Source organism: Musca autumnalis, unplaced genomic scaffold (assembly GCF_047663935.1).
Source record: "Musca autumnalis isolate F117 unplaced genomic scaffold, ASM4766393v1 scaffold_2, whole genome shotgun sequence".
NCBI classification, from domain to species: Eukaryota; Metazoa; Arthropoda; class Insecta; order Diptera; family Muscidae; genus Musca; species Musca autumnalis.
In genome coordinates this window covers 144,110,735-145,097,691 of record NW_027411755.1, presented here as the reverse complement: position 1 = coordinate 145,097,691, position 986,957 = coordinate 144,110,735, and the positions used below count along the sequence as shown (strand labels likewise).

The window sequence follows — 986,957 nt, the reverse complement described above, 5'->3', positions numbered from 1 at the left end:
TACATTTTGATTCAAATTTGTTCTATTTTAGAGGATTTTCAAAATGTATTTATGTTTTTCCTGAGAAAATTTTAAGAACGATCCTATTATTCAATGTTTTCTTTGACATTTAATTTTCGACAACAACAATGTTACTTTTGTAAATTTGTTAGTTGTTGCAATACCTTCTATAAATTTGCCTTGGGTTCTACTGAAAAAATATTTATATGCAAATAAGGGCGGCCCAAAAAAAAACAAAATTTTTTAGTCACAACAATGAACTGTAAAGTTTTTTCATCGATTGGACCATAAATGCGGCCTTAGAGCATTTTCGTGAAAATTCATTTTTAGTCCCATACAAATTACTATGAAAACAAAGATCGCTCCGGTGACACGGGTTAACTTTACCCGATCGCCATAAAATTTAGTATATAAAGTTTTTGGATCAAATGGAAAAAATTTAGGGTAGGCCCTTTTTTGTCGTTTCTTGGGCAGCCCTAATGTACATTAGTGCAACTAGAATAATAATAATTGTTCCACAAACATCCAAGACGGGACTTCTCTTATATCAATGAGTGCACACCGATTCATATTAGCTCAGTGATATGGGGCCTACAGTTTTGTTGCGAATGCCATCACCAACGCTAAATCATTCTAAGCGTTGGGCCCTTGTGCAATCTCCATGGTAGTGCTTAAATAGCTTGATGAGCCGTGATTCGAGTATCTCACCAAAATGGGCAGCAAGGGTGAATCAATCGTACAGACCTATTTCACTTTTGTCGTCCGTAGCAAAGATCCTTGAGGCTTTACTCCTCCCCAGTGTCAGAAATAGCTATCCAGTTGCCGATCGATTGAACCACATAGCGTGAAAAAGAGTGTCCTTCAAGGTGCACTGTGGTTCCGCCGGTGGACCAAAATCGATAAATTTATGGCAACAAATTTGATTGCGATTGAAATAAATATTCTCTAAACACATCAAATTATTAATATCCAGTACAATTTTTGCCAATTTACAGCGATAATATGTCAAGTTATGTTAAAAACGTTGAATTTTGTATGTGGTGCCATAAAAACGTAAAATACATCCGCAGAGCATTCGCAGTTTATGAGTGAAATTATGAAAAATTAAAGAGGTAAATGTACAATTCTCGGAATGAAAGTTATAGTTGATGGCATTGACAATGTTTTTACGAAAAAGCATATTTATAAATAGTATTCAGTTTTTTTTTTAGCCGCGTAGAGATGCGGCAACTCTACGCGGCTGAATGTGTGCTGAAACACGATTTTCGTATGCTTTGACTTTTGACATAAAGCCGGAAAAACATGCAACTTAACCCAGCAAAATGTTCGATGCCAAAGATGCCATTCAATCATGGGTGCAAGTGATCTGGCATGTCATCTTTTTAGCATCTTCCTCGATGAATTGTATATGAGCTTGGACCCCAAAAGACGCTATTCATTTCTGGATCCAAAGCATGTAATTTACACCAATGCTTTGACATGCCACTTTCACCAATGCTTTGGCATGTCATTTCCACCAATGCTTTGGCATGTCATTTTCACCAACCCTTTGCAATGACATTATCATTACGATGAGAGTTTTAACAATGTTGGTTGTGATTTCAAGTCTCTCACAACATCAAGCCTATTGCAAATAATTAATCTTATATATTTAGAAAAATGTGTATAAATTAAAACACTAAATTCATCTCTATTGGATCAATGGAATGGGTTTAAATGCTGATGAAAAGATCGAATCTTTCACGACTTCCTTTGCATGGGTTCAAATGCTAATGAAAAGATCGGATCTTTCACGACTTCCTTTGCATGGGTTTAAATGCTAATAAAAAGATCGGATCTAAATATAAATTCTTTGTAAATGACTTTTTTTTGGTATTTTTAATATCAGAACTATAAATTAATGTTGAGTTTTACTAATGTTGGGATTATTTGAGAGACTCCATATTTTTTATACCCTACACCACTATGTGGTAAGGGGTATTATGTGTTAGTGCATTTGTATGTAACATACAAAAGGAAGCGAGATAGACCCATAGTTCCTTCTAGGGATATACATAGCATCACTTTCTGAGTCGATTTATGCATGCCCGTCCGTTCGCAACATACAGGTCGCATTTGTTGACCGATTTCGCTGAAAATTGGGGAATACCATTTCGGAAGATCAAGTTCGAAGATGAGCTATATCGGTCCAAGTTCTGGTATAGCCCCCATATAACGGTACCTCCCGATTTAAGGTATTTTAAGGATCTTAGCCGCATTTGTTGCCCAAACCAGCTGAAATTTTACATTTGAGGTTCCCAATGGCCGCGAAATTGCTCCACTGAAAATTGTCAAGATAGGTCCACGGTTCGGTATAGTCCCCATATAACGATACCTCCCGATTTAAGGTATTTTATGGATCTTAGCCACATTTTTGCCCAAACTAGCTGAAATTTTACATTTAAGGTTCTCAATGGCCGCCACTAAAAATTGTCAAGATAGGTCCACGGTTCGGTATAACGATACCTCCCGATTTAAGGTATTTTAGGGATCTTAGCCACATTTTTTGCTTGAACTAGCTGAAATTTTACATATGTGGTTCCCAGTAGCCACGAAATTTCGCCACTTAAAATTGTTAAGATAGGTCCATGTTTTTTTGTAGCCCCCATATAACGGTACCTCCCGTTTTTAGGTATTTTAACGATTTTCCCCAAATATGGCTCTAATTTGCCATTTGGAGTTTAATGAGTTCAAAAAATTTACTTTAATGTTTGTTTTGGGTTATTAAAAAACTTCTCCACCAAGAATTATGGACATACATATGTCCACGTTTTGATATAGCCCCGAATTTTGGTATAGCTTCCATATTAAAGTACCGCTAGATTTTAGGCACTCTGCAGTTTTTATATACTTTTTATACCCTACACCACTATGTGATAAGGGGTATTATGTGTTAGTGCATTTGTATGTAACATACAAAAGGAAGCGAGATAGACCCATAGTTCCTTCTAGGGATATACATAAAATCACTTTCTGAGTCGATTTATGCATGTCCGTCCGTCCGTTCGCAACGTACAGGTCGCATTTGTTGTCCGATTTTGCTGATAATTGGGGAATATCGTTTTTTTAGCCGTCGGAAGAACGCTATTTATTTTGGTGAGAATCGGTTCAGATTTGAATATAGCTCCCATATATATTTTCTGCCGATTTCGCGTATTTGCTGCACCAAACACTCTATATAAGTCCGATTTCAATGATATTTGGAGTGTGTGACTGAATTCGGTCTTGAAATAAATGTGCCAAATTATATCGAAATCGGTTAAGATCTGGATATAGATCCGATTTATATTTTACATATTCACAGTGGTGTAGGGTATCATATAGTCGGCCCCGCCCGACTTTGATCCTTTCCTTACTGGTTTAAATACAGGGGAAAGTCTCTTGTTTACGATAAGAAAAAAATCCAGCTGCTCCCATCTGCCCCCCGGTATGTTATTCCCTTTATACCACGCCTGTAAAATCGTTAAAATTCCGAAAATCGGAAGGTACGTTTATATGGGAGCTATATCTAAACTTGGAGCTATATTCAAGATTTTTTGCAAGGAGGTATATTATGTATTGAGAACTCAAAATCCAAAATTACAGCCAAAACGGTTGGAAAATTTGCAAAAACAGTTCCAAATTCCGAAAATCGGGAGGTAAGTTTATATGGGGACTATATCTAAACGTAAACTTATATTAAACATTTTTTGCAAGGAGGTATTTTGTTCACTCAGAACTCAAAATGCAAAATTACAATTAAATCAGTTGGAAAATTTGGCTAAAATCGTCAAAATACTGAAAATTGGACGGTACCTATAAGGGCTATACCTACATATATTGAACATTTTTTGCGAGGATGTATTTTGTTCACTCAGAACTCAAAATGCAAAATATTTCTAAGTTCGTCAAAATACCAAAAATCGTTATACAACTGTATTTAAAATTTCGAGGCGGTACGCTGTGGGCGAAATTCAAATCTAGTGGGGAAACATTAATAACTCCTAAACTAATTGAGGTAAGCGGCTATAATTTCATACAGACGTTACTTATATGTATAGGCATAGACTAATGAACGTATAGACTACAAATGTTTCTCAGTACAAAAACGAATAAATTGTTTTCGATGTTGAGTCTTTTTACTGGCCCCAGATAGCTGTGAGTCAGTCGACTAGCCCCAACACCACTTTGTGCGACATCTGTTAAGAACAGAAAATGAAAGCATTTGGGGTCTATACGTTCATTAGTCTATGGTATATGTATGATTACACTGAGTATGGCGAATATATGTATGTCACCGTTCGTAACGGTACCTCCGCATATAAGGTATTTTGGTTATGTGGACCACATTTCACTGTTAATTTTGCTGTATTTTGGTATTTAGGGTCTTCAGGGGGTATATAACATTATTTTCAGTTATGGAGGCCAAAGGTTTACGTTTTGGTCTACCCCGAAATTTTAGTTATTTTGAAGGTATTCTTCGCATTTCCAACCAAATTGGCTGTACTTCCGTATTTTGGGTTCTATGTGCACACAAAACCTCCGTACCAAAAATGTTCGACATAGATCCACGTTTTGATGTAGTGCCCATATATAGGTATCTCCCAATTTCCAGAATTAAGAAGGCTTTAGCAACATTTTCCAACGGAAATGGCTATAAATTTGGTTTTGGGGGTTTTAATGGAAAAAACATTTACACACTTGCAAAAAACTCCTAGTAATTGTACCGTTATAACCGTCAAGAACCATTTAATGCAATACAGATTTTTATTTTTAGGTCTACCAGTATATTTGGAAAAATACTGCATTAATGATTTTTACTTAGCTCTTGGACAGTTTTCGGACTTTTTCCCTGCTAGATTTGAATTTCGCCCACAGTGCGGTAGCTCGATTAGAACTATTGTTGGCACTCCTTTCCATATAAGTGAGACCACTGTGAGGTGGGGTGATATCTCCGGAACTGTTTAACCTCTACCTATCTTGTATTCCACACCCTCCACACGGTATTGAGACCGTAGCCACACCTGACTTAGCATCATGTACCTTCCCTAATGTAATTTGTGAAAGACGGATGCCCTATTTGGCTGATCTTACCACCATTTTCCACCCGAGGAATATGCCACTAAATCTGCGGTCACCATCACAGGGACTGCACACGTAAGCACTGTGTTGAATGTCATGCTCGATGGTAGCAGAATTCTGACCACAAACTACCCCGAAATTCTAGGCGTCACATTCGACAGCATGTTCAATGAACAATGTTAAAGTCGTCCGCGCATGCCACAGCTATCAGCGAATCTCATGTCTCCCATAGTCGAGTTGATGCGGGTCCCACAGAGGACGAGGCCTATTATGTTTGATGATGGTTGGATAATATTTATGAGTCGGAATAAGCAAAAAGCTTATGTGGAGAAAAGTCAACGTGGTTTTCTTCTGCGAATATCGCCGCTTCTCGCTTCTGGAGTATTCCAAAAAGAAAGCCCGTCAATGGAAGAAGAAAAGATCTCCTCTATATTGATGCAAAGTATGTTGGCGTAAGTGGGCAAAATACCCATATATCACAAAAGTCAGTAATATATCCAATTTTTTAATTTTTTGTAATCACGCTACAGGTTGAAATTTTTATCGGATATTCACGAAATTTGGTATAAAAGCCAGATAGGTGAAAACTTTAGTATCTGCCTTTAAGAAATGTTTACGAGTGAAAAGCTTATGCACAGGTGTAATGGTGTAGGGTATCACATAGTCGGCCCCGTTACGACTATAGCCTTGGCTCACTTGTTTTTATTTATAAAGACTTTGAAGGTTTAAATTATATATTCCAACCAGCCAAGATGTAATTGATGCTCACCGCAGTTGCATCTTATTAGTTACTTCTCATGTTACATTCTTCCAACAAACCTTTAAGATATTTATAAAATTATTACAATAAAGTATTGCTTTACTCCCTCATCTGGTGAAATTAATGAATCCATCATATGGTGTCCTAATTTTGTGTTACATGTAATTATTTGGGTCATATAATTAATTTCCCTTGAGTTTTAGTGTTTTATGTGGCAATTACTAAAGGCATGGTATCTGGCATTTGGCAATTTGTTAATTATTTATATTATTATAGCGAGATGTTTGTCGGAAGTTTTGAATTTTAAGATGGTATTTAGAATAACTAAAGACATGCGGCAACACAAAGTAATTTACAATTGACCTTGTCATGGGGAACATTTTAATGTCAGCTTTCAACTTAAGCTTGTGCCTCTATACATAATTTACTTAAAGTTAACAGCCCCCACACTTGAAACTCTTTTTTTCGTTTTCCGTGTCGTCATCTTTAATCAAGAAGTAAAATCAAGGGATACATAAAGAGGGCTGCAAGAAAACCATTTCTTGTAACGAAGTACCGCCATACTTGTAGTTTTCTGTTGTTATCAAGGAAAAATAATCAAAATAACTATTGTTTTACGACGTAAGGGTGGCAATGTGTGTGTATGTATAAGGACTATGAATATTCGATGTTTATTACAGAACCCTTATTTCTTGTGGCACAGTTAAATGTTATCCCTAAACTCCTTTGCAACACTTCAAACATACCCATCATCTTCAACAGCGTCTTCATTATGTTGGCCATAACCATTTCCGTCTCCTTTATACTAAACACTAATAAAGTTGTTGTGGGCTGGCTGTGCGATTAACTTTTTGAAAGTATGTATGTTAGGGTTATGACTTTTTGTCATTTTTCCTCAAAAATGATTTCCTGAAGCAGGGATGAATGAACTTTTGCCTATTAATCACTATGCTATCGTTTATTCCATTGAAATACAAAAAAAGTACACGCACAAATCGATTTTAAAAAATAATTTTTTGAAAAAATATATGAAATGAAAAGAATTTTTTTTTTTCAAAAAATTATTTTTTGTTGCACAAATGAATAAATATAAGCCTACTAATAACTATAATACGTTTATTTCATTCAAATATTAAAAAAGTCGCGAAAAAAGTCACTTTGAAAAAATTTTAAATTTGTTGTTTTTTGTTAAAAAATTATATTTTTGAATAAAAGCGTTTAAGACATTTTTACGATTCTCAGAAATGAAGAAAAATAGTGAGAAATAAATTTTATGTCATTTTAATTATCTCATGTGGCTCTAAAGTTTATTTTCAATTATATATCTGTTTTCAGTGACTTCAAGAAATTGTCCATAATTTTGATAAATTCAAATTTTAAAATCATTTTATGGGTGAGGTTTTTTCACCGAATCACCTTATAAATAAGATTTTATGTAATCTTATGGCAAAACTCATCACGCTATGATACAGGGTATGAGGTTGTAAAAAAGTCATAACGCTAATGTATGTATGTGTATGGCTATGTTTAGCACAACTACAGTCATCTGCCGAGATTAGTTGTGCAGAATATGTGGTTTGTTGTAGTATCTATTAATGGCTTCCTCATATCAATCATTTGATAATCCTAAATAGAAGAATAATTTGTAAAGGTTTTATGCTACTGACAAAATTGTCCTTTCATAAATATTAATATATTTTTATCTTTATTATCGGCATAGGATATTACATTTACGGTTGAGTTTCTTCTATGAACTATTTGAGCTAATCTATCAGATGTGCGAGAGTCGAGCGCACGAATAAATAATACAAAGCCGAAATTCATAAAGAAGGTGACTACCCTGAGACTCGAACCCACGTAGCCAATAACTATATTAACAAGTTAATTTAAAGGGGAATACACATTATCATTCAAAACTAATAGTCAACGTACATTTAGGACAATTTTCTGGCAAAAAAAAAACTTTTGTTTAGCTAAAAATGTTTGTTTTGTAGCCATTTTGGACATCTAAACTTGCAGACAAAAATGTGGATTAGGATTAAATTTCAAAAGTGTTGCGATGGAGGTACTTGATGGAATGGACCGACATAGTCCATTGGAAGTGCATCTTATTTTGGGAGTCATATCTTTTTTATAGATATCGCGCCAACTAGTCATTGGGCCATCGTATAACTTTTGGACCAGTATGCCAGGAAGCATGGACTTTTCCACGGAAAACATACTATCGCTGTTAACAGGACCATAACGAACAGCTTCCGTCTACATTTCCAAAGGATCTTCGAACAGACTCTAACCTGCACTTAGAGACAAATTCTGAACTGTTGTAGGGGAGGTACCCTAACGAGAGGACCGATATTGGCCATTTTAGAAGTTTTACTAAATTTGGACAAAATAATAGAAGATCTAAAGTTTGAACCAACTTGTTTGCCCCGTTCAAGAGATATCGTGCATACCATTTTAGTGGCATTTTTTAAATATTGGGGGGAAGTACCGTAAGTTGTGTACCTGTATTGCCCATCTTCGAACTGAAATTAAGTTTGAACAAAATATGACGAAAGCAAAATTTTGGACCAAATCGGTTAATCAGTTTGAGAGTTATCGTGCTCTCCTGCCACTACATATGGTGTGATAGTGGTTTTCACACCTTTCGATCTGTTTCTCAAAAAGTATGGACTTGCCCCTGAAAAAAACGTTTACCGTCGTAATTGAGGCAGCGAATGGAAGTTGCTTCAACAGAAATCAAAGTGAGTGAGAGCAGGTCTTAAAGTGAACTTATCCGAAATTTTGTGTGGGAGGTACCCGAAAGAGAGGACAACTATAGTCCATATTCGAACCTAATCTATATTGGATGTGTAAAATATGGACCAAATCGGTCACTCCCTTCAAGAGTTATCGTGCGCACATTTTTTCCGAACACTTTTGAGGGGAGGTACCTGAAGGGGTGGACCGATATGGCTTATCTTCGAAATCAAACTTAGTTTGGACAAAATATTACCAATGCCAAATTTTGGATCGAATCGGCAGATCCGTTCGAGAGCTGTCTTGCGCTCCAACCACTACACACGGTGTCATAGAGGTTTTTTGCACATTTCAGGCTATTTTCTCTGGAAGTATGCAAGATATGGCTTTTGTACCATACTAGCCTACGAAAAGCATAATATGGGGCCACTCGGGAAATCTTCAGTAAAAATGTCCAAATGATCCTCGAACAGACCCTCAACTACAAAAATGTGTTGAACATTTGTATGAGTGGTACCCCAAGCATTGGTCCGATAGGGCCCAAATTTGAACATAAACTAAGCTTGGACAAAAGATTTCGAGATCGAAAATTTGGACCAAATCGGTTGCTACGTTTGTGAGATATTGCGCTTATCATTTTAGCAAATATTTTCAAACATTTGTGGGAGAGGTACCGGAAGCAGTAGACCTATAAGCACTAAAATCGAATTTCATCTAATACTTGAAGAAATATTACGATATCCAAAGTGTGGACGAACGCAGTGTTCGGTTCGAGCTCTACAGCCACTACATATGGTGCCATAGGGTTTTTTTACAACTTTCGGGCTGTTTATACCCTATACCACACTGTGGAAAAGGGTATTATAAGTTTGTTTTGGTAAAAATTCATGTAACACCGCGAAATATTCGTCGGAGACCCCCAATGTGGTATACCAATCTTCATGTCTCGACGAGATAAAGCGATTTTGAGATGTGTGTCCGTCCGTCAGTCCGTCCGTCTGTCCATTATAAATTGTAAACATGCTCCAGGCCGCAATTATGGACCGATCGTCACGAAATTTTGTATGGAGGTCGGGTTCAGATCAGAATAGATCCCTATTCTTATTGGTTATGATCGTGAAATATTAGTGGGTGAAATGGACCAAAAACATAATATTTATCCAATTTTGTAGCGGCTATGTAGGTCTCAATAATAGTCTGATCAACGCGTAATTTTAAATGAGGTAAGAGTATATCACAAAGGAGAAGCTTGCAATTTGAGATGGCGATCGGATAATATTTAGAGGGTTAAATGGACCAAAACTTTTGTGGGAAAATTGTGAAAATTTTTTATATACAGCTTATATCTTAATTCCTGGAAGCGACATTCCGGACAAGTGAGATATACTTGAAAGTGGAACGCTTGACCTTTCAATTGATGCCAATTATGTTGGTGTGCATGATCAGATAACAGAGTTACAGCCTAATATATTCCGTTATTTGTTTGTAGTGTAATAATAAACTCGCTAGAAGTCGCAATTATACATCAATAGTCACGAAATTTTGCACCGGGTAAGAGTGTAGGTCGAAAAAGATGCGTACAATTTTGAATGATGATCTGATATTTTTTAGCGGGCGAAATGGACCATTACTTTTGTATGAAAAATATAAAAATTTTATTTTTGGTCGATATTTTAATTCCTTGAGGACATATATATTTCGCAAAGTAGCCTACATATGGAAAAAAAACTGCTGACCTTTCCTCTGATGTAAATTGCAATAAAGTGTTTGCTAGATAACGGGCCTACTGCCTAATATATAATGTGTAGAGAACCACATTTTTATCCCATGCTACATATTGTCTCTCCAAAAGTTTATCTAACACCACGAAATATTCGTCCTAGACCCCTTATTTGGTATGCCAAAATCCATATCTCGACGAGATAAAGCGATTTAGCGATGTGTGTCAGTCCATTAAAAATTGTAAACAAGCTTAAGGCCGCAATTATGGACCGATTGTAACGAATTTTTTAAGGAGGTTGGGTTCGGGCCAGTATAGAAATGATTAGTTTTTGGTGATGATGGTGAAATGTTCAGGGGATGAAATGGACCAAAAACATTATTTGAACCAATTTTGTAGCGGCTCTGTAGGTCAAAGTTGAGTTTATGATGAAGAAGAAGCGTACAAACCAACGTGAAGATCAGATAATGCTTAGCGGGTTAAATGGACTGAAACTTTTGTGTGAAATTGGTAAAAATTTCAATAACGTAGCGGTTAAACAACGGAAGTAGTAGTACTACATAAGTGGGTTTCATTACATTTTAGTTTGTGTGAACTAAATTTTCCTTTCCTGCTACAAAAATGTCTTTGTCATGCTAGATAACTTTTTGGTTTTGGTCATAAGTATTATACATTACATGATATTTGATAATTAAATTTTCACAGTCATTGAAAAAAAGTTCCGTTGAAAACGATTGTCCAGGGATAGTGGTATAGGGTATCCCATGGTCGGCTCCGTCCGACTATAGACTGTTCTTACTTGTTTCTCAATAAGTATGGACTTGCCCTGAAAAACGTTTACTGTCGTAATTTTTGGGGGAGGTAGCTGAAGGAGTGGACCGATATGGCTTATCTTCGAACTTAAACTAAGTTTGCACAAAATATTACGAAGGCCATATTTTGGACCGACTCAGTAGATCCGTTCAAGAGTTATCTTGCGCTCCTGCGCACACTGTGTCATAGGGGTTTTTTGCACCTTTAAGGCTAGTTTCGCAGGAAGTGTGGACTTGCCCCTGATGAAACGTGTACCGTCGTATGGGGGCACTGAATACAAGTTTCTACAACAAAAATCAAAGCGATTCGAGACCATGTCCAAAACTGAACTTTTCCAAAATTTGTGTGGGAGGTACCCGAAGCAGTGGACAGATTGAGTCCATATTGGAACCCAATCTAAGTCCGATAGAAATTTGATGATGTGCAAAGTATGGATCAAATCGGTTACTCCCTTAAAGAGTTATCGTGTCCACAAAATTTCCGCACATTTTCGAAGTTTTGTGGGGGAGGTACCGGAAAGAGTGGACCGATATAATCCATCTTCGAATTTAAACTAAGTTTGGACAAAATATTAAGAAAGCCAAATTTTGGTTCGAATCAGTTGATCCGTTCGAGAGTTATCGTGCGCTCCAGCCAGCCAGACAGACATACGGACGGACATGGATAAATCAACTCCAAATTGTCTGAAACGGATTTCGTCCAAACATACTTGTATATACCCTCGTTAGCATAAATGCTGAGGGTATAAAAATAGAAAAAATCTAAAATTCCCAAAGGTAACTTGAAAAATTGATGTTAATTTTTTACACACCCTTTCATACGATCAAAAATTTGACAGTATTTTCGTACAGTTTTGTTAGGAAGCAAGTTCATACTTCCTAAGATAATGCTCTGAAAACTCTATCGGCACCAACTAAAATGACTGATGAACACGATGACTTCCGAATTGGGCATTCGGCCGAAACTTTACACATAATTAAATGTCTACCCTCGCAAACGTTTTAAGGACCATAATCTCCCAATCTGTCAATGGAATGTCCGGACTCTCTACAGATTAGGTGCAGTTTGCGCACTGGCGGATGTACATAGTAAGTACAAAGCTGATATTATCGCCTCACAGGAAATGCGATGGAATCGGACAGACGTAAAGATCACAAACGATTATGCACTGTATTAAAGCTGCTTTGAAATGAAACATTAGTTAGGTGTTGGATTTATACTAAATCGGAGGCTTAAACATCTAGGCCACACATTGCCACAATCCGTATAAAAGCAAAGTTTTTTTTGAAATATCAGTCTCATCTGCTCCCGTGCTCCTACCGAGGTGAAAGATGAACAGACAAAGGATATATTCTACAAGCGCCTAGAGAGAGCATATGACCGCTGACCTGGCATGACGTGAAGATTGTTCCAGGATATTTTAATGCTAACATTGGGAGGGAAAATATCTTTGGTTCCACAGTTGGCAAGTTCAGCCTTCATGAGGTAACATCCAACAACGGAATGGGCTGATCGATTTTGCAGCGGCAATAAGCGGTAGTGAGCAGCTCCAGGTTCAAACACCTCGACATACACAAGGCCACGTGCATATCCACAAATGGGAAAACATCGATTCGGACCATTTCCTTTTAGCAGCCAAGGTACGCAGTCGTCTTAATGTTGCGGCAAAAGTACGATCTAACACAGGGTGGGAGCTGAATGTAGAGAAGCGGCAAACAAAACAGATATCGCAAGTCTACTCCGCTCAACTGACCTACATGCTGGATGAAGGCACTCCCTGTCCCGATAATTTAGAAACGCAGTGACGAAGAATAGCCCACTCTCTTTAAACTGCCGTAAAATCGATACTTCTGTACCAAAAACAACCACATAAAAATCCATGGTGTCGTAAGGCTACTGAAGAGAAGAACGCGGTATACAGAGCAACCCTGCATTCAGTAGCAACACGAAGCGCCAATGAAAAATATCGGACGAAGATAGTAGAGTGGAGACGTATATTCAGGATAACGAAGAAAGTGCAAGAAAAATGTGAGTGTGAGAAAATCGAGATGTTCAGTAGTGAAATTCCGTAACTCATTTTTCGGGTTACCGAGAAAAATCGCTAAAATTAAAACGTAAAATTATGAATGAAAAGTATCAATAAAAGTTGCCAACACTGTTGCTATCGGTAGAAATTAGCGACAACTTTATTTTGGTTGTAAACTTACCTACAAATTTCGTTAATTACCAAAATTATAAGCATTTTAATTTTACTGATTTTTGTCGGTAACTAGTAAAATGAGTTACAAAATTCCGCTACAGGAGAAGTCAGAATGAAATCCGAAAATTTTACCAAAGTGTAAAACGCCAGACTGATGTCTATGGTGCAGGCATATACTGCTGCAAAGATGATGAATGGATCCTGGAATCTAATACAGATAGCGTAAAGAGGATCTACAAGGAGCATTTCATCAAGATTTTTGGTAAGCCTATGGGCTGCGATGAAGATACGCCAGAACCAATTCCAAATGTTTGCCACCTAGCCAAAGTGAGGTCAAAAGAGCAATTAATCGGCTGAAGAATAATAAGGCAGCAGGAGCAGATGGGCTGCCTGCCGAACTGTTCAAGACCGGTGGCGACATACTGATAAGGAGTATGCATTGCTTGATTAGTTGATAATCGGAATTGGTATGACCCAATGCGGTTTTAAACCTACGCCAAATCTTAAGGAACACTCATGAAAAACTGATCGACACGTAGCACATATTCGTCGACTTTAAGCAGCCCAATAAGGTAAAAGGTGTTCCAAGCAATGTTAGAGTTTGGCACTCTTCCAAAATTTATAAGATGATTCCGAACAACATAAACTGACACGAAAACAGCAGCTAAAGTAGGAAAGCGCCACTTCGAGCCTTTCAATAGTAAATTAGGTTTCAGACAAGGTGACAGTCTATCGTGTGATTAAGTGAAAAAGAGTCTGCTTAAGAGAGTCAGGTAGTAATCGGCAATATGACCAAGTCATGGTATCAACACGCAAGACGTCCAGTAGACTCGGGCCAATTGTGGACGTCGAAAACTCCAAAACTGAAGTAGTTAATAAGTTTTTTACCTCGGTACCGTCATGAATAAAACTAGCAACATCAGCTTCAAAATAAAGAGAAGAATACTATTGGCCAACAGATGCTACTTTGGTCTAAATAAACAATTTAAAAAAACACCTCTCGTCAAACAAATATTACACTCTACCAGATGCTGATACTACCCGTACTTATGTATATATGGATCCAAAGTATGGGTACTTGCAAAAGTAGATGAGGCAGAGCTTGATGTGTTTGAGAAAAAAATTCTTCTAAAGATTTATGGACCTACATTATTTCGTATTGCAACTGGGCTATATCAGTCGACGTTTTGATATAGCCCCCTTATAACGGTACCTCCCGATTTTCGGTATTTTGAAGGTTTTAGCTTCATTATCAGACTGAAATTACTGAAATTTGGTACGTAGTCTTTACTGGAGGTAAAAACCTTCCTGACTGAAATTCGTCGATATAGATATAGCTCCCATAGAACGGTACCTCCCGATTTTCGTAATTCACCGAAAGACTGAAATTTGTTATTTAGTCTTCCATACCACAAAATACACTACGAAGACATTTTTCTTCTTTTTTGCTCTATAAATTTGTGAAATAATGATGCCTTTATGCTCTCGAGGAACAAAATTTAACACTTTTCACTTGAAATTTGAATAGTTTTAAATATTGCGTATACCTCCAATTATTATTCATAAAGAAGGCTAATCCACTGGATTTTATTTATCACTTCTATTGCGTATACGTCAAATGAATCTTCGCCAATAAATCCAGTGGATTTTATTTGACGTAATTTCAAATACAGGCTAGGGAAAACTAACCATAGTATCGATACTATCGATATTTTATAAGAAATATGGGAACTATCGAATGGTTCGACTATCGGTAGTTTGCCAGCTCTAGTACTACTGAAGACGGAAATTTTTTCCCATCTTTTCCCATTATCTAATTTTTGCAAGAAAGAAACAGCTTTTTGTCGGAATCTATAACAGATATTGCGTTCATTGGCTTTTACACTCTCAGCATTTATGCTAACAAGGATTTATACACTTTCATACGGGCAAAATGTGCCTCATCGAAATAATGGTTTTAGACCCCAAGTATGTTTGGACGAAATCCGTTTCAGACAATTTGGAGTTGATTTAGCCATGCCACTCCGTCTGTCTGGCTGCCTGGAGCACACAATAACTCTCGAACGTATCAACCGATTCGGTCAAAAATGTGGCTATCGTAATATTTTGTCCAAACTTAATTTAAGTTGGAAGATGGGTCATATCGGTCCACTCCTACGGGTACCTCCCACACAAAATTTCGGAAGAGTTTAGTTTAAGATCGCTTTAATTTTTGCTGTAGCAACTTGTATTCACTGCCCGCATTACAACGGTACACCTTTCATCAGGGGCAAGTCCATATTTCCTGAGAAAATAGCCTGAAAGGTGCAAAAAAACCCCAATGACACCGTGTTTAGTGGTTGGAGCGCAAGATGACTCTCGAACGGATCTGCCGAGTCGGTCCAAAATTAGGCCTTCGTAATATTTTGTCCAAACATAGTTTAAGTTCGAAGATATGTCATATCGGTCTATTCCTTGTGAACCTCCCCCACAAAATTTCAAAAATGTTCGGAAAATTTGTAGGCACTATTGAAGGGAGTGAACGATTTGCTCCATACTTTATACATCCTTATATATCTACCAGATATAGATCAGGTTCGAATATGGACTATATTTGTTAACTCCTTCAAAATGTTGTATAAGTTCCCTTTAAGAACTCCTCTTGAATCATTTTGATTTTTGTTGAAGCAACATGCAATCTCTGCCTCAATTACGACGGTAAAAGTTTTTTAGGGACATGCCCATACTTCTTGATAAAACAGACCGAAAAGTGTAAAACTCCAATGGCATAATATGTAGTGGCTGAAAAGTAGAGTTGGAAAATTGAACGACTAGTTCACTGTCCTAGTTCTAAAACGTATGAGTAACATCATACAAACTAATGGTCCACTGAAATTAATAGTGAGCGCGATATCTATCGAAAAAATATGACTCACAAAATAAGATCCACTTCCATAATGGACTATGTCGGTCCTATCCTTTAAGTACTTCCTCCGCAACATTTTTGAACTTTAATCCTAATACACATTTTTATCGGCAAAAATCGTTCAAAAAGGGCCACAAAATTCTGAAAAGACCCTAAATACATTCGATCAGCCCGTAGATGAAAGTTTCAATTCACATAGGCTGAGGGTATATTTCTGTCGTAAAACCGACTGATACTTTTTTACTTGTTGTGTTCATTGTTTATATTTTGCCTTTAATCAACCGTTTAAAAAAATACTAAAACGTTTCACGCAGTCATCTATTTTATTTTTTCTCAGGTACTAAATTTTAGTGAATTTCCAATATTAGTGAAGTAGAACTTTAAGGGAACAACATGGAACAAGGTTTGGTGTCCGCAGAAAGATTCCCAGAGTGTCCTCTTTGAGTCCATATACATTTGTACCCGTTACTTAGGTAAAAACCGGTGTTTTTTACACGCCGTTTCCCATATTAATTACAGTTTTTTTTACACATATGGTTATTTTTTAGATATATGTATATCAGGAAAAATATCTAAAATTGTCTTTTTCATTTCAAAAAAATCAAAAAAAAATTTTGATACTACATCAATGATTTTTGGTACATAGATTAAGAAAAAATTTTCATTCCAAATCTGTTTTCGTTACTAACTTTGATCGTTGCGCGCAAAAGATATGACCGTTTTAATTATGATAATTAGAAAAAATTTTAAAAAAATCGCGGCTTAATATAGTTAGCTGTTATATCCTATTATCATTAACTGAATTCGTAACCATTGCGATGATGCAAACAATAATCGCAAAGTCTCAATGGATTCGCGAAAAATCAAATTTGTTAAATAATTTCACGTATTTACAAACATATTTTTGAAACAATAGCGCTCATACTTACGAAAAATATATAAAAAAAATATTACAGCATCCAGACATTTTGAGGAATAAAATGAAACCTAAGTTGTGAAGGTTGGAGCTATAGTATTCATGTTATTTGCAAAAATACGAAGAAAATATTAGGAAAAAATTAAAATCATATTATTCTAATTTTATTATACCCTATACCACAATGTGGAAAAGGGTATTATAAGTTTGTTTTGGTAAAAATTCATGTAACACCGCGAAATATTCGTCGGAGACCCCCAATGTGGTATACCAATCTTCATATCTCGACGAGATAAAGCGATTTTGAGATGTGTGTCTGTCCGTCCGTCCGTCTGTCCATTATAAATTGTAAACACGCTCCAGGCCGCAATTATGGACCGATCGTCACAAAATTTTGTATGGAGGTCGGGTTCAGATCAGAATAGATCCCTATTCTTATTGGTGATGATCGTGAAATATTTAGGGGGTGAAATGGACCAAAAACATAATATTTATCCAATTTTCTAGCGGCTCTGTAGGTCTCAATAATAGTCCGATCAACGCGTAATTTTAAATAAGGTAAGAGTATATCACAAAGGAGAAGCTTGCAATTTGAAATGGCGATCGGATAATATTTAGAGGGTTAAATGGACCAAAACTTTTGTGTGAAAATTGTGAAATTTTTTAGTATACAGCTTATATCTTAATCCCTGGGAGTGACATTCCGGACAAGTGAGATATACTTGAAAGTGGAACGCTTGACCTTTCAATTGGTGCCAATTATGTTGGTGTGCATGATCAGATAACAGAGTTACAGCCTAATATATTCCGTTATTTGTTTGTAGTGTAATAATAAACTCGCTAGAAGTCGCAATTATACATCAATAGTCACGAAATTTTGCACCGGGTAAGAGTATAGGTCGAAAAAGATGCCTACAATTTTGAATGATGATCTGATATTCGTTAGCGGCTGAAAAATATAAAAATTTTATTTTTGGTCGATATTTTAATTCCTTGAGGACATATATATTTCGCAAAGTAGCCTACATATGGAAAAAACTACTGACCTTTCCTCTGATGTAAATTGCAATAAGGTGTTTGCTAGATAACGGGCCTACTGCCTAATATATAATGGGTTATGTGTAGAGAACTACATTTTTATCCCATACTATATATTGTCTCTCCAAAAGTTTATGTAACACCACGAAATATTCGTCCTAGACCCCTTATTTGGTGTGCCAAAATTCATATCTCGACGAGATAATGCGATTTAGCGCTGTGTGTCCGTCCATTAAAAATTGTAAACAAGCTAAATTATGGACCGATTTTAACGAATTTTTTAAGGAGGTTGGGTTCGGGCCAGTGTAGAAATGATTAGTTTTTGGTGATGATCGTGAAATGTTCAGGGGATGAAATGGACCAAAACCAAAATTTTAACCAACTTTGTAGCGGCTCTGTAAGTCAAAATAATAACCCGCAAAATTTTAAACAAAGTTTGAGTTTATGATGAAGAAGAAGCGTACAAACCAACGTTTGTGTGAACTAAATTTTCCTTTCCTGCAACAAAAATGTCTTTGTCATGCTGGATAACTTTTTGTTTTTGGTCATAAGTATTATACATTACATCTCTGATATTTGATAATTAAATTTTCACAATCATTGAAAAGAAGTTCCGTGGAGAGCGATTGTCCAGGGATAGTGGTATAGGGTATCCCATGGTCGGCTCCGTCCGACTATAGACTTTTCTTACTTGTTTTTTATGGTTTTATAGGAAAAGTTGGAGAAAAAATGTTTGATTTCTTCGGCATTTTCGTGAAAATTTCACGCAATAATGATGATATTCCGTTGTAACAAATTTTTCGCTTATAGTTTTCCTATTGGATAATATTATTAGAACCTTATATTAAATCACAAGGAATTCCAATTGTGGCATAACGTTAAAATAATGTTATATTGAATATTATAACATTTAAGACGCATATAAACCGCGTAATTATGAAAATGACATGATGCGCATCCGATTTTCCAACACAGCGAATCAATCCCTCTTATTTGATGTACAGTTCGTCAAATTCTATTTGGCGGCCACGATGTAGCATCTGCTGCATATTAGGGTGCAAAATGCTGTAAAATGGTCATAATTTCCGCGAAGTTCATTTACATTTTATGCGCATCCGATTTCAATAATCACCATTAAAAAATACATCATTCTATGCCGTTTCAATGCGATCCATCAAGAACCGTGGATGTAGCATCGCACTAAATTTTTAGAAAAAATCTGTTATATCTCTGGATGTTTTCGCACAGTTTAAACACGCGTATCGGTCTATTTATTTAAGTAAAACTGATACATCCAAAACGCGTTTTAATATGCGATATTTTCAAAATAATTTTTTGCAAATTTTCGAAATTTGAAGGGTATCATATCCGCCGATCTAGTGGGTGGATTTTTACGCGTCGTGGCTTGTTAGATTCAGAACGTAAAAAAACTAAATTTACGCGGGTTTCCACGGAAATCGAATGACGTTTGTAAATTTTAAACCAAAAAAATAGGTTTTTGAGAAAAATTTACGCACAAAAATTTCGTGTTTGGGCGCATATTACTGTGATCCTGTGAGGGCTACACCCTCATGTTATACATTAAAAAATGCGAAATCGCGAGTACTACAATCAAATAATAAGCTTTTAAGGAAATCCAGCTGCGCGTCCCGATTAGAGCAAAAATTCAAAAAACCCCATTTTTCAGGTTTCAAAATGTCAGCATCCGTTTGAGGTAGATACAGTGGTTATATTAAAAAATCATACATTAGAAACTTCAACTCTGAAGTGTACTCTTTAACTTCTCCGTTGAGCATTAAGCTCTACATTGTGTTGTAAAACCACTAATTGGAAAATAACATAAACGAGTTTCAGTTTAATTCAACGTTTTTTTCCGATTTTTTTACATTAGTACGACCACAGCTTCCGCTCAAATTATTATTTTAAGAAACCCCTCGGTGAATCGGGCTAAAACAGTTTATTTTACCGAAATGCGGTCAAAAGTTATGGTATAGTAAAACTGATCGCGAGTTACAATACCCCATACCTCAGTTTCAACATAAGTTAATTTTCTACAAAAAGCTTGATATGTGTTATTTGAGTTTTATGAAAACCCAAGGAGTATTTTTGTAATATTTAAGGAAATTTTAAATATAATGAAAATTGTTGGCGTTTTTTATTGTTGGACTGCAGAATTTTACATCTTTGTGATTATTTTAGCTTGAGTCCATATTTTGTTGTATTCAAGTATTTGAATAAGAACAAAATGTTTTACAGTGGATATGAAATTGATTAGTTCCGGGCGGACTAATCAATTTCATATCCACTGTAAAACATGTTATTCAAATACTTGAATACAACAAAATATGGACTCAAGCTGAAATAAACACAAAGATGTATAATGAATTTTTTTATAGTTTATTTATTAGGGTGTGACAATTTGTAATATATGGGAAGTCTTAAAAAAAAAAACACAAAAACACTCACATTTTGATGAAGAATGAATTATGAAAATATCTCTATCCGTTCAAAAGTTACAGAATTTTGACCAGGAAAAAATGATTCTTAAAAAATGCGCTCTGGTGAAATTTTCAAAGAAGTCCCTTTAACTGAAAAAAGTAAAAAATTTGATTTTTTTCACGCATTGCAACAAAATATGAGTGTCTTTGAGTTTTTCAAATGTTGTAACTATTTAAAACAGGCCAAAGACCAATAAAACAATGAAAATACAAAAAATAGCCCCCATAGAAGGGTACATCCCGATTTTAGGTATTTTGAGGATTTTAGCTACAAGTTTTAACCGTACTAGCTGAATTTGACATTTGAAGTTCTCAGTGGCCACGAAAGTTCTCCACTAATGGTCGCTAATAGATCCATGTTCTGGTATAGCCCCCATATTTTTATTTAGCCCCCATATTTATTTTAGCTACAATTTTTAACCGTACTAACGGTACTTTGACATTTGAAGTTCTCTGTGGTCACGAAACTTCACCACCAAAAATCGTCAACATAGGTATATATTTTGGGAGGTACCGTTATATGGGAGCTTATAACAGTATCTCCCAATTTTCGGTATTTTTAGGCTAATGATGCACTAGAGCACTTCAAATCATGCTTGATCTAGCTCAGAAATTTAGCACTAATATCTGTACCTCTTTACAAAAGATGGTCGATGAAGTTATTTTATTTTTTGTGTAAGTAAAATTTCAAAAGGGATCATTTTTGTCGAAACTGATTTTTTTGAGGTGTGACACTCTTTATTTAAATGAGCGATAAGTACTTTATAGGGTCTCCGACAAATATTTCGATGTGTTACACACGGAATGACAAGTTAATTACTTCCTCCATATTATGGTGGAGGGTATAAAAATGCTTTATCCATTTCTCCATAGCGTACACAGGGATATCAACTACGTATATTCCTTTAAACGAACAAATTTAAATTCCTTCGTTATGTAAATACCTTTCAATATTTAATGTTGATTAAGTTATCCTCTTAAAAACTGTGCTGTCACTTCATGCCACTGCCATTTATTTCCTAACACCAAAGTGTTCATATTTGTTTAGGCAAAGAACATTATTTGATATCAGCACACAGTCCGTCCGCTTTGAGTTTATAAATTTCACAATAATATCCATTTAAGAACAATTTGTTTAAACGTTTGGAAAATTGACTAAATTTGTGATAAGAACAAGAAAAAAGATTGTCATTCAATTTTAATCGTGTTTGGCTAAGCGCATTTTCTTGGTTCTTAATGCTTCCATGAAATTAAATCCGTTTGCAAAAAACTGTTCCAATGAAGAAACCAACCAAGTAAACCAACAATTTATCCGTCATCTATCTATTCATACAATGAGCAATCATCCAAACAAACTCCTAATCGATAATTTCCTTTTAAAAACCAATCTTACAAGAAAATTCACTTTTATCAACCAACTGTCACAGTAACATTTCCACGCACATATACTACGGCGACAGTTCTTTTCCAGAATGGAATGCCGTAATCAAGGAATTGAAATCAAATAAACTCCAACAACAGCAACGACATCAAAAGTGATGAGAAGAGAGGATGTTTCTGTGTGTTTTTGTTACTTAAACAAGAGTTAACATCGACTTTAACGTCCTTTTCAAGGAAACGGAAACCGCCATAAGTTAAACTTAATTGTGTCAGGAAATAAGTACGGAGGAATTGCTGAAGTGCATAAAGAAAAGAAATATTAGAAAAATATTCAGATAACACAAAATACTGAGTATTCTAGGATGGTAGTAAAATGTCAATTTAGATTCATTTATAAAATTAATGTGGGGAGGTTTTTAGAAAAATTGTGTTTTTAGGGTACGAAGAGTACCAAGTGCTACCACTGCACATTGGATCTGCCTAACGACGAAAATCAAAAAATCGTGTCTTTACTTTAAGAATATAATAATATATAATTTTTTCTGGCATATATAAAATCAGAACTGAACCTAGCAAGACAAAGCCCAACTAGTAGTTTTGTAGACTCAACACGTACTTTCAAAAAATGCCTACTAGAAGTTGTTTGCATTTTCAGTGTTGCAGAGTGCTATTTAAAGAGGGGAAAAATCTTCTGGTGAAATTAGAAACAGGATTTGGAGATTTTTTCAACAGTTCGATGTTTTCAAGTTTAAGTTTCAATATTTCTGAGTTTATAATATTAAAATTATACACCTTGTTGTATTACCAGCAATTACACAGAGCTTCATAGACACTGTTATGTTTCGGCAGCATTAACTGCGCATTGAAAGTACCAATTAAATAAAAGAGACAATCTAAAGCAAATTGAAATTCTTTTTGCCACACGCAGAAAAATTTATGTTAGAAATATGTTTGGATCCAAACAAATATATGTTTTGGACCGGTTGCAAACAAATATATGTTTGGATCCAAATATAATATGTTTGGTTCCAAGCAAATATATGTTTGCAACATTTTGTAACATATCTCAATTTGATATGTAAGGGTAAAACATATTTTTTATGTTAGAACATTTTTCAACGAGAGTAATAACAGTGCTCTCGCGGCTGTGGAATGCTGTTTTATAATAAAGAGTTGTGTGTATATTGTATAATAGAAGAAGTAGAAGCGAAGAAGGGGGCTTTGGTGGCATGTATGCGTCAAACTCTTGTGTTTCTTGTTTTGTTGTTGTTAACCAACTTAGCTGGCGAAGAAGAAAAGAAGAAATGATATGAATTATATTTTTTTTCTTTCTTCAGTGGTTTAGTTGCCTTTGTAGAGTCAAGACGGTAAAGTGAGTGAATAAATCAGTGTTTTATGTTTTCTTAAAGAAATTGTGCTTTTTAGTAAATTAAATGCCCAATACATTTTATAATTGGAAATTTTATAATTGAATCAATAAGGTGAATGGAAATATTTTATTGGACAAGGAAGAAATCGCATTTAATATTGGTAATTACATACATACTTATGTATATTTGAAATATGGCATATCCATATTTATTTATTACATTACATAATCATTTGATTCTAGATGCCGATTCCCCGCTGATGATTTCAACTATGAGGACAATTTGTTTTATTTCACATCTAAGGAGAAGCGTTCAAATACGTTTCTATATATTTTTCCTTTTTAAAAGTGTGACTATTTACAAATTATTTCAATCAGTTTTTCTTTTATTAAAGAGTGTTATGTATTTCTTTGGAATTTTGTATGTACCCATGTGTGTGTTGTTCTTTTGCCTTTCAATAAAAAACCACAACATTTGTGTGTTACTATAGAGCAGGGGCGAGCTTCTTTGCTTTTTTGTATAGTGAGGGCGCCCACTGAGTTGTTTTTGCATTTGCTTCTCTCCCTCACGTACAGTGTAAGTGTACATAAACAAACGATGAATACCATTTGGTTGTTGTTTTTTTCACCCATGCATAGGCATATGCTTTAGTATTGATGGAAATATTGTGGTCGACACTGCTATAGAGCAAACCCGTTCGTGGGTATTGATTTGGTTACGAAGTTTTTCGGCAAATCACACACACGCGACCCGAACGCAAAGTAAGAGAGCAAATGTTTTGATTTTTTTACTTCAGTCTTGTACTGAATTTCATGCAAGCAGGTTGATGCCGCTTTATTTGTATTTTTATACCCTCCACCATAGGATGGGGGTATATTAAGTTTGTCACTACGTTTGTAACTACTCGAAATAATCATTGTAGACCCCACAAAGTATATATATTCTTGATCAGCGTGCAATTCTACATCGATATAGCCATGTCCGTCCGTCTGTCCGTCTGTGGAAATCACTCTAGCGTCCGAACGGATTGACGTAGGTTGATGCAATTTTGGGAAAATATGTTATATTTACGTAGGACTTTTGGTATTGAAAGCGGGCTATGTAGGTCCACGCTTTCGTATAGCCCCCATACAAAATGACGCGTGACGCGTCGTCGTTTTAAGGATTTTTTAAGATATTTGGCCCATTTTACCACCGAATTGGTTGTAATTTGGTACTTTGTGTCTCCAGAGGCCAAAAAATATTCCTACCAAAGTTGGGTTATATAGGTCCACGTTTTGGTATAGCTCCCATATAAGGCCCCATATAAAGTACGCGTCATTTTAATATATTTTGAATGTATTAGACCCATTTGACCACAGAATTGGTTGTAAATTGGTATTTTGTGTCTTCAGAGGCCAGAAAACATTCCTACCAAAGTTGGGTTATATAGGTCCACGTTTTGGTATAGCTCCCATATAAGGCCCCATATAAAGTACGCGTCATTTTAATATATTTTGAATGTATTAGACCCATTTGACCAAAGAATCGGTTGTAACTTTGTATTTTGTGTTTCCAGAGGCTAAGAAACATTTTTACCATAAAATGTTTATATAGGTCCACGTGTTGATATAGCCCCCATAATACAAGAACTCCCGATTTTCGATATTTTGAACGTTTTAGCCTCATTATCACACCGAGATGGCTGAAATTTGGTATTTAGTCTTCTTTAGGCGTATAAAACTTTCCCCCAGAAATTTGTAGGTATAGGTCCACGCCATCATATAGCCCCCATAGAACGGTACCTTCCGAATTTCGGTATTTTGAAGGTTGTGGCCACATTAATCCACCGAAATGGCTGAAATTTGTGGTGGAGGGTATAAAAAGTTCGGCCCGACCGAACTTAACGCTTTTCTTACTTGTTTTTTTTTTTTGGGGTACACTGAAAAGATTTTGCAGTTGTACAGCAAATATGTGGAGGGAAGAATTAGAAAATGATTTTTTGTTTTGTATTAATATTTTTAATGACGCAGAATGTCTCGTCTGCAATGCAACAATAAAAAATGTATATCCATCTTACCTTAGGCGTCATTATAATACGCATACAAAATATCATTTAATGACCGGAAATGTGCGAAAAAAATAATATGCCAGCTTAAAGATAATTTAACAAATAAAAATAATAGATGTCTTAATATTATAAAAGACAAAGGCAATTATGATAATGCCACAATCAAGGCTTCATATAAAATTGCTTTGGATTTGGCCAAGAAATGTAGACCTTTTGAAGATGGGTTTTTTTTAAAGAAGTTTTTATGTCAGTATTACCTTTTTTTGGAGATACTGGTAGAAAAATGGAAGACATTTTCAAAGAGGTGCCTTTATCTCGGTCCACAATAGTCCGCCGCACCGAGTCAATAGAGAAATTCATAGAACATGAAACAAGGAAGAGGATTCGAAATGCGGTATATGTATCTGTTTTCTTTGAAAAAAAAAAGCCATTAACTCTTAGCAATCGCAGTTTTAATAACAGAAACTGAAGTGGATACTTTTGACTGTGATTCACTGTATATTATTTTTAATTTTAGTCATACAAAGCGAACGCGCCAGCAATATATTTTTTTCTATTTAAAAATGTTGCCTTTTTAGGCGAAGATCATTTTTAGTATTAATTTTTTTTTTTTTATTTATTAATCGAGCTTTTTTATGATCTATAATGCAAATGAAAAAGTAAAGCCGGTGATTCGAACCCACACACCCACCACTATGTTTGGCTCTGAACGCTAACACGCCGTGACAACCTTTTTCCTGTGTTTTTCATTTCATACTCATCACCCTGTTCTGTCAGTGTAATTTTACCAACGCATAAACAATTTAAGCGTTTGCTCTTCTTGGTCGGCTATGCTATAGAGCAGCCATGCACGCGTCTTTACGAAAAAGTTAACTACAACCCTCTTTCCCATACAAAAACCCAAAATAGCATTCTCTTCTTGTGCACCATTGCTATAGAGATAGCCAGCAGTGTGACCAGATCTAAAAAAGTTTTGCAGCTAAATCAGCTTTAAAATAATGCTAAAAAATGCTAAAATAAATATTAAAATGCCAAAAAATAATGCTAAATTTAAAAACGACATTTTTTAAGAAAATTTGCCCTCCATCATAGTATGAAGGGTATATTAAGTTTGTGTTTACGTTTGTTACGCATTGAAATAATCATTCGCGACCCTATAAAGTATATATAGGGATAAAATTCTTAGTCGATTTATGCATGTACGTCCGCCTGTGGTAATCACTCTAGCATCCAAAAAATTGAGAGAGGACACTGACATTTTAGACAGATTCGTCTTTATATCGTCTATATCGGTCCATGTTTTGGTATAGCCCCCCTTCAAAGATACCGGCGATTGCTATTTTTGGCTTCATGTCCAGACCGAATTAGCTATGATTTGGGATTTAAGGTTCCAAAAGCTTCACCTCCAAAAATTATGGACATAGGGTCCACGTTTTGGAATATTTCCCTCGGAATTTTCCGCACGTAAAATAATTTTAAAATCAATATTTTAAAACATTGGAAACTACTGAAGTCACTTAATTATGCAATATATTCTCACTGAATCGACAAAAAAATATTCTCCTGTTAGACATAAATATGGAAATAAAAATGCTGAAATTGAGGAGATTGAACTTTTCGTTCATAATTTTGCGCTTTTATTTTACCGATTTTTGTCGGTAACTCAAAAAATGAGTTAGAGAATCGCACTACAGCCCTTTATTATGACATAGAACTCGTTGTTTTCTGTTCTATTTATGTGTAAATGTGTTGTCAATTAAAAATTATAAAATTTTTTTATAAAAAAAAGTACTGACATACTTGAGATTTTGTGGATAGAATAATGCTAAATTAATAATTGAAAAATGCTAAAAAAAATGCTAAATGCTAAATGGAAATTTTGCGGCTAAATACAAAAAAATAATGCTAAATTTAGCTGTCAAAATGCTAAAATGGCCACACTGATAGCCAGTGAGTTCTTACTGAGAGCAAGTGAGCGCACATTTCAAAGTGTTTTACATTGAATTTTACGCTCCCTTGCTCTCAGTAAGCGCCCACTGGTGCATGTGAAAAACTGGTTTAATGAATTCAATCGTGGTCGGCACTCGTGAGGGTCGCCCAAAATCGGTCGTTGTGCCACAAAAAATATGCCGTGCATGAACGGATAATGCGATATCGCCATGTTAAATACCGTGAGATAGAGGCAGCCATGGGCATTTCTTCCACCAACTAACATTTGATATTGCATAAACACCTGGCCGCAAAAATTGATTTTTTTTTTTGGTAAATCCAGCAATCGCTCAAAAAAGACTCCTGTGAATTGGTTCAAAGAAATTGTGAATAAAATCGAAAAAATGGATTTTTCCGGTAAATCCAGCAAAATTGGACAATCAAACAAAAAACTGTGAATTGGTTCAAGCGAGCCAAATCAAACGAAATTTATTCATGTTAGAAAAACTTCGAAGCAAACAAAATTCAGCAAACATACAATGTGTTTGGATGCAAACATAAAATATATTTGGATCCTAACATATTTTATGTTATGACATATATGTATTTCTATGTTAGAACAATATGTTAGAGACGCAGGCAAAAATGGATTTTTCCGGTAAATCCAGCAAAATTGGAAAATCGCTCTAAAAAGCTCCTGTGAATTGGTTCAAAGAAATTGAGAATAAAATCAAAAGAAAAAATGATTTTTTTCCGGTAAATCCAGCAAAATTGGACAATCGCTCAAAAAACTGTGAATTGGTTCAAATGAATTGAGCATAAAATCGATCGCGGTGATTCAAATGACGTTTATAAGATCGTCACAGACAACGAATCTAGGATATATGCTTAGGAGCCTGAAACAAAGCAGGAATGGGCCGTTTGGGTCTTCGAAAACGAGCCAAATCAAACAAAAGTTATTCATGTTAGAAAAACTTCGAAGCAAAACAAAAATTCAGCAAACATATGTGTTTGGATGCAAACATAAAATATATTTGAATCCAAACATATTATATGTTTGCAACAGTGCCTAACATAGCATATTTTTGGGTCCAAACATATTTTATGTTATAACATATACATATGTATTTTTATGTTATAACATATACATGTTTGCTGCAAAATATGTTAGAGAGGCAGTTTTTTTCCTCCGTGTAGGCCAGAAAGTTATCGAGCAGCCCTCGAAGAAGTTTTCATACCTTTGGGAACCCCAAATGTCAAATAACATGTGGTTCGGTAAACAAATTTAGATCGAATTCTCAAAATACCGAAAATCGGTATGTGGAGAAGTGTTGCACAGAGGTCCCACTTGTATGGGAAGGTGCGACAAAAATATTTATAATCGTCGGATCAATCTGATTATTTTCAGTATATGCTAAAAATAAGTAAAACATACTTTAGCCCAAAAATCATCAATATGGGTCCAGTTTTTCCTATATTCCCCATCTAGCGGTACCACCCGATTTAAGGTATTTTGAAACTTGTATCTATATTTTCGGCTCTAATTGGCTGTACTTTGGTATTTGGGGTTCTCAATGGTGAAGAACCTTCTGCGCCAAATATTGTGGTTTTAGATCCAGGTTTCGGTATAGACTTCATATTACGGTACCTCCCGGTTTTCAGGTATTTTTAAGATTTTATCAACATTTTCGGCTCGAATTGGTTGTAATTTGCCATTTGAAGTTCTCAATGATCAAAAACCTTCTGCGCAAAAAATTGTGGTCTCAGGTCCAGGTTTCGGTATAGCCCTCATATTACGGTATCTCCCTAATTCAGGTATTTTGAAGTTTTTATCTACATTTTCTGTTCGAATTGGTTGTAAGTTGCTATTTGGAGTTCATAGTGATCAAAAAACGTCTCCGGCTGGAATCATGAACAGGAATGGAAACAAATTATTCCATTTGAGGTTAGAATATTTTATGGTAGGGAATATATAAAAGCTCCGTGCGACCGAACTTAACATTTTTACTTGTATTTCATATTATATTTAGCATCATACATATATCAAAAATATACAAAAGTAAAAAAAATACACTCATAAGTAGATCCCAAAACAAAAATTTCTAAATCTTTAAAGACAAAAAGGAAACCAAACCAAACAATTAAAACACAAAACTAATAAGAAACTGAGAACACAGTAATACGGCATATTCACTGAAACGACGAGAGGTATCGTCAGTACTTTTAATGTCACGCGCGAAAATGGAAATATATGCAGCTGGAACCAAGTTTTTTTGTAAACTTGAGACTATTTCGAACATTTTTCAAAAAATTTGGAGAGTGGCGAAGGATGGCGAAGTTAGTAAAACTCAATTTTTAGAACTTGGAAAAAATCCACAAAAAAAGTATTATAAAAATTGTAATTTCCAGCAAATTTTATGAGAATAATGTGTACAAATTTGTATGTAAAAGTAATTAGAAAAACTTGTACTAAAACTTCCATTTCGAAAAAAATAATTTTATTCTTTAAGTTTTGAGTTACTTGCCTTGTAAGAAGTAACAACCTTACTGACGTTTTTTAAATTTTTAAGAGATACTTAAATGTCAACTTCTTCCGTTTTGTTAAATGCCGTTATAAAATTCAAAAACAGTGCTGGAATATTAAAATGTGATATGTTTAGACACAATTTGCTGAATTGTCGCAGAGATTTGCTGATATCGATTTTTGTCGCAGGTTGGGACCAGTGTGTGTTGTGACCACGGTCCGTCCGTTGTAATAAGTCTGTCGTCTATATATGTATATTTTTGCACCCGAGTGTCTTTATCCATAGGCAGGTCCAGGGGACATCATTGTGGACATCGGTCCATGTTTCAATGTAGGCCTTATATAACGGTAGCTCCCGATTTACGATATTTTTGAATTTCACCTACATTTTTGCTGAACTACCCGTTATTTTATTCTTGAGGTTCCTTGTAGTCACAACACTTGCCCACCAAAAATTGTCAACATAGGTCTATGTTTGGTGTCGACCCATATAACGGTACCATCCGATTTTCGGTATTTTGAGAATTTTAGCTAATTTTTTTTACCGAAATATGTATATGTAATTTGATAAAAATTGTCAACATAGGCATTTTGAGGATTTTATCTACAATTTTTAAATGAACCATCTGTAATATTACATTTGAAGTTCCATGTAGTGTACATATTTCCATCCTATACAAGAGCCCACGTATAACTGTACCCCCCGATTTTCGATATTTTGAGGTTTTTAGCTATTTTTTAAACTAACCGCAGTTTGACATTTGAGTTTATCTGCAGCCATGAAGCTTTCCCACCAAAAATTGTCAACATAGGTCCATGTTTTTAACCCCATATAACGGTACCTCCCGGTTTCAAGTATTTTACGGATTTTAGCTACATATATTATTTTTACCGATGTTCTTAGTGGTCACAACTATTCTCCACCAAAAGTTGTCAATATAGTTAGATGTTTTGACATTTGACATAACGGTATCTCCCGACTTTCTGTATTTTGAGAATTTTAGCTACATTTTGAGATTCGCATAAAACTTCTTCACTAAAAATTGTCAACATAGGTCCATGTTTTGTTATAACTGTAATCTAATTTTGACATTTAAGATTCTTAGTGGTCAAAACATACCTCCACCAGAAATTGTGGATATATTTGCATATTTTGGAATGGCCCCATACATCGGTTCCGCCCAACTTCTGGTATATTGAATTTATTATCGATTTTTTCAGTGGCTCCAATTTGGGTTTCTCAGCTAGAGAGCTAATTGCTAGTTTACCAGCTAGGGCTCAGCTAGTTTGCCAGCTAGGGCTCCCAGTGATCCAAAAATAATATTTTCATGTTGGAGGGTATAAAAAGTTTGTGGCCCGGCCAAACCTAACACTTTTTAAATTGGTTTAGAATCATATGGCCATGTCTTCCGCGCAAATTATTATTTTAAGAAATTATTAGGTGAATCAGGTCTAAAACAGTTGATTTTACCAAAATGGGTTTAAAAGTTATGGTATAGTTCAACTGTTCATGTGTGTTGTAATACTCAATTCCTAAACAACATACATATGTACATACATACATATGTTAATTTTCTACTATAAGGCGTTACAAACGAAAAAACGAACTTAATATATTCTCCATACTATGGTGGACGGTACAATAATGATGAATGGAATGATGAATAAAAGTTGACATCACAGTTGCTATCGGTAGAGCTTAGGAAAAACAATGAGTTACAAAATCGCACTACTGAAAACCTTCTACTCTCTCTGTGAACGCAAAACAAACTGCGTGTTTCCAACAATGGTTATGTGTTTAGGATTCACCAAATTTATATCAACGAATTGGAAATTATTAACTTCCAACGAATTTAAGATCGTTAGGTGGCCAGATCTGGATTGTGCTAGGATGTTCCTTACACTTCTGATCATTATTACCTCTATATCCACAACCGCTGAATTGTATTCGATTCAGCGAACCAGTCAGATGGTCTTTAATACTGATATCGCAACTGTTACTGAGGAAGTCCTTGTGGATATTATGAGTTTAATATTCAGTGACTTCAAATATACGCTTGCGCTATATCGTGCTTTTGTCTGCATATAAATTGAACTTAAATCCAGACATAAAGTGAATCCATCCAACGGTAGACTATGGCTTTTCCCCCTAAAATTTAAAGCGTACGAATATCGCAGATCCTTGTGCATATATTGGCTTTGTGAATGGCTACTATAACCATAGTTTCCTAACGAAACTGTTGGGTATGCAGATATTTGGATGGTTTGGTTTCGCTAATGGCTGTGGTTTCCGTAATTGAGGATATACATACATATGTACTCAAAATGCTAAAATGTACTATTCAGGAAATGCCACAAACAATCACAGAAGTGGTGTTGGAGTAATATTGAAACAAAATATAGCAAAATATGTTAAATGGGGATTCATCCCAAAATCTGACAGAGCTATGCTTATAAAGCTGGAAACAAAACCAATTAAAATCATACAGGTATATGCTCCAACTGCCGACAAAAGCAAAGAAAGAAAAAAAATAGAAACTTTTTATAAAGACATTGAAGATTTGATGAAATTAACAAAGCCCCATGAAATTACTATAGTACAACGTGATTTTAATTCAAAAAATTGGACATATGGACTAGGAGAACGAAATGAAAGAGGGGACCCTTTGATTCAGTTCTGCCAAGAATTCAACCTCAAAGTGAGAAACACGATGTTCAGCCTTCAAGCGAGAAGATTATACACCTGGAAATCGCCGCAAGATAGACCAGGAAAGATGTTTCAATCAAATAGATTACATACTAATAAATCGGCGCTTTAGCTCGTCAGTAGTAAAAACCTCAACATATTCTGGGGCAGATGTCCCATCAGACCATAGTCTTCTAAATTTGCACAAACTTTTACAAAATGCTGTTCGATAACAAACTTGCAAAGTAAAAGAGAGAGAATTTGGAGACAATTGTCTGAGAATATTGGAGAGTTTTGTTTACAAGTTTTTGCAAGGAAAGTTTTTCTTGTAAGAATTTGCAAGCTTGATCAGCTGATTTAAATTCGAATGTTTTGGCGGACATCTTGGCAAAAATATAAACAAACGCTATTAAAATAAATAGATATACAGTCTGTCACAAAATTTAGTATACACCGTTGAAACCAAAATGTATTAGGGATAAATATCACTATAACTTATTGAAAACAACAAACCATTAGTTTTATTTGATAGACAAGAAGGTTGTCTTCCGTAATAACAATTAAAAGTGCGCAATATTTGCATTCATTAGCAAATGTACGGTTCGAATCCCAAAAAGACCAACATTTATGTCGAAAAAGTTAGTATACAACGGAGAATCCTCGTGGAACTGTGTAAAATATTCTTGATATTTTTGAACAAAATGAAACTAAATCTGTACTAAAGATCATAAACAGCATATTAATTGGTTTTAATGGCAGTTATAGTACTTATAGTGACAAGTCCAACATACACTGGATCGTAAAATCCACAAAAATTGATCATCTACAAATACAACAACTGTAGCGACAAATTTTGAAGAAACGGGAATTTCTTGAAGGAAATCCATACTTTTGAGGCCATTGTCCTTTTGAAACATGTAATAATCATTAATCCTTACACATAAGGACTTTCCTTTTCAGTTAATTTTCTCACAAATTATGTCCCTGTTCACATCCCCACCAAAAATAAATAGTGGGAGAACCTCAAGTTCTGGTGTAAGCCCTACAGTGATACTCCACCACCACAGAAGGATATGATACCTAATTTAAAATTTTAATACAGAGCTTTCTCTGCTGTTGTATCGCATGGATTGTGTAAAAGCTGTGCTTGCTTCACTTAGGACCAAAATACAACTAAATGGATCAGTTAGAAGTAGTTCATTACACATTAGTAGTACATCAGACACTAGGCCACGAGAAGCATGTCCGGTACTCCTAAAAGGACGGTAGTACAGTATAACTGTAGGGCTTACAACGGACCTTGAGGTTCTCCTTCTATTTACTTTTGGTGGGAATATGAAAAGGGGCAACATTTGTGAGAAAATTAACTCAAAAAGAAAGTCCTTATGCGTAAGAATTAAGAATTATTACATGTTTCATAAGGACAATGGCCTCAAAAGTATGGGTTTCCTTCAAGAAATTCCCGAAATTCGAAACTCGATCAAGATCACCCCATATTGAAACATTTCATGACTTTAGAATTCATAAACAGGACATAACACCCGGAATTTTGTCGCTACAGTTGCTGTATTTTTAGATGACCAATTTTTGGGGATTTACGATCCAGTGTATGTTGGACTTGTCACTATAAGTACTATAACTGCCATTAAAACCAATTAATATGCTGTTTATGATCTTTAGTACAGATTTAGTTTCATTTTGTTCAAAAATATCAAGAATTTTTTACACAGTTCCACGAGGATTCTCCGTTGTATACTAACTTTTACGACATAAATTTTGGTCTTTTTGGGATTCGAACCGTACATTTGCTAATGTATGCAAACATTGCGCACTTTTAATTGTTATTACGGAAAACAACTTTCTTCTCTATCAAATAAAACTAATGGTTTGTTGTTTTCAATAAGTTATAGTGATATTTATCCCTAATACATTTTGGTTTCAACGGTGTATACTAACTTTTGCTACAGACTGTACATAAAAAAGGGAAAGAATTATTAAATAAATTATGGAAAACGATGTTTGTGGTGATAAAGGGAAATTAAAACAAAATGATAGAAACCTTCAATTGTTAAATTTAATCTTTTCCGCCAACTTCTTGTTTATCAAATCAGCTGACTTCTTGCAAGTTTTTGCAAATTGCTGTTCGATAACAATCTGCAAAATTTTTACTTCGAGAGAGTAAAATTGATGGAGAGAGGTTACTGAGAACTTGCTGAGTGCTTGCAAGTACTTTTCACTTGCGAAGTTATCGTACACACCTATTGTGGTGCATCCTTTTAAATGCTCACATTAAAAATGCTCATTTTTTGTTTTCCGGTAAAATTTTAGTATAACGGTACTGTAAACGGAATATTTTTGTATGCCATCTTAGAGCAATGGTGAGCAAAATAGGAAAAGAGAAAATTTAAGGGAGAATTAATATTTAATTTTTCTTGTTGTTTCATTACATATTTAAACATTTTTAAGCACTAATGTTACCTAAAATCGTGCTACAAATGAATTATTAAAGAATTATTACAAAAAATACTTAAACGCCCAAGTGCTGTTAAATTAATTAAATTAAGAGTATTTTACAGTGGATGGCCGTGCAAACCATTGTCTTAAAGACAACTCCTCAGCCTACAAAAGTGTTTTTTGAACTGTTAAAAGATCTCAACTCGTTTCCAAGTTATCAACGTTTACATTTTTTATTTCAGTTTGCATCATTTTCAGTGTCAGCCACTGTACATTAGAGCTGGCAAAAAAAAAATCGATGGCACTATCGATAATATCGATTGTTATTTAAAAATTCAATACCGATAGCTAGTTTTGCCTATCGATATTATCGGAATAAAACCCCTAACCTGAAATCCATTGAAATAAATAGAAATTTCATTGCTTTTCGGTTATGTGTGTGTAAAGCGGGGTACACACGATCAGTTTTGACTGTCGATTTTTCGGAATTATCGATAACTGTCCAACCGACCAGCAACCACAAAATATTTTGTGGTTGCCTGATGACTGACAAAAGTGAACGGTCACACTGGCAAGCAACCGATTATTTGAGCAAAACTGACAGTCAAAACTGATCGTGTGTACCCCACTTAAAGTATAGTACACATTGACAAGCAGAACTGACAGTCATCGAGGTTTATTTCGTGAATAGCAAAGCCTAATTGAAAAATTTCTTTTATAATCCCTAAATAATACCGTAAATATTGTATTTCAAACGTTTTTAGCTAAATAAAAGTTGTTATTTGCCGGAAAATTGTCCTTAAAGTACGTTGACTGTCAGTTTTGACTGTTAGTGTGTACTCCCCTTAAGAAAGTAAGTCCGTAGTCACACGTACACATTTTTCAGTAAAATAAAATGTATTTTTTAAATTTTTTATAAAATAAAAGCATTTGTTTATTCCCCTTTACATTTCTGTGAACTACTTTTGCATAATTTCAAGAAAATCATTGACATTTCCGCCATTTTTATCTCCAAATTAATGGCGATGACAACTTAACGATAATATCGATAGCAATCGATATTTTAAAACATTATATCGAATAACTCTAATGTTGGGAATATCGATGGTTTGCCAGCTCTACTGTACATCAATACATTTTTCATATACACATCGGTATCTGGAATCAAATGATTATGTAATGTAATAAATATGTACATACGTATGTACATAAATATGGATGTACCATATTTCAACAGTCAAAAGTATCCATTTCAGCTTCTTTCATTAAAACTGCTATTGCTAGGAGTAGATTAATGAAAATCATTTTGTTCTTTTTTATATTTTTACATTAGTGCCATAACTTAAAATTAATAAAATAAACTTAGCAAAATCCAGGTAAATTTAGATAAAAAAATAAAAATTTTAAATAACATCGATTTTTACCTCACAGTGAAAAGTATCCACCTATAAGCTTTATTAAACAAAAATGATTTCTGGGGTGTTTAGCACTTGGTTGTTATGCTTTACAGAATTTAGCCTTTTTGGCGTAAATTTAACTAAATGTTCTGTGCAAGAAATCTGAATTTTTCCCATTCTTCTTGCAAGCAAAATCATTTTCATTAATCTACTCTTAGCAATCGCAGTTGTAATGGAAAAAACTGAAGTGGATACTTTTGACTGTGACTCACTCTTGAAATATCCCAGCAAACACAGAGTCGGACGTCCGACGCTTCTGCTCAAAGTCGGAAGTTTTTTCCGACGCGTCTGACCGACTTCGGTCCGAACTCTGTCCGACTAGTTTGACGAACTTTTTCCCGTCCTCTCTCTCCCTCTCTGAAGGGAATTTTTCTATTTTCCCTTGTGCTGCTTTGGCAAAATTAAGTGTAAATAAACAGAGAGAAAAGAATTGTACATGTTTCGCTCGCACATTGTAAATGTGTAATTGTTGATGTGCCGACGTTGATGCAGTACGAACGAAAAATTGAGTGCTCGGGTTCTAATTTCTGTATCCGAGAACAAATTTGGTTTATTTTTGTTATGCGTGTTGATGCATGATAGTGTTTAAATGTTATTCATAGTGATCGGTTGCATACATATTTCTTTATTTTTATGAAGTTAATGAAAGTAAAGATGTTCTTCGTCAAACTTCAGCACTATTCCGTGGAAAGTCATATGTTTTATATTTGTATATGGCCAAAGTTAAGTTTCTTAACACTTTTATGCGTATCAATTTTTTTTTTTGCATGCGAAGACATGTAATTTTTCATATATTAATAACAATTGTTATACATATTTCACAGATCGTGTTGACTTTATAGGATTTGGATATTTCATGAACTAACTGTGTATTTTCAACATCTTTTAATAATAAAAACAAATTCTGGTCGAATGCTATACGATAGTTCATCTGACTTCAGTCCGAAAGTCGGCGAACACTTTCGAATTTCATAAGATTTTACTTCCGAATTCAGACCGATATCTGTCCGAAAGTCGGTAAAAAAATCAGAAATTTATACGATAGCTCATCAGAGTTCGGACCGAATTCGGTCCGAAAGTCGGCTAAAACATCCGATTTTCATCCGAATTTCGGTCAGAGAACACGTCAACCACGCCATATGACTTTCGGTCAGAGTTCGGACCGAATTCGGATCCGAACTCGGACGTTTCATCCGACTTTCGGACCGAATTCGGTCCGAACTCTGATGTTTCTTCCGATTTTGGTTTGCTGGGATGGTACATCCATATTTACATATGTACATACATATTTACTACATTACCAGATACCGATTCCCCGCTGATGATTTCAACTTTAAGGAAAATGTGTTTTATTTCATAACTAAGGAGAAGCGTTCTACGATGTTTCTGCATACAGTGAGTGTCAAAAATATTCGGTTTTCAATTTCATCAATAATAACATCACCGTATTTTAGAAGCCCATGCCCAATATCCAAAAAACCAAAGACTTAAAAAAAATGTTGGTCCTGTGGCAATTAAAAAGTGTATGTAACATGGATCCATGGCAACCCTATAAGCGAGAATAACAAAGAAAACGTTGTTAACCCTTTTTTCTATGCGTCAAAAATATTCGGTTTTTGTAAAATTTGTTAAATACTTTGCCAAAAAACAGGTCATTATCGAAACTTTTCTACAATATTAGTATTCATTTTAATAATTGCGAACAGAATCATTGTTCCTGTGTGCAAAAATATTATATTTTATAGCAAATTATTAAAATTTAGCTCTAAGGAAAAACGCTGTCCCAGAAAAGAGAAAACTGGTCATATTTCATTATAAGTCCCAATTTACATTGGGCGAGTTTACTTGCGGCAATTGTCAGTTTGTAGGTGAGAGAGGGTGCTGAGAGGCAAAGGGTTACCATATGCCTCACCTCTCTCTCCTACAAAATGACAATTGCCGCAAGTAAACTCGCCCAATGTAAATTGGGACCAAAATAGAGATGCACAAAACAGTACTCTAGCGTAAATTTCATTTCGTTACATACATACAGTTAGTCAACTGTATTATTGCAAACGATGAATTTTTAAAATTTTAGATGTTGATTTAGGAATTACTACAAGAAATTCTTTCAATAATGTTGGGCTTTTTGTAAATATCTGTTGATTTACCTGTTAATGACAACATCAAGCCAATAAATCCAGAAATCGGTTGGAAATAACAAAAACAGCGGGCAAAAAGGATAGGCACCTGGTTTTTGTGGTGTCAACTAAATAATTGCAAAATGAATTAACGTGCAATAAAATCGTGTGAGTTCGCCGGCGATTTTTTGCATTTAAGGATTTTTAAGACTTTTATGGTATGGGGACATGTAAAAGCATAATTTTTGATCATAAATTAATTTTTGTGTGTGTAACATATACAGTATAAGCAGAAAAAGAGAAAGTCACGTAAACGGTTTCGGAAAATTTGCTACATTTGGTCTATTCCAATTATAATAATGGTAAATCCGAAAAAAAGAACCCCTAAAATCACTTCTCGTAAGCTGAGAAGTGTATACAACATCATATACCGCACCGAGAAAGAAGCCAGGCTCAAACTGAGAGAGTTACATGGCAGGTCCAAAATAGTAACCACACGAATTGACTGTAGAATGATTAAAGAAATTAACGAAATAGCCCAAAGCAGCATCAGAAAATAGCTTTTTCTAATTAAAAATGATTTTGGAGTAAGTGTGTCACATGCAAAAGTCAGAAAAGTGCTACATAATAACAAGCACTCATCACGAGTGACTAGGTAAAAACCGTTGCCCTCCCATCACAATATATAGAAACTATTCAGACTTTTTATAGACAACTTTTCACGCCATCTTTAGTATTGGGATGACGTTATATTTTCTGATGAGACTAAAATTATGTTGTACTATCATAATGGACCTCAAAAAGTATTGGGAAAACCCTTGAAAGCCATGGAAAATAAAAATTTAATACATACCGTAAAGTTCGGAAAACCGTCACTTATGGTATGGGGTTGTATACCAAGCAGTGACGTTGGTAAAATCCTGATTTTGGAAGAAACAATGACATAGGAGGTTTATTTAGATGTTTAAAGAAAAGATTTAATCAAAAGCGTCAAGAAATTTGGGCCTGTTGGCCCTGAAAATTAAAAAAAAAATTCAATTTAAGTACTACCAAGACAATGACCCTAAGCGTAAATCTAATTTATGTAGGACTTGGTTGTTATACAACTGTACCAACATCATTTACATCCCGTTCCAGTGTCTAGATGTTAACCCCATCGAAAATTCATAGGTACACCTGAAGGAAAATGTCGGGAATAGGTCGCTCACTAACCTGGGGCACTAAATAAAATGCAATAAACAAGAATGGCTAAAAAAACTATTGGAATATGACATTCCGAAACTTATTTATTAAATTCAGATACGTTTACAAGCTGTTTTTGATGCCAAAGGTGGGCATACGAAATATTAGAACCAACTTTTCGAAAAATACCGTGAAAGACTGAAAAGTTATGAATTTTGCAATTTTTTAGTTGACAGTGCAAATAATGAGTTGTACTCATTTTAGTTCATTTTAAGAAAATGTATAGTGAAATTTAGCTACATTTTATTTTATTATATTAATAAACATGTGTAAGAATTGTATTGTTAACAAAAATTTTAATAATGATATTTATTTATACCAATGAAATGATGTTTTATTTAAAATTTTGTAATAATTTTGGTTTTGCAATAATTAAGTTGACTAACTGTATATTGTAACATATGTACAGTGAGTGTCAAAAATATTCGGTTTTCAATTTCACAAATAATAACACCTCAGTATTTTCGAACCTCATAACCAATATTCAAAAAACCAAATACTTAAAAAAATGTTGGTCCTGTGGCAATTAAAAAATGTATGTAACATAGATCCATGGCAACCCTATAAGCGAGAATAACAAAGAAGAAGTTGTTAACCCTGTTTTCTATGCGTCAAAAATATTCGGTTTTTGTAAATTTTGTTAAGTATTTTGGCAAAAAACCGGTCAATATCGAACTTTTTCTGCAATATTAGTATAAATTTCAATAATTGCGAACAGAATCTTTGTTCGTATGTGCAAAAATATCATATTTCTTAGCAAATTATTAAAATTTAGGGCTAAGGAAAAACGGTTTCCTAGAAAAGAGAAAACTGTTCATATTTCTTTATAAAAACGGCAGGAATAAAGGGAATTTTTGCTTATTTTTGAACTTTTAGTCGAATACATTTGAAATAATGTGCAAAAGTCACGAAAATATAGAAATAATTGATTTCGTGAAACACATAACCCAGTCAAACCAAGGACTGGGAGGGAAGGTAGAGGAATCTCCTGAAAAATTACGGCTAAACCGCCCTTAATTTTCCCGAAATTGGTCACCGAGTCCTAAATGACTTTCAAAAGATAGAAAATATGCACTTACATTCCAAAAAAATCGAAAGGATAAAGCCTTTCATGGCCTTGTAACACATCACACACCATCGGCTTATTTACATAACCAAAAATCTAGTTCAAATTTCGCCTTCATGTACCTTCAAAACTTGATGTACATCAGAAAACTGGAGAAATGGAGTTAGATTTGAATGTCTAAGCAGGAAAATCAGTATACCACCAAGTTTCCGGCCTTTCTGTGTACTCCAACACAAAAAGTACGAAGGAGCTTATAGGAGACATGTATTTATCAATGACTTATGATGTGTTACAAGGCCATGAAAGGCTTTATCCTTACGATTTTTTTGGAAAGTAAGTGCATATTTTTTATCTTCTGAAAGTCATTTAGGGCTCGGTGACCAATTTCAAGAAAATTAAGGGCGGTTTAGCCGTAATTTTTCAGGATATTCCTCTACCTTCCCTCCCAGGCCTTGGTTTGGCTGGCTTATGTGTTTCACGAAATCGATTATTTCTATATTTTCGTGACTTTTGCACATTATTTCAAATGTATTCGACTAAATATTCAAAAATAAGCAAAAATTCCCTTTATTTCTGCCGTTTTTATAAAGAAATATGAACAGTTTTCTCTTTTCTAGGAAAGCGTTTTTCCTTAGCCCTAAATTTTAATAATTTGCTATGAAATATGATATTTTTGCACATAGGAACAAAGATTCTGTTCGCAATTATTGGAATTTATACCAATATTGCAGAAAAAGTTCGATATTGACCGGTTTTTTGCCAAAATATTTAACAAAATTTACAAAAACCGAATATTTTTGACGCATAGAAAACAGGGTTAACAACTTCTTCTTTGTTATTCTCGCTTATAGGGTTGCCATGGATCCATGCTACATACATTTTTTAATAGCCACAGGACCAACATTTTTTTAAGTATTTGGTTTTTTGAATATTGGTTATGGGGTTCTAAAATACTGAGGTGTTATTATTGGTGAAATTGAAAACCGAATATTTTTGACACTCACTGTATATTGTTTTGTGCATCCCTATTATAAAAACAGCAGAAATAAAGAAAATTTTGCTTATTTTTGAATATTTAGTCGAATATAGTTGAAATAATGTGCAAAAGTCACGAAAATATTGAAATAATCGATATTGATCACATAAGCCAGCCAAAGGTAGAGGTAGAGGGAAGGTAGAGGAATCTCCTAAAAAATTACGGCTAAACCTCCCTTAATTTTCTTCAAATTGGTCACCGAGTCCTAAATGACTTTCAGAAGATAGAAGATATGCACGTACATTCCAAAAAAATCGTCTTATTTACGTCTTATTTACATACAGTGAGTGTCGAAAATATTCGGTTTTCAATTTCACCAATAATAACACCTCCGTATTTTACAAAAAACCAAATACCTAAAAAAATGTTGGTCCTGTGGCAATTAAAAAGTGTATGTAACATGGATCCATGGCAACCCTATAAGCGAGAATAACAAAGAAAACGTTGTTAACCCTGTTTTCTATGCGTCAAAAATATTCGGTTTTTGTAACTTTTGTTAAATATTTTGCCAAAAACCGGCCATTACCGAACTTTTTCTGCAATATTAGTATATATTTTAATAAATGGAAACAGAATCTTTGTTCCTGTGTGCAAAAATATTATATTTTATAACAAATTATTAAAATTTAGGGCTAAGGAAAAACGCTATCCCAGAAATGGGAATAGTCATGGTATAAGTAAAGAGGTAGATTTAAATGGAAAAAATCTGTAGAACCCTTGTTTTTCCTGAATTCCTAAAACATCAAAATTAGTAAACACAAAAGCAACACGTGGGTTCGTTTACAATACCAATGTTAAACATTTTATAAAAAACACGAAAAATGAATGAAAGGCCAAGGTTTTTCCACATAATCGAGTTGTGGATATGATAAAATGTTTGTTTCAATGAAAAGCTGACAAATTTCTTCCATACAAACATTCTAAAAACTATTTTAAAAACCATTGAATTCAATTGCTTTTAAAATTGTTTGGCATATTATTCAAACAGCACACAGACATACAAAAATTGTGTATATTGTGTTGACGTTTTAGGAACAGTCGAAAGAAAAAAATTAAATCACGAAAATATAGAAATAATCGATTTCGTGAAACACATAAGCTAGCCAAAACCAAGATCTGGGAGGGAAGGCAGAGGAATCTCCTGAAAAATTATGGCCTAACCGCCCTTAATTTTCTTAAAATTGGTCACTGAGTCCTAAATACAGTCAACTAAAAAAGTCTACATACACCCTATAAATCTCGAAGCATTTTTATGAAAATCCAAGTTCATAGATCTATTTCATATCCCTAATAAACAATATTACATACAACAAAAATATATTCCATAATACGAATAACGGAAAATTCTATAAAATTTAAAAAAATAGTAGGGAGAAAGTGTACATACACCCAATGAAATATTAAGATTATCGTAAAATTTATGGAATAAGTAATACAAATTTTACATTTTATTGCTTTATCGAATGTCTCTGGTTGTTTATTATCCATAAGAACAACTTCAAAGCGCTCTGGGATCTCAAAATAATTAGCCCCACAGTATTTCCTGGGGTTTCATAAACTACCAGACTGAAAAACTCAAAGAAATCTGCAAGAGTCAGCCTTAACGAGCTATACGCGAAGTCTGACATTAAATAACCGCAATTAATCCACAAATACAGTTAGTCAACTTAATTATTGCAAAACCAAAATTATTACAAAATTTTAAATAAATCATCATTTTATTGGTATAAATGAATATCATTATTAATATTTTTGTTAACAATACAATTCTTACGCATGTTTATTAATATAATAAAATAAAAAGTAGCTAAATTTCGCTAAACATTTTCTTAAAATTAACAAAAATGAGTACAACTCATTATTTGCACTGTCAACTAAAGAATTGCAAAATTCACAACTTTTCAGTCTTTCACGGTATTTTTCGAAAAGTCGGTTCTAATATTTCGTATGCCCACATTTGGCATCAAAAACAGCTTGTAAACGTATCTGAATTTAATAAATAAGTTTCGGAATGTCATATTCCAATGTTATTTTTTAGCCATTCTTCTTTATTGCATTTTATTTAGTCCCCCAGGTTAGCGGGAGACCTATTCCCGACTTTCTCCCTCAGGTGTACCTTAGGGATAGGTAAGTCGACTTTCGATTAGTCGACTTTTTGCAGTTAAAAGTCTAAAAATCGTAGTCGACTTTTGGCTGGAGGGAAAATCGCATAATCGATTATCTTGTGATCGATTTCGAGTTTGCCCATTGATTGCTTACTTGGCGGTTTTACATTTTCAAAAGAAAACTCGAAAATCGACGAATAATCGATCATAATCGATTTTCTGCGGTTATGAAAATGTCGAAAGTCGAGTTTTATGACAAGTGAAATAATCGCCAGACCGAAAAATCGCATTTTTAGTTTTAGACCAAAATCGAAAAGTCGAAAAATCGATTATTGCTTTCCATTACATATTCCTAGTGTACCTATGAATTTTCGATGGGGTTAATATCTAGACACTGGAACGGGATGTAAATGACATTGGTACAGTTGTGTAATAACCAAGTTATATTGCAATTTGTTTGAATTTTCAGGGCCAACAGGACCAAATTTCTTGATGCTTTTGGTTAAATCTTTTCTTAAAACATCTAAATAAACCTCCTATGTCATTGTTTCTTCCAAAATCAGGATTTTACCAACGTCACTGCTTGGTATACAACCCCATACCATAACTGACAGTATTCCGAACTTTACGTTATGTATTAAATTTTTGTTTTCCATTGCTTTCAAGGGTTTTCCCAATACTTTTTGAGGTCCATTGTGATAGTACAACATAATTTTAGTCTCATCAGAAAATATAACGCCATACCAATACTAAAGATGGCGTGAAAAGTTGTATATAACAAGTCTGAATAGTTTCTATATATTATGATGGGAGGGCAATGGTTTTTACCTAGTCACTCGTGATGAGTGCTTGTTATTATGTAGCACTCTTCTGTCTTTTCCATGTGACACACTTACTCCAAAATCATTTTTAATTAGAAAAAGCTATTTTCTGGTGCTACCTTGGGTTATTTCGTTAATTTCTGTAATCATTCTACAGTCAATTTGTGTAACGCCCTCAGTTTGAGCCTGGCTTCTTTCTCGGTGCGGTATATGATGTTTTATACATTTCTACAGCTTACGAGAGGCGATTTTAGGGATTTCTCTTTCAGATTTACCATTATTATAATTGGAATAGACCAAATGTAGCATATTTTCCGAAACCGTTTACCTGACTCCCTCTTTTTCTGAATATACCGTCTATGTTACACACACAACAATTAATTTATGATCAAAACTTATGGATCTACATGTCCACATACCATAAAAGTCTTAAAAATCCTTAAATGAAAAAAATCGCGGGGAACCCCCAGGATTTTATTGTCCATTAATTCATTTTGCAATTATTTAGTTGACACCACAAAAACCAGGTACCTATCCTTTTTGCCCGTTGTTTTTGTTATTTCCAACCGATTTCTGGATTTATTGTTTGATGTTGTCATTAACAGGTAAATCAACAGATATTTACAAAAAGCCCAACAGTATTGAAAGAATTTCTTGTAGTAATTCCTAATTAAACTTCTAAATTTTTAAAAATTCATCGTTTGCAATAATATAGTTGACTAACTGTATGTATGTATGTTCCTATTTCGTCTAAAATATATCATAGACAACCAGAGACATTCGATAAAGCAATAACATGTACAATTTGTATTGCTTATTCCATAAATTTACGGCAAACTTAATGTGGGTTATCATGAATGACATTTTCCCGTGAGTTTCGTCTTTTCGCCGTTGCAACTTAAGGGAGAAAGTGAAAAAATTCAAGGGGAATTGCCGTTCATGATAACCCCCAATATTTCATAGGGTGTATGTACACTTTTTCCCTATTAATTTTTTTATTTTTATAGAATTTACCGTTATTCGTAGTATGGAATATATTTTTGTTGTATGTAATATTGTTTATTAGGGATATGAGATAGAACTATGTACTTGGATTTTCATAAAAATGCTTCCTTACCCTTAATACCCGAGATTTATAGGGTGTATGTAGACTTCTTTGGTTGACTGTAACTTTCAGAAGATAGAAAATATGTACTTTCCAAAAAAATCATAAGGATAAAGCCGTTCATGGCCTTGTAACACATCACAAACCATCGGCTTATTTACGTAACCAAAAATCTAGTTCCGACCTTTCTGTGTACTCCAACACAAAAAGTACGAAGTACCTTCCAGGAGACATGTATTTATCAATGACTTATGATATGTTACAAGGCCATGAAAGGCTTTATCCTTACGATTTTTTGGAAAGTAAGTGCATATTTTCTATATTCTGAAAGTTATTTAGGTCTCAGTGACCAATTTTAAGAAAATTAAGGGCGGCTTAGCCTTAATTTTTCAGGAGATTCCTCTGCCTTTCCTCCCAGACCTTTGTTTTGGCTAGCTTATGTGTTTCACGAATTTGATTATTTCTATATTTTCCTGACTTTTGCACATTATTTCAACTATATTCGAATAAATATTCAAAAATAAGCAAAATTTCTTTTTATTTCTGCTATTTTTATAATGAAATATGACCAGTTTTCCCATTTCTGGGATAGCGTTTTTCCTTAGCCCTAAATTTTAATAATTTGCTATAAAATATAATATTTTTGCACACAGGAACAAAGATTCTGTTCGCAATTATTAAAATGTATACTAATATTGCAGAAAAAGTTCGATAATGACCGGTTTTTTGGCAAAATATTTAACAAAAGTTACAAAAACCGAATGTTTTTGACACATAGAAAACGACGTTTTCTTTGTTATTCTCGCTTATAGGGTTGCCATGGATCCGTGTAACATACACCTTTTAATTGCCACAGGACCAAATACTGAGGTGTTATTATTGGTGAAATTGAAAAACGAATATTTTCGACACTCACTGTATCTTGGACACCCATAGACGTTCGCTGAAACAATAAAAAGAAATAAATTTTGCTGCTAAGTCCATAAATTCTACGGTAATACACATATTTCCTTGGGGTGTATGTAAACTTTTGTCCCAATCACTTTTTGGTTTTTGTAAAATTTACCGTTATTTGTATTATACATTATCAGATGAACACGAAGAGAGCATTTGTATGGTGAATCGTACGAAAACGTAAAGGCGAATGCTCATCTTGTTCATCTATGACATTATACTTTTGTTCTTTCAAATATTGTTTATTAGTGAGAAGAAATAAAACTGCGTACTTAGAATTTCATAAAAATCATTACTTATCCTAAAACCCGAGATTTATGGGGTGTATGTAAACTTTTGTCCCTGAATGTATGTATGTATTTAATGCGGAAATTTCTAAAATGTATCGCCAAATTTGGGTTAACCCATTGTATTCCAAGTATCAGAGTATTTTGTTTCGAACTTGTCCGGAAGAGGAAGTTTCTGACTATCAATTGAAGACGGTAAAGTTTGGCGGCAATTGCGCTCCTTATTTGGCTCTCAGGACGCTTTTGCAATTGGCGGATGATGAAGAGAAGCGCTTTTCCATTGGTTCCAAAATATTGAGGAATAATATTTATGTTGATGATGCATTAGTAGGTTTAAGGTCGAGGGAAGAATTAGTGAGGATTTTGGAATCAGCTGGTTTTGCTCGTCGGAAGTGGGCATCTAACTCTAAAGATATGTTGAAAGGTCTGCCTCGTGAGCATCTTTTGAATGAAGACTTTCTGCTAAGACGCTAGGCATTCGGTGGAATGCCTGTACAGATTGTTTCTACTTTGTTATGGAAAAAAAAATCCCAAAAAGAAGTTCATGTGCCAAGGGACAGTTTTTGTCTATAATAGCCAAGATTTTGCACATCAAAACATTTTCATTGGTGTCCAAAATAAATGAGAAAGAATTGATGGGAGAGCAATGTCCCATTGTTTAACAACGGCTCTCATTTGAATTCATCATTCTCTGTTGTTACGACAACGTTTTTCATATACAGTGAGTCGCAGTCAAAAGTATCCACTTAAGTTTCTTTCATTAAAACTGTTATTGCTAAGAGTAGATTGATGAAAATCATTTTATTCTTTTTTATATTTTTACATTAATGTCATAACATAAAATTAATAAAATAAAATCAGTGAAATCCAGGTAAATTTAGAAAGAAAAAAAAAATACAAATTGTTAAATAACATAGATTTTTACCTCACAGTGAAAAGTATCCACACTATAAGTTTTATTAAACAAAAATGATTTCTTGGGTGTATAGCACTTGGCATGATATCCGTTGTTATCCTTTACAGATTTTAGCCTTTTTGGCGTAGATTTAACTAAAATTTCTGTGCAAGAAATCTGAATTTTTCTCATTCTTCTTGCAAGCAAAAACATTTTCATTAAGAAACTGAAGTGGAAACTTTTGACTGTGACTCACTGTATATGAAAAATGTGTTGATGTGCGCAATTATTAGCTTTGTTCCTTTACTTTTTTAATGGTAAGGGTGGTAAAAGAGAAAAGTGTCAAAATTGCTCAAAATTGCTATTAAAATGTATACTAATATTGCAGAAAATGTTCGATAATGACGTGTTTTTTTTTTTTTTTTTTTTTTTTGGCAAAATATTTAATAAAAATTATAAAAACCTAATATTTTTGACACATAGAAAACATGGTTAACAACGTTTTCTGTGTTATTCTCGCTTATAGGGTTGCCATGGATCTATGTTACATTAATTTTTTAATTGCCACGGGACCAAAATTTTTTTAAGTATTTGGTTTTGTGGATATTGGTCACGGGCTTCTAAAATACTGAGGTGTTATTATTGGTGAAATTGAAAACCGAGTCCATGTTACATTAATTTTTTAATTGCCACAGGACTAACATTTTTTAAGTATTTGTTTTTTTGGATATTGGTCACGGGCTTTTAAAATACTGAGGTATTATTATTGGTGAAATTGAAAACCGAATATTTTGGACACTTACTGTATATCAAATAAGAAGCACAGCTCTGTTGAAAAGCTATACCACTTGCTCCAGAAGGCAAGTGGTGAGGCAAAGGAGATAATTAAACATATCCCCTTAACGGTGGATAGGTTCACAATTGCTTGGGCGATTTGAGAGACCAATATGAGAACAAGAGAATACTTATAAATACGAAGTTGAGGAATTTATTTGGGGTGGCTTTCCCCGATCGTGATAACTGCGAAAATCTTCATGCAGCAACTGTGGCTCGATGAGATTGGATGGGATGATCCGTTAAATCCGCTTACTCTGTCTAGCTGGAAGAATTTAGTTTCGAATTCCGCAGGAATTGAAAGTATTACCATTCCTCGATGGGTGAATTACCGTGTCAACTGAAAATTGAGTTGCACGGCTTCTGTGACTCGTCGGAGTCGGCTTATGCAGAGCCGTTGTACCTGAGGGTAGAAGTAGGAGAGGAGGTCTTTTCGAACTTGTTCGTTGCGAAGCCTAAGGTCGCTCCATTAAAGAAAATTTCTTTACCCCGTTTGGAGCTCTGTGTTGCTGTGCTTCTGGCAGAGTTAGTCGATTCGGTTTTGCCTCAGTTGGATATTCCGAAGGCATCTTTATTCGTTGGTCCGATTCGACTATCGTTTTATCTTGGCTCAAGAAACCGCCTTACACTTGGACAACTTTTGTGGCGAACAGGGTGTCCATTATTCAGCAGAAAGTGGGAAATGACTGGCGACATGTTCCCACAGAGGACAAAACAGTAGATATGGCAACCCGGGGCGGACTCCTTTGGAATTGATGGACTGTAATCTGTGGTGGCACGGGCCCAACTGGCTCAAGGTTTGTAGAGTTGACTGGCCCTCAGGCATTAGGATAGCGGAAACAAAAGTGGAAACCAGACGTTTTGAAACGATTTTCTTGTCTCTCCACTGCAATTTATGATGTAGCGTACATATTTCGTTTCCTCCGTAGGACGCATTCTGTAACCAAAAGGGGCTTTCACTATGAAAGAACAAAATTGTCTGCAGAGGAGGTTAGCTTTGCTCGACACCGATTGATGTCCGCGGAGGCTGGAGTCGGGTAGTCCACTACTGTCTCTAAAACCCTTCTTGGACAAAGATAATCTTATCCGCGCTAATGGACGTTTAAGTTCCACACTTTCCCTGCCGTATGACGAAAGGTACCCCATTACTCCGGCTCATCGGAGCAGATTCGCTGCACTTTATATTGACCAAGTCCCCCGGTTGACCAACCATGGCGGCACCCAGCTAACTCTGGCTACGACACGCCTCGAATGCTGGATCATACGCGGTAGAAACTTAGTGAAATCATATTATCGGAAGTGTACGAAATGTGTCCTTGCTCTGAAGAGGCGGCAGACGCAGCAGATGGGGGTGTGTAGCAGCTCCTGGAGTGGGCCAACTTGTATTTATTGAATCGACAATGGACAAGTATGGTTTACCTAAACATCATGAAGCGCAATTTTAACCAAAATGCAGAAGAACTTGGCTTAGCTACGAAATTTTGGTTGCAACAACATAACGTTCCAAAGCATACTGCTGAGATTGTAAGGTTTAGGTTCCTATATAATGCCCAGATCTGGGTTTTGACGTAAAAATTGCAGTTTGTTTATAGTTCTCACTCTATGTATAGACTAATATGTTCTACCTACAGTTTCGCCAATATTTCGATAGCTTTTTCCAAAATTCACCTAGAATTTTCCTTTTATCGATGCCAATTTCTTTGCCCTTTTTTCCCATTCTTGAAATAACTTAGTTTTTAAGTTAAGTGTGCAAGCGATCTCACAGAATGACCAGTTGTGACAATATTGATTAAAAATGGGAGAAAACTTCAAAAAATTAAAAAAACTAACGGTATTTTTGCAACATACAAAGTGAACGCAGACTTTTTGGGGCTCTAATTTAGCAGTTGTAACACTTTTTTACCGTTATCTTCGTAATAATATTATATTTTCTGGAATTTTTCTTTTCATTCTGGTAGTAAAGAGTGCCAATAACATATTTATGAAAGAAAAACTGATCTCGTTTACATATTTATTAACGTATTAGCATCATTTTTCAAAAGTAATAAGTTGAACGCAGACTTTCTGGGCTATGTGTACATATGTTTGTTCGTCTGCTTCGTCACCCAGACTATACATCTCGAGCCTGTGAGTGACCTCTACTCCCCTGCCTTCATCTCCGCTCTGTCACGTTTCGTGGCCAGGCGTGATTGCCCCAGCCAAATCTATTCAGACAATGGCAAGAACTTCGTGGGAGCTGAAGTCCGGAACAATCTGGCGAACTAAAAGACAATTCTCTTACTCAGTACGGGTTCCAAAAATTGAAGTGGCACTTCATCCCTGCCGCAGCTCCGCATATGGGTGGGCTGTGGGAGGCGGGGGTGAAGAGCTGCAAAAGTCATCTGAAGAAGATCGCAGGGCAGATAAGGCACACTTTTGAGGAGTTCGCTACTATTCTGGCCCACGTAGAAGCATGCCTGAATACCAGGCCTCTTACTCCCCTCGCCGATAGCGTAGACGACCCCGGCGTCCTTACTCCTGGCCACTTCCTAATTGGCAGCCCGCTGCGATCACCTACTGAACCTCAGGAGGTTGAGACCAAGACGTCATTATTGAACCGTTGGAGACGGCTGAAGTTGATTGCTGAGGAATTCTGCAGACGATGGTAGTCGGAGTATTTGAAGGAGCTCCACAAGCGACCAAATGGAAGGTGGCTCAAAATGATCTTCGAATGGATGACATGCTGCGATCACCTACTGAACCTCAGGAGGTTGAGACCAAGACGTCATTATTGAACCGTTGGAGACGGCTGAAGTTGATTGCTGAGGAATTCTGCAGACGATGGTAGTCGGAGTATTTGAAGGAGCTCCACAAGCGACCAAATGGAAGGTGGCTCAAAATGATCTTCGAATGGATGACATTGTGGTGCTGCCTAGTGGCAATCATGGTCCAAACAAGTGACGTTTGGGCCGCGTGATAAAATTGCATTTAGGTCAGGATGACAGGGTTCGAGTTGTGGACTTAAAGACTCTCAATGGCGTGATTACGTGGCCTGTACACAAATTGGTTCTACTTCCTCGTTCCGAATAAATCTTTCTCTATCAGCCAGCTCGCGTCGATGTCTTACCCGATGAACATACAGTGAATCACAGTCAAAAGTATCCACTTCAGTTTCTTTTATTAAAACTGCGATTGCTAAGAATTGGTTAATGATGGCGATTTCATTCCATTTTATATTTTTACATTAGTGTCTTAACTTAAATATAATAAAATTAACGAAATTCAGGTAAATTTAGATAAAAAAAAATAAAAATGTTTAAACAACATCGATTTCTACCTCACAATGAAAAAAGATTTTTCAGGGTTTCAGCCCTTGGTGTGACATCCTTTGTTATCCTTTACAGCTTTTAGCCTTTTTGGCAAAGATTTAACTAAATTTTCGGGGCAAGATATCGGAATTTTCCCCCATTTTTCTTGCAAGGCATATTTCAGGGTTCCTATACTTTAGATGTTACGGTTTTTTATATTTGTCTCCAAAATACTAAATAAATTTCCTATAGGATTCAAATGCAGGGATCCGGGAGGTGTTTGGAAAAATATGTGATTTGTGCTCGGGCTCATATATTGATAAAATTGGAATGTTGTCCCAAATCCCATTTTTTCAGCGGCTACATTTCAAATTATCCTTTCAGAATGTTAAAATAATACTTCTTATCCTTAATTCCTTCGATAAAGACACGATTTCCTACACCGGAAGCACTCATACAACGCCATACCACAACAGAGTCTCCTCTGTGCTTTACTGTTGAAATTGTGTGTTTAGGGTTCAAGGCGGTATTTGCCCTATGACATACCTTAATTGGTCCATATGACCAAAACAGGTTAAAGTTGTCTTCATTGCTTTCATAGGCAGCCTGTTTTTAAATCGGACAGCACTACAACCCAACTGAGAGTTGTTTTCAATGGTTCCAGTGTGTCGTCTAATGGTAAGAGTTTGAATGACAACTTGTATATTGGCCCTACCCTACAACAGGATTTAGTCGCTCCCATCATTAGATGGAGGTTTTATGAATATATGTTCAGTGCGGATATAACCAAAATGTACAGACAGATTTTGGTGAATCCGAAGCAAACTGACTATCAAAGAATAATATTTCGTGGCACAGAAAATGAGGAGATTAAGGACTACAAATTAAAAACTGTGACGTTTGGTATAAATTTTGCTCCATATTTGGCTTTGAGGACACTCTTACAGTTAGCTTCTGATGAAGAAAGTAGTTTTCCCATAGGTGCAAAAATATTACGAGAAGACATTATGTTGACGACGCGCTAGTAGGTTCCTATTCGATTGAAGACGCGATTGTAGCTCGAAATGAACTAATAGGAATTTTAGGAACAGCCAAATTTCAACTGAGGAAATGGACCTCGAACTCAAAAGCGATCCTGGCCGGTTTGCGGCGGGAAAATTTGTTGAGTAGCGCATGTTTGTGTCTAGAAGAAGATAGTAGAGCAAAGATGTTGGGCGTTCGATGGAACGCGGCTTCCGACTGTTTCTATTGTGTGCCTGAGGGAGTTCCGAATAAGTCGTCTTATACTATAAGAGAGGTATTATCAATGATAGCGCGGATATTTGATCCCGCGGGGTGGTTATCTCCAATAATAATAACTGCGAAGGTTTTAATACACACAAATATGGCTCGATCAAGTAGGATGGGATGAACAGATAAAACCATTAGCTCTTCAGAAATGGATCAACTTCATTTCGAATTTTAATAAGATTGATTTAATTTCCATACCTAGATGGATCAAATTTATTCCCAGCTCTGAAGTAGAAATTCACGGATTTTGTGACTCTTCAGAGCTTGCTTATGCGGCAAATGTTTATATACGAATTAAAAATGGGGATAATGTGTTTTCAAACTTATTAGTGTCGAAAACAAAGGTAGCTCCGATAAAAAAAGGCATCTTTGTCTAGGTTGGAATTGTGTAGTGCTGCTCTATTAGCTAAGTTGGTTGAGAATGTCAGGTCGAATTTCGATAAAGGTAAAAATGAGTTGTTTTTGTGGTCTGATTCCACTATTGTTCTTGCGTGGCTCAGGAAACCACCAAATTATTGGAAGACATTTGTCGCAAATAGGGTCTCAATGATCCTGGACAAAGTTGGTAATATAGAGTGGAAACACGTAGTATCAATGTGTAATCCCGATGATTTGGCAACCCGGGGGCTGACTCCTGTAGACCTCCAAAATAATAAGTTGTGGTGGCACGGACCTGGTTGGCTCCTTTTAGATATATGTGAATGGCCATCTGGTCCAAACGATTTCCAAACTGCTGTTGAAGAAAAAAGGGCTCAAGTTATGTTTGCCAAATCATCGGAAGTGGCCGATGACTCAGATGATGTTGACAATTCAGGAGAGGAGATGAAAAGCAATTCGAAGGGAGAGGATTTTCTGGAAGATTTATCGACTTTCCAAAAGGCAGTTCATGTTGTAGGAAGGATGTTTCGCTTTGTGGCCCTTGCAAGGGGATCTGATTCTAACCCTGATAAGTTGTCCCTGAGGGAAGTTTCGCTAGTTAGGAATGGTATATATATATGGTCCCAAAGATTGTACTTTCCCAAGGAATGTGCCTGTCTGTCCTCCAACATCAAACTAAGTCCCAAAAGTCCGTTGCTCAGTCTCACGCCTTTTCTGGACTCTAACGGAATCATGAGGGCTAATGGGCGCTTGGGATCAACCTCCTGTTTAACGTACAACGAACGTCATCCAGTGATCCTGGCGTATAGAAGTAGAATAGCCAGGCTTTATGTTGAGTTCATCCACCTAGTCACATGTCATGGTGGACTAAGGTTGGTGATGACAACGGTGCGTCTCGAATGTTGGATTCTAAGACTGAAGAGTCTGGTGAAAAATGTAATACGCAACTGTAAGACCTGTGTTGTTCATAGGAAGAAGCTTCAGAGCCAAATAATGAGCGTTCTACCCCCCGAAAGAACCTTATTGAGTCGTCCTTTTACCAACACTGGGGTAGACTTCGCGGGGCCGTTTGAAATAAAAAGTTTCACGGGCCGTTACTGTAGGGTTACGTCTGTCTCTTCATCTGTTTCGCAACCAAGGCCATACATTTGGAGGCTGTTAGCGATTTATCTACTTCAGCATTCTTGGCAGCATTCGCTAGATTTGTCGCTCGGAGAGGTTGTCCCCACGCTATGTACTCGGATAATGGCAGGAATTTTGTTGGGGCCGCTCGAAAAATCGACGATAACTTTGCTCAGTTAGTAGAGGCATTACAAGAGGAGACTGTCTCTAAGTATAGATGTCAAAGGATCTCCTGGCATTTTATTCCTGCAGCAGCCCCACATATGGGCGGCCTCTGGGAATCCGGAGAATCACTTCAGGAAGCTTTGCGGTCAGCTCAAATACACGTTCGAGGAGTTTTCAACTCTATTAGCGACGATTGAAGCGTGCCTTAATTCACGTCCCCTCGGCGCTCTTCCGGATGCTGTAGATGATTTGCAGGCGTTGACTCCTGCGCACTTCTTGATTGGCTCCTCCATGTTGTCCCCTGCAGAACCTGAGGAGATCGGGTGTGTGGAAAGCATTATAAACCGGTGGAGAAAGTTAAAGGCAATGCACCACGAGATTTGTCGTAGATGGAAGGAAGAGTACTTAGTAGAGCTTCATAAGCGTAGTAAATGGAAGAATCCTCAAATCGACTTTCTTGAGGGGGATTTAGTGGTTCTTAAGGGCGATACAAGTGGTTCCACTGATTGGCGTCTAGGGCGCGTTGTTAAAACTTATATTGGTTCAGATAGTCGGGTTCGGGTAGTCGACGTAAGGACTAAGAATGGCACTATTACAAGACCTATCCATAAATTGGTTCTTCTACCACGAAACCCGTCAAAATAGATAATAACTCCTATATCAATCCAATATTCTAATCTTCTTGATCTTTTCAGAGAGCAAAATGGGTGGCGGTTTATTTAATAAGGATTTCCATGTCCGGTTTGTAAGCGTCCACATGCACTACGGCAGTGTACTGCTTTTTCGGGATGGATTATATTCAGAGAAGGCATATAGTGAAAGAGAAAATCCTTTGTAAAAATTGCCTCGCACAAACCCATGACCGGTGGCACTGTCCCTGCCCAGACCATTGTAAACGCTGCGGAGGTTTCCATCATAGCTTACTCCACAAGATGCCAGCTGATCACCTCTTCTTCCCAATGTCATCACTGGTTCGAGTTTACACTTGTCAGGGAAGACGGTCTCAGACTTCACGCGCTGTTCTTGACCCAAACCTGAAGCAGTCCTTTATCACAGCAGAAGAAGCTATAGCACTGCACTGCATCGTTGACGAAATGCGCACGGTGCTGCTCCTGAGACACTTCTCTGATTCAAAGGAACCAGTACGAGTAGAGTGTTTGGTCCAGAATTGTGGTTCAGGTGTCAGTCCTCAGGCATGGATAGACAGGGGCTTCAACGTGCCTGCTAAGCTGTCGGAGGAGACGTTTGACGCAGACAGGTGGTGGTATAAGCCATGCCCGTATGGAATTGTGCTGGGCGCGGATGCTTGCCGCGACATTTTTGTCGGTCCGACCGTGGCTCGTCCGGGTATGATTTTTGTGCAGGATTCCATGTTCGGATGTCTCTACTTTGGCGAAGGGAAGAGGATGTTAATTGCAGACCGCCTCAATTAAGCTGTAAGGATGGTGGTTAGTGCCTATCTCGTCACCCGTAAGACTGTTAAATACCATAGAAGTATTACCTCCATTATTATAAGTCTTCTTTTGTTATAGTTTGGATTTACCGAACAGATTTATAGCGTTCCGGTTAACTGAAAGTTAAAAGTGATGATTGAATTTCAAGGAGGAGCTTCTTAACATTAACTTTCAATGTAAAAATTATATTTTTAATACCACAAAATTGGTTTATTTTGCGTTTTGAAATTCATCCGATAGTAAAAGAACACATATAATAATGACCCTTAATGTATTCTTTCTGAATTACTGGATTATATGGATATTAATTAATTTCATTTTATTAATACCACACAAAGATTTCCACTTAAAATTTTTATATATATGTATATATAATATGTATAAGTAGTTTTCTTTGTAAGAGAACCTTGAATTACCGATTTAATTTAAAAAAGAACTAATTATTTTTATTTTTCTCTTCTATATAGAATGTTGGTTGATGGTTGCTGTGGCTCTGGGTGTCTTGGTTGCACATTCTGTGCAAGGCCGGGTATATGGTTGCGTTGTAGCAACCTTCTTTACCTATCACTTTTGAGGACAAGCCGATGAGGTAAATTGATGAATAAATTGCCCACAGCTAGAGCGGGGAAATTCATTGACCTCGTTCATTTGGCATGTTTCCTGAAGGCTTATGCCGTGTGAATCAGGTTAATGTATTTTCTTGCCTATGTGTAAATGTCCTAAAGGGTTTGGCCAATGCTGCCAAAGTTGTGAACTTGCTATGCAACATGGTACAATAATACAGGTAGCATTATCATGCCAGCTGATGGTAACATAATGTGTCAATTGCATTGAATTGATGTCAAATTTTGACATCTTATGTTGCCAACAATTGCCGATGCGGCTACCTGTGTATTTGTACCATGCTATCGTATTGTAAAATGAGAGAGAGAAATAGAGACCGACAAGAGACCACCGCAACCAACTTCATTCTACTTGCTTTAGTCTTTTACTTTTTCATTATTCCTTGATTTTCTTGTCAAATATAAGACACATTGAAGAGCTACGTTTTGTAAATTAAAATAAGAAATAAATTAAATTAATATCGAATACGAAGGAAAACCCATCAATTGTTTCCTTTTTTGACTATATCGGATCTGTTTGTTAAGAGCACTGAGGTATTGTGCGAACAAAATCATCCTGCGCATTTGAGAAAAGCGTACAAGCGACCAGTTGCTGCTGCGTAATCCGGCTAACACAATAGCTGGAAACTTAAACCGTCAAGCTTGTTCCAGTTGGAGACAAACCGATCACTAGCGGTGGTCATAGCTTGTGCCTCGTTGCATCCTGTGGGTACAGACGTAGTCAGTTGGCGGCCACAACGTTGACGGTTGACGTGGTTGTTCCTGCCACGAACCATCAATCCTGTTTGCAGACTGGACAACACCGCGCTGTACCAGCAGGAAATCCCGTGGACGTGAACTGGCGGAAACAGTAACAATATTCAAGGTCTAATATGAAAATACAGTGGCACAGGAAAGTATACATACACCCTACAAAAATGCAGTTTAGGCTAAATCGTTAGGTTTTTTACAGCAACAACCTCCTTGGTGACAAAATAACCATAATTACACTAATTTATTTTAATCTAGTACGTATATTTAATACAATTCAATAAATTCAATTTTCACAACACAGAAAAGTATACATACACCCCAAGGAAATACGAGTATTATCGTGAAATGTATGGAATTAGTAGCAAAATTTATACATTTCTTAGTTTTGGCGAATGTCTCTGGGTGTGTGGGATATATTTTAGAGAAAAGACAATAATTTTTGGGGGTCAAATGCCGTTACTTAGGGTCAAATGTCATATATGCCTCGTTAAAGCTGACCCTTGCTTAATTTTTTGCGTTTTTAGGTATTGTACTTTATAAAAAGCACAAAATTAGTTTCAGATTGCAAATCTTGAGACCCAAGAAAGCTTTGGAGTTGTTATTGAGCAAAATATTCCTTCCTGGAAGTCGATTAATGCACGTTTTTCCTCAAATTTCTCAGGAAGTTAATATATTCCGCGGAATTCCTGACGCAAATTACATACAAAATGCATTGAATTGCTTTGCAATATGGTCTGATACAATCCTTGGGTATTAATTGAATCAGAAATGTGACACATTTTGTTACAAACCTGTTCCCAAAGCTTCTAAAGCAACAAAATATAAGCACTACCAAAAAACCATGAAATTTGTACTGTGAGCAACGTCGTTTTCGTATTATGATCATTACCGTTACTATAGGCGCGAAACGTTTCGTATAATTGTACATTTCTGAGTCAATTGATGCCCAAGCATTGTATCCGACAATATTACAAAGCAATTCAAGGCCATCTATATGTCATTTGCACCAAGAATTCCGCGGAATCTATTCACTTTCTGAGAAATCTGAGGGAAAACGTGCATTTATCGACGTTCAGGAAGGTATATTATGCACAAAAACAACTTCAAAGCTTTCTAGGGTCTCAAGATTAGCTATCTGTGCTTTTTATAAAGTACAATACCTAAAAACGCCCAAAATTAAGCAAGAATCAGCTTTAACGAGGTATATATGAAATTTGACCCTAAGTAACGGCATTTGACCCCCACAAATTATTGTCTTTTCTCTAAAATATATCTCAGACACCCAGAAACATTCGCCAAAACTAAAAAATGTATAAATTTTGGTACTAATTCCATAAATTTTACGATAATAATCGTATTTCCTTGGGGTGTATGTATACTTTTCTGTGTTGTGAAAATTGAATTTCTTTAATTGTATTAAATATACGTATTAGATTAAAATAAATTAGTGTAATTATGGTTATTTTGTCACCAAGGAGCCACACAGTGCAGTTGTTGCTGTAAAAAACCCAACGATTTAGCCAAAACTGCATTTTTGTAGGGTGTATGCATACTTTTCTGTGTCACTGTAAATGTGGTCAGTGTTTGGAAATGGAAAGAAACGTAATCCGGGCTTAGGTAAAGTAAACACATTTTTGTTTTTTACTTGGTAAAAATCGCAAGTTTCGTTTTATATTTGACATAAAATGTATTGAAGTTTTAGAATACGGTTTCGAAAAACATTTTATGTCGAAGAATGTGAGAAATTATGAAGAAAAATGAAACTGTACAAGTTTTCATACTGTCTGCGTACGACTGAAATTCTACGCTTACTAAGAACGAGGGTGATAGCTGCCAAATTACGAAAATAATGGTTCTTACTTCTTGAAAATTATTTTTCTTTACCGAAGGATCCAAAATGAGTACAAAAATGTCAAAAGAATGAAGTAAATTGTCCAGGAAAGAACGTGGGGTAACCTTTTGAAGAAATTAACTATTTTCGGGGAAATTTTCTTCCTTAAAAATTTATTACTCCTCGTAATTTCCGATATGTCTTGTCATAAAATGATTTTCGAAACCGTATTCTAAAACTTCAATACACTTAATGTCAAATATAAAACGAAACTTGCTATTTTCACCAAGTAAAAACCAAAAATGTGTTTACTTTACCTAAGCCCGGATTACGTTTCTTTGCATTTCCAAACGCTGACCACATTTATTTTCATATTAGACCTCGAATATAGTTACAGAAGGACTGCTATTAGCTATTTTCGTGAACAAATTGCAATAGTTAATCATATCTAGCACATTTTTCTTAAGTATTTCAAATATTCGTCCGACTTTTTATTCATGCAAATTCTTTAATAAAATTACCGTTATTTTTACATATTTCTGTAGCAGTGGCATTCCAAAAGAAGAAAAGAACAAAAATTTGCAATATTTTGCTTTGAAAATCCTTAAAAACTCCAAATATATATATTGCTTGTAGGTGTACGAATACGAACTTTGCCACCACACAGGCGCCATCTATACCTAAATGACGGAATAACTTAAAAATCTGTTTTGTTATTCTTAAATCTTTCTTCCTTACGGTAATTCCTATGAATTATTTCATATTTGCACATAAAATATGGAAATAAAGATTTTATTCATTTTTAGGGGTGTACGAATATGAACTTTGCATACTGTATGACCCCGAACACAAACTGTGTGATTCAAACACCTCCCCGATCCCCGGATTTGAATCCTATAGATAATTTATGGAGTATTTTGGAGACAAATATAAGAATTTATAACATCTAAGGTATAGGAACCCTGAAAAATGTCTTGCAGAAAGGATGGGGAGAAATTCCGATACTTGCCCCGAAAACTTGGTTAAATTTTTGCCAAAAAGGCTAAAAGCTGTAAAGGATAACAAAGGATGTCATACCAAGGACTGAAACCCTAAAAATTCCTTTTTGTTTCATGAAACTTTTAGAGTGGATACTTTTCACTGTGAGGTAGAAATCGATGTTTAACCCACTTAGCGCCGAGAATTTTTTTGCGAGAAAACTTAAAATTTTTAATGAAATTTATAATTTTGAGACTTTTTAAGCATTTTTTAAAAAATAACTTTTTTCTCTAAAACTTACAATTTTCCTGCAATCTGGCCTTCTTTTAAAAGTTCCAAAAACTTTGGAGCGTAATATAGGTGTGTCCTTACATGCCAATCCCTTGGTTTTTGATTGAGAAAATACTCTTACTATATTCCTAACAAATCCCTGACTTTATATGATTCTAACATTTTTGATTAAATTTTTATCGCATATTTAAATTTTTCATCAAAAGTCGAAAATTACAAAAAAGTCGATTTTTTTGAATAGCTTGGGTTTTTGGCCAATTGCGTGGAAATGCGTAGGTCAAATGAAGCATTATCAGCGTGAACTTACAAATAACAGACGATACTATAACAAAATGCAAAAAACCCCACAAAAATATTCGAAACCAGTAAGGAAAGGATCAAAGTCGGGCGGGGCCGACTATATGATACCCTACACCACTGTGAATATGTAAAATATAAATCGGAGCTATATCCAGATCTAAACCGATTTTGATATAATTTGGCACATTTATTTCCAGACCGAATTCAGTCACACATTCCAAATATCATTGAAATCCGACTTATATAGCGTGTTTGGAGCAGCAACTACGCGAAATCGGCCGAAAATATGTATGGGTGCTATATCCAAATCTGAACCGATTTCGATATAATTTGGCACATTTATTTCTAGACTGAATTCAGTCACACATTCCAAATTTCATCGAAATCGGAAATATATAGCGTGTTTGGTACAGAAAATACGTGAAATCGGCCGAAAATATATATGGGAGCTATATCCAAATCTGAACCGATTTCTATATAATTTGGCACACTTATTTCTAGACCGAATTCAGTCAAACATTCCAAATTTCATCAAAATCGGACGTATATAGCGTGTTTGGTGCAGCAAATTCGTGAAATCGGGCGAACATATGTATGGGAGCTATATCCAAATTTGAACCGATTTCGAAATAATTTGGCACATTTATTTCTAGACCGAATTCAGTCACACATTTCAAATTTCATTGAAATCGGACATATTTAGCGTGTGTGTTACAGAAAATACGTGAAATCGGCCGAAAATATATATGGGGGCTATACCAAAACTTGGACCGATATAGCCCATCTTCGAACTTGATCTTCCGACGGCTAAAAAAATGGTATTGCCCAATTTTCAGCGAAATCGGTCAACAAATGCGACCTGTATGTTGCGAACGGACGGACGGACATGCATAAATCGACTCAGAAAGTGATTCTATGTATATCCCTAGAAGGAACTATGGGTCTATCTCGCTTCCTTTTGTATGTTACATACAAATGCACTAACACATAATACCCCTTACCACATAGTGGTGTAGGGTATAAAAACCAGAGTTTTACGTCAATTTTTGCAACCATTTTTTGTGGCGTTTAAACGACCAGTGGCTTTATCTGGGTTAACCATTTTTATTTTTTATCTAAATTTTCCTGAATTTCGTTAATTTTAGTTTCTTATATTTAAGACATTAATGTAAAAATATAAAAAGGAATGAAATCGCTATCATTAACCAATTCTTAGCAATCGCAGTTTTAATGAAAGAAAGGGAAGTGGTGGATACTTTTGACTGTGATTCACTGTATCTGCAAAACAATGTCAATAAAAGGGTAATTGACATTTCGACTATTGATTCCACTGCAACTACTGAACAGGAAACTACAGTAACGGAATATTTACCTGATTCAACTTTAGAAAATAGAAGTTTAAATGTCAGTTCCTTCACAGAGGTCATCCCTGAAGCAGCTAAAATTGATGAGATGAGAGTTCCAGTGCCAAAAGAAAAGTCGAAACAGTATTATTGTATGTTCTGCAAAACATTGCAATGTAAAATCGCCAGGCACTTTTTTCTAAAGCATAAGGCTGAGAAGCGCGTGAAAATGGCTAAGGCGCTGCTTAACAAGAGCAACGAGCGTATGCAAATCATTGACAAACTAAGGAAAGAGGGAGATTTTATACATAACACGTCCAAAGAGGTATTTATCTCTGGAACACTAAAGGGGTGAGTACATAAGCTGCCTTTGCATACCTTGCTTGTTTCTGATAAAAAAAGAAAAGGGCAACCCAGTGCGAAATTTGCTCGGCCTTCTTTATTCTTTTATTTTTATTATGTCAGATATGAAGCAGGAAAGCAAGGCAATCAGGCAAGGCAGCTTATGTACGGAGGCCTTTATAGTACCGAGGCGACAACAACGTTACTCGATGCACAAACCTGACGACTACGTATGCTGCGCATCTTGCAAAGTGTACTATACCAAATACGCAGCACGAGCTCACTTCAACAATTGATTGAAAACCAAAAATAGTCGTAACAATTTTATTAAGGGCGGGAAATGCACACAGTATGTGCACCCCGTTGCAAATACAGACATAAAACTACGATATTTCCTGTGTTGAGGAACGATCGAGTTACACAGGCCGCACGGTACGATGAACTAATTATAAGATATGCAAATAGACTCTCTGAAAAGCTGACCAAATTAGGGCGAATATAAGGCTATTGGGTAGATTCAAATTGGAAGTCATGAAACTAGTACCGGATATTACTGAGCTTAAGGAAATATTTAACCCAGATAAAGCCACTGGTCGTTTAAACGCCACAAAAAATGGTTGCAAAAATTGGCATAAAACTATGGTTTTTTCGAATATTTTTGTGGGTTTTTTGCATTTTGTTATAGTATTGTCTGTTATCTGTCATTTCACGCTTATAAAGCTTCATTTGACCTATGCGTTTCCACGCAATCGGACTAAAACCCAAGCTGTTCAAAAAAATCGACTTTTTTGTAATTTTCGACTTTTGATGAAAAATTTATATGTGCGATAAAAATTTAATCAGAAATGTTGGAATCATATAAACTTAAGGATTTGTTAGGAATATAGCAAGGGTATTTTCTCAACAAAAAACCAAGGGTTTGGCATGTTAGGATACACCTATATTACCCTCCAAATTTTTTGGCACTTTTAAAAGAAGGCCCGATTGCAAGAAAACTGCACGTTTTACAGAAAAAAGTTATTTTTTAAAAAATGCTTAGAAAGTCTGAAAAATATAATTTTCATAAAAAATTTTAAGTTTTCTCGCAAAAAAAATTCTCGGCGCTAAGTGGGTTAAACCAAATTTGTTTGATCAATGTGTTGCAGTGCTCCGTATAACGGCAAAATGGAACCAACGAAAAGGCTCATTCGATACGCCAGCAGTGGCATCTAATTTAACCGGCCTGGTAAAAAAATGCGTCAAAATCCAAGGTAATGATTTTATAAAAAGTCAAGATGATGACAAAAAAAAAAACTCAAATCAACAAGAAAGCTATAGAAGACCGCGAAAATCTAAGACGAAATAAAAGAGTAGAATTACCAAGTCAGGACGACATAAAAAAACTTTACAATTATCTTAGGTCAAAAATGTTGCATGGCATAGAAAAGTTGTCACAAAAATTTAGCTTCCATGAATGGAAAGATCTTCTAGAGGCTACGCTTATATGCATTGAGGTGTTCAACCGGAGAAGACCAGGCGAAATTGAGCGCATCACAATTGCTAACTTCAAAAAACAAGAACAAATTACGGAAAATCTAGAAGCTGGCCTTTTAGAAAATATGTCAAAGGAATCTATTGAATTCGCAAAACAGTACGTTCGAGTATCATTACGCGGAAAATTGGGAAGGACAGTCAGCGTGCTTCTGGATCCTTTAAGTGTTCGATCAATAAATATTTTATTGCAACACCGACAAAGCGCAGAGATAAAGAAGACCAACCCATATACAGTGAATCACAATCAAAAGTATCCACTTCAGTTTCTTTCATTAAAACTGCGATTGCTAAGAATTGGTTAATGATAGCGATTTCATTCCTTTTTATATTTTTACATTAGTGTCTTAACTTAAATACAATAAAATAAAATTAACGAAATTCATGTAAATTTAGATAAAAAAATAAAAATGGTTAAACTACATCGATTTCTACCTCACAGTGAAAAGTATGCACTCTAAAAGTTTTATGAAACCAAAAGGATTTCTTAGGAGTTTAGCACTTGGTATGACATCTTTTGTTATCCTTTACAGCTTTTAGCCTTTTTGGCAAAGATTTAACTAAATTTTCGGGGCAAGATATCGGAATTTTCCCCCATTTTTCTTGCAAGGCATATTTCAGGGTTCCTATACTGTATATGTTACGATTTTTTATATTTGTCTCCAAAATACTCCATAAATTATCTATAGGACTCAAATCCGGGGATCGGGGAGGTGTTTGAATCACTTTTGGACAGTTACATAGCATCCATTTTGGAAAAATATGTGACTTGTGCTCGGGCTCAAATATTGATAAAATTGGAATGTTGTCCCAAATCCCATTTCTTCAGCGCCTAAATTTCAAATTATCCTTTCAGAATGTTTAGATAATACATCTGGACACGCCAGAAATGAACAAAAAACGCTAAAAAGCGACATTTGTCGGTCCATCGTCTGCCCCTCCACCACAGTGCAGAATTAATATATTTGTTTACGTGTTCTTTTAAGTTTCGTTGGCCCTTCTTATTATAACTGAGTCTCTCTATTTTAGTTTTAGTTGGCGCGCACTACTTTCTTCTTCCAATTTGGTGACGAAGGTGCAGGTGGACTGAGCTGGCCAGGGACGAATACCTCCGTGGTGGCCAGCTTTAAGAAGGTTGGGTAAGTGGCCCAAACATTGGTCCTTCGAAGCCGTTTAAGGAGTGAATAGAAAAAAAGGCAAATTGGAACAACAGTAAGTACACGAATTTTTGTTATAAAAACTGTGTATTATTGGGAAAATTGGCTCGGCTGTTGGGACCTTTTTATGAGGGAGATTTTGCGAGTTGATGATTGCAAAATTGTGAAGAAATTTGGATAGGTGATTGACAACTAAGGTACCGTTGGTACGGTTTTTTTGGCTCCCTATCGTTGTTGTGTGCTGAACCGGCAATTTGTTGTTTGCCTGCATTGCTTATTTGTCTCGTTGGATATTTTATGTTCTGGTCAACATTGTTCTTGTTGGCTCGCTGCGTGTGCGCTGGCGTTGCTGCTCTTGTTGCTCTGCCTCTGTTGCGGTGATAGTGGCCTGTCGTTTGACTCGGCGCGAATGGATGTTTGCTCTGGCTGAGTGCGTTTGTTGATATTTTTGTAAGCTCTCAAAAATTGCGTGTGGGGTTTGCTTGGCCTGCGTTTGACTATGCGCGAATGTATGCTGGCTCTGGCTGAGTGCCTTTGTTATTGTTTCTATTAGCTCTTACATATTGTGTACAAGGTTTGCCTTATTGTTGGCCCTTTTCGTGTCAAATAGCTCGTTAGAAAAGAAACGCAAATATATGAAGCAAAGGCAAAGTTGAGGTTTGTTGAATTTGTTTTTGTTTTGGCTATGACCACTAGTTAATAAAGTGGTGAATGCGAACAAATTCATTTTGAGACGTCTGGCTCTTGGTCTCTTTGGATAAATATTGGGTTTTGGCTCTGTGTCGCAGCGTTAAGAATTTTGGCTTTTTGTTTGTGAACGCTGTGGACGACCATATGTTAGTCAGTGAATGCATATTTAATGGAAATTGCTTTACACTGTAAATTGAAAAATATTTGATATTTGCGAAGGTGAGAACTTTGGTCTTCGAGGAGAACAACGAATATTGTCCCAATAAAACGAATTATTTGGCTCAATTCTAATTGGATGTTTTTAAATAAAAAACGATGTTTATATGAAATGCATTGGCCTGGCTTTCAATAATCTAACTGGTGTAACAAAATAAAAGGGATTTATTAGAGAACGACGTCTTTTGTTAAATACTTTGGCTCAGCCTGAAAGAAAAAATCACAATCGACAAGAGGATATTTGATTGCTTCATAATTGAGTGAGAATTAAAAATATTTGGAGTTTTTTGTCGATAATTTTGAATTGATATTGGGAAACTGTTTGTAATTATTTGGCTCTTGGAGTGGATGATGTTGTATGCAATAATTTGAGATTGGTGTACATCGTTGTGGCCATTGTTGGATATTCCCATTGATTCTGACTCATTGGTTCTTTTGGCTCGCTGGGCATAAATTGTTGATTCGTTCCGTTGGGCATTCATTGGTTCTTTTGGCTCGTTGGGCATAATTGGTGGATTCGATCTCGTTGGCTCATTGTGGGGTTGAGATTGCTTGTTGCGTTACCATATTAATTTGAGGCATTTGTGGACAGAATTGCGTGTCGTTTTGGGAAGCTGTTGCTGCACAGTGGGCTCAAAATAATTTTGTCTCGTATATTGGTACATAGTTGCGTTTTAATTTTTGGCTCGATTGCGATTTGTGTCATTGGCTTGCGGTGTGGTCGTGAAAGAGTTGAGTGTTGGACTTTCTACGCTAATACTTGAGGTTTGGTTGTTTATTTTGACTCTCGTACGGGTTAATATTTTAATTTAAAATAACTATGGAGGATTTTTTGCTACAATGTGATGAAATCACATCCTTTGAGGAGGATCTAGTGGCGTCGGATGTAACAATTTATAATGAGGCTGCAGTGGAGGCCGAGAAGGAGGAGCTACAAAGGATATGGGCTGAATGGAGACATGCTTATAAAAAGTGTACAGAAGATCCCGAATGTGCCAAGAAAAATAAGGAAGTTCTCAAGACGAAGAAGAAGGCGGCTCATCAGAGCTATATAAAGTGTACAAGTATCCTAGGAGAGAGGATGGAAAAGGTTAAAGTTGTCCCGAGCACTGTTAGTCACAGACCTTCGTCTTCCGTAGTGGTCCCTCCGTGTGATACGGAGGTATTTGAGGGAGATTATCTTTCGTGGCCCAGCTTTCGCGATTTATTCACGGCTGTTTACGCGAACAACAAGAAACTTAGCCCTGTGGAAAAGCTCTTCCATCTTTTCCAAAAGACAAGCGGAGAAGCGAGAGAAATAAATCGCCATATTCCCTTAACGGCGGAAGGGTTCACGATTGCCTGGGACAACCTACGCAATCAGTATGAGAACAAGAGAATTTTAGTTAATTCGCAGCTGAGGATTTTGTTTAATTTGGCCCATTGTGGACAAGAGTCTGCTAGTTGTCTCAAGAAGTTACAGCGGGACGTAACCAATTGTATTTCTGTCTTGGAACTCTATAAAATTGACGTCAGGTCGTGGGATCCAATTTTCGTCTACCAATGCTCTTCGAGGATGCCCAAACTTACGTTGTCTCTATGGGAGCAGTCTTTAGCAAATAAGACTGAGTTTCCCCGATGGCATGAATTGAATAAATTCCTAACGGATAGATTTCAGGCCTTGGAGAGTATCGCGGACATATCTTCGGCGAATTGTGCGCAGCCAAGTCAGGGGTCTCGGCCGAAATCAAACCAGTTTGACAGGTCAAAACAATTTAAAGTCCATCACACGAAGGTGAGCGATCCAAAATGTCGTTTGTGTAAAGGGACGCATACGTTGAAATCTTGTCCAAAGTTCCTGAGCATGGACTTCAGGGGTAGATTGAACGTGGTGAAGAGAGAAAATAAATGCTTGAATTGTTTGACTCATGGTCATAGATCGTCGGAATGTAAAGCTCAGTGTTGCCACAGATGTAAAGGAAAACACCACGTTCTTTTACATAAAGACAAAGGCCCTCAGAATGTTGGCACGAATGTGAATGATTATCCCAATATGTCTCAAGTTGCCATATCAAGTCAAAATGTTGCCTCGGGTACGACAAATTCCGCAAGCGGTAGAAATTTTCACACATCCGTGTCAAAAAAAACAATGCTTGCCACGGCGTGGATAGAAATTTTGAAGGATGGGGCCTCATACAGGTTCCGTGCATTGGTTGACCCGTGTTCGGATGACACATTTGTGTCTTCTCGGGTTCAGAGAAGGCTTAAGCTGCCGACTGCTTCGGTCTCTGCAGACATTTCCGGCTTAGGTGGTGAACATCTGACCAAATGCTCAAAGGTTGTCTCAATGACGATTGGCTCTTGTAAAAATTCGTCGTTCGCTCTTGATTTGGAAGCCTACGTTGTCCCAGATATCACTGGAAACATTCCGACTCAGCCGCTGGATGAGATTTCGTTGACTCGACTACCTGAGTTGGATTTGGCGGATCCAAATTTTTATGAAAGTGGCCCAGTTGATGTCTTGCTGGGAGGGAATGTCTATCCCATTATTTTGCTCAATGGGGTTAAAAAGGATATTCTTGGCTCGCTATTAGCTCAGGAGACGGTGTTTGGGTGGATTTTGACTGGCCCAGCGACAAATTTGGCCGATCGTAAAAGGGTCAGTGTCTCATATTGCACCAGGGTTGAGGTCAAAGATGAGTTGACCAAATTCTGGGAGATTGAGGAAGTTCCCAGAGTACCTGTTGTCTCAGTGGATGACCGTAGGTGTGAGGAGATGTTCCTATCGACTACAATTAGATGCCCTGATGGAAGGTATATGGTGGATTTGCCATTTCGGACAGAGTTGCCTTTCTCAATCTCGTCCAAATCAAGTCGATATGTGGCCCTATCGCAATTTTTGCGAAACGAATTGTCGTTGGCCCGAAATCCCGAGCGGAAAGGGAATTACGATGAGGTGATTCTGGAATATTTGGCTCTAGGTCATATGGAGAAGGTCCAAGGTTTAGTGGATTACCAGGACTGTTATTATTTGCCTCATCATGGCTTTTTTAAGCCCGAAAGTGCAACGACGAAGCTGAGAGTGGTATTTAATGCTTCTTGTCCTTCGGTGGGAGGAAGGAGTTTAAATGATGCGCTGTATGTTGGCCCTACTTTGCAGAAGAACATTGTTTCTTTGGTCCTAAATTGGAGGATATATAAATACGTCTTCAATGCGGATATCACAAAAATGTATCGTCAGATATGGGTGAATCCTGAGTATAGGAACTATCAGCGTATATTGTTTAGGTCCACTCCAGAGGATGAAATTGCAGATTACCAGCTAAAAACAGTGACGTTTGGCGTCAATTGCGCTCCTTATTTGGCCCTTAGGACGCTTCTAAAGCTTGCGGATGATGAGGAATATCGTTTTCCTGTTGGCTCGAAAATTTTGCGAAACAACATGTATGTTGATGACGCTTTGGTAGGCGTACATACTGTCCCGGAGGGTATAAAGGCACGAAATTCATTAATTAACATTCTAAGGTCCGCTGGCTTCGAGTTGAGAAAGTGGACGTCGAATTCCAGGGAAACCTTGAAAGGTTTGGCTCGTTCTGATCTCCTAAGTGATGAATTTTTGGAACTAGGGGATAAAAGTTCTGCGAAAACGTTGGGCATTCGCTGGAACGCTTCTACAGATTCTTTCTATTTCGTAATGGACAAAATAGAGGAAAGGAGCTTTTACACCAAGAGACAGGTGCTTTCAATTATTGCCAAAATTTTTGACCCGTTGGGATGGCTCTCGCCGATAGTTGTCACTGCTAAAATTCTGATGCAACAGTTGTGGCTGGATGATATTGGATGGGACGATCCTTTGAAGCCCCTTTCACTACTAAATTGGAAAGCTTTTGTCTCAAGTTGGGAAGGAATAGGGCAGATCAGTATTCCTCGATGGGTGAGATATTTCCCAAATAGCAAGATTGAATTGCATGGTTTTTGTGACTCATCTGAGTCGGCGTATGCGGCAACTTTATACCTGAGGGTAGAAGATGGAGGTTCTGTTGTCTCTAACTTATTGGTTGCTAAGTCCAAGGTTGCCCCGTTGAAAAGAACTTCGTTGCCTCGTTTGGAGCTTTGCGGCGCTCTCCTCCTCGCAGAGTTAGTTGATTCAGTTGTCCCACAGTTGGATCTCCCAAAGGCCACTTTGACGGCCTGGTCGGATTCGACCATAGTGTTGTCTTGGCTCAAGAAACCTTCATATAGTTGGACAACGTTTGTTGCCAACAGGGTTGCTGTTATCCAAGAGAAGATTGGTAATGATTGGCGTCATGTGCCAACTAATGATAACCCGGCAGATTTGGCAACCCGGGGGCGGACTCCTTCTGAGCTGAAGGAATCTTTTTTGTGGTGGCACGGACCAGGTTGGCTCACACTGGACAAAAATAAATGGCCCACTTGCATGTCAGTACCCGAAACCACCTTGGAGGCCAAACCGGCGAAGGTACACCTTGCTCAATCTGCCGTCCCAGATGAAGTTTTAGAAAGGTTTTCTCGTTTGTCTACCGCGATTCACGCTGTCGCATATTTGTTCCGCTTCCTCCGCCGGACGCATCCGTCTACAAAGAAGTTGGCCCGCTTTGATACTGTCCGTCTGTCGGCAGAAGAGATAGCTTTCGCTCGGTCCCGGTTGATGTCGATGTCCCAAAGAATTCATTTCCCCCAAGAGTATGATTGTCTCAGCAAAAAGCTGCCGCTCGATTCGGGCAGCCCTCTTTTGTCCCTGAACCTGTTCCTTGACCGCCATCAGCTTATCCGTGCAAACGGGCGCTTGGGAAATACGTTGTCTCTGTCGTACGATGAGCGGCATCCGATTATCCTGGCCTACAGCAGCAGGTTCGCGGAGCTCTATGTGGACCACATCCACCTGCTGACCAATCACGGCGGCATTCAGTTGACTCTAGCCACGACGAGGCTCGAGTGTTGGATCATCCGAGGGAAGAATCTCGTGAAAAATCGCTACCGCAGGTGCGTCAAGTGCGTTATGGCTCAGAAGAAGCGTCAAGCTCAACTAATGGCGGCTCTGCCTCCTGAGAGGACAACCTTTAGCAGGCCATTTGCCACCTCAGGTGTTGATTTCGCTGGCCCGTTCGAGATCAAAACGTTTAATGGTCGTGGTTGTCGATTGTCAAAAGGTTACATATGCCTATTCGTGTGCTTCGTCACGAAGGCTATCCACCTTGAGCCCGTAAGCGAACTCTCCACCCCCGCTTTCTTAGCTGCGCTGTCCCGATTTGTCTCTCGACGTGGGTGTCCTCTCCACATCTACTCGGATAATGGCGGCGCCGATCGAGAGATCCGAGCTAATTTTGGGAAGGTTGTCTCAGAGCTGAAGGACAAAGCTGTCGTGAAGTACGGGTTTCAGAAGCTGGACTGGCACTTCATCCCCGCCGCAGCGCCTCACATGGGTGGGCTTTGGGAGGCGGGGGTGAAAAGCTGTAAAACCCACCTGAAACCCAATTCGCGGCCCCTTAGTCCTTTGTCCCACAACGTCGATGATCTCGGTGCATTAACTCCGGGACATTTCCTCATCGGAGGACCGCTTCTTGTCCCAGCAGAGCCAGAGCAGACCGAGAAGACGTCTCTGCAAAACCGCTGGCGCCGGCTGCAGTTGTTGACCCAGGAGTTCTGCGGGCGTTGGAAGTCAGAATACCTCAAGGAGCTACACAAGAGGACGAAGTGGAAAAGGTCTCAGAGCGATCTACAACTAGATGATCTGGTGGTGCTCCACACCGATTCTATGGCTTCAAACGAGTGGCGGCTAGGCCGCGTCATAAAGTTGTATCGCGGGCCTGATGGTCGTGTCCGGGTCGTGGACTTACGGACGCAGAACGGGGTTATCTCTCGTCCCGTTCATAAGCTTGTTTTGCTTCCTCGCCCAGAATAGGCGTAAAAGGTCTCAGCCCAGCCGATGTTGTCCCATAACTCTCCAATCCAAGTTGACTCGGGAGTTGTCCCACCTAACTGCTTTCATTCTCTCTATTACAGATGGCCTACAACGAGGAGTATTTGTGTCCTTTCTGTCATGCCCGCCACGGCTTGAGGAAGTACCGCACCTTTCTGCAGATGACGCCCGATCAGAAGGCTGTGTGCGTAACGGTCCAGCAGTATTGTGCCAACTGCTTGGGCATGTCCCATCAGGCGACAGACTGCCCATTGCTCGAGGGGTGCAGAAAGTGCCGACAGCACCACCACACCATGCTACACGCTATAATAGAGGACACCCATGCCTGGATGAAGATGACGGCGGAAATGTTGGTCCATATACCCGGCATCCTCGATGTTCCAACCAAGGTCCGGGCGTACATAAATCCCGTACGAACCAGAAGTTCCATTCGCTTTGGTGGTCCCCTGCCGGAGTATCGCCCGGAGTTTGGGGCCTCGGTTCGGGTGGTCATGACGTCAGTCCGGAACCGAGTCTTTACGTACACGGCCTCCTTGAGAACAGACCGACGGGCTCCCAGTACAATTCCCCGCCGTTCCCTCGATTTGCGATGCCTTAAGGGGCTGTACCATAAGGCAGAGGTGGCCGACCAATCCCTGTTTCGGCCTGGGCCCATCCATATAATTCTGGGCAACGATGCCGCAGAGGGCATCTTTATGGGATTGCCGATCTTTCGGCCTGATTTGCCACACGCCCAAAAGACCATCTTCGGATGGGCCTTTTTCGGGGAGGTGCCCCTCAAACGTACTTAAAGCAGCACCTCGATGTATCTACCCCATTTGGCCCGAGGATCCTACCATTCTAAACTTCATCATATTTTGGTATCTCAACATAGGCTGGATCGCTGGACGATGGAGCTATTTCAAATGAATTACCACTATTTGTTATTTTAGTTGCCCTAAGCAATTAATAATTATTATTATTATTACATTTTTTTTGTTTTTTCATATTGTCTCTTAAAGTCACCAATACGTGCATACGTTATTTAAGTTGGGAATTCGTCCCAAGGGGTGGAGGATGGACACGCCAGAAATGAACAAAAAACGCTAAAAAGCGACATTTGTCGGTCCATCGTCTGCCCCTCCACCACAGTGCAGAATTAATATATTTGTTTACGTGTTCTTTTAAGTTTCGTTGGCCCTTCTTATTATAACTGAGTCTCTCTATTTTAGTTTTAGTTGGCGCGCACTACTTTCTTCTTCCAATTTGATGAATTTGTTTTGTTTTGGCTCTGGTTCTCCCTCCTTCTGTCTCTCCTCGCGACGTACATACATACGACTTGTTGTGAGCATAAGACACACACGGCTACATGTCGACCGGTTCTGAGAGCGCACCGTGTAAAGGACAGAGTGTGAAACAGAAGGAGGGAGAACTTTACCACCGTGAAGGAAGAGGTTGGTGTTTTTAATTTTATGCGTTTTCCTACTGTCATCCAGTAAATTTGTGCGTGAGCCAACGATCATTTGTGTAAACATTAAAAAGTTCAAGCTTGTAATAATCGACAGTATTTTGATAGCACTTGTAACTAATATTGATTTTCCCAAGCCATAGCAAATAATTGAAATTTGGATTAATAATAATTACCACAAACATTGAATTGTCCCCTTTAAGTTGTAAAATAAACTAAATCAGTGAAATAAACGAAAATAAGACACGGAAAGTGTTGGCTCGAGGAGCTTGTGTTTTTTGCTATTTCTTTTTGGTGGACAAACGCTGTGCGTTTAACAACGATTATTACCTGTCGCTCCCCCTTTCACATTAGCTCGCAGGGGAATCTGTTGCGGCACGCCTACGCTTGAATATCGCGTCGACGGTGACGAAGGTGCAGGTGGACTGAGCTGGCCAGGGACGAATACCTCCGTGGTGGCCAGCTTTAGGAAGGTTGGGTAAGTGGCCCAAACAACATCTAATCCTTAGTTCCTCCGATAAAGACACGATTTCCTACACCGGAAGCACTCATACAACACCATACCACAACAGAGTCTCCCCTGTGCTTTACTTTTGAAATTGTGTGTTTGGGGTCCAAGGCGGTATTTGCCCTACGACATACCGTTATTGGTCCATATGACCAAAACAGGTTAAAGTTGTCTTCATTGCTTTCATTGGCAGACTGTTTTGGTCATATGGACCAATTATCAATATATGAGCCCGAGCACAAATCACATATTTTTCCAAAATGGATGCTATGTATGTAACTGTCCAAAAGTGATTCAAACACCTCCCCGATCCCCGGATTTGCATCCTATAGATAATTTATGGAGTATTTTGGAGACAAATATCAAAAATCGTAACATCTAAAGTATAGGAACCCTGAAATATGCCTTGCAAGAAGAATGGGGAAAAATTCCGATATCTTGCCCCGAAAACTTAGTTAAATCTAAACAAAGGATGTCATACCAAGGGATGAAGCACTAAAAAATCCTTTTTGTTTCATGCAACTTTTAGAGTGCATACTTTTCACTGTGAGGTAGAAATCGATGTTGTTTAACCATTTTTATTCTTTTTATCTAATTTTACCTGAATTTCGTTAATTTTATTTTATTATATTTAAGTTAAGAAACTTATGTAAAAATATTAAAAGGAATGAAATCGCTATTATTAACCAATTCTTAGCAATCGCAGTTTTAATGAAAGAAACTGAAGTGGACACTTTTGACTGTGATTCACTGTATATTCAGCTCCGTTGGCAAATCAAAAGGGTAAAGTGGACAGACCCGGCCACTTATACGGAAATTTGCATCTGAACGTGGTTCTTCAATTCCCAATACATTACGATGTACGAATTTGTGGAAACATATTGCAACGTCCACCTCATTGCTCAATGTAGAGGAATCAACAGTTGATCGACTTGCTAATTTTATGGGACATCATAAAGATATTCATAAAGCAATATATGTACACTTCACCCCGGTTATTTACCTCTCTGCTTAACTGCCTTTCCAGTTTAATTGCCTCACAATCTAAATCCCCAAAATGTGTTATAAATGAGTTCAATCTGTCCCGGTTAATTACTTTTCTATAAGTACCCAATTCGGATATTTACCTGTCAAATATTTTCCCAAAAAGAACATTTATTAATACTTTTCTCGGTTTATTACCCGCAATGGTAAATTTCTAAGACAATCGATTTCGATGACTACGTGAATTGTGATGAAGATGTCTAGTGTTATATTATGGTGTTATGATCACAGATGAATAAATTTCTTATTGATTAAATAATATAACTTACATTATACTCTTAGACTTGGTCTTATTTTTTGACTTATTGTTTTCTAATTGTTGTCATTTTTGTAAGGTTGAGATGAGATTTTTGTAACTACCCACATGAGGTAGATATGGAGATTTTCGTAACTGCCTTTCCCGCATAACTACCCCAATTTTTTGGAATTTTATGAAAGGTAGTTAACCGGGGTGAAGTGTATAGAGTCTCGGTGCCGGTACCCGAAATAACCTCAGTTTCAAAACTTTTATTGTCGGCTACAGAGGGGTCCAGATATACAGAAAACAAGAAAATTAGCAAATATGGTGCCATTCTAAACAATATTAACGCTAACCTTCAAGAAATTTCTGATATCGATGAATCCGAATCTGATATGTCAACAACAACGCAACATTCTATCGACGATAAGCGGAAGAAAAAAGTCGAAAGTTCAATATTTATCATAAAATGTACATAAAAATTTTAAGTTGCTGACAAAAATCGATAAAATTAAAAACCAAAATCATGAATGAAAGTTTTAATTAAAGTTGACAGCACTCTTCGTATCGGTAAACGACTTCTTCACTACTTCTTTCTGTAGTGCGATTCTCTATTTTTTTTTTATTTGCCGACAAAAATCGGTATAATTAAAACGCTATAATTTCGGTAGTTATATTTTTCGGTAAGTTAGCGACGCATAAAAGGTAGTTGTAAAGTTCTACTGATAGCAAGAGTGCTGTCAACTTTTAATTAAAATTTTCATTCAAAATGTTACAGTTTAATTTTAAAGATTTTTGTTGGTAACTGAACAAATGGTTTGGAGAATCGCTGGTCACTAACAAAAGATAACGATAAATTTAATTAATTACAGCAAGTATCATTTTTATTTTACGGAGTTTTGTTGGTAACCAAAAAAAAGGAAACTTAGTGAAAACGTTCAAAAAGACATCAATTTTATTTTCTTCAAAAACTGACCGACTTCATAAATGCAACATTATAAGTCTAGGACTATAATGATGTTTGGAATAATAAGTCGTGTAAAGACATTTTCCAGCTATAATAACACCACTATACCCGATTTATTGTTCAAGCTTGGACTACAGTCTAGAGAGCCAAATACTGAGCTTTTCTGATCGAAGTCAGCGTTTTGGAATAAAGAACAATGAACAGTTGACTTCATGTATTGATTGTCAAAATACCACAACTTGCCTGCGTGACGTAGGCGTCCAGACAACTGCGAAAACAGTTGTAAAATTATGAATGAAAATCACCGATTTCTTTTTGTTTTCCGTTCACATATTTTGTTTTGTACATATTCTTTTGTTTTCAGCACATTTGAATTATCATCTCACTTCTTTTTCACAAAAATGTCAAATGTAAAAAACTGATGGACAGCTGAGAGACAAACGACAAATGTATGCATGTGTTAGTAAATCAGAGTTGTATTTGAAGACAAAATGTCTGGTGTAAACGCATAGTAACACAAAAGCATGGTACAATTACCAAGGTAGATGCATCAGCAAACGACTACAAAAAAAAACAGTTCAGTACTGTGAAATGTCAAAAATATTTTCCAAAAATAAAACTATTCACACCAAACGCAATATTACAAATATTAATCAAACATACACAATTTTTCAAATAAAGTTTTGTTTTTTAGTATTGCGTTTTCAATTACAACCACTTTTTTGACAGCTTGCAGTACATCAGCTGTTATAATACGGGGTATCTGTATGATTGTCCATGCACACAAGTCCAGCAAAAGAGAGCGATTTGAGGGAGACACTTTGCCAGGTCTTTTTCTGAGAGTTTGCAAATTCTTGCTGGACAAACTTCTTCTAGCAAGCACTTCTTCTTCCTTCAAACAATAAATCAGCTGTTTTAAATTATTCAGTGATTTATGTTTGTGATAGGGATCGATTTTTTGGCTTTCGATTTTGATCTAAAACTAAGAATGTGATTTTTCGGTCTGACGATTATTTCATTTGACCTAAAACTCCACTTTCGACTTTTTCATAACCAGAGTTTTTTATAAAGCGATTCGCTGAATGTTGATTTAACATCTAGGAATTGAAAAGAATAAACATGTATAACTAAACATAAACAAACAAAATGTCCTTAAATTTTCTTACCTATTGCAGCTGTATAAACATTGAAAAAATCTCGCTATCGATTTTTGCCAAATAATCCTTCAACATTTGGTCTGTTCCGGAACTGCAAGAATCTACTAATTTTTACTATTTTCTTCGATAGCATATAAGGAAAATTGTTATCGTAGTAAAAATTAGTAGATTCTGGCAGGTTCTGGAACAGAGCATTTGTAATTCATTATTATGTCGTGTTCTAATATCAGATGTATGTTACATGCAGCATTTCCAGCTAGCCGGTACAGTATATTCGTCATGCTCCACAATCTTCTTTACAAAATGTCATGCTCCACAAAATGTCTAATTGTCGAAGTTTAACCACAAATGTTGTCAGCCTCCTCAAAATTCGTATTTTGATATGGAATTGTCTATTTTTCACATGTCTTTTATACTTTCTTTTGCTCATGCTTGTTGTTATTAAAATTATATGACTTTGGTCTAATTACTCGTTAAATTTACGATATTTTATTGATTTTTCACAAAAACACTTTTTTCACGAATCGCAAAAATTATTTTACACCAAACAATAAGAGAAAATGAAAAAACTATGAAGATGCTTCGTTGGGCTATCAGTTGTCAATAGTTTATGCTCCTTCTTATTAAGGTAAAATTATTAATTGTTGACAACCTGTTGACAAAGTGTTGACTTTGTCACCATAATAGTAGACAAAGTGGTGACATGTCGACACATGTCCCCATGCTTCCTACAGGGTAGTACCAATTGATTTCGTCTATCTAGTCGATCTAAGGACCCACGAACCTTAGTGATGCACGAGTGCTTACAACTTCAGTATTTATACCCTCCACCATGATATTGAGGGTATATGTAATTAAATTTATCATTTCGTTTATAACACATCGAAATGTTCGACCCTATAAAGTATACATATTCTTGATCAGCATACAATTCTACGTCGATATAACCATGTCCGTCTGCCCGTGTGCCCGTCCGTCTCTCTAGTGCAATCAAGATAAAATGTTTAAGTTAGAGCTTTGTAATTTGGTATATAAGTTTCTATTACACCTAGGATGTTTTGTATTGAAATGTATTACACCAGAAATTTGTCGGTATAAATCCACTTCTTCATATAGACCACATACAACGGTACATCCGGATTTTCGGTATTTTGAAGGTTGCGCCACAATATCCTACCGAAACGGCTGAAATTTCACACATATCAATAGTTGACATGTTGACAAAGTGTTGACTTAGTCACCATAATAGTAGACAAAGTGGTGATATGTCGACACATTACCCCATGCTTCCTACAGGGTTGTTCAATTTAAATTACTCTCCGAACGGCGATAAAATAGTATGTCGCATCTCCCAACTCTAAAACCCTAGGCACTTAAGAAGCCTCGCCTGCTTGTCTTGCTTGCTTCTGATAAAAGAATAAAAAAGAAAAGGGCAATCTAGTTCGAAATTTGCTCGATCTTCTTTATTCTTTTATTTTTGTTACGTCCATGGCACAATTAACAGGTAGATGCATCAGCCAACAACTACAACAAAAACCAGTTCAGTACTGTGAAATGTCAAAAATGTTTTCCAAAAATAAAGCGATTCACACAATTTTTTCAACAAAATGTTGTTAGGCAGGTATTAATAAACGCATTATTACAAAAATCCATCAAAAATTCGCAATTTTTCTTCTAAATTTTTGTTTTTTTTTTTTATTTTGTGTTTTCAATTACAACAACTGTTTTGGCAGCTTGCAGTACATCAGCTGGGCTGAAGCGGGTACCTGTATGATTGTGCCATGGTTACGTCAGAAATGAAAGAAGCGAGGCAGCTTATGTACCCAGGCCCAAGGCATATTTATATAGTCGATGTTTAGACGTTCAAAGTTAATGGGAAAGAAAATTGAGTTTATGGGCGAGGCGGTTGAGACGAATAATAGGGGGTACACACACCCCTGTAGCCGCAAATTCTGTTTTGTTTCTTTATTCTTTGCAGATTTCTTTTGTATTTTCTCTCTTTTTATTTTCTCCGTCGGCAAATAAACAGGAACGCATACATTTGAATTAAAACTTTTGTGATGAAAAATAAATTGAACAAAAAATTATCTGTAAAAATCATGGCAGAACTACCAGGTAGTGGTATAACACCAGCTGATCGAATATGAAAAGTCAAATCGCTTTATAAAAAAAATATTTTTGTTGTAATTTCCCCAACAACATATAGAAAGTTTTGACATAACATATTCAAAATTTTACGATGCCACTACCTGGGTAATTGTGCCATGGTAAAAATTAATACATAGTAAACATATACAAATGTATTTATTTAATTTTTAATGATCTTTAATTAAATTGTGTAAGCAATATCGCTAAAGTATCAAACGAGAAAATGAGTGTGAAGACGAATCAGAAAATTGACACAAACATTATTTGCGTGTCTAAACTGCAAGGAAAATTTAAAAGAAAGAGAAGAAGAAAGTATGCCTTTCCAGTTTGAACGTCTAAACACGGACATAAGGTAGATGCATGAATTAGAACAACTAAGTCCATTTTATTTATTTTATTTAAATATATTTATTATAATTATAAATTATAATAAAGAAAAATTACAAAAATCACTAGCAATAAAAGCTATCGGCTAGTCCATATTTACATTCGGCAATTTTCCTTGCCGCAATTGTCAGTTTCTCGGTTAGAGAGGGTGTTGAGAGGCAAAGGGTTACCATATGCCTCACCTCTCTCTCCTTCAAACTGACAATTGACGCAAGGAAAATTGCTTAAGTCCATATTTATATTAGGCAATTTTCCTTGCGGCAATTGTCAGATTAATATAGAGAGAGGCGCGGTATATGGTAATCCTTTGCCTCTCAACACCATCTCTCTCCTTCAAACTGACAATTGACGCAAGGAAAATTGCTTAAGTCCATATTTACATTAGGCAATTTTCCTTGCGGCAATTGTCAGTTTGAAGGAGAGAGAGGTGAGGCATGTGGTAACCATTTGCTTCTCAACACCTTCTCTCACCGACAAACTGACAATTGCCGCAAGGAAAATTGCCTAATGTAAATATGGAATAATGGTCTGTGTCCATATTTAGATTAGGCGATTTTCCTTGCGGCAATTGTCAGTTTGTAGGTGAGAGATGGTGTTGAGGCGCAAAGGATAGATGATAGAGAGAGAGGTGAGGCATATGGTAACCCTTTACCTCTCAACACCCTCTCTCGCCTACAAACTGACAATTGCCGCAAGGAAAATCGCCTAATGTAAATATGGACTAATATAAATATGGACTAACCAATTTACAAAAACAACATTTCCTCTGTTCCACAACCTGCAAGAATTTTTACTACGATAGATTTTTTTCCTTTATGTTATCGAAAAAAAATAGTAAAAACTAGTAGATTCCTGCAGTACTGGAACAGTCCATATTTATATTAGCCATGAATTAGAACAACTAAGTCCAATTGTCAGTTTCTCGGTGAGAGAGGGTGTTGAGAGGCAAAGGGTTACCATATGCCTCACCTCTCTCTCCTTCAAACTGACAATTGACGCAAGGAAAATTGCTTAAGTCCATATTTATACTAGGCAATTTTCTTTGCGGCAATTGTCAGTTTAATAGAGAGAGGCGCGGTATATGGTAATCCTTTGCCTCTCAACACCATCTCTCACCTACAAACTGACAATTGCCGCAAGGAAAATCGCCTAATGTAAATATGGACACAGACCATTATTCCATATCTACATTAGGCAATTTTCCTTGCGGCAATTGTCAGTTTGTCGGTGAGAGAAGGTGTTGAGAAGCAAATGGTTACCACATGCCTCACCTCTCTCTCCTTCAAACTGACAATTGCCGCAAGGAAAATTGCCTAATGTAAATATGGACTTACCCCCTGTTTTTGTAACTATTTTTTGTTCGTTCGTCCATATTCGTAATAATTTGGGCATCCATATATATATAGTTAAGAATTCCTCATTCAAATTTCAGCGTTCCACATTTGTGCTAAGGCGAGTAAATCGATCTACAAAATTTGACAATTCGTGTGAGAACATAAAAGTTTTTTACAAAAACAGGGGGTAAGTTACTGAAAATTAAATGTCAAAGATAATATTGAATAATAGGGTCGTTCTAAAAACTTTCTCAGGGAAAACACAAATACATACATTTAGAAAATCCTCTGAAATAGAAAAAATTGGAATCAAAATGTAAATATAAAACAAACAGAACTGTCGTCGGTCATTTTTATTACATGTTTAGGAAGAAGAGAAGTATTTTTTGGTAGCAAATTTCGAAGTTCCAAATTTCATGAGAGAAGACCACCGTATTAGATTTTGAAAACCAAATTTACAAAAAGTAAAAATACAGCTGATTGTCACTTCTACCTTATATACATATGTAAACTAGCAAAGTGCCCGCTACGTTCTATGCGGAAAGGCATGGCAGAACTACCAGGTAGTGGCATCACACCAGCTGATCGAATATGAAAAGTCAAATCCCTTTATAAAAAAATATTTTTGTTGTAATTTCCCCAACAACATAAAGAAAGTTTTGACATAACATATTCAAAATTTTACGATGCCACTACCTGGTTAATTGTGCCATGGCGGAAAGGAAATAAAATACATTAAAACAATAGCTATGTTCTAGAACTAAAAAGTTTTTACAATTTTTACTATTTTTACACATTTTGCGTTCCCGTACACAAAATTTATATGAAAATTGTTTACGACTTTTACAAGTTTTACGACTTTTACTACTTTATAAAGTACGGGAACGGGCCAAATATTTAATAGAGAAATGGTGAACAAAAACTCTATGTTCCGGGTTTATCCGTTTATTCGCAGCTCTAACTGTTTCCCCAAAACTAATAAGTACTTTTTAGTAATCTACATATATATGTATATAAAGTAGAAAAATGTTTGTATGTTTGTTTGTTTGAAATTTATGGAATCAAAAACCGCTGAACCGATCTTGCTGAAGTTTTCAGGGTATATTACTACATCGCCTGAAAGTAACGTAGGCTATAAAAAGTTTTGAAATTCCGCTCTGATCCGGAGACATAGCATCAGAATTGGAGGTACCTCCAAGAAAGGTAAACTTTGTAAGGTGTTATCTATAGAACGCTTACAGATACAGTCTCCAAATTTGGCATGTGTGACGGAATTTGGCCTACCAATTAATGGGCCAATATATATGGAACTCGGTTCAGATTTGGATATAGCTCCCATATATATTTTTGTCCGATTTCAAGTATTTGATGTACGAAACACGCTATATATGTCCGATTTCAATGAAATTTGGAATCTGTGACTGAATTTGGCCTACAAGTAAATGTATCAAAATACATCGAAATCGGTTCAGATTTGAATATAGCTGTCATCTATATTTTCGTCCGATTTCAAGTATTTGATGCACCAAACAGGTTATATATGCCCGATTTCAATGACATTTGGAATCTGTGACTGAATTTGTCCTACAAGTAAATGTATCAAAATATATATATATATATATATATATATATATATATATATATATATATATATATATATATATATATATATATATATAGTATGTTATTATTTCATATGTACAGTGTTGGTCACACAATTAGCACACCCCACTACCAACATTTATTTTGCCTAAAAATACCTTCAAAAGTAGTTGTATTTAATAAAGTATTTGTACTAATATATTCTCAGTAGTATGCTTAAAGAATACAACGCAATACAGAAACTGAATCATAACTGTCAATTTGAATAACCTCCAAAAATGTAAAAAATGTCCTAAATTCACTGGACACGTAATTAGCACACCTTAAAAGAATCACTAATATTGTGAATAGTTTCAATATTTTAATCCGTATTCAGTTTTAAATCCCTTTCGTTTGGGAATAAGTTCCAGTCTGCTAGTTATACTCTCCACCAGTTTCCGAAATTTCAGTGTCAGAAGGGAGTTATATGGGGTACACCTTGGGTCCCAAGGACTGATGGAAATTTCATTTTTTTTAGTGCTTTTTATCGATTTTCTCACATGTAAACAAGCTCATTGGGGCAAGTAGTTCATAGACACATCAAATAAAACATCATATTCTTGTTCATCTTTGTAAATTTTGCGAATAGTGGGATGTACCCACCAGCAGTTTGCATCTGCAAAGTCCGTTTGACACAAAAATTTTCATAAAAAAACTGGAATATGATGCTTTGAGCTATTGATTTTATAAATATCCATCCATCTGGACTGAATTTTACCGATATGTTGTGGTGTATGCCACGATAAACCTATGTTCATCTCAATGGTACCTACACAAATTTCAATAATTTTCTAAACAAAAGGCAAATGGGAGATAGTCTAGTGAGACCGCAAGAAAATATGTTTCCCGGAGCTTAAACCGATTAAATTTAAAATCAATAATCCAGAAAACATTTATCTTGAATAGTATATGCCTAATTTCAGGGATTTTAACCAATTTCAGCAAACCTCAAAATCCTTTATGGTCAGAAAGGGGTTATACCAATAAACATACCCATGTGCTACGTGTTCATCTAGTGCTTGGTTGGCTGTTTTGTAATGATAGGTCCTTGGTGTTATTCAGACGTGTAATTTTGAATTACAAATTGTGTTATAAGTCGATCCTTCATCACATAAGGGTGCATTTTATTGATCTTTTTTTCTTGAATGAATCATCGACCTTAAACACTTTTTGAAAAGTTTTTGTACTTTATATTTAAATTTCGGTAATCGGTTAACAATTCCAATAATTTCAGATCCAATTGTACATTTGTTTTTAAAGTTTCGGCGACTTTCTGACGTTTAAGTGTTCATTACGAAAAATCGTCCGCTATTGGGATATATTTTGAGATTCCGGGATGATAAATTATTTTTTCTTTCAAAAAAAGATTTGTTCAATACGTTTTGAATAAGAATTAACTTCAATATAAATTAATTTTTGTATATTAATTGAATTACATTAAAAATCGTAGGGTGTGCTGATTATATTGTTACGGAATTAGATTTAACTAATCTCCGAGTAGACGTTGTTTTATTCCCCGATACGATTTGTACCAAATAAAACAGGGTTCGTTTTAGATTACGTTTCTACCATGCTTTATTTACTTTATTACACTTATTCAGAACCGACTTTAATTACAAAGCACACAGCAAGTCTCTAGTTAGCACGCAGCAATTCTTTAACCGATCTGTTCAGTTCAACGCTTAAAACACAACTACTACGTCATTGCCATTTCCCCGGTGTTTTATACCCCAGGGTCTCCCTGTTCGAGAAATATCTAGAGCATATGGCAACACCTCGAATCTTTGCAGCGAACACACAGACGCACATTCGCACTAAGCGAACAACCATACTCACATACATACATGGGGAGGCACAGTAATGACGTAACAACAACAAACAAGTGCAAAGAAATAGAGAGGTGACAAACTAAACAATAATTACATGACTATGGCAAAGCAAAACAAAAACACATTAATGAAAGGTAAAGAACATCTAGAATAATGAAGATAATTCTACATGATAATTGTTGTTGCTTAAATAAAGTAACTGCGTAATAAAACTTTACGTTACAATTCAAATTTTTAAATTAACGGAAATTAAACTAAACTAACTTAAACCTATCAGTTACATTCGTAACATTGCCTCCCGCTTAAGCCTGTTCGTCCCGAATAGGCACAGTTCCCTCTCGGTGGTATGGGCATTGGTAACACTGCCTCCCGCTTAAGCCTGTTCCTCATGACCTGGCACAGTTCTCGTTCCGTAGTTGTAGCAACCAATTTAGTTGTACCCTCTACGCCATTAGCTTTGGACTTTCGCTCTTTTCTCTCCAGGTATCATGACGTTATATCTTCTTTCTCGGTCACCCTCCTAAGTGCTACCTGGTCTTCCTCGGACTTGCCCTTCCTTGTTGTACGGCCGCTTTTCGATAGACCTTTCCTCGACGTACATCTTCTCTTTTTCCTCCTCGTCGCGAGATTTTTCCACTTTCCTACGGGCCAATTGTCAGCGGCTTCCACCTTCAGCGTACGGACATCTACAGCGATCTCGTCGGATTCTGCACTTTGGCGATGCTTGCTTTTCTCGTTGTAGCCCACATTTATCGGTATTTCCACATTGGACCAAGTCATCACACGGTGCTTTATGTCCAGGTTGATGTCGAAGGCAATCATGAAGTCCACGCCAAGTATAACTTCGTCCACAATATCGGCCACTATAAAATCGAAATTTACAGATTTTCTACCCATGCTCAGCCTTTGTTAGGCCTTTCCATGCACCGTTGTAGTCTCGCCTGTGGCCGTCCGCAATTTGACTCCATTTAAGGGCAATACCTTCCCTTTTACCAAATCCGGTCTAATAATGGACTTTGTTGCACCGGTGTCCAATGTCAAGGTACGCAATACACCATTGACGAAGCCTTTCACCGTTAAGTTGTGGTTCTTCTGCTGGACTATGGCTATAGAAATTGTGGGACCATCGTTTTCATCCCCTGCCAGCGGCGCCTCGTGATTGACGGAATTCATTTTATTCGATTCACCTGATGTCTCTCTTTCCAGATTCTTGGCCACCGGTTGGTCGTCGCTTTTTGAAGACGGTGAGGTGGATCTGAGCCTTGGTCGTTGCAATATGCATTCTCGTGCAATGTGTCCAGCTTTACGACAGTTGTAGCAAGTCTTTCTCGTTTTACCACCCCTTCGTTTCACACGCATTAGTGCATCCTTTAGCGGATCGACAACGGTCTGGGAATTGTTGTCCTCAACTTGCAGCCTCCTCACGTTGTAAGCTTTAGGTTTCACCAGCATCTTCGCGGTTTCTTGGGCCAGGGCAAATGACACGGTTTCTGCAAATGTTCCTATCGGTGCCGCATACGTCGCAAATTTTATCTCTGGATCGCGAATACCACTTGCAAATGTCTCAATCTTTATGCGGTCCACCAATGGATGTGTCTCTCCTGGATATGCCAACTGCGCCAACCGCTGTATATCAGCCGCAAAGTCTTGTAAAGTCTCATTTGGCTTCTGGACTCTTCCCCTCAGTTCCATTCGGTAGATCTCTTGCTTGTGTTCACTACCGTACCTACGTTCAAGAGCAGCCATTATATCTCCATAGTTGTTCCTAGAAGCGGCGGGAATACTCTGTAATACGTCAGCAGCATCACCCTTCAATGCCATCAGGAGTGATACCGCTTTGTCGTTGTCGTTCCAAGAATCTATAGCAGCCATTGTCTCGAACTGTAATTTGAACACATTGAAAGAGGTAGAGCCGTCGAACACAGGAGTCTTGATTTTTAAGGTGTTATGAGTAGCTCTCACTGGACCGCCTTTAATTTCCAGTTCCGACATTTTCTTTTCTATGCCCAGAATCTTCTCATCTTGAGCCAGAAATTTCTCGTCAACAGACAAAATCTTTTTATCCAACTCTTTAATTTGTACCTCCATGTTTTCTACTCTCTTTTCAATCACCATCGTGATGTTTTCGAGTTTCTCGTTAATTGTTCTAGAATTTACCTCTAATTTCTCTTCCATGCCCTTAGCGATTTTTCTAGAGTTCTCTTCTAACTTTTCCTCCAATTTTCTGGAATATTCTTCACTCTTTCTGGAATTTTCTTCAACCATTCTGCAATTTTCTGCTTTCATTTCCATCATAAGTCTAGAAGTTTCTTCATTCTTTCTAGACATCTCTTCTATCAATTTACTGGAATTTTCTTCAACCATTCTACAATTTTCCGCTTTCATTTCCATCACAAGTCTGGAAGTTTCTTCATTCTTTCTAGACATCTCTTCTAACATCTTACAGTTGTCAGATTTCATTTCCAGCATCATCATAGCCAGCATTGATTTCAAATCGTCACCCCTGGCAGCTACCGACGAAACTTCCTCAACGCTGGATTCGTCCTTTGCCGATAACTCGACTTCCTCCTTACCGTCGAACTCATATTCATCGATGTTCATTCCACGGCGCTCGAACTCTTCCAACAAGCGTTTTTGTAGTTCGGCCTTGTTGCCAGTAGAACACAACTCCAACTTACTTAGCTCCTTCTTCAAGTCTTCCACTCGTAGATCCTTAAACTTCATTGTAGGATGATCGTAATCTCACTGCTGACACCAATTGTTACGGAATTAGATTTAACTAATCTCCGTGTAGACGTTGTTTTATTCCCCGATACGATTTGTACCAAATAAAACAGGGTTCGTTTTAGATTACGTTTCTACAATGCTTTATTTACTTTATTACACTTATTCAGAACCGACTTTAATTACAAAGCACACAGCAAGTCTCTAGTTAGCACGCAGCAATTCTTTAACCGATCTGTTCAGTTCAACGCTTAAAACACAACTACTACGTCATTGCCATTTCCCCGGTGTTTTATACCCCAGGGTCTCCCTGTTCGAGAAATATCTAGAGCATATGGCAACACCTCGAATCTTTGCAGCGAACACACAGACGCACATTCGCACTAAGCGAACAACCATACTCACATACATACATGGGGAGGCACAGTAATGACGTAACAACAACAAACAAGTGCAAAGAAATAGAGAGGTGACAAACTAAACAATAATTACATGACTATGGCAAAGCAAAACAAAAACACATTAATGAAAGGTAAAGAACATCTAGAATAATGAAGATAATTCTACATGATAATTGTTGTTGCTTAAATAAAGTAACTGCGTAATAAAACTTTACGTTACAATTCAAATTTTTAAATTAACGGAAATTAAACTAAACTAACTTAAACCTATCAGTTACATTCGTAACAATATGTCCCCTTGATAATTTGGGCGTCTTCACAAAACTTTTATTTTCAAAAAACCACTGATAATACTATCCACTTATATCATTAAATATGTTAAATACTTTATAGAAAAGGATTTTGTTTACGAAAATATTTCAATTTGCCCTATCAAAACTAGCCGACTGAAATCATTTTGCCCCAATGGGGTGTGCTAATTCTGTGACCAACACTGTATGTATATGGTGATCCTTGTGCATTAATAATAATAGCCAACAAAATATGTTACATTAGCATATTTTTGTAGCATTGGGTGTCAAAAATTAAAAAAAAATTATAATTTAGCTGCGGAAGTTTTCGGATGAATGTGACGTAACCATTTTTGTAACCAAGCCTCTAAATGAAGAAGTCAACATGTAACGAGCGATATCTCATAAAGGATATCCCTATAAGCTCGGGCATGCTCAAAATGTGTGATTATTCTTCTGTAGGAATAAATACACAATCCCAATAATTTCAAGGTGATAGACCAATATTTACTATTTTTATACCCTCAGCCTTTAGGCTAAGGAGGGTATATACACTTTGATACGGTGAAAATGTGCCTTATCGAAATAATGGCTTTAGACCCCAAGTATGTTTGGACGATATGTGTTTCAGACAATTTGGAGTCGATCTAGCCATGTCCGTCTGTCTGTCTGTCCTGCTGGCTGGAGCGCACGATAACTCTCGAACGGATGAACCGATTCGGTTCAAATTTTGGATTTCGTAATATTTTGCCCAAACTTAGTTTAAGTTCGAAGATGAGCTACATCGGTCCACTCCTTCCGGTACCTCCCCCACAGAAGTTCGAAAATGTTCGGAAAGTTTGTGCGCACGATAACTGTTGAAGGGAGTGACCGATTTGGTCCATACTTTGTATAGCGTAAACTTTCTACCAGAGAAATATGAGGTTTTAATATGGTCTCAATAGGTCCACTCCTTCGGGTACCTCCCACACAAAATTTCGGAAAAGTTCAGTTTAGGGCCATCTCTCGAATCGCTTTGATTTTTGTTTTAGCAACTTGTATTCACTGCCCTCCATACGACGGTACAAGTTTCATCAGGGGCAAGTCCATACTTTCTGAGAAAATAGCATGAAAGTTACAAAAACCCCTATGACACCGTGTGAGGTGGTTGGGGCGCAAGAGAACTCTCAAACGGATCCGCCGATTCGGTCCAAAATATGACCTTAGTAATATTTTGTCCAAACATAGTTTAAGTTTGAAGATAAGCCATATCGGTCCACTCCTTCAGGTACCTCCCCCACAAAAGTACAAAATTTTTCGGAAAAATTGTTCATACGGTAACTCTTGAAGGGAGTGGCCGAATTGGTCTATACTTTACACGTCTTAATATATCTAGCAGATATAGATCAGGTTCAAATATGGACTATACTTGTCCACTCCATCCGGTACGTCCCACACACTATTTCGGATAAGTTCACTTTAAGACCTGATATCGAATCACTTTGTTTTTTGTTGAAGCAACTTGTATTCGCTGCCTCATTTACGATGGTAAAAGTTTTTTTAGGGGCAAGTCCATACTTCTTGAGCAAACAGCCCGAAGAGTGTAAAAACCCCCTATGGCACAATATGTTGTGGCTGGAGATCCACTTCCATAACGGTAAATGTCGGTCCATTCCTTTTAGTACCTCCTCCGCAAAACTTTTGATCTTTAATCCTAATCTACATTTTTGTCTGTTCAAACGCCCCGTAAATATATACGTATTTTGGAAAAAAATTGTTTCAATATACACAGGCTGAGGGTATACATATCTCTGTCGGCAAAGCCGACTGATACTTTTTTACTTGTTGTCTCTTTGTCCTAAAGAAATGCATTCACTGTGCAGTGGCACGTGTTAACATATTCTGATTGTGCTTAAATTTTGGCAATCATAAAATCTAACAAAACTAACCCCTTTGGGGGTTGCCGCAACTGACATCGATTTTTTCCCTTTGAGTTAAAACCAGTCTAGTGAGAGTGTTCCTTTGTTCGCTAGAACAAAACGCATCGTTGTCAGATCTTTTCTTACTCCTTAAGACTGTTATTTTCTACTGTTCTGCTTAGTTTTGTGTTGTATGATATGAGTCCCCAATCGGTATGGATAGTATGAAGCGCCTGTAGTGGGATTCTGTAACTCATTTTTGCTGTTACCGACAAAAATCGGTAAATTGGTAAATTTAAATCGCAAAATTATGACTAAAAACATAAAGAAAAGTTGGCATCACTTTTTGTGTCGGTAGAGGCTAGCGACTACTTTTTATTCGTCGTTAACTTACCGAAAAATTTCGTTAATTATCGAAATTATAAGCATTTTAATTTTACCGACAATTATAGATAACAGCAAAAATGAGTTACAGAATCCCACTACTGGTCGCTTGGATACGTGATACATGACGTTAAACGAAGGAGTTGTCAATATCGTTAATTATATAACATCAGTTTGAAAGGCGCTTCAAAGCTTCACGAAGTCGGTTCGCCCGTTCGAGAACAGCTAAAGCGTCACATGGTCAATACCTAATGTCAGGGAAGTTGGTGCCGTTTTCCGCGGTTCTGGTAAGGAAGTATTCGTTTATTGGTAACAATTCCGACGAGTCATTGGGTAGTTAGGCCAACCACAGTTCTAACTCACCATCGTATGTCTGTTGTTAATTTGATTAGCATTTAATTTATTATTTACAACGTTAGTGAACTGAGTTTGCTGAAGACTTTATTATGACAAGAATGAAAATGAATTTGTGTGCACACAAAGACTTAGAAAATATTTAAAAAAAAAATATTTCATTTTAGTTAAATTGGAATAATTTCAAAACCGATTTAATGGCGATTAAAGTAAACCTTCTGTTTTCAATATAGAACTCATGTCGAACTGTAACAATACAATCAAATATGAAGTGGCGGCGCTGACAGTCTGCAAAGAGTAGAGAAAACATTAAAATAATTCAACAAATAAACTTTCAATATCCGGCTTACCGAAAATATAAAAGTATAATCCAAGGTGAACAAACCGATACCATTGAATTGAAAGTAACCTTCCCAGTGGAGAAATTGCAACGTAAAGGATTTCATTTTGTTGTAATACAGGTCATTGCCCAACATAAAGGCAGGTTTCTTTTGCATTATTTCATGGACAATCATGGCCGATTGCTTGGAAAATCCATTAGCATTACAGCATAAACGCAACACCAAATATGCCACAACCATTGTAGAAAGACTCCACACTAAGAACAATATGATGACATAATCCAGCAAACGACTCTTGCCACCCACCACAAAGAACACTTTGGTCATTAAGAAGATGCCAAAAATCGTAATAACAAAACACACAGCCATATATGGGACACTCTGTGGACCATATTCGGCATTGGTGATAACGCTGAGTGAAAGAATTTTATCATGAAGCTTAAACAAGTCGGGAAGATTACTTTCCGAGGAGGTTCTAAAATAAATAAAATTAAAGTTTATTTATAAATATTATTTAATTACACGATAGTTGTCCCTAACGTGATGAACTTTGTTATAGGCCCAACAATTTGTTAGTGTTTTGCTATTATGACATTGTAGATGTGTTTGTTTCACAAAGTACATGACCTTTGATCACGCGTCTTGCTTGATCGTGTTTATCAATATAGTACATTGTAACTTACCCTTCCTCCATAATTGTTTCAGTATCATAGAAATAATCCATATCATCATTAAGCTCATTATTTTCTTCATTAGATGCTACAAAATGTCTTTGTCGCAGTTGCTGATTTGGAGGCAAATCCTTTTTGGCATCTGTCTCTATATCAAAGATCATCAACGGCACATGTTTGCGATCACTCTCCTTGCTGATTTTCTCAAGTAGTTCATTTAATCTTTCGAAACGTTGCGATATCTCCGATACAAAGTATATAAATTGGCCCAACATAACACTTGCAGCAGAATAGGGGAAATTTGATACCATCAAGTTGATGAAGAAATATTTGTTATAATAACTGAAATAATAAAAGTATGGCATTTTTTATTTGAAATCAAAAAAGTTAATTATAAGATATGTATGTATGTATGAAAATATTTAGATAATGAAACATAAATGTTCCAACGAATCACTCAAATACCAGATTAAAGTGAAGCCAGTTGCAAAAATGTACAGCCTGTCCGAACTTTTCACACCCTACACCACGAAATATATTCCTCATTTACTACTTACATTGCTGGCACATTACAGAACATTTGTTCCAAAAGCCGAAAAAATATCTCCACTTCTATCTGTTTGTTGCATCGCTTTTTGGAATACCGCGTCTTTCCATCTCTCTTTCCACTTGTTTGTTTCCTATTTCTACGCCTTTTTAGAGCTTTCATCATCGCTCATTCTTATGATATGGCCTAGTCATCGAAGTCGTTGCACCTCGATACGTTTATCTGTATTGATGTCGTTGTATAGCGGATATAGCTCGTGGTTCACATGATGTCGTTATTCACCGTCAGAGCTGATTGGCTTGTAGATCTTTCGAAGAATTTTTCTCTCAAACACACCAAGCACTGCCTTATCTGCTTGCTAGAGTTTCTGGTCGGGAATTCCCGGCCCGGGATTTCCCGGGAATTCCCGAAATTGTTTGAACGGGATTTCCCGGGAATTTTTTTTGAAATTCCCGGGAATACGGGTATTTGTATTTTCATGTATAAGCCAAATATTATTTGTCTTACCCCCATTATTATAAGTCTTCTTTTGTTATAGTTTGGATTTACCGAACCGATTTATAGCGTTCCGGTTAACTTAAAGTTAAAAGTGATGATTGAATTTCAAGGAGGAGCTTCAAGTCATTAACTTTTAGGGCCTGTTTATGTATGTCGATTAATGGCGATAATTCGATGGCCCCGATTATTAGTAATTGCGGGCCCATTGGAAAAGTCGCCATAATTCGTATAAAATATGTATGTATTGGTCCTGTCGATAATTGGTTTTAGTTTTTTTTCTGGAATTCGAAGTCTGTATAACCTCACATAATTCTTGATTTATAGTTTATCACGGCAGTTCTAGTCTAATTTTTTATTGGTGGCATTCTTGAAGGATATTAATTTGCTAAGATATAAAAGCTGTGATCCATTCGAATTGTTGTTTTCTCCAAAATTATTGTTTGCAATATAAAACACTGTATAATATGTAAGTGGCAAATAGAGCATATTAGGATTGGAAACCAGTAATAACAATGGTATGTATGTTCATATAAGTACGACTCTATATCATTGGTGCCAACATGTTGCCATTGTGAAGCCGTGTACTCAAAAGGTCAGCCGTGTAAAAATTCGTTATAAACGGATTTGTTATATGATCAACACGCATTTCGAACCATAAGAACATACGATATTGACGTTGACTTTAAAAATAGAATCGGGCAGCACTCTTCGATATCAAGGAAGCTTTGCTAGGATGGTAGTTGGAAAAAGATATTTTATATAACCTCCGCTAATTAGTCAGGCGTAATTGGATTTTGACCGCATACATAAGATATTCTTGAACAGCTGCCATATGTCATATATGATTTATTGGTTCTTTCAAGATTTTGGAACAACGTCGTTTAAGGTGTTTGCTATTGCTTTTTGACCCTATTGCTATTTTTCCCTTTATATTGTTCGAAAGAGATAACTAATGACACAACTACACATAAAGGGAGTAGGTATTTCATGTTTGCTTACTCTCTGTCACATCTATGCACAACGAGTTCGATTTACCATAGTCCCGGGAATTCCCGGGTTCCCGGGAATGAGAAATTTTCATTCCCGATTTCCCGGGAATGGGAAAAAGTCGGGAATTCCCAAACTCTACTGCTTGCGCAAGTACCTAGGCTTCGGAATCATACATTAGCACGGGTAGTATCAGTGTTTTGTAAAGCCTTGTTTTTCTTCTTTTTATTTCACAAGTGATGTTGTTTGTTGTGTTTATGGCGGTGTCGAGGTAAACGAAGTCATTTACTACCTCAAAATTATAGGAACCAACTTCCACTGTTGGTCCGAGCTCTATGGACGCATTGCGCGTCGACACCATCAACTTTGTCTTTTCGCCGTTTACCGCCAGACCCACTTTTGTTGATTCTCCTTCGGCCTTCTTAAAGGTATCAGTTATTTCATTTACAGATCAAGCAAGCAACATGTGGCTGTTGCTGTAGATTGTACCATTCCTTTTGACATTTGCATCTCGTGTAACCTTTTCCAGCAGGATGCTGCAGAAGTTATAATCGACAAAAAGGTGGTTGGTGTCGATCTGCATCTCTTGTGTCTTCTCCAGGATTTGCCGCAGGGTAAATATCTGGTCACCGATGGACTTGCCAGGTCTAAAGCCACGTTGGTATGATCCAATTATTTTATTGACTATAGGCCTTAGTCATTCGCATAATATCCCTGAAAGTATCTATAGTTAGAGCATACAGTCTTACCTCCTTTCTTGTGGACGGGACACAGGCTACTCAGGTTCCAATCGTCGGGTACGCGTTCTTCCTGCTAGATTGGTTTTGAACAGCTCGGCTGATAAGCCATCGGCTTCTGCTGCCTTATTATTCTTCAACCGGTTTATTGCTGTCTTTACCTCATCCTGGCTGGGCGGTATGCATTCAATACCATCTTTTGGAATTGAATATGTGGTATCTTCGTTGTCTTCGCTACTATTGGATACCAACAGTTTGGAAAAAAATGTCCTTTCCATATCCTGAGCACACTATCTGCATCAGTTGTCAAATTACCTTGCTGGTCTCTAGATGCTGGTCTCTGGATGTACCAAAGTCATCTGTTTGATGTTTCACTCTTTGGCAGAACTTTTGGACTTCATTCTCGCTCCTGTACAACCCGATTTTTTCACATTCCGTTTTTCCATTTCTCTTTTTTCCTGCGGAAAAGACGTTTCTCCTCTTTCCTTTTCTCCCGATAACTCTCTCATGCGCTACGCGTTGCTACTTATTGTAGATTAGCCCTGTATGCCGCAGTTTTCTCTTCGGTATCTCTGCTGTGATTGCAACTTGTCGATGTCTAACTTTCGTGTTGTGTCTGTTTGTACTTTATTCACTGTGTTTAAACGGGTACGTACATTTGCTGCAACAAGGTAGTGGTCCGAGTATATGTTTGCTCCTCGGAACGAACATCAATCCGAACGTGATCAACTTGATTTCTTATTTTCTGATCCAGAGACAGTCAGGCTCTTATGTATTTCGAGTTGCTTAAATTTGGTGCTGCTAACTACCATGTTTTTGCCGCTGTAAAGTCTATCAATCCCATACCGTTGCTTTCGAAAGTTATAGTGCGCACCATTTTAGCGAAAAGTTTTGAACTTTTGTGGAGGAGGTACCCGAAGGAGTGGACCAATATGGTCCATATTCGAACTTAAACTAAGTTTTGACAAAATAATGCAAAAGATAAATTTTTTACCAAATCGGTTAATCCGTTCGAGAGTTATTGTGCTCTCCAGACAGCCAGACGGGCATGGCTGAATCAACTCCAGATTGTCTGAAACGGATTTCGTCCAAACAGACTTGGGGTTTAACAGCATTATTTCGATGAGGCACATTTCGCCCGTATGAAAGTGTATATACCCTCGTTAGCATAAATTCTGAGGGTATAACAAGCTAGCACAGGCTATAGTCGGGACTGGCCGACTATGTGATACCCTACACCACTACCCCTCTACATAAGCTTTTCTTTTTGGGAGATACTAAAGTTTCAGTCACTCTGTGTTTTGTACCAAATGACTTATATCTAACTGAACCAAATTAATTAATAATTAACATTAAATTTGACTACTGTTAACAATCTAATTTGCTAATCTTCTTGATTGACATTTTGCATGTTTTGGAAACACCAAATAGAAACAGAGTAATTTGCCATTAAAATAAAAACTTCAACGTGTTGGGATAACTTATCGCATTTTGCAATGATATTTTACTATTAATGCCAATTTAAAGCTATGATGGTCAAGTTTCATTATCAAGTTCCCCTCTAGGAATATACCTAAAAAGCAGAGATATCCGGCATGAAAATAAAATTCCACAAATTGGAAATAAGGACACTTGAGCGTCTTTTCTATATTTCTTGTAGTTTACCACCTGAATGTCTTCATTAATATAAGTCACTTTTGTTGAAATGCAGTACAATTGTCAGTACAATTGAAACAAATTGAAACAATTCGTCAGTACAATCGAAACAAAACAACAAAAAAAAAGAACGGCGTTAAGTTATACCCTCCACCACAAGTTGTATTGAAGTAAAATGGAATAATTTGTTTCCTTTCGAGTATGAAGAAGACTTAATACTAAATTTCAGCAATTTCGGTAAAACACCGTTCTATGGGGGATATTTCAAAACATCGATCTATACCGACAAATTTCTGACGGAAAGTTTTTAGACTCAAAGAAGACTAAATACCAAATGTCCTATATTTCGGTAAGAGAATGTGGCTAAAACTTAAAAAAATACTGAAAATCAAGAAGTACGCTTCTATTGGGATATAGGAATACGTGAACATATACTGATAACACTCTTCTGGAATATTTTATAAATCTTGGAAGACTATATAACGAATTTCAGCCATTTCGGTGGGATATTGACGTCACAATTTTCAGTATTACGAAAATCGGGAAGTACCATTCTAAGGGGGCTATATCGAAACGTGGACCTATACCTACGATTTTTTTTGCATCATTGAAAAGGTGACCTTTTTTCATCCATTGGCGAGCTTTCCTTTTGAAACACCCCTATTAGAAGCGTAAGTATTCGCATAAGAATAAATCAATTTCCGACCCCTGAATATTATCCGTCCATCAACAAACCCAATACGTTTCTTCCTCTCTGGAACCCCCATAATATATCAAAACTTCGATGACGTTCCGATCATAATTGCGACCCGCAGCGTGATTACAAAAGTGGAAAAATGGGATGCATTACCGACTATTGCGATATCTCGGTTGTTTGACCACCTACCCCCAACAACCCACCAACTTTGCATCAATGTAAAGGAGATATTTTCGTCTTTCATTGACAAACTTTCCTTTTAAAATAGGCCCATATTAATAAACTTTGAAGTTTTCTCCACATAAGTTCTTCCGATTCCTGAATATTATCCGATCATCACCAAAATTAAGAGGCTTCTTCCTCTTCCTCATCAACCCAAAACTTCGTGACGATTCAATCAAAATTCCGACCTGTAGCGTGATTATTACAATGGGATGTGTTATCGACTATCGCGACATCTCCATTTTTAGACAACCCACTCCAAACTACTTGGATTTTTTTTAATTTTTCTCCACATACGTTTTTTTGCCCATTGTAACCCTCAATATTATCCGGCCATCACCAATAGGCTTCTTCCTCTCTGCGCCCCCAATCCCTCTAAACCCAATCCAAACCATTCCATTTTAAACTTCGATTTTAGATACAAATCACAATGAATTTTCTCTTTCTAACGCTCAAATATCAGATACTTTTTGTCCGATTGGCTGTACTTTAAAGCAACGATTTTGTCTTTTATTGCTGAATTACTTTTACCAAAATTTTCAAAGAAAAAAAATCTTTTTCTAGATGTTATTCATAAGCCATAGTGTTGCAATAGAATCGAAGAAAAAAGTGTAAAAATTTAATATTATCAAATGCTTTTTGCTATTTTCACCTTTAAGAACCGTTCCTAGACATTTCGCATGGTCCAGAAAGTTGTTCATTGATGTCTTTGCTACATTACTGCAGTAGGATGTTTGCTTGAATATTGAACGGTTTAGTATCTGTGGATCAGATCCAGAGGAAACAGTATAAAAATCCAATTTGCTTTGTTATTTCGACCTTTAAGAACCGTCTATACAGAGTTCATATGTTCTAGAAAGATGTTTATTGGGATCTGATGTACATTTTTGTAGTTGGTTGTTTGCTTCAAATTTGATCGGTTCGGTAGCTGCAGACCAAAACACGAGAAAAAATTTAAAAAAAAAATTACCTTGGCGAATATACTCGTATGTGTTCACAATTTTTGTTCCTTAATACAAGATCTACAACTTTGCCTGTGAGATAAATTCAAAATCCCTAACGGTTTGGAAGATATAGTCTTGAAAAATGTATATATGTTATGTGTGGTTTGTTGATTAAGTCCCAATGTGATGGTGAGACGATGGTGGGGGTTGTGTTGTGGTTTGTTGATACAATGTGTCAATGTGATGGTGAGACGATGAGACTGATGAGAATGTAGGGAATAACAAGAAAGTGATTTTGCATCACATGAAAATCTTACATAGTTCTGAAAAAATAGTGGCTTTCGTTTGGATATAAGAAACTGCACATGTGTCTTATGTGTGGTACCTGTACAGTATGAAAAAGCTACATCATGAACGAAAATATGTAAAAATTCTTGAAATATTTTTTTCTGTATACATATATGTAGCCAAAACTGTCCGTCTGTCCATTATAAAATCAGAAAAATGTCTTACGTTTCCAGTAATGGCAGTGTATGTATGTTCTATATATCTGGTATGTTATCGTGTATATCAACGTATTTATGTATGACCTGTAGTGCGATCCTCGAACTCATTTCTTGAATTAGCGACAAATGTCGGTAAAATTAAAAGGCAACATTATGCATGAAAAGTTCAAATAAAAGTTGACAGCACGGTTGCTGTCGGTAGAACTTAACAACTATTTTCTCTTTGTTGCTAACCCATCAAAATTTGAAGGGTTCCATGCGATGACGTGATTTCATGGCATCTTTTGCATTGGTTCAAACGAAGTCGTGAAATATCCGATCTTTTCATTAGCATTTATACCAATGCAATGGAAGTCATGAAAGATCCGATCTTTTCATCATGCAAAGGAAGTCGTAAACGATCAGATCTTTTCATCAACATTTGAACCCATTCCATCGATCCAATAGAGATGAATTTTGTGTTTTTATTTATACACATTTTCTAAATATATAAGATTAAATATTTGCAATAGGAGACTCGAAAGCACAACCAACGCTGTTAAAACTCTCGTCGTAATGATAATGTCATTGCAAAGGGTTGGTAAAAATGACATGCCAAAGCATTGGTGGAAATGACATGATTTGGATCCAAAAATGAATAGCATGGTCGGCACCGTTCGACTATAGCCCTCACTTACTTGTTGGTTCAAATTTCAGTTATATGTTATTGAGTAAGTAAGGCAGAATGGTGGCATTCCTACCTACTATTTCTTCTGGAACATTCAGTAGTGCGATTCTCTAACTCATTTTTTGAGTTGCCGACAATTGTCGGTAAAATTAAAATGCTTATATTTCGGTAATTACCGACATTTTTCGGTAAGTTTGCGACGAATAAAAAGCAGTCGCAAAGTTCTACCGATATCAAGAGTGTTGTCAACTTTTATTTGAACTTTTCATTCATAATTTTGCGTTTTAATTTTACAGATTTTTGTCCGTAAATCAAAAAATTAGTTAGAGAATCGCAATACAGATCCCTTAATTAGTCATAATTTAATTATAGATAGCTAAAGGTAAAAATATAAGGCTAACCAATACTACAATTGCTATTTCCCACGAACACTCTTCTTTTCTAAATATATCATCACTTTTTATAGAGTACCTAAGTATATTCATGATTACAGCAATAACTGAGGAATCTTATATGTATACAATGCAAGTATATACATTTAACATCTTATTACTTACTAAACCAACTCCCTGATATCGTAGCAAAATGACGCTGTAAATGCCAATATAACCACAATCCATGTCCCATAAAATAAGTATTTTCGTTTCTTCTTTGTTTCGAAATCATCACCACATAAGGCTTGACAACGTTTCAAATTTTCATCGATATCATCGAGTAAATGTTGAAAGACAATAAAAAATTTCTTTCTGCGCCATAAATTCAAAGCATGCATTGAGAGGTAGAGGAAACAGCCTAAATGTATTATCAATGCATTTCCCAAACCGCAGACACTGTCACAACTTGGATTTTGTGAAATACCAAAGGATCCGAAATTTATTAGGCCATAACAAATTAAATAGAATATTGGAATGATGTACATTTGTATGTAGTCGAATAGATTTGAACGTGGATTCAGGCGATCGAATGGCATGATTCCATAGAGCTGAAAAAAAGAGATGAGATATGATTAGGTGATTTTTTAAATGCGGTAACATATTGGGAGAAAAATACATATGATTTGTGTATGGCCAGTACTTTATGCCAATTCCTAGTATTCAATTCAATTTGAGGCCCATACCTATATTCATACGTCCGTATACCCAGGGCGTGTGTGGTGAAAAAAGTAGAACACATGTATTCTTAAGGCCCCCACTCATTTATCAGTCTGTGCCGTCAGTCCGATGAACTCTTTCTGTATGTGTGACTGACAAGTGTGTAGCACGAACCTTCAGTCAAGTCTAAAAATCTTGAATTTCTCCTCCAAAAATGAATGAATTCTACGTTTTTTGTGTTCCAACACCAACATTATTTTCTGTTTTTCAAAATTATTTATTGACAACTAGCGGGCCCGGCGAACTTCGTCTCGCTATTAAGGAATAAAATTTCATACAAAAACTCAATTTTCGATCTTTCCAATTTTCGGACTTTTCCAGAGAGATTTTCCAAAATTTTCTCCCGTAAAGACCTTCTCCTCGAAAATACGAATAACTGACAAAAAATTTACAGAAATCGGCCTAGCCGTTCTCATTTTATGAATTACTATACATTTTTTACACCATTTTTATATATATAGATTTGAAAATAAACACAATTCACTCAGACTGATGGGGGTTCATTTTGAAATCAAAACTATTTTGATGTTCATCAGTCTTGGAAAACTCACACATACATTCTCAAAATTTCAAAAATTTACGCATACTACCATAAATGCTGGCAGTCAGACTGACTAATGAGTGGGGGCCTTTATGAGAACTACCGAAATACGTCGAAGGTATACTTTTTGTAAGTTGAACAAATTCAACTATGACAGAACGTTTTGTATGTATGTATGTGTGTGTTTTGTATTTGGAAAACAAAAGCCCAACAAAACCTGAAATCCAATTAATTGCAAAGGAAAATTATTTATTTTACGAATGAAAACATTTAATAAGTTTTGGTCGCGGATTTGGTGTTTTAAATGGGATTTTGTTCTCAACGTATTTGGCTAATATGGACGCTCAGAGAGCGTTGTTGTGGTAGAAAGGTGAAATATGTGTGTAATAGTATGTTTATATATAACCGGATTTAACAAACCCACTGGGTTTCAAATGTCAATTCCTTTGCCTATACGTCAAATAAATCCTCATTAAGAAGGTTAACCCTGCAAAAGGCTATAATATAAACATGGCTTATGTCCCGCCGTTATTTAGGTTTAGCAGTGAAATACATTTATTTGGGTTTATTTTTATTTATTTATTATTTTTTTTTTAACGCACACGCAATTAATATGGTAATGACCTCAATTCGATGACTTTCATTTCATTTCCCAGTAATCAAAAAACAATTTTTGTCGTTTGGGAGAACATAAAATTAAAGAAAAAACTTCAATTAACCCCCAGTTTTTGTAACTTATTTTTGTTCGTTCGTCTATATTCGTAATAATTTAGGCATTCATAGCTCAGCCCCCAGATGACATACACATCTAATTTTTCGTATACCCGTTCCATATATCATTAAGAATTCCTCATTTAAAAATCAGCGCTCTACATTTGCGCTAAAGCGAGTAAATCGATGTACAAAATTTGACAATTCGTGTGAGAAGAATAAAAATTTTTACAAAAACTGGGGGTAAAAGTCGGATTTTGGATCAGAAAATGGTTTGAAGTTTAACGTTATAGTGAGGGCCGCACATCCATTCGAAGGTTGAATTATCAGATAGACTATAAATCGTATCCCCTGCAAATATGGCAAAGACTTAATAAAGAGTCCAGGATAAAAAAAAAAAAATGAAAAAACCACGAAATGACATTCCTATGCCGCAAACTCAGTTCTGTATTTGGACTCAAATTTAATTGCAAACATTTTCTATATAGGTTATATGTATGAATATTGGTCAATTATTCGGTATTCTTCGCGTTTCCGAAAATCAAAAACTTTAAGGCCAAGGATTTCATTATTTTCTTCTTACAACAAATAACTTATCAAAATGAAACTGGTAAGTACAGACATTACACGGCTTTAAATTATTAACACATTAAAAATATTCGCATTTTTAGCTATTTACCAGTGAAAATGTTAAAACAAACACATTCATTATTTTGTTATTATTTTTTTAATTCCACTGTATATTATTTTTTTAACACAAAACTTCAGACGGTTGCGTTTGTTTTGTTCCGACTTAGTGCTTCCGTCACCAAAATACTTTGAGCGTTTAACTCGTAAAAAGGGTTGTTCGTACCTAAATGGTCGCCATTATGTCCGAATGCTTTTATGGCTAACAATCGCATTGTCCGTATCGTTTGATAACAATCGCATAGAAGAGCTCTTGACCACTTCATTTCATATTTGTTTTTATTTGCCCAGATCAATTAGTTTATTAAAATAGCATTTGTTACCCTATAATGGCAAATTTGTAATTACGGTAAAGTAGCTTGAAAATATGTACGAAAAGGGACTATTCGAATACAAAACTAAACAAGTAAAACAACGTTAAATTCGGCCGGGACGAGCTATTACAGTTTTCGGCCAAAACTAAATCACCCTTCAGTACATTTTTTTAAATGATAATTTTTTTGAGAAAGCGACATTTGTTTATTTTTTTTTATTTTTTAATATCTCTTAGGCCATGTAAATATTATGGACTTTTGCAGGGTTAACCTTCTTTATGAAGATTTATTTGAAATATAAGCAATGAAATTGACTGAAATTGACCTAGTGGGTTTGTTAAATCCGGTTATATATAAACGTACTATTATTAAAAAACACAAACTTAAACAATTCTGAATTTAATAAAAAACGAGTAAAAAAGCGTTAAGTTCGGCGGGCCGAACTCCACCATAAGATATTCTGAACTAAAAGGGAATAATTAGTTTTCATTCCTGTCCACTACTTTAAGGAGGTACATAAAAATGTCAGAAAATGTCTTCATTCGGACGACAATTTTATAAGGTGCCTATTTTTGGAGGAGCCTATGGTAGAAGCTTTGTGACAACTGGGAACCGCAAATGACAAATTACATCTGGTTCAGGTAAAAATTGTGGCTAAAACCCTCAAAACACCAAAAATCCGGAGGTGCCGTTATTTAGGGGTTATAACAAAATATGGACCTATGTTGAAAGTTGTTGATGGAGAATTTTTGCGACTACTGGGAATCACAAATATCAAATTACTGGTAGTTTCGTTGAAAAATGTAGCTAAGATCCTCAAAATACCGAAAATCGGTACCTAACGTTATATGGAGGCTGTACCAAAACTTAGACCTATGATGAATATTTCTAGTGGATTGTGGTCAATGGGAACTTCAAATGTCATATAACAGCTAGTTTGATTAAAAATTGTGGCTAGAATCCTCACAATACCGAAAATCGGGAGGTACTGCTATATCTGGGCTATACCAAAAAATGGACCAAAATAAAAATTCTTGTTGTAGAATTTTGTAGACATTTCGGCCAACAAATGAAGCTAAAATCCTCAAAATACTGCAAATCGGGAGGTTTAGTAAAAAATGTAGATACAATTCTCGAAATACCGAAAATAAGGAGTTATCGTTTTATGGGGGCTATACCGAAATATGGACCTATGTCGACAATTTTTGGTAGAGAAGTTTCGTGACTGCAGGGAACCTTAGCGCGATAGTTCAGTAAAAAAATTAAGCTAAAACCATTAAAATACCGAAAATCGGGAGTTACCGTTATATGGGGCCATACCTAAATATGGTATGGGTCCAATCCAATACATGGGCGTATGTTGAAGAAGTTTTGATACTGTAGAAAACCTCAAATGTCTAATTACGGGTAGTTCAGTCAAAATGTGTAGCCAAAACCCTCAAAATACCGAATATCGGTAGGCACCGTTATATGGGGGCTATACCAAAATATGGACCTTTGTTTTGTGATGGGAAGTTTCGTGGCTGCAGGGAACCTCATATGTAAAATTACGGGTAGTTCAGAACAAAAAATTTAGCTCAAATACTAAAATACCGAAAATCGTTATATGGGGCTATAGCCAAACATAGACCTATGTTGACAATTTTTGGTGGAGAAGTGTGCTGACCACTAAGAACTTTAAGTGTCAAATTACAGCTAGTGCGGTTAAAAATTGTAGCAAAAATCCTCAAAATACCGAAAATCGGGGGTACTGGTTCATGGAGGGCTATATCCAAACATGGACCTATGTTGACAATTTTTAGATAGGTGTGGAGACCACTAAGAACTTCAAATGTCAAATTACAGACAATTTGGTTAAACATTTAGCTAAAAGTCATCAAAATACCGAAAATCGGGATGTTCCTTTTTTGCAGCTAATATCCACAAATTACTGAAAATCGGGAGGTACAATTATAGGGGGCTATATTCAAACATGCAACTAAGTTAATAATTATTGGTGGAGGGGTATGTTGCCCACTGAGTACTTCAAATGTCAAATTACAGCTAGTTCGGTTAAAAATTGTACTAAAATCCTCAAAATACCGAAAATCGGGGGTACTGGTTCATGGAGGGCTATATCCAAACATGGACCTATGTTGACAATTTTTAGATAGGTGTGGAGACCACTAAGAACTTCAAATGTCAAATTACAGACAATTTGGTTAAACATTTAGCTAAAAGTCATCAAAATACCGAAAATCATGATGTTCCTTTTTTGCAGCTAATATCCACAAATTACTGAAAATCGGGAGGTACAATTATAGGGGGCTATATTCAAACATGCAACTAAGTTAATAATTATTGGTGGAGGGGTATGTTGCCCACTGTGGTCAATGGGAACTTCAAATGTCATATAACAGCTAGTTTGATTAAAAATTGTACTAAAATCCTCATAATACCGAAAATCGGGAGGTACCGTTATATGGAGTCTATACCAAAATATGGACCTAAGTCTAAAATTATATATAAATTGTCAAATATGTCAAATTATAGCTAATTCGGTATAAAAATGTGATTAAAAACGTCAAAATAACTGAAATCGGCCGGTACCGTTATATAGGGGCAATTTCAAAACACGGACCTATGTCCACAATTTTTGTTATATAAGTTTCTTGACACTTAAGAACCCTACGTGTCAAATTATAGCTAATTCGGTCCGAAAATGTATTTAAAAACATCAAAATACCGGAAATCAGCGGGTACCGTTGCATGGGGGCTATACCAAAACGTGGACCGATATAGCCCATCATAAAAATTGACCTGCCTGTAAATAAAAGACCCACTTTCCTATCAGCGTCCTATCTCCATTTGTGTGGCTAAGTGATTTCTACAGACGGACGGACGGACATGCAGGGATCGACTCAGAATTTTACCCTGATCAAGAATATAGGGTGGTAAATGAGTATTTCAATGCGTTACTTACTTACTTACTTAGTTGGCCCATTACAGAACATTTGTTCCATAGACCGAACTAAGAAAAGATCTCCATTCCTCTCTGTTTTTCGCTTGACTTTTTGGAATACCGCGCCTTTCCATTTCTTCATCCACTTGTTTGCTCCATCGAAGCTTAGGCCTGCCGATTCTGCGTGCACCGCCATGGGGCATGTATTCATACGCCTTTTTAGCGGGTTCATCATCGCTCATTCTCATGATATGGCCTAGCCAACGCAATCGTTGCATCTCGATACGTTTAACTATATTCATGTCTTTGTATAGCTTATATAGCTCGTGGTTCATACGACGTCGATATTCACCGTCAACGCAAATCGGCCCGTAGATCTTTCGAAGAATTTTCCTCTCAAACACACCAAGCACTGCCTTATCTGCTTGTGCAAGTACCCATGCTTCGGAGCCATACAATAGCACGGGTAGTATCAGCGTTTTGTATAGCGTTATTTTTGTTTCACGAGATGTGGCTTTGTTTTTAAATTGCTTACTTAAACCATAGTAGCATCTGTTGGCCAATACAATTCTTCTTCTTATTTCACAACTGATGTTGTTTGTTGTGTTTATGGCAGTGTCGAGGTAGACGAAGTCTTTAACTACCTCAAAATTGTAGGTACCAACTTCCACAGTTGGTCCGAGCTCTATGGACGCTTTGCGCGTCGACACCATCAATTTGGTCTTTTCGCCGTTTACCGCCAGATCCACTTTCGCAGATTCTGCTTCGACCTTCCTAAAGGTATCAGTTACTGCCTTTACTGATCGTCCCATGATGTCTATGTCATCAGCATAGGCAAGTAACATGTGGCTATTGGTGTAAATTGTGGCATTTCTTTTGACATTTGCATCTCGTATTACCTTTTCCAGCAAAATGTTGAATAGGTCACACGAAAGGCTGTCTCCTTGTCTGAAACCTCTTTTGGTACAAAATTCTTCGGAGAGGTTCTTTCCAATTTTAACTGAGGACCTAGTATCAGTTAAAGTCATCTTACAAAGCCTTTGAGCTTTGCTCGGCTGGTAAGCCATCCGCTCCTGCTGCTTTATTATTCTTCAGCCGGTTGATTGCTGTTTTTACCTCATCTTGGCCTTCCATATCCTGAGCACGCTATCTGTATCTGTTACCAGATTACTTTGCTGGTCTCTACAGGAGGATGTGCCCGTACCAAAGCCATCTGTTTGATGTTTCACTCTTTGGTAGAATTTTCGGACATCATTCTGGCTCCTGTACATCTCGATTTTTTCACACTCCCGCTTTTCCATTTCTCCCGCTTTTCCATTTCTCTTCTCTGCGGAAAAGACGTTTCTCTTCTCTCCTTTTCTCCCGATATCTCTCTCGCGCGCTACGCGTTGCTACTGATTGCAAAGTAGCTCTATATGCAGCATTTTTCTCTTCGGTAGCAGCACGACACTCCTGGTCATACCATGAATTCCTTTGTGGAAGTCTCTGGAATCCAAGTATGGATTTTGCGGCTGTTTGCATGGAGTGGGCAATATGTTGCCATTGTGTTGTTATGTTATCGGGACAAGGAGTGCTCGCGTTAAGCAATTGGGCTAGTTGAGTGGAATATGCTGTGGCTATCTGTTGTGTTTGCAGCCTATCGAGGTCCAACTTCCGCGTTGAGTCTGTTCGTGCTTTATTTGCAACGTTTAGACGGGTACGTACCTTTGCTGCAACAAGGTAGTGGTCCGAATCAATGTTTGCGCCTCGGAACGATCCATCCATCTATCCAAAACGATCGATAAATGTCTTCCATCTATCACAACATGATCAATTTGATTATTTGTTTTTTGATCTGGAAACAGACAGCCAGGTGTCCTTATGAGATGTTTAAATCTGGTACTGCTAATTACCATGTTTTTACATCTGCAAAGTCTACCAGCCTCATACCATTGTCAGACGTTTCACTGTGGAGACGGAATTTCCCGACTGTTGGGCCAAAGATATTATCCTTTCCAATTTTGGCATTAAAATCGCCTAGAATAATTTTAATGTCATGGGCAGGGCAACGGTCCTAATTTTCTTCTAAGCGCTCGTAAAATATATCTTTGGTCTGTTCGTCCTTGTCTTCAGTGGGAGCATGAGCGCAAATAAAGCTGATGTTGAAGAATTTAGCTTTTAATCGAATTGTAGCGAGCCTTTCATTCACTGGGCTGAATTTGGAGACCAGATGTTTTAATCTCCGACGAACTACAAATCCGCAACCAAACTCATGCTTTGTGTCATGCCAGCTATAATACTGTGCGTCACCTTTAGGTGTTGTTGTGACGCCTTTCCCAATCCATATTATTTCCTGTATGACAGTAATGTCGGCCTTGTACTGTTCAAGTACATCTGCCAATGCGTAAACTGCACCTTCTCTGTAGAGAGTGCGAACATTCCAGGTGCAGATTCGCAGATCATGGTCCTTAAAACGTTTGTGGAGTTCGTCAACTTGAGAGGGGTTTGTTTTTCTTTTCTTTCGTTTTTTCATAGTAGATGAACGCGCGGCACATGTTAGCTCACTAACTTTAACGGGTGTTAAAGGCAGTTCCCCAGGTGACACCACGGGGAGGTCAGTGTCAACTTGAGATGAAAGAGTGACCAAGATAAATCCTGGGCTTTGCCATGTTAAAGCCGATCAGGACCGTTCCTTGGTATCTCCCTCCCCTACGTCACCCAAAATTATATCTAGTTCAGCTAAAAATTGTAGCTAAAACCCCCAAAACACCAAAAATCGGGGTTATAACAAAACATAACAAAACATGGGCCTATGTTGAAAGCTTTTGATGGAGAAGTTTTGTGACTACTAGGAATCTCAAATGTCAAATTACTGGTAGTTTCGTTGAAAAATGTAGCTAAGATCCGCAAAATACCGAAAATCGATACGTAACGTTATATGGAGGCTATACCAAAAATAAGACCTATGATGAATATTTCTAGTGGATTGTGATCAATAGGAACTTCAAATGTCATATATTAGCTAGTTTGGTTAAAAATTGTGGCTAGAATCCTTACAATACCGAAAATCGGGAGGTCCTGCCATATCTGGGCTATACGAAAATATGCACCAAAATAACAATTATTGTTGTAGAATTTTATAGACATTTCGGCCAACAAATGAAGCTAAAATCCTCAAAATACCCCAGCAAAATATTTGTAGCCAAAAAAGTAGTTGAATCATGAGTGCAAGTGATTCCGGACTACATCTTTTTACGTGAAAGAAGTCATGATTTTTACAAGGGCATGGTACAGTGAGGATTCTGTCTAATTTACTTCTTAAGCACACATTTTGCATTAGTTCTTTGTAGTGAATAAATCACAACAACATATGATTCAACTACTTCTTTGGCTACAAACAAAGATGTAGTTCGAAATCACTTTTATTATTTTTTGTATACAAATTACTTTTTATGGATGCAAACATATTGCTGTTATTATAATTAACAAGAAACAAATTAAGTTCTTTGTCTTTTTAAGTTTTTTTTGCAAAATTTTGAAATTTCTAAAATGTGAAAAATTTATGAAATGGATTCAAATCGGACATTGTCAAAATGTGAAGAACGGACTGCATTTTTCATGACTCTGCGTGGACTGCTTCAAAAAAAGCTATTCAATCACTACTTCACAAGGAACAACTTCAAATAAATTTTGCTGGGACTGCAAAGCGGGAAGTTTGGTAAAAATGTAGATACAATCCTCGAAATACCGAAAATAGGGAGTTATCGTTTTATGGAGGTTTGGTAAAAAATGTAGATACAATTCTCGAAATACCGAAAATAGGGAGTTATCATTTTATGGGGGCTATACGGAAATATGACCTATTTTGACAATTTGTTACAAAGATAATTGAGGCTACCGACACATGACCTATGTCCACAATTTTTGGTAGAGAAGTTTCGTGACTGCAGGGAACCTTATCGCGATAGTTCAGTAAAAAATTTAGCTAAAACCATTAAAATACCGAAAATCGGGAGGTACCGTTATATGGGACCATAACTAAACTAGGCCCATGTTGTAGACGTTTCGATACTGTAGGGAACCTCAAAACCTTCAAAATACCGAATATTAGTACGCATCATTATATGGGGGCTATACCAAGACATGGACCTTTGTTTATTATTTTTTGATGGAGAAGTTTCGTGGCTGCAGGGAATCTCAAATGTCAAATTACGGGTAGTTCAAAAAAAAAATTAGCTTAAATCCTAAAAATAATGAAAATCGTTATATGGGGCTATAGCCAAACATAGACCTATGTTGACAATTATTGGTGGAGGTGTGTGGTGACCACTACGAACTTCAAGTGTCATATTACAGCTAGTGCGGTCAAAACTTGTAGCTAAAATCCTCAAAATACCGAAAATCGGGGGTACTGTTATATGTGGGGCTATATCCAAACATGGACCTATGTTGACAATTTTTAATGAATAGGTGTGGAGGCCACTATGAACTTCAAATGTCAAATTACAGCTATTCCGATTAACATTTGCAGCTAAAATCCTCAAATTACTGAAAATCGGGAGTTACCATTATATGGGAGCTATATTCAAACATGGACATTGACAATTTTTGGAGGAGGGGTATGTTGACCACTGAGTACATCAAATGTTAAATTACAGCTATTCCGATTAAAAATTGTAGCTAAAATCCTCAAAATACCGAAAATCGGGAGGTACTGTTATATGGAGTCTATACCAAAATATGGACCTATGTACGTCCAAAATTATATATAAATTGTCAAATATGTCAAATTATAGCTAATTCGGTATAAAAATGTGACTATACTACTTACTTACTTAGCTGGCCTTTTACAGAACATTTGTTCCATAAGCCCAACTAAGAAAAAATCTCCAATCCTCTCTGTTTGCTGCTATATTTTCCCAATCTGGGATATGTAACTTTCTGATATCTCGTTTCACTTGTTCGCACCAACGAAGCTTTGGCCTTCCAGATCTGCGAGAACCTCCATGCGGCCCGTATTTATACGCCTTTTTTGCGGGTTCATCATCACTCATTCTTATAACATGGCCTAGCCATCGCAGTCGTTGTATCTCGATTCGTTCAACTACATTGATGTCATTGTATAGTTGATACAGCTCGTTGTTCATACGACGCCGATATTCGCCGTCAACACAGATTGGCCCGTAGATCTTTCGAAGAATTTTTCTCTCGAACACACCAAGCACTGCCTTATCTGCTTGAGCAAGTACCCTTGCTTCGGAACCATACATTAGCACGGGTAGTATCAGTGTTTTGTAAAGTGTTACTTTTGTTTGACGAGAGGTGGCTTTATTCCTAAACTGCTTACTCAGCCCAAAGTAGCATCTGTTAGCCAACACTATTCTTCTTCGTATTTCACAACTGATGTTATTTGTTGTGTTTATGGCGGTGCCGAGGTAGACGAAGTCCTTTACTACCTCAAAATTGTAGGTACCAACATTCACAGATGGTGCGGGGTTTGTGGACATATTACGCGTTGATACCATCAACTTGGTTTTTTCGCCGTTTACTGCCAGACCAACTTTAGCAGATTCTCTTTCGACTTTTGCAAAGGTGTCAGTTACTTTCTTTTCCGATCGACCCATGATGTCAATGTCATCGGCATAAGCCAGTAACATATGGCTGTTCGTGTATATCGTTCCATTTCTTTTGACCTTCGCGTCTCGTATGACCTTTTCCAGCAGGATGTTGAATAGATCACACGACAGGCCGTCTCCTTGTCTGAAACCTCATTTGGTAATAAACTCTTCGGAGAGGTTCTTTCCTATTTTAACTGAGGATCTCGTCTCAGTTATTGTCATTCTACAAAGCCGAATGAGCTTTGCAGGAATACCAAAATCAGACATGGCTTGGAACACCTTTGAACATATAGGGCTGTCGAATGCTGCTTTATAATCGACGAAAAGATGGAAGGTGTCGATCTGCATTTCTTGGGTCTTTTCCAGGATTTGTCTCAAAGTAAATATCTGGTCAATGGTGGATTTGCCAGGTCTAAAGCCGCACTGGTAGAGTCCAATAATTTCATTGACCATAGGCTTTAGTCTCTCACACAATATGCCAGATATTATCTTATATGCAATAGGGAGCAGACTTATGCCCCTGTAATTGGAGCACACAGTCTTATCACCCTTCTTGTGGACTGGACATAGGATGCTCACGTTCCAATCGTCGGGTACGCGTTCTTCCTGCCAGATGGTGCTAACTAGCTGATGCATACACCTTATCAGCGTGTCGCCTCCGGTTTTAAACAGCTCGGCTGGTAGGCCATCTGCTCCTGCCGCCTTATTATTCTTCAGCCGGTTTATTGCTGTCCTTACCTCATCTTGGCTGGGCGGTATACATTCAATACCATCTTCTGGGATTGGATCTGTGGTATCTTCGCCGTCTTCACTGCTATCGGATACCAACAGTTTGGAAAAATGTTCTTTCCATATCCTGAGCACACTATCTGTATCAGTTACCAAATTTCCTTGTTGGTCTCTATAGGAGGACATGCCTGTACCAAAGCCATCAGTTTGATGCTTCACTCTTTGGTAGAATTTTCGAACTTCGTTCTATCTCCTGTACATCTCTATTTGTTCACACTCCCTCTTCTCCATCTCTCTCTTTTTCCTGCGGAAAAGACGTTTCTCCTCTTTCCTTTTCTCCCGATACCTCTCTCGTGCGCTACGCGTTGCTACTGATTGTAAAGTAGCCCTATATGCCGCATTTTTTTTCTTCGGTAGCAGCACGGCACTCCTGGTCATACCATGGATTCTTTGGTGGAGATCTCTGGTATCCAAGTACTGATTTTGCGGCTGTTTGCATGGAATGGGCAATGTTTTGCCATTGTGCTGATATGTTATCGGGACGAGAAGCGCTTTCATTAAGCATGTGGGTCAGTTGAGTGGAATATGCTGTGGCTATCTGTTGTGTTTGCAGCTTAGCGATGTCCAACTTTCGTGTTGTGTCCGTCCGTGCTTTTTTTGCAACGTTTAGACGGGTACGTACCTTTGCTGCAACGAGGTAATGGTCCGAATCTATGTTTGCTCCTCGGAACGATCGTACATCCAACACGCTCGATGAGTGTCTTCCATCTATCACAACATGATCAATTTGATTTATTTTTCTTTGGTCTGGAGACAGCCAAGTGCCCTTATGAATATCGAGATGCTTAAATCTGGTACTGATAACTACCATGTTTTTTTGCCGCTGCGAAGTCTATCAGCCTCATTCCATTGTCTGATGTTTCACTATGTAGACTGAATTTCCCGACTGTTTGTCCAAAGATATTCTCCTTTCCAATTTTGGCATTAAAATCGCCTAGAACAATTTTAATGTCATGGGCAGGACAACGGTCATATGTTTCTTCTAAGCGCTCGTAGAATATATCTTTGGTCGGTTCGTCCTTATCTTCGGTTGGAGCATGAGCGCAGATTAAGCTGATGTTGAAGAATTTTGCTTTTAATCGAATTGTAGCAAGTCTTTCATTCACTGGAGTGAAGCTGGATACCAGATGTTTTAGTCTCCGACTAACTACAAATCCGCAACCAAACTCATGCTTTGTGTCATGGCAGCTATAATACAGTGCGTCACCTTTAGGTGTTGTTGTGACATCTTTGCCAGTCCATCGTATTTCCTGTATGGCAGTAATGTCGGCCTTGTACTTTTCAAGTACATCTGCCAGCGCGTAAACTGCACCTTCTCTATAAAGAGTGCGAACATTCCAGGTGCAGATTCGCAGATCATGGTCCTTAAAACGTTTGCGGGGTTCGTCAACTTTAGAGGGGTTTGTTTTTCTTTTCTTTCGTTTTTTCATAGTAGGTTACTAACCCGACGCCCAAACCCAAGTTTTTAACGTTCTTATGGGTGAACGCGCGGCACATGTTAGCTCACTAACTTTAACGAGTGTTAAAGCAGCTCCCCATGTGACACCATGGGGAGGTCAGTGCCCACTAGAGACGAAAGAGGGACCAATATAAATCCTGGGTTTTGCCATGTTAAAGCCGGTCAGGACCGTTTCTTGGTATCTTCCATCCCCTACGTCACCCAATATTACATCTGGTTCAGCTAAAAATTGTAGCTAAAACCCCCAAAACACCAAAAATCGGGAGATACCGGTTATAACAAAACATGAACCTATGTTGAAAGTTTTTGATGGAGAAGTTTTGTGACTACTGGGAACCTCAAATGTCAAATTACTGGTAGTTTCGTTGAAAAATGCAGCTAAGATCCTCAAAATACCGAAAATCGGTACGTAACGTTATATGGAAGCTATACCAAAACTTAGACTTAAGATGAATATTTATTGTGGATTGTGATCAGTGGGAACTTCAAATGTCATATAACAGCTAGTTTGGTTAAATATTTTGGCTAGAATCACAATACCGAAAATCAGGAGGTACCGCTATATGTGGGCTATACGGAAATATGGACCAAAATAACAATTTTTGTTTAGAATTTTATAGACATTTCGGCCAACAAATGAAATTAAAATCCTCAAAATACTGAAAATCGGGAGGTTTGTATGGGGCTATACCAAAACATGGACCTACGTTGAAAATTTTTGGTGTAGCATTTTGCGACCACTGGGGACCTCAAATATCAAATTACCCCTATTTAGGTAAAAAATGTAGATACAATTCTCAAAATACAGAAAATAGGGAGTTATCGTTTTATGGTTGCTATACCGAAATATGGACCTATTTTGACAATTGTTTACAAAGATAATTGAGGCTACCGACATATAGACCTATGTCGACAATTTTTGGTAGAGAAGTTTCGTGACTGCAGGAAACCTTAGCGCGATAGTTCAGTCAAAAAATTTAGCTAAAACGGTTGTTTAAGTCTGGAGTATTCCCCCATTGGCTTAACTTCATCACTTTCCTCTTTGCAGAGAAAAAATGTTTACAAAACGCAATGACAGCTTGCAAAATTTACTGATCGCTACCAATATCATGAATTATCAATTGGCTTTTCAGTTTTTGAAATGATGATTTTTTAGTGAAAACCTGAACTCTTTAAGCATCGAGTATTCTCATGTTAATGAGAATGAAGCTCACTTTTCGGCTTTCCCAAAAAAACACCAGAACAAAATATTTGACAGCACGATTCAACTAAGAAATCATCGATTTCTGTTAAGTTGAAATAACATCAGCACAGTTACCTATGAGTATGTTGTTGGAATTTTATTTACAAATTCCGTTTTGCGCGTGCCTTCGCTGTTTTTGTTTGTTCTGTTTTAGTTGAAGATTCAATCATATGATTGTTTAAATCTGGAGTATTCCCCCATTGGCTTAACTTCATCACTTTCCTCTTTGCAATCCAATTTTGGCTCGTTATCTTCCTGGAATGTCCATCTAAGAGCATTTTTCTTCTTCAGCATGAGGCAACAGAATACGTTACGATACTTGAAACGATTCATAATTTCATTAATTTTATAAATTGGCCCAATCCCTTGCTCCGAGAAAAAACCCCAGAACATTATGTTCCGCCTCCATGTTTTACAGTGCCTTTGCAATATTTAGAATTTTTGGGTTGCCCCTTTGGTACACGCATTATCCCATCTAAATCATTTAAATGATACTTAGATTCATCAGAAAACAGTACAGTTCTTCATTTTTGGACACTAGAGTTAGATGGGTCTTGTCGAGTTTAAGAATTATAAAAAAAAAACAATTTATAACTTAGTTTTCTTAAAAAATTATCATTAAAAAATGTACTGATAGTGTGCTTTATTTTTTGTCGATACTGTATACCCTGCACCATGAACTATTATGAACTAAAATTAAACAATTCCACAATTTTTTGTGGGGGAAGTTTTTCTGAACACTGAGGTGCATAATTATATTCAATTTGCGCGGGAACTGTAGATAAAAACTTCAAAATACATATTTCTATATTTTACTCACAAATCATCAAACTTCTGTACATACCAAATAATAAAGCTCTATCTTAAGTATTGCGAGCTGTATCTTGATCACAACTAACGAAATGAGAATGTTAATTATACCTTTTGACCTTTATAACCTTTCGGAAAAAAAACTAAACTAGTAACAAGTAAGAACGGCGTTAAGATCGTCCTGGCTAAAACTTTTTATACCTTTTATTAAAGTATATATCGTCACCATAAATGCCCGAAGACGTAACCCACATGAAAATCGAAATTCGTTTTTTGACGTAATCTGATACATAAACCTGAAATACATGCTTTGGCAAATTTCCAAGCTTCTACGTTCAAAAACAACGATGCTATTCAAGAAATGGCATTTCGAAAAATGGGATAATATTGCAGATTTTGTTGTAATGGAGGATCTTAAAACAAAGCACTTAAGCGGTTTTGGTTTAACTACTTATTCCCCTTCGTATATGATCGATAATATTCCATATACTCGCCTTCATAAGATTAGTATTCCATAAAACAGTTTTTAATTTTATAACGTTTTTTGCTTCTCCTGTAAAGTTTTGGTTTTGTAGGTTACGATTTCGGGCATTTATGGTGACGATATGTATGAACAATTAGTAACAACTAAGTTCTTTCCCGACGTTAAGTATAATTCCTTGGAGGAGAATTATGTCTTAAATGATGATCACTTTATACTGATAATTTTCTGCGTGGAGGTTTTCTACCCACCGTGAGTGCGGTTTTATGGGGGCTACATGGAGACCTATACCCACAAATTTCTGGTAGAAAGATTTATACCACCAAGGAAGACTAAACACAAAATTTCAGCTATTTCCTTGGGATATTGAGACCACAGTCTTCAAAATACCGGAAATTGGAAGGTACCATTCTATGGGGGCTATATGAAGACGTGGACCTTTAGAGACAAATTTCAGGTGGAAATTTGTATACCAGCAAAGAGGATATTAAGGCCACGACGTGGATCTATACCGACAAATTTCAGATGGAAAGTTTTGTATCCCCAATGAAGACTAAATACTAAATTTCATCGATTTCGGTGGGATATTGAGGCCACAACCTTCAAAATACCGAAAATCTCGAGGTACCGTTCTTTGAGGACTATATAAAGACGTGGACCTATTCCAACCAAATTTTAGGTTGAAGTAGTATACCTCCAAAGAAGACTAAATATTTAATGTCGGGTATTTAGGTGTGATAATGAGGCTAAAATATTAAAAATACCGAAAATCGTGAAGTAGAGTTCTTTGGGGGCTATATCAAACAGTGGACCGATATACCTCATTTCCAGTACCAAATATTCTAGGAGTAATAGCTACTTCAATGCCAAATTATAAAAATTTCGAGCTGTATCTTGATTTCAACAGACAGACGAACGGACATACCCACCAATGCCATTGCTATCGAATACGATATCGTTTTCGAATGTTTCTCGATAGTTTTGCTGATATTTTGTTCGAGAACGACAAACGTTAATGAATTGAAAACGATTCATTCGTCGCTCAGTTTGTTGATTTCGAATATCGGCAATAATATTATTAGCGAATGAATGACGATAGTTTCTACGATAGTGTTTCTGTTATGTACCTTTTCCGTTTTTATTTCTTTGTTCCCACCATACCATTGCTATCGAAAACGATATCGTTTTCGAATGTTTCTCGATAGTTTTGCGGATATTTTTTTTCGAGAACGACACATGAGTATGAATTGAAAACGATTTACTCGTCGCTCAGTTTGTGGCAGGAAATCCTTCGATTTCGAATATCATTAATAATAACACTGTACAACACAAAAAATAATTACAAGATAATTCGGCCAGATTATGAAAGAGGACCGAAAAAAAGAAGACACGTGTATCGGCGTTTTGAAAGTTTACGTCGGGAAGTAACCTAAATAGGCGTGGCAAGTTCCCCCATTTCTACAGGTTTTGAATATTCGACATCAGATTCCTTGGAATCCTTGCATTTTAGGTATGAAGTGTCTTTGGCAATATTACTGACAACAATACGGGGTATCTTTTTATGTAAAAAATTAACCCTCATGCGAGTCACTAAAGGGGTCTTTTTGGACCATTTTTTTTCAAAAAAGTTTAAAAACTCCTTTAAAATGAGATCGTATCAAATCAAAATATTCCACAAAATTATTTGTCATAAAATTTTACTATAGGTCCCCGAATACACCAAAACTCTAAATCGTACCTAACGCCAGGAATCTGCCAAAAGTAAAATCGCGTTTTAGGGTTAATGTTGTACTTTATCTGAGTTTATTATGTTTTGTCCCACAAAACTTCATTCTAGATAGAAGATGTCAAAGACAAAAATATCCTTTATCAAATTTCAATATAAGTCGCCAAATAAATGAAATATGTATTTACAATATATATCAAGAAAATATATACATCAAATTTGCCAACATAATAATAATATAATAATTGTTCCAAAAACATCCCATACGGGACAAGGTCCATAATTGCCAACAAAACACCCAAATATTTATACCCTATACCACAATGTGGAAAAGGCTATTATAAGTTTGTTTTGGTAAAAATTCATGTAACACCAATTTTGTTAGAGCAGGAGTAGCTGCCATCATTATAGTATTTAGGGCCATGTCAATATTACCACATTTATTGTCCAATCGATGAAAACAGTTTACCAGTTCTTTGTAGTTGCTAAACAAGTAATCCTACAAAAATTTTTGAAAATCGGGTCAGATTTTAATATTAGCTATATAAAGGGCACATGAAAACTATGAGGCCCCAGTGGCACGTGTTAACATATTCCGATTGAGCTCAAACTTTGGCAATCTTAATTTTTAACAAAACTAAACACTTCAGGAGGTTGCCGCATAAAAAATCCGACATAGATTTTTTCCCTTTGAGTTAAAACCAGTCTAGTGTACACACAAAAAACGTTTGCCAAACATTCCACAGTGATTGTCGTTTTCGAAAGTTGTGCCGAACATTCGAATAATATGTGTGTTCGTTTACTCAAAATTCGTACAAATTGTTACTGGATGTTGTTCGTTTACTCTCCAGTACAATGCAAAAGACCTTATTCGTTTACAAGAAGTTACTGGACTTGTACAAATTTGTACAAATTATTGAGTAATCGAACGAACACACCTAATATCAGCAAATGTTATGGGGGTATCGACTTAGAATGTTATGCTGATCAAGAATATGCATACGTCATAGAGACTCCGACGAATATTTCGATGTCTTACAAAACGTAATGACAAATATAATTATACTCTCCATATTATGGTGGAGGGTATAAAAATGAAAACTTGGGTTGGATTTGCGCCTATTAAGATATCTTCGTTGTTTGACAACCTACGCTAACCTAAACTGCTTTTGTGTAAAAGTGAAGTTTTCCACTTTTATTATCAGGCTTTGCTTTTGGAAATCCTCCCACAAAAGTTGTGATATTCGTCATTACAATTCAAATTCCAACTATGAAAAATTGGGTTATTATGACGACTATTGCAATATCTCCATTTTTGACCACCTACGCCAACCTACTTTGTGAAGGTGATCTCTTCTTTTTTTTCATCTACTGGTTTTGCCGTTGGAATACATCTTATAGAAGAGGAGATATTCGATTTAGAAAATACACAAGTCTACACCAAGTCTTCTTTACCACAACTAATTTTTTTAATACGACCATAATTTAACTTTGTACGTGTTTTATTATTGTCTCATAGTGCTATGGTTGAGGGTCTAATAGATGTATTTTCTTGAGTAAAAACTTTTTATTTTTGCTATGCACACTACTTCAAAAGTTATCAAATTTCATTATTAGAATGGGGAATTCTGAGTTAAATCGGACACTTTTCAAAAAGCGGGGTTTGATTTCCTTAATTCTTTTTTTGTGTGCTTATGCTGCTGTAAAAACTATATGCAAGGAAATACTCATAACTTCTTTAATATCCATAAAGAAAAAATCTATTTTGTATTTTTTGTTTCTTTTATCAGCCACCTAATAAAACATAAAAAATATACAGTTGGCTTGGATGCAATTTTCGCGACTTTTTATTTAAAATCAATTTTTATCAATGATTTTCTTGAAAATTTTTGTATTAAAAACTACGCTCAATTACAACAATTTTAAGTCCATTTTTTTACAAAATACGACTTTTTCAGGGAGCGATATCTCTGGAACCGTTATTAAAAAATCTGAAAATGTAGTGAAATGTTTTAATGATGAGCGAGCGACACCGAAACAGGAAAATATAAAATAAAACAAAAACCACTTTTTAAAAAGTGTCCGATTTCGTAGCAAATCGAATTACTTATTTAACGTACCGCCCATTTTGTGATGTAGTGTGTGTAGTAAGTGACAGTATATTTCAGCGAAGTAAACACATGCTCAAATTAATTTATTAATTACGGTGATTACATATGTACATAGATATTTATTTTAATTAAACATTTTGGAATTGCGTCCAGTTCTAGTGATAACAATATTTACTTAGTGTTTTGTGTAGGGATTTCAAAGACTTTCAATGTGCCTGACAATTGAATTTTTCACATTTTAACTTCAAAAGTTATGTTCGGAACTTCCATGTAAATTAAATAAATTATGTACTTTAAAATAATAATAATAATAATAATAATAATAATAATAATAATAATAATAATAATAATAATAATAATAATAATAATAATAATAATAATAACACTGTACATTTCTTTTTAAGGATGAAAGCCCTTGGTTAGTAAACGAGTATTAATAATACAGTAGGTAATTTTGTTCATTTTTATACCCTCCACCATATGAAGGGTATAATTAAATTTGTCATTCCGTTGTAACACATCGAAATATTCGTCGCAGACCCTATAAAGTATATATATTATTGATCAGCATAAAATTCTATGTCGATTTGACCATGTCCGTCAGTCCGTCCGTCTGTTGAAATCAAGATACAGCTCGCAATTTTAAAGATAGAGAGACAAAATTTGGTACAGAAGTTTTTATTACTTGCAGATGGTTGCTATTGAAAATGGGATATATTGGTCCAGGTTTTGATATAGCTCCCATAGAACGGTACCTCCCGATTTTCGGTATTTTTAAGGTTTTAGCTTCATTGTCCTACCAAAATGGCTAAAATTTGGTACGTAGTCTTCTTTAAGGGTATAAAACTTTCCCCAATTTTCCCAATTTGCCGGTATAGGTCCACGCCTTCATATAGCCCCCATGGAAAGGTACCACCCAATTTTCCGTATTTTGAAGGTGGTGGCTTCAATATTCCACCAAAATGGCTGAAATTTTGTATTTAGTATTCAGTGTGATATAAAACTGTTCGCCAGAAGCTTGTCTGTACAGGTCCACGCTTTCATATTGCCGCATTTCTGACTAAATTCGTCGGTATATATCCACGTGTCGATATAGCCCCCTCAGAACAGTAACTCCCGATTTTCGTAATACTGAAGATTGTGACGTCAATATCCAACCGAAATGGCTGAAATTCGTTATTTTGTCTTCCAAGAGTTATAAAATATTCCAGAAGAGTATTACCAGTATAGGTCCACGTATTCCTATATCCCCATAGAAGCGTAATTCCTGATATTTGGTATTTTTAAGTTTTAGCCACATTCTCTTACCGAAATATAGGAAATTTTGTATTTAGTCTTCTTTGAGTCTAAAAACTTTCCGTCAGAAATTTGTCGGTATAGTTCGACCTTTTAAATAGCCCACATAGAATGGTGCCTCACATTGTTTTACCGAAATTGCTGAATATAGTATTAAGACTTCTTCATTCACGAAAGGAAACTAATTACGAGGGCAGTTCGGAAACTTCTTAGCCTAGCACAAAAAGCGCGGTATAAACAGTAAAAAGTTAAGGTGTTTTGGAAACTTCCATCTCTGTTATGATTACATGTTAAATTTTGTTTCGATCTGGCAACTCCTTCATTTAGAAACAGGTGTTCAAAAAAGACGCATTCGCAATTTTTTTACAATGGAAAAATTAGAAATGCGTGCTGTCATTAAATATTTACATAAAAAAGGTTTATCGGGACAAGAAATTCATAATGATATGGTGAATGTGTTAGGTGAAAGTGCTCCTTCATATGCAACAGTAAAAAATTGGGTTGCTGAATTTAAACGTGGTCGTACAAGCATTGAAGATGAACCACGTAAGATGTGTGCCGCATTTGTTAACAGTCGATCAAAAACGCATAAGAACGAACATTTCTCAAGCTTGTTTGTATCGTTTTAAGCGAAATAAAATGGATTTTAAGCGTCGTTTCATAACTGTTGATGAGACATGGATCCACCACTATACTCCAGAGACAAAAGAACAATCCAAACAATGGACTGAAGCTGGAGGAAGTGCCCCAAAGAAGGCAAAAACAATTCATTCGGCTGGTAAGGTTATGGCAACGGTTTTTTGGGACTTCAAAGGTATTTTATTGATTGACTATCTGCAAAAGGGTAAAACAATAAATTCAGAGTACTATTGCAACTTTTGGATCAATTAAATGTACAAATTCGAGAAAAACGTCCTGGCTTACAACACAAAAAAATAATTTTTCATCAAGACAACGCACCAGCGCACAAGAGTGTTTTAACAATGGCTAAAATCAACGAATTAAAGTACGAGTTGCTTGACCACCCACCTTATTCTCCTGATTTAGCTCCCAGTGAATTTTACTTGTTCCCAAATCTAAAAAATCCTTGCTGGCAAGCGTTTTACCTCAAATGAAGATGCAATTACAGTTGTAAACCACTATTTTGAAGACCTTGGGGAAAACTATTTTAATCAAGGGATAGAATTGCTAGAAAAGCGTTGGACTAAGTGTATTGAAGTTTCAGGAGATTATATTGAAAAATAAAAATATTTTTGAAAAACTAACTATTCTCTTTCATTGATAGGCTAAGAAGTTTCCGAACCGCCCTCGTATTCCATTTTACTTCAATACAACTTGTGGTGGAGGGTATAACAAGTTCGGCCCGACCGAACCTTACGCCGTTCTTATTTTTTAATTAACAAAAACTCGCGTGCCGACGGTGAGCGTTGAACACACAACCATAGAATTTATAGTCGGACATACACACACTGCACCACCGTCCTCATTTCTTAGTGAGGTTTAAAGTAAGTAGGTTTGCCTTGTGAATTTTTTAAGAAGTAACCCATTACTTTTCAGATTACTTGTAATGCGAGAAGAAGCTTGTTTCCATTACTTTGTAATGGGTTACGTAATGACTGACGGATCCGAATTTTTGCTGGGTAGCATCAAAAAATTTTTGGATTTTTTAAAATGGAAAACTCAAGCCCATATACCCTCTCTAAATCCATTTTTACATTAGGCAATTTTCCTTGCGGCAATTTTCAGTTTATCGGTGAGAGAGGGTATTGAGAAGCAAAGGGTTACCATATAGTTGGCCCTATACTAAACATTTGTCCTATTTTTTTTGTTTTGCCTTATTAAGGCGAAGGTCATTTTTAGAGTGATATTTGAATTAATTCTCTTTCGAGTTGAGCTATTTAGACCTGGGATTCGAACCTGGGACACCAACAACCAAGTGACACGGTTGCAGGCGTCTTAGCGTTCTAAGCCACCATCAACTTGTCATTCCGATGACAAATATTGATGATCAAAATCTTCTGATACAGAAGAACAAATAAAATAAAGGTGGAAAAAAGCTGCCTTAGTATTTGTAATAAAGCATTGAAAAATAGGGTTACCAGCCAAGTCGGACTATAGGAAAGGTTTGGAATTAAATGACTAACATTAAAATAAATAAATAATTCGAATATACAAATTTCGAATGATTTGTGATATAAATGCTAGTCTCCAAGCTTAGCCTTCGTCCACCCACTAAAAAACACCATTCAATATGCCTGATGATCGGTCTAACCACCCGTGAAACGTAGCATAGTGGTTGAATGTGTGGCACTTCGGTGGATTCCTAATTTTTCAATGTACCTATTAGGTCTAAATAGCTCAACTCGAAAGAGAATTGTCCTATTAGCCTAACTAGGAAAAGTTTATTTGCTTCATCGAACCCTTGCACACTGGTCCCAACCTGCGACAAAAATCGAAAAATCGATATCATCTAATGTCAGCGGCAATTCAGCAAATTATCTCTAAACATATCATAGTTTAATATTCCAACACTGTTTTTGTACTTTATAACGGTATTTAACAAAGCAAAGAAGAAGAAGGTGACATTTACGTATGATCTTTCAAAAACTTTAAAATCATCAGTAAGGTTGTGACTTTTTACAAGGCAAATAACTCAAAATTGAAAAGATAAATATTTTGTGTTTGAAATGGAAGTTTTAGTTCAAGGTAGTCTAATTACTTTTACATAAAAATTTTTACATATTGCTCGAATAAAACGTGCTGGAAATTAAATTTTTTATAATACTTTTTTTATGAAATTTTTTCCAAGTCTTAAAATTTCAAGTTGAGGTTTACTAACTTCGCCATCCTTCGCCACTCTCAATTTTTTTTGGAGAATGTTCGAAATAGTGTCAAGTTTACAACAAAATTGATTCCAGCTGCATATATTTGCGCTTCCGTGCGTGGCATCAAAAATACTGATGGTGCCTCTGGTCGTTTCAGTGAATATGCCGTATTACTGTACTCTCAGTTTCGTCTTTGTTTTGTGTGTTAATCGTTTGTTTGTTTGTTTTTTTTTCTTTAAAGATTTAGACATTTTTGTTTTGGAATCTACCTATGAGTGTATTTTTTACATTATATTATATAATATATTTTTGATATATGTATGATGCTACATATAATATGAAAAAAAGTAGGAATGTAAAGTTCGGCCGCACCGAACTTTATTATATCCCCTACCTAGAAATATTCTGACCTCAAATGGAATAATTTGTTTCTTTTCCTGTCCACGATACCAGTCGGAGATGTTTTTTGACCACTAAGGACTCCAAATAGCAAATTACAACCAATTCGAACCGAAAATGTAGATAAAAACCTCAAAATAACAGAAATAGGGAGGTACCGTAATATGAGGGCTATACCGAGACCTGGACCTAAGACCACAATTTTTGGCGCAGAAGGTTTTTGATCATTGAGAACTCCAAATCGCAAATTACAACCAATTCGGGTCGAAAATGATGATAAAATCTTCAAACTACCTGAAATCGGGAGGTACCGTAATATGAGGGCTATGCCGAAACCTGGACCTAAGACCACAATTTTTGGCGCAGACGATTTTTGATCATTGAGAACTCCAAATGGCAAATTACAACCAATTCGGGCCAAAAATATTGATAAAAGCTTCAAAATACCTGAAATCGGGTGGTACCGCTACATGGGGGTTATAGGAAAAACTGGACCCATATTGCTGATTTTTTGGCTAAAGATTTTTTTCTTATTTTTAGCATATACTGAAAAAATCAGATCGATCCGACGATTATAAATATTTTTGTCGCACCTTCCCATACAAGTGGGACCACTGTGCCTTGGTCTTCCAGCAATGCGGGTACCACCATGTACCTCGTATTCATACGCATTCTTGTCGATATGTTCAACTATACCGATGTCGTTGATGCCAATACAGCTTGTGGTTCATACGATTGCGCATGTACCCGAGCTTCGGAACCATACATTAGCACGGGTAGTATCAGTGTCTGGTAGAGTGTAACGTTTGTTCGACGAGTTGTGGTTTTGTTTCTAAATTGCCTACATAAGCCAAAGTAGCATTATATCACATTATGCCTTATACCACAACTGATATTTATTGTTGTGTTTATGACGGTGCCGAGGAAGACGAAATCTTTAACTACCTGAAAAGTAGCCAACTTCCACAGTTGATTTGAGTTTTATGGATGGATTGCACGTCGACACCATCAACTTGGTATTGTCGCCGTTTACCGCCAGACCCACTTTAGCAGATTCTTCTTCGACCTTCTTAAAGGTATCAGTCATTTCTTTTACTGATCGACACATGATGTCTATATCGTCAGCATAAGCAATTATCATTTGGCTATTGTTGTACATTGTACTATTTTTTTAACATCTACATCTCATATAACCTTTTCCGGCAGAATGTTGAATAGGCCACACGAAAGACCGTCTCCTTGTCCGAAACCTCTTTTGGTATTGACCTTAGGGGTTCTTTCCTATTTTAACAGAGGACCGGATATCACTTAAAGTCATTTTACAAAGCCGAATGAGCTTGACGGGGATACCAAATTCAGACAAAAAGTTGTTAGGTGTTGATGTGTATCTCTTGTGTCTTCTCCAGGATCTGCCGGGTAAATATCTGGTCAATGGCAGATTTGTCAGGTTTAAAGTAATGCCGTTCTTTGGTATTGTTGAAGTTACGAAGTTTTTCGGGAATTCTCACACACACGTCCCGAACCCAACGAAAGAGCACACAAAAGAGAGTAAATGTTTTCATTTGTTTTTGTTTTGCAGCATGCGTGTCACACTTTCAAAAATTGTCAATATTCAACATTTTGTGTGCCCTCTTTTTGGTCGGCAGTGGTTTAAAGATGCATTGGTATGGACCAATTATTTCGTTGACTATAGGCTTAAGTCGTTCGCACAATATCTCTGACACTATTTTGTAGGCAATGGGGAAAGGATTTGTGACCCTATATTTAGAGCATACATTCTTATTAATCATTCAATACCTAATCAGCGTGTCGATTCCGGTTTTGAACTACTAGGTTTGTAAGCCATCAGCTCCTGCTGACTTGTTATTCTTCAGCCAGTATATTGCTGTCTTTACCTCATCTTGCCCGAGCGGTATACATTCAATACCATCTTCTGTGATTGTATCTGTGGTATCTTCGTTACTATTGGATACCAACAGTTTAAAAGAATGCTCTTTCCATATTCTGAGTGCAATGTAGAGTAACCCTATATTCCGCATTTTACTCTTCGATAGCAGCACGACTCTCCTGATCATACAATATGTTGCTTAGTGGAGGTCTCTGGTATCCAATTTTGAGGCTGCTAACATATAGCGGGAAATACTCTGCCATTTTGCTGATATGGTATCGCGACGAGGAGTGCTTTGAGTAAGCAATTGGACTAGTTGTACTTTATTTGCTACGTTTAATTGGGTAAGCACCGTATCGAGTTGCAACGATTGCGTTGGCTAGGCCATATCATAAGAATGAGCGATGATGGATCCGTTAAAAAGGTGTATAAGTACGAGCCGCTTGGCGGTGCACGAAGAACTGGCAGGCCAAGGAATAGATGGCGCAAACAAGTGGATGAGGAGACGAGAAAGCGCGATATTCCAGAAAGCGAAGCAATAAACAGAGAGAAATGGAGATCTTTTCTTAGTTCGACCTATGGAACAATTGTTCTGTAATGGGCTAGCTAAGTACGTAAGTTGAAGTGAAGGAGTTTTGGAAAATCGTACTTATGAGTACGAGGAATACTAAATGGTACAATTTGGTGTTAGACGACCGGATAAAGCTGGAATCCTGAGTTTTAGAATTCATATTATTATTTGGTATTAATGTGGTTGTCGAAATTCGTACCATAAGTATACTAAAATTACTTAGTAACACTCAATTTTTTTATTTCGTATAGGGGCAGAGCTGGAGTCTGTCTTTTTTGTGGTTAGGGTGAGTGTTGGTGTGTAGCGTTGGTCTATGTATGTGGTTTAAGAAATACGTACCATAAAGATACGAAAAGTACTAAATCGATCTAAATTTGGTATCGGGTGTAGGAACAGAGCTGGAATTCTAAAATTTGTTCTTAGAATCACTGTTGATGTGTGGGGTTAAGATATGGAGATGACTGTGGAAATACATACTATGAAAAATACTATAATTGGTTTTGGGGGAACAGGTAGAGCTGGAAATGAGAATCGCGGTTGATATAAAGAGGAAATTTGTTGAAGTTTATACCCAGGTGTATGAAAAGTACCAAATTTGGTACCATTTTGTTATTGCATAATCGATAACATAAGGCGTATTTTGATAGTGTTTTAGATGTACTAAAGAGTTCCAGATATTGAAGCACTGATATTGAATTAACTGGTAAATACAGCGCTCTGAAATTTGTTGTACGGATCACTGTTGGTATTAGATCAGAATGGTTATGAAAATTACCTCTTAAAATTAATGACATGTTTATATATGTAATATAAAGCTGCAAATTTTCAAATAACGTCCTGGTATTGCACCATTGGTTTTAAGTGAACGCGAACTGAAATTGAACTGAAGTGGTACGAACAGCATTTAAATAAAAATAAATATCAATAAAACAAGTAAGCAAAGGCTATAGTCGGACGGGGCCAATCATGTGATACGCTACACCACAATTTCTAGGAATTAGCTATGTTCATCCAAAATTGTAGGCATCTTCTTCGACCTAAACCCTTATCTCGTGCAAAATTCCCTGACTATTGAGCTATAATTGCGACCTCTAGTGTGCTTATGATTACACTTCAAGCGAAAAACTGGATATATTAGGCTGTAACTCTGTTATATGACCGCGTAAATCAATATAATTGGCATCAATGGAAAGTGCAAGAGTTGGTCTTCCAAATATTATTTACGTGGGCGGAATGTGTCTTCCAGGAATAAAGATATAACCGGTATATAAAAAATTTTCACAATTTTCACACAAAAGTTATGGTCCATTTAACCCTGTAAACATCATCCGATCACCATCTCATATTGCAAGCATCTTCTTTGTCATATACTGTTACCTTGTTCGAATTTTCGTGGCTATCGGGCTATTATTGCGACCTACAGAGCAGCTACAAAATCGGATAAAAATTATGGTTTTGGTCCATTTCACCCGCTAAATATTTTACGATCATCACCAATTAAAATAGCGATCTATTCTGATATGAAACCGACCTCCATACCAAATTTCGACGATTTGACGATCGGTCCATAATTGCGGCCTGGAGTTTGATTACAATTTATAATGGACAGACGGACACACGGACGGACGGACGGACACACATCTCAAAATCGCTTTATCTCGCCGAGATATGAAGATTGGTATACCACATTGGGGGTCTCCAACTAATATTTCGCGGTGTTACATGAATTTTTTCCAAAACAAACTTATAATACCCTTTCCACATAGTGGTGTAGGGTATAAATAGGTATGAGTACAACAAAATTGTAAGTGTTCCCCATTTCCATATTAAATATTGTTTGTTTTTTATATCATTTCCGCATACGAAGTAGCTGGTACTTTCCCAATTTAATATAGTTTGCTTTATACTAAGAATACAATCGAGCCAATTTTCATTACTAAGCTTCCTTAAGAACGTTTTATCTTCCTCTCAATATTAATATTACCTAGAGTCCTTTAAAATTCGTTAAATTTTAGACACATTGATTTCCAAACAATGGCAACCCTCTTTCTGCTAATGCCGCAAAAGCTTTCGATATGACTACAGGTGTTTGTTTATATGCTATTCCAATAGAGAAAGAAGTTCACATTTTAACTCAGTGAGACATAGTGAGAGAGAGAGCACTCTAGCAATAAAGTGTGGTGAATTTCATGGATACACCCCCGAGTTACATAAACAAACAAATACTTCTTTAATATATAATTGGAAACAACTTGTACGAGTCTGCCAATCTGTCCTGTTGATGTTATACAAACACAGCGCAACATATGATAAAGGATATGTATTGATAATATGTTGTTTTTGTTTTCATTATTGTTGACAATATATAAATGTGACTGAGGTAAAGAGCGATTGTTTGGCTTTTGGTAGAGATGGCACAACAGTTAAACACTGTAAGTGGATGTACGTTAAAACACTTTTAATTGCATATGTATATTGGTTCTAAAGCTCGCACTAATATAAATTGTGTAATAACATGAACTTCATATAACATCGCGTGTTATTCCTTTTGTGTTTACAATTTATTTTGTTTTTTTTCTTTTTTTTGGAATCAATATGCTGTTTCTTTCGTTCAAGATATGGTGTTTAATTATATTTGTTTTTTAGGTCATACCTACGACAATTACAATTTTATGACTGTCGCAAACCATAAAGACATGGTTATTGACTTTTCCTGATTATGCCAAAGCTTATCACCACTGGTAGACATAAACAATGAACGGCTATTAAACGAGGGTAATTCAATTGATAACATTTCTCTTGCACATAAAATCAGTGATGGAAAATTTATGTTTGCAACATTTCTTCGTTCTTTCCGACAGATTATTTACCAAAATATAGTTGTATATTACACTTTGATACAAAAGTTCACAAAATTATACAGGGGTTCAGTAGTGGAATTCTGTAATACATTTTTTGAGTTACTAACAAATGTCGGTAAAATTAAAACGCAAAATTATAAATGCAAAGTATCAATAAAAGTTGACAACTCTATTGCTATCGGTAGGACTTAGCGACAGCTTTATTTTGGTTGTTAACTTACCGACAAATTTCTTTAATTACCGAAATTATAAGAATTTTTATTATGCCGATTTTTGTCTGTAAGTCAAAAAATGAGTTAAAGAATTCTGCTACTGATGCACCAATTCGATTTTGTGGGAGTCCATAGAAGAAGAGAATACTTTTGCTTTCACTTAATAAAGTGATTTTATAACGGTAAATGTGAAAAAACGGAGTTTTTTAGATTACCAACAATAAACGGGCATAACTTTGTTTTTATACCCTCCACCATAGTATGGAGGGTATATTAAGTTTGTTTTTCCGTTTGTAACGCATTGAAATACTCATTTGCGACCCTATAAAGTATATATATTCTTGATCAGGGTAAAATTCTAAGTCGATCTGAGCACGTCCGTCCGTCCGTCCGTCCGTCCGTCCGTCCGTCTGTGGTAATCACTCTAGCATCCACAAAAATGGAGATAGGACGCTGAAATTTTGGGAAAATGCGTCTTTTGTTTGCAGGCAGGTCAAGTTCGATGATGGGCTATATCGGTCCACGTTTTGGTATAGCCCCCATACAACGGTACCCCCCGATTTACGGTATTTTGAAGTTTTTAGCTACATTTTCAGACCGATTTGGCTATAATTTCACATTTAGGGTTCCTAAGTGTCAATAAACATATATAACAAAACTTGTGGACATAGGTCCACGTTTTGGTATAGCCCCCATATAACGGTACCCCCCGATTTGCGGTATTTTGACGTTTTTAGCTACATTTTTAGACCGATTTGGCTATAATTTGACATTCAGGGTTCTTAAGTATCAATAAACTTATATAACAAAAGTTGTGGACATAGGTCCACGTTTTGGTATAGCCCCCATATAACGGTACCCCCGATATACGATATTTTGACGTTTTTAGCTACATTATCAGACCGATGTAGCTATAATTTGACATTTAGGGTTCTTAAGTGTTAACAAACTTATATAACAAAAGTTGTGGACATAGGTCCACGTTTTGGTATAGCCCCCATATAACGGTACCCCCCGATTTACGGTATTTTGACGTTTTTAGCTACATTTTCAGACCGATTTGGCTATAATTTGACATTTAGGGTTCCTAAGTGTCAATAAATATATATAACAAAACTTGTGGACATAGGTCCACGTTTTGGTATAGCCCCCATATAACGGTACCCCCGATTTGCGGTATTTTGACGTTTTTAGCTACATTTTTAGACCGATTTGGCTATAATTTGACATTCAGGGTTCTTAAGTATCAATAAACGTATATAACAAAAGTTGTGGACATAGGTCCACGTTTTGGTATAGCCCCCATATAACTGTACCCCCGATTTGCGGTATTTTGACGTTTTTAGCTACATTTTTAGACCGATTTGGCTATAATTTGACATTCAGGGTTCTTAAGTATCAGTAAACTTATATAACAAAAGTTGTGGACATAGGTCCACGTTTTGGTATAGCCCCCATATAACGGTACCCCCCGATTTACGGTATTTTGACGGTTTTAGCTACATTTTCAGACCGACTTAGCTATATTTTGACATTTTAGGTTCTTAAGTGTCATTAAACTTATATAACAAAAGTTGTGGACATAGGTCCACGTTTTGGTATAGCCCCCATATAAAGGTACCCCCGATTTACGGCATTTTGACGTTTTTATATACATTTTCAGATCGGTTAAGCTATCAATTGACATTTAGGGTTCTTAAATGTCAATAAACTTATATAACTAGTGGACATAGGTCCATGTTTTGGAATAGCCCCCATATAACGTTACCGCCCGATTTCAGGTATTTTAAGAATTTTACCAACAAGTGGTCACCACACCTCTCCACCAAAAATTGTCAAGAAAGCCCCCATATAACAGTACCCCCCGATTTTCAGTAATTTGATGATTTTAGCTACAATATTAAACCGAACTAGCAGTAATTTGACATTTGAAGTTCTTAGTGGTCACAACACCTCTCCATCAAAAATTGTCAACATAGGTCCATGTTCGGATATAGCTCCCATGTAACGGTAGCTCCCAATTTTCAGTAATTTGCAATTTTAGCTACAATTTTTAACAGAACTAACTGTAATTTGACATTTGAAGGTTGTAGTGGTCACCACATATCTACATCAACAATATTGCTACGTAGCCCCAATATAACGATACCTCCCGATTTTCGGTACTTTGAGGATTTTACTTAAAATGTTTAACCGACCTACGTTCGTTTTTGTATAGCCCCAAAACAAACATCCCGATTTTTCGTACCTTAGCTTTATTTTTTGGACGTACTTTCTGTAATTTGAAATTTAAAAGTCAACAAAAATTCTGCAACAAAAATTGTTCATTGAAGTTCATATTTTCGTATAGCCCAGATACCTCCGAACTAGTTGTTAATGACATTTGAAGTTCCCACGTTATGTACCGATTTTCGATATATTGAGGATTCTAGCTAAATTTTTTTAACCGAATTAGGAGTTATTTGACATTAAAGACTCCCATCAAAAACTGTCAACATAGGCCCATGTTTTATTATAACCCCTATATAACAGTACCTCCCAATTTCTAGCCCACCCAAAATTGTCAACAGTTAGATATAGGCACCATAAAAAAGGGCCTCCCGAATGAAGCATTGTATGTACATTATCTGACATTTTAACATACTCACTTAAAGTTGGGGACAGGAATGAATATTATATGGTGGAGGGTATGAAAAGTTCGGCCCGGCCGAACTTAATACTTTTTTACTTGTTTTTTTCACAACGGATTTCTAATAAGTTTTTTCTTCTTTTATACCCTCCACCATATTTTTGTAACAACGCATTGAAATAACCATTTGCGAATCAGGACAACATTCTGAGTCGATATACCCTTGTCCGTATGTTATAATTACGCTAGCGTCCGCTATAATTTAGCTAGAACGTTATATTTTGTTACCCAAGTTTCTTTTTTTCTATAGGTAAGTCAAGTTCGATGATGGGCTATATCGGCCCATGTTTGGTATTGCCCCCATATAGCGGTACCTCCCGATTTTCGGTATTTTGAGGGGTTTAGCAGAACTATCCGAAATTTGACATTAATGGTTCCCTCCAGTCACGAATCTTACTAACCAAAATTGCCAACATGGTCCCAAAAATAGGGCAACTCTCGATTTTCGATGGTTTTGATGGTTTTAGCTATATTTTTTGACTGAACTACCCGTAAGGTTTTTATGAGTTCCAACACTTCTTCACACAAATTTATCAACATAGGTCCAGGTTTAGGTATAGCCCTAATATAGCAGTTCCTCTCGAAGTTCTGAGGATTTTACCTACAGTTTTTAACCATTACGGCTCACAAAACTTCTTCACTAAAAATTGTCTATTTATTTATTTAAAATTTTTATTAAAATTTACAATAAAATTATATAAAAAACTAGCACTAGCATCTAAGGCTATTGGCTAAAAATTTGTCAATGCAGGTCAAGGCTTGGAATAGACTTTATATAACGGTACATCCCGACATTTTTTGGCTGAACTATCCGTAATTTAACATTTTAGGTTCCCTGCAGTCACGAAACTCAACCGAAATAACTATAACTTGACATTTGGTGTTCCCAGTCGTCACAAATTATCTCCACCAAAAATTTTACACATAGGTTTATTATTTGGTACAGCCCCCATATAATGGCACTTCCCGATTTTCGATATTTTTAGGATTGTAGCTACAATTTTGATCAAACTATCTGCAACTTTACATTAAAAGTTCCCATCGCACATTGGATCAACTTGTATCTAGAAAGTGGCCAAAAATATTTAGAGTGTAAAAATCAAACCAATGCGCCGGTTACAGTTTTGTGCTGCTGCGAAGAGTGTTTTAAGAAACCACGAGCGTAACATTCTCCCCCCTTTCCCCTCTGGAGGGGGTATACGGTAAGAATTGTTTTATGCTATTAATACAAAATGAAATGAACAAAGGTCCCGATTATCTTATGATGCAAAAATAGGCTTGAGGAAACAAAACAATATCCAAAACAACATAAAATCCAACCAATTTAGCGGATTAAAAAAATCAATATTTATTTCTGAAAATTGTAAAATTTTTAATATAGATCTTATAGCGTTATAATTTGGAAGACGATTTCTTCATCTTGTAACTGATGCCAATTATGTTAATGTACGTGATCTGATAACAGAGTTATACGCTAATACGAGTATATCCATAGAAACCCTATTCTAGGGCAGTTTTAGTCAGCGACCCACCATTTATAGTCTGGCACTAGATGGCAGCTGATTTTAATACTGAATAATCTTAAACCCCTGACCTACTTTGGAAAATTATTCCCGAGGTGGGCATCATGACTAAAACCTTAGGTCAAATTTAAGTATATGGCATCACATAATACACTAAGAAAATATGCAGCTAACTAGAATTCCACAACACGTTAAAACACTCCTTTTCCGGTATTTTAAGGAGTTTTGCTCCAGTTTTTGACAGGTCACTTAGGCACTTGTGGTATCCGTGGTTATAAAATATCTCCACCTAAAATTGTGAACAAGAAAAGACCTAATTATTCCATTTAAAGTTGTAATAAGAACAGTGAGTACTACCCGAAATAAAGTGTAAAATTTATCTGCGAACAGGTTTGAATATGTTCCTAACCATTAATGTTTGCACTTTTGTGGTGCAAGTACCGGTAGAAGTGGACCGATATAGTCCATTTTCGAGTTTGACGTAAGTTTGGAAAAACGATTAGGAAGTGCAAAGATTAGACCAAATCGAGGACTCCAGTTAAAACACATAGTTGATAGCCGTAGGATTCTTTTAACTTAAGGCTAATTATCTCAGTCAGTATGGATAAAATATTATATTGTTGCGGGGACTACTACGAGGGTTGCACAATAGCTTTCTAACCCAAAAATGAAAACTCGAATATTTACCATAAAAAAATGTTTTGTTTTCTTAAATAGTTTCCAGCATGAATTAACCGTCCTATGTTGCTCAAGCCGTATAGTCGCCACATGGTCGACCATTAGCTTCGAAGTCGACCATTTGCTTCGAAAAGCTTCTTCCATGAACAACTTTAATTGATTTAGCTGGCCTTCGAAGAACCTCACATTCGGTTGCTGTTTTGTTTCGGGCTCATATGCATAGTTCCAAGATTCGTCGTCTGTGACGATCTTATAAACGCCGTTTGAAGCATCAAAGCAAGTTCTTTGTACCAATCGACAACAGCCTTTCTCTGAACGATAGTCAAATTGTGCTGGATCTAACGAGGGAAACCCCATGTTTGTGGAAAGGTGTTCATTCAATATCAAATTTTAGTTGGTAGAAGATATGATGCCACTGATTCTTCTATCTCACGGTATATAACATGGCGATCTTGCATTATTCGTTCACGCACAGCTTAATTTTTTTCTGGCACAACGACCGTTTCTGGACCACCTTCGTTTTTTAGCTAGTGTCGGTCATTATTGAATTCATTAAACCATAGTGATATAGCATGGTCCTTTATCGACATAGAAAGATTTAATTTAATCGAGGCCGTGATTATCCACTTCAAAAGTTGTAAAAAATTATCGGACGAAAATGTTCACAAGCAAATTGAATTTTTTTTTGAAAGTGATTTTTTTAAAGCACTGTAAGCAACACCACACATGGTCGAATGTCAAACTGTCCTGAGCACGTTTAGGCTAAAAACTATCAAACTTTCCAATGAAAATGTGAAATGGCGCTTGGCTACATCCAGTGTTTCCTAGGCCAGGATGTTATAGTGCAGCCCACATATAACGACATCAGTATAACCAAACGTATCGAGATACAACGATTGCATTGGCTAGGCCATGTCATAACAATGATCGATGATGAACCTGCTAAAAATGCCTAAGGCTTCGATGGAGTAAACAAGTGGATATTCCAAATTTGAGAAAAAAGCAAAAAAAAAAAAATAGAGAGGAATATAATCTCTTCTTAGTTCGGCTTATAGGAAAAATGTCCTGTAGAGGGCCAATTAGGTAAGTAGTAAGAGACTTTCAATTGCAAATAGTTCGGCCAACAAAGGTTTCTAAACGCCTCAAAACACCTAAAATCGGGAGGTACCATTATATGGGGTTTATATCAAAATATGTATAGTTCGGTTTAAGATTGAATCAAAACTGTTAAAAATACTGAAAATCCGAAGGTACTGTTATACGGGGGCTAGACCAAAACGTAGACCGATATAGCCCATCTCAGCCGATTTCTGTCTGCCTATAAAGAAAAGATGCTCGGGTGCACAAAAATAGCGTTCTAGTTCAATTATTGTGAACGCTAAAATGATTACAACACCAATGGCTAGATCGACGCAAAACCTGAGTTTGGAAGTTAAAACATCTGGTCTCCAGCTTCACTCCAGTGAATGAGAGACTTGCTACAATACGGATAAAAGCAAAATTCTTCAGCATTAACTTTATCTGCACTCATGCTCCAACCAAAGACAAGGACAAACAGATCAATGATATATTCTACGAGCGCTTAGAAGAAACATACGACAGTTGTTCTGCCATTCTTGGTGATTTTAATTCCAAAATTGGAAAGTAGAATACCTTTGGCTCAACAATCGCGAAATTCAGTCTCCACAGTGAAACATCTGACAACGGTGTGAGGCTGATAGATTTTGCAGCGGCAAAAAACATGGTAGTTAGCAGCACCAGATTTAAGCATCTCGACATTCATAAGGGCACCAGATCAAAGAAGAAGAAATAAAATTGATCACGTTGAGATAAATGGAAGACATTTGTCGAGCGTGTAGGATGTACGATCGTTCCGAGGAGCAAACAAAGACTCTGACCACCACCTTGTTGCAGCGAAGTTGCGTACCCGGTTAAACGTAGCGAATAAAATACGAACGGACACAGCGCGAAAGGTAGACATCGGTAGGCTGCAATCACAACAGATAGCCACAGCTTATTCCACTCAACTGGCTCAATTGCTTAATCAAAGCACTCCTCGTCCCGATAACATATCAGCACAATGACAAAATCTTGCCCACTCCATGCAAACAGCAGCAAAATCCATACCAGAGACCTCCACCAAGGAATCCATGGTTTGACCAGGAGTGCCGTGCTGGTACCGAAGAGAAAAATGCGGCATATAGGGCTACTTTACAATCAGTAGCAACGCGTAGCGCACAAGAAAGATATCGGGAGAAAAGGAGAGAGGAGAAACGTCTTTTGCGCAGGAAAAAGAGGGAGATGGAAAAGCGGGAGTCTAAAAAAATCGAGATGTACAGGAACCAGAATGAAGTCCGAAAATTCTACCAAAGAGTGAAACATCAAACTGATGGCATTGGTACAGGTACATCCTCCTGTAGAGACCAGCAAGGGAATTTGGTAACTGATACAGATAGTGTGATCAGGATATGGAAACAGCATTTTTCCAAACTGTTGGTATCCAATAGTAGCAAAGACGACCAATATACCACAGATCTAATCCCAGAAAATGGTATTGAATGTATACCGCCCAGCCAAGATGAGGTAAAGTCAGCAATAAACTGGCTAAAGAATAATAAGGCAGCCAGAGCCGATGGCCTACCAGCTTTTTGTCGATTATTAGGCAGCCTTCGACAGCCCAAATGTACTCGAAGCCATGTCTGAATTTGGTATCTCTGCAAAATTCATTCGTCTTTGTAAAATGACTTTTACTGATACTAGGTCCTAAGTTAAAATAGGAAAGAACATCTCCGAATAATTCAGTACCGAAAGAGGTTTCAGACAAGGAGACAGCCTTTGAAAAGAAATGGCACAATTTACACCAATAGCCACATGTTACTTGCCTATGCTGATGACATAGACATCATGGGACGATCAGAAAGGAAGTAACTGATACCTTTAAGAAGGTCGAAGGAGAATCAGCAAAAGTGAGTCTGGCGGTAAACGGCGAAAGGACAAAATGTATGGTGTCGACGCACAATGCGTCCATACAGCTCGGAACAACAGTGGAAGTTGGTTCCTATAATTGTTAGGTAGTAAAAGACTTCGTCTACCTCGGCACCGCCATAAACACAACAAATAAAGACAATAATTGTATTGGTGAACAGATGCTAAGCAGTTAAAAAACAAAGCCACATCTCGTCAATCAAAAAGAACGCTTTACCAAACACTGATACTACCCGTGCTAATGTATAGTTCCAAAGCATGATTACTTGCACAAGCAGATAAAAGCAGTGCTTGGTGTGTTTGAGAGAAAAATTCTTCAAAAGATCTACGGGCTAATCTGCGTTGACCGTGAATATCGACGTCGTATGAACTACGAGCTGTATCTGCTATACAACGTCATCAGTATAGATAAACGTATCGAGATACAACGATTGCGTTGGCTAGGCCATATCGAAAGAATGAGCGATGATGAAAAACCACTTTTTGGAAAAGTGTTCGAATTCACTCAGAAATCCCCACTAGCCGGTCAAAACAGACATTGAAATAGCAAAAATTCCCATAAAGCTGAATTTTGGTGGATAGCTAGGGTTTGCAATAGTAGCAACGTCCTAAAAGTCCCCATCGATCCCATGTGTGCAAATAGAGTTATTCTTGGTCAATGGTCAAATCTTAAGGGTTTTTTAGGTTTTCGGATTATTTTTTCAAAACTGTTGATCTAATCAAAAAGTGACTAAAGTAAATATCGTAGACAGAAAAATTACTTACAAGTTTTGTGTTTATAATTTTTTCCTCGAAGGAACCATTCTTGAAATATAGCTGTTCTAAAAAAACACATAATTTGTATGCACATATAAAGGAAATATGCACATATTCAGACAAATAGGCTAAAATAACCGAAGTAACCGGGTCTGTCGCCAAATATATGTTTCCTAGAAGAACGAAATTATATGTATATTAAAAAAAATCCAACAAAATCGGAGTGTGTTTAGAAGAGTTATTCCCTGTTAGAGTCATTTTATGCAAAAATAGCCCAGTTAACCCATATGTGTAATCGAGAGCCCATCGGGAACGACCAGAACGAAAACTCTCAGAAACCCGGTTAGACCCGGTTTACTGAACCGATTACTGTAAAGTGGATATCGTTTGAAAGCTTATGGAAATACCTAACACATAGTGTGCGTATTTTAATCGGTTCGCCTCCTAATGTACTCACGCGGCTAATTTTTAAATTGACCTTTGATCATAAAGACCATTCTTGTAGACAATTGCTAAATCTACAACTTTTACTTTAGCAGGTTTTTGCTGTCTTACCATTTTTTGAGAAAAATTAAAAAAAAACGGAGAAATGCCTCCAAAAATGACCTTTGACCCCGAATAACTTTTTTTGTGTACGTATATTAAAAAAAAATTTTCTAATGGTAAATCCTAGCTCTCCACCAAATTCAGCTTTGTGGATATTTTTGCTATTTCCCCCATTATATGCATGTCTATTTTGACTGGGCTACATATACTTTATAGGGTCGCAAATGATTATTTCAATGAGTCACAAACGGAAAAACAAACTAAAAATATACCCTCCATACTATGATGGATGGTATACAAAATCACTTTTACAACATTTATTTTCCATCACTGTCTAAAAGTTATCGCAAATACATACGTATCATTCAAATTTCAATGTAAACCGAAAGCCAGTCTGTATGCTTGTGAAGAGTGAGAGAGAGAGCAAGCAAGCTAACTAACGAATGAGCAACAAAAATAAACTTTTTTTGTATCACAATGTAAAAAAGGACTTGTGATAGAATTTTCATCTTCAGTTCGTGGTGGAGTTTTGAGCGTTACGGTCGTGCATAGAAACGGTAGCGTATAAAGAAATTCCTTCAAACGGTAGTTATGTCTCCATAGAGACATTTATGGGATTTTGTGAAGGAATTCTAACAGTGGCTGCAGAAATAAAAACAACGGCAACAACAACAAGATAGCATAAAAGCCTAAAATTAAAGTGCGTTGGTGTATTGGTTGTTATACAGTAATTTTTTAAAAGATATTTTGTTGTTATATTTTTTAGCTCATATCTTCGGTATTGTGTGTTTTGGTTGTGTATACTTACATATGTATCTGTGTGGAATTTATGTGTAACAATTTATTGTCTATTTTTTTATAACAATGGTGTTGATGATTGCTGTCTAAGTGATGATGACGATTTCAAATAAATAATATATTATCCACCAAAAAAAGGAAAAGCCAAATATTTACTTTGAAGTAATAGGAAAAGTTCTAGTGGAAAGCCTTAACAACAAGGAGAACAACAACAACAGCCATAAAGGAAAAGTAAAGCTAAATCAAGACGTAAAAGAAAGTAAAAGTGTCCAGTTGAGTGAGTGTGTGGGGTGTGTATTTATGTGTTCGATATTGGTTTTATGCAAGTCCTGTGAGGTTGTGAGTTTGTATTGTTTGTAAAAACCATCATCACACATACACATTGACCCCCGTAGACCAAAGAAAAAGCGCTATGCTTTTTCCCATTGATAAGCAAATTCATTGATACATGCACATATGCGTGAGTGTGTGCGTGTGTGTCGCTGGCCCACCAATACAATGCTATTAATCGAAAGTGATTTTGTGCTCTTTAAAGACCTTGAGAGATGAAAATGAAAATTGCAAGAAATATAAACAAACAAAGAAAATTGATACTTAGACAAGAAATACAAGAAGAGCAAATAACAAAGGCAAACTTGATGGAACTTCCACAACCACCCCAATGCCAAACAAAACTTCAACTTCTGCTTTTATGGGACTTACGTAAATATACAAATAAAGAAAATAAAACACAGTATTTAATTAATATTTACCTTTATTACAAAAAAATCATGGAAATTCTTTTAGTTAGAAAAAATGTTAATGCCAATTTTTAAACTCCTTCCCAATTAGTTTACATTAAATGACTTTTGAACTTTAGCGCCATATTTTATTTGGAATGTCCATTTAATAATGAAGCAGAAGGACACTTGTTTAAAGTGTCCTTCCATAAAAGCAAAAACAACAACACTTCGAAACGTGCATTGCAATGCACATAAATTGTCTGGATATTGAAATAAATACATTTAAATACCAGCAACAATAATAAATTAGAATAAAAACCCCCACAAGAATTTATATTCCCCAACTAGCTGCTAGCTCTTGCTTTTCTGTTAGACAATTGTTGGTTCTCTTTCTTTCTCTCTCTCATTCTCGTCATTGCTCTTGACATTTGCATTTTTGTTACAGGTTATTTTTTTGTTTTCTATTGCCTGTTGGTAATGAAAATTTCCGCTTGCTCCATTTCCTGTGATAGATAACAATGTATGTGTTAGTGCAAATGTTTATATTCGTGTGTCTCATAACAAAACTGTATGCTCCAATGTTGCCTTAGAACAAATTTCCAAGCAGAAACTCCACGTAAAATGAATAAAAGGAAGTGGCGTGTGCAGAACAGAAGTAGGAGAGTGTGTGTTTGTGCCTTTAGTTTTATCTGCTCGATTGGGCATTTCACACACAGAACATCATTTGGACTCTACAATAAGCAGCATTATTGACCTATACGCAGAACCTAGTAACATTGTTTGGTATCAGGGAAATCTCCCTTGGGTTAATAGGACTTTCCCAGGAAAAAATTAAAATTATTACTCTAAACTGAATAATTCGTAGTTGGTCAAAACATTGTATAGCTAGAATGGAAGTTCGAATATTATGGTTACATTCCATACCGAACACGGTGTGTCTTAATTAAATTTAAATGAAAAGTGCTTACACCTGGGAAGTTTTTGTGGATTCTGAAATTACGATGTTTATAGATGAGAAAAATCAAAAAACAAAAAAAAAAATCGCCGGAGGGATTTTCAAATAAATGCGGTCAAAGTTCACATTTTTAGGACTTTTATAGGTTTTCGCGATTTTGCTTGAAAACCACAAGACATATCCGAATGGGATTAGAGAAAATGATGTAGCAGTGAAAATGTTCTACAAGATTGACCTTTATGACTTTTTCGTAGGTTTTACCATTTTTGAGATATAGATGTTCAAATTGGGACAATACACTGACTGTATCGCCTCCTTATAAAACACTGTCATGAAGGGTGCACCTTTACTAACTTTAAATGAAACCCGCTTACACCTGGGAAATTTTTGCAGGTTCTGAAACAGCAATGTTCAAAGATGAGAAAAATCCTAAAACAAGAAGAAAATTTAAAATAAATCGCGTTCAAAGTTCACATTTTTAGGGTTTTGTTTGGTTTTCACGATTTTGCTTGAGTCCTATCGAAATGGGTCTAAAGAAAATATTGTAACTGTGACAATTGTCTAGAGAATTGATCTTTATGATTTGTTCGTAGGTTTTACCATTTTTGAGATATAGAAGTTTAGTTCACAGTTTTAGGTTTTTTTGTTAGGTTTTCACGTTTTTGCTTGAGAACGGAAAGTCCTATCGACATGGGACGAAATGGGAAATGGGAGAAAATCATATAGCTGTAAAAATTCTCTACAAGATTGACTTTCATAAAGTTTTCCTAGGTTGTACCATTTTTGAGATATATAAGTTTAATTTGGGAAATTGTAGTCATGGCATGGTTTTATATGGAGGTGATACAGTCAGTGCATTGTCCAAATTTGAACGTCTATATCTCAAAAACGGTAAAACCTTCGAAAATATCATAAATGCCAGTCTTGTAGAGAATTTTCACTGCTACAACATTTTCTTTAGTCCCATTTGCATAGAGCGGATTTGTGGTTTTCAAGCAAAATCGTGAAATCCTAAAATAAACCCTAAAAGTGTGAATTTTGACCGCGATTTGTTTAAAAAGCTCTCCGCCGATTTTTTTTAGTGTTTTGATTTTTCTCATCTATGGATAAACATCGCACTTTCAGAATCCGCAATAACTTCCCAGGTGTAAGCTCCTTCCATTTAAATTTGGTTAAGGCGCACCGTGAGCATTCATTTATAGGTTCCTATAATTTTCGACAATATTGATACACATTATTGTCTACTTGTTATGTCCATTGGCTGGCTTTGATTTGGAAATATTATGTATATCTGAATAGGCAATCTTTATGTTCCAGCTTTGCCTTACAAATAAAAGCGACCCAGCAGAAATTTCAAGTATAGTGGCTAGAAAAATAGAATTTACAGAACAAACAAGTAGGAAAAGTTTTAAGTTCGGTCGGGCCGAACTTTTTATACCCTCCACCACAAATTTCAGCCATTTCGGTGGATTAATGTGGCCACAACCTTCAAAATACCGAAATTCGGAAGGTACCGTTCTCTGGGGGCTATATGATGGCGTGGACCTATACCTACAAATTTCTGGGGAAAGTTTTATACACGTAAAGAAGACTAAATACCAAATTTCAGTCATCTCGGTGGGATAATGAGGCTAAAACCTTCAAAATATCGAAAATCGGGAGATATCGTATTATGGGGGCTATATCAACACGTGGACCTATGTAAGCATTTTATGGTAGAAATGTTTCTTAGCCTCTGGAAACACAAAATACAATGTTACAACCGATTCCTTGGTCAAATGGGTCTAATACATTCAAAATATATTAAAATGACGCGTACTTTATAAAGGGCCTTATGTGGGGGCTAAACCAAAACGTCGACCTATATAACCCAACTTTGGTAGCAATGTTTTCTGGCCTCTGAAGACACAAAATACCAAATTACAAACAATTCTGTGGTCAAATGGGTCTAATACACTCAAAATATATTAAAATGACGCGTACTTTATATGGGGCGTTATATGGGGGCTATACCAAAACGTGGACCTATATAAACCAACTTTGGTAGGAATGTTTTTTGGCCTCTGGAGACACAAAATACAAAGTTACAACCAATTCGGTGGTAAAATAGGAGAACTATCTTAAACATTCCTTAAAACGACGACGCGTTACTCGTCATTTTGTATGGGGGCTATACAAAAGCGTGGACCTACATAGCCCGCTTTCAATACCAAAAGTCCTACGTACAAATAATAGATTTTCCCAAAATTTCCACCTACGTCAATCCGTTCGGACGCTAGAGTGATTTCCACATACGGACAGACGGACAGACAGACAGACAGACGGACGGACATGGCTATATCGATGTAGAATTGCACGCGGATCAAGAATATATATAGTCTGTGGGGTCTACAATGATTATTTCGAGTAGTTACAAACGTAGTGACAAACTTAATATACCCCCATCCTATGGTGGAGGGTATAAAAATTATAGGGAGCGTACAAGTGCCGTCAATGCTTATACGCATTCTTGTCCACTTTGAGTTCCTACCCACCCTAAGATGAATGGTTTATTGTAGAGTTGTGTTAATCCAGTTCAATTGAAAGACCTAGCTCACTATAAAGTTCAATGAACTCCGGTCGTTTGTATGAAAAACTCCGTATACGTAATTTCACACGTTAATTTTTATAACATTGCTCATATGTTTTTTTTTTGTTTTTTTTTTTTTTTTTTGAACTAGGACAATGAACTATGAACTAGATTGTCCAACTCTAGTTAATTAACTTTGTCGTTCCGTTTCACAGTGGGTGCGCCCAACAAAAAAATCAATCAATCAATTTTGAAAGAGAAAAAGGGTTACAAACATGACCAAGGTAATTTATAGAAGGTATGTGCATGAATTACAACAACTAACAAATTTACAAAAACAACATTGTTGGTATTGAAAATTAATTGTCAAAGAAAATATTGAATAATAGGGTCGTTCCAAAAATTTTCTCAGGAAAAACATAAATACATTTTGAAAATCCTCCAAAATAGAACAAATTTGAATGACAATGTAAATATAAAGCATTCAGAACTGCCGTAGGTCATTTTTATACCCTCCACCATAGGATGGGGGTATATTAAGTTTGTCACTACGTTTGTAACTACTCGAAATAATCATTGTAGACCCCACAAAGTATATATATTCTTGATCAGCGTGCAATTCTACATCGATATAGCCATGTCCGTCCGTCCGTCCGTCTGTCCGTCTGTCCGTCTGTGGAAATCACTCTAGCGTCCGAACGGATTGACGTAGGTTGATGAAATTTTGGGAAAATATGTTATATTTACGTAGGACTTTTGGTATTGAAAGCGGGCTATGTAAGTCCACGCTTTCGTATAGCCCCCATACAAAAGTGACGCGTGACGCGTCGTCGTTTTAAGGAATTTTTAAGATATTTGGCCCATTTTACCACCGAATTGGTTGTAATTTGGTACTTTGTGTCTCCAGAGGCCAAAAAATATTCCTACCAAAGTTGGGTTATATAGGTCCACGTTTTGGTATAGCCCCCATATAAGGCCCCATATAAAGTACGCGTCATTTTAATATATTTTGAATGTATTAGACTCATTTGACAACAGAATTGGTTGTAATTTGGTATTTTGTGTCTCCAGAGGCCAGAAAACATTCCTACCAAAATTGCGTTATATAGGTCCACGTTTTGGTATAGCCCCCATATAAGACCCCTTATAAAGTACGCGTCATTTTAATAGATTTTGAATGTATTAGACCCATTTGACCAAAGAATCGGTTGTAACTTTGTATTTTGTGTTTCCAGAGGCTAAGAAACATTTCTACCATAAAATGTTTACATAGATCCACGTGTTGATATAGCCCCCATAATACAATATCTCCCGATTTTCGATATTTTGAACGTTTTAGCCTCATTATCACACCGATATGGCTGAAATTTGGTATTTAGTCTTCTTTAGGCGTATAAAACTTTCCCCCAGAAATTTTTAGGTATAGCTCCACGCCATCATATAGCCCTTTTCTTACTTGTTATTACACGTTTAGGAAGAAAAACAGTATTTTATGGTAGCAAATTTCGAAGTTTCAAATTTCATGAGTAGACCCTATTAAATTTTGAAAACTAAATTTACAAAAAAAGTAAGAATACAGCTGATTGTCACTTCTACCTTCTATAAATATGCCTTGAACATGACTAATTTTGGAGAGAAAAAATATTTTAAAATGAAAAAAAAATGGTTGCATTATAACCGATTTTCTGCAACAAAGGACTATTAATCACGCCTTAACTTAAGTTGAATGATTTAGTAAATTTTAGAGTTGGGCAATCTCGTTCAATTGAACGATCCGGATCACTGTCCTCATTCAAAGACGAATGAGTAACATCATAAAAACCAACGTGTGAAAATAAGTATACGCAGTTTTGTCAAAGAAATTACCGGTGTCCTTTGAACGAGATAGTGATCCGGATCGTTCAATTGAACGAGATTGCCCAACTCTAGTAAATTTCCCAAGCTTCGCTTTTCTGCATATAAAAATTCCTCTAATTTGCAGGGGTTACCAAATATTTTAGTTAAAATGTTGGTCAATATGAAAATATTTAATATAGATGTATGGATTTCCTTAAAGTTTTAATTACTTTCCAAGCATTTGCAAGAATCGCCAATATTACCAAAATGAAGCCAATGGTCAGTTGATCTCAAAACTGTTTAGGCTTTTTGCGGACATTTGCAGTTTGGGCAGTTATGACCAAAATTTTTACTCGGTTTTAAGGTGCCGAATTTATTTATTTTTTTGAATATTTTTAAGTAATTTTAATATCCATGGATATTAAAATAATGCATTCCTATATGTATGTTCAATATAATATTATTTGTGATATTAGCGATTTCTGGTGCCATGGTAACTTGGAGCCGCACTGAAAATTGGTGAAAGTAAAAGAAAACGGTAATAAATAAATAAATAAAGAAACGGGAAATACTTCACTTTAATAATTGTTTTATTTTATTTTTTGGGGCACCATAATATTGAACCACGTCAAAACGTGAGAGCCAAAAATACATTATTACAGGTAATTCTGCAGAAAAATTTCATAAAATCTTATAAAGTACCGAAAAATGGATGGTAACTCTATACGGAGGCTGTGGTTAAAAGTAGACCGACATCACATTTCTGTATAAAGTGGTGTTCTGAACTCTGAATTCATTATTAAAACCTGTTTGGTTTGAATATTTGTTTAGCATCTGCCGAAAGACCGTTGAACCTCACGATTTAAGGAAATTTGTAAATATATCCTTTTTCTTGGTCGGAGTCGCAACCATCGCTGTCTCGAAAATTTATTTGCAAGCCGATGCACTCATAAGTGGGAAAATATAGCGATTATAAAACAATAAGCCCCGGAAATTCGTCTATAAATAAAGGGGATTTTGGACCACGGGACATTCCTGAACATTGTCTGCAAATTGCATAAAATTAGGTTCAGTAGTTTTCAAAAAATAATGCATTGAAAAAGAGTGAGCGTAGTAATTACTTTTCAATATATAACATATTTAAAAAGTGGGCGTGGTACGGTAGGTTTGTTCCAAATATGTACCTAGTATACACACAACCTCATTGTATCCCAAAATGTATGTGGAAACTGATATAATCATAGTTTTGGCTTACGGAAAACCATGAGGTTTTGCTGCAAATTATATGGAAAGTGGTTCAATGGTATTGGAGATATAACATAACAGGCGTGGTCATGTCGGGCCCCAAAGAAGTACCTGCTTTGTAGATTAGTTCGTAAATTTATAAACCGATACATTCGTAATATTTGCAAATATAGCGTTTTTTTAATAGCATAGGAGAGGTACCGCTCCCCTCTGGTATTCAATAAAATATGTAGCCTGTTTCAGGGCCATCCCTGTACATTCCCTGACAATTTCAAGAAAATCGGTTCAGTACTTTTGTAGATGTAATATATTTTAAAAAGTGGTCGCGATAAAGTTTTTGGCTCCCAAATTAGTAGGTAAGGTCGGAGAAACAACCACAATTGTCTCGCAAATTAATTTCCAAACCGATACATTTGTAATTATTGTAAATATAGAATTTTAAAAGAAATAGGGTATAAGGGAAATTCAACAAAATTTGTAGCCCATTTTCACCCTATACATTCCCTGATAATTTCAGCAAAATCAGTTCAGTAGTTTTTGTAGAAAATATAAAAATTGAAAATTGAGTGGGCGTCACAAAAAGAATTATCTAAATCGGTCCAGCCGTTCTCAACTGATGCCATTACCAACGAACGACATTTGTTTTTTATTTATAAAGATATACATTTATGGGGATTTCTGAGTGAAATTGGACAATTTTTCAAAATTAGATTTATGATTTCCTTTATTATTTGCTGTGGTGATGCTGTTCATCAGTCAAACATTTCAGTAAATTTTAAGCTTTTTTTTTTTTTTTTTTTTTGACTAACAGTGATTGTAACAATGATTGTACTTTTCGATTTTCTTGAAATTTTTTTGTATTAATCTGCAATTAATTGCAAAAAAATTAAGTCCTACTTGGTATTGGTATTCGAATAATTACTATTTTTCTAATTTTTTAACATTTGTCAATACATTTTTCTTTTATATCAGTATGTAACATTTGTTATTTTACAAAAAAAAATAAAAAAGTAATTTTTTTAAGAATTTATCTTAAACATCTTAAAAACTGCGTCTTTTTGCGATTTTAGGAATGGTTTAGCAATTAGTGTACCAGCATTACTGGGTATTACTGAATTAAGTTTTTTTGTGCCCGCGATACGTTCAACCATTGCATATTTTAATTTCAAATCCTCTTTCGTATTGAAAAAAATCATCTTCTAAAAAATATATCACTTTAATATTTGGTAGATTATTCGGCTCGGATGCCCTGTCATATAATTCCCGACATTTATTTATTGGATCATCAATTTACCAGCCGAGCACTAAACTAAGTTCGGCTGGTACAATAATTGCTAATTCATTTTCAAAATCGAATAATGACGTAGTTTTTAAGATGTTTAAGATAAATTTCTAAATAAAACAACAAAACAAGTGTTAAAAATGTAAATTTTTATAAAGAAATTTTCTATTGACAAATTTTAAAATATTAAAAAAATAGTAATCATTCGAATCCCACTACCAAATAGGACTTAAAATTTTTGTAATTGATCACAGTTTAATACAAAAAAATAAATCGAGAAAATCGAAACATACAATCATTTTTTAAAATTGATTTTAAATATAAAATCGCGAATATTGCATCCATGACCACTGTGCAATTTTTTTTCTATTTTGTGTTTGGACCAATATTAAAGAAGTTATGAGTATTTCGTTGCGTTTAGTAAAAAAAAAAAATCTGAAAATATACTAAAATGTTTTGCTGATGAGCAGGATCACTACAGCAAAAAATCAAGGAAATAAAAAACCTCATTTTAAAAAAGATTTCTCTCAGAAATCCCCACATATAGTTTATAGGGTATCCGATGAATATTTCGATTTATTACAAACGGAATGACAAATTTAATTATATCCTCCATATTATGGTGGAGGATATAAAAATGAAGGGATGGCTAAATTGATTTCAAAAAAGATCAATGCACATAAATAAAATCATGGATAAAATGATTTGAAATAAATAATTTTAAATTCAAAAACTAAAGTACGGTTTCACCATACCGACAGTGATATCAGAATATCGATTCATTCGTTTTCGAGCTGGAGATCGATTTATGAAATGCCTTCTTGTTCATTCGTGTCTTGTATATACATATACAGGCGGTTGTGGCAAAAACACCTCTACAAAATGTGAAAATGTCTCATTTCTAGAAACGGATGCTTATAAAAAGGACATTTTTTAAAAATTACGTAAAATGTCAAAAGTTCTTAATTTAAATCGGCACAAAATTAAAATACCAAATTCTTTCAGTTTGGACTAAATAAACTTAAATAAACAAGAATTCTGATTACTTATGGCCTGTTTCTCTAAGACGAATCGAATCCAAATCCGTTCGAATTACTACCATACTTCTGTTGTTGTAGGAAATGTTTGTTTAAATGAAAATAAAAACAATTCAAATATTTTTCAAAAAAAACTGAAGTTTTGTAGTATTTCGAACGAATTTGTATTCGAATCGTCTTAGTGAAACAGACCATTAGAGTGCGAGCAATAAAGCCAAAAAATTATAAACAAAATATGTTTCTAATACAAAACCGAAACAACAGCCCTGTTCACCTCATACACGCACAATTCCTTATTCATCTATCACAAAAAAACTTATTGCTCATAGTTCTCTCGCACGGATGAGATGAATTTCCTTCCTTATCCATATGTATGTATATACATGTGTATGTGTGAATGTACATTGTTTTCATTATTTATTTCGTTTACATTTTGTCAATAAAAAATAATTTGTTTGCACAACTTTACGTAGTAGGTATGTATGTTTGTATGTATTTTATGTGCCCGCCTATATGTGAGTATATGTTGTTGGGTGTTGTTAATACAATTTTATGCTATTAAATATCAACTCCCATTGGACTCTTAAACCGAATAACCGTATAAACAATATTAAACTAATTTGCTATTTCTTATATTCGTCTATGGAACACAAAGAAGGTGATTTTGTTTCTATGAATGATTCCACAAAAGAAAAAAAAAAAAAAACAAATAGTGAAATGAAATGTCTCAATGTCTGTTCTACCAGCATCATTGAGTGTGACATCATTTGTTGAATATGGTCTCACGTTTGTCGGTAAATATCTTAGGCAATAGGAGAACAAAATAGCTTGGGGCATACATTTAATTTAATGGTTTATCTTTGTAATGAAATAAAATTTCAGCTCTTTCTGTTGGATGATGTGTGTAAACCTTTAAAATTTGAAAAAAAAATATGGGGTACCGATCAATGAGGGACAATTCGCTGAAAAAATTGTTTATACCCCAATCAGCACTACATCCCAAAGTGTACCCATTTCGGTAGGAAAATCTGCTAAAACCTTGAAAATGCGAAAATCGTTCTATGGGGCTATATGAAAAAAGTAATACCTAAATTCTGGACAAAGTGAGTGAGATGATGATGCCAAAACCATAAAAATACCAACAACTAAGAAAGTATCAGTCAGTTGTGCTGACTGAGATAAACCCTCAGCCACTGACCGTAAAAAATATATTGATTTTGTATGACGAGTTTCCTTTAAATCTGTACGTACCGTAATATTGGGCTATACCAAATCATTCGGGTATGTCTGAGACACACTTCAGCTCTCACTTCACGCCTCAAGCATTTTGATCATCCCATTTACTCCATTTTTTTCCGAATTTCTTGGGACTAAGATTCACTAGGGTATTTAAAAAGAAGAATGCGCCCTAGTCCATTCATAAAATACTCGAAAAATCAGAGTAAATGGGGTGAACAAAATGCTTGATGCGTGAAGTGAGAGGTGAAGTGTGTCTCAGAACATACCCGAACACCAAACTTCTTCATAAAAGACTCGAAATATTAAATTACCCGAAGGTGTGGACCATATTCGAACCCAAACTATATCTGGAAGGAATAATACGATATGCAAAGTTTGAACCAAATAAATTACTCCCTTCGAGAGTTATCGTTTGCACCATTTAACAGGAAAATTTTGAACATATGTGGGGGAAGTACCCGAAGGAGTGGACCGATATGGCCCATCTTCGAACTTAAATCAAGTTTGCATAAAATAGTACCAAACCCAAAATTTGGTTAAAATCGGTCGATCCGTTCGAGAGTTATCGTGCGCACCAGCCAGACAGACAGACAGACGGACGAATGGACATGGCTAAATCGAAAATTGTCTGAAACGGTCTACAACCGTTATTTCGATCAGGCACATTTTTGGTCGTATCAAAGTGTATATACCTTTCTAGCCTAAAGGCTGAAGGTATAAAAATCCGGAGAAACCATTCTATGGGGACTATATCAAACGTGAACCTGTTACACATATTTCTCAGGTTAATAAAGTTAAAACCTTAAAAATAGTGAACAACGCCAGGTTCCTTTCTATGGAGACATATCAAATTACAACTATTTCGATAATATGGCTAAACCCTTAAAAATTCCCCAAACGGGGAGGTATCATTCTATTATCTGCAGGATTATTTTATACCTCCACTCCATTTAGTTTGGATAATGTGGATGAACTCTTCTAAATATCGAAAATCGGGAGATAGTACCCAAACGAAGACCAAATACTAAATTCCAACCATGTCGGTGGGATAATGAAGCTTAAAACTTTACTATAGGGAAAGTCGGGAGGTGCGTTTCAAATAGGGCAATAGTAACCTATCCCAGCAAAAAGTTTGCCTCCAAAGAGGCAGTTAAATGATATGTACAAGTGATCTGGAAGTGCATCAAATTATGCATTTTCGCTCATGATTTTTACAAGAGCGTGACTACTGAAAGAGGCACTCCATTGCACTGCATTTTAACTGACCCTTTGGCACTGCATTTTAACTGACCCTCTGGCACTGCATTTTAACTGACCCTTTGGCATTGCATTTTAACTAACCCTTTGGGGTAGAATAGGAGGCAGTCCAAAGCACGTGTTTTGATACAGGCATTCTGCGGAAATTGTGCAAGCGATTACAAAATATCCCAAAACAAATAAAATGCATTTATTCTTTGTGTAAAACAAAAATATTAAGAACTTTATTACATTAACACAAATTATGAAAATTCTCCATTGAATTCAATCGCAAACATGCGTGTTTTCCTCCTCTCCAAGCTGAACTGTTTTTGCTTCATCTGCTAAAAGGGTTGTCTTCCCATCACCAGTTAAGATTTCGACATGTACTCCAACAGCACTCCATTCGGAAATTTTCGTGAGTTACCGGAAAAATGTTCACAAATTAAATTTTATTTAGTTTGTATTAACAAATGTTTGGAAATGTTAACACGCTTATCTCTTTTTGGAAAATGTATGCCGCTGCCTGTAGAGATGTACAAACTGATTTATGTACATGTAGGGATCTCTAACAACTGCTAATAAAATGTAGCGAACGGAGTGCCCTTTTCACGACTCCGTTTGAACTGCATCCGGATGCTGTTAAATTGTGGGGAATTGGAGTGCCTTTTTGTGATTCTTTGGATTGCATCCAAATGCGCCTAAAATGTGAGGACTGGAGTGCCTTTCTCACGACTCCGTTTGAACTGCATCAAAACATGCCGTGACAGAACTAGTCCATATTGCACTACTTCCAATTTATTTTGCTGGGATTGTACTCACTCTTGTACTTTACGAAAATTGACCAACTGTTTATTCTACCAAACCGGTCCTTCACAGGCTCATAGAAAGTTAGGAGGTTATTGGTTAGGGAATCCACAGCTTCTTCGACCTCCTGGATTGTCTGAAACGATTGTATCCACAGAAGTCGTCAGGACAATGAAATTATTCCTTTCGTTTCTCCTGGAATTTTAATGGGGACTCTGTATTACTCCAAGTGTAGACATTTGGAAAAGTATCATCCTGTTATCAGAGAAGGAACACTTTTCAGATACACTACATACTAAATTCCAACCATGTCGTTGGGATAATGAGACTGAAATCTTTACTATAGGAAAAATCGGGAGGTATCCCAATCCGTACTGAGTTTCATCTTAGGGTTCTCTCTCCTATCTACTTTATGAAGATGGAGCAACTGTTTATTCTACCAAACCGTTTAGGATGTCTTCAGAGGGTAGATGATTGGACGACAGGAGTGCTCATTAGGGTTATGAATTTTTTTACAACCTCATATCCCTGTATCATAGCGTGATGAGACTCTACACGAGATTACATAAAATCTTAATTAAAAGGTGATTCGGTTAAAAACCTTTTTTTTTGTGTATGATCTTTTGCAATATTTAAATAAAATAAACGTTATTTTAGTTATTAGTAAACTTAACTTTATTAATTCGTGCAACAGGAAATGATTTTGAGAATTTTTTTTTATTTCATACATTTTTTCAAAAAAAATATCGATTTGTTCGTGAACCTTTATATATTTTAATGGAAAAAGCGTTATTTTGGTGATTAATAAGCAAACGTTCATTCATCCGTACTACAGAAAATCATTTTTGAGAATGGTTAGGGAATCCACAGCTCTTTCGACCTTCTCGATTGTCTGAAAACGATTGTATCAACAGAAGTCGTCAGGGCATTGAAATTATGTCTGTAGTTTCTCCTGGAATTTAAATGGGTACTATGTATTACTCAAAGTATAGGCATTTGGAAAAGTAACATCCTGTTATCCGAGAAGGAACAACTTTCAGATACCTTCCAACTCGTTATATCAGAGTAAGTTGGTGAGGGTTGCCTAGTTGTTGCCTGCGCAAAGATAAGCTCTTGCCGCTTCCGTCCTATTGGTCCTTGTGCTAAATTGAGCACCCTACTTCGATTTTTCAAGTAGTCTTTTCCAGACTTGTTGGTGGCAAACATGATGACAAGACTGTCGTTCTTCTAAAAGAAGTTTAGAATTCTTCACATTCCCACCTGAAGACAGACGTTCTGTTTCACAATTTACTTATACATAACCCATACTGAAGTTATACAGCTGCCTGAATAAAAAAATGCTCTGATTCCTTATTCTCCCAGCTAATTACCTTGATTTCATTGTGATGACAATGGCCCGACCTCCCAACAGCAACCTTATCCGAACAAGGGAATCAAATGAAGTCAATGGGTTTCAAGTCAGGGCTGTAAGGCGGATGACCAATCAATTCCAAAAAGGCGCAGGTCTGAAGCGATGTGTGAGAGCTCTCATTGTCATGGTGCACAATGATTCGTCTTCTCTTGTTCGTGTTTCGAATTTCTACATTCTTCAAGCCGTATAGTAGCCACATGGTCAGTTTAGCCGAAGAAACAGGCGACCATTTTCTTCAAAGTGCTTCTTCCATGAAACCCTTTAGTAGGATTTGGCTTGCCTTCAAAGACCCTCTCGGCCGATAGCTGTTTTGTTTCGGGCTCATACGCATAGATCCAATATTCGAGGTTCTGATAAACGTAGTTTGAAGCACCGCGATCGTATTTATTGACAATTTCTTTGCACAAATTGACAAGAGCGTTTTTTGAGCGATTGTCAAATTGCACTGGATCTAAAGAAAACCCCATTTTCGCGGCCAGGTGTTCATGCAATATCAAATGTTAGTTGGTGAAATATATGCTTATGGATGCCTCTATTTCACGTTATATAACATGGCGATCTTGCATTATCCGTCCACGCACGCTTCATTATTTTCCTGGCACAATTGCCGTTTTTGGACGACCATGATTGATTAATTAAACTAGTTTTTCATAGTTCTATGGGATGGTGCTTTATCAACATACAGAGATTTACTTTGATCGATGCACTCCTGCCGCGATTAACCACGCCGAAAGTTGTGAAAAATGAACGGACGGAAATGTTCAGAAGCAAATTCCACTGTCACTGTAAACAACACAACACATGATCGTATCTCAAACTGTCTATAGTACGTTAAGGCTAAAAACTGTCAATCTTTCCAAAAAAATGGTTTGTCGGATTTGTTCGACGCTAAAACGTCCGGTTTGTTTCTGAAACTAGGATTACGATTGGAGACATGGTTCACTGTCGTGTCCATTACTTTATCCTCTTCTGTCAGTGATAAATTATCCCAAATGTCGTCCGGCAGTGGGACGTTTTCCTAAAATTTTTAACCAAACTAGCTATTATTTGACATTCGATGTAGTGAGGGGTGGAGTGGTCCTAAAACTTATACACCAAAAATTTTAAAAATAGGTTTATGTTTTGTATAGGCCCCCTATAACGGTAACTCCCAGTTTTCGGTATTTCTCAAAACTTCCTCACTAAAAATTGCCAACATAGGTCCACGTTTCGGTATAGGCCCTATATAACGGTATTTTGAGGATTTTAGCTAAATTTTTTGACCGATCTGTTCTTTCACTCTTGGCGACGCTGCCTGCAGTCACGAAACTTCTACACCAAGAATTGTCAACATAGGTCCCTGTTTTGTTATAGCCCAAACATATTTGTACCTAATGATTTGATGTATTTGGTCCGAACTACCGAACCGAAATGTTTTTAACTTTTGACTCTCTCTGCAGTCACAAAACTTCTCCACTAAAACTTATCATCATAGTTCCACGATTGAGGATTTTAGATACATTTTTATCGACCTTCCTGTAATTTGACGCTTTATCAACATAACTGCATTATTTAGTATAGCCACCATAAAACGTTACCTCCACATTTTAGGTATTCTGAGGATTTAATCTACATTTGTTGGCCGAACAACCAATTATTTGACACTTGTGTTCTCGCAAAACTTCTTCACCAAAAATTGTCAACATAACTACATGATTTGGTATAGCTCGCATATAACGACACATTCCAATTTTAGTTATCTTGAGGATTTTATCCACATTTTTTTACGGAATTTCCTGTTATATGACATTAGAGATTTCCTGTGTTCGCAATAACTCTCCAATGAAAAATTTCAATATGGGTCCATGTTTTGATATAGCTCCCATATAACGGCACCGCTCGATTTCGGTTATTTTCAAGTTTTTATCTGAACGAATTAGACAAAATTTGGCATTTGTGGTTCTCAGTGGATCACCTAAAGTTGTGGATAAACAAATTATTCCATATAAAATCTGAATACTTGAAGTTGGAAGGTATAAAAAGTTCGGTCCGCTTGAAAAAAAAAACTGTTTGGCAAAAAGTGAACGTATGCTGTCTGATTTTTTGCAAGGAATGTTTGTACCTTTTATAATATTTTTTAGGTAATTTGGCCTGTTTTTGAGGCAAAAACTAATAGCGGTGGACTTATGGGCTTTTTATACATTTTTAATTCTTTATATGCAAAAGTAAGCTAAAACAAAGAATTAAACAGTAGAATTCTGATATAGCGAAAATCGGTTATAAGAAATGGCGTTTATAACGAACAAAGTTTTGTGTTCCCAAAATTGTTTTCTTAACATTTGTACAGACATTTAACTTCTTAAAATGACCACGATTATAACGAACAAAAATTTTCAACTCGCGAGTAGAAATTCTTACAATTTGCTAGGAGTTACATGCCCGTTTTTAAGTACAAGCGGATAGCGATGAATTTAAGCACTGTTTTAAATATTTTAATATATAATATTTAAAAGTAAGCTTTAATAAGAATATTACAGACGAACACGGTTTTAACGAACGGCGGATTTAACGAATAAAATTTGTTGTTCCTACCAGCTATTTTTATTTTAACTATTTTATTCATTTCAACCCAATGAACGCGGTAAAAACCTTAAAAAGTTTATAATGAACTGGAATATTGATCCGCCAAAACATTTTTATAAACATTGATATGTTTAAAATATTGATTCGCGGTGAGATCTTTATAAATATTATTTTTTTTTTTTTTTAAATGACCAGATAAACTGCGCAATCATCACCTCTAGGTAGAACGTATTTCAGATATAATTAACTAACATGTTGACCACGAAATCTCTGAACATCTTTACAACACATGGTGATGTCTTAAAAGAAAATGTATTTTTAGTTCAAATCTGATACTTCTTTCTTCACCAAATCAAAAATCAAAAAAAAAAATATTTTTTATGCAAGGAGGGCACCTTCAAAAATGTCATATAACTCAAAAAAGCGTAAAATCGCACCTTGGTATATTATGTAGTTTATTCAGTACCCTTTTCTGAAGATATTCCCTGTGTCAGAATTTCAGACAAAGCTGGACAATTTTGTAAAAGTCTATAACAAAAAACTATAATTTTGTTTTCTTAAGTTGTATCCTATATGACGTTTTTTTCCGCTGTAACAAACAATTTGAAAAAAATTATTTTATAAACCAGAAAGTACACATCACCACCATTCCACTGAATATCATATCTATGTATTTGATTATTACCAAAGTTTTTATATTTTTTATTTTGTTTTCGAAATTTTGATTTTAACTTCGAATCATACCGCGACGTTTGAATATTTTTGAAAACAAATTGCACATCCATATAATTTGACATGTTCTTTCTTCGAATCAAATTAGAAAACTCGCGTTGTTAAAAGTGTAAAAATCGACGTTTTTGCCTAAAAACCAGTCCAAATTACCCGTACTGCACTGGCTAAAACTTTTAAAATATCGAAAATTTGTTAGTCAATTTCAGGCATTCAGTGACATTTTGAGACCACACCCTTCAAAAGTGCGAAAATCTGAAGGTACGGTTATGTGAGGACTATACGAAGACGTGGACCTATACCGTCAATTTTCAGGTGGAAAGTTTTATACCTCCAACGAAGACTAAATACCAAATTTCAGTCATTCCGGGGGGATATTGAGGCCGCAGAATTCAAAATACCGAAACCGGAAGATAGCGTTATATGGGGACTATACGAAGATGTGGAGCTATACCAACAAATTTCGGGTGGAAATTTTTATACCCCAAACCAAGACTAAATGCCAAATTTCAGTTATTCGGGGGGATATTGGGGCCACAACCTTCAAAATGCCGAAAGTCGGGTGGTACCGTTCTATGGGGGCTATATGACGACGTTAACCTATACCGACAAATTTCAGGTGGAAAGTGGTATGCCTCAAACGAAGACTAAATACCAAATTCCAGCCATGTCAATGGTATATTGAGGCTAAAACCTTGAAAGTAGCGAAAATCGGGAGGTACGGTTCTATGGGGACTATATGAAAACGTTGACCAATACCGACAACTTTCAGGTGGACAGTTTTATAACCCCAACGGAGGCTAAATACCAAATTTCACCTATTTCAGTGGTATATTCCAAAATAGCGAAAATCGGCAGGTACCATTCTATGGGGGCTATACGAAAACATGGGCATATACATACCTACAAATCTCAAGTAGAAAGTTTTATACCCCCAACGAAGACTAAATCCCAAAGTTTAGCCATTTTGGTGGGATACTGTGTCCAAATCCTTCAAAATACCGAAAATCGGAAGGTACCGTTCTATGAGGGTTATATGAAGAGTGAACATATTCCGACAAATTTTGGGTGTACAGTTTTGTACTTCAAAGAATACTAAATACCACATTTCAGCAATTTCGGTTGGATATTGAGGCTAAAACCTTAAAAGTACCGAAAATCGGGAGGTACCATTCTATGGGGCTATGTGATGACGTGGACCTATACCGACCCGATTTCGGGTGGAAAGTTTAATACCACCAACGAAGTCTAAGTACTAAATTTCAGCCACTTTGGTGGGATATTGAGGCTAAAACCTTAAAAATATCGAAAATCGGGAGGTATATCAAAACGTCGACCGATATAGCCCATTTTAAATACCAAACATTCAAACATTCTATACTAAACTTTAAAGCTCTATCTTAAAAAATACGAGCTGAATCTTGATTTCAACAGACGGACGGATATGGCTATTTCGACTTAGAATTGTATGTTGATCAAGAATATCTGGGGATTTCTGAGTGAAATCGGACACTTTTTCAAGATGAGGTTTTCGATTTCCTTTATTTTGTGCTGCGGTGATGCTGCACGTCAGCAAAACATTCAGGTATAATTTCAGAATTTTTTTGACTAAGGGTTCCAGAGGTATCGCGCCTTGGAAAAGTCAAATTCTGTAAAAACTATGTGCAAAGAAATACTCATAACTTCTTTAATATTTGTCTAATTTGAAAAGTTCTTTTTTTTGTATTTTTGTTGTTTTATCAGCTGTCTAATAAAAAATAGAAAATCAAATTTTATCAATGATTGTACTTTTCGATTATCTTGAAATTTTTTGTATTAAACTACGATTAATTACAAAGATTCTAAGTCCTATTTCCTAATTTTTTAAAATTTGTTAAAACAATTTTTCCTTTATACCATAGTGAGTTATTTGGTTTTTTACCAAAAAAAAATTGAATTTTTCAACATTTGTTTCGTACTTTTTTTGGAATTTATCTTAAAAATCTTAAAAAAATCGTCATTTTTCGATTTGGAAATGGGTAAGCTGTTGTTGTACCAGCCGGGCAATAAACTAAATAAATTGATGATCAAAAATATACAGCTTGGCAATTACATGAATGGGCCTCCGAAAAGAATAATCTACCAAATATTTAAATGATATTTTCACCCGAAGATAAATATTTAAATTAGAAGGAGGACTTGAATTTTAGCTAAACCATTCCTAAAATCGCAAAATGAAGAAGTTTTTAAGATTAATTCCTAAATAAAACATCAAAGCAAATGTTTATAAATGAAACATGCTTGTTTTTTCTGGTAAAATAACAAATGTTTCACACTGCTATAAAGTAAAAATTGTATTGACAAATTTTAAAAAATTAAGAAAAAATAGTAATCATTCGAATCCCACTACCAAATAGGACAACATTTTTGCAATTATTCGAAGTTAAATACAAAAAATTTCAAGAAAATCGAAGAGTACAATTTTAAATTTTAGATCGCAAAAATTGCATCCAAGACCTTATTAGATAGCTGATAAACCAACAAAAAATCAAAAAAGTTTAAATTGGACCATATTATAGAAGTTACGAGTATTTCTTTGCATATAGTTCTTACAGAATTTGCCTTTTTTAAGGCGCGAAATCTCCGGAACCTTTAGTAAAAAAATCCGAAAATATAATATAGTGTTTTGCTGATGAGCAGCATCACAACAGCAAATAATAAAGAAAACCAAAAACCTCATCTTGAAAGAGTGTCCGATTTCACTCAGAAATCCCCATATATATACTTCATAAGGTCTCTAACGAATATTTCGATGTGTTACAAACCGAGTCATAAATTTAATTAAACGCTTCATATTATGGTGGAGAGTATAATGAATATCACAATTGTCCCATACACACTGGATGACTTGTCGAAGGGTGCACAACTCATGATGAATGAAAGCCAAATTAATGATGCCGAACAATTCTACGATTTGCAAATGATAATGACATCCTTTATTCCAATAATTTCTTTTGAATCTTATCAATTATATTTTTGGCTTTCAGTGAAAGCCTTAACACAATTACATGAGACATAAGAAACAATTTAATTGAGTTATTAAAGTTTATAGTGAAATGGAAAAAAGAAAAACGTGGAAAACGCGGCACAAAGCACATACACGTGTTGTTCATCTAACAGGAGTAGAATTTTTTTAACGGAAAACTTTGGCATTTCTTTACGAACAAACGGCAACATAAGAACAAAAACGGAAACTGAAATCGATGTAAGAGACAAGACAAGAAGAAGACACCCAAGCAGAACACGATGATTGTGATGATGATTTTTATGAATTGTCATAAATTTATTCATCTGAAAATCATAAACAATTTCGGATTTTCCATTGCTCTCCCGTGAATTATTTATGGCTGATGCCAGTTCTAATTGACATTGATAATGAATTAAAATCTTTTTGTTGTTAAAACACATTAAACTTGATAGGTCATAACGGAAGAGAAAAACTTTGTCATTACTAAGGGCTCTTTGGAGAATTTTAGATTGTGCGGAAGTGCATGGAGGGAGATTTTATTACAAGTTTATTTTGGCATTACTTTTTATACACAATAATTGAAATGTGGGTGGTATTAGTTCTGGTTTAAAGATACATACCTGCTGCAATCAATACCCCACGTCGTATAAGTTTTTTATGGCAACATGAATTGTAATAAATCATGCGCCACCATGGTCCATAGATTGAATACGTATCTGAGAATTTCATTAAAGCCACACAAACTAAAACACTAAAATTTAACAACAATACCAACAGTTTGAAGGAAGAAAAAAACATTCAAGGACAAATAAAATGTGGGTGTTTTGTTGGTTAACCAACGACACATATCCGCCCCCAATCACATTCACATGCACGCAATAAACGGTTAGGCCATTATTTTGTCTGCATATGGTCGCAATTATGAAATATTTGTATATATGGCTAAACACAGGGAAAAACAAACATGAATCAAACAAAGTGTAAGAGGACGGAAGGTTGAGAATGAAAAATATTGTACAAAATATACCGCAATGTGGTATAGGGGCGATATACCGAATGCAGATAAACACAATGCAGTTTTAGAATGATTAAAAATTATACAATATTTAGTTTTTTGTTTTGCCATGGTGTTATGGTTTTATCTGTTATGAAAACGTTAACACATATGTGCAATTTGTATTAAAATATAAATTTATATTCAACTAATGATAGTGTCAAATACAATGTTACTTTTTTAAATTTCAATAGCAATAGAAATGTCTTGTTTGTTCAGGTGTCAATTGGGAAACTTTACTTTTATTAGCCGAATGACTTCCGGGATATTACTCAAATTTGGGGCTGACATCAAGTTTCGCGATGTACTTACTTGATCTGACAATCCTCTTCGACTTGAAACCCTTTCACTAAGTTCGTACTTAATTAAAAATCTATATTGACACTTTGTAAGCCTTGGACGGTCTATGTATAATGAACTTCAAACACGTTGATACTTGAACGAAACATATTATAGGTAGTAAACTTCATCCACTTTTAATAAATGTGTCTAAGCAGTGAAATCCTTGGCACAGGAAAATAAAAAAATATGGACAACAATAACAAGTAAAAAAGTATTATGTTTTATACCCTTCACCATAAAATAAATATTAGTTAGTTTTCTTCCCTGTTCACACTTTTAAGTGGAGATAGTTTGTGACCAGTGAAACTAAAATGTCAAAATAAGGTCTGAAAATGTATCAAAACATTTCTTCACTCGGGCGGCACTTTTATATGGGGACTATATCAAAGTGTGGAGCTATGTTGACAATTTCAACTGACATAATTTTGCATATGTTCCCAAGCTTTGCCTTCGTCTGCCACAAAAACAACATTCAATACGCCTGAAGGTCGGCTTAACCACCCGTGAAACGTAGCGTAATGGTTGAATGCGTGGGACTTCGGTAGACTCCTAATTTTTCAATGTATATAATAGGTCTAATAAGCTCAACTCGAAAGAGAATTAATTAAATCTATATATAACAGAGCTTAGTGAGTGAGTGAGTGAACCGCTGAAGCTAGAAAGCTGAAATTTTGACTGTGTGTTGCTGTCGGTGTGTAGCGGTGAGATAAGGCTGGGTTTTTAGAAATTCGACCTAGAAGGGTACGAAAAGTACTAAAATGTACTAAATATGGTACCCTTTGTATTAGGCAAACGGGAAGAGCTAGAATTCTGAAATATGGAATGAGGGTAACTGACGAAGAGATAGAAAAATATACCAAAGGGTTTTTGGAACTTCCACCTCTAAGTGTACGAAAAGTACTATATTTAGTACCAATTGTATATTTTGAACGGATTTAGCTATAAAGTTGGAATTTGGTATGGAAATTAAGGTTGGAAAGTGGTGTTTATAAAAGGAAATAATTTGTGAAATTCGTACTCATGTTTACGAAAAGTACTAAATGGTACTAAAATTAGTACAATTTGGGTTTGGGTTAGAGCTGGAAACCAAAAATTTGGAATTAAGATTACTGACTGAGTATAGGATTGAGATATGGGAGTAATTTTCGAAATTTGTACTTATGGGTACGGAAAGTACTATATGGTACTAAATTTGGTAAAATTTGGATTTGGGTGAACGGATAGGACTGGAATCCTGAAATTTGGAATTAAGATTACTGTTGGAGTGTAGGATTGATGTAGTTTTGGATGTTCGTATTTTTGAGAACGAAAAGTACTAAGTGGTACTAAATTTGGTACATAAAATATATAATAAATATTTGAAATTAAGATTACTGTTGGGCTGTAGGATTGAGGTAGTTTTACAAATTCTTACTTTTGTGTGCGAAAAGTACTAAATAGTACTAAATTTGTTACAATTTAGTTTTGGGTGAACGGGTAGAGCTGGAATCCTGAAATGTGGAATAAAGTTTACTGTTGGAGTGTAGAATGGAAGTAGTTATGAAAATTCATACTTATGGGTACGAAAAGTACTAAATTTGGTACAATTTGGATTTGGGTCAACGGATAGAGCTGCAATCCTGAAATTTGGAATTAAGGTCACTGTTCGAATGTAGAATGGAAAAGTGCCAAATGGTACTAATCTTGGTACAATTTGGATTTGGGTGAACGGATAGAGCTGGAAACCTTAAATTGAAGTTAATTTTGCAGTGCAGGATTGAGGTTGTTTTGGAAATTCGTACTTATGGGTACAAAAAGTACTAAATTTGGTACAATATGGATTGGGTGAATGGATAGAGATGAAATCCTGAAATTTGGAATAAAGATTGCTGTTGGAGTATAGGATTGAGGAAGTTTTGGAAATTCGTACTTATGGGTACGAAAAGTACTTAATGATACTAAATTTGGTATATTTTGAATTTGGGCGAACGGGTAGAATCCTGAAATTTGAAATTAAGATTGCTGTTGAAATGTAGAATTGAGGTAGTTTTGGAAATTCAATACAATTTGGATTTTGGTGGACGGATAGAGCTAGAAACCAGATATTTGAGATTAGATAGTGTGGGATTGACATAAGGAGGTAGTTTTGGAAATTCGTACTCATATGTACGAGAAGTGTTAAATGAAACTAAATTTTGGTAATTTTCAAAATATAGAACTAAATGGAGATAAAAAAGAAATCTCGGAAATTAATGCCAACGTTGTAATAAAATTTAAATTGTGTGAAGGAATAGAAGGGGAATTCGGAAATTTGGTGTTAACTTCGGTGTTTGTATACAGGGTAAAAATATGGATGTGGTTGTTAAAATACGTACCTTAAGTATACGAAAAGTACTAAATTGTTCTAAATTAGGTATTTGATGTAGAAGCAGAGCTAAAATTAGAGCCTCTGGTCTTGTGCCGAGTTATATGTATATAGGATTGATATAGGGAGTAATTTTTGAAGTTTTTACCCAGGTGTACGAAAAGTGCTAACTTTGGTACCTTTGGTTTTGGGTGTAGTATTAATGCTGAAGATATATAATTTTGAATAATACTACTAGTTTACGCAAGGTTCTAAAGGGTAATACACCATAAATGTTTTAGAATTACTAAATTGTACTAGAATTGTATCACTGATATGAATGAACTGGTAAATCCAACGCTATGGAATTTGTTATGAGAGTCACTGTTGGGATTAAATCACAATGGTTATGAAAATTCGCACTTAAAAGGTATGACATGTTTCTACATGTGCTGCCATAGGCATTGGGCGAACAAATAGGGATAAAACTGTGCAATTTTAGATAAGGTCCTGGGTTTGAAAAATGATATTCAATATTGTACCATTGGTTTTATGTGAACGCGGCTTTTATTTTTCAACAAAATTATGTTTTTAGTCTAAACGCTTAGAAAGTCCATGTGGAAATGTAGATCTATACGACATATTTTGTTTTGCATCCAGTGGACAGAAAGCCATCAATTGAAACACCTCGCTGCTGATTTGTAGGGGTGAAATACATCAGATGTTTTTGAAAAATATAACAAAAGTGTTACAAATAGTACTTAAATTGAATTACATATCAATTAAAATAGGTAGAAGTACAACAACATTTTCAGAGTTTACCATTTCCGTATTAAATACTATTTATTGTTGTATTTTATTTCCTTTCCGCACTTTGCTAGTATCACTATAAATGACCTTCGCCTTAATAATTTTTATGGTTAAGATTTTAAGTGAAGATATTTTTATACCGAAAATCGGGACGTATTGTTATATGGGAGTTATACCGAAACATAGACCTTGGCTGATCACTAGAAACCTCAAACGCCAAATTACAGGTACTTCCCTCAAAAAACGTAGCTAAAATCCTCAAAATACCGAAAATAGGGAGGCACCGTTAAATAGGGGCTATATGAAAACATGGACTATGTTGACAATTTTTGGTGGAGTAGTTTTGTGACCACTGGGAACCTTAAATGGCAAATTACAGGTAGTTCGGTCAAAACATGTAGCTAAAATTTTCACAATACCGAAAATCGTGAGGCACCATTTTAAGAGGGCTATACCATACTATGGTATGCTGACAATTTTTAGGTGGAGATATTTTGTGACCACTGGGAACCTCAAATGTTACATTACATATAGTTCGGCCCAAAAATGTAGCAAAATTCCTCAAAACACCGAAAATCGGGAGATACCGTTATATGGGGGCTATACCAAAACGTAAACATAGGCTGACAATATTCAGTGGAGATGTTTTGTGACAACAGGAAACCTCAAACGTCAAGTTACAGGTATTTCGACCAAATAGAGGATAGCTAAAATGGTACTTCCGTCATTCCGGCATAAATTTCTTTAGACACATTAAGATTAACTCAGGAGTACCATTATCTTGATTTCCTTTTGAATTTACCGAAATCAGTGTTTATAATTATTTCATTGTACTTTACGAAAGAGCCACCTCCTTGGTTCTTCGGGGATATCAGGAAACTTGTGACATACACAGCCTCCTCAACATGCATGGTGGTCCAACGAAGAACACTTTTCGGTTAAGCCAAGGTTGGTAACGTGGAAGACGTCCGTATAATTAAATTTTTATACCATCAGCATTTATGCTACGAGGGTATATACACTTTCATACGGGCAAAATGTGCCTCATCGAAATAATGGTTTTAGACCAGGCCTGCTCAAGGTGCGCACCTGAGCTGTCGGTGTGTGTCAATTTTCTCACACACAATTTAAAAAGAGAGCTTTTGTTTTTGTTTTGAATATTTTCAAAATTAAAAATCAGTCTCTATTGAACATTCAATGAGGAAGGTTCTGTTTTCGAATTTGTCTATGAATTTATATGCGTACACTGAAAAAATGAATGAAGATACTGAATACGAATTTTTATTTGCCTAAAATTTTTACGGCAAATTAGAGTGTTTGGTTTGTCAACGCACTTTGGTTTGTCACGAACTTGATTTGCAACAAATTATAACATCAACAGTCACATTTGGTCAAAATAAAATAATTATTCTACTCTATATTTTGAAATATAAAATAAAAAAAAACTGTTACGATATTTCTCACAGTATACAGAGAGACAAAGGAAAATTGAAATTTGTGTATTTCAAAACCAACACAATTACAAAATGTGTTTGTATGTGTCTGAGCAGGCCTGTTTTAGACACCACGTATGTTTGGACGAAATGTGTTTCAGACAATTTGGAGTTGATTAAGCCATGTTCGTCCGTCTGTCTGGTTGGCTGGTGCGCTCGATAACTCTCGAACGGAGCAACCGATTCGGTTCAAAATTTGGCTTTCGTAATATTTTGCCCAAACTTAGTTTAAGTTCGAAGATGGGTTATATCGGTCTACTCCTTCAGGTACCTCCCCCACAAAAGTTCGAAAATGTTCAGATAACTTGTGCGCACGATAACTCTTGAAGGGAGTAACCGATTTGGCCCACACTTTGTACATCGTGAAATTTCTACCAGACGTAGGTGAGGTTCCAATATGGACTCAATCGGCCCACTCCTTCGGGTACCTCCCACACAAAAATTAGGAAAAGTTCAGTTTAGGACCTGCTCTTTGATCGCTTTGATTTTTGCTGCAACAACTTGTATTCACTGTCCCACATACGACGGTACAAGTTTCATCAAGGGCAAGTTCATACTTCCGGAGAAAATAGCCTGAAAGGTGCAAAAAACCTATGATACCGTGTGTAGTGGTTGGAGCGCAAGATAAATCTCGAACGGATCTGTCAATGCGGTCCAAAATTTGGCGTTCGTAATATTTTGTCCAAACATAGTTTAAGTTCGAAGATAAACCATATCGGTCCACTCCTTAAGGTACCTCCCTCACAAAAGTTCAAAAATGTTCGGAAAAATTTTGGGCTCGATAACTCTTGAAGGCAGTGACCGATGAAATCCATACTTTGTAAATCCTAATATATCTGCCAGATATAGATCAGGTTCGAATATGGACTATATTTGTCTACTTCTTCTGGTATCTCCCACACAAAATTTCGAATAAGTTCACTTTAAGACCTGCTGTCGAATCACTTTGATTTTTGTTGAAGCGATTTGCATTCGCTACCTCCATTACGACGGTAAAAGTTTTTTCAGGGGCAATTCCATATTTCTTCTGAAAACAGCCTGTAAAATGTAAAAACCCTTATGTAGCGGCCACGATAACTCTCGAACTGTTCTACCGATTGGTCCAACATTTGATATTCGTCGTTATATGTGAGGGTACCTCCCTCACAAAAGTTCAGCAATTGTGTCCTTGTGCAGTTAATTCCTAATCCACATTTTTGTCGGCAAGTTCGATCTGTCTGTAGATGAAAGTTTCACTTCACATTGGCTGAGGGTATATCTCTGTCGGCAAAGCCGACTGACACTTTTTTACTAGTTTTCTTAAGGCGACTGGCAGTGTGCGCTTACTGAGTGAAAGTGAGCGTAAATAATGAATTGAAATTTATGCTCACTTTGTCTCAAATATTTGCCTAATGTGACCTTACCTTCATTAAAAATTATTCTAGGCTTCTTGGTGTTGTGGGTGTTAGATGGTTGCACTGCTTTAATATGTGGTCGGACATGACAAACTCTTCACGGCCAATTTTCACATTTTGAGCAACACAATTTTTATGACCACTCTGATTTATATTTTTACCTATATATGAAAGTATCCACATCTTAATTATACTGCCATTTTTCCCATAAACAAATACCTACCTACGTACGTTTCAATTAAATCAAACTCATTGTCAAGTTCAAAATTTCTTCAGTGTTCCCTGTAAAAAAAACATAAAATCACTTCACGAACATGCCACTTAAACTTGAATAACTTTCATTCGAATAGAATTCATGGCCTTTCATCGTCACGATATGTTCATTTTGGATGGTGAGTGAACTAACATTGACTTTGAACAAAGTTCTTCATTAAATATTTAAAACTCAATGGCAGTAGCCAGCTAGGTTAAAAAGGGTAGTTTAAAATGTTCACATGTGCAAAACATTTCAATTGCCTTTTAAACAGTATTATGCAAGTTTTTATCATAATAAAAAAATCTTGTTTGAAGAAAATTTCATTATACATATGTATTTCTATATTTAAAGGATGCATTTAAACAAAAACTATGTGGATAGTGTACAATGTTCATCCAATTCTAGTGACCTTTCTAAAACATGTAATAAAAATACAATGTATCTACTATTTCTTTTAGGGTTCTAAGTAAAAATGACACAAATTGGCCAAAATTATTATTCTTTTATCAAAGATTACGTTTGATTATGAATATATGTCAAAAAGATTATTCAAATGAGCTGACAGATCAGCAGTGGAATTCTCTAATTCATTTTTTTTTCTGTAATATTCATATGCTTGTAATTTCGAAAATGAGTGAAATTCGTTGTTAAGTTACAAACCAAAATAAATTTGTCGTCAAGTCCCACCGATAGCAGCAGTGTTGTCAACTTTTATTAGTACTTTTCATTTATAATTTTCCGTTTTAATTTTACTGATTTTTGTAGTTAACCAAAAAATGAGTTACAGAATTCCATTGGACAATTTGTCATTTGAAATAACTGCATCAAATTTTGCAAATCAGTCAACGTAAAATTGCCAAACGTGACTATGGTGTTTATTTTTGTCTTATTAGGACGAAGGTCATTATTTACGAAAGTTTTTTTAATTAATTGAATTAATCGAGCTAACATGACCTACGGAGTTTCGCATTGAAAAAGTAAATCATTACGCAGGTTTGATAATTTGCAGATATGCAGTATCTTTGAAGCCTTTTTATCAAGTCCACCAAGAGCCTTGTCTAGAACCATTTCTCAATACATACACATGCAGGGACGTACGCAGGGGGGGGGGGTGGGCAAGGGGGGCCCGGGCCCCCCCCGAAATGGTTTGGTCGAACAAAATTTATTAAGCTACTGTAACCAATTATTAAATTTTTTCTTTGTCATAAACATTTTTTATGTTAGGAGATTTCAAATGAAAACTTATATGGTAAATAACAAAATTCCTTTGCAATTCCATTTGAAAAAAATTAAAAAAATTTTTCGCGAGCACATCTACGATTTTTGGTATATAGTTAAAGGAAAAAAATCTGGTTTCAAATCTGCTCGCGTTCGCGAAATTGGCCGATGCGCGCAAAAGTTATAGCGGTTTTTATCCTCTTATATAGAAAAAATATTTTAAAATTTCTTATTTTTTGTATTGAGAAAATGTAAGCATATATCAGTAACAGCATTTGATATCCATCCGTAGATGCACCAAAATGTCCAAAATATGTTTTTATTTTCGCGGAAAATCAAAAAAATTAAAAAATCTGGCAATAAATTTAAATTATACTAACTCAGTGTCCATATAAACCTCTAAAAACTAAATTAAAAATACGTACAGAAACTAGACAACGCGTAAAAAAATGTGAAACCAAAATTATAAACATTGGCTTTATAAATTGCATATTATAACAACAACAAAAGAGAAACAACTCATTGTTGGAAAATATTGTTACAAATATATTTTTTGGTTTGTTTCGAAAAATTAGAAAAATATTTGAGAGTTGTCCAACTATTTCGCTAAAATCTAATACATAAATTAAAGTATTCTGCTAAAACTTTATCAAATTATATGGTTTACCATCGTGAAAGCTTAACTGCTTACTGTGATAACTTATAAGGATAGGAAATTAAGAGTAATATTGAAATTACTACCATTTAAAAGATATGAAAATTAAAAAGCCTGTAATTCGCGAATTAATTAAAGTCGGTTGATGCGCATCCGATTTTGGATAAAGCGGATCAATCTCTTTCATAATTTATGCATATTTCGATGTTTCTCTCAGTGGCCATTGCGTGCCGCCAGTTGCATCATGCACTGCAAAAAACCTTAAAGTTGGTAAAAGTCGCGCAATGTGCATACGATTTTGATGCGCATCCGGTTTCATCAGCGCCCATCAAAAATACGTCAATATACACCTATTTCAAAAAGATTCGTCAAAAAACGCGGATGTGCCTCCACATTCAATTTTTTTGGCGAAATACCGATATTACTCGCGTATCTCTGTTTTTTTATGACACGTGTTTTCACAAATATTATAATCGCGAGTAAAGGATTTGTCAAAATATATTTTTGCTGATTTACCGATTTTCAAGGTATCTATATCCGCGGTTTTAGTAGATGAATTCGATCGCGAAAGGCTTCATTACAACCGTCGCGTAAAAAAACTAAATTCACGCGGGTTTCAAAGGAAATTGATTGACAGTTGTAAATTTTACACGCAAAAAATATGTTTTGTAAGAAAATTCACGCATGAAATTTTGGCCTTTCGACTCCAATTACTAGGATGCTGTAAGGAGCACACTTATGAGATATGCACCAAACGACGTAAAATCATGAGTTCTATAATCGTGTTATGAGTTTGGAATATTATATTCTTGCGCGTCCGGATTATTAAAAATTTTCAAAAAACCCCGAAATTCCGGCTTCAAAATTTCAGCATCAATTTTAGTTGGATGCAGTGGATATATCGAAAAATCATACACTGCTATCTTATTGCCCATGGAGTATTCTGTGAGTCATTCTTTGGGAATAGGTCTATAAAATGTAAGGTTAAGCCAGTAATCGCATGGGAACATAAAAAAACTTGTTGGCTTCAACCCATTTTTACCCATTTTTCTACATTGATGCCAACACAGCTTCCACGAAAATTAATTTTAATGGTCGACATTATGGGATCCCTCCTAAAACACATCATTTTAAAGAATCGTAGTCATACTTTATATAATATGTTATCAGTTCGCGAATTCTGAAAGGGTGAAACTCGGATTCATCGATTGCAAAACATTTTTGTTATTTACCATATATCTATCTTATATATATGAAGTTTCTGTACAGAAAATGTACATCAAGTCAAGAAATGTAAGATTTTTTTCAAATTTTTTGTTTGTGTACTTCTTTTGGGAGAAACTTCCAATGAAATCTGAATTACATCTTCATACCACATCATTCCACTATTAAATACGAATTCCGTAATGAATATATTCCATATTTGTTATGTCTTATTCAAGCTCTATTGAGGTCTCGAGGCTTTACACTCATCCTGAATCCCAAAAAATTCAGTATTGTGGGAATGGAAGTGCATGAAAAATGTCTATTGGACAAAATGTATGAAGCGTTCTTCGTGGACTATATATTGAAAGCCAATTAGGCATTTGTTTCGCTGCCTTCACCAACATTTTTCTACTTGTTGCTAAACAAGAGACATTTTTTCCATATAATTGCACATATCGCTCATTTATATTTCAAAAAATCAAGTTTCGAGAAAAACGCGTTTTAAGTTGCGGAATGAAATTTGACTTCCCAACTTAAAAAGGTTAATACACAAAAAATAAAATAACTATTGGGATCATCTTTTGTACAGATCATGCCAGATATTCGTGCTAAATTTCTGTGCAAGATCAATAATGATTCGAATTGTTTTAGTGCTTTATAACCTCAAAAAAACCTTTTTGTTGATTTATACCAAACTCCTAGAAAACAAGCTGTAACTCGTTGATTTTTAGAGATATCAACATGAAAATTTGACACAAGATAAAATAGAAGTCGTAGAAAAAATAGAAATTGCTAACTCAAAAACCCGTTTTTTGAGTTATGCCACTCTTTGAGTAAATGAGCGATATGTTTGGACGCACAGCCCGTCCGTCTGTATCTCAGTTGTCTGGCAGGCTGGAGCGCATGATAACTTTCGAACGGATCAACCGATTTGGTCAAAATTTTGGATCTCGTAAAGAAAAAAATTTCGCTAAAATGGTAGTAATCGATTTGATCTGAACTTTGCACATCGCAGTATTTTTTCAAGAAATATATCGAACCCAAAATTGATTATATCGGTCCAGTTCTTCAAATAATTTTTTTTTCTTTTAGAAATGATTTTTTCCAAATGCACAGCAAGTTCCAAGAGAATATGTGTGGCCAACATCTTCATGTACGTCCCTCTCAAAATTCAACATTAGTGCAGCTTAAGACTGATCCTTTGGACTTTTTTGACATTTGTAGTCTTGTTTACTGCGATATCAAATTTTGAGGGGGAAAGTCCATGCTTCAAAGCTCTAAATACTAAGGAGACCAAATAAAATGGCTTGTGGGTGCAGTAACTATTCATAGATGAGAAAAAAAAAACAAACAAAAATCGCCGGAGGAATTTTCAAATAAATCGCGATCAAAGTTCACATTTTTTGGGTTATTTTATGTTTTCACGATTTTGCGAGGGAACGACAAGTCCTATCGAAATGGGACTAAAGAAAATGTTAAAGAGGATTTTCACTGCTACAACATTTTCCTTAGTTGCCTTTCGATAGGATTGCCGCTTCCAGCAAATCTAAAAAGAACCTAAAAATTTTAACTTTGACCGCGATTTATTTAAAAATCCCTCCATCTATTTTCCCAGGTGTAAGCCGTTTTCAACTAAAGTTAGTTAAGGACACCATACTTGACATTGTTTTATAAGGAGGCGATACAGTCAGTGCATTGTCTCAATTTGAACTTCTATATCTCAAAAATGGTAAAACTTAGGAAAAAGTAGTAAAGGCCAATCTTGTAGAGAATTTTTACACCTACAACTTTTTTAGTCCCATTACGATAGGACTTGCAATTTCCAAGCAAAACCGTGAAAACCTAAGAGACACCTAAAGATGTGAACTTTGACCGCGATTTATTTAAAAATCCATCCAGCGTTTTTTTTCTTGTTTTTGGATTTTTCTCATCTATGAACATTGTAGTTTCAGAAACTGCAAAAACTTCCCAAGTGTAAGCACCTTTCAATTAAAGTTAGTTAAGGCGTTCTTTAACATTATACCAAAAGTAAAGAATGCAGCCGGAACAACAATCATGAAAATTTTCGACTTATATTATTTTGTCACGACTTAGCTAGAGTTTGCCAATTGGTTTCTGAGATATTTGATCGACCATGCTGTGGCTTAGTCCAAACATGAGTTTTGTAGTCTCAAACAGTACTCTGAGAAGGATTTGGAGTCTATGAATCGTAGTCTGTATCGTCCGTTTTTAAGTTTCTTAAGTTTTTAATTAATCAAATTTGGCGTTTTTATGGCATTAAAGAATATTTTATTCTTAGGTTATCGACACAATAGCTACATATAGAAGTTCAATCTGTGCTCGCAGATTCGTGTTATTCTTCTTTTTAAAGGTAATTAATTTATAGAAGTCGTATGGGAATTTCGATATGTAATTAAAAAAATGAGGCGTTATGTTCGGGTCGAACTATACCCCTATACCCTATAACTCCTGTATAACTCAATTCGTCCTGCTCGCGAATATAGTTAAGTAGGGATTGGATTAAAACGTGGATATATTTTAACCACTTTCTGCATGGAGGCTCTTTCACAAAAAGGAATCCCAAAATCTGTATTACAGCTGATATTCTAAAAATTAGATTAAGAGCTTTGAAATACTGAAAATCTTGCGAAAGCAGAAATAATGGCAATTATCTGTACTTTTAAAATTCTGGGATATACCATAACGTTGACCTATATTTTTTAATCATATAGGTCCAAAATACTGAAAACGGGGCGCAACTTTTATATGGCGAATATACCAAACGTGGTTTCAATTTCAATTCTAAATATCTTATATTTAACTTATATTTAATACTCTGTAAAAAGTTTAAATTGTATCCTAAATATTGTGATCTTTCTCTACTGAATTTTTATACTTTATGTCAACATTTCATATAAAATCAACAGCAAAACCTTAAAAAAGGTTTACGTAACCCTACACACCATTTTCAATTTTCATGATTTTTGGTCAAGGTTTTGGTATTTTGAAGGTTGTGGCCACAATAACTCATCGAAATGGCTAAAATTTGCTATTGAGTCTTCGTTGGGGGTATTCAACTTCCCCTCTAAATTCGTCGGTATAAGCCCACGTTTTCATATAGCCCTCGTAGAACGGTACCTCCCGATATTCGTAATTCTGAAGTTTGTGGTGTTGGTGTCCCACCGAAATTATTGAAATTTATTTATTTAGTTTTCCATGGGGTTATAAAATATTTCAGAAGAGAATTATCAGTATAGGTTCACGTCTTTCTATGTCCTCTTAATTTTCGATATTTTGAAGGTTTTAGCCACATTATCTTACCAAAATGTCGGAAATTTGGTATTTAGTCTTTTTGGAACCTAAAAGCTTTTCGCCAGAAATTTTCATATACCACCATAGAACGGTACCTCCCGAATTTCGGTATTTTGAAGGTTTGCCACATTGTTCTATCGAAATTGATAAAATTTGGTATTTAGTCTTCTTCATAAACGAAAGGAAACTAATTATTCAATTTTAATTCAATACAACTTGTCGTGGAGGGTATAACAAGTTCTTACTTGGTTTCCTTGTTTTGCCTAAAAAATGTTATTGTTTTGAAATTTTTAATGAAGTCTTCGCAGTTCTCAAATCAACAATATAAATAATTTCATGTGGATGTTTGTAGCTGATGAGATAGTGGCCTTAAAAACCACAGATCTACTCTTTAAAATGACAGGTAAGCATGACAACTCTCGAATAGAGTTCGCGATTTTATCCAAGCAGTACACATCTTAATACTTATTTCAAGCCTACATCAAGCATTTCGGTCACATCCAACCTTCCCACAAAAATTAAAAATTGTTTGCCTTAAGGGCGCTTTGAGCATAGTTTTGAATATATTAACAATGGATCTTTATCCAGGTCTATTATTCCAACCAACCAACCGACGAGACCTCTTTTCATCATTCACATTTTTCTCATGGCTAAAGGCAATGGCATTTTTAAACATTCCACCTCAATATGGTTTATTTAGTCTTGTTGGAATTTCTTCTATATTTTCTTAAAATAAAATTTTTTACTCTCAACCTACAAAATGGAAAACAAAATATTAATAAGATTCATTGTTAATATTAGTGATGTTAGCAATTGCAAAACTTTCAATGGTCTGAAGAATTCTGTTAAAATGTAATTAAATATATTTAAGTGACCTTTAGTTATCACTTCTAAGAATCACTCCCTTATCTATGTTGCCAACCTTACTTAGTTTATCATCTAAACCTCACTAACGAACTCTCAGGCTTATGATTAATGCAAACCCTGTATACACAACTTGATTTTTCCTCCCCCTTGTCGAGGCCAAGAGAAAACCATTTTCAATAATTGAAGCTAACAAAGATACATATTACCGTCCATTAAAGTGTTTTTGTTCGGCCAAGTCTAACCACCTACCTATCAACCTTTGGATAGTCTGTATCAGTGTTGCTAAGTTTCTTCTTAACATTCTTCTGTTGCTGTGGAAATTCTTAAAAAAAAAGTAAATTCCATTAAAAAAGCATACAATGACCTCTTACATGGTAGTGTGGAGACAGTGAACGTCTGTCTACCAACCCACGCTTATCGCTTTCAATGACCTCAGGCAATAGGTTTACAATGTAATAGGAAAAGAAACTATGGTGGACAGGATAGATGATAATTCAATACCTATAGGGGTTGTAACTAATTTAAGGTTAATTGATTCCATTTGTTTTACGACAAGAAGCATGTACGCCTTCGTGTTGTTGTTGTTTATTTTAGCTTTTTTTAAACCTCCACCATAGTATGGAGGGTGTAAAGTTGGGTTTTTACGTTTGTAACGCATTACAATAACTATTTGCGACCCTATAAAGTTTGTATATTCTTCACCATTATAAAATTCTGAGTAGACCTAGCCATGTTCGTCTGCTGTAATCACATCCGCAATAATTGATCTAGAACGATATATTTTTGCACCCGATTATCTTTTCCATATGCAGTTCAAGTTCGAAGATGGGCTACATCGGCCCATGTTTTGGTACTTCCCGATTTTCGGTATTTTAAGGGTTTTGGCCACAATTTTTAACCGAACTAGATGTAGTTTGACATTAAAGATTCTTTGGAGTCATAACACTACTTCACCATATAACGGCACCTCCCGAATTTCGGTATTGTGCGGGTTTTAGCTATTCGGTATTTTCAGGATTTTGGCAACTTGTTTTGACTGAATTACCAGTATTTTGGCGTTTGAACTTCCCAGAGGTCACAAAGCTACACTAACAAAAGTTTTGAACATAGGTCCATGTTTTGGTATAGCCCCCATATAACTGTACCTCCCGATTTTCGGTATTTTGAGGATTTTAGCTACATTTTTTGATTGAATTACCTGTCATTTGACGTTTGAGGCTTCCAGAGGTCACAAATCTTATCCAGCAAAAATTGTCAAAATAGGTCCATGTTTTTGTATAGCCATCATTCCGATTTTCGGTATTTTGAGGATTTTAGCTTCATTTTTTGACCAAACTACTTGTTAACATTTGAGGTTCCAGTGGTCACAACACTTTTCCACCAAAAATTGTCAACATAGGTCCTTGTTTTGGTATAGGCCCTTTATAACGGTACCTCCCGATTTTCGGTATTTTGAGGATTTAAGCAAAAATCTTTCCGAACTATCTGTAATTTAACATTTGAGGTTCCCAGAGGTCACAAAATATCTCCACCAAAAAATATCAAAACGGTTCCATGTTTTGGTATTGCCCCATATAACGGTACCTCCGCCCCATATAGTGGTACCTCCCATTTTCAATATTTTGAGGATTTTAGCTAATTTTTTTAACTGCACTACCTTAAATATAACAATTGAGGTTCTCAGAGATGACAAAACTACTTTACCAAAAATTGTCAGCATAGATCCATCTATTTCTTGGCCTGCCAATTCTGCGTGTACCGCTAAGCAGTCCGTATTTATACGCCTTTTTAGCGGGTTCATCATCGCTCATTCTTATGATATGGCCTAGCCAACGCAATCGCTGCATCTCGATACGTTTAACAACACAATTCTTCTTTTTATTTCACAGCTGATGTCGTTTGTTGTGTTTACGGAGGTGCCGAGGTAGACGAAGTCTTTTACTACCTCAATATTATAGGAACCAATTTCCACAGTCGGTCCGACCTCAACGGACGCATTGCGCGTCGACACCATCAACTTGGTCTTCTTACCGTTTACCGCCAGACCCACTTTAGCATATTCTCCTTCGACCTTCATAAAGGTATCAGTTTACTTCTTTTACTGATCGGCCCATGATGTCTATATCATCAGCATAAGCAAGTAACATGTGACTATTGGTGGGTAGTGGTCAGTGTTTGCGCCTCGGAACGATCGTACATCCAACACGCTCGATGAATGTCTTCCATCTATCACAACATGATCAATTTGATTTCTTGTTCTGGAGACAGCCAGGTGCCCTTATGAATATCGAGATGATTAAATCTGGTACCGCTAACTACCATGTTTTTGCAGCTGCAAAGTCTATCAGCCTCATACCATTGTCAGATGTTTCACTGTGGAGACTGAATTTTCCGACTGTTGGGCCAAAAATATTCTCCTTTCCAATTTTGGCAATAAAATCGCCTACAATGATTTTAATGTCATAGGCAGGGCAACGGTCATATGTTTCTTCTAAGCGCTCGTAAAATATATCTTTGGTCTGTTCGTCCTTTTCTTCAGTGGGAGCATGAGCGCAAATAAAGTTGATGTTGAAGAATTTATTTTATTCACTGGAGTGAAGCTTGATACCTGATGTTTTAATATCCGACTAACTACGAATCCGCAACCAAACTCATGCTTTACGTCATGGCAGCCATAATACAGTGCGTCACCTTTAGGTGTTGTTGTGACGCCATTCCTAATCCATCGTATTTAATGTATGGCAGTAATATCGGCCTTGTACTTTTCAAGTACGTCTGCCAATGCGAAGACTGCACCTTCTCTATAAAGAGTGCGAACATTCCAGGTGCAGATTCGCAGATCATGGTCCTTAAAACGTTTGCGGGGTTTGTTTTTCTTTTCATTCGTTTTTTCATAGTAGGCTGTTTTTTCCATCCCCTACGTCACCCACAAAGGTCACAAAGCTACTCTAATAAAAATTGCCAACGTAGTTTAATGTCTTGGTATAGCCCCCGTATAAAGGTACCTCCCGAGTTTAGGGTTTTTGAAGTATTTTGAGCATTTTAGCTACATGTTTTGACCGAACTACCGGTAATTTGATGTTTGAGATTCCCAGAGGTCACAAAGCTACTCCACCAAAATTGCTCAACATAGGTCCATGTTTTGTTAAACCACCATATAACGATACCGGCCGACTTTCGCTATTTTGAGAATTTTAGCAATATTTGTTGACCGAACTACCAGAAATTTGACCTTTGAGGTCACAAAGCAGAGGTCAAAGAGCAACTTCACCAAAAACTGTCAACATAGATCCATGTTTTGGTATAGTCCCCATATAATGGTACCTCCCGAAAATAGGTATTTTGAGGATAATTTGACGTTTGAAGTTCCAGAGGTCACAAAGCTACTCCACCCAAAATTCGTAACATAGGTCCACGTTTTGATATAGCCCCTGTATAACGGAACCTCCCGATTTTAGGTATTTTGAGGATTTTATCACAATTTGTTAGCGAACTACCTGCGATTTCACGTTTGAGTTTCCTGTAGGTCACAAAGCTACTCCACCAAAAATCGTTACCATAGGTCCATGTTTTTTTTTAACCACCATATAACGGTATGGTGCCACCGTGGTGCAATGGTATGCACACCCGCCTTCCACACTAAAGGTCGTGGGTTCGATTCCCCGGCCAGGCAACATCAGAGATTTTCAACGGTGGCAAAACACCCCTCAGTAATGTTGGCGACATTTCCTGAGTATTTCAGCCATGTAAAACTTCTCTACAAGTGGTGTCTTAGGACACGCCGTTCGGACTCGGCAATAAACAGTAGGTCCCTTATCATTGAGCTAATATGAATCGGGGTGCACTCATTGGTATGAGATAAGTCTCCTTTGTCCCGTATGGGCTGTTTGTGGAACAATTATATATATATATATATATATATATATATATATATATATATATATATATATATATATATATATATTAACGGTACCTCCCGATTTTCGGTATTATGAGAATTTTAGCAACATTTTAGATTCACGGAGGTCACGAAGCTACTCCACCAAAAATTTTCAATATAGGTCCATGTTTAGGTATAGCCATATAACGGTACCTCCCGATTTTCGGTATTTTGAAGTGGACGTTTTGGGTTCCCAGAGGCCACAAATCTACTCCACCCACAATTTTCAATATAGGTCCATGGTTTGGTATAGCCCCCATATGACGGTACCTCCCGATTTTAGGGTTTTTGAGGAGTTTAGTTGACATTTGAGGTTCCCAGCTGTCACAAAACTTCTCCACCAAAAATTGTCAACACAGATCCATGTTTTCGTGTAGTCCCCGTACCACGGTACCTCGCGAATATCGGTATTTTGTGGATTTTAGCTACATTTTTACCGAACTACCTGTCTTGAAAAATTCAAAGAGTTTTCAATCATTTCCTAGAAGAGTCATATTATTTGTTCAATATCTATGTAGACGAGGTTAGGGTATAAGCAACTATAAGTCGCTTGCTCCCTTTTCCCACTTTGATTATACAATTTCCGCAATCGTATTTAATCAAATCCATTATCCATGGTGGTACATTCAAGCGAAACATACCGCAAAATATTAATTGATTAGATAATGAACTAACTAGAGTAGATGTCCCCATTTACATTACACTGGACTTCTTTCTATGTTTTCCTTACAAAAAATAATCTCCCAGAAATTCTTTCTCACATAAACGTGCTGTTGCTGACATTCATGTAGTTTTGTATTATCCTTTTCCAAACATGCAAAGTAATTCAAAATTGCCCGAGGTGTGAAAAGGAAAAAAATGTAATTTTTATCTTATTTTCATGTGGCGAGTGCGGAAAGTGCAGAATGAAAAGAGTGGGAGAACACGAGTGATAACAAACCAACCACAAGACTTTAATTAACTGGCAAGTAAGCAGCAAAAAAAATCTTTGCTTTATAAATGTTTCTTTAAAAAAAATATTTAAATCAAATATTCTATAGGTGTTTCAGGGATATTTTCTTTCATTCAGTTCGGGGGTGTCCCATGTTTGCTTATAAAAAAAATCTCCCTCAACAAAGTTAATAAAGAGAAGGGCGAAGGCAAAAGAGATTTGCAGACAACCCAATTTTCTAAGAGTTGAAAATATTGTTTGATTAAATGATATTGATATCCGACAGTAGGATGGTTGCGATTTTTTCCCCGTGGCAATATTTACAATTTCATGCAATAACACGTACAACATTTTAAGCCTGAAGAAACTTGGAGCACTTTTAAATGCAAATAAGAACGGTGATGGGCTGATTTAAGCTCGTCACTGAGTTCATGTCAATGACAGTAGCCTTTTGGGAAGAAAACATAACATGAATTGTTTATAACAGATTTCTAAGTTATACAGAAGGTCACGAGGAGCATAGGATATCTACACAATCATTTCACTGTTGTGCATCATTTGGTAAGAGTTTGTGAGTTTCGTTTGCGCTAGTTTGCCTTTCCTTAAATTCTTCAACCTGATATTCCACTTTGTACATTTTACATGTTTTCAATCGAGTGGGCTGTTAGGAAATAAACAAATTGAAAATAGACTTTTTCAAAAGAAAAAATATTGTCGAACATTCGATTTTTGGCTTTTGCCCTGACAAGAACACATAAAATAAATATTAAATAAAAATATTATATTCCTCTAAAGGAAATTGTGAAAATCCCTTGAGAAGGAAATCCTTGTATATTCAAATTGTGTTCTAAGGATTGGCAATTTTAATATCCTTTGAATAGGACTCCTGCTTATTAATTTGTAAATGGAAATCGGAACAACTCATTTAAAACGCTCATAGAACGGTTTCTTCAGTCACTCAAAATTTGGAGAAGATTTTTCAAGAAATTATATACGAATTTTGCAATTTATCAGTGAAGGCAGGACGAATCCTTGAAAATAAGTTAAAGATTTGGAATTTTGTGTGAATTTGCGATTTTTCAATGTTGGCTACCATACAATTGTTGAAATATTAATATTCCTAATATCCTGAAGATCGAACATTTCAAGAACATCCTGTTTCAGGACTATACCAAACCAAAAGCTCTATAACAACAACAATTTAATTTAATTTGGATATCAGATCATAACATCCTTTCTGTACTGGTCATATCATCCTCTGCCCTTCGAGGCATAATTTTGGAACCCATGAATTAAATCTTTGTATGGAGAACGCAGTTTTTTATTACACGTTAAGAATCAACACACAGTTTTATATTTGTTTTATCCCAATTACTTGAATTTCATCAAAACGGGCGATGCAATTTGAATATTAATTAACTTTTCCATCCAACAATTTCGACCAAAGAACCATTATCCTCAGGCCTGATGACAACGGTGATCTTTATTGGTAAGTCGACAATATAAATCAATATATATTCTCATTGTATTTGCTCGTTCACCCTGCAAGACACTTTATTACATACATTATTTATTTTTTTTTATGACCACCGGTCAGAATAATCACTAATACCCATACTCATATTCTTTTTGTCACACAATTAATATAAGTTTTACACTTAATATTAACTGTACAATCATTTTGTTTTCTTTTAACTCTATATATATTAACTCCGTATTAAATCTATACCATCGAACGAATGGTTTTCGTTTTGTTTTCAATCAACATTGCATTTGCTAATCATATTATTTTCGCGATCAGAAATACTTGTTAACACCATTGCAATTTACATTTTGTTATTTTCATTGTTAAAAATATAATTGATTATGAATTTTAACTAAACTAATTCGCTTTTTTCGCACGAAAGAATGAAAGGGAATTCATAAGGGATTACTATATCTGGGTCTAAAGAGTTATGAACTTCTTTAGAATGGATGGGTGGGCGGTGGAACCGCTAGTGGCTGACTGATACCTTTGGCCACGTCTTTTCTTACGTCACTCCTCTTACTCCTTTTCTTACTCTTCCCCAACTTCATTTATTTCAAGGGAAATGCTCCCTTAAAAAGAGCTACCTTATTTGAATTTTACTTTATGTAAGCGGACCCGAATGCTATTATCCGAGGAAAACAACCCCCCCATGACTGAGCACGGCTGGGGCGAGAAGGTAGCCACTTCCTCCGGAAATAGGACCAGGTAGGGTGGGTCGTTACAAGTTTTGGTTGCTTAGGCCTGTTTGTCCTGACTAGACACAGTCCTCTTTTCATGAGGTTGGCCACAGGTGTACCCCCTTTATCTCTAACTTCGGACTGTCGCTCCTTTGACGTACTAGGCCACATCTTTGAAATTTTTGTCCCGATTTACAAAACACATAATTCGACGCCAGTGACGATCTTTTAAACTTGTTTAAACTGCTTTGCACCAATCGACACGAACCTTTTTTGAGCGATTGTCAAATTGTGGTGGATCAAACGAGATCAAACCTTTTTACGGACAGGTATTCACTAGGGTTATGACTGTTTGTCATTTTTTCTCAAAAATCATTTTCTGAAGTGAGAATGAATGAACTTTTACCATTTATCCCTAAAATAATATTCATTCCATTTTATTATAAAAAAAGTTTCCGCACAAACCACTTGGAAAACATTTTTTTTTTTGAAAAATTCTATGAAATAAAGAAACAAAAATTAAAAAATATTTCCTCTTGCATGAATGAATGCTCTTTTGCCTATTATTGTCTAAAGTAACTTTTATTCCATTTAAATTTTAAGAAAGGTCCCGCACAAACCACTTTTAGTTTGTATGATATATGAAATAAAGTTATATATAATATGAAATGATATATATGTTAAAATACGATAATAAATTTAGTGAGAAACAAACGGTTATGTCATTTTGGTTATGTCGTGTGTCCCTTGTTTTCAGTTAAATATCTGCTTAAAGTGACTTCAAAAATTGCCAAAAGTTCTGAAAAATAAAAACATTATAAGCTTTTTGTGCGGAAGCTTGTTTCATCGAATCACTTTATAATTAAGATTTTATGCAATCTTAGGTAAAAACTCATCAAAATATCATACACGGATACGAGGTTGTAAAAAAGTCATAACCCTAGTGTTCATGCAATATCGAATGTATGCTGGTGGGTTACCGTATGTCACATGACGATCTTGCATTATCAGTTCACGCACGGCATCGATGTTTTCTGACACAACGTCCGTCTTTGGACAACCTTCATGTCCTTCGTCTTTGAGAGAGCATTTTCACAATGCTATAGGATTGTGCTTCATCGCCATACAACTATTTAAATTTATCGATGCACTCTTTCCTGATAATCCACGTCGAATGTTGTGGAAAACGATCGCAAGGAAATGTTCACAAGTTCGTATTCTGGTTCACAAATTAATCAGCGCTTTCTGAAAACGTTGAACCGGATTTGAGCCTTTATTGGCGTGACTCACATTCGTTTGCAATATGCCCAATAGGGTTATGGCTTTTTTACATAAGACTACATAAAATCTTAATTATAAAGAGATTCGATAAAAAAAGCTTCCGTACAAAAAGCTTTTAAAGTTTTTATTTTTCAGAGCTTTTGACCATATTTGAAGTCACTAAAAGCAGATATTTAATTGAAAACAAGGTATAGGGGCACTCGACATAACAGAAATGACATAACCGTTAGTTTCTTACTATTTTATCGTCGTATTATTATATATAAATAATTTTATATTATATACTAGCAGACCTCCGCTGGCCCGTCGTAATGAGTTTTAATGACAACTTTTTATCGACTTTATGCTTGACAATTCGAAAACAGTTATTTTCTACCTCACTTCTTCGGTCCATTGTCAAACCGAGAAGGGGTTTAAATTTATCAACAGATTTGGTCTGTAACCTTTCTTTTCTCTTACGGGCTTTGTCGGATTTTTGCCAATTTATGCTTTTTAGAATTTATTATCGTCCATGTCCCTGTCTTTATCCTAAAGCGATCTAATTATTGAGACTTATATGTTTTAGCTTTTCATGGCTGATGGACCGTTGAACCTCACCATTTAAGGAAATTCGTAAATATATAGTTTTTCTTGATAGTTGTCTCGAAAATTAATTTGCAGCCCGATGCACCCATAAATTTAGCAAATATAGGGATTATAAAATAATAGGCCCCGAAATTCGTCTACAAATATACAGCATTTTGGACCACGGGATATTCCTGAACATTTTCTGAAAATTAGATTCAGTAGTTTTGGAAAAATAATGTTTTGAAAAGAGTGGGCGTGGTCATCAGTTTTCAAGATATAACATATTAATAAAAGTGGTACGGTATTTTGGATCCAAATATGTACATACCTAGGGTGCACACAACTTCATTGCCTACCAAAATGAATGCTGAAACCGATATAATTATAAGTTTGGCTTATACATAAAGCGTTTAAAAGAAAGGCATGGGGAAAGTACCCCACCTCCTCCGAAATTCATAACAACGGCAAACCCTGAGCTTTTGCTGAAAATTTTATGGAAACCCCTTTGGTAGTACATATTTAAAAAAAACATATTTAAAACAAGTAAAATAGTATCAGTCGGATTTGCCGGCAGAGATATACCCTTAGCCTGTGTATATTGAACCGACAAAAATGTTGATTAGGATTAACCCCCTGTTTTTGTAAAAATTTTTATTCTTCTCACACGAACTGTCAAATTTTGTAGATCGATTTTCACGCCTTAGCGCAAATATAGAGCGCTGATTTTTAAATGAGGAATTCTTAACAATATATGTAACCCATATACGAAGAATTAAGTCTGTATGTCATCTGTAGGCTGAGCTATGGATGCCTAAATTATTACGAATATAGACGAACGAACAAAAATAAGTTACAAAAACAGGGGGTAAATATCAAAAGTTTTGCGGAGGAGATACTAAAAGGAATGGATCGACATTGACCGTTATGGAAGTGGATCTCCAGCCACAACATATGGTGCCGTAGGGGGTTTCTACACTCTGCGGGCTGTTTGCTCAAGAAGTATGGACTTGCCCCTAAAAAAAACTTTTACCGTCGTAAAGGAGGCAGCGAATGCAAGTTGCTTCAACAAATATCAAAGTGATTCGATATTAGGTCTTAAAGTGAACTTATCCGAAATTTTGTGTGGGATGTACCGGATGGAGTGGACAAATATAGTCCATATTTGAACCTGATCTGGTATATATATTAGGATGTGTAAAGTATATACCAATTCGGCCACTCCCTTCAAGAGTTACCGTACGAACAATTTTTCCGAACATTTTTGACCTTTTGTGGGGGAGGTACCTGAACGAGTGGACCGATATGGCTTATCTTCAAACTTAAACTATGTTTAGACAAAATATTACTAAGGCCATATTTTGGACCGAATCGGCAGATCCGTTCGAGAGTTATCTTGTGCTCTAACCACCTTACACGGTGTCATAGGGTTTTTTTGCAACTTTCATGCTATTTTCTCAGGAAGTATGGACTTGCCCCTGATGAAACTTGTACCGTCGTATGGAGGGCAGTGAATACATGTTGCGGAAACAAAAATCAAAGCGATTCGAGAGATGGCCCTGAACTGAACTTTTCCGAAATTTTGTGTGGGAGGTACCCGAAAGAGTGGACCTATTGAGACCATATTGAAACCGCATATTACTCTGGCAGAAAGTTTACGCTATACAAAGTATGGACCAAATCGGTCACTCCCTTCAAGAGTTATCGTGCGCACAAACTTTCCGACCATTTTCGAACTTTTGTGGGGGAGGTACCGGAAGGAGTGGACCGATGTAGCTCATCTTCGAACTTAAACTAAGCTTGGGCAAAATATTACGAAAGCCAAAATTTGAACCGAATTGGTTCATCCGTTCGAGAGTTATCGTGCGCTCCAGCCAGCAGGACAGACAGACGGACGGACATGTCCAGATCGAATCCAAATTGTCTGAAACACATTTCGTCCAAACATACTTGGGGTCTAAAACCATTATTTCGATGAGGCACATTTTCATCGTATCAAAGTGTATATACCCTCCTTAGCCTAAAGGCTGAGGGTATAAAAACAGGCGTGATTGGGTCTTTAGGCTCTAAAGAAGTACCTAGATTGTAGATTAATCTGTAAATTTTTAAACCGATGCATGCATAATTTTTGCAAATATAACGTTTTTTTAAAAATATCGCATGGGTGAGGTACCCCGCCCCCTCTGGAATTCAATAAAATATGTAGCCTGTTTTCGGGGGCCATCCCTGTATATTCCCTGACAATTTCAATAGTTTTTGCAGAAAAGATTTAAATTGAAAATTGGAAAAAGTGGGCTTGGTAAACTTTTCTTTCCACAAAAACCTAAGTTGGGTTATGACAGAACACGGTGAGCCTTAACTAATTTTAAATGGAAGGTGCTTACACCTGGAAAGTTTTTGCAGATTCTGAAACTACAATGCTCATAGATGAGAAATATCTAGAAAAAATCGCCGGAGGGATTTTCAAATAAATCGCGATTTAAGTTCACATTTTTAGGGGTTCTTTAGGTTTTCACGAATTTGAATTTGAATTTTTCTTGGGTTTTACCATTTTTGAGATATAGAGGTTCAGTTCAAATTTTTAGGTTTTTATCTTAAGTCTTCAAGATTTAGCTTGGAAACCGCAAGTCATATCAAAATGGGACTAAAGAAAATGTTGTAGCTATGAAATTTCTCTTATGATACTATCGTAAGTTTCGCCGTTTTTGAGATATAGAAGTTCAAATTGAGACAATGCACTGACTGTATCGCCTCCTTATAAAACAATGTCATTACTGCAATTTCCCAAATAAAACTTATATATCTTGAAAATGGTACAACCTAGAAAAAAATAAATCATCCAGTCGTGTAGAGAATTTTCACAGCTTCAACATTTTCTTTAGTCCCATTTTGATATGACTTGCGGTTTCCAAGCTAAATCTTGAAGACTTAAGATAAAAACCTAAAAATTTGAACTGAACCTCTATATCTCAAAAATGGTAAAACCCAAGAAAAAACCTAAAGGTAAGTCTTGTAGAGAATTTTTACAGCTACAACATTTTCTTTTCATTTCATTTCGATACGACTTGCGGTTTCCAAGCAAAATCGTGAAAACCTAAAAAAAACCTGAAATTGTGAATTTTGATCGCGATTTATTTAAAAATCCCTCTGGCGATTTTTTCTGTTTTCTTTATTTTTCTTATCTATGAACATTGCTGTTTCAGAATCAGTGAAATCTTCCCATGTGTAAGCGGTTTTCATCAAAAGTTGGTTAAGGCGCACTGAGCATGATATTGTTTTATAAGGAGGCGATACATGAACTTCTATATCTCAAAACGGTAAAACCTACAAAAATATCATAAAGGGCAATCTTGTGGAGAATTTTCATAGCTACAACATTTTCTATAGGCCCATTTACATAGGATACGTGGTTTCCAAGCAAAATCGTGAAAACCTAAAGAACCCCTAAAAATGTTAACTTAAATCGCGATTTATTTGAAAATCCCTCCGGCGATTTTGTTTTTGTTTCTTGATATTTCTCATCTCTGAGCATTGTAGTTTCAGAATCTGGGCATGCAGGACAGCATTTGTAATAGTATTAGTAAATTTTGAAGTTTTTGTCAATGTATTTGGGAGTAGTTTTGGCAGGATAGAAATCAAAATAGTTTTGATTTTGTAAATAACCCCTTTCAATCCGTTGAATTTTGTTTATTTTCCAAGTAACAAACAAATAATTTTTGAAAACAACAAATATTATTTGTGAGGAAAATAAAAATTTGGAAAACTTCAACCCAAAATCGAGTTCTGGAGGAAAATTCATAATTTTTGCAATATGGATTGAAGGAATGCCACACACTATTCAATCACACACTTACACAAGGGTTCATCGGTTGCTGTCCTGCATGCCCACAGTGTATGCCCGGCATAAGCACCTTCCATTCAAATTTGGTTAAGGAACACCGTGACAATTTGATTTTTATTCATAAAGATAAGGCGTTTTTTTTAATATGCCACCTTCAAAATTCAAGAAAATATGCATAATATTTTCACCGGGGGCCATCCCTGTACATTCCCTGGCAATTTCAGGAAAATCGGTTCAGTAGTTCTTGTAGAAATGGTCAAATTTTCTTTGCATAAAAAGTCGGGTTTTGGCGCACATTTTACAGAAAAATGATCGCAATCGGTCCAGCCGTTCTCAACTGATGCCATTACCAACGAACGACATTTGATTTTTATTTATATAGACTAGTTAACCCGGCGAACCTCGTCTCGCAGACGTGGATTAAAATTGATAATTTGAGTTCAAATATTCTTTGAGATGACGTTGTAGAGGTCAGTAGCACTTGGCAATTGAATCTTTGATTTTAAATATTTAAGACGATGTAGAATGTACACTAAGCGATATTTCAAGTAAACTGGGCAGTATGAATTTATCTCATATGTTTAAGATCTTTCATCTTAAACTCAAGTAATCCTAGCTACTGTGAGTAGCAATTATGTTCGGAACTCCGTTGATGTAAAATTTTTAGTTGAAATTAAATTATTAACACTTTTCGGGGCCGAAATTTGTACATTTGTTGTGTCTAAAGAAAATATTTTTTATTTAATACCCACGTGCGTCCTTTGAAATGAAAATAAAGCTCGCAACATTTATAATTTAAGACCTATTGATGAACTCCTAGGGTGTATGGTATTGATCCATTATAACGGTCTACGTTTTAATATAGACGCCATATGGGAACACAAATTATCTTGGACAAATTGTCGGTTAGAAAAGTCGGCAAAGAAAGGTACATACCGTAATTTTTTAGGTATTTTAATTATTATAATTAACTTTGTCGTTCTGTTTGTAACACATCGAAATATTTTTCGGAAGCCATATAAAGTACAATAAAGTACAATTTATTTCGGTAATCTGGCTTATGGGTGGAATAACCGACTAACCGGAACCGCCGCCCATGAAAATTATACATTTACGTAACCAGCGCAAAAAAATACGTTGATTCTCATGACAAACCCTAGATTTTAATCAAAGTTCAGCTTTGTAGGAATTTTTGCTATTTCAATGTCTAATTTAACTGGGTTAATACAGGAACAAGTAGTTTCCTTTCGTTTATGAAGGTATTAGGCTCTTGCTTTTAATCCTTGCAGGAGCAGAATATCTGAACTGATAACAGTCCCTTTAAAATAGTTTACATGGGGCGTCATCGTTATTCTTTCCAAAACATGGACCAATAGCGACAAACAATACGTAATTACAGCAATCTTGGTTCGAATATTTGACAAAAAACATCGAAATACATAAAATTGCGCTATACCGGCTAGACTTAACGCGCAAATATATGCATAGATGTTATGCGAGTAATTTTTAAATTTTCTGGGAGCACAAAATTCCAGTTAACAATCCATTTAGTAGACAAATCTGGCTATACCAAAACGTTGACCTATACTCTCTGACTTTTAGCACAGGATATTTTGTACCTGTAAAAATATTTTATACCTTTAGCGAAGACAAACTACAAAATTTCAGGATAAAACTGTAAAAATAAGGACAATCGGGATTACAGTTCTATGGAGTCGGTATAAAATTTCTGGAAGTTTTGTAACTCCAACGAAGTCTAAGTACAAAATTTCGGTTGTTCCAGATGAATAATGTGGCTAAAACTTTCAAAATAAAGAAAATCGGGAGTACCGTTCTAAGGCACGGTGCACCTTAACTAATTTGAAGTGAAAGGTGTTTACACCTGGAAAGTTTTTACGGATTCTACAACTACAACCTTCATAGATGAGAAAAATCAAAAAAGCAACAAATCTCCGGAGGGATTTTTAAATAAGTCGCGGTCAAAGCTTACAATTTTAGGGCTTTATTATGTGTTTACGATTTTGCTTAAAAACCGCAAGCTCTTTCAAAAAAAGATTAGAGAAAATGTTGTAGTGAAAATTTTGTACAATATTGACCTTAATGGTATTTTCGTACGTTTTACCATTTTTATACCCTCAGCATGTATGCTAACGAGGGTACATACACTTTCATACGGGCAAAATGTGCCTCATCGAAATAATGGTTTGGACGAAATGTGTTTCAGACAATTTGGAGTCGATTGAGCAATGTCCGTCTGGCTGGTTGGAAAGCACGATAACTCTCGAACGGATGAACCGATTCGGTTCAAATTTTGGCTTTCGTAATATTTTGCCCAAACTTAGTTTAGGTTGGAAGATGGGCTATATCGGTCCACTCCTTCCGGTCCCTCCCACACAAAAGTTCGAAAATGTTCGGAACATTTGTGTGCACGATAACTCTTGAAGGGAGTAACCGATTTGGTCCATACTTTGCACATACTGAAATGTGCAATCGGTCCACTCCTTCGGGAACCTCCCACACAAAATTACGGAAAAGTTCAGTTTAGGGCCATCTCTCGAATCGCTTTGATTTTTATTTTAGCAACTTGTATTCACTGCCCCCCATACGACGGTACAAGTTTCATTAGGGGCAAGTTCATACTTCCTGATAAAATAGTATGAAAGTTGCAAAAAAAACCCCTATGACACCGTGTGAGGTGGTTGGAGCGCAAGACAACTCGGTTCAGCCGATTCGGTCCAACATTTGGCCTTAGTAATATTTTGTCCAAATATAGTTTAAGTTCGAAGATAAGCCATGTCGGTCCACTCCTTCGGAAAATTGTTCGTACGGTAACACTTGAAGGGAGTGGCCGAATTGGTCCATACTCATCCTAATATATCTACCAGATATAGATCGGGTTCAAATATGGTCTATAATTGTCTACTCCATCCGGTACCTCCCACACAAAAATTTATAAGTTACTGTAAGACCTGATATCAAATCACTTCGATTTTTCTTGAAGCAACTTGCATTCGCTGCCTCAATTACGATGGTAAAAGTTTTTTCAGAGGAAAGTCCATACTTCTTGACCAAACAGCCCGAAGGGTGTAAAAACCTCATAGGCACCATATGTAGTGGCTGGAGATCCACTTTCATAATGGTCAATGTCGATCCATTCCTTTTAATATCTCTTCCGCAAAATTTTTTATCTTTAATCCTAATCAACATTTTTGTTGGTTCAAACGCCCAAAATTTTTAAAACCACCTAAATATATACGTTTTTTGGGAAAAAAATTGTTTCAATATACACTGGCTGAGGGTATATCTCTGTCGGCAAAGCCGACTGATACTTTTTTACTTGTTGAGATATAGAAGTTCAAATTGGGACAATGCGAAAGAAAATGTTGTAGCAGTGAAAGTCCTCTACTACATTTTCTTTAGTCAAATTTCGATAGGACTTGCCGTTTCCAAGCAAAATCCTGAAAACCTAAAATAAACCTAAAAATTTGAACTTTTACCGCCATTTATTTAAAAATCCCTCCAGCGATTTTTTCTTGTTTTTCGATTTTTTTTCATCTACGAACATTGCTGTTTGAGAATCCACAAAACTTCCCCTGTGTACGCGGTTTTCATTTAAAGTTAGTTAAGGTGCACCCTTGATGACGATACAGTCAGTGCATTGTCCCAATTTGAACTTCTATATCCCAAAAATGGTAAAACCTACGGAAATACCATTAAGGTCAATCTTGTAGAGAATTTTCACTGCTACATTTTCTCTAATCCATTTTTGATAGGGCTTGCGGTTTTCAAGCAAAATCGTGAAAACATAATAAGGGCCTAAAAATTTGAACTTTGTTCGCGATTTATTTGAAAATCCCTCCGGCGATTTTTTTTGTTTTTTTCTCATCTATGAACATTGTAGTTTCAGAATACGAAAAAACTTTCCAGGTGTAAGCACCTTTCGTTTAAAATTAGTTAAGGCGCACCGTGAAGGGAATCTATCAAAACATGGACCTGTACCGAGAAATTTCTGGAGGAAAGTTTTGAAACACCAACGAAGACTAAATGCCAAATTTCAGACATTTCGGTGCAATATTCAAAATATTGAACACTTGAAGGGATATCCTATGAGGCCATATGAAGACGTAGAGCCATACCGAAAAATTTCAGGTGGAAAGTTGTATACCCTCAACGAAGACTAAATACCAAATTTCAGCCGTTTCGTGGGATATTGAAGTCACAACCCTCAAAATACCGAAAATCGGCAGGTACCCTTCAGTGAGGGCTATATGAAGACGTGAACCTATACTGAAAATTCTCTTCCAGATTTTTTATACCCCCATGGAAGAATAAATAACAAATTTTAATCATATCGGTGGGATATTGAGCACACAACCTTAAAAATACCGAAAATCGGGAGGTACCACCTTATGGGGGCTGTATGAAAGCGTGGACCTATAACGACAAATTGTGGAAAGTTTTATACCTCCAGCAAATACTAAACACATAATTTTAGCTATTTATGTGGGACGTTGAAGTCACAACCTTCAAAATACCGAAAATGAAGACATGGACCTATACCGACAAATTTCGGGTGGACAGTTGTATACTCTCAACGAAGACTAAATATCAAATTTCAGCAGTGGGATATTGAGGTCACAGCCCTCAAAATACTTAAAACCGCGAGGTACGCTTCAGTGGGGGCTATGTAAAGACGTGGACTTATGCTGATAATTCTCTTCCGTATTATTTTATACCCCCATGGAAGAATAAATACACAAATTTTTAGTCACATCGGTGAGATATTGACCCCACAACCTTTAAAATATCGAAAATCGGGAGGTACCGTTCTATGGGGCTATATGAAGGCATGAACCTATACCGACAAATTTCGGGTGGAAAGTTTTATACCTCAAACTATATACATAATTTCAACCATTCCTGTGGGATATTGAGGTCACAACCTTCAAAATACCGAAAATCGGGTGGTACCGCTCTATGGGGGCTATATGAAGACATAGACATATATCGTCAATTTGAGGTAGAATGTTTTATACCCCAATCGAAAACTAAATACTAAATTTCAAAAAGACTAAGCTTACAAACCATTTAACTCTGACTTGAGTGCTATTAAATTGTGCAAATCACCATTAAATTTCATTTTATGACATTTTTATCACATTATGTCCGAATCAATTAAATATTAATGTGGAAAATGAAATTCAATTAAAACAAACTGTCTAAATACCTTATCAACAGCAAAAACAACAAAAATAATATTATTAAAAGCTAACATTTCATTTGTGTATGTATTGTTTGCAGGTGAACGAACAACTGGCAAAGTGTCACAGAACAAAACAAAATCCAACAAACTTCCTTGTTTCGAAAAGAATATGAAAATCATAAGACAAAGTTAAAGAAATCGAAATAAAACTTTTTTGTTAAAAGATATAAAATAAAGAATTTAATTATATTACGACATACACCTGGTCTGGTCTGACATGGCTCTTGTGTCAACAGTGCCAAAACAATAGCTCTCAAACACGAATCTACATCAACACCGAGAAACACATAAATCGAGGCGAGGAGAGATAGATAGTTGAATGTGATGTTGACATAACAACACAGTCACAGACCCAGGCATCGACAACAATTTGCAATCAACTCAAACCAGGGTGACGAACCAACGAACGAACAGCTTGAATTGAATGTGCGGTATATTTGAACTCCAACTCCTTCTCCTCCCCACTGTTACAAGTCATTTCAATCGGATAACATTTGCAAGGGGGTTACGGATTTACGGCAGCGTCAAGAAAACTTAAAGGTTCCCTTTTGCGAGCGATGATGAATTGATTTTGAAGCCAACAACAAGAAAGGTAAGTCCCTTTACGCATAAACGTTAAAGTTGCCTAGTTGAGCAGAAAAGGAATAGAAAGGACATTGTGTCACCTTTAGATTGAAGTTGTTGTTTTTCTGTTAACGAATATGTTTATAATTCAGTTAAGGGTTCAATTTGCTTTACTTTGAAAGAGGCACTTTCATAGCATTTTTTCCAATTAAATCAAATATCGCCTTTTGGTGAAGAGAGTTGGGATCCAAGTGCTGGCATCCTGCACAAAAGTTTCCAGGTAATTAAGGTATGTTTGGTTAGAATGAAAGAAAGAGGTCATAATTGAAAGTATTTCCACAAGGCGAGAATTTTAAACAATTGAATTTCCCTTTTATGTTTGGTATATCGGCAATTTGTTAATAAAACTTCTTTTGTTTTAAAGTAAAGAATGAAAAATAATTAATCGCTTCTCATTGTTGTTGGGTGACATTGTCAACAAATCAAAGGATACGAACAGGCTCATTAAAGGTCTCCTCAAAGAAAAGGAGATAACATGGATGGCTATTATTTAATATTTAAAGATCGACCAGAACAAAAAGTTCTCATTCAAGATACGCCATGTGATTTTTTTTGGTTGAAAATAAACGGAAATTGAAACAATGACATTAATATTTTTGCCTTATAAATGTTACCAAAATTAAAATTTTGTCTTGAAAGACTAGAAAACAATTTTGTATGTGTTTGATGAGGGACATTAGAGACTTTAAATCGCAAACTAATATAAATAAGTAAATCCGTTTAAGAATAAGATTAAAAAGTAAGCAACTATAATCGGGACTAGCCGACCATGTGATACCCTGAACCACTACCACTGTGCATAAGCTTCTCACGAATAAAATTTGCTTCTTTAAAAGAATTTTCAATGCTTTCAGCCTAATGGGTTTCGATAGTAAACATATTGAATCTAAGGAAAGCAAAAAATAGGTCAAAATATAGGACGGTTTGGGCGCGACGTTCTCCCTTTTTGTCAATTTCCTCAGGTACTAAATTTTAGTGAAATCCCAACACGGTTCTCTTGAACCAACTTTAAATGGAAGGTGCTTCTAAAATTGCAATATTCATATATAAGAAAAATCAATAAACTAAAAAAATCGACGGAGCGCTTTTTAAATATATCGCGTTTCAATATGTAATTTTTAGGGGTTTTTTAGGTTTTCACGATTTTTGCTTGGTAACCGCAAGTCCTACCGAATTGGTTTAGAGAAAATATTTTAACTGTGAAAATGCTCTTTAAGACTGACCTTTATGATACTTCCGTAGGTTTTACCATTTTTGAGATATATAAGTTCAAATTGGGATAAAGTATTTGCTGCACCAAACACGCTACATATGTCCGATGTCGATGAAATTTAGAACGTGTGACTGTATTCGGTATAGAAATAAATGTGCCAAATTTTATCGAAATCGGTTCAGATTTGGATATATGTCCCATATATATTTTCGGCTGCACCAAAAACGCTATATACATATGTCCGATTTCAATGAAATTTGGAATGTGTGATTAAATTCGGTCTAGAAATAAATGTGCCAAATTATATCAAAATCGGTTCAGATTTAGATATAGCTCCCATATATATTTTCGGCCGATTTCACGTATTTGCTGCATCAATCAAGCTATATGTGTCCTACTTCGTTGAAATTTGGAATGTGTGAATACATTCGGTCTAGAAATAAATGTGGCAAATTACAGTCGAAATCACTTATAACGTCGTCGTTTATAACGTCATATCGCTTATAACGACGAAATTGGAAAGTCCAGAATTTCGACCCTATATATTCCACACAAATAAATATCGTTTATGACGTTATCGCTTACATCGTCATATCGGTTGTTTGAATTTTGCTATCGGTTATAACGTCGAACTATACGAAGAAGAAAAATGTTTCTCAATATTTTGTTGCATGTATTTGTTTTAACTCAAACAACAACAAACCACCAAACATATGCACAACATGTGCGAAGATGGGGTTAGACAAGTGAATTACGACTGTCATGTAAGTCAATTAAACTTGACTTTTTGCCACCCAATGTCACTTGGTGCCGTGACATAACTCCCACGGACATAAATCCCAAAACTCCCAATGGGAGTTATGTACGTTTTTTTAAATTTAATTTTTTTTAAATACAATTTTTATTTCGAATCTAGAAGAAAATTACAAAATAAATTTTATTTCGAAGTTATATTTTCTTTCATAAAACAATTTATAATTGATTCAAAATTTTTAAGAAAATTAAGTAGTAGCCAATACAAATCAACATTTCAACAAAACTTTGCCAGCCGGATGTGTATATATTTTTTGTTTTTTAGTAGCCATTACGATGAATGGAGGCTTACGAAGCTAATTGGTAATGTGTCAGAAGTGGAAAAGCGCCGAAGAATATATTAAAAAGAAAATCGTGTGATTTTTACAAAAATATATTTAAAAAATTTAAAATTTGTATTTAATTCAATTACCCTTTTTTAAATTAAAACAGTGGCGCAGGCGAAATTTTTTGAAAAAAAAAATCGCTCGATTTTTTGTAAAGATATTTTCACTATTTAAGAAAATTAAAAATTGTTTGTAAAAACATGCAAATACTTTCTGAAAAACCAAAAACGCCGCAGCGGAAAATGTTTTTGAAAAAATTGCGCGATTTTTTACAAAAATATTTTCACTATTTAAACAAAAAGTTTTTGAATTTTTTTTTTTTTTTTTTTGGTTTTTTTATTCGACCTTTATAATTGTTTGAAATGAAATAAATTGATCAAGCTCGAGGTCTAAAGTTTTTGTAAAAATATGCACATACCTTCTGGAAAACAGGAAGCGTCGCAAGCGAAAATGTTTTTGAAAAAATCGCGCGATTTTTACAAATTTTTTTTCACTTTTTAAAAAAATCAAATTTTTTTTAATGTATGCAAATACTTTCTGAAAAACGAAAAAAGGCCGCGGGCGAAAATATTTTTGAAAAAAATCGCGCGATTTTTTACAAAAATATTTTCACTATGTAAGAAATAAAACCGTTTTTGTAAAAATATGCAAATATTTTCCTGAAAACAGAAAGCGCCGCATGCGAAAATATTTTTGAAAAAAATCGCGCAATTTTTTACAAAAATATTTTCACTATTTAAGAAAATACAATATTTTTGTAAAAACATGACATTTTTTTACTACTACGAATTAAGAAAAAATTTAATTACATGTCTATAATAAAAAAATTAATAATGAATATGAATACGAAATGTCTTCGTCGAATGGTCCTTAATTTCATAAATTAAGCGTGAAATATTTTTGTAAATAAAAAAATCGTTGGGAGTTATGTCCGCGTTTTTTGCGGGAGTTATGTCCGCTTTGCTTCACGGGCATAACTGCCAAAGGGGACATAACGCCCAAAATCATTTTGGGAGTTATGTCCGTGGGAGTTATGTCCGGGCACCATGTCAGAAGAGTAATAATAGGTAAGGATGGAAGTACGATATTAAATGTGTTCGATGCAGTGTTATTGGTAGATGAAGCCTGGAAAAGTTTAGCGTCTTATGTCATTGCTAATTATTTTCATTATGCGGTATTAATGGTCCTTTGAACGATTTTGAAGACATCTCTATTCTCATTTCTCCCAACAAGTAAAAGATATTAATAAATTAGTTGCCATCGATGCCATGTATGATGACGACTACATAATATTGGAAGTTTTTGATGGGCGCAATGAAGAAATTGAGGATACTACAGAACCAGAATTTCAATAACCGCCAGGGTCAGTAGCATGCCTAATAGTGGAAACTCTTTAAAAATTTATTTACTCAGAAGATGTTACAACAAAGAATGTATTTTGGAAACCCATTCAAAACTCAAAAAGCTTCGTGGGGTTTACCATTTAATAAATTGGAAAACTGATATTTTTGAATCAATAAAAAAAAAGATAATTATCCAAACAATTTGTAGGATTGTAGAACTCGTGATTCCACGTCGTTTGATGTATATCTCATGACTGTGCTCTGTACAGCTTCCTAGTAATAAGAGTCCAAAGTTTAAAACATAGATAAATGCATACATATTGATAGAGATGCACTCGCTGTATCCGAAAGTCGCGTGCGAATGATTTTAACGAATGATTTTAAAGGATTCGCGAATTACACGTTCTTTAAATTTTGTGTTTTTTTCTTTGGTTGTAATTTCATTATTACTCTCTACTTCTTATTTATATTGATTATCACAGAAAGCAAATATACTTTCACGATGACAAACTATTTTCCTTGTAGAAGTTTTAGCAAACTACTTTAGGTTTTGTATGGAAAATTAGCGAAATAGTAGAATTACTCCCAAAAACGTTTTTCCAATTTTTCGTATTAAACCAAAAAATATATTTTTGAAATAATTTCCAACAGTACGTTTTCGTCTTTTATTGTTGCTGTAATATGCAAGTTATAAACCCAATCTTTGTAATTTTGGTCTCACATTTCTCTACTCGTTGTCTAGATTCTGTACGTATTTTTAAGTTATTTTTTAGAGATTTTTATGGACTGTGAGTTAGAATAAATAAAATGTACTCCAAGATTTCTTCATTATTTTTTGATTTTCCGCGAAAATAAAAACCGATTTAGCAAATATTTTAGCATCTACGGATAGATATCAAATTCTGTTAACGATTTATATATACATTTTCTTATTACATCACAAAGGGAATTTTTAAATATTATTTCTTTATAATAGAATAAAGCAACCCATAACTTTTGAGCGCAGCATCCAATTTTGTGAACAAACCAAAAACAGCCGACGTGCTCGCAAAAAAAATTTTAAATTTTTTCCAATGGAATTGTAAAGGATATTTGAAATTTACCGTATAGGCCCATACCTATATACGGACGTATACCCAGGGTGTGTGTGGAGTAAAAAGTAGAAGACATGTATTCTTATGAGAACTACCGAAATATGTCGAGCGAATACTTTTTGTAAGTTGAAAAAGTTTAACTTTGACAGAACGTTATTGTTTGTATGTGTGTGTGTTTTGTATTTTAAAAACAAAAGCCCAACAAAACATGAAATACAATTCATTGCAAAGGCAAATTATTTGTTTTACGGGACGTACACAAATATTTCACCTTTCTACCACAACAACTCTCTCTGAGCGTCCGTATTACCAAAATACGTTGAGTACAAAATCACATTTAAAACACCAAATCAGCGACCAAAACTTATTTAATCTTATTCTGTCATAGTCGAATTTGCTCAACTTACAAAAAGTATACGCGCGACGTATTTCGGTAGTTCTCATAAGAATACATGTGTTCTACTTTTTTCAGCACACACGCCCTGGGTATACGGACGTATATAGGTATAGGCCTTAAATGTGATTTGGGACTCAACGTATTTGGGTAATACGGACGCTCAGAGAGCGTTGTTTTGGTAGGTTGGTGAAATATCTGTGTACGTCCCGTCGTTATTTAGGTTTAGCAGATAGAATGAAAAAGTACAAAAATTGAATTGAATTTATTGATTTACTTAATAAAACAGTTTATAACCAAAAGTCATATAATATAATTTGACCTCTTAATATTAATAACCTTTATAACGACTATCACTTATAGCGTCCGAATTTTTACGGTCTATGGACCGATGTTATAAGCGATTTCGACTGTATATCGAAATCTTGTTTAGATATAGCTCACATATATTTTTTCGGCCGATTTCACGTATTTGCTGCACAAAACACGCTATATATGTTCGATTCCGATGAAATTTGGAATGAGTGACTGAATTCGGTCAAGAAATAAATGTGTCTAATTATATCGGAATCGGTTCTGATTTGGATATAGCCCCCGTCCTCCCAAATCCAAATTGTAGCAAATTTGGTACCATTTAGTACATATAAGTACGAAAGAAGGCCCGGTTGCAGGAAAACTATAGGTTTTAGAGAAAAACGTTATTGAAAAAAATTTAAAGTTTTCTCACAAAAAAATTCTCGGTGCTAAGAGGGTTAAAAATAAATCGGGTTAAAAATAAAGTTAACATTTGTAGGGATTTTTTAGGTTTTCACGATTTTGCTTGAAAAAGGCAAGTCTTATTGAAATGAGATTACAGAAAATGTTATAGCAGTGAAAATTCTCTACAAGACTGTCTTTAATGGAAAGTTTTATCATTTTTGAGATATTGATTGGGACAATTCACTGAATGTATCGTCTCTTTACAAAACAATGTCAAGACTGCAATTTCCCAACTTAAACTTATGTATCTCAAAAATGGTGCAACCAAGGAAAAAATTACGAACAGATGGACATCATTATATCGACATAGAACTGAAAAGCCATTACAGTACTACATATATACTCTTGATCAGCATAAAAATCTAATTTGAAATAACGGTGACCATCCGATTGTCCATCAAGATACATTTTGCAATATTTTGACTAGCCGCCATAAAACCGTCCCGCCAGATTTTCTTTACTTTCAAGGTTTTAGTCGCATTATCCCACATTATAGTCTTCGTTGGAGGATCAAAACATTTCTGTAGAAAAGTGTAGGTTTAGGTCCATGTTTCGTTATAGCTACTAGAGAACGGTACCTCCCAACTTTAGGAATTTTGAATATTTCAGCCATAGAGGGTATATACCAGTGTTCGAAAATAAACACTATTGTATCGTACCGTACCGTTCTGTACCGTACCAAGGTGGATAGGTACACTACGATAGTGTACCGTGCCGGAACACAAACACTAAAAAATATTTTAGTGATACTGTACCGGAACACAACGATAATCGTAGTGTACCGCATGCCGGAGAATTAAAAATCGTAGTGCTCCGATTGCGGAGCACTAAAGATCGTAGTGTTCCCACTGCGGATCACTAAAAATCGTACTGTTTTTTTAGGAAAATTAAATACTTGGTTAAATTTGATGAAATAAAAATTAAGATAAACTGTTACACCCATGTATGTTTAAATTAGTTAAACACGTTGCGAAATTTGGTCAAAAATATGAAAAAACAATATTTAGTTCTTGTGGAATGAAGCAAAAAAATCATCGTTTTCCGACTGCCGGAGCACTAAAGATTATTTTGTACCACGTTTTGAAACCATACATGAATGCACCATACATGAATTTATTATGATTTCTGAGGAAATTAAATATTTTATATATATTTTTTAATAAATAAAAACGAGCCGAAACGCTAAAAATATGTTAAGGTACTCGTCTGTTTATTATGATTTGTGGGGAAAATTAAAGATTTTATGTTTTTAGGATAAATAAATACATATTAATAAATAAAAATTAGAAGAAAATGTGTAAAACATCTGATTTGATTTTTGGACACTGGATCACTAAAAGTCGTAGTGTTCGACTGTGGAGCACTAAAAATCGTAGTGTTCCGACTGCCGGATAACTAAAAATCGTAGTGTACCATGTGAAAAACACTAAGGTAATGTACCACACATGAGTTTATTATGGTTTGTGAGGAAAATTTAATATTGTATGTTTATTTTAAATACAAATTAAGAAATAAAAATTAGTATAAAATGTGAGAAACGCAACAATTTAAATACTTGTGGAAAATCCGCGTATTTCATTGATGAATATTGTTTCTTGTACAAATATCAACAGGTACAATTTCCCCAAAATAATAAGTGTGTGGTTATATTTATCCCGAAATCATAAAGCTGACTTTAAATGTACAATCCTACTTGCGGAAAATCTGCACATTCTCATTGAGTGATATTGTTTGTTGTACAAATATCAACAGGTACAATTTCCCTAAAATAATAAGTGACTTTTAACGTACAAGTCTACTTGGGAAAATCCACATACTTTATTCAACTGCATTCATTGAGGAATATTGTTTTTGATACAAAAAGTTACAGGTACAATTTCGGCAAACATTGTGTTATCAATATTTTCCGTTCATTATTTGTTTTGTTTCACATTAAAAAAAATAAATAATTCATGAAGATTAAGAAGACAATTTTTTTACGCAAATGTACATCTTTATGACAGTAAGTATTGTTATTCTGATACATACATACTGAGCGTCTAAATGTGCAACCACAGTAACGTGTAATATTTTTGATTATATGTAACAGAAAATGTAATAAATAGGGTTTTATAAAAGTTTTTACCAAATATATTTTGTCATATTTTCTACTCGTATTCTACTCGTATAGTTCGGAGGCTCGTGGTATACTACGATTTTAAGTGCTCCGCAGTCGAACAATAAAATTTGACTACTCCATTGTCCAAAAACCACTTAGATGTTTTTCAAATTTCCTACTAATTTTTGTTTCTTAATTTGTATTTATTAAAAAAAAAGCATGAAATATTAAATTTTCCTCACAAATCATATTAAACTAATTGTGTGGTACATTACCTTAGTGATTTGAAAGTGGTACACTACGATTTTTAGTTATCCGGCAGTCGGAACACTACGATTTTTAGTGTCCCATTGTCCAAAACCTAGTCAGATGTTTTTCATATTTCCTACTAATTTTTATTTCTTAAATTGTATTTATTAAAAAAACATAAAATATTAAATTTTCCTCACAAATCATAATAAACTCATTGTGTGATACAATACCTTAGGGTTTTGTTCGTGGTACACTACGATTTTTAGTTATCCGACAGTCGGAACATTGCGATTTTTAGTGCTCCGCAGTCGAACAGTACAATTTTTAATGCTCCATTGTCCAAAAACCAGTCAGATGTTTTTCACATTTCTTACTAATTTTTATTTCTTAAATTGTAGGTATTAAAAAAACATAAAATATTAAATTTTCCTCACAAATCATAATAAACTCATTGTGTGGTAGATTACCTTACCACTACCACTACGATTTTAGTGCTCCGCTGCCGAACACTACGATTTTTATTGCTCCATTGTCCAAAAATCAAATCAGGGGTTTTTTACGTGTTCTATTAATTTGTTTTTATTAAAAAGATCATAAAATATTTAATTTTCCTCACAAATCATAATAAACTCATGTGTGGTATTTTTTATGTATTCACAGTCAGAACACTATAATTTTTAGTGCACTGCTGTACAACAACCAAATCAATGTTTTTCATATTTTGTACTTAAGTTCCCAACGATATTAATTAATATTTATATATACATGGATTTAACAGGTATATCTGTATTTTTCTGTCCTAATTTGTACTTATCTCAAAAATCATAAAATATTTAATTTTTCTCACAAATCATAATAAACTCGTGTGTGGTACATTGTCATTACGTTATTTTTGAGTGCTCCGACTGCGGAGCACTACGATTTTTAGTGTTCCGACTGCGGTACCCAACGTTTTTAGTGTACCAAAATGTGGTACACTACGTTTATCGTTGTGCTCCGGAACAGTATCACTAGTATATTTTTTTGGTCCAAACTTTTCTATTAGTAAAAATGGGTCCAATCTTAGACACAGGTCGTAAATATCGATTCAATCCTTCGGGTATCTCAGAAAGAAAGCTTTATTTTTTTCGCGAAAATGAAGGGTTCAATAACTCTCGAGGTTAATAACTTCCAAATTTTGCCACTTGTTATATTTCTTCGGTCCACCTCTTTGTGTACCACCCACACACAATTCCAAAATTTTCACACAAGTTCAGTTTAAGCCCATCTCTCGAATTGTTTCGAAATTTTTTTCTGAGAATATGTCCGTCACCAACTAAAATGACGATAACATACGAATTGAGTATCCGATTTGACTGGAATTTTACACATTGTAAAACATCTTCCAAACGACAACTTCTTCCGGACAACACCTTCGGGTACTTCCTTCACAAAAGTTAAGTAAAGTTTAATCCAATTCCTGGGGTGGTGCATATGGTACCATTTGTAAAGCTTGTAGTCGTTTACTCTATAGAATGACAAATCCACAAGTTGAACATATTTATAATTTTAGTATTTTTCGAACTGTAAATGAATACCGCTGTCGATTTGTTCTTATGTTTCGGTTATTCGAGTTCTGCTCCATGCGCTAAAAGCACGATAAAGTGAAAACTTTTACCAATTTTTTTTACCAAAATCTCCATATATTTAGATTTTCCTGAAATACATAGGCTAGATGATCTGTCTATGCCGTTTCCAGAAAAAAATATCCCGTCGACCAACCCCTTACCGTTGCCCTAAAATAGTTACCCTTTAGCAGCCTTGGTAGTGGGTATACAAAATAATTTTTTACCAAAATCAGAATATATCTGGAGCTTTCAGAAATATGTACATAGGCTGGATAGACATTCGATGCCCTTTCCAGAAAAAAATATTCCGACGACCCAGTCCTCACCGTTGCTGGGCGGGGCCCCAAAGTAGTTACCCTTTAGCAGCCTTGGGTATATAAAATCTGAATATATCTAGAGTTTCTTTAAACATATAGGCTAGATGGTCTGTCGATCCTCTTTCCAGAAAAATATCCCGTCGAACCACCCCCCTCACCGGTGCTGGGCGGGGGCGTCCAAAGTAGTTACCTTTAGCAGCCTTGGTAGTGGGTATATAATTTTTTACCAAAATCTGAATATATCTGGAGCTTCCTGAAATTCAGAGGCTAGATGGACATTCGATGCCCTTTCCAGAAAAAAATATCCCGTGACCCAGCCCTTACCGTTGCTGGGCGGGGGCCCCAAAGTAGTTACCCTTTAGCAGCCCATTAGCAGCTTTGGTCGGGGCACTTTTGTTAGAAATTTACACGTGTATAAATATTTAAACTTTTAAATTGTATAATAAATAAATATTTACACTTTCCCTGAATTCAGTTAAATATTTCTAACATATTATAACGAATTTAATATTTTCATTCTTAAATTAAATTTTGTCATTAAATTCCGATTTCAATTTAGCCTCAGCAGTGCTCTGTTAAGTGGTTATCCCTACTTGTCAATTTCAAAAAATCGAAAAAAAATTATTGGCTTATTTTGAAGTACAGTTTGGAGTGTGCCTCAAAAAATTTCAAGTCGCTCGGAGCAAAATTGGCTGAAATATGGCCTTTCAAATTGGAGAACCCGTATGGTTTGTGTGTTTAGGCGTACTTTATTGGTTTATTATACCACTTCTTTTTGCATAATTTTAATGTACCTCACAATGGCTACCTGTTGGGAATTCCCTGAAATAAATTTTATTAAATTCTAATCCATATGGCGAGGTAGAAGTCATAAAGAAGGAATGTATCGGACACGTTCAAAAGCGTATGGGGTCCCGCCTTCGAAGTTTAGTAAAAAGTAACAAAAAGCTTGGAGGCAAAGGAATGTTGACAGGAAAATTTATTGGCAAGCTCACTGTCTACTATGGACTTGCAATTCGACGCCATTCGAATTCAATTCATGAGGCAATATGGGCGACATTTGATCATTTACAGTTCAAGCGATACAAATCCACGTCACGAGAGATGTCCAACCGGTGAAGAAAGAGGCTGTCACACACGATTACAGACCACTTCCATCAAATGTTTTGGATGTTATTAGACCTATATACAACGATCTAAGTAAAGAGCCTTTACTCGAAAGATGCGTCGGCGGCTTCAATCAAAGTAGCAACGAAAGCTTCAATCAACTTATTTGGAAAACTTGTCCCAAAAACGTTTCAAGTGAAGCACTCGTTTTAATTTAGCAGCTTACATTGGTCCTTTTACGAAGGTACAAAACCATTGTTATTTTATTTGAGCTCGATTGGAGTGAGTTGTGGACAAAACGCATCGACCAAGCACGAATTGCACTGGCAGAGAGACGTGCGGCCAAATTTCCATTTTACAAGCTGTATGGACCAGGAATAGATGACTCCTTGTAATTTTACCAAAAATACATTTTTTATTCATGTAAACCGAAATAAAAACTTAAAACGCATATTTCTCGAAATGCCATTTTTGAAGTCGGTGCCAACGATAGTTCGAAAACGGATAGACCGATCTTCGTATATTGTGGTGAGCTTATTAAATACATAAAGACCTTGCCTCTAAGCGAGACAGGTTTTTTTCTAATTTTTTTTGGCCGATTTTTGGGTAAAAAATCGGTCAATTTTTTTCGTTAAAATCGAAATTTTCACTTTTACAGGTCACTTTTTTCGTTAAAATAGATTTTTGAAAATTCTGTCTCGCTTAAAGACAGGATTATTAGGTTCTTAAAACTCGCACCCAAAACATATGAAGATCGGGCAAGCGTTGGCACCGCAAAACGCTTTTACAAAAAATGGGTTTCGCAGGTAGCCATTTACAAGAAAACTGTGCAATATTTTCCAACAACAAAAATTCCAAAGTTATTTTAAGATGTACACTTTCACTGGAATAAAAGGTTTACCTAAAAATATTGGTAGTTGTTTCAGAAAAAATTATAAAAATTGAGTTTTTTTTTTGGCCAGCACAACTAGGGATAACCCCTTAAGTCTTTAACAGAGATCTCTTAATTCCTTAACAGCACTCAGTTGAGGGTTCGCGTCTTTGCTAAAATTACATTTTCCAATTTGAAATCCAATTTATCTTCACACACATAATCTTCCGCAGGGATTGGGTAAAGGACTGTTCGAGGATTGTTTTGATATTTGTATCGCAATAGCGCATGTGATTCTGATTCCGGCGATATAATTTTGAAATTGGTGACATACATAGGACAGTGTTTTGGTATAGCCCCCATATAACGGTACCTGCATATTCCCTGTATTTTCAGCGTTTTAGTCATGTTATTCAACAAATTATGTTGAACATTGACATTTGAGTTGCCTATGGACAGGAAACATCTGCACCAAATGTTGTTAATAAAGACACTATTTTGATGTGGCTCCCAAACAGTATATTTAAGAGATGTGTATGTATGTATGTGTTTTTATACCCTCAGCATTTATGCTAACGAGGGTATATACATTTTCATACGGGCAAAATGTGCCTCATCGAAATAATGGTTTTAGACCCCAAGTATGTTTGGACGAAATGTGTTTTAGACAATTTGGAGTTGATTTAGCCATGTCCGTCCGTCTGTCTGTCTGGCTGGCTGGAGCGCACGATAACTCTCGAACTGATCAACCGATTCGGTCAAAAATTTGGCTCTCGTAATATTTTGTCCAAACTTAGTTTAATTTCGAAGATGGGTTCGGAAATGTTAGGAAAATTTGTGCGCACGATTACTCTTGAAGGAAGTAACCGATTTGGTCTATACTTTGCACATCGTGAAATTTCTACCAGACTTAGATGGGGTTCCCATATGTACTCAATCGGTCCACTCCTTCGGGTACCTCCCACACAAAATTTTGGAAAAGTTCAGTTTAGGACCTGTTCTCGAATCGCTTTGATTTTTGTTGTAGCAACCTGTGATCACGGCCCCCCATACGACGGTATAAGTTTCATCAAGGGCATGTGCATACTTCCTGAGAAAACAGCCTGAAGGTACAAAAAAGCCCCTATGACACCGTGTGTAGTAGTTGGAGCGCAATATAACTCTCGAACGGATCTGCCGATTCGGTCCAAAATGTGGCCTTCGTAATATTTTGTGCAAACTTAGTTTAAGTTGGAAGATAAGCCATATCGGTCCACTCCTTCAGGTACCTCCCCCACAAAAGCTCAATGTTCGGAAAAAATTGTGCGCACTATAACTCTTAATGGGAGTCACCGATTTGGTCCATACTTTACACATCCTAATATATCTACCAGCTATAGATCAGGTTCTAATTCCACTTCCACTTCTTCGGGTACCTCCCACACAAAATTTTGGATAAATTCACTTTAAGACCTGTTCTCGAATCACTTTGATTTTTGTTTAAGCAACTTGCATTCGCTGCTTCAATTACGACAGTAAAAGTTTTTTCAGGGGCAAGTCCATACTTCTTGAGAAAATAGCTCGAAAGCGGCACCTATGGCACCCTATGTAGTGGCTGGAGAGCTCGAATCGAATACTGCGTTCGTCCACAATTTGGATATTATAATATTTCTGCGAATATTAGATGAAATTCGAAGGTGGTGCTTATTTGCCCACTCATTCCGGTACCTCCCCCACAAAAGTTCGAAAATATTCGCTAAAATGGTACGCGCGATTTCTCATAGACGTAGCAACCGATTTGGTCCAAACATTGGATCTATAAATATTGTCGAAACTTAGTTCATGTTCAAATTTGGGCCCTATCTGTCCAATCCTTGTGGTACCACCCACACAAATGTTCAACATTTTTGTGTGGTTAAGGGTCTGTTCCAGGATCCTTTGGACATTTTTACCGAAGGTTTTCCTAGTGGCCCTTTTTACAGCGATATTATGTTTTTCGTAGGCTAGCATGATAAAAAAGCCCTATCTGTCGTTATCCTCGCAAATTTTTGAGCTTTAATACTATCTATACTTTTGTCGGTTCATACGACCAAAATTGTGAAAATCCCCTGAATACATTTTTATACCCTCCACCATAGTATGGAGGATATATTAAGTTTGTCATTCCGTTTGTAACACATCGAACTAATCATTTGCGACCCTATAAAGTATATATATTCTTGATCAGGATAAAATTCTAAGACGATCTAGCCATGTCAGTCTGTCCGTCCGTCTGTCCGTCTGTTGTAATCACTCTAGCGTCCGCAATAATTGAGACAGAGTGCTGAAATTTTGCACCCGAGGGTCTTTTTTCCATAGGCAGGTCAAGTTCGAAGATGGGCTATATCGGTCCACTCTTTGGTATAGCCCCCATATAACGGTACCTCCGGATTTGAGGTATTTTGACGTTCGTCGCCACATTTGCAGACCGAATTAGCTATAATTTGGCACTTAGGGTTCCTAGTGATCAACAAACTTATATCCCAAAGGATATGGGCATAGGTCCATGTTTTGGTATAGTCCCCATATAACGGTACCTCCCGATTTTCGTTATTTTGAGAATTTTAGCCACAATTTTTAACCGAACTACCTGCAATTTGACATTTGAGGTTCTCAGTGGTCATGAAACATCTCCAGGAAACATCGTTAACATAGGTCCATGTTTTGGTATAGCCCCCATACATCGGTACCTCCCGATTTGCGGTATTTTGAGAATTTTAGCTATAATTTTTAACCGAACTAGCTGTAATTTGCCATTTGAGGTTCTCAGTGGTCATTAAATATCTCCACCAAACATCGTCAACATAGGTCCAAGTTTTGGTATAGCCCCCATATAACGGTACCTCCCGATTTTCGGTATTTTGAGAATTTTAGCCACAATTTGTAACCGAATTATCTGCAATTTGACATTTGAGGTTATCAGTGGTCATGAAACATCTCCACCAAACATCGTCAACATAGGTCCATGTTTTGGTATGGCCCCCTTATAATCGTACCTCCCGATTTTCGGTATTTTGAGCATTTTAGTTACAATTTTTAATCGAACTAGCTGTAATTTGACATTTGAGGTTCTTAGTGGTCATGAAACATCTCCACGAAACATCGTCAATATAGGTCCATGTTTTGGTATAGCCCCATATATCGGTACCTCCCGATTTTCAGTATTTTGAGAATTTTAGCTACAATTTTTAACCGAACTAGCTGTAATTTGCTATTTAAGGTTCTCAGTGGTCATAAAACATCTCCAGCGATACATCATCAACATAGGTCCATGTTTGGTATAGCCCCCATATAACGGTACCTCCCGATTTTCGGTATTTTGAGAATTTTAGCTACAGTTTTTAACCGAAATAGCTGTATTTTGACATTTAAAGTTCTCAGTGGACATAAAACATCTCCAACGAAACATCGTCAACATAGGTCCATGTTTTGGTATAGCCCCCATATAACGGTATCTCCCGATTTTCGGTATTTTGAGAATTTTAGCTGCAATTTTTAACCGAACTATCTGTAATGATCGGTATTTTGAGAATTTTAGCTACAATTTTGTCTATTCAAAAATAATCGTCAATATAGGTCCATGTTTTGGTATATCCCCCCATATAACTTTACCTCCCGATTTTCGGGAATTTTCAGTGGTCACGAAATTTCTTCACTAAAATTCGTCAACATGGGTCCATTTTTGAGGGTCTACATTGTTTTGATGAAACTACCCTCGATTTGACTCTTGAAGTTCCCTGCAGCTATAAAACTTTTCCGCCAAAAAATGTAAAGATAGGTTGACTCTTTGATATAGCCCCGTAGGTGGTACCTTTCACCTAGCTGAACACATTTTTTAGATTAGATAACACTGTGCAACGAAATGGAGGTGAAAGTCTGGGGCACGAAAAATTCCTCTTGGGGAAGAAAGGCCTTGGTGAGTATATTATGAACCTCGAAGGACAGATCCGCCGTGAGTCGAACTTCCGCGTTATGGCGTGATGAAATTTTTGTTAGAGACCCTGAGGGCCATCAGGAATTAGCGTTATATATTTGTTTAAGTGCTCTACAAAAACAACAAACAAAGATATAATGCTAATTAATGATGGCTTACAGGGTCTCTGGCAAAAACTTCATCACGCCATAACGCGGAAGTTCGACTCACGGCGCATCTGTCCTTCGGGGTTTTTAATATACTCACCATTGTCCAAAAGGTGTTACACCTAAAATTGTGAAAGGACCCTAATTATTCCATTTTAATTAAGACTTTTTTATGGTGGAGGGTATTTGTGGAAAAATAGTATTTCAATCCACACAGGCTGAAGGTATGTATATCTCTGTCGGCAAAGCCGACTGATACTTTTTTACTTGTTAGATAATAATTAAAATTCATTAAATATTTACACTTGAATGTGGTGTGTGTGCGGTTAAGATAACATTATTTAAAATAAATTAAATCCACATATTTTTGTCAGACACATTTCCATTGCATCTCAAGTTTCATTTGCTTTGTTTCATCTTGAAATACTTGGAATTGACTTTCGTTTATTAAACTTTTTACATAGTTGAAGAAAAACGAAACAGAGCGTAATTTTATTATGGCAATGCATAATGAAATTCTAACAAGTAGCGGCTGAAGTGGGGGCCTTGTCAAGGCAGGTGTGGAAATTATGGGAAGCCTTTTTTGCCCATTGTAATGTATATTTATTATTGAGAAAATTCTTAAGCAAAAATTAAAGTTACGTGTGACTAATTCTTTCCCATATTAATTTTAATTCAATTGATAAGTAACATTTTGCCAACCCAATTTTTTTGAAAGCTTTGAATTGCAATTTTTATGTTTTGCAAAAATATTTCTTACAATCTGTTGTATTCTCCTTGGATCCATAAAACATAAGGCCACCGATGAGGCCTTGTTGTTCCCATTTTACACCACCAAACTATGTGTGCGCTCAATTATTTAATTGTTTTATTCGGAATGAGTTATAATAACGCTAAAGGCATGCGTCTGTGTGCAAATGCTTTTGTATACTTTATAATTATATATATTGAGATTTAGTGATATTAAACAAAGTAAATAGCAACGACTATAAATTAAGATGATTATAAGGAATTTTAGCAATTACTTTATGAAGAATAATAAACACATTTTAATTTAAATACTCTGTGTTCTGCTTAAATGTTATTTAATTGCTGCGTATGCTGTGCACAAAAGCATTATATGTAGCAACTTCAAACAACATTTCGTTAAATTTCATTCTACCAATATTGAGATTGCAGTGAACCATAGAAGACAATTAAGGGAGTGATTTTGAATTATTATTACTACTTTATGTATTTTAGATGTTTCTATACCATCAACCATAGTATGAAGGATATATTTAATTTGTTTTCCCGTTTGTAACCATTGAACTAATCAGTTGCGACTCTATAAACATTTTAGCATATTTTCAGTTTTTTTTTTTTTTTTTTTTTTTTGACTATAAAGAAATATGGCGCTTTAAAAAAGTCGAATTCTGTAAAAAATATATGCACAGAAATACGCATAACTTTTTTTAATATTGGTCCAAATAGAAAAAAATTTTATTTAATTGTTGTCTTATTAGGACGAAGGCAATTTATTTGTGAGAGTTATTATTTTAATTAAATTAATTGAGCTATCATGACCTAAAAAGTTTTGTATTGAAAAAGTGATATCTAGCGAAGTCCACACACATCCAACCAATATACTAGATCGTTTCGCTGGTGGTTTAATTCAGCTTATCAGGCATATTTATAGATGGGATTCTACCCGGTATTTACCCAAAACTTGGGTAAATACCTGGTAAATTCCCGATAAATACCTTTTTCGGGTGTTTATTTGGGTATTTAAAAATTTATTTTGAAATGAAAATTTTGTTTTTCTGTCAGACAGAAAATCAAAAAGAAAACAAACAAGTAAAAAAGCGTTAAGTTCGGCCGGGCCGAACTTTTCATACAATCCACCATTAAATATTCTGAACTAAAATGGAATAATTAGTTTTCATTTCTGTCCCCAACTCTAAGTGGGTACGTTGAAATGTCAGATAATGTACGTAAAATGCTTCATTCGGAGGCCCTTTTTATGGTGCCTATATCTAACTATGTATGTTGACAATTTTTGGTGGGCGAGAAATTGGGAGGTACCGTTATATAGGGGTTTTAATAAAACATGGACCTATGTTGACAGTTTTTGATGGGAGCCTTTAATGTCAAATAACTCCTAATTCGGTTAAAAATTTTAGCTAGAATCCTCAAAATACCGAAAATCGGTACATAACGTGGGAACTTCAAATGTCATTAACAGCTAGTTCGGAGGTATGTGGACTATACGAAAATGTCAATTTAAATGAAAAATTGTTGTTGCAGAATTTTTGTTGGATTTTAAATTTCAAATTACAGAAAGTTCGTCCAAAAAATAAAGCTAAGTCGGGAAGTTTTTTTGGGGCTATACCAAAACATGGACCTACGTGGTTAAACATTTTAAGTAAAATCCTCAAAGTATCGAAAATCGGGAAGTATCGTTATATTGGGGCTATGTTGAAAATTGTTGATGCAGATGTGTGGTGACCACTACAACCTTCAAATGTCAAATTACAGTTAGTTCGGCTAAAAATTGTAGCTAAAATTGCCAATTACTGAAAATTGGGAGGTACCGTTCTATGGGAGCTATATCCGAACATAGACCTATGTTGACAATTTTTTATGGAGAGGTGTTGTGACCACTAAGAACTTCAAATGTCAAATTACTGCTAGTTTGGTTTAATATTGTAGCTAAAATCATCAAATTACTGAAAATCGGGAGGTACTTTTATATGGGAGCTTTATCAATACATCGACCTTTCTTGACAATTTTTGGTGGAGAGGTGTGGTGACCACTAAGAATTTCAAATGTCAAATTACAAATAATTCGGTTAAAACTTGTAGGTAAAATTCTCAAAATACCGAAAATCCGTTATATGGGGATACCGAAATCCGTTATACCGAGGTACCGTTATAGGGGGCTATACCAAAACATGGACCTACGTTAATAATTATTTCGAATATAAGTTTTTTGGTCACTAAGAACCCTAAATATCAAATTATAGCTAATTCGGTCTAGAAATGTGAATTAAAACGTCAAAATACCTGAAATCGGGCGGTAACGTTATATGAGGTTATTCCAAAACATGGACCTATGTCCACTAGTTATATAAGTTTATTGACATTTAAGAACCCTAAATGTCAATTTATAGCTAAATCGGTCTGAAAATGTAACTAAAAACGTCAAAATGCCATAAATCGGGGGTACCGTTATATGTGGGCTATATCAAAACGTGGACCTATGTCCACAACTTTTGTTATATAAGTTTATTTACACTTATGAACCCTAAATGTCAAATTATAGCTTAATCGACCAGAAAATGTAGCTAAAAACGTCAAAATACCGTAAATCAGGGGGCACCGTTATATGGGGGCTATACCAAAACGTGAAAACGTGGACCGATATAGCTCATCATCGAACTTGACCTGCCTGCAAACAAAAGACGCATTTTCCCAAAATTTCAGACAATTTTGGTGGAGAGGTGTGGTGACCACTAAGAACTTCAAATGTCAAATGTTCAAATTACAGCTAATTCGGTTAAAACTTGTAGGTAAAAATCTCAAAATACCGAAAATCAGGAGGTACCGTTATATGGGGCTATACCAAAACATGTACCTATGTTCATCATTTTTTCGAATATAAGTTTTTTGGTCACTAAGAACCCTAAATATCAAATTATAGCTAATTCGGTCTAGAAATGCGACTTAAATCGTCAAAATACCTGAAATCGGGCGGTAACGTTATATGGGGGCTATTCCAAAACATTGATCTACGTCCACTAGTTTTGTTATATAAGTTTATTGACACTTAAGAACCCTAAATGTCAATTTATAGCTACATCGGTCTGAAAATGTAGCTAAAAACGTCAAAATACCGTAAATCGGGGGGTACCGTTATATGAGGGCTATACCAAAACGTGTACTTATGTCCACAACTTTTGTTATATACGTTCATTGACACTTAAGAACACTAAATGTCAAATTATAGCTAAATCGGTCTGAAAATGTAGCTAAAAACGGCAAAATACCGTAAATCGGGGGTACCGTTATATGGGGGCTATACCAAAACGTGGACCTATGTCCACAACTTTTGTTACATAAGTTTATTGACACTTAAGAACCCTAAATGTCAAATTATAGCTAAATCGGTCTGAAAATGTAGCTAAAAACGGCAAAATACCGTAAATCGGGGGGTACCGTTATATGGGGGCTATACCAAAACGTGGACCGATATAGCCCATCATCGAACTTGACCTGCCTGCAAACAAAAGACGCATTTTCCGAAAATTTCAGCGTTCTATCTCCATTTTTGTGGATGCTGGAGTGATTACCACAGACGGACGGAAAATCATACAAATAATTAAGGCGATGTACAGCAACACAACCCTGCAAGTAAAACATTGCGGAACGTAGAGCGAACCATTCACAGTGAACGCGGGGGTGAAACAAGGATGTCCCCTGTCTCCACTGTTATTTGCAATTGTACTAGACGTGGCAATGGATAAAATATGAACTTTCCACCGCCACCTGAAATATCTTGAACTCGTGTTCACGCTAAAGAAGTTGGTCTAGAAATTAATATAAAAAATACATAAGCAATGCGTATTAATAACACATCGGACAACCAACTAAAATACATATATAATCAGCCATTAGAGTTTGTCAATTCATTTTGTTATCTTGGGTTTTTTTATAAATACGGAAGCAATAATAGAAGACGATGTAAACTATAGGCTGAACAAGGCTAGATCCGCATTTGGTCGACTGAATAAAACATGGAAATCGTCCCAAATATCACATCGAACAAACAATATTACTATACGAAAGTGACACTTGGCTACTTTCAAACGCAGTAACACAGTTTTCATAAATAAATATCTGCGCATAATCTGCCATGTATTCAGGCTGAATAAAATATCAAATACAGAGCTGTGGAATAAAACAAATGAAGAATCCATTCGGCGTCAAATCACCAGGAGAAAATGGAAATGGATCGGACAAACGCTACGAAAAGGTCCAGAACGCATTGTCAAAATCTGCCTAGATTGGAATCCTCAAGGCTCCAGAAGACCGGGCCGTCCAGAAATATGTGGCGCAGAACGGTATCCCAAGAAATAAGACATATCAATAAGTCATGAGAAGAGATTAAAACTATTTGTCATAATAGAGTAGAATGGAATTTTCTTGTAAATGCCCTATGTTCCCAAGTGGAATAAATACAGGAAAAAAATCACGAAAGTTGCATCCTAACCCACTATCTCTGGAACCGTTAGTCAAAAAAAAAATCTGAAAATATACTTAAATGTTTTGCTGATTAGCAGTAAAAACTAAAGAAAAACAAAAACCACTTTTTTGAAAAATTGTCTGATTTTACTCAGAAATCCCCATTATTCTTCATCAAGATAAAATTCTGAGTCGATACAACCATACTGCCGTATGTTGTTATCACTTTACGGTAGCACGCCATATTTTTGCACCCGAGTATCTTTTTTTCTATTTAAAAATGGGTTATATCGGTCCACGTTTTGGTGTAGCCCCCATATAATCCGATTTTCGGTGTTATGAGGATTTTAGCTACGATCTTTAACAGAACTAGCTGTAATTTGATACTCGTGGTTCTTAGGGGTTTCAAAACTTCTCCAACAAAAATCGTCAACATGGGCACATGTTTAGGTATAGCCCTCATTTAACAGTACCTCTCGATTTTCGGTATTTTGAGAATTTTAGCTAAAATTTTCAACCAAACTAGCTGTAGTTTGACACTTGAAGTTCGTAAGGGTCACAACACTTCTCCACCAAAAATTGTCAAAATAGCTCCATTTTAGGTGCCTCCATATAACAGCACCTCCCGATTTTCAGTATTTTGAAAATTTTAGCTACATTTTTTAACCAAACTAGCTGTAGTTTGTTGTAGGGGTTAGAATACTTCTTCGGCTACTATATCAACATAGCTCCACGTTCAGTTATAAACCCCATACAACGGTTCCTTCCGATTTTCGGTATTTTGAGGTTTCTTAAGGGTCACAACACTTCTTTACCAAAAATTGTCAACATAAGCCCTTGTTCAGGTATAGCCCCCATATAACGGTTCCTTCCGATTTTCGGTACTTGGAACATTTCACTTATTTTATTGTAATTTGACAGTTGAGATTCTTAGGGGTCACAACATGTTTCCCTAAAAAATTTCAACACAGGCCAATGTTTCGGTATTTATTTATTTATTTTCTGTATTTTGTAAATTTATTAAATTTTTTGACCGAACTAGTAGTTTGACATTTGAGTTTCCCAATGGTCACAAAACATCTTCAACAAAAATGGTCAATATATGTAGGTTAACGATTTAGTATGGGCTCAAGAAATGATTTACGGTTTTTTTTTTTTTAATTTTCGGGCAAGATTTTATTTTATGGTTCCCAGTGGTTAAACACTTCTCAATCAAAAATTGTGGCCCACGTAGTGGTATTGCCTCATACAACGGTACCGCCGTTTCTAGTTGACTGAATTGACTAAAATTAGCTATTTTGAGTTCCCAGATAAAAATTTAATTATTCAGACTATTTCATGGGTATAAAAATTTCGGCCCGACTGAACTTAAGCGTTTTGTTTGTTAGTTCTGTTATTAACACATTCATACATAGTCGAACTAAGAATCGAATAACTTGACCGAAAATTTGAAAAATCTAAAACATTGTGTTGATGGGTTTGACCACCCTTGACAACATATATTGTTGGAGACTTAAGGCAACGAACTTCAATGGGCACGCTAACAGTTGCAGATCGGTGTTCATAAATCTCTATTTGCATTAAAAGTGAACTGCATTCTCAAAAAACACATTACACAACATTTAATATAACACTGTGCAACACGGGAAATGCAAACAACTTCTGGGTATTTTCTGAAATTACATATTGAGACTACAAAAACCTTAATTGGGTCTTGTGTTCATAGATCGGGTTTAGATTTTATGGCCTCATCTAAACCGACCTAAAATGAGCCTTTTTCCAGTGATCGGACCTTTATCTCCGAAACTAATAAGAATTTTGCTTTGTAGTCTTCAGCAATATTGTAGCCCTAAAGTAGTAGAACTTGTGTTTCAAACAGATGAACTAGGAAAAGCTGCATCTAGCGCATCAAACTCGTTAAAATATAGATAAGTTTACATAATTTCTGAAATTCTGGTCAGTAACAACTAAACGGTTGGGAGTTGAAACAAGTAACCATTCTAAAAATTTTCCAAATAATGTGACCATCAATTCTTCAGAACATACTGAAACTCTAAAGCGGTTATTTCACTTGTTTAAGGGGTATTTCATAACATACTAGAGTTGTATAGTTCATTAACGAACTAGTTCAATTGAACGATTCATTGAAAATAGCGTATGAACTAGATCAGTCGATATAGTTCATTATAGTTCACTGAACTATAATCAGTCGGTGACCGTACGATCAACGAACGATTCCCAATCTAGTTCAACATGTCGTTCACAAATACATAAAGTGACGGCGTCGTCTATGTTAAGGGATGCCTTCGTAATGTGATCAGTTTGTTTATGTTTTGGATCAAGGTACATGGAATAGCTGTCCGAAAATGAAGATTTCTACAAAAACATAGAGACAGAACATATTACAATATGTCGAATCGATTACCTAATGAATCTGCCTTTTTGGATAGAAAAAAGTGGTCTGTTCCCGTACTACACATTTCTACACATTTTTACTCCGATAACCGATTTTTCCTTTATGTTATCGAAAAAATATTAAAAATGTGTAGAAATGTGCAGTACTGGAACAGACCAAGGAAAACATAAAAAGAAACACACACGCACAAAGCTTTTTCGCAATGACAATTTCTACACACATACACACACAACATACGATTTTTTTGCCAGCCACCTAAATGAAGGATGTTTTTTCTAAAATTAATTAATCTTTCTTTAAGAATGCAATAAAACTATGTAAATGTAATATTTTTTTTTTTGTGAAGTAGTCAAATTATTTTAGTCTTTTGTTTGTTTGTATTTGGTGTATGTGTACGTTTTCATCTAACGACCGATTAGGAGCCGGTGAACGATTTTTATCCGAATGATTGAACTGGACAGTGAACTATGAACTAGATTACTGACCTAGTTCAGTTTAAAGAGCAGAGCTATTGAACTAGATCTTTCAAATGAACTAGATTGTACAACTCTATAACATACCTTTTACAAAACTTATTTCAAACAATGTTCACACAGGCTGTTTATTCTAATGTTGGGGATTTAAATGAATTGTTGAAATATTTACCAAATTGTTTTTGAAAAATTTGCTATTAACAAGGCGATAGAGGCATTTAACAACTATATAGTGTTCTGAAGAGTTGTGTATTACATTCCAGAGAATATTTTCCCAAAAGGTTACATTAAGAAGAATTTAACATTTTGGGAGATACGCTGCGAAATATACACAAATTATAGAATTTTTAGATATATTATAAAATTTGAGGCAATAAATGCAGTTTTTCGAGTTCACTATTCCTCCAAATATTTTCTTCTTGCTCTTATCTACAAGTTTGCTGCAGATGTCAAAACAAGATTCGTATTGGTTTCAGAGATACAGCCCCAATTTGTTTTAAAAATTCTATCTTTAACCATGTTTAGATGACGCCATAAAAACCGAACCCGATCTAAGAAAACAAAACCCAAATATAGTTTTTGCCTATTGGTCCTCTACTTTCATAAAATTTGGGACTGGTCATATTTTTGGCTTCCGATTAAATTGCAATCGAAACATATGACATATGAAAAATTATGCAAAATGCATATATTTTTGCATACTATGGAGGCTATATGAAGACGTGGAGCTATACCGACAAATTTCAGGTGGCAAGTTTAATACTCCCAAGCAAGACTTAATATCAGATTTCACCCATTTTGGAGGGATATTGAAGCCACAACGTTCAAAAAACGGGAAATCGGGAGGTACCGTACTATGGGGGCTATATGAAGACGTGGACCTATACCGACAAATTTTAGGTGGAATGTTTTATACCCCCAAGGAAGACTTAATACCAAATTTGACAAATTTCGGTGGGATATTGAGGCTACAACTTTCAAAATACCTAAAATCGGGAGGTACCGCTCTATGGGGGCTATATGAAGACATTGACCTAAACTGACAAATTTCAGGTGGAAAGTTTTATACTCCCAACGAAGATTTTATACAAAATGTCAGCCATTTAAGTGTGATGCTAAGGTCACAACCTTAAAAATATTGGAAATCGTTTCATACCCCTAACGAAGACTTAATACCACATTTCAGTCATTTCGGTGGGATTTGTAGACCACAAATCCTTGTATATATTTTTGCATATGGTTTTACATATGCTCATTTTATGCAAACATGTCAAAATATGCAAAAATTTCTGGGCCTAATTCGTATTTTTTTTTTTTTTTTTTGTTTCCGTCTAATCAGATTTTCTCTACGACCATCTTAACCATATAGGAATTTGCCTAGGATTCCGCTGTCTACTAATAACAAAATGAAACGAAGTGACACAAACGAATTAAATGTATTGTCGTTGTCCATGGATCCCAACACTATATAATTTTGCATCAGAACGCCTGAATATTTTTCTGGTCAACTTTTGTAGCACAGTGCTATTTATCGACATTTTTCGAAAAGCTTGCACCTTCTCAAGGCCAAAACTGCGTGAAAAAGCGTTCCAATGCTTTTGCGATGTATTAGAGAGTTCGTAACTACTGTCTTGGCTACAATTGTTGTCCTTGTGTTCGATCGAAAAGCTCAATGGTTTGGCTGTTATATGCCAAAATGTCCAAAAAACGTGGATAAAAAACTTAAAGTCAAAATCGGGAGGCTCGATTTTCACGATAGACCTATGGCCTAGTAGACTTTTTTGCTCAGTTCAATCCCAGGAATAAGAAAATTTGTATATATTGGTGATGTTGTCATAAGAAGCGATTTTTAGCATATCCGCTCGTCGGTGAAAAACATATCGCTCGTAAATTTTGAAGTGACGGGCAATCAAGGACTAAATGATAGGTTGATAAATTACAGCGTTTGCAGTAATCGCATATAGGTTGGGATTCCTTTTTGAGAAGATAGGAGCGTGTTAGGTTATAGTCTGAAAGCCTGAGCCGGTTATAACATTTATTTTGATATATGTTTGTGGTTGTAGGTAATATTATTGGCTTATTGTCAGGATTACTACTTTTGTAAATATGATTGTATTCTGTCCAAATTCTTTCAACTTCCTTATTTGTAAAACTGTTTGCAGCTTTTATTATATTCTGTTTTGTAGAGACTTTTACTTTTTCAATACTGAACATTTACTTTTTCCAATACCTTACTATGTTCGACTCCCCACTCGTACTCGGCAATAAATGAAAGTGTCATACCTCTGAGCTAAAATAAAGTCAATGTTCGTAAAAAATCGTTTCTTTTCTATCCATAGTGGGAAGTGTAAAAAATTGGGCATTGTTCTGCTTCAATTCTTACTTCCTTCTCATATTATGAAAGTTCTTTTGTCACGGTTCTTTTTGACTTTTAACGATTATGTACTAGAGATGTGATAGAATTGTCCATAAAGAAAGTCCCTTCATATTAAAATGCTATCCCATTCATTATCGTCGGTTTTATGGCATTCCATGTTAATCCCTTACACTTTTACATCAGTGACAACAAAAATATGATAAACCGCTCCATATGTTACGAATCATCCATATCCTAGGACGGACGAACTATTTAATATTACACACATACATACACACAATCTATATTACAACTTAATCAGGCATTAAACGACAATGCATATACCAAACTGCAATCAGAGATAAGTTTCTATACATCTCCTTCATAGTCCGGTCAAAATAGACATTGAAATAGCAAAAATTCCCACAAAGCTGAATTTTGGTGGAGAGCAAGGGTTTGCCATTAGAAGCAACGTCCTAAAAGTCCCCATCGATCCCATGTGTGCAAAAAAAAATATTCGGGGTCAAAGGTCAAAATTTAAGGGTTTTTAGGTTTTCGGATTTATTTTTTGAAAACGGTTGATCTAATCAAAAAGTGATTAAAGTAAATATTGTAGACAGATAAATTATCTACAAGTTTGCCCCTTATAATTTTTTTCTTAGAAGGAACCATTCTTGAGATATAGCTGTTCTAAAAAACACATGATTTTTATGCACTTATAAGGGAAATATGCACATATTCAGGTGAAACGGCTAAAATAAGCGAAGTAATCGGGTTCTGTCCCCCAAAAAAATATATATTTTTTTGAAGAGCGAAATTATAGCTGTCTTCAAAAAAAAATTCCAACAAAATCGGAGTGTGTTTAGTAGAGTTATTCAATGTTAGAGTCATTTTATGCAAAAATAGCCCATTTAACCCACATGTATAATCGAAAGCCAAACGGGAACGATCCCAACGAAAACTCTCCGATTTTTTTCAAGTTTTGTCCGAAGATAGGGTTTGTTGCGCTGATTACGGAAATGTATAATTTTCAACGGTTGCGGATCCGGTTCGCCGGTTATTAGGCCCGAAAAGCCAAATTTAAAAACCGGGTTAGACCCGGTTACTGCAAAGTGGATATCGTTTGAAAGCTTACGGAAGTATCTAACACATAGTGTCGTTACTTTAACGGGTTAGCCTCATAATGTACTTACGCGGCTAATTTTTTATTTGACCTTTAGATCGAGATATCTCGAAAATGGTAAGTCTTTTTTAAGAATCATAAAGACCAATCTTGTAGACAATTATTGAATCTACAACTTTTACTTTAGCGGGCTTTTGCTAAGTATTACCGTTTTTGAGAAAAATTAAAAAAACGGAGTAATGCCTCCAAAAATGACCTTTGACCCCGAATAACTTGTTTTGCACACATGGGATCGATGGGGACTTTTAGGACGTTGCTTCTAATGGCCAAACCTAGCTCTCCACCAAAATTCAGCTTTGTGGGAATTTTTGCTATTTCCCCCTTATACGCATGTCTATTTTGACCGGACTATCAGTGAACGTAGTACGGTTCTACTGACAAGGCAAATAGCCAGCATTCAGGCAAAGGAGACAAAAGTAAAAGAAATCTGTTTTTTTGTCAACGATTGCATTCCAAGTCTTTTATTACGATTAATCTTAAAGTTCTCTTCTACATATTTTTTTTGTCATCGGTACGTACGTAAAAGGCACGTATCTTTTCAATTTTGTGTGTTTCGTTTTGTTAGCACTTATTCATCTTCTATCCAGTGCTGCAGCTGCATGGTCCACATGACATTAAATCAAAAACCATTCTTATTCGACCATTCATAATAAATGTCTTTGTTGTGATAATATTGTTTTTGTTTTGTTTTTTTTTTTTTCTTTTGTGACGAAGCAACGAAGCACAATTTGCCCCCGGAGAGTCAATCAACCAACCATCCAATATATGTATGTATGAACCAATGGAATGGTGTACGTTTTATAGTTTGGTTTTGCGAAATATGTACTTAATATTATCTTGTGGAACATTTTGATAAAGCGAATAATTGCAGACATCAGCACAACAATTGTTTATTTTCGGGTAGTTATTATCCTGCAGTTAGTTATCTACCATTATTTGCTGTAAAATTGTGGGGACTGTTATAATAACGAATGTATGCATACGTGTAAAGCAACTTGGACATATTTTAGGGGTATAGGAATACAGTCTTTTGTTTCTTAACAAGTAAAAAAAAGTATCACTCGGCTTTGATATACAGAAACAGATACAGTAGAACCTGGATAATTCGTAATTCAAGGAAGTGGCAATTTTATGCGAATTATCGAGGATTTCGAATTATCGAGGTTAAAATGCGAAGGAAATGGCTTCTAGGGACCGGCAGCTTATACGAATTATCAAAGATTAAGAATTATCGAGGTACGAATTATTGCGACTCTACTGTATATACCCTCAGCCTATGTGAATTTAAACTTTCATCTACGGACAGATCGAATGTATTTAGGATTTCATTCAGAATTGTTTGGCTTTTTTTGGACATTTCAACTTGCGGACAAAAATGTGGATTAGGATTAAAGTTCGAAAGTGTTGCGGGGGAGGAATGGACCGACATAGTCTATTATGGAAGTGGATCTTATGGCGCCCACTAGTCAGTGGGCTCAGTGGCTCATCGTATAACTTTTGGACCAGTATACCAGGAACCAGGGACTTGTCCACGGAGAACATAATATCGCTGTAAACTGGACCACAGCGAACAACATCGGTATACATTTCCAAAGGATTTTCGAACAGACCCTAAACTTTACTTAGACACATAGGTTGAGGATCGATATGGGACAATTTAGAAGCCAAACTATGTTTGGACAAAATATTAGGAGGTCCAAAGTTTGGACCAACTGGATTTCCCCGTTCTAGAGATATCGTGCATATAATTTTAGTGAATTTTTTTTTACATTTTGGACCGGTATTGCCCATCCTCGAACTGAAACTAAGTTTGGACAAAATATGGAGAAGGCCAAATTTTGGATCAAATCGGTTGATCATTTCCAGAGCTATGGTGCCTTCCAGCCATTACATATCGACGCCTCCAAACAATAGTATGCTAAGCCGACTTAGCACGTTTTTAAGTTCTTTACATTTTTATATTTAACGTTCTTTAACTTAAATTCTGTCAAATTTTGGTAATGATCGGACAATCCGAACAGAAGTTATAAACAAATATTTACTTAGCATAGTACGGAAGGTCAAAGAAATTTCCAAACTTTTAGAGCTTGTCCTGCAAAATTCGCTTTTCAGAATTAGCAAACTATTATTTGGAGGTGTCGAACGTCCTTTAACTTAAATTCTGTCAAATTTTGGTAATGATCGGACAATCCGAACAGAAGTTATAAACAAATATTTACTTAGCATAGTACTGAAGTTCAAAAAAATTTCCAAACTTTGAGAGCTTCTCCTGCAAAACTCACTTTTTAGACTTAGCATACTATTATTTGGAGGTGTCGATATGGTGCCATAGGGGCCTTTTACACCTTTCGGGCTATTTTCTCAAGAAGTATAGATTTGCTCCTGAAAAAACTTTTACCGTTGTAACTGAGGCAGCGAATGCAAGTTGCTTCAACAAAAATCATAGTGATTCGAGAGCAGGTCTTAAAGTGAACTTATCCGAAATTTTGTGTGGGAGGTACCCGAAGAAGTGGACAAATATAGACCATATTCGAACCTGATCTATATCTGGTAGATATATTTGTGAAAAGTATGGACCAAATCGGTCACTCCCTTCAAGAGTTATAGTGCGCACAATTTTTCCGAACATTTTTTAACTTTTGTGGGGGAGGTACCTGATGGAGTGGACCGATATGGCTTATCTTCGAACTTAAACTAAGTGTGGACAAAATATTACGAAGGACAACTTTTGGACGGAATCGGCAGATGCGTTCGAGAGTTATCTTGTGCTCCAACTTTCTGGCTATTACCTCAAGAAGTATGGACCTGATAAAACTTCTCCCGCCGTATGGGGCAGTGAAAACAAGTTCCTACAACGAAAATCATAGCGATTTGAGAACAGGTCCTAAAATGAACTTTTCCGAAATTTTGTGTGGGAGATAGCCGAAGGAGTAGACGGATTCACCGACGTAGCCAGGGGGGGGCCGGGGGGCCCGGACGAAATGATTTTCGTTCCTATAGGGCATTAGCTTATGTTAAACATTTTTTAAATTTTGAGTAAAATTTTAAACTGTTTCAATTTTTTCAAGAAATATGTAAAGTATTTGGAGGAAGAGTTACAGAGAATTATTTAACTACATTGGTATATTAATTGTCCAACATATTTCAAAATATAAAAATAATGAAAAAGTTAGGCTTTTTGAGCAATTTTTTGCATAGCTGTTGTTCAGTTTTAAGGCGTTGTTTAAGCGTTTAAGCGTAATTTTAGGCTGACTGTGAGTGTTACTGAGTTCAGAACAATACGTTCATTTGTATTAATTTAACGTTTGTAGCATATTACGTCATAAACAACAACATCTAAAAAACATTTTTGCGATCTTTCATTTTTTAAATTTTTGATAAGAGCAATTCAATAATAAAATATAAAATCGTTGCTTAATCTTTGTGGTTTTAAATTTTTGTATATAGTCTCTAGCACGTTTTTGCAATGAACTATTTTGAACATCATAACAATTACAAATTCACGAAAAAAAACTATATCAACCATTTTTTATACCCTCAGCATTTATGCTAACGAGGGTATATACACTTTCACAGGGCAAAATGTGCCTCATCGAAATAATGGTTTTAGACCCCAAGTATGTTTGGGCGAAATGTGTTTCAGACAATTTGGAGTCGATTGAGCAATGTCCGTCCGTCTGTCTGTATGGCTGGCTGGAGCTCACGATAACTCTCGAACGGATGAACCGATTCGGTTCAAATTTTGGCTTTCGTACTATTTTGCCCAAACTTAGTTCCGGTACCAAAGTTCGAAAATGTTCGGAAAATTTGTGCGCACGATAACTCCTGAATGGAGAAACCGATTTGGTCCATCATTTGCACATCGTGAAATTTGTACCAGAGTTGGATAAGGTTATAATGCGGTCCACTCCTTCGGGTACCTCCCATACAAAATTTCCGAAAACTTCAGTTTAGGGCCATCTCTCGAATCGCTTTGATTTTTGTTTTAGCAACTTGTATTCACTGCCCCCATACGACGGTATACGTTTCATCAGGGGCAAGTCCATACTTCCTGAGAAAATAGCCTGAAAGTTGCAAAAAAAACCCCCTATGACACCATGTGAGGTGGTTGGAGCGCAAGAAAACCCTCGAACGGGTCTGCCGATTCAGTCCAAAATTTGGCCTTAGTAATATTTTGTCCAAACATAGTTTAAGTTCGAAGATAAGCCATATCGGCCCACTCCTTCAGGTGCCTTTCCCACAAAAGTTCAAAAATGTTCGGAAAAATTGTTCGTACGGTAACTCTTGAAGGGAGTGGCCGAACTGATTCATACTTTACACATCCTAATATATCTACCAGATATAGATCAGGTTCAAATATGGACTATATTTGTCCACTCCATCCGGTACCTCCCACACAAGATTTCAGATAAGTTAACTTTAAGGCCTGACATGGAATCACTTTGATTTTTGTTGAAGCAACTTGCATTCGCTGCCTCAATTGCGATGGTAAAAGTTTTTTCAGTGGCAAGTCTATACTTCTTGAGCAAACGGCCCGAAGGGTGTAAAAACCCCCTATCGTACCATATGTAGTACCTGGAGATCCATTATTTTTAGTATCTCCTCCGCAAAACTTTTGATCTTTAATCCTAATCAACATTTCTGTCGGCTCAAACGCCCAACATTTTTATAACCCCCTAAATACATGCGTTTTTTGGGAATTTTTTTTTTTTTTCAATATACTCAGGCTGATGGTATATCTCTGTGGGCAAAGCCGACTGATACTTTTTTACTTTAAATGTCTATTGGACAAAAAAAATTTGCCGTATTTTTATGTTTTGCTCGACCTTTTCGAATGTTAATAAAATCAAGATTATTGAGGTCAATGTTTATATTTTATTTATTGAAATTACATTGAAATTCATCTTCAAGGATTTTTCTGTCGATTAATCTTTGAATTTTATTTTAGGAAGTACATTCAATGGATGCACATTTCTAAAATGATAATCTTTCCTTCTTCGGCAAATGACTTTGTGACGACAAACGAAATCAAAAAAACTGATCGGAAACAGATTCTTCTTCGTCAAAATCTCAACAAGTATCAGTCGGCTTTGCGGACAGGAACTGAAATTTCATCTATGGACAGATCGAATAGCGGCTACACAACCAAAATACTTCAACCCAAATCTATGTATTAGGAGATTTTCAGAATTGTGTAGCCATTTTCGGACGTATACAAAATATGAATTTTTGCATGGATCAGAAGTGTTGCGGAGGAGGTACCTGAAGAAATTTACCCCACCGACATAGTTCATTTTGGAAGTAGATCTTAGTTTGGGAGTCATTCCTTCTAAAAATATTGCGCCCACCAGTCATTTCATTATAATTATTTCGATGAGGCACATTTTGACTAAAGGCTGAGAGTATAAAAAATGTAGATTGGGAAAAATTGTGTTTATGGATTTTTGCTAAAATAATGTATGCCTATGAATACATTGGATTGGACGCAAGAATTTCATTTTAAACGAATTCAAGACTGGTTGCCAGAGTTTTCCTTGTTCCTGATCAATTTATGAGAAGATCCACTATAGGAAACCAGAATTTCTATAAGTGAAATCGACGACTGGACGCCAGAATTTGTCATTTAAATACCCGCTAGCATTTCATAATGGATAGACTCACTATTGCTTAGCATTAGTTCTCTATCGAGATAACCACTATTGGCCTTCAGAATTTTTTTGTGATAAAATCTACGATTGGGCGCCAAAATATCTTTAGGCAAGTAACTACAATTGGCTTCTTTATGACAATAACAACGATTGGACACCTGAATTTCTAAAATTGAAAAATTGACCATATTCTCACATCGCAGCGTGATAAAAGATCAAAAAAGAAGACACGTTTTTGGAGTTTTTTGTTAAGATATTTCTAAGGGTTTCCGATTGTATACTCTTTCTTTGGTCTTACCGAAGTGATATATCTGAATTACATAACATTCACTGTGGTTGTGAGTTATTTGATAAATGGTACACTCAAAAATATATGCGCTTATTAATATATGCATTATTTTGAACATACAGTTAGGCAAGAAATGTATTGCAAAAACCAAAATGGTAGAAAATTTCATATTTATTGATCGTTTATGGCAACAAATTATGTAAAAATTATACGGTTTTTTGTGCAAATCTCTTGCTATAGGCCCTTACAACAATATTCCATCAAAATATGCAAAGGTTATTTGCGATTTATAACAAATACGGTCAAAAATAAGAATTAACTACTAATTGGGGGTGACAATAAAAGTATTGCAAAAATTATCAAATCGATGGTTTCTTCGAGAATTACCAAAGGTGTGTTCCTTAATGAGTTGTCTATCCACTTTGGACATTCATTGGAGCATTAATGAGCTTAGTTAAACCAAAAATTAAGGCTCGGTATGTTCCACTCTAAGGATACTGGTCGCCCAATTTTTTATAAATCTTGATCCTTCGTTGGAGGATGCTTTTGGAGTTTTTTGTTAAATTGGACCCAAACATTTTATGAGGGTTCATATCAGGATGTTGGCCCGATGTATTTAAGAGTTTCGTGTTGTTATATTACATCGGCAATTTACACAAATAAGGTTAACATGTCATTATCTGGTCTTTGGAATGGTAGTAGTTGACTTTGTTTGAGCTTTCGGGATCGATTTTTCTGACTTTCAGACTAATGCTTATAAAAATTTCTTAATGATGTCAGTGGGGATGTCTTCCCAACCATTATTATGTCCGTGAACCCAATTTCGCATACTATTTTCCGTGGTAAAGAATATAGTACCCAAATATTCGGTATTCCAGCTTCTCCAGTAGCGGTTCAGTTTCCATATTTGATGGGTTTTATTGGATTTGGCGCAATTTTTTGGATTTATTATGATAGCAGAGGATAATATCTATCCACTTAGTAAAAATTAAATCATATCAATACCATTTAGAGACGAAATAGTGCTCTGTCGTAGGTCGTTTCAAAATACTACACTGGTGTCAATTTTTTCCATATACTTTCCAAAGGTATTTCGATGTTCTCAAATCCAAAATTGGACTGTTTTGCATTGTTCCATTATCCTACAATACATACTGAGTCAAATATTCATTCTTGACATACTTGCCTGTGGCCGATTCGTCATTGTTTATTGTTAATATGGTCCCATGCGTTTTTTACCTGTCTGAAGACCCTCCATGACCGCATTTTTTATTACTGAACTTTATTACATTCAATACTGTTAGTCTATTATTAGTCGCAAAAGTCATAAAAATGCATAATGACCGCAAAAAATTGCAAACATTTTATAGTTTTATAGTACTGATTTTCCCGTTGCAATACTTTTATTGTCACCCCCAAGTTGTAGTTAATTCTAATTTTTGATCGTATTTGTTATAAATCGCAAATAACCTTTGCATATTTTGACGGAATATTGTTGTAAGGGCCTATAGCAAGAGATTTGCACAAAAAACCGTATAGTTTTTACATAATTTGTTGCCATAAACGAACAATTAATATGAAATTTTCTACAATTTTGGTTTTTGCAATACATTTCTTGCCTAACTGTATATCAACTCTGATATTTTGTCAAAAAAAAATCTGAAAACAAGCGGAAATTGGCCAAGAAGACTTAAGTCATTTTAATTAAAAATAGTAATAAAAATTATTTAGTAATATTAGTCTAAAATAAGGTTTACATCATTGTTAAATAAAAAAAATTTCGCTAACATGAACTTTCAAAATTTTGGTCAGGTGGTGCATAGGTCGGTTTAGAAATTTACCCTGATCAAGAATATGTACACTTTATAGGATCTCAAATGATTATTTCAATTCGCTACAAAAGGAAAAAACAAACCTAATATAGCCTCCATACTATGATGTAAAGTATAAAACTGTGAAATTACGTAATCCTCTATTGTTCCGTTAGTTTCGATTCATAATACAAAACCACTTCAAAAACCGTATTAACTTTGCATTCCAGTATCCTCGTAATAATCCAAAAAATCTTCAATCTGATTAAAAGAAATTTAATGAAACAGAAAATGAGGGTGTGCCAAATTTAGTTCAGCCCTTAGGTGTTCAATAAAAAGAAGAGTGGCAGCAAATGGGATATTAACCATAAAATCTCGTCACCCCCTCCAGTGCATAAAAATACAAACAAATATTAAACTTTCACATAATGCCAAAGGCTCTTATGTCAATTATAACGACATCAACATTCGCATGGTGTTAAAAGGTTCGACAGAACAAAATAAAACTGATGAAGGAATATACAGAGAGAATGAAACTGAAACTGTTTTAGTTCACATAACTACTCGTCATACATTATTTAAAATGAAAATTCTAATCTGAGATGTGTTTCCGTCAAGAGAGTTGCCAAATTATTAAATTCCATTGAAACTTTTTTAATGGATAAGCAATGATATAGCTCAGATTTTAAGGCGAATGATGTTGGTAGAAATATAGCGGCTCGCATTTAAATTTAAATCATTAGAATATTACGGAACACCCCGACTTGTTGAACATTGGTGCTTGGACTACTAGAATATCAAAATGTGGATAAAAAATATTTTTGTCGAACGACCAAATTTTATATCAAAAAGAAAATTCTACAAAATGGCAACACTGTTTTCCATACAATGCCGCACCGCAATCAAGAGACTCATTCAATGGGTTTCTTTGTATTTATTTTTTTTTTACTCACCCAACTTGTAGACGAAAAATATTTGCATAGACACGGCCAGTAGCCATTCAACTTTCTTCGCATACGAGATGTTTTTTTCTGAGCCTAGTTAGTTGGCTTCAACACTTTTGTCGTTTCCCTATTAATGTCAGCTCGTAAATATTTTATGACGAAAGTCGTTTACCAAAACAAAAAAAAAAACAAACTAAAAAAGAAGAAAATATTTGCTTAGGAGTGTGTGAATGTATTCATACTACAGCCAATATGTGTGAAGAGTGGTTGTTACATTTCCGTGCCTAGAGGTTATTGAGTTATTAGTCTTACGCCAAACTTTGAATGGTCACAATGATATAAAAAAGTTGATAGATACGGTATAAATTAGTCAATATTATTATACTAACCCCCCTTAGGCATTTTACGGCCCTAAATTGAAATTGCAATTGCAGACTAATTATAGTTGCTGTTGAAATTTGCAGGAAAATACAACAGAAATATACATATATTCAAATCTTGCAACATCTTTCTTTCATTTCAGGTAAATGCCTAAAAATGGTGTTAAATATCGGTATGTACAAAGTTCAAATATGTTACGAAAGTAACTGGTAGATTTAAGCTAATTTAGACGAATTTCTGTTAATTTACTTACTTAAATAACTGGTCATTTCTTCCAAAAGCCGAACTAAGAAAAAAATCTCCATTTCGCTCAGTTTTTCCACTTGTTTGCTCCATCGAAGCCTTGGCCTGCCAGTTCTGCGTGTACAACCATGTGGCCCGTATTTATACGCCTTTTTAGCGGGTTCATCATCGCTCTTTCTTATGATATGGCCTAGCCAACGCTATCGTTGCATCTCGATACGTTCATCTATACTGATGTCGTTGTATAGCAGATACAGCTCGTGGTTCCTACGACACAGTGGTTCAGAATGTTTTTTTTTTCTGGCCAAAATTCTGTAACTTTTGAACGGATAGAGATATCTTCATAATTCTTTTTCTTTCTTTTTTTTTTTTTGTTAAGGAGATAACACAATCAGCTTTCAGATAAATTATAAGCGGCCATATTCGGTCAGGTTGTTGAAGAGAAACACAAGGTCAAAATTAAAATCAATTAGTGTCAAACACCAATAACTAAACTATAAAAATACCAAAAAAAAAAAAACGAAAAGAAAACTCGAAAACAATTTTTCACGAATTTAAAAAAATACAATAATTTTTAATTTTCTATTTAGCGTTCTAAGCCACCATCAACTTGTCAAAACTTTAGTAGACAATAATTGATGATCAAAAAATAAAATCTTCTGATATAGAAGAGAAATTACTAATGATGTAGGAATAAAACTTACCATAGTATTTGTGAACATTGAAAAATGGGATTACCAAAGCAGGACTATAGGAAAAGTTTGGAGTTTCAATTAACTGACATAATTTCGCATATACATTTATCTAATGAAGTTCGATATATATACCAGTTACCAAGCTTTGCCTTCGTCTGCCACAAAAACAACATCCTAATACACCTGAAGATCGGATTTACCACCCGTGAAACGTAGTGTAATGGTTGGATGCGTGGGACTTCGGTAGACTCCTAATTTTTCAATGTATCTCTAAAGGCCTAACAGCTCAACTCGAAAGAGAATTAATTAAAATGAAGGAAGTATTCCTATAAATTTTTACAATATTTTCTACTACATAATGCATGTGAAAACAAGTAAGCAAAGGCTATAGTCGGACGGAGCCGACCATGTGATACCCTACACCACAACCTGTAGGAATTAGCAATGTGCAACCGCATTGCAAGCTGAATGTCCGGGTATGATTCCCAGGCCTGGTCACATCAAATTTTCAACGGTGGCATAATACCCCTTTGTAATGCTGCCGATATTTCCTGATTATTTCAGCCATAAAAAACTTCTCTACAAGTGGCAACTTGTACACGCCTTTCGGATTCAGCGATAAAAATACGTCAAATATCAATGACAATGAATTCATTGGTATACGATAAGCCTCCCTTGTCCCTACTGGGATTTTGTGGAACAATTTTTTAAATTATACATTTCTAAACAATATCCAAAATTGGAAAATTCACATTGATTTCCGCTAACGGTGATATACCCTCAGCATCTGACCAAAAAAGAAGCAAACACAATAATTATGCCGTATAAAAAATATATATTTTGTAGGTATCGTAATGTAAGGCTTTACCAAATCTAACTTCTGATTTTTGAAAAAGTTTGAGAATTATTTTTTGGAAATTTTGGACCATTATCTCAGGAAGTATGGACTTACTCCGGAAAAATTGTACCGCTGCAATAGGTACCGTGAAAAGAACCTTCTTCAAAAAATTCAAATAGATCCGAAACTGCTCTTTAAACTGCACTTTTCCCAAATTTTGTGTAGGAGGTACTCGAAGAACGGGACCGATATAGTCCATATTCCAACCTGATACATGACTGGATGAAATAATAGGATGTGCAAAGTTTGGACCAATCAGAAAATCCCCTTGAGAGTTATCTTGCGGATTTGCCATTTTAGTAAGGTTTCTTGCTTGTTTTTCAGGGTTTCTTGGACCTTTTCGGCCATAATCTCTGGAGGTATGGACTTGCCACTGCAATTGTACCATCGCAAAGGGGTCCGCAAGGACAATCTGCTGAAGAAAATCAAAACGATTCTATAGTACTCTTAAATTTCACCTTTCCAAATTTTGTGTGGGAGATACTTGAAGTTGTGGAATGATATAGTCTTACCGGATCTATATCTGGAAGGTATACTAATATATGGAAAGTTTGGACCAAATCGATTTCGCACTTCGACAATTATCGGTCACACAATTTTTTAGACAAATTTTGAACTTTTGTGGGGGGAAGGGGGTGGGTTTTAAGGAGTGAACCGATGTGGCCCATATTCGAAATTAAACTAAGTTTGGGCAAAAATTACGAAGTGCAAAATTTGGTTCCAATCGGTAGATCTGTTCGGGAGTTATCGCGCGCACCAGCCAGCTAGACAGTAAGAGAGACAGATGAACGGAACTGAAAATTTCTCTGTCATGATATAAGACAATTGGTAGCATGGGAGGAAATTATGGTTCTCTACAGAAACCCCATTACATATTAGGCAGTATTCCCGTTATCTGGCGGACACATTATTGCAATTTGCATCAGGGGAAAGGTCAATAGTTATTATTCCATATGTAGGCTACTTTGCCGGTATATGCCCTTCCAGAAATTAAAACATGGACCCAAAATAAAATTTGAATATTTTTCATACAAAATTAATGATCAATGTCACCCGCTAAATAATATGAGATCGTCATTCAAAATTATAGGCATTTTCTTCTACCTAAACTCTTACCACGTGCAAAATTTCGTGACTATTGAACTATAATTGCGACCTCTAGCGGGTTTATAATTACACTACAAACAAAAAACTGGATATATTAGGATGTAACTATGTTATCTGATTACGTACATCAACATAATTGACATCAATTGAAAGGTCAAGAGATCGTCTTCCAAATGTAACTCACGAGGGGGGAATGTGTCTTTTAGGAATAAAGATATGAGCTGTTTATAAAAAAATTTCACAATTTTCACACAAAAGTTCTGGTCCATTTAACCCTCTAAATATCATCTAATCGCCATCTCAAATTGCAAGCTTCTTCCTTGTCATATACTCTTACCTTATTTAAAATTTCGAGGCGATCGGACTATTATTGCGACCTACAGAGCAGCTACAAAATCGGATAAAAATTATGTTTTTGATCCATTTCACCCGCTAAATATTTCACGATCATCACCAATTAAAATAGCGATCTTTTCTGATGTGAAAGCGACCTCCATACCAAATTTCGTGACGATCGGTCCATAATTGCGGCCTGGAGTTTGAGTACAATTTATAATGGACAGACGGACACACGGACGGACGGACACACATCTCAAAATCGCTTTATCTCGCCGGGATATGAAGATTGGTATACCACATTGGGGGTCTCCGACGAATATTTCGCGGTGTTACATGAATTTTTCCCAAAACAAACTTATAATACCCTTTCTACATAGTAGTGTAGGGTATAATGAATGATCAATGTCACCCGCTAAATAATATCAGATCATCATTCAAAATTATAGGCATTTTCTTCTACCTAAACTCTTACCACGTGCAAAATTTCGTGACTATTGAACTATAATTGCGACCTCTAGCGGGTTTATAATTATACTACAAACAAAAAACTGGATATATTAGGCTGTAACTCTGTTATCTGATCACGTACATCAACATAATTGACATCAATTGAAAGGTCAAGAGATCGTCTTCCAAATGTAACTCACGAGGGGGGAATGTGTCTTTCAGGAATAAAGATATAAGCTGTTTATAAAAAAATTTCACAATTTTCACACAAAAGTTGTGGTCCATTTAACCCTCTAAATATCATCTGATCGCCATCTCAAGTCGCAAGCTTCTTCTTTGCCATATACTCTTATCTTATTTAAAATTTCGAGGCTATCGGACTATTATTGCGACCTACAGAGCAACTACAAAATCGGATAAAAATTATGTTTTTGGTCCATTTCACCCGCTAAATATTTCACGATCATCACCAATTAAAATAGCGATCTATTCTGATGTGAAACCGACCTCCATACCAAATTTCGTGACGATCGGTCCATAATTGCGGCCTGGAGTTTGATTACAATTTATAATGGACAGACGGACACACGGACGGACGGACGGACGGACGGACACACATCTCAAAATCGCTTTATCTCGCCGAGATATGAAGATTGGTATACCACATTGGGGGTCTCCGACGAATATTTCGCGGTGTTACATGAATTTTTCCCAAAACAAACTTATAATACCCTTTCTACATAGTAGTGTAGGGTATAAAAATATTTTTTCAAACAAAAACAAGTAAGAAAAGCGTTAAGTTCGGTCGGGCCGAACTTTTTATACCCTCCACCACAAATTTCAGCCATTTCGGTGGATTAATGTAGCCATAACCTTCAAAATACCGAAGTTCGGAAGGTACCGTTCTATGGGGGCTATATGATGGCGTGGACCTATACCTACAAATTTCTGGGGGAAAGTTTTATACGCCTAAAGAAGACTAAATACCAAATTTCAGCCATATCGGTGTGATAATGAGGCTAAAACGTTCAAAATATCGAAAATCGGAAGATATTGTATTATGGGGGCTATGTCAACACGTAGGCCTATATAAACGTTTTATGGTAGAAATATTTCTTAGCCTCTGGAAATACAATATACAAAGTTACAACCGATTCTTTGGTCAAATGGGTCTAATACATTCAAAATATATTAAAATGACGGGTACTTTATAAGGGGACTTATGTGGTGACTATACCAAAACGTGGACCTATATAACCCAACTTTGGTAGGAATGTTTTCTGGCCTCTGAAGACTCAAAATACCAAATTACAACCAATTCTGTGGTCAAATGGGTCTAATACATTCAAAATATATTAAAATGACGCGTACTTTATATGGGGCCTTATATGGGGGCTATACCAAAACGTGGACCTATATAACCCAACTTTGGTAGGAACATTTTTTGGCCTCTGGAGACACAAAATACCAAATTACAACCAATTCTGTGGTCAAATGGGTCTAATACATTCAAAATATATTAAAATGACGCGTACTTTATATGGGACCTTATATGGGGGCTAGACCAAAACGTTTACCTATGTAACCCAACTTTGGTAGGAACATTTTTTGGCCTCTGGAGACACAAAGTACCAAATTACAACCAATTCGGTGGTAAAATGGGCCAAATATCTTAAAAATTCCTTAAAACGACGACGCGTCACGCGTCATTTTGTATGGGGGCTATACGAAAGCGTGGACCTACATAGCCCGCTTTCAATACCAAAAGTCCTACCTAAATATAACATATTTTCCCAAAATTTCATCAACCTACGTCAATCCGTTCGGACGCTAGAGTGATTTCCACAGACGGACAGACGGACGGACATGGCTATATCGATGTAGAATTGCACGCTGATCAAGAATATATATACTTTGTCGGGTCTACCATGATTATTTCGAGTAGTTACAAACGTAGTGACAAACTTAATATACCCCCATCCTATGGTGGAGGGTATAAAAAAATTTTTTTTTGACCAAAATATGTGCTTATTTTGACTGTAACATCCAAACTATAACACCAATCTGTATGATTGTAGTCTCATTTGATACGCCGTGAAGTTTGGATCCACAACAATTTTTTATGTAATTATATGACCACTAAATGGGCTTTAATTTTGAAAAAAAGTACACTTATATTCAATAATTTAGCAATTTTATGTACATTCCGCGAATTCTGTGTAACATTTTGCAGGTATTATGCAATCTACTCGCTGAAGGCACTTCGAGAGAACTTTTTTGTAACAATTGTGCTCATTAAAATAATTAGCGTTTTTATAATATTTTCTTTCTTAAAAAGCGAAATAAAAGCACCATAACTTTTGTCCGCAACAACCAAAAATTGGCTCGCGACCAGATTCGTACTGGGAATCTTTTTCTTAACCTACATATCAAAAATCGTTGATGTAGCGCGAAAAAAATTTATCCTTTTTTTCTGAAATCGAATATGAAATAATTGACAATATTCCTGATATAACTCGTATAAAAACTCATATAAAAAAAAATATGTAATTCATATTGGAAACGGTATGAAAAAAGCACACATTTTTACCCATATAATTCATATAATTTCAATAATTTGTAGAGATACACTTGCCATCAAATGTTGTAGATTTTTTTCCGGAAACTAATTTAAGTAGGGAAATTGCAGGCAGCGCCATCTACATTTGATTTTTGTCCCAGTTAATCGATTAACACTCTAAGTTAGTACCATCATTAGCTCTGCATTTTTGTTTTTATAACACGAATTGACTGGAAATTCGCTGGTTTTCATCAGCGAGAGATGGGTCGAGCCTTCATGACTTCTTAGCCTCTGCCATTTTGCTACTTACTTCATCCCGGTAAAGTTTCACTTCAATGGTTTGTTTAACCTAATTTTTGTTCTGAGGAAATCAATATTCAAAAGTTGTTCGACATTTTTTGCTAAGTTTTTATTGCGTATCAAGCTGATTCAGTGCGAAACATTGCAAAACTTTGTGATTAGAGAAGGCCTATTCGAATGATCTTTATGACTAATTGGGAATTATGTCGTAATCATCCTCTTTTGTTGTCACTAACTTTAATTATTAATTGAAGTGCCATCTCGTTTAATCGGATTGGCACCCAGCGCTAAATCAAATGTCATGTCGATGTGTGTGCGCAACAACCAAAAGGGGCCATAAAAATACTGTGTTTTTTTTTTTTTTTTTGTTCACCGAAATCGAGCCAGTGAGATCAGCCAGCCTATCGATCATTTAGTTTGCCTATAGAACTGCGAAAACAGACAGCACATGTGTTTAAAAGTAGAATGCGAAAGAATATAAAACGGTAAAGAAGACCTGGAAATTCTAAGTTGTTCCCCAAACCGTGGTGGTACAAAAGTTACAGTCATATCAACAATTATCTTTATGATAAGTTGCAGATTGATGCTTAAATAACAAAATCATAGCTGAAACCCTCTTCGCCGCAAAAAAATTGATAATCATCTTGTGAGCATAATTGAAATGTACATATTTGTAAGTTAGTTTGGCATTGACGGAAAAAAACTTAGTAATTGCTTTTTACCAGCGCGTCTAGTGAACTTTGTAACTCTTAATCGTGGTGCGGAGACACTTAAAACTATTCAAATTTGTTCAGCATTACAAGCTTCTTTGTAGCCCATCGATCGGCCTCAATCGATTTCCGATCGTGTCAAATGTTAGTGATCATGCGATTAATTCTACGTCATATTTGAGTTATATTATAAATGCGCTTAACTCCTTTTACTTCAACTAATGAATGCGGTCATATTCCAAGAGTGCAAACACAATTTAAGTTCTAAATTTTTGAGAACTAGAAATTTCTCGAGTAATTTATCTTTGCTTGTTTAACTACGCAATTATTTAAGTTCCATGTGATTCATCATAATCTGAAGTAAGGTCTAAAATATTAAGAATTTAAATCTGAATAGTTTTAAGCACCACTGGAAGGAAATCTCTTGGTACCTTATTCTTTATTGCGCCTTTGCCTCAATCCATTAACCGCTAGAAAACCTGACAAACGCACATTCATACCTGGGTATCAGTTTCATACATAATTATTAAAGAAGGAGGAATAAAACATAAAGTACAGATTTTGTTGTTATGGGCTATCCCACCACTTTTCTGGTATGTGCATTTTGTCATGTTCTGCTGCTGCTAACAGAGCTGAGAGATCAGTACAAGCACTCTGTAATCATTGTCACATTTCAGATTTGTCTAGCTCAGCGAAATCAAATCTAAAGGAAAAGTAAATCAATTTTTTTTTGTAATTTCCCTGTAGGAAATGTCAATAGTGAATCTATACTGACTTACTACTGACATTGTCAACAGTACTACTGACAAACTGTAGACAACTAATGTAATTTCCTATAGACATTTTATATGAACGTGTCATTCGAAAGTCAGTACTGACAATGGAACTAGTATGTCAATAGTAAGTCAGTAGTTCCTGAGGAACCATGTGTTGACATTGGAGGTAGTGAGTCAGTATAGACATTGGAAGTAGTAAGTCAGTATAGACAATGGAGGTAGTGAGTCAGTATAGACATTGGAGGTAGTGAGTCAATAGTACCAGATTTTCAATACTAAATTTTTTAGCTTATTTGGATCTTTTCATAGATAAAACAGCTATATAGTACGTTTAATAAGAAGATGAAGCTACACATTTATTTAAATACTATATTTCATTAAAGAATAAAACAAATAATATTGAAAATGCAAAAAATGTACAAATTGCGTATTACAGTATTTTTGTCTTTTTAAATGGCTAAGCCAAAGATTCCACATAAGTAAAAATTAGTAAATAAAGACAATGTTTTCAAGGCTTCTTAAACATTTTAACATATAAATAATAAAAAAACGTTTTCGATTTATTTTCTTGGCCAAGTCGCACCAATGACTAGTCTGCTTAATATAGTTCTTCTTCTGTTGCACTTAACGTTTTATCAGGCGATTCGCTGAATGTTGATATAACATCTAGGAATTGAAAAGAATAAACCTGTATAAATAAACATAAATAAAAAATATGTCCTTAAATTTGCTTGCCTATTACAGCTGTATAACATTGGAAAAATCTCACAATCGATTTTTGCCAAATAATTCTTCAACATTGTAATTAATTATTATGTTTAGTTGCATTCAGCATTTCCAACGAGAAGGGACAATATATACATCAGGCTCCACAATCTTCTCTAAAGGTTCCCCATAATGTCTAATTGTCAAAATTTCACCACAAATGTTGTTAGTCGCCTCAGAATTCGTACTTTGCTATAGAATTGTTTATTTTTAACATGTCTTTTATATTTTTGCTCATACTTGTTTTTGAAATTATATGCTTTAAGTTTTCACGATATTTTATTGATTTTTACAAAAACACTTTTTCACCATCCGCAAAAATTATTTTACGCCAAACAATTAAGAAAATTAAAAAATTATGCTTCGTTGGGCTATCATCTGTCAATATACACAATGCTTCTTCTTATTAAAGTAAAGGTATCAATAGTTGACAACCTGGTGACAAAGTGTTGACTTTGTCACCATATTAGTAGACAAAGTGGCGACATGTCAACACATGACCCCACACTTCCTACAGGGTTGTGTATGGCGATCTCCCAACATCATCTTCAACTACAGAAAGGCCATTCATCGTTGGAGCTGCGTGCCGGAGTAATAATGAGTAAGTGAGTACATGTTTTTACTCTCTTTTTACCTCTTTTCCGTTATTTGTATCTTTACGTTGATTTTTTGCCCCGATGGCAGATTAATCTGTTTGCTAAGCGAGGAAAACATTAGAGTGGGTACCACAGGTTTTCTACATTGTAATATAATAATCATTTCAGGTGACTTATTTTGAGTCATAGCTAGTTGTTTTCTTTAGTGTGTAATATCATTTGCTAAGAATTAATACAGTAAAAGTATAGCACATTTAATGCAGATGCAGGTTCTTAAGTATATTATTAAGCGAATTTTTATTGTAAAACTTACTATTAAGGCATCATGAATTTTGAAATAAATCACGACAAATCTAATATGGATTCTGAATAAGCTCCTGTTTGATTTTCCGATAATATAGATAGAGAAGTCACCCTCGTTTTAGGAGTCATGGGGTGTTTTTTTTTTAGGTGACTGTGACTATGACCTGGCTGGGTGGGCAACATGGACTAACACCACCTCAAAGTCCATGAATAAATAAGCATGCATACCTTTCTTCTTTCCCCTTCATTGATTGATCTTTAGCACGTATAACTAAAATGATTTTTTTTTTGTAGCAAGAACATAGCTAGTGTGACATCGAACCTACCCTCCGACGAGCTAGTAGGCCGGAACCATATACGTGCGCTAGCCTCTAGTATACTATTCCTCAGAAATGTTGGTTGCATGCTACAAATTTAAAAAAGTGTTAAACGGATGGAACGGTGCGTGTACCAAAGTACTTGGGTCTTTTCCAGGCAAATATCTGGTCAGTGGTGGACTTGACCATAGGCTTTAGTCGTTCGCAGTATCTGACATTATCTTGTAGGTAATAGGGGGAAGAGGTGTGCCCCTGTAGTTAGAGAATACAGTCTTATCTCCTTTCTTGTGGACGTTACACAGGATACTCAGGTTCCAATCGTCGGGTATGCGTTCTGCCAGATGGTGCTAACTAGCTGATGAATACACCTTATCAGCGTGTCGCCTCTTGATTTGAACAGCTCGGCTGGTAAACCATCGGCTCCTGCTACCTTATTATTTTTTAGTCCGTTTCTTGCTGACTTTACCTCATCTTCGCTGGGCGGTATACATTCAATACCATCTTCTGGGATTGGATCTATGGTATCTTCGTCTTCGCTACTATTGCATACCAACAGTTTGGAAAAAATGTTCTTTCCATATCCTGAGCACACTATCTGTACCAGTTACCAAAATACTCTGGTCTCTTTTTCTCTTCGGTAGCAGCACGACACTCCTGGTTATACCATGGATTCCTCGGTGGAGGTCTATGGTATCCAAGTATGGATTTTGCGGCTGTTTGCATAGAGTGGGCAATATTTGCAATTGTGCTGATATGTTATCGGGACGAGGAGTGATTTTATTAAGCAATTGTGCCAGTTGAGTGGAATACGCTGTGGTTATCTGTTGTGATTGCAGCTTACCGATGTATAATTTTCGTGTTGTGTCTGTTCGTACTTTGTTTGTTTCGTTTAACCGGGTACGTACCTTTGCTGCAACAAGGTGGTGGTCCGATTCTGTGTTTGCTCCTCGGAACGAACGTACATCCAACACGCTCGATGTATGTCTCCCATCTATCACAACGTGATCAATTTGATATCTTGTTTTCTGATCCGGAGGTGCCTTTATGAATAACGAGATGCTTAAATCTGGTGCTGCTAACTACCATGTGTTTTGCCGCTACAGAGTCTATCAGCCTCATACCATTGTCAGATGTTTCACTGTGGAGACTGAATTTCCTGACCGTTGGGCCAAAGATATTCTCTTTTCCAATTTTAGCATTACAATCGCCTAGAATAATTTTAATGTCATGGGGAGGACAACGGTCGTATTTATACCCTACACCACACAGTGGTAAGGGGTATTATGTCTTTGTGCATTTGTATGTAACATACAAAAGGAAACGAAATAGACCCATAGTTCCTTTTGGGGATATACATATAATCACTTTCTGAGTCGATTTATACATGTCCGTCCGTCTGTCCATGTATTTTTGTTCGCAACGTACAGGTCGCATTTTTTGTCCGATTCAGCTGAAAATTGGGGACTACAACTTTTTTAGCCATATATATTTTCGCCCGATTTCATGTATTTGCTGCACCAAACACGCTATATACGTCCAATTTTGATGAAATTTGGAATGTGTGACTGAATTCGGTCTACAAATAAGTGTGCCAAATTATATAGTCAGATTTGGATATAGCTCCCATATATATTTTCGGCCGATTTCAGGTATTTTCTGTACCACACACGCTATATATGTCCGATTTCGATGAAATTTGGAATGTGTGACTGAATTTGGTCTAAAAACAAATGTGCAAAATTATATCGAAATCGGTTCAGACTTGGATATAGCTCCCATATATATATGTTCGCCCGATTTCACGTATGTGCTGCACCAATCACGCTATATACGTCCGATTTTAATGAAATTTGGAATGTTTGACTGAATTCGGTCTAGAAATAAGTGTGCCAAATTATGTAGAAATCGGTTTAGATTTGGATATAGCTCCCATATATATTTTCGGCCGATTTCACGTATTTTCTGTACCAAACACGCTATATATTTCCGATTTCGATGAAATTTGGAATGTGTGACTGAATTTGGTCTAAAAATAAATGTGCCAAATTATATCGAAATCGGTTTAGATTTGGATATAGCACCCATATATATTTTCGGCCGATTTCGCGTATTTGCTGCTCCAAACACGCTATATAAGTCCGATTTCAATGATATTTGGAATGTGTGACTTAATTTAGTCTGGAAATAAATGTGGCAAATTATATCAAAATCGGTTTAGATCTGGATATAGCTCCGATTTATATTTTACATATTCACAGTGGTGTAGGTATCATATAGTCGGCCCCGCCCGACTTTGATCCTTTCCTTACTGGTTTTCATCTAGGCGCTCGTAGAATATATCATAGGTCTGTTCGCCCTTGTCTTCATGATCGCATATAAAGCTAATTTCAAAGAAATTTTGCTTTTATCCGTTTTGTAGCAAGACTTTCATTCACTGGAGTGATACTGAAGAACAGATGTTTTAACTTTCGACCAACTACAAATCCGCAGCCAAACTCATACTTTGTGTCATGGCAGCTAAAATACAGTTCGTTATCTTTAGGTGTTGTTGTGACGCTTTTCCCAATCCATCGTATTTCCTGTATGGCAGTAATGTCGGCCTTGTACTTTTCAAGTTCATCTGCCAATGCATGAACAGCACCTTCTCTATAAAGAGTGCGAACATTCCAGGTTTGCGGGGTTCGTCAAATTTAGAGGGGTTTGTTTTTCATTTCCTTCGTTTTTTCATAGTAGGCTTTTTTTCTAGGGTGGCTTACTAACCCGGCGCCCAAACCCACATTTTGAACGTTCTTATGGGTGAACGCGCGGCACATGTTAGCTCACTACCTGAAACAGGAAAGAGGGACCACGATAAATCCTGGGCTTTCCATGTTAAAGCCGGTCAGGACCGGCTATCTGAGTTTTAAATTAATACCAAATGTGTTGGCATTGATGGCAAAATGTCAGAGTTATTGAAAAATTCGCAAACCTATGCTAATTTTAATAATCGGAAGTATTTATTTTAATGGTGAAATGACATGTTAAATCATTGGTGTAAATGACATGTCAAAGCATTGGTGGAAACGACTTGTAAAATCATTGGTGAAAATGTCATGTTATAGCGTTGGTCAAAATGACATGCTTTGGATCCAAACATGAATAGCATCTTTTGGGGTCCACGCTCATATAAAAGTCATCGGTGAAGATGCTAAAAAGATGACATGCCAGATCACTTGCGCCCATGATTGAATAGCATATTTGGCATCGAACATTTTGCTGGGATTTGTGTAAATTCTTAGGGTGGTTCTATCCGGGTGAACCATTAAAATATGCTAATATTTTGATATTTTTTCATAAAGCGAGTAAATAGTACCGTTATAACGCATATGTGAAACATGTTAGGTATTGAAAATATTGGACACTGTATACCCTACAATTTATCTCCTATATTTAGATATTACGGTATTTGTAGGCATAATTTGTTGGTTCTATTCGGATGAACCGGATTGTATATCCATAACATTTATCATTCTCATAGAAAAACGTGGCATTAGGGACGCCAGCGAATTCAAACATCTACTCACAGAAAACCCTCATTTAAACCACTGTATCCTGTGTACACAACATGTTTCCTTTTGTATTTCAAATCTCTTTTCTTTTATATAATTTCAAATATAAATGCCATACATCTATGTTTGTAAATATCCATATAAACGGTTGTGTCTGCTTCTATGTTTCACTCATAAATCAAGAAAAAAGTTTATGGTAGACAAAAGTTTTGTTTCTTTTTCTATTCTAAATATTATCCAAGCAAATGGTTCAGACCCAGCCGACAACAGTTTGTACCAAACATTTTCTATGAACAAAGTTTTCTGGGAAGTTTAGATGTGTGTGTGTATTTTTAACAGCCACCATGTAAACATTTGAATGTACGTCCAACAACTCTTCTCCCATTTTCCTTAAATGTTTACTTTTGTTAACCAACACGGAAGTGATACGACCCATATTCTATTGTGAATAAAAGCAATATTATAGGGAACACCATTCTCATCATCGTCATCAACACCATGAGCAGCAGTAAGCATCCTTCATTTAGAGTTTTCAGTTACATTTCCCGTAACAAAAGCCGGTTCCTTTGCATTTACATTGGATGCTGTTTATGCTGGTCCTGGCTGCTTCCTTTTTGCAGTTCCACACAGACATTATGAAAGAAAAAGTTTCTATAGTTGTAAATTTGCCTGAGATGATAGCCTAAAATTAAATGCTATATGTAAATACATGTATAGATATACATATGCATGTATGTGTATATAAGTGACTGTGTTATTTGTTTGGTTTGTTACATATCTCCATACACCATGTGTTGGATGCCTGACGAAAACTGCCAAAGGACAACAAATGCTGTTATCCTTGTATCAGAGTCCGTTCTCTGAGCAGTTGTGGGTGTCCATATTAAATACTAATTTGAATATTGTCGTAAAAAACATAAAGTTAAAATAGGTCTTATGAATGGAAAGTGTTTTTTGGTTACATCCTCTTCCATTTTTATAAGGATAAAAGCGCCAAACTGTCCTCTTTTTCGTAATGAAACATAAACACATGCCCAGCAGCATTGCTATGATGAAAATGAATTCCATATTCATATCATAACAAAAATTTAAGGTGGGTAAGTGATATTCTAATAAAGAGGATCAAATTTTTTGCCACAATTAGCTTGTGCTACAAATTGGCTTCAGAAAGAGTAGATATAATGAACATGCAGCCTTTTCATGACATTAAACACATGCATAACACAAATAAGGAAATCTGAATAATTTCATATCAATCGTAATAGATTTCATTTGTGTCGAATGGTATTCCACTATTCTACAGATTTCTACGCCAGTCGCACTCACTTCACAATTTTCTTGTCGCTATTAAATATTCACAGACGTTTATCCGAAGGCACGTATTTTTGAAAAGTTTTCCTTTTCCATGATGATTATTATTTGTCTTCACTTTTCTGTTCTCCAAGAGAATTTTCCTTTTAAAAGTAAACAACATAAATAATTATTTAAATTTTCTCCATAGCCTTGATACCAACAAAAGTAAACAAGATGCATTGTCGTTGACATAAAGAAGGAAAAAAACATTTTAAAATTTCTCCTTCTTGACTGCAGGTGTTTACGTGGACCAACAAAGCAACTGCCGTGAGGGCTGTCCATTGAAAATGCAGTTTAAACGCAGGAAATGTACAATTGATTACCTATTTTCATTTGGATACCGGAAATCTATATTAATAAAAGAGTAAAGTGATTGACTGACTGACTGACTGACTTAATGATTCATCAACGCTCAGACCAAACGGCTGAAGCTAGAATCTTGAAATTTTGGGTGAGGGTCAGTCTTGGTCCGAAGGTGTCAGATAAGGCTGGGTTTTTGAAAATTCGTACTTATGGGTACGAAAAGTACTAAATGGTACAATGACGATTTGGGCGAACGGATAGAGCTGGAATCCTGAAAATTTAATTAAGGCTGCTAATAGAGAGTGGAATGGACGCAGTTTTGAAAATTCGTACATATGGGTACGACAAGTACTAAATGGTACCAAATTTTATACAATTAGGATTTAGATTGAACGGATAGAGCTGGAATCCTGAAATTTTGAATTAAGATTGATGTTGTAGTATGGGATGGAGATAGTTTCGAAATTCGTACTTATGGGTTACGAAAGGTAATAAATTTGGTACAATTAAGATTTGGGTCATCGGATAGAGCTGAATTTCTGAAATTTGAAATAGAAATTGCTGCTGGATTATAAGATTGGCTAATGTTGGATTGTAGAATGGAAGTTGTTTAGAAAATTCGTACTTAAGGCTACGTAAAGTACTAAGTAATACTAAATTTGGTACAATTTAGATTTAGTGTGAACGGATAGAGCTGCAGCCCTGAAATTTCGAATTAACATTGATGTTAGAGTATGGGATTGAGATAATTTGGAAATTCGTACTTCGTAGGCTACATTTGGAGTGTAAAAGGCAAGTAGTTTTGAAAATTCGTACTTTTGGGTACAAAAAGTACCAAATTTGGATTTGGGTGAAAGAACAGAGCTGGAATAACGAAATTTAGAATTAAGCTTGCTGTTGGGATGTAAGATGGAGTTAGTTTTACAAATTCTTACTTATGGGTAAGAAAAGTACTAAATTTGGTACCATTTGAATTTGGGTGAACGAATAGAACTGGAAACCTTATATTTGTATCTGAGAATAATGGATTGAGGTAGTTTGGAAATTCGTACTTATGGATACGAAAAGCACTTAATCTTTATATATAAAACTCAATTGTCGTTTGTTGGTAATTGAATCAGTTGAAAACGGCTGGAGCGAATTGGATAATTTTTTGTGGAAATGTTAGTCATAGTCCAGTTTAGGTTTTTATGCAAAAAAAAAATGGCCACACCCTCTTTTCCGCCAACTTTTATAAATATGTTATATCTACGAAACTACTCAACAGATTTTCCTGAAATTTTCAGGGAACGTAGAGTGATGGCCCCCTGTTGAAATAGGCTACACATTTGAATTTCGGATCGGGTGGGGTACCTCCCCTGTGCCCTATTTTTGTAAAAATGAAATATTTGCAACAATTACAAATGTATCGCTTTGAAAATTAATTTCCGAGTCAATGGCGATTGTGTCTCCAACCTTACGTACTTATTTTGGGACTTAAGATTCGACCACGCTCGCTTTCTAATTAGGTTATATCTACAAAACTACTGAAGGGATTTTCAAGGAAATCGCGATTTGTCTAAACTTTTAAATCTTTAAAAATAAAAATCAAATGTCGTTCGTTGGTCATGGCATCAGTTGAGAACGGCTGGACCGATTCCGATATTTTTTATGCAAAAAAATGTACGCCCACTTTTTTCAATTTTTATAATTTCTACAAAAACTACTGAACCGATTTTCTTGAAATTGCCAGGGAATGTACCAGGATGGCCCCCGCTTAAAATAGACTACAAATTCAGTTGAAGGGGCGGGGTACTTCCCCTATACTCTACTTTATTAAAAATGTTATATTTACAATAATTACGAATGTATCTATTTCGGAAGATCTTACCCACTTTCTTAGGATCCAATGACTTGACCACATTTAAAATATGTTACATCTACATAACTACTGAACCGATTTTCCTGAAAATGTCAGGGAATGTACGGGCATATTTTCTTGAATTTTGAAGGGGGTCAAATATGCCCCCTTATAAATAAAAATCAAATTCTGTCATAACCCAACTTAGGATTTCTGGAAAGAAAAGTTTACCACGCCCCCCGAAAACAGGTTACATATTTTATTGAATTCGAGAGGGAGCGGGGTACCTCCCTATGCGATATTTTTAAAAAACGTTATATTTGCAAAAATTATGCATGTATCGGATTAAAAATTTACGGATTAATCTACAATCTAGGTACTTCTTTATGGCCTATAGGTCCGACCACGCCTTTTTTTATTAATATGTCATAACTCCAATACTACTGAACGGATTTCCATAAAATTTGCGACAAAAGCTCACTGTTTGCCGTTGTTATATATATATTATGAATCTCGGAATAGGTGGAGTACCTTCCCCATGTCTTTCTGTTAAACACTATATAAGCCAAATAAATGTATGATTATATCGGTTTCAGCATACATTTTGGTAGGCAATGAAATTGTGTGCACCCTAGGTACATATTTGGAGCCAAAATACCGGACCAGGCCTACTTTTTTTAATATGTTATATCTTGAAAACTGATGACCATGCCCACTCTTTTCAAAAAATTATTTTTCCAAAACTACTGAACCTAATATTCAGAAAATGTTCAGGAATGTCTCGTGGTCCAAAATGATATATATTTGTAGACGAATTTCGGGGCCTATTATTTTATAATCGCTATATTTGCTAAACTTATGAGTGCATCGGGTTGCAAATTAGTTTTCGAGACAACGGTGGTTGCGCCCCCTATCAAGAAAAACTTCATATTTACAAATTTACTTGAATGGTGAGGTTCAACGGTCCATCAGCCATGAAAAGTCTCAATAAGTGGAAGAATTCGATTTAACCACTTTTTAACCTTTAAAATTAGATCGATTTAGGATAAAGACAGGGACATGGACGATAATAAATCCTAAAAAGCATAAATTGGCGAAAAAATCCGACAAAGTCCGTAAGAGAAAAGAAAGGTTACAGACAAAAAATCCTTCTCGGTTTGACAATAGACCGATGAAGTGAGGTAGAAAATACCTATTTTTGAATTTTCAAGCATAAAGTGGATAAAACGTTGTCATTAAAACTCATTACGACGGACCAGCAACGCGGACCGGGGTCTGCTAGTTTGGTATAATTTGGATTTGGGTCAACGGATACACTTAGAATCCTGTAATGTGGAATTGAGATTTCTGTTGGAGTGTAGGGTTGTGGTAGTTTTGGAAATTCGTACTTATGGGAACGAAAAGTATTAAATTTGGTACAATTGAGGTTTGGAATCTGGAATCCTGAAATTTGGAATTGAGATTATTGTTGAAGTATAGGATTGAGGTAGTTTTGGAAATTCGTACTGATGGGTACGAAAAGTACCAAATGGTACTAAATTTGGTACAATTTGGATTTGAGTGAACGATTAGACCTGGAATCCTTAAATGTGGAATTGAGATTACTGTTGGAGTATAGGATTAAGGTAGTTTTGGAAATTCGTACGTATGGGTACGAAAAGTACTAAATTGTACTAAATTTCGTACAGTGGGTGTTTTGGGGAACTTATAGAGCTGGAATCCTGGAATTTGGTAAGACTACGATTGGAGTGTAGGATTGAGACATGGACGTAGTTTTTGAAATTCGAGTGCACCGATAGCGCTGGAATCCTGTTTTTTGGAATTAAGGTTACTGGTGAAGTGAAGAATTGAGGTAGTTTTGGCAAATCGTACTATTGGGTGTAGCGACAGTGCTGGAATCTGTATTTTTTAAATTTAGTGTTATTATTGGTGTACAATGTTGGTCTAGCTGTTAACATGTAAGGGTGAAATACGGCTGATCTTTTTGAAAATCGAACTAAATCGGTACGAACAGTACTAAAAGTAAGTAATAATGTCGTACAACGCTTAAGGGGTTAACACTGCCACTTATTGACCACAAAAAAGCAATTTTTTAATGTATTTTTTGCAAGAAAAATTTGGAAAGGACACACCTTGAGATACATTTGGATTTTTTATACCCTACGCATTTATGCTAACGAGGCTACATACACTTCATAGGGCAAAATGTGCCTCATCGAAATAATGGTTTTAGACCCCAAGTCTGTTTGGACGAAATCCGTTTCAGACAATCTGGAGTTGATTCAGCCATCCGTCTGTCTGGCTGGAGCGCACTATAACTCTAGAACGGATCAACCGATTCGGTCCAAAACATTTTGTCCAAACTCAGTTTAAGTTCGAAGATGGTACCGGTCCACAAATTCCGGTCCACAACTTCCTTAAATACTTACCCTAAATATTTAAAAAATGTCACTGAACGGGGCAACCAATTTGGTCCAAACATTGGATCTCCTATAATGTTGTCAAAGTTTTGATTTACTTCTAAAATGGCCCATATCGGGCCTCTCCTTACGGTATCTCCCCCCAAAATTTTAAAGCGATATTATGTTTTCCGTTGACATGCCCATGCTTTCTGGCATACTAGTCCAAAAGTTATACGATGACCCACTGAAATGACTAGTGGGCGCGATATCTATCGAAAAGATATGACTCCCAAAATAAGATCCACTTCCATAATGGACCAAGTTGGTCCATTCCTTTAAGGACCTCCTCAGGAAAACCTTTGGACTTTAATTGAAATCCACATTTTTGTCGGTATGTTTAAATGTCCAAGAAGGGCCACAAAGTTTTGAAAAGACCCCAAAATACATTCCATCTGTCCGTAGATGAAACTTTAAATTCACATATGCTGAGGGTATATCTCTGTCGGCAAAGCCGACTTTGTATATTTTATTTATTTACCGGACGGCGTTGCTGGCCCATCGTAATTAATTTTTATGTCAACTCGCGGTGCTCTTGAAGCAACTTTAAGTTGAAGGTGCTTACACCTGGGAAGTTTTTGCGTATTTTGAAACTACAATGTTAATAGAGGAGAAAAATAAAAAAAAAAAAAATCGCCGGAACGCTTTTTAAATAAATCGCGACTCAAGTTGACATGTTTAGCGTTTTTTTTTTTTTTTGGTTTTCAAGTCTTTGCTTGGAAACCGCAAGTCCTATCGAAATAGAAGTAAAGAAAATGTTGTAGATATGAAAATTCTCTACAAGATTGACCTTTATGATAGTTTCTTAGGTTTTACCATTATTGAAATATAGAAGTTCAAATTGGGACAATGCATTGACTGTATCGCTACCTTATAAAAGCAATGTCATACATTGTGTGCCTTAACTAACTTTAAGTGAAAAGCGCTTACATCTGGGAAGTTTTTGCGGATTTTGAAGCAGCAATGTTCATAGATGAGAAAAATCCAAAAACAAGAAAAAAATCGCAGGAGGGATTATATATAAGATTAAGAAGTATATAAGATTAAGTTGGGAAATTGCAGTGATGACACTGTTTTATAAGGAGTCAACGATACAGTCAGTGCAATGTCCCAAGCAAAACCGTGAAAACCCAAAAACCCCTAAAAACGTCTTCTTGAATCGCTATTTAGTTAAAAAGCGCTCCGGCGTTTTTTTTTTTTTTTTTTTTTGTTTTTTTGATTTTTCTCATCTATGAACATAGTAGTTTCAGAATCCGCAAAAACTTCTCAGGTGTAAGCACTTCCATTTAAAGTTGCTTTAAGATCACCGTGAACTTTTAATGGAGTCCATTTCAAACCGAGGAGGATTTTAAATTTATCAACAAATTTTGTCTGTATTCTTTCTTTTCTCTTACGGACTGTTTCGGATTTTTTTGACCAGTGATGCTGTTTATGATTATTATCGTCCATGTCCCTGTCTTTATCCTAAAGCGATCTATTTATAAAAGTTAAAGAAAATGGTTAAGTCGAATTCTCCCGCTCATTGAGACTTATCAGTTTTAGTTTTTCATGGTTGAACCTCACCATTTAAGCAAATTTGTAAATACATATATCGTTTCTCTTGATCGGTGGCGCAACAACCGTTGTCTCGAAGATTAATTTGCAAGCCGATGCACTCATAAGTTTAGCATTAGACTCCCGAAACATTAGACTCCCGAAATTCGTTTACAATATACCACGGGATATTCCTGAACATTTTCTGAAAATTGCTTGAAATTAGGTTCAGTAGTTTTGGAAAAATAATGTATTGAAAAGAGTGGGCATTGTTATCAGTTTTCAAGATGTAACATATTAAAAAGGGGGCGAGGTCCGATATTTTGGCTCCAAATATGTACCCAGGGTACACACAACCCCATTGCCTCCCAAAATTTATCATAACCCAGCAAAATGTTCGATGCCAAAGATGCCATCCAATCATGGGTGCAAGTGATCTGGCATGTCATCTTTTTAGCATCTTCATCCATGAATTTTATATGAGTGTGGACCCCAAAAGATGCTACTAATTTTTGGATCCAAAGCATGTCATTTACACCAATGCTTCGACATGTCGTTTTTCATCAATGCTTTGGCATGTCATTTCCACCAATGCTTTAGCATGTCATATTCACCAACCGTTCGCAATGACATTATCATTACGACGAGAGTTTTAACAACGTTGGTTGTGATTTCGAGTCTCCGACAACATCAAGTCTAATGTAAATAACTAATCTTATATATTTAGAAAAATGTGTGTAAATAAAAACACAAAATTCATCTCTATTGGATGGATGGAATGGTTTCAAATGCTGATGAAAAGATCGGATCTTTCACGACTTCCTTTGCATGGGTTGAAATGCTGATGAAAAGATCGGATCTTTCACGACTTCGTTTGAACCAATGCAAAAGCTGCCATGAAACCACGTCACCGCATGGAACCAGTTCCTTTAAATTTTGCTGGGAAGTTTAGCATAGCATTTAAAGGAGAAGGTACCCCACCTCCTCCGAAATTAATAAAATATACATAATAACAGCTCAATGTTTGCCGCAATTTTTTGCTGCAAATTTGATGAAATCGGTTTCAGTATTATTGGAAATATAACACTTAAAAAACAGGTGTGGCCGTGTTTTTAGGCCCCAAAGAAGTACTACATTGTAGATTAATCCGTAATTTTTAAACCGATACTTGTGCAGTGTTTGCAAATATATCGTTTTTTAATATCGCATAGGGGAGGTACCCCGCCCCCTCTGGAATTCAATAAAATATGTAGCCTGTTTTCGGGGGCCATCCCTGTATATTCCCTGACAATTTTATGAAAATTCGGTTCAGTAGTTTTTGCAGAAAAACTTTAAATTGAAAATTTAAATTGAAATGAAAATGAAAAAGTGGGCGCGGTAAAAATTTCTTTCCGTAAAAACGGACGGTATTTGATTTTTATTCATTTTTATTATTTTAATATGGCAAAGGAAAGTACCCCTTCCCCTTTCGAAATTCAAGAAAATATGCTTCCTATTTCCAACGGAGGTCACCGGTTGAGTTCTACAAAAGCAGGTAAAGTCGGAGACACAACCACAATTGTCTCGCAAATTAATTCCGATCCGGTACATTCGTAAATATTTTTAATATAGCATTTTTAAAAAAATAGGGTGGGAAGTGGGCGTGGTCAAAATTTCCTTTGCATACTTGTGCAGTGTTTGCAAATATATCGTTTTTTTAATATCGCATAGGGGAGGTACCCCGCCCCCTCTGGAATTCAATAAAATATGTAGCCTGTTTTCGGGGGCCATCCCTGTATATTCCCTGACAATTTTATGAAAATTCGGTTCAGTAGTTTTTGCAGAAAAACTTTAAATTGAAAATTTAAATTGAAATGAAAATGGAAAAAGTGGGCGCGGTAAAAATTTCTTTCCGTGAAAACGGACGGTATTTGATTTTAATTCATTTTTATTATTTTAATATGGCAAAGGAAAGTACCCCTTCCCCTTTCGAAATTCAAGAAAATATGCTTCCTATTTCCAACGGAGGTCACCGGTTGAGTTCTACAAAAGCAGGTAAAGTCGGAGACACAACCACAATTGTCTCGCAAATTAATTCCGATCCGGTACATTCGTAATTATTTTTAATATAGCATTTTTAAAAAATAGGGTGGGAAGTGGGCGTGGTCAAAATTTCCTTTGCATAAAAACATAAGTTGGGTTATAACGCACATTTTACAGAAATAATTATCGAAATCGGTACAGAGTTCTCAACTGATACCATTACCAACATTTGATTCTTATGATATAGGATTTTTTAAAGAAATAGGGTATAGGGGAAGTAACCCGCCCCATCCGAAATTCAACCGTTGCTCTCAGTAAGCGCCCACTTTTGCATGTGTTTGTTTTTATGTAGCTTTCGGTTTGTATTTATATTATATCTAAACAAATATTTGTTTGCACCCAAACATATATTATGTTTAGGACTGATTGCAAACAAATATATGTTTGCAAAGATATTTTTATCTTCCAACAAAACCGAATTGGTTCATCAGAACCCCTGAATGATTTTATTGTACATATGTATAACAAATGTATTAATATATTGGCTCTATCATTAACTTATTTAATTTGGTATATTCCTCTTAAATGTTTTATTATCACTGTGTGTAATTTTTTGAGTCATGTTTTATTAACCATATTCTGACTCCACAGTGTGATAGAACATCAAAAATGAGAAGACACGTGTCTCGCCGTTTATCCCTATCTCATCAACTTTCGCGGTTATAGGCCTCCAAAAGTTTGATGCTCTGATGTAAAAAGGGTTATTTAGTCAGGACTCTATCTTCCAAACCGTTGGGAAATTTGAATTTTTCTCAGAGGCAAAGTTGTAGCTCTTGTCTTAAAGAACAAAAATTGTGAACACATATAATCCATCAAGCTTCATCTGCAAAGTCAAAATCGCCATGGCCAAATTTCTTTTAAAATTTTTTCTCAAGTTTATTATACAGCTTTCAAACCGATCAAAATTGAAGCAAACAACCAACTAGAAAAATGAACCTTAGATCTTAGTAAACAAATTTCTAGAACATACGAACTCTGTAGAAACGAATCTTAATGGTCAAAATAGCAAAACAATTGCGATTTTTATAATCTTTTCTAGGATTCTGCTCCATAGATATCAAACCGTTCAAAATTCAAGAAAACAATCAACCACAATAGCGTCGCAAAGGCATCAATAAACAACTTTCTGGAATATGCGAAATGTCTATGAACGGTTCTTAATGGTAAAAATAGCAAAAATCTTTTGAAAATATCCAATTTTTATACTTTTTTCTCCGACTCTGGTCCAAAGATACCCAACCGCCCAAAAAATAAGGATACAGTCAACCACAAAAATGTACCTAAGATTTCAGTAAACAACTTTCTAGAACATATGAAGATTCTAGGAATAATTCTCAGGGCTGAAATTCACGAACAATTAAATTATTTTTAACATTCCCCCTGCTCAGGTTTGGAAATAACAAACTGTTAAAAACTCAAGGAAATTTGAAAGGTTTGTTATTTACTGACATGAACAGGAAAGAATGATCTAAAATAATCGAATTTTGAGCTTGAAGAATCGTTCCTATAATCTTCATATGTTCTAGAAAGTTGTTTACTGAAATCTTAGGTACATTTTTGTGGTTGACTGTATCCTTATTTTTTTTGGGCGGTTGGTATCTTTGGACCAGAGTCGGAGAAAAAAGTATAAAAATTGGATATTTTCAAAAGATTTTTGCTATTTTTACCATTAAGAACCGTTCATAGACATTTCACATATTCCAGAAAGTTGTTTATTGATGCCTTTGCTACGCTATTTTGGTGGATTGTTTTGTTGAATTTTGAACGGTTTGATATCTATGGAGCAAAATCCTAGAAAAGATTATAAAAATCGCAATTGTTTTGCTATTTTGACCATTAAGATCCGTTTCTACAGATTTCGTATGTTCTAGAAAGTTGGTTGTTTGCTTCAATTTTGATTCTAGTTGGTAGTTTGCTTCAATTTTGATCGGTTTGAAAGCTGTATAACAAAACTTGAGAAAAATTTTAAAAGAAATTTGACCATGGCGATTTTGACCTTGCAGACGAAGCTTGATGGATTATATGTGTTCACAATTTTTGTTCTTTAAGACAAAAGCTACAACTTTGCCTCTGAGATGAATTCAAATTTCCTAACGGTTTGGAAGATATAGTCCTGACTAAATGACCCTTTATACATCAAAGCCTCAAACATTTGGAGGCCTATAACCGCGAAAGTTGATGAGATGGGGAAAAACGGCGAGACACGTGTCTTCTCATTTTTGGTGTTCTATCACACTGCGGTGTCAGAATATGGTTAATAATGTTCGTGTTGCACAGTGTATACTATTAGATATTATATTATTAGATCTATATTTTTAAAACTTCTGATAAACCTCAGTGGGACAATTTATAATAACCTCCTCACATAGAGGTGTTGGGTATAAAATCTGTGTATAAAACGTATTCTCCAAACATGCAAATTTCAATTACAAACAAATTCTACCGGTGCTAAATAACACGTAATGTGTAATCCCTGAATTTCAATTAAGAGTTCAACCTAAAATTAAAAATATATGTAAATGAGCTTATGTTTACTTACCCCTTTTGGTGGATTTTTTTTCGCAAAAAAATGGTGTATTAAAAAAGTTTAAGGATTAATTATTGCTTCCTTAATACATGTTTGTTTGTTTGTTTGACAATACAAAGGACAAAGTTAGCAATAATGATATGGGATAGCATAATTAGCTCATCACAATTTTACTGACACCTGTCATTTTGGGTAAATATATTGCATGCTTCGAATGAACGGACTTAATTAATTTAAATAAAGTACGTATGGAAGCTATCAGAGGATAAAGTAAATACTCACATAGCACAGCATGAATATTATGTATCAAGCTGATGAGGCCAGCGGTTGTTGGTGTGTTCGAGAGTGAGAAAAAATTATTTGAAAATGTTGACGATAATGTTATTTAATAAATATATAAAACAACAACAATTACGCTGACCAGGTCATGATGTGAGAAGGGTTGAAGTGTTCTATCTGAAATGAAATTTGCACAACAACAAACCAAACGCTGACATTATTAAAGTTAAAAAATTAAGTGAGCTTTTAAAAAAGGGCAAAAAAACATACAAAAAAAATACTAATTATTTATAAAAAACAAAAAATGTCATAACTCATCTTTTTTGTTGTTTGGTATCTTCTAACCAGATTAGAGTCCGAGCAAAAACATTTTTTAATGTCTTTGTTTTCACATTTGAAACCTAATTCTTAGTAATTTGTTAACCGATTCGAATGATGATATTCGACTCTTCTGAAGAAAAGAAAAATGATAGATTCCGTTGTAAAGAAAGCAGTTACCCCGTTTTTAAGGTCTAAAAACTCGGCTTTTCCCTACATTTACCGTTAACCCGATATATTTTCATCTTCCGCGGATTTCAAAAAAAAAACGAAATAGTACATTAGAACCTCTGCATAACTTTGGTATGGAACAGTGTCGGAATTTTGTACTGCTTTTGGAAATTGACATTTCCTATAATTTATGTAAGAGATTTTGAAACACGAAACGTCTTTATACGCATTGAAATATTCACTTGCGACCCTATAAAATCTATATATATATAAAATTCTTCGAGTCTGCCATGATGTTCGAAATTAAACTCCTCCGAAACGGCTAGACCGAATTCCACGAAATGTTGACCGAAGTTCCAAAAAAATCGATTGAGAAATCAGGCATAAAAAAACTCATTTTAAAGATGGTTAAATAACTATAACGTCTAAAAAATTAGCATTGGTCACTAAAACGACGGTTCAACAATGCGGTGTATCTATAATCTATCTAAATGTATGTCAAGTTCTTTAAGACTGACATGATGTTCTAAATTAAACTTCCGAATCAGCTGGAGAATACCGAAAATGGTGTGGGTGGGGGACCTCCCCCACATCCCCCACATACATCAGCAATGGTGTCCTCTGCCATTAATGGGTGTTTTGGAAGCAGAATGCCTCGATTACGTCCAATTTTTGAAAACTTTATTCTTACTGCAAACACGCCATGAACGTTGACTTCAGTGCTTGGAATAACTCGATCAAGATCACGTTTTTATACAGCAAAGTCAAGATAAATTCAAATTCAGCATATTGAATTCATTTTCCATGAATCACTGACGTTTTCATGTTTAGGAGCTTAAAATAATAACGTATTCAGTGAATCAGCACTTTGTTAACAAGAAGTAAAAACGGCGTTAAGTTCGATCGCGCCGAACTTTTTTACCATTCACCACAATTTATATTGAAACCAGATTTTAGCCATTTCGGTTGGATAATGTGGCTGAAACCTCCAAGGGCGACTAAATACCAAGTATAGCCATATAGGTTGAATAATTTGGCTAAAACCTGCAAATCGGGAGATACCGTTCTATGTAGTCTATATAAAAACCTAACCATGTACCGAATAGTCTATGTGGGAATGTCTTCTACCCACAACGAAGACTAAATACCAAATTGCAGCCATGACGGTGGGAAAACTCCAAACTGTTCTACGGTACCTATATCAGAACATGGACTTATACCGACAAGTCTCTTCAGGTATGTTTACGACCCCCGACGGAGACCAACAACAACCATTTCGGTGGGAAAATTAGGCAAAATCTCTTTACTATAGAAAATCATGAGGTACCGTTCTATGGGAGCTTTATCAAAAAGTGGACCTATAGCGACAATACTCTGCAGGAGTATTTACGACCCCCAACGGACACCAACAAACCAAATTATAGTCATTTCAGTTTAATAATTTGGCTAAAATCTTGAAAATACCCAACATCAGGTGCTTTATCAAAAACTGGACACAGAATTGGGATGCTTATACCCCAAGGAAGACTAAATCCCATTTAATGGCGAATACCGAAAATCGGATGGTACAGTTCCATGGGGTTTATATCAAAACGCGAACCGGTATAACCCATTTCCAATACCAAACATCCTAGGAGAAATTCATTACAAAGTTCAATGTTAAATATTGCGGGCTGTATCTTGATTTCAGCTGAAGAACATCACTACATTACCTCATTTTTATTCTTCGAAGTGTTACAAACGGAAACAAAAAGTTATCTTATGGTGGAGGGTATAATTAAAAGAATTTTCTATTTGAAATCTGGAGATACAATTACATGAGAATTTTGCTAAAAAATTTATTATATGAAGTTTCAAGAAGAATGCATAGTTACGTCAATTCGGTTCGAAAATCGCAACATTTCATTGGTAATTCGATTATTCTATTTGTAATTCAAATTATTCCATTTGTAATTCGACTTTTCTATTTGTAATTCAAATTATTCCATTTGTAATTCGAATTATTCCATTTTTAAAATTATTCCATTTATAAAAAGGAAAGGAACAAATGGAATATTTCGGATTACAAATAAAATAGTTCGTTGATTTTTCAGTTTTTTAATTTAGCTTGTTGACCTTTTGTACTGTTGGCAAATAAAACACAAGATTTTATTGCATTGCTTCCCGACGTTTCGTCACTTTTTTGGCGACTTCTTCAGGGGAGGTTCGTCTATTTAAATAAAACATAATATTCTTAAAATCAATCACAATTATGAGCATATTAATTACTTTCCTTCAGTAACCGTTTTCTCTCTGTTCGAATTACAAGTAAAATATGTCGAACTACAAATGGAATAATTCGTATTAAAATTGAAATGTTTCGAATTACAAATGCCATTCTCGAATTACAAATAAAATGATAGGAATTAAAAATGGAACTCTCGAATTACAACTTAAAAGATTTCGAATTGCATCTGAAAAGGTGTAGATATATAAATATGTAGATGAGTTATAAATGTTTACACGGAAAACTAAAAACGGGCCAGCAACGCGGACCGGGTCAGCTAGTTTATATATAAATATGTCATACTTGGGAATTAAAAAACATAGAAAAAATAGTAACTACTCGAATCCCATTACCAAATAGGACTAAACATCGTAGTTTAATAGAAAATCATAGAGTACCATCACTGATGAAAATCGATTTTAAATATTAAATTTTTCTATTTTTTTATTAAATTAAATTAAAAAAATATACAAAAACGATTTTTTCTATTTGGATATAAATTTTAGGGGGCCACCGTGGTGCAATGGTTAGCACGTCCGCCTTGCACTCAGAAGGTCTGCGGTTCGAATCCCAGGTCAAGCAACATCAACATTTTCAACGGTGGCAAAATTCCCCCTCAGTAATGCTGGCGACATTTCCTGAGTATTTAAGCCATGAAAAACTTCTCTACAAGTGGTGTCGTAAGACACGCCGTTCGGACTCGGCAATAAAAAGTAGGTCCCATATCATTGAGCCAATATGAATCGGCGTGCACTCATTGATATGAGAGAAGTCCCCCTTGTCCCTTCGGGAATGTTGTGGGAACATATGTATGTATGTATATAAATTTTAGTGAATTCTACTTTTTCAAGGCGGGATATCTCTTGAACCGTTAGTCAAAAACTCTGAAAATATACTGAAATATTTTGCTAAGAAGCAGCATCATTACAGCAAAACATAAAGGAAATCAAAAAAGCTTTTTTTTTTAATTGTCAGATTTCACTCAGTAATCCCCATACATTATTGATACAATTCTACGTCGATCTAGCATATCCGTCGGACTGACGGTTGTAAACACTCTAGCGTTCCCAATAAAATGTGCTGCGCGTTCACCCATAGGAACGTTAAAAACTTGGGTTTGGGAGTTATTAACCCTCCCCTAGAAAAAACAGCCTACTATGAAAAAAACAAAAGAAAAACAAACCCCTCTAAAGTTGACGAACCCCGCAAACGTTTTAAGGACCATGATATGCGAATCTGCATCTGGAATGTTCGCACTCTTTATAGAGAAGGTGCAGTTTACGCACTGGCAGATATACATACATACCACGATGGGGCCAATGGCAGGTTTTCGAGGCAACAAATCACTGGGGCAAGCTAGACCTTCCAAATTTTGTACAGATGTTTATAATGGGATTAGAAACTAATATGCAAAATTTGGTTCATATCGGTTCATATATACATATAGCTCCCGTATATATGTTCGCCCGATTTCAAGCAATTGATGAACCAAACATGGAAATTCTGCCCAATTTTTATGCGATTTGGAAAATACCACGGAATTAGGACTACAAATAAGTTTGCCAAGTTATATTGAAATCGGTTCAGATTTTGATATTGCTCCCATATATATTTTCGCCCGATTTTATGTATTTGGTGCACCCATCCCGCTATGTATGTCCAATCTTGATGAAATTTGAAATGTGTGACGGATTTTGGTCTAGAAACATTTTTGGCAAATCATATAGAAATCGGTTCAGAATTGGATATAGCTCCCATTATATGTTCGCCCGATTTCAGGCAAATGATTGACCAATCATGCAAACTCCATCAAATTACAATAAAATTTGAAAAATGTTACGGAATTCGGACTACAAATAAGTTTGTCAAGTTATATTGAAATCGGTTCAGATATAGATATAGCTCCCCTATATACATATGTTCAAATTTCATGGTTTTGCCTGTGGTTTGTTATAAGTTAATAAAAAGAGGTTCCAAATTTTGTAAGAATCGGCTAAGATTCCGCCACAAAAGCCAACTATTACTATATATATATATATATATATATATACGTCTGTTAAATTTTTCCGAAATCCAAATGATAACATTAATGGGCTTCCGATTATTCTCCAACCAAAATATACAAATGTCCATATTTTTAAGTATTACGACATCTGAAATCAGATTTTTATGAAAAGGCGCAGATAGGCGCAGCTAATTTTTTCACAAAATGATAGTACACATTAATACCTTTCACTACATATATAATATCCTAGATCTACCTAGATCTCAAAAGTTATACTCCAGAGAACACATGGATAACAAAGCAAAATACTCCAAAAAAGACATAACATCTTAACTCAAAAATACATTTACCACACATAACATTTTTATTATTTGTTAACACTATCTTATTTTAAATAACCATTGAAGAGCTTTCCATGTTTAAAAAATTTAAAAATGTTGAAATGTTCTTTTTGGCGCCAAAAATGATTTCACTACTTATTTATAATGATGCATAAGAAAATATGTCACCATTGTCAGATCAGTATGTCGCTATGTGGTGTTACCAGATTGATTTATTTTCTTATTTTTAGTGATTCAGAGTGTTGGCAATCGAAATCCGTTATTATTTTTTTCAAATTGTTCACTTCAAAAATTGACTTTTTGCCTCGAAAACCTGCTATTGGCCCCATCGTGCATACTTGAAAAGTACAAGGCCGAAATTACTACCATACAGGAAATACGATGGAACGGGAAGGGCGTCACAACAACACCTAAAGGAGACGCACTGTATTATAGTTGCCATGACACAAAGCATGAGTTTGGTTGTGGATTTGTAGTTGGTCGGAGTTTAAAACATCTGGTCTTCAGCTTCACCCCAGTGAATGAAAGACTCGCCGCAATTCGATTAAAAGCTAAATTCTTCAACATCAGCTTTATTTGCGCTCATGCACCCAATGAAGACAAGGACGAACAGACCAAAGATATATTTTACGAGTGCTTAGAATAATCGTATGACCGTTGCCCTGCCCATAACATTAAAATTATACTGGCTGTCGCCAGATCAAAAAACAAGACATCAAATTGATTACGCTGTGATCCGGATAACATGTCAGGACAATGGCAAAACATTGCCCACTCCATGCAAACAGCCGCAAAATCAGTACTTGAATACCAGACACCTCCACCAAGGAATCCATGGTATGATCAGGAGTGTCGTGCTGCTACCGAAGAGAAAAATGCAGCATGTAGGGCTTTACAATCAGCAGCAACTCGTAGCGCACGAGAGAGGTATCGGGAGAAAAAGAGAGTGGAGAAACGTATTTTCCGCAGGAAAAGAGAGAGATGGAAAAGCGGGAGTGTGAACAAATCGAGATGTACAGGAGGCAGAATGAAGTCCGGAAATTCTACCAAAGAGTGAAACATCAAACTGATGGCTTTGGCACTGACACATCCTCCTGCAGAGACCAGCAAGGTAATCTGGTAACTGATACAGATAGTGTGCTAAGGATATGGAAAGAGCATTTTTCCAAACTGTTGGTCTCCAATAGTAGTGAAGTCGACGAAGATACCACAGATCCAATCCCAGAAGATTCTATGGAGTGTATACCACCCGGCCCAGATGCGGTAATGACAGCAATAAACCGGCTGAAGAATAGTAAGGCAGCAGGAGCTCATGGCCTACCAGCCGAGCTGTTTTAAAACGGAGGCGACACGTTGATAAGTTGCATGCTAGTTAGCTCCATCAGGCAGGAAGAACGCATACCCGACGATTGGAACCTGAGCACCCTGTGTTCCGTCCATAAGAAAGGAGATAAGACTTTATATTCTAACTATAGGGGCATAAGTCTGCTCCCTATCGCCTACAAGATAGTGTCAGGGATATTGTGGGAACGACTAAAGCCAATGGTCAACGTAATAATTGAACCACACCAATGCGGCTTTAGACCTGGCAAGCCCACCATTGACCAGATATTTACCTTGCGGAAAATCCTGGAGAAGACCCAAGAGATGCAGATCGACACCTACCACCTTTTTGTCGATTATAAAGCAGCCTTCGAGAGCCCGCTACATTCAAAGGTATTCCAAGCCATGTCTGAATTTGGTATCCCCGCAAAGCTCATTCGGCTTTGTAAAATGACTCTAACTGACACAAGATCTTCAGTTAAAACAGGAAAGGACCTCTCCGATGAGTTTTGTACCAAAAGAGGTTTCAGGGAAGGAGACATCCTTTCGTGTGATCCACATCCTGCGAGAAAAGGTTATACGAGAGGCAAACGTCAAAAGAAGTGGCACAATATACATCAATAGCCACAAGTTACTTGCTTATGCTGATGATATAGACATCATGGGACGATCAGTAAAAGAAGTAACCGATACCTTTATGAAGGTCGAAGGAGAATCTGCTAAAGTGGGTCTGGCGGTAAACGGCGAGAAGACCAAGCTGATGGTGTGGACGCGTAATGCGTCCATACAGATCGCACCAACTGTTGATACACCACCATAAACACATCAAACAATATCAGTTGTGAAATAAAATGAATAATTGTATTGGCCAACAGATGCTACTTTGGCTTAAGTAAGCAGTTAAAAAACAAAGCCACATATCGTTAAACAAAAACAACGCTTTACAAAACACTGATACTACCCGTGCTAATGTATGCTTCCGGAGCCTGAATAATTGCGCAAGCAGATAAGGCAGTGCTTGGTGTGTTTGAGAGAAAAATTCTTCGAAATATCTACGGACCAATCTGCGTTGACGGTGAATATCGACGTCGTATGAACCACGAGCTGTATCTGCTATACAACGACATCAATATAGTTAAACGTATCGAGATGCAGCGATTGAGTTGGGTAGGCCATATAATAAGAATGAGCGATGATGAACCCGCTAAAAAGGCTTATAAATTCGAGCCACATGGCGGTGCACGCAGAATTGGCAGGCCAAAGAATAGATGGCGCAAACAAGTGGATGAAGAGATGACAAGGGGCGTTATTCCAGAAAGCGAAGCACTAAGCAGAGAGAATTGGAGATCTTTTCTTAGTTCGGTCTATGGAACAAATGTTCTGTAAAGGGCCAGCTAAGTAAAATATGTGTCTTTTTCCATAACATGGTCAAGTTCGAAGATGGGCTATGTCGATCCAGTTTTTCGTACATTCGTATCCATTTTGTCGTACCCATATAACGGTACCGCCCGATTTGTGATATTTTGAGGTTTTTAGCTACAATTTTTAACTGAACTACCTGTAATTTGACATTTAAGATTACCAGTGGTCACAAAACTTCTCCATCAATAATTGTCAACATAGGTCCATGTTTTGGTATAGCCCCCATATAAATGTACCTCCCAATTTTTGGTATTTTGAGGAGTTTAGCCACCTTTGTTGATCGAACTACATGTAATTTGACATTTGAGGCTCCCAGTGGTCACAAAACTTCTCCATCAAAAATTGTCAGCGTAGGTCTATAAACAAACATATTATAGTCCCCATATAATCGTACCTCCCGATTTTCGGTATTTTGAGGATATTTTTGCTACATTTTTAGACTGAAGTACCCGTAATGTGGCATTTGATTTAACCTGTAGTCACAAAATTTTTCCACCAAAAATTGTCAACATAGGTCCACATTTTAGTATAGCCCCCATACAGCGGAACCTCCGGATTTGATGTATTTTGAGAAGTGCAGTAACGTTTGTTGACCGAACTAGCTGTAATTTGACATTTGAGGTTTCCAGTGGTCACAAAACTTCTCCACCAAAAATGTGAACATAGGTACCTCCGTATTTTAGGTATTTGGAGGATTTTATCTACAATTGTTGACCGAACGATCTGTTATTTGAATTTTGAGATTACCGGTGGTCACAAAATTGCTCTAACAAAAATTTTCAACATAGTCCATGTTTTAGTATAGCCTCTATATAACGGGACCTCCCGATTTTAGGTGTTTTGAGGATTTGCTCACACAACTTCTCCAGCAAAAATTGTCAGCACATATCCATACGTCAAAAGAAGTGGCACAATATACATCAATAGCCACAAGTTACTTGCTTATGCTGATGATATAGACATCATGGGACGATCAGTAAAAGAAGTAACCGATACCTTTATGAAGGTCGAAGGAGAATCTGCTAAAGTGGGTCTGGCGGTAAACGGCGAGAAGACCAAGCTGATGGTGTGGACGCGTAATGCGTCCATACAGATCGCACCAACTGTTGATACACCACCATAAACACATCAAACAATATCAGTTGTGAAATAAAATGAATAATTGTATTGGCCAACAGATGCTACTTTGGCTTAAGTAAGCAGTTAAAAAACAAAGCCACATATCGTTAAACAAAAACAACGCTTTACAAAACACTGATACTACCCGTGCTAATGTATGCTTCCGGAGCCTGAATAATTGCGCAAGCAGATAAGGCAGTGCTTGGTGTGTTTGAGAGAAAAATTCTTCGAAATATCTACGGACCAATCTGCGTTGACGGTGAATATCGACGTCGTATGAACCACGAGCTGTATCTGCTATACAACGACATCAATATAGTTAAACGTATCGAGATGCAGCGATTGAGTTGGGTAGGCCATATAATAAGAATGAGCGATGATGAACCCGCTAAAAAGGCTTATAAATTCGAGCCACATGGCGGTGCACGCAGAATTGGCAGGCCAAAGAATAGATGGCGCAAACAAGTGGATGAAGAGATGACAAGGGGCGTTATTCCAGAAAGCGAAGCACTAAGCAGAGAGAATTGGAGATCTTTTCTTAGTTCGGTCTATGGAACAAATGTTCTGTAAAGGGCCAGCTAAGTAAAATATGTGTCTTTTTCCATAACATGGTCAAGTTCGAAGATGGGCTATGTCGATCCAGTTTTTCGTACATTCGTATCCATTTTGTCGTACCCATATAACGGTACCGCCCGATTTGTGATATTTTGAGGTTTTTAGCTACAATTTTTAACTGAACTACCTGTAATTTGACATTTAAGATTACCAGTGGTCACAAAACTTCTCCATCAATAATTGTCAACATAGGTCCATGTTTTGGTATAGCCCCCATATAAATGTACCTCCCAATTTTTGGTATTTTGAGGAGTTTAGCCACCTTTGTTGATCGAACTACATGTAATTTGACATTTGAGGCTCCCAGTGGTCACAAAACTTCTCCATCAAAAATTGTCAGCGTAGGTCTATAAACAAACATATTATAGTCCCCATATAATCGTACCTCCCGATTTTCGGTATTTTGAGGATATTTTTGCTACATTTTTAGACTGAAGTACCCGTAATGTGGCATTTGATTTAACCTGTAGTCACAAAATTTTTCCACCAAAAATTGTCAACATAGGTCCACATTTTAGTATAGCCCCCATACAGCGGAACCTCCGGATTTGATGTATTTTGAGAAGTGCAGTAACGTTTGTTGACCGAACTAGCTGTAATTTGACATTTGAGGTTTCCAGTGGTCACAAAACTTCTCCACCAAAAATGTGAACATAGGTACCTCCGTATTTTAGGTATTTGGAGGATTTTATCTACAATTGTTGACCGAACGATCTGTTATTTGAATTTTGAGATTACCGGTGGTCACAAAATTGCTCTAACAAAAATTTTCAACATAGTCCATGTTTTAGTATAGCCTCTATATAACGGGACCTCCCGATTTTAGGTGTTTTGAGGATTTGCTCACACAACTTCTCCAGCAAAAATTGTCAGCACATATCCATATTTTTTATAGCCGCTATATAACGGTACCTAACGATTTTTGGTATTTTGAAAATTTTAGCTAAAGGTTTTGATCGAAATATGTGTAATTTGACATTTTAGGTTTCCACGGGACACAAAACTTCTCCACCAAATATTGTCAACATAAGTCCATGTTTTTCTATAGCACACATATAACGGTTTAAGATTCGCACCATATAAAGCTGCCGCCCGATTGAAAATATTTTTAGATACACTTTCTGGTCTATATAGGCATTTGGAGTATCAGTGGTCACAAAATATCTCCACCTACAATTATGGATAGGAAAGCAAAACAATTAGTCCATTTTAAGTCAGAATTTTATGGTGGAGGGTACGCGAAACTTAACACTTTTTACTTGTTTTTGGTTTTTTTCTAAAGTCGAAGGCCGTCGTCTAACCATACATATACTCCCTGCTTGTCTTTTAAACACTTTACCCTTTCATATATGTATGTGCACATAAAACCATTTATAACATCATATGTAATAAAAAAAACTATTCTATTACTCCAGTATCGGTGTGAAATGATCAATGCCATCATCATAAAATATGTACTTATGGCTATACAGTCAATAATTGGCCACATCAACACTTTATTATTGCACAAAAACAAGAAAGGCTAACAAAAAAATACCACCCAAGTCTATGATTTATTTCCGTTCTCTTCATAAATAAAAAATTGTCATTGGAGTAGAGCAGAGTTGAGAGTTGAGTACACATATCAAACAATACGATTATGACATTATTGATTAATTGCATTTTGAGTGGTGGGTATTCGATTTGATTGAACAAAAAAACATCAACCTACAACTGATGGCTGTTATGGACAATAAAAATTATATATATTAATATAAATACTCATAGAATGTGTATGTATATTTGTATATGTGATATACGGATTTATGGTCATATGATCATAATTTAATCAATTATTTTTGATGGCAATTTAAGAGCATTACAGTGTCAAATGTCAATAAAGAAATATTTATTTTTTTATCTATAAAATGCTAATTTTTTAATTTATTGCTATACATATATGTGCATCCATATATGTTTAGTGGCATAAAGTATTATTATAACCCACACTACTTTGTGGGGTGGGCATTATAAGTTGGTTTGTAAAAGTTTGTAACACATCGAAACAATGGTCGTACACCTATACTTATATATACCAAAATTCATGTTTCGACGAGCTGAATCGATCGTGTCCGTCTGTCTATCTAAACATTGTTATCACGCTACATGTCGCAATCTTTATGGGGGTCCCGGAGGGCTAGAAGCCTATTGATTTTGTTTGTTGTTTTGTTGATATCTCCACTTCTGTAAGGTGTATATACCAAAAACAAAGCCTGACAATGAAATTAGAAAACTTCACCTTGGAATATCAATTGTAATGACGAACATCACAGCTCCGGTTGGTGACCCTCCAAAAGCAAAGCCTGACAATGAAAGTAGAATATCCCAGCTTGTTCAAACAACGAAGATATCGCAATAGTCGGTAATGCATCCCAGTTTTCCACTTTTTTTGTAATCACTCTAAAGGTCGAAATTTTAATCGGAATATTTTGGTGGAAATATTCAAGGGTCGGATTGGGTGAAAAACTAATGTTGAGATAAATTGAACATGGCGTCCTTATGGAAATATCTCGGCTTCTAGTAGGGGTATTCCGAAAGCAAAGCCTGTCAATGGTGCAAAAGTAGGTTGTCGCACAATTTTTTTCTTGAATTGCAATAGAATATCCCAGCTTGGTTGGGCGCATTAAAACAAAAGTGACCTATAACAATCAAGACATTCGGAGCTTTAAATTGATCCCAATTACGTTACCGAAAGTGGACAAATACTCAGATGTAGAAAAAGACTTAGAACGTTTTCACACGATAAGGTTTGACTGCTCAAAAACGTGGTTTCCGTTTTGACTCTCATTCGTAATTTTCACATCTAGTGTTGCGTTTTTGAAGTCATTTTATACAAGCGTACTTTTTGAACAAAAAGAAGTACGGTTTTACATAAATGTACCAAAAAGGTTTATGTGTGTATTGTATTTGAAAATTAAAAAAGTAATTCTTGTGAATCCCACAAAATTGGGTAAAATGTATGCGTTGTTAAAATTGTTGCCTCATGCGCGCATGACATGTAAAAAATAATGTAATAATTCTTACCACCTGAAGGTAAGATGATACCTGCGTTACCAGCGTAAATTTTTCAAGAAAGATTTCTATGAAATAGGGAAATGCCTTTGTTATTAACAGGTACATAGAAGTCATGTTTTGAAGAACACCTTTATTTGTAAAAAATATGATGAAACAGGTAGATATTGGGTCTCATGCATAAAACGTGAGCTTGAGCTCGAACTCGATTTTTTGAGTAAAAGATGCTTGTCGTATGCATAATAAAATTTGATGTATTTGCTTTTACTCACTGCTCACGTTTGATCTCTTCTTGCTCAGTTTGAACTTAGAAGTTGAAGTTAGATGAGATTGTTCTCACTTTCATATGCATAAAAACAAGGTTTTGCTTACTTTTGTGAGCTCTTGCTTAAATTTTGTGGAGCATGCCCTTTAGTTGACTCGCGCGCACTAAAAGGGAATCATGGCTGAATATTTTGTACCACAAATAAATAAAAAATGTTATCAAAAGCGTAAGACAAATTTAGCAAGTGAGGATAAAAAATTATACAGGTTTGTAATCTTAATTATTATTTTTTATATAACTAATAATAAAATGATAAATACATAGATTTCATGGTAGTAGCATTTGCTGGTTAGCGAATTATTTTTTTGAGGAGTCAGAAGAAAGTCGTGGTGGTACCTGCAGCAACATTGATAAAATTCGACTCTATTTAAGATTCTGTGCAGATCCTGGATTCCAAAATGGTATAGCCACAGATATTGGGGCCCATCAATCAACTGTGTCGCGAACAATTGCGGAAGTTGCAAAACTTATATCTGCCAAAGCAAGCGAATGGATAAAATTCCCGAAAGATGCAGATCAAATAAAAGATTGTCAAAGGAAATGGCAGGCAAATTATTGCTTTCCATTTGCAATTGGAGTTATTGATTGTACTCACATAAAAATTAAAAAAAAAAACACAAATCTTTCATTTTTGGACTAAAAATTTAGATATATCGTCAGTTTCTATTTTATTATTATTTTCTTCTACTTCACTTCCACTTGACGACTTGTTTGTACTTCAATAACAATTAGAGGTTTGATCTCAATTTACTCAAGTAATTGCAATTGGTTTGAACTCATTTTTATGCATACGAAATTGAGCAAAAGCTGTTGCTGTTCGATCTAACTCAACTTACGAGCAATTGCTTACTTGACTCAACTCATCGCTTTTACTCGTTTTTATGCATGAGACCCAATGGGTCTCATGCATAAAACGTGAGCTTGAGCTCGAACTCATAATAAAATTTTATGTATTTGCTTTTACTCACTGCTCACGTTTGATCTCTTCTTGCTCAGTTTGAACTTAGAAGTTGAAGTTAGATGAGATTGTTCTCATTTTCATATGCATAAAAACAAGGTTTTGCTTACTTTTGTGAGCTCTTGCTTAAATTTTGTGGAGCATGCCTTTTAGGTGACTCGCGTGCACTAAAAAGGAATCATGGCTGAATATTTTGTACCACAAATAAATAAAAAATTTTATCAAAAGCGTAAGACAAATTTAGCAAGTGAGGATAAAAAATTATACAGGTTTGTAATCTTATTTTATTATTTTTTATATAACTAATAATAAAATGATAAATACATAGATTTGGTGGTAGTAGCATTTGCTGGTTAGCGAATATTTTTTTGAGGAGTCAGAAGAAAGACGTGGTGGTGCCCTCAGCAACGTTGATAAAATTCGACTCTATTTAAGATTCTGTGCAGATCCTGGATTCCAAAATGGTATAGCCACAGATATTGGGGTCCATCAATCAACTGTGTCGCGAACAATTGCGGAAGTTGCAAAACTTATATCTGCCAAAGCAAGCGAATGGATAAAATTCCCGAAAGATGCAGATCAAATAAAAGATTGTCAAAGGAAATGGCAGGCAAATTATTGCTTTCCATTTGCAATTGGAGTTATTGATTGTACTCACATAAAAATGAAAAAAAACCCACAAATCAAACCCACAAATCTTTCATTTTTGTACAAAAAAATTAGGTATATCGTCAGTTTCTATTTTATTATTACTTCTACTTCACTTCCACTTGACGACTTGTTTGTACTTCAATAACAATTAGAGGTTTGATCTCAATTTACTCAAGTAATTGCAATTGGTTTGAACTCATTTTTATGCATACGAAATTGAGCAAAAGCTGTTGCTGTTCGATCTAACTCAACTTACGAGCAATTGCTTACTTGACTCAACTCATCGCTTTTACTCGTTTTTATGCATGAGACCCAATATCTTACATGCTAGTGTTGTATGTATGGTACTTTATGTACGTTTTCGTTCACTTACTTCCACATTTTGTTTCAACACTGACACAATTTACGAATGAGAACCAAAACGGACAACGCATTTTTGAGCTGGCAAACCTTATCGTGTGAAAACGTTCTTACAGATATCCCAATTTTCAATTTGTGGAATTTTATTTCCAAAGGGAGAGCTTGTTAATGACCAAAAAGAGAACGGAGAAAATGTGAATGTATTCAAAATATTGGCAACTTATGACAGTGTGTTAGTAAGTTTGTATTCACTCATGCTATAAAACAGGAGGAGGCATTGTGACTCACAAGAGAGCCCATGTGCTCTAAGTGAGCGTAAATTTGTTATCGCTCACAGCCTGTGTAGATGCTAACACGTTGTGAACAACAACAAATTTACGCTCATTGAGAGCACAAGAGAGACCCAAAAATGTTCTCTGCCTCACTCTGCTATAAAACACTGATGGGCAGAGATGCTCTGCCTCACACACAAAAGTGTAAAAAATACATGAGTCTCTCGCAATTTGCCCACCATTGCTATAAAACAATAACAAATCAAAACATTTGTTCTCTTTTGTACGCTCTTTTTGTGCATTCGGGTAGTGTGCGTGTAAATTGCCGAAAATCATCGGCACCGCCGTGCCAAATGTGACCATGCTTGAACTAGAGCAGTCTCACGCATACAACACTGAGAGCGCAAATTTCGCTCTCTTCTCAAACATGGTGTGCGTTAATGCATTGCTAAAATAATAATCATTGAAACAAGCGACAGCACAACCATCTTCATTGAATGTTAAGCGAAGACTGAATGGTGGTTGTTCGGTTGTTACTCTCATCAAGGGTACCTAGTAATTAATTACGTTGGTTCAGTCAGCCCCAAGTGATTTGGTATAAAAGTCAGGGCGGGTGAACATTTTAGTCTCTCCTTGAAAATCAAAAGTCGTAGCCTCGTTTTTGATTTCAATAATTATTTTATTTATTTAGTATTTTCATTGAAATAATAACTGGTTCCCTAGGCGAGAGAAAGACAGCAATCAGTAACCCTGGCGGCCATTAGATGAACTAAACCAGGAGGAGGCATTGTGACTCACAAGAGAGCCCATATGCTCTAAGAGAGCGTAAATTTGTTATCGCTCACAGCCTGTGTAGATGCTAATACGTTGTGAACAACAACACATTTACGCTCATTGAGAGCACAAGAGAGACCCAAAAATGTTCTCTGCCTCACTCTGAACTAAACAGTGCCATTATACAATAAAATAAACAGCGTCAGCAGACAATCAGCTGTGTTGGTGTGATGGCCACCGCCACCAGCGGCTATAAAAGGAGCTTGCGATCAGACAATCGGGGCAGTCGTCTGTCTGTTGATGACTTCTGTGCTAAGTGGGATTTATAACGTTCCCTTGGCAAAGCTCTGTTGAGTTGAGTGGGGGTTTTAACGTTGCGCTCGACTAAGCAGAAAATAAATCCCTTGGTTTTAGGCATATTGTTTGTGTTGTGTTAAGAGTCAAGTGGAGTTTATAGCGCTCCCTTGGCTTTATCCCAAAGTTAAGAGTTACATTTCTAAAGAATTTGTTTCCATTAAAAAAATATCGTCACTTTGATGACACCACAAAAATAGAGAAACATCATGAAGAGGGATTCGAAATTCTTCGAATGATTGAGACCCCAATAAACAATTTGATACTGCACAAAAAACATCAGCAACAAAAATGTTGATAAAATGTCGGCAATATATGCCCGCAAAGCCCCTCATGTCCTTTGTGGTTCTGATGATTTTTATACTTCCCAGCCTTTAGGATAAAAAGGGTATAGGTATACACTTTGATACGATAAAACTGTGCCTCCTCGAAAAAATGATTTGGACAAAATCCGTTTCAGACAATTTGGAGTCGATTCAGCCATGTCCTCTGCCTAGCTGCTCGATAAATTTCGAACGAATCAACCTATTTGGTTCAAACTTTGATTCGAGTAATATTTTGTCCAAACTTAGATCAAATTCCACTCTTTCGGCTACCTAGCCTACTAAAGTTCAACATTTTTGCTTAAATGAAGTTTAGCAGTTAGCAGTTTTTTTCCAAAAGTACTTTTTATGGTTTTGTGTGCAGCGATATAAAGTTTTTCATGGACAAGTCCATGCTTCCTGACAAAATGGTAGAAAACCTCTAAAACAAAAACCACGCTGACCGACTAAAATGTCTGATTGGCACGATAACTGTCGAAATAAGTAACTGACATTGGTCCAACTAATGCGCAATATTTCTTTCACAATTAAATGACGGACAATATTGGTCCACTTCTTCCTGTAACTTTCCTCAAGTGCAGTGTTGCCGAATTTGACGATTTATCGTCATTTTGATGATTTTTTTGTCCCAAAATTGAAAAATTACGATTTGACGATTTTATGGTCCAAAATGACGATTTTTCACGTAATCCAGAATAGCATGAAAAAAGACGATACCTATATTTCGACCAAATATCACGAACGACTTTAAGGAAAGCAATGTTCCAAACTCGATTTTATGAGCTTTTTAACATTTTATAGCAATTTCCAGACGGATTGGCTACATTTAAGCACATTTCTGGAATACAAGTTTTTGCCTCATCTTCGATTTACATCAGCTGAAAATTTTCATTTAGGATTGTTAATGGATGAAAATCTTCCTTGAAAAGTTTTCGAGATAAAATACTTTCTACCGATACCCTCTTTAATTACAGTTTTTTCGATTTCCGGGTGCCCATCAAACAAAATGTGAGCGTACCGACAAATATGGACGATCACACTGTCAAGCAACCGATATTTGAGATAATCTGTCATTCAAAACTGGCAATGTGTACCCAGCTTTACCTGGCTGCATTACTGTAAACTCGATAACCAAAAACTTCTGAAAGCTGTTTTTATAGAGGTATATAAGTGAGATTGGGTTAGTTTTATTGTTGTGGGTTGTATATTTTATGTTGACAAAACTACCTGCGAAAAAAATGCACTAAACGGTAACCAAAGCTAGTTTTGGACCATTTTGAAGATTTTTGACGAGTTTTAAAATTTTGTTGCCGATTTGACGATTTTCGACGGTACAATTTTTTCGGGGGCATACATCCTGAGATAGTGGCTTAAAAGCTCCAAGAAACCTTGACAGTACCAACTAAAATGGCAAATCCGCAAGATAACTCTCACCGAGAGTCCAAACTTTGACATTGTATTACACTGTGTGTAATTTTTTGAGTCACACATATCTTCTAAACCGCTTGGAATTTGTAGCTCTCGTCCTAAAGAATAATAATTGTGAACACATAAAATCCATTCGACTTCATCTTCAAAGTCAAAATCGTCAAGGTCAAATTTCCATTATATTTTTTCTCGGATTTAAGTCTGCAGATATCAAACCGATGAAAATTGAAGCAAACAACCAAATAGAAAAATGTACCTTAGATCTCAATAAACAACTTTCTAGAACATAGAAACTCTAAGCATCATTTCTGCTTAATGGCCAAAATTGCTAAACAAATGTGATTTTTATCCCCTTTTCTCGGTTTCCGCTCCATAGATACTAAACCGTTCAAAATTCAAGAAAGCAATCAACTACAATAATTTCTGGAACATACGAGATGTCTATGAGCGGTTCTTAAATGCGAAAATAGCCAAAAACTTTCGAAAATATTAGGTTTTTATAATTTTTATACCCTACACCACTATGTGGGGAGGGTATCAAATGTTGGTTTTGGCCAAAAAGTTTGTAACGCATCGAAATAATGGTCGTAGACCCATACATACATATATCTACCAAAATGAATGTCTCGACGAGCTGAGTCGATCTGGCTATGTGTGTCCGTCCGTCCGTCTGTTCATCTAAACCTTGTAATCACGCTACACTTCGCAATTTTGACTGGATCGTCACGAAATTTTGGGGTCCACAGAGGAAAAAACCTATTGATTTTGGCTATGTTCGGATATTATTCAGGGGTCGGAATGTGAAACAACTTATTTGGAGATAAAACCAACGTTTTATTTCAAAGCCAATAGCTCTGCTTCTTTAAGAAGTATATCAAAAGCAAAACCTGGCAAAGAAAGTAGAAAATATCACATTTACAACAATGTAAAGTAGGCTGTCGTAGGTGGTCAAACAACAGAGATATCGCATTAGTCGGTAAGGCATCCCATTTTCCGATTTTTTTATAATCACGCTACAGGTCGCAATTTTGATCGGATCGTCATGATTTTTGATTCGGAGTTGATGCGGGCCCCACAGAGGAAGAAGCCTATTAAGTTTGGTGATGGTCGGACAATATTCAGGAGTCGGAATAAGCAAAAAGCTTATGTGGAGAAAAGTCAACGTTTTTTCTTATGCGAATATCTCCGCTTCTGGTAGGAGTATTCCAAAAAGAAAGCCCACCAATGGAAGAAGAAAAGGTTTCCTTATTACACTATGCAACACTGAAAATGCAAAAAACTTCTAGTATGTATTTTTTGAAAGTACATATTTAGACTAGAAAAACCCTAGTAAGGTTTTGTCCTGCCAGATCCAGTTCGGATTTTATGGCCTCATCTTAACCGGGCTAAATTTAAACTTTTTTGCTTTTATCAGGCCTTTATCTCAGAAAGGAATAGGAATTTGGCCTTGCTGTCCTTAGCAATATTGTAGCCCTAAACTAGTAGAACTTATCTTTTGAAAAAACCACATGAGAAAAACTCCAACTAGGGCATCAAAATCTATCAAATATAGAAAATTTTACATAATTGCTGAAATTCTGGTCAGTATCGGCTAAACTATTGGGAGTTGAACCAAGTAACCTTTTGCAAAAATCTTCCAAATAAAGTTCTCAACAATTCTTTAGAACATTATGAAACTCTAAAATGCTTACTTCGTGTTGTTTCAGCGGTATTTTGCATCATATTTTGATCGGATAGTCACGAAATTTTGGGGGTTGATGGGGGCCCCACAGAGGAAGAAGCCTATTGATTTTTGGGAATAGGAAAAAAACTCATGTGGAGACAAATTCAACGTTTTATTCTTTGTGAATATATCGGTTTCTAGTAGGGGTATTTCAACGGCAAAGCCTGTCAATGGAGAAGAAAATATTACCTGTACATTGGTGTAAAGTAGGTTGGCGAACGTGGTCAAACAAGGGAGATACCACAATAGTTGATAATGCATCCAATTCTTTCATTTTTTGCAATTACGCTACAGGTCGAAATTTTGATAGGATGGTCACGAAATGTTGGTTGCTTATGGGGATCCCAGAGAGAAAGAGGCATATCATGTTATGTCGGATTATATTCCCTAAAAGAACTATTTACCAGTGAAAAGCTTATACAAAGGGGTAGTGGTGAAGGGTATCACATGGTCGGCCCCGTCCCGACTATAGCCTTTGCTCACTTGCTTTTTTATTAAATTTAATTATTTATTTTCTACTTTTTCGTCTTTTCACGCTTGTTTTGTTGTTAATCGTTTGCTTGAGAAAATAAAACGAAAGAAACCGGAATAAAATACCAGCAACGAATAACAAGAAGAGGCAACACAACAAACACAGAAATCCATGTACATGGGTTTCACTACTTCATACCCCTCGCCTCAATGAAACTAAAACATCTGAACTTTAAATTAATACAAAATCTGGCATTTATGGTTAACTATCAGAGGGGTTGCAAAAGGCGCTAAGCTATTAAAATTTTGGAATTTTGAAGTTTTTACTTTAATGCCAAATACCTATGCTTCTATTTGGTGTATTAAAGACATTAAAAATGCGAAATGTAGATGTCAACACTATTCTTTATATATAAAACTCAATTGTCGTTTGTTGGTAATTGAATCAGTTGAAAACGGCTGGAGCGATTTGGATAATTTTTTGTGGAAATGTTAGTCATAGTCCAGTTTAGGTTTTTATGCAAAGAAAAATTGGCCACGCCCACTTTTCCGCCCACTTTTATAAATATGGTATATCTACGAAACTACTCAACAGATGGTGAATTTTGTAGAAGACTCTTTTCTGTGTAAATAGAGTCAGGTAGATTTCTTTGTAAGCATGTCGTCTAAGAATCTATGTCTAAAAATAATCAACTGTCGGCCATAAATAATGGAACAAATGTCGTACCCAAAATAGTAAAGATAGCGAAGGGTCGATAATAAAATATGTATTTTCCATTATCGGCGCAACGTGTGTGTGCACGGCGTCATAATGTATTTATAGATGCAGCGTGCATTTATAATGTGCGTCCAAACGGAATGTATGTGTATGTGTGTTATTGTTAGATTATAAGAGTTAGTTTTAAGGTAGAATGTAAATAAAGAAGAGTCTCTCTAAAGCAACGAAACGAACAACATCGTTCGCGCGCGTTTTCCTTTCTTCGGTTTCCTTAGGTTAAATTTAGTGATGAGATTAGGAGTCGGTCTCATCATTTGGTGACCCCGACGTGATAGTTCACTTAGTGTAAAAAAATACTGCTGTGATAGGCGACGTGATAGGCTCGCGGTTTCGAAAAAAAAAAGAAATTTGTGTAGTTTATTCGTGTTAAGTGTAGTGACGTGGTAGGCTCACATTTTTAAGAAAGAAAAGTGTGTTAGTTTACGCGTAGTGTTATAACGTAGTAGACGCGTAGTCGAAAGTGACTACGTTAGGTTTGTTCGTTAGGTTATAGAAGGCACACAGTCGAAGCAAAGATTGTGTTAGGCCAATTTTATAGCTACTAATAAAAAATAAATAAAGTGACAAAAAGTGTATTTCGTGAAAATGAATTTTCAAGATTTCATCCAACATCAAAGGGTGTTGGGCGAATACATTGTTTCGCTTTATTTCGAACTGAGCAAAATTGCTCAGAAAAGTGTAACCAGGGAAACAAGGGAAAAGTTGTTTAAAGTTGGTAGTTCCTTCACGGAAGCAAGAAGGGATTTTTTAGACAATGATAGGGAGCTCCGCGATATGGGAAAATTTCCATATGAAATGCATAGCATATTTGCCTCAGGTGTGCGGTATGCAATAAAAAAGTTCGACTTCTTAAATCGTCAAGTAAGGATAGATTTTGGGATCGAATCAAAGAAGGATTCGTTAGATACACGAATTCTTTCTAGATATAAATATATAGCTGAGATGGACAGCTTAAGTCCATTGGAACAGTATGAAAAAAGAAACATACTGCGCCATTCAAAAACATTAAGAGGAGGTTTAATTAGAGAGTTTGAATATTCATTAAATGCGCTGAAGACTGAGATAAGGAATGAGTTTCTAAGTGTAGAAGATGTCAAAGACAGATATGATATTGCGTCATCAGTACTGATGCAATATTTGAATGAGTTTCCTAAAGAGGATAATCTCGTAGAGAATTTCAATTTTTTACAAATTTGTTACCGCATGGTGAGATTTGGGAAATTTTCTAGAGTAGCACCTAAAGAGGTGAAGGTAAAAGATTATGAAGAAATCAATGGGAAATAAGTTCCCAAGATAAATACTAGACAGGTAGATAGTAGTTCAATTAGAAAAATTGAGCAGAGTTTTCCAGGTAGTATAGACTCTCAACAGGGGAGTGTCGAAGAAACTTCGGAAACTCAGAATGAAAACGTTCACGTTGATGTTGATGTTTCGCGGAAATTAAATATCGAAGTCAACCAACTGCGTGAGAAAAATGAGCAGTTGAAGGTCAGATTGGAGCAAACAACCAAGGACCGGCAAATTGCTGAGAAGAAGGCTCGTATGTACGAGTCACGAGCTGCTGATCTTAACGCCAAATACGATGCTGCGACTGCTTATACGAAGGAAGCCGGTGTTGAACTCTGTGAGGTGCATGCAGAATTGGAGCTTCTACGCAAACAAATTAAAGAGGATGCACAGGCACGTATTGAGTTGGAAGGCAACATACAACATCTGCGTAACGAACTGACCTTCAAGGAAAAATTTCACTCAGAAGAAATTAATGAATTACGCACTTGTCTCTCTAAACAATATGAGACCATATTACAACAGTCGTTGCAAGAGTTGCGTGAACAACACGAAGGAAAAATGCGTAAAATGAAAATGCTGTACGAGCAAAAGATTAAGGATCTCCAAGCAGAAGCCAATCGTGAGTCCGTTGCAGCTTCACGTGCTATCGAAGAATTAGATGTCTCTCATCAAAATATTGAAAGCCTGTATATTCGCATTAGTAAGTTGGAATCTACAAATGCTGCATGGAATGGCCGAAATTGTGATTTGGAAAAATTGCTCGCCAATGAAAGAAGACGCCACGCTTCTGAGATTGCCAAAGTGGACGCTGAATTACAACAGCTACAAGAAAGTGTTGTCTACGAAAAACTATTGTATGACGAAGAAGTTAGTAGCCAAACGGAATGGGCTGTAAATTGCAGAGAATATGACATCGAAATTTACAAAGGTGATCCTAAAGCAAGGGTACAACAGAAAGGTACCAATGAAGTGCAAATCGATGGCGGTGCTACCCTATCTCAAAGGTTTGTAACGGATACAGCACAAGAACCACCAACAAAAATAATGATGAAGCCACGAAAATGGAAAAGTGGAGAAAACATAAAGACAACACTATATAATTCCAATGAAGAAGTTGCCGGTGCAGATCGTGTCAAGCGTAGAATTATACGTCATGTGTCCAATCATAGTATAATTAATGAAGAAAGTTCTAGTGCCGAGAAGAATCCTCCAAGAAGAAAATGGATTTATCACGTCTTTCATCGAGGGAAAAAAAGTCATCATCCATACTGGTTGCTGAAGGTGTTGGGTGCCATCACCTAGAATTAAGTTATTATAAGTCTTTATATGTTGTTTATTATTAACTTAGAAAATAAGTAATGAAAAATATTACATTATGATAAGGATTATGATAATATTCCTCTTTAGTAAAAAATAACATACATACATTTTAGTTAAAGAATTAGATTGCTTTAAGACCAGAAACTGTTTAGTTCTGTATCTAAATTAGTCTATGTAAATGGAGTCAGATAGCAAGCAAGAAAATATTCAATGTCCTGTCCTAACAGTTAAAAGATTAGGATCTTTTAAGGCGGGGAGAATGGTGAATTTTGTAGAAGACTCTTTTCTGTGTAAATAGAGTCAGGTAGATTTCTTTGTAAGCATGTCGTCTAAGAATCTATGTCTAAAAATAATCAACTGTCGGCCATAAATAATGGAACAAATGTCGTACCCAAAATAGTAAAGATAGCGAAGGGTCGATAATAAAATATGTATTTTCCATTATCGGCGCAACGTGTGTGTGCACGGCGTCATAATGTATTTATAGATGCAGCGTGCATTTATAATGTGCGTCCAAACGGAATGTATGTGTATGTGTGTTATTGTTAGATTATAAGATTTAGTTTTAAGGTAGAATGTAAATAAAGAAGAGTCTCTCTAAAGCAACGAAACGAACAACATCGTTCGCGCGCGTTTTCCTTTCTTCGGTTTCCTTAGGTTAAATTTAGTGATGAGATTAGGAGTCGGTCTCATCAACAGATTTTCCTGAAATTTTCAGAGAACGTAGAGTGATGTCCGCCTGCTGAAATAGGCTACACATTTAGTTGAATTTCGGATTGGGCGGGGTACCTCCCCTATGCCCTATTTTTGTAAAAATGCAATATTTGCAACAATTACAAATGTATCGCTTTGAAAATAAATTTCCGAGTCAATGGCCCACGGCTGTTTTTTTTTAATATGTCATAACTCCAATACTACTGAAGGGATTTCCATAAAATTTGCGACAAAAGCTCAATGTTTGCCAAGTGTTTCAATGTTTGCCAAATGTTTCGGTTTCAGCATACATTCTGGTAGGCAATGAAGTTGTGTGCACACTAGGTACATATTTGGAGCCAAGATACCGGATCAGGCCTACCTTTTTTTAATATGTTACATCTTGAAAACTGATGACCACGCCCACTCTTTTCAAAACATTATTTTTCCAAAACTACTAAACCTAATATTCAGTAAATGTTCAGGAATGTCCCGTGGTCCAAAATGCTATATATTTGTAGACGAATTTCGGGGCCTATTATTTTATAATCGCTATATTTGCTAAACTTATGAGTGCATCGGGTTGCAAATTAGTTTTCGAGACAACGGTGGTTGCGCCCCCGATCAAGAAAAACTAAATATTTACAAATGAATGGTGAGGTTCAACGGTCCATCAGCCATGAGAAGCTAAAACATTTAAGTCTCAATAAGCGGGAGAATTCGATTTAACCACTTTTTAACCTTTAAAATTAGATCGCTTTAGGATAAAGACAGGGACATGGACGATAATAAATCCTAAAAAGCATAAATTGGCGAAAAAATCCGACAAAGAGAGAGAAAAGAAAGGTTACAGACAAACAAATTCTTCCCGGTTTGACAATAGACTGAAGAAGTGAGGTAGAAAATACCTATTTTTGAATTTTCAAGCATAAAGTCGATAAAAAGTTGTCATTAAAATTCATTACGACGGGCCAGCAACGCGGACCGGGGTCTGCTAGTCAAATATAAAATTAAATATCAATTATTTTGGTTCATTTAGACTTAAGTAATTTGGTATAAAATCCAGATAGGTGATAACTTTAGTATCTCCCTAAATGAAATGTTTACGAGCGAAAAACTTATGCACAGGGGTAGTGGTGCAGGTTATCACATAGTCATCCCCGTCCCGACTATAGCCTTTGCTCACTTTTTTCTATTTCCTTCAATCCATTATTAATGAAGCAATTGGTAAATAATCATTATTTCCTCCAATAACAACAACAATGAAAAAGAACAACAAAGGAAGCCACTAGGCTGTTTATTTTTCACAGCTTTTTGTGTACTTTTGTTTGTGTAATCATTTTGAAGAAAAGGCGAGCACATGTGTTCACAGGACACTTGTTCACACACTGCCCAAACACGCGCCGCACACGCACACACATATCCCAAATGTATCCATCCCCTCATTGAACCTTCAAAGCATTTAACCATATTGTTGTACAATATATCGAAAATTCCATAAGTCATAACTAAATACCAATTATAGTCCCTTCCTTTCCACCAAATGAATGTGTGTACGTTAGTACGAAGATTTCTTGGAGATAACTATATTTGGCAGAGAAAACTGGGAACCTCATAAAAAATGACTTAAATGTTGCTATATTTCATGTTTCTGTTAACTTGTCATATATTTATGAACAACAAAAGCGAGGACATGTTTTTTGTTGAAATGTGTTCTGTGTAGAACCAATAATTCCATGGCTGAATAAATTCATAAACAAGCTACCGACGCAATTGTGGTAAATCCCTTACTAAAAGTGAACTTCTATTAAGTTGGCAACATTGGCGTAGTAAAACATAAATTGTCTCTCTCTCTCTGATTGTTCCATTAACTTTAGCTTATGAGGTAACCCTAAAATTCAGTCTTTACAAGGGGACCGACCTCAGCCATAACATGTGTCCTTTTCTACGACTTTGTGCTAAACAACGAAAAGCACATCTGTTACCCAAAAGCAGAGCAAAAAAAACAAATAAAAATACGAAATTGAATGTTATCCCACCAACAAAATGTTCAAAACGGTCGTGTATTGGTCAACAGTTTTTTATGTCAAATCCACTCAGCCATTGACAAACATAACAAAATAAACAACAACAAGAACTTAATGAAAAGGACACACATGCCCATCGAAAAGGAATTACATACAAGCATGCTCTGAGTATTACAATGTGACCTCAAGCCGTAAGACTCGCATGGCGCCCATTTAAAATCTTCGTCTGGAAAATATACTAGGCAGACAAAAAATAATTTCTCATATCAACGAGTATAGCTCCGAATTCATATTGTAAACCATAGATGATTAAAATAACTCATAAACAGTAAAAACTGCAATAAGTTCGGCTGGACCACACTTTTTATACCTTCTACCACGAACTGTATTAAGGTAAATAGGAAAAATTAGTTTCCTTTCGTTTATAAAAGAACTAAGCTCTTCTTCTATATTAAGAGGTTTCCTACCCATTGAGATTTCAAAATACCAATTTACATCCACTTCACATGGATAGTGTAGCAAATCTCTTTAAAAGAGCGCACTTGCGGCGTCATCGTTTTTCTTTCCAAAACATGGACCGATATTTACAGTTTTCTGATTTGACCTTTTGTATCCTCTAACAACACACAACACGGAGCTCTTGAATCAAATTTAAATGGAAGGTGCTTACACCTGGGAGGTTTTTGCGGATTCAGAAACTACAATGTTCAAAGATGAGAAAAATCAAAAAACAAAAAAAAAGCGCCGCTGCGCTTTTTAAATAAATCGCGATTCAAGTTGACATTTTTATGGGTTGTTTAGGTTTTTGCGATTATGCTTGGAAACCGCCAGTCCTATCAAAATGGGAATAAAGAAAATGTTGTAGCTATCAAAATTCTCTACAATATTGGCCTTAATGATATTTTCGTAGGTTTTACAACTTTTGAGATATAGAAGTTGAAATTGGTACAATTAAAATTCAATTCAATTCTGCATCGTCTCCTTATAAAACAATATCATGACTGCAATTTCCCTACTTAAACTTATATATCTAAAAAAAATGGTACAACCTAGGAAAAATTACATAATCCAGTCTTGTAAAGAATTTCCACAGCTATTAGATTTTCTCAGGTCCAAGGCCGATAAGACTTGCCGTATTCCAGCAAAATCGCGAAACCCTAACAAAAAACCTAAATATGTAAACTGATCTTCTTTATCTAAAAAATGGGAACAAATCATTAACGTCAATCCTTTAGAGAATTATCACAGCTACAACATTTTCTTTAGCTCCATTTCGGTTGGACTTGCGGTGAATTTTGACCGCGATTTATTTAAAAATCCGTACTGCGATTTTTTCTTGTTTTTGGATTTTTCTTATCTATGAACAATGCTGTTTCAGAATTCACAAAAACTTCCCCTGTGTAAGCGGTTTTCATTAAAAGTTAGTTAAGGCGCACCCTTCATGACATGGTTTTATAAGGGGGCGATACAGTCAGTGCATTGTCCCAATTTGAACTTCAATATATCAAAAACGGTAAAACCTACGAAAATACCATGATTATCAGTCTTGTAGAGAATTTTCATAGCTACAACATTTTCTTCAGTCTCATTTTGATAGGACTTGCGGTTTCTAAGCAAAATCGTGAAAACCTGAACAACCCCTAAAAATGTCAACTTAAATCGCGATTTATTTAAAAAGCGCTCCGGTGATTTTTTCGTTTTTTGATTTTTCTCATCTATAAACATTGTAGTTTTAGAATCCGCAAAAACTTCCCAGGTGTAAGCACCTTCCATTTAAATTTGATTCAAGAGCACCGTGACAATATTTAATTAAAGCAAACTCTGGGAACACAAACAATTTCTATTAATACACAAACGTGACTAAAATCTGTACTGTTTTGTACACCCAGCGAAGACTTAATACCAAATTTCAGCCGTTTCGATGGGATATTTAAGCCACAAGTTTCAAAATACCGAAAATCGGGAGGTACCATTCAATGGGGGCTGTATGAAGACGTTTACCTATACCGACAAGTTTCAGTGGAAACTGGAAATTTCAGCCATTTCGGTTGGATGTTGAGGCCACAAGTTTTAAAATACCGAAAATCGGGAGGTACCATTCAATGGGGGCTGTATGAAGACGTTTACCTATACCGACAAGTTTCATGTGGAAAGTTGTATACCTCCAACGAACACCAAATACCAAATTTCAGCCATTTCGGTTGGATGTTGAGGCCACAACTTTCAAAATAATGAAAATTGGGGGGTACCGTTCAATGGGGGGCTATATGAAAGCATGGACCTATACAGACAAATTTCGAGTGAAAAGTTGTATGCCCCCAACGAACACTAAATACCAAATTTCAGCCATTTCGTTGGGATATTGAGGCTAAAGCCTTGAAAATACCGAAAATCGGGGGGTACCGTTCTATTGGGGCTATATGCAGGCATGGACCTATACCGAAAAATTTCTTATGGAAACAAAGACTAAATACCAATTTTTAGCCGTTTCGGTTGGATATTGAGGCCAGAACTTTCAAAATACCGAAAATCGGGAGATACACTTCTACGGGGGCTATATGAAGGCGTGGACCTATACCGACATATTTAGAGGGGAAGGTTGAATACCCCCAACCGAGACTAAGCACCATTTCGGTGTGATAATGAAGCTAAAACCTTCAAAATACCGAAAATCGGGTGGTACCGTTCTAAACGTGGACTGATATAGCCCATTTGCAATACCAAACATCCTAGGTGTAATAGAAACTTCTATACCAAATTACAATGCTCTATCATAAAAACCGCGAGCTGTATCTTGACTTCAACAGACGGACGGACGGACGGACAGATGGACATGGTTATATCGACTTAGAATTTTAACCTGATCAAGAATATATATACTTTATAGAGTCTCCGATGAATATTTCGATATGTTACAAACAGAATGACATATTTAAGTATATTATATTATGGTTAAGGGTATAATAAATATGAAGGTTAGGTTAGATTTAAGGCGATGTATAACACCTTCACCCTTAGAGTAGGCGTTGTTATTATCTTTCTAAGAAGATCAGTTGATGGTAATAAAGCATTAGGTAAGAAGGCTTTAACTATTGAAGGGTAAGCTACCACAATGATTTTAAAATTTGGTGATGATTATAGGACGTACCTTGGAATATAAATTCAGATATTGTAGAGAGTGTACTCCTAAGATGTTGTATCTTTTGTGAGCAGCCGCATAATAGGTGTTCATCCTCACAAAGTTTACAGTTGTCAGTACTATCGCTGTTCCATTTGCAGTTCCTGTCTTAGTACGAAGAGCTATCAGGGATTTTATCCCTTTTGTTGATAAAAACAACCAAAGAGTTTTTTTCATACTTTGTACCTTGGTTCATTGGGCAAAATTTCCTTGCCTATTTCATCGAAAAACATCTCTATCACTCATATGTTTTGACATAAAAAGGGATTGATATCGTTAGTGGTAGCTATTCTTCTTGACAGAGAATCAAATCAGCTTTCCTAAGGCCAATCTACACTCCCAGACAGCTTCAGATCAAACCATCTCCACATAAGCGCACTGCCCGATTTCATCATCTGTGAACGTCGCGCTTTCGTCAATCATGGGAAAGCAAATTGGCCGAGTTTCAGAGAGGTCACTAATCACCGCTTCAGAGATTTTCCCAAACCTTCTGATGGGTGGGTTGCATAACGGACGTTCCGAATCGTCATGACAGCTGTAGCCGCTCGCCATATACCTGCTGATCGGATACCTGACGTGAAACCAAACTTCCCAGCAAAGGAGACGGGTTTAGCAACTGATCATGATGAGATTTGTCAAGCCAACCCCACTGACCCCAGCATCAGGGAGCTGACACTGGAAGTTAACATGTTGGTCGGTTAGCATAAACTGAATAAATAGTTAAATCATCTGAAAGTTGCACCATTGGTGCCGGAATAAGTGAATTGTGGTTAACGGTTAAGTCACTCTCGAACACTAGAAAAAAACGTTTTGCGACGTTATGCTGACATATCTGGAAAAGCCAGCGCGAAGAGTACTACGTCGCATTAGATCTCTTCCTGACGAGCATATGTTGCAAATGTCATAAGGAACGCTAAGCCATACAAAGCATGGTAATGCTGAAACAGCTGGATGAGCCGGGGGTCGAGTATCACCCACATTGTTCCCGAAGTCTGGAAAATGGGCAGGGTGGTCCCGCTACTGAAGCCGGGTAAGGATACCAGCAAAGGTGAATCGTATAGACCGTTTCGCTTTTGTCGAACGTAGCATGGACTTTTAAGGCTTTAGTCCTTCCAAGCGTTAGAAATAGCTATACAGTTGCGGATCATCTGCATGGGTTCCGTAAGCAGCACATCACGACAGCAGCGTTGCACGCCATCCCCCAAAATATTAATCGAGACTCAACTAGAGCAAGCCATGTGGTAGAACAGTGATAGTGGCGCTTGACTTATCAAAAGATTTTGATACTGTCAAGCCCTCCACATCGGACAACCCTCCGGACAAGTTTGAAACGTTGATCGATATTACTAGCTTTTTCCACGCGAAGAATATGCAAATATCCGCCACTCTGTTCACCACATGGACGGCAGAGGTGAGAGCAGAGTTGAATGTGATGGTTGATGATAGCAGAATTCCGACCACAAACTACCCCAAAATTCTAGGAGTCACATTCGACAGCATTTTCATGTCGTCCGCATAGGCCGCAGCAATCTACGACAACGCTATAGGTCGGTCTGTGGTAAGCTATGCGCGCCAGTATGGTCCGCTAATATAAATGCAACGCGATGGAAAAATATTCAAACCTGTCAGATTGCCGCACTGAGAACTGCGACAGGGTTCCTCCTAATGTCTTTAGTGGACCATCTACATGAGGAGACAGAGATTCTTATGGTACAGATTCTTCCGGGTTTTCGTTGCAGTACTTGCTCGAGTGTTACAGTGTGAGCCATCCTAATCATCATATGATGGATAGAACCCCCACCCGGGCAGATCTGAAGGGATATTTAGTTTCTAGAAAGGGAGGTCCAACATTACAAGAGAGAACCCCTAGATCAACAAGGTTATCAAGCAGGTTTAAATAACATTCACCCGGATGTAGTCTCCGATGCCATAAAGAACTATCTTTTGAATGCGGTGCTCGGAGAACATCCACCATCAGCTGCATCATGACAAACAAGAGTAGTCTAGGCTCAACTACGCTCGGGAAGGTGCAGCCGTCTGAATTCCTATAGGGCAAGGAAAACATCCGCCCAGCATGTGGCACTGGCCTGCGCGACATTAGACCTGTGGTTATATCCCATCCATTCCTAGAACTGGGGATAAATAGACCCAGTGCCAGATTAAGCAAAAAATAAACGTACAAACATAAAATAAAACAAGTGAGCCAAGGCTATAGTCGGGTCGGGGCCGACTATGTGATACCCTACACCACTACCCCTGTGCATAAGCTTTTGACTGGTAAAATTCAAAATATTGAAATTGGTATAGTTTAGCGCCTTTGCTCTGAATGTCATCATTAATACAGGTCAATTTTGTTGAAACGCATTTAAGTGCATCGTCAGTACAACTCAAATAAAAAATGGAAAAGTTGGGTGTATGCCAACCCTCAATAGGCTTCTTTCTCTGTGAGACCCCCATCAGCCCCCAAAATTTCGTGAGGATCCGGTCAAAATTCCGACCTGTAGTGTGATTGCACAACTGCGATATCTCCGTTGTTAGACGAACACCTGACAACCTACTCCACATTGTTGGAAATGTGATATTTTCTACTTTCCTTATCAGGTTTTGCTTTCGACGTACCTCTTACAGAAGAGAGATATTCGCTTTCAAATAAAACGTTTTCTCCACATAAGTTTTTTTCAAATTCCGACCCCTGAATAATATCCGACCATTACCAAAATCAATAGGTTTTTTCCTCTGTGGGACCCCCATTAACACCCAAAATTTCGTGACGATCCAATCAAAATTGCGACGTGTAGCGTGATTACAAGGTTTAGATGGACAGACGGACGGACGTCGAGACATTCATTTTGGTATATATATGTATGGGTCTACGACCATTATTTCGATGTGTGACAAACTTTTTGGCCAAAACCAACTTATAATATACCCTCCCCACATAGTGGTGTAGGGTATAAACAATGTTACAACAGCAACAACCCACTTTGTACAATATCTGCTGCCTTCTTGAAAAAAAAAGATTTCTGCTTAGAAAACATTGCAGTCGTTATCCAAATTGTATAAGTATTTTGTATTTGTTTGTATAGAAAGTCATCCCTTCTAAAGGTCAGTAAATTCGACTCAAGTCATCTCTCATCAATATATTCGAATCATATGACCACTATATTCCCTGTGATAGTTTACTTTTACATTTAGCCATATTTATGTATATATGATAATAATTACAATAACAATAATAATGCCTTAATGAAATACATATATACGTCATGAATGTCAACTTACATTTTTACCAACAAAATATCATATATAAATTAGAAAATTTTAACTATTTTATATCAAATACTGTAGCCACAAAACGTCCTTATTCGAAAGCATCTCTTTAACGAAGTGTTATAATTTGTAATTTGTAGCTTTCCAAGACAACAATATGTAACAACATCGCTTCTTTCTTTCTCCTACATAATAATTCCACACTTTATTCGAGTATCATATCTTAGAATCTCAATTGTTTTTCAAGTGCAATTTCCGTAAACTTGCCGATAAGTAATAATTGAGAAAGTATTTTGTCGTATAAATTGAATACATACAGACATACATAGGCAAACAGATATTCTCATGAATTCAAGACTTACATATTTATATCATAAAATAATTTAAATTTAATACAAAATCTTGGTAATATTTAGTGCGGGGAATTTCCAAATGTTGCTTGGCTTGACATTCTGCTGATAGAGAAGGGTACAAGAGTGTCCCAAATTTGGTCACAACATTAAACCACATTATAATAAATCTTATGATTGGATTTTTCGAAAAGATTTTTAGATTTTTCCAGTTAACTTAAAATTAAAAGGGATCATTGAATTTGAAGGAGGGCCTTCAACTTAATTTTAACTTAACTTAAAATGTGGAAATTATACCTGGAAGTCCTTCAAATTGGTTTATTTTGAGAATTGAAATCCATCCAATAAAACATATGCTTACGGTAGATTTAAGTTAATTTAGTTGAATTTCTTGTAATTTATGAATTTTGATAGTAATATAATTGTTTATTAAGAATTTAGTAATTTAGTTTATTTGTATCTCTTTTACTAACTACATTGCCATGGTTTTTTGTTATACTCTCTCTCTCTCTCTCTGAGCACCAAAACGGTGTAAGGTTAAAAAAAAATCTATATTGATAGTAACTGAGGGTTAGGCCATTTCGTCTCAATTTTTTAAAACATGCAAAATTTCTTCACATATATAATAAAAATATTTTTAAAGTTTTAAATAATACAAACTAATAATAATTATTGGTCTTTTAACTGAATATCTTCATCTTCGGCTCTCAAACTTGTTTTTAAATTAATATAAAAGGACTGTTCTATAGGAGATATAGGATATACATATGAATATCAAATTCTTAAAATAAAATATCTATGTTATTTGAATATTTGTAGTGAATTATAAATGACCATACATTTTGGAATCGAATCCACTGAATCCTAAGCCATTCAACTTTTGAAGAGTTGTCTGGAAGATGTTTCTGTTTGTCACTAGTTTCTCCATTAAAGACATGCTTTTAATACAAGGTACCATTATCTTTCCCATTTGAAATTGTTCGCTTTTTGTCGTGATGACTTCACGATTCCAATCATAAGGCGAAAAATATCATTATAATATTTTTTTCCTTTTCAATGATACCAAAATATTGATCGCATCGTTGGAATGACTGACAATATACCAAACATGTTTTCCTATCCCTTTCACTGGGAAGGCCGAATTATTGACTATGTATGTGACATTGGCTTTCACGTGATACATAATGAATGCTAGACCATATTTCCTGTGGGCCACGTGAAGCTTTTAGCTCATTCTAGGTATACATGAATGACTTCATAGTGATAAGGACATGAATACCAAGACAAAAGGCCCATTTCTGCCTTTTGTAGTAAGTTACCACTGTAGAAATGCCTGGTGTCGGCAGAGATTTCATAAAATCTAATGTTATAACTGCATATAATTTCTTGTCCAATTGCATCCCAGTTCTAATGATTGAACTGTTCGCTTCGGTAAAATTCAAAAATTTTAACATCCATAGTTATCTTGAATTATTTTTGAAGTATACACTTGATTTAAACGTAACATGCGTTTTTGGCCTAAGCGGCTTAGGTCATTATGGCATCCACATTTTTTTGAACTTTCCATAGAGTTTTCAGCAGGTAGTATAACCTAGGGTTATCAAACAAATGTTCAGGTTCCATTAGCATAGTTAGTTTGATTTTTTCGAAAACAAGTGAAAAAGTATCAGTATCAGCTTTGTCGACAGAGATATACCCTCAGCCTATGTGAATTGAAACTTTCATCTACGGACAGATCGATTGTTTTTATAGTCTTTTCGGAAAACCTGTACCGTCGTATGGAGGGCAGTGAATACAAGTTGTTACAACAAAAATCAAAGCGATTCGAGAACATGTCCTAACCTGAACTTTTCTGAAATTTTGCCACCTCATCTAAGTCTGGTAGAAATTTCACGATGTGCAAATGGACCAAATCGATTGCTCCCTTTGAGAGTTATCGTTCACACCATTTTACAGAAAAAAAAAATGAAACTTTTGTGGGGGAGGTTCCCAAAGGGGTGTACCGATATAGGCCATCTTCGAACTTAAACTAGGTTTGGACAAAATATGACCAAAAATTTGGTTCCAATCGGATTATCCGTTCGAGAGTTATCGTGCGCACCAACCAGCCAGACAGAGAGACGGATGGACATTGCTAAATAGACTCCAATTTTTCTAAAACAAATTTCGTCCAAACATACTTGGGGTCTAAAATCGTTATTTCGATGAGGCACATTTTTGGTCGTATCAAAGTGTATATACCTTCGTTAGCCTAAATGCTGAGGATATAATGAGGGTTAAGGTGTTTTGGCCCTGGGTGCCTCATTTGTTTTCATCATTTAGTTTTAGTCTTATAATCTTTTTACATTGTGACGTCATACATTGTAACCCCCACTATTCTCTCTTATTTATGTATCACCTCTGCCCCATTTGTTGTTTACATTCATCCGTCTGTTTGTATGTGTATTTACGAATTAGCTAGCATGTCTCGTAATCATTGCGGAACTTTCTACATTAATGATACTAGAGCACTCTACGCATCTGCGAGCGAGTATAAATACGGGAGAGTAGCAGATGGGCGAGAGAGTTGTATATTATACCGCGAAATAAAAACGTCAGTGATGTAAAGAGTAACTTGAATAGAGTAAAGCTGTGTGCTTAGTAGTAAATAAAGTATTGTGTGAATATGTCAATAACGTAAACATAGCATTGTAGAATCGCAATCTAAAACGAAAACAACGTCTACATTGGATTAAGTTAAAACCTAATTCCAAAACAATATAATAATAGTCCTTAGTTTTATTATGTACTAACCGAAACAGTTCCAGATGATAACTTTTATTTAATATTGCATGTGTGCCCTTCATTCAAATGAATGTCCAGTGGCAACTTAAGGGCCGACTGTGTCCTCCTTCCACATTCTTATAATGTATATCTTATATACCTTATGAAGCTATAGCTATCGATATGTCTGTTGCCTTCTAATTTAAACACTTGCTTTCCAATAAGATCAAGGCTTCGTTTTTCATAAAATCTTGTATTTCCATTGATTTGTAACATATTTAACAATGTGGGAGTGGTCGTGTCTTATGGCTAAAATATGTACCCAGGGTCGGGGAAACGGACACGTTCGTAAGTTTTACATATACAGCGCATTTAAAAAATAGGTCACAGGGGATAACCCTTACTTACTTACTTAGCTGGCCTTTTACAGAACATTTGTTCCATAAGAAAAAATCTCCAATCCTCTCTGTTTGCTGCTGTATTTTCCCAATCTGTGATATGTAGCTTACAGATATCTCGTTTCACTTGTTCGCTCCAACGGAGCTTTGGCCTTCCAGATCTGCGAGAACCTCCATGCGGCCCGTATTTATACGCCTTTTTAGCGGGTTCATCATCACTCATTCTTATAACATGGCCTAGCCATCGCAATCGTTGTATCTCGATTTGTTCAACTACATTGATGCATTGTATAGTTGGCACACAGATTGGCCCGTAGATCTTTCGAAGAATTTTTCTCTCGAACACACCAAGCACTGCCTTATCTGCTTGAGCAAGTACCCATGCTTCGGAACCATACATTAGCACGGGTAGTATCAGTGTTTTGTAAAGTGTTACTTTTGTTTGACGAGAGGTGGCTTTATTCCTAAACTGCTTACTCAGCCCAAAGTAGCATCTGTTTGCCAACACTATTCTTCTTCGTATTTCACAACTGATGTTATTTGTTGTGTTTATGGCGGTGCCGAGGTAGACGAAGTCCTTTACTACCTCTAAATTGTAGGTACCAACATTCACAAATGGTGCGGGGTTTGTGGTAATATTACGCGTCGATACCATCAACTTGGTTTTTTCACCGTTTACTGCCAGACCAACTTTAGCAGATTCTCTTTCGACTTTTGTAAAGGTGTCAGTTACTTCCTTTACCGATCGACTCATGATGTCAATGTCGTTCCATTTCTTTTGACAGGGGATAACCCGCTCCTCCGAAATTCATTAGGTATATAATGAAACTGTAGCTATCGATACGTTGCCTTTTAATCTAAACTCTTGCTCTCCAATAAGACCAAAGCTTCGTTATGCATAACATCTTGTATTTCCATTGATTTGTAACATAATTGAGACCACTCCGATCTTATGGATAAAATATGTATCCAGGGTCGAGGAAAAGGACACGTTCGTAAGTTTTACATACATAGCTTATTTAAAAAATAGGACACAGGGGTAACCCTCTCCTCCGAAATTCAACAAAATGTAAAGCTTATTACCACCAGGGGTCATCCCCGTACATCATCTGAAAATGTCAAGGAAATCGATTCAGAAGTTTTGGAGATATTACATATTTTAAAAAAAAATCATTTTCAAACCGTTAAGATCGCAAGATTTACAAAAATAGCGTTTTTAAAAAATAGGGCCTAGGAAAGGCACCCCGGCTCCCTCCGAAATTCAACAAAATAGTTATCCTATTTTCAGCAGGGGTCACCCCTGTACATTCTCTGATATTTTCAGGAAAATAGGTTCAGCAGTTTCAGAGATATAACATATTTAAAAAATTGGGCGTGGTAGGATCTTTAGGCCCTAAATGAGTACCTAGGGTCGGAGATTCGACCACAACTACCTCGCAAATTAATTTTCTTACTGATACGTTTGCAAGTTTTCCTAAAATATCGTTTTTTATATATAGGGTAAAAAAATGTAAAACTTATGTCCACCACTGGTCATCCCTATACATTCTCTGAACTTTTGAAGAAAATCGGTTCAGTAGTTTTGGATATATATCAAATTTAAAAAAAAGTGGGCGCGGTCGGGTCTTTTGGTCCCAAATGAGTATCAGGGGTCGGAGACACAACCACAACTACCTCGCAAATCAATTTTCATACCGATACGTTTGCCAGTTTGCGTTTTTAAAATAGGGAAGAGGGGAGTTACCCCACCCCTCCGAAATTCAACAAAATATATAGCTCCCTTTACATTCTCTGAAATTTTCAGCGGCTTTTGAGCCTATTGTCTTTTATATAAGAAGATTTGTATGTTTCCATACCAAGTCCGAACGCCGTGTCTTAAACCCCATAGGAAGGTTTTAGCCTCATATATCCCACAGAAATAGCTGGAATTTGTTATTTAGCCTTTGCTAAGGTACAAACATGTTTTACAGGGTATTGTCGCTGTAGGTCCAAGTATTGATATAGCCTCCATAGGACGGTACTGCACGATTTTCGGTATTTTTAAGTTTTTGTTTTTTTTTTTCAACCGAAGTAAATGAAATTTTGTATTTAGTTTCCAAATGAGTTGGTTTGTAACTGATTACACATACTATATAAATACTCGTATGTCGTTATGGGATTTTGCTGGCTACACAACACTTACATAAACACCATCCTATTAAATTTAGCACAAACACAAACGATTATTAAAAGAACACCATCAGTCTTGTTACTAATTTATCTTATGTTCGTACTCGTATTATTCCTGACCCTAATGAGTTACATTCTTTGAAATGTGTCACTTTATAAAACAGGAATGTTTACTTATCTACCTGTCATGTCATCTCATATTCTATGTTTATTCAACCTCAAAATACATGGATACGGAAATTTGCTTACTCTTTACACATTATTATTACATACATATGTATGCATGTATGTACATTGGAAAGTGAAGAAATTACTGATAGATACTATGTAAATATGTATGTATATCTCAATATAAACATATATATACATTAGGGTTATGACTTTTTTACAACCTCGTAGTCACTATAAGCACATACATAACTGAAAATAAGCTATGGAGCCACGAGGCATAAACAATATGGCATAACCCTTTGTTTCTCAATAAATTTATCATCACATCATTATATATACATATATGTATGTATATCATTTTATATTACAGATCATTTTATTTCATATGTACCTCATATCAATTAAAAGTGGTTTGTGCGGCATTTTATAGCCAATAATTGGCAAAAGATCATTCATTCGTGCAACAAGAAATATTTTGTAAGATTTTTTTTTAATTTCATAGTACTTTTTTCAAAAAAATAATCAAAGGGGTTTGCGCGTGGCCTTTTTATACCCTCCACCATAGTATGGAGGGTATATTACGTTTGTTTTTCCATCTGTAACGCATTGAAGTAGTAATTTGCGACCCTATAAAGTATATGTACATTCCCGCTCATATGAATAGGTTTGAAAATTTTTCTTTTTATACGTTAAGGTTTCTTCATCTGTGTTTTGATTACACTGTGACACTAAATGGAACTCAAAGTCTAGGGGGGTGGAAAATTTCTTTTGAATATGAAAGCCCTTGATGAGTATACTAAGAACCCAAAAGGAAATTTTCGCCATAGGTCGATGAAGTTTTTGATTTTTTTCCTATAATACTTGGTAAAATGGCTCCATATCTCTGTTTGGCGTTGTTTTGAGGTGACATGTCTTCAGTCAAATCGATTGGTGAATCTTTTTGTAGAACATTTCATTCTTCTAACTCAATGCCTTTCATGTCCTTTTCGTCCTTTATTTCTTGAACCGTAGTGAAAGTACCACCAGATGAGATTTTTCAGCATCCAAATATTCTACAAAAATGTTGCTCAGAAGATTCTAGGTACGGTTCTCTTTGACAGCTAATCGATTTTGTCCCGTTTTCATTGTCCTTTTTGACATTTAATCGGTTTTGGTTCAGAAATAAACTATGTTTTGTTTTTCTGTATATTCGTCATTGGTTATTTATGGGTATGTTGGCCTAAGACCTTAGATGTCATGGCCTTATTTCCTTATATTTAGTTTGTAATTTTTTTAGTTATAAGCTAAATTTATAATAAACTAGCAAAGTGCCCGCTACTTCGTATGCGTTAAATATACAAAACAAATAAATAATATATAATATAGAATGGTGAACATGGAAACATTTTGTGTACTAATACGTACCACTTTAGTTCGATTTTCGTCACGCCTACACATCAAGATAAATCCACATTTTTTGAGATATGGCCTAACCCAACAACCGCCATCCTCATTTCCAGCTCTATCTGTTCCCCCAAAACCAATTATAGAACTATTTAGTACTTTCATGTAAATACATAAATACGAACCTCCTCCCATTATTTCAAAATTCCCTTTACACAATAACAAATTGTACCATTTAGAACTTTTCGTATATTTATGGCTCATATTTCTTAAATCTCACGTTATAAGCAAATGATAACAGTAATCTTAATTCCAAATCTCACGAATCCAGATCTATCCGTTCATCCAATACAAAATTGTACCATACATGGAACCATTTTGTACCTCTTCTTCTTCTTTATTTGCTAATTCGTTTTCCGAATGTTAGCGACCAATATAATACAAATGTTTTTTTCTTATTTTTTTTTTTTAAGTCGCTCAAATCCAAGTTGTACCAAATTTAGTACCGTTTAGTACTTTTCGTACATATAAGTACGAATTTCCAAAACTTCCTCAATCCTACACCCCAACAGTAATCTTAATTCCAAACTTCAAGATTCCAGCTCTAGCCATACTTCCATATCTCAATCCTACACTCCAACAGTAATCTTAATTCCAAATTTCTTGATTCCAGCTCTATCCGTTCGCTCAAATCCAAATTGTACCAAATTTAGTACTATTTAGTACTTTTCCTACCCATAACTAAAAATTTCCAAAACTTTATCAATCCTACAATTCAACAGGTATTAATTCCAAACTGTACCCATAAATACCAATTTTCAAAACTACCTCAGTGCTATGTTCAAACAATTAGCTTAATTCCGAATTTCAGGATTCCGATATATCCGATCACTCAAATCCAAATTTGGTACCATTTAGTACTATTCGTATCCAAAGTACGAATTTCTAAACCTATCTCTATCAACACTCCAACATCAATTTTAATTCCGAATTTCACGATTCCAAATGTGTCCTATCACTGATATCCAAATTGTATCAAATTTAGTACTTTTCCTACCCATAACTACAAATTTCCAAAACTTTATTAATCCTACACTCCAACAGTACTCCTTATTCCAAATCTCGGGATTCCAGCTCCCCAAATGCAAACTGTACCAAATTTGGTACCATTTAGTACTTTCGTACCCATGAGTACGAATTTCTACAACTACCTCAATCTTACACGCCAACAGTAATCTTAATTCCAAATTTCTGGTTTTCAGCTGCATCCGATCACCGTAATCCAAATTGTACCAAATTTGATACCATTTAGTACTTTTCGTATCCAAAGTACGAATTTCCAAACCTACCTCTTTCAACACTCCTACAGTAATCGTAATTCCGAATTTCAGGATTCCAAATGTATCCGATCACATAAATTAAAATTTGGTACCATTTAGTACTTTTCGTATCCATAACTAAAAATATCAAAAACTTCATCAATCCTACACACCAACAGTAATCCTTATTCCGAATCTCGGGATTCCAGCTATATCCGTTCACCCAAATCCAAATTGTACCAGATTTGGTACCATTTAGTACTTTTCGTACACATAAGTACAAATTTTCAAAACTACCTCAGTGCTATGTTCAAACAATAAGCTTAATTCCGAATTTCAGGATTCCAGATACATCCGATAACTCAAATCCAAATTTGGTACCATTTAGTACTTTTCGTATCCAAAGTACGAATTTCCAAACCTACCTCTATTAACACACCAACAGCAATTTTAATTCTGAATATCACGATTCCAAATGTATCCTATCATTGAAATCTAAACTGTACCAAATTTAGTACTATTTAGTACTTATCCTACCCATAACTAAAAATTTCCAAAACTTTATCAATCCTACACTCCAATAGTACTCCTTATTCCAAATATCGGAATTTCAGCTATATCCGTTCACCCAAATCCAAATTGTACCAAATTTGGTACTATTTAATACTATTCGTACCCACGAGTACGAATATCCACAACTACCTCAATCCTACACGCCAACAGTAATCTTAATTCCAAATTTCAGAATTACAGCTGCATCCGGTCACCGTAATCCAAATTGTACCAAATTTAGTACCATTTAGTACCTTTTGTTCCCATAGGTCCGAATTTCCAAACCTACCTCTATCCAACTCTCCAAAAGTAATCTTAATTCCGAATTTCAGGATTCCAAATGTATCCGATCACCCAAATCCAAATTGTACCAAATGTGGTACCATTTAGTACTTTTCGTTGCCATAAGTACGAATTTCCAAAAGTATCCCAATCCCACACTCCAATAGTAATCATAATTCCAAATTTCACTATTCCAGCTCTATCCGATCACTTAAATTCATATTGTACCAAATTTGGTACCATTTAGTACTTTTCGTACCCAAAAGTACGAATTTCCAAAAGACCTCTATCCTACACTCCGACATTAATCCTAATTCTAAATTTCAGGATTCCAGTTCCATCCATTCCATTCCATTTGGTACTATTTAGTACATTTCGTAACCATATGTACTAATTTCGAAAACTACCTTCATATCTCAAACCTACGCTCCAACAGTAACAGTAATTCTAAATTTCAGAATTCCAACTTTATCGGTTCGCCCAAATTCAAATTGTACCAAATTTAGTACCATTTAGTACTATTCGTACAAATGAGTACAAATTTTCAAAACCACCTCCTTATATCAACTCATCCTCTTAACCTTGATTTTCATTCCAAATTTCAAGATTTTAGTTCTATCCGTTCACGTAATACCAAATAGTACTAAATTTAGTAACTTTTAGTACTTTTCGTACACTTATAGTTCGAATTTCCAAAAACCCTTTGGTACACCTTTCTAACTCTCCATCAGTGAACTTCATTCCAAATTTCAAAGTTCTAGCTCTACCGGTTCGCCAAATACAAACGGTACCATATTTAGTACCTTTTAGTACTTTTAGTACCCTTCCAGTTCGAATTTCCAAAAACCCAGCCTTATCTGACCCCTTCGGACCAAGAGTGATCTACACCCAAAATTTCAGGATTCTAGCTTCAGCCGTTTCGTCTGGGCGTTGATGAATCAATCAGTCAGTCAGTCAGTCAGTGAATCAGTCACTCTACTCTTTTATTAATATAGATAAATAAATATTTATGGGTATGTAGACATAACAATTGGTTATTGCTTATGTGGACATTTGAGGTGCTTCTGAAATATCTACCACAAATAGCTCTTGTAATGGTGAACACGTTAATAACAAATTTTCTTGGAGGATAGATCCGGTTACCTTAATTTTTGATCCGGATATTCCGATATTAAAACGGATTTTTGAACCGGTTTTAAGTAACCCATTAAACTTATATGTATACCATTAAAAAGCATATAGAGTTGTCACTCAAATTAAATTAATTCGCTTCTGAAAACTTTGTTAGTTGCAGTTCTAGAACAAAAAAAAACCGATTTCTTAAACCGTTTTTAAGGAAAAATATCAGTACGCGCAAATATGGAGATCAAAGTCTGGGGGCGAAAAATTCTTTTTGGCGATGAAAGTCGATGAAGATAATATTACGAACCTGGAAGGACAGTCATGCCGTAGGTCAAACTTCTGAGTTATGGCTCGATCAAATTTCGTTAGGTTTTTTGTCATGTAGGTACATACCAATAAATAACCAATGACGAATATACAGAAAAACAAAACATAGTTTATTTATTATTGTCTTTTTTAGGACGAAGGCCATTATTTATGAAAGTTTTTAATTAATTAATTGGATTAATCGAGCTAACATGGCCTAAGGAGTTTTGTATTGAAAAATGAATTCTAGCGAAATACCACACACTCAACCATTACGCTACGATCGTTTCGCCTGGTGGTTTAAGCCAGGCTCATCAGGCGTATTTGAATGCTAATGGCTAGAAGACAAAGGCTGATTTTGATAACTTCTATTTATACAAACATTTTTACAAATTTGTAATTATGAAGTATTTATTGAAGTCTTTTTCTTTATCAAGTCACCCTAGTGTCTTGTCTAGGAATCATTTTCTCAATACATACACATATACAATCGAAGGGGGGTTTCCTTCATGAATTGTAATGCTTTCAGTTTATTTCTGAACCAAAACCGATTAAATGTCAAAAAGGACAATGAAAACGGGACAAAATCGATTAGCTGTCAAAGAGAACCGTACCTAAAATCTTCTGAGCAACATTCTTGTAGAATATTTGGATGCTGAAAAATCTCACCTTGTGTTACTTTCTCTACGGTTCAAGAAAAAAAGGACGAAAAGGACTTGAAAGGCATTGAGTTAGAAGAATGAAATGTTCTACAAAAAGATTCGCCAATCGATTTGACTGAAGACATGTCACCTTTGAAATGAAGCTACAACAACTCCAAACAGAGATATGGAGCCATTTTACCAAGTATTATAGGGAAAAAATCAAAAACTTCATCGCGCGATATCTCAGAAACTTGACCTATGGCGAAAATTTCCTTTTGGGTTCTTAGTATACCCATCAAGGGCTTTCATCTCCAAAAGAAATTTTCCACCCCCCAAAAATGCTGCTGCACAGTGTTATTTGTTATAGCCAATTTTAACCCGAACTAGCTGTAATTTGACATTTGAGGTTCTCAGTTGGCACGAAATTTCTTCACTAAAAATCGCCAACATAGGTCCATGTTTTGGTATAGCCCCCATATAACGGGACTTCCCGATTTTCAGTATATTAAGGATTTTAGCTAAAATTTTTAACTGAACTAGCTGTATATTTGAAGTTCTCATTGGGCACGAAACTTCTCCACCAAAAATCTCAATATAGGTCCATGTTTTGATATAGGCCCCATATATCCGTACCTCCCGATTTTCGATATTTTAAGTGTTTAAGCTAAAATTCTTAACCAAACTCGCTGTAATTTGACAATTGACGTTCTTAGTTGTCACAGCACTTCTCCACCTAAAATTGTTTATGTAGGTCCATGCGTTGGTATAGCACCAATATAACCGTACCTTCCGATTCTCGGAATTTTAAGAGTCTCAGCTCCAATTTTTACCCAAACTAGCTGTAGTTTGACATTTGAAGTTCTCTGTGGTCACGAAACTTCTCCTCCATAAATCGTCAACATAGGTCCATATTTGGTATAGCCCCCCATATAACGGTACCTCCCGATTTTCGGTATTTTGAGAATTTTAGCTTAAATGTTTAACTGAACTAGCTGTAATTTGTCATTTGAAGTTCTCAGTGGGCACGAAACTTCGGCAAGTCAACATAGATCCATGTTGAGGTATAGCTCCCATATAACGTTACCTCCCGATTTTCGGTATTTTCAGAACTTTATCTACAAATTTTAACCAAACTTGCTGTTGTTTGACATGAGATTCTTAATGGTCACAGCACATCTCCACTTAAGATTATTTATATATTTCCATGTGTTGGTATATCCCCCCATATAGCGGTACCTCCCGATATCGGTATTTTGAGGATTTTAGCTACAATTTTTAAACAAACTTGCTGTTATTTGACATTTGAGGTTCTCTGTGGTCACGAAACGTCTCCACCCAAAATCTCAACATAGGTCCATTTTGTACATAACCCCCGTATAACGTACCTCCCGATTTTCGGTATTTTGAGGATTTTAGCTACAATTTTTAACCGATAGATTAGATAAGATTTGGGGTATCCCTGGTAGAAAAATTTTGCACCTAGAATTGTGAACAGAAAAGGAAACTTATTATTAATTTTTTTTAAGAATATTTTATGGTGTAGCGTTAATAATTACTTATTAATTATAATAGGCAAAATAATAATATTCGTGCAACAGGTAATAATTTTATAGAAGAAAAAAAGTATTTTTCCAAAAAAAAAAACATTTTTTCAAAGTGGTTTGTACGTGACTTTTTTTAAATGTTTATTCATTCTTGCTACAGGAAATCATTTTTGTGAAAAAAGGTCAAAAAGTCGTTACCCTATTGTTTCATTTCAATAGCACATTTCAAATTTTTATTTGTTGCATCATTTTAGTTGACATTAATCGAATATCTTGGGATGTGTTTGTATATCTTGTTATGAAGTATCTTTCCACAAAAAGTGTTGCTTCGATAAAGTCCCGTTATATTGTTTGTTTTGTTTATTGTTGAAGTTCAATCTCATTTTCGATTGTTTGAGTGGAGTATTCCCCCATTGGCTCAACTTCATTTATTACCCTCTATTACAGAGAGTAATGTTTTTCAAAACGAACTGACAGTGTTGCAAAATTTTACTGATCGCTAACAAAATCATGATTTCATCCCGGCGAAGGGAATTATCAATTGGCTTCTCAGTTTTTGAGATGATGCCTTTTTAGCGAAAAACCGAACTCTTTAAGTGTCTAGTATTCTCATATGAATGAGAATCACACTCACTTTTCGGCTTTTCCAAAGAAACACCAAAATCAAAATATTTTGCTACATGCCAGCACGTTATATTTTTTTATAATTTTCTTTCAAAAAGCCCAAAATTTGTACGGTTTGAAGTGTTTCACCGAAATAGCACATTCTTTAATAATTTGAGTACGACTGCAAATTTTGAATGCTACTGTTACGATTCTTTAAAATTGGAATGAATAGAAGAAATTTCAAGTTTAAAACGCTAACATTAGTCAAACGATATCTTTAATACTGGGGAAATAAGACGTTTTGAAGGCTTTGGCATTTAATTGTCTAAATAACGTTAAAAAATTAGCATAAGTTTAAGTTTCTTGTTAGATTTATAAAGAACTAATGAAAAACTAATGATAGAAGAGAGATGGTGCAAAATAAACTTGAACTTCAACTGAAATTTGGGTACAGCTCTTCGTAAATCTTCAAATTCCTATGACTCCTATTTCATAATGGGGTCCAATGTTGACATTAAGATAAGTTGATCGTTAAAATGTCAGGTGATTTTTATTGCTATTTTATTGCAACATACTATAAAGAAAAAAAACACATCATTTCTATACACAGGAAGAAAATAGTTTGAATTTATGGAGCAGGCATAAACTGGAAATATTCGTAAATTTAGTACAACAATATTTTGTACCTTTCAATTCCATGAGGCGACCAACTCCGCAATATTGATGGTCTATTTAGTTCTTCACTTTCCGGAGAAGCAAGTACTAATATGTTTTGCTATCCGAAACCTGCAAATAATGATTGTTTGCTTCTGTAAACGACTACTTGCTTTTCTTTATAATAATCATTATAGTTGCCTCAGAAAATCCAACCTCGTTTTTTCTTTATAGTATAATGGCTCAGACACATTGCAATAAAAATCGCCCAATATTTTAACGGTTATTTTATCTTAAGGCCAACATTGGACCCTTTTATGGAATAGGATTCATAGGACTTTGAAGTTTCAGGAAGAAATATACCCAAATTTCGGTAGAAGCTTGAGTTTTTTTTTGCACCATTTGTCTTCTATCATTCGTTTTCATTAAATCTTTATAAATCTAACAAGAAACTGTCAACTTTTGCCAATTTTTTAATGTTTTGTAGACAATTAAAGGCCACAGCCTTCAAATCGTCTTATTTCCCCAGTATTAAAGACATCCTTTAACTAATTTTAGGGTTTTTAAAGTTGAAGTGGCTTTTATTCGTTCCAATTTTAAAGCATCGTAACAATAACATTCAAAATTTGCAGGCGTACTCAAATTTGTTACGAATATGATATTTCGGTGAAACACTTCAAACCGTACAAATTTTGGGCTTCTTGAAAGAAAATTATAAAAAAAATATAACGGGACTTTATCGAAGCAACACTTTTTTTGGAAAGATACTTCATAAGTGTACAAAACAAGATATGCACACATATTCCAGGATATTCGATTAATGTCAACTAAAATGAAGTAACAAATAAAAAATTGAAATGTGCTATTGAAATGACACTTTATATGGTTAATTTCACATACATATTACGTCGCAAGCAACAAATATCCAATTTGTTTAACTCTTTCGCTGATAAATACTTAAAAATATTAATATGGCTATTGTCAACGCATAACTTAGGCCACATCTACATTAGGCAATTTTCCTTGCGGCAATTGTCAGTTTATCGGTGAGAGAGGGTGTTAAGAGGCAAAGGGTTACCATATGCCTCGCCTCTTTCGCCATCAAACTGACAATTGCTGCAAGGAAAACTGCCTAATATTGATATGGACTTAGGGAAGAAATACACAAAATAAATCTTCAATGACAACGAAGTTCTAAATTACATTGTGGTTGGAAAATATAGCATTAAATATCCCATATCCCACCGACGTAGCCAGGCCCCCCGGGCCCCCCCCCCCCCATTTTATGATTTTCGATCCCATAGGATATTAGCTTATGCTATACATTTTTTTAATTTTTGAATAAAATTTTAAAATGTTTTAAATTTTTCAAGAAATATGTAAATTATTTGGAGGAAGTATTAGAGAATTATTGAACTACATTGGTATACTTATTGTCAAAAATATTTGAAAGTATAAAGACTAATGAACACGTTAGGCTTTTTTAGCAATTTTCCGCATAGTTGTTGTTAAGTTTTAAGGTGTTATGGCTTATGGCTTATAAACAACATCTAGAAAAAAAATATTTACGCTCTTTCTATTTTTGACATTTTTGATAAGAGCAATTCAACAATAAAAGATACAATCGTTGCTTAATTTTGTGGTTTTTAATTTTGCATATATTTTCTAACTCGTTTTTGTAATGAACTATTTTGAACTATCTGTTCCACCGCAGTGTCGCCCGTTGAGATTATTTGAAACTGGTCTCTTGCTACAAATTAGTAAATGCCTATTTTACAAAAAAAAAGGATTTTTCTGTCGTATTTTTATGTTTTGTTCGACCTTTCGAATGATTAATTAAATCAAGATTATTGAGGTTAAAGTTTATATTTTATTTATTGAATATTATTTCCAATATTTCGAAATTACATTGAATTTCATCTTCAGGGATTTTTCTGTCGATTGCTCATTGAATTGTATTTTGGGAAGTACCTTTCAATGGATACACATTTCTAGAAATGTTCCTTTTTCCTTCTTCGGCAAATGACTTTTTGACGACAAACAAAATAAAAAAAAACTGATCGGAAACAGATTCTTCTTCGTCAAAATCGCAACAAGTATCAGTCGGCTTTGCGGACAGGAATATACCCTGAGCCTGTGTGAACTGAAACTTTCATCTATGGGCAGATCGAACAACGGCTACACAACCAAAATCCCTTAACCCAAAGCTATGTATTAGGAGATTTTCAGAATTGTGCCATTTGCGGACGTATGAACTTGCCAACAAAATATAGATTTTATCATTGATCACAAGTTTTGCGGAGAAGGTACCTGAAGAAATGGACCGGACCAACATAGTTTATTTTAGAAGTAGATATAATTTTGGGGGTCATTCCTTTTAAAAGATTTTGCGCCCACCAATGTTGTTAATTTTCGAGCTTAAACTAAGTTTCGACAAAATATTACTAAATCCAAAGTTTGGTCCAAATCTGTGGCTCCATTCAAGAAAATCGCACATACCGCTTTAGCTAAAATTCTTGTATTTGAGGGAAAATACCAGAAGGAGTAGACCGAAAATCACCATCTTCGAACTTTATCTAAGGCTCGCAGAAATATCGCGATAAAGTTGTCGTGCACACCAACCACTACACATGATTTCCGTAGGTGTTCTTTACAGCTATTGGGCCATTTTCTCTGGAAGTATGGACTTGCCCCTGAAAAAACATGTACTGTAGTAATAGGGGACCCGAGAACGCTTGTTGCAAAATAACAAAGCGTTTCCCGAGAGGTCTTTTTGTTTATTAATTTATTTATTTCATATTTATACCTACACCACTATGTGGGGAGGGTATTATAAGTTGGTTTTGGCCAAAAAGTTTGTAACGCATCGAAATAATGGTCGTAGACCCATACTTATATATACCAAAATGAATGTCTCGACGAGCTGAGTCGATCTGGCTATGTGTGTCCGTCCGTCAGTCCGTCCGTCTGTCCATCTAAACCTTGTAATCACGCTACAGGTCGCAATTTTGATCGGATCATCACGAAATTTTGAGGGTTAATGGAGGTCTCACAGAGGAGATGGTTATTGACTTTGGTGAAGGTCGGATAATATTTAGGGTCGGAATGAGCAAAAAATGTATTTGGAGAAAAAGTCAACATTTTATTCCAAAGCAAATATCTCAGCGTCTATAAGGGGTATACAAAAGGCAAAACAATGAAAGTAGAAAATATCACCTTTACAACGATGTAACGTAGGTTGTCGTAGGTGGTCAAACAACGAAGATATCGCAATAGTCGCTAATAGAACCAACTTTTCATTTTTGCGATTTTAATAATAATGACGAATATCACACCTTTGGTTGGGGACCTTCTAAAAGCAAAGCCTGACTAAGAAAGTAGAAAATCAAATAATAGAGATATCGCAATAGTCGGTAATGCATCCCTTTTTTCTGCAATCACACTGCAGGTCGGAATTTTAATCAGATCATCACGAAATTTTCTCACAGAGATAGAAGCCATTTGATGTTGGTGATGTCGATAGTAGTCAAATATAAAATTAAATATTTATTATTTTATTCAGTTCGCCTTAAGTCATCTGGTATAAAAGCCAGATACGTTAAAACTTTTGTATCTCCCTAAAAGAAATGTTTTCGAGTGAAAAGATTTTGCACAGAGGTAGTGGTGTAGGGTATCACATAGTCGGCCCCGTACCGACTATAGCCTTTTCTCACTTGTTTTACTTATAACTAAATTATTAGCGTACAGGAAGTGAAGCAATATTTACTAATTATCCAGAGAGGTCTTAAACTGCACTTCTCTGAAAATTTTAGAAAATACTCTGTGGAAGGATATCGAAAGAGTGGATCGATATTGTCCATATTCGAAGTTGATCGAAATTTGGACAAAATATCACTAAGGCCAAATTTTAGACAGAATCGGTTGATCTGTTCGAGAATTATCGTGTTCTCCAGGCAGCCACCCAGATGGACGAACATAGCTAAGTGGACTCCAAATTTTCTGAAACACATTTCTTGCCCTTAAAACCATTATTTCGATGAGGCACATTTTGACTAAAGGCTGAGAGTATAAAAAATGAAGATTGGGAAAAATTGTGTTTATGGATTTTTGCTAAAAGAATGCATACATGTATAGACCTTGGATTGGCGCCAGAATTTCATTTTAAAAGAATTCAGGACTGGTTGCCAGAGTTTTCCTAGTTCCTGATCAAATTATGAGAAGATCCACGATAGGAAACCAGAATTTCTGTAAGAGAAGTCCGACGATTGTCCCGCGATTGGGTGCTAGAATTTCATCATGGATAGACTCACTATTGCTCAGCATTAGTTCTCTATCACGAAAACCACTATCAGCCTTCAGAAATTCTTTGCGATAAAATCTACGATTGGACACCAAAATATACTTAGGGAAATAACTACAATTGGTTTCTTTATGACAATAACAACGATTGAATTTCCGAAATTTACCATATTCTGGCACGGCAGCGTGATAAAGAGAAAAAATAAGTCACGTGTCTCGGCGATTTTTTCCTTTAATTTTATAACTCCTGTAAATATAAAAAAATACTACTGGATAACGCCATGATATCCGAACGTTCCCTCTGCATAAATCATTCTCTACTAATCCCATTTTCCTTCCATAAATAGCTCAATAGAATTCGAGTGGAAAATTGAAGCCGTGATTTTGAACTTTTGTGAAGTAGGAAACAAAGGAAAGGTCCTCAACATTCCATGTAAACAACAAAATAAAATGTTAAGATATTTCTAAGGTTTTCCGATTGTATACTCTTTCTTTCTTTCTTACCGAAGTGATATCACTGAATTACATAACATTCACTGTAGTTGTGAGTTATTTGATAAATGATATACCCAAAAATATATGCGATTATTAAAATATCCATTGTTTTGAACATATATTAACTCTGATATATTGTCAAAAAGACAAGGGACATTGGCCAAGAAGTCTTACGTCATTTTAATTAAAATATAGTAATGAACATTATTTCATCAGTAATATAAGTCTAAAATAAGGTTTACGTCTTTGCTAAATTAGAAATTTTCGCTAACATGAAATTTCAAAATTTTGGTCAGCAGGTGCCCCCCCCCCCCCCCCCCCCGAAATGAAATCCTGGCTACGTCCCTGCCATATTCAAATATATACTTATGTTTTCAATATATACACAAATACAAAATTTTTGTGTGTGTGTATATTTGAAATGTTTGTTTATATTTAAATTAATATATGTATACATACAGTGCTATGTTAGGATATTTAACCACCAAAATGCTAAAGTAATCCTGACCATGAAAACACAATTGTCGACAGATAGTGACAGAAGCAATTAAAAATGGGTTGTTATTTTTTTTTTCTTTTGCACATATCCTTGAGGTTCTGGCTGTCTTTATTTGGTAAGTAACTTGTAATTATGCTAATTGTATTTTTATAATTACGTTAGTTATTAATTTTATGTACACACTTATTGGTAATGAATATTTATGTATGTATATAAAGAGAGGGGGGGACATGAAACATAAACACACTTTTATTGTTGAACATATGTATATGGTTCCATACCATATACATATGTACATTGTTCATACATACACTATACACCATATTAGCTGGATAATATCGATGAAAATTTACGGCTAGATATGATAAACTTACAAAAGGATATGTATTAGTTAATATAAGGCAATATTGTTAAAGCAAGCGAGCAAAACTAGTATAAGAAGAGGAAATCAAGAAAATTATGACTATAACCGTCCATAACCAAAATAAATAGGTTTATTCTATTGTGGGACTCACAGTTCACCAATCTGTTCAAAATTGCAATTGTCATTTCGAAGTGTAGAAGAATTTTTTCTCAAAACTTTAGGACATACCTATCATGTGCTCCTCGATCCCCACGTCCATTATCAATGTCATTTGAAGTAAATTTTTGCATTAATTTAGGTTTAATAACTAACACACTATGGTCTGTGGCCACTATGGCCAATTTCAGTATTTACGACTTGGTTCCTGTTGAATGACATCTGGACACTCATTTGTGTCACCTGAGGAGCTATATTTAAATAATGAAGCAATATGCGCCGCACAACACTTTCACTTTAAACACGACAAAAAATCTCCGAGGTAGGACAAGCGGACTTATTTTCTTAGCTGGCCCACTACAGAGCATTTGTCCTAAAGCCGAACTAAAAATAGATTTCCACTCACGACTTTTAAAGAAATAGATTAGTTATTTTATTATCGACTCATGTTGTCAATGTCGTCGGCATGAGCGAGTTAAATGTGGATGTTTGTGTATATTGTGCCACTTCCATAAACTTTTGCATCTCGTATAACCATTTTCAGTAGATTGTAGAAAAGATAACACTAGTGGCCACCTCCTTGTCTGAAACTGGCCGGAGAATTTCTTTCCTTATTTTACTGAGAATCTGGTGTAAGTTAATGTCATCTAAGTTAGTGTAATTAGTTTTTCAGAATTTGGTAATCGGGTATGTGATGAAAACCGAATCGGCTCGATTTGCAGAATCGAAATGGTATATAATCGGAGTGGAGGTGATGATATATTTAGTTTTGCTTCGCAAACGCCCCTTATTTGAATAATATTTTTAAAATCCATTTTCAATTTCATTAAAATATTCATCAAAATTGGAGATATACGATTTCGGCAAAACGAGTCGAATCGTTTTACATCACATACCTGAATATCTGCTGAATCTGCTCAGGAAAATATCTGCTCAATGGTGTCGCATGATATGGCCCAATTATATCATATCATAGGCTTCAGTCGCTCAGACAATATATCGCACATTACCTTCTAGGCAATAAGAAGCAGTGACATACTTGGATGGTCTCTTTCCAATCATCGAGTACGCGTTCCTTCGCCTGACATTTCGGTTGGAAGACAACCCTCTGTCGGACGATGAGATGAAAAATGCGATCATCCCTCCCAATAAACCGAGGCAATCGGGGAGCACCTTCCTAAAGGGATGAAACGTCAGTAGCGAACGGATGAGGCTGTGGAAGAAGAGGCGGAATTAGGTTAAAGATTCGCTTTGTGAAGAGATTCGAGAGAAAGTACCGTCACGTTTAGAAGCGTTCGCTACCTAACGGATTCCATTCCCCATAGTCACCTGTCCAAAAACTGCGATGACTACACCGGAGATAGTCAAGTCCAAAAAACCGGTGGTCTCAAGCTGTCAGTATCCCTTGCGGACACTGATGGTGTGTGCGACAGGAACAGCCGACTTGATTCCAACAGCGCCAAAGAAACGATCGGACTCTGCTCTCTGTGCCTGCCGCTAAAGCAATATAGGGAAACAGAAGCTGGAAGGGTTTTGGCGCTCCGAATTTGCAGAAATCTGGCAACGGACATGTCCAGCTTCTCGGGGGAAAATGCTGCATGATCGAGGAGGAAGGATGGTGCGTCGGCAAATCAGGTTGGGGGTATTGTTATGAAGTTCATGATGCACAGAAGAGGGTGAAATATTTTAAGGACTGTAAGGGAGATCTGTAGTCACAAATATTGAACTTTTGTGGGGGAGGTATCCTAAGGAGAGAACCGATATGGGCAATTTTAGAAGTTTAACTAAATTTGGACAAAATGTTAGGAGTTCCAAAGTTTGGACCAAATTGGTTGACCCGTTCAAGAGACATAGTGCATACCACTTAAGTGACATTTATTGGAGGAAGTACCGGAAGCTGTGGACCGGTATTGCCCATCTCGGAACTGAAAGTGGAATTTGTACAAAATATGACGAAGACCAAACTTTGGACCAAATCGGTTGATCAGTTCGAGAGTTATCGTGCTCTCCAGCCACTACATATGGTGCCATAGGGGTTTTTTAGATCTTTCGGGCTGTTTTCTCAAGAAGTATGGACTTGCCCCTGAAAAAAACTTTTACCGTCGTAATTGAGGCAGCGAATGCAAGTTGCTTCACCAAAAAAGAAAGCGATTTGGAAGCAGGTCTTAAAGTGAACTTATCTGAAATTTTGTGTGATAGGTACCCGAAGGAGTGGACAAATGAAGTCCATATTCGAACCTGATCTGTATCTGGTAGATATATTTGGATGTGTAAAGTATGGACCAAATCGGTCGCTCCCTTCAAGAGTTATCGTGCGAACAATTTTTCCGAACATTTTTGAACACTTGTGGGGGAGGTACCTGAAAAAATGGACCAATATGGCTTATTTTCGAAATTATACTATGTTTGGACAAAATATTACGAAGACCAAATTTTGGACGCACCAACCACTACACACGGTGTCAAAGGGGTTTTTTGCACCTTTCAGGCTATTTTCTCAGGAAGTTTGGACTTGCCCCATATGATACTTGTACCGTCGTATTGGTGGCAGTGAATACAAGTTGTTGCATCAAAAATCAAAACAATGCGAGAGCAGATCCTAATCTGAACTTATCCGAAATTTTGTGTGGGAGGTACCGGAAGATGTGGACCGATTGAGTCCATATGGGAACCTGATCTAAGTCTGGTAGATGTGCAAAGTTTGGATCAAATAGGTTCCTCCCTTCATGAGTTATGGTGCGCACAAATTTTCCGAACACTTCGGAACTTTTGTGGGGGAGGTACCGGAAGGAGTGGACCGATATAGCCCATCTTCGAACTAAAACCAAGTTTGAACAAAATATTACGAAAGCCAAATTTTGGACCGAATCGGTTGATCCATTCAAAAGTTATCGTGCGCTCCAGCCAGCCAGACAGACGGACGGACATGGCTAAATCAACTCCAAATTGCCTGAAACGGATTTCGTCCAAACATACTTGGGGTCTAAAACCATTATTTCGATGAGGCACATTTTGCCCGTATAAAAGTGTATATGGCGAAAACCAAAAATGTTTTGCAATCGATGAATCCGAGTTTCACCCTATCTGAATTCGCGAACTGTTAACATATTCTATAAAGTATGACTACAATTCTTTAAAATGAAGTGTTTTAGGAGGGATCCCATAATGTCGGCCATTAAAATTAATTTTCGTGGAAGCTGTGTTGGCATCAATGTAGAAAAATGAGTAAAAATGGGTTGAAGCCAACAAGTTTTTTTATGTTCCCATACGATTTCTGGCTTAACCTTACATTTTATAGACCTATCCCCAAAGAAAGAATCACAGAATACTCCATGGGCAACAAGATTATAATGTATGATTTTTTGATATTTCCACTGCATTCACCTAAAATTGATGCTGACATTTTGAAGCCGGAATTCCGGGGTTTTTTGAATTTTTTTAATAATCCGGACGCGCAAGAAGATAATATTCCAAACTCTTAACACGATTATAGAACTCGTGATTTTACGTCGTTTGATGCATATCTCATGAGTGTGCTCCTTACAGCATCCTAGTAATTGGAGTCGAAAGGCCAAAATTTGATGCGTGAATTTTCTTACAAAACCTATTTTTTGCGTGTAAAATTTACAACTGTCATTCCATTTCCTTTGAAACCCGCGTGAATTTAGTTTTTTTTACGCGGCGGTTCTAATGAAGCCTTCCGCGATCGAATCCATCTACTAAAACCGCGGATATAGATACCTTGAAAATCGGAAAATCAGCAAAAATATATTTTGACAAATCCGCGTACTAAACCACGATTTTCTTTAAATTTTTTTACATAAATGGAATCCTTTACTGGTGATTATAATATTTGCGAAAACGCGTGTCATAAAAGAAAAGAGATACGCGAGTAATATGGGGTTTTCACAAAAAATTTAATGTGGAGGCACATCCGCGGTTCTTGAAGAATCTAATTAAAATTGGTATATTTTGACGTATTTTTGATAGGCGCTGCAGAAACCGGATGCGCATCAAAATCGTATGCACATTGCGCGACTTTTACCAACTTTAAGGTTTTTTGCAGTGTATGATGCAAGTGGCGGCACACAATGGCCCCTGAGTGAAACATCGAAATATGCATAAATTTTGAAAGATATAGATTCGCTGTATCCAAAAACGGATGCGCATCAACCGACTTTAACTAATTCGCGAATAACAGGCTTTTTAATTTTAATATTAATTGAATGATTGTAATTTCAATATTACTCTTAATTTCCTACCCTAATAAGTTATCACAGTAATCAGTTAAACTCTCGCGATGTTAAACCATATTTTTTGATGAAGTTTTAACTGTATACATTCATTATTCTATGGGATTTTAGCAAAATAGTTGGAGAACTCCCAAATATTTTTTTCTAATTTTTGGAATCAAACCAAAAAAATATTTGCAACAATATTTTCCAACAATAAGTTTTTCTTTTTTGTTGTTGCTATAATATGCAATTTATGTACCCAATCTCTATAAATTTGGTATCATATTTTTCTACGCATTGTCTAGATTCCGCATATATTTTTTAATTTATTTTTTGAGGGTTTGTACGGATTTTGGGACAGGATAATTTGGATGTACTTCAAAATTTTTTTTTTATTTGTTGATTTTCCGCGAAAATAATAATAAATTTAATAACTATTTAAACATCTACGAATAGATATGGAATGCTGTTAACGATTTATGCATACACTTTCTCATAACAACAAAAAATATTTTTTTAAATATTTTTTCTTTATATGAGAATAAAAACCGCTATAACTTTTGCGCGCATTGGCCAATTTCGTGAACGCGAGCAGATTTGAAACCGGATTTTTTTCCTTTACCTCTATACCAAAAATAGTAGATGTGCTCGCAAAAAAAAATTTTAATTTTTTTCAAATGGAATTGTAAAGGAATTTTGTTATTCGCCATATACCCTCGTTAAAATAAATGTTGAGGGTATAAAAATACCAAAAATCGGAAGGTACCGTTCTATGGGGGCTATATTAAGATGTGAACCTATACCGACAAATTTCAGGTGGAAAGTTTTATACCCCTAACGAACACTAAATACCAAATTTCATCCATTTGGGTGGGATATACATAGGCTAAAACCTTGAAAATACCGAAAATCGGGAAGTACCGTTCTATGGCGGCTATATGAAAACGTGGACCTACACTCAAAAATTTCAGGTTGAAAGTATTATAACGCCAACGAAGACTAAATAACAAATTTCAGCCATTTCGATGAGATATTTTGATCCCACAAGTGGAAAGTTTCAAGCCCCCAACAAAGACTAAATAAAAAATTTCAGCCATTTCTGTGGGATATTGAGGATAGAACTTTGAAAATACCGAAAATCGGGAAGTACCGTCATATGGGGGCTATACCTAAACATGGACCTTTGTGGACAGTTTTCGGTGGAGTAGTGTTGTGACCCCTAGGAACCTTAAATGTCAAATTAATACCGAAAATCGGGTACCGTTATATGGGGGCTATATGAAGACATGGACCTATGCCGACACATTTCGGGTGAAAAGTTTTACACACCCAACGAAGACTAAATATCAAATTTTAGGCATTTCGGTGTTATAATAGACTAAAACCTTAAAAATACCGAAAATCGGGAGGTACCGGTATCAAAACTTGGACCGATATAGCCCATTTTCAATACCAAACATCCTAGGAGTAATGGAAACTTCTATACATTTGTGAAGCTCTATCATAAAAATTGCGACCTGTATCTGTATACGAACGGATATAGTTATTTCGCCGTAGAATTGTATGATCAGGAGTTATACACTTTATAGGGACTTTGACGAATATTTCGATATGTTAAAAATTTAATAATGCCCTCCATATTATGGTGGAGGGTATAAAAGCCGTTATCTACTCTATTCCCACTTTCTCTCTTATTTACTTATTTCAATAAAAATCTGTTCGACCCAACTGCTCCTCTTCATCGAAGTGGAAATAGAAAAAAAAACAACCTCCACAAAATATTTATGACCTTCAACAAAAATTTCAATATAATTTAGTTGTGGCTTATGAACGCTCAACGAAAGAACTACATACGGAATGGAAATGTAAATTGTAAATCTACATGACAGCTTGTAACAGAATATCAAATGCCAGTCTAACCCGCCTGTTTTCATCAGATCCATACTTGTTGCTGATGCGAACAGAAAAAAATAAATAAATCTGCTTCGCGTGCCAAAATCATGTGGCATATTCAACTTAGAATGAGGGATGCCAAAAAAGGATAACTTTATAATGAAATATTGTTATGTCACAACCTCTGCTCCCCGCTTATCATCATTTCAGTTATTCCATTTGATGTGACAACGAAATGCTGAGACGATGACAAACCAATAGAAACCTTAGCTATTTCCCTTTTCTTTGTGCCGTAGGGTTAGGGTATTTGTAACGAATGTCAGTGACTGTCAGTCAGTCACGGATGAGCTAGGAGCTACGCTTACCCTGCCCTGTTGTCAGTCTGCTGCAAGATGTCGTTTTTTTCGCTTTGCAATAAAACACGAAATGTAAAATTATATTAAATTGTAGTGTAAATGCATAGTGATGTTGTTTGTCGTCGTTTCGTTCTATGCCAAATGGATGTGCGATGATGTGTTTCGCCAACAACCTCATGACTGACACCACATTTTAGTGGTTGTTGTCCTTTGGGAATGTTAGCAAACTTGTTACATCCTTACAACTCAGTTCACAATTTCTTCTTGATGGCTTTAAAATTATGAGGTCAATGTGTGATTTAACGAATCACATGGGTAAAGTTAGAAAGTGGATTTGAATCGGGACAGTGAATGGTAATTGCATTGGGAATACATATTCAGGAGAAAATGTCACACAAATGTAACCTTTAATTTATGCCATGAAGCAAAAAATTATGCCACGCTATGTTCCGTTGTATGAAACAACATAACATGGCGTGTCGACCACCAACCAAATGTTCGTTGTCTCGTCGACTCCACGCAAACACAACGACATACACATGCAATGACCAACCAATGCGAATGTTGACCGATGTATTGGACAAATATGTAACCTCCATAAAATAGTACCGCCTGATTGTCGGTAAAGGTACGCGTTTTAATATAGCCCCCATAGAACAGTTCCGCCCGATTTTCGGTAAATTCGGAAAATTGGAAATATAAGTCAAGAGTTTTGCCACATTTTCCTACTAAAGTGGGTGATTCTTGATATTTCGGATCCTAAATGAATAGAAAACCTTATAACGAGTGGTTTCGTCTAAGGCTGAGGTAAGCTCAGTCGCTGCCGGGGTCGATCTAAGGACCCACGAATCTTAAGTGAAACCTTATAACGAGTGGTTTCGTCTAAGGCTGAGGTAAGCTCAGTCGCTGCCAGGGTCGATCTAAGGACCCACGAATCTTAAGTGATGCGTTTGAAACACATTGAAATATTCGTTGGAGACCCTATAAGTTATAAGTATTCCTTTGCATATAGCTTTTACGTAGGCAATGAAAGATACGTAGGGGATGAAAGATACCAAGGAACGGTCCTGACCGGCTTTAACATGGTAAAGCCCAGGATTTATCTTGGTTCTCCTTTCATCTCAATTGGACACTGACCTCCACTTTAAAGGTAGTGACCTAACATGTGCCGCGCGTTCACCCATGACGTTAATAAATTGGGTTTGGCAGTCGGATTAGTAACCCTCCTCTAGAAAAAAGCAGCCTACTTTGAAAAAAAAAACGAAAGAAAAGAAAAACAATTCCCTTCTAAAGTTGACGACCCTGCAAACGTTTTAAGGGCCATGATCTGCGAATCTGCACCTGGAATGTTCGCCCTCTTTATAGAGAAGGTGCCGTTTACGCATTGGCAGAAGTACTTGAAAAGTACAAGGTCGACATTACTGCCATACAGGATTGGGAAAACCGTCACAACAACACCTAAAAGTGACGCACTGTATTATAGCTGCCATGACGCAAAGCACGAGTTTGACTGCGGGTTTGTAGTTAGTCGGGAGTTTAAACATCTGGTCTCCAGCTTCACTCCAGTAAATGAAAGACTTGCTACAATACGGATAAAAGCAAAATTCTTCAACATTAGCTTTATCTGCGCCCATGCTTCTACTTTTCCATTGTACTTATATGTTATCGGGACGAGGAGTGCTTTGGTTAAGCAATTGGAACAGTTGAGTGGAATATGCTGAGGCTATCTGTTGTGATTGCAGCTTACTGATGTCTAACTTTCGTTTTGTGTCTGTTCGTACTTTATTCGCTGCGTTTAACCGGGTACGTACCTTGGCTGCAACAAGGTGGGGGTCCGAATCTATGTTTGCTCCTCGAAACGAACGTACATACAACACGCTCGATGAATGTCTCCCATCTATCTTGTTTTCTGATCCGGAGACAGCCGCAAAATCCATACTTGGATACCAGAGCCCTCCACCAAGGAATCCATGATAGTACCAGGAGTGCCGTGCTGCCACCGAAGAGAAAAGTGCGGCATATAAGACTTCATGAAAAAGAGAGAAATGGAAAAGCGGGAGTGTGAAAAAATCGAGATCTACAGGAGCCAGAATGAAGTCCGAAAATTCTACCAAAGAGGGAAACATCAAACTGATAGCTTTGGTACAGGCACATCCTCCTGTAGAGACCAGCAAGATAATTTGGTAACTAATACAGATAGTGTGCTCAGGATATGGAAAGAACATTTTTCCAAACTGTTGGTATCCGATAGTAGCGAAGACGGCGAATATATCACAGATCCAATCCCAGAAGATGGTATTGCGTGTATACCACCCGGAAAAGATGAGCAAAAGACAGTAATAATACGGCAGAAGAATAATAAGGCAGCAGGAACCGAGCTGTTAAAAACCGGAGGCCACACGCTGATAAGGTGTATTCATCTATCTATCTAGCACCATATGACAGGAAGAACGAGTACCCGACGACTGGACTGGAGATAAGACTGTATGCTCTAAGTATAGGGGCAAGAGATGCAGATCGACACCTACCACCTTTTTGTCAATTAAAAAACAGTCTTCGACAGCCCCCTACGTTCATTGGTATTCTAAGCCATGTCTGAATTTGGTTTCGCAGCAAAGCTCATTCGGCTTTGTAGAATGACATTAACTGATACTCGGTCCTCAGTTAAAATAGGAAAGAACCTCTCCGTAGAGTTTAGTACCAATAGAGGTTTCAGACAAGGAGACGGCCTGTCGTGTGACTTATTTAACATTCTGCTGGAAAAGATTAAACGAGATGCTGAGGTCAAAAGAAGTGAAACAATATATACAAACAACTATACGTTACTTGCTTATGCCGATGACATTGACATCATTTGTCGATCGGTAAAGGAAGTAACTGATACTGAGGTCGAAGGAGAATCAGCAAAAGTGGTTATGGTGGTAATCCGCGAAAAGGCAAAGTTGATGGTGTCGACGCGCAATACGTCCTCGTAGCTCGACACCATCATAAACACATCAAACAATATCAGTTGTGATATAAAATGAATAATTGTATTGGCCAACAGATGCTACTTTGGCTTAAGTAAGCAGTTAAAAAACAAAGTCACATTTCGTCAAACAAAAACAACCCTTTACAAAACACTGATACTACCCGTGCTGGTGTATGGTTCCGAAGCCTGGGTACTTGCGCAAGCAGATAAGGCAGTGCTTGGCGTGTTTGAAAGAAAAATTCTTCGAAAGATCTACGGGCCATTCTGTGTTGACGGTGAATATCGACGTCGTACGAACCACGACCTGTATCTGCTAAGCAACGACATCAGTATATATAAACGTATCGAGATGCAACGATTGCGTTGGCTAGGCCTTATCATAAGAATGAGTGATGATGAACCCGCTAAAAAGGCGTATATATATACGGGCGGTACACGCAGATGGAGGAAGTGGAAAAAGAGAATGAGAGACACGGTATTTCAAAAAGCGAAGCAACAAACAGAGAGAAATGGAGATCTGTTCTTAGTTCGGCTTCTGGAACAAATGTTCTGTAACTATAGTTTTTATAGAATTCGACTTTTTCAAGGCGCGATATCTCTGGAACCGTTAGTCAAAAAATCTGAAAATATACTGAAATGATTTTTTGATAAGCGATATCACCACAGCAAAAAAAAAGGAAATCAAAGACCTCATTTTAAAAAAAAGTGTTCAATTTCACTCAGAAACCCCATACATTTTAGATCAGCATAAAATCTAACGTCGATATAACTAACCACTTAGTAATCTGTCCGTGCATCCGTTGATCTCTCTATCTTCAAATCCAGATACATCTCTCAATTTTTGAAGATTAAGCTTTGTAATTTGGTATAGATGTTTCTATTACTCCTAGGATGTTTTGTATTGAAAATGGGCTATATCGGTCCACCTTTGGATATAGCCCCCACAGAACGGTACCTGCCGGTATTCAGTATTTTGAAGGTCTCAGTCTCATTATTATACCGAAATGACTGAAATTTGGTATTTAGTCTTCTTTGGGGGAATACAACTTTCCACCAGAAATTTGTCGGTATAGATCAACGTCTTCATATAGCCCCCACAGAACGGTACATCCACATTTTCGGCATTTTGAAGGTGGAGACCTCAAAATCCCACCGAAATGTCTGAAACTTTGTTGGGGGTATAGAACTTCCCACTTGAAATTTGTAGGTATAGTTCCACGCCTTCATATTGCCCCAATAAAACGGTGCCTCCCTATTTCGGTATTTTGAAGGGTTTAGCCGGATTATCCCACCGAAATTGCTGAAGTTAGGTACTTAGACTTAGTCGGAGGTATAAAACTTTCCACCTGCAATTTGTCGCTATAGCTCCACGTCTTCATACAGCCCCCATATAGCGGCACCTTCCAATTTTCGGTATTTTGAAGGTTCAATATCCAACCGAAATGGCTGAAATCTCACATTTAGTATTGCTTGGGGTATTCAACTTTTCACCAGAAAATTTTCGGTCATATAGCCCCCATAGAACGGTACCTGTCGATTTTCGCTATTTTGAAGGTTGTGGCCTCAATATCCCACCGAATTTGCCGGTATAGGTCCACGACTTCATATGGCCCCCATATAACGGTACCTCCCGATTTTCGGTATTTTGGAGGTTGCGGCTTCAATATCCAACCGAAATGGCTGAAATTTCGCATTTAACATTCGTTGGGGCTATATAACTTTTCACCAGAAAATTATCGGTATTGGTCCACGTCTTCATATAACCCCCATAGAATGTACCTCCCCACTTTCGGCATTTTGGAAGGACAGAAATTTGGTATTTAGTCTTCGAAATTTGCCGGTATAGGTCCACGCCTTCTTATAGTCCCCATATAGCGGTATCTCCCGATTTTCTGTATTTTGAAGGTTGTGGCTTCAATAGCCAACCGAAATGGCTGAAATTTCGCATTTAATATTCGTTGGGGCTTTATAACCTTTCACCAGAAAATTGTCGGTATTGGTCCACGTCTTCATATAACCCCCATAGAACGGTAACGCCATCTCTCCCCCCCACCCCCTACTTTTGGCATTTTGAAGGTTGAGGACTCAACATCCCACCTAATTGTCTGAAATTTCGTATTTAGCCTTCGTTTTGGGTATAAAACATTCCACCTAAAATTGTCGGTATAGGTCCAAGCCCTAATATAGACCCCATAGAACGATGCCTCCCGATTTTCGCTATTTTTAACGGTGTGGCCTCAATATCCCAACGAAATAACAGAAATTTGGGGGTTTAAAACTTTCCACCTGATACTTGTCGGTATTGCTCTACGTCCTCATACAGACCCCCATAGAATGGTCACTAACAATTTTCTTTTTTTTGGAACAAATATCCCAGTCGGATGGCTGAAATTTGGTATTTAGAATTCGTTGGGGGTATAAAACTCTTCACTTTGTCATATAAATCATTTACCTTTGAAAGGGAGTATAATCAGTTAGAATATTCTGCTCCTGAAAGGAATAAGAGGAAAAGCTTATTACTTTCAGAAAAGATAGCAAACTGATTGTTCCTATTTACTTCAATACAGTTCGTGGTACAAAACGTTCGGCACGGCCGAACTTAATACCATTCTTACATGTTTTTAAAATATGTAACATGTTACAAACTAATATAAAAGTTACTCAACAGGATATAGGATTTAAAACCAATCCATAATGCTGATGAACTATTTCCTTTAGACCCACACGTCTAGCCGAATAACACAAAAATATTCAAATGTAAATATACAAAAAAAAACACAATATTAAAAAGCATTCACACATGCACACACGTATGAACATATACATATATTTAAGTCTGTACTACCGGAAACCTGAATAGCCGGACGGACAAACAGTCACCATCCATCCATCCATACACAGCACTCCCTCAGTTTGAAACATGTTTTTCCTATACTGACACACATTTTAACCTTTACGATGAACATGACAATTCTTTCATAACTGAGATTATGACATGTACCCAAAATGGAAGGGGGCGGGCGGATGGTTTCTAAGAACTTGCATATCTTTCTAAATATAGAAGAAAGAACATGGATGGCATCTACCATCAGCACTTGTATATTTAATAAGAGCCAAGAGTCTGTTTTTAGAATAAAAGGGGAAAATCATAAAATGTTAGCATTAATGTGTATAAATGTGTTTTATGTTGTTGCGTTGTTCTTGTTGTTGTGTTAAGAATCTGCTAAAGCTTATTCTCACTTGAGAGACACCTGTTAATTTGGTTTTACATTTTTGAGGTGATTTTGTACGCTACACTTTTGTGTGTTAAGATCGACATATAGGTATCTGTTGGATCATTAGAGTTGCTATGAAATATTTTGCAGAGTTATTTTACGCTCAGACATTAGGCTTTGATACGATCAAAAATCGAAACCTCGTCGAAATAATGGACGAAATCTGTTTCAGATAATTTGGAGTCCAGCGTAGATCAGGTTCAAATATGAACACAAAATTTCGCATTTTCGCCAATGTGCAGTTTGAGGACGAGTCTCGGATTGTTTTGAAATTTTTCGCACCAAGTTGTCCTTCGGGAGCAAATCCCTACCGGTACCAAGATAAATGACAGATGGTGACGATTTTACCGGTACAACAACACAACACCATGTAGTCGATGCAGTATCTGCTTGGGTGTTATCGCCGTGAGCTATCTAGTGGACAGGATTCCACCACCCAGGCCAGGAGATAACTTTATGATCAATGAGCCCGGCAGGCTTGAATATCATTCACAGTGATGTAGTTGCGCAGGCAGTACAAATGTATAGTGTGAATGGCATACTCGGAAACCGCTCCCCATCCATCGCCAAGAAAATACGAGTGGTTTTAGTACGATGAAGCCGACTTCACTCATATTGGGCCCGAATTGATGGCACAATACCCAACACATGCCTGGCGTGTAAATTGGAACCGCACGACACGTTTCATTTGTTTAGCTACCCAGCTAACGTCACTCATCTGTCTCCTTATTCTCTAGGAACGCAGTGAGAGCCGGTGACAGAATTTTTGAATCTTAACACAGAGGAACTATTTGCGTTGCTACAACAACAACAACCAACGACTGAAGCAAATGTTTGCAGAGAAAGTTCATCAGTTGCCCGCATTATGTGGTGTATCACGTTCTTGGAATTTAAGCTCCATGGATCGACTCCTGAGAGGTTTAAGACCCCTTTTGTAAAGTTTCAACAGATCCCAAACATCTGAAATGTACGCTGGAACTATCGTGCGATTCTAGCACTTCTGGCGTTTATTCTGCTTGAAACCCGGAAAAGGTTGCCTAAATTCTATTCTCAATGGCAGATCCTTGATTCAGCAGACAATTTTTCCCCGCTAAAGATTTCGACGGACTATCTGTAGCTCTGAGTGACTATCAAAAAGCTCTCAAATGCTTGAAGACCCAATGAAAAAATATGAATCTCCAATCAACATTACGCGACGAGTGTGCATCAAAGATATTAAAGATTTTCACAACTCCTCTCGCAAGAAGGACAACCTCTAGCTGATATTCATCCTCTAATGACAATGTGACGTTAAAGAATTGCCCCAAAAATAATATAAAACTTTTTAAATAATTTTGTGCGTGAAGTTTTATGCATAGTTCCTTCTGGGTTGATTTTTTTCCACTGTTGGTATTTTTGAGCTTTGAGGCCTAAAAGGACTCCAACCTCATTTTGCGATCCTGAATCCGTGCATCGTGGCTGGAGTCAAAATGGACACAAAAGAATTCTCGTTTGTAAGATCAGGTTTCATAACTAGTTCAGACCACTTTGACTCTACTTTACCCCATTCAGCAGTGCTGATAGAGGTAATAGATTTCCCTACTTGTTCTTGACTCCCGCAACTATCAGGTCGTACTTAAGGACTTTCTTAAAGGACCGTTTTGTTGTAGATAAGACTAGGGTACTGAGCCTCAACTTCTTTCGCTTTACGGGCTGTATGTGGGAATGGGAATGTTCCCGCTTCGAAGAAGTAAACGGACGATCTCAATTTGTGAGATTTTGTTTTTTCTTCTTCTTCAAAATGTTTGTGTATTTAGGCTTGTCAGTCTCATCCATCTTTTCAAGAATAAAGTTTTTCTATTGGTACAGGAACTTCCGGACGACTAGACAACTGAATAAGTACCCATAAACTATAGCGTAATTGATTGATTATTAGTTGAAGAAACATCATGAAAACTAGGTTCACCGTCACTTGTGTCTTGCAACGCTGTCCTGGTTACAGCTTCTTGAGAAGGATGGTACATTAAGCTGAGGAGGGGACAGTCTATCCAGAACACATCAATCGCATAGTAATTGAGGAACTACCATAAGCATTTGCGGCCCTATAAAGTATATATATTCTTGATCAGGGTAAAATTCTTAGTCGATCTATGCATGTCCGTTCGTCTGTTGCAATCACTCTAGCATCAACAAAAATGGATATAGGAGGCTGAAATTTTTGGAAGTTGCGTATTTTGATTGCAGGCAGGTCAAGTTGGATTATGGGCTATATCGGTTCACGTTTTCGTATAGCCCACGTATAACGGCACCGCCCGATTTCAGGTTTTTGACGCTTTTTGTCACATTTTCAGCTAGAATTATCATAATTTGACATTTAGAGTTCCTAGCGTCCAAACAACTTATATTTCAAAAATTATGGACATAAATCCATGTATGTATATATAACAAAACAAAACAAACATTGTTCCACAACATCCCATACGGGACAAGGGAGACTTCTCTCATATCAATGAGTGCACCCCGATTCATATTTAGCTCTATGATATGGGACCTACTGTTTATCGCCGAGTCCGAACGGAGTGTCTTAAGACACCACTTATGGAGAAGTTTTTCAAGGCTGAAATACTCAGGAAATGTCGCCAACATTACTGAGGGGTATTTTGCCACCGTTGAAAAACGTTTGATGTTGCTTGGCCGGGGAATCGAACCCCCGACCTTCTGCGTGCAAGGCGGGCGTGCATACCATTGCACCACGGTGGCACCCAATGTATGTATATATAGCACCATATAACGGCACCTCCCGATTTTCGGTATTTTGAGGATTTTAGCTTCAATTTTTAAGCGAATTAGCTGTAATTTGACGTTAGAGCTTCTCAGTCGTCACGAAAGTGCTCCACTTATAACAACACCTCCCGATTTTCGGTATTTTAATAAATTTGGCTGCAATTTTTAACCGAACTAGCTGTAATTGGACATTTGAAATTCTCAGTGGACACGAACGTTCCCCACCAAAAATCACAAACATAGGTCAATGTTTTGTAATAGCGCCTTATAACAACTTATAACGATACCTCCCGATTTTCGGTATTTTAATAATTCTAGCTATAATTTTTAACCGAACTAGCTGTAATTTGACATTTAGGGTTATGAGCAGACACGAAAGTTCTTTACCAAAAATCGTCTATGTTTTGTTATAGCCCCCATATAATGGTACCTCCCGATTTTCGTTATTTTGAGGATTTTAGATACAATTTTTAACCGAACCAGCTGTAATTAGACATTTAAGGTTCTCAGTGGATACAAACGTTCTCCACCAAAAATCATCAACGTAGGTCCATGTTTTGGTATAGCTCCCTTATAACGATACCTCCCCATTTTCGGTATTTTAATAATTCTAGCTATAATTTTTAACCAAACTAGCTGTAATTTGACATTTGAGATTCTGCGCAGACACGAAAGTTCTTTCTCAAAAATAATCAACATAGGTCCATGTTTTGGTATAGCCCCGTTATAACGATGCCTCCCGATTTTCGGTATTTTAATGATTTTATATGCAATTTTTAACCGAACTAGATGTAATTTGACATTTGAGGTTCCGAGCAGACACGAAACTTCTCCACTAAAAATCATCAACTTAGTTGGTATAGCCCCCTTATAACGATACCTCCCGATTTTCGGAATTCTAAGAATTTTAGCTACAATTTTTAACCGAACTGGCTATAATTTGACATTTGAGGTTCTCAGTGGCCACGAACGTCCCCCACCAAAAATCATAAATATAGATCCATGTTTTGGTATAGCCCTGTTATAACGATACCTCCCGATTTTCGGTATTTTATTTCGCTATTTTTTCGCTACAATTTTTAACTGAACTAGCTGTACTTTGACATTTGGGGTTCCGAACAGACACGAAAGTGCTCCATTAAAAATCGTCGAAATATGTCAATGTGTTCGTATAGAACCCATATAACAGTACCTTCAGATTTTGGGTATTTTGAGAGTCTTAGCAATATTGTTTGACGGAACTACCCGTAATTTGACATTTGAAGTTCCCTTTAGTTACAAAACTTTTCCACCAAAAATTGTGAAGATAGGTTCACAATTTGATATAGCCCCCATATAACGGTACCAACTTGTTGAACATATCTTTATGTATTTGATGTATCCGGGGTCGAAAAATGTTTGCACCTAAAATTGTGGACGGAACATAAAACTATGAAATGAATTTAACAACTTTTCACTTGCTTTTTTTTAATCAGTGTAAAATTGATTGATTGATTGAGAATTTACAAATCGACTCTGAAGTCCCTTAGATCCTCTGGTAGCTGAAAGAACTTTCTAACACATCAGTACGGTTGCAGTTGATCAATAGATCAATAGTTTTGCAATAGTCCTACTCCCAACAACAAGAGAAATGGAAACCCAAGTGTGGGTAAATCTAAATGTATGGAAGTCTTAATAATGGCTTCTACAGACGATTAAGAGAAATCTATCTCAGGTTGTGTAAAGAGATCCTATCCAAAGAGTTTAGATCCTCAGTAGCGACAGATTAATAGTCAGAGTATGGATTATCCTAGCCAGAATGTGGACGAGATATGAACAAAGGGCTGAATAACAGTAGGGCAGAAGCACCCAATAGCTACAAGTTGAGCTTTTAAGATCAAAGGAGAAGATTTACCATCTTCAATACAAATATCTAGAGAAGATACCAAAAAGGATTGATATTACAAACTTGCTATTAATGTCGGTACATTTTTTGATCTTCTCCGGATATTGTTATTGGCTTTTCTAAAGCGAACGCCGTTTAGACCGTACGGAGCCACTTTAGACTGTGCTCTGGCGTATGTCTCTTCTGCGATTTTAGTGGGTAGTATTGCCTTTACCCCTGTTACAATGACGAAATACATATCTTTAAAAGTACTTTTGAAATAACCAATATAACCCGTTGAACGGTATACAACAATTCTAATCGACCTAACTTAACATCTATATACAGACACACATCCACGTTTAAAAGGATACCCACAAACACGTTAACAGCAAACACAAGAAATGGCGCAATTCACTGTAGACTTGCCACATTTACTGACTACTAAAATGTGTTGGTAGCGGCGCCGGGAGCAGGAGGATTTGGAAAACATAAAAACATGTTTTTATCATAAAAAATTGTAAATGCAAATGAAAATTTAAGTGCAATTGTATGTAAAATGCTTGTGTGATTCCTCACAACCAGCGAACAAACATACCTTAATAGACGAGAAAGATATCTGTGTATTGTGAGTATCTATGTAGTACACTGTCTCAGCCACTAAACAACCATGGTACTCTTCTATTTTACATACATACAATGGTTGACTGCTTTTAAGCGTCGATGTATGTACGTATGTTTGTATGTTGTGTATATGTATGTGTGTTGCTTTTATAGTATTTAATGTTCTATGAAATGTGTAATGCAAAATTATAAATAATCATTAAAGGCAAAAACAACTACAATGTGAAATGTTATTACTAAAACACAGAGCAGAGCGTACATCTTCCTAGGATTATATGTTCTTGAAAATCCTTATTAAAATTACAATTAATGGTTATTATAATATATTAAATGTATGTATACAACGTACATTAATACGAAGATACATAGACAAACTAGAACAAAAACATGGGAAATACATAAAGTTGAACTCGTTTAGAATAAAATTTTATTCGCAAATTGAAAGACAGCTTCTTTAATAAGTTATTTGATAAGTTCATGACTCAAAAAACCTGAAATCGTGCTGTGCCAGCTCGCCTATTACAGAACAATTGTTCCATAGACCGAACTAAGAAAAGATCTCCAATTCTCTCTGTTTTTCGCTTCGCTTTCGGGAATACCGCGCCTTCTCATTTCTTCATCCACTTGTATGCTTCATACGCCATTTTAGCGGGTTCATCATCGTTCATTCTTATGATATGGCCTAGCCAACGCAATCGTTGCATCTCAATACGTTTAACTATATTCATGTTTTTTTGTAGCTGATATAGCTCGTGGTTCATACGACGTCGATATTCACCGTCAACGAAAATCGGCCCGTAGATCTTTCAAAGAATTTTCCTCTCAAACACACCAAGCACTGCCTTATCTGCTTGCAAAAGTACCCATGCTTCGGAGCCATACATTAGCACGGGTAGTATCAGCGTTTTGTATAGTGTAATTTATTTTCTGACGAGATGTGGCTTTGTTTTTAAATTGTTTGCTTAAATCATAGTAGCATCTATTGGCCAATACAATTCTTCTTCTTCTTATTTCACAACTGATGTTGTTTGTTGTGTTTCTGACGAAGTCTTTAACTACCTCAAAATTATAGGTACCAATTTCCACAGTTGGTCCGAGCTCCATGGACGCTTTGCGAGTCGACACCATCAATTTGATCTTTTCGCCGTTTACCGCCAGACCCACTTTCGCAGATTCTGCTTCGACCTTCCTAAAGGTATCAGTTACTTACTTTACTGATCGTCCCATGATGTCTATGTCATCAGCATCTCGTATTACCTTTTCCAGCAAAATGTTGAATAGGTCACACGAAAGGCTGCCTCCTTGTCTGAAACCTCTATTGGTACTGAACTGTTCGGAGAGGTTCTTTCCAATTTTAACTGAGGACCTAGTATCAGTTAAAGTCATCTTGCAAAGCCGGATGAGCTTTGCGGGGATACCAAATTCAGACATTGCATGGAATAACTTTGATCGCAGGGGACTGTCGAATGCTGCTTTATAATTGACAAAAAGGTGATATGTGTCGATCTGCATCTCTTGGGTCTTCTCCAGGATTTACCGCAGGGTAAATATCTGATCAATGGTGGACTTGCCAGGTCATTGGCTTTAGTCGTTCGCACAATATCCCTGACACTATCTTATAGGCAATAGGAAGAAGACTTATGCCCCTATAATTGGAGCATACAGTCTTATCTCCTTTCTTGTGGACGGGACACAGGATGCTCAGGTTCTAATCGTCGGGTACGCGTTCTTCCTGCCACATGGTGCTAACTAGCTGATGCATACACCTTTCTGTGGTAACATCGTCTTCGGTACTATTGGATATTAGCAGATTGGAGAATTGTTCCTTCCATATCCTGAGCACGCTATCTGTATCTGTTACCAGATTACCTTGCTGGTCTCTACAGGAGGATGTGCATGTACCAAAGCCACCTGTTTGATGTTTCATTCTTTGGTAGAATGTTCTGACTTCATTCTGGCTCCTGTACATCTCGAATTTTTCACACACCCGCTCTTCCATTTTTCTATTTTTCTTGCGGAAAAGACGTTTCTCTTCTCTCCTTTTCTTCCGATATCTCTCTCGTGCGCTATTAGTTCCGAAAATTTAGCTAAAAACTTCAAAATACCTGAAATTATGATGATACCGATATATAGGACCTATTCCATTTTGGCGGACAAGTGTCTTAACCACTAGGAGAATGCTAAATGCCAAATTACAGCTAATTCGGTCTGTAAATGTATGTAACTAAAATCGTCAAAATACCCAAAAATACCCCAAGGGAGATACTGTTAGGGGCTAAAATCCTCAAAATATCTAAAAGAGAGGTCCGGTATATGGATGCTGTACCAAAACATGGACCTATGATGAATTTTTTTTTTGTGGAGAAGTTTTGTGACCTCTGTGAACGTCAAATGTCAAATTACAGGTAGTTCGGTCACAAATTTAGGCAATATCTGCAAAATACCTTAAATCGAGAGGAACTGTCATATATACCCCAACATGGACCTATGATGACAATTTTTTGTGGAGAAGTTTGGTGACCTCACGTGTCAAATTACAGGTAGTTCGGTCGAAAAATGTGGGTAATATCTTTAAAATTCCCAAAATCTGATGGTACTGTTATACGGGGGCTACATTAAAACATGGACCTATGTATGTTGCCAATTTTTGCTGGAGAAGTTTTGTGAACACTGGGAACCTCAATTGTCAAATTACAGTTACTTCGGTTAAACATAATAGCTGAAATTCTGAAAATACCGAAAATCGGGATGTACCGTTATATGGGGGCTATATCAAAACATGTACCTATGTTGTCATATTTAAAGTAGACATTTTGTTACCACTGGTAATGTCTCATTCCAACTTACAGGTAGTTTGATAATAAATTTAGGCAATATGTATCTACAAAATACCTAAAATCGGGAGGTACCGTCATATTGGGGCTATATCACAACATGGACCTATAATGAAAATTTGTTTGCGGAGAAGTTTTGTGACCACTGGGAACAAATGTCAAATTACTGGTAGTTCGGTCAAAAAAGGTAGGCAATATTTTCAAAATACCTGAAATTGGATGGTACTCTTATACGGGGGCTACATCAAAACATGGACCTATGTTAACAATTTTTGCTGGAGAAGTTTTGTGAACACTGGAAACCTCAATTGACAAATTACAGCTAGTTCGGCTAAAACTTGTAGCTAAAATCTTCAAAATACTGAAAACCGGGAGGTACCATTAAATGGGGGGCTATACCAACACATAAACCTATGTTGATGATTTTTGGTGGAAAAGTTTTTTGACCATTGGAAACCTCAATTGTCAAATTACAGGCGGTTCAGTGAAAAACTCTTGGTAATATCCTCAAAATATCCAAAACCGGAAGGTACTGTTATACGGGGACTACATCAAAGCATGAACCTATATTGACAATTTTTGCTGGAGAAGTTTTGTGACCACTGTTAACCTCAGAGGTCAAATTACAGCTAGTTTGGTTAAAAATTGTAGCTAAAATCTTCAAAATACCAAAAATCGGTAAGTACCGTTATATGGGGCTATTCCAACAAATAGACTTATGTTGACGATTTTTGGTGGAATAGTTTCGCGACCATTGGAAACCTCAAATGTCAAATTACAGGTACTTCGGTCAAAAAATGTAGGTAATATCTTTAAAATATCCAACATCGGAAGGTGCCGTTACACAAGGGATACATCAAAACATGGAGGTTCCTAGTAATCACAAAACATCTCCACCTAAAACTGTTAACTTAGGTCCATATTTTGGTATAGCCCCATATAAGGTTCCCGACCAATTGAATACATTTTTTATGCTTTTTTACCTAATTCAGGTATCAGTGATCACAAAATATTTCCACCTAAAATTGTGGACAGGAAAGAAAATAATTTTTCCGCTTCAGTTGAGAATATTTTATGGTGGAGGGTATAAAAAGTTCGGCTTTACGCTTTTTCACTTGTTTTCTTTAGGTCCGAGGTTGTGGATCTCTGACTGATACTTTCTTACTTGTTTTCAGAAAATTTTGTGGTGGAGAGTAAAAAGTTCGGCCCGAACGAACTGAACGATTTTTACTTGTTTTAATGAAATTTTTCATGGTAGAGCTACTAAACCTACGCCTCAGGTTTTACCCCCAGTTTATGTATTTCAAAACGAAAATGTGTGCGCATGAAAGACACCCAAACTTTAATTTTTGAAATATTATTTAATTTGCGTTTGCTTCAAAACAAAAAACTAATTTGAAATACACACTCAAATTTGGTAGTTTTTCTTCCGCATTCGTTTTCTTATCGACATACATAAAGAGGCCCTTAAGCTTAAAGTGTTGCGTGCCATCTTTGACGACTGTTAAAGCAAATTGATACCATGAATAGGTCAGTGATTATTTAACTTTATTAGACATGTTATCACACTATCATACTAAAAATGTATACTGTATCATTTCCATATATACCTTTGATCGGATCTCTTGAATGGAGTTCGATTGACACAAGCTGTGAAATTCATTGTTCAGATTTCGATTAATTGAATCAAAGTTGCTCTAAAATATAATATTTATCCTTACTTAATAACCTAACCAACTGAAAATTTCATTAACATCTTCTCTTTGCTCTCTCTCCCTCTTCAATTCAATTGCAGCGTTAAATAAATTGTATTTCTCAACAATATCCTTATGAATAATAACAACAACAATGCAATGCTTTCTAACAATATGGCTGGGCTAAGCCTCAAAATATGCAGCAGCAACAACAACGGCTACTACTTCGGTACCAATACAACAACAACAACAGCAGTGAGAAAGATTGCAAAAAACTTCACAATAAAGACGAACAAATCAGAGTTAAACAATAACAACAACAAACAACATTTATTCCAAAGGAAATCAAAAACGGAAACCGGAAATTTTCCCCCAACTTGTTTACAACCCAACCACAACCACGACAAAGGCGACGACTTCGAAGACGATAGCAGGGAAATAAACAAAACATTGAGGGAAGAGTCTACAGGTTCCCAGTGCCATAAACTTCCAGTCAAGAGGCCAAATTACATTAACCCATTGTTGCCAACATCCGTATTATCAACATTGGCATCTCTCCCTCGCTGCGACACATCGTCCTCACCATCATCATCATCATCCTTATCAACCACATCACTGGTAGCGGCTGCGACGGCGGTACGGCCGACATTATTCGATTTCCCCAACAAAACATTTGAACAAACCGTTAAACATGTTGTTGCATTTAATTTATGTAATCTTTGTTGTTGGGCAATTGCAATTTGATTACATTGGAGCTCATTTTGTTGCCAATTTAACAACGACAACAGGCAGTAATGCAACAACAGCTACTGGCTTCATCACTACATCGACAACATTCTCATCATCATCGGCCGTTGCAACCACAAGTACAAGCACGACCAGCAGTAGTACGACAAGCACCACAATATCGCTGGATAATATTGTACGGATTGGTGATGGCAATATCATAACCCGGGTAAGTGTAAAAGTCATAGTTAATCGTGTGAATGAACATTTGTTTTTCTGAGTGTGGATGTGTGTGTGTGGGAAATGAAGAAATCATTTTGCGGTTATGTGCGCACATTTTAACAAGACCAGCAGAAGGAATTGTTTAAGGGTCATAAGAGATTTCCTAAATGAATTAAGACATTTTCTGTATGGATGCCCAGATAAATAATGGTAAGTGGGATTTGTGGTTGTTGTTGTGATTGTAGCAAGGCGAATATGTTCCTAGGTGCATTGGTTTCAGTTATCTGAGGAATTAGAATCAAAAATTCTGCAACATGGACTGGCTCCGCCTATAAAGAATCGGTTGTCAAATAGGTGGATTTAGCAGGGCAAGTAATGTTTGTGATTCGGGCTCAATATGAATCGAAGCAGCTGCACCATCCTAATGTTAATTGAGCTAAAACCTAAGTTGTTGTCGTAAAAATGTTTTTATTTATTTTTATAACATCCAACACAATACGGAGGGTATAATTATATTTGTCATTCCGTTTGTAATACATCGAAATATTCGCCGGAGACCCATAAAATTCCAAGTCAATATAACCATGTCCGTCTGTGTGTCTGTTGAAATCAAGATACAGCTAGCAATTTTGCAGATAGAGCTTTATAATTTGTTATAGAAGTCTCTATCACTCCTAGGATATTTGGCATTGACAATTGGCATATAGCCCCCATAGAAACCCCCAGATTTTCGGTATTTTCAAGGTTATGACCTCAATATCCCACCAAAAAGTCTCAAATTTGGTGTTTACTCTTCGGTGGGAGTATGCAACTTTCTACCTAAACTTTGTCGTCACGGGCCCATGCCTTCATATAGCCCCAAAGAACGGTACCTCCAAATTTTCAGTATTTTGAAGGTTGTAGCCTCAACATCTCTGTATTTAGTCTTCTTTGAGAATATTAAACCTTTTGAAAGTTGTAACCTCTATATCCCACCAAAAAGTCTGAAACTTTGTATTTGGTCTTCATCACAGGTATAAAACTTTGTACCTCAAATTTGTCCGAAAAGGTCCACGCCTCCGAACGGTACCTCCCGATTTTCGTTGTTTGGAAGGTTGTAGCGTGTGACAAAGGTAAAAATAACAAGTAAAAAGTCGTTAAGTTCGACTGGTCCGAACTTTTTATACCCTCCACCATAAAATAGTCTTAATTAAAATGGAATAATTAGGGTCCTTTTACAATTTTAGGTGGAACAACTTTTCACTGTGAACACAAATGTTGGGGCAGAGATAATTCCTTTTGGAGATGAAAGCCCTTGGTGTGTGTATATTAAAAACCCCGAAGGACAGATGCGCCGTGATTCGAACTTCCGCGTTATGGCGTGATGAAGTTTTTGCAAGAGACCCTGTAAGCCATCATGAATTAGCATTATATCTTTGTTTGTTGTTTTTGTAGAGCACTTAAGCAACAGTGAACAAAGATATAACACTAATTCCTGATGGCCCACAGGGTCTCTAACAAAAATTTCATCACGCCATAACGCGGAAGTTCGACTCAAGGCGGATCTGTCCTTCAGGGTTCATAATATACTCACCAAGGCCTTTCTTTCCCAAGAGGAATTTTCCGTGCCCCAGACTTTTAACTCCATTTTGTTGCACAGTGTTATCTAATCTAATCTAAAAAAATGTGTTCAGCTAGGTGAAAGGTACCACCTACGGGGCTATATCAAAGAGTCAACCTATCTTTAAATTTTTTGTCGGAAAAGTTTTATAGCTGCAGGGAACTTCAAGAGTCAAATTGAGGGTAGTTTCATCAAAACAATGTAGACCCTCAAACATGGACCCATGTTGACGAATTTTAGTGAAGAAATTTCGTGACCACTGAAAATTCCCGAAAATCGGGAGGTACAGTTATATGGGGGGATATACCAAAACATGGACCTATATTGACGATTATTTTTGAATAGACACAATTGTAGCTAAAATTCTCAAAATACCGATCATTACAGCTATTTCGGTTAAAAACTGTACCTAAAATTCTCAAAATACCGAAAATTGGGAGATGCCGTTATATGCAGGCTATACCAAAACATGGACCTATGTTGACGATGCTTGGTGGGGATGTTTCATGACCACTGAGTACCTCAAATGGCAAATTACAGCTAGTTCGGTTAAAAATTGTAACTAAAATGCTCAAAATACCGAAAATCGGGAGGTATTGTTATATGGGGGCTATACCAAAACATGGACCTATGTTGACGATATTTGATGGAGATGTTTCATGACCACTGAGAACCTCAAATGTCAAATTGCAGATAGTTCGGTTACAAATTGCAGCTAAAATTCTCAAAATACCGAAAATCGGGAGGTACCGTTATATGGGGGCTATACCAAAACATGGACCTATGTTGACGATGCTTGGTGGAGATATTTCATGACCACTGAGAACCTCAAATGGCAAATTACAGCTAGTTCGGTTAAAAATTGTAGCTAAAATTCTCAAAATACCGAAAATCGGAAGGTACCGTTATATGGGGGCTATACCAAAACATGGACCTATGTTGACGATGTTTCGTGGAGATTTTTTATGACCACTGAGAACCTCAAATGTCAAATTTCAGATAGTTCGGTTAAAAATTGTGGCTAAAATTCTCAAAATACCGAAAATCGGGAGGTACCGTTATATGGGGACTATACCAAAACATGGAGCTATGCCCATATCCTTTGGGATATAAGTCTATTGATCACCCTAAGTGCCAAATTATAGCTAATTCGGTCTGCAAATGTGGCGAAGAACGTCAAAATACCTCAAATCCGGAGGTACCGTTATATGGGGGCTATACCAAAAAGTGGACCGATATAGCCCATCTTCGAACTTGACCTGCCTATGGAAAAAAGACCCTCGGGTGCAAAATTTCAGCACTTTATCTCAATTATTGCGGACGCTAGAGTGATTACAACTGACGGACGGACAGACGGACAGACGGACATTGCTAGATCGTCTTAGAAGTTTATCCTGATCAAGAATATATATACTTTATAGGGTCGCAAATGATTAGTTCGATGTGTTACAAACAGAATGACAAACTTACCCTCAGTTTTTATACCCTCCACCATAGTATGGAGGGTATATTAAGTTTGTTTTTCCGTTTGTAACGCATTGAAATACTCATTTGCGACCCTATAAAGTATATATATTCTTGATCAGGGTAAAATTCTGAGTCGATCTGAGCACGTCCGTCCGTCCGTCCGTCTGTGGTAATCACTCTAGCATCCACAAAAATGGAGATAGAGCGTTGAAATTTTGTTTGCAGGCAGGTCAAGTTCGATGATGGGCTATATCGGTCCACGTTTTGGTATAGCCCCCATATAACGGTACCCCCCGATTTACGGTATTTTGCCGTTTTTAGCTACATTTTCAGACCGATTTAGCTATAATTTAACATTTAGGGTTCTTAAGTGTCAATAAACGTATATAACAAAAGTTGTGGACATAGGTCCACGTTTTGGTATAGCCCCCATATAACGGTACCCCCCGATTTACGGTATTTTGCCGTTTTTAGCTACATTTTCAGACCGATTTACCTATAATTTGACATTTAGGGTTCTTAAGTGTCAATAAACGTATATAACAAAAGTTGTGGACATAGGTCCACGGTTTGGTATAGCCCCCATATAACGGTACCCCCCGATTTACGGTATTTTGCCGTTTTTAGCTACATTTTCAGACCGATTTAGCTATAATTTGACATTTAGATTTAGCTATAATTTGACATTTAGGGTTCTTAAGTGTCAATAAACGTATATAACAAAAGTTGTGGACATAGGTCCACGTTTTGGTATAGCCCCCATATAACGGTACTCCCCGATTTACGGTATTTTGCCGTTTTTAGCTACATTTTCAGACCGATTTAGCTATAATTTGACATTTAGGGTTCTTAAGTATCAATAAACTTATATAACAAAACTTGTGGACATAGGTCCACGTTTTGGTATAGCCCCCCATATAACGGTACCCCCCGATTTACGGTATTTTGACGTGTTTAGCTATATTTTCAGACCGATTTATCTATTATGTGACATTTAGGGTTCCTAAATGTCAATAAACTTATATAACTAGTGGACATAGGTCCATGTTTTGGAATAGCCCCCATATAACGTTACCGCCCGATTTCAGGTATTTTGACGTTTAAACATTTCTAGACCGAATTAGCTATAATTTGATATTTAGGGTTCTTAGTGACCAAAAAACTTATATTCGAAATAATTATTAACGTAGATCCATGTTTTGGTATAGCCCCATATAACGGTACTTCGGTATAACGGATTTCGGTATCCCCATATAACGAATTTTCGGTATTTTGAGAATTTTACCTACAAGTTTTAACCGAATTATCTGTAATTTGAACATTTGACATTTGAAATTCTTAGTGGTCACCACACCTCTCCACCAAATATTGTCAAGAAAGGTCGATGTATTAATGAAGCTCCCATATAAAAGTACCTCCCGATTTTCAGTAATTTGATGATTTTAGCTACAATATTAAACCGAACTAACAGTAATTTGACATTTGAAGTTCTTAGTGGTCACAACACCTCTCCATAAAAAATTGTCAACATAGGTCCATGTTCGGATATAGCTCCATTTTAACGGTACCTCCCAATTTTCAGTAATTGGCAATTTAGCTACAATTTTTAACCGAACTAACTGTAATTTTACATTTGAAGGTTGTTGTGGTCACCACACATCTGCATCAACAATTTTCAACATAGCCCCAGTATAACGATACTTCCCGATTTTCGGTACTTTGAGGATTTTGCGTAAAATGTTTAACCATGTTTTGGTATAGCCCCAAACCAAACCTCCCGATTTTCCGTACCTTAGCTTTATTATTTGGACGAACTTTCTGTAATTTGAATTTTAATAGCCAACAAAAATTCTGCAACAAAAATTGTTCATTTAAGTTCATATTTTCGTATAGCCCACATACATCCTAACTAGCTGTTAATGACATTTGAAGTTCCCACCTTATGTATTTTCGGTATTTTGAGGATTCTAGCTACAATTTTTAACCGAATTAGGAGTTATTTGACATTAAAGGCTCCCATCAAAAACTGTCAACATAGGTCCATGTTTTATAATCACCTCTATATAACGGTACCTCCCAATTTCTCGCCCATCAAAAATTGTAAACATACATAGTTAGATATAGGCACCATAAAAAAGGGCATCCCGAATGAAGCATTTTATGTACATTATCTGACATTTTAACGTACCCACTTAAAGTTGGGGACAGGAATGAAAACTAATTATTCCATTTTAGTTCAGAATATTTTATGGTGGATGGTATGAAAAGTTCGGCCCGGCCGAACTTAACGCTTTTTTACTTGTTGTAACTTATTTTTGTTCGTTCGTCTATATTCGTAATAATTTAAGCATTCGTAGCTCAGCCCCCAGATGACATACACATCTAATATTTCGTATACTCGTTCCATATATCATTAAGGATTCCTCATTTAAAAATCAGAGCTCTACATTTGCGCTAAAGCGAGTAAATCGATCTACAAAATATGACAATTCGTGTGAGAAGAATAAAAATTTTTACAAAAACTGGGGGTTAATATACCCTCCATACTATGGTAGAGGGTATAAAAATTGTGCTGTAAAAATATATAATTGTAGGCTTTGAAATTCAAACTAGGAAATTTCAATATTTTCAAAATATTGAAAATCATTTAAATTCGAAAAGTTTTAACAGTCAAGACGTGCCTAAATATTTGAAAAAAAAAAGGTTTTTTTTAAGGAATAACTTTTGTATCCTTTCTCTTTGAATACGAAGGATATTTAATTATTTCGGAGGAAAAGGATATAGGAGTTTAACTGGTTTGAAATATATTCGCGTGTTTCATATACAATAATAATTGTTATTTATAGACTGCCGATTCTTGGGGAATCGGCGTATCCTCGAACCAACGAATATACCAATTCCTCGAAGTCCTTTCACACATTTTCTGCTACAAAGGCATGCCTTACGCCCTGATTTAAGCCGGATTTAAAGTTTACAACAATTTAGAACATCAAATATAATTTAAAATGCGGATTTAAGGATATAATTGGTGAATAAAAGATTTATATTTTCCGAATAAAACCAGAGGCAACAAAATGAATTATATCAAATATGAACAAATCCCGCTAAAGCGGGAACCAAACTTTCCCAAAATAACGATTCAATATGGAGAACATTCATTGAAGCCATTTTGAAGTAATAATGTTCTCCACGTAACTCTAACAGTTTCCATTAAATAATGTGATACCTGATGGCTACTTAATAACGATATCATATAATAACCATTCGACCCGCAGGACCTTGGAGTTCCAGTTTTGAATTATAATCTTACATTTTTATTACTCATGGGAAATTCCACGAGCTAAGCAAACTTAATCTTATAATTTAAACCTAAAACATGAATCTCTCAAAGTCAACAGGCCTGAGGACCTAGCGGAATTTAATTGGTGAGTCATATCCATTTTACATAAAGTTTGCCTTAGCTCTCTTCATTCATCATTAAATAATACTTATTTAACTAGCGATTGATAGCGAATTACATAATCGATTTATATATAGATAATAGCTATAACATGAATCATTTTTCTAGGGATATGCATAGAATCACTTTCTGAGTCGATTTATGCATGTCCGTCCGTTCGCAACGTACAGGTCGCATTTGCTGTCCGATTTGGCTGAAAATTGGGCAAGATCATTTTTTTAGCCGTCGGCAGAACGCTATTGCTTTTGGTGAAAATCGGTTCAGATTTGGATATAGCTCCCATATATATTTTCGGCCGATTTGACGTATTTGCTGCACCAAACACGCTATATACGACTGAATTTGATGCAATTTGGTTTTTGTGACTGAATTCGGTCTAAAACTAAATGTGCCAAATTATATCGAAGTCGGTTCAGATTTGGATATAGCTCCCATATATATTTTCGCCCGATTCCACATATTTGCTGCACCAAAAACCCTATATCTGCCAATTTTGATGAACATTGGAATGTGTGACAGCATTTTGTCTAGTAAAAATTGTACCGTATTATATAGAACTCAGTTCAAATTGATATACATATATCTCCTATATTTTACATATTCACAGTGGTGTAGGGTATCATGTAGTCGGCCCCGCCCGACTATGATCCTTTCCTTACTGGTTTTTCATTTGCGAAAGGTGAAGGTGTTTAAGTAAAGAGGTGTTATAGGACTGAAAACATATACTTCAGCATGGTAGGGTGCAGGGACGTACGCAGGGCGGGGGCACGGTCTATTATTTATTTGAACTGTATAGAGCTCTCGAGGCTTAAAACTCATCCGGTTATAACAAAAATAACGAGTTCAGTATTGTGGGAATAGAAATATATAAAAAATCTATTGAATAAAATGTATGAAGGGTCGGTCCTTCGTGGACTACATATTGAAAGCCAATTAGAAATTTTTTTACTGCCATCGCCAAAATTTTGTTATTCTGTTTTAGACAAATTTGCTGCTAAACAGTATGGGAAAATAATGAAGATAAATGAATTTTTGTGCGTCACTTAGTTTTTACTTTTCATCACCGAAGTATAATTGTAACCTCAGACTTTAGATTACGAGATTATATACACTAGGATTGTATCGTATAGATTTCATCAAAATAATGATTTAAGACTTCACATATGTTTGGACGATATTCGTTTCAGCCAAGATGGAAGTACTTCCCACCGTCCGTCCGTCTGTATCTCTGTTTGTCTGGCAGGTTGGAACACATGATAACTCTCGGTCCAAGTTATGGATCTCGTAATGTTTTGTCCAAATTAAATTTAATTCATATCGGTACCTCCGCCATAAAAGTTCAAAAATGTTCACTAAAATGGTCGAAGGGACTAACCGATTCGGTCTAAAATCGAACCTAATATGGTTCGCAAGATTACTTCCAAAAGTACATCAAGAGAATATGTTTGGACAACATCTTCAGGTCTCTTGTACAAGTCTAACATAACTGCAGTTTAAAGACTGTTCGATGATTCTTTGGACATTTTGTAGTCTTGTTTACAGCGATATCCTACTTTTTGTGGACAAGTTTATGCTTCCTGACAAAGCTCTAAGCGCGGTAACTATCGAGAATAATTATGTGGGGTTCAATAAGTCCATCAAAGTGGTTGTCATCGAGTCCAAAAACTTCTAATCGTACAATTAAGAAAACAAATTATAACGCTTCTTTTGTAACATAATATTAAAAGTAAAAATAATCCAGGTATCAGAATCTATCTCTTTCGGTAAATAAAACTGTGCAACATTTTTAAGGTAATCTTGTGCAAATAATTTGAAGTGAGGATTTTTTGAAAGTACAGACCAAAAGTACAAAAGCCCTAGTTCCGTTTTGTTGAGTCAGATACAGCTTGGATTTTATGGCCCCATCTAAACATTGTTAAATATCGACTTTTTAAACAACTCGGGGCTATATCTCTGAAACCAATGCAAATCTTCTTCTAACCTTTGCAGCATATTTGTAGATAAGGGCCAAAATAAAATATTTGGAGAAATGAAAAAAATAATAAATTTTATAATATGTATATCTAAAAATTCCATAATTTGTATACATTTCGCACCATATCTCCAAAACTGTTAAATTTTTCTTAATGTTTTCATTTGGAAACATATCAACGACAACGACCGCCGATATTCTGAAAAATTAGGCTAAGATCATCGAAATAGTGAAAATCTTGCTATAGCAAAGACAACGGCAATGCTTTAATTCTTTGTGGTTGTAAAATTCTGCGACCTGTATGATTAAAAACTTCAATATACTTCAATAAATTTTACATGGCGACATTACGGACCGTGGCCCGATATTGTCTATTCTCAATTCTAAATATCCTACTCTGTAAATATTTAAAATTTTATCCTTAGTCCCGATTTACATAAAACGATTTTTCTTGCGGAAATTTTTCTCGTTCTCTTTTAAACTTTCCTCTTGCGTTTATACAGGCAATTCTGTTTAGGCAAGTTTTGTTTTCAAAACAATGAAAATAATGTCAAAACCGAAAAATATAAAAGGAATTGCCTGAAAATTGCCGGTACGAGCATTTTTTTCCACTTCCATACCCCTTACGTGTCTCTCCTACAAACTGAGACTTGCCGCACGTAAACTCGCCTAATGTAAATTGGGACTAAATATTATGAATTCTTTCTATTGAATTTATATACTTTGTACCATTATTTCATATAAAATATAGAATAGAATATAGAATAGAATATGTGCCAAAATTTCCAGTCCATCGGACAAACATTTACCGAGATATGAGCTTTCGAAGGGAAACATTTATTGTGTTTTGTATGTAGCATAGAAACTAAAAACGTCTTTTTCTCGAAGTGGCACTTTATATGTTTTTGTGGGACTATTGTACACATAAATCATGTGCTTAACCGAGAGAGTCTTTAAAAAACTGCTGACGGAGTCAGAAAAATATCAATTTTGTACAGTGTTTTGTTTCTGTTAAAATCGAAATTTTGATTTTTACTGTTCAAAATTTTTAAAAATTGATTTTTTTTAATTCCTTTTCGATAATGGACAAGATTATTATTATTATTATCATCATCTTCTTTTAAGTCCCACTTAAATCTATCCACTTTCCTCTATCATTTCCATTTATATTCCTTTTCTGAAAGAGCTACTTTATTTTGCTTTTATGACGACGAAACCGAGCCTACTTCTGAAGGAAAAGAACTGCCCCAAGACTGAGTACGGCCGGGGCAAGGTGGTAGCCACTTCATGAGGAAGTAGGACCCGAGTAGTGGTTCGTTATAAGCGTCAACATCCTACCGAAACGACTTAAATTTAGTATTTTGTCTTCCTTGGGAATATGAAACCTTCCACTTGAAATTTGTCGTAATAGGTTCATGCCTTCATATAGCCTCCATAGGACCGATTTTTGGTATTTTAAAGGTTGTGGCATCAATCTCTCATTGAAATGGCCGAAATTTAATATTTATTCTTTGTTGGGGGAATACAAATTTCCACCAGAAATTTGTCAGAAGGTTGCGGCATCAATATCCTACCGAAATGGCTGAAATTTGATATTTAGTGTTCGTTGGGGCTATAACATTTTCCACCTGAAATTTTCCACAATAGGTCCACGCCTTCATATAGCTCCCATAGAACTATACTTCCCGATTTTCGGTACTTTGAAGATTGTGTCCTTAATATTCCACCGAAATGGCTAATATTTGGTATTTAGTATACATACGTTAAGAGTAAAAATTTGCCGTCCGCAGTGTATCGTGTGGGGCTGTGCCGCATGCTGGTCATATGTTGTGCACGGTGTCATCGCTCCTTGCCCTATAGGACTTTAGGCTGCTGCGCCATCCCGAGCGTAGTTGAGCCAAAACTGATCTGGTGTGTCGTGGCAACTGACGCTCTTCAGCTGCGCTATATGGGGATGTTCCCCGATAACCGCATTCACACGATAGTTGTTTATGGCATCTGCGACTGCATCCGTGTGAATGGTATATGAACCTGCTTGATAGGTTTGTTGATCTAGCGGTTCCTCTTGTAATGCTGGAGCTCTCTTTCTAGATCATGAAGATCCTTCCTGACATGCCTGGGTGAGGGGAGGGTGTCGTATCCGGCTAGGTGCCGGCTAGGTCCTATCCACCATATGGTGATTAGGATGGCACTTACAGTAATAACCGAGCAAGCCTTTGCTGTTCTGGAAGAATCTTTGTCTCCACATGTAGATGGTCCACTTGCGGTGACATTCTGACAGGTTTGAATATTTTTACATCGCGGACTAAACTGACGCCGCATAGCTTACCATATTATATGTGGTCAACAAAGTTTATTGATCTGCACCCCAAGTGCTGCCGGCTAGGGACATGAAGACCTTGTTCATACATCTCACCTTGTCGCAGATAGCTGTGAATGTGGTCCCTAGAATTTTGGGTAGTTTGTGGTCGGAATTTCGCTACCATCGGCTATGCCATTTAACTCTTTTCTCACCACTGCCGTCCATGTGGTGAACATAGAGGTCGTAGATTTAGTGGCGGATATTTGCATGTTCCTCGTGTCATCATCAAGGCAACAGAGAAAGTACCTGACGCCAAGATCGTGCAATCATCCACATATGTTACGACTTAATGCAATGAAGTTAAATAGTTCCGTAGATATGACCCCACCTTTTAGAACTCCCTGTTTCACTTTACGGGACTTAGACTTCTTGTTCCTGAATTCTACGTACGACTATCTAAAGTTTCTAAACTGGCCGCTGGGTTGTCTGCTCGATATCCTCAAACAGCGTGGAGTACTTAACAGTATCAAAGGCTTTTGATAAGTCAAGCGCCATCATCACTGTTCTGTCGAACGACTTGCTCTGGTTGAGTACTCGACTAATATGTGTGGAGATGGTGTGCAACGCAGTAGTCGTGCTGTGCTGCTTACGAAATCTATGCTGATGATCGGCAACTTGATAGATGTTTCTGACTCTGGGGATGACTAAAGCCTCAAGGGTCTTCGCTAATGCAGATTCCATCAAGGACCAACGCTTTAGATAATTTACCGTTCCTGATGGCATTCGTAATTGTAAATTGTGGTGGTTCATCCTCGGCAGGAAGAAATCTAACGCGACGTGTACTCTTCGCTTCGCCCTGTCCCTCCCAGGGTGTTCGACAAACTATCGATTGAAATAACTGCGCACCCCTTCGTGTCAGTCAGCGTAACGTCGTCTAATGTGAATGGGGTATTTTATAAAGCTAAAACCGTGTTTCCCTTGACCGTTTACGTTCTACTGCTGCCTGTGCAACAGAATCAGTTTGAATGTTATCCACGCCTGCCTGATAGGATCGTTGGTTTAGATGTTCCCGTTCTTGCCTTTGAACCTTTCTTCCTCTATATAATGATCTACTGTGGTTGGGGAAGCAGGTCCAAAAGCAGGTACTGCATCGACATCTCATTGTGCCAACATCATGTCAACTCGCAAAGTCCTCGGGGCGGCATTCTTACAGCTTCGAATATTCTATCAATGCGTGGCGCTAACATTTGCACACTGGAGCCGCACAGCTTATCACAGACAGGCCTATTACTTTATAAGAGGTCTACAGGGTCAACACCACAAGTGCTGCCGGCCAGCGACTTGAGAAACTTGTTCCTACTTCTGATCTTGTCGCAAATAAGTGTGGCTTGCGCGAACGACTTAAACTTGCTATCGAACGTTACACCGAATATCTTGGAGTAGTTAGTGTTCGAGATCAGGACACCATCGACCAATATGTTCGGGGGGAGCCTCATTTAAGACGTCCATGTGGTAAACAGCGTGGCAGTGGATTTAGCGGTGGATATTTTCATATTCCTCTGATAGAAGAACTGTACCAAATCAGTTACGCAGATATTTAACCTATAATTTATGTTATCGACGATAGAACCCGATGTCAAGATCGTACAATCATCCGCGTACATTACGGTCTCTATGACGTCTGGAGGAAGTGGAATTTTAGCAAGGTATATAATGAAATATATACCAACATTACGCTGAGGGGATTTGTCACCGACGAAAATTTTGATGATCTGGTCAGGTGGCTCACAGATATAGTAAATTATCCAACCGATCAAACCCGGCTGGAGGGATGTCTTCTCAATAGGCTCGAACAGCTTGACATGGTTGACGGTATTGAAGAACTTCAATATGTCAAGAACCACCATGATTTTTAGATCGCACGGCCTGTTCTGCTACAGCCCTTGATTGATGTGTAGGACATGACGTGTAATCCTGTTGTGGTACTGTGCATTTTCCGAAATTCATGCTAAAGTTAGGCAAGTGAGATACAGCTTCTCATCATGTGGGGAAGTAGAGCCTCTAGAATCTTCGCTACTGGCGACAGGAAGGAAATCAGATTGTACGACTCGCCTTTACTGGTATCCTTGCCTGGCTTCAGTAGCGGGAACACCCTAACGACAGATTGGTGACGACTGCAACATCGCTCATCGAAAATTGTGCTGGTACCTCCTCTGTTCGCATCCTTGTCTGGTACAATATCGGTAGCTAACGATAGGTTGAAAATACTTGTCAAATACTCAAGTCCGAGTTCATCTGTAAGTAGTACCACTGAAATTCCGTGTGGGCTCAACGCTTTCGATGATTTTGTGTTTCGGATGACGTCTGCAAAATCGCTCATGGAAAATTGTGGAGGTGCCTCTTTGGCTGGGAGTCTTAGAGGACTTATATTCGCCCTACCACTCTCGGGGTATTCTCTAAACAACCGGTTAAAATAGCATGCTGTAAGTAGACGACTCTCGGGGTGCTCTTTAAATTACCGGTTAAAATAACGCGCACACCTTTTCATTGTCACTCCGTAGAAAGTAACAACCTTTATATCTTATTTCTTTATCACATTTGAGAGTGGTTTAACCGTTGCCCAGGTGATCTAGCCACTTTTGCCGCTTATACTCGACTCTTAGCGTGTTGGCATCAATAGTAAGTTATCTAACTCTTGGGTCTCCAGGAATCATAAGACAAAGCCACCGCGCTCATTTGCTAATCCCGTCGACTCTGTTAGAAACTTTGGCTTAATTTTGGGTATTCGATGAGCAGATATGTAGGGAGCGGCTGCAGCTATGATTATGTCCCCGAAAATTCTTCAGCTACCTCTGGATCTGGGTGACTGGGTGGCAAATTCTCTGAAACTTTGTCAAACAGCTTTTCCATGATTCAGAAAAGTACGGCGATAAGAGTTTATGAAGTCGGGTGATCTGTTTAAGGAGACGATGATAGAAAGGTGTCTGAGCCAAGGGATATAACGGGTTGCCAGGATGCGTCAATGATCAGACCTGGTGCCACAATGATTCACTGCCTAGAACGGAATGCCAAAGCTGATGATGAGCATTGAAGTTCCCTGGTAACAGACGATTATTGCCCTGCAAAAGTGATCTAATATCAGACATATAAGGTAAAGTATGTACTGCTATTAATAGGCGGTATGTACACAACTCTACTTCGGCAGTTCCACACTATACTGCTACCTGCATACATTCCATGTGTTGGTAACTAGAGTCAGGCTCAATCGAGATAGGTCTGTACTTGACAGACTGGTGTATATGGAAAACAAGTCCTTCTCCTGCGCTTTTTTTACGATGCTTTCGCAAAACGTTGTAACCATCGCAACGTTGTAAGCTACAGCCAATTCATCTCACCGATGATGACATATCTTGGATGCGTATTTAGGAAATGGAAAAGATCAATGACCCAGCATTCTTTTCTATCCCGGCACGTTCCAAACCCGTTCGAACCAGACATTTCGGAATTTATTGCCGCTTTCATGGTGAAAAATACACGAACACAAACACAGGTGTCGTTGAGCGGCAACTCTGCAATTTTTTAACATTGGTAGTCCTTGGTACCCCGGTCACAATTTTTTGATATATAGGTCTTGAAATGGGTCGAAATTTCTTGCTCTAACAGAATTATGTTAAGGGTGCCCTCGGATCGTCTTGAAATTTTAATAATATAAGTCTTCGTTACCCTGATTATAATTCGGCTACGGGAACACAACCACCTTTTATATGTTAAGTTTTCTTTAAGTAAGCTGCCTTCGACTGCAAGCTTAAGATTTTCATTCGTTGTGATCAGGATAGAGTGATTCGAAAAAAGTCAAAACCCATATCGGCAAAACCCTATTTTTGTAGATTAAAAGTTTCACACCAACCCTAAACATTTTGTTTATTCTTCAGTCATTTAAAGCAACCCCTTAATAGGCCCACAATAATTTTTTAAAGTACTGAGCTGTGTTGTATCAAAGAGAATTTTGCAACGTCCCTAGCCTAGACTAAAGGCTACGTAGACTTGGATACAGTAAAAATATGTCCCATTAAATTAAAGGTCCGTCCGTCTATTAGCACGGTAAAAACTATACTTCGTGAGGTAATAACCCAAAAGCTCTATAAAAACCGGACTGAAGAGCAAAATAACTTACTGATAACGAATTGAGTACTCCAATTGGCCGAAACTTTGCACATCCTGATTTTGTTTTCCTAAAGCTCAAAAAAGTTGCAAAATAGAATATGTCGGTACATTCCTTCAGATTTCAATGTTAAAATTCATAAATTTCTGAAGATTCCAATATTAGAAGCTGTTGAAAAGAGATTTTCAATCTTCATAATGTGTGATAACCGGAGAAGAATCATATGGTTTTCTTTTTCGTTATGTGGGCGATAAAACTTGTGGAGGAAACATATTTGACCTCTGAATCAGCATACATTATCCAGAAATTCGGTTAAATACTGTCTATTAAATCACAATAATATTCCTAAAACCATAAAAATCAGCCACGCGAAATTTGTTTCAAATGTGATCATGTGACCTTAAAACCTTCACTGTGACCTTCAGATGTCACAATTAAAGAACTAGTGCCACACCAATCAATTGTCCTCTTAACCCAGATAAAGCCACTGGTCGTTTAAACGCCACCAAAAATGGTTGCAAAAATTGAGGTAAAACTCTAGTTTTTTCAAATATTTTTGTGGGGTTTTTTGCATTTTGTTATAGTATTGTCTGTTATCTGTAATTTCACGCTGATAGCGCTTCATTTGACCTACGCATTTCCACGCATTTGGCCAAAAACCCAAGCTATTCAAAAAAATCGACTTTTTTGTAATTTTCGACTTCTGATGAAAAATTTAAATATGCGATAAAAATTTAATGAGAAAAGTTAGAATCATATAAAGTCAGGGATTTGTTAGGAATATAGTAAGAGTATTTTCTCAATCAAAAACCAAGGGATTGGCATGTAAGGATACACCAATATTACCCTCCAAAGTTTTTGGAACTTTTAAAAGAAGGCCCGATTGCAGGAAAACTATACGTTTTAGAGAAAAAAGTTATTTTTTAAAAAATGCTTAAAAAATCTAAAAAATATAATTTTCATAAAAAAATTTAAGTTATCTCGCAAAAAAAATTCTCGGCGCTAAGTGGGTTAAATCCCATCAACATGGTTTTCGGTGTAGTGTTTAAGTTTAAATTTAAAATTTCTCCCAACAAACCAGAGTTAAAGATAAACATGTCAAAATGACTACCACCACGGTATAATTATGTGTTCCTTGGAAATCATTAGTAATATTGTTGCAGCAAAAAGCTCAGTAGAGTCAGTTTCAAAGGAAATACGATAAAGCAATATAAGATAACTTCCAAGAACTTTTTGGTTCCATATTCAAATGTTAATCAAACCGCATTCAAGGAACATGCGTCATAACCCAATTTTCAGATACCGTGCACTATGTAGCTGACACTGAACAATTCCAAGGAAAATCCACACAATACATGTCAACCACACAATACCTCAATCGCAGGCAAATAACTGGCATACATTTATTGCTGATTATTTAAATTTTCAAAAATACAATTTTGAATTTTGAATTAAATTTCTAATAGGATAGATGGAAGCCATTCATCGAGTGTGCTGAATGTAAAACGATCCGTGAAGCAAACATTGACTCGGATGACTACCTGCCATCCAAATTAATTGAAAGTAGTACAATGTAGACTAGTTCTTTCTCGGCATGTTTTGATGCAGTTCAAACGGAGTCGTGAAAAAGGCAATCAATCCATTCCCCACATTTTATGCGCATTTGGATAAGATCCAACGAATGACATCCATTTCTCACATTTCATTAGCAACCGGATACAGTTCAAACAGAGTCGTGAAAAAGACACTCCATTCGTTACATTTTATTAACAGTTGTTAGAGGTCCCTACATGAGAAGGCGAATTTTCTTCCAGCACAGCGACACAATCACATGCTTTTGTTGCAGTACCTGCTCAGGTGTTACCGAGAGAGCCATCCCAATCACAATATGGTGAAGAAATTTAATATTTTTTGTTAATGTAATAAAGTTCCTAAAATTTTTGTTTTAAACAGATAATAAATGCTTTTTATTTATTCTGGGATATTTTGCACATTCCGAAGAGTGGCCCTAAACTGCATCTTATTCTACCCTAAAGGTTTAGTTAAAATGCGATTCCAAAGAGTTAGTTAAAATGAAGTGCTAATGGAGTGCATCTTTCACCAAAACCATGAGTGGAAATGCATAATTCGATTCACTTCAAAATCACTTGTACATATGAATTAACTGCATCTTTGGAGGCAAACTTTTGCTGCGCTTCTTGCGACAATTATACGTTTCCCATTAAACGTAGCAAATAAAGTAAGAACTGTAATCGCCACAGATGGCTACTGCATATTTCACTCAACTTGTCCAATTTTATAATGAAAGCATTCCTTGTTCCGGTAGTATATCAGAGCAGTCGCAAAGAATTGCTCACTCCATACAAACATCCGCAAAATCCAACTTTAATATCAGAGGCATATAGAGCTACTCCGCAATCAGTAGGAAAGCGTAGCCTTTATATACCGATAACGTACTCAGGTTATGGAAAAAGCACATCTCCGAATTTTTGGAATCCAATGATAACGATGACGGTGAAGGTACCATAGATCCAATCCCAGAAGATGATATTAAGTGTATGCCGCCCGGCCACACAGAAAAAATATTTCAAGAATTTTTACATATTTTCGTTCATGTTGTAGTTTTTTCATGCTGTACAGGTACCTCATATAAGATACATGTGCAGTTTCTTATGTCCATCCACTATTTGTTCAAAAATATGTAAGATTTTCATGAGATGTAAAATCACTTTCCTATATTTCCCTACATTCCCATTATTTGCTCTCATATTTCCCCTCTTGTTTGGTAAATGCTCTCAGTTTGTTCCCTTCTTCCTTTGAATGGTCTCATCGTCTCACCATAACATTGACCATAACATTATATCAATAAACCACAACACAACTATCTGACTGAAATAAAGCTAAACGTGGTTTTTCCTCCCCACCATCGTCTCACCTTCACATTGAGACTATATCAGGGATGCTCACAGAGAAAAAGGTACCATTTAAGAGAAATTAGGAAACACGATTTTGAAAGTTTCCTTCGATGTTTTATTACTTTTTGAAATTAATTGTCCTCAAAAAGGATTTTCTAGATAAAACGATTGAAGAAATAGAAAAAATATTCACTTAATTGTGTTTCAACAAAAACCGAAAGAGAATTGTTTGCAGAGCAGCCATGGACTATATCAACAAACCACAACAACACACAATCTGACTGAAATACGACTAAGCACTTTACGCTAAACTACCATCTTCGTAACAACTAACAAACCAAACAATTACAGTGCGTTTGGTGTGATTGACTGTACGATATAGTTCGCATCTACAATTTTTTTTAATTTCTTTAATATAAAGGCAACATCAACATGTATGTACATATGGTTCATATTGTTCTGCTATGCTCACAAGACGATAACAACTACAGTGAAAATCATTAGAAGAGAGGGTAAATTACAATAATACAAAATAAAAGCATTGTAAAAAGCAGGAAAATTGGAAATTAGATAAGTCTGTGCGTTCAAAATATAGGGACAGAAGTCTGCACGTTATTACATATAAGACAGTGTTCGCTATATTGTATGAACGACTAAAGCCTATAATTAAATATTGGGTCATCAGGGCGCTTTAAACCTAGCAAATCCACCATTGACCTCATATTTACTTGCGACAAATCCTAGAAAATAACCAAGAATTTGCTTAGTATTGAGTTACTGTCTGTCATTTCAACAGCCAGACAAAAACGCTGATGCTAGAATCTGAGAATTTTGTAAAATTGTGCATGGGTGATATAAGGTTCGGTTTTTAGAAAGATACTTACCTGCCGAAGTTAAAATGGTTTTCCAAATTTCTACGATCGTACATTTTTTGACTATGTGTTTGTAGTTAGTCAGCGACCAAAAATCCTGGCTTGAGATTTACTGCTGTGGACAAGAGGCCTCTGTTGTCATTGCAAGAATTCAAGAGCCCTTCAAGAGATCTTATGTTTCTTAATAGGTTTTATGCAACTCAAGAGGTCTTCTGTCATCTACGGAAGATCTCAAAAGGTATTTTGTTGTCTATAGCAGACCTCAAAATGCCTTCTGCCGTCTAAAGAAGGCATAAAGAGGCGTGGACTGCTGAATACCTCAAAGAAACTTCTGTTGTCTATAGAAGATTTCCTGACTCCAGATTCACTGTCGTGGACAGGAGGCCTCTGTTGTTTTAGGAAGACCTCAAGAGCCCTTCAAGGGATCTTCTATGTCTTAATAGGTCTTCTGTTGTCTCTACACCTATTGAGAAGGTCTTCTGTTGCCGACGGAAGATCTCAGAACGTGTTCTGGACTCTGTAGCAGAAGTCAAAAGTCTTTCTGCCGTCTAAAGAAGACTTAAAGAGGCGTTTTGTTATCTACGGAAGTTCTCAAGAGGTAATCTGTTCACTGTAGAATACCTCAAAGAGACTTCTGTGGTCTATATAAGACGTCAAAATGCCACATGGAGAAGACCTCTTCTGTTGTCTATATAAGACCTCAAGAGGTATCGAGAGTCTTCTCTTGTTCATAAAAAGCCCCATGGGATCTTCTGTTGTGTATAGAACAGAGTCTTATCTGGAGCACAGAAGATCTCAAGAGGTATTTTTTTGACTATAGAAAAACTTAAAAAAGGTTTTCATTGGCTATAGGAGACTCCAAAGATTTCAATAGGTCATATGTTGTCTGTAGAAGACTTAAAAAGGTATTCTCCCTTCTGTAGAAAGTTTTACAAAGTCTTCTGTTATCTATAGAAGACCTCTACAGGTCTCATGTCGTTTAAAGAAGACTTCAAAAGATCTTCTATTGACTTCAAAATGTCTTCTGTTGTCTTTAGAAAATATCAGGAGGTTTCCTGTTTACTGCAGCATACCTCATAAGGTCTTCCCTTGTCTTTAGAAGACTGTAAGAGGTCTTTTGGTGTGAATGGAACACTTCAAGAAGTCTTCTGACGTGTATAGGAGGATCAAAAAGGCTTCTTTGTTCTATTGAAGGCCGTAAGAGGCCTTCTAAAGAAGACTTCAATACGCCTTCAGCTGTCTCTTGAAGACCTTAAGAGGTCTTTTGTAATCAAAGTTAGACTTCAGGAGATTCTCTATATCCCATGGGATAGACGACCTCAAAGGGTCTTTTTGTCCATAAAACACCTCAAAAGGCATTTTGTTGTCTGTAAAAAACTTCAAAAGTCCTTCTGTTTTAAATGGAACAGTACACCTCAAGAGATCTTGTGTTGCGTATAGGAGACCTCAAAAGGCCTTCTCTGACCTGTGGAAGATCTCAAGAGGCCTTCTGTCGTCTAAAGAAGACCTCAATAGGCTTTCAGTTGTCTGTAGAAGACCTCTAGAGATCATTTGTCATCTAATGTAGAACTCAGGAGGTCCTCTGTAATCTAAATTAGACCTCAAGATATCTTCTATAACTCTATGGTCTACATATCGCTCATTTACTCAAAGAGTGACACATTTCAAAAAAGCCAGTTTCGAGAAAAACGCGTTTTAAGTTTGCGATTGAAATTTAACTTCCCATCTTAAAACAAGTGAGAAAAGGCTATAGTCGGTACGGGGCCGACTATGTGATACCCTACACCACTACCTCTGTGCATTATCTTTTCACTCGAAAACATTTCTTTTAGGGAGATACGAAAGTTTTCACCTATCTGGTTTTATACCAAATGACTTAAGGCGAACTGAAACTAAATAATTAATATTTAATTTTATATTTGACTACTATCAACATCACCAACATCAATACGCTTCTATCTCTGTGAGAAAATTTCGTGATGATCCGATCAAAATTCCGAACTGTAGTGTGATTGCAGAAAAAGTGGGAAAAAAAGGTATGTATTACCGACTATTGCGATATCTCTATTATTTGACCACCTCCGCCAACCTACTTTGCATAATTTTAAAGATGGGATTTTCTACTTTCATAGTCAGGCTTTGCTTTTAGATGGTCCCCATTCACAGTTGTGATGTCTGTCATTATTATTAAAATCGCAAAAATGAAAAGTTGGGTTTTATTTGCGACTATGGTGATATCTTCGTTGTTTGATCACCTACGAGAACCTACTTTGCATCATTAAAAAGGTGATATTTTCTACTTTCATTGTCAGGTTTTGCTTTTGGTATACCCTTATATAAGCTGAGATATTCGCTTTGGAAAAAACGTTGTCTTTTTATCCAAATAAGTTTTTTGCTTATTACGACCCCTAAACATTATGCGACCATCACCAAAATCAATAAGCTTCTTCATCTGTGAGACCCCCATTAACCCTCAAAATTTCGTGACAAGGTTTAGATGGACAGACGGACGGACACACATAGCCAGATCGATTCAGCTCATCGAGACATTCATTTTGGTATATATAAGTATGGGTCTACGACCATTATTTTGATGCGTTACAAACTTTTTGACCAAAACCAACTTATAATACCCTCCACACATAGTGGTGTAGGGTATAAATATTTTTACACAAAAACTAAAATAACTACTTGGACCATATTTTGCAAACAGCTAGCCAGATATCAGCGCTAAATTTCTGTGCAAGATCAAGCATGATTTGAGTTGTTTTAGTGCTTCATAAACTCAAAAAACTGTTGTGTTGAATTATGCGAAGCTCGTAGTAAATGAGCTGTAACCAGTGTTGCCGAATTTGACGATTTATCGTCATTTTGAAGTTTTTTAGGCCCAAAATCGAAAAATGACGATTTGACGATTTTGTGATCTAAAATTACGATTTTCCACGTAAACCAAAATTGTATGAAATAACACATGTTAACTATATTTTGACCAAAATTTCACCAAAGACTTTAAGGAAAACAATTTTGCAAACTCGATTTTATGAGCCTTTTTAATGTTCTAAGCAATTTCCAACGAAATTGTCTATGTTAAGGTACATTCTGGTATGCAGGTATTTTGATGGTTTTGGTCTCACCTTCGAATTATATCAGATAAAAATTTTCGTTTAGGATTGAATGAAAAAAATTCGAGATAAAATGGGAATTATATCCATCGCGTGAGCATTATTAACGGCGTACAGAAATAAGGTCCCATGAATAACACCCCAAACGGAACTATTTTTGAAAAAATCGCGCGATTTTTTTACAAAAATATTTACACAGCTTTATTTAATACAAAGCTTTCTAAAAAATTGCAAATAATTTTATAAAACCGAAAAACGCCGCAGGCGAAAATATATTTGAAAAAATGGCGGGAATTTTTAACAAAAATGTTTTTGCTTTTTTTAAAAATACAGACTTTTGTAAAAAATGCAAACACATAAAAATTTCCCGATTTAATTTTTTTTTTAAATTTAAATAATTAATATACTCTATATACGCAATATCTTCATCGAATACCTTAGTCTGGTAAAATTTGTCCTAACTGCTACTGACAAATTCAAATATAATTTTATTTTTAAGTACTTTTATGAAATCTGGAAGATTTTGTGGAGACTTCGGTATGGTTTGGTAATTCCTTTAATATTCTAATTTCTTCTCTAAAATTTACAACAGTTCTTTCATCAATAGAAAATAATTTCGAAAAAGAAAAAAAAGTAACTTTGACACTAAGAAAAAATCGTTGGGAGTTATGTCCGCGATTTTTTTTTTTTTTTTTTTTTTTTTTTTTTTTTGTAGTTATGTTCGCTTTGCTTCACGGACATAATTTTGGATGTTATTTCCGTGCATAGTTTTTTAAACAATTTTATGAAATTACACCCTAATTTTTGTTCGTTTTCTTCATAATAACTTGCGAAAATTTATCCAATTTATTTTTTTTTTGTTAAACACTGGATTGCATTTGGGCCCTAAACATGTGCAAAAAGGCCTCAATGAAAAAAGCAATTGGACCCCAATATTATTTAGACCCCAATTTGATTTTCAAATTTTCGATTTACTTGTTGTGAAGACAAATTGGCCCCAACAGCTGAATGAAATAGGCCCCAAAAGTTTTGTTGTTGTTTTCCATATATCTGTTTGGGGGCAATTTCCACTTTTAATTTGGGGTGTTATTTTATGCGGCCTTATTTCTGTACGCCTGATTAACATCCTACTTATGCCCACTTTAAGCGGCCAGTCAGTTATTCAAAATGTAAAATGTATGAGGATGATCGACAACACGGACGGTCACATTGTCGAGCAAGCGATATTTGAGCAAAACTTTATTCAAAACTGGCAATTGGAACCCACCTTGTGATAGCTGCTGTTTATAGCGGTATTTAAGTGAGATTGTGTTAGATTTATTGCTGTGGGTTGTATATCTAATGTTGTTAGTCTCATAGCCATTACTATCAGCAAAAAAATGGCACAAAACGGTATTCAAACGTAGTTTTGGAACATGTTGACGATTTTCCAAATTTTATTGACGATTTTTTTGACCATTTCAGATCAAAAACTGTCGGCAACTCTGGCTGTAACTCGTTGAGTTTTAGAGATAGAAGTCCCCAAAAAGTCTCCTTTGCTTTATAGAAGACCACAAGAGGTCTTATGTTGTGTATAGGTGACCATCGTCTGTTGTCTAAAGAATACCTCAATAGACCATCATTTGTTTGTAGAAGACCACACGAGGCCCTCTGTCATATAAGTTAGACCTCAGGAGATCAGGCTTCATATTTTTAACTGCCCTGCTATATTGGTTTATGGGACCAAAGTTTCCCGCGCAAGCAGAACTACATCACCAAGAGCATACCGACAATTCTCCGCAGGAATGTTGTATAACAACACGGCTATATCCGGAATTTTACCTTGAATATACCGAAAATTGGTGTAACCATTGTGCTATATCAAATCGTGAAATTTCTGGGAACAAGTTTCGTAGCTCCAAAGAAGACAAAACACCAAATTTCTGCATTTTCCGTAAGGTAATGTGGCTAAAACCTTAAAAATACTGAAAAACGGGAGGTAGAGTTCTATGGGGGCTATATTAAGAAATGGACCTATGCTGACAAATTTCTGGGGAAATGTTTTTAAGCCAAGCTACAACCTTCAAAATACCAAAAATCGGGAGGTAGAGTTCAAATGGGAATATATGAAGAAATGGACAAATTTCTGGGGGAAAGTTTTAAAGCCCCATAGAAAAATATGAAGCACTAAAACTCTTCAAATTGTGCTTGATCTTGCACAGAAATTTAGCACTGTTATCTGGCTAGCTGTTTCCAAAATATGGTCAAATTGTTATTTTAGTTTTTGTGTAATAATCTATTCAAGTAGAGAAGTCAAATTTTAATCGACAATTTAAAACGCGTTTTTCTCGAAAAACAATTTTTTGAGATGTGTCACTCTTTGAGTAAATGAGCGATATGCAAATGTGGACCCATACTGAAAAATATTTTATACCCACATCGAAGACTAAATACCAAATGTCATCCATTTCGGTATGATAATGACGATGAGACCTTCAAAATACTGAAAATCGGGAGGGATCGTCCTATCGGGACTATATGAAGACGTGGACCGATACCAACAAATTTCAGTTGGAAAGTTATATACCCCCAACGAAGACTAAATACCAAATTTCAGCCATTTCGGTGCGATATTGGGAACACAACCTTCAAAATTCCGTAGGTCGGGAGATACCGTCTATATAAAAAATTGAACTGATATAACCCATTTTCAATACTAAATATCCCAGGTGTAATAGAAACTACTGTACCAAATTATAGAGCTCTATCTTATATACTTTATATGGTCTATGACTGATATTTCGATTTGTTACAAACGGAATGGCAAAGATAAATATACCTTCCAAATTATGGTGGTCGGTATAAAATATTAATTTCATGGGCAGGTCCACCGGGCTGTCATAAAAAACTATCAAAATCCTGAAAACAACACACTTTTTATAACAAATTGCCGTATCATTATTCCCGAGGATTAAAAACAAAGTGTTTCCGACTAAAGATATTACGACAACGGAACCCTACCCCCGTTTTTCCCTCTCTCGACGTTTATTTAATGTTATTTTGCCGGTTATAACAAAATCAACGAACTGTAAGTTTGAAGTATAATTTATCATAAACAGCAATTAACGTAATTGCCGGCAATAACAACAAAAGCAATGCAAAGCAAACACAACGACAAAGAGAAATGAAGAAAAACTTTTTATTGGCATTTTGACAAACTTCTCGCTTCGCATGAAAATGAAAATAAATGAAAGATGAAAATACCACAACATCATTCATTTCAGGTCATTTGTAAGAGTTTAAATGAGTGTATATGTGTTTGTGTACGTATGTGTCTGTGTATAAGTGTAAACAAGATAAAAGTTTGTTTTTTTTCCTTATTTATTGTTTTTGTGTTTTGATGTTGATGTTTTTTACCTTTTCTTCACTTTGCAGGAAGCTATTCAACAATCTCTAGTAACTGTCCATGACATTGCCACCGAAAATTTGGGCACATTATGTATATCGACACTATATCGTCCACTACAAGTTCCCATAAATTCTGAACGTTATGAAAGTTCAAGACAAAAGGCTGATTTGGTTGCATCCATACTACAAGAAGTTGGCATCATCAGACATGGAGGTAAGTGTGGTAAAAACAAAAAGTTACGATGGCAGGAAGATTTATGAATGTTTTATAGATTTTGTGGCGAAAATGTTGTTGAATGCTGAACTGAGAGTTAATTTTTGAAAGGAACATTAAGAAAGATTTTTAAATGGAAGAGAAACAAATTTAATGTAGAACAAGTAAAAACGGTGTTATGTTCGGCCGAGCCGAACCTTTTATACCCTCCACCATATAATATTCTTAAAAATTCTTAAAATGGAACAATTTTAGGTGCAAAAATTTTTCGACCACGGATACACCAAACCTAATCTAATCCAAGAACAAAATGTGTTCAATCAGTACCTTTATATGGGGGTTACAACAAAATGTAGACCTATGTTGAAAATTTTTGGTGGAAAAGTTTTGTGAACGCAGGGAACCTTAAATGTCAAATTACGGGTAGTTCTGTCAAACATGTAGCTTAAACACTCAAAATACCGAAAATCGGTAGGAACCGTTATATGGGAGGCTATATCAAAACAATAGAATTTTTGTTTGTTGGCCTTTTATACCCTCCACCATATAATATTCTTAAAAATTCTTAAAATGGAACAATTTTAGGTGCAAAAATTTTTCGACCACGGATACACCAAACCTAATCTAATCCAAGAACAAAATGTGTTCAATCAGTACCTTTATATGGGGGTTACAACAAAATGTAGACCTATGTTGAAAATTTTTGGTGGAAAAGTTTTGTGAACGCAGGGAACCTTAAATGTCAAATTACGGGTAGTTCTGTCAAACATGTAGCTTAAACACTCAAAATACCGAAAATCGGTAGGAACCGTTATATGGGAGGCTATATCAAAACAATAGAATTTTTGTTGGCAAGTTTCGTGACGGCAGAAAGCCTCAAATGTCAAATTTCGGTTGGTTCCGTCAAAAAATCTTGCCAAAACTTGCTCAAAACACCAAAACATAGGTCTATGGTCTTTTGGTGGAGACCAATAGCAACTTCACGTTCCAGCAAGTTCGGTCAAGAAATACAGCTGAAATGCTCAAAATACCGAAAATCGGGACGTACACCAAAAAGTGGAACTATATTGAAAATTTTTAGTGAAAACGTTTTGTGACAACTGGGAGCCTCAAATGTCAAATTACAGCTAGGTCGGTTAAAAATTGTAGCTAAAATCATCAAAAACCAAAAAATCGGGAGGTACGGTTATAAGGGGGCTATACCAAAACATAGGACAATGTTGACGATTTTTAGGGGAGAAGTTTCGTGACCATTGGGAACTACAAATGTCAAATTAAAGCTAGTTCGGTTAAAATTGTTGCTACGATCCTCAAAATACTGAAAATCGGGAGGTACCGTTATATGGGGGCTATACCAAAACATGGACCTATGTTGACAATTTTTGGTGGAGATATTTTTTGACAACTGGGAATAAGCTCAAATGTTGAAATACAATACAATGTTGAATACAATTGGTAGTACGGCCTGAAAATGTAGCTAAAATATCAAAAATCGGGAGGTACCGTTATATGTGGGCTATACCAAAACATGGACCTTAGTTGAAAATTTTTTGTGGAGATGTTTTGTGACCATTACGATCCTCAAATCTTAAATTAAAGGTAGTTCGGCCAAAAATGTAACTAAAATCCTCAAAATACTGAAAATAGGGAGGTACCGTTATATGTAGGCTATACCAAAACATGGACCTATGTTGAAATTTTTTTTTGTGGTGATGTTTTGTGACCATTGGGAACCTAAAATGTTATATTATAGGTAGTTCGGACCAAAAATTTAGCTAAAATTCGGAAAATACCGAAAATGGGGCTATACGAAACCGTGTACCGATACAGTCCATCTTCAAACTTGACCTGCTACAGTTTTTCGCCGAGTCCGAGCGGCGTGTTATAAGACACCACTTGCAGAGAAGTTTTGCCACCGTTGCAACGGTAAAGAAAACCGTAAGACAACCCACTGAAAAAATTTCAAAACGATCCGAGAGGAGCTCTTAAACTTCACTTTATCCGAATTTTATGTGGGAGGTACCCCATGGAGTGGACCGATATAGGCCGTATTCGAAACCGATCTATATCTGGAAGGAATAATAGGATGTGCGGACCGAATCGATTGCTGCCTTCCACAGTTATCGTTCACAACATTTTACAGAAAAATTTTGAACTTTTGTGGGGGAGGATTTGGTTCGAATCGGTTGATCCGATCGGGAGTTGTCGTGTGCACCAGCTAGCCAGACAGACATACGGACGGACATGGCTAAATCGACTCAAAATTGTCTGAAACGAATTTCGTCCAAACATACTTGGGTCGAAAACTGTTATTTCGATGAGGTATTTCTAGGCTAAAAGCTGAGTGTATAAAAAAACGTTCATAACTGAAATTGGGAGGGGCTATAGAAGACGTATGTCAATACCGACAAATTTCAGGTGGTAAGTTTTATACCCCAACGATTCTGTGGGGGCTATATAAAGAGGTGGAACTATACTGATAATTCTCTTTTGGAATATTTTATACACCCATGGAATATTAAATACCAAATTTCAGTCATTTCAGTGGGATATTGAGGGCACAACCTGCGAAATACTGAAAATCGGGAGGTACGATTCTGTGGGGGTTATATGATGAGATGGACCTATACTGATAGGTCTATTCTGGAATATTTTATACACCCATGAAATGCTAAATACCAAATTTCAGTCATTTCGGTGTGATATTGAGGCCACAACCTTCAAAATACCGAAAATCGGGAGGTACCGTTCAATGGGGTCTATATGAAGACGTCTAGCTAAATGGCAAATTTCAGTTTTATATACCCAATGAAGACCAAACACCAAATTTCAGCCATTTTGGTAGGATATTGAGGCCATATTAAGACGTGGACCCGTACCGACAAATTTGCGGTGGAAAGTTTTTTGCCCCCAACGAAGACCAAACACAAAATTTCAGCCATTTCGGTGGTATATTTCGGCCACAACCTTCAAAATACCGAAAATCGGAAAGTACCATTCTATAGGGGTTATATAAAGACTTGAACCTATACCGACAACTTTTAGGTGAAAAGTTTTATGCCCCAAAGAAAGACCAAACACCAAATTTCAGCCATTTCGGTGGGATATTGTGGCCACAACCTTCAAAATACCGAAAATTGGGATGTACTGCTCTATGGAGGCTATATGAAGACGTGGACCTATACCGAAAAATTTCAGGTGGAAAGTTTTATGCCCACGACGAAAACTAAATACCAAAGCTGTAACCTTCAATATACTGACAATCGGGGGTGCCGTTCTATCTTAAAATTTCGAGCTGTATCTGGGTTTCAAAAGACAGACGAACATCGTTATATCAAATTAGAATTTTATGCTGTTCAAGATTACTTTATAGGGTCTCCGAAGAACTTATCTCCAGGACTTATATTCGTCCCTTTTTCGTCTGAAGTGGACACTGACCTTTCCGCTGTGTCACTTGGGAACTGTCTTTAACATCCGAACTAACTGGTCCAGCGATAAGAACGATAAAAACTGAATGCCCCGACCACCCTAATAAAAAAACATCCTACTCTGAACCAACGAAGACAAAGAGGAAAAAACCAGCCAACTTTTATTAATTTCTTGTTGAAGTTGAGCTGAATGATCGAAGATTTTTTTGATGATACCTGCAAACTTTTTAAGAATGTTCGGGCTCTTTGTTGAGAAGGTACAGTACAGTACCCACCGGGAAATGTATGTGCAAAATACGACGGATTGAGAAAGAAAACAACACCTAAAGGCGACACATTGTATTATAGCTGTCATGATAAAGAGCATGAGTTTGGTTGCGAATTTGTATTTAGTCTGGTCTCCAGTTTCACCCCGGTGAATGAAAGACTTGCTACAATTCGGATAAAAGCTACATTTTTCAACATCAGTCGTTTTTGCGCTCATGCGACGACTGGGGATAGGGGCGAGCAGAACAAAGATATAGTTTAAGAACGCTTAGAAAACACACAGGACCGATGTCCTGGCCATTTCATTAAAATAATTCTAGGCGATTATAATGCTCACAATGGAAAGGAGAACATCTTTGGCCCAACAGTTGGGAAATTCACAGTGAAACATCGGACAACGGAATGAGACTGTACTTATTACGGCAATCTGGTGAAACCCAGACCAAAAATCAAAGAAATCAGAGCAAACATCGACACGGATCACTACCTTGTTGTAGCAAAGGCATAGATACAACTCGGAAGTTGGACATCGATAAGCTGCAATCACAACAGATACCCTCAGCATATTCCACTCAACTGGTCCAATTGCTTAATGAAAGCACTCCTCGTTCTGTTTAACACTGTGGCTTTTGCTTTTGGTATACACCTTCTAGAAGCAGAGATATTCGATTTGGAGTAAAACGCTGACTTTTTCTCCAAATAAGTTTTTTTACCATTTTGACCCTTGAATATTATCCGACCATCACTATAATCAATCCGATCAAAATTGCGACCTGTACCGTGATTACAAGGTTTAGATGGACAGACGGACGGACGGAGGGACGGACAAACATAGCCAGATATATTTAGCTCGTCGAGACATCAATCAGTGTGCGCTTACTGAGAGCAAGTAAGCATAAATTACAATGCATTATTTACGCTCACTTGCTCTCAGTAAGCGCACACTGCCGGACGCTGGAGCAAATATTAGCCTAATGTGACCTTACCTTTACAAACGTTTTGGCCAAAACCAACTTATAATACCCTCCCCACATGGTGGTGTAGGGTATAACAAAACGACGTGCCAGCAACGCGGACTCGGATCTGCTAGTATGAATATAATTCCGCTGATTTACCCACAACTCGAAGTTAAAAATTGTTTATGTACATAAACTTAGATTTGAGTATTGTCATAAAGCCAATGAAGAGTCCAATACATATTTTTATTTTGCATGCATACTTTCTTTTGCAAGCATTTATCCTGTTTGTTTCCATTGCATTGGGTTAAGGCAAAGCCTACTTACTCTAATTCAAAATTTTCTTTACCATAAATCTAATATTGACATAAAACACAAACAAATACAACAACAGAACATGCCTGTACACGTGTACAAGCAAAACAAAATACTTGGCCCAGAACCACGTGTTTTGTGAACAATGGTCACCAAGTGGTCTATGAATCCTTTAAATCTTCGTGTGCGTCACTGGTTAGTCGGAAAATACGTAAATATTATTATTATTGTTATGATTATAATTCATGTTTTGAATATGACAGCAACGGCTTCCTGTTGTTATAACTACGTGGAAAAACAAAACATGTGCAGTACGAGACTAGATATTTTTTACAAATAACAGAACTTCATTGACGTCAAACAAGACTAGGGAAAAATTTGTGGCTTATTCAGCATTAGGTTTGGAAAAGGTAATTTCGAGGAGAACCAATTTCAGATGCTTCAGAATTCTGTTGTTATTGCAACCATATTCATAAACTTTCCTGAAGTAAAACACAACACCAGAATGCATTGCGTAAAAAAATAAAGAACGGATTAAAGGAAAGAATGCTAAAGATCTTCCTATGTAATTCAAACAACGTATACATGTAGTATCGAAATATTGATAAAGGGAAACAGTGACTAACAGATTAAAGCAGGGCATCATTAGAGTGTCAGGAATAACTTGGTTATCGGCAAATTTGTCTCTAATCTACTATATGTAGTGTATACGAGTATGTTTCTCCTTTTTGATTTACTCACCTCTTTAACTATGTAAATCTAAAACCAAGTTTTTGTTTAAATTTTTTTCAGGCTTATCAGATGCCCTGGCCAAAGGTTTGCTGAGTGATGAACACACAACTGGTGCCAGAATATTGGCCCTCAATATAACAAACGGATCTGTACAGTCGTATGTGTGGTGGATCAAAAAGAATCATGACAGAAATGGAGAACTGCAACGTTTCGAAGAAGAAGGCCTACAAGTTGCTAAAAAGCCATCATCAATGTATCCATGGTAAGATTTTTATACCAAACTACTAAGCTACATTTACATACTTTTATCAGCAAGATTTGCGTCTATTTGCAGACAATTAGTCCAATTTAATTTGTCGGTTTAATTCTCTTTCGAGTTGAGCTTGTTAGACCTATTATATACATTGAAAAATTAGGAGTCTACCGAAGTCCCACACATTCAACCATTACGCTACGTTTCACGGGTGGTTAAGCCGATCTTTTTTTTCATTTATTTTAAGAATTTATTTATCAATTAAGCAAATATGAAGTAAGATATTTTGCAACAATTTTCTTAGAATCTGATGCAGCAACATTTCTTGCATTGGATAGTGAATAGCTGAGAGAATATTTACAACAACAACAAAGTAAAAACAAAATATTAGTCACCAGAGAGTATGTAATCGATACAATGCAAAATATTTCGCAATTTTATAGTTTTTTGACTTTCGACACTATATATGTAGGTGGTTTCGACCAGTATGCCCTGGTTTGAATTGAGAGAGCACACATTATTATGGTGCACAATCTTGTTCGTTTTTCGAATTTCTCAGGAGAATTCAGGCAAACAAATTGTAGTGTAACACTAAGAATTAACCGTCCTACGTTTCTCAAGCCGTTTAATAGCGACATGGTCAGTTTCGCCGAAAAAAACAGGCGATCGTTTGCTTTGAAGTGCTTCTTCCTTGAACAACTTTCGTTTTTGGACGACCCACGCGACCTTCGTTTTTTAGCGAGTGTCGACCACGATTGAATTCATTAAACCAGTTTTATCCACGTCAAAATTTGTGAAAAATGATCGAACGAAAATGGTCACAAGTAAATTCCAATTTTTGCAAAGTAATTGTTTCAAGTTACTGTAAACATCACAACATATGATCGTATGTCAAACAGTCTTGATTTAGACTAACGAGGGTTTATACTAGGGTTATGACTTTTTGACCTTTTCAGTCATTTCGGTGTGATAATGAGGCTAAAAGCTTCAAAATACCGAAAATCGGGAGGTACTGTTCAGTGGGGACTATATGAAGGCGTGGACTTATTCCGACAAATTTCTTATGGAAAGCTTTATACCCCAAATGAAGACTAAATACCAAATTTCAACCATTTCGGTGGATTATTTTGGCCGCAACCTTTAAAATACCGAATATCGGGGGTACCGTTCTATGAGGGCTATATAAAGTCGTAGACCTATACCGACAAATTTCAGGTGGAAAGTTTCATACCTCCTACGAAGACTAAATACCAAATTTCAGCCATATCGGTGGATTATTGTGCCACAACCTTCAAAATACCGAAAATTGGGAGGTACCGTTCTATGGGGCTATATCAAAAAGTGGACCGATATAGCCTATTTGCAATACCAAACATCCTAGGAGTAATAGAAACTTATATACCAAATTACAAAGCTCTATCTTAAAAATTGCGAGCTGTATCTTGATTTCAACAGACGGACGGACGGAAAGACGGACATGGTTATATCGACATAGAATTTTACCCTGATCGCGAATATATATACTTTATAGGGTCTCCGCTGAATATTTCGATGTGTTACAAACGGAATGACAAATTTAATTATACCCTTCATATTATGGTGGAGGGTATACAAATTTAGTCAATCAGGTGGTACCCTAATATGGGGGCTATATCAAAGTGTGGACCTATCTTGACAATTTTTGGAGAAAAAGTTGTGTAACTGTAGGGAACCTAAAATGTCAAATTACGGGTAGTTCAGTCAAACAATGTAGTTAAGACCATCAAAATACCGAAAATCGGGAGGTGCCGAGATACCAAACCATTGACTTATGTTGACGATTTGTAGTGAATAAGTTTCGTCGCCACTGAGAACCTCAAATGTCAAATTACAGCAAGGTCCGTTAAAAATTTTAGCAAAAATCCTCAAAATATCGAAAATCGGGAGGTACCGTTATATGGAGGCTATACCAAAACATGGACCTTTGTTGAAAATTGTTGGTGGAAATTTTTCTAACTACAGAGAACCTCAAATGTCAAATTACAGCTAGTTTACTTGAAAAATGTAGCTAAAATGCTCAAAATACCGAAAATCGGGAGACAGGGGGAGATATGGGGGTTATACCAAAACGTGGGCCCATCTTCGATCTGCAACAAATATAGCGTTCTAGCTCAATTATTGTGGACGCCAGAGTGGTTACAACAGACGGACATTGCTCTTTCGACTCAGAATTTTATCCTAATGAAGAATCTATGGGGATTTCTGAGTGAAATCGGACACTTTTTCAAAATGAGGTTTTTGATTTCCTTTATATTGTGCTGTGGTGATGCTGCTCATTAGCAAAAGAATTCAGTATATTTTCCGACGAGGATGTGATTTACGTTTATTTAACAATGTGGTCGAATCTGATGAAGGAAATGAACGTGAAAGATCGAAGTGAGTGTGAAATTAGATAAAGAAAATGAATTATACAAATGAAAGGAATTACATGCACAGCTGGAACTATATGAACTAAAGGAACTATACAAATGAAAGAGCCGGATATAGTTCCAATAGTTCCTTGTCCGGAATAGTTCCTTGAAACTAGTTCGGAACTACACAACTCTATTTAAAGGTCGTCTTAGTTAGTATTCGATTCCAAAGGTTTGAAAAATGTTATTTCCATGACCTGAGCACACTATCGGTATCTGTGCCTGTAGCAAAGCCACCAGTTTGTCTTTCTATTTGGTAGAATTATATTTTCTCTCTTTTTTCTTGAGAAAACCCATTTCTCCTCTCTTCAAGAGTGGCTTTTGAGACTGATTGCATGAAGTGGCAATACCTTGACTACGCGCTGTTATGTTACCAGAACAAGCAGTGCTCTCATGAAGCAACTGGCCAAGTTGAGTGGAGAATGCTGCTGTTATCTCTTGTAATTGCATCTTACAACTTTGGCATGTTTAGTAGGGTTCGTACCGTTGATGCAACCAGAAAGTGATCCTCGCAACGATGTCTTCCGTCTGTCACAATGTAATCAATATGATTTGATCTGGTTATGAATCTCGAGATGTTTGGTGCTAACTACACTGTTTTTGCCGCTGCGAAGTCTATCAGTCAGGGCTCTTAAAATACATTAAAAATTACAATAAAATTATAATAAAACAAGTAAAAAAGTGTCAGTCGGCTTTGCCGACAGATATATACCCTCAGCCAATGTGAAGTGAAACCTTTACCTACGGACAGATCGAATGTAATTAAGGTCTCTTCAGAATTTTGTGGCGCTTTTTGGAAAAAAAGGTGGATTAGGAATTAACTGCACTAAGACACAAATGTTGAACCTTTGTCGGGGAGGAACGATATGGGCCATTTTAGAAGTTAAACTAAATTTTGACAAAATATTTGGAGATCCAAAGTTTGGACCAAATTGGTTGCCCATCCAAGTGTTATCGTCCTATCATTTTAGTGACATTTTTTAAACATTGGGGAGAAGTACCGGAAGTTGTGGACCGGTATTGTCTCACGAAACTAAGTTACTAAGACCAAATGTTGGACCAAACCGGTTAAACAGTTCGAGAGTTATCGTGCTCTCCGACCGCCATATATGGTGACATAGGGGTTTTTTACACCTTTCGGGCTGTTTTCGCAAGAAATATGGTCTTGCCACTGAAAAAACTTTTACCGTCGTAATGGAGGTAGAGAATGCAAATCGCTTCAACAAAAATCAAAGTGATTCGAGAGCAGGTCTTAAAGTGAACTTATCCGAAATTTTGTGTGAGAGGTACTAGAACGAGTAGATAAATATAGTCCATATTCGAACCCGATCTATATCTGGTAGATATATTAGGATGTGCAAAGTATGGATTACATCGGTCACTCCCTTCAAGAGTTATCGTACGCACAAATTTTCCGAACATTTTCGACCTTTTGTAGGGGAGGTACCGGAAGGAGTGGACCGATATAATCCATCTTTGAACTTGAACTAAGTTTGGACAAAATATTACGAAAGCAAAATTTTGGAACGAATCGGCAGATCCGTTCTAGAGTTATCTTGCGCTCCAACCACTACACACGGTGTCATAGGGTTTTTTTGTAACTTTCAGGCTATTTTCTCAGGAAGTGTGGACTTGCCCCTAATGAAACTTACATCGTCGTAAAGAGGACAGCGAATACAACTTGCGTAAACAAAAATCAAAGCGATTCGAGACCAGGTCCTAAACTGAACTTTTCCGAAATTTTGTGTGGGAGGTACCCGAAGGTGTGGACCGATTGAGTCCATATTGGAACCTCATCTAAGTTTGGTAGAAATTACACGATGTTCAAAGTATGGACCAAATCGGTTATTTCCTACAAGAGTTATCGTGCGCACAAGTTGTGCGACAATTTTTGAACATTTGTGGGGGAGGTACCTGAAGGAGTGAACCTATATGTCCCATCTTCGAACTTAAATCGAATCTGGACAAAATATTTCGATACCCAAAATTTCAACCGAATCGATTGATCCGTTCGAGAGTTATCGTGCGCACCAGCCAGCCAGCCAGACAGACAGACAGACAGACAGACGGACGGACATTGCTAGATCTAATCAAAATTGTCTGAAACGGATATCGTACAAACATACTTGGGGTCTAAAACCATTATTTCGATGAGGCACATTTTTGGTCGTATCAAAGTGTAAATACCCTCTTTAGCCTAAAGGCTGAGGGTATAAAAAGCACAAGCAACTAAAGCTATCGGCTTATATAACATTTTTCTGATCGTACTTATCTCCAATGGTCGTCACATCGGCGCAGAACAAACTGAAGTTGAAAAATTGTTGCTTTTAACCAAATTGTAACAGGTGTTTTAACCTCCCATTAACTACAAATCCGCAAACAAATGGTGCTTTATATCATGACAGCTATAATAAATTGTGTCACATTTATTTTGTTATGATATCATGCCTTCTTAAGAAAGTGTATGAACATTCCAAATGAAAATTCACATATCATAGTTATTAAAACATTTGCAGATGTCTGATAATCCTTCAAAAATATCCTTTAAACTCATGATGGAAGATTTTAAAATCCTTGAGAAGTACTCCCCTATTGAACTCCACAATGTGCTTTCTTCCCTTATATTTATAGTGCAGGTTTATAACCCACCTTTGTCTTTAATATGTTTATATCTTTAATGAATCACTTAATATAAATGTAGCATTACCACCCTTTTTCACTTCATCTTCTTTCATTTTAGGTTTGCCGATGAAAGCTCCTCACCCACATTACGTTCACCGAAATTTGCACCCAGCCCACCGAATATTTACTACAAAGGCTGGTGGACATATCCGTATTTTTCATGTTCACTCAGCAAATGGATACTGTCGTACAGCATTGCCATACCACCGAACGGAAGACACGGTCTGCGAGGTTTCGTTAGCATCGACATCGATGTCACCGGTTTGCGTGTCAATCAATGCGAAGCACCGGTAGCCTATCGATTCAATTATCAACAGATACAGACACGGCGGCTACATTTGGTCGACACGAGTGCCCAGTCAACAGAATTTATTAATGATATTCAAGCGTTTCATAAGTCGCATAAATGTCATCGTGACACAATGGTGGTAAGTAGTGAATGAGTGGTTCGGGGGCGAAGAAGACAACGGCGAAGATGATGACGAAGCCGATGTCGACAAGGTCGATATGGTGGTTTAGTGGAATTTTCTGCTACATTAACGTTTGTAAAGTGGAAGATAAAGTTTTTCTTTGCTTTTGTGAAAATAGAAAAATGGTTGCACAGTGGGTTAGTTGGTGAAATGGTAGGAAGTACAGTTACTGCAAAGTTTAGGAGAGGATTTATATTTGAGAAAATTGGTATACCGGAAAAAATTCTAAGCAACTTGAGCTTCTAAGAGATTCAGCACTTCCCTGAAAAAGCGTTTGTTGATCACTGTAGCGCATTCAATGTCTTGTGAGAAATATGCCTTCGCAAGCCATAATTCTTGGCGGCTATTGCATTTGAATAACTGCAAATGCATTCCTTACCACTGTGCAACATTTCAAAACAGTCTTCTATTGAAATTCGAACACACCCCAGTAAACACGTTCTTAAGTGTCCTCCATGTTGTCATCTACGGCTTTAAAAGAATAAACTATTTGAATTTCCTTTCACCTCACGTTTGTGTTTTGTTATTTTTTTTTCTTTTCTTCTCTTCTTCCTTCACCCCATTAAAATGGCAACTATTTTAAAAACAACAATAAAAGTGCGATTATCGTTTACCCACCTCGGAATCACCGACAATAACAACAAGTAAAATTTTGGCAACACCCAACACTTGGTCACGTGGTGCCTATCAATGCCTGTGCAAGCGCGGCTATTATTCCATTCGACATCCAGATGGTTTTAATGGCACCATTATGGAAATTGCTTGGAAAGAACATCAGGATAATATTAGCAATTACTACTCCGAAGTGTTCACTTGTCTGAAGTGTGCTCCAGGCTGTGAATCGTGTACAGGTCCTGAACCATGTTTGGCCGATTACAATTGGCCTTTTAGGTGAGTAGAGTAGTACGTGAGAAATGCATGTCGCGGTAAAATCAATGTGTGGCTGAAAATAATCACAACTTTTTTTTTATTTTTTTCTTCCACCTTTCTTTCATTGTAGAATATCTTTGCTCACCATCTCAGTGGCATGTGCGGTTGGTTGCTGCATTTTGGCCGGATATCTGTTTCATCATCGTAAGGTGAAAGTTTTCAAAGTAGCCAGTCCAATATTTTTGCTAATCACCCTTATTGGATGTGCCATTATGTATTTGGAGGTAAGTTTGCTTTAAAAATCTACGATTTGTGGTCCTTCGCTGTCTGAAAAAATATTCTCTAAAAATTAACGATTTGAGGTCCTTGGATGTCTGAAAATCAACGATTTGTGGTCCTTGGATGTCTGAAAAAAATATTCTTTAAAAATCCATGATTTGTGGTCCTTCGATGTCTGAAAAAACATTCTTTAAAAAACCATGATTTGTGGTCCTTCGATGTCTGAAAAAACATTCTTTAAAAATCCATGATTTGTGGTATTCTGGTGTTTGAAAAATATTTTATAAAAATCCACGATTTGTGGACTTTTAGTGTTTGAAAAAATATTCTTTAAAAATCCAAGATTTGCGGTCTTTTAATGTTTGAAAAAATATTCTTTAAAAATCCACGATTTGTAGTGTTTTGTTGCTTGAAAAAATATTCTTTAAAAATCTAAGATTTGTGGCCTTTTGGTGTTTGAAAAAAATGTTCTTTAAAAATCCACGATTTGTGGTCTTTTGGTGCTTAAAAAAATATTCTTTAAAAACCCACGATTTGTGGTCCTTCAATGTCTGAAAAAATATTCTTTAAAAATCCACGATTTGTGGTCCTTCGATGTCTGAAAAAATATTCTTTAAAAATCCACGATTTGTGGTCTTTTGGTGTTTGAAAAAATATTCTTTAAAAATCCAAGATTTTTGGTCTTTTGGTGTTTGAAAAAATATTCTTTAAAAATTCACGATTTGTGATCTTTGGTGTTTGAAAAAATGTTCTTAAAAATCCACGATTTGTGGCCTTTTGGTGTTTGAAAAAATGTTCTTTAAAAATCCACGATTTGTGGCCTTTTGGTGTTTGAAAAAATATTTTGAAAAATCCACGACTTGTGGTCTCTTGGTGTTTGAAAAAATATTCTTTAAAAATCCACGATTTGTGGTCTTTTGGTGTTTGAAAAAATATTCTTTAAAAATCCACGATTTGTGGTCTTTTGGTGTTTGAAAAAATATTCTTTAAAAATCCACGATTTGTGGTCTTTTGGTGTTTGAAAAAATATTCTTTAAAAATCCACGATTTGTGGTCTTTTGGTGTTTGAAAAAATATTCTTTAAAAATCCACGATTTGTGGTCTTTTGGTGTTTGAAAAAATATTCTTTAAAAATCCACGATTTGTGGTCTTTTGGTGTTTGAAAAAATATTCTTTAAAAATCCACGATTTGTGGTCTTTTGGTGTTTGAAAAAATATTCTTTAAAAATCCACGATTTGTGGTCTTTTGGTGTTTGAAAAAATATTCTTTAAAAATCCACGATTTGTGGTCTTTTGGTGTTTGAAAAAATATTCTTTAAAAATCCACGATTTGTGGTCTTTTGGTGTTTGAAAAAATATTCTTTAAAAATCCACGATTTGTGGTCTTTTGGTGTTTGAAAAAATATTCTTTAAAAATCCACGATTTGTGGTCTTTTGGTGTTTGAAAAAATATTCTTTAAAAATCCACGATTTGTGGTCTTTTGGTGTTTGAAAAAATATTCTTTAAAAATCCACGATTTGTGGTCTTTTGGTGTTTGAAAAAATATTCTTTAAAAATCCACGATTTGTGGTCTTTTGGTGTTTGAAAAAATATTCTTTAAAAATCCACGATTTGTGGTCTTTTGGTGTTTGAAAAAATATTCTTTAAAAATCCACGATTTGTGGTCTTTTGGTATTTGAAAAAATATTCTTTAAAAATCCACGATTTGTGGTCTTTTGGTATTTGAAAAAATATTCTTTAAAAATCCACGATTTGTGGTCTTTTGGTGTTTGAAAAAATATTCTTTAAAAATCCACGATTTGTGGTCTTTTGGTGTTTGAAAAAATATTCTTTAAAAATCCACGATTTGTGGTCTTTTGGTGTTTGAAAAAATATTCTTTAAAAATCCACGATTTGTGGTCTTTTGGTGTTTGAAAAAATATTCTTTAAAAATCCACGATTTGTGGTCTTTTGGTGTTTGAAAAAATATTCTTTAAAAATCCACGATTTGTGGTCTTTTGGTGTTTGAAAAAATATTCTTTAAAAATCCACGATTTGTGGTCTTTTGGTGTTTGAAAAAATATTCTTTAAAAATCCACGATTTGTGGTCTTTTGGTGTTTGAAAAAATATTCTTTAAAAATCCACGATTTGTGGTCTTCTGGTGTTTGAAAAAATATTCTTTAAAAATCCACGATTTGTGGTCTTTTGGTATTTGAAAAAATATTCTTTAAATCCACGATTTGTGGTCTTTTGGTGTTTGAAAAAATATTCTTTAAAAATCCACGATTTGTGGTCTTTTGGTGTTTGAAAAAATATTCTTTAAAAATCCACGATTTGTGGTCTTTTGGTGTTTGAAAAAATATTCTTTAAAAATCCACGATTTGTGGTCTTTTGGTGTTTGAAAAAATATTCTTTAAAAATCCACGATTTGTGGTCTTTTGGTGTTTGAAAAAATATTCTTTAAAAATCCACGATTTGTGGTCTTTTGGTGTTTGAAAAAATATTCTTTAAAAATCCACGATTTGTGGTCTTTTGGTGTTTGAAAAAATATTCTTTAAAAATCCACGATTTGTGGTCTTTTGGTGTTTGAAAAAATATTCTTTAAAAATCCACGATTTGTGGTCTTTTGGTGTTTGAAAAAATATTCTTTAAAAATCCACGATTTGTGGTCTTTTGGTGTTTGAAAAAATATTCTTTAAAAATCCACGATTTGTGGTCTTTTGGTGTTTGAAAAAATATTCTTTAAAAATCCACGATTTGTGGTCTTTTGGTGTTTGAAAAAATATTCTTTAAAAATCCACGTTTTGTGGTCTTTTGGTGTTTGAAAAAATATTCTTTAAAAATCCACGATTTGTGGTCTTTTGGTGTTTGAAAAAATATTCTTTAAAAATCCACGATTTGTGGTCTTTTGGTGTTTGAAAAAATATTCTTTAAAAATCCACGATTTGTGGTCTTTTGGTGTTTGAAAAAATATTCTTTAAAAATCTACGATTTGTGGTCTTTTGGTGTTTGAAAAAATATTCTTTAAAAATCCACGATTTGTGGTCTTTTGGTGTTTGAAAAAATATTATTTAAAAATCCACGATTTGTGATCTTTTGGTGTTTGAAAAAATATTCTTTAAAAATCCACGATTTGTAGTCTCTCGGTGTTTGAAAAAATATTGTTTAAAAATCCACGATTTGTGGTCTTTTGGTGTTTACAAAAATATTGTTTGAAAATCCACGATTTGTGGTCTCTTGGTGCTTGAAAAAATATTGTTTAAAAATCCACGATTTGTAGTCTTTTGGTGTTTGAAAATATATTCTTTAAAATCCACGATTTGTGGTCTTTTGGCGTTTGAAAAAATATTCTTTAAAAATCCACGATTTGTGATCTTTTGTTGTTTGAAAAAATATTCTTTAAAAATCCACGATTTGTGGTCTTTTGGTGTTTGGAAAAATAATCTTTAAAAATCCACGATTCGTGGTCTTTTGTTGTTTGAAAAAATATTCTTTAAAAATCCACTAATGGTGGTCTTTTGTTGTTTGAAAAAATATTCTTTAAAAATGCACGATTTGTGGTCCTTCGATGTCTGAAACATATTTATTAAAAATCCACTATTTGTGGTCCTACGATGTCTGAAAAATGTTCATTAAAAGTCCAAGATTTGATTAAAAATCCAAGATTACCGAGATTTGCGGTCTATTGGTGCCTCAAAATACTTTTAAAAATCCGCGATTTGTGGTCTATTGGTGCCTCAAAAAATATTCTTTGAATTCTGTTCTGTTTGGATTTCAGTTTTCCAATTAATACTGCCGTAACCAAGATAATTAAATACTATTGGTTTAAAACAAGGACATTGAAAACAAATACATTATTCACCCATCATACAGCCAGCCAATGGATGGACGTCTGTGTGATTGTCCCTTATGAATAAATTATAGCTTACGGCCATAATGAAGTTAAACAGATACATACATACGTATACATATGCTGAATAACTTGAAAAGCTTTTGAATGTAGTCTAATTCATCCGCTTATGTACCTTGTTATATGAGGTATCCAGGTTGTGTATCACTCTGAATTAGAGGATAATTTGTTCAACACACTGTCACCATAACGCTAGTCTGCGACGAAAATATGGTTTTTTTTTCTAGGTCATTATTCAAAGTTCTAATGATAGTACTACGTTCAGCCAATCTTTTATCCCCACGATGTTTGATATGGACGATACCATTTCAGTTTGGTATGCGTAATTAGTTTCATTATATCGACAGGCTATGTATGTTTTATCCATAAAAGTAGATTTTTTGCTGCTGCATGAATCCAGCCATTAATTTTTTTACTACCAAATTGCGTGTTATATGAAGTGTTGGACAAACAAATCACTTTATTGCCATGGTTATAACAATTAGAGGCAATGGTGGCAGCTCATCATAACGTTGCTTATTGGAGAAGGTAATTGAATGTCAATAAGGAACTATGACAAATTGGAATGAATATAATTTGTGTTTTAAAAATGTTTGTTCATTTAAAATTCAAACTTGGTCGGCTCTATGTAGAAAATCCATACGTTATTTGATTAATCATGTGATAAATTAATATTTAAGGAGAATATATTCCTTTGATTTATTGTAGTTATTGGTACATACATATGTATATAGGAATTAGGATTTGAGTTAGGAGAGGTAGGAATTTCTCCATCTCTTGTCCAATAATATTTCCCCTGACGGAGGTGAAATTATATCCTGGGCAGTTTGATAATCGTTATCATTAGTAGGCAGATGAAGGAGGAGTAACAATCTGCCAATGACAGACGTCAAAGTCTTCCAGATGTCAGTGTCTTGTGGGCCATGAAAAATATATGACAGAACTCAAAACTTTATGTTGGGCGCCATTTTTCGGTTTCCTAAACATTTCGGTACGACAAAATTAATAAGCCAAATAGCTAAGGCTAAAATTTTAAAAATAAATCAATCATTGTAATTTGGCGCCCAACGTTTTAGATTATTTCAAATTCATACCTTATATTTGTCTCATAAGCAGAGATAAATTTAGACATGGCCCACAAAGGTTAAAAATTCTTTGGTAAAGTGGGGCGCACGATAACTTTCGAAGAAATAGACTGATTTTTCCAAAATTTTCCTACCTTAATATTTCTTCGAGACATAAATTATTTTCGAATTGTTGTTTGTTTAAGACCAACTGTTGGATCGTTTAAAAATTCTTACAGCAGGTAGTTGATGCTATGAAGACAGTATAAAGCTAAAGCTGTAAAAACTTAAGGGCAGTGCGGAAAATAACTCTAGAGAGGAGTACAAGATTTGTTCTAAATTTTGCACACCATAATAATTCTTCCAAACTTGCATCAAGTTTAAAGATGTGGTATATCAGCCGACTCCTTTCGGTACCTTTCACAAAAATGTTCAAACATTTTGATTTAAGTACATGTTGAGATCTGTTCGCGTGTTGCCTATTTCACGCAATTTGAATGTTTTAGGCACATTCTCCATTTATTATCCCTATTCGAGAGAAAATTTAGGATGGTAATTTTTTGTCCAAAGGTCGAACGCTATTTTTTTGGTAAGAATCGGTTCAGATCTGCATATACCTTCCATATATACATATGTAGTTTTGATCGATTGCATGCAATTCACGATATGTTTTTTTTTTCAATTTTTATACCCTCCACCATAATATGGAGGGTATAATTAAATTTGTCATTCGGTTTGTAACACATCGAAATATTCATCGGAGACAAAAGTATATATTGCAAAAACAAAAAATCCTTTGCAATTCCATTTAAAAAAAATTAAAAAATTTTTTTGCGACCACATTTACAATTTTTCGCATGGAGGTTAAGAAAAAAATTCTGGTTTCATATCTGTTCGCGTTCACAAAATTGGACGATGCGAGCAAAATAGCGGTTTTTATTGTCATATAAAGAAAAAATATTTAAAAATATCTTATTTTTTGTTATGAGAAAATGTATGCATAAATCGTTAACAGCATTCCATATCTATTCGTAGATGTTCAAATAGTTATAAAATTTATTATTATTTTTGCGGAAAATCAACAAATAATAAAAAAATTTTGAAGTAAATCCAAATTATCCTGTCCCAGAGTCCGTACAAACCCTCAAAAAATAAATTAAAAAATATATGCGGAATCTAGACAATGCGTAGACAAATATAACACCAAATTTATAGAGATTGGGTACATAAATTGCATATTATGGCAACAACAAAAGAGAAAAACTTATTGTTGGAAAATATTGTTGCAAATATATTTTTTGGTTTGATTTTTTTAAAAAATATTCTTTAAAAATCAACGATTTGTGGTCCTTCGATGCCTGAAAAAATATACTTCAAAAATCTACGATTTGTGGTCCTAAAAATCCACGATTTGTGGCCCTTGTATGTCTGAAAAAATATACTTAAAAAATCTACGATTTGTGGTCCTTCGATGCCTGAAAAAATATTCTCTAAAAATCCACGATATGTGGTCCTACGATGTCTGAAAAATATTTTATAAAAATTCGCGATTTGTGGTCCTTCGATGCCTGAAAAAATATTCTTTAAAAATCCACGATTTGTGGCCCTTGTATGTCTGAAATAATATTCTCTAAAAATCCACGATTTGTGGTCCATCGATGTCTAAAAAATATTCTTTAATAATCAACGATTTGTGGTCCTTCGATGTCTAAAAAATATTCTTTAAAAATCCACATTTTGTGGTCCTACGATGTCTGAAAAAATATTTTTTAAAAATTCGCGATTTGTGGTCCTTTGATGTCTAAAAAACTATTCTTTAAAAATCCACGATTTGTGGTCTCTCGATGTCTAAAAAAATATTCTTTAAAAATCCCCGATTTGTGGTCCTTCGATGTCTGAAAATTTCTGAAATTTGTTATTTAGTCTTCCATGGGGTTATAAAATATTCCAGAAGAGAATTATCAGTATGATCGACGTCTTCCTATGTCCCTATGACTATGTGAGAGGATTACCTCCACCCAGTCCCTTCCTTCTCCTAACAAACCCTTCTCGTGAAAAACAACTTAAGCAACTAAGGGTCCAACTGTCTCCAAGTGCCCTACTAAAATTCCACAACCACATAAATATGTCTCGGACAGACCCCTTACGTACAAAAATCCATTTTGAGATCCACGCCCTGTCAGAATCACAGACTCATACTAAAGCTGATGTCTGGACGTGCCAGGACTAGAGGTGGGCGCGTGTCGTGCCGTGAGTAGTGCGTGTTCGTGCCTTCTCGAAAAACGCCGTGTTTGTGCGTGTCGTGCCGGAATGCATTTTTGACCGTGCGTGATCGTGTTTTTTTGTTCGACACGGTTTTGCACGACACGACTAAGCACGATCTGCACTATGTGACACGATCGTGCTAAATTTTTGGCCTTCTTTAGAAGTCGTGCAAGATACCCAACTAAATACGAACATCGAACAAGAATATAAAACCGACCGAAATTTTCCTATCATTTTTTGCTTCGTTTTTTGTAGTCTGGTACTTATTGCCGTTTTGTTATGGAGAGACCAGAGTATGAGTGAAAAAAATCATGTTTGTTTGCCATTTGTTTTGTTCATGAGAGAATCAAATGCAAAAACTACTCTGTGGGTTAACGCAATATACTGTCTTTGCAAATCAGATGTTTATCTGACTGTATTATCTGTTATGGATGATGTTATTGAAAAACATCCTCTTCCTGAATTGAGAAAACTGATTAACTGCCCAAAAAACGTTGTAAGATATTTTAAACAATCATTGCTTAAACGCTTTGTACCAACAATGACACATCTTCTAGGGACGTTTTTATTTCCGCCAATTAAGAAGATGATTTTTATTAGCTAATGTAAAAGCAATGTTACTTGATATACAAAGTGAGAACATATAATGAGCATTAAATTACAATGCCACATTTACACGAATTATCAGAGTTTTTGGATCAAAATGGCAAAAAGGCGAAAAATGAAAAAGTCTCCAATTGATACATATTATCGAGTGCCGTATCTAGCCAGACTGATGTTTTAAACATTTGGAAACAGTCTAATCTAAAATATTTAAAACAAATAGCCATGAAATGGCTATACTCGTCATCTCAGCAAATAGAGATTTTTCCACATCTGCAGTGGAATTCTGTAACTCATTTTTTGTGTTACCGACAAAAATCGGTAACATTAAAACGCAAAATTATGAATGAAAAGTATGAATAAAAATTGACAGCACTGTTGCTATTGGTAGAATTTAGCAACAGCTTTATTTTGGTTGTTTATTTACCGAAAATATCGTTAATTACCGAAATTATAAGCATTTCAATTTTACCGATATTTGTCGGTAACTTGAAAAATGAGTTACAGAATTCCACTACTGGAAATATTCTCAACGAAAGGCGAACTAGACTTTTGAGTTTTAACTTGGACAAAATAATGTTTTTAAATAAGAATAGAAAAATTAGAAGTACATATGAATATTTTTATACCCTCAGCATTAATGCTACACTTTCATACGGGCAAAATGTGCCTCATCAAAATAATGGTTTTAGACCCCAAGTTTGTTTGGACGAAATGTGTTTCAGACAATTTGGAGTCCGTCTGTCTGTCTGGCTGGAGCGCACGATAACTCTCGAACGGATCAACCGATTCGGTTCAAAATTTGGCCTTTGTTATATTTTATGCAAACTTAGTTTAAGTTTGAAGATAAGCCACATACGTCCACTCCTTCATGTACCTCCCCCCCAAAAGTTCAAAAATGGTCGGAAAAATTGTGTCCATACTTTACACATCTTAAATATGGACTATATTTGTCCCTCGGGTACCTCCCACACAAAATTTTGGATAAATTCACTTTGGATAATTCACTTGATGCAACTTGCATACTTCTTGAGAAAACATCCCGAAAGCGTATGGTGCCCACAAAAGTTAGAAAATAATCTCTAAAATGGTACGTGCGATTTCTCATAGACGTAGCAACCGATTTGGTCCAAACTTTGGATCACTAAATATTGTCGAAACTTACTTTATGTTCAAATTTGGGTCCTATCTGTCCAATCCTTGTGGTACCACCCACACAAATGTTCAACATCTGGGTCTGTTTGAGTATCCTTGGACATTTTTACCGAAGGTTTTTCTAGTGGCTTTAATCCTATCCATACTTTTGTCGGTTCATACGCCCAAATTTTTGAAAACACCCCTAAATACATAGGTTTTTTGGAAAAAAGGATTTCAATCCACACAGGCTGAGAGTATATCTCTGTCGGCAAAGCCGACTGATACTTTTTTACTTGTTAAAAACAAATTAATGTACACCTATATCGATTTCTCTTTTTTTTTTGTAATTTCGTGCGTGAGTGCGCGTGTTCGTGCCTTCTCGAAAAACGCCGTGTTTGTGCGTGAATGTGCATAAAAATTTTGGTCCGTGTTCGTGCATGTTCGTGCCTAATTTTTTAGGCACGCGCCCATCTCTAGCCAGGACTGGACAGTGTTTATTATTGTATGTTTGTGTGTTCGTTCTTCTGCTCAATGTGGCTCTGTGTCTATCTCCAGTTCCAGATTCCACAGATCCACTGGACCTAGATTAGTAGGTTTGGCAGGGCAGTTGAAAAGGTGCAGTGTGTTGTGCGGGCCCATGCCGAATGTTGAGCAGATGTTTTGCACGGTGCTATCGATCTTTGTCCTATAAGAAGTTAGGCGACTGCAATATCCAGAGCGTAGTTGAGCCAAAACTACTCTGGTTTGTCGTGACAGCTGACGCTCCTCAGCTGCGATAGATGGGAATGTACTCCGATGACTTTATTCACACCGTAGCTTGTTGATCTAGGGGATTCTCTCCTGTATCATTGGGCCTCCATCTCTAGAACGTGAAGATCATTCTAGATGTGTATTTGTGAGTGTCGGGCCAACCCACCAGATGGTGAATGGGATGGCTTTCACGGTAACACCCAATCAACGAAAGCATCTCATTGTGTTGCTGTACTTGGTCCACTGAAGACAGGAGGAGGTTCCTACTTTTCAGTTTGTCGCAGATAGCTGTGGTCGGAATTCAGTTATCATCGACCTCGGTACTCAACTCTCTTCCCACCAGCGCCGTCCATGTGGTGAAGAGAGTGGCCGTAAATTTAATGGCGTATATATGCATATTCCTCGCGTGGAAAAAGGTGGTAATATCGGTTAAATAGGAGTTCAGTCTTTCACAGATGTCATCAGGGAAATTACCTGACGCCAGGATCGTGCAATAATTCGCATACGTTACGATCTCGATGCCCTCTGGTGCTGAATACATGAGATATAGAGGTTAAAAATTTCCGGAGATATCACCCCACCGCACACTGGTCGAAACCACTGATCTAGCGGCCCGAAAGTCAAAAAATCGAACTATAAAATTGCGAAATATTTTCCATTGTATCGATTACAGACACTTTGCAGACAAAGATTTTGTTTTTTCATTTTTGTTGTTGTAAATATTCACTCAGTTATTCACTATCAAATGAAAGAGTTTTTGTTGCATCAGATTTTAAAAAATTGTTGCAAAAAAATTAACTTCATATTTGTTTAAATGTTAAATAAATTCGTAATGAAAATGGACAAGATATATTTTTAATTAATAGCAGAGGGTGTGATTTAAATTTTTAAAACTTAGTTTGAGGTCTGGAGGTACTTAGTTATATAGCAATAAATTTTCAAAAAATTCAATTTTTTAGTGTTTTTATGGGTTGTACGCGCTTGTTCCATAGAGTGCATCTTGTAAACTTGGGCGAACTTAGGTCCGATTATTTTTTGGGGAACGAAATTGGACTCTCTGGATACTGAATAACCACATTCAGGCTGCAAATATTTGCAAATCTTTTGATGACTGCACTTTTAAAATAAGGGATTTTGCATGAAATTCATACAAATTTAGCTATGCATTTGTATAGGAGCTAAATCAAAATATGGACCTATCTTGAGAAATGTTTGCAAGGAGGAGTTCTACCCTCGGAGGCACTATAATACCATACAATAGCTAAATATATTATTAAATATGGGATAACAAGTAAAAATTCAACGAATCGGGGTACCATAAAAGGGGCTACATTAAAACATAAATCAGTATTGAAAATGTTTTGCAAGAAGATTTTATACACAGAGAGAACACGGAATGCAAAATTACTGCCAAGTTGTATTAAAAATGTGGTCATGATATTCAAAATACCTTAAATTGGGAGGTACGGTTAAATGGGTACCAAATTACAGCTAATTTGCTACGAAATTGTGGCTTAAATCCTCAAAATACCGAAAATCGGAAGGTACCGTTATATGGGGGCTATACCAAAACATTAGCAGATATTGTTCATATTTGGCCCCTTATTACCCACAGGTACAAACTGAGTTTGTGCAAAATTTCAGTGACGTATCTCAATTCGTTTGCAAGTTATGAATTTCGCGCCGCTAGATCAGTGCTTTCGACCACCGTGCACCGTGGCGAACTTCCTGTTTCACTCTACGGGGTTTGAACTTCTTGTTTCTTGTACGATTGGGGTCCACACAAATCAGACTTGATTGTAGGGTTGTCTGCTCAATGTCCTCAAACAGCGTGGAATGCCTGACAGTATCAAAGGCTATTGATAAGTCAAGCGTCACCATCACTGTTCTATCACATGACAGCGCTGTTGTCGTGCTGTGCTGTTTACGGAATCCATGCTGATGATCGGCAACTGGATAGCTATTTATGGCGCTGGGGAGTACTAAGGCCTAAAGGGTCTTTGCTACGGGCGACAAAGCGAATTCGGTCTGTACAATTCACTTTTACTGGCATCCTTGCCTGGCTTCAGTAGCGGATAACTTTCCTAATTTTCCAGACTTCGGGACAGGTTGAGAACTTTAGTGAGATACTCCACGCCCGGCTCATACAGCCGTTTCAGCATTACCATGGAGATTCCATCAGGACCCAACGCTTTGGATGTTTTAGGGTTCCTGATGGCATTCGCAACATGGTCCATTGTAAAGTGTGGTGGTCCATATTCCGCAGGAAGAGATCTGATGCGACGTAGAACTTCTATACACCCGGTCACTTAACGGGGTGCTCGATAAACTTTCGATTGTCGGGTCAATCAACGTAACGTCGCCAAACGTGACTGAGGTCCTATCTTCCTAATTTCCATGGGTCGAGAGTGACTTAACCGTTGCCCACTTATACCGGCTCCAATGTTGCAACTCTTCAGGTGATTTAACCACTTGTTCCGCTTATGCCGCCCGACCAACCTGTTAACTTCCAGTGCCAGCTCCCTGACTCTGGGGTCACTGGGGTTGGTTCGACGAACTCATCACGCTCATTTGCTAATCCCTTCGCCTCTGCTGGGAAATTTGGTCTCATTTCGGGTATTCGACCAGCAGGTATATGGCGACTGCAGAAGTGATGATGTCTCGGAACGTCCTTTCGGCTACCAGAACATCAGAAGAAGTGGGCAGATCTCTGAAGCGGTGATTAGTGGACTCTCTGAAACTCGGTCAATCAGTTTTCCCATGATGGATGAAAGTGAGGCGTTTAGGGGTAATGAACTTCTTGTTCCTGAATTTCACGTACGATTGGCGTCCACACAAATCAGACTTGATTGTAGGGTTGTCTGCTCAATGTCCTCAAACAGCGTGTAATGCCTGACAGTATCAAAGGCTATTGATAAGTCAAGCGTCACCATCACTGTTCTATCACATGGCTTATCCTGGTTGAATCATCGTCAAATATATGCAGCGCTGTTGTCGTGCTGTGCTGTTTACGGAATCCATGCTGATGATCGGCAACTGGATAGCTATTTATGGCGCTGGGGAGTACTAAGGCCTAAAGGGTCTTTGCTACGGGCGACAAAGCGAATTCGGTCTGTACTATTCACTTTTACTGGCATCCTTGCCTGGCTTCAGTAACGGACCACTCTCCTAATTTTCCAGACTTCGGGACAGGTTGAGAACTTTAGTGAGATACTCCACGCCCGGCTCATACAGCCGTTTCAGTATTACCATGGAGATTCCATCAGGACCCAACGCTTTGGATGTTTTAGGGTTCCTGATGGCATTCGCAACATCGTCCATTGTAAAGTGTGGTGGTCCATATTCCGCAGGAAGAGATCTGATGCGACGTAGAACTTCTATACACCCGGTCACTTAACGGGGTGCTCGATAAACTGTCGATTGTCGGGTCAATCAACGTAACGTCGCCAAACGTGACTGAGGTCCTATCTTCCTAATTTCCATGGGTCGAGAGTGACTTAACCGTTGCCCACTTATACCGGCTCCAATGTTGCAACTCTTCAGGTGATTTAACCACTTGTTCCGCTTATGCCGCCCGACCAACCTGTTAACTTCCAGTGCCAGCTCCCTGACTCTGGGGTCACTGGGGTTGGTTCGACGAACTCATCACGCTCATTTGCTAATCCCTTCGCCTCTGCTGGGAAATTTGGTCTCATTTCGGGTATTCGACCAGCAGGTATATGGCGGCTGCAGAAGTGATGATGTCTCGGAACGTCCTTTCCGCTACCAGAACATCAGAAGAAGTGGGCAGATCTCTGAAGCGGTGATTAGTGGACTCTCTGAAACTCGGTCAATCAGTTTTCCCATGATGGATAAAAGTGAGGCGTTTAGGGGTAATGAAATCGGGCGGTCTGCTAATGGAGATAATTATGGGGAGATGGTCTGATCCAAGAGAAATGACGTGTTGTCAGGTGACGTCATTTGTCAGACCAGCCGACACGATGGTTACGCCTGGAGAACTATGACACTCTCCTCTAATTCTGGTAGGGGCGTAGAGCTATCAATCTGCTCAGCCAGCGCTGTTCCCCTCTGCTTGTTTGCGAGGACCGAATGCCACATTTTATGATGCGCATTAATGTACCCCAAGACCAGACGGTTATGACGTACACAAGTGGGTTAATATTAGGCTTGTAACCTAAAATATAGCTATTTTTCGGCGGGATGTACACGTTCAGCAACTCTACCTTGGCAGTTCCACACCTAACTGCTAACCCCATACATTCCATGTGCGGGTCATTAGAGTCAGGCACAAACGAGATATGTATGTCTGTATTGAAGAGACTGGTGCAATAGGAAAGCTAATACCACACTTGCACTTCTGGTGCGATCCTTCCTCAATACGTTGTAGCCATCACAACACTGTAAGCTGCACTTGTTGTTGGTCTTGGTTTCCTGAACCGACGCGACCTTGATATTCTTCCGGCTAATGAAGTGCACTATTTCCTCATTCTTTCTTCGGAGGGCATTGCAATTAAATTGCCAAAAAGATGAATTTCCTGAGTTTGGAAAAACAAACGCTGGTGTTAAATGCTGCGTGTGCGGTTGCTGTTGCTGGGACTACGGGCGATTTTCATAATCTGACGACGACGACCCTCTGGAGGCTGTGTTCACGCAGCATGCCTTGTATATGTGCTTGTTTCTTCCGAGAAGACATTCGAGTCGAACCCACAAATCGTCCGAGAAGACGTTCGTGGCGACCCCACAATTCATCTTAGAGCCGTCTGTGTATACCTTGATGTCATATTCCGTCAGTGCTGATCCATTATTGCATTCATTCAATGGTCGTTGAAGGGCTGCCGTAATCAGCTTAATTGTTATCTCTCTCTTCCTCTCTCGGTAATTTGTGAAGCACGCAGGCATGTCCGTATGATCTTTCCCTTCACAGCTAGAGCAAGCAGCTTTTCAGTATTATGTCTGTGGGCCGCGCTGAACCAGAGAATAAATGTGTTGTGTTATTCGTTCCCTGTCTGTACAGCGTGAGGCAAATGTCCGCAACGCATTGTACAATTCTGGCCTGATAGTTTTTGAGGATGGTAGACCAGACAGATCGTAGTTGTGCCAGAATTGTTCTTGTACATCTGGGTAGAGACTTGTAGTTGTAGGACTCGGTTGGGGTTATAACCTTCTAATGGGGTTTCTACACGGTATGTTTTTTACATATTCATGCATAGCAACTGTCACTTTTTTTCGCCCATATGTGATTCCTTCTGCACGGCAAAATTTTATTTTTCTGTTGCTTTCTTTATTTATTCCGCGTACAAACAAAACAGCTGTTTACCTTTGGTTGTACAGACGAGAATAGAGCGCGTTCTATTCGAAAAATATACATATGTATGCACATAACTCCTTCATCCATTGAAATTTCTGTATGGTTCACACCATGTGTACAAAATTCAGATTTGTAAAAAGTGACAGTTGGTATGCACAAATATGTAAAAAACATACCGTGTAGAACAGCTTTAAGGCTTGTGGACGGCGCGGGTATGAATGACCTTCAACGATGCAAACAGTGACAGTCGGTCGATGTCCGATGGTATGATATCCTAGATGTCGTGGCTTTATTGCCGGATGTCCCTCCGGAAGTGCCTAGGGGGTGAATCCCAACCCACTATGTCGTGGTTGGGATGCCTTGGCTGATGATATGCCAGCAGAAACTATCAGGTGAGCAACACATTATGTTGCTGCACTGACAGCATCCTTTCCTGCTGATGAACATCGTCGTCCATGCTCGAGATCTTGACACATCCGGTAGCGGTGCGAATTTGCTGATCGCGGAGTTGTCTGAAGAGCTCTCTACTGTGTATCGCTTAAAGATGGCATCCAGTCTGGGACACTTAGCGACGGACTTCTTTATATGTAGCCAGCAGGACCTTTTTGTCATTTCCCCCAAAACGTGCCAGAGATGGCTTTTAGCACTCTATTCATCTTTTGAACCTTCGTTTTTATGCAGGCTGCATATTCGGAGAAAGTGAGGATTCTGGACAGGCGGCGAAAGTTGGAAATTTCCTGCAGAAATTGCAATATTGTCTTGAGGTAGCAGTTTATTATCCTCCACAGCTTGCGCTTGATTATGTGAGGCAAAGGGAAATAAAGAATGTCGTCCAGTAGAATGGTGTGATCGATGGTGTCGAATGCCTTGGACAAGTCCAGGTCCACGACAATTATCTACTTTGATTTAGGCCAGTAGTGGTCCTGTGTTCCTTCCGGAATCCATGTTGGTGCAGTGGGATTGAAAGCTGGAGTGTAGAGATTCCAGGGCAGTGCATGAACTTCGAGATGCTGTCTGGATCTAGGACCCTGAATGGTTTTACTCTGAATATCGCTGCACTGATTACCACCCAGGTATATGAATGTTTTTTGCACGAATAAGCAATTCAATATTTCTTTATTTACAATCTTATGTTAGCACAGTTATACATTGCATATTAAGGAATTATGTATTGTAAATAAGAGAAAAAGAGACATTAAATAGACAATGGTATTATAACCGTCTGTCTTATCAATAGAATTACATTATTTCATATCGAATTAAATTGACATATGAGAATTTCTCTATACTTCAAAGATATTTTTAAATAAGACACGAGCTGGCTCCAATCATTTGTTTCACGGCCGTCCAATATGTTGACCACATTTTCGAGAGATAAGATCGCAGATTGAAAAATGCGTATTCTAAACTCTTTTAGAACCGGTAATTCTCCCAAGAAATGCAATATAGTTTCGTCTTGATTAAGGTTGCACAAGCTACACTTTCTTTCTTTGCTATTTGCATTGAATCTAGTTCCATTTAGATTAATCAGTCCACATCTTGCTTTAAAAATCCAGGAAATCTGTTCGCTAATGTAAGAGTCAGTAAAATAATTTTCTTCCCGCGTAAAATCTAAATATTTATATATTCTACTTTGGCTTGCAAGTTTTGAACTCATATTTTCATGGAAGACATTCATTTTTTGTTTGTTAATATTAATTTATTTCTGCTACCCAAAACCCTTCATTCTGAAGAAGTAGATTAATAAGTTTTTCCGGTAGTCGATGATCATTGTACTTGTACATTATTTGTTAGAGGTATTGTAAATGCATATTAAGTGTATACAAGTGACTGCTTTCAATCGATGTTTCTAGCATGCGGGCGTAATTTGGTGTACAACTTGGGACTTTCAGTATTTTCTTTAAAAAATATCGCTGAAGTTTATCCACCGCATCAAAGTGTGAGAAGCCCCAAGCTTGGGCCGCGTATGTTTGTATTGCCCTACAAACTGCTTGGTATACATTCCACTTTATTGGTATGTTTACATCTTTTTTCTCCAAAAAGTTTTTCCAAGTTGAATTTATAGCCATTTTTGATTGGTTTGTTCTCTTTTCTACATGTTTCGAGAATGACAGTTTTGGTGTAAATATAACGCCTAAATATTTATATTCATTTACGATATTTATTTCGTTTCCGTTGTATGTCCATTTCTCATCTCTGCTAAGCCCTCCTCCTTTTCTGAATACAAGGATTTCTGATTTGGACATGTTTACTTTTAGATTCCACATGCTACAATGGTTTTCAAGATTTGAAATCATATACTGTAAGGTAGTTATGTCGTCTGCCAGGATAACAATGCGTCTGCATATAAAAGCAACCTTATATTTATATTTTGGATATTTATTCCACCTTGTAACTGTTCATGCAAGTCGTTTATGTATAGGGAGAAAAGAATAGGCGATAAAAGACATCCTTGCTTAACTCCGGAGTTGGTTTCAAAATAATCCGACAGTTCGTCTCCGGTCCAAATGGCATACTCAGTATTGCTGTATATATTCTCAATAAGTTTCAGGAATTTGTATGATATGCCAAGTTGTGAGAGCTTGTATATTAGTGATTTTCGATATACGTTATCAAAGGCTGCTTTGAAGTCCACAAAATAGGCATATACCTTCTTACCTTCATTAAGCTTTAGACTAATAATAGAAGCCAGATTGTACACATTATCAACAGTTGAGTACCCCTTCCTAAACCCGGCCTGATATTCCGGAAGTATACGATATTTTTCTACCCAATTGCAAAGTCTTTCATTTAAAATACCCATCATTAACTTTGCCAAACAGTTCATGAAAGCAATTCCTCTGTAATTGGAAGGCTCGGCCATATCTCCTTTTTTGTGGATGGGGAATATTACTGTTTTGACAAATGTATTATCTATCATTCCGGTATTTAATATTTTATTATATCTGTTTACGAGTTGTTTATGGAAATCCTCTGTCCTCTCCCGGCGCTTTGTTCATCTTCAGTTTCTTCAAGATACAGTCAAGTTCTGCCAAACTAATTTCTCTGTCTAGTATTGGATCGGTACAAAGAAACGGCGCGTAGCTTATTTGCTGTACGTTCTGTTCAGGATTTAAGAGCTCTTTGAAGTAATGCTTAAATGTATCTGAAGATATCAATGAGCTTGTTTGGAATGTTTGATTTCTCATTTCTTTCACTGCTTTCCACCATTGCTTTGTGTTGCTGACGTGATTTATTGTGTGCATTATATTTCTATTATGATCCTGTTTGTTGGTTTTGCAGATCTCTTTGTATACCTTTACGGAGTCTAAATATTTTCTTCTGGATTCGGCTGTTTTATTCCTGTTGTAATTTTTCAGTAGCGAAAACATTTTCTTTCGAGCTTGATGACACTTGGAATTGTACCAAGGCTTTTTTGGTGTAAATGATGCTATTTTCTTCGATTTAGGTACTGTCGATAGCTTTATTGTGGTTCCAAGTTCCTCCAAAGTCAGGTCATTAGATCTACTTAATAATTTTTAACGATTTCTCTTAATATTTGTGCGATAGCTATCTATACTGTTTTTATTCCATACTAATTTGGGCAACAAGTTTAGACGTTTATAGTCAGTACATTCTGTTGTTATTTTTATTCGCAGTCTTATTGGCACGTGATCCGACCACGTTACGTCTTCCACTACAAATTCATCGACAAGATTTAGGATCTCGTGGGACACTGCACAAATATCATTCACAGATTCACCTAATGCATTTATGAACGTGAGATTTCCTTCCGGGTCTCCTCGTGTCCTGCCATTCAGAATTAAAAGATTGTTATTTGTACAAAGCTCGATTAGTTGGTTCCCTTTTCTGTTTATATGCTTATCTTTAGACTTTCTAGTTTCCAATCCTGCCACAAAAAGTTCTTGGTAGACTTCATTTAATTCCTGTGTGATTTCTCCTATCCTTGAATTTAGATCGCCTATTAGAATCGGATTGGTGGTATCATTTTCTTCGAACAGTCTACACGTGTTATTAAAATCGTTTGTCCATTGAGCGGGTCTCCAATATTGAGGAATGACAGTGAATACCGGTCCCGGTTGCATGAAAAATTGATAAGTGTGTACATTTCCATATGTTATAACGCGGTGCATTAAACCCATGTTTGCAACAGTTTTATTTACTCCAAATATTACCCCACCAATTCCACGCCCATAGGTGTGTTCTTTTGTTACTGGTATGTTATATAATTTAAACCCCGGGAAGTATTTTTTAACATTTTCAAATTTATTTTCAATGAGATGGGTTTCAGTGAGTATAATGATATCATGTTTGTTTAAGAAGGTAAAAAAAAGAAGGATGTAAGTACTTGTTTTCAATGCCGTTGACGTTATAGGAAAGAATTGTAAGATTTCGTAAGATTATCTTGGGAGCTGCAGTTAGTTTTTTGATAAAGTTTCCGAGAGCAGATATTCGTAACTTGTATCTAAGTTAGTAATAATATCGCCACAGATTTTCTTTAATTCTTCTTCGACACCATTTTTTCCAGCAATTAGTTTGCGGTCTCTGTTCCAGGTGAACCATGTATCTTTTATCCTGATTCTATCTTCTTTTACCGTGATTCTGTGTTCTTTACTTATTTCCATTATTTTTGTTTTGAGGCAAAGCGTAACCTTTTTCAATTGTTGTTTGGAAGGCTCAAGGTCACGTTCTATATATATATTGGACCCAGCCAACTTTCTGCTATTTCGAATGACATCTTCAGCTTCCTTTCCTGTTGCGAATTCGACTACGGCACTCATCTTCCCGTTTCTTTCATGTATTTTTCGGACGGATTTTGCTTTTGCTGGGAGTTCCAATTTATTAAGTAAAATGTTGTTCACTTCCTGTAAAGGTTCGCTGGAGCAGCTCAATCCTCTAATGAATATTTTGCAACTTTTTATTTGCTCTTTCATCCACAATAAATCTTTTTTGTTTTCTTCACATTATCTGCGCACATTTTTCAGTTCTTCCTTTAATTCTTGATTTTCAGCTCTAAGCTGCTTCATTTCGGAGCTTATCGAAGAAATTTCTGTTTTAACTTCTTCTATATCTTTCTTTGTCGATAATGTTTTCAACTTTTCATCAAGATTTGACTTGATAGTGCTGGTAATGAGATGTATCAATTCAATTTGTGAGAGGCCAGTGGATGTTGCAGGATTTTGTGTTTCTATCCCGGGAGATACCTCATTTCTGTTGCGTTTTGAGGACTGAACATTAATTGTTTGCTGGGCAGCAACTGAATGCGTTGGTGGTGTACGTTGCATATTTAGAGTTCAACCCAAGAGAAATGTAACGGAAAAAGTTCCTAGTTGGCAGCACTAATTTTGATATCGATAATTGTTCGGAGTGTTATCGCTTTTTATCTGTATTTTGTCAGTCCTATGTTTGAACGACAAGGTCAGCAAGCAAGGAATATTGCCAGCTTTAACTGCAAAAATGGTATTTGGCCAGTGCTTTAGTATGGAGTACGATTCAAGGTGTTGTGATGTGTTTTTCAACAGGTAATTATTTATTGAGTTGGAGCGGTTTCCCAGAACGTCTATTCGTCTATACCCAGGTATAGTGGAGGGGAGACTGTGTGGTGTTCTTTTTTTGCTCTACTAATGCAGATCTTTTTTCCTTGTACCGCATTGTGGGATTTACAACACACTGTTGGCAGAACTTTAGTGCGCATTTCTTCGCATCAGCACCTTCGAAATTTAAAGCTACATTCACCGTGTGTACTTTCCCAGCAAACCAATCGTACAAACATCGTAACGACATCGGAACACAATTCGAACACTACGTCCGATATCGGATCCGAAATCGTAACGATATGAATGTGGTTGACATAATTTCGGAACGAAATGTCGGAGCGAAATCGCATCGATTCCGGTCACAATTCGGAACGAAATCAGAAGAAAATCCTTGGGAAATTCGGAAGCCGATTTTTTCCGAATTTTATTTATTAATTATTAATTAATTTATTGCTCAAGTGGGAAATCTCACACAAAATAATCTGTCTATAACGAAGTTTTTTTTTTAAAGTTGATGTTTTACACAATAAATGAGAAACAAAACACGTTCATAACGCTCTTTTTACTGAAGTGCACACTAAAAAGAGAAGCAAAACTCATAAACACTGCAATTTATGTTTATTCATATATACACTTTTGTTTCTTTATTACTCATGTATGTGGGTCAAATTAACCATTTTGCCTTGGATCCTCTATGACGAATTTTTTCTATAATGTAGTAATTCTTCGGTCTCCTTTTGCTACGTTGTAAAAAGTTCGACTGTATATACAAAAGGTGGTTGTTGTGGGAAGTGAAATTTGTTTCCGACATATCGATATGAATTCGTACCGAAATCGAAAGAAAAACATTGGTATATTTGAAGGGAAATTTACATTCTCTCCGGAATCGGAACGAAATCTGAACGATTTTGCTTCTGAAATTGTTCAGATGTGTCGGACATCCGACATTTGGTTCGCTGGGTTGGTGCACGTTAGAATGCTTATGGAGTCCAGGTAACTTAACCATTTATCTCTCCAGTGTTGGTTCACCAAGTTATTTATTTCCTCTATAAGAGTGGGAATCCCAGGTTCATCTGGGCACGTCTGTTTTGTTCTGCGAGGGGTGCGGCTGGAGTAGGGAAATTGGGCCTCAGTATGGTGGGATGTACAACAAACTGTTGGCAGAACTTCAGTGCGCATTTTTTCGCATCAGCACCTTCGAAATTTACAGCTACATTCCCCGTTTGTACTTTGGCACATGTTAGACTCCTTATAGAGTTAATGTGACTCAACCATTTATCTCTCCGGTGTTGGTTTACCAAGTTATTTATTTCTCCGTAAGAGTGGGAATCCTAGGCTCATCTGGGCACATCTGTCTTAACTCATCGAGTTGTTCTGCGAGGCGTGCGGCTGGAGTAGAGAAATTGGGCCTACAACGTGGGATTCTGCCTGATGGGATGAAAAGTTTTACCGCCCGGGGAATTAAAGCTCTCAGTTGTCTCTCTCCCTGTCAACTGTAACTTTTTTGAAAAATTAATTTTTTACAATTTTATCCACCGAAAGTTATTTTTATTTTATTTATTTAAAATGTTTATATTATAATAAAAAATTACAATAAAATTATATAAAAAATGATACGACCATCTAAGGCTATCGGATATGCCTAAAGTTAATGCCCCAATGTAGTGAGAAGGAAAAGGATTCTGCATTTCAGTGTACGCGGAAATCTGTTTTTAAACCATCAGTCTTAACAAAAAAAATGTTTATACACTAGCGGTCATCTGAATAGGTTTGATTTTTTTTCTTTTTATGTGTTAAGTTAACTTCTGATGTGTTCGTATTGCAGATCCATACTATTTACTTTTTGAGAGTCCTATACTATGCCAACATTCCCAAGAAAAAACTTAACGGTGTTGCCATATTTTCGGAGAATATCCCAATTATAATAAAAAATGTACGAAAAAGTGTCCAATTTTTGCGATCATCAGAATAGGTTTGAATCAAATAAAATTGAAAAATGTTACTACCCATGCAAATATTGCGCAGTTTTTTGGTTTAGTTTAGTAAAATGGAACATTCTGATAAATCCTACAACAAATTTGACCCGCTTTATTTGGAACGTGGGTTCAATTCTCAACATCGAAAAGTTACCAAGAACTTTCAGATAAAATCAAGAAATATTCAAACAAAAACGTTTTATAAACTAACTTTAAATGACTTTTTGATTTCGTTAGATCTCTTCTGAGCTTCGAAAATCATCTGAAAGCAAATACCAAGTGTTGCCATATTATTAGGATCGATAAATTAGAAAGGTCATTGAAAATATTTGGTATTTTAGTTCAAGTTTCATTTTTTAACTATCCTTGCAATACAAATTTAAGTATTATCATGCTCCCAAATCCACCATAGTTGACCACATGTATCATAAATGTTCGAAAACTGGTCTGGAAGAATGTTTCTTCAACGACAATAAAGTAGAAAATTGTAATTCAAATTTAACTCAAAGGGGCATGATATCGCCGACTTTTATAGTGCTGTATAACCTCAGTAGTCCATTCTATTGTACTTATTCGTGTTTGTTTTATGACTTGTGAACAGAAAAAAACATTTTTAACCTGACTATATACGTATTACAGCACTATAAAAGTCGGCGATATCATGCCCCTTTGAGTTAAATTTGAATTACAATTTTCTACTTTATTGTCGTCGAAGAAACATTCTTCCAGACCAGTTTTCGAACATTTATGATACATGTGGTCAATTATGGTGGATTTGGGAGCATGATAATACTTAAATTTGTATTGCAAGGATAGTTAAAAAATGAAACTTGAACTAAAATACCAAATATTTTCAATGACCTTTCTAATTTATCGATCCTAATAATATGGCAACACTTGGTATTTGCTTTCAGATAATTTTCGAAGCTCAGAAGAGATCTAACGAAATCAAAAAGTCATTTAAAGTAAGTTTATAAAACGTTTTTGTTTGAATATTTCTTGATTTTATCTAAAAGTTCTTGGTAACTTTTCGATGTTGAGAATTGAACCCACGTTCCAAATAAAGCGGGTCAAATTTGTTGTAGGATTTATCAGAATGTTCCATTTTACTAAACTAAACCAAAAAAACTGCGCAATATATGCATGGGTAGTAACATTTTTCAATTTTATTTGATTCAAACCTATTCTGATGATCGCAAAAATTGGACACTTTTTCGTACATTTTTTATTATAATTGGGATATTCTCCGAAAATATGGCAACACCGTTAAGTTTTTTCTTGGGAATGTTGGCATAGTATAGGACTCTCAAAAAGTAAATAGTATGGATCTGCAATACGAACACATCAGAAGTTAACTTAACATATAAAAAGAAAAAAATTCAAACCTATTCAGATGACCGCTAGTGTATATTTGTAATTTTGGCGCCCAACGTTCTCATTCCTGAAGTTGTAAGAACATTCTAACCAAAAAACGGTATACGTGTAATTTGGAAATTCACCTATTTTTTAATATGAATCAGGCAGTACTCATTGATATGAGATAATTCTCCCCTGTCCATTCTTGATCTTTGTGGAATTACACAAACAGATGTAGATCGAATTTTTTTCACCACTGCGTCGGAATCAAAATTTAGCATTAGAAACTTATTTAACAATTTTATCTTGCTTCAGATGGTTGCCATATTTCCCTACTTGGATACGACATGGTGTGTCGCAACAAAATGGACACGGCACATGGGTTTCTGTATAACATACACGTCACTGCTGATGAAGACATGGAGGTAATTTAAACAGCCTGATAAATATTACAACATTACAGCCTGAAGAATTTTACAATTTCTTCACGCCCTACTTTCAGAGTCTCTTTAACGTATCGCGTAAAATCGGCACATAAAGTCAAACTTACCGATCAACAGTTGTTGCAGTGGATGGTTCCCATACTTTTGGTAATGCTTATCTATTTGGGTACATGGACAATTAGCGATACGCCCTATGCAGTTTATGTAAGTTTCATGACCTATTTTATTTCATTTCCTATGAAGTTATTTTGACCCATTTTTTCCTCTTCTTCTTCTTTCTTGTTCCAGATAAATGACCAATATGGTCTGAAATTTAAGCAATGCTCATATAATTGGTGGGATCATAGCTTAGCTATTGGAGAAGTTCTTTTCTTAGCCTGGGGCATACGTGTCTGTTACAATGTCCGCAATGCGGAATCATTGTACAATGAAGCGCGTCTCATTTCGTATGCCATTTATAATATTGCCATTGTTAATACAGCAATGGTGGCATTACAGTAAGTATTTCTAACTTTGTGTTCGTTGGTCGGCATACTATTTAGAAGTTGAAGTGTATGTATGGCTGTATGTATGTGCGCCGCTTCGTTAAATGTTAGGGACCATTGTTGTTAAGAATAGCCTGAAATTTGGGTTAGTAACATCATTAGCGTTATTTTATTCATAAGAGTCAGGATAGCCAATTGAATTTATGAACACAAATTATGTGATGGTGCAGCAATGCGGCATGACATACATACGTTGAAAGGAACGTGACAATGGTAACGAATAGATTTACTTCAAGTTTTTGGAGTAGAATAAAATAAAAGTTTTCCAAGAAAAGGCTTCTTTATGAAGATATACATTAAAAGCTTATAGTTCTCCAGCTTTAGAGTATAACCTTCAGAACGGACTTTTCTGAAAAGGATATCTCTGAAGATGTTGCTATAATCTATAGAGGAGAAAAACTTTAACAGATATTCTATACGAAGAAAAAATCTTATTAATGTAATTTTATCAAATGGTAGGAGCTATTATTTTGAATGGCGCCCAACGTTTAGCTCAAAACTTTTAAAAATTACTTCCATTAGATTAGAATAATAAAAGACAAAATTTAATTTAGAAAGTTTTTCTCTCCTGTTAAAAGATCCGACCCGTCCGGACTTTTAGAGGAGAAACCACTAAAAAACATTAAATTCGGCCGGGTCGAACTTTTAATACCCACCACCAAAAAAAAAAATATATTCTGAGAATGTAATAATTAGTTTCCTGTTAGTTGCTAAAATTATACCAAAAACGGACCTATGTGGACGATTTTTGGTGGAGAAGTTTCGTGACCGCTGAAACCTCAAGTGTCAGATTACAGCTAGTTCGGTTACAAATTGTAGCTAAAATCATCAAAATACCGAAAATGAGGGTGTACCGTTATATGGGGGCTTTACCAAAACATCGACCTATGCTAACGATTTTTCGTGGAGAAGTTTCGGGACCACTGAGAACCTCAAGTATCAAATTACAGCTAGTTCGGTTAAAGATTGTAGCTAAAATGTTCAAAATACCGAAAATCGGGGTGTACCGTTATATGGGAGCTTTAGCAAAACATCAACATATGTTAACAATTTTTCGTGGAGAAGTTTCGGGACCACTGAGAACATCAAGTATCAAATTACAGCTAGTTCGGTTAATAATTATAGCTAAAATCTTCAAAATATCCAAAAATCGGGGAATACCGTTATATGAGGTCTATTCCAAAACATGGGCCTATATTGACGGTTTTTGGTGGAGAAATTTCGGGACCACTGAGAACCTCAAATATCAGATTTCAGCTCATTCCTACAAAAATGTAGCTAAAAGCCTCAAAACACTTTAAGTCGGGAGGTACCGTTATATGGGGGATATACCAAAACGTGGAAAAGTTTTTTTGTCATTGAGAACCTCAAATGTCAAATTTTTACGCTAAAAACGTGGACCTATCTCCACCATTTGTAGTGCAGCCAATTTGGTCGAAAATTGTACCTAACATCCTCAAAATATCTTAAATTGGGAGGTATCGTTATATGGGGGCTATACCAAAACATAGACCTATCTTGACAATTTATAGTAGAGAAATTTCTGGGCCATTGGAACCTCAAATTGGTTTGGCGGGGCAGTTGAAAAGGTGTTTTGTGTCGTGCGGGCACATACAGCATACTGGGCAGATGTCTTGTGCGGTGCGGTCGTTTTCCGCCCAATAAGAATTTAGACGACTGCAATATCCCGAGCCAAAACTACTCTGGTTTGCTGTGGCAGCTGGCGCTCCTCAGCTGCGATGGCCTTAGCAACTGCATCCGTGAGAATACTATTTAAACTTGATTTATATGCCTGTTGATCTAGGGGTTCCTCCCTCTCTAGAGCATGAATATCCTTCCTGATATGCCTGAATGTGTCGGGCCTAGCCAGCAGATGGTGATTGGGATGGCTCTCACGATAACATCCAAGCAAGTACTGCAACGAATGCATCTCATTGTGGTGTTTTACTAGAAGAATCTTTGCCTCCTCATGTAGGTGGTCCACTGCAGACTTGAGGAGGCACCCTGTTGTTGTTCTCAGGTTGGCATTCTGACAGGTTTGAATCATTTTCAATTCTCTTCCAAACTGTGCTGTCAATGTGGTGGACAGAGTGGCTGTAGATTTTGTGGCGAAAATCTGCATATTCCTCGAGTGGATGAATGTGGTAAGATCTGTTAAATACGAGTTCAGTCTCTCACAGATGTCATCAGGGATTGTACCTGACGCCAGGATCGTGCAATTATCCGCATACGTTACGATCTCGATGCCGTCTGGAGGGGACGGAATACAGGAGAGGTAGAGGTTAAACATTTCCGGAGATATCACCCCACCTTGGGTAATTCCCTGTTTCACTCGACGGGACTTGGACTTATTATTCCTTAATTCCACGTACGACTGGCGTCCCCACATATAGCTGACTATCCAACGTTTCAAGCTTGGCCGAAGGGTTGTCTGCCAATGTCCTCAAACAGCGTGGAGTGCCTGACTGTATCAAAGGCTTTTGATAAGTCAAGCGCCGCCATCACTGTTCTATCACACGGCGGTCTCTGGTTGAGTCCTTGACAAATATATGTGGAGATGGCGTGCAGCGGTGTTGTCGTGCTGTGCTGTTTACGGAATCCATACTGAAGATCAGCAACTTGATAGCTATTCCTGATACTGGGGAGGACTAAGGCCTCAAGGGTGTTTGCTACGGGTCTTTGCCTGGCTTCCGTAGCGTGACCACCCTGCCCATTTTCCAGGCGTCGGAAACAATGAGGGTGGCTAGCGACAAGTTAAGAACTTTGGTGAGATATTCTACTCCCGGTTCATCCCATCAGGGCCCAACGCTTTGGATGATTTAGCGTTCCTGATGGCATTCGCAACATCCTCCCTCCATTGTAAACTGTGGTGGTTCAACCTCGGCCGGAAGAGATCTGATGCGACGTAATACTCTCCTCTTTGCCCTGTCAATCTCGGGGTGCTCGACAAACTGCCGATTGAAATAACTTGCGCACCTCTTTTGGTCAGTCAATGTAACGTTGCCAAACGTGACTGAGGTCCTATCTTTCATCCTTCCAGTGTTCGAGAGTGACTTAACCGTTGTCCACAATTTACTTATACCGGCTCCAATGTTGCAACTCTTCAGATGATTTAATCACTTGTTCTGCTTATGTTCGCCGACCAGCCTCTTAACATCCAGTGTCAGTTCCCTGATTCTGGGGTCATTGGGGATGGCTAGACGAAGCTCATCACGCTCTTTTGCTAATCCCGTCGCCTCTGCTGGGAAATTTGGTCTTACTTCGGGTATTCGACCAGTAGGGATATGGCGAGCGGCAGCAGCTGTGATGATGTCTCGGAACGTCCTTTCCGCTACCCGAACATCAGAAGGATTGGACAGTTCTCATGGTGCAGAAGTCTTTTGACCTCTTGAAACTCCAAGTGCCAAATTGGAGCCTAATTGGGCGGAATGTGTACCTAAAATCCTCAAAATACCTTAAATCGAGAGGTACCGTTATATGGGGCCATACCAAAACTGACCTATCTTCACCATTTTTAGTGGAGAAATTTCATGGCCACTGGGATCTCAAATGTCAAATTTCAGCTAGTTCGGTTAAAAAATGTATCTAAATCGGTTGGTACCGTTTTAGGGCTTGCTATACCAAAGCGTGGGCCTATATTAAGAGTTTGCACTCGGAAGTACAATTTTAGGGTTATATCGCAAATGATTACTTAGATGTGTTACAAACAGAAAAACGAAATTAATATACCCTTCATACTATGGTGGAGGGTATAAAAAACCAGCGCAGATCACCTATAGGGCTAAAAAATCATATTAATTTAATTTAAAAAAAATGGTAGGAGCCATTATTTTAAATGGCGCTCAACGTTTAGCTCCAAAATTTAAAAATTACTTCCATTAATAAAACCCATCATTTAATTTAAACAAGTTATCCATACTGTTGTTGTCGTACTTCGTCCTCGTATAAGATTCGTCCCATTTTATCCAACTCCCTTGGAATGGCGCCCAACGTTAGATCAGCTGTTTCTTTGCTTGAAATAATATTTTTAACACTATCGATATATTTTCCATTTTCAGCATTTTAATATACCCCGAAGCTGGTCCTGACATCAAGTATACCTTGGGTTTTATACGAACTCAGTTGTCTACCAGCACCACAATTGCATTGGTATTTGGTCCCAAAATATCACGCATCTTTAAAGGCCAGGGTGATAAGTGGGATCAAAAGGCCAAGGTGAGAAGTATAACAGCATCGTTTTCATTGAATGGTGTGGGACTGGTGCCAGATGAATCGCCTGATTTATATCAGGAAAATGAGGAACTTAAGGTAAGCTGAATTTGCTGAAAACCCCACTAAACCTAATGTAATAATTCCATGTCTCTTTCTTGTAGGAGCAAATCCAAAAATTAGCTCATCAAATTGAATTTATGAAGACTGTACATATGCAAATCAATAATCGACACTTGAAACCGAAACCGGGTGGTTATTTCACCATTACATCAACATCATTCCAGGCACCATTCAGTAAAAATAATATGTCTTCTACACAAACGCAAACCTCATCCAAGGCCGGTAATGAAGAATCACAAACCGGTTCACTGAATAAAGGGTGGGTAAACAGGATTTAGTTTTGTTTTCATTTTTATTTCAACTTTCTTTTCTTCTATTTGCAGTTTTCCCACCAATTTAACACCCTCAAAAACAAAATCAAAAACAACCGAAAAAGTTTGACGAGGTCAACGAAGTGAAAAAGATTGCTCAAATGAATTTTTTATTTGGACTACAAACGAACCGCCACAACAATATCAGGTCGAGATCGAAGACGATGCTGGCCACTGCAATACCACCGTCGACACCGAAACTCAAAAGTTATTTCAACAATTCAAAAACGTTTTTGGCAATGATGCTGATCTACAACTCTATTATGCTCTCAATGCCGCCGGCACCGATGGGGATAGTGACGAGGTGGCCCATGTACGTTTCGAACAGATGATGGCCGAACTGAACGAGTTGACCAACAACTCATCGAATAGCAGCAGTAGTACTTCCAAAACAGTTACCACCAATCTATCACCGATCAGTACAGATGACATAGAACCCATATTTGAAGAGCTCATTGTAACACCATCCACATCCACAACATCATCATCCTCCATGTATGGTGTACGAACACCAACGCCACCATTTTGTGAAATAATAAAACGTGTCAGCCAACAGCAACATCGTCAACCGGCACAGCTACAGTTGTATTATCCTCATTCTCAGCTCGAGACTGATGATGATGAAGGTATAACGATAACGGAAATTGTTGAAGTTCATGGTATACCAACGTCGGCAGCTGCAATACTCTTTACCATTGAAGATAACAATAATCCATCGCCAATTACAACAACACCAACAATCACCAGCGCCTCAACAACCATTACAACAACAACAGCCACAAAGACAACAAATGGCACCAGCGGGGATGATGATGCTGATATTGAAAGTAATGTCAACAACAACAATACATCATGTTCGCTGTCATCAACTTTGACCGATAGTAAAACTTTGGATGTTCGTACTCCCATTGTGGTCTAAAACAAAGTTAGCAAAATTTTCCAGAATAAACCAGAATAAGAAATAGGATGATAATTTTTTAAGTTATTAATACGCAGGAAAAGTTCAGTTATTGATATGCTTTGAAGGGACAAGAAAGAAATTAAAAGGCATAATGGCGTCCAACGTGGGTTCTTACATTTTATAATCGTTTTTTGTTTCTTAGGACATTTTTTCAGTATGATTTATTTTTGTGTATACGTTCAATGATAACAAAATTTCTATTTGGCCTTATCTTGGGCGCCAATGCGGAGCCTAACTTTAAAATGGGGCTACTGAGTTGAAATTGACAAACAATAACTAAAGCCAAGGTCAAAAGCTTGCTATCAGAGTCTTTCAAATAATTTCTATTCTAGAAAATGTTTTTGAAACCACCCGACAAAGTTGTCTGACACCGACTTTATAGCTCTCGTATATGTCCTGACAAAGATAATGTATACAACGTCTTCTTGCGTTTGATACTATTTTCTGTTTTGAAAGGAGAATAAACCAGAATAAAAAATAGGATGATAATTTTTTAAGTTATTAATACAGAGGAGAAGTTTAGGTACTGATATGCTTTGAAGGGACAAAAAAGAAATTAAAAGGCATATTTGCGTCCAACGTGGGTTCTTACTATTTATAATCTTTGTTTTAGGAAATTTTTCAGGATGATTTATTTTTGTGTGTGTGTTTGCATGCGTTCGACGAGAACATAATTTCTATTTGGCCTTATTTGGCCTTATCTTCATAATTTTGAGTTTTAATTTTACCGATTTTTGTCGGTAACTCAAGAAATGAGTTAAAGAATTGTACTACAGATTCTCATTTGTCATTGTAGGGTTAGGCGTCCCGTCCTGCAATGGTGGGTTTGTGCCCACATCCTTACAGTTCGGTCAAGTGTTTTCAAGTTGGGTCCAAAAGGTTTTGGATCCCTTGACAGTATTTTACGGAAACTTGATGCTCACTGGAGCTGATCCAGGATTTTCGTTTGGATTTATTCACCTCCCTCTTGTATCTATTGAAATATGTTGTATTTATACCAATCGGCACTGAGCTTGATTTTTTGGCTTTATTGTATTCCCCTCTACTAACTGCCCTAAAGTTAGTCAGGTCTTTATTCAAGGGTTAGGCTTTGGTATTACAAAAAAATGTGCCTAATAATGGTTTTAGACCCCATGTATATTTAGACGAAATCTGTTTCAGACAATTTGGAGTCGATTTAGCCATATCTCTCCGTCTGTATGTCAGGCTGGTTGGTGCGCACGACAACTCTCGAACAGATCAACTACTTTTCCACCAAAAATTTTAAAGAGAGGCCGACACTTTGATGTAGCCACATAGGTGGCATTTGCTCGAAAAACGTTTCAACCTAAAATTGTGAACGGAAACTAATTATTTCATTTAATTAAGACTATTTTATGGTGGAGGTTATAAAAAGTTCGGCCCGTTTTATTTGTTATACCCTATACCACAATGTGGAAAAGGGTATTATAAGTTTGTTTTGGGAAAAATTCATGTAACACCGCGAAATATTCGTCGGAGACCCCCAATGTGCCCAATGTGGTATACCATTCTTCATATCTCGACGAGATAAAGCGATTTTGAGATGTGTGTCCGTCCGTCTGTCCATTATAAATTTTAAACACGCTCCGGGCCGCAATTGTGGACCGATCGTCACGAAATGTTGTATGTAGGTCGGGTTCAGATCAGAATAGATCCCTATTCTTATTGGTGATGATCGTGAAATATTTAGCGGGTGAAATGGAGCAAAACATAATATTTATCCAATTTTCTAGCGGCTCTGTAGGTCTCAATAATAGTCCGATCAACGCGTAATTTTAAATAATGTAAGAGTATATCACAAAGGAGAAGCTTGCAATTTGAGATGACGATCAGATAATATTTAGAGGGTTAAATGGACCAAAACTTTAGTGTGAAAATTTTGAAAAATTGTAATATACAGCTTATATCTTAATTCCTGGAAGTGACATTCCGGACAAGTGAGATATACTTGAAAGTGGAACGCTTGACCTTTCCATTGATGCCAATTATGTTGGTGTGCATGATCAGATAACAGAGTTACAGCCTAATATATTCCGTTATTTGTTTGTAGTGTAATAATAAACTCGCTAGAAGTCGCAGTTATACATCAATAGTCACGAAATTTTGCACCGGGTAAGACCATGGGGGTGCCATAGGGGGTTTTTACACCCTTCGGGCTGTTTTCTCAAGAAGTATGGACTTGCCCCTGAAACAACTTTTACCATCGTAATTGATTGTGATTGAATAGCAGGCCTTAAAGTGAACTTATCCAAAATTTTGTGTGGGAGGTACGGGATGGAGTGGACAAATATAGTCCATATTCGAACCTGATCTATATATGGTAGATATTATGATAATGTGTAAAGTATGGACCAAATCGGTCACTCCCATCAAGAGTTATCATGCGTACAATTTTTCCGAATATTTGTGAACTTTTGCGGGGTAGGTACCTGAAGGAGTGGACCGATATGGCTTATAAACGAACTTAAACTTAGTTTGGAAACAATATTACGAAGGCCAAATTTTGGCCAGAATCGACATTTCGTTCGAGAATTATCTTGCGCTTCCACCCATAAGCATGGTGTCATAGGGTTTGTTTTTTCAACTTTCAGGCTATTTTCTCAGGAAGTATGGACTTGCCCCTGAGGAAACTTGTACCTTCGTATAGGGGACAGTGAATATAAGATGATACAACAAAAACCAAGGCGATTCGAGAGCAGGTCCTAAACTGAAATTTTCCGAAATTTTGTGTGGGAGGTACTCGAAGGAGTTTACCGATTGAGTCCATATTGGAACCTCATCTAAGTCTGGTAGAAATTTTATAATGTCATAAAGTATGGACCAAATCGGTTACTCCCTTCAACAGTTATCGTACGCACAAATTTTCCGAACATTTTCGAACTTTTGTGGGGGAGGTACCGGAAGGAGTGGACCGATATAATCCATCCTTGAACTCGAACTAAGTTTGGACAACATATTACGAAAGCCAAATTTTGGACCGAATCGGCAGATCCGTTCGAGAGTTATCTTGCGCTCCAACCACTACACACGGTGTCATAGGGTTTTTTGTAACTTTCAGGCTATTTTCTCAGGAATGAAACTTACAGCGGCGTATAGAGGACAGCAAATACAACTTGCGTAAACAAAAATCAAAGCGATTCGAGACCAGGTCCTAAACTGAACTTTTCCGAAATTTTGTGTGAGAGGTACCCGAAGGAGTGGACCGATTGAGTCCATATTGGAACCTCATCTATGTTTGGTAGAAATTGCACGATGTGCAAAGTATGGACCAAATCGGTTATTCCCTACAAGAGTTATCGTGCGCACAAGTTTTGCGACAATTTTTGAACATTTGTGGGGGAGGTACCTGATGGAGTGGACCTATATGGCCCATCTTCGAACTTAAATCGAATCTGGACAAAATATTTCGATAACCAAAATTTGAACCGAATCGATTGATCCGTTCGAGAGTTATCGTGCGCACCAGCCAGACAGACGGACAGACAGACAGACGGACGGACATTGCTAGATCGGCTCAAAATTGTATGAAACTTATATCGTACAAACATACATGGGGTCTAAAACCATTATTTCGATAAGGCACATTTTTGGTCGTATCAAAGTGTAAATACCCTCTTTAGCCTAAAGGCTGAGGGTATAAAAATATGCCTACAATTTTTAATGATGATCTGATATTCTTTAGCGGGTGAAATGGACCATTACTTTTGCATGGAAAATATAAAAATGTTATTTCTGGTCGATATTTTAATTCCTTGAGGACATATATATTTCGCACATATGGAAAAAAACTACTGACCTTTCCTCTGATGTAAATTGCAATAAATTGTTTGCTAGATAACGGGCCTACTGCCTAATATATAATGGGTTCTGTGTAGAGAACCACATTTTTATCCCATGCTACATATTGTCTCTCCCAAAGTTTATGTAACACCACGAAATATTCATCCTAGACCCCTTATTTGGTATGCCAAAATTCATATCTCGACGAGATAAAGCGATTTAGCGATGTGTGTCCGTCCATTAAAAATTTTAAACAAGCTTAAGGCCGCAATTATGGACCGATTGTAACAAATTTTTTAAGGAGATTGGCTTCGGGCCAGAATAGAAATGATTAGTTTTTGGTGATGATCGTGAAATGTTCAGGGGATTAAATGGACCAAAATCAAAATTTTAACCAAGTTTGTAACGGCTTTGTAAGTCAAAATAATAACCCGCAAAATTTTAAACAAAGTTTGAGTTTGTGATTAAGAAGAAGCGTACAAATCAACGTGAAGATCAGATAATACTTAGCGGGTTAAATGGACTGAAACTTTTGTGTGAAATTGGTAAAAATTTCAATAACGTAGCGGTTAAACAACGGAAGTTGTATTACTACATATTTTAGTTTGTGTGAACTAAATTTTCCTTTCCTGCTACAAAAATGTCTTTGTGATGCTAGATAACTTTTTGGTTTTGGTCATAAGTATTATACATTACATCTCTGATATTTGATAATTAAATTTTCACAGTCATTGAAAAGAAGTTCCGTGGAGAGCGATTTTGCAGGGATAGTGGCATAGGGTATCCCATGGTCGGCTCCGTCCGACTATAGACTTTTCTTACTTGTTTTTATTTGAATTGTATTGACGAGTATCTCAACTTTAGTTGGATGCGTTTCAACAATGAAGACATCCTGAGCTTTAAAATGTTCCGAATTCCGTTACCAAAATTGGTGAAATGCTTGTGATGTTGAAATATACGCTGGGATATCACAATTTCAAATTTATGGAATTTTATTTCCATGTCAGATATGTCTGCTTCTGTTGAACATGTTCGTCTCGGACCTATTTGAAATTTTTTTACAAAAGGTCGTTTCCACGGTCCCTATTACAACGGTGCAATTTTCTCCCAGAGTAAATCCACACTTCCTGAGATAATGTCCCAAAAGCTCAAAAATCCGGCATATAATAACTGCATGATAACTCTCAAACATTTTTGAAAATGTTATTCGTCATACAAAATAAATATATTTTATATACGTCATAATTATTTGCTCCGTTCCAGAACCTGCAAGAAGCTACTAATTTTTACTATGATAACATTTTTTCCTTTATGTTATCGAAAAAATAGTAAAAATTAGTAGATTCTTGCAGTTATGGAACAGACCAATTGTGTTTGCTTCTTTTTTTTAGTCGGAGGCTTACTTGGTTTATTTATTTTAATTTTAAGAAATACCACGTGGCGTCCCTAAAAAAACTGCATTTTTTCCCTCCCATCTACAATAGTCAGTGTTGATTTTGATGTGTCTAAAAACAATAATTGCAAACTGTACCTACATACCTATACCATATACAGTATATACCATCTTGTATACATAGCGTATATATTTACATTAATACTATTATTGTGACCTACATACAATTAACAATTCTTTTTCATTATCATCACCGTCATCATCAAAAACAATAGGGCAATTAAAAACAATAGTTGTTAATTAATTTAAAAGACATATTTATTATATTGTATTATGTTAATATGTAGTTATAAAAATTATGTTTATATAAGTACCTATGTGTTAATGATAGATAACATGTAAAACATGTTTATATTATTCTGTTATAGATTAAAATTTACTACATAATTATTCACTGTAAATTACCTTTCGAATTGTTAAATTGTTTCCATAAATCTGAATTTCGATTACATTTCTTTGTCAACGTAGGGAATTATGTAATTTGGTGTCAACAAATGCGCATATCTTTCTAAGAAGTGTAAGAGTACATTTATACTATGGCTTTTTATCTTGATCATGTTTTCTATTTTCAATTTATTTGACTTGAAATGTATGAAAACTTATGTCAAACAAATCAAAATAGTGCCATAAACGGTGTACATATTTGTTACCAGAAAAATATTGGCTGAATCATTATAATCATGATAATCAGGGCTGGTATAAATGTACTACAACTAAAAAGTTTTTTTTTAATATTTATAAAGTATGTATTTACTGATCTCTACTGTATTTTTCCCTACCAGTTACTTTTAAAATGCCCTTTAACTAACGTATTTCACTATTTTTTAAATATTTAATTTTAAATTATTTATTTATCTTCTTTCTTTTGAAAGTCACATAAAATCTTACATAGACAGAATCATCAATCTTAAGGATGGAAGGACAATGAGTCAGGTGGAATTCATAGCGTTTGTAACAAACACAACAATGTCCATTCCGCTTGTATTGTACCTTCCATCCTCAAACCATAACAAAAACAAATTTTAAACTAATTTGCTAACATAAATAATTTGAGCAATATTTTTCACTTCGTTGCGCTAAATATTGAAATAAACATACATACATATATTTTTGAAATCAATCTTTATGCATACATACATAAATACTAATTAAATTTTTTTACTACGCTCCGAATATACAATTGCCATAAATCATCGATATTTAGAAAAACATTTTTCTGTTAAATTAACACAAATTTAAGACAAACGGGTGGTCATCGCTCATCCTAAAAAGAGACAAAAGTATAACAGCGGGAAAGAAAGGGGGAAGGAGAGGAACATAGGGAAGCGGGTTATTTGAACTTATTCAGCCTAGGATGACCCAGTTCTTCGCACTATACTCGTACACCAGCCTCCGTGCCTTCTTCCACCTTTGACCTATAAGTGAAGATGGATAGGCTCTCAGGAAGTGGCCTGCCCTGCCACCTCAGCTGTGTCAAAGTCCAGTCCCACTGTCATTTAGCCCAATCTTGCAGCCTATCCTTTGTAGAATACTTGCAGCTCCCTGAACCGCAAATCACTTCGGGATGGTTGATACTTTTATCTAGGGGTTGTACATTTAATGTAGCATTTAATTTTGCGTGCGCTCCTCACGCACTCCTCCAGCAGACAGTGCAGGGCATACCACCAGACGAAGCAGCAAAATGTCAAGATAGGGCAAACCACAGCCCTATATAGCCTAGTTTTACCTATGGATCCTCAGAAGATCATACTCTGTTCGCCCACGCCTGCTATAAGGTGGTAGCCTGCGGAATGCGCTTCACGAAACGAAGTTCAGCCTATCTCCCGAAATTCAGCCTGCGAAATATAGCAGTGTTGTCCTTTCTTTCCCGGGCCTTACTACTCTTGATGTTTGTGAATGTGGGGAAGTGATTCATATCCACAGACTCATCAGCCAAGATATTGGGAGGGATAAGTCTGTCGGAAGCGACCGACGTTCGATCCCCTCGTGGCTCTGTTGCTCACGGAAGAACTTTCCCGACATAGATCTAAGTTCGCACTCTACCTAAAGGGAAGTAGCAACTCCCAGCTCTGCTTCTAATTTGAGTCACTCACAACGTTCGTGGTCGGTGTGGTGCAGCTTTGTCCGTGATCGTAGCAGTGGTCTTCAACGAGGGTGTTTTATTCTGTCTTTTTTTATACCCTATGTAGGTCCACGCTTTTGTATAGCCCCCATACAAAATGACGCGTGACGCGTCGTCGTTTTAAGGAATTTTTAAGATATTTGTCCCATTTTACCACCGAATTGGTTGTAATTTGGTATTTTGTGTTTCCAGAGGCCAAAAAACATTTCTACCAAAGTTGGTTTATATAGGTCCACGTTTTGGTATAGCCCCAATATAACGCCCCATATAAAGTACGCGTCATTTTCATATATTTTGAATGTATTCGTCCCATTTGACAACAGAATCGGTTGTAACTTTGTATTTTGTGTTTCCAGAGGCTAAAAAACATTTCTACCATAAAATGTTTATATAGGTCCACGTTTTGAAATAGCCCCCATAGGACGATATCTCCCGATTTTCGGTATTTTGAAGGTTTTGGCCTGAAAGTCGCACCGAGATGGCTGAAATTTGGTATTTAGTCTTCGTTGGGGGTATAAAACTTTCCCCCAGAAATTTGTAGGTATAGGTCCACGCCATCATATAGCCCCCATAGAACGGTAACACCCGATTTTCGGCATTTTGAAGGGTTTAACCTCACTATCACACCGAAATGGCTGAAATTTGGTACTTAGCATTCGTTGGGGGTACAAAACTTTCCCCTGAATTTTGTCAGTATAAGTCCACGCCTTCATATAGCGCCCATAGAACGTACCTTCCGATGTTCGTTGTTTTGAAGGTTGTGGCCTCCATATACCTAGGTCCTCCTGATGTTCGTTGTTTTGAAGGTTGTGGCCTCAATATTCCTCAGAAATGGCTGAAATTTGGTTTTTAGTCTTCGTTGGGGGTGTAAAACTTTCCCCCCAGAAACTTGTTGGTACAGGTCCACGCCTTAGTATAGCCCCTATAGAACGGTACATTTTCCTATTTCCGGTATCTTAAAGGTTGTGGCCTCAATATTCAACCGAAATGGCTGAAATTTGGTATTTGGTCTTCATTTGGGTTATTTAACATTCCATATGAAATTTGTCGGTATAGGTCCACGCCTTTATATAGCCCCCATAGAACGATACCTCCCGATTTTCGGTATTTTGAAGTTCGTTGGGGGTATAAAACTTTCCCTCAGAAACTTGTCGGTACAGGTTCACGCCTTAGTATAGCCACCATAGAACGGTATCTCCCTATTTCCGGTATTTTGAAGGTTGTGGCCTGAATATTCCACCGACATGGCTGAAATGTGGTATTTGGTCTTCATTTGGGTTATTTAACATTCCATATGAAATTTGTCGGTATAGGTCCACGCCTTTATATAGCCCCCATAGAACGATACCTCCCGATTTTCGGTATTTTGAAGTTGTAGCCTCAGTATGACACCGAAATGGATGAAATTTTGTTCTTAGTCTTCGTTGGAGGTATACAACTTTCTCCCAGAAATTTGTCGGTATAGGTCCACGCCTTCATAAAACCCCCATAGAACGGTACCTCCCGATGTTCGTTGTTTTGGAGGTTTTGGCCTCAATATTCCTCAGAAATGGTTGAAATTTGGTTTTTAGTCTTCGTTGGGGGTATAAAACTTTCCCCCAGAAACTTTTCGGTACAGGTCCACGCCTTAGTATAGCCCCCATAGAACGGTACTTCCCTATTTCAGGTATCTTGAAGGTTGTGGACTCAATATTCCACCGAAATGGCTGAAATTTGGTATTTAGTCTTTGTTGGAGGTAAAAGCCTTTCTGATTGAAATTCTTCGGTATAGGTTCACGTTTCGATATAGCCCCCATAGAACGGTACCTCCCGATTTTCGTAATTCTGTGGGTTGTGACGGCAATATCCCACCGAAAGACTGATCTTGGTTATTTAGCCTTCCATGTGGTTATAAAATATTCCAGAAGAGAATTATCAGTTTAGGTCCGTGAGTTTCTATCAGGGTTTCGGAGTCGAGGTATTTTCGGCTCGACTCCGACTCCGACTCCAGGCGAGTTTTTTTCACGACTCCGACTCCGACTCCGGGTCGACTCCGAGAGTGAATTCCTATACCACTAAAAATGAATAAAATGTGCACAAAATGGTAATTTTTTCCTATATTTTGGCCTATATAGGCTAATGTGTTAGTTTTTCCTTACATATTCATTAGAAAGGGCATTCGTTCGAATAAATTCGAACATATCAATACTGTTTCTGCCGAATCTTACATTGACAAATAGCAAAGTTAGAAATGACAAATAGCAAAGTTAGAAAGCCTTCAAAATATGTGAAAATGATGGGGCAATACAAATCGTAAGGACTACATGCAATAAAAACTATAAGCAATTCACGACCAAGTTTCAAACTGGATGTAAGCCAACAATTCATTGTGCTTAGCCTCAAATTCAGAAGCGTAACCATCCTAATTTGATATATAGTTAATAGATTATGCGAAATTTACCGAAATACATACTGTTTTTTGAAAAAGTAACGGGTAAAACTGATAAAGGACAATGAAAACGTGACAATGTCGTTTTCTTGGATATGGAAAATTAAAAAAATGAAAAAATTTTCGGTATAACATTTTTGTAGAAAATTTAATTTTGTTTTACTTTTAGGGCTCAAGAACAAAAAGGACATGGAAGAAACTGAGCTAGGACAGCATATTTGGCAGAAAGGTTCCTCATTCCATTTAACTGAAAACATGTCATCTAAAAATGATGAAACAATATCTCCAAACAGAGATATAAAACTATTTTCTCAATGATTGATGGGGGATGTGACCCCCAAAAAACTCATTATGTCATGACTCAGAAATTTCAGCTATGGGATCCTTTGGGGTTCTCAATTGGGGCTTTCATTCCCAAAAGGAATTTTCCTCCCCCGATCTTAACTCCCATTTTGTGTCACAGGGTAAGATTTCCCATAGAGACCACAATGTCGTTAATAGAAGACAAGGATGACTTCTCATAAAAAACAAGATGAGAATACCAATAGACCTTTGTGAGAAGACCAGTAAGACTTCTGACGAAAGAGATTAAAGGTCCAGTCTTAATTCGATTGTCATAGAACTTTACTTTTGTTTGCAAAAATGTAACGAATCAATTGGATCAACAAAATAGGGATGAATAGACTACACTTCAAAGGATAGTAAATATCCTGTGAATTGGCCTTTAATTTAGTATAATATAAACATACATACATATATTTTTGAAATCAATCTTTATGCATACATACATAAATACTAATTAAATTTTTTTACTACGCTCCGAATATACAATTGCCATAAATCATCGATATTTAGAAAAACATTTTTCTGTTAAATTAACACAAATTTAAGACAAACGGGTGGTCATCGCTCATCCTAAAAAGAGACAAAAGTATAACAGCGGGAAAGAAAGGGGGAAGGAGAGGAACATAGGGAAGCGGGTTATTTGAACTTATTCAGCCTAGGATGACCCAGTTCTTCGCACTATACTCGTACACCAGCCTCCGTGCCTTCTTCCACCTTTGACCTATAAGTGAAGATGGATAGGCTCTCAGGAAGTGGCCTGCCCTGCCACCTCAGCTGTGTCAAAGTCCAGTCCCACTGTCATTTAGCCCAATCTTGCAGCCTATCCTTTGTAGAATACTTGCAGCTCCCTGAACCGCAAATCACTTCGGGATGGTTGATACTTTTATCTAGGGGTTGTACATTTAATGTAGCATTTAATTTTGCGTGCGCTCCTCACGCACTCCTCCAGCAGACAGTGCAGGGCATACCACCAGACGAAGCAGCAAAATGTCAAGATAGGGCAAACCACAGCCCTATATAGCCTAGTTTTACCTATGGATCCTCAGAAGATCATACTCTGTTCGCCCACGCCTGCTATAAGGTGGTAGCCTGCGGAATGCGCTTCACGAAACGAAGTTCAGCCTATCTCCCGAAATTCAGCCTGCGAAATATAGCAGTGTTGTCCTTTCTTTCCCGGGCCTTACTACTCTTGATGTTTGTGAATGTGGGGAAGTGATTCATATCCACAGACTCATCAGCCAAGATATTGGGAGGGATAAGTCTGTCGGAAGCGACCGACGTTCGATCCCCTCGTGGCTCTGTTGCTCACGGAAGAACTTTCCCGACATAGATCTAAGTTCGCACTCTACCTAAAGGGAAGTAGCAACTCCCAGCTCTGCTTCTAATTTGAGTCACTCACAACGTTCGTGGTCGGTGTGGTGCAGCTTTGTCCGTGATCGTAGCAGTGGTCTTCAACGAGGGTGTTTTATTCTGTCTTTTTTTATACCCTATGTAGGTCCACGCTTTTGTATAGCCCCCATACAAAATGACGCGTGACGCGTCGTCGTTTTAAGGAATTTTTAAGATATTTGTCCCATTTTACCACCGAATTGGTTGTAATTTGGTATTTTGTGTTTCCAGAGGCCAAAAAACATTTCTACCAAAGTTGGTTTATATAGGTCCACGTTTTGGTATAGCCCCAATATAACGCCCCATATAAAGTACGCGTCATTTTCATATATTTTGAATGTATTCGTCCCATTTGACAACAGAATCGGTTGTAACTTTGTATTTTGTGTTTCCAGAGGCTAAAAAACATTTCTACCATAAAATGTTTATATAGGTCCACGTTTTGAAATAGCCCCCATAGGACGATATCTCCCGATTTTCGGTATTTTGAAGGTTTTGGCCTGAAAGTCGCACCGAGATGGCTGAAATTTGGTATTTAGTCTTCGTTGGGGGTATAAAACTTTCCCCCAGAAATTTGTAGGTATAGGTCCACGCCATCATATAGCCCCCATAGAACGGTAACACCCGATTTTCGGCATTTTGAAGGGTTTAACCTCACTATCACACCGAAATGGCTGAAATTTGGTACTTAGCATTCGTTGGGGGTACAAAACTTTCCCCTGAATTTTGTCAGTATAAGTCCACGCCTTCATATAGCGCCCATAGAACGTACCTTCCGATGTTCGTTGTTTTGAAGGTTGTGGCCTCCATATACCTAGGTCCTCCTGATGTTCGTTGTTTTGAAGGTTGTGGCCTCAATATTCCTCAGAAATGGCTGAAATTTGGTTTTTAGTCTTCGTTGGGGGTGTAAAACTTTCCCCCCAGAAACTTGTTGGTACAGGTCCACGCCTTAGTATAGCCCCTATAGAACGGTACATTTTCCTATTTCCGGTATCTTAAAGGTTGTGGCCTCAATATTCAACCGAAATGGCTGAAATTTGGTATTTGGTCTTCATTTGGGTTATTTAACATTCCATATGAAATTTGTCGGTATAGGTCCACGCCTTTATATAGCCCCCATAGAACGATACCTCCCGATTTTCGGTATTTTGAAGTTCGTTGGGGGTATAAAACTTTCCCTCAGAAACTTGTCGGTACAGGTTCACGCCTTAGTATAGCCACCATAGAACGGTATCTCCCTATTTCCGGTATTTTGAAGGTTGTGGCCTGAATATTCCACCGACATGGCTGAAATGTGGTATTTGGTCTTCATTTGGGTTATTTAACATTCCATATGAAATTTGTCGGTATAGGTCCACGCCTTTATATAGCCCCCATAGAACGATACCTCCCGATTTTCGGTATTTTGAAGTTGTAGCCTCAGTATGACACCGAAATGGATGAAATTTTGTTCTTAGTCTTCGTTGGAGGTATACAACTTTCTCCCAGAAATTTGTCGGTATAGGTCCACGCCTTCATAAAACCCCCATAGAACGGTACCTCCCGATGTTCGTTGTTTTGGAGGTTTTGGCCTCAATATTCCTCAGAAATGGTTGAAATTTGGTTTTTAGTCTTCGTTGGGGGTATAAAACTTTCCCCCAGAAACTTTTCGGTACAGGTCCACGCCTTAGTATAGCCCCCATAGAACGGTACTTCCCTATTTCAGGTATCTTGAAGGTTGTGGACTCAATATTCCACCGAAATGGCTGAAATTTGGTATTTAGTCTTTGTTGGAGGTAAAAGCCTTTCTGATTGAAATTCTTCGGTATAGGTTCACGTTTCGATATAGCCCCCATAGAACGGTACCTCCCGATTTTCGTAATTCTGTGGGTTGTGACGGCAATATCCCACCGAAAGACTGATCTTGGTTATTTAGCCTTCCATGTGGTTATAAAATATTCCAGAAGAGAATTATCAGTTTAGGTCCGTGAGTTTCTATCAGGGTTTCGGAGTCGAGGTATTTTCGGCTCGACTCCGACTCCGACTCCAGGCGAGTTTTTTTCACGACTCCGACTCCGACTCCGGGTCGACTCCGAGAGTGAATTCCTATACCACTAAAAATGAATAAAATGTGCACAAAATGGTAATTTTTTCCTATATTTTGGCCTATATAGGCTAATGTGTTAGTTTTTCCTTACATATTCATTAGAAAGGGCATTCGTTCGAATAAATTCGAACATATCAATACTGTTTCTGCCGAATCTTACATTGACAAATAGCAAAGTTAGAAATGACAAATAGCAAAGTTAGAAAGCCTTCAAAATATGTGAAAATGATGGGGCAATACAAATCGTAAGGACTACATGCAATAAAAACTATAAGCAATTCACGACCAAGTTTCAAACTGGATGTAAGCCAACAATTCATTGTGCTTAGCCTCAAATTCAGAAGCGTAACCATCCTAATTTGATATATAGTTAATAGATTATGCGAAATTTACCGAAATACATACTGTTTTTTGAAAAAGTAACGGGTAAAACTGATAAAGGACAATGAAAACGTGACAATGTCGTTTTCTTGGATATGGAAAATTAAAAAAATGAAAAAATTTTCGGTATAACATTTTTGTAGAAAATTTAATTTTGTTTTACTTTTAGGGCTCAAGAACAAAAAGGACATGGAAGAAACTGAGCTAGGACAGCATATTTGGCAGAAAGGTTCCTCATTCCATTTAACTGAAAACATGTCATCTAAAAATGATGAAACAATATCTCCAAACAGAGATATAAAACTATTTTCTCAATGATTGATGGGGGATGTGACCCCCAAAAAACTCATTATGTCATGACTCAGAAATTTCAGCTATGGGATCCTTTGGGGTTCTCAATTGGGGCTTTCATTCCCAAAAGGAATTTTCCTCCCCCGATCTTAACTCCCATTTTGTGTCACAGGGTAAGATTTCCCATAGAGACCACAATGTCGTTAATAGAAGACAAGGATGACTTCTCATAAAAAACAAGATGAGAATACCAATAGACCTTTGTGAGAAGACCAGTAAGACTTCTGACGAAAGAGATTAAAGGTCCAGTCTTAATTCGATTGTCATAGAACTTTACTTTTGTTTGCAAAAATGTAACGAATCAATTGGATCAACAAAATAGGGATGAATAGACTACACTTCAAAGGATAGTAAATATCCTGTGAATTGGCCTTTAATTTAGTATAATATAAACATACATACATATATTTTTGAAATCAATCTTTATGCATACATACATAAATACTAATTAAATTTTTTTACTACGCTCCGAATATACAATTGCCATAAATCATCGATATTTAGAAAAACATTTTTCTGTTAAATTAACACAAATTTAAGACAAACGGGTGGTCATCGCTCATCCTAAAAAGAGACAAAAGTATAACAGCGGGAAAGAAAGGGGGAAGGAGAGGAACATAGGGAAGCGGGTTATTTGAACTTATTCAGCCTAGGATGACCCAGTTCTTCGCACTATACTCGTACACCAGCCTCCGTGCCTTCTTCCACCTTTGACCTATAAGTGAAGATGGATAGGCTCTCAGGAAGTGGCCTGCCCTGCCACCTCAGCTGTGTCAAAGTCCAGTCCCACTGTCATTTAGCCCAATCTTGCAGCCTATCCTTTGTAGAATACTTGCAGCTCCCTGAACCGCAAATCACTTCGGGATGGTTGATACTTTTATCTAGGGGTTGTACATTTAATGTAGCATTTAATTTTGCGTGCGCTCCTCACGCACTCCTCCAGCAGACAGTGCAGGGCATACCACCAGACGAAGCAGCAAAATGTCAAGATAGGGCAAACCACAGCCCTATATAGCCTAGTTTTACCTATGGATCCTCAGAAGATCATACTCTGTTCGCCCACGCCTGCTATAAGGTGGTAGCCTGCGGAATGCGCTTCACGAAACGAAGTTCAGCCTATCTCCCGAAATTCAGCCTGCGAAATATAGCAGTGTTGTCCTTTCTTTCCCGGGCCTTACTACTCTTGATGTTTGTGAATGTGGGGAAGTGATTCATATCCACAGACTCATCAGCCAAGATATTGGGAGGGATAAGTCTGTCGGAAGCGACCGACGTTCGATCCCCTCGTGGCTCTGTTGCTCACGGAAGAACTTTCCCGACATAGATCTAAGTTCGCACTCTACCTAAAGGGAAGTAGCAACTCCCAGCTCTGCTTCTAATTTGAGTCACTCACAACGTTCGTGGTCGGTGTGGTGCAGCTTTGTCCGTGATCGTAGCAGTGGTCTTCAACGAGGGTGTTTTATTCTGTCTTTTTTTATACCCTATGTAGGTCCACGCTTTTGTATAGCCCCCATACAAAATGACGCGTGACGCGTCGTCGTTTTAAGGAATTTTTAAGATATTTGTCCCATTTTACCACCGAATTGGTTGTAATTTGGTATTTTGTGTTTCCAGAGGCCAAAAAACATTTCTACCAAAGTTGGTTTATATAGGTCCACGTTTTGGTATAGCCCCAATATAACGCCCCATATAAAGTACGCGTCATTTTCATATATTTTGAATGTATTCGTCCCATTTGACAACAGAATCGGTTGTAACTTTGTATTTTGTGTTTCCAGAGGCTAAAAAACATTTCTACCATAAAATGTTTATATAGGTCCACGTTTTGAAATAGCCCCCATAGGACGATATCTCCCGATTTTCGGTATTTTGAAGGTTTTGGCCTGAAAGTCGCACCGAGATGGCTGAAATTTGGTATTTAGTCTTCGTTGGGGGTATAAAACTTTCCCCCAGAAATTTGTAGGTATAGGTCCACGCCATCATATAGCCCCCATAGAACGGTAACACCCGATTTTCGGCATTTTGAAGGGTTTAACCTCACTATCACACCGAAATGGCTGAAATTTGGTACTTAGCATTCGTTGGGGGTACAAAACTTTCCCCTGAATTTTGTCAGTATAAGTCCACGCCTTCATATAGCGCCCATAGAACGTACCTTCCGATGTTCGTTGTTTTGAAGGTTGTGGCCTCCATATACCTAGGTCCTCCTGATGTTCGTTGTTTTGAAGGTTGTGGCCTCAATATTCCTCAGAAATGGCTGAAATTTGGTTTTTAGTCTTCGTTGGGGGTGTAAAACTTTCCCCCCAGAAACTTGTTGGTACAGGTCCACGCCTTAGTATAGCCCCTATAGAACGGTACATTTTCCTATTTCCGGTATCTTAAAGGTTGTGGCCTCAATATTCAACCGAAATGGCTGAAATTTGGTATTTGGTCTTCATTTGGGTTATTTAACATTCCATATGAAATTTGTCGGTATAGGTCCACGCCTTTATATAGCCCCCATAGAACGATACCTCCCGATTTTCGGTATTTTGAAGTTCGTTGGGGGTATAAAACTTTCCCTCAGAAACTTGTCGGTACAGGTTCACGCCTTAGTATAGCCACCATAGAACGGTATCTCCCTATTTCCGGTATTTTGAAGGTTGTGGCCTGAATATTCCACCGACATGGCTGAAATGTGGTATTTGGTCTTCATTTGGGTTATTTAACATTCCATATGAAATTTGTCGGTATAGGTCCACGCCTTTATATAGCCCCCATAGAACGATACCTCCCGATTTTCGGTATTTTGAAGTTGTAGCCTCAGTATGACACCGAAATGGATGAAATTTTGTTCTTAGTCTTCGTTGGAGGTATACAACTTTCTCCCAGAAATTTGTCGGTATAGGTCCACGCCTTCATAAAACCCCCATAGAACGGTACCTCCCGATGTTCGTTGTTTTGGAGGTTTTGGCCTCAATATTCCTCAGAAATGGTTGAAATTTGGTTTTTAGTCTTCGTTGGGGGTATAAAACTTTCCCCCAGAAACTTTTCGGTACAGGTCCACGCCTTAGTATAGCCCCCATAGAACGGTACTTCCCTATTTCAGGTATCTTGAAGGTTGTGGACTCAATATTCCACCGAAATGGCTGAAATTTGGTATTTAGTCTTTGTTGGAGGTAAAAGCCTTTCTGATTGAAATTCTTCGGTATAGGTTCACGTTTCGATATAGCCCCCATAGAACGGTACCTCCCGATTTTCGTAATTCTGTGGGTTGTGACGGCAATATCCCACCGAAAGACTGATCTTGGTTATTTAGCCTTCCATGTGGTTATAAAATATTCCAGAAGAGAATTATCAGTTTAGGTCCGTGAGTTTCTATCAGGGTTTCGGAGTCGAGGTATTTTCGGCTCGACTCCGACTCCGACTCCAGGCGAGTTTTTTTCACGACTCCGACTCCGACTCCGGGTCGACTCCGAGAGTGAATTCCTATACCACTAAAAATGAATAAAATGTGCACAAAATGGTAATTTTTTCCTATATTTTGGCCTATATAGGCTAATGTGTTAGTTTTTCCTTACATATTCATTAGAAAGGGCATTCGTTCGAATAAATTCGAACATATCAATACTGTTTCTGCCGAATCTTACATTGACAAATAGCAAAGTTAGAAATGACAAATAGCAAAGTTAGAAAGCCTTCAAAATATGTGAAAATGATGGGGCAATACAAATCGTAAGGACTACATGCAATAAAAACTATAAGCAATTCACGACCAAGTTTCAAACTGGATGTAAGCCAACAATTCATTGTGCTTAGCCTCAAATTCAGAAGCGTAACCATCCTAATTTGATATATAGTTAATAGATTATGCGAAATTTACCGAAATACATACTGTTTTTTGAAAAAGTAACGGGTAAAACTGATAAAGGACAATGAAAACGTGACAATGTCGTTTTCTTGGATATGGAAAATTAAAAAAATGAAAAAATTTTCGGTATAACATTTTTGTAGAAAATTTAATTTTGTTTTACTTTTAGGGCTCAAGAACAAAAAGGACATGGAAGAAACTGAGCTAGGACAGCATATTTGGCAGAAAGGTTCCTCATTCCATTTAACTGAAAACATGTCATCTAAAAATGATGAAACAATATCTCCAAACAGAGATATAAAACTATTTTCTCAATGATTGATGGGGGATGTGACCCCCAAAAAACTCATTATGTCATGACTCAGAAATTTCAGCTATGGGATCCTTTGGGGTTCTCAATTGGGGCTTTCATTCCCAAAAGGAATTTTCCTCCCCCGATCTTAACTCCCATTTTGTGTCACAGGGTAAGATTTCCCATAGAGACCACAATGTCGTTAATAGAAGACAAGGATGACTTCTCATAAAAAACAAGATGAGAATACCAATAGACCTTTGTGAGAAGACCAGTAAGACTTCTGACGAAAGAGATTAAAGGTCCAGTCTTAATTCGATTGTCATAGAACTTTACTTTTGTTTGCAAAAATGTAACGAATCAATTGGATCAACAAAATAGGGATGAATAGACTACACTTCAAAGGATAGTAAATATCCTGTGAATTGGCCTTTAATTTAGTATAATATAAACATACATACATATATTTTTGAAATCAATCTTTATGCATACATACATAAATACTAATTAAATTTTTTTACTACGCTCCGAATATACAATTGCCATAAATCATCGATATTTAGAAAAACATTTTTCTGTTAAATTAACACAAATTTAAGACAAACGGGTGGTCATCGCTCATCCTAAAAAGAGACAAAAGTATAACAGCGGGAAAGAAAGGGGGAAGGAGAGGAACATAGGGAAGCGGGTTATTTGAACTTATTCAGCCTAGGATGACCCAGTTCTTCGCACTATACTCGTACACCAGCCTCCGTGCCTTCTTCCACCTTTGACCTATAAGTGAAGATGGATAGGCTCTCAGGAAGTGGCCTGCCCTGCCACCTCAGCTGTGTCAAAGTCCAGTCCCACTGTCATTTAGCCCAATCTTGCAGCCTATCCTTTGTAGAATACTTGCAGCTCCCTGAACCGCAAATCACTTCGGGATGGTTGATACTTTTATCTAGGGGTTGTACATTTAATGTAGCATTTAATTTTGCGTGCGCTCCTCACGCACTCCTCCAGCAGACAGTGCAGGGCATACCACCAGACGAAGCAGCAAAATGTCAAGATAGGGCAAACCACAGCCCTATATAGCCTAGTTTTACCTATGGATCCTCAGAAGATCATACTCTGTTCGCCCACGCCTGCTATAAGGTGGTAGCCTGCGGAATGCGCTTCACGAAACGAAGTTCAGCCTATCTCCCGAAATTCAGCCTGCGAAATATAGCAGTGTTGTCCTTTCTTTCCCGGGCCTTACTACTCTTGATGTTTGTGAATGTGGGGAAGTGATTCATATCCACAGACTCATCAGCCAAGATATTGGGAGGGATAAGTCTGTCGGAAGCGACCGACGTTCGATCCCCTCGTGGCTCTGTTGCTCACGGAAGAACTTTCCCGACATAGATCTAAGTTCGCACTCTACCTAAAGGGAAGTAGCAACTCCCAGCTCTGCTTCTAATTTGAGTCACTCACAACGTTCGTGGTCGGTGTGGTGCAGCTTTGTCCGTGATCGTAGCAGTGGTCTTCAACGAGGGTGTTTTATTCTGTCTTTTTTTATACCCTATGTAGGTCCACGCTTTTGTATAGCCCCCATACAAAATGACGCGTGACGCGTCGTCGTTTTAAGGAATTTTTAAGATATTTGTCCCATTTTACCACCGAATTGGTTGTAATTTGGTATTTTGTGTTTCCAGAGGCCAAAAAACATTTCTACCAAAGTTGGTTTATATAGGTCCACGTTTTGGTATAGCCCCAATATAACGCCCCATATAAAGTACGCGTCATTTTCATATATTTTGAATGTATTCGTCCCATTTGACAACAGAATCGGTTGTAACTTTGTATTTTGTGTTTCCAGAGGCTAAAAAACATTTCTACCATAAAATGTTTATATAGGTCCACGTTTTGAAATAGCCCCCATAGGACGATATCTCCCGATTTTCGGTATTTTGAAGGTTTTGGCCTGAAAGTCGCACCGAGATGGCTGAAATTTGGTATTTAGTCTTCGTTGGGGGTATAAAACTTTCCCCCAGAAATTTGTAGGTATAGGTCCACGCCATCATATAGCCCCCATAGAACGGTAACACCCGATTTTCGGCATTTTGAAGGGTTTAACCTCACTATCACACCGAAATGGCTGAAATTTGGTACTTAGCATTCGTTGGGGGTACAAAACTTTCCCCTGAATTTTGTCAGTATAAGTCCACGCCTTCATATAGCGCCCATAGAACGTACCTTCCGATGTTCGTTGTTTTGAAGGTTGTGGCCTCCATATACCTAGGTCCTCCTGATGTTCGTTGTTTTGAAGGTTGTGGCCTCAATATTCCTCAGAAATGGCTGAAATTTGGTTTTTAGTCTTCGTTGGGGGTGTAAAACTTTCCCCCCAGAAACTTGTTGGTACAGGTCCACGCCTTAGTATAGCCCCTATAGAACGGTACATTTTCCTATTTCCGGTATCTTAAAGGTTGTGGCCTCAATATTCAACCGAAATGGCTGAAATTTGGTATTTGGTCTTCATTTGGGTTATTTAACATTCCATATGAAATTTGTCGGTATAGGTCCACGCCTTTATATAGCCCCCATAGAACGATACCTCCCGATTTTCGGTATTTTGAAGTTCGTTGGGGGTATAAAACTTTCCCTCAGAAACTTGTCGGTACAGGTTCACGCCTTAGTATAGCCACCATAGAACGGTATCTCCCTATTTCCGGTATTTTGAAGGTTGTGGCCTGAATATTCCACCGACATGGCTGAAATGTGGTATTTGGTCTTCATTTGGGTTATTTAACATTCCATATGAAATTTGTCGGTATAGGTCCACGCCTTTATATAGCCCCCATAGAACGATACCTCCCGATTTTCGGTATTTTGAAGTTGTAGCCTCAGTATGACACCGAAATGGATGAAATTTTGTTCTTAGTCTTCGTTGGAGGTATACAACTTTCTCCCAGAAATTTGTCGGTATAGGTCCACGCCTTCATAAAACCCCCATAGAACGGTACCTCCCGATGTTCGTTGTTTTGGAGGTTTTGGCCTCAATATTCCTCAGAAATGGTTGAAATTTGGTTTTTAGTCTTCGTTGGGGGTATAAAACTTTCCCCCAGAAACTTTTCGGTACAGGTCCACGCCTTAGTATAGCCCCCATAGAACGGTACTTCCCTATTTCAGGTATCTTGAAGGTTGTGGACTCAATATTCCACCGAAATGGCTGAAATTTGGTATTTAGTCTTTGTTGGAGGTAAAAGCCTTTCTGATTGAAATTCTTCGGTATAGGTTCACGTTTCGATATAGCCCCCATAGAACGGTACCTCCCGATTTTCGTAATTCTGTGGGTTGTGACGGCAATATCCCACCGAAAGACTGATCTTGGTTATTTAGCCTTCCATGTGGTTATAAAATATTCCAGAAGAGAATTATCAGTTTAGGTCCGTGAGTTTCTATCAGGGTTTCGGAGTCGAGGTATTTTCGGCTCGACTCCGACTCCGACTCCAGGCGAGTTTTTTTCACGACTCCGACTCCGACTCCGGGTCGACTCCGAGAGTGAATTCCTATACCACTAAAAATGAATAAAATGTGCACAAAATGGTAATTTTTTCCTATATTTTGGCCTATATAGGCTAATGTGTTAGTTTTTCCTTACATATTCATTAGAAAGGGCATTCGTTCGAATAAATTCGAACATATCAATACTGTTTCTGCCGAATCTTACATTGACAAATAGCAAAGTTAGAAATGACAAATAGCAAAGTTAGAAAGCCTTCAAAATATGTGAAAATGATGGGGCAATACAAATCGTAAGGACTACATGCAATAAAAACTATAAGCAATTCACGACCAAGTTTCAAACTGGATGTAAGCCAACAATTCATTGTGCTTAGCCTCAAATTCAGAAGCGTAACCATCCTAATTTGATATATAGTTAATAGATTATGCGAAATTTACCGAAATACATACTGTTTTTTGAAAAAGTAACGGGTAAAACTGATAAAGGACAATGAAAACGTGACAATGTCGTTTTCTTGGATATGGAAAATTAAAAAAATGAAAAAATTTTCGGTATAACATTTTTGTAGAAAATTTAATTTTGTTTTACTTTTAGGGCTCAAGAACAAAAAGGACATGGAAGAAACTGAGCTAGGACAGCATATTTGGCAGAAAGGTTCCTCATTCCATTTAACTGAAAACATGTCATCTAAAAATGATGAAACAATATCTCCAAACAGAGATATAAAACTATTTTCTCAATGATTGATGGGGGATGTGACCCCCAAAAAACTCATTATGTCATGACTCAGAAATTTCAGCTATGGGATCCTTTGGGGTTCTCAATTGGGGCTTTCATTCCCAAAAGGAATTTTCCTCCCCCGATCTTAACTCCCATTTTGTGTCACAGGGTAAGATTTCCCATAGAGACCACAATGTCGTTAATAGAAGACAAGGATGACTTCTCATAAAAAACAAGATGAGAATACCAATAGACCTTTGTGAGAAGACCAGTAAGACTTCTGACGAAAGAGATTAAAGGTCCAGTCTTAATTCGATTGTCATAGAACTTTACTTTTGTTTGCAAAAATGTAACGAATCAATTGGATCAACAAAATAGGGATGAATAGACTACACTTCAAAGGATAGTAAATATCCTGTGAATTGGCCTTTAATTTAGTATAATATATAATTTGCATATATATTTTCTTAAAACCTTTCTTTTAAAATAAATAATGATTTTTAAAAAAAGTTCTTGTTTCAAATTTAATGTTATATTTCTATAACGTGGAAAAAATTTTGCCCGGAGTCGGAGTCGAGTTATTTTTTTCGACTCAGACTCCGACTCCGACTCCAGCAAAATTGCTCGACTCCGACTCGTAGACTCCGACTCCGACTCCGACTCCGAAACCCTGGTTTCTATATCCCTAATAGACGCTTCTATGAAGTATTTTTAAGGTTTTAACGAAATATCGGAAATTTGGTATTTAGTCTTCTTTGAGTCTAAAAACTTTCCGCCAGGAATTTGTAGGTATAGATCGGCGTTTTGATATAGCCCCCATGGAAAGGTACCGCCGAATTTCTGTACTTTGAACTTTAGCCACATTGTTTTACCGAACTTGCTGAAATTTGGTATTTAGTCTTCTTCATAAACGAAAGGAAACTAATATTTCCATTTTACTTCAATACCACTCGTGGTGGAGGGTATAACAAGTTCGACCTGTCCGAACTTAACGCCGTTCTTACTTGTTTTTTTTATAATAAACTAAAACGCTATATGTTTGCATCCGAATGTATTTTTTCCATAGGCAGGTCAAGTTCTGTCATATCGGTACTCGCTTTGGTATAGCCCTCATATAACGGTACCTCCAGACTTTAGGTATTTTCAGGATTTAAGCTGCTTTTTATCCGAAGTGGTCACAAAACTTCTCCACCAAAAATTGGCAACATAGGTTTGGTATAGCCCCCATTTAACAATACCTGTTGATTCTACTTATTGCGAAGATTTATGCTACATTCTATGACTCAACTACCTGTAGTTTAAAATTTGAGGTTCCCTTTGGTCACAAAACGTCTCCAACATAAATTGTTCTCATAGGTCCACTTTTTGATATGGCCGTATAAAACGACACCACTGATGCCAGTTTTATTTTTAGTTTTTTTTTTTTATCAACATTTTCGATGAAGATATTTTATGTCCTTTGGCATTTATGGTTCCTAGTAGCTAAAAACGTCTCCATCAAAAAAGTGTGGACATTGGTCCACATTGTGGTATAGCCCCAATACAAGCGGAACATACCGATTTCATGTATTTTTAAGTTTCTAGCTGACATAATTTGCTAAAATTAGGTATTTGGGGTTCCCAAAGGTCAGAAAACTTCTCCACCTAAAATTGTGGGCACTGGTACTTTCGTAACAAACAAAATAATATTTCTTGGTGGAGGGTATAATGCTTTTTTACTTGTTAATTTACACATGATCCATAGAAGAATTTGCAAACTGAGGGCAGTCATGGTATATCTCTTGGCAAATAAGCCTACTATTCGTTATGGAAGAGGTCTCGTTCTATCATGATTTTTAACGAACTTGCCGAAATTTGGTATTTAGTCTTCTTCAAAAACGAAAGGAAACTAATTGTCCCATTTCACTTCAATACAACTCGTGGTGGAGGGTATAACAAGTTCGGCCTGACCGAATTCAATGCAGTTCTTACTTCGTAAAAAATTTCATATTTAGCTTCTTTCCCAACTAGACTTGAAACTGGCTTAGGTTATACAACGATATAATGAGGATAACATGATAAGGCAATCTCTAGTGGCTTTAGCAGTTAAAATTAGGGGCCTCAATTCGGCAATTCCGCTCTAATTAACATCAAGGTGCCCAAAATATACCCTGTGGACTGGAATAGCACCATACGCAGCATCTCCTTAATTGTCCAGCCAAAACCACTCATGTGTACTCGATTCTCTATGACTGCAGCCTGTCCAGGTTGCAGAATATTTGAATTTGGACTCAGATTGTGTTGATAAAAAAACAACTATCGAGCAAACCTTATTTATAATAATAATATTTGTTCCACAACATCCCATAGGGACAAGGGAGACTTCTCTCATATCAATGAGTGCACCCCGATTCATATTAGCTCAATGATATGGGACCTACAGTTTATTGCCGAGTCCGAACGGCGTGTCAACGACACCACTTTTGTAGAGAAGTTTTACATGGCTGAAATACTCAGGAAATGTCGCCAACATTACTGAGGGGTATTTTGCCACCGTTGAAAAGTGTTTTGATGTTGCCTGGCCGGGGAATCGAACCCACGACCTTATGTGTGCAAGGCGGGTGTGCATACCATTGCACCACGGTGGCACCCCAACCTTATTTATACATACATATATACCGAACGATGTCAAATCACTAGATGCTGGAACCAAAGATGAAACCAAGGAGTGTTCTCGATACGATTTGTACCAAATAAAACTAAGCTCCGCTTAGATTACGATTCTAAAATGGTTTATTAACTTGATTTTAATTATACGTAAACGACTTTACTTTAATAAGCACACAGCTTTACATTACCTCTTCTCTGAATTCTCCCGTATTTATCCAAAATTCACTTGTCGATGTTTCTAGAAGAAGATCTGGTAACATCTCGTATACCAAAAATTCATCTGTGCAACCAATACACAACTCACATTGAGCGAACTATAACACATACATATACGGACAAAAGGGTGACAACTACAGGAGAATTGAAAGAAAAGCAATGACGTCACTGAATGATCAGAACAAACAAAGAGGGAAGAGAGATTTGATTGATATTTGTTGATGATTTATGGCAATATATGTTTGTATGTTCGCATTACAACATTGTTATATAATAACATACATATTTATTACTGTTAAACTTTTTTCTACTTAGTATAAATAATCATATCATTATCAAAAAACTTTAAACACGTTAGCAGCAACAGCACTCTCAATTTTATTTATAAGCTAATCAACACATATTTTTAATGCAACTTTTTCGCATTTCACAGTGCCCATCAAATCAACATTTTAACACAAATACATATAAAAAAACTAATTTATTTTTATTCATATAACATCTTTCAAAATAAATTACTCTAAAACTCACTTATTTTATACTCAAAGTCACGTACATACATATATGGTCTGTTCCAGAACTGCATGACTCTACTAATTTTTACCATTTTTTCGATAACATAAAGGAAAAAATGTTATCGTAGTAAAAAATAGTAGCTTTTTGCAGGTTCTGGAACAGAGCAATACTCACTATCCAACTGGAATAATACGTATGCCAGAAGTTTGTAACGGTTCAGAATAAGTGTGATGGTAAACGTGGCAATAAAGGTGTAGAGTACTTCGTTGATTTTGATGGCACTGTTCCAACTCGTTTATGAAGTCCTACACCTTCATTGTCATTATCCATCCATCACAAGTAAATGTTTTATATAAAAATAAAATTTTAAAAAAATTACAAAAAACGTACTACAAGACATTAATGAATGTTAACATGATTTTTAGTCAATAGTATTAATAAACAAAAAATCAATAAATAAAGCTACAAAGCGTTTTGCAAATTACAATTACAAAAAAAATGCAAATAAAGTTTTTAAATGCGACAAAAAAGAAATATTTAAAAAATAATAATAATACTCGCAGTTATATAAACAAATCCAATAAATGTGTGCTAAAGAAATAAATATTAAATAAAAACAACAAACGGCAACAACAACAAACAAATGATAATACAAAATGTTAAACAGATTTATGTAAAATTGCAATTAAATAATAAAATGGAAAGAAAATATAGATTTAAATGTGATAAAAATTAAACTATTTGCTTTTTTATCATTTCCACAGTAAAGGGGAGTGGGTTAGAGCGTAACCGTTCTATAGCTCTAACGAAGGCTAAATATGAAATTTTTTACGAAGTAAGAACTGCGTTAAATTCGGTCAGGCCGAACTTGTTATACCCTCCACCACGATTTGTATTGAAGTAAAATGGAACAATAAATTTCCTTTCGTTTTTGAGAAGACTAAATACTAAATTTCAGCAAGTTCGGTAAAACAATGTTGCCAACCTTCAAAATACCGAAATTTGGGATGTACCGTTCCATGGGGGCGATATCAAAACGTCGATCTGTACCTACAAATTTCTGGCGAAAAGTTTTTAGACTCAAAGAAGACTAAATACCAAAGTTCGGATATTTTGGCAAAACCTTCAAAATACTGAAAATCAAGAGGTACGCTTCTATGGGGATATAGAAACCCGCGGACTTATACTGATAATTCTCTTCTGGAATATTTTATAACGCCATGGAAGACTTAACAAACTTCAGTCTTTCGGTGGGATATAGACGTTACAACCATCAGAATTACGAAAATCGGGAGGTACCGTTCTATGGGGGCTATATCAAAACGTGGACCTATACCGACGAATTTCAGTCAGATAGGTTTTTACCTCCAACGAAGTCTAAATACCAAATTTCAGCCATTTCGGTGGGTTGCTGTGGTCACAACCTCCAAACTACTGAAAATCGAGAGGTACCGTTCTATGGGGACTATATGAAGGCGTTGACCTACACCGACAAATTTCTAGGAGAAAATTTCAACCATTTCGGTGTGTTAATGAGACTAAATATCGATGTCGGACGAAATCGATTGGAGCTGAAGGAGTAGATCTCCTCGGGAGAAAACATGAGACACGCAACATTAGCCCAGTACGAGTTGGAATATCGATCCCTCCATAAAGTATTGCAGCGCTCAGTCAGAAGAGACAAACGCAGTCATATTGATAAATTGAAGGTGAAAAGGCAGCAAACATTGGTGACTCCCGTGCAGTATTTTGGGTCACCAAAGAATTGGTAAACCGCAATATACCTCTTCAACATTCCATAAAAGATGAGGCAGGAAATCTTCTCAACACCGACGAAGAGCAACTTTCTTGCTGGAGGCGACACTTTTTAAGCCTCTTGAATGTGGAAATTAATTCTGAACAACATCATATCAATTTTGATCCCACCATCTATGATGTAAATTCAGGGATAAGCGCAACAACACCAAGCTTAATTGAAGTATCCGCTGCCATCAAGCAACTACCTAATGGAAAAGCAGCCGGTATTGATGGTATACCCGCCGAATTATACAAAGCCGAGATAAATCTATGTGCTGAAATCCTTCTCCCTTTAATATCTGAAGTCTGGGAGCAAGAGACCTTACCGAGCGAATGGAAAGATGGCATAATTGTAAAACTAGTTAAAAAGGGAGATTTAAAGGAATGTGGAAATTGGCGTGGTAGTTGTGTGCTAGCGACAATAGCAAAAATAATTGCCAAAACTATTCTCAACCGAATCAAAGATCAATCTATAAACACAGCACAAGCCGGATTCCGAAGTGGATGCTCATGCGCGGACCATATAAATAACATCCGGTTAATTATTAAGCAAAGTGTTGAATTTAAATCAGAGCTGCATCTACTTTTAATAGATTTTTAAAAGGCTTTCGGCAGCATGAACCGTGCCTGCATTTGGAATTCACTGCAGAAAAGTCGTATCCCGCCTAAGCTTATAAACCTCATAAAAGAAAGCTACAATGGCGCAAACTGCTACGTTTTGCATAAGGGAAAATTGTCTAAACCTTTTCAAGTTGTGAGTGGAGTAAGACAAGGTTGCATTCTCTCGCCTATCTTATTTCTGCTTGTCATCGAGGACGTATTATCTGCAACTCCGTTTGATAGAAAAGGTATAAAATGGCGAATCGATGGGACATTTTTTAATTATTTGTCCTATGCAGATGGCATATGCCTACTGTCAAACAGAGCCAGAGACTTAACACAATATGTCACAAACCTCCAAGATAACCTGAGAGGCACAGGCATACAGATAAATTCAGCAAAAACCAAATACTTGAGTATTAAGACAAACAACGAACAACAGTTACACGCAGGAGGTCAATGCTTTGCCTCAGTAGACCAATTCTGTTATCTGGGAAGCTTGATGGACCCGGACGGTGGCACAGAAGTAGATGTAGAAGCAAAGATTAGTAAAGCTAAAGCAGCATTTGGAAAGCTGACACCGATTTGGCAAAACAACAGCTTAAGCCTACGACCAAAGCTCGGTATATTCGAATCAAATGTCAAATCTGTATTGCTGTATGGATTTACAACGTGGAAGGTCACCAACGGCGTTAACAAACGACTAAAAGTCTTTATTAATCGCTGTCTTCGCCGGATTCTACGTATATTGTGGTCGCGTGTAATAACGAAAGCAGAGCTCTTACGACAAGCAATTCAGATGGATGTGGGATCCGAAAACGTAAATGGCAATGGATTGGACATTTGATGACAATAACGGAGCAAAAGAAGCTCTTCGCTGGAATCCGTTCAGCCAAGAAGGAAGAAAGGTTGGTAGACCAAAGAAAACCTGGAGACGAATCCGAAATGAGATCCATCGGATTGACCTGGGATCAACTTAGATATATAGCTCCAAACCGAGTGAGATGGAAAACGACTATTGTTAGCTCCCTATGCTCAAGTCGGAGTTAAAGGAATAAAAAAATAAGAATAAAACTTTCAAAATACCGAAAATCGGATGGTACCGTTCTATGGGGGCTATATGAAGACTTGGAGCTATACCGGCAAATTTAATATGGAACGTTTAAAACCCCAAGTGAAGACCAAATACCCAATTTCAGCCATTTCGGTGGAATATTCAGGCCACAAACTTCAAAATACCGGAAATAGGGAGGTACAGTTCTTTGGGGGCTATACTAAGGGGTGGACCTATACCGACAAATTTCATATGGAACGTTTATTACTCCAAGTGAAGAACAAATACCAATTTTCTGCCATTTTGGTGGAATATTGAGGCCACAACCTTCAAAATAACGTTCTATATGAGTTATATAAAGGCGTAGATCTACACCGACAAATTTTTGGGGGAAAGTTGTAAACCCCCAACGAAGACCAAATACCAAATGGCAGCCATTTATGTGTGATAATGAGGCTAAAACCTTCAAAACACCAAAACTCGGGTGGTACCGTTCTATGGGGGTTATATCAAAACGTGGACCGATATGGCCCAATACCAAACATTCTAGGAGTAATAGAAACTTCCAAACCAATTTGCAAAGCTCTATCTTAAAAATTGCCAGCTGTATCTTGATTTCAATAGGCAGACGGACATGGTTATATCCACTTAGAATTTTACCCTGATCATGAATGTATGTATATACTTTATAGGGCCTCTGATGAATATCTCAATGTGTTTCGAACGGAATGACAAATTTAGTTACACCCTCCATATTATGGTGGAGGGTATAAAAATGTATCTAAAAAGTGGACCAATGGTGACGATATTTAGTGGAGAATTTTGGTGACCACTAAGAACCTCAAATGTCAAATCATCGAACTTGACCTGCCTGCAACCAAAAGACGCATCTTCAATATATCCCACGCATCTTCAATATTCCACTGAAATGTCTGAATTTAGGTATTATGTCTTTGTTGGGCCATAGAATCGTACATCCCGATTTTCGCTATTTCAAAGGTTGCCCCTCAATATCCCACCGAAACGATTGAAATTTGGTATTAAGTCTTCGTTGGGGGTATAAAACTTCCACCTGATATTTTTCGGTATTGTCTTCATATAGCCCCCATAGCACGGTCCCTCCCAATTTTCGTTATTTTGAAGATTTTGGCTCCCATATCCCACCGAAATGGTTGAAATTTGGTCTTCGGGTATAAATCTTTTCACCAGAAATATTTCGCTATAGGCCCACGTCTTCGTATAGCCCCATAGAACGGTACCGCCGATTTTCGATATTTTGAAAGTTTTAGCCACATTATTCAACTGAAATAACTAAATTTTGATTTTTAGTCTTCGCTAAAAGTACAAAACATTTGTACGGTACAAAAATCCCTTGCAAAAATAGGTCCACGTTTTGCTATAGCCCTGATAATGGACACACATAGACAATTTGTGAGGGAGAAGTTTTGTGACCACTGGGAACCTTAAATGTAAAAATAGCGCTAATTTGATCAAAAAATGTATCTAAAATCCTCAAAATACCTTAAATCTGGAGGTGCCGTTATATGGGGACTATACCAAAACATGGACTTATGTTGTAAATTTTTGGTAGAGAAGTTTTATGACCCCTGGGAATTGTCGAATTGCAGGTAGTTCTGTCAAAAAAATATAACTTAACTTCTCAAAATATCTTAAGTCGGGAGGTGCTGTTACATGGGTCCCATATAGTGATTACAACAGACGGGCAGAGCTAAATCGAATGGAATAAGTGACAAGGTATCAATCATCTATTCCGACAGAGATATACTTACAGTCTGTGTTTTATTGAAGATTCCATCTATGAACGGATCGAACACCTGCTACACGATAGAAATACTTTTGGTCCATTATGCCAGGAATCATGGACTATGAAAAAGTATTCTAAGGATGTCCAAGGATAATCTTTTGAATTAATTACTTACCGCAGGAAAGGAGTTGTCACGTTGCTGTTCTTGCACTGACTTTCCCAATTCGAGATTTATTCTCCCTATCATAGCTGCCTTCACCACATGTTCCCTTGTGGAGTAACGGGAACTTGTTTACTCGAATTTATTATCACAACAACAACGCTACTGATCATCACCATTGATGTTAGTCGAAGGTCACACTAGAGTGGTTTCATTGAAACTTTTAGGTATTTATAGATCGAGTTCCCCACTACAGCAACTTTATGATATCACTCTACTGTGAAACTCGACCTAGGAACCCTTGTTTTCATGAAATTGTTTCAATGAAACACTCTAGTGTGACCAAGGACTTAGTGATGAATCAACGATTACGATATTCACACTGTACATTTTCGTGATAGGTCCGTTGATCTAGAGGTACTCGATTATATTGCTTATACCTTTGGGCCTCTCTCTCCTGATCATGAAGATCTCTGCTGATGTGCCTGGGTGGAAGAAGTCTTTCCATTAAAACGTGAGTCACGGCGATTACACCCAAGCAGGTACTGCATCGACAACATCCTGTTGAGTCATGAGGAGGCAGGCTGATGCAGTCCTTAGGGTGGCATTCTGGTAGGTTTGAATATTGGCCGGTCTATTGTATGATAAGAGGTCAACATATTGCTGTCGGCAGCGTCTTGAGAACATTGTTCCTGTGGAGCCATTGTTAATGTGGAGCCTCATTTCAATCGTCCGCGTAGTGAATAGTTTGGGAATTAAGAGTTTCTGGTCGGGATTTCCCGGCCCGGGATGAGAAATTTTCATTCCCAAACTCTAGTGCTAATGGATTTATTGACGGACATTTTCATACTCCTCAGATGAAAGAACTGCACTAAGTCAGCTATGAAGACATTTAATCTATCTCGTATGTCATCGACAATGATTTTGCGTTTCGGATAACGTCTGCAACACCGTCTGCCGATTAAAACAGCACACACCTCTTCGGGTCTGTTACTGTCACGCCTTTGAAGATAACAGCCATTCTATGGTCTTTCTTTCCCGGATTCGAGATGGATTTAACAGTTTCCAACAATTTACTTATATTCTCCTACTGGCCTGTTGATTTCAAGAGTACGTTCTCTAACTCTTGGGTCTTTAGGGGGCGTACGCTAGTCCAGTCGCCTCTGCTGGGAACTTTGGTTTGATTCCGGCTATTTGACCAGCAGCTATTTGTAGCGAACGACTGCAGCTTGATGATGTCCTGGAAAATTCTCCCAGCTAACAGGATCTGAATCTTTGCTAATCAGCTTTTCCAAGGCACGGCAGTCAGAAGTTATGAAGTCAGGTGGTTTGGACGATGGTCTGAGCCAAGAAAATTGACGGTTACCAGGACACGCCATTTTTATTTTTATTTATTTATCAGACCGGGTGTCACAATGGTGATGACAGGCGAGCTTTGGCAATTTCCTCTTATCCTCGCAGGAGCTCCTTCATTCACTGCTGTACCTATCTGGTTATTGCCTATGATGGAATGGAAAAGCTCATGGTGAGCTTTGAAGTATCCTAGAACTGGACGGTTATTGTCCTCGAGTAGCAACTAAATTAGGGCATATAACGCAAGACACAGCTATTTATCAGCGGTAGGTACGCATTCAGCAACTCTCCCTCGGCAATACCACACTTTGCTGCTACCCCCATACATTCCATGTTTGGGTTACTAGAGTCAATCTCAAGCGTTATATGTCTGTACTGGACAGATTTTTGTATAAGGAAGATAAAAGTCCTCTTCTTCCGCTTCTTGTACGATCTTTCAACAAAACGTTGTAACCATCGCAAATTTGCAAGCTACAGGTGACGGTGAAACCTGTTTCCTGAATTGCGGCGACCATTATGTTTCAACGACTCTCAAAATCTACTATTTCTTAAAATCTACTTTGTGCAGAGACCGTTGCAATTGAATTCCAGGAATGATGAATTTCCGGTCCACTGGACAACATCTTGGAGTGTTAGATGCTACGTTAGTTGTTGTTGGGGAGACTACGGGGTGGCTCATATTGCAACGGCGACGATGATTCCGACGACGACACGCTCGGAGATGCTCTGACGCAAGCAAGCAGCATCATAACTCCTATTGGAGTACTCCTGGATCTGAGTAGCTTCTAAAGTACACCTATTCCCCACATCCATTACATCTAACCGATGTTAACATAGGATGCATGCGGATCTGGCAAATGGTAAAGATCCATGGTCCGTGATTCTTCTTATCCCGGCACGGACTAAAAGAGCTCGGAGCAGGCATTCGGGGATATATTGCCGCTTCCATGGTGAAAAAGTATAGTTACACAAATACATAATTGTTGAGATGACGGTCCCTTGTGGGAGATTCCTCCGAGTCAATCCGGTACAAAGAACAGACGACCATGGGACTGTCTTGACCTATGGTTGTTGTTGTTGCAGCATGAAACCTACGTAGAAGAATAGGCTTGATGCGGGGTTGTCAGCCACTGGCCACTGATTTCGGGTCAATCCGCTACGAAAGACGAGATTGACCTATGGTGGGATTATCTGATGGCAAGCACTATTGTCCAATTGTGCAAAAGGCTGTGTCAATTCTGATTATCGGAGCAATCATAAACATTTCTCATGACGCTTTGAATGTTATTCTAGATCTCCAACCTTCGGATATCCTGGTACAGTTGCAGGCTGCAAGAACTGCTTATAGGCTATAAGAGTTAGAATCGTAGCGTTTTTCACATTTCGGACATGCAAAGATCTTAAACTTAATCGAGAGTCAGCATGAATCAGGCAGCAGGGTTCGCGTAAGCGGTTATATTCCAACCTCCTTCAGATTTGACTGTTTATCCGTAATTTTTCAAAGCAGGGACATTTGGACTGAACATAACTCTCGTTTGGACGGTCTAGCAGTTCGTACAGATGGGTCCAAGATGGAGGAAGACACTATTAATCAATCTCTCATTCATGCTTAATGATAATCGGGCGGTACCACAACGTGGGCCAATGTTCACACTTTTTGATAGAGGGTTTTAACTACTGGGAACCATATATGCCAAAGGACATCTAATCTTGCTCGAACATGTAGATAAAAACAAAAAAAAACTTAAATTGTGCTACCGATTTGTAGGGCAATACCAAAACGTTGACCTTTGTTGAAAATTTTTTGGAGAAGTTTGGCGACCACAGGGAAACTCAAATGTTAAATTACAGGTAATTAGGCCAACAAATGAAGCTAAAATACTGAATTTACCTAAAATTGGAAGTTGCCGTTGTATGAGTGCTATAGAAAAACATGGACCTATGTATGTATATGTATACGTCGAAAAATTTGGGTGGAGAAGTTTCGTGATTGCAAATTAAGATAAAACCCTCATACTACCGTTATATGAGGGCTATACCTAAACATGGGCCTATGGTGACAATTTTTTGGTGAAGAAATGTTGGGTCCCCTAAGAACATCAAATGTTAAATTAAAGCTACACAGAAGAAAAAATTACTGCATTTTAGCAAAAGTGTTCATAAAGTCTTGCCAAGGTTCAAATTTCTGCATTTCAAGTACGCTTTTCATAAAGCAAAAAATATTGGTTTCTTCTGAGAGATTGAAAAAAACAAACACCACCAACAAAACCAGGGACAAATGTTGCTGCTTTTTATTAAAGTTTTTATTTTGTGTTATTGTAATTTACCGTTTCCTTCTAATGATTTTCACTGTAGTTTTTATCGTCTTGTGAGTATAGCAGAATAATATAAACCATATATACAATGTACATATACGTTAAGTCGATTAGCACTAGGTTGAGATATTTATTAGATGTTGCTTTTATATTAAAGAAATTACAAAATTGTAGATGCGAACTATGCGAACGACACCAAACGCACTGTAGTTGTTTGGTTTGTCAGTTAACTATCAACAATTGTTGCAACAGTGGTTGTTGTTGCAACAGTGTTTTATTATTATGTTTGCATGTTCGTTCTCCTGTTCAATCTGGCTCTGGGTCTATCTCCAGTTCCAGGAAGTTGGCTACTTCGATGGGATGTAACCACAGATCCACTGGAGTCAGATGAGTAGGCTTGGCGTGGGAGTTGAATAGGTGCTTAGTATGGTGCGGGACCATGCCGCATACTGGGCAGATGTCTTGCACGGTGCGATCGATTCCCGCCCAATAGGAATTTAGGCGACTGCAATATCCCGAGCGTAATTGAGCCAAAACTACTCTGGTTTGTCGTGGCAGCTGACGCTCTTCAGCTGCGATAGATGGGGGATGTGCTCCGATGACTGCATTCACACAATAATTGCTTATGGTCTTAGCAACTGTGTCCGTGTGGATGCTGTTCAAACCTGCCTGATATGCCTGTTGATCTAGAGGTTCTCTCCTATATTGTTGGACCATCGTCACTAGAGCATGAATATCCTTCTTGATATGCCTGGGTGTATCGGTGGCCAGCAGATGGTGACTGGTGACGTACTGGAAGAATCTTTGCCTCCTCATGTAGATGGTCCACTGTAGATTTGAGGAGGCACCCTGTTGCTGTTCTCAGGGCGGCGTTCTGACAAATTTGAATCTTATCCCACTGCGTGTCACATAAATTCGGGGACCAAACTGGCGCCGCATAGCTTACCACAGACCGACCTATCGCTTTATACGTGGTCAACAAGATTTCTTTATCTGCACCCCAAGTGCTGCCGACTAGGGACTTGAGGACCTTGTTCCTACATTTCAGTTTATCGCAGATAGCTGTGGCATGCGCGGACGACGTGAAAGTGGTGTCGAATGTGACTCCTAGAATTTTGGGGCCGTTTGTGGTCGGAATTCTGCTACCATCGACCCTGATATTCAACTGTCTTCTATACTGCGCCGTCCATGTGGTGAACAGAGTGGCCGTCGATTTAGTGGCGGACAAGGCAAATTTATATAAGGTAAATGCATGAATTACAACAACTAAAAAATTTACAAAAGCAACATTGTTGTTATTGAAAATTAATTGTCAAATAATGGAGTCGTTCCAAAAATTGTTTTAGGAAAAACATAAATACATTTTGAAAATCCTCTAAAATATAACAAATTTTGAATCAAAATGTAAATGTAAAGCATTCAGAAGTCTCGTAGGTCATTGTTATTACACGTTTACGATGAAATTAAGAATTTTATGGTAGCAAATTTCGAAGTTTAAAATTTCATGAGTAGACCCTATTACATTTGGGAAACTAAATTTACAAAAAAAGTAAAAATACAGCTGATTGTCACTTCTACCTTGTATAAATATGCCTTAAGGTAAGGTCACATTAGGCAAATATTTGGTACAAATTCGTTTTCCCATATTTGCCCAAACAAATGTGAATTTCATACAAAATTTTATTTGTGTTCACATTACAGGCAAATATTTGACACATTTTGTTTGTTCAAACAGTGACAAATAACGAAATGGGCAAACATGTTTGCCGTGTGTTCACATTTGAAGAGATATTTTCACCCAGAAATTGTTTGAGCAAACTGCCAGCAAATATAAAATTATTTGGCCGAGAAAAATAGAGAGAGAAAAAGAGAGAAATAATAAAAATGGCGTTGAGTTTATTGTTTGTTTTGGAGAAGGCAAATCAAAGACCACATGTTTGGCAATGAGTGCCTTGTCGGAATGAGTTCATTTGTGTATTGTTGCGAATGTATGTGAATTTTGGCACATTGTGCCTTGGAAAATTATTTTTATAAACACCTTTCCAACATTCCTGGTTGAGAGCTTGAAACGAACGGACGTAGCTAAGTGTAACAACAAGATTAAGTGAAGCATTGCCGTCTTAGTGAAGCATTTTGGATTTGTGTTGTGAAGCGCAGTTGGTGTTTTGTCTATTTTGCTGCTGACAAAGAATAAAAATTGTGCTGTGGAGCAAATTATAAGTGGTAAATTTTTTAATTTTGCCATTTTTGTGTGGGCACAAAATTCAAAAGAAATTGTGGATACTTGTTGTGGGAAGTTGGAAGCTTGTTCTGGTGTACCAGTGGAAAAATCTTTTTGAGGTTATAACAATATGGCGTTGCAGAATGCAAGTGTGCAAAATGATTTGGATGCGGTGATGTGTGATGGTATGAGTGAAAAGAGGACAGAGAGAGATAACGGCGAATGTGATGAGGCTACCTGTAGTGGTGTGAGTGCTTCTACAAAAAACGTAATGGAGAATCCGTTTAAAAAAAGGGCTCTGGAAGTAAATGGCGTACGTGACAAAGCAGATGTTGTCTGTGGCAAAGATGAAGCATGTGCAAAGGGAGACCAGGAAGAGAAGAAACGAAAATTCAACGACGAGGTTGTCTTGTATACAGCTGACTTTAAGGGTAAGTTTATGGTGTTGGTTGATACGAGTGAGGTTGAGAACATAAAGAATAAACGCGTTAAAAACGGTTTATACTTTGTAGAAAAAATAAAAGGAATTAATTCTAATGAGCTGAAGAAAATTGTGCGAATTGATGCGATAGGTGCAACCCTATACAAGATTACATTTGAAGATATGGCTTCAGCAAATAAGTTCATTAACAATGTGGAGATAAAAAACAGGAAAATGCGGGCATTTATACCTAGAAATTTCTTAGAAACCTTCGGGATTTTAAGAAACGTTCCAGTATCATTCTCTGAGGAAGAAATTTTAGAAGGTATAGTTTCCGACAAGAGAGTTGCCTCTGTAAGAAGATTCCTAAGGAAAGGAAGTTTTGGAGCTGAGCCCACACCGACTGAAACCGTGAAGGTTGGTTTTTATGGGGATGATCACCCCTCGTGGATAATTTTCAACCACACGGTGTTAGTTGTTGACACGTTTTATCCGGCCATTAGACAGTGCTTCAACTGTGGCAAGTTGGGGCACACGAAATTGGGCTGTAGATCTCATGCTAGGTGTCTGATGTGTGGCGAAAAGGACTGTGACGGTAATTGCAGTATTAAAAAGTGCATTCTTTGCAATGGTGACGATCACTTTTGCAAAGAAAGTAAAAAATGTCCAGTGTGGGATAAAGAAAGAGAAATCAACCAAATCATGACAAGGAAAAAATTATCAAAGAAAGAAGTCCGAGATAAAATTAACAATCAAAAGCGCTTTGATATTCCAGTGGATGAAATAAATTTCCCTTCTCTTCCTACAGGTGCGAAAGGGGGAGGTGGAGTAGGTGAGAAGCCTAAAGAAAAAAGCAGAGACGATGTGGTGAATGAAATGTTAACTCCATATACCTATAATTCCATAGCAAAGAAGGCTAAAAGACCTTAAGGCATGCGTACATAAGCTGCTTTGCCTGATTGCCTTGCGTACCTGCTTCATTTCTGACGTAATAAAAATAATAGAATAAAGACGAAATTTCGAACTGGGTTGCCATCAGTTGGAAATTGGGTCGGCCTTCTTTGTTCTTTTATTTTTTTATTGAAGCAGCAAAGCAAGGCAGTCAGGCAAAGCAGCTTATGTACGCAGGCCTTTACATACATAGGCCAGGAGTACTGATGAGTAGCAGAATGTTTAGGGAGCCGGCTCCGGAAGCTCCTGTTTTTCCCACGGGTGATCAGAGAACCTCTGAGCTGGAAAAGTTAATGAAAGAACTCTTAAAATTTACCATGGATGTTTTCAAGAAACAAGATAATCAAACAGGTGTAGAAGCAGCTGAGCATTTCCATAAAAGAATTCAAAAATTCGGCATTTCCCTGGATGAGGAGAAGGATGTTCATGATTGTTTTAATGATGGAGGTAATTAAGGTTTTTCAATTTAACATACAATCATTTCGAAGAAACAAAAACTTTGTTGAATTCTTTGTCAATAACTATGACTATGACGTCATCATTCTGTCTGAAATTTTTGCAGAGGACAGGAGATGTAGGAACAAGTTACTAAACTTCAATATTGCTCAAAAGTTTCGACCAGATGGCTATGGGGGGGTAGCCATTTGTTTCAAAAAGCACATAAAATTCAACATAATCCCGTTTGAAACAAACTATGATGTTCTAATTGCGAAAACTACTAACCTCAGGCGTAATTTTGTATTTGTTTCGGTATATTTTCCACCGTCGTTACCTTTTGTCGAGTTTAAGGAGGAGATTTCCAAGTTGTTTGGAGTGTTGGAGGCCCAGGAAGATGTTGTGCTGTGTGGGGACTTTAATGCCCGAAACCAAGCTTGGGGGGATCACTTAACCTCAAGAAAGGGGAAGGAAATTGAGATGTTGGCCATGGAAGCTGGCTTCAATTGTGCAAATAATGGGAAGGAGACGTATCGGAGAAACTTGGACTCTCAGGGATCAGTTCCCGATCTATCCTTTGTTAAAAGTGCAGTAGATGTGAAATGGGATGTTGTTGACGGACACTTTGGTGGTAGCCATCACCATCCGATATCTATGGAATTAGCCATTGGAAGGATGAAAAAAGGTAATTTCTTGCATAAGCGGAAACTGATGAAGGCATTAGGGGAGTTGGAACTGGATCCTGACTTGGATATGATTGAGGATAGGATGATTGAAGAGGTCGAGGCTGCGACCAGCGAGATTAGAGCTGACAGAGTACCAAAGTACTGGTGGAGAGAGGATTTGAAAAAATACCATAGGAGGCAGTTGGCTGCAGTCAGGAAGGCCAGGAAATATCCCAGCTTTATCAACCTGGAAAGGGCTCGTGAGGAAGTAGAAACATGGAAAAATATGGTGCAGAAGGCAAAGGCTGAAAGTTTTGTGAGCAAAATTGAAGAGGTCAACAAGAATGCAAACGCTAAAGAAGCATGGAGGTTTCTAAACAATGTCCGGAAACGTGATACTGAGGTTGTGAAGTCTTGGAATAATGAAAATGATATGGCCTACTTACTCCACCTCAAAGAACAGGTTCCTGAAACAGACAGTCAGGACATTGTGATCCTGGAGGATGTTGAATGTGTAGAAATGGTGACTTTTGAGTATGAGCACTTTGAAAAAATTCTGGATGGCAAGAAAAAAGGATCGGCAGGAGGTATAGACCGAATTACGTATGAGATGTTGAAAGCGTTTCCTGGTATCTCGAAGAGAGCCGTCCTTACAGCAATGTACAATGCCTTTTTAGACAATGTCATCAAAGACAGCTAGAGAATTATAAAAGTGGTGCCCATTCCTAAGCCAAATAAGGACCTAAGCGTCATAACGAATTATAGGCCTATATCCTTAATCTCTGTTTTCATCAAGAGCATCAATCTTATGCTTAAGGATATGATCAATGAGTTCCTGGAAAAAAATGACGTCATACCAGCACGAAGCTTTGCATATCGTAAAGGTCTTTCAACTGCCTCATGTCTAAATGAGTTTTTGCACAGGGTGGCATTACTCAAAACCAACAACTATAAAGTACTTGTTCTTTCCCTTGATATAAATAATGCTTACAATTGCGTTAGAGTTGACTTTCTGGCTAGAATACTGAATGATATACGGTTAAACCCTTTAATCTCCAGGTGGATAATTAACTTTTTATCTAGCAGAATCCTCAGGCTGGGATCTAAGGAAATTGAAGTCACTAATGGTTTACCGCAAGGTAGTTGCTTGTCACCAATACTGTTTAATATCTATACAGCCAAGCTACACGAACTAGAGGACAGTAGAACTAAGATTTTCCAGTATGCTGATGACTTTTTACTCATGGTTTTTGATAGGGACTTTGATGTCGCCAGCGGTCACCTGCAAAGCAAAGTGAGATCATTTCAGAGAATGTGTGGAAGTCTGAACTTATCTTTTAATCCCTCTAAATCCAATTCTATATACTTCGCTAAAAACAGCGTTAAGCAAATTTCGCTTAATGTTGATGGCTTCCAGATAGAACAAGTGAAAAAGCTTAAATTCCTGGGAAGAATAGTAACGAACTCAATGACTGTGAGAGATCATTATGACTTCATTAGTGAAGAGGTAAAGAATAGAGTCAATCTCCTCAAATGTCTATCAGCAATTAGAGGAGGTTTACACCCGAAAGTGTCCCTGAATACATACAAGAGCTTTGTGAGGTCAAAAATAGAGTATGGGAGAACCACGACTGCTAATGCCCCTGAATATATTAACAAAAAGATTGAACGGTTGCAGAATGATATGATCAGGAGATCCCTGGGAGTTCCCAAGACGACCCCTATTCATACCAGGTATGCACTAGCTGGAGAATTACCCCCCAAGTATAGGGCCAAATTACTCACGGCTAAAGAAATCATCAGAAATGTGACAAAAAATGAGAGGTTATATGACATAATTGCTGACAATCCACGGGTTAAATCCAGCTATAGCGCTGTTTTCCATGAATTCGCTGACATCCTGCAAAGAATCAAAGCAGTGCAACATTCTTCACATGCAATTTTGAAAACTAGAGTGAACGTACTTCCAGGTGTGAAAAACAATATGCCGGCTGAAGTGATTAGGGCCACGTATAATGCCGAACTCAATTTCTATACTCAAAATGATTTCACAGTTTTTGCCACGGATGCGTCGATTGCTCAAGAGGCCACTGGCTGTGGTGTATTCAATGTGACCAAGAACCAAAAATTTCTGTTCAATCTGTGCTTCAGGTCTTCGTCAACATTCGGCGAGCTTTACGCGATAAGAAAGGCGCTTGATATTGCGGCCGAAGATGGCTACTATAAGGTGGTCATATTCACAGACAGCCTTGCGGCCTGTAAGGCTCTAGGCTCTGTGGAGACTGACAACTTTTTAGTGGCAGAATGCCATAATATTGTCAGAGAATCTAATATGGAAAGATGTCATGTTGTGTGGACCCCGGGTCACTGTGGAATAACAATGAATGAAGAGGTGGATTACTTATCTAAGCAAGCTGTCGAGGTCGGCGCCCCCCTTGAGCCTTTTTTAACACCTGCGGAAGCTTTAAACCAGATAGAGTTCAGACTAAAATCATGGTGGAATGAAGAATATCAATGCCTATCTCAAGAAAAGGGACGTTTCTTCTATGGAATTGTCAACAATATATTTGAAAAACCTTGGTACTCTAAAATTAATCTGAATGCGGCGGATACGAAGTTATACAACAGGCTTCTGGTCGGCCATATGTATGATAAGGTCTATCTAAAAAGAATTGGAGCCTGTCAAGATGACGTGTGTGAGGTATGTGCTGTTCCAGAGAGTGCTGAACACTCTATATTTCGATGCATGAAGTACACCTCTTTGAGAACCAAGTTTCCAAACATTTTTTCCCAACACCATAGACTAAGTACCCTTCTTCTCTCCAAGGATGTTAATCTAATAAAAGACATCCTTGCCTTCATTAAATCTGCTAACCTAAATCTGTGATCCATCCCCATACCTATCCTCATCTGTGATATTTTACCTGTGATAGTAATTTTACATTTTTATGCTGATTAGAAACATTACTAATTATACTTTCCAATCCCACACCCCATTTTTGGCCCTTTTTCATTTTACTCAACAGCAAGCTTCGAATTTTGGATTTGCCTGGATGTATTTTTTGGTTGAGTACCTTTGAACGAGCCTGTGGTTGGAGAAAACCATTTGTCTGCTGTGCAGATATCGAATTTATTGCCGTCTACACTTAAAAGCTACCTCTCAACCAGGAAGTCGTGAGTCGGTTATTAATGTTTAATTTTGTTTTATTTGTTTCACATAATGTGATATCGTAACTAAAGTACTCTTTATACTGTCTGTTCTTTTTTTTGTTTGCTGTGTTTATCAGCTGTCGAAGTATACACTTGATGTTATGAATTGGTCTGAACGAGTTTGGATCTGAAAATACTTGCGGTTTTTAATTTTGGACTTATTTGGAATACAACCAAAACGAGGAATACAACCTGGCTTTTGAATCTTTGGATCGCCAAGTTTGACGTGCTGTCCGTTCGTTGAGAGCTGAGCAGGCGTTCGATAGTTAAAAAAAAATAAATAAATAAACACCTTTCAATTTTGTTTATTATGAATTCATATTTGTATTTAAATGTTGTCAACGTAGTATTTCAACCAAAAGGGTGAAGACAGTTTACCATGAAAACGTTTTCTATTAATGAAAATAATATACAGGTTATCAAGATAATGTTTTTAAACATAGAAAACGAAGTTTTTTTGTATTGACTTATGAAAATTAAATTTTTTTTATGAAAAATCGCGCTTTTTGTAAAATTAGTTGGTGAAGTTTGTGAAGATAATATTGGGCGTATAAATAAAAATCCATGTATAACAATAATAACCAAATGAAAAACAGTGTCAAATTCAATATGCGGCACTTCTTCAAAATTTTTCGAAAAAATTGACATTTTACCGCAGCTATTTACAGCTTGCCACGGTAATATTTTTAAAAGAAAGAAGATTTTTTGTATTGATTTATTAAAGTTGACAGATAATCGGGATTAAAACGCCGGTTGTTGTTTTCAAGACAGTATTGGATGTATAAATAACAAAACTAAATCCGCGTAGCAGTACAATTATAACCACTACAAATAATTACGTCACAATTACTATTGTAATGTATGCCAATACGTCTAATAATTTCTGAGGTTTTGCGTTTTTCTAAAACCCACCATTTTTGATGCGCATCCGGTTTCAGTAGCACCCATAAAAAATATGTCTATATACACCTATTTCAAACAGATTCTTCACGAACCGCGGATGTGCCTCCACATTCTATTTTTGGTAAAATCGCGTATAAAGGATTCCATTTATGTAAGAAATGTTAAAGAAAATCGCGGTTTAATACGCCGATTCGTCAAAATACATTTTTGCCGATTTTCGTATTTTCAAGGTATCTATATCCGCGGTTTTAGTCGATGGATTCGATCGCCGAAGGTCTCATTAGATCCGTCGCGTAAAAAAACTAAATTCACGCGGGTTACAAAGGAAATTGAATAACACTTGTAAATTTTAAACTCAAAAAATAGGTTTTTTTTGAAAAACCCCGAAATTCCGGCTTCAAAATGACAGCATCAATTTTAGGTGGATGCAGTGGATATATCGAAAAATGATACACTAGTATCACATTGCCCATGAAGTATTCTTTGAGTCTTTCTTTGAGCATATGTCTATAAAATGTAAGGTTAAGCCAGAAATCAGAAGGGAGCATAAAAAACTTGTTGGCTTCAACCCATTTTTAGCTATTTTTCTACATTGATGCCAACACAGCTTCCACGTAAATTAATTTTTATGGTCGACCTTATGGATATAGATTTTCAATCATACTATATAGAATATGTTAGCAGTTCGCGAATTCTGAATGGGTGAAACTCGGATTCATCGATTGTAAAACGTTTTTGGTTTTTTAAATCCCTCACCTCCCATTTATTTATTTCTTTATTCACTAATTATTGACTTCGTATTATATATTTACAAGAAATTTCGTCATTTTATGGTCATATGCCCCTTTTTAATATGTGACAACAATGTGTTTCAGCAGATGTTTGCTCTTGTTTGCTCTTACAAACAAATTGTAAGACCAAATAAATGTTTGTCAAAAAAGGAGGAAAATATTTGCTGAACGGTGTTCACATTAAAAGCAATTTGATTAAATTTTTGTTTGCTTCCAAATAGTTTTGTTTTCCCAAAATCAGCTGTTTTCTTGTTTGCCTTTGAAAAATATTTGCTGGTCAAATTGTGGCAAACAAATATTTGTCACTTTTGAGCAAATATTTGCCTAATGTGACCTTACCTTTAGTGGTGGATATCTGCATATTCCTCGCCTCATCAGGGTAGGTACCTGACGCCAGGATCGTACAATCATCCGCATACGTTATGATCTCAATGCCGTCTGGAGGGGGTGGAATACAGGAAAGGTAGAGGTTAAACAGTTCCGGAGATATTACCCCTCCTTGGGGGTACTCCCTGTTTCACTCTACGGGGCTTGGATTTCTTGTTCCTGAATTCCACATAAGACTGGCGACCACACATATAGTTGATTATCCAACGTTTCAGACTTGGCCAGAGGGTTGTCTGCTCGATGTCCTCGAACAGCGTGGAGTGCTTGACAGTGTCAAAGGCTTTTGATAAGTCAAGCGCCACCATCCCTGTTCTATCACACGGCCGCTCCTGGTTGAGTCCCCGACAAATATGTGTGGAGATGGAGTGCAGCTGAATCCATGCTGATGATCGGCAACTTGACTCTCGGGGTGCTCGACAAACTGTCGATTGAAGTAACTTGCACACCTCTTCGGGTCAGTCAACGTAACGTCGCCAAACATGACTGAGCTCCTGTCATCCCTCCTTCCGGGGTTCGAGAGTGACTTCACCGTTGTCCACAATTTACTTATACCGGCTCCAATGTTGCAACTCTTCAGATGATGATCGGGGTTGGTTCGACGAAGCTCATCACGCTCATTTGCTAATCCCGCCGCCTCTGCTGGGAAATTTGGTCTTACTTCGCGTATTCGACTAGAATGTATATGGCGAGCGGCTGCAGCATTGATGATGTCACGGAACGTCCTTTCTGCTACCCGAACATCAGAAGGATTGGGCAATTCTCTGAAGCGGTGATTGGTGAACTCTCTGAAACTCGGTCAATCAGCTTTCCCATGATTGACGAATGTGCGACGTTCGGGGTTGATGAAATCGGTTGGTCTGCTGATGGAGATGGTCTGACCCAAGGGAAATGTCGGGTTGCCAGGTGACGTCATTTGTAGGGACGTCCTCATTGACCGAGCAAACCGTAGAGCTATCAATCTGCTCAGCCAGCGCTATACCTCTCTGGTCGTTTCCGAGGGCCGAATGCCACATCTCATGATGCGCATTAAAGTCCCCCAGGACCAGACGATTATGACCTTCCAAAAGCGGGCTAATGTCAGGCTTATAATCTGAGATACAGCTATTTCTCGGCGAGATGTATACGTTCAGCAACTCTATCTCGGCAGTTCCACACCTGACTGCTACCCCCATACATTCCATGTACGGGTCATTAGAGGCAGGCTCAAGCGAGATAGGTCTGTATTGAACAGACTGGTGCAAAAGGAAAGCTAATCCCCCACCTCCACATCTAGTGCGATCCTTCCTTATTACGTTGTAACCATCACAACGTACTGAGCTGTGGTCGTTCAGCATGGTTTCCTGCACCACCGCGACCTTGATCTTCTTCCGATTCATAAAGTCCACTATTTCATCGATCTTACCTCGAAGCCCATTGCAATTAAATTGCAAAAAGGATGCATTTACTTGGATTGGAACAACAACGGCTGGTGTTAAATGCTGCGGCTGCTGTTGGGGCGACTGCGGAGGAGTTTCGTAATCCGACGACGAAGGAGTTTCGTAATCTGACGACGACGACTCACTGGGGGCTGTGTTCGCGCAGCATGCAGCAACATAGTCTCTATCGTAGTCCCTCGCGTGTGCAAGTCCAGAGCAACCCCTTTAAATGCACCGAAGATGGGATATGGGTGAAGATGCGGATATGACAAACCGAGCACAAATATATTGATCCTGGGTTTTCCTCCGTCCCGGCACGGAAAAAAAGAATCCGGAACAGACATTCCGGGATATGCCGCTCCCAGCACAGAAAAACGAAACAAATACAAACACATGTACACTGAGGTGGCAGCCGTTGGCGGGAATGCTGATGTTGTGTGGTCCCGGGTCAATCCGGCACAGAGAACCCGCTGCCGTGGGATTGTGCAACAGTGGTAGTTGTTGTGTGTGTGTGGTTTGTTCATTAAGTATCAAAGTGATGGTCAAAGTGATGGTGGGGGCTGTGTCGTGGTTTCTTGTTACAGTGTCAATGGGATGGTGAGACGATGAGACCATTCACAAAAAAAAACGAGAACCAAGTTGAGAGCATTTACCAAACAAGAAAGGAAATATGAGAATGTAGGGAAAAATAGGAAAGTTATTTTGCATCTCATGAAAATCTTACATATTTTTTAAAAAATAGTGGCTTTCGGATGGATATAAGAAACTGCGAATGTATCTTATGTGAGTTACCTGTACAGTATGAAAAAGCTACATCACGAACGAAAATATGTAAAAATTCTTGAAATATTTTAAAATTGTTTATGCGGCCCATACATTTACTGCCAAACTGGTGCTGCCGATGAACCCCTTGTGTACGTGTGTGATTGAATAATGTGTGGCATTCCTTGAATCCAAAGGTTATACCTAAACATGGACCTATGTTGACAATTTTCTATGGAGAAGCTTCTGACTGAAGGGATTATCAAATATCAAATTATAAGTAGTTCAGTTAAAAATTTAGGTATGTTCGAAAATCGAGAGGTACCGTTATATGGGGTCTATTCCAAAACATATACCTCGTTTGGCAATTTTTACTAGAGAATCTCATATGTCATGTTACGGATAGTTCAGTCAAAAAATGTAACTAAAACCCTGAAAATACCGAAAACGCGAAGCATCTATACCTAAACATGGACCTATGTATGTCAACCATTTTTGGTGAAGACCCTTAAGAACATAAATTGTCAAATTACAGCTAGTTATATCCTCAGCATTTATGCTTACGTGGGTATATACACTTTCATACGGTCAAAATGTGCCCCATCGAAATAATGGTTTTAGACCCCAAGTATGTTTGGACGTAATCCGTTTCAGACAATTTGGAGTCGATATGGCAATGACCGTCCGTCTGTCTGGCTGGAGCTCACAATAACTCTCGAACATATGAACCAATTTGGTCCAAAATTTGGCCTTCGTATTACTTGGTCAAACTTAATTTAAGTTCGAAGATGAGCCATATCGGTCCACTACTTCAGGTACCTCCACCACAAAAGTTCGAAAATCTTCGGAAAAATTGTACCGCCGATAACTCTCGAATGGAGTAACAGATTTGGTTCATACTTTGCACATCGTGAATTTACGTTCCAATATGGACCCTGTCTGTCCACTCCTTCGAGTACCTCCCACATAACATTTTGAAAAAGTTGAGTTCAGGACCTGCTCTGGAGTCGCTTCAATTTTTGTTGTAACAAGTTGTATTCGCTGCCCCCGTTACGACGGTGCAAGTTTTATCAGGGGCAAGTCCATACTTCCTGAGAAAATAGGTGTAAAAAGCCCTATGGCGCCATGTATAGTGGTTGGAGCGCACGATAACTCTCGAGGTTCGAAACTTTTCACTAAAATGATGCGCACGATAACTCTCGATGGCAGTGATCGCTTCGGTTTGTACTTTGCACATCGTAATATTTCTACGAGACATAGATCAGGTTTAAATATGGAATATATATGTCAATTCCACAAAATTTCGAAAATATTTAGTTTAAGGGCTGCTCTGGTACGCGCTTATATCTGCTAAACGGAGCAACCTCCAAACTTTAGATCTCCTAATACTTTCTCCAAATTTTTTCACTTCAGAAATGGTCCATATAGGTATTTTCCTTAGGACCATTTTTTTTCACAAATGTTGAACATTTTTGTTTGCAATTTAGGATCCGTTTGAAGATTCGTTGGAAAATTATAGCGATGCTACTTTTTGTAGTACTGTTTAAGCGATATTATGTTTTTTTCGTGTCCAAGTCCGTACTTCCTGACATAGTGGTCCAAAATACGGTAACCAACTGAAATGACTGGTGGGCACAATATCTATCGAAAGGAATGACTCCCAAAATAAGATCCACTTTCAAAATGGACTTTGTCGGTCCATTAAATCAAATACATCCTCCGCAACATTTTTGAGCTTCAAACCAAATACATTTTTTTGTCGGCAAGTTCATACTTCCAAAAGGGGTCGCAAAATCTGCGTAGTCGGTAGTAGATTCGATATTTTTTGAACGCAACACTCACGCGCTGTGTTATAGGTAATGACATGATATCGAAAAAATAGTAAAAGTAGATTCTTGCCGTTCTGGAACAGACCAAATATGATTTCTAGTTCGATCGATACATTCTATTCTATATCCAACAAATTATCACAGTGTGAATCCACCATGGTAACTAATTCAAACAAAATTTATTATTCTAAAATATTTCTTACAAATTTTCAAAAATTCATACAGAAATCTAAATTTAAGTCATGACAGATGAAAATGTAGAAATACCGCCTGAGCAAACCAACGAAGTACTGCCAATAAACGTAAATGACGGTGAAAATAAAGAACTACAAGCTAATGAACAGGGCAATGAGTTGATTCTCTTAGAGGAACAATTTGACAATTATATGCGAATTGCAAAGTCCCTGATGAAAACTCTAAGACGTCCACGCGACATTGAAATATGTGGTGATCTTTTGCGGAAAGTGCAAAAGCTCAATACGAGTCGTCATGTCGAAGTACGGACCAACAATAATCGTTTCTTTCGTTACTGTTTAAAAGTCTTGAAGTGGACTAGTGAAAATCAACCTTTGGAATTGTATCGACAGCTGGTGAGTGAATTTTTTTTTTTATATGAGATGTAAGGAACTTTAAAGAATTTTGCACTTTATAATTTTAGTATTCAGATGATGGTACAACAGACGAGGGGGTAAAAGAAATAACCCAATGGTTGAGTGATAAACAATCCTATATAGCTGAAAAAACTTACAAGAATGGAGTGTCACTTATTTATATGGCAGTGGCAAATGATGTGGAAGCTGGTTGGCAAAAGGAAGGTTTCAAAATTTTACAAGAAAAATTAGAATGTGAAAGAGATTAACACAAGAGATGTAAGAAGCAAATATATTTTGGTACAAAGTAAGCATTTTCCATTGTTGTTTTAGCAACTCGAAAATATTAAATTTATAAAATTTACGAGAAAGATTATAAGGTGAAAGAGAGTAGAACGAGAGATCTAAGAAGCAAATATGTTATCTGCTTGTGGCTCGTCTGTGTCCAAACAAAATCTATAGAATTGAATTCCGCAGGAATATTTGTGTTTGGGCTGAATAACTTACACTGAAATTAACGCGTCCCAACAGTTGGGGATACCGGTACGATAAAGCTAGTTGGTTAAAACGTTACAGCACATGGTCTCGCCCCCGTATAGATGCTGTGTTTGTAAGGTACGGTGCTAAAACTAATCCCGATTAGATTGTGTGACATCCTGCCTATAGTGCCTTAATATATGCTTCATTTAAGATATCTTTGGGTCAACAGGATGTATTTGTTAGCTCGTTAAGTTCTACCCATATGTTATTGCATATAGGTTCCCAAAAACCATTTAATGATGCTATCGGAGGTAACGAAACGTTCCATATGTAGATGGAACACCTCTGAAAGTATTTAGCGTGGCTATAGTACAATGATCTCCATACATTCAATCTCTATGTCGTCTGTTAGTTGTGGAATATCAACATGTTAAAATGTTCTGTTCATGGGGAACTCCATGTTTAACTCTTCGGATCATTGATTTCTTTCTGATAACTCCGCATTCTGGAACTACAAATAACAAAAAAATCTCGTATACGTGTAATATTTTATTTATCTATTTGAAATGTTTAAAATATTCGTATTGAGTTTCCCACCAAGGTATGGATGGATAACTGGCTTCTTGATATGTTAACATTTTAAAGCTATCAATAATCGATTCAAGAATATTTCAAGTAAAGAGATTCACTTTATATTGTGGGAGATATAAAAAAATTGTCTTATAAACTAAAACATGATTTGTATAAAATGGACGGAATGTGTGTGTTAAAAAGGCACTATTGCAGTAAAACTTGTAATACTACTACAGTCCCCTAGCTTCTTGATATGTTAACATTTTAAAGGTATCAATATTCGATTCAAGAATATTTCAAGTAAAGAGATTCACTTTATATAGTGGGATATATAAAAAAATTGTCTTATAAACTAAAACATGCTTTGTATAAAATGGACGGAATGTGTGTTAAAAAGGCACTATTGCAGTAAAACTTGTAATAATACTACAGTCAACAATTAACTAATTGCTAACAACACGAGTAAATGCAAAGCCACACAATAAAATAACAGCTGCCCATATGGATTTTGCTGTTGTCAAAGTTTCGGAGCCATTGCAACTATCGCTGGAACAATAACATTCCTCCCAATAGACACCATTCTCATAGACACCCCAATTACAGACGCCTGTGACACCAGTATCAGCCACAGAGGCACAACGTCTTATAACTTGTCGCCAGCGACCATCCCCTGAAATATACAATACAATATTATTAACAACAATTTACCGCATCAACACATCAAGTACTTACAAATAAATCCACGGGGACCCTGTTGCACCACTTTCATACAAAACGAACCAGGCATGTGTGATTCTTCACTGTTACACTCAATGGGAATGTGTTCGGTACGATTAAATGGTTTGTATGCTCCACAGCTATCAAATCCCTTACGATCCTGATCAGAAGAGCATTGATAACAACGTATGGCCAATGTACCTAGATTGGAAAATTTTAATTTAAAACACTTGTTTGCTTATTTATGTCATCAAACCACACCCCGAAATGAAATTAATCGTAATTTCCCACTGAGACTTACCACTTATGCTTAAAATCAACAACAAAACGATTGTTTTTGTCACTGCAGGTGTCATTTTCTTTGATTTTTAGTTGCAATGTTAAAAATTAAGTATAATTTAATGAAATTACAAGAATATAAACAAAAGTGGCGTAAAAAATAATTGAGCTTATGAATGAATGATTGTTTTGGTTGGGAATGAACGTAGAGTCAGGCTTGTTTACAAAACGGCGTTGTTTCATGTGAACGACGTAAAGGCGAGGTTACACGACAATTGCATTAAATGTCGGTACAACAGTTTGATGCAAGTCCAAGCAAAATGCTTCAGTCATGTTTACACAAATGAAACTCGTCATTTATATTAAACGGCGTTTGCATTAGGCTTTTTGCCGGGTTAACCTTCGTTATGAGGATTTATTTGACGTTTGCGCTATGTCCCGGTCCACACTAGTATGAATTTCATGAAATTAGACGTTCTTAGCTCGAATTCCCCACTACAGCATTTTTATGATTTTACTCTACTATGGAACTCGATCTAGAGACGCATAATTTCGTGTCAAAATTTCAGTGAAATTACTGTAGTGTGGCCAGGGACTATGGAAAGCTGTGTTCCTTTACTTACCTGAGGTTACCATTTGTTACCATTTTTAAGCGTTCCTTAACCCCTAAAAGTGGTAAAAAACTGGCAGCAATTTTTAAGAGAATGAGAGAGAGCACATATGCCTTTCTCTTCTACCAGGCTACCACACACACAGGCTACCACACAAATTTCTGCAGGTAAACAATGGTAGAACTGATTTTTCGACATTTGTTTGACGATTATTTCACAATGAACGAAAAACAGAAGAAAAAGTCAAACGCTCACAAAACAAAATTAAAAACTGTGAAATAAAAGAAGAAAATTGATTTTTTTATGTTTCTTTTTGACATTGTTACCAGATCTAGCATTTTTCCGTTCCTTTACTTTTGTGATAAAAATGTTCATGAGAGAGCAAGTTTGAGCAATGTTGGCACTTTTCTCTTTTACCACTAAAAAGTAAAGGAACAAAGCTGAATTGTCATTTGAAGCCCAGTGGGTTTATTAAATCTGGTTAAGTGCAAACGGGGTATTATAGTACGGTTACACTAGAGTTTTTTGCCGGGTTAACCCACTTGAGAGGATTTATTTGACGTTTGCACTATTGAATTGACACTTGAAATCCAAACCCACTCGGTTAATCCGCTCAAGTGTAATGTGCTTTTTACATTAGCACGAAAAACAGGTTTTAGGGCTGTTTCGTCATTTATTTGCTAAAACAGGGAACATTTTCCGTCATTTACCATACAAAAATAAATGACGATAGCTGCATCATTTATTCTAAACAACGCGCGAAAACACCATACTATTATACGCAACTCTGCTTTATCGTCTTAAACTACCAAAAAATGCAACTGTTTTATGATGTCTTTGTTTGTTTGTGGGATTCATTTGTTTCTAGGATTTCGTAAAACGAAATCATTTAATGTGTATATGTAAATTGGACTGATCCTGGGTATTAGTCCCGGTACACACAAGCGTGATCTCAATGAAATAATAGGTCTGTTCGTTTACTCAATATTTATGAGGATTTATTTGACGTTTGCGCTATGGAATTGACATTTGAAAACCAGTGGGTTTATTAAATCCGGTTAAGTGGATACGGGGTGTAATAGTTTCTATAGGACGATTAAAGCAGCTTTACACAAATACATAATAAAAAGCAGCATTAAAGTTATTAATTCCATAATATATTTCTCAATAAAAATGGTGTATTTTCCAGAAAACACGGTAGCACCTAATGCTAAGTTTACATTTACGAAATCCACTCGATTTCAACTGTCAATTCCATAGCTCAAACGTCAAATGAAATCTCATCTGGATTGCATTTGACGTTTAACCTATGGATTTGACAGTTGAAATCGAGTGGATTTCGTAAATGTAAACTTAGCATAACACCGTAAATAAACGCTTTTTATACGCCAAGCGCTTTTATTCAGTTGAAGCGTCATCGGTCGATAATGATGTTTCCAACATAACACCACTGAGAAACGCGAGAACGCAGTAGCAGAGAGAACACACAAACAATTTTTTAGGGCGGGTCAAGTTGTTCTTTTTATTTGCTGTTTAATTTATTAAAGTTTTGTTTATTTAATCAATTAAGTTTATTTAAAATCGATCATTTTTCGAACTCTATTGGACAAATACAAAAATGTTTCAATTACAAACAATGCAACGTGTGTTTTTATGTGCTGTAATAATTCTGTGTTTGGCCCAGACAGGTATGACAAAATATGCCAACAACAATGCGCTGGCTGGGGGATTGGGGCTTCAATGAATTTCGTTATTAAACCATTTTATTTTTGCAGTGCTAAGCATTAAATGCTGGGATTGCCGTTCTGACAGTGATCCAAAATGTGGCGATCCATTCGATAACAGTACTTTGGTTATTGCTGATTGTAACACTGCTCCGGAATTGGAACACTTACCAGGTGTAAGGCCTACCATGTGCCGTAAAATCAGACAAAAGTCTCATGGTGAATGGCGTTACTTCCGTAGCTGTGCCTACATGGGAGAGCCTGGCATTGAAGGCGATGAACGTTACTGTTTGATGCGTACTGGGAGTTATAACATTTTTATGGAATACTGTACATGCAACAGCAAAGATGGCTGCAATGGAGCAAGTCTTATGAGTGGAAATCAGCTGGCCATAGCAGTGACAACAATGCTAGTGTCAACTATAGCTTGGTTTCTGCGACATTAGACAAGTGAAATAAATATGTTGTAGTACAAAAAAAGCCCGCATGTTTAGCAGCTACAATAACCGTATAGACAATTAGTGTGCCTTACAACTGAATCTTTGCTCGAATCTCCAGTTCTAGTTTCTTTATTTCTTAAAAAAAGTGCTGAAAGTGTACTTTTTCTTTTTTTTTCGTTCTATTTTAAAATTATTTTTTTTTCTGTTTTAAAATTATTTTAAACATGACATACTTAAGATGACTGAATGTATTGCCGTCCAAAATCTATTATTTTTTGTAATAGAAATAACGAACATTCCATTAAGGGGGTTTGATTGTAAGGTAAATTTCAATTAAATTTCCAAACACTAAGAAAATATACAAAAGGAAATTTTGCACAATTCAACATTAGAAAAATTTGTATAAACAATTTTAAATGAACATTTTGTTCGCACAATAAAACTAAACAATTATGATTATTATTGAATTGAACTTTACATTCCAAACACCCTTTGTTTATTCCAAATCTGTATTACTGTATAAGCGACACAATATTTTTATATATTTTATACATATTTAACATTATATATTACATATCTCTATGTAAACCAAATACAAATTTAATATAAACCATATTGTCTTGTATTATTCCGTACTGCAATGGTATAACAATTAAATAATATATTTAAATAATTGTACCATGCATACTTCTGAGAACTTGTTTCTAAGATGAAACTTTTTTACTGGTTATTTTCTAGTAGACAGTAGACCTATTGTAGAAAGAAGACATTTTAAGGTATTCTCTAGCGGACAGAAGACCTTTTAAGGTATTCTCTAGTGGACATAAGACCTTTTAAGGTCTTCTCTAGTAGACAGAAGTCCTTTTAAAATCTTCTTTAGTACACAAAAGGCCTATCCTAGTAGACAGAAGTCTATATAAGGTGTTCTATAGAAGACAGAATACCTTTTAAGGACTTCTTTAGTAGATCTAAGATCTTTTCTAGTAGATAGAAGAACTCTTTATCGTCGGTTCTATTAGACAGAATACCTTTTAAGTCCTTCTTTAGTAAACAGAAGTCTTTTTTAATTCCTTTCCTAGCAGACTGAAGGTCTTCTAAGCCCTTTCCCAGTAGACAGAATACATTATAAACAGCCCTATTCTGAACGGTATGTTTTAGGCATAACGATGCAGACTTTCGAATCGTCAGATGCTTTGTAGTTTTTAAACATCGTCAAAATATGGCTGACTTCCGTATTGTCAGTTGCTTTCAGCCCTATTCTGAACGCATGGGAGTTGGGAATTTTTTCCCATTCCCACATTTTCGTATTCTGAACAAAATTTTGTGGGAGTTTTTTTCCCATTTCCCATCTCCCCTCATTCTTAATGAAGTTCGAATTGGGAATTTGTTCCCATGGGCAAAAAGTATACATTCTCTATCTTGAATTGTGGGAGAATTTTGTGTCTTTTTGTGGGAAAAATCTCCCCAGCAAACAGTGTGGGAGTTTGAAAAAAAAATTTCAAGAAATTTCATATTTTTATGTAATTTCATATTTTAAGACATCTACACGACAAAATTATTGCAAATATTTATAATCGCCATGTGTTTGCTTAATAAAAGCATACAAAATGTACTGTAAAATATGTCATTAGACTTCGGATTTTGCATATTCTTATATGATACAAAAACCTGCAAGAATCTAACATGTTTCACACCGATAAAACATTTTCCTTTATGTTATCGAACAAAACAAAAAAAAGTAGTAAACATTAGTAGATTTTTGCAGTTCTGGAACAGACCATATGTATTGAAATACGAGAAAAAGAGTCATGGTTGATTCTATTAATGCAGCGCAGCAAGTAAAAACAAATCAATTTCAAAATTTTTGGCAATATTTATTAAAATATATTGGAAAATAACCATAATATATACAATCTTTACAACTTTTATTAATTTTCGTAAAATAACCTTCGGGTTTTTTAAATCAGACGACTAACGTTCTATTGAAAACGTGTTAGTCTCCTCAAAGACACGACAACGATCACACAAACGTACATATATGCTAAATTATTGCAATGCTATTCCATTTTCCGAAATGCCTTTTCTTGAATAGGATCGTTATTTTTGAACGTAGAAGCTTGAAATTTTGCAAGGGCATGGGTTTTAGTTTTAGATTCAATCAAAAACGTATTTTATTTATTTATTTATTTATTTTTTTTTTTTGAGATACGTCTTCTGAAATATGTAATAATCGAGAAAAATATCCGAATTTATCTTTTTGAATTTTTTTAAAAATATGCAAAATACGAGTTCTAGCGATCATTAGGAATAAGTAAAACTAGCGATATACGCGTTAAACCCCTAACTAAAATTATTCCGAATCAACATACAATTTTTAAAGTCGTTGCAAACTTAAAAAGTTCCTATTACTTTATACACAAAACTTATGTTTGCATACTAATTAAACTAACATTAAACATTTGCAAATTCTGAAGAAAATGTGCTTATTAGAACAACACCACACATCGTTGACTCCATTCACTTAAAAAATCCATAAATCAATGCACGGTTGTTGAATTAAGTGAGTTGTGCTTTGCTAATCGAATTCAAAAACCGCGAATTCAATGCAAATAGGCATTTTGTATTACAAAACATAATTACATCCCCCAAAAGTATGCTATAATAATTTGGTGTAACTGATTTCGAATTTCGAAATTTCAGATCCCATCGTTTGCTGTTCCCACGTCGTTGAGAATATGGAAAACATGGGAATGGGAAATTTCATTCCCATGGGAATGTTCAGAATAGGGCTGAAAGTCTTCTAGAGTAAACTGGAGACCTTTAAAGACATTCCCTATTATACAGAAGACATCACAATGTATTCTATAGTAGACGGAAAACCTCTTATGATCTTCCCCAGTGGACAGATTACTTTTAAAGGTCTTCTTTAGTACACAGAATACCTTTTGTGGGCTTCTATAGTAGATAGAAGATCTTTTAAGGCCTTCTATAGTCCTTTCAATAGATGAAACTTTTTTTATTACTGTTATTGCTAGTTGAATTCAGGATGAAGAGATTTTCGAAATATTGCTGTGTTGTTGATCGATGTTTTATACTAGAACGGAAAGAGAGTAAGAAAGAAAGGGAGTAGTTATGTGTTTTTGCCAAACTGTGTTAGTTTTTTTTGCAAATTTTTTAAAGGGCAATGTGATCTATTTCTGATCATATCTACCCAGTAGTCGGTGCCATCTTGTGTGCAAAAAGTGTCACCAGCAAAGTAGATCCTCTCTTCTGCACCATACATACAGTGACCCGTTATAAGTCCCACAGTGATCTTCATCCCTAACTTATCGAGTGAGAGAAAGGAAATGGTTCTACATTGAGAGATCGCAGGTATGATTGCTTGCGAAGTTTGCCGATAAAATAGCAAATCGGTGGCCTAACAGATTGAGAAATTGGTCTTAGAGCCAGCGAAAGCTAGTTCATCTGCTAATTCTTTTCCCATTACATTACTATCTGGTATGTTCTGAGACACACTTCACGCCTCAAGCATTTTGTTCATTCCATTTACTCCAATTTTTTGCGAATTTTCGGGGCTAAGATTCATTAGGGCATTTAAAAAGAAGAGTACACCCTAGTCCGTCCCTAAAATGCTCGAAAAAATGAGCTTAAATGGGGTGAACAAAGTGCTTGAGCGGTAAAGTGAGAGGTGAAGTGTGTCTCAGAAAATACCCGTATGTTCTGGAACCCAGCAAAGTTTAACGATATTTCGTATATTATACAGAGTCTTTCTGCAATCAAGGAGCTTGCGGGTTAATGGTTCAAGCTTGAGAGTCTTAAGGGTCAGGTGACTATAGACATATATTCTATCCGTCGGTGTATATTGTCTAACTAAGGCCCGTTTTTATATCCTTTCTGTAGGTAAAAATTGGGCGGTATCGGACAGATAACCCGTTTTTACAGTGTTTTAACTGTCCGTTTAATTCTAATCTAGTAACTCATTTTCCACACCGTTACAGCTGACCAATCGAACTAAAACTTTGCACACGTTTCAGATTTGGCATTTGGGCTTTCCCAGTGGAACAGAAACTCACCCACCAACAATTGTGGACATAGGCCCAGGAGAGAGTCAATATTTGGTACAGAAGTTGTTATTACTTGCAGGATGGTTGGTATTGAAAATGGGATATATCGGTCCACGTTTTGATATAGCCCCCATAGAACGGTACCTCCCGATTTTCTGTATTTCTAAGGTTTTAGCTTCATTATCCTACCAAAATGGCTGAAATTTGGTATTTAGTTATCGTTGGGTGTATAAAACTTTCCACCTGAAATTTGTTGGTATAAATCCACGCATTCATATAGCCCCCATAGAACGGTACCTCCCGATATTCGGTATTTTGGAGGTTTTAGCTTCATTCTCCCACCAAAATGGCTGAAATTTGGTATTTAGTTATCGTTGGGTGTATAGAACTTTCCACCTGAAATTTGTTGGTATAGGTTCACGCCTTCATATAGCCCCCATAGAACGTTACCTCCCGATTTTCTTAATTCTGAAGATTGTAACGTGAATATTCCACCGAAATGACTGAAATTTCTTATTTAGTCTTCCACGGGGTTATAAAATATTCCAGAAAAGAATTATTAGTGTAAGTCCACGTCTTCTTATATCCCCCATAGAAGCATACCGTCATAACGGTTCTTACTTGTTAACGTCGTTCTTACTTGTTTTAATTCAGGTTGCATCATTTTCAGTGACAGTCATTGCATATTCTTCTGCATGATGGAATTTCTCAAATAAAACGCTTGCGTTTAAATTAATAATGGTGACAAAATTAAACGGCAAGCGTTTTATTTGGGAGATTCCATCATGATGAAGAATATATTTATTGAGGCTAATACCCCGATTACACTTAACCGTAGCACAAACGTCAAATAAATCCTCATGAGGCGGGTTAACCCGGCAAAAAACTCTAATGTAACCGTACTATAAACGAAGAATTAGTAGTTATTGTACAGTCGAAATCGCTTATAACGTCGTCGCTTATAACGACATATCGGTTATAGCGACAAATTCCGTCGGTCGCTTGGCCGACATTATAAGCGATTTCGACTGTATTTGTAAATAGAACACAGTAACTTAATTTTTTTTTAATTATTTTTTATTTATTCTTACAAGTTTGCTTTAATAATAATAGTCCGGTCAAAATAGACATGCGTATAAGGGGGAAATAGCAAAAATTCCCACAAAGCTGAATTTTGGTGGAGAGCTAGGGTAGGCCATTAGAAGCAACGTCCTAAAAGTCCCCATCGATCCCATGTGTGCAAAACAAGTTATTCGGGGTCAAAGGTCATTTTTGGAGGCATTATTCAGTTTTTTTTTTAATTTTTTTCAAAAAACGGTAATACTTAGCAAAAGCCCGCTAAAGTAATAGTTGTAGATTCAATAATTGTCTACAAGAGTGGTCTTTATGATTCTTAAAAAAGACTTACCATTTTCGAGATATCTCGATCTAAAGGTCAAATAAAAAATTAGCCGCGTAAGTACATTATGAGGCGAACCGGTTAAAGTAACGACACTATGTGTTAGATACTTCCGTAAGCTTTCAAACGATATCCACTTTGCAGTAATCGGTTCAGTAGAACCGGGTCTAACCCGGTTTTTAAATTGGGCCTTTCGGGTCTAATAACCGGAGAACCGGATCCGCAACCGTTGAAAATTATACATTTCCGTAATCAGCGCAACAAACCCTACCTTCGGACAAAACTTAAAAAATCGGAGAGTTTTCGTTGGGGTCGTTCCCGTTGGGCTTTCGATTATACATGTGGGTTAAATGGGCTATTTTTGCATAAAATGACTCTAACATTGAATAATTCTACTAAACACACTCCGATTTTGTTGGAATTTTTTTTAGAAGATAGCTATAGTTTCGCTCTTCAAGAAAATATATATTTTTTTGGGGACAGACCCGATTACTTCGCTTATTTTAGCCGGTTCGTCTGAATATGTGCATATTTCCCTTATAAGTGCACAAAAATCATGTGTTTTTTAGAACAGCTATATCTCAAGAATGGTTCCTTCTAAGAAAAAAATTATAAGGGTCAAACTTGTAGATAATTATCCTGTCTACAATATTTACTTTAGTCACTTTTCGATTAGATCAACAATTTTCAAAAAATAAATCCGAAAACCTAAAAACCCTTAAATTTTGACCTTTGACCGCGAATAATTTTTTTGCACACATGGGATCGATGGGGACTTTTAGGACGTTGCTTCTAATGCAAACCCTAGCTCTCCACCAAAATTCAGCTTTGTGGGAATTTTTGCTATTTCAATGTCTATTTTGACCGGACTATAAGTGTCAGATAAATTAAAAGGAACATTGTGTTCCTTGCGAAATTTATTCCTTGCATAAGGGATAAAAATGGACTTTAAAGATAAGATATAAGACGGGCCTCAGAGAGTTACATTCAGCCCAATAGTATGTTTGGTAAAATTACGGAAAATGCCTAAAAGCCTTTCTCGCAGCCTAAAACTGGCCTAGAATATCACGAGGTTTTATGTTCACGATGACTTTTAAAACTGTCTGACTAGTGTTTTTGACTGCTTCAGCAATTAGGACTGACACAGGCTTTTGACACTTGATAGTTTGGTCAGTAGTGCCTTATTTTCAAGTCCACCATAGGTTTAAAGACGAAAGAACTCAGTTACATACAACCAATCTATGACTTCTGCCAAGATCATTATATTTCAGTTCACTTACATCAAGTTTTTACAGAAGTAGAGTGCAATAAGACTTTTCTTTGTCCGCTCTTCGGAATTCCTATTCCATGTCAAACGTTGGTATAGGATTGTACCGAGGTATTTAGCTTCCGCAACTCCGTCCAAAACTGTTGGGTGGAATTTGGGAATTTAGCGTTTTCTGGTGAACTGTACGAGCTCCAAACACCCAACAATTTAAATTTTAAATGTCAAACGTTGGTCATTTTTGGAGGCATTATTCAGTTTTTTTTTTTAATTTTTTTCAAAAAACGGTAATACTTAGCAAAAGCCCGCTAAAGTAAAAGTTGTAGATTCAATAATTGTCTACAAGAGTGGTCTTTATGATTCTTAAAAAAGACTTACCATTTTCGAGATATCTCGATCTAAAGGTCAAATAAAAAATTAGCCGCGTAAGTACATTATGAGGCGAACCGGTTAAAGTAACGACACTATGTGTTAGATACTTCCGTAAGCTTTCAAACGATATCCACTTTGCAGTAATCGGTTCAGTAGAACCGGGTCTAACCCGGTTTTTAAATTGGGCCTTTCGGGTCTAATAACCGGAGAACCTGATCCGCAACCGTTGAAAATTATACATTTCCGTAATCAGCGCAACAAACCCTACCTTCGGACAAAACTTAAAAAAATCGGAGAGTTTTCGTTGGGGTCGTTCCCGTTGGGCTTTCGATTATACATGTGGGTTAAATGGGCTATTTTTGCATAAAATGTCTCTAACATTGAATAATTCTACTAAACACACTCCGATTTTGTTGGAATTTTTTTTTAGAAGATAGCTATAGTTTCGCTCTTCAAGAAAATATATATTTTTTGGGGGACAGACCCGATTACTTCGCTTATTTTAGCCGGTTCGTCTGAATATGTGCATATTTCCCTTATAAGTGCACAAAAATCATGTGTTTTTTAGAACAGCTATATCTCAAGAATGGTTCCTTCTAAGAAAAAAATTATAAGGGTCAAACTTGTAGATAATTATCCTGTCTACAATATTTACTTTAGTCACTTTTCGATTAGATCAACAATTTTCAAAAAATAAATCCGAAAACCTAAAAACCCTTAAATTTTGACCTTTGACCCCGAATAATTTTTTTTGCACACATGGGATCGATGGGGACTTTTAGGACGTTGCTTCTAATGCAAACCCTAGCTCTCCACCAAAATTCAGCTTTGTGGGAATTTTTGCTATTTCAATGGCTATTTTGACCGGACTATAAGTGTCAGATAAATTAAAAGGAACATTGTGTTCCTTGCGAAATTTATTCCTTGCATAAGGGATAAAAATGGACTTTAAAGATAAGATATAAGACGGGCCTCAGAGAGTTACATTCAGCCCAATAGTATGTTTGGTAAAATTACGGAAAATGCCTAAAAGCCTTTCTCGCAGCCTAAAACTGGCCTAGAATATCACGAGGTTTTATGTTCACGATGACTTTTAAAACTGTCTGACTAGTGTTTTTGACTGCTTCAGCAATTAGGACTGACACAGGCTTTTGACACTTGATAGTTTGGTCAGTAGTGCCTTATTTTCAAGTCCACCATAGGTTTAAAGACGAAAGAACTCAGTTACATACAACCAATCTATGACTTCTGCCAAGATCATTATATTTCAGTTCACTTACATCAAGTTTTTACAGAAGTAGAGTGCAATAAGACTTTTCTTTTCCGCTCTTCGGAATTCCTATTCCATGTCAAACGTTGGTATAGGATTGTACCGAGGTATTTAGCTTCCGCAACTCCGTCCAAAACTGTTGGGTGGAATTTGGGAATTTAGCGTTTTCTGGTGAACTGTACGAGCTCCAAACACCCAACAATTTAAATTTTAAATTGTCACAGAAGCCAGAGTAGACGTGAGAAAACCCACCCTGCGGTTTCCTCACGGAACTCTCTCTTTTGCGCGAATTGAAATTTCTGCTTTTCAGCATCTCATCAATCGATTCCACTAGGATGAGAGCATTAGGGATGCATTCCAGCTTTACATTACTCAAGGGCCCCTCTATATCTAGAAAGGCCGCCAAAGTAAGGGTAAAATCTTCCATATTCTTCTCAACGTGCCCTACCAACTCATGTAAGGCGGTTTCTACTGATTTGTCCTGAAGAAAGCTGAAAACACATCCAACGTTTCCAAAAAAATGGGCGTCTTTTCTGATGAAAGAATAAAAAGGCAAGGGGAATACAAATCATTTTTTTTATTCTTTTATGAGAAATACCGCGAAACTTTACTGAAACGTTGGATATATTTTTGGTCGAAGGACCAATTGGTCTATAGTCTTGTGGAGCTGAAAGCTTTAATCACCCATTGAAGTCTTGGGAGATAAGTCCAACCCAGTCAAACATAAGGATAAAGAAATTAATAAATCATTTATATTTTATTGAACATTTTTTATTTATTTTTCATATTTGTATTTCGTTACAAGTGTTCAATGATATATTTTCATTTTCAGTTAATTTTTAGTGAAGATAATGAGTCTGTGAATAGTACGAAATGCTATTGCTGTTCTTTCTTTTTCGAAAAATGTACTGTTTTATGTGTTTTAAACAATTCTTAAAATTTGAGTCAATTGAGTGATTTGAGACGAAGAAACCAGTTGCATATTGTGAGACCGATTACGCACAACAAAATTAGTTGTTATGAATCCTACTGCTCCCACATCTATGATTGTTGTATCAAAAAACAATAATAAAATAACATTTTAGTCCTGTTTGACACCATTTGTTTGTGCTTGGGCTTGAGCGATTTGTTCAGCTTCTTTGCGGCTTGTCTGTAGAGGTAAGGACAAATATTAGTTTCAACGAAACATTTATGGTCTGTTCCAGTACTGCAAGAATATACTAATTATTACTATTTTTTCGATATTATAAAGGAAAACTTGTTATCATAGTAAACAATAGTAGCTTCTTGCAGGTTCTGGAACAGGCATTTATTATGTTGTATTCAAACTTACCTGATACCAAACGACTAAACGTCCACCCAACATAAATGTAAATACCAACGCTGGTCCGGAACGTTCAAACGGATCACTCACCATCCAATGTTGATAAATGCCAAGGAGCATAAGTACTAGGAGCGTAATATTGGCAGCATTCTTTACTTTATCTGTAAATAAAATGAACAAATTTAATGATTTTGTTGTATTTTTTGCGGATTTTAATTCGCATTTGGCTTACGGTATGGAATAAGTGCCATGGCCAAACCACATACAATTTCCAGTACACCAACGGAACGTCGATACCATTTCGAGGGGATTTTGACGCCAAAAAGTGCCGTTATGGGAAATACTTTGGCATACTTTACATATTCTGTGCGCTGAAATTATAGAGAAAAGTATATTTTCAGATTAGAACATTGACAAATTATTTTCGTATATAATTTAGTCCATATTTATGTTATTGCTCTGTTCCAGAATCTGCAAGAATCTACTAGTTTTTACTACGATAACAATTGGTCTGTTCCAATACTGCAAGAATTTCCTAACTTTTACTAATTTTTTCGATAACATAAAGGAAAAAATGTTATCGTAGTAAAAAGTAGTAGCTTTTTGCTGTGGCGATATCTCTCAAACACGGGAAACATATTTCCCTTTTAAATTCATAAAAAAAGTAGTAGCTTCTTGCAGTTTATGGAACAGATAAATTTTTTCCTTATGTTATCGGAAAAGTAGTAAAAATTAGTAGATTCTTGCAGTTCTGGAACAGATCACAAGCAATTTTCCTTGCGGCAATTGTCAGTTTGATGAAGACGGGTGAGGCATATGGTAACCCTTTGCCTCTTAACACCCTTTCTCACCTACAAATTGACAATTGCCGCAAGGAAAATTGGCTAATGTAAATATGGACTTAGACCTCGGGCGGTGACGTTATACATATGCCCACAATTTGTGATGGAGAAGTTTTTGACAACTGGGAACCCGAAAGGCCAAAGCCCATTCAGATCTTCGCTTAATTTTCTGCTTCACTTAAGTTATTTCTGGTAACATAATAAAAGGCAAAGGACCAACTAGTTCAAATTTTGCTACTTATGTACCGAGGTATTTACAGTTCTAGCATGCAGTCTTACGTATGTAGTTTTTAACACACACGCCGAAGCCGGTCTCAAGCCCGGTTGAAAAACCAGGAGTGATTTTGTCAGAAGTACAGACTTGCTCCTGATGAAAAAGCAGGAGTGATTTTGTTGCTAACAAATTGGTGAATTCAATATTCCACGGAGGTACCCTAAAGGGCTCTGGACATACGATCGTTGAGTACCGCGTTACAACAACCACATGAAAACTTCAATAACAAACTTGGCATCACTGACAGATTTTTCATGTGGTTGTTGTTTAAAGCTCCACGCGTCACACAACGGATCTTATGTGCCGGGGCCTAAGGAGAGGACCAATTTGGGCCATTTTAGAAGTTAAACTAAATTTGGACAAAATATTAGGGATCCGAAGTTTGGACCAAATTAGTTGCCCCGTTCAAGGGATATGGGGCATACCATTTTATTGACATTTTTAAATATTGGGGGGAAGTACCGGAAGTTGTGGAGCGGTATTGCCCCTCTTCGAACTGAAACTAAGTTGGGACAAAAAATGACGAAGGTAAATTTTGGACCAAATCGGTTGATCAGTTCGAGTTCCAGCCACTACATATGGTGCTATAGGGGTTTTTCCTTTCACCACCTTTCGAGCTGTTTTTTGTTTTTTTTTTTTTCAAGAAGCATGAACTTTTCCCTGAAAAAACTTTTACCGTCGTAATGGAGGCAGCGAATGCAAGTAGCTTCAACAAAAATGAAAGTGATTCGAGAGCAGGTCTTAAACTGAACATATCCGAAATTTTGTGTGGGAGGTACCCTAAGGAGTGGAAAAATACAGTCCACATTCGAACCTGAACTATATCTGATAGATATATTAGGATGTGTAAAGTATGGACCAAATCGGTCGCTCTATTCAATAGTTACCGTGCGCACAATTTTCCCGAACATTTTTGAACTTTTGTGTGGAAGTACCTGAAGGAGTGGATCGATATGGCTTATCTTCGAACTTAAACTATGTTTAGACAAAATATTACGAAGGCCAAATTTTGGAGCGAATCGGCAGATCCGTTCGAGAGTTATCTTGCGCTCCAACCACTACACGCGGTGTCATAGGGTTTTTGCACCTTTTAAGCTATTTTCTCAGGAAGTACAGACTTGCTCTTGATGATACTTGTACCGTCGTATGGGGGGCAGTGAATACAAGTTGTTACAACAAAAACCAAACCGATTCGAGAGCAGGTTTTAAACTTAACTTTTCCGAAACATTGTGAGGAGGTCGGAGGAATGAACCGATTGAGTCCATATTGGAACCTCATCTAAGCCTGGTAGACATTTCACCATGTGCAAAGTATGGAGGAAATCGGTTACTCCCTTCAAGAGTTATCGTGCGTACAAATTTTCCGAACGTTTTCGAACTTTTGTGGGTAGGTACCGGAAGTAGTGGACTCATATAACCCATCTTCGACCGAAGCCAAGATTTTAACCGAATCGGTTGTTCCGTTCGAGAGTTATCGTGTGCTCCAGCCAGACAGATGGACGGACATGGCTTAATCAACTCCAAATTGTCTGAAACGGATTTCGTCCAAACATACTTTGCGTCTAAAACCATTAAGGCTTGGGTACTTAAGCTGCCTCTCCTGCTTGCCTTGCTTGCTTCTGATAAAAGAATAAAGAAGGCCGAGCCAATTTCGAACTAGTTTGCCCTTTTCTTCTTTATTCTTTTATTTTCATTATGTCAGAAATGAAGCAGGAAAGCAAGGCAATCAGGCGAGGCAGCTTATGTACCCAGGCCTTAAATGCTGTGGGTATAATAAAAAATGATCTATTTTGTCTTTGTTCTTTTATACTTTTATCAGAAATGACGTCCAAATTGACTGAAATCTTGCATGCGTTTTCGGCTTAATACCGGGGTGTTAATCGACCACGTGTCCATCGGTGTTTCTGGTTTGCAGTCTTGTTGATACCTGGGCGCCTCAACATGTAGTAGTTGTTTAGTTGCTGAGTCTTAAGGACTGAGTACATTAGCTGCCTTGCCTGCTTACCTTGCTTGCTTCTGATAAAAGAATAAAAAAGAAAAGGGAAATCCAGTTAGAAATTTGCTCGCCCTTCTTTATTCTTTTATTTTTATTATGTCAGAAATGAAGCAGGAAAGCAAGGCAAGTAGGCGAGGTAGCTTATGTACGTAGGCCTTTAATAATGGACTATATCATTTCCGAAACACCAAAACAAAAGAGAATGCTCTCGTTGAAGATAACGCTGCGCCTGGTGCAAATACGCAAATTCGAGCAGGGACGTCAAATCTACGCCGACAATGGTCGCTGTCAGAAATGCTATGCATTCAAGCCGTAAACACATCCTACGATTCAGTAAACTTGGACCTCATATCTGATAAAAGAATAAAGACAAATTTGATATATGTTGCCCTTGCTCGCCTTTAGCGGCGAGATTTTGAACCGATATGTCCACCCTTCCCGGGCAGGACACACTGATGGATAAGGCTGTTGACCTTACCCTCTTCTCCCCAACATACCCAAGCACTACGAGCAGAAAGGCCAGGGAGAGGAAATATACAAAGGACAGTGCAGTACTGCACCAAATTTATTTGGAGAAACCCGAGTACATCACTCACACCCATGCGAAATTCCGAGATTGAATTCGAGAGAAAATATCGTCACGCTGAGAAGCGTTTACTGTAGATCGTACTGATACGGTCGTAGTTTCCAGCCCAAGAGGTGTGATGATGAGGCCGGTTCCAGGTAAAAATGGAAATCGGGTAACAACCTGCTCGAGTCCCTTGTGGACACCAGTGGTGCTTGCAGCTGGGTCGGCAACCCGACTCCGACGGCCCGAAAAAAACGTTACGGCAGGAACTGATCAAAGTTAAAGTGATGACAAATCACTGAAAAGTCGGCATATCCTAACAGATCTAGTCATTCTGCGAAAGTTAGAGCTGGAAGGAGGAGAGGGGATGGTGAGACGAAAAATCAAGTGTCTGAAGGGACTGACGGTGCATCAACGTCACGGCAGATTAAAAGAGGATGGTGGATCGTAGTCGTCCTTATTTGCGAAACTGGCTGCTCGCCAGGCTTTAAGAAGAACTCAATCTGGGAAAGTCTGTAAAGGTAGCCGTGGTGAGACATAAGTCTACATCGCGCCTAGATGATCTTCAGGTAGCAATCGTTAATAAATCTGATCATGAAGGCAGGATCAGTGAGGATAACTGGTAGCTAGTAAAAAATCATCAATTCTGATGTGGTGGACGAAAGGGAGATCGGCTTTGGCACGTCATATGTTTATAAGGCTTAATGCCCTGACATCATCAACAGTGAGAACGAGGAATAGAGAGATTTCCTCACTAAGGTAGTGATTGTCTTTGACACACTTTGGATGGCAGGATCAGTGAGGATAACTGGTAGGTAGTAATAAATCGTGTGAGGAAGGTCATACCTTCTGATGAGGTGGACGAAAGGGAGATCGGTTTTGGCATATGTTTATAAGGCTTAATGCCCTGACATCATCAACTGTCAGAACGAGGAATAGAGAGATTTCCTCACTCAGGCAGTGAATGTCTTTGACACACTTTGGGATGGCCAGCTAGCTTGAAGGTTGCGATCTTGACTGACGAAATCCATCTCCTGACTGGGATGTGGCAGAGGTGTTAACGTTGATCCAGAAGCAAAACAGGGGCCTCCAGTCCGACTGGTCAACTCCTTACGGCTGTCGAACTCTTTATCTTCCTTACAATAACATTCATTTCTTGTAAAAGAATAAAGAACGACCGAGACAAATTCGAACTTGGTTGCCCTTTGTCATTTATTCTATTACTAGAAATGACGAAAGCAAAGTGAACAAAGCAAGCGACGAGCTGATTGAGTTTTGCCCTTTACGTTATTTCTGGTAATGGGATGTGATGCAAATGCTCACTTCCACTGGGGAAGTTTTAGGTTAGTCCCTATTCGAATTTATTTTAATAAAAGCGGGGTGATATCTCTGAAACTGTTTAACCTCTACCTTTCTGAAATTCCACACCCTGAATACAGCATAGAGATCGTAATGTATGCTGATGATTGTACGATCTTGGCGTCGACATATGTATGTTATAGGTTAAATGTCTACATAGCTGACATAGTGCAGTTCTTCCATTTGAGGTATATGAAACTATCTGCCGCTAAATTCACTGCCGCACTGTTCACCACCTGCACGGCTGAAATGCGGCACCCCCTGAACATATAGGTCGATGCTGTCCTGATTCTGACCACTAGCTACACCAAGATATTGGGTGTAACGTTCGACAGCATGTTTAAGTCGTCGGCGCAATTCACAGCTACATATTTGCGACAAGATCAGAAGTGGGAACAGGGTTATCAGGCCGCAGCATTTGACCTTCTTGACCTATTATAAGCAACAGTGTGCTATGCGAAGGTTAGCGCGACGCAGCAAGAGACTCTTCAAACCTGCCAGAATGCCGCGCTGAGAACTGCAACAAGTGGACCATCTTTTACCGGTACATCAACACAACAAGATGTTGTCTATGACATGATCTAGTAGACATGCAGGACAGATAACTGAATAAAATATACGTACCAACACATTTGCGTTGCTAAAACAACAACATAGGTGTCTATACTGGTTGAACTCCGTACAAAATTTCGTATTGATAGGTCCATAATTGTGGCCTGGAATTGGATTACTATTTATAATGGATGGACAGACGGACGGACACACATTGCTTATCTTATCGAACATTGGCATAACAAAAGAAAAGTTTAGGGCGAATATTTCGCGATATTACATGAACATTGGTTAATACAAACTTATAGCACACTTTCCACCGCCGTCCATTTATTAATTAGCCAACTAATAATACCTAAATGTAATACAAAATACTGGCGCTCACTTTGTTTTAACAACAGCAGCTACATCATTATCTATATATATAACCAGTAAGGAAAGGATCATAGTCGGGCGGGGCCGACTATATGATACCCTACACCACTGTGAATATGTAAAATATAGGAGATATGTATCAATTTGAACTGATTTATATACATATATATACACATCCCAAATTTCATCAAAATTAGACAGAGCGGGCGAAAATATACCTAGGAGCTATATCCAAATCTGAACCGATTTCGATATAAGTTGTTACACTTATTTCTAGACTAAATTCAGTCACACATTCCAAATTTCATCAAAATTGCACGTAAATAGCGTGTTTTCAGCAAATACGTCAAATCGGCCGAAAATATATTTGGGAGCTATATCCAAATATGAACCGATTTCGATATAATTTGGTACATTTATTTATAGACCTAATAAATTTAAATGTCAAATTATAGCTACATCGGTCTGAAAATGTAGCTAAAACTGTCAAAATACCGTAAATCGGGGGTACCGTTATATGGGGGCTATACCGAAACGTGGACCTATGTCCACAACTTTTGTTATATAAGTTTATTGACATTTAAGAACCCTAAATGTCAAATTATAGCTACATCGGTCTGAAAATGTAGCTAAAAACGTCAAAATACCGCAAATCGGAGGGTACCGTTATATGGGGGCTATACCAAAACGTGGACCTATGTCCACAACTTTTGTTATATAAGTTTATTGACACTTAAGAACCCTAAATGTCAAATTATAGCTATATCGGTCTGAAAATGTAGCTAAAAACATCAAAACACCGTAAATCGGGGGGCACCGTTATATGGGGGCTATACCAAAACGGGGACCTATGTCCACAACTTTTGTTATATAAGTTTATTGAAACTTAAGAACCCTAAATGTTAAATTATAGCTACATCGGTCTGAAAATGTAGCTAAAAACGTCAAAATACCGTAAATTGGGGGGTACCGTTATATGGGGGCTATACCAAAACGTGGACCTATGTCCACAACTTTTGTTATATAAGTTTATTGATACTTAAGAACCCTAAATGACAAGTTATAGCTAAATCGGTCTGAAAATGTAGCTAAAAACGTCAAAATACCGCAAATCGGGGGGTACCGTTATATGGGGGCTATACCAAAACGTGGACCTATGTCCACAAGTTTTGTTATATATGTTAATTGACACTTAAGAACCCTAAATGTCAAATTATAGCCAAATCGGTCTGAAAATGTAGCTGAAAACGTCAAAATACCGTAAATCGGGGGGTACCGTTATATGGGGGCTATACCAAAACGTGGAGCGATATATCCCATCTTCGAACTTGATCTTCCGACGGCTAAAAAAATGGTATTCCCCAATTTTCAGCGAAATCGGTCAACAAATGCGACCTGTATGTTGCGAACGGACGGACGGACGGACGGACAGGCATAAATCGACTCAGAAAGTGATTCTATGTATATCCCTAGAAGGAACTATGGGTCTATCTCGCTTCCTTTTGTATGTTACATACAAATGCACTAACACATAATACCCCTTACCACATAGTGGTGTAGGGTATAAAAATGGTGTAAAAAATGTATAGTAATTAGTAGGGGAGAAGTGTAGGTTTGATATCAAGTTGACAGATTTATGGGCCTATTTGATCATTTAAGCTTGTAATAAAAGTTTTGGTAATTAAAACTAATTAGGTCACAGCTTAAAACTTTGGGGGGAATGAACATTGGGAGCAATGAACTGAAGGTCATGATGTTTTTTGATTTTTGTTGCATCTTGTTACTAAACAAAAAGAAGAGAGGGAGTGAAATGTTACTAATCAGTAAAATATTCATGTAAGTGTGTCTAAAATTTTGGTGATATGTTTTGATTTTTTTTTTTTGTTGCATCTCGTTACTAGACAAAAAATAAGAGGGGGAAATTTTACTAATCACCTAATTTGTAAAGTGCGGTATGTTTTGAATCTTGTTACATCTCATTACTTGGCATACATCTGAGGGGAGGAATGACTAAGAATTAATTGTATGTGTGTGTGTATTTGCTGTAAGTATGGTTTGTACAAAGCAGCTAAATACCCTTGCTGTTATTGTAAAGTATGATTTGTACTAAGAAGCTAAATATTTTGGGTGGTGATTGTCATTGACTGATTTATGAAATACACTTGTTGTTGTCTTCTGTTACATGTCTTTTTTTTTTTTTTTTTGTTTGTATGAAATGACCAAGAATTCGTCAATCGATTCATCTTCAATACATTTGTGGGTATTGTGTAATGTTTGTTGTTGTTGTTTTTCTGTTACATTTTTGTAAGAAACGGTTAAAGAATTTGAATCAATTCATCTTGAATACTTTTGTGGATATTGTCTAATGTTTCTTGATTTTGTTTAATAATACAAAAAATTATTATAATGAAGCAGCGAAGCAGAAACAGTTTTGGGTTAAATTATGTTAAATATATGTAAGTGTGACTGAATTTTTATATAAATAGTTGTCATATTTTGATAGAAGTATACATTCCAAATTAAGTCTCACAACGATGAATTCCAGCGTAGAACTTGTAAATTCTTTCAACGGTCTCAACTTTAAAAAAACACTCTGTATAAAGGATATGGAAGCTAACATAGAATATGGAATCAGTGGAGCGTATAAAACACAAACCAAGTTTGGAATGAAAATTGTTTTAAAGTTGGGTGATAAAATATTATATCTTCCAGCCAGATTCCTTTCACTTGGAGATGAAGCTGTAACCAAATTAAATAATGGAGAATTTTCAATTATAAAGAAAATTTTACGCGAAGGAAACGATAACAATTCATACAAGCTGGAACTAAAGCATGAAAATTTCTATTATTCCCCCATTTAAAGAATTACATTTAAGAAATAATAAAAATAAATAAACAAATGAAAACAAAAAATGACACATTCAATTTTACTTTTATTTCTATAAAAAGAGGGTCCAATCTTTTCTAAAATATTAGTGTTCAAGAATAAGTATTACTATAAAGATGCATTTCTCTGGTTTTGAAAATTTAAAATCTGTAAACTTCCTTGAGGAACGCTTTCACAGGGAGGACGCACGATTGAAAACATTTGATTCCTGGCCACTAACATATCAAGATCCCAAAGTGTTGGCTATGATTGGATTTTATTACACTGGTGAATCAGATAGGGTTGCATGTTATTTTTGCGGAGTGGAAATTTGTTGTTGGAAAGAAACTGATTCTCCAATTTCAGAACATATTCGCTGGTCAAGTAACTGTGCCCTGATGAGGAGAAATACAACCAACAATATCGCAACAAATCTTAAAGAATTAAATAAACTTTTACCAGAAAAAAATTTTGATACATGTGGAGCACATAATATTACTATCACAGAGCAGTGTGATTTAAATTCAGGTCCTACAGCAGCATTAATATTAAAAAGTTTTAAAATGGATACATTTTTAATGTTTTTTATATTTTTATTAACATTTCTTACATTTTTTTATACATACTTAATATATAAATTTGTAAATAAAAATACATAATTATTGCTTTTAAAAAAAAAGTTTACTTAATATTTTATTTCTTGATTTACAAATTCAGCAAGAATTCTAAACATAAATGTCCACAGTTAAATGTGTTAAATTTCTGTTTTCGTATATAATTGTATGTTATATTATCACCTAAATATCGTATTATTTCTAAAGGTGGTTGCAGATTACCAAAACTATCAAAGTATTCTGATCTTTCGTTGTTAGTGTGGTACGCTACCCAATGAGTGCCAGGTCCAGAAGACGAATCTAGGTTTACTACTCCAGATTCAATGGCATGTGGTTTTTTAGGGAGTCTGTCTCTCATGAAAACCCCTCTAAAATGTGGTATATATTTTTTACCAAATATTTTAATATCAGCATCGGTTAGAGGTCTATTGGGTAGCTGGCTTATTAGTTTTTTGTCTTGCATATAATCCCCATTCCTCTTTTAAATGGTTTGAGGTAAAGTCCATTACCAATTGCAATATTCTCCATTGTTTTGTTATGACGAATATTTTCTTCAAGTCGTTTCTTTGCATTTTTCGCTGCGTTTACTGCTTTAGCTATAGATGATCCACCAGTGGCCAAAGCTCCAACAGCGCTGAGAGCTGTTAATATAGGTATTATCGGTAGAAAGCCACCAATTTTTGGTACTCGTATTACTCTAGGGATAACAACATTTGATACATTCCCCTTGAATGATTTACCTATGGCTTGGCGAGCAATTTTTATAGCAGAGTTGATACTGGTTGGTTTCTTCTTTTTCAAAATCGTTGTTGCATTTTTGACAGCCGAAGAAAATATTTTATTTTTGCATATATTCTTTTTGGATATACCCATGCCTAATTTAGATTTGGCTTTCATAGTGTTGGTGACTAAATATGCGCTTAATTTTTCGCCCCAAGTACTATCTTTAGCTTTTACTCGCTCCCAAGCACGTTCAGCTAGTTCTTTATCAGCTTTATTTCTTAGATTTATATCTGTAGTTTTGGAATATTCAATGTCATGTAGTTTGCATGCAGAATCTAGACCATTTATGCCGTTATCACCCCTTTTTAATCTTTTTTCCAACTTTGTACCCGGACCGCAATATTGATAACCAGGCAAGTGAAGTTCAAATGGAAGTGAATTTATAATGTTATTAAGTAATCCTCTTCCTTGAATGATTCGATGGCAATTAAATTTATTTTTGTTATAAACAATCATTTTATATTGTTATGAATGATCTAAATAGAAAAAAGAAAAAATGTAAATGATAAATATTTATATATAGTTTTATGAATCGAAAGAAAAAAGTACAGTCTCCAAAATGCGTTTGGTGAAGCAAGATAAACATATTAATGTGAAAAACTTTGATTTTATACAAAATTCTAACAAAAATTCCAGGCATAGCCAATTATTACCAAACTCTATTAGAGCTGTAATAGTTGGGCCATCAAATTGTGGAAAAACTAATATTATGATTAGTTTAATTGAAAGCCCTAATGGGTTAAAATTTAAAAATATATATTTATATTCAAAATCGCTTCATCAACCCAAATATAAATATTTAGAAGAACTAATTTCACCAATAAAAGGGATGGGGTATCATACATTTTCCGAGAACGCTGATGTTATACAACCAAATGATGCTGAAGAAAATTCTATAATGATATTTGATGATGTTGCCTGCGAGAAACAAAACAACATTCGCGCTTATTTCTGTATGGGGAGACATAAAAATATAGATTCTTTTTATTTATGTCAAACATATACACGAATTCCTAAACATCTAATAAGAGACAATGCAAACTTCCTCATAATTTTTAAACAAGATAATGTAAATATGAAACACATTTTTAATGAACATGTTGGCGGCGACATGTCGTTTCATAAATTTACTGAGATTTGTCGAGAATGTTGGAAAGATAAATATGGATTTTTGGTTATAAGTAAAGATGATAGCATTATGAATGGTCGCTATAGAAAGGGATTTGATGTATTTATTAATATTTAAACAGAAAATGAAAACAGCTGCCGATATAACCGCTTAAACCGACCCATTCATTATAAACAGCTTTCAGTATAACCGCTTGAACCGACCTGTTCATTACAAACAGCTCCCTGTTAACCGCTTGAACCGACCTGTTCATTACAAACAGCTCCCTGTTAACCGCTTGAACCGACCTGTTCATTACAAACAGCTCCCTGCTAACCGCTTGAACCGACCTGTTCATTACAAAAAGCATCCAGTTAACCGTTTGAACCGACCTGTTCATTACAAACAGCTCCCTGTTAACCGCTTGAACCGACCTGTTCATTACAAACAGCTCCCTGTTAACCGCTTGAACCGACCTGTTCATTACAAACAGCTCCCTGTTAACCGCTTGAACCGACCTGTTCATTACAAACAGCATCCAGTTAACCGTTTGAACCGACCTGTTCATTACAAACAGCTCCCTGTTAACCGCTTGAACCTACCTATTCATTACAAACAGCATCCAGTTAACCGTTTGAACCGATCTGTTTACTACAAACAGCTTCCAGTTAACCGCTTGAAGCGACCTGTTCATTACAAACAGCTCCCAGTTAACCACTTGAACCGACCTGTTCATTACAAACAGCTCCCTGTTAACCGCTTGAACCGATCTGTTCATTACAAACAGCTCCCTGTTAACCGCTTGAACCGACCTATTCATTACAAACAGCTCGACTTGCATAACCCCTTGAAACGATCAACCAAGCCAGCAACTAAATTCCAAAATGAATGAAAGCGTTTTGAAAGATCTTATTAAATCGCGAAGCATTCTAAAAAGAAAATTTCAATCAATTAAGCAAGGAGAAGATGAAATGGGGAAAAGATTGGAATATACATTTAAACCCATAGTAAAACCACTGAAGGATGTTGTTAAACTATCTCATATAAAATTAAATGATATGAAAAAGTCTATGGATACAATTAAAAAAGAAGAATTCTTTAAAACAAAAGAAGAAGTAAAACAAGAAAGTGAGAGAGAAGATGATTCCAATGACGAAACATTTTATTCCGAAGGAGAAGAAGAGAACGAAGAAACCAAAAAAGCGTACTCGATTGGAGTTGACAGTTTAAATAAATTATTCAAAAATCAAAAATTTGATACAACATATGGCCCTCATCGAGATGAAAATGGTGAATGGAAATTTGGAAATAGTAAATTATGTTTTGTGGATGATAAAATAAAGATAGGAAATCAAACGTGGGCTCTATCATCTGGTCTCTATAGTCTTCTTTTTCATAAAAACCCTTACGGCTACGATTCATATGAATTAGATATATATAAGAAAATTTTGGAAAGTACATGCGTTCATCGAAGAAATAATCAACCTAATGGACAAATAAGAGGAAATAAAAGTGCAAAGTACTTAAAGATAATTAAAAAATTATTTCAAACCACTCACACTGGTGAAGGTCTTATGACTGTCAATCTCAATAAACCAAACTATATATATTGGGACGATCCAAATGAACTAGTTGAACGCTTACAATTGCTGATAGCATCCAAAAATGCTGGACATACAAATCAAGACAATGAAATCACATCTATAATCGAAGAGTTAAGAGAAGCTAATATAATACATTGATATTTAGAAAACCTTATCAATAATGAAATGAGCGTTGATAAATTCGGTCACTATTCTAATTCCAATATTTTTAGAAAAAATGTTTCACAAATTTTGGGAATTACTATTGACCAGCATCATAACCTCAATATCAACAATAAAAAAATTAAAAACTTGGCGCCGCCATCGGAAAATAATGACGCAGTCAACAAAGCTTATTTACAAACACAAATCTTACACTGTAAAGAAATAATAATAAGAGATGTAACAGCTGAAATAAAATATCTACAAAATGAAATAAATAATTTAAAAAAACAACTCCATCATATTAGAGGCCAACGCAACGTTGGATCGCTTATATCATTACCGCAAAATATTATTCTCGATAGAGTTCTCAACAAGTAAGCAATGGAAAGAAGAAGGATTGTAAACGAACTCCATTCTCAAGCCAGGAAACATTTTCCTCGTCGAAGAGTAATAACAAAAGGGATAGATGATTTATGGCAAGCAGATTTAGTCGAGATGGGGAATTATTCTACAATAAACAGAGGAATGAAATACTTGCTGACAGTTATTGATACTTTCTCAAAATATGCTTGGGCAGAAGCAATTAAAACTAAAAGTGCTAGCGACGTTTGTAATGCATTTGAAAAAATATTGAGTGATGGCAGAATACCTAAGAATTTACAAACAGATGATGGCAAAGAATTTTTCAATAAAGATTTTAAAAAACTTATGATTAAATATTCAATTAATCACTATTCAACATATAGCATAATGAAAGCATCTATTGTTGAACGATTTAATCGCACCTTAAAATCTATAATGTTTCGAGAATTTTCTTATAACGGTACCTATCATTGGATTGATACATATAAGAAAATGGTTGATGATTATAATAGAAGGAAGCATCGCACTATAAATATGGCGCCCATTAAAGTGACTAAGAATAATGAAAGCATGCTGTTGAATACAGTTTATAATCACCTTAAAATATTCCCTAAATCTAAATATCGTATAGGGGATTATGTTCGAATAAGCAAATATAAGAATGTGTTTGAAAAGGGATATACACCGAACTATAGTACAGAGATTTTCCGTATAAAGTCTATTCAAGTAACAAACCCTGTCACCTATATCTTGGAAGATTATGAAGGCAACCCCATCAAAGGCGGATTCTATAAAGAAGAATTAAAACGTACTCGCTACCCAAACACTTATCTCGTAGAGAAAGTTTTAAAGTCAAAGGATGATAAAGTATATGTAAAATGGTTGGGGTTTTCTAATAAACATAATTCTTGGATATATAAAAAAGATTTATTATAATTTATTTATAAGGAAAAAGCAATAAAATGTATACATTAAACATTAAAAAAAATCGTTTCATTTATAAACAAGCATTCGCAATGTCAATAACATTGGCTTTAACCGGAAAGTCTTCAGTTTTAACTGCTGACTATTTTCCACCAATTCAATTGAAAGAAGATTATGAGTGCGCATTAGTTGATTTTCACTCATATAATTCTATACCAAATGTAGATTATGAGAATAACTTGTTTCATATTGGTAACCAAACAATAGAAATTCCTATTGGTTCATACGAACTTGAGGATATTGTTGAATATATTAAAAAAGCATACGCAAATAACAACGATACGAAATCTATTGAAATTTATGCCAATAACAATACATTACAACTCGAAATATATTCATCACATGATATTATTGATTTTAATAAAGAACGTTCCATATGCTCACTATTTGGCTTTAGTGGAGGTATTTTACAATCTGGCAAGAAACATTTATCACAACTCCCCGTAAATATTTTAAGAGTATGCGCGATACAGATACAATGTAATATAACAACAGGGTCATATATGAATAATGCGCCTGTACATACTTTACATGAATTTGGAATAAATGCCCCACCAGGATATAAATTGGATGAAATACCCAGTAACCTAATCTATTTACCAGTGAATGTTACAGAAATAAGTTCACTAAAAGTTTGGATAGCTGATCAAGAACAACGACTAATTAATTTTCGAGGAGAAGAAATTACACTACGTCTACATTTGAGACCTATAACAAGATGATTATATATAATAAATATATAACAAAGAAGAATTATTCAAACATTCCTCCAAAGACAACCAAACCTAAAGCATTGACGCTCACTGACAAAAATAAACTATTTTTAAAATCTATTAAGCTACGTCTAAAGGAAAATGATTGAAATGCTTAATATTGAAGACAAACCACTCTCCGATGACACCATTATTAAGAAGGATTATCATAGCTACATGCCATATATTCAATCTTTTAAAAATAATGATGAAATAAGGATCACTATTCAAAATCAAGATTTATATGTTTTACCAAGCGAAAGTTATATTTATGTTGAAGGTTCAGTAAAATTACCAGGGGGTGAAGTGTCACCTAATGCTCGTTTACGCAATAATTGCATAGCTTATTTATTTGATGAAATCCGTTATGAAATAAATGGTATTGAAATTGATCGTACACGTTATTTAGGTACGTCGAGTACCATCAAAAATTTTGTTTCCCTTTCTAACTCAGAAAGTAGTATAATGAGAAATGCTGGATGGAATAATGGAGTTGATTTAAAAATGGGGTTATTCAACTTTTGTTTACCTCTTAAAATGCTGTTGGGTTTCGCTGAAGATTATAATAAAGTTATATTACATAGTAAACATGATCTTATTATACTGCGGAGTACAACAGATAAGAACGCATACTATTCGATGGATTCAAAGGAAAAATTAAATTTGACAATTACCAATATCACATGGAGAATACCTCATATACAACTATCAGATCCTACAAAACTGCAAATTATGAAAACAATAAACAATGGAAAGCCGCTTCCTATTGCTTTTCGGAGTTGGGATTGTCATTTTAATCCAACTTTTCAAGGTGCAACAAAATGTCATTGGAATGTTAAATTATCAACAAATAGAGAAAGGCCACGTTTTATATTATTAACTTTAGAAAAAGATAACGAATTTATTCACTCCAATTTGGTAAATGTAAAAGTTCATTTAAACTCAGAAACATATCCCTACGATGACTTAAACCTAAAATTTGATGAAAACAGATATGCAGTACTATATGATATGTACGCCAAATTTCAACAAAACTACTTTTTCAAGGAACCTCAACCAATTCTATCGTGGGAAAAATTCAAAGAAACACCAATTGTTGTAATTGATGTTAGTCATCAGAATGAAGTAATAAAAAGCGGTCCAATAGATGTAAAACTGGAATTTGAAACGAATACACCCATCCCAAGTGGAACATCAGCATACTGTCTTATTCTTCATGATCGCTTAATTGAATATACACCATTAACTGGAATTGTCCGAAAGATTCTTTAAACAATTTCTATTCATTATATAATTTTCTTTACTTACCTAATATTACCAATAAAATAAAAACATGTTATCATTTAAAATTCAAATTTTTTTTATTTATATAAAATGAAGGTATTTGGTATTGAAATAAATAGTAAATATTTTATATATCAGAAATTAAAGTATTACAACTAATGCTATTAGATTATACTTAAATCAACATTTTCCATTTCTGGAGTAAAATCACCAAGTAAATTATTGAGGGTGTCTTCATCCTCAATATCTACAACATCCATTTCTGATGGAAAATCACCAAGTATAGTATTGAGAACATCTACTTCCTCAATACCTGCAACATCCATTTCTGATGGAAAGTCGCCTAGTAAAGTATTGAGAGAATCTTTATCCATTTCTAATGTATAGTCATCCTCAATACCGACATGACCCCAAGCATATGTACTAATTTTGTCTGATTTTATTTTTCTCTTAGTGTCTGTATAATTTAAAACTATTTTATGTAATTTATTAGTATACACTTCATGCAACTTAGATCTAAATGTGAGCATAGTATCATTGATTGGTACTTCATTATATAAAGTGTTTTTATAGTCTTCTATAGTGTAATGCCCAATGACACATTTCTTAACACCTTTGGCTTTCTTCACTTCATAACTATCTTCAACAGTATATGAATAACATTTCGGTCCCAACCCCACAAACTCTAGCATAATTTTCCCACAATTTTCATCCTTCATCATACCAATAACTTTGTTATTGCGACGAGGAATGTTGTATGGGTTATCTTCCGCATAGGCTGATGTATCAAAGAATTGATCAATGTCTGGTTTTATTTCTTCGTAAACATCATCAGAAAATATTGTGTATATGAAAGAGTCGGTGTCCATGTAATTCAAAAGGACACGTTCACCGAATTTGTTTTTCATGTATTCATAGTGGAAATCGTACATTTTCCACTTGGCTAATTCTAGAATGCAAAAACCTAAATAAATAGGTTTATCGTATACCACTTTCAATCGATTCATTTGAATAGCCCAAAAATTGGTACAGAACTTTGAAACACTGTGAAAGTGTGGTTGAGAAATTAGCGTTCCTGCCCCTAATTTGTTTTTCTTTGAATTCTTCCACTTTGTAACTAGTCTTATGTCTTTCCGTTTATCCACATTTTCCATAGTTTTGCCGAACACCGCGTTGTTAAGTAGTTTAAAAAAGTTCCTTAAGAAATCATTATCTGCCTTTTTTCTTTCTTCTGTATTTTTATTAATATATGACGCTAACCATGGGGATTGTGAAAATGATACAACACTGTGAACCTTTTCTAATATTAATCCGTTGTCTAGACATTGTTTTAATAGCATATAATGAATGGGATATCTAAGTTTTGGAGCAAAATCGGCTATCAGTTTTACAGATTTTGAACCTCCTACTTTTTTATTTTCCGGGCAGAAAGGTAAATCATTATGTGCGTCATGGAGATGTTTTGGATATGACAAGTCAACCAAATATACATATCCAACATTTTGATTTGCTCTAAATTGCTGTATTAACTTTGGATCAATTATCATATTTTTTGTTTCAACCCACTCAAAATTTCCTGATGGAAGATATTGTTGCATAGCCCAGCCATACAAATTATTAGCATCTATATATAACAGATAACTAGATGGTTCATTTTCATTGAAATCTTTCATATATTTATTGTTCGCCTTAGTATGTCTTAGTGAGCATTGTGTTAATCCACCTCTAATACCATTCTTGAACAAATTAAACATATCTAAGTCTGTTAATAAATCTAGATTGACTTTAGTATGCCGAAGCATAGCATCAAATGATAGCCCTGGAGCAGTGTAATACTGACACGGATCTAGTTTATGAATATCTTTACACGATTTTCTGAAATTTTCAAAAACATCAGTAAGGAGAAGCACATCAGTTTTTAAATATATTTCCATATAATCTCTAATGGTTTTACAATTAAATGCATCCCATACCTTTTTTGCATGTTCATAATCCTCTGCACTACAATGTTTTTCATTTAAATTGCTATAAAATAATTCTATTGGTGGAAGAGCGGTTTCTTCTAATTTGTCAAAATCACTAACATATTCATAGCAAAATACGCCTTTCCTCCTCATTAAGTTGAATTCATTATCATTTGGAAAATGTTTTCTAACAGACGATAAGTGTGAATCTTTGCAATAGCTGGCTAAGGCATCTAAACTATGTGCCATAAAGCGAAGAGAATCTAGAAATCTTAACTCTAGATGTTTGCCCTTACTCATTTGAATTTTATGTCTTAACGACGTATACAATTCTTTATTCTGGGGAATAATAGATGTTTGACCTTTAATTGTATCCATTAGTTCTTTCACGAATAAATGACAGTCGTAAGAAGAAAAATTGTGAAAGAAAATAGGGATAAATGTTGGGACTTTGTAATCCAAATTACATTCGTTATGTGCAGCCCCCCTGTATTGACCTGTTATGTGACAATGATCACGAACTCTGTCATTACCTAACTCTTTATCACATATATGACAATTTATTGTATCCTTGAATAAAGCTTCCTCTCTTTGTGTTAATGGTGTCATTGGGCGCTTTACACTCAGATATTTATTATAAATATCTTTACACTCTCTTTCCAAGAGTTCAACAAATTTCTGAGCAGCATCCCTACCGGTATATATATGAAATCTATCTAAGTTGCTGTCAAAACTACATTTTATATGGAAACTAAAAGCACATGGGATATGTTTGTTTATATTGTTTCCTGCATCTCTCATGCGTTTTAGCACGCATTCAAAATCTGCGTATATAACAAATGGAACATCCATTTGATTCTTAAAATTCTTAAATTCTAATTTATCTTTACCAGGCTCTGGCATTTCCGTTATTACTAAGCTGCAATCTTTCTTATGTTGTGTCATCAAGTTCTGGTTTGTTGTATAATAAAAACACTGGTTGCAAATAAAGACTTCTCTTTCCGATTTTGTTAACTGGCTTCTTAGCAATCTATAGATAAAATAAACAAAGTATGAAGAGTGATTAACAATTTAATATTAATATTGCTTTTTTTGTTTTCTTACCTTGAAATATTCTTCACTAAAATGTAGTGCGCTTTACCATTGTTCTCCAACAAAATCAAATTAATATGATTGTTTTTTTCCTTTTTAGTGGCGTAATATGGCCCAATAACCCAGTTTTTATTGTAATCAAATCCAAAAACATTTATACTTATGTTAGGATTGCGCTCTTCAAATATTTGTATATCTGAAAGTTCTAATGGAAAACTCAAACCGGTAAAATCTAGCAATGTTCCATTTGTGTGTCTGATAAGTGCATCTTCAATATTACTAATGTTATAAGTTGATGTCCTATTTGCATTCTTCAGTTGCTCTTTGCATAAAGCTGCATAAATACAATATTTGAAACAATATTTATCACGGTTGCGAATGTTTATACATCCTCTGCTTCTTAGTGCACTGGGTGTATTTATAAATTGAGATCCTTTAAGCGGTGTTGATTTGTTGATATTTATCCCCAAACTCAGTATTTTTGTTAGAGCCCATCCCGAATCACGTTCTTGAAACTCAAACATTTTATTTTTTATAGAGGCAGTATGTGTTTTATATATTTCTTCTATATCATCACACCTCGAAACTTGACACATTTTAGTGCTATGTTTAAAATCATGGTAAATAGACACTTCTCCAGAAATTCTAACATATTGCGCTACAAGTTCTAAATTAAACTTCAGCACATTGTGGCGAGCTAATGAAAAATGTATTAGTTCAATAATTGGTTTGTTGGCTTCGGAGTAGACTTCTTCAATATCAAACGTATTCTTATTTAATTTGTACTGAAATGATTGGATGCGTTCACTAAAGCCACTGCATGTTTTAGAGAAATTTTTTTCAACTACAGTTTTACTATTTTCTGTATGCTTTTTGGTTTTACAATGATTGAACCATGATTTTTTTAGAACTTGCAAATTGCACAACTCACAAAATTGATACTTTTGTGAATTGTCTTGGTTATTATTTTCTAATTGTTCTGGGTGTTGTTGGTTGTGTTGCTGCTGTCCATTCAATTGATGTTGAAGCTGTTGTTCATGTTGTAAATTTTGGTAATATTGTTGATTTTGCTGGTGATGTTGTTGTGGATAAAATTGCTGATGTTCTTGAATATTTTGTTGATGATTCTGATAGAATAGTTGGTTTTGGAACTGATTATGATACTGGCGATATTGATGAGAACAATTTTGCATGTGGTATTGTTGGCTTGTTTGCTGGTTATATTGTTGATCCGGTTGATTACTTTGCCTGTTATAATGATTTTGTATTTGTTGAACATATTCATTGAAGTTTTGTTGTGGTTGATGTTGATCATTCTGTTGAGGATTTGGTAGTACTTCTTGGTTCTCAAATAATCCGTTGCATGGATGGTTTTGTTGTGGGTGATGTTGGTTATTCTGTTGAGGATTTGGTAGAACTTCTTGGTTCTCAAATAATCCATTGCATGGATGGTTTTGTTGAGGGTGATGTTGGTTATTCTGTTGAGGATTTGGTAGAACTTCTTGGTTCTCAAATAATCCGTTGCATGGATGGTTATATTGCCAATTATTCATTTCAGTTAATAAATTTTGCATTTGTCCACTTCGTTGATCTTGATAATATATATCTCTCATTTGACGTGAAAATTGTTGTTCTTGTTGGTAATCCCATAAAGTTTGCTCTTCTTGTTTTGGTAGTGGAGCATATCCAGGATGCTCAAAAACATAGTGCAATTTTAGAGCTTGCGAATGGATAAGAACATCTTTGCATATATGACACATTTTGTGAGATTGCATATGTTTCTTATAAGCATAACCGCTAGCAAAGTTTTTGGTGCATACATTGCAGACAAAATTTCTTGGTGCCATATTAAAGAAACAATTTAAAACTTGTTAAAATATGAGTTTGAAATGTAATACTTTGTAGTCGAAGTCTCAACTTAAAGTGATGTTTAGAGATTTATTTTGTAATAAGAAAGGCTTTGTGAAACGTTTACCCCCTTTTTTAAATTTGAAAGAAAAAAGATTTACATTGATAACGATGTACTAAGACAAGAACTAAATGCTGAACTCAGCTTCAAATTAAAAAGAAAAATAAAACAACAACAATACTGCGTTCAGCTTCAACATCAATTTGGTGGTGCACAATACCCACAAATGCATTGACGAATTCTTTGACTGTTTCTTACAAACATGTAACAGAAAACGACAACAACAACGAGTGCATGTCATAAATTAGTCAATGACAATCACCACCCAAAAAATATTTAGACATTTCAAATATGTACATTTTTTATGAAGTGTAATCTTACATGGGTTTTTTAGCTGATTTGTACATACAACAAATACAAACACACAATTCATTCTTAGTCATTTCTCTCCTCAGATTTACCCTTAGTAACAAGATGCATCAAAAATCAAAACATTCAACACTTTACAAAATAAATAATAAGTACAGACACTCAAGAGATTTAAACCATACACACTTTAATCTTTAAAATTCCCCCTCTTATTATTTTGTCTAGTAACGAGATGCAACAAAAAAATCAAAACATATCACCAAAATTTTAGACACACTTACATGAATATTTTACTGATTAGTAACATTTCACCCCCTCTCTTATTTTTGTCTAGTAACAAGATGCAACAAAAATCAAAAAACATCATGACCTTCAGTTCATTGCTCCCAATGTTCATTCCCCCAAAGTTTTAAGCTGTGACCTAATTAGTTTTAATTACCAAAACTTTTATTACAAGCTTAAATGATCAAATAGGCCCATAAATCTGTCAACTTGATATCAAACCTACACTTCTCCCCTACTGTAATTCATAAAATGAGAACGGCTAGGCCGATTTCTGTAAATTTTTTTGTCAGTTATTCGTATTTTCGAGGAGAAGGTCTTTACGGAAGAAAATTTTGGAAAATCTCTCTGGAAAAGTCGGAAAATTGGAAAAATCGAAAATTGAGTTTTTGTATGAAATTTTATTCCTTAATAGCGAGACGAAGTTCGCCGGGTCCGCTAGTTTTCAATAAAAATAACATTTTGTCTACCTGCTGCTGGGGTCTTTTTAAATAAACAACATTTAGTTCTAAACGAAAATGAAAACAGTCTCCCTAGCATCCATTCGCCCAAAAGCACCCACCACCCGCTATAAACAAAATAAACTAAGCTAATAGACTCTTTTGTTAATATTTCATTGAAGACGTCATAACATCACAATCATGAGAATTTCAAACATCTGAACATTATTCAAAAGAGAGAGAATGATCACAAAAATCTCTTAAGAGAGACGATGAAATAATGTGCATATTTCATTCGATCATATTGTTTATAATTGTAGTGTCTGCAGTTCTTGAATGGGAAATGTCGAAAATGTCGGGGTCAATGTTGTTTTGTGCGTTAGAACTGAATTTATTATATAAATAAATCCCATTCTAATTGGTGATTCCCTATATATACAAACAAAAGTTTATGTACAAGCATTTTCATTTCATTCAGGTCATTCACCTGTATTTGTCAAGGTCGCTCGAGTGGTTTGATGGTATAATGCGACTAATGCTTATGATTAAGAAAGTGATAGGCATTAAATTATACAAAAAATTAATTGTCATTGATTTACTTCGAATCAGTTTCCGAGATAAAGGTGTTAGAAAATAAGCCGTATTTTGAGCTATATAAAATGCCTATTTTTTTCTGCCAAAGGTAGAAGAAACGAATTAAAACAACTGTACCTAGAATAAAAACCCAAAACAATTGTCTTTTTGGTAAAATAGGACACTATGGCCCACAAAAGTACTACCAATAGATGAATATTTCCAGAAAATTTCCTTTTTCCTTCTTCGGCAAGGGACTTTGCGAAAACAAAGGAACAAAACTGATCGGAAACCATGTCTAGTGCCTCAAAATCTTAAAAAATTACATTCAGGGATCTTTCTTAAAAGAATTGAAGCCAGCATTTTTGCTCCTGAATAAATTAAAACAATTTCTCTAAGGGAATACCAAAGATTGGGCGCCAGAATTAAGTAACTGACAGATGCATGAATATTGTTCCTCAAAATCTCAACAAATGTAAGATATTTTGTATGCATGTACACATTTTTAGCCTCAAAATCTCGGAATTTTGCTTGTTTCTGAACAATTTAACAGAATTTCTCAAGAGAAGACAGACTAATGGATGTCGGAATTAGTCTAATGACAGTTGCACGATTAAACGACAGCATTTGTCATTAACAAAACCACGATTAGGCGCCAGAATCTCATGATTATTGTGCCTCAAAATCTACATGTATAGATCTCGAAATGGGCGGCAGAATTTCATTTTGAAAGATTTTTGCTTGCTCCTGAAAATTTTAATAGAATTTCTCTAAGATAATTATGACGATTGAACGCCAGAATTAGTCTATTGACAGATGCACGATTGGGGGACAGAATTTGTCAATTACAAATACACGATTGGGCGCCAGACTTTCATGATTCGTGTACCTCAACATCTCAAAAAAATGTACATTGAACAAAGCCGTGTTCGTAGATTTTTGGTAAAAGAAAAATTATTTACATGGCTTAAGTTTTTTGTATACATCTGTAGACATTGAATTGGGCGCCAGAATTTAATTTTTTTAAAATAATTCAAGTCAGAATTCACTTTGCTCCTTAGCAATTTAACAGAAATTCTATAAGAAAAGGCCGGGGATTGGGTGCCAGAATTAGTCTATTTAGAGATGCACAATTTGGGTACAGAATTTATCATTAACAAACCCACGATTGGGCGCCGCAATTTCATTTTAATGAATTAAAGTCAGAATTTTGCTTGATCCTGAACAATTTAACAGAATTTCTCTAAGAGAAGATCGACGATTGGACACTAGAATTAGTCCACTGACAGTTGCACGACAGAATTTGTCATTAACAAACCCACGATTGGGCGCCAAAATTTCATGAATGTTGTGTGTGGGAAAAGTTATTGGCCTCCAGAAATTTTTTATGATAAGATCCGCAATTGGATACCAAAATTCAATAATTGACCATCAAAATGTCTTTATCGAAATAATTAAAATTTGTTTTCTCTAGGAAATAACAACGATGGCCATACGAATTTCTGTGTGAAAAACCTTAGCTTTGGACGCCAACATTCGTCATTGAAAGTATCCATGATTGTTCTCTATGAAACTAACCCGTTTGTGCGCCAGAGTTTGTCTGTTGATAGATGCTTCAATTTTTTATTGGCAGATTCACCACCATTGGGCTGCAGAATTTGTCTTTTAACAAACCCACGTCTTTGCGGTAGAATTTTTGAATTAAAAGACCCTCGTTTGGAACCATAGTAACACTGTTTGTAATTTTTTGAGTCATGGAAAATGAACCATATTCTGGCATCGCAGCGTGATGGAAGACAAAAAAATACACGTGTTTCGGAGTTTTCATTACTTTTATAAATCCAGAAGTTTGCCTGTCAATTCATGATGTCCCAACGTTCGCTCTGCATAGATCTATTTATAACTTATCCCGTCTTCTTTCCATAAAGTATTGAATAAAATTAGAGTGGTAAATTGAGGCCGCAATTCTAAAGCTTTGCGAGTAAGGTAACAAAGGAGTGAATCTAAACGTTCCATGGACATATTTAAGGCAATTTTTATACCCTCAGCATTTATGCTAACGAGGGTATATACACTTTCATACGGGCAAAATGTGCCTCATCGAAATAATGGTTTTAGACCACAAGTATGTTTCGACAAAATCCGTTTCAGACAATTTGGAGTCGATTTAGCAATGTCCGTCCGTCTGTATGTCTGGCTGGCTGGTGCACACGATAACTCTCGAACGGATCTACCGATACGAACCACATTTTGGGTATCGTAATATTTTGGCTAAACTTAGTTTAAGTTTAGGAAGATGGGCCATATCGGTCCACTCCTTCGTGTACCTCCCCCACAAAAGTGCGAAAATGTTCGGAAAATATGTGCGCACGATAACTCTTGAAGGGAGGGTCCGATTTGGTCCATACTTTGCACATCGTGAAATTTCTCTCAGACTTAGATGAGGTTCCAATATGGACTCAATCGGTCCACTCCTTCGGGTACCTCCCACACAAAATTTCTGAAAAGTTCAGTTTAGGACCAGCTCATGAATTGCTTTGATTTCTGTTGTAACAACTTGTATTAACTGCCGCCCATACGACGGTACAAGTTTCAACAGGGGCAAGTCCATACTTCTTGACAAAATAGCCTGAAAGGTGCAAAAAAAACCCCCTATGACACCGTATGTAGTTGTTGGAGCGCATGATAACCCTCGAACAGTCCAACATTTGGCCTTCGTAATATTTTGTCCAAACTTTTTTTAATTTCGAAGAAAACCCATATCGGTCCACTCTTTCAGGTACCTCCCCCACAAAAGTTTAAAAATATTCGGAAAAATTGTGCGCACGAGATCAGGTTCGAATATGGACTATATTTGTCCACTCCTTCGGGTACCTCCCACACAAAATTTCGGATAAGTTCACTTTAACACCTGTTCTTGAGTCACTTTAATTTTTGTTGAAGCTGAGCCCCTTTACGATGGTACAAGTTTTTTCAGTTTCAAGTAGATACTTTCTGAGAAAACAGCCCGAAAGTTGTAAAAATCCCTATGGCACCATGTGTAATGGCTGGAGCCACTATAGCACTCGAATTGGTCACCGGATTTGGTCCGAAATTTGGCTCCACAAAACTTCAACATCCTTTGGAAATATATACCGATGCTATAGGTTGTGGTCCTGTTTACAGCGATATTATATTTTCCGTGGGGAATTTCATGCTTCCTGGTATACTGATCCAACTGTTATACAATGACCCACTGAAATGACTACTGGGTGCGATATACATATGTCGAAAAGATATGACTCCCAAAATAAGATCCACTTTCATAATGGACTATGTCGGTCCACTCCTTCAAGTACAACTTTAATCCTAATCAACATTTTTGTCTGTAAGTTCAAATGTTCACAAAAGGCCACAAATTTCTAAAAAAGACCCTCAATGCACTCGATCTGTCCGTAGATGAAAGTTTCAATCCACATAGGCTGAGGGTATGTCTCTGTCGGCAAAGCCGACTGATACTTTTTTACTTGTTCCTAAGAAATTGTATGGTTGTTATAGCCAAAACGCTACAACTGTTTTGTGTATGTTCTCTGTGCTAAAATAAATATTTGTAAGCAAAAAAATATATTTTTAACGTCGGTACATAAGCGTATGGCTTTCTTATGTTATTTCTGGTAGAAGACTGAAAGGTTCGTCCGTTCTTTATTCTTTTGCAAAAAATGACTTAGACAAGAATGTCATACCTCTTATTTACCGAAGTCTGGTCATACGTTGGTCTTACCGAAGTGGTATATACATATCACTTAATTAAATGATTGTTATTTTCTCTAGTTGTGAGTTATAGCCTACATCTGAAGACTTCTCCAATTTGATAATTGATAAGCTCAAAAAGATGCTATTATTTATAGATCCATTATATTGAACGTGCATAAATGGTATTGAACGTACATAAGATAGGTATATAGTATATTAACTTTGTTTTTTCCGTTTGTAACGCATTGAAATAATATTTTGCGACCATATAAACTATATACATATGTATATTCTTGAACGCTATGTTTTTGCATCTGAGTGTTTTTCCATAGACAGGTCAATATCGGTATAGCCTCATATTTCGGTAGCCCCGATTTTCGGTATTGTCAGGATTTTAGCTACGTTTTTCGATAGAACCAGCTGTAATTTGGCATTTGAGGTTCTCAGTGGTCACAAAACTTCTCCTCAAAGAATTTTCAACATAGGCCCATGTTTTATTATAGCCGCCATATAACGGTATCCATATTAGCTACAATTTTTAACCGCACTAGCTGTAATTTGGCATTTGAGGTTCTCAGTGGTCACAAAACTTCTTCACTAAAAATTGGCAAAATGGACCCCATATAACGTTACCTACCGATTTTCGGAATTTTGTAGATTTTAGCTTCAATTTTTAGCAGAACTAGCTGTAATTTGACATTTGAGGTTCCCAGTGGTCACAAAACTTCTCCACCAAAAATTGTCAACATACGTTCATGTTTTGGTATAGACCGCTTATATAACGGGACCCCCCGATTTTCGGTATTTTGGGAATTGTAGCTACAATTTTTAACCGAAATAGCTGTAATTTGTCATTTGTGGTTTCCAGTCTACGAGTATGTTAAATATCAGTGTGACCTCAATGTTTTGTAGCCAGTGAGAATTCTAGTTACCAAATCTCTTCAGTAGGAGAATATTGTAAAACTCTTCAAAATAACTCACATCAGACGGTATCATTATACGGTGTCCCTATAACGGAGACCCGCAATACCAAATTACCCAATATGGCGTCCATATAAAGTATGGACTTTCCCCAAAAAACATCGTAGCTTCGTAACAGGGCCCACAAGAATAACTTTTTGGAAAAAATTTCAAAATTATCCGAAATCTGCTGGTAAACTGCGCTTTTCTTAAATTTTGTGTGGAAGTTCCCGAAGTACGGGACCGATAGAGTCCATATTCCAACCTAATACATGACTAGATGATATAATACAATGTGCGAAGTTCGGATTGAAACTACCTGCGGGAGTTTTCTTGCGGAATTGCCATTTTAGTTGGTGCCGTTAAGGTTTCTTGGAGCATTCTGGGAAGTATGGACTTGCCTCCCTTACCGTCGTAAAGGGGGCCCAAAGGACAAGCAGATGAAACAATTTCAAAACGGTCAGAGAGGAGCTCTTTAACTTCACTTTTCCCGAATTTTTTGTGGGAGGTATCCGAAGGAGTGGAGCGATATAGTCTATATTCGAACCCGATCAATGCCTGGACGTAATATTACCATATACAAAGATATAACCAATGCGGTTACTCCCTTAGAGTTTTATCGTGCGCACCAATTTAGCGACAATTTTGAAGTTTTGTGGATGAGGTACCGGAAGGAGTGCACCGATATGACCCATTTTCAAACTTAAACTAAGTTTGGGCAATATATTACGAATGCCAAATTTTGGACCCGAAACTTATCGTGCGTACCAGCCAGGCAGACGTACATGGCTAAATCGACTGCAAATTGTCTGAAACAGATTTCGTCCAAACATACTTGGGGTCTAAACCCTTTTTTTCGATGTGGCACATTTTTGGTCGTATCAAAAGCATGAGGGTATAAAAATCGGATTAAATGGTAACCAAACCTAGTTTTGAATCTTGTTGACGATTTTACCAATTTTATTGTTGATCTTCAATCAAAAACATGTCGGCAACGCTGGTCACGTGGTAATTTAATCATACTGGGGGTATAATGAGCTAGCTACATACAGTGAGCGTCAAAATAAATGGCCTGTTCCCGTACTTTTTAAAGTGGTAAAAGTCGTAAAAGTTGTAAAAGTCGTAAACGAGTTTCATATAAATTTTGTGTACGGGAACGCAAAATGTGTAAAAGTGGTAAAAACTGTAAAAACTTTTTAGTTCTGGAACAGAGCGAAAGTTTACACCTCTCAACATTTTTTTGATTGCATTTTTACACCGAAAGCGGTACCACGGGTCCAATGGGGGAAATATCACCGGATTACACCAAAACACTCCTTGATTTATTGTTAAAGAAATAAAAAAAACGTAAGTTTGGCAAAAGTGTAAACTTTATTTTGACGCTTCAAACTTTGGGTTATTTTGGTAATCTTCATTTATGTCCTAATGAAATGTTGGAAGGGCCTAATATTTTCTGGATTTTAATTTCCCACTAAATAGTAAAAAAGTTACATTTATATGTTATAAGTATAATTCCTCTATGTCGGTGTAACAATTCAATCAAAAAAATGTTGAGAGGTGTAAACTTTATTTTGACGCTCACTGTATATGTAGTTGCATTTTTACCCGAGTCAACACTTGGTTATTTTACTATTTTAAATTAGGTATTATATTGATTGGGCGCCACCATGTATAGTATAACTGTTATATGTACATACAGAAGGTAGTGAGATCACAAAGTAGGGCGTAATACCCGGTTTGCACTTAACTGGATTTAATAAACCCACTGGGTTTCAATGTCAATTCCATAACGCAAACGTCAAATTAAGCTCTAATGCAAACGCAGTTTAATGTCGAATACATTTCCTGAGTATTTCGGTTTCATAATGCATTTTAATAAATTATTGGTCTGCTCCAATACTGCAAGAATCTACTATGTTTTTCGATATCATAATGGAAAAATTGTTATCGTATAAAAAATAGTAGCTTCTTGCAGGTTCTGGAACAGAGCATATGTGTTAAAACTCGTATGTGCAATACCCTTTTGCACTCGCCGATAATAAGTATCTCTCATATTGAAATTGAATCGATCAGCAATCTAATAACCCGTTTGCAATTAACCGGAGTTAATAAACCCACTGGGTTTCAAATGTCAATTCCATATCGCAAACGTCAAATAAATCCTCCTAAGGAAGATTAACCCGGCAAAAAGCTCTAGTACAAAAGACACCATTCTATGGTGGTGATTAGAGTTGGGAAATCTAGTTCCCGGAGCGGATCGATCTTTCTAGTTCCAAAGATCAAAAAGGTACTAGTTCCTTAAAATAGTTCCATGGTTCCAAATAGTTCCCAGATCGATAAAGTTCAACAAATCTTTCTCTTTCATCGTTCTTTTCATTCCAAATAGTTCCGAGACCGAAATAGTTCAACGAATCTTACTCTTTCGTCGCTCTTTTTTTTGTTTCGTTCCAAATAGTTCCGATACCGAAATGTTTTCATTGTTTGTTAATTGAATTGACATAAAAATAAAAAAATTGCAGCGATCAAACACCAACAACGACAGATCGACGTAGGCGTTAAATTGAAGGAACGAGAAAAACGAAAGGAACTATACAAGGGCGGTTCGGAAACGTCTTAGCCTATCAATGAAAGAGAATAGTTAGTTTTTCAAAAATACACTTCAAACTTCAAAAAAATACACTTCAATGAAACTTCAATACACTTAGTCCAACGCTATTCTAGCAATTCTATCCCTTGATTAAAATAGTTTTCCTCAAGGTCTTCAAAATAGGGGTTTACAACTGTAATTGCATCTTCATTTGAGGTAAAACGCTTGCCAGCAAGGATTTTTTTAGATTAGGGAACAAGTAAAACTCACTGTGAGCTAAATCAGGAGAATAAGGTGGGTGGGCAAGCAACTTGTACTTTAATTCGTTGATTTTAGCCATTGTTAAAACACTCTTGTGCGCTGGTGTGTTGTCTTGATGAAAAATAATTTTTTTTGTGTTGTAAGCCAGGACGTTTTTCTCGAATTTGTACATTTAATTGATCCAAAAGGTTGCAATAGTACTCTGAGTTTATTGTTTTACCCTTTTTTAGATAGTCAATCAATAAAATACCTTTGAAGTCCCAAAAAAACCGTTGCCATAACCTTACCAGCCGATTGAATTGTTTTTCCCTTCTTTGGGGCACTTCCTCCAGCTTCAGTCCATTGTTTGGATTGTTCTTTTGTCTCTGGAGTATAGTGGTGGATCCATGTCTAACAGTTATGAAACGACGCTTAAAATCCATTTTATTTCGCTTAAAACGATCCAAACAAGCTTGAGAAATGTTCATTCTTATGCGTTTTTGATCGACTGTTAACAAATGCGGCACCTATCTTGCAGAAAGCTTTTTCATCTGTAGTTCTTCATGCAAAATTAAATGGACTCGATCATTTGAGATGCCCATGATATTTCCATTGTAAAAAATTGTGGTTGCGTCTTTTTTGAACACCTGTTTCTATATGAAGGAGTTGCCAGGTCGAAACAAAATTTAACATGTGTTCATAACAGAGATGGAAGTTTCCAAAACACTTAACTTTTTTCTGTTTATACCGCGCTTTTTGTGCTGGGCTAAGAAGTTTCCAAACTGCCCTCGTATAAATGCAAGAGCTGGATATAGTTCCAACAGTTCCTTGTCCGGAATAGTTCCTTGGAACTAGTTCGTTCCGGAACTACACAACTCTAGTGGTGATGCTAAGTTTTTGTTGTTGCAGCAGCAGAGAAATCTACGAAGAAGCATTGTTTTGATGCTGAGTTGCAGCCGCTGGCCGAAACACTATGATGTTCCGGGTCAATCGGGTACGAAAGAACCCGCTGCCGTGATTCTACGTGGTTAACACTTATAAGATTCTTGCTGCATTATTCAACGGAAATAATATTTTTCGGCTCTGGGAATAGTTTTAACAAATATATCGTATATTCCACTTTGTAGTTACTAGTGGTACAACATTCTCAAATTATTTAGAACAACAATTCCCATCTTCTAAGTTGCAAACCCACATCTGTTTGATTTTGCCACAATATTTGATGATCCTACAACACCGCTTTTCTATTATTTCTCTAATTTTTCATTTGCATACACATGTATATTATTCTCCACACATGTACATACATATATCCATATGAATGTCATTGCCTCGTCGTGGGGAGGTCAGTGCTGAAATGATGAGTTGTCAAAAATAAAAATATACTAAAAATTGGACGTAGTGCCATCATAAATAGACAAACAAAATTTTGCAATAATTTTCGAAAATTTGTTTACAAACAATGTAATCGAATTCGAAATGCGTTTCTTTATCTAAATGACATGAGATAAAACAGGAAAAAGTTCACGTGAGAGTTTTTTTTGGCTAAAAAGAAAGCGAATAAGTATTGGAATAAATATGAGAGCCCCCAAAATAATATATGTATGTACTATGGCGTGCAAAAATCTCCCAACATACATACATAGATCTATGTTTGTATAAAAATATCTATGTTGTGCTCTATATACATGAGTACTTATGATATATACGAGTGTGCAAAAACAAACAGCTAAACCTTCACACTCTCACTATTCTAGACACATTTTTTATGTAGTATTGATTTTTCAAAGTGTATATTATTGTCGAATGCTTACCAAATCCTTGTATAAATCCTTACTAATGTGAGGCGTTAACTTGAGGGTACCCACAAAAACGAAAAATAAACCCAAAAGTATGGATAAACTTTTCAAAACAATTGTATTGGAAGCGGGCATTTTTTGTCGTTATGTGTTTATAGATATTCCTTATTCTAGATTATGGAAACGGATTTGTGGTTTCGAGAAGCTCTTTACAAACACTTTTATCTAAATATTTCAAAGTAGCACTCAAGGCAGCATAATTAGTTCATTACGCTAGCACACACACACACAGTTATCCGTGAACTAATCCTTAGAGTCGCACGTACGTTTTTTTAGGTTATAAATTTAAAAATTAATAATTTCGTTTTCCCTTAAGAAAAATTCCGTTTGAATTTTAGTTTCATTCGTTGTTCTAATTTTAGATTATTTTTTGTTGTTGTTTGTTATAGATATGATTTAAGTATTATTTTTTGTTTTCTTTTTTATTTTTTTAAACTACACGAAAATGAAAAATCATTCGCATATATAAGTACATGTGTATATATGACAATAATGATGTTAATGATGATGGTGGCTGGTGGCGATGAACACAATTAAGAAATATGTACTCGGATTCGGAGGCAATAAACACAACCCTCCTTTTAGCGTTATGATTTTAACGGCACTCGCGTTCGTAAGAGACTGTCGTAGATAGCAAAGTTCAGCTGTTCTGAAGTTGCTGGCGACCAAACAAACGACCAGATGTTAGGCAGCATCCCGAAAACATTGTACCTTTACATTCATTTTCTCTGACAGATTTGTTTCAGGTTTTCTCCTCGTTTTTTTTGTGCTCAGCTAACAACAAGCATTCTGATGTGCGGTGAGCATATCTTGTAGTTTTTCTTTTGGCTTTTTGCTCATGGCCTTATGCCCAACAATCGCAACCACCACCCAACCCATGTGCTAAATTTCGTGTACGAATAGGTTTTGTGGGATTGTTTGCTTTAGTGGTTAATTCGCATCTGGGAATTGCTAAAAGGGGGTTGTTTGTCGGTGGTTAAATATTTTTACTGCACCAAATACTGCAATTATCTCTCCCTTGTATCATGTGAGAGACAGAGAAAGTTGCCGTTTTGGTTTTTCGACCAACATTTTTGGAAAACGTACCTATTTATGTTAAGCAGATACTATTTGATGTTAAAGGATCATATGTCCCAATGTATATGAAAACGTTGACCCATACCAACAAATTTCAGTTGGGACGTTTTATACCCCCAACGAAGACTAGATGCCAAATGACGGCCATTTCCGATAGATGCCACAACCTTAAAAATGCCGAAAATCGGGAGGTACCTTTTGTATGGGGACTATATATAGTTATCTTCTGGAATGTTTCCCCTTCGAAGACTAAGTACACAATTTCAACAATTTCGGTTTGATAATATGGCTCAAATCTTCGAAATACCGAAAAACTGGGATTCCGTTCTATTGGGGCTATATAAAGACGTAGAGCTTTACCGACAAATTTCAGGTACAAAGTTTTATACCACCAACGAAGACTAAATACCAAACTTTAGCCAGTTTGGTTGGATATGAAAATCGGGAGTACTGTTCCATGGGGGCTATACGAAAACCTGGACCTATACTGATAATTCTCTTCTGGAATTTTTTATATTCCCCCAACGATGACAAAATGCCAAATTTCAGCCATTTCGGAAGGATATTGAGGCCACAACCTTCAAAAATTGAGAGGTACCCCATGTTCGGGAGGGACCGTTCTATGGGGGCTATATGAAGACGTGTACTGGACGAGTAATACAGACTTATATACCGAATTATAAAGCTGTACCTTAAATATTGCGAGCTGTATCTCGATTACAACAGACAGACGGAAGGCCGTAAGACGGACGGTCGTACAGACGGCATTGTCTCGGAGGAATCTTCGACCAGTGGCCGTCATCTCAACAATTATGTCTTTGTGTTCGTATATTTTTCACCATGAGAACGGTAATATATCGCTGAATGACTGCTTCGAACTCTTTTAGTCCGTGCCGGAATAGAGTAGAACTCCGGGACATGGATCAGTTCCGTTTAACAGATCCGCATTCACCATATATCTACATCTGTGAGATGTAATAGATGTATGGAATGGGTGCACTTCCGATGGTGCTCTGGTCTTTGTCGCATACGGAACTACTGCGATGGGAGTTATCACTATCTCCCAGCGTGTCTCCAACTTCGTCATCGGAATACACCACATATTGCGGTTCAACGCCCTGAAAATGCATCATTCCTGCAATTCAATTGTAACAGTCTCCGCAACAACGTCAGTGAATCGTACTTTACCCAGGAAAACAAAGCTCACCGTCACCTGTAACTTACAACGTTGTGTTTGTTATAACTTTTTACAGAAAGATCGAACAAGAAACGGAAGAGGAGGACTTGCCTTCTTTATACATCAGTCTATCCATTACAGACCCACTCGCTTGAGTTTGACTCTAATGACCCATACATGAAATGTATGGGGGTTGCAGTGTGGTACTGCCTAGGTAGAGCTGCGTAATATGTACATACCTCCAATGAATAGGTGTGTCTTGCGTCAGGGACATCATTACTTCTGCAGCCGAAATCAGCCCAATCCACAGTGTCCGATTTTCCGAAAAACCTGGCCAAAACTCTAAAAATGAATAGATTTTTTCCGGCCGCTGATAACATTTTTGATATTATTTAACCCTCAGGCGGTCATTTAAGGGGTATTTTTTGTCCCTCCTCCTATAAAATGTGATCTTATCGGATCAAAATATTCTACAAATTTGTTCGCCATCAATTTTTATTATGGGTCCTAGAATACACTAAAACTCTATACCTTACCTAAACTCCAGAAATATGCAAAATTATAAACACATTTTAGGGTTAAGGGCGTACTTCATGTGAGTTTTGGCAAAATTGTCATACAAAGCATCATTTTAGAAGAATGACGTCAAAGACAAAAATGTTCTCCGCCAAATTTCACTATAAGTTACAAAAGAAAAGAAATCTCTATTTGCATTACATACCAAGAAAATGTCGGTATCAATTTTGCCAAAAAACCAAGAAACTGAAATAGGGTTGCAAACTTCCACCATTTCTACAGTTTTGGAAATATTCGAGGATTCCTTGCATTTTAAGTGTATAATGCGAGGAACATTTTCTTAAAAAAATTAACCCTCGTGCGAGTCATAAAAGGGGTCCTTTTGGTCCCTTTTTCCACAAATCTTTAAAATCTCCTATAAAATGTGATCGGATCAGCCCAAAATATTCTAGAAATTTGTTCGCCATAAAATTTTACTATAGGTCTTAGAATATACCAAAACTCCAAATTATACCCAAACGCCAGTAAGTGACCCTATACTATATTCTGACATTCTGAATGAAAGAAAATCTGTACATACCTGCAAGACAAAATATCACATAAAAACAAAAAGTGCAAATATGTGCAGGATGTTTCGATGGAAATTGGTAAAAACCCTTCCTTTTTTATGAAATGATAAATTACACGGCCCAACTCGATCTTACTCACAACTATTTTCATAATTTATTGTGAAAATTGATCTTGAAAAAAATTAACAAGTACGGACATCAATTATTAAAGAACGCACAATTCATTGGCGACACTAAACATCTTAAATACGTTTCACATACCTTTCATTACAATTACAAAAAGAAAATATTTAATAACCGTTGTTTATTTTGCATATTATCATAGATTTAGAAACAACTTAAATATTGAAAAGAAAAAAATCCAAATAGGGTCACTTCGACCTGCTTTTATACCCACTTATTAAACAAGAAATGTATATATGTTTTCATAACTACACGCACTGGGATACTATAAACAATATCTGACCCTTTTTAGTGTAAATTGATATTTTTTTCGATTTTTGGCCAGGTTTTTTGGAAAATCGGACACTGTGCAATCCCCACAAAGATACTGCGCGATTGCCGTACTCGAAGACCATTCATCGTGGCAGAAGAATGCCAGTTGACAAGACAAACACGAGTGGTTTTAGTCCAGTTAAGATCCGGATGATGCAGCCGCTTCAACTCATATTGGGCCCAAATTGATGGGACCAATGAATATGTTTAACTAACCCACTCACCTATATCCTTATTCTTTATGGACGCATGCAGTGGGATTCTCTCATGTTTTGAGTTACCGACAAAAATCTTTTAATTTTATCGCAAAATTATGAATGAAAAGTTCATATAAAAGTTGAAAACACTCTTGCTTGGAACTTTAGGACTACTATTTGTTCGTCGCTAACTTACCGACAAACAACGTTAATTACCTAAATTTGTATCCGACATTTGTCGGTAACTCAAAAAATGAGTTAGAGAATCCCACTACAGATGGCAGAAATTTTAAAAGCCGTTTCAGTAAAGTTGGGCGTCATTACTCAGCAAACCAAATGTCGGATGTCCGATACGTCTGAACAATTTCGGAAGCAAAATCGTTCAGATTTCGTTCCGATTTCTAAACGATTTTTCGGAGGGGAAATAGTTCAGATTTTGTACCGATTTCGGAGCGAATGTCGGATATAAATTTCCCTTCTGAATTTTCCAATGATTTTCTTCGGATTTCGTTCCCAATTCTGACCGAAATCGATCCGATTTAGCTCCGACATTTCGTTCCGAAATTATGTCAACCACTTCATATCATACAACTTTCGTTAAGATACGTTACGATTTCGTATCCGAACTCGGACGTAGCGTCGGAATTTTGTTCCGATTTCGTTACGATGTCGATACGATTGGTTTACTGCAATTTCAGAAAATTACTCTAGTACGGAACTCGATTTAAGAACCTCTAGTTTAATGCACGAATAAAACTCTACTGACAATACGGAAGTCAGCCAATTTGTACCAATTGTTGCTGGAAGTCGTCTGTTACTAGGCGTTTACACCAGACAGTTTGTCTTTAAATACAACTCTGATTTACTAATGGGTACTTTACACGATATGTTTTTTACATATGAGTTGTCACTTTGCATATACATTTTGTATGGGAGAAGTGACAACTCATATGCAAAAAACATATCGTGTAAAGTACCCATAACAAAATATATCGTGATTTCGCATACAAAAATGAAATCATCTCATTTCGTGATTTCAGCGAAATCAACATCGAAATCACAGTACACATGATATACAACCCTGTTTTTGCCTGAAAAAGTACCAAAAGTTGCAACACTTTTCACGTATCACATTAAATAAGGTAGATGGTCAATTGCTGCAACAAAAAATTTAGTATCAAAATTTGTAAACAATTTGTAAAAAAATATTTAATTACTTTAGCTCTGTTCCAGAACTAAAAAGTTTTTAAAATTTTTACCACTTTTACACATTTTGCGTTCCCGTACACAAAATTTATATGAAAATCGTTTACGAATTTTTCAACTTTTACGACTTTCACCACTTTATAAAGTACGGGAACAGGCCATTTGTTACAATTGGTATGTTCCAGAACTGCAAGAATCTACTAATTTTTACTATTTTTTCCGATAACATAAAGGAAAAAATGCTATCGTAGTAAAAAATAGTAGCTTCTTGCAGGTTCTGGAAAAGAGCAAATGCTATTTTTCATTGTGTTCACATACTTTTTTAATGGTAATATTAAAAAAGAGCGAATTATCTAAAATTGCTTTCCCATACAAATTTCTTAAAAAATACGCGAACGGAAAAATGACAGAAATTGCAAAAACTCCAGCAGAAATGTCAAAATCAACGTATCAGCCATCGTATTTAGAAGCCAATAAACATGCTGCTAGTTTCTACTAGGCCAAATATCTATAGCAGAAAACAACATCTTTTTTTTCTTACTAGATTTAGGAGTACGGGAACGCATTTATGGCACTAAACGGGAAAACAACTGCAAGTAGTAATATTTTGCAGGTTATGAACACAACTTTTATTTAACAAAATTTATTATCATGATGTCTCAACGATAAAATCATTTTTATTTATTATACACAATTAATACGATATATAGATAATTCTACGATAATTTTCGAAATAAAGCAGTAAAGTTCTATATTGTCGTATATTTTTGATGTCTAATTCAATTTACAAGAAATTGTTTGAAAATTCATGTTCGATGAGCTGCGCATATGCATCTACCTGGATTATTGTGATATGATTGAAATCAACAAAAAATAATAAGCTCTGTTCCAGAACTAAAAAGTTTTTAAAATTTTTACCACTTTTACACATTTTGCGTTCCCGTGCACAAAATTTATATGAAAATCGTTTACGACTTTTACAACTTTTACGACTTTTACCACTTTATAAAGTACGGGAACAGGTCAATAGCTATATTACATTCCGTGTATTTCATGTGTATGTTTTGAATTTTTTGTCCTCGTGTAATTCTTTGTGTGTGCGAAAAATTACATTTTACATAGGATTTATAATTGGTATGTTCCAGAATTGCAAGAATCTGCTAATTTTTACTATTTTTTCCGATAACATAAAGGAAAATTTGTTATCGTAGTAAAAAATAGTAGATTCTTGCAGGTTCTGGAACACAGCAAATGTTTGCTATTACACCAGTATATGTTTTTTTGTGTGACATAACCTATAAATGTAAACAAATACTTTATCAAATCGGTTTATTTATGTTTCTTTAAGAAATTATTTCTTTCAGCAAATTTTGCAAATTTCTGCTTTCATCAAAACAAACAAATCAGCTGTTTTCTATTTATTGTACATACAAAAATAGGAAGGGCTCCAAACGAAAAAGTTACACATGGGTTATATGGATCACACTATAGGTGTGTACGATAACTTTCCCAGCAAAAATTACTCAGTCAATTCCAGCAACCTCTCTCAGTGAATTTTACTCTCTCAAGCAAGAAAAATTGCAGAAAGTTATCGAACAACCATTTGTAAAAACTTGCAAGGAATCAACTGTTTTGAAAAAGAAGAAGAAGAAAAGTTTTTGCATCAATTTGATGTTCTTGTTTTCCATGATTTTTTTTATATTTTTCAGCTTTTGATGTTTAATTTTTTGATATTTCAGTATTTATTTTTGTTTTCGCCAAACAAGAATAAAAAATAAAACAAAACAAATGTTTTCAAATCAGCTGATCAGATTTGCAAATTTTTGCGGGACAAATTTTCCCAGCAAAAATTTGCAAGTTCTCAGTCACAAAACTCTCCAAAAATCTCTCCAAACTCGCTCTCTTTTGCTGGATAATAGGTGTGTACGATAACTTTCCCAGCAATAATTACTCAGTCAGTTCCAGCAACCTCTCTCAGTGAATTTTACTCTCTCAAGCAAGAAAAATTGCAGAAAGTTATCGAACAGCATTTTGCAAAAACTTGCAAGAAAGTCAGCTGTTTCCGAAAATGTATGAAATTTGTTTTTGTTTCTTTCGATATTTTAAACCAAACGGAACAAAAACATAAATTTTATAATTGCAGTTTACTTATTTAATGCTTTAATCCTATCCAGAACGGTTTAGAATCTAAAAAAATGTACAATTGTGAAATTTTCTTGGTCAAAAATTTTAACATTTCGAGTTGTTTACATTGAACAGGTGATTAAAAGTCAGCTCATCAGACTTGCAAATTTTTGCGGGACAAATTTTCCCAGCAAAAATTTGCAAGTTCTCAGTCACAAAACTCTCCAAAAATCTCTCCAAACTCGCTCTCTTTTGCTGGATAATTTTGTTATCGAACAGCATTCAGCAAAAATTTGTACGAATTTGTACAAATTATTGGGTTATCGTACACACCTAATTTTGTTATCGAACAGCATTCAGCAATAATTTGTACGAATTTGTACAAATTATTGGGTTATCGTACACACCTTATGTGTACAACATGTAGATGTAAAAAAATGCAAAACATACACATGAAATACACGTAATGTAAGATAGCTATAAGTGTAAACACCGGGGTGTATTTCAGGATTTCGTGAAATCCACTGGATTTTGGAGCGTAAAGGCCTGCGTACATAAGCTGCTCCGCTGATTGCCTTGCTTTCCTGCTTCATTTTTGACATAATAAAAATAAAAGAATAAAGAAGGCCGAGCAAATTTCGAACTGGGTTGCCCTTTTCTTTTTTATTATTTTATCAGAAGTAAGCAAGGTAAGCAGGCAAGGCAACTTATGTATGCAGGCCTTAAGTGTAAACTTGGCATTTGTCGGCTGTCTTTCAGCTGTCCATCATTTTTTCACAGACAGTCTGGTTAACAAATTTTTGACATATTTAAGAAAAAGAAGTGAGAATATAATTCAAATGTGCTGAAAACAGAAGAATATGCACAAGGCGTCACACAGGCAAGTTTTGGGTTTTTGACAATCAATACATGAATATAATTAAAATGTGCTGAAAACAGAAGAATATGCACAAAAACAAAAAATGTGAACGGAAAATGAAAAGAAATCGATGATTTTCATTCATAATTTTACAACTGTTTTTGCAGTTGTCTGGACGCCTACGTCACACAGGCAAGTTTTGGGTTTTTGACAATCAATACATGAACTCAACTATGCTGTCCTGTGTAAACGCAAGGTAAAAGAGCAAAGGCAACATATAACGAATTTTTCTTTATTTTTTGTTTATCTGAAATGACGCCCAATTTTAAGCGGGGTACACACGATCAGTTTTGGCTGTCAGTTTTGCTCATATAATCGGTTGCTTGCCAGTGTGGCCGTTCATTTTTGTCAGTCATCAGGCAACCACAAAATATTTTGATGTTGCTGGACAGTTTGACAGTTATCGATATTTTCGAAAAATCGACAGTCAAAACTGATCGTGTGTACCACGCTTTACTGAAACTTTGGATGTATTTTCGGCTTAAGCCGAAAAGTTTTGTGTCATTTCTGATAAAAGAAAAATTCGAAATTTATTTCCCTTGATGTTTTATTCTTTTACCAGAAATTACGCAAATCTTTAATTAAATGCTGATTGTATTTTCGACTTTATTGCGCCATGCGTATTACGAAATTTCCGTTATTTTTCCATTCTCTTACAATTTGCAAAAATGTATTTCTCCTTATTCCCTCATATTCTCATCATTTTCTTAGCTGGGTTCTAAAATATCAAATTGTTATCGATAACATCGATAATATTCGATCTGTTAATCCCTACTAGAACAACAAAAAAGAAAAGAAAAAACCAAAAGAGGTGAAGAAAAACTTACAAAAACTATCTTCCGCGCTTATTTTTACTAAATTTTGCACAATAAAGTGCTGATTTATTAATAAATTTTCCCGTAGAAATGTGCTCTGAGTGTTCGGTAATCGTTTAATCATCCGATTTATGGAAAGTGAAAAGAAATTGTGCCGTAAATAGAAAATTTATCGGGCAAGTTCTAACGTCGTCCAACGCCAACAACAAAAAAAGTAATCAAGGAAGAATTGTGTAAAGTTTTAAGTAAAGAAATCAAATTCGTTTAAGGTTTTTTCCAAACCAAAACGCGCTATGGCTTCCGTGAGCGCGTCAGAAGATTTCGATGTGGAACTTTTCGAAACGCGCTTGGAAGGCCTCAAAGATACACAGGATGGTATACAGCAAATGTCAGCGTGGTGCTTGAAACAGCGTGCACATCACAAGAAAATCGTTGCCTGTTGGCTAAATGTTTTCAAAAGAGGTATGTTTTGGCTAAGTAAGTGTGTGAGTGCGGCGAAGAATGGCATAAACACAGCCATAAAAAGTTTTTGTTTTTATTTACATGAAATCACCTACACTTCTTAAATGAGGGGGCAATCGATGAATTAATTTCGAGTTTTTGCCGGCAAAATGTATTCTTACTCCATGGCAATATGGTATACAGTAAAACCTTGTTAGATTCATCATTGCGAATGAAATAAATTTGTCCATAATAGTAGAGGTGTTCGTTTTCAAATGTGTAAAAAATGGAGTCCCCAAAGGAAGAGTTCCAGTAGATAAGGAATGCTAAGGATCACGATAGATAAGAAATGATAAATCTTAATTAAGATTGCTGATTTCTTAATGTGAAAATTGTTCCGGCATATTATGCAAAATATACAATTTGCGTTGGTTTTTCGTAGCATACTTTTAGGCGGCATCAATAGTAACATGTCTAAGAGTTATTGGAGCGAAGACTAGGGGAAAGATTTGGTAATAGAAATTGTGGGAGGTTAATTTGAGGCTGCCATGAATTGTTTCTTAAAGGCGATCCTAAACCAAATTCGTTGTTCATTATCCACTGCGGTTACGGAGCTTCAACAGACATCACTTAAAAAGTCATTACATTTAAAAATCTTTTTTAAGAGCATGTCAAGACTATGCAAATTGTCAATATCGATTCTTAGTGGTAAATATCTGCAATAACTGCCCGGTCACTTTATGGCTTCGTCTACAGCCGGCTAATCTTAGTTTATGTTTATAAGTTGTCGGTTTCATATCTCGGAAACCGATTGGATTTTCATTTTTGGATCTTTGGCAAACTTGTAGCTCTAGTTCTGGATAACAAAAATGAAGACCATACCAATCCATAAAAGTGGGTTATTAGCACGTTTCCATAAGATTTGGTCTTATTTCCTTCGCATTATCAGATTATTTTTACATTAAATTCCAAAAATAGTATCCGTGCTAAGGATATTAGCTGCTTTGAAGATACGTACAAAGATTGTCCACCCTTACAAATAATTTTTGAGAAAATATCACCGATATATTCCACTATGTGGTAAGTTTTTCCTTGAAAATTTTAATTTTTTTATATTTATAACCATCTGGGCTGCAGTGATGCACTAAAGGCAGTGGTTATCCACATTTTTGCACATATTGTCAGTATTTCGTCTTATTTCTATTCCAAAATACTTTTCAACTGTAAAAAGTAATAAATGAATAGCTTTTAACATGTTCATTTTACTTACTTACTGCTATTATTTTGTACACGAAAAAACCTTCCTGAGCAGAAAACTTCAATGGTGTTTCTTAATTTTGCATATTTATGTAAAATATTTTAGCTCGTGAGGTCTGGAACCTTATAAGCATTCACCTGACGCAGATAATTCTATTCCTTTAGAATCTATAGCAGTATTACTGCAATTTTCGTACATAGTAGTTCCGCACTGCTATTATTTTGCACGGTACTGTATATTTTCGGCCGATTTCACGTATTTTCTGTACCACACACGCTATATATGTCTTTGGATATAGCTCCCATATATATTTTCGCCCGATTTCACGTATTTGCTACACCAAACACTATATACGTCCGATTTGATGAAATTTGGAAAGTTTAACTGAATTCCATATAGAAATAAATGTGCCAAATTATATCGAAATCGGTTCAGATTTGGATATAGCTCCCATATATTTTTTCGGCCGATTTCGCGTATTTGCTGCACCAAACACGCTGTATAAGTACAATTTCAATAATATTTGTAATGTGTGACTGAATTCGGTGTGGAAATAATTGTGCCAAATTATATCGAAATCGGTTAAGATCTGGTTATAGCTCCGTAGTGCGATTCTCAAAAACACACATTTTTTGAGTTACCGACAAATATCGGTAAAATTAAAATGCTTATAAACACGGCGATTAACGATATTTTTCGGTAAGTTGGCGACCAAAAGAGAGTTCTCGTAAAGTTCTATCGATAGCAACAGTAAAGTTCTATCGATAGCAACAGAGTTAGAGAATCGCACTACCGATTTATATTTTACATATTCACAGTGGTGTAGGGTATCATATAGTCGATCTGGCCCGACTTTGATCCTTTCCTTACTGGTTTTTTAATAATTTCTTTTTCTAATGTGTTCTTTTGAATACTATCTACCATCAAACCCTTTTTATTGAAAATTTGTTCATTTTAATATAATTACAGACATTTTTGTGTTCACGTCTCCACTAATTTTTTCTTAAGCGACATGCATTTTCAGTTGTGGTGAAAAAGACTCACTAACAAAAAGTTAAATTCCGATACTACTACCTGGGTAATTGTACCATGGTTCAAATACAAAAGATGCCGACTACTGGTACATGCCGGACTTACCCTAGTTCCTCAAATATAAGAGAATGTTTTTTTCTTGCTTTCAGCTTTTTTCAACCTTAGTATCTTTATGTTCTTTCCTATTTTGTAGTCGTCGTCCACGTGAGGAATATGAGAGTGACTATTTGCAGAATTTATTTGAGACATTTTTTCTTACGCATTCATTAGTTTGAGGAGGAGAGGATATAGAGAGTTTCCAGTTTAAAGCCAAAGTTATCCACCACCTTTTCCAAACAATGTGAACTGAGTTCTTATCATGGCACAATTACCCAGGTAGTGGCATCGTAAAATTTTGAATATGTTATGTCAAAACTTTCTTTATGTTGGAAAGACATACCATTTTTCAGAAATATGTGCTTTTGAAAATCCAGTGATCAAAATTCAGAGGTGAGAAGTGTATCCCATAGATTTGAAGGTTGTTTGAATAATAAAAAGTTCTTTGTTTGTAGCCATAAACATGCTATTGTAGCCATAAACATGCTATTGTCGATGAAGTTTTACATCTTTAGGTTCGAAATATATCCATAAAATTAACCCAGATATGCCCAGCGTCCTATATATAGGACACACAAAATTCTTGCTAATTTGATATGTTATGTTTATCAAAGTACCGTTTATTTTGGTGATATACTCAGTACACATCTGTAGCTCTTGGGATATTATGTGATTCCATTATTTTGAGCTACTATTTTTGAGTTTTGAGGTCTAGTTCATCGAAGTTGCCACCGATCGCTTAGTTTTTACAATGATTTGCGTTATGACCGATTAATTATTGGGTAATTTTATAACGAAAACATACACGATGTGGAGCCTACTACGAAAAAACGTTAACTAGATGCCGAAAAGGTGTCTTTGGACTATATGTCAAATGTTTTGTGTCCCATAACTCCCAGTTATATGATAAAACCCTGTGTCCAAAAGTGGCCTCAAAAACCACTTTTTTCAACAAATTTTTAAAAAACATATAAACATACTGTTATTATTTCACATTTGCTTCTAAAATAATATAAAAATACTTTTAAAATGATCACGATCAAGCAATGGGCATATCTGGGTTAAATGACAATCGGTTAATGCGCATTAAAAAAAGGTTTTCATAGACGGTAATTTGCCACAAAACCACATAATATTTTTCTACAAAAAAATCAGACGCTAGATCAAGAAGTGTTCTTTCAGAGGAAAAAAAAGAATCTACCAAAAAAGTATGTTTTTTTTTTTTTTTTTTTTTTTTGGAAAAAAATCATGAAAACTTACCTTTTTGGGCTTTACAAGTGGGGATCACTCCTTAAGAGATGGGACAGATTGATAAAAGTGCGCGAAACAAATAACGACTTTTCCAACACTTCCGTAATTCTCGGTAAAACGAATTGAATTTCTATGAACGACCACGGAAAGAAGCAAATTAAACAATATAAACCGGTACCTGCAGCTGACGATGTACATACAAAGGTTGAACAAATTTCAATCCCACCTTTGATAGCTTTCCTGTCCACCACTCATTTTAGTTGATCGTCTTAGATTTTATTAAAAAGCTTTTGGACCATATGGATTTGCCCACGAAAAACATATCGCTGTAAACAGGAACACAAGAAGAACCCTCAATAAAAACGTATGCCCTCAAACAGCGTTAAACCACAATTAAGACAACAAATTGGAACATTTATGAGTGAGCTACCTGAAGGTATATCGATATCGATCGATGGGTGTACCCGAATACTCCGATATAGTCCATATTCGAACCCGATCTATGTCTTGATGACATATTACGAGAAACATATGTATCAAATTAGTTGATCCGTTCGAGAGTTATCGTGTGCACTATTTTAGCGAAAATGTTTGAACTTTTGTGGGACAGTTAATAGAAGGTGGGGGGTCTAAAAGAGGAAAAAGCATATTGATTTCGGTAACGGTTAGATAATATTCAGGGGTCGAAATGGGGGGGAAAACTCATGTGGAGAGAAAGTCGAAGTTTTATTGTTATGAGAATTTCTCTGCTTCTACTGTAGGTATTACAAAAGAAAAGACTGACAATGAAAGTAAAAAATGAGAAAAGTCGAAGAAATTACGATATCCGCTAATGCATCAAATTTTTTTTGATTTTAATTGTTTTAATGAATATCACAGCTTTTCAAGAAAAGTTTTCGATATTAAAGTACACCTACTGAGCTTTAAATTAAAAAACATGCTCGGCTATCCCAATTTCTAATTTGTGCTGTTTTATTTCAAATGAGGTAATCATTGCTTCTGGTGAACATATTCCAAAGCAAACCAGTAAAGAAAGGATCAAAGTCGGGCGGGGCCGACTATATAATATTTCTATATTATATTATTTCTATACCAAATTCCATCACATATTCCAAATTTTCTTTTTTTTTTCTTCAAAACTGGACAAATATAGCGTGTTTCGTGCATCAAATATCTAAAATCGGCAGATAATATTATGGAAGATATATCCAAATCCGAACCGATTTCGATATGATTTGGCACTCTTATTTCTAGACTAACCACCGTCACAACTTCCAAATTTCATTGAAATCGGACATATATAGCGTGTTTCGTGCATCAAATAGGCCGAGAATATATATATGGGAGCTATATCTAAATTTGAACCGATTTCGATATACTTTGGCACACTTATTTCTATACTAAATCCCGGTCCACACTAGCTTGAATTTCATTAAAAAATTTCATGAAATTAGGTGTTCCTAAATCGAATTCCCCACTACAGCAATTTTATGATTTTACTCTACCATGGAGGTCGATCTAGAGACGCATAATTTCATGCAATTTTTTCAATGAAATCACTCTAGTGTGGACCGGGACTAACATCCGTCATACATTACAAATTTCATTGAAATCGGACATACATATGTATATAGCGTGTTTCGTGCATCAAATACCTAAAATCGGCCGAAAATATATATGGCAGCTATATCTAAATCTGAACCGGTTTCTATATACTTTGGCACACTTATTTCTAGACTAACTTCCGTTGTTTACAAAAATACATGGATAGACGGACAGACAGACGGACATGCGTAAATCGACTCAGAAAGTTATTATATGCATATTTGTTTTATCCCTATAAAACAAAGACGTTATACCCCTTACCACAAGGTGGTGTAGGGTATAAAAAGTAGGCCGTCTGAGCTTTAAATTAAAACCAATTGTGTTGGAAAACTGAGGTTTTTGCGGAAACTAAGGTTTAAACAATTTAGCGAAATGAGGGCTGTATCCGATTTATCCCAATAAATAGATTGTGAATGTACATCCACGGTTTTTGATGGATTGTATTGAAATTAGTATAGATCGATGTATTTTTCAAGGGTGATAGTGAAATGCGTTTCTGCTTTTGCTTGAAATTCAACGAAAATAAAAGAAAAACTCTACTGACATTTTTGTCTTACATATGTACATATGTACATATATTTTTAATAAATTTGCTCATGATATTTTTTTGTCTTTCCTATTATTTTCAAACCGTTGAAAAGATTTGTAAAGTTTTCACTTAATTCTAACTGAGATCAATGCCTCAGTTCCAGAACCTGTAAGAATCCACTACATACTTTTGAGTTTTTGACAATGAATGTATTATTTTTTTTTTTACTATTTTTTTCGATATCATAAAGGAAAAATTCTTATCGTAGTAAAAAATAGTAGTTTCTTGCAGGTTCTGGAACAGGCATAATATTTTGTCATATTTTTCAAAACAATACATACACACATGCTCCGTTCCAGAACCTGCAAGAAGCTACTATTTTTAACTAGGTCCATATTTACATTCGGCAATTGTCAATTTGTCGGTGAGAGAGAGGGTGTTGAGAGGCAAAGGGTTACCATATAGCTCACCTCTCCCTCCTTCAAACTGACAATTGCCGCAAGGAAAATTGCCTAATGTAAATATGGACTAGGCCTTTATACACAGGCAGTATTGGCAAAACAATAGCAAAGTTACAAAACATTTTCACCAATACATTCATACTTTTCTCTATAGAGAGAGGTCGGAATAATAATATATACCCCCCATACCATTGCTATCGCAAACGATCCGTTTTCGAATGTTTTTCGATAGTTTTGCGGATATTTTGTTAGAAAACGACACACGAGAACGAATTGAAAACGATTCATCCGTCGCTCAGTTTGTGGCAGGAAAACCTTCGAATTCGAATATCGTCAATAATATTATTAGTGAAGGAAAGATGATAGTTTTTACGATAGTGCCGAAAAAGCATTTTTGGCGGACATGACATGTTTAACTTTACCTGACGTCTGTTGATATTTCTGTTATGTACCTTTTCTTCTTTGTAATGTTTGCGATTCAATGCGTGTAACTGTTTATAAACATTGTTGTCTTGTATTTGTATCCTTTTGTGTTTATCATCACTTCTTGTTAATATTATACGTAGCATTTATATCGAAAATATTTGAAAAAAGCAAATGGGAATTTTTTACGAACTACATAAATTTTTTTTTAAAACGTAAAAAATTTCCGAAGTAAAAAATGTTTCTCGAAACAATTTTTCTTATGAAGAAAAAACATTCGCAAAATGTTCGAAAATGATATCGTTTTTAAACTTTTGACGAACAAAAGAACAACGTGCTTGTGTACACCCGAAAAACATTTGCTAATCCTTCGACAGTGATATCGTTTTCGAAAGTTGCGCCGGACATTCGAATAATATCCGCACTTGGTATGGGGGGTATTATTCGCCTGCACTAACAACAGCGAAACATAATACAAATTCGCGGAAAGAAGTGGGATTCTCTAACGCATTTTTTTGTTACCGACAAAAATCGCTAAAATTAAAACGCAAATTTGTGAATTAAAAGTATGAATAAATGTTGGCATCACTGTTGCTATCGGTAGGACTTAGCGAACCTTAATTTCGGTTGCTAACTTACCGACTTACCGACCTAACCTAACCTTAATTTTACCGATTTTTGTCGGTAACCAAAAAATGCGTTAGAGAATCCCACTACAGAAGATTCGTCGTAGCGACTGTTTATAAACAATAATTTTTTAGAATCGTTTAGAATGGCAAATTAATCGCCTAGGTGAATTTTATATAAAAATTCACCGGAAAGAAGCGCAGAAGAATAATCTGATCAAAAAAACGTCCAACAACCTTCCAAATGTTTGCAGGGTATACATATTTAAAAATGTATGAATATTTGTGAAAAAGGTTTGTATTTTTGCTATTGTCTTGCCAATACTGGCATTTGTAAACGCAGGGTTACTACGATAACATTTTTCCTTTATGTTATCGAAAAAATAATAAAAATTAGCAGATTCGAACAGACCAATATACAAATGGTGTATACTGAATTGAAAGAATAAGGGGACCAATAGAAAAATTGCTATTTCTTACCTTGCTGCCTATGGCTTACCTTATAATGAATGTACCATGGGGTATACGATCCATTTCTTTACAAATAACATGTAATACACATCCCAACAAAACAGCTAAAGTTAATCAAAATTTTTTAAGATGAGTGAACAGCTTGACTTTTATAAAAATGTTTAACCTTTTTATCCGAGAAAATTGAAAATTTTTTAGCGAATGTTATTGGATCTCAGTAGTCATATATCATGTTACTAGAGCAGTAGTAGTTTTCAGACCACAAGGTCTTTCAAAGGAGTGTAATGGGCGTTTTTAAGAATGACTTTGCAAACGTTTAGAGGGTTAATTGGTCCAAAAAAGTTCTCGGCATTCATTTTGTAATCAATGTAGATATGAAAAGAGTAAAAAAAATTATAGCAAATATCCTCTGATTCATTCCCTAACTGAGTATAAAATAGTTTTTCCTTACATTTTTTCTCATTGTTTTTTTTTTTTTTAATATGAATAAATAAAATTTAAAAATTGCCCGTAGTCCGACTTCAGTTAAATTGCTCGACTCTGACTCCGAAACCCTGACTGAAACCGTCATAACTTTTGTGCATAATAACAAAATTTACTCCCATTATTTATTATATTATATATTATTATTTATTATTTGTATTTGGTTAACATTGTTGACATTCCAACTGTTATTTCATTAACAGAAATGTGGCAATTTGTATTAAATTAATTACTGTTTACACCAACATTATAAATCGTCTTAAAATTTTTTGTTCAAAAAAATAGGAGTGTTGAAGAAAAGGGACAATAAAAATATTTTTAGTTGAATTTACGACCAAAACTGTAAATATTTTAGTTGATAGTACTAATTACAATATATTTGAATTTTTTTTTTTTTTTGAAAACAAAAGTCCTTTGTTAGTATCCAAAAACAGGCTATTGTCCTTCTGGCGACTTTTCCAATAAAGTAAGCACTTATTGGGGAATTCAGTGGATTTTATAAACAAAACCTTTACTGATTAGAGTAGTTTAACACTCTGACTGTTACCTCAAACAAAACATAATGATTGGTATCCCATAAATAGGTGTATTTTGAACCATGAACCAAATTTCAGTTTTCATTAATCCTTTATGAAAGGATCGGCCAAAACAGTGCTTTTATAAGTCATTTATTCCTTGACCAAATAAAATTATGAGGTCCTCAGGATGTTAGCTTTATGTACACAATCAATTTCACTTCTATTCCAAAAATTTTTTAAAGCGTGAACGGTTGAAATTGTTTTTACACATTATGTGAAAATCCGGCTTTGACTACTCCATGGTTGTCATACACCGTATTATATTTTTCTACATTTATTCACGTTTTTCGTTCAAAAGTACTTAACTTAGATTAGTTCTCATAGAAAATTGCGTTTTACACGATGCAACATCTAATAAACATATTCGTAGGGCAGCTTCAGAAGTATTTCCTTAAAAAAAGTTTTTTTAACAAAGCGTCTAGAAAAATGGTCCATATCTGCCAATCATCCAATTTTTCAAATATAAACAAAATAATTTTTCTGCGTGTAGTTAAGATGCTAAGGACCTCAAAACATTATTTGGTCGAGGAATTAATGCCTTAAAGATACGCTTTTTTGGTCGATCCTTACATAAAGGTCTAATGGAAACTGGTTAAAACTTCGCTCAAGGTTCAAAATACACAAATTTATGGGGAACCAATCATTATGTATTGTTCGAGGTAATATGCTGTTTATATTAGAGCTTTTTGCAGGGTTAACCTTCTTTATAAGGATTTGTTTGAAATATAAGCAATGGAATTGACATTTAAAACCCAGTCGGTTTGTTAAATCCGGTTATATATAAACGGGGTATAACAGCTAGAGTGTTAAACAACTCTAATCAATAAAGGTCTTGTTTATAAAATCCATCGATTTCCCAATAAATGCTCAAGTTATGGGAAAATAGCTGCAAGGATAATATCCTGTTTAAGGGCATATCCAGAGACCTTTTTTGTTTTCAAACTGCCTTCAAATCTATTAAATTCACTACTAACAACTAAAATATTGACAAGTTTGGTCCTAAACTCAAATAAAAATGGTTTTATTGTCCTTTTTCTTCCACACTCCTATTTTTTTTTTTTTTTTGAACAAAAAATTTGAAGGCGATTTATAATTTTGTTTTTCAAAATAGTCTGACTTAATCCCATTGTTGTTGTTTTATTATTTTAAAACAACTAATTTATTAGTGGAAAAAGGTTGGCATTGTTCGGCAAGGGGTAAGGCAAGGAAGACTAGTTTCGATCCACTCCACTGGATCTCATCAGTTCCCTTGTTTCTTGTTTGTGGATATTTTCCACCGAAGTTATTTTTCAATAACTTCTTCAACAAGAAACTTTTTATACCCAAACATCAATCGTCACCTCGAAGTATAAAAGTGAACAAAGAAAAAACTTCAATAAGAAGTTTTTCTTTGGCAACCTAACACAACTCCGACGAAAGTGTTTGCGAAACACACCAAACCTTTTCCCACTGCTATGTGTCGTCGAATTTCGACGAATGCACATAACAAAATGTAGTTGGTAGCTTGTCGCAGCCAACCATAGAAACGGTGCCAAAACGCTTAGCCTCAATAAATATATTCTTTCTCATGATGGAATCTCTCAAATAAAACGCTTGCCGTTTAATTTTGCCACCATTTATAACACTGCTCAACAAAATTGAAGAAGTTGAATGTTTCAACCGATGTTGTTGTTGTTTCTAAATGAAATCGGCGAGCTATTTTCAAATCTGGTCACGGTTTTTCTCCATCAGTTCTTGTTCTTGAGATATAGCTCAAAATCGAGTTTCATCCAGAATTTTGTTATTTTCGGATACAAACAAATATTTTTTGCGGGTTTTTCGACACTAATATATTAAGAAGATGTTATACGCTCGATACAAAACGTTTTTTGAAATAATTATGGCGAATATATATCAAAAAATTAAGAAAACATACAATGAATCTTGTAAAAATTGCATATTTTGAGTACTTTAAACTGTAATTACGTCATCGGGGGAAGTCATAGGAGCTTCATATGGCATTCCGGATATGCTCAGGGTGTCTACTATATAGTCCTGTATTCAAATATATAATATAAAGTTCATAGCGCAGACGATTCGCCCATAACCTAAAAATCGTCATGAAGACTGCCATTGAAAAGTAAATGGCATATTTGGTAATGATATCACAGGTAAATGATTTCCCTTTAGCAGTCTTCATGGCGATTTTTAGGTTATTGGCGAATCGTGGGCGCTATGAATTTTATATTAGCGGTATTCACTCATTGTGGTAGATTTACAACTCTTGTTAATGTACTATATGTACCAGGGTTTTTTACAACGAAGTGTGAATGTCTTCTTTGTGAATATCGTAAAAAAATCAAAGCATCTTAACGTCGTCGTAAGTCTATCTTTTAGTTTCAGTTTTATTACACTTTTTTCATAAAAAATTGTTTTTTCTTGGCCTCCATTCTTTTATTCTTTTTATTTTTCCCATTTTTCTACCAAAAAAAAAAACAAAACTCCGACATAAATAAAACTCACAACAAAGTGACGACACAGCAATCAGCTGTTCTAACCCTTGTAAAAGTACAATGGAATGTTTACAATACTTTTAGGTCGAGTAAATTAACAACCCTGTGGTAAATTAAGCTTTCATGTATTTTGTTGTTGTGGTGTTGTAAACACTTGTAGATTTACAATGTTAACAACATGTACAAGATCTACAATGCCACTTTACAACGATGAGTGAATACCGCTATTATATATTTGAATACAGGACTATATAGTAGACACCCTGAGCATATCCGGAATGTCATATGAGGCTCCTATGACTTCCTCCGATGACGTAATTACAGCTTAAAGTACTCAAAATATGCAATTTTTACAAGATGCATCGTATGTTTTCTATATTTTTATACCCTACACCACTATGTGGGGAGGGTATTATAAGTTGGTTTTGGCCAAAAAGTTTGTAACGCATCGACATAATGGTCGTAGACCCATACTTATATATATCAAAATGAATGTCTCCACGAGCTGAGTCGATCTGGCTATGTGTGTCCGTCCGTCAGTCCGTCCGTCTGTCCATCTAAACCTTGTAATCACGCTACAGGTCGCAATTTTGATCGGATCGTCACGAAATTTTGGGTGTTGATGGGGGTCTCGGAGGGGAAGAAGCCTATTGATTTTGGTGATGGTCGGATAATATTTAGGGGTCGGAATGAGAAAAAAACTTATGTGGATAAAAAGACAACGTTTTTTTCCAAAGCGAATATCTAAGCTTCTGTACGTGGTATACCAAAAGCAAAACCTGACAATAAAAGTAGAAAATGTCACCTTTCTAATGATGTAAAGTAGGTTCTTGTAGGTGATCAAACAACGAAGATATCACAATAGTGGCAAATAAACCCCAAATGTTCATGTTTGCGATTTAGTTATAATGACGAATATCACAGATTTGGCGGGGGACTTTCCAAAAGCAAAGCCGTACTATGAAAGTAGAAGATCCCATCTTTACAATGATGCAAACTAGGTCGGCGTAGGTGACCAAATAGCGGAGATATCACAATAGTCTGTAATTCATCCCATTTTTCCATTTTTTTTGGAAATCACGCTACAGGCCGCAATTTTGATCGGATTGTCACGAAATTTTGGGAGTAAATGGGGATATTTAGGGGTCGGAATAGACAAGACAAGACAACGTTTTTTTCCAAAGCTAATATCTCAGCTTCTATAAGGGGTATACCAAAAGCAAAACCTGGCAATAAAAGTAGAAGATATCGCCTTTCTAACGATGTAAAGTATGTTCTCGTGGGTGATCAAACAACGAAGATATCACAATAGTCGCAAATTAAACCCAAATTTTCATTTTTGCGATTTTAGTTATAATGACGAATATCACAGCTTTGGTTGGATACTTTCCAAAAGCAAAGCCCTACTATGAAAGTAGAAGATCCCATCTTTACAATGATGCAAACTAGGTCGGCGTAGGTGACCAAATAGTGGAGATATAACAATAGTCGGTAATTCATCCCATTTTTTTGGAAATCACGCTACTGAGCGCAATTTTGATCGGATCGTCACGAAATTTCGAGGGTTAAAGAGGGTCTCACAGAGGAAGAAGCCTATTGATTTTGATGATGGTCGGATAATATTTAGGGGTCGGAATGAGCAAAAACTTTATTTGGAGAAAAAGTCAATATATATAAAATATCACCTTTACAACAATGTAACGTTGGTTGTCGTAGGTGGTCTAACAACGAAGATATCGCAATAGTCGTTAATAAAACCCAACTTCTAATTTTTGCGATTTTAATAATAATGACGGATATCACACCTTTGGTTGGGGACCTTCTAAAAGCAAAGCCACCCTAAGAAAGTAGAAAATCCCATCTTTGAAATTATGCAAAGTAGGTTGGCGTAGGTAGACAAATAATAGAGATATCGCAATAGTCGTTAATGCATCCTTTTTTCCATTTTTTCTGCAATCACACTACAGGTCGGAATTTTGATCGGACATTTTCTCACAGAGATAGAAGCCTATTGATGTTGGTGATGTCGACAGTAGTCAAATATAAAATTAAATATTAAACATTTTGGCTCAGTTCGCCTTAAGCCAGCCAGATAGGTGTAAACTTTCGTATCTCCATAAAAGAAATGTTTTCGAGTGAAAAGATTATTCACAGAGGTAGTGGTGTAGGGTATCACATAGTCGGCCCCGTACCGACTATAGCCTTTTCTCACTTGTTTGATATATATTCGCCACAATTATGTCAAAAAACCTTTTGTTTCGAGCGTATTTTGCGCGATTTTGTTTAACTTTCTACAATGAATCCATTGGATATCAGCATATTCAGATAGCCAAGCCAATGCTCTAGTTACCTGCATAAGCCAAATATATTCCTACCCCCACAGATTTCGCCTAGGAGGCGCCTCAATAGGTCCATCCCATATATGAAGGCATTTCATCATCGGTCGATATTGTTTAACTTTCTACCATAGCCAAGTCAATTTTAGGTGGATGTAGTGGATATATCGAAAAATCATACACTAGTATCATGTTGCCCATGGAGTATTCTTTGCGTCTTTCTTTGGGATATGTCTATGAAGTGTAAGGTTAAGCCATAAATCGGAAGGGAACATAAAAAACTTGTTGGCTTCAACCCATTTTTAACCATTTTTCTACATTGATGCCAACACAGCTCCCAGGTCAATTAATTTTAATGGTCGACATTATGGGATTCCTCCTAAAACACTTCATTTTAAAGAAATTCAGTCATAATATATAGAATATGTTAATAGTTCGCAAATTCTGAAAGGGTGAAACTCGGATTCATCGATTGTAAAACATTTTTAATTTTTACCAAATATATCTACGTTAAATAGGGTAAGTGCTGCAAAGTTCGGCATGTACCAGTAGTGGGCATCTTTTGCATCTGAACTCAAATAACTAAAAATTATAGCAATAAAACATGAAAATAATCTTAAAAACGCTTCAAATATATACTGTCAGCTTACTGAGTGTAAAATTTCATTGAGCTAAGACCATTTATTATATGGGAATTTAACTTTTTGTTGGTGAGCGTTTTTCACCACCAACAGAACTGCATACCTCTTAAGGAAAAAATAGTGGAGATGTCAACATAATAATGTCTGTAATTATGTATATTAAAATGACAAAATTTTCAACAAAGTTCTTATGTTATAGAGAAGATTCAAAAGAACACTACAGAAAAAGAAATTATTAAAAAATTATTGTAATTCTGCCACTTTTGCTGATGCCGACTTTAGGAACAACAAAATACAAAATTTGTCAGAAGTCGGCATGGAGTGAAAAAAGTGCGGTTTTTATTTTTTATCTCGAAATTGTAAAAAAATGACACAAACTAATTTATTTAAGCAACATAATATATATAATTGTTCCACAAACATCCCAGAAGGGACAAGGGAGACTTCTCTCAGTGGTGTCTTAGGCACGCCGTTCGGACTCGGCGATAAACAGTAGGTCCCATATCATTGAGCTAATATGAATCGGGTTGACTCATTGATATGAGAGAAGTCTCCCCTTAAGCAACATAGGTATTTAAATTTTCTTACTTTAATTTTTAATTGTAATGTGAACAAAAAGCCAAAAAACTATTGATCTTTCAAATAATTAAGTCTAAACTAAACCTAAAAAAGAAAGTGTAAATGAATTCCAAATGTTAATCAAATCTTTAATTTATTTAATTTTTAAAAGCAATTTGGTGCGCTTTTGTTGTTTAATATTAAAGAAATGATTAACATATAACATTTATTTACTAAAATACGATATGCCGACTACTGGAACACGTCATGCGGACAATTGGAAAATGGTGGTCTAGCAAAAAAGCGCTACTTCACTAAATTCGAAAATTTCTCAAGTTTTATAAGAAATTATTTCATCGGAAAGTAAACAAAATTTCGAAGCAGATACGATTTACTGCATAGCAATTCTTTTAACAGGATAGTGGCAACAAATGCTTTAATCAATTGTTCACCAAGAAGTGGGAATTCCTTGGAAAGATTTTTAACTTATAAAGTTCGAAATTCTTTATTGTTGCCAGTCACTGCCTGATTTCAAGAATTCTCGTCTAAAAATACTATAATTTTTATTAAGCCTGTTTTGTAAGGAAATTTTAGTTGTTCAACGAAATTCGCAATGTTTTAGGCGAAAGCTCAGCGTCCTGATAACATAGAGAATTATTCTTTTTTAAACCCACTAGATTAGTAAAAATAAGCCACTTTTATTATTGCCAGAATCATTATACAAAGTATCTATATAACTACTACACTAACGTTTTTTCCTTTCAATTGTTTGCAGTTCGCGTTGAACATCGTTTAGTTTTATTTTATTTGGCCAATGATGTCATTCAGTATAGTAAAAGAAAACGTTTGGAGTTTGTGGAGAGTTGGGCCACAGCTCTACAAAAGGCCACTACAATGGTTAGGTAAGTAAAAAATGAAATATCAAAATTTTAATTTGTTTAGCAAAAAATACGTTCTTCTTTTCAGAGATGAAAAAGTCAAAAATAAAATTCTACGAATATTTAGTATTTGGGAACAACGTGAAATCTATAATGAGGAATTTCTAACAGATCTATGTGGCCTACTGAATATAGCACCGCCAAAGAAAGCCCACTCAACTATTGCCGATTCAGAGGACTTTCAAAATGCCAGTCTCATAACAAGTATTCGAGAATGTGTCGAATTATCGGAATTAACAGACAAAAGCTTTAAGAAAATGCCAAAAGCCCCAAATTGTGATATAGAGAATATCAAACAACATTTAAAAGATAAAAGTCATTCAGATGATGTGGAGAAGGAGTTGGAACGTTATGCAGCCTATATAGAGGCATTCAATAAGAATTTACAAGCTGAAATAAAAAGCCGCAAAAATGTTTTGGCCAATTTGGATACAGCGGTTAAATTTTATGCCAATCAAAGGGGAGAAGTAAAAGTTGTTGTTAGTGTAAGTATTGATGATGTTAAAAATAAAAACAATTTAGGAACTGAAAAGTAATGTGTGGCATATTTAGGCCTACAAAAATTTCGGCAGTCGGATAAAATTGGTCAAAAAGAAACTCGATGAAATAACACCAACTCTGCCGAGTCCCATACCTTCACCGGATATAAATGCACCATCACCGGAACCGGATGCTGATTTACAGCTACCAGATGATCAATCACCGATTTCAATGGTAAGTTTACCTTTTAATGGCTATTTTGGAAGTTACAGAAAAAAATTCTCCTTCTTATCTTCTTTGGTGTTGTTAAAATATATTTTTTTGCGCTTTTTTATTGCAGAGTTTTTTCAAAAACAACTTAAATGGCTATAGCAGTTATTTGGATGGAAATTTGCCTTTTGATATAAACGATTTTAAGTCTGATGAAACCTCATCCAAAAACTCAAGTAAGTATTCTACGCTCATTTGAATATGAGTAATATTTTAATATATTTTCATTTAAGGTCAACCGATCGAAGTAATTGGTTCAAGATCTGACGATGAAAGTTTCAATTCCAATGCCGAATATTATAAACCTGAATCGATAAGTGCTTATCCCGGTAATGATAATGTTATGATACCAGGTTTAAATACCATGCCTGTGCCGTCGGGTGGTTATACATCTTTGGCACGATCATCGCAACAATACAGTGATGTTTTACCACCTCCACCAAATCCTCCAATGTTTGGATCGCCCAACATCATGCCAAATAACCTACATCCGAGCATGAATTCTGGTTATGCGCCAATGAATGCACGTACATATAACACAAATGAAAGTTATGATCCAAATGCCTATAATAGGATACCGGTAACGAATACTGGTCCACCTATTGGTCCAAATATACGAGCGCCTAATAATTCACAAGTTATGCCACAACCACTTATGCCACCACCACCAATGCCACCTGCTATGGGATCAATTGATAGTTCAGAAAATGGTGGTAGTAATAACTTCAATTCTGCCTGGGATATGGGTTTGTCGTGGAACAATCCAATGGATAGTTCTAGTGCATCGACATCATCGTATGGCAATACACCGATTGATACGCCACTTTCACCGCCCCACTTCGATGTTGATCCTCATAATGCCAGTTCTGCAACGCTAGAGTATACGGAACATGATGGAAGCTTATCATCAGCTCAAGATGTTGATCATCGCCAGCTACATTTACCCGCTTTTGGAATTGGTCCCAAATTGGGATTAAGTAAAGGTAAGTGACGTCTTTGTATAAGATATAAAAAATTTGCAATTCAAAATAATACAATACAAATTCGTTCGAAAAAACAACCAAAGTTCTGTTTTTTGAAAAATAATTCATTCATGTTCGTTTTTAATTAAACGAACATTTTCTACAACAATAGGGGTTTGATTGTAATTGGAAGGAATTTGAATCGTCTTGGAGAAACGGGTCTTTAGATACAAATAATTCTGTATTACTTTTTAGGTAGCTTTATATATATTTAATACTTTATTTTCATTATAGAAAAAACCCGTCAATTGGATATTGATCATAGAAATCTCATATCATTGACTGGTTCACCGGGAGCAAATGATAACGATAAGAAATCCTGGTATCAATCTGGAAATGAGGTATGTTTAAAAAATGTTTTAAAGATATGTATCTTCTAACAACAATTCAACAATTTTCTCTAGGCAACAACTAATGATGTTGATTACCGTATACTTGGGCAAGCTATTAAAACAATTGAAACCACAATACTGCCTGCAGCTTTCAATGATACGTCCTCAATATCATCGCTATCAGCTGATGAGTCTGGAAATGTATGCTAACAATTTTACACTTTAATTGTTTTTTGTTAATCGGAATTTCACTTTTCTTTCTTTTAATATTTATACTTTAAAGCTTTCTAATATTTCTCCCGAAAAACGTGATAGTAAGTGATACATTAGTTTGAAACAATGTTCTGTATTCTCAATATAATATTTATTTTTAAAGGCCCCTCAAAAGAGACCCAGAAAGATGAAGCAGGTTCACAGCAACAACAAAAAACCGATGGAGACGGTGGAGGTACGGGTGGTTATGATCCAACAGACATGGTGGTTGATATGGATATGTCTGATGAGGATCTTGATGATATATTTAGAGGTTTGCTTAATATTTTGTTTTTTCTTAATTTTATTTATTTTATTATTTGTTTGATTTGTGTTCTTATTTTTAAACCACATTTTTTTGGTTCGTTCGTTTTTATTGTTATTGTAGACACATTTTTTCCAAATAATGTAGCACATAATGTGGGTTGTTTGTTTTAGGGTACGTCAGCAAAGGAAATTTCTTTAGAATTATAAAGTTATTAAAATAAGTCCGCGGAAATTGAAAAAAAAATAGGCGATTAATTGTTAGTGTGGATAATATATATCTCAAACTTCGTTTATATAGAAATTATGTCATAAATGTTGAAAACCTCTAAAAAGTTTTCTAAAAGGTCTTCATGGGAATCATTACCGTCGGCCAGTACTAAGAAGTAAAATTCTTCTAAATTTAAACTGTTCTAAATCGAGGATATGTTTATCAGTAAGTTTGATAGTAAAATTCTATTTTATATAGTGGATGTGTTATATTCTAACGTCATAAAATTGTTTTGTCCAAGGAAGAAAAAAAGCAGCACCATACGTTTTACAAATATAGCTCATTGCGAACCATCGACTATGTAATATTTGAGCTGTGTGCCATAAAAAGGAATACACCTAGCACTTAACAAATTTTAAGCCTATTGGGATGTACTGGATTTATTTAGAAGTGTTTAGGTTTTTCTCAGATATTGACTACTAAACCTTATTGTTTTGAGTTCAGCACAAATAAGTATAAGTGTATTGGATGTATATCAGGGATTGCAGATTATAGCAAAAACTATAGCGAAAGGGACTATATTGATTACGCTTGCAACTCCATCATTGTCGTTAGTGTTCCTTCGTCGTAGAAGCATAGTTCAAGTGGGTCAATTTTAGTACATTTTCGCAGGTCCTAAAATATCATAATCAACAGCAGCAACTACCTCTACGTGAGACTCGCGGCAGCGGGTTCTTTCGAACCGGTTTGACCCGAAACCATAGCGTTTCGGCCAGCGGCTGCCAACGCAGCATCAAACCTATGCTTCTACGTAGGTTTCATGCTACAACAACAACCTCCGCAGGTAGGTATGTATATCCTGTAGCGTATAACATTGGGAAGAGTGGCTGATGTTGTTTGTAGGATGATTGAAGGATATGCACGCTTATATCCTGCATGTTTTGTCGTCGGAGAGGAGGTTCGATGACCATCAGTGTTCCGCCTGCGGGTTCTTTCGTACCGGATTAACTCGAAACTAGTGTTTCGGTCATCGGCTACCATCCCAGCATAAAACTTATGCTTCTACGTATGTTTAATGCAGCTACAACAACAACCACGGTAGCGCGTTCTTTGTACCAGATTGAACCGAAGCCAAAAGCGTTTCGACCAGCGGCTGTCGAACCAGCATCAAACCTATCGTGCTACAACAACAACATCAGCAAGAAGGTAGTCTACGGCGGCCGAGCTATCAGGGGTCTTCAGCTCAACAATTATATTTTTGTGTTCGGATATTTTCACCATGGGAACGGTGAGCTCTTTTGGTCTGTGCCGGTATAGAGAAGAACCCCGGGCCATGGATCTGTTCTGTTTGCTAAAACATATCCCAGCGTGTCTACAACTTCGTCGTCGTTGGAACACGAGACACCCCCCGTCTCCCCGAGAACAAAAGATGCAGCATATAACATCACACGTTGTTGTTCAGCGTCCCGAAAATGTATCATTCCTGCCACGGTCTCCGCAACAATGTCGCTGAAGTCGTAGACTTTCAGGACAATCACGAATATTTCCATCGAAATTTTCCGCACGGACGATTATTTTAAAAACTGAAATTCTTTTAAAATTATTTTTTTTTTTTTTGAAAACTATTAGAATAACTAAAATATGGAATATTCTCGCCGAATCGATCAAAATACCCTTTTTGGACATATGTACATAAATATGGAAATAAAAAATTGTGAAATTGGGAAAAGAGAACAAATTACGCACGGAATTTATATTCATGATTGCCTGTTTATGAATCGGGCAACAAAGCTCACCGTTACCTGTAGCATATAACGTTGCGATGGCTAGAACAAAAGGATCGTACAAGAAGCGGATGAAGACTTACACCAGTCTGTCCAGTACAGACGTATCAGACCATCTTCCGATCATCTTCTCGGTAACAAGACCACCCGACTTCATAATCTCTGACCACCGCAATTTTCTGAAACAACAACCGCTTCAGAGAGCTGTCTATTATCCCAAATCCTCGGATAGCTGAGAGAATTTTCCTGAAGTCAACAGGCAAGTAGGCGAGCTTAAGAGGGAAAAGTAAACAAGCAGCAACAAGTACAAGATTAATTAAATTGGGGAAAGTTGTTAAATCGCCCTCCAATCCGGGAGTATTGTAGGGCGATTTCACGGCGTGAAAGTGTTTTCAAGGTGTGAAAGTGGCAGATCAGAAGACATACGCGTGTTATATTAAACGGCGGTTTATAGAGCACCCTGAGAGTGATAGGGTAAAGTGTGCTATTCGACAGGGAGCCGAGGAGGTACTACCACAGTTTACGTCACAATTTACGAGGAGGTACCACCACAGAAACACATGTCTAGCATGTGGATTGGAACCGCACGACACGCTGCATTTGTTTAACTGCCTAGCTATCTCCACTCACCTGTTTCTAATTCTTTATGGACGCAGCCACTTCAGTTTGCAGAATTTTTAATCTGGACACAGATGAACCTGAACCAGATAACTGAAAAAGGTATACCAGCGAACAACGACAATTTTTCAAATGCCACTGGAATTATATCAGCTAAATTGAAAATCCCTGATACACTACTCTCCTACTGCATATGCGATTTCTAAAACACGTCAAAACAATCTTGTCCTTAGAGGATGTAAAACTAATACACATATCGACACCTCCAAATAATAGTATGCTAAGTCTAAAAAGTGAGTTTTGCAGGAAAAGCTCTCAAAGTTTGGAAATTTTTTTGAACTTCTGTACTATGCTAAGTCAATATTTGTTTATAACTTCTGTTCGGATTGGCCGATCATTACCAAAATTAGACAGAGTTTAAGGTAAACGACGTTCGACACCTCCAAATAATAGTTTGCTAATTCTGAAAAGCGAGTTTTGCAGGACAAGCTCTAAAAGTTTGGAAATTTCTTTGACCTTCAGTACTTTGCTAAGTAAATATTTGTTTATAACTTCTGTTCGGATTGTCCGATCATTACCAAAATTTGACAGAATTTAAGTTAAAGGACGTTAAACATAAAAATGTAAAGAACTTGAAAACATGCTAAGTCGACTTAGCATACTATTATTTGGAGGCGTCGTTATGTAAATTGAGCGCATGTAATGTTTCATTCGTCCAAGCATATTTTTTTAGAGAAGCTTATTCTTGCATCCTACTTTATAATATTCAGTCTGATACTCGTTTTCTTTCATATAACCTCAATAAAAGCTTACAATATATTTAGACTATGCTGGATTTAGCTAATCCAGTGGATCTAAATTGTCATTTTATTACAATATATGTCAAATAAGTAGAGATAATGGACTTAATTATGATATAAGTGTATAGTCTAAGGGATGTTTTGCTGATAGTAAATGTCGATAAAATTTAAAGATTTTATGAAATGTATTCTTCTAGGGAATATAAATCAAACAACCCGCAGGCTTTATTTTCAGCTACAAATATCATTCTAGGGATTTACAAATTGTTAAACGTAAAATTTATATTCCATGCCTTTCATTATTTTATGCATAACAGAGGTTAATGAACAGATGGCAGAACAATCGGGAGAAAATAATAAGGATGCCAATAGCGAAACAAATGGTGGAGATGCGGATGCCAGTGAAACAACGGATAGAGTTCCCTATCAGAGACCGCCACTTCTTGAAACACCTGCTGAATATGATCCCCAAACAAATTGGGATTGTCAAGATTGGCCACAACAAATGTCCGGCATGCAATGGCAAAGTAATCGTGGTGGTCTGGCAAGTGGACCACATGGAGTGCCGCCACCACCAAGACCGCCATATGGTATGCAATTTCCAATGACGACCAATGATAACAATCCATTTGCTGTTCCTAGTGGTAGTCCAATATTTGGTGGTGGTCGTGGAGGTTTTGGCGCACCCGGTATGGGTCGTGGTGGACGTGGCGCTTGGGATGGTTCACCACAAAATCAATTTCGCAATTTCCCCAGACCCCCACGTGGCGGTGGAGGTGGTGGTTCTCCGTTTTTCAATCGTGGCCGTGGCAACCGAGGTATTGGTAGTCCAATGATGATGCGCGGTAGTCCAGGACAAGGATTCCGTGGCAAATTTCGAGGAAAAAATAATTGGATATAAATCTTAAATACGTAATCCAAAACGTACTAATATAGTGATAAGTTATAACTTAACTAACTGTTTAAACTGGTAACAAAGTTATGAATTTCTAACAAAATGTAAATAGTAAAACAAAAAACAAAACAACAATTAATATTATAAATATATATGCAGTAATGTAGAGGGAAAATGAGTTTTTGACATGGAGTATAGAACAACAAAAACGTTTTTAAAGAAATTCCAATCTCTAGCAGACATTTTAAAATCTATACAATAAAAAATTGGCTATGTAAAGTTAATTTTAATATCTAAAAATTAAAAAAATGAGCAATTTGTAAAACTATATACAAAACAAAGAATTATGTAAAACTTATTTTCTCTCAATCGTTAGCAAGTAGGATCATCAGAAATTTCTAATAACATTGTTGTTATTATTATTATTAACTTAACTACGATATACTATAAGTAACTTTTTTTAGTTTTACAACAAGGAAGAATGTAATTTCAATAGGTTTTAATGTGAATGTTGGAAATATTCTATTCACATTCTCCTCTTTAGTTATCCCCATCCTATTATTATAATTTTTATGACTTGAATTCTCGACAGACATGACGAATATCGTTAGCCTTCCCTCCTCTTCCCCGCCCAGTTGTCATATAAACACTTTAACTACGTTTTTTATTGTTTTTTTTTTTTTTATTTTCAAAAAAAGAAATCTAAATCAAGTTATATTTGAAATAAGCTATGTAATTAGTAACCAAATTTATTAACATGTTTTATGACCACAACAACAACAAAGAAATGAAGAAGAAAAACAAACGTTTAATAGAAGTACATACATTTTAATGTTATATTATATACATACATATAAAGCTACTGCTAAACACCCCCTTTGCATAGTGCATACATACATACACAGTCTTAAAATATAAAACAAAAAAATCTTCTGCAAAAATCAAGATGTTTAAATAAAAAGCTTAGAATTATATTCAACTTAAAAAAAGAAGAAAATTAATCAATTAATGTGAAATCGGAATGGATATTAAAATGGCTCTCAATTTGTTTAAAGTGTAAAGTTCAAAACTCTGGTTGGAAATGGTTTCTCAATTAGATTGAGAAAAATTTAAGGTTGGGACTGTCGCATGATGAACAAAAAGATTAAAGAAATCGAGTTCGGAGATATTCCAATGACAATAAATTGCTATTTGTGGGTTGACGGACGCCCCGGAGGGGAACAAGCCTATTGATTTTGGTGATGGTCGGATAATATTCAGGGCAAAAATTGTGCTAATCTAACCCAATTTTTCATTTTTGGGAATTCAATTGTAAGGTAAAATATAGCTTTGGTTGGGGACCTTCCAAAAGCAAAGCTTGAAAGTAGAAAATCCCACCTTTACAATAATGCAAAGTAGTATGGCGTAGGCGGTCAAACAACGGAGATAGATATCGCAATAGTCGATAATACATCCCACTTTTGACTTTTTTGTAATCACATTAAAATTTGATCTGATCTCACGAAATTTTGGGGGTTGGTGGGGGTACTGGAGGGGAGGAAGCCTATTGATTTTGGTAATGGTAGGATCATATTCAGAGGTCGGAATGAGCAAACAAATTTTGGGGAGAAAGAGTCAAGGTTTTGTTCTTATGCAAAAATCTCCGCTTCTGTTAAGAGTATTCCAAAAGAAAAGCCTGATAACGAAAGTAGAAAACTTCATCTTTGCAACAATGTAAAGTAGATTGGTACAGGTGGTCAAACAACGATGATATCGCATTAATCGCTAATCCAAACAAAGTTTTTATTTTTGGGATTTTTATTGTAATGACGAATATCATAGCTTTGGTTGGGGAACTTCCAAAAGCAAAGCCTGACCATGAAAGTAGAAAATCTCAACTTTATTATTATGCAAAGTAGGTTGGCGTAGGTGGTCAAACAATGGAGATATCGCAAATACATCCCATTTTTTTAATCGCTCTACGGGTAGGATCAGATTGTAACGAAATTTTGGTGGCTGATGGAGGTTCCAGAGAGGATGGTCGGGTAATATTCAGGAGTCAGAATTGACAATAAATTGAGTGCAAGTCCAATGTGCACATGGGTTCCAGCCGACTGACTACACCAGGGAATTTCGTTTTTGAATAAAAATGAATTTTTTGTCTTTTTTCCTCCTCCGTCAACTTCGAAACGATCCAATTTGTCCTCTATCAAGTGGACAACTTCCTTCAATACGTTCGACAATGTAGATTGAGCCATGCAATTGTTGTAATCATTGCCATGGGACTTTTGGAAACTTACCTCCGAAAAATCTCAACGCAGCGCACACTTTTAAAAGTGGGGGTATTGCTGTTGATCTGTAACGTACTTTGAAGTCATCCTTTAACGTTTCCACAATGTAAACTACGGCATCCTTTGGCAATCGAAAATACGGCTCAACCTAAAATAATTTACTGATTATACAGATCTTTCCAACATGAGCTTCAACTTACAGCACAGATGGCAATTCCAATGGATTCGACTTGACCCTCAAATTTCTTCTAATAGATGTCATGTCCTGTACATTTTCTTAATCATCAACAAATAATTCCACTGAACTTATCATTTTAAAATAGTTTTTTTTTTCTGGAGAAAAGTTTTGTACCCCATGCGAAGACTAAATACCAAATTTAAGCGATTTGGATGGGATGATAAACCCCTAAAAATACCGAAAATCGGGATGTACCGTTCTATGATAGCCTCCATAAATGTGGACCTATGTCCACAATTTTTGGTGGAGAAGTTTTTAACCACTGAAAACCATAAATGTCTACAGTCAATTTGAGCCGAAACTGTAAATAAAAACATGAAAATACCTGAAATCGAGTGGTACCGATATATGGGGGCTGTACCCTAACGTGGACCTATTTAGAAAGTTTTTTGTGAAAATGCTTTCTTACCTCTGGAAACACAAAATCACAATTTACAAGCAATTCGGTAGTCAAATGCGACTAATACCTTCATAATTCCTTAAAGTAAGGCGTCGCGTTATATGGGGGCTATACCAAAACGTGGACCTATATAGTCCATTTTCAATACCAAAAGTTCAACGGACAAATTGTATCCACTTAATTCAATCCGTTCGGGCGCTAGAGTGATTTTTACAGACGGACGACAAGGCTATATTGATGTAGAATTGCACGCTGATAATGAATATATGTATATATAGATTGGCGCACCAAATAACTAAAATCGGGCGAAAATGTATATGGGAGCTATATACAAACCTGAATCGATTTCAGCATAATTTGGCAATCTTTTATCTAGACCTAACCGTCACACATTTTAAATTTCATCAAAATTGGACATACATGGCGTGATTGATGTACCAAAATACCTAAAATCGGGCGAAAATATAAATGGAAGCTATATTCTAATATGAACCAATTTCAATATAACTTAGCAAACTTATTTCTAGGCCGAAATCCGTCACATTTTCCAAATTTAATCATAATTGGACAGAATTTATCTGTTTGGTCAATTAAATTTTTTGATTCGGGCGAACATATACATGGCATCTATATCTATATATGAACCGATATTTACAAAATTTGGCAGATTAGTTTCTATAAACATCTATGTACAACGAATTTGGAAGGTCTAGCGTGACCCTGTAATTCATTGCCTCAAATCCCTGGCTTTGGCCCCACAGGGTGTTGGTACGCTTCGGAAGCTAAATTCAGGAAGTATTGACTGGCCTCCCCAAAAAATTCTACCGTCGTGAAAGACGCCACGAGCACAAGCTGCTGTAAAAAAGTTCATACCGACCCGACATATGTCTCTAAACAGTACTTGTGCCCTAATTTTTGAAAATTTGTGTGGGGGTACTCGAAGGAGTGAACCGATATAGTCCATATTCGAAGCAGATGTATGTTACTTCCTTCGAGAGTTATCGTGCGCACCATCCATCCATCGATTCTTCAAACTTGATTTAATTTTGGGCAAAATATTTCGAAAACCAAATATATTTTGATGTATTTGCGTTCTAAGCCACGATTCTCTTTGAGTATTTTTATATAAATGGAATCCGTTGTACGCGATTATAATATTGTGTGTCCTAACAGTAATATGGGTATTTTACCCAACATAGAATGTGGAGGCACATCCGGCGTTATTGAAGAATCTATTTGAAATAGGTGTATATTGATGTATTTTTGATGGTGTTTAGGCGGCACCCAACTAATGTGTTTAGTTTTGTTAGATTTTAAATTTGAGCAGAATCCAAGTACACAATTTTATTTCTTCTCACTAATCATAATAAATAAAAATCAAATGTCGTTCGTTGGTTATGGCATCAGTTGAGAAAGGCTGGACCGATTTGGATATTTACTTTTTTTAAATGTTCGTCATAACCCAACTTAGGTTTTTATGCAAAGAAATTTCGACCATTACAAATTTAGTTTCGGAGGGGCCTGGGGAACTCCCATATACCCCAATTTTTTTTTAAAATGCTATATTTAAAATAATTACGGATGTATCGGTTGTGAAATTAATTTGCGAGACAATTATTGTTGTGTCTCCGAGCTTACCTACTTTTTTTAGGAACCAAAGACTTGACCACGTCCACATTTTTAAATTATTTAGGTCTACAAAACTACTGAACCGATTTTCCTGAAATTGTCAGGGAATGTACAGGGATGGCCCCAAAAACAGGGCGATATTTTTAAAAACGCTATATTTGCAAAAATTACGCATGTATCGGTTTAAAAATTTAAGGATTAATCTACAATGTAGTACTTCTTTGGGGCCTAAAGACCCGACCACCCCTTTTTTAAATGTTATATCTCCAATACTACAAAACCGATTTTCATTTGCAGCAAAAGCTCAATGTTGGCGTTGTTATGTATATTTTAGTAACTTCGTAAGAGGTGGGGTATCTTCCCCACGTCTTTCTTTTAAACGCTATATGTATAAACTTAAGATTATTTCAGTTTCAGCATAAATTTTGGGAGGCAATGGGGTTATGTATACCCTAGGTACATATTTGGAATCCAAAATACCGGACCACGCCTACTTTTTTAAATATGTTATATCTTGAAAACTGATGAAAACGCCCACTCTTTTCAATAGATTTTTTACCAAACTACTGAACCTAATTTCATGCAATTTTCAGAAAATGTTCAGGACTATCCCGTGTCCAAAATGCTATATATTTGTAGACGAACTTCGGAATCCTATTGTTTTATAATTGATATATTTGCTAAACTTATGAGTGCATCCAAATTAACTTTCGAGACAACGATCAAGAAAAACGTTATATTTACAAATGTTCTTAAATGGTGAGGTTCAACGGTCCATCAGCCATGAAAAACTAAAACATATATGTAAGTCTCAATAAACGGGAGAATTCGTCTTAACTATTCTTTTATCTTTTATAATTAGATCGCTTTAGGATAAAGACAGGGGACATGGACGATAATAAATCCTAAACTGCATCAATAGGCGAAAAAATCCGACAGTCCGTAAGAGAAATTAAAGGTTACAGACAAAATTTGTTGGTAAATTTAAAATCCTCCTCGTTTTGACAATGGACCGAAGAAATGAGGTAGAAAATGCCTTTTTTTTTAATTGTCAAGCATAAAGTCCATAAAAAGTTGTCATTAAAACACATTACAATGGGTCACTAACGCGGACCGAGGTCTGCTAGTAAACAATATTTAATACAAAAAAGTAGTGAATTTTACAAAAAAAAAATTAAATTTAAAGAAAATGATAGGGACAAAAGTTTTCATACACCCCAATGAAATACAGTGAGTGTCAAAAATATTCGGTTTGGAATTTTACCAATAATAACACCTCAGTATTTTAGAAACCTCTGTCCACTTACCAAAAAACCAAATACTGAAAACCAGTAAAGACTACTACACCACTGTGAATAGGTAAAATATATATGGGAGCTAAATCCAAATGTGAACAGATTACGATATAATTCGGCACATATATTTCTAGACCAAACACCGTCACACATTCCAAATTTCATCAAAATTAGACATACATAGACTCTTTGGTGCATCAAATACCTTAAATCGGGTGAAAATATATATGGGAGCTATATCCAAATCTGAACCGATTTCGATCAAACTTGGCAAACTTATTTCTAGACCAAATTCCGTCGCCCATTCCATATTTCATTGAGGTCGGACATATATAACGTGTTTCGTGCACCAAATACAAAAATCGGCCAAAAATATATATGGGAGCTACATCCAAATCTGAACCGATTTTGGTATAATTTGGCACACTTATTTCTAGACCAAATTCCGTCACACATTCCAAATTTCATTGAGATTGGACAGCGTGTTTGGTGCATCAAATACTTCAAATCGGCCGAAAATATATATGGGAGCTATATCCAAATCTGAACCGATTTTCACTAAAAGCAATAGCGTTCTTCATTAGGCTAAAAAAATGATCTTCCCCAATTTTCAGCCAAATCGAACAATAAATGCGAACTGTACGTTACGAACGGACGGACATACATAAATCGACTCAGAAAGTGATTCTATGCATGCATATCCCTAGAAGGAACTATGGGTCTATTTCTTTTCCTTAGGCATGTTACATACAAATGCACTAACATATAATACCCTTACCACAGGGTGGTGTAGGGTATAATATGTTGGTCCTGTGGCAATTAAAAAATCTGTATAACATGGAACCACTGCACCCTATAACCTAGAATAATAAGTAAAAGTTTGTTAACCCTGTTTTCGACGCGTCAAAAATATTCGGCTTTTTAACCTTTTTTTAAATATTTTGTTAAATTACAACTTATTATCGATCTTTTTCCGCAATATTAGTACACAGTTTAATAAATGCGAATAGAACTTTTGTTCCTGTGTGCAAAAATAATACCTTTTATATCAAATTAATTTAATTAAACGCCAAGGAATAAAAAAATATTAAAAAAACGAATATTTTTAACGCGCCGAAAACAGGACTAAAAATGTTATTTATTATTCTAGTTTATAGGGTTGCCGTGGATCCATGTTATACACATTTTTTAATTGCCACAAGACCAACATATTTTTCAGTATTTGGTTTTTTGGTTATTGGGCAGGGGTTTCTAAAATACTGAGGTGTTATTATTGGTAAAATTGAAAACCGAATTTTTTTGACACTCACTGTATGTGAATTACCGCAAAATTTATGGAATTATCAGCAATATTTATACATTTTATTGTTTTGGCGAATGTCTCTGGCAGGGTTTCGGAGTCGGAGTCTACGAGTCGGAGTCGAGCAATTTTGCCGGAGTCGAAAAAAATAACTCGATTCCGACTCCGGGCGAAATTTTTTCGACGTTATAGAAATATAACATTAAATTTGGAACAAGAACATTATATATTATACTAAGCTAAAGGATAATTCACAGGATATTTACTATCCTCTGAAGTGTAGTCTATTCATCCATATTTTGTTGATCCAATTGATTCCTTAGATTTTTGCAAACAAAAGTAAAATTCTATGACAATCGAATTAAGATTGGACCTTTAACCTCGTTCGTCAGAAATCTTACTGGTCTTCTCCCTATTTATAAATATTGCCTTAGTATGAGCGATGGATGGAAACAATTTATTTTATTTTGTATGCAGCATATAAACTGTTTTTTTCTCGAAATCGGCCACAAAAATAAACGACAATTGGTTTATTAGTTTTCGAGCTAGAGTTGGCAGCGCAAAATGTTTTAAAAAAAACAGGGCTTCGAAGACGACCTCAAAACTTTGTAATATTTTTTTCTTTCAGATGAAGAAAGAACATCTCAGGAAAAAATCAGGAAAAATGACTTTTACTGCGCTTTACAACTGGGGGTCTCTTTTAAGGCTAAGCACACTTAAATGTTGGCTTACATCCAGTTTGAAACTTGGTCTTGTATTGCTTACAATTTTTATTGCATGTAGTCCTTATGATTTGTATTGCCCCTTCATTTCCACATATCTTAAAAGCTTAAAGATTTTCTCACGCGCAAGAATTCCGTCCAGAATATTCAGGAAATCCGACAAAAAATTTCTAACTTTGCTATTTTTCAATGCAAGATTCGGCAGAAACAATATTGATATGTTCGAATGTATTCCTATTTACTGAATATGTAAGAAAAATCTAATACATTAGCCTATATAGTCCAAAATATAGGAAAACAGTTAAAAAATTGTGCACATTTTATTTATTTTTAGTGGTATAGGAATTCACACTCGGAGTCGATCAGGAGCCGGAGACGTGAGTCGAGCCAAAAATACCTCGACTCCGAAACCCTGGTCTCTGGACTCTGGAATATTGTTTATAGGATTCCACTGCGTGTAGTTATGAAAAAATATATAGGTTTCTTGTTAAATAAGTGGGTATAAATGCAGGTCAAAGTGACCCTATTTGGATTTTTTTTTGTCTCAATATTTAAGTTGTTTATAAAACTATGATAATATACAAAATTAACAACGAATTTTAAATATATATATTTTTTTGTAATTTTAATGAAAAGACGAAAATACCTTTGGTTTCTTTGGGTCACTTCGGTTTTTGATTTTATAACGGTAAATGTAGTGAAAAATGGGCTTTCTTGGATTTTCAACTTTAAACGGACATTACTTCTTTTTTCCACAACCGATTTTCAAACTCTATCCCTTATTGGAAAGGGGAGAATATTGTCTTGTACCTTAGCATGTATGATTCTAATTGTGATTATCTTGCTTAACAATTACGCACAAGGTACCAATCTTTTATAAAGGAAAATATGAAAAAACCAAAAAGTTGAAACACAAAAAATGCCATAGCGCATTCATTTTTCAACCGATTTCGTTGGTTTTTCCCATTTTGGAAAGCCAACTAAATTTCCTACAGTAAATAATTGTACTGTAAGGTACCGTTTACGCAGCCTAGAGCACAAGGAAACACATGTCACTGTTTTTAATGGGTTTTTGTCACATACAAACCACTATTACTTAGCCATTTGTTAACCGATTTAAAAAATCTATGGCTTATTCGAAAGACATTATTCTCCCCTTTGTAGTGAAAAATAGGGTGTGAAACCGGTTGTGGAGAAAAGAAGTAATGTTCGTTTAAAGTTAAAAATCCAAGAATGCCTATTTTTCGCTACACTTACCGTTATAAAACCAAAAACCGAAGTGACCCAAAGAAACCAAAGGTATTTTCGTCTTTTATGGACTCCCACAAAACCGAATTATGCATCAGAACACCTGCAAAAATTGTTTGTCAACTTTTGTATCACAGTGTAATTGATGTCCGTACTTGTGGATTTTTTTCAAGGTCAAGTTTAACAATATATGTATGATGAAAATAGTTGTAAGTAAGATCGAGTTGGGCTGTTTATCTTATCATTTTATAAAAAGGGAAGAGTTTTTTACCAATCTCCATCGAAATTCAGAATGTCAGAATATAGTATAGGGTAATTTCCTGGCGTTTAGGTAAACTTTAGAGTTTTGATGTATTCTAGGACCAATAGTAACATTTTATGGCGAACAAATTTCTAGAATATTTTGGTCTGATCCGACCACATTTTATAGGAGATTTTAAAGATTTATGGAAAAAGGGACCAACAAGACCCCTTTTTAAGAAAAATATTCCTCGCATTCTTGTCAGTAAAGTTGCCAAGGATACCATATACTTAAAGTGCAAGGATTCCAAGTAATCTTAACTCAAATATTTCCAAAACTGTAGAAAAGGTAGAAACTTGCATCCCTATTTTAGGTTCTTGTTTTTTTTTTTGGGCAACATTGATACCAATATTTCCTTGGTATGTAATGCAAATAGAGATTTCATTTCTTTGGTGACTTATAGTGAAATTTAGCGGAAAACATTTTTGTTTTTGACGCCGTTCTTCTAAAAAATGTTTTGTAATACAATTTTGCCAAAACTCACATGAAGTACGATCTTAACACTAAAATGTGTTTTTTGCATATTTCTGGAGTTTAGGTAAGATATAGCGTTCCGGTGTATTCTAGGACTTATAAGCAAAATTGATGGCGAACAAAATTGTAGAATATTTTGATCTGATACGATCACATTTTATAGGAGAAGGGACCAAAAATATCCAATAAACACTAATAGAATCTGTAATCTTACCATATAATACTGACGCATCTTTTAAAACCGCTGGAATTTTCAGAATTTTCCATGACTTCACTACATACATAACTTAAATTATTTTCAAAGTTCCTTAATATAATTATTCTGACTTACCGGTTAAATCACACTATTTAATCATTAACATTTTTTTGAACATTTTTGGGTTTGTTGCCACGACACATTACAAGACATGATCATGCATATTGCCGTACAAAACCATTTCGAAAATTTCGTTAAGGAATCGTCGACAAAAATGTCATCGAAGACCTGATTTTCTATTGGGATAGGACTATAAAGATATAGCTCCTCAAACAAAGAAAATTGTTCGTAGGTAACTTATATTTAAATTTATATAAAAAGGACCACATATTCAAGGAATTGCATTTAAACAAGTTATTAGAAATATTACAACTTTTGAATTGGCTGCCACGATAGTTACTGCCACTATTTTGATAGGAGTGGGGTATTTTTATTTATTTATTAATCAACTTTACAATAATTCTAAGCCATCGGGCCAATTAAAATGAATTACATTATATTACATATATGTATGTTATCACTACTCTGTGTGCATATGAAACTTTATTAGCCCGTTCATGAATGTAAACTCCCCGCGAGTTTTGTCTTTCTGCCGTTGCAACTTAAAGGAGAAAGTGAAACAACTCACGGGGAGTTCATATTCATGATTGGACACTATATGAAATAATCTTATAGTTACGAAAATACTTGAAGCCATAAGGCAAAAAAAATCATACAAATATTTATATTTATATGTATGATACTACTATCGCTTACATTATCATGATAATGGTTCTATCTTGATTTGTTTGGAAGATGTTTTCAGACATTTCACGTCAAATAAATCGAGATAGAAAGCCGTTAGGATAAACATGACTATAGTTTCAATTAAATTTATTTCAAATGGAAACCAACTATGTGGCAAACCCAGCAAAATTCGGATCCGTTAGTTATTTCAATGTAATGTATCAAGGTAAAACTACTTACTTAGTAATGAGTTCGGTGGCACAGATCGTGTGTGTCTGACTACAAATCCTCAGGTTGTGTGTTCAACGCTCGTCGTCGGCGAGATTATTTTCGAACTTCTAGTGGCCATATAATAACTAGTTATTCTAATTATTCAGTGCGACATGCCCTTGTTAAAATAATGGGTTAGTAAGGGATTTTGTAAGTAACCAAACAGTACTCAAAAAAACCATTATTTAATAATTATTTTTATACCCTCAGCATTTATGCTAACGAGGGTATATGAAGAAAAGACAAAATTTTTTAGTTTTCCATAAGAAAAAAATTAAAAATTTTTTTTTAAGCTACATGAATGATTTTTGGTACATACATTGGGAAAAAATCCCATTCTTAAATCTTTTCGAGATACTAATTTTGGTTGTTGCGCGCAAAAGTTATGGCGGTTTCAATTCTGATAAAAAGAAAAAAATCTTTAAAAGACTCTAATCATTATATCGAGAAACTCTCTTAATTAGGAGCTCCCTACATACTATATGGTTACTGAGGTCCCATAACTTTAGTCAAAAATTTGTAAATTTTCGCGGAAATTAGGAAAGCATTCAAAACAATTGGTAATTTACAACTTGTTCTAATAAAATTCAAGCTATTTATGCATCTGAAAAATATATAAAAAATATGTACGTAATCTAAACATCGCGAAGATTCAAATGAAACCAAAACTATACAAATCCGTTTAGCGGTTTGCATATTATAGCAAAAAACAAAAAAATTATTGAGGAAATTTATAAAATTTTTCTAAGAGAAAATATTTATTAAAATTTATTTTGTGAGTTAGTTGAACAAAATGTAAGAAAAATAGGTAGGAGTTTTTCTTCTATTTTAGTTAAATTCCACGCAATAAATCACATTTTTTATTCTAATCAATAAAGGCGCTAACCCACCCATTGTAAGTTGACAAATATCAGGGATATAGAAAAAATATATTTTCTTTTTATACCCTCAGCCTTTAGGCTATGAAGGGTATATACCAGCGACGACCACAGAAATACAACCAAAGCGAAGACATGTATGAACGTATGAGTGAAAAAAGCAACAACCACATTATGTTTTTGTTTGTTTTCATTCATTTACACTGTACGTGAGAGAGAGTAGCAAATGCAAAAACAACTCAGTGGGCGCCCTCACTATACGATCTAAGCAAAGAAGCTCGTCCCTGGTATATACACTTTCATACGGGCAAAATGTGCCTCATCGAAATAATGGTTTTAGACCCCAAGTATGTTTGGACGAAATGTGTTTCAGACAATTTGGAGTCGATTGAGCAATGTCCGTCCGTCTGTCTGTCTGTCTGGCTGGCTGGAGCGCACGATAACTCTCGACCGGATGAACCGATTCGGTTCAAATTTTGGCTTTCGTAATATTTTGCCCAAACTTAGTTTAAGTTCGAAGATGAGCTATATCGGTTCACTCCTTCCGGTACCTCCCCCACAAAAGTTCGAAAATGTTCGGAAAATTTGTGCGCACGATAACTCTTGAAGGGAGTAACCGATTTGGTCCATACTTTGCCCATCGTGGAGCGTGTACCAGACTTAGATCAGGTTTTAATATGGACTCAATCGGTCCACTCCGTCGGGTACCTCCCACACAAAAATTTGGCAAAATTTCAGTTTAGGAACATCTCTCGAATCGCTTTGATTTTTGCTTTAGCAACTTGTACTCACTGTCCTCCATACGACGGTATAAGTTTCATCAGGGGCAAGTCCATACTTCCTGAGAAAATAGCCTGAAAGTTGCAAAAAACCCCTATGACACCGTGTGAGGAGGTTGGAGGGCAAAATAACTCTCGATCAGGTCTGCCGATTCGGTCCAAAGTTTTGCCTTAGTAATATTTTGTCCAAACATAGTTTAAGTTCGAAGATAAGCCATATCGGTCCACTCCTTCAGGTACCTCCCCACACAATAGTTCAAAAATGTACGGAAAAATTGTGCGTACGACAACTCTTGAAGAGAGTTGCCGAATTGGACCATACTTTACACATCCTAATATATCTACCAGATATAGCAGGTTCAAATATGGACTATATTTGTCCACTCCATCCGGTACCTCCCAGACAAAATTTCGGATACATGTTCACTTTAAGACCTGCTTTCGAATCACTTTGATTTTTGTTGAAGCAACTTGCATTCGCTGCCTCAATTGCGATGGTAAAAGTTGTTTCAGTGGCAAGTCCATACTTCTTAAGCAAACATCCCTGAAGTTGTAAAAAACCCCTATGGGTATCTCCTCCGCAAAACTTTTGATCTTTAATCCTAATCAACATTCTTGTCAGTTCAAACGCCCAAAATTTTTAAAACTCCCTAAATACATGCGTTTTTTTTGTGAAAAAATTGTTTCAATATACACAGGCTTAGGGTATATCTCTGTCGGCAAAGCCGACTGATACTTTTTTACTTGTTTACTGGGAACTCCAGACAGGTTATTAAAGAGGGAATATTACACTGTGTGTAATTTTTTGAGTCATGTTTTATTAACCATATTCTGACTCCACAGTGTGAAAGAACACCAAAAATGAGAAGACACGTGTCTCGCCGTTTTTCCCTATCTCATCAACTTTCGCGGTTATAGGCCTCCAAAGGTTTCAGGATTCGATGTAAAAAGGGTCATTTAGTCAGAACTATATCTTTCAAACCGTTACGAAATTTGAATTTATCTGAGAGGCAAAGTTGTAGCTCTTGTCTTGAAGAACAAAAATTGTGAACACATATCATCCATCAAACTTCATATCCAAGGTTAAAATCGCCATGGTCAAATTTCTTTTAAAATATTTTCTCAAGTTTTTTATACAGCTTTCAAACCGATCAAATTTGAAGCAAACAACCAACTACAAAAATGTACCTCAGATCTCAATAAACATCTTTTTAGAATATACGAACTCTGAAGAAACGGGTCTTAATGGTCAAAATAGCTAAACAATTGCGATTTTTATCCTCTTTTCTAGGATTCTGCTCCATAGATATTAAACCGTTTAAAATTCAAGAAAACAATCAACCACATTAGTGTAGCAAAGGCATCAACAAACAACTTTCTGGAATATGCGAAATGTCTATGAACGGTTCTTAATGGTAAAAATAGCACAAATCTTTTGAAAATATCCAATTTTTATACTTTTTTCTCCGGCTCTGGTCCAAAGATACGCAACCGCCCAAAAATTAAGGATACACTCAACTACAAAAATGTACCTTAGATCTCAACAAACAAGTTTCTGGAACAAATGAAGATTCTAGGAACGATTCTTCAATCTCAAAATTCGATTATTTTAGATCATTCTTTCCTGTTCAGGTCCGTAAATAGCAAACCTTTCAAATTTCCTTGAGTTTTTAACAGTTCGTTATTTCCAAACCTGAGCAGGGGGAATGTTAAAAAAATTTAATTGTTCGTGAATTTCGACCCTAAGAATCATTCCTAGAATCTTCATATGTTCTAAAAAGTTGTTTATTGTACTCATAGGTACATTTTTGTGGTTGGGCGGTTGCGTATCTTTGGACCAGAGTCGGAGAAAAAAGTATAAAAATTGGATATTTTCAAAAGATTTGTGCTATTTTTACCATTAAGAACCGTTCATAGACATTTCGCATATTCCAGAAAGTTGTTTGTTGATGCCTTTGCTACACTAATGTGGTTGATTGTTTTCTTGAATTTTAAACGGTTTAATATCTATGGAGCAGAATCCTAGAAAAGAGGATAAAAATCGCAATTGTTTAGCTATTTTGACCATTAAGACCCGTTTCTTCAGAGTTCGTATATTCTAAAAAGATGTTTATTGAGATCTGAGGTACATTTTTGTAGTTGGTTGTTTGCTTCAAATTTGATCGGTTTGAAAGCTGTATAAAAAACTTGAGAAAATATTTTAAAAGAAATTTGACCATGGCGATTTTAACCTTGCAGATGAAGCTTGATGGGTTATATGTGTTCACAATTTTTGTTCTTTAAGACAAGAGCTACAACTTTGCCTCCGAGATAAATTCAAATTGCCTAACGGTTTGGAAGATATAGTCCTGTCTTAATGACCCTTTCTACATGAAAGCCTCAAACCTTTGGAGGCCTGTAACCGCGAAAGTTGATGAGATAGGAAAAAACGGCGAGACACGTGTCTTCTCATTTTTGGTGTTCTATCACACTGCGGTGTCAGAATATGGTTAATAATTTTCGTGTTGCACAGTGTTATAAACAAAAGTAACGTTATATAGGGACTTTATCCAAACATTAACCGATTTTTCTTTAAATTGGTAAAACTGAAGAGGAACCTTAGAAAATATGGCATATTAAATTTGAAGACTATTCAATTAAAACTGATCGAGTTATAGTAAAATCGTGAAAAGATATGTACTTACTTACTTAGCTGGCCCATTACAGAACATTTGTTACATAGACCGAACTAAGAAAAGATCTCCAATTCTCTCTGTTTAGTGCCTCGCTTTTTGGAATACCGTCATCTCTTCATCCACTTGTTTGCGTCATCTATTCTTTGGCCTGCCAATTCTGCGTGCACCGCCATGTGGCTCGAATTTATACGCGGGTTCATCATCGCTCATTCTTATTATATGGCCTAGCCAACGCAATCGCTGCATCTCGATACGTTTAACTATATTGATGTCGTTGTATAGCAGATACAGCTCGCGGTTCATACGACGTCGATATTCACCGTCAACGCAGATTGGTCCGTAGATCTTTCGAAGAATTTTTCTCTCAAACACGCCAAGCACTGCCTTATCTGCTTGCGCAAGTACCCAGGCTTCGGAACCATACATCAGCACGGGTAGTATCAGTGTTTTGTAAAGCGGTATTTTTGTTTGACGAGTTGTGGCTTTGTTTTTAAAGTGCTTACTTAATCCAAAGTAGCATCTGTTGGCCAATACAATTCTTCTTTTTATTTCACAACTGATGTCGTTTGTTGTGTTTACGGCGGTGCCGAGGTATACGAAGTCTTTTACTACCTCAAAATTATAGGAACCAACTTCAACAGTTGGTCCGATCTCAATGAACGCATTGCGCGTCGACACCATCAGCTTGGTCTTCTCGCCGTTTACCGCCAGACCCACTTTAGCAGATTCTCCTTCGACCTTCATAAAGGTATCGCTTACTTATTTTACTGATCGTACCATGATGTCTATATCATCAGCATAAGCTGTTACTTGTGGCTATTGGTGTAGATTGTGCCACTTCTTTTGACGCTTGCCTCTCGTATAACCTTTTCTAGCAGGATGTTGAAAAGATCACACGAAAGGCTGTCTCCTTGCCTGAAACCTCTTTTGGTACAAAACTCTTCGGATAGGTTCTTTCTTATTTTAATTGAAGATCTTGCCAGTTAGAGTCATTTTACAAAGCCGAATGAGCTTTGCGGGGATACCAAATTCAGACATTGTTTGGAATACCTTTGAACCTAGCGGGCTGTCGAAGGCTTCTTTATAATCGACAAAGCGGTGGTAGGTGTCGATCTGCATCTCTTGGGTCTTCTCCAGAATTTGCCGCAGGGTAAATATCTGGTCAATGGTGGACTTGCCAGGTCTAAAGCCGCATTGGTATGGTCCAATTATTTCGTTGACCATGGGCTTTAGCCGTTCGCACAATATCCCTGAAACTATCTTGTAGGCGATAGGGAGAAGACTTATGCCCCTATAGTTGGAGCATAAAGTCTTATCTCCTTTCTTGTGGACGGGGCGCAGGATGCTTAGGTTTCAATCGTCGGGTAATCGTTTTTCCTGCCAAATGAAGCTAACTAGCTGATCATACACCTTATCAGCGTGTCGACTCCGGTTTTAAACAGCTCGGCTGGTAGGCCATCAGCTCCTGCTGCCTTATTATTCTTCAGCCGGTTTATTGCTGTCATTACATCATCTTGGCCGGGTGGTATACATTCAATACCATCTTCTGGGATTGGATCTGTGGTATCTTCGTCGACTTCGCTACTATTGGATACCAACAGTTTGAAAAAATGTTCTTTCCATATCCTTAGCACACTATCTGTATCAGTTACCAGATCACCTTGCTGGTCTCTACAGGAGGATGTGCCAGTTCCAAAGCCATCAGTTTGATGTTTTACTCTTTGGTAGAATTTTCGGACTTCATTCTGTCTCCTGTGAAAAGATATGTATTGGGGCTATATCCAAATCTGAACCGATATAAACCAAAGTTGGAATTTTTCATTCCTATGCACTCATAAGTACTTATACAAAAATGTATCATCTTAGATTGACTCCTTCCATTTTTGTCCAAGTTCCATGTAGGAAGCGGTACTACTGTATACCGTCATTACTCGAAACTTAAGACGTTTTCCTTATTTGAAGCCTTTACCTAATTAACTGCGTGTTGCGTGTGCGTTCAAAACTACAAAAACAAAATACATGTATTTGTTTTTGTTTTCAATTTGAAATACATGTATTTTGTTTTTGTATTTTTGAACGCACACGCAACACGCAGTTAATTAGGTAAAGGCTTTATAATGGACAGACTGACAGAAGTTTTTGCTAAAGACATATACATTTTCCATCAAAAAATTAAAATTTGCAATAAAAAGCTTAGCTTTCGGTGATTTTTACCCAATGGACCAATGAAAAAACGACCTATATTTCGGCGCACTTCATTACTGTAGCAAAAAATATATAAAAAATATCAATTTGCTACAATTTAGAAAAAACTGGGAATATCTCTATCATAATTTAACAACTTGAAATAATGATTGCGACAATTTGTAGCTTGAAAGGTATACGTTAGACAGTATTTCAATTATCTTACATTTACATTGATGTATTTTGCATTAAGGGAGAGAACAAGAGTTGGTTTTCAAGTTTGGTTTTCGTAATTTGCCGGAATACGTCTTCCAGAATTTAAAATGTGAACTTAACATTAGATTTGAACAAGTGAGGAAAGGCTATAGTCGGGACGGGGCCGACTATGTGATACCCTACACCACTACCCCTGTGCATAAGTTTTTTTATTCGTAAACATTTCTTTTAGGGAGATACTAAAGTTTTCACTATCTGGCTTTTATATCATTTGCAATAACTCTGATATTTTACAATAAATTCCACATTTTGTATTAATTTAAAGCTCAGTTTCATTATCAAGCTCTCTCCTTGGAATATGTTCAAACCAAGCAGAGATATCTGACATGGAAATAAAATTCCACAAATTGGAAATTGAGATATCCCAGCGTCTATTTCAACATCACAAGCATTTCACCAATTTTAGTAACGCAATTGGGAGCATTTTAAAGCTCAGAATGTCTTCATTGTTGAAACACAATCCAAACAAAGCTGAGAAACTCGTCAATACAATTCAAATAAAAAATTGGATAAGTGGAATGTGCGCCCACCTATTTTGCATCATAATAAAGCTTATATTTTCTTCATCCATTGACTGGCTTTCATTATACCCTCCACCATTATATGGAGGGTATAATTAAATTTGTCATTCAGTTTGTAACACATGGAAATATTCCTCGGAGGACCCTATAAAGCATATATATTCTTGATCAGGGTAAAATTCTAAGTCGATATAACCCATGTCCGTCTATCCGTCCGTCTGTTGAAATCAAGATACAGCTCGCAATTTTTAAGATAGAGCTTTGTAATTTGGTATAGAAGTTTATATTACACCTAGGATGTTTGGTGTTGCAAATGGGCTATATCGGTCCACCTTTTGATATAGCCTCCCATAGAATGGTACCACCCGATTTTCGGTATTTTGAAGGTTTTTAGCTTCTTTATCACACCGAATTGGCTGAATTTGAAATTGGTCGGTATAGGCCTACGCCTTCATATAACTCCCATAGAACGGTACCTCCCGATTTGCGGTATTTTGAAGATTGTGGCATCAATGTTCTACCGAAATGGCTGAAATTTAGTATTTAGTCCTCATTTGTGATATAAAATATTCCACATGAAATTTGTCGGTATAGGTCCACTCTTTCATATAGCTCCTATAGAACGGTACCTCCCGAATTTCAGTATTTGAAAATTAGCCACATTGTTTTACCGAAATTGCTTGGATTTGCTATTTAGCTTTATTCATAAACGAAAGGAAACTAATTGTTCAGTTTTGCTTCAATACAACTCGTGTTGGAGGGTATAACAAGTTCGGCCGGTCCGAACTTAACGCCGCTCTTACTTGTTTTGGAATACGACTACTAAAAGCGGAGATATTCGCATAAGAATAAAACTATAAATTTTTGTCCACATAATTTTTTGCCAATTCCGACTCTTGAATACTATCCGACCATCACCAAACTCAATATGCTTCTTTCTCTCTGGGAGCAATATTAACAACCAAAATGGAAAAATGTTATGCATTACGGGCTTTTGCAATATCTACGTTGTTTGATCACCTACACCAACTTACTTGCAACAATGTAAAGGAAATCTTATCTTCTTCCATTGATGGGCTTTCCTTTAGTAATACGCCTACTAGAAGAGGAGATTTTCGTAAATGAATAAAACGTTGAATTAGTTTTTTTGCCAATTCCAACTCCTGAATATTATCCGACCATCACCAAAATCAATAGGCTTCTTCCTCTATAGGACCGCCATTAACCCTCAAAATTTCGTGATGATCCGATCAAAATTGCCAACTGTAGCGTGATTAAAAATATGGAAAAATGGGATGTATTACCGGCTATTGCTATATCTCCGTTATTTGGCCACCTTCGCCAACCTACTTTTTAGCATCTGGGGCCCCCATCATGACGATCCGATTGAAATTGCGACCTGTAGCGTGATAAAAAAAAAGAGATGTATTACCGACATTGCGATATTTCTGTTATTTGGCCACCTACGCCAACCTTTGCTTTTTGGAAAGCTCACAACCAAAGCTGTTCGTCATTATAATTAAAATAGCAAAAATGAAAATATGGGTTTATTTGCGACAATTGTGATGTCTTCGTTGTTTGACCACCTACGACAGCCTACTTTACATCGTTAGAAAGGTGGTATTTTTTACTTTCATTGTCAGGTTTGCTTTTGGTATACCCCTTATAGAAGCTGAGGTATTGGCTTTGGAAAAAAAACGTTGACTTTTTTCCAAAATTTTGTTACGATCCGATCAAAATACCGACCTGCAGCGTGATTACAAATTTTAGACGGACGGAGGGACGGAGACAAGTAGCCAGATCGACTCAGCTCGTCGAGACATTCATTTTGGTATTTCTATGCGTTACAAACTTTTTGGTCAAAAACAGCATATAGTGCCCTTCCCACAAAGTGGGGTAGGGTATAAAAATGTGTTCCACAAATGTTAAATTGCAAGCTTCTTCTTGCAGTAAACTCAAATTCTACTTAAAATTTCTCACCGATAATTGCGACCTACGCTCTGTACAAAATCGGTCAAAAAAATTGTTTTGGTCAATTTAATCCACAAAATATTATGCGATCATCACTAATAACAATAGGGGTCTATTCTGGTCTGAACCCGACCACCATACAACATTTCGTGACGATCGGTCCATAATTGTGACATGGAGCTAAATCGCATTATTTCGTCGAGATATGAATATTTCGCGCTGTTACAGGAATTTTTGGAAAGACAAATTTATAATACAATTTCCACATTGTGGTATAGGGTATAATTAAATCGGTGCCCGGAGTTGGGAGTTATGTCCGTGAAGCAAATGCGGACATATGTATGTAACTCCAAACGATTTTTTTAATTTCAAAATTATTATTTTTTTTTGCTTAATTATGAAATTATCAGGCATGTCACAGAAACAAATTTCGATCGAAAGTGGAATTAATTCCGTATTTAGCTTCTTCAGAAAACGAAAAACGAAGAATTTTTCGGAATGAAACCACTTTTGATTTTGCAAACGGAATTGTATTTTTAATTTTTTTAAATTTTCACTTTAAAACAATCTAAAAACACTTAGAAATAATAAAAATGTTGTTTTTTTAACAAATTCACATTTATTTCATATTTAAACTAAATAATGAAGTGTTCCGATTTTACAAAATCGATCGGAATCTGAAGAAGCTAAAACAAAAACGATCGAAATGAAATTACGGAATTGAAACCATTCCGATCGGAATCTGTGACATGCCTGTATGTCAGTATCAGTTCGGAGAAATTTTAGCAGACTATGGTATTCGACGATGACATTGCGTATACATATTAATTAATTATACCCTCAGCCTTTAGGCTAGAAGGGTATATACACTTTGATACGAAAAATGTCTGTCTGTCTGGCTTGTGCGCACGATAACTCTCGAACAGTTTTGGGTATCGTAATATTTTGTCCAAACTTAGTTTAAGTTCGAAGATGGGCCATATCGGTCCAATCCTTCTGGTACCTCCCCCACAAAGTTCAACATTTTTCTGTAAAATGGTCTGAACGATAACTCTCGAAGGGAGCAATCGATTTAGTCAAAACCTTGCACATCGTATTATTCTTTCCAAATATAGATCTGGGCCTGGATTCTTGTTCTGTGAAAATTTGAAGTGAAAAATATTTCCTTTATAAATTTTTTCATTTGACAGTTTTTTCCATTATAAAAGTTTTCATTTCACATTTTCATAGAAACAGAATTGGGCCCCTGGTTCGAATATGAACTATATCTGTCTACTCCTTCGGTTACCTCCCACACAAAATTTGGATAAAGTGAAGTTTAAGGGCTTTTCTCGGATGGTTTTGCAAATTTTTATGACGGTACAATTTTTTACTTGCGGAATTCCATACCAAGAAATCCTGACGGCACCAACAAAAATGGCAAATCCGCAAGATAATCCTCGCAGGGAATTTCTGATTGGTGCAGGCTTTGCACATCGTATTATTTCATCCAGTCATGTATCAGGTTGGAATATGGATTGTATCGGTCCACTTCTTCGAATACCTCCCACACAAAATTCGGATAAAGTGAAGTTCAGGGGCTCCTCACGGATCGTTTTGAAATTTTTTTCAGTAAGTTTTTTTTTGTGGCTCGCTTTACGACGGTACAATTTTTTGCCGGAGTAAGTCAATAATTCATGAGATATTGGCCTAAAAGCTCCCAGAAACTCTGACGGCACCAACCAAAATGGCAAATACGCAAGATTATCCTCGCAGGGGGTTTTAGATTGATGCAGGCTTTGCGCATCGTATTATTTCATCCAGTCCAGTATGGGATTGAGATATAGACTATATCGGTCCACTCCTTCGGGTACCTCCCACACAAAAATCGGATAAAGTGAAGTTTGGAGCTCCTCTCGCATCGTTTTGACTCGTTTTTAGTAGATTGTTGGAGCGGCCTCAATTACAATGGTACATTTTGTTCCGGAGTAAGTCAATACTTCCTAAGATAATGGCCCAAAAGCTTCAAAACCCTGTCGGATATTGTGCAAGATAACTCTAAAACTTTTTCAAAAATTTCTTTCAAACTTATTTTAACATAATTTAATATTTTGAGTCCTTTATGAGGAAGTTTGGTTGCCAAAAATGTTTGGTATATGTCAATGATTTGGTATAAGCCCACGTTACGGCACCTACAGATTTTAAAGCAAACTCGTGATATAAAATCAATATATTTTATATACGGCATAATTATTGTGTTTGGTTTGGTTTTGTTGTTTTTTTTTTTGTGGCTGAGGGTATTTCTCTGTCAGCACAGCTGACTGATACGTCCTTACTTGTTATACCCTCAGCATTTATGCTAACGAGGGTATATACACTTTCATACGGGCAAATGTGCCTCATCGAAATAATGGTTTTAGACCCCAAGTATGTTTGGACGAAATGTGTTTCAGACAATTTGGAGTCTCGAACGGATAACCCAATTCGGTTCAAATTTTGGCTTTCGTAATATTTTGCCCAAACTTAGTTTAAGTTCGAAGATGGACTATATCGGTCCACACCTTCCGGTACCTCCCCCACAAAAGTTCGAAAATGTTCGGAAAATTTGTGTGCACGATAACTCTCGAAGGGAGTAACTGATTTGGTCCATACTTTGCCCATCGTGAAATGTGTACCAGACATAGATAACGTTTCAATATAGACTCCAATGGCCCACTCCTTCCGGTACCTACCACACACAATTTCGGAAAAGTTCAGTTTAGGGCCATCTCCCGAATCGCTCTGATTTTTGTTTCAGCAACTTGTATTCAATGCTCTCCGTACGACGGTACAAGTTTCATTAGGGGCAAGTCCATACTTCCTGAGAAAATAGCCTGAAAGTGGCAAAAAAACCCCTATGACACCGTGTAATGTGGTTGGAGCGCACGATAACTCTCGAACGGATCAACCGATTCGGTCCAAAATTTGGCTTTCGTAATATATTGTCCAAACTTAGTTTAAGTTCGAAGATGGGTTATATCGGTCCACTCCTTCAGGTACCTCCCCCACAAAAGTTCGAAAATGTTCGGAAAATTTGTGCGCACGATAACTCTTAAAGGGAGTAACCTATTTGGTCCATACTTTACACATCCTAATATATTTGCCAGACATAGATCAGATTTGAATATGGACTATATATGTCTACTCCTTCGGATACCTTCCGCACAAAATTTCGTATAAGTTCAGTTTAGGAGCTGCTCTCCAATAACTTGCATTCGCTGCCTCAATTACGACTGTAAATGCTTATTGAGAGGCATGTCCATACTTCTTTAGAAAACACCCCGAAATGAGTAAAAAACCCCCATGAACCGAACCGATCACCCAATTTTGTCCAAACTATGGACCTCCTAATATTTTGTCCAAATTTAGTTTAACTTCTAAAATGGCCTATATAGGTCCTCTTCTTAGGGTACCTCTCCCACAAAAGTTCAACGTTTGTGCCTTATGGACTATGTCGGTCCATTCCTACAAGTACCTCCTCCGCAACACTTTTTAACTTTTATCCTAATCAACATTTTTGTCGGCAAGTTCGAATGCCCAAAAAAGCCACAAAATTCTGATAATCCACTGACATAGGCTGAGGGTATACCTCTGTCGGCAAAGCCGACTGATACTTTTTTACTTGTTTTTTTTTTTAATATAGACATGTAAATATGATTTTTTTCTTAATTTGTAGTAGCGAGAATTTGTTGTTTTTTTTTTCTTAAAAATTTAAAATATTTTTGTAATTAACCATTTGTATAGAAAGTGCCACAGGCGAGTTTATTTATTTATTTTTTTTTTTTTGAAAAAAATCGCGCGATTTTTTTCAAAATATGTTCGCCTGCGGTGCTTTTTTTTTTTTTTATTTTTTTATATAGTGAAAATATTTTTGTAAGAAATCGAGCGATTTTTTCCAAAAAAGAAATTTCGCCTGCGGCACATAAATATAAATGGTAATTGAAATATATTTTTAAATAACTTTACATTTTCATAAAATGAGCAAATATTTTTGCGCGATTTTTTCCCAAACTATTTTCGCTTGCGACTATTTCCGTTTTTCGGAAAGTAATTGCATACTTAAAAAAAAAAACTTTTTATTTTCTTAAAAATTTAAAATATTTTTGTGATTTACCATTTATATGGAAATTGCCACAGGCGAAATATTTTTTGGAAAAAAATTGCGCGATTTTTTTTTTCAAAATTATTTTCACCTGTCGTGCTTTTTGTTTCAGAAGGCATTTGCATATTTGTTTAAAAAACTTTTTATTTTTTAAATAGTGAAAATAAGAATGTAAAAAATAGGGATTTTTTTTCAAAAAAATAATAGTAATCACCTGCGGCACTTTCTATATAAATGGTAATTAAATATATATTTATACATAATTACACATTTTTAAAAAACTTTACATTTTCGTAAAATGAGCAAATATTTTTGTAAAATTAATTAGCCTCATAAGTTTCATTTCCATTCATCTTAATGGCTACCACCCAAAAATATATGGTAAAAGCCAAATTTCCTTTACAATTCCATTAGGAAAAAATAAAAATAAAAAAAAAAATGAATTGCGAGCACATCTACGATTTTTGGTACAGCGGTTAAGGAAATAATTCTGGTTCCAAATCTGTTCGCGTTCACAAAATTAGCCGATATGCGCAAAAGTTATAGCGGTTTTTATTCTCTTATAAAGAAAAAATATTTTAAAATTTCTTATCTTTTGTATTTGATGATGCACCATAATTTCTAAAATTTGTTTTTATTTTCGCGGAAAATTAAAAAAAATCTGGTAGCAAATCTAAATTATACTACCCCAGATTCCGTATAAACATATAAAAAATACGTACAGAATCTAGACCAAAGCGTAAAAATATGAAACCAAAATTATAAACATTGGCTTTATAGCAACAACAAAAGAGAAAAAACTTATTGTTAAAATGTAACTCAAAATATTGTATTTTTGGTTCGATTAGAAAAATTAGAAAAAAATACAATACACGCGTTTTCGCAAATATTATAATCGCGTATAAATGATTCCATTTATGTAAATTTTTTTAAAGAAAATCGTGGTTTAGTACGCGGATTTGTTAAAATATATTTTTGCCGATTTTCCTATTTCCAAGGTATCTATATTCGCGGTTTTAGTGGATGGATTCGATCGCGAAAGGGTCATTAGATCTGTCGAGTAAAAAAACTAAATTCACGCGGGGTTCAAAGGAAATTGAATGACACTTGTAAATTTTAATCGCAAAAAATAGGTTTTCTGAGAAAATTCACGCACTAAATGTTGGCCTTTAGACTCCAATTACTAGGATACTGTAAGGTGCACACTCATATACATACATTAAACGAGATAAAATCACGAGTTCTATAATCCTATTATGAGTTTGGAAAATTATCTTGTTGCGCGTCCGGTTTATTTAAAAAATTCAAAAAACCCCGAAATTTCGGCATCAATTTTAGGTGGAAGCAGTGGATATATCGAAAAATCATACACTAGTATCATGTTGCCCATGGAGTATTCTGTGATTCTTTCTTTGGGCATAAGTCTATAAAATGTAAGGTTAAGCCAGAAATCGGAAGGGAAGATAAAAAACTTGTTGGCTTCAACCCATTTTCACACATTTTTCTACATTGATGCCAACACAGCTTCCACGAAAATTAATTTTAATGGTCGACATTATGGGATCCCTCCTAAAACACTTAATTTTAAAGAATTTCAGTCATACTATATAAAATATGTTAACAGTTCGCTAATTCTGAATGGGTGAAACTGGGATTCATCGATTGTAAAACATTTTTGGTTTTTACCACATGCACATCCCTTGTCCCGTATGGGATGTTTGTGGAACAATTATATTATACATCCGGCTGGCAAAATTTTATTGATATTTTGAATATACACTCCACGTCAGTAGAATAGAACACCTAAATTTTAGTTAACGTCAGCTAATTTATCCCGAAGCGAATGAATCTACGTTTCTAATCTTGTAGGTATTTAAAGTCGATAATGTTCCATATCCAACACAGAAAAAAATTATGTTTTTAGCTCTTCGCGAAATGATTTTCTGATCATTCTTCCGATAGTACTATGAAAAATAGGCATTAATTGTTGGTCATCAGGATAGAACAGTCCTTTTATTTTCGCGAATTTTTCAGATATCAACACCGAATTTTCTTTCAGTCTATAAAGAAGGATTTTCTGAACATTTTTCACCAAAGAAAACCTATAAATAATTCCGCGGACACCAAAATAACTGCGTAAAAGGCTTTAAATTGACAGATAATTGAAACATCTCGGAATACCTATAGGAGTCGCACAGTTATGTCATATTTCTTCACAATAAGATAGAATATGACACAGACCACCTCGACGGGTACAATGGTCTGCTTCGGATGCTGATAAGATGGAACATTTCTGAAAAATTATGAAAAACTTCAAACTTTCTTCTAAACACCTTGATGTTTTGGTCAATAAAATGATTTTGCCGCGAACAAGTTGGACGTTTAAAGGTTTGGAAATATGCTCCACATTCAGAGGAAGATAATCTGGTATGAAAACATCCGCTATTTTTATACACTGAGAGAAAAATGTAGTACTTTTTAAAAGAACTATACGAATCTAAAACTTCAATTTCCACGACTGTGTTTTCACGCGGAAACGTGGCTTACATATGTGAGTTCAGTTAAAAACAAGTAAAAAAGTGGTTAGTTCGGCCGGGCCGAACTTTTTATACCCTCCACCATAAAACAATCTGAACTAAAACGGAATAATTTTTTTTATCCTGTCCACAATTTGAGGCGGAGATATTCTGTGACCACTGATACCTAAATAAGGTAAAAAATGCATTTAGAAATGTCTTCACTCGGCTGGCAACCTTATATGGGGATAAATCAAAGTGATAATTGTTGGAGATGATGTTTTGTGACCACTGTCAAGTTACAGCTAGTTAGGTTAAAAATTTTAGCTAAAATTCTCAAAATATCGAAAATCGGGAGATACCGATATATGGGGGCTATAGCAAAACATTGACCTATGTTGACGATTTTTGGTGGATAAGTTTCATGAGCACTGAGAACCTTAAATGTCAAATTATAGCTAGTTAGGTTAAAAATGTTAGCTAAAATTCTCAAAATATCGAAAATCGGGATGTACCGTTATATGGGGGCTATAGCAAAACATGGACCTATGTTAACGATTTTTGGTGGATAAGTTTCATGAGCACTGAGAACCTTAAATGTCAAATTATAGCTAGTTCGGTTAAAAATTGTAGGTAAAATTCTCAAAATACCGAAAATCGGGAGGTACCGTCATATGGGGGCTATACCAAAACATAGACTTATATAGACGATTTTTGGTGGAGAAGTTTCATGAGCACTGAGAACCTTACATGTCAAATTACAGCTAGTTAGGTTAAAAATGTTAGCTAAAATTCTCAAAATATCGAAAATCGGGAGGTGCCGTTATATGGGGGCTATAGCAAAACATGGACCTATGTTGACGATTTTTGGTGGATAAGTTTCATGAACACTGAGAACCTTAAATGTCAAATTATAGCTAGTTCGGTTAAAAATTGTAGGTAAAATTCTCAAAATACCGAAAATCGGGAGGTACCGTCATATGGGGGCTATACCAAAACATAGACTTATATAGACGATTTTTGGTGGAGAAGTTTCATGAGCACTGAGAACCTTACGTGTCAAATTACAGCTAGTTAGGTTAAAAATGTTAGCTAAAATTCTCAAAATATCGAAAATCGGGAGGTACCGTTATATGGGGGCTATAGCAAAACATGGACCTATGTTAACGATTTTTGGTGGATAAGTTTCAAGAGTACTGAGAACCTTAAATGTCAAATTATAGCTAGTTCGGTTAAAAATTGTAGGTAAAATTCTCAAAATATCGAAAATCGGGAGGTACCGTCATATGGGGGCTATACCAAAATATAGACTTATATTGACGATTTTTGGTGGAGAAGTTTCATGAGCACTGAGAACCTTAAATGTCAAATTTCAGCTAGTTAGGTTAAAAATTGTAGGTAAAATTCTCAAAATATCGAAAATCGGGAGGTACCGTCATATGGGGGCTATAGCAAAACATGGACCTATGTTGACGATTTTTGGTGGAGAAGTTTCATGAGCACTGAGAACCTTAAAAGTCAAGTTACAGCTAGTTCGGTTAAAAATTGTTGGTAAAATTCTCAAAATACCGTAAATCGGGAGGTACCGTTATATAGGGGCTATACCAAAACATGGACCTATGCTCATATTTTTTGGAATATAATTTGTTGATCACTAGAGAACTCCAAATATCAAATTATAGCTAATTAAGTTTGAAAATGTGACTAAAAACGTAAAAATACCTGAAATCGGGCCGTACCGTTATATGGGGTCTATACCAAAACGTGGACCGATATAGCCCATCATCGAACTTGACCTGCCTGCAGATAAAAGATGTATCTTTCCAAAATTTCAGCATCCTATCTCCATTTTTGTGGATGCTAGAGTGATTACCACAGACGGACGGACTGACGGACGGACAAGCATAGATAGACTCATAATTTTACGCTGATCAAGAATATATATACTTTATAGGGTCGCAAATGATTATTTCAGTGCGTTACAAACGGAAAATCAAACTTAATATACCCTCCATACTATGGTGGAGGGTATAAAAAACTACTATATTCGTAAAATCCGGTAAGAAGGGCATAAGCTGGCCCATTTATATTAGAACATAGTACTTAAGAACAGTCGTGGACACCGAAATAAGAACACATATAAAATTCAAAGTCCAAAGGGTGTGTTCAATTTGAAAAATGTGCTAAGATTTCCCTCAGTGGAGGATGGTTTTTATATTAGACTACCTTCCTCTGAATGTGGACGATATTCTCAAATCTTGAAACGGCAGACTTATTCGCAAAAAGATCATTTTATTGAACAAAACATTACGATTTTTATAAGAAATGTTTACGTTTTTCATCTGCGCGACTCCTATTGATATTCAATTTAAGCCATTTTACGCTGTTATTTCGGTGTCCGCGGAATTATTTATATGTGAAAAATGATTAGAAAGCCCTGCTTTATCGACTTAAAGAAAATTTGGCGTTAATATCTGAAAAATTCGCGAAAATAAAATGACTGTTCTATCCTAATGACCAAAAATAAATGCCTATTTTTCAGAGTACTATCGGAAAAAATGATCAGAATTATTTCTCAATCAACGAAACCCATTATTAACAAAATATTGCCACATAATTTTTTTTGTAAAAATCACTTTTTTCTTCAAACAAAAATTAACCAGTTGTAAAAACCTAAACAATCTGCCATTACGAATTAATTTAAAATTTTAAAAGATTTGTTTTGAAAATTCTTTAAACACGTTGTTATGTATGTATGCATTATGTGTTCTTATAAATGTGATAATCTAAAATATATTGTATATTTTATTGTAAGTTGTAGAATTAGTCATTTAAGTTGTAGATCTAGTCATTTAGAAGTACTTACACTAATCTGTATACAGATTTTTTAAATAATTTTTATTTTAAAAATTTTCTTATTCTTTAGTCGTTAGAAGTTTTTTTTATAAAAACGTTTTTGTTCCTCAATATATTGGAATATGTTCATGATTTTTTGAAAAAAAAAAAATGTTGTATTAATTTATTAAGGTAAACAAAAAAGAAATAAAATTGGGAAGAAAGCACAATTCGCACAGCTAATGTTTGCTGTAAAAACATATGGCCGTTATCAGAAATTACCATTTTTTATTGGTTGCTTTTTCGAACAGATTTATAGTCATCAGATTATGTTAAAATTAGACATGGGCGTAGCCAGCTATGGGCAGTGGGGGGACAGCTGCCCCAGCCCTAGAGCCTTCAAAAAAGTTTTGGAAAATTATAATGTGTTCCAAATTTGAAAAAATGTTGCAGGCGTTCTGATGTACTATATTTATACCCTCAGCATTTATGCTAACGAGGGTATATACATTTTCATACGGGCAAAATGTGCCTCATCGAAATAATGGTTTTAGACCCCAAGTATGTTTGGACGAAATGTGTTTCAGACAATTTGGAGTCGATTGAGCAAAGTCCGTCCGTCTGTCTGTCTGGCTGGCTGGAGCGCACGATAACGGATCAATCGATTCGATCCAAAATGTAGCTTTCGTAATATTTTGTCCAAACTTAGTTTAAGTTCGAAGATGGGTTATATCGGTCCACTCCTTCCGGTACCTCCCCCACATAAGTTCGAAAATGTTCGGAAAATTTGTTCGCACGATAACTCTTGAAGGGAGTAACCGATTTGGTCCATACTTTGCAAATCGTGAAATGTCTACCTGACTTAGATGAATTTCCAATATGGAAATTCCACTCCTTCGGGTACCTCCCACACAAAATTTGGGATAAGGTCAGTTTAGGAACTGCTCTAGAATCGCTTTGATTTTTGTTTTAGCAACTTGTATTCACTGCCCCCCATACGACGGTTCAAGTTTCATCAAGGGTAAGTCCACACTTCTTAAGAAAATAGCCTGAAAGTTAAAAAAAAAACCCTATGGCACCGCGTGAGGTGGTGGGAACGCAAGATAGCTCTCGAACGGATCTGCCGATTCGGTCCAAAAATTGGCCTTAGTAATATTTTGTCCAAACATAATTTAAGTTCGAAGATAAGCCATATCGGTCCACTCCTTCAGGTACCTCCCCCACAAAAGTTAAAAAATGTTCTGAAAAATTGTTCGTACGTTGACTCTTGAAGGGAGTGGCCGAATTGGTCCATACTTTACACATACTAATATATCTACCAGATATAGATCAGGCTCAAATATGGACTATATTTGTCCACACCATCCGGTACCTCCCACACAAAATTTCGGATAAGTTCACTTTAAGACCTGCAATCGAATCACTTTGATTTTTGTTGAAGCTACTTGCATTCGCTGCCTCACTTACAATGGAAAAATTTTGTTCAAGGGCAAGCCCATACTTCTTGAGCAAACATCCCGAAGGGTGTAAAAACCCCCTATGGCACCATTTGTAATGGCTGGAGATCCACTTCCATAATGGTCAATGTCGATCCATTCCTTTAAGTATCTCCTTCGCAAAACTTTTGATCTTTAATCCTAATCAATATTTTTGTCGGTTCATACATCCAAAATTTGTAAAACCCCCTAAATACATACGTTTTTTGGGAAAAATTGTTTCAATATACACAGGCTGAGGGTATAAAACTGTCAGCAAAGCTGACTGATACTTCTTTACTTGTTTTTTTATTTTATAACTGCAAATGGGCGACTAATATCTTTCGAATAAGCTATAGTTCTTTTAAAAGCGGTTCAGAAATGGATAGGTTATAGTGGTTGAAGTGTAAAAAAAGCATTAAAAACAGGACAAGGCTGCTTATTATTTTTAAGTAAACTGTCAAAAATTGGAAAAACCAATGAATTCGGTTGAAAAATATATGAGATATGCAAGTTTTATACCCGCCACCATAGTATGGAGGGTATATTAAGATTGGTGTTCCTTTTGTAACGCCTTGACACACCTTGTCGGTGTGTGTCAATTTGCTCACATACACAATTTAAAAAGAGAGCTTTTGATTTTGTTTTGAATATTTTCAAAATTAAAAATCAGTCTCTATTGAACATTCAATGAGGAAGGTTCTGTTTTCGAATTTGTCTATGAATTTATATGCGTACACTGAAAAAATGAATGAAGATACTGAATACGAATTTTTATTTGCCGAAAATTATTACGGAAAATTAGAGTGTTTGGTTTGTCAGCGCACTTTGGTTTGTCACGAACTTGATTTGCAACAAATTATAACATCAACAGTCATATTTGGTCAAAATAAAATAATTCTTCTACTTTAAATTTTGAAACATAAAATAAAAAAAAGACTTGTACAATATTTCTCACAGTCTACAGAGGCAAAATGAAAACATTGGAATTTGTGTATTTCAAAACCAACACAATAACAAAATGTATTTGTATGTGCGTGAGCAGGCCTACTATAAAGTATACATATTTTTGATCAGGATGAAATTCTGAGTCCCTGTCAGTCAGTCTGTCGAAACCATTATAGGTGAAATTCTTTAAAGTATCTTGGACAATCTATGTCTCTTCAAAATATTACGATGTGCAAAGCATGAACCATAGTAGAGCGAACTTAAACTAAGTTTGGACAAAATATTACAAAGGCAACATTTTTGACCGAATCGGTTGATCCGTTCGAGAGTTGTTGTACGTCCAGCCAGGCAGACGGAAGTACATGGCCAAAACGACTCCAAATTGACTGAAAAAGATTTCGTCCAAACTTAATTGGGGTATAAAATAATTATGTCGATAAAGCACATTTTGATCGTATGAACGTGTATATAACCTCGTTATCCTAAAAGCTGAGGGTATAAAAATGCCATACCAAAACGTGGACCTATGTTCGCATTTTTGAGGGGGCTATTGACTAAAATTCTGTGGTTAAATTTTTTAACGATCTTGCACTTAGAATGTCAAATTTCAGCAAATTTGCGCCGTAAATGTAGGTAATAACCTCCATATACCTTAACCCTAAATTCAAAATTAAAGCAAATATAGATGTAGATAATATCTTGAAAATAGCTAAAATCATCTCACGGTGCTTTAACTAATTTTAAATGAAAGGTTCTTACACCTGGGAGGTTGTTGCGGATTTTGAAACTACAATGTTCATGACGAGAAAAATAAAAAAACAAAAAAAAAAAATTCGCCAGAGGGATTTTCAAATAAATCGAGGTCAAAGTTCACATTTTTAGGGGTTTTTTTTTAGGTTTTCACGATTATGCTTGGAAACCTAAGTGCTATCGTAAACGGACTAAAGAAAATGCTGTAGCAGTGAACATGCACTGATTGTATCGCCTCCATATAAAACAATGTCAAGTACGTTTCCCCTTAACTAACTTTGAATAAAAACCGCTTACACCTGGGAAGTTTTTGTGGATTCTAAAGCGGCAATGTTCATAGATGAGAAAAATCCAAAAACAAGAATAAATCGCGGTCAAAGTTCACAGTTTTAGGTTTATCTTAGGTTTTCAGGATTTTGCTTGGACGCAGCAAGTCCTATCGAAATGGCACTATAGAAAATGTTATAGCATTGAAAGTCCTCTATAAAATTTTCTTTAGTCCCATTTCGATAGGATTTGCCGCTTGCAAACAAAATCCTGAAAACCTAAGATAAACCTAAAATTGTGAACTTTGAACCTCTGGCGATTTTTTTGTTTTTTATTTTTCTCATCTATGAACATTGTAGTTTCAAAATCCGCAAAAACTTCCCAGGTTTAAGTACCTTTCATTTAAAGTTAGTTAAGGCGCACCGTAATCTGTTAAGAAATTACCATGCTCGAACAACAAGAGGATGTGCTTCCAATGTCATTAGCTGTATATTTCGCTTGTTTCGGAATACATTCTCTAAAATGGTGTGAACGATAACTCTCGAAAGAAGCAATCGATTTGGCCCAAAATTTGCCGTGTTATTTCATCCAGTCCTGTATTAAGTTGGAAAATGGACAATATCAATCCCGTCCTTCGGGTACCTCCCATTCAAAATTTGGGAAAAGTGTAGTTTGAGGATTTGATTTTTTCAGAAGGTTGTTTTCAGGGTCCCTTTTACAATGGTAAAATTTTTTCCGGATTACGCCCATACTTCTTGAAATACTGGCCCAAAGGCACCAAAAAACCCCTGCAGAGACATTCTAAATTAGCTAGTATACAAGATAACTCTCAATATACTTAGTTTAACTTAATTTATTATTTCGAGTCCTCCGTGAATCAGAACATTGCTTATTAAAAACTTTTAGACTATATGTCAGTGATTTAGTATACCTCAACGGTACAGATTCCACATATTTTGAAACAAGCTTGTGATCAATATATTTTGTATATGGCATAATTATTGATTTTGCTTCTTTTTCAGAGGCTATAGGGTATAGAGGAGATATACCCTCCGTCAGCACAGCTGACTGACTTTCTTACTTTTTATTTAAATTAAATTGGGTGCAATTTAGCATAAAGGGTTCGTAGTGACGAGAAGACTTCTCCGACAATAGTTATGGACATAGGTCCACGTTTTGGTATACCCCTTAAACAACGATACCGCCCAATTTCAAGTATTGTACAAAATTTTAGCTGACCGGATTGGTTTACGCAGTGGTCAAGAAAATTCAACTAAAATTGTGGACAATGTTACTTCCGTAACGAAAAGAAAACTAATTATTCCATACTAGTTCAGAATATTTCATGGTGTACGTTTTTTTTCTTGTTTTTCATTAGGTAAGTACCTAAATAAAGGTTTTAAAATTTTGCATTTAAAAAGTATACACATCATCAAAAAAAATGAAATTGCCCCCCCTAGATTTGATCCTGGCTACGCCCTAGAAATCAGATGTGATATTAAATTGTTTCCTATTATTTTTTTTATTTTTTCCTTTAAAATACAACCAATAACAAAAGGTAAGTTGTTGTAATGATTTATAGTGGAGCATGTAGGCTTACACAAGATCACTGGATGAGAAGTTTCGAATAAAATGGTACAAGTTCACGCTATTTCACAATGAAAAAATATAAGTAATAAAATCTTCAAATCCTTATAATTATTTTATTATATGACATAGTTAATAATAAGATTTTAAAAATACATACATACTTTTGGGTTTGAAATTGATATTTCATTCATAAAACATATTTACTTAGTAGACCGTCTACAGAAAATTTTTTCTATAAGCGAAAATATGAAAAAATTTCCATTAATCTCTATTGTAATACACCAAGACCTCGCTTTGCGTTGTTTCACTTTGCGTTGTTTTCGAAGTTGCGTCGTTGCTTAGTTAATACCAATTTTCACCATGCGTCGTTCAATTTTCGATGTTGCGTTGTTTAAGTTTGATTGCCTAATTCTTTTATACCCTCTACCATAGTATGGAGGGTATATTAAGATTGTTTTTGAGTTTGTATCGCATTGAAATAATCATTTACGATGCTATAGTATATACTCTATTTTTTATCAGCATAAAATTCTAAGTTGTCTTTGTTGTAATCGCATATCTGCCGAATGAGGGCTGAAATTTAAGCATATGTATGTGTATTTGGTCTGAACTTAGATCAAGTTCGATGATGGGCTTCATCGGTCCACTTTCTAGTATAGCCTCCATATAATGGTACCGCCCAACATTTAGTGTTCCCAGTGATGTAGAAACTTTTCCACCAAAAATGTTGAACATACATATGTATGTCCACGTTTTGTTACAGCCTTCATATATCGGTACCGTCCGATTTCAGGTATTTTGACTTTTTTAGCTACATTTTCTGGTCAAGATAGCTATTGTAACGTGGTTTTGTCGTAGGCTGGGGTAGACTTAGTCATTTTCAGGGTCACAATAATGGCCCACTAAACCTTACGGAATAATAAGACGAGTAATCTCCCTTTCCTGGGGGTTAAATCGGATATTAATTGATGTAAAACTAATTTATAATCTACTGATTTTTAAATACGATAGAAAAGATAATTGGCTGGGGGATCGGTAACTTGGATTCAGTAAATGATTTGATGATGATCGGGAACTCGGTGATTCGCCGGTTTGGTAGTAGACGATCTGAAGATAATTGGGAACTCGTTGATTCGCTGTTCGGTTATAGGCGATTTGAAGATAATCGGGAACTCGATGATTCGTTGTTCTGTAGTAGGTGATTTGAAGATAAACGGGAACTCGATGATTCGCCCTTCGGTAGTAGGTGATTTGAAGATAGTCGGGAACTCGATGATTCGCTGTTCGGTAGTAGGCGATTTGAAGATAATAGGGAACTCGGTGATTCGTCTTGTAGATGTTCGGGGTCCGTATGTGTTCGGCCACTCGGTGATTCAGTGCTCGCGGTTGGGCCACTCGGGGTTCGTATGTGTTCGGCCACTCGGTGATTCGGTGTTCAGGGTTCGGCCATTCGGTGATTCGTGTTCGTATATGTGTTCGGCCACTCGGTGATTCGGTGTTAGGGGTTCGGCCACTCGGGGTTCGTATGTGTTCGGCCACTCGGTGTTCGTATGGTTGCTCGGGCCCTCGGTTCGGTTGTTCGGGTCGCGGTTAGTTAGTCTTAGTTCTAAATTAACCTCTACAGTATACTACGAGTACTGACTAGTGGAACAACACCCGAAGGTGGAGTGGAACAACACCCGGAGGTGAAGTGGAACAACACCCGGAGGTGGAGTGGAACAACACCCGAAGGTGGAGTGGAACAACACCCGAAGGTGGACTGAAACAACAACCGAAGGTAAAGTGGAACAACTCCCGGAGATGCAGTGGAATAACACCCGAAGGTGGACTGAATGTATTAGCCACCGCACAAAGGGGGTAGCTCTCAAAAATATTTCCCAACACTCTGTATACTCCCGTGTAAGTTGGCGGAGTATGAATACTCAAGCCCGAGTGATTAGCTCCCTGCAGTAGCAAGCCTGCCCTTTCCCCAACACACTGAAATATATGTGTGTGCAGTTGTACAAAGAGATTGAGAATTACACAGCAGTCGTAATTTTGTCGATCACCTCATGTACACCCATCAGTGTGTATTGGTTGACTGGCTGTTGGGTAGTGGGTGCCTTGTTGTTGGTTGGCTAGTTGTGATGTTGTTGGGTAGTGGGGCGTTGCTGGTGTTTAGGGTTCCACCTAAAATTGTGGGCATACGAAAAATAGTGTTTTTATCCGGGAACCTATCTCAGAATTTTACATGGTTTTTCATAGAAACTCTTAATTCGTTTTGCGTCGTTTCACTTTGAGTCGTGTTTTTTTGGAACGTATCAACGACGCAAAGCGAGGTCTTGGTGTACCGTGCTTTTCGACTTCTTCTTCCAATTGTTTACTCTTTATTTCCAGTTTTGCGTGTAGCACCATGCGGCCCGTGTTTATACGACTTTTTAGCGGTTTCATCATCGCTTATTCCTATGACCTAGCCTAGCCAATGCCAGTGGGAGCATGAGCGCAAATAATGCTGATATTGAAAAATTTAGCTTTTATCCGAATTTTAGCAAGTCTTTCATTCGTTGGGGTGAAGGTGGAGAGCAGAAGGGAAGACTTGCGTCGAACTACAAATCCGTAACCAAACTCATGCTTTATGTCATGGCAGCCATAATACAGTGCGTCACCTTTTGGTTTTTTTGTGACGCCTTTGACAGTAGTGTCGGCCTTGTATTTTCAAGTACATCTGTCAATGCCTAAACTGCACTTTGTCTATAAAGAGTGTAAACATTCCAGGTTGCCGGTTCTCAGATCATGGTCCTTAAAACATTTGCGGGGAGCGTCAACCTTAGAGGGGGTTGATTTCTTTTTATACCTTCCACCATAATATGGAGGCTATAATTAAATTTGTAAATTCTAAGTCGATATGACCATGTCCGTCTGTCCGTCCGTCTGTTGAAATCAAGATACAGCTCGCTATTTTTAAGATAGAGCTTTATAATTTGGTATAAAACTTTGTATCACTCCTAGGATGTTTGGTATTCAAAATGGGATATATCGGCCCACCTCCCCATTTTCGGTATTTTGACGGTTGTGGTCTCAATATCCCACGGAAAAGGCTAAAATTTGGTATTTAAAATTCTCCACCTGAAATTTGTCGGTAATGGTCCTCGTCTTCATATAGCCTCATAGAACGGTACATCACCCATTTTTTTGGTGTTCTGAAGGTTGTGGCCTCAATATCCCATCGAAAGGGCTGAAATTTAGCATTTGGTCTTCGTTGGGGGTATAAAACTTTCCACCTGAAATTTGTCGTTATAGGTTCACGTCTTCATATAGCCCCCATAGAATGGTACCTCCCGATTTTCGGTATTTTGAAGGTTGTGGCCTCAATAAACAACCGTAAAAGCCTATTTAAGACTTTTTGAAGATTTTAGTCACATTTTTCTACCAATAGGAATTAATAGAAATTTTGTGTGTTTTGAACGTTCTTGTGGGTGAATGCACGCCACATGTTAGCTCACTACCCTTAACGGGTGTTAAAGGCAGCTTCCCAGGTGATATCACGGGAAGGTCCACTTGAGATGAAGGATGGACCAAGATAAATTATGGGATTTGCCATGTTAAAGCCGGCCAGGGCCGTTGCAACGCACCATTTCCTAAAACATAATCAGAGCGAATTACTCCAAACTCAATTATTGCTCGCAATTTTATGAAATATTCCATACTATTTTTATAAGATTTTTTATTTTATTTTTGTAATACTATCATTTTCAAACTCCTAGTAAACCTTCCTACCTTGTTCAAAATTAAAATTCATTCTTTCCTATATGGTTAATTAAACTATAGTATTTCTTATTATAGCATTTACTAAATGGAAATAATCTAAAATAAATGCGATAGTTCCTCCTCTACATCCTTTCATGAGATAGCTAAACGCAAATGTCTTCTATATATAGCGGCAGTCTTTTTTAGTTTCCTCCGCTTTTCATGCTATTGCAAAGAATTGTAACATTGAGTGAGTGCAGCATCAAATACTGCACAAACAATGCGCCATATCCTTGAAGGATAATTAAGTGGTGGGCGTTTGAAAAACAATCAAAACAAATCCCTATGATCTGTAAACAAATGCCGCGCACCTAATTTGATACGTGCCGCTCAAGTTGTACCCATCAAAAACAAACACAAATGGTTTGATGACGGCCTTTTTAGACTTCCTACATGTTTTTTGACATTTCCGCATTTTAGTTACATTTTGACAAGGCGATTTCTTGTTTTCTCTTGCTAATTCAATTACTAATATCCTTGTTTCAAATAACTAATTACTGGGTAGGGTTAAGGAACGTATTAAAAATAAAACAAGTAGAGAAGAGTTCTAAATTTGCTTGTTTCTGCTTCGTATCAAATATAGTCCGATAGGTTTTCCTATTGTTGGTGGTCCTTATTCAGGTTCATTCATTAGTTGCCAGTTTAATTAATGTGAATAAAATAAAAGTAAATGGTTTCAAAGGGGTGACGTAGGGGATGAAAGATACCAAGGAACGGTCCTGACCGGCTTTAACATGGCAAAGTCCAGGATTTATCTTGGACCCTCTTTCATCTCAAGTGGACACTGACCTCCCCGTGGTGTCACCTGGGGTAGCTGCCTTTAACACCCGTTAAAGGTATTGAGCTAAAATGTGCCGTGCTTTCACCCATAAGAACGTTAAAAACATATTTGCATTTGAAAAACGAAAAGTTCTAGTACAGAGAAGGGTTAGTAACCCTCCACTAGAAAAACAACCTACTATGAAAAAACGAAAGAAAAACAAACAAACCCCTCTAAAGTTGACGAATCCCGCAAACGTTTTAAGGACCATGATCTGCGAATCTGCACCTGGAATGTTCGCACTCTTTATAGAGAAGGAGCAGTCTTCGCATTGGCAGACAGACGTTATTGAAAAGTACAAGGCCGATATTACTGCCATACAGGAAATACGATGGATTGGGAAAGGCGTCACAAGAACACCTAAAGGTGACGCACTGTATTATAGCTGCCATGACATAAAGCATGAGTTTGGTTGCGGATTTGTAGTTGGTCGGAATTTAAAACGCCTGGTCTCCAGTTTCAACCCAGTGAATGAAAGACCCGCTGCAATTCGATTAAAAGCAAAATTCTTCAACATCAGCTTTATTTGCGCTCATGCTCCCACTGAAGACAAGGACGAACTGACCAAAGATATATTTTATGAGCGCTTAGAAGAAACATATGACCGTTGTCCTGCCCATGACATTAAAATTATTCTAGGCGATTTTAATGCCAAAATTAGAAAGGAAAATATCTTTGGCCCAACAGTCGGAAAATTCAGTCTCCACAGTGAAACATCTGACAATGGTATGAGGCTGATAGACTTCGCAGCGGCAAAAAACATGGTAGTTAGCAGCACCAGATTTAAGCATCTCGTTATTCATAAGGGCATCTGGTTGTCTCCAGATCAAAGAACAAGATATCAAATTGATCATGTTGTGATAGATGGAAGACATGCATCAAGCGTGTGGATGTATGATCGTTCCGAGGAGAAAACATAGATTCGAGCCACTATCTTGTAGCAGCAAAGGTACGTACCCGTCTAAACGTTGCAAATAAAGCACGAACAGATAAAACACGGAAGTTGAACATCGGTAAGCTGCAATCACAACAGATAGCCACAGCATATTCCACTGAACTGGCCCAATTGTTTAATCAAAGCACATCTCGTCCCGATAACATATCAGCACAATGGCAAATTGCCAACTCCATGCAAAAAGCCGCAAAATCCATTCCAGAGACCTCCTCCAAGAAACCCATGGCATGACCAGAAGTGTCGTGCTGCTACTGAAAAGAAATATGTGACATATAGGGCTTCTCTACAATTAGTAGCAACGCGTAGCGCACGAGAGAGATATCGGGAGAAAAGGAGAGAGGAGAAACGTCTTTTCCGCAGGAAAAAGAGGGAGATGGAAAAGCGGGAGTGTGAAAAAATCGAGATGTACAGGAACCAGAATGAAGTCCGAAAATTCTACCAAAGAGTCAAGCATCAAACTGATGGCTTTGGTACAGGCACATCCTCCTGTAGAGACCAGCAAGGTAATTTGGTAACTGATACAGATAGTGTACTCCAGTATCCAATAGCAGCGATCCCTTCAACATTTTGCTGGAAAGGGTTGTACGGGAGGCAAAGGTTAAAAGAAATGGCACAATCTGCACCAATAGCCACATGTTACTTGCTTATCCTGATGATATAGACATCATTTACGAAAAAATATTTCATATAAACACATCCTACAATTACACGGATAAGCTAATAATTAGCATACACATTCATTATTTTCAAGAGAATCAAGTTTCGTTTATTTTCCAGTGCCCACACAAGAAATTTCAATTTTAATATAATGTTTTTTCAAGTAATATTGGTTTGTTGGGTTGTCTTGTGTATGAGAAAAAATTGTGTATTGAAAATTTTCATTTGAAAAACAACCCAATAAAAAGCAATTGTCTACTTTGGGATAGTTATGTAACTAGTTACTCATTGATCCTAGTTACTTTACACCAAAAAATGACACACAAAATAGCCTATAGCCTGCTTCTGCCACTGACAGGTAATGCGGCGTGTAATATATTGACTATTTTATAGACTACCGATGGATAGTGTAATCGACAATGTTTCTCTTGTAATCTCTTTTCAACATTATTTATTTTTTTTAACAAAATATAAATAAATGTTCTGTCATATTGTTTATTCATAATTAAAAAACGTATTTTGATGCTTTTGTTGTGCAGAAATTTAAAATGCCAAAAAAGAACGTGTTATGAGATAATTCATAAAAAGGATGAACAATTTAAGAAGTATATAATATATATGTGGTAAGTATTGATATCTATCTTGACGGAATACATTATCGCGTCATTTCATTAAACTTGTATACATTTTATTTCAGGAACTTTTGAATGATCTGAAGGACAAACGAGAAAAAAATTCCAAGGACCAAATAAACATAAGTCGATGTATCAAGTAGTAACGCTCTAGTTCCAGTATCAAGGATAAAGATGGACCTGTCATATTTATAAGTATACAAGATTATATTGTCATATGTAAAATTTTTGCACACCATGCAATAAAATAAAGTGTGGCTAATGCACACATATATGCATTTACCCATTTATCTGACTTCAACTTACTAGTAATGTTGGCTATAATTTCTGACTACCGAATTGACTGGTTACTGGTAATGCAATGAAGGGACAAGTGGCTTTCGGAAGACTATCGAATTGACTGGTTACTGGTAATGCAATGAAGAGACAATTGTCTTCACACGACTATCGAATTGGGTGGTTACTGGTAATGCAGTGAGGAGACAATAGTCCCCTTCCTATGACATCCCCATGTTAAATTCATGGTGGTAACTAGTTGTGTTTACCAGTAGCCAGCAATAACTAGCCATTGCTAGTTATTACCTAGTTACCCGAACAACTGGCAAAAGCTCTCTTTTTAATTGTGTGAATGAGCAAATTGACACACACCGACAGCACGTGTGCTCCCATTGGAACATCCCTACACTATATGCTTTTTCACATGTATGTATGTATGTTGTCACTTTGGGTATACTAATATACAGACCAACTGATGTCATAATACTAGAACACAAAGAGAGTAAGAAAGGTGTAAGGTGTGTTTGTCACGCGATGAAAGTTTTTTTTGGCAACTTTAAACAGGATAATGGGATCTATGTCTGTGCATCGGTGTCTTCTTATATGCGGATCCACATAATATACAGTAGGATAGCACGCGCCTTTAATTTAAAATACGATTCTCCACACAAACGCTCTCTCGAATCGCCAACACAAAGTAACGGTGTCTAGGAAGCGAATCCCGAGAAAGAATCTCAGATTAATCATCTGGAAGATCTTTAGAAGATTAAAATATAAAGTAAAAAAAGAATGGAATTATTCTTTGGTTTTTTTTTAATTTGTTGTCTTTGAGTTTTATTACCCCCTTTTGTTTTCTTTTCTGCCTTGTTATGATTTTTAATTATTCCTTATGTTGCTTCCTCATTCACTTCGTTGTCATTCTATTTAAACTCGGTAAAACCTGGGCATGCGTTGTGTTTGCCTATTCTCATAATATTATGCCACCATTGGAAATCACAGAACATGAATCTGAGCGAACAATCTTCCACAATTTTGAGAAATGTTTGCAGGGCATCTTTAAGTTAGATATCTAACACTACAGAGGATTGCGCGAAGGGATATTCTACATACAGGTTCCTTCTCAAGGTAGATCTTACAAAGTTTGTCGATGTATTTGGACGTCGGTGTCCAAACAGATTCATAAATTGGTAAATAGAGCCAACTCGAGCTAGGTGATCTGCTAATTCGTTTTCCATGATGTTACTAGGCCTATTACATAAGTTTCTAACCTAATAATAAAAAACGCGAATATTTATCATTAAAAATGCTTTTATTGTTTTTTTTTAAGAATCCTCCAGCATGTTTTATACACTTTTGCATCTATGGAATTTGGAGAATATGTTGATCAAATGAAGATATTTTGATTTGCAGAGTTACAAAAAATTCTTATATTTTTTTAAATTTATAAACTCAATGCGGCGGTACCGTTATATAGGGGCTATATCAAAAAATGGAAAAGTGGATATACTTTAAAACAAATTTTGTAGGGATGCTCCTTACTCACTAAGATCCAAAAATGTAAATTTCCAGCCAACTTGCTTCAAAAATGTGGCTGCACGCAAAAAAAAACGGCCTCTCTAACATATGTCCCAAACATATTTTGCAGCAAACATATATATGTTTGCAACAGTCCCAAACATAATATATGTTTGGGTGCAAACATATATATGTTTGGGTGCAAAGATATTTATGTTTGGGTACAAAGATATATATGTTTGGGTGCAAACAAAGATATGTTTGGGTGGAAACAATATTATGTTTGGGTGCAAACATTTTATATGTTTGGGTGCAAAAAAATACAAACCCAAAAGGCACAAAAAAAACAAACACATGCATCAGTGGGCGCTTACTGAGAGCAAGGGAGCGTAAAATTCAATGTAAAACACTTTAAAATGTGTGCTCACTTGCTCTCAGTAAGAACTCACTGTCTATCTCTATAGTATACACACAAAAGTTGTGGTTTTTTATTGAAAGGCAAAAGAACAACAAACACATAGGTACATACAAAATTCCAAAGAAATACATAACACACTTTAATAAAAGAAAAACTGATTGAAATAATTTGTAAATAGTAACACTTTTAAAAAGGAAAAATATATAGAAACGTAGTTGAACGCTTCGCCTTAGTTGTGAAATAAAACAAATTGTCCTCATAGTTGAAATCATCAGCGGGGAGTCGGCATCTAGAATCAAATGATTATGTAATGTAATAAATAAATATGGATATGCCATATTTCAAATATACATAAGTATGTATGTAATTACCAATATTAAATGTGATTTCTTCCTTGTCCAATAAAATATTTCCATTCACCTTATTGATTCAATTGTAAAATTTCCAATTATAAAATGTATTGGGCATTTAATTTACTAAAAAGCACAATTTCTTTAAGAAAACACAAAACACTGATTTATTCACTCACTTTACCGTCTTGACTCTACAAAGGCAACTAAAACACTGATGAAAGAAAAAAAAATATAATTCATATTATTTCTTCTTTTCTTCTTCGCCAGCTAAGTTGGTTAACAACAACAAAACAAGAAACACACGAGTTTGACGCATACATGCCACCAAAGCCCCCTTCTTCGATTCTACGTCTTCTATTATACAATACCCACAGCCGCGAGAGCACTGTTATTCTCTCGTTGACAAACATCCTCTCTCCACCCATGAAAAAAATGTTCTAACATAAAAAATATGTTTTACCCAAACATATCAAATTGAGATATGTTACAAAATGTTGCAAACATATATTTGTTTGCAACCGATCCCAAACATATATTTGTTTGGATCCAAACATATTTCTAACATAAGAACGTTAAAAACTTGGAATTGGGCGTCGGGCATTAAAATTGTTCTAGGCGATTTTAATGCCAAAATTGGAAAGGAGAATATCTTTGGACAAACAGTCGGGAAATTCAGTATACATAGTGAAACATCAGACAATGGTAGTTAGCAGTACCAGATTTAAGCATCTTGATATTCATAAGGGCACTTGCCTGTCTCCAGACCAAAGAACAATACATCAAATTGATCACGTTGTGATAGATGGAAGACATTCATCGAGCGTGTTGGATGTACGATCGTTCCGAGGAGCAAACATAGATTCGGACCATTACCTCGTTGCAGCAAAGGTACGTACCCGTCTTAACGTTGCAAATAAATCACGGACAGACACAACACGAAAGTTGGACATCGCTAAGCTGCAAACACAACAGATAGCCACAGCATATTCCACTCAAATGACCCAATTGCTTAATGAAAGCGCATCTCGTCCCGATAACATATCAGCACAATGGCAAAATATTGCCCACTCCATGCAAACTGCCGCAAAATCAGTACTTGGATACCAGAGACCTCCACCAAAGAATCCATGGTATGACCAGGAGTGCCGTGCTGCTACCGAAGAAAAAAAAATGCGGCATATAGGGCTACTTTACAATCAGTAGCAACGCGTAGTGCACGAGAGAGGTATCGGGAGAAAAGGAGAGAGGAAAAACGTCTTTTCCGCAGGAAAAAGAGAGAGAGAGATGAAAAAGAGGGAGTGTGAACAAATAGAGATGTACAGGAGACAGAACGAAGTCCGAAAATTCTACCAAAGAGTGAAGCATCAAACTGATGGATTTGGTATAGGCATATCCACCTGTAGAGACTAACAAGGTAATTTGGTAACTGATACAGATAGTGTGCTCAGGATATGGAAAGAACATTTTTCCAAACTGTTGGTATCCGATAGCAGTGAAGACGGCGAAGATACCACAGATCCAATCCCAGAAGATGGTATTGAATGTATACCGCCCAGCCAAGATGAGGTAAGGACAGCAATAAACCGGCTAAAGAATAATAAGGCGGCAGGAGCAGATGGCCTACCAGCCGAGCTGTTCAAAACCGGAGGCGACACGCTGATAAGGTGTATGCATCAGCTAGTTAGCACCATCTGGCAGGAAGAACGCGTACCCGATAATTGGAACGTGAGCATCCTATGTCCAGTCCACAAGAAGGGTGATAAGACTGTGTGCTCCAATTACAGGGGCATAAGTCTGCTCCCTATTGCATATAAGATAGTATCTGACACATTGTGTGAGAGACTAAAGCCTATGGTCAATGAAATTATTGGACCCTATCTGTGCGGCTTTAGACCTGGCAAATCCACCATTGACCAGATATTTACCTTGAGACAAATCCTGGAAAAGACCCAAGAAATGCCGATCGACCCCTTCCATCTTTTCGTCGATTATAAAGCAGCATTCGACAGCCCTATACGTTCAAAGGTGTTCCAAGCCATGTTTGATTTTGGTATTAATGTAAAGCTCATTCGGCTTTGTAGAATGACATTAACTGAGACGAGATCCTCAGTTGAAATAGGAAAGAACCTCTCCGAAGAGTTTATTACCAAAAGAGGTTTCAGACAAGGAGACGGCCTGTCGTGTGATCTATTCAACATCCTGCTGGAAAAGGTCATACGAGACGCGAAGGTCAAAAGAAATGGAACGATATGCACGAACAGCCATATGTTACTTGCTTATGCTGATGACATTGACATCATGGGTCGATCGGTAAAGGAAGTAACTGACACCTTTGCAAAAGTCGAAAGAGAATCTGCTAAAGTTGGTCTGGCAGTAAACGGCGAAAAAACCAAGTTGATGGTATCGACGCGTAATATGTCCACAAACCCCGCACCATCTGTGAATGTTGGTACCTACAATTTTGAGGTAGTAAAGGACTTCGTCTACCTCGCCACCGCCATAAACACAACAAATAACATCAGTTGTGAAATACGAAGAAGAATAGTGTTGGCTAACAGATGCTACTTTGGGCTGAGTAAGCAATTTAGGAATAAAGCCACCTCTCGTCAAACAAAAGTAACACTTTACAAAACACTGATACTACCCGTGCTAATGTATGGTTCCGAAGCATGGGTACTTGCTCAAGCAGACATGGCAGTGCTTGGTGTGTTTGAGAGAAAAATTCTTCGAAAGATCTACGGACCAATCTGCGTTGACGGTGAATATCGACGTCGCATGAACCACGAGCTGTATCTGCTGTACAACGACATCAATATTGTTAAACGTATCGAGATGCAGCGATTGCGTTGGCTAGGCCATATCATAAGAATGAGCGATGATGAACCCGCTAAAAAGGCGTATGAATACATGCCACATGGCGGTGCACGCAGAATTGGCAGGCCAAGGAATAGATGGCGCAAACAATTGGATGATGAGATGACAAGGCGCGGTATTCCAGTGTGCAAAGCAACAAATAGAGAGGAATGGAGATCTCTTCTTAGTTCGGCCTATAGAACAAATGTTCTGTAATGGGCCAGCTAAGTAAGTAAGTAAGTATAAGGGGGAAATAGCAAAAATTCCCACAAAGCTGAATTTTGGTGGAGAGCTAGGGTTGGCCATTAGAAGCAACGTCCTAAAAGTCCCCATCGATCCCATGTGTGCAAAACAAGTTATCCGGGGTCAAAGGTCATTTTTGGAGGCATTATTCAGTTTTTTTTTTTAATTTTTCTCAAAAACGGTAATACTAAGCAAAAGCCCGCTAAAGTAAAAGTTGTAGATTCAATAATTGTCTACAAGATTGGTCTTTATGATTCTTAAAAAAGACTTACCATTTTCGAGATATCTCGATCTAAAGGTCAAATAAAAAATTAGCCGTGTAAGTACATTATGAGGCGAACCGGTTAAAGTAACGACACTATGTGTTAGATACTTCCGTAAGCTTTCAAACGATATCCACTTTGCGGTAATCGGTTCAGTAGAACCGGGTCTAACCCGGTTTTTAAATTTGGCCTTTCGGGTCTAATAACCGGCGAACCGGATCCGCAACCGTTAAAAATTATACATTTCCGTAATCAGCGCAACAAATCCTATCTTCGGACAAAACTTGACAAAAATCGGAGAGTTTTCGTTGGGGTCGTTCCCGTTGGGCTTTCAATTATACATGTGGGTTAAATGGGCTATTTTTGCATAAAATGACTCTAGCATTGAATAACTCTACTAAACACACTCCGATTTTGTTGGAATTTTTTTTAGAAGATAGCTATAATTTCGCTCTTCAAGAAAAGTTATATTTTTTTGGGGACAGAGCCGATTACTTCTCTTATTTTAGCCGGTTCGTCTGAATATGTGCATATTTCCCTTATAAGTGCATAAAAATCATGTGTTTTTTAGAACAGCTATACCTCAAGAATGGTTCCTTCTAAGAAAAAAAATATAAGGGTCAAACTTGTAGATAATTTTTCTGTCTACAATATTTACTTTAGTCACTTTTTGATTAGATCAACCGTTTTCAAAAAATAAATCCGAAAACCTAAAAACCCTTAAATTTTGACCTTTGACCCCGAATAATTTTTTTTGCACACATGGGATCGATGGGGACTTTTAGGACGTTGCTTCTAATGGCAAACCCTAGCTCTCCACCAAAATTCAGCTTTGTGGGAATTTTTGCTATTTCAATGCCTATTTTGACCGGACTATTGAAAGAGGAAAAATTAGATGATGGCGAAGCCGTCCCACATCCGCTATGTCTAAGGAGCCTTTACCAAAGTCGAAACATGTCATGTCACATAGTGGTGGGTGTGTGGGTTCGAATCGTCGGCTTTCCTTTTTCACTTGCATTATTGATCACTAAGCTCGGTTCCAACGAGAAATTAACTAAAAAATTAATACTAAAAATGATTTCACTCAGAAATCCCCATATGTATTTTGTGTTCAAGTCTATACTTTCTGATACAGTATACTTCCTGAGATTTGGCCTCGAAGTGGGTTTAGGATCATTTCTTCATGTATCCCGCGCACTTTTATAGTCTTAGTTACAATGCAATAATTATATTATGTATATATAGACTACGTTGCTAAGGTCAGTCAGTATTAAATAATTAGGCTCACTGTTTCTGTTTATAAAATCTCAACAACTTTTTTTGTCGCCAACGAAAATTAAACACCAAGTATTTAAAGTTTGTCCATTTCTAATATTGTAATACTTAATTTATTTTCAACAAAATATTTAACACATAATTTAAACTAAAATATAACACTTAAAATTAATAAATAAAATCTTTATACAATCTGAGTTCGGAAAAATCGTTATTGCTAATAGTCACGTGTTAATAATTTAACCAAGTCTCCAATGTAGGCCTGGGCCATTTGTAGAGTTTCATATTTCGATAGACGACGATCATGCCCGAGTGAGGGAACAACATCACGTAATTTTTCAAAGGCATCGTTGAGGCTATTCATGCGGCGACGTTCTCGGGCATTAGCGGCAAGACGGCGTTTTCGTAAAACTTCTTGGGAACATACACCACCACCCGCCAACGAGGATGCTGACGAAGACGACGACGAACTTCGATTAAGCTTTGAGTATGACTTTGTTGAGGTTTTCAGTGTTTTATTTTCAAACTTTAATGGATTTGGTTGATTATGTCTCAAAGATTTTGGTGGAGAGCTGTAACTCCCACTTGATACCTCCGATGCAGCAGCTACTGCTGAGATAGATGCAGATGTACAGTTATTGCCAATATTATTCCAACGCTGTTGATGGTTATTGTGTTGTTGATGATAGTTGTTGTAGAAATTTTCCAATTCATAGGTTGATGTGGGAATTGGTGTTTCCAAACCGAACTCATTGCTTGTGTTTGAATCCGACATTGAATCACTGTTCTGTAGCTCCACATTCAATTGACAGAAATTCATATCTATGGAATTGGTATAATGTCCGGTGGGGTTTTGATCATAAGCCATGTAACTGCTTTCAACTGACGAACAGTTGAGATTCTCCGATGCCGACAAATATTGAGGAAAATAAAATTGCTCAGTAAATTCGTTAGATAACATTTTCGTAGATTTATTTCGATATTTTGTTCTTGTGAAAAAGTTCCTTGTATTACTCTTTTAAAGGATCTTTGAAGACTGTTGTATTAACAGCATCCTGTGGTCACCTTTTATACTCTTAGGTTACTTGTAAAGGCATTTTGGCCCTTGTTTCTGATTGGCCAGCATTGATACAGTTACCTGTTTATGTGATCTCTGATTCGTCGTTATTGTTCAACTCCTTTTTTGTTGTTGTTGTTGATGTCCTAATTTCTCTTAACCATGATCGTGTTTCGTGCAACAAAGGTAGCAGGCTGCAGCACAGCCTTTTGTTTGCCACATCAAGTGTTGCATGTTTTTGTTGTTGTTCTTTTTCTTGACTCACACACAATGATGTTATTGTTACAAAAGTTGACTTGTGGTCAAAACGTTTAAATGTTTCTTCTCTCTTCCTTACAACAATAGTTGACTGAGGATTATTTCCCTTTTAATAGTCTTACATTTAAAAATAATGTTTTTTTGCAACAAAATATTGAAACTTACATGCAATTTTAATAATTATTGTGGTTTTTATTTTCTGTTTCACAAAAGAAATTATCACTTTCCGTTTCTTTTATAATCCTGAATTATCCGAATAAAACGATAAAAAAAAACCTTCAATTGTTATTTTCTGGCATTGTAATTTTGAAATTTGTCCAACATTTGTGTTTTGTTGCTGATAGGTTATTGATATTGACAAGGTCAATTTGAATGATGTGCTTTTTTTCTTTCAAATCCTTGCACACTGGTTTCAGATCTATTCAGCGAAAATTAAATTGTGTTCTCTTTTACTGTGGTACATTTGGGGATCCGAGCATTTTACTTAAAATTATATTATAAATTAATTGTAGGGTTAGTGCCAGACAAGTGTGTTGTGATAAAATAAAATACTGTTCAATGAGATTAGAACCAGTGTTTCGGGATAGGAGTCGAAGTCTAGCAAATATTATTGGAGTCTAAGTAGTTAAATAAAATTGACTCCGATTTCGCGCAACATTTTTTCTACATATACATTTGATTTATTTTGACGTTTTAAGCCACAGTATCAGACCGAATTAACGATAATTTGGCATTTAGGATTCCTAGAGGTCAAAAAACTTATCTATTAAATCTCATGTGTTTTTAAGTTGTTTCAACATTTTCGGCCAAAATTGGCTGTATCTTTGCAATTAAGGTTAGTAGCGATGAAACCCTTTCCGCCATGAATTGTGGTCATAGGCTTACCTTGTAACGGTATGTAACGGTACCACCCGATTTCAATTACTTTGAAGATTTTTCTGCATTATTTGTCTGAATTTGTTTCGTGCATTTTGACGAATTAGCTATAATTTGGCATTTATGGTTCCTACCCAGCAAAAAAAGTCCTCCCAAAATCATGGGTTTCGTAACGGATTTTTGGCAGCCATAACTACTCTCAAACCCCCTTATTTCCCCATTATTTTTACAAGGGCATGTCGTACTCAGTTTGTAGTTATTTTATGACCACTAGAATAACTAGTTATTTGTGGCCACTAGAAGTTGAAAAGTAAGGTGAAAAAAAAATCTATTTTTCGACAGTTTAAGTAGAGAATTTGGTTTTTAATTTCATCACACATCTTACTTTTATTTTACTTTATTTTATTTCGCTGTTTGCCCGAATTGAACCCACGAACCCTCTGATTTCTAGCCAAAGACACTACACACTATGCCACGCACATGAATATTAAGGGCCGCTTAATAACTTAAATGTGCAGTGCACATGTGCACCACGAACTGTTATTTTTTAATTAAAAAAACTCGCATGCCGACGGTGAGCGTTGAACACACAACCCTATGATTTATAGTCGGACACACACTCACCGTGCCACCTTCGTCATTACTTAGTGAGGAGTAAAGTAAGTAGGTTTACCTTGTAAATTTTTTAAGAAGTAATTCATTACTTTTCAGATTACTTGTAATGCGAAAAGAAGCTTGTTTACATTACTTTGTAAAGGGTTACGTAATGACTACCGGATCCAAATTTTTGCTGGGTAGTTTTCAAGAAAACATATCTACCAAAAAATTGTAGGCGTATGTTCATGTTTTGGTATAGTCTCGGTATAACTGTACTGCACGATTTCAAATATTTTGACGTTCTTAGCTACATTTCAGGCCGAATTAGGATTCCGAGTGGTCAACAAACTTATTCGCCAAAAGTTGTGGATATAGGTACATGTTGTGATATATCCCCCATATAGCGGGACCGCCGATTTTAGGAATTAACTATAATTTGGTATTTGGGTTCTCAGTGTTCAAAAACTTCTTCGTCTAAAGTTGTGGGCATTTGTACTTGCGTAACAGAATTATTCCACTTTAGTTCAGAATATTTCATGTTGGAGGGTATAAAAAGTTCTTCGCGGCCGAACATAAAGCTTTTTTATTTAATTGTTGTCTTATTAGGACGAAGGATACCAAAAGTTTGGAAAAATGTATCTTTTTAACAGTTACTAAATTACCTTGCTGGTCTGTACAGGTGGATGTGCCTGTACCAATCAGCCATCAGTTTGATGTTTCACTCTTTGGTAGACTTCATTCTGGCTCCTGTACATCTCGATTTTTTCACACTCCCGCCTTTCCACTTCTCTCTTTTTCCTGTGGAAAAGACGTTTCTCTTCTTTCCTTTTCTCCCGATACTTCTCTCGTGCGCTACGCGTTGCTACTGGTTGTAGAGTAGCCATATATGACATTCCTGGTCATACCATGGATTCTTTGCCGGAGCTCTCCGGTATCCAAGTATGGATTTTGAGGCTATTTGCATGGAGTTGGCAATAATATGCCATTGTGCTGATATGTTCTAGGGACGAGGAGTTCTTTCATTAAGCAATTGGGCTAGTTGAGTGGAATATGCTGTGGATATCTGTTGTGTTTGCACCCTACCGATGTCCAACTTCCACGTTGTACCTGTTCGTGCTTTATTTGCAAGGTTTAGACGGATATGTACCTTTGCTGCAACAAGGAAGTGGTCCGAATCTACGTTTGCTCCTCGGAACGTTCGTACATCCAACTCGCTCGATGAATGTCTTCCATCTATCACAACATGATCAATTTGATTACTTGTTCTTTGATCTGGAGACAGCCAGGTGCCCTCATAATTCGAGATGCTTAAATCTGGTACTGCTAACTACCATGTTTTTGCAGCTGCAAATTCTATCAGCCTCATACCATTGTTCTATGTTTCACTGTGGAGACTGACTGTTGGGCCAAAGATATTCTCCATTCCAATTTTGGTATTAAAATCGCCTAGAATAATTTTAATGTCATGGGAAGGGGAACGGTCATAAGTTACTTCTAAGCGCTCGTAAAATATATCTTTGGTCTGTTCGTCTTTGTCTACAGTGGGAGCATGAGCGCAAAAAAAGCTGATGTTGATGGATTTTGCTTTTAATCGAATTGTAGCGAGTCTTTCATTCACTGGAGTGAAGCTAGAGACCGGATGTTTTAACCTCCGACCAATTACAAATCCGCAACCAAACTCATGGTTTGTGTCATGGAAGCTATAATGCAGTCACCTTTAGGTATTGTTGTGACGCTTTTCCCAATCCATCGTATTTTCTGTATGGCAGTAATGTCGGCCTTGTACTTTTCAAGTACAACTGCCAATGCGTAAACTGCATCTTCTCTATAAAGAGTGCGAACATTCCAGGTGCAGATTCGCAGATCATGGTCCTTAAAACGTTTGCGGGGTTCCTCAACTTTAGAGGGGTTCGATTTTCTTTTCTTTTGTTTGTTTATAATAGGCTTTTTTTTCTAGGGGGAGGATTTCTAACCCGACACCCACACCCAAGTTTTTAACATTCTTATGGATGACCGCGCGGCACATGTTAGCCCACTACCGTTAAATCCTCGATTTTGCCATGCTAAAGCCGGTCAGGACCGTTCCTTGGTATCTTTCATCCCCTACGTCACCCAACATCGCACGTCGTAAATTGATGTTCCGGAAAATTGTCTCAGCTTCGAGAGCATCTGAGAAAATTGGCATCTCTCTGAAGAGGTGGTTGGTAAATACTCTGAAACGTTGCCAATCAGCATTCCCAAGGTTTTATAAAGTAGAGCGGCCAGAGGTTATAAAATCAGGTGGTCTCTTAACGGAGACGATGATAGGTTGATGGTATGAGTCAAGGAAATGACAGGTTTCCAGAGCACGTCATTTATCAAACCGGGTGCCAACAATAGTGATGTCTGCCAATCTTTTCTTATCCTCGTACGAGCGTCTTTGTTCACCGTGCAAAATGTGGATCTATTCATTTGCTCGGCCAGCGCTGTACCCCTCTGGTCATTACCTAGGACAGAATTCCAAAGGTCATGATGGGCATTGAAGTGCCTTAGAACCAGACGGTTATTGCCTTCTAAAAAAAACTAATATGAATCATATAACGAAGGCAGAACTATGTATTTATCGGCGGCATGTACACTGGGGTTATGACATTTTTACAACCTCATATTCCTGTATCATAGCGTAATGAGTTTCTATATAAGATTACATTAAATCTTAATTATGAGGTGACTCGGTAAAAAAAACCTCACGCACAAAATAATTTTAAAATTTGAATTTATCAGAATTATGAGCAATTTTTTCAAGCCACTGTAAGCAGATATATAATTGAAAATAAACTTTAGAGCCACTAATTTTCTCACTAATTTTCTTTAATTCTAAGAACCAAACGTTTTTTTTCAAAGATACAATTTTCTTTAAAAAAAGAAATCAAATTTTTTCAAAATGGTTTGTGCGTGACCTTTTTCAATATTTGAATGTAATAAACGTTATTTTAGTTATTAGAATCTATATATATAAAATTGAAATTTGTTTGTACGTTTGTTTGTTTGTTTGTTTGTTTGTGCCTTATAGACTCGAAAACCGCTGAACAGATCTTACTGAAATTTTTAGGGTACATTGCTACATGGCCTGAAATGAAAATAGGCTATATAATTTTTCGAAATTTCGCGTTGATATGGAGATATAGCATCAAAACCGGAGGTACCTCCAAAAAAATTAGATTTTGTATGCAAATATCTTTAAAACTGTTACAGATACAATCTCCAAATTTTTGCATGCGTGACGGAATTTGATGTAGAAATAAATTTACCAAATTATGTTCAAATCGGTTCAGATTTGGATATAGCTCCCACATACATATATTTTCGGACGATTTCCTTATTTTATGTACCAAACACGCTATGTATGTCCAATTTCGCTGAAATTTTGAATTTCCAACGGAATTTGTTCTAGAAATAAGTGTGCCAAATTATTTTGAGATTGGTTCAGATTTGGATATAGCTCCCATACATATATATTTTCGGCCGACTTCCTTATTTTATGCACCAAACACGCTAAATATGTCCAATTTCGCTGAAATTTTGAATTTCTCACGTAATTTTTTCTAGAAATAAATGTGCCAAATTATATTGCGATTGGTTCAGATTTGGATATAGCTCCCATACACATATATTTTCGGCCGATTTCCTTATTTTATGCACCAAACACGCTATAAATGTCCAGTTTCGCTGAAATTTGGAGAGTCTGACGGAATTTATTCTAGAAATAGATGTGCTAAATTATATAGAGATCGGTTCAGATTTGAATATAGCTCCCATATATATTTTCGGCCGATTTCCTGTATTTTATGCACCAAGCACGCTATATGTGTCCAATTTCGCTGAAATTTGGAATGTGTTACAAAACTTGGTCTAGAAATAAATGTGCGAAATTATATCGAAATCGGTTCAGATTTGGATATAGCTCCCATATATATTTTCGACCGATTTTCCGCATTTGATGCACCAAACACTGTATATATGTCCACTTTCGCTGAAATTTGGAATGTGTAACGGAATTTGGTCTAGGCATAAATGTGCCGCATTATATCGAAAACGGTTCAGATTTGGATATAGCTCCAATATATATTTTCGGCCGATTTCCGCATTTGATGCACCAAACACGCTATATATGTCCAATTTCGCTGAAATTTGGAATGTGTAACCGAATTTGGTCTAGGCATAAATGTGCCGCATTATATCGAAAACGGTTCAGATTTGGATATAGCTCCAATATATATTTTCGGCCGATTTTCCACATTTGATGCACCAAACACGCTATGTATGTTCACTTTCGCTGAAATTTGGAGGGTCTGACGGAATTTGTTCTAGAAATAAATGTGGTAAATTTTATAGAGATCTGTTCAGATTTGAATATAGCTCCCATATATATTTTCGGCCGATTTCATGTATTTTATGCACCAAGCACGCTATATATCCAATTTTGCTGAAATTTGGAATGTGTTACAGAACTTGGTCTAGAAATAAATGTACCAAATTATATCGAAATCGGTTCAGATTTGTGTCCAATGTCGCTGAAATTTGGGATTTCTGACGGAATTTGTTCCAAAAATAAACGTGTCAAATTATATCGAGACCGGTTCAGATTTGGACACACTACATATGTCCAATTTCACTGGAATTTGGAAATCGTGACGCAATTCGTTCTAGAAATAAATGGGACAAATTATATCGAAATCGGTTCAGATTTGAATATAGCTCCCATATATATTTTCGGCTGATTTTCTGTAGTTTATGCGCAAAATGTAAATATGAGACGGGATTTGGTCTCAAAATAATTTGACGAATTATATCGAGAGCGGTTCATATAGGAATATAGATAGCTACCCATAAATATTTTCGGTCGATTTCATGTTTTTGTTACGTATGTTCAATTTCAATGAAATTTGAAGACTTAGCAGTCAGTAAAAGTCATAATTATTTACAGAAGTACTTATAGTCGGGAAGGAATTGACCAAGGCTACAGCTATTATGTATCATGTCTGTGAGAGACTTCTTTAAATTTATGTTTTATTATGAAATATATTAGGAATACTTATAGGCGGAAAGGTTTTCGGAGGAGTGTTACCTACTGAAACATACAAAAATACCATAGTAGCTCCATAACAACCCTGAATAGGTATATAACGCCTTCATATCTCCTATATTTATTCGTTAATATATTAAAAACGTTAAAATAAGTATGGCATTCCATTATATTTTATCGTAGTCGGGGCAGCAAAGCGCACCGGGTTCATCTATATATATAAAATTGAAATTTGTTTGTACGTTTGTTTGTTTGTTTGTGACTTATAGACTCGAAAACCGCTGAACAGATCTTACTGAAATGTTTAGGGTACATTGCTACATGGCCTGAAATGAAAATAGGCTATATCATTTTTCGAAATTTCGCGTTGATATGGAGATATAGCATCAAAACCGGAGGTACCTCCAAAAAAATTAGATTTTGTATGCAAATATCTTTAAAACTGTTACAGATACAATCTCCAAATTTTTGCATGCGTGACGGAATTTGATGTAGAAATAAATTTACCAAATTATGTTCAAATCGGTTCAGATTTGGATATAGCTCCCACATACATATATTTTCGGCCGATTTCCTTATTTTATGTACCAAACACGCTATGTATGTCCAATTTCGCTGAAATTTTGAATTTCTCACGGAATTTTTTCTAGAAATAAATGTGCCAAATTATATTGAGATTGGTTCAGATTTGGATATAGCTTCCATACACATATATTTTCGGCCGATTTCTTTATTTTATGTACCAAACACGCTATGTATGTCCAATTTCGCTGAAATTTTGAATTTCCAACGGAATTTGTTCTAGAAATAAGTGTGCCAAATTATTTTGAGATTGGTTCAGATTTGGATATAGCTCCCATACATATATATTTTCGGCCGACTTCCTTATTTTATGCCCCAAACACGCTGTATATGTCCAATTTCGCTGAAATTTTGAATTTCTCACGGAATTTTTTCTAGAAATAAATGTGCCAAATTATATTGAGATTGGTTCAGATTTGGATATAGCTCCCATACACATATATTTTCGGCCGATTTCCTTATTTTATGCACCAAACACGCTATAAATGTCCAGTTTCGCTGAAATTTGGAGAGTCTGACGGAATTTATTCTAGAAATAGATGTGCTAAATTATATAGAGATCGGTTCAGATTTGAATATAGCTCCCATATATATTTTCGGCCGATTTCCTGTATTTTATGCACCAAGCACACTATATGTGTCCAATTTCGCTGAAATTTGGAATGTGTTACAAAACTTGGTCTAGAAATAAATGTGCGAAATTATATCGAAATCGGTTCAGATTTATAGCTCCCATATATATTTTCGACCGATTTTCCGCATTTGATGCACCAAACACTGTATATATGTCCACTTTCGCTGAAATTTGGAATGTGTAACGGAATTTGGTCTAGGCATAAATGTGCCGCATTATATCGAAAACGGTTCAGATTTGGATATAGCTCCAATATATATTTTCGGCCGATTTTCCGCATTTGATGCACCAAACACGCTATATATGTCCAATTTCGCTGAAATTTGGAATGTGTAACGGAATTTGGTCTAGGCATAAATGTGCCGCATTATATCGAAAACGGTTCAGATTTGGATATAGCTCCAATATATATTTTCGGCTGATTTTCCACATTTGATGCACAAAACACGCTATATATGTTCAATTTCGCTGAAATTTGGAGGGTCTGACGGAATTTGTTCTAGAAATAAATGTGGTAAATTTTATAGAGATCTGTTCAGATTTGAATATAGCTCCCATATATTAGAGTTGTGTCGTTCATGAACGAACCGGCTCAAAGGAACGATTCCGCGAAAAGAATGAACGGATCCGTATCCAGCTCATCCTTTTATATCGTTCATTTAGATCCCCGATGGGCGAGTCATTGCTGCTTACAAAATTAGCAGCATTGGTTTTGCAGTCAAACTCTAAACAAACGCTGCGTTAGCGCAAGCAGCACACATTTCCACACAAAACAAACAATGATGAGAGCTACTCTCGCTCAGTAACTCACCTCATTCAGTAGCACATCTCGGTCATATCTTTCTTTTGCATCATTCGTTCATCTGGAATATAGCTCCCATATATATTTACGGTCGATTTCATGTATTTGTTACGTATGTTCAATTTCAAAGAAATTTTGAAGACTTGGCAGTCAGTAGAAGTCATCATTATTTACACAAGCACTTATATTTGGGAAGGAATTGACCAAGGCTACAGCTATCAAGTATCATATCTTTAAGAGACTTCTTTAGATTTATGTTTTATTATGATATATCTAAATCATTAGGAATACTTATAGGCGGAAAGGCTTTCGGAGGAGTGTTACCTCCTGAAACATACAAAATACCATAGTAGCTCCATAACGACCCTGAATAGATATATAACGCCTTCATATTATTCTTTAAAATATTAAAAACGTTAATATAATTATGGCATTCCATTATATTTTATGGTAGACGGGGCAGCAAAGCGCACCGGGTTCAGCTAGTATATATATAAAATTGAAATTTGTTTGTACGTTTGTTTGTACGTTTGTTTGTTTGTGTCTTATAGACTCGAAAACCGCTGAACAGATCTTACTAAAATTTTAAGGGTACATTGCCACATGGCCTGGAATGAAAATAGGCTATATCATTTTTTGAAATTTCGCGTTGATCTGGAGATATAACATCAAAACCGGAGGTACCTCCAAAAAATTTATATTTTGTATGCAAATATCTTTAGAACTATTACAGATACAATCTCCAAATGTTGTATGTGTGACGGAATTTGATGTTGAAATAAATGTACTAAATTATATTTAAATCGGTTGAGATTTGGATATATAGCTCCCACATACATATATTTTCGGCCGATTTCTTTATTTTATGTACCAAGCATGCTATTTATGTCCAATTTCAATGAAATTTGGAATGTGTGACGGAAGTTGGTCTGGAAATAAACGTGCCAAATTATATCAAAATCAGTTCAGACTTGGATATAGCTCCCATACACATATATTTTCGGCCGGCTTCTTTATTTAATGCACCGAACACGATATATATGTCCAATTTCGCTGAAATTTTAAATGTCTGACGGAATTTGTTCTAGAAATAAATGTGCCAAATTATATCGAGATTGGTTCAGATTTGGATATAGCTCCTATATACATATATTTTCGGCCGATTTCCTTATTTTATGCACCAAACACGCTATATATCCAATTTCGCTGAAATTAAGAATATATGATGGATATTGACCTAGAAATATATGTGTCAATTTATATCGAAATCGGTACAGATTTGGGTATAGCTCCTATATATATTTTCAGCCGATTTCATGTATTTGAGGCACGCTATTTATATCCAATTTCAATAAAATTTAGAACGTGTCACTGAACTTGGTCTAAAAATACATGTGCCAAATTATATCGAAATCGGTTCAGATTTGGATGTAGCTCCCATATATATTTTCGACCAATTTTCGCATTTAATGCACCAAACACGCTATATATGTCCAATTTCGCTGAAATTTGGAGGGTCTGACGGAATTTGTTCTAGAAATAAATGTGCCAAATTATATCGAAATCGGTTCAGATTTGGATATAGCTCCTGTATATATTTTCGGCCGATTTCCTGTATTTTATGCACCAAACTCGCTATTTATGTCCTATTTGGAAAGCGTGAAGGAATTCGTTCTAGAAATAAATGGGACAAATTATATCAAAATCTGTTCAGATTTGAATATAGCTCCCATATATATTTTCGGCTGATTTTCTGTATTTTATGCACAAAACACGCTATGTATGTTCAATTTCAATGAAATTTGGAATGTGAGACGGCATTTGGTCTAAAAATAAATTTGACAAATTATATAGAGATCGGTTCATATAGGAATATAGCTCGCATATATATTTTCGGTCGATTTCATGTTTTTGTTACGTATGTTCAATTTCAATGAAATTTTGAAGACTTAGCAGTCAGTAGAAGTCATCATTATTTACACAAGTACTTATGTTGGGAAGGAATTGATCAAGGCTACAGCTATTAAGTATCATATCTTTGAGAGACTTCATACCTTTGAGAGACTTCTGGAAAAAATAATTCCCATGTATAAAATAAATTACAACTATCCTCAAACCTGGTTGTATTCTTAATTGAATTCACTTAGGTAGATCTAAATCCAATCTGTAGAAAGAGAAATTAATAGGGTAAGAGAATGTAACCTACGTAGGAATTCTTATAGTCGAAAAGGCTTTAGGAGGCGTGTTACCTCCTGAAACATACAAAACTACCATAGTAGCTCCATAACAGCTCTGAATAGGTAGAGAACGACTTCATATCTCCTATATTTATACGTTAAATATTAAAAAAAATTATATAATTATAGCATTCCATTATATTTATTCTTAGTCGGGGTAGCAAAGCTCACCGGGGTCAGCTAGTCTATCTATATATATAAAGTAGAAAAATGTTTGTATGTTTGTTTATTTGTTTGTTTGAAGTTTATGGACTCAAAACCCGCTTAACCGATCTTCCTGAAATTTTCAGAGTATATCACTACAAGGCCTGATAGTAACATAGGCTATGAAAAGTTTTGAAATTCCGCCCTGATCCGGAGATATAGCATCAGAATCGGAGGTACCTCCAAAAATTTAGATTTTGAATGAAAATATCTGTAGAACGGTTACGGATACAGACTCCAAATTCGGAATATGTGACGGAATTTGGACTACAAATAAATGTGCCAAAATATATCGAAATCGGTTCAGATTTGGATATAGCTCCCATATATTTTCGTCCGATTTCTGCATTTGATGCACCAAAGACGCTATATATGCCCGATTTTAATGAAATTTTCAATGTGTGACGGAATTTGGCCTACAAATAAATGTGCCAAAATATATCGAAATCGGGTCAGATTTGGATGTAGCTCCCATATATATTTTTGTCCGAGTTCGTGTATTTGATGTACCGAACACGCTATATATGCCCGATTTCAATGAAATTTGGAATGTGTGACGGAATTTGGACTAAAAAAACAATGTGTTAAAATATATCGAAATCGGTTCAGATTTTTATATAGCTCCCATATATATTTTCGGCCGATTTCATGTTTTGATGCACCAAAGACGCTATATATGCCCGATTTTAATGAAATTTGGAATGTGTGACGGAATTTGGTCTACAAATAAATGTGGCAAAATATATCGAAATCGGTTCAGATTTGGATATAGATCCCATATATATTTTCGGCCGCTTTCATGTATTTGATGCACCAAAAACACTATATAGTATGTCCGATTTCAATGAAGTTTGGAATGTGTGACGGAATTTGTCCTACAAGTAAATGTGCTGCGGGGTAGCGAAGTGCACCGGGTTCAGCTAGTAATAATAATAATTTTTAAGATTTTTTTTTTTCATTTCATACATGTTTTCAAAAAAATATTTTTATACCCTATACCACAATGTGGAAAAGGGTATAATAAGTTTGTTTTCCCAAAAATTCATGTAACGCCGCGAAATATTCGTCGTAGACCCCTCATGTGGTATACCAAACTTCATATCTCGACGAGATAAAGCGATTTAGCGATGTGTGTCCGTCCGTCCGTCCGTCCGTCTGTCCGTCCATTAAAAATTGTAATCAAGCTAGAGGCCGCAATTATGGACCGATTGTCACGAAATTTAGTATGGAGGTCGGGTTTGGACCAGAATAGAACTGATTAGTTTTTGGCGATGATCGTGAAATGTTAAAGGGATGAAATGGACCAAAAACAAAATTTTTGCTCGATTTTGTAGCCGCTCTGTAGGTCGCAATAATAGTCCGATCGGCGCGAAATTTTAAACGTAGTTTTGGTTTGAGATGAAGAAGTAGCGTGCAAGTCAACGGTATGATCGGATAATATTTAGCGGGTTAAATTGATCAAAACTTTTGTGTGAAAATTGGTAAAATTTCTAATGCACATCTTATAACTTTATCCCAAGAAGACGCGTTTAGTGGTATAGGGTATCACATGGTCGGCCCCGTCCGACTATAGTCTGTTCTTACTTGTTTTAAAATCGATTTGTGCGTGAACATCTTTTACATTTCAATGGAATAAACATTATTTTAATGATTAATAGGCAAAATTTCATTCATCCGTGCCACAGGAAATCATTTTTTAAAAAAAAAATCGAAAAGTCGTACTTTGTCAGTTCCACACTTTACTCCATTTATGGGTCCCTAGAGTCAAGCTCAAGCGAAATAGGTCTTAAGTGGACAAAAATGATTTCCTGTAGTGAGAATGAATGAACTTTTGCCTATTAATGCCTAAAATAACGTTAAATCCGTTATTATACAAAAAGTTTCCGCACAAACCACTTTGATTTTTTTAACGAAAAAAAATCTCAAAAAATAATTTCGTGTTGCACGAATGAATGACCTTTTGGCAATTAATGACCATTTTAATATTGAACCAGTAAGGTAAGGATCAAAGTCGGGCGGGGCCGACTATATAACACCCTACACCACGTGAATACGTAAAATATATATGGGAGCAAAATCCAAATCAGAACAGATTTTGATATAATTTTTCACATTTATTTGTAGACCAAATTCCGTCACATAGTCCAAATTTCATCAAAATTGGACATATATAGCATGTTTCGTGTATCAAATACCTCAAATCGTCGAAAATATATATGGGAGCTATATCCAAATCTGAACCGATTTCGATATGATTTGCCACAGTTATTTCTAGACCAACCACCGTTACACATTCCAAATTTCATTGAAATCGGACAAATATAGCGTGTTTCGTGCATCAAATAACTCAAATCTGCCTAAAATATATATGAGAGCTATATCCAAATCTGAACCGATTTCGATATAATTTGGCACACTTATTTGTAGGCCAAATCCCGGGAAACATTTAAAATTTTATTGAAATCGGACATATATAGCATGTTTCGTGCACCAAATTCCTTAAATCGGGCGAAAATATATATGGGGGCTATATCCAAATCTGAACCGATTTCTATATAATTTGGCACACTTATTTCTAGACTAAATTCAGTCGCACATTCCAAATTTCATTGAAATCGGACATATATAGCGTGTTTCGTGCACCAAATTCCTTAAATCGGGCGAAGATATATATGGGGGCTATATCCAAATCTGAAACGATTTTTACCAAAATAAATAGCGTTCGTCCTTTGGCCAAAAAAACTATCTTACCCAATTTTCATGCGAATTGGACAATAAATGCGACCTGTACTTTGTTTACAAAAATACATGGACAGACGGTCAGACAGACGGACATGCGTAAATCGACTCAGAAAGTGATTCTATATACATATATCCCTAAAAGGAACTATGGGTCTATAATACCCCTTACCACAAGGTGGTGTAGGGTATAAAAAGGTCCCGCACAAACCACTTTCAATTTTTATGATATATGAAATAAAGTTATATATAATATAAAAGATATATTTAATGATGTGACGATAAAATTTGTGAACAACAAACGGTTATGTCGTGTGCGTCTTTACCTTAATTTCAGATAAATATCGGATACAGTGACTTCAAAAAAATTTCCAAAACTCTGAAACAATAAAAACTTTAAAAGCTTTTTGTGCGGAAGCTTTTTTACCGAATCACTTTATAATTAAGATTTTATGTAATCTTAGGTAAAAACTCATAAAAATATCGTACAGCAATACGAGGTTGTAAAAAAGTTATAACACTAGTGGACATACTATAAGAAAGGAAAGTCCTCCTCCTCCGCTTCTTGTACAATCCTTTCGCATAACGTTATAACCATCGCAACGTTGCAATCCTTGTTTTCTGCATTAACGTGACCATTATGTTTCTTCGACTCATAAAGTCTGCAATTTCGCTGATTTTGTTGTGGAGACCGTTGCAATTGAATTGTAGGAACGATGCTTTTCCGGCTGGCTGGACAACAGCATGTGTAGTTAGATGACGCGTTTATTGCGGGGGCCTTTCGTATTCCGACGATAAAGTTAGAGACACACTGGCAGATGTTCCGGTGCAGCAAACAGCAACACAACTCCTATCCCAGTAGTCCAAGAGAAGGCTATGAACAGAGAACCTACATCCATTACATCTCACCGATGTTGACGTGTGGTGTATGCGGATCTGGCAAACGGAACAGATCTATGGACAGGTTTTCCTTTCTTCTATCCTTTTACTCTCTTTTATTTATTACCTCTGCCCTATTTGTCATTTACATTCATATGCCTGTTTGTATGTGTATTTGCAAATCGATTATCTGGTAGTTTGACCCGTCTATGCACCAGCGATTGAGTATAAATACGGCAGAGTAGCAGGTGTGTGAATGCAGCGAATTAAAACCGTAATCGGAGCAATGTGGGAACAAAGCGTTGTTCCTAGTAGGGTTAAGCTGTGTGCTTAATAAAGAAGTAAAGTTTTATGTGAAGTAATGTTAATAAAGCATTTTAGAATTGCACTCTAAACGAACCCGGGTTTTATTTGGTACAAATCGAATGAGGAAATAGAACAACGTTTACACGGTGTTAAGCTATGTCTTTTTCCGTAACAATACATATAAAACAGTTTTAAGTGTGGTTGCTATAGTCTACTTCCATTAGATTATCTATTGGAATTCGTCAGGTAATAGAAAGTTTGGATAGCAAACCGCATTTGATCAAAAAACGCCAAACCTAATTGGCATCAATGTAAATGTGATAAGTTATTTTTCATTAGCCGTCTTGGGTTTTGAAATACATGAATAGAAGCAGAGCTATTCGCTTTAGAATACTTTGCCTACTTTCCCCATTTGTTACCCCCATCTGTCAACAAAAGTGTCGGGACACATAGACAGATCGGCTTAACTATGTACATGAGACATTCATTTAGATTTAATACAAGATGGATCTAGAACCAGGTCAGGCAATTAGGCGCCCGTGTGCGCTCATTTAGCGTTGCTCTCTCCACACACACAATTCAACCCATTGAAAAAGCATGCACTCACACAATGACGCCCCGTAAAGTATGCAATAGAAAAGTATGGTGCCTGACCTGGATCTAGAACAGCAATGTGCAGCGCCCATGCTCATCCCTGTCGGACTTTTATTAACCAGTTGTTAAAATGATTGATAATAGATCGATAATTTTTAAACTGACTAAAAACTGGCTGAAAAGTTATCTAGAGATGAACCAGTTTGAACAGAAAAAATTTTCGGCAATTGTCCATGTCTAGATAACTTTTCGACCAATATAAAGTTAGTCGAAAAGTTATCTAGAGATTAACCACTCTGAAAACAGAAACATGTACCGTCTGCAAAGTATTTGTGTTTGTCGAAGAAATAAGGCACAAATGTATAAATAATTCGCACTTGCTTTTTCTTAATATTCTTCGTATAAATGCAACATCCAGGTATAGAATACAGTGTTGATGGACTGAACATATTCGTACATATTACTCATATTATTCTGGAATTAAAAAGAAACACAAAGGAGATATACAAATTTGCCCCTTCTTCTCTCTAACAAAAAAGACAGAGAGAGACAAAGAGAGGGAGAGAGAGAATATGAAAATTCAAAAATAAAAAACACACAGAAACAAAAATTGTTTTTTTTTTCACATTATGTTTTAAACTGACTAAAAATAGGCAAAAAAAGTTAGTTTATTATCAGTCGAAAAGTTATCTGGCGTTGGACAATACTGACTACTCAGGCGCTCATCGCCTTGTAAAATTAGTCAGTTGGCATAAGGCAAAATTATCGATAAAATGCCACTTATGTTTTAAAAAAAGCTACCTTTATGTGAGCTTTAAATCGGCCACAGTCCCTACAGGGATGGGCATGGGAAGACGAACACACGTACACACGAAGCACATGTACACTGTAGGCAACATTGTGTGCTTTCGTTCGATTGAGGCATTTGTTATTGTTTAAGACAACACAAACACAATGTTTAGCCTTTAATAGTGGTGGTGCACATTGCTGATCTAGACTCTCCCAGCTAGCATTTGGAAGTGACTTACTCACTTCCTCTACCAAAAGTAATCGCTTTCTGAACTTCTTTTCTATAAAAGAGCGATACTTTATCATTTTACAATAACAAATGTATTACTGTTCAAATTAGATCGATCTGCAAGAACTACCTAGTGTCACAGAAGAAGATGAAAATTCTGCATTTGATTGTTTACACAAACAATTTACATTGTTTTACTATTTCTTCTCGTGAGAGAGATAAGGTGAGAATTTTACAGCTACTCCAAGTATTTGCAAATATCAACAATAAGAAAAATATCAGTCAGTTTGATATTGTAAGTGCGAAAGGTTCGTGGAAAAGTGAAATTGAAAAAATTAAATTAATAATTTAATATTTAAACATTTATAAATTGAAATGTAAAAAAGTGCAGTGACTAAATAATTGTGAATCATAAAAAGCAGAAAAAAGAAAATTAAAACAAATAAGTTTGCAGAAATAATGATGATATAATTTGACTTTTAAAATGTAAACATTTTCGATTTTAATTTTTGTTTTATTTATTTATTTATTTGTTTATTTATTTATTTATTTATTTATTTATTTATTTATTTATTTATTTATTTATTTATTTATTTATTTATTTATTTATTTATTTATTTATTTATTTATTTATTTATTTATTTATTTATTTATTTATTTATTTATTTATTTATTTATTTATTTATTTATTTATTTATTTATTTATTTATTTATTTATTTATTTATTTAAGTTAAGGACTCTCGTCCTTGTAAATTAAAATAAAAAACACACCGTCAACAGACGGTAATAATTGACACTAAAAGATATTTTCTGATTTTACACTAGTTTATTTCAATTAAAATTATTTAACACTATTTCACTAATTTAAGTAGATTATGTTTAAATGGAACACTATCACGATTCACTCCCGAACTCCAACTGAATTCTGCCTTGTGCTGTTCTTGGCTTCAAGCCTCCAGTTGTTGGCAGCGATGCCGTAATTATGCTGCCAAATATGTTTCCCATAAATGCAATATGTTGACGGTGCGACTCGTGTTGAGGTTGAGTGTCTGTGGGAAGGTATCATATTCCAATTTCGCAATATATTGAAAGTGCTGAATGCAGGTTCAGTGTCCATGAGAACATATCGTATTGCAGTTTCGCAATATATGGTAAATGCTGATTATGCGGCACGTGTAATAGAGAAATAGCTTGGCACAGTGGTTTGGGGCGACGGTAGTGTGTTAACTCTTCCCCCCCTAAAAATCTGCGTCCCGCAGATCAGGATGTGAGGGCGTATTTTGTTGTAGTATTGACAGGTTAAGTTTAGGAAGTTTTTTCTTTGATGTCAATTTCCTCCAGATTATTAGAATTAGACCCATTAGTAGGAACAGGCCCAATGATCCTGTCGTCATGAACCATGTCGTTTTCTCCTTTAGGTAACCCAAAAGCCGTATATTCGTTGAAGCCATTTCGTGAATGAGATTAAGGTTTACAGACAAGCTTTTATTCGTGATGGTGGCTAACACAGGTGGGAGAACTTGCATTCCAGAACTGGTAATACTCCAATACATTTTATTGTTGATCGTCAAGGATTCGTTTTCCATTTGTAGAATGAAGGAGCCATCGAGGTGGCGAGACGTCTTGTTGGACCAAATGCTACCGTTAAAGTTGTCCAAAAATAATGTGTCCTCCTTAAGTAGTTCAACCTTCGATTCTGAACTAGTTATGTAGCGGCAAGCTGTTTGGCCACCCTTCAAAAGTCGTGGCAGGCAATCTTCCTCTGACAACAGATCAAGCGTGTCCTTTTTACATACCATGGCAGTGCTTAGACGAAGGCATTTGTCCTTAATACCATATGTTTCGTCCTTGTTCATAAGTATCGTTTTATAACCCAAATCCACTTTTTGACCCTTTTTGAAAACTGCTCGTACAATCAGGTGATTGAATTTGGTTTCCTCTACCTTTGGCATCGACAATATGTAGAGCAGGCGGGTGCCATTCGAGTAAATAGAAGGTTCGCTATATTCGATGGCTTCGATGAAATTGCTGTATGGAAGGACTTCTATTTCGCCTATTAATTTATTTATCTCTTCTTTGTTCAAGAGGTTACTATTTACAATTTTAGCCTTGGCCATTTGGCACGCTAAGACTAATTCACCTACTTCATCTTTTAGAATCATCACCTTGTGTTGTATCTCTTGTGAAAACTTTGCTTGAATGTTGTGTCCCAGGATATCATTTCGTTGCAGTAACGGCTCCATTAAGAGTTCGCAAGATCTCCTGAGTTTTTGTGGAAATTTCAGAGTTTATCTTGTATTGCTGATTGTTATTAGAAATTAGTGTAGACTGACTTCGCAGAATCTCATCCCAATCTGAAGCATCAGGCGAGCCAGCTAACCATTTCCAGGCTGACCCAATCCAGTTAATTGAGCGTCTGCGTCTCTCGACTTTGGGTCCCTTCAGTTCGTCGAGTTGAATTTGAATTTTTTCCAGCTGAAACTTAATAACATCCTTGATACCGCTGGTTTCGTTCATCATGTTGTTTTCATCCGTCAATCGATTCAATATGTTCTCGTAGCGTTGTAAGTCGATATTGTGAATTAATTTGAAGTGTCCATTGATCATCCAGCCATAGTCATCACGAATCGTCAAAATTGGGGAGTCCAGATTAAATACAACATATGCTTGTGCAGATGCACAGAGGCACAACCTAAGAAACAATTATAGTCTAGTGGCTTAAGTCTATCAAGTGTATTAAAACATAGCAGTTGTTTATGATAAAAAAAATGTAAATGTAAAATAATTCTTATTTCATAGATATTGAACCAAAATTGTAACAAATAATTTAAAATTTCGAAAGTGATTGAATAATTATGTAGTAATTATTACTGTTATGTAATTATGCAGTGCTAAAACTATTTATTCTAAACATTCGATAACAATGCCAAATGTTAATGCCGAATTTTTTACACTTTCTTAATTTTTATCAAATTTAAATTGTAAATGATAATTATCGAAATCTTCTTATTCTAATGGGTTAGTAGTAGAGTGTTAGTTTAATGGAGTGAGAGGAGTTCGGGGAGACGGAGTAGTTTCCATTAGATGAAACAAATAACAGGGAAGTGGGATATTTGTTTTAATTAGTAATGATTAGTACGGGCTTTCTTTTTTTTATTTATGACCCTTTGGGTTCCTTTTAGTTTTTTTTATCTGTGACCCAATGGGTTTCTTTTGTTCGTAATATTTTGTATTTTTTACCCAATGGGTTCCTTTTATTTTTAATATTTTATATTGTGACCCAATGGGTTCCTTTTATTTGTAATATTTTGTATTTTTGACCCAATGGGTTCCTTTTATTTTTAATATTTTATATTTGTGACCCAATGGGTTCCTTTTATTTGTAATATTTTGTATTTTTTGACCCAATGGGTTCCTTTTTTTATTTTTAATATTTTATATTTGTTGACCCAATGGGTTCCTTTTATTTTTAATATTTTATATTTGTTGACCCAATGGGTTCCTTTTATTTGTAATATTTTGTATTTTTGACCCAATGGGTTCCTTTTATTTTTAATATTTTATATTTGTGACCCAATGGGTTCCTTTTATTTGTAATATTTTGTATTTTTTGACCCAATGGGTTCCTTTTATATTTAATATTTTGTATTGTGACCCAATGGGTTCCTTTTATTTGTAATATTTTGTATTTTTGACCCAATGGGTTCCTTTTATTTTTAATATGTTATATTTGTGACCCAATGGGTTCCTTTTATTTGTAATATTTTGTATTTTTTGACCCAATGGGTTCCTTTTATTTTTAATATTTTATATTTGTTGACCCAATGGGTTCCTTTTATTTTTAATATTTTATATTTGTTGACCCAATGGGTTCCTTTTAGTTGTAATATTTTATATTTGGCGATTACTTTCGGAATGCAGGCGTGAACTCAGATGACATAGGAAGGCCCATGTTGATCCCTTTTAGCCATAGCCTTTAGCCATTGCTATAGCCTACTCATGGCATGAGTACCTTCACCGTCAATTAAAGCCATAGAATCCCGGTGGAGTTGAACCACTTCGAATACCACCTCTCGGACCACCGAGTTAACTGGAATTGAACCAATGCGATGGATCGAATACAAATATTGGACAATTTGCACCCAGACCGCCAGGGCTAGATATCTATGCATGAGCCATCTTACCTCTTGACCAGTAATCGCTTTTGTGGTTTAAACATTTTTAATGTCTGATTTGTGGAATTTCTTTCCACTTTGTGTAATAATAGTGACGTTTCTATCTTGAGAAACAGTTTCTTTTTTATATAAGGGTTTTTCTTTGCTTTTTATTTGTTTGTTGGAAATGAATAATTCATCTCCATTAGTGAAATCGCGAGGGGGCGAGCGAGTTTTGTTATTTCGGGCGTTTCTTGTTTCTTGTTCGTGTAGTAAAAGAGCCTTAATATCTTCGAATGTGTGTTCTCTAAAGTTTGCCATCTCCTGGTAATTTATTCTAGCAGTTCTATTAAAGAAAACATCAGCGGGTTTTCGTTTTGTAACAGAATGTATGGTATTATTGTACCTATCCACGGTTATAGCTACACGCTCCATAGGGAGATCTTTACAAAGACAATCTAGGGAGATCTTTACAAAGACACCGATATATTTCGATTAATGTGGAATGCAACCTCTCTATCTGCCCATTTGTTTCACTTCGCTGTGTCGGCGTTTGATAAATTTCAATCCCTAATGATCGAATGTAATTTAACACAAGCGGGGTTAAAAATCCACGCTCGTTGTCTATAACCAGAACGCGTGGAACGGTAAAATAATGAAGGGCAATAGTTAATTTCATTTTTAAATGTGGGGATGACTTGTTTTTAATTGGAAATAGCTTTGCAAATTTAGTAAATTTGTCAATACAACTTAGGTATTTCTGTTTATCTATATCAAATAACCCTGATGAGGCTCTTCACTACACTCAAAACTCGCTCCCTGTCGTAAAATTATTTGATTTTTGAATACATTTATTGGTGACTCTACATGCGGTATTAGGTCTGAACTGTCTTGTTCAGCTGAATGCATTGTACCCTCTGAGGCAGTGTCGGTTTCGGATGACGGATCAGCTGGATGCAATGTACCCTCTGAGGCAGTGTCGGTTTCGGATGACGGATCATTTGTGGAGGATGCTGGTTGAGCAACGATGGAGTCGGTGAGTGCGTTCACTTCCGTTCTAAGACGGGAGAGTGCATCGGCGACCACATTCGTTTTTCCCGGTTTGTAGATTAACTCGCAGTTATATTCTTCGATACGCGCTTTCCATCGCTTGAGCTTGGCATTATAGTTACGGTTACTTAAAGAAAAGGTTAAGGGTTGATGATCAGTATAAATCCTTATTTTTCTCGTGCCATAAAGGTACGACCGCAAATTATCAAGTGCCCAAACGATCGCCAAGAGCTCCTTCTCATTGGTGGCGTAATTTTCCTCCGACTTGTTGAGTGAACGCGATATATAGGCAATAGGTCTATCCTCGCCGATAGTACCCTGTGATAGCACCGCTCCAATAGCGTAGTCTGATGCGTCCGTCGTTAGATTAAATGGTTTTGTAAAATCGGGAAAGGCCAAAACGTCGGCAGAAACTAATAGCTGTTTTAATTCCCTAAATGCTGTTAGAGCCTCTTCGTTCAATTCTATTTTTACTTTTTTTGAAGCATTTGCCCGTATTTGTGCATTTTCTCCCCTAGTCAAGTTGGTTAGTGGTTTTGCTACCTTGGCATAATCTTTAATAAATTTCCTATAATAGGAGGTCATCCCAAGGAAGCTTTTCAATTCTTTAAGGTTTTGTGGAGGCAAAATAGTTTTTATGGCTTCTACTTTCTTTGAATTGGCACGTACTCCATCTGGAGTTATTACATAACCAAGAAACTCAACTTCCCTTTCCAGGAAGCAGGTTTTTTCCAAATTTACTTTTAAATTAGCGTCCATAAGGCGCATGAATACTTTCTCCAAATTATCCAAATGTTCTTCTAAATTTTTTCCAAATACAATTATGTCATCAATGTAAACATAACAAATTTTCCCAATATATTGTTTCAACACGTCATCAATCATTCTTTGGAAAATTGCAGGTGCGTTCTTTAAACCAAATGGCAACCGCAGAAATTCATATTTTCCATTCATAGTAGAAAATGCTGTTTTTGGTATGTCAGAATCTTTCATGGGTATCTGGTGGAAGCCTGAGGTAAGATCGATTGTTGTAAAATAATTAGCCTCACCGAGGCTGCAGAGGGTCGCATTTATATCAGGAATGGGGTAGGTATCAGCAATCGTTATGCTATTCAATCGTTTATAATCTATTACCATGCGATATTGCTTTTCCCCATTTGGTTTTGGTTTTTTTGGGACTATCCAGATTGGGGAATTATAAGGACTTTTTGATGGACGAATTATTCCTCCCTCAAGCAATTCATTTACTTGTCTCTCTACCTCATCTCTCATACAAGTGGGATAGGGATAACTCTTACTATAAATAGGGTCAGAAACGGATGTTCTTATCTCCGCCCGTATGTTTGTATCCACTAATTCATTACCATTAAGTGGCTCAAAAAGTTTCGAGTATTTTCCCAATATAGTGTCAATCCTACCATGAATACGATGGGGTAAATTCTTCCCTATTGTGAAGAACACATCTGATGAAGCACGCGCTTTGAGAGGGATTTTATACTTCCCTATTATAAGGAGATCGTTTTTCCTGTCTATCATTGCCCCCACTTGTTTTAATGTATCATCCCCGATGATACCAGAAAAATTACCTAAATTAGGTAATATAAAAAATTCAATTTTTGTCGCGTTCCCAATGCTGTTGAATATTTCTATTTGTGATTTGTTTTTAATAGTAACGTTTCCCCCGACAGACGCCACCTTGAATATCCTTTTTACAGGAACACAGCATTGAACTACCCCTTCCTTAATGTAATTTTTGTTAGCACCTGTATCAATTAAAAAATCTAGTACCCGACCATCCGATAAGACATATTCTATGTATGGTACGCTAGATGGCCGGACTCCAAAAAACCCTCTGGGTTCTCATCATTCAATTGATCTTGGTTTAGTTCCTCACCTAATTCTTGTTCCTCTTTATTTTCTGAAAGAGTGTGATAAAGCTTTTGTTGCTTGCGCGGATAATTTTCTGACGCTCCTCCTCTTTTGAAAGGATTTGGTCTATTCATATAATTTACATTCTTGGTTTGAATTGAAGGGTCCACCTCCATTTTTTCCACCGAAGGATATGAAGAGGAATTTTGGTTTCCTCGCTGTGGATAGCGATGTTCCACTGAACTTTGTTGGCGATGATCTTGGAAACGCCAGTGTGGTTTTGGTGGCAATTGGGGTGGCTTATTTTTAGTCTGATAAGAAGGGTTATTTGGCAGACTGTTAATTGGCACTGAAACTCGATTATTAACTGATTGGTTATGAATGGAGGAATTCCTAAAATCAACATTTTGAATTTCTAAGCATGCGGAATAGGCTTCAGGCAAGGTTTTTGGACGTTGTATAAGTAACATCTTGGAAATGTCTCCACTCAGACCCCGAATGAAAACATCTAACGCTCTATTACGGTAAGTGTCTACGAGGACACGTGCCGTCTCTTCTGAGTATGACTCGGTTTTTATTTTGTTTATAATTAATGAAAACTGATGATTTACTCTGGCGTAAAATTCATCTATTTTCATGCCTTTCTGATTGAGACGATGTAATTGATGCTCAAGGGTTCGTATGTCCCTCTTATCCGCATAATGTAGTGACAGACACTCTTTAATGTTTATCCAGTTGCTATCAAATATGTTATAAGATATGAGTGCGGAATCAGCTGCACCCCTTATTTTTTGTCTAATATGTTGCAGGATTGCGCGATACAAGGGTTTGCCTTTTACAACCGAAAAATCTGCCAATATACCTTCGACAGAATGAACCCAAGATACATAGTGTACTGGGTTTCCATCAAAGACCTGAAGCTCCTTTACACAATCAGGAAGACGACTAATCTCCCTGATATCGTCAATGGTAGTGGGAGCTTGTACAACCTCCTCTTGGTTCGCATCGGGTTGATTACTCGCCGAGGCCGTATTCGCAGCAGCGCTTAAAGCGTCTAAATGTGACACTCTTCTTTCTAGTGCGTTGATTTTTTCAAGGAGGGCATTCACTGCCCCAGTGATCTGTGTCACGTTCGATCTTAATTCCTCCATTGTGGTGCTTGTAATATGCCTATTCTAATTACTTACGTGAGTATAATAAGTTTCATATGATTAGGAGGAAGAGCTTGTTAGTTTCTTTGTTTTCGGTAGGATAATAAAGTTTTTTGTTTTCTTTCACAATGCACTTCACTATTATATTTTGTTTCACAAGGAATTATTATTTTTTTTTTTTTCAAAAGAATTTGATTAGTATGCTTATTTTACTGGAAATTCTATTGATTTTTTATTCACAATTATTTTTCCTCTTTTATCCTTTCCAAGAATTTCACTATTATAACTTGTTTCACAAGGAATTATTCCTTTTTTTTTAAGAATTTAAGTAATATTATTATTTTACTGAAAATGCTATTGATTTTTTTTCACAATTATTTTTCTTTGTTATCCTTTCCAAGGATTCTCTTTTTTCACTGCTTTTTTTTAAATAAGGACCTCCAAGTGGGTCCCTGCTCGGGCGCCAGTTAAGGACTCTCGTCCTTGTAAATTAAAATAAAAAACACACCGTCAACAGACGGTAATAATTGACACTAAAAGATATTTTCTGATTTTACACTAGTTTATTTCAATTAAAATTATTTAACACTATTTCACTAATTTAAGTAGATTATGTTTAAATGGAACACTATCACGATTCACTCCCGAACTCCAACTGAATTCTGCCTTGTGCTGTTCTTGGCTTCAAGCCTCCAGTTGTTGGCAGCGATGCCGTAATTATGCTGCCAAATAGGTTTCCCATAAATGCAATATGTTGACGGTGCGACTCGTGTTGAGGTTGAGTGTCTGTGGGAAGGTATCATATTCCAATTTCGCAATATATTGAAAGTGCTGAATGCAGGTTCAGTGTCCATGAGAACATATCGTATTGCAGTTTCGCAATATATGGTAAATGCTGATTATGCGGCACGTGTAATAGAGAAATAGCTTGGCACAGTGGTTTGGGGCGACGGTAGTGTGTTAACTTTTATTTATGTATTTATTTATTTATTTATTTATTTATTTATTTATTTATTTATTTATTTATTTATTTATTTATGTATTTATTTATTTATTTATTTATTTATTTATTTATTTATTTATTTATTTATTTATTTATTTATTTATTTATTTATTTATTTATTTATTTATTTATTTATTTATTTATTTATTTATTTATTTATTTATTTATTTATTTATTTATTTATTTATTTATTTATTTATTTATTTATTTATTTATTTATTTATTTATTTATTTATTTATTTATTTATTTATTTATTTATTTATTTATTTATTTATTTATTTATTTATTTATTTATTTATTTATTTATTTATTTATTTATTTATTGGTCATTGCCACTATTTTATGGTAAAATATACAATATCTTTCAAACAATGTACTTATTTGTCGCCTAAAGGTACTATATCCAACAAGCATTTTCTATCGCCCATTACCCGAAGCAGTCACTCCCGGGCGATAGAAACACACATCCCCGATATCGCATTCTAATTGATGTAGGCACACCGTACGGGAAGAAATGAACCACGCACTCGTTTCCTCATAAATGTGTCTCATGCGTTGTCTTTGAAAGAATCGCTTTAGTCCAGAGTCGAGAGTCACGATGGCGATATTTTTATGAGGAAACGAATGCGTGGTTCATTTCTTCCCGTACGGTGTGCCTACATCAATTAGAATGCGATATCGCGGATGTGTGTTTCTATCGCCCGGGAGTGACTGCTTCGGGTAATGGGCGATAGAAAATGCTTGCTGGGCAGAAACACATATCCGTTGTATATGTATATTGCATACTGTTGCTTTTTTCACACGTTCCATAAATACTTGTTTTACAATAACAAAATTAACAGCTACTTGTAATATTTGCTTTTTTCAACATAATTGGTATTTATGGAATTTGCATGATTGTGGTTATTGTTGCGGTTATAAGAAAAATTACTACCGAAATTCAGTCGGGATAACTTTGACCCACATTTTATGTTTACATTCTGTTTTTATGAAAATAAAGAGTGAAATTTACAAAAGTCATTTTCAAAAAGTATAGTGCGGTATATTGTATGAAGATAGTCCATGTACATACATATATATGTATGTACATTCATACGTGTGTGTACTTATTCTCCTGCTATATATATATGTATGTATTTATATCAATGACCTAAAAATCTAACCTGAAATCTTACTCTACCATGTAGGGAAACTTTATCATGGGGAGCGGCACATCATTGCAAGACGCTTTGTTATAAACTCAAAGCTGATGTTTTATAACTCAGCAACGGTGTGTGTGTACATTGAGTACATTGAAATTTCAACCCCACCATGCCAGTCAGGAATCTACAAGCCTACCTACAAGGAACCTGCTAACGAGAAGGATTTCTTGGTAAGCACGTTTTATCTGGAGATGTGAAGCACGTAAATTGTCGGCAAACACCTCTAGAAAACACCTTTGGATATAAGACCATGGTCAAATTGAAAGATGGGAGTAACCCATTTGACCCGAATTTCGTACATTGCAGTATTTCATTCAAACTTATATCAAGGATAAGTTAGATTTAAAAATGCGCAGCCACCAAAAACTGCTGACACTTCACTCGCAGACATTTGGTCCTGTAAGTTTATCCTGGATAGATTTTTAAGATGATATTTGTGAACAGATTTGTTGGTATTTGCATATTGAATTGAAGATGAGGAAATTTCAGGGATATTCCTCGATGTTTAATACTAGAACAGAAAGAGAGTGAGAAAGGAGTAAGGTGTTTTTGCCACGCGATGAAAGTTTTTTGGCAACTTTAAACAGGATAATGGGATCTATGTCTGTGTATCGGTGTCTTCTTATATGCGGATCCACATAATATACAGCAGGAGAGCACGCGCCTTTAATTTAAAATAAGATTCTCCATACAAACGCTCTCACTGTGTTCGATCTAATCGACGCCGCTGACATCCACCCTGCAAACCCAAAGATCTTCTGTGAATCGCCAACATAAAGTAACTGTGTCTAGGAAGCGAATCCCGAGGAAGAATATCAGATTAATCATCTGGAAGATCTTTAGAAGATTAAAATATAAAGTAAAAAGTAAAAAAAGAATAGAATTATTCTTTGGGTTTTGTTTTTTTTTTTCATTTGCTGTCTTTGAGTTTTATTACCCCCTTTTGTTTTCTTTTCTGCCTTGTTTTTTTAATTATTCCTTACGTTGTTGTTTTTTTAGTTATACTGCTTCCTTATTCACTTCGTTGTCATTATAATTAAACTCGGCAAAACCTGGGCATGCGTTGTGTTTGTCTATTCTCATAATATTAGACCGCCGTTGGGAATCACAGAAGATGAGTCTGAGCGAACAATCTTCCACAATTTTGTGAAATGTTTGCAGGGCATCTTTAAGTTAGAGATCTAACACTACAGAGGATTACGCGAAGGGATATTCTACATACAGGCTCATTCTCAAGGTAGATCTTACAAAGTTTGTCGATGTATTTGAACATCGGTGTCTAAACAGATTCATATATAGGTAAATAGAGCCAACTCGAGCTAGGTGATCTGCTAATTCGTTTTCCATGATGTTACTAGGCCTATTACATAAGTTTCTAACCTAATAATAAAAACGCGAATATTTATCATTAAAAATGATTTTATTGTGTTTTTTTAAGAATCCTCCAGCATGATTTATACACTTTTGCATCTATATTTTCTAAATGAATGGAGATAGAGCTATGGATTTTGGAGATGTTGATCAAGTGAAGATCTTTTAATTTGCAGAGTAACAAACAATTAAATTGTTTTTTAATTTATAACCTTAAAGCGGCGGTACCCTTATATGGGGGCTATATCAAAAAGTGGAAAAGAGGGCATACTTTAAAAAAATTTTTGTAGGGATGCTCCTTACTCACTAAGATCCAAAAATGTAAATTTTCAGCCAACTTGCTTCAAAAATGTGGCTGGATACCTTATAAAACCTTTAAATGGAAGGTACTGTTATATGGGGGTTATATTAAGCTGGGGACCTACATTGATAATTTTTGGTAAGGATATGTTTTACTCGTAGAAAACGTTGTATTTCACTTTTTAGCTAAATCGGTTGAATATTGGGAGAGCTCTTCTAAAATTGTGTACCATTAGAATAGTGAAAACCCCCTGGGTTTAAAAAAAATAAATAAAATTAGATGTAACAACGGTTCCAAAACAAATCCGGTTTTTTCTACAGAACTGTAACCCAATAAAATTGCTGATTTTAGTACATCAGTAGTGTGATTCTCTAACTCATATTTTGAGTTCCCGACAAAAATTGGTAACTTTAAAAAGCAAAATTATGAATGAAACGTTCAAATAAATGTTGACAACACTGTTGCTATCGGTAGAACTTTACGACTACTTTTTATTGGCCATAACTTACCGAACAATATCGTTAATTACCAAAATTAAAAACATTTTAAATTTAACGATTTTTTCCTTGTCGTTTTTTATACCCTCCACCATAATTTGGAGGGTATAATTAAATTTGTCATTCCGTTTGTAACACCTCGAAATATTCGTCTGAGCATAAAGTTCTAAGTCGAAATAGCCATGTCCGTTTGTCCATCAGTATGTTGAAATCAAGATACAGCTCGCAATTTGTCGGTATAGGTCCACGTCTTCATATAGCCCCAATAGAACGGTACCTCCCGATTTCGATATTTTGAAGGTTTTAGCCTCATTATCCTACCGAAATGGGTAAATTTGGTACATAGACTTCGTTGGGGATATAACACTTTCCACCCGAAATTTTTCGGTATAGGTCCACGTCTTCATATAGCTCCTACAGAACGGTACCACCCGATTTTCGATAATTTGATGGTTTTAGCCTCATCCTACCGACATCGCTGAAATTTAGTACTTAGGTTTCATTGGGGTATAATACTTCCCACCTGAACGGTACCTCCAGATTTTTGGTATTTTGAAGGCTGTGGCTCCATATCCCAACTAAATGGCTGACATTTTTTAATTCAGTCTTCCACGATACTCACGGGTTTTCGATATTTTGAAAGTTTTAGCCAGGGATGTAAAACATCATTGGCAAAAAATCAGACAGCATGCGTATACATTTTACCAAAAGCCCCGTGTAAATCACTTTACGACTTTTGTAACGTGAGCATTACATTTATTTCATTTGCTTAATAATATTTTACTTTTTGTTTTACCCACCTCAATATATAAGCCCCACCTTAATGTACATCTTTCGATGAGTACCGCTACTTCTGAATTTACCTTTGGCCATCTTCTTAAAATACCATCAGTTCATAACACTCCTTGTTATGGAATTATTTTACTTCAGTGCATATAATTTATGATTATTTCTAAAGTGTAGGAAAGTAATTCTCATTCACTTCGCATTGCCCCCCGAATAAGTACTCCAGGTTTTGACACCAGAAGTCGTGAAGTGCTGGAGTTAACCGAGGATAACCGAAGCATAACCGAAGCTTCCCGCGATTCGTTCCCTTCCGCGATTCGTTCGCTTCCGTGACTCGTTCGCTTCCGCGATTCGTTCGCTTTCTTCTAAATACGATCGTCTTCTCGTTCCAGGCTGACTAAACCTAAGGGCCCCAACGAGAACCACCAACCCGACTGTCACAGCCGAATCCAAAGCCGAGGGTCACAACACGATCGCACAAAGCCGACGGCACCTAGCCGAGTATCATCAGCCCGAGACGAGGTTCATAGACACAATCACACCAAGCAGAGTGCCACCAACCCGATTACACCAAGCCGTGTGTCATCAATCCGAATACCACAAGCCGAGTTGCTTCAACACGACCACATCAACCCGAATATAACAAGCCGAGTCGCTTCATCTCGACCACATCAACCCGAATACAACAAGCCGAGTCGCTCCAACAAGACTACATCAAGCCAAGTATCATCACCCCGAAGACATCAACCCGAGTCGCTTCAACACGACTACACCAAGCCGAGTAACATCAACCCGAGTCGCTCCAACACGACTACACCAAGCCGAGTATCATCACCCCGAAGACATCAACCCGAGTCGCATCAACGCGACTACACCAAACCGAGTAACATCAACCCTAGACGCTCCAACACGACTACACTAAGCCGAGTGTCATCAACCAAAACCACTGTGTACGATCGAGCCAACACCTGCCACCAGCGCACCGCCGAGCCAACTACCACAACTTTACCAACATCACTCTTCCTCTTGTCGCCAAAGACGGTTGACTGCGAACCCACAGTAAGATTCCATCCAGCTGAGACGAATAACCAACATATATAATTCCATATACCACATAAATATCCACATATGTATTTATCATAAATTAGGCACCAAGAGGTGATAATAAAGAATTGAATTGTCATCACTCGTTTTTTCACTTAAGGTTTCGTGGGTCCTTGAGTTGACCCTGGCTGCGACTGAACTCACCTCAGCCTTAGACAAAACCCCCGTTATACTTTCTTACTTGTTTTTAACGAAAAAAATATTATTTTGTAGATTCTGTTACTTCAAATATAACGGTACAATCAACGAAATTTTCATTTTTCTCTTTTATCTAGCTTGTTTTCTGTCACTTCAAATAGACTTGTTGGGAAGTTTTGAAAACAAAAAGTAGTATTTTTGTCACAAAATATTGTATTTGAACACACTGTGCGCTGGTTCAAGCCGATTTGTGGGAGTTCGCATTATCATGGTGCACAATGTTTCGTCTTTTCTTTTTCGTTTTTTAATTTTTCCGAAGACTTCAGGCAAAGAAATTATGGTGTGCCACTCAGAATTGGCCGTCCTAAATTGCTAAAGTGGAACATCCGCCACATGACCAGTTTTGCCAAAGAAACAAGCGACCATGTGCTTCGAAATGCTTCTTCCACGAGCAACTTTCGTTGGATTTGACTCGTCCTCAAAGACCCAAACAGTATATTGCTGTTTTCTTTCAGCCTCATACGCATAGTTTAATTTTTGAATATCCTATAAACGTCTTTTGAAACACCGCCATCGTATTTTGCACCAATCGACACGAGCTTTTTTTTAACCAATTATTAAATCATGCTGGATCCAAGTAGAACAAATTTTTTTAAGGATAGGCGTTCATGCAATATCGAATGTATGCTGGTTGAAGGAATGCCCGGTATGTCACATGACGATCTTGAATTACACTATGCAACACTGAAAATGCAAACAACCCTAGTAGGGTTTTGTCCTGTCAGGTCCAGTTCGGATTTTGTGGCCTCATCTAAACCGGGCTAAAACTAAAGTTTTTTGTATTAACCGGACCTTTATCTCAGAAACGATTAGGAATTTAGCATTGCTGTCTTTAGCAATATTGTAGCCCTAAACTAGTAGAACTTATCTTTTGAACAGACCAAATAAGAAAAACTCCATCTAGGGCATCAAAATCGATCAAATCGGTAATTTGGTATTTAGTCTTCTGTGAGTCTAAAAACTTTCCGCCAGAAATTTGTCGGTATAGATCGAAGTTTTGATATAGGCCCCATAGAACGGTACCTCCCGAATTTCGGAATTTTGAAGTTGCTGAAATTTGGTATTTAATCTTCTTCATAAACGAAAGGAAACTAATTGTTCCATTTTACTTCAATACAACTCGGAGGGTATAGCAAGTTCGGCCCGGACGAAATTAACGCCGTTCTTACTTGTTGTTAATTTGTATACCCTCCACCATAGGATGGGGGTATATTAAGTTTTGTCATTCCGTTTGTAACTACTCGAAATAATCATTGTAGACCCAACAAACTATAAATATTCTTCATCAGCGTGCAATTCTACATCGATATAGCCATGTACGTCCGTCTGTCCGTCTGTGGAAATCACTCTAGCGTCCGAACGGATTGACGTAGGTGGATGAAATTTTGGGAAAATCTATTATATGTACGTAGGACTTTTGGTATTGAAAGCGGACTATGTAGGTCCACGCTTTCGTATAGCCCACATAAAAAAGGACGCGTTGTCGTTTTAAGAATTTTTTAAGATATTTGTCCCATTTTACCACCGAATTGGCCGTAATGTGGTATTTTGTGTCTCCAGAGGCCAAAAAACATTCCTACCAAAGTTGGTTTGTACAGGTCCACGTTTTGGTATAGCCCCCATATAACGCACTATATAAAGTACGCGCCATTTTAATATATTTTGAATGTATTAGTCCCATTTGACAACAGAATCGGTTGTTACCTTGTATTTTGAATTTCCAGAGGCTAAGAAACATTTCTACAATTAAATGTTTATATAATCCACGTTTTGATATAACCCCCATAGGACAATATCTCCCGATTTTCGGTATTTTGAAGGTTTTGGCTACATTATCACACCGAGATAGTTGAAATTTGGTATTTAGTCTTCGTTGGGGGTATAAAACTTTCCCCCAGAAATTTGTAGGTATAGGTCCACGCCATCATATAGCCCCCATAGAACGGTACCTTCCGATTTTCGGTATTTTGAAGGTTGTGGCCACATTAATCCACCGAAATGGCGGAAATTTGTGGTAGAGGGTATAAAAAGTTCGGCCCGACCGAACTTAACGCTTTTCCAACTTGTTTTACTTCAATAGTAGTACTTCAATAGTTTGGTAGTTCTGCACCAATGTCACCAAAGTTACAGTGTTTCAGATTGTCCATTCTCTATTGCATTGTGCTCATCGCTTTCAAGTTCCTTAAGTCCATATTTACATTTGGCAATTTTCCTTGCGGCAATTGTCAGTTTGTCGGTGAGAGAGGATGTTGAGAGGCAAAGAGTTACCATTTGCCCCACCTCTCTCTCCTTCAAATTGACAATTGCCGCAAGGAAAATTGCCTAATGTAAATATGGACTAACTATTGTCCATTAGTCCTCTGTATATGCACTTGAAACATAAACGTCAAAAAACATCAATTGTGTCCCTGATCAATTGCAGCACTGTACATCACATAGCTACATATAAATTTGCCGAAACGAGTCTTGTATGGCTGGATATCATTGATTTCACACATGCCTGCTAAAGCGTTAAAAAGTGTAATCAGCATGACACCATTACCAATAGCTGTGCGTGCCATTATCAAAAAAGTATTTAGCTCGCGCTGATAAAAAAGGAATCCGCTATAACAGCCGTTAATAGTCGCTCATTCTTTTATGTGTATTTTACCGATATTCTCTGATATTCGTTATCCTAAACTGCCTAATTGCAACAGTTGTCATATCGACCAAACTGAATAAAATAAATGCTCTTCTACACAATAAAGAAACAAACAGTAAAAATATTTTCCTAAACTGAGGACAAACATCTCTATAGAGCATGACACCACATAAAATGTCCCCATTTTTGTTGTTGTTTCGTACGTGCTGTTTTTCCTGCTGATACGTATCATTATCTTCTGGTTAAAAAAGGTCAAAAGGTAAGTGCTAACTGTCTTTACAGGTAGGGGACGGACGACACATAAAGGACAAAAGTGATACAAAAAAGTGTTGTTGTTGGCTACCGAATACCATCTATTGGACAATTGCGTATCATAAGTAGTCATCACATAAATATTAAGTGATCAAAGATTTACTTGACATTTATGACTTCTTTTCTTATTTTTTCTCCATTGTCTTAACCTTGATGATGATGATGACGATGACATTGGTGACTGTGTCTTATCTTAATGAGGTCGTAACATGTTGCGACATTGTTTCGCATTGTCCATTGATCGTCGATGTCAATGTTTTGTTGAGTCCATTGATTGAAGTGTAACCTAATTTCATGGAAATCGTCCTTAAATCTGTAGATCAAAGAGCGGAACCAATTGTTTGGTGACAAAACGATTTAAAATGTTTTGTAAATAGTATTTCATTGGCAGAAATTGTGTAATGTTGTAATTGCAACTTAGTACTTATGTTGTTAATACAAGTTATAGAGTTAGAATTTTGTAAGAATAAATTACTATAAGATCTTTATACCTTATGTCAGTCAGTGGAAGAAGGTTAGTTTTTGCTTCTTGTGGAAGCAGTAAATTACATACTGTTCCCATCTTGGATATAAAAACTCATTACTGACACATTAGTGTACCGAAGAAAATTAGCACTTTGATTGCACAAACTTTAGAATTTTAAACTGTTGCATAACATGGATTGGGATAGTTTATATGATATGGGGGATGACTTTTCGACCACTAGGAGCTATGTGGTACGACCGCTGTGGTACAGCAACTCCGCCTTGCCCTCAGAAGGTCTGCGATTCAATCCCTGAACGGAACATCAAAATTTTCGGCGGTGGCAGTGTAATGCTGGCTTACTTTTCCTGAATATTTCAGTCATGAAAAACTTTTCTACAAGGGGTAATCGAAAAGTTTCGAGCTTAATAATGAAAATCCGAATATATGCCATGATTTTTACACTCTATATACTCAAACCGTTTGTTGAGGCACTTTTTCCGCTCCGATTGAGAAACCTTCGAATGGTTTTTGAACGCTCTTATGGCGATTGCTGGTATTTTTCGGACTCATGAGCATAGTTCCACGATTCGTCACCGGGGACGATCTTATAAACGCATTTTGAAGCACCGCGATCATATTTTTTCGAAATTTCTTGCAACGATCGACTCGGGATCCAACGAGAAAAACCATGTTCATGCAAAATCGAATGTTAGCTGGTGGAAGTAATGTCCAAAGATGCCTCTATCTCACGGTATACAACATGACGATTTTGCATTATCCGTTCCACCACGGCTTATAATTTCTTCCTTCGTTTTTGAGGAAATGTGCGCGACGATTGATTAAACCAGCTTTGAAAGTAGAAACTCAATGGATTTTTGTTGTTTTGATCAGAAAATATGTATGTTCACAAGCAAAATTAGGGTTATGACATTTTGAACCTTTTTCTAAAAAATGATTTCCTGTAGCAGGAATGAATGAAGTTATGCCTATTAATGATTTCAGTCATTCTATTTTAGAATTAAAAAAGGTCACGCACAAACCACTTAGAAAAACTTTTGTTTATTTATTTACTTTTTTTTTTGAAAAATTCTATGAAATTAATGGAAGGGTAATATTTGTGTATTCTTACATGACAATCCTTTGGTTTTTGATGAAGAAAATACTCTTACTATATTCCTAACAAATTCCTCACTTTATATGAATGTAACATTTATGATTAAATTTTTAACGCATATTTAAATTTTTCATCAAAAGTCGATTTTTCTCAATTGCTTTCGTTTTAGGCCAATTGCGTAAAAGGCAAAAAAACCACACAAAAATATGAGAAAATACGTCGGATCAATCTGATTTTTTTCAGTATATGCTAAAAATAAGTAAAAACTACTTCAGCCAAAAAATCATCAATATGGTTCCAGTTTTTCATATAGCCCCCATGTAGCGGTACCACCCGATTTCTGGTATTTTGAAGCTTTTACCTACATTTTCGGCCCTAATTGGCTGTACTTTGGTATTTGGGGTTCTCAATGGTCAAGAACCTTCTGCGCCAAAAATTGTGGTCCTAGGTCCAGTTTTAGTTATAGCTCTGACATTACGATACCTCCCGATTTCAGGTATTTTGAAGATTGTATCAACATTTTCGGCCCGAATTGGTTGTAATTTGCCATTTGGAGTTCTCAATGATCAAACTGTATAGCCCTCATATTACCTCCCTATTTCAGTTATTTTGAGGTTTTTATATACATTTTCGGTTCGAATTGTTTGTAATTTGCTATTTGGAGTTCTTAGTGGTCAAAAAGCGTCTCCGACTGGTATCGTGGACAGGAAAGGAAACAAATTATTCCATTTGATGTCAGAATATTTCATGGTAGGGGATATAATAAAGTTCGGTGCGACCGAACTTCACATTTTTATTTTTTTTTTCATATTATATGTAGCATAATACATACATATATCAAAAACTAGCAGACCCCGGTCCGCGTTGCTGGCCCGTCGTAATGAGTTTTAATTCAAAAGTAGGTATTTTCTACCTCACTTCTTTGGTCCATTGTCAAACCGAGAAGGATTTTAAATTTATCAACAGATTTTGTCTGTAACCTTTCTTTTCTCTTGCGGACTTTGTCGGATTTTTCGCCAATTTGTGCCTTTTAGGATTTATTATCGTCCATGTCACTGTCTTTATCCTAAAGCGATCTAATAATAAAAGTTAAAAAAATGATTAAATCGAATTCTCCCGCTTATTTAGACCTATATGTTTTAGCTTTTCATGGCTGATGTACCGTTGAATCTCACCATTTAAGTACATTTGTAAATATATAGTTTTTCTTGATCGGGGGACAACCACCATTGTCTCGAAAACTAATTTCCAACCTGATGCACTCATAAGTTTAACAAATACACCGAATATAAAATAATAGGCCCCGAAATTCGTCTAGAAATATATAGCATTTTGGACCACGGGACATTCCTGAATATTTTCTGAAAATTAGGTTCAGTAGTTTTGGAAAAATAATGTTCTGAAAAAAGTGGGCGTGGTCATCAGTTTTCAAGATATAACATATTAAAAAAAGTGGGCCTGGTCCGGTCCTAGGGTGCACACAACTTCATTGCCTACCAAAATGTATGCTGAAACCGATATAATCATAATACATATTGCGTTTATCAGAAAGGCATGGGGAAGGTACCCCACATTACAACGGCAAACATTGAGCTTTTGCTGCAAATTTTATGGAAATCCCTTCAGTAGTATTGGAGTTATGACATACTAAAAAAACAGGTTTGGTCGGGCCTATAGGCCCCAAAGAAGTACCTAGATTGTAGATTAATCCGTAAATTTTTATTCCGATACATACATAATTTTTGCAAATATAAAGTTTTTTTTTTAAATATCGCATAGGGGAGGTACCCCGCCCCTCTTGAATTCAATAAAATATGTAACCTGTTTTCGGGGGCGTGGTAAACTTTTCTTTCCAAAAAACCTAAGTTGGGTTATGACAGCATATTATTTTTATTCATAAAGGTAAGGCGTTTTTTTAAATATGCCCTCTTCAAAATTCAAGAAAATATGCCTGTACATTCTCTGACATTTTCACGAATATCGGTTCAGTAGTTTTGTAGATGTAACATATTTTAAAAAGTGGGTATGGTCAAGTCTGTGGTTCTTAAAAAAGTAGGTAAGGTCGGAGACACAACCACATTTGTCTCCCAAATTAACTTCCAAATAGATACATTCGTAATTATTGTAAATAGAACATTTTTAAAAAAGTAGGGTATAGGGAAGTTCCCCGCCCTTTCCGAAATTCAACTGAATTTGTAGCCTATTTTAAGCGGGGACCATCTCTGTACATTCCCTGGCAATTTCAGAAAAATCGGTTCAGTAGTTTTTGTAGAAATGATAAAAATAGAAAATTGAAAAAAGTGGGCGTAAAGGTGGGCATGCTCAAATTTTCTTTGCATAAAAATCCAAGTCGAAAATCGGTCCAGCCGTTCTCAACTGATGCCATTACCAACGAACGATATTTGATTTTTATTTATAAAGATTTAAAAATTTAGACAAATCGCGATTTTCTTGAAAATCCCCTGTAGATATAACCTAATTAGAAAGTGAGCGTGGTCGGATCTTAAGTCACAAAATAAGTACGTAAGGTTGGAGACACAATCGCCATTGACTCGCAAATAAATTCCCAAAGCGATACATTCGTTGCAAATATTGAATTTTTACAAAAATAGGGCCCCTATGCCCTACCCGCCCGATCCGAAAGTCAAAAAATATGTAGCCTATTTTTATCGGGGTCCAACCCTGTACATTCGCTGAAAGTTTCAGGAAAATCGATTTAGTAGTTTCGTAGATATAACATATTTAAAAAAGTGGGCGTTGTCCAGTCTTAATGCCCCAAATAAGCACGTAAGGTCGGAGACACAACCGCCATTGACTCGGAAATTAATTTTCAAGGCGATACATTTGTAATTGTTGCAAATATTGCATTTTTACAAAAATAGGGCATAGGGTAGGTACCCCGCCCGATCCGAAATTCAACCAAATATGTAGCCTATTTCAACCGGGAGCCATCACTCTAACGTTCCCTGCAAATTTCAGGAAAATCTATTGAGTAGTTCCGTAGATATAACATATTTATAAAAGTGGGCGGAAAAGTGGGCGTGGCCAATTTTTCTTTGCATAAAAACCTAAACTGGACTATGACTAACATTTCCACAAAAAATTATCCAAATCACTCTAGCCGTTTTCAACTGATTCAATTACCAACAAACGACAATTGAGTTTTATATATAAAGATATACAAATGTAAAAAAATACACTCATAAGTAGATCCCAAAACACAAATGTCTAAATCTATAAAGAAAAAAACCAAAAGAAACAATTAAAACACAAAACAAAGAAGAAACTGAGAATACAGTAATACGGCATATTCACTGAAACGACCAGAGGCATCGTCAGTATTTTTTTTTAATGTCACACAAGGAAATGCAAATATATGCATCTGGAATAAAACTTTTTGTAACATTGCCACTATGTCGAACATTCTGCAAAAAATGTGGAGAGTGGCGAAGTTAGTAAAACTCAACTTCAATTTTTTGGACTTGGAAAAAAATCCACAAAATAGTATTATAAAAATGTTATTTCCAGCACATTTTATTCGAGTAATGTGTAAAAATTTTTATGTAAAAGTAATTAGAAAACCTTGCGCTAAAACTTCCATTTCGAAAAAAATAATTTTATCCTTTCAATTTTGAGTTACTTGCCTTGTAAGAAGTCACAACCTTACTGATGTTTTTAAGTTTTTAAATATCGTTATAAATTACAAAAACAGTACTATCATATTAAAATATGATATGTTTAGAGACAATTTGCTGAATTGTCGCAGAGATTTGCTGAAATCGATTTTTCGATTTTTGTCGCAGGTTGGGACCAGTGTGCGTGCATTGGTTGCGTGAACCGCAAACCTGCTGGTGCCACTATCCAAAAGTAGCTCGGGCTCGCCGGACAGCAGTACATATAGTCCCCGGTAGGATGCAGCAGCAACGAGAAAAAGGGAACATAAACCAGCATACATTGCAAGACGCTTTGTTATAAGCTTAAAGCTGTCGTCCCACAAAGTAGCAGCGGTGTGCCAACAGCTTTCCGCTGAGGGCCTTAAAATCCCAAACCCAAAGTGAATGATGGGAAATCGCAGAAGGACTCCAAAATGTGTTAGATGAGTTGAACCTGTTGTTGTAGCAACGCAAATATGTTCGTTCGTATATCTTTTCACTTATCTGGTTCTGCTTTCTCTGTGTCCAGATTCAAAAATTCTGCAACCCCGTTGATGTAGAGGTTCTCTCTCTCCGGACGTGCCAGGGTTGGTGAAACTGTTTCTCCTCATGGCAAGGAGTAGTGCCTCTAGAATCTTTGCTACTGGCGACAAGAGAGATCGACATGTACAATCCATCTCTACAACATCGCTCATCGTAAATTCTGGTGGTACCTCCTCGGCTGGGAGGGCTCTTATACTCCGTAGCACACTCCTCTTCGCCCTATCACTCTCATTGTGCTCTATAAACCGCCGGTCTTTACGGGACAGACTGCTGTATAAGGAAGACAAGCCCTCCTCCGCTTTTTGTACGATCCAACGTTGCAAGCTACAGGTGAAGGAGAGCTATTCTGACTCATAAAGTCTACATTTTCACCGTTGCAATTACATCTCACCGATGTTGATATATAATGAATGCGGTTTTTGCAAACGGAACAGATCCATGGGCCGGGGATCTTCTCTATCCCAGCAAAGACCAAAAGAGTTCGAAGTAGGAACACATTGCAGCTCCCATAGTGGAAAAGTATACAAACACATAATTGTTGAGAAGAAGGCTCCTAGTCGAAGATTCCTCCGAGTCAATCCTGTGCATAGAACCGGCCGACGTTTGATTGATTCTTTTACTGATCGACTCATGATGACAATATCGTGGTGTATATTTTGTAATTTCTTTCGACGTTTGCATCTCGACCTTTTTCAGCAAGATATTGAATAGACACACGAAAGACTGTTTCCTTGTCTGAAACCTCTTTATATACTGAACTTTTCAGAAAGGTTCTTTACTATTTTAACTGAAGACCGTATATCAGTAAAGTTCATCTTAAAAAGCCGAATGAGCTTTTCGTGGATACCTAATTCAAAAATGGCTTGGAATACTTTTGAACATGTTGGGCTGTCGAAGGCTGTTCTATAATCGACAAAAAGATGGTAAGTATCGATCATCCAGATCTCTCGGTTCTTTTCCAGGATTTGGCGCATGGTAAATATCTGGTCAATGGTGGATTGCCAGGTCTAAAACAGTATGGCCCAATTATTTCGTTGATCATAGGCTTTAGACGTTCGCACAATATCTCTGACACTATCTTATGGGCAATGGGAGCAGACTTATGCCTCTATAGTTAGAGCATATTGCCTTATTTCCTTTCTTGTGGATGGGACACAGAATCCTCAAGTTCAAATCGTCGGGTACGCGTTCTTCCTGTCAGATGGTGCTAACTAGGTGATGCATACAACTTATCAGCGTGTCGCCTAGGACTTTGAACAGCTCGGCTTGTAGGCCATCGTCTCCTGCTGCCTTATTATTCTTCAACCGCTTTGTTGCTGTCTTTACCTTATCTTGGCCGGGCGGTATACATTCAATACCATCTTCTGGGATTGGATCTGTGGTATGTTCATCGTCAATAGTTTGGAAAAATGTTCTATCGATATTCTGAGCACACTATCAGTATCAGTCACCAAATTGCCTTGGTGGTCTCTACAGGAAGATGTACAGACACAAAGCCAAAGCCATCAGTTTGATGTTTCACTCTATGGAAGAATTTTCGGACTTCATTCTGGACACGATTTTCATCTTGATTTCTTTAACACTCCCACTTTTCAATTTCTCTCTTTTTCTTGTGGAAAATATTATTCTACTCTCTCCTTTTCTCCAGATATCTCTCAGGTGTGCCACGCGTTGCTACTGATTGTAAATTAGGCCTATATACCGCATTTTTGTGTTCGATAGCAGCACGACACTCCTGGTCATACAATGGGTTCCTTGTAGAACTCGATAAACGTCTTTCAGCCAGGTGTCCTTATGAATGTGGAGATGCTTAAATCTGGTACAGTTAACTACCTCGTTTTTTGCCGCTGTGAATTCTATTAGCCTCATTCCACTGTCATATGTTTCACTGTGTAGACTGAAGAAGAAGTTCAGCAAGAAGTTTAAAGAGTTTCCTCAAAGGAAAGGAACAATTGATCTACTTATTGTAGTATCAGTAGGATTTCTCTTAAAATACAACAAGGTATTTCATAGAGATCAATAGGTCCTTTCATAATAGACAAGATGAGAGGACCAGTGGGAAGATCTTCGCCGAGAATATATGGGATTTGATACCATTATTCAAATTAAATTCCAAATAATCAATTGGACCAAATAAGTTTGCGACGCGCATGTTGTCCATTAACTGATTTAAAGATATAGGTTATCTTATGGTTTTCAAATATATTAACGTTAATATTCATATATAAGGGAAATAATATAAATGAAGTGAAAAAGGCTTTAATTCCGGCTGGGCCGAACATTGTACATATACCCTCTACAATAAATTATATTGCAACCAGATTTCAAACGGAAATCGGGCGGTATCGTTCTACAAGGGCTATACTAAAACGTGGACCAATACCGACAATTCTGTGCAGAAATATGTTACAGCTACAACGGCTAATAAATAATGTGTGTGAGAATAAAACCTTCAAATACCGAAAATCGGGTTATATTAAAACATGAACCTTTACCGACTATTCTCTGCGGGAATGTTTTAATCCGCCAACAAAGAATTTATATCAAATTTCAGAATTTCGGCTTTTGCGTATAATTAATTTGTCATTCCGTTTGTAACACATGGAAATATTCATCGGAGACCTTATAAAGTATATATGTTCTTCATCAGGTAAAATTCTAAGTCGATATAACCATGTTCGTCAGTCCGACCGTCTGTTGAAATCAAGATACTGCTCGCAATTTGTAAGATAGGGCTTTGTATATTGGTATAGAAACTTCTATTATTCCTAGGATGTTTGGTATTACAATATATGGGTCCACGTTTCGATATAGCCCCCATAGAACGGTACCACCCGATTTTCGGTATTTTGAAGGTTTTAGCCTCATTATCACATCGAAATGGCTGAAATTTGGTACTTAGTATTCGTTGGGGGTATAAAACTTTCTCCCAGAAATTTGTCGGTATAGTTCCACGCCTTCACATAGCCCCCATAGAACGGTACCTCATGATTTTCGGTATTTTGAAGGTTGTGGCCTCAATATTCCTCAGAAATGGCTGAAATTTGATATTTAGTCTTCGTTGGGGGTATAAAACTTTCCCCCGGAAACTTGTCGGTACAGGTTCACGCCTTAATATAGCCCCTATAGAATGGTACCTCCCTATTTCCTATATTTTGAAGGTAGTGGCCCCAATTTTCTACCGAAATGGCTGAAATTTGGTATTAGGCCTTCATTTGAGGTAGTAAACGTTCCATATGAAATTTGTCGGTATAGATCCACGTTTTCGTATAGCCCCCATAGAACGGTACCACCCGAGTTCGGTATTTTGAAGGTTGTGGCCACACCAACCTACCGAAATGACTGAAATTTGGTGTTTAGTCCTTGTTGAAGGTAAAAGCCTTTTTGACTGAAATTCGTCGGTATAGTTCCACGCTTCGATATAGCTCCCATAGAACGGTACCTCCCGATGTTCGTAATTCTGAAGGTTTTGACGTCAATATCCCATCGAAAGATTGACATTTGTTATTTAGTCTTCCATGGGGTTATAAAATATTCCAGAAGAGAATTATCAGTATAGGTCCGCGTTTTTTTCTTTTTTCGGTATTTTGAAAGTTTTACCGAAATATCGGAAATTTATTCTTCTTTCGTACAATCATCCGCATTCGTTACGATCTCAATGCCGTCTGGAGGGGACGGAATGCAGGAGAGGTAAAAATTAAACATTTCCCTGTTTCACTCTACGAAGCTTTGACTTCTTGTTCCTGAATTCCACGTGCAACTGGCGTCCACACATATAACTGAATATCCAACGTTTCAAACTTGGCCGGAAGGTTGTCCGTTCTATGTCCTCAAACAGCGTGGAGTGCTTGACAGTATCAAAGGCTTCTAATAAGTCAAGCGCCACCATCACTGTTCTATCACACGACTTGCTCTGGTTGAGCTTCGACTAATATGTGTGGAGATGGCGTGCAGCGCTGTTGTCGTGCTGTGCTGCTTACGGAATCCATGCTGATGATCTGCAACTGGATACCTATTTCCAACGCTGGGGCGACAAAAGCGAAATCGGTCTGTATGACACAGGGGCGACAAAAGCGAAATCGGTCTGGATGATTCACCTTTGCAGTCATTCTTACCTGGCTTCAGTAGCGTGACCACCCTGCCCATTTTATAGACTTCGGGAAGGACAGGTTGAGAACTTAAGTGAGATACTCCACTCCCGGCACATACAGTTTCAGTATTACCATGGAGATTTCATCAGGGCCCAACGCTTTGGACGATTTAGCGTTCCTGAGGACTTTCACCAGATCTTCAGATGAAGAAGCTCATCACGCCCATTTGCTAATCCGCAGGAAAGTTTGGTCTCACATCGGGTATTCGACTAACAGGTATATGGCGAGTACCTGATGTCTCGGAACGTCTGTTCTGTTACCCGAACATCAGAAGGGTTGGGCAGATCTCTGAAGCGGTGAATGAACTTTCGGAAACTCGGCTAATTAGCTTTTCCATGATTGACGAAAGTGCGGCGTTCAGAGGTGATGAAATCGGGCTGTCTGTTGATGGAGACAATTATGGGGAGATAGTCTGATCCAAGAGAAATGCCAAATGACGTTACTTGTCAGATCTGATGGTATAAAGAATAAAACCTTCAAATACCGAAAGTTGGGGTATATCAAAACATGGACCTGTACCGACCATTCTCTGCGGTTGCATAATGTGGCCAGTATATGGTGGCTATACCAAAACATGGAGTAATGGATTTAAACAATTTTTGGTAGAAACACAATAATATCAATTCTGCAGTCAAATGGGACTAATACCTTCAAAACTCCTTAAGGTAACGCATCGCGTTTTATGTATTACATTTATGCATAATAATATACCAGAATTTTTTTACACCACACACAAATTCAGCGAATTGAACAATGCAAATTTGCTTTAATACCATTAAATATGGTAAACAAACAAATAATGCAATTTTGAACGAATTTTAAATACAAATGAATGCCAAATGTTTGCTAATAATATTTAAACCCCTATTGTATATTCGTGGAATTAGCAAAGATTATGAATATGTATATCAGCAAAGTTTACACAAAAGAAAATCGAACAATAGTTTGAACGTTTGTTTCATTGCATCCTATGTGTAATTTAAATGGGAGTGAGATAAGGCATAGAAGGAACAGTATTCCAAAACATCCATACATTTGACAATTTAGCGCCATCGTTTCTCATCTCAAAAAGCAAACGTATTTTAAGACAAAATAACAATAAAGCAAACTAAGGATTAGCATTAGTGTAACTATTGTTCCATGCAAACGTAAAACAATGGCAAAAATGACCATAAACAATAGGCGAAAGGCAAACCAGAACTGAAATGTAGAAAATCAAAAAGTCAAAATTTCAATCAAGCACGCCTTGTAAGTTGATGGGCAACACACAACCCAGGTCCTTGCATTCATCTATTGTCACTTTGTAATAGGAGTATTGACATGGTTGAATGCATGCCTATGCAACAACATCAGATTGATGATGACAAACCCTAGAGAACAGGTAAAACTATTCTCTCGTTTTCCACACAGCTCTTGAACAGAGGACAACAATAAAACAATACATAGTTTTACTTGTAAATGCCGCTAATTAGAATTTTCATAAACTCTGAGCGAACAAAGATTTTTTGTTTCTGTTGTTCTCATCACTGCAAAGGATCTCTCGTTTCATTGTCACTATTGTTCTCACCATTGACCATTCATAGAGGGCGTTTACCAATGTTTAACTAACCTGTAATTATCACTCAAACCTCTCTTTGTTTCAAAGTCTCTCTCCCTCTCTGTTGTTCTTTCATTGTTGGCATTGTTTTTAATTTTCAATAGATTTCGGTAGCCTTCGCCTTTCAGAAAACGCTTTTATATAAAACGACGATAGTCGCGTGGCATTATTGACATCAGACAATCGATCAAATCGAAAGATCACTCATTATGCCGACATTTTTGGCATTTCTTATACATCATCTGGAACATACATCCATCCATTGTGTCTCACAGATGCTTCTCAACCTCGCTTTGTGCTCTAGTTTTGATGTTTTGCCTTAAGGAAATTGCGTGTGAAATGTGCAATCATTTGTTTATTTTAGTTATGGTTGGCGTTACAATGTCTGTGTATGCACACAAAGGAATTCCCTGGAAAATCGTAGGACCTCTTTTGTATTTTCTTCGTTTTTTGATAAAGTAGCGAATTTATAATTGGGCGGCAATCTTTCAGACATCGCTTTAAATAAAATTTGAAATAGTCAAGGAAGATAAAAACATACCTTACTTAGTTAGATCTCTACAGAACATTTGTCCTATTAGCCGAACTAAGAAAAGACGTAGTGACGTAGGAGATGAAAGACACCAAGAAACGGTACTGACTGGCTTTAACACGGTCTCTCATCTTGGTCCCTCTCTTATCTCAAGTGGACACTGGCCGCGCGTTTACCCATAAGGACCATAACAAATAAAAAGTCGTTAAGTTCGGCCGGGCCAAATTTGTTATAACCTTCACCACGAGTTGTATTGAAGTAAAACGGAACATTTAGTTTCCCTTCATGTATGAATAAGACTAAATACCAAATTTCAGAAATTTCTGTAAAACAATGTGGCTAACCTTCAAAATACAGAAATTTAGGAGGTACCGTCGTTCTATAAGGGCTATATCAAAACGTCGATCTGTACCGACAAATTTATGGCGGAAAGTTTTTAGACCCAAAGAAGAGTAAATAGCAAATTTCCGATATTTCGGTAAGCTAATGTGGCAAAAACCTTCAAAATACCCAATATCAAGATGTACGCTTCTATGGGGGATATAGGAAGACCTATACTAATAATTCTCTTGTGGAAAAACAAAAATAACCCCATGGAAGACTAAATAACAAATTTCAGTAATTTCGGTGGAATATTGACGTCACAACCTACGGAATTACGAAAATCGGGGGCTTTATCAATACGTGGACCAATACCGACAAATTTCTGAGAGAAAGTTTTATACCCCAAATTACAGCCATTTCAGAGGAATATTGAGGCCACAATTGGCTATATGAAGGCGTGGACCTATACCGACAAATTGCATATGAAAAGTTCTCCCACTGAAGACAAGGACGAACAGACCAAAGATATATTTTACGAGCGCTTAGAAGAAACTTATGACCGATGCCCTCCCCATGGCATTAAAATTATTCTAGGCGATTTTAATACCAAAATTGGAAAGGAGAATATCTTTGAACCAACAGTCGGGAAATACAGTCTCCATATTGAAACATCTGACAATGGTATGAGACAACTAGCCCAATTGCTTAATGAAAGCACTCCTCGTTCCGATAACATATCAGCACAATGGCAAAATACTGCCCAATCCATGCAAACAGCCGCAAAATCCATACTTGGATACCAGAGACTTCCACCAAGAAATCCATGGTATGACCAGGAGTGTCGTGCTGCTACCGAGGTATCGGGAGAAAAGGAGAGAAGAGAATCGTCTTTTCCGCAAGAAGAGGAGAGAAAGGGAAAGGCGCGAGTGTGAAAAAATCGAGATGTACAGGAGCCAGAATGAAGTCCGAATGTTCTACCAAAGTGTGAAACATCAAGTGTTGTAAGAGGGTTTATATTTTATTTAATTGAGCTATCATGACCTAAGGAGTTTGTATTGATAAAGTGAATTCCAGCGAAATGAGAAATTATTCTAGATCGGGATATAGAAAGAGCATTTTCCCAAACTTTTGGAATCCAATACTAACGAAGACGACGAAGATACCACAGATCCAATCCCAGAAGATGATATTTAATGTATACCGCCCGGCCAAAATGAATAAGGCAGCTGGAGCCGATGGCATACCAGCTGAGCTGTTCAAAACTGGAGGCGGCACTATGATAAGGTGAATGCATAAGCTATTTAGCACCATCTGGCAAGAAGAACGCGTACCCGACGATTGGAACGTGAGCATCCTATGTCCAGTCCACAAGAAGGGAGATAAGACTGGGTGCTTCAATTACATAAGTCTGCTCTCGATTGCATATAAGATAGTATCTTGCATATTGTGTGAGCGACTAAAGTCGATGGTCAATGAAATAACCCTATCAGTACGGCTTTAGACCGTGCAAATCCACTATTGAACAGATATTTACCTTGAGACAAATCCTGGGAAAGACCCAAGAAATGCAGATGGACACCTACCATCATTTTGTCGATTGTAAAGCAGCCTTCGGCAGCCCTCAACGTTCAAAGGTATTCCTAGCCATGTCTGAATTTGGTATCCCAGCAAAGCTCATTCGGCTTTGTAAGATGACATTAACTGATACTCGGCCCTCAGTTAAAATAGGAAAGAACCTCCCCGAAGAGTTCACTACCAAAAGAGGTTTCAGGCAATGAGATGGCCTGTGACCTCTTCAACATCCTGTTTGAAAAGGTTATACGAGATGCAAAGGTCAAAAGTAGTGGAACAATATGTATATACAAACAGCCATATGTTACTTGCTTATGCCGACGACATTGACATCATGGGTCGATCGGTAAAGGAAGTAACTGATACCTTTGCAAATGTCGGGCTGGCAGTAAACGGCGATCAAACTAAGTTGATGGTATCTACGCATAATACGTAATGTTGGTACCTAAAATTTTGAGGTAGTGAAAGACTTCGCCTACCACAAACAACATAAGTTGTAAAATACCAGATAAAGAGTGTTGGGTAACAGATGATAGATACTTTGGGCTAAGTAAGTAGTTTAAAAATAAAGCCACATCTAGTCAAAACAAGTAACACTTTACAAAACACTGAAACTGCCTGTGCTAATGTGTGGTTCCGAGGCTGGTACTTGTGTAAGCCCTGCAAGCAAAAACTATCGCGGATGTGAGTTAGACATGTCGCCCAGGGCGATGAAAACAGTCGCGGAAGTCACCCTGAAGTGACCTCCGTTGTGAAGAAAAGAACCACGCCGGCGTGCCGTCTTGGAAGTCACACCAGGGACACTTCTCGGAGATCATTTCCGCGATAGTTCTTGGAATCAAAAAAAAATATTTTTTATATTTTTATTATAATTTTTATTTTTATTTGTTTTTTATGTGCCCTCTTTTAGAGAAATTTATTCTTTGGAATTTTAAAAATGTGATGTTGTTTTGTTTTCTTACTTGGGAAGCGAACCCGGACCTTCAGAGTGCAAAGCGAGTATGCTTACCACTGCACCACCGTCTCATGTAATCATCAGATTGAAAAATTTTCTATATTTCTTCAATGCACAGTGGTTCCGCCCGTGGACAAAATCGAAACATTTATGGAGACACATTTTATTACGATTAAAATAAATATTCTCTAACCATATCAAATTTTTAACATCCAGAATTATTTCTGTAAATTTACAGCGGTTATACGCCAAGTTAAGTCGAAGAAGTTGTGATTTGTATATGAGGCCTTTAAAACGAAAAATACATCCGCAAAGCATTCGTAGGTTGTGAGTAAAATTATAAAAAATTGGATAGGTAAATGTGCAATTTTCAAAATGAAACTTATAGCCCGTTTCCACGGTACGTCGTTCGTTCTCTATTCGTTGTTCGACCCATAACTACGAATAAATTACTTATTTCCCCACAGAAAATTCTATGAACGAACGACGATTTTTCTACGTTGTTCGATTAGAAATACTCTCTGAACTATGAATAAGTATGTCCCATCCCTAACAAATGAGAGAATTTATCGAAAAAAAAAAAATATGACATATCTAAATTCAAAATTGAAAAATTTGTTGAAAACACAAACATTTTTATAAAAATGGAAAAAGATGAATGAAAATTAGTGAACTAAATATTTTATACAGACGCCGAAGGAAGATGGTTGTGTGTCCGTCTTAATTCCACACACATTTCTTGTCCATTACTTCAAAATCGCGTAAAAAATCAGAAACAAATAACTGAAAGTCCGTATACACAAACATTGTTTTGACATGTCTCTATCTTTTTAATTTTGAAAATAGAAACATATAAAATATATTGAAAATACAAAATTATTCAGAATTTAAGGAAAAAATTAATGAAATATGTTTAGTTAAATATAGAAGATACATTTGAAGGAAAGTCTATTGCTTTTCCTATTCATTTAATGTATAATTTATGTGTTTTAGGTTCAAATTTTTGTGAAAACAAGGAAACAAAAATGAAGGAATTTTTGTTTATGTTTCTGTTAATTACGAATGGTGTCATGGAAACGGGTTAATTCGTGTACGTCGTTCCACAGGCGAACGACGTAATTGAAACGCTGGTGTGAACATGACATTATAGGCGATGGCTTTATAATCATAATTCGTTTTCTAACTTCATTAAAAACAATTTCTTTATAAATGCCTTTTTCTGCTATTTTTAATATAATTATTATTAATTTATGTTGAGTTTTACTAATGTTGTGAGCATTTGTGAGTCTCGAATTTTTTTAAAAGCAGGGGAAAAAAGGGATTAAGAAAATTCCAGCTGCCCCCATCTGCCACCCGCTAAGTTATTTCTTTTATACCACGCCTGTAAAATCGAAAATCGGGAGGTACGTTTATATGGGAGCTATTCATACACTTGGACCTATGTATACTGAACATTTTTTGCAAGGAGGTATTTTGCTCACTCAAAACTCTAAATGCAAAATTACAGCCAAATCGGTTGGCAAATGTGGGTAATATCGTCGAAATATCGAAAATCGGGAGGTACGTTTATATGGGGGCTATACCAAAACGTAAACCGATACATACAAAACATTGTTCCACAACATCCCATACGGGACAATGAGTGCACCCCGATTCATGTTAGCTCAATGATATGGGACCTACTGTTTATCGCCGAGTCCGAACGGCGTGTCTAAAGACACCACTTGTAGAGAAGTTTTACAATGCTGAAATACTCAGGAAATGTCGCCAATATTACTGAGGGGTATTTTGCCACCGTTGAAAAATGTTTGATGTTGCCTGGCCGGGGAATCGAACCACCGACCTTCTGCGTGCAAGGCGGGCGTGCATACCATTGCACCACGGTGGCATCCAAAACGTAAACCGATATTGACCATTTTTTGCGTGGAGGTATTTGGTTCACCCAGAACTCAAAATTAAAAATTACAGCCAAATCAGTTGGAAAATTTCGCTAAAATTGTCAAAATACCGAAAATCTGAAGGTACTTTTATATGGGGGCTATACCTGTATTGAATATTTTTTGCAAGGAGGTAGTTTATTCACTTAGAACTCAAAATGCAAAATAACATCCAAATCGGTTGGTAAATTTGGCCAAAATCGTCAAAATACCAAAAATCGGGCGGTACCTTTCTATGGAAGCTATACCCAAATATGGACCTACATCCCCTAAAAATGGTTTTCTATATTTTCGGCTTGTTATAAACCTACGTTTATTATTTGGAGGTGGTAGCTCGATTAGAACTATTTTTGGCACTCTTTTCCATACAAGTGGGGCCAATGTGCAATGTGTTGAATTATTATATAAATGTAAACAATCGCCTCCGACGTGTCGGCATACGCGATAAAAGATAATCATAATAATGCTATAGAAATTGTTTGTGTAATTCACCAACGATCTTCCTTGGCGTGTCTCCGGTCTTAGTCCAGGGAGTGAGAAACTCACTTCAAAATGCTGGCAAGGAGCAGATGAAGCTGTGTTTGGTGTGTTTGAGAGAAAAATTCTTCGCCAATCTGCGTTGACGGTGAATATCGACGTCGTATGAACAACCAGCTGTATCAACTATTCAACGACGTACTGTTGTCGAGATACAATTATTGCGTTGGCTAGGCCATGTCATAAGAATAAGTGACGATGAACCCGCTAAAAGCCGTATAAATACGAGTGCATGTCGGCACACACAGAGCTGGAAGGTCAAGGCTTCGATGGAGTGAACAAGTGAAATACGACATCAGAAAAATCGATATCCCAGATTGTGAAAATAAAACAACAAGCAGAGATGATTGGAGATATTTTCTTAGTTCGGTTTATGGAACAAATATTCTGTAAAGGGCCAGCTAAGTAAGTAAGAAAAAATGTTCATTGAAAATTTTGATATTTTCATTGCTTTGCATTGGTTTGAGAGTTACGAATTTAAACACCAAGAATAATTTCAGATTACAGAACCTTGTGTACAGAGTTTCACCCCCTTAACACCCCTCACCTATAAACTAATTTGCATGTTAATGAAAATTTTCATAGTCTGGCATAAGAATTACTTTTCCAATTTGGAATACCTTGTTTTTCGATCTTGTATTCCACTTGTTTACTTCATTGGTCTTCCAGTTTTACGTGTACCGACATGCGGCCCGTGTTTATATGCCTTTTTAGGGGGTTCATCATCGCTCATTCTTGTGACATGGCATATTCAATGCATTCGTTGTGTAGACGATACAGTTCGTGGTTCGTACGACTCCGATATTCACATCTTTCAAAGATTTTTTTCTCTCAAACATACCAAGCACTGCCTTATCTGCTTCCGAAATTACCCAGTCTTCGGAAACATACATTAGCACAGGTAGTATCAGTGTTTTTTCGTTAACAGATTCGGCCATAACGTAAAAATCGTCATTAAGACGACTATATAGTAGACACCCTAAGCATATCCGGTATACCATATGAAAATCCTATAACTTCCGCCGATGACGTAATTACAGCTTAAAGTGCCTAAACTATGCAATTTTTACAAGGTCCGTCGTAGGTTTTCTATATTTTTTATACCCTCAGCATTTATGCTAACGAGGGTATATACACTTTCATACGGGCAAAATGTGCCTCATCGAAATAATGGTTTTAGACCACAAGTATGTTTGGACGAAATCCGTTTCAGACAATTTGGGGCTGGTTTAGCCATGTCCGTCCATCTGTCTGTCGTTCTGCCTGGCTGGAGCGCACGATAACATTCGAACGGATCAACTGATTCGGTCCAAAATTTGGCTTTCGTAATATTTTGTTCAAACTTAGTTTAAGTTCCAAGACAGGTTATATCGGTCCACTGCTTCCAGTACTCCCCCACGAGGTACTGGTGCGCACGATAACTCTTGAAGGGAGTAACCGATTTGGTCCATACTTTGCACATCGTAAAATTTTTCAGACTTAGATGAGGTGCCAATATGGACTCAATCGGTCCACTCCTTCTGGTAACTCCCACACAAAATTTTGGAAAAGTTCAGTTTAGGATCTGCTCTCGAATCGCTTTGATTTTGGTTTTGGTTTTCTATACGATGGTACAAGTTCCATCCGGAGCAAGTCCATACTTCCAGAAAAAATAGCCTGAAAGGTGTAAAAACCATATGACACCGTGTGTAGTGGTTGGAGTTTAAAAACCTCTATGACACCTATAATAACTCTCGAACTAATCAACCGATTTGTTCAAAAATTTGGCTTTCGTCATATTTTGTTCAAACTTAATTTCAGTTCGAAGATCAGCAATACCGGTCCACAGCGTCCGGTACTTTCCCCCAATATTTGAAAAATGTCTCTAAAATGATATCTCTTGAACGGGGCAACCAATTTGGTCCAAACTTTGGATCTACTAATATTTTGTCAAAGTTCAACATTTGTGTCTAAGTGCAGTTTAGGGTCTGTTCTTAGAACCTTTTTCGACTTCCATAATGGACCAAGTCCGTCCATCCCTTTAAGAATCCCCTCCACAACACTTTTGAACTTTAATCCTAATCCACATTTTCGTCGGCAAACTCAAATGTCCACCAAGGGCCACAAAATTCTGAAAGGACCCTAAATATATTCGATCTGTCTGTAGATGAAAGTTTAAAAGAAAGTTTAAAGTTTAAATTCACATAGGCTGAGGGTATATCTTTGTCGGCAAAGCCGACTGATACTTTTTTACTTCTTTGGTATATACATATTTACCATGGCACAATTACCCAGGTAGTGGTATCGTAAAATTTTGAATATGTTATGTCACAATTTTCTTTGTGTTGTTGGGGAAATTACAACAAAAATATTTTTTTTATAAAGGCATTTGACATTTCATATTCAAACAGCTGGTGTGATGCCACTACCTTGGTAATTGTGCCATGATATTTACCATAATTATTTCAAAAAATTTTTGTATCGAGTGTACAACAACTCCTTGATATACATATTAGTGTCGAAAACGCCACAAAAAATATAAATATGTTTGTATCCGAAAATAACGAAATTCTGGGTAATACTCGTAAAAAACGATTTGCGGCAGTGTAAATATCTGATCAATTGTGGGTTTGTCAGCACTAAAGCCGCATTAGTAAGGTCCAATTATTTCATTGACAATAGGCTTTAGTCGTTCGCATAATATTCCTGACACTATACTGTAGGGAAAATACTTATGTCCCTATAGTTAGAGCATGCAGTCTTATCTCCTTTCTTGTGGACGTTACACAGGATGCTCTGGTTCCAATCGTCGGTACGCGTTCTTTTTGCCAGATGGTGCTAACTAGCTGATGTCTACACCTTATCGGCTGGTCGCCACCGGTTCTAAACAGCTCGGCTGGTGAGCCATTGGCTCCTACTGGTCGGTATACAAGCAATACCACATTCTGGCATTGGATCTGTAGTATCTTTGTTGTCTTCGCTAGTTTGGAAGAATACTCTTTCCATACCCTGAGCACACCATCTGTATCTGTTTCCAAATTACCTTGCTCGTCTCTACATGAGGATGCGCCTGTACTAAAATTGTATGTTTCATTCTTTTGTAAAATTTTCGGACTTCATTCTGGCTCCTGTACATAAGGCAGTAGAATCTGATGGTCGGCTTGTTGAACTGTATTCTGTGTACACAAAAGACCTATGGTCAATGGAATAGTCGGGTGATACCAATACAGGCAAGTCATCAATCACACGGCAGCGGGTTCTCTCGTATCGGATTGACCCGAAATCACACAAAATCCGTGTACCGGCCAGCGGCTGCCACCTAAGTGTACATATGTTTGCATTTGTATCGTTTTTCTGTGGTGGGAGCAGCATATCCCGGAATGCCTGCTCCGAATTCTTTTGGTCCGTGCCGGGACGGAGGAAAACCCAGGACCAATATATTTGTCACATCCGCATCTTCACCCATATCCAACCTTCGGTGAGATGCAGTAGATGTTTGGGAGTGGGTACATCTAAGGGGGTGTTTTGGACTTATCCATGCAAGGGAGTACAACAAAGACTATGTTGCTGCATGCTACGTGAGCACAGCCCCCAGTGAGTCGTCGTTGTCAGATTATGCGACGCAATACCCCCAACAGCAGTCGCGCAAGCAGCATTTAACACCAGCCGAACAACAACGGCAATCCCTGAAAATGCATCATTTTTTCCAATTTAATTGCAATGGACTCCGAGGTAAGGTCGAGGAAATAGTGGACTTCATGAGTCGAAAGGAGGTACCATCCAATTTAGCTACATTTTTTAACCGAACTAGCTGAAATTTGACATTTGAGGTTCCCAGTGTCCATGAAATTTCTCCACTAAAAATTGTGAAGATAAGTCAACGTTTTGGTATGACCCCATATAACGGTACCTCGCGATTTAAGGTATTTTGAGGATTTTAGGTACACTTTCCGCCCAATTTGGCTCCAATTTATCACTTCGAGTTTCAAGAGACTTCTGCACCATGAGAACTGCCCAACCCTTCTGATGTTCGGGTAGCGGAAAGGACGTTCCGACACGTCATCACTGCTGCAGCCGCTCGCCATATCCCTGCTGGTCGAATACACAAAGTAAGACTAAAGTTTCCAGCAGAGGCGACGTGTTTAGCAAATGAGCGTGATGAGCTTCTTCAAGCCAACCCCAGTGACTCAGAGTCAGGGAACTGACACAGTTAACAGGTTGGTCGGCTAGCATAAGCGGAACAAGTGGTTAAATCATCTCAAGAGTTGCAACATTATAACCAGATTAAGTGAATTGTGGGCAACGGTTAATTCACTCCCGAACCCTGGAAAGAAGGAAGATAGGTCCTCAGTCACGTTTGGCGACGTTACGTTGACTTACCCGAAGAGGTGCGCAATTTATTTCAACGACAGTTTGTCGCGCATCCCGGGAGTGACAGGCTGTTCCTGCCGAGGATAAACCACCATAGTTTACAATGTATGATGTTGCGAATGTCATCAGGAACGCGCTGATGAGGTATCCATGGTAATGCTGAAAAAGCTGGATGTGCTGGGAGTGGAGTATATCACTAAAGTTCTTAATCTTTCGCTAGCCACCTTCATCGTTCCCAAAGTCTGCAAAATGGGTAGAGTTCCCGCTACCAAAGCCAGGCAAGGATGCCACCAATAGCTATCCAGTAGCAGATAAAAAAACCTTGATGACCACATATTACGCGATAGCCCAGTCTGAGGTAAGTTATGCGGCACCAATGTAGTCCGTGAATAAGTGCAACGCGATGGAAAAATATTCAACTCTGTCACAATGCTGCCCTAAGAACTGCGACAGGGTGTCTCCTCCTTACTGTGTGAGTCATCCTAATCACCATATGGTGGATGGGCCCCTCCCATTCAGCGCCAGCTGCCACTTACTCATCTAAATCCGGTGGATCTGTGGTTACATTCCATCGAAGCAGCCACATTCCTAGAACTGGAGATAGACCCAGAGCACATTGCACAGTGGTTCCGCCCGTAGACAAAAATCGAAAAATTGATGGCGACAAATTTTATTGCGATTGAAATAAATATTCTCTAAACATATCAAATTTGTAACATCCAGCCTTATTTTTGTAAAATTACAGCGGTTATACGCCAAGTTAAGTCGAAGAAGTTGTTATTTGTATGTAAGGACTTAAAAACGAAATATACATCCGCAAAGCATTCGTAGGTTATATGTAAAATTATAAAAAATTGAAGAGGTAAATGTGAAATTTTCAAAATGAAACTTATAGGTGATGGCATTGGCAATGTTTTTAGGAAAAAACAAATTCATAATTCGTTTTCTAACTTCATTAAAAATAAATTCTTAATAAATGACTTTTTCTGCTATTTTTAATATAATTACTATTAATTTATGTTGAGTTTTACTAATGTTGTGAGCATTTGTGAGTCTCGAAATTTTTTTTAAAATGCAGGGGAAAGTCTCTAGTTTACGATTGAAAAAAGTCCAGCTGCCCCCATCTGCCACCCGCTAAGTTATTCCTCTTACACCACGCCCGTAAAATCGTCAAAATTCCGAATATCGGGAGGTACGTTTATATGGGAGCTATACCTAAACTTTGAACTATACTGAACATTTCTGGCAAGGAGGTATTTTGCTCACTCAGAACTCAAAATGCAAAATTACAGCCAAATCGGTTGGAAAATGTGGGTAAAATCGTCAAAATTTCGAAAATCGGAAGGTACGTTTATATGGGGGCTATACCTAAACGTAAACCGATATTGACCATTTTTTGTATGGAGGTATTTGGTTCACTCAGAACTCAAAATGCCAAAGTACAGCCAAATCAGTTGGAAAATTTCGCTAAAATTGTCAAAATACCGAAAATCTGAGGGTACATTTATATGGCGGCTATACCTAAACGTGGACCTATATTGAATATTTTTTGCAAGGAGGTAGTTTATTCACTCAGAACTCAAAATGCAAAATAACATCCAAATCGGTTGGTAAATTTGGCCAAAATCGTCAAAATACCACAAATCGGGCGGTACCTTTCTATGGGAGCTATACCCAAATATGGACCTACATCCACTAAAAATGGTTTTCTATCTTTCTGGCTTGTTATAAACTTACGTTTAAAATTTGGAGGCGGTAGCTCGATTAGAACTATTTTTGGCACTCTTTTCCATACAAGTGGGACCACTGTGCATTGGGCCCAATGACAGGTTTTTGAGGCAACAAGTCACTGGAAGCAGCTAGAGCTACCAAATTTCGTTCCAATGTTTTTAATGGGCATAAAAGTACTTCTGCAAAATTTGGTAAGAATCGGTTCAGATATAGATATAGTTTTCATGTATATGTTTCATCCGATTTTATTTTTAAGCCCCAAAAAGATAAATGATAAATGATATGGTAAATCCTGTTCAGGTTAGAATCAGGTCCTGAAAATTTGGCTCTGACCGGTTCAGATATATATCTACATATATATAGAAACCTTTTCAGGTATACCATGATGTTCGAAATATAAATCTTCTGAAATGGCTGGACCGAATTTGATAAAATTTTGTTTGTAGATTCATAAGGTCTGAGAATAGATCGTAAGGTACTTTTTATACCGAAAAATGGAGGGGGTGGGGGACCTCCCCCACAACAAGTTTTAGCCAAACGCGAAATCTCAGAGATTATTAGACGCATTGGTATACAAAACAATAGTAATTGTGACCTCTATCATTAATTTATGTTTTGGAAGTAGAAAACCGCGATCGCGTCCGTTATTTGAAAACTTTATAATTACAGGTTAAGATCTTGAAATTTAGTAGGTGTTTGTAGTACCAGTTATTAAATTTAAAGATCTAGAATATTGAAGATTTCAATGCTTGGTGTAACTCGGATAAGATTACTACAAAATTTGGCGACTTGTGTCATATTGAGCATCGTCCAGTCCCGACCCAGTCTAATAAATTAAAATATCCACATTTTTAAGTGTCACGCTATCTGTAAGTAATTTTCTATAAGTATTCGGATCCATACGGACATGAAATTTTTTTACACATATAGTACTCACTATTACCTTCTATCAGATATATATAGTTTCGACAATACGTCGCAATACCGCGAGTTTTATTCCAAAAACTATTTACAGCCAGTTTCTGTATGTCGAAAGAAGAATGTGTGCGAAAGAAACACGTCCAAACTCTTGTGTGTTTTTCAAATTTGTTTTTTGTTTTAAAGCAAAAGCGAAAGTAAAATTATTTCGAAACCTAAAGTTCGGGCGTGTTTCATTCGCACACATTCTTCTTTCGACATACAGAAACTGGCTGTTAAACTACAATACGAACTACACAAAAAATACACCACAAGTCTACTTCAAATATTCCTTACCAAATCTAACTTCTTTTATTTCTTAATCAGAATATTAATTTATATACCTTTACACGTTTTATCCATTAAAAAAACTGTTTATTAAATCAGCGGTTTTTAATTGCCGAGCGAAACAAATTTGTTCTTCGTTGGATAAATTTTTATAAAATTTTACAAAGTAACATGCAATATCTTTGACAGCTCGGTATGTGACCACGAAGCGTTGCCAGGTTGAAATGACTTTGTTTCTAAGTGGCTCAAAGTGTTAAGAATCTAATCCCGTTACTAATTTATACAAATATATGACTTCAAAACTAGACTTTTTGCCTCAGAAACCTGCCATTGGGCCCAATGTGCAGAGCCAGATTCTTCGATTTTCCTATTTTTTAGCGTTTTAATCGTTTTAATCAAATCACGTTCATTCTTCTTAAAACTTCATTGTTAGTTACTCGATCGGCCCAGGGTGTTTTTAAGATTCTTCTATAGATCCATAGTTCAAATGCCTCTAGTTTTTTTTCATCTTTGGCTTTAATTGTCCATGTCTCTGCTGCATATAGTAGTACAGACCATACTTAACATTTCACAAATCTAACTTTTGTTTGAAGCCCGATATCATGACTTGTTAGTAATTTATTGTATTTATAAAATGCTCCTCTGGCCATCTCTATTCGGCATCGAATTTCATGTGATATGTCCCATTTGTCATTTATTAATACTCCCAAATATTTGCATGTAGTTGCTTTTTCAATTTCTGTGTTATGGATTGTCAGCGATGTGTTATTATATGTGTTCTTTCTACTGATAATCATGTATTTTGGTTTTGTGATGTTAATTTTAAGCCCATATAATTCGCTTACCGTTGTAAGTTTGTCTATTGCTTTTTGTAGGCCATTTAGACTGCTTGCTAGAATTGTCGTATCGTCTGCATATCGTATGTTATTTATAAGAACACCAATGGTTCGTATTCCCATTTTCTCATTTTGCAAGGCCTCCGTGAATATTTTTGGGAGTAAATATTGAATAAAAGAGGCGATAATATACAGCCCTGCCTGACGCCCATTGATATTGCGATTTAGTCGGTGAGTTCGCCGTTAACATCAATGCATGCATTTTAGTTCCAGTATAGATTTTTTATACATTGAATTTCTTTCCCATCTATCCCAATTGATAGTAGTATATCGATTAACTTGTAGTGCTGGACAGTATCGAAAGCTTTCGCCTAATCTATGAAACATATAAAAACATCTTTTTGCACTTCACGACAGTTTTGGATCAGCGAATGTATGCTTAGTAGCGCTTCTCTGGTACCCATTCCTTCTTTGAAACCAAATTGTGACTTGCCCATATGAAGTTCGCATTTTGCATAAATTCTTCTATGGATAATTCTCAGGAAGAATTCTAGGTCGTGGTTCATTAGACTTATAAGCCTATATTCATCACATTTCTTTGCATTCTTTTTCTTTGGTATGGTTATGAAAATCGATTTTAGCCAGTCTTGTGGATATTGACCACTGTCATATATGTGGTTAAAAAGTGTGACTAACATGTCTATGTTTTCTCCATCTATTACCCAGCAAAATTTGACGGAAGGGGTTCTTTGCGATGACGTGATTTCATGTCATCTTTTGCATTGGTTCAAAGGAAGTCGTGGAAGATCCGATCTTTTCATTAGGATTTGAACCAATGCAAAGGAAGTCGTGAAAGATCCGATCTTTTCATCAGCATTTGTACCCATTCCATAGAGATGATGTTTGTGTTTTTATTTACACACCTGTTTATTTTCATTTTGGTATGTTCCAGTACTGCAAAAATCTACTAATTTTTACTATTTTTTCCGATAACATAAAGGAAAAATTGTTACGTTGTAAAAATAAGTAGATTCTTGCAGTTTCTGGAACAGACCAAAGTTGTTAGAACTGTCGTCGTGATGTTGTCTTACATTTCCTGCATATCAAGGCGAATTTAACAAGGTGATCCAATAGCTGACGTTAGGTTGTAGTCTTCATTTGCTGTCAAATTTTTTTTTGCGCGAAATATCCACAAAAGTTAGAAGAAAACGTTAAAATATTATTCGGGAAGCTTAAACAAAGATGTTGTACACAGATATTTTTTATAGAAGCGAAATATTTGTTATTTATTTTTGATTAAAAATATGTTTTGACAGTAAATGAAGACATAGGTTGCTATTATTGTATCACCTTCTTTCTTACACCATGCTGCATATCAAACAACTAAAACTTCTAAACAATTGGTATTATATGAAGTCCCAACTATCGAGCTAAAAATAGAATCGGACTGCACACATTGCTATTTTAAAAGTTCCCTTGTCTGTTCTAAATCTGACATAGAATGAAATCAATCAAATCTCGCTTCTTGGAATTTGAAAAAAAAGTGCGAAACGAAAAGGAACAAGAATCTGAAAATAAAGAAGAAACTACTTTTGAAAAGAAACAATTAAAGATAAATTAATTAAGCATAAATGGTATTTTCCATAAAAAGTCTCTCCTCCCCGTTCGTTACATTTTGTTCTTAGAGATCCCTAAAGCAAGCCGGGTTTTAGATCCCTACATATTTTCGTCACTAAACAAAATAGTATAAATTTCCAAAATGTTGTTATAAAATAACGAAATTATAAAATAAAAGTAATTTACGAAATAAAAATACTTAAAGGAGTACATTTGGAGTCCATGTCGAAATCTGAACTGGTGATGGGAAGATAATTGAAAAAACCTTTTGTAAGATGAAAGAATATCAGTTGCGGAGAACGGAGGAAGTAATCTTTTGCGTTGCAGCGGTGGTGATTACATTGCAATTTTGGATGTAAACTTTTGAAAAACTAAACTGATAAATTAATTGTAGCTATTTCATGAATTCGTTTGAATTAATAAAGAGTTTTGTTTTTCATGAAAACCATATTTCAATACAGCATTTCCATTTTCCAAACAAGACATGAAAATCTCATGCCAAGGGGTTGGTGAAAATGACATGCCAAAGCATTGGTTAAAATGACATGTCAAAGCATGGGTGAAAATGACGTGTCAAAGCATTGGTGAAAATGACATGTCAAATCATTGGTGGAAATGACATGCCAAAGCATTGGTGGAAATGACATGTCAACGCATTGGTTAAAATGACATGCTTAGGATCCAGAAAAGAACGTCATCTTTTGGGGTCCACGCTCATATAAAATTCATCGATGAAGATGCTAAAAAGATGACATGCTAGATCACTTGCACCCATGATTGAATGTCATCTTTGGCATCGAACATTTTGCTGGGTAACTTTAAAATTTCTGAGGGAATTTGGTGGGACCAACTGCTTTTCTATCTTTAAGTGAAGCAATTGCGTATTCGACCTCGTTCTTTTCTATATGAGTTCCGGTCAGAGCGGGTTGATTAAAATCATATGTTGACCTCTCGTCATCTGTAAACATCCTAGTGACGTAATCTTTCCAAATTCGTTTTCTGTCGGATATTTGTCTTATGCCAGACTATGAAAATTTTCATTGAAAACGTTTTGCCATTTTCTTCCAAATTTTCATTGACATCCACACACATATTTGAAATCATATGAAAATTTTGATATTTTCACAGCTTTGAATTGGTTTGAGAGTTACGAATATAAACACAAAGAATAATTTCAGATTACAGAACCTTGTGTACAGAGTTTCACCCCCTTCACACCTCTTACCTACAAACTCGTTTTCACGTTAATGAAAATTTTCATAGTCTGACATAAGACTTTCAAATGCAGCTTCATTATTTTCATCTAATAATACTCCTGATGATGAATTCCTGTGTATTCCAGCAGCTTCTTTTAACTTTTTGTGTAAGTTAAAGTCATCGTGCATGTTTTGTAGCATGTTTTGTAGCATTTCTGTTGTAAGATTGGATTTTTTTGCTGTTCTGGTTGCATTGCGAATTTCCTTATTAATTTCCCAGTATCTTTCAAAATTAGTGTTTCGATATTTACTACGTTCTAGACGAAGCTCCCTAATTTCGTCAGTAATCCATTCTTCTTGTTTTTGTTGGGGTTGATTTCCTAAATTATTTCTTGTAATTGAATTAATTTTGCATTTTATATTATTCCAAATATTTTCAAGGTCGCCTCTATCGATGTTCTCCAGTGTGGAATTTACCCGCTCTTTTATATCTCTTTTTACTAAGGGGTCTTTAAGTTTTTCTACGTTAATTTTTGGCCATCGATTTTTTCTCGTCTTTCGGACGGAAGAGATTTTAATTTTTAAATTGGCCAACAATAGGTTGTGGTCAGACGGAACGTCTGCTCCTGGGAACGTCGAGCATATTGTTACACTTGTGCAATATCGGCTGTTTATTATTATATAATCGATTTGATTCCGTATAATGTTGTCCTTATTGTCTCTTGGAGATTTCCAAGTATATAGCCTTCTTGGATGTAGGTGAAAAAGGGTATTTGTTACTGTCATTTTGTGTGCTTGGCAGAGTTCCACTAGTCTGTCCCCTCTATCGTTTCTTGTTCCCAGTCCATATCTTCCTGTAATGCCACGTATTTCATCATTTCCGACTTTTGCATTGAAATCACCTTGTATTATGGTTATTTCGTGCGGTTTTGTCATTTTCAATAGCTGTTCTAGTTCTTGGTAGAATTGCTCAATTTCCTCCGAACTTGAATCACTTGTTGGGGCATAAACTTGTATAATATTTATATTAAGTGGGCTAGCATCAATTTTAACAAGCATAGCTCTGTCTGACATCGGAACATATCCAGCAACACATGCAGCTATACCGTCTTTCATAATTACTGCAACGCCTTTTCGGTGATGTCCATCTAAATTCCCTGAGTGGTATACTACATGAGTATTTTGTGACTTGAAATCTACACATTCTTCCCACCATGTTTCACTTATTCCAAGTATATCTATATTGAGTCTTTTCATCTCACTTATGGTGTTATTAAGCTTTCCGATTTCAAAAAGACTCCTTACATTCCAGGTTCCGATTTTTAGGTTATGTTTGGTTTTACCTCCGGGGATTCTTAGCACCCTCGTTTGGCCGGAGACTGAGGGCCGTGTGTTATGTATTGTAGGCTTTATAATGTATGATTTTCAAGGAAGAGTACTTCAGCGGTTTCCCGTTGCCTTCTGAAGGGTTTATAGTTTTCCTTCTGTGTTCAGCCGCTCGATTCGGGTCAGACGCTGTTTACAGCCGCCCAATGTGGATACAGTCGCTGTTGTGTAAGTTTTTCGCTGTGCAGAAGCCGAAGTTGTGGATCCCACAGCGCCTTCTGTATTTCAAATGCAGCCATTCCAGCTGTCTCAGCCTCTGCCTGCCATTTGTACTAAGGGACCAGCTGCCGACCCTTAGGCTAGATTTTGGTCACCGCCGGGTATTTTATTTCCCCGATGTCCGCCATATAAATTTATGATGAACGTTCGCCAATGGGACGGTCCCGATGGAGGATCTAGCAAACCCCACACGGGAGAGCCAGATTAAGCAGAAAATGAACGTACAAATATAAAATAAAAACACTGTTACAACAAGAACCCATACTTATGTACATATGTATGGATCCGAACCATGGTACGTAGGTACGAAAGCATATGAGACAGAACTTGGCGTGTTTGAGAGAAAAAATCTTCGGAAGATTAATGTACCAATATTCATTGATGGTGAATATCGGCGTCGTATGAACCACGAACTGCACCATCTGACGAACATCCATATAATAAAACCAGCTGAATTAGCTGTAATTTGACCACATAACGTTATCTCCCGATTTTAGCTACATTTTCCAACCAAATACCTCTAATTTCTCATTTAAGATTCTCTACGAAAAATTGTCGCCACAAATCCCCATTTTGACATAGCCCTCTTATCACGGTGCCACCGTGGTGCAATGGTATGCACGCCCGCCTTGCACGCAGAAGGTCGGTGGTTCGATTCCCCGGCCAGGCAACATCAAACATTTTTCAACGGTGGCAAAATACCCCTCAGTAATGTTGGCGACATTCCTGAGTATTTCAGCCTTGTAAAACTTCTCTACAAGAGGTGTCTTTAGACACGCCGTTCGGACTCGGCGATAAACAGTAGGTCCCATATCATTGAGCTAATATGAATCGGGGTGCACTCATTGATATGAGAGAAGTCTCCCTTGTCCCGTATGAGATGTTGTGGAACAATGTTTTTTTTTTGTTGTTCTCTTATCACGGTACCTCACTATATTAGCTATATTTTCCGACCAAAATGGCTGTACTTTGCCATTTAAGGATATAGGGTAAAAAAAACTTATCCAAAAAAACAAATTCCATGGTGAACGTGCTGCTCCTAGTATCCTCAACAGCCTTTCCGATAGACCTTATCAAAATCTATTTACATACACAAATAACATTGTTTATGTGTTAAAATAGCAGCACATATACAGCTAAAGCGAAAAAAACGCACATTTATTTAAGGAATTATTCATGTTCAAAATCACATTTATTCAAATATTTGCAGTAGATTTGCTTTACAATTTGAACAGTACATATTCTCCTTTTTTAATCGGTTGACAATGCAATAAATAAACAGGAGTAAACAAATATAATAACGTATTTAAACACAAATAGATCACTACAATTACCAAAAGTGGGTCAAGAAAATTGCGAGAATAGTAAAAGATTAAAAAAAATACTCTAGAAATTTGTTCTCATAATTAAAATTAAAAGCAACAAATCTACAGCAAAAGAAATTTTATGATTACATCTTTTGGCTTTTTCTCCTCGGACAGGCACGAACCACCGTTTTTTCATTTTTGTTATCAACACAAATCGGTCAGAAATTGTCTACATTATTTTAATTAAACAAAAAATATTTTTTTTACTTATGTGTATATTTTAAAAATAAATCTCAGAAAAAACAAAATGTATAGAGTTATTGGAATTTGTGATAGGGAAGTTTATCTTTACATTTGTGATATGATTTTCGGTAATATGTGAAATATGTATGCATGTATTATATAAATACTACTATAAATATGATATCAGTTAACAAATTAAAAATAGAAGATCAAAAATAAAATATTCTACTTAATATAATAATAATGGTGGTGGTGTAATAAGATTTTTCTAAAATAAAACATTGGTGTAAATATATTAATAAATGTACAATAATAGTTATAATAATATTTAATATATTGTAGGTATGTATATAATAATAAAAATGCTGATGTTGTTTTAATAAAACAATAACAAACATTTTATACATTATGATATTCTTTATATTTGTTACATTGTTGTTTCAGCGAAGATTAAAATACTAAAAATATTAATGTTTAATTCACAAATATTTCATTCGCAATTGTCACGTCACTCGCTCGCTTCATCGTAGCCATGAGTTATGTTTGAGTGGAAACGCCGTTTACAGAGTTGTTGAAGTTACAGTACTAACACCATGTACTAAAATAGTAGGTGGCAATTCAGCTGTTAATTCTGTCAATAATTCCATATAGCGGGCACTTTTTTCTTGGAAATCAGCTGAATCTATTGGTGGTGGGGCAGCCAAATATATGAAAGATAAAGCTGTTTGATCCGAACGTTCCCGTATAATTTGATTTGCTCTGAAAGTAGACAAAAATACAATAGTTAAAGAAAAGAAGGGGAAATACATAAATAATAATAGAGATTAATTTGTTATGGCGGGTAACCAACAAACGTGCAGCCCAAAAATCCATTTTTCATGGATTTTTCTATGAATTTTGTAGGCTATGTATGTCTACAATTTTTTAAGTGTCAATATACAGCTAATTTAGTCTGAAAGGGTATATTAAGTATTTTCCTACCTATAGAAGACCTCGTGAAGGGGGCCTTTAATCTATTGGGGACCTCTTGGAAGTGTCTTCTATCTACAGAAGGCCACTTGAAGGGGTATTCATTCTATAGAAGACAGCTTGAAGGCGTCTTCATTCTATAGAAGACCTCTTGTAGGGTCTTCTATATATAGAAGACCTGTTTGAGGGACCTTTTATCTTTAGAAGGGTATTGGGAGCGTCTTCTTGAAGGGCTATACATCCTATAAAAGACCCCTTGAAGGGTGTTCTATCTATAGAAGACCTCTTGGAGGTATCTTCTATATTTGGAAGGGTATTGGGACTGTCTTCTACCTAAAGAAGGTCTCGTGAAGGGGTATTTAATCTACTGAAGACCCCTTGGAAGGGTCTTCTATTTATAGAAGACCTCTTAGAGGGATCTTCGGTTTAGCACCTTTTATCTTTAGAAGGGTATTGGGAGTGTCTTCTACCTAAAGATCTCTTGAAGGGATCTTCATTTTATACAAAATCTCTTGAAGAGGTATTTAGTCTATAGAAGACCTCTTGGAAGGGTCTTCTTTTTACAGAAGACCTCTTCAAGAGCTATACATCCTATAAAAGACACCTTGAAGGGTGTTCTATCTATAGAAGACCTCTTGGAGGTATATTCTATCTTTAGAAGGGTATTGGGACTGTCTTCTACCTAAAGAAGGTCTCGTGAAGGTCTCTTTATTCTACTGAAGACCCCTTGGAATGGTCTTCTATTTATAGAGGACCTCTTAGAGGGATCTTCAGTTTATAGAAAACCTCTTGGATAGATCTCTATTTTAAGAAGAGCTTTCGGAGGATCTTGTGCTTATACAAGATCTCTTGAAGTGGTCTTTAATATATAGAAGACCTCTTGAAGGGTCTTCTATCCACAGAAGACCTCTTGAAGGGGTCTTCATCCAATAGAAGACCCCTTGAGGGACCTTCTAGACCTCTTGCAGTATGTTTTATCTATAGAAGACCTTTTGGAGGGTGTTCTGTATATAGAAGATCTCTAGGAGGGTCTTCTACCTATAGAAGACTTTTAAAGGTGCCTTCATTCTAAAGAATACCTCTTGAAAGGTCTTTATTTTATGGGAGACCTCTATCTTTAGATGCAGTTGAATAACTTAATAAATTATCAGAACAAAAAAGGGCGCTATTTAAAGAATATTTTTCATGGACTTTTGCACAGGAAACTGGATTTTGATTTTGAGTGATTGATTTACATACATACATACATACATACATATGTAGGTTAAGGTGATTTAGCATGGCATTCTTTTATCTTCTTACCTTTGCATATACAACAAGGAACGATTGAGATTATCTTCGTTTAAACTCTCCCCGGTGGCTTCGGCTGACTGTGTAAATTGTTTCAATATACGAGAATGACGTGTAAATTCAGTATCACGAGCCCATTCTTGAATCTATTAAAATACAATAACAATAAAAGAAGAAATGTAGAAATAAAAATATTGAATTTATTGATCAATTGACATACCTCCATTATCTGGGCATTTATTCTCAATGATTTCAGTGTCTGTTCTAATTTCATGCGAGAGAATATTTCCATTTGCGGTAGGTTCGAATCTTGTGTTTCAAATTGTGCAGTTGTATTTGTGTCATTGGTTTCACACAAAAATACACGTAATGTTAAATGTTTCCATTTAGCCAACATAATTACCGCCAATTGCATCATGAACAGAGAGACAACATCGAAAGGATTTTCAGTTTTAGGATCGAACACATTGATGGGCCAAACATCAATGTATTTTACATGTTTGCTCCTAAAAAGAAGAGATATACATAAATAGATTTGTTTTACATATTTCATAACAAACTCAAAAATGTTGCAGATTGTGGCATCGTGGATATCTAACCCTCCCCTTAACTCGTTGCAACTTACTTTGATATAAAATGTTTATCCAAACGATGGAAATGTCTGCACAAACACAAATTTTTCTTCATGCGCAAAATGTCACTTATAATTTCTACATATTCCGTAACTTCAATGTGTTTTTCTTCACCATCGCGTCGTATGGGGAAATTTTGCATTTCACCAGTATTAAATCCATCTGTTTTGTAGGGTGATGTAGATCTAAAAAAAAATAAAATCTAATTACAAAACCACTCCACAAATCTTTTGTAAAAATGCTCTTACGATTGGAAGAAATCCTTGGGTGCTTCGTTGTCATAGAATCCTAAAACTATGGTATTTGGTTTCATGGCACCAATGCCAGATAGGCGTATTAAATGTTGTACACCTTCACGTACCGATTTGGCCAATGTAGTTTCTGCAAAAGCCTTAACACGCATATGATCAACAAATGACAACCATTGCTTATTATCCTCTATGGTGGCATCATCGAGATCAGTGTGATTACCCACGCGTACATGACCAATTATATAGAGGCCACTCTTTTTCATATCATTGACAAAGTCTACCAAAGGACAGCTGGAACGTGGTGAGGAAACCAGCAACAACATTTGTGGACGCCAGAATTTTACATGATCTTTTCGAGGATCTAACATAAGTAAATATTTACGGACCTAATACAATTAAAATAACAAATTAATAGGAATTTCCAAAAAGGAGCCCTCCCCACTTACCTGATGGAACATCAAGGCCTGTGAAATTGAACCCCACTGTGCCGATTGTGTGGCTGGAGAAAACAGATGCAGGGCTATGACCAATAGCAAACACAAAATAATACTTAAAGAAGCATAAATGGGATTGATTACAAACATCATCACCAAGGTACCAATCAGACCAAACAGGCATGTATGCCAAGAGAAATATTTGAATAATGGTCGGAAATTAGGAGCTCCTGTCAATTCTATACCCAAACAAGCCAAATTTGTTGCCAAGTAAGATAACATGAATAATACCGAATTGATTTGGGCAATTGTATTCAAAGATCCAATCAGTAAAATACATTCCACCAACACCCAACTGGAGACAACTGCAGCTATTGGATTTCCTTTCCATGTTCCCTTAAGAATGAAATTTAAAAATGAACCAAACACTTGATCTTTTGACAATGCTTCCAAAATGCGACTGGAGCCGATTAAATTACTCAAACCAGTTGAAAATGTGGCCGTCAAAATACCAATAGCTGTAAATGGTGGCCAAAAGTTGACATACAACAAAAAGAGATAATTATTTTGCATTGTTTCATGGGGTGTGGTGAAGGCCATTAAAAACGATAAAATCACATAGGAAACGAAGGTAAAGGCAACTGCGGACAATGTTCCCAGGGGAATACTTTTCGATGGACTCTTTAATTCGCCCGACATATTAGCTCCAGCCATTATGCCAGTCACACCAGCAAATAAGACACCAAAAGTAGTTGCAAAATCAACCATTTTTCCTTTCGATGTATAATCCTGAGCATAACTCTCGCCCAAATTATTCGTTAACGTTGTTGTATTTAAGCCGGTGTAGATTAATTGTGTGGTATTTGGTAGAATGATATTTTCATCGGGAGTAGGAACCTGGAAAAAAGGAAAAATATATAATCATTGAGAAGTCTCATATATCACATCTATGAAAAAAAATTAAGCTATAATATTGGTACATTGTTAACAAAATATAATGAGAAAGAAAACGAGACAGGAATAGTCACACTTCTTAAATCGCAGAACCTAAGGATTTTCAAGCACAAATATCAAATACTTCGTATATCTATCCAAGTATAAATTTGTACTCTGTGCCATTTGGATATGGTTTCCCTTCCTATTACATATTTCACATAATGGTAACCCATGACTTTTGGACTTTTATTGTAAACCATAGATGAAAAAGATGAGCACTTGCCTTTACGTTTTCGTACAATTCACCATACAAATGCTCTATTCGTGTTCATCATTGCTGTAGACCATTGTTGTAGACCAAAATGGAATATTGGGATAGCTTGACGCCTTTTGTTATATGTTTTATATTTGATCGCAGTCAGCTACCAACTTCTTATTTAAATCAGTAAAATTTTTGGAATGGAAGTGATATTTTAAGGTTTGCACGGAAACTGTAATAGTCAACCCAGAGAACTTATTTTAAAAGCTGGAAAAATAAAGTTCGAATTCTCCATATTCAATGTGCCCGACAACCTCATGTATTACGGTTTCTACTGAGTTGCTCTTTATATGCTCGTGAATGTTTTGGTGGAATCTTGTTGTGTTCTAATTTCCAGGTCCATCAAATTGTTTCCTTTGTTTTGAATAACAAGTGATAAGGGGTTACCCGCCCAGATGTGCAGCCCAAAAAACATTTTCTCCTGCTTAATCTAGCTTTAGGTTTATCTGGGTTTTAAGCAAAAAGCTACTAGACTTAGTTGATTGGGTTTGGCAGAACGGTTGAAAAGATGCAGTGAGTCGCGCGGGCCAGTGCCGCAGCTGCGATAGATGGGATGTTATTTTATGTCTGTACGTTTATTTTCTGCTTTTTCTGGTTCCGGGTCTATCTCCAGTTCTAGGAATGCCGCTGCTTCGTTGGGATGTAACCACAGATCTACTGGAGTTAGCTGAGTAGGTTTGGCAGGGCAGTTAGAAAGGTGCAGTGTGTCGTGCGGGCCTGTGCCGAATGCTGGACAGATGTTCTGCACGGTGTCATCGATCCTTGCCCTATATGAATTGAGACGGCTGCACCATCCTCAGCGTAGTTGAGCCAAAACTACTCTGCTTTGTCCTGACATCTGACGCTTTTCAGCTGCTACAGATTAGAGTTGTGCTTTCTAGTTCGTTTAGCTGATCGATCTTTTTAGGTCAGCTCTTTTGATTGAACTAGGTCGTTCTTTTAGTTCAGTAGTTCAGTTTATTTCCCCCCACAGCAGTGTTATGCCCATTCCGACCTCTGACTATTATGTAACCATGTATGTGTTTAATATTATGTATGTATTAAAAATTCAGAAATGTTTTAATAATTCTTTAGAAAAAAAGGGAGAACATAAAATTCTGTTTCAATTATTGTTAAAATCACATGTATCTTGTACTTTTTTATCTTGAAGATAATTGGTAACACTTTTAATCACATATGTATATGCTAAGTCCCAATTTACAATAGGCGAGTTTACTTGCGGCAATTGTCAGTTTGTGGGTGAGAGAAGGTGTTTAGAGGCAAAGGGTTACCATATACCTCACCTCTCTCTCCATCAAACTGACAATTGCCGCAAGTAAACTCGCCTAATGTAAATTGGGACTAAGCTTAAAAAATATTCTTAAATCAATCATAGATAGATATTATTGTGAATATTAAATTCAAATATTACTGTGAACATATATTAATGATAAAACTTTTTCCGGCTTGAAAAAGTCTTCTTCTGTCCCTTATAATTTGCCCTGCTCCAGAAAAAATTCTTTCGTAGGGTACAGACGCCGCTACAATACAAAGACGTCTAAGAACTAGTGAATATACACGAGGATATAAGGGTTTTCTTTCTCTCCACCATTCCAGTGGGTCCTTCTTTCGATCGAGGTACTCCTCACTGATGTATTTATCTAGTTCTCTGATACCTGCTGCCGTATTATTGTCAGAATTCACAATTTTATTAGTTTCTTGGTCAAAGACAGACCAAATTTCGAAGGCTTTTTGAGAAGTTGATGTCTGTGGTATTTGTCGTTCCTCGTTTCCTGCATCGCTGGACAAACGTATGGAAATAATCCTACTCCTAAGGTTTTTAAGGCGTTATTATATGCCATGTCGGTTTTGAAGCCTCTTCTTTTAAACCTTAGATCCAGGATGGTACTCTCGGCATAAAGAGTGTTTGTTTCAAATAATCCAAATCGGCATTGTATGGGCAAAACATCAAATTCCTCTCCATTGTCCATTGGCGTATTGCGGCCGTTATATTTGACGCATTGTCGCTCACAACTGCTATAATTTTGTTATGAATCTGAAAATCGGTTATTAAAGATTTTAAAAATGTTTGCAGATTGTCAGCAGTGTGGTCTTCATTAAATTCCTCGCAGAACAATAGGTACGATCTGAGTACGCAATTACTGTCAATGAAGTGAGCTGTTACGGCCATATATGATGTGTTTGAGGGAGAGGACCATCCATCCGTGGTAAGGCATATTCCTGAAGCTGATCGCACTGCCTCTTTCATAGTTGACAGAAGATCACTATGAACTGTTGGTAATAAATTTTGGGAGAGTGTTTTTCTCGTTGGTAGAGTATACGCAGGACAGTGTGACACAAGTTATATTAATTTCTTGAATTCTGGCTCATCAACTATGTGTAGCGCATGACGGCTTTTGCAACTATTTTTAGGACCTGTCGATCAATTTCTTCAGCCTTTTTTATAGGAGGCGGTCTCCGGATGTACTGTGTAATGGGTTGTTGAGGATTGCGGATTTGAGCGCTTGTACTTGGCAATTCTACTCCAACAGCGTCCGATTCGAAGTAAAGAGTTTCAGAGTTCTGTGTATTTGCTGCCGTTTCAGAGGCGGTTGCTGCCTTTTCACCACCAAAGGAGTATGATGATGCTTTGTGTTCATGTGTCTATTTTAATTGCCAATAGATCCTCCAGCAATAATGGCAATACTTGCATGTCGCTCTTTAGATCCATTTTCCTTAAAATGCATCCAAATTCCACTATGTTTTCTGTTTTCAGACATATTACTTTCTAAGAACAAATTTGCACCCTTCGATTGAGAAAAACTAGCAAAATGTAACGGTCTTAACGTAAGAGGTTGGCAACATATTTTTTTCTTTTACCCCATACCTAATCGAAAGCATTGTTTAAGACAATATGTAAAAACATACGCGTTTGCCGTTGCGTTCATTTAGACACATTGAACTAGATCAGGGGCCTAATTACGTGATTCGATATCGAGTTGTTTCGACCCGAGTGCTCAAAAATTTTGTTTATTGGCGGTTTATAGAGGAAAAATGATATTAGTAAATAATTGTGAGCATTCTTTACACAAAATAACAAGAGAAATTGGGAAAAGTCCTTTTCAGTCGTTTTGAGAAATTGTGATAAAATTATCATTAACCAAAAATTAGTGTTTGCAGTCGTTAAAATACAAGTTGAAAAAATATGAATTTCTGCAAAACAAAAAAATTATTTAATATTAATAGCCTTCACTTTATAGGTGAACAAGTTTTAATAAAGTGCATTTTAAACATTTCATCCACCGTTGTTTACCAAAGGAAATAATTTCTCAGAGAGGCTAAGTCAAAACACCCACCAAATTCTCTCATTTATTTTGAGAGAGAATTATTAAGGTAGATGTATTAGCAAACTGTAACAAGAATGTCAAAACAATTTTCCAAACATTACTAATTTTCATATTTTCTTAGCACAACTTCATTCCGAAATTATTATTCAATGTATTGTTCATGGCAGAACTACCAGGTAGTGGTATCACACCAGCTGATCGAATATGAAAAGTCAAATCCCTTTATAAAAAAATTATTTTTGTTGTAATTTCCCCAACAACATAAAGAAAGTTTTGACATAACATATTCAAAATTTTACGATGCCACTACCTGGATAATTGTGCCATGGTATTGTTCAAAAAAATCCACAAATATTTACATTTTTCATCCATAATTTTGTTTTTTAGTTTTTGCTTTGAAATAAACACATTTTTTTGACATCTACCTTCATAACATTCTCTGAAGAACACATAGTTCGATTACCGGTTACTCTCGAAACATTCGATCAACGATTTCGATCGAGTCTTACCATACCGTTTTTTTCTCGTGTCGAAAACTTATTCACGAGTATATTCACGATCGAATCGAATCACATAATTGGGCCCCAGTGTTTTGTATGAAGCGATTGAAACAGCGGACATTTTTTTATTCGTTCTTTTATTGAACTACTGAACTGTAAGGAACGACTTCGAGTGATCTAGTTCAGTCGTTCTTTTACGTGAGTCGTTCAATTGAACTAGTTCGTTCGCGAACTACACAACTCTACTACAGATGGTGGATGGTTTCCGATGACCCCATTCACACGATAGTTTTTTATAGCATCTTCGACTACATACGTGTGAATGCTATTTAAACCTGCTTGATAAGCTTGTTGATCTAGGGGCTCCCTCTTGTAACGTTGGAAGTTTCTTTCTAGATCATGAGGATTCCATCTGACATGGCAGGGTGAGTGGGAGTGTAGTGTTGGTTGTATGGCTGGTGCCCTATCCACCATATGGTGATTCGGATGGCTCTCACGGTAACACCCGAGCAAGTACTGCAACGAGTGCATGAAATTGCGTTACTGTACTCTACATGAGGAGGCTTCCAGTCCACAGCGCGGCATTCTGACAGGTTAGAATATTTTTCCATCGCGTTGCTCTTATATTCGCGAACCACAATGGCGACTCATAGCTCTGGTCAACAAGGTTTCTCTATCTTCACTAGGATTGTGACTTTTTTACAACCTCATATCCCTGTATCTTCTTCTAGTTGCTGAATTTCACGTATGAGTAGCGTCCACATAAATAACACTATGCAACACTGAAAATGCAAACAACTTCTAGTATGGATTTTTTGAAAGTACATATTTAGACTACAAAAGCCCTAGTTGGGTTTTGTCCTGTCAGATGCAGTTCGGATTTTATGGCCTCATCTAAACCGGGCTAAATCTACACTTTTTTTATTTTTTTTTTTATTTTATTTATAAATCCATAGTGTAATACAAAGCCATCCAGGCCAAAAAACATATTATATTTTTTGCATTTATCAGTCCTTTATCTCAGAAACGAATAGGAATTTGGCCTTGCTGTCTTTAGCAATATTGTAGCCATAAACTAGTAGAACTTATCTTTTAAAGAAACCACATAAGAAAAACTCCATCTAGGGCATCAAAATCTATAAAGTATAGAAATTTTTACATATTTGCTGAAATTCTGGTCAGTATCGGCTAAACTATTGGGAGTTGAACCAAGTAACCTTTTGCAAAAATCTTCCAAATAAAGTTCTCAACAATTCTTTAGAACATTCTGAAACTCTAAAATGCTTCTTGTTGTTTCAGCGTTATTTTGCATCATATCTTTTACAACACTTATTTCAAACACAGTTCACACCAACAGTTTATTCTCGCATTTCGGATTTCACTACATTATTGACATTTTTATTAAATCGTCGTTGAAAAATGTACTGAAAACAACGGGATAGAGGCATTTTACAATAATGACACGTTCCAAAGAGTTGTGTATTACATTCCAGGGAATATTTTTCCAAAAGAAAATATTCAGAAAAAATTTAATGTTTTTGAGATACGGCGCGAAATGTATAAAAATTGTGGTATTTTTGCATATATTTTGAAATTTGGGGCAATAAATGTAGTTTTTCGAGTTCATTATTTCTCCAAATATTGTATTCTTGTCTTTATCTACAAATTTGCTTCAGAGGTCAGTAGAAGATTCGCATTGGTTTCAGAGATATAGCACCAAATTTCTTTAAAAACTCAATATTTAACCATGTTTAGATGGGGCCATAATATCCGAGCTGGATCTGACACAAAAAACCCAACTAGGGTTTCTTGTCGTTTGGGTCTGTACTTTCAAAAAATCCTCAGTTCGAATTGTTTGCACAAGATCACCTTAAAAATGTTGCACAGTGTTATTGATTATCCCACGTTTGAAACTTAGCCGAAGGATAGTCTGCTCAACGTTCACAAACAGCGTGGAGTGCTTGGCAGTATCAAAGGTTTCTGATAAGTCAAGCGCAATCATAACTGTTCTATCACACGGCTTGCTCTGGTTGGGTCCTCGACAAATATGTTTGTCCTAAGCTGTTCAATACGAAGCCTATGCTGATGATCGGCAAGAAATCTAATTCGACACTGTAATCTTCTCTTCGCCACCAAACTGTCGATTAAAATAAAATGGTTTTTGTTATTTTTTATTAAATCCCATACGGCTTTTCATTCTTTCTTCTTAGTCTTAAAATGAAAGTCTAGTCTAAAAATAAACATCCACTTTTTATATCCTCAGCATTTATGCTAACGAGGGTATATACACTTTAATAAGGGCAAAATGTGCCTCATCGAAATAATGGTCTTAGACCCCAAGTATGTTTAGACGAAATCCGTTTCAGACAATTTGGAGTTGATTTAGCCATGACCGTCCATCTGTCTGTCGTTTTGTCTGGCTGGAGCACACGATAACTCTCGAACGAATCAACCTATTCGGTCCAAAATTTGGCCTTCGTAATAGTTTGTCCAAACTTAGTTTAAGTTCGAAGATAAGCCAAATCGCTCCACTACTTCAGGTACTTCCCCACAAAAGATCAAAAATGTTCGGAAAAATTGTACACAAAATAACTCTTGAAAGGAGTGACCGATTTGGTCCATACTTTAGACATTTTAATATATCTACCAGATATAGATCAGGTTCGAATATGGACTATATTTGACCACTCCTTCGATTACCTTCTCCACAAAATGTAAGACCTGCTCCCGAAACTCTTTGATTTTTGTTAAAGCAACTTGCATTCGCCGCTCCATTACGACGGTAAAAGCTTTTTTCAGGGACAAGTCTATACTTCTTGAGAAAACAGCTCGAAAGGTGTAAAAACCCCTATGGCACCGTATGTAGTGGCTGGAGAGCACGATAACTCTCAAACTGATCAACCGTTTTGGTCTAAAATTTGGGCTTCGTCATATTTTGTATAAACTTAGTTTCAGTTCGAAGATGGGCAATACCGGTCCACAACCTCCGGTACTTCCCCCAATATTTAAAAAATTTCAGTAAAATGGTATGCACGATATCTCTTGAACGGGGCAACTAATTTGGTCCAAAATTTATATCTGCTAATATTTTGTCCAAATTTAGTTTAAATTCTAAAATGACCCATATCGGTCCTCCCCTTGGGGAACCTCCCCCACAAAAGTTCAACATTTGTGACTAAGTGCAGACCCTAAATGTTCGAAGATCCTTTGGAAATATATACCGATGCTGTTCGTTGTGGTTCTGTTTACAGCGATACTAAGTTTTCCGTGGACAAGTCCATGCTTCCTGCCAGTAATACGATGACCCACTAAAATGACTAGTGGGCGCAATATCTATTGAAAAGTTATGACTCCCAAAATAAGATCGACTTCCATAATGGAGTAAGTCGGTCCATTCCTTCAAATACCTCATCCGCAACATATTTTTGTCGGCAAGTTCAAATATCCAAAAAGGGCCACAAAATACAGAAAAGACTCTAAATACATTCAGTCTGTCCGTAGATGCAAGTTTCAATTCCCATAATATGTGAATTGAAACTTTCATATTATGCTGTGTTTTACTTGTTAAGTATCATTTTATTAAAATATTTTTCTGTATACATATGAATGTTGGGGGGGGGGATCCTATACTTTAAAAAATGGTGACAAACTCGTCTCCAAAGCACTACCAGGACCAAAGATATGTTTTGCCGACCTTGACCTAAAAAATTGCAACCTCTAGAGTGATTACAAGGTTTAGATTACACCGGGAATACAGGGCTAAATTGACTCAAATTCCGAGTCGCATTTTGGGCAAAATTAACATATTATACCATCCCCACACATTTAGGGTATAAAATTCGGGTTGGGTCATTCTAATATTTATTAAATCTACCCAGTAGAAAATCGACTCTTCGATGACATTTTCATTGCCGATGCGTTGACGAAATTTCCGAAATTGTCATGTACGACAAGTTGCATGACCATATCTTGCAGTGTGCCTTGGCAAAAAACTCGAAAAATGCTTAAAAAGCGTGCTTTGCAATTATTGTACACATGTTTATGCAATTAGAAAATTTTCTATTTGTAATAAATGTAATAATATAAAATTCGTAAACGGCGTAACGAACTAAACTGTATTTATTTATTGTGCATTAACTAGAAAAGGGTAAGTTAGAATAAGTATATTAAATTGCATTTAAAATAATTGTAATAATTCTTTAAATTCGTGTATTTAGGTTGAAGTCAAAGCAGAGGGTTGAAAATCCCAATATGAAGCTCGGTAAGATTTTAGAAAATATTAGTGGCAATTTACAAAATTGTTTTATCATAGTTTCTTTTTGCAGAATCCATAAATAAGGATATGTAGATCGCCCCTCAGTCGGCTGGGGTAAGAAGTACGGTGTGCCAAAGTTCGAAGAAAATGGTGACTGGTGGAAATATGTGAGCTAAGTATTATCCACTTACGATAAAATTTGTAAAAATATTAAATTTTATAATTTAATAAAAAAATTGACACACGACAACATAAATTAAATTGTCTTTAGTTGGGTCATCAATGACTAATAGCAATACAGTGTCTGTGGAAGAGTCGTCAACGGAATATGGGGTTTTTAGTCATCGAAGTTGTCATCAACGAAAAGTAGGGAGTTTAGTCATCGAAGTTGCCTTCAGTGACAACTTCGCTTACCCTGTCGCTCAAGTTGTCTTGCATGAACACATGGACACTTGTGTGAAAATTTCGTCGATGATTTCACATTGCTGTCTGCAAGGTGTCTTCAGAGATTTACCATTGTCTTAAACGATTCGTCAATGTTGTCTTCAAGACACTTTCTACTGGGCTACTATGTATTCAATGTATGTATTGTTCATACGAAAAGTATGTCATGTACGTCACAATATCTAATAGGTCGTATTTGCACGATATATTTAGTATCTTTACATTTTAACTCCTTATATTAATAGTATTTAAATGCATAACAAATTACTTCCTCCTTTCTATACTGACTCATACATAGCAGAAAAAATACTTTCAAGTCGTTACAGGTAACTTTTGTAGGGATTAATTGATAAATTTTGTTAGATACAAAAGATATCAATATGTGACCTCATAATTAATTTTTCATACTTATCAATGCATTGTTCATTTTGGATTTTTCTTGAAAAAAAGATTTTCAAATATTCTGATAACATGACCGAAAAAGAATATACAAAAATTGTAAGTAACATTACAATCAACGATACAAATTATGAGTAACAAACTCAATAACTGGGCTGCAATATATCATCGCTAAATGTGTTAATATGTACATTATTAATAACGGACAAATATTCAAAGCAAATTTCTATACACAAACAATTATTGACGATAAGCTACCGGGTCTTAATAATAGACAAACAGACAAACGAAATATAATACTACAAATGTGATAACAAAATGGTAAAATATAAATGTTAATTTCTATGTGTGTATATTTTGCTAATATTTGTTTTTGTTCTTTATGAGCTATGAATAAAACAAAAACTACACAATAATAAATCCCACTTAAAACAAGCTTAGATGACTTACCACTTTTGGACCTTCAGCCAAAAAACTTATATAGGTGGCGAACAAACACACTGTGACTATGCCCAAAATTAATACCGAGGTTTTTGCAAACAGAGACGCCCCGATAAGACATACAAGCAGCATTGAGGTATTTATTAAAGTACAAAATAGGAAACGCCACCATGATCCATCGGGCAAGAAGCCCTCTTCTCCAGAGAAATATCCACCTGGTCCAAAGTTGTTCATAATACCTTCCACACAACCCGATATGGCCATAGCACAACCAACAACATTGGCCAAAAAGAATAAGGTGCCAATTGAACCACCAAATTCTAGGCCCAAGGTTCGACTTATCATAACTAAAATACACAAAAGAAAAATAAATAAATAAATTATTTCAAAAAATTGCGTTTTTTATAACTTACAATACACTCCTCCGCCTTCAATCGCACCATTTGTAGAAATTGCACATACGGAAGCCACAGTGAATAATAATATAATGTAGGCGATTACGAACTGTAATAGTGTTACATATAAACCAGCATTGCCCACAATAAAACCTAAAACAAAAACGAACAGAATTATTAGTACCCTGATTTGAAAAGAAGCTGATAATCAATGTGTTTAAAAAAAGTATGCATAGCTTATATAATATTTATCATTAAGAACATTATTGAAGGTCGAGTATTGACATTTTAATTGTAAAGCTATAGATATCAGTCAGACAGTGAATAGCCAGTCTCATCAACACGTTGTTTGACACCCACAATGGTTCTTTCTTTCAGACGAATCAACTTATTCAAGCTTTAAATGAAGCAGACGTACTAGTACTGTCGGCAATAATAAAACGTTTCTTATATAACTAAGAACCAACGGATAATGTTATGCTCATTAGATATATTGGGTGGCAGAGAATAAAAATGACAGTCACAAAAAAATTCAGTGAAAGAAAAGTCTAGGACCATGTGCCTATCTCCCCTGGATCGACGGAACATTTATATAAAACACTAGCCGACACCAATGAAAATTTAGAAGGACGAATATGAACTACGAATAAACCGAAACCGAAATGGGTGCACTTCCGAGGCTGGTCTGGTTGTTTTTGTAGCAGCATGAAACCTACGTAGAAGCATAGGTTTGATGCTGTGTTTGCAGCCGCTGAAACACTATGGTTTCGGGTCAATCCGGTACGAAAGAACGCGCTGGGATTAGGCTGATTTGGTCTTAATCGCCTCCGGTACTACTACGATAGGATTTATGTAGCTGCACCAGAACCTCTACCAGTGTATCTAAAAGTTCGTCGTATCTCCACGAAGCATCATGATGGTCACCGCGATGCCGGAATCAAAGCTCACTATCACCTTTAGCTTGCAACGTTATGATGGTTGCAACTACAGAAAGCAGAGGAGGACTTTCCTTACTTCTACACCAGTATCTCAAGTACACACTTATCTCGCTTGCGCTTCACCCTAGTGGTCCATACATGGAATGTATGGGGGTAGCAGGTAGGTGTAATACTGGCGAGTAGAGTTAATGGGTATATACCACCGACGAACAGTTGTGTCCTGAGATACATGCCTGATATTAGTATGCTTTTGGATGGCAATTACCTGGTACTAGGGAACTTTAAAGCTCATAATCATCCACATTTGCCAGGTGAGCGAAGACGCTCTTACGAGTAGATTGCTACAGCCACAGTTTATACAGTTGGACACTAAACCCACCTGATTGTTATGTTTGTTGTCAAAAACATTATTGTGATTCAAAATACAAAGAAACTCAATCACAATAATAGGTTTTTCCTTGTACTTTCTCAGTAAATATTACTCAGTAACTTCTTTTTAGAGAGTAAAGCATTTTATACTCTTTCAAAGGAAAAAATTAAAAAAGTAAAAAGACAACATTCAGTAAAAATTTTCAATTTGATTAATATTTACGATTATGATATTTGAATATTTTAAACTTTTGACAACTGCCTAAAGCTACAAAATGTTACTGAACAAAATTCCTTCAGTAAAAATTGTAAGTTCTCAGTAATAAAAATTTCAAAACAAGTTTCTCAATTCATTCTCTTTTACTGAACATTTGTGTAAAAAAACAACATTCAGTAATAATTTGTAATAATTATTACAAATTATCGAGTACGCAGACACACTTAATATAAAATCTATTATGTTTGTTGTCATAAGTTGTTAACAGAACTCTGAATGGCCGACCTTCTATAGGCCTTGGCTACAGCAAGCCAGACAGCACCATTGTGGCACCCGGTTTGATAAATGACATGACCTGGCAACCATTTTCACATCATCGGCTCCGTTAACAGACCACCAGATTTCATAACTTCTCACCTCAGTAATTTTCTGAACCATGTAAGCCTTGGCAAAATTTCAGAGAATTTACCAATCACTGCTACCTGCTGGTCAAGTACTCGAAAGTAGACCAAATTTCCCAGCAGAGACGATGGAACTAGTAAATGAGCGTTGTTGTTGTAGCAGCATAGGTGTGATGCTGGGTTGCCAGCAGCTGGACGAAAAGCTTTTGGTTTCGGGTCAATCCGGTACATAGAACCCGTAAGTTATGAGCAACTGTTAAATCACTCCTGAATCCGGGAAAGAAGGATTATAGAATGCCTATTAATTTCAACGGAGTGTCCGTTACAGATCCGAAGTGGCGCGCGTGTCCCGTACCCCGAGAGTCTTAAGGTACTACGCCGTATAAGATCCTTCTCATTCAAGGAGGTGGTGGTACCACAGTTTGCGATGAGCGTCGTTGGAGATGTCAACCGAAACGCAAAATCATCCAAAGCGTGGGGCCAATACGTAATCTTAATGGTAATGCTTAAACAACTGGATGAAACAGGTGGATGAACCACAAATATCCGTCGAGGACTGAACCCAAGCAAGCCATGCGACAGGACAGTTATGGTGGCTCTTGACCTATCCATGGCTTTCGACACCGTCGACTATGCCAAGCTGTTCGAGGAAAGTCGTGTTTGAAACATTTGGTAATCAATTAAATGTGTGGACCCTAGTCGTTCTTGAAATTTAGAAATAACAGGTCTAAGACCTGTAGAGTGAAACCGGCAGTTCCCCAAAGCGGGTTGATATCTCGGGAACAGCTTAACCTTTGCCTTTCTGAAATCCCACACCCTCCAGAAATCATAATGTATGCGGATGGTTGTGCGATTTTGGCGTCGGGTCCTATAGTCGAAGACATATGTAATAGGTTAAATGTCTACATAGCTGACTTATTGCACTGCTTCCGTCGGAGGAATATGAAAATATCCGCGCTAAATCCACTGCCACACAGTTCACCATTTGAACGGCTGAAATTAAGCTTCCCTTGAACATATTGCTCGGCGGTGTCCTGATTCCGACCACTAACTACCACAAGATACCTATTGGGTGTAACGTTCGACAGCCTGTTAAAATCGTCGTAGGAACGAGGTTTTCAGGTCGCTTGCCGGCAGAACTTGGTGTGATGACAAAGAAACCTTATGGACAAAGCAATAAGCCGGTCTGTGGATAGTTATGCGAGTGTGGCATATAAATCTTAGCTCTACGGCCCAGGTTGCACAATCTGGACACAGAGAAACCAAATAATGAAAAAGATATATGAACGAACATATGCGTTGCTACAACAATTACAATATAAAGGTAGAAACACAATGAAATACGCCGCTTTTTTCACGCTCAGTTTCATGTGAAAGATTAAAGGCCAAGTACTACCTAATTCAAATGCTAAATCCAGTGTTCGAAAATAAACACTATGGTATCGTACCGTACCGTTCTGTACCGTACCAAGGTGGATAGGTACACTACGATAGTGTACCGCTCCGGAACACAAACACTAAAAAATATTTTAGTGATACTGTACCGGAACACAACGATAATCGTAGTGTACCGCATGCCGGAGCACTAAAAATCGTAGTGCTCCGACTGCGGAGGACTAAAAATCGTAGTGTTCCGACTGCGGAGCACTAAAAATTTTAGTGTTCCGACTGCCGGAGCACTAAAAATCGTAGTGCTCCGACTGCGGAGCACTAAAAATTTTAGTGTTCCGACTGCGGAGCACTAACAATTTTAGTGTTCCGACTGCCGGATCACTAAAAATCATAGTGCACCACGTGTTGGAACACTAAAAAATAATAAAGGTATTATGTTTTCTTAGGTAAATTTAATATTTGATTAAAAATCTTTATATATAAAACTCAATTGTCGTTTGTTGGTAATTGAATCAGTTGAAAACGGCTAGAGTGATTTGGATAATTTTTTGTGGAAATGTTAGTCATAGTCCAGTTTAGGTTTTTATGCAAAGAAAAATTGGCCACGCCCACTTTTCCGCCCACTTTTATAAATATGTTATATCTACGGAACTACTCAATAGATTTTCCTGAAATTTGCAGGGAACGTTAGAGTGATGGCTCCCGGTTGAAATAGGCTACATATTTGGTTGAATTTCGGATCGGGCGGGGTACCTACCCTATGCCCTATTTTTGTAAAAATGCAATATTTGCAACAATTACAAATGTATCGCCTTGAAAATTAATTTCCGAGTCAATGGCGGTTGTGTCTCCGACCTTACGTGCTTATTTGGGGCATTAAGACTGGACAACGCCCACTTTTTTAAATATGTTATATCTACGAAACTACTAAATCGATTTTCCTGAAACTTTCAGCGAATGTACAGGGTTGGACCCCGATAAAAATAGGCTACATATTTTTTGACTTTCGGATCGGGCGGGTAGGGCATAGGGGCCCTATTTTTGTAAAAATTCAATATTTGCAACGAATGTATCGCTTTGGGAATTTATTTGCGAGTCAATGGCGATTGTGTCTCCAACCTTACGTACTTATTTTGTGACTTAAGATCCGACCACGCTCACTTTCTAATTAGGTTATATCTACAGGGGATTTTCAAGAAAATCGCGATTTGTCTAAATTTTTAAATCTTTATAAATAAAAATCAAATATCGTTCGTTGGTAATGGCATCAGTTGAGAACGGCTGGACCGATTTTCGACTTGGATTTTTATGCAAAGAAAATTTGAGCATGCCCACCTTTACGCCCACTTTTTTCAATTTTCTATTTTTATCATTTCTACAAAAACTACTGAACCGATTTTTCTGAAATTGCCAGGGAATGTACAGAGATGGTCCCCGCTTAAAATAGGCTACAAATTCAGTTGAATTTCGGAAAGGGCGGGGAACTTCCCTATACCCTACTTTTTTAAAAATGTTCTATTTACAATAATTACGAATGTATCTATTTGGAAGTTAATTTGGGAGACAAATGTGGTTGTGTCTCCGACCTTACCTACTTTTTTAAGAACCACAGACTTGACCATACCCACTTTTTAAAATATGTTACATCTACAAAACTACTGAACCGATATTCGTGAAAATGTCAGAGAATGTACAGGCATATTTTCTTGAATTTTGAAGAGGGCATATTTAAAAAAACGCCTTACCTTTATGAATAAAAATAATATGCTGTCATAACCCAACTTAGGTTTTTTGGAAAGAAAAGTTTACCACGCCCCCGAAAACAGGTTACATATTTTATTGAATTCAAGAGGGGCGGGGTACCTCCCCTATGCGATATTTAAAAAAAAAACTTTATATTTGCAAAAATTATGTATGTATCGGAATAAAAATTTACGGATTAATCTACAATCTAGGTACTTCTTTGGGGCCTATAGGCCCGACCAAACCTGTTTTTTTAGTATGTCATAACTCCAATACTACTGAAGGGATTTCCATAAAATTTGCAGCAAAAGCTCAATGTTTGCCGTTGTAATGTGGGGTACCTTCCCCATGCCTTTCTGATAAACGCAATATGTATTATGATTATATCGGTTTCAGCATACATTTTGGTAGGCAATGAAGTTGTGTGCACCCTAGGACCGGACCAGGCCCACTTTTTTTAATATGTTATATCTTGAAAACTGATGACCACGCCCACTTTTTTCAGAACATTATTTTTCCAAAACTACTGAACCTAATTTTCAGAAAATATTCAGGAATGTCCCGTGGTCCAAAATGCTATATATTTCTAGACGAATTTCGGGGCCTATTATTTTATATTCGGTGTATTTGTTAAACTTATGAGTGCATCAGGTTGGAAATTAGTTTTCGAGACAATGGTGGTTGTCCCCCGATCAAGAAAAACTATATATTTACAAATGTACTTAAATGGTGAGATTCAACGGTACATCAGCCATGAAAAGCTAAAACATATAGGTCTAAATAAGCGGGAGAATTCGATTTAATCATTTTTTTAACTTTTATTATTAGATCGCTTTAGGATAAAGACAGTGACATGGACGATAATAAATCCTAAAAGGCACAAATTGGCGAAAAATCCGACAAAGTCCGCAAGAGAAAAGAAAGGTTACAGACAAAATCTGTTGATAAATTTAAAATCCTTCTCGGTTTGACAATGGACCAAAGAAGTGAGGTAGAAAATACCTACTTTTGAATTAAAACTCATTACGACGGGCCAGCAACGCGGACCGGGGTCTGCTAGTTTGATTAATAAAAATTAAGATAAAATGTTGCATCCATGTATGTTTGGTTTGGTTTTTGGACAATGGAGCACTAAAAATCGTAGTGTTCGACTGCAGAACATTAAACATCGTAGTGATCCGGAAGTAGGAACACTACGATTTTTAGTGCTCCGCAGACGAACACAACGATTTTTATTGTTCCATTGTGTCGATTTTTAGAGATCCGGCAGTCGGAACACTAAAATTTTTAGTGGTCCGGCAGTCGGAACACTACGATTTTTAGTGATCCGGCAGTCGGAACACTACGATTTTTAGTGCTCCGCAGCCGAACACTACGATTTTTATTGATCCATTTTCCAAAAATCAAATGAGGCGTTTTTCACGTGTTCTATTAAATTTTATTCCTAATTTGTATTTATTAAAAAAAATATAAAATATTTAATTTTCCTCACAAATCATAATAAACTCATGTATCCACAGTCAGAACACTACAACTTGTAGTGCGCCATTGTACAACAACCGAATCAATGTTTTTCATATTTTCTACTTAAGTTCCCAACGTTATTAATTAATATGTATACATACACACATGGATTTAGGAGGTTTATCTGAGTTTTTATGTCTTAATTTGTACTTATCTCAAAAATTATAAATATTTAATTTTCCTCGCAAATCATAATAAACTCGTGTGTGGTACATTACTATTACGTTATTTTTTAGTGTTCCGACACGTGGTACACAACGATTTTTTAGTGCTCCGACTGCGGAACACTACGATTTTTAGTGCTCCGATTGCGGAGCACTACGATTTTTAGTGTTCCGACTGCGGAGCACTACGATTTTTAGTGTTCCGACTGCGGTACCCAACGTTTTTAGTGTACCAAAATGTGGTACACTACGTTTATCGTTGTGCTCCGGAACAGTATCACTAAAATATTTTTTAGTGTTTGTGTTCCGGAACACTAACGCTAAAAATATTTTAGTGATACTGTACTCGGAGCGGTACACTATGTTAGTGTACTGTTTATTTTCGAACTCTGGCTAAATCAAATGAATTGATTTAGGTAGTACTTGGCCTTTAGTCTTTTCCAAGGGCTTGCTTCTAGCATAGGACGTTTTAAAACTTCTGCTAGAATAGACTACATAAAATCATTAACTTCATCCTAATATCTCTTTGTGCTTATTTCTCTTTTCTTTCTTTCTTCTTATTAAAGACACTTTTTCCCGTCCAACAACTATTAGCCGTTGACTACAAGTGGGGCTTTGACACTCCGATAATTTCAAGCCATTATATAGATTACTTTAACCCATACGAAACAAGCAGTTAAAATAGAACTTCTTCGAATCCTACTTTTAAATTTTAAAAATACACTACATTGATATCGAATGTGATATCATAGTGCCATTTATCTATTTCCAAAATAACACAACCGTTAAGAAATAACAAAAGAACCACAGCCGACCGAACTCATTTCATTTGATGGTGATGATGACGACGACCAACTTATTTAATAGAGCAGTGTTGTACCTTCTAACAATACCTTCATGTGTATGAACATAATCGACTAATACCCAACACAGTGTCATCAATCAATGAATATGAATGACTAACCTCATTAAGCTCTAGCAAGAAAGCGTAACAAAAAAATAAAGAAACAACGAAAGTAAATAACAAATTTATAAATATAAATATTTTAAGAATTGAACTTACCGACACGAATAAATACCAATGCACTAAACATGGACAGGGCTACTGGGCTAAAAACGCCAGCAAATGTACCCAGCGTCCTACCACTGCGGTCAGGATCTTGCCCGAATTCCACATAGCCATTTTCATTTGTATTCTGCGATGGTGGTCTTCTTTCCACACTGCTATTGGAACCGAAAAGTGTACCGAAGGAACGCATCATAGATGATGCCCTTCCTGCTGTTCGAGGAGCAGCAATAGGTGCAGTTTCTGGATCATTAATACTGGTCTGTGAATTCATTGTTTTTCAAACATACATTAACAAAGGCTGAGACGATTGGATCTCAAATATTGCTGCACTGAACCAGATCGAAGTAGTTAAGTATTAGCTGTTGACTTTTTCCTTTATTCAACACAAAAACCATACGCCCACAAATGCAAATTTATAATCAAAAACTACAATAGCTTTTATTGATGATGACGACAACAGTGTTCCGCGGCAGAGGCGTCGACGCCACCGCTTTTTATTTTTTGGATACCAAAATGATGCTGTTGGTTTTTGTTTTATTTTTTGGGGCTGATTAATAATTCACAAACATACACAAATCGCCGAAAACAAACAACAACACAGCTGGTAGCTGGTAATTTGCGAATGCACAATAACAATTTTAATTTAGCATGTAATTTGGTTTAAGCAGGAGAAAGCTAGGCTTGCCTTAGGCAATTACTTTTGGATCCATCTATTTTCTCATTGCTAGTTTATTCGCGTTTTCACTAAATTTTGTTCTAATTTCCACGGTTACGGTTGGTAAAAATTGTTTAGTTTTTATAGTCAATGCGTCATCTGTTTTTGTTTATTTACAACTGCAAACAAGACGACCGCCAGACAACCGAAATCTTATAAGAAAGAAACAAGACTGGAGACTGGTGGAGTTTGGGCCACACAGGGATCTGTAAATAGAAATCCGAGATGGGATAGGTAATGCACTAATCGATTATCGATTAGTCGATTACTTGCTTGCTTGCCGGTAGAGCTGGCAAACCATCGATATTCCCAACATTAGATATTTTCGATATAATTGGTCTGTTCCAGTACTGCAAGAATCTACTAATTTTTACTATGTTATCGTAGTAAAAAAATGTTATCGTAGTAAAAATTAGTAGCTTCTTGCAGGTTCTGGAACACAGCAAATGTTTTAAAATATCGATTGCTATCGATATTATCGTTAAGTTGTCATCACCATTAATTTGTAGATGAAAATGGCGGAAATGTCAATGATTTTCATGAAATTATGCAAAAGTAGTTCACAGAAATGTAAAGGAGAATAAACAACTACTTTTATTTTATAAAAAATGTAAAAAAATACATTTTATTTTACCAAAAAATGTGTACTTGTGACTACTACCGGCAAAATTAATTTTAATTTATTAGTAAAATTAAAATAATTTGATGCGCTCGCGCTACATGTGAAACCGGAAACTGAATGAGCAGAAGATGCAATGGCATTGCCATCGGCAGAAAAATTTAGAGCTGCATTCGGTGGTATATTGCATACATTTTAATCAACATTGAAAATGTTCAGCCATTTAGTGTGCCGTACGCCATTAAACAAATTTTCATATTTAATATTGGAAATTTTATGAAAACGGTGGAAAATGTCGAAGTTATAAATAGGGAAAGCGGAAAAATTATGTTCAGAGTCTACTGATAACCGTCACGGTATAAGTTTACCTTCTCAGCAGTTTCTAAAAAAAATAACAACAGAGAAAATCAAAGATCTGTGTAACGTTTTTATTGTGGAGTGTTTATTTCATTAATAGCGGATGGAATTAAAATTAAAGTTCCCCAAGGAAATAGTCCATGTTACTGGCCTCCGGTACTCCGAAGTGGGGGCCAGTGATCTTTTTATTCTACACAAAAGCGTCTACATTAGAAAGAAGGCTGGGTTGTGCCAAAGCAAAGTGGAAACAACGAGCAATTCGTGTGGTTGTTGGTGTGTTGCCGTTTACCCCATAAAAACCAACAGTGATTCTCATCCTTTTTGTGCTTTGTGGGTGAAGCCAAACATATTTGCTGTGGTTTTCAGAAGTTAGTTTTTTTGTATTTATTAAATAATTATTAGTCCTATTACATTTTTTAATTTATTATATTATGGATATTGATAAAATTAATAGTACTATGTACTTTAATCGCAAAAACGTACGTTTGTATAGAAGTAAATGACAAAAAATTGACTTTGCAAATGAATGCTATAGCATTCACGTCCGCGAACGTGTTAATGTGCTTTTATTTTGTTTTGCCATAGTCATGTAATTATTGTTTAGTTTGTCACTTTTTGATTTCTTGCATTTGTTTGTTGTTGTAATTACGTCATTACTGTGCTTGTCGTCCGCTTGTATTCCCCCATGTATGTATGTGAGTATGGTTGTTCGCTTAGTGCGAATGTGCGTCTGTGTGTTCGCTGCACAGATTCGAGGTGTTGCCATATGTGTTCTAGAGGACTCTAGAACAGGGAGACTTTGGGGTATAAATACAGGGGAACTGGCAATGACGAGTTGAGTTGTGTTTTAAGCGTTGAACTGAACAGATCGGTTAAATAAGAGCTGCGTGCTAACTAGAGCCTTGCTGTGTGCTTTGTAATTAAAGTCGGTTCTGAATAAGTGTAATGCCAAGTTTACACTTGCGCTCCAAAATCCATTGGATTTCACGAAATCCTGAAATACACCCCGGTGTTTACACTTATTTTTTGTTGATTTCAAACATATGACAATGATCAAGGTAGATGCATATGCGCAGCTGATTGAACATGAATTTTCAAAACAAGTTGTTGTAAATTGAATTAAACATCAAAAATATTCGACAATACAGAACTTTACAACTTTATTTAAAAAATTATCTATATATCATATCAATTGTGTATAGTACCAAAAAATAAAAAAAATAAATAATGATTTTATAGTTGAGACATCATAATAATAAATTTTGATAGATAAAAGTTGTGCTCAGAACCTACAAAATATTAGTACATGCAGTAGTTGTCCCGTTTAGTGCTAAAAATGCGTTCCCGACTCCGAAATCTAGCAAGACTTGCACTTCTCTTTAAACAAAAATAGCGCCGAATAACACCCTCTTCTCCTGTTTTCTGCCATACAATTTTGGCCTATTAGAAACTAGCAGCAAGCATGTTCATATGTTCATTGGTATCTAATATTATAGCTGATATGCCAAGTTTATACTTGCGCTCCAAAATCCACTGGATTTCACGAAATCCTGAAATACACCCCGGTGTTTACACTTATTTTTTTGTTGATTTCAAACATATCACAATGATCAAGGTGGATGCATATGCGCAGCTGATCGAACATGAATTTTCAAAACAAGTTGTTGTAAATTGAATTAAGCATCAAAAATATACGACAATATAGAACATTAAAACTTTATATTGAATATTATCGTAAAATGACCTATATATCGTATTAATTGCGTATAGTACTAACAAATGAAAATATCAAAAAATGATTTTATCGTTGAGACTTCGTTATAATAAATTTTAGCTCTGTTCCAGAACTAAAAAGTTTTTACAATTTTTACCACTTTTACACATTTTCGTTCCCTTACGCAAAATGTATATGAAAATCGTTTACGACTGTTACAACTTTTACCACTTTATAAAGTACGGGAACAGGCCATTCGATAGATAAAAATTGTGCTCAGAACCTGCACAAAATTAGTACTTGCAGTAGTTTTCCCGTTTAGTGCTAAAAATGCGTTCCCATACTCCGAAATCTAGCAAGACTTGCACTTCTCTTTAAACAAAAATAGCGCCGAATAACACCCTCTTCTTCTGTTTTCTGCCATACAATTTTGGCCTAGTAGAAAACTAGCAGCAAGCTTGTTCATTGGCATCTAATATTATAGCCGATTTTGATATTTATGCTGGAGTTTTTGCAATTTCCCTTATTTTTTATGAAATTTGTATGGGAAAGCAAGTTTTGACAATTCGCACTTTTTTCTAACATTACCATTAAAAAGTACGGGAACACATGAAAAATAGCATTGTAACAAAGTAATTTAATATTTTTTCACATTGTTTACAAATTTTGATACTAAAATTTTTTGTTGCAGCAATTGACCATCTACCTTGTTTATTGTGATACGTGAAAAGTGTTGCAACTTTTGGTACTTTTTTAGGCAAAAGCAGGGTTGTATATCATGTGTACTGTGATTTCGATGTTGATTTCGCTGAAATCACGAAATGAGAGGATTTCATTTTTGTATGCGAAATCATGATAAATTTTGCTTGATTTCGCGCGAAATCACGAAACGCCCTCGAAATCACGAAACGACGCCAAATGTAAACTAAGCAATACGTTGATTTTGACATTTTTGCTGGAGTTTTTGCAATTTCCGTCATTTCCCGTTTCCGTATTTTTAGGAAATTTATATGGTGGAGAAATTTTTTACAATTAGATCTATTTTCTAAAATTACCATTAAAAAAGTACGGGAACACAATGAAAAATAGCATTGTAAAGCGCTCGGCACATACGGTGCGTTGTGCGTCGCGCTACAACAACCATATGAAAAATGTGTAAGTGATGCCAAGTTTTTTGAAAAACAACAACATGGCTGGCGCATTAAAGTTAAACATAATTTAACTGTTTTGGGACAACGCATGTCCCAACGTGTCACTAAACGGACCGTATGTGCCGAGGGCTTAAGAAAGTTATTTAATATTTTTCAGGTTGTTTACAAATTTTGATACTAAAATTTGTTGTTTCAGCAATTCGCACATCTACCTTGTTTATTGTGATACGTGAAAAGTGTTGCAACTTTTGGTACTTTTTTAGGCAAAAGCAAGGTTGTATATCATGTGTACTGTGATTTCGATGTTGATTTCGCTGAAATCACGAAATGAGATGATTTCATTTTTGTATGCGAAATCATGAAAATTTTGCATGATTCCGCGCGAAATCACGAAACGCCTTCGAAATCACGAAAAGACGCCGAATGTAAACCAAACATAATAAAGTAAATAAAGCATTGTAGAAACGTAATCTAAAACGAACCCTGTTTTATTTGGTACTAATCGTATCGGGGAATAAAACAACGTCTACACGGAGATTAGTTAAATCTAATTCCGTAACAATTGGTGTCAGAAGTGGGATTACGATCATCCTACAATGAAGTTTAAGGATCTACGAGTGGAAGACTTGAAGAAGGAGCTAAGTAAGTTGAAGTTGTGTTCTACTGGCAACAAGGCCGAACTACAAAAACGCTTGTTGGAAGAGTTCGAGCGCCGCGGAATGAACATCGATGAATATGAGTTCGACGGTAAGGAGGAAGTCGAGTTATCGGCAAAGGGCGAATCCAGCGTTGAGGAAGTTTCGTCGGTAGCTGCCAGGGGTGACGATTTGAAATCAATGCTGGCTATGATGATGCTGGAAATGAAATCTGACAACAGTAAAATGATGGAGAAATTAGATGCTAAAATGGAAGAAAATTCCAGAAAGAGTGAAGAATATTCCAGAAAATTGGAGGAAAGATTTGCCAAATTCGACGACAAATTAGAGGAAAAGTTAGAAGAGAACTCTAGAAAAATCACCGAAAACTTAATGGCAGAGAATTCTAGGATGTTTGAAGAAAATTCAAGAAACTTAAAAGAGGAGTGGAAGAGAATTCTAGAAAAATTAACGAGAAACGATAGTGATTGAAAAGAGAGTAGAAAACGTGGAGGTACAAATGAAAGAGTTGGATAAAAAGATTTTGTCTGTTGACGAGAAATTTCTGGCTCAAGATGAGAAGATTCTGGGCATAGAAAAGAAAATGTCGGAACTGGAAATTAAAGGCGGTCCAGTGAGAGCTATCCATAACACGTTTAAAATTAAGCCTCCAGTGTTCGACGGCTCTACCTCTTTCAATGTGTTCAAATTACAGTTCGAGACAGTGGCTGCTAGAGATTCTTGGAACGACAACGAAAAGGCGGTATCACTCCTTATGGTATTGAAGGGTGATGCTGCTGACGTATTACAGAGTATTCCCGCCGCATCTAGGAACAACTATGGAGATCTACCGAATGGAACTGAGGGGAAGAGTCCAGAAGCCAAATGAGACCTTACAAGACTTTGCGGCTGGGCGATTGGCGCAGCTGGCATATCCAGGAGAGACACATCCGTTGGTGGACCGCATAAAGATTGAGACATTTGCTAGTGGTATTCGTGATCCAGAGATAAAATTTGCGACGTATGCGGCACCGATGGGAACATTTGCAGAAACCGTGTCATTTGCCCTGGCCCAAGAAACCGCGAAGATGCTGGTGAAACCTAAAGCTTACAACGTGCGGAGGCTGCAAGTTGAGGACAACAACTCCCAGACCGTTGTCGACCTGCTGAAGGATGCGTGATGCGTGTGAAACGAGGGGCTGCTAGAACGAAAAAGACTTGTTATAACTGTCGGGAAACTGGACACATGGCCCGAGAATGCAGATTGCGGCAAGCAAGGCCCAGATCCACCTCACCGCCTTCAAAAAGCGACGACCGACCGGTGGCCAAGAATCTGCAAATAGAGACATCAGGTGAATCAAATAAAGTGAATTCCGTCAATCACGAGGCGCCGCTGGCAGAGGATGAAAACGATGGTCCCACTATCTCTATAGCCATAGTCCAGCAGGAGAATCACAACTTAACGGTTAAAGGCTTTATCAATGGTGTATTGCGTACCTTGACATTGGACACCGGTGCAACAAAGTCCATTATTAGACCGGATTTGGTAAAAGGGAAGGTATTGCCGTTAAATGGAGTCAAATTGCGGACGGCCACCGGCGAGACTACAACGGTGCATGGAAAGGCCTACCAAAGACTGAGCATGGGTAGAAAATCGGTAAATTTCGATTTTATAGTGGCCGATATTGTGGACGAAGTTATACTTGGTGTAGACTTCATGATTGCCTTCGATATCAATCTGGACATAAAGCACCGTGTGATGACCTGGTCCAATGTGGAAATACCGATAAGTGTGGGCTACAACGAGAAAAGCAAACATCGCCCATCGAGATCGCTGTCGATGTCCGTACGCTGAAAGTGGAAGCCGCCGACAATTGGCCCGTAGGAAAGTGGAAAAATCTCGCAACGAGGAGGAAAAAGCGAAGATGTACGTCGAGGAAAGGTCCATGGAAAAGCGGCCGTACAGCAAGGAAGGACAAGTCTGATGAAGACCAGGTGGCACTTAGGAAGGTGACCACAAAGAAAGAAGGTATAACGTCACGATTCCTGGAGAGAAGGCAACGTCGTCCAGAAGAGCAACAGACCAAAGCTGACGCAGTAGAGGGTACATCTAAATCGGTTGTCACCACTACGGAACGAGAATTGCGTCTAGTAGAGAGGAACAGGCTTAAGCGGGAGGCAGTGTTACCAATGCCCATACCACCGAGAGGGAACTGTGCCTATTCGGGACGAACAGGCTTAAGCGGGAGGCAATGTTACGAATGTAACTGATAGGTTTAAGTTAATTTAGTTTAATTTCCGTTAATTTAAAAATTTGAATTGTAACGTAAAGTTTTTATTACGCAGTTACTTTATTTAAGCAACAACAACTACCATGTAGAACTCTCTTCATCATTCTAGTTCTTTACCTTTCATTAATGTGCTTTTATTTTGTTTTGCCATAGTCATGTAATTATTGTTTAGTTTGTCACTTTTTGATTTCTTGCATTTGTTTGTTGTTGTAATTACGTCATTACTGTGCTTGTCGTCCGCTTGTATTCCCCCATGTATGTATGTGAGTATGGTTGTTCGCTTAGTGCGAATGTGCGTCTGTGTGTTCGCTGCACAGATTCGAGGTGTTGCCATATGTGTTCTAGAGGACTCTAGAACAGGGAGACTTTGGGGTATAAATACAGGGGAACTGCCAATGACGAGTTGAGTTGTGTTTTAAGCGTTGAACTGAACAGATCGGTTAAATAAGAGCTGCGTGCTAACTAGAGACTTGCTGTGTGCTTTGTAATTAAAGTCGGTTCTGAATAAGTGTAATAAATGGTCTGTTCCTTTACTTTTAAAAATGGTAACAGTGGCAGAAAATGGTAAAAGTGGTAAACTGCTATCATATAAATTGTATGCTATTAAAAGTAAGGGAACACTTTACAGGTTAAAAATGGTAAGAAATGGTAACCTCAGGCACGTAAAGGAACAGAGCAAAAGTAAATAAAGCATTGTAGAAACGTAATCTAAAACGAACCCTGTTTTATTTGGTACAAATCGTATCGGGGAATAAAACAACGTCTACACGGAGATTAGTTAAATCTAATTCCGTAACAATATGTATTGAATGTGATTGAATATTTAATATGTTTTAATTGTTTTTGAACAGGGGTAATCCCAACAGGTGATGAGGTGAACAGGGGTAATCCCAACAGGTGAAGTGTTGTGGACGGTTGGAAACCATGGAAGGGGGGGCAGAATGTGGGAGTAGTTCATCATGGCTCCCTTATCGAGTCAGATTGTTTGTGTGTGTAATTGTAGTGTTTTCTGAAAAGTTAGAGTTCAAATTCGTGTTCGCCCTGTGGGCTAGAGATGTGGACGGGTTGAGGACCATAGATCCGAGACCGCTAGCAGCCGGAAGGTTCCTCTAGCGCAGCCTAACAGGGAGTCGTGACATTTTTTTTTTTTTTGATAACATAAAGGAAAAAATGTTATCGTAGTAAAAAGTAGTAGCTTCTTGCAAGTTCTGGAACAGAGCAAGAAATAAATAGAAATTTCACTGCTTTTCGGTTTTTGTATGTGAGAAAGTAAGTCCTTACTAGGCGTTTACACCAGACAGTTTGCTTCAAATACAACTCTATTTACTAACACATACATACAGTTGTAGGCTGTCTCCCAGCTGTCCATCATTTTTTCACAGACAGCAGGGTTAAGAAATTTTTTGACATTTCTGTGAAAAAGAAGTGAGATGATAATTTAAATGTGTTGAAAACAAAAGAATAAGTACAAAAACAAAATATGTTAACGGAAAACAAAAAGAAATCCATGATTTTCATTCATAATTTTACAACAGTTTTTGCAGTTGTCTGGACGCCTACGCCACAGAAGCAAGTTTTGGGTTTTTGACAATCAATACTAACTGTCCTGTCTTTTGTAAACGCAGGGTTAGTCACACGTACACATTTTTCGGAAAAGTAAAATGTATTTTTTACATTTTCTCTGTTCCAGAACCTGCAAGAAGCTACTATTTTTTACTACGATAGCATTTTTTTCCTTTATGTTATCGGAAAAAAATAGTAAAAAATTGTAGATTCTTGCAGTTCTGGAACATACCAAAAGTTATAAAATAAAAGCAATTTTTTATTCTCCTTTACATTTCGGTCAACTACTTGTGCAAAATGTCATTAAAAGCATTGACATTTCCACCATTTTCATCTATAAATTAGCTTTGTTCCTTTACTTTTTAATGGTAAGAGTGGTAAAAGAGGAAAGTGTCAAAATTGTTCAAAATTGCTCTCTCATGAACATTTTTACCAGAAAAGTAAAGGAACGGAAAAATGGTATATCCGGCAGCAATGTCAGAATAAAACATAAAAAATCAATTTTCGTCTTTTATTTCACAGTTTTCAATTTAGTGTTGTCAGTGTTCGACTTTTTCTTCGGTCAATCGTCAAACAAAAGTCGAAAAATCAGTTCTGCCATTTTCTACCTGCAGAAATTTTGCTGGTAGCCTGTGGTAGAAGAGAAAGCCATTTTCGCTCTCTCTCCCCTCTCACTCTCTTAAAAATTGCTTACAGTTTTGCCACTTTTCGGGGTTAAGGAACGCTTTGCAGATTAAAAATGGTAACAAGTGGTTAAAATGGTAACCTCAGGTAAGTAAAGGAACACAGCTATTAATGGTGATGACAACTTAACGATAATATCGATAGCAATCGATATTTTAAAATATTATATCGAAAATATCTAAAGTGGGGTTCAGACGATCAGTTTTGACTGACAGCTATGCTCAAATGATCGGTTGCTTGCCAGTGTGGTCGTTCATTTTTGTCAGTCATCAGGCAATAGAGCTGGCAAAAAATCGATGGCACTATCGATAAAATCGATTATTTTTTAAAAATTAAATATCGATAGATAGTTTTGCCTATCGATATTATCGGAACAGAAATCCCCAACCTAAAATTCATTAAATAAATAGAAATTTCGCTGCCTTTCGGTTTTGTTTGTGTGAGAAAGTAAGTCCGTAGTTACACGTACACATTTTTCGGAAAAGTAAAATTCATTTTTTTAATATTTTTATCAAATAAGAGCAATTGTTTGTTCTCCTTTACTTTTTTGTGAACTACTTGTGCAAAATGTCAAGAAAAGCATTGACATTTCCGCCATATTCATCTACAAATTAATGGTGTTGACAACTTAACGATAATATCGATAGCAATCGATATTTTAAAATATTATATCGAAAATATCTAATGTTGGGAATATCGATGGTTTGCCAGCTCTATCAGGCAACCACAAAATTTTTTGTGGATGTTGGACAGTCAGCTGTTGGTTGTTTGTTTGTTTGACCGTGTGATCGAAACAACGTCAGTCAAGGAATAAATTAGCAGAGTAAATATCAAATAAAAGTTAAAAAAGTCGTGTGTTTTTATTAATTTGATTGATTATTATTGCAAATAAGAGGTAAAAATAGCAGACAAAAATCTTTTCCTTCATTTTAATATCGGCCAAGCAAAAAAAAAAATGCAAACAAAACGACAAACATGGACAACGAAAATTAATTTTTAAAGGAATTTTTCGTTGCTACGAAATACAAAGATGCCTCTGGGACATAACCAGTCCAGAATATATGATGCGCGACATTAAAACAAAAGCATATGGAGAACTACTAAATGTTATGACGAAATACAAGAAGGATTGTTCTATTGACGACGTCAAGAAGAAAATAAACGTAATCCGCTCATCGTACAGAAGGGAATTGAGAAAAAATAAAGCAATCTGAATCTTCTGGAGCTGGAGTGGACAGCGTTTGGCTCAGAATGTTTTCGGGAGGCTATCCATTTTTTTTACCCATTTCCTTCTTCTTGTCACTTTATTTTCTTCCTCTAAAAGCGAAATGATCAAAAATGCACATCCAATCTTTTTTTCATCCATATTTATTAATAAAAGTTGTTATTTATATGATTTTATAGAATGAACACAGTAATTTTTCAACTTGACTGTTGATTTGCCATCCAACTTGAATGACTGTTTGGCCGCTACGAACAGCACAACAAAACTGAAGCAATCGATATTTGACCAAAAGCTGTCAGTCAAAACTGATCGTCTGAATCCCACTTATGCGGGGCATACACTGTACTGCCAAACTGTGATTGAATAGTGTGTGGCATTCCTTCAATCCATATTCCAAAAATGATGAATTTTCCTCCAAAACTCGATTTTCATTTCATTTCATTTCATTTATTATTCATACATTACAATGCCAGTAAGTCTTTCAGACCAAATTTAGCATTACATAGAATACAAAAATTCAGCATATGTACATGACCAAATATAACTCTTTAAGGAAAATTATTTAGATTATACTTATTATTGAGAAAAAAATTAAGATAAAAATATCAAAAATATATATATATATATATATATATATATATATATATATATATATATATATATATAAATGTAACATTGGAAAAACTTTGGCTCCCCAGCCAATAAGATATATATGAAAATAAAAATAAAAAAGACTCATAGTTAAAATGCTGACCCTAAAATTTAATTTCAAGAACCAGATTGACGTCGACGAAGGTACATTAAATAATTTCGTTTAAATGTACTAGGAGAACTGGCGAAACTACGTAGATTGAGAGGAAGATAATTCCACACCCTAGCCACTCTTACGACGAATGATCGATCACACATTACAGATATAAAACGAGGAAGCCGCACTTGTTGATTGCGTATATACCGAGAAAAAGAGCATTTCTCACAAAGCTTTTCAGGAGCTCCATTTTTTATAATTTTATAGAAAGAAGTCAAAACACGAGTATTAACATACGATTGAAAGGAGATACCCAAAAACTCCATGACATAGCTCGAAACATGATCACGATATCTCAATCCATAAACAAAACGAACTACCATATTAATAATACGCAAAATCCTATCTAAGCATGATTGACTCGTGCCAGATATAACTTCAATACCATAAGTAATAGTGGAGATCAATAAGGCATGCGCAAGCTGTTTCCTTACAAAAAGTGGCAGATAAAAGTTTGTACCACGAAGTTTACGCAATATAGATATCACTTTAGGAAATAAAGTATCAATGTGGGGACTAAAATCAAGTTTGTAGTCAACCCAAATACCCAAACACTTTATTTTATCAACAATTTCAACCACATTACCATTCATACTCATTGTAAACATATGGCTACTCTGCCGAACGGGACCAAATAGTAACGACTTTGTCTTGCTAACGTTAACTACAAAATTATTTTCCTGCATCCAAGAAGCAACTATATTTAAAGTTGAATTAATTGTTGGTGACAAGCTAATAGTATTAGCAGACTGAAAAAATAAATGGATATCATCAGCATATATAAATGGAAGACAGGTATTCATATCAACGGAAACATTGAAATCGTTAATGTACAAAATAAATAGCAGGGGGCCAAGAACTGAACCTTGTGGAACCCCACTACTAACACTACGTACTCTAGACTCAGACCCATTATAATCAACAAATTGAGAGCGACTATTTAAGTAAGAAAAAATAAGTCTGCAAGCAGTATTATTGAAGAAGAAATCCCTACTCAATTTTTGGATAAGGGTCGCATAGTCTACTCACAAATAATATTTGTTGTTTTCAAAAATTATTTGTTGGTTACTTGGAAAATAAACAAAATTCATCAGATTGAAAGGAGTTCATTTACAAAATCAAAACTATTTTGATTTCAATCCTGCCAAAACTACTCCCAAATACATTGACAAAAACTTCAAAATTTACTAATACTATTACAAATGCTGTCGTGCATGCCCATAGTGTATGCCCCGCATTAATGTTTTGAATATCGATGGTTTGTCAGCTCTAGTAGTATTGGTCTGTTCCAGTACTGCAAAAATCTACTAATTTTTACTATTTTTTTTTTTCGATAACATAAAGGAAAAAATTGTTATCGTAGTAAAAAGTTGTAGCTTCTTGCAGGTACTGGAACAGGCATTATATCGAAAATATCTAAAGTTGGGAATATCGATGGTTTGCCAGCTCTATTGTGCGTAATTAAAATTTATCGATTTCAATAAATTGATAGTCGGTCTAAAAAACATTGTTTTTGTACTAAAAACGTTTGTGAAATCAGAGCAGTAGAGCAGTAGCAGCATCAGCAGAGACCAAGTTTACAACAATTGAATTTTCAATTGTTTTTTATTAAAAATAAATATTAAAAAAAATTATGGGAGGCGGTGATAGAAAACATCGTTCCCGTTCTCGTGAGAGGGATCGGTCGCGGGAAAGGGATCGATCTCGAGATAGGGAACGTGAGCGTACAAGAGATTCTCGCAGAGCAGCACGTCATTCCAGATCTCGTTCCAAGGAACGTTATACTAGTAGCAGAGGTGGCGGTGGAGGCAGGTCGCCTGAAAGAGGTTCAAATCGCGATAGAAACCGTGATCGATCAAAGTCTCGAGACCGTCAACGAGACTACGAATCATCACGCAGCCATGACAAAAGGCGCGATGAGAGCAGAAGTGAGAAGTCGTCCAAAGATGTTATTATAATAGACGATGAAGAAATGGCAGCTGAGGAGCAGAAGAAGGACAAACCAAAAAAGGTGGAACCGCTGTCCTTGGAAGAGTTGTTGGAAAAAAAGAAGAAGGAAGAAGAGGCTCGCAGCAAACCAGTGTTCTTAACCAAAGAACAACGAGCCGCCGAGGCTTTAAAACGTCGACAAGAAGAAGTTGCAGCAATGCGTGCAGGACAAGCTAGTGGAAGTAGCATTCCAGGTTTTGCCAGCACCTCTTCCTCCAGCAGCACAGTTGATAATAGTTTCAGCATATCTGCTCGTCGTGTAGATAGAAACGAACGAGGTTCCGGCCGAGAAAGGGAAAAGGAACGTGACAAAGAACGTGAGTCACGAAGAGCAGATGATCTGTCACAAAAAGACAAAGAAAAAGAGTTGGAGGCCATAAGAGAACGTTATTTGGGCATTGTGAAGAAAAAGCGAAGGGTGAGGCGATTGAATGACCGTAAATTTGTTTTTGATTGGGATGCTGCTGAAGACACATCCGTTGATTACAATAATCTCTATAAAGAACGACACCATGTGCAGTTTTACGGTCGTGGCAATGTAGCCGGTATTGATATTAAGGAACAGAAGAGAACACAAAGTCAGTTTTATGGTGACCTCTTGGAAAAACGTCGTACGGAAGCGGAAAAAGAACAGGAAAAAGTACGTCTCATTAAAGTTAAGCGTAAAGAAGAAAAACAGAAATGGGATGATCGTCATTGGTCTGAAAAGGATATTGATGAAATGACCGAACGTGATTGGCGTATCTTCCGTGAAGATTATAATATAACAATTAAAGGCGGTAAAATACCCAATCCCATTAGAAGTTGGAAAGAGTCGGGCTTCCCTAAGGAACTTTTGGAAATTATCGATACCGTTGGCTACAAAGAACCAACACCTATTCAAAGGCAAGCCATTCCTATCGGTTTGCAAAATCGAGATATTATTGGTGTTGCTGAAACTGGTTCGGGTAAGACGTTAGCCTTTCTTATACCGCTGTTGGCGTGGATTCAATCGCTGCCCAAAATTGAACGTCTCGAAGATGCCGATCAGGGACCTTATGCCATCATTATGGCGCCCACACGTGAATTGGCACAACAAATCGAAGAAGAAACAGTAAAATTTGGTCAACCATTGGGTATAAGAACGGTCGTTGTTGTCGGTGGTCTATCACGTGAAGAGCAAGGTTTTCGTTTGCGTATGGGTTGCGAAATTGTTATTGCCACGCCGGGTCGTCTTATTGATGTTTTGGAAAATCGCTATTTGGTATTGAACCAGTGTACTTACATTGTATTGGATGAAGCTGATCGTATGATTGATATGGGTTTTGAACCTGATGTACAGAAAATTTTGGAATATATGCCGGTAACAAATCTAAAACCAGATTCTGAAGAAGCCGAGGATGCCAGCAAACTGATGGAAAACTTCTATTCGAAAAAGAAATACAGGTACATATGTGCAAAAATAAGTTGTTTTTTTTATACTTATAGAAATCATCATTGAATACACAGATCAAGCTATAGCAGCTTTTTGTAATATTGGAGTCAATTTCAATTTCAAGACAACCGTATGTTTCAAAACATCCTTTGTGGTTGTCGTTGTAACAGTGGTTTTTTATTATACCCAGCAAAATGTTCGATGCCAAGGATGCTATTGAATCATGGGTGCAAGTGATCTGGTATGTCATCTTTTTAGCATTTTCACTCATGAATTTTATATGAGCGTGACCACCATAAGATGACATTCATTTTCGGATCTTAAGATGACTTTCATTGTCGGATCCTAAGCATGTCATTTTGACCAATGCTTTGACATGTCATTTTCACCAACCCTTTGGCATGACATTTTCATGTCTTGTTTGGAAAATGGAAAATTCTGTATTGAAATATGATTTTCATGACAAACCAAACTCTTTATTAATTCAAACTAATTCATGAAATAACTAGAACTAATTTATCAGCATAAAGTTTACACCCAAAATTTCAATTTAATCATCGCCGCTTTAGTTTTGATGTCGCTACTTTTAGGGATGTACAAATCGACTTGTTTTTTTATAGTGATCTGTACAAATGATTCAAATGCTGATGAAAAGATCGGATCTTTCACGAATTCCTTTGCATGGGTTTAAATGCTAATGAAAAGATCGGATCTTTCACGACTTGCTTTGACATATGTTTGTATATTCGTTCTTCTGCTTAATCTGCACAAAATGTCCTTTGTGGACACAATTTGTTCTTTCAGTTCCACATTATTGCCGGTATTCAGATCGACCAACGTTGGCTTCATGGAAGGTTTCATTTGTTCTGTGTCCTCAATTTTGGACTGAGCATAGTTGCTTGAAGAAGAACCGATTGTTTCTACTGCGCTTGTAACTGTGGTCACCTTAGAGCAGGGTCGCCCATCTGTATACTGCGGGCGCCCACTGAGTTGTTTTGCTTTTGCCATTCTCCCTCATTCACAGTGTACGTGAGCAATACACGACTGGCAAACATCATGTGGTTGTTGTTTTTTCACATATACATAAACACTTGCTTCAGTTTGATGGTATTCTGTTGGGCGACGCTGCCTTAGAGAATCCGCTATGAGTTAGTCTAGACGTAGGTTCACCCGGGATACTGCGGCCCTTGAAATGATTGGTATTTCTGGTTTTAATCTCTCACCGAAAGAAGACATCAAGGGAGAGAAAGAGATAGTTCGGGACTTAGTGGTTAATTGAGATTGTTTCATTTCGAACTTTTCAACTGACTTTTGGTTCACCTGTATTAGTTTCCCCTCTGTTTCGGTTAGTGAAGAGGGTTTACTACCTACAAACTTCTTTATAAATGGAAGGGCGTTACATATCCCCTTCTTATTTTTGCTCCTTCTATGCGGAAGCGATTATAGGCCGTGTGAGGGCTCTTGGATATATTATCCGCTAACCTTCATGCTTTGACCTCATATTGCCTAGGGAATCCGGGCCGATCGATTTTGGCGGACGAAAGATTTTTCTCCAGGAGTGGATGACTATTGAATGTGTGGATGAAGTGTGGTAGAATTGTGTGAGGATATTAGAGATAAATTGGAATAGTGTTGAGTTAGATCGGGAACTGTAGGAAGTTCGCCACTTCTATTGGTCTTAACCACAGAACTACGGAGCGATGTCCTCCTGTAAGTAGTACAGAACATGGAAATAGATTTTTATTATCGTGCTTGTCCCTGTCTGCACTGAAGCCAGATATCTTCAACGCCTGAAATAATTCTCGCCAGGTAGGTCTTGAGGATCGTTGACCAACCTGATTAAAGCTGTGCTAATATTGTTCTGGTTCCACTAGACAAGGATCTTTCGACATCTGCAACCTCTTGAGGTTGACAATAAAACATGATGAGAATCGGCCGATGTCCGATGTTATTACATCCTGGATATCGTGGCTGACACCATTGGTGTCCGCTTGTGACCACTGGTTTTATGAACTTAACTGGCTCTGGTGTAGTCAAAGCATTGGTGACTACATAGAGCCAAAGATTTAAATTCGTTTGATAGTTAGCGAAAGTTTCTCGACGTGAGGATGCTGCGTTTCGAAGCACCTCACGAAGCAAAACTTCAAACTATTCCCCGGAATTCCACTTTTCAGATTTCTCCTAGTGATTTATCCACAAATTTGGAGGAATAACTTGCAGCTCTTTTATAGCCGTGTTTGTCCTTTCCCTTTCGGACCTTTCTACACTTGGGGAATGGGGAAAGTGATCCATATTTTCATCCACAGCCTCATCCACCAAACCGACCTGCCTGAGAGGGACAGGTCTATCGGCACCGATCGACGTTCCATCCTCTGAGTGTGTTGCTCCCTGATCACCTGGGTTAGGGCTCCCCAGAGAAAGTGAGAAGAACTCGGATTACTTATTTCTAGGGTCTCTAAAAGTACATAAAACTTTTATTATAACCTCTAAAAATATTAATATTTGCCTTCTCCCTATTTTCCAGACAAACTGTGATGTTTACAGCCACTATGCCACCGGCTGTTGAACGCTTGGCCCGCTCCTATTTGAGACGTCCTGCCACCGTGTATATTGGTTCTGTTGGTAAACCAACCGAACGTACCGAACAAATTGTGTACATGATGGGAGAAAATGATAAACGCAAGAAACTTATTGAAATTCTTAAACGTGGTGTTGATCCACCTGTCATTATCTTCGTTAATCAAAAGAAAGGTGCCGATGTTTTGGCCAAAGGCTTGGAAAAATTGGGTTACAACGCATGTACACTTCATGGTGGCAAAGGACAAGAACAACGTGAATATGCTTTGGCTTCTCTGAAATCGGGTAGCAAAGATATATTGGTGGCCACCGATGTTGCTGGCAGAGGTATTGATATTAAAGATGTATCATTGGTTATTAATTATGATATGGCCAAAACAATTGAGGATTATACACATCGTATTGGTCGTACGGGCAGAGCAGGCAAAAATGGTATTGCCATATCGTTTGTTACGAAAGATGACAGTGCTCTTTTCTATGATCTGAAGCAGGTGGTAATGGCTAGTCCAGTTTCAGTATGTCCACCAGAGTTAATGAATCATCCGGATGCCCAACACAAACCGGGAACAGTGGTTACCAAAAAGCGAAGAGAAGAAAAAATATTTGCCTAAAGAAGGGAAAATTTTGTCAATATGTTTTCAAATCAAATTATCAATAAAAATAACAATATACACAACATTTAGAGGTTGTTTTATAAACAAACAAAAACATTTCTATTATCTTATTAATCTTAAAAATAAGGCATGACGACTGTCTTTCGACTCAAATGGTAAGTATTTATCATAGAAATTCAAAACAACTTCTTCCATTTTAAAACCAAATTTTTGATAAAGCACCACGGCCGGATTTGTGGCAGATACATGGAGAGTTATATCTTTTGTCATACATGTCTGAAAAGAAACCCAGAATTTAATAAAACAACAAGCAATAGTGTTCTAAAAGCTTACCTGTATTAAATGATATAACATAAATGTCCCAATGCCACTACGCCGCCATCCGGGTCTAACAGCCATAAATGATATATAAGCCTCATTGAAACCCACATCAGGTACCAGAAAACCACAACCCACAACAAGTTTCTTGTACAGAGCTACTACACTATAATCGGGATAACTTAAGCACTCGGACACTAGGAAGAAAAGAAGTTAAATTATAAAATGTATCCACTGATTTTTTTTTTTTTTTTGAGAAAGTAGAGCCTTACTATCAATCCCAGGCCAGAATTCAGTTTGTAATAATGAATTTACGGCTGCTATGTGATTGGGCCGCACATAACAAAAGTCTATGGGGGCGCGTGATGGATAATTGTGATTGACCTTATATTGTAATTCACACATAAGCTGTTACAAAAAAAGAAAAGATATTGTAAAATTAACATGAGGTAAATGACAACAAACTATTCTCACCTTTAAAAATGGCGGAAAATATTTACTATTACGAAATATATAAGGATGTAAAATCCTTTGTGTGTAGGGAGATTCAAAGAATTCACATTCAAAGGACCCAGCAATACGTGCATGAAATGAACGTTTCTGCTCTTTTGAAGACAATGTAATTAACTGTAAGATATATATTTTTTTGAATTAGTTTTAACGTTTTCAAATATTTGATTTAAAACTTACCTGATACCGATCAATATGCCTTGTTTTATCATTTTGTACCTTGGCCAAATGTCTACCATTAACATAATCGTCTAAATTAAACAATGGCTTGCCATGGGCTCTTTTCCATTCTCGTATACATAGTTTACGATAAAATCTCCGCACAAACGATGGTATACGAATTTCACATTTATCCTCTAGAGAAAATATGTGACGTAATTTTCTCAACAATTCCTTTTCTTCATATTCGCTCATGCGACTTAAACTGAAATTCCAAAAAAGATGGGGTATAATTTATTTCGCTTTAAGATATTTTTAAAAAGAAAATATTCAGACCAATTATGAATATAACCTCCCCTTTAAGTTCAATCTTCAGAAAGACAAAATTCACGGGGAGTTTACATTCATAACCACCCTGATTAGTTTTTTGAGATTTTATAACCAAAAATAGGAGGGAGTTTAAAAGTGGATTTGCGCCTTTAGAATAGATATGGCAGGATTATATCAGACCATATTACAAGGCAATTCAAGGCCTTCTGTGTGTAATTTGCACCAAGAATTCCGCGGAACCTATCAACTTCCTGAGGAATCTCAGGAAAAAAGTGATTTGTACAGGCCCGAGAAGGTATATTATGCACAAAATCAACTTCAAAGATTTCTAGGATCTCAAGATTTGCAATCTGACACTTTGGTTTCATAAAGTATAAAACCTAAAAACGTAAAGAAATAAGCAAGCCATACGGAGCTATACAAAAAGTCTGATCTTAAATAACTTCATGTAACCTTAAAAAAATATTTTTTTTTCTTAAAAGTATATCTCAGACACCCAGAGACATTCGCCAAAAAAAGAACTGCAAGAATCTACTAATTTTTACTATTTTTCCGATAACATAAGGAAAAAATTTTATCGTATTAAAAATAGTAGCTTCTTGCATATTCTGGAACTACCTTGTTATTGATCAATCTGGCCGGTTATCTCATGGCGTAGAACTTCGTCCCTCCTCTCGCTGTGCAAATCAGAAATCAGAACCGCTGTGGGGGTAATAACCGGTCACTGCGGAATAAGATCCATGACTTGCAAGTGGGATGGCAACAACATTGAGTACTGTAGGTTATGTGAGGATGAGGAGGAAACGGAGACAATCGAGCACCTTCTATGCAGATGTCCTAGACTGATGGTCAAAAGACATAGACTATTTGGTGAATATGTGATTGAATCTCTTTCCTACTTCGCCTCTATTGACCCCACAGTGTTGGTGGTTTACTGCAAGAGCCTTAAGATGCTCTGGGACAGGCCAACACAGACCTAAAACCATTAGTAACTAAATCGTAGTTAGCTACTAAATCATCTTCCCTCTTTAAATAACCTGACTTCTCCAATACAGTTACTAATCATTCTAATTATTCTAATTATTCTTACTCTTCTCTCTCTCTTCCGCTTCCCTTCCTGTCCAACCTTTCCAACCTAATCACTTTCCTCCCACACAGCACATCACAACAACAGACACATAGCTTCATCCACGGGTACACAGCACCACACAGCTCTATCCACAACAGGCACCTCATCACTTGTCCTTCACATCACCAATACCTTCACATACACTATCATCATATAAGTAGCCACATATCATCATCTACATATATATAACGCATCTCCTTGTCATCACCTGAATGCACAAAATCACCATATAACCATCAGCTACACATCACCACCATCTAGGCACCCCATCACTTGTCCTCAACACCACCTTTACTTTCACATCAGTTACACATCATCACCACCTACAACTCAACCAATATCAACACACACAGCCATATCCAGCATCTACAATCAAATAGCCCAAACCACACATCACACATCAATACAACATCTTCCACCTCTACAACACACATAATTTAATAGTTTGGATGATCACAATGGACCTCAAGGTCTCCGAGTGGAGTAGCTGTCAACATGGCAGCTGCGCATCCTGAACCTAACCTAACCTAACCTGTTATTGATCCTGATCAATTGACACTATCTCATCGAGATGGATGAAGGTTCCCTGACGATGTACTTCCTGAGGTAGTGCATCGACCTATAGTACGCCCTTCTCTCCTTTGCCAATCAACTACAGAACTAGTTGAGGCGTTGGGAACGTTATTGGCCAGTAGCATTTTACTTCGGAAAGTTAGTTCTACCGGCTTCGCCCAGAGGACTGTCATTCTGTACATTCGACGATCTTGGTTTCAAAGGATTAGCAGTTTCCACTGAGGTCGAGGTCAGTTTATTGACGACTGCAGTTGCTGGAACGATTGTGGTATGGAGTTCGTCATCGAATAAACTGTCCTTAACCCCAGTAGAGGCACTACACGGACTGAAACTCAGGGCCACCGGCTGTTCCAGAAGGACTAACAACTTTTTGCTTTGAAGTGAAGTTGAGCCAATGGGGGAATACTCCACTCAAACAATCGAAAATGAGATTGAACTTCAACAAAAAACAAAACAAACAAAAAACAGCCGAGGCACGGGCGAATTGGAGCTTTGTTAAAAACAAAAAAACAAAATTCCAATAAACAACCTCACAGGCAACTGTGTTGGTGTTCTTTTCAACTCACAGAATTCGAAGAATTCTTAGTTGATACGTGCTGACATGTTGCAAAATATTTTGATTTTGGTGTTTCTTTGGAAAAGCCGAAAAGTGAGTGTGATTCTCATTCATATGGGAATACTAGACACTTAAAGAGTTCGGTTTTTCGCAAAAAAAGGCATCATTTCAAAAACTGAGAAGCCAATTGATAATTCCCTTCGCCGGGATGAAATCATGATATTGGTAGCGATCAGTAAAATTTTGCAACACTGTCAGTTCGTTTTGAAAAACATTACTCTCTGTAGTAGAGGGTAATAAATGAAGTTGAGCCAATGGGGGAATACTCCACTCAAACAATCGAAAATTTGTTCAAAATAGGTACGTGCACCTTGCGGAGGTAAGCTTGTGAGACAGCCCTTAATAGTGGTACCCATCCGGATTTGCACCCTGGGCGGTGGCGGTTTCTTACTTTCGAGTATGGTTTTCTTTTTAATTAGACTCTCCTCCCAACGAGTGGATATATTAATATAACAAACCATTGGAATCTTTAAGTCAAAATTCAAAAGTTGTTGTTGTAGCAGCATAGAAACCTACGAAAAAGCATAGGTTTAATGCTGGGTTGGCAGCCGCTGGCCGAAACACTATGATGTTCCGGGTCAATCCGGTACGAAAGAACCCGCTGCCGTGGGATTCAAAAGTGATCTATTTTTATGAGTTCTTCCAAAATCACTTTACCTAATTGAAAATGTTACTATGACGAAACCAGTCACTCTGAATCAGTCGTAGTGTAGTTTTCAAATAAACTCCTGTTCATGCAAAATAATTGGTGGGTATAATAAGTTAAGTCGATAAAATCTTCCCCCAATATACCCTTTTAAATTCAAAAGTGTTAGACATGAAAAAAGTTGAAGTAATCAACTTTTGAATAATATACAAAAAATTGATTACTTACTCTACATTACATTGTTGTGTTTCAGTGGAACTGTCTGCGGCCAGTCGCTCGTCTTCATCAGAATCTCCAGTATGCCTTTCCACCAGCCATGGCCACTGACGCCTTGGTTGTTTTGTAAATAAGCTAGGTTTGCAGTCTTTTAATAATGATTGTATATCTTCATCTTTACATTTGTCTTCATCATCGTCATCCTCCTCGTCCTCCTCCACGTCATCTTCATGTTGATCAACAGTTCTAGAACGCGTTCGTTTAGCTTCATTGTCATTTAATTCTGTATCAGATTTTAATTCTTGTTTTATTATTTTTCCAATTTTAATAGGACTTAGGGGTTTATTTCCACTACCATCGTTTAATAACTGCTGGAAATTTGTAACTTGTACAATACGTGGTTGATATTCTTCATTTTCGTCATCATCGGATTCATCCTCTTCATCTTCTTGCTGAGTTGTTGTCAGAGGTTGATGTTGTTGTGGTGTCTGTTCAGATGTTTCAGAGTATGTTACACTTGGTACCATACTAGATGAATTAGTGTTTTCTGTTTCCAGATTAGGTGCTTCAATGGATACAGTTTGATAGCTAAGTGAATCTGGAATATCAGAATGGCTGAAGGAAAGCGATTATTAGAAAGTGGTAATGTGGGAGAAGGGGGAAGTTTGATACATGGATTCTACAAATTTCACTAGATTACATTCGTAATACATAACTGTTGTTCCATTTCCAGAAAATTCAAATTAAACTGTTTTACTTACATTGGAATATCCACAGCAGCATCACTAATATTTTTTCCAAAACTAATTCCAGTATTTTCTGTGTAAATATTTGGTGTACTGATGGTATCTGTTTCAGCTTGAGTAAATTGATTGTTTGTAAAGAAACTATTAAGCTTATCGTTAAGCATAAGTTGAGCATTAAAATCACTATACAAATGGCCATTTAAATCCATTGGTGCCGATTTAATCGGCGCTGGAATACTTTCAAGAAAATTAGCATTATCTGAACTTGCTTCCAACATTGGTATCATATCATTTTTTCCTGCACACTCTACCAATGGTTCGGGAGCAATATTGGGTAGACTATTAAACATATTCAAATCATCACTAGCCAAACTTTCCGCCAAGAAATCCATTAAACTTGACTGCACTGTATTCAATGGCATTGTGGGATCTTCAAGTGGTAATATGTTGTTGTTAGTTTGTGTGTTTATTTTATTCAGTAAGTGATCATCTTCTAAAACATCTAACTGCTTGGCAACTTTTGGTTTACGTCCCATGTAGGGCCTGAAAGAGTTGAATTTTTAGAAAGTTTTATAGAATCTCACACCCAGAGAACTTACATCATACGACTACATGTGTATTTTGCTATTAGCTCATCATCGGAGTCGGCATTCTTAATGCGTTTTGAATCCTGCTCATTATTTGAAGTATCACTACCATAATCGTCTTCTTTTTGGCGCTTATCATTGCGAATTTGTTGACGCTCCAAACACTGTTGCTCATCTGAAACAAAAAACACAAGTAAGCAAAATGATACACGTGGGAGGCTCTTAAAAGGACCACCTAGACTTCCAAAACAATTGCTAAAATTAATTGATTTTTTGTGCTTAACTTACATATACTGAATATATACTTTGGAGTTTTGTTGTCAAGTGTCAGCTTCCACCAACCGGTTTCTTCAAAAAGTGCCTGGCCTGAAGTAAAGTACTTGGGACTACAAAAAACAAGTGAAACATACTTTATTTCAAAAGGAAATCGATCGCAGCATCCTTAATCACTCACCTGTTATGAGACAATGCCCCCGATATTGAGCCCGTCCATTTTTTACGTCTTTTTCTAAAAAAAGAAACAAATAATTATTTATAGCTGAAAAAAACAGTCTTATTATACTCTACCCACATTGTTGGATCAAACAAAAAATCCCAATTCTTATCTATAAAATTTACAATGTGTGTTCTCCAATGGAAATACCCATGACGACTCAAACCCTTCGATTTAATAGATAGATTATACAAAGTCAACGTTATGACCAACAACCACGGCATGCGTTGCCTCACATATTTCTCAAACGTTCCATTGATGACTTCACTGGATGTTGATGGTCCTTCATAGTGTGATTGAACACACTTGGCACAAGTAAAATCAAAAAAGACATCACCCATTAAATCACCCGGTCTTGAACGTCTCAAGCATTTAAAATGTACATCACCACCACATTCGCCGCAATGTAAATAATTATCATCGCTTATGTTCAATGAACAATAAGAGCATTGCAACGTTGTCATTTGTTTTAATTTAATATTTTTCGTAAATATTTACATCAAATCAAAAGGAATAAATATTTACGAATATTTAGACAAACACAAACACGCCGTCAACTATTTTGTTTATTTTCTGTGTTTAGTGATGATACACGTTCGATTACAGTAATCGATAATAACTTGTTGCAAATGCAAACGATTAGTGCCACGGCGACACATCAATTTTAAGCTCTGATCCTTTACGTGCAAGAATCTTCAAATTTTACAACTTTTTTACTCGAAAAGCGTTCCTTTACTTCAGACACGATACAATTCAAATGGAAGCAGATTACAACTTTTGCTACTTTTGCCGGTTTTACCACTTTCAAAAGTAAAGGAACAGACCATTAATTATCAATTAAGCACAATTGCTCTGTTCCAGAACATGTAATGCCATGTTCATACCAGCATTTGTATCACGTTGTTCGCTCTCACAATTATGTACATGAATTAACCCGTTCATACGACATGGTACACAATTCATAGCAACATGATTTATTTTTAATTTTCTCGTTTATGCATGTTCATACCAGCATTTGAATAACGTCGTTCGTTCTCATAATTACGTACACGAATTAACCCGTTCATACGACATGGTACACAATTCATAGCAACATGATTCATATTTTCATACATTTTGTTTACTGATTTTAAAGAAAGTTTCAGCCAAAAGACGAGTAAATATAATTGATATGAACTGAAAAAATATTTGTCCTTTTTACAGATATCTATTCAATATTAAATTTTATTATCTTCATTCATGTTTTCTATTTTTTCTCACAATTTTGATGTTTTCAGTATATTTTCAAATTTTTCTATTTTAAAAATAAACGAGAGAGACCTGCCAAAATAACTTTTTGGTATACAGACTTTCCGGCAGGCATTTGATTTTTGTTTCTAAATTTGTACGCGAATTTGAAACGATGGACAAGAAATGCAAGTGCAATGAAAGAGAAGACACAATTTCCTATGATTTGAACATATACCAGTCGTTAAACCGTTTACTTTTCATTCATATTTTGCAATTTTTCTATAAATGTTTGGGTTTTTAATAAATTTTTAAATTTTGTATTTTTCCTGTCATAACCCACGGGAGTTGCCAATCTTCTACTGGGCGCGTCTTCCCGGGTGGCGGATGGGAAGGGGGTTTCTGAGACATGCGGGGTCAGCAACGCCCGAGGGAAACTGAAGGTGTTTTTCTGTCTCCACATATCTCAGAAACCCTGGGGGTTTGTTTTTCTTTCAAACCCCCCGTGGACCAAAATTGGATCGGGGTAGTTCCCTTAAATAAATCAACTAAGATGGGTAAAAGACATAAAAAGACATAAAAAGCGATTGTGATCCGGCTGTCTCAGGTGTGGATGCCTTGGCACCTACAGCCGTAACTGCTACAAGTGCAGAATATACAACCCGAAATATTGTTGACGGACCGGTTTTTCAAAAGGATAATGCTTTAGCCAAAACTGGTGTTAATCAGTCCACGGCTGACAGGACCGAAGTTTTGGGCGGGGACGACCTACATCTCAAAGTGATTGGGGACAGTCTGGAGAGACAGAGTAGCGAACTCCTTGACCAACTGGAGAGACTTGTTCCGACCATACCACCAGAGGACATGCTCAACAATCTCACCCTCACTGACGACGAACTGGACATTACGGTGATCCCAGCTGAGTCAACAAGAAGGTCTGATGACGACATGTCCACTGACGGTGATGTGGTCGAAGAGGTTGTGAACCTGGGTTCGCAACCACAGACAAGTCGCAAGCAGTCTGGTCCTGTATCGGCACCAGCCGATAATAAGCTTCGAAGGCAGATTGCCACGGAGTCAATGGATGTTGATGGAGAATCTAGAGATGATCCATCAACAGCCACTGACTCTAAGTCGATGACCATCGAGGGGCAATCAACGGAAGCTCCAACAATTGCCACTGACTCTGAGTCTCCGGCCTGCGTTGGGGAATCCAAGGAAACCTCATCGACGGACACCGACGCAGTCGCAATTTCCGCCAAAGAGGCTTCAGATACGAGGCACTACAAACGTGCGGCTTCGTATCTGCGCAAGTTCGTGGGAAGGGACGCGAGCTCGCATACTAGGAGAGAGATCATGTTCATCAAGAGCAAGCTCAAGTACATACGGAAGTTCGAAAGAATCTATCCAAATGCACCCAGATGCGAGCTCCTGGTGGACAAAATCTTTCTCCCGAACCCTGCTTCAGCCAAAGACTCAGTAGAGGCTGCGGCGGCAAGCAAAAAGGTGGAGGTGAAGCCTGCTGCTTCTGACAGCAAGGTGGAACCTAAAGCTGTTCCGAAGCCGAACCCGAGCCAGAAGGGACTGGAAAAGGATAAGGGGCATAATCCGACACCTAATGATTCTCGTAAGAGTAGTCAACTGGAGAAGGTGACTGTCCCAAATCCGGATCCTACCCCAACTGATGAGGGTAAAGCGGACGAACAGAAGGTGTCTAAGACCTGCGCAAGCCACTCGGGGGTAACGACGGGTGGATCGACTGGGACACCATCGACTTCGGAGAAGACGAACAAGTCCTCGCAGTCAAAGACTGTGAAGCGGGTTCGCTCTTCAGAAGGCCCACAGCCTTCGCCAAAGAAGACGATGATCTCTCAGACGGTCAACACGGCGAACTCCTATGCTGGCGTCCTTGCTCACAAAGCCAAGGGAAGCAGCACCAGTACTGAGAAGGCGTCCACCTCCTCAGGAAAAGCTGTTACCAAGGCACGTGATCGAGGACGTAGGAAACCCTACGCCAAAACGGCCACGGTGGCAAACGATGACGAGCTCCTAGTTGCAATCATCGACCGAGCTGACCCCTTCGGGAAAATCAGCGAAAGTCACTGGTTGCTCTTCGAGGCGAACCAGGGTGACCGCCAGTTTGGTGGCGCCTTCCTTCACAAGGGAGTTAAAGTCATTAAATGTCTCAACAGGAGCTCGCAAGAGTACCTTAAGAAGACAGTTAATGGCTTTGATGAACTTTGGGAGGGGGCAAAAATTGCTGCGGTGTCTATAACGGAGATTCCGTCCAGGAAGGTATTCCCAGCATGGGTTCCCCCACCTACCGTGAATAAGGAACTTCTGCTGAGGATGCTGGAGCTCCAGAACCCAGGTATCCTTACTAAGGACTGGACTGTAATGAGTCTCACCCCTTGTAAGGAGAATGGAGGGATGGACATCAAGATGGCGGTAGACTCCTCAGGAGAGGAGTACCTTAAGATTCGTGAGGGAAAACTGAACTTCGGTTCAGGATGGGTTCGGTTCCGACTGATTCCACCTCGCGGAAATCAGTAGGAGTAGGTAGGCGGCAGGTGCTACGCATTTTGCAGATTAATCTGCATCATTGTAAAGCAGCTGCCGCCGAACTACTCCTGTCCCTCACGAACTCAGAGGTAGACATTGTTCTAGTCCAGGAACCTTATATATATAAAAATAAGGTCTCTGGACTGAACAATGCCAACTTCGAGGTCTTCGCATCGTCCGAAGGGGACAAGGTGAGGACCTGTGTGGTAGGTAGGAAGAACCTCAATCTAATCTTTCTATCTAATTACAGTAATGGAGACATGTGCACGGTGCGACTGGAGAACGGCAGGGAGAAGGTCACTCTCCTGTCCTCAATCTACATGCCGTATGAGGACCCTGATCCACCAAATCAGGGGGTACACAGGCTGCTAAAGGAGAACCTGGGCGTTTGTAACGTTATCCTTGGATGTGACGCCAACGCCCACCATTTTTCACTGGGGCAGCAAAGACACAAACACTAGAGGTGAGTCGATTTTCAATTTTATATTATCTTACAATCTAAGAATATGTAATATAGGAAATGATCCCACCTTTAAAATTAGAGACAGGGAGGAGGTCATTGATCTAACCCTGTCTAATTTAGATGATTCTGTCGTCAAGAACTGGAGGGTATCCAACAAATGCTCCTTTTCGGATCATATGAGGATATACTTTGAAATCTCTTTCGACGGAGTCCGCCAAAATCCTTATAGGAACCCGAGAAGGACGGACTGGGGAAGGTTCACTGATCTGACGAACCATCAACTGACACTCCCCGGAAGGATAGAAACAATTGCTGAGCTTAACAGTAAGGTGTCCAACCTAACAGAAATCCTTCTTCGCTGCCATAAGGATGCCTGTCCATTAACTTATCCCGGGAAGAAATCCCAACCGGTGTGGTGGAACAAGGATCTTGGCGAACTACGGAAAAACACCAAAAAGTTGTACAACAAGGCGCACTCGACGAAACTTGACAGTGACTGGGAATCGTATAAAGCGAGTTTCACCAAATACAAGAGTGAAATCAAGCGCGCCAAAAAGAAGTCATGGGTTTGTTTCTGTGAGTCTGTAGAAGGGGTAAACGACGCTGCCAGATTCCGTAAGATACTCTCGAAGGACCCCAAATCCATTGGTAGTGTCAAAAAACCGGACGGCACGTGGACAGACTCAGGTCTTGAGACTCTAAACCTTCTAGCTGAGACCCACTTCCCTGACTGCACGGATGCCAATAACCTTCACATTGAATGTGACAACTTCCAAGTCCAAGAGTCAGTGGACGAAAGCCTCATTGATAAGGTTGTAAGCAGAAACAAACAGCCAGTTTCTGTATGTCGAAAGTAGAAAGTGTGCGAATGAAACACGCCCAATCTTTAGTTTTCGAAATAATTTTACCTTTGCGTTTGCTTCAAAATAAAAAACAAATTTGAAAAACACACACGAGTTTGGACGTGTTTCTTTCGCACAAATTCTTCGTTCGACATACAGAAACAGGCTGAAAATAAAGTGGGCAGTAAGTACATTCAAACCCTATAAGTCACCTGGTCCAGATGGAGTAATTCCTACGATGCTTCATTTTGCTGCACCGCAGATATACCAAATTCTGGAGGAGATCTTTAGGGCCTGTTTGTTTCTTTCCTGCGTACCAGATCTGTGGAAAGAGGTAAAGGTAACTTACATCCCCAAAGCGGGGAAAGCCAGTCACTCTGCACCGAAAGACTACAGACCTATTAGTCTATCCTCCTTTCTCCTCAAGACACTCGAACGACTGATCGATCTGGAGATTAGGAGCTTTGTAGACACTGCCTCGCTGAGCAACTCGCACCATGCCTACATGAAAGGTAAATCTGTCGAAACTGCTCTTCATGAGGTCGTGGGTTTCATTGAGAGAAATATGGAGAATTCAAACTTTACCTTGGCGGCTTTCCTGGATATAGAAGGAGCCTTTAACAACGTAAAACCTGAATCCATTCATCTCTCGCTTAGATCGGTCAGCACCCCGGAAACCCTGACCTGTTGGATAAAGAGAATGCTGGAGAGCAGGATCATAAATTCCAGCATTGGGGAGTTGACAACAAGGAAGACAGTAACTAGAGGTACTCCCCAGGGAGGTGTACTCTCACCGCTGCTGTGGCTACTTGTGATAAACAATATTTTGGCGGAATTCGACAATCAGGGCATCAAGGTTGTCGCATACGCGGATGATGTAGTTTTACTAATAACTGGCAAATTCTTGTCCACCATTTCGGAGCTTATGCAAGGAGCCTTATCAAAGCTGTCTCGTTGGGCCACCACAAATGGCCTTGGTGTAAATCCAACGAAAACAGAACTGGTATTGTTCACCAGAAAGCGTAAGCTTGGCGACTTCATACCACCAACATTGGATGGAGTGCAGTTGCATCTATCTCCTGAGGCCAAATACCTAGGTACAATCCTGGATTCTCAACTGAGATGGAAAAGGAACGTCGAGGAACGGACGAAGAGAGGTATGATCGCACTCTATTCATGTAAGAATTCGATTGGGAAAAGTTGGGGTCTAAATCCAGCTATTATACACTGCACGATGGGGCCAATAGCAGGTTTTCGAGGCAAAAAGTCAATTTTTGAAGTGAACAATTTGAAAAAAATAATAACGGATTTCGATTGCCAACACTCTGAATCACTAAAAATAAGAAAATAAATCAATCTGGTAACACCACATAGCGACATACTGATCTGGCAATGGTGACATATTTTCTTATGCATCATTTTCCGACATTCATTATAAATAAGTAGTGAAAGCATTTTAGGCGCCAAAAAGAACATTTCAACATTTTTATATTTTTTAAACATGGAAAGCTCTTCAATGGGTATGTAAAATAAGATAGTGTTAAGAAATAATAAAAATGTTATGTGTGGTAAATGTATTTTTGAGTTAAGATGTTATGTCTTTTTTGGAGTATTTTGCTTTGTTATCCATGTGTTCTCTGGAGTATAACTTTTGAGATCTAGGTAGATCTAGGGTATTATATATATGTGGTGAAAGGTATTAATGTGTACTATCATTTTGTGAAAAAATTAGCTGCGCCTATCTGCGCCTTTTCATAAAAATCTGATTTCAAATGTCGTAATACTTAAAAATATGGACATTTTTATGTTTTGGTTGGAGAATAATCGGAAACCCGTTAATGTTATCATTTGGATTTCGGAAAAATTTAATAGACGTATATAATAATAATATATATATATAATAATAGTTGGCTTTTGTGGCGGAATCTTAGCCGATTTTTACTAAATTTGGAACATCTTTTTATTAACTTATAACAAACCACAGGCAAAACCATGAAATTTGAACATATGTATATAGGGGAGGTATATCTATATCTGAACCGATTTCAATATAACTTGACAAACTTTTTTGTAGTCCGAATTCCGTAACATTTTCCAAATTTTATTGTAATTTGATGGAATTTGCATGATTGGTCAACCATTTGCCTGAAATCGGGCGAACATATAATGAGAGCTATATCCAATTCTGAACCGATTTCAATATGATTTACCAAAAATGTTTCTAGACCAAAATCCGTCACACATTTCAAATTTCATCAAGATTGGACATACATAGCGGGATGGGTGCACCAAATACCTAAAATCGGGCGAAAATATATATGGGAGCAATATCAAAATCTGAACCGATTTCAATATAACTTGGCAAACTTATTTGTAGTTCTAATTCCGTGGTATTTTCCAAATCGCATAAAAATTGGGCAGAATTTCCGTGTTTGGTTCATCAATTGCTTGAAATCGGGCGAACATATATACGGGAGCTATATGTATATATGAACCGATATGAACCAAATTTGGCATATTTGTTTCTAAGTCCATTATAAACATCTGTACAAAATTTGGAAGGTCTAGCTTGCCCCAGTGATTTGTTGCCTCGAAAACCTGTCATTGGCCCCATCGTGCACTGGTTGTATAATACTGTGGTGAGACCCATCCTATCCTATGGATGTCTTGTCTGGTGGCATGCGCTTCGACATAAATCGAACTCGGGCAGCATAGACAAGGTGCAAAGGGCAGCCTCGATCCTGATAACTGGAGCTTTTAGAAGTACACCACAAGCAGCTATGAACGCGATGCTAAACCTCTTGCCCACGAGAATTAGCATCAAAGGTCAAGCAGCACGTAGTGCTCTAAGGCTACATGAATTGAATCGTTGGCGTGACAGCACCTATGGTCAAGCATGCATTCTTCGAGAGCTAGGGCCAAACCTTGGCTTAAATCAGCAGGGGAAATTCAGCGACTACTTATCACCAATCCATAGATTTGATGATTTTGAGGTCGTTATCCCTAGTAGAGATGACTGGATCCGTAGTAACCCTCCTCTGGACGGTCCGGCTTTCTATACAGACGGTTCCAAGATGGAAGAAGGTACCGGAGCTGGCGTCTACTGCGAAAAGCTTTGCCCCGAAAAGTCTGGATGCTGAAATCTTTGAACCGGTGACTATCTTCGTTGATAGTCAGCCGGCTCTTAAAGCCATCAAATCCCCCAATATCAAGTCTGAGGCCGTTCTTGAGTGTAGAACTGCCTTGGCGAACCTAAATAACGCTGTCCGACTCTGCTGGGTACCGGGACACTGCGACATTGTGGGTAACGAGAAGGCAGATGAACTGGCAAGACACGGATCTCAATCAACAAGTCAAGCTATCACTGTTTCTATTAAACCACCCATATGTCACGTTTTTCGGAAGGTGGAGACGTTCTTTGAAGAACAAGCCAAGGAACTATGGCATAATGAACCAAGGTGCAACGTGTCAAGGGCCATTTGGCCGAATCTTTCAACAAAGAGAACAACTTCGCTTTTAAGTTTGAGTAAGTCAGAAATCAGGGTATTGACGGGAGTCATTACCGGCCATTGCAACATCCGAGCTTTTATCGGCAAATGGCAGGATGATGGCGTGGACTATTGCAGGCTCTGTGAAGATGAGGAGGAAACGGAGACGATCGAGCATATTTTATGTCGTTGCCCGATGTTAACACGAAAGCGGTATAGATTAACAGGAATACGCTTTCCTCCAAGCTTAACCTTCTACTCAAACATGGAACCAACAATCATAAACAACATCATCAAAAATCTGAAGTGGCTGGGACGGCGCGACCCATAAGCGTAACTACTTCTCTGACAGTTTTTTCCACAATCGCCAAATAAACCACCCTCTCTGTCTTTATTATATCTTCATTCTTTCTTATTAATAATTCATTTATTACTACTCTCCAAACAACACTCCCCCTTTTTCTTTATTCTTCTCTCTTTTCTCTTCTCTTTTCAGGTAATTCTGAACCTCCTTTTTTCTCTATGGATGATCACAATGGACCGAAAGGTCTCCGAGTGGCGTAGTCAATATACATATATATTGACTACACATCCCCAAACCAAACCTAACCTAACCTTTCCTGTCATAATTAATTTATTTCGATAAATTCTCTCATTTGTTAGAGATGGGACATATTTTATCGTCGTTCTGAGAGTAATTTAAATTTAAATGTACACAAATCGTTGTTCGTTCTCAATGTTTTGTATGGGAAATGAAGTAATTACATCGTAATTTGGGGTCGAACAACGAATAGAGAGCGAAGCACCGACAGTCTGAAAAAGGCATTAGAGTTAAGCTTGAAGATCGGAAATTATTTGCAAGTGAAAAAGGAAAGCCAGGGACTCGAACCCAAATAGTCACCAAATTACGTTACCTGGTTTCACTGGTGGTAAAGCAGATCTTCGGACGTATCGACTATGTAGTGGCTTCTCTGTCCTAGATTTTTTCGTTTTTTCAAACGCAAATGTGTTTTATACATTTACGCGGATATTTGGCCTCTGATATGTATTTTCTTCACGACAAACGATCTTTTGCGCTGCCTTAGAAGTTATGAGTTTTGACTTTGAACGCTAACACGCCGTGACATTTTTTGATATGATTCAAGGACGTGGGTTCAAATCCCAGCCGGGCTCAGCCTGTTTTTTATTTTTTGAAATTTTGCCTTTTAGGGCAAAGATCATTTTTAATGATTTTTTTATTAATTTTCTCGTTTAGAGTTAAGCTTGATGATCGGAAATTATTTGCAAGTGAAAAAGGAAAGCCAAGGACTCGAACCCACATAGTCACCAAATTACGTTACTTCGGCCCTATTCCACGAAACAACTTATCGCTTTTCACTTTGAACTTATCAAAAAGTAGTTATTTTGAAAAGTTATAATTTTATTTAGTTCCACAGAATGGCTTTTCAGTTTCTCTTTGTACTTAGCAAATTTTAGTATTACTTTTCTCTTTCGCAAAGTTTTTGTGCTCTCTTGCTTCATTTTCCCGCCATCTTGCTAAAGGGTTGTTTACACCATCTATCAATGTCGTATGAGATGTCAAATTTTCTACCTGCGAATGTTGTACACATAGTGTGACCACTATGAAAATTGTCATCTATCAGAATGATTTGGCAACTCATATGTAAATTTTTCATTTAGGGAGCGCTCTATTTGATACGGCATTCTCGTATGTAAACATAAATTTATCAGCTGTTTTCTGGCATTCTCAAAAAAAAAAAAAATTGAAAAACAAAATCTTTAAAAAAGTAAATGGAAAGTTATGTATATTTAAATATTTAGAAAAGTAAATAAAGGGTGTTTATAATGTTATTTTCAGATCGATTGGTCGAAAGAAGCAGTTTTGGAAATGATTGCTTTGTGGCAAAAACATGAATGCCTCTATAACCCCAAAAACCTATACTACCACAACAAACATGCTAGATATTCATTTTCCTTCAACCAAAATTAAAATTTGCCCAAATTTGCAACTCAACAATAAATGTAAACAATGACAAAAACAGCTGTTTTTATATTTATAGGTTATGTCATACGAAAATAACACTTGAAGGTATGAACGCACAAATTGAAAGTTGTATGGATGACGTCAATTTTGACAAACATAGAGAATGTCGAATGGGTGAAAGAAATGACAGCTCATGTGACATTGATATATGGTGTAAACAGCCCTTAAGTCTCTCCGTTCTCTTGCAAAGTGTGTGTTATGTCCCTACATTTATAATATCGATATGGTAACAATAATTGCTATCAGCTGTTCTAATTGTCATCACTCATCTTATGTTATAATTCTAGTATTAGTTATTGAAGTAATAAACGTCATGTAATAAACATTAACAAGCGCGTGTTTTCAATAACTCTTTAATTATATTCCTTATCAAAGGAAAATACATAAAAGTGGCGACGAGAAAAACAAAAGCAGGATTTAACTGGATAAATTAATTATTACAAAACATAAACAATGGATGAAACACAGTTTGCGAGATTGCTGGAAACATTTAGTAAGGCTCAGTCCGAGTTGCTGCAGAAAATTACTCAAACACAAAGCAGCCAACTTCAACAACAACAACTGAGCGCTCAACCAATTCAAGTATTGCTGCCGCCATTTGAGAGCTTTGATGACAAAAAGGAAAGTTTTAGGTTATACAGACAACGATTCGAGAATTACCTAACCATGAAAGGAGTTTTCAACAATAAAACAACTTGTCATCAAATGCTTATAAACTCAATTGGATCAACGCATTACAAACTTTTAGTGTCAATTGTTGCCCCTAAGCTTGTAACCGAAATAGAATACGACGATCTAATCAAGAAATTGGAAGAACACTTATGTCCAAACAAAAATATTTTGGTAACTCAGCATAGGTTTCTGTCCACGTACCAAAGAGAAGATCAAACTATTGCAGATTACGTCGCATTGCTACGCCGGGATACAAATGAATGCAATTTTGTGTCAACATGCGATTGTAAAGCAGATATATCAAATATTTTTCTAAGGGCACAATTCATTCGTGGGATAAACGATAATTCAATTAGAGAGCATCTACTACAATCTGATGAAGCCGAATTCGACAAAATTATCCAAAAGGCATTATCACTAGAAGCATCAAAAATAGATAGCCGGGAAATTAACACAACAAACACACATGCAACTACCAGTGACGTCAACAGAATCCAGACAAGAACTTCTCGTCAAAGCAGTCGCCAGAAATACAATCGATCATCAAAATCAAACCACCGTTCCAAGTCAAGAGTAAATTACAGCCATTTGGGAATCGATCACTTGTGCATTAGATGTGGCCGGGACAATCATAAAAGTAAAGACTGTCGAACAAATCCAAATAACCTCAAATGTAAGTCGTGCGGGAAAAAAGGACACCTACAACAAGTATGTATCAAAACTTTATTAAAATCTTCAAACAATAATTCGGGTTATCACAGCGATGAAGATAACGCAGTCCACAAGATTTATGGCATACACCAAATTTTTGACATATTTTCCAATCAGACCGTAGCTGATGCTGCGAAATATTTTGTCACTGTTAAAAATAACGGACGGCGTCAAGAATTTGAAGTCGACTCAGGAGTTGGCTTTACATTAATTCCAAAGTCACAATACGATCGACTACAAATTGATGCACCTCTACAGAAATCTAAAATTGCGTTTCGATCATATACGAAAATATTATAATTCCTGAAGGAAAGGCTAATGTTGAAGTCGAATATAATAATAAAATGTCAAAGCAGGAGTTATATGTTGTGCCGGACGAGTATGATGCATTACTTGGTAGGGTATGGATTCGTCAATTGGAAATCGACCTTCGTCAAGTAGATGACCGGTGCTTCGACAATGTTTACACTGTTCGGAAGGCAAATTTAGATTCCATACCAGATATTGTCAAGGAATTTGAAGACGTATTTACTGAGAAAGTAGGTTGTGTTAAAAACTTTGAAGTAACATTGCAGTTAAGAGAGGGAGCCAAACCTATTTTTATTAAGGAACGCGAAATTCCATACGCACTTCGAGAGCGAGTTGAAAGGGAACTAGATGATTTGGAGAATGCCGGAATAATTTCAAAATGCGAAAGAAGCGATTGGGGATCTCCTCTAGTTATTATCCCAAAACCGGACGGGGGTATAAGATTATGTGTCGACTATAAGCCAGGTGTAAATCCACAATTAGTTTCTTCAAATTATCCAATACGTCGAATCGATGATGTCTTACATAGCCTTAAGGGTTCAAAATATTTCTGTCGCCTGGACTTATATAAGGCGTATCTACACTTGGGCGTTAATCCAGAGTCAAGAGTTATACAAACAATGTCCACACATAAAGGCACGTACACGGTCAACCGTCTCTCATTCGGCATTAAAACTGCCCCATCAGAATTTAATCGAATAATTGAACAAATTTTATCTGGACTGAATAAAACCAAGTTATATTTTGACGACATCGTGGTCCATGGTTCTACTGAAGCAGAATGCAAACAGAATTTGGTAGAATGTTTAAATCGACTACGGGAACATGATCTACATTTGAATCGAAGTAAATGCTCATTTCTACAAACAAAGATAGAATATCTAGGTCACACCGTAGAATATAACAAAATTTCAAAATCAACTTCAAAAATCCCTGCCATTTCAAATATACCACGACCAGCCAATGTAGAAGACGTTCGAAGATTTTTAGGATCACATACTACTCCAGGTTTATACCAAACATGTTTTCTATTACCTCTCCTCTGCGTCAACTTACCCAGAAAAATAGAAAATTTCATTGGAACTCAAATTGTGAAGCTGCCTTCCTGAAACTTAAATTAATTATCTCAAGTGATGAAGTATTAATACCATTTGATCCAAATCTGCCAGTTATTGTAGCGTGTGATGCAAGCCCTACTGGTGTAGCAGGGGTACTCTCACACAGGGTCAATGGAGAGGAGCGTCCTGTCGCGTATGCTTCACGAGCACTAACATCAGCCGAAAAGAATTATAGCCAGATAGATCGCGAAGCTTTGGCAATCGTATTTACGATTAATCATTTTTTTATGTACCTATATGGTCGGAAATTTCAATTGGTTACTGATAACAGCCCATTAACGCGTATTTTTCATCAGAATAACAAACTACCATCAATTACAGCCGCCAGACTCTTAAGGTATGCCGAGTTTTTACAAAGTTTCGAATATGAAATCGTATATAAAAAGGGGTCTGAGCATACAAATGTTGATTGCCTATCCAGAGCTACCCAGCCTCAACAAAAACCATCCACGGATACACTTACCAACGACGAACAAAATATATATTGAATCAATTTTTGAAATATCAAGTGAGTATATATGGTAACATGGGGCGGCTTCGCCACTGGGGCGCCTTCGCCAGCGCCGATTTTCTTGATAACTATAACTGCTAGAGAAATACCGTTAAAGGGAAAATTGTGAGTTTAACGAAGATCTTTCATCTCCCAAAAATTGGCATTTCTATCAAATATATGACTGCTGATGCACGCGGTTTCATGTTTTTGGGGTATTGCGAAAAACATTCATGGTAGGCATATTTTGTGATATCTTGTATACCTTTTGTGATATCAAAATTATATTTTATGCCGTTATTAGACAACTACTGAAGAATATAAATCCAAATAATTTGCATGATAAAAGTAGTTGTAAATGTCAATATGTTCATATTATGAACTATGTAGGGGGTGGGGCGGCTACGCCATGATAGGGGTGTAGTGGGTTAATGTGAGAAATATGTCAGGTTTAACTTAAATTGTTTATGCTACTGATATACCACGCTATAATGTGAAGTTGAAATAAAATATTGTGCTAAACCTATCTAATTTAGCAAAAATTCAAGGTACCCACTTCAATTAACGGCTAAAATATGTTTCTTTTGGAAAATTTTAGAATCATTTTTGATTATTAAATAGAAAAATGTCCATTTTATGCCTTATATTGGTATTTAAGGAGGAAGTATGGTAAATGCCTGTTTTAGAGTCCGTTGATATATGTCCTATGTCGATGGCGAAGCTACCCTATGGGTGGGGAGGCTTCGCCACTTTTTAGACATTTTGTAAATTCTCAAAAATAATATTTTAAAAACAAAATTATAATCATTTATATATGAAAACTTATAGTCAAGATATGCTAATATTCTTACCAAAAATAATATTTGGAAAAACTTTAATGATGTCGATATGAGAACATTTTGAACAAAAACGTGGCGAAGGCGCCCCATGTTACCATAAATGCCGCTAAAATAGGAAATGAAACCGCGAAGGATCCAGAACTTTCAAAAATCTTGTCAAATTTAATCAATGCTTCGAGTCATGACGGAACGTATACGCTTAATTCTGGAATAATTTTCAAGGGCCAACGTGTAGTTATTCCACGCAGTCTTCAGTCTAGCATACTTCAAGAATTACAACGTACTCATCCAGGAATAGTCAAGATGAAACAGCTTGCCCGCCGATATTGTTATTGGAAAGGAATCGACCGAGACATAGAAAACATTGTGAAATCTTGCGAATCGTGCGTCAAAGTTCAAAATAAGCCACCGAAAGCTCCACTCCATCATTGGGAGGAACCACAGGCGAATTGGGAGAGAGTACATATTGACTATGCAGGGCCATTTCAAGGCTATCAATTTTTAATTGTTATCGATGCGAAATCAAAGTGGGTGGAATTTCGAGTTATACGCGACTCACCAACAATCAAAGCAACAATTGATTTACTATCGGATATTTTTGCTACCCATGGTTATCCTTTGATTATGGTATCAGATAACGCAACTATTTTCACGAGCGAACAATTTAAATCGTATTGTAACAGAAATGGTATTTTCCAAAAATTAATCGCTCCTGGACACCCGAGCACAAATGGATTAGCCGAGCGCACAGTTCAAATTTTAAAGCGCAAACTCAAGGCAATGTCATCGGAACCAGGCTCAATTCAAAACAAAGTCAATGAGATTGTTCAAAGGTATAGCGCATCTCCACTCAATTGTGGCAAAACACCAGCCGAACTATATTTAAACAGAAATATTCCGATAAATCTCGATGCATTAAAACCTATAAAGGAATTCAAAACCTCAATGCCAAAAGTTGGAGTCCGTCGGTTAAGCGTGGGAGAACGCATGGTTTAATAAGAAAGGTTAGCCAAAGCTTTATGTACGTATTGTAACAGAAATGGTATTTTCCAAAAATTAATCGCTCCTGGACACCCGAGCACAAATGGATTAGCCGAGCGCACAGTTCAAATTTTAAAGCGCAAACTCAAGGCAATGTCATCGGGACCAGGCTCAATTCAAAACAAAGTCAATGAGATTGTTCAAAGGTATCGCGCAACTCCACTCAATTGTGGCAAAACACCAGCCGAACTATATTTAAACACAAATATTCGGATAAATCTCGATGCATTAAAACCTATAAAGGAATTCAAAACCTCAATGCCAAAAGTTGGAGTCCGTCGGTTAAGCGTGGGAGAACGCATGGTTTAATAAGAAAGGTTAGCCAAAGCTTTATGTCAATTTAAATTTTTTCATTCGAGTATTCCTAAAACTTCAAAACAATATACACAAACTGTGTATGTGTGTGTGGTGTTTGAATAAAATGCCAAACAATTTTAAAAACAATCGAATTCAATGATTTTTAAAATTATTTTTGGAACATTTGTATGGAAATAATTATCATTGAAACAAACATTTTATCATATCCACAACTTGATTATGCAAAGAAACATTGGTCCTTCATTCATTTTTCGCGATTTTTATAAAATGCTCAAAATTGGTGTTATAAACAAACCCACTTGTTGCTTAATTTTGAAGTTTTAGGAATTCAGGAAAAACAAGGGTTCTATAGATTTTTTTCATTTAAATCTACCTCTTTACTTATACCATGGGAGAACGTATTCAAGCCATACATATGCAGAACAATAAAAACATATGGAAAACTGGAACTGTCATAAAGAAATTTGGAGAACTACATTACTTAATTAAATTCGATGATGGCTATATTTTAAAAAGGCATATTGATCAACTTAGATCCACCAGAGTCCCAATACGAAATGTCCATTTTGCACCTGAATTGTCAAAATCATCGGATCCAGATATAAAGCAAAATAATAATCAACGAATGCATGATTTAAGTTATTATCATCATGAACTAGCTCAACAAAATCAACAGAAACATCCACCTGAAAATATAACTACCACTTCTCCAAGTCTTCCAAATAGTGGTAACACCTCATCGTCGTCAAGTTGCAACTCCTACTGTTCTTCGAAGATCTGAAAGAGTCCGTAACAAACCTTCTCATTTGCGAGACTATATTGCTTAGTATTGTATTCACATAATTTTATTCAATTCAATATTATTATAATAAAGATCTCATATAAGCGTGGGAGACTGTTATTGGTATGTTCCAGTACTGCACATTTCTACACATTTTTACTCCGATAACCGATTTTTCCATTATGTTATCGAAAAAAATAGTAAAAATGTGTAGAAATGTGCAGTACTGGAACATACCATATGTCCCTACATTTATAATATCGATTTGGTAACAATAGCCCTGTTCCTTTACGTGCAAGAATCTTCAAGTTTTACCACTTTTTACTCGAAAAGCGTTCCTTTACTTCTGACACCACACAATTCATATGAGAGCAGTTCACTACTTTTGCCGGTTTTACCATTTTCAAAAGTAAAGGAACATACCAAATAATTGCTATCAGCTGTTCTAATTGCTATCAGCTGTTCTAATTTGATTTGGTAACAATAGCCCTGTTCCTTTACGTGCAAGAATCTTCAAGTTTTACCACTTTTTACTCGAAAAGCGTTCCTTTACTTCTGACACCACACAATTCATATGAGAGCAGTTCACAACTTTTGCTACTTTTGCCGGTTTTACCATTTTCAAAAGTAAAGGAACAGACCAAATAATTGCTATCAGCTGTTCTAATTGTCATCACTCATCTTATGTTATAATTCTAGTATTAGTTATTGAAGTAATAAACGTCATGTAATAAACATTAACAAGCGCGTGTTTTCAATAACTCTTCAATTGTATTCCTTATCAAAGGAAAATACATAAAAGTGTGAATGCTATTTGTTCCACAGAACATTTTATCATCTTTGCATTATTTTTTGTTTCTACTTGGCAATGATAAATAAGACATGTAAAAATGGGACGCGAGAACAAAAATGAAAAGTAACTGGTATTATTAAAATTGAGTAATGAAAAAAAAAAAAAAATAAAAAAAAAATAAATAAAAAAAAAATAAAATAAAAAGATAAATAAAATAAAAATATAATTAAAATTAAATTAAAATAAAATGAAAATAAAATAATAACATAAAAATAAATTAAAATAAAAATAAAAGAAAAATAAATATAATAAAAAATAAATCAAAATGAATATAAAATAAACACAACACAACACAAAAAATAAAAGGAAACAAAACAAAATAAAATAAAGTGAAATGAAATAAAATATACTCTCAAATAGTTTAGGCTAAGTGTAAAATGGAGAAACATCGATTTGTATGATGGTTCGGAGTTTGAAAGTTCGGAATGGGGTGCTTCGCAGGGTTGAAGTTCGGAGGGTGAAAGTTCGGAAGGGGGTGGTTCTGACGTTGGATGTTCGGGGTTAGCAAGCGTGGAAGTTCGGATGGGGTGGTTGGAAGTTCGGAATGGGGTTGTTATCAATTGGAAGTTCGGAGTGGGTGGTTGGTTTGAAGGTTGAAAGTTCGGAAAAAAGTAATTCGATTCTTATAATTTCCTAAAAATATTTAAAAAACCACGTCTATTGTCTTTTTTGGTTGTCCCTAAAAATCTTTAAAATATCCACGCCTATTGTCTTCTTTGGTTTCCTCTAAAATTCTTTAAAATATCCACGCCTATTGTCTTCTTTGGTTGCCTCTAAAATTCTTTAAAACAATCCACGCATATTGTCTTCTTTGGTTGCCTCTAAAAATCGTTAAAAAATCCACGCATATTATCCTTTTTGGTAACTCCTAAAAATCTTTAAAAACAAACACGCCTATTGTCTTCTTTGGTTGCACCTAAAAATCTTTAAAAAAATCCAGGCCTATTGTCCTTTTTGGTAACTCCTAAAAATCTTTAAAAAAATATATAAAAATCCACGCTTATTTCCTCTTTGGTTTGAAGGCTGAAAGTTCAGAAAAAAATTAATTGGATCCTTATAATTTCTTGTCATTACCGTGTTTTCCCTATTTCCTAACAAAATCTCCCGTTGAAACGTTTTAATACCTTTACTTGTTTTAACAATGTACACTGGCAAAGAGGACGTTTACCCCGCAAATTTTAGGCAAACTTATCAAAATTTGGTCTGCAAAAACAAAATGCAAAGTTTTCTGTGGACGAAATATATGTGCCAAAATATATTTTGCAGTTACAACTTAGCAGAAGAGGATGTTTGTGGAACAGTAATCAAAAAAAGAGTAATATTTTTTGAAAACTATGCAAACTCAACTTATCTTTAGCAACTTATCAAAAATAAGGGTTCGGTGGAATGCAAAAATTTGCGAATTGTCAAAAATATTGCTAAGTGCCAAATGAAATGTTCATAAGTTGTTTCGTGGAATAGCAGATCTTCGGATGTATCGACTATGTAGTGGCTTCTCTGTCCTAGAACTTTTCGTTTTTTCAAATGCAAATGTGTTTTATACATTTCCGCGGATATTTGGCCGCCGTAAGGTATTTTCTTCACGACAAACACTTTTTGCGCTGCCTTTGAAGTTATGAGTTATGGCTTTGAACTCTAACACGCCATGACAAAATTTTTTATATGTTTTCAAGGACGTGGATTCAAATACCAGTCGGGCTCAGCCTGTTTTTTTTTATTTTTTTGAAATTTTGCCTTTTAGGGCGAAGATCATTTTTAATGATTTTTTTTATTAATTTTCTCTTTTAGAATTAAGCTTGATGATCGGAAATGATTTGCAAGTAAAAAAGGAAAGGACTGATTTATATGCTGTTTATATTAGAGCTTTTTGCAGGGTTAACCTACTTTGAGAGGATTTGTTTGAAATATAAGCAATGGAATTGACATTTAAAACCCAGTCGGTTTGTTAAATCCGGTTATATATAAACGGGGTATTATATTTTAATACTTTTTATTTACTGATTTTAAAGAAAGTTTCAGCCAAAAGACAAGTAAAATTAATTGGTATGAACTGTAAAATATTTCTCTTTCTTTCAAATATGTACATATGTATTTAACATTAAATTATATTATTTTTATTCATGTTTTCTATTTTGTTTTTCAAAATTTTGGAGTTTTCAGAACATTTTGTTATATTTCTACGCGAATTTGAAACGATGGACAAGACAACTGCAATGAAAGAGAAGACAAATAGCCTGTTCCCGTACTTTATAAAGTGGTAAAAGTCGTAAAAGTTGTAAAAGTCGTAAACGATTTTCATATAAATTTTGTGTACGGGAAAGCAAAATGTGTAAAAGTCGTAAAAATTGTAAAAACTTTTTAGTTCTGGAACAGAGCAATTTGACATGATTTTAATGTATAGAGGTGACTTCCGAATCGTCAGTTGCTTTGTCGATGGTCAGACTAGCAAGGTTTCTTGAAACCAATTTCGATAAAGTTTCTTTTCAAGTTTCGTTAGTGTCCACACACGGAAACGTGAAATTTAAGATTTTTGCGTGTCCTCTTCATTTTACCATTCGCGTTTGTTGTGTTTCTCACACCAATAAAAAAACAAAACAAACATAAATAAACTAAAAAACAACACAAAATAATTAACATTAATAATTAAATTAATACTTAAATTGTTAGTATTTCATTAATTAAATGTTTTATTAAATTTGTTTATGCTTGTTTTGTTGTTAACTTTTGCTTGAGAAAATAAAAATGAAAGAAAATGGAAAGAAAAAACTAGCAACGAATAACAAGAAGAGGCAACACAACAAACACAGAAAACCATGTACATGGGTTTCACTACTTCATACCCCTCGCCTATAAACTTGACGTCGCCATGTTGAAATCGTGCTAGTCTGACCATCGACTTTGTATTCGTGCATGAAACTAGGGGTTATTAGTAGTGTTGGGCAATCTCGTTCATTGAGCGGATCGATCTTTTTCATTCCGTTCACCAAAAAGATCCGTGTCGTTCACTTCGTTCGTTGGCTCTTTTTCGTTCAAACGAAACGATATGAGCCACTTTGTGTGTGCATGCCTGCCAGATTTGACGATTTATCGTCATTTTGACGATTTTTTGGTCAAAAGTTTATAAATGATGATTTGACGATTTTCACCCAAAAAATGACGATTTTTGGATATTTTGCTAATACAGTCATAAAAAATTTTGTAAGATATGAATTTGTAAAAACTGCTCAAATATTCTTAGCTGATTTTAAAAATTATTTGTTAAACAATAATTACATACATATTTTTTAGTGTATATGCAAAAGAATTTTTAACTAGAACCAAACTGAATTCAATGGAAACAAGCAAAATATATAATTGCACTGTTACAGAACCCGCAAAATTTTCCTATTTTTTGGTAAATTTATAAAGGAACAAAAAGTCAAAATTTCAACAATTATATGTTCTGTTCTGGGCAATTTAGTGCGTTAACTTTTATATTGAGCTTTGTGTAGAAATTTTAAAAGTTTAATAGATTTGATTTTGAGAACAATTTTATTGATTTTTCCACATCCTTAACGAATTTTCACATTTTGTGAACAAGAAGGATCCAGCAACAAGTAACAATTGGATTCAGATTTTCTTAAAGTAAAGCATTTTATCATGGAAAGACTTACGCCTGAACAACGTTTAGAAATAGTTCAACTTTATTACGAAAATTCACGTTTATTGGGGATGTGTTTCAAGCCAATTTTTGTTAGGTGAGGAGGCCTATTTCTTTCTGAATGGGTATGTAAACAAGGAAAGTAGCCGCATTTGCCTTAAGAGAAACCTAAAGAGGTTCTAGAGGTGTCACTTCATACAGAAAAAAACAACTGTTTCACGTGGTTTGTCCGCTGGTGGAATCATCGGTCCATATTTCTTCAAAAATTATGTCGGTGAGAACATAAGCTTCAATTGCGACCATGACAGCCGATTATTTGATGTCTGAAAATGAAGCTCGTGACCTTGGCCACTTTTTGGTTTCAAGAAGACGGCCCATCTTCCCCTACATGGCATCAATCAATTGATTTATTGAAAGAATACTTCGATGAACAGACAATTTTACGTTTTGGGACGGTCGATTGACCAAGATCGTATGATATCACATGCCAACGAATGTTCTTTCAAATGATAATAAACATTTTCCATTCAAATGAAATTTTCTATTTTTTTCTTTAAAAAAATTTGGAACCTCTAAATGGATCACCCTTTATGTATTTAAATTCTCTTCATAAAGCCTTTACCTAATTAACTGCGTGTTGCGTGTGCGTTCAAAAATACAAAAACAAAATACATGTATTTCAAATTGAAAACAAAAACAAATACATGTATTTTGTTTTTGTATTTTTGAACGCACACGCAACACGCAGTTAATTAGGTAAAGGCTTAAGGATTCAATGTAGAGTATACTTTTATGGGGTTTCTACACGGTATGTTTTATACATAACGACTGTCACTTTTTACAAATCTGAATTTTGTACACGTGGTGTGAACCATACAGAAATTTCAACGTACGAAAGTGTTATGTGCATACATATGTATATTTTTCGAATAGAACGCGCTCTATTCTCGTCTGTACAACCAATGGTAAACAGCTGTTTTGTTTGTACGCGATATATATAAAGAAAACAACAGAAAACGAATGAAAAATAAATGTTTGCCGTGCAGAAGGAATTACATATGGTCGAAAAAAATGACAGATGCTATGCATGAATATGTAAAAAACATACCGTGTAGAAACCCCATTATTAAACACTACTGCTCTGTTCCAGAACCTGCAAGAAGCTACTATTTTTTACTACGATAACATTTAGTCTGTTCCAGAACTGCAAGAATCTACTAATTTTTACTATTTTTTCCGATAACATAAAGGAAAAAATGTTATCGTAGTAAAAAATAGTAGCTTCTTGCAGGTTCTGGAACAGAGCATTAATTTAATACTAATTTGAAATAAAAACATGTTTACTAACTTGAATATCCATTTTATGTTTATTTTAATTAAAAATATATGTAAATATTACTAAATATCCCCATTTTAATTTTTGACGATTATTTTGACGATTTTGCAAAATAGATTTGACGATTTTAATTTTAAAAATCGTCATTTTGACGATTTTGCATAAAAATAATCTGGCAGCCCTGTGTGTGTGTGCAAATTTATTTATTTATTTATTTTCTTTCAGTGAATGCAATTTTAAGCCCTAGGGCCGATTATAATTAAATTGCAAATTAAACTACTCCAAGTTACATATAAAAATATTGTTATCTTAAAAATAAGTTATAATTACGATAAGTTACTGAGCGTTCGGCAAGTAAATAACTACTCAAATAGAATGATTATCATGAGATAAATACAAATGATTTTTTTTTTAATTTTTAGTACATGTTTTCTCAATGATTGATTGGCAAGTAGAAAAAAAAAAAAAAAAAAAAAAAAAAAAAAACTACTCAAGTATAATAGTGTTGATGAGATAATAACAAATGTTTTAACGAACAAATTTGTCATGCTAGCGCTGACGCAGCTTGTGTGAGTTTGACTGTGTGCAAAAAATGGTGGTGGTTACTGTTTTGAATATAAACGAAAGAAGCAAAAAGAAACAGAGGAGCTAAAAGAACGAGATAAACCATATGAGCCATTGATTTACTGAACGATTGTAGCTAGTGTTGGGCAATTTCGTTCATGAACGACACAAGTCTAGTTTTTAGATCGAGTTCCCCACTACTGCAATTTCATAAAATTACTCTAGTATGGAACTCGATTTAAAGGTAGAATTACCCCCAGTTTTTGTAAAAATTTTTATTCTTCTCACACGAATTGTCAAATTTTGTAGATCGATTTACTCGCTTTAGCGCAAATGTAGAGCGCTGATTTTTAAATGAGGAATCCTTAATGATATATGGAACGGGTATACGAAAAATTAGATGTGTATGTCATCTGGGGGCTGAGCTATGAATGCCTAAATTATTACGAATATAGACGAACGAACAAAAATAAGTTACAAAAACTGGGGGTTAGTCATGACATACATATAACCATAGAAAAACAAAAGCCATTTGGATCTTATGGTTACGGCTTTATGTTATGTCCCCTCTAATCGAATACATTGATTGATTCATGGTTCAATCTGCTGATTGATATGGCCTTATTGTTATGTCATAACTAATTCCACCTTAAGAACACCTACGGGTATGTGATGAAAACCGAATCGACTCGATTTGCAGAATCGAAATGGTATATAGTCGGAGTGCCGTTGATAATATATACAGTTTTGCTTCGCAAACGCCCCTTATTTGAATAATATTTTTAAAATCCATTTTCAATTTCATTAAAATATTTACCAAAATTGGAGATATACGATTTCGATTTATGGCAAAACGAGTCGAATCGTTTTCTATCACATACCTGCTAGTTTCATGCACGAATACAAAGCAACTGACGATTCGGAACTAGCCCTAGTTTTGAGGATTTTCACATTAAAACAAATTTGCAATTATTGTTGCAGTCTGAAATTAGTAGAAGAACTGTTACTTTATTTACGTTATATTTACAGCTAAATTATGTCTATTTCAAAACGCTGTAATTATGAAGCGAGCACTTTTTACAATATGAAATGGTTATAAAAAAACAAGTAAATATATATTTGTATTTCCTTATAAATTGTTGCCTATAACGCCTATCTATTTCTATAATCAATCATTATGTGTTGCTGTCTAGTCTGAATCCGAATCAACATTATCATCACCATCTGAATCCTCTTCTAATTCCGGCATTGGAAAACGTAATATTGCTGCAATACCGGTTAATTGAGACAGCTGTTCGCCAGAAATGTGCATGCTAGAAAATATTTTCACATCACCCCCTGCTTCACGCACACTTTCCACAAGTTGTACATACTCTTTGCGCAAATTAACATCTTGACAACGAAACAAATTATCCGATATGAGTAAAGTTTCAACAGCTTGGGCTTCTGCAGCTGCCGTTACATGTTTCTTGCCATAAAAAGCCTTCGATGGCTCACACTGTAGCATTGCGTAGAATTGTTCCAAGGCCTTGACTTCTCCTGCCGCTTTTGTATCGGAAATTTTAGACATAACAGCCGGTTCTTGCATAACTTCTCGCAGTGAATGTTTAAAACCAGATGAGGAATGGACAAGCATAAATTTGCTCTTGTTGTCCAGCAACAATTTAATATCAAGCTTAACAGCCTGTTGAAACATATATTCCATAAACTGATCTTTGACAAAGCCGGGAGATGCAACCAATACACACTTGACTACATCGAAATTGACATGCCTCAGAATACCCTGCATAACACTTTCATAGAATTTACTAAGCCCCTTTTCGTGTTGCTGTATGTTGCCTTTTCGTTTTCGGGGAATATTTACTTCGATTTTGCTGCGTACCAATGTCATACTGGGCGTTATAAGACAAACGTGGGCAAGACCTTCCTGCATTACCACCGCAGCTACATCGGCCGATTGTGTTGGATCGCATGCCATCTCAATACGTTCCAGTGCAATAGAGTCCCATTCTGGTTTACGCAATTCAAATTTACGATTGAGTTCTAAATCTAGTGTATGGTATGCGCCCATTTTAACATATTGATTCTCCTCAATGTTACGTCCCTTCAAACGTAAAACACATCCCTGTGTATCAAAATCTATTGTCTCCACGGTAATTGTTAGAGTTGTGCGTACTCTGCTACTCGTGCTGGAACCTGTAGCTGTTTCGTTCTGGACTTTACGTATGGTAGTGCTTCGAACACTGTCACCCTCGGCAATAAGATTATATGCATGCCACATATCCTCTGATTCTTCGGGTATTAGGACCACAGTGCTATTTACGAAAATTAGAAAAAGGGAGATATTAAAAGCACGTTTGTAGGAAATTAGCAATTGAATTAAAACTTACGGCATAAGTTGAATATACGGACTCGATTCGGATCGATGATAGAAAAATTAGGTTTGAAGGAAAATTTTGTTCGCGTTAGCCGTGATTTGTTCCTGTCCATAGGAGAAAGTCTTAAATCCCCGACCGAAGGCCGGCTATATATGAAAAAGTTTCGATTTAAACTAAACATATCGTCAAAACCAAGGCATTTTTTGAACTTTCGGAGCCTATATCCTGCCCAATATATATATTGGCGTGATCAGCACTGCAAGCCCTATCTGTGGTAAAAATTTCAGGGCGATCCGAATCCAGTCCAAACATTCATCCTGCTCCAAACTTACCCCTGACCCTTGTCCACATTTTTGCTGACCAGCTTCATATTTCCGTGGCTTCTAGAAATTCAGCCTAATGTGCTCTATTATGATTTCTTACTGTTGAAATATAATTTTCTTTATTATAATGTTAGACGGATGGCATTTGTGCAACTCGAAAATGCCAGCATGTTCATTTATGTACAAACTTGGTATTGGAAATCAAAACTATTCCACAAGCCACAATACAAGACGACGACAGACCACCAAAAATTTTGCTCTCATATCTAACATATGTTTTTCGTCTCTCTTTTCGCTGAAAGAGTTGCCAACGTATATTTGTTTTCTATTGCAACACAACATATCAGGGGTGGAAATTTTTATTCATAATTTTAGCATTTTCGCAGCTAACTCTAAAGCCACACGCTGAAACTTTTATATGAAACTTTCCCATTAGTCCCGGTCCACACTAGCGTGAATTTCATTATAACATTTCATGAAATTAGGCGTTCTTAAATCGAATTCCCCACTACAGCAATTTTATGATTTTAATCTACTATGGAAGTCGATCTAGAGACGCATAATTTCATGCAATTTTTTCAATGAAATCACTCTAGTGTGGACCGGGACTTATTTTGACTATCTTAGGGGTGGTTTACACTATATGTAAATGTCACATGACACGAAATTTTCCATCGTTATATATTCGCTTATATTTGCAATATTGGAGATTTTCCTTACGCCATTTACTTTGTGGGGCCACACCAGCAAAAATGTAAAAAAACTACGTCTACACACGTCTCCGAGGGTAGATATGGAATGTTTTTATTTCGTGTCATATGGCATTTACATATGGTGTAAACTACCCCTTAGGTCGGGTTTCCCAATACAGTAATTTCATAAATCACTTTAGTATGGAACTCGATCTATAAGTCCCGGTCCACACTAGCGGGAATTTCATTAAAAAATTTCATGAAATTATGCGTCTCTAGATCGAGTTCCATAGTCGATGGTCAGACTTGCACGATTACAACATGGCGACGTCAGGTTTATAGGCGAGGGGTATGAAGTAGTGAAATCCATGTACATGGTTTTCTATGTTTGTTGTGTTGCCTCTTCTTGTTATTCGTTGCAAGTTTTTTTTTTCATTTTCTTTCATTTTTATTTTCTCAAGCAAACGTTAACAGCAAAACAAGCATAAAAAGATTTAATAAAAACATTCAATTAATGGAATAGTGAAAATTTAACTAAAAATATTAATTTAATTATTAATGTTAATTATTTTGTGTTGTTTTTTAGTCTATTTATGTTTGTGTTGTTTTCATTGCTGTGACAAACACAACAAACGCGAATGGTAAAATAAAGAGGACACAGCAAAAATCTTTAATTTCACGTTAACGTGTGTGGACACTAAAGAACCTTGAATAGAAACTTTAACCAAATTGGTTTCAAGAAACCTTGCTAGTCTGACCATCGACATATGATGAAATTGCTGTAGTGGGGAATTCGGTCTAAAGTGGGGTACACACGATCAGTTTTGACTGTAAGTTTTGCTCAAATAATCGGTTGCTTGCCAGTGTGGCCGTTCATTTTTGTCAGTCATCAGGCAACCACCAAATATTTTGTGGTTGCTGGACGGTTGGACAGTTATCGATAATTGCGAAAAATCGACAGTCAAACTGATCGTGTGTACCCCGCTTACTCTTATGTTACACGCTAAAATTTTCATACGAAACTTTCCCATTATTTTGGCGTTCATAGATCGAGTTCCATACAAAAGTAATTTTATGAAATAACTGTAATGGGGAGCTCGACCTAAGAACGCCAAAATAATGGGAAAGTTTCGTATGAAAGTATCAGCGTGTAACATAAGAGTTAAGAACGCCTAATTTCATGAAATTTTTTTATGAAATTCACGTTACTCTTATGTTACATGCTTACTTTCATACGAAACTTTCCCATTATTTTGGCGTTCTTAGGTCGAGTTCCCCATTACAGTAATTTCATAAAATTACTTTTGTATGGAACTCGATCTATGAACGCCAAAATAATGGGAAAGCAAAGATGTCAATATTATAAGATAGGAAAAGTCAATTGTGAAAAATTAACTGTAGAGGGAGTTAACCTCTGTTGCTACGATATCATAGCAACATTCTGTTAAACGAAAACTGTTATTCATTGGAATATTGACAAGAAAAACATTAAAACTCAAATTTTGCGGCGTTGACTTTTGTTTTTTTATTAAATAAAAAATAAGAAATAGTGAAGAAATAAATTTCAGCCACAAAACACGACGTTAATGTTTTCTGCCGCGAGAAATGGGAATCAAAAACGATTGGCATTGCTGTTATCAATTCCAGTGAGTTGTGTAGCCATCTGTAACCAAAATGTGTAACTATTAGCATATGTTTTTGGAAAATGCATTTGTTCGGGTCTTTATTGCTATACGTCTTTGGGGAAAGTTTCGTCTGAAAGTTTTTGCGTGTAACATAAGAGTTAGTGTGGACCGGGACTAAACGCCAAAATAATGGGAAAGTTTCAGCGTGTGGCTTTAGAGCAAAGCGGGATACACACGATCAGTTTGACAGTCGATTTTTCGTAAATATCGATTGCTCAGTTCTGTCGGTTTTTTTTCTATGGTGGAATAAGAAGGTGTTACATCAAATCATACCAAACGTAAAATTTGGTCACAATAATGTATAATTGTGAATTGCTTGTTTTCATTTTGTATGTGTTTTTATTCAAAATAATGAATTTTGACAACTAGTGTGATAACCAGCTGTTTTTTCCGCTGTACCTGTATTATTGTGCCCATGGTGGAATAAGAAGGTGTTATGCTAAGTTTACATTAACGAAATCCACTCGATTTCAACTGTCAATTCCATAGCTCAAACGTCAAATGAAATCTCATCTGGATTTCATTTGACGTTTAACCTATGGATTTGACAGCTGAAATCGAGTGGATTTCGTAAATGTAAACCAAGCATTACATCAAATCATACAAAACGTCAAATTTGCTCACAATAGCTGTGTTCCTTTACTTACCTGAGGTTACCATTTTTAGCCTGCAAAGCGTTCCTTAACCCCGAAAAGTGGCGAAACTGGAAGCAATTTTTAAGAGAGTGAGAGTGGAGAGAGAGCGAAAATGGCTTTCTCTTCTACCACAGGTAGAACTGATTTTTCGACTTTTGTTTTTATTTCACAATAAATAAGAAAATGGACGAAAAAGGAGAAAAAGTCGAGCGCTGACAAAACTAAATTAAAAACTGTGAAATAAAAGACGAAATTTGATTTTTTTATGTTTCTTTTTGACATTGCTGCCAGATCTACAATTTTTCCATTCCTTTACTTTTCTGGTAAAAATGTTCATGAGAGAGCAATTTTGACACTTTTCTCTTTTACCACCCTTACCCTTAAAAAAGTAATGGAACAAAGCTAATAATGCATTGCTGTGAATTGCTTGTTTACATTTTGTATGTGATTTTGTTCACAATAATGCATTTTGACAACTGGTATGAAGATCAGCTGTTTTTGCCGCTGTACCTGTATTATTGTGCCATGATTGTTATGCCAAGTTTACACTTGCGCTCCAAAATCCACTGGATTTCACGAAATCCTGAAATACACCCCGGTGTTTACACTTATTTTTTCTTGATTTCAAACATATCACAATGATCAAGGTAGATGCATATGCGCAGCTGATCGAACATGAATTTTCCAAACAAGTTGTTGTAAATTGAATTAAACTTTAAAAATATACGACAATATAGAACTTTAAAACTTTATTTCGAAAATTATCGTAAAATTATCTATATATCGTATTAGTTGTGTATAGTACCAAAAAATAAATAAATAATAATTGATTATCGTTAAGAAATCATACTAATAAATTTTGATAAATAAAAATTTTGCTCAGCACCTGCAAAATATTAGTACTTGCAATAGTTTTACCGTTTAGTGCAAAAAATGCGTTCCTGTACACCGAAATCTAGCAAGACTTGCAATTCTCTTTAAACAAAAATAGCGACGAATAACACCCTATTCTCCTGTTTTCTGCCATAAAATTTTGGCCTAGTAGAAACCAGCAGCAAACATGTTCATATGTTCATTGGTATCTAATATTATAACTGATACGTTGATTTTGATACGTTGATTTTGACATTTCCGCTGGAGTTTTTGCAATTTCCGTCATTTTTCCGTTCCCTTATTTTTTTAGGAAATTTGTATGGGGAACAAATTTTTGACAATTCGCTCTATTTTCTAAAATTACCATTAAAAAGTACGGGAACACAATGAAAAATAGCATTGTAACAAAGTAATTTAATATTTTTTCACATTGTTTACAAATTTTGATACTAACATTTTTTGTTGCAGCAGTTCGCACATCTACCTTGTTTATTGTCATACGTGAAAAGTGTTGCAACTTTTGGTACTTTTTTAGGCAAAAGCAAGGTTGTATATCATGTGTACTGTGATTTCGATGTTGTTTTCGCTGAAATCACGAAATGAGATGATTTCATTTTTGTATGCGAAATCATGATAAATTTTGCTTGATTCCGCACGAAATCACGAAACGCCTTCGAAATCACGAAACGAGGCCGAATGTAAACCAAGCATTACATGGTTTTTTGGGAGCAGTCACATTAAAGCGGGGTACACACGATCAGTTTTGATTGTCGATTTTTCGGAAATATCGATAAATGTCAAACTGTCCAGCATAGAGCTGGTAAACCATTGATATTCCCAACAACAGTGCTCGGTTCCAGAACCTGCAAGAAGCTAATGCCTTGTTCAGACTGACGGTAATTCGCTCTCTATTCGTTGTTCGACTCCAAATTACGATATAATTACTTCATTTCCCATACACAATTTTGAGAACGAACAACGATTTGTGTACATTGATCTATTTAAATTACTCTCAGAACGACGATAAAAATATGTCCCATCTTTAACAAATGAGAGAATTTATCGAAATAAATTAATTATGACAGGAAAAAAATTTAAAATTTATTAAAAACCCAAACATTTGTAGAAAAACAGCAAAACATGAATGAAAAGTAAACGGTTTAACGACTAGTATACATTCAATACATTCGGGGAATATTTACTTCGATTTTGCTGCGTACCAATGTCATACTGGGCGTTATAAGACAAACGTGGGCAAGACCTTCCTGCATTACCACCGCAGCTACATCGGCCGATTGTGTTGGATCGCATGCCATCTCAATACGTTCCAGTGCAATAGAGTCCCATTCTGGTTTACGCAATTCAAATTTACGATTGAGTTCTAAATCTAGTGTATGGTATGCGCCCATTTTAACATATTGATTCTCCTCAATGTTACGTCCCTTCAAACGTAAAACACATCCCTGTGTATCAAAATCTATTGTCTCCACGGTAATTGTTAGAGTTGTGCGTACTCTGCTACTCGTGCTGGAACCTGTAGCTGTTTCGTTCTGGACTTTACGTATGGTAGTGCTTCGAACACTGTCACCCTCGGCAATAAGATTATATGCATGCCACATATCCTCTGATTCTTCGGGTATTAGGACCACAGTGCTATTTACGAAAATTAGAAAAAGGGAGATATTAAAAGCACGTTTGTAGGAAATTAGCAATTGAATTAAAACTTACGGCATAAGTTGAATATACGGACTCGATTCGGATCGATGATAGAAAAATTAGGTTTGAAGGAAAATTTTGTTCGCGTTAGCCGTGATTTGTTCCTGTCCATCCCCGACCGAAGGCCGGCTATATATGAAAAAGTTTCGATTTAAACTAAACATATCGTCAAAACCAAGGCATTTTTTGAACTTTCGGAGCCTATATCCTGCCCAATATATATATTGGCGTGATCAGCACTGCAAGCCCTATCTGTGGTAAAAATTTCAGGGCGATCCGAATCCAGTCCAAACATTCATCCTGCTCCAAACTTACCCCTGACCCTTGTCCACATTTTTGCTGACCAGCTTCATATTTCCGTGGCTTCTAGAAATTCAGCCTAATGTGCTCTATTATGATTTCTTACTGTTGAAATATAATTTTCTTTATTATAATGTTAGACGGATGGCATTTGTGCAACTCGAAAATGCCAGCATGTTCATTTATGTACAAACTTGGTATTGGAAATCAAAACTATTCCACAAGCCACAATACAAGACGACGACAGACCACCAAAAATTTTGCTCTCATATCTAACATATGTTTTTCGTCTCTCTTTTCGCTGAAAGAGTTGCCAACGTATATTTGTTTTCTATTGCAACACAACATATCAGGGGTGGAAATTTTTATTCATAATTTTAGCATTTTCGCAGCTAACTCTAAAGCCACACGCTGAAACTTTTATATGAAACTTTCCCATTAGTCCCGGTCCACACTAGCGTGAATTTCATTATAACATTTCATGAAATTAGGCGTTCTTAAATCGAATTCCCCACTACAGCAATTTTATGATTTTAATCTACTATGGAAGTCGATCTAGAGACGCATAATTTCATGCAATTTTTTCAATGAAATCACTCTAGTGTGGACCGGGACTTATTTTGACTATCTTAGGGGTGGTTTACACTATATGTAAATGTCACATGACACGAAATTTTCCATCGTTATATATTCGCTTATATTTGCAATATTGGAGATTTTCCTTACGCCATTTACTTTGTGGGGCCACACCAGCAAAAATGTAAAAAAACTACGTCTACACACGTCTCCGAGGGTAGATATGGAATGTTTTTATTTCGTGTCATATGGCATTTACATATGGTGTAAACTACCCCTTAGGTCGGGTTTCCCAATACAGTAATTTCATAAATCACTTTAGTATGGAACTCGATCTATAAGTCCCGGTCCACACTAGCGGGAATTTCATTAAAAAATTTCATGAAATTATGCGTCTCTAGATCGAGTTCCATAGTCGATGGTCAGACTTGCACGATTACAACATGGCGACGTCAGGTTTATAGGCGAGGGGTATGAAGTAGTGAAATCCATGTACATGGTTTTCTATGTTTGTTGTGTTGCCTCTTCTTGTTATTCGTTGCAAGTTTTTTTTTTCATTTTCTTTCATTTTTATTTTCTCAAGCAAACGTTAACAGCAAAACAAGCATAAAAAGATTTAATAAAAACATTCAATTAATGGAATAGTGAAAATTTAACTAAAAATATTAATTTAATTATTAATGTTAATTATTTTGTGTTGTTTTTTAGTCTATTTATGTTTGTGTTGTTTTCATTGCTGTGACAAACACAACAAACGCGAATGGTAAAATAAAGAGGACACAGCAAAAATCTTTAATTTCACGTTAACGTGTGTGGACACTAAAGAACCTTGAATAGAAACTTTAACCAAATTGGTTTCAAGAAACCTTGCTAGTCTGACCATCGACATATGATGAAATTGCTGTAGTGGGGAATTCGGTCTAAAGTGGGGTACACACGATCAGTTTTGACTGTAAGTTTTGCTCAAATAATCGGTTGCTTGCCAGTGTGGCCGTTCATTTTTGTCAGTCATCAGGCAACCACCAAATATTTTGTGGTTGCTGGACGGTTGGACAGTTATCGATAATTGCGAAAAATCGACAGTCAAACTGATCGTGTGTACCCCGCTTACTCTTATGTTACACGCTAAAATTTTCATACGAAACTTTCCCATTATTTTGGCGTTCATAGATCGAGTTCCATACAAAAGTAATTTTATGAAATAACTGTAATGGGGAGCTCGACCTAAGAACGCCAAAATAATGGGAAAGTTTCGTATGAAAGTATCAGCGTGTAACATAAGAGTTAAGAACGCCTAATTTCATGAAATTTTTTTATGAAATTCACGTTACTCTTATGTTACATGCTTACTTTCATACGAAACTTTCCCATTATTTTGGCGTTCTTAGGTCGAGTTCCCCATTACAGTAATTTCATAAAATTACTTTTGTATGGAACTCGATCTATGAACGCCAAAATAATGGGAAAGCAAAGATGTCAATATTATAAGATAGGAAAAGTCAATTGTGAAAAATTAACTGTAGAGGGAGTTAACCTCTGTTGCTACGATATCATAGCAACATTCTGTTAAACGAAAACTGTTATTCATTGGAATATTGACAAGAAAAACATTAAAACTCAAATTTTGCGGCGTTGACTTTTGTTTTTTTATTAAATAAAAAATAAGAAATAGTGAAGAAATAAATTTCAGCCACAAAACACGACGTTAATGTTTTCTGCCGCGAGAAATGGGAATCAAAAACGATTGGCATTGCTGTTATCAATTCCAGTGAGTTGTGTAGCCATCTGTAACCAAAATGTGTAACTATTAGCATATGTTTTTGGAAAATGCATTTGTTCGGGTCTTTATTGCTATACGTCTTTGGGGAAAGTTTCGTCTGAAAGTTTTTGCGTGTAACATAAGAGTTAGTGTGGACCGGGACTAAACGCCAAAATAATGGGAAAGTTTCAGCGTGTGGCTTTAGAGCAAAGCGGGATACACACGATCAGTTTGACAGTCGATTTTTCGTAAATATCGATTGCTCAGTTCTGTCGGTTTTTTTTCTATGGTGGAATAAGAAGGTGTTACATCAAATCATACCAAACGTAAAATTTGGTCACAATAATGTATAATTGTGAATTGCTTGTTTTCATTTTGTATGTGTTTTTATTCAAAATAATGAATTTTGACAACTAGTGTGATAACCAGCTGTTTTTTCCGCTGTACCTGTATTATTGTGCCCATGGTGGAATAAGAAGGTGTTATGCTAAGTTTACATTAACGAAATCCACTCGATTTCAACTGTCAATTCCATAGCTCAAACGTCAAATGAAATCTCATCTGGATTTCATTTGACGTTTAACCTATGGATTTGACAGCTGAAATCGAGTGGATTTCGTAAATGTAAACCAAGCATTACATCAAATCATACAAAACGTCAAATTTGCTCACAATAGCTGTGTTCCTTTACTTACCTGAGGTTACCATTTTTAGCCTGCAAAGCGTTCCTTAACCCCGAAAAGTGGCGAAACTGGAAGCAATTTTTAAGAGAGTGAGAGTGGAGAGAGAGCGAAAATGGCTTTCTCTTCTACCACAGGTAGAACTGATTTTTCGACTTTTGTTTTTATTTCACAATAAATAAGAAAATGGACGAAAAAGGAGAAAAAGTCGAGCGCTGACAAAACTAAATTAAAAACTGTGAAATAAAAGACGAAATTTGATTTTTTTATGTTTCTTTTTGACATTGCTGCCAGATCTACAATTTTTCCATTCCTTTACTTTTCTGGTAAAAATGTTCATGAGAGAGCAATTTTGACACTTTTCTCTTTTACCACCCTTACCCTTAAAAAAGTAATGGAACAAAGCTAATAATGCATTGCTGTGAATTGCTTGTTTACATTTTGTATGTGATTTTGTTCACAATAATGCATTTTGACAACTGGTATGAAGATCAGCTGTTTTTGCCGCTGTACCTGTATTATTGTGCCATGATTGTTATGCCAAGTTTACACTTGCGCTCCAAAATCCACTGGATTTCACGAAATCCTGAAATACACCCCGGTGTTTACACTTATTTTTTCTTGATTTCAAACATATCACAATGATCAAGGTAGATGCATATGCGCAGCTGATCGAACATGAATTTTCCAAACAAGTTGTTGTAAATTGAATTAAACTTTAAAAATATACGACAATATAGAACTTTAAAACTTTATTTCGAAAATTATCGTAAAATTATCTATATATCGTATTAGTTGTGTATAGTACCAAAAAATAAATAAATAATAATTGATTATCGTTAAGAAATCATACTAATAAATTTTGATAAATAAAAATTTTGCTCAGCACCTGCAAAATATTAGTACTTGCAATAGTTTTACCGTTTAGTGCTAAAAATGCGTTCCTGTACACCGAAATCTAGCAAGACTTGCAATTCTCTTTAAACAAAAATAGCGACGAATAACACCCTATTCTCCTGTTTTCTGCCATAAAATTTTGGCCTAGTAGAAACCAGCAGCAAACATGTTCATATGTTCATTGGTATCTAATATTATAACTGATACGTTGATTTTGATACGTTGATTTTGACATTTCCGCTGGAGTTTTTGCAATTTCCGTCATTTTTCCGTTCCCTTATTTTTTTAGGAAATTTGTATGGGGAACAAATTTTTGACAATTCGCTCTATTTTCTAAAATTACCATTAAAAAGTACGGGAACACAATGAAAAATAGCATTGTAACAAAGTAATTTAATATTTTTTCACATTGTTTACAAATTTTGATACTAACATTTTTTGTTGCAGCAGTTCGCACATCTACCTTGTTTATTGTCATACGTGAAAAGTGTTGCAACTTTTGGTACTTTTTTAGGCAAAAGCAAGGTTGTATATCATGTGTACTGTGATTTCGATGTTGTTTTCGCTGAAATCACGAAATGAGATGATTTCATTTTTGTATGCGAAATCATGATAAATTTTGCTTGATTCCGCACGAAATCACGAAACGCCTTCGAAATCACGAAACGAGGCCGAATGTAAACCAAGCATTACATGGTTTTTTGGGAGCAGTCACATTAAAGCGGGGTACACACGATCAGTTTTGATTGTCGATTTTTCGGAAATATCGATAAATGTCAAACTGTCCAGCATAGAGCTGGTAAACCATTGATATTCCCAACAACAGTGCTCGGTTCCAGAACCTGCAAGAAGCTAATGCCTTGTTCAGACTGACGGTAATTCGCTCTCTATTCGTTGTTCGACTCCAAATTACGATATAATTACTTCATTTCCCATACACAATTTTGAGAACGAACAACGATTTGTGTACATTGATCTATTTAAATTACTCTCAGAACGACGATAAAAATATGTCCCATCTTTAACAAATGAGAGAATTTATCGAAATAAATTAATTATGACAGGAAAAAAATTTAAAATTTATTAAAAACCCAAACATTTGTAGAAAAACAGCAAAACATGAATGAAAAGTAAACGGTTTAACGACTAGTATACATTCAATTCATAGAAAATTTTCTTTTCTTTTATTGCAGTTGCATTTCTTGTCTGTCGTTTCAAATTCGCGCACAAATTTAAGTACAGTACGCATTGTCAGTTTTGAATGACGATTTTTTGCAATTATCGATAACTGTCCAACCGTCCAGCAACCACAAAATATTAGCCCTGTTCCTTTACGTGCAAGAATCTTCAAGTTTTACCACTTTTTACTCGAAAAGCGTTCCTTTACTTCTGACACCATACAATTCATATGGGAACAGTTTACAACTTTTGCTAATTTTGCTGGTTTTACCATTTTCAAAAGTAAAGGAACAGACCAATTTTGTGGTTGCATGATGCATGACAAAAATGAACGGCCACACTAGCAAGCAACAACAAAGCTGTCATTCAAAACTGACAATGTGTACCCAGCTTTACCCTGCGTTTACAAATGACAGGACAGTTGACTTCATGTATTGATTGTCAAAATCCCACAACTTGCCTGTGTGACGTAGGCGTCCAGACAACTGCGAAAACAGTTGTAAAATTATGAATGAAAATCACCGATTTCTTTTTGTTTTCCGTTCACATATTTTGTTTTGTACATATTCTTTTGTTTTCAGCACATTTGAATTATCATCTTACTTCCTTTTCACAAAAATGTCAAAAATTTGTCAACCCGGCTGTCTGTGAAAAACTGATGGACAGCTGAGAGACAAACGACAAATGTATGCATGTGTTAGTAAATCAGAGTTGTATTTGATGACAAACTGTCTGGTGTAAACGCCTAGTAAGAAACAAAAATCGAATGCCTGCCAGAAAGTCTGTATACCAAAAAGTTTATTTTGGCAGGGACAAATAGTTGCCCTCTTCCAGAACCTGGAAGAAGCTACTATTTTTTACTACGATAACATTTTTTCTTTTATGTTATCGGGAAAAATGGTAAAAATTAGTAGATTCTTGCAGTACTGGAACAGACCCAGTTTTTCAGTTCATATCAATTAATTTTAATCGTCTTTTGCACGGAACTTTCTTTAAAATCAGTAAATAAAAAGTATGAAAATATGAATCATGTTGCTATGAATTGTGTACCATGTCGTGTGAACGGGTTAATTCGTGTACATAATTTTAGAGCCAAACCTATAGCTCCCCAGCAAAATGTTTGTAGCCAAAGAAGTAGTTAAATCACGAGTGCAAGTGATTTCGGACAACATCTTTTTACGTGAAAGAAGTCATGATTTTTACAAGGGCATGGTGCAGTGAGGATACTGTCTAATTTACTTCTTAAGCACACATTTTGCATTAGTTCTTTGTAGTGAATAAATCACAACAACATATGATTCAACTACTTCTTTGGCTACAAACAAAGATGTAGTTCGAAATCACTTTTATTATTTTTTGTATACAAATTACTTTTTATGGATGCAAACATATTGCTGTTATTAGAATTAACAAGAAACAAATTATGTTCTTTGTCTTTTAAGTTTTTTTTTTTTTGCAAAATTTTGAAATTTCTAAAATGTGAAAATTTTATGAAATGGATTCAAATCGGACATTGTCAAAATGTGAAGAACGGACTGCATTTTTCATGACTCTGCGTGGACTGCTTCAAAAAAAGCTATTCAATCACTACTTCACAAGGAACAACTTCAAATAAATTTTGCTGGGTCTGCGTGTTGCGTGTGCGTTCAAAAATACATGTATTTCAAGCTCTGTTCCAGAACTAAAAAGTTTTTACAATTTTTACCACTTTTACACATTTTGCGTTCCCGTACACAAAATTTATATGAAAATCGTTTACGACTTTTACAACTTTTACGACTTTTACCACTTTATAAAGTACGGGAACAGGCCATCAATTTGAATTATGGCCCCGGCACATACGGCACGTTTAAGGGCTGTTTACACTATCTATCAATGTCTTATGATATGTCAAATTTGTTACCTGTGAGTGTTGTACACATAGTGTGACCACTATGAAAATTTTCATGCATCAAAATGATGTGGCAACTCATATGTAAATTTTTCATTTAGGGAGCGCTTTATTTGATTGGTCATTCGCGTATGTAAACACCAATTTATCAGCTGTTTTTTGTGGTAGACGGAAAGAAAAATTGAAAAACAAAATCTTTTAAGCAAAAAATTTGCAACTCAACAATAAATACAAACAATGACAAAAACAGCTGTTATTTATATTTTTAGGTTATGTCATATAAAAATAACATTTGCAGGTGTGAACGCACAGATCGAAAGTTGTATGTATGACGCCAATTTTGACAAACATAAAGAATGTCGAATGGATAAAAGAAGTGACAACTCATATGACATTGATAGATAGTGTAAACATCCCTTTAGCGTTGCATTACAACAACCACATGAAAACTTCAAGAACAAACTTGGCATCACTTACACATTTTTCATGTGGTTGTTGTTTTCAACGCGCAACGTGTCACAAAACGGACCGTATGTGCCGGGGCCATTACATGTATTTTGTTTTTGTATTTTTGAACGCACACGCAGCGCGCAGAGCTATAGGTTTGGCCCTTATTTGTAAATTCCTACACATAGTGGTTTTCGATCTACTAAACTCTTTGTTTTGATTCCTGATTATCATATTCCTGTAGGAGAGATTTGGAAATTATCCAGTGTGTTATATGGTGGTCACACATAAAAGAGACCCTGAAGATCTTCAGGTCTCCGTTTCATAAAATCCAAAAAATTATAGTGGTAATGGGTGGCAAACGTTATTTTTGTGACTATTGTCAATGCTATTTGATCAATGATGTTAATATACGAAAAACCCATAATGATGCAGTAACTCATAAAATTAATAAAATCCGATATATGCGAAAGTTTGAGGGTAAGAAAGAAGAGTATGCGATATAACTATATAACAATAATAGGCATAAGTTGAATGCTTGGACTAGATTCGGATCGATCATAAAAAAATTTTCCGATTTATACGAAAAATGTTCGCGTTGCTGAGATTTGTTCCTGTACATATGTAGGTGTCCTAAATACCCGGCCGAAAGTCAGCTGTATATGAGTATGCTACCTGTGAGTAGTGGTGTGCCCCAAGGTTCTGTCCTTGGGCCTTTGTTGTTTATAATGTATATTAATGATTTGTTTGGTTGTATTAATAGTAGAAATTGTATGTCATTTGCCTTTGCTGATGATATACAGGTTTTGTTTAAAGGGGAATATGTTTTTATGGATGTTTTGCAGTCTTCTATTGATTTTAATATTAATATGTTAGTCACGTGGTTGTCCAACAATGGGCTCTCAATAAATACTAGTAAGACTAAGGCTATGTTTTTTGGCAACTTCCAAGAGAGTTCTATAAATGTTTCCATCTATAGGGAGTCTATAGATGTTGTAAGCTCGATGAAGTGTCTTGGTTTGTTGCTTGATAGTGATTTGGAGTTTGATCTGCATGTTAATTGTTTAGTTTCCAAGGTAAACTTTATTTTAAGAAAGTTGTACTGTTTGGATATTGTCCTACCTAAGAAAATTAGGATACAGGTAGTACATGCATTGATAATGCCGCATTTTTTGTATTGTATTGAGGTTGTTGGTGGAAGTTGTGGCTACGTTTTGCGTAAGCTTAAGCTATTGTTTAATAGGGTCATGCGCTATGTTTTCGTGCTTAAACGACGTGATCATATTTCTTTGTATGTAGAAGAATTTCTTGGTAGTTCGTTTGATGCTTTTCTGAATATTAGGTGCATGTTGTTTTCTTTAAGGTGATACAAATCAAAGCCCCTTCCTCTGTTTTAGAGTTATTTGTTTTTAGTAGATCGGAGAGGAATAAACAAATTCATATACCGCGTTTGACCCCTTTTATGGAAAAATCCTTTTTGGTACGGGTTGCCCGTGTGTTCAATGGTTTACCGCAAGATCTTAAGACATTCAGTGGCTCCTTAATCTGTTATAAAAGAAAGTTATTTGAATATTTCAATCGGAGTGATTTTGAAGATTAATAATTTTTCGACTAGTACGAATTTTTGTTATGATTGTTTATGTTCCTTATTTTTAATATTGCTTAGCTGATTTACTAAACAGATCTTCATATTTTCTTTAATTACATCCTGTTAATGAATTTTAAGACTATTAAATTTAATGTATTTTTAGTTTTAAGCTTTTGGAGTAGTGTATGTTTTGTAGCTTTTGGAACCGCTCTTGGCCCTATGGGCTAGGTTCCCATTTATGAAAATAAATTGAATTGAATTGAAAAATTTTCTACTTAAAGTTCTATTTGTTTAGTTTCGGAGCCTATATTTCGGGAAGTATGGACTTCCTTTCCATGATACTATATTGGCGTGATCAGCATGGAAGACATACCTGTGATAAACATTTCAGATCAATCCTAATCCAGTCCAAAAATTCAACATGCTCGTAAATATAATATATGTATATAATGTATAATGTACATGCTCGTAAATATAATGTAATAATGTATCCATTTCAAGATCCTCTGAAAGTGTACGAAGAAGAAATAAAGAAACCACCCTGTCAACATTTTTTAAAGGGACGTTGTCGCTATGATTTGTTTTGTCAATCCACACATTATACACCTAAACAATTGGAGGAATTAAAGCTTTTAGGTAAATTCGAATTATGTACAAGCGAGCTCCCTTTATATTCCCGTAATACTTTTATTACAGCTGAAAAGGCACAACAAAAATCAATGTCTACAAAGATAAATGAAACTACAACGCACCATTTGTTTAAGCATTTATTGCCGTGGTCTAAAAATGCTTTGCAAAAAAAGAAGTTAACAAAAAAGAAAAATCAGCTGCCGCCATCATTAAGATCCATAAACCTTAAGAAACTGACACAAATTGAAAACGATACAACATGGGGTTAATTTTTAAATTAATCTTATTCATAATGTTCTTTTTGTTCTATTTCTCTTAATATAGGTATATGAACAATTATTTATTTTGATAACTACGATAATATTTTTATAACTTTTTCCATTGCAGTATCAATGTCTAAGCTTAAATTTAATGATCTACCATATTCACTGAAAAATGTCTTACAATCTTGACCGCTAAGATTTTCCGTTCGAGGATCGCTTAAATGTGCCAGTAGAAAATATATTAAATGTTCTGAAAGAAAAGGCAGGGAAATTATTTAGTAAAAAAAGCTAAAATAGTTTTTGAGTTTTTTCAGCTGTATTAGAATTCCCAAGGATCGATAATTGTGAAATAAGCTGAGAGGTATGCACTTCACAATGATTCGAGAATAGCTGTGAAAACTCAAACGAACGCTCTTGAGTTCTTGAATACAACAATAGTTTGTAATCTAAAACAATGATCAATAGTTGTACGTTTATATTTACCTGATTGATTTTCTATGGCAAAGAATAAGGCCGTACAACCACTACGCATATCAGGAACTTGTAATAACTTCTGCTTTAAATCATGATTTCTTATAATATTTTCATAATTTACTCCACCGTCATCTTCAATAGTCATTTCGCGGCATACTTTTTCATAATAAGTTTTGAAATGCAACTTTATAGCGTTTTCATTTGTTTCTATTTTATCTTTGTCGCGTATATAGAAAACTCTACCAGACAAACGTTTATCCATTGCATTCAATATGGATTCTGCCAACAAAAAATAATCTTGTCGAACTGCCAATTGCAAAGATGTATAACCATCATCGTTTAATTCTAAAAGCGTTTTTAGATCTATATGTGACAACAAATGTTCCATGGCATCTGGATCTATATCATTCAACACGGACAAATGTATGACTGTGTTACCCTGGCTATCAACACTATTGGTATTTAGACCATTGGTCAGTAAAAGATTTATAATTTGTGGTGAGCAATTATTGTTGATGGCTAGTTGTAACAAGTCCTAAAGGCGATGAAAAAAGCAGATTATTATTACATAGACAAAAGACTTTGAATTTGACATTACCTCATCATCCTCAGTTATTAGTTCATTTAAATCCACATGTTTATATTCTTTCCAAATGAAGATTTGTATTTTTAAGGTTGCATATTTATCTTTAACTATACAGTCATAGATTGGTCTAAAAATAAAAAATAAAAAGTTCACAATAAATATGGGAATTTACAACCACATTGCAAGTACTTACAATAAACCATTTTCCAATGGTATATCCGCCATTAAGCAGTCTTTGATAATGTTTTGATACAGTTTTTCTTCTCTCATTGTCACAAGAATATCATCGAACATATTATTGATACTGGAGCTAATTGATGTTTCTGAATCCAATCGTGCACGTTTTGCGGGACTTCCACCATTTAACATCTGTTGAGTAGAATTGTCTTCAATTTGTGGTAGCTGTTGTAGTTGTGGTTTTTGTTTTACATTCATTTTAGCCAGCAACGTTCGCTGTGCCACTCGAGATTCTTTACTGGCCTGTGGAAGGGCTACTTTCCGTCTACGCTTTCTTTTCTTTGGTGTTGGAGGCCTTGAATTATTTGGCGATGTTGGTGTGGATTCTGCTTTCATGGCATTTACCAAGTGTGCTGATGTGCTGGTTTCTAATATTTCAACTGGATCTGTTTGAGTCTCTTTATTGGCATATTTGGCATTTAAACAACGTAGAACTTTTTGTTGTATTTCTTTGTCGGGAAATCTCATTAGAACACCAAATAATTCTTTAAATTCATTTAACATGCACTTTCGTTGCTCATAGACAGGCGAAGGTTTCTGTTCCATTTCGATTTTCTCCAATTGTTTTACCTCCTTTTTAACTACAGCAACAACTGTCGATGTTGACGTTTGTTCGTTTGTAGCAGATGGTGCAGATGGTGTTATTCCCCTTTTAATAACACTAACAGCACTTGATGAAGTAACCTTGGGCGCAGATGATGTTATTTCCCTTCTAGCAGCATTTGATAAAGTAGTATTTACTATTCCAATTTTAATAGGTGGCTTTATTGAAGGATTTCTGATAACTGTCGGTGCAGTATTGGATGCAGCAAATTGAGCAACTATTTTGGCATTTGATGGTGTAGTTAATCTTTCGACAAAAAATTTACGCGTTGAAGAATTTGTCCCCGTTTCACGTGCAGAAGTTGGTAGTGGTGTTAGTCTCACGGCTCGTTTTATAATTTTCATATTTTTGTTGGAATCTGCTGCTTTCTCCGAAGATATTGTTACTTTTGACATCGTTAAATATGAAAATTTTTTGAACACTTTGGGTATTTACAAATTTATTAAAATTATTTTATAATTTCTGTAAATCCCCATCAATTTAAGTTAAGGGATTTATAAGCTCTTTATTTACATTTGCTAGTGTCAAAAAATCGAAATTTTTAATGATAATCGATAGGTCGTGTTGGGGTAATCACTCAAAAATGATAGCACCAACTCTTCGGGGGATGTGTGATATAGTACGTTTATATATAACCGGATTTAACAAACCCACTGGGTTTTAAATTTCAATTCCATTAGGTCATGTTTGTCCCAATTTACATTAGGCGAGTTTACTTGCGGCAATTGTCAGTTTGTAGGTGAGAGAGGGTGCTGAGAGGCAAAGGGTTACCATATGCCTCACCTCTCTCTCCTACAAAATGACAATTGCCGCAAGTAAACTCGCCCAATGTAAATTGGGACTTTATATTATAGCCTTTTGCAGGGTTAACCTTCTGAATGAGGGTTTATTTGACGTACACGCAAAGGAATTGACATTTGAAACCCAGTGGGTTTGTTAAATCCGGTTATATATAAACGTACTATTACATACACGTCAAACAAATCCTCATAAAGAAGATTAACCCTGCAAAAGGCTATAACATGATGAAATTATAAGGTGGCGTAAAACGACCAGCTGATTGGTTTCATTCTGTCAATTTTTTTGTTATTGTGAATCATTTGTATGAAAACGTAAACAAACATTTTGACATATTGAAGAATTTTCGACCAAAATAGAGTTGTTGTTGTGCTACTTACGTGACCTGATAAATAGATCTTGGGCTATAATGTGCCGTTTCCACGGTACGTCGTTCGTTCTCTATTCGTCGTTCGACCCTCAAGTACGAATAAATTACTTGATTCCCCATACAAAATTCTGAGAACGAACGAAGATTTTTATATGTTGTTCAAGTAGAAATACTCTCTGAACAACGATAAAATATGTCCCATCCCTAACAAATGAGAGAATTTATCGAAAAAAATAATTATGACATGTCTAAATTCAAAATTGAAAAATTTGTTGAAAGCCCAAAAACTTTTAGAAAAAATGAAAAAGATGAATGAATAATAATGAACTAAACATTTTATATATATGCAGAAGGAAGATGGTTGTGTTTCCTTCTTAATTCCACACACATTTCTTGTCCATTATTTCAAAATCGCGTAAAAAATCAGAAACAAATAGCTGAAAGTCTGTATACACAAACATTGTTTTGACATGTCTCTCTCTCTTTAATTTTGAAAATAGAAAAATATATTGAAAATACAAAATTATTCAGAATTTATGGAAAAAATGAATGAAATGTGTGTAGATAAATATAGAAGATACATTTGAAGGAAAGCCTATTGTTTTTCCTATTCATTTAATGTATATTTTATGTGTTTTCGGTTCAAATTTTCGTGAAAACAAGGAAACAAATATGAAGGAAATTTTGTTTATGTTTCTGTTAATTACGAATGGTGTCGTGGAAACGGGTTAATTCGTGTACGTCGTTCGACAGTCGAACAACGTAATTGAAACGCTCGTGTGAACATGACATAATATATGGTCTGTTCCAGAACTGCAAGAATCTACTAATTGTTACTATTTTGTCCGATAACATAAAGGAAAACATGTTATCGTAGTAAAAAATAGTAGCTTCTTGCGGGTTCTGGAACAGAGCAATAAACATGGCCTTAGAGCTGGCAAAAAATCGATGTCACTATCGATAATATCGATTGTTATTTAAAAATTCAATATCGATAGATAGTTTTGCATATCGATATTATCGGAATAAAAACCCCTAACCTGAAATCCATTGAAATAAATCGAAATTTCGCTACTTTTCGGTTATGTGTGTGTAAGAAAGTAAGTCCGTAGTCACACGTACAAATTTTTCGGTAAAATAAAATGTGTTTTTTTACATTTTTTATAAAATAAAAGCATTTGTTTATTCTCCTTTACATTTCTGTGAACTACTTTTGCATAATTTCAAGAAAATCGTTGACATTTCCGCAATTTTTATCTCCAAATTAATGGCGACGACAACTTAACGATAATATCGATAGCAATCGATATTTTAAAACATTATATCGAAAATATCTAATGTTGGGAATATCTATGGTTTGCCAGCTCTAAAGTGCAGTACACATTGTCAGTTTTGAATGTCGATATTTCGCTATTATCGATAACTGTCAAACCGTCCAACAACCACAAAACATTTTGTGGTTGTATGATGAATGACAAAAATGAACGGCCACACTAGCAAGCAACAACAAAGCTGTCATTCAAAACTGGCAATGTGTACTCAGCTTAATGTGTGTGTGTGACATAGCATAAAATCGATGGCACAATCGATAATATCGATTATTTTTAAAAAACGCAATATCGATAGTTAGTTTTGTCAATCGATATTAACGGCTTAAAATAAAGTACAGTACACATTGTCAGTTTTGAACATGGCACAATAATACAGGTACAACGGCAAAAACAGCTGATTATCAAACTAGTTGTCAAAATGCATTATTGTGAATAATGCTAAGTTTACATTTACGAAATCCACTCGATTTCATCTGTCAATTCCATAGCTCAAACGTCAAATGAAATCGCATCTGAAATCCATTGGATTTCATTTGACGTTTAACACGGCGTTTATATTATAGACTTTTGCAGGGTTAATCTTTTTTATGAGGATTTATTTGAAATATAAGCAATGGAATTGACATTTAAAACCCAGTCGGTTTGTTAAATCCGGTTATATATAAACGGGGTATAACCTATGGATTTGACAGATGAAATCGAGTGGATTTCGTAAATGTAAACTTAGCATTATTCACAATAATGCATTTTGACAACTAGTTTGATAATCAGCTGTTTTTGCCGTTTTGGGGTACACTTTGTTAGTTTTGAATGACAGCTTTGTCATTCAGTAGAAGTCTCCACAATAAGATAAAATTTGATGCAGCCCTCGACGGATTAAAGTGAGTGCTTCGGATTCATATTGGATAATTACGCAGTTAAGAACAATCGTGGACACCACAATAAAAAACATTGAGTTCAGAGTCAACATATTAGCTCAATGATAATGGATGGACGTGTCCGAATTTCGTTACTGTTAAATATGCCTGACCATCAACCACGACATCCGTTGAAAAAAATGGCGGAATATTAATTAATTCCGTAGTCTTTGTTAAGTGCTGCTTAACTGTTTAATACAAATTTTGTGGTTCATCGAAATAATGTATGTTTAGACGAAATCCGTTTCAGACAAATTGGAGTTGATTTAGACATGTCCGTCTAGCTCACTGGTGTGCACGATAACTCTCGAACGGGTCAAGCGATTTGGTTCAAATGTTGTGTACCGTAATATTTTGCAGAAACTTAGTTTATTTCAACAGAACCAGAACATCAAAATTTTCGCCGTAGCGAATCCCCTAAACGCAATGTCGGCTAACTTTTGTTGTTGTAGCAGCATATAAACCTACGCAGAATCATAGGCTTGATGCTGGATTGGAACTCTTCCGTGAAATTAAAAGACAAGAGACACTACAAATCGACGTAGTGGCATGAGAGAAGTCTATCTTCCTACCTTCGGTGATGTTGTCGGAACACATACATATGTACATATGTATTTGTTACGTAGTACAATTTCTATACTTGCTAAGAATTGGGCACAGCTCACAGACAATAGATAAGTTTAATTTAATTAGTTATGTTTAAGGTATTAAAATCCGAATAATTTATTTATAAAATTTTTCATTTCAAAATTGTATGTATACCAAAATTGAAAAAATGCATTGATTAAAGAACTAAAGTTATGTTCCAATATTAAATAATTCATTTTGTTATTGTTTGGACAAAATAAAAAAATCGTATACATCAAAAATTTAGTTTTATTAGTTTAAGTTCAGCTTACTTTAAACATATACATTATTTGTTGAGAAGATGCTACTTGTAATAACGCCATAATAGTAAGTTTAGATTTTCGAAATCCACACGATTTCAAAAGTCATTTTCATAGCGTATATGTCCAAAAAAATCCACAGTGTTAAGGAACAGGATTTGCATCTATGTTCAAACTGGACTCTGAAGATGTTTGTGTCTACTCTGTAGCCATATATTCAAGGGTATCTTCAAGCTGGTATATTTCTCGAAATTGGTGTCCTGAAAAATCTTCAACTTCGTTACCAGCTTCCAATGGGTCACTAATATTTGCATCTATGTTCGCACTGGCTTCTCCCTGTATCCATTCGGTACAGTCATGTTTTACATTGCTAGTCTCTCTCAAAATTTCAGTATTTCGTGCTAAAATGTGAAATATATACTTCGAGATACGCAAAGAAAATATGTGTGTTACGGAATAACTTACCCAAACATGGCCATGATAACACAGATAACATCTTACTTAGTTCCTGTAGAAATGGTAGACACTTCTTCATTGTAATGGAAATCACATTCCTCTTCATCCATCATATTAATTTGCCTACTGGAAGTATTTGGTATTGATAATAGTGATCCACTTCTTCTTGTGGCCACAAATGGAACAGCGTTCGACAATAAGCATTTGCGTTTAGAAAAATGTATTATGTCGGATGGCAAAAAGTGATCCACGCAAATGAATTCTTTTCCATTGAAATTTATTTTGATTTTGACCACGTATCACGAAGTTTTTCACACTTAGGAACACTGAAAAATGACCAATTACAGCCAGCCACAATTCTTCTTTTTGCACAACACACAAGATCTCATGTTAAAATACAATTGTTTTTTTATTCAACAATTCGAATTAAATTTTTGTTTATTTTGTAACTGTCACATATACAAATGTAGGTTTGTATGTATATGTATGTACAATGTTTACTATGTCAAACTACAATTTGACAATGAACGTACTTCAAATTCAAAATTTGAAAAAAATTTAAATCAGTTGTTAGCATGAAACCATGGTACCAGAATAAAGGTAGTTTCATGCTAACAACTGATTTAAATTTTTTTCAAATTTTGAATTTGAAGTACGTTCATTGTCAAATTGTAGTTTGACATAGTAAACATTGTACATACATATACATACAAACCTACATTTGTATATGTGACAGTTACAAAATAAACAAAAATTTAATTCGAATTGTTGAATAAAAAAACAATTGTATTTTAACATGAGATCTTGTGTGTTGTGCAAAAAGAAGAATTGTGGCTGGCTGTAATTGGTCATTTTTCAGTGTTCCTAAGTGTGAAAAACTTCGTGATACGTGGTCAAAATCAAAATAAATTTCAATGGAAAAGAATTCATTTGCGTGGATCACTTTTTGCCATCCGACATAATACATTTTTCTAAACGCAAATGCTTATTGTCGAACGCTGTTCCATTTGTGGCCACAAGAAGAAGTGGATCACTATTATCAATACCAAATACTTCCAGTAGGCAAATTAATATGATGGATGAAGAGGAATGTGATTTCCATTACAATGAAGAAGTGTCTACCATTTCTACAGGAACTAAGTAAGATGTTATCTGTGTTATCATGGCCATGTTTGGGTAAGTTATTCCGTAACACACATATTTTCTTTGCGTATCTCGAAGTATATATTTCACATTTTAGCACGAAATACTGAAATTTTGAGAGAGACTAGCAATGTAAAACATGACTGTACCGAATGGATACAGGGAGAAGCCAGTGCGAACATAGATGCAAATATTAGTGACCCATTGGAAGCTGGTAACGAAGTTGAAGATTTTTCAGGACACCAATTTCGAGAAATATACCAGCTTGAAGATACCCTTGAATATATGGCTACAGAGTAGACACAAACATCTTCAGAGTCCAGTTTGAACATAGATGCAAATCCTGTTCCTTAACACTGTGGATTTTTTTGGACATATACGCTATGAAAATGACTTTTGAAATCGTGTGGATTTCGAAAATCTAAACTTACTATTATGGCGTTATTACAAGTAGCATCTTCTCAACAAATAATGTATATGTTTAAAGTAAGCTGAACTTAAACTAATAAAACTAAATTTTTGATGTATACGATTTTTTTATTTTGTCCAAACAATAACAAAATGAATTATTTAATATTGGAACATAACTTTAGTTCTTTAATCAATGCATTTTTTCAATTTTGGTATACATACAATTTTGAAATGAAAAATTTTATAAATAAATTATTCGGATTTTAATACCTTAAACATAACTAATTAAATTAAACTTATCTATTGTCTGTGAGCTGTGCCCAATTCTTAGCAAGTATAGAAATTGTACTACGTAACAAATACATATGTACATATGTATGTGTTCCGACAACATCACCGAAGGTAGGAAGATAGACTTCTCTCATGCCACTACGTCGATTTGTAGTGTCTCTTGTCTTTTAATTTCACGGAAGAGTTCCAATCCAGCATCAAGCCTATGATTCTGCGTAGGTTTATATGCTGCTACAACAACAAAAGTTAGCCGACATTGCGTTTAGGGGATTCGCTACGGCGAAAATTTTGATGTTCTGGTTCTGTTGAAATAAACTAAGTTTCTGCAAAATATTACGGTACACAACATTTGAACCAAATCGCTTGACCCGTTCGAGAGTTATCGTGCACACCAGTGAGCTAGACGGACATGTCTAAATCAACTCCAATTTGTCTGAAACGGATTTCGTCTAAACATACATTATTTCGATGAACCACAAAATTTGTATTAAACAGTTAAGCAGCACTTAAAAAAGACTACGGAATTAATTAATATTCCGCCATTTTTTTCAACGGATGTCGTGGTTGATGGTCAGGCATATTTAACAGTAACGAAATTCGGACACGTCCATCCATTATCATTGAGCTAATATGTTGACTCTGAACTCAATGTTTTTTATTGTGGTGTCCACGATTGTTCTTAACTGCGTAATTATCCAATATGAATCCGAAGCACTCACTTTAATCCGTCGAGGGCTGCATCAAATTTTATCTTATTGTGGAGACTTCTACTGATATTCCGAGATGGAAGATCACGCTGTTACTTCGGTTTTCTTGATAAAAATGTTGATTATCGACTTTAATAATACCTCTGGCACGAAAATACAAAAATTGTTTGTTTTGATTGTCCATTGCTTCTCAAAAATAAACAAACTGTTTTGTTTTTGTAATGAAATGTCATGCAGTATTGTTGTTCTTTTGTATTTGACACGCTCCTGTACAGACATACAGAGTTGCATTTACGTGTATTTGGCAGATGCGACTACCTTTTATCATTCTACCATGCTTGCTAGTGTGGCCGTTCATTTTTGTCATTCATCATGCAACCACAAAATATTTTGTGGTTGCTGGACGGTTGGATAGTTATCGATAATTGCAAAATATAAGCTCTGTTCCAGAACTAAAAAGTTTTTACAATTTTTACCACTTTTACACATTTTGCGTTCCCGTACACAAAATTTATATGAAAATCGTTTACGACTTTTACAACTTTTACGACTTTTACCACTTTATAAAGTACGGGAACAGGTCAATAGTCATTCAAAACTGACAATTGGTTTGTTCCAGTACTGCACATTTCTACACATTTTTACTATTTTTTTCGATAACATAAAGGAAAAATCGGTTATCGGAGTAAAAATGTGTAGAAATGTGTAGTACTGGAACAGACCAAATGTTTACTGTACTTCACAGAAACAGAAACCATGTACCATGACAGAAACACAATTTCCTTCATTTTTGTTTCCTTGTTTTATTTATTTATTTAATCCATTTATGCAATAAAAAGCCTTTAGGGCGAAAACATTACATTTCAAATATATACATCTGAATAAACATACTTATTATATAAAAGAAAAAATATGAAAAATATGTTTTCACGAAAATTTGAACCAAAAACACGTAAAATATACATTAAATGAACAGGAAAAGCAATAGAATTTCCTTCAAATGTATCTTCTATATGTAACTACACACATTTCATTAATTTTTTCCATAAATTCTGAATAATTTTGTATTTTCAATATATTTTTATATGTTTCTATTTTCAAAATTAGAGAGAGAGAAACATGTCAAAACAATAGCTCTGTTCCAGAACTAATAAGTTTTTACAATTTTTACCACTTTTACACATTTTTCGTTCCCGTACACAAAATTTATATGAAAATCGTTTACGACTTTTACGAATTTTACCACTTTATAAAGTACGGGAACAGGCCAAATGTTTGTGTATACAGACTTTCAGTTATTTGTTTCTGATTTTTTACGCGATTTGAACTAATGGACAACAAATGTGTGTGGAATTAAGAAGGAAACACAACCATCTTCCTTCTGCTTCTATATAAAATGTTTAGTTCGTTAATTTTCATTCATCTTTTTCATTTTTTCTAAACATTTTTGTGTTTTTAACAAATTTTTCAATTTTGAATTTAGTCATGTCATAATTAATTTTTTCGATAAATTCTCTCATTTGTTAAGCTGAGTTCACATTGCCAGTTTTGAATGACAGCTTTGTTGGTGCTTGCTAGTGTGGCCGTTCATTTTTGTCATTCATCATTCAACCACAAAATGTTTTGTGGTTGCTGGACGGTTGGACAGTTATCGATAACTGCGAAATATCGACATTCAAAACTGACTATGTGTACTGCTCTTTAGGGATGGGACACACTTAAGCTGGGTACACATTTGCTCTGTTCCAGAACCTGCAAGAAGCTGCTATTTTTTACTACGATAAAATTTTTTCCTTTATGTTATCGAAATAAATAGTAAAAATTAGTAGATTCTTGCAGTACTGGAACAGACCAATTGTCAGCTTGGTAGTGTGACCGTTCATTTTTGTCATTCATCATGCAACCACAAAATATTTTATGGTTGCTGGACGGTTGGACAGTTATCGATAATTGCGAAAAATCGACATTCAAAACTGACAATGTGTACTACACTTCATTCATCGTTCAGAGAGTATTTCGTTCGTTCATAGAATTTTGTATTGAAATAAGTAATTAATTCGTAGTTATGGGTCGAACAACGAATAGAGAACGAAGGACGTACCGTGGAAACGGGCTTTTAAGTGGGATACACACGATCAGTTTTGACTGTCAGTTTTGCTCAAATAATCGGTTGCTTGCCAGTGTGGCCGTTCACTTTTGTCAGTCATCATGCAACCACAAAATATTTTGTGATTGCTGGACGGTTTGACAGTTATCGATAATTCCGAAAAATCGGCAGTCGAAACTGATCGTGTGTACCCCACTTTAAATCTATTGAACTGAATGGTATGTTCCAGTACTGCAAGAATCTACTAATGCCATGTTCATACCAGCATTTGAATCACGTCGTTCGTTCTCAGAATTACGTACACGAATTAACCCGTTCATACGACATGGTACACAATTCATTTCAACATGATTCATATTTTCATACTTTTTATTTTCTGATTTTAAAGAAAGTTTCAGCCGAAAACGAGTAAAATTAATTGATATGAACTGAAAAAATATTTGTGCTTCTTACAGATATCTATTCAATATTAAATTATCTTATTTTCATTCATGTTTTCTATTTGTTCTCAAAATTTTGGTGTTTGCAGTATATATTTTCAAATTTTTCTATTTTAAAAATTAACGAGAGAGAGACCTGCCAAAATAACTTTTTGGTATACAGACTTTCCGGCAGGCATTTGATTTTTTTTCTCTTAGTTGCTTAACATTCAATGTCCGTTCACTAGTTGATACTAGTCGAAGAATTGAATTGAGAAACATTCTACATAGAGAACACATCGATATAGCTTTTATTCAGGAGTGTCATCTACGAGGTCATAGAAATGTGAAGATTGACGGGTACAACTTTATTTTCGACAACACTCCTGTGGGCGTAGCTGTCTTTGTAAAGAATAACATTACATTCAACCGATTATATCTTAATGATATTGGCATAAATGCAAGTTTAATACAAATACAGACTATATCACATAACTGTCCCAAAAAGTATTTAATCGGTTCACTACAGTTATGTAACTCTTTTGACGGTTTTATTTTTGGAGGAGACCTCAACGCAAAAAGTCCTATATGGGGTGATCAATATGAAAATTCGAATGGAAAAGTTTTGAGGACTTGGTTAGATAACAACATATTGGATGTCGTTCGACTTTGTGACTCTACGCCATCTTACCCTAATGGAGCATCCTACTTGGATCATTTCCTGGCAAGCTCCCAGCTTATCAATCAGGCGAATCGGAATTACCATATATCAACACTGCCCACATTCTCCGACCATTTTCCAGTTAAGTTGACATTGAAATTGGTATGTTTTAATGTTGTTCTGAGGCAGCCACGACAGTATACTTCGTATAAAAACACAAACTGGAATGTTTTTCGTCAAGACTTGGAGTTAATGACGGAATTAATAATGCCTCCGACGAACAGAAGTTTAGAGAATGCTGAGATTGATGACGTAATTGGAAATTTTAATAATGAATTCAGCCGTATTCACAACACACATTCGGAAAGATTCGAGATAAGAGATGAAAAACCACCACTCTTCAATCAAATTAAACATTTTCTTAATGTCAAGCATCAGTGGCAAAAAGAACTGAAGAAAATATTCCATCGTACGGGTAATAGAATTTTTTTTTATACCCTCCACCATAGTATGGAGGGTATATTAAGTTTGTTTTTCCGTTTGTAACGCATTGAAATACTCATTTGCGACCCTATAAAGTATATATATTCTTCATCAGGTACCGTGGAAACGGGCTTTTAAGTGGGATACACACGATCAGTTTTGACTGTCAGTTTTGCTCAAATAATCGGTTGCTTGCCAGTGTGGCCGTTCACTTTTGTCAGTCATCATGCAACCACAAAATATTTTGTGATTGCTGGACGGTTTGACAGTTATCGATAATTCCGAAAAATCGGCAGTCGAAACTGATCGTGTGTACCCCACTTTAAATCTATTGAACTGAATGGTATGTTCCAGTACTGCAAGAATCTACTAATGCCATGTTCATACCAGCATTTGAATCACGTCGTTCGTTCTCAGAATTACGTACACGAATTAACCCGTTCATACGACATGGTACACAATTCATTTCAACATGATTCATATTTTCATACTTTTTATTTTCTGATTTTAAAGAAAGTTTCAGCCGAAAACGAGTAAAATTAATTGATATGAACTGAAAAAATATTTGTGCTTCTTACAGATATCTATTCAATATTAAATTATCTTATTTTCATTCATGTTTTCTATTTGTTCTCAAAATTTTGGTGTTTGCAGTATATATTTTCAAATTTTTCTATTTTAAAAATTAACGAGAGAGAGACCTGCCAAAATAACTTTTTGGTATACAGACTTTCCGGCAGGCATTTGATTTTTTTTCTCTTAGTTGCTTAACATTCAATGTCCGTTCACTAGTTGATACTAGTCGAAGAATTGAATTGAGAAACATTCTACATAGAGAACACATCGATATAGCTTTTATTCAGGAGTGTCATCTACGAGGTCATAGAAATGTGAAGATTGACGGGTACAACTTTATTTTCGACAACACTCCTGTGGGCGTAGCTGTCTTTGTAAAGAATAACATTACATTCAACCGATTATATCTTAATGATATTGGCATAAATGCAAGTTTAATACAAATACAGACTATATCACATAACTGTCCCAAAAAGTATTTAATCGGTTCACTACAGTTATGTAACTCTTTTGACGGTTTTATTTTTGGAGGAGACCTCAACGCAAAAAGTCCTATATGGGGTGATCAATATGAAAATTCGAATGGAAAAGTTTTGAGGACTTGGTTAGATAACAACATATTGGATGTCGTTCGACTTTGTGACTCTACGCCATCTTACCCTAATGGAGCATCCTACTTGGATCATTTCCTGGCAAGCTCCCAGCTTATCAATCAGGCGAATCGGAATTACCATATATCAACACTGCCCACATTCTCCGACCATTTTCCAGTTAAGTTGACATTGAAATTGGTATGTTTTAATGTTGTTCTGAGGCAGCCACGACAGTATACTTCGTATAAAAACACAAACTGGAATGTTTTTCGTCAAGACTTGGAGTTAATGACGGAATTAATAATGCCTCCGACGAACAGAAGTTTAGAGAATGCTGAGATTGATGACGTAATTGGAAATTTTAATAATGAATTCAGCCGTATTCACAACACACATTCGGAAAGATTCGAGATAAGAGATGAAAAACCACCACTCTTCAATCAAATTAAACATTTTCTTAATGTCAAGCATCAGTGGCAAAAAGAACTGAAGAAAATATTCCATCGTACGGGTAATAGAATTTTTTTTTATACCCTCCACCATAGTATGGAGGGTATATTAAGTTTGTTTTTCCGTTTGTAACGCATTGAAATACTCATTTGCGACCCTATAAAGTATATATATTCTTCATCAGGGTAAAATTCTAAGTCGATCTGAGCACGTCCGTCCGTCCGTCTGTGGTAATCACTCTAGCATCCACAAAAATTGAGATAGGGCGCTGAAATTTTGGGAAAATGCGTCTTTTGTTTGCAGGCAGGTCAAGTTCGATGATGGGCTATATCGGTCCACGTTTTGGTATAGCCCCCATATAACGGAAGATCACGCTGTTACTTCGGTTTTCTTGATAAAAATGTTGATTATCGACTTTAATAATACCTCTGGCACGAAAATACAAAAATTGTTTGTTTTGATTGTCCATTGCTTCTCAAAAATAAACAAACTGTTTTGTTTTTGTAATGAAATGTCATGCAGTATTGTTGTTCTTTTGTATTTGACACGCTCCTGTACAGACATACAGAGTTGCATTTACGTGTATTTGGCAGATGCGACTACCTTTTATCATTCTACCATGCTTGCTAGTGTGGCCGTTCATTTTTGTCATTCATCATGCAACCACAAAATATTTTGTGGTTGCTGGACGGTTGGATAGTTATCGATAATTGCAAAATATAGTCATTCAAAACTGACAATGTTTACTGTACTTCACAGAAACAGAAACCATGTACCATGACAGAAACACAATTTCCTTCATTTTTGTTTCCTTGTTTTATTTATTTATTTAATCCATTTATGCAATAAAAAGCCTTTAGGGCGAAAACATTACATTTCAAATATATACATCTGAATAAACATACTTATTATATAAAAGAAAAAATATGAAAAATATGTTTTCACGAAAATTTGAACCAAAAACACGTAAAATATACATTAAATGAACAGGAAAAGCAATAGAATTTCCTTCAAATGTATCTTCTATATGTAACTACACACATTTCATTAATTTTTTCCATAAATTCTGAATAATTTTGTATTTTCAATATATTTTTATATGTTTCTATTTTCAAAATTAGAGAGAGAGAAACATGTCAAAACAATAGCTCTGTTCCAGAACTAATAAGTTTTTACAATTTTTACCACTTTTACACATTTTTCGTTCCCGTACACAAAATTTATATGAAAATCGTTTACGACTTTTACGAATTTTACCACTTTATAAAGTACGGGAACAGGCCAAATGTTTGTGTATACAGACTTTCAGTTATTTGTTTCTGATTTTTTACGCGATTTGAACTAATGGACAACAAATGTGTGTGGAATTAAGAAGGAAACACAACCATCTTCCTTCTGCTTCTATATAAAATGTTTAGTTCGTTAATTTTCATTCATCTTTTTCATTTTTTCTAAACATTTTTGTGTTTTTAACAAATTTTTCAATTTTGAATTTAGTCATGTCATAATTAATTTTTTCGATAAATTCTCTCATTTGTTAAGCTGAGTTCACATTGCCAGTTTTGAATGACAGCTTTGTTGGTGCTTGCTAGTGTGGCCGTTCATTTTTGTCATTCATCATTCAACCACAAAATGTTTTGTGGTTGCTGGACGGTTGGACAGTTATCGATAACTGCGAAATATCGACATTCAAAACTGACTATGTGTACTGCTCTTTAGGGATGGGACACACTTAAGCTGGGTACACATTTGCTCTGTTCCAGAACCTGCAAGAAGCTGCTATTTTTTACTACGATAAAATTTTTTCCTTTATGTTATCGAAATAAATAGTAAAAATTAGTAGATTCTTGCAGTACTGGAACAGACCAATTGTCAGCTTGGTAGTGTGACCGTTCATTTTTGTCATTCATCATGCAACCACAAAATATTTTATGGTTGCTGGACGGTTGGACAGTTATCGATAATTGCGAAAAATCGACATTCAAAACTGACAATGTGTACTACACTTCATTCATCGTTCAGAGAGTATTTCGTTCGTTCATAGAATTTTGTATTGAAATAAGTAATTAATTCGTAGTTATGGGTCGAACAACGAATAGAGAACGAAGGACGTACCGTGGAAACGGGCTTTTAAGTGGGATACACACGATCAGTTTTGACTGTCAGTTTTGCTCAAATAATCGGTTGCTTGCCAGTGTGGCCGTTCACTTTTGTCAGTCATCATGCAACCACAAAATATTTTGTGATTGCTGGACGGTTTGACAGTTATCGATAATTCCGAAAAATCGGCAGTCGAAACTGATCGTGTGTACCCCACTTTAAATCTATTGAACTGAATGGTATGTTCCAGTACTGCAAGAATCTACTAATGCCATGTTCATACCAGCATTTGAATCACGTCGTTCGTTCTCAGAATTACGTACACGAATTAACCCGTTCATACGACATGGTACACAATTCATTTCAACATGATTCATATTTTCATACTTTTTATTTTCTGATTTTAAAGAAAGTTTCAGCCGAAAACGAGTAAAATTAATTGATATGAACTGAAAAAATATTTGTGCTTCTTACAGATATCTATTCAATATTAAATTATCTTATTTTCATTCATGTTTTCTATTTGTTCTCAAAATTTTGGTGTTTGCAGTATATATTTTCAAATTTTTCTATTTTAAAAATTAACGAGAGAGAGACCTGCCAAAATAACTTTTTGGTATACAGACTTTCCGGCAGGCATTTGATTTTTTTTCTCTTAGTTGCTTAACATTCAATGTCCGTTCACTAGTTGATACTAGTCGAAGAATTGAATTGAGAAACATTCTACATAGAGAACACATCGATATAGCTTTTATTCAGGAGTGTCATCTACGAGGTCATAGAAATGTGAAGATTGACGGGTACAACTTTATTTTCGACAACACTCCTGTGGGCGTAGCTGTCTTTGTAAAGAATAACATTACATTCAACCGATTATATCTTAATGATATTGGCATAAATGCAAGTTTAATACAAATACAGACTATATCACATAACTGTCCCAAAAAGTATTTAATCGGTTCACTACAGTTATGTAACTCTTTTGACGGTTTTATTTTTGGAGGAGACCTCAACGCAAAAAGTCCTATATGGGGTGATCAATATGAAAATTCGAATGGAAAAGTTTTGAGGACTTGGTTAGATAACAACATATTGGATGTCGTTCGACTTTGTGACTCTACGCCATCTTACCCTAATGGAGCATCCTACTTGGATCATTTCCTGGCAAGCTCCCAGCTTATCAATCAGGCGAATCGGAATTACCATATATCAACACTGCCCACATTCTCCGACCATTTTCCAGTTAAGTTGACATTGAAATTGGTATGTTTTAATGTTGTTCTGAGGCAGCCACGACAGTATACTTCGTATAAAAACACAAACTGGAATGTTTTTCGTCAAGACTTGGAGTTAATGACGGAATTAATAATGCCTCCGACGAACAGAAGTTTAGAGAATGCTGAGATTGATGACGTAATTGGAAATTTTAATAATGAATTCAGCCGTATTCACAACACACATTCGGAAAGATTCGAGATAAGAGATGAAAAACCACCACTCTTCAATCAAATTAAACATTTTCTTAATGTCAAGCATCAGTGGCAAAAAGAACTGAAGAAAATATTCCATCGTACGGGTAATAGAATTTTTTTTTATACCCTCCACCATAGTATGGAGGGTATATTAAGTTTGTTTTTCCGTTTGTAACGCATTGAAATACTCATTTGCGACCCTATAAAGTATATATATTCTTCATCAGGGTAAAATTCTAAGTCGATCTGAGCACGTCCGTCCGTCCGTCTGTGGTAATCACTCTAGCATCCACAAAAATTGAGATAGGGCGCTGAAATTTTGGGAAAATGCGTCTTTTGTTTGCAGGCAGGTCAAGTTCGATGATGGGCTATATCGGTCCACGTTTTGGTATAGCCCCCATATAACGGAAGATCACGCTGTTACTTCGGTTTTCTTGATAAAAATGTTGATTATCGACTTTAATAATACCTCTGGCACGAAAATACAAAAATTGTTTGTTTTGATTGTCCATTGCTTCTCAAAAATAAACAAACTGTTTTGTTTTTGTAATGAAATGTCATGCAGTATTGTTGTTCTTTTGTATTTGACACGCTCCTGTACAGACATACAGAGTTGCATTTACGTGTATTTGGCAGATGCGACTACCTTTTATCATTCTACCATGCTTGCTAGTGTGGCCGTTCATTTTTGTCATTCATCATGCAACCACAAAATATTTTGTGGTTGCTGGACGGTTGGATAGTTATCGATAATTGCAAAATATAGTCATTCAAAACTGACAATGTTTACTGTACTTCACAGAAACAGAAACCATGTACCATGACAGAAACACAATTTCCATATATATTAAAACTTGTGGACACAGGTCCACGTTTTGGTATAGCCCACATATAACGGTACCCCCCGATTTGAGGTATTTTGACGTTTTTAGCTACATTTTTAGACCGATTTAGCTATAATTTGACATTTAGGGTTCTTAAGTATCAATAAACTTATATAACAAAAGTTGTAGACATAGGTCCACGTTTTGGTATAGCCCCCATATAACGGTACCCCCCGATATACGGTATTTTGACGTTTTTGGCTACATTATCAGACCGATGTAGCTATAATTTGACATTTAGGGTTCTTAAGTGTTAATAAACTTATATATTAGAAGTTGTGGACATAGGTCCACGTTTTGGTATAGCCCCCATACAACGGTACCCCCGATTTGCGGTATTTTGACGTGTTTAGCTACATTTTCAGACCGATGTAGCTATAATTTGAAATTTAGGGTTCTTAAATGTCAATAAACTTATGTGACAAAACTTGTGGACATATGTCCACGTTTTGGTATAGCCCCATATAACGGTACCCCCGATTTACGGTATTTTGACGGTTTTAGCTACATTTTCAGACCGATTTGGCTATAATTTAACATTTAGGGTTCTTAAGTGTCAATAAACATATATAACAAAACTTGTGGACATAGGTCCACGTTTTGGTATAGCCCTCATATAACGGTACCCCCGATTTGCGGTATTTTTACGTTTTTAGCTACATTTTTAGACCGATTTAGCTATAATTTGACATTTAGGGTTCTTAAGTATCAATAAACATATATAACAAAAGTTGTGGACATAGGTCCACGTTTTGGTATAGCCCCCATATAACAGTACCCCCCTATATACGGTATTTTGACGTTTTTGGCTACATTATCAGACCGATGTAGCTATAATTTGACATTTAGGGTTCTTAAGTGTCAATAAACTTATGTGACAAAACTTGTGGACATAGGTCCACGTTTTGGTATAGCCCCCATATAACGGTACCCCCGATTTACGGTATTTTGACGGTTTTAGCTACATTTTCAGACCGATTTGGCTATAATTTAACATTTAGGGTTCTTAAGTGTCAATAAACATATATAACAAAACTTGTGGACATAGGTCCACGTTTTGGTATAGCCCCCATATAACGGTACCCCCGATATACGGTATTTTGACGTTTTTTTTTACCAACAAGTTTTAACCGAATTATCTGTAATTTTAACATTTGACATTTGAAATTCTTAGTGGTCACCACACCTCTCCACCAAAAATTGTCAAGAAAGTCCCCATATAACGGTACTTGCGATTTTCAGTAATTTGATGATTTTAGCTACAATATTAAACCGAACTAGCAGTAATTTGACATTTGAAGTTCTTAGTGGTCACAATACGTCTCCATCAAAAATTGTCAACATAGGTCCATGTTCGGATATAGCTCCCATGTAACGGTACCTCCCAATTTTCAGTAATTTGGCAATTTTAGCTACAATTTTTAACAGAACTAACTGTAATTTGACATTTGAAGGTTGTAGTGGTCACCACACATCTGCATCAACAATTTTCAACTTAGCCCCAATATAACGATACTTCCCGATTTTCGGTACTTTGAGGATTTTACTTAAAATGTTTAACCGAACGTAGGTCCATGTTTTTGTATAGCCCCAAAACAAACCTCCCGATTTTTATTTATTTTTTGGACGAACTTTCTGTAATTTCAAATTTAAAAGTCAACAAAAATTCTGCAACAAAAATTGTTCATTTAAGTTCATATTTTCGTATAGCCCAGATACCTCCGAACTAGCTGTTAATGACATTTGAAGTTCCCACGATATATACCGATTTCCGATATTTTGAGGATTTTAGCTAAATTTTTTAACCGAATTAGGATATATTTGACATTAAAGGCTCCCATCAAAAACTGTCAACATAGGCCCATGTTTTATTATAACCCCTATATAACAGTACCTCCCAATTTCTAGCCCACCAAAAATTGTCAACAGTTAGATATAGGCACCATAAAAAAGGGCCTCCCGAATGAAGCATTTTATGTACATTATCTGACATTTTAACGTACTCACTTAAAGTTGGGAACAGGAATGAATATTTTATGGTGGAGGGTATGAAAAGTTCGGCCCGGCCGAACTTAATGCTTTTTTACTTGTTTTTTATTAAGATTTATTTTATTCGCTTATATTTCATTACAATTCTTATATGTTGCCCCAGCGCCATCAAGGCTTTTTTGGGGCTAATGTGTTTAAAATATATATTTCAATGAACGGATGGTACCATGAAAAGATAATATTAAGGTAGTTCTATATTAGTTTCATATTTGTTGCATCAAAGAATCAAAAAAAAAAGTATGCAAATTTTACATCAGAAGCATTCCTGTATTTGTTAACAAAAACGACTTCAGTTCTCTTTTAAAAGTAGAAATACGAGTATTCTATTCTCTCCAAACAAGTTCAACTCTTAAAAACTATTATTAAAGAGTTAGTAAACGTCGAGTGTGCGAGAAAATTCAATGACAAGCTGAAAAATATTAAGCCCAGTCCATCTGCGTTTAAACAAATCTCCCAACTCACAGGAAAACACAGTTCATCTTTTTGTCAAAATTTGCAACATGGTGATGACTTTATTACAAACAGCTCTGAAATTGCGAACAATTTTCAATCTTTTTATTTAACGTTATTTCAAGAGAGGTTACCTTTATGTCCCGTTGATGACCTCAATTCTAGAGTTGATTCTTGTATTAATTCCACCACATCACATACCTACTCCTTTGATAATGGTTTTCCTGCGCTAAACAATCTAGACAGTATTCATTTTACGTCTCCTGAAATGATAAAGAGTATAATCACCAATGTTAATACAAAAAAATCCAGTGGTCCAGAAGGTATTTCCAATTTCATAATCAAAAAATTTCCTGGCACGACCATACAATTTCTATCATGCATATTTAATCACTGCATAAACAATGGATATTTTCCAAAGCAATGGAAATTGGCCAAAATCATTCCCGTCAAAAAGAAACCAAATAGTATCACGGTGGACGAATTCAGACCAATTTCGCTTCTTTCAAACGTTGGTAAAATATTTGAGACAGTCCTGAAACAAAAAATAGAAAATGAATTAACAATAAACCCGATATCTAATTACCAGTTTGGGATCAAACCGACACATTCTACACAACACGCTCTCCTTAAGTTCCATAACGACATAACTGCAAACCTTAGGAATCAAGCGTGTACTATTGCGGTTTCATTAGACATTCAGAAAGCTTGTGATTCGGTATGTCATGTTGGAATCTTTTATAAGCTCATTGAAATTGGAATACATCCATACCTGGTGAAAATAATGCGCAGCTTTTTCAATTCACTCAAATTTATCGTCTGTATTAATGATTCAGCATCGCCAATGGGTTCAGTGAATAGCGGTGTTCCGCAAGGAAGTGTGCTGGCACCGTATATATTCAACATGTTTCTTCACGATTTCCCCCACATCGGTCAAAATTCGCAGGCGATTTTATACGCAGACAACTGTTTAATTTACGCACACAATACTTCACCGTCAATTGCTTTGGTCCGTGTAAAATCCCACCTAAACACCATAACTAACTATTACAAGAAGTGGGGTATTCAAATCAACGCTTCGAAATCGGTAGCAATGTGCATCCGCAACGCCTCTGGAAAATGTCCGAGGTATGTAGTCCCGGAAAGTAAATCTCTATGTCTGACACTGGATGATGTTGAAATTCCTTTTAAAACGACATTGAAATATTTGGGTATACATTTCACCAACCTCATGAAATTCAATCACCACGCACGTTCCGCCATAAAAAAAGCAAGAGGAGTATTAGGAAAGTTCTCGTACATTTTAAACAACAAATACTTACCTCAGAGCACGAAACTACTTCTGTATAAAGTTGCAATAAGGCCCATTTTACTGTATGGATTCCCGGTCTGGTTTACCATTTCACCAATAGTAGCTAAAGAGCTGGAAATCCTGGTACGAAAAGTTTTAAGAAAATGTGTCAACAAGCATTATTCGAGTCATCAGAGAAAATACTCTAATACTTACATATACAGCAAATCATGTGTTGTCCCACTTTGTGAGTATGCACAAACTCAGCAGAAGAAGTTCGTCGAAAAATTGGCGTCCCATGAGAACTGTCTATTGAATGAAATCCATGAAACAGAAAAGCATATAACCTGGTCGGAGTCCTCATACTTGTCTCCAATAGGAATTTTAATGGAACCTCCCCAGGTTGATCCTGGCGAATATGTTCTTCCACACTTCTATAACAAAACAACACCTGGTTGTCACAGGGGATAATGATAATATTAGCAAGAAACAAATATAAACGCAACACAATTACTCACCAAGTATATAAGCTCAAAAACTACAGTAGCATTCGATTTTATACCATACCGCGTATTATAAATAAGAAAAAAAACTGTGATATTAGCATATTACGTTCTATTTAGAAATTCTCACTTTAAATGTATAAATCATCTGTTAAACACGTTTTGACTCAATAGATCTTTTTTTGTTATTTAGTTTTCTAAGTTTGTTTCGATTTTAATATTTATTAATTTACAGACACAAACGCTCTGTTATAGGTAGTTTACACTTGGTCTGTTCCTTTACTTTTGAAAGTGGTAAAACCGGCAAAAGTAGCAAAAGTTGTAAACTGCTTCCATATGAATTGTATGGTGTCTGAAGTAAAGGAACGCTTTTCGAGTAAAAAGTGGTAAAACTTGAAGATTCTTGCACGTAAAGGAACAGAGCTACTATCTATCAATCCATATCTACCCACGGAGGCAATGTGGAGACGTAATTTTTTATATTTTATTTGGGGTGGACGCTAGAGCTGGCAAACCATGGATATTCCCAACATTATGCCAAGTTTACACTTGCGCTCTAAAATCCACTGGATTTCACGAAATCCTGAAATACATCCCGGTGTTTACACTTATTTTTTTGTTGATTTCAAACATATCACAATGATCAAGGTAGATGCCTATGCGCAGCTGATCGAACATGAATTTTCAAAACATGTTGTTGTAAATTGAATTAGTCATCAAAAATATACGACAATATAGAACTTTACAAATTTATTTCGAAAATTATCGTAAAATTGTCTATATATCGTATTATTTGTGTATAGTAATAACAAATGAAAAAATAAAAAATGATTTTATCGTTGAGACATCATAATAATAAATTTTGATAGATAAAAGTTGTGTTCAGAACTTGCAGCAGTTTTCCCGTTTAGTGCTGAAAATGCGTTCCCGTACTCCGAAGTTTAGCAAGACTTGCACTTCTCTTTAAACAAAAACAGCGCCGAATAACACCCTATTCTCCTGTTTTTTGCCGTACAATTTTGGCATAGTAGAAACTAGCAACATGTTCATTAACATCTAAATACGATAGCTGATACGTTGATTTGATGCAGTTTTTGCAATTTCCGTAATTTTTTCGTTCCATTATTTTTTAAGAAATTTGTATGGGGAATCAATTTTTGACAATTCGCTCTTTTTTCGAACATTACCATTAAAAAAGTACAATAACACACTGAAAAATAGCATTGTGACAAAGTAATTTAATATTTTTTCACATTGTTTACAAATTTTGATACTAAAATTTTTTGTTGCATCAATTGACCATATACCTTGTTTATTGTGATACGTGAAAAGTGTTGCAACTTTTGGTACTTTTTCAGGCAATAACAGTGTTGTATATCATGTGTACTGCGATTTCGATGTTGATTTCGCTGAAATCACGAAATGAGATGATTTCATTTTTGTATGCGAAATCATGATAACTTTTGCTTGATTCCGCGCGAAATCACGAAACGCCTTCGAAATCACGAAAAGACGCCGAATGTAAACCAAACATTAGATGTTTTCAATATAATATTTTAAAATATCGATTGCTATCGATATTATCGTTAAGTTGTCAACACTATTAATTTGAAGATGAAAATGGCGGAAATGTCAATGATTTTCTTGAAATTATGCAAAAGTAGTTAACAGAAATGTAGAGGAGAATAAACAACTGCTTTTATTTTATAAAAAATGTAAAAAATTAAAAAATTTTACTTTTCCGAAAAATGTGTACGTGTGACTACGGACTTACTTCCTCACACACACATAACCGAAAAACAGCGAAATTTCTATTTATTTCAATGAACTTTAAGTTGGGGGCTTTTGTTCCGATAATATCGATGGGCAAAACTATCTATCGATATTTAATTTTTAAAAAATAATCGATTTTATCGATAGTGCCATCGATTTTTTGCCAGCTCTAGTGGACGCACAGAATAATGTCATGTTCACACGAGCGTTTCAATTACCTTGTTCGCCTGTCGAACGACGTACACGAATTAACCCGTTTCCACGACACCATTCGTAATTAACAGAAACATAAACAAAATTTCCTTCATTTTTGTTTCCTTGTTTTCTCGAAAATTTGAACCGAAAACACATAAAATATACATTAAATGAATAGGAAAAACAATAGACTTTCCTTCAAATATATCTTCTATATTTAGTTACACACATTTCATTCATTTTTTTCCATAAATTCTGAATAATTTTGTATTTTCAATATATTTTTATATGTTTCTATTTTCAAAATTAAAGAGAGAGACATGTCAAAACAATGTTTGTGTATACAGACATTCAGTTATTTGTTTCCTTTTTGTTTCAACTTTTTTTACGCGATTTTTAACTAATGGACAAGAAATATGTGTGGAATTAAGAAGGAAACACAACCATCTTCCTTCTGCATCTATATAAAATGTTTAGTTCATTAATTTCCATTCATCTTTTCCCTTTTTTCTAAAAATTTTTGTGTTTTCAACAAATTTTTCAATTTTGAATTTAGACATGTCATAATTAATTTTTTCGATAAATTCTCTCATTTGTTAGGGATGGGACATACTAAAGCTGAAAACAGATACAACGTTTGATTAAAGTTTTGCGTTGGGCGTCGAGAAAAAAACAACAACAACAGGGCGACGACGACACCAAAGTCCAGCGTTTATCTGTTTGCCGGCATATATTTCAAATGAATTTGAATTTTTCGGCATCATGCCCAACAGTGTAAAAACGGCCAAAACGACACAAAACTTTACCCAAACGTTGTATCTGTTTACAGCTTTATTCGTCGTTCAGAGAGTATTTCTAATCGAACAACGTAGAAAAATCGTCGTTCGTTTCTAGAATTTTGTGTGGGGAAATAAGTAATTTATTCGTAGTTATGGGTCGAACAACGAATAGAGAACGAACGACGTACCGTGGAAACGGGCTATAAATGGCTTAAGCTGAAAACAGATACAACGTTTGATTGAAGTTTTGCGTTGGGCGTCGAGAAAAAAACAACAACAACAGGGCGACGACGATACCAAAGTCCAGCGTTTATCTGTTTGTCGGCATATATTTCAAATGAATTTGAATTTTTCGGCATCATGCCCAACAGTGTAAAAACGGCCAAAACGACACAAAACTTTACCCAAACGTTGTATCTGTTTACAGCTTTAAAGCTGGGTACACATTTGGTCTGTTCCAGTACTGCACATTTCTACACATTTTTACTATTTTTTTCGATAACATAAAGGAAAAATCGGTTATCGGAGTAAAAATGTGTAGTACTGGAACAGACCAATTGTCAGTTTTGAATGACAGCTTTGTTGTTGCTTGCTAGTGTGGCCGTTCATTTTTGTCATTCATCATGCAACCACAAAAAATTTTGTGGTTGTTGGACAGTCAGGTGTTGGTTGTATGATGGTATGATAGTGTGAACCAAAAACGTCATTCAAGGAATAAATTTGCAGTGTAATTATCAAATAAAAATGAAGAATTCGTGTGTTTTATTAAACTTGGAGAATTACTATTGGAATTGGCGATACACGCGGTCATAACAAAAGAAATTTGACGATACAGTGAACGGGATAACAAGGAAAAAAGCAAATGCAAATGGTTCTGTGGATGGCAACAAAACAAAAAGGAAAAAAAAATAAATTTCTGCATTGTGCTGTTGAAAAAATACAAAAATCTCCCGGAGTTTGAATTGTGTGTGCGGTAGAGCTGGCAAACCATCGATATTCCCAACATTAGATATTTTCGATATAATGTTTTCAAATATCGATTGTTATCGATATTATCGTTAAGCTGTCATTACCATTAATTTGGAAATGAAAATGGCGGAAATGTCAATGATTTTCTTGAAATTTTGCACAGAAAAGTGAGGCAGAATAAACAATTGCTTTTATTTTATAAAAAATATAACAAAATACATTTTACTTTACCGAAAAATGTGTACGTGTGACTACGGGCTTACTTTCTAACACACACACATAACTGAAAAGTAGCGAAATTTCTATTTATTTCAATGAATTTCAGGTTAGGGGTTTTTATTCCGATAATATCGATAGGTAAAACTATCTATCGATATTGAATTTTTAACTAACAATCGATATTATCGATAGTGCCATCGATTTTTTGCCAGCTCTGGTGTGCGGTACTAGTAGATGTGGAAATAGCTATACATAAAACCAAATTGTGAAAGGAGTAAATATCAGTGTTCGAAAATAAACACTATGGTATCGTACCGTACCGTTCTGTACCGTACCAAGGTGGATAGGTACACTACGATAGTGTACCGCTCCGGAACACAAACACTAAAAAATATTTTAGTGATACTGTACCGGAACACAACAATAATCGTAGTGTACCGCATGCCGGAGCACTAAAAATCGTAGTGCTCCGACTGCGGAGGACTAAAAATCGTAGTGTTCCGACTGTGGAGCACTAAAAATTTTAGTGTTCCGACTGCCGGAGCACTAAAAATCGTAGTGCTCCGACTGCGGAGCACTAAAAATTTTAGTGTTCCGACTGCCGGATCACTAAAAATCATAGTGTACCACGTGTTGGAACATTAAAAAATAATAAAGGTATTATGTTTTCTTAGGAAAATTAAATATTTGGTTAAATTTGATCAAATAATAATTAAGAAAAACTGTTACATCCATGTATGTTTGAGTGTTAAACACATTGAGAAATTTGGTGAAAATTATGAAAAAACAATATTTAGTTTTTTGTGGAATGAAGCACAAAGATCGTCGTGCCGGAGCACTAAAAATCGTTTTGTACCACGTTTTGAAACTATGAGGTAATGCACCATACACGAATTTATTATGATTTCTGAGGAAAATAAAAATCTATAATTGTTGTTTAATAAATAAAAATTTTATTGTTCCATTGTTTCGATTTTTAGAGATCCGGCAGTCGGAACACTTACATGTTTAGTGATCCGGCAGTCGGAACACTAAAATTTTTAGTGATCCGGCAGTCGGCACACTACGATTTTTAGTGCTCCGACTGCGGAGCACTACGATTTTTAGTGTTCCGACTGCGGAGCACTACGATTTTTAGTGATCCGACTGCGGAGCACTACGATTGTTAGTGTTCCGACTGCGGTACCCAACGTTTTTAGTGTACCAAAATGTTGTACACTACGTTTATCGTTGTGCTCCGGAACAGTATCACTAAAATATTTTTTAGTGTTTGTGTTCCGGAACACTAACGCTAAAAATATTTTAGTGATACTGTACTCGGAGCGGTACACTATGTTAGTGTACTGTTTATTTTCGAACTCTGGTAAATATTATAAAAGGAAAAACGAGATGGTTCTGTGGATGACGCCAAAGCAAAAAGAAACAGACAAAGAAACAAACGGGTATTGTGCCAATGGAAAAATGTGCTCAATATCTTCTAGTGTCTAAATTGAATGTGCTGTATATTAAATAAATGCTAGTGGTTTTCCAAATTCATTATATGTGTATTTTTAATTTAGTGAGAAGTCATGGGTCGCTGAGTAGGGATTTTCATGGACAACATTCACAAGTAAATTGAAAATTGCCATATATTTGTTAATATGCATCATTTTATTGTTTTTTTTTTTTTTTTATTAGTTTGTGGTTGCCAGCGCCCCTATTTATTGAGCAAATTTTACAATTTGACTGACGGCTTGGCATCCAACATGAATGATAGTGTTACCGCTCCGTAAAACCCAACAAAACTGAAGTAATCGATATTTTCGAAAAATCGTCAGTCAAAACTGACAATGTGTACTGCACTTAACGAAAATCTTTAATATTCCACATATTAGTGAATATATAACGATGGAAAATTTCATGTCATATGACATCTACATATAGTGTAATGGGTATTCTACACGATATGTTTTTTACATATGGGTTGTCACTTTTTATATACAAAATGTATATCCAAAGTGACAATCCATATGTAAAAAACATATCGTGTAGAATACCCATAAACTACCCCTTAGCAACTGCTGAGGTCGGGAGCAAGCCTCTTTTCATACATTTTGTTTTTATTGTTTTTTATCTACAATTATACTTTGTTATAGTTCGCATGTAGCATATGCCATTAACACACTGTTGGTTTGTTCCTTTACTTTAAAAAATGGTAACAGTGGCAGAAAATGGTAAGAGTGGTAAACTGCTATCATATAAATTGTATGCTATTAAAAGTAAGGGAACACTTTACAGGTTAAAAATGGTAAGAAATGGTAACCTAAGTTATATACTATACAGTATACAGTTTATAAACAAACACAAGCGATAAAAAGAGACAACAAGATATCATTTGGCGAAAATTTTGACAGTTTACATTACAAAAAAAGTTGCTTTGTTGTAGCAATTCGCCGATGCATCTACCTTTTTAATTGTACCATGTGTTATCGGAAAAATTTTAAAAAATAGTAGCTTCTTGCAGTACTGGAACAGACCATATACTATACTACTGCTGGTAAAAAATGGCAGAATTGATTTTTCGACTTTTGTTTGACGGTTATTTCACAATGAAGAAAAAAATTGACAAAAAACAGAACGCTGACAAAACTAAATTAAAAACTGTGAAATAAAAAACAAAAATTGATTTTGTATGTTTCTTTTTGGCATTGCTACCAGATCTACCATTTTTCCGTTCCTTTATTTTCTGGTAAAAATGTTCATGAGAGAGCAATATTGAGCAATTTTGACACTTTTCTCTTTTACCACTAATAAAGCTAATACAAAAAGTTGTAAGCTGACACAAGGAACAAGGTAGATGCATCGGTGAATTGCTACAATATTATCGTTAAGCTGTCATTACCATTAATTTGGAAATGAAAATGGCGGAAATGTCAATGATTTTCTTGAAATTTTGCACAGAAAAGTGAGGCAGAATAAACAATTGCTTTTATTTTATAAAAAATATAACAAAATACATTTTACTTTACCGAAAAATGTGTACGTGTGACTACGGGCTTACTTTCTAACACACACACATAACCGAAAAGTAGCGAAATTTCTATTTATTTCAATGAATTTCAGGTTAGGGGTTTTTATTCCGATAATATCGATAGGTAAAACTATCTATCGATATTGAATTTTTAAATAACAATCGATATTATCGATAGTGCCATCGATTTTTTGCCAGCTCTGGTGTGCGGTACTAGTAGATGTGGAAATAGCTATACATAAAACCAAATTGTGAAAGGAGTAAATATCAGTGTTCGAAAATAAACACTATGGTATCGTACCGTACCGTTCTGTACCGTACCAAGGTGGATAGGTACACTACGATAGTGTACCGCTCCGGAACACAAACACTAAAAAATATTTTAGTGATACTGTACCGGAACACAACAATAATCGTAGTGTACCGCATGCCGGAGCACTAAAAATCGTAGTGCTCCGACTGCGGAGGACTAAAAATCGTAGTGTTCCGACTGTGGAGCACTAAAAATTTTAGTGTTCCGACTGCCGGAGCACTAAAAATCGTAGTGCTCCGACTGCGGAGCACTAAAAATTTTAGTGTTCCGACTGCCGGATCACTAAAAATCGTACACTATGATTTTTAGTGATCCGGCACGTGTTGGAACATTAAAAAATAATAAAGGTATTATGTTTTCTTAGGAAAATTAAATATTTGGTTAAATTTGATCAAATAATAATTAAGAAAAACTGTTACATCCATGTATGTTTGAGTGTTAAACACATTGAGAAATTTGGTGAAAATTATGAAAAAACAATATTTAGTTTTTTGTGGAATGAAGCACAAAGATCGTCGTGCCGGAGCACTAAAAATCGTTTTGTACCACGTTTTGAAACTATGAGGTAATGCACCATACACGAATTTATTATGATTTCTGAGGAAAATAAAAATCTATAATTGTTGTTTAATAAATAAAAATTTTATTGTTCCATTGTTTCGATTTTTAGAGATCCGGCAGTCGGAACACTTATGTACATGTTTAGTGATCCGGCAGTCGGAACACTAAAATTTTTAGTGATCCGGCAGTCGGCACACTACGATTTTTAGTGCTCCGACTGCGGAGCACTACGATTTTTAGTGTTCCGACTGCGGAGCACTACGATTTTTAGTGATCCGACTGCGGAGCACTACGATTGTTAGTGTTCCGACTGCGGTACCCAACGTTTTTAGTGTACCAAAATGTGGTACACTACGTTTATCGTTGTGCTCCGGAACAGTATCACTAAAATATTTTTTAGTGTTTGTGTTCCGGAACACTAACGCTAAAAATATTTTAGTGATACTGTACTCGGAGCGGTACACTATGTTAGTGTACTGTTTATTTTCGAACTCTGGTAAATATTATAAAAGGAAAAACCAGATGGTTCTGTGGATGACGCCAAAGCAAAAAGAAACAGATACGGGTATTGTGCCAATGGAAAAATGTGCTCAATATCTTCTAGTGTCTAAATTGAATGTGCTGTATATTAAATAAATGCTAGTGGTTTTCCAAATTCATTATATGTGTATTTTTAATTTAGTGAGAAGTCATGGGTCGCTGAGTAGGGATTTTCATGGACAACATTCACAAGTAAATTGAAAATTGCCATATATTTGTTAATATACATCATTTTATTGTTTTTTTTTTTTTTATTAGTTTGTGGTTGCCAGCGCCCCTATTTATTGAGCAAATTTTACAATTTGACTGACGGCTTGGCATCCAACATGAATGATAGTGTTACCGCTCCGTAAAACCCAACAAAACTGAAGTAATCGATATTTTCGAAAAATCGTCAGTCAAAACTGACAATGTGTACTGCACTTAACGAAAATCTTTAATATTCCCTATATTAGTGAATATATAACGATGGAAAATTTCATGTCATATGACATCTACATATAGTGTAATGGGTATTCTACACGATATGTTTTTTACATATGGGTTGTCACTTTTTATATACAAAATGTATATCCAAAGTGACAATCCATATGTAAAAAACATATCGTGTAGAATACCCATAAACTACCCCTTAGCAACTGCTGAGGTCGGGAGCAAGCCTCTTTTCATACTTTTTGTTTTTATTGTTTTTTATCTACAATTATACTTTGTTATAGTTCGCATGTAGCATATGCCATTAACACACTGTTGGTTTGTTCCTTTACTTTAAAAAATGGTAACAGTGGCAGAAAATGGTAAAAGTGGTAAACTGCTATCATATAAATTGTATGCTATTAAAAGTAAGGGAACACTTTACAGGTTAAAAATGGTAAGAAATGGTAACCTAAGTTATATACTATACAGTATACAGTTTATAAACAAACACAAGCGATAAAAAGAGACAACAAGATATCATTTGGCGAAAATTTTGACAGTTTACATTACAAAAAAAGTTGCTTTGTTGTAGCAATTCGCCGATGCATCTACCTTTTTAATTGTACCATGTGTTATCGGAAAAATTGTAAAAAATAGTAGCTTCTTGCAGTACTGGAACAGACCATATACTATACTACTGCTGGTAAAAAATGGCAGAATTGATTTTTCGACTTTTGTTTGACGGTTATTTCACAATGAAGAAAAAAATTGACAAAAAACAGAACGCTGACAAAACTAAATTAAAAACTGTGAAATAAAAAACAAAAATTGATTTTGTATGTTTCTTTTTGGCATTGCTACCAGATCTACCATTTTTCCGTTCCTTTATTTTCTGGTAAAAATGTTCATGAGAGAGCAATATTGAGCAATTTTGACACTTTTCTCTTTTACCACTAATAAAGCTAATACAAAAAGTTGTAAGCTGACACAAGGAACAAGGTAGATGCATCGGTGAATTGCTACAACAAAAATAATTTACAATGTCAAAATTTGTAAACAAGGCGAAAAATTAAATTTTCTTTGATATACAAAGTTGATTTTAATCAACCAAGACTAAAATTTACGATGTCTAAACGATAAAATAATTCTTTATTTGCTCATTAGTTAGGTCTGTTTCAGTACTGCAAGCATCTACTAATTTTTACTATTTTTTTCGATAACATAAAGGAAAATTGTTATCGTAGTAAAAAATAGTAGCTTCTTGCAGGTTCTGGAACAGAGCAAATATGTACTAACATTTGGTCTGTTCCAGATCCTGCAAGAAGCTACTATTTTTTACTACGATAACATTTTTTCCTTTATGTTATCGGAAAAAATAGTAAAAATTAGTAGTTTCTAGCAGTTCTGGAACAGACCAATTTTCAATATTAAAAAATAAATTTGTAATTTGTCGTACGTTTCTTGAGACGAATTCAATTTACAACAACTTCTTTTGACGTTTCAAATTCGATCAGATGGGCTGATGCATCTACATTGGTAATTGTGCTATGAACAAAAATCAGCTGACTGCCTCCAAAGGTATATCTAAATGCAATGAGATTTGTACTGGATTTATTAGATCCAATTGAGGATTTATGGCTAGTCTAAATCAGCTATTAGTCGTTTACAAGAAGTTACTGGACTTTTACAAAACGAACAGACCTTTTGGCAGTCATCAGGCAACCACAAAATATTTTGTGGTTACTAGAGTTGCGCAATTGAACGACCTAGTTCACTGTCCTAGTTCGTATGAATAACATCATTCAAACTTACGTGAGATATTAAGTCCCGGGCCACACTACAGTAATTTCACTGAAATTTTGATATGAAATTATGCGTCTCTAGATCGACGTCCATAGTAGAGTAAAATCATAAAATTGCTGTAGTGGGGAGTTCGATTTAAGAACACCTAATTTCATGAAATTTTTAATGAAATTCACGCTAGTGTGGACCGGGACTAAGTATATGCATTTTATTCAAAGAAACGACCGCTACTCAACATATGTTGATGCTAGACCATAGCCGACCAAGAAGAGCGAGCACTTAAATTGTTTATGTGTGGGTAAAATTACACTGACAGAACAGAACAGGGTGATGATTTTCATATTGAGTATGAAATGAAAAACACAGGAAAAAAGTTGTCACGGCGTGTTAGCGTTCAGAGCCAAACATAGTGGTGGGTGTGTGGGTTCGAATCGTCGGCTTTCCTTTTTCATTTGCATTATAGATCATAAAAAAGCTCGATTAATAAATTAAAAAAAATTAATACTAAAAATGATCTTCGCCTAAAAAGGCAAAATTTTCAAATAGAAAAAATATATTGCTGGCGCGTTCGCTTTGTATGACTAAAATTAAAAATAATATACAGTGAATCACAGTCAAAAGTATCCACTTCAGTTTCTGTTATTAAAACTGCGATTCCTAAGAGTTAATTAATGATAGCGATTTCGTTCTTTTTTATATTTTTACATTAGGGTCTTAACTTAAATATAATAAAATAAATTTAGATAACAAAAATAAAAATTGTTAAACAACATAGATTTCTATCTCACAGTGAAAATTATATATATAAATTATATATATATAAATTTGTGGGACAAATGGTTTTCCAAAATGTTATTCCTTTATCCAGAGGTATCGACAAATCTTGTCTCATGTTTAACAATTCCGTTTTAGTATTTTCTGGGATATTTTCAACAGAACATGCCAATGGGTCATCAAAAACATTGACCATCCATTCCAATGCATGTATGTCGTTAAACCTGACCGTGAAATCGTCTATAAGTTTATTTATTTCCTTAGAAAATATATCATTTTTGGAACATATGTTGTATTTAGAATAAATTTCAGCCACATTTGGAAAGTACGTTAAGTTTCCTTGTTCCATTTGTTCCTTTAAAAGACTTAATTTCTTAGTGAATCTGTCGAGAGAATGTAATAATTGGCATACGTCTTTGTCTCGGCCTTGCAGGCTTAAATTCAAACTATTTATATGGCTCGTTATGTCTACTAAGAAAGCAAATTCTACCAGGAAATTTGGAGATTCAAGGTCTGAAATATAATCTTTGTCGTTTTCTTTCTGTTTGTCTTTGCGTTTGTCTTTTGTCAATATTTCAGACTTCAAAAACTGTACGATGTCTTCTCGGAGGACGAAAAGACGTTCTAGGCTTTTTCCTCGACTTAGCCACCTCACTTCTGTGAAGGTTACTACGTCATGGTACTCAGCTTTCACTTGTTCCAAAAATGAAATAAATTTTCTGTGAGACAGAGAATTGTGGCCTCCTCGTAACCGATTTATAATTTTAACGGCAGTTTTCATTATTTCTGAAAACCCAAGGGTTTTTGCAAATAGGGCCTCTTGGTGGATAATGCAGTGTATCATTGGGACATTAATTCCATATCTAATCAAATGTCCCGCAAAACCTTTATCCTTTCCAGTTAGAACCGTCCCACCGTCCGTGCAAATAGAAGACAATTTTGAAGTGGGTATTATGGATAAAACTTCCGTTTCGAATGCATCAAAAATGGCTTTTCCAGTTACATTTCCATAAAATGATTTCAACTTTCAAATTTCTTCAAATGCATTGAACAAATTGTCTACGGTTCTAATATAAATTAGCATTTGACTTGTGTCCCTTATATCAGTGCTTTCATCAAAGCAAACAGATACATATACCGCATTTCGAATCCTCTCCCTTGTTTTATGTTCTATGAATTTCCCTATTGACTCGGTGCGGCGGACTATTGTGGACCGAGATAAAGGCACCTCTTTGAAAATGTCTTTCATTTTTCTACCAGTATCTCCAAAAAAAGGTAATACTGACATAAAAACTTCTTTAAAAAACCCCCCATCTTCAAAAGGTCTACATTTCTTGGCCAATTCCAAAGCAATTTTATATGAGGCCTTGATTGTGGCATTATCATAATTGCCTTTGTCTTTTATAATATTAAGACACCTATTATTTTTATTTGTTAAATTATCTTTAAGCTGGCTATTATTTTTTTTCGAACATTTCCCGTCATTAAATGATATTTTGTATGCGTATTATAATGACGCCTAAGGTAAGATGGATATACATTTTTTATTGTTGCATTGCAGACGAGGCATTCTGCGTCATTAAAAATATTAATACAAAACAAAAAATCATTTTCAAATTCTTCCCTCCACATATTTGCTGTACAACTGCAAAATCTTTTCAGTGTACACAAAAAAAAACAAATAAAGCGGCATCAACCTGCTTGCATGAAATTTAGTACAAGACTGAAGTAAAAAAATCAAAACATTTGCTCTCTTACTTTGCGTTCGGGTCGCGTGTGTGTGATTTGCCGAAAAACTTCGTAACCAAATCAATTCCCACGAACAGGTTTGTGCTAGACTGCTTCTTCAAATCGATTCGTGCTCTGCAATTGTTTTTCAAACAACAACAAATCGCTTGTTGCGGTTAACTTTGTTTATTCTTTCTCGTTTGTTCTTTCCTTCGTATCTCGGAATTTTTTGCAAATTGAGAAATAATTGAATTTATTAAAAATGAATGCGGACGGGGAACCGCCGCCACCTCCTAAACCACCCATATGGGATCCGAATAAAAGACGAGCTGGAATTTTGTTAAGTCAAAACAAAGCTTTTATTAAAAATGATGGAAATCCAGTTAAAAACAATACCAATCCTCAAGATTCGAGTGACAATGTAGATGATGTTAACAATATAGAATACAATTTCAATGCACTCACCTCAAATGTTTTGTATCCAAAAAATCATCCTGGGCCATACTTTGTACTGGTTACAACAGAAACCCAGATAAGCACAAGAAGGAAAAACTGTGAATTGCATTTGTATGCCATGCTTAAAAACATAAAAATTGCAGATAATTACATATGTAAAAACATCAGTTACAATACCTATCGGTTCACGTTCAATAATTCTGATGAGGCAAATGCCTTTGCACAAAACAATAAATTGCAAGAAATAGGTTTAAAAGCGGAAATTCCGGACCGTTTTCTACAAAGATTTTATGTTATCAAAAATGTGCCTAAATCAATTGATGCACTGACTATCAAGAAATCAATTGCAGATAGCAATTTAATGGATGTCATCTCTATTTATCGCTTTACAAGAAAAGATGAGAACAACAAAATTGTACCGACTGAAACAGTAAAAATTGGAATAATTTGCGATGGAGTGCCTCAATTCATATTCATGTGTGGAACCAGGATAACCCCAGACCTTTATGTACCACCAGTACGACAGTGCATGAACTGTGGTCGTCTGGGTCACATTGCTGCTCGATGCCGATCTAATAAGAGATGCCTAATGTGTGGAATTAATCTAGTCTGCCCAAATGAGTGTAAGGAACAAAAGTGCCAAAACTGCTTAACAACAACAACATGCAATGTAAAGTGCAATTCCCCGAAATGCATTTTATGCAATAGCACCGATCACACATCAATGGAGCAAAAAAAATGTCCTAGATGGAAATCTGAAAAAAACATCAAATCTATTATGACTTTGTCAAATTTAAGTAGAAAGGAGGTCAAACAAACTTACCCAGAAACACAAAATTTTTTCAGTATTCTATCAGAAGACAATTTTAACAAAGAATTCCCACCAGTGAAAACACGTCAAGCACCATCGAGGAACGTCCAAGATGAGATAAATAGAAGAATAACCAAGGTTACATACAACAGAATTGCTGCTCCTCAAGTAAGGAATAATCATCCAGTCGCTGAACCCATTGAAATTAAACCATCAAAGCCAGTCTATGACCACGCAAAATTCTCCAGAGTCTCTGAAATGGAAAAAACCATGTCAATATTTACAAATCAAATGTACAATATACTTAACTCTCTCAATATTAATGAAGGATTAGAAATCCTTACCAAGTTTAAAAAATCCTTTTTATCAAGTCCTGTAAATCATACAAGTGAATCAAGCAATCAGCAAAAAGACAGTCGAACTGCAACATAACAAATCATAAATATATATTATATATACATATATAATTTTTTTTTATTTCTTTTTTTAACATAATGAACATCTTACAACACAATATACAAAGTTTAAATAAAAACAAATCTTCCCTTGAATTTATTTTAAACAAGTTAAACATTGACATATGCGTGCTAAGCGAAATCTTTAATATTGATGAATCAAAAAATCCCACAAACATACTAAATTACAATATAGTTTCCAAAAAGAGAATCGATAACTATGGAGGAGTCGCAATTCTCTTTAAAAAACATATTAAGTTTAAAAAAATCAATTTCCAAACACCATTGGACATATTAATCTGTCAAACCACAAACTTATCTATCAATGTAGTCATTGTGTCAGTTTACTTTCCACATTCGGTTAAATCAGGTGACATTAAAAGTGAGCTTCAAAAGCTATTGTGCCTTCTAGAATCTAAAACTAATGTATTCATATGTGGTGATTTCAACGCAAGACATTCGTCCTACGGTGATACGTTTGACTCGCACAGAGGCAATATTGTCAAATCTATCTTTGACGCTTCTGATTTATACTGTCTAAATAGTGGCTGCCTCACTTTCAAAAAACACCTAAATCAAAATGTCGGTTCTGTGCTCGATCTGTCCTTCACAAATACTGGACTAGGCCATTCCTGGAAAACATACCCTTCAACAATAGGTGGAAGTCACCACTTTCCCATCATAATTGTGGTCGGAGGTACAAAAGTCAAAATGAAAAGGTTTCTAGCAAAAAGAAAATTGATCAATGGCCTTAAAAATGTGGAACTCTCTACTTCTTTTGATGAGATCCAATGCAGTTTTAATCAGGAAATAAAAAACTCAACATATGTAGTCAAGGACAACCAAATTCCAAAGGCTTGGTGGGATCCCGTAGTCGAGAAAACTCATAGACTGCAAGTTGCAGCGCAAAAGAAGTTTGATATGTGCAACAACAACATTAATGCTGCCAACTTATTTGAGGCAACAAAAAAATTTAAAAACGCCGTAAGGTATGCCAAAGAAAAATCTTTCAAGACCAAAATTCATGATCTCAATAATGAACCAAGTTCAAAATCTCTTTTTAAATTTGTTCGGGGGTGCAAAAACTCTCTAACCTCGGCACACCAAAGCAAATGGTCGTCGGACAATGACAGACAATTCCTTATTCATCTGAGGGACCAAGTCCCCAACAACACACCAATTCAATTACCCACATCTCACACAAGCTCTAAGATGAACTTGTCCATTGAAGAACTAACTAAGGTCCTCAAAAAAAAGAATAAACCTTCATCGGTAGTTTATCTAACAAAGCCAAAGAAAATCTTCTAATAGCAATGAACAATGCGTGGACTAATTGTGATATCAGAGACGAATGGAGGAAAATAAAGATCGTTCCCATTCCAAAAAGAGGGAAAGACTTGGATATCCTCACAAATTTTAGGCCAATTGCTTTGATTCCAGTTTTTGTCAAAATCATTAATCTAATGGTAAAGGACCGTCTTCAAAAATTCCTGGATGACAATGACATTTTACCCCATAACACATATGCCTATAGGAAAAATATTTCCGCATCTATGTGTATTAATGAATTGTTATTCGCCATTAATTACCACAAAGAGCTAGGCGAAAAAGTTATTATACTATCCCTCGATATATCGAAAGCATACGATTGTGTAAAAATTGAAATACTTCTAAAAATTTTAAATGAACTTCAATGTCCAAATGACATCTCTATGTGGATAATAAACTTTCTGAAGCAGCGTACACTAGTTCTGGGTGATGAGACACTTGATATATACAACGGGCTGCCGCAGGGGAGCTGTTTAAGTCCAACTCTATTCAATATATACACTCTTGGCTTACATGGAATCAACGATCAATTCACCAAAATTTTTCAATTCGCAGATGACTTCATCTTACTGTCGGCACACAAAGATTTTGACAAGGCAAATACCATTCTCCAATGTAAGGTAAACGAGTTTTCAAGAATATCCAAATCCCTCAATCTAACTTACAACCCTGAAAAAACTGTCGTTATGTACGTTGCAAAAGGTGCAAGAAAAATTCCTGAAATAAAGGTGGAGGGCATACGAATTAATTCCGTCGATAAAATCAAATTTCTTGTCAGACATATCAAGAACAGCTTGACACTAAAAGACCACTATGAAGAGGTTATCAACTCATGCAATAGCACTCACAACGCACTCAAAATGATTAATTCGTCTAAAGCTGGAATTCATCCGAAAATCTCAACAAACCTAGCAAAATCTTTACTATTCTCAAAAATGGAGTACTCTGTGTGAGAGAAGTCTCCCTTGTCCCGTATGGGATGTTGTGGAACAATGTTTTTTTTTTTTTCTGTGTCGTCCATGGCTCACATGCCAAACTATATAAATAAAAAAGTAACAACTTTTCAGAACCAGATTCTCCGTAAGAGCCTTGGACTAACTCCATCTACTCCGGTTCAAATAATATATGCGTTAGCCATAGTTCTACCACCTGAGCAACGTTCGCAATATCTGGCCACAAAGGAGCTGTTAAAATTCAAACTGTTTCACACAGATACTTACAACTTATTCAAGTCAAATGCCACAAATAAAACAAGCTTTGGGCTTATGTATAATAAATTTAAACATATTTTGGACAACACGAAACTCTCATGCCATGAGCCCCCTGGGGAGAAAATAATGTTTCTCATGAACATCTTCAATTGTGGGAAAAACTCTCAATCGAAAGAATTCTACAAAAACACTCTTCTTCAAAAGCTACATGAATATGAATCTATTGGCACATCTATATGGGCAACAGATGCCTCTTTAATTGGCAATACAACCGGCTGTGGAGTATGTAATATTTCCGCTAAACAGAACTTTCTTTTCAAAATAAACTTAAAATGCTCATCGCTTATGGGAGAACTCATGGCAGAATAAGAAAGTAATCTCATTCATGGTTTAATAAGAAAGGTTAGCCAAAGCTTTATGTCAATTTAAATTTTTTCATTCGAGTATGCCTAAAACTTCAAAACAATATAAACAAACTGTGTATGTGTGTGTGGTGTTTGAAAAATATGCCAAACAATTTTAAAAATAATCGAATTCAATGATTTTTGAAATTGTTTTTAAACCATTTGTATGGAAGAAATTGGTGAGATTTGCATTGAAACAATCAGTTTATCATATTCACAACTCGATTATGTGGAGAAAACTTAACTCTTCATTAATTTTTCGCGTTTTTTATAAAATGCTCAAAAAATGCATTGTAAACAAACCCAATTGTTGCTTTTATTTTGAAGTTTTAGGAATTCCAGAAAAACAAGGGTTCTATAGATTTTTTCATTTAAACCTACCTCTTTACTTATACCATGATCTCATTTGAAAAAACCGTCCTTGAGCTGCCAAATACAACCATGCCTAAAAACAATATAAATGTTGTTTTTGTAATTGTATGTCAATGACAACAATAACAACATACTGACATACTATTTGTTTACGTTCTGTGAAATATTTGTTTATATAAAGCAGAATTAAATATTTTCGTAATTTGCCAAAAGTTGACAAAAGAAAATGTTGTGTGATGTGATAGAAATCATGGCTAATGCGAATATATTAAAGTGCTGTGAAAATTCGCTAAAATCCTGTGTAAAAGAAAGTTGTGAAATATGCATCACAGCAGAAGAACAAGAACGCCGAAAGCCAGCTGCCACGGAAAACATTAACTGTTCCGGACGATGCAGTCACCCAAATTGATGCCATGATCCGGCATGTGGATTGAGACACACTATACGCTGCATTTGTTTTGTTTATGGTTATGACTGTTATGGTTATGGAACAGAGGAACCAGAACCTGTTAACTGAAATAATACATCAACGAACATACATATGTTTTTTTGGTTGCTATAACAACAACCAATTGATGTGCCGTAACAAGCGTCAACCTTATGCTCACAGCGAACAAGCCGGTAAGTAATTGGGCTGGAGCGAAGATTAATGGGTTTATATTTATGCATTAAATGTGTGATGATTGTTACAGGTGAAACATTGCTGAATTCCCCGTGTCCGTGGTGGCGGAACTAACCAATGAGGGTGTTGACAAGCGGAACATGTTGAAATTGGCTCCTGGTGGCCATGTCAGTCGTTTTGTCATCTGCCGAATTTGCAGTCGTTTGCCTTAACGAAGAGATCCAACCTTCCTCAACCCAAAATAGCTAACACAAATACAATAAACGGAGCGGTTAACAACACTTCCCTAATTAAATTGAAAATAAACAGCATAAATATTGTGTCATTTCGGGGTCCATACCTCCGAAAGTTGTTTTCCCCTAGCAAAAAAATAAATAAAATGTTGTAGCCATGAATACTTTCCATTTATTTTATTGATAAACATCAATGATGCGATAATACATATCTACATTGGACATTTCTTTGCGTAAAAATAATATATGTATAATAAATAACACAAATATATACATTAACAAGTTATGTAGTTTGTATTAAATTAATTATTATTAATTAAACGCCGTAGTCCATCTTGGAACTGGATGTTCTCACAATAGTTTTCGTGTCAAACAGCCATTTAGTTGGGTTACCGTAGGATTTATTGCGGTTTTTGGTGATTATAAGAGGAAGCAAGCAAGGCCCATGTTTGAGAGAAATATTACAATGTGCAAAGGCTGATACTGTCGTTCATTCCTTTATTTATTGACATTTTAAAGCTTTTGGGCCAATATGGACTTGACCAAGAAACACATTGGGGGTTAATTTGAACAAAAATCCCCCGCGAGTTTTGCCTTTCTGTCGTTACAACTTAAGGCAGAAAGCGAAAAACTCACGGGGAATTTTCGTTCAGAATAACCCTAATTATATTGCTGTAAACGGGATCACAAGGAATACTTTTGGAAACAATTTCTAGTCCATCCTCGAACTTTTGAATTGTACGTTTGGAAGATTTTGGGCCATTATATCAAGAAGAATGTATATACTTGCCCACGAAAAAAATCCTGCATGCTGCAAAAGATATCACGACGTTCCAAAAAGTGCGTCCAAACTGCACTTATGCCGAACATTTTGTGTGGGAGACACCTAAGGGATGAGACCGATACAGTCTATCATCTATGCCAAGAAGAAATATTACGATGTGCAAATTGGTTCCTTACCCGTACGCACCATATCAGCGAAAAATATTGAATTTTTTTAGGGGTTGTGCCGGAAAATGTGGGCTGATATGGATCATCCTCGTAATTGATCAAAGTTTGAACATTATATTACGAGGACCAAAATGTGTACCACATCGGCTGATCCGTTCAAGAGTTATCTTGCAGTCGGATGGACGAACTGGGATAATCGGCTCCAAAATGAAAAATTTATATTGAAAATTTGTAAATAATTGAAAATGTAAATATAATTGACATATGTATGTATGTATGTGTGTTTTAACATATACATACAAAGTTTGTCAAAATCATTTTGTCAATGAAGGGACGGCAAAGCGAATACAACTCTGTGGGCTGTGAGCGTGAGGTTACCTTGTATCATTGTATCATGGGGAGAACTCAATGCCATTAACAAGGCAGTTGACATTATCCTAGAGGACGGAATTCAAAAGGCTGTCATTCTAACAGATAGCAAAAACTCTTGTCTGACTTTAAAAAATAATAATAACCACAACTACTTAGCGAATGAAATAAACAGGAAGATTAATAACTCGGATATCTCTTCACTAACGTTCATATGGGTCCCATCACATTTAGTCCCAATTTACATTAGGCGAGTTTACTTGCGGCAATTGTCAGTTTGTGGGTGAGAGAGGGTGTTGAGAGGCAAAGGGTTACCATATACCTCACCTCTCTCTCCATCAAACTGACAATTGCCGCAAGTAAACTCGCCTAATGTAAATTGGGACATAGGCATCACAGCAAATGAACGTGCTGATTATTTTGCGAAACAAGCAGCAACTGTTGGCTGCATAATTCCAGCTTTCTTCTCGATTAAGGATGCATATTCTGCTATCTACGATTCTTTGTGGAATGAATGGGTCGACAACTACAAAACAATAGCAACATCAAAGGGCACATACTTCTCACAATTTTTTGCTTCTCCTCCAAGATTGCACTGGCATTCTGGATCATCGTTATCACCTGGAGAAATAAAGTTAATAAACCGTCTTTTTGCTGGCCACACATTTGCCAAAACCTACCTGTTTAAAATCAACAGAGCAGACTCTCAATTATGTGATGTCTGCAATGTACCAGAATCTGAAAATCATCTTATATTTCATTGCATCAAATACAATCAATTGCGTAGCAACTTTAAAATCTTCAACCTTGTTATGTAACTAGGTCGGAGAGTAAAGGGGAAAGAGGCATACCTAGATGTCGCTGGTACGCGTTTGCCATTGAAGTATTTCGGTCTAGCTCAGTTGGCCGCTCCTGACCAGCCATAAACAAATTGATTCATTATCAATCACAAAATCACAAAAAAAAAGGAAATGCTTATTTGAATTCAAAAGAATTAAAGTTGTTGTTGTTGTTGATGGTACCCAAGTGTTTGTTGGGTTACCTTGCCCTCCCAATGGATTTCTACACAAATCCCCAATGAGCCTCATCAATGGTGATGGCTCCCAAAAATTCTGTTGACTGAACCTGTACCTTTACCTTACCTTTATGTTGATTTTTAATCCATTATAAATGTTGTTTATAATTGTTTGAATTTCATTTCATACCTATTGTTTTATTCTATAAGTGGTTTATAAACAATGGGTTAATAAGCTTATTCAAATGCTTATTGATATTATAGGACTTATAATTAACGATATTATGGTATAATTTATTATGTGTTATACTAAGGCAACAAAAAAAAATATATGAACTATAGTTTTACGATGGTGCTCCCATCTATTGTGCAATTTGTCTATATCGAAATCACCCTACCTACTCGAGCTCGACTAGTATAAGACGGGTACTGTATAGTCAATGTTCAAAAAAAACAAATGGGAAAACCATATCACTAAATGCTAACAACAATTATAAATTCATAGTTTGGGTAAATTCGGGTATGCCTAAAAGTATGCTTCGGCGTAGCGTGAACTAATTCAATGAACATCAAAATCACAGTTTATGTCTGATACAATTGAGTTCGCCGTGAAATTGATGTATGTATATACTCTTGTAAAAAAAAACAATCACTATAATATGGCAAATATTAACACTTTTATAAATGTGGCCCAAGGCGAATTTATAGAAGGTAGTTGCATGAATTACAACAACGAACGATTTTACAAAAACAACATTATTGTTAATGAAAATAAAATGTCAAAGAAATATTGAATAATCACTTTTAACTTCTATAAATTATGCCTCGGTGTGGCCTATAATTTTACTGTATAATAATACTGGGTATATAATCACGAGATGATAATAATATTAAAATATCTAAATAATTCCGCTAATAAACTTCAAATTTAGGACTTTATGCAGTTAATCATTTGCAAATTACAATGATCACTAACAACAATGTCCTTCAATTCTCTATGATTTGGACTTACGCTTAATCTTATAAGGTACTTATCTCGGATTGATCCTCAAACAGTAGTCGTCTGTCAATTTAGAATGTTGATGGATTTTGATGAATATGGGATGATATATGTGGTGATGTGTGCTTTAACGGCTTGTCTATGGTGAGGTCTGGAAAAGGTGGGTGGCTTCTGGTGATGTATGACTGTTGGTGAAAAGTATCCAAACTGAATGTGGCTATGGTGGTGTATGGGTGCTGGTAAAAAAGTGTTCAAAACTGAATGTGGCTATGGTGGTGTGTGGGTGCTGGTGAGAAAGTATCCAATATTGAATTTGTCTGTGATGATGTCCATGTAGAATATAATATTATTATGTGTGTTCTTAGAGGCGAACTACTTGATGTTGTTAGTTCCGATGTAATTAGGTGTAGATGACTTTAGGAAGACTTGGACATTCGTCATTGGTGTCATGGAAAAGATGTTTGCAAAAAAACCAAGTGCTCCACAATTCAAAAGCGGTTCGCCATGGACGTAGACTGGTGTCGCCGTCGTGTCGGTTATGGTTTGGGCTTGTGGACCTCGGAGGCAATGACTTCCAAACAAACTTTTTTTTTCCAATGACGTAGGTGGTGTATACACGTGGTTGCTTGCGACAAGATGTTGATGATAGATGATAGTTGACCATTCCCGGTGATGTGTAAGTGATTGTCATTAGGACCAGGAGGTGACAAAAAGTTTAATTAGGAACTGTGGTTATTGCACATTCGATGGATGATGTGCCTTCCCTATTGCCGGTGCTGATCAAATTACCATGTAGACCGACATGTGCTGCGGTGTATCGGAGCCGTAGATGTTGATGGCGTCGCTGCTTGGTGGGGTTGCACCTGCAAATCTCCGTAATCTCCTAAAGTCATTAATTTCCTATTTCTGCCAAGGTATTGCTTGGTGTTAACCTGAACGAGTTAATTGATACGCCTTTATTATAACCCACAGATGTTAGCGTGGGATCCAGCTGTTGGACATCAAAGAATGCTTGTTAGGAAAAACGTTCAACAAACTGGTAATAATTCTTTTGGGATTTCGTTGCGTCAAATTGCGTAGTTTTGTTGGTGGAACTGTACACGTGGAAATGACAGATTTAAGCAACGGTATCGTGCGTATGAGGGCACGTGGTGTTAAATACCGTACACCGACACGTGGACCCAGATACTAAGGGTACAGTTATTCATTTCAGCGCGCAATTTCTGTAAAAATTTTAACAAAAATTTATAAACTGTTTTGCCCTACATAATGTGGGTGGAAATTCAGTGTTTCACCACTCACCTTATTCTTTGGAAATCCCAATAAGAATATAAAAAACTGTGTTTCACCAGTTATGCGGAGGAATTGTAAATCCTCCAGAATTTTCTTTGATTTCGCTAACAAACACTTTATCTCTTTATCCAACCGCGGCGACTCGTTCTATTGCAATGCTTGCAATTTTATTTCGTGTTGCTTCACATGCGTATACATAGCCGGTTTGTCATGATAGCGTTGCCATGCTGTTCGACCAAAATGACAATCATGCTTGACGTATGATATTTGGGCTAAATGCATGCGTACTATACGCTGCGTTATTATTAGGTGGAGGGCGACATAACAAACCCGAACATGTTGTCGGAGGCCTGCCGAAGACTACTGATTCGGGAAGTCAACCGTATTAGTCGTGGGGAAGAACCGCGACCCTGATATACATGTTCATCAGTTATGGTATATATAAGTATATATATAAAAATCACAAATAAAAGCCGGGCAGTTACTTTGTTGGCACCATGTGCTGTAAATCTTTCGCGTGATAAACGCCTATTTTCCTTCCCTGAAGGTCTTCAATTTCATACAAGGAGTTTCCTACACATCTGGCAACTCTGCACTTTACAAACTTTTGACATAACTTAGAGTTAAGATGGCGCGAAGCGTCACTCAAAATGAAGTTTCTTCTAAGTATTTCCTGTCCCGGTTTGAAACTGACGTCGCGAGTCCTAGTGTTATACCGAGCCGCAGATTTTTCAAAAGAATCGTGGATTTGCGTTTTAATCTTCTCGCGGACTAAGTTCAAAATATCGTGTTTCGGAACTATTTCAACCAAACCGTCTTCTAAAACTCCTAGTTTGTGTGCCAAATCATATGTGCTCGCGTGTGTAACCATGTGGGTGCCGAATAATGCGAAATACGGTGAACAACCAAGTGTCGTGTGAAAAGTGGACCTCAAAGAACATTCTATGGACGATATATTTCGGTCCCAATCGCGTTGATCTTCCGAAACATAAGTCCGGATCGCCGCGATTATGGTCCTATTTACGCGTTCCGATGCATTCGCCTGAGGCGAATACACGGCATTTCTAATCGGTCGACATCCATATTTGTTTAAAAATGAGGAAAATTCTAAAGAAGTAAATTGCTTTCCGTTATCGGAATGGACAATTTGTGGCACGCCAAATTTATGGAACACTTCGGATTCTAGAAATCTTATCACGTTTTTCGAGTTCGCCTTGGCTAGTGGCTTCAGCAAAACAAATTTTGTCAAGTGGTCTAACACAATAAAGATATACGTGTTTCCCAACCTTGACCTCGGAAAAGGTCCAATAAAATCTATAAAAATCTTTTGAAACGGCCAATCGGTAACGGTTTCGGTGCCCATCTTGGGTCTTAAAATGTGATTTGGGGCTTTGGATTGTTTACAAGCAATGCAGTGATTAATGAAGTTTCGGACTTGTTGAGCCATCTTAGGCCAATAAAAATATTGCCTCAGTGCCGCGATCGTACGCCCTATACCACAATGACAATTTACAGCAGAAGTGTGTGTTTTTTCGATAAGTGAATCGGTTAAAGAACTCGGGACCCATAACTTCCAAATAAAATTTTCATGTACCGGAGTACCATCGGACGGGAGTGTCTTTTTGTAAACAAACGAATCGCTAATTTTCAAATCCGGTAAACTGTCCTGATTTTCTTGCACCATGGAGACTAATTGTGTATATTCTTCACCTTTAAACTCGGGTGAATCTAAGTCAACAAGAGGCCTTTCGTCAACAAACATATTGACTTCGTCCAGGTGAACGCGAGAAAGAGTATCGGCTACGACATTTTGTGATCCCTTGCGGTGCTGGATTTCAAAATTAAAGGCTTGGAGTTTTAAACTCCATCTTGCCAACCGACCACTGAGGTCCTTCTGCCCCATCAGCCATTTCAACGCGCTGTGATCCGTCACGACAGTGAATGGCATCATTTCGATAAACGGGCGAAATTTCTTTATCGCACTGATGACTGCCAAACACTCCCGCTCCGTCAAACTATAGTTCTGCTCAGCCTTGGAGAGCTGCGCAGAATGAAAGGCGATGGGGCGTTCCAGACCAACAGCGTCCAGTTGGTACAAGACCGCACCTAGGCCAATGTTTGAGGCGTCACACTGAACGTAGAAACGTTTGTCAAAAACCGGATGGTGAAGAACCGGGCTAGTAATCAATGCTACTTTCAATTTATTAAAAGCTTCTATCGCCTGATCATCAAAGGAGAATGGTTTACCTTTCTTTAAAGTCCTAGTGAGAGGTGCTGTAATTTCGGCATAGTTCTGAATGAACCGCCTGAACCATGAAGCCATTCCTAAAAATCGTCTAACTTCCCGAGCTGTCTTGGGGATTGGTATGTCGGTGATCGAATCTATTTTGGACGGATCCGGCTTAAGTTTTCCTTCACCCACTATATATCCGAGGTACCTTAACTGACGCCTGCAGAATTTTGACTTTTTCAAGTTGATCGTGAGATTGGCCCTAGACAGCATTTCCCCTACTTGACGAAGCAGTACCACATGAGATTCAAAGTCGGGTGAGACTACCAAAAGATCGTCAAGATAAACGAGGACTTTGTTTTTCAGTTCCGGTGAGATCACACTATCCATTAACCGACATAACCGTTGGGCTGCATTGCACAACCCGAACGGCATGACGGTAAATTGATAGTGTGGTCTCCCCGGCACTGTAAACGCGGTCTTCGGACGACTGTCTACCGATAAGGGCACCTGCCAAAAGGCGTCTTTAAGATCAATACTAGCAATAAAATAGGTGTCTTGGAGACGACCCAGTAATGCGTCTATAAACGGCAGAGGATACGCGTCTTTGATGGTGACCTCATTCAGCTTACGTGCATCAAGGCACAACCTATTCTTTTCACCCCTACGGACCAAGGTGACTGGAGAATTCCACGGTGATGTACTGGGCTCAATAACCCCCAAACTCAGCATGCGATCGAGTTCTTTATAGATGAGAGATTCTATGGCGGGAGACACGGGATAATGACGCTGTTTAATCGGGACCGCATCTCCGGTATCAATCACGTGCTCCTCTAAATGCGTCTTCCCAAGACCATGCTTCTCGAAATCCATAAAACTCTCTTTAGCTTTCTCAAGCTGGACTACCTGATCATCCGATAAAATGTGCATATCAGAATCTTCACCTATAGAACCGACCTCGAGACTGCTTATGAGTTTGGGTGCTACGCTAAACTCTTTCCAAAAATCGACGCCGCAGTACATCAAATTTTCAAGGCCCGGAATCAAGTAAACCTCCATAGATCTGGTTAAACCATTAAAACTAAGCTGAACTTTAACTTTGCCTGCACAAGATACACGCTGTCCGCTCGCAGTACCAACGCTGCACTTAAAAACCGGAATAATTTTCAACTTCAATTTGTCAACAAAGGATAAACAATTTTTGCCTAAGCACGTCACCGTAGCCCCACTATCAAACAAGGCTAATACAGACATACCATTCACTAAGACTTCTCGAAAAGGACGAGGGTCTTTGGATCTAAAATCCGAAAAAGTGGAAGAAGAAACAGAAAGTCTATTAAGGCGTCTCAATTTATAACGTGCGCGAGCTTTAAGGATTCGTCTGGAAACAAAAACATCAGATTTGCAAGAAATTTCGGAGTTGAAAATGCGCTCTCTAGTCTTCAAGTAATTGGCCATGCGGATATGAAAAGGCAAAGTCAAATCAGGTTTGGTTTTGACAATATTGTCGGAAAGTCTGGGTAATACACTACATGGATCAGAAAGGATGGGATCTGTAGAAGTGGAAACATCAGATAAGCCTAGTCAGTCCACAGTCTGAGTAGCTATGGATTCTGATTTAGAAACATTAGAAGGACGACTAATTTGTTTGCATTGATTGCATTGTGGAGTGGTAACCCCTGGTGATCCACAACGGAAACAAAAGACTGAACGATGAGAACTAGAACAATTCTTAAAAATATGGCCATTGCTACCGCAATTCCAACATCTTGAAGTCTCATTTTTGGAAACACCAGGTGCCTTCGGTCGTAAACGCAACTCCTCAACATCATGTACAAAATCATCAAAATCAGAATCGTTAATTTCATTTATCATTCGAGAGGGTTGGCCAGTCCTAAATCTCAACGACGATTCCCTTTCAAGAAACTCTTCAGCTTTTCTAACTTCATTTCGGAATTGTTCCACCGAATAAAAAGTGCCACTAAATGTTAAATGGGCAAGTTTGGGTTTCAATCCAGCTTTGAGGATGTCTATAACTTCAAAATCTTTCAAAGGTTCCCTCAACTGAGTACGCAGACTATTTATGGCATCTATATATTGAGTAGCTGATTCATCCCTACCCTGCTTCCTGTCCATAATCTGCCTCATCACATCAAGATTTGATTGAAAACGCTGGAATTCCCTAACTATACACAGCTTTAACATCTCCCAGTTCAAATTTGGATATTGACGGATCAAACCCCAGTACCACTGACAAGGACGGCCTTCCAGTAAATGATGAAATTCATCAACCAATTCTTGTTCTGGGCAGCCATAACTATTTCGAAGCCTTTCTACTCGAAAGATGAAATCTTCGACATTTGGTGTCTTTGGGGTAGCATCAAACTTGATGCCCCACTTACTAAGATATGGATACCTGGGCCTACTAAAATCTTCCCTATTTCGATTTGGAACTTCCTGGTTTCTACTACCCGATCCGGCATGTCTGGTATTGGTTTGTAGTGGTGGCAAATCGTGAGGCCAATCAATGCTCTGAGAATGTGGTTCTTGTCTATTAATAGGATTAGCTGGAGGAACGGAAGACTGAGAAAAAGCAGCTTGAACTGCAGCAGCAACCGCTTTCTGCATTTCCTTTTTCATGGTTTCAACCATTGATGCTTGGGTGGCCTCTAAGGCGGACTGAACTACCTCAAAAACTCCTGTGCTACTAAGCCTATCAACCTGATCTTCATCATTGCCACGAATAGTCAAAGGGCTAAAAGAAGGTCTAGTGATTGTGCTTGGTTGCTCATTTACTTGCGAAAGAGTAGGTGGACTTGCAAATTCGTTTGGTGTAGGCAGATCATTGCCATCAGCGCTAGCAGGGTTACCAGATTCAGTACCTTGTTCTGTTCCAGCAGCTTCTCCTACTGCTTGACTTGTCGACCTAGTCATAATGCCGTAAGTTTTTGGCTTAGTACCTGTAGCTGGCTGCATGATGTCCCACAAATCAACAAAAGTTACAAAAAAAATGTCCTTGTACTACTCAGTCCAACAAGAAATTTCAATAAAAAGCTCAAAATCCAAAAATGTCTTCTCTAATGACCGACCGGTTTTCAAAAAGGTAGGTATTATACCATAAATTCAACAAAATACCAAGGATATATTGATGAAACAGTCAATCACGGCCACTGCCTTTAGGTTCCGAAAAGTCCAATATTGAAAATCTCATACGCAACAAAACTCAATATGAAAATTGAATGGTTCCAACAGGTCAGGTCTTTCGAAAAGAATCGAACCAAAAAAATCAATAAATCGTGCAACGTTTCTCAAAAGCAGAACAAAAGCTCAGAAATTCTGTAAAACAGAATAAATCGAGGCAATAGATTATTTTCTCTAGGCTGTGGTAGATCAGTATAAATATTTGTAAGTCCGGGTAAAATTAGTTCGAATAATATTCGAATCAGAAAAAGAAAGGTCTTAGCTGGTGAAGAAAAAAAAAATAGGACTTCGATAGGCTCTTCAGTCCTCTTCGCCTACCCCTATTGTTCTATGAGGTAAACTGTTCAAAACGTAGGAGTGATTGTTGCCGGTTAGAATTTCCTCAAAGAGTTTCTCGAGGTCTCTTCAATGTATCCTTAGTTAAGCATAGAACGGCTTTCTAAAGATACACTGGGAAATCGGCAACCAGACAACAATCAGTCCTACGGAAAATGCTCCAACTCAAGGTTGAGCGCTGCCGTCCGAAGGCTCTCCAGACTAACCACCCCTACAACCTTAAGGTACTTCAGCTGACCTCGAGTCGAACTGAAGACCAGTCTTCGGAAACAGTTAGTCCAGTTCTGTGTACACCCTGTGTGTACGTGAAAACAAACAAAAATATATTGCTACTCAAAGCGTATATATTTTAAAAGTAAGAACTAGCAATCAGTAGTTTGAGCCTATCAAACCCCTCCTGCAGTCTTTTAATCAAAAAGAGAAAAACAAATGTCTTGAGGGCGACGACCCTATGCCTCACGCAATCGGAAAAAGAATGATAATTAGTACCACGGTAGAAAATCCAGCAAAGTGAATAGTAAATTACTATCACAAATTCTGAAAAATCTGACAAAAGCTGATGCACCACAGATCCCAATTGAAATCTCGAAAGGCTTCACCGGGTTCCACGACGATGCTTAAAATTTAATTCTCAAAACCAGAAACAGGAAAAAAATTTGCCAAAAGATGTTACTAGTGCAGGTGCCAGATAAAAATGAAAACTAATATGTCTTAAACGTGCCAACAATCGAATCAATATCACTAACTTTATTTTCAATATTTCTCAGAAAAAGTTCAAATAATTGCAGGTCAAAATTTGTTCATAAAATGTATAAGGTAATCGGTAGAAGGTTAAGGTATCAGCCAAGATAAACAAAAAAATCAACAACAACAAACAATCTTCAACATCTTTCAAAAGCGCAGTCAAAAATTTTCCCCAAAAATTTCCATTCTAATAAATCAATATATTAAAGCATCTATAATATAGCAAATCATACAAAAGATCATAAATAATCAACTGCAGATGACAATATATTATAAAGCTTTAAATAAAGTCGAAGTATGAATTTAATAACGTGGAAGTTTTGTCACAAAATTGCAGCTAGACATATACTCATGCTTGCAAGACGACTAAAACTTTTTTTCCTTTAAGTTGACATTCAAGAAATGATGTTAAAATTTAATTGACCTTAAGTCGCAATTGGTATGTTGTAATATAACAACAACTCAAGACATACTGAAAACCAATCAAACAAAAATTCATACACCTAATGTCAGGAACAATTCCCATTGATGGGAATTGAACCCAAGACATTGGCTTGTACGTTGGGCGCCATTGTTATGTAACTAGGTCGGAGAGTAAAGGGGAAAGAGGCATACCTAGATGTCGCTGGTACGCGTTTGCCATTGAAGTATTTCGGTCTAGCTCAGTTGGCCGCTCCTGACCAGCCATAAACAAATTGATTCATTATCAATCACAAAATCACAAAAAAAAAGGAAATGCTTATTTGAATTCAAAAGAATTAAAGTTGTTGTTGTTGTTGATGGTACCCAAGTGTTTGTTGGGTTACCTTGCCCTCCCAATGGATTTCTACACAAATCCCCAATGAGCCTCATCAATGGTGATGGCTCCCAAAAATTCTGTTGACTGAACCTGTACCTTTACCTTACCTTTATGTTGATTTTTAATCCATTATAAATGTTGTTTATAATTGTTTGAATTTCATTTCATACCTATTGTTTTATTCTATAAGTGGTTTATAAACAATGGGTTAATAAGCTTATTCAAATGCTTATTGATATTATAGGACTTATAATTAACGATATTATGGTATAATTTATTATGTGTTATACTAAGGCAACAAAAAAAAATATATGAACTATAGTTTTACGATGGTGCTCCCATCTATTGTGCAATTTGTCTATATCGAAATCACCCTACCTACTCGAGCTCGACTAGTATAAGACGGGTACTGTATAGTCAATGTTCAAAAAAAACAAATGGGAAAACCATATCACTAAATGCTAACAACAATTATAAATTCATAGTTTGGGTAAATTCGGGTATGCCTAAAAGTATGCTTCGGCGTAGCGTGAACTAATTCAATGAACATCAAAATCACAGTTTATGTCTGATACAATTGAGTTCGCCGTGAAATTGATGTATGTATATACTCTTGTAAAAAAAAACAATCACTATAATATGGCAAATATTAACACTTTTATAAATGTGGCCCAAGGCGAATTTATAGAAGGTAGTTGCATGAATTACAACAACGAACGATTTTACAAAAACAACATTATTGTTAATGAAAATAAAATGTCAAAGAAATATTGAATAATCACTTTTAACTTCTATAAATTATGCCTCGGTGTGGCCTATAATTTTACTGTATAATAATACTGGGTATATAATCACGAGATGATAATAATATTAAAATATCTAAATAATTCCGCTAATAAACTTCAAATTTAGGACTTTATGCAGTTAATCATTTGCAAATTACAATGATCACTAACAACAATGTCCTTCAATTCTCTATGATTTGGACTTACGCTTAATCTTATAAGGTACTTATCTCGGATTGATCCTCAAACAGTAGTCGTCTGTCAATTTAGAATGTTGATGGATTTTGATGAATATGGGATGATATATGTGGTGATGTGTGCTTTAACGGCTTGTCTATGGTGAGGTCTGGAAAAGGTGGGTGGCTTCTGGTGATGTATGACTGTTGGTGAAATGTATCCAAACTGAATGTGGCTATGGTGGTGTATGGGTGCTGGTAAAAAAGTGTTCAAAACTGAATGTGGCTATGGTGGTGTGTGGGTGCTGGTGAGAAAGTATCCAATATTGAATTTGTCTGTGATGATGTCCATGTAGAATATAATATTATTATGTGTGTTCTTAGAGGCGAACTACTTGATGTTGTTAGTTCCGATGTAATTAGGTGTAGATGACTTTAGGAAGACTTGGACATTCGTCATTGGTGTCATGGAAAAGATGTTTGCAAAAAAACCAAGTGCTCCACAATTCAAAAGCGGTTCGCCATGGACGTAGACTGGTGTCGCCGTCGTGTCGGTTATGGTTTGGGCTTGTGGACCTCGGAGGCAATGACTTCCAAACAAACTTTTTTTTTCCAATGACGTAGGTGGTGTATACACGTGGTTGCTTGCGACAAGATGTTGATGATAGATGATAGTTGACCATTCCCGGTGATGTGTAAGTGATTGTCATTAGGACCAGGAGGTGACAAAAAGTTTAATTAGGAACTGTGGTTATTGCACATTCGATGGATGATGTGCCTTCCCTATTGCCGGTGCTGATCAAATTACCATGTAGACCGACATGTGCTGCGGTGTATCGGAGCCGTAGATGTTGATGGCGTCGCTGCTTGGTGGGGTTGCACCTGCAAATCTCCGTAATCTCCTAAAGTCATTAATTTCCTATTTCTGCCAAGGTATTGCTTGGTGTTAACCTGAACGAGTTAATTGATACGCCTTTATTATAACCCACAGATGTTAGCGTGGGATCCAGCTGTTGGACATCAAAGAATGCTTGTTAGGAAAAACGTTCAACAAACTGGTAATAATTCTTTTGGGATTTCGTTGCGTCAAATTGCGTAGTTTTGTTGGTGGAACTGTACACGTGGAAATGACAGATTTAAGCAACGGTATCGTGCGTATGAGGGCACGTGGTGTTAAATACCGTACACCGACACGTGGACCCAGATACTAAGGGTACAGTTATTCATTTCAGCGCGCAATTTCTGTAAAAATTTTAACAAAAATTTATAAACTGTTTTGCCCTACATAATGTGGGTGGAAATTCAGTGTTTCACCACTCACCTTATTCTTTGGAAATCCCAATAAGAATATAAAAAACTGTGTTTCACCAGTTATGCGGAGGAATTGTAAATCCTCCAGAATTTTCTTTGATTTCGCTAACAAACACTTTATCTCTTTATCCAACCGCGGCGACTCGTTCTATTGCAATGCTTGCAATTTTATTTCGTGTTGCTTCACATGCGTATACATAGCCGGTTTGTCATGATAGCGTTGCCATGCTGTTCGACCAAAATGACAATCATGCTTGACGTATGATATTTGGGCTAAATGCATGCGTACTATACGCTGCGTTATTATTAGGTGGAGGGCGACATAACAACCTGTTCACAAACCTTCCAGATCTACTTAAACGTCGAACTGACAAGTCTCTTAAAGAACTTTGCAAATTCATCAGAGCTGCTCAAATAGAGCTGTAAAATCGTCTAAACGTCACAACTCAACTTCAACTATTCCCCTCAAAAAGGAAAAATCACCCATATAGTTGAACCGAATACTGTTACAGTCTTTAGTAACCATATAAAGTAACCAGTTGTGGTATATGAGTACATGGGTACCATACCAACTACCTACAATATATTCCAAAAAAAAAAGAAACGACCGGTGTCCATTGAACTAGATAGTGAACTAGGTAGTTCAATGCAGTTCAATTTGCACAACTCTAGTGGTTACTGGACAGTTTGACATTTATCGATATTTCCGAAAAATCGACAGTCAAAATTGATCGTGTGTACCCCGCTTTAAGCGGACCATATGTGGGGTACACACGATCAGTTTTGCTCAAATAATCGGTTGCTTGCCAGTGTGGCCCCTCACTTTTGTCAGTCATCATATTTTGTGGTTGCTGGACTAGAGCTGGCAAAAAATCGATGGCACTATCGATAAAATCAATTATTTTTTAAAAACTAAATATCGATAGATAGTTTTCCTATCGATATTATCGGAACAAAAATCCGAAACCTAAAATTCATTGAAATAAATAGAAATTTCGCTGCTTTTCGGTTTTGTGTGTGTGAGAAAGTAAGTCCGTAGTCACACGTACACATTTTTCGGAAAAGTAAAAAGTATTATTATTTAATATTCTTTTAAAATAAAAGCAATTATTTATTCTCCTTTACATTTCTGTGAACTACTTGTGAAAAATGTCAAGAAAAGCATTGACATTTCCGTCATTTTCATCTCCAAATTAATGGCGTTGACAACTTAACGATAATATCGATATCAATCGATATTTTAAAATATTATATCGATGGTTTGCCAGCCCTACTTATCAAGCACACACGTACCGAAGGAGTTGGACAAGCCAATTTGATAGTGTATGGGCCGCTTTAAACAAACTTCGATGTCGGCTTATCGATGATTAATCGATTATTCAACTCAATTTATAATTCCCTACCTTGTTCTTCACTTTGAGAATTTTTATAGAGTAACTTAACTTCACGTCGTTGAATTTTAAGTTATAATTAAAATAAATAATTGCTATATACTAGAAGCAAACAAAAAACTGTGTGCTAAATAAATAATAAAAAGAGGATACAAAGGATATCTAAACAAACGCACATATTTAAAGCTGAACAATTTTTCGCAGTATGGATCGTAAGTAGTCGCCATTTTTTCTACATTGTCAAATTTTTTTCTATGTTGTACATATTACATTTTCTGAAAAATATATTGTATACCGGTGAACAAAGTTCTTGTTTTAACAATTTAGCAAACAAAAATACTAAATTCCCAACAATACTTCACCAATTATGGTTTTCTGAATATATTGTACCTTAAATCGAGGACTCTGTGTTATGCAGTTCTACTATGTGGTCCCCAAGAACGTATGCAATGTTGTGTGTACACATGTAAATGCTGTGTTGTCGCTTTCGAACAATTCTAATGATGGGGAAGCATAAATTTCAAATTATAAGAGTATGTTTTGATGTATGCATTAAAAACTGAGAATCTGAAGCAGAGGGAGAAACATTAAAAATGTATTTATATGTCCGGTTGCTTGATACCACCTCCCAAAAAAATTGAAGATTTTTCCAGGAGTGTTTTTCGTACCGATTCCAAGAATATATTATTTTATTCTTGGAAATGTATACTTTTAGATATATTGGTCTTGAAACTTTAATAAATACCCATAATTGCCTTAAAAATTATATTTTTTCTACATAGGCGTTTTTAAGGCTTTCTCCCATGCACAGGTACAAATCTCGGTAAAAGGAACATCATTTTCTTTTAAACTGTAAGATTTTCTGTAAATAGCAGGCCTTGGGCCGTGCATTTAAGACTTCCTCCTATGTACAATTGCAAATCTCGAATAATGGAACAAAATATCTTTTAAATGGTAAATTTTTGTTTATTAGCCGACTTTTAAATACGGGAATTTTTGGCACTTCAGATCAGGAACGAACACAGAAATTCATGTCACAAATGTGACATTTTTGAAGAAGAATGCCAAAAAAAGTGTTCGAAATTTTTTCCTTTCGGGGGGCCATGTATCCCTGGACCCTCTCCTAGCGTTTGTGCCTGCTTCAAATAACCATATCTGGAAGGTTACATTACCCAGAAAAAATAAGATATCATTGAAAATGAGTACAAAAAAGTTTGCATGTAGAAAATGTTTGTTTTCATGTTTCTGGGAGGAAGTAACACCTCAAGAATCTTCGCTACTGGCGACAAAAGTGAATTCCGCATGTACCGCCTGGTTTCTTTAGCGGGACAACCCTGCCGATTCCCCAGAATTCGGCAACTGGTAAATTAGGTTTTATTTCGAATATTCGACAAGCGGGAATGAGGCGATAAAGCCTCGGTATCAGTGATGATGTCTCTCTGCTATCCGAACATCAATGGGCTTGGGCAGTTTTTTAAAGCGTTGTTTAGTGAATTTTTTTGAATTGGCTAAGGAAAGTACTACATTTAGAGGTTATGAGTTCGGCTGGTATTTTGATGGAGTTGGGGATGGTCTGATCCAAGTCAAACAGAATTTGTGCCACGGTTGTTGTTGTAGCAAGATAGAAACCTACTTAGTAGCATAGGTTTGATGCTGGGTTGCCAGCCGCTGGCTGAAACACTATAGTTTCGAGTCAATCCGGTACGAAAGAACCCACTGCCGTGGAATTGCTACGGTGGATATGTCGGGCAAATTATGGTAGTCTCCTCTGATTCTGGTGGTAGCTTTCTCGTTCACGGTACAAAGCGTATAAATCTGCTTTGCCTGCGCTATGCCTCTCTGATCATTGCCTATGATGTGCGTTGGAGTTCCCTAGCACCATTTTGCGATTGCCTTCCAAAAGTGGCATGGTATTTGGCGGATAATGCATGACACAGCTATTAGTCGACGGGATAAACACATTTAGCAGTTCAATCTTGGCAGTTCCACACTTGAACACTTGCAGCTCATCGAAACCAATCTATGTTGGAAGACAAAAATGTTGCGGGATTATCCGAAGCTACCATTCCGGGACATGTCGCTTTCAATGAAGAGAAATAGACGAATATAAACAGGTAGTTGTTATGGTAGTATCCCTTGGTATCTAACAACAAACGAAGAAACCCCAACATTGTGCTTGAAAAGTTTTGAATCTTCTTCTAATTCATTTTTCTTCTTTGCTATGCTTTCAGAACGTTTTCGTAATGGTGGAAATAACAACAATGGCGGACGGGGTTCTTACCGTCGCTACAGTCGTTCACGCTCAAGATCAAGGTAAATTATATAAATTATATATTCTAATTTTAAGATTTATATAAATCAGTCCTTTTTCCACCAATAGAGAACGCGGTCGAGATCAAAACTATCGGATGAATAGACGTAATTCACGATCACGTTCACGTGAACGTGGTGGTTATAATCGATATGACAATAATAATGATAATGATTTGTATCGCGACATTATCAATCAAGATTATCAGGATGATCGGAATTCTGGTGGTAATTCTCGGGGTAATAGCAAATTTCGTAACCGTGGAAATGACGACGATTATTATGATGGTGATGAACGTTATTACAATGATCGATCAAGAAATCGCGATCGTGATTATGACAATCGAGATAGAAGGTAAAATTTGCAGAAGAGATGAATGAGGACAATTGTTAAATTATATATTTTTTGAACAGAGATCGGGATGGCGGCGGTGATAGGGATAATAATAAAAATTATGGCGGCGGTGGTTCAAGAGGTGGTAATGGCAATAACAACAGTAACAACAATCGACGTTATAACAATGATGATCGCGACAGCGACGAAAGTGATGAGGGCATGAGCCATTATTTTAGCAGTCAAAATCAAAAGCCTTCAAATACCATTATAGTTTTTGGTCTTCAACCACATATCACCGAAGCAGATGTATGTGGAGTTTCCATTCTTATTTCATGCATTGTAATAATATTTCTTTGTATCGTTTAGATTATGAGTTTATTGATTAAAGCAGAAATGGCCCCTGCTGCTATACGCCTTATACGCAAACGTACAACAGGTAGGTTTCATTATCAATATATTTAGCAAAAAAAGAAAAAATAAAAAGACAACCAAAGCGTAAGTATATGCAAAGGATGAAACGAAACAAATTCTACAAAAGAAGAAACTTAAAAAAAAAATACAAAAACCCATTTCCCTACCTACTATTTCCACTTCATACATAACAAAAATTTGTTGATTTTTTACAAAAACATTTTGTATTTGCTTCTTATTCAAATTATTTAGGTGCATCACGTGGTTTTGCATTCGTCGAGTTTAATACGACTAAAGAAGCTGCACACTGGATGGAATATACTCAGGTATCAACAACACAATTAAAAAGCAAAAAGAAAACAAAAATAAAAGAGTTATGAAATGAATGGTGGTGTTAAAATAAAATACATAATAACAAAGTGGATGATGATATGGTAATCGTAGACTGAAGACTTTGGACATTGGAAGGGATAGAATGCAGAGGAAATTTTGTAGATTTTGTACTTTAAGAGTTTTTTTACATTAAGATTCAATATAATGGAAGTTCATTTACCGTGTAGGTCTCTCACAGTAGGTGCACATTAATTCTTTTAAAATTTTTACTCTGTTTCCAATTCTCAGCACATGTGCAGTCTAACTTCCGAAAAAACATATATAGGTTTGTGATTGAAACCGATACGACTCGATTTCCCATAAGCTGGAATCGTATATTTCAAATTTTGATGAATATTTTATTGAAATTGTGATTTGATTTAAAAATATGTTTAAGTTTTGCCTTTTTTAGGGCGAAGGCCATTATTTGTGAGGTCTTTTAATTAATTTAATTAATCGAGATTATTTTATTTTAAGAACGGGTTCTGCGAAGGAATTTGTATTTATTGTATGTTTATTGTAAATGTATTCAATTTCGATTCTGCAAATCGAGTTGAATCGGCTTTCATCGCATACCTAATAATTTCCATGTAGCATGTCGCTTGTTCATAGGGAATTCCCACATGCGGTCTGAAGTTTGGTCAAACACTCTTCTTAAAGGATAAAAAAGGAACCCTTAGTCATCAAGTTTTTCGTCTGAAGAAAATTGAAGGTGTTTTGCCATTGAATGATGGCTTAAATAATATCATTCTTTTGGGATATAAAATAAATAATATTTTCAAGACCATTGTTACTTTTGTTCTGCGACGCACATTTTCAATGAACCTATGTTATGAAACAACAAATACAGCATATCTAAGCCTTCATACACAACCTACAAAGCAATGTAATTTAATTTGTCTCAAAAACCAAATCTTTCTAAACATTCTTCATAACCGCATCCTAAATTTTTTATACAAATCCTTTAACCAAATTGACAAAACAATACATGACATTTACGTAGGCAGACAGACAGACCACCATGCATTATCATAAAGGGAATATTACGTATGCATGTAATATGTGTTTGGATGTAACACCCTCCCAACCATGTAACGCAAAATGTTATGCGAGTGACACAATTCATAACCAAAAAATGAAAGCATAGAAGAGAGCCCTGAGCCAACTGCAATAAAGGCACATTACTTAGAGTGAAACCAAAACTGAAACCTTGAAATGATAATCCATCATACCGGTGACTTGTGTAGTCTGTGGAATGTTGACGCTTGAATAATGTTAAACTAATATATGTATTTTTCTTTCTTTTCTCTTTCTCCATTATAGGGTATCCTGCAGTTGAACGAAACATGTCGTGCTACATTGCAATATAGCCTACTAAAGGATTGGCATTGTGGCAAGGTTGGTATATATTATGTGTTTTTACGTCTTCTCTTATAAGTTCCATCATGTTGCGTTTAGGCTAGGTTAATAAAAGTGTGACTGTATTGTAAGTTACGCCATATTAGGCACTATTGACGTGTCGTTGGTCACGCTCATCGTGCCCGATGTCTGGAAAATAGGCAGGGTCTAGGCTTTTGTCGCCCGTAGCAAAGATTCTTGATGCTTTACTCCTCTCCAACATCAGAATTAGCTATTCCGTTGAGGATCACCAGCATGTTTCCGTACGCAGCACAGGATTACATCAGGTCTGCACGCCATCTCCACACATATTAGTCGATGATTCAACCAGAAGAAGCCGTACGATAAACATTGTTGCTCCGCTCGACTTATCAAAAGCTGGGTACACATTGTCAGTTTTGAATGACTGCTTTGTTGTTGCTTGCCAGTGTGGTCGTTCATTTTCGTCATTCATCATGAAATCACAAAAATGTTTTGTGGTTGCTGGACGGTTGGACAGTAATCGATAATTGCGAAATATCGACATTCAAAACTGACAATGTGTACTGTTCTTAAAGCCTTTGGTATTGTCAAGCACTCCAAACTCTTGGGGGATATCGAGCAGACTACCCTCCGGCATTGAGATCGTTACGTATGTGGACGATTCTACGAAATGTCGGTCTGTCAGGTTATCGTTAACCGCTATTGTTTTTTCTTTGCCGCAACAATGAACTGGTAAAGCCTTTTCATCGATTTGACCATAATTGCAGCACTTGGAGAATTTTCGTGAAAATGCACCTTTGGCCCCACACAATTACTATGGAAACAAAGACCGCTAGGTTGGCACGGCTTACGTTAACCGATTGCGACAAAATTTCATACATAAGGTTTTTGGATCAAATGGAAAAAATTTACGGTGTAGGAGTTCAAAAAAAAAAAAAAAAGAAATTCTGTTTTTTCCGATACGGTGTGTGGAAAAAGTCTCCACAATTTTGGGGTGTGACTCTAGTGGCATACTTCCAACTTCCTTCCCTCCAATAAATATATCTACTATCTTACTGCGAACATTTCGTCCTCCTGTTCTGCCAACAAACCCAGGATTCAGCGGAATTAGATATGGATTATATTTGGAGATTGTTGAAACTTCCTTTTATCCAGTTTAGGAACAATTATAATTGTTTTATGTAAACATATTTTTTTATAATTTAAGCTACATTCTAAACTTCTAATATTTACGGTTATCTTTGCTATTATTTTTTGCAGTGCGGACTTTTCAATTTTAAACGTCGTGGAAATTGTTTTAGATGTCATGCATCACGCGATGAAGGCGAGCAATCCGCTTCTGTTGATGATGAAGACATGTCACTGGGACATGGCTCAAAAGACAGTAATTCAAAACGCAGCGAATGGTATTGTGGCAAGGTAATGTGCTTGTATTCACGTCATTATATTTTCGCCAAATATATAACCTATATTCTCTTGACCACTTACAGTGTAACGTTTTTAACTTTAGACGCCGCGACAGTTGTTACAAATGTCTTGCCTCACGTGGCGACAGTTCATACGGCGAAGGCAGCGATGAAATAAGCAACATTCTTACCAAAAGTATACATATTCACAAAATTTTTCATCTATTCTTAAGAACAGTTTTCAAAAATACTAGTTTTTTTGAAAAAGAAAAGAAAGCTTCTAACAAATTTGCTATATTCTCACAAAAAAGTTATAATGATGACATACCAAAGAAAAGAAATTTTTTGTCCTATTGTTCTTCTGTTCTTCCATTTGTAAAGTTGTTGTTTTTCGAAAAATGTTGTTAATCAAAATGAAACTCCTCCCTACTTCTACCACTTCAATGCAGAGATTATGTTACGCAATTTGGATGTGTTGACCAATGAAGAAGGTGTTCTAACAGCCATAACCAAACATGCACCAGATTTGGCCAAAAAGATAACAAAGGTCCTTGTGTCACGTGATGCGTTGACACAAACGTCAAGGGGAATTTGCTATTTGAATTTTGACACCCTAGTGGATTCAATGAATATGCATAATTTGTTGAGCACATTGGAACCGCCGTTGACCATTGATGAAAAGGAGGGTAAGTGAAGAAATAAAAAAGAAGAAATGTAACTGCTTTTTTTAACCCAATATTTTTCACTCTTTTCCTTTTTTAGTTCTGGTTACATATTGTGTGGATCATGAAAATCGTCAAATTGTACCGAAAAAGAAAAATGACTCTTCAGAAAGTTCCGGCGGAAAATCTTCCCAGACCTCAACAGTAATTGGGCCAATGACAGCAGCTGAGAGTAGTGCAGCTGCATCAATGGCAGCTCAATATACCTTGGATGATGTGCCGAGATTAGCTGAATACAGTGCTTCCCTATATGCTACAACACCAGCAGAACATGCTCAATATTTACAATACTATACGGAATATTATATTTCCGAAATAAGCAATGGCTGTTATACAAATTTGCCAACAGATGGTCAGGTTACGGAGGCGAATTCAGGAGCAGCTGTTGCTCTTTCGGCCATAAAACGAAAACAGGCCAAAATGAATAGCATTGAAACAACAGCAACGGCAGCAGCAATGGCGGCAGCAGCCGCGGCTGCAGCTGCTTCGGCTGTTCGACCGGCAGTTGTAACACCAAAAGGAAATGATGGCAAAATATATCGTAAGTAGAAGTTTATAAAATGTTAGCGTATAATTTTAAATTTATATTTTGTAACTCCCAAACAGCCACTCCCGATGTATCATTATATCAATACGATGAAACATCAGGTTATTACTATGACCCGACCACAGGATTATACTATGATGCCCATTCCCAATATTATTACAACAATGAAACTGGAGCCTATCTGTATTGGGATCAGCGTAAAAGTACATATATTTTGGCAACACCAGCTGCAGTAACGGCAACTGTACAGGCCGCCGTTAAACAAGAAACAGAAGCGACTACCTCTAATGCCACCTCCGCAACAACGAACACTGAAGATGGTGAAACGAAAAAGGAGAAAAAAGAAGGCAGTGCTAATAAGCACGACAAGGTTAAAGTTGCCAAAAAGATTGTCAAAGACATGGAGAAATGGGCCAAACAACTCAATCAAAAGAAAGATTATGTACCAATTGCACCACCACAATCAGCACAAACATCCAGTGATGTGGCCCGAACATCAGCTGGTTCAGGTGGTGGTAGTGGCTATGCCGATGTGGGTTTCTCAATATTGGAAAAGAAAGTTACCAACAAATTGTCTCCTAGTTTCATGTCGCCGATGACACTGAGTGCTCCCAACAAACTTATACCAGCTTATGGTTCAGATTCGGAAGAGGATGTGCCACCTATGGCCATGCCACATAAGGGTGGTCATTCTGCGTCTGTTGGAGAGGCCAGTGAAAAGGATTATGTGGACTTCCAAAAACTTACATGCCTTCTGTGTAAGAGAGCATTCCAGTCATTGGAAATTCTGCAGAAACATTTAAAAATGTCAAATTTACATAAAGAGAATTTGGCCAAATTAAATGTCTCCAGAGGAGGTGGTGGTGGTGCAGGTAGTTCAATGCACATGGATAGCGACAAAGATTCTCTCGCAGCAGCTTTATCGTAAGTATTTGTGTTGAAATAAACATTTGAACAATTAAATTCCAATATTTATTTAATTTCCCAATAGTTATCGTGATCGTGCCAAAGAAAGAAGACAAAAATACGGCGAATATGATCCCCCACCACCAAATCCCAGTAGAGAATTTTTTGAAAAGGAAATTAAAAGTCTTACCTCACGTACATCAGATGCTGCACCGGTTATGCCAATTGGTTCAAATAATGTTGGCAATCGCCTGTTGCAGAAAATGGGTTGGTCTGAGGGTCAAGGTTTGGGTCGCAAAAATCAGGGCAGAACAAACATAATCGAGGTAAGTAACATAAACATACATTCTTTAGTAAATTTTGCAATAATCGAGTCACAACTTATGTGGTCACTAATGATACAAATTCAAATACAGTCGAGCCTATCTATAACTATAAAATTGTTTGCAATGAATTGATTTAAAAAGTACAAATGTGAAATCTCACACAAAATAGTCTCTTCGTAACGAGTTTATCCTATAACGTAATAATGCTGGGTACACTTAAACGCATTTTACACTTGAACTTAAAACAGGTGTTTTGGGAGTTTACGTCATTTATTTGACAGATATTGTATGGAATTTACAACTGAGATGATGCATGTTTTACAAGACATGTTAAATGTAAAATGCTTTTACGTTATAGAAAAGTTCGACTGTATGCAATTTTAATCAAGCCAGTGAGCCCAAAAACCCCAAGCTCTGTATTCCTTTAGGTATCCTAAATTAACCAATTTTCTTTTGCGTACTTATTGTTACAGGCAAGTACCCGTAACTCAACAGCTGGTTTGGGTATTCATTCCGGAGCTGGTCCCAATGATGACTACAAGACTTATATAAAGAAAATGATGAAGTCGCGTTATGAATCTGTATGAACCCGCCTCGCCCTGCACTACCCATTCGTCGTACAATGTTTTACACGGTATCTCATCATTATCTTCAAGTTTTCATATAGATTTTATTTGTTTTATTTTTTCTTGTAAGCTAATATTATTATTATTACATATGTAGTAGCATAGTTTTTAGTTTGTTTAAAAGCGTCTTCTTCCTAGAACAAAATCTTAAAATATTTTGAATATAATATTCAATAAACCTCCCCCTTTTTGAATTATAAAATAAATATTTAATATTTAGATAAATGCAAATATTTGTAAAAAATAAAATTCAGTCAATTGCAACAAATTTTAATAAATTGACATACATATTTGAAAAAGATTATAATTACTTGTCTATTATTACTCGATAGTGTGTTTAGCTTAAATATTATACTAAATGTCGAATAGGCTTGAAAAGATTACTTCTAAGATGTCTCGTTAAAGGGTTAGTCAAGATGCCATTCCAAGGGGTTAGTGAAGATGCAATTCCGGGTTAGTGGAAATGTTATTCTTAGGATCTGAAAATGGTTGACTTCCGTATTGTCAGTTGCTTTGTATTCGTGCATGAAACTAGGGGTTCTTAAATCGAGTTCCATACTAGAGTAATTTTATGAAATTGCAGTAGTGGGGAAATCGATTTAAGAACCCCTATTTTCATGCACGAATACAAAGCAACTGACAATACGGAAGTTGGTCAATGATTTAAGCTGAAAACACATCCAACGTTTGAGTAAAGTTTTGTGTTGGGCGTTGAGAAAAAAAACAACAAAAACAGGGCGCCGCCGACACCAAAGTCCAATCAAGGCCGGCGTTGATATGTTTGCCGGCATATATTTCAAATGAATTTGAATTTTTTGGCATCATGCCGAACAGTGTAAAAACTGCCAAAGCTACACAAAACTTTACCCAAACGTTGGATGTATTTTCAGCTTTAAGGCCCCCACTCATTAGTCAGTCTGACTGCCAGCATTTATGGTAGTATGTGTAAATTTTTGAAATTTTGAGAATGTATGTGTGAGTTTTCCAAGACTGATGAAAATCAAAATAGTTTTGATTTCAAAATGAACCCCCATCAGTCTGGGTCATGGTTTAATAAGAAAGGTTAGCCAAAGCTTTATGTCAATTTAAATTTTTTCATTCGAGTATGCCTAAAACTTCAAAACAATATAAACAAACTGTGTATGTGTGTGTGGTGTTTGAATAATATCCCAGATAGCATTTAGAAGACTGTTTTTTCAAAAATCACATTGAGGAGTCTTTTTAGAGTCCTTTTGGTGATCAAAAATTGATTAAGTCGCTTGTGTGATCAGAAAGGGACTCGAAAGTGACTCCCTGTAATGATTAAAAAGAGTTCAATTTAAAATACAACAACAAATGTGTAGCAATCACAAATAAATCATTGAGGTGTTTAAAATGTGACAATTTTTTGTTATTTATTGTCACATTTTGATCATCTGGAAGATTGAAAAATGCTTAATCAAAAAAGGGTCATACAGGTGTTTGAAAAGTGATTATAATTATGTATACTCTGATCATATTTTGAACAGTTAGGTGATTAAAAACTGATTGTTTTGTTTTATTTTTATTTGGTTGTAAATAAAAAAATAAAATTCTCATATACACTTTCTACAAAATTTTGATATAAATGTAACGTATAATATTAAAGGTACAGACAAACACAACACAACAGGTTTTGCCAAGTGAAATGAAGAAGCAGTATACTAACCACCAAGCAACATAAAGGATAATTAAAAGACATAACAAAGCAGAAAAGACTATAAAACAAAGGAAAGAATAAAAAGAAAACTTTTTTAATTTATTTCGTCTAACAAAAAGACTCATAAATGACTCCCTAAAGACTCATAAATGATTATAAACATGACTCTAAAAAGACTCGAAAAAGGGTCCGAAATTAATCAACAAAACACCAATAAATGATTGAAATACGACTCGAAAAAGACTCATTTGTGATTTGTTTAGAAGAGTCGCCTGAGGTTATGTTTTCCTACCGACAAAGGAGTCATTTATGATCAGAAAATGAGCTCATATTCTAGCTTTTTAATCGTGCAGTCGGATCAAAAAAGACTCGAATTTGATTAAAATTTTCAAAAAATGCTGACTGGGATGCCAAACAATTTTAAAAACAATCGAATTCAATGATTTTTAAAATTGTTTTTAAACCATTTGTATGGAAGAAATTGGTGAGATTTGCATTGAAACAAACAGTTTATCATATTCAAAACTCGATTATGTGGAGAAAACTTAACTCTTCATTCATTTTCCGCGTTTTTTATAAAATGCTCAAAAAATGGATTGTAAACAAACCCACTTGTTGCTTTTATTTTGAAGTTTTAGGAATTCAGGAAAAACAAGGGTTCTATAGATTTTTTTCATTTAAATCTACCTCTTTACTTATACCATGGTCTGGGTGAATAGTGTTTATTTTCAAATTGTCAATAAACAATTTTGAAAAACAGAAAATAATGTTGGTGTAGGAACACAAAAAACGTAGAATTAATTAATTTTTCGAGGAGAAACTCAAGATTTTTAGACTTGACTGATGGATTGTGCTACACACTTGTCAGTCACACATACAGAAAGGGTTCATCGGACTGACGGCGCAGACTGATAAATGAGTGGGGGCCTTTAGATTTTCTGGAAGTCACTCTCTTGTAAAAAAAAATGTTCTTCAACATGTTTTTTTACAAAGATGTCATGGCAAATCATTTGCACCCATGCTTGAATAGCACCGGCGCACCTTTGGCATCGAACATTTTGCTGGGAAATTATTTTACTTGAAATAACGCATGGGCGTCAGGCGAACTCGTGCCTATCGGTGTTCTTAGATTTGCAGTTAGGGTACCAACGGAGCCTCGTTGATACCTTGGCATCTCAACGCAGTATAGACTTAGTTGTCAAGTGCTTGCCATGGTACTGGAGTGCTATGCCATGGCGGACCTCCATTCGTTGACGTATGGATCCGATTAAAAATAAAGGACTATCGCAGATCGATGAACTATCTCAGGAAGTACATCAGCAGGGAACCCTCGTCCACGTTGATAACATAAATTAAACTAATAAGGATTAATTTCAGCATGTTTGAGGGGAAACATTCTCACATACCTAAGAGAAATTCTGAACATAACAGGCTTTCAATCATTCTGATGACTGAAAAGGCCGAGTTGGACTCAACATCCACAACATTGCCCCCAAAGAACAAATTAGGAGCAATGGTGGTTTAACTCTGTGGCCGCGAAGGATTCTCCTCACTTGACTTCAACTTTCTCTTCAAAGGGAGACCTTTTATAAAAAGAATCCCCCTCAAAGTCGAAAGAGCTGAAGGCAAAAAGAGATGAAACAACCCCACATAAAATCAAGAATGAAGAAGTTTGGGAAGTCTGTCCATTGACCTCAATCAACCGTTCTTCATCGAAGAATGCGATGAAAAGGTTTTGTCCTAAGAACCACGCCTCAAGGTCAAGAGTTCCAGTTCGAGCCAGGATTCAAAACCTTTTTGCCTCCTCTGCCGGCTATCAAAAGAAGGATAAGTCGCCGTCCGCAGAATGGTGTCAATAGACACAAAAGGCCAGGAATATTTAGGAATTCGTGGGGCAAACTGCATTTTTGGCTAGGATGGATAAGGTTCCATCTAGCTCAAAAGCAGTAAACGAACGCTATCAGCAACCGCTTCGCTTGCTGTGTTAAGCGACGTACCACCTTTGCCACATCCAACCTTTGCCACATCTATTTTCAGCGTAGGAGATTTCACGGCGGTAAGGATGGAAGACAGCTCACACAGAGCCACCATATTCTCACCATTTTCACCGGGATAGCAGCGACACAAATGAAAGAAGTCAGTTCGTGTTCGAGTTTATATTAAAGCATAGTCTTAGAATATGCAAGGGGGGTATTGAGAACATCTTTCAGGGGAGGTTACTAACAAAGACGAAGTGCAACCATTTCGGATCACCGGAAGATACTCCTCCATATCCCTATTAACGGCCACATAGGAATCCACGGAAACCCGATTGGAAACAATTCTCTAAACTAGTAATATCCAAGCTGGGGATACCACATTACACTTCAACAGCCATCGAGGTTGATAGCACAGTGAAGCATGTGACAAAGGTTCTTGGTGGTGGCTATTAGACTTACTTACCCAGACAGAAGATGTCAATCAGAAAGATCTACAAAATCTTAGAAAGATTAGCAAAAGGCTTTATAACAAAGGAGAACAGCAAGGTTCTTCCAATAAGTACAACAGTGAAATAAATAAGGCTAAACGCAAATTTTGGATCTGCCTTAGCGAGTCGATCGAGGGAGTAAAGGACGTAACTAGATTCTGTAGGGTACTTTCGAAGGACCCCAAATCCATTGGCAGTATCAAACGGGAAGATGACACATGAATTAACTCCGGTCTAGAAACTCTGGATCTCCTAGCCAATACACACTTCCCAACTGCACGGATGCACCAAAGCGCTCCGACCAAGCTGGACTCAACGCCAGTCTGCTGGGAAGGCAAGAGTCAACTAGAAGATCATACGTTGTCCAAAGACACCTTCAAATCCTTTTAAATCACTAGGTGCAGATACCATATCATTCCTGCAATGTTACCACATCTGGAACACATTTTCAGAGCCTGTATGTGTCTATCTCTCATTTCATCGCTATGGAGGGGAAGGCAATAGTCAACTAGAAGATCATAAGTTGTCCAAAGATAGCATGGACAATAAACACCTTCAAATCCTTTTAAATCACTAGGTGCAGATACCATATCATTCCTGCAATGTTACCACATCTGGAACACATCTTCAGAGCCTGTACGTGTCTATCGCTCATTTCATCGCTATGCACAGTGTGACTTTTTCCAATTTTAGGTGGCCAAAATTAATTACTGTGGTATTAAAATACCTATCGAAGTGAAACTTGGTACATACAGCCCCAATACTCAAAAGATGCTGTATGAAAAAATGGGCGTGGTCCGCCCACTTTTGGGCGTATTAGTAAAAAAATGTGTAATGTTCATGAAATGCAATTATAAAACACACAAAGATTAATTAAAAATATAGTTTATTGTTGTTTTTAATATTTTTATTGGTTTTTTTTTTTTTTTTGAAGCAGTTAATAAAAAAAGAATCAATGTACAAGAAAATTAAAGAAAATAATAAAAACATTTAAAACAAAAATAAAATATTTATTCATATTTTTAATTTAGATGAAATATAGATTATATTATATTAAAATATATACATAAAATAAATTAGATTAATTCATTGTATCCGTAATAAGGTCTTCTTCTTCTAGTGGCTCCAATAGTAAAGATTGCATCTCTGGATTTAATGTTTTTCTTCTTGAGGTCGTTGGAAGTTTTCGCAAACTACATATATAGGGGTCTGATGAAATCAGCAGTCTATGTAAAAGATCTGTGTTTGTATCGATTCTGGACGTTTTACGGGTGTAGAACTCACGGTAGTTTCTGGTATCTTTGTTCCTTGCTTCTTGGGATTCCTCAGATAATTGACCAATTGGCAGAATACAGGACTCAATTATTTCTTTGCCATGAAATAGAATTTTGTGTACACTTACAGGCATACAATACCAATGATATTTAGACAAATAAAGTTCTCTTGTTTCTTTTGCATAATTCTCAAAGGCAACGGGATTTATTTGGTTGCCGGATCCAAGACAAGACAAAATTACATGGAATCTTTTTAGCAAGTTTATATCTATGCCAGTAATCTCTGATGTTTTTTCAGAATTTTCAAAGAAACGCCTCGCAGTATTTCCATCGTTAGTGTTACCTGCTTTTCCCGTAGGCATATCAATTAACAGACCCACATCTTTTCTAAATCTGGATTGGATATACTCTTTTCTTTTTTTGACTTTATTTTTATTTTCTTCGCCTTTAACTAACCAAACTTGTATGTCTAACCGATAAGCTATGTGCAACATGCATTCCATACAACGAATCCATGAATGAAGTGGTGAAATTCCAAAATTAAGCATTGAACTATCGACACTTTTTCCGGCAGGAGCTTGTACATTGTTCATTTCACTTGGTTTAGAACCACATATACACTCCACGTCAGTAGAATAGAACACCTAAATTTTTGTTAATGTTAGCTTATTTATCCCAAAACGAATGAATCTTCGTTTTTAATTTTGTGGGGATTTAAAGTCTATGATGTTCCGTATCAAACACAGAAAAAATTATGTTTCTAGCTTTTCGCGAAATGATTTTCTGATCAATTTTCAGATAGTACTATGAAAAATATACATTTATTTTTGGTCATCAGGATAGAACAGTCACTTTATTTTCGCGAATTTGTGAGATATTAACGCCGAAATTTCTTTCAGTCGATAAAACAATGCTTTCTAATCATTTTCCACCAAAGAAAACCTGAAAATTATTCCGCGGACACCGAAATAACAGAGTTAAATTGTTTAAATTGACAGATATTTTAAACATCTCGGAATATCAATAGGAGTCGCGCAGTTATGTCATATTTCTTCACAATAAGATAGAATATGACACAGACAAGCTCGACAGATACAATCGAGTGCTTCGGATGCTGATAAGATGGAACATTTTCAAAATAATTATGAAAAGCGTCAAAATTTCTCATAAAAACCATGACGTTTTGTTCAATAAAACGGGTTTTCCGCGAACAAGTCTGCCGTTCAACGGTTTGGAAATATGCTCCAGATTTGAAGGAAGATAATCTGATAAGAAAACAACCGTTATTTTCATACATTGAGAGAAATTTTAATACTTTTTAAAACAACATACGAAACTTAAAACCTCAATTTCCATGACTGTGTTTTTCCGCGAAAACGGGTCTTTTACATTTGCGAGTTCAGTTAAAAAAACTAATAATTCGTAAAATCCGGTATGGAGAGCATAACCTGGTCCATTTATATTGGAGCATAACACTGTTGAGAACAGTCGTGGACACCGAAATAAGAACACATATAAAATTCAAAGTCCAAAGGGTGTGTTCAATTTGAAAATGAGCTAAAATTTCCCTCAGTGTATTAAAATAGCGGTTGTTTTCATATCAGATTATTTTCCTTCAAATCTGGAGCATATTTCCAAACCGTTGAACGGCAGACTTGTTCGCGGAAAACCCGTTTTATTGAACAAAACGTCATGGTTTTTATGAGAAATTTTGACGCTTTTCATAATTATTTTGAAAATGTTCCATCTTATCAGCATCCGAAGCACTCGATTGTATCTGTCGAGCTTGTCTGTGTCATATTCTATCTTATTGTGAAGAAATATGACATAACTGCGCGACTCCTATTGATATTCCGAGATGTTTAAAATATCTGTCAATTTAAACAATTTAACTCTGTTATTTCGGTGTCCGCGGAATAATTTTCAGGTTTTCTTTGGTGGAAAATGATTAGAAAGCATTGTTTTATCGACTGAAAGAAATTTCGGCGTTAATATCTCACAAATTCGCGAAAATAAAGTGACTGTTCTATCCTGATGACCAAAAATAAATGTCTATTTTTCATAGTACTATCTGAAAATTGATCAGAAAATCATTTCGCGAAAAGCTAGAAACATAACTTTTTCTGTGTTTGATACGGAACATCATAGACTTTAAATCCCCACAAAATTAAAAACGAAGATTCATTCGTTTTGGGATAAATAAGCTAACATTAACAAAAATTTAGGTGTTCTATTCTACTGACGTGGAGTGTATAGCAAACCTGACTTGATCTGTAAGCCGATAATGCATTACATACTTTGCCATCGATCATACATAAAATAAGCGTACTGCTTATGTTAATATTTATTTTTTCATTTCTAATTAGAGTTGGCTGTAATTTAGAAATTTGACTGTTAATATTTTGAACCTCTTTAGTAATAAGTTCACGTGTTTCCTTGGCAAATACGAGCTTAATAGGACGACAATATCGGGTTGAATTTGGAGTTGGATTTTTCCATATTATTTTTTCTTTTCTGTCAATTTTTGAACTTACTTGCAAAAGTACGATTGATATAGAAAACAAACTACTATCGGATTGGTTTTCTGCTGAAAATTTTTGTTTATAATTGACTTGTGTAGCCCCATCGCAACCCCATTTAAAAACTGCCTTTATCTCACTTAGTTTAGAGGATTCAAGTATATTTAACACTGATGGAGTAGCGCAAAGTCGAGATAATGTGTGATCAATTAGTGACTGTAATTCAATATCTGCTTGATTTTCCGATATTGTAATTTTCTCAGGATAACATGAAAGTTTTGAAGTTTTAATACAATTATATGACGGACATATTTTTGAACTAATATTTGCCAAATGTTGTCTAAGCAAATCGTATTCATTAGTTGATAAGCCGGTATCTATAATAAGTGCAAGAGCTTGGTCTGAAGACAATACTTTTGAACTTTTTGTGGATGTTTGTGCTTTTTTGAGAGCCGTGCCTTTTGAGGGGGATGCTGTTGATAATTGATGAACTATTTCCGCTGAGTTTCTTTTTCCTGATGATCTCAAGTTCATTTCAGCTGCCATTAACAAGTGTTCAGAATCAAAAGCATTTACAAGATTTTTAGCTACCCGCCTTTTTGTGCGGTGAGATAATTCACTGAACTCCTTTGCAGGTCTTCCTACAGCTCTGTTATTGTATTGGGAAGTACTCGGTCCAACATCAAGAAGGCAAAATGTGAAATCCTGACTTTCAGCCAGCCAAGTAGCTTCCTTCTTAAAAAAACGGGCTTTAAGTCGATGTGATGAATCCCATTTTTTATTAAAACGATAACACAAACGCTCTATACTTTTTTTAACTTTGGATAGTCAACGTCCTTTCCAATAAGGTTAGTTATATAATTCAACAATGCACATTTTCCGGCACTATTTTTGTTTTCAAGCCAAACCTCAAAAAGTGCACTTCTTGGAATCGCCATTATAATCTTTCTGTAAAACCGAAAGGGGCAAGTAGTTGCAGCCAATTTTTTGTATTTAGATACTAGGTTCCTCGGGTATTGTTTTTAGCAAAATAACTCAGCTGGACTTTGGTGGACTTTTTTTACGCACTCCATTTAATATTTTGTTTATTGATTTTTCCCCTTGTTTTTAGAGATTTTTTGACCAACAATTTTTTATCAAATATATATTATAATGCAACAAAACTTACCATTTACATTAAAAATCTATTAATTATCAAGAATTAATAATAATATAATAAGTAGTATCGGTACGAAATTTTTTACAACAGCGACAATTTGACTAAATTTTGTACTCTAAAAAACATATTATTTTACAATTTCTCATATTTCAATTTTGAAAGCCGTCATTTTTATTCTTATTGTTTTTGTTGTTTTTTCGCAACATTTTTAAATTACATATACTCTTATGTATTACATGATAAAAAATCATGGAGATCGGCGAACATGAATTTTTCCAATTTTGGCCACCTAAATGTTAAGAAAGTCACAGTTAGAGTTTGGGAATTCCCGACTTTTTTTCATTCCCGGGAAATCGGGAATGAAAAATTCTGATTCCCGGGAACCCGGGAATTCCCGGGACTATGGTAAATCGAATTCGTGGGGCATAGACGTGACAGAGAGTAAGCAAACATGAAATACCTACTCCCTTTATGTGTAGTTGTGTCATTAGTTATCTCTTTGGAACAATATTTAAGGTAAAATATCAATAGGGTCAAAAAGCAATAGCAAACATCTTAAACGACGTTGTGCCAAAATCTTGAAAGAACCAATAAATCATATATGACATATGGCAGCTGTTCAAGGATATCTATATGTATGCGGTCAAAATCCAATTATTCCTGACTAATTAGCGGAGGTTATATAAAATATCTTTTCCCAACTGCTAAATATGCAGCGTCGTTGTCGATTATGCCTAACGAAAAAAAGATTAGGGATAGAAAATGAAATAAGCAAAAATAAATATACGTTGGGTTGCTGATTTAGCCGTGTGTGTCAATATTGTGTAGCAGTTGAAGTGTACAGCTAATACTAATGTTTAAAGATGCTGGCTTTTAAACCCTGTATGTTCTTCTTATGGTTCGAAATGCGTGTTGATCATATAACAAATCCGTTGTAACGAATTTTTACACGGCTTCACAATGGCAACACGGTTGCACCAATGATATAGAGTCGTACTTATATGAACATACATACCATTGTTATTACTGGTTTCGAATCCTAATATGCTCTATTTGCCACTTACACATTATACAGTGTTTTATATTGCAAACAATAATTTTGGAGAAAACAACAATTCGAATGGATCACAGCTTTTATATCTTAGCAAATTGATATTCTTCAAGAATTCCACCAATAAAAATTTAGACTAAAACAACCGTGATAAATTAAAAATTATGTGAAGTTATACAGACTTCGAATTCCAGAAAAAAACACAAATTATCAAAATACATATACATATATATTTTACATACATATTTTATACGAATTATGGCGATTTTTTCAATGGGCCTACAATTACGAATAATCGGGGCACGAATTATCGCCATTCTACTATATTACCAATATTAAATAACTATAAGGCAAATAATATATGACTTATACATGAAAATACAAATACCCGTATTCCCGGGAATTTCAAAAAATTTTCCCGGGAAATCCCGTTCAAAAAATTTCGGGAATTCCCGGGCCGGGAATTCCCTACCAGAAACACTAGTCACAGTGTGCTATGGAGGGGGGTCGTGTGACATTCATACCCAAAGCGGTGAAGCCAAGTCTCCATTTCTATTGAAAACCTTAGAAAGGCTACTGGACCTTTGAATCAGGCCCAAGCTTACAAGTAATGTTATTAATGCTGCCGAACATGCTTAGATCAAAGGAAAATCGGCGGAAACTGCACTGAATGAGGTCGTGGGCTTTATCGAGAGGAATATGGAAGGATGAAACTACATGTTAGCAGTCTTTCTTGAGTTAGAGGTTGCCTTTAATAACTTTAAGCTTAAATCCATCCATAATGCTCTTTCTAACGGATCAATTGGATTTACACTGATCAATTGGATTAACGGAATGCTCAACGAAATACTTTAGGAATTTGATAAATTACGAATAAAAACGACTCTTATGCTGTCGACGTGCTTATAAAGATCAGCAAGAAGTTCCCAGAAACACTATCGGAACTCATGCAAGGAGCTCTAGTCAAAGTATATGATTGGGCACACAACAGTGGTGTTGGAGTGAAGCCATCAATTACGAACAAGAAAAAGTCTAACCATTCACCCTACTGATGCTTAATGGAGTCACTCTAAAGCTCTCTTTAGAAGCCAAGTACCTCGGCAATATTCTAGAACACCAATTAACGTGGAACAGGAATGTCGTGGAACGTGCTAACAGAGGTCTACGTACATACATATGTTTCCACAACATCCCCGAAGGGACAAGGGAGACTTCTCTCATATCAATGAGTGCACGCCGATTCATATTAGCTCAATGATATGGGACCTACTTTTTATCGCCGAGTCCGAACGGCTTGTCTTACGACACCACTTTTAGAGAAGTTTTTCATGGCTGAAATACTCAGGAAATGTCGCCAGCATGAGGGAGAATTTTGCCACCCTTGTAAATTTGATGTTGCTTGGCCTGGGATTCGAACCACAGACCTTCTGAGTGCAAGGCGGACGTGCTAACCATTGCACCACGGTGGCCCCCAACAGAGGTCTAGTAATCCTATATTCATGGAAGGATTCCATTGGCAAGAGATGGAAACTGAAACCACAGGATAGCCGTTGGATCTTCACGACCATGATACGCCAAATTCTTACCTATGGTTCTCTGGTATGGTTGATTGCTCTGAGCAAGATATCGTATCTTCACAAGATGTCCAAAGAGCGACAGCGTTACTAATCACCGCTGCCATGAAAACAACTCCACAGGCGATCCCCAACATATCGCTTGACCTTCAGTCATTGAATCTTGTACTGTAGGAAGTGGCAGCCAAGGGGGCTCTCCGACTCAAGGAGATAAATTCATAGAGCAACTCCGACTATGGTCATGCTGCAATTCTACAACCATTGGGACTACCACAGGGATCGGATGTAATCAGTGATTATATATCATCACAACATCGATCAAATTAATGTACCAATAGCCCACAGGGAGGCCCCACCGTTACCCGGTATAGTGGTATATATACCTGTGGCTTCAAGATAGATCGTGTAATCGATAATCACACCGGTGACGACCTATGTGGATGGTCAAGCCGCCTCTTAAATCACATGTCTTCCACACTATCAAGTCTGTGGCGGTTTTAACGTTTTTTATTTCTCCTGTAAACTTATGGTTTCTTTCAGGCGACTACTTCAAATGATAAATATGTCTGTGTGTATATCTGGGAATCCAAAAAAGTTGTATTATCTTAAGCAGATAATAAAAAGAAACCTTTAAAGAATGTACGGTCAAATGCGTCATAGATAATTATCGTTTACGCTAGACTGTGCTGTTACGTGCGCTTACGGGGCGTATCATTCAGGACGCCGGCTAGTCAGGTCGCCTCTCTTGGGTGTGGTCCCAACCCTATTGTCCCCACTCCTGGCACGCAACAGTAAATTAAAAGGAAGTTTTCAAACAAACATATACTACCATATTACAAAAAACGCATCATCGCCCATACAAACCATATCCTGCTGGCCAATATCCTGCCCTCCCAACCATGGTCACTTATTCCTTTCCTTCACCCCAGTGACCCCACACGCCGCCACATCACAACACTTACCTCGTCATATATGTCCTCCTTTCTAATTACTTAACACATTGTCGTTTTCCTTATCAGACTATACATTAAGTCATATTTATTTAATAAAAAAAAACTAATACTAACAAAAATTTCAATACTATTACTAACTCTTAATTTCTTATTTTTTTTTTTTTAGGATATTATCAATAATCAATAAAATGGTATTACAAATTATAAACCAAATTATCGGTAGTTTTATTTTTACTTTTCTCCTGGTTAGGAAATTTGAAACTGTAACGGCTTATTTGCCAATTTGAAAATTTTAAACGATAGGTCTTTAGACCAGAAAAATTATGCCTAAAGGGCTTTCTCTATGTCCATAGATTTCAACTAAACAATAAACAAAACGGAACACAGCATTCGCAAAGTGGTTTTTGAATTTGAACCTTTAAAAGAAAGGAATTTTTATACGACTTTAAATTCCCAAATGTTCTAAACCCCAACCTAATATCCTTAATAAAAGAGCTCTTTTCTTAACAATATAAACGGGGAAGGGAATAAACTAATAAATCTTTTAAAAACGTAACTTTGAGAATGCTAAAAATTAAAATAAATAATTATAACAAAAATTAAAAAAAAATAATACATATATAAAGATATCTTAATGTCTAAATGAATAAATATGTCAAATAAAAGGTTATAAAAAATTAATAGAATCATATATCGTTTCAAATGATTTTTCCAGCAAAATGTATAAATCAATTTAGTCTGACATGAAGAAACCAATGCCTTTATGATTATTTCCTCGCCGCTAGTGCAATAATTATATCATCTGAGATTGTCTGTTAGGCCCTTTGGTTCTCATATGGGCATAATAAGCAGCTTGGACTGACTCGAAAATATGTCAGTTATTATGTCTTTTTGTTAAAATCCAAGCCACTGTGAAAATAACAAAACAGGCGAATTCAGTTCGTTTGGGTATGTGTGTCAGACTAAACAAATATAAACTGGTGCTGAACCTGGGATGGCGAGTGTTACACTGTTGGTGGTGTCCAACAGATGGCAGTGGGACACATTTATCTTGCTATTTAAAAAAAAGTGGTGCCCTACCTTTTTGATAACACGGATTTTTGTCTAGCAGAAATGTTGTCGCTAAACTCCAACAGATATCACTCTCACTGTTTTTTGGTCGACACGCCAGCGCAATCGGATTCGGCTTGCCTATCCACAAAGGATAAAAAAATTAATTTTCTTCTGCTATTTTGATTCTCTAAAACCTCAAATTATTTACCTTATGGGCTTTTCGCCGCCGCTTTATATTTTCCTAATGCTCTTCTGGTAATATGCACTCGAATTTTTCCCAAATTTTCACCTAATTTAATGATAATAATTTTATAAATCACATTTTTTTACACTATTTTCTGGATTTCAATAAACTACCTTTTGTGTTAGATCTCACTACTTTCAGTTGTGTGCTCCAAATATTTAAACTTTTGCACTTTTAAACTTTTTCCGCAATTAACTTTTAAATATCTTTACACTAAAGGTTTGGAGTTCAGCACCAGTTGACAAACTAACCTTTTCTCTTACTATTTGCTCTTATTTATAACCTTGTTATGGCGCATATGTAACTGTCCCATGGTAGACATTTTAACTGAGAAACTAATTCTGTCCTTATTTATCTTTTTTATATAGTAATTGTCCCTTTCTTAAACTATTTTTAGCAATTAATTGCACTCAAAAATATTAAGAGACCTATTTTTCTCACGGTGTTATTTAAGAGAATTGGTACTGCCCATTGTCGGTATTGCCGTACCCTACATTATCTAAAGTTGGCAGCACCTATTCGTTTGTCATCAGTCCCCAGGTTCCAAATGAATGCAATTATTTGAACTCTCATCATCAGCTGACATTTTATTAACAAAGACAGACGGCGTGTGGTTTGTATCGTTCCTGAATTTAATTTTACATTTTTCTAATCTATTTTTTTCTTTTATTTTCAGGATTTTCTCGTGTGATGATCTGCACGAGCCCACCCAAACTCTCGGTGGATCAGTATATGATTCCTTGGAAAAATATGCCAGTCCACCGGTAGAGGAAGGAACTTGTGCATTCCCATCACACGAGGAAATGTTTGCAATGACCTGGCTTAGCATACCCAGCCATTGCAAACACCAGATCAACATTTGTGGGCAAAAGAAACAAACATAAAAATTCGCCTCCCCACCATTGAGGCTTGAATAAAAAAATAATCGCCGCCCCCAAATACTTGTGGCCCACAACAACATACGCCACCAATCTATATTCGTGGCCCACAACAATTTTGCCACCCCCAAAATTACCATTGGCCACTTGGGCATGGCTAACTACACCCCGCATCCGTGTAGTTACCCTTAGAAAGTGCTCCAAAGTGGAATAATTTATCTAACCACCGCTCCACTAGCCATACAGATTGGGAACTATTAATTTAAATGTGGATTTGAGACCACCACACGGGCAAAAAGGTCTCTTCCTAAGGTACCCCCATGTCAAAATTTTTTTTTGAGTCCATGGGCGGACTTAGGTTTGTTGGGGGCCTCGCAACAAAACTCCAGCACTGCCAAAGCATGACGGAAGTGATGGTGTGCGACGGGCCTACTTGTTGAATTTGATGGGAACCCAACGTGGGGAACTCCCACACCCTGAGACAAGCCGGGCATATGAGTTTAGGGAAGTATACTGAATATTTCCTATCATAAGGGTATTTACTTGGTGTTATCATTTTCTTTGTAGGGGGCCTGCCTTATTTGTGTTCCGAATATTGGATTTTTGGAATCGCTACATATATGGATTGGCGTAAGTGTCAATGAATGTATACTGTATATACTAATACTAATTATACATGGGGTATGATTGGTGTAGGGTAAAATTTTCGATTCTGAATAATTAAAGTAAGGAGTATAATTGGGAAAGGGTATAATTGAGCTAGGTGTATAATTGAAGTAGGAGTATAATTAAAATATAATTAAAAAAATAAGGCAGGTGTATAAATGCATGTATAATCGGGACAAACACGGACAGAAATTTGCAGGTACTTGGTTATCACAGATATTAAAAATATATTGCACTGTAAACTTAACCTAGATACTATTAGGACAAAAAAACAAACATGTATGCTTAATCCTATTTGTATCACAGATCGGTTTACATTGCACTTATACTTTGATATCTTTAACGTGATATATCCCAATGGGGTTACCTTGTAAATTTTCAAGTTCATACATATTGTCCCCAACGGGCCTCAGTATGCGACATTTTAGAAATTTTTTACAGAATTTCGCATTTATATTCTTAGAGAATTCTGATTGGACTACATTCCTGCGGTATACCTCCTGCCCAGGACGAAATTTGACTACGCGGGCTCTCTTATTATACCTCTCGGAGCTCTTTTCATAGGCTTTGTGCAGATTTTCTTTTATATGCTTCCTTAATAGTTCCAATTTCTCTGGCCTCTGCAACTCTGTCACCTCGTGATCGGTCATTGACATGAGTTTTCTAGCTAGTTTATAATCATGTCCGCTGGAAAACATGTGGAAACCGAAGATGGCAAAAAACGGAGTTACTCCTGTTGCAGAGTGCACAGAGTTGCGTAGAGCGCATTCGATCTCAGAGAGGTATAAGTCCCAATCTCTTTGATCTTCCTCCAAGTAAGTCCTAATGGCCGTGATCACCGATTGATTTACACGCTCCGAGGCGTTAGACTGTGGGGAGTAGACGGCGGTTTTCATATGAGTGATTTTATATGAATTGATCATTTCTTGGAAGGATTTTGAAATGAATTGGGCCCCGTTATCACTATGAATGATTTCGGGAACCCCGAACTTGTGAAAAACTTCCTCTTTGAGGAATTTTATCACGTTAGCCGCTGTGGCTTCCTTCATGGCCTTCAGAATGGTAAACTTCGAGAAATGATCAACTATTATAAAGATGTACGCGTTTCCCTTTTTGGATCTGGGGTACTTCCCCAAAAAATCTATATATAATTTTTGAAAGGGTCTTTCAGTTTTGACTTCCTTTCCTATAGGAGGCATTAAATTTTTATTACACGATTTAGATTCCTGGCATTTTAGGCATTTCTTGATATATTCCCTAACTTGTATGGTCATATTGGGCCAGTAGAAAAATCTTCTTATACGCTCTAATGTTTTATTTATTCCGCCATGACAGGCTGTGGGTACATTATGCATTTTCTCGATGATTTCATTTGTCATTCCACCCGGTATCCATACTTTCCATTGAAATTCTTCATCACTTTCCGGGTTTGGAAGACATTTTTTTAAAATCATCCTATTCTGTACCTTTAAGTCAGGCAATTTCTCATTGTTTTCGGTGATGGTTTTCATTAAATCCGTGTATTCCTCACTTTGGAATTCTTTGGTGTCGTAATCTAAGAGTTCAGGCAATATTATTTCATCAATGTGGTTTTCAGTCGGTGCTCTAGATAGCATATCGGCTACTATATTCTCAGACCCTTTTCGGTGTTGGATTTCAAAGTTGTATCCCTGTAAGTTCAGGGACCACCTTGCCAATCTACCATTCAAGTCTCTCAAGGACATTAACCACTTTAATGATGCATGGTCGGTGATGACCGTGAATGGCATCATCTCGACGTAAGGCCTGAATTTTTTGATTGCCATCACCGCAGCAAGACACTCTTTTTCGGTCACGCTGTAATTGCGTTGACACGAATTGAGTTTTTGTGAAAAAAATGCTATAGGGTGTTCTTCTTGCTTTCCATTCAATTGATACAGAACCGCACCTATGCCATAATCTGATGCATCACATTGTATATAAAAATGTTTTGAGAAGTCGGGGTGACGCAGAACGGGGGCAGATGTCAGGGCCTTTTTAAGTTTCCCAAATGCGTTTATTGCCTCTTCACTCATCACGAATTTCTTGGACTTTTTGAGGGTATCTGTCAATGGGGCCGATATCGTCGCGAAGTCTTTGATGAAACGGCGGTACCAGCCAGCCGTTCCAAGAAAGCTTCGGACTTCCCGAGGGTTTCTTGGTACCTTGATGTTAAGAATCGCTTTTATTTTGTCCGGGTCGGTCCTCAATTTGCCTTCCCCAATAACAAAACCTAAATACTTCAGCTCTCTAAAACAAAATTGCGATTTTTTTAATCCCAATGGTCAAATTGGCTTTCTTTAAGCACATTGCTACTTCCTTTAGGAGTCGCAAATGTTCTTGAAAATCGCTCGATATTATAAGTAAGTCATCCAAGTATATAAATACGTTATCTTTTAAATCTTGAGGGATGACTTTATCCATAAGACGACATAAGCGTTGCGCTGCGTTACACAGCCCGAATGGCATTACCCTAAATTGGTATAATGGCCTACCCGGGACTGTGAACGCAGTGCACGACTTACTGTCATCATCGAGCTCGATTTGCCAAAAGGCATATTTTAAATCGACGCTACTTATAAAATGTGTTTCATCTATCCTACTTAATATACCTTCAATGTTTTGAAGGGGATAGGCGTCTTTGACCGTTAATTTATTTAACTTTCTTGCATCCAGGCAGAACCTGTTCTTCCCCGGCTTCCTCACAACAGTCGTACGATTACTCCAAGGGCTTTCGCTTTCTTCAATAACTTGGAGGCGGAGCATATTATCTATCTCTTCGTAGACTATTGCTTGGACAGCCGGAGATAACGGATAGTGCCGGTCTTTCACAGGTTCTGCACCTTCAACTAATTTAATTGTGTGTTTTTCCAAACTGGTCTTGCCTAATCCCTTCTCTTCAAAAGTGTCGAATTGGCTAATAGCATCATTTAACTGTTGTTGTTGTTGGGGAGACAAATTGTGTGGGTTTAGCTTATAATCCGCATCATCTAAGATGTCTTTTTGCAATTTTTCAATATTGACCTCGCTGACGAATAATTCTTTGGGCAATAGATCATATAGTTTCCAGAAATCTATGCCAAGGTACAACCCTTGCTCTAAATCTGGACAGAGGTAGAAGTCTAAATCCTTTATCAGATCCTTATATTTAGTTTCTAGGTTTACCTTTCCGATTATCCTATGGTTCTGTCCGGCGGCTGTCTTCACGTTTGAAAATATGGGTCTTATAGTTACATCTAGGGGCTCTAAGAATTCCCTACATCCTCTACCCAAGATGCTAATCGACGCTCCTGTATCTAATAGACCCCTCATATTCATACCTTGTATTTCTACCTCGGCGAAAATTCGGGGATCATTCTTATCGGAATATTTCATAACAGAATCTATTACATTTTTTATTTCTTTCTTTTTATTTTTAAATTTTTGTCGTAATTTTTGTATTTTCGGCTGTTTAATATTTTCTTGTTCATTATTTCCCATTATCCTTTCCCTAACCTCTTGATAATTTTGTTCCCTTATTGCTAATGGTAAATAATGTCGCATCTCCGGTCTAAACGGTTCTGGATTTCCATTGGATGTTTTAATCTGTTGGCTATTATGGTCTTTTATTGCAGGAATCTGCGTATTTTGAAAAATCTTCAGGGGTTTTCCGTTAGACGCGGTCCCCCTTGCATTTCCGCGCCCCGGTTCCGGTTTCCCTGACAATTACTACAAGTGGGACTTTTAGTCCCTGGATTTCCGCACCTATAGCAGAATAGGGATCTGGTATTGGCATCACAATAACGGAAGGTATGTCCAGACCTTTTGCAGTTCCAACATAGCAGTTTAGCATTGTAGGGCCTTTCGGTCTGAACTGCTGCAATCTCTTCGGTTGTTTCCTGCTCAGGCAGTGTATCGTACTCATGGACGGAGTCGTTAACTATCTCGTTAACATGTTTATTGGGGCGAGGAGGGGGAACGAATGGTCGGTTTTCGCGTCTTAAAAAATTTCTTTCCCCTTCATTACACTCGATCCTGAGCTGTTCCACCGAAGACACTGAAATCGGGTAAACTATACGGCCTATGTTTTCTCTCATGTTTTTCTTCATTATTTTTATCATTTCTATCTCTGCAATTGGTTGGAACAGCTTCGATCTAATTAGTGCCATTGCTTGGAAGTAATTGTCTATGGACTCATTAGGCATTTGCTTCCTTTGAGCTAATTCGGTTATGATCTCGAAATTTGATTTAGAGGATTGGTACTGGTTTAGCAGACTGTGCTTTAAATCTTCCCAATTGTGGAATCTATTCGTCTTCTGAAAAAGCCAATACCAAGATTCCGCTTTGCCACCGAGTAGTAATGGGAAGTCTCTAATAATTTCAGTCCATGGTATTTTGTATTGCCACTGAAAATATTCAAGTCGGTACACAAATTCCTCGACTCCCAACCCTGATGGATTTCCATCGAAATGCAGCCCCAATTTATTTATCCTAATATTATACTTCGGATCAAAGGGAGTTGAATTACCACTTGGATCTCGTCTAGCTACTTGGTTTTGGCCTGTACTATTGAAATTATTTCCAATGGGCTGTGTTTCCATAGGACGAAGTGGTGGGTTATCATTTGAAGATGGCACGAATGTCTCATTTCGACCCTGAGGGGTGTTATTTGAGTTTTGCCTATTATCTTCAGAGGATGTCGGTCTGTTTGCTGCCCCGCCCTGCTGGGAGACAGATTTAGCTACGTCGTTTATAACTTTGGTTAGGTCCATTAAAGATTTTTTCATTACCTCCATCTCTACTTTCAGATTTTGGAGATCAAGCTGTGGTGGCCCTGTTACATTACTGCCTCCTACCGCACCGGCAGATGTACTTGGTCGTTGGGCCCCTCCCATTTGACCTTGAAGATGGACAGGTCCTAACGAATTAGTCACCGGAGAGCCAACATTTATGGTGTGGGACAGGTCCCTAATCTGACCTTGGACATTCGGATTATCCTCCGCCATGTTTTGGTTCGTGTTATCTTCTATATCTTTCTTCTTTTTATTCTCTATCACAACTGATCTGTTTGCATCAAACTTTTCCGGTCTGTCCCGTTTTCTACTGGTCTGTGATCGAGTTCCGCTGCTCATACCCAAAGATTCTCCTACAATCTCTGACGTCACCCTAAAGTGGTTTACGTATGGAAGTTAGTCTATGTTAACTGATGGTTCTTCACCGAAAGTACTTTATTATTATTATTTTCTTTTTGTTTTCTTTTATTATTTAATAATTATGGAGGACTTAATGACAAGGATGTGATATGTGCGGTATATAAATTTTGGCCTAAAATAATGGTTCTGATTGACGGTGATGCGTAGGATGGATTATTTAACTAACACGTTTTTACACTACTGTGACAAGATATGTATCTTCATCTTCACTAACATATCCCTTGCTACTCAACCTATAGATACAACAGAACCCTAGTTATATACTAGGGCGGTTATCCAATTATTGAATAGGATCACTATTAAAAAAAAACATTTAAAAAAAACTATCTTTTTAAACTGTCTAACCAGAATACGACCTGCTTCTACCACTATATCCGTTTAGGCAGTAGGCCAAGTCATATTCTGAATTGAAGTCGTCATCGTTTCACATCATCCACAATGTTCCAGAATATATCCCTCATACAACATTCTAGCACTTGTCCAGAATGGATATGAAGCAATACCTTCTGTATACTGTAGCTTCAGTTAGCGATTTCGGGCTATTGTTTTAAATGTACTGGGCTATTGCCTAGTGCCTAGATGACCTACACTATATTAAATTTCATTATATTTTTGGGCGCCATATTGTTACGTGCGCTTACGGGGCGTATCATTCAGGACGCCGGCTAGTCAGGTCGCCTCTCTTGGGTGTGGTCCCAACCCTATTGTCCCCACTCCTGGCACGCAACAGTAAATTAAAAGGAATTTTTCAAACAAACATATACTACCATATTACAAAAAACGCATCATCGCCCATACAAACCATATCCTGCTGGCCAATATCCTGCCCTCCCAACCATGGTCACTTATTCCTTTCCTTCACCCCAGTGACCCCACACGCCGCCACATCACAACACTTACCTCGTCATATATGTCCTCCTTTCTAATTACTTAACACATTGTCGTTTTCCTTATCAGACTATACATTAAGTCATATTTATTTAATAAAAAAAAACTAATACTAACAAAAATTTCAATACTATTACTAACTCTTAATTTCTTATTTTTTTTTTTTTTTTTAGGATATTATCAATAATCAATAAATCAATAAAATGGTATTACAAATTATAAACCAAATTATCGGTAGTTTTATTTTTACTTTTCTCCTGGTTAGGAAATTTGAAACTGTAACGGCTTATTTGCCAATTTGAAAATTTTAAACGATAGGTCTTTAGACCAGAAAAATTATGCCTAAAGGGCTTTCTCTATGTCCATAGATTTCAACTAAACAATAAACAAAACGGAACACAGCATTCGCAAAGTGGTTTTTGAATTTGAACCTTTAAAAGAAAGGAATTTTTATACGACTTTAAATTCCCAAATGTTCTAAACCCCAACCTAATATCCTTAATAAAAGAGCTCTTTTCTTAACAATATAAACGGGGAAGGGAATAAACTAATAAATCTTTTAAAAACGTAACTTTGAGAATGCTAAAAATTAAAATAAATAATTATAACAAAAATTAAAAAAAAAAATAATACATATATAAAGATATCTTAATGTCTAAATGAATAAATATGTCAAATAAAAGGTTATAAAAAATTAATAGAATCATATATCGTTTCAAATGATTTTTCCAGCAAAATGTATAAATCAATTTAGTCTGACATGAAGAAACCAATGCCTTTATGATTATTTCCTCGCCGCTAGTGCAATAATTATATCATCTGAGATTGTCTGTTAGGCCCTTTGGTTCTCATATGGGCATAATAAGCAGCTTGGACTGACTCGAAAATATGTCAGTTATTATGTCTTTTTGTTAAAATCCAAGCCACTGTGAAAATAACAAAACAGGCGAATTCAGTTCGTTTGGGTATGTGTGTCAGACTAAACAAATATAAACTGGTGCTGAACCTGGGATGGCGAGTGTTACACTGTTGGTGGTGTCCAACAGATGGCAGTGGGACACATTTATCTTGCTATTTAAAAAAAGTGGTGCCCTACCTTTTTGATAACACGGATTTTTGTCTAGCAGAAATGTTGTCGCTAAACTCCAACAGATATCACTCTCACTGTTTTTTGGTCGACACGCCAGCGCAATCGGATTCGGCTTGCCTATCCACAAAGGATAAAAAAATTAATTTTCTTCTGCTATTTTGATTCTCTAAAACCTCAAATTATTTACCTTATGGGCTTTTCGCCGCCGCTTTATATTTTCCTAATGCTCTTCTGGTAATATGCACTCGAATTTTTCCCAAATTTTCACCTAATTTAATGATAATAATTTTATAAATCACATTTTTTTACACTATTTTCTGGATTTCAATAAACTACCTTTTGTGTTAGATCTCACTACTTTCAGTTGTGTGCTCCAAATATTTAAACTTTTGCACTTTTAAACTTTTTCCGCAATTAACTTTTAAATATCTTTACACTAAAGGTTTGGAGTTCAGCACCAGTTGACAAACTAACCTTTTCTCTTACTATTTGCTCTTATTTATAACCTTGTTATGGCGCATATGTAACTGTCCCTTGGTAGACATTTTAACTGAGAAACTAATTCTGTCCTTATTTATCTTTTTTATATAGTAATTGTCCCTTTCTTAAACTATTTTTAGCAATTAATTGCACTCAAAAATATTAAGAGACCTATTTTTCTCACGGTGTTATTTAAGAGAATTGGTACTGCCCATTGTCGGTATTGCCGTACCCTACATTATCTAAAGTTGGCAGCACCTATTCGTTTGTCATCAGTCCCCAGGTTCCAAATGAATGCAATTATTTGAACTCTCATCATCAGCTGACATTTTATTAACAAAGACAGACGGCGTGTGGTTTGTATCGTTCCTGAATTTAATTTTACATTTTTCTAATCTATTTTTTTCTTTTATTTTCAGGATTTTCTCGTGTGATGATCTGCACGAGCCCACCCAAACTCTCGGTGGATCAGTATATGATTCCTTGGAAAAATATGCCAGTCCACCGGTAGAGGAAGGAACTTGTGCATTCCCATCACACGAGGAAATGTTTGCAATGACCTGGCTTAGCATACCCAGCCATTGCAAACACCAGATCAACATTTGTGGGCAAAAGAAACAAACATAAAAATTCGCCTCCCCACCATTGAGGCTTGAATAAAAAAATAATCGCCGCCCCCAAATACTTGTGGCCCACAACAACATACGCCACCAATCTATATTCGTGGCCCACAACAATTTTGCCACCCCCAAAATTACCATTGGCCACTTGGGCATGGCTAACTACACCCCGCATCCGTGTAGTTACCCTTAGAAAGTGCTCCAAAGTGGAATAATTTATCTAACCACCGCTCCACTAGCCATACAGATTGGGAACTATTAATTTAAATGTGGATTTGAGACCACCACACGGGCAAAAAGGTCTCTCCCTAAGGTACCCCCATGTCAAAATTTTTTTTTGAGTCCATGGGCGGACTTATGTTTGTTGGGGGCCTCGCAACAAGACTCCAGCACTGCCAAAGCATGACGGAAGTGATGGTGTGCGACGGGCCTACTTGTTGAATTTGATGGGAACCCAACGTGGGGAACTCCCACACCCTGAGACAAGCCGGGCATATGAGTTTAGGGAAGTATACTGAATATTTCCTATCATAAGGGTATTTACTTGGTGTTATCATTTTCTTTGTAGGGGGCCTGCCTTATTTGTGTTCCGAATATTGGATTTTTGGAATCGCTACATATATGGATTGGCGTAAGTGTCAATGAATGTATACTGTATATACTAATACTAATTATACATGGGGTATGATTGGTGTAGGGTAAAATTTTCGATTCTGAATAATTAAAGTAAGGAGTATAATTGGGAAAGGGTATAATTGAGCTAGGTGTATAATTGAAGTAGGAGTATAATTAAAATATAATTAAACAAATAAGGCAGGTGTATAAATGTATGTATAATCGGGACAAACACGGACAGAAATTTGCAGGTACTTGGTTATCACAGATATTAAAAATATATTGCACTGTAAACTTAACCTAGATACTATTAGGACAAAAAAACAAACATGTATGCTTAATCCTATTTGTATCACAGATCGGTTTACATTGCACTTATACTTTGATATCTTTAACGTGATATATCCCAATGGGGTTACCTTGTAAATTTTCAAGTTCATACATATTGTCCCCAACGGGCCTCAGTATGCGACATTTTAGAAATTTTTTACAGAATTTCGCATTTATATTCTTAGAGAATTCTGATTGGACTACATTCCTGCGGTATACCTCCTGCCCAGGACGAAATTTGACTACGCGGGCTCTCTTATTATACCTCTCGGAGCTCTTTTCATAGGCTTTGTGCAGATTTTCTTTTATATGCTTCCTTAATAGTTCCAATTTCTCTGGCCTCTGCAACTCTGTCACCTCGTGATCGGTCATTGACATGAGTTTTCTAGCTAGTTTATAATCATGTCCGCTGGAAAACATGTGGAAACCGAAGATGGCAAAAAACGGAGTTACTCCTGTTGCAGAGTGCACAGAGTTGCGTAGAGCGCATTCGATCTCAGAGAGGTATAAGTCCCAATCTCTTTGATCTTCCTCCAAGTAAGTCCTAATGGCCGTGATCACCGATTGATTTACACGCTCCGAGGCGTTAGACTGTGGGGAGTAGACGGCGGTTTTCATATGAGTGATTTTATATGAATTGATCATTTCTTGGAAGGATTTTGAAATGAATTGGGCCCCGTTATCACTATGAATGATTTCGGGAACCCCGAACTTGTGAAAAACTTCCTCTTTGAGGAATTTTATCACGTTAGCCGCTGTGGCTTCCTTCATGGCCTTCAGAATGGTAAACTTCGAGAAATGATCAACTATTATAAAGATGTACGCGTTTCCCTTTTTGGATCTGGGGTACTTCCCCAAAAAATCTATATATAATTTTTGAAAGGGTCTTTCAGTTTTGACTTCCTTTCCTATAGGAGGCATTAAATTTTTATTACACGATTTAGATTCCTGGCATTTTAGGCATTTCTTGATATATTCCCTAACTTGTATGGTCATATTGGGCCAGTAGAAAAATCTTCTTATACGCTCTAATGTTTTATTTATTCCGCCATGACAGGCTGTGGGTACATTATGCATTTTCTCGATGATTTCATTTGTCATTCCACCCGGTATCCATACTTTCCATTGAAATTCTTCATCACTTTCCGGGTTTGGAAGACATTTTTTTAAAATCATCCTATTCTGTACCTTTAAGTCAGGCAATTTCTCATTGTTTTCGGTGATGGTTTTCATTAAATCCGTGTATTCCTCACTTTGGAATTCTTTGGTGTCGTAATCTAAGAGTTCAGGCAATATTATTTCATCAATGTGGTTTTCAGTCGGTGCTCTAGATAGCATATCGGCTACTATATTCTCAGACCCTTTTCGGTGTTGGATTTCAAAGTTGTATCCCTGTAAGTTCAGGGACCACCTTGCCAATCTACCATTCAAGTCTCTCAAGGACATTAACCACTTTAATGATGCATGGTCGGTGATGACCGTGAATGGCATCATCTCGACGTAAGGCCTGAATTTTTTGATTGCCATCACCGCAGCAAGACACTCTTTTTCGGTCACGCTGTAATTGCGTTGACACGAATTGAGTTTTTGTGAAAAAAATGCTATAGGGTGTTCTTCTTGCTTTCCATTCAATTGATACAGAACCGCACCTATGCCATAATCTGATGCATCACATTGTATATAAAAATGTTTTGAGAAGTCGGGGTGACGCAGAACGGGGGCAGATGTCAGGGCCTTTTTAAGTTTCCCAAATGCGTTTATTGCCTCTTCACTCATCACGAATTTCTTGGACTTTTTGAGGGTATCTGTCAATGGGGCCGATATCGTCGCGAAGTCTTTGATGAAACGGCGGTACCAGCCAGCCGTTCCAAGAAAGCTTCGGACTTCCCGAGGGTTTCTTGGTACCTTGATGTTAAGAATCGCTTTTATTTTGTCCGGGTCGGTCCTCAATTTGCCTTCCCCAATAACAAAACCTAAATACTTCAGCTCTCTAAAACAAAATTGCGATTTTTTTATCCCAATGGTCAAATTGGCTTTCTTTAAGCACATTGCTACTTCCTTTAGGAGTCGCAAATGTTCTTGAAAATCGCTCGATATTATAAGTAAGTCATCCAAGTATATAAATACGTTATCTTTTAAATCTTGAGGGATGACTTTATCCATAAGACGACATAAGCGTTGCGCTGCGTTACACAGCCCGAATGGCATTACCCTAAATTGGTATAATGGCCTACCCGGGACTGTGAACGCAGTGCACGACTTACTGTCATCATCGAGCTCGATTTGCCAAAAGGCATATTTTAAATCGACGCTACTTATAAAATGTGTTTCATCTATCCTACTTAATATACCTTCAATGTTTTGAAGGGGATAGGCGTCTTTGACCGTTAATTTATTTAACTTTCTTGCATCCAGGCAGAACCTGTTCTTCCCCGGCTTCCTCACAACAGTCGTACGATTACTCCAAGGGCTTTCGCTTTCTTCAATAACTTGGAGGCGGAGCATATTATCTATCTCTTCGTAGACTATTGCTTGGACAGCCGGAGATAACGGATAGTGCCGGTCTTTCACAGGTTCTGCACCTTCAACTAATTTAATTGTGTGTTTTTCCAAACTGGTCTTGCCTAATCCCTTCTCTTCAAAAGTGTCGAATTGGCTAATAGCATCATTTAACTGTTGTTGTTGTTGGGGAGACAAATTGTGTGGGTTTAGCTTATAATCCGCATCATCTAAGATGTCTTTTTGCAATTTTTCAATATTGACCTCGCTGACGAATAATTCTTTGGGCAATAGATCATATAGTTTCCAGAAATCTATGCCAAGGTACAACCCTTGCTCTAAATCTGGACAGAGGTAGAAGTCTAAATCCTTTATCAGATCCTTATATTTAGTTTCTAGGTTTACCTTTCCGATTATCCTATGGTTCTGTCCGGCGGCTGTCTTCACGTTTGAAAATATGGGTCTTATAGTTACATCTAGGGGCTCTAAGAATTCCCTACATCCTCTACCCAAGATGCTAATCGACGCTCCTGTATCTAATAGACCCCTCATATTCATACCTTGTATTTCTACCTCGGCGAAAATTCGGGGATCATTCTTATCGGAATATTTCATAACAGAATCTATTACATTTTTTATTTCTTTCTTTTTATTTTTAAATTTTTGTCGTAATTTTTGTATTTTCGGCTGTTTAATATTTTCTTGTTCATTATTTCCCATTATCCTTTCCCTAACCTCTTGATAATTTTGTTCCCTTATTGCTAATGGTAAATAATGTCGCATCTCCGGTCTAAACGGTTCTGGATTTCCATTGGATGTTTTAATCTGTTGGCTATTATGGTCTTTTATTGCAGGAATCTGCGTATTTTGAAAAATCTTCAGGGGTTTTCCGTTAGACGCGGTCCCCCTTGCATTTCCGCGCCCCGGTTCCGGTTTCCTGACAATTACTACAAGTGGGACTTTTAGTCCCTGGATTTCCGCACCTATAGCAGAATAGGGATCTGGTATTGGCATCACAATAACGGAAGGTATGTCCAGACCTTTTGCAGTTCCAACATAGCAGTTTAGCATTGTAGGGCCTTTCGGTCTGAACTGCTGCAATCTCTTCGGTTGTTTCCTGCTCAGGCAGTGTATCGTACTCATGGACGGAGTCGTTAACTATCTCGTTAACATGTTTATTGGGGCGAGGAGGGGGAACGAATGGTCGGTTTTCGCGTCTTAAAAAATTTCTTTCCCCTTCATTACACTCGATCCTGAGCTGTTCCACCGAAGACACTGAAATCGGGTAAACTATACGGCCTATGTTTTCTCTCATGTTTTTCTTCATTATTTTTATCATTTCTATCTCTGCAATTGGTTGGAACAGCTTCGATCTAATTAGTGCCATTGCTTGGAAGTAATTGTCTATGGACTCATTAGGCATTTGCTTCCTTTGAGCTAATTCGGTTATGATCTCGAAATTTGATTTAGAGGATTGGTACTGGTTTAGCAGACTGTGCTTTAAATCTTCCCAATTGTGGAATCTATTCGTCTTCTGAAAAAGCCAATACCAAGATTCCGCTTTGCCACCGAGTAGTAATGGGAAGTCTCTAATAATTTCAGTCCATGGTATTTTGTATTGCCACTGAAAATATTCAAGTCGGTACACAAATTCCTCGACTCCCAACCCTGATGGATTTCCATCGAAATGCAGCCCCAATTTATTTATCCTAATATTATACTTCGGATCAAAGGGAGTTGAATTACCACTTGGATCTCGTCTAGCTACTTGGTTTTGGCCTGTACTATTGAAATTATTTCCAATGGGCTGTGTTTCCATAGGACGAAGTGGTGGGTTATCATTTGAAGATGGCACGAATGTCTCATTTCGACCCTGAGGGGTGTTATTTGAGTTTTGCCTATTATCTTCAGAGGATGTCGGTCTGTTTGCTGCCCCGCCCTGCTGGGAGACAGATTTAGCTACGTCGTTTATAACTTTGGTTAGGTCCATTAAAGATTTTTTCATTACCTCCATCTCTACTTTCAGATTTTGGAGATCAAGCTGTGGTGGCCCTGTTACATTACTGCCTCCTACCGCACCGGCAGATGTACTTGGTCGTTGGGCCCCTCCCATTTGACCTTGAAGATGGACAGGTCCTAACGAATTAGTCACCGGAGAGACAACATTTATGGTGTGGGACAGGTCCCTAATCTGACCTTGGACATTCGGATTATCCTCCGCCATGTTTTGGTTCGTGTTATCTTCTATATCTTTCTTCTTTTTATTCTCTATCACAACTGATCTGTTTGCATCAAACTTTTCCGGTCTGTCCCGTTTTCTACTGGTCTGTGATCGAGTTCCGCTGCTCATACCCAAAGATTCTCCTACAATCTCTGACGTCACCCTAAAGTGGTTTACGTATGGAAGTTAGTCTATGTTAACTGATGGTTCTTCACCGAAAGTACTTTATTATTATTATTTTCTTTTTGTTTTCTTTTATTATTTAATAATTATGGAGGACTTAATGACAAGGATGTGATATGTGCGGTATATAAATTTTGGCCTAAAATAATGGTTCTGATTGACGGTGATGCGTAGGATGGATTATTTAACTAACACGTTTTTACACTACTGTGACAAGATATGTATCTTCATCTTCACTAACATATCCCTTGCTACTCAACCTATAGATACAACAGAACCCTAGTTATATACTAGGGCGGTTATCCAATTATTGAATAGGATCACTATTAAAAAAAAACATTTAAAAAAAACTATCTTTTTAAACTGTCTAACCAGAATACGACCTGCTTCTACCACTATATCCGTTTAGCCAGTAGGCCAAGTCATATTCTGAATTGAAGTCGTCATCGTTTCACATCATCCACAATGTTCCAGAATATATCCCTCATACAACATTCTAGCACTTGTCCAGAATGGATATGAAGCAATACCTTCTGTATACTGTAGCTTCAGTTAGCGATTTCGGGCTATTGTTTTAAATGTACTGGGCTATTGCCTAGTGCCTAGATGACCTACACTATATTAAATTTCATTATATTTTTGGGCGCCATATTGTTACGTGCGCTTACGGGGCGTATCATTCAGGACGCCGGCTAGTCAGGTCGCCTCTCTTGGGTGTGGTCCCAACCCTATTGTCCCCACTCCTGGCACGCAACAGTAAATTAAAAGGAATTTTTCAAACAAACATATACTACCATATTACAAAAAACGCATCATCGCCCATACAAACCATATCCTGCTGGCCAATATCCTGCCCTCCCAACCATGGTCACTTATTCCTTTCCTTCACCCCAGTGACCCCACACGCCGCCACATCACAACACTTACCTCGTCATATATGTCCTCCTTTCTAATTACTTAACACATTGTCGTTTTCCTTATCAGACTATACATTAAGTCATATTTATTTAATAAAAAAAAACTAATACTAACAAAAATTTCAATACTATTACTAACTCTTAATTTCTTATTTTTTTTTTTTTTAGGATATTATCAATAATCAATAAATCAATAAAATGGTATTACAAATTATAAACCAAATTATCGGTAGTTTTATTTTTACTTTTCTCCTGGTTAGGAAATTTGAAACTGTAACGGCTTATTTGCCAATTTGAAAATTTTAAACGATAGGTCTTTAGACCAGAAAAATTATGCCTAAAGGGCTTTCTCTATGTCCATAGATTTCAACTAAACAATAAACAAAACGGAACACAGCATTCGCAAAGTGGTTTTTGAATTTGAACCTTTAAAAGAAAGGAATTTTTATACGACTTTAAATTCCCAAATGTTCTAAACCCCAACCTAATATCCTTAATAAAAGAGCTCTTTTCTTAACAATATAAACGGGGAAGGGAATAAACTAATAAATCTTTTAAAAACGTAACTTTGAGAATGCTAAAAATTAAAATAAATAATTATAACAAAAATTAAAAAAAATAATACATATATAAAGATATCTTAATGTCTAAATGAATAAATATGTCAAATAAAAGGTTATAAAAAATTAATAGAATCATATATCGTTTCAAATGATTTTTCCAGCAAAATGTATAAATCAATTTAGTCTGACATGAAGAAACCAATGCCTTTATGATTATTTCCTCGCCGCTAGTGCAATAATTATATCATCTGAGATTGTCTGTTAGGCCCTTTGGTTCTCATACGGGCATAATAAGCAGCTTGGACTGACTCGAAAATATGTCAGTTATTATGTCTTTTTGTTAAAATCCAAGCCACTGTGAAAATAACAAAACAGGCGAATTCAGTTCGTTTGGGTATGTGTGTCAGACTAAACAAATATAAACTGGTGCTGAACCTGGGATGGCGAGTGTTACACTCTTGGTGGTGTCCAACAGATGGCAGTGGGACACATTTATCTTGCTATTTAAAAAAAGTGGTGCCCTACCTTTTTGATAACACGGATTTTTGTCTAGCAGAAATGTTGTCGCTAAACTCCAACAGATATCACTCTCACTGTTTTTTGGTCGACACGCCAGTGCAATCGGATTCGGCTTGCCTATCCACAAAGGATAAAAAAATTAATTTTCTTCTGCTATTTTGATTCTCTAAAACCTCAAATTATTTACCTTATGGGCTTTTCGCCGCCGCTTTATATTTTCCTAATGCTCTTCTGGTAATATGCACTCGAATTTTTCCAAAATTTTCACCTAATTTAATGATAATAATTTTATAAATCACATTTTTTTACACTATTTTCTGGATTTCAATAAACTACCTTTTGTGTTAGATCTCACTATTTTCAGTTGTGTGCTCCAAATATTTAAACTTTTGCACTTTTAAACTTTTTCCGCAATTAACTTTTAAATATCTTTACACTAAAGGTTTGGAGTTCAGCACCAGTTGACAAACTAACCTTTTCTCTTACTATTTGCTCTTATTTATAACCTTGTTATGGCGCATATGTAACTGTCCCTTGGTAGACATTTTAACTGAGAAACTAATTCTGTCCTTATTTATCTTTTTTATATAGTAATTGTCCCTTTCTTAAACTATTTTTAGCAATTAATTGCACTCAAAAATATTAAGAGACCTATTTTTCTCACGGTGTTATTTAAGAGAATTGGTACTGCCCATTGTCGGTATTGCCGTACCCTACATTATCTAAAGTTGGCAGCACCTATTCGTTTGTCATCAGTCCCCAGGTTCCAAATGAATGCAATTATTTGAACTCTCATCATCAGCTGACATTTTATTAACAAAGACAGACGGCGTGTGGTTTGTATCGTTCCTGAATTTAATTTTACATTTTTCTAATCTATTTTTTTCTTTTATTTTCAGGATTTTCTCGTGTGATGATCTGCACGAGCCCACCCAAACTCTCGGTGGATCAGTATATGATTCCTTGGAAAAATATGCCAGTCCACCGGTAGAGGAAGGAACTTGTGCATTCCCATCACACGAGGAAATGTTTGCAATGACCTGGCTTAGCATACCCAGCCATTGCAAACACCAGATCAACATTTGTGGGCAAAAGAAACAAACATAAAAATTCGCCTCCCCACCATTGAGGCTTGAATAAAAAAATAATCGCCGCCCCCAAATACTTGTGGCCCACAACAACATACGCCACCAATCTATATTCGTGGCCCACAACAATTTTGCCACCCCCAAAATTACCATTGGCCACTTGGGCATGGCTAACTACACCCCGCATCCGTGTAGTTACCCTTAGAAAGTGCTCCAAAGTGGAATAATTTATCTAACCACCGCTCCACTAGCCATACAGATTGGGAACTATTAATTTAAATGTGGATTTGAGACCACCACACGGGCAAAAAGGTCTCTCCCTAAGGTACCCCCATGTCAAAATTTTTTTTTGAGTCCATGGGCGGACTTAGGTTTGTTGGGGGCCTCGCAACAGTGCTTCCCTATCACTCTATAAGACCGTATTAATTGTTATAGGCACAAAAATGCTGTCGTGGGAATTTAAGTATCTTCCCGTTGACTGGTAAATGGAAGGCGACGTTGCCGTTCAGGCCCCAAGATTAACCTTTAAATTGGGAGGTGAAATTTTAGAACATTCTTTTTGACGTGGTGGTAAATTTTACCCCTATACACATTTTTAAATATCACTATGCAACACTGAAAATGCAAACAACTTCTAGTATTAATTTTTTGAAAGTACATATTTAGACTACAAAAACCCTAGTTGGGTTTTGTCCTGTCAGATCCAGTTCGGATTTTATGGCCTCATCTAAACCGGGCTAAATCTACACTTTTTTGCATTTATCAGGCCTTTATCTCAGAAACGAATAGGAATTTGGCCTTGCTGTCTTTAGCAATATTGTAGCCCTAATCTAGTAGAACTTATCTTTTGCGAAAACCACATAAGAAAAACTCCATCTAGGGTATCAAAATCTATAAAATATAGAAAAATTTACATAATTGCTGAAATTCTGGTCAGTATCGGCTAAACTATTGGGAGTTGAACCAAGTAACACTTTGAAAAAATCTTCCAAATAAAGTTCTCAACAATTCTTTAGAACATTCTGAAACTCTAAAATGCTTACTTCCTGTTGTTTCAGCGGTATTTTGCATCATATCTTTTACAACAAGTATTTTAAGCATAGTTCACACCAACAGTTTATTCTCGCATCTCGGATTTCACTACATTATTGACATTTTTATTAAATCGTCGTTGAGAAATGTACTGAAAACAACGGGACTGAGGCATTTTACAACAATGACATGTTCTGAAGAGTTGTGTATTACATTCCAGGGAATATTTTTCCAAAAGAAAATATTCAGAAAAAATTAACGGTTTTGGAGATACGGTGCGAAATGTATAAAAATTGTGGTATTTTTGCATATATTTTGAAATTTGAGGCAATAAATGTAGTTTTTCGAGTTCATTATTTCTCCAAATATTGTTTTCTTGTCCTTATCTACAAATTTGCTTCAGAGGTCAGAAGAAGATTCGCATTGGTTTCAGAGATATAGCCCCGAATTTCTTTAAAAACTCAATATTTAACCATGTATAGATGGGGCCATAAAATCCGAGCTGGATCTGACACAACAAAACCCAACTAGGGTTTCTTGGCGTTTGGGTCTGTACTTTCAAAAAATCTTCAGTTCGAATTGTTTGCACAAGATCACCTTAAAAATGTTGCACAGTGTATTTATACCCTCAGCATTTATGCTAACGAGGGTACTTTCATACGGGCAAAATGTGCCTCATCAAAATAACTGTTTTAGACCCCAAGTATGTTTAGACGAAATCCGTTTTAGACAATTTGGAGTTGATTTAGCCATGTTCGTCCGTCTGGCTGGATTGCACGATAACTCTAGAACGGATCAACCGATTCGGTCCAAATTTTGGCTTTCGTAATATTTTGTCCAAACTTAGTTTAAGTTCGAAAATGGGGTTATATCGGTCCACTTCTTCCGGATCGAAAATTTGTGCGCATGATAACTCTTGAAGGGAGTATTCGAGTTGGTCCATACTTTGCACATCGTGAAATTTCTACCAGACTTAGATGAAGTTCCAATATGGGTACCTCCCACACAAAATTCGGAAAAGTTCACTTTAAGGCCTGCTCTCTAATCACTTTGATTTTTGTGGTAACAACTTGTATTTACTGCCCCCCATACGACGGTACAAATTTCATCAGGGGCAAGTCCATACTTCCTGAGAAAAAAACCTGAAAGTTGCGAAAAAACCAGTATGACACCGCGTGTAGTGGTTGGAGCGCAAGATAACTCTCGAACTGATCAACCGATTTGGTTCAAAATTTGGCTTTCGTAATACTTACCTCAATATTTAAACAAATTTTACTAAAGTGATATGCACGATATCTTTTGAACGAGGCAACCAATTTGGCCCCAACTTTGTATCTCCTAATATTTTGTCCAAAATTTAGTTTAACTTCAAAAATGGCCCATATCGGCCGTCTCTTTAGGGAGCCTCCCCCACAGAAAGTTCAACATTTGTGTCTATGTGCAGTTTAGGGTCTGTTCGAAGATCCTTTGAAAATGTATACCGATGCTGTTCGTTGGGGTCCTGTTTACAGTGATATTATGTTTTCCGTGGACAAGACCATGCTTCCTGGCACACTGGTCCAAAAGTTATACGATGACCCACTGAAATGACTAGTGGGGCGATATCTCTCGAAAAGTTATGACTCCCAAAGTTAGATCCACTTCCATAATGGACTATGTCGGTGCATTCCTTCAAGTTCCTCCTCCGCAACACTTTTGAACTTCAATCCTATTTCACATTTTTCTCGGCAAGTTCAAATGTCCAAAAAGGCCCACCAAATTTTGAAAAGACCCTATACTTTGATCTATCCGTAGATGAAACTTTCAATTCATATAGGCTGAGGGTACATATATCTATGTCGGCAAAGCCGACTAATATTTTAATTTTTTTATAATATTAATTTTTTTATAATATATACGACGGATGCCACCATGGTGCAATGGTATGCACACCCGCCTTGCACGATGAAGGTCGTGGGTTCGATTCCCCGGCCAGGCAACATCAAACACTTTTCAACGTTGGCAAAATACCTCTCAGTAATGTTGTCGACATTTCCAGAGTATTTCAGCCATGTAAAACTTCTCTACAAGTGGTGTCTTAGACACGCCGTTCGGACTCGGCGATAAACAATAGGTCCCATATCATTGGAACAATTATATATAATATAAACGACAACCTCCAGATGAACAAGCCAGTCAGGCAGGCTTGAATAGCATTCTCACGGATGCAGTTGCGCAGGCAGTACAAAGGTACAGTGCGAATGCCGTACTCGGAAACCATCCACCGAAGCAGAAGAACGCCAACTACCAAGGCAAACACGAGTGGTTTTAGTTCAGTTAAGATTAGAACGATGCACCGGCTCAATTCATATTGGGACCGAATTGATGCCACGATAACCAACACATGCCCTACATGTGGATTAGAACCACACGACACGTTGCACTAACCCCCCTACTCACCTTTCTCGTGATACTTTATGGACACAGCCAGTCCAGGTTGCAGATTTTTGGAATCTTTATACAGAGGAACAAAAACCAGATAGGTGAATAAAAAATATGAACGAACATATTTGCGTTGCTACAACTGCAACAACAAACACATGGACCTCGGAGTTGACAACAGAGTTGAATGTCCTGATCGTTTATAACATAATTTCGACCACTAAATACCCCACGATTCTGGGGATAACATTCGGCAGTATGGTCACGGTGTCAGAAAATGCCACATCTGTATGCGACATGTTGAGATGTAGGAACAGAATCATCAAGTCCCCAGCTGGCAGAACTTGGGTGAAACCTTGTTGACCACATATAACGCGATAGGTCGGTTTGTGGTTAGCTATGCGACGCGAGTGTTCAACGTATATACATAAGTGCAACGCGATGGAAAAATATTCAAACCTATCAGAATGCCGCCCTGAAGATACAATCAATTTAGGGCGAAAATATTGATGAAAGATTCAAATTTACCTAAAATCGGGCGGTACCGTTATATGTAGATAAAATCTTCGAAATACCTGAAATCGGGCTGTATGGCTATAGGGGGGAGCTATTCCAGAACGTGGACCCGTGGCCAAAATTTTTAGTGAACAAGTTTCTTGGCCACTGAGAGCCCTAAGTGTCAATTTACATCCAATTCGGACAGAAAATGTACTTACAAACTTCAAAATACTTGAAATGGGGAGGCACTGTTGTATGGAGGCTATAGCAAAACATAAACCTATATAGTTCATCGTCGCCCTTGACCTCCCTATAAACAAAAGACGCACCATAAATTATATTGGAACCAGATTTCAGGTGAAACTCGAACGGATCGGATACTAAAAGGTTGACCTATATCGACAATTCTGTGGAGAAATATGTTATAGCTCCAACGGGGACTAAGTAATGTGTGTGAGAATAATGTGACTAAGACCTTAAAAATTCCCAAAATCGAAAAGTACCGTTCTATGGAGGTTGGGTATATCACAACTTGGACCTCTACCGACCATTCTCTGTGACAATTTTTTACTCTCCCAACGAAGACTTTATACCAAATTTCAACTATTTGTGTTGGATAATGTGGCTAAGACCTTAAACATTCCCAAAATCGGGTGGTACCGTTCTATGGGGCTATGTTATAACGTTGACCTACACCGACAAATTTCTGGAGAAAATTTGTATAGCACAAACGAAGACTAAATACCAAATATCAGCTATGTCGATCTGTTGATGAGGCACCACCTTCAAAATAGGAAAATCTATATGAAGACATGGAGCTGACAAATTTCTGGGGCAAACTTTTGTTGGCACAAAGCGGACTAAATACCAAATTGCAGTAATTTTGGTAAGGTTATGTGACTTAAGGTTTAAGATTAAGTTAAGTTTTTTGGGTGCAATTTTTTTGGTGGGGGTGGGGCAAGTTTTGTTGTGGTATTTTGATTGGTGTGGGGAGGGGACAGGTTGCCCCCATCAACTTGCTAGAATTCGAGAAGAGTTTTACCCGCGAGTGGAATTCGAGCGAGTATTCGGAGCTCTGCTAAATACCAAATTTCAGTCATTTAGGGTAAGGTTATGTGGCTAAAACTTCAAAATACCGAAAGTCGGACGGTACCGTTCTATGGGGGCTATGTCAACACGTGGACCTATACTGAAAATTTTCGGGGAAGTTTTGTAAGCCCAGAGAAGACTGTATACAAAATTTCAGCCATTTTGGGGGTATGGAGGCTACAACCTTCAAAATACCGAAAATCGGGAAACACCGTTCAATGGGGGCTATATGAAGACGTGGTAGACCTATACCGACAAATTTCTGGTGGAAAGACTAAATAAAAATTTCAGCCATTTCGGTGGGATAATGGGTCTAAAACCTTCAAAATACCGAAAATCGAGATTAAACGTTCTATGGGGACTGTATGAAAACGTGGACCTATACCGACAAATTTCTGGGAGAAAGCTTTGTACCCCTAAAGAAGACTAAATATCCAATTTCAGCCATTTCGGTGTGATAATGAGGCTAAAACCTTCAAACCGAAAATGGTGGTACCGTTCTATGGGGGCTATATCAAAACGTGGAACAATATAGTTCATTTGTAATACAAAACATCCTAGGAGTAAGAGAAACTTCTATACCAAATTACTCTATCTCAAAAATTAAATTAATCAAAAATTAATTTTTGGTGGAGAGCTTTCATGAGCACTGAGAACCTTAAATGTCAAATTACAGTTAGTTCTGTTAAAAATTGTAATTAAATTTTCAAAATACCAAAAATCGGAAGGTACCATTATATGGGGGCTATAGCAAAACATGGACCTACATTGACGATTTTTGGTGGAGAAGTTTCGTGACCACTGAGAACCTCAAATGTCAAATTACAGCTAGCTCAAAATACAAAAAATCGAGAGGTACACTTATATGGGGGCTATACGAAAACATTGACCTACATTGGTGACATTTAGTGGACAAGTTTCGTGACCACTGAGAACCTCAAACGTCATATTACAGCTAATTCGGTTTAAAATTTTAGCTAAAATCCTCAAAATACCGAAAATCGGGACGACAATTACGCTCACTAAGAACCTCAAATGTCAAATTACAGCTAGTTCGTTTCAAAATTGTAGCTAAAATCCTCAAAATACCGAAAATCGGTAGGTACCGTTATATGGGGGCTGTACCAAAACAAGAACCTATTCTTACGATTTTTAGTGAAGAAGCTTCGTGGCCACTGAGAACCTCAAATGTGAAATTACAGCTAGTTCGGTTAAAAAATTTAGCTAAAATCATCAAAATACCGAAAATCGGGAGGTATTGTTATATGGAGGCTATACCAAAACATGGATCTACATTGACGATTTTGGGTGGAGAAATTTCGTGATCACTGAGAATCTCAAATGTCAAATTACAGCTAGTTCGTTTCAAAATTGTAGCTAAAATCCTCAAAATGTCGAAAATCGGGAGGTACCGGAATATAGGGTCTATACCAAAACAAGAACATATTCTGTTTCGTGGCCATTGAGAACCTCAAATGTCAAATTACAGCCAGTTCGGCTAAACATTTTAGCTAAAATCCTCAAAATACCGAAAATATGGGGGCTGTACCAAAACATGGATCTGCATTGACGATTTTTGTCGAGAAGTTTCGTGACCACAGAGAATCTCAAATGTCAAATTACAGCTAGTTCAGTTAAAAATTTTAGCTAAAATCCTCAAAATACCAAAAATCTGGAGGTACCGTTATATGGGGACTATACCAAAACATGCACCTACATTGACGATTTTTAGTGGAGAAGTTTCGTGACCACTGAAAATCTCAAATGTCAAATAACAGCTAGTTCGGTTAAAAATTTTAGCAAAAATCCTCAAAATAACGAAAATCGAGAGTTGCCGTTATATGGGGGCTGTACCAAACCATGGACCTACATCGACGACATTTGGTGGAGAAGTTCAACGCTCACTAAGAACCTCAAATGTCAAATTACAGCTAGTACGGTTAAAAATTGTACCTAAAACCCTCAAAATACGGAAAATCGGGAGGTACCGTTATATGGGGGCTATACCAAAACATGAACCTAGATTGACGATTTTTAGTGGAGAAGTTTCGTGGCCACTGCGAACCTCAAATATCAAATTACAGATAATGCGGTTAAAAATTGTGGCTAAAATCCTCATAATACCGTAAATCGGGAGGTACCGTTATATGGGGACTATACCAAAACATGGACCTATATTGACGATTTTTGGTGGAGAAGTTTCGTGCCACAGGGAACCTCAAGTGTCAAATAACAGCTAGTTCGGTTAAAAATTGTAGCTAAAATTCTCAAAATACCGAAAATCGGGAGGTACCGTTATATGGGGGCTAAACCAAAACGTGGACCGATATAGACCAACATCGAACTTGACCTGCCTGTAAACAAAAGACGCATCTTCCCAAAATTCCATTTTTGTGGATGCTAGAGTGATTACCACAGACGGACAGACCTGCATAGATCGACTCAGAATTTCTTTATAGGGTATCTTCATTTCAACAGACGGACGGACAGACGGACATTATTGTATCGACTTAGAATTTTTCCCTGGTCAAGAATATATATAGTTTATAGCGTCTCCGATAAATATTTCAATGTGTTACAAACGGAATGACGAATTTAATTATACCCTCCATATTATGGCGGATGGTATAAACATTAAGTTACAGTGTTTTATTTATACATCCAGTAAAAACTAGAAGATACTTTTTCGCTTAACAATAAGTATATAATAAGCATATTCTTCTTCATGATGGAATCTCTCAAATAAAGCGCTTGCCGTTTAATTTTGTCACCATTCTTAATTTAAATACAAGGTTTTGAGGACCAATATTGGTTTCGGTTTCATATTCATATATTGTCATCGAAATCTAAAAAGTGTGCAAAGTTTTAGTTCAATGAATTGCTAGATTTGAACTAAACCGACAACAAAACAAGTTAAATAAAACACTGTAAAAACAAACTTATATACACTCCAAACATAGGGAACATTGTTTTGCAAATGTGGGAAGGTTTACATTGCGACGTATGATTACTATTTCACATAATTGTAAAATGCGTATTCGTCACATGTACGAATTAAAGTTAATTCTTGTTTAATTTAAAATATGTAGAGGTAGATAAACATTAAGCCTGTATCTTTATTCTGGTCTAAAGAGATGTGATCAAATTTATACCTAAATAACGGCATACATACATATCTATCACATTGCGATAATGCAAAATATCAACAAATTAACGTTAATAATGAAAATATCCCGCCATTCATATAAAAATAACTCACACATTTTTAACAGATTGCAATGAACGATTAACAATCGTTTTGTGAATCAACGATTACACTAAACCAACATGAATAAGCAAGCAACATCAGTTTCATCAGGGCATTAGACCCTTTTTTATATACACAGCCCTACAGCCTATATATTTTGGTAAGAGAAATCTTTGCCACCACTCCATTACACCTGTTTTGTTTTTTAAAGAGATATCGATCAAGAGAACACTTGTTGTACATTTTATTTATTGATCATTTTGTTCGCTCTCAAAGCTAACAGAATGGGAGAGCTTTTTCTTAACTCTTATCTTTTATTATGAAGAAAACAGCTGTTAATCTCAATTTTTGTTTTGTTTGTTCCCAAATTAAAGAGTATCACATTCGTATTGTGAGTATATATCAGGTTATTGTTCTTTTTATTGGTGTTGCTGTTGTTGTTGTTTATTTGTTGGCGGTCAGTGGGCATAACATACTTGAATGGTTATCGTTTTGCGTCAGAACCGTGCGCGCTCTCCACACGAACGAACCTCTTCTTTTTTCTGTATTCTGCAGATTGTAGTGTTGTGTTATTAATTTTGTTTTATTATTGGTGTTCACCATCATCTACCGTAATCGTAATCGTCGTCATCATCAGCAACAACAACGGCAACAAACCAGCAGTTGTATAGCCCCCTACCTTCCGGACGACTTCGTTAACTAAAAGAACCTAAATCGAAGTGTACACTTTTTTTGGATATTTTTGTGAAAAAATGTAATAAAAATGTGCTTACTAAATTTAATTTTATAAAATAAATATTATTAATACTACATGTTCTCAACATAACGAAAAACCGTGAGAATAGTTAATAACAAAATAAGAATGTGAAAAAGAATATTCTAAGTGTTATTTGATTTTTTTTTCGAATTTATTATTTTTTCCTAAAATAGAATATTTATTATTTTTTTCATTGGGCCTTGTGTGTGAAAATAACGGTGTGAAATATAGAAACAAAAAAGAAACAAAAAACGTGTGCCGCCTTAACGCGAGAGCAAATTTTCCCCTCCACAAAAGAAAAATTCCAATTTTTTGAAATTTTTTTGTGCTTTGCCTAAAATTTAATTATAGTTGGTGTGAAAATTTTCCTGAAGTAAAATCAAAAAACAACAACAAAACTAGAAAAGAAAAGAGTTCAAGCTATAGAACACAAAATACACACACACATACTTGCACATTAAAATATATATAAATAAAAAAATATAAATGATAAAGTGTTAATATTTTATGATCTCTTTGTTGCCAAATGAATGAAAGAAAAACATTTGTATTTTATTTAATTTTGTATTATTTTTCGTTGTTATTATTGTTGTGCTGTTGAAACAGTCCATGAGTGTGCATGTACATGTGTTTGTGCGAGGTACCAACCGTACATTCCCATGAGATTGCCATACCTCAGAGGAGGAAGATATTGAGATAGAGAGAGTGAGTGAGAGCCAAGACCACGAATGACATAAGAGTTTTATATTTATTATATTGAAGAATTATTAAAATTTTGTGAAAATCGAAACCTTGCCGGAGAGAGAGTTAGTGACAGTGAGCGAGAGAGAACAAGGTGAATGAATAGTGATGCCATTTCAAAGATAAGTAAAAAATCGCTAAAATGTTTCCGGTATAATGAATAATCACTCTTAAATGGGGATCGCAATTTCCGAGGTTAACGGCATTACATATCTTAAGCTATGTTTACATCAAAGGTGTTTTGCGTGAAATGCGTTGAATTCCACTGACATATCTATATGAAACATAGTATTTATTCAGATCAAAATTATATTTAGCACAAGAATAGATGGCTATAAATCGATTTTAATTAGCACAGTGGTCTGTGAGTGTAAAAGATGCGATCGAGGATAAGAACAGTTTTTCTAACAACGAAACCGTGTTAGAAATCTATGAGGAATGGAAAGGCGACTCTCTAGTTGCTGAAAAGACTATAGTTTCGTGTATCGCCACATATCCTCACTAGTTGTCTTAGTTATTTGTATTTAAACAAAAAACTTTTCTAATTAATTTCTTGTTGGAGTCGAGCTTAATGACCAATGATTTTTGCAAGTGAAAAGGGAAAGCCGAAGATTCGAAACCACTATGTGACATGTTTCGCCTTTGGTAGAGGTTCATCAGACATATCGGCTGTGCAGCGGCTTCGCTCCACTTCGACTTTCAAAGGCAATTTTTTGTTTACATTTTAAAGAGGATAAGTTCGATGACAGCGATGACGCTCCACAGCCAATATGTCTTAAGAGCCTCTACCAAAGGCGAAACATGTCAGATAGTTATGTCGGTTCGAATCTTCGGCTTTTGACAAAAATTGGGTTTTTACAAAAACTGACATTTCTAAAACAGTTAGAATTTTTACAAGAACTGAAATTTTACAAAAATTTTATATTTTACAAATTTTGAAATTTTTACAAAAATTGATTTGTAAAATATTGAAATTTTAACATAAATGAAAATTTTACTTATTAAATTTTTACAAATATCGGAATTTTTTCATATATGTAAACTTTTACAAAAATACAATTTTTATTTTGTTTTACAAATTATAAAAGTTTTAGCAATTTTCTACAAAAAAAAAAAAAAAAAAAAGTACAAAATATTGATTTTATATTTTTATAGCATTTAAAAAAAAATTAAACAAAAAAATTTTTACAAAAAATATTAGAAAAAATATATAGTTTTCCAAATATTGATTTTATATTTTTAAAACATTTAAAGAAAAAATTGAATTTTTTTCAAAACTTACAATTATTAACAACAATTGTAATTATTACACACCTTGAAATTATTTACAAAAATTCGAATTTGGACAAACATTGAAATTCTTTAAATAAATCGAAATTTTTACAAAAATTATTTTTTTTTAAATTTTTTTTACAAATAATAAAATTTTTACAAATAATTTAAAAAAATATGTATTTTTCCAAATTTTGATATTTTTACAAACATTGAATTTTTTATAAAACTGAAATTAAAACAAAAAAATTAATTTTTATAAATATTGAAATTTTTGAGAAATGGAAATTTTTTACAAAAATTTTAATTATTACAAACCTTGAATTTATTTACAAAAATTCAAATTTTGATAAATATTGAAATGATTTACATAAATCGAAATTTTTACAAAAAAATATTTTTTTTATTTTTAACAAAATAAAAATAAAATTTTTAACAAAATTTGAAATTTTTAAAAAAATTTGTAGAAAACTATATATTTTTTCCAAATATTGATATTTTTACAAAAATTAAATTTTTTGCAAAATTTCTGACCCATAAACATATTTTCGGAATGTACAGGGAATCACGTTTAACAAAATTAAAATTTTCAAAATTTCTGCCCAAAATACTAAGGCCGCCATCAGACCATCTGCTTTTTCACATGTATGACATCAGCTGTTCTGTATATTAGTATACTTAAAGTGACAACATACATGAAAAAAAGGAGATGGTCTGATGGCCGCCTAAGCGAACACACATTTTCGGAATGTACAGGAAATAACGTTTTCAACGTTTACATCTATGTAACTTCGAACTTATCTGTTTTACTGAAATATAATCTGTTATACCACATAATTGTATTGTTTTGTATTGGTCGCTAACATTCGGAAAACGAATTAGCAAATAAAGAGGAAGATACCACATAAACTGAGCCTTCGCTTATTGATTTCATTTTCAGTCACGTGAAAGTGTAAGTAAGGTCCCTTTCTTCATGTTTACACCCTCCACCACAAGAGGTCTGCCTCAATAGGTTGACTGTTGTCTTTGGAAGACTTCCAGAGGTCGATATTATCTATAGAATATATGAAGAAGTCTGCTGTTGTCTATAGATGACGCAAATAGGTCGTCCGCTGTCCTTGTCTTTGGAAGACCTTAAGAGGTCTGTTGTTGTCAATAGGTCTGCTCTTATCTACAGACGACGTCGATAGGTCGTTTGTTCTCTTTGAGACACCTCAAATGATTTGCTGTTGTCTTAGAATACATCAATAGATTTCCCGTTGTTTGGAAGGCCTCAAGAGGTCTGCTTTTGTGTATAGAAGTCCTCATGAAGCCTGATGTTATCTATAGAAGACTTCAAGATGTTGGCTGTTATCTATAGAAAACCTCAAGAGTCATCCGTTTTGTTTGGAAGACTTCAAGAGGTCTGATGTTTTCAATAGATGATCTCAATAGGTAGTCCGTTGTTTTTGGAAGACCTTAACAAGTCTGAGGTTGACCTCCATAAGTCGTTCGGAACTATAGTGTTTCTGCCAGTGGCTGCTAACCCTGCAATAAACCTATGCCTAGGTTTAAATGCTGCTACAACAACAGAAGACTTCAATAGATCTGCTGGTTTCAATAGATGATCTCAAAAAGTAGTCGTTGTTTTTGAAAGACCTCAAGAGGTCTGAGGCTGTCTATAAAACACATCAATTACCTTGCTGAAGTCTGCTTTTGACTATAGAAGATTTCAATAAGTCGTCCGTTGTCCATATATGTGCTTAATAGGACATCCGTTGTCTTTGGATGACCTCAGAAAGTCTGATGTTGCTTATAGATGACCTCAATAGGTCATCCGTTGTCTTTGGAAGACCCTGAGAGGTCTCCCGCTGTCTATAGGAGATCTTAGGAAGTCTGCTATTGTCTATAGGTGACCTCAATAGGATATCTTTGTCTACAGAAGACCTCAATAGATCCGTTGTCTTTAAAAGACTCAAGAGGACGTCTGCTGTCTTTGGAGGACTTCAGGAGATCTGCTGTTGTCTATAAAAGACTTCAATAGGCCTGCTATTGCTTCAGATGACCCAAATAGATCATCTGATGTCTATAAATGACTTCAATAGGACTTCTGTTGCCTTTGCCTTTTCATTTGTTGTGTTTGGAATACCACAAGAAGTCTTCTGTTGTATATAGATGACCTCAATAGATCGTTCGTTGTCTATGTCCAATATGTCTTCTATTGTCTAGTGAAAAATTACAGAGGTTTTCTATTGTCTTTAGAAGACCTTAAGAGGTTAGTGGACTATGAATGAGGTCTTATGTTATCCATGGAAGACCACAAGAGGTCGTCAGTTGTCTTTGGAAAACTTCAAGTGGTCTTAGTTGTCCATGAAATATCTGAGAAGGTCTTCTGTTACCATTGGAGGACCTCCAGTGGACTTTTTGTTAACATTGTTGGTAACTCTGTCTTCAAGAGAACTATATATTAATAGAAGCTTTTGGCAAACCAAACTAGTTTTTCGAGTGAGTTGCAGTAAGAGGGGAGTGATGTGCGGTTGCCCTTCTCTCGTACATCCGCTCACCATTGCCCTACATTGTTAATATGTTTAAAATAGGTGAATGTGATTTACTCGGACGTTCTCCGCTGTTTTGGAAGCCAATGCGGATGGTAAGACATTATTTCCTTAGTTGACCCTTTCTGTTCAAAATCGAGATCGATTTCTGATTTGATTGTTTGGTTAAGCGGGGTACACACGATCAGTCGATTTTTCGGAAATATCGATAACTGTCAAACTGTCCAGCAAAACCAAAATATTTTGTGGTTGCCTGATGACTGCAAAAATGAACGGCCACTTTTTGTCTGATTTGACATAACCGAAAGATTGAAAAGACGACTTTATAGTTGAAGATAAAAATTAAAGTCTATGTCTAAATTTTTGCTTCTTTTACTGATTTTCAAAAGGTTTTCAGTTGCTGTGGGAGATTCTTTGGATTTTTATATCATTCCATTATTGAATGGATGGATCCACTGTACTTCTAGCATACATTTGTACATACATAGATACAGATAGATGATTTGTAGATATGTATATTTTGCGATATTTTTGTATCTTTTTTTGGAAGTATTATTATTATTTCACCTTCAAATATACATAAATACAAAATAAAACAGAGAAACAAAAAACAGCAACGACAACAACATAAACATATTTGTGTATGTTTGTTTTTGTACCAACCATACAATATATACCCACAGTGTATTGGAAATAAATGTTTGTATTAAAAAAAGCAACAGACAGAAAAAAAAAACTAAATTCAAGATCTCGTCGTCGTCGCCGTAGATGTTGTCGTCATCGTCATTGTGTCTGCCATATGTGGTCAAAAAGAAACAGTGTAAAGTCTTGAAATAAAAATCTTGCAACAAAAAGAATAGCGGAAAAACAAGAAATTTAAATTAAACAAAAAAAAATGAATTGAAACAAAAACGAAACAAAATTTAATAAAACAAAGCCAAGCTAAAGATCATCCAACACAAAAGTTACAACAGATAAAACAGCAAAGATGAAGCAAGATTAAGAAGCTTTACTGCTCTCTATCTCAACTTCCTCGGAAAATAGGAAAATTAACAACAGAAAATTCTATAACAAAAATCTTAAATGTTTATAAAACAATATTTTTGCTTTTGGCTTCCATTTCTCTCCATTCTCATTGGCTTGCTTTCGTGTTGCTTCTTGTTAAATAAAAAAATTGCTAAACGAGAGTGTGTGTGAAATAAAATTAATTATTCTTTAATTTTTCTTCATCTCTTTTCCTTTCCGCTTTTGGTCTTTGGCCATTCGTATAAAAATAAATTTTACTGTGCAAAACAAATAACAAAAACAACAATTTCAAATAAAACAAACAAAAAATTCCACGTTTCTTGTGTTTTGATTTTTTTACGCTGTAAATGAAATGTTTTCACAATTTGCCGGTGATAAATTGAACATCAACACAAAAATGTATCTAACAGAATTGGATTGTACTTTCTGGACTGCTCCATCTAAGGTAAGATTGCATTGAACACAAACAAAAAAAAATTGTTTTATTTTTAATTTTGAAAATATGTTGGAGTGATGTGAAAATATTCCGAGATAAATTCTACATTGATGTTCCTAGTAAAACCTTAAACATGGACGGGCCAAACTGTTCATACCCTCCACCACGACTTATACTGAAGTACTAAGCCCTTCCGCCACCTCTAAGTAAAATCTGGAGGCATCTTCATATTGGGAATGTACCAAAAGATGAATCTATATTGAAAAATTTCTGCGTGGAGGTTGTCTACCCATTGAGAATCCGAAATATCAAGTAAATGTCGCTACAGTGACATAGAGCGGTATAGTTGTACCTTTCAATCTAGGAACCCACAATACCTCTTCTATGGGGGCTATAACAAAACGTGGATATGCATCGATCATTCTCAGCGGGAACGTTTTGAACCCCCAACGTAGGACAAAAAACCAAATTTTAGCCATTTTGGTTAGATAATGTAGCTAAAACCTTCAAAATACCGAAATCAGAAGGTATCGTTCTATGGGGACTATATCAAAACGCGGACATATACTGACAAAATTTCGGGGGCAACGTTTTGAAGCCTAAATTAGTACTAAATGCCAATTTTCAGTCATTTGGGTATTGAGGCCACAACCTTCAAAATACCGAAAATCGGGAGGTACCCTTCTATAGAGGCTATAGGAAATCTGGACCTATAGTGATACTTCTCTTCTGGAATACTTTATACCCTCATGGAAGACTAAGTAACAAATGTCATTCATTTCGGTTTGATAATTACGCTGAAACCTTCAAGTACCGAAAATCGGGAGGGACCGTCCTATGGGGCATATACGAAGACGTCGTCAGCCGTTTCGGTGCGAAATTGATGCCACCACCTCCAAAATACCGACAATTGGGAAACACCGTTCTATGGGTGCTATATCAAAACGTGGACATACACGGACAAATGTCTGTGGGAAAGTTTGGAAGCCTAAATTAATACTAAATGCCAAATTTCAGCCATTTCGATTGGGTATTGAGGCCACAACCTTCAAAATACCGAAAATCGGGATGTACCCTTGTATGGAGGTTATATGCAAATCTGGACCTATACCGATAATTCTCTTCTAGAATATTTTATACCCGGATCGAAAATGCCATTCATTTCGGTTTCATAATAGCTCTTAAATCTTTAATGCCTGCAATAATTCTAGCCTGGTAGGTGTCGAGGATCGTTGACCAGCCTTATGTACGATGTACTGGGATGGTTCTGGTTCTTCTGGGCCAGGATCGTTCGTATTCTGCTACAGCCGGTGGTTGAAAGTTAAGGACACGGTTTGGTCATGCTCGTTTACGTCTTGCAGGACTCTTTGAGTGTGAATAAGCTTAAGCTATGCAGCCGTTGATAATCGTTCGATGTCCGACGGTATGATAACATTCTTGATGTCCTTCCGAAAGTGCCTAGGGTATGGATCCTGACAAACAACAACAACTAAAGTGTTTAGTACTAAGTCGTCGCTAATGTGTTTAGTGTTGTAGTTTAAAGTCACGATCGTGACACGCGGCCGTTTCTACTTCTTAGCCACAATATGATGGATGGTTGGGAATGCCTGGGCAAATGGTGGCCCGTTGTCTTTGGAAGACCTTAAGAAGTCTGTTGTTGTCCATAGAAGAGCTCAAGAGGTCTGATATTATCCTCAAGAGGTCTGTTTATATCTTTTGTTCTCTTTGGCACACCTCAAATTGTTTCATGTAGTCTATAGAAGACCTCAATAGATTTTCCTTTGTTTGGAAGTCCTCTGGCGTTGTCTATAGTCAACCTCATGAGGTCTGATGTTGTCTATAGAAGACTTCAAGATGTTTGCTGTTATATATAGAAAAATTCACGATCTAATTCGTTTTGTTTGGAAGACCTCAAGAGGTCTGCTGTTTTCAATAGATGATCTCAAAAAGTAGTCCATTGTTTTTGGAAGACCTCAAGAGGTCTGAGGTTGACCTCAATAAATCGTCCGTTGTCTATATACATATGTGCTCAATAGGCCATCAGTTGTCTGGGGATGACCTCCAGAAGTCTGATGTTTCTTATAGATGATTCCAATAGGTCGTCCGTTGTCATTGGAAGACATCCGGAGGTCTGCGGTTATCTGTAGATAACCTAAATAGTTCGTCGGTTTTTTTAGGAAGACCTGAAGAAGTCTATATGTTTATGACCTCAATAGGTCTGCTGTTGTCCATAGAAAACCACATGTCAGCAGGAAATGTCGAGTGAGAAACACATTATGTTGCCGCACTGACAGTATCCTTGCCTCCTTATCCACCTCTCGTCATCTGGACACATGTATGCAACCGTATCCATTGGGTATAGCTGTTGAATGAAGTCTTTACGGTTGCAGGGTAATTAAGGACTGATCAACTGAAAGCTTTAGCCAAAAGCCCTCATTGTGCCCCACATTGTACCCAAGGTGGCTTTGGGCACCCAGATCCGTTTGTGCACTTAGATTGCAAGGCAGACGCACGCTTGGAGAATGTAAGCAGGTTATCGAAGGTTACTCCAAGTATTTTTGGATTTTGGACAGTTGGAATTGTCTGGTATGGTATTTTTGTTTGCTGCAGGAGCCATTTACTGCACTACAAATTCGAGTTCAATTAGCACGTTGAGGGCAGCCTGTTGTGTGCCCTTCATGGTACCGGTGATTAGGATTGATGCCGCTCTTTTGACATTATTGAATTTAAATACTATGTAATTCTCAAAGCATTCCTCAAAGACGTATAGCAATAAAGACTCGAACAAATGCATTTTCCAAAAACATATGATAATAGTTTCACATTTTGGTTACAGATGGCTACACAACTCACTTGAATTGATAACAGCAATGTCAATCGCTTTTGATTCCCATTTCTCGCGGCAGAAAACATTAACGTTGTGTTTTGTGGCTAAAATTTGTTTCTTCACTATTTTTTATTTTTTATTTAATAAAAAAACAAAAGTCAACGCCGTAAAATTTGAGTTTTAATGTTTTTCTGTCAATATTCCAATGAATAACAGTTTTCGTTTAACAGAATGTTGCTATGATGTCGTAGCAACAGAGGTTAACCCCCTCTACAGTTAATTTTTCACAATTGACTTTTCCTATCTTATAATATTGACATCTTTGCATTCCTCCACACCAGTGCTCCATAGGCAGAAATTGGGTGTATGATTGTAGTACAAATGATCTCAGTCCGCAGTTCTTGCCAATGGAATTCTTGCAGAAATACAGAGCTATAAGATCTCCCTTGGAGTGTCTGTCAACATTTATTGTCCACGTTAGAATGCTGCGGTACTTGGCTTCTAAAGAGAGCCCTAGGGTGACTCCTTGAATCATTGGCAGGGTGAATGGTTTGACTTTTCTCTTGTTTCTCAACAGAACTAGCTCTGTCTTTAATTGGTTCATCCCATGACCATTATTGTGTGTCTATTTCAATAGTTAAATTGAAGCTCTTTGCATAAGTTCCAATAGAGTTTGTGGTAACTTTTCGCTAATCATGATGACTACATCGCCAGCATATGCAATGGTTTTAAATCGTAATTTTTCAAATCTCTTAGATATTTCGTTTATCACTATAAGCCACAGTAGTGGTGATAAGACACTACCTTGTAGTGTACACCTGGTGACAGACTTTGAAATGAAACTCCCACCGATACTTTCATTGATTATCCTTTTACTAAATATGTCGTCAAACTGATCAGGGAGTGGGGAACACATACGTTTGTGAGTGAATAATGGATGGATTCTAGCCTAACATTATTGAAGGCACCTTCTATGATAAGAAAGACTGTTAATGTAGAGATTGGGTCTTCCATACGTCTACCCATAAATTCAATGAACTCATTCAGTGCTGTTAAGATTTAGACAGAATTCGAAAGCTTGGCCCTGATTTCAAGGCCCAACCACCTTTTTAGAATGTTAATAGAAAGCAATATAGACTGATCGGTCTTTTGGAAGTGTATGACTTGACTTCCCCGCCTTGGGGACGTATGTCACCGCGTCTTCACTCTATAGTGCCGAAATGGACGATAAACACAGACAGAGCCGCTTTCATTGTGCTCTTTCGCTGGGATGGGTTGATGGTATTTGCCACAACAGGTTTGCCGCTGGAGTAACCAAGGCGATCTTTCCTCTCAATTTCGTAGTATTCCAGAAGCTTTGTTTGTTTGTTTTGCTTCATAGAGTTTTAAGCTCTATAGCAATTGGACCAATCTTTTCTGTCTGTCCTTTCAAAGTGGACGAAGAAATTTGAATTTGTTTCCAGGTTTGCTTGTTCTACGCTCTGTTGGAAGAGCTCTTGTTGTAATATATTCAGCAACTTAAATGGGAAATGTTTTTCCTTGTACCCTTCAAGTTCACTGCCACCGTTGAATGACATAAATAGATCAATGAACACCCATTTATACGAGTATTACATTTTTTTTGTCAATATTTAAATGACAAGTACATACCTAGCAAAATTTAAAGGAAGGGGTTCTATGCGATGACGTGATTTCATGGCATCTTTTGCATTAATTCAAAGCAAGTCGTGATAGGTCCGATCTTTTCATTAACATTTGAACCCATGCAAAGGAAGTCGTGAAAGATCCGATCTTTTCATCAGCATTTGAATCCATGCAAAGGATGTCGTGAAAGATTTTGTGTTTTTATTTGTACATATTTTTCTAAATATATAAGATAAGTTATTTACATGATGTTTGATGTTGTCGGCGACTCGAAACCACAACCAACATTGTTAAAACTCTCGTCGTAATGACAATGACATGCCAAAGCATTGGTGGAAATGACATGCCAAAGCATTGGTGTAAATGACATGCTTTGGATCCAAAAATGAATAGCATCTTTTGTGGTCCACGCTCATATAAAATTCATCGAAGAAGATGCTAAAAAGATGACATGCCAGATCACATGCACCCATGATTGAATATCATCTTTGGCATCGAACATTTTGCTGGGTATGAATAGGCGCACTTTTTACCATGTTTCAGCACGTGTCACTATAATGTTTGTCTGTTTGGTATAAAGGTTTAGTATGATCGGAATTTTAAGTCGTTTTCCTTTATACTTAGTAGAATACTTATATAGTTTATAGCTTAAACAAAAGCAATAACTAAATTTTTTATTTAAAAAACTTGCCACAACCCCATTATAACGAGTTTCTAATGGATTGTTGGCTATTAAACTTGAAACCTTAAATTATCGCCATTCAAAAATAATGACTTTTAAATGTTGTTTTAGATAAAAAAGGTAAAAAAATTTGAATTGAAATATAAAGATGTGTACGTACATTTAAAAAATAAATAGTTCAGACTTACCATTTGATGTTTGTATATTAAACAACAAGATTTTTAAAGTGGGAGATAGTTAAAATTGGTTTACTTTCGGGAAAGGCGAGAATATTATGGTTTCGGATATCGCCACATATCTTCATCAGATCTCCTGCTTGTTTGTATCGAAAATAAAAAGAAAGAACGGTGTTAAGTTCGGCCGGATAGAAGTCAATATGACGATTATTAACTACTAACCTCTCCACCTACGTTAAATATAATTCCTTGGAGAAGAATAATATTTTAACTGATGATAATCACTTTACTGTGGAGGTTTACTACTCTCTGTGAGTGAGATTCTAAGGGGGATAAATGAAGACCTACACCCAAAATTTTCTGGTGGAAAGTTTTATACCATGGTCTTTGTTGACATAAAATTTGAGCCATTTCGTTGGGATATTTGAGGCCATAACCTTCAAAATACCGGAAAGCGAGAGGTACCGTTTTATAAAAATAATAATAGTTCAACAAACATACCAGATGGGACAAAGGAGATTTCCCTCATATCAATGAGTGCATCCCGATTAGCTCAATGATATGGGACCTACTGTTTATCGCCGAGTCCGAACGGCGTGTCTTAAGACACCACTTGCAGAGAAGTTTTACATTGCTGAAATACTCAGGGATTGCCGCCAACATTACTGAGGGATATTTTGTCACCGTTGACAATTGTTGATGTTGCCTGGGCGGGGATTCGAACCCACGACCTTCAGCGTGCAATGCGGTGGGATATTGAGGCCACAACCTTCAAAATACCGAAAATCAGGAGGTACCCGTCTATAGGGGCTATATAAAGACGTGGACCTATACCGATAAGTTTCAGGTTTAAAGTTGAGTACCCCAAACGAAGACTAAATACAAATTTTCAATTTAACCGAAAATCAGGAGGTATCGTCCTACGGGGGCTATATGAAGGCGAAGACCATTACCGAAAAATTTCAAAATATCACACATTTTGGTAGGGCATTGAGGCCACAGCCTCCAAAATACCGAAAATAGGAAGGTAACGTCCTATGGGGGCTACATAAAGACGAGGACCTGTACTGACAAATTTCAGTTGGAAATGAAAAACAATGAAAACTAAATACCAAATATTGCTGAAATTATTATTAAATATCGATAGAATATTGAGGCCACAACCTCAAAATATCGACAATCGGGAGGTTTCGTTATATAGGGGCTATATAAGGATGTATACCTATACAAGTTTCAGGTGGAAAGTTGAGTTCCTCAAACGAGGACTAAATACCAAATTTCAGCCATTTCCGTAGAATGTTGAGGCCATAACCTCAAAATATCGAAAATCCGGAGGTTCCGTTCTATGGGGGCTATATGAAGGCGTGGTCCTATACCGACTAACTTCAACAAACACTAAATACCAAAATTTCCGCCATTTTGGTGGGATATTGGGCCACAACCTTCAAAATAGCGAAAATCGGGAGGTTCCGTTCTATGAGGGCTATATGAAGACGAAGTCCTATACCAAAATAATTGCAGGTGGAAAGTTGTATACCCCCAATGAAGACTAAATACCCAATTTCAGCCATTTCTGTGAGATATTGCTGCCACAAATTTCAAAATACCGAAAATCGGGAGGTACCGTTGTATACCCTCCAACTAAAACTAGATACTAAATTTCAGCCGTTTCGGTGGGAAATTAGGGATCTATGTGGGCTATATGAAGACGTGGATCTATACCGACAAATTTCCGGTGGAAAGTTGTATGTATATTAGGGATATAACTTTTTGGACTTTTTTGCAAATATCAAAAATACCACCACATAGCCGTGTAGAGCATGAAAAACTATTATGAAATACGGTGTCAATTTTTCCCTACCGCGAAAAAAGTTTCCGCACCAAATGCATTGAAGTTCTGTAATGCATTTTTTAATTTTATCTGTCATAACAACATATTTGCTTTTCATTAAAATTTTTATTTTTTTGTAATCTAATTTAAAATCATTATCAAAGCGTTCTGGACCAATTTGTTCTAAAATCGCGCCATTTCGGACCATATTAGGATTTTTTGACACTATTGCAATTTTTGGTTTTTCTTTATAAATTCGTGAATTTTATGTTTATATTTTTTTAACCTATCGGACAAGAGAATATGGGGTCATTTGCAACGAATTCGCGAAAGTTACAGGCTGTTTTTGTTGAATTTGCCTGTGAGAATTGTATTTTTTTCTATAAATATTTATTCAAACAAAGCAAATTTAAAATTATAATAGAAAAAGCATCAAAAGGGGTTTAGTAATCAAAGTTGGTGCGGAGACTTTTTTCACCGAATCGATTTTAGAAACGCGTTTTCATTATTAGGACAAAATTTCCCACATGGTACTGGTGTTGTATTTTTGTAGAAAACAAATACGATTCTCACAAGCAAAGTCAACAAAAACAGCCTGTAACTTTCGCGAATTCGTTGCAAATGACCCCATATTCTCTTGTCCGATAGGTTAAAAAAATATAAACATAAAATTCACGAGTTTATAAAGAAAAACCAAAAATTGCAATAGTGTCAAAAAATCCTAATATGGTCCGAAATGGCGCGATTTGAGAACAAATTGGTCCAGAACGCTTTGATAATGATTTTAAATTAGATTACAAAAAAATAAAAATTTTAATGAAAAGCAAATATGTTGTTCTGACAGATAAAATTAAAAAATGCATTACAGAACTTCAATGCATTTGGTGCGGAAACTTTTTTCGCGGAAGAGAAAAATTGACACCGCATTTCATAATAGTTTTTCATGCTCTACACGGCTATGTGGTGGTATTTTTTTGGTTATAGCCCTAATGTATATCCCAACGAAGTCTAATTACCAAATTTCTGCCATTTCGGTGGGATATTGGGGCTAAAACGTTGAAAATACCGCAAATCGGGAGGTACCTTTCCATGGGAGCTATATAAAGACGTGGTCCTACACCGATAAACTAAAGATGGAAAGTTGTACACTAAATACTAAATTTCAGCCATTTTGGTGGGATATTGGGGGCTAAATCCTTGAAAATACTGAAAATCGGGAGATACCGTTCTATGTGGGCTATAAGAAGACCTTGACCGATATAGCCCATTTTAATAACAAACATCCTAGGAGTAATAGAAACTTCTATACCAAGTTTCAAAGCTCTATGTTAAAAATCTGTATTTTGATTTCATACGTATGTTGATTATATGCACTCGTATCACCTACATAATAAATGTTCACAAATAACAAAATCTATTCATTGGAATCAATGTGAATATTATTCCATAGCCAAAATAAAACAAATTAATGGCAAAAGAAGAACAAAAAAGAAATTTTGAAAAAGAAAATATCGGCAAAGAAGAAAAATATATTTATGTATTTTCAAAAATTTCACACGAAAATCACAAAGCATCAAGGAAAACGTAGCAAAAGAATACACCAATAACAACAACAACAATTTTAAAACACAGCAAAAATAACTAAATATTTGCTAAAAATAAAATTTATTTAAAGATATGAAACCATGAAAAACCATTTTCAATTTTTCCTTTTCTACGAAAAACGGCAATATGAAATGATCAACAATCAAATGAGAAAAATGATTTCAAATGTTAAAGGCAAAAATTGTTGCGAACATGTAGAGGTAGCAGGAGGTATTTGTTTTAACTTGTACAGAGAGGAAACTGATTCAAGTCGATAGAAAATAAGTGTCACTAAATAAAAATGAATTTTGTTGATAATAATTTGTAAAAGAATATGAATAATCTTCTAAAGGCTAGGAGCTATATAGAAGCATTGAGAGTGTTTTTTGACAACTTTGGTGTAAGATGACAGCAACTGCAAAATTGCGAAGTGATTCTGGTATTCCTTTATAATCTTTTGTGGCAACTGTGATTTCACCTTCATACATAGTTATTTGAGATGTTCACCATGTTTGTATCTGTATTGGTCTTGCTGTCTGATTTGTATGTATCTCTGATATCTCGATCTGGATAAAACTTCGCCCTAGTAAAAATAGGTCAAATAGTTGTCATAGATTGTATTAATCGAAACATCAATGTTTTGTTTTTCCTTTTTCTTTCTTTTGGCCGGAAATTGTCGCGTAATGAATATATGCACATATTTTGTTTGTCTTTATTTAAAACACGTTTATTCGTAATCTTCACACATTTCATTCTATACATTGAACATTGTTTATTTTGATTTTTGTGTGAAATACTTCACAATTTCCAGATAATGGGATGCACTCACTCACTCAGTTCTTTTGTTATTGTTTTTATTATTATAAAAAATCGATTTGATAAGATCAAAATTCTTTACGTCTGAAGTACGGAAGATAAGCCTCTTTAAGAAAACGAACCGATACACTGTTCATTCTCAACAACAGAGAGACAAAGTAAATAATTTAAAATTTCTCATTACCGAAAGAACAGCTGATTTATTAACTAAATAAAAGTATTTGATTAAAAAAAAAAACATTATTTGTCAGGCATTTTGAAACCGGTTTTGTGAGATGGTGATTCAGTTATTTCCAAAATTAAACGTTTGTATTTTCAAAAGATTTCGTAATTTAATAAAACATTGACTTTTTGCTAAATTAATCATCTTGAAATATTCCACAGAATGTCGGTGGATCCATATGAAAGAGAGGTAGATTCCTCTCATATTAATTCCTGTTATATCGTGAGGTCCCTGCCTGCACTGTGGGCAGCTGGCTTCAATGCCTGGGATAATTCTGGCTAGGCATGCGACCAACCAGATCTCAATTGTAATGGATCTGGACAGGAAACGCCAGATGTCCGCAAGCATTTTAGGATCTTTATACCCTCAGCCTTTAGGCTAAGGAGGGTATATACACTTTGATACCATGAAAATGTGCCTCATCGAAATAATGGTTTTAGACCCCAAGTATGTTTGGACGAAATGTGTTTCAGACAATTTGGAGTCGATCTAGCCATGTCCGTCCGTCTGTCTGTCGGTCTGTCTGTCTGTCCTGCTGGCTGGAGCGCACGATAACTCTCGAACGGATGAACCCATTCGGTTAAAATTTTGGCATTCGTAATATTTTGCCCAAACTTAGTTTAAGTTCGAAGATGAGCTACATCGGTCCACTCCTTCCGGTACCTCCCCCACAAAAGTTCGAAAATGTTCGGGAAGTTTGTGAGCACGATAACTCTTGAAGGGAGTGACCGATTTGGTACCTACTTTGTATAGCGTAAACTTTCTACCAGAGTAATATGAGGTTCCAACATGGTCTCAATAGGTCCACTCCTTCGGGTACCTCCCACACAAAATTTCGGAAAAGTTCAGTTTAGGGTCATCTCTCGAATCGCTTTGAGTTTTGTTTTAGCAAATTGTATTTACTGCCCTCCATACGACGGTACAAGTTTCATCAGGTGCAAGTCCATACTTCCTGAGAAAATAGCATGAAACTTGCAAAAAACCCCTATGACACCGTGTGAGGTGGTTGGAGCGAAAGATAACTCTCGAGCGGATCTGCCGATTCGTTCCGAAATATGTCCTTAGTAATATTTTGTCCAAACATAGTTTAAGTTTGAACATAACTCATATCGGTCCACTCCTTCAGGTACCTCCCCCACAAAATTTCAAACATGTTCGGAAAAATTGTTCGTACGGTAGCTCTTGAAGGGAGTGGCCGGATTGGTCTATACTTTACACGTCCTAATATATCTACCAGATATAAATCAGTTGAAAAATGGGCTATATTTGTCCACTCCATCCGTTACCTCCCACACAAAATTTCGGATAAGTTCACTTTAAGACCTGATATCGAATCACTTTGATTTTTATTCAAGCAACTTGCGTTCGCTGCCTCAATTACGATGGCAAAAGTTGTTTCAGGGGCAAGTCCATACTTCTTGAGCAAACAGCCCGAATAGTGTAAAACCCCCCTATGGCACCATATGTTGTGGCTGGAGATCCACTTCCATAACGGTCAATGTCGATCCATTCCTTTTAGTATCAACATTTTCGTCGGTTCAGAAGCCCAAAATTTTTATAACCGCCTAAATACATACGTATTTTGGGAAAATTTTGTTTCAATATACACAGGCTGAGGGTATATCTCTGTCGGCAAAGCCGACTGATACTTTTTTACTTGTTTTGTAAAAGTTCGGTAGTAATCGGAAGCTCTTTCTCTGGATGGCAAATAATTGGAAGCAAGAAAAGAACATATGGGGATTTCTGAGTGAAATCCGACACTTTTTCAAAAAAGTGTTTTTTGATTTCCTTTATTTCTCATAAATACTTTAATATTGGTCAAAAAAAAAAAAAAAAAAAAAAAAATACCCATTGTTATTGTAAAAAAAATTGCATTTGAAAGTAGAAAAGTTCGAAGACAGAGAAGCCGCTCCACAGACGACATGTCTGAAAAGCCTCTACCAAAGGCGAAACATGCATGTCACATAGTGGTGGTTGTGTGGGTTCGAATTGTCGGCTTTCCTTTTTCACTTGCACACATAAACGGTCCATCGATTGGTTAAGATCGATTCCAACGAGAAATTAATTAAAAAAGATAAATTTTTTTTTGTATTTTTTATTTTTTTATCAGTTATCTAATAAAAAATAGAAAAAAGTGTGCACAGGGAGCTTGGGTGAAATTTTCGCGACTTAATATTCAAAATTTATTTTTATCAATGATAGTACTCTTCGATTTTCCTCAATTTTTTCTGTATTTAACTACTATTAATTACAAAAATTTTAAGTTGAATTTGGTAGTTGTTGTTGTTGTAACAGTGTTTTATTATTATGTTTGTATGTTCGTTCTCCTGTTCAATCTGGCTCTGGGTCTATATCCAGTTCCAGGAAGTTAGATACTTCGATGGGATGTAACCACAGATCCACTGGAGGCAGATGAGTAGGCTTAGGCGACTGCAATATCCCGAGCGTAATTGAGCCAAAACTACTCTGGTTTGTCGTGGCAGCTGACGCTCTTCAGCTGCGATAGATGGGGGATGTGCTTCGATGACTGCATTCACACAATAATTGCTTATGGTCTTAGCAACTGTGTCCGTGTGAATGCTGTTCAAACCTGCCTGATATGCCTGTTGATCTAGAGGTTCTCTCTATATTGTTGGACCATCGTCTCTAGAGCATGAATATCCTTCTTGATATGCCTGGGTGCATCGGTGGCCAGCAGATGGTGATTGGGATGGCTCTCACGGTAACACCCGAGCAAGTACTGCAACGATACCATCTCATTATGTTGCCGTACTGGAAGAATCTTTGCCTCCCCATGTAGATGGTCCACTGTAGATTTGAGGAGGCACCCTGTTGCTGTTCTCAGGGCGGCGTTCTGACAAATTTGAATCTTATCCCACTGCGTGTCACATAAATGCGAGGACCAAACTGGCGCCGCACAGCTTATCACAGACCGACCTATCGCTTTATACGTGGTCAACAAGGTTTCTTTATCTGCACCCCAAGTGCTGCCGGCTAGGGACTTGAGGACCTTGTTCTTACATTTCAGTTTATCGCAGATAGCTGTGGCATGCGCGGACGACGTGAAAGTGGTGTCGAATGTGACCCCTAGAATTTTGGGGCTGTGTGTGGTCGGAATTCTGCTACCATCGACCCTGATGTTCAACTCTCTTCTATACTGCGCCTTCCATGTGGTGAACAGAGTGGCCGTCGATTTAGTGGCGGATATCTGCATATTCCTCGCGTGGAGAAAGGTGGTACGATCGGTTAAATAGGAGTTCAGTCTCTCACAGATGTCATCAGGGTAGGTACCTGACGCCAGGATCGTACAATCATCCGCATACGTTACGACCTCAATGCCGTCTGGAGGGGGCGGAATACAGGAAAGGTAGATGTTAAAAAGTTCCGGAGATATCACCCCTCCTTGGGGAACTCCCTGTTTCACTCTACGGGCTTGGATTTCTTGTTCCTGGACTCCACATACGACTGGCAACCACACATATAGTTGATTATCCAACGTTTCAGACTTGGCCGGATGGTTGTCTGCTCGATGTCCTCGAACAGCGTGGAGTACTTGACAGTATCAAAGGCTTTTGATAAGTCAAGCGCCACCATCACTGTTCTATCACACGGCCGCTCCTGGTTGAGTCCTCGACAAATATGTGTGGATATGTCGTGCAGCGCTGTTGTCGTGCTGTGCTGCTTACGGAATCCATGCTGATGATTGCCAACTTGATAGCTATTTCCAATGCTGGGGAGGACTAAGGCCTCAAGGGTCTCCCTTTGGTAGTGGGATTCGAATAATTACTATTTTTACTTATTTTTTTTTAATTTGTCAATTTTTTTCTTTATACCAATGTGAAACATTTGTAGTTTTATCAAAACAAAAAACATTTTTTAATATTTGTTTTGTTGCTTTATTCAGGAATTTATCTTAAACATTTTAAAAGCTGCTTCATTTTTCGGCAAATAACACTTTCAACTTTGTTCTCCGGCTGTGACTGTTTGATTGGTTGAAGTTTCTTAAGTAGGTTTGGCAGTTGAAAAGGTGCAGTGTACCGTGCAACTTAGTTGAGCCAAAACTACGGTGGTTTATCGTGGAGGCTGATAGAGGCACGATAGTTGCTTATGACATCTGCTACTCTATCTGTGTGAATATTGAATGCAAATCTGCTTGACATGATTGCTGATCTAGGGTTTATCTCTTATATCGTTGGATCTCTCTCCCTAAAGCATAAAGGTTCCTCTTTACATGTCCAATGTTACCACTATAATCTTGGGGTAGTTAGTGGTTGGAATTCTGTTACCATCGACCAGGACATTGAACTTTATGTTCGTCCCCGCGTACCATGTGGTAAACAGAGCACCATTAGACTTATGGACGGATATTTTCATATTCCTCGCAGTCAAATAGGAGTTCAGCCTTTCACAAAGGACATCAGGGAAAGTATCTGACGCCAAGATCGTGTATTACAGGAGAGGTGGAGTATAAACAGTTCCGGAGATATCACCCCTCCTTGGGGAACTTCCTGTTTCACTATACAGGACTTGAACTTCTTATTCTTGTATTCCACGTACGACTTGCGTCCACACATATAATTGATTATGTAACGTTTCAAACCTGGCCGGAGGGTAGTCTGCTCAAAGTCCTCAAACAGCGTGGAGTGCTTGACAGTATCAAAGGCATTGATAAATCCAGCGCCACCACTGTTCTGCAACACGGCTTGCTCTGGTTGAGTCCTCGACTAATATGTGTAGAGATGGCGTGCAGCGCTGTTGTCGTGTTGTTCTGTTTACGGAATCCATGCTGGTGGTCGGCAAGTGGATAGCTGTTTCTGACGCTGACGGGCGACAAAAGCTAAATCGGCCTGTACGATTCACCTTTGCTGCCATCCGTGCCTGGCTTCAGTAGCGGTGCCACCATGCCCATTTTCGAGATTTCGGGAACAATGTGTGTGTATGGCTGATAACTTTAGTGAGATACTCGACTCCCGGCACATCCAGCTGTTTCAGCATTGCCATGGAGATTCCATCAGGGCTCAACGCTTTGGATGACTTATCGTTCCTGATGGCACTCACAACATCATACATTGTAAATTGTGGTGGTTTATCCTCGGCAGGAAGCGATTTAGTGCAATGTAGTACTCTTCTCTACGCCCTGCCACTCCCGGGGTGCATGACAAACTGTCAATTGAAATAACTTGCGCACCTCTTCGCATCAGTCAGCGTTACGTCTTCAAACGTGACTGAGGTCATATCATTCTTCTTTCCTGGGTTCGTGAGTGACATAACCGTTGCCCACAATTCACTTATTGCGGCTCCAATATTGCAATACTTCAAATGATTTAACCACTTGTTCCGTTTATGATCACCGACCAACCTGTTAATTTCCAGTGTCAGCTCCCTGAGTCTGGGGTCACTGGGGTTGGTACGAAGAAGCTCATCACGTTCATTTGCTAATCCCGTCGCCTCTGTCGGAAAGTTTTTTCTCACTTCAGGTATATGCGAGCGGCTGCAGCAGTGATGATGTCTCGGAACGTCCTCTCTGCTACCCGAACATCTGCTGACGGTGATAATTATGGGGAGATGGTCTGACCCAAGAGAAACGACGCGTTGCTAGGTGACGTTATCAGACCAGGTGACAGCATGGTTATGTCTGGAGAACTGTGACACTCTCCACTAATTCCGGTAGAGGCGTCTTCATTTAACGTACACAACGTACAGCTCTTAATCTGCTCAGCCAGCACTACACCCCTCTGATCGTTTCCGGTTACCGAATGCCACAACTCATGATGTACATTAAAGTTTCCCAAGACCAGACGGTTATGACCTTCCAAAAGCGAGTCGGCGAGATGTATACGTTCAGCAACTCTACCTCGGCAGTTCCACACCAGATTGGTAACCCCATACATTCCATGTATGGCTCATTAGAGCCAGGCTCAAGCGAGATAGGTCTGTATTGAACTGAATGGTACAACGATTATACCCTATCTCCTTCCTCAGTACTTTGTAACCATTACAATGCTGTAAGTTGAAGTTTTTGTTGAGCTTACTTTCCTGCACCGCCGCGACCATGATTTTCTTCCGACTCATAGTCGACAATTTAATCGCCTCACCTCGGAGTCCATTGTAAAAAAATGCATATTCAGGGATTGAAACAGCATCTGCATGTGTGGTTGCTTTGGGGGAGTAACGTATTTTGATGACAACGACTCACTACCCATACATTCCCACTTAAGATTATATGAGGTTTTGATGATTGGATTTTGGCAATAGATGCCGTTCAGAGCAGATTTATCTTCAGACTAAATATCTCTGCTTGGAATAGACTAAATATCTCTGCTTGGAATAGTTATGATGATGATAACATATTTGTTTAATTAGGCAGCTGGCAAATGAAGTAGAAGGTTTATCTTTAATTATCGATTTTCCAGCGACTCAACATGACGTACAAGTACGTCCAAGTCGGTCTGTACTTCTTCATGGACCGTTTCTACTGCAGTCTCTTCTTGGCCTTATATCTGATCTGAAAGACAATTTGGCTAGTTCTCTTACTGGACTCTACCGGTTTAGATGGCCACTATTGGGTACTACTTTTTGGTATTAATTTTTTTTTTCATTAATATTATCTTGGCCTCAAGTAAAATAAGAAGAGAATATTTCTTTAAGCGGCAGTATAAAATAAAGAGAAGCCCCAACAAGATAATTTTGCCGACAAAAGCTAAATCGGCCTGTACGATTCACCTTTGCTGCCATCCGTGCCTGGCTTCAGTAGCGGTGCCACCATGCCCATTTTCGAGATTTCGGGAACAATGTGTGTGTATGGCTGATAATTTTAGTGAGATACTCGACTCCCGGCACATCCAGCTGTTTCAGCATTGCCATGGAGATTCCATCAGGGCTCAACGCTTTGGATGACTTATCGTTCCTGATGGCACTCACAACATCATACATTGTAAATTGTGGTGGTTTATCCTCGGCAGGAAGCGATTTAGTGCAATGTAGTACTCTTCTCTACGCCCTGCCACTCCCGGGGTGCATGACAAACTGTCAATTGAAATAACTTGCGCACCTCTTCGCATCAGTCAGCGTTACGTCTTCAAACGTGACTGAGGTCATATCATTCTTCTTTCCTGGGTTCGTGAGTGACATAACCGTTGCCCACAATTCACTTATTGCGGCTCCAATATTGCAATACTTCAAATGATTTAACCACTTGTTCCGTTTATGATCACCGACCAACCTGTTAATTTCCAGTGTCAGCTCCCTGAGTCTGGGGTCACTGGGGTTGGTACGAAGAAGCTCATCACGTTCATTTGCTAATCCCGTCGCCTCTGTCGGAAAGTTTTTTCTCACTTCAGGTATATGCGAGCGGCTGCAGCAGTGATGATGTCTCGGAACGTCCTCTCTGCTACCCGAACATCTGCTGACGGTGATAATTATGGGGAGATGGTCTGACCCAAGAGAAACGACGCGTTGCTAGGTGACGTTATCAGACCAGGTGACAGCATGGTTATGTCTGGAGAACTGTGACACTCTCCACTAATTCCGGTAGAGGCGTCTTCATTTAACGTACACAACGTACAGCTCTTAATCTGCTCAGCCAGCACTACACCCCTCTGATCGTTTCCGGTTACCGAATGCCACAACTCATGATGTACATTAAAGTTTCCCAAGACCAGACGGTTATGACCTTCCAAAAGCGAGTCGGCGAGATGTATACGTTCAGCAACTCTACCTCGGCAGTTCCACACCAGATTGGTAACCCCATACATTCCATGTATGGCTCATTAGAGCCAGGCTCAAGCGAGATAGGTCTGTATTGAACTGAATGGTACAACGATTATACCCTATCTCCTTCCTCAGTACTTTGTAACCATTACAATGCTGTAAGTTGAAGTTTTTGTTGAGCTTACTTTCCTGCACCGCCGCGACCATGATTTTCTTCCGACTCATAGTCGACAATTTAATCGCCTCACCTCGGAGTCCATTGTAAAAAAATGCATATTCAGGGATTGAAACAGCATCTGCATGTGTGGTTGCTTTGGGGGAGTAACGTATTTTGATGACAACGACTCACTACCCATACATTCCCACTTAAGATTATATGAGGTTTTGATGATTGGATTTTGGCAATAGATGCCGTTCAGAGCAGATTTATCTTCAGACTAAATATCTCTGCTTGGAATAGACTAAATATCTCTGCTTGGAATAGTTATGATGATGATAACATATTTGTTTAATTAGGCAGCTGGCAAATGAAGTAGAAGGTTTATCTTTAATTATCGGATTTTCCAGCGACTCAACATGACGTACAAGTACGTCCAAGTCGGTCTGTACTTCTTCATGGACCGTTTCTACTGCAGTCTCTTCTTGGCCTTATATCTGATCTGAAAGACAATTTGGCTAGTTCTCTTACTGGACTCTACCGGTTTAGATGGCCACTATTGGGTACTACTTTTTGGTATTAATTTTTTTTTCATTAATATTATCTTGGCCTCAAGTAAAATAAGAAGAGAATATTTCTTTAAGCGGCAGTATAAAATAAAGAGAAGCCCCAACAAGATAATTTTGCCCGTAAGAGTCTCCAAAATTCTCCCTCACAAGAGACAACACACACATCAATTGCAAACCGCTTAATGTTGGAATGTTAAGTCGCCAAGTTTTCCCTCCAATTTTTCGTTCTCTTTGAGAATTATAGTTGAAATTTGTTTCTCAATTCCAGAGTTATTGTATGTTTAAAATTAAAAATTAGTTCCTTACAAAAATATAAAAAATTATAGTTCAAATAAGATATTTTTTATAAATTTGGAGCATTCATGACTTACGGTAAATTTTTTGTAGACTAAGTTGATATCGAGGGACATTTCATTTTGGTAGAATCTATCAAAATCCTATCCAAAGATCTTTCCATTTGTGCCGGTGAGATGGTTGTTCAAGCCGCTATATCTATAGATGGTCATTGTTAACGCGAAATTGGTCTTCTCGATCTTAAAGAGCCTGCTTGTCGTGAGAAAATTTATTTTGTCGTGAAATACATATGACAGTAGGAACTGCGATAATTCTTCTGCCCGCTTTGTGTTTATCGAGTCGATATAGTGATAATTTAGAACGTTTTGAAATTATCTTCTGCCTTCTTTTTGGTCAACATGATCCCGTTGAACTTAACGCCTCTTAAGCCATTTTTAATGTCAGCGATAAATAATTGCACCCTTCTGCTTGCTCTGTGTACAGCAGCGGCAGCAGCACTCCGCCCTCGCTTTTGTACACTTGCCAATGATTTGTCGTCTCGTATTTGTTCTTTCAAATATTTTGTTTTCTTTTGTTGTTATTGTGACTTTGCAGCTTTTTACGTAAATATTGTGTTTCTTTTTCTTTTAATTTTCCTCAACTGGCAGTTATTGTTTGTGTTCGTTGTGTTTGCTGGGAGGGGGGTCTTTTGTTGTTGTTGCCTTGTTTTGAATAGTATTTTTAAAAAATGACGCATACTCCGTGGCCAAAGAGTAGTGTGCCAAACAAAACAACAAAGCAGTGAAGCGCTCTTAAAATTTATTGTTGATATTCACAACAACATTAAACAAGGTGAGAGAACGAATCTTAATATATGGGGTCTCAGAAATAATGTCAATATGGCGTTTTTTTCTTTTGCGTGTTGTTTTTAAACGGAAAGGGGATCTGTCACAGGTTAATTTTTGCGATCTCTATTGCTTCCATTCCTGACACAGCATGTAACGGCTCGCGGCTCGATGTGCTACTTAATTTTAGGCTACTTATTCAATATGGGTTTGGTTGTGTTCAGGTACGGCTGGTTCGTTCAGTAAATAGGTATCTTCGGTGCCTGTAACTAGGCTGCTGATATCGGTCATTTTATTCTTGCTTTCTGACCCACGACGGCTCTTGAACGCAATATTGACAACTTTTTTTATTGTCTTATGGGCCACAACGTCTCTTGAAAGATATATCGGTCATTTTATTCTGGCGTTCTGGCCCTCGACGGCTTTTAAACGAGATGTCGGTCGCTTTTTTACGTTTTATGGCCCACGACGGCTCTTGATCGAGATATGTGCAACTTTGTTCCAACGTTCTGGCCCACGACCGCTCTTGAACGAAATTTCGATCACTTTATTCAAATATTCTGGACCACGACGGCTTTAGAACGAGATTTTGAACATTTTATTCACTTTATTCTTAACTTCAGACCATCGACGATTCTAGAAAATTTAGTTAAAATCACTTCACGGGGAATTTTTAGTAAAAATCACTTTATTCTTAAATTCAGGCCAACGATGGCTCCTGAACTCCGTGGGAATAGATAGATACTTCTTTGTCGGCAATCTGATACTCCTCTTGTGCTCGTATGCTTGTTTGCCGCTTATTTAACGCTGATCCCGAGCCTAGTTTGTCTATACCATTTAATACTCTCGGCAGCGGTTTCCGTCTTTCTTCCAACAGCTTTCCCGACGTCATTATTCTGCTGCTGCATCGACAGAGTGGATTCACAGTTCTCCAATATAAAGATTGTGAGTAATCGAAATCAGAGACCCGAAGGAACGTTGTAGTAGCTCTTGATCTTGTACAAGGCGTTTGAAACGATCGACCATCTGATGCTGATTTCTGACATCATGAAGTCCAAAAGTACCTCATATTATTAAACATCTATCTTGCGCATATCTCCCAACTCCACCAGCAGATATTTTTGGTGTTGTCGAATGCAGTGTAGTAAGTGCTAAGCGAGAGAAGTCCACAGATACTTTCATATTTTTTTTGGTGACAGATCTATTCCCACAGTTCATAATCCAAATACCATTGGTGTGGTCTCCTATATGTTTTTTCACTTCTCGCCACGTCAACTACACCACTCCTGTGGTGTAAGGATACATTGGCCACTATGAACTTCCTTCCTAAGCAACACAATATGTAGAATCGTGTAAACGTCCCACAATAATTGTCTCTTAAGACTCGGACTCGCCGTTCGGACTCGGCAATAAAAAGTACGTCCCATATCATTGAGCTAATATGAATCAGCGTGCACTCATTGATATGAGAAAAGTCTCTCCATTGCATGTGTTTCACTTCCCTCCTGGTAAGAGGTTGACTTCTAGCTTTTACCAAGATAGAGTGTATGTTCACAATTTGTACTACCATATCGGCCCTGGTCAAGCATGGCGTAAGAGATAAGGCACAATCAGGGAATATGGACATTAGTGCTACACCGGTGGAACATTTAATTTCTTCGATATTTTACTGTGATAAACAGTCACGAATCACCAGATTAAAAGTATGTGCGAAGCATGGCAAGTTCCACTTTTTTTAGAATCTCACAGACCCTTTGAAGTGTACGATCATTATGCGTTAAGACAGCTACATTCTTTTTTGTAATCCTCCAGTCAATAAAAAATCCCACACAGTGATTGGCAGGGACAAGAAACTTTTTGGTTCATTCCTTGATGTCCAACAATCGGTTGTAATAGCGCAACTAAATTTCCATCAGCTTATCTTTTGCTGAGTTATACATACAATTCAACCATATAGAAATTTTTAAGAGATATGCGTGATGGCAAAACGTACCAAGGATCTAAGTACTTTATACATTTTGGAAGCTTTCATCCACAATACTGAAAGTTTGGACGTCAGAGCAAATCATTGCCATTAAGGCATTATCGATTGCTTTTTTTCGTTCCAATGTTTGGTCGTATTCATCACTCATTTTTAAAAGGTGTTGAATGGCCTAGGATTATTCCTGTAGGTTGACTGATATATCTACAGATGGTCGAACATATTCGATGTATTGCCAATAGTTTTACTAGCGCATTTTCTATTCTTTATTTTTGAGAAAAGATTCCATACTTCTGAGAATTTCTCTCTTGTTATTGTACAATTCGTAATAATATCTTCTTCGAATATGATATCATTGTTGATAGTTTCAACTTTAGCTTTACTGGAATCTAAAACTGATAAAATGAATGTATTAACATGATTTAAGAATTCACAATTCAACTTACGTTTTGATTTTTAAGGCATTATTGATTGCATTTTTCCGATGGTGTTGGCTAGCCTAGGATTATTCCGGTAGTTTGGATGATTTCTCTATAGAACATGTTTTATATATTGTAAATAGTTTTATAGACCTTTGAACCAATACGACACGCTAAGTGTTTTCCATAGCTTGGTTATAAAAAAATGTCCATACTTCTGACTGGACCACTGGTAATAATATCTTCTCCCAAGCTGCTATTGGTTGAACTTTACAGGGAACTATAACAGATAAAATTAAAATATTGAGATGTTCTTAGCAATTTATAATTCTTTTTACTTTTTGTTTAATTAATTTATTTTTAGAGTTGTCTTAGAAATAGTTGACCCAATCTTGTCCAATAAACGTTTATTTACTGTGAAGAGTTTGTAACACTGAACCCCATGGGTATTTGAAGTGAGTAGTTAAGTTTATTTTCAGAGAATTTCAGAAGCGAATGCGGGAGAAAGATAACATGAAAAGAGTTATCGCCTAGACAAAATAAACAACGTCACACAGTGGGGCAAGGGACGCCGCTAACAATCATTGAGTGATTTGTAGAAATGCGTTGGCTGTGTTGTTAAATTTAGTTAACAGAGATTTTTGTTTGTTATTATTGTTATTGGCGTGGTTGTTGTTTTAATCTTTGATGCCTAGTTAGGTATTTGCAAAGTTGTTCGATTGTCTGTTAGTTTCGAAAAAAAAAACAGCATTTAGTTGGATCACATGCGGAACAATTTTGAGATTGTTTTCATTTCATCTCAAGACATCGACACAGATGTGTTTTTTTAATTTGTGTGTACTACTAATTATGTATTTGTACGGCGATCATGATCATGTCTATGACGATCTTGTTGGTCCAAAACCTCACAATCATCTGTGGCGTTCATTTGCGAAGGTGTTAAGCAGCCAGTTTGTTGTTATTCTTTGAAGAAAAGCAAACATTGACGGATTTTGATGGTGGATACTTGAAAATTGCGTGAGAGTTTGTTGCCATGACCATAAATGAGCATTGAAATGTAAAGCACAAAAGAAATACAAAAACCAAAAAACGTGAAATCTCTGTTTTGGTTGCTTGGATTCGGTTCTTTTGATTGATGTGAAAGAATAACTAATAATGAATCAGGCGGGATGTTTCGTTTTTTTGTATGTGAAATCGCGTTACACACGATGGAATGAGAGAGGACACATTAGCTACAACAGAATATTTTGGAGCAGTAAATGCTGTTAATTTAATAAGCCGAACTCCGCCAACGATACACAAAAAAATCGCAACATTTTTTTTAGCAGCATCTGGGGTGGTTTTTTGAGACAATCATACCGGTTTTGGATAAACTAATGATAACATCTTATTATGTGCATAGGGGACATTTCGAAAATTTTTTGCGAAGAAGTAAATTGGTGTCAGATAGAATTTGTAATTATCAAAAGGAAATATATTTGTTCGATGAGTCTCTATGTAAGTTTATAGATTACAACCCTTGATAGTAAATTATGTATTTTTATCACAATCGCACAAAATTTATTCGTCAAAATAAATTTTGAAGAATTCATTCAACATCAGAATATATTGTGTCGCTATATTTAATACTGAGCAAATTATCACAAAGTTGTATATCAAGGGAGGCTAGCGAAAAGTGAATTTACACCCATCCTTCTCGAAGGAAAGAGCTTAAATAAAAGAGACAAGGAATATAAGGTAAAAAATAACGTACACAATTGTTAACATGTTAGAATATTTTATTGTGGACAATTGATTTCTAATTTGGAGACAAATGGAATTTGTAATCAAAAGTGTAAAAATTTAGACTTATGTTTAGAATAACCCCCATTAAATCCCTTCGAATCACGGGACGAAAAAAGTCAAAAACTTTACTGAGCTTTTTTTCTCGGATTCTTTAGTTACATTTTGTGATTTATGGCATCATCAAAAATTCGCCTTTTTTCATCCAGAGAAACAACAATATTTGGACTAAATAAATGCAGTAATTTACGCATTACTTCAACAAATAATATTGTTAAAGGCAAATGTTCTTTATCAGGGTTTCTTCGAAGTCTTCTTTGAAGTTTTTGAACAACTCTGTTGCTATAAACTTCTTCGTATACAGCGAATGTTAAAATTTCATCGTACGAGTACTTTCACTTGAATTTGTCAATATTACTACCATATCTAAAACCAAAAGATTAGGTGTTAATGTTATGTTATTTTAATGGATGGAATTGACTTACCTACGAACATAGGCAAATTTGACATTCCTTATTCTGTTCTTGCAGAACGCCCTTGATATTGAGCATAGTAAGTGCCCGAAATCTATCCCCCAAAGTTTCTTTTTTCTGTGACTTTCCCCTGCAGGCAGGGTCAGATCACCCCATATACCATCTTGCAATTCTTCCATTAAGCGTTGGTGCCGTTCTTCGGCATCGCACACATTATATTCAATGTCTGCCCCGACATTTTCGGCGGCAGTATAAATAATGCCTAACATATAGTTCAGGGCGTGTGGCCGATACCTCCTCCGGGGATCCGGTGTGCCGATAAACACCGTCCAATTCGCAAATATACCTGTAAAAACAAATTTTACATTTGTCCTTTTACGTGATAATTCATAATAACCTGTTAATAGGAGGCAATATTGATAGATTTTTATTCCATCTTCAACGCGCAACACATCAAAATTTAGCGTACACATTCTATGTCGGGCACTCATTTCACTGAAAAATATTCTCAATTTTGCAGTGGTACTGTCTGTCCATCCCATCTGGCAATCTGGGTACCAGCTTTCAACAAGATCAAATGACGGAAATTTGGCACTCAAACAACCTACATCGACCACTTCGTAAGCATTTCTGCCACCTAGAGATCTTATTATTAGTAACTTCTTTTCTTCTTCTGTATAAATCTGGTTTTCCGTAATTTCTGCTAACACCATCATTTTGTTCGACATTATTACGCGTGGTATTAAAATTGAAAGAAAATAACATGCAGTTCAATTGTGAATTATTCCACGAAATGAAGAAATGAACTATTGACATTTACATTGACATTTATTTTTATTTACACTATCAGTTTTGAATGACTTATTAAATAAATAAATTAATAATAATCCATTCCATTTTCTTACAGCAATGTTTCCATTAATACAAAACGCAAAACGAAAAAAAACATAAGTGCTACACGCAGGACGAATTAATGATAGGGTTATATCTTTGCAATACCAATCAATGTAGTATTGCAAGCGTTTGTGATGTATTGAAAATATCCTTCAGTACACTTGCGTACACTTTACATAGAATGGAAGGAGGATATCACGCAAAGGCCCATTTAGTAAAACAAGCGCAAGAAGGTAGATATAGGAAAATAACTGAAAAAGATATAGAATTTACCGAAAATGTCATTAGAGTGATAACTATGAAAAGGCGAATCGAAATGAGAGATTCCATTCAATTAAAAAAAAGAAAGCTCTCTATGCATTCGTCGGAGAAGAAGGTGTCCAACGGACTACCAAATTTATAGTATTTGTTCTTTGTATATTTTGTATATTTTTGTCATGATACAATAAGAAGCATTTGCAAAGCATTCAATCTGTAACTGAAATCTTCAAATTTTCCTCAAAAAATGAATGAACATATTTTTTGTTATTTCTTCACAAACTCAATCATGATACAATAAGAAGGTAGCAGCAACTGCCGTTTTTGGTAACATAAGATGTCAAAATTTGACATAAATTCAATCCAATTGACACATTATGTTACCATCAGCTGGGCTTCACTTATTGTATCATGATTTTTGTATAATCTATCCCTTAATAACCATTGCAAACATAACCTTCCAGTTGTGAGGATATTATTTCATCTATGCGAATTAAAGCACCGTCTACTGATAAATTCCACTTTTGTCAATCTGTGTAACAGAAATTTTAATTACTTCGAGAAAAAATAAATAACAAAAACTATGTCAACAATGCAAATACTGTTTGTTCTGTTTAATTGTCCGCAATTTACACTTGTTTTTTTATTTTGTTTTCTAACACGAATCTTTCAAATTTGACACCAAAACACAAAACCTGTGATTTGTAATACACACACATAAATATTTCATCAAATTGTTTGTAGAGGAAAATAGAGTAGTTAATTAAGCATTAAAGTGTCATGCATTGTTCGTTCACCTTTCCGTTTCTCCTCTGATAATAGATGCAGTAATTAATTGGTGGAAATTGAGACATCAATAAATCATTTGACACTTTGAAAGAATATAATTGAGCAAATAATTAACCTTATTTCAAATGTATTATACAGAATAATTAACAGTGAGGTTAATCTACTAGTAGAGGTTTTAGGGGTTATATAGAATTCTTCGGACTCAAAATTATGTTCGAAAGCAACTTTTGCTTTGGATCTTAAATTCCCTATAAATTGGAAAACTGGAAAGATATTGTCTCTGAAAAAACTGAATTTTTCTGATATTAATAACTTGAGCCCAATTTCTTTGTTATCTAATTTAGGAAAATTGTTTGAGAAAGAACTTCGTGAAAAAATGAATTTAGGAATTACTTCGGAATGTATTCCATAATTCCATTTTGGTTTCAGAAAAAATTATTTTACACTAGATGCTATATCAAAATTTAGTAGCTATATTGCTATATCGAACATAAGAAGGAAACTTCTGAACGCTGAAAAAGCGTTTGTCATGGAAGCCATACAGGTTGCATAGGAAAAAGCTCATCAATGTAAGAAACAGCTTGGCATTGGAGAAATGAAAAGTTCGATGACAGAGAAGTCACTCCACAGCCGATATATCTGATGAAGTGCTACCAACAGCGAAACCAGGTCGAATGGGTTCGAATCCTCGGCTTTCCTTTTTCACTTGAAAAAAAAATCTTTAGTCATTAAGCTCGACTCCAACGAGAAATTAAAATCTTGCTCGTTTGAATGTCCAGACATATTCGGTAGCGTTTTTTATATCCTCCACCATAATAGTCGAAATATCAATGTCCGTCCTTGCGTCCGTCTGTTGAAATAAAGAAACAGCTCGCAATTTTTAATATAGAGCTTTATAATTTGGTATAGAAGTTTCTATTACTCCTACGATGTTTGGTATTGAAAATGGGATATATCGTTCAACGTTTTGATATAGCCCCCTTAGAACGGTACCTCCCGATTTTCGGTATTTTTAAAGTTATAGCCTCATTTGTCGGTATAGGTCCACGTCTTGATATAGCCCCCATAAAACGGTAATTTCCGATTTTCGGTATTTGAAGTTTGTGGCCCCAATATACCACTGAAGTTGATGAAATTTCGTATTTAGTCTTCGTTAGGGGTATAAAACTTTCCACCGGAAAGATGGCGGTATAGGTCAACGTCTTCATATAGTCCCCATAGAACGGTATCTTCCGATTTTCGGTACTTTGAAGTTTGTGGCTGCAATATCTCCCAAAAATGGCTTTAGTATTGTTGCGGGTATAAAATTTTACACCTGAAATTTGTCGGTGTAGTTGCACGTCTTCATATAGTCTCCATAGAACAGTACTTTCCTATTTTTGGTATTTTGAAAGTTGAAACCTCAATATGCCCCGACATGGCTGACATTTGATATTTAGTCTTCGTTGAGGGTATAAAACTTTCCACCTGAAACTTGTCGCCATAGGTCAACGCCTTCTTATAGCACCCATTGAACAGTAGCTCCCGATTTTCGGTATTTTGAAGTTTGTGGCCGTAATATCTCCCAAAAATGGCTGAAATTTGATATTTAGTTTTTATTGGGGGTATACAACTTTCCACCAGAAATTTTTCGCTATAGGTCCACGTCTTCATACAGCCCCCATTGAACGGTATCTTCCGATTTTCGGTATTAAGAAGGGTGTGGCCACAATATCCCACCGAAATTGATGGAATTTGGTATTTAGTCTGCATTAGAAAACTTTCCAGCTGAAAGTTGTCGGTATATGCCCACGTTTTCAGATAGGCCCCATAGAACGGTACCTTACGATTTTCGGTATTTTGAAAGTTGATGCCTCAATATTCCCCAACATGGCTGAAATTTGGTATTTAGTCTTCGTTGGGGGTATAAAACTTTCTACCTGAAATTTGTTGGTATAGGTCAACGTCTTCATATACAGTAGTTCTTAGTCTTCTTTGGGGGTACTAAACATTCCACCTTAAGTATGTTAGTATAAGTCCACGCATTCTTATATGCGCCATAGAACGGTATCTCCTGATTTTCGGTATTTTGACGATTGTGGCCTTAACATCTCACCGAAAGCGCTGAAATTTAGTATTTAGACTTCGTTGTCTGTGTAGGTCAACGTCTTGATATAGCCCCCATACAACGCTACCTTCCTATTTTTGGTATTTCCTTCCTATTTTTAGTATTTGCTGTTGATAAACTCTTGGTCTTCTATAAGAAGTCTGTGTCGAAGGCCACACTAGAGTGGTTTCTTTGAAACCTTTAGGTGTTCATAGATCGAGTTCCCCACTACAACATCTTCATTACTTTAGTACGAACTCGACCTAGAAACCCTTGGTTTTATAAAATTATTTCTATGAAATCACTCTAGTCCGTGCAAGGACTTCATGAACTTTCCCAAGTAACTTATGAACATTCCTAACATGTGGTATTCTATAAGAAGGAATTAAAGCCTCTTGGTCTTCTATAATAAGGCTTTGTCGAAGGTTACACTAGAGTGGTTTCATTGAAACTTTTAGGTGTTCTTAGATCAAGTTCCCCACCACAGCATCTTCATTATAGCTCTGTTCCAGAACTAAAAAGTTTTTACAATTTTTACGACTTTTACACATTTTACCCGAAAACCCGTTCCCGTACACAAAAAAGTTGTAAAATTGTCACTTCTCTTTAAACAAAAATGGCGCTGAATGACGCTCTCTTTAAAAACTTTTTACTCGACAAATTTGAGCGTGTAAAAAATAGTAACATGGATGCCGGCGTCTGATTGGCTGGTACACCGACTTTGACATTTGTTCCAGCTTTTTTGACGTTTTTTCCATTTTTGCGTTCCCGAACTTTTTGAAAAAAAATTTTGTGTGACAAAAATGTTTCTCTCTTTTTCTCTTTTACGAGTTTTACTATTAAAAAGTACGGGAACAAGGCTTATATTACTCTAGTATGGAACTCGACCTAGGAACCTTTGGTTTCATGAAATTGTTTCAATTAAACCTACTGCGTCCAAGGACTTTATGAACTTTCCGAAGTAACTTACGAATATTCCTAACATGTGGTCTTGTATAAGAAGGACTTAAAACCTAAGAGGCTACATCTTTTTATATATGGTCGATTTTAAGGCACCATAATAGACGTCGATATTTCTTTTTTTAAATTTTCAAGCCTCATCAGAGCACTTCATAACCTATCTGTAAAATTTCCCATACCATTGATTTTGTTTGGTTTATTTTTGCTTTAATATTTACTTTTACTTTCTCTTTGTGTTTTTATTTTATATTCATTTCATAACCACATTTCTTATTTATTAAATTTATTTTTTACCCATCGAAATATACATACTATTTCATAATTTTGTTTTTTTTTTTGTGGTCTTTGTTTATATGTTTAACATATTTTTTTGTACATTCACCATAATGATGATGATGACGATCACTATTAGTGATCATAGTGGTCGCCGAGTATGATGATGATACATACGTGACTAATTTCCAACAAACTGTATCTATGTTGTAATTACAACAACAAATTGACAATTTAGTTATATTTGAATTAAAAAAAAAAAAACAAACAAAACAAAATAGAGCCTACACACATCCATATATATATATATAAAGAATTGTTGGTTCATTGCCCTTGTATATTCATTGATCTTCAGAAAATATATGACAGCATCAGTACTCCACAATACATACTTAAATGCATAGATATATTTTCCCATAAGAATACAATAAGGGGCATTGGGAGAATTCTCTTGAGTCGAAGAGTGCCTTCCCCGTTTTATTTTAATTAAATAATATGGGGCTTCATTTTATCTCTTTGTTCAAAATGTTTCGATTATAGTAGCACGACAAAATGTATTGAGATGAAGTTCTCCGTGACACATACATTCTGTGACTCTGCTACGCTTTACTTAGTAAGGAGCAAAGTATGTTATTGTTTTTCAGCAGAATGTAGTTTGTTTACATTACTTTTTTATGGGTTATTCGGCTTACGTGGCTCTCAATTTTTTGCTAATTCAACTTGAACATGCGATCATTTGATTTGAAGCTAAACAAACTTCACACTGTGTTCATGTGCTTCTATAGACCATTCCTAAAAGACAAGCTGATTTTACAGACCCTTTTTGAAAGGAAGGGTGCTTCTATAGGGCCTTTCTGATAGAAAGGTGGCTTTTTGAGAAACTTTCTGCAAAAATTATGGTGCTGTAGACCCTTTCTGAAAGAAAGGATGCTTCTATAGACTCTTTCTGAAAGAAAAGGGCGTTTCTAAAGACCCTATCTGAAACAAAGGGTGCTTCTATAGGACCTTTCTAAAAGAGAGGGTGCTTCTATAGACTCTTTCTGAACGAAAGGGTGTTTCTATAGACCCTTTCTGAAACAAAGGTTGCTTCTATAGGCCCTTTCTGAAATTAAGGGTGCTTCTACATATATACCCTTTCTGAAAGAAAGGGTGCTTCTGTAGATCCTTTACAAAAGAAAGGGTGATTCTATGAACCCTTTCTGAAAAAGGGGTGATTCTATAAACCCTTCCTGAAAGAAAGGGTGAGTCTATGAATCCTTTCTGAAAAAAAGGGTGATTCTGTAGGGCTTTTCTGACAGAAAGGGTGCTTCTACATACCCTTTCTGAAAGAAATGGTGCTTCTATATACCATTTCTGAAAGAAAGGGTGCTTCTATATACCCTTTCTGAAAGAAAGGGTGATTCTATAAACCCTTTCTGAAGGAAAGGGTGATTCTATAAACCCTTTCTGAAAGAAAGGGTGATTCTATAAACCGTTACTGAAAGAAAAAGTGCTTCTATAGACCCTTTCTGGAAGAAACGGTGCTTCTATATACCCTTTCTGAAAGAAAGGGTGCTTCTATATACGCTTTCTGAGAGAAAGGGTGCTTCTGTAGACCCTTTCTAAAAGAGAGGGTGCTTCTTTAGACTCTTTCTGAAAGGAAGGGTGATTCTATAAACCCTTTCTGAAAGAAAAAGTGCTTCTATAGACCCTTTCTGAAAGAAACGGTGCTTCTATAGGGCTTTTCTGATAGAAAGGGTGCTTCTATATACCGTTTCTGAAAGAAAAAGTGCTTCTATAGACCATTTCTGAAAGAAACGGGGCTTCTGTAGGGCTTTTCTGAAAGAAAGGGTGCTTCTATATACCCTTTCTGAAAGAAAGGGTGCTTCTATATACCCTTTCTGAAAGAAACGGTGCTTCTATATACCCTTCCTGAAAGAAATGGTGCTTCTATAGACCCTTTATAAAAGAGAGGGTGCTTCTTTAGACTCTTTCTGAAAGAAAGGGTGATTCTATAAACCCTTTCTGAAAGAAAGGGTGCTTATTTAGACCCTTTGTGAGAGAAAGGGTGATTCTATAAACCCTTTCTGAAAGAAAGGGTGCTTATTTAGACCCTTTGTGAGAGAAAGGGTGATTCTATAAATTCTTTCTGAAAGAAAGGGTGATTCTATAAACCCTTTATGAAAGAAAGGGTGCTTATATAGACCCTTTCTGAGAGAAAGGATGCTTCTATAGACACTTTCTAAAAGAGGTGGTGCTTCTATAGACACTTTCTAAAAGAGGTGGTGCTTCTATAGACACTTTCTAAAAGAGGTGGTGCTTCTTTAGACTCTTTCTGAAGGAAAGGGTGATTCTATAAACCCTTTCTGAAAGAAAGGGTGCATATATATACCCTCTCTGAAAGAATGGATGCTTCTATAGATCCTTTCTGATAGAAAGGGTGCTTCTATAGACCCTTTCTGAAACAAAGGGAGCTTCTATAAAGCCTTTCTGAAAGAAAGGATGCTTCTATACCCGCTTTCTAAAGATAGGATGCTTCTATATACCTTCTTCTATATGAAAGAAAGAGTGCTTCTATATACCATTTCTGAAAAAAGGGTGCTTCTATAGACACTTTATAAAGGAAGGGTGCTTCTATAGACCCTTTATAAAGGAAGGGTGCTTCTATAGGACCTTTCTGATATAAAGGCGGCTTCTTGAGACACTTATAAACATTTTGTGATAGAAAGGGTGCTTCTATAGACCCTTTCTGAAAGAAAAGGTGCTTCTATAGACCCTTGTTGGAAGGAAGGTTGCTTCTATATATCCTTTCTGAAAAGAGGTTGTTTCTATAGACCCTTGGAAGGGTTCTTCTATATATAGGGTCTATAGACACTTTCTGAAAGAAAGGGTGCTTCTGTAGGCCTTTTCTGATTGAAAGGGTTCTTCCATAGACCCTTTCTGAAAGAAAGTGTGCTTCAACAGACCCTTGTTGAAAGAAAGGTTGCTTCTATATATCCTTTCTGAAAAAAGTTTGTTTCTATAGACCCTTTCTGAAAGAAAGGGTGCTTATATATAGACATTTTGGAAGAAAATGTGCTTCCACAGACCCTTTCTGAAAGAAAGGGTGCTTCTGTAGACCCTTTATGAAAGAATGGATGCCTTTATAGACCCTTTCTGAAAGAATGGATGCCTTTATAGACCCTTTCTGAAAGAATGGATGCCTTTATAGACCCTTTCGGAAAGAAAGGTGCTTCTATAGACCCTTTTTGATAGAAAGGGTGCTTCTGTGGGTCCTTTCTGATAGAAAGGGTGCTTCTGTGGGTCCTTTCTGATAGAAAGGGTGCTTCTGTGGGTCCTTTCTGATATAAAGGGTGCTTCTGTGGGTCCTTTCTGAAAGAAAGGTTGCTTATATTGGTCCTAATATGTGTTTGGTATGTCGTGCAGCGCTCTTTTCATGCTAGTCCGACATAGTAATCTTCTCTTCGTGAGGTGCTCGACAAACTTTAAATAACTTGGGCACCTCTTTGGATCAGACAGTGTAACGTCGCCACCCGTGACTGTAGTCCTTCTGTCCAACTCTTCAGATGATTTAGACACCAAGTGTCACCTCTCTGACTCTGGGATCACTGGGGTTGACACGACGAAGCTCCTCACGCTTATTTTCTAATCTCATCGCCTCTGCTGGGAATTTTTTTCACTTCGGGTATTCGACCAGGTGGTATATGGGGAGCGGCTGCAGCAGTGATGATGTCGCGTCTGTGCTGCTACCCGAAGCGGTGATTGGTGAACTCTCTGAAACTACGCAAATTAGCTTTCCCTGAAATCGGGCGGTCTGCTGATGGAGAAAATATCTCCCCATAATTTTTTCCATCAGCAGATCGCCCGATTTCAGGCAAAGCTAATTTGTCTGATTATCTGATCCAAGAGAAACGACAGTTTTTCAGGTGACGTTATTTTTCAGACCAGGTGATACAATGTTTATAGCTGGCGCACTGTGACACTCCACTAATTCTGGTCATTAACCGTGCAAGACATAGAGCCGTCAATCTGCTCAGGAGGACCAATTGCACAACTCATAACACTGTGCAACATTTTTAAGATGATCTTGTGCAAACAATTCGAAATGAGGAGTTTTTGAAAGTACAGACCCAAACGACAAGAATCCTAGTTGGGTTTTGTTTGTCAGATCCAGCTCCAATTTTATGTCCCCATCTAAACATTGTTAAATATTGAGTTTTTAAAGAAATTCGGGGCAATATCTCTGAAACCAATGCGAATCTTCTTCGGACCTCTGAAGCTAATTTGTAGATAAGATCAAGAATAAAATATTTGGAGAAATTATGAACTCAAAAAACTACATTTATTGCCTCACATTTCAAAATATATGCAAAAATTCCACAATTTGTATACATTTCGAATATTTTCTTTTTGATAAATATTCCCTGGAATGTAATAAACAACTCTTCAGAACATGTCATTGTTGTAAAATGCCTCTATGCCGTTGTTTTCAGTACATTTTTCAACGACGATTTAATAAAAATATCAATAATGTAGTGAAATCCAAAATGGGAGAATGAACTGTTGGTGTGAACTGTGTTTGAAATACGTGTTGTAAAAGATATGATGCAAAATACCGCTGAAACAACATGAAGTAAGCATTTTAGAGTTTCAGAATGTTCTAAAGAATTGTTGAGAACTTTATTTGGAAAATTTTTGCAAAAGGTTACTTGCTTCAACTCCCAATAGTTTAGCCGATACTGACCAGAATTTCATCAATTATGTAAAATTTTCTATATTTTATAGATTTTGATTCCCTTGATGGAGTTTTTCTTATGTGTTTTTTTTTTCAAAAGATAAGTTCTACTAGTCTAGGGCTACAATATTGCTAAAGACAGCAAGGCCAAATTCCTATTCGTTTCTGAGATAAAGGCCTGATAAATGCAAAAAAGTGTAGATTTAGCCCGGTTTAGATGAGGCCATAAAATCCGAACTGGATCTGACAGGACAAAGCCCTACTAGGGTTTTTGTAGTCTAAATATGTACTTTCAAAAAATTCATACTAGAAGTTGTTTGCATTTTCAGTGTTGCATAGTGTAACAAGCATTAAAGTCCCGCCAGACCAGACGATTATGACCTTCCAAAAGCGACTAATGTTGGGCCTATTACCTGAGAACAGATATTTATCGGAGGTGTGTATACGTTAAGCAACGGGTCAATAGAGTCAGGTTCAAGCGAGTTAGGGCTGTATTAAACAGACTGGTGGAATAAGAAGGCAAATCCCCTACTTCCACTTCTGTAACTATCACAACTTTGAACTTCTCTAAGTTCCTATTATAGGGTACCATTCCAAAGCTGCATTTTTTAAACAAACATTTCAACTAAATACAACAATTGTTATGAATATATACGACGATATGTAATGGGAGCAGTAAATAGAAAAAAATTTAAAAAAATAACAATGAAAACAAAATTTGCATATGAAAACATTAGAGCTTTGAATTTGTTATGAAGGCTGGTGTTGCTACCTCTCCTCTCCCCGACAGCCAGACTGACATAACTTTAACTAATGGGCCTGTTGGTTTGTCTGTTGAAGAGGGCCATCAATAAATGTAATGACAATTTATTTGTTTACTTCGTTGACAACAACAACAATAGAAATAAAAAAAACAAAAACCCGACAACAACAAAATGTGAGTAAACTCATCTCCATGAATGGTGTCTGCTGCTGTTATTACGCGAGCAAATAAAAATTGACAGTTTAGTTACTTATTTGTTTATTTATATACATACAAAAACGGTTATAAAGAATACTTCTAACGAGATCAACTATTTCAGTCCCGCGGTAATAAATACATTTATAAATAAATAAATATTTTTTAAGTTTTATTTCTTTTCGTTTTAACCGTGTTTGACTGTAAAAAATAAATTTTTCTTACTGAAAGTCAACGACAATGACTTGAGATTTTAATGTATTTACGTGATTAACTAGCCCCACATGTGATGAATTGAAATTCCATTTGAATATTTTCATGAAAACGCTCCTCTTTTCATTTAGCAAGGCCATTGACACACCCTCAAAGGTCGTTTGGAAAACTGTTTATTTGATTTAGTTTTAAGGTCTAATAATTTAAATAACCTGCCAATGGATACTCTTTTAAAAACTGTCTAATTGGGTATAGGAAATTGGTAATAAACTTGAACTAAGCTGAAACAAAAATACATAGTATTATATATAATTTGGTGAGCAATAACCTGTCAAGCCATTTATTCCGCATATTGAAATTTTGTCATTGTAAATGTAGTCAAACATTGTTGTTTTTCCCCAACATTACAATTTGGCGCAAATTATTGCAAATTCGGTTTGAAAATGTGACTGAAAACGTCAAAATACCTGAAATCGGGCAGTGCAGTTATATGGGGACTATACTAAAACAAGGACCGATATAGCCCATCATCGAACTTTACCTGCCTGCAATCAAAAGATGCACCTTCCCAAAATGTCAGCGTCCTATCTCCATTTTTGTGGATCCCAGAGTGGTTACCACAGACGGACGGACATGTATGGATCGACTCAGACTTTTACCCTGATCAAGAATATACATATATACTTTATGGGGTCGCAAATGATTATTTTAAAGCGTTACAAACGGAAAAAACAAGCTTTATACCCCGGTTACACTTAACCGGATTAACCCAGAAGGTTTGGGTTTCAAATGTCAATTCCATAGGGCAAACGTCAAATAAATCCTCATGAAGTGGATTATCTCTAATGTAACCGTACTATATATACTATGGTGGAGGGTATAAGAATGGTCTGGATGTGGTCTAAAACTTTGTTTTTTTTGTCGGAAGAAATGCCACTTATTGTTTATCAGAACTCTATGCAAACAGCCGAAAAATCCATACTTGGATACCACCATTGACCAGGTATTTATCCTGCGGCAAATCTTGATGAAGACCCAGCCTTCGACGGCCCCTACGTTTAAAGGTACTCCAAGACATGTTTGTATATGGTATCATTGCAAAGCTCATTCGGCTTTGTAGAATGACATTAATTGATACTCGGTCCTCAGTTAAAATAAGAAAGAACCTCTATGAAGAGTTTAGTACCAAAAGAGGTTTCAGAAAAGGAAACGGCCTCTCGTGTGACATATTCAACATTCTGCTTGAGGTGCGAAGGTCAAAAGAAGTGACACAAAAAAAGAAGAATTATATTGACCAACAGATGGCTTAAATAAGCAGTTTAAAAACAAAGCCACATCTCGCCAAACAAAAACAACGCTTTACAAAACACTGCTACTACCCGTGCTGATGTATGGTTCGGAAGTCTTGTTACTTGCGCAAGCAGACAAGGCAGTGCTTGGTGTGTTTGAGAGTACAATTCTTCGAATGATCTATGGACCAATCTGCGTTAGAACGACATCCGTATAGATAAACGTATCGAGATGCAACGATTGTGTTGGCTAGGCCATATCATAAGAATGGCGATGTCGAACCCGTTGAGATGGGGTATAAATACGTGCCACATGGCGGTGCACGCAGAATTGGCAGGCCTAAGCTTAGATGGAACAAACAAGTGGATGAAGAGATGAAAAGGCGCGGTATTCCAGAAAGCGAAGCAGTAAACAGAGAGAATTGCAGATCTTTTCTTAGTTCGGCTTATGGAGCAAATATTCTGTAATGGGCCAGCTAAGTAAGTAGTAAGTACTACGAGTTCCTCTATCCTTCTCACGAGTAGGAGTACGAGTTTTACAAACAGTTTTCTCTCCACTCCTTTGTTTTATGTGGCAACACTTGCGAGTTCTCCTTGGTGAAAAATAATAGTGGGAATCAAAATGTTCGAAACAGAGTAAGAGTTTGCTTGAAGAGTGGAATCGAATGTTGGGGTAAACCTTTAGGTCATGTTTAATAGATCAAAAATTGCCTAATCGAAATGCAATTATGTTTGAACGAAATCCGTTTGAGAATATTTGTTGCCAATTTGACCCTGTCCATCCGTCTGGATTGCTAGTGAAAGATTAACAGATTTTTTTTCCAAACTTTTCACCTCGTAATATTTTGTCTTCACTTAGATCAAGTTCAAAGATGGGTCATATTGGTCCCCTCCTTCGCGTACCTCGCTCACAAAAGTTCAAACTTTTTCGCTAAAGTGTTTTGCACGATAACTCGTATGAGCAACTGAGTTGATATAAATTTTACACATGGTAATATTTCTTCCGAACATAGATCAGGGTCGAGTATGGACTATATCAGTCCACTTCTTCAGGTACCCACAATACAAATTTCGAATTTTTCGCAAAACACCAACTAAAATTACAGATCAGCACTTGTCGAACGACAATCGGATTTATGCTCGGAAACGACCCGAATTCAACGCAGCCATGGATGTATACTCAGGGAAAGCTGTATCAATCGATGTTTTTCCCCAGGTGAGCAGATTATGCTCATCCTAATCCTTTCCTAGAGGTTATGAGCTTTTCAGTCCATTCCGAAGATATAGAAATTAAATTATTCTACTTTCAACTGCTGCAAGACAACAACAAACTTGTTCTTGGCGACTTCAGCTCTCATCACGAGATTTGGTATTCCCTGCTTCCGAACGATTCATGCGGTGTGCTTATTGCGAATCAAATAGATGACTCCGATATCGCCTCCATCAAAAAGGACGTATTAATTTCAGACCATATTCCTATCCTGGTCATTGTAAATAAACCCAGCAATTTCGTTGAATTAAAATAAAGTCAACTGACATGACTTCCCAAAATTCGTTGAAAACTCCCTTCGGCCATTGCCAACCCTCATACGCCAGAAAGAGTGAGAAAATATTCAGGAAAAAAATTTCAAAGCGGGAAGAATTCCTCTTGTAAAATTAAACTTTCCATCCATGGCAATCAGATTGGTTGCTACAGAATGCGACCAACTTCGTGCTAAAACCCCAGCTGATAAGAGAATTGAGCAGCTAAGTGCCTAGATAGACGTGCTTGATTCTAAGCACAGACGTTAGAAATAGTTGCAACATCTTAAGAAGTGCAACAAATTTTGAGAAGGGCAATCGGAAGAGTGATGTGAATACGATTAATACATTTGTTCATCTTCAAACATTAACCTCACCCACCCTCCCCTTGAGACTTGGGTACCCTGTTTACGCATGAAGGAAATACCTCCAGCACCACCAAAATATATTTAAGAGCCAGCCGGAAGTACTTGGGGAATAGGGTCTACTGACATCTGCATTGTTATGATGGACAAGGCATTAGAGATAACAGGGGATTAGCCCAAATAGGTCAATGGTGGTACCCACAGGCTTCCACGAGGTTTATACCCAAGCTTAGACGTTTTCAAAGTGTAAAGAAAAAATCCTAACAAATTTTGTCATCAGAACATGGAAGAAAGAACCAAAAGACATACTCCACAAGTACTCCCGTAAATGTGGCAAGCTCCACGTGTCTGGGAGGAAGCACTTCATGTTTAGATAGTGTTTCAGAAACTTCTAGAGGCCCTATGCTCGTGAAGGAGATACGAGGAAAAGAAGCAGCAATTCGAATCAGCTTTTTCCTACAATAAAGAGCTTATCTGGTTTGAAAATTAATCAAAATCTCATTCACATCCTTCGATAAAGTATAGTGTACCGAAGCAAAATAAAAAAAAAAAAAAAATTGTGCTACGCACTTCTGCTGTCAATTTATTGAATGCCCATCTTGGCACATCAGAAGCAAGCGAGTTGTTATCTGGAGGTGCAAGAATCTCGAAAGAGATCTGCCTGCAACTTATCCAACCCATCCAAAGCCTTTGGTCCGGTTGGTATCTCAAAAATCATCTTGAAAAAGTTTGGTCTAGTAGGTTTGGGTTCATGACTAGAGTTATTCGATTACACATTTGGTGGTGGCCCGGATTTTTATACCCTCCACCATAGTATGGAGCGTATATTAAGTTTGTTTTTCCGTTTTTATACCCTCCACCATATGGAGGGTATAATTAAATTTGTCATTCCGTTTGTAACACATCGAAATATTCGTCGGAGACCCTATAAAGTATATATATTATTGATCAGCATAAAATTCTATGTCGATTGGACCATGTCCGTCTGTCCGTCCGTCCGTCCGTCCGTCCGTCTGTCTGTCTGTTGAAATCAAGATACAGCTCGCAATTTTAAAGATAGAGAGTCAAAATTTGGTACAGAAGTTTTTATTACATGCAGGATGGTTGGTATTGAAAATGGGATATATCGGTCCACGTTTTGATATAGCCCCCATAGAACGGTACCTCCCGATTTTCGGTATTTTTAAGGTTTTAGCTTCATTATCCTACCAAAATGGCTGAAATTTGGTACATAGTCTTCATTAGGGGTATAAAACTTTCCCCCAAAATTTTGTCGGTATCGCTCCACACCTTCATATAGCCCCCATAGAACGGTACCTCCCGATTTTCGGTATTTTAACGGTTTTAGCTTCATTATCACACCGAAATGGCTGAAATTTGGTACTTAGTCTACGTTGGTGGTATAAAACTTTCCCCCAGAACTTTGTCGGTATGGGTCCATGCCTTCATATAGCCCCCATAGAACCGTACCTCCCGATTTTCGGTATTTTTAAGGTTTTAGCTTCATTATCCTACCAAAATGGCTGAAATTTGGTACGTAGTCTTCTTTAGGGGTATAAAACTTTCTACCAGAATTTTGTCGGTATCGGTCCACACCTTCATATAGCCCCCATAGAACGGTACCTCCCGATTTTTGGTATTTTTAAGGTTTTAGCTTCATTATCCTACCAAAACTGGCTGAAATTTGGTACGTAGTCTTCTTTAGGGGTATACAACTTTCCCCCAGAATGTTGTTGGTATCTGTCTACACCTTCATATAGCCCCCATAGAACGGTACCTCCCGATTTTCGGTAGTTTAAAGGTTTTAGCTTCATTATCACACCGAAATGGCTGAAATTTGGTACTTAGTCTACGTTGGTGGTATACAACTTTCCCCGAGAACTTTGTCGGTATTGGTCCATGCCTTCATGTAGCCCCCATAGAACGGTACCTCCCGATTTTCGTAATACTGAAGATTGTGACGTCAATATCCGACCGAAATGGCTGAAATTCGTTATTTCGCCTTCCAAGAGTTATAAAATATTCCAGAAGAGTATTATCAGTATAGGTCCACGTGTTCCTATATCCCCATAGAAGCGTACTTCTTGATTTTCGGTATTTTTTAAGTGTTAGCCACATTCTGTTAACGAAATATAGGAAATTTGGTATTTAGTCTTCTTTGAGCCTAAAAACTTTCCGTCTTAAATCTGCCGGTATAGATCGACGTTTTGAACTAGCCCCCATAGAATGGTGCCTCACATTGTTTAACCGAAATTGCTGAAATTTAGTATTAAGTCTTCTTCATACACGAAAGGAAACTAATTATTCCATTTTACTTCAATACAACTCGTGGTGGAGGGTATAACAAGTTCGGCCCGGCCGAACTTAACACCGTTCTTACTTGTTAACGTATATATATATTCTTGATCAGGGTGAAATCCTGAGTCGATCTACGCTTGTCCCTCCGTCCTGTGTTGTAATCACTCTAGCATCCACAAAAATGGAGATAAAAATTTTGGGAAGATTCGTCTTTTGTTTGCATGCAGGTCAAGTTCGATTTTGGACTATATCGGTCCACGTTTTGATAAAGCTGCCGATTTTCGGTATTTTGACGATTTTAGCCAACATTTTTAACCGAACTGGCTGTAATTTAATATTTGAGGGTCTCAACGGTCACGAAACTTCTCCAGCAAAAATCGTCAACATAGGTCCATGTTTTGATATAGCCCCCATATAACGGTATCTCCCTATTTTCGGTATTTTGAGGATTTCAGCTACAACTTTTAAGCGAACTATTTATAATCTGACATTTGAGGTTCCCAGTGGGCACGAAACTTGTCTACCAAAAATCGTCAACATAGGTCCATGTTTTGGTATAGCCCTCATATAAAGTTACCCCTCGATTTTTGGTATGTTAAGGGTTTTAGCTACATTTTTTTGACGGATTTACCAGTAATGTGACATTTGACACACAAAACGTTCTCACTAAAAATTTTTGATATACATAGTTCCACTTTTTGTTATAAGTCCCATTTCGGGAATTTGTAGAATCTTAGCTATTATTTGGCAGGAACAAACAAGTGGATGAAGAGATGAAAAGGCGCGTTATTCCAAAAAGCAAAGCAGTAAACAGAGAGAATTGGAGAACTTTTCTTAGTTCGGCTTATGGAGCAAATATTCTGTAATGGGCCAGCTAAGTAAGTAGTAAGTACTACGAGTTCCACTATCCTTCTCACGAGTAGGAGTACGAGTTTTACAAACAGTTTTCTCTCCACTCATTTGTTTTATGTAGCAACGCTGGCGAATTCTCCTTGGTGAAAAATAATAGTGGGAGTCAAAATGTTCGAAACAGAGTAAGAGTTTACTTGAAGAGTGGAATCGAATGTTTTTTACCCCAACCTTTAGGTCATGTTTAATACGATCAAAAATTGCCTAATCGAAATCCAATTATGTTTGTTCGAAATCCGTCTGAGAATATTTGTTGCCAATTTGACCCTGTCCATCCGTCTGGATTGCTAGTGTATGATTAACAGATTTTCTCAAAACTTTACACCTCGTAATATTTTGTCTTCACTTAGATCAAGTTCAAAGATGGGTCATATTGGTCCCCTCCTTCGCGTACCTCGCTCACAAAAGTGCAAACTTTTTCGCTAAAGTGTTTTGCACGATAACTCGTATGAGCAACTGAGTTGATATAAATTTTACACATGGTAATATTTCTTCCAAACATAGATCAGGGTCGAGTATGGACTATATCAGTCCACTTCTTCAGGTACCCACAATACAAATTTCGAATTTTTCGCAAAACACCAACTAAAATTACAGATCAGCACTTGTCAAACGACAATCGGATTTATGCTCGGAAACGACCCGAATTCAACGCAGCCATGGATATATACTCAGGGAAAGCTGTATCAATCGATGTTTTTCCCCAGGTGAGCAGATTATGCTCATCCTAATCCTTTCCTAGAGGTTATGAGCTTTTCAGTCCATTCCGCAGATGTAGAAATTAAATTATTATAGTTTCAACCCATTAACAACATTGGGACCATTGATCACCCGACCTTTTTCATCTGCTGCAAGACAACAACAAGCTTGTTCTTGGCGACTTCAGCTCTCATCACGAGATTTGGTATTCCCTACTTCCGAACGATTCATGCGGTATGCTATTGCGAATCAAATAGATGACTCCGATATCGCCTCCATCAAAAAGAACATATTAATTTCAGGCTATATTCCTACCTGGTCACTGTAAATAAACAAAGCAATTTCGATGAATTAAAATAAAGTCAACTGACATGGCTTCCCAAAATTCGTTGAAAACTCCCTTCGGCCATTGCCAAACCTCATGCGCCAGAAAGGCTGAGAAAATATTCAGGAAAAAAATTTCAAAGCGGGAAGAATTCCTCTTGTAAAATTAAACTTTCCATCCATGACAATCAGATTGGTTGGTACAGAATGCGACCAACTTCGTGCTAAAAACCCAGCTGATGAGAGAACTGAGCAGCTAAGTGCCTAGATAGACGTGCTTGATTCTAAGCACAGACGTTCGAAATTGTTGCCACATCTTAAGAAGTGCAACAAATTTTGAGAAGGGCAATCGGAAGAGTGATGTGAATACGATTAATACATTTGTTCATCTTCAAACATCAAACTCACCCACCCTCCCCTTGAGACTTGGGTTCCCTGTTTACGCATGAAGGAAATACCTCCAGCACCACCAAAATATATTTAAGAGCCAGCCCGAAGTACTTGGGGAAGAGTGTCTACTGACATCTGCATTGTTATGATGGACAAGGCATTAGAGATAACAGGGGATTAGCCCAAATAGGTCAATGGTGGTACCCACAGGCTTCCACGAGGTTTATACCCAAGCTTAGACGTTTTCAAAGTGTTAAGAAAAAATCCTAACAAATTTTGTCATCAGAACATGGAAGAAAGAACCAAAAGACATACTCCACAAGTACTCCCGTAAATGTGGCAAGCTCCACGTGTCTGGGAGGAAGCACTTCATGTTTAGATAGTGTTTCAGAAACTTCTAGAGGCCCTATGCTCGTGAAGGAGATACGAGGAAAAGAAGCAGCAATTCGAATCAGCTTTTTCCTACAATAAAGAGCTTATCTGGTTTGAAAATTAATCAAAATCTCATTCACATCCTTCGATAAAGTCTAGTGTACCGAAGCAAAAAAAAAAAAAATTGTGCTACGCACTTCTGCTGTCAATTTATTGAATGCCCATCTTGGCACATCAGAAGCAAGCGAGTTGTTATCTGGAGGTGCAAGAATCTCGAAAGAGATCTGCCTGCAACTTATCCAGCCCATCCAAAGCCTTTGGTCTGGATGGTATCTCAAAACTCATCTTGAAAAAGTTTGGTGTAGTAGGTTTGGGTTCATGACTAGAGTTATTCGATTACACTTTTGGTGGTGGCCCGGGTTTTTATACCCTCCACCATAGTATGGAGCGTATATTAAGTTTGTTTTTCCGTTTTTAACGTATATATATTCTTGAACAGGGTGAAATCCTGAGTCGATCTACGCTTGTCCCTCCGTCCTCTGTTGTAATCACTCTAGCATCCACAAAAATGGAGATAGAAATTTTGGGAAGATTCGTCTTTTGTTTGCATGCAGGTCAAGTTCGATTTTGGACTATATCGGTCCACGTTTTGATAAAGCTGCCGATTTTCGGTATTTTGACGATTTTAGCCAACATTTTTAACCGAACTGGCTGTAATTTAATATTTGAGGCTCTCAACGGTCACGAAACTTCTCCAGCAAAAATCGTCAACATAGGTCCATGTTTTGATATAGCCCCCATATAACGGTATCTCCCTATTTTCGGTATTTTGAGGATTTCAGCTACAACTTTTAAGCGAACTATTTATAATCTGACATTTGAGGTTCCCAGTGGACACGAAACTTGTCTACCAAAAATCGTCAACATAGGTCCATGTTTTGGTATAGCCCTCATATAAAGTTACCCCTCGATTTTTGGTATGTTAAGGGTTTTAGCTACATTTTTTGACGGATTTACCCGTAATGTGACATTTGACATTACCAGTGTTCACAAAACGTTCTCACTAAAAATTTTTGATATAGTTCCACTTTTTGGTATAAGCCGAATTTAAGCGTACCACCCGATTTTCGGGAATTTGTAGAATCTTAGCTTTATTTCTTGGCCGAATGTTCTTTTATTTGACATTTAAATGTGACATTTGACATTCCCAGTGTTCACAAAACGTTCTCACTAAAAATTTTTGATATAGTTCCACTTTTTGGTATAAGCCCCATTTAAGCGTATCACCCGATTTTCGGGAATATGTAGAATCTTAGCTTTATTTCTTGGCCGAACTTTCTTTTATTTGACATTTGAAGCTTCTGTAGCAGACAACACTTCTCCACCAAAAGTTGTCAATATAGGTCCATGTTTTGGTACAGGCCCCATATAACGGTACCTCCCGATTTTCGGTATTTTGAGGCAACCCAAAATTTGAGATCCACTCCAGTCTCGAAACTTACCAACCAAAGATTTTAAACGTAAGTCCATGTTTTGCTACCAATGAAAAAATCTTGCCCGCCGATTTTTCTTCCTTCACCTATAGAAAAAGTTTTGGAATCCTTGTTGCTCCCATCCCTGAGAAATCATTTCCATCTTGCTACCCACCAATATGTTTTCAGCGAAGAGCATAGCGCATCAAGAGCTTTGCAAGTCCTTACAGCTATATTGCGATGGGCATAAATCAGCGGCGGTCGCCAAAACGTGTCTGCCCTTTGATCTATCCAAGGTGTTCGAGCGATCAATGCTGATTTCCGATATCATCAATTCTCCCATCCAAATTATGTCATGCGTTGGTTTCCTAATTGGACAAAAGTCCAAATATAGCAGAATCGAAATGTGACTGCCGTACAGCGAAGTCTTTTTACTCATCTTTATATTGCTAAACTTCCCTACCAATCAGTAAATTTTTCGATGATGTTGTACACTGACGACTGTTGCATCATGTTTAGGCTAGGTAGTCGGAAATCTCAGCATTTACGTCGTGAATGTTAACGTCTAATAATTTCATCATCAGTGTCACCTTTCACTTCCTGGAGACGACAGGTAAATCTAGAGAATGAAATAACCACAGTAAAAAAATCAAAAAATACTGCCCGTAGTCTTCGACGACCTTCTCCAATTCTCGTCACACGAAACATATATAAACCAGCAAGTCATGAATTAGGTCCTCAAAGCACTAGTTTGCACATTCTGGAACTGATATATGGAAACATCGGTAGCTAAGTATAAAGCCATTGGTCGTTCTGTTCTCAACTATGCTGTTACAGTGCCCTTGCTGCCTCAAGCCCTTACACTACTTCGCAAAACTTCAACATTTTCGCTTAAGTGCACTTAAAGGAATGTTCGAGGATTGTTTTGAAATTTTTATCGAAGGTAGTCCTTGTGATGCGAATTACAATGAAATATTTTTTAGTGGGCAAGTCCATGATCCTGACATATCGGTTCAAAAAATCCTACGGTGATTAGAGTTGGGCAATCTTGTTCAATTGAAAGATCCGGATCACTATCTCATTCAATGGACACCGGTAATTTCTTCGAAAAAGCTGTGTATACTTAATTTTACACGTTGGTTTTTATGATGTTACTCATTCGTCTTTGAACGAGGACAGTGATGCGGATCGTTCAGTTGAACGAGATTGCCCAACTCTAACGGTGATCAAATAAAATGGCTGCTGGACACGATAACCATCTTTGCATATGCCAATATTTATCTCAAACTTAAATCAAGTTCGAAGATGGATCTTTTGAACAACTCCTTCCGTTACCCATGAGCTTCCCAAATTTCCCTGGGTTTGGTCACCTATAGTTGCCCTTACTAAGTTTTATTTTCCATTATTTCAGCTAAAGAGTGGGGGAAAGAAAATGAAAAAGATATTAAGTTCCCAGATTTCTTATGTCAAAGAATTCCATGAATTTTATAATTTCCATATTGTATTCTGTTTTTTTTTTTAGGAAATCCTGAATCATTTCATTTCAAGTATCGAAATTCCTAAACAAGTGATTTTCTTCTTCTTCCCCTTCTTTCTGTGGTAATAATCGCACAGAAACAATTTAACAAACAATATACCTTTGAAATGGATGAAATTATGGACTTTATTTCCGTTTAATTGTTGTGTTGTGTGTCATCACAATGCAGAAGAACGGAAATTTGCATAGTTTTTTTGTGAATAATTATTTTGCGTTTTTTTTTTTTGTTCAAAATGGAAATGTTCTTTATTGAGAAGATACTGAATAAGAAATGTTGGATGGATATTATAGCCGAAATTTGCATTTTAATGGCAAGCAAAACATTCGATATGATAACAATGAAAGTGATGACAAATACAATTTTCGATAATTATGAAAAAAGAAATCTTGTTTAGGTCAAGGTAAATATTCTCAAGTACTGCATTTATTTATCCGAAATTTATGAATAAATAAAATATCTTATGATTGACTAGAAAATAAATTGAGAAGGCATCAAAAAGAATTTTATGGATAATTTACTTTTGTTCATTGAATATTTATTTGTGGATATTAAGGAAAAAAAATTGAATCAGTAGTGCATAAATATGTACATATCTAAATTCACTGTAATTCAAATTATAAAAATAAAAATACATAATTATTATAATTGTTGGCTTTGTATTGCTGGACTGCAGGACTGGCTCAAGTCCAGATTTTGTTGCTTCAATATTTGAAGAACAAAATGTTTAACAATGAAATTGATTACTACGAGCGGAGGCAGAGAAGACTATAGTTTCGGAAACAGCCAAGCTTCCTCATAAGTTCCCTTTCCCGCTGACACTGTGTCGATAAAGAGGTCAGTAAGAGAGACCAGGAAATTGAACAAAATGAGAAATTGTCTGCATCCTCCTAAATCCGATGACCGCACAATTGAGTCATAGTAACCGAAATTATATTTTTCATTTTTAATTTTCTTGTTTCTCTTATTGACTTGTTTATCGACAAAGATTCAGCGGTTAAGCGAACTGATGAGGAAGTTTTGCTGCATCTGAAACTATAGTCTTCTCTGCCGCCGAATAAAAGCCGAAATAAACACATAACATTTATTATTATTATTATTTTATTATTATTAATAATATTATTATTATTATTATTAATATTAATAAATATTATTATTATTTATTATAATTTGTTTTAATTCTTTTTTTAATAATCCCTGAAAAGTAATCAACTTTTTGTTTTTCTTTTTTTAGATCTTAATTTTGTAATAAGGTAAGTTGGATCTGAATAAACATGAGAAAAGGCATTTCAGAGAAAAGAAAGGACTCAACTTTATTGTTCTAGATTATTCCAATAACAAGAAAAGAAACCAGCAGTCTATGTCTTTACAAAAAAAAAAAAAATAAATAAATAAAAAAAAAAATACTGAAGTGGTGGGCTTAATATCCTATGAACAGAGAAATGCCGAAATTTTTATATCATCCACCATAAAATACTCTGAACTAAAATGGAATAATTAGTTTCCTGTTAGGTGCAAACATTGTTCCACCAAGGATACCCCTAATGCCTAAATTAGGTCAAACAATGTATCTACAAATTTCTTCAATCTGTTGGTACCTTTATATACCCCCTATATCAAAAGAACTTCAAATGTAAAATTACAGCTTGTTCGGTTACAAAGTGTAGCTAATATCCTAAAAATGCCGAAAATCAGAGGGTACCGTTATATGGGGGCTTTACCAAAATATGGATCTATGTTGAACATTTTAGGTGGAGGACTATTGTGATCACTGAGAATCCTAAATGTCAAATTAGAGCTAATTCGATTAAAAATTTTAGCTAAAATCCTCAAAATGCTGAAAATCGAAAGATATCGTTATATGGGGGCTATACCATAACATGGACCTATGTTGACTATTTTTGGTTGAGAACTTTCGCGACCACTGAGAATTAAAAATGTCAATCTATAGCTAGCTCGGTTAAAAATTGTAGGTAAAATCCTCAAAATACCGTAAATCAGGGAGTACCGTTTTATGGTGGCTATTCCAAAACATGGACCAAGTCTAAAGATTTTTGGTGAAGAAGTTTCGTGACCACTGAGAACCTCAAATTCCGCTAGCTCAAAATACCGAAAATCGGGGGTGCTGTTATATGGGGGCTATACCAAAACATGGACCAATGTTAAAGAATTTCGGTCGAGAAGTTTAGTGATCACTGAAAACCTCAATTGTTAAGTTTCAGCTAGTTCAGTCAAAAATTTTAGCTAAAATCCTCAAAATACCGAAAATCGGAAGGTACTGTTTTATGGGGGCTATACCAAAACATGGATCAACGTTAAAGATGTTTGGTGGAGAAGTTTAGTGACCACTGAAAACCTCAATTGTCAAATTACAGCTAGTTCGGTCAAAAATGTAGCTAAAATCCTCGAAATACCTAGAATCAGAGGGTACCGTTTTATGGTGGCTATTCCAAAACATAGACAAATATTGAAGATTTTTGGTAAAAAAGTTTCGTGACCACTGAGAACCTCAAATGTCAAATTTCAGCTAGTTCGGTTAAAAATTGTACCTAAAATCCTCAAAATACCGAAAATCGGGGGAACCGTTATGTGGGGGGCTATACCAAAATGCGGACCTATCTTGAAAATTTTTACTGGAGACATTTCTTGGCCATTGGGTACCTCAAATGTCAGATTTCAGCTGGTTCGGTCAAAAATTTAGCTAAAACCCCCCAAAATACCGTAAATCGGGAGGTACCGTTATACGGTGTCTATACCAGAACGTGGACCTATCTCCGCCATTTTTGGTACATAAGTTTTTTTACCTCTTGAAACTCCAAGTGTTCCATTGGAGCCAATTTAATAAGAAAATGTAGCTAAAATCCTTAAAATACCTTAAATCGTAAGGTACACGGAAGGGCGGGCGGACACAAATAGCCAGATTGACTTAGCTCGCCGAGACATTAATTTTGGTATATACATATATGTATGGTCCACGACCATTATTTCGATGTTGCCAAAACCAACTTGTAATACCCTCCCCACATAGTGGTGTAGGGTATAACAACAATAATAGAAGTTCTGGACCTAAATATATCATGAACTTGCTTACATAGATGGCTTTATATTTTAAACAGAACATTATGTTCAATAAGCCGAACTAAGAATAGATTTCCAAACGCGCCGTTCTCCTACTTTAGTTCTCCAGTTTTGGATACCATGTTTTATGATATTAGTTTCAACTTGGTCTTTCCATCGCACTATAGGTAATTTGGACAGGTTTTTAGGCAAACGGTCGATTTATGTACTTTTAATAACGCGAGTTTTCTAATTTGATTCGAAGAATGAACATGTCAAATTCTATGGATGTGCAATTTGTCTTCAAAAATATTCGAAACTCGCGGTATAATTCGAAGGTAAAAACAAAATTTCGAAGACAAAATAAAAAATGTTAAAAAGGATTAAAACTCAGAGCAGAATTTAAACGCAATTTGTAAGAGTTTGATTATAATCAACTACATAGATATGATATTCAGTGGAATGGTGGCGGTGTGTACTTTCTGTTTTAAGAAATTATTCAAAATGTTTGTTACAGCAGAAAAAAAATCGTCATATAGGATACAACCTAAGATTTACAAAATTGTCCAACTTTGTCTGAAATTCTGCCACAGGAAATATTTTCAGCAAGGTGTTCTGAAACAACTACATAATTACCAAAGTGCGATTTGTTGCGTTTTTTGAAGGCGCCCTACTTGCAGAAAAACCATTTTTTAATTTTTTGTTTGGTGAAGGAAATTTTAAATACAAAAAAGCATCCGATGAGAACTAAAAAGTCATGTTCTTTAAACAAATATTCACCATGAGTTGTAAAAATGTACAGACGTGCTGTGGTCAACATTTTTGTTAATTATAGTCCTAAGTCGTTCAAACTAGCGATCATTGATTTAAAAAAAATATATATATGTATTTATAAAGATCTCTTCGCGAATCAATATCTTACACATATTAATGTTTATAAAAATCTTTTGGCGAATCAGTATTTTAGTTCATTATAACCTTTTTCTTTTGTTTTAACCGCGTTCATTGGGTTGGAACGAATAAAATAGGTAAAATGAGAATAGGGGATAGGAAAAAGAAAATTTGTTCCTTATATCCGGCGTTCGTTATAAACGTGTTCTTCTATAAAATTCTTTTTAGGGCTTATTTTTAAATATCATATGTTAAAATATTTGAAACAGTGAAACCTGTAAATGCTAAAAAATTGTAAAAAAATCTACTCGCGGGGTAAGAATTTTTGTTCGTTATAATCGTGGTCGTTTTATGAAACTGAATGTGTGTACAAATTTTAAGAAAAATTCTTTGGAAACACAAAACATTGTTCGCTATAAACGTAGTTTCTTATAACCGATGTTTGCTATATCCGAATTTTACTGTGTAATTCTTTGTTTTGTCTTACTTTTGCATATAAAGCATTAAAATGTATAAAAAGCCCATAAGTCCACCGTTATTAATTTTTGCCTCAAAAACAGGCAAAATTACCTGCAGTGCATCGGTGTGTTGACATTTCCTTTGGACGTATACCGCCAAATGGCTCGTATTTACATATATCCATTTCTGGCGGAGGATCTTTATCCATCATATTGAGATGACCCAGTTAATGCAATCGTTATATTTCGTAAAAGTCAAAAATCTCATACATTGATGTAAAGGTGGTCAATGAGCAAAGATATCGTAATAGGCGCGAAGAGTTAGCGTTAACTTATCCCAATTTCTAATTTGGGAAATTTTTATTTTAATGGCATATATATCTGAATCTATTAGAGGTATTCCTGGAGAAAATCTGATAATCAAAGTAGACCTACTGAGATTTAAATCAATAACAATTTGTTTGCTGTTTGTGGTAAAATGTCAAATTGTATTGTTATTGTTATTGGGGGGGATTGTTTTTGTTGTTGTCACAAACATAATAGAGGACACAAGGGCGACTTCTCTCATTGAGTGCAACTCAATTGATAAAATGCTCTACACCACCCACTAGGCAATTATTACGCACACAAGTAACTGCGATCTCCATCTTCAATTATTGACCTGTCGTATTTTTTATTTTTGTTGTTGACTTAATTATAAAGGTGCCGACATACATACATATGCCATTCATTACAATAATCTACTTCCCTGAGTGCGTTTTTTTAAACTATAATTAATTTCAGAAAATAACTTCCTCGTGTCAAAAGGGGAACAAGGATAAATCTTTCGCAAAAAAAATATTTTTACCCCAACCTCATTTTTGTTTTTAAATGAGGAAACCGAACAAATGACATTTGATCCTATAAATCACTTCACAGAAATACGCAAAAAATTAATTTATAAATTATAAATAAATATAAATATAAATAAACGAAACAAAAAAGTCAAGGCATTTCAATTTGAAAAGATGATGATTAAATGCAAAATAAATACATTTTGTTGTGAATGTTGGCATTTGGTGCTGAATGCCGATGAAGATTAAAGACGGCTTTTTTTGGGAGGATGGATGTCATTGCCTCCTTGTTTTTTTCATATTTAGAATTGTTTTTTAATAAAATATTTTAATTACTGCTATCCATATGTTTTGGCAATTAAGCAGCATTAAATATCTGACACTGACCAGACAATGACATATTGCAGTTTTGGTGGTTTGAAGATGAGGGCACTCCAAACACTTTAAAATTTAAAAATTCAAAACAACATGAACATTTGGGTTATGATTTATTAGTTCATTATACGCCACTGGGTACTTTAATTAATATTATTTATACGCCACCATACAATCGTAATTAAATAGTACATATTTATCCTTTTGTTAATGCAATGAATGAAACTGCTTTTCTTTAATTATTTCATTCGAAAATACACCATCTCAATAGTTTGCAAAATAAAAAAATAAAATGAAAACACCGTGAAATTATTCTAAATGATGTGGGTTGAAGTCACTGACTGCCACCGATGATAGCCATCACTGTGACCATGTCTATTTGACATTGTACATCATGTATTTGTTTAAAAATGCGTAAAAATAATATTTAAAAATGTGTCCGGCGCTGTTGACAGACAAAATCGCCAAGAAACATGTACGGAATATAATGTATAATAAGAAAATAAATATTTTCATATTGTATTTTTTTGGAGAATACGTTGAGTTGTCTGTCACTTAAAAAAGTTTTTTTTTTTTTTCTACTCAGCCTGAAAAAAATAATAATCTTCTACAAGGACATGCATGTCAAACTGCGACAAATGAATAAAATTGTAAACTTCAAAATGTATCTCTATGAAAAAATGCAAATAGTTTGTTGGGATCAAATATTAATAAATTTGGTATTAAAGCAGTTACGTCCAAAAACTGGGCAAATTAACTATAGTGCAGTGACTTGAAAAAAAAAAATTGAATTTACTTGTGAACATTTTCGTCCGTTAATTTTTCACAACTTTCGAAGTCGATAATCACGGCAAAAGTGCATCGATCAAATTAAACTTCGATAAAGGCCTATCCCATAGCAATATGAAAAGCTTAGGCGTAATTATGTGATTCGATCAAGAATTTGCTCGTGAATAAGTTTTCGATACGATAAAAAAACGGCATGATAAGATTCGATCGAAATCGTTCAAGCAATATTATCGATTTTTACGATAGTAACCGTTAATCGAACTATGGAAACCTATGTATGTATAATTCCAAGACATAGAATTGTAAAGACTGGAAAAGGTGCATAATGCAAATATGTTTATGAAACAAAGTATATAAACATTTTATCAACAACAGGGGTATGTTAATGTTAAAAACTCCATTAAAGCGCATTTCGGCTTATACGAATTGTAGGAAAGCAAAAAGTTGAACTTAAGATAGTATTCCATAGCAGTTTCCAGTTCATTGAATATGAACTAAGCGGTTAAAAACGGCTGAAATTGTTAACTACTTAACATAATGTTGTCATGATATCGTAACAACAGAACTTAAACCCATCTATTGACAAATGTTAACAATTGACTTTTCCCATCTTAGTATATTTACATCTTTGTATAATTTCGACATATTTTAACCGTCTGGTCATACATCCGTTGATATATGCACATGATAGCAGACCACAGCTATATAGTACATACATACATAACGCCGTTACTGGAAACGCTAGGTGTTATTTTCCCTATTTAATAATGGACAGATGGACTGTTTTGACTGTTTATTTTCACAAAAAATTAAAGTTAATTGAGCAGAGATAAAAATATTGAAAGGCATTTAGAAATTGCTTTCGGTTAAAGAAAAAACAACCAATGTTTCGGTGTATTACACTACTTTTTACCAAAGATAGCACAAAAACTTCAAGACCACGCACAGCATGACAATTTACACCAATTTAAAAAGTGGGGTATTTTCTATCACGATATGAGAAATTATGATTGCGACATTTTATAGCATGGAAGGTAAATGTAGTTTTGTACAAACAAACCCAACCATAGAAAGGAACCTCCTTATACATATGTTATACGGTAGTTCCGTTATCATACAGCTACATTAATGTAATTTGCATCAAGGTAGGGGTCAAGAGTTGGATTGTATGATTCGTTTTCGTAACATGTCGGAATAGGTCCCCCCGAAATTCAAATATGGACCGAAAGTTCAATTTCGATCTTTTTACCACAAAACTTATGGTCAATTTCACCCGCAAAGTACTACCCGACACCATCCAACATTAATGGCATCATTTTTTGACCATGCAAAATTTGGCCAGTACTGACCTATTACTGCGACCTCTACCGTGATTATGGGTAAACTAAACCTAATTAAAACTGTGCTGTCCCTGTATATACTAGGCTGTAACTCTGTTATCTGACCTCGTACATGAACATAATTGGCATAAATGGAAAAGTCAACAGTTCCTCTTCTAAAGATAACTTACGTGGTTGGCACATATCTTCCAGGAATGAAGAAATAGTCATTATACCAAATTTTATTTACCAATTTTCACACAAAAGTTTTGGTCAATTCAACCTGCTATATATTGTCTGATCTTTAGACAGCGGAATCCTATGCAAATGCATATATGGTTAGGATGGTCGTAGAGAAAATCTGATTAGGCAGAAACTCGTTTTATCACAAAATAGAACGAATTAGGCCCAGAAATGTTTGCATATTTTTACATATTTCTACATATTTGCATAAAATGAGCATATGCAAAACCATATGTAAAAATATACAAGGATTTGTGGTCTAAAAATCCCACCGAAATGGTTGAAATGTGGTATTAAGTCTTCGTTAAGGGTATGCAACTTTACACCTGAAATTTGTTAGCATGGGTCCACGTCTTCATATAGCCCCCATAGAACGGCACCTCCCGATTTCCGATATTTTGAAGGTTGTGGCCTCAACATCACCTTTAAATGGCTAACATTTTGTATAAAGTCTTCGTTGGGAGTATATAACTTTCCACCTGAAATTTGTCAGTATAGGTCCACGTTTTCATATAGCCCCCATAGAACGGTACCACCCGATTTTCGGTATTTTGAAAGTTGTAGCCTCAATATACCACCGAAATGACTGACATTTGGTATTTAGTCTTCGTTGGAGGTATAAAACTTTCCACCTGAAATTTCTCGGTATAGGTTCACGTCTTCATATAGCCCCCATAGAACGGTACCTCCGGATTTCTGGTATTTTGAAGGTTGTGGCCTCAATATCCCGCTAAAATGGCTGAAATTTGGTATTAAGTCTAAGCCTTCATATATCCCCCATAGAACGATACCTCCCGATTTTCGGTATTTTGAAGGTTGAGGCTGTGGTTATACATTTCTCTATTTTATTGACTTGTCTGAATGGGATTTTAAACAGGAAAATTGTACATACAAACATTTTGTACCTATTATTGAAATATTTGTTGCATAAGAAAATATGTAAAATGCATAAATTTTGCATATGCAAAAATTTATGCATTTTGCATAAATTTGCATATGTCATATGTTTCTATTGCAATTGAATCAGAAGCGAAAAATATGCCTAGTCCCAAAGTTTGACATGAATTGGACCAAAAATAGGGGTTGCATAAAATTCCGCTGTCTACTGATCATTTATCTTAAATTGCAAGTTTCCTCTACGAGGTAAAACCAAACTCTACTTAAAAGTTCTCGCCGAACAAAATTGGTCAAAAATTTTGTTTTTGGTCCATTTCAACCACTAAGTAATTTGCGATTATCACCAAAAACAATAGGGGTCTATTCTGGTCTGAACCCGACCTCCATACAAAATTTCGTGACGATTGGTCCATAATTGCGGCCTGGAGTATGATTACAATTTATAATGGACAGACGGACGGACACACATCTCAAAATCGTTTTATCTCGTCGAGATATGATTTTGGTATACCACATGGGGGGTAAACGACGAATATTCCGCGGTGTTACATGCATTTTCAGAAAAACAAACAAATGTATGGAAGCTAGAAGTACCGTAATGTGGGGCGGAACTATGCCAAATCATTGGCATATACCAAGCGTATATAATAAAATGTTACCACGATACAACAAATTTAAACCCGTAAAGAAAGGATCAAAGTCTAGCCGGGCCGACTATATGATACCCTACACCACCACGATTTCTGTATAATTTGGCATAATTTTTTCTACCCATCCAAATATCCTATATTTTACATATTCACAGTGGTGGTATCATGTAGTCGGCCCCCCGACTATGATCCTTTCCTTACTGGTTTTTGTTTTAATAGTGTATTTCGGATTACCTATAACGGGAAGCGTTATCAAAACAGTGTTAAGAGACCGGAAGTGTGCGCTTAGTGAGAGCAAGTGAGCATAAATTTCAATGCATTATTTACGCTCACTTGCTCTCAGTAAGCGCACATGCCGGTCGCTGGAGCAAATATTTGCCTAATGCGACCTTACCTTTAGTTTCATTCTAAATCACACAAAAGAAAATACTTATATGTATGTTAAATATGACCTAAAATTCCATATTAATATGACTTCATCGAAGATTAGTCATGATTTATTAAGATTTTCTTCGAAATTTTACGAACTTTCCCGATTATGAGTGTTTTGTGCCAGTAGGCCAATAAATTAAAGAAATATCCCACACGACTGAAATCTTTACCTACAGAAGTTGTCCTTCAATGCGGGGCAGCAGACAGAAATGATTTTTCTTTAATCATTTCACAATTTGCAAATGACTCAATTGTTTATTTTTTGTTCGGCAATAGTTTCGGGTATTTTACTGATTTGTTGTTTATGTGTATATTAGAGTGTAACTAGAAAACAAGTGTTGATGCTTTTTCTGTTGAGAAAATTTGGCATTGTTCGCCAAGGGTTAAGGTAGAAAAGACTATTGTTTCGTCCTATGCCACACGCTGAAACTTGCACTTAAAAATGTCATATTTTTTAGAGGTTCATAGATCGAGTTATCACTACAGCAATTTAATAAAACTAGTGGAACTAGATTTAAGAGCGCATATTTTCGTGAAATTTATTTCACCGTGTGGCAGGGGCATCGGACAACGCCACGTTTCATCATGTGTTCACTGTTTTCTTGTTAGCTGGTATGCTCTGCCGAAGTTATCTTACAATAGCTTCTTCAAAAAACAAAAAAAAAAACTTTATAACCAAACATCCATTGTCCACTTAAAATATAAGAGTGACCGAAGAAACAATCTCATTCAGAAGTGTGCTTTAACACCCCCATATTTATTTATAATAATAATAATAATTTTTATAAATTCTCATTTCCAAAATCGTTATTTATCATTCACATATGTACGTGTATCCTTTCATTCCACCCTAGCGTCTTCACAAAGTAAACATATATCACCGCTAGTGATTGTAAATTATTTATTTAGTTTGAAGAAAGAAATCATGAGTTTTCACACCAACGAATGCACGGAAGGACGGCCGGCCGGCCACCGCCACGAACATCTACATGGACCCACACAAGCAACTAAACAGCATCGCATTAAGAATTTAAAGACTATGGAATGGACCTTAACCCATAACTGTCAGTTAAAAATAAACTTGACAATGGACAATGTTTTTATCTTTCATTTAATTTTTCATGCTCATTTTTGTTGTTGTTTCGCCTCTTATCCACCTACTGAGAAGGATGGCCAAGAACAACATAGACGCTATCATTGCCACCATCAACAACAACATCATCATCACTGGCAAAACAGCAGCGCCATTACCCCTGTACTTGCCCCACCACCACCCACATACTCTTTGATGATGGTGTTTTCAAATTAATTGCTTGGCTAATTTTCGAGAATATTAATAAAAGAAAGAAGATGAAAAAATAACGCCAGTAACAACATCGACAACCAAAATAAAAACGAGAAAAAATTCTTATATGTCCGCGTAAAACAATGTGTTTTATATCCATCCGTTTAATGGAGAGCCACAAAGCATGGACCCTGTGATGCGTCGTCATTACATGATATTTTGAATGTAAGACCTTACATTTTTTTCATTCTTTTCCATAATTTTGTTCGTCTTTTATTGGTCTATTTAATAACCTCCAAAAATGTGTGTCATGATTAACATCGGCTGTTGTTAAACCCCTTTTAAAAATTATCAAAAAATTATGTTAAGAAGGTTAGACAGTTTATTGACATTATTACGAGTTCATTAAAATTAAGAGCTAATTATGAAAAAAGGGTGTAAACCATGGTCACTTATTTGGGCAATTAGTTGAGTAAGGGAAACCAAATAAAAACAAACTGTGAATTTTATAAAATTTTCTAATAAAGGAGTTCTAACCAAGACCATGGCAATTCAAAAGATGTTTGACAAACAAATTTTTAAATTTCGAAAAAGTCATGCACAAGTACAAAATATTTATAAAAAGAAGAAAACGTCTTGAACTTTGAAAAAAAGTAAAGGGATCTATTTACGTTTGATAATAAGGTTATAGTGTTTATCTCACATCTATGAAGTAGTCGTTAACTTCTTATGCGCAACAAGGGACACCTGTATATAGAAAAAAATTACTGCATTTTAGGAAAAGTGTTCATAAAGTTTTACCAAGGTTTAAATTTCTGCATTTCATGAACGCCTTTCATAAAAAACAATAAATACTTGTTTCTTCTGAGAGATTAAACAAAAAAAAAAACAATTTTGGCGAGTTGCTTTGTTTTTATTAACTGACATATGGTGGTTGTCAGTTAATAAAAACAAAGCAACCACCATCCAAACCAGAGACAAATTTTGATGCTTTTTATTAATGCTTTTATTTTGTATTATTGTATTTTACTGTTTCTTCTAATGATTTTCACTGCAGTTGTGTTATCGTCTTGTGAGCATAACAGAACAATATGAACCATATGTATCAGCACTAGGTTCAGATATTAGATGATGCCTATATATTAAAGAAATTAAAAATTTTAGATGCGAACTATATCGTACAGCCAATTAATTTGTTTTTTTTCGACACCAAACGCACTGTAGTTTAGCTTTACGCCAGCATTCGGCACACAACAACAGCAATTTGAGCAAACACTGTTGTCAGTCCATGGTTTAGTGAGTGGAGAGAGAAGCTCTCTTTGCTTGCTCGCGAGTAAAGAGGTGCCGAATTCTGCTTTACGCTAAACTACCACCATTACACAGTGGTTTAGAATCGTTTTTCCTGGTAAAAACTCCGTAACTTTTGAACGGATAGAGATATATTGATAACTCTTTTTTTGTACGACACATTAAAATTCACCAAATTCGGTCTAGCGGCTGCAGAGGAATCCAAGGTCAAAGTTAAAATTATTTTTCATATTTTGCATCGAAATATGAGTGTTTTTGAGTTTTTCATAAGTTCTAACTATTTAAAAAAGGTCAAGCCCCAATAAATAAACCATAAAAATAAAAAAAACATAAGGCCCATAACTATATACGGACATATACCCAGGGCGTGTGTGGTGAAAAAAGTAAAACACATGTATTTTTATGAGAACTACCGAAATACGTCGAGCGTATACTTTTTGTAAGTTGAAAAAGTTTAACTTTGACAGAACGTTATTGTTTGTATGTGTGTGTGCTTTGTATTTTAAAAACAAAAGCCCAACAAAACATGAAATGCAATTCATTGCAAAGGGAAAATATTTGTTTTACGAATGAAAACATTTAAGTAAGTTTCGGTCGCGGATTTTGTGTTTTAAATGTGATTTGGGACTCAACGTATTTGGATAATACGGACGCTCAGAGAGCGTTGTTTTGGTAGGTTGGTGAAATATTTGTGTACGTCCCGTCGTTATTTAGGTTTAGCAGTAAAACAAACATTTTTTTGGGAAAAAATTTTTTGTCAATATTTATATTAGGCAATTTTCCTTGCGGCAATTGCCAGTTTGTTGGTGAGAGAGGGTGTTGAGAGGCAAAGGGTTACCATATGCCTCACCTCCCTCTCCATCAAACTGACAATTGCTGCAAGGAAAATTGCCTAATGTAAATATGGACTTTTAAACAATGTTTTAAAAAAATTAAATTTTTTTCCAAGATTGAAAAAATGCTCCTTGGGTTTTCATAAAACTCTTAGGAGCAAGTTGAGTTGAGCCGCTCAGCTAAATTTTTTTTCTTTAAATTGTACATTTTTTTAAGTAGACGGCCTTCGGCCTGTTATTTAAGACTTTCTCCTATGGACAGGAGCAAATCTAGGGCAGGGAAACAACATTTTTTTTTAATTTAAATTTTTTTCTTAGTATCTGGGCTTTAACCAAGGGGATTTTTGAACTTCAAAGGACCATATCTCGGGAAGTATGGATTTTCCAAAAAGAAATTATATATTGTCGTGATCAGGAAGGTGAGATCTACCTATAAAAAAATGCATCACTATCGGAGCTGAGCGGCTCATCTTATGCCAACTCTTATAAACACTCACATGTAAAAAAATGTCCATTTGTGTGAAAATCTATAATTTATATGGAAAACGGTATGGAAAAAACCCACATTTTTACCCACGTAATTTCAAAAAATTTTAAAAAGTGTTAAACTGACGGAACTGGTCTGGTACAAAAGTATATAATGGCTTAAAGAGGACACTCTAGTCCACTAACCTTGGAATTTCACTAACATTTAGTACCTGAGGAAAAATAAAATAGCTCACTTCGTGTAAACGCTACGGTAATTTATTATAACGACACTTAAAGGCATCAATCAGCCTACCTAAAAAAAAGAACAAAAGCAATGAACACAATATCTGTTATAGTTTCTGAGAAGTAGCTGTTTCTTTCTCCGAAAATTTGCAAAAAGTAAGTATTTTCCAAAACTGGGAAACATTTTTCGTCTTTAGGAGCACGCCACGCACACACCTTCCAATATATTGATCTACATTTTTGATTTCTTTAAGGATGTTTTGGGCAGGAAAATCGATTTCTGAACCACTGTGCGTCGGTTGTGTGTTATTGTTGTGGTTTGTTAATATAGTCTCAATGTGATGGTGAGACGATGGTGGTGGTTTTGTTGTGGTTTGTTGATACAGTGTCAATGTGATGGTGATACGATGAGATCATTCAAAAGAAAAAGAGAACAAAGTTGAGAGCATTTATCAAACAAGAGAGGAAATATGAGAGCAAATAATGGGAATGTAGGGAAAAATAGGAAAGTGATAATGCATCTCATGAAAATCTTTCATATTTTTGGAAAAATAATAGGATGATATAAGAAACTGCACATGTATCTTATGTGAGGTACCTGTACAGTACGAAAAATCTACACCACGAACGAAATCATGTAAAAATTCTTGAAATATTTTTTTCTGTGTATATGCTCGACCGCACTTTGCACTTTGACAGGTCTCAGGACAGATTGTTTTGCATGTAGTATATACAGGCTCCATAATACATCTGCGGTATGCCTTCTTTAAATTGATGAATTCCCTTTTATTATACTATGTCCTGTAGGCCAGTAAAGTTTACCGATATTGCTTATATCGTGCAGAGCTTTTCTGCAATCAAGGATGGCTCGAGAATTTATGGTCCGGGATTTAAGATCCTTGAGGAACGCTTGAAGATTGGCTTCAAGCCCTTACACCAATTCTGCTGCTTTCCTGATAGCAAATATCTTTACCTGAAAGACACTGAAGCTATGCTTAAGCTTATATGAGTGTTTAATTAATAGGTTCTCGCAGTAAACGCCGGCGCCATTGCCTTCCTCCGTCTTGGACCCATTTGTGTATACTGCCTGATCGTTTAGAGAAGAATTACTATCAGCTCAAGAGTCCGTACTAGGAAATATAACGGATAACGGGTCAAACCTGAAGGAGGTGGACACATAATCGCTTACACACCTGACACTTGTCATTTATTTCAAGCTAACTATCAGTTAATTTGAGGACTTTCGCATGTCCGTAGAGTGATTTGTTCCACGATCCTGACTCTTGGGGCTAAAAACCCCCTTGCAGTCTGTAACTTGATTAGGATGTGCAGATGTTGGTGGTCTAATATTAAGTGTAAGGCGGCCTAAATAGTGCTTTTAATAGAGCTGGTAATCAGTATTGATGCAGTCCTTTGCACTCATGATAGTCTAGGCAGTAACGCTTTACCATAGGTTAAGATGGGCAGGACAACGGTTACATGCAGCCAGTGTATGACTTGCGGTCTCAATACCCAAATTTTCCTAATTTAGTTCTTGCAGTAGTAGAGAGCAATTAGCTCTTTCTGCGTCCGCTGCTGGATATTCCTTTTTCATGTCAGACCAGGTGGTATTTTGCTTCCGGAGAAAGTGCAGGTGCAAAATTGGAGGCTGGAATTCGGGATTTTTCGTTTCCTTGTAAATAATACAAGTTCCGTCTTCTGTGGGATAACTCCAAGAGCATTGCCATGGGCCCAGTTAGCCAGTTGTGCCAGAGCACTTTGTAAGCGATCAGAGAGGGTTGGTAAAAATTTACCACTTATCAGCATAAGCCACCTTAGTCTTCAGCCGGTAAAAACACACACACACACAAATTTCATTTATCGCTAGAACCTAGATTAGAGATGAGAGGGTCGGTGTTCTCATACAACAAATAGATGGTCCTCCCTTCACCCGTACTGTTATGATGTATGTATATAAATTCTCACTGATTGATTCTCTAGAGTTGTATCAGTAATAAATTGTTTTGCGATAAAAAGCAATGACGTTCTTCAGTTGCGCTAAATGTGGGATGGACTCCGAGGACCGTATTCTCACGATAGTTATTTATCGCATCTGCGACTGCATCGGTGTGAATGCTATCCAAATATTCTTCATAGTCTTGTTGTTCTAGGGTGAGAGTAATCTCACCTTTTCATCTGAGCAAGGACTGGACCAGTGTATACCATTGTGTTGTCGTGCTGGATTTTGTTCCCTTTCCAGATGTAAAGTGATCATGTCACCGTCGTAGCCAGACTTTGCAAAAGTTCCAATTCGGTCCGTTGGTGTCTACATGCATTTCTAGCTACATTCCAGAATCATGTCACAGTTCTCAGGTTGGCGTTCAGACAGGTTTAAATATTGTGCTCGCATTGTCGTGGTGCACAATGATTCATCTTCTTTGGTTCGTTTTTCGAATTTCTCAGGAGACTTCAGTAGTGTACCACTCAGATTTACCGTCTTACGTATGTCTTCTCAAAGAAAATCAATAGCTTTTCCCATAGAAGACCAATAGCTATTCTCATAGAAGCCATATAATTCTTCTGAAAGAAGACAAATATGTCTTCTCAACGAAGACCAAAAAATCTTTTCAAAGAAGCCCTATAAGTCCTCTCAAGGAAGTCCTATATGTCCTCCCAGAGAAGACCTATAAGTCTTCTCAAAGAAGGCAAATATGTCTTCTTATTGAATACTAATAGCTCTTGTCAAAGAAGACACCAAAAAGTCTTCAAATAGAAGACCCATAAGTCTTCTCATAGATGACCAGTAGGCCTTCTTCTAGAAGACAAATATGTCTTCTCATAGACTAGCCATAGATCTCCACATAAAAGACCAAAATGTCTCCTCATAGAAGACCTATCGGTCTTCTCATAGATTACCCACAGATTTTCTCATAGAAGACCACTAGATCTCTTATAGAAGAAAAATAGATCTCCTCACAGTAGACCTATAAGTCTCATAGACCAATAGTTATCATCACATAGAGTACCCATAGATCTTCTCATACCAATAGGTTTGTCCATACAAAACCAATAGCTCTGCTCATAGAAGACCAAAAGTTTTTCTCTAAAAAGACCAATAGGTCTTCTTAAGGAATATCAATAGGTCTTCTCAAAAAGGACCAACTGATCTTCTCAAATTAGAAGATTATGAAAGACCAAAATCTCTTCTCAAAGAAAACCAATCAATATCTCTATTCTTCTCTTAATAGACAAAAAGGAAGATCAATAGGTCTTCTGAAAGAAGACAAAAAGGTATTCTCATTGAATACCAACAAGTATTCTCAAAAAAGGCCTCTTTTAACAAATGTCCCAAACATATTTTGCAGTAAACATACATATGTTTGTAACAGTCCCAAACATAACATATGTTTGGGTCCTGCAAACAAATATTTATTTAGATGAAATATAATTACAAATCCAAAATCACCAAAAACATACACATACACCAGATGGGTGTCCCGTGAGCGTAAATTTACTCTCGCTCACAACCTGTGTTGACTCTAACTGGTGGTGGCCGAGGACTTACGCTCACGGGAGACCCATTGCCTTAATCTGACATACACACATTTATATTTGGTGGTGGTTCTTCTTTTATTGAAATGTATAGAAATACCAAACACAAAAGCAATAACAGACGCGTGGATACATACAAAATTCCAAATACAAGAAATAATGTCATACTTTTAGAAAAAAAAAAAAAAAAAAAAACAAATAAAATCTCTTAATTATAAAATATAGAAACATCGTTGAACGCTTCTCTCAAAATTTAAATCATCAAAGAGAAATCGGCATCTGAAATCAAATGGTTATATAATATAATAAATAGGTATATCCATATTTCAAATATATGCATGTATGTCTATGAAAAATGTACTAATGTTATTACCAACTGTAATTGCGATTTCTTTCTTGTCCAATAAAATTTTTTAATTCACCTTTTTGATTCAATTATAAAATTTCCAATTATAAAATGTATTGCGCATTTAATTTGCTAAAAAGCAGCATTTGTTTAAGAAAACACAAAACACTGATTTATTCACTCACTTTACCGACTTCATTCAACGACTGCCATGGGGAAACTAAAAAATGTCTTTCTCGCAAAAGGAACAAACATAATTCATACCATTTTTTATTTTCCTCTTCGCTTACTAGTTTCGTTAGCTGTTACAGAAAAAATGACTGTGTTGAATAAATCGCAACAACAACAAAAAAAAAAACACGTTTTTGGCTGCCACCAAAGCAAAAACAAAATTTTTTACCCTTCCGTCGTCGCTTTCACGTCTTCTATTGCACCATACACACAGCTCTTTATTATGAAATAAAAAATATGTTCTAACATAAAAAATATGTTGGTACCCAAACAAATAAAATTGAGATGTGTTACAAAATTTTGCAAACATATTTCTAACATATATTTTCTGCGTCTATTCACTTTAATAATGTTCGTAGTGGAGGATATAAGTTCGGTCCGCCTTTCTTACTTTTTTTACACCGAAATGAATATTGAATATTGTTATTTAGTCTTCTTTGGGGCTACAAAACTGTTCACTAGAAATTTGTCAGTACAGGTCCACTTTTGATATTTCCCCAGCATTATCCTAAAACATTTTAAGACATTCCTGCAAGGAACCTGCTTCCTGATTTTTAGTATTTTGAAACCTTGTTTAAAAGAAATTGATAACCTCCAGTTAACTGATGCCACTTTTCTTAGGAATAAGCATTGACGTGGCGGAAGAGTTAAGTGCTTTCATAAACTATGGGAACGTAATTTTTCTTCAAAACAAATCGTGGTGGGGGGTATAAAAAGTTCGACCCGTCCGAACTTAACACCGTTCTTACTTGTTTACGATAAGTCTCAGGTCTGAACTACAAAAATGTTCTGTAAACATAAATCAGTGCAGTCTAAACTATATTTGGTTCAGTCAGAGATTGTTCGTATATCTATACATACATATGTACATATGTAAAAAAGACTTCGACCCCATAAATTCAATTTTATTACAAGTACACACAATACCATTTTTGGGCATTGTGATTTAAATTTAATGACTAATCACTCAGCTATGGTCATAATTTACAATTCGTGGTCAAACTCATAAATAAAATTGTATATTTTTAAATATGTCTACACTTGTAATATGTCGGCATGGTCTGTCGTCTGGGTGTTTGTCCCGACCAGACTCTGTCAACTACAAATAAAGTACAATACTGATATATGTATGTATAAATGTTCATATGTAAATAAATGAAATATAAATTTATAAAATAGATGTAAACATATTCCCCTGCCCATCCTACGATAAATATAACAATGTACATTTCTACATGACATGTACCCACATACAACGAGTTTCTATGTACATCTTTAATTGTCCGGAAAACTTTGAAATTGAATTGAAATCGAACATTTCAATAATTCTGTCAGTTGTCACGATTTGACAATATGACCATTATTGACGTTGATTAATGTCAATGAATGTACATAATGGTGACGTGCCGATTTAGAATTAATTTCATAATTAATTATTGGATTAATTAACATGATGTGGAGAGAAAGGTTGTGACTGGCTGAAAGGTTATAGGGTGGTGTGGGGGATACTTTGAAATAACAAATGTTAAAGAATGAAAACGGTAGAATGATATAAGAACTTTCAGAAACAGAAACAAAGAACCTATCCTGACTGTAGGAATAGTAAGGAATGAGTTGGTTTTCTTATGTGGCGTTTTAATGAAATGCTGTTAAAATGTGTTTATATATGACTACCTCGGTGTATACATGCAAATTTGCAGATACATATCTCACACACATACAGACCGACCGTCTGCATAACAATCAAATATTTTACAAACCCTCCCCCACCCCTTTCTTATTAAAATGCAAATACAAATTTCCCCCATTAAGTCATTTACATTAACAATTACAATTTGTTAAGATAACAATCTTTCGCTTTCTGGTGTAACATTAGCATTCGGAAATTCTTTTCACGAATTACAACAACAACAGCAGCAACGAAAAGAGGTGTGTGCGATATGAATTCATTAAATTTGCAAATTACAAATTACTGATTTTTTAATTAAATTTCGAATTTGTTGTTGTTGTTGTTGTTGCTGTAGCTGTTGTTTGGTTTTCACCTTTTTGCATGGTAAGTTTGCCAAGAAGGAGATTCCCTCAACTGATGTCCATTTATATGTGAATCTGCAGCAATACGAATCACCGGTCAAAGTCAACCATGGACAAAGAGTCAACCAAAAAATGGTTTGGCTGGAACTGATTACAATAATTGTAGAGAAAAAAGAAACCTGGATGTTGGTATCTGTTCAAGTCTTTAATAAAAATGAAAAGTTCAACGTGTGCGTGGTTCCATTGTTGTTGCTGTTGTTGTTATAGTTGTTGCGTTTTTATCATTTAATGAGATCACTGCTACTTAATTAAATAAAGATTCCCTTTTTTGGTTGGTCTCTGTAGTCAACACACCACACATAGTTACACACACACATACATACGTACATATGTAGGTATGTTTGTATTATCGTATAATGCAATTGCACGTTGCTGTCGTCATCATTATCAATAAAAGCGACAGAAGTTGCACCAATGGCAGCAGTTTCGTCATGGTCATACGTAGCAATAATGTGGTGTGGAGAAGTTTTGATTTCATTCGCTCAAAACCTGACCATGGTTAATGCGGATTGTTTTATACATATTTAAAACAACAGATACCGTGGTGTGGAGGGCATCTTGAGTGGAACTCCCAAAAAACTCCCTCTAAAATATTCTCTAAAAAATCCACCATTAGGGCTCTGTCTAATAGCCCCTCAAAAATATTTTTAAAAAAAATTGAAGATCTGACAGCCTTCCAAAAATATTCTTAAAACAATTCACGATTGTGGATCTATCCATTATAAAATCCACAATTGTGGACGTAATAGTCCCTCAAAAAATAGTCTTTTAAAATTTCCACGATTATGATAGTCCCTCAAAAAATATTCATTAAAAATCCACGATTATGATAGTCCCTCAAAAAATATTCTTTAAAAATTCCCACGATTATGACAGTAGCTCAAAAATATTCTTTAAAAAATCCACGATTATGATAGTCCCTCAAAAAATATTCTTTAAAAAATTCACGATTATGATAGTTCCTCAAAAAAATTCTTTAAAAAATCCACGTTTATGATAGTCTCTAAAATAAATATTCTTTAAAAAATCTACGATTATGATAGACCCTCAAAAATATTCTTTAAAAAATCCATGATTACGATAGGTCCACAAAAGTATTCTTTAAAAATCCACGATTATGATAGTCCCTCAAAAAATATTCTTTAAAAAATCCTCGATTATGATGAAAATCCCCCAAAAATATTCTTTAAAAAATCCACGATTATGATAGTCCCTCAAAAATATTCTTTAAATAATCCACGATTATGGTAGACCCTCAAAAAATATTCTTTAAAAATTCCCACGATTATGACAGTAGCTCAAAAATATTCTTTAAAAAATCCACGATTATGACAGTCCCTCAAAAATATTCTTTAAAAAAATTACGATTATGATAGTCCCTCAAAAAATATTCTTTAAAAAATCCACGATTACGATAGTCTCTGGAAAAGTATTCTTTAAAATATCCACGATTATGATAGTCTCTGGAAAAATATTCTTTAAAAAATCCACGATTATGATTGTCCCTGAAAAATATTCTTTAAAAAATCCATGATTATGGTAATCCCTCAAAAAAAATTCTTTAAAAAATCCACGATTATGATAGTCCCTCAAAAAATATTCTTTAAAAAATCCACGATTATGATAGTCCCTCAAAAAATATTCTTTAAAAAATCCACGATTATGATAGTCCCTCAAAAAATATTCTTTAAAAAATCCACGATTATGATAGTCCCTCAAAAAATATTCTTTAAAAAATCCACGATTATGATAGTCCCTCAAAAAATATTCTTTAAAAAATCCACGATTATGATAGTCCCTCAAAAAATATTCTTTAAAAAATCCACGATTATGATTGTCCCTGAAAAATATTCTTTAAAAAATCCATGATTATGGTAATCCCTCAAAAAATATTCTTTAAAAAATCCTTGATTATGACAGACCTTCAAAAAATATTCTTTAAAAAATCCATGATTATGATAGTTCCTCAAAAATATTCTTTAAAAAAGCCATGATTATGATAGTCGCTCAAAAATGTTCTTTAAAAATCCACGATTTTCATAGTCGCTCAAAAATATTCTTTAAAAATTCCACGATTATGATAGTCCCTCAAAAAATATTCTTTAAAAAATCCCTCAAAAAATATTCTTTAAAAAACCCACCATTATGTTATTCCTTCAAAAAATATTCTTTAAAAATTGACGATTATGATAGTCCTTCAAAAAATATTCTTTAAAAATCCACGATTATGATAGTCTCTCAAAAATATTCTTTAAAAAATTAACAATTATGAGAGTCGCTCAAAACATTTTCCTTAAAAAATCCACGATTATGATGGTCCATCAAAAAATATTCTTTTAAAATCCACGATTATGATAGTCTCTCAAAAAATATTCTTTAACAAATTAACAATTATGAGAGTCGCTCAAAACATTTTCCTTAAAAAATCCACGATTATGATAGTCCATCAAAAAATATTCTTTAAAAAATCCACGATTATGATAGTTCCTCAAAAAAAAAAAATTCTTTAAAAAAATCCACGATTACGATAGTCCCTCAAAAAATATTCTTTAAAAAATCCACGATTATGATAGTCTCTGGAAAAATATTATTTAAGAAATTCACGATTATGATAGTCCCTGAGAAAGTATTCTTTAAAAAATCCACGATTATGATAGTCTCTGGAAAAATATTCTTTAAAAAATCCACGATTATGATAGTCTCTGGAAAAATATTATTTAAAAAATTCACGATTATGATAGTCCCTGAGAAAGTATTCTTTAAAAAATCCACGATTATGATAGTCTCTGGAAAAATATTCTTTAAAAAATCCACGATTATGATAGTCCCTGAAAAAGTATTCTTTAAAAAATCCACGATTATGATAGTCTCTGGAAAAATATTATTTAAAAAATTCACGATTATGATAGTCCCTGAGAAAGTATTCTTTAAAAAATCCACGATTATGATAGTCTCTGGAAAAATATTATTTAAAAAATTCACGATTATGATAGTCTCTGGAAAAATATTATTTAAAAAATTCACGATTATGATAGTCCCTGAGAAAGCATTCTTTAAAAAATCCACGATTATGATAGTCTCTGGAAAAATATTCTTTAAAAAATCCACGATTATGATAGTCCCTGAAAAAGTATTCTTTAAAAAATCCACGATTATGATAGTCTCTGGAAAATATTCTTTAAAAAATCCACGATTATGATAGTCCCTCAAAAAACATTCTCTAAAAATCCATGATTATGATAGTCCCTCAAAAAACATTCCCTAAAAATCCAAGATTATGATAGTCCCTCAAACAATATTCTTTAAAAAATCCACAATTAAGATACTCCCTCAAAAAATATTCTTTAAAAAAATCCACGATTATGATAGTCCCTCAAAAAATATTCTTTAAAAAATCCACGATTATGATAGTCCCTCAAAAATATTCTTTAAAAAATCCACGATTATGATAGTCCCTCAAAATATATTCTTTTAAATATCCTCGATTATGATAGTCCCTCAAAATATATTCTTTTAAATAATGATAGTTCCTCAGAAAATATTCATTAAAAACGCCACGGTTATGGTAGTCCCTAAAAAAATATTCTTTAAAGAATTACCTTATGAAAGTCCCTCAAAAAATATTAAAAAATTCACGATTATGATACTCTCAACAAATATTCTTTAAAAATCAACGATTATGATAGTCCCTCAAAAAATATTCCTTAAAAATCCACGATTATGATAGTCCCTTAAATAAAATTCTTTAAAAAGTCCACGATTATGATAGTCCCTCAAAAAATATTCTTTAAAAAAGTCCACGATTATAATAGTCCCTAAAAAATATTCTTTAAAAAATCCACTATTATGATAGTCCCTCAAAAAATTTCTTTCAAAATCCACGATTATAATAGTCCCTCAAAAATTTCTTTCAAAATCCACGATTGCGGCTCTTAGAGTCCCTCAAAAATATTCTTTAAAAATCAAATATATCTGCTTTGATAGTCACTAAGAGTTTCTTAAACCACGGTACATAAATCACAGATGCTGTTTAATATATCTGTCAGTTTTTTTTTCAAACATAAAATAATTATACATTTTTAAAACACAATCAATTTATGCCTATAAAGGATGTAATATAAAATGAGTTTTTGGTTGTTGTTGTTTGTACATACATCAGCATTATCCATTGTTTCCTGTTTCACGTGGTGCAAGTTCACCATTCACCCAAACACCCACTCAATTAACTTACTCTTTAAGAGTTACTCGGTTGGCTCACTACGATTCAAGTGTTTTCTGATATGTTTTGTCACGAGTCTGTGTCAGTCCCTGCGTTCCTTCGTCAGTCTGTGGTAGTTCAATATTTATGACTATCGTAAAAAAATGGTTATGCTTTTTTATGTGGCAATTGAAGGAGTTATAAAGATTCACAATTTAATGGATTGAAGATGAAAAAGATATCAGCTTCCAGTGGCAATGTGGTTGGTGGTGGCAAGCTCAAGCACAGGAAAGGATTGTAAAAACATACGGATATAAACAATGAATAACAACAATAATAATAACTATTGTATTTGTTGTTGTAACAGCTTGAAATCAAAATATTGGTAATAAAATATCTCTGTCGTTTTGCTCTGCATAATCATAAAATAAGAAGAAATTGCTTTCAATCGAAAGCTCGGAAATTGTAGGTTATAAATCATAATGGAGGTGTAATTACTGCTACAGATGTTGCTGGTAGACGTTTAGAGAATTTAGATGATTTTCTTAATAATAAATTTAAGTTTTTGTATTTGGAGCTAATCGCAAGAAATATATTTTTGTTAAAAGACGGAACATATTTATCAATTAGGGGAAGAAATAAAAAAGCCGGAATTTAAAAAATATTCCAAAAATATTCTTTAAGAAATCCTCGATTGTGGCTTCCTAAAAATATTCTTTAAGAAATCCACGATTGTGGCTTCCTAAAAATATTCTTTAAGAAATCCACGATTGTGGCTTCCTAAAAATATTCTTTAAGAAATCCACGATTGTGGCTTCCTAAAAATATTCTTTAAGAAATCCACGATTGTGGCTTCCTAAAAATATTCTTTAAGAAATCCACGATTGTGGCTTCCTAAAAATATTCTTTAAGAAATCCACGATTGTGGCTTCCTAAAAATATTCTTTAAGAAATCCACGATTGTGGCTTCCTAAAAATATTCTTTAAGAAATCCACGATTGTGGCTTCCTAAAAATATTCTTTAAGAAATCCACGATTGTCGCACCCTACAAAATATTACTCTCGCAGTGGTGATGCCGCGGAAAATCAATTCTAATATTCGAGTATCAGTAGGTTTGGGCAGTTATCTGATTGACTGAGTTCTGCTCAACTCAAAAGGTTTCTCACCATGCTGTAAGCTGAAGTTGTTATTTAGCTTTGCTTCCTGCATCGACACTTTCAATATGTTTTTCCGTCTCATAAACACCACTATTTCTATGATATGGACATTTCTTTGATTGCCGAATCACATGTAGAGAAGTTGTACATGGCAGAAAATACTATGGAAATTTAAGCCAACATTACGCTGAAATGTTTTTGTCGCTGAACTGTAGTGCTATTCTCTAGCTCATTTTTTGTGTTACCGACAAAAATCGGTAACATTAAAACGCAAAATTATGAATGGAAAGTTTAGATAAAAGTTGGCATCACTGTTGATATCGTCGGTAGAACTTTGTATAGGAAAAGTCATCTCCGGTGAACTTTTCTATAGGAAAAGTCATCTCCGGTCAACTTTTGTATAGGAAAAGTCATCTCCGGCGACCTTTTGTATAGGAAAAGTCATCTCCGGTGAACTTTTGTATTGGAAAAGTCATCTCCGGTGAGCTTTTGTATAGGAAAAGTCATCTCCGGTGAACTTTCGTATAGGAAAATTCATCTCCGGTGAACTTTTGTGTAGGAAAAGTCATCTTCGGTGAACTTTTGTATGGGAAAAGTCATCTCCGGTGAACTTTTGTATAGGAAAAGTCATCTCCGGTGAACTTTCGTATAGGAAAAATCATCTCCGCTGAACTTTTGTATAGGAGAAGTCATCTCCGTTGAACTTTTTCATAGGAAAAGTCATCTCCGGTGAACTTTTGTATATGAGAAGTAATCTCCGGTGAACTTTTGTATAGGAAAAGTCATCTCCGGTAAACTTTTGTGTAGGAAAAGTCATCTCCGGTGAACTTTTGTATAGGAAAAGTCATCTCCGGTGAACTTTTGTATAGGAAAAGTCATCTCCGGTGAACTTTTGTATAGGAAAAGTCATCTTCGGTGAACTTTTGTATAGGAAAAGTCATCTCCGGTGAACTTTTTATAGGAAATGGCATCTCCGGTGAACTTTTGTACAGGAAAAGTCATCTCCGGCAAACTTTTGTGTAGGAAAAGTCATCTCCGGTGAACTTTTGTATAGGGAAAGTCATCTCCGGTGAACTTTTGTATAGGAAAAGTCATCTCCGGTGAACTTTTATATAGGAAAAGTCATCTCCGGTGAACTTTTGTATAGGAAAAGTCATTTTCGGTGAACTTTTGTATAGGAAATGACATCTCCGGTGAACTTTTGTATAGGAAAAGTCATCTCCGGTGAACTTTTGTATAGGAAAAGTAATCTCCGGTGAACTTTTGTATAGGAAAAGTAATCTCCGGTGAACTTTTGTATAGGAAAAGTCATCTCCGGTGAACTTTTGTATAAGAAAAGTCATCTCCGGTGAACTTTTGTATAGGAAAATCATCTCCGGTGAACTTTTGTATAGGAAAAGTCATCTCCGGTGAACTTTTCTATACGAATAGTCATCTCCGGTGAAATTTTGTATAGGAGAAGGCATCTCCGGTGAACTTTTGTATAGGAAAAGTCATCTCCGGTGAACTTTTGTATAGGAAAAGTCATCTCCGGTGAACTTGTGTATAGGAAAAGTCATCTCCGGTGAACTTTTGTATAGGAAAAGTCATCTCCGGTGAACTTTTCTATAGGAAAAGTCATCTCCGGTGAACTTTTGTGTAGGAAAAGTCATCTCCGGTGAACATTTGTATAGGAAAATTCATCTCCGGTGAACTTTTGAATAGTAAAATCATCTCCGGTGAACTTTTGTATAGGAAAAGTCATCTCCGGTGAACCTTTGTATAGGAAAAGTCATCTCCGCTGAACTTTTGTATAGGAGAAGTCATCTCCGGTGGACTTTTCCATAGGAAAAGTCATATCCGGTGAACTTTTGTATATGAGAAGTCATCTCCGGTGAACTTTTGTATAGGAAAAGTCATCTCCGGTAAACTTTTGTGTAGGAAAAGTCATCTCCGGTGAACTTTTGTATAGGAAAAGTCATCTCCGGTGAACTTTTGTATAGGAAAAGTCATCTCCGGTGAACTTTTATATAGGAAAAGTCATCTCCGGTGAACTTTTGTATAGGAAAAGTCATCTTCGGTGAACTTTTGTATAGGAAAAGTCATCTCCGGTGAACTTTTTATAGGAAATGGCATCTCCGGTGAACTTTTGTATAGGGAAAGTTATCTCCGGTGACCATTTGTATAGAAAAAGTCATCTCCGGTGAACTTTTGTATAGGAAAAGTCATCTCCGGTGAACTTTTGTATAGGAAAAGGCATCTCCGGTGAACTTTCGTATAGGAGAAGTCATCTCCGGTGAACTATTGTGTAGGAAAAGTCATCTCCGGTGAACCTTTGTATAGGAAGAGTCATCTCCGGTGAACTTTTTTATAGGAAAAGTCATCTCAGGTGAACTTTTGTATAGGAAAAGTAATCTCCGCTGAACTTTTGTCTAGGAAAAGTCATCTCCGGTGAACTTTTCTATAGGAAAAGTAATCTCCGGTGAACTTTTCTATAGGAAAAGTAATCTCAGGTGAACTTTTGTATATGTGAGATGTTCAAGATCCCCATATAACGGTACAGGCCGATTTTAGTTTTTATCGAAATTTTCGGCCCAAATTGGATATAATTTGGCATTTAAGGTTTAAAGTGGTCAGAAAACTTCTTCATGAAAAATTGAGGAAATATGTTCACGTTTTGGAATAGCCCCAATGTAACGGTACCGCCCGATTTTAGGTACTTTGAATTTTTTTAGCTACATTTTTCCGACCAGATTAGCATATAGGATTCAAAGTGACCAGAAAGCTTCTCCACACAAAATTGTGGAAATAGGTTCAAGTTCTGGAATGGCCCCCATATCCCGACTTCAGGTATTTAGAAGTTTTCATCGACACTGTGGACATAGGTTCACGTTTTGTAATAGCCTTCATATAACGGTTTTAGCTTATTTCAGGCATTTTGAAGATGATATACCCTCCAGCATAATATAGAGGGTATAATTAAATTTGTTATTCCGTTTGTAACAGATTAAAATATTTGTTGGAGATTTGTCGGTATGGGTCCACGGCTTGAAATAGCCCCCACAGTCCACGCTTTGGTGTAGCTCCCATGGAACGGTACCTTGCAATTTTTGGTATTTGAAGGGTTGTGGCCTCAATATCCCACCGAACCGGTTGAAAAAATGGTAATTAGACTTCGTTGGGTGTATTCAACTTTTCACCTGAAAATTCTCTGTATAGGTCCACGTCTCCATATAGCCCCCATAGAACAGTACATCCCGATTTTCGGTATTTTGCAGGTTGTGCCCTCCATATTCGACCGACATGGCTGAAATTTGGTACTTAGACATCTTTGGAGGTATTAAACTTTCCATCTGAAATTTGTCGATATAAGTCAACGCTTTCATATAGCCCCCACAGAACGGTACCACCCGATTTTCGGGTTTTTGAAGGTTGTGGCATCGATCTCCCACCGAAATGGTTGAAATTTGGTATTTGGTCTTTCCACTGAAATTTTTTCTGTATAGGTCCACGCCTTCATAAAGCCCCCATAGAACGGTACCTCCCGATTTACGGTATCTTGAAGATTTTGGCCTCAATATCCCACCGAAAGAGCTGAATTTTGGTATTTAGACTTAGTTGGTGGTATTAAACTTTCCACATGCAATTTGTCGACACAGGTCCACGCCTTCATATAGCCCCCATGAAGTGTACCTCCAGATTTTCGGTGTTTTGAAGATTGTGGCCTCAATATCCCACCGAAAGGGCTAAAATTTGGCATTAAGTCCTTGTTGCAGGTATACAAATTTCTAACTGAAATTTGTCGGTATGGGTCCACGCCTTCATATAGCCCGATAGAACGGTACCTCCCGATTTTCGGTATTTTGTAGATTGTGGCCTTAATATCTCACCGAAATGGCTGAAATTTTGTATTTAGTCTTCGTTGGTTGTATAAAACTTTCCACCTAAAATTTGTCGTTATAGGTCCACGCCTCATATAGCCACCACAGAACGGAACCTGCCGATTTTCGGTATTTTGAAGATTGTGGCCTCAATATCCCACCGAAGGGGCTGAAATTTGATATTTAGACTTCGTTGGTGATAGTTAACTTTTCACCGGAAATTTGTCCGTATAGGTCCACGCCTTCATATTGACCCCATAGAACGAACCTCCCGATTTTCGGTTTTTTGAAGCTTGTGGGCCGGTTTCCAACCGAAATGGCTGAAATTTGGCATTAAGTCCTTGTTGCAGGTATACCTATTTCCAACTGAAATTTGTTGGTATATGTCCACGCCTTCATATAGCCCGATAGACGGTACCTCCCGATTTTCGGTATTTTGAAGGTTGTGGCCAAAATATCCCACCGAAATGGCTGAAATTTCCTACTTAGTCTTCTTTGAAGTTATGCCTCCATATAGTCCTCAAAGAACGGTTCGTCCCGATTTTCGGTATTTTTAAATTTGGTATTTTGTCTTCGTTTAGGGTATACAAATTTCCGCCTGAAATTCGTCGGTATAGGTCCACGCCTTCATATAGCCCCAATGGAACGGTACCAACCGGTTCTCTGTATTTTGAATGTTGTGGCGATTTTCGGTATTTTGAAGGTTGTGGCCAAAATATGCCACAGAAATGGCTGAAATTTCCTACTTGGTCTTATTTAGAGTTATGCAAATTTCCACTTGAAAGTTGTCGGTACAGATCCACGCCTTCATACAGCCCCCATAGAACGATACCTCCCGATTTTCGGTGTTTTAAAGGTTGTGGCCTCAATATCCTACCAAAATGTCAAAAATTTGGCATTTAGTGTTGAGGTTATAAAACTTTCCACTTGAAATTTGCCGGTAAGGACCACGCCTTCACGTAACCCCCATGGAACGGTACCTCCCGATTTTCGGTGTTTTTAAGATTGTGACCTCGGTATCCCCACCGAAATGGTTGAAATTTGGTATTTAGTGTTCGTTGGGGTATACAATTTTCCACCTGAAATTTGTCGGTATAGGTCCACTACTTCTTATAGCCCCCATAGAACGGTACCTTCCGATTTTCGGTATTTTGAAAGTTGTGGCCTCGATCTCCCACCGAAATGGCTGAAATTTGGCATTTAGTATATTTCTTGGTTAAGTCATTTCTGGCAAAGATATAGAGGAATGTCGAAACCAATTGGGAATTAGTTGGTACTTGTCCCTTTTTTGCCAGAATTGACTTATGCAAGAATGGTATGCTGCGAATGTGTATCCCTCTTAAAGCTTGATTTCTTAAATTTTTACAACAAATTGTGTAACATTTGTCAATATTGTGTAGCAATTTCAAACAAAAAAATCAAACAAAAAATACTACGTCAGCAAAAATCAAAATTAATTTTAAAAGCAATTTGTTCGATAACATAAAAATGTTGTTAATACGCAAGAGAAAAAAGAAACAAAATATTCAGAATGTTGCGTGGGTTGTTCTTAATCGACAAATAACAACACTGACACCGTCGACAAAGCACGACAATGATCCTCTTAACGGCATGACAATTGAAATTTGTTTAGACGTCGGTGGCGGAATTTTAAAATAGAAATAAAAAAAATATAAGAAAAAAAATAACATTTCCTCCAATGCATCATTTGCAGAGTTGGCCATCTGTGACGTTTTTCTCATACATATCTCATGCTTGAGGGAAATCATAATCAATACAGTGGAAGCACTCTTTTGTAGACAGAAAATTATTGCCATCATTTTTTTAAGAAGTTTCCCTTTTTCGTGGACCATGCTAATGTAAATCAAGATGCACTCATTAATATATGATAGATGACTCTCTTGTCCCATCGGGTATGTTTGTGAGATCATGTGTATGTGTAAGACTTGTGCCATACAATGAACATTTTCTTGAAAATATTTTGAGCTTATGGATAAGAAGGGACAAAGGGAGCTCCTTCATACCCGTTCTCTCCTAAAAGCTAAAATATTTGCAGTGTCTGGCACAAGAGTAATCAAAAAATTCCCAAAAAATTTCTCTTTGTGTATTTTCGGAAATCAAAATATTTTATTTTATTATTTTTAATTTTTGTCATTTTTTGTGTTATTTTTCGAGAGATTTAAATTTTAATATTTCGTTATTTTTTGTGACATTGTTTGTTGCAGCTTGTATCCCCGTTTCACCACTAATTTCAACGAGATACTATATTCTGGTTCCGTCCTATGTTTGCTAAAAGATGAACAGTTTACCTCAAGAAACTTCAACGAAGACACAAATTGCAGAAGTTTAAAGTTACAAATTCAAACAAATTCAAATTACAACTCAAGTGGTAAGTCAAACAACATCATTTGCAACGCTCTCAACACTAATTCCCATCCTCTTTTCTCTTCTTCTCTTCATCTATTCCTTTCTTGCAATTACACAGCCAAACAAATTATTTGTTAAAGTTTTTAGTATTAAAATTTTGAGGAAAATTACAAACTTATTACTCATCTAGCTATAATAGATCCAGAGGGTCAATTCGAACACACACACAAATAAATTCATATTAAATTTATCAAACACCCACCACACCGAAAACACACACACACTCACACGCACACAAAATGGGCAAAGATTATTACAAAACATTGGGCATACCGAAAACTGCCACCGATGAAGAAATCAAAAAAGCCTACAGGAAATTAGCGTTACGCTATCATCCGGATAAAAATAAAGCAGCAAACGCAGAAGAAAAGTTCAAAGAGGTCGCTGAAGCCTATGAGGTTCTGTCGGATAAGAGCAAACGTGAGGTTTATGATAAATATGGTGAAGATGGTCTGAAATCTGGTGGTAAGTATTACCAAAAATAATAATAATAGTTTATAATAAAGAAGATTACATTTTTGATCCATTATCCATTTTTTAATAATTATCTAATACTTAAAATTTATCCACCAAGATGGTTATTTTATCCAAAAATTTCGATAATTTAATAGTTAATAGTTTGTCTAACAACAAGGATATTTTTTCTACCAACGTCGGTAGGTTATTTAACACTGTGGAGAGTTTATCTAATGACGTGGACAGCTTATTTATCAACGTGGACATTTTATCTAACAACGTCGATATACTAAGTGGATAGTTTATCTACCACCGTGGATACTTTATCTAACGATGTGGATAGCTTATTTACAACGTGGATAGTTTATCTATCACTGTGGTTGGTTTATCTACCATCGTGGATAGTTTATATACAACCGTGGATAGTTTATATACCACCGTGGATAGTTTATCTAGCACCGTGTTTATTTATCCACCACTTTATTTATCGATGGATAGCTTACCTACAACGTGGATAGTTTATCTACCACCGTGGATTCTTTATATACCGACGTGGATACTTTATCTACTGACATGGATAGTTTATCTACCACCGTGGATATTTTAGCTACCGATGTGGATAGCTTATCTACAACGTGGATAGTTTATCTACCACCGTGGATACTTTATCTAGGTGGATAGCATACATACAACGTGAATACATTATCTACTGAGGTGGATAGCGTACCTACAACGTGGATAGCTTACCTACAACGTGGATAGTTTATCTACCAGCATGGATACATTATATACCGACGTAGATAGCTTATCTGCGATGTGGATACCAACGTGGACAGCTTATCTACTACGTGGATAGCTTATCTACTGATGAGGATAGCTTACCTACAAGGTGAATAGTTTATCTACCAACATTGATACTTTATCTACCGACGAGGATGGTTTGTCTACCAACGTGGGTTGTTTATCTACCGACGTGGATAGCTTATCTACGACGTGGATAGTTTATCTACAACCGTGGATACTTTAGCTACCGATGTGGATAGCTTATCTACAACGTGTATAGTTTATCTACCCCGTGTATAGTTTATCTACCACCGAGGATACTTTATCTTCCGAAGTGGATAGCTTACCTAAAACGTGGATAGATTATCTACCAGCATGAATACTTTATCTACCGACGTGGATGGTTTGCCTATAAACGTGGGTAGTTTTTCTATCACCGTGGATACTTTATCTACCGATATGGATTCTTTATGTACCACCGTGGATACTTTAGCTACCGATGTTGATATCTTATCTACAACGTGGATAGTTTATCTACCACCGTGGATTGTTTACTACCACCGTGGATACTTTATATACCGAGGTGGATAGCTTACCTACAACGTGGATACTTTATCTACCGAAGTGGATAACTTACCTACAACGCGGAAAGTTTATCTACCACCGTGGATACTTTATCTACTGACGTGGATAGCTCATCTACGACGTGGATAGTTTATCAGCCAACGTGGATACTTTATCTACCGACGTGAATAGCTTATCTTCAACGTGCATATTTTATCTACCACCGTGGGTACTTTATCTACCGACGTGGATGGTTTGTGTACCAACGTGGGTAGTTTATTTATCACCGTGGATACTTTATGTACCGACATGGATAGTTTATGTACCACCATGGATACTTTAGGTACCGATGTGGATAACTTATCTACAACGTGGATACTTTATCTACCACTGTGGATACTGTAGCTACCGATGTGGATAGCTCACCTACAACGTGGATAGTTTATCTACCAACATGGATACTTTATCTACCGACGTGGATGGTTTGTCTAACAACGTGGGTGGATTATCTACCGACGTGGATAGTTTATCTACCACCGTGGACACCTTATCTACCGACGTGGGTACTTTATGTACCACCGTGGATACTTTAGCTACCGATGCAGATAGCTTATCTACTCCATGGATAGCTTATCTACCGATGTGGGTAGCTTATCTAAAACGTTGATAGTTTATCTACCACGGTGGATACTTTATCTACCGACATGGATAACTCATCTACGACGTGGATAGTTTATCTATCAACGTAAATACTTTACCTACCGACGTGAATAGCTTATCTTAAACGTGCATAGTTTATCTACCACCGTGGATACTTTATCTACCGACGTGGATAGCTTATCTACCACTGTGGATAGTTTATCTACCACCGTGGATACTTTATCTACCGAGGTGGATAGCTTACCTACAACGTGGATAGTTTTTCTACCAGCTTGGATACTTTATCTACCGACGTGGATAGCTTATCTGAAACCCCTGTATTAGTGGATATCGATGGAAAATATTACTACGTGGATAACCTTTTTCCCAGGCTCAACAGAACGGCATTGGGGCTTTAAACCCTGGAATTGTAACAAGTGGATAGTTTATCTACAACGTAGATAGTTTAATAACGTAGATAAATAACTTAACAGCGTGCATAACTTATCTACAATGTGGATAGTTTAGCCACTTTAGTGTCGAAAGCTTGGAAATTTTATCCTTCATGAATAAATTGTTAAACAATGTAGTTGACTGTGAACACAAATTTTGGGGCAGAGATAATTCCTTTTGGAGATGAAAGCCTTTGGTGAGTATATTAAGAATCCCAAAGGACAGATCCGCCGTGAGTCGAACTTCCGCGTTATGGCGTGATGAAGTTTTTGCTAGAGACACTGTAAGGCATCAGGAATTACCGATATGTCTTTGTTAACTGTTGTTTTAGCTTATCTTTGAGATGACATGTCTGCAGTCAAATCGAATAAGGATTATTTTCGTAGAGCACTTCGACCTTCTAACTGCATAACTTATCTACAATGTGGATAGTTTAGCCACTTTAGTGTCGAAAGCTTGGAAATTTTATCCTTCATGAATAAATTGTTAAACAATGTAGTTGACTGTGAACACAAATTTTGGGGCAGAGATAATTCCTTTTGGATATGAAAGCCTTTGGTGAGTATATTAAGAATCCCAAAGGACAGATCCGCCGTGAGTCGAACTTCCGCGTTATGGCGTGATGAAGTTTTTGCTAGAGACACTGTAAGGCATCAGGAATTACCGATATGTCTTTGTTAACTGTTGTTTTAGCTTATCTTTGAGATGACATGTCTGCAGTCAAATCGAATGAGGATTATTTTCGTAGAGCACTTCGACCTTCTAACTCGCTTCTTTCAATGTCCTTTTCATCCTTCATTGTAAGAATCGCTATAAAAGTACCACAAGACAAAATCGATTAGTTGTCAATGAGAGCCGTACCTAAAATTTTCTGGGCGACATCTTTGCAGAATATTTCGAAGCTGAAAAATGTCATCTTGTGGTACTTTTATAGCCGCTCTTTAAATAAAGGACGAAAAGGACATTGATGGAAGCCAGTTAGAAGGTCGAAGTGCTCTATGAAAATAATTCTCATTCGATTCGTCTGAAGACATGTCATCTCAAAAATAAGCTAAAGCAACAGTGAACGAAGATATAACGCTAATTCCTGACGGCTTACAGCGTCTCTAGCAAAAACTTCACGCCATAACGCGGAAGTTCGACTCACGGCGGATCTGTCCTTCGGGGTTTTTAATATACTCACCAAGGCCTTTCTTCCCCAAAAGGAATTTTCCGTGCCCCAGACTTTCACCTCCATTTTGTTGCACAGTGTAATTTATTCGTTTAAAATTATTACAAAAGTTAAAGCCTCGTTTTTCTCTTTTTATTCTTTCCCTCTCTTACAGGCAGAAGCAATGGCACAAGTTCGAATAATACATTTACATATCAGTTCCATGGTGATCCACGGGCTACATTTGCACAATTCTTCGGTTCCAGCAATCCATTCGCATCGTTCTTCGACATGGGTGATAATCTCTTCGATAAGAACGTTTTCGATTTGGATACAGAACATGATTTCTTCTCATCACCATTCGGTGGTTTGGGTTCACGTCATGGTCTCGGTGGTGCTTTTAGGTAAGTCGTAATGTGTTACAATGCCCTTGTAAATATCAGCTTTCCTTCCGTTTTTTGTGTGTGTGGTTTGCTTTAAATAATCCAGTGAAGACCCTCTTTCAGATCACATTCATTCAACGTTCATACCCCGTTCAAAAAGGAAAAACAACAAGATCCTCCGGTCGAACATGATCTCTATGTCACATTGGAAGAAATCTATCATGGCTGTGTAAAGAAAATGAAAATCTCAAGGCGTGTCCAACAGCCAGATGGTACATCAAAGAAGGAAGATAAATATGTTAGCATATCGATAAAACCAGGCTGGAAATCGGGAACAAAAGTCACGTTCCAAAAGGAGGGTGATCAGAGTCCGGGTAAAATACCATCGGATATTGTGTTCATAATTCGTGATAAACCGCATGCCATGTTTAAACGTGAGGGAAGCGATTTAAGATATACAGCCCGCCTTACATTGAAACAGGTGAGTGAAGATAGCAAAAACAATTGTCGAAGATGTTTTAGATAAGAATAAGGGCAAGGGAAAATGAAATGAGACGAAATGAATATCGAAAATAAATTTTCTAAATTCGTTGACGATTTTATTTATCAACATAGATGTTCGTATACAATGCCGAAAATTTACTACTTCTCGTTTATTACATTTTTTGTATTCTATACCCAAAACAAGAGTACCCCTATTTTTAGAAACTAAAAATGATATCATTTACAAGAAATCTATTCTCACAATAAATATTAACCCATTATGGCATTGGAGGCCATAAAGAGCGAACCACTTATTGTGATATGAACCCCATATCACTATTCACAAATCAATCATCACTGATTTGCAGTCCAATTTTGTTCTTCATCAGCAGTTTTTATGTTGCCCCGTCTCTCTCCTTCTCCCTGACCGTTTGTTTTGTGTCATTAGCCTTTAATAGAATAGCGAACGTTGAGCTGCGTTATAATGACACGATTTCCCATCAATAATGAAATTACGACAAACGAATAAATGACGACGAATGACTGTATGTCTAATAGACAGTCCGTTGTCTAATTCATTTCATTCGCCATTCATTTGCAGTGCGAATTGAATGCAAGCCAAAGCCAGCAGAGAGTTGGATGACAAATACAATCACAACAAACTAAATGTTGAAAAGTGTTGAAAATTCTCACAGTTTCTGGGGTTAAAAATCAGAAAAGATCACACACACACACCCTCAAATCACAAATTGTTAATTTAGTGAATAAATGGCTATTTACCACATTAGCCAATATAGGCAGCAGCAGTAGCAGCAACAAACATCAGCATCGTTAACAGTGACAACACCATCATCTAACTATAGCAAACAAGCTAGTAAGCTAGCGAACGAATCATCCATCCATCCGCTCATGCAGTCATTCATCCATTCATTAATTTGATCAATCATTTTAAAGGCAGTTTTGCCCAAAATTAATCAATGACACTTTTTGCCCAACTTTGTGTTTGGTTGTTGTTGTTTTTATTTTGAATGTTTGCTCTTTGATGCATGAAAATCATGAAAGGGTTGTTAAAATGGCAACCATGAATTTTTCCCACGGGGTTTCTATAAACACTTCCCTCAGCTTAGAAAGAAGAACCTTTTCTTTAAGAAAGAAGTAACCTTCCTTTCAGAATGAAGCACACTGTCTTTAAGAAGGGACCATGGAAGCAGCCTTTCTTTCAGAAAGGACTATAAAAGCAGCATTTCTGAAAGAAATGGAGTATATAAGCACCCTATTTTTCAGAAAAGTACTATAGAAGCAGCCTTTTCTTCAGAAAGGGACTATAGAAGCAGCCTTTCTTAAGGACAGAGGCTACAGAAGCACCCTATTTGTCAGAAAGGGATTATAGAAGCACCCTTTCTTTCAGAAAAGGGTTATAGAAGCATCCTTTCTTTCAGAAAGGGACTATACAAGCAACTTTTGTTTCTGGAAGGGACTAAAGAAGCAGCCTTTCGTTCAGAAACGGACCATAGAAGCAGATTTTCTTTCAGACAGAGACTATAGCAGCACAATTTCTTTCAGAAAGGGAATATAGAAGCACCTTTTTTTTCAGAAAGGGACTATAGAAGCTGCCTTTCTTTCAGACAGAGACTATAGCAGCACCCTTTCTTTCAGAAAGGGACTATAGAAGCAACCTTTCTTTCAGGTGGGACTATAGAAAAAGTCTTTCTTTCAGAAAGAGTATATAGAAGCAGCTTTTCTTTCAGAAAGGGACTACAGAATCGGTCTTTCTTTCAGAAAGGGACTGTAGACGCACCTTTCTTCAGCTTCTTCACTTTTTCATTTAGAAAGGGACTATAAAAGCAGCCTTTTCAGAAAGGGACTATAGAAGCAACTTTCGTTTCTGGAAAGGACTATAGAAGCAAATTTTGATCCTGGAAGTGACTATAGAAGCAACTTTTGTTTCTGGAAGTGACCATAGAAGCAGCCTTTCGTTCAGAAAGGGACCATAGAAACAGGTTTTCTTTCAGACAGAGACTATAGCGGCACCATTTCTTTCAGAAAGGGACTAAAGAAGAACCCTTTCTTTCAGAAAGGGACTATAGAAGCACCCTTTCTTTCAGAAAGGGAGTATGGAAGCACCCTTTCTTTCAGACAGAGACTATAGCAGCACCCTTTCTTTCAGAAAGGGACTATAGAAGCACCCTTTCTTTCAGAAAGGGAGTATGGAAGCACCCTTTCTTTCAGACAGAGACTATAGCAGCACCCTTTCTTTCAGAAAGGGACTATAGAAGCACCCTTTCTTTCTGAAAGGATTTAAGAAGCACCCTTCTTTCAGAAAGGGACTATAGAAGCACCCTTTCTTTCAGAAAGAGACTGTAGAAGCACCCTTTCTTTCTGAAAGGACTACAGAGGTACCTCTTCTTTCGGAATGGGAATATAGAAGCAGCCTTTCATTCAGAATGGGACTATAGAATCAGTCTTTCTTTCAGAAAGGGACTGTAGAAGCGGCCTTTCTTTCAGAAGCAAACATTAGAAGCACCCTTTCTTTCAGAAAGAGAAAAGAGAAGCAGCCTTTCTTACAGAAAGGGAATGTAGAAACACCCTTTCTTTTAGAAAGGGACTATAGAAGCGGCCTTTCTTTCAGAAAGGGACTATAAAAGCGGCCTTTCTTTCAGAAAGGGACTATAGAAGCGGTCTTTCTTTTAGAAAGGGACTATAGAAGCGGCCTTTCTTTCAGAAAGGGAATGTAGAAGCAACCTTTCTTTCAGATGGGACTATAGAAATAGCCTTTCTTTCAGAAAGGGACTACAGAATCGGTCTTTCTTTCAGAAAGGGTATATAGAAGCAGCCTTTCTTTCAGAAAGGGACTATAAAAGCGGCCTTTCTTTCAGAAAGGGAATATAGAAGAGGCCTTTCTTTCAGAAAGGGACTGTAGAAGCACCCTTTCTTTCAGAAAGAGAAAATAGAAGCAGCCTTTCTTTCAGAAAGGGAATGTAGAAGCAACCTTTCTTTCAGATGGGACTATAGAAATAGCCTTTCTTTCAGAAAGGGACTACAGGACCATAGAAGCACCCTTTCTTTCAGAAAGGGAATGTAGAAGCAACCTTTCTTTCAGATGGGACTATAGAAATAGCCTTTCTTTCAGAAAGGGACTACAGAATCGGTCTTTCTTTCAGAAAGGGTATATAGAAGCAGCCTTTCTTTCAGAAAGGGACTATAGAAGCGGCCTTTCTTTCAGAAAGGGTATATAGGAGAGGCCTTTCCTTCAGAAAGGGACTGTAGAAGCACCCTTTCTTTCAGAAAGAGAAAATAGAAGCAGCCTTTCTTTCAGAAAGGGAATGTAGAAGCAACCTTTCTTTCAGATGGGACTATAGAAATAGCCTTTCTTTTAGAAAGGGACTATAGAAGCGGCCTTTCTTTCAGAAAGGGAATATAGAAACAGCTTTTCTTTCAGAAAGGGACTATAGAAGCACCCCTTCTTTCAGAAATGGACTATAGAATCACCCTTTCTTTCAGAAAGGGAATATGGAAGCAGCCTGTCTTCTATCAGAAAAGGACTATAGAAGTACCCTTTCTTACAGAAAGGGATTATAGAAGAAGCCGTTTATTTCAAACAGGGACTATAGAAGCACGCTTTCATTCAGAAAGGGACTATAGAAGCGCCCTTTCCTGCAGAAAGGGAATATGGAAGCAGCCTTTCTTCTATCAGAAAAGGACTATAGAAGTACCCTTTCTTACAGAAAGGGATTATAGAAGAAGCCGTTTATTTCAGAAAGGGACTATAGAAGCACGCTTTCATTCAGAAAGGGATAAAAGAAGCACCCTTTATTTCAGAAAGGGACTATAGAAGCAGCCTTTTTTCATAAAGGGAATGTAGAAACAGCCTTTCTTTCAGATAGGGACTATAGAAACAGCCATTCTTTGAGAAAGGGAATATAGAAGCAGCCTTTCTTTCAGATAGGGACTATAGAAACAGCATTTATTTCAGAAAGGGTCTATAGAAGCAGCCATTTTATCATTAAAACTCGACTAGTGAAAGCCTTCAAAAATGCTTAAAAAATCAACGAGTTAAAGCCTTCAAAAATTCTTGAAAAGTGGACTAGTTAAGGTGTTCAAAAATTATTTAAAAAATCACGAGTTAGGGCCTTGAAAATTGTTTAAAAATTCACGGGTTAAGGCTTTAAAGAATTCTTTAACACTCCTCATGTTTAGGCCATGAAAATTCTTCAAGAATCCACGTGTTAAGGCCTCGAAAATTCTTTAAAAATCCACGAGTTAAGGCTTTGACGAATTCTTTAAAAATCCCCGAGTTTAGGTCTTGAAAAAAATCTTTAAAAATACTTATTTTAAGGCCTTGAACAATCCTTAAAAATCCTCGAGTTGAGGCCTTGAAAAATTCTTTAAAAATTCACGAGCTATGGCCTCAAAAATTCTTTAAAAATCGTGGAGTTATTGCCTTGAAACATCCTTTAAAAATCCTAGACTTAAGGCCTTGATAAATTCTTTAAAAATACTTGAGTTAAGAACTTTGTAAATTCTTTAAAAATCCACGGGGTAAGGCCTTGAAAAATTCTTTAAAAATCCACGGGGTAAGGACTTGAAAAATTCTTTAAAAATCCACGGGGTAAGGCCTTGAAAAATTATTAAAAAATCCACGATTTAAGTCCATGAAAAACTCTTTAAAAAGGCAGGAGCTAAGGCTTTGAAATTTTTTTTTTAAATCCATGAGTTAAGGTCTTGAAAAAAATCTTTAAAAATTCACGAGCTATGGCCTTGAAAAATTCTTTAAAAATGCACGAGTTAAGGCTTTGACAAATTCTTTAAAAAAATTCTTTAAAAATCCTCATGTTAAGGCCTTGAAAAATCCTTAAAAATCCTCGGGTTAAGGCCTTGGAAAATTGTTCATGTTATGGCCTTGAAAAAATCTTTAAAAATTCTCATGTTAAGACCTTGAAAAATTCTTTAAGAATCCACGAGTTAAGGCTTCGAATATTTTTTAAAAATCATGGTGTTAAGGCGTTGACAAATACTTTAAAAATCCACGAGTTAAGGCTTTGAAAAATTCTTTAAAAATTCACGAGTTAAGGTCTTGAAAAGCTCTTTAATAATCCTCATGTTAAGGCCTTGAAAAATTCTTTAAAAATCCTCGAGTTTATGCCTTAAAAAGTGTTAAAAATATACGAGTTAAGGCCTTGAAAAAATTCGTTAAAAATCCTCATCTTAAGGCCTTGAAAAATTTATTAAAAATCCACGATTTTAGGTCTTGAAAAATGTTTAAAATTCCTCGTGTTAAGACCTTTGTAAATCCGTTAAAAATCTATGAGTTAGGGCCTTAAAAATTCACGAGTTAAGCTTTGACAAATTCTTGAAAAATCCACGAGTTAAGGCCTTGAAAAAGTCTTCAAAAATATACGAGTTAAGGCCTTGAAAAAATTCTTTAAAAATCCTCATCTGAAGGCTTTGAAAAATTCATTAAAAATCCACGATTTAAGGTTTTGAAATTTTTTTAAAAATCCACAAGTTAAGGTCTTGAAAAAATCTTTAAAAATGTTCATGTTAAGGCCTCGATTTTTTTAAATGCACGAGCTATGGCCTTGAAAATTCTTTAAAATTCCTCGAGTTAAGACCTTAGTAAATTCTTTAAAAATCCACGAGTTAAGTTAAGCCTTGAAAATATCTTTAAAAATGCACGAGCTAAGGCCTAGAAAATTCTTTAAAATACCTCGAGTTAAGACCTTTGTAAGTCCGTTAAAAATCCACGAGTTAAGGTCTTAAAAATTCTTTAAATATGCACGAGTTAAGGCTTTGACAAATTCTTTAAAAATCCACGAGCTAAGGCCTTGAAAAAGTCTCCAAAAATTTACGAGTTAAGGCATTGAAAAATTCTTTAAAAATCTACGAGTTAAGGCTTTGAAAAGTTCTTTAAAAATCTACGAGTTAAGGTCTTGAAAATTTTTTAAAAATCTACCAGTTAAGGTCTTAAAAAATATTTAAAAATTCTCATGTTAAGCCCTTGAAAAATTCTCCAAGATTTTACGAGTTAAGGCCTCGAAAATTCTTTAAAAATCCTAGAGAAAAGGACTTGAAAAAATCTTTAAAAATACTCATGTTAAGGCCTTAAAAAATTCTTCAACAATCCACGAGTTAAGGCATTAAAAAATCTTTAAAAATCCTCGAGTTAAGGCCTTGAAAAATTACTTAAAAACCCACGATTTAAAGTTTTGAAAATTTTTTGATAAATGTACGAGTTTAGGGGCCATTATTATATGTGTTCTTTTACTATCTGTAGTGCGATTCTGTAACTCCTTAACGACAGAATTAACGACGAATGACGGTAGTTAACGATAATTTTCGGTAAGTGCTATTCTGTATACCAATTTAACGATTTTTGTCGGTAAATTTTGTCGTTAATTACCGAAAATTATTGTTAAGTTAACAACCAAAAAAAAAAAAAATAGTTGTTAAGTCTTAACGACAGTACATTATTGCAATATTTTGCTGAATTCTCTTAACAACGGCGTTTTATATGAACATATGCTGTGTCAATAAAGACGGCACACAAGGTAAATTCCGCCTTATTGAGGAAAATCTTCTTAAGGCATTTACATAAGGGTTAACTATGTAGAATAACAGGGGGAAGCTTCGCACTGTTGTGCTTTCGGCGGCGCCGATTTTATTGAAGCTGCATAAAGATCACCAAAGAGAAAGTTGTAGATCTTCGATTAACTCATAACTTTCTTGTAGCATCAATTAAATCGGCGCTGACAAAAGCGCAACAGTGGCGAAGGTGCCCCATGCTACCCTTTCCTTTTTATTAAAGAGGAAAACCGTTAGCTAAATCTTCAAAAGAACTCAAGGCCTATACCAATGCCATTAACACTATTTTTCTACGAGGCCAAAACGTGTATGGTGTTCCTACAACCTACTTTGTTCTGTGGTAATATTATAGATTTAAACTCAGCATCACTAATAATAAGAATGCTAAAAATGTCGTATTTGTTCGGATTTCCGAACTTTTTATACACTACGCTATGAGAAATTCCATTTGATGTGGGCGTGAATTGAATATGTGAATATATAAACTCAAATGACGGTAACGTGGATCCACGTACATAATTGCAGGGGTTTAAGTCATGTAAAATTAAAAGCTAAATATTCATATGGCAAAAATAACTCTTCGTTTTATTGCGGTGTTAAAAATTTATTTATCTGTACATTCATAAAAATACAATTAACTTCAAAGTGACCTTTTGACCAATGATTCTGATTACACTGTCCTGCTCACTTCAAACTCATAATGCCTTGCCGAGCTAATACGTGGATGCGAATGACACGTTTATTCATATCCTGGAATAAAACCACGAAAATCTATGAGATTTATTTACTTCCTAGAAGTTCATACATACATACATACACACTTGACGGTTTAGAAGTTGAAAGTAGACTTGTGTTACGCATTGTTGGAATACTTATGTTAGGCGCATTTCTTCAAAAAGTGGACCTTTCTTCCTCCCTTACGCGTTTTTTGCCTGTATTTGCGAAGAAACAATATTTTTAATTAAAAAAAAAACAATAATAAATACCAAAATATAATATTTGACAATTTGTCTTTCCATCAATATTCGTCGGTATGTGCTAACGATTTCTACAATCGTTAACACAAAGTTACAGAATAGCACATTCGTTAACTCAACCGAATATTTTTGTTAACTACCGATGTCGGTTCGTTATTAAAAAAAGTTACAGAATCGCACTACTGATGGATTTGAAACACACAAAATAAACTAATTTGGAGGCATTAAAAATATAATATTTACATTGAAAAAATTTAAAAATATAATTTTTACATTGATTGTGCAATGCCAAGAAACTCCTCCTTGAAATTTAATCGTCGTTTTTAACTTTAAGTTAACCGGAACGCTTTAAATATGTTGGTAAATCCAAACTATAACAAAAGGAAACTTATAATAATGGGTGTAGGACATTTAAATATTTTTTTTTATCTTGAAAAAAAATCTTTAAAAATCATTTCGTCTATAAGGAATCCTTTCCGCTCGTCTATAAAGACTTTCCCATCAGGGAGTAGGGAAATTAGCTACTGTCCAACGAATTTTCATTCAAATATCAATTCCTTCATAACCCTTTATGATGGACGCATTAAGGTATATGTGTGTATGTATTTAAAAATTTTCAAATGTTTTTTTTTTATGGTCAACCAATCAAAGTTGTTTTTATTTGTTTCTGTGTGTGTGAATATTTATATTGATGCTGAGTTTGGAGTTGATGATGGAGTTTATTTTAGTGTCCATAAACCATGCCATATAGAGCCACTTAAACTAAACACATTCAACACACATTGGAGATAGATAGAACATCATCAGTATGTGTGTGTGTGTGAGTTTGTTAGCCTGGTTGGAAAAAAGTGATTTGTTTGATGACCATTTTCCAAAACTCTACATTGGATTTTAGTGTCCAGGGAGACCAAACAACTTTACCCAACCAACCAACCAACTGAGAGTTTATCAAATAAATAGCTTCTGTGAATATATGTATGTGTGTATGTGTCAGTGAGTTCATGTGAAAAATTTCCCATCATTTTTATTTTCTGGTAGAGTTAAATTTGTTGTTGTTGTTATTTTATTTAGTATGTTTTGTTGCGTTTTTTGAGCTGGTAATGACATGAAGTATGTCGTGTCCACTTGACCATTTGAGATGACCAAACTGGACTGGACTGGTCTAAAACTGATATCAACATTTTGTTGTCAATCTTGACGTTGTTGTCACATCGATAAAATGCCTTTAACAATTTAAAACAGTTTTTGTTGTTATTGTACCGACATGTTTGATGAAGTTGGTTGAACTTGTTGTTGTTGTTGATGGTTTTGTTTTTCGCCCCAGCAAAATAAACCAATCAATTTTTGTTTGATTTTTAGGTTTAAGTTTTTCTTTTTGTTGTTATTCATCCTCATTTGTTGTCAGTACGGTCATGTGTGGCTGTTATGCTGTGACATTTACTGGGGTTCGTAGATATGTCCAGAAGAAGAAATAATGTTTCAAAATCCTACCCTTTAACAACGTGGTCGAACCACCAAAAAACTCACTAAATATAAACATGACTGACTGACAAGCGTCACAAAAAACCCATGTACAACAAACCCAGCAACATCCATTGTCAACCATGGAACCAATAAAGCAAAGCAACCAACCAATTTAGCTGGTCCCATCTATTGGTGGTGTTCATTATGGTGTCCAACCAACTGCAGGCATTTACCAACAAATATTTGATAAATACATATGAGTTTTAATTTACAGTGTGATCAAAGTACATCAGGGAAGCAGGTATGAAAATACGATGGGACAAACACTCAACAATATGTTGTCTATTTTCGCGGATTTAAAAATCCACGAATTAAGGCCTTGTACATTCTTTAAAATTTACGAGAAAAGGTACACAGAATCGCCTTTTTTTCCGAAAAGGTAAATAAAATCGCCTTTTTTTCCGAAAAGGTAAATAGAAGCACCATTTTTCAGAAAAGGTAAATAGAAGCACCATTTTTCAGAAAAGGTAAATAGAAGCACCCTTTTTCAGAAAAAGGTAAATAGAAGCACCATTTTTCAGAAAAGGTAAATAAAAGCACCCTTTCTTTCAGAAAAGATAAATAGAAGCACCCTTTCTTCCAGAAAGGGTACATAGAAACACCCTTTCTTTTAGAGACGGTACAAAGAAGCACCTTTTTTCAGAAAGGGTACACCCTTTCAGAAAGGGTACATAGAAGCACCTTTTTTTCAGAAAGGGTACACCCTTTCAGAAAGGGTACATAGAAGCACCCTTTCTTTTAGAAAGGGTACATAGAAGCACCTTTTTTTCAGAAAGGGTACACCCTTTCAGAAAGGGTACATAGAAGCACCCTTTCTTTCAGAAAGGGTACATAGAAGCACCTTTTTTTCAGAAAGGGTACACCCTTTCAGAAAGGGTACATAGAAGCACCTTTTTTTCTGAAAGGGTACACCCTTTCAGAAAGGGTACATAGAAGCACCCTCTCTTTCAGAAAGGGTACACAGAAGCAGCCTTTCTTTCAGAAAGGGGTACATAGAAGCACCCTTTCTTTTAGAAAGGGTACATAGAAGCAGCCTTTCTTTCAGAAAGGGTACATAGAAGCAGCCTTTCTTTCAGAAAGGGTACATAGAAGCACCCTTTCTTTCAGAATGGGTACATAGAAGCACCCTTTCTTTCAGAAAGGGTACATAGAAGCACCCTTTCTTCCAGAAAGGGTACATAGAAGCACCCTTTCTTCCAGAAAGGGTACATAGAAGCACCCTTTCTTTCAGAAAGGTTACATAGAAAGACCCTTTCTTTCAGAAAAGGTACATAGAGGCACCCTTTCTTTCAGAAAGGGTACATAGAAGCACCCTTTCTTCCAGAATGGGTACATAGAAGCACCCTTTCTTCCAGAATGGGTACATAGAAGCACCCTTTCTTCCAGAATGGGTACATAGAAGCACCCTTTCTTCCAGAATGGGTACATAGAAACACCCTTTCTTCCAGAATGGGTACATAGAAGCACCCTTTCTTCCAGAATGGGTACATAGAAGCACTCTTTCTTCCAGAAAGTGTACATAGAAGCACCCTTTCTTCCAGAAAGGGTATATAGAAACACCCTTTCTTCCAAAAGGGGTACATAGAAGCACCCTTTCTTCCAGGAACGGTACATAGAAGCACCCTTTCTTCCAGAAAGGGTACATAGAAGCACCCTTTCTTCCAGAAAGGGTACATAGAAGCACCCATTCTTCCAAAAAAGATACATAGAAGCACCCTTTCTTCCAGTAAGGGTACATATTAGCACCCTTTCTTCCAGTAAGGATACATAGAAACAGCCTTTTTTCCAAAAAGGTACATAGAAGGATCCTCTCCACGAGTTAATATCAAGAAATATTCTTCAAAAAATCTACGTGTTAATCTCTTAAAAAAATCTTTAAAAATCCACGAGTTGATGTCGTGAAAATTCTTTAAAAATCCACGAATTTAAATTGTGAAAAATTCTTTAAAAAATCTACGAGTTGATATCTTAAAAAATCTTTAAAAAATCCACGAGTTGATATGTATAATTTTTTTTTAAATCCACGAGTCATCAGCTCTTGCTAAATTTTTACTTAATATCCATTCAATCAATTATAATACTTTTCTCTTCTTTTTATCGCCCACTGTCCACAACCGACCAAACTATCCTGCCGGTGGCAATATGTTCATAAATATTTTCATGTATGTCATGTTGTGTGTGTCACCATCTCTTTTGTTTGTTTAAAGTGTTACATTTTTCACACATATTTACCTTGCTATTAAAATGATCTCGCTCAGAAAAAAATACACCAATAAACGAATTTAAAACAAAAAGTCACTCAGATTCTTGTTTTTAAAACAAAAATGACTTTGTTGATAGCCAAATTAACTTTTAGTTATGGTGGACATTCATGGTTTTTTGTTTATCTCTCTTTGCCTGTTTGTTGTTTACCAATAATGTTCATATTTTTATTTGACCAATTCAAGCAATTAGTGCCGCAATATTTCATTCTTTACATAAACGGTAAACTACAGTGGCAATGTTTTTTTCTCGGATTTTTATTGTTGTCATTGTTGTTCACTCGCTCTCGCTATTTGTGCAATTTAGCTGTCATCAAGGTGTAAAAGTTTAACGAATTGTCATCATTCATTAGATAACAAAAAAGGGGTCACTGGAAACAAATGCAGTTGAATTGAAAAAATAAAAACAATTCTTGCTAACAATGTTAGAATATTTAATACCAATTTTTTAAATTAGGCAATTGTTGATATTATACGCTAAGTAGAGTGTTTCAAGACTTCAGGAGGCGATAATCCGATAATCAGCTGTTTTACCAATATTTGTATGTTCTAGTGTATAGAATGGCATTAGCAACATCATACATCGAAGTCTGTAGTGATACCTACCGGTCTTTTAACCTTTCTCGAATTAACAATAAGTCATTAAGACTTGTATTACCGATTGCCTAGCTACTTTTTCCGTATATGCTCAACGACCAACATGTTTATTTCCGTTGTCCGTTCAATTACTCGCCATGTTTGTTCGCAAGACTCGCCGTATCTGCAGGGAATTTATTCCCAGGTTTCGATTAGCATGTGTATAATGTCCGCAGTGATAATGCCCCGGAAAGTCGATTCATTGTCAGAAGTTGGCACAGCAAAATTTCTTATATGATTCTTATGTTGTCTAATCTGAAAACCCGCAACTGAGTCAATTATAGTGGTTGATTAAATAGGTCGATTAGGTCCATTTCGATTTCGTCATTGACGGTATTGGATGGATTCCAAGCTATATTTGAAGACCGTTTCAGACAATATAAAAATAATTTAATTCAGTTTGTCTGCCTGAGAGATCTACCCATTTATGCAAACTGAGCACATTCGAAGATGCACTAAATCCGTTAACTACTTCTACTCTCTTATGTGCAGTTTAATGTTAGTTGGAGCATCGTTTTTAATTTTGTACTTAATTACAAATATACATTTTTTTCGGGCGCACTCCAAACTTCCTAAACCTCTAAAAGCCCTACCATAAAATAAAATTATGATATGCTGGGTTCTACCCATCTTATAATATAATGAATTACGGACCTATTGAACCAACATTAAATGGAAGGTGCAATTTCCCAACTTAAACTTATATATCTCAAAAATGGTACAACCTAGCAAAATTTTATGAAAGCCAATCTTGTATAGAATTTTCACAGCTATAAGATGTTCCCTAGTCCCATTTCGATAATACTTACTGTTTTCAAGTAAATCGTGAGAACCTAACAAAGAAAACAAGTAAAAAAGCATTAAGTTCGGCCGGGCCGAACTTTTCATACCCTCCACCATAAAATATTCTGAACTAATATGGAATAATTAGTTTTCATTCCTGTCCCCAACTTTAAGTGGGTTCGTTAAAATGTCAGATAATGTACATAAAATGCTTCATTCCGGAGGCCCTTTTTTATGGTGCCTATGTATGTTGAAAAAAAAAAATTTTTTCGGTTAAAATTTTTTGCTAGATCCCTCAAAATACCGAAACCCGGTACATAACGTGGGAACTTCAAATGTCATAAACAGCTAGTTCGGAGGTATGTGGGCTATACGGAAATATGAACTTAAATGAAAAATTTGTTGTTGTTGTCGGCTTTTAAATTTCAAATTACAGAAAGTTCGTCCAAAAAATAAAGCTAAGGTACGGAAAATCGGGAGGTTTGTTTTGGGGCTATACCAAAATATGGACCTACGTTCGGTTAAACATTTTAAGTAAAATCCTCAAAGTACCGAAAATCGGGAAATATCGTTATATGTATTGGGGCTATGTTGAAAATTGTTGATGCAGATGTGTGGTGACCACTACAACCTTCAAACGTCAAATTACAGTTAGTTCTGTTAAAAATTGTAGCTAAAATTGCCAAATTACTGAAAATTGGGAGGTACCATTATATGGGGGCTTTCTTGAAATTTTTGGCGGAGAGGGGTGGTGACCACTAAGAATTTCAAATGTCAAATGTTCAAATTACAGATAATTCGGTTAAAACTTGTTGGTAAAATTCTCAAAATACCGAAAATCTGGAGGTACCGTTATGTGGGGCTATACCAAAACATGGACCTATGTTCATAATTTTTTCGAATATAAGTTTTTTGGTCACTAAGAACCCTAAATATCAAATTATAGCTAATTCGGTCTAGAAATGTGACTTCAAACGTCAAAATACCTGAAATCGGGCGGTAGCGTTATGTGGGGGCTATTCCAAAACATGGACCTATGTTCATAATTTTTTCGAATATAAGTTTTTTGTCACTAAGAACCCTAAATATCAATTTATAGCTAAGTCGGTCTGAAAATGTAGATAAAAACGTCAAAATGCCGTAAATCGGGGGTACCGTTATATGAGGGCTATACCAAAACGTGGACCTATGTCCACAACTTTTGTTATATAAGTTTATTTACACTTAAGAACCCAAAATGTCAAATTATAGTTAAAACGGTCGGAAAATGTAGCTAAAAACGTCAAAATACCGTAAATCGGGGGTACCGTTATATGGGGGCTATACCAAAACGTGGACCGATATAGCCCATCATCGAACTTGACCTGCCTGCAAACAAAAGACGCATTTTCCCAAAATTTCAGCGTTCTATCTCCATTTTTGTGGATGCTAGAGTGATTACCACAGACGGACGGACGTGCACAGATCGACTCAGAATTTTACCCTGATCATGAATATATATACTTTATAGGGTCGCAAATGAGTATTTCAATGCGTTACAAACGGAAAAACAAACTTAATATACCCTCCATACTATGGTGGAGGGTATAAAAACATTAAAATGTGATCTGTACTTCTATATCTCAAAAATGGTACAACCTAGGAAAATATTACGAAAGCCAGTCTTGTAGAGAATTTTCGCAGCTACAACGTTTTCTTTAACCCCATTTCGATAGTTTCCAAGCAAAATCGCAAAAACCTAAAATAAATCTTAAAATGTGAACTTGACCGCGATTTATTTAAAAATCCCTTCAGCGAATTTTTCCTGTTTTTGGATTTTTGTCATCTCTGAACATTGCTGTTTCAGAATCCGCAAAAACTTCCCAGATGTAAGCGGTTTTTATTTAAAGTTACTTAAGGAGCACCGTACATGACATTGTTTTATAAGGAGGCGATACGGTCAGTGCATTTGATTGATTTTTCTCATCTATGTACATTGGGCTTTCAGAATCCGCAAAAGCTTCCCAGGTGTAGGTTAGGTTAGGTTAGGTTGAAAAGAGGGGCGAGTAATCGCCACATGCTCTGGTGGACATACACATAAGCCACGAGGTAGGCCTGTTGTGCGCTCTAGACTAGGTTTTTTGAAGAAGGGGACTCTACTATATTTTATTTAAGAAACTCTGTTCCCTTAACAAAATCCCTTAATTGTTTCAGGTCGTCTACAATTACCTGATTAAGATCTGGTATTGTGTCGTTCCCTAAAAACTGGGATCTGATGTTTGGGAATGCGGGGCATTGGCAGAGAAAATGCTCCCATGTTTCGTCATCTTCTCCGCATGCCCTGCATACTCTGTTGTCTGCACATTCATGGCTATCGTGCCCTAGTCTTTCTTTTATTAGTTTTCCAAATTTTATCCAGTTGGTTTTGGATTTATTTCGGAAACTTATAGGTTTCGGCGGTGGCCGTGTTAGGTCAAATCTTATATACCGATGATCTGATAAGGAGTGCTCTTTCGAGACCCTCCAATTCTGCACATCGTTTATAAGATTTTCGGAACATATTGTTATATCTAATACCTCTTCCCTAATCTTGTTAACAAAGGTGGATTTATTTCCTATGTTAAGGGTTATTAGGTCGTTAGTATTCAAGAAATCTAAAAGGGCTTGGTCCCTTTTGATAGTATTAGTACTACCTCAATGTGGTGTGAGTTAGCATCGCTACCTACTAGTAGTTCGTTACCTGCTTGTTTTGCTTTCCTCACCAACCGCTGCAGCTCCGACGTAGGTGGTAGTGTCGGCGAGTCAAGCGGTAAATATACTGACGCGAGGTATATATTGCCATTCCCCAGCTCAGTTGCGTCCGATGTTGACAACTCTGGAGAGAAAAGAAAACATAAGTTTTTGTGACATATTATACAGGTTCTCGGTCGAGACCCCGTATTTGCATAAAACAGTTGGTAGTTTATATGGTTTAGTGCAGAGACCTTGTTCTGAATAGTCCAAGGTTCCTGGATTTTACCTGTATTAATTTCCTCCATCAGGGCCATGGTTGCCGTCTCGCTCCGAAGGAGGTTTATCTGGATGACCTCAATCATTGGTCCTCCAGTAAACGGGCTTCTTGAGAGTTGGTGATTACAGCATCGACTCTCTTTTCATTTTTGCTGGGAGGTAAAACCTCTTCGCGGTTTGGTTTGGCTTCCTCGTTTTCGCCGATTACCGCCTTTCCTGCTTTGAAGCGGACAGCGTTGGAGATGTAGAAAGCCCTGCCCTTAGTCTTTGTCAGACTGGCCATGGAGATATGGTCAATTCCGACCACAAAGAGATTTCCGTCCTCCTGCTCCTCCCTGTGGAAGACCTCCCATCTCTTCATGTCCAAGTCCTTGTTTTGGCGACCGAAGAATTCGAGCATGCGTTCCGTCTCGAACTTGCTACCCCAACCTCTGACGAATACCGAAGTCTTTGTTAGTTGAGGAATTTGGTCTTTCCTCACCAACTTGAGTTTGCCGCTTTCCCATGGAGGTTTTATGCTGCTGATAATATCCTTGAGGGCGGCAACGTTTGCATGCTGGGCAAATTGGAACACCATCACGCCCGCTTTGACCCCGCTGTTGATAATTTGAATTGGATCACCTCCAATATTTTATTGTTGACCATTTCCTCAATTGCTGGAAGATGGTCTTTGGGTAGCTTTCGAACCTCTATTGGTATCGATCACTGCATAGCAGAATTCGTCCCTGTAACGTTTCTTGGCTACCTTGGCGTAAGATGGCGGCTCTCTACCAATCTCCGCAGCCCTCTTCCTCTTCTGTCGGGTCTGGGATTTCTTCGCAGAATCCTGCACTGCAGTCGATTCTGCGGCTGGGCACACACTCTTCAAGTTCGATCTGACTATGTCGCCCTCTGCCTAAGGATTCTCGGAACAGTGTCCTTTGTGTGGTTCTTGACGCGGTGCACTCGAAACGTTTGAAGATGTGGAGCTCCTTTTCTTCTTTGTCCCAAGTGTAAGCATCTTCCGTTTAAAGTTGGTTCAAGAGCACGGTGGAATGCTTTACTCGTACACCTTTGCTTCAATGTGTTCATACTGGATAGATTTGAAGGTTATGATGAATGTTGTCGTTATAAGTCCACGTCTTGATATAGCCCCCATAGAACCGTACCTACCGATTTCAAGGTTTTATCCTTTTTACCACACGGAAATGGCTATAATTTGCTGGTTAGTCCCCTCTAGGTTCACGTGGTTGAGGGTATAAAAAGTTCGGCCCGTCCGAACTTGTTTTCTATTATTTTTATACCCTCCACCATAATATGGAGGGCATATTAAGTTTGTTTTTCACTTTGTAACGCATTGAAATAATCATTTGCGACCATATAAAGTGTATATATATATATATATATATATATATATATATATATATATATATATATATATATATATATATATATATATATATATATATATATATATATATTCTTGATCAGTTTCAGATTCAGTTAATGTAGCCATGTTCGTCTGTTGTAATCTTTCTAGCATCCGCAACAATCGAGCTAGAACGCTATATGTTTGCAACCGAGTGTTTTTTCATAGGCAGGTCAAGTTCGAAGACGGGCTATATCGGCCCACATTTTGGTATAGCCCCCACATAACAAGTTTTCCAGTGGTCACAAAACATCTCCACCAAAAATTGTCACCATAGGTTCATGTTTCGGTACAGGCCCCATATAAAGGTACCACCCTATTTTCGGTATTTTGAGGATTTTAGCTACTTTTTGGACCAAATTACCTATAATTTGACGTTTGAGGTTCTCAGAGGTCATAACATGCAATCATCATACATGCAATTTAGAATCTGAGGTTCCCAGAGGTCACAAAGCATCTCCACCAAAAATTGTCAACATAAGTCAATGTTTCGGTATCTCCCCCATATAACGGTATCTCCCGATTTTCGGTATTTTGAGGATTTTAGCTACCTTTTTTTAACGGAAGTACCTGCAATTTGATGTTTGAGGTTCCCAGAGGTCACAAAACTCTCCAACAAACAATTTTCAGCATAGGTTCATATTTTTGTATAGTTACCATGAACTGTTCCTCCCGATTTTCGGTATTTTGAGGATTTTAGTTACATGTTTGTACCGAACTACAAGCAATTGAACCAACATAAATTGTCAACATACGTCCATGTTTTTGTATAGCCACCATATAACGGTACCTCCCGATTTTCGGTATTTTGTGCATTTTAGCTACGTTTTTTAACGGAAGTATCTGCAATTCGATATTTGAGCCTCTCAGTGGTCACAAAATTTCTCCAACAAAAATTGTCAGCATAGGTCCACACTTTGATATAGCCTCCACATAAAAGTGACGATTGACGAATTTAGGCATTTGGGTTTCCGTGAAAAGAAAACTAACTAATATCTTTATGGTGGAGGGTATAAAAAGTTCGGCCGGCCAAACTTAACGTATTTTTGTCAAAATGTTACGTATTTTTATAGATGCTATTATGGTTGGTGATCACAAATTTCTGAAACAAATTTTGTCGGAACATATGTGATGTCTAAAATAATCAAATCGTTACAATGACTTTATTTTCATAAATAGAATTGACCCTCAAATATGTAACAAACAACCAAAATAGATTATAATATGTAGCTCAGAACATTTTCATTAATTTAAATGCTGTGACAATGGCTATTTTTGACGAACATTTACAAGGTATTTATGAAAATAATAATAAATTTTAATTATTATTTGTTTTATGACATGATGATAGAAATAGACACACATACACACGCATGGGCACTTAAAATAAATCGGCTATTTCAATTTTGAACTTAGCATGATGCACACAAACGTTTCAACTGCGAAATTAGTGGTGGCTCGAGTTGTGCGGACTAAATTTGTAACGACAAACATTTTCAGTTCAGTTCGAGTGAGTTTTTTTTTTGTTTGTTTCGTTTCGTTATACCCAATATGGTAAAAACATCAAAACCACAAAACCAGTCAACGCACAACAACCAGAACAACAAAACATACATAAACTTCAAAATGTATTAAATTTTTCAAAACACAACAAATAAATAAAAAACACACAAAAAACAATGACAACAACTAAAAATGAACCATGTAATGATCACGTCATCGATCGATCAATAATTTAGAGTGAACAAATTTTTCTAACATCAAACATCTGTTAAAATATTCAGAGAGTAAAAAATCAAAAAATATTGTTTTTGAAAATATTAATTTTATGGCCAACAAATGACCCCAAACGCCAAAATGTGTCTCGTTCTTTACAAAAAAGTTGATATTTTCAAACCATTATAAATCAATTAATTTCATAAATATTAATTTTTATGTTTTTATTTTTCTTCAAAGCCCATAAGGCAGGCAGGCTGAGCATTGAATTGGTTTGAAAAACAGAAATACACAGGAGACTCATTTATTGCCTGATTGAAACTATAAATTATTTACGATATTTTAGAAAACAAAAAAACTGATATTTTTAACAATTTTTTTGTGTGTGTGCATGTTTTGGAAAATTCTATAGAAATAAAATTCTACTCCTCTCCCAACTTCCCTGGACAAAACTTCACACCTGATTTTCAATTGCGTGCGTTCTTGGCACGTCATCATCGCCATCGTCAGCGAATGGACACTGGCAGCTGAAAAAATATTAGTCGCTCAGCTGGCGTTAAGATGGTGGTGGTGTTGCCGAATGCTTGGAGGGCAAGTGGAAAACACAGACCTCTATGTCAAATATAATTGAAATGCACGTAAATTTCTTATAAATCACACCCAAATTGTCATAGATAAATGATGATAACGAATCGATGATGTTGTTGCATGTTGTCGCCGTTATAAATTATGTTACTGAATTGAAAATAAGCAAACATTTTGCCAGAGTTGAATATCATTGTTTTTATACCCTCCTCCATAATATGGAGGGTATAATTAAATTTATCATTCCGTTTGTAGCACATCAAAATATTTTTCGGAGACCCTATAAAGTATGTATATGAAGAAAAGACAAAATTTTTTAGTTTTCCATAAAAAAAATTAAAAATTTTTTTTTAAACTACATGAAAGATTTTTGGTACACAGATTGGGAAAAAAATGCCATTCTTAAATCTGTTCGTGATACTAATTTTGGTTGTTGCGCGCAAAAGTTATGGCGGTTTCAATTCTGATAAAAAGAAAAAAATCTTTAAAAAACTCTAATCATTATATTGAGAAACTCTCTTAATTAGGGGCTCCCTACATACTATATGTTTACTGAGGTCCCATAACTTTAGTGAAAAAGTTGTGCATTTTCGCGGAAATTAGGAAAGAATTCCAAACAATTGGTAGTTTGCAACTTGTTTTAATAAAATTCAACCTGCTTATGCCTCTGAAAAATATATAAAAAATATGTACGTAATCTATACATCGCGAAACCAAAACTATACAAATCCGTTTAGTGGTTTTCATATTATAGCGAAAACAAAAAAAAAATATATATAGAGGAAATTTATAAAATTTTTGTAAGAGAAAATACATATTTATTAAAATTTATTTTGTGAGTTAGTTGAACAAAATGTAAGAAAAATACGTCGGAGTTTTTCTTCTATTTTAGTTAAATTTCCCGCAATAAATCACATTTTTTATTCTAATCACTTCTCGAAAACACGCTAACATCTAGCAGAAGATATGGATATCTTTCAAATACATGTTGGGTTCCTTTAAATGGGGCATAATCTTGAAATAAAATTGTATCGGGTAATGTTCATTTTGAAATGCGTGTAAATCGCGAAATCCTCAAAATCACTTGATGCGCATGCGGTTTACCAATACAGCGAATTCTTCTCTTTTAATTTGTACACATTTGCCAGGATTTACTTTGGCCGCTAAGATGTAGCATCGTCTGCAGTTTAGTGTGCAACAAACTGTATAACGCTTATATTTTGCACAAAGTGCATACAATTTTTATGCGCATCCGATTTCACTATCAACCGTGAAAAAATACATCGATCTAAACATATTTCAATAAAATCCAACAAGAACGGTGGATGTAGCATCACACAGTATTTTTTGGATAAATCGGATACAGCTCCCATGCCACTAAATTTTTCAAACCGCTGTTTTCGCACAAACGCGAGTGATGATTCACTTTCTTCATTGAAATGGAAACGATCCACATAAAACGCGAATTAGTCAGCGATATTTTGAAAAACATTTTTCGCAAATTTTTCAATTTTTGCAGTAGCCATTTCCGCTGTTCTAGTAGATGGATTTTTATGATCTGTGATTCATATGATCCGGATCGTCGAAAAACTAAAATATCGCGTTGTACCAGCACACTCAAAACGATGTTGTAAATACCGTACCCAAAAAATAGGTTTTTTAGAAAAAATATCGCACCAAATTTTGGCCTTTGGCAGTAGATTACTCTGCTGCTGTGTGGGCTACATACTCAATATACATATCAGATTATGCGAAATCGCGAGTTCTTTAATCCTATAATTGGTTTTTCGAAATATCCGAATGCGCATCCCAGTTACATAAAAAATGCAAAAAACACCTGAAATCCGGCTTCAAAATGTCAGCATCCATAAAAGGTGGATGCAGTGGAAATTTTGGAAAGTTATACATTAGAAGTGTAATCTTCATTTTGTATTCTCCTACTTTTACTTTGGACAGATGTCCGTCATTTGAATGGTTTAATCAGAAATCGAATAGCATTGTAAAAAACCTGTTTAGCTTCAACGTGTTTTTACCTATGTTTTTTCCTTTACGCGGTCGTAACTACCACGTAAATTAATTTTTTTTTGCTAAATTTGCTTTGTACAAAAACATCTAAATTAATCCAGCAATAGTCATAGTTACTGGTAAACTACAATAGTTCGCGTATTATAATAGTGCAAACCTTGGCTTCATGGAAACTAAAAAATTTTGACTATTCCTCATATATAGTTTTGAATAGGCCGGGGCGATTTGTATGGAAGGAAACATATGTTAACGGGCGCCTGGAGTTTCTGATTTTCGGGATTGTAGTGAGTAAAAAAGTCTACTAGACCATATGTCTAAAGTGAAAATCGTGCCCCCTGATTTTGACTTAAAGTTTTTTATGCTGAATTTTGCATATTTTCAAAAAAAAAATTGTAGTCAAGACAATAATTAAGAACTCTCTAGTACACCGCAGAAGCTTTGGAATGCTCCTTCAGGTAGTTATGGCCTCGAGAAGGTGCACATTTTTCGGAAAATGTCGATAAATGATACTGTGCTACAAAATGGAACTCAAAGTCAGTGGGTGGAAAATTCCTTTTGGAGATAAAAAGCCCTTGGTGAGTGTACTAAGAACCCAAAAGGAAATTTTCACCATAGGTCAAGTTTCTGAGATATCGCGTGATTAATGGTTTAATTTTGGCCCCTTATCTCTTCAGTCAAATCGAATCTTTTTGTAGAATATTTCATCCGTCTAACGCAATTCCTTCCATGTCCTTTTTGTCCTTTCTTTCTCGAACAGTAGTAAAAGTACCACAAGACGAGATTTTACAGCATCCATATATTCTATAAAAATGTTGTTCAGGAGTATTCCAAAAGGAAAGCCCATCAATGGAAGAAGAAAAGATCTCCTTTATATTGATGTAAAGTATGTTGGCGTAAGTGGGCAAACATCCGAGATATCGCAAAAGTCAGTAATATTTCCAATTTTTCCATTTCACGCTACAGGTCGCAATTTTGATCGGATGGTCACGAAATTTTGGTTGCTTATGGGGGTCCCAGAGAGAAAGAGGCATATTATGCTTGGTTGTAGACGGATTATATTGCCTAAAAGAAATGTTAACTAGTGAAAAGCTTATGCACAGGGGTAGTGGTGTAGAGTATCACATGGTTGGCCCCGTCCCGACTATAGCCTTTGTCACTTGTTCCTTTTTAAAAAGGATTTGAATATTTTTACAACTCTCAATGGGAGTTATGTCCTCTAATAAGGGTTGGAGTTATGGGAGTTATGTCCCTTCTGGGACATTATCTCCGGAAGTATGGACTTGTGCTCGAAAAACATTGTACAGGTGTGAAAGGGACCGCGAAGAAGAGGACCTATATATTCCATATTCAAAAGTGATCTAGATCTGCAGCAAATGTTACGACGCGCAATGTTGGTTTTTGTGACACACATTTTCATCGTGTCAAACCAAATTTCGGATAACTGAAACTCTTAACAATTTCGGAAGATACTTAAAATCTTCGTTCCGATTTCTAATCAATTTTTAAGGGATTTTTTGTTTGATTGTTGTCGATAAAGTGATTGGCTAAACAATTCGTAGTCTTCATTTGGGGTATAAAACTTTCCATATGAAATTTGTCGGTATAGGTCCACGCCCTATTTTCGGTATTTTGCAGGTTGTGGCCTCAATATTCTTCCGAAATGGCTGAAATTTGGTATTCAGTCTTCGTTGTAGGTGGGTACATGTCCACGCCTTAATATATGCCAGTGCCGAACAGCTATTTGTCGCTGGTTACGAAGATTTTCGACAATTCACACACATACGATCCGAACGCAAAGAAAGAGCGTGCAAGAGAGAGAGAAAATGTTTTGATTTGTTTTTGTTTTGTAGCTTGCGTGCATACAATCCTACTAACACACTGTCATAAATTGCCAATGTTTTGAATACATTCACATTTGTGGCTTCGCTTTTCTTGGTCGGCAATGATATAGCATCATAGAACGGTACCTCCCGATTTTCGGTATTTTGAAGGTTACGGCCAGAATAATTCATCGAAATGGCTGGAATTTGGTTTTAAGTCTTTGTTGGGTATTGGTATTTAGTCTTCGTTGGGTGTATTCAACTTTCCCCTCTAAATATGTCGGTATTGGTCCACGCCTTCATATGGCCCCATAGAACGATACATCCCAGTTTTCGATATTTTGAAGGTTATGGCCTCAATATTCCATCGAAATAGCTGGAATTTGGTTTTAAGTCTTTGTTGGGGGTGCAAAACTTTCCACCTGAAATTTGTAAGTGTAGGCTTACGCCTTCATATTGCCCCCATAGAACTGTACATCCCGATTTTCGGTATTTTGAAGGTTGTGGCTTTAATATTCCACTGAAATGGCTGAAATTTGGTATTTAGTCTTCATTGAGGGTATACAACTTCCACCCCCCCTCCCCCCGGAATTTGTCCGTACAGGTCCACGCCTTCATATAGCCCACATAGAACGGAACCTCCCGAATTTCGGTATTTTGAAAGTTAGCCACATTGTGATTTTGCAAAACAATTGGACCATTTCATTCTTTGTGGATATTCGTGTAGAAATATCCCTATTTGTCATACATATCATTGTATCCATAGACTCCCCCATGAACTCTTTTTTTTTTCATTAACAAACAATATCTTTAAAATCAAATATTAATAAGCATTTTTGTCACGTTCTGCGACATTGTTGTAATGTAAAAATATTGTTAATTGAATTAAGTAAATGCTATTGACAAGAGTCCATTAAATAATTGTCGGCAAAATGGTGGCAATTTCAAATACCAAAAACAAAATTAAGTGCAACAATTGAACACAGCATGTTGCTTGTCTGATGCTGAGTTGTGTTTTTTTGTGCGTTGTTCTTCTTATTTTTCTATCACAAACAACTTTTTTGATGCAATCATTGTTGCGTTTGCGTTTGTAAAAATCTCAGTTAATGTGCCATATTTTGTTGCGGTTTTCAAACGTTTGGTTGGTGTTAGCAACAGCGACAACATCAATTATTGCCAATATTGAAAAAATTACAAAGCGAGCGGTCGGTCGGTCAATGGGTGTTAGAAGTTGTTTTGGATTGTTTTTGTTGTTCATTAGTGATGGTATGTATGGTGGAGAATTGATGGATTAAAATGTTGTAAATGTCATACACTACGTATGTAATGTCAAAAACTTCTAAAGGAGTTGATCACAATCCGCCCGTTCGAGAATTTGAACTTAAGAAAATCTGTGGAAATTTATTTATCATAGCTTCAACATTTTGTAGATTATTGGCAAATATAGGCCAATGGTGTTTTAATGAATAGATGCCCTGTAAACATGGTATTTATTACCTGTCGAAAATGTATATTAAATAATTTACGATTTTTTAAAATGTTATCACCTCTGCTAAGATTTAATCTTAAAACATTGCATCGAGAACGCATTGACGCGCTAATGACGGCGACAACAATTGATTATTAAGTCTACACGCATAACTGATGTTAGTCGATGTTAGTTACTTGGAATTTTATTAGAGTTGTTGTTGCTGTGTTTTTTTTTGCTTTGCAAAAATATTTAAAATTTTATTGGTTTGTTAAAAAATGCTCATACATGGAAAACTAACCTGTATGAATCAAACCAAATGTAGTCACGACAATTATACCTTGTCTGATACAAGTCTACGACAGAAAAAAAAACAACTCAAATACTTTAATGGTATTGAAAACTGATATTCAAACCAAAAATAAAAGTGAAAAATTACATTCCATAAATAATATTTGACCAAATTTGGTGTAGGTAGGCTTGTAATGTCAACACATATACAACAATATGTAGATGTTATCGGAAAATTTAAGACAAACTTCATATTTGAGATAAAAATAAGTACAAGATCCGTGCCGTGCAGAACTTTTTATGAACAAAAATAGAAAATAATTTGTTTCGATCTCGGATACCCCAAATGTCTAAATGTCAGAAAATGTATCTAAAAGTGTTATCGATCGGTTGGTACCATGGTACCGAACATCGGGAGGTAGCGTTATATGGGAGTTATATCAAAACATGGACCTATGATAACAATTTCTATTGGAGAAGTTTCGTGACTGGAGGGAACCACAAATAAATGCCAATTACGGGTACTTCAGACGAAAATGTAAATAAAACTCCTAAAAAGTAAAAAAATATCAGTCGGCTTTTTCTCAGCCTCAGCCTATCTGAATAGAAACTTTCATATACGGACAGATCGGACGTATTTAGGGTCTTTTTAGAATTTTGGATATTTGAACTTGCCGACAAAAATGTGGATTAGGATTAAAGATCAAAAAGGAATGGACCGACATAGTCCATTTTGAAAGTGGATTGTATTTTGGGAGTCATATCTTTTCGATAGATATCGCGCCAACTAGTTATTTCAGTGGGTCATCGTATAACTATTGGACCAGAATGCCGGAAAGCATGGACTTGTCCACGGAAAACATATCGCTGTAAACAGAACCAGAACGAACAGCATCGGTATACATTTCCTTAGGATCTTCGAATAGACCCTAAACAGCACTTAGACACAAATGTTGAACTTTTGTGGGGTATGGTTCATTTTAGAAGTTAAACTAAATTTGGACAAAATATTAGGAGATCCAAAGTGTACAGGAAGTTGTGGACCGTTATTGCCCATTTTCGAACTGAAACTAACAAAATATGACGAAGGCCAAATCGGTTGATCAGTTCGAGGGTTATCGTGCTCTCCAGCCACTACTTATGGTGTCATAGGGTTTTTACACATTTCGGCCTTTTCTCAAAAGAAGTATGGACTTGCCCTTGAAAAATGAATTTACGGTCGTAATTGAGGTAGTGTATGCAAGTTGCTTCAACAAAAATCAAAGTGATTCGAGAGCACGTCTTAAAGTGTACTTATCCGAAAATTTGTGGATGAGGTACCCGAAGGAGTGGACAAATATAGTCGAAGCGGATCTATATCTGGTAGATATATTAGGGTGTCTAATGTATGAACCAAATCGTGCGCACAATTTTTCTGAAAATTTTTGAACTTTTGTGTGGAAGGTACCTGAAGGAGTGGACCGATATCGCTTATCTTCGAACATAAACTATGTTTGTACAAAATATTAGGAATACCAAATTTTGGACCGAATCGGCAGATCGGTTCGAGAGTTATCTTGCGCTCTAACCACTACACACGGTGTCATAGGGTTTTTTTGCACCTTTCAGGCCATTTTTTCAAGACGTATGGACCTAACCTTGAAAAATGTTTAGCGTCGTGATGGGGGCAGTAAATACAAGTTGTTACAACAAAAATCAAAGCAAAAATTTTATGTGGGAGGTACCCAAAGAGTGCACCGATTGAGTCCATATTGGAACCTCATCTATGTCCGGTAGAAATTTCACGATGGGGAATGTATGGACCGAATCGGTTATTCCCTTCAAGAGTTATCGTGCGCACAAATTTTCCGAACATTTTCGAATTTTTGTGGGGGAGGTATCGCAAGGAATGGACCGATATAACCCATTTTCGAACTTAAACTATGTTTGGACATATTACGAAAGCCAAATTTTGGACCGAAACGGTTGATCAGTTCGAGAGTTATCGTGCGCTCCAGCTAGCCAGCCAGACAGACGGACGGACATGCCTAAATCAAATTCAAGTTGTCTGAAAGGGATTTCGTCCAATCATACTTGGGGTCTAAAACCATTAGCATTAAAGTCTCTCCTAAGACCTTCCAAAAGTGAGATAATGTTGGGCCTATAACTTGTAGTAGAGCTATTAATAGACGGAACGTTAAGCTACTGTACCTCCGCAGTTCCACACCTGACTGCAAACCCATGCATCCCATGTGCGGATCATTAGAGCCAGGCTAAAGCGAGATAGGTCTGTTTTGAACAGACTGATGCAACATCCACTTCTTGTGCGGTCCTTCGGTCCGCGGTCGGCGACCATGATATTCTTCCTCGATTTTAGCACGGGGTCCATTACAATTACATTCAAAAATGATACATTTTAAGGGACTTGAACAGGAACCCTCGGTGTTCTGCTGCATGTGTGGCTGCTGTTGGACTGACTGCGGGGAAGTCTCACATTTTCATGGTGATGACGACGATATCTCACTGGAGGCGTGTTCTCGCAATCACATAAAACTCAAGTTTTAGTGACGAGGTGCATGGTACGCCTGAACCAACTTTAAATGAATACCACTTACACCTGGGAAGTTTTTGCGGATTCTGAAACAGCAATGTTTATAGATGAGAAAAGTCAAAAAAAAAAAAAACAAGAATAAATCGCTGGAGATATTTTTTACATAAATCGCGGTCAAAGTTCACATTTTTAGGCTTTTTTAGGTTTTCCCGATTTTGCTTGGAAACGGCAAGACCTATCGAAATGGGATTATTGGAAATAGTGGACAGAATTTTCATTGCTACAACATTTTCTTAAGTCCCATTTCTATAGGACTTGCCGTTTCCAAGCAAAATCCTGAAAATCTAAAAAAACCTAAAAATGGGAACTTTAATCGAGATTTATTTAAAAATCACTCCACCGATTTTTTCTTGTTTTTGGATTTTTCTCATCTATGAGCATTGCTGTTTCAGAATCCGCAAAAACTTCCCAGGTGTAAGCGCTTTTCATTTAAAGTTAGTTAAGGCGCACCGTGCATGACATTGTTTTATAAAGAGACGATACCGTCAGTGCATTTGTCCCAATTTGATCTTGTATATCTCAAAAATGGCAAAACCTACGTAAATATCATAAACGTTAATCTTGTAGAAAATTTTCACAGCTACATTATTTTCTCTAATCCGATTTCGATAGGATTTTCGGTTTCCAAGGAAAATCGGGAAAACCTAAAAACGTGAAATTTGATCACGATTTATTTAAAAAGCGCTCCTGCGATATTTTGTTATTTGATTTTCTCATCTATTAACATTGTAGTTTCAGAATCCGCAAAGACTTCCTATTTAAAGTTGGTTCAGGCGGCCAGCTTTGGTTCAGTCCTCGACTAGTATGTTTGGATATGCCATGTAATGTTACTGAGCTGGCGTCGTTGTCTTTCTTCTGTAGCGACACCATTCTGTCAACTTTCCAGGCCTCTGGTACAATATGACGGACCAACGATAAATTGAGGACTTTTGTCAAATCCTCAACTACGGGTTCACCCACTTGGTTAAGCATTATCATTGAAAGTACTAGTGGCCCAATGCTTTGAATGACGTCTGCAACATCTTTCATCGTAAATTGTTGTGTACCTCCTCGGCTGAGCGAGGTCCTTAAATAACACGCGCACCTCCTCCTTTCTGTCACTGTCACCCTGTTGAATTTAACATCCGTTCTATCATCCATCTTTCCCGAATTCAGGAGTGATTTAACCGTTGCCCACAATTTACTCAATTTTGTAACAACGTAGCATTGCTTCAGGTGGTCTACCCACTTTTTCCTAGCATGTTGACTTCAAGAGTTAATTCCCTAACTCTTGGGTCTGATAGGTTCGTACGACGCATCTTATCCCGATCATTTGCTAGTCTTGAAGCTGTGTTCTTGCAGCATATAGCAATATAGTCCCTGCCGTACTCACTCACATGGAAGAGTCCATGGCAACCCTAAGGTGCGCCCCTCTCAACGTCTAATGCATATTAGCGAAGTTTGAGTGTGGTAGAAGCGGATTTGACAATTTAAAACAAGCATCACCAATACTATAACTGCAATGCAAAATCACAGCACAAATCCCTCCGAATACACCAACAGCAGTCAGTGTCCCGTTATGGTGTCAAAGTACTTTAACTTTAGATCACTCTCAGTAATTTATTTTTATATGTTTTTGTTTGTTTTTTTTTTTCTTTCAATTTCAGAATCCATTCTAACTCTATTTCTATTCCATGGTGTATTGTAGTTATTACTCCCTTCCTGCTGTTTAGGGATTTATTGCTTTATGGCTGCGAATGTGAGAATCCTCTGCAACGTCCAAGGCTCGGATGATGATTGTTGTAAAGTGAAATGCATGCATTCTTCATTGAATAGCATCAATAACAGATTACAAATCGCGACTATTTGCAACAAATGACTGGAAAGTGGAAACAGTCGTAACGAAATGGAACGTTTCTTTTTGATTTTGTACATTTTAATGGATAGGCAGTGGGGTTTGGGGGGTAGGGTTCAGTTCAGTGCAATCCATTCATTTGCTTTGCCGTACAACAAAGAGGCAGTCAGTCAGTCATCAGTCGTCACTCAGACTTGTGTTTGATGTGATTGCTCTCTTTTTTTCGCCGTCGAAATATTACGACTTTGTAAAAACAGTCAATTGGAATGCCATCCATGGTTGATAGTAGAAGTTCGTTCGACTAGAGCTTTAGTAACAATGGCAAATAGACACATAACTCAGACATGGGCGGATGGCAATAGCGTTTGCATAGCTATTGATTTTTGTTGTTTTGTTTCCCGTTTTGATGATGATGATGATGACGATGAGGCGTTTGCACTACTGCTTCTGTTGCAGTAGTCTAACAATTCTCCTGCTAAAATTCATTCATTCAACCATTACCGCGTTGTTGTGGTAGGAGTTGGGAGGTGGTGCAGCTACATTCATTGATTCGTGATTGTCTGGCAGTAATGTAACAAATACAACACAAATCGTTATATCACAATCCAATCATCATCGTTATCACAATTTATTTTAGAACAGTAGGACGAAAGGATTTTTATAATTGTTGTGCTGAGTACGAATCTGAGTTAAGACCGCATATTCTTTATATACTTAACCCAACGGTAGTCTGTCCAGGGATTGTGACATTGATGCTGACGACGATGACACCCAAAGAGGTACTGCATAGACAACATACACATCACCAACATCTACAATTTCCCCAGTCTTTTAAATCACCGGAACTTAGTTGGGCTAAAACCACTCTTGTTTGCCTTGGCAGCTAGTGTTCTTCTGCTGTGAAGTATGAAAGTCGAATCAGTGTGAATGTTGTCAAAGCCTGAGTGATAGGATCGTTGGACCTCTCTCTAGATCTTGAACATCTCTCCTGATGTGCCTGGTTGGGGGAAGTCTGTCGACAAAAGATTACTGTAGGAATGCTCAAAGCGATTACACCCGGTCAAATCTTCTGATTGCCAGCGACCTTGTTTCTACGTCCGATCTTGTCGCTAATATTTGTGGTGCGTGCGTGGACAATTTAAGGTTGTTATCAAACATTACACGCAATATCTTGAGGTAGTTAGTGGACGGATTTATGACATCGTCGATATTTAACCTATCACATACGTTATCAGACGCCAAGATTGGAGGGTGTGCGATTTCAGAAAGGTAGAACTTAAACGGTTCCACATATATCACCCCGCCCTAGGGAACCCTTTCGTTTCACTTCTTATACATATATATGATTACCAACGTGTCAAACACAGCTGGTGGAAAGTCCTCTCTATGTCCTCGGACAGCTTGGCATGATTGACGGTAGCAAAGGCCTTCGATAGGTCAAGAGCCATCATGAGGCACGGCCTGTTCTGGATCAGTCTTCGATTGAAATCTGTTGATATGGTGTGAATGCTATTGTGGTATGCTCGCCTATTAGCCTGTGGACATAAAGCGTTTCTAACTTTTCTTTTTTCGGGGTTCATGCAACGAAGTTCCTCATTTTCTTGCCCCATCGGCTTTTTTGGGAAGTTTGATCTAATTTCGGGTATTCGACCAGCAGGTTTTTGGCGAACGGCTTCAGTTTCAATGATGTCCCGGCAAATTCTCTCAGCTTCCAGGGGATCTGAGGAAATCGGCTCTCTCTGAAGCGGTGATTAGTGAATTCTCTGAACTCTTCCCAGTCAGCTTGGCCATGGTAAAGGAAAATACGGCGGTCAGTAGTTATAAAGTCTGTTAACGTAGGTGCGAAGGTGGTCTGAGCTAAACGAAATGACCTGTTGGCAGTACACACGTCATTTATCTGACCGAATGTGACAATGGTGATGTCTGTCGAGTTGTGGCAATTTCTCCTTAACCTTGTAAGAGCGTCTACGTTCACCGGGCAGAATGTGGAGCTCGAACAGCGCTGTACACATCTGATCAATGCCTAGGACGTAATGACAATCCCCATGATTAGCATTGATGTTTCCTAGCATCTACTATTCAACGGCGATATGTACGTATTAAGCACCTCTACCTAGGCAATCACACACTTTACTGATACCTACAGGCAGGCAACAATATATCTTCTGCGGGGGGTCTAGTATTCAACGAGAAAAGCTAAAGTGAGGCTCGTTCTGAACATATTTGTCGATGATATCCTGATTCAGACCACAAACTACCACAAGATTTTGGCTGATAAGGGCCATAACTCTCGAATTGAGCAACCGATTTGGAGCACACTTTGCACATCGTAATATTTCTATAGACATAGAACAGGTTCGAATATCGACTATATCGGGTACCTCCGACACAAAATTTCAATTAAATTTTTTGGCAAAGTGCAAAATAAGCACATGTCTCGGATAGTTTTTAAAATGTTCGCAGTATGCTGCCCTCGCGACTCCTTTTATTTTTTCGGGATCAAGTCCATACTTCTTTAGATAATGACTATATTTTTAAATATATTTGAAAATCCTTTGAAATTTGAAAATATTTCGTTGAAAAATCTACGATGAAAAACAAATAAAAATATTTTTTAAAATACGTATTGGAAAATGTTTTTTAATTATTTAAAAATAATATTCAATATTTGAAAATATTATTTTAATTTTTTGAAAATATTTTTTTTAAATAGTTAAGAAAATTTTAAGGTATCTCCCACACAAAATTTCAAAATGTTTCTCAAAATTAATATTTAATACTTGAAAATATATTTTTTTAAATATTTGAAAATATTGTTTTAAATATAAAATAATTACACAAAATTTCAAAATATTTCGCAAAGTGCAAATTAAGCACATATTTCGGATAGTTTCGAAAATTTGTCGTCCTCGCGGCCTCGCGCCATTTTACATTTTTTGGGGTCAAGCCAATATTTCTGTAGATAATGAAAGTATTTTTTTATACTTTTTTAAATATTTCGTTAAACAATCCACGATCAAAAACAATAAAACAAAAATATTTTATTAACATTTTAATATTTTGAAAATATTTTTTTAATATTGAAAACTTTTTTTAATTGATATATTTCTTACATATTGGAAAATATTTTTTATGACACGACCAACGAAAATATATTCTTAATTATGTATTTGAAAATATATCTTTTAAATGTTTCAATATATTTTTTTTAATATTTGAAAATATATATTTTTAATATTTGAAAATATTTTTTTTTAAATATTTGAAAATATTTTTTTAAATATTTGAAATTATTTTTTTAATATTTAAAATTATTTTTTAAATATTTGAAAATATTTTTTAAATATTTAAATTTTTTTCGCAAAGGGCAAATTTAGCGCCTGATTCGTATAATTTTGAAATTTTTGAATTTTTTTTTAATATTTGAAAATATTTTTTGTTTTAAATATGTGTTGGAAAGTATTTTTTTTTGAACCCACGACAATCGAAATTATTTTTTAAATATTTGAAAATATTTCGTTAAACAATCCACGATCAACAAAAAATGTTTTTTTGTTTAATATTTAAATACTTTAAAAATATTTCTTTAAATTTTAAAAATATTTGAAAATATTTTTTTAAATATTTGAAATTATTTTTTTAATATTTAAAATTATTTTTTAAATATTTGAAAATATTTTTTAAATATTTAAATTTTTTTCGCAAAGGGCAAATTAGGCACCTGATTCGTATAATTTTGAAATTTTTGAATTTTTTTTTAATATTTGAAAATATTTTTTGTTTTAAATATGTGTTGGAAAGTATTTTTTTTTGAACCCACGACAATCGAAATTATTTTTTAAATATTTGAAAATATTTCGTTAAACGATCAACAAAAATTGTTTTTTTTTTTAATAATTGAATACTTTAAAAATATTACTTTAAATTTTGAAAATATTTTTTGAAAATATTTGTTTTAAAATGTTTCATGTATGTATTGGAAAATATTTTTTTTTCAATCCACGACCAACGAAAATATTTTTTTTAATATTTGAAAATATATATTTTTAATACATATTTGAATTTTTTTAATATTTGATTTTTTTAATTTTCGGAAATATTGTTTTATAAAATCCTCTATCAACAGAATTATTTTTTTAAATATTTGTAAATATTTTTTTAATATTTGGAAATATTTCGTTAAACAATCCAAGATCAACAAAAAATTGTTCTTTTAATATTTGAATAATTTGATATTATTGTATTAAAGTTTGAAAACATTTTTTGAAAATATTTGTTTTAAATCTGTATTGGAAAATATATTTTTTTTGAATCCACGACCAAGGAAAATATTTATTTTTCTACATATTTGAAAATATATCTTTTAAATACATACTTCATTTTTTTTAATATTTGGAAATATTATTTTATAAAATCCTCTATCAACAAAAATTATTTTTTTAAATATTTGAAAACATATTTTTAAACTTTTGAAAATATTTTGGAACGTTTCTTTTTAATTTACGAACATCGAAAATATTTCTTAAATGTACCAACATCGAAAATATTTTTTTTAAATATTTTAAAATATATCTTTTAAATGTTTGAAATGTTTCTTCAGAAAACCTACGATCAACGAAAATATATTTTTAATTATTTGAAAATATTGTTTAAAATATTTGAAAATATTTTTTTTAAATATTTAATTTTTTCCAATATTTGAAAATATGTTCTTATTATATGTAAAGTAATGCAGCTTAATCTCAGCTTTGTTATTTTTCAAGTCAAATATTTAAAAACATATTGTGTAAAGCTCCTCTGAAATTGAAACTATAAAATTTCTGGCTTTTTTAAGTAAATTGTTTGGTTTACCGTATTAAGGCTCTGCTGTCGTTGAATTTAGGCATGGAGGAAAGTCTAACATTAATTTCAGTTTTTTTAACAGTCGTCTAACATTTTTGCCCAATCTAACCCATTGTGCATATTTGCAAATCCTTCAAAGAATTTTTTGTAAGTGTTGCTGCAATAGGAGTTTTGTTTTTTCAAAGATAAAAATTTCACGTATTTTTTTCATTAGAGTAACTGCGTTGATGATTGTTTCGTCTGTATATTTGTATGCTTTTGTTTTTTTCTTTTTAGGAACTTATGACTCTTTGGAATTACAAGGGAATTGAATTTTTATTTATCTGATCAGAATTTTTATGCGCATGATCTGATCTTTAGAAATTGTCTGTCCAACTGCCTCCTTCTGTCTGTCTCTTCATGCCACCTAGACAAACAATCAAAACCCAAGGCAATGCGTCCGACGTCGTATGTTTAATATTTTGGTGTTTTGTTTTCAAACTATTGAGTCATAAATTTTCACTGCATTAGAGTTTTTTGGTATTGATATTGATTGGTATTTTTTCGGGGGGTTTGGTTGTGAGGGAGTTACGTTTTTATGTTTTCCAACCTTTTAAGGTGGTATCTTTCAATGTTTATTAAGTTATCATAAGTTTTTGGCAAGAATGAAAAAAAAAATGAAAATCCATTCTCTTCAATCATCAACAACAAGCCAAAAATCCATAGTTTAAAGTTATTGTGCATCGTTTATATGCAACTCTGTTGCACCTAAAACCATTCACATGCTGTGGCAAATCATGTGAATGGTGTTTTGCTATTGACGAAAAAAAAATAAAAGCGTTAAAATTTGAAATTTTTATTAACACTTTGGAATAGTTTGGCATTGTTTTTGTTGTACATTTTCATTATTTATAGTTATGTATAAAATTGAAAAAATACGCAATATAATGCAATGCCTTTTTACGATTTATTTTTTGCAACATTTTTGGTCATACCATAAATTATCAGCATGACAGCCAGGCATTCACTCAGATTTGTTGTTTGAAAAAAAGATACAATAATTTTCTTGTAATTTGTAAATATTAATTAACTTAAACTGCTGAATGTTTAAACAAGCGTTTTAGGTTTTTTAACAAATTGTTTCTTTTGTTTTGGTATTGCATGAGTTGTATTTTAGATATGGAATTTGATTCATTAAAAATTAAATAACATATATGTGTATGTTCACTAGGGCTATAACCAAAAAATACTCCTTCAGAATCATGTGCGGAATATTGTTCTGATAACGAAAACAAGTGTTTTAGTTCGATTCGGTGAAAAAGTTCCCGCACCTACTAAGATTTTAAAGGCATTTTGATAATATTTTCTTTGTAAAAATTGTTTTTAATTTGTCGAAGGAACATTCATTTGTATACATATGAATTATAAGTTAAACCCCTTTCAAAAAAAAAAAAAAAAATTAAGTAAATATAGTGCTACCTTCTTTGAGGGCATATACAAAAACGTGGACCTAAACTGTCTGATTTTTTGCAAGGTACCAGTTATATATGAAGACGTGGTCCTATACTGACAATTAATTTTCTGTTAGAAAGTTATATACCCCATCGAAGACAAAATACAAAATTTCAGTCATGTCGGTTGGATATTGAGGTCACAACCTTCAAAATACCGATCATTCTCTTCTGGAATATTTTATACCTCCATCGAAGACTAAATACCTATGTTTATCCATTTCAATGTGATAATGACGTCGAAACCTTAAAAACACAAAAATCACCAGCGACCGTTCTATTGGGGCTATATGAAGACGTCGACATATCGTCGGTGTCATACGCCATACGCCATTTCTGACTTTATGAGGTATAGGTGGTTTCCAGGGTTTTCGCGTATGATCTTTCTGAATATTTGGTTTCCGAGACATCCACCTTTCGGCCCACTCCTTGGGGTTTCACCCACACAAATGTTCAACATTTTTGTTTAAGTCCGGTTAAGGGTTTTTTCCCAGAATCTTGTGGAAATTTTTACCGAAGGTACTCCTAGTGGCCCCGTTCACAGCGATATTTTGTTTTTCGTGGGCAAGTCCATGTTTCCAGATATAATGGTCCAAAAGCTCTAAATTATATGGTGACGAACTGAAATGAATGGTGGGCGGAATAACGCCCAAAATAAGACCCACTTCCCAAATGGACTATGTCGGTCCATTCCTATAGGTACCTCCCCCGCAAAGCTTTTGAGCTTTAATATAATTCCATATTTTTGTCGGTAATCTCATATGCCCAAAATCCCCTAAATACATATCTTTTTTGGAAAAATAGTGGCTGAGGATATATCTTTGTCGGCAAAGCCGGCTGATACTTTTTTACTTGTTCGAGGACAACTCCAAACTTTCTGAGATGATGCTAATAGCTAAAATGACTGATGAGTTGTCAATCCCACGACCGCCCGTTTTATGCAACGGATTGACTTAGCGGAATCTTTGAATAGGGGCCTTCACCACAACAATTATATGTTTGTGTTCAGCGCCTCGGAAATGCATCGTTCCTACAATTCAATTGCAACGGTTTCCGAAACAAACTCAGCGAAATTGAAGATTTTATGAGTCGAATAAACATCATAGTCGATCCAGAAAGCAAAGCTCACCGTAACCTGTAGCTTGCAACATTGCAATGGTTACAACGTTTTGCGGAATATACAAAAAGCGTAGGAGGAGGACTTGCCTTCTTTATACCTATCTCGCTTAAGTTTGACTCTAGTGTATTGGGGTAGCAGCAGGTTGCTTAGAGTTGCTTATTCTGTACATACCGCCGATGAATAGTTGTGAGTCACAATTTGTGACCTTTGTTATATGTCTGATATTAGTTCGACTGTCGTGATAGGGGTCTTCAATGCTCATCATGAGCATTGCCAATGTCCAATGGGGTACAACGCTGAATGAGGAAAATGGTTCATTGATCGTACATTCCTTCACCATGCCAAAACTGAGGGGTTCGGAGAATTTACCAATCACCGCTTTAGAAACTTGGATACCTGAGATAATTTTCCGGGACATCATCACAGCCGTAGCTACCTTACTGCTCATCGAATACCCAAAATTAGTCCAAATTTCCAAGCAGAGGCCTCAGGACTAGTAATTGAGCTTAATGTCATAGTACGCGAGCTTAAGCGAAAAAAATGGCTATTCCACCTGAAGCAATGAAGTATGTGTACAGGATTAAGTAAACTGTGGACAACGATTATATCTCACTTGAATCCGGGATACCAGAATGATGCATTCATTCAACGGCGTGACAGTTGCTAAAAACAGCGCTGTGACGGTGACGGATCTTTAGACTCTTGGATACCTGAGATAATTTTGCGGGACATCATCACAGCTGCAGCTACCTTGCTGCTCATTAAATACCCAAAATTAGTCCAAATGTCCCAGCAGAGGCCACAGGACTAGTAAATGAGCTTAATGACTATGACCTATTCCACCTGAAGCAATGTAGTATATGCACAGTATTAAGTAAGCTGTGGACAATGGGTATATCACTCTTGAATCTGAGATGGCAGAATGATACATTCATTCAACGGCGTGACAGCTGCTACAAACAGCGATGTACAAGTGACGCATCGCAAGAGGAGCATGGAGGGAGTGTTAGGGCGAAAAGTAGTGCCCTACGCCATAAAAGTGCCCGCTCAGATACCACCACAATTAACGATAAGCGATGTTACAGATATCATCCGAAACAGAATCTCAATGGCAATGCTTAATCAACTGGATGAACCTGAAGTGGAGTATATGATTAGTGTCCACTAATGAAGCCAGGTAATGATGTAAACAGATATGAATCGTACAGGCCGATTTTTCTCCTGTCGCTAGTAGCGAAGTTCCATTATGTGAACCAATTTCCCAGTTGCCCAATATCAGCATTGTATTGCGGAAAGTGCACAGTACCATAACATAGCTACACGCCGTACCACACATATCAGTCGAGAACTGTGGCTCTTGATTTATCGAACGCATTCGATACCGTCAACCATGCCAAGCTGTTTGAGGATATAGAGAATACTTCCATCCAATTAATTAATCCTGTACCAATACTGAAACAGGGAGTTCCCAAGGCGAGGTGATATCTTCAGGAGCTCTACATACAAGGGAGACTTCTCTCATATCAATGTATGCACGTCGTTTCGAATAGGTTTCATGGCTGAAATAGTCAGGAAATGTAAGAAAATATTTACGCTGAGGGGATTTGCCACCGCCGAACATCTTGATGTTCTGGTTGAGGATTGAACCGCAGAAATGTTCGCTGAAGGGCAATTTAAGGACTGCTCGAGAACCATTTTAAAATACTTACCGATGACTACAAACACTACGATTTAAAACTAAAATGACTGGTGGTCAACATTCGCACATCGTAATTCTCTTAAAGTTAAATCAAGTTCGAAGGTTGACTATATCGGAAAACTCCCTTCTGTAGCTCCCTAATAGAAGTTAATCATTTTCGCCTTAGTGAAGTTTAAAGGTTTTTCGAGCTTATATCGAATGTAGTCCTTGTGCTTGTGATTTTTATCGTGGTCAAGTTTATACTTGCTGACATAATGACCCGAAGGTTATAAAAAATCCTACTGTAACGTACTAAAATAACTTGTTGGCACGAAACCTATCGAGAGGGATGATATCCAAAATTAGACCCACTTCAATCCCTTGGGGTTCCTACTCTGCAAACGTTTAGCACTTTTTGGCCTATACCAAATCAACTTTATTCTATGTTTGCCTGATGTGACCTTATCAGTTATTATTTGGACCCGCTTTTAACAAGCATCAATCTTGTAAAGCCTTCCATACATAGTTTTTCAACATGTTACTACCCACCCCCTCTCTCCATCCGCATAATCCCCATAAACACAACAATTGAAATGTTTTTATTTTGTCGTTTGTTGGCCATTCTATTAAAGCCGTCTTATCGATGACATGACCGCTTCATTTCATTGTTTTAACGCTGCTAAAATAACAAACAAACCAAGCAACAATTCGTCGTATCAATATTCCAATGAAAAGCCTGTTGAGAAAAACTAAAATCCTTTGATTGATGAATGACTTTGAGTAAAGATGATAGGATTTTTCACAGAAGGAAATAAAGAGAAGAAATAAATCAATTGACAAGGCGTTTTTTCCGATTGTTTTTTTTTCATTTTGAGGTTTAAGATAAAGATGAAAATGTCAGCAGCAGAAGAAATACAACATGAAGCAACAAACAAGCAAACGTAAACAAAGAATAAGAAGTTGGCATAACTAAGTGGCAGGAGATATATGCATTTGATCCATATATGTATGTGGGTGATCACCATGTGTTTGGATGGTAATAGGAGGGAAGTGGGGAACAGTAGAAAGAATACTGATGATGATCCAAGAAATTTTGGATTTATTATAAATACATTAGAAGCCCTGTTTTGTTGTTCAAATGTGGACAAACATAAACTTATTATGGAATAATATATGGGGTATTTTATCTAAACGTTATTCAAAGGGATTGTGCGAGGTGGCTACAGTCAGAATAGATATCCAAGAGCTTCACGGTCTGATGATCTATTAATGAAACAAAATTTCGAAACATTTTCTTTTATTTGAGTTTTTGTTATCGATAATTTCACCTACCTAATCTACACAAAGCGTTAGTAAATGCATTTTCCAACGGGAACTTGGTCACCAATTTTTATACCCTCCAAAATTATATGGAGGGTATAATTAACTTTGTCACTCCGTTTGAAACGCATCAAAATATTCGTAGGAGACCCTATAATGTATATTCATATATTCTTGACCATCATAAAATTCTAAATTGATATAAACGTGTCCGTCCGTCTGTCTGTTGAAATCAAGATACAGCTGGCAATTTTTCAGATAGTTTCTATTACTTCTATGTTGTTTGATATTGAAAATGGGTTATATCGATCCACGTTTTAATATAGCCCCTATAGAACGGTACCTCCCGATTTTCGGTGTTTTTAGGTTTTTAGGGTCATTACTACACCGAAATGGCTGAAATTTTTTAGTCTTCTTTTGGGGGTACGAATCTTCCCACCTAAAATTTTGTCGGTATAGGTCCATGTCTTCATATAGCCCCCATAAAACGGAACCTCCCGATTTTCGGTATTTTGAAGTCTGTGGCCCCAATATCCCACCTAAATAGCTGCATTTTGGTATTTAATCCTCTTTAGGGGTACAAAACTTCCCACCTACAATTTTGTCGGTATAGGTCCACGTCTTCGTATATCCCTAATAGAACGGAGCCTCCCGATTTTCGGTATTTTGAAGGTTGTGCTCTTAATACCACACCGAAATTGCTGAAATTTGGTACTAAGTCTTCGTAGGGGGTGTACAACTTTCCACCTGAAATTTGTTGGTATAGGTCCATGTCTTCATAAAGCCCCCATAAAACTGTACCTCCCGATTTTCCGTATTTTGAAGGTTGTGGCCTCAATATACAACTTTGCACCAGAAATTTGTTGTGCCCCAGGTCTTCGCCTTCATATAGCCTCCATAGAACGGTACCTACCGATTGTCGGTACTTTCAAGGTTTTTGGCCTCAACATCCCACCCAAATGGCTGTAAAGTTGTATTTAGTCTCCATTCGTAGTATAAAACTTTTCACCTGAAGTTTGATGGAATAGGGCCACGCCTTCATATAGCCCCCATAGAACGGTACCTACCGATATTCAGTGTTTTGAATATCCACCGAAATGGCTGATATTTTATGTTTAGTCCTCGTTGGGGATTTATAACTGTCCACCTGAAATTTGTCGGTATAGGTCCACGTCTTCATATAGACCCCATAGAACGGTACCTCCCGATTTTCGGTATTTTCAAGATGTTAGCCTCAATGGCCCGCCGAAATGGGTGAAATTTGGTATTTGGTATCCATTGTGGGTTTAAAACTTTCCACCTGAAATATGCTGGTATAGGTAAACGCTTTCATATAGCCCCCTTGGGACGGTAGCTCCTGATTTTCGGTAGCCACAACCTTGGCCACAATATTCAACCGAATTGGCTGCAATTTGGTATTTAGCCTTCTTTGAGGGTACAACACTTTTACCTGAAATTTGTCGGTATAGGTCCACGTCTTCATATAGAACCGTACCTCCCGATTTCCGGTAATTTGAAGGTTGTGGTCTCAATATCCCACCGAAATGGCTGAAACTTGGTGTTTGGTCTTCGTTGCAGGAATAAAACTTTCCACCGGAAATTTGTCGGTGTAGGTACACGTATCCATATAGTTCCCATATAACGGTACCCCCGATTGACGGTATTTGAATTTTTTATCCGCATTGTACAACCGGAATGACTGAAATTTGGAATTTAGTTTTCGATTGAGTTATAAAACTTTCCTCTAGATTTCTCTGTAGAGGTCAACGTTTTACACAGCCTCCGTAGAACGGTACTGTCGATTTTCATTTTCAGACAGTATAGGTCCATCTTTTGGTATAGCCACCATGTAAAAGGGCTACTCTTATAGAGTTTTGCTACATCTTCTTTATGCAGAGTTTTGCTACATTTTCCTTCTGCAGAGTATTGCTATATTTTCTTTCTGAAGTTGATATATCTTGGAATTTTGAAATCTCAATCGGTAGAAACCCTCCGAAACCTATTTCAGTTTTTAGCTCAATAATATGGGATATCTATTCATTTTTTGCGAGTACTACACGTTCTCCGAATGAGGAGAGACATTTTTCACGTTATCTAAATAAAGTGTAAACATTCTTTATACAAATTATAAGGAAATCTTCTTCACAAAATGCACGAGAACATTGCCCCCGTCATCCATCTAAAACTTCCCCATAATATTTTATTCAAAATAACTATCAAAAAAGTCTATCTTCTACACATTCTCGAACATTATCCTGGAAAACCACATTTATCTTTCAATATCTCATATCATATCCGGATTACACAATAAAATACACATATAACTATGTCAACATATCGTCATTTGGATGATATCTTTATGTGTGTATGTGTGTATGTATATGTGGTTGTAAACATGATATTTATTAAGGATAAGAATCATTCATTCAATCGAATAATACTCTTGCCTTTAACATGTAAGAACAACACAAACACTGCGTAATCAATAAAATGGAATCAACAATCATTGCATGTGTGTTACACACATAGTTGTTTATTTTGTCATGAACGGCAGCGGAAAGCGAAGAAGACGAAGTACACATTAAGATAAAATCTTAACAATATGTCAACAACTTAAGTAAATGAAATAAATAAAGCTGTCAGTAGTGGTCATGGGTCAGTCATGTCATTGATACGACAAAGAACAATATTTTTTCTTATATTGATTAAGATGACCACTGGATGTTACACTGCAAACGAAATTAAAAAAACGGACTGGAAAGGATTTAATTAAAAACTACTGTTAATATGCCATGCGAAAATCCTTAGGAAAATAGTGGAACATTTTATAGTTATCTAATAGATAGGGGAAATTTAAAAGGCTTTCTAAATTTGTATGACTGTGAAAAGTTGGTTCAGCTAATGGTCTTCTAAAGATACACGATAGGTCTTCTATAGATGAAAGCCATTCTAAAGAGGCTCTACCGATATACGTTCTGCCTAAAAATACCTTCTAATGTTCTTCCTCAGAGAAAATTATTTTTCGCTTTTGTTGGAACAAGAATATCTGTTTTTGTTCCAACAATTTATTTGGTTTGTTCTAGCATGGTAATTGAAAAGCCAAAAATACCATATTTTGCTCTAAACATAAAAAACAACTTGCGAAATTCCACAATATTGTAAAAATCATTAACAATACTGATGATAGGAAATATCATAATCTAGAATTTTTACAACAACTATTGTCAGCCCAGAAAATTTGTTACTGCAAGTTTTTGATTTGATTGTATGCAATTCTCATATACACCTTCCACATAACTTTGGTACAAATGTCACGCATAATATTACGAGTATTGAAGAACACAATATATGATCAAGTTATGCTGCTTTAACTGACAACACAGTCAAACATAACTATTCCATTGTGTTCATCCATCACCCACCCCAGCATAAGCAATAAACAATACCACAAAATGCTTTTAATGTTTTTTATTTTTCAGAACTTTGGACATTTTTTAAAGTCATTGTAAGCAGATATTTAACTGAAAACAAGGTATAGGGGCACACGACATAACCAAAATGACAACCGTTTGTTTCTAACTATTTTTATCAACGTATTATAACATATATATACATAATTTTATATTATATATAATTTTATATTATATATAATTTTGTTTCATATATCAAACAAATTAAAAGTGGTTTGTGCGGGACCTTTTTTAAAATTTAAATGGAATAAAAGTTTTTTTCGTCATTAATAGGCAAAAGGCCATTCATTCGTGCCACAGGAAATTATTTTTTGAGAAAAAATGTTCTTTCATTTCATAGAATTTAAAAAAAAATCAACTTTTTTACAATTAAATGGATGGGATGTTATTGTAGGCAATTATAGGCAAAAGTTCATTCATTCATTCTACTACAGGAAATCATTTTTGTAAAATTATGTCAAAAAGTCATAACCCTAGTGTACATACAAAAAAAAACTCACCAAAATTGTTTTTTTCACCACGGCATAGAATACCGCGAAAAGAGAATAAAATTGTCGAAGAGAAGAGAATAATATGGTCCAGTTGACAAAAACTATTGTTGGATTTGACAAAAACAATTGTTGCAATTGACAACAACGATTGTTGGAGTCACAATACCTTATACGGAATCTAACAATATCTTTACAATCCATTTTTTCTCTTCGAATACTGTTGGATCAATCATATTTTATCTCTGTGTGAGGAAAGGTATTCCTAAGATTGTTGACAAAAACTATTGTTGGATTTGACAAAAACAATTGTTGCAATTGACAACAACGATTGTTGGAGTCACAACACCTTATACGGAATCTAACAATATCTTTACAATCCATTTTTTCTCTTCGAATACTGTTGGATCAATCATATTTTATATCTGTGTGAGGAAAGGTATTCCTAAGATAGGAGATCCCTGAACGGTCTTCCTTAGATACACACAGAGAAGAGATATTGTTGGAACAATCATATTCTAAGAACAAAATAGTGTATTTTAAAAATCTGAAAATATATATTGTTGTTTCAACCATATATTTTTATTAGGGAACATGATGATTGTTCCAACAATATTTTTTCTCTGCGTGTAGGAGACCCTTCAGAGATCATTCTTATTGATCTTGTAATTTCATATCTCGGACACATAATGCGAAACCCAAAATACCGCATCCTGCAAAGTATTCTACAAGCCAAAATAGAAGGTAAACGTAGCAGAGGAAGACAAGAGATGTCCTGGCTTCAAAATATTCAACAATGGACGGAATTTCGAAATGCAGAAAATTTAATAAGTGTCGCTAGAAACAGAGATTTATATTCATATTTTGTCAATAATATATTAAGAAAATTATACATGAACTGTAATATGGTCGCTAACATTCGAATATGCAATAAAGAAGAAGAAGAAGAAGTGTCATCCACATATAAGTCGTATAGTATATGTTTTCCCCAGATAAATAAACCTTGTAAAGATCTTCTACAGATAGAATGTTTTATAAAGGTCTTCCACGTATAGAAGACCTGCTATAGGTTTTATGTTCAGATAAAAAGAAGTATTCCACAGATAGAGTACCTTGTAAAAGTCTTCCGCATATTGACGATTCATCATGCATAGAAAGAAGGTCTTCTTGTGGGCTTCCACAGATAGGTGACCTTTTAAAGGCATTCAGTAGATAGAATACCTTATATTTTTTCTGTAAATATAGAAGATTATTCCTTCTAAACTTCTGCCACAGATAGAAGACCTGCTAAAGCTCTTCCATAAATAGATGACATATGCCAATGGAAGTCATATACATATGTATGTATATACGTCATGTTAAAAGTCTTCCATCGATAGAATATCATCAACATCTGAACATCTTCCAAAGGTAGCAGTTCTTCTAAAGATATTTTACTGGTGAAGACCTTCTAAAAGCCCTCCACAGGTACAATACCTTGTAAATGTCTTTTACATATACAATATCTTCTAAAGGTCTGCTTTTAAACGTCTTTCCCAGATAGAATATCGTCTGCGCAATCTCAACATCTTACACAGTTAGAAGACCTTCTAAAGGCCGTCCTCAGGTAGAAGATCTTATAATTTTTTTGTCAATGTCGTCTTCGCCATCTAAACATCTTCCACATGTAGAGGTTATTCTCAAGATCTTCCACAGATAGAAGAACTTCTAAATACCTTGAAGTATTTAGAATATCATCTGAACATCGCCCATAGCTAGAAGTTCTTCTAAAGATCTGCCACAGGTAGAAGAACTTGTAAAAGTCTTTTACATATAGAAGAGCTTCTGAAGGTCTGACATAGCTAGAAATCCTTTTCAATGCCATTTCCTGATAGAAGATTGCCTTCACCATGTACCACAAGTAGAAGTCTTCTAAAGATTTTCCCCAGATGGAAGACATAGAAATGTCTTTTACAGATATAAGATCTACTAAAGGTCTTAGAATATCTTATTTACCATCTTTACATTTTCAAACGGTAGAAGTTATCATAAGGATATTTCACAGATAGAAGAACTTCTAAAGGTCGGTCACAGGTAGAAGACCTTCTAAAGGCCGTCCGCCAGTAGAAGACACTGTAAATGTCATTTATATATAAGTGCTTCTAATGGTCTTTCATAGCTGTACATCCTTGCCAATGTATTTCCCATATCGTCTTCACCATATGAGCATCTTACACAGACAGAAGCCTTCTAAAGATCTCCTCCCGCCAATAGTCGACCTAATAAAAGCATTTCTCAGGTAGAAGACTTTCTAAATGCCGCTCGCAGGTAGTAGACCTTGTAAATGTACTTTCAAATAAAAAGTCTTCCTCCATAGGTAGAAAGGAGTATTTTTCAATGGCTTTCCCAGATATAATATCGCTTTGCCATTTGAGCCCCTCCTCTTATAAAGATCTTCCCTAAATATCTTTACCAGATCGAATATCATATCCATAATCTGAGCATCTTCAACATGTTGAAGTATTTCTAAAGATCTTCCAAAGGTAGAAGACCTTTTAAAGGCCGTCCACAGGTAGAAAAAGGTGTAAATGCTTTTTGCACATAGTAAGCTTCTGAAGGTCGTCCACAGCTAGAAGTCATTGTCAATGCCTTTCCCATATGGAATATCATGTTCCTCATCTTCCACAAGTAAAAGTCTTCTAAAGATCTTCCCCATATAGAATACCTTGTAAATGTATGTTACATATGGAAGATCTACTAAAGGTCTTCCATTGCTAGAAGTTCTTGTACATTTCTTTCCCAGATACAACATCTCCCTCAGGTAGAATACCTTATTTTGCTGATAGAAAATCGTGTAGATGTCTTTCCTAGATAGGATACCTTGTGAAAATCTTCGATAGGTAGCATCTTTTCTAAAGGTCTTTCATAGGTAGATAGGTTTTTTCTCTGAACCTCTTTCACAGGTAAAAACTCTCTAATCGTTAGGATACCTTATGAAAATCTTCCATAGGTAGAAGCTTTTCTAAAGTTCTTTCATAGGTAGACAGGTCTTTCCTCTGAACCTCTTTCACAAGTAAAAAGCTTTCTAAACGTTAACCATAGGTAGATGAACTTGTGAATGTCTTTTACATATATTCTAAAATGTGTATACACATATACACATATATATAAAATTGACGTTTCCTTGGATAGAATATCTTTCCATGGTTTTGCATTGATAGCAGATCCTGTAAAGCTTTACCATATGTATAGACGACCTTCTAAATGGGAGATCTTCAATGGACCTTCCTTTAGATGGTGTTCTGCATAGGTTATAGAAGGCGAAGCTGTCGTTGCCTGTTGGCAGCTACTTCGCTCAGTGACCAGTTACCCATTGTGTTCATCCTGAAAGGAAACAACAAAGGGTAAGAGGGAGGGGAAGGACAGGAAAGAGGTAGGAGGAGAGTATATAGAACAAATATAGTTCTCTTCCCTACCCTCAATTAAACTTGTTGAGGCTGTCGTTACATTTACATGCTATAGATAGAATGCTGCAATGACCAGTAATGACTACTACATCGATTCTGATCTCTCTACGTAGTGAGAGAAGGGACGCATTTCTACGTCTTGACATTGCCGGCCAGATTGACTTCGATACGTTACAACTAGATCCAAATCTTTACGGTTTTCTCTCCGCAGAGCTTAGCGAATTTGTCGAGGAAGAAGCAAAGCGATGGCTTGACGCAGTCCTCCATCTGAAGGTTAGAGAACTTGGAGTTCATCATACCCCCGTTCATCAATTACCTCATTTCCTTACAATACTTAATATATTTTGCACTATAGCTGTCCCTCCTGAACTTCATCCGTACTCTCCAACCAGGAAGGCATTGACCAAGTTCCAGCTGTCGGTTTGGAGGCCTCTGTTCAACTTCCTGATCAGTTTCAACGCCTCTGCCTCATACGAATGAGGAAGTGGCACCCATGTTGTGGCTGCAACTCTGAGAGGGATTGTTTATCAGACTTATTAGTGACTGTTTTCAAAAGGTTACCTGGTGCGATCATACTCGCAGGTCTCTGTGGCTTCTCACCAGAAGGTTTTGGACGTTTGTGTACCGGGCTACCTTTGCAGGTCTTCCCAGGTTGAGCTGCCTTAACTTTCTGACGAGCGGCCACCTTCGCGTACGAACCCAGGCGGCTGCTCTACTGTCGTTCCACCATTATCTTAGCACCTGCCTGTGAGTCCTCCGAAGACTGCACTCTGTTGTGAAGTGGTTGTCTTCGGGTCACTATCCTGCTTTGAGTTTGATGGACCATCAGTTGCCACATGACTTTCCGCCGCTCTGTCTTTCCTCCTCGATCTTGTACAATTTGCCCCGAGGAGCTGGACTTGTTAGTTGCCACCAAACTTGCAGTTATCAAATTCCGAGCCCCAGAACCCTTCTAGCTCCTGTTTGCCCCAGAGGCAGTCACAGTTGGAACTGGCTGTGGATCCTCGGAAGACCGCACTCTGTTGTAAAGAACTTCTGCTATTTTTCTCCTTGGAGCTGGACTTGTTTGGAGTTACCTTTTCATCAGATTTCTGTAAATTCGGAGCCCTACTTCCTGACCAGGGAGCGGAATCCGTTCGATAGGTAACGAATGTTTCTCAGCATGAGGGTACTTACTCTCGAAGTGCTTCACGAAGCGATTGCTTCAACTTTATCTCCCGGAATCCCGCCTGTGAGGTTTCACAGGACTTTTTGTGCTTTCTCCCCCGGGCCTTAGCGAGCGATCCATTTCTTCATCCACAGTCTCATCCGTCAGGACATCTGCTTGGGAAGGACAGTTCTGTCGGCAGCAACCGACGTTCCATTCCCTGGGGAGGACGCTCTCTGTTTGTTTGAAATCCATCACTTCATCCACAATTTCATCCGTGAAGACGTCCTGCCTGGGAAGGACTGGTCTGTCGGCAGCAACCGAAGTTCCATCTCCTGATGGAGTTGCTCTTAGTGATTGAGATGGGATGACCGTAGTGTCAATCTCATATTCTGACAGAGGGATGTCTTCCGAGTTTCTCAAGAGAGAATTTTCTAGACTCAGACCTAGAGACGAGTGTGGAGCATATATCATACTTACATAATTATTACAACAACAAAAACAAATATTTTTTTATAAATTTAATTAATCCTATTTTCGTTTTTGTTCCATTCCAGGCCTTATGTGGTGTTGTGTTTCAAGTTCCTACAATGTCCGGTGATAAGCTACGCATCAGTACCATGCAAGAAATCATTAAACCGAATACTGTGAAACGTATACAGGGCTATGGTTTGCCATTCCCCAAGGATACATCGCGTAAGGGTGATCTGTTGGTGGCCTTCGATATACAATTCCCCGAGAAATTGACAGCAGCTCAAAAGGAATTACTCAGGGACATGTTATGATGAGTTGCACCCGCAGTAGCAGAAGCAGCAATATCATGTGGGCCAAGTTGATGCTAACACTTCCCACTTAGAAGAAAAAAAGAAATGAAAACAAAACAAACCACTGAAGCCATCCTTGTGTTTTTTAAGCAGCTAATATTAAAAAGAATTTTTTTGAAATAATTTATAATCCTATAAAACAGAATAATAATTGTTTAATTTTATTATAATACCAACAACAGCAAAAACAGCAACATACTAAACAAATTCGATCATTTAGCTCAAGCAACAATGCCACTTTAGAAGCCTTGATAAACCATGTCATGCCACCACCATCTATCTCTTAGTAGAAAAGCGAATTACAAATATTTAATTGCAACAACAAAAAAACCATATCATTTGCAAAGTATGATCATGATATGCTCACTAACTGAATGAAAGAAATAATTATTAAATTTTGTTTTATATAATTTTTAATTTAAACATAGGCTCTCTTCCTTAATCTGCTGTTACTCTCCTCAAATTAAATAATTTGTTTTAATGATATTAAAAACTTGAAAGCCACGTTTCTATGGTGTAGATGGTTCTCTCTTGGGTGGGTGGCTATTTTCTTATGTTAAAATTATTATTTTTTAGGGAATAATTTCCCTAAAATTATACAAACATAGGAGAGCATTAGTTACCCCCTAAAGATTTAACCATCTACTCCGATTCCCCCTTTTTGCTTGAATAAAATTAAAATTTAAAATTACTTTGAAAATAATAATTTAATTTTGACAAAATTTTTTACTAATCGTTTTTTTATTAAATTTAGAAGTTGTAAATTTAGCTTTTAAATTTAATAAAATATCATCAACCTACACCCACCCATGCCTTTTTTGTCTTTATGATTTCGTTTTCTTTATTTTTATTTATTTTATACTAAATGTGTTTTATTTTTTTTTTAATTTTAATTATTTTACTTGTCCTTATTTATACATAAACAATTACTTTGTTCTAATGCTGATGATAAATGAACTACTTTTATTAAGAATAATTTTCTTTAAAGATTTTTTTTCGTTTTTATAAAAAAGAAGAAGAATGATTAAAACAACAATAACAAAAAGATGTTTAAAAAACTGAAATAAAAAAACGAAAATTAATTGTGTTTTTATTTATGTATTTTTACTATGAACCACTGATGCTCGTCCATATACGATACGATATAAACAAACCACACGTATTCTCTACTTATTTTCGTCTGCCGTGGTTTGCCAGTTGTTGTTATAGCAACGCAAATATGTTCGTTCGTGTATTATTTTAAGATTACGATTCCTCTGTATCCAGACTCAAAAATGTTGCGACTTGGACTTGTCCATAAAGTGTCAGGTGAGTGGGGTTAGATGGGCAGTTAAACAAATGCAGCGAGTCGTGTGGTCCCAATACACATGCCGGGCATGTTTGGTTATCGTGCATCAATTCGGGCCCAATACGAAATGAGGCGGTTGCATCGTCCAGATCTAAACTGGCCTAAAACCACACTTCACACTGTACATCAATACTGCCTGCTCGGCTGTATCTGTGTGAATGCTATCCAAGCCTGCCTGATAGGTTCATTGGTCTAGGGGCTCTCGTTTATACCTTTATACTCGTACTACTCTCTTTAGATCGTGGGTGGGGAAGCCTATCAATTTATTCGTGACAGTGATGCTCACGGCTATAACACTTCAGCGGGAATGCATCGACATCATCCTCTTGTGTTGATGCACCGGTAAAACCTTCGCCGCCTCATGAAGATGATCCACTGTTACAGTCCTTTTGGGGGGTATTCTGGCAGGCTTGCATATTCTTCCACTGCGTAGAGCTAACATTTACATATCATGCTGACGCCGCATAGCGTACCATAGACCGCCCTATTGCTTTGTAGGTGGTCAACAAGGTTTCATTGTCAGCATTCCAAGTGCTGCCGGCCAGCGACTTGAGGATCTCTTCTTATCGCAAATAGCTGTGGCTTGAGCGGACGACGTAAACATGCTATCGAACGTTACACCCAAAATGTTGGGGTAGTTATTGGTCAGAATCAGTGCTCCAGTGCTAGACCAATATGTTTGTTCAGTGGGAGCTTCATTTCAGCCGTCCAAGTGGTGAACAGTTTGGCGGTGAATTTAGCAGCAGATATTTTCATATTCCTCAGATGGAAGAACTGCACGAGACAATTAACCTATCACACATATGTATTTAACCTATCACATATGTCATCGACTATAGGATCCGACACCAATATCGAACAATCATCAGCATACATTATGATCTCTATGCCGTCTGGAGCGTGTGGAATTTCACAAAGGTAGATGTTAAACAGTTCCCAAGATATCCTCCCGTCTTGGAGAACTCCCTGCTTCACCCTACGGGGTTTGGACTTCTTGTTTTTGAATCCCACAAACGACATAAAGTTGATTATCCAACGTTTCAGAAAGGTAGATGTTAAACAGTTCCGGAGATATTATCCCGTCTTGGAGACCTCCCTGCTTCACTCTACGGGTTTTGGACTTTTTGTTTTTGAATCCCACAAACGACTGGTGTCCGCACATAAAGTTGATTATCCAACGTTTCCAACACGGCTGGAGGGAAGTCTTCTTTAAATCCTTGAACAGCTTAGCAAGGCTAACGGTAGCCTTCGATAGGCCAAGATCCACCAATAAAATTATTTCTTATCGTGGGGAGGAGTAGTGCCTCTAGAATCTTTGGTACTGGCGACAGTAGGGAAATCGTCCGGTATCAAACTGCAAACTTTCCAGGCTTCTGGTATTATATGGGTGGCTAACGATAGGTTGAGGACACTTGTTAAATACTCAACTATGGGTTCATCCTGTTGCTTAAGCACTACCATTGATATTCCGTGTGGGACGAACGCTTTGGATGATTTCGCATTCCGGATGACGTTTGCAACATCGGCCATCGTAAATTGTGGTGGTACCGGCTGGGAGGGCTATTCTTATATCTCGTAGAGCACTACTTTTCGTCATAGCACTCTCTGCGTACTCTTTAAAATGCCAGTTAAAATAACCTTTACTGTCACGCCGTTGAAAGTAAAAGCCGATCTATCATCCTTCC

At 36.3% G+C, this 986,957-nt stretch overlaps 20 protein-coding genes and 5 long non-coding RNA genes across 44 annotated transcripts; 12 read left to right on the top strand and 13 right to left on the bottom strand.

The window, feature by feature from the left end:
• Positions 1-68,786: 68,786 nt before the first annotated feature.
• LOC141392408 (uncharacterized) lies at positions 68,787-73,465 on the top strand. Its single transcript, XM_073965353.1, has 2 exons — positions 68,787-72,578; positions 72,758-73,465. The coding sequence occupies exons 1-2, from the start codon at positions 68,787-68,789 to the stop codon at positions 73,463-73,465; spliced, it is 4,500 nt and encodes a 1,499-aa protein (XP_073821454.1).
• Positions 73,466-91,490: 18,025 nt separating this feature from the next.
• Gr33a (Gustatory receptor 33a) lies at positions 91,491-141,351 on the bottom strand. 2 transcript variants are annotated; one of them, XM_073969485.1, is made up of 5 exons: positions 141,239-141,351; positions 100,456-100,880; positions 92,450-92,779; positions 91,776-92,241; positions 91,491-91,713 (listed from the first exon to the last, which is right to left on the bottom strand). In XM_073969485.1, exons 2-5 carry the CDS (start codon positions 100,866-100,868, stop codon positions 91,630-91,632), a joined length of 1,293 nt encoding a protein of 430 aa, XP_073825586.1. In that variant the 5' UTR covers positions 100,869-100,880; positions 141,239-141,351; the 3' UTR covers positions 91,491-91,629. The 2 variants fall into 2 exon arrangements, with proteins under 2 accessions (XP_073825586.1, XP_073825585.1); XM_073969484.1 differs by lacking the exon at positions 141,239-141,351 and adding an exon at positions 102,981-103,156.
• On the top strand, positions 140,202-402,720 carry LOC141394696 (probable G-protein coupled receptor CG31760). Its single transcript, XM_073969480.1, is given in 15 exon segments — positions 140,202-140,388; positions 182,372-182,413; positions 194,117-194,670; positions 333,211-334,064; positions 359,344-359,530; positions 365,289-365,490; positions 370,672-371,041; positions 371,682-371,974; positions 372,084-372,237; positions 396,435-396,544; positions 396,622-396,766; positions 396,851-397,059; positions 401,166-401,415; positions 401,481-401,698; positions 401,763-402,720. Coding segments are annotated over 12 exon segments (3,309 nt in total). The 5' UTR covers positions 140,202-140,388; positions 182,372-182,413; positions 194,117-194,670; positions 333,211-333,800; the 3' UTR covers positions 402,670-402,720.
• On the top strand, positions 280,289-281,338 carry LOC141392407 (lamin Dm0-like). The gene has a single exon (XM_073965352.1). It carries the CDS (start codon positions 280,289-280,291, stop codon positions 281,336-281,338), a length of 1,050 nt encoding a protein of 349 aa, XP_073821453.1.
• LOC141394700 (zinc finger matrin-type protein 5) lies at positions 392,118-737,754 on the top strand. Of its 2 annotated transcripts, none has more exons than XM_073969486.1 (4): positions 392,118-392,124; positions 734,278-734,508; positions 736,118-736,252; positions 736,313-737,754. In XM_073969486.1, exons 2-4 carry the CDS (start codon positions 734,379-734,381, stop codon positions 736,513-736,515), a joined length of 468 nt encoding a protein of 155 aa, XP_073825587.1. In that variant the 5' UTR covers positions 392,118-392,124; positions 734,278-734,378; the 3' UTR covers positions 736,516-737,754. The 2 variants fall into 2 exon arrangements, 1 of the variants encoding a protein (XP_073825587.1); XR_012410475.1 differs by lacking the exon at positions 392,118-392,124 and having other exon boundaries at positions 734,207-734,508; positions 736,313-736,570; positions 736,634-737,754.
• LOC141393114 (uncharacterized) lies at positions 439,907-446,026 on the top strand. 10 transcript variants are annotated; one of them, XM_073966062.1, is made up of 6 exons: positions 439,907-440,490; positions 440,572-440,805; positions 441,289-441,878; positions 441,994-445,232; positions 445,558-445,705; positions 445,819-446,026. In XM_073966062.1, exons 4-5 carry the CDS (start codon positions 443,340-443,342, stop codon positions 445,609-445,611), a joined length of 1,947 nt encoding a protein of 648 aa, XP_073822163.1. In that variant the 5' UTR covers positions 439,907-440,490; positions 440,572-440,805; positions 441,289-441,878; positions 441,994-443,339; the 3' UTR covers positions 445,612-445,705; positions 445,819-446,026. The 10 variants fall into 7 exon arrangements, 9 of the variants coding, with proteins under 9 accessions (XP_073822163.1, XP_073822167.1, XP_073822162.1 ...); XM_073966061.1 differs by lacking the exon at positions 440,572-440,805; XM_073966067.1 differs by lacking the exon at positions 441,994-445,232.
• LOC141394693 (uncharacterized) lies at positions 451,947-452,729 on the top strand. Its single transcript, XM_073969471.1, has 3 exons — positions 451,947-451,987; positions 452,054-452,418; positions 452,487-452,729. Exons 2-3 carry the CDS (start codon positions 452,071-452,073, stop codon positions 452,685-452,687), a joined length of 549 nt encoding a protein of 182 aa, XP_073825572.1. The 5' UTR covers positions 451,947-451,987; positions 452,054-452,070; the 3' UTR covers positions 452,688-452,729.
• On the bottom strand, positions 453,433-454,716 carry LOC141394692 (UPAR/Ly6 domain-containing protein crok). Its single transcript, XM_073969470.1, has 3 exons — positions 454,490-454,716; positions 454,204-454,389; positions 453,433-454,141 (listed from the first exon to the last, which is right to left on the bottom strand). The coding sequence occupies exons 1-3, from the start codon at positions 454,542-454,544 to the stop codon at positions 453,915-453,917; spliced, it is 468 nt and encodes a 155-aa protein (XP_073825571.1). The 5' UTR covers positions 454,545-454,716; the 3' UTR covers positions 453,433-453,914.
• On the top strand, positions 456,533-457,855 carry crok (crooked). The gene is made up of 2 exons (XM_073966060.1): positions 456,533-456,766; positions 456,854-457,855. Exons 1-2 carry the CDS (start codon positions 456,697-456,699, stop codon positions 457,246-457,248), a joined length of 465 nt encoding a protein of 154 aa, XP_073822161.1. The 5' UTR covers positions 456,533-456,696; the 3' UTR covers positions 457,249-457,855.
• On the bottom strand, positions 466,367-500,114 carry LOC141394689 (novel acetylcholine receptor chaperone). Its single transcript, XM_073969467.1, has 5 exons — positions 499,959-500,114; positions 499,366-499,845; positions 467,168-467,306; positions 466,945-467,096; positions 466,367-466,761 (listed from the first exon to the last, which is right to left on the bottom strand). Exons 2-5 carry the CDS (start codon positions 499,483-499,485, stop codon positions 466,693-466,695), a joined length of 480 nt encoding a protein of 159 aa, XP_073825568.1. The 5' UTR covers positions 499,486-499,845; positions 499,959-500,114; the 3' UTR covers positions 466,367-466,692.
• On the bottom strand, positions 483,462-488,293 carry LOC141394690 (uncharacterized). The gene is made up of 2 exons (XR_012410474.1): positions 486,472-488,293; positions 483,462-486,397 (listed from the first exon to the last, which is right to left on the bottom strand). It is a non-coding gene; the product is annotated as an uncharacterized lncRNA (long non-coding RNA).
• LOC141394691 (uncharacterized) lies at positions 508,457-532,649 on the top strand. The gene is made up of 12 exons (XM_073969468.1): positions 508,457-508,719; positions 508,775-508,967; positions 524,562-524,688; positions 524,753-525,209; positions 525,277-525,438; positions 525,545-525,650; positions 525,708-526,457; positions 526,731-526,837; positions 526,901-527,029; positions 527,112-527,142; positions 527,205-527,354; positions 531,075-532,649. The coding sequence occupies exons 2-12, from the start codon at positions 508,799-508,801 to the stop codon at positions 531,656-531,658; spliced, it is 2,772 nt and encodes a 923-aa protein (XP_073825569.1). The 5' UTR covers positions 508,457-508,719; positions 508,775-508,798; the 3' UTR covers positions 531,659-532,649.
• LOC141394688 (solute carrier family 12 member 9) lies at positions 647,220-670,937 on the bottom strand. The gene is made up of 9 exons (XM_073969466.1): positions 670,015-670,937; positions 662,222-662,356; positions 661,818-662,155; positions 651,201-652,085; positions 650,752-651,140; positions 650,497-650,688; positions 650,092-650,377; positions 649,884-650,017; positions 647,220-648,371 (listed from the first exon to the last, which is right to left on the bottom strand). The coding sequence occupies exons 1-9, from the start codon at positions 670,289-670,291 to the stop codon at positions 648,173-648,175; spliced, it is 2,835 nt and encodes a 944-aa protein (XP_073825567.1). The 5' UTR covers positions 670,292-670,937; the 3' UTR covers positions 647,220-648,172.
• Positions 683,150-688,470, top strand: LOC141394686 (probable ATP-dependent RNA helicase DDX23). Its single transcript, XM_073969465.1, has 2 exons — positions 683,150-685,196; positions 687,710-688,470. Exons 1-2 carry the CDS (start codon positions 683,416-683,418, stop codon positions 688,371-688,373), a joined length of 2,445 nt encoding a protein of 814 aa, XP_073825566.1. The 5' UTR covers positions 683,150-683,415; the 3' UTR covers positions 688,374-688,470.
• Atac2 (Ada2a-containing complex component 2) lies at positions 688,441-695,306 on the bottom strand. Of its 2 annotated transcripts, XM_073969464.1 has the most exons (12): positions 695,083-695,301; positions 694,778-695,004; positions 694,661-694,714; positions 694,495-694,592; positions 694,219-694,381; positions 693,635-694,162; positions 692,886-693,488; positions 689,385-689,628; positions 689,169-689,321; positions 688,967-689,102; positions 688,710-688,891; positions 688,441-688,652 (listed from the first exon to the last, which is right to left on the bottom strand). In XM_073969464.1, the coding sequence occupies exons 1-12, from the start codon at positions 695,161-695,163 to the stop codon at positions 688,479-688,481; spliced, it is 2,643 nt and encodes an 880-aa protein (XP_073825565.1). In that variant the 5' UTR covers positions 695,164-695,301; the 3' UTR covers positions 688,441-688,478. The 2 variants fall into 2 exon arrangements, with proteins under 2 accessions (XP_073825565.1, XP_073825564.1); XM_073969463.1 differs by having other exon boundaries at positions 694,778-695,306.
• LOC141393112 (uncharacterized) lies at positions 705,779-706,824 on the top strand. Its single transcript, XM_073966059.1, has 2 exons — positions 705,779-706,705; positions 706,759-706,824. The coding sequence occupies exons 1-2, from the start codon at positions 705,779-705,781 to the stop codon at positions 706,762-706,764; spliced, it is 933 nt and encodes a 310-aa protein (XP_073822160.1). The 3' UTR covers positions 706,765-706,824.
• Positions 712,673-803,984, top strand: LOC141394697 (RNA-binding protein 5-A). Its single transcript, XM_073969481.1, has 15 exons — positions 712,673-712,686; positions 794,419-794,543; positions 796,563-796,644; positions 796,712-796,996; positions 797,056-797,284; positions 797,345-797,414; positions 797,642-797,715; positions 799,085-799,159; positions 800,402-800,560; positions 800,632-800,743; positions 800,997-801,233; positions 801,310-801,810; positions 801,876-802,740; positions 802,808-803,048; positions 803,522-803,984. The coding sequence occupies exons 2-15, from the start codon at positions 794,537-794,539 to the stop codon at positions 803,633-803,635; spliced, it is 3,051 nt and encodes a 1,016-aa protein (XP_073825582.1). The 5' UTR covers positions 712,673-712,686; positions 794,419-794,536; the 3' UTR covers positions 803,636-803,984.
• Positions 718,967-720,987, bottom strand: LOC141394684 (protein pelota). The gene is made up of 2 exons (XM_073969462.1): positions 720,708-720,987; positions 718,967-720,312 (listed from the first exon to the last, which is right to left on the bottom strand). Exons 1-2 carry the CDS (start codon positions 720,743-720,745, stop codon positions 719,187-719,189), a joined length of 1,164 nt encoding a protein of 387 aa, XP_073825563.1. The 5' UTR covers positions 720,746-720,987; the 3' UTR covers positions 718,967-719,186.
• On the bottom strand, positions 725,656-726,867 carry LOC141393111 (protein pelota-like). The gene is made up of 2 exons (XM_073966058.1): positions 726,615-726,867; positions 725,656-726,236 (listed from the first exon to the last, which is right to left on the bottom strand). The coding sequence occupies exons 1-2, from the start codon at positions 726,650-726,652 to the stop codon at positions 725,762-725,764; spliced, it is 513 nt and encodes a 170-aa protein (XP_073822159.1). The 5' UTR covers positions 726,653-726,867; the 3' UTR covers positions 725,656-725,761.
• Charon (charon) lies at positions 736,371-738,959 on the bottom strand. The gene is made up of 4 exons (XM_073969483.1): positions 737,763-738,959; positions 737,582-737,696; positions 736,993-737,518; positions 736,371-736,759 (listed from the first exon to the last, which is right to left on the bottom strand). Exons 1-4 carry the CDS (start codon positions 738,803-738,805, stop codon positions 736,599-736,601), a joined length of 1,845 nt encoding a protein of 614 aa, XP_073825584.1. The 5' UTR covers positions 738,806-738,959; the 3' UTR covers positions 736,371-736,598.
• Positions 781,237-783,579, bottom strand: LOC141394682 (uncharacterized). Its single transcript, XR_012410472.1, has 2 exons — positions 783,368-783,579; positions 781,237-783,288 (listed from the first exon to the last, which is right to left on the bottom strand). It is a non-coding gene; the product is annotated as an uncharacterized lncRNA (long non-coding RNA).
• On the bottom strand, positions 789,837-793,151 carry LOC141394683 (uncharacterized). The gene is made up of 2 exons (XR_012410473.1): positions 792,951-793,151; positions 789,837-792,871 (listed from the first exon to the last, which is right to left on the bottom strand). It is a non-coding gene; the product is annotated as an uncharacterized lncRNA (long non-coding RNA).
• A 13,071-nt stretch (positions 803,985-817,055) lies between the features above and the next one.
• LOC141393110 (uncharacterized) lies at positions 817,056-817,936 on the bottom strand. Its single transcript, XR_012410001.1, has 3 exons — positions 817,760-817,936; positions 817,611-817,691; positions 817,056-817,540 (listed from the first exon to the last, which is right to left on the bottom strand). It is a non-coding gene; the product is annotated as an uncharacterized lncRNA (long non-coding RNA).
• An 8,075-nt stretch (positions 817,937-826,011) lies between these two features.
• On the bottom strand, positions 826,012-827,127 carry LOC141393109 (uncharacterized). The gene is made up of 3 exons (XR_012410000.1): positions 826,715-827,127; positions 826,566-826,646; positions 826,012-826,495 (listed from the first exon to the last, which is right to left on the bottom strand). It is a non-coding gene; the product is annotated as an uncharacterized lncRNA (long non-coding RNA).
• A 17,970-nt stretch (positions 827,128-845,097) lies between these two features.
• LOC141394694 (dnaJ protein homolog 1) lies at positions 845,098-985,006 on the top strand. 8 transcript variants are annotated; one of them, XM_073969477.1, is made up of 8 exons: positions 845,098-845,465; positions 851,441-851,475; positions 899,012-899,030; positions 929,499-929,662; positions 929,759-930,165; positions 933,921-934,149; positions 934,252-934,609; positions 983,658-985,006. In XM_073969477.1, exons 5-8 carry the CDS (start codon positions 929,940-929,942, stop codon positions 983,883-983,885), a joined length of 1,041 nt encoding a protein of 346 aa, XP_073825578.1. In that variant the 5' UTR covers positions 845,098-845,465; positions 851,441-851,475; positions 899,012-899,030; positions 929,499-929,662; positions 929,759-929,939; the 3' UTR covers positions 983,886-985,006. The 8 variants fall into 8 exon arrangements, with proteins under 8 accessions (XP_073825578.1, XP_073825577.1, XP_073825573.1 ...); XM_073969476.1 differs by having other exon boundaries at positions 845,110-845,454; XM_073969472.1 differs by having other exon boundaries at positions 845,144-845,454; positions 934,240-934,609.
• The last annotated feature ends 1,951 nt before the right edge of the window (positions 985,007-986,957 follow it).

Excerpts from the sequence above, each read along its gene's own strand:
- LOC141392408 (XM_073965353.1), top strand. The coding sequence starts at position 68,787 with ATGTCTCAAGTTGCCATATCAAGTCAAAATGTTGCCTCGGGTACGACA. Across the intron at positions 72,579-72,757 it reads GGCCTGATGGTCGTGTCCGG|ATGGCCTACAACGAGGAGTA; the intron begins GTCGTGGACTTA and ends TCTCTATTACAG.
- Gr33a (XM_073969484.1), bottom strand. The coding sequence starts at position 103,010 with ATGAATGTGTTTGTTTTAACATTTTCACTG. Across the intron at positions 100,881-102,980 it reads TTGTTTTAACATTTTCACTG|CTCTATGGAATCATGCCATT; the intron begins GTAAATAGCTAA and ends TCTTTTTTTCAG. Across the intron at positions 92,780-100,455 it reads GATATCAGGGAGTTGGTTTA|TTATTATAACAAATATTTCT; the intron begins GTAAGTAATAAG and ends TTATTATTTCAG.
- LOC141392407 (XM_073965352.1), top strand. The coding sequence starts at position 280,289 with ATGTACGAGTCACGAGCTGCTGATCTTAACGCCAAATACGATGCTGCG.
- LOC141393114 (XM_073966061.1), top strand. The coding sequence starts at position 443,340 with ATGCTTAAGGATATGATCAATGAGTTCCTGGAAAAAAATGACGTCATA. Across the intron at positions 445,233-445,557 it reads GTCAAGATGACGTGTGTGAG|CAAGCTTCGAATTTTGGATT; the intron begins GTATGTGCTGTT and ends TTTACTCAACAG.
- LOC141394693 (XM_073969471.1), top strand. The coding sequence starts at position 452,071 with ATGACAGATGAAAATGTAGAAATACCGCCTGAGCAAACCAACGAAGTA. Across the intron at positions 452,419-452,486 it reads TGGAATTGTATCGACAGCTG|TATTCAGATGATGGTACAAC; the intron begins GTGAGTGAATTT and ends TTATAATTTTAG.
- LOC141394692 (XM_073969470.1), bottom strand. The coding sequence starts at position 454,544 with ATGACACCTGCAGTGACAAAAACAATCGTTTTGTTGTTGATTTTAAGC. Across the intron at positions 454,390-454,489 it reads GTTGATTTTAAGCATAAGTG|GTACATTGGCCATACGTTGT; the intron begins GTAAGTCTCAGT and ends TTTCCAATCTAG. Across the intron at positions 454,142-454,203 it reads GGGTCCCCGTGGATTTATTT|GGGATGGTCGCTGGCGACAA; the intron begins GTAAGTACTTGA and ends TGTATATTTCAG.
- crok (XM_073966060.1), top strand. The coding sequence starts at position 456,697 with ATGTTTCAATTACAAACAATGCAACGTGTGTTTTTATGTGCTGTAATA. Across the intron at positions 456,767-456,853 it reads TCTGTGTTTGGCCCAGACAG|TGCTAAGCATTAAATGCTGG; the intron begins GTATGACAAAAT and ends TTATTTTTGCAG.
- LOC141394689 (XM_073969467.1), bottom strand. The coding sequence starts at position 499,485 with ATGCCCGCTTCCAATACAATTGTTTTGAAAAGTTTATCCATACTTTTG. Across the intron at positions 467,097-467,167 it reads CATGGCACTTATTCCATACC|ATAAAGTAAAGAATGCTGCC; the intron begins GTAAGCCAAATG and ends TTTTATTTACAG. Across the intron at positions 466,762-466,944 it reads GTTTAGTCGTTTGGTATCAG|ACAAGCCGCAAAGAAGCTGA; the intron begins GTAAGTTTGAAT and ends TTACCTCTACAG.
- LOC141394691 (XM_073969468.1), top strand. The coding sequence starts at position 508,799 with ATGGCTTCCGTGAGCGCGTCAGAAGATTTCGATGTGGAACTTTTCGAA. Across the intron at positions 526,838-526,900 it reads GGTATCAATCTGGAAATGAG|GCAACAACTAATGATGTTGA; the intron begins GTATGTTTAAAA and ends AATTTTCTCTAG. Across the intron at positions 527,143-527,204 it reads TTCTCCCGAAAAACGTGATA|GCCCCTCAAAAGAGACCCAG; the intron begins GTAAGTGATACA and ends TTATTTTTAAAG.
- LOC141394688 (XM_073969466.1), bottom strand. The coding sequence starts at position 670,291 with ATGAATTCACAGACCAGTATTAATGATCCAGAAACTGCACCTATTGCT. Across the intron at positions 662,156-662,221 it reads TGAAGGCGGAGGAGTGTATT|TTATGATAAGTCGAACCTTG; the intron begins GTAAGTTATAAA and ends TGTGTATTTTAG. Across the intron at positions 650,378-650,496 it reads GATAAACATTTTATATCAAA|GAGCAAACATGTAAAATACA; the intron begins GTAAGTTGCAAC and ends TCTTCTTTTTAG.
- LOC141394686 (XM_073969465.1), top strand. The coding sequence starts at position 683,416 with ATGGGAGGCGGTGATAGAAAACATCGTTCCCGTTCTCGTGAGAGGGAT. Across the intron at positions 685,197-687,709 it reads TATTCGAAAAAGAAATACAG|ACAAACTGTGATGTTTACAG; the intron begins GTACATATGTGC and ends CCTATTTTCCAG.
- Atac2 (XM_073969463.1), bottom strand. The coding sequence starts at position 695,163 with ATGACAACGTTGCAATGCTCTTATTGTTCATTGAACATAAGCGATGAT. Across the intron at positions 689,629-692,885 it reads ACACAACAATGTAATGTAGA|TTTAAGTCGCATGAGCGAAT; the intron begins GTAAGTAATCAA and ends TTGGAATTTCAG. Across the intron at positions 689,322-689,384 it reads GGCATATTGATCGGTATCAG|TTAATTACATTGTCTTCAAA; the intron begins GTAAGTTTTAAA and ends TATATCTTACAG.
- LOC141393112 (XM_073966059.1), top strand. The coding sequence starts at position 705,779 with ATGGATGAAACACAGTTTGCGAGATTGCTGGAAACATTTAGTAAGGCT.
- LOC141394684 (XM_073969462.1), bottom strand. The coding sequence starts at position 720,745 with ATGAAGCTGGTCAGCAAAAATGTGGACAAGGGTCAGGG. Across the intron at positions 720,313-720,707 it reads AATGTGGACAAGGGTCAGGG|CACTGTGGTCCTAATACCCG; the intron begins GTAAGTTTGGAG and ends TTTCGTAAATAG.
- LOC141393111 (XM_073966058.1), bottom strand. The coding sequence starts at position 726,652 with ATGAAGCTGGTCAGCAAAAATGTGGACAAGGGTCAGGG. Across the intron at positions 726,237-726,614 it reads AATGTGGACAAGGGTCAGGG|CACTGTGGTCCTAATACCCG; the intron begins GTAAGTTTGGAG and ends TTTCGTAAATAG.
- LOC141394700 (XM_073969486.1), top strand. The coding sequence starts at position 734,379 with ATGGGTGGCAAACGTTATTTTTGTGACTATTGTCAATGCTATTTGATC. Across the intron at positions 734,509-736,117 it reads ATATATGCGAAAGTTTGAGG|ATCCTCTGAAAGTGTACGAA; the intron begins GTAAGAAAGAAG and ends ATCCATTTCAAG. Across the intron at positions 736,253-736,312 it reads GGAGGAATTAAAGCTTTTAG|CTGAAAAGGCACAACAAAAA; the intron begins GTAAATTCGAAT and ends CTTTTATTACAG.
- Charon (XM_073969483.1), bottom strand. The coding sequence starts at position 738,805 with ATGTCAAAAGTAACAATATCTTCGGAGAAAGCAGCAGATTCCAACAAA. Across the intron at positions 737,519-737,581 it reads TAATAACTGAGGATGATGAG|GACTTGTTACAACTAGCCAT; the intron begins GTAATGTCAAAT and ends CATCGCCTTTAG. Across the intron at positions 736,760-736,992 it reads TGCCATAGAAAATCAATCAG|AACATTTAATATATTTTCTA; the intron begins GTAAATATAAAC and ends CTTTTCTTTCAG.
- LOC141394697 (XM_073969481.1), top strand. Across the intron at positions 796,997-797,055 it reads TATGACAATCGAGATAGAAG|AGATCGGGATGGCGGCGGTG; the intron begins GTAAAATTTGCA and ends TTTTTTGAACAG. Across the intron at positions 803,049-803,521 it reads GCAGAACAAACATAATCGAG|GCAAGTACCCGTAACTCAAC; the intron begins GTAAGTAACATA and ends TTATTGTTACAG.
- LOC141394694 (XM_073969472.1), top strand. The coding sequence starts at position 929,940 with ATGGGCAAAGATTATTACAAAACATTGGGCATACCGAAAACTGCCACC. Across the intron at positions 934,150-934,239 it reads GGTCTCGGTGGTGCTTTTAG|ACCCTCTTTCAGATCACATT; the intron begins GTAAGTCGTAAT and ends AATCCAGTGAAG. Across the intron at positions 934,610-983,657 it reads CCCGCCTTACATTGAAACAG|GCCTTATGTGGTGTTGTGTT; the intron begins GTGAGTGAAGAT and ends GTTCCATTCCAG.